The sequence below is a fragment of the Ranitomeya imitator genome, chromosome 2 (assembly GCF_032444005.1).
Source record: "Ranitomeya imitator isolate aRanImi1 chromosome 2, aRanImi1.pri, whole genome shotgun sequence".
Taxonomy (NCBI): Eukaryota; Metazoa; Chordata; class Amphibia; order Anura; family Dendrobatidae; genus Ranitomeya; species Ranitomeya imitator.
This window is the reverse complement of record NC_091283.1, coordinates 566,451,990-567,311,104: the sequence shown is the minus strand read 5'-3', so window position 1 is coordinate 567,311,104 and position 859,115 is coordinate 566,451,990. Positions and strand designations below refer to the sequence as shown.

The window sequence follows — 859,115 nt, the reverse complement described above, 5'->3', positions numbered from 1 at the left end:
GCGCCGTCCTGTGCACTCAGACCCGGAAGCTACGTCCCCACTCACTTTATCAGGCCGCCTCTTCCTATCGGCGGTGCCTGATTGTCATTTGTTGTCCGTCAAGTGAATCTGGCTCCCCGCTCTTCTAGCATTCTGTTCTGTCTGGTTGCTTGTGATTTATCTTGGTCTTCTCCTTGCTCTCTCCTAGTGCCAGTCCTCCTGTGTCTTCCTTCCAGTCCGCGTTCCAGTACCTCTGCCTGCCTACCTGGTCTCCAGTTCCTTCCCTCCAGTCCGTGTTTCCTGTACCTCTGTCTGTCCGCCTGCCAGTCCTCTGTTATCCTCCTCCTACACCTTGTTCCAGTCTCCAGCCTGTCTTCCGTGTCCTTCCTCCGGTTCCTGCTCCCGCGGTTAGTCTCCCTGTTCGTCTCCCCCGTCCAGTCGTCCTCCTGTACCAGCTGCCATGGCGATAGTCTCCTTCGGCCCTGCCCCTAACGCTCCCTGTATAGGGGGTGGTGCACTTGGTCAGCTCGCCCGTGGGAGGTTCACCCCCCCCCCCCCCCCGTGGCTATGATCGCTCTGATTGGCCGTTGAAAGTGAAACTGCCAATCAGAGCGATTTGTAATATTTCACCTAAAAAACTGGTGAAATATTACAATCCAGCCATGGCCGATGCTGCAATATCATCGGCCATGGCTGGAAACACTGATGTGTCCCCTCCCCACCGATCGCCCCCCCCAGCACTCCGATCTGTGGTCCGCTCCCCTCCATCCTGTGCTCCGCTCCCCCGTCCTCCTGTCCGCTCCCCTGTGCTCCAATCCCACCCGCCGTGCTCCAATCCAACCCCCCTGCACTCCGATCCACCCCCCGCACTCCGATCCACCCCCCGCACTCTGATCCACCCCCCGTGCTCCAATCCACCCCCCCATGCTCCGATCCACCCCCCCGTGTTCCGATCCACCCCCCGTGCTCCCCCCCCCCACGCCATCATACTTACCGAGCCTCCCGGGGTCCGTCCGTCTTCTTTCCTGGGCGCCGCCATCTTCCAAAATGGCGGGCGCATGCGCAGTGCGCCCGCCGAATCTGCCGGCCGGCAGATTCGTTCCAGAGTGAATTTTGATCACTGTGATAAAACCTATCACAGTGGTCAAAATAAAAAAACATTAAATGACCCCCCCACCCTTTGTCACCCCTATAGGTAGGGACAATAATAAAATAAAGAATTTTTTTTTTCCACTAAGGTTGGAGTTAGAACTAGGGTTAGGGTTAGGGTTAGGGTACGGTATGTGCACACGTATTCTGGTCCTCTGCGGATTTTTCCACAGCGGATTTGATAAATCCGCAGTGCTAAACCGCTGTGGATTTATCACGGTTTTTCGGCGCATTTCACTGCGGTTTTACAACTGTGATTTTCTATTGGAGCAGTTGTGAAACCGCTGTGGAATCCGCAGAAAGAAGTGACAAGCTGCGGAATGTAAACTGCTGCGTTTCCGTGCAGTTTTTCTGCAGCATGTGTACAGCGATTTTTGTTTCCCATAGGTTTACATTGAACTGTAAACTCATGGGAAACTGCTGCGGATCCGCAGCGTTTTCCGCAGCGTGTGCACATACCTTTAGAATTAGGCTATGTGCACACGGTGCGGATTTGGCTGCGGATCCGCAGCAGTGTTCCATCAGGTTTACAGTACCATGTAAACATATGGAAAACCAAATCCGCTGTGCCCATGGTGCGGAAAATACCGCGCGGAAACGCTGCGTTGTATTTTCCGCAGCATGTCAATTCTTTGTGCGGATTCCGCAGCGTTTTACACCTGTTCCTCAATAGGAATCCGCAGGTGAAATCCGCACAAAAAACACTGGAAATCCGCGGTAAATCCGCAGGTAAAACGCAGTGCCTTTTACCCGCGGATTTTTCAAAAATGGTGCTGAAAAATCTCACACGAATCCGCAACGTGGGCACATAGCCTTAGGGTTAGGGTTGGAATTAGGGTTGTGGTTAGGGGTGTGTTGGGGTTAGGGTTGTGGTTAGGGGTGTGTTGGGGTTAGGGGTGTGTTGGGGTTAGGGTTGTGGTTAGGGGTGTGTTGGGGTTAGGGTTGTGATTAGGGTTATGGCTACAGTTGGGATAAGGGTTAGGGGTGTGTTGGGGTTAGTGTTGGAGGTAGAATTGAGGGGTTTCCACTGTTTAGGCACATCAGGGGGTCTCCAAACGCAACATGGCGCAACCATTGATTCCAGCCAATCTTGTATTCAAAAAGTCAAATGGTGCTCCCTCACTTCCGAGCCCCGATGTGTGCCTAAACAGTGGTTTACCCCCACATATGGGGTACCAGCATACTCAGGACAAACTGCGCAATAATTACTGGGGTCCAATTTCTCCTGTTACCCTTGAGAAAATAAAAAATTGCTTGCTAAAACATCATTTTTGAGGAAAGAAAAATGATTTTTTATTTTCACGGCTCTGCGTTGTAAACGTCTGTGAAGCATTTGGGGGTTCAAAGTGCTTACCACATATCTAGATAAGTTCCTTGGGGGGTCTAGTTTACAAAATGGGGTCACTTGTGGGGGGTTTCTACTGTTTAGGCACACCAGGGGCTCTGCAAATGCAACGTGACGTCCGCAGACCATTCCATCAAAGTCTGCATTTCAAAACGTCACTACTTCACTTCCGAGCCCCGTCATGTGCCCAAACAGTGGTTTACCCCCACATATGGGGTATCAGCGTACTCAGGAGAAACTGGACAACAACTTTTGGGGTCAAATTTCTTCTGTTACCCTTGGGAAAATAAAAAATTGCGGGCTAAAAAATCATTTTTGAGAAAAGAAATTTTTTTTTTTTATTTTCATGGCTCTGCGTTATAAACTTCTGTGAAGCACTTGAGGGTTCAAAGTGCTCACCACACATCTAGATTAGTTCCTTTGGGGGTCTAGTTTCCAAAATGGGGTCATTTGTGGGGGATCTCCAATGTTTAGGCACACAGGGGCTCTCCAAACGCGACATGGTGTCTGCTAATGATTGGAGCTAATTTTCCATTTAAATAGCCAAATGGCGTGCCTTCCAAGCCCTGCCGTGCACCCAAACAGTGGTTTACCCCCACATATGGGGTATCTGCGTACTCAGGACAAACTGGACAACAACATTTGTGGTCCAATTTCTCCTACCCTTGGCAAAATAGGAAATTCCAGGCTAAAAAATCATTTTTGAGGAAAGAAAAATTATTTTTTATTTTCATGGCTCTGCGTTATAGACTTCTGTGAAGCACCTGGGGGTTTAAAGTGCTCAATATGCATCTAGATAAGTTCCTTGGGGGGTCTAGTTTCCAAAATGGGGTCACTTGTGGGGGAGCTCCAATGTTTAGGCACACAGGGTCTCTCCAAATGCGACATGGTGTCCGCTAACAATTGGAGCTAATTTTCCATTCAAAAAGTCAAAAGGCGCGCCTTCCCTTCCGAGCCCTGCCGTGTGCCCAAACAGTGGTTTACCCCCACATATGAGGTATCGGTGTACTCGGGAGAAATTGCCCAACAAATTTTAGGATCTATTTTATCCTATTGCCCATGTGAAAATGAAAAAATTGAGGCGAAATGAAATTTTTTGTGAAAGAAATGTACTTTTTCATTTTTACAGATCAATTTGTGAAGCACCTGAGGGTTTAAAGTGCTCACTAGGCATCTAGATAAGTTCCTTGGGGGGTCCAGTTTCCAAAATGGGGTCACTTGTGGGGGAGCTCCAATGTTTAGGCACACAGGGTCTCTCCAAACGCGACATGGTGTCCGCTAACGATGGAGATAATTTTTCATTCAAAAAGTCAAATGGCACTCCTTCCCTTCCGAGCCTTACCATGTGCCCAAACAGTGGTTTACCCCCACATGTGAGGTATCGGTGTACTCAGGAGAAATTTCCCAACAAACTTTAAGATCCATTTTATCCTGTTGCCCATGTGAAAATGAAAAAATTGAGGCTAAAAGAATTTTTTTGTGAAAAAAAAGTACTTTTTCATTTTTATGGATCAATTTGTGAAGCACCTGGGGGTTGAAAGTGCTCACTATGCATCTAGATAAGTTTCTTGGGGCGTCTAGTTTCCAAAATGGGGTCACTTGTGGGGGAGCTCCAATTTTTAGGCACACGGGGGCTCTCCAAACGTGACATGGTGTCTGCTAAAGAGTGCAGCCAATTTTTCATTCAAAAAGTCAAACGGCGCTCCTTCCCTTCCAAGCCCTGCTGTGCGACCAAACAGTGGTTTACCCCCACATATGAGGTATCATCGTACTCAGGACAAATTTGACAACAACTTCCATGGTTCAGTTTCTCCATTAACCATTGGGAAAATAAAAAAAATAGTTGCTAAAAGATCATTTTTGTGACTAAAAAGTTAAATGTTCATTTTTTCCTTCCATGTTGCTTCTGCTGCTGTGAAGCACCTGAAGGGTTAATAAACTTCTTGAATGTGATTTTGTGCATCTTGAGGGGTGCAGTTTTTAGAATGGTGTCACTTTGGGTATTTTCAGCCATGTAGACCCCTCAAACTGACTTGAAATGTGAGGTGGTCCCTAAAAAAAATGGTTTTGTAAATTTCGTTGTAAAAATGAGAAATCGCTGGTCAAATTTTAACCCTTATAACTTCCTAGCAAAAAAAAATTTTGTTTCCAAAATTGTGCTGATGTAAAGTAGACGTGTGGGAAATGTTATTTATTAACTATTTTGTGTCACATAACTCTCTGGTTTAACAGAATAAAAATTCAAAATGTGAAAATTGCGAAATTTTCAAAATTTTCGCCAAATTTCCATTTTTATCACAAATAAACACAGAATTTATTGACCTAAATTTACCACTAACATGAAGCCCAATATGTCACGAAAAAAACAATCTCAGAACCGCTAGGATCCATTGAAGCGTTCCTGAGTTATTACCTCAGAAAGGGATACTGGTCAGAATTGCAAAAAACGGCCAGGTCATTAAGGTCAAAATAGGCTGGGTCATGAAGGGGTTAATCCTCACAGCGATGGTGAGAAAATGCAATTACTGTCGCAAGAGGTGGATGAGGATAAGACACAGTTGCCAACACGTGATGTTGTTAAGTCATCAAGTCAGAAGGAGGACCAGGGTGTGGAAGTCGAAGACGAAGTGGTGGACGATGAAGCACTGACCCATCCTGGGAAGGTGACATGCAGAGCGATTACATCAGCGCAGAGGGAGAGGCATCTGCAGCACCACAACAGGCAGGAAGAGGTAGTGGGGTGGTCAGATACACAAGGCGGGCAACTGTTCTCCAGAGTACAAACACGGGTGAAGTTGTCAGGCCAAGGGTTAGGTGTTCCGAAGTCTGGCACTTTTTAAAAGACAGTCCGGTTAACACAAAAAAAGCCATTTGCAACATCTGCCATGCCAGGATCAGCAGGGGCAGCACAACTACCAGCCTATCCACTACCAGCATGCTCAGGGACATGACAGCAAAGGGCTGAATGACAGGATCCAGAAACAGTATCTGCAGGTGACACTACTGCCTCTTGTCCTGTTCTACGTGCACACCAATCCCTTGTCCATGGCGCAGGTGAAAATGTCTCCCACCCTGCACCTGTCTTTGCACACTTACAACTAACTTCAGCAACCACGTACACGTCCTTGGCCCAGCGCCAGAGTCAGTTGTCCATACTCCAGTCCTTAGAACGCAAGCGTAAATACGCAGCCGCCCACCCACAGGCTACAAAACTAAACGGCCATTACCAGACTGCTTTCCCTGGAAATGTTGCCGTTTAGGCTTGTGGAGATGGATGCTTTTCACAACCTCATGGCAGAGGCTGTCCCTTGGTACTCAGTCCCCAGTCGCAACTATTTCTCCCAGTGTACTGTCTCCGTCTTACACAAGCACGTGTCCCATAACATCAGCCATGCCCTGACCAATGCTGTTACTGGGAAGGTCCACTTAACCACGGACATGCGGACAAGTGCTTGTGGCAAGGGATGCTACTGGAACGCCCGCCAGGGCCGTGGGGTACTCAGTATCGGGTCCAGTACTTAAAGGGGATGTGTCACGGTGGCAGCGACCCGGTCCATGGCCCTGGGTGCCCAAGTAAATGGGACTGTCTTTAAAGGGGTTTGAGTAAAGTCTGTAAAATAGGAAATGTTCATGACGCCACCTGTGGTACTTGGCCAGGAGTGACTGACGCTGCTTAAAGGGGTCCTCTGGGGGTGATGGTATCACTTCCCACAAGTGAAGCTGGATCCCCGATGTGTTTGGCAAGGATGGTGTGGTACCAGAAATAAATGGAGGACACAGGGTTGCAGTCTCTTCACCTGGTTTACTGAAGTAGACAGTCACGGTCCATTGTACCGGCAACAGGTGTCGATGGGGTCCAGGCAGCCTAAAAATGAGTAGGATTCCCTTTGCCAGGTCAGATTATGAGCCTTCCACTATGTGCTGAGTAATAGTCCCTTGCTGCCTGTGGCTTCCTGACAAGGTCTTCTTTTACTCTCTGTCCTGGGACAGTTCCCGCATGCTAATCAACTCGAGACGTTTCGAGTTGAAAGCAAGTAACTTTCAGCTTCCTGCCCTCCGGTTCTTCCATGGGACATGTAGTTCCACACAGCCTCGGGCTCCCGCTGCCCGGTTTCTGCACTTCAGCCTGGAAGGAGCCCAGTAAATAAATCTGAGGACAAAACAAGGTGCAGTCTTCACACTTTTACTCACGGTCTTTCAGGTACAATCCCCAGCCGGGGTGCTGTGTCCTCCGGGTTAGTGGTCCAGCCAGCTCTCAGGTAATTTGGAGTACAGTTTGCCAGAACCCCCTTCTTATGTTCCTTCTCTGGCAGTCTCTCTGCGCTGGCTCCCGCTTCTCCTGCCCTGCGCCTCACAAACAGTGTCCCAAGCCAGCATCCTCGGATCCTGTTGGGCGATGTCCTCCTGGTCTCTTTGATCTTATGTGGCTGCCTTTTCAGCGAATGTGTGCAGATTTGGCTATCGCACATACAGTCACCACAGCCTCCGGTTTGCTAGCTGAGTCCTGCAGTCTCTCCACTAGTCTGGGGATTCTCAGGCTGATAAGGGGCCATGGATATTGAACCCCCAGCCTAAAAATAGCAGCCCACAGCCACCCAGAAAAGGAACATCTATTAGATGCGCCAATTCTGTTGCTTTTCCCACTTGCCCTGTAACGGTCGCAAGTGGGGTTCATATTTGTGGGGTTGATGTCACCTTTGTATTGTCCGGTGACATCAAGCCCATAGGATAGTAATAGAGAGGCATCTATAAGACACCTATTCATTACCAATCCTAAAGTTATATTGTAAATAAACACACAGCCCAAACAAAGTCTTTTATTTGAAATAAAAACACACTTTTGCTTTTTTATTTAAAAATAACCAACACAGTTATACAAAACAACAATATCCCTCAACTATCTGTCCTTCTGTCACATGCCATAATCCATGTCTGGGGATATATAGTTTTCAACCTGGATGGGGCCAAGATGCGATCATCCAAGCTGAGAACCACTGAACAATGAGCTGCTGCGAGTGCAGCATCAGTGAGCAGCAGTGAGGTTACCGCAGGTCACTGAGGATGCGTTCCCAGCTGGACCAATGAACTGCGGTGACCTCCCTCTGGTGAGATCACCGTTAGAGCAGTGAAAAAAGTCTCATGGTGCAGAGGTGGGTTCACCGCAGTTCACCAGGAGAATTTCACTGCGGTGAATTTGAACTGGGTAACTTTGGGCTGCTATTTAGGCCCCTTACCAGTCTGAGAATACCAGCCCCCCTACTTGTTTGGATGTTAGTCGATGTTCTTTATCCAACATCCGCACAATCTTGCGTTGAAATCTCTTGTCAATTTTTCTTTTCCATCCACATCTAGGGAGGTTAGCCACATTGCCATGGGCTTTAAACTGACACTGCGCACGGTAGACACAGGAACATTCAGGTCTTTGGAGATGGACTTGTAGCCTTGAGATTGCTCATGCTTCCTCACAATTTGGTTTCTCAAGTCCTCAGACAGTTCTTTGGTCTTCTTTCTTTTCTCCATGCTCAATGTGGTACACACAAGGACACAGGACAGAGGTTGAGTCAACTTTAATCCATGTCAACTGGCTGCAAGTGTGATTTAGTTATTGCCAACACCTGTTAGGTGCCACAGGTGAGTTACAGGTGCTGTTAATTACACAAATTAGAGAAGCATCACATGATTTTTCGAACAGTGCCAATACATTTGTCCACCCCTTTTTATGTTTGGTGTGGAATTATATCCAATTTGGCTTTAGGACAATTCTTTTTGTGTTTTTTCATTTACGACAAATTAAATGAAGATAATAATACCAAATAATTTGTGTTTGCAATCATTTTCAGGAAGAAAATGAGTATTATCTGACAGAATTGCAAGGGTGTCAATACTTTTGGCCATGACTGTACATGAGCATTAAGATTTGCTCCACTCGAGTAATGAACACCCAAGCATTTTGTTGCTCGCTCCTCACTAGTAGACAGGTAACGTTCTGAGGTCAGAATACCAGGAGGATAGCGGATCAGAGCAGAAGGGGGCTAAACAGACAGAAGGTCAGAATGAGGTCCAAAGTCAGGCAATTAAAAATTGAACGCTTGGCACAGAGAGACAAACCACACAGTAGCTGAATGTACATGTGGCAGACGTCTGGGAGTAAAAGCCCAGTTAAGCAGCCTGGCAATCACCTGGGACAATGAACACCTGTAGACAGACAGTGTCTCCCAGTCTCAGATTGGACGGCCAAGCTGTCAATAAACACAATGACAGCTCAGCACGCCGCTGCACCAGACTGGACAATTGAGCTGTCAATCAAAGTACTGACAACTTCAGCACACTACTGTACCAGATTGGATGGCTAAGCTGTCATTAACTGCATCCCATACACACTGATGGGTGGAACCGTGAAACCATGAAGTCGAGGCCACATAAACTTACAGAGCTGGGTCACCAAGTGCTGAGGCACATAGTGCATAACCAATGCTCAACTTACCCAGTAACTCTAGTGTCACGGGTATACCGCAACAGAGTGGGGTCAGATGATTGCGGCGTTTGGTTACACAAACTCCTGCACTTATTAGAACTGTTTTTTCTATCCAATTAAATAGAGCAGATTTTCTTGTTGTCATAGCAAGGTTTAATCAGTTCATTTGATCTCATGGAGCTTGCCATCCTAAATTGTCTCAGGTGTTCTGTGTTGGCCACTCCTCTATGATATATATGCTCGCCACTATCACTTGGGAGTTCCAGTGATAGTTCTGCTTCCTGGTTTGGTGGAGGAGGAGAAAGTTCAGTATCTGGAGTTGGCAAGTGCTGCATGGAGTTTAGAAAGTTTTACCTTATCTTACATTTGGTTTCCTCTTCCTATAGCGCCTCTGTTTCCCACTCTATTGTTTTGTGAGTGTATTTGTATGATTATAATTTACTTTTATCCCTGTCTGTCTGGTTAGTGTTTTTTTATAAGCTTCATCCTGTCACCCCCTGGGTGGGGAGGGATCAGATAAGGGCTAAGTTAGAAGAATAGACAGGTAGGAGAACCCAGCGTCTCCACCTTCAGGAGTAATCTGGGAGACAGGGGTACACTAGGGCTCTTCTAGTTCGAGGGATCGGATAGATGCCCACAGTACCTTGACACTTATTTATTATGCTTTGCTTATATGGCACTATCATATTCCACAGTGCTTTACATACAATAACATCATTGTCCCCAATGGGGCCCAAAATCTAAATTCCCTATCAGTATATCTTTGGAATGTGGAAGGAAATGGGAAAACCCGGTGGAAATCCACGCAATCATGGGGAGACCATGTAAACTCCTTGCAGATGTTGTCCTTGGTTGAATTTGAACTCAGGACCCCAGCATTGCAGCCTTGCAGCGCTAACCACCGTGCTGCCCATAAACTCTGTCACTACATGACATCCAGAGTCCAAATCTAGTTTGGTATTAAGATTAGGCTTCTGGTAGTACCATGACATGTCCAAGCAGCTGATAACAAGTCTTACATCACCATGCACAATGCCAAGTATGGGATAATGCTCTCTAGATTCTGTAGATTGAATAGTGCTTCTCTATATTTCAGTCTGATGGAAACCTTGGAGCTTGGCAAATGTTACCTGACTGACCCTACTTTGCCCCCTGTAAAGTTTGGTGGATATTGGATAATGTTATGGTGTTATAGAGTTTCTTTTCAGAAAATATATGAATATACACTGCTCAAAAAAATAAAGGGAACACTAAAATCCCACATCCTAGATATCACTGAATGAAATATTCCAGTTGTAAATCTTTATTCATTACATAGTTGAATGTGTTGAGAACAATAAAACCTAAAAATGATCAACGTATATCACAACTAATATCCCACGGAGGTCTGGAGTTGGAATGATGCTCTAAATCAAAGTGGAAAATGAAGTTACAGGCTGATCCAACTTCAGTGGAAATGTCTCAAGACAAGGAATTGATGCTCCATAGTGTGTTTGGCCTCCACGTGCCTGTATGACCTCCGTACAACGCCTGGGCATGCTCCTGATGAGGTGGTGGATGATGTCCTAAGGGATCTCCTCCCAGACCTGGGCTAAAGCATCTGCCAACTCTTGGACAATCTGTAGTGCAATGTGACGTTGGTGGATGGTGCGAGACATGATGTCCCAGATGTGTTCAATCGGATTCAGGTCTGGGGAAGGGGCGGGCCCGTCCATAGCTTCAATGCCTTCATCTTGCAGGAACTGCTGACTCACTCCAGCCACATGAGGTCTGGCATTGTCCTGCATTAGGAGGAACCTAGGGCTAACCGCACCAGCATATGTTCTCACAAGGGGTCTGAGGATCTCATCTCGGTACCTAATGGCAGTCAGGCTACCTCTAGTGAGCACATGGAGGGCTGTGCTGCCTTCCAAAGAAATGCCGCTCCACACCATTACTGACCCACTGCCAAACAGGTCATGCTGGATTTTGCAGGCAGCAGATCGCTCTCCATGGCATCTCCAGACTCTGTCACATCTGTCACATGTGCTCAGTGTGAACCTGCTTTCATCTGTGAAGAGCACAGGGCGCCAGTGGCGAATTTGCCAATCCTAGTGATCTGTGGCAAATGCCAAGCATCCTGCATGGTGTTGGGCTGTGAGCACAACCCCCATCTGTGGACGTCGGGCACTCAGACCATCCTCATGGAGTAGGTTTCTAACCGTTTGTGCAGACACAAACACATTTGTGGCCTGCTGGAGGTCATTTTGCAGAGCTATGGCAGTGCTCCTCCTGTTCGTCCTTGCACAAAGGCTGAGGTAGCGGTCCTGCTGCCTGTTTATTGCCTTCCTACAGCCCTTTCCACGTCTCCTGGTGTACTGGCCTGTCTCCTGGTAACGCCTCCAGCCTCTGGACTCTACGCTGTCAGACAGAGCAAACCTTCTTGCCACAGATCGCATTGATGTTCCATCGTGGATGAGCTGCACTACCTGAGCCACTTGTGTGGGTTGTAGAGTCCATCTCATACTACCACGAGTGTGAAAGCACAACCAACATTCAAAAGTGACCAAAACATCAGCCAGAAAGCATTGGTACTGAGATGTGGTCTGTGGTCCCCATCTGCAGAACCACTCCTTTATTGAGTGTGTCTTGATAATTGCCAATAATTTCCATTTGCACATCAGCATGTGAAATTGATTGTCAAACAGTATTGCTTCCTAAGTGGACAGTTTGATTTCACAGAAGTTTGATTTACTTGGACTTATATTCTGTTGCTTAAGTGTTCCCTTTATTTTTTTGAGCAGTGTAGGTGGGCACCAAAAAGCAATACTTTAACCCCTTAAGCCCCGATGGTGGTTTGCACGTTAATGACCGGGCCAATTTTTACAATTCTGACCACTGTCCCTTTATGAGGTTATAACTCTGGAACGCTTCAACGGATCTTGGCTATTCTGACATTGTTTTCTCGTGACATATTGTACTTCATTTTAGTGGTAACATTTATTCGATATAACTTGCGTTTATTTGTGAAAAAAACGGAAATTTGGCGAAAATTTAGAAAATTTCGCAATTTTCCAACTTTAAATTTTTATGCCCTTAAATCACAGAGATATGTCACGCAAAATACTAAATAAGTAACATTTCCCACATGTCTACTTTACATCAGCACAATTTTGGAACCAAAATTTTTTTTTGTTAGGGAGTTATAAGGGTTAAAAGTTGACCAGCAATTTCTCATTTTTACAACACCATTTTTTTTTAGGGACCACATCTCATTTGAAGTCATTTTGAGGGGTCTTTATGATAGAAAATACCCAAGTGTGACACCATTCTAAAAACTGCACCCCTAAAGGTGCTCAAAACCACATTCAAGAAGTTTATTAACCCTTCAGGGGTTTCACAGGAATTTTTGGAATGTTTAAATAAAAATGAATATTTAACTTTTTCTCACACAAAATTTATTTCAGCTCCAATTTGTTTTATTTTACCAAGGGTAACTGGATAAAATGGATGCCAAACGTTGTTGTACAATCTGTACTGAGTACGCTGATACCCCATATGTGGGGGTAAACCACTGTTTGGGCGCATGGCAGAGCTCGGAAGGAAAGGAGCGCCATTTGACTTTTCAATGCAAAATTGACAGGAATTGAGATGGGACACTGTTGTGGATTCTGTTTTTGGGCTCCCTCTGGTGGTTACAGATGGTACTGGGTGACTTGTGTTCTCTGCGGTCTCTTGTGTCCACCTGTTCTATCAGGATATGGGAGTTTCCTATTTAACCTGGCTTTCTTGTCATTTCCTCGCCGGCTATCAATGTAATCAGTGTGTCTTGTTACCTCTGCTTTCCGCTTCTGTAATCTTCAGGACAAGCTAAGTTTTTGATTTTCCTGTTCCACGTTTTGCTTTATTTTTGTTTTAGTCCAGCTTGCAGATATGTGATTCCTTGTTGCTGGTTGCTCTAGTGGGCTGATATTACTCCTCATGTTCCATGAGTTGGCACATGAGTTCAAGTAGTTTCAGGATGGTTTTTTGTAGGGTTTTTCGCTGACCGCGCAGTTCACTTTTGTATCCTCTGCTATCTAGCTTTAGCGGGCCTCATTTTTCTGAATCTGTTTTCATAACTACGTATGTGCTTTCCTCTCATTTCACCGTCATTACATGTGGGGGGCTGCTATTTCTGTGGGGTGTTTCTCTGGAGGCAAGAGAGGTCTGTGTTTCTTCTAATAGGGGAAGTTAGTCCTTCGGCTGGCGCGAGACGTCTAGGAATCATCGTAGGCACGTTCCCCGGCTACTGCTAGTTGTGTGAATTAGGTTCAGGATCGCGGTCAGCTCAGTTTCCATCACCCTAGAGCTCGTTTTGTTTTTTGTGCTTGTCCTTTTGTGATCCCCTGCCATTGGGATCATGACAGTATAGCCGGCCAAAAAAGTGGTAATCGTATTGGCTGTAGTAGTCTGAGGAAGTTTTTTTTTTTTTTTTCTCCCTTCAGAGTTTGCTGCCTAGCCTTAATTGCAGCCTGGCTGCGTCTTACCTCCTCTTAATCCTTGAATGGCTCTGACCTCAGCTGTTTATCATGGACGTCCAGAGTTTGGCTTCCAGCCTGAATAATCTTGCTGCTAAGGTTCAAAATATACAAGATTTTGTTGTACATGCTCCTATGTCTGAACCTAGAATTCCTATCCCAGAGTTTTTTTCTGGAGATAGATCTAGTTTTCTGAATTTTAGGAACAATTGCAAGTTGTTTCTTTCTTTGAAATCTCGCTCCTCTGGAGACCCTGCTCAGCAAGTCAAGATTGTTATATCTTTCCTGCGGGGTGACCCTCAGAATTGGGCATTTGCATTGGCACCAGGGGATCCTGTGTTGCTCAATGTGGATGCGTTTTTTCTGGCATTGGGTTTGCTCTATGAGGAACCTAACCTAGAGATTCAGGCTGAAAAAGCTTTATTGGCTCTCTCTCAGGGGCAAGATGAAGCAGAAATATATTGTCAGAAATTTCGGAAATGGTCAGTGCTTACTCAGTGGAATGAGTGCGCTCTGGCTGCAAAATTCAGAGATGGCCTTTCTGAGGCCATTAAAGATGTTATGGTGGGGTTCCCTGCGCCTACAGGTCTGAATGAGTCTATGACTATGGCTATTCAGATTGATCGGCGTTTACGGGAGCGCAAACCTGTGCAACATTTGGCGGTGTCTTCTGAACAGGCACCTGAGACAATGCAATGTGATAGAATTCAGTCCAGAAGTGAACGGCAAAACTATAGGCGGAAAAATGGGTTGTGTTTTTATTGTGGTGATTCAGCTCATGTTATATCAGCATGCTCTAAACGCACAAAAAAGGTTGATAAGTCTGTTGCCATTAGTACTTTACAGTCTAAGTTCATTCTCTCTGTGACTCTGATTTGTTCATTATCAGCCATTTCCGTCGATGCCTATGTGGATTCAGGCGCTGCCCTGAGTCTTATGGATTTGTCATTTGCCAACCGCTGTGGGTTTAGTCTGGAGCCTCTGGAAGTCCCTATTCCTTTGAAAGGAATTGACTCTACACGTTTGGCTATGAATAGGCCTCAGTACTGGACACAAGTGACCATGCGTATGACTCCCGTTCATCAGGAGGTGATTCGCTTCCTGGTACTGTATAATTTACATGATGTCTTAGTGCTTGGTCTGCCATGGTTACAAACTCATAACCCAGTCTTGGACTGGAAAACGATGTCTGTGTTAAGCTGGGGATGTCAGGGGGTTCATGATGATGCACCTCCGATTTCTATCGCTTCATCTACTCCTTCTGAGGTTCCTGTATTTTTGTCTGATTACACAGGTCAACAAAAAAAAAATTTTTTTCTGGTGTCCAAAATATTTTAATGAATTTGGGGTATTTTTGGGGTGCTGATTCTGAATATGTCATCAGTTTTGCCAGATTGGCTCAAGTTTTTGAGATTTTTGGTATCTTATTTATAGCACTTGTTGGTAAATGCGACGCATCATCTCATTAATTTCTTTGGATTAGTACTTGAACTGAGCAGTTCTCAATATAGTTTTGTGTTAATTAGTGTTCTAAAAGTTTGTTCATAGCTTGATTTTTGCACTAACTTTATGTTGTTGTCTGTTTTCCAGTGAAAAGCATGAACTCCTCAAGAAGAAGTTGTCTTAACGATCCAGACTCATTCTGTTACATTTGTGGTGAATACACACTGCCAATACACACTTCATCATCATCAGGTGGGGGAAGGTCAGGTAACATGGTAACCACAGGTACAGGCACATCTTCACAAATAGGGACAGGCCTTCTTGCAGATTCCATGTTAGGTTACTCCCATTTTCGTTTCTTATGCTTATTGAATCCTTGCACTTGCACTGCACAGAAATAACAGTCATCATGATGATTTTTTTGCTCTCTCCACACCATTGGAACACCAAATTTGAAGCTTTTTCTTTGTCCTTTGCTCCATTTTCGTAATAATTCGATACATGCTTTGCACACTATGTGTGGTGCCCAAAACTTGTCTTGGTCCCCAAGCATAACCCCAAAATAGGCAAAATACACTTTTTTTACGAAGTCTGTTATGTTTCTTCTATGTTTTGGCAGTGTGTATTCACCACAAATGTAACAGAATGAGTCTGGACCGTTAAGACAACTTCTTCTTGATGAGTTCATGCTTTTCACTGGAAGACAGACAACAACATAAAGTTAGTGCAAAAATCAAGCTATGAACAAACTTTTAGAACACTAATTAACACAAAACTATATTGAGAACTGCTCAGTTCAAGTACTAATCCAAAGAAATTAATGAGATGATGCGTCGCATTTACCAACAAGTGCTATAAATAAGATACCAAAAATCTCAAAAACTTGAGCCAATCTGGCAAAACTGATGACATATTCAGAATCAGCACCCCAAAGTTACCCTAAATTCGATGAAATATCTTTGGCACCAAAAATGCTGTTGACCAGTCGGGATGTTTTTGAGGAGCCTAAGCTCAATTCGCTTCCTCCTCACAGGGATTGCGATTGTGCTATAGATTTGATTGCTGGCAGTAAATTTCCTAAAGGTCATTTGTTCAATCTGTCAGTGCCAGAGCATACTGCTATACGGGATTATGTTAAGGAGTCCTTGGAAAAGGGACATATCCGTCCATCTTCGTCTCCTTTGGGAGCAGGTTTTTTTTTCGTGGCCAAAAAAGATGGTTCCTTGAGGCCTTGTATAGATTACCGTCTTTTGAATAAGATTACGGTCAAATATCAGTATCCTTTGCCATTGTTGACTGATTTGTTCGCTCGCATTAAGGGGGCTAAATGGTTCACTAAGATTGATCTTCGGGGTGCGTATAATCTTGTGCGGATAAAGCAGGGTGATGAGTGGAAAACCGCATTTAATACGCCTGAGGGCCATTTTGAGTATTTGGTGATGCCTTTTGGACTTTCTAATGCTCCTTCTGTCTTCCAGTCCTTTATGCACGATATTTTCCGTGAATATCTGGATAAATTTATGATTGTGTATTTGGATGATGTTTTGGTTTTTTCTGATGACTGGGAGTCCCATGTTCAGCAGGTCAGGAAGGTGTTTCAGGTCCTGCGGGCCAATTCTTTGTTTGTAAAAGGTTCAAAGTGTCTCTTTGGAGTCCAGAAGATTTCTTTTTTGGGGTATATTTTTTCCCCTTCTACTATTGAGATGGATCCCGTCAAGGTTCAGGCTATTTGTGACTGGACGCAGCCCACATCTCTTAAGAGTCTACAGAAGTTCTTGGGCTTTGCTAATTTTTATCGTCGTTTCATAATTAATTTTTCTAGTGTTTTTAAGCCTTTGACGGATCTGACTAAGAAGGGTGCTGATGTTGCTGATTGGTCTCCTGCGGCTGTGGAAGCCTTTCAGGAACTTAAGCGCCGGTTTTCTTCTGCTCCTGTGTTGCGTCAGCCAGATGTTTCGCTTCCTTTTCAGGTTGAGGTTGATGCTTCTGAGATTGGAGCGGGGGCGGTTTTGTCACAGAGAAGCTCCGATTGCTCAGTGATGAAGCCATGTGCGTTCTTTTCTAGAAAGTTTTCGCCCACTGAGCGGAATTATGATGTTGGTAATCGGGAGCTTTAGGCCATGAAGTGGGCATTTGAGGAGTGGCGTCATTGGCTTGAGGGTGCTAGACATCGTGTGGTGGTCTTGACTGATCACAAAAATCTGATTTACCTTGAGTCTGCCAAGCGTCTGAATCCTAGACAGGCTCGTTGGTCACTGTTTTTCTCCCGTTTCGATTTTGTGGTTTCATACCTGCCAGGTTCAAAGAATGTGAAGGCGGATGCTCTTTCTAGGAGTTTTGTGCCTGACTCCCCTGGAAATTCTGAGCCCACTGGTATCCTTAGGGATGGGGTGATTTTGTCGGCTGTCTTCCCAGACTTGCGACGTGCTTTGCAGGAGTTTCAGGCGGATAAACCTGATCGTTGTCCGCCTGAAAGACTGTTTGTTCCGGATAATTGGACCAGTAGAGTCATCTCCGAGGTCCATTCTTCTGCGTTGGCAGGTCATCCTGGAATATTTGGTACTAGAGACTTGGTGGCCAGGTCTTTTTGGTGGCCTTCCTTGTCGAGGGATGTGCTTTCTTTTGTGCAGTCTTGTGAAGTTTGCGCTCGGGCTAAGCCTTGCTGTTCTCGGGCCAGTGGATTGTTGTCACCTTTGCCTATCCCGAAGAGGCCTTGGACGCACATTTCCATGGACTTTATTTCGGATCTCCCTGTCTCTCAAAAAATGTCCGTCATCTGGGTTGTGTGTGACCGCTTTTCTAAGATGGTTCATCTGGTACCCTTGCCTAAGTTACCTTCCTCCTCTGAGTTGGTCCCTCTGTTTTTTCAGAACGTGGTTCGTTTGCATGGGATTCCGGAGAACATCATTTCTGACAGGGGATCCCAGTTTGTGTCTAGATTTTGGCGGACGTTCTGTGCTAAGATGGGCATTGATTTGTCCTTTTCGTCTGCATTCCATCCTCAGACGAATGGCCAGACGGAGCGAACTAATCAGACCTTGGAAACTTATTTGAGGTGTTTTGTTTCTGCTGATCAAGATGACTGGGTTACCTTTTTGCCGCTTGCCGAATTTGCCCTTAATAATCGGGCTAGTTCTGCTACCTTGGTTTCTCCTTTCTTTTGTAATTCGGGGTTTCATCCTCGTTTTTCCTCTGGTCAGGTGGAGCCTTCTGATTGTCCTGGAGTGGACATGGTGGTGGATAGGTTGCATCAGATTTGGAGTCATGTGGTGGACAATTTGAAGTTGTCCCAGGAGAGGGCTCAGCAGTTTGCTAATCGCCGTCGCCGCGTGGGTCCTCGACTTCGTGTTGGGGACTTGGTGTGGTTGTCTTCTCGTTTTGTTCCTATGAAGGTCTCTTCTCCTAAGTTCAAGCCTCGGTTCATCGGTCCCTATAGGATCTTGGAAATTCTTAACCCTGTGTCGTTTCGTTTGGATCTCCCGGCATCGTTTGCTATTCATAATGTGTTCCATCGGTCGTTGTTGCTATTCATAATGTGTTCCATCGGTCGTTGTTGCGGAAGTATGAGGTACCTGTTGTTCCTTCGCTTGAGCCTCCTGCTCCGGTGCTGGTGGAGGGAGAATTGGAGTATGTTGTGGAGAAGATCTTGGATTCTCGTGTTTCCAGACGGAAACTTCAATATTTGGTCAAGTGGAAGGGTTATGGTCAGGAGGATAATTCTTGGGTGGTTGCCTCTGATGTTCATGCTGCTGATTTGGTCCGTGCATTTCATAGGGCTCATCCTGGTTGCCCTGGTGGTTCTCGTGAGGGTTCGGTGACCCCTCCTCAAGGGGGGGGTACTGTTGTGGATTCTGTTTTTGGGCTCCCTCTGGTGGTTACAGATGGTACTGGGTGACTTGTGTTCTCTGCGGTCTCTGGTGTCCACCTGTTCTATCAGGATATGGGAGTTTCCTATTTAACCTGGCTTTCTTGTCATTTCCTCACCGGCTATCAATGTAATCAGTGTGTCTTGTTACCTCTGCTTTCCGCTTCTGTAATGTTCAGGACAAGCTAAGTTTTTGATTTTCCTGTTCCACGTTTTGCTTTATTTTTGTTTTAGTCCAGCTTGCAGATATGTGATTCCTTGTTGCTGGTTGCTCTAGTGGGCTGATATTACTCCTCATGTTCCATGAGTTGGCACATGAGTTCAAGTAATTTCAGGATGGTTTTTTGTAGGGTTTTTCGCTGACCGCGCAGTTCACTTTTGTATCCTCTGCTATCTAGCTTTAGCGGGCCTCATTTTGCTGAATCTGTTTTCATAACTACGTATGTGCTTTCCTCTCATTTCACCGTCATTACATGTGGGGGGCTGCTATTTCTGTGGGGTGTTTCTCTGGAGGCAAGAGAGGTCTGTGTTTCTTCTAATAGGGGAAGTTAGTCCTTCGGCTGGCGCGAGACGTCTAGAAATCATCGTAGGCACGTTCCCCGGCTACTGCTAGTTGTGTGAATTAGGTTCAGGATCGCGGTCAGCTCAGTTTCCATCACCCTAGAGCTCGTTTTGTTTTTTGTGCTTGTCCTTTTGTGATCCCCTGCCATTGGGATCATGACAGGACACCATGTTGCGTTTGGAGAGCCCCTCATGTGCCTAAACATTGAAACCCCCCACAAGTGACACCATTTTGGAAAGTAGACACCCTAAGGAACTTATCTAGATGTGTGGTGACCACTTTGACCCACCAATTGCTTCACAGAAGTTTATAATGCAGAGCCGTAAAAATAAAAAATCATATTTTTTCACAAAAATGATCTTTTCGCCCCCAATTTTTTATTTTCCCAAGAGTAAGAGAAGAAATTGGACCTCAAAAATTGTTGTCCAATTTGTCCTGAGTTTGCTGATACCCCATAAATGGGTGTAAACCATTGTTTGGGCGTATGGCAGAGCTCGGAAGGGAAGGAGCGCCATTTGACTTTTCAATGCAAAATTGACTGAAATTGAGATGGGATGCCATGTTGCGTTTGGAGAGCCCCTGATGTGCCTAAACATTGAAATCCCCACAAGTGACACTATTTTGGAAAGTAGACCCCTTAAGGAACTTATCTAGAGGTGTGGTGAGCACTTTGACCCAACAAGTGCTTCACAGAAGTTTATAATGCAGAGCCGTAAAAATAAAAAATCTTATTTTTCACAAAAATGATCTTTTCGCCCCCAATTTTTTATTTTCCCAAGGGTAAGAGAAGAAATTAGACCACAAAAGTTGTTGTGCAATTTGTCCTGAGCGCGACGATACCCCATATGTGGGGGTAAACCACTTTTTGGGCGCATAGCAGAGCTCGGAAGGGAAGGAGCGCCATTTGACTTTTCAATGCAAAATTGACTGGAATTAAGATGGGACGCCATGTTGGTTTGGAGAGCCCCTGATGTGCCTAAACATTAAAACCCCCCACAAGTGACACCATTTTGGAAACTAGACCCCCTAAGGAACTTATCTAGATGTGTTTTGAGAGCTTTGAACCCCCAAGTGTTTCACTACAGTTTATAACGCAGAGCCGTTAAAATAATTTTTTTTTTTCACAAAATTATTTTTTAGCCCCCAGTTTTGTATTTTCACAAGGGTAACAGAATAAATTGGACCCCAAAAGTTGTTGTCCAATTTGTCCTGAGTACGCTGATACCCCATATGTGGGGGGGAACCACTGTTTGGGCGCATGGCAGAGCTCGGAAGGGAAGGAGCGCCATTTGGAATGCAGACTTAGATGGATTGGTCTGCAGGCGTCACGTTGCATTTGCAGAGCCCCTGATGTACCCAAACAATACAAACCCCCCACAAGTGACCTCATATTGGAAACTAGACCTCCCAAGGAACTTATCTAGATGTGTTGTGAAAACTTTGAACCCCCAAGTGTTTCACTACAGTTTACAACGCAGAGCCGTGAAAATAAAAAATCCTTTTTTTTTCCCACAAAAATGATATTTAGCCCCCCAAATTTTTATTTTCCCAAGGATAACAAGAGAACTTGGACCCAAAAAGTTGTTGTCCAATTTGTCTCGAGTACGATGATACCCCATATGTTGGGGTAAACCCCTGTTTGGGCGCACGGGAGAGCTCGGAAGTGAAGGAGCACTGTTTTACTTTTTCAATGCAGAATTGGCTGGAATTGAGATCGGACGCCATGTCGCGTTTGGAGAGCCCCTGATGTGCCTAAACAGTGGAAACCCCCCAATTATAACTGAAACCCTAATCCAAACGCACCCCTAACCCTAATCCCAACTGTAACCCTAACCACACACCTAACCCTGACACACCCCTAATTCTAATCCCAACCGTAAATGTAATCCAAACCCTAACCCTAACCCTAGCCCTAGCCCTAACCCTAATGGGAAAATGGAAATAAATACATTTTTTTAAATTTTATTATTTTTCCCTAAGGCTAGGTTCACATTGCGTTAGGGAAATCCGTTTAGCGCTAGCGGATTGCGCTAACGCAATGTCTTTTTAGGTGTCGTGTTTAGTGGTCGCGTTAACGTCCCCGCTCTGGAAGATCGGGAATCGGACCTCAGGCGCGCCGCGGACGCTGCAAGCAGCGTCCGAGGCGCGCCACAAAAGAACGGCACCTTGCTAGCGCAAGCCAAAAATGGCACGCTCTAGCGATGCGCTACACCCGAAAATCACATTGCTGTCAATGGGTGTGCTAACGGACCCGTTGCACGGCGTTAATTATGACATTTTCGCCGTGCAACGCTGTCCGTTAGCGTTAACCCATTAAAGCAATGTGAACCTAGCCTAACTAAGGGGGTGATGAAGGGGGGTTTGATTTACTTTTATAGCGTTTTTTATATCGGATTTTTATGATTGGCAGCCGTCACACACTAAAAGACGCTTTTTATAGCAAAAAAGTTTTTGCATCTCCACATTTTGAGACCTATAATTTTTCCATATTTTGGTCCACAGAGTCATGTGAGGTCTTGTTTTTTGCGGGACGAGATGACGTTTTTATCGGTTACATTTTCGGACACGTGACAGTTTTTTATCGCTTTTTATTCCGATTTTTTGTGAGGCAGAATGACCAAAAACCAGCCATTCATGAATTTCTTTTGGGGGAGGCGTTTATACCGTTCCGCGTTTGGTAAAATTGATGAAGAAGTTTTATTCTTTGGGTCAGTACGATTACAGCGATACCTCATTTATATCATTTTTTTTATGTTTTGGCGCTTTTATACGATAAAAGATATTTTATAGAAAAAATAATTATTTTGGCATCGCTTTATTCTGAGGACTATAACTTTTTTATTTTTTTGGTTATGATGCTATATTGTGGCTCGTTTTTTGCGGGACAAGATGACATTTTCAGAGGTACCATGGTTATTTATATCCGTCTTTTTGATCGCGTGTTATTCCACTTTTTGTTCAACGGTATGATAATAAAGCGTTGTTTTTTGGCTCGTTTTTTTTTTTTTTTTCTTACGGTGTTCACTGAAGGGGTTAACTAGTGGGCCAGTTTTATAGGTCGGGTCGTTACGGACGCGGCGATACTAAATATGTGTACTTTTATTGTTTTTTTGTTTTTTTTTTAGATAAAGAAATGTATTTATGGGAATAATATTTTTTTTTCTTCTTTATTTAGGAATTTTTTATTTTTTTTTAAACGTGTGGAATTTTTTTTTTACTTTTTCACTTTGTCCCAGGGGGGGACATCACAGATCACCAATCTGACAGTGTGCACAGCACTCTGTCAGTTCGGTGATCTGACAAACAGCCGGGCAGGATTAGAGCTGCAGCTGCAGCCTGATCCTGACCCGGAGGTGCTCCCTGCAGGACCCGGATGCAGTCCCGCGGCCATTTTGGATCCGGGGACTGCAGGGAGAAGACGCTCGGTACACGGTGAGTACATCACCGTGTACCGATCGTCTCAGGGAAGCCCGCAGGGAGCCCCCTCCCTGCGCGATGCTTCCCTGCACCGCCGGCACACCGCGATCATCTTTGATCGCGGTGTGCCGGGGGTTAATGTGGCGGGAGCGGTCCGTGACCGCTCCTGCAACATAGTGCCGGATTTCAGCTGCGATAGGCAGCTGACACCCGGCCGCGCTCCCCCCGTGAGCGCGGCCGATCGCATATGACGTACTATCCCGTCACTGGGAATTAAGTCCCAGGTCACCTGGACGGGATAGTACGTCATATGGGATTAAGGGGTTAAACAGGATCACCTAGATGCTTATCGATTACGTTGCATAACACATAAAGAAAAAAGAATATATGCACACAGACAAGGGATCACCAAATATTGATTAATTTTAGTTAGAGAGCTAACAAAAAAGTTAAAAACAAGTAAAAAGCATCCAAACAATGGACAGCCCAAATTGATACAAATGTATATGCTTAATAATAAATGCCCCTAACAGCCAAATATCAACAGTAAAACAATCAATATGAGGCCGCCGTCACACATGCGAGTTTTACGGACGTAAGAGCGCAGAATCTACGTCCGTAAAACTCGCAAAAAATACGGCACAATTATTCTCTATGCACCTGCTCCTATTTGCCGTATTTTACTGATCAGTATTATACGGCTTTCTACGGCCGTACAAAATCGCAGCATGCTGCGTTTGTCACCGTACTGCGCAAGAAATACGCCAATGAAAGTCTATGGAAGCGTGAAAAATACGGATTACACACGGACAAGCAGTGTGACTTGCGAGAAATACGCAGCGCTGTTAGAGAGAAAAGCCGGTAATTCAGTGCGGTGTACAGTAAAATCACACTGACAGCTTACAGTAGAATAGGTAGAATAAATGTGTACACATAGAATAGGTATATATATATATATATATATATATATATATATATATATATATATGTCAGTGAGACACATATGTATATATATTAATATTTATTCCAGCGCTAGACAGCTTGAAAGCCGGTAATTCAATTACCGGCTTTTTCCTTCTCCTTCCTAAAACCCGACATGATTTGAGACATGGTTTACATACAGTAAACCATGTCTTCTCTCCATTTTTTTTGCAGATTCCACACTACTAATGTCAGTAGTGTGTATCTGCAAAATTTGGCCGTTCTAGCTCTTAAAATAAAGGGTTAAATGGCGGAAAAAATTGGCGTGGGCTCCCGCGCAATTTTCTCCGCCAGAGTAGTAAAGCCAGTGACTGAGGGCAGATATTAATAGCCTGGAGAGGGTCCACGGTTATTGGCCCCCCCCTGGCTAAAAATATCTGCCCCCAGCCACCCCAGAAAAGGCACATCTGGAAGATGCGCCTATTCTGGCACTTGGCCACTCTCTTCCCATTCCCGTGTAGCGGTGGGATATGGGGTAATGAAGGGTTAATGCCACCTTGCTATTGTAAGGTGACATTAAGCCTAATTAATAATGGAGAGGCGTCAATTATGACACCTATCCATTATTAATCCAATACTAGTAAAGGGTTAAATAAAACACAAACACATTTTTTAAAATTATTTTAATGAAATAAAAACAATGGTTGTTGCAGTATTTTATTCAACGCCCAATCCAGTCACTGAAGACCCTCGTTCTGTGAGTAAAAAAACATAATAAACCAACAATATACTTACCCTCCGCAGATCTGTAACGTCCAACGATGTAAATCCTTCTGAAGGGGTTAAAACATTTTGCAGCAAGGAGCTGTGCTAATGCAGGCTGCTCCTCGCTGCAAAACCCCAGGGAATGAGGCTAAAAATAGATCAATGATCTATATTTAGCTTCATTTGCGGTGAGGCGCCCTCTGCTGGCTGTTCATAGATCGTGGGAAATTACCTAGAAAGCTCCCTGACACATATATATATATATATATATATATATATATATATATATATATATATATATATATATAGACAGTATATATATATATTTTCTTTTCTTTTTGGGACACATGGATCACTTCTATAGCGGTATGTTGGTTTTGCTAGCCTGCGAGAAAACCACGCAGTACGGATGCCATACGGATTACATACGGAGGATGCCATGCGCAAAAAACGCTGACACACCCTGCCTACGGAGGAGCTACGGACCACTTTTTTCGGGACTTTTCAGCGTATTACGGCCGTAATATACGGACCGTATTGTTTTACGCTGTGTGTGACGCCGGCCTAATAATCAAAAAGTCATACATAAATAAATTAGGATAGCCATACATGATCCCAATCATAGATATGGCTCCAAAGCCTTAGTAGTGCTAATTGCGCATTTATTGTGTCATGGTCACACAGAAAATATATATATATATATATACTGTATATGACCAACAGGTAAAACCAAATGATCAAAATATATGCTGTCAGCACATTAAAATACAAATGATCTCAAAAAGATTCAAAGAATAAAAAGTAACCAAAAAGGCAAAATAACGAAGAACCTGGGAAAAATTTCAGGGGTTGAGCAATCTAAGGCTGCCGTCACACTAGCAGTATTTGGTCAGTATTTTACATCAGTATTTGTAAGCCAAAACCAGGAGTGGAACAATTAGGCCGGAGTCACACTACAGCGAGATACGGCCGAGTCTCACAGGTTAAAACGCAAGCTCTGGCACCAGCACTGTGGAGCGGAGCGTGCAGCTCCATGTATTGCTATACGGCCGCACTCTCCGCTCTGGAGTGCCGGTGCCAGAGCTTGTTTTTAACCTGCGAAACTCGGCCGTATCTCGCTGTGTGTGATCACGGCCTTAGAGGAAAAGTATAATAGAAACATCTGCACCACCTCAGCATTTATCACCCACTCCTGGTTTTGGCTACAAATACTGATGTAAAATACTGACCAAATACTGATAGTGTGATGACAGCCTAAATAGTAAGGTTCAAACCCATCTGTATGGAACCGGCTGGGAAGGAGACATGGACCCACCCGTATTGACCACCACCATGTCTTTCTCAAGGTAAGTGTTGCTTTTCAGAGGCTGGCTTAGGCCTCATGCACACATCTGTGTTTAAACACGTACGGGAAATAGTGGTACCAGTGTCATCAGTGTTTTGGACCAGTGTGTGGTCCGTGTGCCATCAGTGTTTCATCAGTCTTTGTCAAGGATGGACAAATAAATGACAAAGCTTCTCCTATACTTTTATATATTAAATATGTACAGCACACGAATGTCATTCTTGTGATGCTCATGTTTTTCATGAACCCATGGACTTTCATTGACACTTTTCATTCATGATACTGAAAAAAAAACGGAGATGTTGCTGTGAGTTTTCCACAGGCGCACATGTCCCCATAAGGCCTATAACTATAATTATAATAATCACAAGACACCTTTAATGGTTGGAATAAATGGCCGTGAGGTTTTATTTTGAGTTACAAAATCCAATTAATTAAATAAATAACCAATAAATAATATCCATAAGTTCATAAGTCCAAATGTCCATAAACTTCCAGAAACCAAATCCACCCAAAGTTGAGTGATTTTTACCCACAAATAAAACCAAACGACAGGTGAATGATAACATAAAGGGAGGGAGGGCGGGCTCTTCTTTTCTTCAAGCGCCGGCGAACTGAGTATCCAACGCCGGTGCTCAGGTATATATCATAACAAAATCTGCCCAGCAACTGATTGGTTGTCAATCATCCATCAAAAATTTAGGCGGGCAAAAAGCCAGTCAGAACCAGATCTGGCTGCTTTTACATACAGTAACAGTAAATACCCTGACCTCAACTTGACCCCTAATATTCATGGCATAAATGAATGTGCCAGGCCTATGTGGACATGGGACCCCCGCTATATTTCTGCTGTCTGAGCGGGGGGGCTTACATGTCCCCATAAGGCCTATAACTATAATTATAATAATCACAAGACACCTTTAATGGTTGGAATAAATGGCCGTGAGGTTTTATTTTGAGTTACAAAATCCAATTAATTAAATAAATAACCAATAAATAATATCCATAAGTTCATAAGTCCAAATGTCCATAAACTTCCAGAAACCAAATCCACCCAAAGTTGAGTGATTTTTACCCAAAAGGCCAAGGTTCAAAGAGCCAAGGCCCCCCCCAAACCACACAGCCATTTTTCGATTATATTGCCCATGTTAAGATTAAATATATCAAGTCCGATATCGGACAAATGAACCAAATCATTTCTGAACATCCCTGGTAAAAAGCCTTCTAAGTCTGTATGTCTAAAAGAAAACCCAGAAATAAGAGGTAAAAACTTCTTCATGGAGAAATTAACCCTCTTCCGGATCTTATCCAAAAATGAAAGTTGATTACAGTGCCAAGCACGCCTGGGAATGATTTCTGAAAAAACGACACCAGACAATGGAAAAGTCTGTCTTAAATAAGTAAGATCTGACCGCATAATGGCCAGTAAATTCAAAGTGTTGATTCTTCCTAAGTCATTCCCAGCGAGATGCACTACAATTAAATCCGGATAAGGGAACTTCTCCAAACAACTCTTTACCTCGGACACCAAAGAAGGCCATTTCAGGCCGCGAATGCCGTGCCAAAAGACTTGAACTTTAGAAGAATGGAACGACAAATTTTCAGAATATGATCGAAGGCCGGCCCTCTTCTGAGCCCAGAAGACAAATGAATGCCCAACGATCCAAATAACTGCAGGGTATAAGAGAAATAAAAATTAATCGGGATATAAATCAGGACGAACATAAATTTTGAATCTTTTCGACTCCCATCTTCCCATTCTTTTAATTCTATCGTCAGATAGGCCAGCTCTTGAGGCTTCTGTAGCCGCACCTATTCTGAAAGAATGGGAAGTAATTTTGAGATGACTTTTACCCAAAAATGCCAAACACTTCTTCAAAATAAAATTGAATTGAAAAACCGTCACCGGGGAAGAATCTCTATGAATAAATAGGGAGCCTTCAGCCGGAGGCCTAAACGTAATCCATTTAGACAGATTAGCCACAGGACAAATTTTAGATTCAGGGAACGAATTCAATCTTAGTTCAGATCCTCTCCCCAGCTGATCCGTTTTAGACTTCCTGATAAACAAGAGAAGAAACGATTCAAAAATTCTGACGTCCGAAAGCATGAGCCCGGATGAAACAGCTTTCTTGGCTGATACTACCTCACTGACCCTCAGTGCCCCAAAAAAGGAGATAGAAAATATGGAATTAAACAAAAGCGCTTCCTCAAAATTCTTACAAACGTGCGCAAGGGCAGAACAAATGTCAATTAACAAAGAAATAGAAATAGGGCACCTTGAATCCGGAAAAAACCTTTCCCTTTTCAGGCCCTTCAAAAATTGCTTAACTAAGAAAAATTCCGTTAACGCAGTACCGCCATGTAATTTTAAAAAGAAAGAGACTCCCGCAAAGCTTTTGGCTATTGCGGAGTAAGATAAGCCCTGTTTGACCAGAGACTCAGCGAATTTCAAAGCCGAAGTCGGGTCAGGAACAGAGGCGTCAAAACCGAAAAGCACAGAAAAATCGACCCATTTCTTCCATGCAGCTGAGTAATCAGCCCATGATCTGTTTGATAAAGAATTCTGAATAAAATAAGGAATTATATCGGAATCAGGTCCTGAATTGAAAGGGGGCAATCGTACGCCTCTTTGTCTGCCATTGGGACCTGTAGATAAAAATCAAGCCACTGACGGTGCAATATAAGATCAGTTAAATGACTAACTTTACCACCTCCCGAGACTGCTTTTAACCAAATATTGCAGTTCAAACATTCCAAAACCAATTTTCTCAAAATTTTTGCTGCATTCGCATTTTTGGATGATAGGGTATTGATTGAAAAAATTACTGCCCGATTCATGGAATGTAGTAGAACCCTGGAATTTTGCAATTCACGGCCCCATAAGCAAATACATAGAAGGATTGACAAAAGTTCAGTAATAAAAGGGTTCTTGTTTAATTTTCTAGCAACCCAATTGACAGGCCAGTTCAGGGATACCCAGTGAGATTGAAACAAACAAGCTACTCCTAGAGTGGCGTCTGCAGAAAAAACGAGGGGAATAGAATCCGAAGAGACAAAAGGGGATTGGATTATTGATCTGCCATTAAAACCCGCTAAAAATGCTAGCCAGATTCTGGCGTCCTCTTTCACCTCGGAACACAATCTGATATGAGAATTGGGGGAAGAATGCCCTTTAGTAGCTTCGTAAAGCGACCTGGAAAAAACCCTGCCAATCGGAATGACCCTTAAGGAAAAGTTCAGTAGCCCCAGCAGGGACTGAAGCTCCTTAAGAGTGATTTTGTCTTTTGCTAGTAAGTTTTCCAGAGAACTACGAAGCTTGTCAATTTTTTCCTGGGGCAGGACGGTTTCCATTTTGACCGAATCGATCATGATGCCCAAAAATTCAATGCAACAAGAAGGGCCTACTGTTTTCTCGTGGGCAATTGGGACTCCAAAAAATGCGCACAATTCAAGAAACCTAGAAAGAGTATTTTCACAAGACATAGATTGGGATGGGCCAACAAAAAGGAAGTCATCTAAATAGTGTAGAATACCCGCCTCACAACCGCTAGATTCCAAAACCCAATGCAAAAAGCGGGAAAAATTCTCAAAATAAAAACAGGACAGGGAAAAACCCATAGGAAGGCATTTGTCAAAAAAGAAGCAGTTATCAAAATGAAAACCCAATGAATTAAACCCCTCCGGATGAACTGGGAGAAGTCTGAAGGCAGATTTAATGTCTGATTTGGATATAAGGGCATTAGGGCCGAATTTTCTAAGCATATCCAGAGCGCCATCAAAGGAGGAGTAGGTGACAGAACACATTGTCTTGTCTACCTCATCATTCAGTGATTGGCCGACTGGATAAGATAAGTGGTGAATCATCCGGAAAGAACCCGGCTCCTTTTTGGGAACAATACCCAGGGGGGATAAGCGAAAATTTAAATATGGGGGGGACAAAAAAGGGCCGGCGACTCTGCCTAGCTCAATTTCAGAAAAATTTTTCTCCCTAGCGACATCAGGAAAGTCGGTAATGGACGGGAGATTTTTAACTAAAACACAACCAGAACCTTTGAATTGAGGAACACGAAAACCTAGAGAAAAACCGTCATATAGTAAACTACTGATCTCCCTGTCTGGGTATTTGCTTAGCCAGTGGACCATTTTTTCCAGCCTCACTGGCGATTGAGCCCTTTGAAATTGATTCCTTAGAGGATTGCTGGGCAGCCTGCTTTTTAAAGCATTTGGACATTGAGTGGGAATTCCCACAGAAAGAACATTCATGCCGAAAACGGCAACTATTGTTCCACTTACAGAAAGAATCATTGTAAGCAAAACAAACACCTTTTTTGCTGACAGAAACAGAAGGATGCCTAGTAACAGCATTCCTCATAGGAAGCATGAGATTGATCCATAAACCAATGTCTTTGGAGCCCCATTTTACTTCGGGATGAACTGACAGCTTATGTCTAAATGCCTCATCATAACTGAGCCATGCGGAGCCACCAAAATTTTTATAAGCCTCCAAAATAATGTCGACGTGTTGGAAGAGACTACTACAAAGGTTAGGTGATTTCTCTCCCAACACGGCAGCATAGATGGCAAACGCCTGGACCCAGTTATTAAAGGACCTAATACTACGCTTAGGATCATCATGGTCAGATTTGTCATCTTTCTTCTCTGACTTAGGGGGGTGATCCCTACTTGGTAACAATGAAAACAGATCGACAAATTGATTATTCCAAATGAGCTCCTTAACTGAGGGGCTCAAATGGAATCCCAGTGGGGAAAGCTCACAAGTTAAAGCCTCCTTGAAAGGATTCAAAGGAGGCATACTAAGGGCAGGAGCTTCTGAGCGAAAAGGAGCAGGAGAAGCTGCTGCCCGAGATGAGTTATTAGCCTCGCTTAATGCTTCAGCTACTACGGATTTAATTAAGTCTCTTAACTGGCTCTGAGGGACAGACAAGGGGATATTACAAGTCTCACCCCTCGCAGGTCGGTCGTCCGGTCTTCTTCCTCCTTCACAGCCTGCGCTCCAGCCAGCAGAATGGGGCGAGCGCAGCTGCCTGGCAAGTCTTGGGTCACGATCCTCCTCTTCATCAGATGACAGGGGGGGCAGAGCAGACCTCGAGCCCCGTGCAGCAGCTGCAGGAGCCGACCGGGCGCCAGCGGAGAGGGGCACCGCAACGCTTTTACGGCCGGTGCCCTTTCTGGCTCTTCCGGCCGCTCCCGATGACGTGGACGGCTCACCCAGCTGATGGTCGCCAAAATCTCGCGGAGGGCTGCGAGACTTCGACACGCAGCGGCGGCGTGACTTCCCGCTTGCTTCTGACAGACCGGGCCTGGACGCCGCAGGAGACGGAGCAGGGGAGGAAGCCGCCTTCTGTCTTCTGGTCCTCGCCGGAGGGCTCACAGCAGCCGGAGCTCCCATTTCTTGCCCCGCAGCTGGCACCACAGGTTCCGGAACAGGAGGAGGAGCGACGGCTTCGGAGGCTGCTAATGGAGGTTTCATAGCCAAGCAGCTCCTCAGCCAATCCTCCCCGTCCTCCCCGCCAGCTCTTGATAGGAGTTCCTGCAGGAGCTTCTCCATTGCTCGGTGAGGTCTCTTCTTTTCTTCAAGCGCCGGCGAACTGAGTATCCAACGCCGGTGCTCAGGTATATATCATAACAAAATCTGCCCAGCAACTGATTGACAACCAATCATCCATCAAAAATTTAGGCGGGCAAAAAGCCAGTCAGAACCAGATCTGGCTGCTTTTACATAAAGTAACAGTAAATACCCTGACCTCAACTTGACCCCTAATATTCATGGCATAAATGAATGTGCCAGGCCTATGTGGACATGGGACCCCCGCTATATTTCTGCTGTCTGAGCGGGGGGGCTTACATTCTGTGAAAAACACAGACATAGGAATAGCACTATAGATTATAAGGGGGACATTTTCTAGCTATGAAAAAAAAAGATGCAACATGTATGTGCAAAACGTATGTGTGCATAAGGCCTAAGTTCGGCAAAGGAACTGTTAATTCTTCAGCCTACAGGAGAGGACAAATGATTTGTGAAGCCTATGCAGCTGCACAGGGGCCAAAGCACGCGGAATTTGATGATCTATTGGACTCCACAGTGGACCTCTTCTGTCTTTGTCCACTCCTAACAGCATACTAAGACATTGTGGACAATTGTATGACTTTGTAAGAACTGACTGGAGACAATCATTTTTCTGTTCTAATATGACTATGCCCCAGTGCACAAAGTTGTGGTTAGGTGAGTTTGGTGTGGAAAATTGACTGGTTGCACAGAACCCTGAGCTCAACTCCATCAAACACTTTAAGGCTGCCGTCACACTAGCAGTATTTGGTATCAGTATTTCTAAGCCAAAACCAGGAGTGGAACAATTGGAAAAGTACAATAGAAACATCTGCACCACTTCTGTATTTATCACCCACTGCTGGTTTTGGCTGACAAGTACTGATGTAAAATACTGACCAAATACTGCTAGTGTGATGGCAGCCTTAGGATGAATGATAACGGCGATTGAGAGCAGGTCCCTCTCGTCCAAAATCAGTGTCTGACCTCCAGTGGCGTAGGAAGCGGGGTGCGGGGGGGGGCGGTCCGCCCCAGGCGGCACAATGCGGGGGGCGGCCGGCGCTGCAGAAAAAAAAAAAAAAAAAGACGCCCCTTTAAATCTTCGGGCGGCGCCGTCCGCCGCCACGACCAGGGCCAGCTCCCCCCACCACCGGACCCCGCCCCCCGCTCTATACTCACCTCTCCTGGTTCCTGCGGCGCCGGCAGCTGCAGCGTCCTCTGACTCTGCGACGTCTCAGAGCAGAGGGCGCGATGACGTCACTACTGTGCGCGCCACTCAGCCTCTCTGTCCTGAGCGTCGCAGAGCCGGAGAGACGCTGACTGCATCGGACCTGCGCTAGGAACTGGAGAGGTGAGGATTTTACTTTTTTTTTTTTTTCTTTATGTCTGACTGTCTGGGGCTGGGGCAATGCTGGACACACTGGGGCAATACTGGAGACCATGGGGCAGATTGCTGGACACACTGGGGCAATACAGGAGACTATGGGGCAGAATGCTGGACACACTGGGGCAGTACAGGAGACTATGGGGCAGATTGCTGGACACACTGGGGCAATACAGGAGACCATGGGGCAGATTGCTGGACACACTGGGGCAATACATGAGACCATGGGGCAGATTGCTGGACACACTGGGGCAATACATGAGACCATGGGGCAGATTGCTGGACACACTGGGGCAATACAGGAGACTATGGGGCAGATTGCTGGACACACTGGGGCAATACTGGAGACCATGGGGCAGATTGCTGGACACACTGGGGCAATACAGGAGACCATGTGGCAGAATGCTGGACACACTGGGGCAATACAGGAGACCATGGGGCAGATTGCTGGACACACTGGGGCAATACAGGAGACAATGTGGCAGAATGCTGGACACACTGGGGCAATACATGACTTTTGGATATTGGATGGACCCCACTCCTTCTTAAAACCACCATAACTACTGTAAACCTAGGTACTAAAATAAATACACAAAACACATTATTTTGGTTGTCAAAATGGCCACAGCTTTTATTCAAATCACAGGATTAAATAATCACAGTAGGAGTCAGGTGGAGTGCTAGTACATTGGGATTCACAAGTACTGCGATATCCCCAGCTGTCTGACATACAGCACCAGGACAGACAGCCATAAAGGGGCGGCACGCACTGGCTTGCCATTCAAGCAGAGCCAGTAAACTTTCAGGGCACCAATGACCCTATTATCCTCACCCTGTGCTTAACCACTGTGCCCGCCCCTGATTGATGTTACCATTACAACGTCCTTGAGGCTGGCCACCAAAGCCGAGCCTGCTCACCACCATGAGGTTTTACATCCTCTATTAGTTAAAATGAGTCCACCTTAACTTGTCTGCAACTTCCACCTGACTCCTAAACCGCCACCAGCGAGGCCATTTGACACCTTGAATGGACTCGACCCCCATCACCCATGCCCAATAAAGTCATCAACCAGATCTGCATGCTATGGAAAGACTGTGCATATAAGGAACAAAATTCCAGGACTGCAACAGATTAATTTTATCAATGCAACACTACCAAATTATGATCGATAATATGGTAACTACAGCAAAATAACAGCCGCTAAACACCCTGCAATGTGGATCCTATAATAGGGAATGCAGAAACTAAACCATAACAAAGGGGTAGCCACAGTCTGACTACCTGTATAATGACATCTGTGATGCCTCAAAAACTATTATACTGCATGTATTGTAGCCAGCTCTAATATCTCACTAATTCACAGATTTCAGTTCAAGAAACCACCATTACATACAGTAGCTGGGCTGTGCAGTAACCAATTCTTAAACCCACTTACTATTACTACCCAAAAAGTGATGAGTGTATATAAAGAGAAAGATACTATAAACAAGGAGTAATTAAAAGCCATACACAATATAAAATCGACATTATAACCGATCATTAAATAATTTAAATAATTTCTGCAATATTTGGACATGGTAAATGAAATAAGCCTATTGCAGAAAAGTCTACAAAGACATTATTAATAACCTTGCCACGCCATTGTTAATTGCTTTACAGGCACTTGATAACATATACCATTAACCTTCTCCAACTGGTACAAAGGCATTGGGAATAGGCACATTGCCCTTCGTGTCAATGCACTTGATGTCTTCACCCCTAGCCGCTCCCACTGGCTAAAGGGCATCGGGATGCATTTTATTACTTTTCTCTTAGTCACTCCCACTGACTCCAGGGCATCCATATTAGGTACATTGCTCTTCAGTTTGATGCTCCAGATTACTGCATTCTCCAGACAACAACCTTGAAAGAAATAGGAGTTGGTCAATATAAACAGTTAAAATCAGTGCCTCAGCATTCTCAAGTCACAGGTACTATTCAGGACCTCGTCCAACACACCAGGCATATGACCTGTCCAGGTGCTATTCAGGACGTCAGTCCAACACCCCAGGCATATAACCTGTCCAGGTGCTATTCAGGACATCAGTCCAACATCCCAGGCATATGACCTGTCCAGGTGCTATTCAGGACGTCAGTCCAATACCCCAGGCATATAACCTGTCCAGGTGCTATTCAGAACATAGTCCAACACCCCAGGCATATGACCTGTCCAGGTACTATTCAGGACCTCGTCCAACACCCCAGGCATATAACCCAATTTGTATGCATGTAGAATATGATTGCCATGACCACAGGGACTTTACCCTAACAGGGTCTTGTAAGATATAAATGCTTCTGGAGACCAGGGGGCCATACCATGATGGTCACTCCTCCACACCAGGGGGCCATACCAAAGATGGTTACATCTCCATTCCACGGGGTCATACTATGATGTACACCCCTCCATCCAGGGGCCACACCCGAGATGTTTACTCCTCCACACAAGGGGTGATACTATGATGAACACCCCCCCCTAAACAGAGGGTCCATACCTGAGATGGTTACCCCTACTGACCAAATTATAATTAGCTTCAAGGACCCACTAAAAAAGAAACAAATAAGTGCTTTTTTTTTTTTTTTTTTAATACACACCTTTATTAATACAAACATACAATAACCCAACAAAGCATAAATAACCTTAGCTAGCTGGGAGGAGTCCTTGAAGCTCATAAGATCTGGAGATTACCAAGCATAAAGTGAACATAAAATGTACCAAAAATTACTCCCAGCCGTTACCCCACTGGCTCGGGAGCACCATAACCACAGGGTTCCAATGTTCACTTGAACTTCCTGAGGATCCGACAAACCTTTGCCGAAACTCCCCTCCACATTTCACCAGATCAGAACCATATTTAATACCAAAAGGAAGAATCCATATCCCAATGGATCCCCCAGACCAATTTGTAACGAACTTCAAGGAACCCCCCAACTGCCCGGCTCCAGGTAATCCACTTAGTCTGTGCTATCCACCATCTTAGGTAATATAAAATTTAGCACTCAGTGGATATACACCATTCCTGCAAATATATGAAGGGGACAATATAAGAATTAAAAACAGCATACAATAAAACATCAAAGCATAAAGAACATTAACATGCTGGGAGGAGTCCTTGAAGCTCATAAGATCTGGTGATTACCAAACAAAAAGTGAACATAAAATGTACCAACAATTACTCCCAGCCGTTACCCCACTAGCTCAGGAGCACCATAACCACAGGGTTCCAATGTTCACTTGAACTTCCTGAGGATTCAACAAACCCTTGCTGAAAATCCCCTCTACCATTCACCAGATCAAGAACCAAATTAAATTCCAAAAAGAGGAATCCATATCCCAATGGATCCCCCAGACCAATTTATAACCAACTTCAAGGACCCCTCCCCCCCCCCTAACTGCACAAGATGTGGGATAAGTGAAGATGAAAACACCATGTAAGTTTACAACCAAGGTATATTACAGGTTGATCCTGGAAAATGTCCCATCATAAGGTCAGATACATTCGATGATGGGCAATGCTGTTATATGCTGTAACAATAAAGAAGCCGCCTGCTCCTCTACAGCAGTTACAGACAGGCTCTCTAACCACCAGCTGCACATACATCATAAGAAAATATAATATGTAGGTCTAGTATAAGCTGCCTGCAGCCATAAGTGTATGTGCAGAAAATGGCAAGGTCTGTGTCCCCAGTCAGTCACACTACCTACATACAATAGACGAGAGACAGGGCTGAAAACTGGGCCCATGATGTGTTCTCCAGAGCAAGGTGCAGCATCACACTAGGATTGCCCACTCACTGCCCGCCATGTGCTGAGTTATTAGTGCCCACTCACTGCCCCCGCCATGTGCTGAGTTATTAGTGCCCACTCACCACCCCACCATGTGCTGAATTACTCCCCGAATAATTATTGACACCTGATAAAATATATATAGTAAGGCTCCAGGTAATCCACTCAGGCTTCAGGCTTGTGATAAGCTGCCTGCAGCCATAAGTATATACAGAAAAAGGGGTGGATATATCAGGCAGGACAGCATGCAACATAATAGGACTAAAGGCTGCCTTATCTCCAGAAATAAAGCACGGATTTGGAAGTCATGTACAGATTATATGTGCAGCAAGGAAAATAACCTGGAGACCCAGGATCTAACATGTACTCAAAGTCTGTATACATGATAAGCATGCTGCGCAGAGATGGAGCCTTTTCTCATATATCACATATAGATAGTGAGAGTAACCTGGTTATCACCGAGCATCATCAGACTGTACTGCAGCAGCGATGAGGTCACATGCAGGTCACCAGACTCCATAAATGGGAAGGGGTGAATCAGCAGACAGCAGCATGCAATGCACAGACAAGAAGTGCAGCCTCTTACCCTCATATATATACAGTATAAGGTATATATATATATATATATATACCATCCCTTTACTGCTCCCTCTCACCAGTGACTAGTCCCTGTAACTGCCCAGCTCCACGCTACCAATAGCAGACACTGTATGTGCCAATGCTCTGACCCACTACACAGATACACAAAACTCATGAAGACTCTGCACAATACAGCAGAAATAAGACACAACAGCCATGTCTGTAAGGAGGTCACACAGGAGCTGTCTCTGCAGTGTGTGAGGCAACTTGTAACAGACCCATGAGGGAACATGGAAGCTACATGAATCTCTGAGGTAATATTACTCCCAAATAAGATGTAAGAGCTGAGACTACACTAATACATGATGAATGTGGATAGTATATCAGCCATGTCTGCAGGGAGGTACACATGAGGGAACATGGCGGCTACATGAATTTCTGAGGAAAAATTGATCCCATATATGATGTAGGAGCTGATACTACACTAATATATGATGTGTGAAGTGAATGTGCTCCTATCAGCTATAATGTGAGGTGATAACCCCAGTATTATACTCCCTGAGACTGCAGACATGTTTCCTCCTGTCCATCGTGTGAGAGAAAGAGGGAGAGCCAGAGTTGCCTCCCCTATATAAGCCCCACCCTCCTCACAGTAATACACCAGGCACAAACATCTAAACTCCTTCCTCTTAAAGCAACATCACTCTTGTTTAAAATCTACACTGCAATACTAACAAAGGCTGCAGGAGTTCTCAGTCCACCCATCCCCAAGTCATGTCCACCTCCGTCTAGTCTCCGGTGGTTTCTGGAGACCATGGGGCAGATTGCTGGACACACTGGGGCAATACTGGAGACCATGGGGCAGAATGCTGGACACACTGGGGAAATACTGGAGACCATGAGGCAGAATGCTGGACACACTGGGGAAATACTGGAGACCATGGGGCAGATTGCTGGACACACTGGGGCAGTACTGGAGACCATGGGGCAGATTGCTGGACACACTGGGGCAATACAGGAGACTATGGGGCAGAATGCTGGACACACTGGGGCAGTACAGGAGACTATGGGGCAGATTGCTGGACACACTGGGGCAATACAGGAGACCATGGGGCAGATTGCTGGACACACTGGGGCAATACATGAGACCATGGGGCAGATTGCTGGACACACTGGGGCAATACATGAGACCATGGGGCAGATTGCTGGACACACTGGGGCAATACAGGAGACTATGGGGCAGATTGCTGGACACACTGGGGCAATACTGGAGACCATGGGGCAGATTGCTGGACACACTGGGGCAATACAGGAGACCATGTGGCAGAATGCTGGACACACTGGGGCAATACAGGAGACCATGGGGCAGATTGCTGGACACTGGGGCAATACTGGAGACCATGGGGCAGAATGCTGGACACACTGGGGCAATACAGGAGACCATGTGGCAGAATGCTGGACACACTGGGGCAATACAGGAGACCATGGGGCAGATTGCTGGACACACTGGGGCAATACAGGAGACAATGTGGCAGAATGCTGGACACACTGGGGCAATACAGGAGACCATGGGGCAGATTGCTGGACACACTGGGGCAATACTGGAGACCATGGGGCAGAATGCTGGACACACTGGGGAAATACTGGAGACCATGGGGCAGAATGCTGGACACACTGGGGAAATACTGGAGACCATGGGGCAGATTGCTGGACACACTGGGGCAATACTGGAGACCATGGGGCAGAATGCTGGACACACTGGGGCAATACAGGAGACCATGGGGCAGATTGCTGGATACACCGGGGCAATACTGGAGACCATGGGGCAGATTTCTGGAAAAAACTGGGGCAATACAGGAGACAATGTGGCAGAATGCTGGACACACTGGGGCAATACAGGAGACCATGGGGCAGATTGCTGGACACACTGGGGCAATACTGGAGACCATGGGGCAGAATGCTGGACACACTGGGGAAATACTGGAGACCATGGGGCAGAATGCTGGACACACTGGGGAAATACTGGAGACCATGGGGCAGATTGCTGGACACACTGGGGCAATACTGGAGACCATGGGGCAGAATGCTGGACACACTGGGGCAATACAGGAGACCATGGGGCAGATTGCTGGACACACTGGGGCAATACTGGAGACCCTGGGGCAGATTTCTGGACACATTGAGGCAATGCTGGAGACCCTGGGGCAGACTTCTGGACACACTGGGGCAATGCTGGACACTGGGGCAGATTGCTGGACACACTGGGGGTAATATGCTGGACACACTGGGGCAATGCTGGACACTGGGGGTAATATGCTGGACACACTGGGGCAGACTGCTGGACACACTGGGGAAAGGCTGGACACTGGGGCAGATTGCTGGACACACTGGGGGCAGTGCTGGACATACTGGGGCAGATTGCTGGACACACTGGGGGTAATATGCTGGACACACTGGGGCAGATTGCTGGACAACATGGGGGTAATATGCTGGACACACTGGGGCAGATTGCTGGACAACATGGGGGTAATATGCTGGACACACTGGGGCAGATTGCTGGACAACATGGGGGTAATATGCTGGACACACTGGGGGCAGGACTTGAGGCATGGGCAGAATGTAGATACGGGGCATGATTGGAGACACGGGGCAGGATTGGATCATGGGGCAGGACGGATACGATGGAGGCTGGTGGGGCAGGATGTGGAGATCATATGGGGTAGAATGGATACTCATGAGGGCAGGATGCGAGAACATATGGCTGGAGCCAGGAATGAGAAACGGGGCCAGGGTGGGGAATATTATTACCATAGGGGCTAATTAAGGGATATTATTACTGCAGTGATGTATTTATTTTATTTTTTGAGTATACTGTTTTAAATGGGGGGGCGGTCCTGTTACTGTGCAGAGTGACACTATATCACCTTTTTTTCTTCATGTGATGTAATGTAGAAGTTGTGAAAAATTAAGTAATGTGTTCTGCAAGCGGAGCTCGAGATAACTGTGTTATTTCCTGCAGAAACGAGTCCTGGCTGGAAGGAATGATGGCGGTCTGTGCTGGCTGAAAGATGAAGGACTTCACCTAGAGACGTCACTGGTGAGTCAGTGTTACCTATACACTGACACTATACACTGTATACTATATAGAGGTCCTGTGTATAATGTCACCAGTGATCTCTGTATTACCTCTACACAGACACTGCATACTAAGTACAGATCTCCTGTGAATACTGGCACTTATGGTGATAGTATTGTGGGTTTTTTTTTATTACTGATCAGTATTGTAGTATTCAGTCACTATGTGGTGGTAATATGTGGTCTGGAAATGGTGTTGTGGTATTTGTCCCTTGTATGTAGTATTATTCGGTCACTATGTGGCCTGGTCATGGTGTGGTGGTATTAAGTCACAGGTGTGGCATGTGGGGGTGACACCATTAGGCCCAGTTTAAGTTCTACAAAACAGGAAAACCGTTTTTGGTAACCTTTGTGTGTATTGAGCCAGGGGGGGGGGGGGCGCCAAACTCGGGAACAGCCCCGGGCGGCAAAAGCTCTAGCTACGCCTCTGCTGACCTCACAAATGTTCTTCTGGATAAACGGGCAACAATTCTCACAGATACGTCCCAAAATCTTGAAGAAAGCCTTCCTATAAGGCCTCTTGCAGACATAAGTTTTTCGTGTATGTATTCTGTCCATAGTTTTCATGGATAGCGCTCATACCCATTATAGTCTATGGGGCTGTTCAAATGACCATGTTTTTTGAGAACTGTGCGTCCACAATAAAATTGGAGGCCTATCCATACAAATCTATGAGTTAGTGAAAATCATTGGCAGCACATGGATAGCATCCGTGTGCCATTCATGTGCTGTCTGTAATTAACATTGTAATAAATAGATTTGTAATTTACTTATTTTCATACATGAAAATCACTGATGAAACACTGATAGAAAAAACTGATACACAGATCAAACTCTGATGAAACTGGGATCTAAAAAACTAATGAACACCATCTTTTTACATAGGAGAAAAATCCCAAAAGTCTGACTGAGGCCAAAATGTGGATGCTGTTTTTGTTGCAAAGTGAGTCCCCACTCCATATTAATGCCTATGGATTTAGAGTTGGCTGTTTTAAAATCTGTAGATCTCATGAGGAGGTGTTCCAATACTTTTAATCTGCAGGTTAATAGCATTATTAACGTGCCCGGCGCCTGCACTTAGCTGAGCGCTGCGGGGAGAAAATGAGCTTTATTGCCCAGTGAGTATACATAGCGGGTGCCGTAACCGCGCCACCAGCTGCTCTGTATTCTGAGCTGTATACTGAACAAGTGCTGATGCCGCCCCAAGGCCTAAACCAGAACACTGCCGGGGGGGGGAGAATAAAGTTTATTTTCTCCCTGCAGGAGAATTAATGTATAGGTGCACAATAAATATTGGTGTGGTCCCATCCAGGGATCGGTACCCTTCATTCCCATACGAGGTTTAAATTGCGGGATACGCCTGGTTCACTCTTCAATCCCCATTCACATAAGGCTGGTTTGACACACAGACAGGTAGGACAGTAGTATTTAGGGACCATACATATTAAAAGGTACACTTTGACGTGGTTGAGTTACTTTTGCACTCTTTGGTCAAAAAACGCTAACTATGTTATATTTTTAACGTGTATAGCAATATTGGAGTTCATGTATTCATTACTTACAGTGTGCTGAGGCATCGTGTATGTATATGTCTCCAGGGGCTGACTGGCAAATTTTAGCCTGGGGGGCAAGCACAAGCAGTGGCCCATGAGTAGCGGCCCATCCTTAAAGGGGTTGTCGGATCTTAAGCTACATGTCTACAGTCACTATGTGTGAATCCTCATATCGTGTGCACTGTGCGCTGTGAGGATTCTCTGGTGCCATCGCCGCGAACAGGTGGTCTGGTGACCGCAAGCATGTGATAGATAGAGATATTATATATATATATATATATATATATATATACATACATATATATATATATATATATATATATATATTTAGACACACACATTCCCACTATATAATGACAGGCACAGCCCCACTGTATAATGACACGCACAACGCTACTGTATCATGACACACACACACACACACAGCCCCACTGTATAATTAATGACACACACAGCCCCACTGTATAGTGACAGACACACAGCCCCACTCTATAATGAGGAGTGGTACTGTGCAGTGTATAGATACAGAATAAGGCCACATTCAGTATTTGACCTCAGTATTTGTAGCCAAAACTAGGAGTGGGTGATAAATACAGAAGTGGTGCATATGTTTCTACTATACATTTCCTCTGGATTGTCCCACTCCTGGTTTTGGCTTACAAATACTGATGAAAACACTGAACAAATACTGACCGTGTGAACGTGGGCTTAATACAGGTGCTCATTAGGGTGGAATAACACTAGCATATGGCATCAGATGTGATATGTCAATGATACTCGGCTCTTGCTCTGCTGTGAGCGTGATCAGAGTGTCCGTGCTCCAATGCTCTCGCAGCACAGGTGTGGAGGAGACGGAGAAATTAATTTCTCCATCTCCTCAATGGTCTGACTCGCCGTGTATCAGACTGCAACATCTGCTGAGAAAAAAAAAAAAAAACACGACTGCACACGGACAGCAAGAGAGAAGAAGATTGTACCACTTTTGTGGAAGAAAATGGAACCGATTTTTTTTTTTAATACTCTTTATTAGTCAATGTGGCAACATTTCACTTCCATATCAGAGAAATGTTCAGTTATGGATCCAAAACGTTGCCACATGGGCCAATAAAGAGTACGCTACTTTTCTCATAATTAATCGTTGTGCTAGATAGACAGATACACACATACAATAGAAAAGATACTGAGAATTACACCATTTATGCAGGACATTAGAAGTATACACAGCTCCACAATATACTGTATATACTTGAGTATAAGTCAACCCAAGTATATGCCGAGGCACCTAATTTTGCCACAAAAAACTGTGAAAACGTATTGAGTCGAGTATAAGCCAGGTATGCATTGTCCCCACATCCCCGTCCTTGTATGCATGGCTCCCCTGTCCCTGTATGCATGGTTCCTCATCCCCGTCCTTGTCTGCATGGCTCCTTATCCCCGTGTCTGTGTGCATGGCTTCTTATCCCTGTTCATGTATGCATGGTTCCAAACAAAAAACAAAAAAAAAAAAACATCCTGCTTACCTTCACTGCATGCCCTCGCAGCATCTCGTTCCGGTGCCAGCAGCTCCTGTGGTCGGGCGATCACGTGTCCCCCGCTCATTAGGGTAATGAATATTTACCCACACCTATGGGAGTGGAGAGGGGTGAATACTCATTACCTTAATGAGCAGAAGACACGTGATCGGTCGCCCTGAAGAGCTGCTAGCGCCAAAACGAGATGCAGCGAGGGAGCGCAGGGAAGGTAAGTATGATGTGTGCTGGAAGCCGGCGGCTGTGGCTGTCAACGCTCTAAGAGAAATGAATATTCACTGCCATTGCAGTGAATATTCATTTCTCTTTAGCAGTGGCACAGGCTTTAGCCACAGCCGCCGGTTCCTGCTTCTGTCACCCGCTGCTCCTTCTCCATCTTTCTGGGACAATGATTTGTGAATAAAGGTACCGTTACACTAAACGATTTACCAATGATCATGACCAGCGATACGACCTGGCCGTGATCGTTGGTAAGTTGTTGTGTGGTCGCTGGGGAGCTGTCACATAGACCAACGATCAGAGGAAAGACTTCGGCATCGTTGAAACTGTCTTCAACGATGCCGAAGTCCCCGGGTAACCAGGGTAAACATCGGGTTAGTAAGTGCAAGGCCGCTCTTAGTAACCCGATATTTACCCTGGTTACCATTGTAAAAGTTAAAAAAAAAAAAAACAGTACATACTCACCTTCCTGTCACGTCCTCCAGCATCAGCTTCCCTGCACTGTGTAAGCGCCGGCCGTAAAGCAGAGCGGTGACATCACCGCTGTGCTCTGCTTTACGGCCGGCCGGCGCTGACACAGTCAGTGAGGAAAGCTGACGCTGAGGGACGTGACATGTGAGTATGTAATGTTTTTTTTTTTTTTAACTTTTACAATGGTAACCAGGGTAAATATCGGGTTACTAAGCGCGGCCCTGCGCTTAGTAACCCGATATTTACCCTGGTTACCAGTGAACACATCGCTGGATCAGCGTCACACACGCCGATTCAGCGATGACAGTGGGTGATCAGGGACCAAAAAAAAAAAGGTCCATTCCCAGCGACCAACGATCTCCCAGCAGGGGCCTGATCGTTGGTCGCTGTCACGCATAACGATTTCATTAACGATATCGTTGCTACGTCACAAAAAGCAACGATATCGTTAACGAAATTGTTATGTGTGAAGGTACCTTAAGCCGAGGGGAGTGTTTTCAGCACAAAAAAATATGCTGAAAAACTCGGCTTATACACGAGTATATATGGTATACTACAATCTATTATATACAGAGAGGCATATTATATACCGTGTTAAGGAATATAGAGCGGTGCATATATTATATAGTGTAGAGATGTGGCAGCAGTGTATATAGTGTGAATTCCACACTATATGCATAGCGCCATACTATATAAACATCTCTACAATATATGGTAATTAAGACAGCATTATACTATATTATGATGCATACATCACATAGGAGACACTGCGACTGCTGAACATATATCACATTGAAACTACTGTATATACAATACATATTAGATGGTGGCCCGATTCTAACGCATCGGGTATTCTAGAATATGTATGTCCACATAGTATATTGCCCAGTCACGTAGTATATTGCCCAGTCACGTAGTATATTGCCCAGCCACGTAGTATTTTGCCCAGCCACGTAGTATATTGCCCAGCCACGTAGTATATTGCCCAGTCACGTAGTATATTGCCCAGCCACGTAGTATATTGCCCAGCCACGTAGTATATTACCCAGTCACGTAGTATATTGCACAGCCACGTAGTATATTGCACAGTCACGTAGTATATTACCCAGTCACGTAGTATATTGCACAGCCACGTAGTATATTGCACAGTCACGTAGTATATTGCCCAGTCACGTAGTATATTGCCCAGCCACGTAGTATATTACCCAGTCACGTAGTATATTGCACAGCCACGTAGTATATTGCACAGTCACGTAGTATATTACCCAGTCACGTAGTATATTGCACAGCCACGTAGTATATTGCACAGTCACGTAGTATATTGCACAGTCACGTAGTATATTGCCCAGTCACGTAGTATATTGCCCAGCCACGTAGTATATTACCCAGTCACGTAGTATATTGCACAGCCACGTAGTATATTGCACAGTCACGTAGTATATTGCCCAGCGACGTAGTATATTACCCAGTCACGTAGTATATTGCACAGCCACGTAGTATATTGCCCAGACAGGTAGGTATATAACACTGCCCACGCAGTATTTAGCAGTGTGTGCACCATATCCCTGTTGATTGGTCGCGGCAGCCATGACAGGCAGCTGGCGAGACCAATCAGCGACGCGGGATTTCGTTACGGAAATTGCCGACAGAAAGACGGAAGTACCCCTTAGGCAATTATATATATATATATATAGATTAGACACAGTAGTTGAAAAAACGGAACAGCACAACGCTTTACCTATCTTCTGGGTGCAAAGCCTCCAGGCAGCCCGTCCACCGGCTCTCCTTAGTCCATAGATTCAAGCAAAAAACAGGCAGCACTCCATTATATCTCAAGGCTTGAGAAAGGCTCATTTGGAGCCGAAACGTCGTGGTAAAGACATGTGGGTCTAATTAAACTCTGCACAGTTGACAAAGATATAATGGAGTGCTGCCTGTTTTTTGCTTGAATCTATAGATTAGACACAGATAGATAGTGCGACTATACACAGCAGTGTCGCCTATATAACGCATATACATTAGTCGGTACATTATACAGGTGATACTGCAAATGTTGGATACACGTTATATAGGCGATAGTGCTGTATATAATGATAGTATCACCTATATATCATATATACGGCAGTCTACATTCATTATATAGGCAATACTGCTTCTGATGTGTATATATGTTATATATAGGTGTTACTGCTGTGTATATATGTACGTGTGTGTGTGTGTATATATACATACACACACACACACACACACACACCAGTATCACCTACATAACGACATATATACACAGAAGTATCACCTATATGCACATCAGTAGCAGTATTGCCTATATAATGTGTATAGACTGCTATATATATACATTATATAGGCGATACTGCTGTATATAATCACTATACCACAATATAATGTATGTATAGCAGTCTATATCCTATATAGGTGACACTGCTACTGATGTGTATATACCTTATATAGGTGATACTGCTGTGTATACATGTACATATATGTGTGTATATATATATATATATACATACATACACACACCGCAGTGTCACCTATATAAGGTATATACGCATCAGTAGCAGTGTCACCTATTAAGATATAGACTGCTATACATGCATCATAGTGGTATAGTGATCATATACAGCAGTATCACCTATATAATGTATATATAGCAGTCTATACACATTATATAGGCAATACTGCTGTATATACATTAAAAAATCATCTTGGGACTCACCCAGGTCCCTGAGATGGGGGGAGGTCGGGAGGATGAAGAGCTGAGGTGGGTCGGGTGACGGGTCCTGGCCAGCGTTGGCAGTGAAGTGGAGAGGAAGGATCATCCCAGGCATTGGTGAGCAGTCTGTCTGACGCTGGTGCAGGCCGGCCAGCGTCAGACACAGTCAGGCTATGCGCGCCGGCTTTTTCAAATATGTGCGCGCAGCCGCGCATGGTCTCCTCTCTCCTGCTTGCCCGCTCTGACATGGCCAGCGAGCACGCGCAGGAACTAGGACCGCGGCCGTGCTCGCACACTAGTGCGGGCCGCCGCGGCACTTCAGTGCAGGCAACGCGCGCGCACAGGACCTGACTAAAGGGCCGGCTGGAGGGACGCGGCGCGCTATGTATTAAAATCGCTGCCGATCCTCCAGCGGCCCTGTGCACCTGCTCAGGCACCGGCCCGGGGGGCAGATGCATTCCTGCCACCCGGCCCAGTCCGCCCCTGTATGTCTCTGTATTGGCCACAGAACATATTTGAGCAGCTGTACAATTAATTCAATACTAAAGGTTTTCAGGCCCTATATTTTTTATTTTTTCCAGAGAAATCCATGTTTTTATTATATTTAAATGAGCTCTCCAGGGCTATGGGCCAGACACTGATCTGCATGAGAATCTGACTATAGAGCTTATTTTAAATAAAAGGGAGCGTTACCAGTGTGAGGCATGTAACTAACACAAAACAGGACAACTGGAATAGCAAACATGTTAGCAGCTGCAGCTCTCACAGCTCTACTGTATTGCAACACTGTCTTCTTGTGAGATGGAAGCTGAAACACTGACAAGACACCTGCAGATATGTCAGTTATAACCACACACATCTCTGCTGTGGTATCAGGAGAGCAGATAGCGGCCATTACACATAACACTGGTAACTAACCTTTAATAAGCTTAATCTTTTCATTTTTATATAGAGCTAACATATTCTGCAGCGCTTTACAGTTTTGCACACATCATCATCCCTGTTCCCGATGGGGCTCACAATCTTAATTCCCTATCAGTATGTCTTTGGAATGTGGGAGGAAACCAGAGTACCCGGAGGAAACCCATGCAAACATGGGGAGAACACACAAACTCCTTTGATTTATAATAAGCTATGTGGGCAGATTCTCATGCAGATCAGTGTCCTGAACAGCTCATTTACATATAAGAAAAATATGGATTTCTCTGAAATAAGACATCGGATTACAGATATTAATGTGTAATGTATCAAAAACTGATACTTCTGGGTGATCCTTTTTACCAATCTGAGTGTTTTTCTTGTCCGCATTGACTTCTATTGGTAATTTTACTCCAAAAATTGGAATCAGATTGTATTGGCTGCACTGTCACAAGTTCTTCGTTTTCACCATATAAGAAAAATGCTACATGCTACCTATAGTTTCTGTTAAAATGATGGACCACCTAACAGAAACCAAGCAGACCCCAATCAATAAGGCCCTTGTCAGATCCGATTAATACATGTGTTTTTATTTATCTGCTACAACAGAGAAACAGAACTTATAACGCTAGTATGACCATTAATATGCCTGCACTTCGGATCCATATTTCGGAGATTTACCTATGGTGTGAAACAGGTTAAAGAGGTATGATGTGGTGTCAATTTATTATGAAATTTATTAACGATTTTGCACGTTTTTTTTAAAAGTTAACTTTCGCTCACATTTTCATTTATTTTAAGGTGCAATGGCGTCATTATAACGCCATACATATGCCAGCTCATATGTGATGTGAAAAAAGCAATATATAACAACAATTTGAACGCATCAAATGATCCTACCAAATATCTGGGAACATAGCATAAGCAGGAATTAAAACATAACTTTTAATGTGTATATATAAAGGCTTTCCCCTGTACCCGAAGTCCGCTGCCTCGGAGTAACCTTCGACTCTGCCCTGTCCTTCAAACGACACATCCAAGCTCTTTCCACCTCCTGTCGCCTCCAGCTCAAAAATATCTCCAGGATCCGTCCTTTCCTCAACCCCCAATCTACTAAAATGCTTGTGCACGCCCTCATCATTTCCCGCCTTGACTACTGCAACATCCTTTTCTGTGGCCTCCCTGCTAACACCCTTGCACCTCTCCAGTCCATCCTTAACTCTGCTGCCCGACTAATCCATCTCTCTCCTCGCTACTCCTCCGCTTCCCCCCTCTGCAAATCTCTTCACTGGCTCCCATTCCCTCAGCGTATCCAGTTCAAATTGCTAATACTGACCTACAAAGCCATCCACAACCTGTCTCCTCCATATATCTCTGAACTAATCTCTCGATATCTTCCCTCACGTGACCTCCGGTCCTCCCAAGACCTCCTTCTCTCCTCCACACTTATTCGCTCCTCATCCAATCGCCTCCAAGACTTCTCCCGAATATCCCCCATCCTCTGGAACTCTCTGCCCCAACACGTCCGACTATCAACCACAGTCGGATCCTTCAGACGGAACCTGAAAACTCATCTCTTCAGGAAAGCCTACAGCCTGCACTGACACCGCTGCTGCCTCATCACCAACGAAGCTACCGCCTCACCAACACCGAAGCTACCGCCTCACCAACACCAGAGCTACCGCCTCACCAACACCGGAGCTCCTGCAACCCTCAACCTACTGTCTCCTCCCCCATAATCCTGTAGAATGTAAGCCCGCAAGGGCAGGGTCCTCGCCCCTCTGTATCAGTCCGTCATTGTTAGTTTGTTTACTGTATGTGATATTTGTAACTTGTATGTAACCCCTTCTCATGTACAGCACCATGGAATCAATGGTGCTATATAAATAAATAAATAATAATAATAATAATAATAATAATAATAATAATAATAAAAAGAAAACAAAGTACAAAAAATAGTGTCACCTAAAGAGGAATATAAAAAGGGTACTACATAATGTGACCTATCAGGTACTACATCATAACTGGATTAGTACTCCTAAGGGTTTAATAAAACAACACTTGCAATGGCCCAGTGTGTTTATTAATCAACCCAAGGTACCTTATTTGATAAAGGTAAGGCTAGGTTCACATTACGTTATGTGAACCCGTTTAACGGACTACGTTACACCGTGGCATAACGCGGTGTAACGTAGTCCGTTAATGCCGCCATTGCCTGTAATGGCAAACGCATCGCTAGCGCACGCCCACAGTGGGCGTGCACTAGCGATGTGCCATCATTTGAGTGATGGACCGCTCCTCGCTAGCGCAGATTGGGCATCTGCGCTAGCAGGATCGGCAAACGCGATCCCTTTTGGGACATTGCGTTAGCGCAGTCCGTAGCGCTATGCGCTAAGCGGACTGCCCTAACGCAATGTGACCCTAGCCTAACACACACATGCAAAAGCACTAATTGAGTGCCAAAACAAATAAATGGATAACCTTGGTTGCGTACATATCAGCAGGTATCACAAAAAAGGAGCAGGGGTCAAATGATGTGAAACATGAACAAATATATAAAAAATGGAACAGTCTCACCAATTGCCAAGGACCAGTAAAGTGGAGCCAAAACTTGCTGGAATGAAAGAACCCATCATGCCACAGCGTCGGGAGACAATACCCTGTCAATCCCTATAGGGGCTATCTATAAAGCTGAATCCCCAAGCTCCCGCCTTTACAAGGGCAGTCCACATCTACCCCTAAAATATACCGTGCCCTGCACTCTCCCTATATCGGTGTCCCAATGCATTTTGTTTTCCTTTTATATATACACATTAAAAGTTATGTTTTAATTCCTGCTTATGCTATGTTCCCTCATATGTGATGTATAAAGAATGGTTGGAAATGTGTTTTTTGTGAGTTTTTTTTGCTTTTTGCTGCTTATACAGTTTTTTTGCTGTAACATTACAACATTGGTGTGAAAATGCTACATTTGTACCTTAATTAAGCTTTAGTTCCCTTCTCTTTTATCAAGAGGAAACCTCCACAATTGAAGACACTTTCTGTCACTTACTGTAATGAAAATGGTAAACTGAATTTAAAGACGTGAGATACCTGGCTCAGACAGAGCGCAGACGCTGCGTGTCATAGACATGAATCCATTATCTGCATTATCTGCCTCCTGCTCCTTGCAGTGGTTTCATAGTCATTACATGTTATGCACATAGTAATAGATGCTATTAGATGCAATGGTATAATTTAGCAATTATAGAAATCCACACTGGCAATCCATGGATCTCTGAGCCTGTGCTTTGCCAACTCCAAAAGAAATTTCCCTTTCAGTCTTTCGGCTAAATATTCTGCATCTCTCTGGGGAGCATTTGTACCGCAGTTGCCACCTAAAATGCCGCTATCTGCATAATATAAAATTGGAGTGGGGGTACTTAAAATGCATTGAAATAGACAGTATTTGGCACGTTACACTGATGTACAAAAGCCATTTTCCGAGCACCGTCAGATTGATGCATAAACCCATCTTAATGATAACAATGAATGGCTCAGGGTTTCATATTCTGCAGACTGAGCCTTTTTTGCCTTTGATGGTCCCATTTATTAATGTCAGTAAGAGGTTTCAAAACTGCTATGAAAGCGATTGGCCTACGAAGACTAACACCCCATCAGGTATCATCCATCACAGCCAAGTGGATAGTTCTTCAGCAATTTATCACAGAATATTGCAGTGTGAGTGCACTGGGCCACCTGGCAATATCCTACAAACGGAATATATGTGAACCTTCACCTCTGTTCATGTATCAGTCTCATATTGAAACTTCAATGCCTGCCCGACAGGCAGACAAGGTGTCACTTTAGATAATATATGTGTCAAAGGAAATTAAAAATCTCTTGTTCAACATTACGCTCTTAGGCCCCATCGGAAATGGAGTCTAAATAGTGTTACATAGCCTCCACAGGTCTGAAGATTATGGCACAGAAATACTTTCATCCCCTTGAAAAGCTTATCTTACCATAGACATGGCTGGCAAGGCAGGATATACCACAAATGTCTAATCAGAGAGGATTGAGCTACTCTCGCTAAGCGGTAGAACAAAGTGGCAGTGGCGCTAGGAATCCCTGTGCCACTTTATCTGTGCTTTGCATATTTATTTGGGGAGGTGCTGCATTGCCCATTTTTACAGTTATATGAAAAAGTTTGGGCACCCCTATTAATCTTAAAGGGACTCTGTCACCTGAATTTGGAGGGAACAATCTTCAGCCATGGAGGCGGGGTTTTTGGGAACTTCAATCCAATATTGCAGCCAGCATGCAGCCAGTGGGTAAGGAAAGGGTGAATCAAACACCCAAAAACCCCGCCCATATGGCTGAAGATTGTTCCCTCCAAATTCAGGTGACAGAGTCCCTTTAAGCTTAATGTTTTATTAACCCCTTCATGACCCAGCCTATTTTGACCTTAAAGACCTTGCCGTTTTTTGCAATTCTGACCAGTGTCCCTTTATGAGGTAATAACTCAGGAACACTTCAACGGATCCTAGCGGTTATGAGAATGTTTTTTCGTGACATATTGGGCTTCATGTTAGTGGTAAATTTAGGTCAATAAATTCTGCGTTTATTTGTGATAAAAATGGAAATTTGGCGAAAATTTTGAAAATTTCGCAATTTTCACATTTTTAATTTTTATTCTGTTAAACCAGAGAGTTTTGTGACACAAAATAGTTAATAAATAACATTTCCCACATGTATACTTTACATCAGCACAATTTTGGAAACAAAATTTTTTTTTGCTAGGAAGTTATAAGGGTTAAAGTTTGACCAGCGATTTCTCATTTTTACAACGAAATTTACAAAACCATTTTTTTAGGGACCACCTCACATTTGAAGTCATTTTGAGGGGTCTATAGGGCTGAAAATACCCAAAAGTGACACCATTCTAAAAAATGCACCCCTCAAGGTACTCAAAACCACATTCAAGAAGTTTAGTAACCCTTCAGGTGCTTCACAGCAGCAGAAGCAACATGGAAGGAAAAAATGAACATTTAACTTTTTAGTCACAAAAATTATCTTTTAGCAACAATTTTTTTATTTTCCCAATGGTGAAAGGAGAAACTGAACCACGAAAGTTGTTGTCCAATTTGTCCTGAGTACGCTGATACCTCATATGTGGGAGTAAACCACTGTTTGGGCGCACGGCAGGGCTTGGAAGGGAAGGAGCGCCATTTGACTTTTTGAATGAAAAATTGGCTCCACTCTTTAGCGGACACCATGTCACGTTTGGAGAGCCCCCGTGTGCCTAAAAATTAGAGCTCCCCCACAAGTGACCCCATTTTGGAAACTAGACGCCCTAAGGAACTTATTTAGATGCATAGTGAGCACTTTGAACCCCCAGGTGCTTCACAAATTGATCCGTAAAAATGAAAAAGTACTTTTTTTTCACAAAAAATTATTTTAGCCTCAATTTTTTCATTTTCACATGGGCACAGGATAAAATGGATCCTAAAATTTGTTGGGCAATTTCTCCTGAGTATACCGATACCTCACATGTGGGGGTAAACCACTGTTTGGGCACATGGTAAGGCTCGGAAGGGAAGGAGCGCCATTTGACTTTTTGAATGAAAAATTATCTCCATCGTTAGCGGACACCATGTCGCGTTTGGAGAGCCCCTGTGTGACTAAACATTGGAGCTCCCCCACAAGTGACCCCATTTTGGAAACTAGACCCCCCAAGGAACTTATCTAGATGCCTAGTGAGCACTTTAAACCCTCAGGTGCTTCACAAATTGATCTGTAAAAATGAAAAAGTACATTTCTTTCACAAAAACCCTCAGGTGCTTCACAGAAGTTTATAACGCAGAGCCATGAAAATAAAAAATAATTTTTCTTTCCTCAAAAATGATTTTTAGCCTGGAATTTCCTATTTTTCCAAGGGTAATAGGAGAAATTGGACCCCAAATGTTGTTGTCCAGTTTGTCCTGAGTACGCTGATACCCCATATGTGGGGGTAAACCACTGTTTGGGCGCACGGCAGGGCTCGGAAGGGAAGGCACGCCATCTGGCTTTTTAAATGGAAAATTAGCTCCAATCATTAGCGGACACCATGTCACGTTTGGAGAGCCACTGTGTGCCTAAACATTGGAGATCCCCCCACAAATGACCCAATTTTGGAAACTAGACCCCCAAAGGAACTAATCTAGATGTGTGGTGAGCACTTTGAACCCCCAAGTGCTTCACAGAAGTTTATAACGCAGAGCCATGAAAATAAAAAAAAAAATTATTTTCTCAAAAATGATCTTTTAGCCTGCAATTTTTTATTTTCCAAAGGGTAACAGGAAAAATTTGACCCCAAAAGTTGTTGTCCAGTTTCTCCTGAGTACGCTGATACCCCATATGTGGGGGTAAACCACTGTTTGGGCACATGCCGGGGCTCGGAAGTGAAGTAGTGACGTTTTGAAATGCAGACTTTGATGGAGTGCTCTGCGGGCGTTACGTTGCGTTTGCAGAGCCCCTGATGTGGCTAAACAGTAGAAACCCCCCACAAGTGACCCCATTTTGGAAACTAGACCCCGAAAGGAACTTATCTAGATGTGTGGTGAGCACTTTGAACCCCCAAGTGCTTCACAGAAGTTTATAATGCAGAGCCGTGAAAATAATAAATACGTTTTCTTTCCTCAAAAATAATGATTTAGCCCAGAATTTTTTATTTTCCCAAGGGTTACAGGAGAAATTGGACCCCAAAAGTTGTTGTCCAGTTTCTCCTGAATACGCTGATACCCCATGTGTGGGGGTAAACTACTGTTTGGGCACACGTTGGGGCTCAGAAGGGAAGTAGTGACTTTTGAAATGCAGACTTTGATGGAATGGTCTGCGGGCGTCACGTTGCGTTTGCAGAGCCCCTGGTGTGCCTAAACAGTAGAAACCCCCCACAAGTGACCCCATTTTAGAAACTAGACCCCCCAAGGAACTTATCTAGATATGTGGTGAGCACTTTGAACCCCCAAGTGCTTCACAGACGTTTACAACGCAGAGCCGTGAAAACAAAAAAATCATTTTTCTTTCCTCAAAAATGATGTTTTAGCAAGCATTTTTTTATTTTCACAAGGGTAACAGGAGAAATTGGACCCCAGTAATTGTTGCGAAGTTTGTCCTGAGTACACTGATACCCCATATGTGGGGGTAAACCACTGTTTGGGCACACGTCGGGGCTCGGAAGTGAGGGAGCACCATTTGACTTTTTGAATACAAGATTGGCTGGAATCAATGGTGGCGCCATGTTGCGTTTGGATACCCCTGATGTGCCTACACAGTGGAAACCCCTCAATTCTACCTCCAACACTAACCCCAACACACCCCTAACCCTAATCCCAACTGTAGCCATAACCCTTATCACAACCCTAACCGCAACACACCCCTAACCACAACCCTAACCCCAACACACCCCTATCCACAACCCTAACCCCAACACACCCCTAACCACAACCCTAACCCCAACACACCCCTAACCCTAACCACAACCCTAATTCCAACCCTATCCCTAAGGCTATGTACCCACGTTGCGGATTCGTGTGAGATTTTTCAGCATCATTTTTGAAAAATCCGTGGGTAAAAGGCACTGCGTTTTACCTGCGGATTTACCGCGGATTTCCAGTGTTTTTTGTGCGGATTTCACCTGCGGATTCCTATTGAGGAACAGGTGTAAAACGCTGCGGAATCCGCACAAAGCATTGACATACTGCAGAAAATACAACGCAGCGTTTCCGCGCGGTATTTTCCGCACCATGGGCACAGCGGATTTAGTTTTCCATAGGTTTACATGTTACTGTAAACCTGATGGAACTCTGCTGCGAATCCGCAGCGACCAATCCGCTGCGGATCCGCAGCCAAATCCGCACCGTGTACACATAGCCTAATTCTAAAGGTATGTGCACACGCTGCGGAAAACGCTGCGGATCCGCAGTAGTTTCCCATGAGTTTACAGTTCAATGTAAACCTATGGGAAACAAAAATCGCTGTACACATGCTGCAGAAAAACTGCACGGAAACGCAGCGGTTTACATTTTGCAGCATGTCACTTGTTTCTGCGGATTCCGCAGCGGTTTTACAACTGCTCCAATAGAAAATCGCAGTTGTAAAACCGCAGTGAAATGCGCAGAAAAACCGCGGTAAATCCGCCATAAATCCGCTGCGGTTTAGCACTGCGGATTTTTCAAATCCGCAGTGGAAAAATCCGCAGAGGAACAGAATACGTGTGCACATACCGAAACCCTAACCCTAGCCCTAGCCCTAACCCTAGCCCTAGCCCTAACCCTAGCCCTAGCCCTTACCCTAACCCTAACCCTATTCTAGCCTTAGTGGAAAAAAAAAAACTTTATTTTTTTTATTGTCCCTACCTATGGGGGTGACAAAGGGGGGGGGGTCATTTATTATTTTTTTTATTTTGATCACTGTGATAGATTATATCTCAGTGATCAAAATGCACTTTGGAATGAATCTGCCGGCTGGCAGATTCGGCGGGCGCACTGCGCATGTGCCCGCCATTTTGGAAGATGGCGGCGCCCAGGGAGAAGACGGACGGACCCCGGCAGGATCGGTAAGTATGATGGGGTGGGGGGGAGCACAGGGGGGGGGATCGGAGCATGGGGGGGGGGAATCGGAGTGCGGGGGGGTGGAACGGAGCACGGGTGGGGGTGGATCGGAGCACGGGGGGGTGGATGATGCACGGGGGGTGGATCAGAGTGCAGGGGGGTTGGATCGGAGCACGGGGGGGTGATTGAAGCACGGGGGGAGCGGACAAGAGCACGGGGGGAGCGGAGCACAGGACGGAGGGGAGCCGGAGCAGTGTACCGGATAGATCGGTGGCTTGGGGGGGCGATCGGTGGGGTGGGGGCACATTAGTGTTTCCAGCCATGGCCGATGATATTGCAGCATCTGCCATGGCTGGATTGTAATATTCACTTTCAACAGCCAATCAGAGCGATCGTAGCTAAGGGGGGGTGAAGCCACCCCCCCTGGGCTAAACTACCACTCCCCCTGTCCCTGCAGATCGGGTGAAATGGGAGTTAACCCTTTCACCCGATCTGCAGGGACACGATCTTTCCATGACGCCACATAGGCGTCATGGGTCGGATTGGCACCGACTTTCATGACGCCAACGTGGCGTCATGGGTCGGGAAGGGGTTTTTTTTGCAACAGCTATTTCAGTTTCATATATCTAATAACTGTTGGACAAAGTAATGTTTCTGCCTTGAAATGAGGTGTATTGTACTATCAGAAAATGTGCAATCTGCATTCAAACAAAATTTGACAGGTGCATAAGTATGGGCACCCTTATCATTTTCTTGTTTTAAATACTCCTACCTACTTTTTACTGACTTACTAAAGCACTTTTTTTGGCTTTCTAACCTCATTGAGCTTTGAACTTCATAGCCAGGTGTATGCAATCATGAGAAAAGCTACTTAAAGTGGCCACTTGCAAGTTGTTCTCCTGTTTGAATCTCCTCTGAAGAGTGGCATCATGGGCTCATCAAAACAACTGTCTAATGATCTGAAAACAAAGATTATTCAACAAAGTTGTTCAGGGGAAGGATACAAAAAGCTGTCTCGGAGATTTAACCTGTCAATTTCCACTGTGAGGAAAATAGTAAGGAAATGGAAGAACACAGGTACAGTTCTTGTTAAGGCCAGAAGTGGCAGGCCAAGAAAAACATCAGAAAGGCAGAGAAGAATGGTGAGATCAGTCAAGGACAATCCTCAGACCACCTCCAGAGAGCTGCAGCATCAACTTGCTGCAGATGGTGTCACTGTGCATCGGTCAACTATACAACGCACTTTGCACAAGGAGAAGCTGTATGGGAGTGTGATGCGAAAGAAGCTGAGGTATGCAAAAGCACATTTAGAGAAGCCAATTTCTTTTTGGAAGAATGTCCTATGGACTGATGAAACCATGATTGAGTTGTTTGGTCATACAAAAAGGCGTTATGCATGGCAGCCAAAAAACAAAGCATTCCAAGAAAAACACTTCCTAAACACAGTAAAATTTGGTGGAGGTTCCATCATGCTTTGGGGCTGTGTGGCCACTGCAGGCACCGGGAATCTTGTTAAAGTTGAGGGACGCATGGATTCCTCTCAGTATCAGCAGATTCTTGACAAAAATGTTCATGAATCAGTGACAAAGTTGAAGTTACGCAGGGGATGGATCTTTCAGCAAGACAATGATCCAAAACACCGCTCCAAATCTACTCAGGCATTCATGCAGAGGAACAATTACACTGCTCTGGAATGGCCATCCCAGTCCCCAGACCTGAATATCATTGAACATCTGTGGGATCATTTGAAGAGGGCTGTCCATGCGAGGCGACCATCAAACTTAACTGAACTGGAATTGTTTTGTAAAGAGGAATGTTCAAAAATACCTTCATACAGGATCCAGGAACTCATTAAAAGCTACAGGAAGCGACTAGAGGCTGTTACTTTTGCAAAAGGAGGATCTACTAAATATTAATGTCACTTTTCTGGTGGGGTGCCCATACTTATGCACCTGTCAAATTTTGTTTGAATGCAGATTGCACATTTTCTGTTAGTACAATAAACCTCATTTCAAGGCAGAAACATTACTGTGTCCAACAGCTATTAGATATATGAAACTGAAATAGATGTTGCAAAAAAAAACAATTTTTTTAAAACATTAAGCTTAAGATTAATAGGGGTGCCCAAACTTTTTCATATAACTGTATTTGATCAGACCAAAGGATGTTTGTCAAAAAACTTAAAAATTAAGATAATTGCGCCAAGGTAGAGTTGCAAATTGTACCAGGCTTTTTGTGGCAGTTTTGAAGCTGCAGCTTCTACTTGCTGAGCAGCCTTTCAGATCATGTCACTATAAAACAAGATTTCTGTCAATGTAGATTCTCTTCCAGTTTCTTGTGTGCTTTAAACTTGCAACTTACCATTTGAACAGATGAACGTGGTACCTTTAGGCCTTTGACCATTGCTTCCAAGGACGAACCAGACATGTGGATGTCCACAATTTGTTTTCCAATGGTGGCTAATATCTTTTAATTTTCCTGTGATGTCAAGCAAAGAGGCAAGTAAGCCTTGAAAGTGGGCTTTATGCTACTGCTACATGTACATCTGCAATTATCTTTCTAAGCTATTTCAATTAATTAGACTACCAGAAACTTCTAAAGCCAGGACATTGCTTACTGGCATTTTCAAAGATATGTAAAGGTGCAGTCAAAACTCTGACTCAATGGATTTTTGGATTATAAATAAAATTTAAATTCAAAAGAGAAAAGAGTCCAGTCATCCTTTCAAAGGGACATTATTGTCTATGGACTCAACATAATCAAATGTCCTTAATATCTGTTTTGTAGCAGCTAGACTTTCATTGACTGGTGGGAAAGGTTCAGCTTGTTATCCTAACCTTATACCTAAATACCCTGGTCAAAGCAGAATGACTTGTCGGCACCTCTTTGGCACCTAGCACCTAATGATCATGGATAGTCATCCACCAAACTATGCTCCTGGACTTCTGCAACCTTTGACCCTGAAGATGCCCACACACCATAGATAGTGGTCAGCATTCTCTCCCATCTCCCCCATACACATATATGCTCAGGAGATCCAAGAGAACATGTATTTTCAAAGGGGAGAGAGAAGTAAGCTGCTGCCAAACACTATTTCCAGTGTTTTATCTCCCTGCCCCAGGCAAACAAAAGATTGGGCATTGTAATTGAATATATCCAAAGTTCTTTCCTTTGATAACATATGTTGGGGAAGATACATGAGGTTCCCAAACACATTAAAGGGACTGAGTCACCAGGTTTTTGCTATTCCATCTTAGGGCAGCATGATGGAGGGGTAGAGCTCCCTATTCTAATGATGAATCACTTATTTTACTGGATGCTGCAATTTTGATTAAAAATTTTCTCTACTGCACATCTACGAGTGCAGGAGGTGACATACGTTTAGGTTCAGTGATTTGAAACCCAGAAGTTTGCTCCAGCACACTAAGTTTTGAGAGGGATTAATTAGCCATTTTTAGGGCTAGGTTTTTGTGGACAACCATTGAGTGGGTGGGAGATTGTCCACTTTATCTTCACCCCAGGGTGTAGTTTGGGGTTTAAATTGGGCATTCAGTGCTTAGTGTGTCTGGAGAGGCTAACTCCAGAGAAGTGTTTATGTTTGTGCTAATCTAAACCATGTGTTTTGCTGAGCAGGTGGATCCCTGCTACCACAAGGATTCTGTGTTACCACTTTGTTTTCTTTTCCTGTTTTACCATCCAAAGGGCCATGTTTATGTTCACTTCACTATGGTTTATGCCACATATATGATAAACCAGTGAAGATCTTAAAGAGACAGTATTCCCATGTCTACCTTCTTGTACATCTGAGTGAGCCAATCTAGGCTTTTGTCCTGATGAAGAAGTCCTGCAGGATCTCGAAACGCGTTGACTTTTAAGCCTCCTTAAAAATCGTTTTCAAGGATATCATTCGTTTGTCAGATTCATCAGCAGCACATCAAGTGACTCTTCACACCGATATGTTAATTTTCTGGTGTACAGAGGAAGAAGGACGTGGAACCACATGTAGGGAAGGTAACAGATCCCGGTTGTACTGCGGAACTGGACAAGAAATCCCTTTGATTGACAGAATCAGAAATAGTCCAGGAGGAATGGATAGCAATGCTGAAAATGTGCTGTGTCAAGGAAACTAGAAATGCAAAGTGTTGTGCCCGATACCGTGTGTTATAATCTGTTGAACTTGAACTATCCAGTAGACTGTGTATTGAAATGAACTGGGTGTCCCTTGATCTTTGTTGCGGCAGCTCCTGAAGATGGAGGCCTGGAGACAGCGGAGGTCGATGGCCTACAAGTGAGTGTGATGCACCCCACACACAACAGCACATTGGGACTGGGACACAATTTTCCTGTAAAGTGCCAGGGCACCATAGAGCAGCAGCTCGTCCACGACTACCGCCCTCGGTCACTTTACATACGTACACAGAAAGCTGCCAATCAGTGGTGGGGGTAGGAATATGCAGTGCTCTTGAATATGGAAAACTACATGTCAGCAGGTTTACTAGTCCTCTCGTGATAATCTAATGTTGATAAAACAGTTATTTAAAAAAAAAAACTACAGCAAGCAACCCAGTGAGTGATACTTTGCTGGAATCAGAATCTCTACCTCTAAGTTATGCTGCTCTTAGAGTAGGTGGCAAAAACCTGGTGACAGATTCCCTTTAAAGGTGTTCTCTTTGGAAAAACCTCTAATTTCTAAATAGTGCCTATCAGATATCAGTATTCTGTGTATTTTAGAACATTACAATATTTTACACACATAATATTATCTGATCTGGCTCCTCATTTTCCTTTTAATAACATTTTCCTTACTGCTCATCCAATTCTCAGACCTGGAATCCAGATGGCACGATGCCCTTAGGGCACTGTTCATAGCCTGACAAGGACAAAGACATAGCATGATGCACATTTTGTCAGATGACATGTTTTACAGATTCTGTAGAGATTTGATTGAGTTTATATGCCAATATTATTAGATACAGAAATCATATGCTGGGATTGTTGTGTCTCCTAACGCTGGCTCTCTTCCCAATTCTGGATAGACATATTATGACAGGTAATTCCCTTGCTCCTTTACAGCTTTCATAGCCTGTAAAAGGTTTTCTTCATTTATCTCACACTGTATAGAATATAATACTGGAGGGCTTGTAAAATGGGATTGTCACATTTAGTATGCTTAATAATGAACTATGATATAGCGCAAAATACTGCAGACTTGGAAAGCGCTGCCACGAAGATGATGATCCAAAAGTAGGTTTAACCCCTTAAGCCCCAAGGGTGGTTTGCACGTTAATGACCGGGCCTTTTTTTTACAATTCTGACCACTGTCAATTTATGAGGTTATAACTCTGGAACGCTTTAACGGATCCTGATTATTCTGACACTGTTTTCTCGTGACATATTGTACTTCATGTTAGCAGTAAAATTTATTTGATATTACCTGTGTTTATTTGTGAAAAAAACGGAAATTTGGCAAAAATTTGGAAAATTTTGCAATATTCCAACTTTCAAATTTTATGCCCTTAAATCACAGAGATATGTCACACAAAATACTTAATAAGTAACATTTCCCACATGTCTACTTTACATCAGTACAATTTTGTAACCAAATTTTTTTTGTTAGGGAGTTATAAGGGTTAAAAGTTGACCAGCAATTTCTCATTTTTACAACACCATTTTTTTTTATGGACCAAATTACATTTGAAGTCATTTTGAGGGGTCTATATGATAGAAAATAACCAAGTGTGACATCATCTAAAAAATGCACCCCTCAAGGTGCTCACAACCAAATTCAAGAAGTTTATTAACCCTTCATGTGTTTCACAGGAATTTTTGGAATGTTTTTAACCCCTTAATCCCATATGACGTACTATCCCGTCAAGGTGACCTGGGACTTAATTCCCAGTGACGGGATAGTATGTGATCGGCCGCACTCACGGGGGGAGCGCGGCCGATCGCGGCCGGGTGTCAGCTGCCTATCGCAGCTGACATCCAGTACTATGTGCCAGGAGCGGTAACGGACCGCTCCCGGCACATTAACCCCCGGCACACCGCGATCAAAGATGATCGCGGTGTGCCGGCGGTGCAGGGAAGAATCGCGCAGGGAGGGGGCTCCCTGCGGGCTTCCCTGAGACAATCGGTACACGGTGATGTACTCACCGTGTACCGAGCGTCTTCTCCCTGCAGGCCCCGAATCCAAAATGGCCGCGGGGCTGCATCCGGGTCCTGCAGGGAGCACTTCCGGGTCAGGATCAGGCTGCAGCTGCAGCTCTAATCGGTGATCTGTGATGTCCCCCCCTGGGACAAAGTGAAAAAGTAAAAAAAAAAATTTCCACACGTGTAAAAAAAAAAAAAATTCCTAAATAAAGAAGAAAAAAAAAATATTATTCCCATAAATACATTTCTTTGTCTAAAAAAAAAAAAAAAAATACAATAAAAGTACACATATTTAGTATCGCCGCGTCCGTAACGACCCAACCTATAAAACTGGCCCACTAGTTAACCCCTTCAGTGAACACCGTAAGAAAAAAAAAAAAAAAACGAGCCAAAAAACAACGCTTTATTATCATAACGCTGAACATAAAGTGGAATAACACGCGATCAAAAAGACGGATATAAATAACCATGGTACCTCTGAAAACGTCATCTTGTCCCGCAAAAAACGAGCTGCCATATAGCATCATAACCAAAAAAATAAAAAAGTTATAGTCCTCAGAATAAAGCGATGCCAAAATAATTTTTTTTTCTATAAAATAGCTTTTATCGTATAAAAGCGCCAAAACATAAAACAATGATATAAATGAGGTATCGCTGTAATCGTACTGACCCGAAGAATAAAACTGCTTCATCAATTTTACCAAACGCGGAACGGTATAAACGCCTCCCCCAAAAGAAATTCATGAATAGCTGGTTTTTGGTCATTCTGCCTCACAAAAAATCGGAATAAAAAGCGATCAAAAACTGTCACGTGTCCGAAAATGTTACCAATAAAAACAAGACTCACATGACTCTGTGGACCAAAATATGGAAAAATTATAGGTCTCAAAATGTGGAGACGCAAAAACTTTTTTGCTATAAAAAGCGTCTTTTAGTGTGTGACGGCTGCCAATCATAAAAATCCGATATAAAAAACGCTATAAAAGTAAATCAAACCCCCCTTCATCACCCCCTTAGTTAGGCTAGGCTCACATTGCGTTAATGGGTTAACGCTAACGGACAGCGTTGCACGGCGAAAATGTCACAATTAACGCCGTGCAACGGGTCCGTTAGCACACCCATTGACAGCAAAATGATTTTCGGGTGTAGCGCATCGCTAGAACCTGCCATTTTCGGCTCGCGCTAGCAAGGTGCCGTTCTTTTGTGGCGCGCCTCGGACGCTGCTTGTCCGATCCCTGATCTTCCAGAGCGGGGACGTTAACGCGACCACTAAACGCGACACCTAAAAAGACATTGCGCTAGCGCTAAACGGATTTCACTAACGCAATGTGAACCTATCCTTATTTATTTCCATTTTCCCATTAGAGTTAGGGCTAGTGTTAGGGCTAGGGTTAGGGTTAGGGCTAGGGTTAGGGTTTGGATTACATTTACGGTCGGGATTAGGGTTGGGATTAGAATTAGGGGTGTGTCAGGGTTAGGTGTGTGGTTAGGGTTACAGTTGGGATTAGGGTTAGGGGTGCGTTTGGATTAGGGTTTCAGTTATAATTGGGGGGTTTCCACTGTTTAGGCACATCAGGGGCTCTCCAAACGCGACATGGCGTCCGATCTCAATTCCAGCCAATTCTGCATTGAAAAAGTAAAACAGTGCTCCTTCCCTTCCGAGCTCTCCCGTGCGCCCAAACAGGGGTACTCGAGACAAATTGGACAACAACTTTTTGGGTCCAAGTTCTTATGTTATCCTTGGGAAAATAAAAATTTGGGGGGCTAAAAATCATTTTAGGACAAATTGGACAACAACTTTTGGGGTCCAATTTATTCTGTCACCCTTGTAAAAATACAAAGCTGGGGGCTAAAAAATCATTTTTGTGAAAAAAAAAGAATTTTTATTTTCACGGCTCTGCGTTATAAACTGTAGTGAAACACTTAGGGGTTCAAAGTTCTCACAACACATCTAGATAAGTTCCTTGGGAGGTCTAGTTTCTAATATGGGGTCACTTGTGGAGGGTTTGTACTGTTTGGGTACATCAGGGGCTCTGCAAATGCAACGTGACTCCTGCAGACCAATCCATCTAAGTCTGCATTCCAAATGGCGCTCCTTCCCTTCTGAGCTCTGCCATGCGCCCAAACAGTGGTTCCCCCCCCACATATTGGGTATCAACGTACTCAGGACAAATTGGACAACAACTTTTGGGGTCCAATTTATTCTGTTACCCTTGTGAAAATACAAAACTGGGGGCTAAAAAATAATTTTTGCGAAAAAAAAAAAAATTATTTTCACGGCTCTGCGTTATAAACTGTAGTGAAACACTTGGGGGTTCAAAGCTCTCACAACACATCTAGATAAGTTCCTTAGGGGGTCTAGTTTCCAAAATGGTGTCACTTGTGGGGGGTTTTAATGTTCGGCACATCAGGGGCTCTCCAAACCAAAATGGCGTCCCATCTTAATTCCAGTCAATTTTGCATTGAAAAGTCAAATGGCGCTCCATCCCTTCCGAGCTCTGCTATGCGCCCAAAAAGTGGTTTACCCCCACATATGGGGTATCGTCGCACTCAGGACAAATTGCACAACAACTTTTGTGGTCTAATTTCTTCTCTTACCCTTGGGAAAATAAAAAATTGGGGGCGAAAAGATCATTTTTGTGAAAAAATATGATTTTTTATTTTTACGGCTCTGCATTATAAACTTCTGTGAAGCAATTGGTGGGTCAAAGTGGTCACCACACATCTAGATAAGTTCCTTAGGGTGTCTACTTTTCAAAATGGTGTCACTTGTGGGGGGTTTGAATGTTTAGGCCCATGAGGGGCTCTCCAAACGCAACATGGCGTCCCATCTCAATTCCTGTCAATTTTGCATTGAAAAGTCAAATGGTGCTCCTTTCCTTCCGAGCTCTGCCATGCGCCCAAACAGTGGTTTACCCCCACATATGGGGTATCAGCGTACTCAAGACAGATTGTAGAACAATGTTTGGCATCCATTTTATCCTGTTACCCTTGGTAAAATAAAACAAATTGGAGCTGAAATAAATTTTGTGTGAAAAAAAGTTAAATATTCATTTTTATTTAAACATTCCAAAAATTCCTGTGAAACCCCTGAAGGGTTAACAAACTTCTTGAATGTGGTTCTGAGCACCTTGAGGGGTGCAGTTTTTAGAATGGTGTCACACTTGGGTATTTTCTATCATATAGACCCCTCAAAATGACTTCAAATGAGATGTGGTCCCTAAAAAAAAAATGGTGTTGTAAAAATGAGAAATTGCTGGTCAACTTTTAACCCTTATAACTCCCTAACAAAAAAAAATTTTGGTTCCAAAATTGTGCTGATGTAAAGTAGACATGTGGGAAATGTTACTTATTAAGTATTTTGCGTGACATATCTCTGTGATTTAAGGGCATAAAAATTTAAAGTTGGAAAATTGCGAAATTTTCTAAATTTTCGCCAAATTTCCGTTTTTTTCACAAATAAACGCAAGTTATATTGAATAAATTTTACCACTACCATGAAGTACAATATGTCATGAGAAAACAATGTCAGAATCACCGGGATCCGTTAAAGCGTTCCAGAGTTATAACCTCATAAAGGGACAGTGGTCAGAATTGTAAAAATTGGCCCAGTCATTAACGTGCAAACCACCCTCGGGGCTAAAGAGGTTAAAAAATGAACATTTAACTTTTTTTCACAAAAAATTTAATTCAGCTCCAATTTGTTTTATTTTACAAAGGGTAACAGGAGAAAATGGACCCCAAAAGTTGTTGTACAATTTGTCCTGAGTACGCCGATACCCCATATGTGGGGGTAAACCACTGTTTGGGCGCATGGCAGAGCTCAGAAGGGAAGGAGCGCCATTTGACTTTTCAAAGCAAAATTGACTGGAATTTAGATGGGACGCCATGTTGCGTTTGGAGAGCCACTAATGTGCCTAAATATTGAAACCCCCCACAAGTCAAGTGACACCATTTTGGAAAGTAGACCCCCTAAGGAACTTATCTTAGCTGTGTGGTGAGCACTTTGACCCACCAAGTGCTTCACAGAAGTTTATAACGCAGAGCCGTGAAAATACAAATTCTTTTTTTCCACAAAAATTATTTTTTTAGCCCCCAGTTTTGTATTTTCCCAAGGGTAACAAGAGAAATTGGATGCCAAAAGTTGTTGTCCAATTTGTCCTGAGTACGTTGACACCCCCTATGTGGGGGGAACCACTGTTTAGGCGCATGGCAGAGCTCGGAAAGGAAGGAGCGCTGTTTGAAATGCAGACTTCGATGGAATGGTCTGCAAGCGTCACATTGCGTTTGCAGAGCTGCCACAGGTGACCCCATATTGGAAACTAGACCCCCCAAGGAACTCATCTAGATGTGTTGTGAGAACTTTGAACCCCCAAGTGTTTCACTACAGTTTATAACGCAGAGCCATGAAAATAATCATTTTTTTTTGTCCAATTTGTCCTGAGTACGCTGATACCCAATATTTGGGGGAACCACCGTTTAGGTGCATGGCAGAGCTCAGAAGGGAAGGAGCGCAGTTTGGAATGCAGACTGCAGACTTAGATGGAATGGTCTGCAGGCATCACATTGCGTTTTTGCAGAGCCCCTATTGTGCCTTAACAGTAAAAATCCCCCACAAGTGACCCCATATTGGATACTAGACCCCAAGGAACTTATCTAGATGTGTTGTGAGAACTTTGAACCCCCAAGTGTTTCACTACAGTTTATAACGCAGAGCCGTGAAAATAAAAAATCATTTTTTTCCCGCAAAAATGTTTTTTAGCCCCCAAATTTTTATTTTCCCAAGGGTAACAAGAGAAATTGGACCCCAAAAGTTGTTGTCCAATTTGTCCTGAGCACGTTGATACCCGATACATTGGGGTAAACCACAGTCACATGGGAGAGCTTGGAAGGGAAGGACCACTGTTTTACTTTTTCAACTCAGAATTGCCTGGAATTGATATCAGACGCCATGTTTGGAGAGCCCTGATGTGCCTAAACAGTGGAGATCCCCAATTCTAACTGAAACCCTAACCCAAACACACCCCTTATCCCAACCACACCCCTAACCCCAACCACACTCCTAACCCCAACACACCCCTAACCCTAATCCCAATCCTAACCACATCCCTAACTCCAACACACCCCTAACCCTAATCCCAACCATAACCCTAACCACACCCCTAACCCCGACACACCCCTAACCCTAATCCCAACTGTAAATGTAATCCAAACTCTAACTTTAGCCCCAACCCTAAGTGTAGCCCTAACCCTAACTTTAGCCCCAACTCTACCCCTAACTTTAGCCCCAACCCTAACTGTAGCCCTAACACTAACTTTAGCCCCAACCCTAACCCTAACTTTAGCGCCAACCCTAACTGTAGCCCTAACCCTAGCCCTAACCCTAGCCCCAACCCTAACCCTAGCCCTAGCCCTAACCCTAACCGGAAAATGGAAATAAATACATTTTTTTTAATTTTATTATTTTTACCTAACTAAGGGGGTGATAAAGGGGGATTTGATTTACTATTTATTTTAGCAGATTTTTATTGCGAAAAATAGTTTTTGCATCTCCACATTTTGAGAGCTATAATTTTTCCATATTTTGATCCACAGAGTCATGTGAGGTCTTGTTTTTTGCAGGACGAGTTGACGTTTTTATTGGTACCATTTTTGGGCATGTGACTTTTTTATCGCTTTTTATTCCGATTTTTGTGAGGCAGAATGACCAAAAACCAGCTATTCATGAATTCCTTTTGGGGGGGGGGGGGAAACGGGTCGTTTATACCGTTCCACGCTTGGTAAAATTGTTAAAGCAGTTTTACTCTTTGGGTTAGTACGATAACAGCGATACCTCATTTATATAACTTTTTTTTTTATGTTTTGGTGCTTTTATACGATAAAAACTATTTCATAGAAAAAATAATTATTTTTGCATCACTTTATTCTGAGGACTGTAACTTTTTTTTTTGCTGATGATGCTGTATGGCGGCTCATTTTTTGCGGGACAAGATGATGTTTTCACCGTTACCATGGTTATTTATATCCGTCTTTTTAATCGCGTGTTATTCCCCTTTTTGTTCGGCGGTATGATAATAAAGTGTTGTTTTTTGCCTCTTTTTTTTACGGCGTTCACTGAAGGGGTTAACTAGTGCGACAGTTTTATAGGTGGGGTCGTTACAGACGCAGCAATACTAAATATGTGTACTTTTATTTTTTTTTCTTATTTAGATAAAGAAATGTATTTATGGGAGCAATATATTTTTTTATTTAGGAATTTTTTTTTTTTTTTTTAACACATCTAAATATTTTTTTTTTAACTTTATAACGTTGTCCCAGGGGGGGGACATCACACTATAGGGTCAGATCATTGATCTGACACTGCACAGCACTGTGTCAGGTCAGCGATCTTGCAAGCAGGGCTGCAGGCTTACCAGCGCCTGCTCTGAGCAGGCGCTTGTAAGCCACCTCTCTGCAGGACCCGGAAGTAGCCCCGTGGCCATTTTGGATCCGGGGCCTGCAGGGAGGAGATGCTCGGTACAAGGTGAGCATATCGCCTTGTACCGAGGGTCTCAGGGAAGCACACAGGGAACCCCCTCCCTGCGCGATGCTTTTCCATGCCCCCGGAATGCTGCGATCATGTTTCGGGGGTTAATGTGCCAGGAGCGATCCGTGACCGCTCCTGGCACATAGTGCCGAATGTCTGCTGCGATAGTCAGCTAACACCCGGCCGCGCTATCCCCGTGAGCGTGGCCGATTGCATATGACGTACTATCTCGTCACTAGGAATTAGGTCCCAGGTCACCTCGACGGGATAGTACGTATGGGATTAAGGGGTTAATAGTTTATTACCACACTGCTGGTTTCAGAGCCAATCAGGCTCCTTCATCAGGTGTATGGTTTACAGCATATTGCTTCTGACCTTTTATAGAGGTCACTGATGACGTAGTAAATCGTACAAAGACATTTTTTTAAAAAATCGATGTTTGTTCAGCCTGTTGTGCATTGTCCTTCCCACATATTGGAGGTCATAGCTACCCTGCAATACATACAAGCACATACAAGTGCTTCTCAATAGATTAGAATAGCATCAAAAAGTTAATTTATTTCAGTTCTTCAGTACAAAATATGAAACTCATATATTAAATAGAGTCATTACAAACAGAGTGATCTATTTCAAGTATTTATTTCTGTTTATGTTGATGATTATGGCTTACAGTAAATGAAAACCCAAAGTCATCTCAGTAAATAAGAATTATTAGCAAAAAACACCTGCAAAGGCTTCCTAAATGTTTAAAAAGGTCCCTCACTCTGTTTCAGTAGGCTCCACAATCATGGGGAAGACTGCTGACTTCACAGGTGTCCAGAAGGCAGTCATTGACACACTCCACAAGGAGGGTAAGCCACCACGCACAGATGTATTCAGGACATAGGCTACAAGTGTCGCATTCCTTGTTTCAAGCCACTCTTGACCAATAGACAATGCCAGAAGCGTCTTTCATGGGCAAAGGAGTTGTGTTCAGATGAATGTAAATTTTGCATTTCATTTGGAAATCAAGGTCCCAGAGTCTGGGGGAAGAGTGGAGAAGCAGATAATCCAAGCTGCTTGAGGTCTAGTGTGAAGTTTACACAATCAGTGATAGTTTGGGGAGCCATGTCATCTGCTGGTGTAGGTCCCCTGTGTTTTATCAAGACCAAAGTGAGTGCAGCCATCTACCAGGAAATTTTAGAGTACTTCATGCTTCCCTCTGATGACAAACTTTTTGGAAATGGATATTTTATTCTCCAACAGGACTTGGCACCTATCCACACTGACAAAAGTACCAATACCTGGTTTACAAACAACTGTATCACTGTGCTTGATTGGCCAGCAAACTCGCCTGACCTTAATCCCATAGAGAACTTATGGGGTATTGTCAAAAGGAAGAAGAGAGACAACAGCTGCTAACAAAGCAAACTGGGCTTCCATAACACCTCAGCAGTGCCACAGTCTGATCGTCTCCATGCCACGCTGCATTGATGCAGTAATTGATGCAAAAGGAGCCCCGATCAAGTATTGAGTGCATTTACTGAACATGCATTTCAGTAGGCCAACGTTAGGGATTTTAAAATCATTTTCAAGCTTGGAGTCTCTCTGTGGCCCTGGCGTGTGAAGCGGTAAAGCAGGGGTCAGTACTCACAGCAGCAGGTGATTGCATCCCATTCTCGTCGCCAGTTGTAATGTCCACACAGTGCAAGGAATTTTTGAGAGTAAGCTTTACCGGTAGTTTATTCGTCTCCTCTTTTCCTCCAGCACACAGCATAACATTTTCTCCTCAGGCTAGAACTTAAACTGAAACTGAAAATCAACTCCCGCCCTCACTTTCTTAAAGAGACAGATCTAATCATTATACATTACCCTGTGTGTGAACCCTGTCCTGAGTCCCGGGTTTTCTCTGTGGCTGCTCCACCTGTCCGGTCCTCGGTGAGTACCCTGATTCTCCTCGTTGTCCTCGATCGCCCCTCTGAGCTATCGTGGTGTGTCTCCCTCCTAGGCTTGCCCCTTACGGTCCCTGTATAGTTCTCGGTTCCATCTGGTCCGCTCTCCAGGGAACAGTCGTCACCGCGATCCAGTGGGTCCACTCCAGGAATTATAACAAGTACCACTGATTCCCAGAAGCCTGTACATGTCACTCAGATGACTCATGGATGTCTTGGATGTTTTGCGGCCTGTGCTGCTTCTGGAAACACTGACATCTAAAAGAGCCCTTAGTGATCTCGGTCATTTACAAACATTGGCTGACTCTTGAGATTTTTAGGAAAAAAGCTCAGGAATCAAAACACAAATCCGAATGTGCAACGTTCATGCTGAATTTGAGATTGGCAAACGTTTTCCGAAAGTTCACACATCTCTATTAACGACCCAGCTTGTCTCCTGTCTGATCTCTCTGCTCGTGACCTCGGCTATGTGTATTGAAAATGTGCTGCCTGCCCTGACCTGCCTGCCCTGACCTCAGATTGTCTAACACCTGTTTGTCTTTTCCCTACTGTACCATATACCAACGCCTCTGATCCTCAGGTCAGGGGACCGCCCTGGAATGGTATCTGGTGTCAAACCAGCCTATCCTCCCCAGTAGACACATAGTCACACCCTCAAGGATAAGCCAGGCCCTTGGCACAGTGGATCCACCCTCACTAGCATTACAATTGTCCTTTTAATACTATGTTGTCCACCATTATATGAAAATTAATTTTATAATATTTCTTTAAGCAACACTCCCTTTACCCCCAAGGGTGGTTTGCACGTTAATGACCGGGCCAATTTTTACAATTCTGACCACTGTCCCTTTATGAGGTTATAACTCTGGAACGCTTCAACGGATCCCAGTGATTCTGACATTGTTTTCTCGTGACATATTGTACTTCATGATAGTGGTAAAATTTCTTTGATATTACCTGCGTTTATTTGTGAAAAAAATGGAAATTTGGCAAAAATTTTGAAAATTTAGCAATTTTCCAAATTTAAATTTTTATGCAATTAAATCACAGAGATATGTCACACAGAATACTTAATAAGTAACATTTCCCACATGTCTACTTTACATCAGCACAATTTTGGAACCAAATTTTTTTTTGTTAGGGAGTTATAAGGGTTAAAAGTTGACCAGCAATTTCTAATTTTTACCGCACCATTTTTTTTTAGGGACCACATCTCATTTGAAGTCATTTTGAGGGGTCTATATGATAGAAAATACCCAAGTGTGACACCATTTTAAAAACTGCACCCCTCAAGGTGTTCAAAACCATATTCAAGAAGTTTATTAACCCTTTTGGTGCTTCACAGGAATTTCTGGAATGTTTAAATAAAAATGAACATTTAACTTTTTTTCACAAAAAATTTACTTCAGCTCCAATTTGTTTTATTTTACTAAGGGTAACACAAGAAAATGGACCCCAAAAGTTGTTGTACAATTTGTCCTGAGTACACCGATACCCCATATGTGGGGGTAAACCACTGTTTGGGCGCATGACAGAGCTCGGAAGCGAAGGAGCGCCATTTGACTTTTCAATGCAAAATTGATTGGAATCGAGATGGGACACCATGTTGCGTTTGGCGAGCCCCTGATGTGCCTAAACATTGAAACCCCCCACAAGTGACAACATTTTGGAAAGTAGACCGCCTAAGGAACTTATCTAGATGTGTGGTGAGCACTTTGACCCACCAAGGGCTTCACAGAAGTTTATAATGCAGAGCCGTAAAAATAAAAAATCTTTTTTTTCCCCACAAAAATTATTTTTTCGCCCCCAGTTTTGTATTTTCCCAAGGGTAAGAGAAGAAATTGGACCCCAAAAGTTGTTGTACAATTTGTCCTGAGTGCGCTGATACCTCATATGTTGGGGTAAACCCCTGTTTGGGCACACGAGAGAGCTCGGAAGGGAAGGAGCACTGTTTTACTTTTTCAATGCAGAATTGGCTGGAATTGAGATCGGACGCCATGTCGCGTTTGGAGAGCCCCTGATGTACCTAAACAGTGGAAACCCCCCAAATTATAACTGAAACCCTAATCCAAATGCACCCCTAACCCTAATCCCAACAGTAACCCTAACCACACCTCTAACCCTGACACACCCCTAACCCTAATCCCAACCCTATTCCCAACCGTAAATGTAATCTAAACCCTAACCGTAACTTTAGCCCCAACCCTAACTTTAGCCCCAACCCTAACTGTAGCCTAGCCCTAACCCTAGCCCTAGCCCTAACCCTAGCCCTAACCCTAGCCCTAACCCTAGCCCTAGCCCTAACCCTAACCCTAACCCTAGCCCTAACCCTAGCCCTAATGGGAAAATGGAAATAAATACATTTTTTTAATTTTTCCCTAACTAAGGGGGTGATGAAAGGGGGTTTGATTTACTTTTATAGCGGGGTTTTTAGCGGATTTTTATAATTGGCAGCCATCACACACTGAAAGATGCTTTTTATTGCAAAAAATATTTTTTGCGTTACCACATTTTGAGAGCTATAATTTTTCCATATTTTGGTCCACAGAGTCATGTGAGGTCTTGTTTTTTGCGGGACGAGTTGATATTTTTATTGGTAACATTTTCGGCACGTGACATTTTTTGATCATGTTTTATTCTGATTTTTGTGAGGCAGAATGACCAAAAACCAGCTATTCATGAATTTCTTTTGGGGGAGGCGTTTATACCGTTCCGCGTTTGGTAAAATTGATAAAGCGGTTTTATTCTTCAGGTCAGTACGATTACAGCGATACCTCATTTATATAATTTTTTTTATGTTTTGGCGCTTTTATACGATAAAAACTATTTTATAGAAAAAATAATTATTTTTGCATCGCTTTATTCTCAGGACTATAACTTTTTTATTTTTTTGCTGATGATGCTGTATGGCAGCTCGTTTTTTGCGGGACAAGATGATGTTCTCAGCGGTACCATAGTTATTTATATCCGTCTTTTTGATCGTGTGTTATTCTACTTTTTGTTCAGCGGTATGATAATAAAGCGTTGTTTTTTGCCTCATTTTTTTTTTTCTTACGGTGTTTACTGAAGGGGTTACCTAGTGGGCCAGTTTTATAGGTCGGGTCATTACGGACGCAGCGATACTAAATATGTGTACTTTTATTGTTTTTTTTTTATTTAGGTAAAGAAATGTATTTATGGGAATAATATTTTTTTTTCATTATTTAGGATTTTTTTTTTTTTTTTTTTTACACATTTGGAAAAATTTTTTTTAAACTTTTTTACTTTGTCCCAGGGGGGACATCACAAATCGATGATCTGACAGTTTGCACAGCACTCTGTCAGATCACCGATCTGACTTACAGCAGTGCAGGCTTACCAAGCGCCTGCTCTGAGCAGGCACTTGGTAAGCCACCTCCCTCCCTGCAGGACCCGGATGCCGCGGCCATTTTGGATCCGGGCCTGCTACAGGGAGGGAGGTAGGGAGACCCTCGCAGCAACGCGATCACATTGCGTTGCTGCGGGGGTCTCAGGGAAGCCCGCAGGGAGCCCCCTCCCTGTGCGATGCTTCCCTATACCGCCGGCACACCGCGATCATGTTTGATCGCGGTGTGCCGGGGGTTAATGTGCCGGGGTGATAGGCAGCTGACACTCGGCCGCGCTCCCCCCGTGAGCTCTGCCGATCGCATATGACGTACTATCCCGTCGGTGGCCATACGGGCCCACCCCACCTCGACGGGATGGTACGTCTAATGTCAGAAAGGGGTTAAAGAAACTTTATAATATGTCTTATAAGAGAAATATGCTATTTTCTTTGCTTACCACACTTTATTCTTCCCCCTCTCCTAAGCTCATAAAGTCAATACAGCTCAAATTTGGCCTAACAGAATACAAGCTGATCATAATAAAGCTGCCTATTGAAAACTATGGAGAGGAGTTTTCAAAGTTTGGACACACCTTCTCATTTAAAGATTTTTCTGTATTTTCATGACTATGAAAATTGTACATTCACACTGAAGGCATCAAAACTATGAATTAACACATGTGGAATTATATACTTAACAAAAAAGTGTGAAACAACTGAAATTATGTCTTATGTTCTATGTTCTTCAAAAGAACCACCTTTTGCTTTGATGATTGCTTTGCACACTCTTGGCATTCTCTTGATGAGCTTCAAGAGGTAGTCACCGAGAATGGTTTTCACTTCACAGGTGTGCCCTGTCAGGTTTAGTAAGTGGGATTTCTTGCCTTATAAATGGTGTTGGGACCATCAGTTGTGTTGTGCAGAAGTCTGGTGGATACACAGTTGATAGTCCTACTGAATAGACTGTTAGAATTTGTATTATGGCAAGAAAAAAGCAGCTAAGTAAAGAAAAACGAGTGGCCATCATTACTTTAAGGTCAGTCAGTCCGAAAAATTGGGAAAACTTTGAAAGTGTCCCGAAGTGCATTGGCAAAAACCATCAAGCGCTACAAAGAAACTTGCTCACATGAGGGCCGCCCCAGGAAAGGAAGACCAAGAGTCACCTCTGCTTCTCAGGATAAGTTTATCTGAGTCACCAGCCTCAGAAATCGCAGGTTAACAGCAGCTCAGATTAGAGACCAGGTCAATGCCACACAGAGTTCTAGCAGCAGACACATCTCTACAACAACTGTGAAGAGGAGACTTTGCGCAGCAGGCCTTCATGGTAAAATAGCTGCTAGGAAACCACTTCTAAGGACAGGCAACAAGCCGAAGAGACTTGTTTGGGCTAGAGAACACAAGGAATGGACATTAGACCAATGGAAATCTGTGCTTTTGTCTGAGGAGTCCAAATTTGAGATCTTTGGTTCCAACCACCGAGTCTTTGTGCGACGCAGAAAAGGTGAACGGATGGACTCTACATGCCTGTTTTCCACCGTGAAGCATGGAGGAGGAAGTGTGATGGTGTGGGGGTGCTTTGCTGGTGACACTGTTGGGGATTTATTCAAAATTGAAGGCATACTGAACCAGCATGGCTACCACAGCATCTTGTAGCAGCATGCTATTCCATCCGGTTTGCGTTTAGTTGGACCATTATTTATTTTTCAACAGGACAATGACCCCAAACACACTTCCAGGCTGTGTAAGGGCTATGATGGGGTGCTACGCCAGATGACCTGGCCTCCACAGTCACCAGACCTGAACCCAACCGAGATGGTTTGGGGTAAGCTGGACCGCAGAGTGAAGGCAAAAGGGCCAACAAGTGCTAAGCATCTCTGAGAACTCCTTCAAGATTGTTGGAACACCATGTCCGGAGACTACCTCTTGAAGCTCATCAAGAGAATGCCAAGAGTGTGCAAAGCAATCATCAAAGCAAAAGGTGGCTACTTTGAAGAACCTAGAATATAAGACATAATTTCAGTTGTTTCACAATGACTGACCTTCATTTCTTAAAGTAATGATGGCCACTTGTTTTTCTTTACTTAGCTGCTTTTTTCTTGCCATAATACAAATTCTAACAGTCTATTCAGTAGGACTATTAGCTCTGCATCCACCAGACTTCTGCACAACACAACTGATGGTCCCTACACCACTTATAAGACAAGAAATCCCACTTATTAAACCTGACAGGGCACACCTGTGAAGTGAAAACCATTCTCGGTGACTACCTCTTGAAGATCATCAATAGAATGCCAAGAGTGTGCAAAGCAATCATCAAAGCAAAAGGTGGCTCCTTTGAAGAACCTAGAATATAAGACATAATTTCAGTTGCTTCACACTTTTTTGTTAAGTATATAATTCCACATGTGTTAATTCATAGTTTTGATGCCTTCAGTGTGAATGTACAATTTTCACAGTCATGAAAATACAGAAAAATCTTTAAATGAGAAGGTGTGTCAAAACTTTTGGTCTGTACTGTACTTGCCAGAAATTGTTGTTTTGCTACGTATACACACTTAAAGGGAACCTGTCACCCCCAAATCGATGGTGAGGTAAGCTCATCGTCATCAGGGGTTTATCTACAGCATTCTGTAATGCTGTAGATAAGCCGCCGATGTTACCTGAAAGAGGAGAAAAAGATGTTAGATTATACTCACCCAGGGGCGGTCCCGCTGTGGTCTGGTCAAATGGGTGTCTCAGGTCCACCTCCCATCTTCATTCCATGACGTCCTCTTCTGGTCTTCACGCTGCGGCTCCGGCGCAGGCGTACTTTGTCTGCCCTGTTGAGGGCAGAGGAAAGTACTGCAGTGCGCAGGCGCCGGAAAGGTCAGAGAGGCCCGGCGCCTGTACACTGCAGTACTTTGCTCTGCCCTCAACAGGGCAGACAAAGTACGCCTGCGCCAGAGCCGCGGCATAAAGGCCAGAAGAGGACGTCATGGAATTAAGATGGGAGGCGCCGGAGCGGACCTGAGACACCCTTTTGACCAGACCACAGCGGGACCGACCCTGGGTGAGTATATTCTAACCTCTTTTTCTCCTCATTCAGGTTTCATCGGGGGCTTATTTACAGCATTACAGGATGCTGTAGATAAGCCCCTGATGATGGTGAGCTTACCTCACCATCGATTTTGGGGGTGACAGGTTCGCTTTAAGACCTTATTCTGAAAAATTATCAGAAAAGACAAAAGCTATAGAGTTCAAGTCCTCTTTTTCTCTGAAGAGGCAATTTGATATTAAATTTCCCAGAGGAGCATTGCATGGCGAATAAGCCTCCTTACATTGACAAGCCAGAGTTGGTATGTCACTCTCCAGAAGGAGAAACCTTACCTCTTAGACCTCAGTCCAGAGCCTCTCACCTTGCCTAATCAGTTCTCATGCTTCGCAATGACGAGGGCCAACAGCCCGAAACCCCGTGTCTGCGAATTGAGGTACTGATTTGGCCATTTATCCTAAGTGATATTGCAAGACTCGTTAAAGGGTTGATTGTGACTTGTAGGATCGCTACTTCCAAAAGGTAGCGTTATAAAGTTCAAGTTCTCTTTTTCTCTGAAGAGGCAATTTGCATCGGAAAAGACAGGCACTCTTTACTTGAGGTATATTGGAATTAAAAAAATGGTGCTCAAGTGTTGTTATTTACTTAGTTTTCTTATATACAGTGATGAGCAAAAAGGTAGCAATTTGTGAACTTTTGACTTTCAGGCTCCATATCTCACCATCCACTACTGCTTCCAATGTGAAACTACCATTATTTTATAGACAATCATCTTGGCTAGCTCATACATAAATTTGACTTGCAACTATCTAGCATATGATTAGTTATGCAGATTCTTGTCATGTTACTGCATTGTTACTGTTTTCCTCCTAAAAATCTAAATTTAATTTTTACTATTTTGCAAATCCACATTTGGCTTTCAACACTTCCTGAATTCTTCTGGGGCATGCTGTCAATCAGATTCAAGCATGTCTCGACCAAAATCTGATCCCATGTCTCTTCTACACAGTCCCAAAGTTGGTACATACTGGTCGACTCACTTGGGTATGTGTACAGTTTTTTCTTTAACTCTACCCATAGGTGTTTGATTGGGTTGAGGTCTGGGAACTGTAGAGGTCAATCTAGAACCTCTGCTTTATTGTCATTGAACCATTTCTTTGCCAATCTCCACGTATGCTTCTGGTTGTTGTCCTGCTGGAACACTCTGTCGTCCTTTTCATACCCATAGTACCTGAGTGTGCAAAGTAATTTGTCTTGTAGGATACTCACATATAGCTCAGCATTGAGATCACCATCAATCCTGGTCAAGTATCCAACACCTTTGGCTATGAAGCATATCATCACGCTTCCTCCACCGAACTTGACAGTTCCTTAAATTTCTCTATCCATTAGCCCCCTTTTCCCTTATTTTTTTCCACACCCATTTACACCCATCAAAGTCTAGTCTATTGACTTTCGTCTCATCGCTTTAAATCACCGCTTTCCAATCTTCTATTGTCCCCTTTTCGTACTTTTTTGCAAACTCGACCCGACGCTTCTTATGATAATAGTGAAGTTGAGGCTTCTTCCCCTTTTTTTTCAGGCCACCATTCCAAACTTATGTAATGTGCATCACACAGTGCTTTCATGGACATCCGTGATCTCACTATTACCAAACATACGAACCACCTCCACTGCTGTGTTTTTTTCACCAGCCCTGATAGACCTTATGATGAGCTGAATTGGTGAATCTGATATTTTGCCTGGACGTCCACCTCTTTTCAATGGATGGACGGACTTTATTTTGTATTGTTCCAACTGTCAAGGCACTCACATGATGCAGTTTGGCAATTTTCTTAGTCGACTAACTGGATGATGCTATTTCTCGTTTCTTGGAAAATCTTCATGATGGCTGCTCCTTGATTCGAACCAGTGATCTTTCACTTGGGAATCAACCTAATAACACATTGAGATATTAAGGAATGTGAGAACTGGTTGTAATTTGTAGTATACAGGAAGAAAAATATTTTTTCACCACCAGGAGCAAAACAGTAACAATGCACTGACATGACAAGAATCTGCATAACTAATCATATGCAAAATAGTTACAGGTCAAATTTATGTATGAGATAGCCAAGAAGATTGTCTATAAAATGATGGTAGCCTCACATTGGAAGAACTAGTGGATGGTGACATATGGAACCTGATAGTCAAATATTCAAAACATTATTTGCTACCCTTTTACTCGTCAGTGTTTGTGCCATTTTAATGTAGAGGGAGTGGATTTATATAAGAAAGATTCCATTTTCTCCTTTTATTGAATCTATAGCATGACTTGGCCTTAAACCCTTTAAAGAAGCACTCTTCCATCTAAGTTTTATCCTCTTAATATATGGCAATCATCATATTATACAGTACTGTGTACATACAATTGCTCATTTTGCCTTTCTACCCAGCAAATTCTTCTCTTTTCCATTAGGTCTATGACATCACATTATTGAAAACTGACTAGTTGAATCCATCTAAGCTCTATGTAGAAAAAAGAAGTCAATTTTTCCTGTCACTTCCTGTATGAGTCACTGCAAAAGTCCCTGGCAGGGGGAGGAGCAGAACAGCTTGGTCAAGAGTTGAAGATAATACTAAATGAAGGGACAAGAGACTTCCTCTACATAGAGCAGAAAAAAGAGAAGCATTTACAGGGTAGAAAAGCAAAATAAGCAATTGTAAGTACACAGTGCTATATAATATGATAACTGCAATATATTAAGAGGATAAAAAATTTGACGGGAGAGCTCCTTTAATATAATTTTAAAAAATCAATTATTGAACAAAAATAAAAACAAAATAAATTACAGATATTAGTGATTTTTTTTTTACACTTTATATATTTTTTTTAACTCAGCCCATTGCACCTGTGTGACCCTAGCCTAATACATATCCCAATGTATTTGTGAGTGCTTTTAATTGGGTAGAAGAAAACCCATATGTTTATTGTGATGGCTGATGAGCAAACTAAATGCTATTTCTATTGAAAGTGACCTGAAATATTCTGTATTGTCAGAGCAATATGAGGTTACCTTCAGTGTAGTGTGTTCTTGCTTGTTTCCCTCTTAATATTCCGTCTCCCTCCTCCCTTTCCTAACATGACCCGATTTCCCACGCATCCACATCACTCTTCCAACTCCTGATGCGCTTACCATTTCTCTTCGCACCGGAAGCAGAACACTGCAGCTGCCAATCCTCCTAATTGTCTCTGGACCCCGGAATTTTTACCCAGCGATTAAAGGAAGGGGGGAAAACGAAACAAAAAAAATCCAAAATGATAATAAAGCTTGCGATACAAGGAATAGACTGACACAACTATCAGTCGAGACACTTTTAATAAGCGACGAGCGAAACGGCGAGATTTCCTTCTGCCGCTGTCATATCGGAGGGAGGCAATTTCATGCTAATTAATTAGCACCGGTAAGCAGGGATTTATTTTTTTTAATTAAGCATGTGGTCTTTTTGTTTCGTATCTCTCTCTCTCTCTTGTCTTTAATTTATTCTGACAAGTAAAAGCATTTTGAAGGGGGGAGACGCTCCTGATTAGTCCAGAGCTGCTGAGACACATAGCATGTGACAGAAGATAAGAATAGTTTGTCCCACCCAGCCCGAATATTCCTACAGTACCTGCTGCAGGACCCTAGATCTTATCCCAGCCAAGGTTTAATTTGGAAAACTGCATAAAAAAAGACACCTGGACTAACACACATGTATATACTTATAGTTCTGCACATACGGATGTAGCAGAGCTGAACTTGCTATTTCGTGTTTTCAATGCAGTAAATTTTGCTCCTGCAAACCAATGGAATTGAAACCATTGTGATATCACCAGGAGTTGTACCAAATCATTAGTCTTTTTGCACTTAATAATTTCAAGTTGCAATTCCACAATCCCACGTCAATTTTTGGAGATGAAATAGAAGTATTCCACACGACAAACAACCTCATTTTCATAGGGAACCATATGAGATGGAAATATAGGTGTTGTGGCTGGGCAGTACAATGTAAAATGCTGGAACGTGGTTTTCTATCTTTAGCGCCCCCAATTGTGACATTTCAGTATTGCATAAAAAAGCTGCCACATACAATGAGTGAAAAAATAATGTAACACTTTCCTGTAATGTGAGTGTTTGTGGTTTTATTATTATGACCTTTTCTACCTAGAGTTTTTTTTCCCTCTGATACAATGGTCAATTTGCCTGTGTATTTCCTATGTTCTTCACCTCCGTCCCTGTCAGCTGTAATTCTGATGGAGAACCCCCCTAATTACACACACTGTCACTGTGCATGTGCACAGTCTATGTGCAGACAGACCCCAATGAGCTCTTTGTTTTGTGAGGAGGCTCGCTGCAGTTTATTTGGCGTCTGTGCTCAGGCTTGGAGAACAATAGTAGAATATCAAGATATGTCAGTCTGCAGCATGCCAGGGGACCTATGATGTGTGGACTGGGCACCATGCCAGGCTCAGCAGACAATAGGGCAGCTGTCTCATGCGGACCCTGTCGGTTTTATAGGCAGCTGCAGAACAGAAGGTTGTAGCTAGGAAAGGGTGTGCTGAGGGAGGACAAAATATACAGTGCCAAGGCATGCTAGTATTTCATTTCCAAAATTAACTGCAATCAAATCAATCACATATCTATCTGGCTGTCTGTCTATCACATATCTATCTATCTGTCTATCACATATCTATCTATCTATCTATCTATCTATCTGTCTATCACATATCTATCTATCTATCTATCTATCTATCTATCTATCCTATATCTATCTATCTATCTATCTATCTATCTATCTATCTATCCCATATCTATCTATCTATCTATCTATCTATCTATCTATCTATCTATCTATCTATCTATCCCATATCTATCTATCTATCTATCTGTCTATCACATATCTATCTATCTATCTATCTATCTATCTATCTATCTAACAAAATCAGAAAAAGAAGGCAGTACTCCACTATTAAAGTGAAAAACGTGGTTTAATTCAGACCCACATGGCAGGCAACATTTTGGCTCGTACTGAGCCTTTCTCAAGCCTTCACAAGGCTTTAATAGTGGAGTACTGCCTTCTTTTTCTGATTTTGTTGAATTATTGGCATACTGGATTGATTGCTGTGAAGGCTTGTGCACCCGTCAATAGACATTGTGCTGTTCCATTTTTTTATCTATCTATCTATCTATCTATCTATCTATCTATCTATCTATCTATCTATCTATCTATCTATCCAGTAAACAAAAAGGGAAACAGCACAAAAGATGTAAAAAAGAGGACTTTAATGCCCTGTGGCGTGGCAACATTTTGGATAAAACAAATCCTTTCTCAAGCTTTCTCTTTTTTACATCTTTTTGTTCTTGTTAGAATATGTTTTGTTTTGACCATCCGCCATCTTGTTGTGGTTTTCTGGCTGCTGGTCTTTTTCCCCTGATGCTGGGTTGTCTTCGGTCAGGTGATTGTATCACCCTTTATTACCCAGCACCTGCCTCCCATTCCTTGCTGGACAACAGTGTTAATCCGCTAGAGTTCTGGCTAGGTGCTTTGACAGCTTTCTGTGTTAGATATTTTGCAGTTCTTGGATCTCTGGTTCTGCTATCTTTTGATTCTGTTTTCAGTTTGTTTCTGCAGCCTTCTCTGTGTTTCCTATTAGGAGGTGACCTTTTTTTGTACCCAGTCCTTAGATCTTTTAGGGACCTCCTTCCCCTTATTTATAGGTCTTCGCTGAGTTTAGACTAGGATCGTCGCGTCTATTCGCAAAGGAATGGGTCGCCCACTCCATCGTAGGGTATCAGCCTAGTCTTAGTGCAGGGTCAGCTGTTCCCCATCTCTCCTAGTTCTGTGCTGCATTTTCGTAACAGTTCTGTTTCCCTTTTTGTTTACTGTCTGAAAGGCTGTTGGAATGCTGGTCAGGGAAGCGTGCACACTTTAAGGTATTTTTTCTGGTGCTGTTCCTCTTTTTCTATCTATTTATCTATCCAGCTATCTATCGTGGGGACTTAGACTTATTTTGAGTTTGGGTGGGCAGTCCCCACTGTTTGTTATTCAGGATGGGGGCTGCCTATTCAACACTTTTCTGAGATTGTTTTTCTGATTTATTATGAATGGCACGTCAGTCTTAATGAAGTGGTTGTTGGAGAACGATGAGCCAAATTCATCAAAAGGCGCACACCACTTAATAAGTTTAGCGTATTTTGTCATTGGCATGTGCCAGAAATGCTACTCAAGTTAGGGATTGGAGTAACATTTCTGGGTTAAAAAAATATGCCATCACTTTCTCTTTTCGAGGTGGATTCAATTTACTAATTACGTGACTTCTGGAGGCAATTGGTCACTCAGGATTTTATTTAGGGGAATCAGAGTAGAGGGGGCTGAATACAAATTCATGTCACAATTTTCAGATTTATATTTCTTAAATAATTTGAAAACCATTTATCATTTCCTTTATACTTCAGAAATACTTGCTACTTTGTGTTGGTATATCATATAAAATTCCAATAAAAAACATTTAAGTTTGTGAATGTAATGTGAAAAAATGTGAAAAACTTCACGGGATATGAATACTTTTTGAAGGCACTGTATATATACTGTACTGAAGTTTTAAGCAAGTGTTGGATACTTGCAAAAATAGAAGTGTTAATAGCTTTTTTTTAAATGAACAAAATGGGAACTGAATGAATAAAAGAGAAATCTAAATCTCAACAATATTTGGCGTGACCCCCCTTTTGCTTAAAAAAAACAGCATCAATTTTTCAAGGTACATTAGGTACACTTGGACAGTCAGTTTTTGTAGGTGGGTCCAAACATCTTGGAGAACTAACCACAGATCTTTTGTGGTTGTAGATTTGCACAAATTGTTCTGTCTTTTCATGAATTCAAGTATTCAGTCCAGAATAAAGATTATGAAAATAAACTGCTTTACTGGTGATCTCAATGGAACATATGTACATTTGGAAGCTGGTACATAAGGCAAATGCTTAGCAGTTACTACAGTACAAAACTTGCAAGGTACATGTCAAACACAAGGCTTAAAGGGAATAATAATAATAATAATAATAATAATTTTTATTTATATAGCGCCAACATATTCCGCAGCGCTTTATGAATCTGTCAGCATGTGTTTTTCTACCTCATCTGAGAACATGCAGATGTATGCAAACAAAATCTGAATGCAACAATGTATCACTTAGATTACAGGGTGCATCCGTTCTGAAACCATGAGAGCTTTTAGATTTAGCAATGAAGCAGAGCTGAAAAGCTGCCCTACCGCCCACACCAGGCTCTCCATGTACAAAGTCCAGAAAGAAGAAAAAATGAATGGCACTGAGATTAAATGTAATGAGTTACTTACTGGTATGGAGGGGTACACTCTGAATCATTGGCACATTGTGGGAGTGGAGTCAATTGGTGGAGGGTGCTTGCCAGGAATAAAACATGTAGATAAATCCAAAAGAAGAAGAAGGCAGCAACACTTCCGTTATGTGACGAAGAAACCTATCTGGACCTGTGGAAGCGTGTATAACGCGAAACGGCCGTCGTCCTTTTACTTGCACTGTCCCTGCTCTTATTACCTTGTCCATAAATTTATATTGGAAATAAAGGACTAAGGTTTCTTTGTCACATAACGGAAGTGTTGCTGCTTTCTTCTTCCTTTCAATTTATCTCCATGTACAAAGTCCATAGACAGTGAGCTTCCTATCACAGAAGGGGGCGTGTCAGACCAAGACTCACGCAGCCTGCTAGTCACAGCAATGATATGCTACCGGTGCTAAAATAATCATTATAAGCTAACAAAACAAACCTTGAGTTTGACAATTGAGGCATCACTGAAGTCTGTATTTTAACCCCTACCTCATGCTGTCTTCAGATTACATAGCAAAAACCTGCTGATGGATTCCCTTTAACTTCCTTATTACTCACTAACTTCTCAATGTCCACAGCCCCAGCTCTCGACATTATCAGTGCTGGACTTGGCAATTCCATTCTTTCTTCACTACACTTCCAAGAACAGCCTACATGATGCCTCAGCCCCACATTATTTTTTGCTGTCTCAGTGTCCCCACAAACTCAGTTATACCTTTCTGGTCTCACGATTCTGAACCCACTGCAGCTATGCACTCTTTCTCTCTCTATTCCACTTCCTAACCATCATAGATATTCTGGCCATGTTAAGGATCCAAAATATCATGTCTCTTTCCATTTGCACTTATTTTTACAGAGTCTGGCCTCCAGGTAATGAGCACCTTTTGCTTGGACAACCTCTTTAATAAAATTATAGATTCTCATCTTCTAACTCTGGCAGCTTTTGTATCACATTCCTTGATTCTTCTGTTTACAATGGCTGCAGACGTCTCAGCCCATATGCCCCATATGATATCTCCAGCCAATCACTGTCTTCAGGGTCCAAGCCGTATACCACTGACAAGCTGCAAAAGACACTTAGAGTATCCAGGTTGTGTCATCTGCAGCCCATGTAAATAGAAGCATCAGAGACATGGCACTGCAAACTATAAGGGTGAGTATATATTGCTGCCTGTGTGCATCATTTTCATTATTTTGGACAACCCCTTTATCGTTTTTTTCTATACAATGCACTTTTAGGGCTATAGGAAAAATGTTTTAGCAAGAAACAAAATCTTGTTTAAATCTTTGCTCCTTGTAGTTCCTGTTCATGGAGGCACAGCATTGTCAGCCCCTTGTTTACTTCCATAATGATTGGGAAGAGAGCTGAAGAGTGAAGAAACATTCTGCCTGATCATTTAGAGTACCATTGAGATGTTCATGTTTGCAAAAATCTCTTCTTCATGGTTCTGATCTGCACGTTCAGTATAAGGCAGCAGGGGAAGCCATATGTATAGCGCATCTAGCTTCCCATCATGGAGGGAGCTCATAACCGCAAATGTCTCTTCCACTTCCTGACCCACAACAATCTGTATGATCAGAAGTGGAAGCTGTGACAAAGTCACTGGCAAAGTACTAGAGGGGAGATATGTTTCCTTGAGACTGTTAGCTTTAGTGATCTGAAACCTAGAAGTTTACTCCACAACACTAAGTGCTGAGAGGGGTTAATCGGCCATTTTAGAGGCTGGACATTTTAGTGAACAGCTGAAGAGCAGGTGGGAGGGTGTTCACCATATCTCCTCCCCAGGTGGGGTTTAGAAGGTAAATAATAGCCTTCTGAGTCATTGTGTGCTCAATGTGTCCGGAGCCGGCAGCTCCAGAGAAGTGTTTGTGTTAAACCGTACTGAACCCAGTTGTTATATCCTGAGCGGGTAGATCCCCGCAGCTACAAAGACTATAGACCATTTTGTTTTGTCTTCCAGTTTTGCCAAAAGGGCTATATTTATTTTTCACTGTGCACTGGTTTATGCCGCATGTATATAATAAACCAGTGGAAGATTAAAAGAGACATTGTACCTGTGTCTACCTTTGTGTGCAGCCGAGTGAGCCGATGTACCACAGAGCTTACAGAGATATGCACTTTGCTTTACACTTCCAGGGCATTGTTATCATGTAGCTCTAAGGTGGACTCTGAGAATCAATGTCACTGGTGGGCCCTATTTACCCCAGTGCGATAATGAATACAATGGTGGAACAAGGATCTGTCTGATCCTTTCTCCACTATTCAGCTTGAACGTCTGCTGCACAGAGCCTCAGTCCACATGCTACACAGAGTGAAGCGGCACAGCATTGGAACGTGGCTAGGTGAATGGCATTTTTGCTTTCTTTTATCGGTCAGTAATTATAAGGCCATCATACTCTGTGGTGATAAGGACCATTATGGGAGTGTTCATACTGTGTTTGGGGAATTTTAATCGTGGGGCCATTATACTGTATGAGGTGATATGGAGGTTTCATTGTATGAGGGGATTATGCTATTTGGGGGTATACACTGTGGGGACAGCATACTATTTTGGAGACATTGGGTTCATCATACTGTGCATGCGGGAGAAATCACTGTTGGTGGGGGTATCATGCAGTGTGTTAGATGCATTTTTTAGAGGCATAATACTGTAAGGGGTCACAAAAGGTGTATTGTAGTGGGTAAAAACAGTAAGGGGCTTAAGATGGAGAAAAATTACTGTATACGTGCTGCAATACATGTTTCTCTCCCTAGCTTTAAAAGTTATGAGGTATGCCATTTTGTGACCCTGCCTTATAGGCCTACTCCACCGAGAGACAAAAGGGGCCCAGTTAGGACTTTTGCTGTTGGGTCCCATAGTTTCCAAATACACTCCTGACTAAATGTATTTTTACTTAAGAATTACTTGGTGTGAACTATACACAGCAAATAGTACCTTCAAGGCAGGGGCGGACACTAATAGCTTGGGGCCCCTGTGCAAGAAATGTGTCTGGGCCCCTCTCCTTCTATGGCGACAAAGCTACATTATATATACATAGAGAATGAGAAGAACTATACTATATTTCTAATTGGAGGTATTTGCTAATATTTCTGATATTATACCTACTACATATTAGGATAGGATGTTGGAGATGGGAATATCCCTTTAAGTTACCATCAGTCAAACATTTGTTAGGACCCCAGCTATTCCAATTCTCTACTATATATGAACACTGAGCTGGCCTAGGAACATACACGCTTCCAATAGGAATGGGGAGTAAATCATTACCAGACACTGATGGTGGATTATCTCACAGGAGAGGAAGATTATCAGTAGTGGACGTTCAAAGAGCCTGATCCTTTGCTCCACCTCTGGGAAGATTCGGGAGGTCCGGTTATACATTAATTGTTGTCTTGGACCGGCAGAAATGATCAAATTGTGTTGACTTCTCTCTAATGTGCACAGAGGCCTTTAGTGTGAGTCTCATAGCTGGTCCAGTGAGTCTTATTGCCCAAGATTCCAAATACACCAGGAGCTGTCATTGTTGGGGGTAGATAGATAATAGATAGATAGATAGATAGATAGATAGATAGATAGATAGATAGATAGATAGATAGATGATAAATAGATAGATAGATAGATAGATAGATAGATAGATAAAGAACACAAAAAGCAGCACCAAAAGAAAACAAGGGGTGCAAAAAATCCTTCCAGGCATGTACCAAACCTCATGCTATTATCCAGAAAAATGAAGGCAACACTCCAATAGAAAAAATAAAAGTGGTTTATTGGCCCATGTGTGACCAATAAGCCACTTTTATTTTTTTTACTGGAGTGCTGCCTTCATTTTTCTGGACAATAGATAGATAAATCTATAGGTAGATAGACATGAGAGAGATAGATAGATGTGAGATAGATGATAGATAGATAGATAGATAGATAATAGATAATAGATGATAGATATTAGATAGATAGATAATAGATAGACAGATAGATAGATAGATAGATATGGTATAGATAAATCTATAGACAGACATGAGAGTGATAGATGTGAGATAGATAGATAGATAGATAGATAGATAGATGATAGATAGATATGGTATAGATAAATCTATAGACAGACATGAGAGTGATAGATGTGAGATAGATAGATAGATAGATAGATAGATAGATAGATAGATAGATAGATAGATAGATATGGGCTAGACGGACAGATATATGGACAGATAGTAAAATCCCATTTATTTTGCATCTTATTCTCTGGTTCCTTTCCTGCCAGAGTGCAGCAGGTCGCAGAGGGGATGCTCTGCAGTGGACGACCCCCTGCACCTATAGGACTGGAGACCCTGCACACAGCTCCCCTTGAGGACCTGCTGCCAGCCTCCTCCACAGCTGCTGCATCTCCTAGAAGGAGCCTGACCATGCTGGATAGGACTGCTACAAAGCTTTGTTTGTAAAGTTTTCCTCTGGCAACAATTTGTCTGTTCTTTGCTATGGCAAGCTCAGTAAAGTGAATAATCCAGAGGGAGGAGTCCCCTTTTCTCCTCACCTCCCCCCAGTACATTCTCCTAATGCCTTCACTGTCCTGTGATTGGCTTCAGCACATCCAGAGCAGGAGTTTGTCTTGAGTTAAAGTGAAGTACAGATTTCAGTCCGGAGTCCACAATCACTGGTGTTTATTGTGCTGCAGAGCAGTGCAAAGGGAAGACGAGCGCACATAGGGGAAGAAGACTGCAGAATCAGCAAACACCTACCTCTCTGTGGATCACCGTCGCTGGCAGCTTCCTCTCTCTGGCACAGAAGTGCCCAGCCGTGCTGCTGCTGTGTGAGAGACAGGAAGTGCAGGACAGATCACTGCAGCCCTGTTGCCACTTTCTCTTTGAGACAGCGGAGCTGCAGGTATCTCTCCCTGCCCGCCGCACATGAGGGCAATCCGGACAGGGGCCCCCCGGAGCCTCGGGGCCAGTTTGCCCTCACTATTAGCTGTCCTGTAGGGGCCCCCTCACCCTCTGGGCCCCTGTGCAGCCGCACCGGCTGAACATGCGGTATGTCCGCCCCTGCGGAAGTTCAAGGACATTTTTTTAACAACCAGCGACATCATCACAATCTTTTCCTCCTTTCCTGGAAACACTCTTTCTTCCTCAGTCACTACTAGCACAGCCCAGCACACTTCTTCGGAAGCTCCCCTGATTCTTGATAATGACACAACAGTCCAGTAGCAAGAGTCCTAAACTCCAACCCGCTTCTATGGAGAAAAAGAAGAATTTTCTGTGCCAACGCTGTGCCAACACGGTGGCTACTCAGCTTCCTTTTCTACTAATGCCTTTGGACTAGCATGCAGGGCATTTTCTCTGCATCTTGCTTCACCTTTCCTTTCCATTCCTTTACCTTACTGGCAGACTACTCCGTACCATCCCGCTAGGCTTCCTGCCCCAGGCCTGGATACTTCTTCCTTCACTCTATCGCTATTTATATCCCGAATATATATCCCGGAATGCCATTCACTTTTCTTACAGCTTTTCTCTGCTGGGTTTACTACCTATGAGGTCATCTCCCTCTATCCACAGGAACACCCAAGCTAGGCCCTATCTGACCCACTACCAAGAAGTTCTCAGTTGTGCCCTCACTTATTCACTCCCCTCTGGGCTAGTCCCAGCTATTAACTCTGTCTCTCCCTTGTAGCTACCTAGTGCTGGGCAGAACTCAACTCTATCACTAACAATGTAAAAAATTCCAATCACCACAATACATTATGTCGTTTGACATATCTTCAAGGTGGGATGTGGGAGGTGGAGTTATATAGCGCTCACGAAAATGGAGACCCACGTGGTAAAGGGTTTAGTAGTCCACTAGTGATAATTTCCTGCTGCTCAAACAGTAATTTTTTTTAAATTACAGCAAACATTCAAGTAAGTGTTAAATAATGTCCTCTTTTGTTAAATACTGAATGTTTTATTTCTTTTTGTATCTTGGTAAAATTGTGAGTGGGTGTAGAGCTTGATAATTGGGATTGTGTTTGGGGGGTTTTGTCCTGAAGATGATCAAATGAAAATGAGCAGTGTGTTTTGCCCTGCAAACTAGAATTGCCCTCTAATGTTGTTCCCTGCTTTCCATCTCCCTTACTAGGCCACTGTCTGCTAGTGACCAACCGAAATCTCCCAGCTGTTGGCAGCTAATCCTGCAAGATGCCATTTCCTATTGGCACAGCAGAGCTGCAATTGATCTCATGAGTGGCTGATGCTCTTGGATACGTCCCTTGTCTCTGATTTGCATATGTAATGCGGCCATACTTAATGACAGTAAGTAATTATGCTAATCTTTCTTTGCTGCAGGGTTCCACAGAGGGATAATGCAAGGTGATGAGAAGTGAGGGTGGTAGTGCACATATTTAAGGGATGTTCCAGAACCAATATTTCTTCTGTCTGATTACAATCAAATTGTGCCATTTATTTCCTTGTCAATATGTCTAGTTTAAAAGATAAACATGTTTAATGTTTCTTGTACTATATCGTCTTTATTGTGTTCTTTATGGAAATTTGTTGGGAAGTACAGTGGCATGTAAAGGTTTTTGCACCCCTGGTCAAAATTACTGTTAGGGTGCTCCGCCCAAAGCGCCGCCCCCTTCTGTATGCGCGGTGATTTCGTATGTGTTCATCCGGAATCGCCGCACCTTATGCATAGAACTGTGCTATTTACCTTGTGGCGATGGAGCATCGCTGCAAGGTAAACAGACATGCTGCATTCTAAAAAGATGCGCCGCATGTCCGTAAACGCAGGACCGCCGGATGCGTGTTCACACGCTGTGGATTGAACGTTCAATCCGCAGCTAATCCAGATGTAGTCGGGCCGTGGACATGCACCCTAAGGCTATGTACACTCGTCAAGATTTCTTGCAGAAATTTCATGAACAAAAACGGACATTTTCTGCAAGAATTCCGCATGCAAATTTTTTTCACGTTTTTCTCGCGTTTTTTTCCGGAGCTTCGCAATGCATTAAATAGCGGCAAAAACATGAAAAATCCGCAAAATTAATGAACATGCTGCGTTTTTTATCGCGATGCGTTTTTTTCATGGAAAAAAACGCTTCATGCGCACAAAAATTGCAGAATGCATTAAAAATGATGGGATGCTTATGCGTGCGTTTTTTGAGCATTATTTTTTTCCGCGGAAAATGACTGAAAAAACGCGAAAAAAGCGCGAAAAATCCTGAACGTGTGCACATAGCCTTAGGGTATGTGCATACGATCAGGAATGGCTCAGTATTTGCTCAGGATTTGACGCAGGTGAAATCTGCACCAAATCTGCATCTGAAGTCACTGGCAGGTCACCTGCGTTTTTGATGCGTTTTTCCGCATGCATTTTGGTTGCGTTTGCATGTGTTTTTTTTCTCACTTCAAATAAACCTAATTGAAAGTTAGTTTCTGGGAAGGAAAAAAAAGTGATTTCCTGTTTGCAGATATATTGGGGAATGTTCCCACGGTCAGTAAACGCTGCTGGTTGGACGCTGCGTATATCCACAGGGTCCAACCTGCAGCATCCAGATGTTACAGCATAGTGGATGGGATTTCATGTGTACTGATGCCTGCGGCTTCCCTGCAGAGAAGGATATGTAGCGTGTCTTTCCAGGCCGCAGCATGTTAATTTATGTAGCTGCGTAAATTACCCATTCACTATCATTAGATGCAGTAAAACCACATTATATTCCTAGTCACATGCGTATTAAGTGCGGGAACACAGCTTACTACGCATGTGTACTAATTTAAATAATGGTGAATCTTGTGACACAGCCAGAAGTACATAATAATAATAATAATAATCTTTATTTATATAGCGCCAACATATTCCGCAGCGCTTTACAGTTTAACAGTTTCAAACACAAAAGTCATAAGTAACAACGTTAACAATACAATAATTAAAGCAAAATAAGACGACCCTGCTCGTGAGAGCTTACAATCTACAATGAGGTGGGGGAGATACAAAGTACAGGTGTGTATTTACAATGATGTATTTACAATCATGGTCCAGCCATCTTCAGGGGTTGGGGAATAGATGGGGATAGTGAATGGGCTACACACAAACATAACATAACTTTGATTAGTGAACGCGATAGGCCGCTCTGAACAAATGTGTTTTGAGCGAGCGCCTAAAACTATGCAAATTATGGATGGTCCTAATATCTTGGGGTAGAGCATTCCAGAGGATTGGCGCAGCACGGGAGAAGTCTTGGAGTCGGGAGTGGGAGGTATGGATTAGTGCAGAGGTTAGCCGAAAGTCATTTGCAGAGCGCAGTGGTCTGTTAGGCTGATAGACAGAAATGAGGGAGGAGATGTAAGGGGGTGCCGCACTGTGGAGAGCTTTGTGGGTGAGAACAAGTACTTTGAATTGTATCCTGTAATGAATGGGCAGCCAGTGTAACGACTGGCGAAGAGCGGACGCGTCCGAGTAACGATTAGCCAGATGGACGACCCTGGCTGCTGCATTAAGGATGGACTGGAGAGGGGAAAGTCGAGTGAGGGGGAGGCCAATTAATAGAGCGTTACAGTAGTCCAGGCGGGAGTGGATCAGGGCGACCGTGAGGGTTTTAGCTGTCTCCATGGTGAGAAAAGGGCGGATTCTAGAGATGTTCTTTAGGTGTAAGCGGCACGAGCGGGCAAGAGATTGTATATGGGAGGTGAAGGAGAGATCGGAGTCAAACATAACACCCAGACAGCGCGCCTGCTGCCGGGGTGTTATTATGGTGCCACCCACGGAGAGGGAAATGTCAGATTTAGGGAGGTTAGTAGATGGTGGGAGCAGAAGAAGTTCAGTTTTGGAGAGGTTGAGTTTCAGATAGAGAGCGGACATGATGTTGGAGACTGCGGACAGACAGTCAGTGGCATTCTGTAGTACAGCGGGGGTAAGGTCAGGGGATGACGTATATAGTTGTGTGTCGTCGGCATAAAGATGGTACTGAAAGCCAAATCTGCTGATGGTCTGTCCAATTGGGGCCATGTAGAGAGAGAACAGAAGGGGGCCAAGGACTGAGCCCTGAGGTACCCCAACAGTGAGAGGAAGAGGAGATGAAGTGGAGCCAGAGAACAGAACACTGAAGGAGCGGTCGGAAAGATAGGAGGAGAACCAGGAGAGAGCAGTGTCCTTAATGCCTAGTGACTGGAGCCTAGAGAGCAGGAGAGGGTGGTCAACAGTGTCAAAAGCTGCAGAAAGGTCGAGAAGAATGAGCAGAGAGTGGTCACCATTACGTTTTGCTGTCAGAAGGTCATTGGTCACTTTGATGAGTGCAGTTTCTGTCGAATGTAGGGGGCGGAAACCGGACTGTGAAGGGTCTAGGAGGGAGTGAGTGGAGAGGTAACGGGTAAGGTGGGAGTATATCAGGCGCTCCAAGAGTTTAGAGATGAAGGGGAGATTGGAGACCGGTCTGTAGTTGTTTGTGCAGGATGGGTCGAGGGTGGGTTTCTTTAGTAATGGAGTAATGATAGAGTGTTTGAAGGAGGAGGGGAAAATGCCAGAGGAGAGGGAGAGATTAAAGATTGTAGTTAGGTGACTTGTGACAACTGGAGAGAGAGACTGGAGGAGATGTGAGGGAATGGGGTCGGTAGTGCATGTAGTCGGACGAGAAGAGGAGAGGAGCTTGGAGACTTCTTCTTCTGTGATGGGATCGAATGTGGAGAGTGAGCCAGGGGCAATGAGGGGAGGGATGGGAGTCACTGAACTTAGTTGTTGGGAGCGGATTTCCTGACGGATATTGTCTATTTTCTCTATAAAGTGGGAGGCCAGGTCACCAGCACAAATATCTGTGATAGGGGCTTGTGCTTTTGGCCTGAGGAGGGAGTGAAAGGTGTCAAAAAGTTTCTTGGGGTTGTTGGATAGTGAGGAGATCAGAGTGGTAAAGTAGGTCTGTTTAGCGAAGTGAAGGGCAAAGTTATAGGTCCTTAACATAAATTTGAAGTGTATGAAGTCTTCTGGTGTGCGTGTTTTCCTCCATAAGCGTTCAGCACACCTAGAGGATCGCTGGAGAAATCGGGTTTGCGATGTGAGCCAGGGCTGTTTTATTCTGTGTTTGGAGGTCCTGAGGGTGAGGGGAGCTACTTGGTCAAGGGTGCTTCTAAGAGTGTCATTGAAGTGATGTACCGCCAGATCAGGACAGGAAAAGGAAGAGATTGGGGACAATGATAAGCGTAGGGAGTCTGAAAGTGTAAGAGGGTTAATGGCTTGTAGATTTCTGACTGAATGGTGTGTAGGAGGGTGCTGGGGTGAGCGAGGATATGTGAGTGTGAAGGAGAGAATGTTGTGGTCAGAGAGGGGAAGCGGTGAGTTATCTATGTAGGAGATTGAGCAGAGCCGGGCAAAAACCAGGTCCAGGGTGTTACCGTCCTTGTGTGTCTCAGAGGTTGAGAGCTGTGAGAGGCCGAGAGAAGTGGTTAGTGACAGAAGCTGGGATGCAGATGTGGAAGTGGGGCTGTTAATGGGGATGTTGAAGTCTCCCAGGATAAGGGTTGGTAGTTCTGAGGACATGAAGTGCGGCAGCCAGGCAGAGAAATGGTCCAGGAAGCGGGTGGGTGAGCCTGGGGGCCGGTATATGACCGCTACTCTGAGGGAGAGGGGGCGAAAGAGCCTGATGGTGTGGACCTCAAAAGAAGGGAATGAGAGTGATGGAACTGAGGGGATGACCTGGAAAGTGCATTGTGGGGACAGGAGTATGCCAACTCCACCACCAGGTCTGTTTGTTGGTCTCGGGGAATGGGAGAATTGTAAGCCACCATGGGTAATGGCAGCAGGAGAGACAGTGTCAGAATCCTGAATCCAGGTTTCCGTGAGGGCCAGCAGATTCAGAGAGTTTTTCAGAAAGTAATTGTGTAGGAAAGGAAGCTTGTTACATACAGACCGTGGATTCCAAAGGGCACAATTAAAAGAAGGAGGGGATGAAGGAGTGCAATTAATATTAGTAAGATTAGTAAGGTTTCGATGTGAGGTAGGGTAGGGGTTGAGGTTGGTGGATGGTGGACCGGGGTTTGGGGAGATGTCTCCTGATATCAGCAGGAGTAGGAAGATAAAAAGCAAGTAGCTTTTGGGATTGTATGAAGTTTTTTTATGCAGTCTGTTTGGGTAAGATGGACTGAGGAACACAGTCCATGACACAGGAAGTGGAGGAAAGCACAGAGAGAGGTCCCCTCCTTTTTAATAAATAAATAATAATTTTAAAAAAATGGCGTGGGGTCCCCCTATATTTGTTAACCAGCCAGAGTAAAGCAGACTAATGGGGCTGGTATTTCAGGCTGGTAAGGATCCAATATCCATGAACGTTAAGAGCCTGATAATACCAGGCCGCAGCAGTTTGCTTACCTTGGATGGTTAGCAAAAATAGTGGTATCCCCTCCAAAAACAATAGTGTGGGGTCCCCTTATTTTTGTTAACCAGCCAAAGAAAAAGCAGACAGTTGCGGCCTGGAATTCTCAGGCTGGCGAGGTCCATGGATTTTGTCCCTCATCAAGCTAAAAATAGCAGCCCGCAGCCGCCCCACAATTGGCACATCCAAAGATGAGCCAATTGTGGCACTTTACCTGGCTCTTCCCACTTACCCTGTAGCGGTGGCAAGTGGGGTAATATTTGTGGGGTTGATGTCACCTTTGTATTGTCCGGTGACATCAAGCTCACAGCTTAGTAATGGAGAAGCATTTATAAGACACCTATTTTACAGTAACATGGTAAATAAAGACACAGCCAGAATAAAGTCCTTTAATTGAAATAATGACACAGACTCCTTTAATAATCTTAATTAAACCATACTTACTGCATTGCGTAATCCACTGATGCCCTCGTTATCCTGTAAGAGAAATAAAATAAAAAAAGCAACAATATACCATACCTGTCCGCTGAGAAGATATATATACTGTCCCACGAGGAGTCCAGCTCTGCTACATCTGGATGTCAGGTTGAATAGTAGCATCATGCCACCATCCAGCCTGACATCCAGACACAGCGGAGCTTGAAGATGATGATCGCTGATGACCGGAGATAGCTCGGTGACCTGCGGTTACGTGCACTCCAGTTCTCGCGGTCAGCTGAACTTCCAGCTGTGGCTGTCATGTCTGACGCTATTCACACTAGGGTGTCCGACAGACAGCGGTAATTCCGCATTCGTCTACTATGCGCTCAGTGGCGCCGGCTAGATTTTGTCTAGGTTGTCCGGGGTTAATCTAGCTGGTACTCGGATTGGAGGCTGGCTCACGCCCTCTGCCTTTAAATAGTTCTGCTGAACTTTGGGCGTCGCCGATTATAGCTTGTATCTTGTGCCTGGTGATCTCGGTCTGGAGTGGTGGTCTAGGAGAAGAAATTTCGTATCTGGTGGTGTATTATCCTTTGTCATATTTCTCTTTCCTATATTTGTATTTGTTTTGCCCTGTGCACATTTTCGTGTATTCCTGTGTGACTGCGGCGTGGTGCGTTTTTCAGTTTTCCCTGTCTGTGCTTTCTGTGGGGATTGGTGTGTGGTCTCTTCACTGGGTGGTGGGAGGTGGTTTCAGCTTATGGCTGAAACAGGAGACAGGGTCAGGCCTGGTGGCCCATACATGCACACCTTTAGTGTAACTTCTGGGAGAGGGTCAGACAGGGTTTTCCTAGCCTGAGGGATATCACAGGGGCCCGGGTAACCAGCCTTAGTCTACCCAGTACTCCCGTGACATTATAATCGTCCCAAAAAGAAAAAGAAAAAAAGTATTTTTTTTTTATGTCATGGATCCCATGATGGAATGATGGAATATAGGCTGAACTGGATGGACAAATGTCTTTTTTCGGCCTTACTAACTATGTTACTATGTTACTATGTTACTATGACTTCCATAACCCGCCAGTTGAAGGCGCTGTTCTTACAGGTCTCTGAATTGAAGGGGGCAGTTCAGCAACAGGGTCTTGTGGTATCAAATGCGCAAGTGGAAACTGCAGGGAGAGTTGCAGAGCCAAAAATCCCTTTAGCTGAGAGGTTTGCTGGAGAACGCAGTAAATTTGTTGTTTTCCGTGAAGCTTGCAAATTGTATTTTTGTGTGCGCCCGCTTTCCTCAGGTAATGAGGCTCCGCGTGTGGGCTTGGTTTTGTCATTACTGAACGGAGACCCCCAAGCATGGGCGTTTTCATTACCTTCTGATTCAGCTGCATTTAACTCAGTAGAGAGTTTTTTTTTCTGCTCTTGGACTCATTTATGATGATCCTGACAGATTGGCTCTAGCAGAATCTAAGATATGCGCTCTCCACCAGGGGGAGCAAATGGCGGAGGATTACTGTTCTGAATTTCGTCGCTGGGCGGTGGACACACAATGGAATGACCCGGCGCTGCGGAGTCAGTTTGTATGTGGGGTTTCGAGAAGGGTTAAACAAGCCCTTCTGATGTATGAGACTCCTGCTTCTCTAGAGTCTGCCATGAGTCTTGTTGTTCGCATTGATCGCCGTTTGCGTCAGGGGGCGCTAGAGACGCCGCCCTTGGGGGAGGTCGTAAGTACACGTGAGGTTGCTGCAGGTGAGCCCACGGAGCCTATGCAAATCGCAGGGGTGTCGCATCATCAAGCCCCCTCGCTCAGGAAGCAGGGACTCTGTTTTTGCTGTGGTAAAAAGGGGCATTATGTAAATGCTTGTCCTCTGTTTTCAAAGAAAAAGCACAACGGCAGAAAACTACTAAGCTCAGAGGGTGTGGAGGAGGCCAATCTGAGCTTATGCATATCCTCCATGGTGGTCTCTCAATGTATGCTTCCTACCAGAGTTATTGTCGCTGGCAGAGAGCTGCCAATCACTGTTTTTGTGGATAGTGGTTCGGCCACTAATCTCATTGATGAGGAGTTTGCACGCACGGCCGGGTTCACGGTCGAAAAATTGCCTCATCCTATACGGGTGGTCACCATCAATGCCACCCCTCTCCCACAGGGGGAGATTACTGAGTTTGTGGCTGAGGTTAAACTCCACATTGGGGTCCTACATTCTGAGCAGGTTACATGTAGGGTGCTCAGTAATCTTCCTGCACAAATGATTCTGGGTTTTCCATGGTTATCTGTGCACAACCCGGTGATTGACTGGAAAACTCAGGACATAATCCAGTGGAGCGAATTCTGCCAGGAGAATTGCCTGGTCACATGTGTGTCCGCTGTGACTACTAGCATTCCTGAGTCACTGCTGGATTTCGCGGATGTGTTTTCTGAGAAGGGTTGCTCAGAATTGCCACCACATTGCCCCTATGACTGTACTATCAGGTTTAAACAAGGGGCCAAATTGCCGAATGCTAGGATGTTTAACATCTCTGGTCCTGAGAGGCAAGCGTTAAAGGACTACATTGCTGAAAGTTTGAGCAAAGGGCACATTAGGCCTTCGTCCTCACCGATGGCAGCGGGGTTCTTCTTCGTTAAGAAGAAAGATGGCGGTCTACGCCCGTGTCTGGATTTCAGGGAGTTAAACCAGATTACGATTCGTGATCCATACCCTGTGCCATTGATACCTGATTTGTTCAACCAGGTGGCAGGTGCTAAGTGGTTTTCCAAGCTTGACCTCAGGGGGGTGTACAACCTCATAAGAGTCCGTCAAGGTGATGAGTGGAAGACGGCTTTAATACTCCTGAAGGTCATTTTGAAAATTTGGTGATGCCATTTGGGTTGACAAACGTGCCTGCAGTATTTCAACATTTCATTAATGATGTGTTCTCGCATGTTTTGGGGAAGTTTGTTATTGTGTACCTAGATGACATTCTCATTTATTCATACGACCGTGATACTCATTTAGAGCATGTCAGGCAAGGTGTTACAGCTTCTCAGAGAGAATAAGCTCTATGCAAAACTTGAGAAATGTGTATTTTCGGTTCAGGAGTTGGCTTTCTTGGGTTATATTGTGTCCGCTTCAGGGTTTAAAATGGACGCCGCTAAGGTGCAAGCGGTGCTGCATTGGGAACGGCCTGATAACCTAAAAGCGCTTCAGCGGTTCCTTGGGTTTTCTAACTACTATAGGAAGTTTATCAAAGATTTTTCTACCATTGCTAAACCGCTTACTGACATGACGAAAAAGGGTACCAATTTCTCCTCCTGGCCTGAGGCTGCTGTGCGCGCATTCGAATTTCTGATGATCAGTTTTGCTTCGGCCCCCATTCTGGTGCAGCTGGACGTATCGAAACCATTTACCGTGGAAGTCGATGCGTCTGAGGTTGGAGTGGGGGCGGTGCTGTCACAAGGCTCATCCTTGAGCGAGTTGCGTCCATGCACCTATTTCTCCAAGAAAATGTCGCCCGCCGAACGTAACTACGATATCGGCAACAGGGAGTTGTTGGCTATCAAGTTGGCTTTTGAGGAATGACGACACTTTGTGGAGGGGTCGGTTCACCAGGTTACTGTTATTACCGACCATAAGAATTTGCTTTATTTGGAGTCAGCCAAGCGTCTGTCCCCCAGGCAGGCTCGCTGGGCATTGTTTTTCACGCGGTTCAACTTTTTTGTTACTTACCGACCTGGATCTAAGAACACTAAGGCGGATGCTTTGTCCAGGTGTTTTCCGGGGGGAGAACCTCGGGAAGAACCCGTACCCATCCTCCAAAAGGGTGTAATGGTCTTGGCTCTCACAACTGAGGTTGAGGCTGAGATTGCCGAGGCTCAGGAGGAGGTACCACTTGAGCTTCCCCTTAACAAATCGTTTGTACCGCTCCATCTTCGCCTAAAGGTATTGGCGGAGCATCATGATGCTGTCCTGGCTGGCTACCCAGGGGTTAGGGGTACTTTGGAGTTGGTGTCGCGTCGGTTTTGGTGGCCCAAAATCCGACAGGACGTGGTCTCGTACGTGTCAGCATGCACCACGTGCGCTAGGGCTAAGACGCCCCGCTCCCGTCCGGCTGGCACACTACTTCCTCTCGAGGTACACAGTAGGCCATGGACGGAGATCTCCCTGGATTTTATCACAGACTTGCCCTCCTCAGCTGGGAACACGGTCATCTTGGTGATTGTTGATCGGTTCTCAAAGATGTTGCACTTTGTGTCTTTGCCTTCGTTGCCTAACGCTAAGACTCTGGCTCAGGTATTTGTGCAGGAGGTGGTCAGACTTCATGGGGTCCCGTCTGACATCGTGTCTGATAGGGGTTCTCAGTTTGTGGCAAAATTTTGGCAAGCATTCTTCTCACAGCTGGGGATCAAGTTGTCACATTCTTCGGCGTTTCATCCTCAGTCTAATGGTCAGACCGAGCGTATGAACCAAAATTTGGAGCAGTACTTATGCTGCTTTGTTTCTGACAATCAGGAGGAGTGGTCGACGTTCCTTCTTTTGGCTGAGTTTGCCATAAATAATCACCGCCAGGAATCTTCTGGGGAGTCTCAATTTTTTTGTGTTTATGGGTACCATCCTCAATTTTGTACTTTGAGTCAGGGGGGCTCTTCCGGCGTCCCGGAGAAGGACCACTTAGGAGCACAACTGTCATCAGTCTGGAGGAGAGTTAAACAGCGCCTGTTGAGCGTGGGGGCAAGGTACAAACGTGTGGCTGACAGTAGACGTGTGCCAGGTCCGGACCTGAGTGTGGGTGACTGGGTGTGGTTGTCCACAAAAAACATGAGACTCAAAATACCATCCCTTAAATTGGGTCCAAGGTTTATTGGTCCATTTAGGGTTGCTGCCATCATTAACCCGGTAGCCTACCGATTGGAGCTCCCTACGGTATATAAGATTCACAACGTGTTCCACAGGTCTTTACTAAAAAAGGTGATGGGTTCCGTGGATGCGGCGCCGATACCACCTACTGTCTTGGTGGATGGCAATTTAGAGTTTGAAGTCTCCAAGGTGGTTACAGGTACTGTAAAGTGCGCCGCACTTTACAGTACCTGGTAGATTGGCGTGGTTATGGGCCTGAGGAGAGGTCTTGGGTACCAGCCTCGGACATTCATGCGGACCGGCTGGTCTGTATGTTTCACCGCCGCCATCCGGACAAGCCGGGTCCTATAAGTTGTGAGGGCCCTGGGGTCCCTCGTAGAAGGCGGGGTACTGTCATGTCGGACGCTATTCACACTAGGGCGTCCAACAGACAGCGGGAATTCCGCATTCGTCCACTATGCGCTCAGATTTTATCTAGGTTGTCCGGGGTTAATCTAGCTGGTACTCGGATTGGATGCTGGGTCACGCCTTCTGCCTTTAAATAGTTCTGCTGAACTTTGGGCGTCGCCGATTATAGCTTGTGCCTGTGATCTCGGTCTGGAGTGGTGGTCTAGGAGAAGGAATATCGTATCTGGTGGTGTATTATCCTTTGTCATATTTCTCTTTCCTATATTTGTATTTGTTTTGCCCTGTGCACATTTTCGTGTATTCCTGTGTGACTGCGGCGTGGTGCGTTTTTCAGTTTTCTCTGTCTGTGCTTTCTGTGGGGATTGGTGTGTGGTCTCTTCACTGGGTGGCGGGAGGTGGTTTCAGCTTATGGCTGAAACAGGAGACAGGGTCAGGCCTGGCGGCCCAGACATGCACACCTTTAGTGTAACTTCTGGGAGAGGGTCAGACAGGGTTTTCCTAGCCTGAGGGATATCACAGGGGCCCGGGTAACCAGCCTTAGTCTACCCAGTACTCCCGTGACAGTGGCCCACAGTACACCTTTATTTAAATTAGTTCACATGCGTAGAAGGCTGTGTTCCCGCACTTACTACGCATGTGACTATAAAGATAATGCGGTTTTACCGCACCTAATTAAATCCTATGGGAAATTTACGCTGCGGAGACTGAGTTTCTCCTCAATATAAATAGACATGCTGCGGTCTGGAAAGACGCGCCGCATGTCCGTTTACGCAGGAAGGCCGGAGGCGTCTCTGAACGCATAGTGGACGTGGGATTTCTAGAAATCCCATCCACTATGCTGTAACATCAGGTCACTGCGAGCTTGATGCTGCGGATGTACGCAGCATCAAACCCGCAACGTTTACTGACCGTGGGAACATACCCTTATTGTGAACAGTTAAGCAAGTTGAAGACTAATGTATGTATTTTGCATTTAAAATATATATATAATATATATATATAAGTATATATATACCGCATTTTTCAGATTCTGATGCCCCATTCTCTTCACCTTGGAAAGGAGCATTTTTCAGATTATAAGAGACACTTTTTTCCCCCAAATTTGGGGGGAAAATGGTGGTGTCTCTTATAATTAGAGTATACCTTACCGGCCACGGTGGATCAGGGTCCCAGGGTCGCTGCTGGAGGAGACAAGAGTGGCGCATTGCTGCAGGCCGCAGGCTGGGATGAGGGGGTGTTTGGAGGTGTGACACTGCGGGTGTTCAATGGTTCGATGGTGCCGGGGCTCCGCCGACATTTTGCGAAAGCCCCGGACTCCTGCACATCCATGATTTATATTGCAATGGACTCCGAGAAAATGGCTGCTGGGGGTAGCGCATGTACAGGTGGAGATCTTGCCACCAAGATCTCGGAAAATGAGATCTCAACACCAAGATCTAGAAGTATGGGGGCTCCTAGCTTTCACAAAATGTCGGCGGAGCCCTCGCACCACCGAATACCCGCAGCATCGCACATCTGAACACCCCTTTCTCCCATTCTGAGGTCCGTAGCATCACCCCACTCCTGCCTCCCCCAGCAGCGACCCTGGGATGTGCTTCACCGCAGCCACCACCCTGGTCACCAATAAGACGCATGGATTGTAAGAAGAACCACTATTTTATTAAAAAAAATTTTTTTGCTATTTTTCTCCTCAAAATTTGGAGTGTGTCAAAATCGGGTGCGTCTCATAAACGGCAAAATACGGTATATATAAATATATGTATGTATATATATATATATGTCATTTTTTACGTAAAAAAATAACAAAAAGGAAAATGGGCTGATGTAATAATAATAATAATAATAATAATAATCTTTATTTTTATATAGCGCTAACATATTACGCAGCGCTTTACAGTTTGCACACATTATCATCGCTGTCCCCGATGGGGCTCACAATCTAAATTCCCTATCAGTATGTCTTTGGAATGTGGGAGGAAACCGGAGTGCCCGGAGGAAACCCACGCAAACACGGAGAGAACATACAAACTCTTTGCAGATGTTGTCCAAGGTGGGATTAGAACCCAGGACTCCAGCGCTGCAAGGCTGCTGTGCTAACCACTAAGCCAAGTTTGGGCACAATTGGATGACCTTTCAGAGGGTTGAGACCCTTGTGCATTTTCGTTATCGCAAAGAAAAGATGATAGCCTGGGCCATAAATTTTGGATACCTAAAGTCCCTCTCATTTTTTAAAATATTTCTTCCACAAAGATACAATGCACGGGTGTGCGGCAGAGTCATATTACCAAACACACCCGGGTCAAAAACCACTTCCTGGCACCTGACCAGGATATTCAATGATGGTAATAGGAAAAAGAGCGCATATATAGTACTAGATGGTTGCCAGATTCTAACGCATTGCAGATTCTAGAATATGTATGCAGTTTACTTATGAAGTTTTCAGAATAATGCAGTTTATACAAAGGATTCGGCCGGCTGCGACCAATTAGCGAAGCGTGGTTGAAATTCCGTGCCAATTCGCGGGCGGACTGCGACTGTCGCTGATTATTCGCGGCCTGGCGTTACCAATCAGTGAAGCCAGGGCCGGCTCCAGGTTTTTGATGGCCCCGGGTGAAAGAGTCTCAGTGGGCCCCCCTCTTTAACACATACCACGATTCATGTTGCACAGATACAGCAGAGAAATATAGCACAGCCCACGTAGCATATAACACAGCCCACGTAGTATATAACACAGCCCACGTACTATATAATACAGCCACGTAGTATATAGAACAGCCATGTAGTATATTGCCCAGCCACGTAGTAAATAGCACAGACACGTAGTATATTGCCCAGCCACGTAGTATAGTGCCCAGCCACGTAGTATATTGCCCAGCCACGTAGTATATTGCCCAGCCACATAGTGTATAGCACAGAGATGTAGTATATGGCACAGACACGTAGTATATAGCACAGACACGTAGTATATTGCCCAGCCACGTAGTATATTGCCCAGCCACGTAGTATATAGCACAGACACCTAGTATATTGCCCAGCCACGTAAAATATTGCACAGCCACGTAGTATATAGCACAGCCATGTAGTATATTGCACAGAGACGTAGTATATAACACTGCCCATGCAGTATATAACCCAGGATCCGGGGGCCGACAGGGGTGAGTATATAATGATTTTTTTTTATTTTTTTAAATTATTTTTAACATTAGATCTTTTTACTATTGATGCTGCATAGGCAGCATCAATAGTAAAAAGTTGGTCACACAGGGTTAATAGCAGCGTTAACGGAGTGCGTTACACCGCGGCATAACACGGTCCGTTAACCCTGCCATTAACCCTGGGTGAGCGCTGACTGGAGGGGAGTATGGAGCTCGCACTGACGGCAGGGAAGTAGGGAGCAGCCATTTCGCGGCCGCACTGTGCCCGTCGCTGATTGGTCGTGGCCGTTTGACCGCGACCAATCAGCGACTTGGGATTTCCATGACAGACAGAAAGACAGACAGAAAGACAGACAGAAAGACAGATAGAAAGACGGAAGTGACCCTTAGACAATTATATAGTAGATGGTGGTTGCCACAGTCAGATGCCACTTTCAGGGATATCGCACTGGTGGGCAGGCTTGAATGGATACTGTTCCCCCTGACCTGAATTGATACTCTGACTAATTGATTTACCTTTAAGCTAAGTTGTATCTTGATTATACATGCTATTCTTATTTCTAATTAAAATTAAGCATGTTCTCCTGATGAACCTATCTAGAGGAAACGCGTCGAAAATAATGGATGCTTGGGAATAATTTATATGAAGTTTTCATTTTTTCATCCATTTCTTAGATTGTATATAGCACACCATGTCTGGGGGAACAGGTGTACATAATATTTACCTATAACTGAACTTGCAAGTATATCAAGGAACTTTTTGGGTGCGTGCCATTGGCTTGATGCATTAATTGAGCATGAGAGTACATTATATCAATGAACCTTTGTGCACGTCATTTTTGTCTGCACAACACTTTTTGTCATGATGTTAATAGATACCGTAATACTGTCCTGTGACAGGGCCTGGTAGGGCTAATCTGGGAGAGCCATCACTGATTGGGGGCGCCATTTGTGTACTGTGTAGGGTGCCAACCTCCGCGACAAGGTGGGACACTACAGTTATTTATAAGGGTTACTATAGCCCCTATGAATATTATATTATTTTGTTTTTTATTGTGAGCTTCCAGACAAATACATTCGTATTGGCCAGACTTATTTGTTTTTATTTCATTTTTGGAGATTTTAGAGGTTTCAAATAAAAGTGATGTTTTATCATGACTATTTACACATAGTGTTTAGTCGGTGAATTTATTATAATTGTTTAAGGTGGAAAAAAAAACATTGTTCTCAGCAGCACATCGCCCAGTGTAAACTGCAGATATGCTGCTGAAAACATGATACTGTATGGAGACAGATTTGCGGTGAGCTACGGAGGAGGCGCCAAATGTTGCAAAGGGACCAGCTGGGACATATGGTTCTGTGGACAGTAAATTATAATGTCACTGTAGCTGAAGTAGGTGACCCCTTGTGGTGTCCACAACAATTGCCAATAGAGGGAGGTGGCACTTATGGAGATGGTGTAAGACTTCCTCTAGATGTTGGAGCGCCCGTGATGTCTGTACAATTTCAAGCAGCCAGACACACGTGTAACACATTTCTGAAGCAGAAAACAGGGTACAGTCTCAATTACTTAAAGGCAAAGTGGCAGTAATTCACAGTATAGGTTACACTGCATATTGTGCTTATGAAAGAAGGTGTCTTCTACTTATGAAACAAGCAAACGTAGGTCTTTTCACTTGTTTATGTAGGAAATATTATGCAAAGACCAGGTAATGCTACACTGATGGAGGGACCTTCACGGGTTGACTCCCCATGGTGCCACACTAGTAGTGTGGAAGTACTCATGGTTTTGGTTCCACCGTTCCCTATTGCAGGGGGTAGGTCAGACAGCGTTGAGATGTGGCAAACACGATGGATTTGGTTTCTGGCTGGAAGCACATAGGAAAAACCAGTATACAGGAAAGCACTTGTTCAGCCTTATCTATTCTGACTCTTATAGGGTTCACGCCTTTGTGAAGACCACTGTGGAGAATGATGTCCCCTCAGATTGGACTGGATTGGATTCAGGGAGCAATGAAGCTTCCTTCACCTGCCTTGACTAGACAGGACTAGACTGGGTAAAGACGCACTCCTCCGCCTATCAAAGTTTTTATCCTCTTAGTATATTGCAATTATCATATTATATAGTACTGTGTACTTACTATTTCTCATTTTGCCTTTTTACCCAGCTAATTCTTCTCTTTTCTCTGATCTATATAGAAACAGGAGGTGTCTTATCCCTGTAGAAATCATTCCTCTCTTCAATTCCTGAACCAACTGCTCTGTTCCTGCCCTGAAATAGACTTTTGAAGGGATGGATGAGTCAAACAGGGAGAATTAACCTCCTGTTTCTACTTAGGGCTTACAAGGATTCAGGTAGTCAGCTTGTAATCACATGATGCCAATGACCTTATGGAAAACCTAATGGTAGAAGGGCAAGATGAGTAATTGTAAGTACAACATGCTATATAATATGATAACTGCAATATATTAAGAAGATATAAACTTTGATGGCATGAGTGCTTCTTGAAACCAGCTCACAGGAAGTGTGTGAACTGAACTGGGACGCTCCTCCCAACAATTTCTATGGTAGCTTGTTGTGAGGAGATTATACCTTATACTGCATCAGTACAAAACATGAGATCTGGCACACTGGAACAAATCTACTGCCACAGCTGTTTCACTCAAATCTACTGCCACAACTGTTTCACACACGACAAGTGTTTCACTCAGTAGCAGTAGACCAGGTACTGGGATAACACAGATTGATCTATCAGTGATTGTTCTGTCCCCATCATTCTTCATCAGCCTGTCTAAAGAGGCTGGTAAACAAGTGCCGAGCACCTTCGATATTGTCGATCGCACTCATTTAACGGTCTGAACTCAGTGCATGTAGCTACGACCAAAATGTTTGAGTATGATGGTGCAATATGTGAGCATTTAGGGACCCACTTTAAGATTTTGCCCAAGACCTCACTTTGTCTAAAACTGGCCCTGCATAGATGTCCATAAATGAAGTTATGTATAATAATGAGAAATAACACAGGGTAAAAGTATTGAACACATGAAAAAGAGGTGCAAAAAGCAATGGAAATCCTGCCACTTAGTGAAAAATAATATCAGCTGGTTCCATTGATGGTGTATAAAAAGGTGCCACGCAAGAAACCTCTCATGAAGGGTAAAATCAGTGAGTTGTATTAAGACCTTTGCAACATTATTGTTGCAAAACATGATGGCATTGGTTACAGAAGATGAGTTGTACAAGAGTCAAGGACCACCTATGGAGAAATACAGAAAGGCCTGAAATCAGCTGGTACAATTGTTTCAAAGAAAACAATAAGTAATGCATTAAAACTCCATGGCCTGTATGCACACTCACCACACAAGACTCATGTTTATCCGCGCTTAAAATTTGCTCAACAACATTTAGACAAACCTGTGAGGAGGATATAGTCTGCTCAGATGAAACCAAAACTAAACTCTTTGGATGCCATAATAGACACCATGTTTGGAGGCCAAAAGACACTGCATATCACTCTAAAAACACCATGCCAGCAGTAAGGTTCGGAGATGACAATATCATGGTTTGGGCCTGTTTTTCAGCGTACAGCACTGGAAAACTTCATATACTTGAAGGAAGGATGAATGGACAAATGTACCGAGAAATTCTTGATAAAAATCTTTTGCCATCTTCCAGGATGATGAAGATGAAACAATAGTGGACATTTGAGCAAGAGAATGATCCCAAACACACAGCCAAGGAAACTCTCTCAATTGGTTTCAGAGAAAGAAAATAAAACTGCTGGAATGGCCCAACCAATCACCTGACCTGAATCCAATAGAAAATCTATGGAATGAACAAAAGTGATGAAGTTGTATACTTTGTAATGCTTTGACAAATAAACCACTTACCACTGGATTAGCATCTTCCATTCTTTCACGGCAGCGCAAAACTACCCATTGGCTTTTTCCTTTTATATTTCTCATTATTACACATAACTTAATTTATGGACAGCTACAGTTTGATTTCTTTGCCTGTGTAGATTGGATGGGTTGTTACCGATATTTAGTGAGAATTTCATGTCTATAGCACCTTTAGAATTATATCTACTTAGAAAATTGGTAAATACAATTTTCAATAATTATTTCTCCCCCTGTATATATAAATTGTATTCAGCATCTGACATAGACAACTTTAGCTTTGCAATGTTACAAGACAAGTGTCTCCAGTGCCACAAAATGGGCAGGTGGTTCCTCTCAACAGGGAAGTATTTTAATAAAGAAAAAAATTAAAATATTTTTGGGTTCCCATTCCAGTTATTGGCTACCAGTAAGGATTATATACTATGATAATGAATTGCTAAAAATTTGATAATTTTAGAAATAATTTTAGATATTTACAAGATGAACATGAATGCTCAGATCTGCCAGGCTTGCAAATTTATTTATTTAACTTGGGAATGAGCTTTGAATAAAGGACAATTAAAAAAAAAATCTCCTGGGAGTAAAAAAGAGAACCAAGCAATTAAAATGTAAACATTCCTAAATCTTCTTAACTCCAATAGAAGACATTGCAGAACGTTTGGGCTACCTCTTTAGATCAACAGCTAATTTTTAGGGGCTTCAAAGCAAAAGTGGTTGGTATCTAATATATAATTGCCTAGAATACTACTTCCTGCAATTTGTGCCAACTTCCGTGGCTTTGTCCGGAGCTAATGTCCGGAGCTAATGTCCGGAGCTAATGTCCGGAGATAAGTGACGTCAACAGTGTCCAGTGTCTGATTGGTTGCCGCCTGCTGCGAGCGACCAATCAGAAACGTGCCGTACTGTGACACACTCCGCCCGCCATTTTGGTGTGATTTTTGAATTTTTACCTCACAGCAAGTTTCTACTGCGTTTAGGCGGGCCCAGTGACGTTGCTCTTCAAGCTCCTGCCGAATTTCAAGTATATATGGATTCTAGACTCCCGATTCTTTAGAATCGGGCTGCCATCTAGTATCATATAAAATCCCAATATAATACATTTAACTTTGTGGGTGTAACGTGGAAAAGTTCACAGGGTACGAAGACTTTTTCAAGGCACTGTATTGTTCTTGCACAGGAACCTTCTGTCTGTGTCCGCACCTGCAGATGAAATAGATAAGAGTGTAACGATAAACCTAGAACACCTGGTAAAGTATAAGGCTAGAAAGAAAACCGCGGTATGTCTGCCTCTTCTTGGATGGCGTCTACCCATCATATGTCATGTCCTAACAATTGCATGCAGGCCCCAGGAGTATCAGTGCCAACATCGGGAGACCAGCGTCGGTGCCGCAGGGGATATCTGTTACTTTTATTTTGCTACAGCTATTAATATAAAAAGGGTTGTCCAAGTAGGGGACAGCCCTTTATTGTAGTGGATACCTTATCCCTTATTTTGATTTATTACATTATCACAGCCCACAATGTATTTTACACTTGGCTTCTTCTTATAGCCACTTGTGGTTTCTTTGAATCATTGCACCAGTCTACATCAGTAGTGTTCTTTTTTGTTATAACTTTGGTTGGGTTCTCCCATTGATGTCCTTTAGAATTGTTATTATGTAGATTCGGATTGTATACTGTTATATGCTGACAATTTTTCTGCTGTGTTTTTCCTCTACATTTTGTGATTTTTATAATATCCTGTGTGAATCATGTTTTACAATGCAGGCCCTTTTTAATAATAACAATTTTTTATTTTTTGAATCATAAAAAATTGGCCCTTTTCTTACCAATTTCTTGAATATATTCTTTGGTACAATGACGTTTGAGTATTCTCGGGCATTGTTATCGGAAAACTAGTGACGTACTTCCTTCTAAATATGAACAGTCAGTCTGACCTGCCAGCAGCATGGTATAGAGAAATCTTTTCCAGCTCTAAATTTTTTAAGAACTAAGTTAACAGCAAATTTCATGAAATCTAGTAACTAAAACTCATCAGGTTGTTGCAAAGGATGAAAGACATCCACACCCCTTTAGAACACATTTAAAGGAAATCTGACTTCAGCATGCAAGTGACGGGATATCATGACATCACTGCCATGCGCCTCCAGTCATACACGCCAACGTCAGCAGCTGGCCTCTGATTGGCCAGGAGCAAGTATTGCTGCACGCAGGCCCAATGGGGATAATACCTGGAGCACGTTTCAGATATTTACATTATGGATGTAATAAGATAATACAGATAATACCTGGAGCACGTTTCGGATATTTACATTATGGTTTCTTATGTATGATGCCCTATGTTGTGCATTCTGGTACTTTTATATTCCCCCTGGTTTTTTTTTTTTTGGTTTTTTTTCTCTCTCTTTTTTTCTGCTATTCCATCATATGTAAATGATAGATTTAATGCCTGTGATTAATATTGCCCCCTTATTTTGAGGTTACAGTAGCCCATTCTCATGTTGCACCGCTCCTGGTGTGTGTCCTGGTCAGTGCGCATGCGTGGCCTGCGTCTGGGATCCCCTGCCTCTTACATTGCGATCACCTTGGCAACGTCGGGTTACTATCCCGTACGTCCGGTCTCGTGGTGTGGGGGTATGGGGGTTACGGATTCACCCGGCCGCGCACGCACTGACAGTGTCCAGGCCGGCATCATCAGCGATGCACTGATGGGTGTGTTCCTCTGTGCATATGTGAACTTTGACCCGGAAATACTCCGGCACCCAGGGTGATTTGTTTGTGCGCACTATATAAACACAGTTTCTTGGTCCTAACACCACCCCCTGACGAAGGAATTTAGTTCCGAAACGCGCGTCGGGTGTGTGCTTGTACTCAGGACGGCGCGGTGCCCTAAGGTAATATCCACTAATATTCACTATTTTTCCCTGAAATCTGTTATAGTTCAGCACTTAGCACTTTGTCTCTATCAGCACTGTGCAGGGTCTGGAAATAACCCTGATGGTTAAAACAATTGTGTTCTTTGAATTTATTTGCACTTCAGCACTTTTTTGCATATATTGCACATCAATTTTGGAGTTTTTATTATTTTTTTATTATTGTTTCCACATTGTCACTCAATTTTTCAGGGAACTAATATACCCCGATTGTGGGTAATACTTACCTTGCACGGATATATAAATAATTATTATTATTGTGCGGTTGGGTATCCGTATATTCATTTTTATATGCTGTCCCGTGCTGCACACTTTTTTGTATGATTGTTTTGTATTTTTATCGTATATTTTTTAACGGTAGTTTTTTATATATTGTATCGCTGCTTGATAATTAAATAATAAAAGAATATATCTTGATCCAGTCTGGTCTTGGTTTTGGTTATACCAACTAAACCAGTAAAAGCTATACTACAAGTAAGAGTTATATAGGGCTAAGTCGTTTATATACCTGTATAAGTTGTTTAGTTAGCATTTTGGGGGTTAGAGACTCCCTTTTATGAATTTACTGAGAAATCTTCCTCTGGCAGAAGACTCCATAGTCTTACAGCTCTTTTAATAGAAGGTCTCCTATGTTGGTGTAGAAAAATCACCACAGTCTTTACAGAGATCTCTGTATTCAAGGGGTTGTTCACCAATCAGACAAGTTCTTCTCAATCAATATATTTCCCCACATAAAATAACAGCTATATTTACCTCCTGTGCGAGTGTCGTTCCAGTGATGTCAGTGCCTGGTCTCTTGGGGCATACGTGAAATTATGTCACGTGAGCCCTGCAGCTGATCAGTCAACGCTTCACTCACTTCCGTTGGACGAAACTTACACCTGGAAGAAACGAGAACTACTGCTCTCTGACTTCTTCCAGATGTCAGTTTTGTCCAAAGGAAGTGAGAGTGAAGCAGCTGCTGATTGGCTGCAGAGCTCAACTGATATAACAACATCACGTGAGCCACAGTAGACCAGGCGCCAACATCACAGGAATGCCATCCACTCATTCCATTTATTACTTCAGCTGCCCACTTTTGATCTTGCTTGAGCTGTACTATATGGTTCTTGTACACTGGTCCCTAAAACTGAACACAATAATTCATGTTTGGTCTGACTAGTGATTTGGAAAGTGGTAAAGCTATACTATATAGACAAAAGTATTGGACATGCCTTTTAATAATTGAATTTAGGTTTTTCAGTCAGTCCCATTCCCACAGGTAAAATCTAAAGAGATAAACTGGAATATAAGTTGGTGTGCATGCAGCATGTAGGTGCGTGTTCACATTAGCTACTAAACAGTCAAAACCCAAGATAAAAACATAATAAGCAAATACCCTGAAGTAAATAAATAGCAACAGTGCATGAAAATTGTTAGGGTTGGCGGAACGCACCGAGTATATATATATATATATATATATATATATATATATATATATATATATATATATATATATATATATAGAGTAGCAGGTGCGTTCGCAACCTGGGGTCCACCGTGCAGGAGAGAACCTGCTGCTAGTAAAAGACAGTACTATATGGCGGTATAAGCGAACTCTGTTACTTCACAGATTCGCTTGAGAAGGAGAAGGCTGTGCCATGTTGACCTCACAGAGGAACAGCTACCTAATAGAGCCGACAGTGGTCATGCAGTCAGCATAGCACACACAAAACTCCTCACCGGAGGTGTCGGTATTCTAGGGGCTTATTTCTGCCAAACGCTGAATCCACATACACAAACTCTTCACCGGAGGTGCCGGTATTCTAGGGGCTTATTTCAGCCGAACCCTGACCACATGCAAGCATGACCACACTGGCGCTGAGCTCATAATTTAGGTTAATACTAGCGCATGGCCGTGCAGCCATGCGAACCTTTTATAGCTGCAGCAACTTTAGGACCTTCCTAGAGGACCAATGGGAGCTGTTACAGTACCTGAGCAACTTCAGGACCTTCCTAGAGGACCAATGGGAGCTGCTGCAGTACCTGAGAATGTGACCCCGACCTCCAATGAGAGGTCTTACCCTGGGCATACTCAGAAGGGGAAAAGCAGGACTTAGTCCCAGAGTCGTCTGCTCGCCGCTGACCAGTACTGGCTACAATGGCTGAGCCTGGAAAGGCAGCAGTAATAATCCGCACCGTATCAGGCTGGGACCGACATTACCGCTGAGCAGGCTCCACTGCGGCTGGAGAAGAATGGGAGACTGCAGCGGAGATGGTTTAAAATTCTCCCTGTGCAGAGGCGGGAACTCGATTCCTAACAGAAAATAATATAGGGTGCTTAGTTAACATAATTTTGATTTAAAAAAATGTAAAAGCCATTCCACCACGTCATGGTGACTCTAATCGAGACAGTCCTAACCTAACTAGTGTTAAAACCTTACAATTGACATACGTGTGGATAAGGGCTGAGAATGACTGGGACCCGGATAATGGACATCCGGTTATGGGGAACTACATGAATGTAATATCCAGATGAAAATGTCCATAGGTGCATAAAACCCAGCCCCTCCCCATGCAGGCTGCCTTTGCTAGCAAATGTGAAAGAATGGGTCCTGTAATAATAGCTCTCCAATGTAACTAGTCCTTTTCTGACATTTCTTCCCTTCTTAATATTCCACCATCAACTGTGATTGGTTTTAATGAAAAGTGTAACAGTTTAGAAACCACAGCATTTCATGATGTGATAGACCACATAAAGTTACAGAGTGGAGTCACCAAGTGTTGAGGCACATAGTGTATAAAAGTCACCAACGCTCTGCTGACTGAATAACCACAGAGTTCAAGACCTCCTCTGTCATTCATTTCAGTACATTAAACTTTGTGTCGGGAGATTCATGTCATGGATTTCCATGTCTGGGTAGCTGCTTGCAAATCTCACATTATCAAGCTCAGTGCCAAGCTTCAAATAGAGTGGTATAAAGCACGCGCCACTGGTCTCTGGAACAGTGGAAACCTGTTCTGTGGAATCACGCTAATCTATCTGGCAGTATGATGAACTAGTCCGTTTGGCAAATGGCGGAAAAATGTTACATGCCTAGCGGCATTGTGCCAACTGTAAAAATTGGTGAAGGAGGGATAATAACATGATGTTGTTTTTCAGGGGTTGGCCTAGACCCCTTGCTTCCAGTCTTATATGTTTTTTCTTGGTCATTGTGGGGATGGTCTTGGTGGCTGAGGGATCCAATAAGAGTAGGTTCACAGAACCGATTTCTGTACATGCAAGAAAAAATAACAATCATTCTTATCAGAGTTTGGTCAGTTTGGTCAAAGTGGCATCAGTTTTTCTTGTACATGGAGAGAAAGAAAAAGAAAGTCTCCATCTTCCCATTTGTGTTAGTCTACGTTCACATTAGCGTCGCGTCGCCGTTGCGTCGGCGATGCAGCGGCGACGCACGGAAAAACGCGCGCAAACGCGCGCAAAAACGCGCGCGTTTTGCGACGCGTGCGTCGTTTTTGACGAAAATCGGACGCACAGAAAATGCTACATGTAGCATTTTCTTGCGTCCGACGCTAGCGTCGGAAACGACGCACGTGGCGAAAAACGCCACCAAAACAACGCACGCGTCCCCTATGTTAAACATAGGGGCGCGTCGCCGCTGCGTCGCCGACGCAACAGCGACGCACATTAGCGTAACGCTAATGTGAACGTAGCCTTAGTGAAAAGTGGACAGCAATCCAATTTTTTTTTAACAAACCCATAGACTTGCATTGCTGATTTTGATCTGACCCCTCGTATCAAAATTGGACATTTTGTACGCGGACCACTCAGTCCAAGGGAAAAATCATACAAGTGCACAGCCCCATAGAATATTCTAGATAACCATGAACACAACAGATAGCATTCGTCTGAGAAAATGGGTGGTGTGCACGGGCCCTAACTGTTATGTTTGTTACCCTCTTACAGTAATTACTCCATTGCGTAAAAATATCGCATGATTTAAGTCAAAATGTTATATGTAAACCCAGCATTTGAGTAGAGTAGACTTTCTACTGCAGAAATGTTATTGTACTACTGGATACTAATAAAAAAGAGGCGAATAATGAGCATGAAAATATCAGTCTGATAGTCTGAGCCCCCAACACTAAACAACTGTCAATTCATTGTGTCAATTTAGTCGGCAATTATTGTTAATGCCCTCAATGAACTGAAGTGTCGCATGTAAGTGTCTCTTGTGTATCTCTTCTAATGTGAAGTGCTTCAAGTGGATGTTGGAGTGCGACTAATTTATGTGCGCACATATGTGTTCCTATACAGATCAGCAAAGATGGTTCATTGTCATCTCCCATATGATCTAAGTATTCTCTGCTCATTAGACAGCTATTCACTGTAGTCATCCAGTCTTTAAAAATTAGATTGATATTTTAATTCTTGGTTCTATATGAATAGAAGAAGTAATACCAGATACTTAAATATGGACAAGTGTGGCGCTGTTTCTGGGAGAAAAAAGTTTGCACGCTTTTTAAAATCCTGAATGTCAATTTAATAAGATAGTGTTGGTTACAAAAATGCTCGCTTTCTGCTATGACATTGCTATGTATAGTATGTTTGTAAATGCTAATACTATTGCACAAAAGTCTGCTCTTACTTGTTTAATAGGAAATATAATGTCAAAAAAACATAATGGTTATGGCCACTTTTTATATCCATTTGTGTGTACTCTTCCATTGCAGAACATAAAAGATGAAGCCGCTTTCCGTATGATTTTCATTAAAACTCTTATTGCTCAGTGTATACAGTTCCTATGAAGACCAATGGGATTCTATAGTAAATCCAACAACAAGTGAGACATCTCACCACCCCTGTAGGAGTCCGACTTCCTTGGATATATACTTTATTGCTAGTCCATGTGCAAAGACAACATTAAAAGAAGTACAAAAATAGAGGCACTCCAATATTGGACAATGACAAAGGGCACATTGGCACAAAAGGACGCACCATAAAACAAGTTCCTAAGAGTCCAATTGGAAAAAATTCAATAGAAGAAAGAGACAGCATCCAATTTAGGTAAAAAAAAAAAAAAAGGTTCCATTCATTCTGCCATAGATGCGACATTTCGACCAACCACAGGTCTTTTTCAACGATACCCAATGCTTACAAAAGACCTATGGATGGTCGAAACATCACATCTATGGCAGAATAAATGGAACCTTGAAATTTTTTTTACCTAAATTGGACACGGTCTTTCTTTTATTGACCATTAAAATAAGTGTCAAGCTGTATACAGAAAACTGTAGAACTATTTTAATTAAGAATCTTAGTAAAGTTGCTTTTTTTATTGTAAAAGCATAAGAGCAATAGAAATTGGACAAAAAAAGTATACATAGCCTATAGATTATGCACAGCCAATAAACCAGCTACAAAGTGTCAATGGCACACAGTAGGTGTGAGGCTCCATTATAAAGGTGGGGCCCAGGATATCATGCTACACCTATTTTAGGACTGAATATGCATGGAATCTGATGGAACAGATTGCGGTGGATTATTATCCAAATGCTATCAGATAGCTAAGTCATTCTACAATTTACAACAGACATTATACTGTAAGGAGCAGTTTAGAAAACCATTTCAGGGCCATAAACAGTTATGTTACTCATGGATACACAACTGGAATATTGCTTTTTGGCTTTCCGTGCTATTAATTTTAGATAGGTACAGCAAATGATCCTTTAGAATACTGTAGCTAACATCATATTTAATGTTATTGCAGATGGTGGAAACCTCTGAGATCACGTAGTAGAATTCCTGACATCTTATTCTATTTTATAGCATATGAATTTGATGTTGTACAAAACAATCAAACATAAAACAAAAATGCTATATAAAGTGGATGTAAATTTAATGAAAGAACAGAATGTTATGGAATTGTGTGCAGGTCATGCAGTGATCAAATGAATTTTGCTTCAGGTTCCCACCTACCGGGCAGAAAGCTAGCTATGGGAAACACATCTATAAAATTGTTATCCAGCTTCGCCAAAAGGTCTTAAAAGGGATTGCCTAGTTTAGATAATGCATTTTCATATTTTCTCTTAGAAAAATGTTCTCATTCAGTTTGAGAGCTGGAGGGCCATACTACAGGGAGAATACATTTTATTTTAAGGGCAACTGCTTGATTGAGAGATGCTTTTAGAGCTTTTTAATTGGGTATGAAACTGGGGACCCTCTTCTACCTAACAAAGAATATGCCAGGAGATTGTCTAGATAAGACAATCCCTTTAACGATCTTCATTGTTACAGTATCTAGAACAGAGAGAGTGACTACAAACAGAGTCTCACTGTAACGATTCCTCTGCTCAGTGAATGACTGTTTTGTTGCCCTATGGAATCTGGATCATGAATAGTTGTTGGTGTTTTGATTGACAGCTCAGCCGTCCAATCTTGTGATGGGCATGCTGAGCTGTCAGTACTTTGATTGACAGCTGTACTATCTAATCTGTGACTGGAAGGTGCTGGGCATTACTACAGGTGTTCTCTGTTCTGGAGATCACCCAACTACTTGACTGAGCTGTCTGCCTCTGATCCCTGCCAGATGTAATTGTGCTTCCTGGTGAGTGTTTGCCTGATTCTATTATTCTGAGTTCTGGTCTTCTGCTTCCTGATCCTTTGGACCATGTTCTGACTATCTTTTCATCATGTCCTTTTGCTTTGATCCGCTATTTCCTGGTATTTTGACCCTGGACCATGACATGACTTACACCTTTGTCTTTCCCCTTGATTTTATGCTCCCTTGGTACTGACCCAGGAACTTTTGACTTCTCTGCCTAATGGTCTGTCCATGAGTAGTGACTAACGTCATATTACGTCTGGCCTAATACTTTTTTTATCACCTATGGATCCAGTTTGTGCACTCTGTGATCAAGTGAATGAATATGACCAGATAGTTCACGATCTGGCTAGGGATCACCATAGGCTAGAATTATCACAATCCCAGCTGCAGGGTCAGTTTAGTACTCTGGGTGCTTCCCAAAGATCTCCGCTATTGACAATAGTAATTAGTAATAGTAATAGTAATAGTTTCTCCATGTGTTCTCTGTTCCGGAGATCGCCCAGCTACTTGACTGAGCTGTCTGCCTCTGATTCCTGCCAGATGTAGTTTGTGCTTCCTGGTGAGTGTTTGCCTGATTCTATTGTGGTGAGTTCTGATCTTCTGCTGCCTCACCCTTTGGACCGTGTTCTGACTATCTTTTCATCATGTCCTTTTGCTTTGATTCATTATCTCCTGGTATTTTGACTCTGGACCATGACATGACTTACACCTTTGTCATTCCCCTTGATTTTATGCTCTCTTGGTACTGACCTAGGAACGTTTGACTTCTCTGCCTCATAGTCCGTGTCCTGTCCGTGAGTAGTGACTAGCATCATATTCCGTCTGGCCTTATACTTTTTTTTTATCACCTATGGATCCAGTTTGTGCACTCTGTGATCAAGTGATTAATATGACCAGATAGTTCACAATCTAGCTCGGGATCACTATAGGCTAGAATCATCACAATCCCAGCTGCAGGGTCAGTTTAGTACTCTGGGTGTTTCCCAAAGATCTCCACTATCGACAATAGTAATTACTTCTGGACCCGCTGACTTACAGTTGATAACCCCAAACGAGTTCTGGCACTTCCTGACAAATTTACAGAGGAGATGGATCCGTTTAGGATGTTCAGGGAGAGCTGTAAACTATTTTTTACTCTACGTCCCCAGTCTTCTTGGGATGAGTACCAGCAGGTGGGAATAATTATGTTATTATTGCGTGGGGGTCCTCAGACTTGGGCATTCTCTTTTTCCAACTAGCCCCTAGCTGAAGATTATAGTTCACAGTTAAGTCAATTGTCCTCTGAGATTCTGTGGAATAATACTGCTCTTAGGTGTCAGTTTTACTGTGCCTTTATGGATACTCTTAAGGATGCTCTGACTATGCATACTCCACCCTATTTTTGGGGAGGCCATGACTCAGGCCATTCGTATGGATCATATACTTCAGGAAAGGCATGATAAGCAAGGGTTTAATCATTCTTCCCGAGTTTCTTTCCGTACCTGAGATGGAACCAATAGAGGTTGGAGCAGCCAGATCTGGAACTGTGAAGAGGAAACATTGGCGCAATCTCGGACTCTGCTTCTACTGCGGATGTGCTGAGCATTATCTCAAGGACTGCTCAATATGCCGTAAAGCAAACAAGCTGTCTGGAAACACCTAAGTCTGGGTGATTATCAAGGAAGGGCAGCACGGTGGCGCAGTGGTTAGCACTGCAGCCTTGCAGCGCTGGGGTCCTGGGTTCTAATCCCACCCAGGACAACATCTGCAAAGAGTTTGTATGTTCTCCCCGTGTTTGCGTGGGTTTTCTCCGGGCACTCCGGTTTCCTCTGCCATTAACAAGGCACCTTTACTTTCCAGCTGGAAATGGTGGAATTCACACTAATAGTGGTAACACATCACTCTGAGTCCATCTCCTGTTATGTCTAGGATAATTTACCTGCTGGGTTGGTGTTTGGGTTTCCATGGTTGAATATTCATAAACCTGTTAATAATTGATATCTAAAGGATATTGTTAAGCGGAGACCCAGCTACCATAAAAAATGTCTTTGTTCTGTACAAATTTTCTCTGCTAGTCTGAAGGATCTGACGACATACCTGAAAGACTTTGGAGATGTGTTCTCGGAAAAAGAGGCAGAAGAGGTAAAATACTCTTTGTACCTTCCCATCGTCCTTATGATTGTGCTATTGATCTTATTCCTAGCGCTAAATTGCCTAAAGCGCACCTGTACAATTTGTCTGGACCTGAACAGATCGCTATGAAAGAATATGTAAATGAGAGTTTACGGAAGGGTCATATCCATCCCTACTCCTCGCCTGTAGCTGCTAGTTTCTGTCCTTGCCTCAATTTCCGTGAACTAAACAAAATTACAGTTGAAGGTTCCGTCACATTAAGTGACGCTGCAGCAATATAGACAGCGTCACTGTTTAGGTCGCTATAGAGATGTCAAACACGGCAACACCAGAACGATGCAGGAGTGATCCAGTGACGTAACGGCGACTCACTTATCGTTCTCGCTGGTTGTTAGCTCCATGTAAAACATTGCTGGCATCGTTGCTTTTGCTGTCAAACATGAGAGAATCTGGTCATGCCTTTTAGTTTAACCAATGCATCAGCTTTCATTCAGAACTTTAAAAATTATTTTTTTTCTGATATTATTGGAAAGTTTATTGTGGTATAACTAGATGATATTCTATTTTTTTAACCTGACCTGAGATCACTCTATGAGCATATTTGTTATGTAGTACAAAAACTCAGGGAAAATTCTTTTTCTGCTAAATTAGAAAAGTTTAAAGAAATATACCGTAGTTTCTGGGGTTTATTGTATCTGATGAAATGTTTAAGATGGATCCTGGGAAGGTGCAAGCTATAATTGATTGGGTTCGCCAATTACAATAGAACATTTATTAGAGTTTTTTTTTTTTTGCAGATCGTTGAACCTGTTACTTATCTCACACGTAAAGGGGCAGATTTTAAGGTTTGGTCTTAGGTTGCCATTGGAGCCTTTAAGAAATTAAAGGGTACTTCATGTCTGCTCCAGTTTTGATGCAACCCGATCTTCAGAAACCGTTTAATGTCTGTTTTGTCTCAAGGTCCCAAAACTCTGACTATCTTACGGCCATGTGCATTTTGTTCTAGGAAATGTTTCTCTGCTGATAGAAATTGTGATGTTGGAAATCGCGAGCTGCAAGCTGTCAAGTTAGCTTTTGAAGAATAGAGGCATTTTTTGAAGGGAGCTATTCATCAGGATTGTGACGGATCAAAAAAATTTACCCTATATAGAATCTGCTAAGCGTTTAACCTCGAGAAAGGCCAGGTGGTCCTTATTTTTTTCTAGATTAAATTTTTCCATCACATTCATGCCGGCGTCTAAGAATGTTAGGGCTGACGCTTTGTCACTCAGCCTTGATTCTGTTTTTCCTCCAGAACATCCATCCTCCATTCTTCCTCAGGGTATAGCAAATTCTATGGTATCCTTAGAATTGGAGGCTGAGATTCGCAAAGTCCAGTTGTTAGCTCCTTCTGCTACTCCTGGGTCTATTATTTTTTGCCCGTGTATCTAAGATTACATGTATTACAAGAGTTTCATCACTCCATCTTGAGTGGTCACCCTGGGATCACTGCTATCCAAAAAGCGATTTTTAGACTTTGCTGGTGGCCATCCATGCTTAACAATCTTAAGGGCTTTGTATCCGCTTTTGTAATTACGGTATTCATCCTCTTTTTGATGAATTCTCGACGATGAGTTCTGGTTGTCCTGAAGTAGAGTTTGACAGGCAGAAACTTGAGGATGTCTGGAGGGAGGTTCAGAACAATACTGAGGTGGCTCAGCATTGTCAGAAACGGAAGGTCGATAGGCAATGTTCGGACGGTCCCATATTCAAAGTTGGTGGTGATGTCTGGATATCTTCCAAAAATATTAAATTGCCATCAGCGAAGTTGGGCCCTAAATTTATTGGTCTGTTTGAGATTTTGGAGGTAGGTAACCCTGTACAAGGCAAAGAGAGGAAATGGTCCCAGCTTCATTAAATCCGTTTTTATTTTGACAAGGTGCAATCAATCAGGTTATAAAGTCACATCATGATCCATAGTAGCAACGCATTTCAAACGCCAACAAGCATTCTTTGTCAAACTACAAAAGCAATATCTCTCAAAATATTTAAACATTAACATGACCAATGAGCATGAGCTCACATATCACATGATCAATTATAAACATATGCAAATTTAATTAAGCAAAAACACACATATACATTTAAAAACACATAGAAATACAAAAAGTTTAAACTACAACACACATTATATGCCATAACATGTTATCATAGGTCCCAGGCTTGGAGATCAATAATGGAACATAACCTCTCTGCATGCATTAAGTCCATGAGGATGACAGATTCCAAGGAAGAACATCCAGAAAGCCTATCTGTTCAATAGGCACCTCTTGTGATCTCCTCCCCTTGGTCATTTTTTTAATCTGTTCAATGCGTAGAACTGAACGACAACGTGGGTCTTTCGTGATGAACTATAAAGTGCTTGGATGCATGGGATATTGCCCTTGTAGAGCTAAAGGAGGAAATAATATCGGTCAAATGTTCAGAAATTCTGACCTTCAATCTTCTAGTGGCACACCCAATATAGCATAAATTACACTCAACACACTTGATCATGTATACCACATATTGAGAGTTACAATTGAAGTATTGCCTTATGTTGTGATGTTCACAATTATTTTTTCCAGTGAATGTGCGAGCAACCAACAAATGACTGCAAGTTCTGCACCTTATACTCCCGCATTTAAAGAATCCTGGATAATTTAACCAAGTATTATATCCTGTTTGATTACGTAAAAAACTGGGAGAAATGAAATTACCCAGGGTAGTCTCTCTTTTTGCAACTATGCGACATCTCTAAAGTATGTCAGACAATATTGTTATTGTAAATTTGTTTATTGTTAACGATATCAATATCCCTGTATGTAACCCCCTTTTCTCATGTACAGCACCATGAAATTAATGGTGCTTTATAAATAAATAATAACAATAATAATAATAATATTATCTCATCCTCATAAAATAATCAACCTGTCTGTTTCACCAGTTGCTCAAATGCATGAGAACAATGAACAGTAGAGATGAGTGGTGTTCGAGTTGAACTGTTCGCCAATTTCAAATTCGAGCTGTTTTGGGCGGTGTTCGAGGCGTTCGTCGAACCCGAACAATTTGCTTAAAATTCGGCTGTTCGAGTTTCTGTTCAATAACTGTTCTTTCACCAAAAGCCTAGCTTGATTTGCACATTAAAACTGTTTATCATTGTTAATAGACTGTTTCAGTGTATAGTGGGCGGGGGATAGATCTGTGCCGAAATAACGCCGATCTCCATTGTTTTTCTTTCCCGCATTTACAGTGGGGCGGTGCAGTCTCTCAGCCTATCAGCAGTGCGCACACACACAGCAATGTGCATGTGATGCACACAAGCAAGGGCATGCGTCATTGGCTGTCTATGTCACATGTCCTCCTTTCCCTATAAGAATCAGCCATTTGTCCCGTCGCCACCATTTCCTCACTGCTGCAGCTTAGTGTGAGACGGCACCGCTGTTGCTCTGGGCGCTATACAGTCTAAGAGTGTTTTTTTGGAGCGAATTGTCAGATAGATAGGAAGGAGACGGCAGCACTCACCGATCTTCAGTGCAGGTAAAACTTTATTGCAGTAAAATCTTCACGGCTCGGGGGAGCATATACAGCAGAGTGTACAGGTTAAACGACGGCCGTTTCGCACTGCTCAAGCACTTCAACAGGTTTGTGAATCAGTTGAAGCGCTTGAGCAGCGCGAAACCGCCGTCGTTTGACCTGTACACTCTGCTGTATATGCTCCCCAGAGCCGTGAAGATTTTACTGCAATAAAGTTTTACCTGCACTGAAGATCGGTGAGTGCTGCCGTCTCCTTCCTTACTCGCAGCTGCATTGTGATGTTTTCTCGGTTCAGCACCCGAGATCTAGTGGCCGGCTCATGCTGACAGCCTGTGGGTTCATGAGTTCAGCGTATTGGTGGTGTGGTCAGCTGTTTCTTGATTGACTGACTTTGTCAGATAGGTTTAGGGAGTCGGGAGGAGTCGCGACTAGTTGTAATATCAGCCCTTTTCAGGGTAGGTTACAGCAGTTCATAGCACTGTTTGCCAGGCAGGTCTATGCCAGTGCTGTGCAAGTGTTTGTCACAGCATTTGGTGAAATCTAGCTCAGCCAATCCTTTTGGGCTAGTAGCATTGTCTGAGTAGCCCGCCTGTGAAGCTAGCTACACCACCTATGTATCTCAATTTTTACTGCATCTAACCAGTTAATAGTTTTGGGCCTAGGAGCAGTGTCTCAACATCAGCAGAGTAGCCCGCCTGTGAAACTACACCGCCTGTGTATCTCTATTTTCACTGCATCTAATCCAGTTAATAGTTTAAGGCCTAGGAGCAGTGTCTGCACGTCGTCAGCAGAGTAGCCCACCTGTGAAACTAACTACACCGCCTGTGTATCTCTATTTTTACTGCATCTAATCCAGTTAATAGTTTTGGGCCTAGGAGCAGTGTCTGCACGTCAGCAAAGTAGCCCGCCTGTGAAACTAACTACACCGCATGTGTATCTCTATTTTTACTGCATCTAATCCAGTTAATAGTTTAGGGCCTAGGAGCAGTGTCTGCACGTCAGCAGAGTAGCCCGCCTGTGAAACAAACTATACCGCCTGTGTATCTCAATTTTCACTGCATCTAATCCAGTTATTAGTTTTGGGCCTAGTACCACAGCTTGGCCACTCAGTTCTGCTTGGTTTTCATCCATCGGTTGTTATGCCAACAACTACAGATACTGAGTTGCCAATTAGTTAAGCACTAAAATGAGTGGCAAAAGGCCTGCTGCTGGAAGAAAGGGGAATAGGCATGTTGGAAAGGGAAAAAAAGGTTGTGTCCGTGGGGTAGGTGGTAAAGCAACAGTAACATCTGCAGAAGAAAGACCATCTTCCAGCCAAAGTAAGATGTTTACTTCTTTTCGTGGACAATCTGATATGATCCCTTTCTTACAACCATCGCTACAAGCATCGCCAAACATTTCAGATGAGGCACAAAAACAGCAGGTGCTTGAACGGATATCAATTGCTCGTTCAAGTGGGCTCTCCTCCATGTCAACTTCAGCATCACAACTGCTCCAGTCCTCAGAGTTGTCACCCCAATCGCACTTGCTTCCTCACAGCTCCCAAGTCTCCAGCTGCCCATCTGAGCATGGGGTAACACACATGGTTGAGTCTGTAGAGCTGTTTACTCATACTATAGCCTGGGAATCAGAGGTCTGCTCCAGAGCTTCTGTGAATCCAGACGAGGAAATGATCTGCACTGATGCCCAGAATCTTTGTGAGTCGGATCCAGGCCCAGATGAAGAAGGTTCTGAGCATAATGTAGACTCTCATTCCCAAACTGTAACTCTTGTTGGTGGAGACAATGAGGAAGATGATGATGAGACTGAGATACCTGATTGGAATGAAAACTTGACTTTTCGATCGGGGCAGGAAGAGATTGGCTCTGAGGACGACGGATGTGAGAACACACAGGATGATGATGACGAGGTTGTAGACCCCACTTACTGTCAACCCCCAGTCCACCAGTCCATGAGGTCAGCAGAGGAGGTGGAGGAGGATGCTAGAGATGAGTCTGACGACGAGGTAACGGTGCGCCTTCCTGGACAGAGACGGAGTACTGGAAGCACGTCAACAATTGCATCCTCAACCCCAACTCTGCCTCAGACCAGAAGTCGTGGTGGCTCTTCAGGTCGCACGGGCTCTAAGCCTTGCATAGCCTGGGCATTTTTTGACATCGCAAAGGATGACCCAACTCATGTTGTCTGTAAGATTTGTCAACAAAATCTCAGTAGAGGCCAAAAAATCACTAGCTTGAGTACTTCATGCATGAACCGTCACATGGATATGAGGCATAAGTTGCAGTGAAAAGCTCACTGTGCTACAATGCGGCCTAGTGGGCTGGGTCAACCACCATCTGCCCCATCAAGTGCATCCACATCCTCTTCAACCTCTGTGACTGTGGGGACAGCAGTCGCACATGGTTTTGGATGCAGACCTTCCACCTCTTTACCTGCAACAGCCAGTGTGATTGGCAGGTCGTCAGGACATTTGCAAGTGGAAACACCTGCTGGTGTTGAGTGCTCTCCGACATCGACACCACATTTTGATCAAGGTAACATAACATCTCCACCTGCACCTTCCTCACAGACCAGCAGTTTGCCGGGGACACCCTACTCAACTCCGTCTAAGCACGGCAGCCAGCCCTCAGTCCCTCAGATGTGGACCAGTAAAAGACCATTTCCTCCTAGCCATGACAAAGCTAAGAGGTGGAATTTCTCCATCTGCAAGCTGTTGGCTACAGAAATGCTGCCTTTCCGCCTGGTGGACACAGAGGATTTTCAAGACCTTATGTCCATCGCAGTGCCCCAGTACCAGATGCCCAGTCGCTACTACTTCTCAAAGAAAGCTGTGCTTGCGCTACACCAGCATGTCGCACACAACATCACCGCTTCCTTGAGAAACTCTGTGACAGGGTGCATTTCACCACAGACACTTAAGGTACCGTCTCACAGTGGCACTTTGGTCGCTACAACGGCACGATCCGTGACGCTCCAGCATCGCTCCAATATCGCTCCAGCGTCGTAGACTGCAGTCACACTTCGCAATGCACGACGCTGGAGCGATAACTTCACGACGTTTTTGCGATGTAGAAGCTGTTGGTTACTATGCGCACATCGTATACAATATCGTGCACACCTTTGTTACGCCATGCGATCATGCCGCCACAGCGGGACACTAGACGACGAAAGAAAGTTTCAAACGATCTGCTACGACGTACGATTCTCAGTGGGGTCCCTGAACGCAGGAGCGTGTCAGACACAGCGAGATCGTAAGTATATCGCTGGAACGTCACGAATCGTGCCGTCGTAGCGATCAAAATGCCACTGTGTGACGGTACCCTTAGACGAGTAGACATGGACAGGGGCGTTACATGTTGGTGACTGGGCACTGGGTAACTACGGCGACATCAGGAGAAGGGGCTGCTGTCCAAGTCTTGCCGTCGCCACGAGTTGCACGTCGATCCTCTGTATCTAGAAGTTCCTCCACTGCTTCTGCCTCCTCAACCTCCTCTCGGTCCTCCACCTGCACCCAAATCCTGTCTGGTAATGCCACCTGCGTTATAACTGTGCAGAAGGAATCCTGCACACCTCCTTACTATGCTGTGACCAGGGCTCAACGGCATCAGGCAGTGTTTACATTGAAATGTCTGGGAAATGTGAGTCACACAGCTGAGGAGTTGTTGTCAGCTCTGGAGACCGAGTTCCATCAATGATTGTCTCCACTCAACCTGCAGCCAGGGAAGGCTGTGTGCGACAATGCTGCAAACCTGGGTGCGGCCCTTCGCCGGGGCAATGTCACACACGTGCCTTGTATGGCTCACGTTTTGAACCTGGTTGTCCAGCAATTTTTATCCCACTATCCCGGACTAGATGGGCTTCTGCAGAGGGCACGGTCGCTGTGTACTCACTTCCGCCATTCATATCCCGCAGCTCGACAACTTGCATCTCTACAGAAGTCGTTGGGCCTGCCAGTTCACCGGCTGAAATGCGATGTGCCCACGCGGTGGAATTCAACTCTGCACATGTTGCAGCGACTGTGGCAGCACCGACGAGCCCTGGTGCAATACGTTATGACATATAGCCTGGGCCAACGAGATCAAGAGGTGGGGCAAATCACACTGCAGGAGTGGTCTCAGATCAGGGACCTATGCACCCTTCTGCACAGTTTTGAAATGGCGACGAAGATGTTTAGTGCTGACGATGCCATTATCAGCATGACCATTCTGGTGATTTACATGCTGGAGCACACCTTACACAGTGTTCGGACTCAGGTGGTGGAACAAGAGGAGGAGGAGGAGGAACGGGAGGAGTCGTATGCGGAAGGGATCATATCTCCAAGGTCAAGAAGGTTGGCAGCACCAAGGCGCCTGGCATTGGAGGCTGGGGGAGAGGGATTACCGAGGGCGCATGGTAGCAGCCAAACTGTTGAGGAAGAAGTGGAGCATGAACTGGCGCTGGGCATGGAAGACTCATCAGATGAAGGAGACCTTGATCAAATTTCTGTTGTGCGAGGGGAGAGGGCTGACGAAGGAAGCATGATTTTCCCCTCGCCAACAACAAGGACTTGGTCCTCCTGGATGCGCAAGACACATGAGTGCCTTCTGGCTGCACTACCTGCGACATGACCCTCGGATTGTCAGAATCCGAAGTAATGCCGACTACTGGGTTGCCACACTCTTAGATCCCCGGTACAAAAGCAAATTTGGCGAAATTATACCTGCTATAGAAAGGGATTCACGTATGCAGGAGTATCAGCAGAGACTGTTACAGAATCTAACATCTGCTTTTCCACAAAACACCAGTGGTGCACATAGTGAATCTCTGAGTTCTCACGTGCCAACTGTGGGACTTTCAAGTCATCACTCAAACCGTAACAGTAACATCGTATCTGGTGGTAACAGCAATTTTTTCCAATCGTTTCAAAATTTTTTTAGACCATCCTTTGCAAGGCCACAGGAGACAAGAAGTCTGACGCACAGCCAACGCCTAGAGAGGACTTAAGTGGTGTCTGTGGCCAAATTTTTGGAAAAAATGGAGACTTTAATTTAGTCCCCTTGCTGAGTTTTACATGACGTTGCCATCGTCAATTCCAGGTGGGTGGGGTCGTCTGCAGAGTTGTTTCCTTATACTATGGCCTAGGATTCAGGTCTGCTCCAAAGCTTCAGTGTCTGCTAGTCAGCAGAGTAGCCCAGCCACCCACCGCCTGTTTACCTAAGTACTATTTTTAACGGCATCTGGCCCAGAAAATCCTTTTGGGCCTAGTAGAATTTGGTGCTACTCAGCAGCGTACTTCACCCATGAAGCAAGCTACACCGCCTGTTTACCTAAGTACTATTTTTTAACGGCATCTAGCCCAGAAAATCCTTTTGGGCCTAGTAGAATTTGGTGCAACTCAGCAGCGTACCCCACCCATGAAGCAAGCTACACCGCCTGTTTTCCTAACTACTATTTTGTAATGGCATCTAGCCCAGGAAATCCTTTTGGACCTAATAGAATTTCGTGCTACTCAGCAGCGTACTTCACCCATGAAGCAAGCTACACCGCCTGTTTACCTAAGTACTATTTTTTAACGGCATCTAGCCCAGGAAATCATTTTGGGCCTAGTAGAATTTGGTGCAACTCAGCAGCGTACCCCACCCATGAAGCAAGCTACACCACCTGTTTACCTAAGTACTATTTTTTAACGGCATTTGGCCCAGGAAATCCTTTTGGGCCTAGTAGCAATTTCTGCTACTCAGCAGAGTACCCCACCCATGAAGCAAGCTACACCGCCTTCTTTCTTTCTCAATCTAACCCCTCGGCTCTGGGGTGTCCACTCTCCCTCCAGCTCTCTCCTTCTCACAGGTGGACTATCGCGTGTTTTCACACTGTGGCGAATCTTTTGGGCCCAGGCATAAGAAGTTGTTGAGGTAATGGATAATATGTGCCGCCTTAAAAACGTCCATGATGACACATTTGAGGAAGCAACTAAACACCTCAAATAGTGAACGAGATATGGAGCACTCCATGGGCAAACAGCGATCTATGTTGTATGCTCCTTCACAGAAGCAGCCCAATGGGAGGACACTATTCGGAGGCACAGGTAGTAACCGGAACGCCCCCTCAATGTCTGTTTTGGCCATTAGGGTGCCCCTTACCAACTTCTTGACCCGCCTGATTGCCTCGTCAAAGGAGGTACAGTATATAGTACTGTACTTGGTTCCGCGTCGATCATGTCGTTTACTGACCTGCCCCTTGGATACGATAAATGGTGGATTAGTCTGAATGTATTGGGTTCATTTTTTGGCACAACTCCCAACAGGGGTACCACTACATCTTCTAAGGAAAGTGTTCTGAATGGACCCGCCGCCATCCACCTCTCGTGTCTCCCCTTTTCCCCATAGTTTGTAAGCTTGCGAGCAGGGCCCTCACTCCTCCTGGTATCTGTTTTGAACTGTATTTCTGTTATGCTGTAATGTCTATTGTCTGTACAAGTCCCCTCTATAATTTGTAAAGCGCTGCGGAATATGTTGGCGCTATATAAATAAAAATTATTATTATTATTATTATTATTATTCTACCTAAAGATGTTTCTTTTTTTATTTTTTTTGTCAAGACGTCTGGGTGTTGGTAGAGTGATTTTAGATTTTTACTCCAGCTATTCTTGGTTTTAGAAGGGCATGACATGCCTATATCTGTGTCTCCTCCTCCTTTTACTCCTCCACCTCTTTTCTTTTCGCATGACTATATGTAGTTGTGACTTTTCCATGTGTTTGTTGTGTCTTCTGAGCAGTTTGTCAGCTTTTGGACACCTTTTAAGGTGTTTTCTATGTGTTTTCCGTGTGTTTCTATGTGCTTGTGTTTGCCTGCCATTGGTTTCAATGGGGTTCGATGGTGTTCGTCGAACGTTCGACGAACATTTCGTCGAACGTTCGACGAACATTTCGTCGAACACGTCCCTGTTCGACGAACCAAACCCGAACACTAGGGAGGTGGCTCAACACTCGGGTCGGCCATGAAGTCGGCGATCTTCTGAATCTGGAATTGGAATTCCGATACCGATTCCCGATATGTTTAAGATATCGGGAATTGGTATCAGAATTCAGATTTAAGTGTAAAATAAAGAATAAAAATAAAAAATATCGCTATACTTACCCTCTGACGCGCCCTGGTACTAACCGGGAACCTTCCTTCCTTCGAATCAGCGCTTTCAGGACCTTGCGGTGACGTCGCGGCTTCTGATTGGTCGCGCGACCGCCCATGTGACCGCCGCGCGACCACTCAGAAGCCGTGACGTCACCGCGACGTCACCGAAGGTCCTGGAAGCGCTGATTCTTAGGAAGGAAGGCTGCCGGTAAGAAGCAGGGCGCGTCCGAGGGTGAGTATATTCCTATTAGGAATCACAAGCCGCGACGTCACCGCGACGTCACCGCAAGGTCCTGAAAGCGCTGATTCGAAGGAAGGAAGGTTCCCGGTTAGTACCAGGGCGCGTCAGAGGGTAAGTATAGCGATATTTTTTATTTTTATTCTTTATTTTACACTTAAATATGGATCGCAGGGCCTGAAGGAGAGTTTTCTCTCCTTCAGACCCTGGGAACCATTGGAAACCCAATGCACTGCATTGGGTTTCGAGTTTTGGCCGACCCCGACTTTTTTATAGGATCGGCCGATTTCACTCGACCCGACCTTTGAAAAAGTCGGGTTTCGTGAAACCCGACCCGATCCTATAAAAGTAAAGGTCGCTCAACCCTACTAATGAACAGAAAAAGCACACAATAGAAATATTTAACACGACCCCTGAAGAAGTGTAGACTAAACACGTGTTGGGGTGGAGGGACGCAGCATTGACACCATACAACCTGTGGGTATGACCTGAAAAATCCTTTTCCTGCCTGTATGCCTCTTTGCATCGTTGCACTGTTCATAGAATGTTATTTGGCGTCATTGTCCATAAACTAGTGGGAATTCCACTAAAGCGTTACCTAGCAGGTGGACTTTCCACTAGTGATTTTTGGACCCTGACAGCCATTCTTTCTACCTCAGCACAGGCACTTTTTGGTTTCAAAACCCTTTGTAAGGAAGATGTTTTGTAAGCACATGCACTTTTACTTCATCAGATAATATTACATTCCTATCTATTGTATACAGTCATGCTGGCAATATGTGTTTAAAGGTGTCTCTAACCTTTAGCACCCCTCACATCTGAGGCATCTGTTTTTATCTTAATAATTTTTTCATTATTTTGTTGTACAATAATAAAAATTGCAATTTATTAATCTTGTTTAAATATTTCTATTGTGTGCTTTTTCTGTTCGCCGTTCTCATGCATTTGAGCAACTGGTGAAACAGACGGATTGATTAGATTAGTGTTCAGCACATGTCACTTTTGCGGATCATAATTTTGGTATAAATATCTCATCCTCGTATAATATGTGTTTCTGAATCATCGACTTTATCTTATAGAACTGAGGGCTGTATGGGGTAGGCAATACTGTGCAGTTATCTGTCAATGTTCTAGATTCATTCTTATGTGTAATCAATTTCTGTCGATTCTTGCCCTGAGCGATCTCTCTTGCCCCATTCAGTGACCACCCCGAATATCCCTTCTTTTTCAATTTATCCTGACATGGTGTTCATGCAACATTGAGTCTGACCCTGTCACTAAAATTTCTAGTGATCCTGGTCATTTTGCCTACCGGTACCGATCTGATAGTGCGCTTGGGTTGACTGCTTCTGGCATGAAAGTTGGTGTTGCCCGATAATGGCTTAGAAAATGTAGATGTGGCAATGCCTTCGCCTCTGAAACCCTCCAGAAATAAATCTAGAAAGGATATGGATAGGGGATAAGTCACATGAGTAAAAGGCAAATTGTAATGATTCAAATTCATGTATTGAACAAACTCTGGAATGGCAGATACATCACCCCTCCGAATGAAAAGCATGTTGTCAATGTATCTGCTATACCAGAACACATTTACTGTAAAAGGATTGTCATGGACATAGAAATAGCATTCTTCACAATAGGACATGATTAAATTTGCCAAACATGGTGAATATTTTCCTCCCGTGGCCACCCCTTTACACTGGGAATCAAAAGAAAAGTAGTTATGTGTTGTGAATTCTGTGGCAGAGCTCCCTCCTGTGGTCACAAGTGGTACTTCGGCTGGTTCTCTCTGTGAGCTTCTGTTGGTGGAGGAAAGTGGTACTGCGGCTTCTGAGTTTCCTTCCTCAGGTGATGTGGTGAAGTCGTTAGGTGCTGCTCTATTTAACTCCACCTAGTGCTTTGATCCTGGCCTCCAGTCAATGTTCTAGTATTGGACCTGTTTCCTCCTGGATCGTTCCTGTGGCCTGCTGCTCTGCAAAGCTAAGTTCCTCTTTGCTATTTGTTTGCTGTTTTTTTCTGTCCAGCTTGTCAATTTGTTTTTTACTGCTTGCTGGAAGCTCTAGGATGCAGAGGGTGTACCTCCGTGCCGTTAGTTCGGTACGGAGGGTCTTTTTGCCCCCTTTGCATGGTTTTTGTAGGGTTTTGTGTTGACCGCAAAGTTACCTTTCCTATCCTCGCTCTGTTCAGAAAGTTGGGCCTCACTTTGCTAAATCTATTTTATCTCTACGTTTGTCTTTTCATCTTAACTCAGTCATTATATGTGGGGGCTGCCTTTTCCTTTGGGGTATTTCTCTGAGGCAAGGTAGGCTTATTTTCTATCTTCAGGCTAGCTAGTTTCTCACACCGTGCCGAGTTGCATAGGGAGCGTTAGGCGCAATCCACGGCTGCCTTTAGTGTGGTCGGAAAGGATTAGGGATTGCGGTCAACAGAGTTCCCACGTCTCAGAGCTCGTTCTTGTTTTTTGGGTTATTGCCAGGTCACTGTATGTGCGCTGACCTCTATGTCCATTGTGGTACTGAATTACCTTTCATAACAGTACTGGAGGCCAAAGGTACTAATGATTCTCAATAGAGGGAAAAAGAAGTTCTGAGACCATTTTTTTTTCTCTGCACTGTGTTTTGCCTTTTTTTTCCCCTAGATATTTGGGTGGTTCAGGACACAGGTGTAGCAATGGACATTAAAGGTCTGTCTTCATGTGTGGATCAGCTCACGGCAAGAGTACAAAGTATTCAAGACTTTGTGGTTCAGAATTCTATGTTAGAACCGAGAATTCCTATTCCTGATTTGTTTTTTGGAGATAGAACTAAATTTCTGAGTTTCAAAAATAATTGTAAACTATTTCTGGCTTTGAAACCTCGCTCCTCTGGTGACCCAGTTCAACAAGTTAGGATCGTTATTTCTTTTTTGCGTGGCGACCCTCAGGACTGGGCATTTTCTCTAGCGTCAGGAGATCCTGCATTAAGTAATATTGATGCATTTTTCCTGGCGCTCGGATTGCTGTACGATGAGCCTAATTCTGTGGATCAGGCAGAGAAGAATTTGCTGGCTCTGTGTCAGGGTCAGGATGAAATAGAGGTATATTGTCAGAAATTTAGAAAGTGGTCCGTACTCACTCAGTGGAATGAAGGTGCGCTCACAGCTATTTTCAGAAAAGGTCTCTCTGAAGCCCTTAAGGATGTCATGGTGGGATTTCCTATGCCTGCTGGTCTGAATGAGTCTATGTCTTTGGCCATTCAGATCGGTCGACGCTTGCGCGAGCGTAAATCTGTGCACCATTTGGCGGTATTACCTGAGCTTAAACCTGAGCCTATGCAGTGCGATAGGACTTTGACCAGAGTTGAACGGCAAGAACACATGTCTGAATGGGCTGTGTTTCTACTGTGGTGATTCCACTCATGCTATCTCTGATTGTCCTAAGCGCACTAAGCGGTTCGCTAGGTCTGCCACCATTGGTATGGTACAGTCAAAATTTCTTCTGTCTGTTACCTTGATCTGCTCTTTGTCATCGGATTCTGTCATGGCATTTGTGGACTCAGGCGCTGCTCTGAATTTGATGGACTTGAAGTATGCTAGGCGTTGTGGGTTTTTCTTGGAGCCCTTGCAGTGTCCTATTCCATTGAGAGGAATTGATGCTACGCCTTTGGCCAAGAATAAGCCTCAGTACTGGACCCAGCTGACTATGTGCATGGCTCCTGCACATCAGGAGGTTATTCGCTTTCTGGTGTTGCATAATCTGCATGATGGGGTTGCCATGGCTACAAGTCCATAATCCAGTATTAGATTGGAAATCCATGTCTGTGTCCAGCTGGGGTTGTCAGGGGGTACATGGTGATGTCCCATTTCTGACTATTTCGTCATCCACCCCTTCTGAGGTTCCTGAGTTCTTGTCTGATTACCGGGATTTATTTGATGAGCCCAAGTCCGATACCCTACCTCCGCATAGGGATTGTGATTGTGCTATCGATTTGATTCCTGGTAGTAAATTCCCAAAAGGTCGACTGTTTAATTTATCTGTGCCTGAGCACGCCGCTATGCGGAGTTATGTGAAGGAGTCTTTGGAGAAGGGGCATATTCGCCCGTCATCGTCGCCATTAGGAGCAGGGTTCTTTTTTGTAGCCAAGAAGGATGGTTCACTGAGACCTTGTGTAGATTACCGCCTTCTAAATAAGATCACGGTTAAATTTCAGTACCCCTTGCCATTGTTATCTGATTTGTTTGCTCGGATTAAGGGGGCTAGTTGGTTCACCAAGATAGATCTTCGTGGTGCGTATAATCTTGTGCGTATTAAGCGAGGCGATGAGTGGAAAACTGCATTTAATACGTCCGAGGGCCATTTTGAGTATCTAGTAATGCCATTCGGACTTGCCAATGCTCCATCAGTGTTTCAGTCCTTTATGCATGACATCTTCCGAGAGTACCTGGGTAAATTCCTGATTGTGTACTTAGATGACATTTTGATCTTCTCGGATGATTGGGAGTCTCATGTGAAGCAGGTCAGAACGGTGTTTCAGGTCCTGCGTGCTAATTCTTTGTTTGTGAAGGGATCAAAGTGTCTCTTTGGTGTTCAGAAGGTTTCATTTTTGGGGTTCATCTTTTCCCCTTCTACTATCGAGATGGACTCTGTTAAGGTCCAAGCCATCCATAATTGGACTCAGCCGACATCTCTGAAAAGTCTGCAAAAGTTCCTGGGCTTTGCTAATTTTTATCGTCGCTTCATCTGCAATTTTTCTAGTATTGCTAAACCATTGACCGATTTGACCAAGAAAGGTGCTGATTTGGTCAATTGGTCTTCTGCTGCGGTGGAAGCTTTTCAAGAGTTGAAGCGTCGTTTTTCTTCTGCCCCTGTGTTGTGTCAACCAGATGTTTCGCTTCCGTTCCAGGTCGAGGTTGATGCTGCTGAGATTGGAGCAGGGGCTGTTTTGTCGCAGAGAAGTTCTGATTGCTCGGTGATGAAACCATGCGCCTTCTTTTCCAGGAAGTTTTCGCCTGCTGAGCGAAATTATGATGTGGGCAATCGAGAGTTGCTGGCCATGAGGTGGGCATTCGAGGAGTGGCGTCATTGGCTTGAAGGAGCTAAGCATCGAGTGGTGGTCTTGACTGATCATAAGAACTTGACTTATCTCGAGTCCGCCAAGCGGTTGAATCCTAGACAAGCTCGTTAGTCGTTGTTTTTTGCCCGTTTTGACTTTGTGATTTCATACCTTCCGGGCTCTAAAAATGTGAAGGCGGATGCTCTGTCTAGGAGTTTTGTGCCCGACTCTCCGGGTGTATCTGAGCCGGCGGGTATCCTCAAAGAGGGAGTAATTGTGTCTGCCATCTCCCCTGATTTGCGGCGGGTGCTGCAAAAATTTCAGGCTAATAAACCTGATCGTTGTCCAGCGGAGAAACTGTTTGTCCCTGATAGGTGGACGAATAAAGTTATCTCTGAGGTTCATTGTTCGGTGTTGGCTGGTCATCCTGGAATCTTTGGTACCAGAGAGTTAGTGGCTAGATCCTTTTGGTGGCCATCTCTGTCGCGGGATGTGCGTACTTTTGTGCAGTCCTGTGGGATTTGTGCTCGGGCTAAGCCCTGCTGTTCTCGTGCCAGTGGGTTGCTTTTGCCCTTGCCGGTCCCGAAGAGGCCTTGGACACATATCTCTATGGATTTTATTTCAGATCTTCCCGTCTCTCAAAAGATGTCAGTCATTTGGGTGGTCTGTGATCGCTTCTCTAAGATGGTCCATTTGGTACCCTTGTCTAAATTGCCTTCCTCCTCTGATTTGGTGCCATTGTTTTTCCAGCATGTGGTTCGTTTACATGGCATTCCAGAGAATATCGTTTCTGACAAGAGGTTCCCAGTTTGTTTCGAGGTTTTAGCGAGCCTTTTGTGGTAGGATGGGCATTGACTTGTCTTTTTCCTCGGCTTTCCATCCTCAGACTAATGGCCAGACCGAACGAACCAATCAGACCTTGGAAACATATCTGAGATGCTTTGTTTCTGCTGATCAGGATGACTGGGTGTCCTTTTTGCCTTTGGCTGAGTTCGCCCTTAATAATCGGGCCAGCTCGGCTACCTTGGTTTTACCGTTTTTCTGCAACTCTGGGTTCCATCCTCGTTTCTCTTCAGGGCAGGTTGAGTCTTCGGACTGTCCTGGTGTGGATACTGTGGTGGACAGGTTGCAGCAGATTTGGACTCATGTAGTGGACAATTTGACTTTGTCCCAGGAGAAGGCTCAACGTTTCGCTAATCGCAGACGCTGTGTGGGTCCCCGACTTCGGGTTGGGGACTTGGTTTGGTTATCTTCTCGTCATATTCCTATGAAGGTTTCCTCTCCTAAGTTTAAACCTCGTTTTATTGGTCCGTATAGGATTTCTGAGGTTCTTAATCCTGTGTTTTTTCGTCTGACCCTTCCAGATTTTTTTTCCATACATAACGTATTCCATAGGTCATTGTTGCGGAGATACGTGGCACCTATGGTTCCATCTGTTGATCCTCCTGCCCCGGTTTTGGTGGAGGGGGAGTTGGAGTATATTGTGGAGAAGATTTTGGATTCTCGTGTTTCAAGGCGGAAACTCCAGTATCTGGTTAAGTGGAAGGGTTATGCTCATGAAGATAATTCCTGGGTCTTTGCCTCTGATGTCCATGCTCCCGATCTTGTTCGTGCCTTTCATATGGCTCATCCTGGTCGTCCTGGGAGCTCTGGTGAGGGTTCGGTGACCCCTCCTCAAGGGGGGGGTACTGTTGTGAATTCTGTGGCAGAGCTCCCTCCTGTGGTCACAAGTGGTACTTCGGCTGGTTCTCTCTGTGAGCTTGTAGGGTTTTGTGTTGACCGCAAAGTTACCTTTCCTATCCTCGCTCTGTTCAGAAAGTTGGGCCTCACTTTGCTAAATCTATTTCATCTCTACGTTTGTCTTTTCATCTTAACTCAGTCATTATATGTGGGGGCTGCCTTTTCCTTTGGGGTATTTCTCTGAGACAAGGTAGGCTTATTTTCTATCTTCAGGCTAGCTAGTTTCTCAGGCCGTGCCGAGTTGCATAGGGAGCGTTAGGCGCAATCCACGGCTGCCTTTAGTGTGGTTGGAGAGGATTAGGGATTGCGGTCAACAGAGTTCCCACGTCTCAGAGCTCGTTCTTGTTTTTTGGGTTATTGCCAGGTCACTGTATGTGCGCTGACCTCTATGTCCATTGTGGTACTGAATTACCTTTCATAACAGTTATGGTCATCAAAAACTGAGTCACCTGAACTATGTAGGAACAGAGGTCCATAGTAAAGTTGCGGTATCTGTGCAAGTGAAATGCAAGCGCAGTGATGGTATTGTCCTGAGGTATCGATGTGTACAATGCCACTGTATTGAAACTTAGTCATGATGAACATTCATCAGTCCAAACAAATTTGGATAATTGATCCAAAACATCTCTGGAGTCTCATAAATCCAAGAGTTCTTTGGCACAAAGGCTGCAGAAGAGAGTTCAGCCATTTAGTCAAATGCTCTGAAATAGACCCAATGCCAGAGATTATTGGCCTCATTGGGGGATGTGTCTCTCCTTTGCTTACCTTCGACAATGCATGCATGATAGAGGGAGCCGGATGTTCCACCTTCAAAAATTCACTTTGTGTCTTGGTGAATACACCTAAAGCAAAACATTCCTCAATAATTTTAAAAGTCTCCTTCTGATTTACTATTTTCGGATCTCTACTCAGTTTAAAATACGTTGATTCATCCTTCAGTAGCTCATTCATTTGGGATCTACAAACCTCTGTGTCGATAATGACAACAAATCCCCCTTATGTGCCATCTCTATAGTTATATTGTTTTTTTTTCAGTTCTTGAACTTCCTTGTGGCTTTCAGAATAAAACTCCTGTCATCTTTTCAAATTCAAATGTTTTCCATTAGTCACTGTTAAAAAAGTTTGTCCCTATGGTTTTGTCTCCTTCATTTCCACCTTCACCGATTTCTGTCAATGACAGTTTTGAGTGCGGAAGATTGTTGATTCTCAGAAAGTCCATCATTCCCTCCAGTACCTCATTCATTGGAGAGGTTACAGGCCAGAGGAGAGATACTGGGTCACTGCTCAAGCTGTAAATACTGATCACCTGATCAGGGCCTTCCATGGCAGGCATTATGATTATTATTTATTTATATAGCACCATTAACCCCTTCGTGACGGAGCCACATTTTAAAAATCTGTCACTTTATGTGGAACGCTTCAACAAATTTCAGTAATTCTGAGAATGCTTTTTCGTGGCACATTATACTTTATGATAATGGTAAATTTAGTTTGATTTTTTTTGTGCTTATTTAGAAAAAAAATTTCAGAAATTTGACAAAAATGTAAAAAATTAACAATTTTCAAGCTTTGAATGATTATCCCTTTAATCCAGATAGTCATACCATAGCAAAACATTAATAAATAATATTTCCCACGTGTATGCTTTACATCCTCGCCATTTGTAAAATGTTATTTTATTTTGTTAGCATTTTAGGAGGTTTAAAAAAGCAGCAGTAATTTTTTATTTTTTCAAGGAAATTTACATAATTTATTTTTTTAGGTACCTTTCTAGGCTTGAAGTGACTTTAGGAGTCCTATATTTTGGAAAACCCCCAAAAGCTATACCATTTGAAAAACAGCACCCCCTGACATTTTGAAAACTGCTGTCAGGTAGTTTATTAACCCTTCAGGTGATTTTCAGGAATTAATACAATGTGGCATGATAGGAATGAAAAAGTTGATTTCTACCACATAAATGTCGCTGACTTCCGAACAGCGCTTATATATGGTATCAGAACCGATATATGTAAAATAGCTCAAGGAAAATACCTAGTAATATGTATAATAATAATGCGAGAGCGGCCAATAAGTCAGTCAGCCGATGCCGCTGCGCATGCGTACATTAAACTTAAGGCTGTGTGCACACAATATGAAATTTGTGCGGATTCGCAGCGGATTTTTCTGCACAGAAACGCTGCAGTTCCGCACAGTGATTTACAGTACAATGTAAATCAATAGGGAAAAAAAAGCTGTGCTAATGGTGCGGGAAAATCCGCACCGAATCCGCTGCGGATTGAAAAGAAGTGCATGTCACTTCTTTTGTGCGGAACTGCAGCGTTTCTGCACCCTTCCATTATAGAAATCCGCAGTGGTAAAAACCTCACAAAATCCGCACAAAATCCGCATTAATTCCGCATCAAAACCGCACAAAATCCACGGCAAATCCGCATCTGCGGTTTCTGCCAGGAGATGCGGATTTTGTGCAGAAAAAAAAGCGTCCCATACACTGGAACTGGCCCAAAGTATGACACAAATCAAGGGAACAATGATTATGTTCCAAGGTTGTCCGCTACTACTGGATGGGGGATATTTGGGAGAAGTCTTGGAGGCGATTGGGTGAGGAGCGAATAAGCGTGGAGGAGAGAAGGAGGTCTTGGAAGGACAGAAGTTTACGTAGGGGAAGATATTGAGAGATTAGTTTGAAAATATACAGAGAAGAAAGGTTATGGATGGCTTTGTAGGTCAGTGTTAGTAGTTTAAACTAAATATATGCTGGGAAATTGGGTGCCAGTGAATGGATTTGCAAAGAGGGGAAGCAGGAGTGTAACAAGGAGAGAGATTAGTTAGTCGGGCAGCAGAGTTAAGGATGGACTGGAGAGGTGCGAGAGTGCTAGAGGGTAGGCCACAGAGGAGGATGTTGCAGTAGTCGAGGTAGGAGATGATTAGGGAATGCACAAGCATTTTGTTAGAGTGAGGGTTCAGGAAAGGACAGATTCTGGAAATATTTTTCAGCTGGAGGTGACATGAGGTGGCGAGAGCTTGGTTGTGCCGTTTGAAGGACAGGGCAGAGTTGAGGGTTACTCCAAGGCAGCGGATTTCCAGGACATGGGAGAGTGTGATTTCATTTATTTTGATAGATCAGGTAGGGAGGGTATGCGAGATGAAGGAAAGATAATTAGTTCAGATTTGTCCACATTGAGTATGAAGAAGAGAGAGGAGAAGAAGGAGGATATGGTTGATATACACTCTGGGATTCTGAAAAGCAGAGAGGTGACATCTGGGCCAGAGAGGTATTTTGGGAAACATGGGAGTTTGTTGCCCCCTCCCCCAGAAGAGGGAGTACTGCTATGATTCCTCAGCACAGTGAGTGACTGTTTTGCTGCCCTATGGGTCATGTTGAATTGTGGGTGTTTTGATTGACAGCTCGGCGGTCTAATCTTGTGATGGGCGCGCTGAGCTGTCGGTACTTTGATTGACAGTTCGTCTGTCCAATCTGTGACTGGGAGGTGCTGGGCTTTTCTCCAGGTGCTCTGTTCTGGAGATTGCCCAGCTACTTAACTGTGCTGTTTACCTCTGATCCCTGCCAGATGTAGTTTGTGCTTCCTGGTGAGTGTTTGCCTGATTCCATTGTGCTGAGTTCTGATCTTCAACTGCTTGACCCTTTGAACCATGTTCTGATTATCCCTTTATCTTGTCCTTTTGCTTTGATCCGCTGTCCCTGGTATTTTGACCCCAGACTGTGACAGACTAACACCTTTGTCTTTCCCCTTAGTTTTCTACGTGCTCTCTTGGTGCTGACCCCGGCATGTCTGACTTCTCTATCTCATGGTCTGCAATGACTAGAGTCACACTCACAGCATAAGTACCAAACAAATCTGTCAATAGCATAGACTCTCTGTGACTAGCATAGACTCTAATGGCAACTGAGTAATGCTTTATTTCTTCTATAGTTGAAACAACTCACAGCTGATTATTGGGGAAACGCCTCTCTCTCATGTCATCCTTTAAACAAAATTGAAAGAGTTTTTCGTTGACTTACCAAAGTCTGGTTAAATTTAGCCCTTTTGCCCAATTTTTTGGTGCAATAATAAAGCTGTACATATCAAAGAAACAGATAATGCAATCTCCACAGGGTCCAGACCAGGTTGGACACATTTTTATGTTAAAAGAATCTGTTCCGAGCTCATCTCACCACTAGTTTGAAAAGCAAGGATTTGTGGAATGTAGTATGGGCAAATAAGCACTGAGGGTCAATTTACATAGCCTTATCAGTGGCACAATACAGAAATTGGGCAAAAGCAGTGTGGTGGACATGTGGAGAGGAGACAAAGAGAGACAGACCAGTCCTAGCTCTATATAAGAGCTGACAGCTTGTAGCAAAGCTCATGATCCGTATTAGATCAGGGTAAAAAAGTTTAAAAAAAAGTTTAAAAAAATTGTAAAAAATATTTTTTTAATTCTAAGAAATGAAAAACATAATCCAATAAATACATTTATTTATGTAAAAACAAAAATAATAAAAAAAACTGCACATATTTGATATTTCTGTGTCTGTGGAACAATCCGACCTATAAACCTGCCCCCATGGTTAACCCTTTCAGTGAACACCAAAAAAAAACGAGGCAAAAAAACAATGCTATCTTCATACCAGATCTCTGAAAACGTCATCTTGTCCCGCAAAAAACAAGCCTCCATACAGCTCCATCAGCAGAAAAATAAAAAGTTATAACTCTAGAATAATTATTTTTTCCAGAAAATAGTTTTTATTGTGTAAAAGTACTAAAGCATAAAAAAATGTGGTATCGTACTGACCCAAGGAGTAATGCTGCCTTGTCAATTTTACCACACACAGAACGGCATTAAAAATCCTCCAAAAAAACTATTCCTGAATTGCTGGTTTTTGTTAATTCTGTCTCCCAAAATTCAGAATATAACGCAATAAAAAGTTTTTAATTTCCCCCAAAATTATACCAATAAAAAACAATCCCTCACATGACTCTGCCAGACAAAATTTGGAAACATTATATTTATCAAAATATGGGGATGCAGCCAAACAAAAAAGCTATATAAATCTGATATCACCGCAATCACACCGACACAAAAAATAAAGTCGTCTAATAACTTATGCCGCACAAGGAATGGCGTAAAAAATAAATAGAACCAAATCTTGACCTACTGTTGACATTTCTCATTCTGACTCGCAAAGATCGCAGTAAGGATCGGCGCACATTTATCCTGCGCTCTAAGCTGAGCGCGTACTCTGGGGTTTCCGTGTAAATCTCTGAAATACGTGCTTCAGACAGATCCCCTGATGGAGGATTCCCTATAATGAGTTAGATGGAATCACTGTTTATTCCGTCTGGCCTATTATCCGGCAGGCACCGTTTTTTTAGGCGTGCATAACAGCGTGGTCAGCCACAGTTTTGTGCACTTCTGAAAAGAAGGACAATAATGAACAGAGGCGAAACGGAGTCCAGAGTAACTCTGCTACCTCATTATAGTGAGTGGATCCGTCAGAAGTTTCATCTGAATCACATCACTCAGAGATTTAAATGGAAAACCCAAAGTAAGTGCTCAGCGTAAATGTGATCCCAAATGTTTTCTAAAATGTTACTAATAAAATATTGAACTCAATCCTTTAAAAAAATCTGTTAACGGAAATATAGGGGGCTTCCCCGTTTGGTAGTTCAAAGGCTCTGGAAAAGTGAAATGGCTCCTTGCCCCCTCTCTTCTGAGCTCCAGTGTGCATAAACCACATTTAGCGTCCACATGTTTGGCATTTCAGTAGCGATGAGTGCCCGTAAATTAACGGGTGCATGCCTCTAGAAACATGAGCCGGGCATAATGTTCTGGGCAATACAACGTACTGATGACTACAACATACTGGGCAGCACGGTGACTCAGTGGTTAGCCTTGCAGTGCTGGGGTCCTGGGTTCAAATCCCACATAGGATAACATCTGCAAGGAAATTGCGTGTTCTTCCCGTATTTTTTAGGGTTTCCTCTGAGTTCTCCAGTTTCCTTCCACATTCAATAGACATACTAATAGGGAATTTAAATTGTGAGCCCCATTGGGACAGCAATGATAATGTATGTAAAGTGCTGCAGAATATGATGGCGCTATATGAGCAAAGCTTAATAACAAATATCTTACTGGGCACAACAATGGCAGTTTGCAATTTTCACTCTGCAACATCCACTGCTGCTTGTTTCTGGAAACCACCCATGGAGTCAAAATCATCACTTGTAGATAAATTCCCAAAGCGGTATAATTTCCAAAATAGGATCACTTGAAGGGGGATTCTGCTCTGCTAGTGGAGCGCCCCCAGACACAGGGCCACGAGTTCTCGGTACCGGGCCTCTCTGGTGCGGTTCTGAGGCTGTCACGGTGGCTAGACCCGGTCCGCGACCCTGCTAAGGGGCGTCCAATAAGGTGGTGCAGTCTGTCAGGGGTTCGTGATGCCACCTGTGGTGTTCGGTCAGGGTGACCGACGCTGCTGTGGGGTCCGCTGGGGTGATGGAATGGCAGCTGGATGGTATACCTTCCCACAGGTGAAGTATGTCCCCAGGGCTTCCCAGTAAGGTGGATGGTGATGGTTTGAGGTGCAGTCAATAACGAGGACACAGGGTTGCAGTCTCTTTACCTCTTTACTGAAGACTTCAGGATCCTCAATCCAGAGCACGTTTAACAGGGCTATCTGAGACTGGCCGGTCCGATGGGCACTTCCAGAGTTTCCTTCGCAGATGGAAATCGTTGCCTACCACTAGCGCCTGTTTGTGTTGTAGTCCTACCCTGCTGAGCATTCGGAATAGTCCTCACAACTGCTGTTCTTGTTCGTCGTTCTCTACAGCTCTCTCTCTCTTTAGTTCCAGATGTTGCTAGTTTCTCGTCCCCCAGATATGTTATGGCTAGGACGCACCCGTATGACGGGAAGGCCTGGAGGTCTTCCGGGACCCTAGAGACGCCCCTCTCCCACTGTTGCCCCCTATTTCTTCGTAGGAAATTTAAGGTAGACCGCCAACCTATAATTAACTGTCCTGCGGAGTTCGAAGTAAGGCCTAGAGTCAGTTACTTCCGCGGTGTTCCGGCCACCGGCTACGCGCCTCAGTAGGATGTTGCCTCGGTCTCACGGCACGACTCCTACTGGCTCTCCTTTGTGCTTGATCTCGTTTACACTGTTCCACAATATCCTTCCCTTTGTGTCTCTTTCTTAGGATACCGCCGCAAGGCAGTGCAGGCGCGGTTCCGTTACATTCTGTTCTGTTCGCTGTTGTGGATTCTGTTTTTGGGCTCCCTCTGGTGGTTACAGATGGTACTGGGTGACTTGTGTTCTCTGTGGTCTCTGGTGTCCACCTGTTCTATCAGTATATGGGAGTTTCCTATTTAACCTGGCTTTCTTGTCATTTCCTCGCCGGCGATCAATGTAATCAGTGTGTCTTGTTACCTCTGCATTCCGCTTCTGTAATCTTCAGGACAAGCTAAGTTTTTAATTTTCCTGTTCCACGTTTTGCTTTATTTTTGTTTTAGTCCAGCTTGCAGTTATGTGATTCCTTGTTGCTGGTTGCTCTAGTGGGCTGATATTACTCCTCATGTTCCATGAGTTGGCACATGAGTTCAGGTAATTTCAGGATGGTTTTTTGTAGGGTTTTTCGCTGACCACGCAGTTCACTTTTGTATCCTCTGCTATCTAGTTTTAGCGGGCCTCATTTTGCTGAATCTGTTTTCATTACTACGTATGTGCTTTCCTCTCATTTCACCGTCATTACATGTGGGGGGCTGCTATTTCTGTGGGGTGTTTCTCTGGAGGCAAGAGAGGTCTTTGTTTCTTCTAATAGGGGAAGCTAGTCCTTCGGCTGGCGCGAGACGTCTAGAATCATCGTAGGCACGTTCCCCGACTACTGCTAATGTTGTGAATTAGGTTCAGGATCGCGGTCAGCTCAGTTTCCATCACCCTAGAGCTTGTTCTGTTTTTTGTGTGCTTTTCCTTTTGTGATCCCCTGCCATTGGGATCATGACAGTTCGCTAGGCACCTGCCAGGTTCCCACGCCTGACAGGGACCCCCCTGTGTCTTCTCCCAGAAACACCCCCTGCCACGGGATGTTGCCTGAATCCAACCCAGTCAGCTTCTCACTAACTTCCTCCCCGACCCCTAGTTTTACCAGTGTGAGGAGTGGCCCAATAAATAAAGCCTTTTTCTCCCCCTAGTGGCCGGAGTGTGAAGTGTAAAGTGTTCTGGTGATACTTGGTCAGGAGAACTCCTTTAGTGCCATCAGACGTACCATCACTCCCCTTAGTGGCAGAGCGTCATACTGCAATGACCAGATCTCTGGGGTGCTGCACTCGCACTTAAGGGCTCTGTATATGGAGTCTGCATACTATTCTAGAAAAATCTGCATGCCGCCCCTTCCAAGTCTTGCCATATGGCTGTAGAGGATATAAATATGTTATTGGTCCCTTCTCCTCCTCAATCCCTTTTTAATGTAAGATAATGTATGTTATTCATGTGTTCGTACACGGTGGTACTGCTACACATAAAGTGTATTACCACCATGTACAAGAGTACTGCTACACCTCATGTGTATTGCTCTGTATATTTGATTGTCTACATGTTTTACACATTTGCTAATTATGCAAATTGTCTCTTCAGGGAGGAAGAGAGGTAGAACTCTAGTGCCACCTATTGGAAGGTAGCAATCCTACAAGTCAATGTTGACCCTTTAACGAGCCTTGTCACATGACTTAGGATAAAAGCCAAACCAGAATCTCAATTTGCAGACACTGTGTTTCGGGGTACTGCCCCTCGTCAGTACAAAGCGGAGATCTGGTTTGGCTGTGTGAGAGGCGTCAGACCGTTATCCAAGAAGTATCATTTCTCCTTGCAGAGATCGACATGCAGTCTCCTCATCTCGGCATGCTTAGCATGTCGATCTCCGCAAGGAGAAAAGATACTTCTTGTATCTTGTAGTATCGTAGACCTAGTAGTCTACTGGACAGAGACCTGGAGAGGCGTACAAGCCACAGTGTCTTGCACCCTCTGTGAATTTTGGTGGAGGATCGGTGATGATCAGGGGATGGAATTGGGCAGGTTGTTCTTTGCGAAGGAAGTATGAATCAAGCCGCATACAAGGTTATCCTGGAAAAACAGTTGATTCCTTCTGCTCAGGTAATGTTCCCCAACTCTGAGGACTGATTTTTCCAGCAGGACAATGCGCCATGCCACACAGCTAGGTCAATCAAGGTGTGGATGAAGGACTACCACATCAAATCCCTGTCATGGCTAGCCCAATCTCCAGACCTGAAATGCATTGAAAATCTCTGGAATGTAATCAAGAGGAAGATGGATAGTCACATCAAACAAAGAAGAACTGCTTACATTTTTGTACCAGGAGTTGCATAAGGTGACCCAAAAGCAGTGTGAAAGAGTGGTGGAAAGCATGCCAAGACGCATGAAACCTGTGATTAAAAATCATGGTTATTCCACAAAATATTGATTTCTGAACTCTTCCTGAGTTAACAAATTAGTATTGTTGTTTCTAAATGATTATGAACTTGTTTTTTTTGCATTATTTGAGGTCTGCAAGCAATGTATTTTTTTGTTACTTTGACCATTTCTCAGTTTCAGAAAACAAATGCATAATTTATTGCTTGGAACTTCGGAGACATGTTGTCATTAGTTTATAGAATAAAAGAACAATTTACATTTTACTCAAAAATATACCTATAAAGAGAAAAATCAGACAAACTGAACATTTTGCATTGGTCTCTTAATTTTTGCCAGAGCTGTATGGGGTATCGATGTATTCAGAAGTTGCACAACAAATCTTTTGGGTCCATTTTCTCCTGGTATCCTTTGTGACATGAAAACATTTGAAGATAAAACAACATTTTTGTGGTAAATATATATAAATTTCAATGTTTTAAAATTCTGTAAAGCACCTGAGGGTTCAAGGTGCTCATTACTAGTGTTGAGCATTCCGATACCGCAAGTATCGGGTATCGGCCGATATTTGCGGTATCGGAATTCCGATACCGAATTCCGATACTTCCCGCGTATCGGATACCGGAATCGGAAGTTCCCAGAATTCAAACAGAACGCAGCAGCCAATGAGGAATGATTGGAAGTGTGGGCACATCCTGTTTAGCATGGTGGGCATGTAAGTACTGGCAAGGCTGTGATTGGCTGCTGAAATGATGTCACTCTGCACTATAAAAAACGCTGCCGCCATTTTGCGCTCACTCTGCTGTGATTTCAGTTAGGGACAGGACGCTGTGTTCTAACTGAGGGCCAGTTGAGCTAGCTAATTGCTTTATTTTCCTTTCCAAAGGCTAATTTAGCAAAACGCTGTGTGTTCTTCACTGTTCACCTTGCTCTTGCCTTGCAGCGCTGTTTTAACAGCGTTCTGCAAGGTCTCTGTGTGTGTGTGTGCAGCTCACTCTGTAGTCTGTGTGCAGCCATATACCCGGTTGTATTCAGCTCAGGGGGGGTTCACACTGCCTCACACAGTTGTCCTTTTTTGCTCAAATTTCTGCTGCACATTTTTTCTCAAATTTCCTATTAGTGTTTTTCCACCCGTCTCCAGCTAAATAGTGGAAAAACACTACATAGGATAACCTAGAGGGGGGTTTTTGGGCCTTGCAGCGCCATTTACGGCTGTCTGCACGGTCTCCGTGTGAGCCCAGCTCGCCCTGTAGTCTGTGTGCAGCCATAGCCGGTTGGATTCAGCTCAGGGTTCGTTACTGGCTCATACCTTGAGAAAAATTTTCCTTTCTTTCAAATAGTGCAGCCTGTTTAAAAATTTAAAAAAAAATTCCCTATTAGTGTTTTTCCACCCGTCTCCAGCTAAATTGTGGAAAAACACTACATAGGATAACCTAGAGGGGGGTTTTTGGGCCTTGCAGCGCCGTTTACGGCTGTCTGCACGGTCTCTGTGTGAGCGCAGCTCGCCCTGTAGTCTGTGTGCAGCTATAGCTGGTTGGATTCAGCTCAGGGTGCGTTACTGCCTCATACCTTGAAAAACAATTTCCTTTTTTTCAAATAGTGCAGCCTGTTTAAAATTTAAAAAAAAAAATTCCTATTAGTGTCTTTCCACCCGTCTCCAGCTAAATAGTGGAAAAACACTACATAGGATAACCTAGAGGAGGGTTTTTTGGCCTTGCAGCGCCGTTTATGGCTGTCTGCACGGTCTCTGTGTGAGCGCAGCTCGCCCTGTAGTCTGTGTGCAGCCATAGCCGGTTGGATTCAGCTCAGGGTGCGTTACTGCCTCATACCTTGAAAAACAATTTCCTTTTTTTCAAATAGTGCAGCCTGTTTAAAATTTAAAAAAAATAATTCCTATTAGTGTCTTTCCACCCGTCTCCAGCTAAATAGTGGAAAAACACTACATAGGATAACCTAGAGGAGGGTTTTTTGGCCTTGCAGCGCCGTTTACGGCTGTCTGCACGGTCTCCGTGTGATTTAAACTAGCTCTGTAGCCCGATCTGCACAAAAAAAAAAGTAAAGTTCACCAAACACAACTTAACACTTGTGTAGGCCACATTTGAAAAATAATAAAGTTTAGTCCACACTTTACAACATTAGTGTTTCTTACACCTGTTAGAAGGAGCATTTCAGGAATAAGCACGCTAAGGCCTTAGTACTTTTCTGCTTATCTTTATCTGTCAACCAAGATGAAGAGGGCAGGGAGTAAGGCACGTGGGCGTGGGCGCGGAGCAGGGAGAGGACGTGGTGATTCTGTGCCTGCTGCGGGCGCCGGTGACTCGTCGTCACTCAGTTTCAGCAGGGAACAGTCCTTCATGCGCAGCTTTGTCGGAGAGCGCCGTGCACCGCTGCTGCGTGAAGACCAAATTGAAGCCGTTGTCGGGTGGATGGCAGCTAACACCTCGGCATCGACTTCAGTTAGTGCCACATCCTCTCAGGCACAGAGCACTGGAGAGCAGCCATCTGTCTCTTCACCACCTGCTAAATTGGCCAGGCAGTCAGAGAGCCCAGGACAGGAGCCGTCTCTACTTCTGTTCTCTGAATCTCTTGGCTTGGAAACAGCCAAGCAGCATTGGAGAAATGGAAGAAGAGGCAGTGTGCAGTGATGCCCAACAGCTTTTTCTCTCTGACTCTGAAGAGGCAGGTGGGCCAGTGCCTCCGGTGACCACAGCGCAGTACGCATCTGATGATGAAACTCAGGTGCCGCTTTCTGATGCGTACTGTGCTGCCGAGACTACCCAGGAGGAGCAGTTGGTGGCAGAGGGTAGTGGAGATGATGAGGTCCTTGACCCATCGTGGCGTGAGGAACAGGAAGGTGGTGGGAGCAGCTCTGAGGAAGAGCTTCCCCTTACGGGCCAAAGAGGGAGAGGGAGGGGGAAGACTGCGGAGCCTGTAGCCTCCACTTTGGCACCCGTTAGGAGCCTGTCTCTTTCCAAAGCCAAAAAGGGCGCTCCCAAGACTTGCAGTGCCTGGTCCTTTTTTGACACAGTTGCAGATGACATTTGTTTTGTCAAATGCAAGCTGTGTCATCAGAAAGTAAAAAGAGGGAAAAATGTCAGCAACCTCAATACCACAAATATGTGGAAACATGTGCGGACCAGGCACGCGGTGGAGTTACAGAAACACAGTGAAGACGTAGGCCAACCAACAGCGGCAGCTACCACCTCTTCATCTCGTGTTGCCTCTTCCTCCACTGTTGTCCAGAGACCTAGTGTAATTCCACCCACAGCACCACCTTCCCAGTCATCCTCACACTCCCAGTCTACTCTACAGCCATCGGTAGTACAGGCATGGGAGAAAAGGCGGGCATTCTCGGCCAACCACCCCCGAGCACAGGCTCTGAATGCAGGCATTGCCAAACTGTTGTCCCTGGAAATGCTCTCGTTCAGGCTGGTGGAGACTGACAGCTTCCGTGACTTGATGGCATTGGCAGTCCCACAGTACAAGGTGCCCAGCCGCTTTTACTTCAGCAGGCAGGCTGTCCCTGCCCTGCACAGGCATGTTGAGGCAAACATAAAACATGCGCTACTGAACGCCGTCAGTAGCAAGGTCCACCTCACCACCGATGCGTGGACCAGTCAGCATGGACAGGGGCGATATGTTTCCCTCACTGCCCATTGGGTTAATGTTGTTGAGCCAGGTACAGATCGTGCGAGTGGCGCAGGACGTGTCCTGCCCACTCCAAGGATTGCAGGAATCCAGTCTGTACGCATCGACTCCTCCTCTTACACCAGTTCCTCAGATTCCTCTCTGCAGGATCCGTCACAGTCCACCTCCACATGGACCCGTGAACGTTTACCTATGACCGACATGAGCACAGCCGTGGCCAAACGTCAGCAGGCCGTCTTGAAACTAGTTTCATTGGGGCATCGAAGCCACACAGCGCAGGAGCTCTGGAATGCCATCAAGCAGGAGAGCGATGTGTGGTTACTGCCAGCGAATCTCCAGCCAGGCATGGTAGTGTGTGACAATGGCCGAAATCTGGTGGCAGCTTTGGCCCTTGGCAACCTCACTCACATCCCATGTCTGGCACATGTGCTCAATTTGGTTGTGCAGAGTTTTCTGAGGGACTATCCGGATCTTGATGCCCTGCTGCACAAGGTCCGCCTAGAGTGTGCTCACTTGCGGCGTTCCAGCTTGGCCAGATCCCGCATTGCTGCTCTGCAGCGCCGATTCCGCCTTCCGGAACACCGCATAATATGTGACCTACCTACCCGGTGGAATTCCACGTTACATATGTTGGAGCGGTTGTGTGAGCAGCAGCAAGCAGTTATGGAGTACCAGCTGCATCAGGCGCAAAGAAGTCGCAGTCAGCGCCGATCAGACTTCACAACCACAGAGTGGGCCACTATGAAGGACGTCTGCCAGGTTTTGCGTCCTTTTGATTATTCCACGCGGATGGCAAGTGCAGATGATGCACTAGTCAGCATGACTGTCCCCCTTATCTGCCTGCTTCAGCAAACTTTGCAAGGGTTAAGGGATGATGTTGTGGAAGAGGTGGAGGATGAGGAGTCACCTTTTCCATCAGCTTCTGGAGAGTCAGCGCCACGTGGTTCCTCACAAAGGGGTACGCAGGGGCCAATTTGTGAGGAGGATGAGGAGGAGTCAATGGAGGAGGAAGAGCTCCGTCCAGAGGAGGGAGCGACACAATTGTCCAGTGGTCAGTGTGTACAGCGAGGGTGGGGTGATGACGAGTGGGCAGAGATCATGTCTCAAGCAGGGGACAGCGTTTCTGGGCCAGTTGGCACTCTGCAGCACATGGTGGATTTCATGCTGCAGTGCCTGAGAAACGACCGCCGCATCGACCACATTCTCAACATGCCTGATTATTGGGTGTTCACCCTCCTCGATCCTCGCTACCGGGACAACGTCCAAAACCTCATCCCTGCGTTGACCCGGGAGCGTAAATTGCGGGAGTACCACGACACACTGGTGAATTCCATCATCTTCTCCTGTCCAACTGAGAGGAGTGCTGCTAGTGCTTTACAAAGCAGCTCAGTGCGTCGAGGCAGTGGGGGAGGCTCTGCCCAAAGAGGGAGCAGAAGCAGTGCCTCTGCCCAAGGCAAGCCCAGTATGGCACAACTCTGGCACACTTTTGTGTGCCCGCCCCAAATGTCTACACCATCACCGGCGGCTCCAGTCAGCAGGAGGCAACGGTTCCGTCAGATGGTGACAGACTACATGGCTTGCCCTCTTACTGTACTCCCAGACGGCTCTTCCCCGTTCAAGTTTTGGGTCTCTAAGCTGGATATATGGCCAGAGCTAAGCCAGTATGCATTGGAGGTGCTGGCTTGCCCTGCGGCTAGTGTCTTATCGGAACGTGTCTTTAGTGCCGCAGGTGGTGTACTAACAGACCGTCGCATGCGACTATCCTCTGATAACGTTGACCGGCTTACTTTCCTGAAAATGAACCAGGCCTGGATCTCGCAGGAATTTGCCACTCCTCTGCCTGAATAAGTAATTGGGTGTCATCCAGGTCTCCTGCTGTGTTCATCTTTCTACCACCTGAACTGCTATTCCTGGGCTCCAACACCGCCAGTTGCGGCTCAGAAGTGCAGGCTGCACAGTAAAAACATACGACCCAGTGTTATTGGGTTTCAGTAACGTCAGCTGATCCCCAGCTGTGTAGCCGGCAATGTGTCCTGCGACCGCCACGCTGGCACAACAACCTAAATGTAAGGGAACCTGTCCCCCCCCCCCCCCGTCGTTTGTTACTGAAAGAGCCATCTTGTGCAGCAGTAATGCTGCACAAGGAAAAGGTAGCTCTTTTTTTTTAGCTCCTTGCACACGCAGAACTTAACACTTATAAAATGTGTTCACTGATACCGTTATACTGTCCCGGAGCTGGGACTTTCCTTCGCAATGTGACGCAGCACAGCCGTCATTCCTACCCCCTTGGTGCCATGCGCTGCCTCCTCAGCGTTGTTTTAAGCTGTCACAGAGCCTGCGCTGTTCTGTTATCCCTTGGGCATGCCCTATTTGCGCTGCCTGTCTTCTGACATAATTTGGTGTCAGGCTGGCTGCGCCTGTGCGGCCGTGCTGCCCGAGATCCCGCCTCGCTGTGTCTTCTGATTGAGTCACACTGCGGGCCTGGGATCCATGGCCATGCGCAGTGCATATCTTCCCCTCGGGCTCTCGCTCATTTCCCTCCGCCTTCTTTAGACTGTGCGTCGTCAGCTGATCCCTAATAGCATGCCACGGCCGTGACACCGCACAGTCTGAAGAAGAGGGAAGGAGGGGAGTGAGAGTCGAGGATATGCACTGTGCATGTCCATGGTTCCAAGGCCCGCAGTGGGATTACGTTGGACGAGACTGCGAGGTGGGATCTGGAGCAGCGTGGACGCACAGGCAGTAACAGCCTGACACCAAATTATGTCAGAAGACAGGCAGCGCTAATTGGGCATGGCCAAGGGCTAACAGAACAGCGCAGGCTCCATGACAGCTTAAAACAACGCTGAGGAGGCAGCGCACGGCACCAAGGGGATAGGAATGTCAGCTGTGCTGTGTCCCATTACGAAGGAAATTCGCACCTCCGGGACGGTTTAACGGTATAAGGGGACACATTTTTAGTGTTTACTTCGGTGTTTGCAAGGAGCATAATTAAAAGAACCACCTTTTCCTTTTGCATCGTTAGTGCTGCACAAGATGGCTCTTTCAGCTACAAACGTCTTGGGGGGGGGGGGGTTAAAGGTTCCCTTTCAACTTGCTCCAATCAGGCTTCGGCCTACACTCTGTTCCTCTGCTCCTCCTGCTGTCCCTGGGCTCTAACACCGCCAGTTGGTGCCTGGAAGTGCTGTGTGCACAGTCAACAGTCGCTCCTCTGTTATTGGGGTTCAGTAACGTCAGCTGATCCCCAGCTGTGTGTGCGGCAATACCTCCAATCTGCTCCTCCTGCTGTCCCTGGGCTCTAACACCGCCAGTTGGTGCCTGGAAGTGCTGTGTGCACAGTCAACAGTCGCTCCTCTGTTATTGGGGTTCAGTAACGTCAGCTGATCCCCAGCTGTGTGTGCGGCAATACCTCCAATCTGCTCCTCCTGCTGTCCCTGGGCTCTAACACCGCCAGTTGGTGCCTGGAAGTGCTGTGTGCACAGTCAACAGTCGCTCCTCTGTTATTGGGGTTCAGTAACGTCAGCTGATCCCCAGCTGTGTATCCGGCAACGTGTCATGCGACCGCCACGCTGGCACAACTAAAATGTAAGGGGACCTGTCCCCCCCCCCCCTAGGCGTTTGTTACTGAAAGAGCCACCATGTGCAGCACTAATACTGCACAAGGGAAAGGTCGCTCTTGAAATTATGCTCCTTGCAAACGCTGAACTACACACTCATGTAATGTGTCCCCTCACACCGTCCAACCGTCCCGGAGGTGGGACTTTCCTTTGTAATGTGACGCAGCACAGCCGTCATTGCTACCCCCTTGGCACCGTGCGCTGCCTCCTTAGCGTTGTTTGATTCCGTCATGGACCCTGCGCTGTTATGTTATCCCTTGGCCATGCACAGTTTGCGCTGCCCGTCCTCTGACATCATTTGTTGTCGTCCTGGCTGCGCCTGTGCGTCCACGCTGCCCGAAATCACACCTCGCAGTGTCGTCTAATGTGATCCCACAGTGGGCCTGGTATCCATGGCCATGCGCAGTGCATATACTAGCCTCTCACTCCCCTTCTTCACGCTTCTTCAGACTAGGCGGCGTCAGCTGATCCCTAATAGCATGCCACGGCCGTGACGCCGCACAGTCTGAAGAAGCAGGAAGGAGGTGAGTGAGAGGCGATGATATGCACTGCGCATGCCCATGGATCCCTGGCCCGCAGTGGGACTACATTAGATGACACTGCAAGGTTGGATCTAGGGCAGCTTGGACGCACAGGCACTGCCAGCCTGACACCTACATGATGTCAGAAGACGGGCACCGCTAACTGTGCATGGCCAAGGGATAACATTACAGCGCGGGCTCCGTGACAGAACCAAACAACGTTGAGGTGGCGCCCGGCACCAAGGGGGTTGGAATGACGGCTGTGCTGTGTCACATTACAAAGGAAAGTCCCACTTCCGGGATGGTTTGACGGTGTGAGGGGACACATTATATGAGTGTGTACTTCAGCGTTTGCAAGGAGCATAATTTTCGGAGCCACCATTTTCCATGTGCAGTATTACTGCTGTACAAGATGGCTCTTTCAGCAACAAATGCCTGGGGGGGGGGTTAAAGGTTCCCTTTCAACTTGCTCCACTGCAGGCTTCGGCCTACACTCTGCTCCTCTTTGATTCCCTGGGTTTCAACACTGTCAGTTGCCACCTGGAAGTGTTGTCTACACAGAAAAAACACTAGGTGATGTGTCAGTGGGGTTCAGCACCGCCAGCTGTTCCCCTGCTGTGTAGTCGGCAACGTGTCCAGCACAAGCCACGCTGGCACAACAGAACAAAAGCTGCCACCAGTGCAGGCTTCGGCCTACACTCTGCTCCTCTCCTCCTCCTGCTGACCCTGGGCTCAAACACCGCTAGTTTTTGCCCGGAAGTGCTAGCTGAACAGAGAAAAACACCAGCCAATGTGTTAGTGGGGTTCAGCACCGCCAGCTGTTCCCCTGCTGTGTAGCCGGCAACGTGACCTGCAAAAGCCACGCAGGCACATGAACTGAAATTAAAGGGAACCTGGCCCCACCCCCCCAGGTGTTTCTATGTATAACAGCCACCTAGTACAGCAGTACTGCTGCATTTGTACAAGGTGGCTGACTTTTTCTCCTTGCCCACGTGGAACTCAACATGTACAAAATGTGTCTCATTGAGACCATTCCACTGTCCCTGAGGTGTGACTTTCCTTTCTAATGATACGCAGCACCCCCCTTGGTAGCGTTTCCCGTCTTTTGTCATCATGGTTAGCTGGCTGCGCCTGTGCATCCGCCCTGCTAGAAACAACGCCCCTCGTTGTCATATTTATTTTGTCAGCGAGGGTGTGGTTTATGGGCACGAGCAGTGCATATGTTCGCCTGTCTTAACTCATCTCCTTCTGCCTTCTTCAGACTGTGCGGCCTCCTGGCCGTGGTAGGCGATAAGGGATCAGCTGAGGCCGCCCAGTCTGGAGCAGGTGTAAGGACATGTGTAAGCGGCAAACCTATTTACTGCACAAGGCCACGAATCCCAGCCACGCAGTGTGATTTTTTGAAAACACACTGTGGGTCTGGGATTCATGTCCATCGCTAACCGCAACGGCCGACATGAAATGAGGTCAGAAGACAGGAAGCGCTCACAGCGCATGACCAAGGGATCACAATAGCGCAGACTCCTGTACAGCAAATAACAACGCTCAGGAATCTGCGCCCAGCAGCTAGGTGTAAATTTTGACACCTGTGCTGCATCTCCTTAAAAAGACAAGTCACGCCTCCACTACTGTTTGACAGTATAGTGGGCTAAATAGTGTACGTGTTTTATTCAGCGTGTGCAAGGAGCAAATTAAATAGAGCAACCTTTTACTTGTGCAGCATTAATGCTGCACAAGGTGTGGCTCTTGTACCTTGCAACACCTGAGGGGGGGTTAAAGGTAACCTTTGAAATTGGTTCAACTAGGCTTCGGCCTACACTCTGCTCCTCTCCTCCTCCTGCTGACCCTGGGCTCAAACACCGCCAGTTTCTGCCCGGACATGCTAGCTGCACAGAGAAAAACACCCACCATTGTGTCAGTGGGGTTCAGCACCGCCAGCTGTTCCCCCGCTGTGTAGCCGGCATCGTGTCCAGCACAAGCCACGCTGGCACAACTGACCAAAAGCTGCCACCAGTGCAGGCTTCGGCCTACACTCTGCTCCTCTCCTCCTCCTGCTGACCCTGGACTCAAACACCTCCAGTTTCTGCCCGGAAGTGCTAGCTGCACAGAGAAAAACACCAGCCAATGTGTCAGTGGGGTTCAGCACCGCCAGCTGTTCCCCTGCTGTGTAGCCGGCAACGTGACCTGCAAACGCCACGCAGGCACATGAACTGAAATTAAAGGGAACCTGGCCCCACCCCCCCAGGTGTTTCTATGTATAACAGCCACCTTGTACAGCAGTACTGCTGCATTTGTACAAGGTGGCTGACTTTTTCTCCTTGCCCACGTGGAACTCAACACGTACAAAATGTGTCTCATTAGAGACCATTCCACTGTCCCTGAGGTGTGACTTTCCTTTCTAATGACACGCAGCACCCCCATTGTTAGCGCTGCCCGTCTTCTGACATCATTGGTTGGCTGGCTGTGCCTGTGCGTCCGCCCTGCCCGACACAACGCCCCTCGTTGTCTCATATATTTTGACTGCGAGGGTGTGATTGATGGGCACGAGCAGTGCATATGTTCCCCTGTCTTCACTCCCCTCCTTCCGCCTTCTTCTGACTGTGCGGCCTCATGGCCGCGGCATGCGATAAGGGATCAGCTGAGGCCGCCCAGTCTGAAGCAGGTGTAAGGACATGTGTGAGCGGCGGACATATTTACTGCACAAGGCCACGAATCCCAGCACCGCAGTGTGACTTTAGGAAAAGGCACTGTGGGTCTGGGATTTATGGCCATCGTTAACCGCACCGGCCAACATGAAATGAGGTCATGAGACGGCCTGCACTAACAGGGTATTGCCAAGGGATAACACAAGAGCGCAGTTTCCTGTACTGCAAATAACAACGGTAAGGAATCTGCGCCCAGCACCTAGGTGTAAATTTGTACACCTGTGCTGCGTCTCCTTAAAAAGACAAGTCACGCCTCCACTACTGTTTGACAGTATAATGGGCTAAATAGTGTACGTGTTTTATTCAGCGTGTGCAAGGAGCAAAATTAAGAGAGCAACCTTTGACTTGTGCATCATTAATGCAGTTCAAGGTGTGGCTCTTGTACCTTGCAACACCTGAGGGGGGGTTAAAGGTTACCTTTGAAATTGGTTCAACTAGGCTTCGGCCTACACTCTGCTCCTCTCCTCCTCCTGCTGACCCTGGGCTATAACACCGCCAGTTGCAGCCTGGAAGTGCTTGCTGCACAGAGAAAAACACCAGCCAATGTGTTAGTGGGGTTCAGCACCGCCAGCTGTTCCCCTGCTGTGTAGCCGACATCGTGTCCAGCACAAGCCACGCTGGCACAACCGACCAAAAGCTGCCACCAGTGCAGGCTTCGGCCTACACTCTGCTCCTCTCCTCCTCCTGCTGACCCTGGGCTCAAACACCGCCAGTTTCTGCCCGGACATGCTAGCTGCACAGAGAAAAACACCCACCATTGTGTCAGTGGGGTTCAGCACCGCCAGCTGTTCCCCCGCTGTGTAGCCGGCATCGTGTCCAGCACAAGCCACGCTGGCACAACTGACCAAAAGCTGCCACCAGTGCAGGCTTCGGCCTACACTCTGCTCCTCTCCTCCTCCTGCTGACCCTGGGCTCAAACACCTCCAGTTTCTGCCCGGAAGTGCTAGCTGCACAGAGAAAAACACCAGCCAATGTGTCAACACTTACAAAATGTGTCTCATTGAGACCATTCCACTGTCCCTGAGGTGTGACTTTCCTTTCTAATGATACGCAGCACCCCCCTTGGTAGCGCTGCCCGTCTTCTGACATCATTGGTTGGCTGCCTGTGCCTGTGCGTCCGCCCTGCCTGAAACAATGCTCCTCGTTGTCTTACTTATTTTGACTGCGAGGGTGTGATTGATGGGCACGAGCAGTGCATATCTTCGCCTGTCTTAACTCATCTCCTTCCGCCTTCTTCAGACTGTGCAGCCTCATGGCCACGGCATGCGAGAAGGGATCAGCAGAGGCCGCCCAGTCTGAAGCAGGTGTAAGGACGTGTGTGAGCGGCCAAAATATTTACTGCTCAAGGCCACGAATCCCAGCACCGCAGTGTGACTTTATGAAAAGGCACTGTGGGTCTGGGATTTATGGCCATCGTTAACCGCACCGGCCAACATGAAATGAGGTCATAAGACGGGCAGCTCTAACAGGGCATTGCCAAGGGATAACACAAGAGCGCAGACTCCTGTACAGCAAATAACAACGCTCAGGAAGCTGCGCCAAGCACCAAGGCGTTATTTGGGACACCTGTGCTGCGTCTCCTTAAAAAGCCAAGTCACGCATCCACTACAGTTTGACTGTAGAATGGGCTAAATTGTGTACGTCTTTCATTCAGCGTGTGCAAGTAGACAAATTAATAGAGCAACCTTTCACTTGTGCAGCATTAATACTGCACAAGGTGTGTCTCTTGTAGTTTGTAACACCTGAGGGGGGGTTAAAGGTTTCCTTTGAAATTGGTTCAACTAGGCTTCGGCCTACACTCTGCTCCTCTCCTCCTCCTCCTGCTTCACCACGGGCTCTAACATCGCAAGTTTTTGCCCGCAAGTGCTAGCTGCACAGAGAAAAACACCCGCCATTGTGTTAGTGGGGTTCAGCAACGCCAGCTGTTCCCACACTGTGTAGCCGGCAAAGTGTCCTGCAAACGCAACGCTGACACAAAGCTGCCTCCAGTGCAGGCTTTGGCCTACACTCTGCTCCCCCTGCTTACCCTTTGCTCCAGCACCGCTAGTTGGGGCTCTAGGAAGACAATCTTTAATAGGCAACGCATCTGGGTTCCAGCACCGCCAGCTGGTTCTCGGCAGTGTTTTTGTCACTGGTACTCCCTCGTGCCAAACCTGGTTCCAGCACCGTCAGCTGTTTCCGGGTAGTGTCAAGCTCACTGAGACGCCTATGCTTGCCCCGTCGTGTTGCGGTCGGGTTAGCCAACTCCAGGGTGCCTCCAGTTTAGGAGCTTCCTATGTGGGCTGCGTGAACTGGTAGTCAAGGCTGGTTCTGTAGTGCCAGTAGGCCCAGCTCCCCCTGTAGGACTGTTGGCGTTCGGTAACTGCGGCTGCCTCGCGGCCTAGCTGTTCTCTCCTCTCCTGTGGGCCTTGGGGTCCACCACCTGGTTCCAGCACCGTCAGCTGGTTCCAGGCCGAGCCTTTGGCTTAGGTGCCTCCTCCTGGGTATCCGAGTTCCGCCAACGTCAGGCGGTCCTTGGTAGTGCTTTTAAGCGCGGGCACCTACAGCTTAGTAACCGGGTTCCAGCACCGCCAGCTGGTCCTCGGTCGTGCCATTGGCTCTTGCACACTGGGGCAACGCATCTGGGTTCCAGCACCGCCAGCTGGTTCTCGGCAGTGTTCTTGACACAGGTACCCCCTCGTGCCAAGCCTGGTTTCAGCACCGTCAGCTGTTTCCGGGTTGTGTCAAACTCGCTGAGACGCCTATGCTTGCCCCGTCGTGGTGCGGTCGGGTTAGCCAACTCCAGGGTGCCTCCAGTTTAGGAGCTTCCTATGTGGGCTGCGTGAACTGGTAGTCAAGGCTGGTTCTGTAGTGCCAGTAGGCCCAGCTCCCCCTGTAGGACTGTTGGGGTTCGGTAACTGCGGCTGCCTCGCGGCCTAGCTGTTCTCTCCTCTCCTGTGGGCCTTGGGGTCCACCACCTGGTTCCAGCACCGTCAGCTGGTTCCGGGCCGAGCCTTTGGCTTAGGTGCCTCCTCCTGGGTATCCGAGTTCCGCCAACGTCAGGCGGTCTTTGGTAGTGCTTTTAAGCGCGGGCACCTACAGCTTAGTAACCGGGTTCCAGCACCGCCAGCTGGTCCTCGGTCGTGCCATTGGCTCTTGCACACTGGGGCAACGCATCTGGGTTCCAGCCCCGCCAGCTGGTTCTCGGCAGTGTTCTTGACACAGGTACTCCCTCGTGCCAAGCCTGGTTTCAGCACCGTCAGCTGTTTCCGGGTTGTGTCAAGCTCACTGAGATGCCTATGCTTGCCCCGTCGTGGTGCGGTCGGGTTAGCCAACTCCAGGGTGCCTCCAGTTTAGGAGCTTCCTATGTGGGCTGCGTGAACTGGTAGTCAAGGCTGGTTCTGTAGTGCCAGTAGGCCCAGCTCCCCCTGTAGGACTGTTGGGGTTCGGTACCTGCGGCTGCCTCGCGGCCTAGCTGTTCTCTCCTCTCCTGTGGGCCTTGGGGTCCACCACCTGGTTCCAGCACCGTCAGCTGGTTCCGGGCCGAGCCTTTGGCTTAGGTGCCTCCTCCTGGGTATCCGAGCTCCGCCAACGTCAGGCGGTCCTTGGTAGTGCTTTTAAGCGCGGGCACCTACAGCTTAGTAACCGGGTTCCAGCACCGCCAGCTGGTCCTCGGTCGTGCCATTGGCTCTTGCACACTGGGGCAACGCATCTGGGTTCCAGCACCGCCAGCTGGTTCTCGCAGTGTTTTTGTCACAGGTACTCCCTCGTGCCAAACCTGGTTTCAGCACCGTCAGCTGTTTCTGGGTTGTGTCAAACTCGCTGAGACGCCTATGCTTGCCACGTCGTGTTGCGGTCGGGTTAGCCAACTCCAGGGTGCCTCCAGTTTAGGAGCTTCCTATGTGGGCTGCGTGAACTGGTAGTCAAGGCTGGTTCTGTAGTGCCAGTAGGCCCAGCTCCCCCTGTAAGACTGTTGGGGTTCGGTAACTGCGGCTGCCTCGCGGCCTAGCTTTTCTCTCCTCTCCTGTGGACCTTCAGGTCCACCACCTGGTTCCAGCACCGTCAGCTGGTTCTCGGCAGTGTCTTTTGCTCTTGTACCTTCTGCTCCCCATCCTGGTTCCAGTACCATCAGCTGGTTCCGGGCAGAGCCTTTGGCTTAGGTGCCTCCTTCTGGGTATCCAAGTTCCACCAATGTCAGGTGGTCCTTGGTAGTGCTTTCGGGCACGGGTACCTCCTGCTTAGTAACCGGGTTCCAGTAACGTCAGCTGGTCCTCGGTAGTTCCATTGGCTCTTGGACCTTCGGCTACCCATCCGGGTTCCAGTACCGTCAGCTGGTTCTCGGCAGTGTCTTTTGCTCTTGTACCTTCTGCTCCCCATCCTGGTTCCAGTACCGTCAGCTGGTTCCGGGCAGAGCCTTTGGCTTAGGTGCCTCCTTCTGGGTATCCGAGTTCCGCCAACGTCAGGCGGTCCTTGGTAGTGCTTTTTAGCACGGGTACCTCCTGCTTAGTAACCGGGTTCCAGTAACGTCAGCTGGTCCTCGGTAGTTCCATAGGCTCTTGAACCTTCGGGTAGCCATCCGAGTTCCAGTTCCATCATCAGGTTCTTGGCATTTTCTCAGCCTTCTTGTACCTTCTGCTACATTTCCAAGTTGAAGACCCTAAAGTCGACGACCCGGAAGACCACCCCGATGACGACGACGACGACCCGGAAGACCACCCCGATGACGACGGCGGAGACGACGACGGCGGAGACGACGACGGCTGAGACGACGACGGCGGAGACGACGACCCTGGAGACGACGACCCTGGAGACGACGACCCTGGAGACGACGACATGGAAGACCGAGAAGCAGAAGAACAAGAGGCTGCAGAACAAAGAGCAGAAGAACATTAAGCATAAGACTTAATATCAGAGCAAAAGATATTATCTAAATTATATGCAGAAGAAGACTAAGCAGTGTATGGGGGTGAGTCCGTTCCTCCTCGTGGTGCCCCTGGATAAAGCCTGATGCTGCAGGCCAAACTGAACGCGGACAAATGTAACTTTTGTGACTGGCAGAACGGAAGGTGTAATCTTCCAACTTTTATAGATAACAACTACGGGAATGCCTGTCACAAATGAGAATATGATGAAGAAGTAGAATAGGAAGAATAATAACAGTGGAATAAAAAGAATATGTAGAATAGGAAGAATAATAATAGTTGAATAAAATGAATATGAAGAATGTAATAAAAAAAAAAGGTAAAGGATGAAGAAGAAGATGAATAAGGTGAAGAAGAAGTTGATGTCAAAGATGCTGATGATGATGAAGATGAAAGTGTGGGAAAAGAAAAAAAAAAAGAAAAAAAAGAAGGGGAAGGGCGTGGAATAGTGAAACATCAATATCTGACAAAATAAAAAAAAACATTTACATAGTCAATATCTTTGTCACTCCGAACGTCTTAAAAAAAAAACAAAAAACATGCTATTCTATTTGATTGGGATAAACCTCTATGACTTTAATGTCTCCGCCACCTCCCCAAATACATCCGGCATTATTCTTAGTTGTTTTCCTTCATGTAGAATGAACCTACAAGGCAAGAAAGGGTTTATTTTAATTCCGATATTTTGGTCCCATTGACTTGCATTGGGATCGGGTATTGGTATCGGCGATATCCGATATTTTTTGAATATCGGCCGATCCTATCCGATACCGATACTTTCCGATATCGGAAGGTATCGCTCAACACTACTCATTACACATCTAGATAAATTTCTTGACAGGTCTAGTTTCCAAAATGGAGTAGCTTGTGGGGGTTTCCACTGTGCACGAAGGGCTCTCCAAATGTGACATGACACCTGCAGACCATTCTATCAAAGTCTGCGTTCCAAAACATCACTCCTTCCTTTCTGAGCCCTGCTGTGCATCCAAACAGTAGCTTTCCCTCATATATGGGGTATCTACCTACTCATGAGAAGTTGCACAACAAATTCTGTGGCCCATTTTCTCCTGTTATCCTTGTGAAAATAAGAAACATGGGGCTGAAAAATATTTTTTGTGCGAAAAATGTGATTTTTATATTTTCACAGCTCTACATTATAAACTTCTGTGAAGCAGCTGGGGGTTCAAGATGCTCACCACACATCTAGGTACATTCCTTCAGGGGTCTAGTTTACAAAATGCGGTCACTTGTGGGGGGCTTCCACTATTTAGGCACATCAGGGGCTCTCCAAATGCAATATGGTGTCCGCTAATGATTCCAGCAAATTTGGTTCTTCAAAAGTCAAATGACGCTCCTTCCCTTTCGAGCCCTGCTGTGCATCCAAATGGTAGTGTTCCCCAACATATGGGGTATTGGTGAACTCATGAGAAATTTTCCCCCCAAATTTTGGGTCTATTTTCTCAAGTTACTTAAGTTAAAAAAGGGTGGCTAAAAGAACATTTTTGTGGAAAAAATTAGATTTTTTATTTTTACTTCTTAACGTTATAAACTACTGTGATGAACCTGGGGTTCCAAGATGCTCGCCACACACCTAGATAAGTTGCATATCAGGGGCTCTCCATTTTTTATGATGGTGTCACTTTTGGCTATTTTCTGTCATATAGACCAGAGGTCCCCAACTCCAGTCCTCAAGGCCCACCAACATGTCATGTTTTCAGGATTTCCTTAGTCTTGCCCAGGTAATAATTGCATCACATGTGCAATGCAAAGGAAATCCTGAAAACATGACCTGTTGGTGGGCCTTGAGGACTGGAGTTGGGGACCTCTGATATAGACCACTCAAAGTCACTTCAAATGTGATGTGGTCCCTAAATAAATGGTTTTGTAAATTTTGCTGTAAATGAGAAATCACTGGTCAATTTTTAACTCTTCTAACTTCGTAACAAAAAAATTATGCTGACGTAAAGTAGACTTGTGGGAAATGTTATTTATTAACTATTTTGTGTGACATAACGCTCCGATTTCAGTGGATAAAAATTAAAAGATACGATTTCAGTGGATAAAAATTAAAAGATAGAAAATTACAAGATTTTCTATGTTTACACCAAATTTCCAATTTTTTCACAAATAAATGTAAGTCAATTCGAAATAATGTTATCACTATCATGAAGTAAAATATTTTTACCAAAAGATGGTCTCCGATTCAGTGGGATCCGTTGAAGCGTTCCAGAGTTTTTACCACATAAAGTGACAGTGGTCAGAATTGTAAAATTTGACTTGGTCATGAAGGTGAAAACATGCTCAGGGGTGAAGGGGTAAGCAACACTTGATTATCTTGAAGTGTAAATGCAGCTTCAGTTCCCCTGTCTGATGTAGTTAAATTATTTTTTTTAAAACTCGTTTTATTGAACTCGGCTCGAAAGTAAACAACAAATCAAACACAGAAAGATAAATTAACCCTTTGCTATCTTCAAGATGCCGTGATCGCGGCATCTAGAAGATAGTAGAGAGAGAGACCACTGCTTCACTCACCACCCCGTCGCCCCCGTGATGAGATGTGATCACATCACGGGGGATCCGAGCGTTATCATGGCAGCCGGAGGTCACATCTGCCAGCTACGATGGCTTGTTAGACTCAGCCAGCATTATGATCACTGCACCCCAACATGAAATGAGAGGTGTAGTTTGTAAAATGGGGTCACTGATGGTGGTTTCTGCTGTTCTGGAACACCAGGGGCTTTGCTAATGTGACATGGCACCCTCAAACCAGTGCCACAAAATCTGCACTGTAATATGGTGCTCCTTCCCTTTTGAGCTTTGCACTGTGCCTAAAAAGTAGTTTTCCACCACTTTCGGGGTATTGATGTACTCAGGAAAAATTGCGTAACAAATTGTACAGTTCGTTTTCTCCTATTACCACTTTTGAAAATTGCAAACTTGGGGTCAAAGCAACATTTTAGTGGAAGAAATAGTAATATTTCATTTACTCAGCTCAAAGTTTGTGAATCGCCTGAGGATTAAAAGTACTCACCACTCCCCTAGATAAATTACTTGAGAGGTGTAGTTTACAAAATGGGATCACTTGTAGGGGTTTCTGCTATTTTGGCATGTCAGGGCCTCTTCAAATGTGGAAATAGCAAAATATATCGGGAGCACTACCAATAGACAAAAATATATATCAGCTAGGGTGCTACGCAATGCATGAAGAATACAAATACCAAACGAAGAAGAAGAGAGACATTGCATAAATGCGTTCACACCTATATATATGAATAATAAGATACAACTTTATTAGAGAACCAGCACATATAAAATGTAAAAACATTTAAAAACATATCCAATAAGGATCAAAAAGACAAACACACCAATCACTTATATGATGTAAAGCAGAAACCCACAGCAAAATACAATTATATAAATATATATGTAAACCCAAGTGAGCTGAGTATACGCTGTAGGCTCAATGATCAGACCACAAACCCTGATAGCATAAGGGTGTCCCCAGAGCTATCATAGAACAATGGTAAATAAGATCAGGTAACTGCAATAACGCATATAGATAACTAAGGGCAAATAGAAAAATAATTATTATTATTATTTATTATTATTATTATTTATTATTATAGCGCCATTTATTCCATGGCGCTTTACATGTGAGGAGGGGTATACATAATAAAACAAGTACAATAATCTTGAACAATACAAGTCACAACTGGTACAGGAGGAGAGAGGACCCTGCCCGCGAGGGCTCACAAACTACAAGGGATGAGTGAGGATACAGTAGGTGAGGGTAGAGCTGGTCGTGCAGCGGTTTGGTCAATCAGTGGTTACTGCAGGTTGTAGGCTTGCCGGAAGAGGTAGGTCTTCAGGTTCTTTTTGAAGGTTTCGATGGTAGGCGAGAGTCTGATATGTTGTGGTAGAGAGTTCCAGAGTAGGGGGGATGCACGAGAGAAATCTTGTATGCGATTGTGGGAAGAGGAGATAAGAGGGGAGTAGAGAAGGAGATCTTGTGAGGATCGGAGGTTGCGTGCAGGAGAGTACCGGGAGACGAGGTCACAGATGTATGGAGGAGACAGGTTGTGGATGGCTTTGTATGTCATGGTTAGGCTTTTGTACTGGAGTCTCTGGGTGATGGGGAGCCAGTGCAGGGATTGACAGAGGGGAGAGGCCGGGGAATAGCGGGGGGACAGGTGGATTAGTCAGGCAGCAGAGTTTAGAATAGATTGGAGGGGTGCAAGAGTGTTAGAGGGGAGGCCACAGAGCATGAGGTTACAGTAGTCGAGGCGGGAGATGATGAGGGCATGGACCAGGGTTTTTGCAGATTCTTGGTTTAGGAATGTACGGATCTGTGAAATATTTTTGAGTTGGAGGCGGCAGGAAGTGGAAAGGGTTTGGATATGTGGTTTGAAGGAGAGATCAGTGTCAAGGATTACCCCAAGACAGCGGGTTTGTGGGACTGGGGAGAGTGGGCAGCCGTTTACTGTAATGTATAGGTTCGTTGGGGAGGTTGTGTGAGATGGGGGAAAGATGATGAATTCTGTTTTGTCCATGTTAAGTTTTAGAAATCTAGTGGAGAAGAAGGATGAAATAGCGGACAGACATTGAGGGATTCTGGTTAGTAGGGAGGTGATATCTGGTCCAGAGATGTAGATCTGTGTGTCGTCAGCATAGAGATGATACTGAAAGCCATGAGATTCTATGAGCTGTCCCAGGCCAAAAATGAAAATGGAGAAGAGCAGGGGTGCTAGAACTGAACCTTGCGGGACTCCGACAGATAGGGGACGAGGTGAGGAGGTGGTGTGTGAGTGGGAGACGCTGAATGTCCGGTCAGTTAGGTATGACGAGATCCAGGATAGGGCCAAGTCTGTGATGCCAAGGGATGAGAGGGTCTGCAGCAGCAGGGAATGGTCCACTGTGTCAAACGCAGAGGACAGGTCCAGGAGGAGGAGGATAGAGTAGTGTCGCTTGCTCTTGGCGGTTAATAGCTCATTGGTGACCTTAGTTAGGGCAGTTTCAGTGGAGTGGTGTGACCGGAAGCCTGATTGAAAGCGGTCAAAGAAGGAGCAGGAAGATAGATGGGAGGACAGTTCAAGATGGACATGTTGTTCCAGTAGTTTTGAGGCAAAGGGGAGAAGTGATATAGGGCGATAGCTAGATACAGAGGGTGGGTCAAGAGAGGGCTTTTTGAGGATCGGTGTGATTGAGGCATGTTTAAAGCTTGAGGGGAAAACGCCAGTTGTTAGTGATAGGTTGAAGAGATGGGTTAGGGTTGGGATGAAGACTGTGGTGAGGTTTGGGATGAAGTGGGATGGGAGTGGGTCAAGTGCACAGGTGGTGAGATGCGATCTTGAGAGTAGAGTGGAGAGTCCATCTTCTGTAATGGTGGAGAAGTTGGTTTTGGAGGTGGAGGGCTGGGTAGTTGGGAGAAAGGGTTCTGGGGGTTGTTTACTAAAACTGTCTCTGATGTTCTCAATCTTCTGCTTGAAAAATGAGGCAAAGTCTTCAGCTGAGATGAGTGGGGAGGGAGGAGGTGCTGGGGGGCGGAGGAGAGAATTGAAGGTGTTGAATAACTGTTTGGTGTTGTGAGACAGGGAGGATAGGAGAGATAAGAAGTAGGTTTGTTTTGCTGTGGCAAGCATGGTTTTTAAAGTAGAGGGACTGTTTGAATGTGATGAAGTGCTCGTTGGAGTGGGATCTTTTCCATCTGCGCTCAGCAGCCCTGGAAGCTCGCCTTAGTTCTTTGGTCAGGCTGGTGTGCCAGGGCTGTCTGTTGATTTTGCGAGCTTTGGTATGTGTGAGAGGGGCAAGAGATTCCAAAGCTGCAGCAATTGTGGTGTTATATAGAGCGGCAGCATCATCCGCATTGTGTAGGGAGCTTATGTCTGTGAGAGGGAGGAGGGATTCAGAGAGTGAGTGAAGATCAAGGTGTTTAAGATTTCTGCGAGGGTGTGATAATAATGAACTAATAATTAAATAATGAACAAAAACCAGCAGGGGGGCGCCACCTAAAAGGCAATTGCCAATAAATGTGTAGCCAGCAGCTATGGTATAAGCATGCTATGGCAGTAACTGAAGAATGGCATGACCCAAAAAGATCAAAAATATTCACCGATGCAAGAGTGACTAGATAGTAAAGAAGCAAAGGGAACCAGGTCTGCTCACCAGTTACAAGAATGGAGGCCAAAGTAGTGACATGCCTGTGGCTACCATAAAGAAAATCCCCGTGCTGGCAGGTCTGAGGGCAATAAGCAAGGAGGTGTGGGAGAATCCCACGCGTATTGCTGCGCTAGGCAGCTTCGTCAGGGAGCATGATTTCCCTAGTACATGACCGCTATATATAGCGGCAGGGCCGGCTCCAGGTTTTTGAGGGCCCCGGGCGAAAGAGTCTCAGTGGGCCCCCCCCTTTAACACATACCCGATTTATGATGCACAGATATGGCAGAGAAATGTATAGTACAATGCCAGATTTCACTTCTTACATGAGTGACAGCTATTGTAAATTCTGCAGTGTATATATACAGGACAGGAGGAGTGGTACTGTGCAGTGTATATATACAGGAGGAAAGGTGCTGTGCAGTGTATATATACAGGAGAGGTGCTTTTCTGTTTTGAGTTTTTCTATGAAACAAAGACTTTTCTACATAAACAACGTTGTTTGGTTTTGCGGCCCTAACAGATCTGTGCTACAAAGTAACATCGCTCGGGCATTAATGAGGGACCTGATGCTGAATCCTTTCCACAAACCCTAATGACCCAATTAGTGCCCCGTCATTAGAAGCTCATTAAACGCCTCCCTGTCCCGAGCAATCATGTACAGTATGGGGGGATCCTGTAGCCCACCCGTGACTGCTCCATACCATACACTGCCCTCTGTCGCTCTCACTATTATCCTGTGCATTTCTCCTTCATCGTTACCCCATGTTACACTTGTCACCCCCCACTACAGAGTAGCAGGGCAGCCAATGTCACCCCTTCCCGGACCCTAATGGCAGCAGGAAATGTCTGCTCCTCTATTGGGTTGGAACCTGATTTAATCAAGGAATAATGTGGATTTGTTGCCGGTGGCTGCAGGGGAAGGATTAAGTGATGCCATGTCCTTGGTGGGAGCAGTGGCAGCTGCTGGGACCTGGACAGACACAACCAATGTTGCTGTGACTGCACAGTGTGATGTGTAGGAGAGAAGCTGAGACTCCGGAGCAGAAATCACCCACATGCCAGCACTGGGCAGAGTCCCTCCAGTCACCAGCATGGGGCCACGGGGCCCCAACCTACAGCCCACATGGCAGCAGCTCCCCTTCCTCCTGGCATCTGGTTAACCCCATTTATGCGGGTCAGATTGTTATATTTAAGGTTTAGCAATAACCTTCATACAGATGGGAAGGGGTTAAGCTTCTTCCTACCCCACTGGTGCAGGTTTGGTGCAGCATGCATGTATTCTGGGGTTCTGGGAGAGCTGGGTGGCTGCAGGCTGCACCCCACCAGCTGCTCCTCCAGACATCACCCACATTTTTAGGCAGCAGAGACAGACAGCAGCAGACTGAGCCACAGGACCAACTGCAATTATTGCTGGATACCTTTGCACTCTGGTAGGACGGAGCTCCTCCGGAATCTTCCTGATAAGTTCAGCTCAGCAGCACTGTCTGCAGCCAGCCAGGGGCCAGAGCAGAGAACTGCTCTCTCCGCCCACAAACAGTCACACTGGCTGCCTTCTCTTAACCCCTATGTGTGCCTGCCTGGCTGCACTGACTGAGTGAGAAGATGCTTGTGTCAGAGCTGGCACATAGGGGTTAAGAGAACGCAGCCAGCAGTGACTTTGTGGGCGGAGAGAGCATGTTATCTCCTGCTCTGCTCTCCCAGCTGCTAGTGGGCCCCCCTTTCTTCCCAAGGCCCCGGCATTTGCCCGCTGTGCCGGGTGCTGACGCCGGCCCTGTATAGCGGTATTAATGATCCTATACGTTACCGGTGTGTGATGATCAAAACGGCCAGACCGGAAGTATCAGGGAGCGGAGGAGGCGCAGGCGCAATCACCTGCAGAAGCCAAGCAGCAGTTCGCATGATCCAGATTACAAGGATCAGAGCGGCACGAAGAGACACGTCCCCCCAAAAAATACTGCAGAGAACAGAGGAGGCACAGGTGCAATCACCTGCACAGGCCGGGCGGCAGTGCGCATGATCCGAATTATAAGGATCAGAGCGGCACAAGGAGACACGTCCCCCCAAAGAGTACGGCATATTGGCACATCAGCCAAATGGAAGCAGGGGGAAATGCGCACGTGCAAAGAGATAGAAAAGCGCAGAAGCGCATTGTGCGGCCGCACAAAGAGAATAGAGGCAGAAAAAATATATGAGGGGCATTATAAACCACAAAATGGTACGCGGGAACCACAAATGATAGATATAGATGGATCACAATCCACCAGACAGAATAAAGATTAAAGAATGAACCTGCAAAAGAAGGGGGAGGGGGCAATGTTAGCTGATGACATGTTACCATAACCCCTGCAAAAAGATGACATATGGTGTGCCAAACAGAAAAGAAAAAAAGAAAGAAATATCATGAAGTTTAAAATATAACCCACTACTGAATAATATACAAAAAGAATATATATAAACAGAAGATACTACCAAAAATAACAATAACAAGTGGCAAAAAATAATAATAATAAAAATAAACCAAAAACAATGTCCATGTTATCAAAAGTTCATTCAAAGTAGTCCCATCATGTGGCGAACCATATGCCACTCTGTTCCATTTTATGAGTCTATAATAGGGGGCACACAGGTACAGAGCCAACATGACGTTCCATAGATGTGAAAAATTTTTTCCCGGAAGTAATTCACGAGATCTCCAATTGGGATAAAGGTACCCCTGATGTCCAATGATGCCAAAAGGAAAATCCAGACGCTGACTCGGGTATAACAAGATCCACAGGCTAGTAGGGTAGTTGTTTAACCCAGGAAACCAGTGTAAAGAAGTTCCTCATTCAAACCAAAAGGTGAAATAGATTTCAAGCGAAAAATCCAGCGAGCCTCGTGTTGCAATAACCATTTATGCCGGTCTCCACCTCTTTCATTGCATAAAATCCTCTGCAGACCAAAAAATTGAGTATTAATAGATTTTCCTCCATGTGCTTTAAGGTAATGTGCTGCAATCGGGGTTAAGACCTTACCCTTTTTCATATCCAAATGAGCCAAGTGAATTGTTGATAGATGTTTTTGCGCTCGTCTCCTCAATTGCTGCGAGGTCTGACCAATATATACCTTATGACATGGACACATAATAGCATAGATAACAAAACTGGTTTTGTAGTTGATATATTGGTGGAGTCTATGGTCTGAATTGTCTGAGGGATTGCGAAAGACATCTTTGGTGGGGGGCATATGAGGACAGATGGTACAGTCTCCACATGGAAACGATCCCCTAAGTCGACACCCCCGGTTTAAACTAACAACAGGTCATGAGAAATTACTTCTGGTGAGTATGTCACGCAAACTGGCAATGCTTGACATGATCATGGAATGTCTTAGAACAAAAAACAACCGTTTCCTCCCACCATCCAAGAAAAATGTTGGCATAGGCCGGCGCACAATGTGCGCCCATGGCCATGCCCGAAACCTGCTTGTAGAAAGTCCTATCAAACAAAAAATAATTGTGGTGCAGGACAAAACTCAAAAGATCCACAATAAAAGAGTCATGTAGGCGGTTTGTATCACTCAAACGATCGAGAAAAAAGGAAAGCGCCTGAATACCATGGGCATGACTTATATTTGAGTATAGCGATTCAACATCGCATGTAATCAATAACTCTTGGCCTGTGAGAGTAATGTCTCGACAGACACGAATGAAGTCAGACGTATCTTTGATAAAAGATGGTAAAGAAGACGCTATAGGCTGTAAGAAAAAATCGATATATGTGCATGCCCGTTCGCAAATACTACCAATACTCGATACGATAGGTCTGCCAGGTGGTTTGCAGGCATTCTTATGTACCTTTGGTAAAAGGTAAAAGGTGGGAATTATGGGGTTTTCAACCAACATGAACTTCTTTTCACTTGTAGAAATAGTGCCCATAGCTGCAGCCTGATGGATAAGCTTATGAAGTCTAGATACAAATACTTCAGTGGGGTCTGAAGGCAACTTAACATAGAAGTTGGAATTGCTAAGCTGCCTATTAGCCTCTTCAAGATAAAGGTGGGTGGGCCAGAGCATCCCATTCCCACCTTTATCCGCCTCCCGGATGATAAAGGAGCTGTTGTTTTTCAAGGCAACCAGTGCCTTCCTTTCCTGTAGGGAGAGATTGTGGATGTTGCCGATAGGCACAGGTAGCCGCAAGATATCCCTTTTAGCAGACTCAAAGAAAAATTTGACTGCAGGGACCAAAGAAAAAGATGGTGCAGTAGAGGATTTATTCCTAAACGGGAAATGTTTCCTGCCTGATGACGTAGTATTTTCATCCAATAGATCGATAAGATCTTGAAGTACTTGTTGGTCTCCAGAAGACGAAGCTTTTTGATCCTTATTGGATATGTTTTTAAATGTTTTTACATTTTATATGTGCTGGTTCTCTAATAAAGTTGTATCTTATTATTCATATATATAGGTGTGCACGCATTTATGCAATGTCTCTCTTCTTCGTTTGGCCTCTTCAAATGTGACATGGTATCCGCCACCTATTCAAGGCAAAATAGCGCTCATTCTCTTTCGAGCACTGCCATGTGCCCAAACAGTTGTTTTGCAACAAATATGGGGTACCTGTGTACTCTGGAAAAGTTGCACAACAAATTTGGCATCCATTTTCTCCTGTTACTCTTGTGAAAATAAAAAAATGTGTTTTTTTTTTTTTTTTTCACGGCTCAACATAATAAATTTCTGTGAAGCACCTGAGGGTACAATATGCTCATTACACATCTAGATAAATTCCTCTATGAGTCTAGTTTCTAAAATGGAGTAACTTGTGGCGGGTTTCCACTGTTTAGGAACCTTAGGGGCTATCCAAACCCAACATGGCATCGGCTTTTGATTCTAGCTAATTTTGTATTCCAAAAGTGAAATGGTGCTCCTTCCCTCCCGAGCCCTACCGTCCACCTAAACAGTAGTTTTCCTTCAGAAATGTGGAATCAGCATACTCAGGAGAAACAATGCATTTTAGGGTCCATTTTTTCTTGCTACCCTTGTGAAAATAAAAAATTTGTGGTTGAAATACATTTTTTTGTGGAAAAATTTGTTTTTTTAATTTTCATGGTTCAACATTATAAAATTCTGTGAAGCTCCTGAGGGTTAAATGTTGTCTATTGGTCATGAGTGGCTTGACACAAGGAATGCAACATTTGTAGCCCACGTCCTGGATACGTCTGTGTATGGTGGCCCTTGAAACAATTACTCCAGCAGCAGTCCACTCCTTGTGAATCTCCCATTGTTACGGATCTGCAACACAGGACTAAGGTAGAAGGGGAAAACTGACCCTGCACTATGACTAGGCTGAAACCCTACGATGGAGTGGGCGACCCATTCCTTGCGAATAGACTATCCGATGATCCTAGGATAATCTCAAGCAAAGACCTATAGATAAGGGGAAGGGGTTCCCTAAAAGAACTAAGGACTGGGTAAAAAAACTGGTCACCTCATAGTAGAAAACACAGAGAATGCTGCAGAAACCAATAGAAAACAGAAACTAAGGCTAGCAGAACCAGAGGTACCAGTACTGCACAAATTACACACACAGAACACTAAGCAAAGCACCAAGCTAGAGCTCAAGCAGATTAACACTGTTGTCCAGCAAGGACTGGGAGGCAGGTGCTGGTTAATAAACAGTGAAACAAACACCTGACCCAAGACAAACCCAGCACCAGAGGAAAAAGACCAGCAGCCAGAACTCCACAAGAAAATGACGGATAGTAACAAACTAAACAGATTCTAACAGTACCTCCCCTTTAACGAGGATCCCCCAGATCCTCTAGGCTGGGCCTTATTCGGAAACTAGATTGTGGCCCGATTCTAACGCATCGGGTATTCTAGAATATGCATGTCCCCGTAGTATATGGACAATGATGATTCCAGAATTGATTGGTCGAGGCAACCTTTATGACATCCTCGTCACCATGGCAACCATTATGACATCTACGTCGATACTGTGCCCGTCGCTGAATCAGAAACGTGGGATTTCTACGTCCTTTATGACATCATCGTCGCTGTGCCCATCGCTGATTGGTCGAGGCCTGGCGGCCGCGGGATATCTACGTTCTTTATGACATCATTGTCGCTGTGCGCCTGGCGGCCTCGACCAATCAGAGACGTGGGATTTCTACGTCGATACTGTGCCCGTCGCTGATTGGTCGAGGCCTGGCGGCCTCGACCAATCAGAGCCACGGGATTTCCTGGACAGACAGACAGACAGACAGACGGAAAAACCCTTAGACAATTATATATATAGATCTCCTGTGAAAAGCCTTAATTAACCTTGAAGCTGAGATGTTCACAGCTTTCACCCAGGAATTGTCCTCGGGACCGAAACCCTTAAAAATCAAACCAAATTACCTTAATCCTTATTGATATCCAAGATAAAACACTGCATTAAACAATATCTTTAAAACCATGAAAGACAACCACAGTCAGGAAGACAAACAACCGAGCTCTCTATGTAAACTCCTATCACAGTACCTGTGTCTGCAAATTGAGATACTAATTTGGCTTTTATCCTAAGTCATATTGCACTACTCGTTTAAATGGTTGATTGTGACTTGTAGGATCGCTACTTCCAACAGGTGGCGCTATAGAGTTTAAGTCCTCTTTTTCTCAGAAGAGGCAATTTGCATATTATATCACAGTACCTATATCACACTGCCTGTCAGCAGAGGTTGGCACCCTATAACACAAGCGAGATTGGCGCCCCCGCTCAATGTCGGCTGTCCCTAAATCTCCCATAGTTGCCCTAGACTAGTGTCTTAATTGGGCCATCAAATACACAAAAAGAGAGATAAGAAGGAGATGAGGGTAATCAAATCTGATATTGGCTGATAATTGTCAAGATCTAGACTGTGACAAGGTGAGAGACACAGACAAAAAAGTGCTCATGTGTACATAAGCAGCCTCACTATGCTGTTCCCTGCTCCTCACAATTCCTGCCTAACTGCGGGGGTTGGCACTCTACTGTACAGCAGATATGGTGCCCCCACTCCTCGGCAGCTTACTCTTGGATACCCTGTGGGTAGCTATATCGACAGGAAACATATATACTGATAGGTTTAGAATTAATAGCCATATCTTAAATATAAGGTGGATAGACCATTTCAAATCACAACCAGACCTAATTGTCTGCTAATGTTGTAGATATAGATAAGTCATAACAGCAAGTGAGGAAGAATACTCATCATTTTTTGATGTTCAGAAACGCGTTTCACCTTCACGGATCATCAGGAGGCTATGATGTGTGGATGCTACATGGAGCCATCCATGTTCCCCCATATGTATAGAGATTAGTCCTGACAACAGGGGGAGGTCCCTACTGCCGATAGTAGAGGCAGATTCTTTAGGTATAAAATTAGTCTCCAACATGGGGCCTCCCCAGCCAGTTCATACCAAGCGCAGCTATCAATGCACATTGATCACTGCATACATACTCATACACCATTCACACATCGCATATACCATGTTTTTGAGGCTTATCCAGCAGTTAATGAAGACGGTGCCTATAGTGTACCGCTGAGATATACCTCTAGTGCGCCGCTATGCCTCGGGACCGAAACCCTTCCAGGACACAAGATACTATAACCCTCCTCTATGCCACGTGGAATCAAGAATGTGTGAAATCTCAAACTCGCAGTCCTCAGCAATTAGAGGAGCAGACGGCATAGCCACCTTATCTGGTGCGTCAACCTTTTTCAGCTAAGATACATGAAAAACTGAATTAATTTTCCAGGACGAAGGAATCTCTAATCTCATCGCTGCCAAATTGACAATGTGAACCACTTTGAAAGGTCTTACAAACTTCAGCCCCAACTTTTTAGAAGGGATCTTCAAACGCATATTCCTACAGGACAACCAAACCATGTCCACAACAACAAACCTTGCCTCCCTTCTACTCTTGTCAAAAAAATTGTCAGACCTCCTATTAGCCTGTTTAAGATTTTGGAGCACACTGGTCCAAACCCTTTCCAAATTTCCAGAAAAACTCTCCTCCTCAGTCACCGCCACCCCAATCCTAGAAAAAGGACCGAAAGATGCAAAAAATCTCAAAAACTGCTCAACGTCCTGGTTCTTCCTCTCGGTCTGTCTATTGGACTGTGGATGATAGCCCAATGAAAATGACAAATAAACCTTAAGTCTGTCACAAAAGGCACGCCAAAAGCGCGCCACAAACTGTGGTCCCCTATTGGAGACAATGTCCGTGGAAACACCTAAGTGTCTTAGCGCAGGGTAATTTATTGAACGGGATCAGATGACACATCTTACTAAACCGGTCCACAGCGACCCAGATAACAGGAAAACCCTCAGAGACCAGCAGGTTGGTGATAAAATCCATTGCAAGATGTGTCCATGGAGAACTAGGAGCCTCTAACGGGCAAAGCAACCCTGCCGCCGGAGCATGAGAATCCTTAGGCCTAGCGCACACGGTACACTGACGCACCCACTTGACAATTTCTCTTCGCCACCCCAGCCACCAGAAACTCCGACTGATCAACTTTCCTGTTTCGGCAATCCATGGATGACCCACCAAACAAGACTCATGACATTCTGTAAACAAAGCTCTCCTCAGGAATTTAGGCACAAATAATTTCCCATACGGAGTGTTAGTTGGTGCCGCATCCTGGGCTTTAAGAATGCTATTTTCCAACTCAGAACCTAATGCTGCCACAACAACCCCTCTCTGCAGAATAGATTCTTCCTTTTCAGTATTAACTGCTGGGGAGAAACTTCGAGACAAAGCATCAGCTTTAACATTTTTTGTCCCAGGGATATACAGTATGTCACAGAGAAATGGAACCGGGCAAAAAACAATGCCCACCTAGCTTGACGGGCATTGAAACGTTTAGCAGCATCCAGGTAGATCAGGTTCTTATGATCAGTAAAGACTTGTATAGGATGTCTAGAACCCATCAAAAAATGTTACCAATGCTCAAACGCAAGCTTAATAGCCAGCAATTCTCGGTTCCAAACATCGTAGTTGAGCTCCGCCTCTGAAAATTTTTTAGAAAAGAAAGCATAGGGATGCACCCCATAAAATCTCTGAATCGACTTCAAGCATTCAGGTCTAGGCCACTCCAATACCACCTGAACCTTCACCGGGTCCACCTCAAAACCATCACTGGAAACAAAGTACCCCAAAAAACTAATTTTCTGTACCGCAAGCCCGCATTTCTCCAGTTTACCAAAGAGTGTGTTTTCTCTCAGAATCTGCAGAACCTCACGGACTCTCTGCCAATGCGACTCCAGATCGGGTGAATAGATCAAAATATCATCCAAATAAGCAATCACACTCCTACCGATCAACGGCCTCAGGATGTCGTTAATGAAATTTTGAAAGAAGGCGGAGCATTAGTAAGGCCGAAAGGCATAACTAGGCACTAAAAATGACCTTCCGCGGTATTAAAGGCTGTCTTCCATTCATTGCCTTCTTTGAACCGCAGCAAATTATATGCCCCATGGAGATCGATCTTAGAGAACCACTTGGCTCCAACTAATTGGTTAAACAAATCTGGAATTAGCGGCAAAGGGTAAGGATTGCGCACAGTGATTTTATTAATCACCCTGAAATCCAGACATGGCCTAAGATCCCCATCTTTTTTTACAAAAAAGAACTCCACTGCCACAGGGGACTTAGAGGGTCTTATATGACCTGCAGCAAGACTAGTCTGCAGGTATTCCTTTAAGGACTCCCTTTCGGGAATAGTCAGATTAAATAAACGACTCTTAGGGAGAGTAGCACCTGGGACAAACTCAATAGCGCAATCATAATCTCTATGAGGTGGGAGAGCTTGTGTCTCCACTTCTGAAAAGACTTTCCAGAATTCCTGAATAGCTTCAGGTAGCTCCTTTTTCACAACAGCAGCAATGTGTACATCATAACATAACATTTCTGACCCCAGGATCTTATCGTACTTGACGACCAGTCCAGTACAGGATTGTGCATTTTTAACCAGGGTAACCCCAGGACAACTGGAAAAGGCAATTTATCAAGTCCAAACAAATCTAAAGATTCCGGGTGTTCCATATTCACAGTGAGTGGAAACCCGGTGACCTTTCGAGAAATGCACCCATGCTCTAGAGGAGTGTTATCAACCGCCACTACATGAAAAGGGCATGATAAAGATACAGAATCAATCTTATACTTGTCTAGAAATTGTTGATTAATCTAATTAAGTACAGAACCACAGTCCAACATCACTTGAAAATCAATTGAATGACCACGACAGGTAGAACTACCAGAAAAAGAAACTCCTGCCGGCCATAAAAATGCAATGCGAAAGGGAGGGTTATTCTGATTGACCTTTTTTTTCTCTTTTTCTTGTCTATGCATCCTTCACATTGCTTAATAAAATGGTCAGCCTTACCACAATAAAGACATAGCCCCTCAGGGAATCTTCTCTGCCTTTCCTGGGAACGAGAGGACATTGCCCCAAGTTGCATTGGCTCCCCACAGTCAACCGGGCTCTCCAGCAAAATTGAAACCTTCTCCTCATTCTGTCTACGTTTTAATCTTCTATCCATCCGGAAAGCTAATTGCATAGCAGCCTCAAGTGTAGCAGGTGCAGGATATGCAATGAGCAAATCTTTATCCCTGTCATTCAAACCTGCTAAAAACTGACTCTTGAGTGCTGGATCATTCCAGCTGACCTCTGCAGACCATCGTCTGAACAGGGTACAATATCTCTCAGTGTCGCCAGAACCCTGTTTCAGCCGCCTGAGTTCTGCCTCAGCTGTAGTGACCTGATCAGGATCATCATATGACACCCCCATAGCCAAAAAAAACCACTTCTACAGACATCAAACAAGGGTCATCCAGACGCAATGAAAATGCCCAAACTTGGGACTCACTTCTCAATAACAACATAATAATCCCAACACGCTGTAATTCAGCCCCTGAAGACCAGGGTCTAAGCCGAAAATAAAGTAAACATGCATTTTTAAACGAAAAAAAAAATTCCTGCCGTTTACCAGAAAAACATGAACATGTTCATATTTTGATATATATCCTTTGTTGGCAATGACAAAGGTCAAACGTTTCCTGTAAGTATTCACAAGGTTGGCACACACTGTTAGTGGTATGTTGGCCCATTCCTCCATGCTGATCTCCTCTAGAGCAGTGATGTTTTGGGCCTGTCGCTGGGCAACACAGACTTTCAACTCCCTCCAAAGGTTTTCTATGGGGTTGAGATCTGAAGCCTGGCTAGGCCACTCCAGAACCTTCATATGCTTCTTATGAAGCCACTCCTTCACTGCCCTGGTGATGTGCTTGGGATCATTATCATGCTGAAAGACCCATCCATGTTTCATCTTCAATGCCCTTGCTGATGGAAGGAGGTTTGCACTCAAAATCTCATGATACATGGCTTCATTAATTAATTTATGTACACGGATCAGTCTTCCTGGTCCCTTTGCAGAGAAACAGCCCCAAAGCATGATGTTGCCACCCCCATGTTTCACAGTAGGTATGGTGTTCTTTGGATGCAACTCAGCATTCTGTCTCCTCCAAACACGAGTTTTGTTTTTACCAAACAGATCTACTTTGGTTTCATCAGACCATATGACATTCTCCCAATACTCTTCTGGATAATCCAAATGCTCTCTAGCAAACTTCAGATGGGCCCGGACATGTACTGGCTTAAGAAGCAGACACGTCTGGCACTGTAGGATCTGAGTCCCTAGCGGCGTAGTGTGTTACTAATGGTAGCCTTTGTTACGGTGGTCCCAGCTCTATGCAGGTCATTCACTAGGTCCCCCGTGTGGTTCTGGGATTTTTGCTCACCGTTCTTGTGATTATTTTGACCCCATAGTTTGGGATCTTGCGTGGAGCCCCAGATCGAGGGAGATTATCAGTGGTCTTGTATATCTTCCATCTTCTTATTATTGCTCCCACAGTTGATTTCATCACATCAAACTGCTTGCTTATTGCAGATTCAACCTTCCCAGCCTGGCGCAGGGCTACAATTTTGTTTCTGGTGTCCTTTGACAGCTCTTTGGTCTTCACCATAGTAGAGTTTGGAGTGTGACTGTTTGAGGTTGTGGACAGGTGTCTTTTGTACTGATAACAAGTTCAAACAGGTTCCATTACTACAGGTAATGAGTTGAGAACAGAGGAGCCTCTTAAGGAAGAAGTTACAGGTCTGTGAGAGCCATGTTTTTAGGTGACCAAATACTTATTTTCCACCATAATTTGCAAAATAAATCTTGCCAGATCAGACAAGGTGATTTTCTGAATTTGTTTTCTCATTTGACTCTCATAGTCGTGGTCTACCTATGATGTCAATTACAGGTCTCTCTCATCTTTTAAAGTGGGAGATTGGCTGACTAAATACTTTTTTCCTCACTGTATATGAGTTTCACTTTTCGTATTAAAGAACTGAAATTTACTTTTTAAGTGAGAATCACTTCTATCTTCAAATGCCAGCAGTGGAGTTTCATACTGCACATGCTCGCTGGCTTTTTCCTAACATTCTTGGACAGGTTTCTGGCAATGTAACAAGAAGGAGGCCAGTAATGTGCCATATAGATCACCTCCCTAGGTAAGATATGTGTAATTTGCTAATAATAGGTATTTAGGAGTTTATAATTACATTTTCTTTTTTTTGCATTTAAAGGCTATGTGCACACATTGCGGATTTTGCTGCGGATTCGCAGCGGATCTGCAGCTGCGGGTCCGCAGCAGTTTCCCATGAGTTTACAGTACAATGTAAACCTATGGAAAACAGAAAATGCTGTGCCCATGCTGCGGGAAAAAAACGTGCGGAAACGCAGCGGTTTACATTCCGCAGCCTGTCAATTCTTTGTGCGAATTCCGCAGCGGTTTACACCCGCTCCACAATAGGAAACCGCAGGTGTAAAATCGCAGGGGAATTGGCAAAAAATCCGCATAAAAAACGCAGGAAATCCGAGGGAAATCCGCAGGTAAAACGCTGTGCCTTTTACCTGCGGATTTCTAAAATCCGCTGCGGAAAAATCCGCAGAGGTCCATTCTACGTGTGCACATACCCTAAGGCTCCTGCTGCGCACTGCAAATATTATTCTTTTTTGCTAGCTCAAGCTGAGCAGATGTCATGTCACTGCAATTATGTGATTTGCCTACTCACAGTCACATGCCAACTAGCTTCTCATCCACTAGTCTTAATAAAACATTGATAGAAGCAGATAAAGTTACTATTTAGCATGTGACTGCAAGTGTTGAAATCACTTACTTACATAACAAGGCGACCAATAGAGCAGACAAGGAGCAAAATGTACATTGTCAGGATTCCGTTATTTACAATGCAGCAGAGGCACTATAGAAATGTTTCTAGTATGTTTAGCCCGGAAAACCACTTTAATACACTGTACTATTAGACAGAAGTTGGCAAGTTTGAATAAAAATAGTATATACTTTTTTTTATTTTTCCATCAAGGACCACAACTACATGGAATTTGTATGTTCTCCCAGTGTAGGTTTCTTCTGGGTTCTCCGGTTTCCTCTCACACTTCAAAGACATGCTGATAGGGAATTTAGATTGAGAGCCCAATGGGGATAGCTGTAATAATTTATGTAAAGATCTACAGATTATGACGGCACTATATAAGCAAAGCATAATAATAAATTGTCCCTGACTAGTGATGGGCAAACCCCTGGATGTTCTTTAAAAAAGTTTGGTTCGGGCACCAGAACAGTACTCGAACCTGGACCTCATTCAGATGCATGGGGGGCCCGAACATCCGTTGTTTGACATACTGTCATCTGCATGACAGTGTGGCAAACACTGTCTCTGATCGGCGGTAAGATTATTACCAGCGATCAGAGTGCTGTTGTAGGTGACAGCGTGAACAACATCTGTGACCGGCAGTAAAAAGTTTACCTTCTCTCACAGAGGCATCAGCTAATGAGAGCATACTACTCCCATCAGCCTACGTCTGCTGCTAATAACAGCGAGCCCTGCGCTATAAATAAATATTTTTAAAAAAATGACGTGAGGTCTTTCTATTTTTGATAACCAGCATTGCAAAACTGACAGCTGCGGGCTGCAACCCTCAGCTGTCAGCTTTATCATGGCTGGTTATCAAGATTAGTGGGGCACCCACAATATTTTTTAAATTATTTAAATAATTAAAAAAAACAACTTGTGGTCCCCTTATTTTTGACAACCAGCCAAGCTAAATCAGACAACTGGGGGCTGGTATTCTCAGTATAAATGTGTTCATTATTTTTAGATAAATTTGTAAAACAGTGTGTATTTTTATTTCAAATACAGGAACTTGTGTTGGGTGTTTTTTATTGACAATATGACTATGAGATAAATAATTGAGAGGTGTCTAAGGCTATGTGCACACGTTGCAGATTGGGGTGCAGAATTTTCTGCACCAAATCCGCATCTCCTGGCAGAAAACGCAGGTGCAGATTTGACGCATTTTTATGCGGATTTTGTGCGTTTTTGTTGCGGATTTTATGCGGATTTTATGCGATTTTTTTTTTTACCCCTGCGGATTTCTATAATGGAAGGGTGCAGAAACGCTGCAGTTTTGCACAAAAGAAGTGACATGCTACTTCTTTTGATCCGCAGCGGTTTTCATGCAGATTTTTCCGCACCATTAGCACAGCATTTTTTTTCTATTGATTTACATTGTACTGTAAATCACTTTGCGGAACTGCAGCGTTTCTGCGCCAGACAAAAGCGCTCTGGATCCGCACTAAATGCGCATCGTGTGCACACAGCCTTACAGACACCTCTGCATTACTAACAGCTGGACTTGATGTCACCTGAAAATTCAAAGGTGACATCAACCCCATATACATGAACCCCACTTGCCACTGGCACAAGGCAATGGGAAGAGTCGGGCAAAGAGCCAGAAATATTGTTCTGTATGATCGAACTTATCAGAGCAAAAAGAAGAGGAGGCAACCTTGACAATATGATTCTGAGAAAGGATGCAGAATGGATTTTTAGGCTGCAAACATTGGTCTCTAAAGGACTCAATGAATAAATCTCATACACATACATTATTTAGGAGATTTTATTGGCATCCTACCGATAGGATATGCTACTATCTTATTTAAATTAACTGACGTGCATCACTCTTTTTGATATCTCTATTGGGAGTTATGTACCTGTATTTTATCTATTGATAATTATAATTGGTGACACTTTTCTAATACGTATATGATAAGCCCCTTTTTTATAACTAAGTTGTTTAGTTATAATATCAGAAAATGTGATCTTCAATTCCACTGAAGCAGTCACTTAGAAATATCGGGATATGTTCGCTCCTTAGAACATCTTATCTCTGAAATCTAAGGACATATTTATCACTGTATTAAGGTGAAAGAACTTCCTAGTTATTGCATATATGGGAATTGCTTTTGATATTATCATCTGGGATACATCATTATCTATCATTAAGTATACTTGTAGATGCAATAATGTACTGTGTCTTTGATTTTCTGTACAGTCTGGGTCCAGCTGATCTTGCCAGTCTTTGACCCACCTCCTGCATACAGCAGGAGTGTTAGTGGTCAAGTGTCCAGCTACGGATAACGGATATTATGTCCACTGCATGAGCCTGAGATTGTCACCTAAGATCGATGACGTTTTGACCATGTAAACATTGGTGCCTGCGCGGTGGCATTTTGTGCACTCCTGGCTGGTGCGTGCATCATCATGCGTTCCACACCTGGAGCTCAGGGGTCATGTGTCCGGACATAAACGCCATGTGACCGGCTATGTACGCAATTTCCACCACCCACGCTCAAGATAGAGACGCAAAAGATGGACATGCAGCAACTACACGATTCTGGGCAAAAGCGCAAAGATACACTATGCATTCCAAACTGGAGCGCCTAGTGCTCTATTTGACCCTTACAGGAAGGATTCTTTCTATTCAACTTGGTACATCAAAAGATGTGGGAAGGATTTCATTGTGGGCGCTTATTAGATCATTGGGTGCCATTTTTAAAGCACTATTTGTTTCAGCCCAGGCCTATCACAATGAGCAAATGTCTATCCTGCATCTGTTGAAGCTATCTCTCATAACTTGCATATTGGGCCTCCTGATGATCCTGCACATGGAGAAATGTGTTGAAGCATGAGACGAAGAGACTGCTGGCATCATGACAAAACAGCAAAACGATAAGTTTCATTATAATATGTATTTGGAAGTGTGCTTGAAATATCTTTAGAATAGGATTACTCTGTCTAGACTAGAATGCTTTGTATATCAGCATCTAGGGCTATCTAGGACAAGTAAAGACAAGCCACCGTGGAGCAGGGGCACCAAATCTTGTATCAGTAGGGTGCCAAACTCCACTGCAAGGCAGGTACAGCGCAGTGCACAGTCTAGGGCTGTATAGTCCCATTATCTGTAATATAATCTGGGTTGAAATTATATGAGATATATTATCCGATATGAAACATCAATAATCTTTATGCATGGTAATAATTTATATAACTATATCTTGGTCTATCTGGCAGTTTTTATATACAAGCATACTAAAGTTGAATATATCTAAAGGCTGTGGGGTTCGGATTTTTTCTGAAAAATCTTTAAATGAGAAGGTGTGTCCAAACTTTTGGTCTGTACTGTATACTTATATATTTATACTTTAAATCCAGTGTATTTCATTGGAGGATGCTGATGGACGTGTCTTGTCACATCCCCCCTTATTTTCAGCCATTAAGTGAGTAGCACCAGCATGTGGTCAGGGGAGAAGGCTGTTAACATCAAGGCATGGCTTTACAACATAAAAAGATGGTGCAGAACTGTTTAAAAATATATATATTGTAAGATTCTTATATTCATGTTTCCAAAACATTTGTAATATATTGTATGTATCCAAACTTTTGGTCTGTACTTTATGTACACAAACCGCCTCCCTATTACTAACTTGACTTGATATCACCTGAAAATACAAATATGACATCAACCCCATAAATATGAACGCCCCTTATCACTGCCACAAGGCAAGTGGGAAGGATGAGGCAAAGTGCCAGAAATTACGCATCTAACAGATGCTCCTTTTCTGGGGCGGCTGCAGGCTGCTATTTTTCGGTTGCGGGGGCAAAATCCATGGCCCCTTACCAGCCTGAGAATACCAGCCCACAGCTGTCAGCTTTAGCTTGACTGGTTGTCAAAAATAGAGGGGAACCACACTCCATTTTTTTAAATTATTCTTTATAACCAGCCATGGTAAAGCTGACAGCTGTCAGTTTTCCCATGCTGGTTATCAAAAATAAAAGAGACCTCAATTTTTTTCAAATTTAAAGCGAATGCATCGGTGGGTGAATAATCCCTTTCCACGCCTGCTCTCACTGTTATTAGCGGCAGCAGGCGTAGGCTGATGGGAGTAGGACTTTCTGATAAGCTGACGCCTCTGTTTACCAGAGGTAAACTTTTTACCACCAGTCACAACTGCTGGCTGTCAGAGGAACCACAGCTTTCTGACGGTAATGATCTTACTGTCGATCAGAGCCTCCTGTGTTTCTGCATGACAGTGTAGGAAACACCAAATGTTCTGGATGCTGAACCCGAACAGTAACACAGACTTTCTGGAGAAGTTTTTGTTCAGTGTCCATACCTGAACTGTAGGTGTTTTGTACAGACCCCGAACTTTACTTCTGGGTTCGCCCATCACTATCCCTGAACACTCATTCACCTGGCTCCACCTTGTACAAATGTAATCTATGGGCCTATGCTGTACCAATAATTACTAATAGAGGGTACTACAGTGTCTAAATGACATATTCAGAACATGGATTAAAGGGGCTTTCCATTTTCAGAAACACCTGTCCTCGGGCGCAATTTGTTTTAAAAAAACAAACTGGGCTTTATTCATGATCTCTAGGTCCAGTACTGAGTCTGAACCGCTGCTCCTGGTTACTGTTATTGTCTGTAGCGCTGATGTCATTTTGAGAGTGTTGCAACCAATCAATGAGCTAACAGGCTCTGCCCATTGAGCTAATTGGCTGCGGTGCTGGTGACGTTACTTGAGTGCTGCAGACAATAACAGACGTCAGGAGCAGCATCTAAGACTGTGCTGGGCCATGAGAGGGTGAGTAAAGCACTTTTTTTGCAACTGTAGGTGGGGGACAGGGCAATTTCTGTGATTAAATACCCTTTAATAATTTATTTAATTTATTTCCATTAATAAAAAAAAATGTCGAGGTTATGAAATCTGGTTCTGAAGCAGTTAAATTTGGCTGTATAGCACAGATCTTACAGAAATGGAACATGAAAGCTTTCTTAAGACTACTGCAGGTAGGAAGGCAGAGCAGGAAGAGAGGAGTCTATCTGCATTCTCCGCTTATCACAACATCCTTCTATTTGTCTTCGTTAGAGGAAATTGCTGTAGAATCCCCGACACAAAGCAACAAACAAATCGTTACATCATAATTAATAAGAACTGAAATGGCCGATGTTTTCGCGTAGAGGATATGATATTACTCTGCAGGGTGTGAGTTAAACACAGGGAGTGCAACGAAAATTTAATTACACCCTTTTGTAAATCAGCCGCGATGACGGAAGTGTGACAGGACAGTGAGAATTACATGGGCCCTTCACATATTAATTAATTCACTTTCTACTTGAAGATCACACATTCTGTCAAAATCCAATGGAATAGGAGGGAAAGGTCTTAATTAATGAACCCCTCTGCAGATGTCTCAATTAACACCTCAGCTGCCAGGGGTTCCTTGCACAACATTCTCTCAGTATGGGTGGCTGCATTTAATGGAATATCATGGCGTTCAGAGCGCAATATGACCAGGCTTCACACAAAGTTAGTCTCATTGCTAATGGATTCAGCTTTAAAAACATTTTCCCCATTCCCTCATTTGCTCTTGGAGCCTCCCTTAGTGGTAGGAAAGTTGCAAGGCATACTACATTGCAGAAATTCAAGCTATAAAAAAAAGTGCATTGTAATTATGGAGAAAAAAAGTAAACCATGGGCCTTCCCATGGAGGCTACCCTAGACGAGTTCTTGTCTTCAGTGGAACTTAAACACAATACAAAACCCATGTTAAAATGCCTGTTTTTGGCCACGTAAAAAAGAATAGTTTCAGGACTGTTTACACCTTTGATGTCACACATAATTGTACAATTCAATTGAAAAACAAAAGAAAGAGAAAAATAAAGACCTAAAATAATGTGGTTGCATAAATATGTACAACCTTAAACTAACACTTTTTTAGGTATTCTGTGAATTTATGACAGCATTCAGTCTTTTTGGGTAGAAGTCTATCTGTATGTTACATCTAGAATTGGCAATTTGTCCCCACTTTTCCTTGCAGCAGCGCTTCAAATCGATCAGATTACAAGAGTATCTCTTGTGTGCAGCACCCTCTTCAGGTCATCCTGTAGATTTTCAATTAGATTTTGGGCTCTGGCTGTGCCATTTGAAAACTCGGATCTTCTGGCAAAGCCATATTTTATTGCTTTGGAGGTGTGTTTAGGTGTGCTCCTTGTCTTGCTGAAAAATGTAATTCCTCTTCATTTTCAGCTTTTTGGCTGAAGCCTTAAGATTTTAATGAAAAATTGATTGATATTTGCAACTGTTCACAATTCTCTCCACCCTGACTAAAGGCCCAGTTCTGCCAAAAACAGCCCCACAGAATAATGCTGCCTCCACCATGCCTCATTGTGGGTATGGTGTTCATTTGGTGACTGTTGGCTTTGAGCCAAACATATTTTTTAGAATTATGGCTAAAAACTTCAACTTTGGTCTCATGTAACCAAAACATGTTTTGCTACATACTCTTGGCAGATTTGACTTAGACTTTTGCAAAACAATGCTGGGTTTGGATATTTTTCTTTCTAAGAAAGAAAACACTCAGGCCAGCTATATGAAGAATACTAAATATTGTTGTCACATACAGTACACCAACAGTACTAAACAGAAATTTTACAGCTCCTTTAACCCCTTCATGACCGGAGGTATTTTTGTTTTTGTGCTTTAATTTTTTGCTCCCCTTCTTCCCAGAGCCATAACTTTTTTTTTTTGGTTAATATGGCCATGTGAGGGCTTGTTTTTTGTGGGTTAAGTTGTACTGTTGAACGCCAGCATTGGTTTTAACATATCATGTACTGGAAAACAGGAAAAAAAATTCCAAGTGTGGTGAAATTGCAAAAAAAGTGCAATTCCACAATTGTTTTTTGTTTTGCTTTTTTACTATGTTTGCTAAATGCTAAAACTGACCTGCCGTTATGATTCTCTAGGTCATTTCGAGTTCATAGACACCAAACATGTCTAGTTTCTTTTTTAACTAAGTGGTGAAAAAGAATTCCAAATTTTGTTAAAAAAAATTGTGTCATTTTCCGATACCCGTAGCGTCTCCATTTTTCGTGATCTCGGGTTGGTTGAGGGTTTATTTTTTGCTGAGCTGACATTTTTAAAGATACCATTTTGGTGCAGATACGATCTTTGAATGTAATGTTGCGGGGACAAAAAAAACGCAGTTCTGGCATTTTTACTTTTTTCTCTTTATGCCGTTTAGCGATCTGTTTTTTTTTTATATTGATAGATCGGACAATTCTGAACTTGGCAATACCAAATATGTGTACGTTTGATTTTTTTAATTGTTTTATTTTGAATGGGACAAAAATGTGCGGCTGTTAGCGGCACATGTCAGCTGTTCAAAACAGCTGACGTGCTGGAAAAAATGTGGGTTCACCTCCAGAGCCCACATCAAAGGGAGGGTGTCCGACATTGGCGTATTATTATGTTCTACCACTTTAGAAATTACTACTCAGGCATTACATAGAATATTGTGCTCGGTTTTGAGCATCACTGTACCAGAAAGACCCAGTATAATATAAAATAAGGTTGTTTACTGCAAGACCAGTAATATTATGGACCTAAGTCTGACGAACTTCTTATAGAATTAATAGGGGCCTGGATGCTTTTGTTGAGTGCAATAATATTACAAGTTTTGGCAACTAGATTATGCAAAATAGATTGTTAATCCAGAGATTTACTTTGATTTCCATATTTGTAAGGAAGGAAGGTTTGCTTTTTGCCTCAGGTGAAGTTTGCCTTCCTCTGGATTAACATTGCTGGACCATGGGTGAAGCTGCATGAACGGTTGTCTTTTTTGAGTCTTGCAAGCTATCTAACTATGGTACAGGTATCCTAGATATACTAATAACAAATAATAAAACATACAGGAGCATCTCACAAAATTAGAATATCATAAAAAAGTAAATTTATTTCAGTTCTTAAATACAAAAAGTGAAACTCATATCTTATGTAGAGTCATTACAAACAGAGTGATCTATTTCAAGTGTTTATTTCTGGTAATGTTAATGATTATGGCTTACAGCCAATGAAAACCCAAAAGTCATTATCTCAGTAAATTAGAATACTTTATAACACCAGTTATAAATCATTGAAAAATGATTTTAAAATCTGAAATGTTGGCCTACTGAAATGTATGTTCAGTGAATGCACTCAATACTTGATCGGGGCTCCTTTTGCATCAATTACTGCGTGAATGCGGTGTGGCATGGAGGTGATCAGCCTGTGGCACTGCTGAGGTGTTATGGAAGCCCAGATTGCTTTGATAGCAGCCTTCAGCTTGTCTGCATTGTTGGGTCTTATCTTCCTCTTGACAAGGTCAGGTGAGTTTGCTGGCCAATCAAACACAGTGATACTGTTATTTTTAAAGGGAATCTGTCACCTCAAAAATCGTATATGAGATAAGGCCATTCTGTAATGCTGTAGATAAGCCCCCGATGTAACCTGGAAGGTAAGAAAAACAGGTTATATTATACTCACCCAGGGGTGGTCCCGCTGCGGTCTGGGTTCGATGGGCGTCGCGGTCCGGGGCCTCCCATCTTCTTATGATGATGTCCTCTTCTTGTCTTCCTGCCGCAGCTCCGGCACAGGTGTACTTTGTCTGCCCTGTTCAGGGCAGTGCAAAGTACTGCAGTGCGCAGGCGCCGGGCCTCTCTGACCTTTCGCGGCGCCTGCGCACTGCAGTACTTTGCTCTCCCCTCAACAGGGCAAAGTACGCCTGCGCCGGAGCCGCTGTAAGAAGGCAAGAAGAGGATGTCATCGTATGAAGATAGGAGGCACCGGATCCGGACTGCGACACCCATCGGTCCCAGACCACAGTGGGACCGCCCCTGGGTGAGTATAATATAACCTGTTTTTCTTACCTTTCAGGTTACATCGGATGTTTATCTACAGCATTACAGAATGATGTAGATAAGCCCCTGATGCCATGGCCTTATCTCATATACGATTTTTGGGGTGACAGATTCCCTTTGAACCAGGTATTGGTACTTTTGGCAATGGGCACAGGTGCGAAGTCCTGCTGGAAAATGAAATTTCCATCTCCAAAAAGCTTGTCAGCCGAGGGAAGCATGAAGTGCTCTAAAAATTTCCATGCAGATTGCTGCGCTGATTTTGGTCTTGATAAAACACAGTGGACCTACACCAGCAGATGATATGGCTCCTGAAACCATCATTGATTGTGGAGTCTGGAGGAAGAGTGGAGAGACAGACAATCCACGTTGCTTGAAGTCTAGTGTGAAGATTCCATTTACTGAATATACATTTCAGTAGGCCAACATTTCAGATTTTAAAATCATTTTTCAAGCTGGTGTTGTGAAGTATTCTAATTTACTGAAATAATGACTTTTGGGTTTTCATTGGCTGTAAGCTATAATCATCAACATTAACAGAAATAAACACTTGAAATAGATCACGCTGTAAAGACGCTATATAATATATGAGTTTCACTTATTGTATTGAAGAACTGAAATAAATTAACTTTTTGATGATATTCTAATTTTGTGAGATGCACCTGTATAATTAAGAAAGGCTAAATTGTGGAGTGTATAAAGAAACCAAAGTAAGCATAAATAGAACATCTATGCAGATGTCACCTTGGCTGATCTCAATTTGAATGCATTTAGTGTATTACCAATAAGGAAGCTGATCCTTTGGGGAAGGAGTTTTTCTTAATGTTTTGTTTTAATTTATTATGCAGCTTGGTCTAGATCTCCTGCATAAACAAAAGAGTCCATGGGTCACTGAAGGGTAAAGGTGCCAGCTGGGCACAGTGCCAAGTCAGGAGGCTGCATATAACACCAGGGTATATGGTCTAACTCATCTTCCAAAACAATCTGCCTTGCACAAAAATGTTCCTTTATTTTCCTATACTGAGCTGAAAATTCGGTCCATTTATCTATCCAGCTTCTTATCTATTTGGGTCTTTTGTCTTTCTTCCTTCTGTCTTTGTCCCTTCCCTCCCTAGGTCCCTGGAATAGATGCCAGGCTTGTCCTCTATTATCAGCTGCTCCTCCTCCTATATAAGCACTTGCATGCTTTTGAGTGTATCTGAGGACAAAGTTGCCTTTGGTAATTATTCTGAGGCTTAATGTCTCTTCCTGCTGCTTCCTGCACACTTCTGGCTGCTTCTTGTGGCATTTTCACAACAAATCACTTTGTATTTTTACAATGGGGATTTGACATCTTGCTGTGACCAGTAGGACAGGCGCGGTGCCAATGCAGTCATTCACAACTCTAGTGACAACATTACTACACATAGGGGACATCCCCACAATACAATCTAGAGAATAGAGGCAGAAGGAATGCTCTGGCAGTCATTGATCAAGCACCCTGCGGGACTCTGTGGGACATGGATTGTCTGCTATTGGCATTTTTAGGTTTTATTTACGCCTTCTGGACCATCTTTACAACTGTCACAGTTACTGCTGTTACTAAAATCATTCATGCCCATTGTGCTGGCTGATTAGATATCTCTTTCAGTAGCATCATCAATAAGGAATATGACAGGTAAGTAAATGTCAGCAATTAAGTCTTTGTAGAGTTGATTTTCATAATAATAGTTACTATTTGTGCTACTTTTATGCTCTTTTTATTGTGAGAAATGTATTAAAAAATCCTTTCAGCTTTTCATTAAAATGAAATAAAATAAAAGTTGAGTTAAACAGCATGGTATCAGCCAATATGCCAGAGCAAATGTACATGCTGTACATGCTGCCCATGCATTATAAAGTCTCCCATACACACTCTACTAATGTCGGCCAAACTCACTGATATCTAGTCTAATGTGTATGGAGGCGCCGGCCAACTGATGGGCAGGGGAGATGTCAATCGTGCATGTCCGATTTCAGACTTCTGATCACATCATTCTCCCAGAGACAAGAGATCAGCCGACGTTTCAGCCTCTGGCTTTCTCGTACAGAACACAGAACCGCTTGGCCAAATGAGAGCTCCTATGTATGGGAGAGTCGGCTGAGATGGCTGTCGGACAAGCGATCTGCTGGATCATTGTTTGTCCAACGGTCATCTAATGCTTATTGGACAAACATCCACCTCTCTTAATGCCAGCTTAAGAGAGAACAGACTCATGAGTCACTCAGTCTCTCTTTTTCTAGGCTTATAGAGCTTAAGGTGGCATACTCAAAAACATTAAAGAGAATCCCGTTCTGCGCATCGTCATGAGTTTTCTAACTGTGCTCTTTAGTCAACACCGAGCAAAACTAGTCTATCCATAGTCCCCATGTATTTTACTAAATGCAACTAATACATGTGTTTAATTATGTAAGATTAAAGACCCCTTACTCATTGAAGACAAGTAGGCTGTGCCCACCAGATCTCAATCTGATGGGCTGATCATCTCTCACCTGACTGAAGATGTTGGGCACAGAAGGATTGAGAATTTTGAATTTCAATGTTTGATCCTTTTTTCCTTCCAGGTGATAAACTGTGATCAGAGATGTCTGATGATGGCTTACTCCACTCTCCCTGCTGAGATCACTTGTATACTCAGTTGAGCCAAAAATGCATGCATTTGGGGATTTTGGAGACATATTTGTAGGCTGAACGTGCATTCATCTGACATTGCTCTAAGGTATATGGGCACCTTAATAATTATGCAACATAAATGCAGCCCTGCAACTAACTAGTGTTGAGCCAAAAGAGATGTGTGCTGCCAGCTCAGGTTGGCCTCATTCTCTTTCCTTTCTTCTAGAAATAAGTCAAACGATTTGATATACCCTGGTCCAGAGTCCAATTCAATGACAGATGGACCAGGGCAGTGTTCATATCGGTGCCAACACCCTGGCTCCTTACTATTTCATTATGACATTGTTTGAGGCCAGGTCACTTAACATGACGTGCATCACGTTGTGACCTCATGACGTTGATTGACTCAGTAGGCAGCAGTAGTGCCCGGAATGCCGGGCAGAAGATTACTGTTGCAGAGTGAAGTTTTCCTATGGCTTTAGCACTCGTCTGCCTTAACTGGACACTGCAAATTAGAAATTGTGTTCTTCAAAAACTAGCTATAAGAAGGAGGTCAATTTTCATTTTTGCAAATGGGAACCATTCCTCCCACTCTCTTTTAAAACCAATAAAACCATTTTAGTATTTAGTATAATTATAATCCATACACTGTGCTCCAATGTAAAGGTGAAGACCTTAAAGTTCTTCAAGTCCACAAAATGGATCTATGCTCAGTATAGCTGTTTATCACATCATGCTAGACAGGAAGGGTGAGGCGTTCAGTTAACTAGAAATACGCATGAGAAATAAACCAGCCGAGCTTACAGGGATAAAAGCACTGAGCTAATCTAGATGCAGATGTGCTGTAGGGGGAGGCAGTCACAGATGCTGTAATTGGCATGTGTCCTTGAAGATCTTTGGGGAGGGTGGATGTCCCTTCTGCACCTCTCTGTTGGCGCATCACTTGGTTTCCATGGGAACGGGCAGGAGCCTCCATGCCTCCCCCTCCATTGCTTCATGGGAATTTTCCCTGAGTACTTGTTCTGTCAATGTGTGCATAGAACAGTGTGGGAGATAAATAGCACTGAACATATTACAGCACAGCACTATGATAAAAATAAATCCAAGCTGATCTCGTATCGCAAAGAATTAGTCCACTGCTTTACTCAGCTTAATAGAGAAAAAAAACATGAGCGAGAACACAAAAATCCAACATTCACTGCAACGTTACAAATATAAGCTTAGAAAAAGCAGCCTAAATAAATAAGAATATTGATGATCTGAGAAGAGGGACATGTGGTCTTACTGGATAGTACCAAGTTTTATCTATGTCTACCATCTAAAATGATGCTAGTATACCACAAAGGCTGCAAATATCACAATTAGGACCACATGTACAATCTTATCTGCCAAAAAAGCAAGAATGAGGTTTTAAAAGGCTACACCATTGGCATTCCATCAGCACTAGATGTTGAATTTCCCACCATTTTCAGCAGGATTACCATCAATCTTTTGGACTACTGTACACCCTTGGGCATCGGTTTTTGTAGGGATAATTAATCAGGGATGTTGAATATCTCTTATCTTATTCTTCTGTTCCCTCTAGAGATAAGCAGCGTCAGAAGTATCTTATTGCCTTATTATCTCCATATATATTAATGCACACATGTATGTTAATGGCTGAATGGCATAGTTGTTCAACTGCCCGCAAAGTTATCCTATTCTAGGGGACAATCTAATACTCTACAATGGAGAGGTATGATTGTGAATAAATAACACATTCTCTCCTGTAGATCTGAACGTTAAAGGGGAATTTCCATCTCCAAGATCCTATCCCAATATGTAATAGGTGTAATAATAATAATATTACTAAATAACTCCACCTAGAAATATACTATAGTACTTTTGATTTGGTATGTCGCTTAAGCCATGTGCAGGGAATTGCAGTAGCTTAGGTATACATGGTTGGTTATGACCACTAACAACTAACTAACTATCATTATATGAGTGATCGTAACCATGGATACCTAATCTACTGCAATGTTCTGCACATGAGGTCAGAGATATAGCAAATCAGAACAAATATACTACATTTATAATTTGAGGTGTTTGCTAATATTATTATTACACCTACTGCATATTAGAAGAGGATCTTGGAGATGAGAATGTCCCCTTTAAGGTCCACATTAGACTAATGTAGGCCGAACCCGCTGATAGCAACGAGATTGGTTGACAGTCTAATATGTATGGGTGCATTGATCGACTAATGTCGATCACTTATGTACGATTTCAGACTATGGATCACATTGCTCTCAGAGATAAGCTGCTGGGCGACATGTTACTCAGCCGCTTTTTCATAGACAAGTCAGGAGCACTTGGCTGAATGAGCGCTACTGTGTATGGGACAGACAGCCAAGATGGCTGCCGGCCAAACAATCAATCAAAGCATCATTCAGCAGAAATCATCTAATGTACAGTATATAGCCAGCCTTAGCATTGCTGTCTCCATTTTATCTTGTTGACGAAGATAAGATCATCATTTTAGACAGCTCCTACCCAGCTTCCTTCCCCTTTGGGGGCCAGCTGCCATGTGTCCAAGGTCTTTCCTAGAGTAGTACTTGGTGTCGATCTGATGCCAAGTCTAACCACATCTTTAAGGGCTCTAGCGAAGGGTCAGGTGTTCACCTAGTTATGCCTCTCCAAGATCTCCTCGGTCCACGACACAGTGGTTCCACCACTATACCCATAAGAGATTGCTCAGGCCATGGAACCTACTGGCTCTCCACCCTCTCCAGTCTCTAACATTTACCAGGAGGTCTCTTGTCAGAAGGACCAGCAGGACAAAATCATGTCCTACCTGGGGACTGTGACCACCCGATTAAAAACCTTGGCCTTTACGGCCGCATCCGTCCCTGCTCAAGCTATGGCAACCTCAGCCATAACTCTCTCGTTTACCAGCTGTGTTCCTGATTCCAGACCCTGCCTGTCTGCCCCACCACGTTTTGATGGTGATACTACTCTATGCCGAGGATTCATCAATCAATGCAAGCTGCACTTTGAGCTCTTGGCACATGAGTTCTCTTCAGACTGGGCAAAGGGTCATTCATAATATCTCATCTTACTGGTGAAGTCCTGGCGCTGGTCAATCCTCTATGGGAGACAAGGAATAATCTAGTCTCCAACCTCCAGACTTTCTTAGAAACCTTCCGCAAGGTCTTTGATGTGCCAGGTCATGTTTCCTCTGCAGCATCTTCCCTCCTCAGATTGTGCCAAGGAAATCTCACTGTGGGCCACCATGCCATCTGTTTTCGTACTTTGTCCTCCAAGCTTGCCTGGAATAATGAGGTGCTGGTAGCCACCTTCTGGGAGGGTTTGTCTGGGAGACTTAAGGACAAGCTGGCTGGATGAGATGTTTCCATCTTTCAAGATGACCTGGTATTCCTGGCTACCCGGATTGACCTTAAGTTTCAGGATCGTTCTAAGGAAGTGATCCGAGAGAGAAGACCTATACACTTGACTACTACCTTCCAAAGGCTGATTAAATAGTCCCGAACAGCTGATTCACTCCTATCTACAGAAGCTGGGAAACTTCAGAGCCTAGGGTTAGTAGGAGAGGCTACACTGGGAGAGAACTACTCCTTTTCTCCATTGACTCTGTCAGTGTCCATTTCCTGTGGCAACACCCATTTCATTGAATCGGCCTATCTGGACTCTGGTTATGCCGGAAATTTCATACAACAGGCCATGGAGGATCAGTATAAGATTCCATTCAAAACCTCCAAAGTCCTTGGTTGGTATCATCTGTGGATGCGAGACCTCTATCCAAAGCCGTTCTCTTTGTCTCGGAGCCTGTGGAACTTTGGGTTGGAATGTTGCATTCGGAGAAGATTTCTTTTTATGTGCTACCAGGTCTGTCCCATCCCTGGGCCTGCCTTGGCTACATGCAGACAAGTCTGCCTTGGATTGGAGATCCGGAGAAATACTGGGTCAGTATTGTCATGAGAAATGCCAGCTCCCCATTTGTCCTCGAATTCCAGCTACTTCATCAAATTTACCTCCCATTCTTCCTGCTTATTGGGCCTTTGCTAAAGTCTTCAGTAAGAAGGAGTCAGAAATTCTACAACCACACAGGCAGTACAACTATCCTATAGATCTTCTCCCTGGTTCTTTTGCTCCTCAAGGCTGTATCTATCCTCTGTCTCGGGCAGAGACCCAGGCCATGTCCGAATATATCAAAAAGAACATTGAGAGGAGATTTATCCAGAATAGGGTTGAGCGAAATGGATCGTTAATTTTCAAAAGTCGCCGACTTTTGGCACAGTCGGGTTTCATGAAACCCGACCCGATCCCTGTGTGGGCTCGGCCATGCGGTACGCGACTTTCGCGCCAAAGTCGCGTTTCAATGACGCAAAAAGTGCCATTTCTCAGCCAATGAAGGTGGACGCAGAGTGTGGGCAGTGTGATGACATAGGTCCTGGTCCCCACCATCTTACAGAAGGGCATTGCAGTGATTGGCTTGCTGTCTGCGGCGTTACAGGGGCTATAAAGGGGCGTTCCCGCCGACCGCCATGTTACTGCTGCTGAACTGAGCATAGGGAGAGGTTGCTGTCGCTTCGTCAGAAGCAGGGATAGCGTTAGGCAGGGTCCATTAACCCCCAAACCGCTTGTGCTGTAGCGATTTCCACTGTCCGACACCACCTTTTGTTTGCAGGGACAGTGGAAGCTACATTTTTTTTCCTCAGCGCTGTAGCTCATTGGGCTGCCCTAGAAGGCTCCCTGATAGCTGCATTGCTGTGTGTACGCCGCTGTGCAAACCAACTGCTTTTTTCAAAGCACAAATCCTGTTGTTCCTTCCTTTCTGCACAGCTATCTTGTTTGTTTGTCCACACTTTTGATTTAATTTGTGCAGCAGTCCACTCCTTGTTATTGCTGCCTGCCATACCTTGCTGAGATTACTGCAGGGAGATAGTAATTGTAGGACAGTCCCTGTTTTTTTTTTTTTAATTCTCCCTGAAAAAAAATAAATAGTGGGAGATTAAGATTGGCATTTCTGCTAGAGTGCCAGTCCTGTGTGTGCCATCTCTCTCCAATTTTGGGGCACAGAAAGCCTAGTGTGTAATACTGGCCCTGATTTCTTGGCAATTCTCCCTAACAAAAAAAAGTAGTGGGAGATTAAGATTGGCATTTCTGCTAGAGTGCCAGTCCTGTGTGTGCCATCTCTCTCCAATTTTGGTGCACAGAAAGCCTAGTGTGTAATACTGGCCCTGATTTCTTGACAATTCTCCCAGAAACAAAAAAAAGTGGGAGATTAAGATTGGCATTTGTGCTTGAGTGACAGTCCTGCGTGTGTGGCATCTCTCTCAAATTGTGGGCCACAGAAAGCCTAGTGTCTGCAATACTGTTTTTAATTCTCCCTTTAAAAAAAAAAATGGGAGATTAATATTGGCATTTGTGCTTGAGTGCCAGTCGTGTGTGCCATTTCTCTCAAATTGTGGGCCACAGAAAGCCTAGTGTCTGTTTTTTTTTTGTTTTTTTTTTTTTTAATTCTCCCTGAAAAAATAAAAAAAAAATTGTGGGAGATTAATATTGGCATTTGTGCTTCAGTGCCAGTCGTCTGTGCCATCTCTCTCAAATTGTTGGCCACAGAAAGCCTAGTGTCTGTTTTTTTTTATTTTGGTTTTTAAATTCTCCCTGAAAACAAATAAATAGTGGGAGATTAATATTGGCATTTGTGCTTCAGTGCAAGTCGTGTGTGCCATCTCTCTCAAATTGTGGGCCACAGAAAGCCTAGTGTCTGTTGTTTTTTTTGGGGTTTTTAAATTCTCCCTGAAAAAAAATAAATAGTGGGAGATTAATATTGGCATTTGTGCTTGAGTGCCAGTCGTGTGTGCCATCTCTCTCAAATTGTGGGCCACAGAAAGCCTAGTGTCTTTTTTTTTTTTTGGTTTTTAAATTCTCCCTGAAAAAATAAAAAAAAAATTGTGGGAGATTAATATTGGCATTTGTGCTTCTGTGCCAGTCGTGTGTGCCATCTCTCAAATTGTGGGCCACAGAAAGCCTAGTGTCTGTTTGTTTTTTTTTGTTTTTTGGGGGGGGGGTTTAAATTCTCCCTGAAAACAAATAAATAGTGGGAGATTAATATTGGCATTTGTGCTTCAGTGCAAGTCGTGTGTGCCATCTCTCTCAAATTGTGGGCCACAGAAAGCCTAGTGTCTGTTTTTTTTTGGGGGGGGGTTAAATTCTCCCTGAAAAAAGATAAATAGTGGGAGATTAATATTGGCATTTGTGCTTCTGTGCCAGTCGTGTGTGCCATCTCTCTCAAATTGTGGGCCACAGAAAGCCTAGTGTCTGTTTTTTTTGGGGGGTGTTTTTAAATTCTCCCTGAAAACAAATAAATAGTGGGAGATTAATATTGGCATTTGTGCTTCTGTGCCAGTCGTGTGTGCTATCTCTCTCAAATTGTGGGCCACAGAAAGCCTAGTGTCTGTTTTTTTTGTTTTTTGTTTTTTTAAATTCTCCCTGAAAAAAAATAAATAGTGGGAGATTAATATTGGCATTTGTGTTTCTGTGCCAGTCGTGTGTGCCATCTTTCTCAAATTTGTGGGCCACAGAAAGCCTAGTGTCTGTTTTTTTTTTTTTGGGGGGGGGGGGTTTAAATTCTCCCTGAAATCAAATAAATAGTGGGAGATTAATATTGGCATTTGTGCTCCAGTGCCAGTCCTGCGTGTGTGGCATCTGTCTCATTTTGTGCCACAGAAAACCGAGTGTGTAACATTGTGCCTGATTTTCCTTGCAGTCTCACCCACCTATAAAGGGATATCTAAATCCTACAGAAGTTTGAGTTCACCTTGTAAGTTGTTTTACAGTAACAAATACTGTTACTTTGGTTACGTTTTTAAAACAATGAAGAAGTCTGGTGGAAGAGGTCGTGGCCGTGGGCGTTCATTGCCAGCTGGTAATGATGGTAGTGGTGGTGGAGCATCAGGTGGTCGTGGGAAAAACAATATAGCACCTAAGTCTCGAGCTGTGGAGCCAGGTTCGTCGTCTGGCTACACAAGGCCTCGAACGCTCCCTTTTCTGGGAGTAGGAAAACCGCTTTTAAAGCCGGAGCAGCAAGAGCAAGTTTTGGCTTTCCTTGCTGACTCAGCCTCTAGCTCTTTTGCCTCCTCTTCTGAAACTGGTAAATGTAAAAGCAGCGCGTCGTTAGTGGATGTTCACGCTCAGGGACAAGTCGCTCCATTGTCCTGTTCAGCAAAAACAACAACAGAGAAGGATGCGTCAGGCGACACAACGGGTTACTCCATGGAGCTCTTTACACATACCGTTCCTGGGTTAGAAAGTGAAACAGTTAACAGGCCATGCCCATTACAAGTTGAATCGGACATGGAGTGCACAGATGCACAGCCACAGCCAGATTACTATGCTGTTCCTTTGACTCAGACCACCACATTGCCCTCGCAGTGTACTGATCCAGAATCAGACCCTGATGAGACTATGGTGCCCCGTCACAAACGCTATACCACCGGCTTACACGGTAACAAAGATGAAGTTGCACAAGAGATAGAAGAGGAGGTAATAGATGACCCAGTTGTTGACCCTAATTGGCAGCCATTGGGGGAACAGGATGCAGGCGGCAGTAGTTCTGAAGCGGAGGAGGAGGGGCCGCAGCAGGCATCAACATTGCAACAGGTTCCATCTGCCGGGCCCGTATCTGGCCCAAAACGCGTGGCAAAGCCAAAACCAGTTGGAGGACAGCGTGGCCATCCAGTTAAAGAAGCTCAGTCTGCAATGCCTGAAAAGGTATCCGATGCTAGAAAGAGTGCAGTCTGGCATTTTTTTTAAACAACATCCAATTGATCAGCGCAAAGTCATCTGTCAAAAATGTTCAACTACCTTAAGCAGAGGTCAGAATCTGAAAAGTCTAAATACAAGTTGCATGCATAGACATTTAACCACCATGCATTTGCAAGCCTGGACTAACTACCAAACGTCCCTTAAGGTTGTAGCACCCTCGGCCAATGAAGCTAGTCAGCAACGCTACATCCCTTCCGTCACTGTAAGGCCACCATTTTCCGCACCGCCTGCAGTATCTGTGCAGGTTTCGTTGCCAGGCCAAAGCAGTCAGGGTCAGGGAATCACCAGTTTCGTAGTTGGAAACACTGCATCTAGGGCACCGGCAAGAATACCGTCTCCAACCTTCTCTCAGTCTGCCATGTCCACCGGCACCCCCGCTAGTTCCACGATCTCCAGCTCTCCAGTCAAGCTCACTCTACATGAGACTCTCGTTAGAAAAAGGAAGTACTCATCCTCGCATCCGCGTACACAGGGTTTTAATGCCCACATAGCTAGACTAATCTCGTTAGAGATGATGCCCTACCGGTTAGTTGAAAGCGACGCTTTCAAAGCCCTGATGGACTACGCTGAACCACGCTACGAGCTACCCAATCGACACTTCTTTTCGAGAAAAGCCATCCCAGCCCTCCACCAGCATATTAAAGAGCGCATCGTCCATGCACTCAGGCAATCTGTGAGTATAAAGGTGCACCTGACAACAGATGCATGGACCAGTAGGCATGGCCAGGGACGTTACGTGTCCATCACGGCACACTGGGTGAATGTGGTGGATGCAGGGTCCACAGGGGACAGCAATATTGGGACAGTTCTGCCTAGCCCACGGTCTAGGAAACAGTTGGCTGTAGGTGTTCGCCCCCCCTCCTCCTCCTCCTCGTCCTCCTGCAGAAGCGAGAGCTCGTCCATAGACCGCAGTGGCACAACCACTCCATCCGCAGCTGCCACTGTTGCACACCAGGTGTCCCATTATGGGGCAGCTACTGGCAAGCGTCAGCAGGCTGTATTGGCTATGAAGTGTTTGGGCGACAACAGACACACCGCTGAAGTTCTGTCCGAGTTCTTGCAGAAAGAAACGCAGTCGTGGCTGGGCACTGTAGATCTTGAGGCAGGCAACGTAGTGAGTGATAACGGAAGGAATTTCATGGCTGCCATCGCCCTTTCCCAACTGAAACACATTCCTTGCCTGGCTCACACCTTAAACCTGGTGGTGCAGTGCTTCCTGAAAAGTTATCCGGGGTTATCCGACCTGCTCCTCAAAGTGCGCGGACTTTGCTCGCATATCCGCCGTTCGCCCGTACACTCCAGCCGTATGCAGACCTATCAGCGGTCTTTGATAGTGTTGAGCATTCCGATACCGCAAGTATCGGGTATCGGCCGATATTTGCGGTATTGGAATTCCGATACCGAGTTCCGATATTTTTGTGATATCGGGAATCGGTATCGGGATTAAGATTAATGTGTAAAAAAAAGAATAAAAATAAAAAATATTGATATACTTACCCTCTGACGCGCCCTGGTGGTGACCGCTGCAACCGCCTTGCTTTCGTTCTGAAGAATGAGCGCGTTAAGGGCCTTCGATGACGTCGCGGCTTGTGATTGGTCGCTGAGCGGTCATGTGACCGCTCAGCGACCAATCACAAGCCGCGACGTCATCGAAGGCCCTTAACGCACTCATTCTTCGGAACACAAGCAAGGCGGTTGCAGCGGTGACGACCAGGGCGCGTCAGAGGGTGAGTATATCAATATTTTTTATTTTTATTCTTTATTTTACACATGAATATGGATCCCAGGGCCTGAAGGAGAGTTTCCTCTCCTTCAGACCCTGGGATCCATTACAGGATACCTTCCGATATTTGTGTCCCATTGACTTGTATTGGTATCGGATATCGGTATCGGCGATATCCGATATTTTTTGGATATCGGCCGATACCATCCGATACCGATACTTTCAAATATCGGACGGTATCGCTCAACACTAGTCCTTGAACCTTCCCCAGCATCGCCTAATCATCGACGTTGCAACAAGGTGGAACTCAACACTGCACATGCTTCAGAGACTGTGCGAACAGAGGCGGGCTGTTATGTTTTTGTGGGAGGATACACATACACGGGCAGGCAGTAGGATGGCAGACATGGAGTTGTCAGGTGTGCAGTGGTCGAAGGTACAAGACATGTGTCAAGTCCTTCAGTGTTTTGAGGAATGCACACGGCTGGTAAGTGCAGACAACGCCATAATAAGCATGAGCATCCCCCTAATGCGTCTGCTGATGCAAAGTTTGACGCACATAAAGGAGCAGGCGTCTGCAGCAGAGGAAGAGGAAAGCCTTGATGACAGTCAGCCATTGTCTGGTCAGGGCAGTGTACAGGACGAGGTAGCGGGCGAACAGGAGGAGGAGGACGAGGAGGATGATGGGGATGAGTAATTTTTAATGAGGAAGCTTCTCCGGGGCCACTGGAAATTGGTGGCGTGGCAAGGCCGGGTTCTGTTTTTTTGAGGGACACAAGTGACGTAGATTTGCCTGAAACTGCCCCTCAACCCAGCACAACCGCAGATTTGACAACTGGAACTTTGGCCCACATGGCGGATTATGCCTTACGTATCCTCAAAAGGGACACACACATTACTAAAATGATGACCGATGACGATTACTGGTTGGCCTGCCTCCTTGATCCTCGCTATAAAGACAAATTGCAAAATATTATGCCACATGAGAACTTGGAACTAATATTAGCAACCAATCAACTCTTGTTGACCGTTTGATTCAGGCATTCCCAGCACACAGCGCCGGTGATTGTTCTCACACGAGCTGCAGGGGGCAGCAGATTAGAGGTGTTAGAGGTGCACAAATCAGAAGTGGCGTTGGACAGAGGGGTTTTCTGACCAGGTTGTGGAGTGATTTTGCTATGACCGCAGACAGGACAGGTACTGCAGCATCAATTCAAAGTGACAAGAGACAACATTTGTCCAGTATGGTTACTAACTATTTTTCATCCCTTATCGATGTTCTCCCTCAACCGTCATTCCCATTTGATTACTGGGCATCCAAATTAGACACCTGGCCAGAATTGGCAGAATATGCATTGCAGGAGCTTGCTTGCCCAGCAGCTAGTGTGCTATCAGAAAGAGTATTCAGTGCTGCTGGTTCAATATTAACCGAAAAAAGGACTCGTCTGGCTACCCAAAATGTTGATGATCTAACCTTCATTAAAATGAACCACTACTGGATTTCGAATTATTTTGCCCCACCTTTCCCGGCTGACACCTAGCTTTCCAATGAAAAGGTCTTGCTTGTGGACTGCTCTGACTGAGTTTTCCAATCTCGTAATTTGCAGCAGCTGTTTGTCCAGCATATGACATGTTTACACCTCCCTAAATGGCCAAACTCCCCCCACGGGGCCGTGGTCTCGCCACTTGGCGCAAGTACCCGTGAGAGTGCCGTTTGTCTGAAGAGGTGGGTGTGCACGCTTTTGGTCGACGGCACTGCCACTGGGTCCCTCATTGTACAATAAAGCGTCTCTGGCGGTGGTGGTGCGCAACCAACGTTAGACACACCGTTGTAACATGAGGGGCCCTAGGCCTGTACCGCCGGCCACAAGACAGTTTCCCCCCCAGCTCAAACAGTGCTCTACGATTTGCAAAATTATCTCTCACAGCTCCACCAATGTTTAGTCTATGCGCTGACATCCTTCAATGCCTGGCACTGACAATACCAATGTGTTGACATGTATGATGCTACTTAAAATAGTCTGGGGCAGTGTCCTGTATTTACACCAGTAAATACTTTGCGCCAAATTACTAGGTCAGAAACACAGCAGAGGAGCCCACCCCTGTACCTAAGTATGCCACCCTTTTGTTTTTTGGTTTTGTTGTATTGCGAGACATTAACATCTATTTATTTTTTGGGAGTACTAACTGTCAGACACTCCTTACAATCGGCCTCCGCTGACAACACCAATGCTGCCTGTGTACCCCTGCAAGATAATTCCAAGTGCATAGAGTCTACTTTTGTTATGTTAGGCCTACTAAGCCTGTCTGCGGTCCCTCCTTCCAATAGTCCTCCACTGACCACACCACTGCTGCCCGTGTACCCCTGGAACCTTTTTTAAAGTGCCTACAGCCTACTTTTGTTATGTTAGGCCTACTAAGCCTGTCTGCGGTCCCTCCTTCCAATAGTCCTCCACTGACCAAACCACTGCTGCCCGTGTACCCCTGGAACCTATTTTAAAGTGCCTACAGCCAACTTTTGTTATGTTAGGCCTACTAAGCCTGTCTGCGGTCCCTCCTTCCAATAGTCCTCCACTGACCAGACCAATGCTGCCCGTGTACCCCTGGAAGCTATTTTAAGGTGCCTACAGCCTACTTTTGTTATGTTAGGCCTACTAAGCCTGTCTGCGGTCCCTCCTTCCAATAGTCCTCCACTGACCAGACCAATGCTGCCCGTGTACCCCTGCAAGCTATTTTAAAGTGCCTACAGCCTACTTTTGTTATGTTAGGCCCACTAAGCCTGTCTGCGGTCCCTCCTTCCAATAGTCCTCCACTGACCACACCACTGCTGCCCGTGTACCCGTGGAACCTATTTTAAAGTGCCTACAGCCTACTTTTGTTATGTTAGGCCTACTAAGCCTGTCTGCGGTCCATCCTTCCAATAGTCCTCCACTGACCACACCACTGCTGCCCGTGTACCCCTGGAACCTATTTTAAAGTGCCTACAGCCTACTTTTGTTATGTTAGGCCTACTAAGCCTGTCTGCGATCCCTCCTTCCAATAGTCCTCCACTGACCAGACCAATGCTGCCCGTGTACCCCTGGAAGCTATTTTAAGGTGCCTACAGCCTACTTTTGTTATGTTAGGCCTACTAAGCCTGTCTGCGGTCCCTCCTTCCAATAGTCCTCCACTGACCAGACCAATGCTGCCCGTGTACCCCTGCAAGCTATTTTAAAGTGCCTACAGCCTACTTTTGTTATGTTAGGCCCACTAAGCCTGTCTGCGGTCCCTCCTTCCAATAGTCCTCCACTGACCACACCACTGCTGCCCGTGTACCCGTGGAACCTATTTTAAAGTGCCTACAGCCTACTTTTGTTATGTTAGGCCTACTAAGCCTGTCTGCGGTCCATCCTTCCAATAGTCCTCCACTGACCACACCACTGCTGCCCGTGTACCCCTGGAACCTATTTTAAAGTGCCTACAGCCTACTTTTGTTATGTTAGGCCTACTAAGCCTGTCTGCGATCCCTCCTTCCAATAGTCCTCCACTGACCAGACCAATGCTGCCCGTGTACCCCTGGAAGCTATTTTAAAGTGCCTACAGCCTACTTTTGTTATGTTAGGCCTACTAAGCCTGTCTGCGGTCCCTCCTTCCAATAGTCCTCCACTGACCACACCACTGCTGCCCGTATACCCCTGGAACCTATTTTAAAGTGCCTACAGCCAACTTTTGTTATGTTAGGCCTACTAAGCCTGTCTGCGGTCTCTCCTTCCAATAGTCCTCCACTGACCACACCACTGCTGCCCGTGTACCCCTGGAACCTATTTTAAAGTGCCTACAGCCTACTTATGTTATGTTAGGCCTACTAAGCCTGTCTGCGGTCCCTCCTTCCAATAGTCCTCCACTGACCAGACCAATGCTGTCCGTGTTCCCCTGGAACCTATTTTAACTTGCATAGAGCATCCTTTTTTTTAATTGTAGGCGTACTAAGTCTGTCTGCAGTCCATAATTGAAATTGTCCTCCACTGACCAGAGCAATGCTGCCTGTGTACCCCTTTAACCTTTTTTTAACTGCATTGAGCCAAATTTTTTGTTTAAGGCCTACTACCTGTGTCTGTCTGCGCCACTCAATACAGCTGTCCTCCTCTGAAAAAAGCTGAGCATCAATAGTCTGGTTTTCAGCCTATAGGAATTTGAAAACTGCATTGGGGCTACTACTTCGGTAGGGCCTACTAACGGTGTCTGCCGCTCCAAGGTGTTCTCCAAGTTGCCTCTCCATAGCTTCGATCTTCTAGCTCTCGTTCAGTAGTTGTTGAAACAACACTGCATTAGGCCTACAAGTTGGGTCTGGGTTGTAGAGACGGTGTCTTCCGCTCCAAGGTGTTCTCCAGGTTGCCTCTCCATAGCTTCAATCTTCTAGCTCTCGTTAAGTAGTTGTTGAAACAACACTGCATTAGGCCTACAAGTTGGGTCTGGGTTGTAGAGATGGTGTCTTCCGCTCCAAGGTGTTCTCCAGGTTGCCTTTCCTGAGCTTCTATCTTCAGGCTCTTGTTAAATAATTGTTAAATGGAACAACTGCATTTGGCCTACTAGTTGGGTTGGGGCCTACTATCGGTGTCTGCCGCTCCTTGCTGTTCTCCTCCACTGAACAAAGCTGTGCCGCCTGTTTACTACTGTTGCCAATTTTGAACTGCATTTAGACTACTTACTGATTTGGGCCTACTCTCTGTGTCAGCCTCTCATTACAGTTGTCCTCCACTGCAATGCCCCCTGGTTAGTCCTGTTACCAATTTTGAACTGCATTTAGCCCACTTTATTCTTTGGGCTTATATCTGTGTTTCCTCCTCATCCTGCCCATTGCCCAGCCAGTGATAGATGAGTCTGCTGGTACATTGACCCATAGCGCAACATTCCCCGTACACGCTACACAGCAAGATTGTGACCCTGCTGAAAGTCAGGTTCCTCTTCCCGCATACCATACCACCTTACACGGGGACAAAGAGGAAGGTGCAGATGAAAGTGCAGGTTCCTTCATCAGGTGGGGGGAGGAATACTCGTTGGCGACGTCACTGGCACAGGGCCCCTCGTAGTACGCAAAAGTGTCGCTGCCGGTGGGAGGCGCCCCCGCCGTGCAAACACACCGCCGTACTTTGAGGGGCCCTGTGCCAGTGCCAATGCCAACGAGTGGGCCCCCCCTACTTGCTCAGGATCACAGCACTTGCAAAGTTGAAATACTTACCTCTCCCTGCTCCACTGCCGTGATGTGGTCCAGATTTCCTGGGCCCACTAAATACTTGAACCAGCCCTACCCCCAACAACTTTAGCCAAATGACCCCCAATTTCCAATGCCTTACTATTATTATAAGGTAAATTAAGATTGACAAGCTTCAGTAACAAGAATGGATGTTTTTGCCATTAAAATGGGCACTGTACATGTTTTCCTGGCCTCCACTCACTGCCGACTATGCTCCCCCATTGACTTGCATTGGGTTTCGTGTTTCGGTCGATCCCCGACTTTTCACGATAATCGGCCGATTCCACTCGACTCGACTGTTGAGATAGTCGGGTTTCGCGAAACCCGACTCGACCCTAAAAAGCTAAAAGTCGCTCAACTCTAATCCAGAAGTCATCCTCCCCAGCTGGAGCAGGATTCTTTTTTGTTAATAAGGATGGCTCACTCCGTCCCTGTATTGACTATAGGGGCCTCAACCAGCTAACGATCAAGAATAAGTATCCTCTGCCTCGCATCTCAGAGTTGTTTGATCAACTCAGTGGTTCCAGAGTCTTTACTTAACCCTCCGTCAGGGGCAATATGTTTCATAACGAGTTTAGGGGCATTGCGCCTGTCCGGCACAGGCTAGAAAATTGGCTATATTTTCCTTTTTTAAAAATTTCAATGCTCTAAAAGTGATCAGTTACCTTAATAGGAATGTAATAAATGAGAATACACATAATCAGGTGTAAAAAAAAAAGTTTAATAACCAGAAAAGTAATATGTTTCTATGTCTTGAGCATCCTCCTCACTCTCTCCATCTTGATCTGTATCAGACACATCTGGACATTCTTCCACATCATCTTCTGAATCAATGTCACTTTCTTCCCCTAAATCTTCTAGCTGTAAGGGGTCTGTCTCATCATCAAGCAGTATATTTTGCACTTGCTCAACATGAAGTGCACTGGACAAGTCAAATATTCTCCTCGCCATTTCATAAGAAAAGCAGAAGCAAGAGAGAGAATATGTGTTAGGGCGCAATGTGCCTGAGAAGCATACTCTTATTTCTAACAAAACCTTCTATGACAAATCCACAAATTTAGCACTAGCTATTCATAAAACAAGCTAAAAAAAACAATTGGGATGAATAAAAACAGCAAATTCTAATCGTCAAAGGTGTGACGCATTCAGGGGCAATGAGCCTGAGAAGCCAAAACACTGATATCTGATCTCCTGCAGCTCTGCAGCACAAGAGGCTTCTCAGGTTTCACACAGCCTTTAAAGTTATGAAGGTACTGGGAGGATGGTGTTTCCCAGACAAACCACTGAAAATAGAGAAATGAAACTAAGTGAGCTGCGCCTGTCAGATCAGTTGCCCCTGACGGAGGGTTAACTTGATCTGTGGGGAGCACATAACCTAATCTGAATACATCAGGGGACGAATGGAAGACTGCCTTTAACACCTGCTATGGGCATTATGAGTATCGCGTAATGCTGCTTTGGCTTTGCAGGGCCCCAGCAGTCTTCCAAGAACTGGGAAATTATATAATCCTGGACCTTCTCTACTCTTGTGTGGTGGTTTACGTGAACTGGTGTTCCCCCCAAATCTACCCACACACGGGAGGGATGTCCACTAGGTCTTGCTGAGGTTGATGAATAACCGTTTGTACGCCAAGTTTGAAAAGTGCGTCTTTGAGAAAAAAAAATTCCTTCTAGGACATGGGACTGAGGATGGATCCCGAGAAAGTGTCTGCCTTCCTGATGTGGCCAGCGTTTTTTGTGATTCGCAAATTACTATCGCCGGTTTATTTTAAATGTAACCCTGGATTTCTCTCCAGCCTACCATCCCCAATCTAGTGGCCATGTAGAATGGGTTACCCTGATCCTGACCAACTTCCTGCAGCACTTCATCAATGCTCACATCCCTGCTGCCGAAGCTCTCAACTAGGGCTTCTCCAGAATTTGGAAGGACACCAAGGTCACATTGGTGAAGTCTGCTGATGGATGAAAAGACATTAATACAAGAGGCATCTGGATCCACCTCAATTTCATCCTGGGGACAAGGTTTGGTTTATTTGACAATTGTCCTGCTCAAGCTACCTTTGCACAAGTTGGTTCTCAAACAGATAAATGCTGTATCCCACAAGCTCAAGCTCCCAGCCTCTTTTTGTATCCCCAATTCATTCCACATGTCTCTTCTCAAGCCTGTCATCTCAAACTAATTTTTCAAGGAGCTGGGTACCACTCCAACTCCAGTTGGCTCTGAAGATGTCTTTGACGTAGGGAATATTCTTGCTACTAATAGGGTAAACCTATTCTTTCTAGTAGAGTAGAAGGGGTTAATTCCTGAGGAGAGATCGTGGGAGCCCAAAGAACATCCATTCCCCTCTCCTTCTGGAGAGAATTTGGGGGGGCTTGAAGAAAAAGGGGAGCGTAAAGGGGGGTACTGCAGTGTTGACAGCCTTGCGCATTTAACATCCTCCACCCCGTGGCAGGGACGCTGACTCACTCACTGCACCGGCCCTCACCGATGTGTCCTCCTCTTCCTGCTGTTTCCCAGGGTCTGCGCACTCCTGGCAGATCCCTGGTAACTGTGCTTAGGGCACACGCGCTCACAGTCTCTTAAAGAGACTGCATACATCATTCAAAAGTGTCCCCGGCCAATGTGTTTTGTCAGGTGTCTGCATGCTTGCTAGTTCTCAGGTCGCCAATGCTCGTATCTCTGTGTACCTATCCTGTCTACCCATGCTTGCCGTGCCTGCTAGTATTTCAGTTGTATATAACAGTATACCCATCCTGTCTATCTGTACCTGCCGTACCAGTCTTTTACCAGCAGTAACTGCCTGCACCTGCCGTGCCAGTCTGCATACCAGCCATACCTGTCATGGGTGTGTCAGAGGCTGCAGACCATTGCTCTGCATCTGACTGCAGAAGGTCTCAGCAGTTTGCTTTGCAGACTTTTTCCCGGGCCTTCTAACTCTAGAAGCCAGTGGAAACCTTCCTCTAGCTCTAGTTGACACACCTCGTCCGGGGTGTTTATAACTTCCAGCTTGCTGCTGGAAAGTTGAGGGTGATATTTCTATTTCCAGTTCCCTGTTGCAGCTTGGAGCTATAGCAGTCGGCTATCTTCCTCTCTGGTGTTTGGAGGACGTCCATGTTTCTCTCTGAGTCTACTCAAGCTAAGTGATCCCCTTTGTTTGTGTATCCCATCTGTCTTTAGTGGTAGTGGGGATAGACTAGCGCTCATCCTTTCCTTCCCAGTGCAGGGCTTATCACTAGGGTCAGACAGGTATTAGGTGCCGAACCTATATAGGGACGATAGGGCAGACAGGGTGACATTAGATCAGTCTAGGGGTCTCCACTCCCCCCTCCATAGTGTTTGATTCCATTACCCTTATCCCTTTGTGTTGCACTTAACCTTTCCTACCCGTTGTGTGACATGACATAGGATGAGAAAGGTGAGATTCCGAGATGTGGAAAAATGGGATGATGATATGGGGAAAGATGAGATGTGGTTTGGCCTCAATTGTATATACATTAGCTGCTTTTCCCTTCTGTACTACCAGCTCTGTACAATTTCACTCCTGCAAGATAGACTTATTGCGATACACTGCCTAAACGGGTTGTCCATAACTTTAAAAAAAAAATCCTAAAAATTGTGGTATACAAAAAGATTATACATATTCAAATGCACAGTTATCCTGCCAGTCTCCTAGCTTCTTCTTCCCACTTATATGTACAACATATAATAGCTGGTGCAAATCAGTGCCCACATCAGAGACCATAAGTTGAATGTTGTTGATTGCTAGTACCTTAAATTGGCCATGTACTTAACATTTTATATACAAATCTACTGTGTTAAAAAGGATACAATCATAGAATTAAAAAAAAATGTACTCAACATGCCTCTTGTTTCTGATGACATGTAAGCAATTAATTACATAATAGTCTATAGTTGTTCAAAACAATATGATTCACAGGGTGAAATTTAAAGAGGTTGTCCACTACATTATCATTATTGACCTATCTTTAGGAAAGGTCATCAATGTCTGATTTGTCAGGATCTGACACCTAGCGCCCTTGACGATCAGCTGTTTTCTGTGTTGGCCAGAACTGCTCATTTGCGAAACTGCTCTATCTTCTGATAGTGGGCACATCTGCGTATTGTACATTCACCTCCTATTCAAATCATTAGGAGGCAGATGTGCAGTACCCTGCTGTGGCCACTATCAAAAGACGGAGCAGCTCCAAAATTGTGTATATCCAGCCAGCGGCCGCCACCACCAATTGATGCCGGGTGTCGGACCCCAATAGATCAGACATTGATAACCTCATCAATGACAAAGTAGTGGACAACCTCTTTAACAGTGAACGATCCAATGACAAAATTAATGACAGGCAGTCAATATCTAGAAATAAGCTGGATGAGTTTAAAATTTTCGTCACCAGTGCACTAAAGATCTTTCTATGAAGGGACAACCTCAGAATATCCCAAAACATTCCTAGAAAAACAGCCAGTTTGGATTAATTTAACAGCCAATATGGACTAAAATATGTATTTCTGCATCGGTGAAACTATTGTTCACCAAAAAATCGTTTGTTAAAAGGTTGTTCAGACATCAAATAACTTTTATCTAAAGCAGGGGTGGGGAATCTTTTTTCTGCCAAGGGCCATTTGGATATTTAGATTCTATATTTTACTAGCCAACTTCCAGTAAAAGGTCATGAGTTGACTAATTAAAATATATCAAACTATTTCTCATCACAAATTCTTACATCCTAATGTGCTTTTATACTGCATGAAACAAGCGTTTCTTGGAATGCTCATTTCACGATTATCATGCATTGTAAACTGGCTGCCGATCGAAACGCTTGTTCATCAAGTGAAAATGACAGCCACTGTGCACTGAACAATCTAGTAATGGTTGTACCGTGGGCATCGTAATGCTGCATTCTCATTAAAAGATTATAGCAAACAAAAGTTCTTGATTTTTTTTTCACAACAATTGCTTATTCACGATAGTCTTTCAGTGTATACAAGTAGCCGATCAACTGCTGAATGAGCACAATGTTCATTCATAGGGTGAAATGATCTGTTGCACAGCTCAAAAAATCATTGTTCATGGCAGTGCATCATCTTGTTTAAACAGGACTCGCACAGCCGAGAGCTATGGAAGCCTATGAGCACTGAGCGATCTACTACATATCTATTAAAGAACACTCAGTGCGCATCCTTAACTGTGGCCTGACTGTGTAATCCCGCTATTAAAAGATCGCTAATCAGTAAAGGTTTACCAATCATTTAGTACCACTTGTCGGTCCTTGTAAATGGACATTAAGTATGGTCGGCCTATGAAAAAAGGCTATTAAATGACTGCTGATCCGCAAATGCACAGTATCTAGTTTTACTCAGATCTTTCACATATTAATGTTTTTCTAAACCTATTATATGTACTTATGGCTTAACGAAGAGTCTACTGTTAAACATTGAGCGCAGAAGAGAAGAATGATAAAAAATGCCCTTGGGGTTTAGCAATAATTTTATCATTGGCCCCTCAAGCATTGCAGACAAATTAAACCTAGTCACTTTCATTCATTTAGATGAGAACAATCAACTGTCTTTGATAGGGTTCTATGCTAATTATCTTGTTTCCCAGATGGCTGCCCACATGTGAGTTGGCGAGACATGATAACTGTAACAGGTAGAATATGGTAAATGTGGCATATAAAACAGAGAAAATAGTGATCACACATAATGGCGCAGCTACAAATGATCTGCTTTATCTCTTATGGCAAGTATATAAACTAACCACTAAAAATAAGTGAAACGGTAAGAGGGGAGATCTGTCTAGCCCTATACTTTCCACTTACAAACGTTTATTATGTTATGTGATAATACCTTGTTGAAAAACTGTAATCTGTCAGTGCTTGCTCAGATAAGCGTATTAAACATTCTGACCAATGCAAGGCAATGTGGTAGTTCATACGAACGTCATCTAAAAAATCATGGCATACATGGCTTTGATCTATATTCTGGGTCAAATTTGCCCATTTTAAGTCACAGGGTAAAAAATGGATCACGTAGAGGTTACCATCTGTATGTCATGCGTTTTTCACAGATCTATAAGGGTATGTGCAGACGATTCGGAACGGGCAGCGCTTTGCCCAACCCCCAGCGTTTACTGTTCGGCTGCACATACCCTTACAATTATTAAGATAGAAAACTGTGCAGATGCTCATCTGAGCCTGGATTAATTGTGATGATACCGTAAGGCTTGAGATGATATTGTCTCATTAATGCCATTGTACCCACAAGTCCAGGCACCCCTAGGTGTGTAGAGTAGGAGTTGGAGAACCTTTCTGTTGGTGGTGTCACCGTTTCTGTGGCACCATTCTGCACCAAGTGGAGGAGATACTGGTCAGAGCACAAGCAAGGTGTCTGAGTGAAATGTAGAAGTTGCAAGTCTAGAAGGTCTGGGCCATTGTAGGTGAGGTTTTGAGGTGCACTCATAGAAACTTGAGTGTTTGACACCTCTCTTTGAGTGTGTGCAGATTGAGGGCATAACAGACAGTGAGAACTGCTGTGAGATTGGCCAGAAGCAGAGTAGAAGACAAATGGAAAGAAAAAGAGGGAGAGACGAGTCTTGGAGATAGAAATCCTCAAACATGCATAAATATAAAGACTGTTGAGTCTGAGATAATGTTTGTTGGGAAGCCAGTGGCAATTTATTGTTAGGAGTATCATAAAAGCCGCTACAAGTTTAAATTTTATTAGTCTGGGTTCACACTGCGTTAAACAGCAGCCTGTTCAACATACACTAACGGGCTGCTGTCAACGCAAGTGCCGGTATATGCAGAGCGCTAGTGCAAATAGAGCATCTGCTAGCTCTATCTGCGCTAGCAGTGACGGACCCGGAAATGCTGCAGCCCGCATCTCCGGGTCTGTCACTCAATGACAGCACATGGCTAGCGCACGCCCATTGTGGGCGTGCGCTAGCGATGCGTCCAACATTGCATTCAATGGCGGCGTTACCGGTCTATGTTACACCGCATTATGCCGCGGTGTAACGTAGTCCGTCTAACGGACACCATGAACGCAATGTGAACCCAGCCTTTGGAGTTGTTATCCATGGCTTGGTCAAAGGCTGGGGGCTTATTTACACAGATTGACCGATTGTTGGTCATTTAATAGCTTGTTTACAAAGGCAGATCGCTTAGTGGACGCAGGCTGACTTTGTTCTCGGCAGTGTGAGTCCCGTGTACACAGGAAGATACATTGCCGAGAACGATGATAGCTTGGCAGTAGAATGGTGACCGCAACCTGTTTACACTGAAAGGTTAGCGTGAAGAGAGTGTTGTGAAAAATTCTTGGTCATGGTAATCATTCAGTGTAAATTCAATTAGAAACTTAGCAAGTGCATTTTCTGCAAGTGGAGGAAGATGTAATTACATCTACAGGTGTTTGAACCAGGGAATCAATGCTTGTTCGTCTCCTGCACGTAAGGAATTATATGAGTCAATGAGTGTAAATACAACGAACATTATAAAAATGAACTGTGTACGGTTAAGGGGAAGCTATCATAAGAGAATGACCTATTGTTTAAATTAGCATATAATTTTAAATGCATTTTAAAAATGGCATTTTTCATATTACAATCTTTAAAAGTAAATAAAAAAAATAGTAATCTTGCAAATTTCACACTGGCCACTGGGGCATATTTGCTCTCTTACTTTCTGTTTGTTCAGGACTAATTTACAGCAATTTTTTTAATCATCAGATGCAGACTTACAATCACAAGTAACACCTCTATATAAGGCTGATAACACAGGATCTGGCTATTACAATAGGAGTGTCACAGCTCCACTTCCACTTCCTTCACAATGACCTTTGCACAGGACACTTCAGTACAAAAAAATTAAGCTTGGGGTCCCACTATTGTGACTATGTAGATACATTACCTGAAACAATAAAAAATTACAGTCTAAAAAGACCCCAGTGGTTTACAGATTGTGATATGTAAAAAAAAAATGACAAAAATGTTTAAAATACATTTAATACAAAACCTGATGTCATAAAAAGACATGTCCCCCTTACATTGAATATGTGGGGAAGAGGAAAAATTACCTATAATTGTAGCATCCATCCTCCTCTTTGAAGTGGGATTACTTATAGCTAGGGAGAGAGAAAGAAAATTAAAACAACCTTTGAAGCAGACGATCTCCTGCCGTGGACAGGTAATTAAACAGGGGATTCTCTGGGAAACAGACAAGTCTAAGATGTGTGTATCCAAGACACAGGGGCTTCTTTGTTCCAAGGAGGAGAATTGCGTTACCCAGGGTGAGCTTCCTTGTTCATGAAAGAATCTGTCGCAGACCTGCCGGTGCTGTCTTCTGATTGGAATATTGGGGTTTGCATCAATCGGATAATTATGAGGTATAGATTTTCAGTGTCATAGCAAAGTGACAGATGTGACTTACCGTACATCTCCATGGGTCCAGTAGAATGCCTCAATTTAATAACAGGCTAGTAGATGATGTGAATCAGCTCATGTTTGATCTCTATGTAAAGGTAAAATTACAATAAAAATATGACGTCAATATCTAATGTCTTAGACCTTTAAAGGAAGATTTTCTGTAAGTTGGGGATTCATTAAGCTCTGAAGGACTAAAAACATCCCACAAACAGCCCCCATGTGAGGTCATCAAGGGGAGGTGTGTGGGCTTAACTTTGAGTTAATAAAAAGCCAATGCCAATTATCCTTATTATCCTTATTCAATACCAAGAAGATACATTGCTGTGTAGGATTGATCCATGTTTCACTGCAATTCTTCCCTTTGCTAAGCTCAGCCATTTCTGTGACCAGATTTAGTTAATCTCTTTCGTTATCCCTTTTAATTTTATTTAATTGTATATATTATATTGCTTGTTCCTATTTGGTATCATCTTCTATATTTTTATTATCATTGCCTATCTTTCTGGATTAACTAGAAAATATAATAGCTCTGTTCCTCTTGTTCTGTAAACCGCACCCTTAAAGCCGTACTATCTTGCTTCTTGATTTGAAACTTTGATTCTGTGTTCTGTGTCTCTTTTTGCTGAGCCACAACAGATACACATTTTTTTGAGTTCTGTTATCTTTGTTTCTGTCGGTTTGGGGTAAACAGGTGTTTTATATTTACTCTGTTTGTCTGTCACTTTTTGGGTGCAGATTAAATACCTTCCCCTTCTGGTGATTCCTGCTGGTGATATACTTTGTTGGATTCATTCACTTTGCATATGATTCCTTTATTCCTTAGGGATCTGCTACTCTAGAAGCTGCTAAGCACATTCAGGGTAAGCTGCCATCGAGTGGGGACGCCACTATGTTATCTTATGGTGCCAACCTCCACAGTCAGGCTGGAACAAAGCAAGTCCTAGTCTGAACAGCAACCTGTAAAGTTTCAGGTATTTGTCTTCCTGGTTTGTACATTAGCCGTGTGAATGTGCTTTGGCAGTCATAACACATACACTACCTGTAATGAGCGTCCAATCAGCCTGTACAAATGATTGGTGGTGATAGCTAGTAGTGGTTCCTTTTTTTGTTATTGCATAGCTGGCAGTGACTGTATGGGGGTATATACAGTGCATTGTAAAAGTTTGGACACCGCTGGTCAAAATTACTGTTATTGTGAACAGTTAAGAAAATTGAAGGTTAAATTATGTCTAAATTGGTTAATGTTAAAGATGACACATTTCCTTTGTATTTTAGGAAAAAAAAAATATTGACTTTTTTACATTTTAAAAATTACAAAAAGGAAACGGGCGATGCAAAAGTTTGGGCACCCTTGGAGATTTGTGTGCTCAGATAACTTTGACCAAAATAGCAAAGCATTTTCAAGTTTCCCTTTCCTCAGTTCGAAATATAATTAAGAAATGACAGTTAACAGGAACAGAGGAGGTCAAGATAAGATCTGGAAAACCAAGCAAAATTTCAGTGAGAGATGTTCGTAGGATTGCAGGAGGTAAATCAGAACCCCCGCTTGATTGCAAAAGACCTTTAGGAAGATTTAGTAGACTCTGAAGATGTGGTACATTATTCTACTGTTTAGAGACACCTGCAAAAATATAGCCTTCAAAGAACAGTCATCAGAAGAAAACTTCTCATGCGTCCTCACCATAAAATTCAGTATCAGAAGTATGCAACAGAACATCTAAACAAGCCTGATGCATTTTGGAGACAAGTCCTGTGTTACATTACAACTCTTTGGCCACAATGATCAAAGGTATTAATGAAGTAAAAAGAGCACTGAATGTAGATTGTGAGCCCTCATGGGCAGGGTCCTCTCTACTCCTGTACAAGCCGTGACTTGTATTGTTTCAGATTACTTTACTCTTTTTTTTAATGTATACCCCTTTTCACATATAAAGCGGCATGGAACAAATGGCGCTATAATAATAAATAATAATAATTTCAGGAAAAGAACATCTCACAATCATTAAGCATGTGGGTGGATCGATTATACTTTTGGTGTGTGTTGCAACTAGTGTTGAGCGATACCTTCCGATATTCAAAGGTATCGGTATCGGATGGTATCGGCCGATATCCCAAAAATATCGGATATGGCCGATACCGATACCCGATACCAATGCAAGTCAATGGGACACAAATATCGGAAGGTATCCTGGATGGTTCCCAGGGTCTGAAGGAGAGGAAACTCTCCTTCAGACCCTGGGATCCATATTCATGTAAAAAATAAAGAATAAAAATAAAAAATATGGATATACTCACCCCTCCGGCGAACCCTGGCTGTCACCGCTGCGAGCGTCTGCCTCCGTCCCTAAGAATGCAGTGAGTGAAGGACCTTCGATGACGTCGACGACCTGACCGCTCACCTGACCGTGACATCATCGAAGGTCCTTCACTCTCTGCATTCTAAGGAACGGAGGCAGACGCTCCCAGCGGTGACAGCCAGGGTTCGCCGGAGGGGCGAGTATATCCATATTTTTTATTTTTATTCTTTATTTTTTACATGAATATGGATCCCAGGGCCTGAAGGAGAGTTTCCTCTCCTCCAGACCCTTGGAACCATACGCACCGCACACGCCGATTCTGATTTCCGATATCACAAAAATATCGGAACTCGGTATCAGAATTCCGATACAGCAAATATCGGCCGATACCCGATACTTGCCACCAATGGCACAGTGAGCATTTCATGGGTAGAGGGAAGAATGGATTCAATGAAATTTCACCAAAATAGCTGAAGTTGAAAAGACTACAAATCCATCCATTTCTACAAATTGATAATGATCCTAAACACACGTCAAAATCCACAATAGACTACCTCAAAATCTGAAGGTTTTGCAATAGCCCTCACAGTTCCTTGATGTGAAAATCTGTGGCTAAACCTCAAAATATTATTAATTAACTAAATACAAAGGATATGTGTCATTTTTAAAGCAACAAAGAGATGGTATTTATTAAAAGATTTTTCACAATATTGAGGGCTGTCACAAACTCAAATATAAGTGTTAACTGGTTGATCTGTAGGGGTCCAATCTCACTGATGCTAAGAATAGGCATTGAAATCCCTTTTTGGAATGGAAAGGTAGCCGCAAATTGCACTAATGCTCAATTCATTCTGTTTGGGATGGCTTCCAATAAAGGAAACACCAGCATTCCACGCTGCACAAAAAAACTTAGTGACGTTTCAAAGCATTTACACCTGCTCTCTGGCATAAAAGCTTTGATGAATCGGTCCCTATATGTTTTCTACATATTTTAGTAAAAATTGTCCTCAATCTCTTGGCTAGATACATATCTAGTCTTTCATTGAAATAATGTGTAGGTTTATTTCATGGGGATACATTTTACATTGAAGGGATTGTGCGTTAATGGGTAATGTTACCAGCCACGGAGGCACACTTTAATTATCCCTATCCCTTCACAGCAGTTACACTTGTCCCAACATAATTCTGTGTCTATATTCCTTGCATTTCCAGCTGCGTGAACAAAATATGGTGTCTTATTCTCAATGGCTCAGACTAAACTGCGGAGCTTGTCGTTAATCTGCCGTAATTATCATTATCTCTATGCGACAATGATTGAACAGCTAATTAGCCTCAATTTATTTGCTCATAAATCCACCTCATTCTATAAGTGATATCACTTTAAAGATATTTTTAAATTATGGCTTGAATAAAAAAATATATCAATTGCCAATGTCATACCCACGCTCAGTAATACATACCATAATGACATCTATATCTATGTAAGAATTCTCATCACATGTATTATGTTATAAAAGTACTAATTGCATGCATCACATTAGGCTGGATACCATGAACATGGGTCTTTGAAACATCTGAGTATTTCCTTCTGTACCTGTGCCAAAAGTGGAAGGACAATGTATTAGGGCTAGTGCATTTATGCATAGTATGCTGTTACTACTTATATGAAATGAAAAATGAAATACTTCACATTACTGTTTTATCACTAAGTAACGGGAGAAAGTGATTGATAGTCATTCCGGACATCTTACCTCCATCAGAACTACAAATTTTTGGTTGCCCTATTGGCATGCCAGTCACAAATTCCCTCTATGTCAGAGACTGATACAAATCACTGTTGTTGCTTGATGGTTGAAGAACGACATTGTCAACCCTGAAGAAATATTCCTGGACGCTCAGCATGGACCACATTGTCCAAGCCACTGGTCTACTCAATCCTTCATCAAAGTAATTTCTAGTTTTGGCATGTCACTAATGTATTAATACATCAGTAATGCGAGTCTACCAATGATCATCGATGGTACCAAGTATAGAATACCCCGTATAGAGTGAGGCAATGACAGGTGTTATATGCGAGGGTCACTATTTGTCCCTCCCAGGATGCGTATTGAGGCCACGAGAGTAAAATTAAAGTAAGTGTTGTTCTTGGGCAAGCAATTTGCCCAAGGCAGATTTAAGAAAACCTGGTATGTGCTTTTATTTTTGGAGCGAACTACAGGATGGTAGTGAGGCAGTCATCTCCCTCCAATACGGGTCTTACATGTGGCCCATGGCCACAGATTTCATTTAAAAACCCTGCAGCAAAGGGTTGGGTATGTCAGTCTTGGTTTGCAAACCTGCAGAGCAGGTGGCTCTGAAAAACTCAGTCTGTGTGAGGTAACACGAAGCCAAGCAGAGCCAAAAGGCCTGAGACCCCTCAGCGTAGCACGGTGGTGCAGTCACCCACGGCAACCAGTCTCGGATACAGACTGTCTTGATTCACGGCTGCAATCCAGGGGATTCCGTCTGCTGTTTCCTTTGTGAGTTTTTTTGGACATTAAAAACATTTGTTTTCAACTTTCCTGTGGTCCCTGCCTATCGGTCACACTGCACCAACCCCGCTGCACTACAATATATATAACCAAAGATATGCTAGGACAAAGTAGAACATAGGGTATCAAATACTATATGTAGTCATGTTTTATTTCCATCTGATGATTTTTCCATTGAGACTGTGAAATATATGGTGTCGTCCACAGGCGACACAAGGGTCAGACAGAGGAAACATCTTGATGCGTTAGAGACAATCATGAGCTGATTGCAGGGTACTATTTTGATCTATCAACCGCATGCCACAGGAATTGGATGCTCTTTGTAAAGCTGTAATCTGCACTTTGCCTGTGATAATTGTCTGTGGTAACAGAGATTGTGATATTGTATGATTCTGATACTCTGTACTCTGTGTACTAGATGATATTCTGGTTTCCCAGGAACTTTAGGTGGATCACTGCTGTAAACAAGCTCATACATTGGGATTATTATTGCAGTTATCTCCAACATTTTCATTGATTAATGCTCCTTTGCACAAAATATATGAAAAAACTATATTTAAAACAACATTTGCAGCAACATTCAGTATAAAATAATCAATATTAATATACACTACTCAAAAAATAAAGGGAACACTAAAATCCCACATCCTAGATATCACTGAATGAAATATTCCAGTTGTAAATCTTTATTCATTACATAGTGGAATGTGTCGAGAACAAGAAAACCTAAAAATTATCAACATAAATCACAACTTATATCCCACGGAGGTCTGGAGTTGGAATGATGCTCAAAATCAAAGTGGAAAATGAAGTTACAGGCTGATCCAACTTCAGTGGAAATGCCTCAAGACAAGGAAATTATGCTCAGTAGTGTGTGTGTGGCCTCCAGGTGCCTGTATGACCTCCCTACAATGCCTGGGCATGCTCCTGATGAGGCGGCGGAAGATCTCCTGTGGGATCTCCTCCCAGACCTGGACTAAAGCATCTTCCAACTCCTGGACAGTCTGTGGTGCAAAGTGACGTTGGTGGATGGTGTGAGACATGATGTCCCAGATGTGTTCAATCGGATTCAGGTCTGGGGAACAGGCGGGCCAGTCCATAGCTTCAATGCCTTCATCTTGCAGGAACTGCTGACACACTCCAGCCACATGAGGTCTGGCATTATCCTGCATTAGGAGGAACCCAGGGCCAACCACACCAGCACCTGGTCTCACAAGGGGTCTGATGATCTCATCTCGGGATCTAATGGCAGTCAGGCAGGCTACCTCTGGCGAGCACATGGAGGGCTGTGCAGCCCTCCAAAGAAATGCCACCTCACACCATTACTGACCCACTGCCAAACCGGTCATGCTAAAGGATGTTGCAAGCAGCAGATCACTCTCCACGGCATCTCCAGACTCTGTCACGTCTGTCACATGTGCTCAGTGTGATCCTGCTTTCATCTGTGAAGAGCACAGGGGGTGCCAGTGGCGAATTTGCCAATCCTGGTGTTCTGTGGCAAATGCCAAGCATCTTGCACGGTGTTGGGCTGTGAGCACAACCCCCATCCGAGGATGTCAAACACTCAGTCCATCCTCATGGAGTCGGTTTCTAACCATTTGTGCAGACACGTGCACATTTGTGGCCTGCTGGAGGTCATTTTGCAGGGCTCTGGCAGTGCTCCTCCTGTTCCTCCTTGTACAAAAGCTGAGGTAGCAGTCCTGCTACTCGGTTGTTTACCTCCTACGCCCCCATTCATGTCTCTTGGTGTACTGGCCTGTCTCCTGGTAGCGCCTCCAGCCTCTGGACACTACGCTGACAGACGCAGCAAACCTTCTTGCCACAGCTTGCATTGATGTGCCATCCTGGATGAGCTGCACTACCTGAGCCCCTTGTGTGGGTTGTAGAGTCTGTCTCATGCTACCACGAGTGTGAAAGCACAACCAACATTCAAAAGTGACCAAAACATCAGCCACAAAGCATTGGTACTGAGATGTGGTCTGTGGTCACCACCTGCAGAACCACTCCTTGATTGACTGTGTCTTGATAAATTTCCAATAATTTCCATCTGTTATCTATTCAATTTGCACAACTGCATGTGAAATTGATTGTCAAACAGTGTTGCTTCCAAAGTGGACAGTTTGATTTCACAGAAGTTTGATTTACGTGGAGTTATATTCTGTTGTTTAAGTGTTCCCTTTATTTTTTTTAAGCAGTGTAGTTGTAAAGGAAGCTATCGTCAGATAACAAATTAACTTGCAAATATGAGAAAAGCAAGATGTAGAGGCAGAGACCTTGATTTCAGCAATGTATCACATATTGGGCTGCTTGCTGTACTTTTTATAAAACTACTGTTTTATAAACTGCTTGCTGTCATCTGCTACCTATCATCCTGCAACAATTTCTTTAATGGTAGAATCTCTGCTTGCTGTCTTCTGCTGCTTATCATCCTGCAACAATTTCTTTAATGTGTCTGCTGAATGTTTGCTAAATTCATTTGTTGCATTGTATTAAATACTTACTGCTGTATATGCTGGGGTCACAGGAGATATTAGCTTGTGCAAGGTGTTAGAGCATATGGTTGTAGTCAGGCCAGTGTCTTTGATCATGTAACCTCCCCTGGGGTGTTGGTCAATTGTTAATTTATCCCAAATAACATCCCACAATCCCTCTCACGGACCTGATTCTTTACTCAGTCCTATAAATTTAGTAGCATCTTAAGGGGTGCACGCGTGTGAGGTCAGGCACGCGCATCCCTGCAGCAAAGCATCATTGTCATACCGGCCTCCTCTGATGCTGCGGCCGCTTCTCCTATCAGTCCCGCTCTCTCCATTTCTCCTCGCCGCTCTCAGTGTCGCGCCGGTTCCCCGCGTCCTCTTCCTGCTGCTCGGGGATTTCGGCGTGGGGTGCGCGCTCCTCTTCCCTCCCATCCTGTACCTGCTCCACACATGCGCCTTAGGACGCGGGCGTGCACTTCTTCCTCCAGTTAACCATTTCGGACCCTCCCTGCTCCTGTCTCCTCCAATCAGGTACTTCTTTGGGCTATATCAGGCCTCGCCTCCATAATGGAGGTGCCTGTTGTGTGCAGTTTGTACCTTTGTTTGGCCCTGCCTGGTTCAGATCCTTTTCTGCTCCGGTCTGGTCCATTTTCTCAGGCTCATTCTCCTCCTGTCTTCCCTCCGTTTTTCCCAGCCTGTCTCCCTTGGTTCGTCCCTTCTGTCCTTTCCAGAGCCGTCCCTCTTGGTGCCAGCTGTTGCGGTATTGTTCCCCTCGGGCCTGCTCCCCAACTATCCCTGTATAGGGGTTGTCATCGCGGGTTCGCTCGTCCCTGGGTGTATCAGTACCGTGACCCAGAGGGTCCACTCTCTGTCCGGTTCTCACGGTCACTATTGGACTGCGCTCAGATTTCATCAGAGTGCAGTCAGATTGTCACAGTCTTCCGTTCTCTTGGTCACTATTGGACTGTGCTCAGATTTCATCAGAGTGCAGTCAGATTGTCACAGTCTTCCGTTCTCACGGTCACTATAGGACTGCGCTCAGATTACATCAGAGTGCAGTCAGATCGTCACAATCATGCAGCTAAGCATAAAGACGCTGCAGTTATTTCAACAGCAGTTAGTCATGGCAGGAGTCAGGACCCCACACTATGTCGCTGTCTCTTTTGGGTATGTCTGCAGAGTAAGCACTTCTTATTACTTGGACTTAGCTTTTCTATTAACCCATCTTACTCCCTCATCATGTTTACATATGCCCTTACAGTGTTTGCTCCACTAATCCTTTCTCTCCTTCGCTATCCACAAACCTCAGGACTTTCTTACAAAATAATAATCTCCCCTTGCCTCTTTCCTCCCCACCTGACCTCCTCTGCTGAGCTGCTCCTCAACCTCAAATCTGTCCTAATAAAACATTAAAAAAGCCGGCCACTCTCCTTCTCTCACCTGCTCTCCCTTTCTCTGCTTCTCCTCACTGATGGCAACATATCTCCCAACCCTGGACCCCCACAGCTCATACCTCCCATTACTACCCCCTCCTACTGCTTCCTATCCAATATGAACTACCGCAATTTTTCCAACATAAAACCAGTGCCCCTGATGCCCACCCCCCTGCTCCCTCTCTCTGGAGCACTCTGGAATGCCCGCTCAATCTGTAATAAGTTTCATGTGATTCATGACCTTTTTCTCTCTCACAAGCTTGCTTTCCTCAGCCTCACAGAAACATGGCTAACACCCTCTGATACCGCCTCCTCTGCTGCACTGAGTTACGGCGGCCTCCACTTCACCCACACCCCTTGCCCCGGCAACAGACATGGTGGAGGAGTGGGTCTTCTCCTTTCTTCAATCTGCACCTTTAACCCAATCCCACCTCTACCCTCCCTTATCCTCCCCGCTTTTGAAGTCCACTCTGTCCGCATCTACTCTGCCTCCAACCTCCAAGTGGCCATCATATTCCGACCTCCGGGCCTGGCCACTGCCTTTAGTGACCAATTCTCCACCTGGCTTCTTCACTTTCTCTCTGTTGACATTCCCACCATCATCATGGGTGACTTCAACATCCCCATTGATACCCTTCAGTCAACAGCCTCCAAACTTCTGTCCCTTACTTTATCTTTTGGACTTACTCAGTGATCCTCCACAGCCACCCACACAAACGGACATACACTAGACCTGATCTTCACCCGTCTCTGCTCTCTATCTAACTTCACCATTAGATATGAGCGGTGTTCGAGTTGAACTGTTCGCCAATTTCAAATTCGAGCTGTTTTGGGCGGTGTTCGAGTCGTTCGACGAACTCGAACAATTTGCTTAAAATTCGGCTGTTCAAAGTTTCAGTTCGATAACTGTTCGTTCACCAAACGCCTAACTTGATTTGCACATTAAAACTGTCTATCATTGTTAATAGACTGTTTCAGTGTATAGTGGGCGGGGGATAGATCTGTGCTGAAATAATGCCGATCTCCATTTTTTTTTCTTTCCCTCATTTACAGTAGGGCGGTGCAGTCTCTCAGCCTATCAGCAGTGCACACACACACAGCAATGTTCATGTGATGCACACAAGCAAGGGCATGTGTCATTGGCTGTGTATGTCACATGTCCTTGCCCTATAAGAACCAGCCATTTTCCCCATCACCACCATTTCCTCACTGCTGCAGCTTAGTGTTAGATGGCACCACTGCTGCTGTGGGCGCTATACAGACTAAGTCTTTTTTGGGAGCGAATTTTCTGAGAGATAGGTTTAGGGAGTCGGGAGTCGGGACTAGTTGTAATATCAGCCCTTTTCAGGGTAGGTTACAGCAGTTCATAGCACTTTTTTGCCAGGCAGGTCTGTGCCAGTGCTGTGCAAGTGTTTGTCACAGCATTTGGTGTAATCTGACTCAGCCAATCCTTTTGGGCTAGTAGCATTTTCTGGTAGTCATCTGAGTAGCCCGCCTGTGAAGCTAACTACACCGCCTGTTTATCTAAATTTTTACTGCATCTAACCCAGTAAATCATTTTGGGCTTAGTAGCAGTGTCTGCATATCAGCGGAGTAGCCCGCCTGTGAAGCTAACTACACCGCCTGTGTATCTAAATTTTTACTGCATCTAACCCAGTAAATCGTTTTCGGCCTAGGAGCAGTGTCTGCACGTCAGCGGAGTAGCCCACCTGTGAAGCTACACCGCCTGTGTATCTAAATTTTTACTGCATCTAACACAGTAAATCGTATTGGGCCTAGGAGCAGTGTCTGCACGTCAGCGGAGTAGCCCACCTGTGAAGCTACACCGCCTGTGTATCTAAATTTTTACTGCATCTAACACAGTAAATCGTATTGGGCCTAGTAGCAGTGTCTGCACGTCAGCGGAGTAGCCTGCCTGTGAAGCTACACCGCCTGTGTATCTAAATTTTTACTGCATCTAACCCAGTAAATCAATTTGGGCTTAGTAGCAGTGTCTGCATGTCAGCGGAGTAGCCCACCTGTTAAGCTAACTACACCACCTGTGTATCTAAATTTGTACTGCATCTAACCCAGTAAATCGTTTTGGGCTTAGTAGCAGTATCTGCACGTCAGCGGAGTAGCCCGGCTGTGAAGCTAACTACACCGCCTGTGTATCTAAATTTGTAATGCATCTAATCCAGAAAATTGTTTTGGGCTTAGTAGCAGTGTCTGCACGTCAGCGGAGTAGCCCGCCTGTGAAGCTACACCGCCTGTGTATCTAAATTTTTACTGCATCTAACCCAGTAAATCGTTTTCGGCCTAGGAGCAGTGTCTGCACATCAGCGGCGTAGCCCATCCATGAAGCAAGCTACACCACCTGTTTATATAGTTAATAATATTTAACTGCATCTAGCCCAGGAAATCCTTTTGGGCCCAGTAGCATTGTGTGCTACACAGCAGAGTACCCCACCCATGAAGCAAGCTACACCGCCTGTTTATATAAGTAGTAATTTTTATCTGCATCTAGCCCAGACAATACTTTGGGCCTAGTAGCAGTTTCTGCTACTCAGCAGAGTACACCACCCATGAAGCAAGCTACACCGCCTGTTTATCTAAGTACTAATTTTTAACTGCATCTAGCCCAGGAAATCCTTTTAGGCCTAGTAGCATTTTGTGCTACTCAGCAGAGTACCCCACCCATGAAGCAAGCTACACCGCCTGTTTATCTAAGTACTAATTTTTAACTGCATCTAGCCCAGGAAATCCTTTTAGGCCTAGTAGCATTTTGTGCTACTCAGCAGAGTACCCCACCCATGAAGCAAGCTACACCGCCTGTTTATCTTAGTACTAATTTTTAACCCCATCTAGCCCAGGAAATCCTTGTGGGCCTAGTAGCAGTTTCTGCTACTCAGCAGAGTACTCCACCTTCCCTTCTCAATCTTACCCCTCGGCTCTAGGGTGTCCGCTCTCCCTCCAGCTCTCTCCTTCTCACAGGTGGACTACAGTGTGTATTCACACTGTGGCAAATCTTTTGGGCCCAGGCATAAGAAGTCGTCGAGGTAATGGATAATATGTGCCCCCTTAGAAACGTCTATGATGACCTATTCGAGGAAGCAACTAAACGCCTCAAACAGTGAGCAGGATATGGAGCACCCCATGGGCAAACAGCGATCTATGTAGTATGATCCTTCACAGAAGCAGCCCAATAGGCGGACACTATTCGGAGGCACTGGTAGTAATCGGAACGCCCCCTCAATGTCTGTTTTGGCCATTAGGGTGCCCCTTCCCAACTTCTTGACCCGCCTGATTGCCTCGTCAAAGGAAGTACAGTATATAGTACTGTACTTGGTTCTGCGTTGATGTTGTCGGTTACTGACCTGCCCCTTGGATATGACAAATGGTGGATTAGTCTGAATGTATTGGATTCCTATTTTGGCACGACTCCCAACGGGGATACCACTACGTCTTCTAAGGAAAGTGTTCTGAATGGACCTGCCACCATTCTACCTAAAGATATTTCTTTTTTTAAAAAATTTGTCACGACGTCTGAGTGTTGGTAGGCTGATTTTAGATTTTTACTCCAGCCTTTCTTGATTTTAGAAGGACATGACATGCCTATATCTGTGTCACCTCCTCCTTTTACTCCTCCACTTCTTTTATTTTCACATTACTATATGTACTTGTGACTTTTCTATGTGTTTGTTGTGTCTTCTGAGCAGTTTGTCAGCTTTTGGACACCTTTTAAGGTGTTTTCTATGTGTTTTCTATGTGTTTGTATGTGTTTGCCTGCCATTGGTTTCAATGGGGTTCGACGGTGTTCGTCGAACGTTCGTCGAACACGCCCCAATTCGACGAACCGAACCGAACTCGAACACTAGGGAGGTGGCTCAACACTATTCACCACCTCCCCTCTCCCTCTATCCGACCACCATCTGCTCACTTTCTCATCCCTGTTCTCCTTGCCGGTCACCCATGTTTAGCAACATGCGCTCCCCTGCAGAAACCTTGCACACCTAGACACCCACACACTCTCTGACTCTATCCTACAACTGGCATCCATATCCTTACTCCACCACACAGACAGTGCCACAGCTTTCTACAATGCCATCTCGCATCAGTTATTAACACGGTTGCCCCTCTCGTTCATGGCAGAGTCCGACGTATCAATAGACAACCCTGGCACAATAACACCACTAAAAAGCTCCGGCAAGTGCCCAGGGTTGCAGAGCAGCATTGGAAGAAAACACATTCGCAAGACGACTTCACTGCATTCAAACAGGCAACACTTGCTTTTAAATCTGCTCTCACCTCTGCTAAACAAGCCTACTTCACAACCCTTGTATCTTCCCTATCCTACAACCCCAAACAGTTATTCAAAACCTTTAACTCCCTCCTCTGCCCCCTCCAACCTCCCTTATCTCTGCTGAGGACTTTGCCACACACTTTAAAAATAAGATCGACCAAACAAGGCAGGTCTTCATTGTTCAACCACCTCAACTCCTTTGTATACCAGACCAATGCCCAAACCCCATAACCTCCCTATCCAACATCACTGAAAAGGGGCATAATTGTCTCCTCTCCAAATCGCACCTCACCACCTGTGCGCTCGACCCCATCCCATCCCACCTCCTCCCCAACCTCACCACCACTCTTATCCCATCCCTAACCCACCTCTTCAACCTATCCCTACTTCTGGCACCTTCCCTTCTGCTTTCAAACATGACACAATCACCCTGATCCTTAGAAAGCCAACCCTCGATCCAACAGCTATATCCAGCTATCGCCCAATATCGCTGCTCCCATTTGCTTCCAAACTCCTGGAGCAGCATGCCCACGCTGAACTTTCCTCACACCTCTCATCTAACTTGCTCTTTGACAATCTACAATCTGGTTTCCGCCCCCATAACTCAGCTGAGACAGCCCTGACCAAAATCACTAACGACCTACTTACACCGAAAGCTAACGGACAATAGTCTATCAGCCATATCCTCCCTCTCCTCTTGCTTCCTCAAACTCAATGTGGACAAATCTGAACTCATCATCTTCCCTCCATCTCATAGAACTTCCTTACCTGACCTATCTGTTGCAATTAATGACATCATGCTTTCCCCGTACCGGAAGTCCACTGCCTTGAAGTAACCCTTGACTCTGCCCTGTTCTTCAAACCACACATCTAAGCTCTTTCCACCTCCAGTTGCCTCCAGCTCAAAAATATCTCCAGAATCCGTCCTTTCCTCAACCGTCAATCAACTAAAATGCATGTGCATGCCCTCATCATCTCCCGCCTTGACTACTGCAACATCCTTTTCTGTGGCCTCCCTGCTAACACCCTTGCACCTCTCCAGTCCATCCTTAACTCTGCTGCCCGACTAATTCATCTCTCTCCTCGCTACTCCTCAGCTTCCCCCCTCTGCAAATCTCTTCACTGGCTCCTATTCCCTCACGTAATCTCCGGTCCTCCCAAGACCTCCTTCTCTCTTCCACACTTATTCGCTCCTCACCCAACTGCCTCCAAGACTTCTCTCGAATATCCCCCATCCTCTGTAATGCTTTGCCCCAACACGTCCGATTATCAACCACATTCGGATCCTTCAGACGGAACCTGAAAACCCACCTCTTCAGGAAAGCCTACAGCCTGCACTGACCCCACTGCCTCCTCACCACTACTGAAGCTACCGCCTCACCAACACTGGAGCTCCTGCAACCCTCAACCTATTGTCTCCTTCCCCACCATCCTGTAGAATGCAAGCCCGCAACGGCAGGGTCCTCACCCCTCTGTATCAGTCTGTAATTGTTAGTTTGCTTACTATAAGTGATATCCGTAATTTGCATGTAACCCCTCCTCATGTACAACACCATGGAATCAATGGTGCTATATAAATAAATAATAATAATAACTGGTACAGATGTACCAGTTGTTTGATGCTGATCTGTGTATAACCCGTCCACACCACTGATTGGCAGCGTTCTGAGTACACAATGCATAGGGAGAAAGCTGGCAATCAGTGGTGGTGGTGGGGTTACACGAAGCTCATGAATACCTGGCATCAGGATTACTAGTCCTCTAGTAATAATCTACTGCTGATAAAAGTGATTTTATCAAAACTGCAGAAAGAAGCCCACTAAGTGACACTGCACTGGAATCAGCATCCCTCCCCCTAGATAATGTTGCTCGAGAATTAGGTGGTGAAAACCAGGTGATAGATTCCTTTTAATCTGCAGGTTAATACTGATAGGAAGGTGCCCGGCTGCTGTACTGAAAGTGTGACTCCTAGGAGAAAATTATTTGTCTCGGCTTTCAGTCATACAGGTTTTCTGGCACGAATACAGTCATTGTTGTCAGCACTGTGAGCGGCGGCTGCCAGTACACCCCGAGACTGCCTGACAGCTGCTTCAGTACTGATGCACTTCACTACAAACTGTCAATTCTTACAGGCGCCGCTCATAGTGCCTGTAGCCGCATCGGCACGCCTGTATGACTAAAAGCTGGAGGAGTAAAGTTTATTTTCTCCTTAGTGCCACTCTTTCTATACGGCAGACGGCCAGTTTGCTAATGCGATTAACTTATATTTGCAGGTTCTTAACATTATCAGTCGTTAATCCAATAGTAAACATAATACTATGCTCCCTCTATATATTTTTTATTCTGTGTATACAAGTTTTGTTTCTTACATGTAGTTTAGAGATTAGTATAGAACTTATTACTGGAAAATTCCAAAGATCAACTAATAATTCACAAATGAGTTTAAAGAAGAAAAGCTAAAGTTAATAAAGGCACATGGAACGTATCACTAAAGAGGTGTACCACTTAATTGTGGGATGGTTGAGAAAAGAGGCCTGTTGTCAAGGGAACAGACTGCTCTATTTTAGGCAAATACTGAAGACTATCCACCCCCTCACTATTCAAGACTAGTAAAATGCTTATTCCTCCTCTTAACACCCTGTCTGTATAAAGGCTCATGCAGATGAGCGTATAAATCGGACCGCACACTGACCCCTGCTCAGATGAACAATTTTTTTCCTTGGTCTGAAAAAAATCGCATGCGCTACTTTCTTCCGAGTCTTGGATGAGACTCGTCCATTAAAGTCTATGGGTGCGTAAAATTGGATCCCACACAGAACATCAGAGTGGCATCCAATGTTTATAAATAGATTTCTTTTATAAACTTAGGAAACTGTATTTGATCGTGCACATTTTTTAGTTTTGTTGCATGAAAAGGAATCACACGCAGATTTCACACAGACGTAAAAAAAACAGGCAGAAAAATGAAAATCGGATGAAAATTTGAAAAAAATCATTGAGTTTTCAGGATGAAGTTTTCTGCTTTATATATATTAACGGAATTACTCAAACTGTGGCCAGATCATAACTGGAGACAAATGGTGAGAAAATAGTTCCACTAGTATTACTATCACAAAACTATTCATGTCTGGCATTATAACAATGTAACTACTTATCTCATCATATCTTCCAGAACTAAGTTTTAAAAACACTCTTTGGCAAGAATTATGCTTGGTATTACATTGAGGAACCACAGGAACTTCTATTCATCTAGGCATTGCATGAACCAGCACCTACGATATCATGTAAACAACCGTTTTCTGTATTAATGTCTAAATTTCTTACTCTTCATAAATAACGATTGTCCGTTAGTCCTTTGGAGAGAATAAATCATATGCTATTTCTTTGTAACGACCATACTTGTATTTATATTAGAAATAAGATAACCTTAAAAGGCCCCCTCCAGGCCCTCCGAATTCTCCTCTGACAGATAATGTCGGGGGAGAGAAGGATCAAGCATTTGCACTTTCAAAGCCCGATTATTTTGCTCCCAGTGGAGATACGCCATGTAGAGGTGTTTGTCAGTGGCGTTCTGCTCACTTCCCGTTGAAAATACTTGAACGCTTGACCAAGCTGAGTGTATCATTGATTTGGGAGAGATAGCTGTCTGCCAAAAGAGCATACCCAGCTATCTCATGGGTATTGTCAGCTAAAGACTTCTTTTTTCTAAACTAAATTAGCCCACATTGTCTGGGTTCTCAATATGTAAGAGAACTTCCATCCAATTAAACAGTGTATGAATCTTGAATGATCTACTGACAACATTACCTTTTACTTAGTTTCTTTATGTTCTGAATTGACCTTCCTTCTTGACTTTGTAGACCATGATTCACATCCTGCCTCCATCTCCTCATTCTGTATGTGTTAGCCAATGTGATTGATTACTGATTTCCCCAGCTGAAGCCATGCGGTAATATGTCACATTTAAACTCTTCATTAGTGGGAGGCTTTCAGAGTCGAAGCATTTTATTAAATCCTTAAAATCCTTAAATAAACAGTTTCCTTTGCAGATTGAGGAGTTCAGAGCGCTAATATCTGATGATACTGGGAATATCAACTGAGATCTATAGCATCATAAAAGCTAATCTTGTTTGCAGTTGGGTAATATAGAGTGGGGAGGGCTTGTCCCAGTGAAAGTTAATTAAATCTACCTTTGGGATCCCAAGCCGTTCCCTAAAAACAACAAGAATGGTTTTCTGGCTTAGCGTGTTGTGTTTTTTTTTCTCTTCTGGGATCTAATTATTTTAACCTCTTACATGCAAGAAGAATAACATATTCTGTATAGTAAAGGCATCTATAAGAAATAAAGCAAGTCATGTGGCGTTGTAGTCCTCTGGGGACAAAAGGAAACTGCATATTGACACTGTAAAGTCAAGGATGAAACCGCTATCTTCTAATGTGCTTACAGAAGAAACACTGCTGACCATAAGAGCTTACACTCTACTGATGAGAGAGACTTACGCAGTGACTCTGGGGGTGGAAGATGACTCTGCCATACAAACTATGCTCGGCTGGAAACTACTGAACTGTCATTGCCCAGGTATTGATCACCCCTGTATAAGGTATGATATGATAATCCGCTAGATGCCATAGCTGCAGGGCACACAACATAACATTAACGTGCTCTTTGATGCAGTATTTTTTTTCTGAAACTGCAAATCAAATCTCAGTGTTTGATGTTCGTGAATCCACAAATTTCAGGAAGTTTAACTCCAACTCAATCCTCTGCAGATTAATCTGCTTATCTCTAATTAAAAACAGAAATAACACCTCTGAATAAGGACTGATAATTTTGAGTAAAGGGTTAAACAAAAAGGCTACCTCAGGCAGACATGGCTCAAGTAAATCTGTCTGAGGCTATGTGCACACGTAGGTTCGGGTCCCTGCGGGTTCTCCTGCAGCGGATTTGATAAATCTGCAGGGCAAACCCGCTGCGGTTATCCCTGCAGATTTATCACGTTTTGTCTTGCGGTTTCTGCTGCGGGTTTTACTCCTGCACATGTGCAGCATCAATAGTAATGTTAAAAATAAAAAAAAATGGTTATACTCACCCTCTGACGTCCCGATCTCCTCGGTGCTGCAGGCGGCGGTCCGGTTCCAAAGATGCTGTGCGAGAAGGACCTTCGTGACGTCACGGTCATGTTACCACGACGTCACCGCAGGTCCTGCTCGCATAGCAAACCTGAGACCGGACGGCCGCGTGCAGCGCTGAGAGGTGAGTATATCATTATTTTTTATTTTAATTCTTTTTTTTTTACCACAAATATGGTTCCCGGGGCCTGGAGGAGAGTCTCCTCTCCTCCACCCCGGGTACCACCCGCACATTATCTGCTTACTTCCCGCATGGTGGGCACAGCCATGCGGGAAGTAAGCGGATCAATGCATTTCTATGTGTGCAGAATCGCCGCGATTCTGCACAAAGAAGTGACATGCTGCGGGTTGTAAACCGCTGCGTTTCTGCGCGGTTTTTCCCGCAGCATGTGCACAGCGGTTTGGGGTTTCCCATTGGTTTACATGTTTACTGTAAACGTAATGGAAACTGCTGCGGACCCGCAGCATCAAAATCGCTGCGGTTCCACGGTAAAAACCGCAACGTGTGCACATAGCCTAAGAGGTCCTAGATGAATACTGGCCTTCACCCCTCAACTACTATATAGGGATCCAGACACACAACATAGAACTTTGTGCTGCATATCTGGAGTGGCTGCTGGCTGGAGGAGCAAGGCTGAGACAAGGATGGTCAAACAAACCTGGATCAGTATCAAGAGGGATAGAACCAGGTACAGAAAAAGCAGACAAAATCAAAGTCAGAAGGGAAGCTGGGGTCAGATACCATAAGTTCTGTCAAGACCGGAGCCAGACAAGACAGGGTCAGAATCAGGCCGGAGTCACACATGCGAGAAACACGTCCGTGTCTCGCATGTGAAATCCAAGCTCTGGCGCCGGCATTGTGGAGCGGAGCGTGCGGCCGCATAGCAACACATGGAGCTGCACGCTCTCCTCTGGAGTGCCGGCGCCAGAGCTTGGATTTCACATGCGAGACATGGACGTGTTTCTCGCATGTGTGATCCCGGCCGTAGGAGAGATAATAGATAAGATAAAATCAAAAGTTGGGTCAGAAACAGGAAATCCAATGAAATAGCACCAGAATTGTCTGAGGTTAAGTGAGCTCATTATCTGGAACTTCTAGCCATATGCTGGGATTTTAACTAGGGTATATTTTTGCCCTATTGGGCACAGCATGGAGTAAATTACACCTGCTGGGCTGCTGGAAAGCATACACATTGTCAGCTAGGCTTGACAGCACTACAGGTCCTAGCCACACTAATATGTAGTTGGAACAGCGTTGACACCTCTCAATGATACTTAGACATGACATTTGATCCATCACTGGTGTTGCGCACAGACTGAATATGGCGGTGCCCGGCGACAGAGGCAGACTTTGCTGAAGCAGTTCCAGGCAGAGATATTACAAATTCCTTCTGTAGGATGGGTTATATATCAAATCTGCATCTGTGGATTATATATACAAATTTGCTCAAACTACAAACCCTTGACTGTGATGCCTTCACTGACATAAACAATTTTCAGATGAAAGATTACATTTAAAAAATAAACAAATAAATAACAGAGATGCGATGACTAAGGCTACTTTCACACTTCCGTCGGTACGGCCCGACGTACCGACGAACGTTGTGCTAAATTTAGCACAACGTGGGCAGCGGATGCAGTTTTACAACGCATCCGCTGCCCATTGTGATGAGCGAGGAGGAGGGGGTGGAGTTTCGGCCGTGCATGCGCGGTCAGAAATGGAAGACACGTCGCACAAAAAAAGTTACGTTGAACTTTTTTTGTGCGTCGCGTCCGCCAAAACACGACGGATCCGTCGCACGACGGATGCGACGTGTGCCCATCCGTCGCGATCCGTCGCTAATACAAGTCTATAGGCAAAAAACGCATCCTGCAAGCACATTTGCAGGATGCGTTTTTTGCCCATAAGGACGGATTGCGATGGAGCCCAGAAGACGGAAGTGTGAAAGTAGCCTAAACAACACATTAACAGTCTGTTGGTCTTTGTTCTGAGTTTACACAGTTAACCCTTTATTTATATAGTGATAGCTATGCATTTGAACAGTCTCAAGAAAAATCTGGCACACTGAGAGGTTCCAAGCCAAAATTAAATTTATTGCATTTTCCAAGCAAAAATTAGGTTTATGGCATTTTCATATTAAAGCCAATTCCGCACATAATGGACAGGTGAAATACATGATTCAGGTATCACAGTTCAAAGTTTCAGCTAATTTATAAGCCTTTATCAAGAAATACCTAAATGCGAAATAACAAACATTGACTAACTCGTTAAATGTAACATAAAAATAATATGAAAAGAAAAAAATAACCTGATAACAAAAACCGAATACTTGACACGGGACAAAAGTGGTCATATTTGCCAAGAAGTAAATATAAATACTAGAAATATGTCCATGAATCTATCATCCTCGATGAATTCACAGATTATCGTGGTCAAAAACAAGTGTATATAGCAGGGTATCAAAGAAAATTGTGCAAAACCTCCATTTATATAAGCATGTCTATTAATATGTATGCCTGTATAAATATCATATAAAAGTCCTGGTATATGTCTATGAAAAAAGAAAACAGGATCCACGTGCTAATGAGCCAAGATTAACAGCAGTGAGGCAATAGAGATAGTATCACATCCACCAGTTATATATTATATACCTTACATAAATAAGGACACCACCGCTCTTATTAGGTTAATAATAATAATCTTTATTTTTTATATAGCGCTTTATATAGCACACATTATCATCACTGTCCCCGTTGGGGCTCACAATCTAGATTCCCTATCAGTATGTCATTGGAATGTGGGAGGAAACGGGAGTACCCGGAGGAAACCCACGCAAACACAGAGAGAACATACAAACTCTTTGCAGATGTTGCCCTTCGTGGGGTTTGAACCCAGGACTCCAGCGCTGCAAGGCTGCTGTGTTAACCACTGTGCCACCATGCTGCCCTAGGTTAGGAGGATATCAATAAGAAATGAAAGCTCCAAGTGCTCAGCTGCATTGTCTTACCTATAAGAGTGAGTTCGGGTGACCAAAAGTCCTTGGTGCGGTACTGGGACACCACAATATGCGTCCTCTTATACAAACTGGGTGAACACTGTGCGCAGGTGCTTCCAGGTGACCGGGAGAAGCTGAAACGTCTAGTGCACATGCGCAGACGGCCAGTGAGCCGAGTGAAGCCGAATGAAGCCGAAGCAAGCCGATAAGAACGGCTAATCATGTGACTACCCGGCACATTACTAGTGAGGGTCAGCGCCCGTCTGCTGAAAACAGAAAGAAGGAGAAAGAGAAATAATTAGAGAAATCATTATGAACCAACAGGACCATACTTTAGACTGCATAATTAGCCAACTGGATAAATAAATCTCACAAAAAAAATGTAAATACATTCAAGAATGGAAGTATAACGGATAACAAGTAAAAATAGAAATATGGAGATATGCAAAATCGCCCTGTATACTGGACCCTAATTAAGAGCCAGGTAGGGGTAGGTAGTAAAAGGTTTGTAAAGGGTTTGTGCTAAGCAATGGTCACCTAATGTATACCCAATGGAAAGAGAGTTTGTAATTTATGTATCCAATAAGACTCTTGTATCTTGAGTTTTTTAATCCTGTTACCACCTCTCCTCATAGGAGGTACCCAATCAATAACTTGATATTTAAGTTGTGTAACAGTATAGTTATTCTGAGAGAAATGTGCAGGAACAGGTAATAGAGTACGTCCACATCTGATTGTAGATTTATGCTGGGATATGCTGTCGCGGATAAGCTGGGTGGTCTCATCAACATATCTGAGACTGCAAGGGCACTTAATAAGATATACCACGAATGATGACTCACAGGTAAAATGACCCTTTATTGGAAATCTCTGACCTGAGTGTGGGTAAGTAAATGAATCTCCCTTAGTAACATTGGAGGACTGTAGACATCCCAAACAAGGGAAAGTCCCCTTACGTGAGGTACTCAATAATCTCTGTTTAATCAAAGGTTTAGGAGAGCCTATCTGCCCTTACCAAAAAATTCCTTATGTTATAACTTCTCTAGTCTAGTAGTAAACTCATGGATGGTCGGGTAAGAATTCTGTAGGATATTCCAATGTTTCAATATACATTGCTGGATACGTTGTTTAAAAAAGATGAAAGACACTTACAAAAGCAATCCTGGGGGTTTTAGGTACTGGTACAGGCCTGTTAATATTTTGTTCCCTAATATTATCATCAAAAGTAGATGGATAACCCCTATCATGAAATTTCTTATCCATTTTGGTATGTCTGAGATTGCGTTGGACCGAATTAGAAACAATTCTCCTGATTGTATCATGCTGAGACTTGGATAGTGCCCTTTTAATATGTCGTGGATGATTGCTCGTATATAGAAGCAAACTGTTTTTATCCATAGGTTTGACGTATAAGTTAGTTTCCACTAAACCCCCTGCCCGTATAATCACAAGTGTATCCAAAAAATTAATTGCCTGGTCACTATATTGTAGGGAAAAGGTGATATCTGGTGTACTGGAATTCAAGTCTGCATGAAAACCCAAAAGGGTTTCTATATTACTGGTCCAAATCAAAAACACATCATCGATAAAGCGTCTCCAAAATATAACATATGATGAAAATAATGGGTGACAATATATACGAAAGATGTCTCAAAAAAGTCCATAAATATATTTTCGTATGGGGGCGCAACATTAGACCCCATCGCTGTGCCTTTTTTTGTACGTAATATTGGTCTTCAAACAGGAAATAATTTTTCATAAGAATAATACTCAATACATCTTTACAAAACTGTAATTGATTCTCTGTAAGATTAGCATGTGTGGTGACTTATCTAATCACTGATTCAAGACCTTCCTGATGTCCAATGTTGGTGTATAAACTAGTAACGTCCTTAGTGACTAATATACTGCCAAGGGGCCCAAGTCCTTCAGTAGTTGTACCGCTTATGAGATCTTATTTAAAAGATACCACACATTTTTTACAAGTGGGGATAAAATCTTTTTTAGTGTAATCGCAAGTGGTGACAAGACAGAATTAGTGGATGCCACTATGGGTCTCCCGGGAGGTCTAAGTAGGTTTTTGTGTATTTTTGGAAGTGTATAAAACATTGGAATGACCGGATGGTCATTAATCAAAAAATCCCCTAATTTCTGGTCAATAACTCCCAATTGTAGGTAATGTGACACCAAACCTCTAATCTGTCTCACAATATCAAAAGTTGGATTGTTGGATATAGGTGTGTAGGTGCTAGTGTCACTCAATTGTGAAAGAATTTTGTCAATGTAATAAGTTCGATCTAATACCACAATAGCTCCCCCTTTGTCAGCAGGTTTTATAATTAAGTCTCTGTTATTTTTCAAGTCCACGAGTGACCTATATTCTTCCTTAGACAGATTGTTTTTTATTCTAACAAGACCCTTATCGATCGACCCCAAAATAACTTTAACATCTCTTTGTATCACTTCAATAAAAGTCTCCACAGGGTGATATGACCTAGGTGGTTGGAAAGTAGGGTTGAGCGACCTTGACCTTTTTAGAGTCGAGTCGTGTTTCGCGAAACCCGACTATCTTAGAAGTCGAGTCGAGTGGAATCGGCCGATTATCGCGAAAAGTCGGGTATCGCCCGAAAGACGAAACCCAATGCAAGTCAATGGGGGAGCATAGTCGGCAGTGAGTGGAGGCCAGGAAAACACCTACACTGCCCATTTTAATGGCAAAAACATCCATTCTTGTTACAGAAGCTTGTCAATCGTAATTTAGCTTATAATAATTGGAAGGCATTTGAAATTGGGGGTCATTTGGCTAAAGTTGTTGGGGGTAGGGCTGGTTCAAGTAATTAGTGGGCCCAGTAAATCTGGACCACGTCACGGCAGTGGAGCAGGGAGAGGTAAGTATTTCAACTTTGCAAGTGCTGTGATCCTGAGCAAGCAGGGGGGGCCCACTCGTTGGCATTGGCACTGGCACAGGGCCCCTCAAAGTACAGCGATGTGTTTGCACGGCGGGGGCGCCTCCCACCGGCAGCAACACTTTTGCGTACTATGAGAGGCCCTGTGCCAGTGACGTCGCCAACTAGTATTCCTCCCCCGACCTGATGAAGGAACCTGCACTTTCATCTGCAGCTTCCTCTTTGTCCCCGTGTAAGGTGGTATGGTATGCGGGAAGAGGAACCTGACTTTCAGCAGGGTCACAATCTTGCTGTGTAGCGTGCACGGGGAATTTTGCGTTATGGGTCAGTGTACCAGCAGACTCATCTATCACTGGCTGGGCAATGGGCAGGATGAGGAGGAAACACAGATATAGGCCCAAAGAATAAAGTTGGCTAAATGCAGTTCAAAATTGGTAACACAGGACTAACCAGGGGGCATTGCAGTGGAGGACAACTGGAATGAGAGGCTGACACAGAGAGTAGGCCCAAATCAGTAAGTAGTCGAAATGCAGTTCAAAATTGGCAACCGTAGTAAACAGGCGGCACAGCTTTGTTCAGTGAAGGAGAACAGCAAGGAGTGGCAGACACCAATAGTAGGCCCCAACCCCAACTAGTAGGCCAAATGCAGTCTAACATTAACAACTACTTAACGAGAGCCTGAAAATGGAATTTCAGGACAGGAAACCAGGAGAACAGCAAGGAGTGGCAGACACCGATAGTAGGCCCCAAACCAACTAGTACGCCAAATGCAGTTGTTCCATTTAACCACAATTTAATGAGAGCCTGAAGATAGAAGCTCAGGAAAGGCAACCTAGAGAACACCTTGGAGTGTAACACACCATCTCTCTACACCCCATACCCAATTTGTAGGCCTAATGCAGTGTAGTTTCCAACAACTACTAAACTAGAGCATTAAGATCGAAGCAATGGCGAGGAAACCTGGGGAACAAATTGGAGTGTAACACACCGTCTCTCTACACCCCATACCCAATTTGTAGGCCTAATGCAGTGTAGTTTCCAACAACTACTAAACGAGAGCCAGAAGATCGAAGCAATGGAGAGGAAACCTGGGGAACACCTTGGAGTGTAACACACCGTCTCTCTACACCCCATACCCAATTTGTAGGCCTAATGCAGTGTAGTTTCCAACAACTACTAAACGAGAGCATTAAGATCGCAGTAATGGCGAGGAAACCTGGGGAACACCTTGGAGTGGAACACACCATCTCTCTACACCCCATACCCAATTCGTAGGCCTAATGCAGTGTAGTTTTCAACAACTACTAAACTAGAGCATTAAGATCGCAGCAATGGCCAGGAAAACTGGGGAACACCTTGGAGTGGAACACACCATCTCTACACCCCAGACCCAACTTGTAGGCCGAATGCAGTGTTGTTTTCAACAACTACTTGAGAAGAGTCTGAAGATCAAAGCTCAGAAAAGGCAACCCGGGGAACACCTTGGAGCGGCAGACACTGGTAGTAGGCTGTAAACCCCAAATTTTGGTCAATGGAGTTTATGAAATGTTCCAGGGGTACACAGGCAGCATTGGTGTGGTAAGCGGAGGACAATTTATATTTGGGACTGCAGACAGACTTTGTAGGCTGTCCCCTGTGGACCATGCATCCACAACATTAACCCAGTGCGCCGTAATGGACATCTAACCTTTCGTGGACATGCCTACTGGTCCATGCATCTGTTGTCAGGTGCACCTTTCTACTATTAGATAGCCAGAGAGCATGGACAATGCGGATTTTTACATGATGCTGGAGTGCTGGGATGGCTTTTCTCGCAAAAGAAGTGACGACTGGGTAGCTCTTACCGTGGTACAGCGTAGTCCATCTGGGCTTTATAATTGTAAAATAGAGAAAAAAAATTGGCTGTATGCACTTTAAAATAGGTTACAGGGGTACACGGGCGGCAGTGGTCTGGTCAGTGTAGTAGTAGTAGAAAGAAGGGACCGCAGACAGGCTTCGAAGGCCTAACATAAAAAATTGGACAGGCTGTAGGCACTTTTACATTGGTTCCAGGGGTACACGGGCAGCAGTAGACAGGTCAGTGGAGGCCTAGTGGAAGGAGGGACCGCAGACAGGCTTCGAAGGCCTAACATAAAAAATAGGGCTGTTGGCAATTTAAAATTGGTTCCAGGGGTACAAGGGCAGCAGTACAATGGTCAGTGGAGGCCTAGTGGAAGGAGGGACCGCAGACAGGCTTCGAAGGCCTAACATAACAAAAATAGGGCTGTTGGCAATTTAAAATTGGTTCCAGGGGTACAAGGGCAGCAGTACAATGGTCAGTGGAGGCCTAGTGGAAGGAGGGACCGCAAACAGGCTTCGAAGGCCTAACATAACAAAATAGGGCTGTTGGCAATTTAAAATTGGTTCCAGGGGTACACGGGCAGCAGTACAATGGTCAGTGGAGGCCTAGTGGAAGGAGGGACCGCAGACAGGCTTCGAAGGCCTAACATAACAAAAATAGGGCTGTTGGCAATTTAAAATTGGTTCCAGGGGTACAAGGGCAGCAGTACAATGGTCAGTGGAGGCCTAGTGGAAGGAGGGACCGCAGACAGGCTTCGAAGGCCTAACATAACAAAATAGGGCTGTTGGCAATTTAAAATTGGTTCCAGGGGTACACGGGCAGCAGTACAATGGTCAGTGGAGGCCTAGTTGAAGGAGGGACCGCAGACAGGCTTCGAAGGCCTAACATAACAAAACAGGGCTGTTGGCAATTTAAAATTGGTTCCAGGGGTACACGGGCAGCAGTACAATGGTCAGTGGAGGCCTAGTGGAAGGAGGGACCGCAGACAGGCTTCGAAGGCCTAACATGAAAAAATAGGGCTGTTGACAATTTAAAATTGGTTCCAGGGGTACACGGTCAGCAGTACAATGGTCAGTGGAGGCCTAGTGGAAGGAGGGACCGCAGACAGGCTTCGAAGGCCTAACATAACAAAAATGTCAATACAATGGTATTGTCAGTGCCAGGCATTGAAGGATGTCAGCGCATAGACTAAACATTGGTGGAGCTGTGAGAGATAATTTTGCAAGTGGTAGAGCACTGTTTGAGCTGGGGGGGGGGAACTGTCTTGTGGCCGGCGGTACAGGCCCAGGGCCCCTCATATTACAACGGTGTGTTGACGTTGGGTGCGCACCACCACCGCCAGAGACACTTTATTGTACTATGAGGGACCCAGTGGCAGTGCCGTCGACCAAAAGCGGGCACACCCACCTCTTCAGACAAACAGCACTCTCACGGGGGCTGGCGCCAAGTGGCGATACCACGGCCCCGTGTGGGGAGTTTGGCCATTTAGGGAGGTGTAAACATGTCGTATGCTGGACAATCAGGTGCAGAAAATTACGAGATTGGAAAAGTCATTCAGAATAGTCCACAGGCAAGACCTTTTCATAGGAAAGCTAGGTGTCAGCCGGGCAAGGTGGGGCAAAAGATTTCGAAATCCAGTTGTGGTTCATTTTAATGAAGGTTAGATCATCTACATTTTGGGTAGCCAGACGAGTCCTTTTTTCTGTTAGTATTGAACCTGCAGCACTGAATACTCTTTCTGATAGGACACTAGCTGCCGGGCAAGCAAGCTCCTGCAATGCATATTCTGCCAATTCTGGCCAGGTGTCTAATTTGGATGCCCAGTAATCAAATGGGAATGACGGTTGAGGGAGAACGTCGATAAGGGATGAAAAATAGTTTGTAACCATACTGGACAAATGTTGTCTCCTGTCACTTTGAATTGATGCTGCAGTACCTGTCCTGTCTGCGATCATAGCAAAATCACTCCACAACCTGGTCAGAAAACCCCTCTGGCCAACGCCACTTCTGATTTCTGCCCCTCTAACACCTCTGGTCTGCTGGCCCCTGCAGCTCGTGTGAGAACGATCACGGGCGCTGTGTGCAGGGAATGCCAGAAGCAAACGGTCAACAAGAGTTGATTGTTTGGTTGCTAATATTAGTTCCAAGTTCTCATGTGGCATTATATTTTGCAATTTGCCTTTATAGCGAGGATCAAGGAGGCAGGCCAACCAGTAATCGTCATCGTTCATCATTTTAGTAATGCGTGTGTCCCTTTTGAGGATACGTAAGGCATAATCCGCCATGTGGGCCAAAGTTCCAGTTCTCAAATCTGCGGTTGTGCTTGGTTGAGGGGCAGTTTCAGGCAAATCCACGTCACTTGTGTCCCTCCAAAAACCAGAACCCGGCCTTGCCGCACCACCAATTTCCAGTGGCCCCGGAAAAGCTTCCTCATTAAAAATATAATCATCCCCATCATCCTCCTCGTCCTCCTCCTCCTCTTCGCCCGCTACCTCGTCCTGTACACTGCCCTGGCCAGACAATGGCTGACTGTCATCAAGACTTTCCTCTTCCTCAGCTGCAGACGCCTGATCCTTTATGTGCGTCAAACTTTGCATCAGCAGACGCATTAGGAGGATGCTCATGCTTATTATGGCGTTGTCTGCACTAACCAGCCGTGTGCATTCCTCAAAACACTGAAGGACTTGACACATGTCTTGAATCTTCGACCACTGCACACCTGACAACTCCATGTCTGCCATCCTACTGCCTGCCCGTGTATGTGTATCCTCCCACAAAAACATAACAGCCCGCCTCTGTTCGCACAGTCTCTGAAGCATGTGCAGTGTTGAGTTCCACCTTGTTGCAACGTCTATGATTAGGCGATGCTGCGGAAGGTTGAAAGAACGCTGATAGGTCTGCATACGGCTGGAGTGTACGGGCGAACGGCGGATATGTGAGCATAGTCCACGCACTTTGAGGAGCAGGTCGGATAACCCCGGATAACTTTTCAGGAAGCACTGCACCATCATGTTTAAGGTGTGAGCCAGGCAAGGAATGTGTTTCAGTTGGGAAAGGGAGATGGCAGCCATGAAATTCCTTCCGTTATCACTCACTACCTTGCCTGCCTCAAGATCTACAGTGCCCAGCCACGACTGCGTTTCTTTCTGCAAGAACTCGGACAGAACTTCCGCGGTGTGTCTGTTGTCGCCCAAACACTTCATAGCCAATACAGCCTGCTGACGTTTGCCAGTAGCTGCCCCATAATGGGAGACCTGGTGTGCAACAGTGGCAGCTGCGGATGGAGTGGTTGTGCGACTGCGGTCTGTGGATGAGCTCTCGCTTCTGCAGGAGGACGAGGAGGGTGCGAACGGCTACAGCCAACAGTTTCCTAGACCGTGGGCTAGGCAGAACTGTCCCAAAATTGCTGTCCCCTGTGGACCCTGCATCCACAACATTCACCCAGTGTGCCGTGATGGACACGTAACGTCCCTGGCCATGCCTACTGGTCCATGCATCTGTTGTCAGGTGCACCTTTGTGCTCACAGATTGCCTGAGTGCATGGACGATGCGCTCTTTCACATGCTGGTGGAGGGCTGGGATGGCTTTTCTGGAAAAGAAGTGTCGACTGGGTAGCTCGTAGCGTGGTACAGCGTAGTCCATCAGGGCTTTGAAAGCTTCGCTTTCAACTAACCGGTAGGGCATCATCTCTAACGAGATTAGTCTAGCTATGTGGGCGTTCAAACCCTGTGTATGCGGATGCGAGGCTAAGTACTTCCTTTTTCTAACCATAGTCTCATGTAGGGTGAGCTGGACTGGAGAGCTGGAGATCGTGGAACTAGCGGGGGTGCCGGTGGACATGGCAAACTGAGAGACGGTGGGAGATGGTATTGTTGCCGCCGGTGCCCTAGATGCAGAGTTTCCTACTACGAAACTGGTGATTCCCTGACCCTGACTGCTTTGGCCTGGCAAAGAAACCTGCACAGATACTGCAGGTGGTGCGGAAAATGGTGGCCCTACACTGCCGGAAAGGATGTTGCGTTGATGACTAGCTTCATTGGCCGAGGGTGCTACAACCTTAAGGGACGTTTGGTAGTTAGTCCAAGCTTGCAAATGCATGGTGGTTAAATGTCTATGCATGCAACTTGTATTGAGACTTTTCAGATTCTGCCCTCTGCTTAAGGTAGTTGAACATTTTTGACAGATGACTTTGCGCTGATCAATTGGATGTTGTTTAAAAAAATGCCAGACTGCACTCTTTCTAGCATCGGATCCCTTTTCAGGCATTGCAGACTGAGCTTAAACCGGATGACCACGCTGTCCTCCAACAGGTTTTGGCTTTGCCACGCGTTTTGGGCCAGATACGGGCCCGGCAGATGGAACCTGTTGCGATGTTGATGCCTGTTGCGGCCCCTCCTCCTCCGCTTCAGAACTGCTGCCGCCTGCACCCTGTTCCCCCAATGGCTGCCAATCGGGGTCAACAACTGGGTCATCTATGACCTCCTCTTCTAGCTCGTGCGCAACTCCGTCTGTGTCACCGTGTAAGTCGGTGGGAGAGCGTTCGTGACGGGGCAACATAGTCTCATCAGGGTCTGATTCTTGATCATTACCCTGCGAGGGCAATGTTGTGGTCTGAGTCAAAGGACCAGCATAGTAGTCTGTGTTACGACCGCCGCACATACTTACCCGGCTTCTCTCATCCCTCGGCGCACTAGCGATCCTGTCCCGTGCCGCTCTGCTTCCTCCTTCGCCGGCTCACGGCGTCCGGTCTCACTGCGCATGCGCGGTCACGTCTCCTCCATCGCAGAGCCTTCTGGGAGGTCGCGACCCGGTGGCTCCGCCCCAACATGGCGGCGTCATCGGGTATTTCTTCCTGGCGTCTTCCTAGGTAAGACGCCTTTGCTTTGTAGGTGCACTGTCTGCCGTCAGTGTCCCTATGTCCTAGGCTCCCCTATTCCGATATCTTTTCCCTGCTCAGTGTTCGCTTTGTTTCAGTGCTGTGTCCTGCCTAGTTCCGTGTTCCTGCTGTGTCCTGCCAAGTTCCGTGTTCCTGCTGTGTCCTGCCTAGTTCCGTGTTCCTGCTGTGTCCTGCCAAGTTCCGTGTTCCTGCTGTGTCCTGCCAAGTTCCGTGTTCCTGCTGTGTCCTGCCTAGTTCCGTGTTCCTGCTGTGTCCTGCCAAGTTCCGTGTACCTGCTGTGCCCTGCCGAGTTTCGTGTTCCTGCTGTCTCCCGCCAAGTTCCGTCTTCCTGCTGTGTGTCCTACCCAGTTCCGTGTTCCTGCCGTGTTCTACATCGTCTGTGTTCCTGTCATCTTCAGTTAAGTCCTGTTTTCCTTTTATGCCCCGCCACTCTAATAGCTCTGTAGTCTCCATCTATCTTGGGTCGTCCCTTTGGCTCTAGCTGTTGTGTCTCCATTCCCCCGAGGTCCTGCTCCTAACGCTCCCTGTATAGGGGGTGATTCCATCTGGTCCGCTCGACCCCGGGGGCTCTAGAGTCACGACCCAGAGGGTCCACTCTCGGATTTCTGTCTGAATCCCTACAGTCTGGCTGTGGCTGTGCATCAGTGCACTCCATGTCAGATTCAACTTGTAATGGGCATGGACTGTTAACTGCTTCACTTTCTAAGCCAGGGACGGTATGTGTAAAGAGCTCCATGGAGTAACCCGTTGTGTCGCCTGCTGCATTCTTCTCTGTTGTTTTTGCTGAAGAGGACAAGGAAGCGACTTGTCCCTGACCGTGAGCATCCACTAACGACGCGCTGCTTTTACATTTACCAGTTTCACGAGAGGAGGCAAAAGAGCTAGAGGCTGAGTCAGCAAGATAAGCCAAAACTTGCTCTTGCTGCTCCAGCTTTAAAAGCGGTTTTCCTACTCCCAGAAAAGGGAGCGTTCGAGGCCTTGTGTAGCCAGACGACGAACCTGGCTCCACAGCTCCAGGCTTAGGTGCAATATTTTTTTTCCCACGACCACCTGATGCTCCACCACTACCACTACCCTCATTACCAGCTGACAATGAACGCCCCCGGCCACGACCTCTTCCACCAGACTTCCTCATTGTTTTAAAAACGTAACCAAACTAACGGTATTTGTTGCTGTCACACAACTTACACGGTGAGCTATAACTTCAGTATGATTTAGCTACCCCTTTACAGGTGGGTGAGACCACAACGAAAATCAGGCACAATGCTACACACTTTGTTTTTGGTGGCACCAAATGAGAGAGATGCCACACACGCAGGACTGTCACTGAAGCACAAATGTAAATATTAATCTCCCACTGTTTTTTTTTTGTTTGTTTTTTTTCAGGGAGACTTTAGAAACAAAATAAAATAAAATGATTTTTTCAGGAAGAATTTAGAAACCAAAAAAAAAAAAAAAAAAAAGGCTTTCTATGCTCCACTGAGTGAGAGATGCCACACACAGGAGTCAGGAGTGGCACACAAGCCCAGAGGCCAATATTTTTCTCCCAATGATTGATGTAGTGATTTTGTCAGGTAGATTTTGGAACCCAAATCAAGCAAAAAAAATAATAGGCTTTCTATGGCCCACAATTGGAGAGAGAGAGAGAGATGGCACACCCAGAAGTCAAGACTGGCACACAAGCAGAAAGGGCAATATTAATCTCCCACTGATTTTTTTTTTTTTTTTCAGGGAGACTTTAGAAACAAAACAAAATAAAATAAAATGATTTTTTCAGGAAGAATTTAGAAACCAAATAAAATAAAATGATTTTTTCAGGGAGAATTTAGAAAACAAATAAAACAAAAAATAGGCTTTCTATGGCCCACTGAGTGAGAGATGACACACACAGGAGTCAGGAGTGGCACACAAGCCCAGAGGCCAATATTTATCTCCCACTGATTGATTTATTGATTTTTTCAGGTAGAATTTAGAACCCAAATCAACCAAAAAAATAAATAGGCTTTCTATGGCTCACTATCTCAGAGAGAGAGATGGCACGCTTAGGACTGGCACACAAGCCCAAAGGCCAATATTAATCTCCCTTTTTTTTTCCAGGGAGAATTTATAAAACAAAAAAAAAATAAATAAATAGGCTTTCTATGGCCCACTATTTGTGAGAGAGATGGCACGCTCAGGACTGGCACACAAGCCCAGAGGCCAATATTAATCTCCCACTTTTTTTTTTTTTTTCAGGGAAAATTTATAAACCCAATAAAAAAATAAATAAATAGGCTTTCTATGGCCCACTATCTGAGAGAGAGAGATGGTACGCTTAGGACTGGCACACAAGCCCAAAGGCCAATATTAATCTCCCTTTTTTTTTCAGGGAGAATTTATAAAACCAAAAAAAAAAAATAAATAGGCTTTCTATGGCCCACTATTTGTGAGAGAGATGGCACGCTCAGGACTGGCACACAAGCCCAGAGGCCAATATTAATCTCCCACTTTTTTTTTTTTTTTTTTCAGGGAAAATTCATAAACCCAATAAAAAAAATAAATAAATAGGCTTTCTATGGCCCACTATTTGAGAGACAGATGGCACGCTTAGGACTGGCACACAAGCCCAAAGGCCAATATTAATCTCCCACTGATTGATTTAGTGATTTTTTCAGGTACAATTTAGAACCCAAATCAACCAAAAAAATAAGTAGGCTTTCTATGGCCCACTGAGTGAGTGATGATGCACACAGGAGTCAGGAGTGGCACACAAGCCCTGAGGCCAATATTTTTCTCCCACTGATTGATGTAGTGATTTTTTCAGGTAGATTTTAGAACCCAAATCAAGCAAAAAAATAAATAGGCTTTCTATGGCCCACTGAGTGAGAGATGGCACAGACAGGGATGGCACTCTAGCAGAAATGCCAATCTTAATCTCCCACAAAAAAAAAAAAAAAAAAAGGAACTGTCCTACAATTACTATCTCCCTGCAGTAATCTCAGCCAGGTATGGCAGGCAGCAATGAGGAGTGGACTTGTAATGACCAGAGGTCCGAATAAGATCCAGTGAGTCACAAACCAAGACCAAGGCAGAAATCTCCAACGGTATTTACTCAAAGGCAAATTAATCAAGGTAATATGGAGAATATTAAGGCAGATGCACCCCAAAGATACACTAATTCAGCAGCAGCTGAAATCACTGTGCCACTTAAAGGTCTCCTGAGAACTGTGTACTACAACAGACTAGTAAGAAATTTACCTAACAGGCAACTAAAAACAGGAACAAGTGTAAATTGAATGTAGTGTTATTAAGGGAGCCCCTGGAATGGCACATTGAGTATAACTTACACAACTCTAATATAAGATACACCTCTAAAGTAACAATTTAACACTCTGAGCAGAGATACCCGGGTATCTATAACTATGGTACCGTATCCTGAGATGGATTTCCTCTCAGGCAGGAATCCGCAGAGGCTGTAGCCAGTTCATATCTTCAGCGCCAATAAGTTACAGCAAGCTCCTCTTGTCTTGTCGGCCGATGCCGAGCCCAAACGCCGGGGACTTAGTTAGTGGTCTCACGATGTAGTCTCTGCTTCTGTAGCTCCTAGGAATGGTTCCACGACAATCCGTCCGTCTCTGTATCAGCAGTCTGTCCAGACTTGTTCCTCCACTCAATGCACAGGGAATCTACAGACTTCCAAATTCGTACTGGGTTCTTAGCAAAGTCTCCGTCTTTTCTTAGATAAAGGGTTAGCTCCTCTTCAGGAAACGTTAGCAACAAAAGTCTCTCACAGAGTTAAACAAAAGGTTAGCTCTTCTCCAGGGGAACGTTAGCAACAAAAAGTCTCTCAAAAGCTTCTTTTCCTCCAAAAACACTTGCAGTAAATCCACACAGTCTCTTTTTAAGATCTCACAGCAGCTTCTCCTTTTCTTCCCGCCTTTTCTCTCTCAGCTCTCACTTCCTACTTTCACTTTACACTCGAGACACTAGACCCCACCCCGCAGCACACATTGTCTCTGGGAGGTCTGTCCTCTGCTGCAACAGGCAAAAACCACAGGGTCCTAGTGCCCTCTCAGTGGGACTACAGTTCACCCTCTTACAGACTGATGCACAAATTAAATAAAAAGTGTGGACAAACAAACAAGATAGCTGTGCAGAAAGGAAGGAACAAGAGGATTTGTGCTTTGAAAAAAGCAGTTGGTTTGCACAGCGGCGTACACACAGCAATGCAGCTATCAGGGAGCCTTCTAGGGCAGCCCAATGAGCTACAGCGCTGAGAAAAAAAAAAAATGTAGCTTCCACTATCCCTGCACACCGAAGGTGGTGTTGGACAGTGGAAATCGCTACAGCACAAGCGGTTTGGTGGTTAATGGACCCTGCCTAACACTATCCCTGCTTCTGACGAAGCGTCAGCAACCTCTCCCTATGCTCAGATCAGCAGCAGTAAGATGGCGGTCGGCGGGAACGCCTCTTTATAGCCCCTGTGATGCCGCAGACAGCAAGCCAATCACTGCAATGCCCTTCTCTAAGATGGTGGGGACCAGGACCTATGTCATCACGCTGCCCACACTCTGCGTCCACCTTCATTGGCTGAGAAATGGCGCTTTTAGCGTCATTGAAACGCGACTTTGGCGCGAAAGTCGCGTACCGCATGGCCGACCCCACACAGGGATCGGGTTTCATGAAACCCGACTGTGCCAAAAGTCGGCGACTTTTGAAAATGAACGATCCGTTTCGCTCAACCCTAGTTGGCACCCGATAACACAAGCGAGATTGGCGTCCCCGCTCAACGTCGGCTGTCCCTAAATCTCCCATAGTTGCCCTAGACTAGTGTCTTAATTGGGCCATCAAATACACAAAAAGAGAGATAAGAAGGAGATGAGGGTTGGCTGATAATTGTCAAGATCTAGACTGTGACAAGGTGAGAGACACAGACAAAAAAGTGCAAAAGTGCTCATGTGTACTTAAGCAGCCTCACTATGCTGTTCCCTGCTCCTCACAATTCCTGCCTAACTGCGGGGGTTGGCACTCTACTGTACAGCAGATATAGCACCCCCACTCCTCGGCAGCTTACCCTTGGATACCCTATGGGTAGCTATATAGACAGGAAACATATATACTGATAGGTTTAGAATTAATAGCCATATCTTAAATATAAGGTGGTAAGATGGCGGTCGGCAGGAACGCCCCTTTATAGCCCCTGTGACGCCGCAGACAGCAAGCCAATCACTGCAATGCCCTTCTCTAAGATGGTGGGGACCAGGACCTATGTCATCACGCTGCCCACACTCTGCGTTTACCTTCATTGGCTGAGAAATGGCGCTTTTCGCGTCATTGAAACGCGACTTTGGCGCGAAAGTCGCGTACCGCATGGCCGACCCCGCACAGGGGTCGGATCGGGTTTCATGAAACCCGACTTTGCCAAAAGTCGGCGACTTTTGAAAATGAACGACCCGTTTCGCTCAACCCTATTGGAAAGTACTAGGAATCGATAGACCTAAGGATTTCAATGAAAAACTTGTCGAAACCTGAGTCAAATTAGGAGTAACATCTGTTGATGTATTAGAGAAATGTACTTTGAGTCTCAGGGTTCTGAAAAATCGATTTAGTTCTTGGTCAACCTGAAATGTATCAAAATGGGGTACTGGACAAAATGTTAAACCTTTTTGAAGAAGTGTCATGTCTGTGGGGGAAAGGTTCTGGGAAGAAATGTTGTACACGATGTTGTTGGTGGTAGAGATATCCCTACCTGAGATCTCGTGGCCATTCTCTGTCGGTCCACGTTTCCTCCTTCCCCTCCGCGTCTTCCTCGATGTGGGCGAGTGTGACGTACTTCTAAAAAGATCCGCGTGGAGTTCCAAAGTCGCTGTCCGAGCTGGTGGATATAGAGCTGTAACTTCTCCGAAATGTTTTGGGTCCCCTGAATGAGCCAGTAGAGCACCATCGATATACTTGGTTGTTCCTATAATCGTCTGTGTCTCTGAGGAATTTAATTCTTTTTTTATCTTGTAAGCTGTTACGAAACTCAGAGATGGTATTATCAAATTTTGTTTTTAATACCTTGAAGTCCTCAGGTGAAGTAGTATCAGTCAGTTATTGTTCACTCGTGGAGATTTTCTTTTTCAACTCCGAAATTTCCTTCTGTAAAAAATCAATTGTCAAGAATATAAGGTCCATAGAACATTTGTTGAGAATAGACTCGAATGTAACACAATAAGCAGTGTTCTCCTGGAATAATGTTGGTCTAAGAGGTACCCTGAGGCCTCTAGGGATGCATTGCACTTTATGATATTCTGCCAATGTTATTGAGTGCAAATGGGTCCTAGAACAGAGCCTTGGGGGACTCCAACAGAGAGAGGGTGAGATGAGGAGGTAGTGTGGGAGTGGGAGACATTTAATGTGCGGTTGGAAAGGTATGAGGAGATCCAGGATAGGGCAAGGTCTTTGATGCAAAAGGAGGAGAGGATCTGTAGTAGGAGGCAGTGGTCAACTGTGTCAAAAGCAGAGGCCAGGTCTAGAAGGAGGAGTACAGAGTATTGTCCGTTAGCTTTGGCTGTAAGTAGGTCAGTAGTGATTTTGGTCAGGGCTGTCTCAGTTGAGTGATGGGGGTGGAAACCAGATTGTAGATTGTCAAAGAGCAAGTTAGATGAGAGGTGGAAGGAAAGTTCAGCGTGGACGTGCTGCTCCAGGAGTTTGGAAGCGAATGGGAGCAGTGATATTGGGTGATAGCTGGACATAGCTGTTGGGCTTAGGGTCGGATCGGTGTGATTGTGGCATGTTTGAATGCAGAAGGGAAGGTGCCAGAAGTTAGTGATAGGCTGAAGAGGTGGGTCAGTAATGGGATAAGTGTGGTGGTGAGGTTGGGGAGGAGGTGGGAAGGGGTCAAGCACACAGGTGCAATTTGGAGAGGAGATAATTAAGCCCCCTTCAGTGATCTTGGAGAGAGAGGTTATGAGGTTTGGGCATTGGTCTGGTATACAAAGGGGTTGTGGTGGTTGAACAATGAAGACTTGACTTGTTTGGTCGATCTTTTTTTTTAAAGTGTGTGGCAAAGTCCTCAGCAGAGATGAGGGAGGTTGGAGGGGGCAGTGGGGGCGGAGGAGGGAGTTAAAGGTTTTGAATAACTGTTTGGGGTTGTAGGATAGGGAAGATACGAGGGTTGTGAAGTAGGCCTGTTTAGCAGAGGTAAGAGCAGATTTAAAAGCAAGTGTTGCCTGTTTGAATGCAGTGAAGTCATCTTGCGAATGTGTTTTTTTCCAATGCTGCTCTGCAACCCTGGACAGTTGCTGGAGCTTTTTAGTGGTGTTATTGTGCCAGAATTGTTTATTGATACGACGCACTCTGCCATGAATGAGAGGGGCAACCGAGTCACTAGCTAATGCAAGAGTGGCATTGTAGAAAGCAGTGGCAGTGTCTGTGTCGTGGAGTGAGGATATGGATGCCAGTGGTAGGACAGAGTTAGAGAGTGTGTGGGTGTCTAGGTATGCAAGGTTTCTGCGGGGTGCGCATGTTGCTGGACATGGGAGACCGGTGAGGAGGACAGGGATGAGAAAGTGAGCAGATGGTGGTCGGATAGAGGGAGAGAGAAGGTGGTGAAATTAGAGAGCAGAGATGGGTGAAGACCAGGTCTAGTGTATGTCCATCTTTGTGGGTGGCTGCGGAGGACCACTGAGTAAGTCCAAAAGATGAAATAAGGGACAGAAGTTTGGAAGCTGTTGACTGAAGGGTATCAGTGGGGATGTTGAAGTCTCCCATGATGATGGTGGGAATGTCAGCAGAGAGAAAGTGAAGAAGCCAGGTGGAGAATTGGTCAATAAAGGCAGTGGCTGGGCCTGGAGGTCGGTATATGACGGCCACTTGGAGGTTGGAGGGAGAGTAGATGCAGACAGAGTGGACTTCAAAAGAGGGGAGGATAAGGATTGGGTTAAAGGTGCAGTTAGAAGAAAGGAGAAGACCCACTCCACCACCATGTCTGTTGCCGAGGCGAGGGGTGTGGGTGAAGTGGAGGCCGCCGTAACAGCGCAGCAGGGGAGGCGGTGTCAGAGGGTGTTAGCCATGTTTCTGTGAGGCCAAGGTAGGCACGTTTGTGAGAGAGAAAAAGGTCATGAATCACATGAAGCTTCTTGCAGATTGAGCGGGCATTCCAGAGTGCTCCAGAGAGAGGGAGAAGAGGGGTGGGAGTCAGGGGTACGGGTTTTATGTTGGAAAGATTGCGGTAGTTCGTATTAGATAGGGAGGGATAGGAGGGGGTAGTAATGGGAGGTATGAGCTGTGGGGGGTCAGGGTTGGGAGATATGTTGCCAGCAGTGAGAAGCAGAGAAAGGGAGAGCAGGTGGGAGAAGGAGAGTGGTCGGCTTGTTTTGTGTTTTATTAGGACAGATTTGAGGTTGAGGAGCAGGTCAGCAGAGGACAGGTGGGGAGTAGGGTTGAGCAAAACGGGTCGGCCAGATTCAGAAGTCGCCGACTTTTGGCAAAGTCGGGTTTCATGAAACCCGACCCGACCTCTGTGTGGGGTCGGCCATGAGGTCGGCGATCTTCTGATCTGGAATCGGAATTCCGATACCGAGTTCCGATATGTTTAAGATATCGGGAATCGGTATCGGAATTCATATTTAAGTGTAAAATAAAGAATAAAAATAAAAAAATATTGATATACGTACCCTCGGACGCGCCCTTGTTCTCACCGGCAGCCTTCCTTCCTAAGAATGAGCGCCTGAAGGGCCTTCGATGACGTCGCGGCTTGTGATTGGTCGCGTGAGTGGTCACATGGGCGTCACTCGACCAATCACAAGCCGCAACGTCATCTAAGGTCCTTCAGGCGCTAATTCTTAGGAAGGAAGCGTCCGAGGGCGCGTCCGAGGGTGAGTATATTCCTAATAGGTATATACTCACCCTCGGACGTGCCCTGGTTCTAACCCGCAGCCTTCCTTCCTAAGAATCAGCGCCTGAAGGACCTTAGATGACGTCGCGGCTTGTGATTGGTCGCGTGACGCCCATGTGACCGCTCACGCGACCAATCACAAGCCGCAACATCATTCTTAGGAAGGAAGGCTGCCGGTGAGAACCAGGGCGCGTCCGAGGGTAAGTATATCAATATTTTTTATTTTGATTCTTTATTTTACACTTAAATATGGATCCCAGGGCCTGAAGGAGAGTTTCCTCTCCTTCAGACCCTGGGAACCATTAGAAACCCAATGCACTGCATTGGGTTTCGTGTTTCGGCCGACCCTGACCCCGACTTTTCTATAGGATCGGCCGATTTCACTCGACCCGACTTTTGAAAAAGTCGGGTTTCGTGAAACCCGACCCGATCCTATAAAAAGAAAAGTCGCTCAACCCTAGTGGGGAGGTAAGAGTGCAGTGGAGATGATTATTTGTTTAGAGGGTGCTGGGGTTTGTGGATAGAGAGGAAGGAGAGAGAGGATTAGTGGAGCAAACACTGTAAGGGCATATGTAAACATGATGAAGGAGTAAGATGGGTTAATCGAAAAGCTAGGTCCAAGTAATTAGAAGTGCTTATTCAGCAGACATACCCAAAAGAGACAGCGACATAGTGTGGGGTCCTGACTCCTGCCGTGCTGCAGGGATGCGCGTGTCTAACCCCACACGTGTGCACCCCTTAGGATGCTACTAAATTTATAGGACTGAGTAGGATCAGGTGAGAGGGATTGTGGGACCTGATTGAGGATAAATTAGCAATTGGCCAACACCTTGGGGGAGGTTACATGGTCAAAGGCACTGAGCCTGGCTACACACATATGCTCTAACACCTCCTTGCACAAGATAATATCTCCTGTGACCCCAGCATGGATGTGCAGCAGTAAGTATTTAATACAATATAGCAAATGAATTTAGCAAACATTCAGCAGGCACATTAAAGGAATTGTTGCATTGCTGGATGATAGGCAGCAGTTGACAGGAAGCAGAGATTGTACCATTAAAGGGGAATGTTGCAGGATGATAGGCAGCAGTTGACAGGAAGCAGAGATTGTACCATTAAAGGGGAATGTTGCAGGATGATAGGCAGCAGTTGACAGGAAGCAGTATCAATCTGACACAAAGTAGAAATAGATCTCTGATATGTTATAAGGATATACTACGTGTAATGGAAATTACAAAATAAGAAAATACTTTGTAAAGATACTATACTAATACTATTGTAGGGGGTGTCTTACCAGAGATGGCATGTTTTTGAATTCTTCTTATAGAAAGCATAGAACAAGAACCCTCGATAAGGATGCCTTTCTGTGATGCCATACAGTAAAGGTATATTTTCCCTCCAGTGGTCAGATATTGGCTTCCCCAGCTATAACGGCTCCTGAAGAGTTTTGATCTTCAGAGGCCAGACTAACAAGGTAATCTTCACTTGAAAAGGGGTTTTCTTTGTTTCTTTAGGAATTACTGCCTACTTTGTACTTTACCAACTGATCTATCAGGACAACCCTAGTTAATAGGCCCCACTAAGGGATATTGCCTTTTTCTTTGGGGTCTTCTTTATTAGGAAAAAGATCTGGAGCCTTTTCATTGTCACTGATTCTTTGAATCTTCCCAGGGTTTTCAGCATTGCGTATTCAGAATGAGGGTCTATTATATGGGATAACATTTTTAAAATATATCTTTCATACTTTCAGCTACTGTGAAATCAACTGTATATTTTCAATAGGACATCCTTACTGTTGTTTGTTATGTATCAGTCACAAGACAATATTTATTATTACGGTATATATTTTTGCATTGTGACCACTTTAGATGATTTTTTTTGCATATAATCGCCGATGGGTTCTAAGCCATGCTTACTGTCTTTATCCGCCTCTAGTTAGTTGAGAATATTCAGTTTTTTCAACACAACAGATTCCCAATTTCCATAAACAAGTAAAGTTTGTTTGAATTTAATTACGGTAACTCCAGCTTTGTATCAATGTCTCAGCAGAAACAGAAAGGTAATTAGGTCCCCATGGTAATTTTAATTAATCATGAAGTAATGTGTTCAAATTTGATTGTTTGGTGTTATTCCTTCTATAAACAGTTTACATTAGACAAAACGGTAAAGGTACCTTCACACTGAGCAACTTAACAACGATAACAATAGCGATCCGTGACGTTGCAGCGTCCGGGATAGCGATATCGTTGTGTTTGATCCTGCTGTGACATCGTTGGTAGGAGCTAAAAGGCCAGCACTTTATTTCATCGCTGGATCTCCCGCTGACTTCGCTGAATCGGCATGTGTGACGCCGATTCAGCGATGTCTTCACTGGTAACCAGGGTAAACATCGGGTTACTAAGCGCAGGGCCGCGCTTAGTAACCCAATATTTACCCTGGTTACCAGTGTAAATGTGAAAAAAACAAACACTACATACTTACATTCCGGTGTCTGTCCGCCGGCGTTCTGCTTCCCTGCACTGTGTCAGCGCCGGCTGGCCGTAAAGCAGAGCACAGCGGTGACGTCACCGCTCTGCTTTACGGCCGACGCTTACACAGTGCAGGGAAGCAGAATGCCGGGGGGACGCGACAGACACCGGAATGTGAGTATGTAGTGTTTTTTTTTTTTTTTTTACCTTCACACTGGTAACCAGGGTAAACATCGGGTTACTAAGCACGGCCCTGCTCTTAGTAACCCGATGTTTACCCTTGTTACCCGGGGACTTCGGCATCGTTGGTCGCTGGAGAGCTGTCTGTGTGACAGCTCTCCAGCGACCACACTGTGACGCTGCAGCGATCGGCATCGTTGTCTAGATCGCTGCAGCGTCGCTAAATGTGACGGTACCTTAACTTCTTCCTACTGAACTCTTCTAAGAAAGTTAAAGACTAATGTAGTGGCAAATTTAGCTGCATATTTGCTTCAATTTTTTAAACCTACAAGAAATTTAAAGGGGAGTTCCACCACTCCTCTTGGGCTAGCTGCACAAAAGCTGTTCTGCCCTGTATGCACACATGGATTTTTCCTCTCTGAACCCTGTTCACACAGGTAATATACAGATGATCAGGTTTTTAAATACATCAGATAGGGATTGCATACATTAGTTAGGACTGCTCTGATATGGGTATACCGTGAAGATTGGTAGAGCAGCTTAGTATACATTTTTTGCAAAAAACGTATCAACCAAATACCCTGTTTTTTACATCTTTTACTAGCACTTGCGGATTACTGCAAACATTTTTTCAAACTGAGTGTTTTTGGTTTTACCATTCTCTTTTGTGTCTTCAGGTTTCTTGGTGGTGTGTGAACATGTTCTTACAGACTTGTTCACTGTGCAAGTAGCCCATGTGTTCCTGTTTCCAAGAAATTTAAAGGGGTTGTACAGGATAATAAAAACATGGCTGCTCTGCCTGGCCTATAACTATACTAATGTAAGCTTAACAGTCTCCACACAAAAACAAGTATCAATTAAACTATCATCAAAAGCCAGCCAACTACTCTGCACTAATGAGAGGCAAAAAAAGACCAACAGTTGTCTGCAAATGGAGGTAATTTCTTTTTGGATACAACTGTTTTTTGTTAGATAACCAAATTCATGTCATAAAATCCATTTATGTAAAGAATGGTGACCTCAAATAGATGGCACTAGGGAAAGTTGTTTTTTCTTTCTCTTCTGCTAAATTTGCACACTTTTTTCCCCATTGAGCATTGCTTGATCTAAATGGCAGCTTAGTGGTTTAGTCAGAGAGAAATAGTAACTGCTAAAATACATACTATTGCAACCCAGCCTTATTTGCTTCAGTGGTGATGAACTACAATGCCATACTCAACAAATGGACACCTGTGGTGCTATTGATTTTTGTTATGCTGACATTTTTAACTTATTGTGTTTAACCTATTTAAAACAATCCATAATGATCCAATACAATTGTGAAGGAAATATATAATCAATAAGGGAAAAGATTAACAGCAGTGCAGTCTGAGTTTCAATGGGGTTAGCAAATGATCTATTGTCTGTATAGGGAGACACATGAGATTTGAAATGCCACAGTTTAGCCCGTCATCCACTCACAAACAGCAATCTTTAAAAGGGCCAATCCGGGTCATCCTGGAAATATGAGGCTATGATTGGGAATATAAAAAGCTGGGTAACACAAAGCAAAGTGTTCACATGTGAGGGCAGCCTGAGAGGCCATTATCCACTTCTCTTTTCCCTCAAGGAAACAGACAATACCTGTAGACGGAAAAGTTTAGCTATTTCTATTATTTCTCCCGTTTTATTTTATAACTGTTTTGCATATTTGTGTGTCATTTTATTTTTACCTTTTTAAATATTTATTGTAGGCACTGTATATTTTAATATTAAAGCTTAAAATCTTTAGTAAGTTTGATCCTCGTATGCCCTGCCTAAAGGAACCTATCGCCTATCAGAGAGAGTGTGACCTTTCGCTTGTCTGACAGCAACATATTTAGGGGACTAATCACTCCGTGTCTTTGATGATTGGTGGCAGTGTGTTAAGAAATTGGGGTATGCTGAATGTGTCAGGGTGTGATTTATGCTCACTTTATAGCCTAAAACCAAGGTTGAGAGCTGGATTTATTCAGCAGATATAAATTTGGCCTTTGCCGGAGCACTCCATGCCACATGTTGAGAAGTGTGTACATGAAAATAATGCTTATGGCATCTTTCCTCTTCCATATAGCATTTTCTGAAATTTTAGCCAAGTTGCCCTGTTTTCTAATTGCTTAGGCTAGTTTCACATTTGCGTAAAAAAACGCAGCATTTTTAACGCAAATGCAGGTGGTGCAAAAAACGCATGTAAACGCATGCAAACGCTGCGTTTTTTAGACGCATGCGTTTTTGCATGTGGTAAAAAAATGCGGTGTTTTGACGCATTTACATGCGTTTTTTCCTGCATTTGCGTTTTTGAAACGCATGATGAGAAGTGTGTGACAGCTGCCAATCATCAAAATCAACTAGAAAACCTACTATAAACAGAAATAGCTAGGGTTAGGGTTAGGATCCCTAGGGTTAGGGTTAGGGTTAGGATCCCTAGGGTTAGGGTTAGGGTTAGGATCCCTAGGGTTAGGGTTAGGGTTAGGATCCCTAGTAACCCTAGGGATCCTAACCCTAACTCTAATCCTAACCCTAACCCTAGGGATCCTAACCCTAACCCTAGAGTTAGGGTTAGGATCCCTAGTAACCCTAGGGATCTTAACCCTAACACTAGGGATCCTAACCCTAACCCTAGGGTTATGGCTAGGATCCCTAGTGACCCTAGGGATCCTAACCCTAACCCTAGGGATCCTAACCCTAACCCTAGGGATCCTAACCCTAACCCTAGGGATCCCAACCCTAACCCTAGGGATCCTAACCCTAACCCTAAGGGTTAGGATCCTAACCCTAACCCAAACCCTTAGGGTTAGGGTTAGGATCCTAACCCTTAGGGTTAGGGTTAGGATCCCTAGGGTTAGGGTTAGGATCCCTAGGGTTAGGGTTGGGGGGTGGCTTATCAGTGTGTATTCTTGTGTTTTTCTATTGAAACGCATGTGCTTAAAAACGCATGCGTTTACATATACAGAAATACGTTTTTTTGCGGCAAAAAAACGCATGCGTTTTTTGCGGCAAAAAAATGCCGCTAGAAATTACTACAGGTTGCATTTCCGCAACAAAACCCAAGCATAGAAACGACGCATGCATCGTCAAAACGCGGCAAAGCACATGCAAAAAATGCATGCGGTTTTAATGTTAAGTATGGAAAAAAAACGCATGCTTTTTTTGCGCTAAAACGCAGTGGCAAAAAACGCAAATGTGAAACCAGCCTTAATTAATGTTAATGTCGTATGCACTTATAACAGTAATTGACAACACAACATTGCGGAAAGGTGGAGCTTAGACATTCAACCCTCTGGATTGCAAAATAATTTTAGATTCACTTAGTATTACAGTTAGCATCTTAGAGAGAAAAATAATGGAACATAAGTGGTAAAACTCCTACAGAGGAAACAAGCTTATTTGCATTTAGTAACAGGTGTGGGGGCTGTTGTATCAGCCTCGCTTAGAAATGCAAATCCAACACATTGAAATGGGGTCCCCATTGGCAAAATGAAAATGGAAAATAATACTTTACTGTGTTCCAAGTGAGAAGTTTGGAATAAAACATCTCCCACACGTCATGTACAGGCATAAGAGTTGCAGATATGAATAAAAAATACTTGTACTTTGGAAACTAGTGCTAACTAAAAGAAGAGCCATTGTCCATAATAACCAATCACGTCCCTTCTTTAATTTATATACTGGAGAAATTAAAGTTAACAGCCATTTACACAAGCAGATATTTAGAGTTCAAATAGGCAGGTTGTTGAACTCTAATACGGGTATACCTAGGTAGAGCGGCTTAATATGCATTTTTTTCAAAAAAACGTATTAACCTAATACTCTGTGTTTTTCCATCCTTTTATTAGCACTTGCTGTTTACAGATATTTTTTGCAACAGAGTATTTTTTGGTTTTAATGTGCCTTTTTTGTGTTCCAGTTTCTTGGTGGTGTGAACAGTGTCCCTACAGGCTTGTTCACCGTATGCAGGGCCATGTGTTTCTGTTTTAAAGGTTGTTGAACTATTTGCTTGCTTTATGGTCACTGTATCAAAAAGCCTTTGGGAGTTTACTTAGTTTTGCATTTTACAACAGATGATGAAGGATATGAATGGCCAGTCATTTATAATTACATATCTGGCAGAGGAAATGTGTAGACTTTTTTTTTTATAAGGTTTTCAATGTAATCCCTTCCCATTAGCACTCTGCCTTTTTACATCCTTACAGAATTTGCTTTTTGTTAGGATGTGGGTTTTGCTGAATAACAAGTAGGAGAATGCCGTCCAAACCGGCAGACCACACTTCAGACCCACTGCCTGACACCAGATTTTAATGGTTATCTGCATCCTCAAAATGAAAATAACAAGAGGGGAAGGTGTTGCATTGTATGTTAAGAAAGTGTATATCCACAGAGATCAAAGCTTCAGAGAATGGTAGCTCTGTTAAAACTGTTTGGGTAACAATACACAGAGAGAAGAACAGAAAGGACACCAATGTAGGTATTTACTATAGGCCATCTGGACAGACTAAAGATATGGATGAAAGACTACAATATCCACATTGGTGCTGCTGACTATCCTCCTATACCAGCAGCAAGTATTCCGACAAATAGGTGTGTACACTTTGATTGGCTAATTAGGGAGGCAAGCTATCAAAAAAGGATGGGCCATTGACTAGAGACATAGCCTTGATGAAGAGGGGACAATCCCCTTGAAATGCGTCGGTAGTGTTCCCTCTGTGCACCCGTCCCTGCAGCTCTGTGACGTCACAACCAGCTCCGCCCCTATCAAACCCAGCCGCATCCTCAGCGTCACTACCAGCCGGCGTGCGCGAGGTAAGTGTCGGCTGTCCTGCACCCAGGTGCAGACAACTGAGCAGCACTGCCCTATTAGGCATTACCCTTGCAGCACTTTCTGTGCACATCGCAGGCACCTAATACTGTGAGCTAATCAGCTCAAATTCCCTCCATGCTGCGTGCAAGTGCGCTGCACCACCAATGCATATACAAGTAATTAATTATCAGAGCACGGTGGCGCAGTGGTTAGCATTGCAGCCTTGCAGTGCTGGGGTCCTGGGTTCTAATCCCACCCAGGACAACATCTGCAAAGAGACTGTATGTTCCGTGTTTGCGTGGGTTTCCCCTGGGTACTCCGGTTTCCTCCCACATTCCAAAGACATACTGATAGGGAATCTAGATTGTGAGCCCCATCGGGGACAGTGATGATAATGTGTGCAAAACTGTAAAGCGCTGCGGAATATGTTAGCGCTATATAAAGATTATTATTATTATTATATTATTACCTACAAATTAACTTTATCATCACTACCTTGTACGCCGGGGTGTGATATTGAATTCTCAGCACCACCCGCATTCTTTTAAATTATACCTATTGTTTGTCTCACAATATGGGTCAAGTCCACTTACCCTAAATAGCCAGGTGACTGACATATTCGTCTATGCATACAGTGTAGTGAGCATTACTTATTATCTCTACATTTGACTCCACACACCAATTCTGGACAACAATTGATTCCCCAAGGGCAAACCGCTCCAACAGGGATCGATCTTTACTAGCAACTAACCTAGTAAGTATTATTTCTTTGATATTTTTGTAAAAATACAACATACAGATCAATGGATATTGATCCCATTACTTCCAGTAGTACTAAGTGGCAGATGTTCTAAACCATTGAAATCTCCCTACAGAGACTGAGCATCTCTTTTTATCATTAAAAGTAAGTACACCTTTAACCCAGCCAGGTGTCAGTTCAAGGTCCTACAGCACAATAACTGCTATTTCTCACATACCTTTTTAGCCACTCTACTTGCTCACTGAGCCATTTGATCTGTTTCCCTGGTTATACACAGACAGGGCACCATCATCAGTACGAGTGAGTACCTTACAGCCTTGTTTGCTACAATCCTGTGTACAATATCTCTATTTTTTACACATACCGCAGCCTTATTTCAACTCCGTTTAGCGTGGTGTTTTTAGAATATTTATTTCCACTTCTTACCATTTACAGGTAACAACACAGAACTTGTTTTAAAACATCAGCCGCTTCTGATCTTCTTCTCCCTCTCCTTCTCGGGTGAGAAGCGCCAGTGTAAATCTTCTCTATCAGTTCTGATGAAAGTCTATACAGACCAAAACGTTAAATTGTGGATTGCCAAATCTTTTATAGGTCCAAACTATCCTAAGTGCCATGTTTAGTTCTACTATTGGAGGTTAAAACTCTACTTAGACACCAGAGTCACTCACCATGAGTGCCGTATATCACTTTTCTATATATATACTGTAAAAGGGTCACTGGCACAGTGTATGAAGGGGGATATGTGTCACTGCGCATATAAGCTGCAGTAATGTGAAACCAGAATAATTTTCCTCCAGCACACTATGTGTTGAAAGGGTTAAATTTATTATGGGCTGGTTTTAGGGGACCTCCATAAAACGGGTGGGAGGTGGTCCACCGTATCTCCACCTGCAGAGTTATGACAGGACCTTTGTGATGTCACGGCCATGTGATCATCGCATGGGGTGCTAAATACCTGGACATGAGAGTCAGTCTGGGTAGTGTATTGGGGAGAGGTGGAACTCCCACGTGGCTCCGACGCTGTGTGCATTACCTGCAGTGAAACCTGCAGGGCAAGGACTCTGATGGACTTTATCTTTGTTTTGTGTTACCTTTATGCTGGAAAGGCTCTTTTTGTCTAACTGAACACTGCTAGGGTTGATGCTGTCTATAATAAACCAGCGGGTGAACTACTACCAGAACTGTTCCTATGTCTACCTCGTGAAGCAGCTGAGTGAGTCAACCCCTCACAATAAATATAGGCACGGTGGCGCAGTGGTTAGCACAGCAGCCTTGCAGCGCTGGAGTCCTGGGTTCAAACCCCACCAAGGACAACATCTGCAAAGAGTTTGTATGTTCTCTCCATGTTTGCGTGGGTTTCCTCTGGGTTCTCCGGTTTCCTCCCACATTCCAAAGACATACTGATAGGGAATTTAGATTGTGAGCCCCATCGGGGACGGTGATAATAATGTGTGCAAAATGTAAAGCGCTGCGGAATATGTTAGCGCTATATAAAGATTACATACAGTACATATAGTAGTGTTTCAATTGTAACAATTTTTAGAAGAAGGGTAGCATAATATTTAAATGCATTACATTTAGTGTGAAAAAAGTCAAATATAAATGGTGAAATCGCTGTTTTTGCTATCCACACTGTAAAAAAATATTGTATAAATCAAACATTTACTCATATGACAATACTTGTCTGACAATAAACAAACCTTCAGTCTTCTGATAAAAAAAATTTTTTTCGGAATTTATTTCCCAAAGATGTTCTCAAAAATGTTTTTCACACAAAGCATGATTTTCTTTAGCAAAAATACTATAACACAAATCAGCTCTAAATACATTTGGTATCACCGTAATCATACTGATTTAAAGAATAGTTTTAAAGAGAACCTGTCACCCCGAAAATCGCGGGTGAGGTAAGCCCACCGGCATCAGGGGCTTATCTGCAGCATTCTGTAATGCTGTAGATAAGCCCCCGATGTTACCTGGAAGAGGAGAAAAAGACGTTATATTATACTCACCCAGGGGCGGTCCCGCTGCTGGTCAGGTCAGATGGGCGTCTCTGGTCCACTGCGGCGCCTCCCATCTTCATTACAAGACGTCCTCTTCTGATCTTCAGCCACGGCTCCGGCGCAGGCGTACTTTGCTCTGCCCTCTTGAGGGCAGACAAAGTACTGCAGTGCGCAGGCGCCGGGCCTCTGACCTTTCCGGCGCCTGCGCACTGCAGTAGTATCCTCTGCCCTCAAGAGGGCAGAGCAAAGTACGCCTGCACCGGAGCCGTGGCTGAAGGTCAGAAGAGGACGTCTTGTAATGAAGATAGGAGGCGCCGCAGCGGACCAGAGACGCCCATCCGACCTGACCAGCAGTGGGACCGCCCCTGGGTGAGTATAATATAACGTCTTTTTCTCCTCTTTCAAGTAACATCGGGGGCTTATCTACAGCATTACAGAATGCTGCAGATAAGCCCCTGATGCCGGTGGGCTTACCTCACCCGCGATTTTAGGGGTGACAGGTTCCCTTTAAAGAGAAGTTGTTAATAGGTTTTTGGCTACTAAGAGATTAACCTATCATTAGGCAGCTGAGACTTGGTGCTTCAAGACCTTATGACAGGTTCCCTTTAACAATCTATGTATTCTGCACGTTCCATTCATGAAAAAAATTGAAATAACATTGGTACTGTGTAAGGACCAGCAATAAATATGGGTGTATAAACAGCCCCATAGACAATAATGGGTACATGTGCTATCCATGACAAATATGAACAGAACACATACATTAATAATGGACATCTGATTGAGCCCTTGGGCCAATGACTTACGTTCTGCAGCACAAGTGATTTTCCACAGACCCAAGATTTATGTGAAAAAAAAAATCAAAGCATGAGCAATTTTCATACATTTACGGGCGAGCATAGGAAGAAAGTCTCTGAGCTCATCTGTGCTTCTTACAGACCCAGGTGGTGAGCATACTGCAGATGTGACTGGCCTAATTATTTCAAAGGCCACCTAAACCCAACCTAAATATGGTCCTTACCACTTGATGAATATGAAACAGTTTTCTAAAATTAAAATATATATGGCAATATATCTGAAGGAGCATAATAACAATAGTGACGACCTAGAGGACTCAATGGCCACATGTGATGACATGAATTTTGTCCGGGAGCTTTGGTTTATGCTCAATTTAATTTTATGACGTTGGGTGGATGTCTTGGGCATTTTGGGGCATTGTTTCTACATAGCTAAAGGATGACACTTGAAAAACAGAACAAAGTTAGTTGATTCCATTCTAAAGGTTCCATCCATATTAACCAGGCACATAGCAAGTCTCATTCAAGCTTCCTATGGAAAATCCCATTAGACTAATTCCATAGACTGCAAATCTCATATAGCGACAATATCTGCAGATATGCAATGCAGCATATCTCCGTGCCTGTCATTGTACTGTGGATTAGCAGGCTGCAGATTGCAAAGAAATTAATAGTTTGGATGTAATCATTCTGTTCTCATAGAATGTGATGTCAATGTAAGAGCTAATTACTACTGGGCTTTAAAAGCAAAGATGGGAGTTTAAGCTGATAGTTATCATTTTCTAAAACCTATTTCCAGTAAATTAATGTATTATGTTTGATGAGTACTTCATAAAAATGCCATAAATTAGAATGACAGTAAACTATATTGTGCATAGCTCCAAGGTGAAAAAATTACACATGAATCTTGCCCAGAATGACACAATGGAGTGAGAAGTAGTAATGTGATTCCTTTTGAAACACTTTGTAATTTGTTTTTTTCTTTACAATCCCTTTACAAGCTATCAGAAAAATATTTGTTGCATTTTTTCTTGATGCATTTAGCTAACAGAGGATTGCCTTGAAAGAATATAGACATATCAACCTCTAAGGGCCACCATACACAATTGCCAAAGTTGACCGAACCTATGGATATCTTCTGGATTGGTCAACAGTCTAATGTGTATGGGGTCCTCCCCACTCTCACCAAAAAAGTTATGTCAGTGAAGAAAAGGAGAGTCTATTGGATTCCCAGTGGATGATCAATTTGTTTTCCGAGAGGTATGCTGCTGCCCAAAAAGTCTACCATTGGCTCTATTAAAGACGAAGCAGGAATGCCTGATGGAGCTAAGCATTAACGCGCATTGGTGTAGATAGCTATTGGCCAAATATTCGTTCAGCTAAAAGTCATCTAATGTGTATGGAACAAAGAAACTATAGGAGAGAAGAAGCGCACATAGGGTCTTATCCAACAATTTCAGAATCTGTTATTCAGAAAACTGCTCACCTGGGGTCAAGGACTGACCATGTCAGGAACCATATAAAGGATTTTTGTGGATATAGACTAGTAATAGTGAATTGCCAGCCGGCGTAAAAAAATTCCCTCCAGACACAGAGCATACCCGGATCTTACCATGCAAAAGGGGTCCCTGGATTGGGCGCAACCCCCAGGGGTATACTCTGTGTCTGGAGGGAATTTTTTTACGCCGGCTGGCAATTCACTATTACTAGTCTCTCCTGTGACATTGCTCACATCTCAGCCTCAATATGGTTCATGATAGTCTGGTCTGGAGCTATGGAGTTTTTCTAGTGTCAGTGACACTGACTATGAATATGGATGGATCAGACATCATTGTCCTACTGTGAGGTGGTGTGGGTGCCACGGATCTTCTATTGTTTACATCAATTTATTTATTTGTGTCTGGGTGTTCCCGGTGTTTTCTATTGGTGTCTTTTAGTGTGTGGTTTTTAATGTTTTTTCCTATAATAAAATTTATATTTTCCTATATACTCCTGTGGTTCTCCTATGTTTATACTGGTTTATTTGGAGTAGGTATTTAAAGGGGCCTAGACATTGTTCCTGGCCACCTTACATTATGAGTCTGGGTTTTTGTGTAATACTTAGGCAGTTAACTGGCTCATGCAGCTTTACATGAACACCCGAGCCTTACACTATGGCCGGTCCAAATAACTAAAGCAATTGTTACCATCCACCTCTCATGTCTCCCCTTTTCCTCATAGTCTGTAAGCTTGCGAGCAGGGCCCTCATTCCTCTTGGTATCTGTTTTGAACTGTATTTCTGTTATGCTGTAATGTCTATTGTCTGTACAAGTCCCCTCTATAATTTGTAAAGCGCTGCGGAATATGTTGGCGCTATATAAATAAAAATTATTATTATTATTATTATAGAACAAAGAATACAGTAAGCACTTTATTTGGGAGTTGGTGGTGGCTTGTTTAGGGAGATCCGGTGAGGGTCAGTTAGGGACAGCCAATGCTGAGTGGGGGTGCTGTGTCAAATTCCTAGGGTGCCAACCTCCACTGTCAGGAAGGGTGACTAAGAGTAAGACACTATCTATTCTTTGTATTTTTAATTAATTATCTCATGATACTAACCTGACTTTATACTTCTGTATGACCCTTGGATGTCGAGATTATTATTATTATTGGGTCCTTAATTGGATTTTAATAATACAAATAAAAGTTATTTTTTAAAAGGGTTTCTCTTTTGGTTTTCTTGTTGATGCAATATCTACTATATAATTGTCTAAGGGTCACTTCCATCTGTCCTTCTGTCTGTCTGTCTGTCACGGATATTCGTTGGTCGCGGCCTCTGTCTGTCATGGAAATCCAAGTCGCTGATTGGTCGTGGCAAAACGCCCACGACAATTGCCACGACCAATCAGCAACGGGCACAGTCTGGCAGCAAAATGGCCGCTCCTTCTTCCCCGCAGTCAGTGCCCGCTCCATACTCCCCTCCAGTCAGCCCTCACACAGGGTTAATGGCAGCGTTAATGGAACTCGTTATGCCGCGGTGTAACGCACTCCATTAACGCAGCTATTAACGCTGTGTGACCAACTTTTTACAATTGATAATGCATATGCAGCATCAATAGTAAAAAGATCTAATGTTACAAATAATAATAATTTTAAAAAAAGGTTATTCTCACCCTCCAACGTGGCGCGCTGTCCTCGGCAGTGCAAGCGGCAGGATCCAGTGCCAAGGATGCTATGCGAGAAGGACCTTCCATGATGTCACGGTCATGTGACCATGACGTCATCACAGGTCCTGCGCTCACACCAACCCTGGGATCGAAAGCTGCCGCGTGCACCGCACACAGGCGCCAGGACTACAAGGGGCCTTCGGAAGGTGAGTATATGTTTATTTTTTATTTTAAGTCTTTTTTAACCTGTTACATACGTGGCTGGGCAATATACTACGTGGCTGGGCAATATACTACGTGACTGGCCAATACACTACGTGACTGGCCAATATACTACGTGTCTGTGCTGTATACTACGTGGCTCTGTGCTGTATACTACGTCGCTGTGCAATATACTACGTGGCTGGGCAGTATACTATGTCACTGGGCAATATACTATGTGACTGGGCAATATACTACGTGACTGGGCAATATACTACGTGACTGGGCAATATACTACGTGGCTGGACAATATACTATGTGGCTGGGCAATATACTACGTCACTGAGCAATATACTACGTATCTGGGCAATATAGTACGTGACTGGGCAATATACTACGTGACTGGGCAATATACTACGTAACTGGGCAATATACTATGTGACTGGGCAATATACTACGTGGCTGGGCAATATACTACGTGGTTGGGCAATATACTACGTGGCTGGGCAATATACTACATGGTTGGGCAATATACTACGTGGCTGGGCAATATACTACATGGTTGGGCAATATACTACGTGGCTGGGCAATATACTACATGGTTGGGCAATATACTACGTGGCTGGGCAATATACTACATGGTTGGGCAATATACTACGTGGTTGGGCAATATACTACGTGGCTGGGCAATATACTATGTCACTGGGCAGTATACTATGTGACTGGGCAATATACTACTTGACTGGGCAATATACTACATGGTTGGGCAATATACTACGTGGCTGGACAATATACTACGTGGTTGGGCAATATACTACGTGGCTGGGCAATATACTACGTAGCTGGGCAATATAGTACGTGGGTTGTGCAATATACAAAGTCACTGGGCAATATACTACGTGGTTGGGCAATATAAAATGTGGCTGGGCAATATACTACGTGGCTGGGCAATATACTGTGTGGCTGGGCAATATACTGTGTGGCTGGGCAATATACTACGTGGCTGGGCAATATACTGTGTGGCTGGGCAATATACTATGTGGCTGGGCAATATACTACGTGGGCTGTGCAATATACTACGTGGGCTGTACAATATACTATGTGGACATGCATATTCTAGAATACATGATGCGTTAGAATCGGGCCACCATCTAGTATACAATAAAAAGCATTATTCCAACACTAAGCGAATTAATAAACTTGCTTTTATATATTAAATATGGATCAGCTTCATTTACATAAAATAATCATTAGATTGGGAAATTCATAGAAGTCACGTAGGACATTAAGAACATGCAGGAATAAATATTAAAGATAATTACTGCACAATAAATATATTTCAACCATAAACCATATCCGCATAACTGATGTTTCCAGGCTAATAAAACCATCTTAATCTGTATCAAAAAGCAGGAAAATTCACCGTAGATATTTGGTAACACAGATGGGAGAAGGTAGAATTGGGAAGATCAGGTGGAAGGCACGTCTTATTTGTAATCTTACACCGAACAATACACATCCTGTAATTTACTGCATTCATTGGAATTGGAAACGATGGCTGCACATTCCTGCAGATGGAGCAGGCAACAACATGAGGAGATGAAGGAGAACATTTCACTCCCACTGCAAAAAAATCCCCAGCTCCTTCCAAAAACCATTAAATTTATCTAGGTTATTATTGCTGGCACCTGCTTCTCGCACCCACCCAGCACCTTGTATATTCTAATATCATAAATAAAAGCCATCCGAAAGATTTAATTCCTCATAAAAACTTCTCTGATTACCGCTGGCCTGGAAGATCTCCCAATAGCAAATTCGCTTATCAGCCAAAAGCAGATGCTGTTCTTGCATTACCCCACATTGCCCTGCGCTCCGCAGCTGCCTGCTGGTGTTATATGACAGTGGGTGTTTGCACGCCATTTCTTCAGGGGTAAACTCAGATTTAACCTGCTTATTCCAGGCTTGATGGCAGTCCACCAGCTATAGGAGACAAAGAGGACCCGCATCCATGTCTTGAATCTTCTTAAACTTGCGTTGGGTCAGGCATCCTTGTGCTATAGCCAATGTAAATCCATATTAAGTCACGTCTCATGTTGGTAGTCATTTCTACAGTGTACATATATGAACACTTTAGTAACATATATAGAAATATATGTATAATACAACATATAAGAATATTTAGGTCGACTTTGCGCACACTATTTGTTTGACAAATCCTCACAGTTTTCTTGATATTTTCATGACAATTTCACTTTTGGGCAAAAAGGTTTCAGCCAGATGTTACATTAAGGTGAAATAGAACCCGTGCTTCATACAAAGCAGGTTGGCGAGTGGTATTTTTTAAGTTAGTGGCATGTTTTTAGAATGCTAAAAGTCATTTTCTGGTTATTTTCCCCGAGGTTTATTGAGTTTGAAAACTGTCAACAAAAAAGCGCATGAAAAAAAGATATTAAAAAGTGTGAAATTCATGCCATTTGCAAATTTCATCAGCTGTGGATGTATAAAAGCAGATGTAAAAAAGGGACATACAGATGTAATTGGGATGGTAGACAGATATCAATACAGATAAAAAATTCATCCGTTTTTTTCTGGATGAAAATTGGACTTTTTTTTATAAGCTTTTGTGAACTTAGCATAATATAGCCGATTCCTTGCAAAATTAAGTAACTATTGTATATGAAGAGTAGACCTTAGTGACTCGGAATTGGGGTGGTTTTCTCCTGCTTTCCAACTTCCAAACTCTCTCGCGTATCACCCCTACTCTGGAACCCTCTACCACAACACATCAGACTCTCGCCTACCATCGAAACCTTCAAAAAGAACCCGAAGACCCACCTCTTCCGACAAGCCTACAACCTGCAGTAACCACCGATCGACCAAACCGCTGCATGACCATCTCTACCCTCACCTACTGTATTCTCACCCATCCCTTGTAGATTGTGAGCCTTCGCGGGCAGGGTCCTCTCTCCTCCTGTACCAGTTATGACTTGTATTGCTTAAGATTATTGTACTTGTTTTTATGTATACCCCTCCTCACATGTAAAGCGCCATGGAATAAATGGCGCTATAACAATAAATAATAATAATAATGATAATAACTGCAGTAAGGCTGTTGTGTGTGAACGCAGCCCAAGTGTTGCCAGTGATGCCTCTGTGATTCCCCACTCCCACTTTCTGAGGCAGAAATAGAAATGTTTTGACCTTTTAGGAGCTTATGTTCTTGGAAATGACTTTTAGGTCAGGGTCACACAAGTGTGTAAATCGGTCAAGTGCTATCCGATTTTTTATCAAATAGCACTCGAACCAATATTATTCAGTTGAATGGTGTTGATGACCAATTTTCTTGACTGACTTAATCTGTCTATTAAAAAAATGGCAGTGTGCAGCGATTTCACTCTGAAATCAGAAGACACTCACCCATGCAAGTCTATGGGTGCTTGGAAAACCTCGGACCGCATTCAAATGATATCTTAGTGCAGTCCGATTTCAGCAGACTCACATCATGGAGAACATGGACACATTTTGTTCTCCATCTGCTCCTCACAGTGTGCTCTGATTTTCTTATCCCAGTGAATTGGATCACATTATGCTGACTCTGATCAGAGTGTCATTTGCATAATCGATCTGATTCTCTTGAATGAGAAAATCTACAGCCCTGGCCTCAACGAAACGATCCTTTCCGATGTCTTGGGTAGAGAGCTATGTTTACCATAGGAACATGTCATCTATTACCCAAGGGTTTTTGTTTTTTTTCAAAACCACATGCTCTGGTTATGACATTTTTATTGTATTTTTTTGCCATAGAGTACAGTAATTGAAAAATGCATGTACAAAATGAAAAACAAAATCACAAAGAATACTTGTAAATAATGAAAAATGCTTGAAATGTATGACATCTTTTACAAGCATCTAAAGAAGCCGAAAATTATGTGTGAAGGAGAAGATGGAGAGATGTTTTTGTCCCAGATTAGAAGGAAATAGCTTCTTTTTGCCAGAAGTAGTGCCACTCATGTCCATGGACATTGTAATGGAGGAAATGTAGTGAATGCACGCTAATAGGGTCCCACTGGAGTGTTCTATGGAAGTAGCAAGAAGATTTTGTACCAACATATTGTTAAGCACTGTTACTGGAAATCTTCTAGAACTGCGCAACTTCATTCACACAAGTCACACAAGGCCGGTAATGGCATAGACTCGGAATTAAGCTTTCTTTTATGCACAGCAGGTATTTCAAGTTTTTCTCCCTTTCATCAGCAAAGTAAAACAAGAACTAGGAAAATGACTACATTCACCTAAATTGTCTGAAGAACTGGTGGTGGAATAAGAGGAACAAGTTAAATGAGGATGAATTATACTGCTTTCTCCTCAATGGCAGGAGCCGCAGGGCTGCTTTATGGCTAGTAGCTGTGGTGCCAGAACCAACTGACTGCCATATTTCTGTGAATTCCAACTATTGCTGAGATACAGTAAGTGCTCTCCAGCCATTGCAAAACTATAACTCCCCGCACGCCCTCAGTATACAAAAAAAATGATTGAATGGCAACCATGTAACAGTACAGAACTTCAGCGGATCCATGATGCATTCATGGTTTTAGCTCACTATGAGGCTTGCAAATATCCCCAAAGAATGTGAGCATGCAGTGTTCTTAGACCGGGGTCACACTACTGTAGAATACGGGTGAGTGCTATGTGGGAAAACATCGTATAGCACTCGGACCAGTGTTAATCTATGGGGCAGCTCACATCACCGTTTTTTTTCTCAGGCGTATTCGACATGCGTGTAAAATGGCAGCATGTTATGACTGTACACGTATATCATCCAAGACTCGCCAATGCAAGTCTATGGGTACGAAAAAAAACTCAGAAACCACACGGAGCATCCATCTAGCTTGCGAGGAATATGCACACATTTTAATCATTTCAGCTAATTAAGCCATTAAATTCATTGGGGAAAATCAGTGAGAAATGTAAAGCCATACACATGCCATACGGATACATGGGTGGGAGAAAATCGCATCATTGCATTGCAAATGCATTACACACTGATGACTATACGGAGAAGGCTTGTGTGACTCTCAGCAGGGAGACCTGCACCGATTTTTCATACATTAAGTGTGACCCCCAGCCTTAAGCCTCTTTCACACGTCAGTGTCTCCGGTACGTGTAGTGTCAGTTTTCTCACGTACCGGAGACACTGACACACGTAGACCCATTAGGATCTATGTGTTTCTGCACATGTGCGTGTTTTCACACGGACCGTGTGTCCATGTGCAAAACACGTAGACATGTCCGTTTTTTACCGGCAGCACGGACCACAATACGGACAGCACATGTGCACTCTCCTCCGTGTGCACGTACCTCCCGCAATATACTACGTGACTGAGCAATATACTACGTGACTGGGCAATATACTACATGGCTGGGCAATATAGTACGTGGCTGGGCAATATAGTATGTGGCTGGGCAATATAGTACATGGCTGGGCAATATACTACGTGACTGGGTAATATACTACGTGACTGGGCAATATAGTACGTGGCTGGGCAATATACAAAGTCGCTGGGCAATATACTACGTGGCTGGGCAATATAGTACGTGGTTGGGCAATATACTACATGGCTGGGCAATATACTACGTGGACATGCATATTCTAGAATACCCGATGCATTCGAATCGGGCCACCATCTAGTCATACTATATATAGGAAGCAGTGAGGTACATAATATCGCAATTAGAGAGCTGTAAGGGACCATAATTATTTGTAGGGGGTTTTAGAGACATACTATTTGTGGGGAGCTATAGTATATGGTATATAGAAAACTGAAAAGCCTCATACTATGTATATCCCTTATCTTTGTACCAGCCTCTTTTTAAAGCCTGTTATCTCTGCTGCTTCAATGCAATGGCCAGAGATAAGCCGGAAAAAGGAGGGCCACCGCAACTTGAGGGCCACTGCCTTGTGATTGCCCCCCAGGCTGAAAAGTGCGAGCCAGCCCCTGGTGTGATCCCTCCCCAATTCATTTGAAGGCTATATGCACATGTTGCAGTTTTGTTGCTTTGTTACACAAGGATTTGTTTTGGAAAATATGCAACGTGTTACAGTACAAGCAAAGTGAATGATATTTCTGAAATCTCATGCACGTTGCTTAATTTTTCCTTGCAGAGTTGCAGCTGATTAAAATCTGCATAATGTAAATTTTTTATTTAAAAAATGTTCTAGTTCAACTTAATGGTCAATAGATATTAGTGGACATCTATTTGTAGCGACTCAATTAAGTATGCAAAAATGCAGAACCAAGAGTCCATGCTACTTTATAAAATAATTAATTTTACTGTAATTTACTTTTAAAAAAAAGAGACAATAAAGAGCAAGTGGGCACACTTGCTATTTTATTGAAAAGTAATGGAAAAAAGACTGGAGACAGAGGTGTATCTAGGTTTTCCGGCACCTGGGGAAAGAGTTCCATATGGGGACACCTCCTCCCCCACAAGCTCATATCTGTGAGATGAAAGTCTGCAGTCACTCTATGTGACTGCTGGCTTCTGAGTTCTCACAGCTCATGCACTGCACACTTTTAGGAGTCTCCCTTCTCATTCACAACTCATGTGCAGACATGAGGGTCAATGGGTGCTCTCGTCCACTGGCCTGGCTGTCTCTAGAAGGACTGCATGGACTAGGGCTCATTCCACTGAATGCCCCCACTCCTTCCCTGTGGGCGTAATACGACTCAGACAACACAGGGTGAGGATAAAACAGTGTGGCAATAATTTATTGAACCACCAACAGACAATAACATATAGAACAATCCCAACAAATTAAAGAGTCTTCCAGGGATGACTACCTCTAGCAGTGGCATCCCGCTTTTGGCGGGCACGGACAGAGAGGAGGTAACAACAAGCTTAGGAAGCCGACAGTCAATTGATTTATGTGGCCAGATGACCTGATTGTCCCAACCTGGCTTCTCCGAAAATCTCCATGGGGGCAGGTGACTGGAGGTTCACAACCTGGCTTCTCCAAATGTTTCCATGGGGCCAGGTAACTAGAGGGTCCCAAGCTGACTTCCCCGAACATCCTCTATGGGTACAGTGGTCCCTTAAGATGGCATCCTGTAGATTTACAAATCTGTATTCCTGTTACTGGAGCCATGGTGTCTTGGTTGTTGTTCTGTATAGTGTCTGGGAACACAGGCAGATCCCTGTTATGACCTGGTGGTCAGGACAATAATGGACCTGGTGGTTAAGAGCACACGGAATGACCTGATAGTTACTGATAATAAGGACGAGCTCTGGGACGTGGGAACTCTGCTGACCGCAATCCCTAATCCTATCACGCACACTAGAAATAGCCGTGGATTGCTCCTAACGCTCCCTATGCAACTCGGCACAGCCTATGGAACTAGCTAGCCCTGAAGATAGAAAAATAAAGCCTACCTTGCCTCAGAGAAATTCCCCAAAGGAAAAGGCAGCCCCCCACATATAATGACTGTGAGTAAAGATGAAAATACAAACACAGAGATGAAATAGATTTAGCAAAGTGAGGCCCGACTAACTGAACAGACTGAGGATAGGAAAGGTTGCTTTGCGGTCAGCACAAAAACCTACAAAAAGACCACGCAGAGGGCGCAAAAAGACCCTCCGCACCGACTCACGGTGTGGAGGCGCTCCCTCTGCGTCCCAGAGCTTCCAGCAAGCAAGACAACAAAAAAATAGCAAGCTGGACAGGAAAATAGCAAACCAAAGAAAAACAAGCAGGAACTTAACTTCTGCTGGGAAGACAGGTCACAAGAACGATCCAGGAGAGAACTAGACCAATACTGGAACATTGACAGGTGGCATGGAGCAACGATCCAAGTGGAGCTAAATAGAGCAGCCAGCTAACGAATAAACCTCGTCACCTGTGGAAGGAAACTCAGAAACACCCACCAGAGGAAGTCCATGGACAGAACCAGCCGAAGTACCATTCATGACCACAGGAGGGAGCCCGACAACAGAATTCACAACAGATCCCCCTTTTATAGTTCACAACTCTTATTCAGGCATTTTCCACAGTATTGGGTGAAGGTGACAGGAGGTCAACTCTCATTGTTTTCTCATTGTGTTGAGTATTTAATCAATCTGCATAGATTGTTCTTCACAGTTTTCCAGTTAAACAAACTGCATGGCATGGTACAATGGATAATCAACATATTAGCAAGCATTGATTTTTCAATGACTCTGCATCCCTGTCCACGAAGGATAGTAGGACAATAAGCTGCAAGTACTGATTCAATAGGTAAACAGCAGCCATTCAACAATTTCCAAATATCAATTCCAGAGTCAACGTTCAGACCCATACGAACAACAGACCATGTCTCCTGAGCCACTGAAAATATTAGTCTGGCATAATTAAGATGAAATGCTGTGTTATTCCAGCTAGTCTCTGCAGACTTCCATCTTCTCTGGTCTTGTACAGCATCCTCAATGCCCTGAAAATTGCAGAGTAATTATAATGCTCCTGAATAAACAATATCTGCCCAACGCTGAGCCCCTGAATAGTATCCCCTCATTATATTCCCTGCATAAAATATGACTCCACATTGTCCCTCTTAAGAGACATGCCATCCACACTGCCCTCTCGTTTCCATATTAGTCCACATCTTCACAATTTTTTCTGACACTGTGCCCCCTCTATATCGTCCAGTCTCTATTCTGTGCCCCTCATAACACTCCCTCTCTCTTTGGAATATTGTCTCCTCCTGGCTGTATCCTTACACTGTCCCACCATGCTACCTTTCCACACTGCTCAGTCTTTATTCTGTGCCCACTCACACTTTTCTCCCCGCATACTGTCTCTTTACATGATTTCCCTCAATAGGCACCTCACAGGTTTCCCCTTCGTTCCTCATGCTATCTCTTCTCACATCCCACTGTTATCCAAACTCTCTCATCATATATTTATCCCCACACTCTCTATACTGCCTCCTCACACATACCTCCAATTTCCCATACTATTCCCCTTACTCCCCATACTGTGCCCCATACATTTTTCCCCTACTCATACTATGTCCGTAACCTTCCAGTCACTCACCATACTGTGTCTGCACCCATCCTCTCACTCACTCCTCATACTGTGACCACATACATTCTCCCCCTTCGCTGCCCATACTACTTTTGCACCCATCCTCCCGATTTTGTGTCTGCACCAATCCCCCACTAACCATACTGTGTCTGCACTCATCCCTCTCATATATTCCCCCCTCGCCCAGGGCCATGGGGTACTCGGTACCAGGTCTGTTACTTAAGGGGATGTGTCACGGTGGCGGAAACCCGGTCCATGGCCCTGAGCTCCCATGTAAAAGGGAAAGTCTTCAAAGGAGTTATGAATAAAGTTTGTGTTCATGACGCCACCTGTTATATTTGGTCAGTGGGGACCAACGCTGCTTAAAGGGGTCCTCTGGGGTTATGTTATGGCATCTAAGATGATATAACCCCACAGGTGAACTTGGGTCCCCAGGGCTCCTGGTGTGTTGATGAAGATGGTGGGTGGTGCAATAAGAAATGGAGGACACAGGTTTGCAGTCTCTTTACCTGGTTTACTGAAGGCTTCAGGCAACCGCATTATATCACAGGTACAGGCAGGGTCCGGCAAGCTTGGAAGCGAGTTCAGAGTCCCCTTTACCAGGTGGAGTTGAAAGCCTTCCTACCAGCGCTTTGGTGTAGTCCCTTGCTGCCTGTTGCTTCTATCAAGGTCCTCACAGTTCTCTCTATCCTCCATAAAGGTGGGATACTAACCCGAATGACAGGTGGCTCGAGTATTTTTACAGGGTCTCTATCACGACCCGGGCTCTATGCGCCACTGTCTCCTGGGTATTAGGGCGGAAAGGTTATGTGTAGTTCAGCTGTCCTGTCGGTTTCTGCTGTGAGCCATGAAGTCCCTCACAACCTCGGTCTTCTGGCTACCGGAATCTGCGCTCTACAGGGAGGTAGCCCAAACGCTGCTGTCCTCCCTTGGTGTCACTCTCCTGCGCTTTGCTCTCCTACACGCTCACTACACGCTGTTCTTCCTTCTCAGTTTCTCTGTCCAGGAGCTGCAGCACCCTTTTGGCTGCACGGCCTCTTCAGTCTTTCTCACTGCTCTTTTCCTTCCTCTTTCTGCCAGGAGATGCAGACTCCCACGTCTGCTCAGCTATTCTCCTCTCCTACCAGCTTTGCCTCAGCTGAAGTTCTGTGACAAGCTCCTCTCTGGCCTTCCCCAACTCTCATCTCAGCCTCAGACTGCTGCAGTCTGCTGTCTGGCCTTCTCTCTCTCTTCCTACTCACTGACTGACTTTCCCTCCAAACCAGAATGTATATATAGGGAAGTTCCCCATAAACCGGGTTTAGAGCTCCCCCTTCTGGCCTGGAGTGTGAACATGTTGTGTGCTTTGTGGTTACCAGATAGAAGAGATCTTCCCTTGCTTCCAAACGTGACATCACTATCCCCGTGAGGAAAGCAATGCCACAGTAACAACCAGGACCCTGGGGTGTTACAACTCTCACTGTTTCCTCATACAGACCCTCCATCTCCCACCTTGCTCCTCATACTGTGTCTTCAAATTTCTCCCACTCCCCATGCTGTCCGCACCTGTCACTTCTTTGCTCCCCAAACTTGTATCCTCAAATCTTCCCACGTTACAATAAATCTTCTCCACCCTTCCTCCCAAAATAAATCTCCCCACCCTTCCCCCACACTAATCTCCCTCACCCCTCTGATCCTCAACATATCTGCCCCACACAAAATCTCCCTCACCCATTCCCCTATACAAAATATCCCCCAAACTAAATTTCCCACACACACAATACCCCCGCCAACTCCACACTAAATATTAAATCATCGGTGTCATTAGCATCTCTGGAACATTTGCCACCAATATTCTTTGTGCCACCGTGTCCCGGTGAGTGATGTCAACAGCGCGATCACATGACCTGATCACGCTGCTGACCTCGCTCTGACCCGGTGGTACTGAAGGACTCAAGTACAATTTTTCACTGGAAGGCAGCACACTGCACCTTCTTGACAGCTGTTTCAGAGAACGGCCGACTCCCAGTCCATGGGGGTCAAAATGCAACCACCGGGGAGACACCTCTGACTGTCTCATTAGGCGGCCCAACAACCCCCTGACAGCTGCGTACGAGGCATATGCCCCTCATGCCCCTTGTAGATAACCCTCTGGCTAGAGATACACAAAGGATCATCATGACTACAGCATATAATTACAAAACATCACAAACATGCATGGCACGCCAAAATAATGTTTTATGTATAACCGATAGTGATGCATTAACCTCTTAGTGACAGAGCCAATTTGCAGTTTAATGAACAGGCCAATTTTTACAATTCTGACCACTGTCACTTTATGAGGTTATAACTCTGGAACGCTTTAACGCATCCTGCTGATTCTGAGATTTTTTTCATGACATATTGTACTTCATGATAGTGGTAAAATGTCTTCAATATTACTTGCGTTTATTTATGGAAAAAACGGAAATATGGCAAAAATTTAGAAAATTTAGAAAATTTTAATTTTTATGCCCTTAAATCAGAGAGATATGTCACACAAAATATTTAATAAATGACATTTTCCAAATCGCTGAAAAAATTGGCGTGGGCTCCCGCGCAATTTTCTCTGCCAGAGTAGTAAAGCCAGTGACTGAGGGCAGATATTAATAGCCTAGAGAGGGTCCACGGTTTTTGGCCCCCCCTGGCTAAAAACATCTGCCCCCAGCCACCCCAGAAAAGGCACATCTGGAAGATGCGCCTATTCTGGCACTTGGCCACTCTTCCCATTCCTGTGTAGCGGTGGGATATGGGGTAATGAAGGGTTAAAGTCACCTTGCTATTGTAAGGTGACATTAAGCCAGATTAATAATGGAAAGGCGTCAATTCTGACACCTATCCATTATTAATCCATTTGCATTAAATGGTTAAAAAAAACACACACACATTATTAAAAAGTATTTTAATGAAATAAAAACACAGGTTGTTTTAATATTTTATGGTACACTCAATCCACTCACTGAAGACCCTCGCTCTGTAACAAATAAAAAATAATAAACCAACAATATCCATACCTTCCGTAGATCTGTAATGTCCCACGTTGTAAATCCATCTGAAGGGGTTAAAATATTTTACAGCCACAAGCTCTGCTAATGCAGCTGTGCTTGTGGCTGTAAACCCCAGTGAATGAAGGTAATGTAGGTCAATTACCTATAGTTACCTTCATTCGCGGTGATGCGCCCCCTGCTGGATGTCCTCATATGACCTCGAGCCTGGGAACTTTTCCCACGCTCCAGGGACATCCAGCAAGGGGCGCATCACCGCCAATGAAGGTAACTACAGGTCATTGACCTACATTACCTTCATTCGCTGGGGTTTACAGCCACGAGCAGCACTGCATTAGCAGAGCTCCTGGCTGTAAAATATTTTAACCCCTTCAGATGGATTTACAACGTGGGACGTTACAGATCTACGGAAGGTATGTATATTGTTGGTTTATTATTTTTTATTTGTTACAGAGCGAGGGTCTTCAGCGAGTGGATTGAGCGTACAATAAATTATTACAACAAACGGTGTGTTTACTTCATTAAAATACTTTTTAATATTGTGTGTGTGTTTATTTTTAACTCTTTCATACAATTGAATTAATAATGGATAGGTGTCATAATTGACGCCTCTCCATTATTAATCTGGCTTAATGTCACCTTACAATAGCAAGGTGGCATTAACCCTTCATTACCCCATATCCCACCGCTACACGGGAATGGGAAGAGAGTGGCCAAGTGCCAGAATAGGCGCATCTTCCAGAAGTGCCTTTTCTGGGGTGGCTGGGGGCAGGTGTTTTTAGCCAGGGGGGGGCCAATAACCGTGGACCCTCTCCAGGCTATTAATATCTGCCCTCAGTCACTGGCTTTACTACTCTGGCAGAGAAAATTGTGCGGGACCCCGCGCCAATTTTTTCCGCGATTTAACCCTTAAATTTAAGAGCTAGAGCGCTGAAATTTTGCACATACACACTACTAACATTAGTAGTGTGGAATATGCAAAAAAAAGGGGGATATGACATGGTTTACTGTATGTAAACCATGTCTCAAATCATGTCGGGTTTTGGCAGGAGAAATGAAAAGCCGGTAATTGAATTACCGGCTTTTCTGCTATATCGCGCTGAAGTTAATATAAATATATATATATGTGTCTGAATGACATATATATATATATATATATATATATATATATAACGAAACCCGACTTTTAATTAGAGATTGTCGACCGCCGACCCGATCCCAGAGTGGGATCGGGTCGGGTTTCACGAAACCCGACTTTGCTAAAAGTCGGCGACTTTTGAAAAGTGCCGATCTGTTTCGCTCAACCCTAGTGGTGAGCACTTTGAACGTCCAAGTGCTTCACAGAAGTTTATGACGCAGAACCGTGAAAATAAAAAATCTTTTTTTCCACAAAAAATTATTTTTAAGCCCCCAATTTTTTTATTTTCCCAAGGGTAACAGGAGAAATTGGACCCCAAAAGTTGTTGTCCAATTTGTCCTGAGTACGCTGATGCCTCATATGTGGGCAGTGTCGGACTGGGGTGACAAGGGCCCACCAATAAAATTGACTTTGGGGGCCCCACTTTTCACCTGCAAATATTATACTACCTTCGCTCACAAATTTACCTATATCTCTATATAATAATAAACTGGGTAGCATGGTTAATGAATGATGAGATGCTGCTTTTTTTCTGTACAAAGTGAATCAAGTGAATTATGCCAAATAATGTCCATACAGTGGGGTTGGGGCCCAGATCTAAACAGGGGCCCACCTGGGGATTCCTCTGTTACCCATCTGGGCCAGTCCAAGTCTGTATGTGGGGGTAAACCACTGTTTGGGCGCATGGCAAAGCTCAGAAGGGAGGGAGCACCATTTGACTTTTTGAACGCAAAATTGGCTGGAATCAATGGTGGAGCCATGTCGCGTTTGGAGATCCCCTGATGTACCTAAACAGTGGAAACCCCCCCAATTCTAACTCCAACCCTAACACCAACACACCCCTAAACCTAATCCCAACCCTAACCATAATCCTAATCACAACCCTAACCCCAACACACCCCTAACCATAATTCCAACCCTAACCATAACCCTAACCACAGACCTTACCCTAATCCCAACCCTAATCCCAACACACCCCCTAACCCTAATCCCAACCCTGGAGCTGAGACTCCAGAGAAAATCCGAGTCTGGGGGGTGCTATACACTTTTTTCCCAGCGCTGTTAATTAATTGGTGCTGTGGTTTAAGTGCTCTTAATTGCCGCTGTGAAAATGCGTATCGTTGGTCGTTATGGGGTTAGGGTGGTTTCACATTTGCGTTTTTTTTTTGCATTTTTGCGGTAAAAAACATTAAAAGCGCATGCATTTTTTGTATGCGTTTTGACGCGTTTTTGCAATGCATGCTTTTTTTCTGCATGCGTTGTGTTGCAGAAATGCAACATGTAGTATTTTTAGCGGCATTTTTTTTGCAGCAAAAAAATGCATTGCTGTCTATGTAAACGCATGCGTTTTTAACCACATGCGTTTGCATGCGTTAAAAACGCGTGCGTTTTTAAAAAAAGAAAAAAAAAACACACTGATAAACCACCCCACACCATAAAATTGATAAAGGGATCCTACCCCTAACCCTACCCCTAACCCTACCCCTAACCCTACCCCTAACCCTAACCCTACCCCTAACCCTACCCCTAATCCCTTTAATGGTAGGGTTAGGGGTAGGGTTAGGGGTAGGGTTAGGGTTAGGGGTAGGGTTAGGGTTAGGATCCCTTTAGGGTTAGTGGTAGGGTTAGGGTTAGGGGTAGGGTTAGGATCCCTACCCCTAACCCTACCCCTAACCCTAACCCTAGCTCTTTCTGTTTATAGTGGGTTTTTTACTTTATTTTGATGATTGGCAGCTGTCACACATTTATCTGCATGCGTTTAAAAACACAAACGCATGAAAAAACGCATGTAAACGCGTCAAAATGCCGCGTTTTTTTCACCATATGCAAAAACGCATGCGTCAAAAAACGCAGCGTTTGCACGCGTTTACATGCGTTTTTTCACCATGCGTTTTTTTTAAAACGCATGCGTTTTGAAACGCAAGTGTGAAACCAGCCTTAAAGAGTAATATTCACTTATTATGCAGCTATATAATTTAGCAAAACATCAGTGATTAAATGTCAATTGCAGAGAGTAAAAATCTGCATATAAATCTCCTTAGGTATTGATTATACCGTTGTACACAGAAACTCCATTTGTAATCTATAAATTATAAAAGGTAAGTGCCCATTGCTTCTGTCCAGGCAGCACTCCGACCTAACTCTCCTACATACATTTTGCGTGTGTTGCTCCCCCAGGTGTGAAGATATTCTGAAAGTTGGGGATCTCATGATCTTCTAAAGACCTAGAACATTCCATGATCAGCCTACCATATGAGCTCACCAAGGGGAAGTATGTGGGCGTAACCTCAATCTAACAAATCAGATTTTGTTTTCTCTTGTCATTTGTCAGTTCTGGAAGAAACAGTACTCTGTGGTTCTGTCCGTTGCTCTAAGAAGTGCTTCCCTCTGCTAAGCTCTGAGCCATTTCCGTGACACAGGTTTAGTACTTTTCGTTTATTATCCCTTTTATTCTATTCTAGATGGTGGCCCGATTCTAACGCATCGGATATTCTAGAATATGCATGTCCACGTAGTATATTGCACAGCCCACGTAGTATATTGCCTAGTCACATAGTATATTTCCCAGCTACGTAGTATATTGCCCAGCCACGTAGTATATTGCCCAGTGACATAGTATACAGCACAGACACGTAGTATATTGCCCAGCCACGTAGTATATTGCCAAGTCACGTAGTATATTGCCCAGCCACATAGTATATTGCCCAGTTACGTAGTATATTCCCAAGCTACGTAGTATATTGCGCAGCCACGTAGTATATTGCCCAGTGACGTAGTATACAGCAAAAAGCCACATAGTATATTGCACAGCGAAGTAGTATACAGCACAGAGCCACGTAGTATATTGGCCAGTCACGTAGTATATTGCCCAGCTACGTAGTATATTGGCCAGTCACGTAGTATATTGCCCAGCCAGGTTTGTCACAGGTGAAAAAATAAAAAATAAACATACACTCACCTTTCCGAGGGAGCCCTTGTAGTCCACGGCAGCTTTCGGTCCCAGGGTTGGTATTAGCGCAGGACCTGTGATGACGTCGCGGTCACATGACCGTGATGTCATGGCAGGTCTTTGTAGCGCAGGCGCGCAGGGCCTGTGATGATGTCGCGGTCACATGGCCGTGACGTCATGGCAGGTCCTTGATGCGCAGGCGCGCAGGGCCTGTGATGACGTCGTGGTCACATGACTGTGACGTCATGGCAGGTCCTTCTACCACCAGAACCTGCAACGGAAGATGGCGGCCGGCGCGAGCTGCTCCGGAGGGTGAGTATAGGAGGTTTTTTTTTTAAATTATTTTTAACATTAAATTTTTTACTATTGATGCCGCATAGGCAGCGTCAATAGTAAAAAGTTTGGGACACACAGGGTTAATAGCGGCGGTAACGGAGTGCGTTACCCGCAGCTTAACGCGCTCCGTTACCGCCGGCATTAACCATGTGTTAGTGGTGACCGGAGGGGAGTATGTGGGCGACAGGCACTGATTGCGGGGAGTTAGGAGCGGCCATTTTCTTCCGGACTGTGCCCGTCGCTGATTGGTAGCTGCAGCCATGACAGACAGCTGCCAAGACCAATCAGCGAATGAATAACCGTTACAGAAAGACAGAAGGACAGAAAGACGGAAGTAATCCTTAGACAATTATATAGTAGATATACAGTTGAAGCAAGAAGTTTACATACACTATACAAAAAGACACATATGCATGCTTTTCTCAATATCTGACATGAAATCAGAATACACCTTTCTCATTTAAGGTCACTTAGAATTACCATAATTATTAATACTTGCCAAATGCTGTAATAATGAGAGAGAGGATGTTTTATGGCATTGTATTACTTACTGCAAAGAGAAAAGTTTACATACATTTGATTAGTATTTGGCACCATATTATAGTTATCCTAATTTACTTAAAACGGGAAAGGTTTATTCTGATATGTCAGATATTGAGAAAAACATGCATATGTGTTTTATATATAGCGTGTGTAAACTTCTAGTTGCAACGGTATATACCATATTTTTTTTTTTTACCATCTTTAACATATTTGTATATTGGGAGCCATTTTGCAGGTGTACTACTTATGCTAAGTGACTCTCAGTAACAATCTGAGAGCATTTAGCATAATGCATTTGTCATGGGGTTACTGCGACAGAGAGGAGAAAGAAGACCACAGCGTCTGATTTTTCCTACTCCTGCGCTGAATACAAGAACTTCACCTTCATATTAAATGGTATAAATTTCTTTGGGCACTGCAGAGGTTAATCTGCTCTGTTGAGAGCTCTTTAGAGCTCAGGCTCTCAGCTTAGCACTGTTAGTCACTCCCATCTCATATATAATCTGGGTCCCGACTAACACACATCTCAGAGTTAGCTTTTGCTGCATGGCTAGGAGGTTGTTGGTGATGGTTATTTGAGTCAGCGGTTGGTGGTTTTATCTGTGACTGTTGCGTGTTTTTGAGTGTGATAATTCCCTTTCATCCCTTTGGTTTAACCCCATACTACACTCCCTGATGCATACCTCTGTTATATACAGTAAGTCTTTCCTGGGTGGGGGAAGGGTACAGACGGAGAGTGGATTAATGAGTTAAGCAAGGCCCCGTTGTCTTCACCACCTGAAGTAATCCGTGGAGTAGGGCGAGCTAGGACACCCCCTAGCGTTAGGGGCAGGGAAGGAGCCCCTAGTCTTGGGACATCTGACAACATATTTAAGACAGCATAATTTTAGAATGGGAACACACAAAAGGCAGGAAGCAGCAGGAGGGACACGCCAGGAGACAAGATGGGGCTGGGGTGATGAGTAAGCTGGCATCCGTGCATGGAGGGGGAAGGGGACACCATGCACCCCCTCTTCTTCAAGCCCACGAGGAATCTGTAGAGAAGTTGGAGGCCGACACTTCTTCACGTACTCACACAATGTCTCATCAGGACCACAAAATCTACATGATTGAGTTTGTGTGGGATCACAGGAAGAGACAGAAGGATTTTTACAAACCAACATCCACAGGAGTTGTGTGGTTAGCTCTCCAAGATGTTTGGAACAACCTTCCTGCCAAATTCCCTTAAAAACTGAGTGCAAGTGTACCTAGAAGAATTGATATTCTGATGTTGTTTTGAAGGAAGACAACATTATTTCCTTTCAAATTGGAAGGTATCGACCAGTGCCATCAGATCAGAACTGGCAGCAACCAGTGCTGGTTCACCTACCTTTTGAAGGTAAAGATGGTCACACCAAATATTGATGTGATTTAGATTCCTGTTATGTTAATTTACTTTTTATTCTGTGAATTGATAAAATTATACTATTTAAACTTGTGTTTTTGAAAGCATTCTTACTTTTGCAGTATTTATTCCACACTTGCCTGAAACGTTTACCCACTAACTTATTTGTATGTATTGCTTAGTATTTTTATGACTAGCATGCACTTTAATTTAGGCATGTATGCAGTGCCTGGCATTATTCTCTGTGCATATTAGTATATCTGTATTATATGGGTACTGTGTAGCTGTATTTTTGGTATATGTCATAATGTAATGATGTAACTAATCTATATAGGGACGTGTAACCCTCATATTGAGGAGTGAAACACAGCTTCATCACAACTTGGAATAGGAAAAAGAGCTGGCACTCAGATGACCCCCTGCCTTGAAATTGATGTAGGTTATCCAATGCAGAGGTCCCCAACTCCAGTCCTCAAGGCCCACCAACAGGTCATGTTTTCAGGATTTCCTTTGCATTGCACAGGTGATGCAATTATTACCTGGGCAAAACTAAGGAAATCCTGAAAACATGACATGTTGGTGGGCCTTGAGGACTGGAGTTGGGGACCTCTGATCCAATGGATAGCAGAGGGGAAGTCTGGATACAGAGGCGGGGAGGTGACACTTTCCTCACCTGGGTAAATAAGTTTCCTTTCTTCAATGCAACATTGGACCAAGGATGTCAGACGCTCTGGCACCAGTGACTTGCTATGAATATTTTTTTTGTGACAGCCAAAGATCCTATAGTTATAGGATATATATTTTCAGCATTGTGACAATGTGACAAACGTAACACATTTACTTACAGCACTGTGGGGTCTGCACATCAGCCCCAAACATTACTTATGCCATGTTTACAATGCATTGAAATCTACAGTAAAGTCATAGTAACATAGTAACATAGTTAGTAAGGCCGAAAAAAGACATTTGTCCATCCAGTTCAGCCTATATTCCATCATAATAAATCCCCAAATCTACGACCTTCTACAGAACCTAATAATTGTATGATACAATATTGTTCTGCTCCAGGAAGACATCCAGGCCTCTCTTGAACCCCTCGACGAAGTTCGCCATCACCACCTCCTCAGGCAAGAAATTCCAGATTCTCACCACCCTAACAGTAAAGAATCCTCTTCTATGTTGGTGGAAAAACCTTCTATCCTCCAGACACAAAGAATGCCCCCTTGTGCCCGTCACCTTCCTTGGTATAAACAGATCCTCAGCGAGATATTTGTATTGTCCCCTTATATACTTATACATGGTTATTAGATCGCCCCTCAGTCGTCTTTTTTCTAGACTAAATAATCCTAATTTCGCTAATCTATCTGGGTATTGTAGTTCTCCCATCCCCTTTATTAATTTTTTTGCCCTCCTTTGTGCTCTCTCTAGTTCCATTATATCCTTCCTGAGCACCGGTGCCCAAAACTGGACACAGTACTCCATGTGCGGTCTAACTAGGGATTTGTACAGAGGCAGTATAATGCTCTCATCATGTGTATCCAGACCTCTTTTAATGCACCCCATGATCCTGTTTGCCTTGGCAGCTGCTGCCTGGCACTGGCTGCTCCAGGTAAGTTTATCATTAACTAGGATCTCCAAGTCCTTCTCCCTGTCAGATTTACCCAGTGGTTTCCCGTTCAGTGTGTAATGGTGATATTGATTCCTTCTTTCCATGTGTATAACCTTACATTTATCTTTGTTAAACCTCATCTGCCACCTTTCAGCCCAAGTTTCCAACTTATCCAGATCCATCTGTAGCAGAATACTATCTTCTCTTGTATTAACTGCTTTACATAGTTTTGTATCATCTGCAAATATCGATATTTTACTGTGTAAACCTTCTACCAGATCATTAATGAATATGTTGAAGAGAACAGGTCCCAATACCAACCCCTGCGGTACCCCACTGGTCACAGCGACCCAGTTAGAGACTATACCATTTATATCCACCCTCTGCTTTCTATCACAAAGCCAGTTACTAACCCATTTACACACATTTTCCCCCAGACCAAGCATTCTCATTTTGCGTACCAACCTCTTGTGCGGCACGGTATCAAACGCTTTGGAAAAATCGAGATATACCACGTCCAATAACTCACCGTGGTCCAGCCTATAGCTTACCTCTTCATAAAAACTGATTAGATTGGTTTGACAGCAGCGATTTCTCATAAACCCATGCTGATATGGAGTTAAACAGTTATTCTCATTGAGATAATCCAGAATAACATCCTTCAGAAACCCTTCATGATAAGACATACAGTTTTGGAAATAAATATTTAATCCCTTGCTGATTTTGTAAGTTTGCCTACTGACAAAGACATGAACAGTCTATCATGTTAAGGGTAGGCTCATTTTAACGCTGTGACGAGATAGAATATCAAAAATAAAATCCAGAAAATAAGATTGTATAAATTATATAAATGTATTTGCATTTTGCAGTGAGAAATAAGTATTTGACCCCTCTGGCAAACAAGACTTAATACTTGTTGTTGATGATGAGGTTTGCACACATGTCAGGAGGAATTTTGGTCTACTCCTCTTTGCAGATCATCTCTAAATCATTAAGAGTTTGAGGCTGTCGCTTGGCAACTCGAAGCTTCAACTTCCTCCATAAGTTTTCTATGGGATTAAGGTCTGGAGACTGGCTAGGCCACTCCATCCATGACCTTAATGTGTTTCTTTTTGAGCCACTCTTTTTGTTGCCTTGGCTGTAGGTTTTGGGTCATTGTCTTGCTGGGAGACCCAGTCACAACCCATTTTTAATGTCCTGGCGGAGGGAAGGAGGTTGTCACTCAGGATTTTATGGCACATGGTTCCATCCATTCTCCCATTAATGCGGTGAAGTAGTCCTGTGCCCTTAGCAGAGAAACACCCCAACACATAATGTTTCCACCTCCATGCTTGACAGTGGGGACGGTATTCTTTGGGACATAGGCAGCATTTCTCTTCCTCCAAACACAGCGAGTTGAGTTACTGCCAAAGACCTCAATTTTTGTCTCATCTGACAACAGCACCTTCTCCCAATCTCTCACAGAATCATCCAGGTGTTCATTGGCAAACTTCAGACGGGCCTGCACATGTACCTTCTTGAGCAGGGGGACCTTGTGGGCACTGCAGGATTTTAAACCTTTACAGCGTAATGTGTTACCAATGGTTTTCTTGGTGACTGTGGTCTCAACTGCCTTGAGATCATTAACAAGTTGCCCCTGTGTAGTTGTAGGCTGATCTCTCACCCTCCTGTGATTGAGGTGAGATTTTGCATGGTGCTCCAGATCAAAGTCGATTGACAGTCATTTTGTATTTCTTCCATTTTCTTCCTATTGCAACAACAGTTGTCTCCTTCTCACCCAGCATCTTACTTATGGTTTTGTAGCCCATTCCTGCTTTCTGCAGATCTGTAATCTTGTGCCTGACATCCTTATAAAACTCTTCGGTCTTGCCCATGTTGTAGAGGTTTAAGTCTGACTGATTAATTGACTCTGTGGACAGGAGTCTTTTATAAAGGTGACTATGTAAGACAGCTGTCTTTAATGCAGGTAACGAGTTGATTAGGAGCATCTTTCTGGTCTGTAGGAGCCAGAACTCTTAATGGTTGGTAGGGGATCAAATACTTATTTCTCAATGAAAAATGCAAATACATTTAAATAATTTATACAATGTTATTTTCTGGATTTTATTTTTGATATTCTATCTCCCAATGTTAAAAATAACCTACCCTTAGGTTATGTGCACACATTGTGGATTTGGCTGCAGATCCGCAGCGGATTGGCAGCTGCGGATTCGCAGCAGTTTTCCATGCGGTTTATAGTAACATGTAAACCTACAGTGCCTACAAGTAGTATTCAACCCGCTGCAGATTTAGCAGGTTTACACATTTGGAATTAACTTGGCATTGTGACATTTGGACTGTAGATCGGCCTGGAAGTGTGAAATGCACTGCAGCAAAAAAGAATGTTATTTCTTTGTTTATTTATTTTTTTAAATTGTGAAAAGTCTTTTCAGAGGGTCATTTATTATTCAACCCCTCAACCCACCAGAATTCTGTTTGGTTCCCCTAAAGTATTAAGAAGAAGTTCAGGCACAAAGAACAATGAGCTTCACATGTTTGGATTAATTATCTCTTTTTCCAGCCTTTTCTGACTATTTAAGACCCTCCCCAAACTTGTGAACAGCACTCATACATGGTCAACATGGGAAAGATAAAGGAGCATTCCAAGGCCATCAGAGACAAGATCGTGGAGGGTAACAAGGCTGTCAAGGGGTACAAAACCCTTTCCAAGGAGTTGGGCCTACCTGTCTCCACTGTTGGGAGCATCATCCGGAAGTGGAAGGCTTAAGGAACTACTGTTAGCCTTCCACGGCCTGGACAGCCTTTGAAAGTTTCCTCCCGTGCCGAGGCCAGGCTTGTCCGAAGAGTCAAGGCTAACCCAAGGACAACAAGGAAGGAGCTCCGGGAAGATCTCATGGCAGTGGGGACATTGGTTTCAGTCAATACCATAAGTAACGTACTCCACCGCAATGGTCTCCGTTCCAGACGAGCCCGTAAGGTGCCTTTACTTTCAAAGCGTCATGTCAAGGCTCATCTACAGTTTGCTCATGATCACTTGGAGGACTCTGAGACTGACTGGTTCAAGGTTCTCTGGTCTGATGAGACCAAGATCGAGATCTTTGGTGCCAACCACACACGTGACGTTTGGAGACTGGATGGCACTGCATACGACCCCAAGAATACCATCCCTACAGTCAAGCATGGTGGTGGCAGCATCATGCTGTGGGGCTGTTTCTCAGCCAAGGGGCCTGGCCATCTGGTCCGCATCCATGGGAAGATGGATAGCACGGCCTACCTGGAGATTTTGGCCAAGAACCTCTGCTCCTCCATCAAGGATCTTAAGATGGGTCGTCATTTCATCTTCCAACAAGACAACGACCCAAAGCACACAGCCAAGAAAACCAAGGCCTGGTTCAAGAGGCAAAAAATCAAGGTGTTGCAGTGGCCTAGTCAGTCTCCTGACCTTAACCCAATTGAAAACTTGTGGAAGGAGCTCAAGATTAAAGTCCACATGAGACACCCAAAGAACCTAGATAACTTGGAGAAGATCTGCATGGAGGAGTGGGCCAAGATAACTCCAGAGACCTGTGCCGGCCTGATCAGGTCTTATAAAAGACTATTATTAGCTGTAATTGCAAACAAAGGTTATTCCACAAAATATTAAACCTAGGGGTTGAATAATAATTGACCCACACTTTTATGTTTAAAATTTATAAAAGTTTAACTGAGCAACAAAACTTTTTGGTTTGTAAGATTTATGCATCTGTTAATAAATCCTGCTCTTGTTTGAAGTCTGAAGGCTCTAACTTATTTGCATCTTATTAAACCTGCTAAATCTGCAGGGGGTTGAATACTACTTGTAGGCACTGTATATAAAACCAAATCCAGTGCTTTTTACCTGCAGATTTTTCAAAAAACTGAGCGGAAAAATCCGCAATGTGGGCATATACCCTCAAAATTATAGACTGTTCATGTTTTTGTCAGTGGGCAAATTAACAAAATCAGCAAGGGATCAAATACTTACTTACCACTGTATGGTGTTAATATCTCCTTCATGGACCTCCAGGGGGTGCAGATTTCCCGAAGGTTGGAGAGATCTCCTAATTTTTTGGGACTCTGATCCGCATCCCATTTATCAGTCCCATCTGTGTTCACCAAGGGGAGGTATGTGGGAGTGACTCCTATCTGATAAAAGTAGATTCTTATTTATTGTCATTGTTCAGTGCTGGGAGATACAGCTTGCAGTAGGACTGTACCACATTCCAAGTGGAGTGCTCCCATCCAGAAAAACCAGTACCATTTCTGTGACATCATGCCTATTAATTTTTTTTGTTATCCCCTTTTATTTTATATTTCAAAAACCTGACCAGCACATCCAAACATAGACTAAGTGTGAACAGGTGCTGAACCTAGAGTCGCCAACTCGTATATAGTTAAGTAAATAAGGCAGCACACTGCAGCGCTAAAACATGTAAACTTGAAAACACGAAATTTGAACTGCATTACTGCACTAGAAATATGAAAAATGAGAGCTTTTAGCGCATAAAAATGGCCAATTTTATGTGTACCTGGTAGCCCCTTTACGGCATCTCTCTTATACCAGGTCCTAAACTTGCCTTACCTCGCTGAGAATAAACGTCTCCATCTGAATGGGTACATGTGAAACCTCTTCTTAGACTAAAATTCTCTCTCTCTGTGGAGGGGTATTGGACCTGCTGTAATTAAAACACCTGAAGCTAGGAGGCGGAGTGTTCTGAACAGGTGATTCAGAACCACAATGGACCTAGTGGTTAAGAGCACACAAAGTGACCTGATAGTTACTAACATAGGACGAGCTCTGAGACGTGGAAACTCTGCTGACCACAATCCCTAATCCTATCATACCACACTAGAGGTAGCCGTGGATTGCTACCTAATGCTCCCTATGCAACTCGGCACAGCCTGAGAAACTAACTAGCCCTGAAGATAGAAAAATAAGCCTACCTTGCCTCAGAGAAATTCCCCAAAGGAAAAGGCAGCCCCCCACATATAATGACTGTGAGTTAAGATGAAAATACAAACACAGAGATGAAATAGATTTAGCAAAGTGAGGCCCGACTTACTGAATAGACCGAGGATAGGAAAGATAGCTTTGCGGTCAACACAAAAACCTACAAACAACCACGCAGAGGGGCAAAAAGACCCTCCGCACCGACTAACGGTACGGAGGTGTTCCCTCTGCGTCCCAGAGCTTCCAGCAAGCAAGAAAAACCAATATAGCAAGCTGGACAGAAAACATAGCAAACAAAAGTAACACAAGCAGAACTTAGCTTATGCAGGGCAGACAGGCCACAAGAACGATCCAGCAGAGAGCAAGACCAATACTGGAACATTGACTGGAGGCCAGGAACAAAGAACTAGGTGGAGTTAAATAGAGCAGCACCTAACGACTTAACCTCGTCACCTGAGGAAGGAAACTCAGAAGCCGCAGCCCCACTCACATATACCAGCGGAAGCTCATAGACAGAACCAGCCGAAGTACCACTCATGACCACAGGAGGGAGCTTGACCACAGAATTCACAACAGCGGAGTGCACGATCAGAAGGCTAAAGAATACATTTCAAAAACCTGACCGGCACATCCAAACATAGACTAAGTGTGAACAGGTGCTGAACCTAGAGTCGCCAACTCGTATATAGTTAAGTAAATAAGGCAGCACACTGCAGCGCTAAAACATGTAAACTTGAAAACACAAAATTTGAACTGCATTACTGCACTAGAAATATGAAAAATGAGAGCTTTTAGCGCATAAAAATGGCCAATTTTATGTGTACCTGGTAGCCCCTTTACGGCATCTCTCTTATACCAGGTCCTAAACTTGCCTTACCTCGCTGAGAATAAACGTCTCCATCTGAATGGGTACATGTGAAACCTCTTCTTAGACTAAAATTCTCTCTCTCTGTGGAGGGGTATTGGACCTGCTGTAATTAAAACACCTGAAGCTAGGAGGCGGAGTGTTATTTTATGTTATTGTATATACTGAACTGTTTCGTCCCCTTTTGTAGAATCTTTTGTATGATTTTAGGAACACTACCTCCTTTTCAGATTAAATATTTCAAATTTAATAGCTTTGTTCCTCTTGCTCTATAAACCACATCCCTAAAGCCTTGTGAGACTATGTTACCAGAAATGGTTGTCCAATTGGCCTGTATAAATAATTGCTTTTGGCAGAAAGCTTTTCTTTTGTTACTTCGGAGCTTGGCGGTGACCATAGCAGAGTATATAGAAATATGCCATGCATTGGAATCAAATGTGTATATACCGTACGTTCACTGTGAAGTGCCAATAACAAGGTTAGTAGCAAAAGCAGCCATGGCCTCGTCCATCAATTTTCAGTCACTTGCGTAATTGTTCTGAAGATTAGAAGCAGCAGAGTGCTTGTTCTTGACAATAAGCTATAGTTTTGTTGGACATTTCTTTAACTGTCCTCACCCAAATATATTTACCATGTTCATTGACTCCGTCTTCACTGATCCTATTTGCTTTTATACCTAATGTCCATTCATGCCTTTAGTGAATTCAATTTCACGTGCACTATTCACTTTCTTCAATAATTTCCACCATCTTATTCTATCTTGGCTCTGATAAATGTGAGCCAACTGTTGTTTTGCTTTATTTCTCTGCTATATGCTCTATAGCTCCCCTCTCTTAATCCTGGTCCACCTTGTTTGCTACTAACTTCAAGTTCCTCCCTGCCATCCAAAAAGCCCATGTAAATATAATTAGTGATGAGCGAATACATTCGGCACTATTCGTTACTTGCACGAATAAAACGCTATTCGGGCAATTCGTTACTCAGCGAGTAATTTGGTATTAACCTCGGTATATTTGAGTGACCCGCCCAGCATGTTTGGTGCTTTATTTACAGCTAATAAACATGCTGGGCTAGCTTGCCAATCACAGTAATGCTGGTGCCATCTTTGGTGTGGCATTACTATGATTGGCTGGCCTTACAGCATCATAGGGGATATTTAACCCCTTAGTGACAGAGCCAATTTGGTACTTAATGACCGAGCCAATTTTTGCAATTCTGACCACTGTCACTTTATGAGGTTATAACTCTGGAACGCTTCAACGGATCCCGCTGATTCTGAGAATGTTTTTTCGTGATATATTGTACTTCATGTTAATGGTAACATTTCTTCGATATTACTTGCGATTATTTATGAAAAAAACGGAAATATGGCGAAAATTTTTAAAATTTTGCAATTTTCAAACTTTGTATTTTTATGCCCTTAAATCAGAGAGATATGTCACGAAAAATAGTTAATAAATAACATTTCCCACATGTCTACTTTACATCAGCACAATTTTGGAAACAACATTTTTTTTTGTTAGGGAGTTATAAGGGTTAAAAGTTGACCAGCAATTTCTCATTTTTACAACACCATTTTTTTAGGGACCACATCACATTTGAAGTCATTTTGAGGGGTCTATATGATAGAAAATAATGAAATGTGACACCATTCTAAAAACTACACCCCTCAAGGTTCTCAAAACCACATTCAAGAAGTTTATTAACGCTTTACGTGCTTCACAGGAACTGAAACAATGTGGAAGGAAAAAATGAACATTTAACTTTTTTTTTGCAAACATCTTAATTCAGAACCATTTTTTTTATTTTCACAAGTGTAAAAACAGAAATGTAACCATAAATTTTGTTATGGAATTTCTCCTGAATATGCCAATACCCCATATGTGGGGGTAAACCACTTTTTGGGCGCACCGCAGAACTTAGAATTGAAGGAGCGCCGTTTGACTTTTTCAATGCAGAATTGGCTGGAATTGAGATCGGACGCCATGTCACGTTTAGAGAGCCCCTGATGTGCCTTAACAGTGGAAACTCCCCACAAGTGACACCATTTTGGAAACTAGACCCCTTAAGGAACTTATCTAGATGTGTGGTGAGCACTTTGAACCCCCAAGTGCTTCACAGAAGTTTATAACGTAGAGCCGTGAAAATAAAAAATCGCTTTTGTTTACACAAAAATGATCTTCTCGCCCACAAATTCTTTTTTTCACAAGGGTAACAGGAGAAATTAGACCACAAAAGTTGTTGTGCAATTTCTCCTGAGTACGCTGATACCCAATATGTGGGGGTAAACCACTGTTAGGGCGCACCGCAGAGCTTGGAAGAGAAGGAGTGCCGTTTTACTTTTTCAATGTAGAATTGGCTGGAATTGAGATTGGACACCATGTCGCGTTTGGAGAGCCCCTGATGTGCCTAAACAGTGGAAACCCCCCACAAGTGACACCATTTTGGAAACTAGACCCCTTAAGGAACTTATCTAGATGTGTGGTGAGCACTTTGAACCCCCATGTGCTTCACAGAAGTTTATAACGTAGAGCCGTGAAAAAAAAAAATCGCATTTTTTCTACAAAAATGATCTTTTTGCCCACAAATTTTTATTTTCACAAGGGTAACAGGAGAAATTAGACCACTAAAGTTGTTGTGCAATTTCTCCTGAGTACGTCGATACCCAATATGTGGGGGTAAACCACTGTTTGGGCGCACCGCAGAGCTTGGAAGAGAAAGAGTGGCGTTTTACTTTTTCAATGTAGAATTGGCTGGAATTGAGATCGGACGCCATGTCGCGTTTGGAGAGCCCCTGATGTGCCTAAACAGTAGAAATCCACCCCATTTTGGAAACTAGACCCCCCATGGAACTTATCTCGATGTGTGATGAGAACTTTGAATGCCCAAGTGCTTCACAGAAGTTTATAATGCAGAGTCGTGAAAATAAAAAATATTTTTTTTTCCACAAAAATGATTTTTTAGCCCCCAAGTTTTTATTTTCACAAGGGTAACAAGAGAAATTGGACCCCAAAAGTTGTTGTCCAATTTGTCCTGAGTATGCTGGTACCCCATATGTGGGGGTAAACCACTGTTTGGGCGCACGGCAGAGCTCGGAAGGAACGAGCGCCATTTTGGAATGCAGACTTTGATAGAATGGTCTGCGGGCATTATGTTGCATTTGCAGAGCCCCTGATGTACCTAACCAGTAGAAACCCTCCACAAGTGACCCAATTTTGGAAACTAGACCCCCCAAGGAACTTATCTAGATGTGTGGTGAGAACTTTGAATGCCCAAGTGCTTCACAGAAGTTTAGAATGCAGAGTCGTGAAAATATTTTTTTTTTCACAAAAAAGATATTGTAGCCCCCAAGTTTTTATTTTCACAAGGGTAACAGGAGAAATTGGACCACTAAAGTTGTTGTCCAATTTATCCTGAGTATGCTGATGCCCCATATGTGGGGGTAAACCACTGTTTGGGCGCACAGCAGAGCTCGGAAGGGAAGCGCCGTTTTGGAATGCAGACTTAGAATGGTCTGTGGGTGTCATGTTGCGTTTGCAGAGCCTCTGATGTACCTAAACAGTAGTAAACCCCCACAAGTGACCCCGTTTTGGAAACTAGACCCCCCAAGGAACTTATATAGATGTGTGGTGAGAACTTTGAATGCCCAAGTGCTTCACAGAAGTTTATAATGCAGTCATAAAAAAAAATATATATATATATATATTTTTCCACAAAAAAGATTTTGTAGCCCCCAAGTTTTTATTTTCACAAGGGTAACAAGAGAATTTGGACCGCAGAAGTTGTTGTCCAATTTATCCCGAGTACACTGATGGCCCATATGTGGGGGTAACCCACTGTTTGGGCGCACGGCAGAGCTCAGAAGGGAGGGAGCACCATTTGACTTTTTGAGCGCAAAATTGGCTGTCGTGTTTGGAGACCCCCTGATGTATCTAAACAGTGGAAACCCCCCAATTCTAGCTCCAACTCTAACCCCAACACACCCCTAACCCTAATCCCAACCTGATCCATAATCCTAATCACTAACCCTAACCATAATCACAACCCTTACCCCAAAACAACCCTAATGTCAACCCTAACCATAACCCTAATCAAAACCCTAAATCCAACACACCCCTAATCCTAATCTCAACCCTAACCTCAAACCTAACCCTAATCCCAATACACCCCTAATCACAACCCTAACCTTAACCCTAATCCCAAACCTAACCCTAATCCCAAGCGTAACCCTAATGCCAACCCTAACCCTAATACCAACCCTAATCCAAACCCTAACCCTAATCCCAACTCTAACCCTAACTTTAGCCCCAACCCTAGCCCTAACTTTAGCCCCAACCCTAACCCTAAGGCTACTTTCACACTTGCATCGTTTGGCATCCGTCGCAATCCGTCGCTTTGGACAAGAAACGGATCCTGCAAATGTGCCCGCAGGATGCGTTTTTTGCCCATAGACTTGTATTGCCGACGGATCGTGACGGATGGCCACACGTCGCGTCCGTCGTGCACTGGATCAGTTGTGTTTTGGCGGACCGTCGGCACAAAAAAAGTTCAATGAAATGTTTTTTTGTACGTCGCATCCGCCATTTCTGACCGCGCATGCGTGGCCGTAACTCCTCCCCCCTCCTCCCCAAGACATAGATTGGGCAGCGGATGCGTTGAAAAACTACATCCGCTGCCCACGTTGTGCACAATTTTCACAACGTGCGTCGGTATGTCGGGCATTGCGACGGCCCCATACCGACGTAAGTGTGAAAGAAGCCTAACCCTAAATTTAGCCCCAACCCTAACCCTAAATTTAGCCCCAACCCTAACCCTAAATTTAGCCCCAACCCTAGCCCTAGCCCTAACCCTAGCCCTAACCCTAACCCTAACCCTAGCCCTAGCCCTAACCCTAGCCCTAACCCTAACCCTAGCCCTAACCCTAAGCCTAGCCCTAACCCTAGCCCTAACCCTAGCCCTAACCCTAGCCCTAACCCTAATTTTAGCCCCAACTGCTGTTCTCCTGCCGACCAGGATTTTTTTTTTTGTGATCACCGGTAAACAGTTAATTACCGGCGATCGCAAAACAGGAGTCGGTAAAACCGACCCCGACCATGCTCTTTGGGGTCTCGGCTACCCCCGTCAGCCGAGACCCCAAAGATTCTCGCGGGGCCGGCTGGCGGGCGCACTGCGCATGCGCCCGCCATTTTGAAGATGGCGGCGCCCACCGGGAGCCATGAGGAGCATCGGGGGAGATAGGTAAGTATTGGGGGCCACCTGGGACCCCTTTTCTCTGTCCTCCGATGTGCGATCACATCGGAGGATAGAGAAATTAAAAAGAGATCGCTTTTTTTTTTTTGCGATCGCCGGTAAACGGTTAATTACCGGCGATCGCAAATGCGGGGTCGGTAAAAAAAAACCCCGAATCATGTTCTCTGGGGTCTCGGCTACCCCCGGCAGCTGAGACCCCGGAGAAAATCCGACTCTGGGGTGCTCTATTTACTTTTTCCACGGCGCTGTGCTTTAAGTACCCTTAGCGGCCGCCGTTAAAAGGCGTATCGGCGGTCGCTAAGGGGTTAAAGGCTGCTTGGCTTTGGTGTGGCATTATTGTGATTGGCTGGGCTTACAGCATCATAGGGGATAGTAATGGCTGCTGGCGCCATCTTGCGCACATTGCAGCTGGAAACAGCGTAGGGAGAGCGTAGTGTGAGCTTAGGGAGAGTGATAGGCGTTAATAGGGAGAGTTATTAATTGCAAAAAGCTCTCTTAAGAGCAGAAGATTGTGAAGATGAGTTCTTCATTAGGTGGAGATAAAGTAGGGAGAGATTTAATAGGAGAGAGACTGAAAAGCAAGCACCTGGGTATTATCATCATTGCAAGTACACGCTGCAGATCTCTGCTGTTTTCCATTGTGTGGTATAGTTTAGGAACAGACTGTGGGATTAGGGGAAAATAGGGAGGGTTTCATCCATTGCCATAATATACAAATCAGCTCTTTTTATAAGCAAATAATATTAGGTAGTACCAGCATATACTGTACAAAACAATTATTTTGGAGCTACATAATATTCCTGTGTAGCAATCAATAAAAAGAATATTATTTTTAAAGCTAAATAATATTCCTCAGTGCCAGCATATAGTAAAATCCAATTTAAAAGCTAATTACTAACTAATATTCCTCATCTATTGCTTAAATACCGTAGCTAATATTGATCTAGCAGTTGTGCGACTGTCGCAAAACCTGCTGAGCTATGGAAACGTCACTAGTTATCAGTAATTTTTCTGAGTCTGCTGTTGGCGTATGTCATAAAGGCGATCTAAAAAAATTAAAAAAGATTCTATGGGTTAAATAAATACCGTATTTGTATCTAGCAGTTGTGAGACTGGTGTAATCCGTGCAGAGATAACCAAACGTTACAATTTACCAGTGGCAATAATTTTCATTATTTGCAGTGTGTCAGCAAAGTGATTTAAAAAAAAAAAAAAATTTCATTGGTTTAATAAATAGCGTATCTTTATCTAGCAGTTGTGCGACTGGCTCAATCTGGGCAGAGATAACTAAGCGTCACAATTTAGCAGTGGCAATAATGTTCATTAGTCAGCTATTACAGTATGTCAGCAAGGCAATCTAAAAATAAAAATATTCTATTGGTTTAATAAATAGCGTATCTCTATCTAGCAGTTGTGCGACTGGCACAAAGCCTGCTGAAATACGCAAACGTGACTATTTAATTCTAATTTTCGTGAGTCTGCTGTTGCCATGTGTAATACAGCTGATATCTTTAAAAAAATTGCCACACATTGCTAGATACAGTGAATTTGTACATAACACCTCTGTGAGGGTACTCGTGAAAAATAAAGCCAGGAATTTTTTCTCTACACCACTGACAAACCTAGACAAGTGCAAGGATAAGACAGCATGAGCTCTAAATGTAGTCTTTTTATCCGTGTTCGAATTGATTGAACTAGACAAAAATACTTGGTTTAGCAGCCCAATGTCCGTCCAATCTACAGCAGCCTATTGTTGATCTTGCAGGAAGAATAGCCTTAGGTCTTAGTAGAAGGTGTTATTAGACTATTGATTTGTAATGAATAGTTGCCCCCAGGTAATCATCGAAGGCTGAATTTCAAGAGTGAAAAATCTAGGTATTTCTAACATAAAGCCCTAGGAGTAAAAAAACAGTGCAGACAAAGAAATTCTGATTATGAATAGCAGAAAGACCATCATCAAATACAGTGGATGACAAAGCTGAATACCCATGAGAGTGCAGAATATACACAGACAAGAACACGGTCTATATGAATCTATTCTGGCTCCTTTTTACACACAGATATCAGGCAGCCTGAATATATCATTCGTAGAGGTGTTGATTTACTATGCAAAATAGATTGGTGGAAATGAAAGTTTCATGAAAAATACATATCCGTAGGCATCCTTCAGCCTGTATTATTAATGTGACCTTTCCAGCTGCTCCCCCTCCTCCTTCTAATAGTTTGCCAGTGCACATAATGAGGTGTAGAGTATAACTGAGCTGCACGTACATGTATGCTGCACAGATAAAAGTACTCAGTAATAGTGCGAGCCAAACGGCTGCATGGACAAATCCACAGAGTACTATATAAAGAGCTATGAAATGCTCTCCTGTTGACTCAACAGTGAAAAAGAATGAAGCATCCATTTTTCAAGCAAATCCATCAAAATATTTCTACCTTTAGACACTCTGCATGTGTAATGGAGTCTCATATAATGGGTAAACTGCATTTTTGAGTCAATGATACATGACAATGACGTAATTTCACAGATTAAAGACTAAATAAAGCCTGAATGTACTCAAGAGATATCACAGAGGTGTAGACATCCCATGTGCCGCCATATGGTTTGTCATTAAGGCATCAAATTGTTCCTTATAAGTTATGTTTCTAAGGGCACAATATCTCTTTAACTTGACATTCAATGCAACTTGCTTCAATCAGTTTTCTCTCCATATGACATATCCGTGTGTGCCCTCTTATAAATCCGCACATAAAGAGCTACAGTGTGTAGATATATATTGTAGTGTGGCTAATGGGTATCGTAGTCGGTAAGAGGTATGTGTTGCAGAAATGGCTTGTCTCTGTGATGTAACCTGGAGTATTTTCTCTAGTGCATGAAAGCACTAAGAGGTTTGTTTGTTGCTCTTGGGACTGGGTTATGGGTAGCTGTGAGAGATGGGCCGGTCTAGCTACCCACATACCGCACCCCTGGGTGTGGTTAACAGCCTATATAATGGAGGCTGTTGTTTGGCACATGGTCTGTATGTTGGGAGGGAGAAAGCCTATCATGTGTTTGCTACAGACCGAGCCTGAATACTGGACACTACCCCAGTCTGTGTGCCCACAGGTCTGGAGGAGAAGAGACCTGCTATGGACATTTTACTTTGTCTGATCTAAAGGCTGTTTGTTTTCTGTTTTGCTTCTGGCTTTATGAAGTAATAAAGCACATGAACTTTTAAAGGAAAAAGCCTCCTGTCTTCCTCCTGATGCACCCAAGTGAGTACAACCCCTACAATTGGTGTTAGACAGGTGGAAGCATTCCCAGCAGAGACGTGCAACTGCTAAATGAAGGACTGCATGTCCTGAGTTTTCTGTCGCAAGCCAGCAAGCATTGTCTGAGAAAATGGAGGACCTGCTGAAAAACCTGGTCCAATCACAGTAGCACCAGCAAGAGACCAACAGGCTGCTGTTACAGCAGATCCAGTAGAGCCAGCAGGAACAACAGCAGCAGATGCAGCTTCTGCCAACCACCATCCGGGGCGAGACGAGCTCCCCAACCCCAAGCGCGGCTGATGACAACCACATCCGGAACGCGGTAAGATGGGCTTTGCAGAAAATGATCCCTGAGGATGACATTGAGGCTTTACTGATGGTGTTTGAAAGGATCAGAGCAGTGGGCAGAGGTACTGGCGCCATACTTAACGGGAGAACCCCAGGAGGCGTACTATGATTTAGCTTTGCAGGACGCCAAAGAATATGACAAGCTAAAAACTGAGATTCTCGCGCTCTTTGGGGTGACAATGGCTATCAAGGAACAGCAGGTTCACCGCTGGGTGTATCACCGGGACAAACCACCTCACTCTCAATTGTTTGACCTATTGCACCTGCTCCAGAAGTGGCTGCAGCCAGAGTCCTCTACGTCTGCACTGATGGTAGAACGGGTGGTGATGGATTGGTTTGTGCACTTCCTGCCGAGGCCCATACAGACTTGGGTTGGCCAAGATGATTGCCGGAATGCCGATAAACTGGTCGGATTGGTCGAGAGATACCAGGGGGTTGAAGGTTCCTTGGGAAGGCTGCCCACTCCATACTGGTGGTCCCACCAGGGGGCGGAGTCCTAAAAGGGGGCGGGGTGTTCATTGTTCCAAGGGGTTGCAGAGGTGGTGCCCAAGGTCGCTACGGGTGATATTGCTTGCTGAAAGTGCCATGGCCCAGGTCATTTAGCCACCCATTGTCCCCTGACCCGGAGCAGATGGACTGCAGAATAGGGTGCTGTTGTTCACACTATGCATATCTGGCCTACAGTGTGAACTGTCCCCCCAACGAGGGGACTCAAGAATGTCCCGTGAAGGTAAACGGGTGGGAATTAACAGCACTGCTAGACTCCGGGATTTTAGTGACGCTTGTGAGGGCCACCCTTCCTCTCCAACTGATCCTGGGGAAACAGTCAGAGTTCTGTGCATACATGGTGATGCTAAGTGCTCCCCTATGGCCAAAGTGGACATTAGAATGGCCCACAGTATTGAGTCCCATGAGGTCTGCGTCGTTCAAGACTTGTTGCATCCTATTATTATAGGCCGGGACGTTTGTTTATTTTGGGATCTGTGTGGAAAGGTTCTGCGTTCCCTTGCACAAATAGGCAACCAGTAAACCCTAGTAAAATGTCACGACACCGAGAGTCAGGTGGATTTCCCTTTTGTGTCCTTGTGGGGGATGAGGAGGAAGTGTTCCCTGAGTCTGACACTCAGGAGTTAGGGGTGACCAGTGAGAATGGGGTTGCACAGGAGTCGGGGGCTGACACAAGCTTTCCCTATTTTATGATGAGTGGGGAGATGTATCAGGTCACGAAAGTGAGGGAGGAGCTGGTGGAACATTTAATAGTGCCGGACCTCTAAAGGCGGAAGGTGTTGGGCATGACCCATTCACACTTCTTGGGGGGACATCTGGTATTGTAAAAAATGCAGGAAAGGATCGTGCAGAGGTTCTATTGGCCCAGGTGTCACAAGGGAAATAAACTATTTGCAGGTCCTGCCCTACGTGTCATTAAACCGCCCCCAACTCTCACTTTTGGAGTCCCCTCATACCATTGCCTATTATTGATTTGCTATTGCCTTGGTTGGTCCCATGGTTAAATCTGTTCTTGGTCATCAATACATATTGATCATCCTGGGCTATGCCACACACTCTCCTGAAGCAATTCCCCTGAGAAACTCCTCCGCAAAGAGTATAGTCTACCAAAGGAGATCCTGACCAACCAGGGAATACCTGTTATTTGTAAGGTGATGAGGGAGTTACGCAAGGTCCTGCAAATCTCCCAGGTAAGGACTTCAGTGTACCATCCTCAGACAGATGGCCTTGTTGAAAGGTTTAATAAAACGCTGAAGAGCATGCTGAGGAAAGCCATAGAAAAGGATAGTAGAGACTGGGACTGTCTCTTACCATATCTGTTGTTCTCCATCCGTGAGGTTCCACAGGCCTCTATGGGGTTTTCACCATTCGAACTTCTATATGGCCAACATCTGCGAGGTCTCCAGGATATAGCCAAGGAAACTTGGTAAGTCAAAATCAAGCCCCACAGAAGCATCATCTAAAACATGATACTGATGCAGCAGAGGATTGCGAAGGTGCTGCCTACCGAAAAAGGAAATCTACAGGCACAAGAAGCTCAGGCCTGTGTCTACAACCGGTCAGCCAGATTAAGGCAGTTCAATTCAGGAGACCGAGTCCTTGTGCTAATTCCTACTGTGGAGAGCAAGTTCTTGGCCAAATGGCAAGGACCGTATGAGGTAGTAAAGCTTGGTGAGGTAAACTATTATTATTTTTTATTATTATTATTATTATTATTTATTTATATAGCACCATTAATTCCATGGTGCTGTACATGAGAAGGGGTTACATCAAAATACAAATATCACTTACAGTAAACAAAACTAACAATGATAAACTGGTACAGAGGGAAGAGGACCCTGCCCTTGTGGGCTTACATTCTACAGGATTATGGGGAAGGAGACAGTAGGTCGAGGGTTGCAGTAGCTCCAATGGTGTTGAGGTGGCTGTGTGGTCTTTACAGGCTGTAAACTTCTTTGAAGAGGTGGATTTTCAAGTTTCTTTTGAAGGATTCAAAAGTAGTGGATAACCGGATGTGTTGGGGAACTGAATTCCAGAGGATTGGTGATATTCGGGAGAAGTCTTGGAGGCGATTGGGTGAGGAGCGAATAAGCGTGGAGGAGAGGAGGAGGTCTTGGGAGGACCGGAGATTACATGAGGGAAGATATTGAGAGATTAGTGTGGAAATATACAGAGGAGAAAGATTATGGATGGCTTTGTAGGTCAGTGTTAGTAATTTAAACTGGATACGCTGGGAAATTGGGAGCCAGTGAAGGGATTTGCAAAAAGGGGAAGCAGGAGTGTAGCGAGGAAAGAGATTAATTAGTCGGGCAGCAGAGTTAAGAATGGACTGGAGGGGTGCGAGAGTGTTAGAAGGTAGGCCACAGAGGAGTATGTTGCAGTAGTCGAGGCGGGAGATGATTAGGGCATGCACGAGCATTTTGGTAGAGTGTGGGTTGAGGAAAGAACGGATTCTGGAAATATTTTTGAGCTGGAGGTGACAGGAGGTGGCGAGAGCTTGGATGTGCGGTTTGAAGGACAGGGCAGAGTCAAGGGTTACTCCGAGGCAGCGGATTTTGGGGACAAGGGAAAGTGTGATTTTATTTATTTTGATAGATAGATCAGGTAGGGAAGATATGCGTGATGGAGGAAAGATAATGAGTTCAGATTTGTCCACATTGAGCTTGAGGAAGCGAGAGGAGAAGAAGGAGGATATGGCTGATAGACACTCTGGGATTCTGGAGAGCAGAGAGGTGACATCTGCACCAGAGAGGTAGATCTAAGTGTCATCGGCATATAGATGGTACTGGAAGCCATAGGACCTTATGAGTTGTCCCAGGCTGATGTATAGATTGAGAAGAGTAAGGGTCCTAGGACAGAGCCTTGGGGGACTCCAACAGAAAGGGGGCGAGATGAAGAGGTAGTATGGGAGTAGGAAACGCTAAATGTGCGGTTGGCAAGGTATGAGGAGATCCAAGATAGGGCAAGATCTTTGACCCCAAAGGAAGAGAGGATCTGTAGTAGGAGGCAGTGGTCAACTGTGTCGAAGGCAGAGGACAGGTTTAGGAGGAGGACTATAGAGTATAATAAACTATAAGATTCATCAACCAGGAAGACGGAATCCATATCAGGTCTACCATATCAACCTCATCAAGGCATGGCAAGACAGAGAGCCGTCTGAGACTCTGTGCTTGCAGGGTCAGCCAGAAGGCGAGATTGGAGGTGTCGCCATAGCAGAGATTCTGTCGAAGACCCAAAAACAGCAGTGCCAGGAGTTGCTCCAGAAGAACAGGGACCTGTTCTCAGAACTGCCAGGGTGCAGAAAAGTCATAGAACACAAAGTTCTGATGGAGCCACATGTGCGCATAAACGTGAAGCCTTATCGGATTCTGGAGGCCCATCGAGAAGTGATCTCCAAGGAGGTGGAAACTCGTATGTTGAAACTCGGTCATTGAGGAATCTAAGCGTGGTTGGTCAAGCCCGATTGTCCTGGTTCCAAAGCCAGATGGTGAATGGAGGTTCTGCAACGACTATTGGAAGTTGAATGAGGTTTCCAAGTTAGAAGCATATCCCATGCTATACGTTGATGAGCTGATCGAGAGACTTTGGCCCGCAAGGTACATAAACACCTTTGATTTACAAAGGGATATTGGCAGCTCCCCATGGCACAGGGAGCCAAGGAGAAGACTGCGTTTCTACGCTGGATGGATGCTTCCAGTATGTCAGGATGCGATTTGGACAGCAGGGGGCCAAGGCAACCTTCCAGAAAGCTATGGATAGAATCCTTTCACCCCATAAGCAATATGCTGTGGCATACCTGGACAATATCGTTATCTTCAGCCTGGACTGGGAGAGTCATCTGGAAAATGTCCAGGTGATGTTTGATGCTCTAAGGAAGACGGGGTTTTCAATCAACCCAAAGAAATGTGCCTTGGAGGAAGAAGAAGCCAAATACCTGGGATATGAGAGGTATGTGTCGCAGAGAAGGCTTGTCTCTGTGATGTAACAGGAGTATTTTCTCTAGTGCATGAAAGCACTAAGACTCCAAGAGGTTTGTTTGTTGCACCTGGGACCGGGTTACGGGTAGCTGTGAGAGATGGGTAGGTCTAGCTACCCACATACCTCACCTCTAGGTGTGGTTAACAGTCTATATTTACTATATAATGGAGGATGTAGTTTGGCATATCTGTATATTGGGAGGGAGAAGGCCTCCTGTGTGTGTTTGGCTCCAGACCAAGCCTGAATACTGGACACTACCCCAGCCTGTGTGCCCACAGGCCTGGCAGAGCAGAGCCCTGCTTTAGACATGTTTATTTTGTTTGCCCAATCTAAAGGCCATTTGTTTTCTGTTTTGCTTTCTGGGTTTATGAAGTAATAATCCCATGTAAACTTTTAATGGAACAAGCCTCCTGCCTTCCTCCTGACGCAGCCAAGTGAGTACAACCCCTACATTATATATTGTAACATTGTGAGGGATCACTCACTCTGGCAACTCTTGAGGTAGGTGCAGGCACAAAGTAGCTTGGTGCAAACTGGTAGATTTATTAAAGTCCATAAATCTTCATAGAAAAGAAAACAGCCTTTCCTTGAAATAAAAGGTGAAAATATACAAAACAGTTCAAACAGGGGTTCACCCATTCAGGAAACTTTCCACAGAGTTTGATAGAACTGGAACATGACTGGTCAGCATAAACAGGTCTTTCCACCTCTCCACACAGACAACATCTGAGGCAGCTGATCTGCCTTAAATAGACCGTTCCAAGAGCTGGGACTGGAGTTAAGGTAGAAGCCAATCCCACCCAGCTCTTGCAGCTGCTCATAAAACCCGGGCCCTTTCAAAATGCCCTCAGCACTATCTGTGCTGGAGCCTGCTTTATCAGGTTACACATCACTGAGGCTAGGCACCTCGGAGACACACTCCATCCAGGACTTGTCCAGCTGCAACCTTATAATATAAGAATGAAGACAAAATTAAATTTAAACATTTTATAGAAAAACATATTACTTATCTACTAATGTAAAACATTTTGATGTTGTTTGATGGTACTGGTAAACACTAGCAAAATTATGGGCCCATCCATACTAACAGACATGTTGGGATGTATAGAGTCAGAGTGACATTCCATTTACTAAAAAATATTTACATGTACTGACGAAATATTTGGGTTGTACATTACAGTATATCTACTCTAAAATATGGGGAATTCCGGGAAATGGGCACAGCCTTTGCAGTAAAAGAGCACATGGGTATGTTACATATAATGAAATAAATCTAAATAAAATTAAAAATCAAAAAAGCGCGCAGCAACAACTTCCAAGAGGTTACAAAAGACACCACAACAACATCCAAAGAACTGTAGGCCTCACTTCCCTCAGTTAAGATCAATGTTCATGACTCCACCATAAGAAAGAGACTTGGCAAAAATGGTTTGCATGGCAGAGTTCCAAGATGAAACCCACTCCTGAGCAATAAGAACATAAAGATTTGTCTCAGTTTTGCCATAAAACATCTTGATGATCCCCAGCACTTTTGGGACAATACTCTGAGGACAGAGAAGACAAATGTTAGTTGGACTTTTTGCAAGGTGTATGTCCCATTACATCTGATGTACAAAATAACACAGCATTTCAGAAACGGAACATCATATCAACAGTAAAATATGGTTGGCGAGTGTGATGGTCTGGGGCTATTTTGCTGATCAGGGCCTGGGAAGACTTGCTGTGGTAAATGGAACTATGAATTCTGCTGTCTGAAAAAATATCCTGCAGTAGAATGTCTGGCCATCTGTTCATGACCACAAGTTGAAGCGCACTTGGGTTATTCAGCAGGACAATGATCCAAAACACACCAGCAAGTCTATCTCTGATGGCTAAAGAAAAACAAAATTAAGACTTTTGAGTGTCCTGACCTTAGTCTGATTGAGATGCTGTGGCATGACCTTAAAAGGGCAGTTCATGCTCGGAAACCCTCCAATGTGGCTGAGTTATAACAATTCTGCAAAGATGAGTGGGCTCAAATTGCTCAAGAGCACTGTAAAAGACTCATTGCCAGTTATCACAAACACTTGTTTGCAGTTGTTGCCTCTAAGGTTAGTCCAACCAGTATTTAGGTTTAGGGGTAATTACTTTCTCACACAGGGCCCTGTAGGTTAGGATTTTTTTCCATCAATAATTAAGACCTTCATTTAAAAAACTGCATTTTGTGTTTAATTGTGTTATCGTTGTCTAATATTTACATTTATTTGGTGATCTGAAACATTTACAGCAAGTCTGACAATCATGCAAAAGAATAGGAAATCAGGAAGGGGGCAAACACTTTTTCACACAACTGTATGTGCCAAAATTACTGGAGTCACTCAATTCATCTAATGTGGAAGCCATGGTTGCCAACTTTACTTTTTATTTTCTTTGGATAGTTTATTATAAAATAACAGACAATATTGTTTTATGACACATTGGAAAACCATAATAAATCATTATGATTATCAGTGATCCATGTCTACAGCCCATAATTCTGATACAAAAACATTATCTGCAGTCATTGTAAAATTATGATAATTACAGTCAAAATAATCTGTATAAGTTTCTTCAGCTTAAAAAAAAAATCACTGAAGCCTTAACTTTTTTTTACGAGCAGTGCAAAAAAGTGACCAATTTTTCCACACTGCCCTGGAATTTGTGGACTGTTGGCAACTCTGGTGGAAGTTCCTACCTTTTAGATAAAATTATAGGCTATAGGACCTAAAAGGAAAATTGCCAAAAGCCTCAAATAGAGAAAGTGAAAGAAAAGAAGCAACAAGAGTAATGCCCAACAGACATCAATGAAAGAACAAGAGTTGAAGTCTCACCTTGATGGGTAGTACTGGAACATACAAATTTCACCAATATAAATGTGTATGTAGTGTAAGTTGCATTAATAGACTTACCAATCGCAGTCTTCTCCTGTTTCCAGTGCCGCTCTGTCCTTTTTCAATCACATCACTGCAATTCCCAACTCATCAAATCATACTAAGGTCCATATGTTAGCTACAAGTCTCTAATATAATGTAAGCCTGTGGCATCTCGTTTTGATGTGCCAGAGGCTTACATTATAAAAGCAACTTCTAGCTCACGCAGAAACCCTACTGTGATCTGGCGAGAAGACTGCAATCAGTAAGTACATTAGCGCAGTTACACTACACTACATATATGTTTATGACCTAAAAATGTCATAGGAGGGCTTTTTTTTAAGTAGAATCCAAAGTTACTGGGTGCCATATATTTCAAAGTATTATAAAAACATTAAAAATTACGAAAAGTATTCCCACACCTCTTTTTCAGGAATTGTGGAAGCGTGGTAATTTGTTATTTTTATCACACCATAAGCAAAAGAAGAAAAAAAATGGTTAAATTTCTATTTTTATCTCCCCCCACAAAAAAAGAATAAATAAGTAAGAAATAGTACCAACAACAAAAACTTCAACCAGTCCCACATAAGTTAAACCATCATATTGCAACATTTCCAAAAAGGAAAAAAAAAGTGTCGGCTCTCTAAATTCCTTTTTTTTCCAAAAACTTGCTGTTTGGTGCAAATGTACTAAAAATTAAAATGGCCTTTAACCCATTTGGTTTTATCATATTCTGTTGTGAATTCTGTTGTCGAACTCCCTCCTGTGGTCGTGAATGGTACTTCGGCGAGTTCTGTCTATGGGCTCCCTCTGGTGGCTGTGAGTGAAGCTGCTGCTTCTGAGGTTCCTTACACAGGTGACGTGGTTTATCCGTTGGTTGGCTGCTCTATTTAACACCTCTCAGATCGTTACTCCATGCCAGCTGTCAATGTTTTTGCATTGGTTCAGTTCGCTCCTGGATCTCTCTGGTGACCTGCCTTCTCCTGCAGAAGCTATGTTCCTGATAGTCATTATTTGTTCACTGTTTTCTTGTCCAGCTGGTTATCATGATTTTGTCTTGCTAGCTGGAAGCTCTGGGATGCAGAGTGGCCCCTTTTTTTGCACACTCTGCGTGGTCTTTTGTAGGTTTTTGTGCTGATCGCAAAGTTACCTTTCCTATCCTCTGTCTATTTAGTAAGTCTGGCCTCCCTTTGCTGAAACCTGTTTCATTTCTGCGTTTGTGACTTTCATCTTTACTCACAGTCAATATATGTGGGGGGCTTCCTTTACCTTTGGGGAATTTCTCTGAGGCAAGGTAGGCTTTATTTTCTATCTCTAGGGCTAGATAGTTCTTAGGCTGTGACGAGGCGCCTAGGTCTGGTCAGGAGCGCTCCACGGCTATTTCTAGTGTGTGTGATAGGATTAGGGCTTGCGGTCAGCAGAGCTCCCACATCCCAGAGCTCGTCCTGTATGAGGTTTAACTATCAGGTCATTCCGGGTGCTCCTAACCACCAGGTCATAACAGTACAGCTGGCCCAAAGTATTAATACATCTCAATAGAGGGATAAGAGAACTTCTGGGACCATTTTTTTTCTTTGCACTGTGTTTTGTCTTTCTTTTCCCCTAGACCTTTGGGTGGTTCAGGACACAGGTGTAGATATGGACATTCAAGGTCTGTCCTCTTGTGTGGATCATCTCACTGCAAGGGTACAAAACATTCAAGATTTTGTGGTTCAGAATCCTATGTTAGAGCCTAGAATTCCTATTCCTGACTTATTTTCTGGGGATAGATCTAGGTTCTTGAATTTCAAAAATAATTGTAAACTGTTTCTAGCTTTGAAACCCCGCTCCTCTGGTGACCCCGTTCAACAGGTAAAAATCATTATTTCTTTGTTGCGTGGTGACCCTCAAGACTGGGCATTTTCCCTTGCGCCAGGAGATCCTGCATTGCGTGATGTTGATGCGTTTTTTCTGGCGCTTGGATTGCTTTATGATGAATCAAATTCAGTGGATCAGGCAGAGAAAATCTTGCTGGCTTTGTGTCAGGGTCAGGATGAAGCGGAGGTGTACTGTCAGAAGTTTAGAAAGTGGTCTGTGCTTACTCAGTGGAATGAATGTGCCCTGGCAGCAATTTTCAGAAAGGGTCTTTCTGAAGCCCTTAAGGATGTCATGGTGGGATTTCCCACGCCTGCTGGTCTGAATGAGTCTATGTCTTTGGCCATTCAGATCAATCGGCGCATGCGTGAGCGCAAAGCTGTGCACCATCTGGCGGTATTCTCTGAGCATAGGCCTGAGCCTATGCAGTGTGATATGACTTTGACCAGAGCTGAACGGCAAGAACACAGACGTTGGAATGGGCTGTGTTTTTACTGTGGTGAATCCACTCATGCTATCTCCGATTGTCCTAAGCGCACTAAGCGGTTCGCTAGGTCTGCCACCATTGGTACGGTACAGTCTAAATTTCTTTTGTCCGTTACTCTGATTTGCTCTCTGTCGTCCTATTCTGTAATGGCATTTGTGGATTCAGGCGCTGCCCTGAATTTGATGGACTTGGAGTTTGCCAGGCGCTGTGGTTTTTTCTTGGAGCCCTTGCAGTATCCTATTCCTTTGAGAGGAATTGATGCTACGCCTTTGGCCAAGAATAAGCCTCAGTACTGAACTCAATTGACCATGTGCATGGCTCCTGCACATCAGGAGGATATTCGCTTTTTGGTGTTGCATAATCTGCATGATGTGGTCGTTTTGGGGTTGCCATGGCTACAGGTCCATAATCCAGTGTTGGATTGGAAATCTATGTCTGTGTCCAGCTGGGGTTGTCAGGGGGTACATGGTGATGTTCCGTTGCTGTCAATTTCGCCTTCCACTCCTTATGAAGTCCCTGAGTTTTTATCAGATTACCGGGATGTATTTGAAGAGCCCAAATCTGGTGTCCTACCTCCTCATAGGGATTGCGACTGTGCTATTAATTTGATTCCTGGTAGTAAGTTTCCTAAGGGCCGTCTGTTTAATTTATCTGTGCCAGAGCACGCCGCTATGCGGAGTTATATAAAGGAATCCTTGGAGAAGGGTCATATTCGTCCGTCGTCGTCACCATTGGGAGCAGGGTTCTTTTTTGTGGCCAAGAAGGATGGTTCTTTGAGACCTTGTATTGATTACCGCCTTCTTAATAAGATCACAGTCAAATTTCAGTATCCTTTGCCGCTGCTGTCTGATTTATTTGCTCGGATTAAGGGGGCTAGTTGGTTCACCAAGATAGATCTTCGTGGTGCGTATAATCTTGTGCGAATTAAACAGGGTGATGAATGGAAAACGGCATTTAATACGCCCGAGGGCCATTTTGAGTACCTGGTTATGCCATTCGGGCTTTCTAATGCTCCATCTGTGTTTCAGTACTTTATGCATGACATCTTCCGAGAGTACCTGGATAGATTCATGATTGTATATTTGGATGACATTTTGGTCTTTTCGTATGATTGGGAGTCTCATGTGAAGCAGGTCAGAATGGTGTTCCAGGTCCTTCGTGCGAATTCCTTGTTTGTGAAGGGGTCAAAGTGTCTCTTTGGAGTTCAGAAGGTTTCATTTTTGGGTTTCATTTTTTCCCCTTCTACTATCGAGATGGACCCTGTTAAAGTTCAGGCCATTTACGATTGGACTCAGCCGACATCTGTGAAGAGCTTGCAGAAGTTCCTGGGCTTTGCTAATTTTTATCATCACTTCATCGCTAATTTTTCCAGTATTGCTAAACCGTTGACTGATTTGACCAAGAAAGGTGCTGATGTGGTCAATTGGTCCTCTGCGGCTGTAGAGGCTTTTCAGGAGTTGAAGCGTCGTTTTGCTTCTGCCCCTGTGTTGTGTCAGCCAGATGTTTCGCTCCCTTTTCAGGTTGAGGTTGATGCTTCTGAAATTGGAGCAAGGGCTGTTTTGTCACAAAGAAGTTCTGATGGCTCGGTGATGAAACCCTGTGCCTTCTTTTCTAGAAAATTCTCGCCTGCTGAGCGCAATTATGATGTGGGCAATCGGGAGTTGTTGGCCATGAAGTGGGCATTCGAGGAGTGGTGACATTGGCTTGAAGGAGCTAAACATCGCGTGGTGGTCTTGACGGATCACAAGAATTTGACTTATCTCGAGTCTGCCAAATGGTTGAATCCTAGACAGGCTCGATGGTCGCTCTTTTTCTCCCGTTTTGATTTTGTGGTTTCATACCTTCCGGGATCTAAGAATGTGAATGCTGACGCCCTGTCAAGGAGTTTTGTGCCTGACTCTCCGGGTGTTCCAGAGCCGGCGGGTATTCTTAAAGAAGGGGTAATTTTGTCTGCCATTTCCCCTCATTTGCGGCGTGTGCTGCAAAAGTTTCAGGCTGATAGACCTGACCGTTGTCCTACGGAGAAACTGTTTGTCCCTGATAGATGGATTAGTAGAGTTATCTCTGAGATTCATTGTTCAGTGTTGGCTGGTCATCCTGGAATCTTTGGTACCTGAGATTTGGTGGCTAGATCCTTTTGGTGGCCTTCTTTGTCACGGGATGTGCGTTCATTTGTGCAGTCCTGTGGGACTTGTGCTCGGGCTAAGCCCTGCTGTTCTCATGCCAGTGGGTTGCTTTTGCCCTTGCCGATTCCGAAGAGGCCCTGGACGCATATTTCCATGGATTTTATTTCTGATCTCCCTGTTTCTCAAAAGATGTCGGTCATTTGGGTGGTTTGTGATCGCTTCTCTAAGATGGACCATTTGGTACCCTTATCTAAATTGCCTTCCTCCTCTTATTTGGTGCCATTGTTTTTCCAGCATGTGGTTCGTTTGCATGGCATTCCGGAGAACATCGTCTCGGACAGAGGTTCCCAGTTTGTTTCGAGGTTTTGGCGGTCCTTTTGCGCTAAGATGGGCATTGATTTGTCTTTTTCTTCGGCTTTCCATCCTCAGACTAATGGCCAAACCGAACGAACTAATCAGACTTTAGAGACATACCTGAGATGCTTTGTTTCTGCTGATCAGGATGATTGGGTGTCCTTCTTGCCTTTGGCTGAGTTCGCCCTTAATAATCGGGCCAGCTCGGCTACTTTAGTTTCTCCTTTTTTCTGTAATTCTGGTTTCCATCCTTGTTTCTCTTCAGGGCAGGTTGAGCCTTCGGACTGTCCTGGTGTGGATGCGGTGGTGGACAGGTTGCAGCAGATTTGGACTCATGTGGTGGACAATTTGACATTGTCCCAGGAGAAGGCTCAACGTTTCGCTAACCGCCGGCATTGTGTTGGTCCCCGACTTCGTGTTGGGGATTTGGTTTGGTTGTCATCTCGTCACGTTCCTATGAAGGTTTCCTCTCCTAAGTTTAAGCCTCGTTTCATTGGGCCATATAAGATTTCTGAAGTTCTTAATCCTGTGTCATTTCGTTTGGACCTTCCAGCTTCTTTTGCCATCCATAATGTGTTCCATAGGTCATTGTTGCGGAGCTACGTGGCGCCTATGGTTCCCTCCGTTGATCCTCCTGCCCCGGTGTTGGTCGAGGGGGAGTTGGAGTATGTGGTGGAGAAGATTTTGGATTCTCGTGTTTCGAGACGGAAACTCCAGTACCTGGTCAAGTGGAAGGGTTATGGTCAGGAAGATAATTCCTGGGTTTTTGCCTCTGATGTTCATGCTGCCGATCTTGTTCGTGCCTTTCATTTGGCTCATCCTGATCGGCCTGGGGGCTCTGGTGAGGGTTCGGTGACCCCTCCTAAAGGGGGGGGGTACTGTTGTGAATTCTGTTGTCGAACTCCCTCCTGTGGTCGTGAATGGTACTTCGGCGAGTTCTGTCTATGGGCTCCCTCTGGTGGCTATGAGTGAAGCTGCTGCTTCTGAGGTTCCTTACACAGGTGACGTGGTTTATCCGTTGGTTGGCTGCTCTATTTAACTCCTCTCAGATCGTTACTCCATGCCAGCTGTCAATGTTTTTGCATTGGTTCAGTTCGCTCCTGGATCTCTCTGGTGACCTGCCTTCTCCTGCAGAAGCTATGTTCCTCATAGTCATTATTTGTTCACTGTTTTCTTGTCCAGCTGGTTATCATGATTTTGTCTTGCTAGCTGGAAGCTCTGGGATGCAGAGTGGCCCCTCCGCACCGTGAGTCGGTGAGGAGGTCTTTTTTTGCACACTCTGCGTGGTCTTTTGTAGGTTTTAGTGCTGATCGCAAAGTTACCTTTCCTATCCTCTGTCTATTTAGTAAGTCTGGCCTCCCTTTGCTGAAACCTGTTTCATTTCTGCGTTTGTGACTTTCATCTTTACTCACAGTCAATATATGGGGGGGGCTTCCTTTACCTTTGGGGAATTTCTCTGAGGCAAGGTAGGCTTTATTTTCTATCTCTAGGGCTAGATAGTTCTTAGGCTGTGACGAGGCGCCTAGGTCTGGTCAGGAGCGCTCCACGGCTATTTCTAGTGTGTGTGATAGGATTAGGGCTTGCGGTCAGCAGAGCTCCCACATCCCAGAGCTCGTCCTGTATCAGGTTTAACTATCAGGTCATTCCGGGTGCTCCTAACCACCAGGTCATAACAGTACAGCTGGCCCAAAGTATTAATGCATCTCAATAGAGGGATAAGAGAACTTCTGAGACCATTTTTTTTTTCTTTGCACTGTGTTTTGTCTTTCTTTTCCCCTAGACCTTTGGGTGGTTCAGGACACAGGTGTAGATATGGACATTCAAGGTCTGTCCTCTTGTGTGGATCATCTCACTGCAAGGGTACAAAACATTCAAGATTTTGTGGTTCAGAATCCTATGTTAGAGCCTAGAATTCCTATTCCTGACTTATTTTCTGGGGATAGATCTAGGTTCTTAAATTTCAAAAATAATTGTAAACTGTTTCTAGCTTTGAAACACCGCTCCCCGCTATGAGGTTTAACTATCAGGTCATTCCGGGTGCTCCTAACCACCAGGTCATAACAATATTCATACTGAGCTGAAGATAACTACAGATAATTTGTTACTTTTTACTACTTTTTACTCACTGTTAAAAAGCAAGGAGGAGAAAAAGGAAAAACTTTAGTGGAATAGCTGCTCTTTTTTTGACTAATCACAAAGGGTTAAGGCTGATGCGTAGACCACCAACCACATCATACTACTGCTCACCGATGAATAGAATTACCTTCCATAGGTCGGAGAGAATTGCTTTGTCTACGCTGATGTACAAATAATGGCTTACTGTGCTGATTGGTCCACCCAACCTAATTATTGAGTGATGTATTGCCACCCTCAGTGAACTCTTAGTATAATCACTTGTTACCTCTCGGATTAGGCTGTTTTCTGATTTTCCCATACTATTTCCTAAAACATGCTGGAGTGCAGCTGATTAACCTGATTAATAGTGAAGTCTGTGCCCGCCTTCAGCGTTAATAATGAGGCTGTGCTGAAAAAGTAGCAGATGAAAGAATATGTCACCAGGTTTTTGGTACCTTATCTGAGAACAGCATAATGTAGGAAAAGAGACCAGCAATGTATTACTTAGCTTACTGGGTACAACAGTTGTGATGCAATTAGAGTTTCTAGATGTATGTAGCAGAGCTCAGAAAGCTAACCCCACCCACAATGCATCATTCTATGTACATTGTCTATTGACAGTGAGCTGCTAATCAATGCTGGAGGCGGAGTTGGACCAGGATGCAGGTGAGCTCTAGTCCTGTAGTGTTAATCTCCTGCTGATAAAACACTCATTGTATTTAAACAACCTAATAAGTGACACATCCCTGGGATCAGTGTCTCAGCTGCTACCTCATTTTTCCCTCAGATTAAATAGCAGCAACCTACTGATAGATTACTTGTAATATAGCTGTGGTTTTGTATTTGTTGCACTCTGTTATTCTAATTGCATATTGGGCACCCCAGGATTTGTGGCCATGGTGGAACGTCCAGTATCTCTGGCTCGGGTCCAAGTCCAGGAGTCAAGTGCACTAATGCACAGTACCCTAAAGTACCTGTTCGTAGTCACTCCATAAATATGGCGTTAAAAGCCTGGAATTGTAATGCACTAATATTACTAACAGCCTGTGCCTACAATTAATTAAACATATAATTTATTTACATAATTTTTTTTTCTTTTGCTCTTTCTATTGTATAAGTTGCTTATTCCTCTAACAATAAAGTTTATACTTATTTTTACTGAATAAAAATAAGGCTTTTTATGTATGAAGTGAAGAAAATGTCTACCAATTCTTAGTGAGGTCAGGACACTGCCATCTTTTTTTTTTTTATAAAGCAAGGAAGGAATTAACACCAGACCTGTGAGTGGCAGCTATTACACTGCATTGATGTACAGTGGCCTGCACCTGAACTGCCATGGAGCAGATTACTCACCTTGGTTACTGCACCTCTGCATAAGGGGGAATTAGGTACAGTCTAGTAATCTTGTTAGCTATGGCCACCTGTACACAGATCTGTGTTGCCACTGTGTGAGTGGTGTTGGGGGGGGCATTGATTAAAATGGGAAAAATATAATATGCCGTTGACTAGATTTGGAAATTTTTCAAATATTTCGCAACATTCCTCATAATCTAGGATCCTTTATACTTACAAATAAAGCGGTTTGATGCAAAAAAAAAAAAAAGAAAAAAAAAAGTAAAAACTGTATTAGTTCCCCAATAGCAACCAATCACAGTGCAGATTTAATTCTTTAACCCTTTCAGGACCTGGACATTTTACGTTTTTGCACTCACCCTTCCCCCCATATTGCCAAGATCCAGAACTTTTATATTTTTAGTGTCAATAGAGCTTCTTTTTTGCAAGATGAGCTGTAGTTTTGACCAGCACCATTCATTTTACCAAATGGTGTCCTTAAAAATGAGAAAAAAGTATTCTAAGCAGGATGAAATGGTTAAACAATGCAATTGAATCTTGTTTTTTGGGTTTTGTTTTGACAGCGTTCATTGTGCAGTAAAAATTACCTGGAAATATAAGGCTCCAGGTCAGTATGATTATGGGGATACCAATCATTTACAGTTTTATATTTTAGCGGTTGAAAAAATTCAGGACTTAGAAAATGGCCAACCAACAACTTGCTTTTTTCAGATATCCGGAAATATTTTATTTTTCAATCCATTGAACTGGGTGAAGACTTTTTTTTGAGTGCTGAGCTGTAATGTTATTGATACTGTTTTGGGGTACATACAAGATTTTGATTGCTTTTTATTCTTTTTACAGCTTACAAAAACAGGAATTCTTGTGTTTTGATTTTGTTTTCTTTTTGGTGTCTAACGTACAATTTAATGTGAAAAAAGGCTAAGCACACATCACATATACTGGGTGCACGAATTACAATCCACTTCACAAATACAGAAAAAGAATCCAGAACTCCAGAGTTCAATGCAGTAGAATTTATTTCACAACAAAAAAATCCGTAATATTGCAATATTAAATGTTGCAGTATTCAATGTTAAATTTTCGGCCCAAGAGGCCTACCTCAGAACTACAAAAAGAAAATTATATTGATCATAATATGTACAATATAAAGTGGTTATAGTCAATATAGAACAACTTGAACATAGGTATACAGGTAAAATCACAATGAAAATAAATAGATAATTAATAAAATAATAAAGAAAATTGTCATGATCCAGGCCAGGGTTTGTTTCTTGTTAGGCTTCTTTCACACTAGCTTCGGAATATCCCCGTCGCAATGCGTCGGGGAGAGATTCCGATGCTAGCATTTAACAGGAAAAAACAAAATCCAGCTCACCATACCGACATTCCCAAGAGCTCGGAGCACGGAACCGCTGTGTCAGGGCGTAGACGAACAGGAAAGAGAAGGAGATCCAGCTCAACGAAATAGTGAAAAATCCATAGTTTATTTCACTTAAAATATAGTGAAAGGACAAAACATCAGCATACAAAAAAATATTTTAAAACCAAGGTCAACGCGTTTCCGGTGACTAAGCACCCTTAATCATGATTAAGGGTGCTTAGTCACCGGAAACGCGTTGACCTTGGTTTTAAAATATTTTTTTGTATGCTGATGTTTTGTCCTTTCACTATATTTTAAGTGAAATAAACTATGGATTTTTCACTATTTCGTTGAGCTGGATCTCCTTCTCTTTCCTGCTAGCATTTAACGCATTGCACAATGGAGGCAGCGGATGCATTTCTCCGGCGCATCCGCTGCCCCATTGTAAGGTGCGGGGAGGGGGGGGCGGAAAAAGCGGTCCGTCAGGAGCAAAAAATGTTACATGTAGTGTTTTTTGTTCCCGACGGTCCGCCAAAGCACGACGCATCCGTCGCTCGACGGATGCGATGTGTGGCAATCCGTCGCAAATGCGTCGTCAATACAAGTCTATGGGGAAAAAACGCATCCTGCAAGCACTTTTGCAGGATGCCTTTTTTCTGCAAAACGACGCATTGTGACGGATTGCAGAAAACGCTAGTGTGAAAGTAGCCTAATTCTCTCCCCGGTCTGGTCATGCAGGGGTTAACCTTCTCTGCCTCGTTTTGGGTTCTGTGTGGCTATTTCAGTCTGCTGTGGACCGTAGACCAATGTCAGTGATAGTTCATTCTCCAAGGCTAGAGCAGCTGACCCCTTGATACCATGTTTTGTCCTCTGTCCGTTTACTCTGTTCCCGTGACTTCCCTTTCCTGCCACCCGCTTATATTAGTGTTCGCTCCCTGTGCTTTGACCTCTAGGTATGTGACCCGGCTTGTCTTCTGACCTGTTTGAATGTCTCACGTCTCGGTTATCTCTGCTCCCATTTGGCTCTGACTTCTGGCTTGTATTTGACCACATGTATTGCTGTGACCTCTGGTACCTCTGCTCCCGACTGTTTCTGACTCGGACCGTCTGACTACTCTTTCGCCACTTGGTGGCACCTAGTGCTGCTGCCCAGTGGTGTTATGCTGTCTGTGCAACCCTTCTTGCCTCATCACCATCCCCTGGTGGAGGTTGCACTATAGTGCACTGCAGCAGCATTACAAAAAATAAGAAAAAAACTAAATATAGTATATCAAAGAAATGGCATAACAAGAAAGAAAAAACACACAACCAGAGCAATATCATAGTGGCAGAATATCTAATATGTGATAGTCTATATCCGCATAAATTGATATACTGTATAAGCAGGTAGAACACAAATACGAAAAACCAAGACACATGAATACCATTATTGACCAGGGTACTGTTATCAATACAAAAGGCTGGTAATAAAGCTGTGAGAAAAGAAATATATTATGCAACTACTACAATGAAACCTCCCAGATGGTTCTAATAATCTAATCTTAATAACAATCTTTATTTTTATATAGCGCTACCATATTCTGCAGTGCTTTCCAGTTTGCACACATCATCCTCACTGTCCCCGATGGGGCTCACAATCTAAATTCCCTATCAGTATGTCTTTGGAATGTGGGAGAAAACCGGAGTACCCGGAGAAAACCTACGCAAACACGGGGAGAACATACAAACTCCTTGCAGATGTTGTCCTTGGCGAGATTTGAACCCAGGACTCCAGCGCTGCAAGGCTGCAGTGCTAATCATTGAGCCACCGTGCCGCCTGTTATGGTAATAGTATATCAAACCAAAAGCACCAGACTGAGAAGTGCTTACCAGACAAAAGCTAGTGTGCGTTCCTATAATGGCTCCAGGGGAGAAGCACAAATGTGCAGTAGAGAAAGCGCTGTCAGAATGACTGCCACCGGGTTTTTTAAAGGACAGGGTGATAATCACAGCCCATGTGTGCCTTGTGTAATCGCTTTCTGTATCCGCAGGTCATATGACCGCGGATCGGAAGTGAAATCCATTTGGATCCGGACACAAGTGCAGCTAATACCAAGTGTAAGGCCAACATTGCCAGATACCACAATGTCCCAATGGGCACCGCAGGTTTGATAACTAGTGTGACAGAGTCACTTATGAAGTGATGGAGGGGAGATATGAGCCACTGCGCATGATGGTGTGAGTGATGTAAAACCAGAATAGTTTCCTCCAGCACATTACAAATTGAGAGAGTTAAATGAGTTATGTTATGGGCTGGTTTTAGTGGACCTCTATAGAGCAGGTGGAAGGTGGTCCACCATACCTCCATCTGGACGACTGTGTGCTGACAGGACCTGTGTGATGTCAGGATCACATGATCAGTCACATGACGAAGGAGTCACAAGGTCTGTGCTTAAATGGCTGAAGGCCAGAGCTTTCAGTGTTCAGGGTGGTCCTCCAGTGAAATGTGTGCTAGACCTGAACAGTGTGCTTGACCAGATTGCCGTGGACCTGGTCGGGCCCTTAGTTAAGTCTGCCAGGGGTCATCAGTACATCCTGGTGGTAATAGACTATGCTACACAGTACCCAGAAGTGGTACCACTGAGAAACTCCTCCACCTGAAGTATAGCACGAAAGTTAGTCCATATTTTCTTCAGGACGGGCCTGACAAAGGAGATCCTGACAGATTAGGGGACACCATTTATGTCCAAAGTAATGAGGGAGTTGTGCAAGGCCCTGCAGATTACCCAACTTTGGACGTTGGCGTACCATTCACAGACAGACTGGTGGAGAGGTTCAATAAGACCTTGAAGTCCATGCTGAAGAAGGTCGTGGAGACAGATGGCTGAGATTGGGATTACCTCCTACCATACCTACTGTTCTCTATTAGGGAAGTCCCACAGGCCTCTACGGGGTTCTCACCGTTCAAGCTGTTATACAGACGGCACCCCCGGCGACTTTTAGGTGTTGTTAAGGGGACTTGGGAAGCAGAAATTACACCCCAATGGAGCATCATCGAGAATGTGGCCCAAATGCAGGACCAAATTGCAAGGGTGATGCCGATTGTGAAGGAGAGTCTCCTTCAAGCACAAGAAGCCCAGGTGATGGTCTACAACTAGGCCGCTAGGCTGAGACAGTTTATCCCTGGGGATCGGTTGCTCGTGTTGATGCCCACCGTGGAAAGCAAATTACTGGCCAAGTGGCAAGGGCCATATGAGGTGGTCAAGAAGTTTAGTGATGTCAACTATAAGGTCCACCAATCAGTGAGAAGGAAGCCGTACCAAGTGTATCACATTAACCTGTTGAAACCATGGCAAGACAGGGATCCAGTAGAAGTAAAGTGCCCAGGGGCCCATCCTGAAGACAAGGTCGAGGATGTGACAGTGTCAGAAACACTCAAAAACAATAGTGGCGTGAGCTGCTTCAGCGGAACCGAGACCTGTTTTTGAACTTATCAGGATGTACACAGGTGGTGGAGCATGAGATCCTGACTGAACCACATGTGAGGGTGAACCAAAGGCCACATCGGATTCCTGAAGCTCGCTGCGAGGTGATCTCCCAGGAGATGAAGAGAATGTTAAGCTTGGGTGTCATGGAGGAGTCAAAGAGCAGCTGGTCCAGCCCTCTTTTCCTGGTGCTGAAGCCAAATAGAGAGTGGCGCTTCTCTAATGATTACAGAAAGCTCAATGAGGTGTCCAAGTTTGACGTGTAGCTGATGCCCTGGGTCAATGAGCTTATTGAGATGCTAGGGTCAGCCAGGTACATCACCATCCTGGATCTAACAAAGGGGTACTGGCAAATTCTCCTGTTTCCAAGTGCCAAGGAGAAGATGGCCTTCTCTACACCTGACAGTTGCTTTCAATATACCAGGATGCCGTTCGGACTACAAGGAGCCCCAGCTACGTTTCAGAGAGCTATGGACCAGATAATAATCCCACACAAGAAGTACGCCATCACTTACTTGGATGACATCATGATCTTCAGCTCGGATTGGAGAAGTCACCTGCAGAAGGTCCAGGCAGTACTCGATGCACTATGGAAAGTGGGGTTTATCATAAACCCAAAGACGTGTGCCCTCAGGAAAGAGGAAACAAAGTACTTGGGCTTCATTATTGGATGGGGTGAGAAAGCCGCAAATAGACATAGTGGAGGCAGTCCAAAAGTGATCACAGCCAGTCTCCAAAAGCAGGTTAGGGCCTTTCTGGGAATTGTGGGATATTATCGGCTATTTATCCCAAACTTTACCATGATAGCTGCCCCCCTGACTGATCTTATCAAGGGCACAAAGTCAACGATGATCAAATGGTCCTCTGAAGCGGAGATGGCATTCCAGGAGTTGACGCTCGTCCTCTGCCGACAGTTGGTCTTGGTCGCACCAGACTTCGCAAAGGAGTTTGTGCTCCAGACGGATGCCTCCAAAGTAGGTTTAGGAGCTGTGCTGTCCCAGGTAATAGATGGCGACAAACACCCAGTCCTATACCCGAGTAGGAAACTCTCCTCCTGTGAGAACTATGCCATCATGGAGAAAGAGTGCTTGGCCATCAAGTGGGCAATCGACACGCTGAAATATTACGTGTTAAGGTACCGTCACTGTTATGAAAGGCAATTCAGTACCACAATGGACATAGCAGTCAGAGCACATACAGTGATCTGACAATAACCCAAAATCATAGAACGAGCTCTGAGACGTGGGAACTCTGCAGACCGCAATCCCTAATCCTCTCCAAACAACACTAGAGGCAGCCGTGGATTGCGCCTAACTCTGCCTATGCAACTCGGCACAGCCTGAGAAACTAACTAGCCTGAAGATAGAAAATAAGCCTACCTTGCCTCAGAGAAATACCCCAAAGGAAAAGGCAGCCCCCCACATATAATGACTGTGAGTTAAGATGAAAAGACAAACGTAGAGATGAAATAGATTCAGCAAAGTGAGGCCCGACTTTCTTAACAGAGCGAGGATAGAAAAGGTAACTTTGCGGTCTACACAAAACCCTAAAGAAAACCACGCAAAGGGGGCAAAAAGACCCTCCGTACCGAACTAACGGCACGGAGGTACACCCTTTGCGTCCCAGAGCTTCCAGCAACAAAATAGACAAGCTGGACAGAAAAAATAGCAAACAAATAGCAAAGAAGAACTTAGCTATGCAGAGCAGCAGGCCACAGGAATGATCCAGGGAAAAGCAAGTCCAACACTGGAACATAGACAGGAAGCCAGGATCAAAGCATTAGGTGGAGTTAAGTAGAGAAGCACCTAACGACCTCACCAGATCACCTGAGGGAGGAAACTCAGAAGCCGCAGTACCACTTCCCTCCACCAACAGAAGCTCACAGAGAGAATCAGCCGAAGTACCACTTGTGACCACAGGAGGGAGCTCTGCCACAGAATTCACAACAGTACCCCCCCTTGAGGAGGGGTCACCGAACCCTCACCAGAGCCCCCAGGCCGACCAGGATGAGCCACATGAAAGGCACGAACAAGATCGGGAGCATGGACATAAGAGGCAAAAACCCAGGAATTATCTTCCTGAGCATAACCCTTCCATTTAACCAGATACTGGAGTTTCCGTCTAGAAACACGAGAATCCAAAATCTTCTCCACAATATACTCCAATTCCCCCTCCACCAAAACCGGGGCAGGAGGATCAACAGATGGAACCATAGGTGCCACGTATCTCCGCAACAATGACCTATGGAATACGTTATGTATGGAAAAAGAATCTGGAAGGGTCAGACGAAAAGACACAGGATTAAGAACCTCAGAAATCCTATACGGACCAATGAAACGAGGTTTAAACTTAGGAGAGGAAACCTTCATAGGAATATGACGAGAAGATAACCAAACCAGATCCCCAAAACGAAGTCGGGGACCCACACAGCGTCTGCGATTAGCGAAACGTTGAGCCTTCTCCTGGGACAAGGTCAAATTGTCCACTACATGAGTCCAAATCTGCTGCAACCTGTCCACCACAGTATCCACACCAGGACAGTCCGAAGACTCAACCTGTCCTGAAGAGAAACGAGGATGGAACCCAGAATTGCAGAAAAATGGCGAAACCAAGGTAGCCGAGCTGGCCCGATTATTAAGGGCGAACTCAGCCAAAGGCAAAAAGGACACCCAGTCATCCTGATCGGCAGAAACAAAGCATCTCAGATATGTTTCCAAGGTCTGATTGGTTCGTTCGGTCTGGCCATTAGTCTGAGGATGGAAAGCCGAGGAAAAAGACAAGTCAATGCCCATCCTACCACAAAAGGCTTGCCAAAACCTTGAAACAAACTGGGAACCTCTGTCAGAAACGATATTCTCTGGAATGCCATGTAAACGAACCACATGCTGGAAGAACAATGGCACTAAATCAGAGGAGGAAGGCAATTTAGACAAGGGTATCAGATGGACCATCTTAGAAAAGCGATCACAGACCACCCAAATGACTGACATCTTTTGAGAAACGGGAAGATCAGAAATAAAATCCATAGAGATATGTGTCCAAGGCCTCTTCGGGACCGGCAAGGGCAAAAGCAACCCACTGGCACGAGAACAGCAGGGCTTAGCCCGAGCACAAATGCCACAGGACTGCACAAAAGCACGCACATCCCGCGACAGAGACGGCCACCAAAAGGATCTAGCCACTAACTCTCTGGTACCAAAGATTCCAGGATGACCAGCCAACACCGAACAATGAACCTCAGAGATAACTTTATTGGTCCACCTATCAGGGACAAACAGTCTCTCCGCTGGACAACGATCAGGTTTATTAGCCTGAAATTTTTGCAGCACCCGCCGCAAATCAGGGGAGATGGCAGACACAATTACTCCTTCCTTGAGGATACCCGCCGGCTCAGACAAACCCGGAGAGTCGGGCACAAAACTCCTAGACAGAGCATCCACCTTCACATTTTTAGAGCCCGGAAGGTACGAAATCACAAAGTCAAAACGGGCAAAAAACAGCGACCAACGAGCCTGTCTAGGATTCAACCGCTTAGCAGACTCAAGATAAGTCAAGTTCTTATGATCAGTCAATACCACCACGCGATGCTTATCTCCTTCAAGCCAATGACGCCACTCCTCGAATGCCCACTTCATGGCCAGCAACTCTCGGTTGCCCACATCATAATTTCGCTCAGCAGGCGAAAACTTCCTGGAAAAAAAAGCGCATGGTTTCATCACTGAGCAATCAGAACCTCTCTGCGACAAAACAGCCCCTGCTCCAATCTCAGAAGCATCAACCTCGACCTGGAACGGAAGAGAAACATCTGGTTGACACAACACAGGGGCAGAAGAAAAACAACGCTTCAACTCCTGAAAAGCTTCCACAGCGGCAGAAGACCAATTGACCAAATCAGCACCCTTCTTGGTCAAATCGGTCAATGGTTTGGCAATACTAGAAAAATTGCAGATGAAGCGACGATAAAAATTAGCAAAGCCCAGGAACTTTTGCAGACTTTTCAGAGATGTCGGCTGAGTCCAATCATGGATGGCTTGGACCTTAACAGGATCCATCTCGATAGTAGAAGGGGAAAAGATGAACCCCAAAAATGAAACCTTCTGCACACCAAAGAGACACTTTGATCCCTTCACAAACAAAGAATTAGCACGCAGGACCTGAAAAACTGTTCTGACCTGCTTCACATGAGACTCCCAATCATCCGAGAAGATCAAAATGTCATCCAAGTACACAATCAGGAATTTATCCAGGTACTCTCGGAAGATGTCATGCATAAAGGACTGAAACACTGATGGAGCATTGGCAAGTCCGAATGGCATCACTAGATACTCAAAATGACCCTCGGGCGTATTAAATGCAGTTTTCCATTCATCTCCTCGCCTGATTCGCACCAGATTATACGCACCACGAAGATCTATCTTGGTGAACCAACTAGCCCCCTTAATTCGAGCAAACAAATCAGATAACAATGGCAAGGGGTACTGAAATTTAACCGTGATCTTATTTAGAAGGCGGTAATCTATACAAGGTCTCAGCGAACCATCCTTCTTGGCTACAAAAAAGAACCCTGCTCCTAATGGTGACGATGACGGGCGAATATGCCCCTTCTCCAGGGATTCCTTCACATAACTGCGCATAGCGGCGTGCTCAGGCACGGATAAATTAAACAGTCGACCTTTTGGGAATTTACTGCCAGGAATCAAATTGATAGCACAATCACAATCCCTATGCGGAGGTAGGGCATCGGACTTGGGCTCATCAAATACATCCCGGTAATCAGACAAGAACTCTGGAACCTCAGAAGGGGTGGATGACGAAATTGACAGAAATGGAACATCACCATTTACCCCCTGACAACCCCAGCTGGACACCGACATGGATTTCCAATCTAATACTGGATTATGGGTTTGTAGCCATGGCAACCCCAACACGACCACATCATGCAGATTATGCAACACCAGAAAGCGAATAACCTCCTGATGTGCAGGAGCCATGCACATGGTCAGCTGGGTCCAGTATTGAGGCTTATTCTTGGCCAAAGGCGTGGCATCAATTCCTCTCAATGGAATAGGACACTGCAAGGGCTCTAAGAGAAACCCACAACGCTTAGCAAACTCCAAGTCCATCAAATTCAGGGCAGCGCCTGAATCCACAAATGCCATGACAGAATACGATGACAAAGAACAGATCAAGGTAACGGACACAAGAAATTTTGACTGTACCGTACCAATGGTGGCAGATCTAGCTAACCGCTTAGTGCGCTTAGGACAATCAGAGATAGCATGAGTGGAATCACCACAGTAGAAACACAGCCCATTCAGACGTCTGTATTCTTGCCGTTCAACTCTGGTCAAAGTCCTATCGCACTGCATAGGCTCAGGTTTAAGCTCAGGTAATACCGCCAAATGGTGCACAGATTTACGCTCACACAAGCGTCGACCGATCTGAATGGCCAAAGACATAGACTCATTCAAACCAGCAGGCATAGGAAATCCCACCATGACATCCTTAAGGGCTTCAGAGAGACCCTTTCTGAACATAGCTGCCAGCGCAGATTCATTCCATTGAGTGAGCACGGGCCACTTTCTAAATTTCTGACAATATACCTCTATCTCATCCTGACCCTGACAAAGAGCCAGCAAATTTTTCTCTGCCTGATCCACTGAATTAGGTTCATCGTACAGCAATCCGAGCGCCAGGAAAAACGCATCGATATTACTCAATGCAGGATCTCCTGGCGCAAGAGAAAATGCCCAGTCCTGAGGGTCGCCGCGCAAAAAAGAAATAACAATCAAAACCTGTTGAACTGGATCACCAGAGGAGCGAGGTTTCAAGGCCAGAAATAATTTACAATTATTTTTGAAACTCAGAAACTTAGTTCTATCTCCAAAAAACAAATCAGGAATAGGAATTCTTGGTTCTAACATAGATTTCTGATCAATAGTGTCTTGAATCTTTTGTACTCTTGCCGAGAGCTGATCCACAAATGAAGACAGACTTCTAATGTCCATCACTACACCTGTGTACTGAACCACCCAAATGTCTAGGGGAAAAAAAAAGGCAAAACACAGTGCAAAGAAAAAAAAATGGTCTCAGAACTTCTTTTTTCCCTCTATTGAGAATCATTAGTACTTTGGGCTTCCTGTACTGTTATGAAAGGCAATTCAGTACCACAATGGACATAGCAGTCAGAGCACATACAGTGATCTGACAATAACCCAAAATCATAGAACGAGCTCTGAGACGTGGGAACTCTGCAGACCGCAATCCCTAATCCTCTCCAAACAACACTAGAGGCAGCCGTGGATTGCGCCTAACTCTGCCTATGCAACTCGGCACAGCCTGAGAAACTAGCCTGAAGATAGAAAATAAGCCTACCTTGCCTCAGAGAAATACCCCAAAGGAAAAGGCAGCCCCCCACATATAATGACTGTGAGTTAAGATGAAAAGACAAACGTAGAGATGAAATAGATTCAGCAAAGTGAGGCCCGACTTTCTTAACAGAGCGAGGATAGAAAAGGTAACTTTGCGGTCTACACAAAACCCTAAAGAAAACCACGCAAAGGGGGCAAAAAGACCCTCCGTACCGAACTAACGGCACGGAGGTACACCCTTTGCGTCCCAGAGCTTCCAGCAACAAAATAGACAAGCTGGACAGAAAAAATAGCAAACAAATAGCAAAGAAGAACTTAGCTATGCAGAGCAGCAGGCCACAGGAATGATCCAGGGAAAAGCAAGTCCAACACTGGAACATAGACAGGAAGCCAGGATCAAAGCATTAGGTGGAGTTAAGTAGAGAAGCACCTAACGACCTCACCAGATCACCTGAGGGAGGAAACTCAGAAGCCGCAGTACCACTTCCCTCCACCAACAGAAGCTCACAGAGAGAATCAGCCGAAGTACCACTTGTGACCACAGGAGGGAGCTCTGCCACAGAATTCACAACACATCACATTAAGCGACCCTGCAGCGATATAGACAACGATGCCGATCGCTGCAGTGTTGCTGTGTGGTCGCTGGAGAGCTGTCACACAGACACCTCTCCAGCGACCAACGATGCCGAGGTCCCAGGGTAAACATTGGGTTACTAAGCGCAGAGCACAGCGGTGATGTCACCGCTGTGCTTTACGGCCGGCGCTCACAGTCAGTGCCGGAAGCTGACGGCGAGGGACACGACAGACACTGGAATATAAGTATGTAGTGTTTGGTTTTTTTACATTTACAATGGTAACCAGGGTAAATATCGGGTTACTAAGCGCGGCCCTGCGCTTAGTAACCCGATGTTTACCCTGGTTACCAGTGAAGACATCGCTGGATCGGCATCACACACGCCGATTCAGCGATGTCAGCGGGTGATCCAGTGACGAAATAAGGTGCTGGCCTTCTAGCTCCGACCAGCGATGTCACAGCAGGATCCTGATCGCTGCTGCGTGTCAAATTCAACGATATCGCTATCCAGGTTGCTGCAACGTCACGGATCGCTATCGTTATCGTTGTTAAGTTGTTCAGTGTGAAGGTACCTTTAGGCAGAAGGTTCAGGCCAATATCTGCATGAAGGGGAAAGAAGGGGAATAATGCCAGGGTAACTAGGTGGTTTCTGGCTCACCAGGACTTGACTTTCCATGTGGTGCACAGGCCAGGGAGGTTGCATGGGAACACAGATCCCCTGTCCAGAGTCACCCGGCTTAGACAGTGAAGGTGCCAAAATCCACGGTTTTGGGCAGAGGGAGGGAATATGTGATTAAGGGGAGATACCTGTAACTGTACATGATGGCGTCAGTGATGTGAAACCAGAGTAGTTTCCTCCAGCACACTACATGTTGAGAGGATTAGATTATTATTATTTATTATTATAGCGCCATTTATTCCATGGTGCTTTACATGTGAAAAGGGGGCAAATATAGGCAAATACAATAAACATGAGCAAAAAACAAGGCACTAACAGGTACAGAAGGAGGGAGGACCCTGCCCATAAGGGCTCACAGTCTGCAGGGGATGGGTGAGGATACACTAGGAGAGGGTAGAGCTAGTCATGCAGTGGTTCAGTAGGTTGAGGATCACTGCAGGCTGTAGGCTTGTAGGAAGAGGTGAGACTTCAGGTTCTTTTTGATAGTTTCTATGGTAGGCGTGAGTCTGGTGTGTTGGGGTAGAGAGTTCCAGAGAATGGGGGAAGCACGGGAGAAGTCTTGGATGCGGTTGTCTGAAGAAGAGATAAGAGGGGAGTAGAAAAGGAGATCTTGTGAGGATCGAAGGTTGCGTGTAGGTAAGTACCGGGACACCATGTCGCAGATGTATGGAGGAGACTGGTTGTGGATGGCTTTGTATGTCATAGTAAGGGTTTTGAACTGTAGCCTCTGAATGATAGGAAGCCAGTGAAGGGCTTGGCATAGGGAAGAAGCTGGGGAATAGCAGGGAGACAGGTAGATTAGTCAGGCAGCAGAGTGTAGGATGGATTGGAGTGGTGCCAGAGTGCTAGAGGGGAGGCCAGAGAGTAGGAGGTTGCAGTAGTCAAGGCGGGAGATGATAAGCACGTGCACTAGTGTTTTTGTGGTTTCGTTGTCGAGGAATGCACAAATCTGGGAAATATTTTTGAGTTTGAGACAGGAGGAGGTAAGGGCTTACATATGTGGCTTGAAAGAGAGGGCAGAGTTGAGGATGACCCCGAGGCACCGAGCATGTGGGACTGGAGAATGTGAGCAGCCATTGACATTGATGGATAGGTCTGGTGGAGGGGTAGAGTGAGATGGGGAAAGACGATGAATTCTGTTTTGTCCATGCTCAGTTTTAGAAAGCGAGCAGAAAAGAAGGCCGAGATAGCAGACAGACAGTGTGGGATTTTGGTGAGTAAGGAGGTGAGGTCAGGTCCGGATAGGTAGATCTGCGTGTCATCGGCGTAGAGATGATACTGCAAACCGTTGGGATTCTATGAGCTGTCCCAGGCCAAAGATGTAGATGGAGAAGAGTAGGGGTCCCAGAATTGAGCCTTGAGGGACACCAACAGACATAGGGCGATGTGAGGAGGTGGTGTGGGAGAGGGAGACACTGAACACTGAAAGTTCTGTCTGTTAGATATGACGAGATCCAGGATAGGGCCAAGCCTGTGATGCCAAGAGATGATAGAATGTGTAGCAGGAGGGAATGGTCCACAGTGTCAAAGGCAGAAGACATGAAAGTTATGTTATGGGCTGGTTTTAGTGGACCCCCATAGAGCAGGTGGGACAGGGTCCACCATATCTCCACCTGCACCGCTGTGTGCTAACAGGACCTGTGTGATGTCAGGATCATGTGATCAGTCACATGATGGAGGAGTCACAAGGTCTGGGCTTAAATGGCTGAAGGCTAGAGCTTTCAGAGTTCAGTGTGGGACTACAGAGATAGGACTCAAGGGAAGTGTGTGCTAGACCTGAACAGTAGACATTGCTACCTATGAGCGGGCTGACCCCCGCTAGGAAAAGGACTGTTTTTTTTGTTTCTTTGTTTTGCGGTTTTGCCCAGAAGGCCGTGTTTACTTTTCCAAGCTTGGTTTATGATGTCTACCATAAACCAAGCCTTTTCTCAAAGAGACAGTGTTCCGGTTGTACCTCTGTGTCCAGCCGAGTGAGTCGTTCTACCACACTAGATATAGATAACGCTGGAGATATATAAGGTAATAGTTATGGTTAGAATAAATGAAACAGCAAATATAGATGTACCAAGTGGACAAAGGAGTATGATTACGGGTGAAGATAGTCCAAATAGGACAGAGTAAGGTAAAACTACAAAGAATAAAATAAAGGAGATGTGGGATCAAAATAGATAAATAATGAAGGAAAAAAGAAAAAGGTCAATAATTATAAAGCTAATAAAGAATAAAGATGTCATAAAAATAAAATAGGAACTAAGGAAAGAAGAAGGCCCACAGAGTGACAGAAAAATTAGGGAGAACAGTGAAAATAAAATCATATCCGTCCTAAGAGGAAATCAGGTTGTGCGAGTCTGCAGAAAAGAAATAGAAAACAGATTTATTAGATAAAACCAGATAACTCTTAAGCTATGTGCACACGTATTCTGGTCCAATGCAGATTTTTCTGCAGCGGATTTGATAAATCTGCAGTGCAAAACCGCTGCGGATTTACCGCAGTTTTTCTGCGTTTTTTCTGCGGATTTCACTGCGGTTTTACAACTGCGGTTTTCTATTGGAGCAGCTGTAAAACCGCTGCGGAATCCACAGAAAGAAGTGACATGCTGCGGAATGTAAACCGCTGCGTTTCCACGCGGATTTTTCCGCAGCATGTGCACAGTGTTTTTTGTTTCCCATAGGTTTACATTGAACTGTAAACCCATGGGAAACATGGGAAACTGCTGCGGACCCGCAGCTGCGGAAACGCTGCAGATCCGCAGCGTTTTCCGCAGCGTGTGCACATACCCTTACTCTTTATTTAGCCCCTTGGTCCTAAAGTATACAACCTATGAGTCCAAAAGCATTCACGTCGCTGTAGAATCTTAATCCTAAAAGTGACCTGTGATAAAAATGTACGTCACAGGTAATTAGAGATTAATCATTGCTTTCATTCCCCCCTCTGTAAATCAATAGTACACATGAAAATAAGAAACTTTGAAATTTAACTTATCAGAGAGATCTGCTTCTTTCTCCTCCTGATCTGATATTTAATTCTCAAAATTCTCATTTCGCAAGTAAAGCTTGTCTTTCGTGAACACAGATTTTCCTATTACTGAGACAGTGGATGATAGTTGGTGCTAAAATTTCTATGGAAAACTGTAGCTGCTGTTTCAGAACTTGCAGCAGGTTATCTGCTTCTACCTCATCTTTCCTCCTACCCCTTGCCCTCTCCATAGAATTTTAAAAGCACCAACTGCCATCTCCTGGTAATATGGAATCTGTGCTATCATTAGTTACTACGGCAACAACAACAATTTTTCTATTAGACAGTTTTCATAAATGAGGATCTTTGCCTTAAATTAGAACTTGTGTATTCTAAGGAATCATGTACAAATAACTATTGAATTCATATCAAGCTTCACGAAATGATACATAGATTACAAATAGAACAAAGCTCAAAACAAAAAATATATTTAAGACAATGGTTCTAAGGATGACTGCGGACTTGCAAATGTAAAACAATACATTTTTTCCAAAATCCATTTTGTTCCCAGATATTTTTTATGGCAAATATGCAGGAGGCACCTGGAGTATCCCCTACTATTCAGGCAGGAGCAAACTGACTATTTTGGGACCAGCTTCTTCCCATACATTTCTGATTTTTTTACACGCTATTTACAATGTCTACTTTAGTACTAAATGTAGTATTTATTTAGTGAATAGTAACTCCATATCCTATTTCTTTTAGCAAAAAACAAATGGATTCGGCAGATCTGATCAGAGTCTTTGTCAAGAAGTCGTGAATGCACAAATCAGGTAGGAGACTTAGGCCTCAATTTGTCATTTGCAGGATTTTTTAAAAGTGACTTTCCTTTTTTTTGACTTGTGGTAATAATTGTTGTTTTGATGCCAAATTTATCAAAATGGTGCACAAGATTCACGAACTTGGCACATATTAAAAAATGGGCTTTCATCTGATCGTGAATTGATTTTTTGCGACATTTGGCGGCAAAAGTCACAAGAATTGTGTCAGTAGAATTCCCGTCTCCAAAATATAGTAGGGAGGGACTGGGATGAAGTTGCTCCAAATTTTGCAACTTTTTAAAAAGTCGCAATTGATGAATCAGGTGAACACATCTGGAATTGCTAAACTCTACCCCCAAAGTGGGAAACAAAAAAAACAGGAGAGCACATTTAACTTCTTCAGGAGACTTAACCATACGACCAGGTTGGAAAGTACTTCCCAACCATGGATGTATAGATACGTCATGGCGATTTTGCATGCACAGGAGCTGTACTGTGCTTTATAAGTGCGATCAGAGCTATGAAAGTGAAAGTCCCATAGTGGGACTAAGAAAAAAGTTTTTCAAAATTATGAAAAAATATATATATAAAAAAAAAAAATCACAAAATAATACAAAAATAAATAATAATATATTATACCCATAAATAGTATTTTTATGGAAAAAAAAAGTACACAAATTTGGTATTGCCGCATCTGAAACAGCCCGACTAATAAAAATGTCTCGCTAGTTAACCCCTTCAGTGAACACTGTAAAAAATAAACAAAAAAACAAGGCAAAAAACTATGCTTTTTCATCATACCGGCGAACAAAAAGTGGAGTAAACTGTGATCAAAAAGATGAATGTAAATAAAAATGGTATCACTGAAAACATAATCCAAGACCCGCAATAAAACAAGCCACCATACAGCTCCATCAGTTAAAAAATAATAAAATTAAAGCTCTCAGAATAAAGCAATGCAAAAATAATTATTTTTTCTATAAAATGGTTTTTATTGTGCAGAAGCACCAAAACATGAAAAAATATAAATGTTGTACCACAGTAATTGTACTGACCCAAAGATTAAAGCTGCCTGATCAATTTTACCACACACGGAACGGCATGCAAAAACAATTCCTGAATTGCCAGTTTTTGTTCATTCTTCCGGGTACCAATAAAAATGTCAACTCGCCCCACAAAAAACAAACCCTCACATGACTCTCTCGGCAGAAATATGGAAAATTTATAGCTTTCAAATAATGGAGATGCACAAACTAGGTTTTGCAAAAAAGTGTTTTTTAGTGTGTGACAGCAGCCAAACATAAAAACCTAATATAAATCTGGTTTCACTGTAATAGCACCAACTTAGGAGAATAAAGTTGCCTAACACTTATACTGCACAAGGAACTGCATGAAAGTTACATAAAACCAGTTCTTGACCTGTTGCTGATTTGTTCATTCTGCCTCCCAAAGATTGCAGTAAGGCTCAGCGCACATTTATCCTGTGCTCTACACTGAGCACTTACATCGGGGTTTCCATGTAAATCTCTGAAATATGTGTTTCAGACAGAATTCCCAGCAGAATATTCCCTATACTGAGGAAGATAGCGGCACTGTGTATGCCGTCTGACCTATTATCTGACATATCTGACTCACGTCATTCAGAGATTTAGATGGAAACCCTGCTCAGCTTGGAGCATATTATAAATGTGATCTTAAACGTTATGTAAAATGTTCCCAATAAAAGCTTCAACTCAAAACATACAAAAAACTCTCCACTCAGGTCCGACATCTGTTAACGGAAATATAGATGGGGTCAACTTTACAGGTAGTACAAAGCTTCTGGAAAAGCACTATGGCTGCATGCCCCAAAAGAAATTCAGCTAATTCTGCACTCCCAAATCCAAATGTCCCCTCCCTTCTAAGCCCCACAGTGTGTCTAAACCACAATTAGTTTCAACATGTATGGCATTTTTTTAGCGATGAGAGCCTGCTTAATTTATGGGTGCATGTCTCCAGAGGCACGAGCAAGTCATAACATACTGGGCACTACAACGTGTTGGGCACTACAATGTATGGGCACTACAATATCAGATTTGCAATTTTCACACAGCCACTTGCTTGTTTCTGGAAACCATCCATGAAGTCAAAATCATCACTTATAGATAAATTCTCAAAGGGATATAATTTACAAAATGAGGTCACCTGAGGGGATATTCTGCTCTTCCAGTACTTAGGGGCTCAGTATATGAAGTCTACAAACTATTCTATGAAAATCTATGCTCCAGGATGCCAATAGCGCTTCGTCCCTCCCAAGTTGCGCCATGTTTTTTTGCGTTTTTTTCGTTTTTTCGCGGTAAAAACGCTATAAAAACTCATTAAAAACGCATACATTATGCATCCTATCAGTTAGAATGCATTCTGCATGTTTTGTGCACATGATGCGTTTTTTTCCGTGAAAAAAACGCATCGCGGTTAAAAAAAAAAAGCAGCATGTTCATTTAGGCTATGTGCACTCGTTGCAGTTTTTACCGCGGAACCGGAGCGATATTGATGCTGCGGGTCCGCAGCAGTTTCCATTGCGTTTACAGTAAACCAATGGGAAACCGCAAACCGCTGTGCACATGCTGCGGGAAAAACCGCGCAGAAACGCAGCGGTTTACAATCCGCAGCATGTCACTTCTTTGTGCAGAATCGCAGCGATTCTGCACACATAGAAATGCATTGATCCGCTTACTTCCCGCATGGGGCTGTGCCCACCATGCGGGAAGTAAGCGGATAATGTGCGGTTGCTACCCGGGGTGGAAGAGAGGAGACTCTCCGCCAGGCCCTGGGAACCATATTTGTATTAGGCCGGCTTCACACTTGCGAGTTTTACGGACGTAAGAGCGCAGAAACTACGTCCGTAAAACTCGCATAAAATACGGCACAATTATTCTCTATGCCCCTGCTCCTATCTGCCGTATTTTCCTGATCAGTATTAGGGTATGTTCACACGTTCAGGATTTCCATCCTTTTTTTTTCAGGACAGTTTTTTTAAAAAACTGCAGCTCTTGGCAGAAAACGCAGGTCCTTTTTTTGTCCTTTTTTGATGCGTTTTTTGATGCGTTTTTTGATGCGTTTTTTTATCCTTTTTTTACTGTGTGTTTCCTAGGAAGCTTTTTAGGGCTAAAATGGCTGAAAATACCCTAACCCTACCCCTAACCCTACCCCTAACCCTACCCCTAACCCTACCCCTAACCCTACCCCTAACCCTAACCCTATTCTAACCTTAGTGAAAAAAAAAAAAAAAAATTCTTAATTTTTTTATTGTCCCTACCAATGGGGGTGACAAAGTGGGGGGGGTGTCATTTACTATTTTTTTATTTTGATCACTGAGATAGGTTATATCTCAGTGATCAAAATGCACTTTGGAGCGAATCTGCCGGCCGGCAGATTCGGCGGGCGCACTGCGCATGCACCCGCCATTTTGCAAGATGGCGGCGCCCAGGGAGAAGACGGCCGGACGGACACCGGGACGCCGGGTAAGTATAAGGGGGGGAGATTAGGGCACGGGTGGGGCATCGGAGCACTGGGGGGGGGCATCGGAGCACGGGGGGGGGCATCGGAGCACGGGGGGGCGGGATCGGAGCACGGGGGGGCAGCCACACTCCGCCCACGCACTTCCGCCCGCTCCCCCGCACTTCCTGCTGCAGCGGTTCTGCACATCAAATCGCAGTAAAACCCGCAGATATATTTTTGATCTGCGGGTTTTACTGCGATTTTGACCTCACAATGGAGGTCTATGGGTGCAGAACCGCTGCGGTTCAGGAAGAAGAATTGACATGCTCCTTCTTTTTTCCGGGAGCTATTCAGCGCGGCTTTTTTTTTACAATTTCCGGACCATGTGCACAGTGTGTCCTGTTTTCCATAGGGTACAGTGTACTGTACCCTGCATGGAAAACAGCTGCGGAACCGCAGCGGCAAAACCGCCGCGGCTCCGCGGTAAAAAACGCACTGTGTGAACATGGCCTTATACGGCTTTCTACGGCCGTAGAAAATCGCAGCATGCTGCGTTTGTCACCGTATTGCGCAAATTAAACATCAATGAAAGTCTATGGAAGCCCCAAAAATACGGATCACACACGGACCAGCAGTGTGACTTGCGAGAAATACGCAGCGGTGTTAGCGAGAAAAGCCGGTAATTCATTGCGGTGTACAGTAAAATCACACTGACAGCTTATAGTAGAATAGGTAGAATAAATGTGTACACACAGAATAGATATATATATATATATATATATATATACAGTGGGGCAAAAAAGTATTTAGTCAGTCAGCAATAGTGAAAGTTCCACCACTTAAAAAGATGAGAGGCGTCTGTAATTTACATAATAGGTAGACCTCAACTATGGGAGGCAAACTGAGAAAAAAAAATCCAGAAAATCACATTGTCTGTTTTTTTTATCATTTTATTTGCATATTATGGTGGAAAATAAGTATTTGGTCAGAAACAAAATTTCATCTCAATACTTTGTAATATATCCTTTGTTGGCAATGACAGAGGTCAAACGTTTTCTGTAAGTCTTCACAAGGTTGCCACACACTGTTGTTGGTATGTTGGCCCATTCCTCCATGCAGATCTCCTCTAGAGCAGTGATGTTTTTGGCTTTTCGCTTGGCAACACGGACTTTCAACTCCCTCCAAAGGTTTTCTATAGGGTTGAGATCTGGAGACTGGCTAGGCCACTCCAGGACCTTGAAATGCTTCTTACGAAGCCATTCCTTCGTTGCCCTGGCGGTGTGCTTTGGATCATTGTCATGTTGAAAGACCCAGCCACATTTCATCTTCAATGCCCTTGCTGATGGAAGGAGGTTTGCACTCAAAATCTCACGATACATGGCCCCATTCATTCTTTCATGTACCCGGATCAGTCGTCCTGGCCCCTTTGCAGAGAAACAGCCCCAAAGCATGATGTTTCCACCACCATGCTTTACAGTAGGTATGGTGTTTGATGGATGCAACTCAGTATTCTTTTTCCTCCAAACACGACAAGTTGTGTTTCTACCAAACAGTTCCAGTTTGGTTTCATCAGACCATAGGACATTCTCCCAAAACTCCTCTGGATCATCCAAATGCTCTCTAGCAAACTTCAGACGGGCCCGGACATGTACTGGCTTAAGCAGTGGGACACGTCTGGCACTGCAGGATCTGAGTCCATGGTGGCGTAGTGTGTTACTTATGGTAGGCCTTGTTACATTGGTCCCAGCTCTCTGCAGTTCATTCACTAGGTCCCCCCGCGTGGTTCTGGGATTTTTGCTCACCATTCTTGTGATCATTCTGACCCCACGGGGTGGGATTTTGCGTGGAGCACCAGATCGAGGGAGATTATCAGTGGTCTTGTATGTCTTCCATTTTCTAATTATTGCTCCCACTGTTGATTTCTTCACTCCAAGCTGGTTGGCTATTGCAGATTCAGTCTTCCCAGCCTGGTGCAGGGCTACAATTTTGTTTCTGGTGTCCTTTGACAGCTCTTTGGTCTTCACCATAGTGGAGTTTGGAGTCAGACTGTTTGAGGGTGTGCACAGGTGTCTTTTTATACTGATAACAAGTTTAAACAGGTGCCATTACTACAGGTAATGAGTGGAGGAAAGAGGAGACTCTTAAAGAAGAAGTTACAGGTCTGTGAGAGCCAGAAATCTTGATTGTTTGTTTCTGACCAAATACTTATTTTCCACCATAATATGCAAATAAAATGATAAAAAAACAGACAATGTGATTTTCTGGATTTTTTTTTCTCAGTTTGTCTCCCATAGTTGAGGTCTACCTATGATGTAAATTACAGACGCCTCTCATCTTTTTAAGTGGTGGAACTTTCACTATTGCTGACTGACTAAATACTTTTTTGCCCCACTGTATATCAGTGAGACACATATATATATTATATTAATATTTCTTCCAGCGCGAGATAGCTTTAAAGCCGGTAATTCAATTACCGGCTTTTGCTTTCTCCTTCCTAAACCCGACATGATTTGAGACATGGTTACATACAGTAAACCATGTCTTCTCCCCCTTTTTTTTGCATATTCCACACTACTAATGTCAGTAGTGTGTATATGCAAAATTTGGCCGTTCTATCTACTAAATGAAAGGGTTAAATGGCGGAAAAAATTGGCGTGGGCTCCCGCACAATTTTCTCCGCCAGAGTAGTAAAGCCAGTGACTGAGGGCAGATATTAATAGCCTGGAGAGGGTCCACGGTTATTGGCCCCCCTCTGGCTAAAAACACCTGCCCCCAGCCACCCCAGAAAAGGCACATCTGGAAGATGCGCCTATTCTGGCACTTGGCCACTCTCTTCCCATTCCCGTGTAGCGGTGGGATATGGGGTAATGAAGGGTTAATGCCACCTTGCTATTGTAAGGTGACATTAAGCCAAATTAATAACGGAGAGGCGTCAATTATGACACCTATCCATTATTAATCCAATACTAGTAAAGGGTTAAAAAAACACAAACACATTATTAAAAATTATTTTATTGAAATAAAAACAAAGGTTGTTGTAATATTTTATTGAACGCCCAATCCAATCACTGAAGACCCTCGTTCTGTAACAAAAAAACATAATAAACCAAGAATATCCTTACCTTCCGTAGATCTGTAAAGTCCAACGATGTAAATCCATCTGAAGGGGTTAAAATATTTTGCAGCCACGAGCTGTGCTAATGCATTGATGCTCGTGGCTGCAAAACCCCGGAGAATGTACAGTAGGTAAAGTAGGTCAATGACCTATATTTACCTGCATTTGCGGTGAAGCGCCCTCTGCTGGCTGTTCCTAGATCGTGGGATCTTTCCTAGAAAGCTCCCTGGCTCGAGTTCATATGAGGACAACCAGCAGAGGGCGCCCTCTTTTGATCTCGAGCCAGGGAGCTTTCTAGGAAAGTTCCCACGAACTAGGAACAACCAGCAGAGGGCGCCTCACCGCAAATGAAGCTAAATATAGGTCATTGACCTACTTTACCTTCATTCGCTGGGGTTTTGCAGGCAGGAGTAGCGCTGCATTAACAGAACTCCTGCGTGCAAAATATTTTAACCCCTTCAGATGGATTTACATCGTTGGACCTTACAGATCCTCGGAAGGTATGTATATTCTTGTTTTTTTTTTTTTTTTTGATTTACAGATCGAGGGTCTTCAGTGAGTGGATTGAGAGTAGAATAAATTAATACAACAACCTTTGTGTTTTTTTCATTAAATTAATTTTTAATAATGTGTGTGTGTTTTTTTAACCCTTTGCTAGTATTGGATTAATAATGGATAGGTGTCATAATTGACGCCTCTCCATTATTAATTTGGCTTAATGTCACCTTACAATAGCAAGGTGGCATTAACCCTTCATTACCCCATATCCCACCGCTACACGGGAATGGGAAGAGAGTGGCCAAGTGCCAGAATAGGCGCATCTTCCAGATGTGCCTTTTCTGGGGTGGCTGGGGGCAGATGTTTTTAGCCGGGGGGGGGGGGCAATAACCGTGGACCCTCTCCAGGCTATTAATATCTGCCCTCAGTCACTGGCTTTACCACTCTGGCGGAGAAAATTGTGCGGGAGCCCACGCCAATTTTTTCCGCCATTTAACCCTTTAATTTACTAGCTAGAACGGCCAAATTTTGCACATACACACTACTAACATTAGTAGTGTGGAATATGCAAAAAAAAGGGGGATATGAGATGGTTTACTGTATGTAAACCATGTCTCAAATCATGTCGGGTTTAGGAAGGAGAAAGCAAAAGCCGGTAATTGAATTACCGGCTTTCTGCTATATCTCGCTGGATGAAATATTAATATATATACATATATGTGTCTACTGACATATATATATATATATATATATATATATAGACAGTATATATGTTTGGTTTTTTTTAACACATGGATCCCTTGTATAGCCGTATGTCGGTTTTGCAAGCCTGCGATAAAAACACGCAGTACGGATGACATACGGATTACATACGGAGGATGCCATGCGCAAAAAACGCTGAAACACCCTGCCTATGGAGGAGCTACGGAACACTATTTTTGGGAAATAATGATATACTCACCTCTCAGCGCTGCACGCGGCCGTCCGGTCTCAGGTTTGCTATGCGAGCAGGACCTGCGCTGACGTCGCGGTCACATGACCGTGACGTCACGAAGGTCCTTCTCGCACAGCATCTTTGGAACCGGACCGCCGCCTGCAGCACCGAGGAGATCGGGACGTCAGAGGGTGAGTATAACCATTTTTTTTTTTTTTAACATTACTATTGATGCTGCATATGCAAAAAATACAAAAAAAGGTTGCACTCTATCGTGCCAAAGCATGTCTAATATGGAATACATGAAATATGAATAGCAAAATGGCTTTGGAACATTAGGAAAATATTTGAGAGACGCTTTGCACAGAATTTGATCAAATAGTGTGAGCCCATCAACCATCGTCAAGGTGGTCTCATTAAAACTGATGGGTCCCTGACATCCCTGTCTATCTGTCATTCGATGCTGCATATGCAGCATCAATAGTAAAACCAGTGCAGGAGTAAAACTCGCAGCGGAAACCGCAAGACAAACCGTGATAAATCTGCAGGGATAACCGCAGCGGTTTTGCCCTGCAGATTTATCAAATCCGCAGGGACCCGAACCTACGTGTGCACTGTTATGAACAGGTAATTCAGAACCACAATGGACATTGAAGTTCAGAGCACACAAAGTGACCTGACAAATACCAAAAACAAAGGACGAGCTCTGAGACGTGGGAACTCTGCTGACCGCAGTCCCTAATCCTAACACACCACACTAGAGGCAGCCGTGGATTGCGCCTAACGCTCCCTATGCAACTCGGCACAGCCTGAGAAACTAACTAGCCCTGAAGATAGAAAAATAAGCCTACCTTGCCTCAGAGAAATTCCCCAAAGGAAAAGGCAGCCCCCCACATGTAATGACTGTGAGTAAGATGAAAACACAAACACAGAGATGAAATAGATTTAGCAAAGTGAGGCCCGACTTACTGAATAGACCGAGGATAGGAAAGATAGCTTTGCGGTCAACACAAAAACCTACAAACAACCACGCAGAGGGGCAAAAAGACCCTCCGCACCGACTAACGGTACGGAGGTGCTCCCTCTGCGTCTCAGAGCTTCCAGCAAGCAAGAAAAACCAATATAGCAAGCTGGACAGAAAAATAGCAAACAAAAAATAACACAAGCAAAAACTTAGCTTATGCAGGATAGACAGGCCACAGGAACGATCCAGGAGGAAGCAAGACCAATACTAGAACATTGACTGGAGGCCAGGATCAAAGCACTAGGTGGAGTTAAATAGAGCAGCACCTAACGACTTAACCTCATCACCTGAGGAAGGAAACTCAGAAGTCGCAGTACCACTCTCATCCACAGGAGGGAGCTTGGCCACAGAATTCACAACAGTACCCCCCCCTTGAGGAGGGGTCACCGAACCCTCACCAGAGCCCCCAGGCCAACCAGGATGAGCCACATGAAAGGCACGAACCAGATCGTCAGCATGGACATCAGAGGCAAAGACCCAGGAATTATCTTCCTGACCATAACCTTTCCACTTAACCAGATACTGGAGTTTCCGTCTCGAAACACGAGAATCCAAAATCTTCTCCACTATATACTCCAATTCCCCTTCAACCAAAACCGGAGCAGGAGGATCAATAGATGGAACCACAGGTGCCACGTATCTCCGCAACAACGTTATGGATGGAAAAAGAAGCTGGAAGAGTCAAACGAAAAGACACAGAATTAAGAACCTCAGAAATCCTATATGGACCAATGAAACGAGGCTTAAATTTAGGAGAGGAAACCTTCATAGGAATATAACGAGATGACAACCAAACCAAATCCCCAACACAAAGTCGGAGACCCACACAGCGCCTGCGGTTAGCAAAACGTTGAGCCTTCTCCTGGGACAAAGTCAGATTGTCCACTACATGAGTCCAAATCTGCTGCAACCTATCCACCACAGTATCCACACCAGGACAGTCCGAAGACTCAACCTGCCCTGAAGAGAAACGACGGTGGAACCCAGAATTGCAGAAAAACGGCGAAACCAAAGTAGCCGAGCTGTTCCGATTATTAAGGGCGAACTCAGCCAAAGGCAAAAAGGACACCCAATCATCCTGATCAGCAGAAACAAAACATCTCAGATATGTTTCCAAGGTCTGATTGGTTCGTTCAGTCTGGCCATTTGTCTGAGGATGGAAAGCCGAGGAAAAAGACAAATCAATGCCCATCCTAGCACAAAAGGCTCGCCAAAACCTCAAAACAAACTGGGAACCTCTGTCAGAAACGATGTTCTCTGGAATGCCATGTAAACGAACCACATGCTGGAAAAACAATGGCACCAAATCAGAGGAGGAAGGCAATTTAGACCAGGGCACCAAATGGACCATCTTAGAGAAGCGATCACAAACCACCCAAATGACCGACATTCTTTGAGAGATGGGGAGATCCGAAATAAAATCCATAGAGATATGTGTCCAAGGCTTCTTCGGGACCGGCAAGGGCAAAAGCAACCCACTGGCACGAGAACAGCAGGGCTTAGCCTGAGCACAAATCCCACAGGACTGCACAAAAGAACGCACATCCCGCGACAGAGACGGCCACCAAAAGGATCTAGCCACCAAATCTCTGGTACCAAAGATTCCAGGATGACCAGCCAACACCGAACAATGAACCTCAGAGATAACTTTATTCGTCCACCTATCAGGGACAAACAGTTTCTCCGCTGGGCAACGGTCAGGTTTATTAGCCTGAAATTTTTGCAGCACCCGCCGCAAATCAGGGGATATGGTTGACAAAATTACCCCCTCTTTGAGAATACCCGCCGGCTCAGGCAAACCCGGAGAATCGGGCACAAAACTCCTAGACAGGGCATCCGCCTTCACATTTTTAGAGCCCGGAAGGTACAAAACCACAAAGTCAAAAAGGGAGAAAAACAGCGACCAACGAGCCTGTCTAGGATTCAACCGTTTGGCAGACTCGAGATAAGTCAAGTTTTTGTGATCAGTCAAGACCACCACGCGATGCTTAGCTCCTTCAAGCCAATGACGCCACTCCTCGAATGCCCATTTCATGGCTAGCAACTCTCGATTGCCAACATCATAATTTCGCTCAGCAGGCGAAAATTTCCTGGAAAAGAAGGCGCATGGTTTCATCACCGAGCAATCAGAACTTCTCTGCGACAAAACAGCCCCTGCTCCAATCTCGGAAGCATCAACCTCGACCTGGAACGGAAGCGAAACATCTGGTTGGCACAACACAGGGGCAGAAGAAAAACGATGCTTCAACTCCTGAAAAGCTTCCACAGCAGCAAAAGACCAATTGACCACATCAGCACCCTTCTTGGTTAAATCAGTCAACGGTTTAGCAATGCTAGAAAAATTAGCGATGAAGCGACGATAAAAATTAGCAAAGCCCAGGAACTTCTGCAGACTCTTCAGAGATGTTGGCTGAGTCCAATCATAAATAGCCTGAACTTTAACAGGGTCCATCTCGATAGTAGAAGGAGAAAAAATGAACCCCAAAAATGAAATCTTCTGAACACCAAAGAGACACTTTGACCCCTTCACAAACAAAGAATTAGCACGCAGGACCTGGAACACCATTCTGACCTGCTTCACATGAGACTCCCAATCATCCGAGAAGACCAAAATATCATCCAAGTATACAATCAGGAATTTATCCAGGTACTCTCGGAAGATGTCATGCATAAAGGACTGAAACACTGATGGAGCATTAGAAAGTCCGATTGGCATAACCAGGTACTCAAAATGGCCTTCGGGCGTATTAAATGCTGTTTTCCATTCATCGCCCCGTTTAATACGCACAAGATTATACGCACCACGAAGATCTATCTTGGTGAACCAACTAGCCCCCTTAATCCGAGCAAACAAATCAGATAGCAGCGGCAAGGGGTACTGAAATTTGACCGTAATTTTATTTAGAAGGCGGTAATCAATACAAGGTCTCAGTGAACCATCCTTCTTGGCCACACAAAAGAACCCCGCTCCCAATGGCGACGATGACGGGCGAATATGACCCTTCTCCAAAGACTCCTTCACGTAACTCCGCATAGCGGCGTGCTCAGGTACAGATAAATTAAACAGTCGACCCTTAGGAAACTTACTACCAGGAATCAAATCGATAGCACAATCACAATCCCTATGCAGAGGTAGGGCATTGGACTTGGGCTCATCGAATACATCCCGGTAATCAGACAAGAACTCTGGGACCTCAGAAGGGGTGGATGATGAGATAGACAGAAATGGAACATCACCATGTACCCCCTGACAACCCCAGCTGGACACAGACATTGATTTCCAATCTAATACTGGGTTATGGACTTGTAGCCATGGCAACCCCAACACGACCACATCATGCAGATTATGCAACACCAGAAAGCGAATATCCTCCTGGTGCGCAGGAGCCATGCACATGGTCAGCTGGGTCCAATACTGAGGCTTATTCTTAGCCAAAGGCGTAGCATCAATTCCTCTCAATGGAATAGGACACTGCAAGGGCTCCAAGACAAACCCACAGCGCCTAGCAAACTCCGAGTCCATCAAATTCAGGGCAGCGCCTGAATCCACAAATGTCATGACAGAATAGGAAGACAAAGAGCAGATCAAAGTAACGGACAAAAGAAATTTCGACTGTACCGTACCAATGGTGGCAGACCTAGCGAACCGCTTAGTGCGCTTAGGACAATCGGAGATAGCATAAGTGGAATCACCACGGTAGAAACACAGCCCATTCTGACGTCTGTGTTCCTGCCTTTCAGCTCTGGTCAAAGTCCTATCGCACTGCATAGGCTCAGGTTCATGCTCAGATAATACCGCCAAATGGTGCACAGATTTACGCTCGCGCAAGCGTCGACCGATCTGAATGACCAAAGACATAGACTCATTAAGACCAGCAGGCATAGGAAATCCCACCATGACATCCTTAAGGGCTTCAGAGAGACCCTTTCTGAAAATAGCTGCCAGCGCACATTCATTCCATTGAGTGAGCATGGACCACTTTCTAAACTTCTGACAATAAATCTCTATCTCATCCTGACCCTGACACAGAGCCAGCAAATTTTTCTCTGCCTGATCCACTGAATTAGGTTCGTCGTACAGCAATCCGAGCGCCAGAAAAAACGCATCAATATTACATAATGCAGGATCTCCTGGCGCAAGGGAAAATGCCCAGTCTTGAGGGTCGCCACGTAATAAAGAAATAATGATCTTAACTTGTTCTCTGGGTCACCAAAGGAGCGGGGTTTCAAAGCCAGAAATAGTTTACAATTATTTTTAACCCCTTCAAGACCCAGCCTATTTTGACCTTAAAGACCTTGCCGTTTTTTGCAATTCTGACCAGTGTCCCTTTATGAGGTAATAACTCAGGAACGCTTCAACGGATCCTAGCGGTTCTGAGATTGTTTTTTCGTGACATATTGGGCTTCATGTTAGTGGTAAATTTAGGTCAATAAATTCTGCATTTATTTGTGATAAACACGGAAATTTGGCGAAAATTTTGAAAATTTCGCAATTTTCACATTTTGAATTTTTATTCTGTTAAACCAGAGAGATATGTGACACAAAATAGTTAATAAATAACATTTCCCACATGTTTACTTTACATCAGCACAATTTTGGAAACAAATTTTTTTTTTGTTAGGAAGTTATAAGGGTTAAAATTTGACCAGCGATTTGTCATTTTTACAACGAAATTTACAAAACCATTTTTTTTAGGTACCACCTCACATTTGAAGTCAGTTTGAGGGGTCTATATGGCTGAAAATACCCAAAAGTGACACCATTCTAAAAACTGCACCCCTCAAGGTACTCAAAACCACATTCAAGAAGTTTATTAACCCTTCAGGTGCTTCACAGCAGCAGAAGCAACATGGAAGGAAAAAATGAACATTTAACTTTTTAGTCACAAAAATTATCTTTTAGCAACAATTTTTTTATTTTCCCAATGGTAAAAGGAGAAACTGAACCACGAAAGTTGTTGTCCAATTTGTCCTGAGTACGCTGATACCTCATATGTGGGGGTAAACCACTGTTTGGGCGCACGGCAGGGCTTGGAAGGGAAGGAGCGCCATTTGACTTTTTGAATCAAAAATTGGCTCCACTCTTTAGCGGACACCATGTCACGTTTGGAGAGCCCCCGTGTGCCTAAAAATTGGAGCTCCCCCACAAATGACCCCATTTTGGAAACTAGACGCCCCAAGGAACTTATCTAGATGCATAGTGAGCACTTTGAACCCCCAGGTGCTTCACAAATTGATCCGTAAAAATGAAAAAGTACTTTTTTTTCACAAAAAAATTCTTTTAGCCTCAATTTTTTCATTTTCACATGGGCAACAGGATAAAATGGATCCTAAAATGTGTTGGGCAATTTCTCCTGAGTACACCAATACCTCACATGTGGGGGTAAACCACTGTTTGGGCACATGGTAAGGCTCGGAAGGGAAGGAGCGCCATTTGACTTTTTGAATGAAAAATTATTTCCATCGTTAGCGGACACCATGTCGCGTTTGGATAGCTCCTGTGTGCCTAAACATTGGCGCTCCCCCACAAGTGACCCCATTTTGGAAACTAGACCCCCCAAGGAACTTATTTAGATGCCTAGTGAGCACTTTAAACCCTCAGGTGCTTCACAAATTGATCTGTAAAAATGAAAAAGTACTTTTTTTTCACAAAAAAATTATTTTCGCCTCAATTTTTTCATTTTCACATGGGCAGTAGGATAAAATGGATCATAAAATTTGTTGGGCAATTTCTCCCGAGTACGCCGATACCTCATATGTGGGGGTAAACCACTGTTTGGGCACACGGCAGGGCTCGGAAGGGAAGGCGCGCCATTTGACTTTTTGAATGGAAAATTAGCTCCAATTGTTAGCGGACACCATGTCGCGTTTGGAGAGCCCCCTGTGTGCCTAAACATTGGAGCTCCCCCACAAGTGACCCCATTTTGGAAACTAGACCCCCCAAGGAACTTATCTAGATGCATATTGAGCACTTTAAACCCCCAGGTGCTTCACAGAAGTTTATAACGCAGAGCCATGAAAATAAAAAATAATTTTTCTTTCCTCAAAAATGATTTTTTAGCCTGGAATTTCCTATTTTGCCAAGGATAATGGGAGAAATTGGACCCCAAATATTGTTGTCCAGTTTGTCCTGAGTACGCTGATACCCCATATGTGGGGGTAAACCACTGTTTGGGCGCACGGCAGGGCTCGGAAGGGATGGCACGCCATTTGGCTTTTTAAATGGAAAATTAGCTCCAATCATTAGCGGACACCATGTCACGTTTGGAGAGCCCCTGTGTGCTTAAACATTGGAGATCCCCCAGAAATGACACCATTTTGGAAACTAGACCCCCAAAGGAACTAATCTAGATGTGTGGTGAGGACTTTGAACCCCCAAGTGCTTCACAGAAGTTTATAACGCAGAGCCATGAAAATTAAAAAAAAAATTATTTTCTCAAAAATGATCTTTTAGCCTGCAATTTTTTATTTTCCCATGGGTAACAGGAGAAATTTGACCTCAAAAGTTGTTGTCCAGTTTCTCCTGAGTACGCTGATACCCCATATGTGGGGGTAAATCACTGTTTGGGCACATGCCGGGGCTCGGAAGTGAAGTAGTGACGTTTTGAAATGCAGACTTTGATGGAATGCTCTGTGGGCGTCACGTTGCGTTTGCAGAGCCCCTGATGTGGCTTAACAGTAGAAACCCCCCACAAGTGACCCCATTTTGGAAACTAGACCCCCAAAGGAACTTATCTAGATGTGTGGTGAGCACTTTGAACCCCCAAGTGCTTCATAGAAGTTTATAATGCAGAGCCGTGAAAATAATAAATATGTTTTCTTTCCTCAAAAATAATTATTTAGCCCAGAATTTTTTAATTTTCCCAAGGGTAACAGGAGAAATTTGACCCCAAAAGTTGTTGTCCAGTTTCTCCTGAGTACGGTGATACCCCATATGTGGGGGTAAACTACTGTTTGGGCACATGCCGGGGCTTGGAATTGAAGTAGTGACGTTTTGAAATGCAGACTTTGATGGAATGCTCTGCGGGCGTCACGTTGCGTTTGCAGAGCCCCTGATGTGCCTAAACAGTAGAAACCCCCCACAAGTGACCCCATTTTGGAAACTAGACCCTGAAAGGAACTTATCTAGATGTGTGGTGAGCACTTTGAACCCCCAAGTGCTTCATAGAAGTTTATAATGCAGAGCCGTGAAAATAATAAATACGTTTTCTTTCCTCAAAAATAATTATTTAGCCCAGAATTTTTTATTTTCCCAAGGGTTACAGGAGAAATTGGACCCCAAAAGTTGTTGTCCAGTTTCTCCTGAGTACGCTGATACCCCATATGTGGGGGTAAACCACTGTTTGGGCACACGTCGGGGCTCAGAAGGGAAGTAGTGACTTTTGAAATGCAGACTTTGATGGAATGGTCTGCGGGTGTCACGTTGCGTTTGCAGAGCCCCTGGTGTGCCTAAACAGTAGAGACCCCCCACAAGTGACCCCATTTTAGAAACTAGACCCCCCAAGGAACTTATCTAGATATGTGGTGAGCACTTTGAACCCCCAAGTGCTTCACAGACGTTTACAACGCAGAGCCGTGAAAATAAAAAATCATTTTTCTTTCCTCAAAAATTATGTTTTAGCAAGCATTTTTTTAGATTCACAAGGGTAACAGGAGAAATTGGACCCCAGTAATTGTTGCGCAGTTTGTCCTGAGTATGCTGGTACCCCATATGTGGGGGTAAACCACTGTTTGGGCACACGTCAGGGCTCGGAAGTGAGGGAGCACCATTTGACTTTTTGAATACGAGATTGGCTGGAATCAATGGTGGCGCCATGTTGCGTTTGGAGACCCCTGATGTGCCTAAACAGTGGTAACCCCTCAATTCTAACTCCAACACTAACCCCAACACACCCCTAACCCTAATCCCAACTGTAGCCATAACCCTAATCACAACACTAACCCCAACACACCCCTAACCCTAATCCCAACTGTAGCCATAATCCTAATCACAACCCTAACCCCAACACACCCCTAACCACAACACTAACCCCAACACACCCCTAACCCTAACCACAACCCTAATTCCAACCCTAACCCTAAGGCTATGTGCCCACGTTGCGGATTCGTGTGAGATATTTCCGCACCATTTTTGAAAAATCGGCGGGTAAAAGGCACTGTGTTTTACCTGCGGATTTTCCGCGGATTTCCAGTGTTTTTTGTGCGGATTTCACCTGCGGATTCCTATTGAGGAACAAGTGTAAAACGCTGCGGAATCCGCACAAAGAATTGACATGCTGCGGAAAATACAACGCAGCGTTCCCGCGCGGTATTTTCCGCACCATGGGCACAGCGGATTTGGTTTTTCATATGTTTACATGGTACTGTAAACCTGATGGAACACTGCTGCGGATCCGCAGCCAAATCCGCACCGTGTGCACATAGCCTAATTCTAAAGGTATGTGCACACGCTGCGGATCCGCAGCAGTTTCCCATGAGTGTACAGTTCAATGTAAACCTATGGGAAACAAAAATCGCTGTACACATGCTGCGGAAAAACTGCACGGAAACGCAGCGGTTTACATTCCGCAGCATGTCACTTCTTTGTGCGGATTCCGCAGCGGTTTTACAACTGCTCCAATAGAAAATCGCAATTGTAAAACCGCAGTGAAATGCGCAGAAAAAAACGCGGTAAATCCGCCATAAATCCGCAGCGGTTTAGCACTGCGGATTTATCAAATCCGCAGCGGAAAAATCCGCAGAGGACCAGAATACGTGTGCACATTCCTAACCCTAACCCTAGCCCTAACCCTACCCCTAACCCTAGCCCTAACCCTACCCCTAACCCTACCCCTAACCCTAACCCTACCCCTACCCCTAACCCTAACCCTACCCCTACCCCTAGCCCTAACCCTAACCCTAACCCTAACCCTACCCCTAACCCTACCCCTAACCCTAACCCTATTCTAACATTAGTGGAAAAAAAAAAATTTCTTTATTTTTTTATTGTCCCTACCTATGGGGGTGACAAAGGGGGGGGGTCATTTATTATTTTTTTTATTTTGATCACTGAGATAGATTATATCTCAGTGATCAAAATGCACTTTGGAACGAATCTGCCGGCCGGCAGATTCGGCGGGCGCACTGCGCATGCGCCCGCCATTTTGGAAGATGGCGGCGCCCGGGAGAAGACGGACGGGACCACGGCTGGATCGGTAAGTATGATAGGGTGGGGGGGGGACCACGGGGGGGGGGATCGGAGCACGGGGGGGGAATCGGAGCGCGGGAGGGGTGGAACGGAGCGCGGGGGGCGTGGGGGCGTGGAACGGAGCACGGGGGGGCTGGAATGGAGCACGGGGGGGGTGGATCGGAGTGCAGGGGGGGTGATTGGAGCACGGGGGGGTGATTGGAGCACGGGGGGAGCGGACACGAGCACGGGGGGGAGCGGAGCACTGGACGGAGGGGAGCCGGAGCAGTGTACCGGCCAGATCGGGGGGGTGGGGGGGCGATCGGAGGGGTGGGGTGGGGGCACACTAGTATTTCCAGCCATGGCCGATGATATTTCAGCATCGGCCATGGCTGGATTGTAATATTTCACCCGTTATAATGGGTGAAATATTACAAATCGCTCTGATTGGCAGTTTCACTTTCAACAGCCAATCAGAGCGATCGTAGCCACGAGGGGGTGAAGCCACCCCCCCTGGGCTAAACTACCACTCCCCCTGTCCCTGCAGATCGGGTGAAATGGGAGTTAACCCTTTCACCCGATCTGCAGGGACGCGATCTTTCCATGACGCCGCATAGGCGTCATGGGTCGGAATGGCACCGACTTTCATGACGCCTACGTGGCGTCAAAGGTCGGGAAGGGGTTAAAATTCAAAAACTTAGCTCTATCTCCAGAAAATAACTCAGGAATAGGAATTTTAGGTTCTAACATAGGATTCTGAACCACTAAATCTTGAATATTCTGTACATTTATAGCGAGATTATCCATCAAAGAGAACAGACCTTGAATGTCCATGTCCACACCTGTGTTCTGAACCACCCTGATGTAAAGGGGAAAAGAAAGACAGAACACAGTGCAAAGAAAAAAAAATGGTCTCAGAACTTCTCTTTTCCCTCTATTGAGAAGCATTAGTACTTTGGGCCTCCAGTACTGTTATGAACAGGTAATTCAGAACCACAATGGACATTGAAGTTCAGAGCACACAAAGTGACCTGACAAATACCAAAAACAAAGGACGAGCTCTGAGACGTGGGAACTCTGCTGACCGCAATCCCTAATCCTAACACACCACACTAGAGGCAGCCGTGGATTGCACCTAACGCTCCCTATGCAACTCGGCACAGCCTGAGAAACTAACTAGCCCTGAAGATAGAAAAATAAGCCTACCTTGCCTCAGAGAAATTCCCCAAAGGAAAAGGCAGCCCCCCACATGTAATGACTGTGAGTAAGATGAAAACACAAACACAGAGATGAAATAGATTTAGCAAAGTGAGGCCCGACTTACTGAATAGACCGAGGATAGGAAAGATAGCTTTGCGGTCAACACAAAAACCTACAAACAACCACGCAGAGGGGCAAAAAGACCCTCCGCACGACTAACGGTACGGAGGTGCTCCCTCTGCGTCTCAGAGCTTCCAGCAAGCAAGAAAAACCAATATAGCAAGCTGGACAGAAAAATAGCAAACAAAAAATAACACAAGCAAAAACTTAGCTTATGCAGGATAGACAGGCCACAGGAACGATCCAGGAGGAAGCAAGACCAATACTAGAACATTGACTGGAGGCCAGGATCAAAGCACCAGGTGGAGTTAAATAGAGCAGCACCTAATGACTTAACCTCATCACCTGAGGAAGGAAACTCAGAAGCCGCAGTACCACTCTCATCCACAGGAGGGAGCTTGGCCACAGAATTCACAACAGTGCACATAGCCTAATTTTGCGGATTTTCAGCGTTTTTCCCGCTATTCTATGCATTTGGGGAAAAACGCGGTAAAAACGCATGCGGATTTCTGGCAGAAATGTCCGGTTTTTGTCAGGAAAATTTCTGCAAGAAATCCTGACGTGTACACATACCCTTACCCTTGAGAAAATAAAAACATTGGGGCTAAAATAAAATTGATGTGGTAAAAATGTGATTGTATTATTTTAACGGTTCTACATTTTAAACTTCCGTGAAGCAACTGAGGTTCAAGGTGCTCGCCAATCATCTATATACGTTCCTTGAGGGGTCTAGTTTGCAAAATGTGGGGATTTTCCACTGTTTAGGCACATCAGGGGCTCTCTGAACGCGACATGACGTACACTATCGATTCCAGACAATTTTGCATTCAAAAAGTCAAACAGTGCTCCTTCCCTTTCGACTGGTTTTCCCCCACATATGTGGTATCTGTGGAGATATTGCAGAACAATTTTTGGGGTCCATTTTCTCCTGTTACCTTTGTAAAAATAAAAAACATTGGGGATTTACCCTTTCACGACATGCACCGTACTATTACAGCGCATGCCGTGTCACCCCCTTTGATGTGGGCTCCGGCGCTGAGCCCACATCAAAGTCGCGACATGTCAGCTGTTTTGTACAGCTGACATGTGCACGCAATAGTGGCGGGTGAAATCGCTATTCACCAGCCGCTATTAACCTGTTAAATGCCGCTGTCAGACGCAGACTGCGGCATTTAACCGGCGCTTCCGGAAATGATGTCATCGCCGACCCCGTCACATGATCGGGGGTCGGCGATGCATCAGGATGGTAACCATAGAGGTCCTTGAGACCTCTATGGTTACTGATGCCGGCCTGCTGTGAGCGCCGTCCTGTGGTCGGCGCTCACAGCACACCTGCATTTCAGCTACATAGCAGCGATAGAGCCGATCAGGCTATGCCAGCTTCTAGCCTCCCATGGAGGCTATTGAAGCATGGCACAAGTAAAAAAAAATGTTTTTAAAAATATGAAAAAAATATAAAAAATATAAAAGTTTAAATCACCCCCCTTTCGCCCCATCCTAAATAAAACAATTAAAAAAAAAACAAACCTACACGTATTTGGTATCGCCGCGTTCAGAATTGCCCGATCTATCAATAAAAAAATAGCATTAACCTCATCGCTAAACAGCGTAGCGAGAAAAAAATCCGAAACGCCAGAATTACGTTTTTTTGGTCGCCGCGACATTGCATTAAAACGCAATAAGGGGCGATCAAAAGAACGTATCTGCAAATGGGATCATTGAAAACATCAGCTCGGCATGCAAAAAATAAGCCCTCACCCGACCCGAGATCACAAAAAATGGAGATGCTTCGGGTATCGGAAAATGGTACTTTTTTTTTTAAGCAAAGTTTTGAATTTTTTTTCACCACTTAGATAAAAAATAACCTAGACATATTAGATGTCTATGAACTCGAAATGACATAGAGAATCATAATGGCAGGTTAGTTTTAGCAGTTAATGAACCTAGCAAAAAAGCCAAACAAAAAACAAGTTTGGGATTGCACTTTTTTTGCAATTTCACCGCACTTGGAATTTTTTTCCCGTTTTCTAGTAAAAGACATGGTAAAACCTATGGTGTCGTTCAAAAGTACAACTCGTCCCGCAAAAAATAAGCCCTCACATGGCCAAATTGACGGAAAAATAAAAAAGTTATGGCTCTGGGAAGGAGGGAAGTGAAAAATGAAAACGCAAAAACGAAAAAGGGCCGCGACTTGAAGGGGTTAAAGTATAATTTTTGTTAAAAAAAGTTATGTGTTCATTTTTTTCCACCACATTCCATTAATTCCTGTGAAGCACCTGAAAGGTTAATAAACTTTGTGAATGTGGTTTTGAGCACCTTGAGGGGTGCAGTTTTTAGAATAGTGTCAATTTGGGTATTTTCTGTTATATAGACCCCTCAAAGTCACTTCGAATGTGAGGTGGTCTCTAAAATAATTGTGTAAATTTTGTTTTAAAAATGAGAAATCGCTGGTCAAGGTTTAACCCTTAGGGTATGTGCACACGTCAGGATTTTTTCCTGACAAAATCCTGAGAATTCTGCCAGAAATCCGCGTTTTTTTTTTCCGCGGATTTCTCACGGTTCTCTCGCGGATTTTGCGCGTTTTTTGTGCTGATTTTGCGCGGATTTTTTGCGGAAATTTTGCGGAATTTTCCAGAATGACCTTTTTGATGGGAAATCCGAAAAAAATCCGCAAAAAGATAGAGCATGTCCGGATTTTTTGCGGTATGCGTTTTTTTTGCGGAAAAAAACGCTAACATCTGCACAAAAAATGCGGAATAAATTCTAAATGATAGGATGCATATTGTTAGCGTTTTTTTAGCGGATTTATAGCGTTTTTATAGCGAAATTCCGCAAAAAAAATGCTAAAAATCCGGACGTCTGCACATACCCTTATAACTTCCTAACAAAAATATGTTTCAAAAATTGTGCTGATGTATAGTAGACATGTGGGAAATGTTATTTATTAACTATTTTTTGTGACATTACTCTCTGGTTTAAGGCCATAAAAATTAAAAGTTTGAAAATTGAAAAAATTCTCAGAATCAGCGGGATCCATTGAAGCGTTCCAAAGTTATTACCACATAAAGTGACAGTGGTCAGAATTGTAAAATTTGGCCTGGTCATAAAGGCGAAAACAAGTTGGAGGTTCAAGGGGTTAAAATAAAAAAAAGGTGCAAATAAAATAATGAATTGGGTGCAATAAAAAGAAGTGCAAAACACACACACAAAAAAAGAGAAAACACATCCGAAATGACAATTATGAATTGGAGTCTTATTTTACTGCATCACCTAGATAGGAATGTTATATTGCTATTATTGTCTATTAGGCTGTGTGCACACGCTGCAGATTTTGCTGCGGATCCGCAGCAGTTTCCCAAAGTTTACAGTACAATGTAAACCCATGGGAAAAAGAAAACGCTGTGCACATGCTGCGGAAAAAGCCGCGCGGAAACGCTGCGGATTATTTTCCGTTGCATTTCAATTGTTTGTGTGGATTCCGCAGCAGGTTTCAACCAGCACCAATAGGAAAGTGCTGGTGAAAACCCGCAGGAAAATCCGCAGCGTGGGCACATACCCTTAAAGTCACTGCACTAAAGGGAATCTGTCACCAGGTATTTGCTACCTCATCTGAGGGCAGCATGCTGTAGGAAAAGAAACCCTGATTCCAGCGATGTATCACTTAGTTTAGTAGGTGCTGCAATTGTGATACAATCAGAGCTTTTAGATGTAGTATATAGCAGAGCTCAGAAAGTTAACCCCAACCACACCTCTGATTAGCAGGTTTCTGTATGCATTGCCTATTGACAGTAGCTGCTAATCAGTTCTGGAGGCGGAGTTGGACCAGAAGAGAGGGCAGCAGGCCTGGCAGTGATAATTTCCTGCTGATAAAACACTCATTGCATTGAAATAACAGAACACAGCCTAGTAAGTAACACATTGCTGAAATCAGTGTCTCAGCCCCTACCTCGTGCTACCTTCAGATTACATAATAAAAACCTGCTGACAGATTGCCTTTTTATAGCAGTTGTGTATTTATTGTCAGCAGGGGTATGACATGTAACCATATGACTCCAAGGCAAAACTTAGAATGGGGCCCATATTACCACCACAACTACATAGTAACATAGTAACATAGTAACATAGTTAGTAAGGCCGAAAAAAGACATTTGTCCATCCAGTTCAGCCTATATTCCATCATAATAAATCCCCAGATCTATGTCCTTCTACAGAACCTAATAATTGTATGATACAATATTGTTCTGCTCCAGGAAGACATCCAGGCCTCTCTTGAACCCCTCGACTGAGTTCGCCATCACCACCTCCTCAGGCAAGCAATTCCAGATTCTCACTGCCCTAACAGTAAAGAATCCTCTTCTATGTTGGTGGAAAAACCTTCTCTCCTCCAGACGCAAAGAATGCCCCCTTGTGCCCGTCACCTTCCTTGGTATAAACAGATCCTCAGCGAGATATTTGTATTGTCCCCTTTTATACTTATACATGGTTATTAGATCGCCCCTCAGTCGTCTTTTTTCTAGACTAAATAATCCTAATTTCGCTAATCTATCTGGGTATTGTAGTTCTCCCATCCCCTTTATTAATTTTGTTGCCCTCCTTTGTACTCTCTCTAGTTCCATTATATCCTTCCTGAGCACCGGTGCCCAAAACTGGACACAGTACTCCATGTGCGGTCTAACTAGGGATTTGTACAGAGGCAGTATAATGCTCTCATCATGTGTATCCAGACCTCTTTTAATGCACCCCATGATCCTGTTTGCCTTGGCAGCTGCTGCCTGGCACTGGCTGCTCCAGGTAAGTTTATCATTAACTAGGATCCCCAAGTCCTTCTCCCTGTCAGATTTACCCAGTGGTTTCCCGTTCAGTGTGTAATGGTGATATTGATTCCTTCTTCCCATGTGTATAACCTTACATTTATCATTGTTAAACCTCATCTGCCACCTTTCAGCCCAAGTTTCCAACTTATCCAGATCCATCTGTAGCAGAATACTATCTTCTCTTGTATTAACTGCTTTACATAGTTTTGTATCATCTGCAAATATCGATATTTTACTGTGTAAACCTTCTACCAGATCATTAATGAATATGATGAAGAGAACAGGTCCCAATACCGACCCCTGCGGTACCCCACTGGTCACAGCGACCCAGTTAGAGACTATTCCATTTATAACCACCCTCTGCTTTCTATCACTAAGCCAGTTACTAACCCATTTACATACATTTTCCCCCAGACCAAGCATTCTCATTTTGTGTGCCAACCTCTTGTGCGGCACGGTATCAAACGCTTTGGAAAAATCGAGATATACCACGTCCAATGACTCACCGTGGTCCAGCCTATAGCTTACCTCTTCATAAAAACTGATTAGATTGGTTTGACAGGAGCGATTTCTCATAAACCCATGCTGATATGGAGTTAAACAGTTATTCTCATTGAGATAATCCAGAATAACATCCTTCAGAAACCCTTCAAATATTTTACCAACAATAGAGGTTAGACTTACTGGCCTATAATTTCCAGGTTCACTTTTAGAGCCCTTTTTGAATATTGGCACCACATTTGCTATGCGCCAGTCCTGCGGAACAGACCCCGTCGCTATAGAGTCCCTAAAAATAAGAAATAACGGTTTATCTATTACATTACTTAGTTCTCTTAGTACTCGTGGGTGTATGCCATCCGGACCCGGAGATTTATCTATTTTAATCTTATTTAGCCGGTTTCGCACCTCTTCTTGGGTTAGATTGGTGACCCTTAATATAGGGTTTTCATTGTTTCTTGGGATTACACCTAGCATTTCATTTTCCACCGTGAATACCGTGGAGAAGAAGGTGTTTAATATGTTAGCTTTTTCCTCGTCATCTACAACCATTCTTTCATCACTATTTTTTAAGGGGCCTACATTTTCAGTTTTTATTCTTTTACTATTGATATAGTTGAAGAACAGTTTGGGATTAGTTTTACTCTCCTTAGCAATGTGCTTCTGTTTCCTTTTTGGCAGCTTTAATTAGTTTTTTAGATAAAGTATTTTTCTCCCTATAGTTTTTTAGAGCTTCAATGGTGCCATCCTGCTTTAGTAGTGCAAATGCTTTCTTTTTACTGTTAATTGCCTGTCTTACTTCTTTGTTTAGCCACATTGGGTTTTTCCTATTTCTAGTCCTTTTATTCCCACAAGGTATAAACCGCTTACAGTGCCTATTTAGGATGTTCTTAAACATTTTCCATTTATTATCTGTATTCTTATTTCTGAGGATATTGTCCCAGTCTACCAGATTAAGGGCATCTCTAAGCTGGTCAAACTTTGCCTTCCTAAAGTTCAGTGTTTTTGTGACTCCCTGACAAGTCCCCCTAGTGAAAGACAGGTGAAACTGTACAATATTGTGGTCGCTATTTCCTAGATGCCCGACCACCTGCAGATTTGTTATTCTGTCAGGTCTATTAGATAGTATTAGGTCTAAAAGTGCTGCTCCTCTGGTTGGATTCTGCACCAATTGTGAAAGATAATTTTTCTTGGTTATTAGCAGAAACCTGTTGCCTTTATGGGTTTCACAGGTTTGTTTCCCAGTTAATATCCAGGTAGTTAAAGTCCCCCATAACCAGGACCTCATGATGGGTTGCAGCTTCATCTATCTGCTTTAGACTTTCCATGGTTTCTGTTATATTTGGGGGTTTGTAACAGACCCCAATGAGAATTTTGTTACCATTTTTCCCCTCCATGAATTTCGACCCATATGGACTCGACATCCTCATTCCCTTTGCTAATATCCTCCCTTAAATTGGACTTTAGACAAGACTTTACATAGAGACAAACCCCTCCTCCTCTCCGATTTTTACGATCCTTTCTAAACAGACTGTAACCCTGTAAGTTAACTGCCCAGTCATAGCTTTCATCTAACCATGTCTCGGTTATTCCCACTATGTCAAAGTTACCTGTAGATATTTCTGCTTCTAGTTCTTCCATCTTGTTTGTCAGACTTCTGGTGTTTGCGAGCATGCAGTTTAGAGAATTTTTTTTGTTCCAATCTCCTTGCTGTGGATTGTTTTAGAAATGTTCTTACCTCCCTTCTGAGTATGTTTTCCTGGGTCTTCTTTGTTCGAGTCTAATGTTTTTCTTCCCGTCCCCTCTTCTTCTAGTTTAACGCCCTCCTGATGAGTGTAGCGAGTCTTCTGGCGAATGTGTGTTTCCCAGGTTTGTTGAGGTGTAGTCCGTCTCTGGCGAGGAGTCCATCGTACAAGTAATTCACACCGTTGTCCAGGAATCCGAATCCTTGTTGTCTGCACCATCGTCTTAGCCAGTTGTTCGCATCAAGGATCCTGTTCCATCTCCTGGTACCTGCATGTTCAAAATACTAAACAAAAAACATTCTTACCTTGGACATCTGGAGCGCCCCCGTAGGGCAGTGGGGTACTCGGAGCCGGGCCCTTCGGTTCTCAAAGGGGAATGTCACGGTGGCTGACCCGGTCCGTGGCCCTCGGGAGGTCCGTTGTAAAAGCGGGAAAGGTCTTTAAAGGGATAATGTTCGTGAAGCCACCTGTGGTATTCAGTCAGGGTGACCGACGCTGCTTAGGGGTCCACTGGTGTGATGTTATGGCAGCTGGATGATATACCTTCCCACAGGTGAAGTATGCCCCCAGGGCTTCCCAGTGTGTGGATGGTGGATGGTGAAAGGCGCAGTGAAGAACGAGGACACAAGGTTGCAGTCTCTTTACATTTACTGAAGGCTTCAGCGTCCACAGTCCAGAGCACCGGATCACAGGGCTGGCAGAGTCTGGCCGGTCTGAAGGCAAATCCAGAGTCCCCTTATCCAGGTGGAAATCAGTAGCCTTCCTCTAGTGCCTGGATGTTGTAGTACCTTATTGCTGAGCCTCTCATAAGGTCCTCACAACTGTTGTTGGTGTTCTAGATGTTATCTATCTCTCTTTGTCCCCCAGATGGATAGGAACAACCTGTATGACTGATGGCCTGAGGCTTTTTATAGGGACTCTAGCATGCCCCAGCCCCCACAAGTTGCCACCGTGCCTCCTGGGTATAGGTCGGGCGGGTAACGTGGAATTATCTGTCCTGCCAGTCTCTGAAGTAAAGCTTAGTGATCCTTACTCCCTCGGTGTTCTGGCTACGGATTTCTGCGCCTCAGAAGGAGGCAGTCTTTGGCAGGGCAGAACTCCTTCTGGTTTCCTCTCCTTTTGCTATGACTTTGTTTCTCGCCCTCTACAATACAATTCTCTTTCGTGTCCTTCCTTAGGAGGCTGCCGCACGCCGGGCCGACGCAGCTCCGTGAACTTTTGTCTAGGCCTCTGACAGGCTCTCACCCCTGTCAGGGACCCTCTGTTGGCAACTGTTAGATGTTCCTCCTTTCCCCTGTCTGCCTGACAGGTGCTGCCTGGGTGAAGCCCATTCAGCTTCTGACTAACTTTCTATCCAGACCACCAGTTTTACCTAATTGTGAAGAGTGCCCTAATAAATAGGAGCATAGCTCCCCCTGGTGGACTGGAGTGTGAAGTGTGTTGTGTGGTTTGTGATACCTGGTAACAGTGATCTCCTTTATTGCCTTTAGACGTAACATCACTCCCCCTGGTGGAAGAATGACATTACTGCAACGACCAGGACCCTGGGGCGCTGCACATCAGTCTGTACCTTGTCTCTTTTCCTGATGAAAAGCAATAATGCACACCGTGATAACGTATAATAATGTTGTAGTGCAGAGATAATTAGCTCAATGAGGTCACATCGCAGGAATCATTCACGCAGTGATGTCATACAACAGGAATAATACACAAAGTGATGCTCATACAGCAATTCTGCACACAAAACTGTAATGTCACAATGCACATAAAGAAAATATATCACACGATATGGTCATGGAACAGGGAAAATGCGGAAATTGATGATGTGGAAGAGGGAAGTAACTATGGAGCTGGGAATGGGGTGTCAGTTTTCCAAGCATCCCTTCCATCATGTGTTGTCCTTACCGTCAGCATGAGTAGGAATCGCTCGCTAAGGCTGGTTTCACATTTGCGTTTTTTGCCGCAGCATTTCTACCGCATATAAACGCATGCGTTGTGTTTTCCTATATTTAACATGAAAAACGCATGCTTTTTTTTTGTTCGCGTTTTGCCGCGTTTGACGACGCATGCATCGTTTCGTTGCTTGCGGCTTGGCGCGGAAATGCAACATGTAGTAATTTCTAGAGGCGTCTATTTGCCGCCAGAAAACGCATGCGTTCGATTGCGCAAGGTTTGTGTAAAAAAAAAACGCATTGCAGTCTATGTAAACGCATGCATTTTTAAGCACATGCGTTTGGTTGCGTTTTTGAACGCATGCGTTTCAATTGAGAAAACCATGTCTAGACACTGATAAGCCACCCCCCACCATCAAGGTGATAAAAGGGAAGGTGTGGACAGTTGCAGGTCACTTCTCACCAGACTCTGAAGCAGACGAGACACAGACAGGCTACATCTTGGAGGATAACAAGACCCTGAACAATGTGAGTATATCCTAGCCAATGCCTTTATTTTCTATTTTCGGTCTCTACATGTCCTAATTTCTGCCATTTCTTTCTTTCTACATGCATCAGAATGTCTTCTTCGGATTCTTCATCTGGTGAGGAGTTTCGGCCAGGACAGTCGGAAGTGGAGCATGTCAGTGAGGTGAGTATTTGCCTCGTCAGATTGATAAGTATTCACTGTCACATCGACACATGTGACAATTTAATTTTTCCTTTTTTTTAGAGCTCTTCTACTGCGGCAGAGACAGGGCAGAAGCAGCGGAGCCAAGGTCCGGTGGAAAGACGGCAGCGGGTACGTATACAAGGCTGACTGTCCTCAGTGTAATATTCTTGAATCTTCCTTTCTTTCCACTCGTATTTCTTAACTTTTTTCTTCTGGAATCCTTTTGTATGTTGACTTTCCTATTCATGCCATTTCTCAGCATCTTTTTTCTTTCTTTTCCTTATGTAATTGAGCAAACTTTAATGACTTTCTTTAATTTTTAGGTCTCACAACGGGACGATAACCTGATAGAGAATGACCTCCTTATCACCCTGGTCCAGGAGCGAGTCCCATTGTGGGACAGCCGGGATCCACTGCACTTGAACAACACCACGATCTGGCGGTTATGGAATGAGGTGGCCCAAGCGATGTGGGATGGCTGGGACAACGCCCCGACACGGGTCCGAACTGCATTTGGTAAGTATTGCACTGCAGTGTGAAGCAGCAGAGACCCTGGCCGTGCTCACACGACTGTGTGTGATGAGAGAAACTCTCAGGAGTTTCTCTCATCACACACAGTTGTGTGAGCACGGCAAAAAGTCAATTTTCTGACCATAATGTGTTTTTTTTTAACAGTGGGCAAAGTCAAAACGCGTTGGCGTTCGATGAAGAACCGCTTCAACAAGGACCTGCGTCAAGAGAGCCGTGTTCCAGTGGTTCACGAGCAAGGATCAGACGCTACAAATACCATCGCGTTCTGTCATTTTTAAGACCGGTCCTTGCCCAGAGAACGTAAGTATTTATCACATGCTTTAGGTTGTATTGAATTGCCATAATCTGTATTTTTAAATTCATCAGGATTTTGCGTCTGGTAAATTTTTGATAATAATTTTATTTTTCCTTTTTTCACAGCACATACAGCACGACTGTTGGCACAGGTTCTGGAGCGGTCCTTCATCAGACAGCCACGGACCCGTCCCAGCCATCCAGCAGCGCAGCAGCAAGTGGGCCTTCCACACTAACTGGAGACCAGGGAGCTGGTCCATCAGGTCTTCCCCTTTCACAGTCCTCTTCCACTGCCCCCTTTTTTGGGGCTCATCCCGGCAGCGGCAGAGGGCTTCGGACAGGTCACTCATGCCCGAGTTTTTGCACTTGAGCTCGGTTTTACACGAAGCAATCAAGGCTTTAGGTGACCGAATGGATGTTTCACATAACCTCTTGAATGCACGTATCCAGGAGGTCACCAAAAGCCTTGATCAAGTGAAAGCCGACCTCTAGAGGCCAGCTCATCATTTTTTTAACCAAATTGAGCAGGGCATGTCGAAACACCTTACTCCTGATCTCCAGCTGAGTGTCATGCAGGCCTGCAATGCTGCTTACGTGCAGGCTATGCAGCAGAGTCGGTATTTCCAGCAGACAGTGGGGGCATATCCACCTGTGCCTTCACTGTCACGATTGTCCTCAATGCCGACCTCTGCTGCATCCCACTGCACGGCCACCTCAATTCCTTCCACAGCCGGACACCACTACAGCACCACCATGCCGAGTGCAGTTGGACATCCCACCGCCACCACCATGACATCCGCTGCTCCTGCTTGGACCTCCTCCACTGACACCACGATGCAGCAGGACCCTGGCATGACCTTCCGTACCGCCACCACCACGATGCAGCAGGACCCTGGCATGGCCTTCCGTATCACCACCTCCACGATGCAGCAGGACCCTGGCATGGCCTTCCGTACCACCACCTCCACGATGCAGCAGGACCCTGGCATGGCCTTCCGCTCTACAAGCACTATGGACTCTGGCATGGCTGCACGCTCTACGAGCACTATGGACTCTTGCATGGCTGCACGCTCTACGAGCACTATGGACTCTGGCATGGCTGCACGCTCTACGAGCACTATGGACTCTGGCATGGCAGCACGATCTACGAGCACTATGGACTCTGACACAGTGCAGCCGGACCCTGACAGGTCACCCGCCACCACGCCACGCCATATGATCCCACCAAGACCTCCCCCAACCAGGCAAACAAAAAAAAAACCAGAAAAAAAAAAACCATAGGACTCTTAGCATTCCTCCCCCTTCACCTACCAATGTGTCTGTAATGTCAGGTTTGTCTCACCCTTCCAGTGCGTCTCAAGCCTCTCATGTGTCAAGCCCCCCCCCCCCCCCCGTTTACATCACTCTACCCCAAGCCGGCGCAGTAAAAAATAATTTTTTGAGTTGTTAACAAAATAAAAAAAGTTTGATTTGCCACAATTATGTTTGGTTTATTGTGTCTTCTGCCGCCGGCAACACACACCGTGCGCCAAGAAACGTCGCCACACACTTACTTTTTGGGCCACATCATATCTCCAGTAGTTAAAAATAAAAAAACTGCAGCTTTGTGTGTCTTTAGTATACAGATATGAGGTTGGCCAAAAAATATTACATGTATCTCCATAATCTCTTTTTTTGTCTGTGCCTAGTGTGGCAGTCTGAAGAGAAAATGGTGGAAATACAGTGCAGACCTCTACTGAACAGGTCAGGTGTCAAAAAACTCATTAGTTATGACACCCGACCTGTTGAGTAGAGAACTGCCTTGTATAACCACCATTTTCTCTTTTTTATACATAATCTATTACACATAAATTGAGGGGACAATGGTGGTCACACGCTACATATCTATGCTCACCTGCACAGGTGTCAGAAATAGTGAATTCATGAGCCTGTTTATGTTTATCATGAATTCATTATTTCTGACACCTGACTTGATGAATATAGATAGTGTGACAGTGATTGTCTCTTCAGTTTGTGTCCAATGGATACAGGAGAAGAGAATCATGATGCAATGACGTCAACAAGCTTACCAATAAAGCAACATGGCTGCCATTAATATCAGTATGTGGCCAGTGTTTTATATCAGTATTTGTAAACCAAAACAAGGAGTGGAACAATTAGAGGTAAATTATGATATTAACATAATAACTAGCACCCACTCCTGGTTTTGGATTACAAAAACTGATATTAAATACAGATCAAATACTGCCAGTTTTAGGACAACCTTGGTTTGGAGAGGAAAAAGATAGGAGAGACGATCAACACAACCAAAACTAAAGATTATTAATTAGAAATATTATTGTCATTGTAGAAAATTACTGGTACAGATGTAATTACAACATGACTTTTAAACAACATTGTCCTGCCATGACACACGTCCAATATCTGAATCAAAAAAGGCAGCAAATTGGTCCCACATGTGACCAACGGCTGCAGTTTACTGCAGCGGGTGATGCTGGAAATCGGGCAGTGGGTGTGCAACTGGTTCATCCAGTTCAATGTTTGGTTGCTCCTTAACCATTATATAATTGTGCAGAACCACACAGGCTTTGACCACCTCGTCGACTGTTTCCACTTTTAGATTTATGGCTGATGCAAGAATGCGCCATTTAGAGACCAGAATGCCAAAGGTACACTCTACTGTTCTTCGGGCCCTGGTCAGTCTGTAGTTAAAGATCCTTCTAGTGTGGTTCAAGTCCCGACTGGAATATGGCTTCAGTAGGTTTTCACACATCTGGAAGGCCTCATCCCCAACCATAACAAATGGCATTGGTGGACCTTGAGTGTTGGGGAGAGGTTGTGGCGGTGGAAAATTGAAATTGTTGCCATACACACGGTGGCCCATATCTGAGTTCTTGAAAGTCTGGGAATCGTTGCCACGGCCAAAAGCTCCAATGTCCACGGCGATGAAGCGACAGTTCGCATCGGCTATTGCCATGAGCACCACAGAAAAATATTTTTTGTAATTGAAGTACTCCGATCCTGTCCTGGCTGGTTTGATAATGCGAATGTGCTTTCCATCCACCGCTCCTAAACAGTTGGGGAAATCACACACATTCCAGAATTTTTCCACAATTTCAAGCCTCATGTCCAAGGTGGGTAGGGGTATAAACTCATCCCGGAGTACATTCCACAAAGCCCAGCAGGTGTCCGCAACTATCCCGGACAGGGTGGATATTCCAAGCCGGTATTGGAAGTGGAGGAATGATAAACTCTCTCTGGTGGCCAGAAATCTGGAAGAAAAACAAACACAAAAAAAATTACAATCTATTCTTTTTATGGTGTGGTTACAATAAAAAAAAAGGAAAATACCCAAAAAATACATGTCAGAAAACACTAAATTTGGACTGTCATTGGTTTAGATTTTGAACGTACCTTAATGTAACCAGCAGACGTTCCTCGGGTGGAATCGCTCTACGGAGCTGGGTGTCCTGTCGCCGTATGGCTCCTTGGACACGAGAAAGCAAATCCCGGAACGAGTCTTGCTACATTTGTGTGTATTCCTGGAATTTCTCCGGGTTGGCATTAAGCTCGGCATAGAGCGTGTGATAGGCTCCACGGCTCTCACGTAATTCGATAATGGAGTGCCTCCAAAAATGCCTACGTTGTCTCCTTCTCCATCTTTCGCGATTTCTGTCTTGCTCCCAAGCAAAAGCACAGGCAAGAAACAGCTTGAAGCTGAAATCCAGGTTGAAAAAAAAGCTCTCCATGCGAAGATCCATCATGACACAGGATACAGTAGCAAACTGTTAAAATTTCAGTAGCCCTAGGGTCTATATATAGAGATCCCATCATACACGCCCTCTGTAGTCCCATTGGTGGTGTCTGGTTATCTTGATTTTTCTCTTGTGAAATTTCTCATCATGCGCACCAAAAACGCAAACGCAGGAAAAAATGCATGTAAACGCGTACAAACGCGGCGTTTTTTTTTAACCGCATGCGACAACGCATGCGTCTAAAAAACGCTGCGTTTGTACGCGTTTATATGCGCTTTTTACACCACATGCGGATGCGTTTAAAACGCTGCGGATTTAAACGCAAATGTGAAACTAGCCTTATTGTACTGAGGAGATCCTGAATCAATTGACAAGTCTCTCTTTATTTAGAAAACTAGTCTAAGTTCAATCTCTACCTACCAAATTGGCCTAAATCACCATCGTGTAACCGACTGTGCATGGATGAAAATGATCAATGATTACATTGGTGTTGCCTTACCAAGCGATCACTTATTTGTATAAATAGGTGTACACATTTCTCAATATGTCAGTTCCATCTCATCAGAACTTTTACTGTATGCTTTACAATTGGACCACGTTGTTCTCCATCTATACTTCCAGCCTTGGCAATGTCTTCCTCACACCTCACAAACCTCATTTCTGCCTCTTCTATTACTGAATATGCTAATCTGTCACAATTCGCATCTCATGAATAATGCCACCACCCCCCAATGTCTCTCTCATACACCGCCGCCGCGCTCCCCCTCCCTTCACTCCTTCTTCCCTGTGAATATGCAGATTGCTAGGCTCGGCACACATAAATATGCTTATTTGCTGCTTTCACTCCGGCGTCTGCACAAAGAATTCTTATTGAGTATGTGGTTTTGCCTTTCCTGCCACTATCCTCCACCTTGGATGAAAAAGAAAATGATGTCTGAGCTCCTTCTGTAGGAAAATGTCAATGGGATGAGAAATAAAAGGACATTTTTAGAAAAAAGTGTGGATGAATAATGTGTGGAAAGTATTGAAAAAAACCTTAGAAATGATATGGTTTAATTAAACAACATAGGTTATAGCTAGGACCTTATATAAAAGTGTTACATAATTAGTGTCAGTGACTCTATTATGTTACTCCTATTTTACAAAACTAATTAAGCACGAACGAGCCAAAAGTCAGTATATTTACCACCATGACTATACAAATGTATTACAAACAGCCTTGTGTTAGCAAATATGTCATTTCAGTGCTGACTAAAAACTGACTACACTTTGCCAGCTACATTTTATAGCAGTCTGTCAGAAAATGAGCCACAGTCTACAGCCTGCAATAAAATTAACTAATTTGATTCATGTCCACAGGAGTTGTGCAATAAAACCAGTTTCCTAACGTTCACAGAAAAGTGTTCAAAAGTGGAGCTAGTCGTAAAGGGGATATCCAGGACTTTGTGAAAAACAAAAAGTGTGCCTAAAAGTACTGTATCTAAAAGTATCGCTTGCCCACCGAGCCCCACTCCATACAGCCAACCAATTCCAGCCCTGTGCTGATGAGGGCCTAAAGCCTGAAACACGTGTCCACAGGTAGGAATTGGTTGGCTGTGTAAATTTAGAAACTAATCCGCAGCATTGCACGCTTGGCGGTTCCAAGCGCTGTGGATTAGACAGGGGTGGAAAGAGATGATTTGCATAGCTCCGCCTACTGCAAAGGATTCTGGGTAAACCTGCTATTCTTTGTATTATGCTGCTTGCAAGTACTTTCCGTTTCAGGAAAGCATCCACTATGTAAAAGTACTGTCACACTCAGCAACTTTACAATGAGAACGACAACGATCCGTGACGTTGCAGCGTCCTGGATAGCGATCTCGTTGTGTTTGACACGCAGCAGCGATCAGGATCCTGCTGTGCCATCGCTGGTCGGAGCTAGAAGTCCGGAACTTTATTTCGTCGCCAGGTCGGCGTGTATCGTCGTGTTTGACATCAAAAGCAACGACGCCAGCAACGTTTTACATGGAGCTAACAACCAGCGAGAATGATAAGTGAGTCGCGGTTACGTCACTGGATCGCTCCTGCATCGTTCTGGAGTTGCTGTGTTTGACGTCTCCTAGCGACCTAAACAGCGACGCTCCAGCGATCGGCTCGTTGTCTATATCGCTGCAGCGTCGCTGAGTGTGACAGTACCTTTAGGCACTACCAGGCAGGTAGTTGCTACTTACCTGCCTCGTGTGCATGGCGCCGTTCTTCGCCGGCACAGAGCAATCACAGACGGCTCCTTCCAGAGACTCAGCTGCCTCTGTTGATCTCATTTTGACAGAGCAGCAGCTTTTTTTCCACTCCGTTCTGTTGACAGGGCAGGACTGCCAATGTCATTCTGATTGACAGTTAGGCAGCAGGGATCCAGCTGTCAATCAAAATGACATCCGAAGTCCCAACCTGTCAACAGAACAGAGAGAAAAAGAAGCCGCTGCTATGTCAACGTGACTTCAGCAGAGACAGCTCAATCGCTGGCAGGAGTGGTTTGTGATCACTCTGTGCCAATGAAAAATGGCATCGGGCTCAACAGGCAGGTAGGCAGCAACTATCTGCCTCTTAGTGCCTAGGCATATTTTTGTTTTTCACAAACTCCTGGATAAACAATATGCTTAAAGTTTCCTACATCTGCAAATGCTATGAGGTCCACCTGTCTAACCCCATGCATCCATTCAAATAAATGCTAATACATAGACACCTGCATTTTGTGATTTTCCTTTTCTTCTGGCTCACAGGGAAGTCTTGAATGGAATGGTATTGTAGATAGAAGACTAGGGTGACACAAGCGTATAAATCGGACAAGTGCTTTCTGATTTTTTATAAGATAGCACCCGGACCAAGGTTATTAAATGGTGCAGTGTTGATGACCGATTTACTTCACTGATGGAATCTGTCCTTGAAAAAAAATCTCACTCATTCAAGTCTATGTGTTCATATAAAACATCGGATTGCAGTCGGATGACATCTGAGTGCAGTCCGATTTCCGTGGAGTCACACAATGGATAAGATGAAGAAATTTTGTTTTCCACCTGCTCCTCACAGTGTGCTATTGGGCTCTCATTCGAGAAAGTCGGATCACACTATTTTCCAACCAATTGGGGGCAAACCAGAGAACGTCCCTGGGGACATAGCCGTGTTTTGACTGGACAGCATCTGAAGAAATATAGTAAATGCCCAGAGAAAAATTCTTGGTATACATCCAGTTGAATGAAGAGTAAATTTGCACCCTTATGACCGGGGGGGGGGGGGGAAGGGTGGCATAACAATTGAACGGAGGGGCACAGAAGTAAGATAAAAGCTGTTCTGGAATCAGTGGAGAAGAACTAATTTGAAAGTTGTTCTGTTTAACCCCTTTACCCCCAAGGGTGGTTTGCACGTTAATGACCGGGCCAATTTTTATAATTCTGACCACTGTCCCTTTATGAGGTTATAACTCTGGAACGCTTCAACGGATCCCAGTGAATCTGACATTGTTTTCTCGTGACATATTGTACTTCATGACAATGGTAAAAATTCTTTGATAGTACCTGCGTTTATTTGTGAAAAAAACGGAAATTTGGCGAAAATTATGAAAATTTCGCAATTTTCCAACTTTGAATTTTTATGCAATTAAATCACAGAGATATGTCACACAAAATACTTAATAAGTAACATTTCCCACATGTCTACTTTACATCAGCACAATTTTGGAACCAACATTTTTTTTGTTAGGGAGTTATAAGGGTGAAAAGTTGACCAGCAATTTCTCATTTCTACAACACCATTTTTTTTTAGGGACCACATCTCATTTGAAGTCATTTTGAGGGGTCTATGTGATAAAAAATACCCAAGTGTGACACCATTCTAAAAACTACACCCCTCAAGGTGCTCAAAACAATATTCAAGAAGTTTATTAACCCTTCTGGTGCTTCACAGGAATTTTTTGAATGTTTACATAAAAATGAACATTTAACTTTTTTTCATAAAAAATTTAATTCAGCTTCAATTTGTTTTATTTTACCAAGGGTAACAGGAGAAAATGGACCCCAAACATTGTTGTACATTTTTTTCCTGAGTACGCCAATACCCCACATGTGGGGGTAAACCACTGTTTGGGCGCATGGCACAGCTCGGAAGCGAATGAGCGCCATTTGACTTTTCAATGCAAAATTGACTGGAATTGAGATGGCACGCCATGTTTCGTTTGGAGAGCCCCTGATGTGCCTAAACATTGAAACCCCCCACAAGTGACACCATTTTGGAAAGTAGACCCCCTAAGCAACTTATCTAGAGGTGTGGTGAGCACTTTGAGCCACCAAGTGCTTCACAGAAGTTTATAATGTAGAACCGTAAAAATAAAAAATCATATTTTTTCACAAAAATTATTTTTTCGCCCCCAATTTTTTATTTTTCCAATGGTAAGAGAAGAAATTGAACCCCAAAAGTTGTTGTTCAATTTGTCCTGAGTACGCTGATATCCCATATGTGGGGGTAAACCACTGTTTGGGCGGATGGGAGAGCTCGGAAAGGAAGGAGCGCCGTTTGACTTTTCAATGCAAAATTGACAGGAATTGAGATGAGACGCCATGTTGCGTTTGCAGAGCCCCTAATGTGCCTAAATAGTAGAAACCCCTCACAAGTAACACCATTTTGGAAAGTAGACCCCCTAAGGAACTTATCTAGATGTGTGGTGAGCGCTTTGACCCACCAAGGGCTTCACAGAAGTTTATAATAAAGAGCCGTAAAAATAAAACAAAAATTTTTTCCCACAAAAATTATTTTTTAGCCCCCAGTTTTGTATTTTCCCGAGGGTAACAGGTGAAATTGGACCACAAAATTTGTTGTCCAATTTGTCCTGAGTGCGCAGATACCCCATATGTGGGGGGAAGCCACTGTTTGGGCACATGGGAGGGCTCGGAAGGGAAGGAGTGCCATTTGAATGCAGACTTAGATGGAATGGTCTGCAGGTGTCACATTGCGTTTGCAGAGCCCCTAATGTACCTAAACAGTAGAAACCCCCCACAAGTGACACCATTTTGGAAAGTAGACCCCCTAAGGAACTTATTTAGATGTGTGGTGAGCGCTTTGACCTACCAAGGGCTTCACAGAAGTTTATAATGGAGAGCCGTAAAAATAAAACAAAAATTTTTTCCCACAAAAATTATTTTTTAGCCCCCAGTTTTGTATTTTCCCGAGGGTAACAGGAGAAATTGGACCCCAAAATTTGTTGTCCAATTTGTCCTGAGTGCGCTGATACCCCATATGTGGGGGGGAACCACTGTTTGGGCGCATGGGAGGGCTCGGAAGGGAAGGAGCTCCATTTGGAATGCAGACTTAGATGGAATGGTCTGCAGGTGTCACATTGCATTTGCAGAGCCCCTGATGTACCTAAACAGTAGAAACCCCCCACAAGTGACACCATTTTGGAAACTAGACCCCCTAAGGAACTCATCTAGATGTGTTGTGAGAGCTTTGAACCCCCAAGTGTTTCACTACAGTTTGTAACGCAGAGCCGTGAAAATTAAAAAAAAAATCTTTCCCCCCAAAATTATTTTTTAGCCCCCAGTTTTGTATTTTCCCGAGGGTAAGAGGAGAAATTCGACCCCAAAAGTTGTTGTCCAATTTGTCCTGAGTACGCTGATACCCCATTTGTTGGGGGGAACCACCGTTTGGGCGCATGGGAGGGCTCGGAAGGGAAGGAGTGCATTTGGAATGCAGACTTAGATGGAATGGTCTGCAGGCGTCACATTGCGTTTGCAGAACCCCTAATGTACCTAAACAGTAGAAACCCCCCACAAGTGACCCCATATTGGAAACTAGACCCCCCAGGGAACTAATCTAGATGTGTTGTGAGAACTTTGAACCCCCAAGTGTTTCACTACAGTTTATAACGCAGAGCCGTAAAAATAAAAAATATTTTTTTTTTCCCACAAAAATTATTTTTTAGCCCCCAGTTTTGTATTTTCCCAAGGGTAACAGGAGAAATTGGACCCCAACAGTTGTTGTCCTATTTGTCCTGAGTACGCTGATACCCCATATGTTGGGGTAAACCCCTGTTTGGGCACACGGGAGAGCTCGGAAGGGAAGAAGCACTGTTTTACTTTTTCAACGAAGAATTGGCTGGAATTGAGATCGGACGCCATGTCGCGTTTGGAGAGCCCCTGATGTGCCTAAACAGTGGAAACCCCCCAATTATAAATGAAACCCTAATCCAAACACACCCCTAACCCTAATTCCAACGGTAACCCTAACCACACCTCTAACCCTGACACACCCCTAACCCTAATCCCAACCCTATTCCCAACTGTAAATGTAATCTAAACCCTAACTTTAACTTTAGCCCCAACCCAAACTGTAGCCCTAGCCCTAACCCTAACCCTAGCCCTAACCCTAGCCCTAACCCTAGCCCTAACCCTAGCCCTAACCCTAGCCCTAGCCCTAACCCTAGCCCTAACCCTAGCCCTAACCCTAGCCCTAGCCCTAACCCTAGCCCTAACCCTAGCCCTAGCCCTAATGGGAAAATGGAAATAAATACATTTTTTTAATTTTTCCCTAACTAAGGGGGTGATGAAAGGGGGTTTGATTTACTTTTATAGCGGGTTTTTTAGCGGATTTTTATGATTGGCAGCCGTCACACACTGAAAGACGCTTTTTATTGCAAAAAATATTTTTTGCATTACCACATTTTGAGAGCTATAATTTTTCCACATTTTGGTCCACAGAGTCATGTGAGGTCTTGTTTTTTGCGGGACGAGATGACGTTTTTATTGGTAACATTTTCGGGCACGTGACATTTTTTGATCGCTTTTTATTCTGATTTTTATGAGGCAGAATGACCAAAAACCAGCTATTCATGAATTTCTTTTTGGGAGGCGTTTATACCGTTCCGCGTTTGGTAAAATTGATAAAGCAGTTTTATTCTTCGGGTCAGTATGATTACAGCGACACCTCATTTATATCATTTTTTTATGTTTTGGCGCTTTTATACGATAAAAACTATTTTATAGAAAAAATAATTATTTTTGCATCGCTTTATTCTCAGGACTATAACTTTTTTATTTTTTTGCTGATGATGCTGTATGGCAGCTTGTTTTTTGCGGGACAAGATGACGTTTTCAGCGGTACCATGGTTATTTATATCCGTCTTTTTGATCGCGTGTTATTCCACTTTTTGTTCGGCGGTATGATAATAAAGCGTTGTTTTTTGCCTCGTTTTTTTTTTTTCTTACGGTGTTTACTGAAGGGGTTAACTAGTGGGCCAGTTTTATAGGTCGGGCCGTTACGGACGCGGCGATACTAAATATATGTACTTTTATTGTTTTTTTTATTTATTTAGATAAAGAAATGTATTTATGGGAATAATATTTTTTTTCATTATTTAGGAATATTTTTTTTTTTTTTTTACACATTTGGAAAAATTTTTTTTAACTTTTTTACTTTGTCCCAGGGGGGGACATCACAGATCGGTGATCTGACAGTGTGCACAGCAATACAGCCTTCACAGTGCCTGCTCTGAGCAGGCGCTGTGAAGCCACCTCCCTCCCTGCAGGACCCGGATCCGCGGCCATCTTGGATCCGGGTCTGGAGCAGGCAGGGAGGGAGGTAAGACCCTCGCAGCAACGCGATCACATCGCGTTGCTGCGGGGGGCTCAGGGAAGCCCGCAGGGAGCCCCCTCCCTGCGCAATGCTTCCCTGCACCGCCGGCACATCGCGATCATTTTTGATCGCCGTGTGCCAGGAGTTAATGTGCCGGGGGCGGTCCGTGACCGCTCCTGGCACATAGTGCCGGATGTCAGCTGCGATAGGCAGCTGACACCCGGCCGCGATCGGCCGCGCTCCCCCCGTGAGCGCCGCCGATCGCGCTGGACGTACTATCCCGTCCGTGGTCATAGGGGCCCACCCCACCTCGACGGGATAGTACGTCCGATGTCAGAAAGGGGTTAAATGAAAATTTAAATGAAATATCTTATTTAAGTAGGTAGCCAAATGATCAGAAATATCAGATTGTTAATGACCATGGCTAGACCCAAGCGTGATGCCGTATCTGCTTTAGCTTCTGCATTGAAGAAGACGTGTTGTCTATGGACAACAAGTAGACCATAAGTTTATTTAGATGGCAGAAGTGGTCTAATCAGAAATACATATGATATACATAGATGCAGTAGGGAACTAGAATCTAGTGACTGAGAAATAAGTTCATCATTATACAACAGCAGTGTCAACATGACTACTAAGAATATACAGTGGCATGTAACGTTTGGACGGCCCTGGTAAAAATTAATGTTATTGTGAACAGTTAAGCAAGTTGAAGATTAAATTATATTTAAAAGGGCTAAAGTTAAAGAAGACACATTTCTTTTGTCTTTTAAGCAAAAAATAATACATCTATTTTCATCTTTTACATTTTAAAAATTATATAAAGGAAAATGGGCAAAAGCAAAAGTTTGGGCACCCTGCATGGTTAGTACCTAGTAGCACCCACTTTGGCAAGTTTCACAGCTTGTAAACACTTTTTGCAGCCAGCCAAGAGTCTTTCAATTACTATTTGAGGGATTTTCACCCATTCTTCTCCTATTAAAGTTTTGCGAGAATCCTGAGTCTTCTTGCTTGTAATGCTATTTTGAGGTATAGCCAAATATTTTCAATGATGTTCAGATCAGGGGACTGTGAGGGCCATTGTAAAACCTTCAGGTTATGCCTTTTTAGGTCAACTATTGTGGAGTTTGATGTGTGTTTATGATCATTATCCATTTGTAGAAGCCATCCTCTTTTCAACTTCAGCTTTTTTGTACAGATGGTGTTATGTTTGCATCAATAATTTGTTAACATTTAATTTAATCCATTCTTCCCTCCTCCCATGAAATGTTCCACAAAGCAGGATTGATCCACCCCCATGCTTAACCCCTTCACCCCAAAGCCTGTTTTCACCTAAGTGACAGGGCCAATTTTTACAATTCTGACCACTGTCACTTTATGAGGTCATAACTCTGAAACGCTTCAACGGATCCTGGTGATTCTGACACTATTTTCTCGTGACATATTGTACTTCATGATCGTGGTAAAACTTCTTCGATATGACTTGCATTTATTTGTGAAAAAAACAAAAATTTGTCGGAAATTATGAAAATTTAGCAATTTTCAAACTCTTAGTTTTTATGCCCTTAAATTAGAGAGTTATATCACATAATATAGTTAATAAACAACATTTCCCACATGTCTGCTTTACATCAGCACAATTTTGGAAACATTATTTTTTTTTGTTAGGACGTTATAAGGGTTAAAAGTTGACCAGCGATTTCTCATTTTTGCAACAAAATTTGCAAAACCATTATTTTACGGACCACCTCACACTTGAAGTGACTTTGAGGGGTCTATATGACAGAAAATGCCCAAAAATGACAACATTCTAAAAACTGCACCCCTCAAGGTACTCAAAACCACATTCAAAAAGTTTATTAACCCTTCAGGTGCTTCACAGGAATTTTTTGAATGTTTAAAAAAATTGAACATTTAACTTTTTTTTCACAAAATTTTTACTTCAGGTCCAATTTGTTTCATTTTACCAAGGGTAACAGGAGAAATTGGACCACAAAAGTCGTTGTACAATTTGTCCTGAGTACGCCGATACCCCATATGTGGGGGTAAACCACTGTTTGGGCACATGGCAGAGCTCGGAAGGGAAGGAGCGCCATTTGACTTTTCAATGCAAGATTTGCTGGAATTGAGATCTGAGCCCATGTCACGATTGGAGAGCCCCTGATGTGCCTAAACAGTGGAAACCCCCACAAGTGACACCATTTTGGAAAGTAGACCCCCTAAGGAACTAATCTAGATGTGTGGTGAGCACTTTGAACCTCCAAGTGCTTCACAGAAGTTTATAATGTAGAGCCGTAAAAAAAAAATTATATTAATTTTCACAAACAATGATCTTTTTGCCCCAAATTTTTTATTTTCCCAAGGGTAACAGGATAAATTGGACCACAAAAGTTGTTGTGCAATTTGTCCTGAGTACGTCGATACTTCATATATGGGGATAAACCACTGTTTGAGCGCATGGCAGAGCTCGGAAGGGAAGGAGTGCCATTTGACTTTTCAATGCAAAATTGGCTGGAATTGAGATCGGACGCCATGTCGCATTTGGAGAGCCCCTGACGTGCCTTAACAGTGGAAACCCCCCACAAGTGACCCCATTTTGGAAAGAAGACCCCCTAAGGATCTTATTTAGATGTGTGGTGAGCACTTTTAACTCCCAATTGTTTCACTAAAGTTTAGAATGTAGCATTGTGAAAATTAAAAAATCATTTTTTCTTTCCACAAAATGATGTTTTAGCCCGCAATTTTTTTTCCCAAGGGTAACAGGAGAAATTGGACCACAAATGTTATTGTCCAATTTGTCCTGAGTACGCTGATACCCCACATGTGGGGGGGAACCACCGTTTGAGTGCATGGCAGAGCTCGGAAGGGAAGGAGCACCGTTTGAAATGCAGACTTAGATGGATTGGTCTGCAGGCGTCACGTTGCATTTGCAGAGCCCCTGATGTACCTAAACAGTAGAAACCCCCACAAGTGACCCCATATTGGAAACTAGACCCCCCAAGGAACTTATCTAGATGTGTTGTGAGAGCTTTGAACCAACAAGTGTTTCACTACAGTTTATAACGCAGAGCCGTGAAAATAAAAAATATTTTTTTTTCCACGAAAATGATATTTTATCCCCTATATTTTTATTTTCCCAAGGGTAACAGGACAAATTGGACCCCAAAAGTTGTTGTCCAACTTGTCCTGAGAACGCTGATACCCCATATGTTGGGGGGAACCACTGTTTGGGTGCACGGCAGAGCTCGGAAGGGAAGGAGCGCCATTTGAAATGCAGACTTAGATGGATTGGTCTGCAGGCGTCATGTTGCATTTGCAGAGCCCCTGATGTACCTAAACAGTAGAAACCCCCCACAAGTGACCCCATATTGGAAACTAGACCCCCCAAGGAACTTATCTAGATGTGTTGTGAGAGCTTTGAACCAACAAGTGTTTCACTACAGTTTATAACGCAGAGCCGTGAAAATAAAAAATATTTTTATTTTCCACGAAAATGATATTTTATCCCCTATGTTTTTATTTTCCCAAGGGTAACAGGACAAATTGGACCCCAAAAGTTGTTGTCCAACTTGTCCTGAGAACGCTGATACCCCATATGTTGGGGGGAACCACCGTTTGAGTGCATGGCAGAGCTCGGAAGGGAAGGAGCACCGTTTGAAATGCAGACTTAGATGGATTGGTCTGCAGGCGTCACGTTGCATTTGCAGAGCCCCTGATGTACCTAAACAGTAGAAACCCCCACAAGTGACCCCATATTGGAAACTAGACCCCCCAAGGAACTTATCTAGATGTGTTGTGAGAGCTTTGAACCAACAAGTGTTTCACTACAGTTTATAACGCAGAGCCGAGAAAATAAAAAATATTTTTTTTTCCACGAAAATGATATTTTATCCCCTATATTTTTATTTTCCCAAGGGTAACAGGAGAAATTGGACCACAAATGTTATTGTCCAATTTGTCCTGAGTACGCTGATACCCCACATGTGGGGGGGAACCACCGTTTGAGTGCATGGCAGAGCTCGGAAGGGAAGGAGCACCGTTTGAAATGCAGACTTAGATGGATTGGTCTGCAGGCGTCACATTGCATTTGCAGAGCCCCTGATGTACCTAAACAGTAGAAACCCCCACAAGTGACCCCATATTGGAAACTAGACCCCCCAAGGAACTTATCTAGATGTGTTGTGAGAGCTTTGAACCAACAAGTGTTTCACTACAGTTTATAACGCAGAGCCTTGAAAATAAAAAATATTTTTTTTTCCACGAAAATGATATTTTATCCCCTATATTTTTATTTTCCCAAGGGTAACAGGACAAATTGGACCCCAAAAGTTGTTGTCCAACTTGTCCTGAGAACGCTGATACCCCATATGTTGGGGGGAACCACTGTTTGGGTGCACGGCAGAGCTCGGAAGGGAAGGAGCGCCATTTGAAATGCAGACTTAGATGGATTGGTCTGCAGGCGTCATGTTGCATTTGCAGAGCCCCTGATGTACCTAAACAGTAGAAACCCCCCACAAGTGACCCCATATTGGAAACTAGACCCCCCAAGGAACTTATCTAGATGTGTTGTGAGAGCTTTGAACCAACAAGTGTTTCACTACAGTTTATAACGCAGAGCCATGAAAATAAAAAATATTTTTTTTTCCACGAAAATGATATTTTATCCCCTATATTTTTATTTTCCCAAGGGTAACAGGACAAATTGGACCCCAAAAGTTGTTGTCCAACTTGTCCTGAGAACGCTGATACCCCATATGTTGGGGGGAACCACTGTTTGGGTGCACGGCAGAGCTCGGAAGGGAAGGAGCGCCATTTGAAATGCAGACTTAGATGGATTGGTCTGCAGGCGTCATGTTGCATTTGCAGAGCCCCTGATGTACCTAAACAGTAGAAACCCCCCACAAGTGACCCCATATTGGAAACTAGACCCACCAAGGAACTTATCTAGATGTGTTGTGAGAGCTTTGAACCAACAAGTGTTTCACTACAGTTTATAACGCAGAGCCGTGAAAATAAAAAATATTTTTTTTTCCACGAAAATGATATTTTATCCCCTATGTTTTTATTTTTCCAAGGGTAACAGGACAAATCGGACCCCAAAAGTTGTTGCCCAACTTGTCCTGAGAACGCTGATACCCCATATGTTGGGGGGAACCACTGTTTGGGCACACAGGAGAACTCGGAAGGGAAGGAGCCCTGTTTTACTTTTTCAAAGCAGAATTGGCTGGAATTGAGATCGGACGCCATGTCGCGTTTGGAGAGCCCCTGATGTGTCTAAACAGTGGAAACCCCAAATTATAACTGAAACCCTAACCCCAACCCTAGCCCTAACCCTAGCCCTAGCCCTAACGCTAGCCCTAACCCTAGCCCTAACCCTAGCCCTAACCCTAACCCTAGCCCTAACCCTAGCCCTAATGGGAAAATGGAAATAAATACATTTTTTTACATTTTATTATTTTTCCCTAACTAAGGGGGTGATGAAGGGGGGTTTGATTTACTTTTATAACGTTTTTTTGGCGGATTTTTAGGGTTGGCAGCTGTCACACACTAAAAGACGCTTTTTATTGCAAAAAATAGTTTTTGCATCACCACATTTTGAGAGCTATAATTTATCCATATTTTGGCCCACAGAGTCATATGAGGTCTTGTTTTTTGCGGGACGAGTTGACGTTTTTATTGGTAACATATTCGGGCAGATGACATTTTTTGATCGCTTTTTATTCCGATTTTTGGGAGGCGGAATGAACAAAAACCAGCAATTCCTGAATTTCTTTTAGGGGGGGGCGTTTATACCCTTCCACGTGTGGTAAAATGGATAAAGCAGTTTTATTCTTCAGGTCAGTACGATTACAGCGATACCTCATTTATGTAATTTTTTTTATGTTTTGGCGCTTTTACACAATAAAAACTATTTTACATAAAAAAATAATTGTTTTTGCATCGCATTATTCTGAGAGCTATAACTTTTTTATTTTTCTGCTGATGATACTGTATGGCGGCTTTTTTTTTGCGGGACAAGATGACGTTTTCAGCGGTACCATGGTTATTTATATCCGTCGTTTTGATCGCGTGTTATTCCACTTTTTGTTCGCCTGTATGATAATAAAGCAATGTTTTTTGCCTTGTTTTTTTTTTTTTTTTTTTGCGGTGTTCACTGAAGGGGTTAACTAGTGGGATAGTTTTATAGAGCGGGTCGTTACGGACGCGGCGATACCAAATATGTGTACATTCATTGTTTTTTTTTTTTTTACATAAATAAATGGATTTATTGGGAAATGTTTTTTTTTTTTTATTTGGGGATTTTTTTTTTATTTTTTTTACACATTCTATTTTTTTTTTTTAACTTTCTAACATTGTCCCAGGGTGGGACATCTCTGTATTAGATCAGAGCGTTGATCTGACACTGTGCATAGCACACTGTCAGATCAACGATCTGACAGGCAGTTTAGGTGGCTTTCTGGCGCCTGCTCTCAGCAGGCGCCAGCTAGCCAGGTCACTTCATGACCCGGAAGGAGTCCGGCGGCCATCTTGGATCCGGGGACTCCTTCCGGGTCACCGGAGCAACGCGATCTCATTGCGTTGCTCCGGTGGGAGAGCGCAGAGAGCCCCCGTCCCTGCGCGATCCCCCTCTATGCCGCTGTCACTACTGACAGCGGCATCAGAGGGGTTAAATGCCCGTGATCGGCGATAGCGCCGATCGTGGGCATTGCTGCGGGGTGTCAGCTGTCATATACAGCTGACACCCGCACCCGATCACCGCGGCGCTCAGCGCGAGACCGCGGTGATCGGTGCGCCATACTAGTACTGCTGCTGGCACAAATGCAGTGCCGGCAGCGCAGTACTAGTACGGCGCATGGCGCGAAGGGGTTTATAAGATGTTAATTTCTTGGAGTTCTGTGCCCTTTTTTCTCCACACATACCTTTGATCATTGTGGCCATGTAATTCTATTTTTAACATCATCGGTCCACAGGATTTGTTTCCAAAATACATCATGCTTGTTTAGATTTTCTTTTGCATATTTCTGAAGCTGAGTTTTATGATGAGTATGCAGGAGAGGTTTTCTTCTGATGTCTCTTCCATGAAGGCCATATTTGTGCAGGTGTCTCTGAACAGTAAGACAATGTACAACAACTCCAGAGTCTGCTAAATCTTTCTGACGGTCTTTTACAGTCAAGCAGGGGTTCTGTAAGGCTAGGTTCACATCGCGTTAGGGCATTCCATTTAAAAGAACCGTTAAACGGATGCGCTAATGATGTGTCCCAAATTGTCTTAGTTTTTGCGATTGCATGCATTAACGCGTGGTTACATTGCGTCGACATGCGTTAGCAACAGAGGTCAATGCACAGTGAACGCTTCCATTTGCTGTGCGTTCGCCATAACGTACACGAAAAAGTGATAATCCACATTCAAAGGTGCCGATTTTGACATGCATTAGGATGCATTATGCTAATTGAAGTCTATGGGCGCGTTAATGGATCCGTTGCATAGCGTTAGTGCCACTTAGAAACGGATCCGTTAAACGGAATGCCCTAATGCGATGTGAACCTAGCCTTATGCCTCTCTAGTAATCCTTCGAGCAGCTCTCAGTGAAATTTTGCTTGATCCTCCAGACCTTATCTTGACCTTCACTGTTCCTGTTAACTGCCATTTTTAAATTACATTTTGAATTGAGGAAAGGGCAACTTGAAAACGCTTTGCTATCTTCTTATAGCCTTCTCCTGTTTTGTGGGCCTCCACCATTTTCATATTGCTAAGCAGCTGCTTAGACAAACCCATGGCTGCGGTTTCTTGGCACAAGGTTAGAGGAAGCTAGGATTTTATAAAGCTGGGAAATTTGCATCACCTGGCCCTTCCTAACGAAGATAGTGAAGAAGCCATAATCCTAACAGGCTAATTAAGGTCTGAAACCTTAGTCAAAGTTATCTGAGCACGCAAATGACCACTGGTGCCCAGACTTTTGCATCAGCTCATTTTCCTTTTTGTAATTGTTAAAATGTAAAAAATTACTATATACTGTATATGTATATAATTATATATATATAGTAAGGCACCGGTAACATCGTGCACAGTGAAGAGGCAATGGCATACAAAGTTCCAGCACAAAAGTCCCTTTAATGTGTTATCTTCACAAAAAAAGGTTCCAGTCCACACAAATGCATATAACTTCAGTGCATATAACTAGTGTTCAACTCACACCAATTCATTTCGTCTCAGTGCCCGTTACATAGCACTACACATCATACGGCTTTAGATTGCAGTCTCTAAACAGGCCAGACTTCCCTTGTCCAGTTTCCCTGGGTGACCGCACACATATTAAAGTCCCCAAACACAGCTTTACATGTTGCAGACACTACACATGCCAGCCCTCCTCTGACTAGTTCCTGTGGGTGTTCTGCATCACTGTATCAGTCTCTCTTTACTCACACAGCCCAGGATATTGTTACGAAACTGCAGCACAGGACTAGGAGAGATGGGGGAAAGCTAACCCTGCACCAAGACTAGGCTGATATCCTACGATGGAGTGGGCGACCCATTCCTTGCGAATAGACCCACAGACGATCCTAATCTAAACTCAGCGAAGACCTATAGATGAGGGGAAGGAGGTCCCTAAAAGATCTAAGGAATGGGTGAAAAAACAGGTCACCTCCTAATAGGAAACACAGAGAAGGCTGCAGAAACAAACTGAAAACAGAATCAAAAGATAGCAGAACCAGAGATCCCAGAACTGCAAAATATCAAACATAGAAAGCTGTCAAAGCACCTCAGCTTTCACCCAGGAATTTCCTCGGGACCAAAACCCTCCAAGGATATGAGATACTGCAAACTTCCTCTGTGCCACCTGGAAATTTCAAACTTGCCGTCCTGGAACAGTCGGCATAGGCTCCTTATCTGGTGTGTAAACTTTCTTCAGTAAAGATACATGAAAAACTGAGTTAATTCTCCAGGACGAGGGGATGTCTAATCTCACTGCTGCTGAGTTGACCACCTGAACCACTTTGAAGGGTTCTACAAACTTAGGCTGCCGTCACACTAGCAGTATTTGGTCAGTATTTTACATCAGTATTTATAAGCCAAAACCAGGAGTGGAACAATTAGAGGAAAAGTATAATAGAAACATATGCACCACTTCTGCATTTATCACCCACTCCTGGTTTTGGCTTACAAATACTGATGTAAAATACTGACCAAATACTGCTAGTGTGACGGCAGCCTTAGGCCCCAGTTTTTTAGAAAGGATCTTCAAACGCAGATTCCTGGAGGATAACCAGACCATGTCCCCAACTGCAAACAACGCCTCCCTTCTTTTCTTGTCAAAATATTTCTTTGACCTCCTATTAGCCTCTTTCAGATTATGGCGTACATTGGTCCAAACCCTGCCCAAATTTCCAGAAAAACACTCCTCCTCTGGCACCGCTGCCCCAATCTTAGAAAATGGACCGAAAGATGGATGCCTCCCTGTACAGCAAAAAAAAAAGGAGAACACCCAGCCGAGGAAGACGTATGATTATTAAGAGCAAAGTCAGCTAGTGGTAGATATTCTGACCACATCTCCTGATTGTCTGTTACAAAACATCTCAAAAACTGATCGACGTCCTAGTTCTTCCTTTCTGTCTGTCCATTGGACTCTGGATGATAACCTGACAAAAAGGATAAATGAACCATGAACCTTTAATCTGTCAAAAAAAGCATGCCAAAAGCGAGCCACAAACTGTGGTCTTCTATCGGAAACAATGTCAGTGGGAACCCCATGGAGCCTGACAATCTCTTTCCCAAATGCTTTAGCTAGAGTCTTGGCGCAGGGTAATTTATTGAACGGGACCAGATGACACATCTTACTAAACCGGTCCACAACAACCCAGATGACAGAAAAACCCTCAGAGACCGGTAGATCGGCGATAACATCCATAGCAAGATGTGACCATGATGAACTAGGTAAATAAATAAGGCAGCACACTGCGGCACTAAAACATGCAACCATGAAACATGAAAATTGAACTGCATTACTGCACTAGAAATATGAAAAAATGAGAGTGTTTAGCGCATAAATTGGCCAATTCATGTGTACCTGGTAGCCACATTAGGGCATCTATCGTATACCAGGTCCTAAACCTTCCTTTCCTCGCTGAGAATAAACGTCTTTTGTTTGGATGTGACGTTCAGTTTTTTGAAATTTTTATTCATTAGCCTTCTGACTGAGCACTCCGCCTTTTAGCCGCAGGTGTTTTAATCGCAGCAGGTCCATTACCCCTCCACAGAGAGAGAGAAATTTAGTCTAAGAAGAGGTTTCACAGGTACCCATTCAGATGAACACGTTTATTCTCAGGGAGGAAAGGAAAGTTTAGGACCTGGTATATGAGGGATGCCCTAATGTGGCTACCAGGTATACATGAATTGGCAAATATATGCTCTAAACGCTCTCATTTTTCATATTTCTAGTGCAGTAATGCAGTTCAATTTTCATGTTTCATGGTTGCATGTTTTAGCGCCGCAGTGTGCTGCCTTATTTATTTGACTGTATACGAATTGGTGACTCTAGGTTCAGCACCTGTTCACACTTAGTCTATGTTTGGATGTGACGGTCAGTTTTTTTAAATTTAAATTCATGGTGAACTAGGAACCTCCAAAGGGCACAGCAACCATGCAGCCGGAGCATGTGAGGCCTTCGACATAGCGCACACAGTACACTGACGCATCTACTTGATGATTTCTCTTTGCCACCCTGGCCACCAGAAACTTCGACCGATCGACTTTCTAGTTTCCGAAATCCCTGGATGACCCGCTAACCGAGACTCATGACATTCAACAAACAAAGCTCTCCGCAAGGCTCTAGTCACAAATAATTTACCATATGGAGTCAGAGGCGTAGCTAGAGATTTTGCCGCCCGGGGCTGATCCCGAGTTTGCCTCCCCCCCATCCCCCCCCCCCCCAGCTCAATACACACAAAGGTTACCAAAAATGGTTTTCCTGTTTTGTAGAACTTAAACTGGGCCTAATGGTGTCACCCCCACATGCCACACCTGTGACTTAATACCACCACACCATGACCAGGCCACATAGTGACCGAATAATACTACATACAAGGGACAAATACCACCGCACCATTTCCAGACCACATATTACCACCACATAGTGACTGAATACTACAATACTGATCAGTAATAAAAAAAAAACCACAATACTATCACCATAAGTGCCAGTATTCACAGGAGATCTGTACTTAGTATGCAGTGTCTGTGTAGAGGTAATACAGAGATCACTGGTGACATTATACACAGGACCTCTATATAGTATACAGTGTATAGTGTCAGTGTATAGGTAACACTGACTCACCAGTGACGTCTCTAGGTGAAGTCCTTCATCTTTCATCCAGCACAGACCGCCATCATTCCTTCCAGCCAGGACTCGTTTCTGCAGGAAATAACACAGTTATCTCGAGCTCCGCTTGCAGAACACATTACTTAATTTTTCACAACTTCTACATTACACCACATGAAGAAAAAAAGGTGATATAGTGTCACTCTGCACAGTAACAGGACCGCCCCCCCATTTAAAACAGTATACTCAAAAAATAAAATAAATACATCACTGCAGTAACAATATCCCTTAATTATCCCCTATGGTAATAATATTCCCCACCCTGGCCCCGTTTATCTCATTCCTGGCTCCAGCCATATGTTGTCGTATCCTGCACTCATGAGTATCCATTCTACCCCATATGATCTCCCCATCCTGCCCCACCAGCCTCCATCGTATCCGTCCTGCCCCATGATCCAATCCTGCCCCTTGTCTCCAATCATGCCCCGTATCTACATTCTGCCCATGCCTCAAGTCCTGCCCCCAGTGTGTCCAGCATATTACCCCCATGTTGTCCAGCAATCTGCCCCAGTGTGTCCAGCATATTACCCCCATGTTGTCCAGCAATCTGCCCCAGTGTGTCCAGCATATTACCCCCAGTGTGTCCAGCAATCTGCCCCAGTATGTCCAGCATATTACCCCCAGTGTGTCCAGCAATCTGCCCTCAGTGTGTCCAGCAATCTGCCCCAGTGTCCAGCCTTTCCCCAGTGTGTCCAGCAGTCTGCCCCAGTGTGTCCAGCATATTACCCCCAGTGTCCAGCATTGCCCCAGTGTGTCCAGTATATTACCCCCAGTGTGTCCAGCAATCTGCCCCAGTGTCCAGCATTGCCCCAGTGTGTCCAGAAGTCTGCCCCAGGGTCTCCAGCATTGCCTCAATGTGTCCAGAAATCTGCCCCAGGGTCTCCAGTATTGCCCCAGTGTGTCCAGCAATCTGCCCCAGGGTCTCCAGTATTGCCCCAGTGTGTCCAGCAATCTGCCCCATGGTCTCCTGTATTGCCCCAGTGTGTCCAGCATTCTGCCCCATGGTCTCCAGCAATCTGCCCCATGGTCTCCAGTATTGCCCCAGTATGTCCAGCATTCTGCCCCATGGTCTCCAGTATTGCCCCAGTGTGTCCAGCATTCTGCCCCATGGTCTCCAGTATTGCCCCAGTGTGTCCAGCATTCTGCCCCATGGTCTCCAGTATTGCCCCAGTGTGTGCAGCATTCTGCCCCATGGTCTCCAGTATTGCCCCAGTGTGTCCAGCAATCTGCCCCATAGTCTCCTGTATTGCCCCAGTGTGTCCAGCAATCTGCCCCATGGTCTCCTGTATTGCCCCAGTGTGTCCAGCAATCTGCCCCATGGTCTCCTGTATTGCCCCAGTGTGTCCAGCAATCTGCCCCATAGTCTCCTGTATTGCCCCAGTGTGTCCAGCAATCTGCCCCATGGTCTCCTGTATTGCCCCAGTGTGTCCAGCATTCTGCCCCATGGTCTCCAGTACTGCCCCAGTGTGTCCAGCAATCTGCCCCATGGTCTCCAGCATTGCCCCAGCCCCAGACAGTCAGACATAAAGAAAAAAAAAAAAAAAGTAAAATCCTCACCTCTCCCGTTCCCAGCGCAGGTCCGGTGCAGTCAGCGTCTCTCCGGCTCTGCGACGCTCAGGACAGAGAGGCAGAGCGGCGCGCACAGTAGTGATGTCATCGCGCCCTCTGCTCTGACACGTCGCAGAGTCAGAGGACGCTGAAGCCGCAGGAACCAGGAGAGGTGAGTATTAGAGCGGTGGGCGGGGGCGGGGGCGGGACCCGGGGGTGGGGGGAGCTGGCCCTGGTCGTGGCGGCGGACGGCGCCGCCCGAAGATTTAAAGGGGCATCTTTTTTTTTTTTTATCTTCTTCTCCTGCAGCGCCGGCCGCCCCCAGCATTGTGCCGCCCGGGGCGGACCGCCCCCCCCGCACCCCCCTTCCTACGCCACTGTATGGAGTGTTAGTTGGTGCAGCATTCTGGGCCTCTAGGATGCTACTCTCCAACTTAGAACCCAATGCTGCCACCACCACCCCTCTCTGCAAAATACATTCCTCCTTCTCAGTATTAACTGCTGGAGAGAAACTACGAGACAAAGCATCCGCTTTAACATTCTTTGTCCCAGGGATATATGTGATGGAAAAATGAAACCGGGCAAAAAACAGTGCCCACATAGCTTGACGGGCATTGAAACATTTAGCAGCATCCAGATACAGTGGGGCAAAAAAGTATTTAGTCAGTCAGCAATTGTGCAAGTTCCGCCACTTAAAAAGATGAGAGGCGTCTGTAATTTACATCATAGGTAGACCTCAACTATGGAAGACAAACTGAGAAAAAAAAAATCCAGAAAATCACATTGTCTGTTTTTTTATCATTTTTTTTGCATATTATGGTGGAAAATAAGTATTTGGTCAGAAACAAACAATCAAGATTTCTGGCTCTCACAGACCTGTAACTTCTTCTTTAAGAGTCTCCTCTTTCCTCCACTCATTACCTGTAGTAATGGCACCTGTTTAAACTTGTTATCAGTATAAAAAGACATCTGTGCACACCCTCAAACAGTCTGACTCCAAACTCCACTATGGTGAAGACCAAAGAGCTGTCAAAGGACACCAGAAACAAAATTGTAGCCCTGCACTAGGCTGGGAAGACTGAATCTGCAATAGCCAACCAGCTTGGAGTGAAGAAATCAACAGTGGGAGCAATAATTAGAAAATGGAAGACATACAAGACCACTGATAATCTCCCTCGATCTGGGGCTCCACGCAAAATCCCACCCCGTGGGGTCAGAATGATCACAAGAACGGTGAGCAAAAATCCCAGAACCACGCGGGGGGACCTAGTGAATGAACTGCAGAGAGCTGAGACCAATGTAACAAGGCCTACCATAAGTAACACACTACGCCACCATGGACTCAGATCCTGCAGTGCCAGACGTGTCCCATTGCTTAAGCCAGTACATGTCCGGGCCCGTCTGAAGTTTGCTAGAGAGCATTTGGATGATCCAGAGGAGTTTTGGGAGAATGTCCTATGGTCTGATGAAACCAAACTGGAACTGTTTGGTAGAAACACAACTTGTCGTGTTTGGAGGAAAAAGAATACTGAGTTGCATCCATCAAACACCATACCTACTGTAAAGCATGGTGGTGGAAACATCATGCTTTGGGGCTGTTTCTCTGCAAAGGGGCCAGGACGACTGATCCGGGTACATGAAAGAATGAATGGGGCCATGTATCGTGAGATTTTGAGTGCAAACCTCCTTCCATCAGCAAGGGCATTGAAGATGAAACGTGGCTGGGTCTTTCAACATGACAATGATCCAAAGCACACCGCCAGGGCAACGAAGGAGTGGCTTCGTAAGAAGCATTTCAAGGTCCTGGAGTGGCCTAGCCAGTCTCCAGATCTCAACCCTATAGAAAACCTTTGGAGGGAGTTGAAAGTCCGTGTTGCCAAGCGAAAAGCCAAAAACATCACTGCTCTAGAGGAGATCTGCATGGAGGAATGGGCCAACATACCAACAGAGTTTGACCTCTGTCATTGCCAACAAAGGATATATTACAAAGTATTGAGATGAAATTTTGTTTCTGACCAAATACTTATTTTCCACCATAATATGCAAATAAATTGTTAAAAAAACAGACAATGTGATTTTCTGGATTTTTTTTTCTCAGTTTGTCTCCCATAGTTGAGGTCTACCTATGATGTAAATTACAGACGCCTCTCATCTTTTTAAGTGGTGGAACTTGCACTATTGCTGACTGACTAAATACGTTTTTGCCCCACTGTATATCAGATTCTTATGATCAGTAAAAACCTGTATCGGATGTCTGGCCCCCTCTAAAAAATGTCGCCAATGCTCAACCGCGAGTTTAATAGCCAGCAACTCTCTGTTCCCAACATCATAGTTGAGCTAAGTCTCCGAAAAATTTTTAGAAAAGAAAGCACAGGGATGCACTCCATCCTCTCCCTCCTGGGAGAGAACTGCCCCCACCCCTACTGAAGAGGCATCAACCTCTACCAGAAATGGCTTGGTCTCATCCATCTGGATCAAAACAGGAGCAGAGTTAAACCTCTCCTTGAGATGCTCAAAAGCCTTAACAGCCTCAGAGGACCATTGGACAGGATTAGAACCCTTCTTGGTGAGATCAGTAATAGGTTTAGCGATCACAGAAAAATCCTTTATGAATTTTCTGTAATAATTGGCAAACCCCAAAAATCTCTGAACCGACTTCAAACATTCAAGCCTATGTCACTCCAGCACTGCCTGAACCTTCACCGGGTCCATCTCAAACCCATCACTGGAGACAAGGTGTTAGGGCTAGCGGAACGCACCAAATAATAAGACTGATAGTGTACGGTGCGTTCGCAGCCCGGGGTCCACCGTGCAGAGATGGAACCTGCTGCTGAGTAATGACGGACTATATGGCGGTACTCATAAGTATACTCGCGTGGGTTAAACTTCACCCAACGTGAAGGAAGCGATCCTGTTGCGTCACAGGGTCGCGGTACCGCACATAGAAGGCGAGCAAGCAGTCAGCGAACTTAACCCCAACTAGGATTGAAGTCCGATTAGACCCTTGCTGGCACAACACCGCAACAGGGTGTGTTAGGCAACTCTTATAATTAGAGCACCGAAGTGCGAACTGTGCCGTGCTGGCAGGCACCACTAAGCACCCAGACGTGGGTCAGGAAGCGCACTACTGGCGCGTGGCGCCGCACTGGCGGTCACAGCAATAGACGCTGATACGTGTGTGACACGTTGAGTGATTTGTCGGGCGCTAGATAGCAGCCATACTCCATACGCGAACAGTCATACAATAGGGTAGGGGTATTTAATGAACGACTTGCACTCACAACAAACACACATATTCAATTGTACACTAGCGCATGGCCGTGCGGTCATGCGCAGTTTATATAATTGCAGGACAGGAAGTGGCCACAGAAACTTTGCCCTTCCAAGACCTGCCAAGAGGACCAATGAAATGCGCTGCAGAGCCAGAGCACATGACCCTCGATCTCCAACGGAAGATCTTGCTCTGGGCATGCTCAGTGTGCGCAAACAAGGACTTAGTCCCAGGGAAGTCCGCTCGCCGCTGACCAGCACTGACTTTAATGGCAGGAGCTGAAGAAGCAGCAGTAACTCTCTGTACAGAGTGAGAGCGAGCAAGACACTGGGAGCGACGTCCCTGCTGAGCAGACTCCACTGCGGCTGGAGGAGAATGGGAGACCGCAGCGGAGACGGATCGAGATTCCCCCTGTGCAGCAGAGGAAACTCGACTCCTAACATTACCCCCCCTCCTAGGGCCCCCCCCTCCTTGGGCCTCGCTACGTTCGAAGGCAGCAATGAGCTGTGGGGCCCGAATGTTTTCAGCAGGCTCCCAAGACCTGTCCTCTGGACCATAACCCTTCCAATCCACCAAATAAAACTTTTTGCCGCGCACCACCTTGCACCCCAAAATAGCGTTCACCTCATAATCGTCCGTAGACGAACCCAATGTCCCGGCAGATGACTCGGAAAACCGGGACATGTATACGGGTTTCAAGAGGGACACATGAAAGGTGTCGGTGATACCCAAGCGTGGAGGAAGAGCCAGCCGGTAGACTACAGGATTAACCTGTTCGAGAACCTTGAAGGGACCCAAGTAGCGAGGAGCAAACTTAGTGGACTCAACTCGCAGCCTGATGTTACGGGCGGAGAGCCACACCAAGTCGCCAGGGGCAAAAGTCGGAGCGGGGCGCCGATGAACATCGGCGGAGGACCTCATTCTCTCCTTGGAGGCCCGAATGGCATCCTGCGTGCGATCCCAAATGTCCCGTGCCTCCACAGCCCAGTCTGCCACCCTGGGATCAGCGGAAGACACAGGCATGGGCACAGGAACACGCGGATGCTGGCCGTAATTTAAGAGGAATGGAGTCTGACCGGTAAAGTCGGCTATGGCATTGTTAAGTGCAAACTCTGCCCACGGTAGCAAGGATGCCCAGTCATCCTGTCTGGCAGAAACAAAATGTCGCAGATATGTGACCAAGGTCTGGTTGGCCCTTTCTACCAACCCATTTGTCTCGGGATGATATGCCGAAGAGAGATTTAACTCAATACTGAGTAGATGACATAGCTCCCTCCAGAATCGAGACGCAAACTGGGGACCCCGGTCACTAACAATTTTGTCTGGCATACCGTGTAAGCGAAAGATATGCTTGATAAACAAGATAGCCAACGCCCGTGCAGATGGTAGCCGTGGAAGAGGCACCAAATGCACCATTTTGGAAAAATGATTGGTGATCACCCAGATAATGGTGCAATTACGAGACTTGGGTAAGCCAACCACAAAGTCCATCCCGACCATCTCCCAGGGCCTGTCAGCCATGGGCAGAGGATAAAGCAAACCAGCTGGCCGTTGTCGAGGAGTCTTGTTCCTGGCGCAAGAGACACACGCCCGAACGTACTCCGCGACATCACGAGCCATATGCGGCCACCAGTATGTCCTCGCCAGTAACTCTGATGTCCTTTTAGTACCAAAATGTCCACTCACCCTGGACGAGTGCGCCCAAGAGAGAACCTCCGGTCGCAAACTAGATGGAACAAAAGTCTTGCCCGGGGGCACAGACTCCAGCGAAACCGGGGCCACGGTTCTCAAACTCTCGGTGGGGACAATAAGCCGAGGCTCCGCCTCCTCCTCCGCAGATGACACAACGGAGCGAGAGAGAGCGTCAGCCCGAATGTTCTTCTCCCCAGAAAGGAAATGGAGGGTGAAATGAAACCGGGAGAAGAACAAGGACCATCTGGCCTGGCGAGAATTCAACCGCTGAGCTGTCTGCAGATACACCAAATTTTTGTGATCTGTGAAGACTTGGAAGGGAAAACGTGCTCCCTCCAAGAGATGTCTCCACTCCGAGAAAGCCAACTTCATGGCTAGCAACTCCCTGTCCCCGATGGAATAATTCCTCTCTGCTGGTGCAAAGGTCTTGGAGAAAAAGAAGCAAGGATGCTTCCGACCTTGAGCATCCTTTTGGAAGAGGACTGCTCCAGCACCAACAGAAGAGGCATCCACCTCCATGATAAATGGCTTATCAACATCGGGGCGATGAAGAATGGGAGCGCTAGCGAAGTGTGACTTTATAGAGATAAAAGCCTTGGAGACCTCCTCAGACCACAATTTGGGATTCGCCCCCTTCTTGGTGAGGGCAACCAAGGGAGCTACCAAAGTTGAGAAATGCGGGATGAACTGGCGATAATAATTGATGAACCCCATAAAGCGCTGCACCGCTTTAAGAGAATGGGGTTCCTGCCAGTCCATCACAGCCTGTAGTTTGGCAGGATCCATAGCCAATCCCTGGGCTGAGATGATGTAGCCTAGGAAAGGTAAGGACTCCTGCTCAAACATACACTTCTCCAACTTGGCATAGAGGCAGTTTGCCTGTAGGAGGTCGAAGACTTTGCAAACATCTCTCCGGTGGGAGTCAATATCTGGAGAGTAGATGAGAATATCATCCAGATAGACTACGACCGAGGTGGAAAGCATATCCCGGAAGATATCGTTCACAAAGTCTTGGAAAACGGCTGGGGCATTACAGAGCCCAAAGGGCATCACCAGATATTCATAGTGCCCATCCCTGGTGTTAAAAGCCGTCTTCCATTCGTCCCCCTCACGGATGCGAATCAGGTTGTAAGCACCCCGCAGATCTAATTTAGTAAATACCCTTGCTCCCCGAAGCCTATCGAACAGTTCAGATATCAAAGGCAAAGGGTATTTATTCTTAACGGTGATGGCGTTAAGACCCCTGTAGTCTATGCATGGACGCAATTCCCCACTCTTCTTCTGCACGAAGAAGAACCCTGCCCCAGCAGGTGACACTGACTTCCTGATGAACCCTCTTGCCAGATTTTCCTGGATGTACTGTGACATTGCCTCCGTCTCCGGGAGAGATAGCGGATAGACTCGACCCCGGGGAGGCTCAGCACCAGGCAAGAGGTCAATAGGACAGTCATAGGGGCGATGGGGCGGAAGGGTCTCCGCCGCCTTTTTGGAGAATACGTCTGCATACGACCAATACTGCTTGGGGAGAGAGGAAAGATCTGCGGGTACCTCAGTTGTAGCTACCTGAATGCACTCCCTCTGACACCTACCCCCACAAGATTCACCCCATCCCAGAATTCTGCCTGAGGACCACTCGATATGAGGAGAGTGGTACCGTAGCCAAGGTATTCCCAACAGGACTTCATCAATTCCCTCTGGAATGACGAGCAGGGATATAATCTCCTGATGAGATGGCGACATGGACAGAGTAAAAGGGATGGTCTGGTGAGTTATCTGTGAGGGCAGAGTCGACCCATTCACCACTCGTACCGTTACAGGTTGAGCTAGCATAACCAGAGGTATTGCGTGGCGTTGGGCGAAGGCAGAAGACATAAAATTGCCCTCCGCCCCAGAATCCACGCAGAGCTCTACCGAGTGGGAGAATGAGCCTATAGTAATTGTCCCCTTAAAGGACAATTTAGAGGCAAACGTCGCCGTGTCTAGTGTACCTCCACCTACGACCACTAGACGCTGACGTTTCCTCGACCGCTGAGGACATCTGGTGGCTAAATGTCCAGACTGCTGGCAAACATGACAGACCCTGAGTGCACAAGCGGTCCGGGACTTAGGTCCCGCTTGTGACACTTCCCTAGCCTCATGTGACTCAGGAACCAGGACCGGAGATTCCAGAGGTTTGGCGAAAGTAGGAGCCAGCCGAAACCTCTGCCTACACTGGGCTCGCTCTAACCTCCGCTCGTTAAAACGGAGGTCAATTCGAGTGGAGACTGTTATTAACTCCTCCAGTGTGGCAGGAATCTCCCTAGTGGCCAGAGCGTCCTTTACATGGTCAGCCAAGCCCCTCCAAAATATGGGGATAAGAGCTTTATCCGACCATTCCAGCTCAGATGCTAAAGTGCGGAATTGGACGGCAAAATGACTGACCAAGGACTCACCCTGAGTTAATGCCAGCAGTTGGAGCGCAATGTCATGGGTCCTAAAAAGACCTGTTTTAAAGTGCTCAAAAACAGAGGAGCACTCTGCACCACATGATCGCCACGCTCCCACAGCGGCGTAGCCCATTCCAACGCCCTGTCCGACAATAGAGACACAATAAATCCCACCTTAGCCCGCTCTGTGGGGAAACGTGCAGCCAGAAGCTCGAGATGAATAGAGCACTGACTCACGAATCCCCTACAAAATTTGCTATTACCAGAAAATTTTTCTGGCAGCGGGAGGCGAGAAAATGTCGGAACAGGGGTGGCAATGGACAAAGTTGCTGCAGCCACACTGGCAGCCTGTACAGCAACTGCGGTAACATCCACAGCTGAGGTTGCGCTCTCGAGAGCCACCAACCTACCCTCCAGCTGCTGTATATACCGCAGGGATTGCTGTTTGTCCGTCATCACTAGCCAGACCCTGGCGCTAGTGTAATGTTAGGGCTAGCGGAACGCACCAAATAATAAGACTGATAGTGTACGGTGCGTTCGTAGCCCGGGGTCCACCGTGCAGAGATGGAACCTGCTGCTGAGTAATGACGGACTATATGGCGGTACTCATAAGTATACTCGCGTGGGTTAAACTTCACCCAACGTGAAGGAAGCGATCCTGTTGCGTCACAGGGTCGCGGTACCGCACATAGAAGGCGAGCAAGCAGTCAGCGAACTTAACCCCAACTAGGATTGAAGTCCGATTAGACCCTTGCTGGCACAACACCGCAACAGGGTGTGTTAGGCAACTCTTATAATTAGAGCACCGAAGTGCGAACTGTGCCGTGCTGGCAGGCACCACTAAGCACCCAGACGTGGGTCAGGAAGCGCACTACTGGCGCGTGGCGCCGCACTGGCGGTCACAGCAATAGACGCTGATACGTGTGTGACACGTTGAGTGATTTGTCGGGCGCTAGATAGCAGCCATACTCCATACGCGAACAGTCATACAATAGGGTAGGGGTATTTAATGAACGACTTGCACTCACAACAAACACACATATTCAATTGTACACTAGCGCATGGCCGTGCGGTCATGCGCAGTTTATATAATTGCAGGACAGGAAGTGGCCACAGAAACTTTGCCCTTCCAAGACCTGCCAAGAGGACCAATGAAATGCGCTGCAGAGCCAGAGCACATGACCCTCGATCTCCAACGGGAGATCTTGCTCTGGACATGCTCAGTGTGCGCAAACAAGGACTTAGTCCCAGGGAAGTCCGCTCGCCGCTGACCAGCACTGACTTTAATGGCAGGAGCTGAAGAAGCAGCAGTAACTCTCTGTACAGAGTGAGAGCGAGCAAGACACTGGGAACGACGTCCCTGCTGAGCAGACTCCACTGCGGCTGGAGGAGAATGGGAGACCGCAGCGGAGACGGATCGAGATTCCCCTATGCAGCAGAGGAAACTCGACTCCTAACACAAGGTACCCCAAAAAACTCATTTTCTATACTGCAAACTCACACTTCTCCAATTTAGCAAAGAGTGAGTTTTCACTCAATATCTGTCGAACTTCGCGGACTCTCTGCCAATGCGACTCCAGATCAGGTGAATAGATCAAAATATCGTCCAAGTAAACACTAACACTCCTACTGATCAACGACCTCAGAATGTCATTAATGAAATTTTGAAAAAACGCAGGTGCATTAGTAAGACCAAAAGGCATCACCAGACACTCAAAATGACCTTCCGGGGTATTAAAGGCTGTCTTCCATTCATTGTCCTCCTTTAACCGCAGAAAATTATATGCCCCACGAAGGTCAATCTTAGAGAACCACTTCGCTGCGGTTAGTTGGTTAAACAAATCCGGAGTCAGTGGCAACGGTAGGGATTGTGCACAGTGATCTTATTAATCTCCCAAAAATCCAGACTCGGCCTAAGGCTCCCATCCTTCTTTTTGACAAAAAAGAATCCTACAGCCACAGGGGATTTAGAGGGTCTTATATGACCTGCAGCTAAACTAGTCTGTAGGTATTCCTTTAAGGCCTCCCTCTCGGGAATCATCAGATTAACTAAACGACCCTTAGGAAGTGTGGCACCTGGAATGGACTCAATAGCGCAGTCGTAATCTCTATGGGGTGGTAGAGCTAGCAACTCGACCTCCGAAAATACCCTCCAGAAATTCTGAATGGCTTCAGGTAGCTCCTTCTTAACAAAGGCAGCTGTCACGGTCAGCTGCAGCCGCAGATGCGGCCCAGCCCATAGATGCCCCCAAGCCGACCAACCTCAGAAGGCATGGGGCGTGCGTCCCCCGGGGACGAAATACGGACCCTTTAAACCGCAGAGGGGGACCCGGCCTACCCGAACTAGGGGAGGGCAGCGACCGGGGTTCTGTGGCAGCTGAGCACGTGGACAAGGAAAGAGACACGTAGGACATGATTACACCTTCAGGTATAGAGAAAGTAAAGTTTACTAAAGTAAAGTCACACAGTACATAAACAAAACATGATGTCAGGCTCCCGATTCCACACCTCAGAAGGGTACCACCCAGTGGACCCCAAGGCAACAATGGATCACCGAGGCACACATAGGCGGGACATCAGGACACAGGCAGGTCATCAGGGTACACGAGGACATAAGGGCACAGGCAAGACATCAGGATACAGACAGGACATCAGGACATCTAGACTCAGGAAAGACCTCAGGACATCAGGACACAGGCAGGGCATGAGGACACAGGAATACCGGACAGACATCTGGGACACTGGCGTGGCAGCCCAGGTCATCTGCTGGGACACTGGCATGGCAGCCTAGGAAATCAGGTACATCAGGGAACAGACAGGATATCAGGACATCAAGGTCCATGAGGTCATCAAGACACAGGCAGGACATCAAGGCACAGACAGGACATCAGGGTACAGACAGGACATCAGGACCCAGGGTCACCGGCAGACATCAGACAGGAGTCGTTCGGTTCCGGACATCCGACATGACCTACAGGCACCACCAGAGACATCAGGCTCCAAGTTCCAGACAGCGGTCATCAGATTCCAGACTGTGGTCATCAGGCTCCGGGCATCGGACCTAGGAAGGAACTCAAGCGTTATGGTGCAAACACCACTGTACTGGACATGAGCCAGACGGGGTTAACACCGCATGGTAGTCAGAGCACAGAGTAGTAGATGGTCAGCAGAAACACGGGTTACAAGAGACTCAAAATCACAAGGTGCGAGGCTCCAGATGCAAAGGGATTCCAGGAATATAATCACAGCAGACACAGTTCAGACAGGTTCAGGTACAGGACAGGTACAGGATCAAGGATTCGGGCCTGGATATACCGCCTCCAGGACAAGCGCCAGAACTGGACAAAACAGGAATCAAGGCAAGGACTTTGGTACCAAAACATAGACAGGAGAGATGCAGGAACAGAAACACACATAGCAAAGTTCAGGAGCTTTGTGAGTGTAGCTCAGGCCCAACCGATAGGGCAGGGGAGCTTTATATATGAGCTGCCCCTCAGCAATTGGCTGGGGACAGCATTTGAAGTACACACCCTAACCCTGATAAAAGCAGGGGAGGTGTGGCCACGCACGCCCTAAGCACACACAGAAACCATTACAGCACACACAGTGCAGGATCTAAGGCTCAGGGCACCTGGCTCACACTGCATGCACTGAGACACGTGGAAAGTCATGCACCAGCCGCAAATGACCTCACAACCCGCGGACAGCTTCACAGCAGCAACCAGGGACCGCACATGAGGAAGGTATGCAGCAGGGCAAATACCTAAATGCCCATGTACGACTGTGCAGCAGAGCAGGGAACTGAGAAGGCTCCATTAAGGTAACAGTCAGCAGTATCCCAGCACAAATTAGGGGGAAAAGAGTAAAGGGTTAAAGCAAACATATGCATTGTCATGCCAAAAACCAGAAACAGACAGAATGGCATGACAGCAGCAATGTGAACATTACAACAATTACCATAACATCCCTGACCCCAGGACCATATAGTACTAGACGACCAGTCTAGCAAAGGATTGTGCATTTTTAACCAGGGTAAACCCAGGACGACTGGGCAAAGTAATTTAGCAAGAACAAACAAGTCTATTCACTCCTGATGTTCCATATTCACAATAAGTGCGAACCCGGTAACCTTTCGAGAAATACACCCATGTTCCAGAGAAGTGTTATCAATAGCCACAACAGGAATAGGAGATGACAATGCTTCAGAATAAAGCTTATATTTATCTATCAAATCAAATTAAGTGCAGAACCACAATCCACTATTACCTGAAAATCAATGGAATGACCATTATATGTGGTATTACCAGAAAAAAAAACTCCTGCAATACGAACTGGAGTGTTACTCCTACTGACCTTTTTTTTCTTTCCTTATGCAAACCTCACATTGCCTAATAAAATGGTCAGCCTTACCACAATACAACCTCTTCTCCCTCTCCTGAACGAGAGGACATTGCCCCAAGTTGCATCGGTTCCTTGCTGTCGACGGAGCTATCCAGAGAGACTGGGTCCAGCATTATAAGAGTCTTCTCTTCATTCTGTCTGTCTCTTAATCTTCTATCCACATGGATAGCTAACTGCATAGCAGTTGCCAAAGTATGAGGTGCAGGATATGCAATGAGCAAATCTTTAACTCTTTCACTCAAACCTGCTAAAAACTGACTCTTGAGCGCTGGGTCATTTCACCTGACCTCTGCAGACCATCGTCTGAACAGGGTGCAATACCTCTCAGCAGCCACAGAGCCCTGTTTAAGCCGTCTGAGCTCTGCCTCAGCTGATGTGACCCGATCAGGATCAATATATAACAACCCCATGGCAGACAAAAATGCTTCTACTGATGTCAAACAAGAATCTTCAGGATGTAATGAAAACGCCCAGATTTGGGGTTCACCTCACAATAAAGACATAATAATCCCCACACACTGTAATTCACTCCCTGAAGATCTGGGTCTAAGCCGAAAATATAGTAAACATGCATTTTTAAACGTAAAAAATGCCTGCCGTTTACCAGAAAAAACTCAGGTAATCCTACCTTAGGTTCTTCAGGGCGTGCTCCAGAGCAATTACTCACATGCTGTTGAAGGTTGGTTACTTCCAAAGTTAACCCTTGCAAGCGTTGAGCAACTTTCTGGATGCTGCACATATTGAAAGAATCCAGGAAATTTTTTTAAATTTTTTTATATGTGTGGCTGGACAAACTGTTACGAAACTGCAGCACAGAACTAGGAGAGATGGGGGAAAGCTGTCCCTGAACTCAGACTAGGCTGACACCCTACGATGGAGTGGGCGACCCATTCTTTGCAAATAGACTAAACTCCTTGTCTAAACTCAGCAAAGACCTATAGATAAGGGGAAGGATGTCCCTAAAAGATCTAAGGACAGGGTAAAAAAAAACAAGTCACCTCCTAATAGGAAACACAGAGAAGGCTGCAGAAACAAACTGAAAACAAAAACAAAAGATAGCAGAACCAGAGATCCAGAACTGCAAAATATCAAACAAAGAAAGCTGTCTAAGCACCTAGCCAGAACTATAGCGGATTAACACAGTTGTCCAACAATGGGAGGCAGGTGCTGGGTAATAAAGGGTGAAACAACCACCTGACCAAGACAACCCAGCACCAGGGGAAAAAGACCAGCAGCCAGAAAACCACAACAAGATGGCGGATGGTCAGAACAAAACAGATTCTAACAGATATCCTCTGAATAGCAGCCGGGCACCATATCCACCTGTTTGCAATCATTACCCATGCCAGTCCTCTTTTGGGCACATGACATCCACCTCCGGGCACAGGACTGTCCACATCTGACTCCTTTGGGCACAGGACATCCACCTCCGGGCACAGGACTGTCCATATCTGAGACCAGTACCATGGATGACTTGCATCGCTGTATATTCTGTGGGTGCCAGGCTATTCAGCTGCACTGGGTGCTGGCTCCGCTGGCCTGTGCCTCCATGCAGTCAGCCAGCGCTCTGCAGGCCTCTGCTCTTCACACCAGACTGACACTGACGTTGCACCTGACACACCCATACCGCTTACTACAGGGCTTTTAACACACAAACCTGTGGCCTTCAGCCACATGGAAAACCCGGACTGGAAATCCATGATTCCCATGGACTTCATCCGTCTCCATGCACAACCTGGGGAGAACACACAGTGAACCCTACCTGTGACAGGAGTCACTACCTCACATTGCAATCACATATACACCTGCGACTGCCATGCACACCTATGGCCTTCATACTGTGCGCATTCTGGGGAGCACAAACAATGCCCCCTAGCTGTAACAGGGGTCACTGCCTCACTATATATATATATTATACAATAATAATATTTATTTTTTATATAGCGCTAACATATTCCGCAGCACTTTACAGTTTGCACACATTATCATTGCTGTCCCCAATGGGGCTCACAATCTAAATTCCCTATCAGTATGTCTTTGGAATGTGGGAGGAAACCGGAGAACCCAGAGGAAACCCACACAAAAACAGGGAGAACATACAAACTCTTTACAGATGTTGTCCTTGGTGGGGTTTGAACCCAGGACTCCAGTGCTGCAAGGCTGCTGTGCTATCCACTGAGCCACCGTGCTGCCCATACCATCTTTGTCCTGTGACAGGATCTTCAATTGCATCTGATCTCCATAGAAGTGAATAATACTACATGAAACTCATGAAATGCTGTTTTTTTTCTTACCCATTCTGGATGTCACCTTTAAAGAAATATGCTGTACATTATATTGAGATGGGGATCTTTCATATTCCTTTAAAGAAAACCTGTCATCAGGATCATCTGTGTTAAACTAAAGGTATGGGCAGAATGGCTGCGCCACACCAATTCAACACATACATTTAGTGTAAAAATCTGCAGCATGGTTTTCATCAAATCATCATGATACATTTTGGTTTCGTCAGTGTTTCATTGAAAGGTATGTAATAAATCAGTACGACACAGCCATTCTGCCCATACCTTCAAACTTAATGAACACGATGACAGCTTCTCTTTAAGGACCACCCCTACAGAAAATCTTTCACCCCCGAAACTCAAAATAAACCACTTATACATTTATATTGGGACCTGGTACACTAATTTTGTTTTGCATAAAATGTTTTATTATGTTTGTAACCAAGGGGTCCTTTATGCACTCTTGGTATGGCCAAGGGCTCAGTGCACCGTTCCGCCCCCCAATTACAATTCTCAGTTCTTCTAATGTTTGATAGAAAGCGCTGCCGAGTCGAATCCCCAGCCCTGCATGCCCTGACATCACATGAGCGTCGGTCGTCCACTATTGCATGATTTTGTGTGCTGCTAGCTGCAGACAGGAGAAGGGGCTCAGAGAATGCCTGCACTGACACTGTATGTGATCTTGGTTCCTGAACTGTCGGTGTGTACGGAGTTGGGGATTCAGTTCAGGCAGTACTCCAAAACATGCACTTTCAGTCCACACAAGGGGAGGTGTGGACGATTGCGATTGCAGGGGCAGACGGTCCACTGAGCCCTTGACCACACCAAGGGTGCACAGAGCTATAATAAAACTAATTTACATAAATCAAAATTGGTGAAAGCTGTAACACAGTCATACATTTATATAGGGGATTTATCTTTATATAAATTATAAGTGGTTTCATTTGAGTTTGGTGGGTGATATATTTACAGTCATGGCAAAAAGTATTGACACCCCTGCAATTCTGTCAGATAATACTCATTTTCGTCCTGAAAATGATTGCAAACACAAATTATTTGGTATTATTATCTTCATTTAATTTGTCTTAAATGAAAAAACACAAAAAGAATTGCCCTAAAGCCAAATTGGATATAATTCAATGAAACTTGAACTTGTTTAGATGTTAGTTGAGATTTCTTATCCAACATCCGCACAATCTTGCGTTGAAATCTCTTGTCAATTTTTCTTTTCCGTCCACATCTAGGGAGGTTAGTCACAGTGCCATGGGCTTTAAACCTCTTGATGACACTGCCCACGGTAGACACAGGAACATTCAGGTCATTGGAGATGGACTTGTAGCCTTGAGATTGCTCATGCTTCCTCACAATTTGGTTTCTCAAGTCCTCAGACAGTTCTTTGGTCTTCTTTCTTCTCTCCATGCTCAATGTGGTACACATAAGGACACAGGACAGAGGTTGAGTCAACTTTAATCCATGTCAACTGGCTGCAAGTGTGATTTAGTTATTGCCAACACCTGTTAGGTGCCACAGGTAAGTTACAGGTGCTGTTAATTACACAAATTAGAGAAGCATCACATGATTTTTCGAACGGTGCCAATACTTTTGTCCACCCCCTTTTTTATGTTTGGTGTGGAATTATATCCAATTTGGCTTTAGGACAATTCTTTTTGTGTTTTTTCATTTAAGACAAATTAAATGAAGATAGTAATACCAAAGAATTTGTGTTTGCAATCATTTTCAGGAAGAAACTGAGTATTATCTGACAGAATTGCAGGGGTGTCAATACTTTTGGCCACAACTGTAGGTGCAAAAAGGCCATACAGAACTTGTAGTCAATTCAAGCAATAATCACAGACGTAGGCCGGGATCACACGCGCGAAATATGTCCAAGTCTCGCATGGTAATACCCGGCATTGCCGCCGTCACTCAGGAGCGGAGCATCGGCCGCATAGCAATACATGCCGCTGCATGCTCCGTTCCTGAGTGACGGTGGCAATGCCGGGTATTACCATGCGAGACTCGGATGTATTTCTCACATGTGTGATCCCAGCCTTACCGCTATGCTGAAAATTTCAGTTTAACTCCTTCACACCATGGCAATTTTTCATTTTTTTCATTTCTGATTTTTCCTCCCCTTCTTCCTAAGAGCCATAACTCTTTTATTTTTCCATCTTTATAGCCATATTATTATTATTATTTATTATTATAGCGCCATTTATTCCATGGCGCTTTACATGTGAGGAAGGGTATACATAATAAAAACATGTACAATAATCTTGAACAATACAAGTCACAACTGGTACAGGATGAGAGAGGACCCTGCCCGCGAGGGCTATAAGAGCTTGCTTTTTTTTTGCTGGACAATTTAAAATTTTGAATGACACCATTTATTCTACCACATAGTGGAAAACGGGAAAAAATTCCAAGTGTGTTGAAATTGCAAAATAAGTGCAATTTCACAACAGTTTTTTGGGTTTTTTTTATTTTCCATGTTCAATATATAGCAAAACTGACCAGGCAAGTACGCGAATCCAAACATGTATATATTTTTTTTTATTTAAGTGCTGAACAAAATTTTGGACATATGTAAGAAAAAAATGTTTTGCTTTTGTTGACATTTTCCAAGATCTATAACGTTTTCATTTTTTGGTATATGGGGTTGATTGAGGGACTATTTCCTCCCCCCCCCCTGAGCTGGGTTTTTTACTGATACCTTTTGGGGTAGATGCAATGCTTTGATCCCCTCTTATTGCATTTTATTCCAATGTTGCTTCAACAAAAAAACATGATGTCCTACGAATGCTACTCACGGGCCAGCATTCACAGGAGGATTGTAATGATAGGCACATGAGTCTTCAGTAGAACCTCTTTTGTTTTGAAAACCAATTGGCACCCCGCGACTAACTCATGGTTGCGCTAATGGGAGCGTGGAACGACGCGCGCCCGTGATGGTGCGTGTTAAATGCCGCTGTCAGAGATTGACAGCAGAATTTAACAGGTTAGAGGCACATGATGGCTGTTCAAATTAGCCATCATGTGCAGGGAAAGATGCGGGCCCTGCATGTGAGCCCGCATCAGTGTTAGGGAGCCAGCTTATGACGTACCGGTACATCATATGTCAGTAAGGGGTTAAAGCTGATGCTTAGTATACCCAAAATTTCAAGAGGAAGCCCGAGATTTGAACAGTGATAATGGAACCTTTTTACACCATTACAAGCAGCAGTGGCTTTCATGTTAATAAATTATATTCTGTAGATATGTAAAAAAATTCTCCAGTCAAAATACCCCTATTAGTCCCTCCTAAGCCGGCATTTCTCTAAACTAAACAGTCTTACTTTGACTAATCTTCCTGGGCACTATAATCCATCCATTCTTTGTAATCCCTTTTGTCGCTAACCTTTGAACCTGCTCCAGTCTTCAGCCAAGTTCTTCCACAATATGTTTCTTTTTATCCTGTAACTGATCTTAATTGATCCAATCATCCCTAATCCACTATATCCACTATACATAAATCCATTTTCCCCATTTGACGTTGCTTTCCAGAAAAGGCAATCATAACCCATCCTTGTGATGGGTGATAAATGTATGATTGATGGGTGCCCCACCACACACCAACGGACACTAGATGGATGGTCACAAGTTCCTCATTCCTCCTCTATACCACATAACCTTGATAAATGTTTGAATGGAAGAGCTGTCCAGTATGCCAAAAGATCATCCAATCTGTATTAGTGACAGTGGATTTGACTTTTGTAAACTGACCTCGATGTGGATTTGAAATAATTTCATGCAAGTTTTCACAGCAGAAAAATCAGTGGGTTCTCTATGTAATACAGGACAGATCCTTCAGAATGAAAGATGCTCTTCACATCTTCACCAAGAGATTTTTTTTTGGGGGGAGGGGTAATTTAATTTTTAAACTACCGTAGATTATTTATTTTTAGCAGTTCTGTAAGAGTTTTTCTTCCCCATATAGAGATGTGTCAGTTCTTCATAACTTTGACGATCTTTGCTTACTCTCAATGAATGAATACATTAGTATTTACATCTATGCTTAGGACGCCTATGCAGTTGTACAACTAACAAGCTTAAATGTATACATCGGGCATAAGGCTCAAGCAACGTGTGACTGCAGTAAACCAGACTACAATACAAAAAAACTCTACAAAATAATAATGTCTCAGGGACTGACTATTAAAATAAAGAGAATTAGGTCAAATCAATTAATAAATATTAATACCACCATCCCCTAAATCTCCTCTTTCACTGATTGCTCTATATTGGAATTTGGTAACTAGTTATAAATAAGGTGATAATTCTATTTGACCCTTTACAAAAGCTTCTGACCTAACAGAAATTCCAAGCAGTGCAGTTCCATTTTTATTTTTTATTTTTGTTCATCATCACATTTTGCTTCACCCAAAAATTAACTTTTTTTTTTTTTAAATAGCATTGAAAACAATGTATAAATAAAATATATATAAATATATATAAAAATAAAGATTATTAAGATTATTATTAGCCCACGAAAATCGTGCTATAGGTAGATAATGTCTGTGTTGGTCCAAAGATGTTCTCCATCTGATAGATGCAGATGCAGGAGCCTGGTTGGTCCAAAAGTCCCTACACATTTCGAATACCCATTATGCCCTTCATCAGGGATTTTCCAAAATATATAAGAACTTTTGAATCAGCCAAGCTCCAGTACATGGATTTTTATCGGACATCACACTCTAAGTTGTGGACTTAATATTACCATAATATTACTGGCCATGGTGCCTTAAACTGTTCCACCGGAGCTGACTGGTGCAAAAGTTCTTACACATTTTGAAAAATTTCTGATGAAGGACATACCGGTAATTGATTTTCAAAAGGCGTAGTGACTTTTGGACCAACAAGGCTCCTGTATCTGCATTCATCAGACGGGGAACATCTTTGGACCAACGTGGACGCTATCCTACTCAGTTGCGGAGAATTCAAAGGACTCATTTTATCTGCCAGGATACTATAGAGACCATTGGACTATTGGGCTACTTGAACTTACCAGTTGCCAGTGGTGAGTCAGGTGTTCCCTATATGCTCCTTTTATCTATATGTACTATTATTCTCATATTTCGCTGCCCTGCAGTGCGGTGATTGAGAAGTACCAGGTATTACATTTAGTAGTGTATGCTTCAAGCATGTTTTCAGTTGCCACTTCAGATTTTCTTTAGGACGATGCACATCGAACCATACAATCCATAAGAGTGGTGATTTGTTATTTTATTTGTTATATTATAAATTCTTTTACCCCCAAAAGACTATCAAATATGAATAATATTTTTGTTAAGAAAAGGCTTGCAAAAAATATGCTTACTTCTAAAAAAGTGAGTCATGTCATTTAGAATGTGTCTTAATTTTTGCTCTCTAGATATGATAAGATGTCAGAGATGTCAATAACTGGCCTTTGCCACCAAGAGAGTTTCAAACCCAAAGAACCTGCTTATTAAGGAATGTCTCCAGACCTTTGTGATCCTCACAGATTTGAATATTAGGGATGGTACACTTTTATATACTGATTAGAGCGAGGAGAATTTCAGTCAATCTTCCCAGGCTGACCCGAGAACTCAATTCTGCTTTCTAATTGTAATGAGAAATGGTGCTCACTTTCCAGACACCAGTTACTGAGCACAGGAAGGTCAGCAAGGTTACTACACCATCAAAAAGGGTTCCCAGAACTAATTAACCCCATCACATTCCAAGACATTAGGTTACTACGTGGTCAGACAACGATGCAATAAAGATAACACAAAATCATACCTCGGGTTTTCATGGGTTGAAATACATTGTTAAAAGGTATCAACCACTGAGGACTCTCAATTCTAAATATTGTTTTAAGTGCTGTTTTTAAAAAACGGTTAATTATTTCGGTGGAAAAAAACTGCTCTGATGAACCAAAATGTAAAAAAGCTCTGTTCACATTTTGCTTGATCATTTTGTCTGCTGTATGTATTGAACCCTATACCGTATAAACATATATTATAATGCGATTGTTGTTTCTTGTAAATGCAAATGATATAAAACAGGTGGTGCTTGAAAGTTTGTGAACCCTTTAGAATTTCCCAAATTTCTGTGTAAATTTGATCTAAAATTACATACGGCACGATTTTCACACAAGTCTTATAACTAGATAAAGAGCTCTGAATCAAACAAATAAGTAAAAAATATTAGAGTTTGTAATGTTTTTTTTAGGAAAATTGTCCAATTTGACACATGTGAGTGACAAAGTATGTGAAGCTTCAGGATTTGATAACTTGAGGGTGAAATTGGAATCTGGTTTTTAAAATCAACGACATGATAATCAGGTGTGAGGTTTTTCTTTTTTTTTTTTTTAAAAACCTGAGATTTATCAAAGTCTGATCTTCACAACATATGTTTGCGGAAGTGTACCATGACATGAACAAAGGAGATTTCTGAAGACCACAGAAGAAGAGCTACTGATGGTCATCAGGCTGGAAAAAGTTACAAAGCTATCTCTAAAGAATTTGGAGTCAGATTGTGTAGAAATGGAGGAAATGAAAGACGATTATTACCATTTCCAGGAGTGGTCAACCAACAAAAATTACTCCAAGAGGAAGGCATTAGTGATGAGCGAGTATACACGTTGCTCGGGTGATCTCAGAGTATTTGTTAGTGCTCAGAGATTTAGTTTTTATGATTTATAGCTGCTAGACAGCCTGAGTACATGTGGGGGTTGCCTGGTTGCTAGGGAATCCCCACATGTATTCAAGCTGTCTAGCAGCTGTAAATCATTCTGCTGCGGCGATGAAAACTAAATCTTCGAGCACTAACAAATACTCGGAAAACCCGAGCAACGAGTATACTCACTCATCACTAGAAGGCATATAATAGTCCACGAGGTCACAAAATAACCCAAGGTAACCTGTAAGGAACTAAATGAGTCATGAGTCTACCGTCAGGAGGACACTGAGCAAGAATGGTGTGCATGGCAAGATTGCAAGAAGAAAGCCACTATTTGTGTTAATTTTACTGAGTTAATCATTCAAAGAAGGGTTATATTATTGGGCAATCTGTTGAAAACTTCAAAAAATGTCACCTAGGGCAGCATTGCTTCCAGATTACTTAATCTCTATGGCAAAGATGGATAGTTCCACTTTATAGGATTTTGAGTAATTCAAATATTACATCCACTCCTAAAGGGGTTAGTGGAAGCCTTCAGTTTTTCAAGACAACTTGCTCACATGTCTGCTCCGGTCCAAGGTCTTATGCATAGCCTGTGTCGATGTCAGTGATGGATAACAATAATTACTGAAGTGCCATTGCAATCTGCTATACCAACACTAGCATGCTATGAGAACCATTTGTTACTGTCAGCGATTCAGTATGATCTATGTCGTATTTAGACTATATGGATGGCAATGCTCTATATGTACCGGGCAACACTTGGAGAGCCTGCCTCTGTCATAGTGAAAAATGTCACTGGTTATACATTAGGCCTTGCTTCATTGTTTGGTTTCTTTGTATTTAAAAAAACTGTTTGGATGGGTTGACAAAAGCAAAAAATATAAAAATGATTAAAAAAATAACTATTTAATTGAATGGAACCAGTCACATCTTGATAAAAACTGAGCAAGATTTTTTTTTTGCCAGTAAAATAAAAATGTGCAGTGTCTGCAGACACCATTTGAACATAGATATCTTAAAACTGTTAAGTAGTTGTCTAATGAAGACAGGTGAAAAAGTATAGATCGGTGATGGTCCGACCCCTGGAGCAGATTGGGGTACTTTTATCCCCATTATAATGAAGCAGCAGTGCTCATGCCCAAGCTCCGTTCTATTCATGGGGCTGCCGAAAAAAGCCAAGCGAAGTGCTGGGCAGTTCCATAAGGAACGAATGGACATGCCTTGTCGGGGATAAAAGTACCCCTTCTGCTGATCGATGTAGGGTCCTGTGTTCCGACGCCCATCCATCAATAAGTTATTACACAGCCTATCATTAGTTGATGGGTTGCAATGGCAGCTGAGTGAACACACCCATCACTGCCGTCTTTGTCAGTGGCTGGGCTTTTGTACAAGAAAGATAATTTCACAATATTCTACTATTCCTTAGTATTGCAGTATATGATACAAATGATCAAACGGTCGCAAATTTCAGTTGCCTAGGGGGACTAAAATATAATTTAAAAATTAATAAAAATGTAAAAAAAAAGTTTAAATCACCTTTTTCCCAATTAAAATAAATAAACATTTGGTTTCATCGTTTCCATAAAAGTTCAATCGATCAAAATATAAAATTATTTAAATGCCAAAAAAAAAGAGAAGAAAATCAAAATTTCTCCCCCTTACCCCGGACTTGTCAGGTGTGTTTTCATATGCCGAGGATGCCACTAGAAGTATATTTTCCCAATAATAACAGCTATTGACTCGGGCATCAGACACATTATTGGGACACTGGATTCACATTGTAAATTGCACTTTGGGGGTCTTTTTTAGGCTTCAGTAGACCGACAGATTCCCTTTAATGGAAAAATAGTTCAACAACCATAAGGTCTACCTTTATAACAATATGTTTCATTATTTGTTCTTACTTTCATTAAATATTTATTACAGGTCAATGAAAAACAATGTCAAAAACCGAACAGTATTTTTTTTCACACTATGCTTCCGTTTCTTAATTTTACATTGTAAGATTTTCAGTGTTTATTGTTCTTTCACCATTGCCCATAAATACAGCACAAAGTCTAGAAAGTGCTGGCTATGGCTATCTCTAGATTTGCATGCGGCCCATCCATATTCATTACCTACAACAATTTACAGATTAATATGTTGATCTGCAGGAGGCATCCAGCTATCAGTTGGGTAAGCGGGGCCTCATGACCCTCATTTGAAAAAAAGGACGCAGAATTACTTGTCAAAAGATTATATCTTCGGTTTTTCGATTCTCCATTAATCCTAAAGCTGCCGGTTGGAGCTAATGATATGACTGTGTTAAAAAATTTTTGCTGTAGCAATTTGGGTTAGTTTTTCCTGACTTTACAACGGCAGTATAATGCACTAACTCACCTACTGTCAACACAATATGATTATTAGACAATCTAAAATCGCACAGGAGAAATAAACTTTAAAAAGAATCTGTCCACAGGTTTTTGTCACCTGATCTGAGAGCAGCTTAATGTAGAGAAAGAGACCCCGATTCCAGGGATATGTCACTTACTTGGCTGCTGTAGTTTTGATAAAAATCATTGTTTTATCAACAGGATATTATCACTAGCGGACTAGTAAACCTGCTGACAGGTAGTCCTCTATATTCATGAGCTCTGTATAACTCCGCCCCACCACTGATCGGTAGCTTTCTGCCTATGCACAGTGTACATAGAAGACTGCCAATCAGAGGTGTGGGCCGGGTTATAGAGAGCTCAGCATTCAGAGGACTGGTGGTTCTGCAGCAGAGAAAAAAGATATTTTACCAAAACTACAACAAGCAGCCCAGTAAATGATACATTGTTGGAATCAGGGTCTATGCTCCTACACATGCTGCTCGCAGATGGGGTAGCAATAACCTGGTGACAGATTCCTAATAGATACCCTTTTCTTCTAGAATTTATTAGATATTAAGATAATATTAATATAATACCATTTTAGATGTATATTTAATACATTCATTGTTAAGGGAAGTTCATCTATTCATTTATCAATGTTTTTAAACCAGTTTTCAAGCAAGTGGTGTATCATGCAAAAAATTCTAAGGACCACTCGTTCAAACACGGACCCTTCATTGGGCATAACACAGAGTACCAGCAATGAACTAAGCCTTATTTTCTTAGGCCGGCGTCACACTCAGCGTAGGGAAATACGGTCCGTATTTTACAGGCGTAATACGCAGAAATGATCCCAAAACAGTGATCCGTATGTCATCCGTAGGCAGAGTGTGGCTGCGTATTTTGCGTATGTAAACCTCCGTATGTAATCCGTATGGCATCTGTACGGCGAGATTTTCTCGCAGGCTTGAAAAATGGACATAGAATGGATCTATGGGCTCAAATATTCGTGAAAACATATACCGTATATACTCGAGTATAAGCCGACCCCCCTAATTTTGCCACAAAAAAACTGGGAAAACTTATTGACTCAAGTATAAGCCTAGGGTGAAAAATGCAGCAGCTACAGGTGAATTTCAAAAATAAAAATAGATGCTCCATACCGTTCATTATGGCCCCATAGCTGTGCCATATAGCGCTCTGCACCATTCATTATTGCCCCATAGATGTACCATAGAAAGCTGTGCCATATAGTGCTCTGCACATTTCATTATTGCCCCATAGCTGTGCCATATAGTGCTCTGCACCGTTCATTATTGCCCCATAGCTGTGCCATATAGTGCTCTGCACCGTTCATTATTGCCCCATAGCTGTGCCATATAGTGCTCTGCACCGTTCATTATTGCCCCATAGCTGTGCCATATAGTGCTCTGCACCGTTCATTATTGCCACATAGCTGTGCCATATAGTGCTCTGCACCGTTCATTATTGCCCCATAGCTGTGCCATATAGTGCTCTGCACCGTTCATTATTGCCCCATAGCTGTGCCATATAGTGCTCTGCACCGTTCATTATTGCCTCATAGCTGTGCCATATTGTGCTCTGCACCGTTTATTACTGCCCCATAGCTGTGCCATATAGTGCTCTGCACCGTTCATTATTGCTGCTGCTGCAATAAAAAAAAAAATGCAATACTCACCTCTCTTGCTTGCAGCTCCTCAGCATCCCGTCCCGGCGTCGCCGTCTCTCCGCACTGACTGTTCAGGCAGAGGGCGGCGTGCACACTATATGCATCATCGCGCCCTCTGACCTGAACAGTCAGTGCAAGAGGACGCGAAGACAGAGCGGCGCCCGGTGTGTGGAACGCAGACAGGTGATTATGTAATACTTACCTGCTCCCGGCGTCCCGCTCCTTCCCCCGGACAGCTGGTCTCCATTACCGCTCATTAGAGAAATGAATATGCGGCTCCACCCCTATGGGAGTGGAGTCCATATTCATTTCTCTAATGAGCGGTCCCACGTGACCGCTGAACAGGGGAAGAGCTGCGGCACCCGGAGACCGTGGGATTGCAGGGACAGCGCCAGGAGCCCCGGAAGCAGGTAAGTATGCCTCAGCGCCCTCTCCCCCTCATCCGCCGACCCCGCCGCCGACTGTGACTCGAGTATAAGCTGAGAGGGGCACTTTCAGCCCAAAAATTTGGGCTGAAATTCTCAGCTTATACTCGAGTATATACGCTATACAGTCTATATATATATGTATATATGTCAGTGAGACACATATATACAGTGCCTACAAGTAGTATTCAACCCCCTGCAGATTTAGCAGGTTTACACATTTGGAATTAGCTTGGCATTGTGAGATTTGGACTGTAGATCAGCCTGGAAGTGTGAAATGCACTGCAGCAAAAAAGAATGTTATTTCTTTGTTTATTTTTTTTTTTAAATTGTGAAAAGTCTTTTCAGAGGGTCATTTATTATTCAACCCCTCAACCCACCAGAATTCTGTTTGGTTCCCCTAAAGTATTAAGAAGTAGTTCAGGCACAAAGAACAATGAGCTTCACATGTTTGGATTAATTATCTCTTTTTCCAGCCTTTTCTGACTATTTAAGACCCTCCCCAAACTTGTGAACAGCACTCATACATGGTCAACATGGGAAAGACAAAGGAGCATTCCAAGGCCATCAAAGACAAGATCGTGGAGGGTCACAAGGCTGGCAAGGGGTACAAAACCCTTTCCAAGGAGTTGGGCCTACCTGTCTCCACTGTTGGGAGCATCATCCGGAAGTGGAAGGCTTATGGAACTACTGTTAGCCTTCCACGGCCTGGACAGCCTTTGAAAGTTTCCTCCCATGCCGAGGCCAGGCTTGTCCGAAGAGTCAAGGCTAACCCAAGGACAACAAGGAAGGAGCTCTGGGAAGATCTCATGGCAGTGGGGACATTGGTTTCAGTCAATACCATAAGTAACGTACTTCACCACAATGGTCTCCGTTCCAGATGAGCCCGTAAGGTACCTTTACTTTCAAAGCGTCATGTCAAGGCTCGTCTACAGTTTTGCTCATCATCACTTGGAGGACTCTGAGACTGACTGGTTCAAGGTTCTCTGGTCTGATGAGACCAAGATCGAGATCTTTGGTGCCAACCACACACGTGATGTTTGGAGACTGGATGGCACTGCATACGACCCCAAGAATACCATCCCTACAGTCAAGCATGGTGGTGGCAGCATCATGCTGTGGGGCTGTTTCTCAGCCAAGGGGCCTGGCCATCTGGTCCGCATCCATGGGAAGATGGATAGCACGGCCTACCTGGAGATTTTGGCCAAGAACCTCCGCTCCTCCATCAAGGATCTTAAGATGGGTCGTCATTTCATCTTCCAACAAGACAACGACCCAAAGCACACAGCCAAGAAAACCAAGGCCTGGTTCAAGAGGCAAAAAATCAAGGTGTTGCAGTGGCCTAGTCAGTCTCCTGACCTTAACCCAATTGAAAACTTGTGGAAGGAGCTCAAGATTAAAGGGACACTGTCACCTGAATTTGGAGGGAACAATCTTCAGCCATGGAGGCGGGGTTTTTGGGTGTTTGATTCACCCTTTCCTTACCCGCTGGCTGCATGCTGGCTGCAATATTGGATTGAAGTTCATTCTCTGTCCTCCGTAGTACATGCCTGCACAAGGCAATCTTGCCTTGCACAGGCGTGTACTATGGAGGACAGAGAATGAACTTCAATCCAATATTGCAGCCAGCATGCAGCCAGCGGGAAAGGAAAGGGTGAATCAAACACCCAAAAACCCCGCCTCCATGGCTGAAGATTGTTCCCTCCAAATTCAGGTGACAGTGTCCCTTTAAAGTCCACATGAGACACCCAAAGAACCTAGATAACTTGGAGAAGATCTGCATGGAGGAGTGGGCCAAGATAACTCCAGAGACCTGTGCCGGCCTGATCAGGTCTTATAAAAGACGATTATTAGCTGTAATTGCAAACAAAGGTTATTCCACAAAATATTAAACCTAGGGGTTGAATAATAATTGACCCACACTTTTATATTTAAAATTTATAAAAATTTAACTGAGCAACAAAACTTTTTGGTTTGTAAGATTCATGCATCTGTTAATAAATCCTGCTCTTGTTTGAAGTTTGAAGGCTCTAACTTATTTGCATCTTATTAAACCTGCTAAATCTGCAGGGGGTTGAATACTACTTGTAGGCACTGTTTATATTTATTCATATTTCATACAGCGCAAGATAGCAGAAAAGCCGGTAATTCAATTGCGGGCTTTTGCTATCTCCTTCCCAAACCCGACAGGATATGAGACATGGTTTACATACAGTAAACCATTTCATATTCCTTTTTTTTGCATATTCCTCACTAATAATGTTAGTAGACTCTGTGTACAAAATTTGGGGGCTCTAGCTGTTAAAATAAAGGGTTAAATCGCGGAAAAACTGGTGTGGGCTCCCGCACAATTTTCTCCACCAGAGTGGGAAAGCCAGTGACTAAGGGCAGATAATAATAGCCTAGAGAGGGACCATGGTTATAGGACCCCCCCTGGCTAAAAACATCTGCCCCCAGCCACCCCAGAAAAGGCACATCTGTAAGATGTGCCTATTCTGGCACTTAGCCTCTCTCTTCCCACTCCCTTTAGCGGCGGGATATGGGGGTAATAAAGGGTTAATGCCACCTTGCTATTGTAAGGTGACATTAAGCCTGGTTAATAATGGAGAGGTGTCAATAAGACACCTCTCCATTATTAATCCAATAGTAGTAAATGGTTTATAAAACACACACACATTAAGAAAAATGTATTTTATTGAAATAAAGACACAGGGTGTTGTAATAGTTTATTATTAATCCAAATGACGACCCTCGTTCTGTAAAAGAAAAAAAAAGAAAAAAGCATCAATATCCCATACTTTTCCGGCGCTCAGTCACGTCCCAGGCTGTAAATCCATCTGAAGGGGTTAAAAATTTTTACAGCCTGGAGCCTGCTAATGCAGCTGCCACTGCCTGTGAAAACTGGGGAATGAATGGAAAGCAGGGGAACGTAGCTACCTAGACTTGCTGCGCCCCCTGCTGGCATAAACTCATATGAATGCTAGCGTGAGAAAATATTCAGAAAAATTCCCACGCTCGAGTTCATATGAGAATCACTGGTCCGTGTGCAATGCGTAGTTTTTGTGCCTCTCATACGTCCGTAAAACTCTCTAGTGTGACGCCGGCCTTACTCTCTCTTGGATACTGATGAATTAGTTGAACAAAATTAGGTTTATAGGTTGTGTGCAGCATTGCAGCTCATCATTAACTCCCTATGGGAGGTGGAGCCGCATATTCATGACTGTAATGGGGGGCACCACGTGACTGCTCATACAGGAGAAGCTGCGGCGAGGACAGGACGCTGCGAGGGAGCCGGGTGAGTATTTTATTAACAGCAGGCGGGCGCACAGGGGATGGGAGGGGGTGGTGACAGGGATCTTTATATTAAACACGAAAAAACAAAAACAAAAAGGAAATTTTTCATATCTTCTCGCCAGCGAACGTTGCTGGAGAGAAGATATGAATGGCGGCTTCAGCACCAGATGCAGGGGACAGTGCTTATCTCTAGCGCTGTCTCCTGCACGCTCCGTGTGGTACACAGTCGGCACACGGGCGGCACACGTGTGCCACACGGATGGCCTACGTGAGCTCACGGACACACAGACACACGGACACGGATAATTCCGGTACCGATTTTTCTGGTAACGGAATTATCTGGACGTGTGAGACTGGCCTAACACGCAGGAGGCTCCTGCACATCTACTGGGCCCCACCATAACTGGGATGTACTATTACAGTAATTTGCATTAATCCCTTCACGACCAGAGGCATTTCCATTTTTGTGTTTTAATTTTTTGCTCCCCTCCTTCCCAGAGCCATAACGTCTTTATTTTTCCATCAATATGGCCATGTGAGGGCTTGTTATTTTTTGCGGGACGAGTTGTACTTTTGAACGACATCATTGGTTTTAACATATCACGTACTGGAAAACGGGGGGAAAAATCCAAGTGTGCTAAAAAAATTTAAAAAGTGCAATTCCACAGTTGTTTTTTTTTTTTTTTACCATACTCACTAAATGCAAAAACCCACCTGCCATTATGATTCTCCAGGTCATTATGAGTTCACAGACAGCAAACATGTCTAGGTTATTTCTTATTTAAGTGGTAGGAAAAAAAATCTTAACTTTGGTAAACAAAAAATGGCTCCATTTTCCGAGACCCGTAGCATCTCTATTTTTCGTGATCTTAGGCGAGGTAAGGGCTTATTGTTTGCGCACCGAGCTGACGTTTTTTTTTATACAATTTTGATGTAGATACAATCTTTTGATCACCCGTTATTGCATTTTATTTCAATGTAGCGGCGACCAAAAAATGTAATTCTGATGTTTTGATTTTTTTTCTACTTACATGGTTTTGTGAACAGGTTAGTTCTTTTTTTATATTGATAGATGGCATGATTCTGAACACGGTGATACCAAATATGTGTATACTTGATTTTTTTTTAAATTGCTTAATTTTTAATGAGGTGAATGAGTGGTGATTTGAACTTTTATATTTTTGCTTCATTTTTCAAATATTTTTAAAACTCTTTTTTTTTACTTTTTGCATGCTTCAATAGCTTCTATAGGAGTAGGAGACTAGAATCTACAGTGCTCTGATCTACTCTGCTACACACACGCAATGATCAGATAAACTAATAATGTGGGTTCCTCATTTTGGCCTCCTTACAGTACAGTAATTAAGTTCCTCAACATGACTTCTTTAATAATGTCCCCCATCTTGGGCCCCTATGTCACTGGTGCTGGCCACCATGTCACTGATGCTGGCCCCCAGGTCACTGGTGTTGGTCCCTGGTGCAGGGCCCCAGGTCTTTTGTGCGGACCCCCAAGTCATTTGTGATGGCAGCCATGTCCCTTTTGCTGGTCCCATGTCCCTTTTGCTGGCCCCATGTCCTGGACTCAAGCCCCTACTTCTGTGTCCATGGTCCCATGTGACTGGTTCTGACCCCAAGTCCTGGCTCATTGCCCCTGGCCCCATGTCCCTGGTCATAGCCCTATGCACCTGGCCCCATGTGCCTGGCCCCATGTCATGCTGCATACACAGAAGAAAAATAAAACAAAACAAATAGTTTTACCTGCCTGCGCTACTGGTGCCACGTCCTCTCCCTTCAGATCAGGTGTGGTCGTGTTAAAATGGCTGCCGACCTATCAAAGACCAGTGGCTGATATCATTGTGCCTGTTGAGGTCACTGTTATTCACTGCCTGTGACCGACGCACTGACGTCAGTCACCGGCCTCTGATAAGTCGGCGGCCAAGTTAACTATTGCGGTACGGACTTTCTGCACTGCATACATTTCAACTAAATATGCGCACATTCAGTTGAAACCAGCTGGTAACACATAATTAAACTACGTACCAGGAGGAGTGAGGATCCTGCTCACAAGCTTACAATCTATGAGGAAATGGGGGGTTACAAAAGGTAAATGGTAAAAAATGCTGGTCATGTATGGTCCAGCCATCAATATAATAAATATGGTATTCACAATACGCTGCACGAATCGGTCACCAGCCAGTATGTTTACAAGTATATGGAGGGTGTGTGAACGGATGCTATGAGGGATATGGTGCTAAGGAAAATTTTGGAAGGGCAAAAAGGGAATAGATAGGTAAGTAAGGTGAGGTGAGAGGCTAGTCTAATGAAGAACTCACATCAACGTTTTTATCCTTTTAATATATTGCATTCATTATATAGCACTGTGTACTTACAAATGTTCACTTTGCCTTTCTACCCAGTTAATTATTCTCTTTTATCTGCTCTATGTAGAAACAAGAAGTCTATGTTCCCTGCATTTATCATTCCCCTCTTCAATTCCTGACCGGGCTGCTCTGTTCCTCCTCCTGCCAAAGACCTTTGCAGTGACTCATGACTTGTGCAGGTAAAATTGACCTCCTGTTTCTACATAGAGCTTAGAAGGGTTCAGCTAATCAGTTATTAATTACATGATGTCTTAGAACTAATGGAAACAGAAGAACTAGCTGGGTAGAAAGGCAAATGAGCAATTGTAAGTACACAGTGCTATATAATATGACTGCAATATACTAAATATAAAAACTTTCATGGGAGTGCTTCTTTAAAGAGATGCGTGTTAACGGCAGACTTAAAATGAAGGATACTGGGAATTAATTGAATTGTCTGGGGTAGTGCATTCCAGAGAATTGGTGTAGCACGAGAGACATTTTGGAGACAGAGCTGGGAGGTTGAGATTGTTGAAGATGTTAGTCTTAGGTCATTAGACAGATATGAGAGAGGAGATGTAGGGTGGTGCATAGCTGTGGGGAGCTTTGTGGGTGAGAGTGATAAGTTCGTATTGTACTCGGTAGCGGCATGAGGTGGAGGCATCAGTGTAGCGGTTGGACAGGAATATGATCTTGGCTGCAGCATTCAGGATGGATTGGAGAGTTTAGAAAGTTAGACCAATTAGTAGTAGAGTATTAGTAGAGCGGCAATAGTCCAGATTAAAATGATTCAGAGCGACAGTAAGAGATTTTGCAGAGTCAAAGATTAGAAAAGGTCAAATACTAGAGATGTTTATGAGGTGAGGAGCCACCTTTCCAACATCATGTCTCCTAAGATTATATTTTGAGAGGCGTATTAGTAATCTCCTCCCTAATGAACTATTACATAATTTGGTATGACATGCAATAACTATAGCCTTGGATGTGAAATACTGTACAAGTGATCATAATGCAATTTTTTGAGCTTATGTGTGGCGCCCCTGAAGGTCCAATTCGCCACAGAGGAACTACATCTCATCCAGAGGTGTAGTACCCCAACTCTCTGGTAAGGATGGGACACTGTACAGAACCCTAACATTTGCACCCAACACCAGACCTCCCAGGCCAGGGTGGGATTAGGTAGAAGGTGTTGGTGGAGAGTGAGGAGTTGTCAGGGGAGACAGGAGGGAGGAGTTAAAGAGTCTGTGAGGAGAAGTGGAGCTGAGCAGATGGATAGATCTGCAGCTCTTGTGAGTGGTAGGAAAGCAAAGGAAGGAAGCTCCCAGGAAGGATAAAAGGGGGTCTCGGGGCACGGGAAGTGCAGAAGCCACCCATGGGGCCCACATCCAGGCTAACCAGCGTCAGGTTGGAGGGAGCAGGTTGCAGAAAGGGGAACCGGCCCCTGACCTAGTGGAAGAACTTCAAGTCTTAACTGGAAATCTGGAGGCTGTGGCATCTGTAAGAGTCACAGCCACATCCACCCAGAACAGGCTAAAAAGGCAGCCAGATAGAACCCAGGGGCCTCAGAGGACATCGCCCGACCAGGTTCGTGGTTGCTGGCTTAGGACATTGTGGGTGAGACGCTGGGCAGGAAGAGTGGAAACCAGCGTAGAGAGACGGCCAGAAAAGGCATACAAAAAGGGGGGTTCTGAACAGTTGCCCCAATTTGCTGGAGAATTTCCTGGACCGCTCACCTGGAGGACGCAGCACCGCGGCTGGGGAATAACATCTGACTGTAAGTAACACGTGAATACTTCACCTGGCTGTGTCCTCACAATTCTTCCTACGACCCCTGCAATGCACCATCACTACCACCATCAGAATGCTACAAAACATATTTAACTGCCCTGGGGACTAAGCTCTATCTGTGGGGAGCAGAACCATCATGGCTGCACTGCCATCGTCCCCAGTGTTCCCTTTTAGAAGCGTTGGCCATTCCTAGTCGGTACCACAGGTGGCATCACAAACATTCTTTTTTATCCCCTCTCCCTATACAGACTTTATTTCCATTTGCCATCTTTCATTATTTTAATTTCACCCCTTTATTTGGGCGCCCAGGGCCACGGACCGGGTCACCGCTGCCGTGACACATCCCCTTTAAGAAACTGACTGGCCCGATACCGAGTATCCCCACGGTCCTATGGGGCGCTCCATATGTATGTTTTAAACCTGAGCTCATAGGATCCCTTTTGCCACATAATTCATCATCAGTAATATTAATGATACATGGCGGTGACCTTGAAGCAAACGTATCTAAAGTACCTCATTCCGGATTTAAAAACATTAACCAATGATAAAACACTAAGGAATATTTGCTCCCAATGTTAGCCAATTAGAGCCTGATAATTGCAGAAAATTTTAGTAAATATATAAAAATAATGGATTGTTGCTTCCACGCCTTTATGACATAGTTACCCATTGATGAGTTTTCAGAAATGTCTTGCCCATGTGTCTACCAGAAAGTTAGCCCTGGTGGGTAATGGAATGTAATGAGTCTGTGGTTTGTATTAATGGAGTGCTGAGCTTTCTCTAAATAGCTCTTTAATGGCTTTTCTTAGAGCGGACTGCTGAGTGGGTGACAAGCAGCCGGAACACTGCTGATAAAAATTACAGCTAGCAGACAGAGGGGGATTGGCAATGAGAATTTTCTATTGCTGGGGAAGGCAGGAGAAGTCGTCACTGGATGGAATTGTTTCATATCTTTCATGTCACATGAAAGTGGCAAAGAGGGTACTGTAACCCTTGTAGAACACAAGACTTGGCAGGAAAGATGAAACCATTGAAAAGAGCATAACATACAGTGCACCAAAGGCACATGATATACTACAAGACCATTTGAGTCTTTGTAAGCTTCAAAGAACCTGTTTAATGCAAAGTCTGCTGTGAATCACTTGTTGACATGGAAAAAAATGGAGACACAAAGCGCAAAATAGGGTCTTATCCTCTAGATAACCACGAGAGCTTTCTTAGAATTGCTCACCTGATTTTGTTGAATGAAAAGCATGTAGCGATTTTGGCTGCTGCAGATCCACAAGCCGATCAACGGCCGTATGACAATATAAACTGTGCAGGAGTTGTGGGTTAAATCCGCGCTGCCTTAATGATGAAGTTCCAAGGATAATAAATTTAAAAGGTGGTTTATTCAACGCGTTTCAAGGTCAGTGCGACCTCTTCTTCAGGAAATTCCACATACAACATACAGATACAACGTGCTTACATTGTTTAAATACCAAGTAAAAGTTGACAGCACAACACCCTCTTTTTTTTTTTTTTAAAAAGGTTAATACAACTTTGTCGACAAAGAATTCATTGAAGGGTAGTCTTGCATTAATTTATATTTAACCACAATCCACTAGTGGACTAGCCACCTCCAAAACCAATACTTATTCACAAACACCATACATATTTGTAGGTGAAAAAGAGGCATAAGCAGATATAAAATCATATACACTTTATTTAAGATAAAAAATAAAAAAAACAAGACAAGGACACTCATAAAATACTGATAGCCAACAGGACAGAGTATTTAAGCTTTTGAATTATATAAAGCCACAAAACGCACCCTATTTAACTATACAGGATATTAATGGTAAGGACATACTTAATTTCGAAGAAAAGTCTAGTAAATCTTCTTGGAAAAACACACAGATATTATTAGTATATAGGCTATCACAGCCCCATCAATCTCTAGCCTGCATGCTTTAATCTAGAAAAGTGTCCTGTGCAAAAGATATGGCAGAGCCGCCTAACACAGCCTGCATAGCCGGCAGATAAAACAATTGCCAATAGCCACTATAATACACAGTTCTAATTAGCAGTACCATGAGACAAATATCTCTTTTCGGCTATATCCTACCCGGCTCTAATCACTATTACAACCTGCATAAATGGCACACAAAACCATTAGTATTGGCTATATCATACTGGGCTGACGTCCTATGCAACTTACATATATTATGCTTCCTGTCCTGTCCGCACATCAGTAGCCCCGACAGCGCCGTTTCATAGTTACATAGTTACATAGTTATTAAGGTTGAAGGAAGACTATATGTCCATCTAGTTCAACCCATAGCCTAACCTAACATGCCCTAACATGTTGATCCAGAGGAAGGCAAAAAAAACCCATGTGGCAAAGACTAAGTTCCACATTGGGGAAAAAAATTCCTTCCCGACTCCACATACGGCAATCAGACTAGTTCCCTGGATCAACGCCCTATCAAGGAATCTAGTGTATATACCCTGTAACATTATACTTTTCCAGAAAGGTATCCAGTCCCCTCTTAAATTTAAGTAATGAATCACTCAATACAACATCATACGGCAGAGAGTTCCATAGTCTCACTGCTCTTACAGTAAAGAATCCGCGTCTGTTATTATGCTTAAACCTTCTTTCCTCCAGACGTAGAGGATGCCCCCTTGTCCCTGTTTCAGGTCTATGATTAAAAAGATCATCAGAAAGGTCTTTGTACTGTCCCCTCATATATTTATACATTAAAATAAGATCACCCCTTAGTCTTCGTTTTTCCAAACTAAATAGCCCCAAGTGTAATAACCTATCTTGGTATTGCAGACCCCCCAGTCCTCTAATAACCTTGGTCGCTCTTCTCTGCACCCGCTCCAGTTCAGCTATGTCTTTCTTAAACACCGGAGACCAGAACTGTGCACAGTATTCTAAGTGTGGTCGAACTAGTGACTTGTATAGAGGTAAAATTATATTCTCCTCATGAGCATCTATGCCTCTTTTAATGCATCCCATTATTTTATTTGCCTTTGTAGCCGCTGCCTGACACTGGCCACTGAATTTAAGTTTGTCATCCACCCATACACCCAGGTCTTTTTCATTGACGGTTTTGCCCAGAGTTTTAGAATTAAGCACATAATTATACATCTTATTACTTCTACCCAAGTGCATGACCTTACATTTATCCCCATTAAAGCTCATTTGCCATTCATCAGCCCAAGCTTCTAGTTTACATAAATCATCCTGTAATATAAAATTGTCCTCCTCTGTATTGATTACCCTGCAGAGTTTAGTGTCATCTGCAAATATTGAAATTCTACTCTGAATGCCCCCTACAAGGTCATTAATAAATATGTTAAAAAGTAGAGGGCCCAATACTGACCCCTGTGGTACCCCACTGCTCACCGCGACCCAGTCCGAGTGTGCTCCATTAATAACCACCCTTTGTTTCCTATCCCTGAGCCAGCTCTCAACCCACTTGCACATATTTTCCCCTATCCCCATTATTCTCATTTTATGTATCAACCTTTTGTGTGGCACCGTATCAAAAGCTTTTGAAAAGTCCATATACACTACATCCACTGGGTTCCCTTGGTCCAATCCGGAACTTACCTCTTCATAGAAACTGATCAAATTAGTCTGACATGAACGGTCCCTAGTAAACCCGTGCTGATACTGGGTCATGAGGTTATTCCTCTTCAGATACTCCAGTATAGCGTCCCTTAGAATGCCCTCCAGGATTTTACCCACAGTAGAGGTTAAGCTTACTGGCCTATAATTTCCGAGTTCAGTTTTTGTTCCGTTTTTGAATATTGGCACCACATTTGCTATACGCCAGTCCTGCGGCACAGACCCTGTTATTATGGAGTCTTTAAAGATTAAAAATAATGGTCTATCAATGACTGTACTTAATTCCTGCAGTACTCGAGGGTGTATCCCATCCGGGCCCGGAGATTTGTCAATTTTAGTGATTTTTAGACGCCGCCGCACTTCCTGCTGGGTTAAGCAGGTGACATTTAATTGGGAATTTTTATCACTAGACATTTTGTCTGCCATGGGATTTTCTTGTGTAAATACTGATGAAAAAAAGTCATTTAGCATATTGGCTTTTTCCTCATCCTCATCCACCATCTCACCCAGACTATTTTTAAGGGGGCCAACACTATCATTTTTTAGTTTCTTACTATTTATGTAGTTAAAGAATATTTTAGGATTATTTTTACTTTCTCTGGCAATGAGTCTCTTTGTCTCAATCTTTGCTGCCTTGATTTGCTTTTTACAGAATTTATTTAATTTTCTGTATTTATTTAATGCCTCCTCACTACCTACTTCCTTTAATTCTCTAAATGCTTTCTTTTTGTCACTTATTGCGCCCCTTACAGCTCTATTTAGCCATATTGGTTTCCTCCTACTTCTAGTATGTTTATTCCCATACGGTATATACTGTGCACAGGTCCTATCCAGGATGCTAATAAACGTCTCCCATTTTCTTTGTGTATTTTTGTGTCTCAGGATATCGTCCCAGTTAATTGCACCAAGATCCTCTCTCATCCGTTGGAAATTTGCCCTCCTGAAGTTTAGTGTCCTTGTAACTCCTCTACTACACATCTTTTTAAAGGATACATGAAAACTTATTATTTTGTGATCGCTATTTCCCAAGTGACCCCCAACCCTTATATTTGATATGCGGTCTGGCCTGTTGGTTAATATTAGGTCTAGCAGTGCCCCCCTTCTTGTTGGGTCCTGAACCAGTTGTGAAAGGTAATTGTCTCTCATAATTGTCAAAAACCGATTACCTTTGCTGGAACTGCAGGTTTCTGTTCCCCAATCTATTTCAGGGTAGTTGAAGTCCCCCATAATAATGACTTCTCCTTGAGTCGCAGCTTCATCTATTTGCTTTACGAGGATATTCTCCATTGCTTCCATTATTTTTGGAGATTTATAACAAACCCCTATCAGTAATTTATTATTTTTTCCCCCTCCCCTTATCTCCACCCACAGGGATTCTACATTTTCATTAAATTCACCTATATTATCGCGCAGGATGGGTTTTAAGGATGATTTTACATATAGACACACCCCTCCCCCTCGCTTATCTGTACGGTCATTTCTGAACAGGCTATAGCCCTGCAAGTTAACAGTCCAGTCATGGCTCTCATCCAGCCACGTTTCAGATATCCCCACCATGTCATAATTATGCTCCAACAACATTAGTTCTAATTCGTCCATTTTGTTGGCGAGGCTTCTGGCATTAGTATACATGCACTTTATGTTCCTCTCTGTACTTCTATTTCTTAAATTATTAACTGTTCTGACCCCACCCCCCATGCCACCGCCACCCCCAACTTCCTTATTTGTGCCCAGGTCTCTGTCTGCACTATCTTCCCCTCCTATAAAATGAATACCCTCCCCCCCAATTCCTAGTTTAAACACTCCTCCAACCTTCTAGCCATTCTCTCCCCCAGCACAGCTGCACCCTCCCCATTGAGGTGCAGCCCGTCCCTAGCGTAGAGCCTGTAGCCAACTGAGAAGTCGGCCCAGTTCTGCAGGAACTCAAACCCCTCTTTCCTACACCAATTCTTGAGCCACTTATTAACCTCCCTAATCTCCCGTTGCCTCTCTGGCGTGGCACGTGGTACCGGCAGTATTTCGGAAAATACCACGTTGGAGGTCCTTGCTTTCAGCTTGCAGCCTAATTCCCTGAAATCATCTTTAAGGACCTTCCACCTACCTCTAACTTTGTCATTAGTGCCAATGTGCACCATGACCGCTGGGTCCTCACCAGTTAAAAGAGATGGTAATCAGTTGGTTAAGTTAATCGATTAAATGTCTCTTCAATGAAAAAAGAAAAAAACAGAAAAAAAAAAAATAGCTGATAAGAACCTGTGAGGTGAGATTCCCCAGTTACCAAGTTCTGCTGCATAATGCACAGGCTACTGAGCCACACCATTCATTTCTTTGCGTATAAAAGCTATTATTAAATTTGAATTCCTCCTTAAACAAAAATGTATTATTAAAAAAGAAATCTTTTATTATTAAAACAACTACTAAAAAAATGGATAAATATATATATGTATATGTATAAATATCTCAATCCCGATATTATAGAATGGAACACCCCCAAAAAGGAAATAGAGACAACCTGTCCAGGAATTTATACATATATATATTTATCCATTTTTGTAGTAGTTGTTTTAATAATAAAAGATTTCTTTTTTTAATAATACATTTTTTTCATTGAAGAGACATTTAATCGATTAACTTAACCAACTGATTACCATCTCTTTTAACTTAATATTATCCTGTAAATATAAATTAATGCAAGACTACCCTTCAATGAATTCTTTGTCGACAAAGTTGTATTAACCTTTTTAAAAAAAAAAAAAAAAAAGAGGGTGTTGTGCTGTCAACTTTTACTTGGTATTTAAACAATGTAAGCACGTTGTATCTGTATGTTGTATGTGGAATTTCCTGAAGAAGAGGTCGCACTGACCTTGAAACGCGTTGAATAAACCACCTTTTAAATTTATTATCCTTGGAACTTCATCATTAAGGCAGCGCGGATTTAACCCACAACTCCTGCACAGTTTATATTGTTGACATGGAAGCATAAGAATGATACCCAATATAGACATGAAACACAGTACTCGTTATATCTGAAAACAAAGGATTTTCACCTGAGAAGTCCTGCACAGGTCACCTCCAGAACACTGAAGTTCCAAAATTTGTTGTGATCACCTCATACATGCCCAAAATCCTGACATTGGTTGAATTTTGTACTACCAGATCTAAGAGTTGTTAATGCTGTCACTGGCCAGACAGAAAATGAGACTATGTTTGTTGGATTCAAGAAAGCGTGCCATCTTCCATGTTTGCGAAAAAAAAAACATTCCAAGTAGTCTCACAGGGGATAATTTGCAAATAACTGGGGTCCTGACCACTATGGCCACCAATAATCTTAAGATCATGGCTTTGAAACATTAAGAAACGGGCTCTGCAGCCTTGTTTTCAATGGAGCAGAGGCCTCAACATCATTCAATGTATATGGAACTACTGGAAATAGTCAAGTGCTGTACTCAGCAGTCCCACAGGCCCACAATGAATGGAAATGAAGTTGAGCATGCATACTTTTACTCCATTCAGGAAGGGGTTTCATAGCCCCATTCTTTGGATTTCACAGCCCAATCTTGGGACTGCTAGGGGTCGCAGCAATTGGACCACCAGGGATCAACATGTTATCACCTGTCCATTTGACAGTGAGCCAAGATATCCCTCACTTTGCCTAAATGCTCTTATTTTGCACTATTGGTTAATAGCAGGCTTATTTAAAGGAGTTGCCCACTACTTGGACAACCCCTTCTCATTCTTCATATTTGGCCCCTTAACATAAAACACCTACAGTATACTCAGCTCCCATGTCGGTGCTGTTCCAGCTGAATCAACACTCATGTTTCTGAGGCTCACGTGAGCCAGAATGAGGCCTGAATGAGATTCTCATAGACTTACGTTGACAGCTTGTGACCCTTACCTCTGACTTACAGTCAATCAGAAGTGGCGGTCACAAGATGGTGCTGTGGGACCGAAGTAAAACCCAGAATACGGGGGCGTAACTACACTGTGTTCCAAATTATTATGCAAATGATATTTTTCTCGGATTTTCCTAAATGGTCGGTGCAAATGACAGTCAGTCTAATAAAAGTCAGACATCACCCGTTAGATTATACATCAAATTTTATTGAAGAAACCTCCCAATGATAACAGTATAATCTCCAAAATAAATAAAAACTCAAAATGCACTGTTCCAAATTATTAGGCACAGTAGAATTTCTAAACATTTGATATGTTTTAAAGAACTGAAAATGGTCATTTGTGGAATTTGCAGCATTAGGAGGTCACATTCACTGAACAAAAAAGCTATTTTACTCCTAAACATCCTAACAGGCCAAGTTACATGTTAACATAGGACCCCTTCTCTGATATCACCTTCACAATTCTTGCATCCATCGAACTTTTGGTGTTTTGGAGAGTTTCTGCTTGTATTTCTTTGCATGAAGTCAGAATCGCCTCCCAGAGCTGCTGTTTTGATGTGAATGACCTCCCACCCTCATACATCTTTTACTTGATGATACTCCAAAGGTTCTCTGTACGGTTGAGGTCAGGTGAAGATGGTGGCCACACCATGAGTTTATCTCCTTTTATGCCCATAGCAGTCAATGACTCAGAGGTATTCTTTGCAGCATGAGATGGTGCATTGTCATGCATGAAGATGATTTTGCTCCTGAAGGCACATTTCTGCTTTTTAGACTATGGAAGAAAGTTGTCAGTCAGAAACTCTAAATACTTTGCAGAGGTCATTTTCACACCTTCACGAACCTTAAAGTGTCCTACCAGCTGTTTCCCTGTGATTCTGGCCCAAAATGTGACTTCTCCACCTCCTTGCTGACGTCACAGCCTTGTTAGGACATGGTGGCAATCCACCAACCGTCCACAACTCTATCCATCTGGACCATCCAGGGTTGCTTGACACTCATCAGTAAACAAGACTATTTGGAAATTAGTGTTCATGTATGTCTGGGCCCACTTTAACCATTTCTGCTTGTGAACACTGTTTAAGGGTGGCTGAATATTAGGTTTATGCACCACAGCAAGCCTTTGAAGGATCCTACACCTTGAGGTTCCAGGGACTCCAGAGACACCAGCAGCTTCAAATAACTGTTTACTGTTTTGTAATGGTATTTTGGCAGCTGCTCTCTTAATCCCATGAATTTATCTGGCAGAAACCTTCCTCATTATGCCTTTATCTGCATGAACTCTGTCTGTGCTATGTTTCAGTCACAAATCTCTTCACAGTATGATGATCACTCTTAAGTTTTCGTGGAATATCTAATGTTTTCATACCTTGTCCAAGGCATTGCACTATTTAATGCTTTTCAGCAGCAGAGAGATCCTTTTTAGTTCCCATATTACTTGAAACCTGTGGCCTGCTTAATAATATGGAACATAATTTTTAAGTAGTTTTCCTTTAATTAGAATCACCAGGAAAACTAATTATCACATGTGTTTAAGATTGATTTCAGTGATCCATTGAGCCCTGAGACACAATACCATCCATGAGTTTATTTGAAAAACAAAAGAATTAAATCTTTATGACACTTAAATCCAATTTGCCTAATAATTTGGAACACAGTGTACAATAGGTGCAGGGATTGAAATCACACACTGGCTCTGGAGCCTAGGGGGCCCTAAAAGGCCCCTTTGGCCCATATAAAAAGACTATTAATATTAAACAATTTCATTAATTTGGAGTCCCACTGGAGCTCTTGCACTTGGACCCACAAGCTTCAAGTTATGCCATTAGCAGAAAACATGAGATAAGTATAATACTAGGATCATGGAACTTAGATTAGTAGCACTACTCCAGCACTGAAATAAAAAAAAATAGCTGGAGTGGTGTTTTCATTGTTGACCCAAGAACAGGATTGAGAAATGTAATCCCCATTTTATTCTCTTGCCAAATGGTACATGAAGAAGATTTAGGGTATGTCTCCATGGTCAGTATTGGCAGCACTCTGGAGGCAGCACATGTCCGCTCCACCCAAAGCGCTGCCGACTTTTTTATGCGCAGTGATTCCACATGTGTTCATTGAACCATGAGGAATCACCGCATCCTGTACATTAGACTGTGATATTTATCTTGCGGAGACTGAGTGAAATAAATTCACATGCTGCGGTCTAGAAAGATGCACCGCATGTAACACCGCATGTATGTTGTAGCATCTGGCCGCTGCAGATTGAACGCTGCGGCTGTACGCAGCGTCCAATCCGCAGCGTTTTTTGACTGTGGAAACATACCCTTATACAGCACAGAATGGTTAGGTTCAGTGTATCATATAAGGCTGGTTTCAGACTTGCGTTGCTTTGCGCTGCGGGTAGCAGCGTGCTTCCTCCTTGCTTCCTCTGTTAAGCTCCGCCCAGGCTCTACCTAGTGCCGGCTGCGTCCTGCGTTTCCCAAAATTTTGCACTTCCATGCGGTCGCCGCACACCTCAAATCGCCGCACGTCACTGCATACCCAATGTTAAATATAGGTACGCAGGGAAACGCAGGACGCAACCGGCAGTAGGCGGAGCTTCACGGAGGAAGCAAGGAGGAAGTACGCTGCTATCCGCAGCACACAGCAACGCAAGTCTGAAACCAGCCTAACACTGAGAATTACAGAAGACATAAGATTTAACTATTTCAATCATAACCCACATAGATTAAATGTAGACAGTTTGTTCTCATGCCCTAAGCCATTTTTCTGTTGTCTGCATCTCAACATTGTTTATTTTAAACCAAGTAGATACCAATAAACCTCCACAAATAAGACATACGGTATACTAGAAGAGGCTCTCATGTGATGCAAATATGTAGGCAAGGATATGTCACCTTCTCTTCAACAGTTCAATTTAAAAAGTGCTTTTCGCTATTTTTTCTTATTCATAACTGCCTACCTCATTGTAAAGTAACTAAAACACTGATTACAATGTTTGGGGCGAAGATGGTTATCTTTTTTCACTCCATTGTGGTGTTATTAGCTTCTGAATTTTACTGTGCTTAATATACACATTATCCCTTGAACCAAGGAGGCTTTGACAGAGATTGTTCTGTGGGGGTGTTTACTTTTCCCCCTCTATGACGCTTACCAATCATAAGAAAACAGCAACATACAAGGGGAAAAAAAGTAAAGCACATAGAGAATATCAAAGCAGGCACTTTCAGGGTGATGTGATGACACTTGACCACGCTGATAACTCCTCTCTCCTAATGCTTCTTGTTACTAAAGCACCAGGACAGGAAGAGATGTCAATTTTTTCAAGTGGAATATGCTGCTTTATATATATAGTGAAGAGCTAAAGGGTAACAATGGTTTGAACTTTTGACTTTCAGGCTCCATATCTCACCATCCACTACTGCTTCCAATGTAAGACTAGCATCATTTTTATAGACCATCATCTTGGCTATCTCATACATTAATTTGACTTGCAACTATTTAGTATATGATTACTTATGCAGATTCTTGTCATGTCACTGCATTGTTAGGGTAAGTTCACATTAGGCATTTATTCAGCGTTTTTAATGCATTTTTATGCAAATTTTTGGCTGTGTTTTACAGTACCAGCTATGTCTATGAGATTTCAGAACTCTCATGCACACACCTTGGTTTTTTTGTCATCAGTATTTTGTGCTTTGCATGTTTTCTTGCACAATAGAGCATGTCACTTCTTTCATGTTTTTTCAGTGTTATTTTTCACCCATTGACATAAATAGGTGGTGAAAAAACGCTGGAAATCCGCAGCAAAAATGCAAGTATCAGGTTTTGCGGCATTTTTTGTGCGAAAACCTGATTCTGTAGAATAGGACTCTTTTTCGGCACTAAACTTTATCAGTATGCACAAGAGACAATTCTAGCATGCCAAAAACACAGCAAAAAATGCACAAAAAATACAGAAAGAATAAAGCAAAACCTGCTTTTTTTTACAGCTTCTTTCCTGCCAAGAGATCAGGTTTTGCTGCAGAAAAAAAGCGCCGAACAAACGCCTAGTGTGAACTTATCCTTACTGTTTTTCTCCTGATGGTGGCAAAATATTTTAATTCCTGAATACTACATAGGAAAAACCCAATGTGGCTAAACAAAGAAGTAAGACAGGCAATTAACAGTAAAAAGAAAGCATTTGCACTACTAAAGCAGGATGGCACCATTGAAGCTCTAAAAAACTATAGGGAGAAAAATACTTTATCTAAAAAACTAATTAAAGCTGCCAAAAAGGAAACAGAGAAGCACATTGCTAAGGAGAGTAAAACTAATCCCAAACTGTTCTTCAACTATATCAATAGTAAAAGAATAAAAACTGAAAATGTAGGCCCCTTAAAAAATAGTGAGGAAAGAATGGTTGTAGATGACGAGGAAAAAGCTAACATATTAAACACCTTCTTCTCCACGGTATTCACGGTGGAAAATGAAATGCTAGGTGAAATCCCAAGAAACAATGAAAACCCTATATTAAGGGTCACCAATCTAACCCAAGAAGAGGTGCGAAACCGGCTAAATAAGATTAAAATAGATAAATCTCCGGGTCTGGATGGCATACACCCACGAGTACTAAGAGAACTAAGTAATGTAATAGATAAACCATTATTTCTTATTTTTAGTGACTCTATAGCGACAGGGTCTGTTCCGCAGGACTGGCGCATAGCAAATGTGGTGCCAATATTCAAAAAGGGCTCTAAAAGTGAACCTGGAAATTATAGGCCAGTAAGTCTAACCTCTATTGTTGGTAAAATATTTGAAGGGTTTCTGAGGGATGTTATTCTGGATTATCTCAATGAGAATAACTGTTTAACTCCATATCAGCATGGGTTTATGAGAAATCGCTCCTGTCAAACCAATCTAATCAGTTTTTATGAAGAGGTAAGCTATAGACTGGACCACGGTGAGTCATTGGACGTGGTATATCTCGATTTTTCCAAAGCGTTTGATACCGTGCCGCACAAGAGGTTGGTACACAAAATGAGAATGCTTGGTCTGGGGGAAAATGTGTGTAAATGGGTTAGTAACTGGCTTAGTGATAGAAAGCAGAGGGTGGTTATAAATGGTATAGTCTCTAACTGGGTCGCTGTGACCAGTGGGGTACCGCAGGGGTCAGTATTGGGACCTGTTCTCTTCAACATATTCATTAATGATCTGGTAGAAGGTTTAAACAGTAAAATATCGATATTTGCAGATGATACAAAACTATGTAAAGCAGTTAATACAAGAGAAGATAGTATTCTGCTACAGATGGATCTGGATAAGTTGGAAACTTGGGCTGAAAGGTGGCAGATGAGGTTTAACAATGATAAATGTAAGGTTATACACATGGGAAGAGGGAATCAATATCACCATTACACACTGAACGGGAAACCACTGGGTAAATCTGACAGGGAGAAGGACTTGGGGATCCTAGTTAATGATAAACTTACCTGGAGCAGCCAGTGCCAGGCAGCAGCTGCCAAGGCAAACAGGATCATGGGGTGCATTAAAAGAGGTCTGGATACACATGATGAGAGCATTATACTGCCTCTGTACAAATCCCTAGTTAGACCGCACATGGAGTACTGTGTCCAGTTTTGGGCACCGGTGCTCAGGAAGGATATAATGGAACTAGAGAGAGTACAAAGGAGGGCAACAAAATTAATAAAGGGGATGGGAGAACTACAATACCCAGATAGATTAGCGAAATTAGGATTATTTAGTCTAGAAAAAAGACGACTGAGGGGCGATCTAATAACCATGTATAAGTATATAAGGGGACAATACAAATATCTCGCTGAGGATCTGTTTATACCAAGGAAGGTGACGGGCACAAGGGGGCATTCTTTGCGTCTGGAGGAGAGAAGGTTTTTCCACCAACATAGAAGAGGATTCTTTACTGTTAGGGCAGTGAGAATCTGGAATTGCTTGCCTGAGGAGGTGGTGATGGCGAACTCAGTCGAGGGGTTCAAGAGAGGCCTGGATGTCTTCCTGGAGCAGAACAATATTGTATCATACAATTATTAGGTTCTGTAGAAGGACGTAGATCTGGGTATTTATTATGATGGAATATAGGCTGAACTGGATGGACAAATGTCTTTTTTCGGCCTTACTAACTATGTTACTATGTTACTATGTTACAAAATACAACCTGTTCTCCCATTCTTTAATAGCTCAGTGTATTATTAGGTTGATTCCCAAGTGAAATGTCACTGGTTGGATTAGAGGAGAAGCCATGAAGAAGATTTCCCCAGAAAAGAGAAAACAGCATCATCCAGCTCATCGATAGCGGTTTCTCGACCAAGAAAATTGCCAAACTGCATCATGTGAGTGCCATGACAGTTGGAAGAATACAAAATGAAGTCCGTCCATCCATTCAGAAGCTAAAAGGTAGAAATCCAGAAAAAATATAGGCATCAGCAAGACGGCTTATCCCAAGCTCATATGCTTCATAATAGTGGGACATCCATGCAAGCACCGTGTGACGCACATTACATAAGTCTGGAATAGTGCCCAGAAAAAAGGTGAAGAAGCCTCAATTTCACTCAACCCAAGAGCGCAGGCCCCAACCACGGATCTCCGTGCTGACAATCTGGCCAATTACTTCAAAGAAAAAATTGACCATATTCGACAGGAAATCATCTCCCAATCTCTTCATACCATGCACTGTCCTCCCTCCCCCACTGCATCTAGTTCACTCTCTGACTTTGAACCAGTTACAGAAGAAGAAGTAAGCAGGCTCCTTGCATCTTCTCGCCCGACCACTTGCACCAGTGACCCCATTCCGTCACATTTCCTCCAGTCCCTTTCCCCGGCTGTCACCTCTCACCTAACAAAAATATTCAACCTTTCCCTCACTTCCGGTATTTTTCCCTCCTCATTTAAGCATGCCATCATACATCCATTACTTAAAAAACCATCCCTCGACCAAAACTGTGCCGCTAATTATAGACCTGTCTCTAATCTTCCATTCATCTCTAAACTCCTCGAACGCCTGGTCCACTCCCGTCTTACCCGCTATCTCTCAGATAACTCTCTTCTCGACCCTCTTCAATCTGGTTTCCGCTCTTTACACTCTACTGAAACTGCCCTCACTAAAGTCTCTAATGACCTACTAACAGCTAAATCTAATGGTCACTACTCCATGCTAATTCTCTTGGATCTCTCTGCAGCATTTGACACTGTGGATCATCAGCTCCTCCTCACTATGCTCCGCTCCATCGGCCTCAAGGACACCGTTCTCTCCTGGTTCTCCTCCTATCTCTCTGACCGATCCTTCACTGTATGTTTCGCTGGTTCCTCCTCCTCTCACCTTCCCCTTACTGTTGGGGTTCCTCAAGGATCAGTCCTAGGCCCCCTCCTCTTCTCTTTGTATACTGCCCCTATTGGACAAACAATCAGTAGATTTGGTTTCCAGTACCATCTCTATGCTGACGACACCCAACTATACACTTCTTCTCCTGATCTCACGCCTGCCTTATTAGAAAACACCAGTGATTGTCTTACCGCTGTCTCTAGCATCATGTCCTCCCTCTATCTGAAACTAAACCTGTCAAAAACTGAACTCCTCGTGTTTTCTCCCTCTACTAACCTACCTTTGCCTGACATTGCCATCTCCGTGTGCGGTTCCACCATTACTCCAAAGCAACATGCCCGCTGCCTTGGGGTCATCCTTGATTCTGACCTTTCATTCACCCCCCACATCCGATCACTGGCTCGCTCTTCTTACCTGCATCTCAAAAACATTTCTAGAATTCGCCCTTTTCTTACTTTCGACTCTGCAAAAACTCTTACTGTTTCACTTATTCATTCTCGTCTGGACTATTGTAACTCTCTACTAATCGGCCTCCCTCTTACCAAACTCTCCCCGCTCCAATCTGTCCTGAATGCTGCTGCCAGGATCATATTCCTCACCAACCGTTACACCGATGCCTCTACCTTGTGCCAGTCATTACACTGGTTACCCATCCACTCAAGAATCCAGTACAAAACTACTACCCTCATCCACAAAGCACTCCATGGCTCAGCACCACCCTACATCTCCTCTCTGGTCTCAGTCTACCACCCTACCCGTGCCCTCCGCTCCGCTGATGACCTCAGGTTAGCATCCTCAATAATCAGAACCTCCCACTCCCGTCTCCAAGACTTTACACGTGCTGCGCCGATTCTTTGGAATGCACTACCTAGGATAATACGATTAATCCCCAATCCCCACAGTTTTAAGCGTGCCCTAAAAACTCATTTGTTCAGACTGGCCTACCGCCTCAATGCATTAACCTAACGATCCCTGTGTGGCCTATATTAAAAAAAAAAAAAAAATTAATTAACTGGTTCATGCAGCTTTACATGAACACCCAAGCCTTACACTATGGCTGGTCCGAATAACTATAGCAATTGTTACCATCCACCTCTCGTGTCTCCCCTTTTCCTCATAGTTTGTAAGCTTACGAGCAGGGCCCTCACTCCTCTTGGTATCTGTTTTGAACTGTATTTCTGTTATGCTGTAATGTCTATTGTATGTACAAGTCCCCTCTATAATTTGTAAAGCGCTGCGGAATATGTTGGCGCTATATAAATAAAAATTATTATTATTATTATTATTATTGTCATAAGAAGCGTAGGTTCGAGTTTGCAAACAAGTATGAAAAGTGGACATTTAAAGATTTGAAACAGGTAATTTGTAGCGATGACATGGAAGTATATAGACTAGGCTCTGCTAGGCGCAAATGGGTCTGAAAGAAATAAGGTTAAAAGGGGCTAATGGATTGAGAAATTGAAGGAAATGTCAAGTTCATTGGAGCAAGCCTGGGAATGTTTCTCAGCCAAAGGCATTGGAACTTGACCAGGATCGATGGTGGTCTCAATGGTGAGCTTACATGTGAGTATCCAACAAGATGAGTTACTTCAAACGCTCAAGTACAATGGGTAAGAAAAGTTTGCCATAGTGTTCCAGCTGGATAGTGACCCAACGCATACCTTGAGATTGGCGAGGAAATGGTTCCATGACAATGAAGTAGAGGTGCTTGAATGGCCCTCACAGTCCCTAGACCTTCAAATCAAACACTTGTGGGTAGAATTGAAGAAGAAACTGTATTCATACCGAAGTGACTAGACCAGTATGCACCAACTTTGGGAACGTGTAGAAGAGACCTAAGATCAAATTTCGGTCGAGACATGTTTGAATCTCATTGAGGGCATTGCCAAAAGGATTCAGGCAGTGTTAAAAGCCAAAGGTGAATTTACAAAATACTAACAAAGTAATAAAAATTAAAAGTGAGATCTTTAGGAGCAAAACAGTAACAATGCGGTGACATGACAAGAATCTGCATAACTAATGATATGATTAATAGTTGCAAGTCAAATTTAAGTATGAGATATCCAAGATGATTGTCTATACAATGATGGTAGTTAGGGATGAGCGAGTATATTCGCAAGTATTCGGTACTCGGTGAATAATGTGGTACTCGCAGTACTCTGAATATATAGCGAGTATTTCACTACTCGCCTCGCAATATTCTGATCTCCTGCCCAGCATGTTAGCCAATCACAGTAATGCCCCAGTCTTCTTGGTTGTGGATTACTATAATTGGCGGGCCGCGTAGCATCATAGATCAGTCTTAGAATACCCATGGATCTTCCCAGGCTATGAATCTCAGCCCGTAGCTGTATATTTAGCCTTTACTGGCTATTAAAATAGGGGGACCCCAAAAAAATAATGTGGGGTCACCCTATAATTAATAGCCAGAAAAGGTTATGCAGACAGCTGCGGGCTGATATTGATAGCCTAGGAAGGGACCATGATTATTGCCCCCCTGGCTACAAACACCAGCTCACAGCCGCCCCAGAAATGCAGCATCTGTAAGATGCACCTATTCCGGCACTTAGCCTCTCTCTGCCCACTGCCCTGTAGCAGTGGCATATGGGGTAATAGGGGGTTAGTGTCACCTTTGTATTGTAAGGTGACATCTAGCCGGCTTAGTAATGGAGAGGTGTCAATAAGACACCTATCCATTACTAATTCTATAGTTGTTAATGGGTTAAAAAAAACACAGCCAGAAAAAAGTATTTTAATGAAATAAAACAATAAACACCATTTTCCATCTTTATTGCTCTCCTAATCTATGCGACGCCCTCGATCTCCTGTAAAAATAAAAAAATAAAAAAACTAACAATATACCATACCTGTCCAGCGTTCAGTCGCATGCCGTAATCCATACTGGGGGATATATGGCTTACAACCAGAAGCGGTGCTAATGCGACTGCCCTGGCTGTAAACCACTGATGAATGAATGAGAAGCTGCTGGCGGCAGCATCAGTGACTAGCGCTGATGTCACTGATGCTGCACACCCTCAGAGTCTGACCCACGGTAAACTCGGGACCGTGGGAAAATTTGCTGGCCTTTCCCCACGGTCCAGAGTTTAGCGCAGGTCAGGCTATAAGGCAGCATAGCATCAGTGATGCCAGTGGAGCGCCCGCTAGGACCGTGGGTTACTTGGTACCGGGTCAGCACAGTTCTTAACGGGGATGTGTCACTGCAGCGGTGACCCGGTCCATGGCCCTGGGCATCCAATAAAAGGGGAAAAGGTGTAGTGGATAATAAGATCTAATGTTCATGACGCCACCTGTGGTACTTGGCCAGGGAAGGCCAACGCTGCTTAAAGGGGTCCACTGGGGCTGATGGTATTTGAATTGGAGCATCTTACAGATGCGTTATTTCTGGGGCGGCTGTGAGCTGGTGTTTGTAGCCGGGGGGCAATAACCATGGTCCCTTCCTAGGCTATGAATATCAGCCCGCAGCTGTCTGTGTTGCCTTTTCTGACTATTAATTATAGGGGGACCCCACGCCATTTTTTTGGGGTGTCCCCCTATTTTAATAGTCAGTAAAGGCTAAATATACAGCTGCGGGCTGAGATTCATAGCCTGGGAAGATCCATGTGTATTAACCCCTTCCTACACTATAAGCATTGGCCTCCAGTTGCTGGCTTTCCCTCTCTGGCGTAGAAAACTGTGCTGGAGCCCAAGCCATTTTTTCCCCAAAAAAGATTATTTTATTAAATACATACAAGTCCCATAATTTGCAAACATTATACTAATTGTATTTATCACACATATCTATATTTCAAACTATTCTGTATGGATTTCTGTATGTAAAGCATGTCTCCTATCCTGTCGGCTCCTGCATTGATTTTACAGAAACCGACAAATGAATTACTGGCTAATCTTCTATTTATATCTTTATGCAATATAAAGATATATGTATGTGTGTCACTGACATATATATATATATACATACAGTATACAGTTAGGGCCAGAAATATTTGGACAGTGACACAATTTTCGCAAGTTGGGCTCTGCATGCCACCACATTGGATTTGAAATGAAACCTCTACAACAGAATTCAAGTGCAGATTGTAACGTTTAATTTGAAGGGTTGAACAAAAATATCTGATAGAAAATGTAGGAATTGTACACATTTATTTACAAACACTCCACATTTTAGGAGGTCAAAAGTAATTGGACAAATAAACATAACCCAAACAAAATATTTTTATTTTCAATATTTTGTTGCAAATCCTTTGGAGGCAATCACTGCCTTAAGTCTGGAACCCATGGACATCACCAAACGCTGGGTTTCCTCCTTCTTAATGCTTTGCCAGGCCTTTACAGCCGCAGCCTTCAGGTCTTGCTTGTTTGTGGGTCTTTCCGTCTTAAGTCTGGATTTGAGCAAGTGAAATGCATGCTCAATTGGGTTTAGATCTGGAGATTGACTTGGCCATTGCAGAATGTTCCACTTTTTGGCACTCATGAACTCCTGGGTAGCTTTGGCTGTATGCTTGGGGTCATTGTCCATCTGTACTATGAAGCGCCGTCCAATCAACTTTGCAGCATTTGGCTGAATCTGGGCTGAAAGTATATCCCGGTACACTTCAGAATTCATCCGGCTACTCTTGTCTGCTCTTATGTCATCAATAAACACAAGTGACCCAGTGCCATTGAAAGCCATGCATGACCATACCATCACGTTGCCTCCACCATGTTTTACAGAGGATGTGGTGTGCCTTGGATCATGTGCCGTTCCCTTTCTTCTCCAAACTTTTTTCTTCCCATCATTCTGGTACAGGTTGATCTTTGTCTCATCTGTCCATAGAATACTTTTCCAGAACTGAGCTGGCTTCTTGAGGTGTTTTTCTGCAAATTTAACTCTGGCCTGTCTATTTTTGGTATTGATGAATGGTTTGCATCTAGATGTGAACCCTTTGTATTTACTGTCATGGAGTCTTCTCTTTACTGTTGACTTAGAGACAGATACACCTACTTCACTGAGAGTGTTCTGGACTTCAGTTGATGTTGTGAACGGGTTCTTCTTCCCCCAATTAAGTATGCGGCGATCATCCACCACTGTTGTCATCCGTGGACGCCCAGGCCTTTTTGAGTTCCCAAGCTCACCAGTCAATTCCTTTTTTCTCAGAATGTACCCAACTGTTGATTTTGCTACTCCAAGCATGTCTGCTATCTCTCTGATGGATTTTTTCTTTTTTTTCAGCCTCAGGATGTTCTGCTTCACCTCAATTGAGAGTTCCTTTGACCGCATGTTGTCTGCTCACAGCAACAGCTTCCAAAACCACACACCTGGAATCCACCCCTGACCTTTTAACTACTTCATTGATTACAGGTTAACGAGGGAGACGCCTTCAGAGTTAATTGCAGCCCTTAGAGTCCATTGTCCAATTACTTTTGGTCCCTTGAAAAAGAGGACGCTATGCATTACAGAGCTATGATTCCTAAACCCTTTCTCCGATTTGGATGTGGAAACTATCATATTGCAGCTGGGAGTGTGCACTTTCAGCCCATATTATATATATAATTGTATTTCTGAACATGTTTTTGTAAACAGCTAAAATAACAATACTTGTGTCACTGTCCAAATATTTCTGGCCCTAACTGTATATACACCTATTCTATGTGTATATATGTATTCTATTGCTACATGTGAATTGCAGGCTTTTCAAAGGACATCGGTGCGTAAAAATCAGACAGTACTTGTGCGAGTGCTGTGCAATTTTTTTCTCGCACTCATTGACTTGCATTGGACTCGCTACTCATTACGAATACTCGAGTATTAGGACCTATTCGTTACGAGTATAGCGAGTCCGAATATTTCACTACTCGTTCATCCCTAATGGTGAGATATGGAGCCTGAAAGTCAAAAGTTCAAAACATTGTTAGTGTTTCCCTATTTCATTTCGCTACATACTATTTGCCAGTACATTATTATATGGGATTTGTTTTGTTTTTTTGTAATTTTATGTGCTTGAACAAAAACATGTCTCATGCTGAAAATATGGTTAATATCTGGTTAAAATATAAATGTGCATAGTTTTTCCAAGTGAAAGGCAAGTCTGCTAAAAATGTATTAGCATGCAGAAATCTAAAAAATGAATATGCTAAATATGCATTTTGGAGAACCTGCATTTTATACCAATTTGGTTTATTTCACGCCAATATTTTTTAGACAGATTATAATTTTCTGCTTAATAAATGTGTTGAAAATGTAGAAAAATCAATCATGTTGAGCTTGTCAAATTTAACTTCTCATTTAGGATCATTTCTGTTTTAAAAGTGGCACATAGGTTGTGCGGCAAAATTCAGGTGTCATTTACTATTAGAATCTGGTGTAAACGCAATACTAAATGCCCCCTGTTGTGTGAGGCTGACTGTAGTCTAAGGAGATGCTCATATTGGGTTGGATTAAGTACTTGTAAGTCACTGGTGAGATGAGACCTCGGCAGTGGGATTTAGAAAACCTTATTAGGTCTTGGTCAGTGCATGAACATTTGCTCAGCAGTATTCAGACCTTGACACCACAGACTTGAGCAGCTTTAGGTGAATAGGTAATTAGGACGGAAATGTTCATCATCCCCCAACCCGGCTGTTAAGCATACTGAGGAGGCATCTCATCTGCCTGTCCTACTTTACAGAAACTACTGCTCTAAAGCTAAACTGTGCACTAATACCAATGCAAAATGTAAAAAATTACATTGTGTACAACGATGGCAGTAGAAGACATTGCACATTGATCCTTCTACGCTGAAAATCTACAGTATAGCTGATAAATGTATGGTCAATCTGGGTCTCATCTACAGTCAGTTCTGTAGAGATTGATTGGAGCTATAATTCTTACCACCACTCACAGAGCATGGAGAAATTAATAGCCTGGCAGTCTTCAAAATACAGCTGCTGGCCCAAGTGCTGCGGTCCCCAGAAATCTGCTCCAGGGGCTGGATGAAAGGTTATGAAGGGCTGAGTGGCCCGTGGGCCTGGAGTTCCCCACCTCTTCTCTAGATAGATGATAAATAGTTTTCCTGAGCCTCATATAAAGAGATTATTCTACTGCTGCAGCTAGTGTTCATCAAAGTACTAAAGATAATCTCCGAGCATGTACTATGAAATGTTAGCCTTAGTTTAGTAAATTAATCAAAAAGTATGGAATCCGAGTAGCAACACCATCACCATAGAAAGGCAACCAATGAAAAATTGGAGCGCCGACGTCCTTGCATGGTTCTTCCTCCTCCCCCCAACATACTCACCGCCACAGCGGCTCTGTTGTTTCCTCTGTTCCAGCTCCCGCCGCAGCTCCCGGGTCCCTGATAAGGCGTATGCCGTGCCGGTCTCTGGGCAACATGCCTAGGGCATGCTCGCGTGCGCAACCCGCTTCTTAAAGGGACAGCAAGAGCACTCTGGAAGTGTCCCCAGCTTATAGCTGGGAGGCATCATGTATTTAAGGCACCTTGAAATAGGTGTATGAGTAACTTCAGTATGTAGTTAGTCTTACACTTGCTACTTAGTTGTTCTGTCCCTGTTCCTGAATCCATCCTATCTGTACCTGGACCTGAAACCATCCTGTCTGTACCTGAACCTGAAACCATCCTGTCTAAACCAGTACCTGTGATCCTGAACCTATCCTGTCTAAACCAGCTGTTGTGTCTGAACCAGTTCCTGTGATACAAAACCCATCCTGCCTAAACCAGCTGTCCTGTCTGAACTAATACCTGTGATACTGAACCCGTCCTGTCAAAACCAACCGTCCTGTCTGGACCATTACCTCTAATCCTGAACTCATCCTGTCTAAGCTGTTCAGTCTGAACCTGCCACAGTATCCTCTCTGCCAGTGTCCCTGTCCCATTGAACACTCTCCATTCCTCACCCTTGGGGTCAGCTGCTGCAGAACTGGGGATTGCACTGGAGTGGTACCTGGCAGCTAATTGCAGCTCAAGCCTAACCTCTCCATTAGAAGCTCGAGAAGCTTAGTTATGCCCTTCCAGGCTAAGCCCGAACCGTGGCACAGTTACCAACCAGCGTGAGGAAAAGTAATCTTTAGATTTGGAAAATTATTGTATCTCATGGACCTAGAGACATGAATACTGTAAAAGTAGCTGTATTAAATCCTAAAGTGTTTTCAACATTTTCACTGAAGATTATATTTTGGGTTTACTCAAGTGTAGTACTTGAAAAAAGAGTATTCAATGCAACCTCCTCTATTTAATGGGTTATGCCCATCATTTCATGGCTAAGGTAGAGCTACAAAAACAGCAAGATACGCTGTTACCTTGACTTCCGAATTACAGAAACAGTGCGGGTCACCATATTGTTCTGTTTCTGTAACTTCCATTTATATCTGTGGCAGCAATGGAAACGACATTGCTCACCCATTCTTTGAAGTTTCCGTGGTTCTACTGGTCGGAGCCTGGATGTAGTTATTACCTTTAATATTTTGTATTAACTCATTCTGAGCTTCTAAGCCTGTATTCACATCTGCTTTGGAAATTCTGCTAGGGGCTTCCATAATAGAGCTGTTCAAAAATACCGGACAAAAGGCTTGACCATAAACAATCATACATTTTTCACCTAACCTGCAACATTCCAACTGAACAAAAAAGGTTGGATAAGTAAGATATGTTTTAAGGGTGAACCATTTGCTGGAGCAATCCAAATTAACTTAAAGGGGTTGGCCCACAAAAGATATCTACAAAATAGATGCTAAATGAATGACTAATAGCATCTATCTGCTGAGACTCCCACTGATTCCGAGAATAAGGGGCCAAAAGACTCTTATGAAATAAAGCAGTAATGTGTCCACCACTATATATTCTATTCTATTTTCTATAGACAGCAAATAAAGCAATGCTGTATTCCCACAAGGGATTTTCATCCATTCTTATAATTGGTGGAGTCAGAGTCCCCATTGATTAAATTCACCAGCCATGTTGTGGTTAGGTGATATATGTTGTTTATGGAACAGCCCTTCAAAATTCCTAATATTAGTGGTGGATCATGATTTGTAAGTTCTACATTTTCGATAGGAGGGAAAATAGTAAAGTCTACAACACATAGCATAGAACTGAATTTGATGTCACTAAATAAAATTGCTGGTTGTGTGAGTTGGACAAACAATTTCTCCTGCAAGGACTAGAGTTCTAAAACTCATCTTGGAAGAAAAACTAGGCCACCCATGAATATAAAGGAAGAGAAAAATCATACTGTACAAAAGAGTAACAGTGCAACCACTGTGGACAAAGACATATGTTTTGGAAACTATGACGCTCCTAGGGGACTAATTGTCCCAGTAAATAAATTGAAGTATAATCCAGAATTACTTGAATAGGTAGGAATATTTCACAAGCTGCAGGAAGGTCGAGTGAATGGGCTCAATGTCCTAAAAGTTTAATTGCGCAGATTACGCAAGGGAAAAAAAGCATGTCAGATCGACTTTGGTTCATGGCTTATATAATGTCACAAAATTGGGATAAATCTAATCCCCTTAATGAGAACCTGTCAGCAGGATTGCACACAGTAACCTACAAACAGTGTCAGATCGGCGCCGTTATACTGATTAAAATGGTTGATGAAATCCGTCTTGTGGTTGTTCTTTAATCTTTATTTTCAGTTTTTAGTTACTGATATATCCGAGGCGGCCTGTGGGGTCTTCATGCGGTGCTCTGCTTTGGTATTCATCTGTATGGCTTCTGACAGGTCACTGATCCCTAAGTGACGTGCCCTCTAGTTTACTTAATCAGTTTAATGGTGCCGACCTGACACTGTCTGTACGTTACTGTGCAAAATCCCGCTGACAGGTTCCCTTTAATTGTTTTGCAAGATTTAATAACTGTCTACCTCCAGGACAATTGTTCATTTCCAAGGACTTCTTGTTACAAGTACAAATAGAACTTAAGAGAACTTCTTCATATATTTACTGTATGTTGCACTAGATTGAGGGCGAGTCTCCTGGCACCTGTTCAAATTTTAGATTTTCAGAGGAATACCTCAAAAATGTAAATGGTAAAGTCTTTTATGGGGTGAACTTCTCAAACAAGAGGGCCTGTATGAATTAATACATATGAGAAAGATCTGAAAATCCATTACAAAAAATCTGGTCTAAATTTTAGACCGGTCGTCATCTGAATTATTTTTTTTTCACACACTTTCAACAAGCCAACCAACACTTTAAACTCATGACTGACTTATTGTAATTTTGCACAAAAAAAACCCAGTATTTAATATTGGAGATTTTTTCATGATATACCCCACATTTCAAGACTAAAAAGTTGAAGCCAGCTGTACTGGTGTGTAAAGTTCTAGGAGGAGGTTTGCAGATATCTGGGCCAGCTGCCACAGCCTCCAATATGGCCGTGGACCAGAGTCCTGCCAAGCTGTTTTCTTGCTTAACTCACGTCAATAGTGCACTATTAAATGCTCAACATACAAAGTGTATATTGGTTGAGTTTTGTATTCCATTTGTACATTTTTAGATTTTTTTTTAACATTGCAGTATGCCCTGTGTCTGGCATTGTTCTGCTGTTTCTATCAAATTTTCTCTTTAGGATTCAAAAAAACACAAGGGAAAATCATACTATAAGCATCCCAAAACAGAAAATACCATAAAAAATATTTGAAAAAAATGTTTAAAAAATATATTACAAATTTTTTGGAAACATGAATATAAGAAACTTACAATATATATATTTTTAAACAGTACTGCACCATTTTTTATGTTGTAAAATAATATCCCAAAAGATGGAAATAGGAATACTACCTTGCCTCAAAGCAGAACCCCAAAGGATAGGCAGCAACCCACAAATTTTGGCTGTGAGTAGGAGAGGAAAGACACACACAGTCAGCAAACAGGATTTAGCACAAGAGGCCACTCTAGCTAAAATAGGAAAGGATAGGACAGAGTTCTGTGCGGTCAGTATTAAAACCCTTCCAAAAATATCCACAGCAGATTATACAAAAAATTCCTCCATCTAACTAAAGACGTGGAACGTATATCTGCAACTCCAGAGACTACTAAACTCAGAGCAGGAATACAATAAAAAAACAAGCACACAGCTTGTTTGCCATAGAAAAAGAAACAGACACTTATCTTTGCTGAATTGGCAGCTAAGCAGGAGAAGCCAGACAGAGATCCAACACTTCCCAAGAAACATTGACAACTGGCAAGGACTAATGAGTCCTGCAAACCTAAATACCCCAGTCAGAATTGCAATCAGAAAATACACCTGTCCAGGACAGCAGCCCAGAGACAACTGCATTACCACCTACAACCACCGGAGGGAGCCCAAAAGCAGAATTCACAACAGTACCCCCCCCTTGAGGAGGGGTCACCGAACCCTCACCAGAGCCCCCAGGCCGATCAGGATGAGCCAGATGAAAGGCACGAACCAAATCAGCGGCATGGACATCAGAGGCAAAAACCCAAGAATTATCCTCCTGGCCTTCCATTTGACAAGGTACTGAAGCTTCCGCCTCGAAAAACGGGAATCCAAAATCTTCTCAACAACATATTCCAACTCCCCATCAACCAACACAGGGGCCGGAGGATCAACAGAGGGAACAACGGGCTCCACATATTTCCGCAATAAAGATCTATGGAAGACATTATGGATAGCAAAAGAGGCCGGAAGCGCCAGTCTAAAAGACACCGGATTAATAATCTCAGAAATCCTATAAGGACCAATAAACCGAGGCTTAAATTTAGGAGAAGAAACCTTCATAGGAACATTACGGGAAGACAACCAGACCAGATCCCCAACCCGAAGCCGGGAACCAACACACCGACGACGGTTAGCAAAACGTTGAGCCTCCTCCTGAGACAACACCAAATTGTCCACCACATGAGCCCAAATCTGCTGCAACCTGTCAACCACAGAATCCACACCAGAACAGTCAGAAGGCTCAACCTGCCCAGAAGAAAAACGAGGATGAAAACCAAAATTACAAAAGAAAGGCGAAACCAAAGTAGCTGAACTAGCCCGATTATTAAGGGCAAACTCGGCCAATGGCAAGAAAGCCACCCAATCATCCTGATCAGCAGACACAAAGCATCTCAAATAAGTCTCCAAAGTCTGATTAGTTCGCTCAGTCTGACCATTTGTCTGAGGATGAAACGCAGAAGAAAAAGACGAATCAATGCCCAGCCTAGCACAAAAGGCCCGCCAAAATCTAGAAACAAACTGGGGACCTCTGTCGGACACAATATTCTCCGGAATACCATGCAAACGGACCACATGCTGAAAAAACAACGGAACCAAATCCGAAGAGGAAGGCAATTTAGGCAAAGGCACCAAATGAACCATCTTAGAGAACCGGTCACAAACAACCCAGATAACCGACATCGTCTGGGAAACCGGAAGATCGGAAATAAAATCCATAGAAATATGCGTCCAGGGCCTCTCAGGGACCGGCAATGGCAAAAGCAACCCACTAGCATGGGAACAACAAGGCTTGGCCCGCGCACAAGTCCCACAGGACTGCACAAAAGAACGCACATCATTCGACAAAGAAGGCCACCAAAAGGACCTACCAACCAAGTCTCTGGTACCAAAAATGCCAGGATGACCAGCCAACATGGAACAGTGAACCTCAGAAATCACTCTACTAGTCCATCTGTCAGGAACAAACAGTTTCCCCACAGGACAGCGGTCAGGTTTGTCAGCCTGAAATTCCTGAAGAACCCGTCGTAAATCAGGGGAAATGGCAGAAAGGACCACCCCTTCTTTCAGAATACCGACCGGTTCTAAGACCTCAGGAGAATCAGGCGAAAAACTCCTAGAGAGGGCATCAGCCTTAATGTTCTTAGAACCCGGAAGGTACGAGACCACAAAATCAAAACGGGAAAAAAACAAGGACCATCGAGCCTGTCTAGGATTCAGCCGTTTGGCAGACTCAAGGTAAATCAAATTCTTATGATCGGTCAAGACCACAATACGGTGCTTAGCTCCCTCAAGCCAATGTCGCCACTTCTCAAACGCCGACTTCATAGCCAACAACTCCCGATTGCCGACATCATAATTGCGTTCAGCAGGTGAAAACTTATGGGAAAAGAAGGCACACGGTTTCATTAAGGAACCAACAGGATCCCTCTGAGACAAAACGGCCCCTGCCCCAATCTCAGAAGCGTCAACCTCAACCTGAAAAGGAAGAGAAACATCCGGTTGGCGCAACACCGGAGCAGAAGTAAATCGACATTTAAGCTCCTGAAAGGCAGAGACAGCTGCAGAGGACCAATTCGCCACATCAGCGCCTTTCTTCGTCAAATCGGTAAAGGGTTTAACCACGCTGGAAAAATTAGCAATGAAACGGCGATAAAAATTTGCAAAACCCCAAAATTTCTGAAGGCTCTTCACGGATGTGGGCTGAATCCAATCATGAATGGCCTGATCCTTAACCGGATCCATCTCTATAGACGAGGGAGACAAAATAAAGCCCAAAAAAGAAACCTTCTGCACCCCAAAGAGACACTTAGACCCTTTCACAAACAGGGCATTGTCACGAAGGATCTGAAATACCATCCTGACCTGTTCCATAAGAGACTCCCAATCATCGGAAAAAATCAAAATATCGTCCAAATATACAATCAAGAACTTATCAATATAAGTCCGGAAAATATCATGCATGAAGGACTGAAAAACAGATGGAGCATTAGTGAGCCCGAATGGCATCACAAGGTATTCAAAATGGCCTTCGGGCGTGTTAAACGCAGTTTTCCATTCATCACCTTGCTTAATACGAACAAGATTATATGCCCCCCGAAGGTCAATCTTCGTAAACCAACTAGCTCCCTTAATCCTAGCAAACAAATTGGTAAGCAAAGGTAAAGGGTACTGAAACTTGACCGTGATTTTATTCAAGAGGCGATAATCAATACAGCGTCTCAAGGAACCATCTTTTTTAGCAACAAAAAAGAACCCCGCTCCCAACGGTGAAGAAGATGGCCGAATATGCCCTTTCTCCAAAGACTCCTTAATATAGCTCCGCATGGCGGTATGTTCAGGCAAAAAACAAAATCCAGCTCACCATACCGACATTCCCAAGAGCTCGGAGCACGGAACCGCTGTGTCAGGGCGTGGACGAACAGGAAAGAGAAGGAGATCCAGCTCAACGAAATAGTGAAAAATCCATGATTTATTTCACTTAAAATATAGTTAAAGGACAAAACATCAGCATACAAAAAAATTAAAACCAAGGTCAACGCGTTTCCGGTGACTAAGCACCCTTAATCATGAAAGTCGACCCTTAGGAAACTTACAGCCTGGAATCAAGTCAATAGCACAATCGCAGTCCCTGTGCAGTGGAAGGAAACTGGACTTGGGCTCATCGAATACATCCTGAAAATCAGACAAAAACTCTGGAATTTCAGAAGAGGAAGAAGAGGAGATTGACATCAAAGGAACATCATTATGAACCCCCTGACAACCCCAACTAGTCACAGACATGGACTTCCAATCCAACACAGGATTATGTACCTGCAACCACGGAAAACCCAGCACGATAGCATCATGCAAATTATGCAACACCAGAAATCGACAATCTTCCTGATGGGCTGGCACCATGCGCATGGTCACCTGTGTCCAAAACTGGGGCTTATTTTTAGCCAAGGGTGTAACATCAATGCCCCTTAAAGGAATAAGGTTCTGAAAAGGCTGCAAGGGAAAACCACAGTGCCTGGCAAACTCAAAGTCCATTAAGTTCAAGGCGGCGCCTGAATCCACAAACGCCATGACAGAAAATGATGACAATGAGCAGATCAAGGACACAGATAACAGAAATTTAGGTTGTACAGTACTGATGGTAAATGAACTAGCGATCCTCTTTGTCCACTTAGGGCAGACTGAAATGACATGAGAAGCGTTGCCACAATAATAACACAACCTATTCTGACGTTTGAATCCTTGTCGTTCCGTTTTAGACAGAATCCTATCACACTGCATTGGCTCAGGAGTCTGCTCTGAGAACAACGCCACAGCGCGCACAGTTCTGCGCTCCCGTAAGCGCCGGTCAATCTGAATGGCCAGAGACATAGAATCACTCAGACCGGAAGGCGTGGGAAACCCCACCATAACATCTTTAACGGATTCAGAAAGACCCTTTCTGAAAATTGCCGCCAAAGCATCATTATTCCATTTAGTCAACACAGACCATTTTCTGAATTTCTGACAATACAATTCTGCCGCCTCTTGACCCTGAGACAGGGCCAACAAGGTCTTCTCAGCTTGATCCACAGAATTAGGGTCATCATATAATAATCCTAAAGCCTGAAAAAAGGAGTCTACATTAAGCAAAGCCGGATTCCCAGATTCCAGGAAAAACGCCCAATCCTGCGGGTCGCCACGCAGCAGGGAGATGACGATTTTAACCTGCTGAATGGAATCACCAGAGGATCGAGGTCTCAGAGCAAAAAATAGTTTACAGTTGTTTTTAAAACTCAAAAATTTGGACCTGTCACCAAAAAATAAATCAGGAGTAGGAATCTTCGGCTCTAAAACAGGAGTTTGAACAATATAATCAGAAATACCCTGTACCCTAGCAGCAAGCTGGTCTACACGAGAAACTAATTCCTGAACATCCATGCTTGCACAAGGCTCCTCAGCCACCCAGAGATAAAGAGGGAAGAGAAGATAAAGCAGACTGAAGAAAAAAAAAATGTCTCAACACCTTTCTTCCCTTCTTCTGAGATGCATTTAACTCATTATTGGCCAGTTGTACTGTTATGATCCGGTGACCTTGGAGCAGCATGAAAACTTTCACTGGAGTAGGTGGTAACTATACTGACTGCAAATCCTGATCTTAACACTGCAACTAGAAGTAGCCGTGGGGTGTACCTAACAAGCCCTAGACACCTCGTCACAGCCAGAGGACTAAATACCCCTAAAGATGGAAATAGGAATACTACCTTGCCTCAGAGCAGAACCCCAAAGGATAGGCAGCCCCCCACAAATATTGGCTGTGAGTAGGAGAGGAAAGACACACACAGTCAGAAAACAGGATTTAGCACAAGAGACCACTCTAGCTAAAATAGGAAAGGATAGGACAGAGTTCTGTGTGGTCAGTATTAAAACCCTTCCAAAAATATCCACAGCAGATTATACAAAAAATTCCTCCATCTAACTAAAGACGTGGAACGTATATCTGCAACTCCAGAGACTACTAAACTCAGAGCAGGAATACAATCAAAAAACAAGCACACAGCTTGTGTGCCATAGAAAAAGAAACAGACACTTATCTTTGCTGAATTGGCAGCTAAGCAGGAGAAGCCAGACAGAGATCCAACACTTCCCAAGAAACATTGACAACTGGCAAGGACTAATGAGTCCTGCAAACCTAAATACACCAGTCAGAATTGCAATCAGCAGATACACCTGTCCAGGACAGCAGCCCAGAGACAACTGCATTACCACCTACAACCACCGGAGGGAGCCCAAAAGCAGAATTCACAACACATTGTCTTGCTGAAAGATCCATCCCCTGTGTAACTTCAACTTTGTCACAGATTTATGAACATTATTGTCAAGAATCTGCTGATACTGAGAGGAATCCAAACTTTAACAAGATTCCCACTGTTAGGGTTGGCGGAACGCACCGAACATATATTTATTAGAGGAAGTTGGTGCGTTCGCAACCCGGGATCCACCGTGCAGGAAAGCACCTGCAGCTAGATATGGCGGTACTATATAGTGGTATAAACAGACTCTGTTACTTCACAGAGTCTGTTAGCAAAGATAACGCTGTGCCCTGTTTGGCTCACAGAGGCACACAGCTACTTAGTAGAGCAGATGGTGGTCATGCAGTCAAATGCAAACATGAAACTTCTCGCCGGAGGTGCCAGCATTCTAGGGGCTTATTTCAGCCGGGTCCCTGAATACACACACACAAAACTCCTCGCCAAAGGTGCCAGCATTCTAGGGGCTTATTTCAGCCGGGTCCCTGACTGCATACAAAACATGACCACACTGGCGCTGAGCTCATATATAAATTGACACTAGCGCATGGCCGTGCGGTCATGAGAACCCTTTATAGTTGTAGCACCTACAGGACCTTCCAAGAAGGACCAATGAAAGGCTGCCACAGAACTTGATCAGGTACAGGGCCTTCCTAGAGACCAATGAAAGTTGCTGCAGTACCTGAGCATGTGACCCTTGATCTCCACTGAGAGATCTTGCCCTGGGCATGCTCAGTGTGTGCAAATCAGGACTTAGTCCCAGAAAAGCCTGCTCGCCGCATACCAGTGCAGGGTACAATAGTAAAGCCTGGAGAGGCAGCAGTAACCCTTTGCACAGTATCAGATTCAGTGTGACGCTGGGACCGACGTCTCTGCTAAGCAGGCTCCACTGCGGCCGATACAGAATGGGAGACCGCAGCAGACATGGCACGAGATTACCCCTGTGCAGCGGCGGGAACTTGACTCCTAACACCTGTTGCCGGCATTGGCCACACAGCCCCAAAGCATGATGGAACCTCCACCAAATTTTACTGTGGGTAGAAAGTGTTTTTCTTGGAATGCTGTGTTTTTTGGCCACCATGCATAACGCCTTTTTGTATGACCAAACAACTCAATCTTGGTTTCATCAGTCCACAGGACATTCTTCCAAAAAGAAATTGGCTTCTCCAAATGTGCTTTTGCATACCTCAGCCGACTCTGTTTGTGGCGTGCTTGCAGAAACGGCTTCTTTCTCATCACTCTCCCATACAGCTTCTCATTGTGCAAAGTGCGCTGTATAGTTGACCAATGCACAGTGACACCATCTGCAGCAAGTTGATGCTGCAGCTCTCTGGAGGTGGTCTGAGGATTGTCCTTGACAGATCTCAACATTCTTCTTCTCTGGCTTTCTGTTGTTTTTCTTGGCCTGCCACTTCTGGCCTTAACAAGAACTGCACCTGTGTTCTTCCATTTCCTTACTATGTTCCTAACAGTGGAAATTGACAGGTTAAATCTCTGAGACAGCTTTTTGTATCCTTCCCCTGAACAATTATGTTGAATAATCTTTGTTTTCAGATCATTAGACAGTTGTTTTCAGGAGCAAATGATGCCACTCTTCCGAGGAGATTCAAACAGGAGAACAACTTGCAATTGGCCACTTTAAAGGGAACCTGTCACCCCGTTTTTTCAGATTGAGATATAAATACTGTTAAATAGGGCCTGCGCTGTGCGTTACTATAGTGTATGTAGTGCACCCTGATTCCCCACCTATGCTGAGAAATACATTACCAAAGTCGCCGTTTTCGCCTGTCAATCAGGCTGGTCAGGTCGGGTGGGCGTGGTGACATCGCTCTTTTCTTCCCCAGCTTTCCGTTGGTGGCGTAGTGGTGTGCGCATGTCACAGTGACGAATCCACTGCGCGCACGTGAAGAAGCAGCGCACGATCTGTGCTATTGCCCCCTGTCATCGGTGGGGGCGGCCATCTTCCTGGGGCCGAGCGTGCGCAGATGAAGTGCTCTGCTGCACGGGGCTTCAGGAAAATGGCCGCGGGATGCCGCGCGTGCGCAGAAGAGATCGCAGCGGCCATTTTCCCAAAGCCGAGATGCAAACTCGGCTTTGGGAAAATGGCCGCCGCGATCTCTTCTGCGCACGCGCGGCATCCCGCGGCCATTTTCCTGAAGCCCCGTGCAGCAGAGCACTCCATCTGCGCACGCACGGCCCCAGGAAGATGGCCGCCCCCACCTATGACGGGGTAATAGCGCAGATCGCGCGCTGCTTCTTCACGTGCGCGCAGTGGATTCGTCACTGCGACATGCGCACACCACTATGCCACCAACGGAAAGCTGGGGAAGAAAAGAGCGATGTCACCACGCCCACCCGACCTGACCAGCCTGATTGACAGGCGAAAATGGCGACTTTGGTAAGTTATTTCTCAGCATAGGTGGGGAATCAGGGTACACTACATACACTATAGTAACGCACAGCGCAGGCCCTATTTAACAGTATTTATATCTCAATCTGAAAAAACGGGGTGACAGGTTCCCTTTAAGTAGCTTTTCTAATGATTGCATACACCTGGCTATGAAGTTCAAAGCTCAATGAGGTTAGAAAACCAAAAAAAGTGCTTTAGTAAGTCAGTAAAAAGTAGGTAGGAGTATTTAAAACAAGAAAATGATACGGGCGCCCATACTTATGCACCTGTCAAATTTTGTTTGAATGCAGATTGCACATTTTCTGTTAGTACAATAAACCTCATTTCAAGGCAGAAACTTTACTGTGTCCAACAGTTATTAGATATATGAAACTAAAATAGCTGTTGCAAAAAAAAACAATTTTTATAAAGCATTAAGCTTAAGATTAATAGTGGTGCCCAAACTTTTTCATATAACTGTATTATATTAGTAAATTGCATGAGATTAACAAGTAGCTTCCTCCTTGGTCTAACATGTAATTTGCCACCATTGCGTAAAAATTCGATATGTGTTGCATTAACAACAATTTATTATTATGCTATTATGTTAATGTGTATATACTGTTTGTCTACTGTACTAAAGTTAGTGGGGAAATGCTGAACACCACGTCACAGAACTAGCAGATGGTGGAAAAGGGTCGTTCATAAAAGGACAGCGTTAAGGTACCTTCACACATAACGATTTTGTTAACGATATCGTTGCAACGTCACGCTTTTTGTGACGTAGCAACGATCTCGCTAACGATCTCGTTATGTGTGACAGCGACCAACGATCAGGCCCCTGCTGGGAGATCGTTGGTCGCTGGGGAATGATCAGGACCTTTTTTTGGTTGCTGATCAGCCGCTGAAATCGCTGGATCGGCGTGTGTGATGCCGATCCAGCGATGTGTTCACTTGTAACCAGGGTAAATATCGGGTTACTAAGCACAGGGCCGCGCTTAGTAACCCGATATTTACCCTGGTTACCATTGTAAAAGTAAAAAAAAAAACAGTACATACTCACATTCCGATGTCTGTCACGTCCCCCGCCGTCAGCTTCCCTGCACTAACTGTCAGCGCCGGCCGTAAAGCAGAGCACAGCGGTGACGTCACCGCTGTGCTCTGCTTTACGGCCGGCGCTGACACAGTCAGTGCGGGAAGCTGATGGCGGGGGACGTGACAGACATCGGAATGTGAGTATGTACTGTTTTTTTTTTTTTTTACTTTTACAATGGTAACCAGGGTAAATATCGGGTTACTAAGCGCGGCCCTGCACTTAGTAACCCGATATTTACCCTGGTTACCCGGGTGCTGCAGGTGGACTTCGGCATCGTTGAAGACAGTTTCAACGATGCCGAAGTCTTTCCCCTGATCGTTGGTCGCTGGAGAGAGCTGTCTGTGTGACAGCTCCCCAGCGACCACACAACGACTTACCAACGATCACAGCCAGGTCGTATCGCTGGTCGTGATCGTTGGTAAGTCGTTTAGTGTAACGGTACCTTTAGAGAAACAGTAAGACCAGCCACAGAAGGTTAGGTAATCAGAGCTAGGTAGTGGGATAACAATCTTAAAGACCCAAAGATGCACAGGGTGAACTTATACCAAGAAGCTAGCGAACCCATACGTAAAATGTCTAGATGTGGCAGGCTATGGCAGGGAGTAGCCTTCCAGACAACCACAGAGGCAGGGAAGGTGGATGAAAAGCGACAGTCACTTTTGACGCAACCTTATTATGGTGGACTTATTGGAACATCTGGCAGTGCCTGGCCTTGATCAAGGGCTGCTTGATCTCTTTGTGTTGGGTTAAAGTATTCAACAATTTTTAAGCATGATAGTTTTAATGACTTTTAGGTAACACTTGAAAATTGTTTCAAGTATTACCTAAAAGTCATTAAAATTACGATGCCTTAACATCACTGTTCTTGTACATTTATGTCATATCCATAGGAAACAACATAAATATATGTCAGAGGCAAGTATGCTATAAAAATAAAGAATGGTGTAAAACCCTTAGGTGGAACATTAAACCATTAAGCATAGTATGCCACCAAAGTTGAAATAAAACCATCAAGTGTGTAGTGTCATTGATGTGAAGAAAATCAAGAACATTTGCCACACTGCAGTAGTGCCATATACAATCATCTCATTGTCCTCAACATACAATATCTGCACAGAAGATTATTTTATTAGAATTGGAAAAAAGCTCTAAAAGATGAGAATGGTGATGAACATTGGCATAAACCATATGTGAAGAAACTCCATCTGCTGCAAAAAAATCTACAGAGAATACTGCTTTATATATACACAGCTTCGGGCTAAAGAGCCACAAATAATGTGCTCAATAAGATCCCCACTTCAGTAGATTATTTCAGTAGATTTCAAAGTGTCATTCAACTTCTCAAAACTAAAATATATATGGCATATTAATGTACTCGCATGTCCTTCTTGTGTCATTTTAGGTGTATCTTTTGCAAAAACGTTTCCTTCCTTTAGTTTCAGTCGTTCTGTCTCAATGCCAGGGCTGTGGAGTCAGAGTCAGTGTCCATTTTGGTGGAGTCGAGGTAGATGTTTAGACCGACTCTGACTCCTAAAATATATAATAAATTGGGTACAGTTTTTCAATGCAGGATGTGATGTACATTTTCTCATAAGAATTTGGGAAAGTTATGAAATATCCTATAAATATCTGTTCCTGATCTAAGGATCTCGGCTTTCACTAGAGATAAATATCTATGCTGCACTTTATGCACATACACATGCTCAGTGGTCAGAGTCGGGAGTCAGGTAAATTGAGGAGACGAGTTGGAGCTTTGGCGTACTGACTCCACAGCCCTGTTCAATGCTCTAAACTATATTTCACAAAATCCGCCATCCCTCTCCCAATCCATCTCTGCCTCCTGCCTTGGTTTGTAACTACCTTACAATGCTAATCCTCCTTAAGCTATGTTCTCACAGAGTTGGTGTTCATAGAAGATTTTTTTAGCAGAACTTGTCCAAAATCCTCCTCAAATACCACTTTAAAAACTCTAGAAATACCCTTCCGATTCATTTAAATTATAAATCTTCTTTTCTGTTCATTTGAGTAGTTTTTTTAGGTTCTTGTTTATATAACAATTGGATTTAAAATTGCCTGGTGGAAAGAAAAAAGTGCATGTCACTACTTTGAATCAGGTCCCGAAAGAAACCTCTCCAAACTAGACATGGCACAATCAAAAAACGGCAAACAAAAAATATTAAAAAAAAACTCTTTCAAAACAGCTTCATAAAACTCTTCATGACATCTTGTGCTTATTCAAAGCCTTAAAAAACTTAATTGGCACATAACCTAAAAACTGGTAGAAATGTGTTGATAGAGAAGGGTGCAGTTGAATGCACCTCCCTAGTTACACCTCTTTCACATGTTGTCCCCTCATGTGTTTGCCTTGTCCCCTATGTTTTCACGAAGCTGCCAATGCCTGATGTCCCATCCTCCATAATCCCTTTCTTTTGTGTTTTACATACCATTGATGGCAGTGGAGTCTCTTCTTCCCTGGGCCAAGACATTCTTGCTGCTGTTTTTGTGTGCGTCCTTTGTTTTCATACACCTTTCACTGCTTAGATTTATTTGTTAGTTCCTATAATTTCAGTCCTACAGTCACTTGTTGTTTACAGTTGGAAGGATAATGAAACCCAAAATTTACCAAAAGCTGGAATCCATGATCTTGCAGAATGTGCAAATGCACGTACAATAATTTTGTTGTTGTTCCACAGACCTTCATATTTGTAAGGTTTATGGATAATAACATATGCTTTTTAAGTCCAATAGGGAACCCAAAAGGAAAAAAAGCCCTAAAAATGCAGTACCCAGAGCTGCAATTTTATGAAACCTCAAAAGGGCACCAAACCTAAAAGATATTCACAATGACCTGTGAGGCAGTGACCTCTGTTACAGCTAGGGGGCACTGTTTGTGCTCTCCAGAATGCGCATGGAGTCGTAGTGAGGCCATGAGGGCACATTGGAGTCACAGGTGTAGCTATGATTGGAATGGTGAAGCAGTGACTGATTAAAAGCCCTGTTGTAGACGGGGAGGGGTGTCAGTGTTGGTCTTGGAAGCAGACAAAGCAGTTGTCTGCAGAGCACTCCCTGTGTGAGGCAACACAGGGGCAAGAGGAACCAAAGAGATTGACACCCTGCGTCTCGGGCTTCTTTCGTTTACCTGGCTGCAATCCGGAGGATACAGCGTACTGTGCACTGCGTGAGTAAAGCGACTGCAAACTAAAGCCATGTACTACGTATTCTAATGGCCTGTGTGAAGTAAGGCCGGTTTCACACGTCCAGATATTTCCGGTACTGGAGAAATCAGTACCGGAGTTATCCATGTCCGTTTGTCCGTGTGCTCACATAGCACATCAGTGTGGCACACGTGCGGCAGCCGTGTGCCACCCGTGTGCCGACTGAGGACCACATGGACAGTGCAGGAGATAGCGCTACAGTTAAGCGCTGTCCCCTGCTTTTGGTGCAGAAGCCGGCATTCATTCCATCTCCCCAGCAGTGTTCGCTGGAGAGAAGGAATGAAAAATCAAGGTGTTTTTTTTTGTTTGTGTTAAAAATAAAGTTTGGGGTCAACTCCCGCCTCCCATCCCCTGTGCGCCCGCCCGCTTGCCGAGAAATACTCACCCAGCTCCTGCGATGTATGCTCTCAGCGCCGGCAGCAGGTCCTGTGTGAGCGGTCACATGGTACCGCTCATTATAGTTCTGAATATGTGCATATTCATCACTGTAATGAGCGGTACCACGTGACCGCTCACACAGGACAGGCTGCCGGCGCTGAGAGCATACATCGCAGGAGCTGGGTGAGTATTTCTCGGCAAGCGGGCGGGTGCACAGGGGATGGGAGGCGGGAGGTGACCCCAAACTTTATTTTTAACACAAACAAAAAAAAACCAAACCTTGATTTTTCATTCCTTCTCTCCAGCGAACGCTGCAGGGGAGAAGGAATGAATGCCGGCTTCAGCACCACACGCAGTGGGGACAGCGCTTACTGTAGCGCTGTCTCTCCTGCGGGCAGTACATGCACACTGAGGAGAGTGCACACTGTTCTAAGTGTGCACGTGTGCGGGACGCATTGCGGTATGTGCTACCGGAGAAAAGCGAGCATGTCTCCATGTTTTGCACACGGACACACGGTCCATGAAAACACGGAGACATTTGCATAGACCCATTCATTTGAATGGGTCTACGTGTGTCAGTGTCTCCGGTACGTGAGAAAACTGTCAGTACATGTTCCGGAGACACTGACGTGTGAAAGAGGCCTAACACATTAAAGGAACGTTTTGTTTTGAACTTGCTTGGGTCACTGCCGTTTCACTACATATGCTGCAGCCCCTACATTACAGACTTCCGCAACTATCGCTCTGCCATTTGAATCCATTCCTGACACGGCCAATTTTCATTTTTTTCGTTTTCGTCCCTCTCGCTCTTTCTTTTAAGAGCCATAACTTTTTTATTTTACTATCCATAGAAATATGAGTTGTTTTTTTGCGAAAAAATTGAATAAAAAAGTCAATTCTGACATTTGTCATAGAAAAAATTATAAAAAATCTACAAAGCATCTCCAGTGAGGGGGCATTCACCTCCCCTTTTCTCACACAGACTCTCCAGTAGGAGAAAGAGCTCACAATCTACAACCCTCCTTGAAGCAGAATCAGACAGTTGACATATAGGATAAAGGAAAATTAGTGGTAGCTAAGAAGTGAAAAAACTAATTAAAACCCTTTTAGAAGCCCAGCCCTCTTGTAGAAAGAAAATTAATGCTAGTATATTTGCTGGGAATAGACATGAAATCTGGGGTTTGTTTGATAAAAGGCGGAGAAGTAAGCTCTTCTCCGGGATGAAATGCTATGATAAAAAAACCTCCCCAGATTTTGTGTTTCTAATGTACAGTTATGAATATTGGGGTTTGTGTCAATCCAACATTGATGGGATATACATTTTCAACTTCAGGGGAAGAATAGGAATATTTTTTCATAACTGTGAGACATGCCAATCAGCCCCAAATTAATAGTGGCGAGATAGCTGACAACAGCCATGCCATGTTTCATATATATGAAAAGTTAGAATCACTATAAAAAATATGACATCGATATCAAGCACCTGTGATCTTCTGGAGTGAAGATATCATGAACATTGGTAAGCGCATGATTTTCTGAAACTGAAGCCACATCCCATGACCAGCCCTGTATGAGTCATTAAGGGGAGGTATGTCACTGTAACTCAGGTGCTGATAAAAAGACAAGGCAAATTATGATCTGTGTAAAATGTCGGAAGATATATCGCTATGTAGGCATGATCCCCGTTTATGGACGTTAACAATCAGATTGCAGTGGCATCTGGTTTTGTTATTTTCTTTTATTTATCCTTTTATTTTATGTAATTGCATACGCTTTATTGCTTTGTCCTCTTTTTAAAATCTTTTTTTTTTATAAACAATGCCTATCTTTCTGTTCCTCTTGTTCTGTAAACTGCACTCCTGAAAGCCATATGCTACCAATCAGCCTTTAAACAATTGGTGGTGGCAGTGAATAGTTAGTTTTGTTATTGTGGAGCTGGCAGTGCCTGTACCAGGGAATACATACATATATTCTATGCCTTGAAATCAAAGTTGTATATACCATACTCTCACTGTTAGTTCTCCCATAACCGACCTATTAGTAGCAACAGCTTGCGACCTCCTCTGTTACTCATCAATCAGTTGTGTAATAGTCCTGACAATAAGGGGCAGCAGAGAATTATTTGTGACAAAAAGGTAATAGCGTGCTAGTTTCAGCGTGACCTCCCTGGCTGTGATCTTTGGCAACACATTTTTTAGGAATTGATTTTATGGCATACATTGTGTGGTAAAAATGACTTGGCAATATAATTCTCCTCATCGGTATGATTACGGCTATACCAAACTTGTCCAGTCTCTTTATTATTTTAGTGGTGAAAAAAAATCAGAAATTTGTAAAAAAAAAAACAAAACAAAAACAACAACCCTTTTTTAAGTGTCGCCCAAGACCCATAACTTTTTCAGACTTATTTTTGCTGTGTAAGATGATGTTTCAATTGATACTATTTTGTGATAGATATAACATTTTAATCGCTTCTGACAGCGACTAAAGAAATGCTATATTGGCATATTTTTTCTGCTAACAGAGTTTACCTATCAGGTTAATTATGTTTATATTTTGATAGGTCAGACTTTTATGGATGCAGCGATACCACATATGTATATTTTAAAAAAATGTTTATCTTTGTTTTTAATGCAGGAAAAGGGGTTATTTTTTTTTCAGATTTTTTTCAATTTTGTTTTACTTTTTCCTGTATTTATTACCTTGAACCTACAATTGTCTGATTGATTGTACTATACAGGTCCTTCTCAAAAAATTAGCATATAGTGTTAAATTTCATTATTTACCATAATGTAATGATTACAATTAAACTTTCATATATTATAGATTCATTATCCACCAACTGAAATTTGTCAGGTCTTTTATTGTTTTAATACTGATGATTTTGGCATACAACTCCTGATAACCCAAAAAACCTGTCTCAATAAATTAGCATATTTCACCCATCCAATCAAATAAAAGTGTTTTTTAATAACAAACAAAAAAACCATCAAATAATAATGTTCAGTTATGCACTCAATACTTGGTCGGGAATCCTTTGGCAGAAATGACTGCTTCAATGCGGCGTGGCATGGAGGCAATCAGCCTGTGACACTGCTGAGATGTTATGGAGGCCCAGGATGCTTCAATAGCGGCCTTAAGCTCATCCAGAGTGTTGGGTCTTGCGTCTCTCAACTTTCTCTTCACAATATCCCACAGATTCTCTATGGGGTTCAGGTCAGGAGAGTTGGCAGGCCAATTGAGCACAGTAATACCATGGTCAGTAAACCATTTACCAGTGGTTTTGGCACTGTGAGCAGGTGCCAGGTCGTGCTGAAAAATGAAATCTTCATCTCCATAAAGCATTTCAGCCGATGGAAGCATGAAGTGCTCCAAAATCTCCTGATAGCTAGCTGCATTGACCCTGCCCTTGATGAAACACAGTGGACCAACACCAGCAGCTGACATGGCACCCCACACCATCACTGACTGTGGGTACTTGACACTGGACTTCAGGCATTTTGGCATTTCCTTCTCCCCAGTCTTCCTCCAGACTCTGGCACCTTGATTTCCGAATGACATGCAAAATTTGCTTTCATCAGAAAAAAGTACTTGGGACCACTTAGCAACAGTCCAGTGCTGCTTCTCTGTAGCCCAGGTCAGGCGCCTCTGCCGCTGTTTATGGTTCAAAAGTGGCTTTACCTGGGGAATGCGGCACCTGTAGCCCATTTCCTGCACACGCCTGTGCACGGTGGCTCTGGATGTTTCCACACCAGACTCAGTCCACTGCTTCCTCAGGTTCCCCAAGGTCTGGAATCGGTCCTTCTCCACAATCTTCCTCAGGGTCCGGTCTCCTCTTCTCGTTGTACAGCGTTTTTTGCCACATTGTTTCCTTCCAACAGACTTACCATTGAGGTGCCTTGATACAGCACTCTGGGAACAGCCTATTTGTTGAGAAATTTCTTTCTGGGTCTTACTCTCTTGCTTGAGGGTGTCAATGATGGCCTTCTTGACATCTGTCAGGTCGCTAGTCTTACCCATGATGGGGGTTTTGAGTAATGAACCAGGCAGGGAGTTTATAAAAGCCTCAGGTATCTTTTGCATGTGTTTAGAGTTAATTAGTTGATTCAGAAGATTAGGGTAATAGGTCGTTTAGAGAACCTTTTCTTGATATGCTAATTTATTGAGACAGGTTTTTTGGGTTATCAGGAGTTGTATGCCAAAATCATCAGTATTAAAACAATAAAAGACCTGACAAATTTCAGTTGGTGGATAATGAATCTATAATATATGAAAGTTTAATTGTAATCATTACATTATGGTAAATAATGAAATTTAACACTATATGCTAATTTTTTGAGAAGGACCTGTATACAGGTATACCAAAAAAATTTCTGTATTTGGAAAAAAATCAGTTTATTTGGAAACCCAAAGGCTTGGATTCAAAGGAGCTCCGTGAAGACAGGCATGGAGGCCCTTAGCAGACCCTCGGCTGTTATAGCAACCAATCGGCACCTCGTGACTGCGTTACAAGGACGCTGATGGATGTAGAGAATAACATGCCCCTATGCTGGGCGCGCTGCTAATGCCACTGTCAGAGATTGACAGCGGCAATTAATAGGTTAACCGTCATGAGAGTCGCTCTTGCTCCACCTGTGGATGTTTGAGGCAGGTCATGGCTATGTCCCAGCCACTATCTGCGGGGTATTGGGTGTGAGCCTACTCTATAGATCCACTATTGACTCGCGCCAAACTGTAAGGAGTCATCAGAAAATTACACAAGTGAGTAAATCAGGTTTTAGTGTTAAATGTTTATTTTTTTTATTTTTTTTTTATATATACATATTACAATCTCTAGTAAAGACAAAAATGAAATCTTGCAATTTTCATACTGGCCATTGACACTTTCTTAGACTCCTTCTTCCTGTTGATTCATGATACAACACATGTGTATAGCCACAATGGTCAACTCCTGATCCTATCTTTTGTATCAGTGTGTAATAGCCTTTGAAAATGTCATTGTCAAGGGAAGTGAGCAGGGTCATCGCCTATTGTGATTGGTGGATACTGTATTATCAGCTGTGTATAGAGGTGTTACCTGTCATTGTAATCCTGCTTCTACTGATGAGAAAACTCCTGGAAACTCTTCCTAAAAGCACAGGAAGTATGAGTAAAAAATGCACCATTGGCCAGTGTGAAAATTTCAAGACTACTAATTTTGTTTTAACTTTATTTTTTGTCGTTTAATAAAGATCGTGATAGTAAAAAAAAATTACTTTTTTTGTTAAAAACAAAGCACAAAAACCTGTTTTAAACAGTAAATAATTTTATAATGATAGATTCCATTTAGGTTTCTCATCAAAAGAATTGATGTAATTTTACTTCTTGGTAATGGGTTACAACTTCAGGTTTGCCCCTCTCACCTACTACCAAAAAGAAAAAATCCACAGGAGTAATGAGTAGATACTGACATCAAGATGGCAAAGCGAGGTTTGTTTTAACTATTACAGAGATATGTAAGTTTATAAACAAACCTGGCGGAAACCATATTGGAAGAAGTTAAATCAACCAAAGTAGTGAACTGAGAAGGGAACGAGAAGGGAAGCAGAAACCTAGAAAGCAGAGGCCAATGACAAATATAACTGAGCTGACGGAGAATGCTTTCTAAAGGTACCATCACACATAATGATTTCGTTAACGATATCGTTGCTTTTTGTGACGTAGCAACGATATCGTTAACGAAATCGTTATGCGTGACAGCGACCAACGATCAGGCCCCTGCTGGGAGATCGTTGGTCGCTGGGAATGATCAGGACCTTTTTTTTGGTCGCTGATCACCCGCTGTCATCGTTGGATCGGCGTGTGTGACGCCGATCCAGCGATGTGTTCACTGGTAACCAGGGTAAATATCGGGTTACTAAGCACAGGGCCGCGCTTAGTAACCCGATGTTTACCCTGGTTACCATTGTAGAAGTTAAAAAAAACAAACAGTACATACGTACATTCCGGTGTCTGTCACGTCCCCCGGCGTCAGCTTCCCGCACTGACTGTGTCAGCGCCGGCCGGCCGTAAAGCAGAGCACAGCAGTGACGTCACCGCTGTGCTCTGCTTTACGGCCGGCCGGCGCTGACACAGTGCAGGGAAGCTGACACCGGGGGACGTGACAGACACCGGAATGTACGTATGTACTGTTTGTTTTTTTTAACTTCTACAATGGTAACCAGGGTAAACATCGGGTTACTAAGCGCAGCCCTGCGCTTAGTAACCCAATGTTTACCCTGGTTACCTGGGGACTTCGGCATCGTTGGTCGCTGGAGAGCTGTCTGTGTGACAGCTCTCCAGGGACCACACAACGACCTAAACAGCGACGCTGCAGCGATCGGCATCGTTGTCTATATCGCTGCAGCATCACTAAATGTGACGGTACCTTTAGGGTTTTTTTTACACATGCTGTGATTTTACGGCCCGTTTTTGCAGCTCCAATAGATTTCTATGGGGCTGCAAAAATGGGCAGCAATAATTTCAGGGCGCACCGTGCACCGTATGGCTGTGAGGGCCGTATTTACGGCAGTGAAAAAAATTGAACTTGCTTGATCTTTTTCACGGCTTACGGACACGGTCCCAATTGTAAATCAATGGAGCCGCAAAAACAGCAGAAGGTTGTTTTTGCGGTGCCCCGTCACTCTCGGTTTTGAGGACCGCTGGTTTTTTTCCCAATACTTTTGCTATAGTATTGGGAACCTGCAAAAGGGCGATCCCCAAGTTTTTTGCGGTCCTTTATTGCGGCAGACCTTGAAAATTGCAGCAATACAGCCGCAAAAGACCCGCAATAACGGGCCGCAAAAAACACGGTATGTGTAAAAGAAGCCTTATGCGGAATGTGATAATATTTTAATATGCCGATGACATCATCAGTAGGTATTTGGGGGTCTTGAGAGGTGTATCTGCTGATGCATTGAAAAGATCGACACTGGTTTTATACAAATAAATACAATATGCAATATTATCCTGACATTTCGGCAAATGCTCATAGATGGTCCATATTAAATAATGTAGCACCCTAGAGCAAGCAGCTCTTACAGATGTAATACTATTTACAATATATAATACTAAAGCCATCTCTGTCACCCATGATTTAGGCTGTTTATATGGAGAAGAGATTTCACTGTGTAATGCGCAGTCTGCGCGCTCGTTGTCTACATGCAGGTCATTGATCACACAGCAAGTGCTGCTGACTGCATGAACGAAGATGTCTGAGTTGCCGCATTTACATGTAACGCATATAGTAATAAGAGATATGAGACTACATTGTATCAGAGGCTCATACTTTGTGCTGCAGTCAGATGGTTGTGTTTCTTATGTATGGTTTAGCAGTATTTCCCTTGTAGATTGTGAGCCTTCGCGGGCAGGGTCCTCTCTCCTCCTGTACCAGTTATGAGTTGACTTGTATTGTTTAAGATTACTGTACTTGTTTTTATTATGTATACCCCTCCTTACATGTAAAGCGCCATGGAATAAATGGCGCTATAACAATAAATAATAATAATATTTTACAAGCTCGGCTTGTTGAGATGGGAAGCAGCACCCCATTCACTGGCATCCTGCTGAATCAACAGTGGGTTTGTCCTCATGCACAAACATTAGGAAAAAAGTTTGAATTCAATGATTTTATGTATCAGAGCATAATAAAAGAAAATATATGGTCCTTACAAGGTCTTAAAATTAGGCAACTACAACCTCACATAACGCCACATAACCAATTACACCGAGTCATTATTTATTTCCTAAAAGTAAGCCAATATGAAGATGCACTATGTTAAACTTTTAGTAGAGCTCATTATTCAAAAGCTTGTAGAGCTACCTATAGAAGTAATAACTTGAGCAAATCATTTCCTGGATGATTTCATCAGTCTCTCATACAGTTATGGCTGTGAGAGTTCACTTCTCCTCTTTCTATTCTCCATACTTGCGGTGGCATACAAAGATATAAGACATATAATGCAAAGACAGAGCAACCTTTTCCGTTTTTTATCTGGTTTCAAGTGTCATTTTCATATTGCCCATACATATTACTTGCCACAGGTGAGTTTGAATGAGCATCACATGTTTGAAACAAAGTTGTTGAAAGAAAAGCTGCTCAAAAGGATTGTCTAGTGAAGATAAGCTATCTCCTAACTTATCATCTATAGATCAGTGGCAATCTGACCACTTGGAACTGAACTGATTGGCAGAAAGGAGCATTCTTCATCCCCATTGCAATGCATAGGCAGTGCGCATGCCAAATAGCTGTTCCATTTATTCTCTATGCTGCTGCATTCACAAAGCAGAGCACAGCATCTGTCCAAGGGACATTGTTCACAAGTCTTTTATTTGTTCAGGTACAACTTTGCAAACTTTACCTAAGCTGTCATGTTCTATTTTTCTGACAACTCTTCCAAACTAGCCATACTTATTTAGTCTTTTTCAAGTTGCTCAACTTTTTTCAACTTGTCTCAGTATTGCATAGTCTGTCCTTATGGTGAATTTGCTGAGACCTCCACTCCTGGGAAAATGGTCAACTGTCTTGAACGATTTCTATTTGTCAAATACACTGTTCTACATATTTTAAAATGCCTCTTCCCACGCATCCACTGGGCAAGATGTGACGCACATCTATTGCAGCAGATATGTGGAGTCCAACTCTTGTTCTGATCGCCTATTCTGCAGTCAAAATATAGGTTGTAGACTTTCCTTATCATGGTAGTCAAGTTTCGCGTTAGTGACGCAAAGGTGTCTTCTCCACATATGTAGCAAAAACGTATCCGCTCTGTTAATGCAAGAACGAGGCATATCTGAAAAAACATATAGAAACATGTCCATATGCTAAGAAACTAAGCTAAGAAATACTAAAACAGTATACCTTGCACAAAGCTAATTTATAAAAGAAGGTGATGCAACTGTTATTACGATTACATCATCGGAGCTGAGATGGCGTTTTTTGATCGGTCACCCTAAAATTACAGAATACCCAAAGCTCAATAGACTAAATAGAAATAGACCAGCTACTACCAATGCAATAATGATGATGAAATAACAAAGACACAATTTTTCTATAAGCCTACATGAAAGTTGTCGTAGATAATTACAACCTCTTCTGGGTCTTGAAAATTAGAGCTAATCATCAAATTTAAGCATTATATTTGCTTTCTAGCACCACCAAATTAGTTGAGTACAACTGTTTTCGACTCTGAACCAATTTGGCTTTAGAACAATGTAATCTGTAGATTGGTGGACTCCAAATTGTTGGGAAATTGTCTTACAACCCTTAGAAAAGCAATGTAACTGTTCATCAATTTTTTAAGATTATTGCTGATGTTTTTCCTTCTTGGCATTGTATTAACACATGCCTGAATGATCCAGAATAGCAAACTTCCAAAGCTTTGGCTTTTATAGAGATGGTCACACTTGTTGATGAACAATTGAAGGCATTTCCTATGGAAGCAGTAAAGTACTTAGTGTTTTTCATGATTGTAGATACATAAAAAAGCAATGATTATGGGACAGACATTCACATTTACTACTCCCTAATTAGAAAACATCATAGTCAGGTATTTTTTGCCCCAAACTAAGCTTGCTGGCAGCACCATCTTGCTAGAGAAAAAAAAAATTTCCTCCTCCAAGATGGCGCCACCGGTGCATGCGCAGAAGCAGCTATTGGATAAACAGATATATCGAATATCAGATTAAACAAAAACCACAAGACGGATTTCATCAACTAAGGCATCATTTTAATCAGTTTAATGGTGCTGACCTGCCACTGTCTGTAGGTTACTGTGCACAATCCTGCAGACAGGTTCCCTTTAATATTAGAGAATAGCCGACAGCACAACCGATAGAGGGATGCCCGTCCTAGTTCCAGTGGACCCAAATGGAAGAGTACATACCAGAAGAAAAAATGAAGGACAGCAGCCAATCCAGGTGAAATGTAGAAAACTCTTTATTGTGCCAGATTTTTTTCTTCAGGTTCCCTTTAACAACTTTTCTTCAATTTTTTTCTCTGCTTTGGAAAATCTTTACTTTTAACAAAAACCTGATCACAAAGTGTACTCACCAGTGATCATCTGGTATCTGTAAAGGAATCTGTAAGTAAGCTTTGAATTTTCCTGCAGTATTACACGAGAATATAGTCAGTGGCGGTCATTACTGACCTGACACCATCCTGTGTAATTGGACCACAACTCTTACCTGGTCTTTGACATATCCATAGAGATCTTCTGCTACTACTTTGAAGTTGCCTTTGAAGGTCCAGAGCCGCAGTTGTCATGATCTGTATTGGTACCTGTATAGGAAATAGCTTTGCAAAAACCTTTGCCTAGGTATCTATTGATAACTGGTGCTTGTTGAAATAGTCACCTATGAGAAGACACCCTGTGAATCTCCAGAAAATTAGACTAAAGACATAAAACATTTGGGGTTGGGGTATACACTTTCCTAATTTTAAATAAAAGCAGTAATAAACTCAAGTTTGATGCATATGTCTTTGTCTAATACTTTAAAACAAAATCTGAAAAACAGTTCAGTGTTAAAAATAATAGAACCCATCATGGGGGTTAATAGTTTTTCATAACACTGTCCGTAAGACTTAATTCTTTTTCCTAATCAGTTGAAGGACACCAATCCATGTGGATCGCTACATCTGACCCTACACATAGAGTAGATTACACTATTGTTTCCAAACTTTGCTCTCCCCCACAGTGAACCATCTGTACACCTGCAGGTTTGAGTCCTCCCCCGGCTTGGATCACAGGGGAGCATGCTATACCTCAAAGCATTTTTGGTTTTGGAATTCCAGCTGTGTGATTGTATCATGTTACTGTACATTCAGGCTCTTCTTTATAAGAACATTTCCCATATCAAACCATTGCAATTTGCAAAAATAATCCAATTTTAGCAATAAAACACCAAGGATTTTTTATTTAATCTGGGTCTATACTATATATACTGTACATCTGCCTGTGACATACGTGAAAATGTTCGTGATCAAAGGATTTGATCATGAGGGAATAGCGCTGTAATAGATCTGTATGGTGTCGCCAAATTGATGCTGTTAGAAGGTAGGATTATGCCTTGGCTGAAAGAGCCTATACATTTTCTCAGCAGGATATGGACGATGGGCAGCTGCTTCACAGCAAGTTCACTCAAGCTGTTTGATAAATGCTATTACTTGGAAAAATAGTTCTTTAGAAGGGTCAGGTTTGTGGGAGAAGGACTTTGTAATGGACTAAGCACAGGAAACATCCCTTGGAGATGAGCTACTTATTCCCATGTAGTGGCCACATTGAAGAACCCCCTTGGTGCTCCATGTGCCCTAATAGGACATATAGAAAATGTATATTGGTATGAGAAATCCCATTCCTAACTGGCCCTGTTCTCTTGATAGGTGGGTAGAAAACAAATGAAAAAAAAACACAAGGCACTCCGATAGTGAAACATATACAATATGCTCACATGAAAGCATATCTGTTGCTTCCGGTAACTATTCAGAGTAGGCTGCCATGTGTGTACATGAGGAATAACACCATTTTTAGCCCATATGTAACTTGCCAAAGAAACACACTGAAAGAATGGCCATACTTATCAATTTAGTCGGTGTGTTAAATGTTGTTCATCAGTATTTTGCACCTGTGCTACCTCTGCCTTTTATCATGGGGGCCCGCTCCATCCTGCTATGCAAGGCTCATTAAACAGTTGATATTGACTTTTAGGATTGCTACATCCAATAGGTAGTGCTAGAGTTCAAATGCTTGTTCTTTCAGAATAGGCTATTTGCATATTACATTTCCCATGGGAGCATTGCATGGCCTATAAGTCTCCTTACATCGGCTTAGCGCTTTCCACGAGGAGAGACATTCAAACTTGTACCCCCAAGGTATTGCAAACTTTGGTCTTTTTTCTGTGGTTTATTGGATTTGATGACCTTTTCAGTGAATTCAATTATATGACTTTTATTCTGCATTTTTCACCAGTTATCTTCTCTACAGACTCCATTTTTTGATTTTCAGCTTTTGTCTGAGCTAGAGGGAAGACACTAAGGCTATGTGCACATGTCCGGTTTTGTTCAGGAAATTTCTGCAAGAAATCCTGACATTTTCTGGAAGAAATCCGCTTGCGTTTTTCTAGCTTTTTATGGGCTTTCTTTGCGTGTTTTTTGTATTTTTTACCGGAGGTTCTGGGATGCAATAATATAGTGGTAAATCCGCAAAAAATCCACAAAATTAATGAACATGCTGCGTTTTTTACCACAGTGCACATATGCACAAAAATTGCGGAATGCATTATAAATGATGGGGTGCATATGTATGCGTTTTTTAAGCATTTCTATCACGTTTTTATAGCGAAAAAAAGCAAAAAATCCTGAACGTGTGCACACAGCCTAACTACGATGATCTTATATTATACCCAGAGTACATACAGTGAGATGGATTTGGATCGCCCCCAGACGCAGGGCCACGGGTTACTCGGTACCGGTCCTCTGCTGGCTCAGTTCTGGGGATGTCACGGTGGCTGGACCCGGTTCGTGACCCTGCTAAGGGGCGTCCAAAAAAGGGTGATGGTGCGTAGTGCGAGGAATAACGAGGACACAGGGTTGCAGTTTCTTTACCTTTTACTGAAGGTTTCAGGATCCTCAATCCGGGGCACTGTCAACAGGGCTGTCTGAGACCGGCCAGTCCGAAGGCACATCCAGAGTTCCCTTTGCAGGTGGAAATCAGTGTCTACCCACTAGCGCCTGTGTGTTGTAGTGCTTCCCTGCTGAGCATTCAGGATAGTCCTCACAACTTCTGTTCTCATTCTTTCTAGATCTTTCTCTTCTCTGTCCCCAGGTATGTTATGGCTAGGACGCACCTTTATGACAGGTAGGCCTGGAGTTATTCTGGACCCCTAGTGTCGCCCCTCTCCCACGATTGCCTCCTATGTCCTTCTTAGGTGTTGTATGGTAGACAGCCAACCTGTAATTAACTGTCCTGCCGCTGTTTGAAGTAATGCGTGGAGACTATTACTTCCTCGGTGCTCCGGCCACCGGCTATGCGCCTCAGTAGGATGTTGCCGTTCTCGGGGCACGACTCCTACTGGATCTCCTTTGTGCTGATCTTGTTTCTCACTGTTCAACAATATCCTTCGCTTCGTGTCTCTTTCTTAGGATACCACTGCAATGTAGTTCCGTCGGTTCCGTAACAATCTGTCCTTTCGCTAGGAACCTGCCAGATTTCCCAGTTCTGACAGGTCCTCCCTGGAGCTCTCCCAGGCTTCGTTCTGCCTAACTTCCTGTCCAACCCCTAGTTTTTACCAATGTGAGGAGTGGCCCACAAAATAAAGCCTTTTACTCCCCCTAGTGGCCGGAGTGTGAAGTGTAATGTGTGCTTGGTGATACCTGGTCAGTAGAACTCCTTTAGTGCAGTCAGACGTACCATCACTCCCCTTAGTGGCAGAGCGACGTTACTGCAACGACCAGATCTCTGGGGCGCTGCAGATTCATACTCTAATTTTTCTATAGCACACAGTCAGAAGCACCTACAGCAGCATGGATGACATTATCTAGCAGTATTGAGCTTTGTTGCTGTGAAGCTAGCACCAATGTGAGCTAAAACAGTTGTATGGAACTGTAGTTGGATCTGTCTGTGTCTCCTTATTTCACTGTGTGGAGTGCATCCCACTTCATCTCGTCCTCCCTTCTCCATAGATTATAACTGACCCCTCAATACGCTGATGGCCTGCCTTACTTTGACCATGACAAATCTGAGCTGATATTTTTCAGAGTGGATTGTGAAGAAGTGGTCCATAGGTGGAGAAAGAAGCAGATTTTTCTGATAATATACAAAACTTTGTCATTTATTTTATCTCATACTATTGATTTCTGCAAAGTTTGATGCAACAACAGTGATCATTGGAGTGGGGTAACTCTGCATATAACTTTAACATAGAGGACCTCCGATATGCTTGACCTAGATGACAATCACTATGGAACAGGCATCAGTGGAGAGGCATCAATGGAATGAAGAAACAGACATTTTTTTATGCATTAGTGACGATAATTTAGGATATCAATCAATATGATTTTATATTAAAGCAGTAGATTAATGCTTTCAGTAAAGAAGACCTTTCACCAAATATTACATGTTGAACTGGACACACAGTGCAATAGTGGCTGCAGGAGTTTCGGTGATATTAGCAATTAAAGTACCATATTTGGCACGTAATAAGATAACTTTTGTTAACCCCTTAGTGACAGAGCCAATTTGGTACTTAATGACCGAGCCAATTTTTACAATTCTGACCACTGTCACTTTATGAGGTTATAACTCTGGAACGCTTCAACGGCTCCTGCTGATTCTGAGAATGTTTTTTCATGACATATTGTACTTCATGTTAGTGGTAACATTTCTTCGATATTACTTGCGATTACTTATGAAAAAAACGGAAATATGGCGAAAATTTTAAAAATTTTGCAATTTTCAAACTTTGTATTTTTAGGCCCTTAAATCAGAGAGATATGTCACAAAAAATAGTTAATAAATAACATTTCCCACATGTCTACTTTACATCAGCACAATTTTGGAAACAAAATTTTTTTTTGTTAGGGAGTTATAAGGGTTAAAAGTTGACCAGCAATTTCTCATTTTTACAACACCATTTTTTTTTAGGGACCACATCACATTTGAAGTCATTTTGAAAGGTCTATATGATAGAAAATAACGAAGTGTGACACCATTCTAAACACTACACCCCTCAAGGTTCTCAAAACCACATTCAAGAAGTTTATTAACCCTTTACGTGCTTCACAGGAACTGAAACAATGTGAAAGGAAAAAATGAACATTTAACTTTTTTTTGCAAACATTTTAATTCAGAACCATTTTTTTTATTTTCACAAGTGTAAAAACAGAAATGTAACCATAAATTTTGTTATGCAATTTCTCCTGAATACGCCAATACCTCAAATGTGGGGGTAAACCACTTTTTGGGCGCACCGCAGAACTTGGAAGTGAAGGAGCGCCGTTTGACTTTTTCAATGCAGAATTGGCTGGAATTGAGATCGGACGCCATGTCACGTTTAGAGAGCCCCTGATGTGCCTAAACAGTGGAAACTCCCCACAAGTGACACCATTTTGGAAACTAGACCCCTTAAGGAACTTATCTAGATGTGTGGTGAGCACTTTGAACTCCCAAGAGCTTCACAGGAGTTTAAAACGTAGAGCCGTGAAAATAAAAAATCGCATTTGTTTACACAAAAATTATCTTTTTGCCCCCAAATTTTTATTTTCACAAGGGTAACAGGAGAAATTAGACCACAAAAGTTGTAGTGCAATTTCTCCTGAGTACGTCAATACCCCATATGTGGGGGTAAACCACTGTTTGGGCGCACCGCAGAGCTTGGAAGAGTAGGAGTGCCGTTTTTCTTTTTCAATGTAGAATTGGCTGGAATTGAGATCGGACGCCATGTCGCTTTTGGAGAGCCTCTGATGTGCCTAAACAGTAGAAACCCCCACAAGTGACCCCATTTTGCAAACTAGACCCCCCATGGAACTTATCTAGATGTGTGGTGAGAACTTTGAATGCCCAAGTGCTTCACAGAAGTTTAGAATGCAGAGTCGTGAAAATAAAAAATATTTTTTTTTCCACAAAAAAGATTTTTTAGCCCCCAAGTTTTTATTTTCACAAGGGTAACAAGAGAAATCGGACCCCAAAAGTTGTTGTACAATTTGTCCTGAGTATGCTGGTACCCCATATGTGTAAACCACTGTTTGGGCGCACGGCAGAGCTCGGAAGGAAGGAGCGCCGTTTTGGAATGCAGACTTTGATAGAATGGTCTGCTGGCGTTATGTTGCGTTTGCAGAGCCCCTGATGTACCTAAACAGTAGAAAACCTCCACAAATGACCCCATTTTGGAAACTAGACCCCCCAAGGAACTTATCTAGATGTGTGGTGATAACTTTGAATGCCCACGTGCTTCACAGAAGTTTAGAATGCAGAGTCGTGAAAATAAAAAATATTTTTTTTTCCACAAAAAAGATATTGTAGTCCCCAAGTTTTTATTTTCACAAGGGTAACAGGAGAAATTGGACTGCAATAGTTGTTGTCCAATTTATCCCGAGTACGCTGATGTGCCATATGTGGGGGTAAACCACTGTTTGGGCGCACGGCAGAGCTTGGAAGGGAAGGAACGCCGTTTTGGAATGCAGACTTTGATAGAATGGTCTGTGGGCATTATGTTGCGATTGCAGAGCCCCTGATGTACCTAAACAGTAGTAACTCCCCATAAGTGACCCCATTTTGGAAACTAGACTCCCCAAGTAACTTATCTAGATGTGTGGTGAGAACTTTGAATGCCCAAGTGCTTCACAGAAGTTTAGAAGGGTAACAGGAGAAATTGGACCCCAAAAGTTGTTGTCCAATTTATCCCGAGTACGCTGATGCCCCATATGTGGGGGTAACCCACTGTTTGGGCGCACGGCAGAGCTCAGAAGGGAGGGAGCACCATTTGACTTTTTGAGCGCAAAATTGGCTGTCGTGTTTGGAGATCCCCTGATGTACCTAAACAGTGGAAACCCCCCAATTCTAGCTCCAACCCTAACCCCAACACACCCCTAACCCTAATCCCAACCCGATCCATAATCCTAATCACTAACCCTAACGATAATCACAACCCTTACCCCAAAACAACCCTAATGTCAACCCTAACCATAACCCTAATCAAAACCCTAAATCCAACACACCCCTAATCCTAATCTCAACCCTAACCTCAAACCTAACCCTAATCCCAATACACCCCTAATCACAACCCTAACCTTAACCCTAATCCTAAACCTAACCCTAATCCCAAGCGTAACCCTAATGCCAACCTTAACCCTAATACCAACCCTAATCCAAACCCTAACCTTAATCCCAACTCTAACCCTAACTTTAGCCCCAACTCTAGCCCTAACTTTAGCCCCAACCCTAACCCTAGCCCTAAGGCTACTTTCACACTTGCGTCGTTTGGCATCCGTCGCAATCCGTCGTTTTGGACAAAAAACGGATCCTGCAAATGTGCCCGCAGGATGCGTTTTTTGCCCATAGACTTGTATTGCCGACGGATCGTGACGGATGGCCACACGTCGCGTCCATCGTGCACTGGATCAGTTGTGTTTTGGCGAACTGTCGGCACAAAAAAGTTCAATGTAACGTTTTTTTGTACGTCACATCTGCCATTTCTGACCGCGCATTCGTGGCCGTAACTCCGCCCCCTCCTCCCCGTAACTCCGCCCCCTCCTCCCCAGGACATAGATTGGGCAGCGGATGCGTTGAAAAACTACATCCGCTGCCCACGTTGTGCACAATTTTCACAACGTGCGTCGGTATGTCGGGCCGACGCATTGCGACGGCCCCGTACCGACGTAAGTGTGAAAGAAGCCTAACCCTAAATTTAGCCCCAACCCTAACCCTAAATTTAGCCCCAACCCTAACCCTAAATTTAGCCCCAACCATAACCCTAAATTTAGCCCCAACCCTAACCCTAAATTTAGCCCCAACACTAACCCTAAATTTAGCCCCAACCCTAACCCTAGCCCTAACCCTAGCCCTAGCCATAGCCCTAACCATAGCCCTAACCCTAGCCCTAACCCTAACCCTAATTCTAGCCCCAACTGCTCTTCTCCTGCCGGCCAGCATATGGCGACAGATGGCGGGCGCACTGCGCATGCGCCTGCCATTTTCTTTTGCCATGAAGACGCCGGCGGCCAGGAGGAGCAGCAGGAGGACCCAGGGACACCGGTAAGTATGGCAGGGTCCCCGAATCCCCCTATTTCTCTGTCCTCTGATGTGCAATCACATCAGAGAACAGAGAATTACACATTACTTTTTTTTTTTTTGCGGTCGCTGGTAAACAGTTAATTACCGGCAATCGCAAAACAGGGGTCGGTAAAACCGACCCCGATCATGTTCTTTGGGGTCTCGGCTACCCCCGGCAGCCGAGACCCCAAAGATTCTTCCGGTGCCGGCCGGCGGGCGCAGTGCGCATGCGCCTGCCATTTTTTTGCCGGAAAAAGATGGCGGCGCCCATCGAGAGCCACGAGGAGCACCGGGGGAGACAGGTAATTATTGGGGGGCTACTTGACAACCCATTTCTCTGTCCTCTGATGTGCGATCACATCGGAGGACAGAGAAATTAAAAAGAAATCGCGTTTTTTTTTGCGATCGCCGGTAAACGGTTAATTACCGGCGATCGCAAAAGCGGGGTCGGTAAAAACCGACCCGAATCATGTTCTCTGGGGTCTCGGCTACCCCCGGCAGCCGAGACCCCAGAGAAAATCGGACTCTGGGGGGCGCTATTTACTTTTTCCACAGTGCCGTTAATTAATTTTTTTGAGGCCGCCGTTAAAAGGCGTATCGGCAGTCGTTAAGGGGTTAAGTCAAAGAGGGTGTTATCAAATAGAAACTCATACATGGAATAGTAGTACAGGCTCCCAGTGAAAACACCCACTTGGGCTTAATTAAGATGAACTAATTAGGTGCCAAATATTTTGCAACAGTGAGGCAAACCCCCCATGCTCCAGCAGAAAAAAATACAACAAAGAAAATGTATAAGGGCAGTCCCACACGTCCAGATAATTCCGGTACCGGAAAAATCGGTACCGGAATTATCCGTGTCTGTGTGCCCGTGCGTTTCTGTGGCACATCAGTGTGGCACACGTGCGGCACACGTGTGCCGCCCGTGTGCCCACTGGGTACCACACGCACCGTGCAGGAGACAGCGTTAGAGTTTAGCGCTGTCCCCTGCATCTGGTGCTGAAGCCGCGATTAATATCTTCTCTGCAGCAGCGTTTGCTGTAAAGATATGAATAATCCTTTTGTTTTGTTTCTCGTGTTTAAAATAAAGGTCCATGTCCCCACCCCCTCCCACCCCCTATGCGCCCGCCCGCTGTTCTTAAAATACTCACCCGCTCCCTCGCTGGCTGGCGCTGCTTCCTGTCCTGGCCGCACCTTCTACTGTATGAGCGGTCACGTGGGGCCGCCGATTACAGTCATGAATATGCGGCTCCACCTCCCATAGGGGTGGAGCCGCATATTCATAACTGTAAATGAGTTTTACACGGACCCATTGACTTTAATGGGTCCGTGTAATCCATGCGTTCCCACGAACACTGACATATCTCCGTGTTTGACAGACGGAGACACGGTCCGCAAAAAATCAATGACATCTGCACAGATGCATTGATTTGAATGTGTCTACGTGTGTCAGTGGCTCCGGTACGTGAGGAAACTGTCACCTCACGTACAGGAGCCACTGACGTGTGAAACCGGCCTTAGAACGCTCTGCAACCACTATCATGGTGTATCCACCTCAACATGAAATATGTGCTGAAATGTCCACTTTAAGTATACAGACATGGGACAACATTCAAACATTAGTCGGTATAGGTGAAAACCATTCTACACTCATGTCACAAATGTAATGTAAACAAAAAAACCGATTTTATAAGGTACCAATTTACAAAAAATGTGTTAAAACCACACACGTATGCATAATAAGTCTATTACATAAAGTACCAAAATAAATATTTAAATTTGTACAAAAAGAATAACGTAAAAATAAAAAAGCTTTAAAAATACTTTTTTTTATAGAGCAATGTAAAGTCAATGTCATAAAAGGTTGTTAAAATAATGTACCATCGTTTCGAAACAATGCAGTTTGGATGAGCGTCATGGTAAAGCTTATTCATAGCCAGCAAACAATAATAAGTAGCATCCTTCTTACCAGCAATTCTTTGAGAATGATGCTACAAAATGTTATGCAATAAAGTATTATTTGTTTTAACTCCTTTCTGACCTCGAACGGGATACTACGTCAGAGGTCAGATCCCCTGCTTTGATGCGAGCCTGCATCAAAGCCGGGACATGTCACGATTCACCCGCCACTATTAACTAGCTAAATGCCGCTGTCATACGCTGAAGGGCCATGAAGGGGTTAAACTTTGTTATTTTTACTTTATTTCCCACCTCGTACAAATTGAAACATTGCTAGTGATGCTGATGTCTGTATAGTGCTGTGGAATTAATGGCGCTATATAAGTGAGTAAAATAAATAAACACAATATTTCACTATTTGTTTACCAGGGGATTTTCTTAAAGAGGACCTCTCATCAACATAATCATGTTGAAATTATCACATAATGCAATAGTGGCTAGAGAGTGGAATAACACATTTTATTTTTTATCTTGCCTCACTGTTGTGGAGATATTAGCAATCAAAGTAATTGACCTCAGATAATTTTCATTAAGTCTAAGTGGGTGTTAGCAGATAGTTTTCACTGGGGACGTTTACTTCTTCTCCCTGTAAAACATTGACCAGTCATATGCAGGAAGCAACAGTTTAAGTAAAGAAGAACACACCTTCACCATAGCTTAGAGGAGATATCATAGGCTACGTTCACACTAGCGTTGCGCCGCCCTGCGTCGGCGACGCAACGCGTGCGTCGTTTTTTGACCAAAATCGGACGCACAGAAAATGCAACTTGTTGCATTTTCTTGCGTCCGACGCTAGCGTCGGAAACGACGCAAGTGTCGAAAAACGCCACACAAAAAACGCACGCGTCCCCTATGTTAAACAACAGCGACGCACATTGGCAGAACGCCAATGTGAACGTAGACTAAGTGTGTGACATGTAATGATACAGCTCTGATCTCCTGGTCTGACCTCCTGTATGACTCTGTGCGGCAGGTGGGGGCAGTGCAGCTGAATTTAGCTATGTCACATTACAAACCCTTCTATCAGCTCTCCTCCTTTCATAGCACTGTCACCTCTGCTGTACTTCCCCTCCTCCTACACTGACTGACCAGACATATGTCTGCTGCAGGCAAAGCGTAATAACTCTCCAGTGAGATCAGAGCAGTTACATTTCTTACAGTTGCTGTCTGCTTATGACTGAGCAACATACTACAGGGGTTAAAACTATCTGATAATACCCACTTGGACTTAATGGTGCTGTCCAGGACATTAGCATTGATGGCCTATCCATAGGATAGAACATCAATGATGACCTATCCAAAGGATAGGCCATCAAGGTTAAAGTACCAGACAAACCCTAAAACTAGATTTAACTCCAATAGGGGCCTAATACTTTGATTGCCAACATCTCGACAACGGAGAAGCGAAATAAAAAAAAAACAGCAAACAAAAGACAAACCTTTTATTTCGCTATGCAACCATTATTTGAGTCCAGCTTTTTTTGTAAGTTGATACCTTATGAAATCGGCTATATTGTAGTAGTATCTATGACTTCTTACTTTTATGATGTCATTGTAGTTTGTTTCCTCCAACCTCCAATTTTGGAATGCTATATAGTGGTGGTGAGGAGGGAGAGGGAGGTTTGGAAGCGTACCATATTGTAAAGCCCTGGATCAATAGTTTAGCTGGAGTTTGTCCTGAGGGTGAAGCACCCGCTGGTGATCACAGACAAATAGTGGAGGAAAAGGAAGTGTGTCGGTACATCCATCCAGGATATAAGTAAAATCTTTCTTTACTGAAACATAGATAAACATGGTAACATGAAACCTCAGGAAACCTGACGCGTTTCTGGTGTACACAACACCCTTAAGGTACCGTCACATTAAGCGACGCTGCAGCGATATAGGCAGCGATGCCGATCGCTGCAACGTCGCTGTTTCATCACTGTGTGGTCGCTGGAGAGCTGTCACACAGACAGCTCTCCAGCGACCAACGATGCCGAAGTCCCCTGGTAACTAGGGTAAACATCGGGTTACTAAGCGCAGGGCCGCGCTTGGTAACCCGATGTTTACCCTGGTTACCATTGTAAATGTAAGAAAAAACAAACACTACATACTTACATTCCGGTGTCGGTCCCCCGGCCTCAGCTTTCCTGCACTGTCTCAGCGCCGGCCGGCCGTAAAGCAGAGCGGTGACGTCACCGCTGTGCTTTACGGCCGGCCGGCGCTCAGTCAGTGCGGGAAGCTGACGGCGAGGGGACAGACACCGGAATGTAAGTATGTACTGTTTTGTTTTTTTTTACATTTACAATGGTAACCAGGGTAAACATCGGGTTACTAAGCGCGGCCCTGCGCTTAGTAACCCGATGTTTACCCTGGTTACCAGTGAAGACATCGCTGAATCGGCGTCACACACGCCGATTCAGCGATGTCTGCGGGAGATCCAGCGACGAAATAAAGTTCTGGCCTTTCTGCTCTGACCAACGATGTCACAGCAGGATCCAGATCGCTGCTGCATGTCAAACACAACGATATCGCTAGCCAGGACGCTGCAACGTCACGGATCGCTAGCGATATCGTTGTTAAGTCGCTCAGTGTGAAGGTACCTTTACTCACAGGAGAACTGTTAAAAATAGCTACCCTAGGTGTTATAGTGGTATCTGTCTCAGTTTAGAATATGAATTTGTGTTGGGGGTTTGAGACTGGGGTCTAAATTATTTTGTGGACTTTATATCTGATTGTATCTTGGTTGACCAAAACTGAAGTCTAAATTGAGAGGTTTAATCCCATAACGATCGCCGATATGCCTTTTAACGTCGGTAGTTAAACCACAAAAAAAGTGGAAAAAGTGTATAGCGCCCCCCAGAGTCGGATTGTCTCTGGGATCTCGTCTGCCGGGGGTAGCCGAAACCACAGATAACATGATTCGGGACGGTTTTTACTGACCTCCGAGTTGCGATCACCGGTAATTAACTGTTTACCGACGACCGCAAACAAAAAAGCGCAATTTGCCATTTAATTTCTTTGTCCTCCAATATGATCGCACATCAGAGGACAGAGAAATAGGGTCCCCGATCCCCCCGGTATTCCTCGGCCCAAGTGCATCCCCCCATGGGCGCCGCCATCTTCTTCCGGGAAGAAAATGGCGGGTGCATGTGCATTGTGCCGGATCTGCCAGCTGGCACCCGGCAGATCTCGGGTCTCGGCTGCCGGGGGTAGCCGAGACCCCAAAGAACATGATTGGGGTTGGTCTTTCCGACCCGTTTTGCGATCACCTTTACTAAACGTGTAATGGCGGCCGCAAAAAAAAAAGTCTGATGTGCCATTTAATTTCTCTCTCCTCTGATGTGATCACACATCAGAGGAGAGAGAAATAGAGTCCCCGATCCCCCCCAGTACCTCAGTTGTCCCTCCATTGCCCCCTGAAGTCCCCCGTGCCTTCGGCTTCTTCTTCTGGGAGAAAATGGTGGGCGCATGCGCAGGGGTGTATTGGGGTTAGGGTTGTGATTAGGATTATGGATAGGGTTGGGATTAGGGGTGTGTTGGAGTTAGGATTGGAGTTAGAATTGGAGGGTTTCCACTGTTTAGGTACATCAGGGGGTCTCCAAACACGACATGGCTCCACCATTGATTCCAGCCAATTTTGGGTTCAAAAAGTCAAATGGTGCTCCTTCCATTCTGAGCTCTGCTGTGCGTGCAAACAGTGATTTACCCCTACATATGGGGCATCAGTGTACTCAGGACAAAATGGACAACAACTTTTGGGGTCCAGTTTCTCCTGTTACCCTTGGGAAAATTGGGGGCTAAAAATTCATTCTCGTGGAAAAAAAAGATTTTTTATTTTCACGGCTCTGCGTCATAAACATCTGTGAAGCACTTGGGTGTTCAAAGTTCAAAGGAGCACACATCTAGATAAGCTTCTTGGGGGATCTAGTTTCTAAAATGGGGTCACTTGTGGGGGGTTTCTACTGTTCTACTGGCATATCATGTTCTCTGCAAACGCAACATGATGCCCGCAGACCATTCCATCAAAGTCTGCATTCTAAAACATCACTACTTCCCTTCCGAGCCCCGACGTGTGACCAAACCATAGTTTTCTCCCACATATGGGGCATCATTATACTCAGGAAAATTTGACAACAACTTTTGGGGTCCAATTTCTCCTGTTATGCTTGGGAAAATAAAAATTTGGGGCTAAAAAATAATTGTTGTGAAAAAAAATGATTTTTTATTTTCACAGCTCTGCATTACAGTATAAACTTCTGTGAAGCACTTGGGGGTGCTCACCACACATCTAGAAAAGTTCCTTAAGGGGTCTAGTTTCCAAAATGGTGTCACTTGTTGGGGGGTTTCCACTATTTAGGCACATCAGGGGCTCTCCAAACGCGATATGGCGTCCGATCTCAATTCCAGCCAATTCTGCATTGAAAAAGTCAAACGGCGCTCCTTCCCTTCCGAGCTCTCCCGTGTGCCCAAACAGTGGTTTACCCCCACATATGGAATATCGGCGTATTAAGGACAAATTGCACAACAAATTTTGTGTTTCATTTTCTCTTTTTACACTTGTGAAAATAAAAAAATGGTTCTGAAGTAAAATGTTTGTAAAAAAAAGGTTAAATGTTAATTTCTTCCTTCCACATTACTTCAGTTCCTGTGAAGCACATAAAGGGTTAAACTTCTTGAATGTGGTTTTGAGCAACTTGAGGGGTGTAGTTTTTAGAATCGTGTCACTTTTGGGTATTTCCTGTCATGTACACCCCTCAATGTGACTTTAAATGTGAGATGGTCCCTAAAAAAATGGTTTTGTAAATTTTGTTGTAATGAGAAATCGCTGGATAACTTTTAACCCTTATAACTTCCTAACAAAAAAAAAAATTGTTTCCAAACTTGTGCTGATGTAAAATAGACATGTGGGAAATGTTATTTATTAACTATTTTCTGTGAAATATCTCTCTGATTTAAGGGCATAAAAATTCAAAGTTTGAAAATTGCTCAATTTTTAATTTTTTTTTGCCATATTTCCATTTTTTTCATAAATAAACGCAAGTAATATCAAAGAAATGTTACCACTAACATGAAGTACAATATGTCATGAAAAAGCAATCTCAGGATCAGTGGGATCCGTTGAAGTGTTCCAGAACTATAACCTCATAAAATGACAGTGGTCAGAATTGTAAAAATTGGCTCGGTCATTAAGTACCAAATTGGCTCTGTCACTAAATGGTTAAGTTTGTTATATGAATATAATAATAATAATCTTTATTTATATAGCGCCAACATATTCTGCAGCGCTTTACAGTTAAACAGTTTCAAACACAACAGCGTTAACAATAATATAATGATTAAAGCAAAATAAAACAATACTCCTCGTGAAAGCTTACAATCTACAATGAGGTGGGGGAGATACAAAGTATAGGTGTGTATTTACAATGATGTATTTACAATGATGGTTCAGCCATCTTCAGGGGGTGGGGTATAGATGGATATAGTGAATTGGGCTACACACACAATTACACATAAAATAACTTTGATTAGAGAATGTGATAGGCCGCTCTGAACAAATGTGATTTGAGGGACCACTTAAAACTGTGCAAGTCCTGGCTGATCCTAATATCTTGGGGTAGAGCATTCCAGAGGATTGTCGCAACGCGAGATAAGTCTTGGAGTCGGGAGTGGGAGGTACGGATTAGTGCAGAGGTTAGTCGAAAGTCATTTGCAGAGCGCAGAAGTCGGTTAGGCCGATAGACAGAAATGAGGGAGGAGATGTAAGGGGGTGCCGCACTGTGGAGAGCTTTGTGGGTGAGAACAAGTACTTTGAATTGTATCCTGTAATGAATGGGCAGCCAGTGTAATTACTGGTGAAGAGCGGACGCGTCCAAGTAACGATTAGCTAGGTGGATGACCCTGGCTGCTGCATATAATGTGGATTTACTGAGTCTAAAGGTACCTTCACACTGAGCAACTTTTGAACGATAACGATAGCGATCCGTGACGTTGCAGCGTCCTGAATAGCGATATCGCTGTGTTTAACACGCAGCAGCGATCAGGATCCTGCTGTGACATCGCTGGTCGGAGCTAGAAGGCCAGAACTTTATTTCCTCGCTGGATCTCCCGCTGACATCGCTGAATCGGCACGTGTGACGCCGATCCAGCGATGTGTTCACTTGTAACCAGAGTAAACATCGGGTTACTAAGCGCAGGGCCGCGCTTAGTAACCCGATATTTACCCTGGTTACCATTTTAAAAGTAAAAAAAACAAAACACAACATACTCACATTCCGGTGTCTGTCACGTCCCTCGCCATCAGCTTCCCGCACTGACTGTGAGTGCCGGCCGTAAAGCACAGCGGTGACGTCCTGTGCTCTGCTTTACGGCCGGCGCTGACACAGTCAGTGCGGGAAGGGGACGGCGGGGGACGTGACAGACACCGGAATGTGAGTATGTACTGTTTTTTTTTTTACATTTACAATGGTAACCAGGGTAAACATCGGGTTACTAAGCGCGGCCCTGCTGCTGGTTACCAGGGGACTTCGGCAGCGTTTGTCGCTGGAGAGCGGTCTGTGTGACAGCTCTCCAGCGACCACACAACCACTTACCAACGATCATGGCCAGGTCGTATCGCTGGTCGTGATCGTTGGTAAATCGTTTAGTGTAACGGTACCTTAAGGTCTAAAGTACAGTCAGGTAAGATTTTTGGGTAAGTGCTATATTGACTGGTTGCCCAACCGCCAGCTTTAGAGAAAAAAAAATAATGTAATACTATCTATTTATGCCAGTTAAGAGTAAACATCATTATTAAAAGTTTTCTATAAATAAAGCTAAGGAAAACCAACTTATGGGGCACTCTCAATTTATAATATACAATACGTTCTATATCGGGATCCTTGGAAGTTCGGGTCCCGGTACCCGACTCAAACTTTATTCCAAAGTTCAGTTCAGGTACCAGTACTGTACCCGAACTTCAACCAGAACCCAAAGCTCATTGAAAAGAATAGGAACCCAAACTTTAAAGCTGGAAATTCTCTCTCTCTCTCTTCCCCTGGAACTCCGAATATTGAAACGGACTTCTGGGAGAAGTCCATATTTGGCGTTTAGCACTGGACACTAACTGTCCAGTACGAAACCCAAACTTTTAAGTTTGGGTTCGCTCATCTCTAGTTCTGTAGTAATTACATAAGGCACATGTTTGGTGTTTTAAATAATTATTCTATTTTTGTATTTGATTTTTTTAGCATAAGGCTAGGGTCACATTGCGTTAGGGCAGTCCGTTTAGCGCATAGCGCTACGGACTGCGCTAACGCAATATCCCAAAAGGGATCGCGTTAGCCGATCCCACTAGCGCAGATCCCCGATCTGCGCTAGCGAGGAACGGACCGCGAACGCTGCAAACAGCGTTCGCGGTCCGTCACTCAAATGACGGCACATCGCTAGCGCACGCCCAATGTGGGCGTGCGCTAGCGATGCGTTCGCCATTACAATCAATGGCGGCGTTAACGGACTACATTACACCGCGTTATGCCACGGTGTAACGTAGTCCGTTAAACGTACCGCCATAACGCAGTGTGACCCTAGCCTTAGACACACAGCAATACTTTTGGTACTTTAGGATATCAGTTGATGCATTATTTGGGGTTATCTTTTTAATTATTTCATTCTGATATTTCTCTCATTCTTTGCAACTTTTTAATATTGGTAATTTTATTTCAATGTTGTTAAAGTTGTAGAGTTTTTTTTTTCTTTTTTTGCACATTGGCATTGTAAATTTACTTAGATTAATGTTTAGCAAAACACTGGTGCTTCTACTATGTAAGTTAGACGGATGAAACCACTACAACACACATTGTTCCTAAAATTTCCAGAAAATAAAAAGGCTGTGTTCTTCCTCTGAAATAAATGTTGAAGGAATTTGCTCCTCTTGGAGCCAGTGGGAACAATGCCATTAGCTACGTGTAGCCTCTAGTAGGAAGTGGAGAGACAGCTGGCAGAACACAAAGCATATAAATACAGAGTACACTGTGATTGAGAGGTCAGACACAATAGGAAATAATGTACTGAAAGAGCAAATATATGCAAGGCAAAGAGAAGACTAAGAAGTATACAGTACATAATTCAGATCAAAACCGGGGAGTACAAGAGAGAAAAAGATTTGGGGCTTTTGAACTAGACTCTAGTTGTAAATTATCCAAAAAAGAGAAGAAGGCACAAAAAGTCTAGAGACATTAAGTCCCTGTGTGTCTGTATCCTGGGCCTGTCAACATTTACTAAGAGTAGCAATGCTGCGGAAAGGAGATAGCTGGAGTGATGTGTGGTAGATGACTTCAAAAGTTAATGCCTAAAAGCCCCGTTAGAGATTTTTAAAATATTTTTATCTTTGTTAGGTATCATGTGTGTAAGTGTCATAAAGATAGTAACAATATTACTGATTGCTGTTTGTTTTCAGCGGAGTTTGTGTCCATTGTGGAACCACGTGACCACATCGTGGTTGCTTTGTGGAAATCACCTTTTGAATTTTTGGAAAACCAAAAAGAAAAAGAAACCCCTTTTAAAAATATCTTTTACTGTGTTTCTAGGGTCAGGTACACATATACCACGCAATTTGTGTTTATCGCATGACTTGACTGCCTCTAAACCCTTTTCTATCTGATATATAAGGTTTGTTGTCTCCTTATATAATCATTTTTGAGACATAATTTTAAGCCATTCTTTTTGCAAGGATAAATCTTTTTGGAGCATTGAGCCATATCCCTGCACGGCCCACTGTTGACTAGGCATACAGGATTATACATTTATACTATGCACTTTAAGCACTTTAAGTAGGTGTTGGCTTTTTTAGGGAGTCCTTTGAGGGTCAGGGAAGGCCTGTCGACATGGAGCCAGGGCGCCATTTCATGTATCAAGGGTGCCAACCTCTGTTGTTAGGAAGGACACATAGGGTAACACACATTGTATCTTCCCTAAACCTTTCCAATTTGTTATTTTTTTCCAGTGCTAAATCCAAGGCGCAAATTTCCTTTTTTTATCCCAGTTTGTATTTTCTCATGGGTTAACCTGTACCAGACCCTCTTATGCTCATTTGATTGCTAATTACCATATTTTTTGGAATATAAGACGCTCTGGACCATAAGATGCACCTAGGTTTTAGGGGAGGAAATTAGGAAAAAAAATGCAGCAAAAAATGGTCAATTCTGTACTTAATATCCCCTATCCTGGTATATATGGTTCCCTCATCCCCATTCTGATACTCATGGCCCCTCATCCTTTTCCTGGTATGCATGGCTCCCTCATCCCTATCCTGGTATACATGGCTTACCCTTATCCTGGTATGATTGGCACCATCCCAGTCCTGGTATGCACGGCCCCATCCCAGTCCTGGTATGATTGGCCCCATCATTATCCTGGTATGATTGGCACCATCCCAGTCCTGGTATGCACGGCCCCATCCCAGTCCTGGTATGATTGGCCCCATCATTATCCTGGTATGATTGGCTCCATCCCGGTCCTGGTTTGATTGGTCCCATCCTTATTCTGGTATGATTGTCCCCATCAAAGTCCTGGTATGATTGGTCCCATCCTTATTCTGGTATGATTGACCCCATCAAGGTCCTGGTATGATTGGTTCCATCCTTTTTCTGGTATAAATGGCCCCATCCTGTTCCTGGTATGATTGGTGCCATCCTGTTTCTGGTATAAATGGCCACATCCTGTTCCTAGTTTGATTGGTCCATCTTTTTTCTTTTATAATTGGCCCCATCCTGTTCCTGGTATGCATGGCCCCATCAGGAAAGATTAAAAAAGCCCCAAACCATTACACTTAATTTCCTCCGCTCCCTCGCAGTCGCAGCGTCCTGCTCTGGTGCTAGCAGTTGCTTAATGCTTGTAAGCAGCGCATGACAGTAACGTCATGCGCTGCTCACAAGCAGAGCTGTTGTGAATTCTGTGGCAGAGCTCCCTCCTGTGGTCACAAGTGGTACTTCGGCTGATTCTCTCTATGAGCTTCCGTTGGTGGAGGAGAGTGGTACTGCGGCTTCTGAGTTTCCTTCCTCAGGTGATGTGGTGAAGTCGTTAGGTGCTGCTCTATTTAACTCCACCTAGTGCTTTGATCCTGGCTTCCAGTCAATGTTCTAGTATTGGACTTGCTTCCTCCTGGATCGTTCCTGTGGCCTGCTGCTCTGCATAGCTAAGTTCCGCTTTTGTTATTTTTGTTTGCTGTTTTTTCTGTCCAGCTTGCTTATTTGTTTTTTTCTTGCTTGCTGGAAGCTCTGGGACGCAGAGGGTGTACCTCCGTGCCGTTAGTCGGTACGGAGGGTCTTTTTGCCCCCTTTGCGTGGTTGTTTATAGGGTCTTGTGTTGACCGCAAAGTTACCTTTCCTATCCTCGCTCTGTTCAGAAAGTCGGGCCTCACTTTGCTAAATCTATTTCATCTCTACGTTTGTCTTTTCATCTTTACTCACAGTCATTATATGTGGGGGCTGCCTTTTCCTTTGGGATATTTCTCTGAGGCAAGGTAGGCTTATTTTCTATCTTCAGGCTAGCTAGTTTCTCAGGCTGTGCCGAGTTGCATAGGGAGCGTTAGGCGCAATCCACGGCTGCCTTTAGTGTGGTTTGAGAGGATTAGGGATTGCGGTCAGCAGAGTTCCCACGTCTCAGAGCTCGTTCTATGTTTTTGGGTTGTTGTCAGGTCACTGTATGTGCTCTGACTTCTATGTCCATTGTGGTACTGAATTACCTAATCATAACACAGAGCACAGCTGCCAGAATACTCACTGGGACCGATCATCGCAGAGAGCAGTGAGTATCCATTCTTCTTCAGCCACCGACTTCCTGCTCTTAAGTATTGGCACACGTGACTGCGGGCAGCAGCAGGAAGGCTCTGGCTGACACTTCGCGCTACTGAAGAGGAATGGATACTCACTGCTCTCTGCGATGAACGGTCCCAGTGAGTATTGCAGCAGATGCTGGCACCAGAGCAGGACACTCCGAGGGAGCAGAGGAAGGTAAGTGTAATGTTTTTTTTTAAATCTTTTCTGATGGGATCAATCATACCAGCAACAGGATGGGACCAGTCATACCAGGATGCCAGGAAGAAATGAATATTCATTGCCCTCCACGCCTATGGGTTTAAATTATTCCAGAACATGAAGTATTTCTCACAGAAAATTATTGCAATTGCACATGTTTTGTTATACACGTTTATTTCCTTTGTGTGTATTGGAACAACACAAAAAAACACAGAAAAAAAGGCAAATTGAACATAATTTTACACAAAACCCCAAAAATGGGCTGAACAAAATTGTTAGCACCGTCATCTTAATATTTGGTTGCACACCCTTTGGAATAAGTAACTGCAATTTTACAATTCAACTGGAATTTTGGACCACTCTTCTTTTGCAAACTGCTCCAGGTTTCTCATATTTGAAGGTGCGTTCTCCCAACAGCAATTTTAAAGCAAACCTGTTAGCAGGATTTTGCTAGGTAAACTACAGGCATTGTCAGATTGACAGAGAGAGATACAGACTGTTTGTGCTTTGGGGCGGCCTGTGGGCAGTTCTCTTCTTGGTTTCTCTGGCCTAGAGCACCAAGATAAGACTCGGCGTACAGTCCTGCCCCGAAGAACTGACATTTCATTAACTGAAAAATTCTAACACAGATTACACAAGAACCACAAGATGGATTTATTCACCTCAGGTATCAATTTAATCAGTTTAACAGGGGCAACATGACAATGCCTGTGGTTTACTCAGCAAAATCCTGCTGACAGGTTTGCTTTAAGATCTCTCCACAGGTTTTCAGTGGGATTTAGATTTGGACTCATTGCTGGCCACATAAGAACTCTCCAGCGCTTTGTTTCCATCCATTTCTGGGTGCTTTTAGAAGTTTGTTTAGGGTCATTGCCCTGCTGGAAGGTCCATGACCTAGGAAATAAACTCATTTTTTGACACTGGGCACTACAACCCCTGGCAAAAATGATGTAATCACCAGCCTTGCAGGATGTTCATTCAGTTGTTTAATTTTGTAGAAAAAAAGCAGATCACAGACATGGCACAAAACTAAAGTCATTTCAAATGGCAACTTTCTGGCTTTAAGAAACACTAAAAGAAATCAAGAACAAAAAATGTGGTCAATAATGGTTACTTTTTTTTAACCAAGCATAGGGGAAAAATTATGGAATCACTCAATTCTGAGGAAATAATTATAGAATCACCCTGTAAATTTTCATACCCAAAAATAACACCTGCATCAAATTAGATCTGCTTGTTAGTCTGCATCTAAAAAGGAGTGATCACACCTTGGAGAGCTGTTGCACCAAGTGGACTAACATGACCCACTCCCATCCCACTTCATCCCAAACCTCACCACAGTCTTCATCCCTACCCTAACCCATCTCTTCAACCTATCACTAACAACTGGTGTTTTCCCCTCAAGCTTTAAACATGCTTCCATCACACCTATCCTCAAAACGCCTTCTCTTGACCCATCCTCTGTATCTAGCTATCGCCCTATATCACTTCTCCCCTATGCCTCCAAACTACTGGAACAACACGTCTACCTTGAACTGTCCTCCCATCTCTCTTCTTGCTCCCTCTTTGACCGCTTACAATCTGGCTTCCGGTCACACCATTCCACTGAAACTGCCCTAACTAAGGTCACCAATGACCTCTTAACCGCCTAGAGCAAGCAACACTACTCTGTCCTCCTCCTCCTCGACCTGTCGGCTGCCTTTGACACAGTGGATCATTCCCTATTATTACAGACCCTCTCATCCCTTGGCATCACAGACTTGGCCCTATCCTGGATCTCATCATACCTAACAGACCGGACATTCAGCGTCTCCCACTCACACACCACCTCCTCACCTCCCCTACTATCTGTCGGAGTCCCACAAGGTTCAGTCCTAGGGCCCCTGCTCTTCTCCATTTACACCTTTGGCCTGGGACAGCTCATAGAATCTCATGGCTTTCAGTATCACCTCTATGATGATGACACACAGCTTTACATCTCTGGACCAGATATCACCTCCCTACTAACCAGAATCCCTCAATGTCTGTCCACTATTTCATCCTTCTTCTCCACTAGATTTCTGAAACTTAACATGGACAAAACAGAATTCATCATCTTTCCCCCATCTCACGCGACCCCCCCAATGAACCTATCCATTACAGTAAATGGCTGCCCACTCTCTCCAGTTCCACAAGCTCGCTGCCTCGGGGTTATAGTTGACGCTGATCTCTCCTTCAAACTACATATCCAAGCCCTTTCAACTTCCTGCCGACTTCAACTCAAAAATATTTCACAAATCCGTACATTCCTCAACCAAGAATCTGCAAAAACCCTAGTGCATGCCCTCATCATCTCTCGCCTTGACTACTGCAACCTCCTGCTCTGTGGCCTCCCCTCTAACACTCTCACACCCCTCCAATCTATTCTAAACTCTGCTGCCCAACTAATCCACCTGTCCCCCCGCTATTCCCTGGCCTCTCCCCTCTGTCAATCCCTTCACTGGCTCCCCATTGCCCAGAGACTCCAGTACAAAACCCTAACCATGACGTACAAAGCCATCCACAACCTGTCTCCTCCATACATCTGTGACCTCGTCTCCCGGTACTTACCTATACGCAACCTCCGATCCTCACAAGATCTCCTTCTCTACTCTCCTCTTATCTCCTCTTCCCACAATCGTATATAAGATTTCTCTTGCGTATCACCCCTACTCTGGAACCCTCTACCATAACTCATAAGACTCTCGCCTACCATCGAAACCTTCAACAAGAGCCTGAAGACCCACCTCTTCCGACAAGCCGACAACCTGCAGTAACCACCGATCGACCAAACCGCTGCATGACCAGCTCTATCCTCGCCTACTGTATTCTCCCCATCCCTTGTAGATTGTGAGCCCTCGCGGGCAGGGTCCTCTCTCCTCCTGTACCAGTTATGCCTTGTATTGTTTAAGATTATTGTACTTGTTTTTATTATGTATAGCCCTCCTCACATGTAAAGCGCCATGGAATAAATGGCGCTATAATAATAAATAATAATAATAATGTCTCCAACATGAGAGATGCCAATTGAAACAAAGGAGAGGATTATCAAACTATTAAAAGAGGGTAAATCATCACGCAATGTTGCAAAAGATGTTGGTTGTTCACAGTCAGCTGTGTCTAAAATCTGGACCAAATACAAACAACATGGGAAGTTTGTTAAAGGCAAACATACTGGTAGATCAAGGAAGACATCAAAGCGTCAAGTCCGGAAACTTAAAGCAATATGTCTCCAAAACAGGAAATGCACAACAAAACAAATGAGGAACGAATGGGTGGAAACTGGAGTCAGCGTCTGTGACCGAACTGTAAGAAACCACCTAAAGGAAATGGGATTTACTGTTGCGAATTCTGCTTTTGGGTTCCCTCCAGTCATTGTAGATGGGAATGCAGTTGTCCCTGAGTTTCAGTCTTGGCCAGGTGTATCTGCTGATTGCAGCTCTGACTGGGATATTTAGGTGTGCAGGATTCATTAATCCTTGCCAGTTGTCCATGGTTCTGGGAGGTTTTGGATCTTTGTCTGGTTCCTCCTGCCTTGCTGCCAATTCAGCAAAGATAAGTGTCTGTTTTTTGTTTCTGTGGCACACATGCTGTGTGCTTAATAATTCTGTGCTATTCATTTGTTTTCTCTTGTCCAGCTTAGATTGTGTCAGTGTTTTCTCAGTCTTGTTGGATTCTCTGGAGTTGCAGATATACGCTCCACATCTTAAGTTAGATGGTGGAATTTTTTGTATCTTCTGCTGTGGATATTTTTGGAAGGGTTTTAATACTGACCGCTTAGTATTCTGTCCTATCCTTTCCTATTTTAGCTAGAGTGGCCTCTTTTGCTAAATCCTGTTTCCTGCCTGCGTGTGTCTTTTCCTCTACTACTCACAGTCAATATTTGTGGGGGGCTGCCTATCCTTTGGGGTTCTGCTCTGAGGCAAGGTAGAATTCCTATTTCCATCTATAGGGGTATTTAGTCCTCCGGCTGTGTCGTGGTGTCTAGGATTTGTTAGGCACACCCCACGGCTACTTCTAGTTGCGGTGTTAAGTTCAGGATTTGCGGTCAGTACAGTTTCCACCAACTCAGAGAAAGTTCCAAGTGGCTCCAAGGTCACCGGATCATAACAGTACAACTGGCCGATAATGAGTTAAATGCATCTCAGAAGAAGGGAAGAAAGGTGTTGAGCTATTTTTTTTTCTGCACTCTGCTTTCTCTTCTCTTCCCTCTTTTTCTCTGGGTGGCTGAGGAGTCTTGTGCTAGCATGGATATTCAGGAATTAGCTTCTCGTGTGGACCAGCTTGCTGCTAGGGTACAGGGTATTTCTGATTATATTGTTCAGACTCCTGTTATAGAGCCGAAGATTCCTACTCCTGATTTGTTTTTTGGTGACAGGTCCAAATTTTTGAGTTTTAAAAACAACTGTAAACTGTTTTTTGCTCTGAGACCTCGATACTCTGGTGATTCCATTCAGCAGGTTAACATCATTATCTCCCTGCTGCGTGGCGATCCACAGGATTGGGCATTTTCCCTGGAATCTGGGAATCCGGCTTTGCTTAATGTAGACTCCTTTTTTCAGGCTTTTGGATTATTATATGATGAACCTAATTCTCTGGATCAAGCGGAGAAGACCTTGTTGGCCCTGTCTCAGGGTCAAGAGGCGACAGAATTGTATTGTCAGAAATTTAGAAAATGGTCTGTGTTGACTAAATGGAATGATGATGCTTTGGCGGCAATTTTCAGAAAGGGTCTTTCTGAATCCGTTAAAGATGTTATGGTGGAGTTTCCCACGCCTTTCGGTCTGAGTGATTCTATGTCTCTGGCCATTCAGATTGACCGGCGCTTGCGGGAGCGCAGAACTGTGCACGCTGTGGCGTTGTCCTCAGAGCAAATTCCTGAGCCAATGCAGTGTGATAGGATTCTGTCTAGAACGGAACGACAAGGTTTCAGACGTCAGAATAGGTTGTGTTATTTTTGTGGCGACGCTTCTCATGTCATTTCTGTCTGCCCTAAGCGGACAAAGAGGATCGCCAGTTCATTTACCATCAGTACTGTACAACCTAAATTTCTGTTATCTGTGTTCTTGATGTGCTCATTGTCATCATTTTCTGTCATGGCGTTTGTGGATTCAGGCGCCGCCTTGAACTTAATGGACTTTGAATTTGCCAGGCGTTGTGGTTTTTCCTTGCAGCCTTTGCAGAACCCTATTTCCTTTAAGGGGCATTGATGCTAAACCTTTGGCTAAAAATAAGCCCCAGTTTTGGACACAGGTGACCATGCGCATGGCGCCAGCCCATCAGGAAGATTGTCGATTTCTGGTGTTGCATAATTTGCATGATTCTATCGTGCTGGGTTTTCCGTGGTTGCAGGTTCATAATCCTGTGTTGGACTGGAAGTCTATGTCTGTGACTAGTTGGGGTTGTCAGGGGATTCATAATGATGTTCCTTTGATGTCAATCTCCTCTTCTTTCTCTTCTGAAATTCCTAAGTTTTTGTCTGATTTTCAGGATGTATTCGAGGAGCCCAAGTCCAGTTCCCTTCCACCGCACAGGGACTGTGATTGTGCTATTGACTTGATTCCAGGCTGTAAGTTTCCTAAAGGCCGACTTTTCAACCTGTCTGTGCCTGAACATACCGCCATGCGGAATTATATTAAGGAGTCTTTGGCGAAAGGGCATATTCGGCCATCTTCTTCACCGTTGGGAGCGGGATTTTTTTTGTTGCTAAGAAGGATGGCTCCTTGAGACCCTGTATTGATTATCGCCTCTTGAATAAGATCACGGTCAAGTTTCAATACCCTTTACCTTTGCTTTCTGATTTGTTTGCTAGAATTAAGGGGGCTAGTTGGTTTACTAAGATTGACCTTCGGGGGGCATATAATCTTGTTCGTATTAAGCAGGGTGATGAATGGAAAACTGCGTTTAATACGCCCGAAGGTCATTTTGAATATCTTGTGATGCCATTCGGGCTCACTAATGCTCCATCTGTTTTTCAGTCCTTCATGCATGATATCTTCCGGACTTATCTTGATAAATTCTTGATTGTATATTTGGACGATATTTTGATTTTTTCCAATGATTGGGAGTCTCATGTGCAACAGGTCAGGATGGTATTTCAGATCCTTTGTGACAATGCTTTGTTTGTGAAGGGGTCTAAGTGTCTCTTTGGGGTGCAGAAGGTTTCTTTTTTGGGCTTCATTTTTTCTCCCTCATCTATGGAGATGGATCCGGCTAAGGTTCAGGCCATTCATGATTGGATTCAACCCAAATCCGTGAAGAGCCTTCAGAAATTTTTGGGTTTTGCTAATTTTTATCGCGGTTTCATTGCTAACTTCTCTAGCGTGGTTAAACCCTTGACCGATTTGACGAAGAAAGGCACTGATGTGGCGAATTGGTCCTCTGCGGCGGTCTCTGCCTTTCAGGAGCTTAAACGACGGTTTACTTCTGCTCCGGTGTTGCGCCAACCAGATGTTTCTCTTTCGTTTCAGGTTGAGATTGACGCTTCTGAGATTGGGGCAGGGGCCGTTTTGTCTCAGAGGGATTCTGTTGGTTCCTTGATGAAACCGTGTGCCTTCTTTTCCCGTAAGTTTTCGCCTGCAGAACGCAATTATGATGTCGGCCATCGGGAGTTGTTGGCTATGAAGTGGGCGTTTGAGGAGTGGCGACATTGGCTTGAGGGAGCTAAGCACCGTGTTGTGGTCTTGACCGATCATAAGAATCTGATTTACCTCGAGTCTGCCAAACGGCTGAATCCTAGACAGGCTCGATGGTCCCTGTTTTTTTCCCGTTTTGATTTCGTAGTTTCGTATCTTCCGGGTTCTAAGAATATTAAGGCTGATGCCCTCTCTAGGAGTTTTTTGCCTGATTCTCCTGAGGTCCTTGAACCGGTCGGCATTCTGAAAGAAGGGGTGGTCCTTTCTGCCATTTCCCCTTATTTACGACGGGTTCTTCAGGAATTTCAGGCTGACAGACCTGACCGCTGTCCAGTGGGGAAACTGTTTGTTCCTGACAGATGGACTAGTAGAGTGATTTCTGAGGTTCACTGTTCTGTGTTGGCTGGTCATCCTGGTATTTTTGGTACCAGAGATTTGGTTGGTAGGTCCTTTTGGTGGCCTTCTTTGTCACGTGATGTGCGTTCTTTTGTGCAGTCCTGTGGGACTTGTGCGCGGGCCAAGCCTTGTTGTTCCCGTGCTAGTGGGTTGCTTTTGCCATTGCCAGTCCCTGAGAGGCCCTGGACGCATATTTCTATGGATTTTATCTCTGATCTTCCGGTTTCCCAGAAGATGTCTGTTATCTGGGTTGTTTGTGACCGGTTCTCTAAGATGGTTCATTTGGTGCCTTTGCCTAAATTGCCTTCCTCTTCAGATTTGGTTCCGTTGTTTTTTCAGCATGTGGTTCGTCTGCATGGTATTCCGGAGAATATTGTGTCCGACAGAGGTTCCCAGTTTGTTTCTAGGTTTTAGCGGGCCTTTAGTGCTAGGCTGGGCATTGATTTGTCTTTTTCTTCTGCATTTCATCCTCAGACAAATGGCCAGACCGAGTGAACTAATCAGACTTTGGAGACTTATTTGAGATGCTTTGTGTCTGCTGATCAGGATGATTGGGTGGCCTTCTTGCCATTGGCCGAGTTTGCCCTTAATAATCGGGCTAGTTCGGCTACTTTGGTTTCGCCTTTCTTTTGTAATTTTGGTTTTCATCCTCGTTTTTCTTCTGGGCAGGTTGAGCCTTCTGACTGTCCTGGTGTGGATTCTGTGGTTGATAGGTTGCAGCAGATTTGGGCTCATGTGGTGGACAATTTGGTGTTGTCTCAGGAGGAGGCTCAACGTTTTGCTAACCGTCGTCGGTGTGTTGGTTCCCGGCTTCGGGTTGGGGATCTGGTATGGTTGTCTTCCCGTCATGTTGCTATGAAGGTTTCTTCCCCTAAGTTTAAGCCTCGGTTTATTGGTCCTTATAGGATTTCTGAGATTATTAATCCGGTGTCTTTTCGATTGGCGCTTCCAGCCTCTTTTGCTATCCATAATGTCTTCCATAGATCTTTATTGCGGAAATATGTGGTGCCCGTTGTTCCCTCTGTTGATCCTCCAGCCCATGTCTTGGTTGATGGAGAGTTGGAGTATGTGGTTGAAAAGATTTTGGATTCTCGTTTTTCGAGGCGGAGGCTTCAGTACCTTGTCAAATGGAAGGGTTATGGCCAGGAGGATAATTCTTGGGTTTTTACCTCTGATGTCCATGCTGCTGATTTGGTCCGTGCCTTTCATCTGGCTCGTCCTGATCGTCCTGGGGGCCCTGGTGAGGGTTCGGTGACCCCTCCTCAAGGGGGGGTACTGTTGTGAATTCTGCTTTTGGGTTCCCTCCAGTGGTTGTAGGTGGGAATGCAGTTGTCCCTGAGTTGCAGTCTTGGCCAGGTGTATCTGCTGATTGCAGTTCTGACTGGGATATTTAGGTGTGCAGGATTCATTAGTCCTTGCCAGTTGTCCATGGTTCTGGGAGGTTTTGGATCTTTGTCTGGTTCCTCCTGCCTTGCTGCCAATTCAGCAAAGATAAGTGTCTGTTTTTTGTTTCTGTGGCACACATGCTGTGTGCTTAATAATTCTGTGCTATTCATTTGTTTTCTCTTGTCCAGCTTAGATTGTGTCAGTGTTTTCTCAGTCTTGTTGGATTCTCTGGAGTTGCAGATATACGCTCCATATCTTTAGTTAGATGGTGGAATTTTTTGTATCTTCTGCTGTGGATATTTTTGGAAGGGTTTTAATACTGACCGCTTAGTATTCTGTCCTATCCTTTCCTATTTTAGCTAGAGTGGCCTCTTTTGCTAAATCCTGTTTCCTGCCTGCGTGTGTCTTTTCCTCTACTACTCACAGTCAATATTTGTGGGGGCTGCCTATCCTTTGGGGTTCTGCTCTGAGGCAAGGTAGAATTCCTATTTCCATCTACAGGGGTATTTAGTCCTCCGGCTGTGTCGAGGTGTCTAGGATTTGTTAGGCACACCCCACGGCTACTTCTAGTTGCGATGTTAAGTTCAGGATTTGCGGTCAGTACAGTTTCCACCAACTCAGATAAAGTTCCATGCGGCTCCAAGGTCACCGGATCATAACAATTTACATACAGAAAAGTTAAACGAAAGCCATCATTAACACCTAAACATAAAAAAACAAGGTTACAATGGGCTAAGAAAAATCAATCGTGGATTGTGGATGACTGGATGAAAGTCATATTCAGTGATGAATCGCGAATCTGCATTGGGCAAGGTGATGATGCTGGAACTTTTGTTTGGTGCCATTCCAATTCGATTTATAAAGATGACTGCCTGAAGAGAACATGCAAATTTCCACAGTCATTGATGATATGGAGCTGCATGTCAGGTAAAGGCACTGGGGAGATGGCCGTCATTACATCTTCAATAAATGCAGAAGTTTATGTTGATATTTTGGACACTTTTCATATCCCATCAATTGAAAGGATGTTTAGGAATGATGAAATAATTTTTCAAGATGATAATGCATCCTGCGATAGAGCAAAAACTGTGAAAACATTCCTTGAAAAAAGACACATAAAGTCAATGTCATGGCCTGCAAATAATCCAGATCTCAATCCAATTGAAAATCTTTGGTGGAAGTTGAAGAAAATGGTCCATGACAAGGCTCCAACCTGCAAAGCTGATCTGGCAACAGCAATCAGAGAACGTTGGAGCCAGATTGATGAAGAGTACTGTGTGACACTCATTACGTCTATGGCTCAGAGACTGCAGGCTGTTACAAAGGCCAGAGGTGGTGCAACAAAATACTAGTGAAGTTTTGGAGTGTTTTTTTGTTTGTTTGTTTTTCATGATTCCATAAATTTTTCCTCAGAATTGAGTGACTCCATAATTTTCCCCTACGCTTGGTTAATTACTGACTACCACATTTTTTGTTCTTGATTTCTTTTAGTGTTTCTTAAAGCCAGAAAGTTGCCATTTGAAATGACTTTAGTAAAGTTGCCATTTGAAATGACTTTAGTTTTGTGCTATGTCTGTGATCTGCTTTTTTTCTACAAAATTAAACAACTGAATGAACATCCTCCAAGGTCGGTGATTCCATAATTTTTGCCAGGGGTTGTAAACTACCTGACAGCAGATTTAAATATGTTGAGGGGGTGCTGTTTTAAAATGGTATCACTTTAGTGGAATTCCAATATATAGGACCAACAAAGTCACTTCAAACATGGACAGGTCCGTAAAAAAATAATTTTGTACATTTCCTTGGAAAAAGGAAATATTGCTGCTACATTTTGAAACCTCCTAAAATGCAAACAAAATAAAATAACATTTTACAAATGGTGCTGATGTAAAGCAGACATGAGGGAAATGTTATTTATTAATGTTTTTCTGTGGTATGACTATCTGGATTAACCCTTTTCCGACATCGGGCGTACATTTATGCCGATGTCGGTCTCCATACCTTTGATGTGGGCTCCGGCAGCGAGCCCACATATTTATGGGGACATGTCAGCTGTTTTGAACAGCTGACATGGGCCCGCAATACAGCGGGTGGAATTGCTATTAATCAGTTAAATGCCACCGTCAAACTCTGACAGCGGGATTTAACAAGCGCTTCCGGCAATCGCGACAGAAATACGCACATCGGTGACCCCGTCACGTGATCTTGGGTCACCGGTTTGTTGGCATGACAACCTGAGGTCTCCTGCAGACCTCTATGGTTGTCAGTGCTGGCTTGCTGTGAGCACCACCCAGTGGCCGATGCTTATAGTCATAGCATGTTCTCATTCACTTTATGCAGTTAATAGCCCTCTGTGTCTGTACTGCTACATACTTAGGCAGTTAACTGGTTCATGCAGCTTTACATGAACACCTGAGCCTTACACTATGGCCGGTCCGAATAACTAAAGAAATTGTTACCATCCACCTCTCGTGTCTCCCCTTTTCCTCATAGTCTGTAAGCTTGCGAGCAGGGCCCTCATTCCTCCTGGTATCTGTGTTGAACTGTATTTCTGTTATGCTGTAATGTCTATTGTCTGTACAAGTCCCCTCTATAATTTGTAAAGCGCTGCGGAATATGTTGGCGCTATATAAATAAAAATTATTATTATTATTATTATTATTATAGCAAGTGAGTAAGGGCTCCTTTTCACTTGCGTGAAATACGGCCGAGTCTTGCAGGCTAAAACCCGACACTGCCGTCAGCACTCCAGAGTGGAGCGTGCAGCTCCATATATTGCTGTGCGGCCGCACGCTCCGCTCTGGAGTGCTGGCGGCAGAGCCAGGTTTTAACCTGCAAGACTCGGCTGTATTTCACGCAAGTGAAAAGGAGCCCTAAATCTGCTATATAGAGGCGATCTGATCATCGTCTTTATGTAGCACAGCTGATCGGGTTGTGGCAGCTTCTAGTCTCCCATGGAGACTATTGAAGCAAGGCACAAGTAAAAAAAAAAAAAGGTTTTAAAAATAGAGAAAAAAATCAAATCACCCCCCTTTTGCCCCATTCAAAATAAAACAATAAAAATAAAATCAAACCTACACATGTTTGTTATCACCGGGTTCAGAATCGCCCGATCTATCAATAAAAAAAGGATTAACCTGATCGCTAAACGGCGTAGCGACAAAAAAAGTCAAAACTCCAGAATTATGCTTTTTTGGTTGCCGCAACATTGCACTAAAAGATCCTATCTGCACCAAAATGGTACCATTAAAAACATCATCTTGACACGCAAATAATCAGCCCTCATCCAACTCGAGATCACGAAAAATGGAGACGCTACAGGTATCAGAAAGTGGAGCATTTATTTTTAACAAAGTTTGGAATTTTTTTTCCTCACTTAGATAAAAAATAACCTAGACATGTTAGGTGTCTATGAACTCGTAATGATCTGGAGAATCATAATGGCAGGTCAGTTTTAGCATTTAGTGAACCTAGCTAAAAAGCCAAACAAAAAACAACTGTGGGATTGCACTTTTTTTTGCAATTTCACCGCACTTGGAATTCTTTTCCTGTTTTCTAGTACACGACATGGTAAAACCAATGGTGTCTTTCAAAAGTACAACTCGTCCCGCAAAAAACAAACCCTCACATGACCATATTGAAGGAAGAATAAAAAAAGTTATGGCTCTGGGAAGAAGGGGAACGAAAAAGAAAAACTCATAACCGAAAATACCTCCAGGGGTTAAGTGGTTAAAGGGATAATCATTCAAAGTTTGAAAATTGCTAATCTTTTAACATTTTTTGTCAAATGTGATATGTTTTATAAACACAAAACATATTGACCTAAATGTACCATTATCATAAAGTGTAATGTGTCAGCAAAAAAAAACAATCTCAAAATCACCGGAATTTGTTGAGGCATTCCAGAGTTATTACCACATAAAGTGACACTGGTCAGATTTGAACAATTTGGCCCAGTCACTGAGGGGTTAAAAGGACTGTTCAGCTGATTAATTCTGCCTAAACCGCAGGCAGTATGATCAGAGCCGAGCTGCAGGATTACACCAGGGCATGTTCTTCTCAGAAACGACCCGCTGGGGACCATGAGGAGAGACTGGACGGCTCGAGGTGATTGACAGGCGTCTCTGTGTGTCCACAGCCAGAACAGCATTGTGCCCTAGGACCAGCACACCCTTAGCAGGGGACAAGCAGCCTTGTTGCCCATAGCAACTGCTGCTCCAAGTGACACTAAGGTAATGGAAGACTAAGGCTGCACTCACACTAGCAGGATTTGGTCAGTATTTTACCTCAGTATTTGTAGCCAAAACCAGGAGTGGGTGATAATCCAGAAGTGGTGCAGATGTTTCTATTATACTTTTCCTCTAATTGTTCCACTCCTGGTTTTGGCTTACAAATACTGAGGTAAAATACTGACCAAATACTGAGTGTGTGACTGCAGCCTTATTATGACTGGCTGAGACCTGTTCTGCATTGGAGCTCGGCCTGAGCCGCCTGCCGGCAGTGTGAGACGTGCTTATGCTTAACCACACTTCTGTCAATGTAAACCACACATGCGCTTTCCCCACCAGATGGCTTTGCGCGTGCGCACTGCGCCATCTGTTAAAGCTGTCAACTGGAAAAAAACATAAACAACCCGCAAACCCCGCCCCTTATAAGGCGGTAGGGGGCGGTAACGAACGCCTACACGTTACACCAGCCGAATCAGCCCACATTCTGCGTGAACTGTCAATCACACTGACACGCCCACATTCTGAGCAAACTGTCAATCACACTGACACGCCCCTGAAGTCATTTAATGGCGTCTTCTCTACAAGTCTCCACCCAGTTCTATGGGATACGCCCCTCTTGAGAACTTATCAGCCAATGAATGACTTGAGCGGATGGCAGCCCAGTAACTCATTTGCTTGGCCGCGCCCCTCCCTTGGCTTCTTGTCAGTTAGCAACAAAATGGCCGCAGCTGCCCATTTTCTGCCTCCCATCAGCGGAACAGCGCTGGAGCTCTGAGGGGAAAAGCGAGGACGACAGCGAGCAGCTGGAGAGGAAGCCCTCCCCCCTGAGCGCCGCCAGGCCCCGCACACACCGGCAGGAGGTGACAGCGCCCCGCACAGGAGCCTGGCCGTGTCCCGGGGGAGAGGAGCCCTGAGCTGTCAGCCGCCGAGCGCGTCCTCTCCGCAGCCACAAGCCCGACTCGTCCCGGCGCTGCCTCCCTGGACCCCTGCGCCTCAGCCGCCTGTGCCCCCTGGACTGACCGAGCGGAGGGAGGCGGGAACCGAGAGCCCAGTGCGGACACTGCCATCAGGACCCGGGGGACGAGGAGAGCAGGTACCGGGGGATGGTGGGGGCGCTGTACATTCCGCCCGCACTCATTCATGGCTCCTCATAGGGCGCCGAGAGCGCTGCAGCCGATCATCGCTCAGCCAGGGCGCCGAGAGCACTGCAGCCGATCATCGCTCAGCCAGGGCGCCGAGAGCGCTGCAGCCGATCATCGCTCAGCCAGGGCGCCGAGAGCGCTGCAGCCGATCATCGCTCAGCCAGGGCGCCGAGAGCACTGCAGCCGATCATCGCTCAGTCAGGGCGCCGAGAGCGCTGCAGCCGATCATCGCTCAGCCAGGGCGCCGAGAGCGCTGCAGCCGATCATCGCTCAGTCAGGGCGCCGAGATCTCTGCAGCCGATCATCGCTCAGTCAGGGCGCCGAGAGCTCTGCAGCCGATCAAAGCTCAGTCTGGGCGCCGAGATCTCTGCAGCCGATCATCGCTCAGTCAGGGCGCCGAGAGCTCTGCAGCCGATCATCGCTCAGTCAGGGCGCCGAGAGCGCTGCAGCCGATCATCGCTCAGCCAGGGCGCCGAGATCTCTGCAGCCGATCATCGCTCAGTCAGGGCGCCGAGAGCTCTGCAGCCGATCATCGCTCAGTCAGGGCGCCGAGAGCGCTGCAGCCGATCATCGCTCAGCCAGGGCGCCGAGATCTCTGCAGCCGATCATCGCTCAGTCAGGGCGCCGAGATCCCTGCAGCCGATCATCGCTCAGTCAGGGCGCCGAGATCCCTGCAGCCGATCATCGCTCAGTCAGGGCGCCGAGATCCCTGCAGCCGATCATCGCTCAGTCAGGGCGCCGAGATCCCTGCAGCCGATCATCGCTCAGTCAGGGCGCCGAGATCCCTGCAGCCGATCATCGCTCAGTCGGGGCGCCGAGATCCCTGCAGCCGATCATCGCTCAGTCGGGGCGCCGAGATCTCTGCAGCCGATCATTATCTGCTCCTGTAGGATTGCCAGTGACAGCCCAGTGCTGGAGATGCCAGCACAGACTGGCAGGGGCATCGGATGTAGGCGAGCAGTGTGGGGGGGCTTATATCCTGCATTTACGCCGGTGTTTTGTTTGTTTTTCTTACATAAATGTAATTGGGGCAAAAATTTTAATTTTTGCAATTTGGTTTCCTTAATTTGTAAGCACTTGCCTCCTATAGCCCTGTACACTGTCACTGGCTGCAGAATGAGGTAACTGAGATTCTGTCAGTGAGCTCCATCTGTTGCTCAGAAGGAGAACTATGCAGCTCCTGGTCTGAGCTCCTCTCTGCTGATTCCTGCCCACAAAGCGCCCATGCAACACTTCTGGTGAAATGATTCTGACCCCCAAGTACCGTAAGAATGGTCTGGATCTGTAAAGGGAACTTATCACTAATGGGAGTCCTCAGGAAGTGCACAACTGGGTGTTACCATTCTCCTGCTGGGAGGGGCAGGCTCCTCCTACTCAGGCACTGTCTGCAGTGATTGGCTGATGTTAGGACACGCCCCCCAGCAGACAGCCCTATATATATAATCTGTAGGAGGCATAAGAGGAGCCGCACAAAGTTGGAAGGAAAGATGGCACACAATAGTGTTATAATGGGGGCCTAGGCATCAGTGGGCAGGAGATTACTATAAATCCCATACACAGCGTCAAAACCGCACCAAAAGCTTATTGTGGGAATGTAGCCTCGTTGGTTGTTTTGTTTTGTCGCTGCATGTTTAAAATGTTAAAACGAAAAATGTTATTTTAATTTTGTCATTTTTACAACCAAAATAATTTTGTAAAAATTTAGGCCAAAAAAGTTTAATAAAAAAAAAAAGTAGTAAAAGTTTGTAAAGGAGGCCGTCCTTGCTATAAGGACTTTCCTACAGATTTGCGTCACTGCTGGAATTTTTCCTATGCTGAGTGTCTTGGAGATGCCCCATATCTCTGGCACCGATGGGGGGGGGGGAATTTAAAAATGTAAATAATGTCCACTCCGCTGATATTGATGACCTATACTTAGGATACGTAGATTCATTACCGGTCCTAAATTTGGGAACAGTGTGATATGACCACACGGTACTGCAGACAGGTATTTCCGATATATCCTGGTGAGACTGTCCCTTTAAGAATCCGGTGTTCATCTGTGACTGGGGATGTGACTGTTTGTGTTTTAATCCCAGCATTATAGGGTTAAAGGTTAATAGGCTTTGTGCTCTCTTCCTCCGGCATTACGTGGCTGGTTCCGGTGATTTTGGCAGCACACAGTGACACTTCATGCGAGAATAGTATAAAATGTATTTTCTCATTGACCCTGCTGGGCAGATTGGGGGTTAAGGCACAGTCTGTGGCAATGTCTCCGATGTTTCCGGGGAAGAAGGGTGAGGGTAAATCGATCCTGCCGGTGAGATATAGCGGGGTATATTCTGAGCCATGGCGGTTTTTATGTACCGCGTGGGCGGAGACGTCTTACAGGCCCCACCCACTTTCCGCCGGAGTCCTTCCTAAATGCCATAAGGGCTGCGTTTCTGCCAGGTATGTAATTGCCCGCGCTCCGTCTAGGGAATGTGAGGTTGGTAGGACTGGCAGCGGGTATAAGCATATTATACTGATGCTTGTAACCAAAATAAAACCTGGCACTAAGGGGACGTTATTGTGCGTAAGACCTAGAAAAGGTGCAGGTGTTGGCCATAGTGATGGGGATTCACATAGGAAAAATCCTCTCGCCGTCATCCTTAAGAAATGCTCTTTACTGTGTTGACCAGCACAACCAATTGGATGTCAGCTTGTACTTTTGAGTGATTTGCTTGATAATTAAAGAAGGTTTCTGATTGGTGGCTCCTGGCTACTGCGCACTCATTGTGCTTTCGCTCTGAGAGACCTCATTCAGACTAACGCATTTTACATCCGTCTGCAAATATGTGTTGTTTTTTTTTCACACAGCATGTTCTGATCTGACCCCGCTTTGGAAAACGTCGCCTGTTCTAATCAATGGGTGACTTTAAAGTAATGGATGTCACGGGGGCGCCATCCATATGGCATCAGCTTTTTACACATCCGTCACTGATATGGATTTTATCCGTTTTGACATCTGTGTGACGTTAGAAAGCTGAACCCAGAATGGTATAATAACTATGTTAAATGGGTGGTCCACTGTTCAGACAGCCCCTTACGTTTTGCGTCCCCCCTTGTACAATATAGAGATGTTGGCATCTGGTCTCCCGAGGGTCACGTACCATTGTTACACACGTGAGCCCTGCAGACCGTGAGCGGCCATTACTGAGCTCCTTCCTTCAGATGAACATTTTATGTCTGAGGTGGAGTGAGCACTGCAGTCCAGGATTAGCTGCAGCCTGCAGGGCTCACATGCAGAACAATGTCACGCAGGTCTGAGGAGACTTGAACTTGACATCGCTATATTTTACAAGGGATAATATAGTACTTAAAGGGTTTGTTCTGACTGCAGACTTGTGAAACCTCACATCGTGCACACCCCACAGTGACACTGTCAGGACTGTATCCGGTCTTGCTCAATGCAAGCGTACTGGCCTAGGCCGGATACAGTGTAGTCGGAATGAGTATGCAGATCGCATACTTGGGGTCACATGGCCGCTCGCTGCCAGGACCTTGAAATCCTCAGTGTGGCAGCGTGCGCGCTGTGAGGTTTCAGAAGTCTGCAGTCACGTACAAGGACTGCAGACTTGTAGTTTTAAGACTGGACAACCCCTGTAATTACGATATTATTATATGGCCATTTGTAGCTGTCTTTCAGACCAAGGTACAGTGCACATATCTGGTATAGTCTGCGAAAGCTGCAGCCTCTGCTCTAGACGCCAATACCCCCCTATGTACCAGTCCATCCAGTCTCTCTTCCAGGACCCGCTGGCGGGCAGAGGGAAGGGGCATGACTTAGGCTACTTTCACACTAGCGTCAGAATCTCTCCGTCGCAATGCGTCGGGCAGAGATTCCGACGCTAGCGTTTGACGCACTGCACAACGGGTGCAGCGGATGCATTTCTCCGGCGCATCCGTTGCCCCATTGTGAGGTACGGGGAGGTGGGGGCGGAGTTTCGGCCGTGCATGCGCGGTCGGAAAAAGCGGTCCATCAGGAGCAAAAAACGTTACATGTAACGTTTTTTGCTCCCGGCGGTCCGCCACAACATGGCGCAACCGTCGCACGACGGTTGCGACGTGTGGCAAAGCGTCGCAATGCGTCTCTAATGTTAATCTATGGGGCAAAAACGCATCCTGCAAACAACTTTGCAGGATGCGTTTTTTGCCATAAACGAGGCATTGCGACGTCTGGCAAAAAACGCCAGTGTGAAAGTGGCCTTAGACTGTCTTAGCATGCTGACGCTGTTGTCACCCTCTTGTGGTCAGGAGAATACCGCGGCAGAATGGAGAAACGTTAGCTTTCAGAAGGAGGGAACCATGTATGTGATCATATTTTCCTTTAGACTGGGGGGGGGAGTCCCTTAAACGTAATGTAGAGTTTTTCTACATTGTTTAGTTTTTAAGTACTCTCACATTAAATTTATAAAGGCTCTTTTAATATATATCTCTCACATATTTAAAGAAAAACAAAACCTGAAATGAAGCCTTTTCTCTTGCAACCACTGGTGTGGGCGGAATGTCATGTGATCATTGTAGCGACTTTCCTCCGTACATACAGTCATGGCCAAAAGTATTGACACCCCTGCAATTCTGTCAGATAATACTCAGTTTCTTCCTGAAAATGATTGCAAACACAAATTCTTTATTATCTTCATTTAATATGTCTTAAATGAAAAAAACACAAAAGAATTGTCCTAAAGCCAAATTGGATATAATTCCACATCAAACATAAAAAGGGGTGGACAAAAGTATTGGCACTGTTGGAAAAATCATGTGATGCTTCTCTAATTTGTGTAATTAACAGCACCTGTAACTAAAGGTACCTTCACACATAACGATATCGTTAACGATATCGTTGCTTTTTGTGACGTAGCAACGATATCGTTAAGGAAATCGTTATGTGTGGCAGCGACCAACGATCAGGCCCCTGCTGGGAGATCGTTGGTCGCTGAACAAAGTCCAGAACTTTATTTCGTCGCTGGATCTCCCGTGGACATCGCTGGATCGGCGTGTGTGACACCGATCCAGCGATGTCTTCACTGGTAACCAGGGTAAACATCGGGTAACTAAGCGCAGGGCCGTGCTTAGTAACCCGATGTGTACCCTGGTTACCAGCGTAAAAGTAAAAAAAAAAACAAACACTACATACTTACCTACTTCTGTCTGTCCCCGGCGCTGTGCTCTGCACTCCTCCTGCACTGGCTGTGAGCGTCGGTCAGCCGGAAAGCAGAGCGGTGATGTCACCGCTCTGCTTTCCGGCCGCTGTGCTCACAGCCAGACCAGAGAAGTAGAGCGCCGGGGACAGACAGCGGTAGGTAAGTATGTAGTGTTTTTTTTTTTTTTTTTACTTTTACACTGGTAACCAGGGTAAACATCGGGTTACTAAGCGCGGCCCTGCGCTTAGTAACTCGATGTTTACCCTGGTTACCGGCATTGTTGGTCGCTGGAGAGCGGTCTGTGTGACAGCTCTCCAGCGACCAAACAGCGACGCTGCAGCGATCCGGATCGTTGTCGGTATCGCTGCAGCGTCGCTTAATGTGAAGGGGCCTTTACCTGTGGCACCTAACAGGTGTTGGCAATAACTAAATCACACTTGTAGCCAGTTGACATGGATTAAAGGGACACTGTCACCTGAATTTGGAGGGAACAATCTTCAGCCATGGAGGCGGTGTTTTTGGGTGTTTGATTCACCCTTTCCTTACCCGCTGGCTGCAATATTGGATTGAAGTTCATTCTCTGTCCTCCGTAGTACATGCCTGCACAAGGCAAGATTGCCTTGCGCAGGCGTGTACTATGAAGGACAGAGAATGAACTTCAATCCAATATTGCAGCCAGCGGGTAAGGAAAGGGTGAATCAAACACCCAAAAACCCCGCCTCCATGGCTGAAGATTGTTCCCTCCAAATTCAGGTGACAGTGTCCCTTTAAAGTTGACTCAACCTGTTGACTTGTCCTGTGTCCTTGTGTGTACCCCATTGAGCAATGGAGAAAAGAAAGAAGACCAATACTCCCCTCCAGGAACACATCTCCTACATCTGTTACATATGAATGCATGAGTGGTCTTGTAGACAGTCGGTCCACTCTCCCCTTCCTCCTATCTATCGGAGTTGTAGTAGTCTGTGGTTTATCATGATGTCACCTCCATAGTGGACTTCCAATCATTCACATTGTGAGCCTTCTGTGGATGTGCAGGAATACAGCGCGCATGTCTACAGCGTTATGATGGATCTTCAGAGAGTGGTATTTAATATTGGGAACTTGGTTTGCCAGTACTGCGATGCTTTGGGATGCCGCTCTTGGCTTTGTGATAGCTGCAGGCCTTGTCATTAGCAGTAGTGTGGTTGAGGAAAGTTAAAGCACCAGATTTCACAATCCAAAACTGCATAAATTAATAAATGAATTGTAGACCTGATGAAGCTGGTTCGTTTACTTTGAAAATCCAAGTCCTAATGGCTGCATAATATTTTGTGAAAGTTTCCATACTTACTAACTAAAATAATTATTACTATTCTAACTTAAATCTTCAATAATAGGATTAGCTTTCCATTTCTGATGTGTCACTGCTAGGGGATATTTTCTGGCAAATTATTTTAGTACTGTGTGACTCCCACTCTGACGTCACATCCTGATGATTATTTCAGGATTTCATAGCAGCTAGTCTATGATGAACAGGAAGAGCTGCCATACTTTTTTAAGGGGTTTCTCCCCAAATCCCAACATGTTGATGCATAAGACAAAAGATAATCCTCTACCATATACATCAACAAAGCAGCATTTGCATTTTCACATGCCGGATCTGTCGGCAGCAGGCACTGCTTAGTAATTTCAAGTTCTGTTGTGGAGGAGGGAAGGAGAGCTCAGTTCTTCTATAAAGCAGCAAACAATGATGTATATACTGATATACTTGGTGGAAGATATCGGTCAGGCGGAGGACTATATAGGAGCAGAGCGCACAGAAGCGGAAGGTGGATGCTACACTTAGACTAGCTCCATGATAACTCAGAGTGATGAGGCTAATCAGAAGTACAGAAGAGGGTGGTGTCTGTAGCAGTGAGGAGAAGCAAGGTGCTTCTGGGAAATGTAGTTTAAAAAAATAAATAGGACCACCCATTCTGCTAATAACCATAGAATTTACTTGGTTGGAAAACTCTGTTAAAATTGCAATCCATGAGTAGGACCTAAGGTGGGAATTCATTAAGACTATTGTTTCACCATCTCGAAGCTGAAGTTCATCTGAATACTATGTGCCAGTATGAGGCGTATGTTAGATTTTCAGGCGCTCTGATAATCACATGTCACCTATAAGATTGCATAGGTTCTGGATTAAAAAAAAAAAAAGCCTTTTTTTAGTCTACATTATAGTCATTTTGTTGTGTGCTTAACTGGTGACCCCTCCTTTTTAACTATTTATGGGCCATAGCTCTTTTTAATCAGTATATTTTGGAATAATTTCCACAATTGAATGTTATAAATAAAATGTTCCTGTGCTGAGATAATCTTATAGATGTGCCCCTGCTGTGTACTCTGTAATGGCCGTATCTGACCTTACAGGGACATGGTCTGATCATACCACAGCTCCTGGGCAGGGGAGGAAGCAAAAGAGTATAGAGACAGGACAGCATGGGATCACCGCTGATTATTTCTGTGAGGTAAAACATTTCCCTGCCTGTTCTTAAAAATGTTTTACCTCAAAGAAAGAATAATTTGCGTTGCTGAAATGTCTGTATACTTTTTTTTCCCACCCAGGAGATGTGGCACAGTCAGACACAGCCATTACACAGTACACAGCAGGAGCACATGCATATGATTTTCTCAGCACAGGAACATTTTATTTAAATACATCCAATTGTGGAAATTATTATTATTCCAAGATCTATTGATTTTAAAATTAACTTTTGCTAATTTAAGTTTACATTATACCCGGACAACCTACTTTATGTGTAGTGCTATATTATTGCCCCTACATTTGTAGGCCATCAGTTGGTGATCGAAGAAACTTTATTCATAAGCTAACTCAGCGGTAACTTAACAAAAAAGTGTGAAACAGACAATATGTCTTATATTCTAGGTTCTTCAAAGTAGCCACCTTTTGCTTTGATGACTGCTTTGCACACTCTTGGCATTCTCTTGATGAGCTTCAAGAGGTAGTCACCGGAAATGGTCTTCCAACAATCTTGAAGGAGTTCCCAGAGATGCTTAGCACTTATTGGCCCTTTTGCCTTTACTCTGCGGTCCAGTTCACCGCAAACCATCTCGATTGGGTTCAGGTCTGGTGACTGTGTAGGCCAGGTCATCTGGGGTAGCACCCCATCACTCTCCTTCTTGGTCAAATAGCCCTTACACAGCCAGGAGGTGTGGTTGGGGTCATTGTCCTGTTGAAAAATAAATGATGGTCCAACTAAACGCAAACTGGATGGAATAGCATGCTGCTGCAAGATGCTGTGGTAGCCATGCTGGTTCAGGATGCCTCCAATTTTGAATAAATCCCCAACAGTGTCACCAGCAAAGCACCCCCACACCATCACACCTCCTCCTCACGGTGGGAACCAGGCATGTAGAGTCCATCCGTTCACCTTTTCTGCGTCGCACAAAGACACGATGGTTGGAACCAAAGATCTCAAATTTGGACTCATCAGACCAAAGCACAGATTTCCACTGGTCTGTCCATTCCTTGTGTTCTTTAGCCCAAACAAGTCTGTTCTGCTTGTTGCCTGTCCTTAGCAGTGGTTTCCTAGCAGCTATTTTACCATGAAGGTCTGCTGCACAAAGTCTCCTCTTAACAGTTGTTGTAGAGATGTGTCTGCTGTTAGAACTCTGTGTGGCATTGGCCTGGTCTCTTATCTGAGCTGCTGTTAACCTGCGATTTCTGAGGCTGGTGACTCGGATAAACTTATCCTCAGAAGCAGAGGTGACTCTTGGTTTTCCTTTCCTGGGGCGGTCCTCATGTGAGCCAGTTTCTTTGTAGCGCTTGATGGTTTTTGCAACTGCACTTGGGGACACTTTCAAAGTTTTCCCAATTTTTCAGACTGACTGACCTTCATTTCTTAAAGTAATGATGGCCACTCGTTTTTGTTTACTTAGCTGCTTTTTTTTTCTTGCCATAATACAAATTCTAACAGTCTATTCGGTAGGACTATCAGCTGTGTATCCAACAGACTTCTGCTCAATACAACTGATGGTCCCAACCCCATTTATAAGAAATCCCACTTATTAAACCTGACACGGCACACCTGTGAAGTGAAAACCGTTCCCGGTGACTACCTCTTGAAGCTCATCAAGAGAATGCCAAGAGTGTACAAAGCAGTCATCAAAGCAAAAGGTGGCTACTTTGAAGAACCTAGAATATAAGATATAATTTCAGTTGTTTCACACTTTTTTGTTAAATATATAATTCCACGTGTTAATTCATAGTTTTGATGCCTTCGGTGTGAATGTACAATTTTCAGAGTCATGAAAATACAGACACATCTTTAAATGAGAAGGCGTGTCCAAACTTTTGTGTGTGTGTATATATATAATTTATTATTTATTTTAGGATGTTATAAAGATTAAAAGTTGACCAGTAGTGATGAGCGAGTATTCTCGTTACTCGAAATTTCCCGAGCACGCTCGGGTGACCTCTGAGTATTTTAGTGCTCGAAGATTTAGTTTTCATCGCGGCAGCTGAATGATTTACAGCTCTTAGCCAGGCTGAGTACATGTGGGGGCTGCCTGGTTGCTAGGGAATCCTCACACCCCGTATGTGGAGGAAAGCCACTGTTTGGCAGGGCACGTAAGGGAAGGAGCACCGTTTTGACCTTTTTTTTTTTTTTTTTTTTTTAATTCCAAAATTAGCTGTAATCAATGGTGGGCGTCATGTCGCGTTTGGAAACCTCCAGATGTACGTAAACAGTGGACACCCCCCTCCCCCCAATTCTAACTCCAACCCTAACACAACCTTACCGCTGACCCTAATCCCAACCGTAACCCCAGCTCTAATCCCAACCCTAACTGCAAAGAATGGAAATAAATATATTTTTTTAATGTTATTTTCACCTAACTAAGGGTGATTTACAATTTTTTTGATCACTGTGATAGACCCAGGGACACCGGAGGTAATGGGGTTCTCTCTCTTCTGGTATGCTAGATCATATCAGAGGAGAGAGATATGAATGGAAAATCAACATTTTTTTCTGTTTTGTGATTACTGTTATTTAGTGAATAACGGCAATCACAAGACCTGGGGCGGTAAAAAATGAGGCAAATCATATTCTCCGCGGTCACCGCTATCCCTGGTAGCCGAGACACCGGAAATGTTCCGATGTTGGGGGGCGCTATAACCTTATTTTTCAGTTGTTAAACAGCGTCGCTGAGGAATAAGGACCCTTAACTGTCGCCTTTAAAAGGCGTATCGGCCGTCATTAATTTAACCCCTTATCTCTAAACCCCTGAGACCAGTATATGTGCTTCCAGATTTACTCTTCTCTGCCGGGCTACACACATAATTCACTATTTTGAGATGTGCTCTTCATACCTGTTTGTTACACCTGGAACTAATGCACTAAGCTGGCAGACAGCCATGAGCCACAGGTTGGGGACCCATGTTCTAACCACTTGGATGCGGTGATTGCTATTAACCTCTAGTGGGTTACAAAGCCAGTGATCTGATCTTGATTGTTATAGCGACATGAACGCTTTGGAAGATTTTAATGGTGCATCTCTAAGATATGCTAGGCAGTAGCTCAATTACAGGAATGGTCAAATTCTTGTCGGCTCTGCTTTCTTCAGAGATTATATATGGTTAGCCTTTAACTATAGGGTCATTCCATGTCAAGTGGACCAATGGTCCCCACTCGACCTTCTCCGATTTTGCTGAAAATTTATAAGGATGTACATGTATGTTTGAAAAGAGGTTCTGTAAATTTTTAGGGCCAGATCTCAAATACATTGGGCACTGTTGACCTTTCACTGGAGGTTCCACCAAGCCTGCGGCTTCAGCTAAGAGGATTTTGCAAACTTTGGCACATAGCCATTAGAGTTCTATACTGGCTATGATGCTGAAATTTGGCATACTAGCTCAACTTTTGCTGCTAAACACGATAAAATTATTACCGGCTATGACAAAACAATATTTCGGCCGCAATTTTGTGTCAAAGTAGCTTGAAAAACGCGTCGCATAAAATTTATGCCAAACTTTGCCCATATATAACTCAAGACCAAAAACCAATAGTAACTGGTGCTTTGCCCTGTACACCAAACACCTACATGACTTTGCATTGCTGCAATATCGCGGTATGTATTTGTGGAAAGCATATGTATTTGTGGAAATATTCACACCTACATATGATGAAAAACTTTAAAAAAAAAAAAATGAATTTTGCCTATTTTTAGGTTAAATTTCTCAAAAAGGCTACCCCTAAAATATATTCTGTTATCATTAGAAAGAGCACATTTTTCTCTACAAGGATCATTGTGTTTTTTTTTTTTTTTTTTTTTTGGAGTCTCTCAGTTTAAGAAATGAAAAATGCCACTGAACATGGTGTTATTTATTAATACGCAATGAATGGTAACTGCACTATTAAAACCCTTGCGTTGGTCCATGGTGGTTATACCACAACCAATTCCTTAAGAATTGGTATTATAATCCTATTAAGAATTGTAATAATGCTGTTTTTCGAGAATAGGCAGCCCCATCGCCTAGGAGCCATAGCCGTGCAAGGCGAGCCTCGGGCGGTCTCTATCGCAGGTTCCGAAGTCTGAGGGTGGGTGTCTTTGCCTAGGATCCCAAGCCTAATATTGGGTATCTTGTTGGTTCCCAAGCCATAATGTTCAGTCTAAGTGGTCTGGAATTGTTGCTGAATTTGGCAACATAATCGGTTCAGAGAAGCTGTATTGTCGGCCCATTGCTGTTGCAGCTGGTGCTGGAATTATTGCAATGATTGACTGCTCGGGAATCCAGCATGTATCATTTCTCACTGGCCAGTGAAAGAAGCTAGCTGGTCCATGAGGATGCATAAAATTTATTAATGCATCATGCTCGTCGACTGAAATTTCAGAAATATTTCCAATCCACCAGTTCCTATCGTAAATGCAGGCAATGTATTGCCCTGGCTAGAGGTTTGCAATTGGCACAAAATGCATTTCTGATCTGACAGATCTATCTACATGGGCAATTGGAGTCATGGTACCAGTCATGGAAAGTCGCTCTGTGATGGGATTGGAGGGACGGCAAAGAGGTTGGCAGCTCGTGCCAGTCTTCAACGCCCAACTGAAAACCAAATACTGACCCCGATGGATTTATTTAACTTTTGCAACGAGCAACTGCATGGAATCAAGTTTTTTTTTTTTTTTTTTTTTTTGTGTTCCAAAAGAAATTGACGAAATACGGGTAGTTCAAGAGGAAAGGTTCAAAGATGGACATACAATTGCTGGAACAAGAGAAAATCACCAGTTTGTGCCAATTGATGACAAAAACATTCGCATTTCAAGGGTGTCAAATGACCCATCATCTTTCATTGCCCATGTAGATAGATCTGTCAGATCAGAAATGCCTTTTGTGCCAATTGCAAACCTCTAGCCAGGGCAATACATTGCCTGCATTTACGATAGGAACTGGTGGATTGGAAATATTTCTGAAATTTCAGTCGACGAGCGTGATGCATTAATAAATTTTATGCATCCTCATGGATCAGCTAGCTTCTTTCACTGGCCAGTGAGAAATGATACATGCTGGATTCCCGAGCAGTCAATCATTGCAATAATTCCAGCACCAGCTGCAACAGCAATGGGCCGACAATACAGCTTCTCTGAACCGATTATGTTGCAAATTCAGCAACAATTCCAGACCACTTAGACTGAACATTATGGCTTGGGAACCAACAAGATACCCAATATTAGGCTTGGGATCCTAGGCAAAGACACCCACCCTCAGACTTCGGAACCTGCGATAAAGAGACCGCCCGAGGCTCGCCTTGCACGGCTATGGCTCCTAGGCGATGGGGCTGCCAATTCTCGAAAGACAGCATTATTACAATTCTTAATAGGATTATAATACCAATTCTTAAGGAATTGGTTGTGGTATAACCACCATGGACCAACGCAAGGGTTTGAATAGTGCAGTTACCATTCATTGCGTATTAATAAATAACACCGTGTTCAGTGACATTTTTCATTTCTTAAACTGAGAGACTCCAAAAAAAAAAAAAACACAATGATCCTTGTAGAGAAAAATGTGCTCTTTCTAATGATATCAGAATTAATATATTTTAGGGGTACCCTTTTTGAGAAATTTGACCTAAAAAAATAGGTAAAATTCGTTTTTTTAAAAGTTTTTCATCATATGTGGGTGTGAATATTTCCACAAATACATATGCTTTAACCGTGATATTGCAGCAATGCAAAGTCATGTATATGTTTGGTGTACAGGGCAAAGCACCAGTTACTATTGGTTTTTGGTCTTGAGTTGTATATGGGCAAAGTTTGGCATAAATTTTATGCGACGTGTTTTTCAAGCTACTTTGACACAAAATTGCGGCCGAAATATTGTTTTGTCATAGCCGGTAATAATTTTATCGTATTTAGCAGCAAAAGTTGATCTAGTATGCCAAATTTCAGCATCATAGCCAGTATAGAACTCTAATGGCTATGTGCCAAAGTTTGCAAAATCCTCTTAGCTGAAGCCGCAGGCTCGGTGGAACCTCCAGTGAAAGGTCAATAGTGCCCAATGTATTTGAGATCTGGCCCTAAAAATTTACAGAACCTCTTTTCAAACATACATGTACATCCTTATAAATTTTCAGCAAAATTGGAGAAGGTCGAGTGGGGACGATTTTTAAAACTAGTCCACTTGATGTGGAATGACCCTATAATGGACCAACTATGTGGTCCATGGTTAGTGCCAATAAGAGCCCTCGGGATGTAGAGTTGGTTCCACTTAATCCTGAGCTTTCTCCAATGTTGTTCTAGAGATTGTTGGAGGGAACAGTGGCTCAACTTCTACAAATCACACATTGATGGCAAATCTTATCTGTGTGCATCAGTCTCTGTCATTCAACTTCCCTTTTAACCATATTCCTGGTAATTATCTATGATATGTGTCCTTGCTGGCTGACCATGTATTGTGCACAAGTATCCCAAATGCAACTATGTCTTCATTATGGCTCATGGCTATTTAATGGAGCACATTTCTAGATTTGTAGAGTATTTTTTATATCTTTCCATGTTTTTCATTAGCTTCATCCCATTTTTCAATGTTTTAAAGCTTTTGGGGTTTGGATAATTCTTGCACACAATTTTGGATATATACAAGTAGATAACCACTTTAGGAGGCATTAAAGTCTAAAGAATTCTCAATGCTACCTTTCCAGCAGACATAGTGCACCATGGAGCCCTAAGCCCCTATAGTGTGGCCTCAAGGACGCAGTCAGACTGCCGTATAACACAGACAGCGATCGCATCATTATGTTCGGACTGGCCAGCGACTCTTCTGACCTAGGCGTGACGGCATGTATTTCTATGCAGCTGTCACGCTTGGGTCAGGAGAGCCGATGGCCAGTCCGTGAACTGCGATGAGATCGTCGTCCATGTTATAAGGTCGTGCAACCGAGCCCTAAGTTACCTGCATCGCTAGCTTACATTTTTTTGCAGCTAGTCACTGACTATGTTGCTGGTCCTGGATGGTTTCCAGATCGTTGGCCGTCTGAAAAATGCCCGTTGGATTAGTCGTCCTAGAAGTTATGGTCCTTGCTGTTTTTCTAAATGAGGTATATCCATAGATCCCCTGCAGTATTGTATTTTCTCTGTATAAAGAACATTAAGTGTAGATAGAAGCTCTGCAGGGAACAATATGGCAGCTGTTTTTCAAGTATCAGGGGCAAGTCTGATTGTCACTCAACCTGTTCGCAGCAGCATGGAGAATTGTTGAACAGCTTGATGAGATTACTTAGAGGGGTTTTGTTTAAAACAACAAACACAGCTTGTACTCCCTGGGTGTAGTGCCGCCTCTCCGCCTCTTCTCTGTTCCCTGTGTTTTGGCTCCAGCGGTGACAGCGCACGTTACAGCTTCAGCCAATCACTGAGCTCAGCGGCCCTGTTGATGTAGACGGCATGGACCGCTAACTTGTGATTGGCTGCAGAGAGCCTGCAATGGACCCAGAGAGGGTGTGTACGTTTGGTATTTGCGGAGATGTAAAAGTGGAAAACCCCATCAACGAAGCTCTTAAACTCATCTGAAAATTGCCTGTTGGGTTAGTCTTCTAGAACCTATGGTCATTGCTGCTCTTCTACATGGGGTATATCTGTAGATCCCATTGTTTGCTATTTGCTGTGATTAACTTAAGGAGTGTGATGAGTTTCTATATAAAAGCTCATCTATTTGACACATGCCTGAACATACTGTAATAAGGCCCAAAATTAGAAGTCCGACAATCAATTGCTTATTCTGAACACTTGATCCTTTGCAGTGCACCCCTTATTGGCCAAAGGGAATCTGTGAAAATTGGTTGTTTTTGTGGCTTTGTGAATACGTGGCATAATCCTCTCCATATAAAACAAGTAAAATGGGGGGTCTTCTGACAGATGGGATTCTACTCTGTAATGCGAAGTCCTGGAAAGTTATCCCATTCCAGAGCTCACTTGAAACTCCTGGTCGCTGGGTTATGTCACTGTCACTGCTATTGGAATGAAACTCTACAGAGTCCAAAAAGCGATGGACTCAAGACTGGTAAGGTTCTCTGCCCAAAATACTGGCTAGGACATTAAGGCCTATTCTGGCTCTTTCTGGCCATTGAAATGACACTAGCGCCTGCTAGGGTACAGAAACAGAAGAGTGTATATATCGTTGTGACTTTTGGGAGAGCTCTAATAGACGAGAAATTATACTTTTGTCTCATATGGTAAATGAGTCGGTAAGTGCCCAGTGGGTGGTCCCAAATCCGACAAGTGCTCTGGCTCTCCACAGTAAAATCTTGCCCCGCTTCGCCCCCTTGGTGTTGGTTGACTTCTCCCAGCGTTCATTCCTATTTTTAGTGCTGAATTGTCACACATGCGCTATGGAATCCTGGGCCAGGGCAGGCGCCGTCCTCTTCCCTACCGAGTAACGCCACCTTCCTAATTTTCTGCATCCGGGTACTCTGTACCTAGGATATGCAGTTGCTCAGAGCAGGGAAAATACTGCACATATGCCACAATTAATGCATGACGTCTCTGTGCAAAATTATTTGTAGTACCCTGGTCCAACGACCACACCGGTAGCCAGTACCTGCTGGACCATAGCCCTGTGAACTTCCTCTTCCCTGCTGGCATCATTGGCACCTTCTCTGATTAGAGGGTCCGCCTGTGTCATGCCGCAATAATGACAGCACCCTAGGCATGCTAATGAGAAGAGGTCCGCAGGGCTCCAGTCCGTTCCGGTCGCCAACGACTTCTGATGCAGCTGCTGACTAGGATCCTGCAAATCTATATGCTAAAATCTATTGTGGAGTAACCCATCACTACTATTGGTATAATGGACAGAATTCCCATTAGGGAGTCAGAAATGCACTTTTGTAGTTGATTATACATCTTTTTTTTTGCTTGTTATATAAATTGATGATCCTCATCTTTTGTGAACCATAATTGTTCTGTTTTTGCGGAAATGGAAATTAGCATTTGTGCTTTCATGAGCTTGTCTGGGCAAGCAGAAAAACAAGCAGTTTGGGGTGGACGTAGGACTACATATTGCTTCCAATAATGCACCAAAAATGACACCTAAGAGGGGATAGAAGAATAAATACCGTCCGTATTAAACTTAGTGGCACAAACTCTTCTCCTAGGAAGGACAAACCCCACTCTGTGATTTCACCTGATTCGGATGGGACCAGAGATGGAGATGGGTGGGCTCTTTGGTGTCTTCAAGCTCTATTTCTCCCTGCAGAGGTCATCACAGACCACTCCTGATGGACAGAGTAGGTGCATAGGTGCGCTCGTTTCTTCTTTTTTAATGTTGACCATTTGCTTCTCGGTCTGGTTGTCTGGGCTTTACAGTGCGCCTTTGCTGGCTGTTCGACCACACAAAGCTATGTCCAGGCCTGCTAATCTGACTGTGTGGTTAGGACCCATTGTAGGACTGGGCCTCAAGTATTTACAATTGGGGATTGTAGTGAGGGCCGGGATTAGGAGCTGGCTGCTTCTGTGGTGGTTTACAAGCATGAAGGACTCTTGAGAGCTGGAGGAAGCTATTTGAGCTGCCTTATGGCATTTTTATGGCTCGCTGCCCAGATTGGATTCCCCTTACTGCACTGTAGTCTGCTGATTGCTCTTGAGGGTTGCAGAAGGTATAACCTATTTCTTAACCTTTTATTAGAAGCAAAGACAGCGACAGCATTATCTAGCGTTGACCGCCTGATTCTGCTTGTGACTATTTCAATGTATTCGATACATCCTGTAACTCTGTTGTATGCGTTCAGTGCTAAAACCTTGCTAAATATATACATTCATTCTCTCTGGCTACCCAATGCCATAAGAGGATTTGCTACCTAGCTGTGGTAACATTGCATGCTGTTGTACAGCAGATGGCCTCACTGTAAGGCGGCAGAATAAATGGCAGATTGCATGCATTTCTTTATATACATCACTATATAGTGCTTGCTACAAGTCCCTCTCGCCATCATCTGAATTCTCTATCGATATAATTTTTGAGTGGGAGGAAAGCCACGTACTTGGAGAGAACATAAGATGTTCATATTGCTGCCTTCCGCTTATTCCGTTCTTCCACAGCAGCCAAAGGTGAAATTGTGTTGAATCTGACTTAAGGACTAGTTATTGGATAACTTATTAAAAAGTAGGTGGTACATTTTGGATATTTTTTTTTTATATAGGCCCTTTATTCTGCGCAGACCAGTGGGAATCTGCTTCCCGGAATCCCCACTGACCACTCAAAAGACCTCTTAGAAGTGTGCAGCTCCGGAATGCACGGCTGTCTGAGTGTGATCACAGAGCAGAGAATGCATTCAGTAGGAAGTCATAGACCCCGACTCATAAAGACCAGCTTTGTTCCGGCCGGTCTTGATAAGGGGGGGCGAGTTGGATTCAGAAGATCCTGATAAATTAGGAGACACCTGCGTCTTAACGAATCTGGAGCATCTGGCAAGAGGGGTGAGCGTCGCCACAAATCTTACTCCAGCCAAGGACTGGAGTAAGATTACCGGTGTAAGATACGCCACTACTTCTCATGAATTAGACAAGCTGTGCAGTCACGTTCCTATTCTGCCCAATTTGGCAAGTCTAAGCAAAACTACCATGAAAATTGAAAAACTAGCTAAATTTTAAATTCCGGTCTATGGCATCCTACTGAATCCGTACTCCACTCTGTTGGCTTGCTCAAGCGGCAGCTGTATACTCCTGCCTCCTAAGATGCGCACTTCAAAGCAGTCTTTTGAGTCTTAGAGCCTGTACACCCACTGATCTACACAGAATTAAAGGGCATAATATATAACAATTATGCAAAAATTTGGTTACTCTTTTAAAGGGCTTTTGTGTTTCTTCAGGAGCACACTTCTAGTTTCCTGGTTGCTGGGTGCAACACATTTCTAAAGATTGACCGCTGGACCAGTGGCGCTCTCAAGCCTCTGGTCCTGACTAGAGTTTAATGAATATGTTCGGAATCGGTTGTCAAATCTGAATTTTCCATGTGGCTACCCTATTCATGCTGAATTTATGGTTGACGATCGTTTTCGAACATATTTGCTCATTTCTTCTCCTATTGACTCCATGACGTTCGGCTGTGTTTGGTGAATATTGCAAAAACAATATTCGCCGCCGATCATAATTGTAACCGAATTTTGAAAAATTCGCTCAACTCTAGTCCTGACACAGCCTTTTCCTAGGCTTGTTCCAAAGGCATCTTTACTATAGTCTACTCTGCATAACTATAGTAAAACTATTCTTTGGCATAGATTGTATTTTCTGCTTTTTTATGGCTCCATTCCCTTTAACCCCTTCCCGACCTTTGACGCAGCGTATGCGTCATGAAAACCTGTGCCATTCCGACCTGTGACGCAACATATGCGTCATTGCCGGATTGGGCTCCTGCAGGCCGGGTGAAAGGGTTAACTGTAATTTCACCCGGCCTGCAGGGACAGGAGGAGTTGTACTTTAGCCCAGTGGGGCCCCCCGTGGCTACGATCGCTCTGATTGGCTGTTGAAAGTGACGTTTCACTTTCAATCAGAGCGATAGTAATATTTCACTAGTGAAAATTGGTGAAATATTACAATCCAGCCATGGCCGATGCTGCAATAGCATCAGCCATGGCTGGAGATCGCGATGTGCCCCACCGCCACCGATCACCTCCCCTCTGTCCTGTCATTTCCTGTCCTCCGCTCCCCTCCATCCTCCTGTCCGGTCAAACCCCCCCCGTCCACCCCATCCCCCCCCGTGTCAGATTTTTTTTTTTTTCTCTCTTTCCCCCCCCCCATTATACTTAACCAACCTCCCGTGTGCCTCCCGGTGTCCATCCGGCTGCTGCATGGGCACCTCCATTTTGGAAAATGGCGGGCGCCCGAGGTATCTGCCGGCCGGCAGATTCGTTACAAGTACATTTTGATCGCTGTAATAGGTTCTATCACAGCGATCAAAATAAAAAAATAATAAATAAACCCCCCCCCCCTTTATTACCCACATAGGTAGGGACAAAAATAAAAGAAATTTTTTTTTTTCTTTGCCCGGTTAGGGTTAGTTCACACTGCGTCTAAGCAGTCCGTTAGATGGACTACGTTACACCGTGAGCAGTCCGTTAGACTGACTACGTTACACCACGACATAAACGCGGTGTAACGTAGTCCGTTATGGCCGCCGTTGACAGCAATGTCGAACGCATCACTAGCGCACGCCCACAATGGGTGTATGCTAGGGATGTGCCGTCATTGAGTGACGGACCCGGAGACGCGGGCTGCAGCGTTTCCGGGTCCGTCACTGCTAGCGCAGATAGAGCTAGCAGATGCTTTATCTGCGCTAGCACGATGCAAACGTCGGCACTTGAGCTAGCAGCAGCATGTTAGCGTATGTGCTGAACGGGCTGCTGCTAGCGCAATGTGAACCTGGCCTTAGGGTTAGAGTTATGGCTAGAATTAGGGTTAGAACTAGGGTTAGGGTTAGAATTAGGTTTTGTGCACACGGTGCGGATTTGGCTGCGGATCTGCAGCAGATTTGGCTGTGGATCCGCAGCGGATTGGCCGCTGCGGATTCGTAGCAGTTTTCCATCAGGTTTACAGTACCATGTAAACCTATGGAAAACCAAATCCGCTGTGCCCATGGTGCGGAAAATACCGCGCGGAAACGCTGTGTTGTATTTTCCGCAGCATGTCAATTCTTTGTGCGGATTCCGCAGCGTTTTACACCTGTTCCTCAATAGGAATCCGCAGGTGAAATCCGCACAAAAAGCACTGGAAATCCCCAGTAAATCCGCAGGTAAAATGCAGTGCCTTTTACCTGCGGATTTTTCAAAAATGGTGCAGAAAAATCTCACACGAATCCGCAACGTGGGCACATGGCCTTAGGGCTAGGGTTGGAAATAGGGTTAAGATTAGGCTGTGGTTAGCGTTAGGGTTAGGGGTGTGTTGGGATTAGGGTTGTGGTTAGGGTTATGGCTAGAGTTGGGATTAGGGTTAGGAGTGTGTTGGGGTTAGTGTTGGAGTTAGAATTGAGGGGTTTCCACTGTTAAGGCACATCAGGGGTCTCCAAACGCAACATGGCGCCACCATTGATTCCAGCCAATCTCGTATTCAAAAAGTCAAATGGTGCTCCCTCCCTTCCGAGCCCCGACGTGCACCCAAACAGTGGTTTACCCCCACATATGGGGTACCAGCATACTCAGGACAAACTGGGCAACAATTATTGGGATCCAATTTCTCCTGTTACCCTTGTGAAAATAAAAAATTGCTTGCTGAAACATAATTTTTGAGGAAAGAAAAATGATTTTTTATTTTCACGGCTCTGCGTTGTAAACTTCTGTGAAGCACTTGGGGGTTCAAAGTGCTCACCACACATCTAGATAAGTTCCTTGGGGGGTCTAGTTTCCAAAGAGGGGTCACTTGTGGGGGGTTTCTACTGTTTAGGCACATCAGGGGCTCTGCAAACGCAACGTGACACCCGCAAACCATTCCATCAAAGTCTGCATTTCAAAAGTCACTACTTCCCTTCCAAGCCCCGACGTGTACCCAAACAGTGGTTCCCCCCCACATGTGGGGTATCAACGTACTCAGGACAAACTGGACAACAACTTTTCGGGTCCAATTTCTCCTGTTACTCCTGTGAAAATAAAAAATTGTGAGCTAAAAAATAATTTTTGAGGAAAGAAAAATTATTTTTTATTTTCACGGCTCTGCGTTATAAACTTCTGTGAAGCACTTGAGGGTTTAAAGTGGTCACCACACATCTAGATTAGTTCCTTGGGAGGTCTAGTTTCCAAAATTGGGTCACATGTGGGGGAGCTCCAATGTTTAGGCACACAGGGGCTCTCCAAACGCGACATGGTGTCCGCTAAAGATTGGAGCCAATTTTTAATTGAAAAAGTCAAATGGCGCTCCTTCCCTTCTGAGCCCTACCGTGTGCACAAACAGTGGTTTGTGACCACATATGAGGTATCGGTGTAGTTAGGAGAAATTGCCCAACACATTTTAGGATCCATTTTATCCTTACCCATGTGAAAAAAAAGTACGGTACTTTTTCATTTTTACGGATCAATTTGTGAAGCACCTGGGGGTTCAACGTGCTCACTATGCATCTAGATAAGCTCCTTGGGGGGGTCTAGTTTCCAAAATAGGGTCACTTGTGGGGGATCTCCAGTGTTTAGGCACACAGGGGCTCTCCAAACGCGACATGGTGTCCGCTAAAGATTGGAGCCAATTTTTAATTGAAAAAGTCAAATGGCGCTCCTTCCCTTCCAAGCCCTGCCGTGCGCCCAAACAGTGGTTTACCCCCACATATGAGGTATCAGCTTACTCAGGACAAATTTTACAATAACTTTCGTGGTTCAGTTTCTCCTTTTACCATTGGGAAAATAAAAAAATTGTTGCTAAAAGATAATTTTTGTGACTAAAAAGTTAAATGTTAATTTTTTCCTTCCATGTTGCTTCTGCTGCTTCTTGAATGTGGTTTTGAGCACCTTGAGGGGTGCATTGTTTAGAATGGTGTCACTTTTGGGTATTTTCAGCCATATAGACCCCTCAAACTGACAAATGTTAGGTGGTCCCTTAAAAAAATGGTTTAGTAAATTTTGCTGTAAAAATGAGAAATCGCTGGTCAAATTTTATCCCTTATAACTTCCTAGCAAAAAAGAATTTTTGTTCCAAAATTGTGCTGATGTAAAGTAGACATGTGGGTAATGTTATTTATTAACTATTTTGTGTCACATAACTCTCTCGTTTAACAGAATAAAAATAAAAAATTTGAAAATTGCAAAATTTTCAAAATTTTAGCCAAATTTCCATTTTTTTCACAAATAAACGCAAAAATTATCGACCTAAATTTACCACTAGCATGAAGCCCAATATGTCACGAAAAAACATTTTCAGAACCGCTAGGATTCGTTGAAGCGTTCCTGAGTTATTACCTCATAAAGGGACACTGGTCAGAATTACAAAAAACGGCCAGGTCTTTAAGGTCAAAATAGGCTGGGTCATGAAGGGGTTAAAGAAAATGTGTCATTTTACAAAATATATATATATATTGTATACCAGGGGTCCCCCAACTCCAGGCCTCGAGGGCCGCCAACAGTGCAGGTTTTCAGGATTTCTTTAGTATTGCATTGGTGGTAATGTGATCATCTGCACAGGTGATGATTCCAACCCCTGTGCAATACTAAGGAAATCCTGAAAACCTGCACTGTTGGCGGCCCTCGAGGCCTGGAGTTGGGGACCACTGGTGTATATATACATACATACATACATACATACATACATACATATCTACCGTATCTCTCTCACACAACACTAAGGAGAAATAAAACATTTATAGGTCTTAATATATGGCAACCCACCCGTGGGTTTTTTTTTTGTGATACTAGTAAAATCTAAAAATATATATATATATATATATATATATATATGTCATTATTGTGTAGGCCTCCTAAATAAAGTGAATGTGTAAATTACGCTACCGTAAATAGCGATTGGTGTCAGGAATTCTTTCACTTGTACATTCCACCTCCAATAAAATAGCCTATAGTAATTAAAAACTTGTATGTACCAAAAATGATAGCATTGAAAACATCTTGTCACTCAAAAAAAATAAAAAATAAATAAACGCTATTCCTATACAAAAATAAAAAGTAAGACACATGACTCTCAGAATACAGCGACAGAAAACAAGTCATAACATTAATAAAACTATAGACATTTGACTTCAATATAATCTTGCTGAGCCGCAGAATGAAGGTAACGTCTTATTTGTGCAGCAAGTAAATAATAAAAACAAAACAAAAAACTGCGGTTTAGTTTTTTTTTTTTTCCCAATAGAGTTAACCCAACTTTTATTAGTTTTATGTACCCCAAAATGCTGCCACTGACTTTTACAACACATCTGGAAAAAAAAACAGCAAAAAAAAAAACACCAATACAGCTACATCAAAAGAAAAATGCTGTGGCTTCTGGACAGTGTCAGTGGGGGGAAAAAGCCTTTGTCCCAAAGGCTCAAAATGGGTACGTCCTTAAGTGTTTAAAATACAAAATTAGGAAACTGCTAGGGACTTTTTTTAGACCTATAACTCTTCCTTAAAGGATGGGACATTTCAGCAGGCTCATTATCATCAGAGACAGGATTGCAATGAATGGTTGGCACCTCTATACATGGCTTGTAACATAGGATCCACCAATCACAGTAGGTGATGTCCCAGGGCCAGTGTGAAAAGGACAATTTCTTATTTCTATTTTTAATAAAGGTTTTGATGTGGGAAAAAAAACATTGGTAAAATAAAAAAAACAAACATATAGATATAACACAAGAACGTGACTTAAACAATAGCTAGTTTTCTGATGATGCATTTCATTTTAAGCCTAAGTTTTTGGGGTATGAATATTTTTGATTTGGGTATCCCATGATAGGTCATCCATATCCGATCATGACACCAGGCGTAGCCACCAGATCTGCCATATTGTACAAAGGCCACAGGTGGTAACAGCTGATTGTGGGGGTTCTGGGTGTCAGCCCCCACTGATGGGATATTATAGACCTATCGAGGATAAGTTCGGAGTATAGTGAGTCTAAAGTTACCAGCATTTCTGAGCGTAAGCTTTATAGATGCTATATAGGTTCACCTCTTGTACATGTGCAATTATTTTTGTCCTTTTTCTCTCAGGGACATAGAGCCAGAGACTCAAATAGAGGAACATTTGATGGAAGAAAAGAAAAAGAAAAAGCAGGAAGAAAAGAAGAAGAAGGAAGGTGCCCAGAAAAAGGTCAGGGTTTTTATTTTTTTGGGGGGAAGGGGGGACATTGTATTTGTCTGGATTTCCTACTAATTAAAATGCCACTTTCCTGATGGTAGAGGACCTGAATTGACTGTAGATGTATGGGAAACGCTCTCGAGATACTATGAATGTTTAAAGGGAACCTGTCACCCCGAAAATCGCGGGTGAGGTAATCCCACCGGCATCAGGGGCTTATCTGCAGCATTCTATAATGCTGTAGATAAGCCCCCGATGTTACCTGAAAAAGGAGAAAAAGACGTTAGATTATACTCACCCAGGGGCGGTCCCGCTGCTGGTCTGGTCAGATGGGCGTCTCCGGTCCGCTGCGGCGCCTCCTATCTTCTTTCCATGACGTCCTCTTCTGATCTTCGGCCACGGCTCCGGCGCAGGCGTACTTTGCTCTGCCCTGTTGAGGGCAGACAAAGTACTGCAGTGCGCAGGCGCCGAGCCTCTGACCTTTCCGGCGCCTGCGCACTGCTGTACTATCCTCTGCCCTCAACAGGGCAGAGCAAAGTACGCCTGCGCCGGAGCCGTGGCTGAAGATCAGAAGAGGACGTCATGGAAAGAAGATGGGAGGCGACGCAGCGGACCGGAGACGCCCATCTGACCAGACCAGCAGCGGGACCGCCCCTGGGTGAGTATAATCTAACGTCTTTTTCTCCTTTTTCAGGTAACATCGGGGGCTTATCTACAGCATTACAGAATGCTGCAGATAAGCCCCTGATGCCGGTGGGATTACCTCACCCCCGATTTTCGGGGTGACAGGTTCCCTTTAAGGTTCTTGAACTTATAAAGTGGCGAGGAGGCAATTAGCAGTGCAGCGGCCATTGTGTGCAGTCATTCCCATGTCCCCTTCCCTCATTCTCTTCTTTCTGTCTGTTTTCGCTGTGTCTTTCTCTTTCCGTGTCCCCTCTTTATTCCGCTATTGCTGGTTCATTCTGTCACGCTTTTTACGTCTTTCTGTCTTCTTTTTCCCCAATTTTTCATACAGTGTTTTTTGCCCTTTTAATTAAACACTTTTTTTTTTTTCCTCTGTTTCAGGCTGCTGAACAAAAAACCAAAGGTTAGTATGAATCCTCCTCCGGTACATTCATCTCCATGTCTGCTGAGCTCCCTAGCTGCCGGCTTTCAATCTTGCTGCCTGCATATCTGACAGTGCTGAGAATGGGGTCCCTGCACTCATTGTAATTCAGTGCCAGTACGCGGATGGTGAGGTGCCTGCAGCCCTCATGCTTGTGCGGCTGCCATCTTCTCCTGTATCAGGCCATCCATCTTCCCATACACTCAGCCCTGTGTTTACATGCAGAGCATCTGTCTACATCTACAGTAACGATCGCCCGAAGAATAAATGTGAATGGAAATCTCCCCCTCTCTGCTACACTCGTCATTATCAGACATGTATATGTTATCCTAATAGAAACACCTATTATTTTATACAGGCATTTTATTAAAAAAATGTACTCCGTTTCTTTGAGAGATCGTGAATGCATGTTTAATGTAAGTTCATATCTAAAATATTATACACTATGACTGTAAATATAAACTATATAGTCTATATATGTATATTTAGCCATCGACTTTTGCTAAGGATAGGTTTTCTGAGTTCTACAGGTAATGGGATTACAGATATTAATATTAGAGAAGACCTGTTTTAGTAAATATGTTCAATCAATTTTTAAAGATCATAAATCTGAAGTATCTTGTGCTTGGATCTCTGCATTTTACTGTTCCTCTGTTAATCGTCCTGGATGTGCACAGTAAGGCACATAAATGCTGTCTGTCTCCATCCATGGACTCCAAAGCATACACTGACTACTTCAGACTCAAAAATGCAAGTCTGCTTCAATATACAAAAATCATATTAATTAATCACAAACATTTTGGGATTCTGATCTGTTGAGTGATGAAACAAAACTGGAACTTTTTGTGCCTATAAATCAGCAATATGTATAGATGGGGATGAATGAAGCGTATGCCTACAGTGATGAATGGTGGTGACTTAGTGATGCCTGCAGTGAAGTTAAGCGGTGGCTCAGTGATGCTCTGGAGCTGCTTTCTTTGCTTCATCTGGCATTGGAAACTTGAAGTGTGTGGAGGGCAAGATGGAGTCAAACAATAATCAGGAAATCCTAGGTGAAAACAAAACGCCTTTTGCGAGGAAGCAGAAAATTGGGTATATTTTGACCTTCCAGCAGGACAATGATCCCAAGCAGCTTAAAGAAAGCTTGGTATCAGAAGAAGTCCTCAAATATTCTGGTGGAGCCATCACATTCGCCTGACCCAGTAAAAAAAAAAGCCTTTAATTAGATTTAAAGAAGGTGGTTGCACAACCTATAAGAATATTAGTGAACTTGAAGCTATTGCCCATGATGAATGGCCTAAGATTCCCCCCAGAACTGTGCCAGAAGCTGGTGTCTGGTAATGTTGCGTAGGTAGCGTGTCATAACAGCCAAAAATGCTCTACAAAGTACTAAAGAATCTTGTCATGAAGGCGCTGAATACAATCCTCAATATCGAAATTACAACTCCAAGAAGGAGATGTGATATGTAATATGTACATGATGAAAATATGGAAACTAACTTTTCAAAATGTCTCGTTTTATTCAGTATGGATTATGAGTGCCATTCACAGAAATGCATGCTCTTTCAAGCCTTGACTGTTATCAATTAAGTTATTAATGGAAGTCAGGAATATTGTACCACACTGAATGCACTTGGGCACAAATGATAAAAGTCCTCTGCTGGCAGCTTCATTTGTAATAGCCTACCAATGATGTCCCAGATGTGTTTGATGGAAGACAAATCCAGAAACTCTACAGGCCTTGATTAGGCAACGCAGGCAGCTCATAGTAGAACACGCAACATGCTGCCTTGTATTGGTTTGAAAAACTGCTCCTGGGACATCATGGAGAAATGGCCGTACCACTGATACTACAACCAACCAACCAATGGATCTCTAAGCTCCTGATGTTCCTTTCCAGCGACCATACATTATGTCTCACCACACCATAACCACAGGAGTAGGACTGATGTGACATATAATAAATAATAATTTTTATTTATATAGCGCCAACATATTCCGCAGCGCTTTACAAATTATAGAGGGGACTTGTACAGACAATACAGCATAACAGAAATCACAGTTCAAAATAGATACCAAGAGGAGTGAGGGCCCTGCTCGCAAGCTTACAAACTATGGGGAAAAGGGGAGACACGAGAGGTGGATGGTAACAATTGCATATGACATATTCATTCTCTCTTTCTCGTGAAGACCTCATCATGGCATTGTTCACATGGTTTTAAGACCAATCTCCAGGTATCATTATGGCCAAAACAAACACGAGACTCAACGCTGAGAATAGACCTTAATCAGCATGATAGCCTTTTGAGATCTGTAGATTGAGGTAAAAAAAAAATCACCTGTATCTGGATGTCTAGCTCATAGCCCAATGACATTTAGATGCCTTCTGATGGTTTGTGTAGATATTGGGACCAATTTCACTTTCAGTAGTAAAAAGATCACTATGTGCCATACTTCTGATCTGAAAAACCATGCCAAGGTACATATTAATCCAGTTTGTCATAGTTCTGCCAACCAGTGGATCACTCCTAGTTGAATAGTGCTAACATGTCGACTTACTCACATGGAGATCTGAAGTTATTTGAGGTCTCAACTCAAAAAAATTCTGCCCCTCTTAGCGACAAGAGGCAATAATTTGCACATCTACAAACAGGAGGACTTGTGCAATCATATCACAAGACTTGATTTAAGGATACATGTGGCTGAAAAAGAAATTTGCTTTTAATTTGGCTTTTATGCCCTTTTTATATGCTGCAGATTGAAGGTGGGTGTTTGAAACTTTGATCATTTGCAGATCTTAACAACACCTGCTGCTTCCTCGATTTATAGATTTACACATCCTTCTTTATGTTGCAATTTTAATGTTGCATAGTGTAATTCTGAGTCTGTAGAAATCATCAAAAGTGGAATTTTGTGTTGAATGTGGTGAAACCACTTGCTGTATGTTGGTCATGTTGAGCGATATAAATTGTTCTTGCAATGGGGGGGGGGTTTAAAAATTTTGTTTGCAGTTGTATAGCCCATGATCCTGGTAGTTGGCAGGTCCATGAATTTTCAGACTCCTTTTTTTTTTTTTTTTTTATAATCTCTGATCTGTTTCCATTATTCATACGTACTCTTCTTATTGCAATGATGGTTCACTTTTCTTCTCGTCTTGTGTGTTGCTTACCGTTCATTGATCTCGGCAGTTGTACAGCTCAGAACTCACTGTTCCCACATTTGCTTGAAAAATCCAGCCAAAAATCTCACAATTTGCTAGATGTCATTTCAGGTGACTTTTCAGAATAACATATTGTGCACATGAGGAATAATAACACTGCTTCAAGCCATTATGCATTTGTATCTTCCGATTATCCCCTTGCATACTCTATTCTCTAATTTTCTGATGTATCTAAGCTAGAGCGTGGAGACAAGTTGTTTATTATGTCTCTGATGCATGGCGCACAGAAACATGAAGGATTTCAGCTCTCCAGGCTCTTCATAGCGTTTTTTCAGGAACAGCAGCATTAAGGACATTATACAGCAGTACTGAGCAGTGTAGCTGTGAATCCAGCACTGAGGTGAAGTAAAACACACGGTTTCTGCCTGTTTAATTTGGCTCCCTTTCAACTGACTTCAATAGGTAGCTGTAATCCTGATTCCTCAGTGAGGCGGCAGTCTGATTTTGTTTTAGCTGTTTTTCAGAGTGACTGATGATGCGAGGGTTAAGTAGGTGGAAATGGAAGCAAATCTATATCTCATAAGATATGTATATATGTATATATATATATGTGTGTGTGTGTATGTGTATATATATATATATTTCATTCACTCATTCATTCCCAAAAGTATTGACACCCCTGCAATTCTGTCAGATAATACTCAGTTTCTTCCTGAAAATGATTGCAATCACAAATTCTTTGGTATTATTATCTTCATTTAATTTGTCTTAAATGAAAAAACACAAAAGAGAATGAAACAAAAAGCAAAACATTGATCATTTCACACAAAACTCCAAAAATAGGCCAGACAAAAGTATTGGCACCCTCAGCCTAATACTTGGTTGCATAACCTTTAGCCAAAATAACTGCGACCAACCGCTTCCGGTAACCATCAATGAGTTTCTTACAATGCTCTGCTGGAATTTTAGACCATTCTTCTTTGGCAAACTGCTCCAGGTCCCTGATATTTGAAGGGCGCCTTCTCCAAACTGCCATTTTTAGATCTCTCCATAGGTGTTCTATGGGATTCAGGTCTGGACTCATTGCTGGCTACCTTAGAAGTCTCCAGTGCTTTCTCTCAAACCATTTTCTAGTGCTTTTTGAAGTGTGTTTTGGGTCATTGTCCTACTGGAAGACCCATGACCTCTGAGGGAGACGCAGCTTTCTCACACTGGGCCCTACATTATGCTGCAAAATTTGTTGGTAGTCTTCAGACTTCATAATGCCATGCATACGGTCAAGCAGTCCAGTGCCAGAGGCAGCAAAGCAACCCCAAAACATCAGGGAACCTCCGCCATGTTTGACTGTAGGGACCGTGTTCTTTTCTTTGAATGCCTCTTTTTTTCTCCTGTAAACTCTATGTTGATGCCTTTGCCCAAAAAGCTCTACTTTTGTCTCATCTGACCAGAGAACATTCTTCCAAAACGTTTTAGGCTTTTTCAGGTAAGTTTTGGCAAACTCCAGCCTGGCTTTTTTAGGTCTTGGGGTAAGAAGTGGGGTCTTCCTGGATCTCCTACCATACAGTCCCTTTTCATTCAGACGCCGACGGATAGTATCGGTTGACACTGTTGTACCCTCGGACTGCAGGGCAGCTTGAACTTGTTTGGATGTTAGTCTAGGTTCTTTATCCAACATCCGCACAATCTTGCGTTGAAATCTCTTGTCAATTTTTCTTTTCAGTCCACATCTAGGGAGGTTAGCCACAGTGCCATGGACTTTAAACTTCTTGAGGACACTGCGCACGGTAGACACAGGAACATTCAGGTCTTTGGAGATGGACTTGTAGCCTTGAGATTGCTCATGCTTCCTCACAATTTGGTTTCTCAAGTCCTCAGACAGTTCTTTGGTCTTCTTTCTTTTCTCCATGCTCAATGTGGTACACACAAGGACACAGGACAGAGGTTGAGTCAACTTTAATCCATGCCAACTGGCTGCAAGTGTGATTTAGTTATTGCCAACACCTGTTAGGTGCCACAGGTAAGTTACAGGTGCTGTTAATTACACAAATTAGGGAAGTATCACATGATTTTTCGAACGGTACCAATACTTTTGTCCACCCCCTTTTTTTATGTTTGGTGTGGAATTATATCCAACTTGGCTTTAGGACAATTCTTTGTGTTTTTTTTTTTCATTTAAGACAAATTAAATGAAGATAATACCAAAGAATTTGTAATTGCAATCATTTTCAGGAAGAAGCTGAGTATTATCTGACAGAATTGCAGGGGTCTTAATACTTTTGGCCATGACGGTGTGTGTGTGTATATATATATATATATATACCGGTGTGTGTATATATATATATATATATATATATATATATATATTTTTTTTTATTTGCTTGTAAAAGTTTGTGTAAATGACAGTGATCAATTAAGGTGAGCGTCCATCATCTCCCCATTTACTAGATGGTCCAGTAGCCGTGCACAAATGTAAAAGAGGAAAATGGTAGATCAAAAACCTGAAAAAAACAAACTTGTGTATATGAATATACACTTATGCTGGATTCCTGCATTTTTCCTGTTCCACTGCACACTTAGCCAGTTGGTGATTGAGATGATGGTTTCTATTTTCCTCTGTGCCGTCCAATAGCTGTAAATGTGATGGAAACATGGTGCCCTTTTCTGATTATTTCCATGGTTACAGATCTTTGCTTCAGAAGGTCAGTTCTCAATCTGTGAATTATAATAACATTATAGACAGGTTTGCCAACCTTGGGGATTATGATATTTCAGAACCACATCAGACAGGCCATTTTTTTTTTTAAATTTCTCGTTTAATTTTTTTTTTTTTTTAAAGGCTTATTGTGATGGTCACCACTGCGCTATACTGAGAGTGACTGTATTCACATTGACAGCCCTGCTCTGCACACATACTGTCAATCATAGTGCTTGGGAGTGAGAACAGCGTGCGCACTGTGTAGTAAGAGGGCGCTGAGTCCCTATTTCTGGAAGTGAGCAGCCGCCAGGAGGATATAAATTCCTTTTCTTCCTGTAGTTGCTGCTCCAGTAAAGCAGTCTTACATGGCTGAGCTGTGCGGGCAGGGAACTGAGCTGTGCGGGCAGGAGGCTGAGCTGTGCGGGCAGGAGGCTGAGCTGTGCGGGCAGGAGGCTGAGCTGTGCGGGCAGGAGGCTAGCTGAGACTACACTGTTCATGATGGACTAGGAGCCCTGGAACTATAGAAGGACCACTCTAACTGGAGGGTAAATAGAGCCTGGTGGGACATTTTGGGGAGTGATATGCAGATTTAACCCCTTCGCGACACGCGCCGTACTAGTACTGCGCTGCCGGCACTGCATTAGTGCCAGCAGCAGTACTAGTACGGCGCACCGATCACCGCGGTCTCGCGCTGAGCGCCGCGGTGATCGGGTGCGGGTGTCAGCTGTATATGACAGCTGACACCCCGCAGCAATGCCCACGATCGGCGCTATCACCGATCGCGGGCATTTAACCCCTCTGATGCCGCTGTCAGTAGTGACAGCGGCATAGAGGGGGATCGCGCAGGGACGGGGGCTCCCTGCGCTCTCCCACCGGAGCAACGCAATGAGATCGCGTTGCTCCGGTGACCCGGAAGGAGTCCCCGGATCCAAGATGGCCGCCGGACTCCTTCCGGGTCATGAAGTGACCTGGCTAGCCGGCGCCTGCTGAGAGCAGGCGCTGGAAAGCCAGGTAAGCTGCCTGTCAGATCAACGATCTGATCTAATACAGAGATGTCCCACCCTGGGACAATGTTAGAAAGTAAAAAAAAAAAAAAATAGAATGTGTAAAAAAAAAAAAAAACAATAAATGTACACATATTTGGTATCGCCGCGTCCGTAACGACCCGCTCTATAAAACTATCCCACTAGTTAACCCCTTCAGTGAACACCGCAAAAAAAAAAAAAAAAAACAAGGCAAAAAACAACGCTTTATTATCATACAGGCGAACAAAAAGTGGAATAACACGCGATCAAAACGACGGATATAAATAACCATGGTACCGCTGAAAACGTCATCTTGTCCCGCAAAAAAAAGCCGCCATACAGCATCATCAGCAGAAAAATAAAAAAGTTATAGCTCTCAGAATAATGCGATGCAAAAACAATTATTTTTTTTATATAAAATAGTTTTTATTGTGTAAAAGCGCCAAAACATAAAAAAAATTACATAAATGAGGTATCGCTGTAATCGTACTGACCCGAAGAATAAAACTGCTTTATCCATTTTACCACACGTGGAACGGTATAAACGCCTCCCCCAAAAGAATAGCTGGTTTTTGTTCATTCCGCCTCCCAAAAATCGGAATAAAAAGCGATCAAAAAATGTAATCTGCCTGAAAATGTTACCAATAAAAACGTCAACTCGTCCCGCAAAAAACAAGACCTCATATGAGTCTGTGGGCCAAAATATGGATAAATTATAGCTCTCAAAATGTGGTGATGCAAAGACTATTTTTTGCAATAAAAAGCGTCTTTTAGTGTGTGACAGCTGCCAATCATAAAAATCTGCCAAAAAAACGCTATAAAAGTAAATCAAACCCCCCTTCATCACCCCCTTAGTTAGGGAAAAATAATAAAATGTAAAAAAATGTATTTATTTCCATTTTCCCATTAGTGCTAGGGTTAGGGTTAGGGTTGGGGTTAAGGTTTCAGTTATAATTGGGGGTTTCCACTGTTTAGGCACATCAGGGGCTCTCCAAACGCGACATGGCGTCCGATCTCAATTCCAGCCAATTCTGCTTTGAAAAAGTAAAACAGTGCTCCTTCCCTTCCGAGTTCTCCTGTGTGCCCAAACAGTGGTTCCCCCCAACATATGGGGTATCAGCGTTCTCAGGACAAGTTGGACAACAACTTTTGGGGTCCAATTTGTCCTGTTACCCTTGGGAAAATAAAAACATAGGGGATAAAATATCATTTTCGTGGAAAAAAAAATATTTTTTATTTTCACGGCTCTGCGTTATAAACTGTAGTGAAACACTTGTTGGTTCAAAGCTCTCACAACACATCTAGATAAGTTCCTTGGGGGGTCTAGTTTCCAATATGGGGTCACTTGTGGGGGGTTTCTACTGTTTAGGTACATCAGGGGCTCTGCAAATGCAACATGACACCTGCAGTCCATTCCATCTAAGTCTGCATTTCAAACGGTGCTCCTTCCCTTCCGAGCTCTGCCATGCACTCAACCGGTGGTTCCCCCCCACATGTGGGGTATCAGCGTACTCAGGACAAATTGGACAATAACATTTGTGGTCCAATTTCTCCTGTTACCCTTGGGGAAAATAAATTGCGGGCTAAAACATCATTTTGTGGAAAGAAAAAATGATTTTTTAATTTTCACGATGCTACATTCTAAACTTTAGTGAAACAATTGGGGGTTAAAAGTGCTCACCACACATCTAGATAAGTTCCTTAGGGGGTCTTCTTTCCAAAATGGGGTCACTTGTGGGGGGTTTCCACTGTTAAGGCACGTCAGGGGCTCTCCAAATGCGACATGGCGTCCGATCTCAATTCCAGCCAATTTTGCATTGAAAAGTCAAATGGCACTCCTTCCCTTCCGAGCTCTGCCATGCGCTCAAACAGTGGTTTATCCCCATATATGAAGTATCGACGTACTCAGGACAAATTGCACAACAACTTTTGGGGTCCAATTTATCCTTTTACCCTTGGGAAAATAAAAAATTTGGGGCAAAAAGATCATTTTTTGTGAAAATTAATAAAAAATTTTTTTTTACGGCTCTACATTATAAACTTCTGTGAAGCACTTGGAGGTTCAAAGTGCTCACCACACATCTAGATTAGTTCCTTAGGGGGTCTACTTTCCAAAATGGTGTCACCTGTGGGGGTTTCCACTGTTTAGGCACATCAGGGGCTCTCCAATCGTGACATGGGCTCCGATCTCAATTCCAGCAAATCTTGCATTGAAAAGTCAAATAGCGCTCCTTCCCTTCCGAGCTCTGCCATGTGCCCAAACAGTGGTTTACCCCCACATATGGGGTATCGGCGTACTCAGGACAAATTGTACAACGACTTTTGTGGTCCAATTTCTCCTGTTACCCTTGGTAAAATGAAACAAATTGGACCTGAAGTAAAAATTTTGTGAAAAAAAAGTTAAATGTTCAATTTTTTTTAAACATTCAAAAAATTCCTGTGAAGCACCTGAAGGGTTAATAAACTTTTTGAATGTGGTTTTGAGTACCTTGAGGGGTGCAGTTTTTAGAATGGTGTCACTTTTGGGCATTTTCTGTCATATAGACCCCTCAAAGTCACTTCAAGTGTGAGGTGGTCCGTAAAATAATGGTTTTGCAAATTTTGTTGCAAAAATGAGAAATCGCTGGTCAACTTTTAACCCTTATAACGTCCTAACAAAAAAAAATTATGTTTCCAAAATTGTGCTGATGTAAAGCAGACATGTGGGAAATGTTGTTTATTAACTATATTATGTGATATAACTCTCTAATTTAAGGGCATAAAAACTAAGAGTTTGAAAATTGCTAAATTTTCATAATTTCCGACAAATTTTTGTTTTTTTCACAAATAAATGCAAGTCATATCGAAGTAGTTTTACCACTATCATGAAGTACAATATGTCACGAGAAAACAGTGTCAGAATCACCAGGATCCGTTGAAGCGTTTCAGAGTTATAACCTCATAAAGTGACAATGGTCAGAATTGTAAAAATTGGCCCTGTCACTTAGGTGAAAACAGGCTTTGGGGCGAAGGGGTTAAAAATTGGTTATATTGGCAAAAAATTTAGGTGTACTTTTTTTTAATTAAAAGACCACATTGTGGTTTGTGGAATAACCAGGCACTCCCATTTAATTAAAATTGAGGACCTAATTTATCATAATTGTTTTATATTGTGACTGGTTGTTGGCAAACCGTCCAAGAAGGGTAGATTTATCAAATTCGTCTAACAATAAAACCATTATTTGTTGCCCATAGCAACCAATTATTTGTTGTTAATAAGTTGTGTTCTCGCTAGTTGCTATAGGCAACTGACAGTTATTTTTTTAGACCGGTATGATAAGCTAGGACCATTGTGTGGGTTAATTTTTCAGGCATAGTTTTAAGATTTGAAAGCTGTGCTCTGATTGGCTGTTCTAGCTAGCAAAACCAGTTCTTTTCCTCCATAGTGTTGACACACGAGGCGGTGGTATTTTACATTTCTGCCAATTGTCTGGGTTCTTGCTGTGGCTGGATTGATGAAGTCAAAATCTAGTTGTAAAGGGGCAGCAAAGACTTAGGTGATGGAGTGTAACTTAACATCATTAGGAACCTCCTTTTTTTATTAATTTCCTATAACCGTGGTGATAATGAAGTGTGATTGACTGGGAGTGGCATTTAATTAGTAGAATTCCATTTATAGCCATAATGACATTAGAAATTCATACAGATATTGCGCTCTCCCAGTCATTCCTCATTGGTGACACGCAGCAAGTTAATTTAGCTTTGCTTCTTTGGAGACATTTGTGAGTGGTGGCTTACAGGTCTCCATAGCGACGGACTGACGAGCGAGAGCCGTCATGCACGGTAACAAATACTGGAGCATAGCTTAGCACAGGGAGAGGACGCCCGTCACTCTACAAACACTGACAGATGGGTCTTGTTTGTCAGACGTCTGTACTCGGGCTGTGCTGCCTCTTGTGATCTCAAGAACCTTTCATTTACATTCATAGGGCACCTGGAGGCTGGAGTTCTGTGCTTGATCACTCTTCTTGTCCCAAAACTTCTTATTTTTTTTATTCTTTTTGTATATACGGTGTGTGTGTATATGTATATGTATGTGTATATGCATATGTGTATATATATATATATATATATATATATATATATATATATATATATATATATATATATATATATATATATATATATTTTATTTATTTATTTTTCAGTCAGTTCACATGATTCAGGGTTTATGGTTTACTTCTTGTAGATTGTGAGCCCTCGCGGGCAGGGTCCTCTCTCCTCCTGTACCAGTTACGACTTGTATTGTTTAAAGTTATTTTACCTGTTTTTATTATGTATACCCCTCCTTACATGTAAAGCGCCATGAAGTAAATGGCGCTATAATAAATAATAATATCTTTTATGCAAAAGGCATATAATAATCTTTATTTTTATATAGCGCTAACATATTCCGCAGCGCTTTACAGTTTGCACACATTATCATCACTGTCCCCTGTTGGGGCTCACAATCTAGAATCCCTATCAGTATGTCTTTGGAATGTGGGAGGAAACCGGAGTGCCCGGAGGAAACCCACGCAAACACAGAGAGAACATACAAACTCTTTGCAGATGTTGTCCTGGGTGGGATTAGAACCCAGGACTCCAGCGCTGCAAGGCATATGTATTATACTACAAATATAAGTATTCAGGTAGCTGTCCATTGTATTATGACGCAGTCAGAAGGCCGTATAAATCAGACTTCCATGCATGGATTGGCTGGCGGCTCTCCTGACCTGCGCATGACGGCAGCTGTCACACCCAGGTCAGGAGAGCCGCAAGCCAGTCCATGCATTGCATTCTGATCTCACTCCCAATGTATACACACCTGACTGGACCCTTACTTGGATATTTTACAACAGATCTAATTATTCTATTCCCAACATACACCCCTTAATGACCACCGTTGCGCATCTAAACGGCTGCAGTAATGGGTACTCATTCCTCAGCGCCGCTTTTTAACAGCGCTGAGAAATAAGGTTATAGCGCCCCCCCGAGCGTCAGAAAATCTCCAGGGTCTTGGCTACGGGGGTAGCTTAGACCCTGGAGAACATGATTAGGGTCGGTTTTTACTGTGCCTAGTGTTACCGCAAAAAAAAAAAAAAGGTCCAATTTCCCATTTATTTCTCTCTCCTCTGATATGATCCAGAACATCAGAGGAGAGAGAAATAAAACCCCCAGTCCCTCTGGCTCGATATCCCAGCCCTCAGCGTCTTCTTCTGGGAAGAAAATGGCGGGCGCATGTGCAGTGCTATCGCAGAGATCGGCCGGCCGGCTCCCGGCAACAATAGATTTCTCATATTGGTTCATTATGATATCTGTGATAGACCCTATAACGGTAAATCAAACCCTCCTTTATCACCCCCTTAGTTAGATAAAAATACTAAAATAAAAAAGTATGTTCCATTTTTCTATTAGGGTTGGGGCTGGGGTTGTCCCTTTTTAAAGGGGTTGTCCACTACTTTCAATTAACCCCATCAATGTATCCCCCCGGGGCCCCTAATGAATTTTGTAAATACCTTCTGTTGCCATTTTCGCCTGTGAGCGGCGCTATGCCGGCGGCTGAGTCCGGGTCACGTGACCCCCAGGCTGCAGCCGCCGCTAATTTCCACCGACGTCACGTCAATTTCCAGACTCTGGAAATTGACGTGATGTCATCAGTAGGAGTGACCAGCCTCCACAGACAGCGGTCACTCGAGTTACTGGGCTGTGGGCGGCGCTGGGGGCTGCAGGACTGTGCTAGGATGTGCGGGCGGGGCTAGGCAGGGATGTGCACGCTGTGCTGGGATGTGCGGGCGCGGGGGTCTGCATGGCTGCGCCGGGATGTGCGGGCGCCGAGATATGCGGGCGCCAGGCGGTGCGGGTGTGCTGGGATGTGCTGGGGTCTGTGGGTGTGTGCGGTGGGTCCGCTGGCCGTGCTGGGGTCTGCTTCGGGCGGGGGGGGTCATTGGTGTGTGTCTCTGTGTGTAGGCTTCGTCCGATGGGACTACAAGTCCCATCGGGCTATGCCTGCTACAGTGACAGTGAGTGACACATTAGCCAATGATAGGACAGTAGTAGTCCCATCATCCGGGCTAATGTGTTGAATGTAAAAAAACAAAACAAAAACAAAAAAAAACAGACAGACAGGCATACAACACATACTCGCCATCACCTAGTCACCTTGATCCCCGAAGCCAGTGTCACCTGTAAAAAAAAAAAAAAAAAAAAAAAAAAATTAAAATAACAAACACACACTATACTCCCTGATCCGCAGATATCCAATTAAAACGAGTGTCCCACGACGATCTCCCGTGGAGAGCAGCAGCATCAGCTGATGTGACTGCTCTCCAGGGGCTCCAGGAATACAATGATCCTTCCACAATGTATTCCCCACAATGTATTCCTACGCCACTGTGATCTCACTTCTGGCACTGCTGTGTGAGAAAGTTCCCACGCAGCAATGCCATAAAGTGAGACCCTGAACTGAGGTAACCTCAGTGATGCACTGCAGGAGCCATTGTCTCCTATCAGTGTGTCACTGTAGGTCCTATAGAGCAGTGACCTCACTCGATGTCACTGTTCTATAGGGGAGATCATCGTGGGACACTCGTTATTAATTGGGAAGTGAGTATACGGTTTATTATTGTTAATTTTTTGCAGGCGATCGAGTATGGTAAGAATAGTTAAATTAAGAATATTAAAACTTTTTTCTGGCTATTTTTTTTTAACCCTTTCACTACTGTAGGATTAATAATGGATGGGCGTCTCGACTGCTCTCCAATATTAACCGGGCTTAATGTTACCTTACAATAGCTAGGTGACATTAACCCCTTATTACCCCCATATCCCACCGCTACTCGGGAGTGGGAAGAGCGGGGCTAAGTGCGCCATTTCTGTGGCGGCTGTGGGCTGGTATTTGTAGCCTGGGGGGCAATATCCATGGCCCCTCTCTGGGCTATGAATATCAGCCCGCAGCTACCTGCATAGCCTTTCTGGCTATAAAATATAGGGGACCCCACGTCATTTTTTTGGGGGGGTCCCCCTATTTTAATAGCCAGTAAAGGCTACGTAGACAGCTGGGGGCTGATATTCATAGCCTCGGAGGGGCCATGGGTATTAACCCCTTCCCAGGCTACAAATATTGGCCCCCAGCCGTCGGCTTTCCCCCTTTGGCGCAGAAAATTGCGCGGGAGCCCACAACATTTTTTTTTTTTCATTAACTGAAACATATTGTTCATTAACCCCTTTCTGGCAGTATCCCTCGCTTTGAGGTGGGCTCCGGCGGTGAGCCCACTTCAAAGCCGCAACATGTCAGCTGTTTTCAATAAAAAAAAGGATTAACCTGATCGCTGAATGGCATAGCGAGGAAAAAAAATTAAAAGCAAAAATTGTTTTGTTTTTTTTTGTTGCCGCGACATTGCATTAAAATGCAATAACGGGCGATCAAAAGAATGTATCTGCACAAAAGTGGTATCATTAAAAAGTCAGCTCGGCATGCAAAAAATTAGCCCTCACCCGACCCGATATCTCAGAAAATATAGACGCTACGGGTATTGGAAAATGGCGCAATTATTTTATTTATTTTTTTAGCAAAGTTTGGAATTTTTTTTCACCACTTAGATAAAAAATAACCTAGACATGTTTGGTGTCTATAAACTCGTAATCACCTGGAGAATCATAATGGCAGGTCAGTTTTAGGCTGTGTGCACACGTGGCAGAATTTTCTGCACAAAATTTGCATCTCTTGGCAGAAAACGCAACTGCATTTTTGATGCGTTTTTTGCACGGTTTTGACGCGGTTTTTATGCAGTTTTTGTGAGGTTTTGATTCAGTTTTTGGTGCAGTTTTGATGCGTTTTTCCACGTTTTTTGCAAGGTTTTGATGCATTTTTTTGTGCAGTTTTTGCGTGTTTTTTAATGCTTTTTTGTATGCATTTTTGAAAGCTAAATAAAGATGTATTATTGAACAAAAAAAAAAATTTGATGCCATTATTGCCCAACATCCACTTTTACATTTGTACAACCCACACTCCATTAGACGGACGGACAGACAGATCTACATATAGATAGATCTATAGATGCATACATATATCCATATATCTATAGATATATCTGGATAGATATATCAATGGATAGATATATCTATTGACAGATGTATGGATAGTGTAGGGGTGCGCGTCCACTATCCGGATTAGCTGCAGATTGGATGCTGCGTACTTGTAGTCCCATCGGATGATGCGCGCACACGCGCGCGCGCACACACACACACACACACACACACACACACACACACACACACACACACACACACACACACACTGACACGCCCACTGACAGTCCCACACACACGCCCACTGACAGTCCCACACACACACACACACGCCCACTGACAGTCCCACACACACACACACGCCCACTGACAGTCACACACACACACACACGCCCACTGACAGTCACACACACACACACACACACACGCCCACTGACAGTCACACACACACACACACACGCCCACTGACAGTCACACACACACACACGCCCACTGACAGTCACACACACACACACACGCCCACTGACAGTCACACACACACACACGCCCACTGACAGTCCCACACACACACACACACACACGCCCACTGACACGCCCACTGACAGTCCCACACACACGCCCACTGACAGTCCCACACACACACACGCCCACTGACAGTCCCACACACACACACGCCCACTGACAGTCACACACACACACACACGCCCACTGACAGTCACACACACACACGCCCACTGACAGTCACACACACACACACACGCCCACTGACAGTCACACACACACACACACACACGCCCACTGACAGTCACACACACACACACGCCCACTGACAGTCCCGCACACACACACACGCCCACTGACAGTCCCACACACACACACACACACGCCCACTGACAGTCCCACACACACACACACACACGCCCACTGACAGTCCCGCACACACACACACGCCCACTGACAGTCCCGCACACACACACACGCCCACTGACAGTCCCGCACACACACACACGCCCACTGACAGTCCCGCACACACACACACGCCCACTGACAGTCCCGCACACACACACACGCCCACTGACAGTCCCGCACACACACACACGCCCACTGACAGTCCCGCACACACACACACGCCCACTGACAGTCCCGCACACACACACACGCCCACTGACAGTCCCGCACACACACACACGCCCACTGACAGTCCCGCACACACGCCCACTGACAGTCCCGCACACACGCCCACTGACAGTCCCGCACACACGCCCACTGACAGTCCCGCACACACGCCCACTGACAGTCCCGCACACACGCCCACTGACAGTCCCGCACACACGCCCACTGACAGTCCCGCACACACGCCCACTGACAGTCCCGCACACACGCCCACTGACAGTCCCGCACACACGCCCACTGACAGTCCCGCACACACGCCCACTGACAGTCCCGCACACACGCCCACTGACAGTCCCGCACACACGCCCACTGACAGTCCCGCACACACGCCCACTGACAGTCCCGCACACACGCCCACTGACAGTCCCGCACACACGCCCACTGACAGTCCCGCACACACGCCCACTGACAGTCCCGCACACACGCCCACTGACAGTCCCGCACACACGCCCACTGACAGTCCCGCACACACGCCCACTGACAGTCCCGCACACACACGCCCACTGACAGTCCCGCACACACACGCCCACTGACAGTCCCGCACACACACGCCCACTGACAGTCCCGCACACACACGCCCACTGACAGTCCCGCACACACACGCCCACTGACAGTCCCGCACACACACGCCCACTGACAGTCCCGCACACACACGCCCACTGACAGTCCCGCACACACACGCCCACTGACAGTCCCGCACACACACGCCCACTGACAGTCCCGCACACACACGCCCACTGACAGTCCCGCACACACACGCCCACTGACAGTCCCGCACAGTCACACGCCCACTGACAGTCCCGCACAGTCACACGCCCACTGACAGTCCCGCACAGTCACACGCCCACTGACAGTCCCGCACAGTCACACGCCCACTGACAGTCCCGCACAGTCACACGCCCACTGACAGTCCCGCACAGTCACACGCCCACTGACAGTCCCGCACAGTCACACGCCCACTGACAGTCCCGCACAGTCACACGCCCACTGACAGTCCCGCACAGTCACACGCCCACTGACAGTCCCGCACAGTCACACGCCCACTGACAGTCCCGCACAGTCACACGCCCACTGACAGTCCCGCACAGTCACACGCCCACTGACAGTCCCGCACAGTCACACGCCCACTGACAGTCCCGCACAGTCACACGCCCACTGACAGTCCCGCACAGTCACACGCCCACTGACAGTCCCGCACAGTCACACGCCCACTGACAGTCCCGCACAGTCACACGCCCACTGACAGTCCCGCACAGTCACACGCCCACTGACAGTCCCGCACAGTCACACGCCCACTGACAGTCCCGCACAGTCACACGCCCACTGACAGTCCCGCACAGTCACACGCCCACTGACAGTCCCGCACAGTCACACGCCCACTGACAGTCCCGCACAGTCACACGCCCACTGACAGTCCCGCACAGTCACACGCCCACTGACAGTCCCGCACAGTCACACGCCCACTGACAGTCCCGCACAGTCACACGCCCACTGACAGTCCCGCACAGTCACACGCCCACTGACAGTCCCGCACAGTCACACGCCCACTGACAGTCCCGCACAGTCACACGCCCACTGACAGTCCCGCACAGTCACACACTTCCCTCCTCCCGAACTGCAGCGTTTCTCGGACCCACATCCACAGTAAAACTGCAGATCTTATTTACATCTGCGGTTTTGCGGTTGATGTGCCCGACTCAATGCAAGTCTATGGGTGCAGTTCCGCACAAAAGAAGTGACATGATGCGGAAAAAAAAGCTGCGTTTCGGTGCGGCTTTTTCCGCAGCATGTGCACAACAAGTCTGCGGCTCCCATAAACTTACATTGGTTGCGCACTACACTGCGGATTTGATGCAATTCCGTGCGGCAAAAAACTCTGCGGATCTGCAATCAAATCCGCAACGTGTGCAAACAGCCTTAGCATATAGTGAACCTAGCAAAAAACAAGTGTGGGATTGCACTTTTTTTGCAATTTCACCGCATTTTGAATTTTTTTCACACTTTCTGTTCTTCCTGTACTGAGCGGTCACATGGTACCGCTCATTACAGTAATGAATATGCAGCTCCACCTCCCTTAGAGGTGGAGCCGCATATTCATTACTGTAATGAGCGGTAATGGTGACCGCTCAGTACAGGAAGAAGCTGCCGGCGCCAGGAAGCAGGGACTGCACAGTGCCAGGAGCAGGTGAGTATAATGAGGAGGGGGAGCACTGCGCGGTATTCACCTGCTCCCCATTCCGGCGCCGCTCCATCTTCAGCGTCTTCTGCAGTGACACTCAGGTCAGAGGGCGCGGTGACGTGGTTAGAGCGCGCCCTCTGCCTGAACGTCAGTGCAGAAGACGGAGCGGCACTGGAACGAGGAGCAGGTGAATATTGAAAGTGCCGGGGGCCTGAGCGATGGAGAGGTGAGTATGTGACTTTTTTTTTTGTTGCAGCAACAGCAAATGGGGCAAGTGTCTGTATGGAGCATCTATGGGGCCATAACATTTGGCAGCACTATAGGGGGCAAGTGTCTGTATGGGGCCATAATCAACGTTTGTGCAGCACTATATGGGGCAAGTGTCTGTATGGAGCATCTTATCGGACCATAATCAGCATTTGTGCAGCATTATATGGGGCAAATGTGTTTATGGAACATCTTATGGGGCCATTATTAACCTTTATGCAGGATTATTATGAGGCATATTTTAATATGGAGCATCTTATGGGGCCATCACAAACTTTATGGAGCATTATATGGGGCTCCTGATTCAATATGGATATTCAAAAACACAACCTACTGATCTCTCAATTAATTTTACTTTTATTGGTATCTATTTTTACTTTTGACATTCACCGGTAGCTGCTGCATTTTCCACCCTAGGCTTATACTCGAGTCATTAAGTTTTCCCAGTTTTTTGTGGCAAAATTAGGGGGTCGGCTTATTCTCGGGTTGGCTTATACTCGAGTATATACGGTATATATAATGTGTGTGTGTGTGTGTGTGTGTATGTATGTTTATTTCTACGGACAGAACTCTGAAGTCAAGCCAAGTTCACACAACGGTATTATTGTATGTTCAAGTTTTGAGTAAGTAAGTTTTTCCTGTTTTTTTTTTTTTTTTTGTTTTTTTTTTAGTCCCAAAAACTTATTTAGATCCTAAAAAGAAGCTAGGTATGTAGGAAATATTTTACTTTTAAGCTTGAGTCAACCGCACTTCTTTTTTAATGAAAAAAAAAAAGCTACATAAACTTATATATACAGGTTGCCATGGGCCATGTTCAGTGTTTTTTGATGAGTTTATTCATGCAGTGTTTTTTTTGTGTGTGTGAGAGAGAAGGGAGAGGATTGGGAGTGCTGTCCTTGTAAAAACAAAACAAAAAACCTGATATCACACTCACAGCATTAACACCAGTATTTTTGAATAGGGCAATTTAAATGACACTTTTTTTTTTTTTTTGTCTGCTTGAAAAAATTTTTATCAAGCATTATTCTCTTCATATTTCAGATGTCTTGCCTGTAAAATCCATGGGTGCGCAAAAAAAAATCTGATCCAGTATGGATAAACCTAATGGCATCCGATTTTTACAGCTAATGCGATTTTTAGCATAGGAAACTTTTTGGTCTTTTAATTTTTATTTCTTAATTGCTGATGTATAAGAACTGTGGCAATGCACATGAAAAATCTTTTTTTTTTCTTGATGAATTTTTATATAGTCATGGTTGAAAGTGTTGGCACCCTTGAAATTGTTCCAGGAAATGAAGTATTACTCACAGAAAATTATTGCAATTACACGTTTTGTTGTATACACATGTTTATTTCCTTTGTGTATTGGAACAACACAAAGAAACTGATGAAAAAAAACAAAACAAACAAAAGGTAAACTGGATATAATTTCACACACAACCCCAAAAATGGGCTGGACAGAATTGTTGGCTGAGGATGTTGAGGTTTGTTCACACGTGGCGTTTTTGCTGCGTTTTACAGTACCAGCAAAGCCTATGAGATTTCAGAAATCTCATGCACATATTTTTTTTTTTTTGCACAATGCAGCAGCAGCATGTCACTACTTTCAGTGCTTAGAATTTTTCACCCATTGAAAGTAATGGGTGGTAAAAAAACACAGATAATCAGGTTTTTCTGCAATTTTTTTTTTTTTTTTTACCAAAACCTTATGAAGTAAAATGATTTTTTTTCTCACTAAACTTTATCCGCATGCACAAGAGAAAAATGTAGCATGACAAAAACGCAGCAAGAAAAAAACAAGCAAACTCTTTTTTTTTTTTTTTTTTTTTTTCTGCAGCTTTTTTACTGCCAAGAGAGCAGGTTTTGCTGCAGAAAAAAATGCTGCAAAACTGCCCAGTGTGGACATAGCCTAACATTTGCATTTGAACTATTTGGTTGCACACAGTTTGGAATAAATAACTGGAATCAGTTGTTTCCTATGATCATCTAGAATAATTTCAAGGGTGCCAACACTTTCGTGTGTGTGTATATTATGACATCAGGATAGAAGTGCTGCATACACTCCCTCCTCAGAGATGAGTAGTGTTCTGGGTTTTGGTAATTTTATAGGTGATGGGTGACAGCGTAATACCTTCTTGGACCAAAAAAACAAAACCCTCTTATGTTAGGACAGAAGTTTCTTTCAAGGTTTATTACATCAGCTGATCTAAACTCACATGTAGAATACTGCGTGATATAACCTTCAATATTATTAGAATGGAGCTATCTGAGCCAGTAGTAAAGCAAGGTTAGTGAGCATAATTCCATGGCTCTGGTGACTGCATAGGCCCAGATACAGTGCAGTGCTCACATTCATGTAGCACCACTGCCTCTTAGTGGCCATCTGCATTTTTTACAGGCTCGAAATTTACAATATCAAGGATACACACAGCACTAATATATATGTATATGTATATATATGTATATGTGTGTATATATATATATATATATATGTATATATATATATATATGTATATGTATATATATATATATATATATATATATATATATATATATATATATATATATATATATATATATATATATATATATATATATATATATATATATATTCATATTCCCACACAATACTCTGCAAATACAGTGCGTGTAACAGTTTGGCCACTCCTGATCAAAATTAGTTTATAAGGCCTAAAGTTAACCCCTTAGTGACAGAGCCAATTTTGTACTTGACCCTGGAGCTTTTTTCAGTTTTGCGTTTTCGTATTTCACTCCCCTCCTTCCCAGAGCCATAACTGTTTTATTTTTCCGTCAATATGGCCATGTGGGGCTTATTTTTTGCAGGACAAGTTGTACTCTTGAATGGCACCATTGGTTTTACCATGTCGTGTCCTAGAAAACGGGAAAAAAATTCCAAGTGTCGTGAAATTGCAAAGAAAGTGCAATCCCACACGTTTTTTGTTTGGCTTTTATGCAAGGTTCACTAAATGCTAAAACTGACCTGCCATTATGATTCTCCAGGTCATTAAAGGTACCTTCACACTGAGCAACTTTACAACGAGAACGACAACGATCAGTGACGTTGCAGCGTCCTGGATAGCGATCTCATTGTGTTTGACACGCAGCAGCGATCAGGATCCCGCTGTGCCATCGCTGGTCGGAGCTAGAAGTCCAGAACTTTATTTGGTCGTCAGGTCTGCGTGATTCGTCATGTTTGACAGCAAAAGCAACGATGCCCTCAATGTTTTACATGGAGCTAACAACCAGTGAGAACGATAAGTGAGTCGCCGTTACGTCACTGGATCGCTCCTGCATCGTTCTGGAGTTGCTGTGTTTGACATCTCTACACCGACCTAAACAGCGACGCTCCAGCGATCTAGTTTAGGTCGGATCGTTGTCTATATCGCTGGAGGGTCGTTAAATATGACGGTACCTTAAGAGTTCATAGATACCAAACATGTCTAGGTTATTTTTTTATCTGTGTTAAAAAAAAATTCCAAACTTTGCTAAAAAAAAATTGGCCATTTTCCAGTTACCCGTAGCGTCTCCATTTTTCAGGATCTCAGGTTGGGTGAGGGCTTATTTTCTGCATGTCGAGCTGACGTTTTTAATTATACCATTTTGGTGCAGATACGATGTTTTGATCCCCCGTTATTGCATTGTAATGCAATGTTGCGGCGCCAAAAACGTAATTCTGGGGGGGGGGGGGGGGGCGTGGCTATGTAGTGAAGGAGAGAGGATACGTCTTGAGAGAGCTCCCGGGATCCTGTAATTATCCTGCACTCCAGACCCTTTTTCAGGATGCTGTACTTACCGACGCTAGGTTCCCTGGGAACCGGAAGGCTTTCTGCTTCTGTGGGAGGATGCTGCTGAGTTCTGGAGGAGCCGGGGACAGAGGAGGCCTGGATGGGCGGTGACCTCCACGTGAGGAGGCAGCCATCTTCCAGGGGAGCGCTCGGCCTGGAAGTAGCGTGGCTCCTGCTGTGACTGGTGCCCCCCACCTTGGACTCCGGAGGACACTATTCATCTGCGGGAGAGCCGTGGGATTCTGACGCGTCGGGTGCAAGGGGAGCTCGCACTAACGGCAGCGCCTGTTTGAGACGGCGGCCATTTTCAGAGCGCACGCTCTGGCAGTAGGAGACGCGACGCTGCCCATTACTATTGCAGTGTGGTTCGGGGGGTGAGCACGTATCCTAAACACATTGAGGGGACGCACGGTGTGTGCTCTGAAAAATTTAGACCCGTGTTCCCCTATTAATCAGACTCTAGACCCGGCTGCACCATTACTTTGGAGGGCTCTTGGAGCCCCCTCCCTGCTGCCGCCGCAAGCTCTTCCTGGTGCATGAAACTCTGGTGAGATTCCAGGGTTGTCGCACCTATATCTCCTGGCAACAGAACTGCCTTTTTATGATAAAAACACTCTATAACAGCCCTGCTGTGATTGTGTGAAACTCTTACAAATATAACTCTGGTTGTCTTGCTGTACCACATAGCAGCTAGCCATGCATAGATCCAAGGGATCAGGAGCGGCTGACAAACTAAAAGAATTTGCCAGAGTTGACCACTCTGATGGTGCACGGTCCCTCAGAAACAATCCCTCACAAGCTCAACGTAAAAATCGCCTTTCTGATAGTAATGAGGAGAGTGAGCAGGAAGATCTGACTCATAAACAGGCATCTGAACAATTAATGCAGCCATATCCTTAACCAGAACATCCCTCTCCGAAAAAAGAGGATGTACATACGGAGGTGGGACGTCTTTGGCAAGATATGCAGGCCATGAAGGGATGCTTTACAGAGGTGGAAACAAGAGTGTCCCAAATAGAAGATACCATTAAGCCCATGGAGGGGAAAAATTGGCAAAAGTCGCTGGCTCTATAAATGCTTGGAAACAAAAAGCAGACGACTTTGAGAATAGACTACGTTGGAATAATATTCGAATCATTGGTCTGCCGGAACGCTCAGAAGGTCAGCAACTTGAAAAATTTTCTAGAAGGCTGGCTTAGGTCTTCTCTGGGAGATGAATTTTCTCCAACATTCTCTGTGGAAAGAGCTCATAGAGTTCCTACAAAATCTCTCCCTCCCGGGGCCCCACCTAGACCTTTCCTGGCACGTATTCTTAATTGCAAAGATAGAGATGTTATACTACGTCTGGCACGGCAATAGAGCCCCATCAAGTACAACAATGCTACCATTTCAATGTTTCCAGACTTCTCTTGGAACTTCAGAAACGGCGGGCAAGGTTCATGGAAGTTAAGAAGCAACTCGGAGACAAGAGTGTTATATATTCAATGATTTATCCAGCTCGCCCCCGAGTCGTCTACGAAGGTTCCTCTATATTCTTCACAGATCCTGCGGAAGCGGCTGCATGGCTCCGGGCCCATGGGATGTCCAACGCAAAGGAATCCTGAGATATTCCTGATTAAACAGTATTTCTTCTACTGATTTTAAGTGAAGAGCTCTCTCTGTGGGCGTCCAGTTTACCAACAATACCGGACGCTGAATCCAGCGGGGATATCCCCATACTTATTTGATGATAGGAGCACAGGACTCTGCTCCTATACTGTTTGGTTCCTGTTCCGTTTTTTCGTTTATATTGGTTTTATTTGGTTTTTAGGTAGAAACCGCCGCCAACGATATTTTTGTTTTCTGTGTGCTGTCTCTGACCTTTTATTTGAGTAACAATGTATACCATACTTTAAAGAGTAAGCATGGGATCTGAAATAATATATGTATGACCTGGAATGTACGAGGTATTAAATCCCCCCGCCCCCCTCCCCCCCGGAGGAAAATTATCCCTTTCATGACCTTGGGATTTTCCATTTTTCCGTGTTAATTTTTCACTCCCCTCCTTCCCAGAGCCATAGTTTTTTTATTTTTCCATCAATATGGCCATCTGAGGACTTATTTTTTGCGGGACGAGTTGTACTTTTGATTCATTGGTTTTAGCATGTCGTGTACTAGAAAACGGGAAAAAATTCCAAGTGCGGTGAAATTGCAAAAAAAGCGCTTTTTTGCTAGGTTCACTAAATGCTAAAACTCGCCTGATATTATTATTCTCCAGGTCATTATGAATTCATAGACACCAAACATGTCTAGGTTCTCTTTTATCGAAGTGGTGAACAAAAATTCCAAACTTTGCTAAAAAAAAAAAAATTGCGCCATTTTCCGATACTTGTAGCATCTCCATTTTTCGTGATCTGGGGTCGGTTGATGGCTTATTTCTTGCGTTCCAAGCTGACGTTTTTATTGATACCACTTTTGTGCAGATACCTTCTTTTGATCTCCCGTTATTGCATTTTAATGCAATGTTGCGGCGACCAAAAAAAGTAATTCTGGCGCTTCAATTTTTTTTTCTCGCTACTCTGTTTAGCGATCAGGTTAATGCTTTTTTTTTTTTTTTATTGCTAATCGGGCGATTCTGAAGATGGCGATACTAAATATGTGTAGGTTTGATTTTTTTTTTTTTAATTTATTTATTTTTTTTATTTTGAAAGGGGGGTGATTTAAACTTTTATATATTTTTTTTTTTATTATTTTTTTCCACTTTTTTTTTTTTTACTTTTTGTTTTTTAAACTTTTGCCATGCTTCAATAGCCTCCATGGGAGGCTAGAAGCTGGCACAACTCGATCGGCTCTGCTACATATCAGTGATCATCAGATCTCTGCTATGTAGCTGAATTGCAGGCTTGCTATGAGCGCCGACCACAGGGTGGCGCTCACAGTAAACCGACATCAGTAACCATAGAGGTCTCAAGGACCTCTATGGTTACTATGCAGAAACATCGCTGACCCCCGATCATGTGACGGGGGTCGGCGATGCGCTCATTTCCGGCCCGATGGCCGGAAGCGCCGGTTAAATGCCGCTGTCTGCTTTTGACAGCAGCATTTAACAGGTTAATAGCGGCTGGTGAATCGCGATTTCACCTGCCGCTATTGCGGGCACATGTCAGCTGTTCAAAACAGCTGACATGTCCCGGCTTTGATGCGGGCTCACCGCCGGAGCCCGCATCAAAGCGGGGGGTCAGACCTCGGACGTACTATCCCGTCCGAGGTCAGAAAGGGGTTAAGGTATTCTCACAGATTAGACGCCATCATCCCCATATTGTGGCCTTGGTGGAGACACACCTGACCAGAGATACGGCCCGATGTGTACAGAAACCATGGGTACAATGGTATATCCACGCGTTCCACACTAGCTACTCAAGAGAGGTTTCGTTATTGATACACGTAATGTCACAGATATTGATGTCACGGATATTCATTGGTCGCGGCCTCTGTCTGTCATGGAATCGAAGTCGCTGATTGGTCGTGGCAAAACAGCCACGACCAATTAGCGACTGGCACAGTCCGGCGGCAACATGGCCGCTCCTTCCTTCCCGCAGTCAGTGCCCGCTCCGTACTCCCCTCCAGTCAGCGCTCACACAGGGTTAATGGCAGCGTTGACCGCGGTGTAACGCACTCTGTTAACGCTGCTATTAACCCTGTGTGACCAAGTTTTTACTATTGATGCGGCCTGTGCAGCATCAATAGTAAAAAGATCTAATGTTAAAAATAATTAATAATAAAAAAAAAATAGTTATATACTCACCTTCCGCCTTTCCCACTCCTCGCGACGCCCCGGTGACTGCTCCATGCATTGCGGTCTCGCAAGATGATGACTTAGCGGTCTCGCGAGACTGCTACGTCATCTCGCGAGACCGCAATGCACTCTTCAGACCGGAGCGCGTGAGGAGCGTCGGTAACCACTTCGATCCGGGGGCCAATGGAAGGTGAGTATATAACTATTTTTTATTTTAATTCTTTTTTTTTTTAAATTTTTTTACAGGGATATGGTGCCCACATTGCTATATACTGCGTGGGCTGTGCAATATACTACGTGGGCTATGCTATATACTGCGTGGACATGCATATTCTAGAACAGAGGTCCCCAACTCCAGTCCTCAAGGCCCACCAACAGGTCATGTTTTCAGGATTTCCTTTGCATTGCACAGGTGATGCAATTATTACCTGGGCAAAACTAAGGAAATCCTGAAAACATGACATGTTGGTGGGCCTTGAGGACTGGAGTTGGGGACCTCTGTTCTAGAATACCCGATGCGTTAGAATAGGGCCACCATCTAGTAGATTATTCAGATCCGGTCGGATTGGCAATGTGGGTAGATGGCATAGAACATGGCAATAGGGGAATTTCGGATGATAGCCCGATCATACTTAAACTTAAATATGGGCAACCAAATAACCGTATTGTCTGGAAGTTGAACCCCCTATTGGTTAAAATTAATAGACTCTAATGACAGAATGGTAGACCAATTGAATTGTTTCATTTTGTCCCACCCAGAACATTAATTTATTTTGGGATGCCCTTAAGGCATATCTAAGGAGATGTTTGTCTTCTACAATTTCTTACGTAAAAAGGGTAACTTCAAAGGAAAATGACGAGATGGAGCAGCGACTGACAGACACAAAAGCCGCATATATATCTAACCAAACCAATGGTAATAGAATTGAGTGGCTAACTCTGCAAAGATTATATACCCAGCATATAGACACTAAGTCTAAGCGTAAATTGTTCTTCACACGTCAATCATATTTTGAATTGGGAAACCAAGCAAGTAAATGCTTTTAGCTTTTCTAGTACGTCAACATAACACATCTAATACGATATTACAGATCTGTACACCTGATGGCTCATTGGTATCCACGACTGAAGAAATGCTGCATTGTTTTCATGATTATTATAAATTGCTATATGAGTCTAAGAGCGGCCTCGATACTTTAGAATGTCTAGACGATCTATCAGACCTAACATTCCCCACATTGAGTCCCACCCAGCGGGCCTTTATGGATGCTGAATTCACTTTGGAAGAGAGACTATGCTACAGCAGACATGGCCTCTGGGAAGGCTCCTGGACCGGATGGGTTTCCCATTGAATTCTATAAGAAATATCGGGAAATATTAGCACCACTTTTATTGAAGGTATTTTGGGGTGTATTGGGGGTGGATCTATGCCCGACACCTTTTGAGGCAAGCATTATCGTACTCAGAAAGGAGGGGAAAGACCCTCTGGAATGCGGATCCTATCGCCCCATATCGTTAGTAAATGTAGACTACAAAATCTTTACCAAAGTCTTGGCCATCAGACTGAATTCACTTATATTAGATCTTATGCATCCAGCTCAAACTGGCTTTATGCCCGGTAAGAGCACTTCTATTAACATCAGGCGAGTCCAGTCGATAATCCAATGCAGTTCTTTGATATCAGGCAATAACTGGGATTAGCATCGCTGGATGCGGCCAAAGCTTTTGAGTCTCTTGAGTGGCCCTTTCTGTCTACATGTGTAAAGATATGATTTTGGGGATAAATTCTTAAAATGGGTTAGTGCATTATACATGAAACCTAAAGCCCGTATAATTGTAAATGGCTCCATTTCTGAGCCCGTCTCACTATATAGGGGGACCCGGCAAGGTTGCCCCCTCTCCCCAGCTCTATTTGCCCTTGCGATAGAGGCATTGGCAATACGTATAAGATCTTCCCCTGATATTAACGTTATAGATATAGCGGGTCGTGTGGATACCATTGGTCTATATGCTGACAACATGGTAATATTCATGGATAAAGCGGAGAAAACACTACCACAGGTAATTGCCACTATAGATAAATTTAGTAAATTCTCGGGCCTATCTATAAATTGGGATAAGTCTGCTTTATTGCCTCTTCCTCATGCCCCAATGTCTAATCTTGATGCCCTTTCCTCGTTACCCATTGTATCTAACTTCAAGTATTTGGGTATCTATATGTCGCAGTACAGTGAATCGGACTTATAACGTAATGCTTATCCATTGCTAGAACTAGTCAAATCCAAAGTTACATCATGGAGCAAACTCCCACTATCCGTAGCAGGCCGCATCAACCTAATTAAAATGATACTGCTCCCTTAACTCTGCTATTGTCTTCAACATAGCGCAGTAATAATACCTAAATCTTTTTTCACAAATTTAAATTCTCAAACTACCTTGTTTATATGGGGGAAAGCTAGGCCTAAACTTAAGCTGGCTGCTCTGCAGAGACCTAAACGGGGGTGGAGCGGCACTACCGGATTTATTTCTGTATTATCTGGCCGGACAAGCTAAGGCAATAAGCAAATGGATGCCTAATAATTATCTCCCTAACTCTGAGAGTCATTTGCTTCACTCTGCTCGTGCCGACTGTCCACTGGGTCTTCCGGAATCGGAAAAGGTTGGTGTCCCCCTTTTGCTACCTTTGCTTCGATTAGCACGGTCAACCTGGAGACAAATGAAAAAGGTTGTAGGATTTAAAGTTATTATAGCTGAAATGCCCTTATGGAAAAATAATTATTTTCTGGTACTATTAAATCACCCGTCTACTGATTTTTGGATTTTCTATGGTGTCTCCTCGGTGGGTGATCTGTATGACCGGAGGAATTGCAAGCTAGATATAACATCCCAAGGTCTCAAATGTTTTCGTTATTTACAATTGAGATCGGCCTTTCAATCATAGATGAGAAGTATGGGAACAGGCCACGCCATCTCGTCTCTACCCCTGATAGGTAGTCCTCAGGGCCTTATCTCCTCTTTGTATACTTACCTGCTATCAGTGGGAACTGGGTCTGCTGTAAGATCTATCAGGGGGAGTGGGAGGGACTTATCCCTGACGTTTCGGAGGAAATTCTAGAATCCCCACTCAGTGTCCCCATCAATTAATAATAGGATGACCCAGTTATATATAATCTATCAATCATATTTGACTCCGACACAACTTTTTAAGATGGGCCGATTTCAATCACCAGAATGTTTACGTTGTCACTCACCAGATGCAGATTTTACTCATATGATATGGAAGTGTCCCATCATTTTTCAATATTGGAAAGAGGTGATATCATTATTAACATCCCTGTTAACTCCTGTTCCTTTTGAGCCGATGGTTTGTTTGTTTGGGATGAGGAGGCTTGGGATCATCATGTCGGGATTTTTCTGCGTGAGACACTTTTTATGGCATGGAAGGTATTGGTATTAGGATGGATGGGTTTTTTTAATTTTTTTTTTTATTTTGAACACTGTGATGGACCCTATCACAGTAACCAAAATGAACCAATAGGAAAAATCTATTGTTGCCGGCCAGCAGATCTTGTTGGGTGCACTGCGCATACGCCCGCCACTTTTTCCCCCCGGAAGAAGACGCTGGGGGACAGAGCCGGATGGTCCAGGCACACTGGAGCTACTAGGGGGCTCGGGGGGACCCATTTCTCTCTCCTCTGATGTGCTAGATCAAATCATAGGAGAGAGAAATAAATGGGAAATCTGGACTGTTTTTTAAAAAATTTTTGGCAGTTATTCAGTGAATAACGGTGACCGCAACACTGGGGACGGTAAAAACTGACCCAAATCATGTTCTCCGTGGGTAGCAGAGACCCCGGAGATTTTCCGATGCTGGGGGGGGCACTATACCCTTATTTCTCAGCGCCGTTAAAAAGTGTCGCTGTGGAATAAGTACCCTTAACTGCCGCCGTTAAAAGGTTTCCTTTCCTCTGTAGTTTAGGCAAACATAAAATATTGATGACCAGGGGTGCCCAAACTTTTACATATCACTGTATATTGCACACACGTATTTATATTATATATACATACACACAATAGGTGTGTAATATATATTCTCTCAATACTAAGGAATATATAGAATTCTGTGTAAACACACGTTTTAGTAAATATAGGTAAGCTGACTGAACAGCAATCTAGTCTGAACTGGTGCATAACCAAAAAAGACTTACATAGCAAATAGATCAATGGCTGCACTCAACTGTACTAAAGCAAGGGATTGTGCGATACATGAAATGTGAATAGCTTAATGGCCTGTGAAATCTATGAAAAAACACATGAGATGCTTAGCACAAAATTTGGCTCACATTTTTTGGCCAAATCTTGTGCTAAGCATCTCATGTGTTTTTTCATAGATTTCACAAGCCATTATGCTATTCCCATTTCATGTATCGCACATTTCCTTGCTTTAGTACAGTTGAGTGCAGCCATTCATCTATTTGCTAAGCACAAGTTTTAGGCAGCTGTAGGAAAAATGTCAACTCAGTGTGAGTACTTTCGAAAATAGAAATATTAGTTTATTTGATTAATGGAATTTTTTGATACATTCCAAACATCACGGGTAACTACTGTAGTGGAAAAGGCTGCTTCCGGCCGGCTGTCTATGACTGACAGACTGTTCTCTACATGTGCACACATGGAGAGACCCTTCAATCAAGAGGAGCAGATGAAGAGAATCCGCACGGAACCTGCCTTTTTGAGTAGTCATATGGCAAAAATTATACATCCAGTGTCTGAAACATGCTGCCTGTGGATCGGGCAGCATGTATTACAAGTGGTGTGTCTCAAAAAATTAGAATATCTTCAAAAGTTAATTTATTTCAGTTCTTCAATACAAAAAGTGAAACTCGTATATTATATAGAGTCATTACAAATAGTGATCTATTTCATATGAAGAACCAAAATAAATTAACTTTTTGATTATATTATAATTTAGTGAGAAGCACTTGAGGCTGTGAGGTTTCCATTAACAAAATACATCATGAACAAATGAGAAATCTGAAGAAAATAAACATTTGGTATGACCACATTTTGCCTTCAAAACATCTGTTCTTTTAGGTACACTAGCAGGTTTTGAAAGAAGTTGACAGGGAGGTTGTTCCAAACATCTTTGGAAACTAACCACAGATCTTCTGTGTATGTAGATTTGTGCAAATCCTTCCATCTCTTCATTTAATTCCATGCAGACTCTGTTGTTGAGATCAGTGCTCTCTAGATGCCATGTCATCCCTTCCAGCGCTTGTTGGTCTTATTTACTCTGAATATGCTGTAGTTCTCAATGACACTGGATGTATGTTTGATGTTGTCCTGCTTCAGAATAAATTTGGAGCTAATCTGACCAATCCTTGATGGTGTTGCATAATAGATTAGTATCAAATATTTCACATTTTGAATTTTCAGTACATAGCACCTGCTGCCATTCTGCACTCAATTTCTATGTCTTTGTGCATAATTGAGCTTAACATACTTCCTTATTGAAGTATGGCCTTTTGGCTGTAATTTTTCCATGTAGACCACTTCTGTCCAGGCTTCTTTGAACAATAGATGGCTGCAGCTTGCCAATTCTGAGCTGATGGCACTGCTGAACATCTTCTAATTTCAAAGGGAAGTAAGCATGATGTCTTTCACCTGCTGCACAAAGTTTCATCACTGCAGTTATGGACATCGATGATGTTGATTTCTTGGTGATTCTTCAAAAGAGCTTGAACTGTACATCTTGAAATTCCAGTTACCTTTGAAATTTTTGCTTGAGATCGATCTTGCTGATGCATTATGACTACCTTGTGTCTTGTTGCAGTATTAAGACTTGCGATGGTGTATAACTTGCAACATGAAACTGTCTTACACAACCTCCCGTCTATAGTATAATTTAGCATTTTCTCGCCCAGTTTTAAAGGTGTTTTCTGACCCCCAAATGTTATTTAAAAATAATACAATACTAATTTGTTCTGGATGTTAATAAAAAAGTCTGTTTTTTGTGATATTTTTTTTTTATCTGCTCTCCCTTCCTGTCTCGATGTTGCATGTGTGCATCCTCCTTGTGTTGGTTATGCAACTTCCTGTGCCTTTTCTCTAACCAAAGTCATCAACCTCTGCCAACTTTACACCTCTCTGCTCGCCCACTATACCCTCATTGGCTGGGACTCTGCTCCAACACTGCTGTATGTAGCCACTATTTCAGTGCAGTAAAATGGTGTCAGAGAAGCTATCCTGGATCTTCTCGTCCACCTTAACCTTAGGCATACAACACAAATCATCTTCACTGAGCCCAATAAAACCACAGTGCTAATAAAGCTGTTGCAGGGTCTTCTATATTTCCTGTATTGCAATAACTGATGTGCTCCCTCTCAGCCTGCCCATTTTCTGTGTCTGTTAAATCACCAACCTATCTCCTTCCTTCACAATCTATTTTCCTCTCTGCTGGCCATTGTCCTTCTGTAGGATGGATAAGAAGCACATCTGTAACATCTTTACCTATCTATCTTTACAAATCTTTCATGTATACGGTATGTCTGTGTCACGAGACAAAAATAGGAAGACAGGAGATTAGGAATCTGGGCCCCTGAACTGCCCCTCAGGCTAGGGGGAAGCCCTGTCTTTCCTTAACTTGGGGGTACCCTTGAAGGTAAGGAGGCCTAAGTCACCGACCTGTCTCTGTCTCCTGTTAAACCCTGAACTAAACCCCCAACCCCCACCTAAGGAGGTGAACAGTGTAAACAGCACCACAAAGCAAATAAACAGGAATAAACAATATGAGAGTGAAGGGAACACGATGCCAAAAGGTGAATCCACAAACTACAAAGTAACAAAACTCAGAACTTAGCTTGTGCACGCCGCTGCAGACTCCACAATACAGATAGTTCAGCAACGGAGCTCCAAACACCAGACTAGGCTGACACCAGGGAGCCGCTACTGCGAGGTTGGTCTCATGAAAGGACCTGTATAACCAACAGTCAGCTGATGCACCAGGTGACCTTATAAAGGATGGTGGAAGTGGTCACAAACATCAGCTGACCCAGCAGCACTGCAATGCAATAACACCACCGCCACCGGGGGGAAACTGCATTAACCCCCAATGACCAGAAAGGGAAAAAAGGTTTAAATCAGAGGGAAACCAGATCTGCCACAGATCCAAACATGGATCGTGACAGTCTGCGTGTATGTCTCATACTTCAGTCATCCATCTAAATCTCTCCTATGAATGTGTATGTATATAATAAATCATAATACGTGTACCGTATTTTTCAGACTATAAGACACACCCCAAATTTTCAGAAGGAAAATGTGGGAAAAAAAATCAATGCGTCAAATGGGGGTCCATATTACAGTCCTGAATTCAGCTTACCTGGGGATGATTGGCAGCGGAGTCACAGGGGTGTTTGATGGTCAAGCGATGATATGACCCAGACTGGTGCGCAGGTTTGGTGGTGCCGGGTGCTTCGGCGACATTTTGTGAAAGTCCGGAGCCCCCCACATCCATTGCTGCAATGTGGTGGTTTCTGGGAAATCCCTTCCTAGTCTGGTGCTGCAGGGGAAAGATCTCGCTCCTATCCCAGCCTGGTGCAGCAGGTTTGGTGGTGCGGGTGCTACGGTGACATTTTGTGAAAGTCCGAAGCCCCTGTACTTCTATTGCCTTAATGCTGTGGCCTCCGGAGTCGGCGCACGTGCAGATTGAGATCTCTGCAATGAGATCTTGGAGCCAAGATCTCAATCTGCGCATGCGCCGCCTCAAGATTACCTTGTGCAGGCATGTACTACGGAGGACAGAGAATGAACTTCAATCCAATATTGCGGCCAGCATGCAGCCACCGGGTAAGGAAATGGTGAATCAAACACCCGAAAACCCCGCCCCTATGGCTGAAGATTGTTCCCACCAAATTCAGGTGACAGAGTCCCTTTAAGGCAATAGAAGTTTGGGGGCTCTGGGCTTTTACAAAATGTCACCAGAGCCCCCGCACCGCTGAACCTGCTGCACCATGCTGGGATGGGAATGAGATCATCGCCCTACAGCATCGGACCTCCGGAAGAATCACCCGTCTCCTGCTGCCACCACGCTAACTGTAAGTACATTCCGACACGTATTCCAGTTTTTCCCCAAAACTTGTTGGGGGAAAAAACTGTCTTATAGTCCGAAAATACGGTATTTATTATAGATGGGACCAGTTCCATCAGATAAAACATAATTATATAATCTTTTTTAGAAGACTTTTTTTTCATCTTAATTGTTGCTGCATTTAAAGCACCACTCCGGTTTCACTCCCCACCCCCCTCTGCTTGAGTGGTGTCATTAAAGGAGTATTCCCATCTCTAAGATCCTATCGCAGTATGTAACAAATACCTCCAATTAGAAATGTAGTAATTGTACTAGTTCCCTCCCCCTAGTAATATACTTACCAGCCGCCGTCTTCATCTGTTCTCGGCGCCGCTCCGGTCCTTCTCAATCACTTGATGATCTGCTGGGATCTCTCCAGTATTTGCTAAACGATCAGACTCCATGTAAGTGTGAGAGCCAGAGTTAGGCTCTCATAGACTTGTATTGAGAACCTGTGCCTGTTACTTCTCACAAGATGGCGGATCAGGACCGGAAAGGTGCTGGCTGGAAAGTATATTAATAGGGGCGAGGATCTTGCGTTAGCACTCCAGCGCTTGGCTCAGTGTCTCATGGGTACAAGTGCTGTGCTGTCAAAGAAGTCTGATTTAGATTCTCACTCCAGAATCCAGTACAAAACTACTACCCTTATCCACAAAGCACTCCATGGCTCAGCACCACCCTACATCTCCTCCCTGGTATCAGTCTACCACCCTACCCGTGCCCTCCGCTCCGCTAATGACCTCAGGTTAGCATCCTCAATAATCAGAACCTCCCACTCCCGTCTCCAAGACTTTACACGTGCTGCGCCGATTCTTTGGAATTCACTACCTAGGTTAATACGATTAATCCCCAATCCCCACAGCTTTAAGCGTACCCTAAAAACTCATTTGTTCAGACTGGCCTACCGCCTCAATGCATTAACCTAACGATCCCTGTGTGGCCTATTTAAAAAAAAAAAAAAAGGGTCCTCGCATCATGTTCTCATACACTTTATGCAGTTAATAGCCCTCTGTGTCTGTACTGCTACATACTTAGGCAGATAACTGGTTCATGCAGCTTTACATGAACACCTGAGCCTTACACTATGGCTGATCTGACTAACTAAAGCAATTGTTACCATCCACCTCTCGTGTCTCCCCTTTTCCTCATAGTCTGTAAGCTTGCGAGCAGGGCCCTCATTCCTCCTGGTATCTGTATTGAACTGTATTTCTGTTATGCTGTAATGTCTATTGTCTGTACAATTCCCGCCTATAATTTGTAAAGCGCTGCGGAATATGTTGGCGCTATATAAATAAAAATTATTATTATTATTATTCTGCGTCGGGGATCAGCGTCGGTGCATTCTTCTGTGCTTGTAGTACGTGTGTGTCCCTTGATTTGATGAGTATCCCAAAGCTCAGTGCTTAGGCAGAAGCTGGAGGTCAATCATGTTCACTTCGGCAGTGACGCTTCACTTACAGAGAATAGTGGAAGAGAATAAAAGTATTTGTCGATTGGACATCACAGGAAAAAGCATTGCGATCTGGAGTGACAATACCCTGTGATCAGGAGATCAGGGCCGCCCCCGCAGGCTACTGGTCTCTGCCTGGTATTGTAACATCGATGTATTGCTGGCTCACTACAACAGAGCTGATGACACACAGGCAGTATCACAAATACAGGTTTACATTCTGGTACCTTGCAGGTGACAACTTCCCTGATTTGATGTTGTTCCCATGTCTTTTTTCTCCATGTAGAACAAATGCCCTGATAAGATTTCATGCTCACTTTGTCTCTGCAAACTTCCATCTTCTACAGCTCATTCCGACATGGTCCCATTAAAAATAAAAGTATAATTTCAATCCCCAATGAATACAAATATTTCCCTTGCTGTGCCTCTGAATGTATCCTTTTTATGAGCTATAACCACTACAGTGAGTGGCAGTTATAGTTCTTAAGACGTATAGCTTCCACACTGTCCTCCCACATGCTTTCCCCATCTTTTCTGTCCCCTCACTCTCCCACCTCTCAATTCTGTTCACCCTCTCCATACTGACCCCTCTATACTGCACATTATATTCTTCTTTATAGGCACATTGTACTAGTCCAAATACCAGTGCATTTTAATGTACCTGTATACTAACAGTAAAAAGTCAGTCAGATTTTTTTCCTTCTTCCTATAAAATTACTAAAAATAATAAGGAAAGCTGTTACAATATTATAATTTTTAATGTGCTTTTTTAAAAGTCACAAATCAACAAATCTACTATATAATTGTCTTAGGGTCACTTCCGTCTGTCCTTCTGTCTGTCGCGGATATTCATTGGTCGCGGCCTCTGTCTGTCATGGAAATCCAAGTCGCTGATTGGTTGCGGCAAAACAGCCACGACCAATCGGCGACGGGCACAGTCCGGCGGCAAAATGGCCGCTCCTTCCTCCCCGCAGTCAGTGCCCGCTCCATAATCCCCTCCAGTCAGCGCTCACACAGGGTTAATGGCAGCGCTAATGGACCGCGTTATGCCGCGGTGTTACGCACTCCGTTAATGCTGCTATTAACCCTGTGTTACCAACTTTTTACTATTGATGCTGCCTATGCAGCATCAATAGTAAAAAGATCTAATGTTAAAAATAATTAAAAAAAAAAAAAAATCGTTATATACTTACCGTCCATCGGCCCCTCAGATCCACAACAGACCTTTCCCGCTCCTCGCGACGCTCCGGTGACCGCTCCATGCATTGCGATCTCGCGAGATGATGACGTAGCAGTCTCGCGGACCGCTACGTCGTCATCTCGCGAGACCGCAATGCACTCTTGAGACCGAAGCGCGCGAGGAGCGTTGGTAACCGCTTTGCCATGATCCGGGGGCCAACGGAAGGTGAGTATATAACTATTTTTTATTTTAATTATTTTTTTAACAGGGATATGATGCCCACATTGCTATATACTACGTGGGCTGTGCAATATACCAAGTGGGCTGTGCAATATACCAAGTGGGCTGTGCAATATACCAAGTGGCCAGCCGCGAACAATCAGCGACAGGCGCAGTCCGGACGTGAATTGGCGTGGGATTTGAACCACGCTTCGCTAATTGGTTGCAGCCGGCTGAATCCTGTGTATTCAACGTATTATTCTAAAATCTTCCTAAATAAACTACATACATATTCTAGAACAGTGTTCCCCAACTCCAGTCCTCAAGGCCCACCAACAGATCATGTTTTCAGGTTTTCCTTTGTTTTGCACAGGTAATGCAATTATCACCTGGGCAATACTAAGGAAATCCTGAAAACATGACCTGTTGGTGGGCCTTGAGGACTGGAGTTGGGGACCCCTGTTCTAGAATACCCGATGCGTTAGAATCGGGCCACCATCTACAGTAGTATGACATATGGTATCCATTCAATCGTAACAACCTATACAATATAGTGGACAGATTATTTTTGGTCATTTGTAAAAGGCGTAAAAGAAATGTTGTGATATTTTTTTTTTTTTTGGGTCAATTAAACACAAATTTAATAATGTAGAGCCGAGGTAGTGTGACTGCAACTTTTTTTTCCTGCTTTTTATCTTCATGTTTTTTTAATCTGTCCGCACCACACTACGCAATAACATTCTGCTCTGATTAGTTTTGCTATTTTTTATTTATTTTTTTGCCTTATTTGATGCAGATATGAAGCCGTGATTAATGCATAATTTATAAAGCATAAAAGCGTTGATTCTGCCCTTAAAAATACAACTTTATTTTATCCCATTTGACTCCCATTTAAGCCTAGAGAGAAAAAAGTTAGAACCAAAACCTCACAGTTCAGCAGCATCTTTTAGACACACAGTGGGCAGAGTTTTCATAAAATCACCTCCATTCAGGCTGTTTACTCATAGCTTAAATGCTGCAACTTTTTTGTTGCGTTTTAAAGGCTGTAGTGTCCATTATTCTTATTTATGAAGCACCATTGATTCCATGGTGTTGTGCATGAGACGGGGTTACATCAAAATACAAATATCACTTACAGTAGACAAACTAACAATGACAGACAGATACAGAGGGAAGAGGACCCTGCCCTTGCGGGCTTACATTCTACAGGATTATGGGGAAGGAGACAATAGGTCGGGGGTTGCAGTAGTTCCAATGGTGTTTGAGGTGGCCGTGTGGTCATTACTGGTTGTAAGCTTTCTTGAAGAGGAGGGTTTTCAGGTTCTGTCTGAAGTGTCCAAATTTGGTGGATAGCCAGACGTGTTGGGGCACAGAATTCCAGAGGGTGGGGGATATTCAGGAGAAGTCTTGGAGGCGGTTGGGTGAGGAACGAATACCGTAAGTGTGGAGGAGAGAACATACATACATACATACATACATACATACATACATACATACATACATCTGGAGTCTGATCTGTAGTACGGGTTTTTAGAATTTGATCAATGCTGCAGTTTTTCACCCTTTGCCATGGATTTGTTGTAGATGTTTTACAGTAAATGTGCTGCCAGACGTCATCTTGTCCACTGCTTAGCACTCTTTGTCCCTCATTACAGATAAAGCGGATTAATAGGAAGAGCAAAATGGGCACCATTTTGTCATAATTATTTCTAAAGGCGTTGTCAGACGCTTGAATATATTTTTTTTCTAGACCTGAATAGTTTCAAAAAAATAAATGGAGAACCCTAGCGGATCCAGTGCAGGTGGCTGATGCTGAACTGCGACGTCTGCTCCGATCAGCAATTTCCAGGACCGCTGCAGCCTGTGATTGGCTGCAGTGGTCAGGTGAGTATAAGACCACGTCATCACTGAAACATCTGATGACTTCCGAACAGTTCAGACATTGCTTTGAACATAATAAAAACTAAACCAAGAATATTCTTATGATATGTTCACGTGTATTGCATTTTTCAGCTCCCATGTCTTCTATCGTACAAGGACTTGTGACGATATTTTAGAAGGACTTTTAGAAAGTGAATGATTGAGCGTGTACTCCTAGAAACTGCTCACTTTATGGCTGGAGTTATTCACAAGTAGGCTTGCAATGAATTTCTCCATGAACGTCTCGATTAATGGCCCATATGCTTGTGAATTAGGCCACGTTCACACGTTCAGTATTTGGTCAGTATTTTTCATCAGTATTTGTAAGCCAAAACCAGTAACGGAAGTAGAAACAAGTGTACCACCCACTCCTGGTTTTGGCTTACCAATCCTGATCTAAAATACTGACCAAATACTGAACGTGAATGTGGCCTTTGAGTTGATGCCTGAGCCAGGTTTCAGGCGGTACGATTGTAGTCTGCCAGTTGTACAGATGGAGGGAGAGTTGGCAGATGGCCCTCCAGCTTAGTGTGGCCAAATAGTCTGCAGAGGTATTGAGATACGATGACCAAGAAAGAGCACAAACGTACTTCTCAACATATCGATCTCCACTTATGAGCCACTTCTCTTCCCCCTGCTGCTAAAATCCATCTTGCTCAAAACCAGACGGACTGCTAGATCATAAATTACAGCTGATTGTTGAAGGGTTTTATCTCACCATTGTGCTGGCTTCACAGCTGTACTGCTGCACATTGTCCTCAGAGCTGCTGCCCTGGAACATGTGCTACAGAGACATGGAGGCGCAGGAATCCTTCATGTCTGTGTGCACTGTGTATGGGAGACCTGATGGAAAGGGAGCCCGCAGAAGGAACACGGGTGAAAAATGCATACATACATACATACATACATACATACATACATACAGTGGGGCAAAAAAGTATTTAGTCAGTCAGCAATAGTGCAAGTTCCACCACTTAAAAAGATGAGAGGTGTCTGTAATTTACATCATAGGTAGACCTCAACTATGGGAGACAAACTGAGAAAAAAAAATCCAGAAAATCACATTGTCTGTTTTTTTAACACTTTATTTGCATATTATGGTGGAAAATAAGTATTTGGTCAGAAACAAACAATCAAGATTTCTGGCTCTCACAGACCTGTAACTTCTTCTTTAAGAGTCTCCTCTTTCCTCCACTCATTACCTGTAGTAATGGCACCTGTTTAAACTTGTTATCAGTATAAAAAGACACCTGTGCACACCCTCAAACAGTCTGACTCCAAACTCCACTATGGTGAAGACCAAAGAGCTGTCAAAGGACACCAGAAACAAAATTGTAGCCCTGCACCAGGCTGGGAAGACTGAATCTGCAATAGCCAACCAGCTTGGAGTGAAGAAATCAACAGTGGGAGCAATAATTAGAAAATGGAAGACATACAAGACCACTGATAATCTCCATCGATCTGGGGCTCCACGCAAAATCCCACCCCGTGGGGTCAGAATGATCACAAGAACGGTGAGCAAAAATCCCAGAATCACGCGGGGGGACCTAGTGAATAAACTGCAGAGAGCTGGGACCAATGTAACAAGGCCTACCATAAGTAACACACTACGCCACCATGGACTCAGATCCTGCAGTGCCAGACGTGTCCCACTGCTTAAGCCAGTACATGTCCGGGCCCGTCTGAAGTTTGCTAGAGAGCATTTGGATGATCCAGAGGAGTTTTGGGAGAATGTCCTATGGTCTGATGAAACCAAACTGGAACTGTTTGGTAGAAACACAACTTGTCGTGTTTGGAGGAAAAAGAATACTGAGTTGCATCCATCAAACACCATACCTACTGTAAAGCATGGTGGTGGAAACATCATGCTTTGGAGCTGTTTCTCTGCAAAGGGGCCAGGACGACTGATCCGGGTACATGAAAGAATGAATGGGGCCATGTATCGTGAGATTTTGAGTGCAAACCTCCTTCCATCAGCAAGGGCATTGAAGATGAAACGTGGCTGGGTCTTTCAACATGACAATGATCCAAAGCACACCTCCAGGGCAACGAAGGAGTGGCTTCGTAAGAAGCATTTCAAGGTCCTGGAGTGGCCTAGCCAGTCTCCAGATCTCAACCCTATAGAAAACCTTTGGAGGGAGTTGAAAGTCCGTGTTGCCAAGCGAAAAGCCAAAAACATCACTGCTCTAGAGGAGATCTGCATGGAGGAATGGGCCAACATACCAACAACAGTGTGTGGCAACCTTGTGAAGACTTACAGAAAACGTTTGACCTCTGTCATTGCCAACAAAGGATATATTACAAAGTATTGAGATGAAATTTTGTTTCTGACCAAATACTTATTTTCCACCATAATATGCAAATAAAATGTTAAAAAAACAGACAATGTGACTTTCTGTTTTTTTTTCTCAGTTTGTCTCCCATAGTTGAGGTCTACCTATGATGTAAATTACAGATGCCTCTCATCTTTTTAAGTGGTGGAACTTGCACTATTGCTGACAGACTAAATACTTTTTTGCCCATATATATATATATATATATATCTATCTCTAAACAAGTGTTTTGTTTATTTTTTTTCTTTAGTGCCAGAACCAATCAAGATCAGTTCCAACCAGCCCCAGCCTGCTGCTCCCAGTACTTCCACTAGCACTGTCCAAAACAGCAATGGCAAGCGAGCACCTGCCAATGGCCAGCAAACTGTGGCCTCCCGTTACTTGCCACGAGAGGTGCCTCCTCGCTTCCGCCAGCAAGAACAGAAGCAATTGTTAAAAAGAGGACAGCCACTGCCAACTGGGACACTGACCAGTGCTAATACAGGACAGGATACTGGACAAACTGGGGCAAGCCCTCCTCCACAGCAGGGTGCTGGTGGCGCTCACCACCCTGCAAAGACACACTCTGGTAAGAATTACTTATTTTTTTTTGCTAAGAGACTAATGGTTTGGGTACTGTAGGTACATGTGCAACTAAATCAGTGCTAAACGTGATTGACTGCAGCGGTCACATAGAACAAAACCTAATCACAAGAGGCCAGGTTGTACAGAGATAGAGACCAGGTAGGAAAGCCACAAGGGTGCCGGGATAAGTAGCACTGATAGATTATTTTAAACTTGTGTAGAATTTTTTTTCCTCCGGGACTAGCCAATTTTATTTTTCATCTGTTTTAAAGTTCTCAACAATTCGGATTTATTGTGGATTTTTAGTTCCAATCCTCAAAGGGAAATGACAGTTTAGAAATCTGCACCTCAAGTCACATTGCGCACAAAAAATATGTGCAGCGCATGAATAGGATATTTTTTAATCTCATCCATTTTGCTTATACTGTGGATTTTACTCTCTAAAATCCATATGGAAAATCTGCAGCATCTTCTATCCCATGTGAACAAGCCCTAAAGATTTTTATCAGGGGTCCTACGTCCAATACCCTACATAATGTTATAGCTATTCTCCGTTTAGCTCCTGCATATATGGCAGCATGTATTCTGCTGATGGTGACGGACGGTTAGAATCCGACGGCTCCTGCAGTAAAGAGGGGTACTTCTCCTAATAATGGAACAGAATATTGTCCTGCTCCAGCGTGCGGACGTGGGTGGCGGGGCGGCTCGAATCCTCTGGCAGAGCACGCGCGGCTCAGATTTACTGTGTTATTTGCTTGCTAGTCGGTATGAGAGATCTGACTTTAGAGAGCAGATGTTCCAGAAATTCTGTACACGCAGCACAGTACAGGCTGCTGCTCCTCTCTGGACTGTAGGTGCACCAGCAGATTGCTGCACAGTTATTGGGGGGGGGGGGGGAAGGGCAAGTAGAATTCAGATAAATATGGAATATGTCCAATAATGATGTGTCGCCTGACTGCTATGGGCTCTAAAAGAAAATATATATATATATATATATATATATATATATATATATATATATATATATATATTAGGGTGCCAACCTCCGGTGACGGGTAGGGGTAAGAATTGGGTTCTATTGAGGGACTTTAGAGCATTACCCCTTCAACTTCAGTCTGTATTTATGTATGTTTATTCACATTGTCTAATTATTCTGAATTTTAACAATTATTGACATATATTTTTTTTTCTCCAGCTTTGGTTTACTAGTCTTTACAAGTCTGTAATATATACATTGTTACAATGTGTATATACCTTCAAATATTCCCTACAATTTGACCTATGAGAAGCTACTGTACAGCTCGTCCTATTTTGGATGTAGAGGCTCTGGCTGTAATGGCGGCATGTCCTGGGTTTGGATATAGAGGTTCTGGCTGTAATGTCTTCATGTCCTGGGTTTGGATGTAGAGGCTCTGGCTGTAATGTCGGCATGTCCTGGGTTTGGATATAGAGGCTCTGGCTGTAATGTCTTCATGTCCTGGGTTGGGATGTAGAGGCTCTGGCTGTAATGTCTTCATGTCCTGGGTTTGGATGTAGAGGCTCTGGCTGTAATGTCGGCATGTCCTGGGTTTGGATATAGAGCCTCTGGCTGTAATGTCGGCATGTCCTGGGTTTGGATATAGAGCCTCTGGCTGTAATGTCTTCATGTCCTGGGTTTGGATGTAGAGGCTCTGGCTGTAATGTCGGCATGTCCTGGGTTGGGATATAGAGGTTCTGGCTGTAATGTCGGCATTTCCTGGGTTTGGATGTAGAGGCTCTGGCTGTAATGTCTTCATGTCCTGGGTTTGGATATAGAGCCTCTGGCTGTAATGTCGGCATTTCCTGGGTTTGGATATAGAGCCTCTGGCTGTAATGTCTTCATGTCCTGGGTTGGGATACAGAGGCTCTGGCTGTAATGTCGGCATGTCCTGGGTTGGGATACAGAGGCTCTGGCTGTAATGTCGGCATGTCCTGGGTTTGGATACAGAGGTTCTGGCTGTAATGTCGGCATGTCCTGGGTTGGGATACGGAGGCTCTGGCTGTAATGTCGGCATGTCCTGGGTTGGGATACGGAGGCTCTGGCTGTAATGTCGGCATGTCCTGGGTTGGGATATAGAGGCCTGGCTGTAATGTCGGCATGTCCTGGGTTGGGATACAGAGGCTCTGGCTGTAATGTCGGCATGTCCTGGGTTGGGATACAGAGGCTCTGGCTGTAATGTCGGCATGTCCTGGGTTTGGATATAGAGGTTCTGGCTGTAATGTCGGCATGTCCTGGGTTGGGATACAGAGGCTCTGGCTGTAATGTCTTCATGTCCTGGGTTGGGATATAGAGGCCTGGCTGTAATGTCTTCATGTCCTGGGTTGGGATATAGAGGCTCTGGCTGTAATGTCGGCATGTCCTGGGTTGGGATACAGAGGCTCTGGCTGTAATGTCTTCATGTCCTGGGTTGGGATATAGAGGCCTGGCTGTAATGTCTTCATGTCCTGGGTTGGGATACAGAGGCTCTGGCTGTAATGTCGGCATGTCCTGGGTTGGGATACAGAGGCTCTGGCTGTAATGTCGGCATGTCCTGGGTTTGGATGTAGAGGCTCTGGCTGTAATGTCGGCATGTCCTGGGTTGGGATATAGAGGTTCTGGCTGTAATGTCGGCATTTCCTGGGTTTGGATGTAGAGCCTCTGGCTGTAATGTCTTCATGTCCTGGGTTGGGATACAGAGGCTCTGGCTGTAATGTCGGCATGTCCTGGGTTGGGATACAGAGGCTCTGGCTGTAATGTCTGCATGTCCTGGGTTGGGATACAGAGGCTCTGGCTGTAATGTCGGCATGTCCTGGGTTGGGATACAGAGGCTCTGGCTGTAATGTCTGCATGTCCTGGGTTGGGATACAGAGGCTCTGGCTGTAATGTCGGCATGTCCTGGGTTGGGATATAGAGGCCTGGCTGTAATGTCGGCATGTCCTGGGTTGGGATACAGAGGCTCTGGCTGTAATGTCGGCATGTCCTGGGTTTGGATATAGAGGTTCTGGCTGTAATGTCGGCATGTCCTGGGTTGGGATACAGAGGCTCTGGCTGTAATGTCTTCATGTCCTGGGTTGGGATACAGAGGTTCTGGCTGTAATGTCGGCATGTCCTGGGTTTGGATACAGAGGCCTGGCTGTAATGTCTTCATGTCCTGGGTTGGGATATAGAGGTTCTGGCTGTAATGTCTTCATGTCCTGGGTTGGGATACAGAGGCTCTGGCTGTAATGTCTTCATGTCCTGGGTTTGGATATAGAGGCTCTGGCTGTAATGTCTTCATGTCCTGGGTTGGGATATAGAGGTTCTGGCTGTAATGTCTTCATGTCCTGGGTTTGGATGTAGAGGCTCTGGCTGTAATGTCGGCATGTCCTGGGTTTGGATATAGAGGCTCTGGCTGTAATGTCGGCATGTCCTGGGTTTAGATGTAGAGGCTCTGGCTGTAATGTCTGCATGTCCTTGGTTGGGATGTAGAGGTTCTGGCTGTAATGTCGGCATGTCCTGGGTTTGGATATAGAGACTCTGGCTGTAATGTCGACTTGTCCTGGGTTTGGATGTAGAGACTCTGGCTGTAATGTCGGCATGTCCTGGGTTGGGATGTAGAGGCCTGGCTGTAATGTCGGCATGTCCTGGGTTTGGATACAGAGGTTCTGGCTGTAATGTCGGCATGTCCTGGGTTTGTATGTAGAGGTTCTGGCTGTAATGTCGGCATGTCCTGGGTTTGTATGTAGAGGCTCTGGCTGTAATGTCGGCATGTCCTGGGTTTGGATATAGAGCCTCTGGCTGTAATGTCGGCATGTCCTGGGTTTGGATATAGAGCCTCTGGCTGTAATGTCTTCATGTCCTGGGTTTGGATATAGAGGCTCTGGCTGTAATGTCTTCATGTCCTGGGTTGGGATACAGAGGCTCTGGCTGTAATGTCGGCATGTCCTGGGTTTGGATGTAGAGGCTCTGGCTGTAATGTCTAATGTCGGCATGTCCTGGGTTGGGATATAGAGGTTCTGGCTGTAATGTCGGCATGTCCTGGGTTTGGATGTAGAGGCTCTGGCTGTAATGTCTTCATGCCCTGGGTTTGGATATAGAGCCTCTGGCTGTAATGTCGGCATGTCCTGGGTTGGGATACAGAGGCTCTGGCTGTAATGTCGGCATGTCCTGGGTTTGGATATAGAGCCTCTGGCTGTAATGTCGGCATGTCCTGGGTTGGGATATAGAGGCTCTGGCTGTAATGTCGGCATGTCCTGGGTTTGGATATAGAGGCTCTGGCTGTAATGTCGGCATGTCCTGGGTTGGGATATAGAGGCCTGGCTGTAATGTCTTCATGTCCTGGGTTGGGATGTAGAGGCTCTGGCTGTAATGTCTTCATGTCCTGGGTTGGGATACAGAGGCTCTGGCTGTAATGTCTTCATGTCCTGGGTTGGGATATAGAGGTTCTGGCTGTAATGTCGGCATGTCCTGGGTTGGGATACAGAGGCTCTGGCTGTAATGTCTTCATGTCCTGGGTTGGGATATAGAGGTTCTGGCTGTAATGTCGGCATGTCCTGGGTTGGGATACAGAGGCTCTGGCTGTAATGTCGGCATGTCCTGGGTTGGGATACAGAGGTTCTGGCTGTAATGTCGGCATGTTCTGGGTTGGGATACAGAGGTTCTGGCTGTAATGTCGGCATGTCCTGGGTTGGGATACAGAGGCTCTGGCTGTAATGTCGGCATGTCCTGGGTTGGGATACAGAGGCTCTGGCTGTAATGTCGGCATGTCCTGGGTTGGGATACAGAGGTTCTGGCTGTAATGTCGGCATGTTCTGGGTTGGGATACAGAGGTTCTGGCTGTAATGTCGGCATGTCCTGGGTTGGGATACAGAGGCTCTGGCTGTAATGTCGGCATGTCCTGGGTTGGGATATAGAGGTTCTGGCTGTAATGTCTGCATGTCCTGGGTTGGGATACAGAGGTTCTGGCTGTAATGTCGGCATGTCCTGGGTTGGGATACAGAGGCTCTGGCTGTAATGTCGGCATGTCCTGGGTTTGGATGTAGAGGCTCTGGCTGTAATGTCTAATGTCGGCATGTCCTGGGTTGGGATATAGAGGTTCTGGCTGTAATGTCGGCATGTCCTGGGTTTGGATGTAGAGGCTCTGGCTGTAATGTCTTCATGTCCTGGGTTTGGATATAGAGCCTCTGGCTGTAATGTCGGCATGTCCTGGGTTGGGATACAGAGGCTCTGGCTGTAATGTCGGCATGTCCTGGGTTTGGATATAGAGCCTCTGGCTGTAATGTCGGCATGTCCTGGGTTGGGATATAGAGGCTCTGGCTGTAATGTCGGCATGTCCTGGGTTTGGATATAGAGGCTCTGGCTGTAATGTCGGCATGTCCTGGGTTGGGATATAGAGGCCTGGCTGTAATGTCTTCATGTCCTGGGTTGGGATGTAGAGGCTCTGGCTGTAATGTCTTCATGTCCTGGGTTGGGATACAGAGGCTCTGGCTGTAATGTCTTCATGTCCTGGGTTGGGATATAGAGGTTCTGGCTGTAATGTCGGCATGTCCTGGGTTGGGATATAGAGGCCTGGCTGTAATGTCTTCATGTCCTGGGTTGGGATGTAGAGGCTCTGGCTGTAATGTCTTCATGTCCTGGGTTGGGATACAGAGGCTCTGGCTGTAATGTCTTCATGTCCTGGGTTGGGATATAGAGGTTCTGGCTGTAATGTCGGCATGTCCTGGGTTGGGATACAGAGGCTCTGGCTGTAATGTCTTCATGTCCTGGGTTGGGATATAGAGGTTCTGGCTGTAATGTCGGCATGTCCTGGGTTGGGATACAGAGGCTCTGGCTGTAATGTCGGCATGTCCTGGGTTGGGATACAGAGGTTCTGGCTGTAATGTCGGCATGTTCTGGGTTGGGATACAGAGGTTCTGGCTGTAATGTCGGCATGTCCTGGGTTGGGATACAGAGGCTCTGGCTGTAATGTCGGCATGTCCTGGGTTGGGATATAGAGGTTCTGGCTGTAATGTCTGCATGTCCTGGGTTGGGATACAGAGGTTCTGGCTGTAATGTCGGCATGTCCTGGGTTGGGATACAGAGGCTCTGGCTGTAATGTCGGCATGTCCTGGGTTGGGATATAGAGGCTCTGGCTGTAATGTAGTAAGAGCGCAGCATGTGAGCAGCAGCTGTCTGCCCGGATCAATACCAGCAGAGTGCAGGAGCCAACAAGTGGGCAGTGAACCCCATTACTGGTTATTACATTAGTTTATCAGCCATATCATTTGTGCCGGGATCAGGCTTTTCTAACATATGTTAACGGTCCATTAAATAAATTGTCCCGCCGAAGTCATCCCACATAAGTATATTCTCCGGGCTGCCCCCTTCTGCTCCGGCTGTTCTTGTCATTTGTATATAGTGCTGATATGTACCCTTTTATATCTATGGATTTATAGAATCCCATTATCATGTAATAAATGCGACTGTCATTATTTTATGTTTACCAAGGCAGTGATTAATATTAAGGCTGTGTTTCCACATTGCGTTTTTTTCTGAGCAGATTTGTTAGCAAAACCTGGTACCAGCAAAGTGCAAGAGAAACCTGAAATGTCATGCTCACATTGAGTATTTTTGACCTGCAAATTTGGTGCAAAACATAAAAATACTGGGCAAAGACTCACCAAAAACTCGTTTGTTTTTTTTTTTTGTTTTTTTTTTGCAGCTGCGTTTTTTCCTGCCAAGAAATGTAACAAAAATGTTACTCAACGTGTAAACCTAAATTAAGGCTAGATGGCCACGATCGGGAATAGCAGTGCTTTGGACACAGCGTCCAAAACGCTACTATTCTTGATCTTGGGCGCACAGTCTGAGGAGGAGGATGGGCGGAGGGGGCTGCGCAGCTTCTTAAGGCCCTCTAACTGCTGAGGAGAGTGAAACCTAAATCTGTATCTTGAGGCCACAGCCATTGCCTAGATCCAGCCAGACGTTTGTCAGAAAGGAAAGCTAGCCTGCTTTGTATTATTATTCTGATTCATTCTACTGATCACATATATTAATATTAAAGGGCGCCTGTCGCCAGGTCAGAAGTGTTCAGTTTTTGGCCGTTATTTTATTCTCGCTGCTCCTCTGTGTATTTCATTTTTTGTTTTTAAAAAATACTCAATACGGATTCAGAGATGTGGTCTGTTTTGTTTAGTGCAAACTAGTGATGAGCGAGCGTGCTGTTATCAGGACATGCTTGGGCGCTAACCCAGTGACTTCGGCGTTCTCGAAAGATATGTTCGAGTCCCCGCACCTGCATGGCTCGCGGCTGTTCGACAGTCACAACACGTACAGGGATTTCCGAACAAACCGGTAATCCCTGCATGTGTTGCGACTGTCGAACAGCCGCGAGCCATTCAGCCGCGGAGACTCAAAACATATTTTCCGAGCACGCCGAAGACACTTGGTTAGCACCCAAGCATGTTCGGATAACACCTTACCTGTCCAAGATTGTGTGATTTACAGATTTTTTGAGGGCGTATTTTTTCATTTGAGCTACACCCCTTTGGAAAAAAATCATAAAAATTAGCACTAAATAAAAGGGCCCATATCTCTCACAGTATGGTGGATTTAAAGAAGATAAAGCTCTACATTCAGGTGAGCACCTGAAATAAAATAAGGGCAAAAACTGGCCACTTTTCTCCTGGTGACAGTTTTTCTTTTTTTGTTTTGCATTCTGGAAAACCTGGTGGTCAACAGATCTTAAAGTGACATTTGTGTAAAAAAACACACAAAAAAGCAAAATGGAACATACATGTTTCATAACAAAAGGGACAAGGCTTAGATGGATTTGTGTTCTGTTGGAACTAGTTAAAACTAAATGATATCCCACTTTCTATCATGTAAACTTTAGGTTTCACCCCTTCCTGTTCAGCGTCATCATAGGGAGGGTTATACTGGTGACACCTGCCTCTAACAACGGCAGTAGGAGTTGGTGCCGATCACTGCTGTTTAACCACTTAAAATACAGTTGTCAACTGATATGTTTGCCATGCATACTGCGTCCCTTAGTATATATAATAAGCGAACCATCCCACGTCCAAGCATAGTGGGGGTAATAGGACAATTTCCCTGCAAACAAATGTGGGTAGGGGAGTGACTTAAAATAACGTAGAATAATAATAAAAAAAAAATGTATAATCATCTCGAACCATGATGAGGAGGTCCAAGTGGAGAAGTACTGTAGGTGGATGTGGTGGTGTAGGTGAAAGAGGCAATTGAGGAGTAATCCAATACTTTTGTGGGTTTTTTTCGTGTTTTTTATTTTTGTTTTTGTTTTAGGTAACTGACTTAAAAGAAAATAGAATTAACAAAAAAATAGCAAATTAGAACCGGAGGTGGAGGTCCAAGTGGAGGAGGAGGTGAAGTAGGTGGAGGCTGATGTGGTGGAGTAGGTGGAAGAAGCAAAGGAGGAGGTAGCCAACACAGTTTTATTTTTTATTTGGCTTCAGGATCTACCCTCGCACCGTGCAATCTACTCGTGTCTTGTTGTCCGCACTCTGGCTGAAGAAATTCCACGCCAGGGAGCTCCTTTTCATCTGGATTTGTTGTTCTAATTTCCTCGGTGCGGTGGCCAGTATCGGCCAATATTCTGACTAGTGGCCGTCTGCTGTAATTTTTCACCTTGCTCCCTCTTTTGTTGTGTGGTCAGCGTGACCACCCCCTCGTCCTCTGACCTGCATAAGACATTAGGTTGGCCTTCTCTCCTTGTGGGGTATAGGACTTAGTCATCCACTGCATGATCTTTCACGCACGCCTCACCCCTACTCTCCTTGCCACTTTTCATATAGCTAAAAGACGCTGAAGTTGGCAACTGTTTTGTCATCTTCTGAGATGTTCTGCGGTGGTCCACTGACCGTGTGCTCTAGCCCTCCCATGTCCTCATCCTCCATCTTAGCAAGTGGTTGGGCATCAGTGCACTCAGTTTGTTCCACTTCTGGGGCAGAGCCAGGTGGATGGGCCATGGAACCCCAGCCAGCGGTCTCCTCAAAATGCAGACGAGACTGCTGCGTGACTTGGGGCCCAGACTGCTTGGCTAATTTGTAAAGAGTAGTTATGAGCGAGTGTACTCATTGCTCGGGTTTTCCCGAGCACGCTCAGGTGACCTCCGCGTATTTATGACTGCTCGGAGATTTAGTTTTCATCTCGGCAGCTGAATGATTTACAGCTACTTGCCAGGCTGAGTACATGTGGGGGTTGCCTGGTTGCTAGGGAATCCCCACATGTAATCAAACAGGCTAATAGCTGTAAATCATTCAGCTGCCGCGATGAAAATTAAATCTCTGAGCAGTTATAAATACTCGGAGGTTACCCGAGCGTGCTCGGGAAAACCCGAGCAATGAGTATATTCGCTCATCACTAATAAAGAGGTGAGGTGGAAGCCAGATGCCCTTGGTCATCAGATGCCAACTCTGTGCTTTCTGCAGGAACTGGAGGCACTTTCACCCATCTAATCTAACACCGCCTCAACAAGTCCTGGCCTCACCATTTTTGTAGTGGTACTCGGCCCTACGAAATGATGCAAAATGTCCTGTCACCTGCATGCAGCAGAGGAAGGTGTTTAATTTGAGCACGTAGCAGGCACAGTCCTCTCCCTGCTACAGCAAATGCTACATCAGTATCACCACAGCCATGTCCTCATCCCCTTTGATACTCTACTGATTTTTTTTTTTAAGTGTATTTTATGCACAGTACTCGCATAGACACAATTACAGAGTATTGGTAAGGCACACTGTCATGATACTGTTGTAGAATTTCTCAAGGAAAGGGGCGGTACACCTGTCAAACCGTAACGCAGGTGTCCTAAGGTGAGCTCAGGGAGGCCAGAAACCTCCCGTGGAGCAGAAGGGCAAACCCCCCGGATTACCGTGCAAGGTGGAGACGCCAGGATCACGTGCCTTGACGTGCTTCTTACCCTTATCTGTTCCCTCCCCCACCCAGGATGGTGTGAGGTCAAAATGATCTGGTCACCGTCCAGGTTGAAAACTGTTTATCCCCCAGACTTGGATTACGGCGTGGGACAGAATGACACAGGTGAGGGATATTGTTGTTTTTTATTTTTGTTTCATTGCAGGAGAAGAGAGATTCAATGGAATAGGCATTAGGTGAATATAACGGTGTTTGTTAATTTTAAATTAAAAAAAGTGTTTTTGTTTTTTTTTGTTTTTTTTTTACAATAAAAGAATTTATTCTTGCTCTGTGTTTATTTACAATACAACTATAGGATTAGTAATGGATAGGTGTCTTATAGACACTTCTCCATTACTAATCTGTGGGTTTTTTGTCACCTGACAATACAAAGGTGACATCAACCCCACAAATATTACCCCACTTGCCACCGCTACAGGCCAAGTGGGAAGAGCCGGTCAAAGCGCCAAAATGTCTGCTATTTCTAGGCGGGGGGAGCAATATCCATGGCTCCTTACCAGCCTGAGAATACTAGCTCCCAGCTGACTACTTTAGCTTGGCTGGTTGTCAATGTTTAATTGTTTAATTATTTAAATAGTTAATCTGAGTGGAGACCTCTCTATTCTTGTTGAGTGCTATGGTTGCAGCCCCAGCTGTGAGTTTTGCCTGGATGATTATCAAAAATACAGGGGAACCCATGCTGGTTTTTTTTTTTTAATTCTTAACAGCGCAGGTGCCGGCTGATGAATACTCCCATTATTAGTGGCAGCATACTCCCTGTTATTAGTAGCAGCAGGCGTAGGCTGATGGGAGCAGTTGTCCCATCAGCCAACACCAGTGACCGGAGGTAAACTTTATACCTCTGATCACAGCTGCTGGCTCACTCTGTCATTTGACAGCTTAGGAACCGTGGCTGTCTGGCCAGCGGTAATTTTACTGCCGATCAGAAGCGGTGTTTGCTTGCTTAACAGCGTGGCATAGACCTGGTGTTTGGGGGGGCCGAATCCGAAGAGTAACACAGACTTCCTGGTGAAGTCCAGGTTCGGTGTCCATGCCCGAACAGTAGGTGTTCGGAACGGATGCCGAACTTTACCGTTCTGGTTCGCCCATCTCTAGTTTTGTGTTGTCATACTTTTTTGTCTATTAAAAAAATTAAAAAAAATGTTTTTGATCATGGAAGAAAAGGAGGAAAAAACTAAAGCACAAAAGTTCTGTTTTTCTGCACCAAAGTTCCAAATTTCCTGAATGAATATATCTGTCAGCAGGTTTTTGAAATTTAATCGGAGAACTGCGTAATATAGGGGCAGAAACCCTGATCCATCAATGTGCTGCAGTTTCAATACAATCCGTGTTTTATCAGCAGGAGCGAAGCACTGAAGGACCAAGTCTCATGTGTAGGCCAGTTGGGCTGATCAGTGTAAGCCCTGCCCCCACCACTGATTTGCAGCCTACTGATAATGTGCACAGAAAGATGTCAATCAGGAGTGTAGGAAAACCTCCAGACAAACACTAAATCAGGGATAGGGAACGGGTCTCAAACAAATATGGGAAGTCAGAGGCAGAAGGATCACCAGGGTATACGGGTCAGCTGTTCTAGCCTGGAAGCATGAACTATCACTGACGCTGGCCAGCAGACCTGCAGAGGTCTGAAAAAGCCCAGCCAGCTCCAAAGCGAGGCAGAGGGGACTCACTTTCACTCTTTAGCTTGACTCATCTTAATATCAGGATTATTCAGCCATTTTGATGTTGTATTTCAAAATAAGGACACCTCTCTTATTGGTTCTAAGAGTGTCCGATCCACTTTAGCATTCCTTTGAAGTCCACAACAGAGCATTCTGTTCACTGTGGAAAAAAATACAGGAATTAACACTCTTGTCCTTTGGGCTACTCAGGGTAACTGTACAGTTAGGAGCTGATTCATCAACACTGGCGTAAAGCACAATTGTGTTACGACAGTCTTCCTGAAATAGAAAATGCCAAATTCTTTAAGAAAGAGGCCTACTACTTAATGAATTCAGCCCCACTTTTAAGTGGCGTGTGCCTCCTTGCTCTACGCCAGAAATGCTACTCCAGTCAGGGACTGGAGTATCATTTCTGGCTTACAAAGCAACTGCAGTTTTTTTTAAGAATTTGACAGGTCGACATGGTCACTCCCTGTCCCACTCTAGCTCCACCTATTTGGGCAGAGGGGAGTCAAACTGGCGAAAAAGCCTAAAGTACAAATCAGACCACAATAAACGGGACTGGTCGCAGCTCTCCTGACCCAAGCGATACAGCTTTGTAGAAATGCATGAAGCTATCACATTCGGGTCGGAAGACCCTCTGTCAATCTGTGAATTAGCACAATGTGCATAGATGTCTGAATTAGCTTTTCATTAAAATCTTATCAACGACACTGGGATGGAAAAGTGGATTTTTCAATTTTGCTAATTTGTCCTGTGACGTTTATCCTAAAAGGGGTCTGTAAGATTTTTATGAGACTTATTTCTAAGCCTGTCAGTAACTTGCCTCCACTTAATTTTTGCAAAATAGAGTACAAACGCAGAAAAATAGTGTAGTCATGAAGGGTTCATAAAACGTGCTGGCACCAAAGCTGCCACTTTTATCTTGGTCACAAGGCTATTATTATTAGAGGAAATAGCTGACTTTTCCACTTTTTTTTTTTTTTGGCGCGGAGGCGAAAGCAAGATGGAAATTCTGACAGGGCTGCAAATAAAAAGGCCAAGGCAAACAAAGAAAGCTGCGGCAATGGTTTTTATTAGAAGGTCTCGCTCCAGCAGTCGAGCAGAAAGGAAGGCAGAGGCTGGCCCGCAGCTAATCTAACGGAGCCGTCTACTCTCCGATTCTCCTAAAACAGTCTCACTCCCAATATTAAGTGTAGAGGTGTCATTGAGGAGGGGGCCGGCTGTGTGGAGGCCCCTCATGCTCTGCGATTCTCATTTGTACTTCATTCTCTATTATTTTCCCTACATTGTGACACAACTAAGTTGTAAATTAATATTTTATGTGCTCAGTATGTATTGTGAATTTAAAAGAACCAGGGAAGAATGCCCCCTTATTATGTTCTATGTCCTATCATAACTCATGTGTTACAGCACCCCCACAGATGGGGAGGAACTATTGCACTGTCCTGAGCTTCTTATTAATAAAATACTTTGACACTTACAGAGCACCAGAATATGTGGCAAGTAACAAGCACGGTCTGATTATTGAAGTGACCCAAGACCTATACTGCTGAATACAATCTTTTGTTCCCTGTTTTCAGCCAGTTCAACTGGAAAACTAGAGCCACCCGCTCACCAGTCAAATAAAAAAAATCCAGAAAAAATTACGTTCACTGCATATTTTCAGTTCTAATAGTTTCACATCCATGTGTATAAATTACATTACTTTTTGTTAAATAATCTTTTTTACGTTCTTCGTTCCCTTCTGCATCTGGAGGTCTTATCCTTGCTTAAAGAGGTTGCCGTGGCATACTGCCAATGGGGCAGGCCACCCAGTTGCTATGAGGCCCTTCTGCTGGGAGCTGGCCCTTCTGTCCGTGACGTCATCAACCGTTCAACTGTATCGGCATTCTGTATGCCGACACTGTTGAAAGCAATCATGGAGGAGGGAGCATCAGCTGATGATCTCTCCTCCCTCATTCATCTTCGTCATCTGACTTCTGAGCGCAGTGAGAGCGATGTCACTACATGGCACCCGCTGCGCTGAGATGTGCGGCACTTCAGAACACTCTTCGCAGAGATCGGAGCAGTGGGGGAACGAGGAGGAGAGCTGAGTATTGTATTTTTTTTTTTAAAACCGGTAAATACATTGTTGTGGCCATAATACTGTAAAGCGGACTATGGGGGGGTTAATTTTACTAAATCGAGGACTGCATTATTCTTTATGGTGGACTATGGCGAGTGCATTATATTATATGGGGAACTATGGGTGTGCATTATACAATATGGAGGACTATGGGGTTAATTATGCTATATGGAGGACTATGGGGGGGTGCATTTATATTATATGGAAGACTATAGGGGTGCATTACACTATATGGAGGACTATGGGGGTTCATTATACTATATGGAGAATATGGGGGAGTATTATACTATATGGAGGACTGTGGGGGTGTATTATACTATGTGGAGGACTATGGGGGTGCATTATACTATATGGAGGAATAAGTGAGGCCCATCATACTATACGGAAGATTACGGTATGTGGGCGCCATTATACTACAGTTGAAACCAGAAGTTAACATACGCTTTATAAAAATACACATATGCATGTTTTTCTCAATATCTGACATGAAATCAGAATAAACATTTCCCGTTTTAGGTCAATTGGGATTACTATAATTATTAGTTGCCAAATGCCGGAGTGAGAGAGCGAGGAATGTTTTAAGGCATTTTTACTACTTTCTACAAAGTCAAAAGTTTACATACTCTGTTTACTATGCCTTTAAACAATTCTGGACTGCCCATATGATGATGTCATGTGTTTGGAAGCTTTTAACATCTGAGTTAATTAGACACACACCTTTGGATGTATTTTAATGCACACTTGAAACACACGGCTTCATTGTGTAGCATGATGGGAAAGTATTAAGAAATCAGCCAATATATCGGGACGAGAATTGTGGACTTGTAAAAGTCTAGCTCATCCTTGGGTACAATTTCAAGATACCTGAGGGTGCCTTGTTCTTCTGTACAAACAAATATATGCAAGTACAAACAAGATGGGAATGTCCAGCCATCATACCATTCAGGAAGGAGATGGGTTCTGTGTCCCAGAGATGAACCTGCTTTGGTCCGACATTTGTTTTTCTTCTCTTTCAGGTCGGACTGGGGGCTTATCTTCAGCATTATAGAATGCTGTAGATAAGACCCGAAAGATAGTGGCCGCAACTTATAGCGGCAAACCGAGGTGACGGGTTCCCTTTTTAAGGGCAATGGTACCAAATACTAATGAAATGTATGTAAACTTTTGATTTTTGAAGGAAGTACGGTAATAAAAATGCCTTAAAACATTCTCTTTCATTATTCCGGCATTCGGAAAATATTAATAATTATGGTAATCCTAATTGACTTAAATTGAGAAAGGTTTATTCTGATTTTGTCAGATATTGAGGAAAACATGCATGTGTCTTTTTATATAGTCTATGTAAACTGGTTTCAACTGTATATGGAAGGCTATGTGGTAGCCATTATAATATTTTGAGGGCTATGTGGGGGCCATTATACTGTATGCAAGCATTTATATCATGTGAAGGTTTGTCTGGGTTCTGTCGTACTGTGTGGGGGGGCCATTATAGTGTTTTGATGGCTGGTGCTGTTCATTATACAGGGTGTAGTGTATGGGGGGCCATTATACTGCATGGAGGGCTGTGTGGGAGTCACGCTTGGGGGATCATACTGTATTGGGGTTACCGTACTTTGCTGCGGGAGTTAAGGTTGGGTACAGTAGGTCATCACACTGTGCGTGTGGAGGAATTCACTGTGGGGGTATTATACAGCATTTGTGGGGCCTCATGATTTCTATGTACGCCCATGAGCGTTTTTCCATTGCTTTAACTCTAGCTGCTCCGTCTAGTGTCAGTGGCTGCGGTGACTGCCATCTCTGTAACTGAGCCCTTGCAGCCGACACTGAGAACAGCTGATCAGCGGGGGTGCTGGGTGCACCTCCACCGATCAGGCTAAGGATAGGTCATCAATGTTAAAGTAATGGTGAACCTCTCTAAAGAGGATCTGTCACTGGGTTAAACATTTGTCTGATTTTGTTCTTAATTTATTCTCTCTGCTCCCACGAGTATTCCGTTTTTTATAAATCCAATATATGGTTTCAGAGATATGAGCCTTTTCTCCTTCACCTCATTGGGGGACACAGGACTGTGGACTGTGGGTGTATGCTTCTGCCGCCAGGAGGCTGACACGAAGTAAACGTGAAAAAAGTTAGCTCCTCCTCCGACGTATACATCCTGACACTGGCTACCGGAGAATCCAGTTCATGCTTAGTGTCTCAAGGAGGCACACCTATGGGTCCCGGATCCTTTGGACCCTTTTTTCATCGCTACATCTATGGATTGAGGGGGCGACGGATCCTTTTGAGGGTCCGATTTCCCCAAACCAACAACGGGCAAGTACGTGTGAGTTCCTCCACGTATCCTTTCCCGCGACGGATCCCTCACCGGACTTGGCCCTGACCACCCTGAGGTATTTAGACCCTAGGCTGTACAGGTGCCCTTTGATGTCCGTGTGACCCCCCCCCCCCCTATTCCTACACCTCTGCTCCGCTGCGGTGATGGATGGTGTGGTGGACGGTCCCTCTCCTTATCCTGGGCAGATAATGGAGCCAGGGTTCCTGCACCGTCATTTGCCTCCCCCCGCTGGATATATGCTGGGGGTACTCAGCCTGCAAAATGGGGGGAGTGGCAAAAAGGGGGCTCCTGAAAGGGCGCACAATGCATCTGTAGATGCTGATTTACCTGACGCTGCAGGTTCCTCCAGGCGTCTTTGTGCATTAATAGCGGCGCTGCAGTCCCCGGGCTCCGGTGCTCTGCGGCAGTACGGTGGCGAGTCTCGGCGGCGCTGTGCGGCAGCTGCTGCGGTACTTTCCCTGCGCCGCGGCGGTGTTCTCCTACTGCTTTTGCACCAAACTGGATTTTCCGGTAGCCAGTGTCAGGGTGTATACGACGGAGGAGGAGCTAACTTTTTTTTCACGTTTACTTAGTGTCAGCCTCCTGGCGGCAGCAGCATACACCCATAGTCCACAGTCCTGTGTCCCCCAATGAGCGTCTCGGAGAAAAGGATTTTACGGTGAGTAACACAAAAATCCCTATTTTATTCAGTACTAATTTTTATAGGTTTAAGTAATGGAGTGTGTCTCACAGGTTAATTAATGCAGAGGAGCCTAATTACTTGCCCCTTGGAATCCCGTGAGTCATACCCTTGTAAAGACCATGAAAATTTGCACTAAATAAAACATGCCCATATCTCTGGAACCTTTATAGCAGATTTACAAAAACCCCCAGAAGAAATAGTGGTAATAAAATAGTGAAAACTGGACTCTATGGACTTGTTGACAGGTCCTCTTTAGGCATCACCAATAAGCACTCTACCAGAGACTGGTGTTTGTGCCTAATGGTTACATATCTATATATATACATATAATCGTCTAAGGTCCACCTCCGTCTGTTTCTGTCACGGAAATCCCGCGTCGCTTATGGGTCGCGGCCGGCTGGGCGTGACCAATCAGCGACAGGCACAGTCCAGCTGCGAATTGGCCCCTCCATACTCCCCTCCAGTCAGCGCCCATATACCGTTGCAGCAGTCCGTTAAACGCGTTACACCGCGGCATAATGCAGTATAACTCAGTCCGTTAACGCTGCCATTACCCCTGTAAGTGTGACCAACTTTTTACTATTGATGCTGCCTACGCGAGATCGCTACATCATCACGGGTTATTGCCGCAAGGCATTACTGGGAAAGGAGCGTCGCGAGGAGCATCGCTAAAGGCCTGGGCTGGATCCGGGGGCCGCCGGAAGGTGAGTATATGACTATATTTTTTATTTTAATTCTTTTTTTTTAACAGGGATATGGTGCCCACATTGCTATATACTACGTGGGCTGTGCTATATACTACGTGGGCTGTACTATATACTACGTGGCTGTGCAGTATACTACGTGGCTGTGCTATATACTGCGTGGGCTGTGTTATATACTGCGTGGGCTGTGTTATACACTGCGTGGGCTGTGTTATACGCTGCGTGGGCTGTGTTATACGCTGCGTGGGCTGTGTTATACACTGCGTGGGCTGTGTTATACACTGCGTGGGCTGTGTTATATGCTACGTGGGCTGTGAGACTTTCGCCCGGGGCCCTCAAAAACCTGGAGCTGGCCCTGGCTTCACTGATTGGTCCTGGCCGTCCGGGACCAATCAGCGACAGACGCAGTCCGGCCGCGAATTGGCGCGGGATTGAACCTCGCTTCGCTGGTTGGTCGCGCCCGGCCGGCCGAATCCTGTGTATTCATTGCATTATTCTGAAATCTTCATAAATAAACTACATACATATTCTAGAATACCCGATGCGTTAGAATCGGGCCACCATCTAGTTTACTATATAATCGTCTAATTCTTTAATCCGACAAGGAAAATGCCCCAAAGTAACAATAAATAAACTTCAAGCAGATAAATAGACTTAAGTTTCATCCCCCCCCCCAAAAAAAAAAACTACTTGAAACAAGTAATAAAAAAGTTATATAAAATTAAAATAATTTTATTTGACACCAAAAAAAACGATTCACAAAGGTTAAAAACAAGAGGGGCAGTTTAGCACTCATAGCATTACAAGCACTCACATTTACTGAACAAGTTCTGTCAGTCACAGTGAGACGTAGTTCACTAATGCTTACTTCATAAATAAACTACATACATATTCTAGAATACCCGACGCGTTCGAATCGGGCCACCATCTAGTTTACTATATAATCGTCTAATTCTGTCTGTAACAGAAATCCCGCTTTGCTGATTGGTTGCGGGCGGCTGGTGCGACCAATCAGCGACAGGCGCGGTCCGGCCTCGAATTGGCGCGGGACTTAACCCCCACTCACAGCGTGACGTAGTTCACTCACATTTACTGAACAAGTTCTGTCCGTCACAGTGCCACGTAGTTCACTCATGTTTACTGAATAAGTTCTGTCAGTCACAGTGAGACGTAGTTCACTCACGCTTACTTCATAAATAAACTACATGCATATTCTAGAATACCCGATGCGTTCGAATCGGGCCACCATCTAGTTTCTAATAAGGTATTTTATGTCATAGTTTGCATACATTATATCGTTTACAGCTTGTACTGCGCTCTGATTTTGCATGATGCTCAGAGCTGTAGTTTCCATATATTATTCCAATTGAATCATATTATTTATTTATTTTTTTTATGCTGGTTATTCCTTGGGTTGTCTTCTGCGGATTCTGGGTGTACTACATGCTCTGCTGTAGTAAATTGTACAAGTCGTAGTGTTTGCATTAGAAGGTATGAGTTAAATCTTGCAACCGTCCAATCAAAATTTTGAGATTTTTTGTGTGATATTTTTAAAAGAATATAGGGAACTAGATGCTGGCCCGATTCTAACGCATCGGGTATTCTAGAATATGCATGTCCACGTAATATATTGCACAGCCCACGTAGTATATTGCCCAGCCACGTAGTATATTACCCAGTCACGTATTGGCCAGGTACATAGTATATAGCACAGCCCACATAGTAGGGTATATTGCCCAGCCACGTGGTATATTGCCCAGCCACGTAGTATATTGCCCAGTCACATAGTATATTGCCCAGCCACGTAGTATATTGCCCAGTCACATAGTATATTGCCCAGCCACGTGGTATATTGCCCAGTCACATAGTATATTGCCCAGTCACAGAGTATATAGCAGAGCCACGTAGTATATTGCCCAGCCACGTAGTATATTGCCCAGTCACATAGTATATTGCCCAGTCAGAGTATATAGCAGAGCCACGTAGTATATTGCCCAGCCACGTAGTATATTGGCCAGTCACATAGTATATTGCCCAGTCACAGAGTATATAGCAGAGCCACGTAGTATATTGCCCAGCGACGTAGTATATTGGCCAGTCACATAGTATATTGCCCAGTCACAGAGTATATAGCAGAGCCACGTAGTATATTGCCCAGCCACGTAGTATATTGCCCAGTCACATAGTATATTGCCCAGTCACAGAGTATATAGCAGAGCCACGTAGTATATTGCCCAGCCACGGCGTATACAGCACAGAGCCACGTAGTATATTGCCCAGCCACGTAGTATATTGGCCAGTCACATAGTATATTGCCCAGTCACAGAGTATATAGCAGAGCCACGTAGTATATTGCCCAGCCACGGCGTATACAGCACAGAGCCACGTAGTATAGAGACCTAAAAAAAACACACTCACCTTCCGAAGGCCCTTGAAGTCCTGCTATACTTGCCATCCGCCGGCTTTCTCGCTCGTCTCCACGCTCCCGGGATCGCTCCATTGCAAGCAGCAGCTTGCAGTCCCGTCCCAGGGCTGGTGTGAGCAGGACCTATGATGACGTCGTGGTCACATGACCGTGACGTCACGGTAGGTCCTTGTCATACACCAACCCTGGGACGGCACCGGACCGCAAGCTGCCGCTTGCAATGGAGCGATCCCGGGAGCGTGGAGACGAGCGAGAAAGGCGGCGGAGGGTGAGTATAGCAGGTTTTTTGTTTTGTTTTTTATTTTTTTTCACATGACATATTTTTACTATTGATGCTGCATAGGCAGCATCAATAGTAAATAGTTGGGGACACACAGGGTTAATAGCAGCGGTAACAGACTGCATTACACCGTGGCATAACGCGGTCCGTTACCGCTGCCATTAACCCTGTGTGAGGGCAGACTGGAGGGTTGTATGCAGGCGCCGGGCAGTGAGTGCGGGGAGTAAGGATCGGCTATTTTCTTCCAGACTGTGCGCGTCGCTTATTGGTCACGGCAGCCATGACAGGCAGCTGCCGAGACCAATCTGCGAACGAATAACCGTTAGAGACAAACAGACAGACGGAAGTACCCCTTAGACAATTATATAGTAGATTTGGAAATGCAGAAAGAGAAAGACTATTGAGTATAAAATGATTATTATTATTTATGTAGAACCATTTAATCCTTTTCCATGAAGTATAAAATCTTTAGCAATCTTGATTAGGGTAAGGGCTGGCGCGTTGACTTTTGAAAGGTCCATTTACACTGGGCAGGTTCTGCTCATGTACATGGTTCATTGACGATTGTCTGAGTGGATAGGTGCTTTTTTATTGGCCTGTTGATGTGGCGTGATATTTCGTATCAGGTCTGTTTAATGTGTGTCGTTTTTTTTAAACCTAGAGAATTTAATCGAGATGTCGGTATTATTGGGGCTTTATGAAGATAGTTCATGATTTCGGCTCCGGTAATGGTTCCGTGCAGTGTGTGTATTCCGTTGGTTATTGGGAATACGTCGCTATCGTTGACACGGAGGAGCGCTGATGAGTCGTAGCCTTTAATAATGGGTCTCGATGACGGCTGGGGACACGTTGCAGCGAGATGCCATTGTAGTTTTCCAGCCCGCCATGTCTTGTTGAGGCCCTCTACGCTGCACATGTATAAACAACCCTGGCTTTGATTAATGCGCTTGTGTCGTGCTGCTCCAGACTTGGGAGATGGAGGCTGGGAAGTAATTATGGTGGCTGGCACGGCGCCAGTGTGCACATACATGTGGGTCTTGTTCCGAATGTTAATGCTAGAATTGCTGCTTTTTGACTCTGAGGCTGCTTGAAAGGAAGGAGGGGGCACTGTAGAGGGGGAGATGAAGCTGAGCGAGCAGCATGTTAGTAAGACTCCAATCTCCAACATACCTCTGTTCTTTTGGCTGACTTTCAAACTCTGGGGTATGGGAAGGAGGGGGGGGGGGATGTAACGTCGTGTTAATTGTAACTGGGTCCTGATGTGAGAATGTTTTTGTGACACATGAAAGAATTTCGAAGGAAGGAAGATGGGTTTAGTGTCAGATGCAATTACATAACCAAAGCCTAAAGAGTCTGAGGCTGTTGATACCTTCACCCAATCTGGGGAGGGGGGGAGTGACCGTGTATGTGTGTTGTGTGCGTGAAGGGGGAGAGCGAGGGAACCTCCCTGTAAGGGCATTTCCAAACCCAGTGCAGCAAAGGCCCAAATGAGCTTGCAGGTTGTCCGCTCCCCGGCTTGCACAGAGGTTTTCTTGGCACGGCTACAGGATGAGGCTTATACTGTGCACAGGCGACATATCGAAGCCGAGAGCCTGGTTGCAGAGAGAGGCGGCTCTGCACACAATGTAGCGTTTCCTAGGATGGTTGGGCGTCACCTTTCCGCAGGTATTTCACTCCCTGTCAGTCCCCCCGATCCGCTCCTCCCTTCCTCTGCCCCACGGCCACAAAATATTGTTAGCAAATTGCTTGAAATCTGTAAATTGCATAACGTCTCTCGGAGGCAGCGGCGTTCTGAGCTTCTTTTTTTTTTGGCTCTAGTTCAGGTTTCAGAAAATGGCGTCTTCACAGGCTGAGCTGCTTTCCTCTCGTATGCTGCTTAGGAGGAAAAAAAGGCAGAAAATAAAAGGAAGAGATTATGTGCAGCGTTCGGGGCTTCTTAATAAGCTGGTGCTGATTTAATTGGTTATGGCTTTCACAGCTCACTCTCCCCCCCCCATCCCGTAACCACCGTCATGAACGTTGCATTTGTTTACTCCTGATTCGGGCTTTACGACCGGGGAAAAGTCAGATGTTTGTTTTCTGCAGCTCGGAAACGCGTGCGCTTCTGGGCCAGCGAGGGTTAATGGCAATGTCTGCTGTTTCTCTGGATTGCAGTCTGCATTTTAGTTTTGGCCGCCAGCTCCCGACATTAGCGAGCAGTGCTTGTGTGACTGTGTGCATAGTGGTCACAGTGGGCGTCCCTGTGTTACTGAGTGGGAGCGTACATTACGAGGGGGGATGTAATTAGGGGGGAGAACGTAATTGGCATCAGACGTGTTTACCGTCTGCTTAGGTACACCATTTAGGATCCCACTAATTGTCTTGTTTTTTTGCGTTTCTTCCTTGATCCCCCCTCCCCCCATGTAATATATGATATTGTGCATAATTGTGTACCACTCAGTGGCCCCTAATCCTAGCCACGATCCAGCTTCCTCGGATCCACCTACTAGGGCAGGTACATTTTACAGTAACCACTAAACATTGGGTAAAAATACAATTTCCATGCATATCTTCCCCTGCTCATACCTGTGACCCTTGCAAGACAATCTGGTTCCATTTTGGGGACCTTTCATTTAGTTGTTCCATAGATTTTACATTTATTGGGTGTCTTACTGCTTCCCGAGAGTGTGGTCACTCTTTGTAGGGGTACCAGCTGAAAACATCCCCCCTATTCTATCTATATGCTTTACTAGGCCTTATTAGTAAGAGTTGAACTGGACCGCCCCTCTTACTCCTCAGGGGATGAACCTCCCATGGCTGTTCTAGTACAGGTGGGCAGGTTCAGGCGCACATGTGCACTTGTATCAAATATTAGGCTTTAGGAACAGAAAATAAACATTCTATACGGGGTATGTACTATAAATATTATACTGTAATGTTGTATAAATATTTTTATATTAATTATAAAAGAAGAAGAATCTGCGTCGCTCATTTGGAAAGTCCAAAGTGGTGGGCTTGTGAGTTCTCAACCTCCGTTCACAATCCTAGGCCTTTAAAGGGAATCCGTTACCAGTTATTTGTCCCCTTATCTGAGAGCAGCATCCTGTAGGGACAAAGACCCTGATCTCAGTGATATGTCACTTACTAGGCCGTTGATTTACTAGAGGACTAGTAAACCAGATGCCGTCTAGTCCATCCCCCATCACTAATTGGCAGATTTCTCTTTTATCAGCAGATTATCACTATAGGACTAGTAATCCTGCTGCCATGTAGTCTTCCATATTCATGAGTTCTGTAACCACACCTACACCACTGCTTGGCAGCTTTCTGCCTATGCACAGTGTACATGGAAAGCTGCTACTCAGAGGTGTGGGCAGGGTTATACAGAGATTGGCATTCTGAGAACTGCTAGATCTGCTGCAGAGAAAATAGTGATTTTATCAAAACTGCAGCCAGGAGCCCAGCGATTGACACATTTCTGGAATCCGGATCTCTGCCCCTACATCATCCTGCTCTAAGATGGGGTAGCAAAAACCTGATGAGATTCCCTTTTTGAGGGTTGGTGTCGTAAGGTTATCTGCAGGAGCGCACCGCTTCCCTTTCCTCCTTGTTGATGGCATCGATGTGCTCCTGATAAACGACACTTTGGCATGGCTGCACCGCTGGTCCGAACTGTGTGCTGGTTTCCCTCTGTTGCATCGGCGGACTATAGGAGCATAGAATTTCACTGCATCCTTTTATCCTTCAGAGCACTATAGGAAGGCAACTGCATGTGTGCCATTCCTTGCCTAGGAAACTGGTCACCTCTGATAGCATGCAGAGGTGGCAGGTAACCTATGCAACAAGCAGTAATCAGAATAAAAGTCTACATTGTTGAGAACGGAGAGGATTTTTTCTATAAAGTAAATTGCAGCATTTATGATGTTGTAAAAACTTCTTTAAAACTGAAATAACAGAGAGAGAAGATGGACGCATGTTATATCGTTAAACTAATTTTTAGGGAGCATCTGCAAAGAGAGTGACAGGCTCTCTTCGTGCCCACTTCAGCATGTGCCCGTGCTCCCCCACATTTTTCACTCACTTTGTTTAATTAATCTTTTCTCTGCAGGAAAGTCTCAGTTGTCCATGGTGGGTGCTTAGCTACTCTTATACCATGCACCACGCCCTCGACAATTAGTGCTCCCCTATAGTGCACAGAACTCGCTCTTCAGACCCTAAAATGATATACTGTCTACTTGGGAGTATAAAATATGGTAGAGAGGTTGTTTTATAAAAAGTAATCTATACCATCGCACCTTCCCCACCCCTCATCCTAGCCCTGCCGCTGTTTTATTTTTATTTTTTTTAGTATGGCTCGGTACAATGCTACTAGGTCCTATATTATCACTTGATATTCAGCATTATTCGCCGGCCCATGTTGAAACTGTGAAAAGACAGGATTTGTTTGTACTTCTTAAATCTTAATGTGACCACTCTCCAAAATATCATTGAAACTACGTTCTGTGTTTTGCAGTATGATACGACGTGTACCTGCTTGGAGGGGTTGGGGACGGAAGCTGCAACAATAGCATGGCTTACTGCCACGTTGTATTGTAGGGTCATGAGAAGTAAGGGGCTCGTACAGATCACAGCGTGACCTCCTTGATCTTCTCAGATGTGAACAGAATAGAAGGGAAAGAACTTTAATTTGGTGAAATAAACCTTATGATAAAGTTGTCCTGCTTAATTTCCCTCTAGTCCACGGCTATAGACCATTACATAGACAAAAAAAATTGTACGTGCTTGCCAGTCTGCCCCGGTTAGCCCATCTCTGCCATTTTCTAGTCCATTAGGTCAGCCCAGTACACTCCACACAATTATCAGTGCCCAATCTTACATTCTGTAGACCAGGGGTGTCAAACTGCATTCCTCGAGGGCTGCAAACAGGTCATGTTTTCACGATTTCATTATTTGTGTAGGTGATTAAATTATCGCCTGTGCAGTACAAGGAAATCCTGAAAACATGACCTGTTTACAGCCCTCGAGGAATGCAGTTTGACACCCCTGCTGTAGACCATGAAAGGAAATACCGTTTGGATATATGTAATTATGTTGTTTGGTTTGTTTTTGTTTTTTCTCTTGTGTAGGTTCTGACATTCTTCCTTTTTTTTATACTTTCCAGATCTTGGTCACAGTGGTCTTGGAGACCATTATGAAAATTCCCATTGGGGACCGCAGCCTACACTCAGAGGTGAAACCAGTTATAGCTGGGATAAAGTGATAATAGACAGGACTGACAAGGAAGCGTGGCCTTCCATTACAGGAACTGAGACTGAATCTGCCTCAGAATGTACTACAGACACTGACTCTGCCTCCAACTGTGGCTCAGAGAAAAGTAGCATGGCTACAACGAGTGCCCAAGGCAACTTCACTGGACATACAAAGAAATCAAATGGCAATAATGGCGCCAATGGAGCACTCATCCAAAGCACTTCTAACCAGAGTGCCATTGGAGCTGGTGGAGCAAATGGGAATGGAAACTTGGCAAGGGTTTGGGGTCAAGCGTCTGGCTCCAACTCTAGCATTACACACTGCTCCTCTAGTAGTGGGGAAGGAAAGTTGGAAAGCATGATTGGAGAGGGTAGGAGTCAGAACTGCTGGGGTTCTTCCAACTCAAATACCGGCGTTAATCTTAACCTTAACCCTAATGCCAATCCAGCTGCCTGGCCTGTTCTTGGACATGAAGGAACTTTAAGTGGAGGTAACCCTTCAAATATTTGCAGTCCAGTCAGTGCCATAGGTCAGAATATCAGCAACCAGAATGGAAACACTGCAGGTACCTTAGGTGCTTGGAGAAATTTGCAGTCACAAGAGAGCACAGAACCACAAACGTCCACTTCTCAGAATGTGTCTTTCAGCATACAACCTCAGAACCTTAACACTGATGGACCAAATAACACTAACCCCATGAATTCTTCACCAAACCCCATTAATGCAATGCAGACAAATGGACTGCCCAACTGGGGAATGGCTGTTGGAATGGGGAGCATCATCCCACCACACCTGCAAAGCCTTCCTGGTGCTAATGGTTCAGTTTCCCAAGTAAGTGGAGTTGGTGGTGATGGCGCAGGCAGTTCGGTCTGGGGTTTATCACCAGGTGGCCCTGCAACTGGAAACTGCAGTTCTGGGTTTAATCAGGAAACTGGAGATACTGCTAGTACAGCAGTAAATGCTAAACAAAATGGATCAGGATGTGTAGCTCAGAAAGATGGAACAGGTGTTAGCGCATGGGATTCAGGACCACCTACCAGCCCAGGAGTACTGGCATGGGGCAGAGGAAGAAGTAATGGAAATATGCATTCTGGACCTTGGAGTCAACCAAACCGTGGCACAAACAACAACATGAATGGTGAATGGGTTAAGGCTCCAAACCAGCATTCCAGTAATGACATCAATGGAAAAGGATCAACAGGGTGGGATAGTATTACCATTCAGAATCCTCCTCAGCAGGGAAGTGATCAAACTAACTCAAGGGCCAAATCTGTATCGTCTGGGGCATCATCAAACGACAGTGCTGGAAATCAAAATGAAGGAAGGATCGGAGAATCTCAGCAAGGGGACAAGAGTTCGCCAGATCAGGGGCAGATGCAGTTGCCAAGACAAGACCTTGATCCAAGGGTCCTCTCCAACACAGGTTGGGGACAGGTCCCAGTTAAGCAAAATATTGCATGGGAATTTGATGAATTTCAGCGGCCTGACAAGAAAACTATTGGGACTGAAGCTTGGAGCTGTACAAACACACAGCCCCCAAACTCAGGGCGGAAGAGTGAAGGGTCCATCATGAACAGTACAAATACCTCTTCAGTATCAGGATGGGTTGGCCCCCAACCTATATCTGCTCCTGTAAATGCAGGTTGGGTAGAAAATAAAGCGCCAAATGGTCCAGGGGTGTGGGGAGATCCTGCAAGCTCTACTGTTGTCAATGCTGCTGCCAAAAGTGGTCACGCTTGGAGCGGGCCCACTAATCCAGAGGACAAGTCTCCAACTTGGAGTGAGCCTCACAAGTCCAAACCCCAAGGCTGGGGAGAGGGACAGAAATCAAATCCCAGCTGGCCAGCTGGTGGGGGAGACTGGAATGATGTCCCACCTGTTCCAACACATATGACTGATGGAAAGAAAAATGCAGCTGGGTGGGACACTGATGGAAAGTCTGGAACAGGGTGGAGTGAAAATTCCCGGGCTGGGACCAGTGGGTGGGGAAATGGCACAATCACTAAGGCAAATCCGGGTACAGGCTGGGGGGAACCCTTGAAAACTCCTCAGCAAAACTGGGGTAACAAACCCCAAGACAACAATGTGAGTGGCTGGGGAGGTGCTGCATCTGTTAAACAGGCTGGATCCGGGTGGGTTGGAGGCCCAGTGCCATCACCTCCATCAGTCAAGCAAAAGGATGCAAATTCTGAGCCTAGTGGATGGGAAGAGCCTTCACCACCGTCCATACGCCGTAAAATAGAAATTGATGATGGTACCTCAGCTTGGGGAGACCCGAGCAATTACAGTAGTAAAACTGTAAATATGTGGGATAGAAATAGCACCGTGGTTCAGACTGTCCCATCACCTAACGCCAACACCACCCCAATCACTCCTCCAAGTACTAGTTTGGTTGAACCACAGCCACCTCATCAGTCAAGTGCCCAGCAAAACCGATCCCCATTACTTGGTCCAGGTTAGTATTTTGTTTCATCATCTGTGTTTCTGTAAATTTCTTTGCTACTCTTATTTCCTTCAAGAACTTGAGCCTATGGGAATGTTATGAGTATAACATAATTATATTAGCATGAAATCACAAATGTAACACTATGTATTTCATCTGTTTTTCTTAACGGGGCTTTTCAACAAACTGAATCAATTCAACAAATCTCAATCAATTTCACTTTCTAAACTTTTTTGCAATATTTTTGTTTCCCTCTGCTAGTTTGCCTGCACTAGAATGTTTCTTAAAGGTTTCATCCAAACATTAAAAATTATGCCATATTAACAGCACTGCTTAAATGGACAATGCTCCTTAGCATAATGGGGCCACATGATTACTTATGAGCTGTGACTTGTTTATAGATTTTCCCTGCAGAGTGGCGCTCACCACCACCCTATGTGCATGCAATTGCAACACCGTTTTACACACTTGTTTGTTTCCACTCGGTGGGTGTACAACAGCGCCACTAGGCAAGAAAAAGGACGAGGAGACCTTTGTATTCTTATTCTTTAGATTTAAAGTGAAAGTCCTAGAGGTTAGAGTCTGACCAATCAAATCACTATTACATTTCCTTGTGATATATCATAATATGACAAGATAGGAATTCCCCTTTAACAGTATTTTTAATTCTAACAACTCCTCGACCTGTCATGTGAACACTAATTTACTGGAAAGCAGTATTATTATTATTATTATTATTATAATAGCACCATTTATTCCATGGCGCTTTACATGTGAAAAAGGAGTGTATATATAATAAAAAACAAGTACAGTAATTTTAAACAACACAAATCACGACTGGTACAGGAGGAGAGAGGACCCTGTCCATGAGGGCTCACCGTCTACAAGAGTGAATATAATTGGTCAAATCTGTCGCTGTCTAAAAGTTCCAACGTACAGACTCATTCAGGTATTTGGAGACCTATAGTCTAGTTGCAGCCTAATAGAATATACATAACTAGATGGCAGCCCGATTCTAAAGAATCGGGAGTCTAGAATCCATATATACTTTATTTATTCAAATGTAAGAATAATACAATTAATAAATAATAGTAAGAAAGAACAAAAATAATAGGCAGTATATGGAGAAAACACCAAACAAAAGTTCAAAATTGGTGTGAAAATGTCACTGAACCACTTCACAACTAAATATATATAGTTTTGGTAAATGGTATTATCATTTTTTTGACGAAATTCGGCAGGAGCTTGAAGAGCAACGTCACTGGGCCCGCCTCCACGCAGTAGAAACTTGCTGTGAGGTAAAAATTCAAAAATCACACCAAAATGGCGGGCGGAGTGTGTCACAGTACGGCACGTTTCTGATTGGTCGCTCGCAGCAGGCGGCAACCAATCAGACACTGGACACTGTTGACGTCACTTATCTCCGGACATTAGCTCCGGACATTAGCTCCGGACATTAGCTCCGGACAAAGCCACGGAAGTTGGCACAAATTGCAGGAAGTAGTATTCTAGGCAATTATATATTAGATAACACTGGGATAAGAAGTTAAAGATAATATAATATATCAAAATCATGATAAGAGCTCTTTAAAAACAGAGTTTTACATCTTAGACATTGATTGCATTTGGTGTTGAACTGGTTGTCTAGGGGTCCACCAGGAAATTCACCTGTTCTCCTGTGGCCAGTCCGTGCCTTGTTGCATAACCACATGTCCAGTAGATGCACCTGTTCTCCTGTGGCCAGTCCGAGCCCAGGTGCATAACCACATGTCCAGTAGATGCACCTGTTCTTCTGTGGCCAGTCCGAGCCTAGTTGCATAACCACATCTCCAGTAGATGCACCTGTTCTCCTGTGGCCAGTCCGAGCCTTGTTGCATAACCACATCTCCGGTAGATGCATCTGTTCTCCTATGGCCATTCCAAGCCTAGGTGCATAACCACATGTCCAGTAGATGCACCTGTTATCCTGTGGCCAGTCCAAGCCTAGGTGCATAATCACATGTCCAGTAGATGCACCTGTTCTCCTGTGGCCAGTCCGAGCCTAGTTGCATAACCACATCTCCGGTAGATGCATCTGTTCTCCTATGGCCATTCCAAGCCTAGGTGCATAACCACATGTCCAGTAGATGCATCTGTTCTCCTATGGCCATTCCAAGCCTAGGTGCATAACCACATGTCCAGTAGATGCACCTGTTCTCCTGTGGCCAGTCCAAGCCTAGGTGCATAACCACATGCCCAGTAGATGCACTTGTTCTCCTGTGGCCAGTCCGAGCCTAGGTGCATAACCATATGTCCAGTAGATGCTGGTCCATCTCTGAGATCCTGAGGTCTCCCTTATTCCTCTCCTACTTGATGTGGTTCCTGAGTCATCCAAGTAGAGAAGGGAAGCAGACATGTCCATTTATGTAACGAGTCACTCTATATTCTGGTATATGGGAGACTTGCCAAGGTTCTGATGACCCTTGTTTGTGACATTCAAGTGGATTCCCCTTTTTTTCAGTTTTCTTGTTTTATATATGTATGGCATAAGCCATACCAACCCATATATCAGAAGACTATCTAAATATGCATTGATAATTTATAGTTCCCAGATGTAGAAGATATTTAGCAGCCTTTTCTATGAAATGAAAGGAAAGCTACTTGGCTTCCACTTCCAGCTGAAGAGATGCGGCCTGCAGTTTGCATTTTTTTGGGTGGGTGGGCTGCCTACTATGTAAAAATTAAAGGGAATCCATCAGCAGGTTTTTGCTACTCCTTCTGAGAGCAGCGTAAAGTAGGAAAATTGACCCTGAATCCACTGATGTATCACTTAGTTTACTGGGTGCAGCAGTGGTGATACAATCAGAGCTTTTAGATTTAGAATGAAGCAGTGCTGAGAAAGCTAACCCCGCCCAGACTAAGCTTTCTGTGTATGAAGTCCATGGACAAGTGAGGTGCGTAGTTGTTAACCTCTTAGTGATAAATTGTTCTCAGTAAGTAGCACATACTTTGACATGTGACACATCCGTGAATTCTGTGTTTCAGCCTCTATCCCCTGCTGTCTTCAGATTACATAGCCAAAACCTGATGATATATTCTCTTTAAGTAGACCTTTTTATTCTTGTCGCTTGTTCTCCAACACTACCTTTAAAAGGAATCTGTTACCAGGCTTTTGTCACCTCATCTGAGAGCAGCATAATGTAGAGACAGATACTCTGATTGTAGCAATGTGTCAGCTTGCTGTAGTTTCAATAAAATCCAGTGTTTTATCAGCAGGAGATTATCACTAGAGGACTATTAAACCTGCTGTCATGAAGTCCTTGAGCTGACTATAACCCCAGTAAACCTGGTGACAGATTCTTTTTAAGGGTATGTCCAAATGGTGCATATTTTAGATGCCATTGTACCACACAGTTTTTGAAGTAAAATGTGCTTTAGGAAAACGCCAGCAGAGTTTTACCTGAAGTGTTTTTTTTATGTCTTTATGTATGTCTTTTGCAGTGGCTTTTTTTTTAACACTATATATATAAAGCTGAGTGTGTGTGTGTGTATGTATGTCCGGGATTGGCATCTGCACCGTCGCAGCTACAGCCACAAAATTTTGCACAGTCACACGTCTGGACCCCGAGAGCGTCATAGGCTATGTTGTGAGGTGAAATTTTAACCCCACGCTTTCCAATTCACCAAACAATTTTGCCCCTATCTACATAATGGGGAAAAGTGAAAGGAAAAGTGTTGGAGGCAAATTGACAGCTGCCAGATGTGAACAAGGGGGACTTAAAGAATGAGAGCGATGGCGCCAAAGAGTATATACCATACAGTTGCTAAGGTGGGGCCCCGACATGGGATACTCGCCACACACGGGGATATGAACACACACACAATGTGCTTGATCACATACCACCCTCAGCACACATTTCACCACACATACACCAACCTCGCCACATAAAAGTCGAAACACAAAAGTCGCCGCTCAAAACTCGCCACGCGCAAAACTCGCCACATGCAAAAACTAGGCTCACGCAAAACTCGCCACAAGTGCAAAACTCACCTCATGGAAAACTCGCCACACGCAAAACTTGCACACGCGGAAAAATTGCCACATGCACAAAAGTTGCAACACATGCAAAAGTTGCCTCACACAAAACTTGCACATACTCAAAAGGTACTACACATAAAACTCACCACGCGCAAAACTCGCCATGCGCAAAACTTGCTGCACACAACTTGCTACACTAACCTGTCACATGCAACTCGACACACAAAAAGTTGCTACACGCATGTTGCCACGCAAAACTCATCTCACAAAAGTCGCTACATGCATGTCGCCACACGCAACTCAACACACACAACTTGACAAACGAAACTCTCCCTAAAACACACACAAGTCTGGTATTATCCTTCAAAAATAAAAATCTGATTAATAAGCAGACAAACTACAAGAGCAACTAATGTACCATATAGGAAATACGGCAGCTGTCAGTCACATGACCTGTCTATTATGTGTATGTGTGAGCTAATATATACTGCCAGGGGGAGGGCTTCCTGTTGGCTGGGGATTTATCAGGCTGCCAATTTAGCTTACAAATACTGAGGTAAAAATACTGACCAAATAACGTGTGAATGCGGTCTAATACAGGAGCAGATGACCTACAGGTATATACTATATACATAAGTGGATGACACACAGGTATATACTATATACAGGAGCAGATGACCTACAGGTATATACTATATACAGGAGGAGATGACATACAGGTATATGCTATATAGAAGATGACATACAGGTGTATATACTATATACAGGAGGAGATGACACACAGATATATACTATATAGGAGGAGATGACATACAGGTATATACTATATATAGAAGGAGAAGACATACAGGTATATACTATATATAGGAGGAGATGACATACAGATATATACTATATACAGGGGAGATGACACACAACAGGTATATACTATATACAGGAGATGACATACAGGTGTATACTATATATAAGGGAGATGACAAACATGTATATACTGAGGTGAAAATGAGAGGTGTGAGGTGAAAATGAAAAGGTGTAAATGCAAAATGAGAGGAGTGAGGGAAAATAGTGGAGTGATCGGAAAATGACAGATGTGAGGTCGAAATGACAAGTGTTAGGGGGGAATGAGAGGAGTGAGGGAGAAAATGAGAGGTGTGAGGGGGGAAATGAAAGATGTGATTGGGAAAATGAGAGGCATGATGGGAAAATAAGAGAAGTGAGGTGCTATAACTAACCACAGATATTTACTATGCCCAGGCAACGCCGGGCTCTTCAGCTAGTATATGTGTGTGTGTGTGTATGTGTATATGTGTGTATATATATATATATATATATATATATATATATATATATATATATATATATATATATATATATATATATATATATATATATATATATAGTAATAAGTGGCGGCTTCTTGTCAGAGGCTGCCAAAATAATAGACCAGTCACGTCCTTTAAAGGTGTTGTGCCATGTACAAAAGTACATTTTAATCAACAAATTTTGGTATAGAAATAAACTCCACCATTGGATGTATAAATAAAATGTTCCTGTGCTGAGATAATCTTATTAATGTGCCCCTGCTGTGTGCTGTGTAATGGCTGTGTCTGACTGTACAAGATTATGGTCTGATGGTACCACAGCTCCAGGGCAGGGGAGGAAGCAAAAGAGTATACAGACAGGACAGCACGGGATCACAGCTGATTCTTTCTGTGAGGTAAAACATTGCTTAAAAGCAGGCAGGGAAATGTTTTACCTCACAGAAAGAATCAGCTGTGATCCCATGCTGTAATGTCTGTATACTCGCTTTTGCTTCCTCCCCTGAGCATTGTTCTTGCAGTGTGCGTGTGTGTGGCCAGCCTTAGACTAACGTTAGAGAAGACAGGCTCATGGACTAATCCGGTACAGTGACATATGCCGAGGATGGTAATAGCAGTTTATTTTTCCGATAATCTCTATTGCTTCAGTTATCAGAGACTTTATTGGGAAGCTAAATTACATTCTAAATCGTGCTGTGGGGCGGCTTGAAAAGCTTTAAGGACCCAATATATTCTCTTTAAAAGTGCATGTTTTCCGGGGAAATTGCCAATAGACATGGAAAAATTCACGTAGAAAAAGACCCTACAAAGTCTGAAGCTAAGACCCATCGAAGTTTTCCTGGCGAAACCACCTGTTTCCTGGCGGTTTTGCGATAATTTTTGCTGCGCTAGGCTGTCGGCAGCCTTATTCCGTGATCTAAACTACAACTACCAGGCGACTTCCTAGCAGAAGCCACCCCAAGAATGAACATGCTATGTATTTTAACCGTTTTACTGTTTCCGAAGCCATTAAAAGAATTAATAACTGACTGAACATATGCACAGCAATGTAGCTTTTTCAATTTTTTAGCCAGTTTTGCTGTGCTTTTTTTAGGCAGGTTCCAGAAGACATCATATGCAAGCTCACTCGTGTCTTTTTTTTTTTTTTTTTTCTTCTCATATGTGAAAAATGGTCTGTGGTCTCGGTCTTCTCGTGTGGGGGAAACCATATCCTAATATCCTAAGCCTCTGTTACCGATTACGGTAAACAAAATACAGACAAACATGGATCAAAGTAGGACATGTCTACTTTTTTTTTTTTTAGATAATTTTCTGCTACAAAAGGACATGTTAAAAGGCATATGGATCGTAATAGGTCCGTGATCTGTCTGCAAAAATAAGTGTTCACATTATAATTATAGATTCACATTAGTGACTCACACTAGTGTTCACTAGGGTTGAGCGACCTTGACCTTTTTAGTCGAGCCGTGTTTCGCGAAACCCGACTATCTTAGAAGTCGAGTGGAATCGGCCGATTATCGCGAAAAGTCGGGTATCGCCCGAAACACGAAACCCAATGCAAGTCAATGGGGGAGCATAGTCGGCAGTGAGTGGAGGCCAGGAAAACACCTACACTGCCCATTTTAATGGCAAAAACATCCATTCTTGTTAAAGAAGCTTGTCAATCGTAATTTACCTTATAATAATTGGAAGGCATTTGAAATTGGGGGTCATTTGGCTAAAGTTGTGGGGGGTAGGGCTGGTTCAAGTAATTAGTGGGCCCAGTAAATCTGGACCACGTCACGGCAGTGGAGCAGGGAGAGGTAAGTATTTCAACTTTGCAAGTGCTGTGATCCTGAGCAAGCAGGGGGGGCCCACGCATTGGCACTGGCACAGGGCCCCTCAAAGTACAGCGGTGTGTTTGCACGGCGGGGGCGCCTCCCACCGGCAGCAACACTTTTGCGTACTATGAGAGGCCCTGTGCCAGTGACGTCGCCAACTAGTATTCCTCCCCCCACCTGATGAAGGAACCTGGACTAACCAGGGGGCATTGCAGTGGAGGACAACTGGAATGAGAGGCTGACACAGAGAGTAGGCCCAAATCAGTAAGTAGTCGACATGCAGTTCAAAATTGGCAACCGTAGTAAACAGGCGGCCCAGCTTTGTTCAGTTGAGGAGAACAGCAAGGAGTGGCAGACACCGATAGTAGGCCCCAACCCAACTAGTAGGCCAAATGCAGTCTAACATTAACAACTACTTAACAAGAGCCTGAAAATGGAATTTCAGGACAGGAAACCAGGAGAACAGCAAGGAGTGGCAGACACCGATAGTAGGCCCCAAACCAACTAGTACGCCAAATGCAGTTGTTCCATTTAACTACAATTTAATGAGAGCCTGAAGATAGAAGTTCAGGAAAGGCAACCTGGAGAACACCTTGGAGTGTAACACACCATCTCTCTACACCCCATACCCAATTTGTAGGCCTAATGCAGTGTAGTTTTCAACAACTACTAAACGAGAGTCGGAAGACCGAAGCAATGTGGACGAAACCTGGGGAACACCTTGGAGTGGAACACACCATCTCTCTACACCCCATACCCAATTTGTAGGCCTAATGCAGTGTAGTTTTCTACAACTACTAAACGAGAGCATGAAGATCGAAGCAATGGAGAGGAAACCTGGGGAACACCTTGGAGTGGAACACACCATCTCTCTACACACCATACCCAATTTGTAGGCCTAATGCAGCGTAGTTTCCAACAACTACTAAACGAGAGCATGAAGATTGAAGCAATGAAGAGGAAACCTGGGGAACACCTTGGGGAGGCAGACACCGTTAGTAGGCCCTACCAAAGTTGTACACCCAATGCAGTTTTAAAATTCCTAGAGGCTGAAAACAAGACTATTGACGCTCAGCTTTTTTCAAAGGAACACAGCTGAATTGAGTGGCGCAGACAGACACAGGTAGTAGGACTCAAACCAAAAATGTGGCTCACTGCAGCAGAAAAAAGTTACAGGGGTACACAAGCTGCAGTGCTCTGGGCAGTGGAGGACAATTTCAATAGTGAACCGCAGACAGACTTTGTACGCCTACTATTAAAAAAAGGATGCTCTATGCAATTATAAATTGCTTCCAGGGGTACACGGGCAGCAGTGGTGTGGTCAGTGGAGGCATATTGTAAGGAGTGACCGCAGACAGGCATCGAAGGCCTAAAATAATAACACATGGCTGTAGGCAATTTTAAATTGGTTCCAGGGGTACACGGGCAGCAGTGGCCTGGTCAGTGTAGTAGTAGTAGAAAGAACGGACCTCAGACAGGCATCGAAGGCCTGAAATAAAAAAAATTGGGCTGGCTGTAGGCAATTTTAAATTGGTTCCAGGGGTACACGGGCAGCAGTGGTGTGGTCAGTGGAGGCATAGTGGAAGGAGTGACCGCAGACAGGCTTCGAAGGCCTAACATAACAAAAATGTCAATACAATGGTATTGTCAGTGGCAGGCATTGAAGGATGTCAGCGCATAGACTAAATATTGGTGGAGCTGTGAGATAATTTTGCAAGTGGTAGAGCACTGTTTGAGCTGGGGGGGGGGGGGAACTGTCTTGTGGCCGGCGGTACAGGCCCAGGGCCCCTCATATTACAACGGTGTGTCTGACGTTGGGTGCGCACCACCACCGCCAGAGACACTTTATTGTACTAGGAGGGACCCAGTGGCAGTGCCGTCGACCAAAAGCGGGCACACCCACCTCTTCAGACAAACAGCACTATTACGGGTGCTGTCGCCAAGTGTCGATACCACGGCCCCGTGTGGGGAGTTTGGCCATTTAGTGAGGTGTAAACATGTCGTATGCTGGACAATCAGGTGCAGAAAATTACGAGATTGGAAAAGGCATTCAGAATAGTCCACAGGCAAGACCTTTTCATAGGAAAGCTAGGTGTCAGCCGGGCAAGGTGGGGCAAAAGATTTCGAAATCCAGTTGTGGTTCATTTTAATGAAGGTTAGATCATCTACATTTTGGGTAGCCAGACGAGTCCTTTTTTCTGTTAGTATTGAACCTGCAGCACTGAATACTCTTTCTGATAGAACACTAGCTGCCGGGCAAGCAAGCTCCTGCAATGCATATTCTGCCAATTCTGGCCAGGTGTCTAATTTTGATGCCCAGTAATCAAATGGGAATGACGGTTGAGGGAGAACATCGATAAGGGATGAAAAATAGTTTGTAACCATACTGGACAAATGTTGTCCCCTGTCACTTTGAATTGATGCTGCAGTACCTGTCCTGTCTGCGGTCATAGCAAAATCACTCCACAACCTGGTCAGAAAACCCCTCTGGCCAACGCCACTTCTGATTTCTGCCCCTCTAACTCCTCTGGTCTGCTGGCCCCTGCAGCTCGTGTGAGAACGATCACGGGCGCTGTGTGCAGGGAATGCCAGAAGCAAACGGTCAACAAGAGTTGATTGTTTGGTTGCTAATATTAGTTCCAAGTTCTCATGTGGCATTATATTTTGCAATTTGCCTTTATAGCGAGGATCAAGGAGGCAGGCCAACCAGTAATCGTCATCGTTCATCATTTTAGTTATGCGTATGTCCCTTTTGAGGATACGTAAGGCATAATCCGCCATGTGGGCCAAAGTTCCAGTTCTCAAATCTGCGGTTGTGCTTGGTTGAGGGGCAGTTTCAGGCAAATCCACGTCACTTGTGTCCCTCCAAAAACCAGAACCCGGCCTTGCCGCGCCACCAATTTCCAGTGGCCCCGGAAAAGCTTCCTCATTAAAAATATAATCATCCCCATCATCCTCCTCGTCCTCCTCCTCCTCTTCGCCCGCTAACTCGTCCTGTACACTGCCCTGGCCAGACAATGGCTGACTGTCATCAAGGCTTTCCTCTTCCTCAGCTGCAGACACCTGATCCTTTATGTGCGTCAAACTTTGCATCAGCAGACGCATTAGGGGGATGCTCATGCTTATTATGGCGTTGTCTGCACTAACCAGCCGTGTGCATTCCTCAAAACACTGAAGGACTTGACACATGTCTTGAATCTTCGACCACTGCACACCTGACAACTCCATGTCTGCCATCCTACTGCCTGCCCGTGTATGTGTATCCTCCCACAAAAACATAACAGCCCGCCTCTGTTCACACAGTCTCTGAAGCATGTGCAGTGTTGAGTTCCACCTTGTTGCAACGTCTATGATTAGGCGATGCTGGGGAAGGTTCAAAGAACGCTGATAGGTCTGCATACGGCTGGAGTGTACGGGCGAACGGCGGATATGTGAGCAAAGTCCACGCACTTTGAGGAGCAGGTCGGATAACCCCGGATAACTTTTCAGGAAGCACTGCACCACCAGGTTTAAGGTGTGAGCCAGGCAAGGAATGTGTTTCAGTTGGGAAAGGGAGATGGCAGCCATGAAATTCCTTCCGTTATCACTCACTACCTTGCCTGCCTCAAGATCTACAGTGCCCAGCCACGACTGCGTTTCTTTCTGCAAGAACTCGGACAGAACTTCCGCGGTGTGTCTGTTGTCGCCCAAACACTTCATAGCCAATACAGCCTGCTGACGTTTGCCAGTAGCTGCCCCATAATGGGAGACCTGGTGTGCAACAGTCGCAGCTGCGGATGGAGTGGTTGTGCGACTGCGGTCTGTGGACGAGCTCTCGCTTCTGCAGGAGGAAGAAGAGGAGGAGGAGGGGGTGCGAACGGCTACAGCCAACTGTTTCCTAGACCGTGGGCTAGGCAGAACTGTCCCAAACTTGCTGTCCCCTGTGGACCCTGCATCCACAACATTCACCCAGTGTGCCGTGATGGACACGTAACGTCCCTGGCCATGCCTACTGGTCCATGCATCTGTTGTCAGGTGCACCTTTGTGCTCACAGATTGCCTGAGTGCATGGACGATGCGCTCTTTAACATGCTGGTGGAGGGTTGGGATGGCTTTTCTGGAAAAAAAGTGTCGACTGGGTAGCTCGTAGCGTGGTACAGCGTAGTCCATCAGAGCTTTGAAAGCTTCGCTTTCAACTGACCGGTAGGGCATCATCTCTAACGAGATTAGTCTAGCTATGTGGGCGTTCAAACCCTGTGTACGCGGATGCGAGGCTAAGTACTTCCTTTTTCTAACCATAGTCTCATGTAGGGTGAGCTGGACTGGAGAGCTGGAGATCGTGGAACTAGCGGGGGTGCCGGTGGACATGGCAGACTGAGAGACGGTGGGAGATGGTATTGTTGCCGCCGGTGCCCTAGATGCAGTGTTTCCTACTACGAAACTGGTGATTCCCTGACCCTGACTGCTTTGGCCTGGCAAAGAAACCTGCACAGATACTGCAGGTGGTGCGGAAAATGGTGGCCCTACACTGCCGGAAGGGATGTTGCGTTGCTGACTAGCTTCATTGGCCGAGGGTGCTACAACCTTAAGGGACGTTTGGTAGTTAGTCCAGGCTTGCAAATGCATGGTGGTTAAATGTCTATGCATGCAACTTGTATTGAGACTTTTCAGATTCTGTCCTCTGCTTAAGGTAGTTGAACATTTTTGACAGATGACTTTGCGCTGATCAATTGGGTGTTGTTTAAAAAAATGCCAGACTACACTCTTTCTAGCATCGGATATCTTTTCAGGCATTGCAGACTGAGCTTTAACCGGATGGCCACGCTGTCCTCCAGCAGGTTTTGGCTTTGCCACGCGTTTTGGGCAAGATACGGGCCCGGCAGATGGAACCTGTTGCGATGTTGATGCCTGCTGCGGCCCCTCCTCCTCCGCTTCAGAACTGCTGCCGCCTGCACCCTGTTCCCCCAATGGCTGCCAATCGGGGTCAAGAACTGGGTCATCTATTACCTCTTCTTGTAGCTCGTGTGCAACTTCGTCTGTGTCACCGTGTCGGTCGGTGGTATAGCGTTCGTGATGGGGCAACATAGTCTCATCAGGGTCTGATTCTTGACCATTACCCTGCGAGGGCAATGTTGTGGTCTGAGTCAAAGGACCAGCATAGTAGTCTGGCTGTGGCTGTGCATCAGTGCACTCCATGTCAGATTCAACTTGTAATGGGCATGGACTGTTAACTGCTTCACTTTCTAAGCCAGGGACGGTATGTGTAAAGAGCTCCATGGAGTAACCCGTTGTGTCGCCTGCTGCATTCTTCTCTGTTGTTGTTTTTGCTGAAGAGGACAAGGAAGCGACTTGTCCCTGACCGTGAGCATCCACTAACAACGCGCTGCTTTGACATTTACCAGTTTCACGAGAGGAGGCAAAAGAGCTAGAGGCTGAGTCAGCAAGATAAGCCAAAACTTGCTCTTGCTGCTCCGGCTTTAAAAGCGGTTTTCCTACTCCCAGAAAAGGGAGCGTTCGAGGCCTTGTGTAGCCAGACGACGAACCTGGCTCCACAGCTCCAGACTTAGGTGCAATATTTTTTTTCCCACGACCAGCTGATGCTCCACCACTACCACTACCCTCATTACCAGCTGACAATGAACGCCCCCGGCCACGACCTCTTCCACCAGACTTCCTCATTGTTTTAAAAACGTAACCAAACTAACGGTATTTGTTGCTGTCACACAACTTACACGGTGAGCTATAACTTCAGTATGATTTAGCTACCCCTTTACAGGTGAGTGAGACCACAACGAAAATCGGGCACAATGTTACACACTCTGTTGTTGGTGGCAACAAATGAGAGAGATGCCACACACGCAGGACTGTCACTGAAGCACAAATGTAAATATTAATCTCCCACTGATTTGATTTTTTTTTTTTTTTTCAGGGAGACTTTAGGAAAAAAAAATAATAGAATAAAATGATTTTTTCAGGGAGAATTTAGAAAACAAAACAAAAAAAGGCTTTCTATGGCCCACTGAGTGAGAGATGACGCACACAGGAGTCAGGAGTGGCACACAAGCCCAGAGGCCAATATTTATCTCCCACTGATTGATGTAGTGATTTTTTTCAGGTAGATTTTGGAACCCAAATCAAGCTAAAAAAATAATAGGCTTTCTATGGCCCACAATTGGAGAGAGAGAGAGAGATGGCACACCCAGGAGTCAAGACTGGCACACAAGCAGAAAGGGCAATATTAATCTCCCACTGATTTGATTTTTTTTTTGTTTTTTCCAGGGAGACTTTAGAAAAAAAAAAAAATTAAAAAAAATGATTTTTTTCAGGAAGAATTTAGAAACCAAATAAAATAAAATGATTTTTTCGGGGAGAATTTAGAAAACAAATAAAAGAAAAAATAGGCTTTCTATGGCCCACTGAGTGAGAGATGACGCACACAGGAGTCAGGAGTGGCACACAAGCCCAGAGGCCAATATTGTTCTCCCAATGATTGATGTAGTGATTTTTTCAGGTAGATTTTGGAACCCAAATCTAGCTAAAAAATAAATAGGCTTTCTATGGCCCACTATCTGAGAGAGAGAGATGGCACGCTTAGGACTGGCACACAAGCCCAAAGGCCAATATTAATCTCCCTTTTTTTTTCAGGGAGAATTCATAAAACAAATAAAACAATAAATAGGCTTTCTATGGCCCACTGAGTGAGAGATGACGCACACAGGAGTCAGGAGTGGCACACAAGCCCAGAGGCCAATATTTATCTCCCACTGATTGATTTATTGATTTTTTTTCAGGTAGAATTTAGAACCCAAATCAACCAAAAAAATAAATAGGCTTTCTATGGCCCACTATTTGTGAGAGAGATGGCACGCTCAGAACTGGCACACAAGCCCAGAGGCCAATATTAATCTCCCACTTTTTTTTTTTTTCCAGGGAAAATTTATAAACCCAATAAAAAAAATAATAAATAGGCTTTCTATGGCCCACTATCTGAGAGAGAGAGATGGCACGCTTAGGGCTGGCACACAAGCCCAAAGGCCAATATTAATCTCCCTTTTTTTTTTCAGGGAGAATTTATAAAACCAAAAAAAAATAAATAAATAGGCTTTCTATGGCCCACTATTTGTGAGAGAGATGGCACGCTCAGGACTGGCACACAAGCCCAGAGGCCAATATTAATCTCCCACTTTTTTTTTTTTCCAGGGAAAATTTATAAACCCAATAAAAAAAATAATAAATAGGCTTTCTATGGCCCACTATCTGAGAGAGAGAGATGGCACGCTTAGGACTGGCACACAAGCCCAAAGGCCAATATTAATCTCCCACTGATTGATTTATTGATTTTTTTCAGGTAGAATTTAGAACCCAAATAAATAAAAAAAAAAAAAATAGGCTTTCTATGGCCCACTGAGTGAGTGATGATGCACACAGGAGTCAAGAATGGCACACAAGCCCTGAGGCCAATATTTTTCTCCCACTGATTGATGTAGTGATTTTTTCAGGTAGATTTTATAACCCAAATCAAGCAAAAAAATAAATAGGCTTTCTATGGCCCACTGAGTGAGAGATGGCACACAGGGATGGCACTCTAGCAGAAATGTCAATCTTAATCTCCCACAAAAAAAAAAAAAAACAGGGAGTGTCCAACAATTACTATCTCCCTGCAGTAATCTCAGCCAGGTATGGCAGGCAGCAATAAGGAGTGGACTGATGCACAAATTACATAAAATGTGTGGACAAACAAAAAAGATAGCTGTGCAGAAAGGAAGGAACAAGAGGATTTGTGCTTTGAAAAAAGCAGTTGGTTTGCACAGCGGCGTACACACAGCAATGCAGCTATCAGGGAGCCTTCTAGGGCAGCGCAATGAGCTACAGCGTTGAGAGAAAAAAAAAAAAATGTAGCTTCCACTGTCCCTGCACACCGAAGGTGGTGTTGGGCAGTGGAAATCGCTACGGCACAAGCGGTTTGGTGGTTAATGGACCCTGCCTAACGCTATCCCTGCTTCTGACGAAGCGGCAGCAACCTCTCCCTAAGCTCAGATCAGCAGCAGTAACATGGCGGTCGGCGGGAACGCCCCTTTATAGCCCCTGTGACGCCGCAGACAGCAAGCCAATCACTGCAATGCCCTTCTCTAAGATGGTGGGGACCAGGACCTATGTCATCACGCTGCCCACACTCTGCGTTTACCTTCAGTGGCTGAGAAATGGCGCTTTTCGATTCATTGAAACGCGACTTTGGCGCGAAAGTCGCGTACCGCATGGCCGACCCCGCACAGGGGTCGGATCGGGTTTCATGAAACCCGACTTTGCCAAAAGTCGGCGACTTTTGAAAATGAACGACCCGTTTCGCTCAACCCTAGTGTTCACATTAGAGAGCCTGATTTATAACATTAGATTTCATTGAGTCACATTGACTTCTGTATCCCTGTTGTGGATCCTTGTTCTCATAAAAGTCAATGAGGCCTAAAAATACCCACCTGTAATACGACTCCATTGACATCTCGCATGAAAACACACATCTGTATTCTTAGGCCCCATTGATTTCTTTTGAGTCAATGTGACTCCGTAGTGGGCGTCTTACAAATTTTTTCTGAGCAAAGCAAATTTCTACTCTATACAGTATATTTCTGTGTCTTAAAGGTGATATGCACTACTCTGACAATCCCTTAAAGAGAATCTCTCATTTGCTCAAAAATTGAATTAAATGCCTTGTAAAATCACTAAGCTCCACCGATTGTGCTGCTCTGTTCCAGCTTGTGCTGTGTCGCTCCATTGTAGAGATATTCACATTTGTTGCTTTTGAAGCGCAGTATGTGATATTTCTGGTTGCAGTCATAGTGTGGGTATCTTCAAAGTCTTCTCTAGTGGTGTGCGCTTTTTACCTTGCTAGATCAGCTGCCGAGCTGTGAAAGTGCGCACACTCAGAGACAACTGAAGGAACCCCCAGTTGGGCTACAACCAGAAATTTCACATACTACGCTCCAAAAGCAATAAATGTGAATATTTCTGCAATGAAGCGACACAAAACAAACAAGAAAAGAGCATCAGAATCTGGGTTCCTGCAATTGGACGGGTTCCCTTTAAATGCTATATTCTCCAGAGTTAAATATACAGTGGAGCAAAAAAGTATTTAGTCAGTCCGCAATAGTGCAAGTTCCACCACTTAAAAAGATGAGGCGTCTGTAATTTACATCATAGGTAGACCTCAACTATGGGAGACAAACTGAGAAAAAAAATCCAGAAAATCACATTGTCTGTTTTTTTAACATTTTATTTGCATATTATGGTGGAAAATAAGTATTTGGTCAGAAACAAACAATCAAGATTTCTGGCTCTCACAGACCTGTAACTTCTTCTTTAAGAGTCTCCTCTTTCCTCCACTCATTACCTGTATTAATAGCACCTGTTTAAACTTGTTATCTGTATAAAAAGACACCTGTGCACACCCTCAAACAGTCTGACTCCAAACTCCACTATGGTGAAGACCAAAGAGCTGTCAAAAGACACCAGAAACAAAATTGTAGCCCTGCACCAGGCTGGGAAGACTGAATCTGCAATAGCCAACCAGCTTGGAGTGAAGAAATCAACAGTGGGAGCAATAATTAGAAAATGGAAGACATACAAGACCACTGATAATCTCCCTCGATCTGGGGCTCCACGCAAAATCCCACCCCGTGGGGTCAGAATGATCACAAGAACGGTGAGCAAAAATCCCAGAACCACGCGGGGGGACCTAGTGAATGAACTGCAGAGAGCTGGGACCAATGTAACAAGGCCTACAATAAGTAACACACTACGCCACCATGGACTCAGATCCTGCAGTGCCAGACGTGTCCCACTGCTTAAGCCAGTACATGTCCGGGCCCGTCTGAAGTTTGCTAGAGAGCATTTGGATGATCCAGAGGAGTTTTGGGAGAATGTTCTATGGTCTGATGAAACCAAACTGGAACTGTTTGGTAGAAACACAACTTGTTGTGTTTGGAGGAAAAAAAATACTGAGCTGCATCCATCAAACACCATACCTACTGTAAAGCATGGTGGTGGAAACATCATGCTTTGGGGCTGTTTCTCTGCAAAGGGGCCAGGACGACTGATCCGGGTACATGAAAGAATGAATGGGGCCATGTATCGTGAGATTTTGAGTGCAAACCTCCTTCCATCAGCAAGGGTATTGAAGATGAAACGTGGCTGGGTCTTTCAACATGACAATGATCCAAAACACACCGCCAGGGCAACGAAGGAGTGGCTTCGTAAGAAGCATTTCAAGGTCCTGGAGTGGCCTAGCCAGTCTCCAGATCTCAACCCTATAGAAAACCTTTGGAGGGAGTTGAAAGTCCGTGTTGCCAAGCGAAAAGCCAAAAACATCACTGCTCTAGAGGAGATCTGCATGGAGGAATGGGCCAACATACCAACAACAGTGTGTGGCAACCTTGTGAAGACTTACAGAAAACGTTTGACCTCTGTCATTGCCAACAAAGGATATATTACAAAGTATTGAGATGAAATTTTGTTTCTGACCAAATACTTATTTTCCACCATAATATGCAAATAAAATGTTAAAAAAACAGACAGTGATTTTCGGGATTTTTTTTTCTCAGTTTGTCTCCCATAGTTGAGGTCTACCTATGATGTAAATTACAGACGCCTCTCATCTTTTTAAAGGGAACCTGTCACCCCGTTTTTTGAGATTGAGATATAAATACTGTTAAATAGGGCCTGCGCTGTGTGTTACTATAGTGTATGTAGTGTACCCCGATTCCCCATGTATGCTGAGAAATGACTTGCCAAAGTCGCCGTTTTTGCCTGTCAATCAGGCTGGTCAGGTCGGGAGGGCGTGTTCACAGCGCTGGTTCTTCCTCAGCTTTACGTTGGTGGCATAGTGGTGTCCGCATGTTGAGGTGACTAATCCACTGTGGGCACGTGAACAAGCAGCGCGCGATCTGCGCTGTCATCCCTTTCGTCGGTGGGGGCGGCCATCTTCCTGGGGCCGCGCGTGCGCAGATCGAGTGCTCTGCTGCACGGGGCTTCAGGAAAATGGCCGCGGGATGCCGCGCGTGCGCATTAGAGATCGCGGCGGCCATTTTCCCAAAGCCAAGTTTGCATCTCGGCTTTGGGAAAATGGCCGCCGCGATCTCTAATGCGCACGCGCGGCATCCCGCGGCCATTTTCCTGAAGCCCCGTGCAGCAGAGCACTCGATCTGCGCACGCGCGGCCCCAGGAAGATGGCCGCCCCCACCGACGAAAGGGATGACAGCGCAGATCGCGCGCTGCTTGTTCACGTGCCCACAGTGGATTAGTCACCTCAACATGCGGACACCACTACGCCACCAACGTAAAGCTGAGGAAGAACCAGCGCTGTGAACACGCCCTCCCGACCTGACCAGCCTGATTGACAGGCGAAAACGGCGACTTTGGTAAGTTATTTCTCAGCATACATGGGGAATCGGGGTACACTACATACACTATAGTAACACACAGCGCAGGCCCTATTTAACAGTATTTATATCTCAATCTCAAAAAACGGGGTGACAGGTTCCCTTTAAGTGGTGGAACTTGCACTATTGCTGACTGACTAAATACTTTTTTGCCCCACTGTAAATAAGAGAGATTCACCTCCTTCATCAGTGCCATTTCAATGATGTCGGAGCCTGGAATTGCAATAAATTGTTATGCCACGTGAACACTGCAGGCACTCGGCAACCGCAAAATGAGCTACAACGTTCGCACTTCCTTCAGATGAACCTTTCACATCTGAAGGAAGTGTGAGAACTGCAGCCAATTAACAATTACTTATTGGCTTCATTGATCACATGGAATAACATCACATGGAATAACAATCTCAAGTAAGTCCTTGGAGTAGATGATATGTTATTTTTATTTTACACTTGGGAATATACAAGGAGTTGTCCGAATTCTGGACAACCCCTTTAAGGTTTTTTTTTTTTTTATGTAGCATAGCTTGTGCCGATAAGACACTTTTATACTTTGTGTATTCTTGTCCTCCTCAGTATGCAGCACACATCAGTATGTGGGAGCCAAAATCAGGAATGGGTTCAAAACACTGATGGAAGTGCTCACCAAAAAATGCACATGTGAAGGTTGCTACACTGGAAAAAAAAAAAAGCTATGCATCACATAGTTTGAGGTTTAGGTCCTTCTAGGAATAACTCTAGACACACTGGATAATATTTGCAAATTTGTGGCTAATCTTCTGTACAATGAGTAAAATTTGCAGCAAAAATCTTCCACTTTTCAGTGTTCTACAACATAATGTATATATTGAATTTCAATCAAAATTCCGTGGCTAGATTGCATTCCTGTGTGTGTGCATGTATGTGTCTGTGTGTATATGTGTGTGTGTATATATATATTTTTTTTTTACACACATTGTTCATGTAATTTTTACATGCCACTATATATACAGTGGGGCAAAAAAAGTATTTAGTCAGTCAGCAATAGTGCAAGTTCCACCACTTAAAAAGATGAGAGGCGTCTGTAATTTACATCATAGGTAGACCTCAACTATGGGAGACAAACTGAGAAAAAAAAATCCAGAAAATCATTGTCTGTTTTTTTAACAATTTATTTGCATATTATGGTGGAAAATAAGTATTTGGTCAGAAACAAAATTTCATCTCAATACTTTGTAATATATCCTTTGTTGGCAATGACAGAGGTCAAACGTTTTCTGTAAGTCTTCACAAGGTTGCCACACACTGTTGTTGGTATGTTGGCCCATTCCTCCGTGCAGATCTCCTCTAGAGCAGTGATGTTTTTGGCTTTTCGCTTGGCAACACGGACTTTCAACTCCCTCCAAAGGTTTTCTATAGGGTTGAGATCTGGAGACTGGCTAGGCCACTCCAGGACCTTGAAATGCTTCTTACGAAGCCAGTCCTTCGTTGCCCTGGCGGTGTGCATTGGATCATTGTCATGTTGAAAGACCCAGCCACGTTTTATCTTCAATGCCCTTGCTGATGGAAGGAGGTTTGCACTCAAAATCTCACGATACATGGCCCCATTCATTCTTTCACGTACCCGGATCAGTCGTCCTGGCCCATTTGCAGAGAAACAGCCCCAAAGCATGATGTTTCCACCACCATGCTTTACAGTAGGTATGGTGTTTGATGGATGCAACTCAGTATTCTTTTTCCTCCAAACACGACAAGTTGTGTTTCTACCAAACCGTTCCAGTTTGGTTTCATCAGACCATAGGACATTCTCCCAAAACTGCTCTGGATCATCCAAATGCTCTCTAGCAAACTTCAGACGGGCCCAGATATGTACTGGCTTAAGCAGTGGGACACGTCTGGCACTGCAGGATCTGAGTCCATGGTGGCGTAGTGTTACTTATGGTAGGCCTTGTTACATTGGTCCCAGCTCTCTGCAGTTCATTCACTAGGTCCCCCCGCGTGGTTCTGGGATTTTTGCTCACCGTTCTTGTGATCATTCTGACCCCATGGGGTGGGATTTTGCGTGGAGCCCCAGATCGAGGGAGATTATCAGTGGTCTTGTATGTCTTCCATTTTCTAATTATTGCTCCCACTGTTGATTTCTTCACTCCAAGCTGGTTGGCTATTGCAGATTCAGTCTTCCCAGCCTGGTGCAGGGCTACAATTTTGTTTCTGGTGTCCTTTGACAGCTCTTTGGTCTTCACCATAGTGGAGTTTGGAGTCAGACTGTTTGAGGGTGTGCACAGGTGTCTTTTTATACTGATAACAAGTTTAAACAGGTGCCATTACTACAGGTAATGAGTGGAGGAAAGAAGAGACTCTTAAAGTAGAAGTTACAGGTCTGTGAGAGCCAGAAATCTTGATTGTTTGTTTCTGACCAAATACTTATTTTCCACCATAATATGCAAATAAAATGTTAAAAAAACAGACAATGTGATTTTCTGGATTTTTTTTTCTCAGTTTGTCTCCCATAGTTGAGGTCTACCTATGATGTAAATTACAGGCGCCTCTCATCTTTTTAAGTGGTGGAACTTGCACTATTGCTGACTGTCTAAATACTTTTTTGCCCCACTGTATATGTAATGTGTGTGTGAATGTATGTGTCCATATCTGTGTATTGTGTGTCAATATGCAGTACAGACCTAAAGTTTGGATACCCCTTCTCATTTAAATATTTTTCTGTATTTTCATGACTATGAAAATTGTACATTCACACTGAAGGCATCAAAACTATGAATGAACACGTGGAATTATATACTTAACAAAAAACTGTGAAACAAATGAAAATATGTCTGATTTTCTAGATTCTTCAAAGTAGCCACCTTTTGCTTTGATGATTGCTTTGCACACTCTTGGCATTCTCTTGATGAGCTTCAAGAGGTAGTCACCGGGAATGGTCTTCCAACAATTTTGAAGGAATTCCCAGAGATGCATAGCACTTGTTGGCTCTTTTGCCTTCACTCTGTGGTCCATCTCACCCTAAACCATCTCGATTAGGTTTCGGTCTGGTGGCTGTGGAGGCCAAGCCATCTGACGTGGCACCCCATCACGCTCCTTCTTGGTCAGATAGCCCTTACACAGCCTGGAGATGTGTTTGGGGTCATTGTCCTGTTGAAAAATAAATGATGGTCCAACTAAACGCAAACCGGATGGAATAGCATGCCGCTGCAAGATGCTGTGGTAGCCATGCTGGTTCAGTATGTCTTCAATTTTGAATAAATCCCCAACAGTGTCACCATCAAAGCACCCCCACACCATCACACCTCATCTTCCATGCTTCATGGTGAGAACCAGGCATGTAGAGCCCCATCCATTCACCTTTTCTGCGTTGCGCATAGACACGGTGGTTGGAACCAAAGATCTCAAATTTGGACTCATCAGACCAAAGCACAGATTTCCACTGGTCTAATGTCCATTCTTTGTGTTCTTTAGCCCAAACAAGTCTCTTCTGCTTGTTGCCTGTCCTTAGCACTGGTTTCCTAGCAGCTATTTTCCCATGAAGGCCTGCTGCACAAAGTCTCCTCTTAACAGTTGTTGTAGAGATGTGTCTGCTGCTAGAACTCTGTGTGGCATTGACCTGGTCTCTAATCTGAGCTGCTGTTAACCTAACCTGCGATTTCTGAGGCTGGTGACTCGGATAAACTTATCCTCAGAAGCAGAGGTGACTCTTGGTCTTCCTTTCCTGGGGCGGTCCTCATGTGAGCCAGTTTTTTTGTAGCGCTTGGTGGTTTTTGCCACTGCACTTGGGGACACTTTCAAAGTTTGCCCAGTTTTTTGGACTGACTGACCTTAATTTCTTAAAGTAATGATGGCAACTTGTTTTTCTTTACTTGGCTGCTTTTTTCTTGCCATAATACAAATTCTAACAGTCTATTCAGTAGGACTATCAGCTGTGTATCCACCAGACTTCTGCTCAACACAACTGATGGTCCCAACACCATTTATAAGGCAAGAAATCCCACTTATTAAACCTGACAGGGCACACCTGTGAAGTGAAAACCATTCCCGGTGACTACCTCTTGAAGCTCATCAAGAAAATGCCATGAGTGTGCAAAGGAGTCATCAAAGCATATATATATATAATTTTTTTTTTCTACTATGTGCCGATGGGTTTTGAAATTCGCATTCATATGTATACTTTATAATGACATTGCTTTGGTGCAAAATTCTCAACACTCTCCATATCTGGATCCGGCCTAAGGAAGCCTGCAACTAACTGGTGCAATCATCCTAAAGAACAGCATGTCGCCTATAACAGGAACATATCTGTTTCTACTGCAATCGCCTGAGACTTAAGGGTACCGTCACACTATACCATTTCGATCGCTACGACGGTACGATTCGTGACGTTCCAGCGATATCGTTACGATATCGCTGTGTCTGACACGCAGCAGCGATCAGGGATCCTGCTGAGAATCGTACGTCGTAGCAGATCGTTTGGAACTTTCTTTCATCGCTGGATCTCCCGCTGTCATCGCTAGATCGGTGTGTGTGACACCGATCTAGCGATCTAGCGATGCGATCCAGCGATGCGTTCGCTTGTAACCAGGGTAAACATCGAGTAACTAAGCGCAGGACCGCGCTTAGTAACCCGATGTTTACCCTGGTTACAAGCGTAAAACTAAAAAAAAACAAACAGCACATACTTACATTCTGGTGTCCGTCAGGTCCCTTGCCGTCTGCTTCCCGCACTGTGACTGCCGGCCGTAAAGTGAAAGCAGAGCACAGCGGCTGTGCTTTCACTTTACGGCCGGCAGTCAGTGAGTGCGGGAAGCAGACGGCAAGGGACCTGACGGACACCAGAATGTAAGTATGTGCTGTTTGTTTTTTTTTAGTTTTACGCTTGTAACCAGGGTAAACATCGGGTTACTAAGCGCGGTCCTGCGCTTAGTTACCCGATGTTTACCCTGGCTACCCAGGGACCTCGGCATCGTTGGTCGCTGGAGAGCTGTCTGTGTGACAGCTCCCCAGCGACCACACTACGATTTACCTACGATCACGGCCAGGTCATATCGCTGGTCGTGATCGTAGGTAAATCGTATAGTGTGACGGTACCCTAAGTCTATAATGGCAGGATGACCATCAATGTCGCCTCCATAGGGACACACCTGCTGTTTGTTCCCTTCTGAAAGCACTGGCAGGATTAGAGAAAGGTAGATCTGCTTATTAAGATGCTACCTCTTTGTTCTTAGCCGGCTTAAGTGTCCTTTCCAAGCTGTCTATAATGGGAATAGTATTGTATCTGTCTCTGCACCATGTGTCTCCCATAGTAATGAGCGAGTCATGGTGGAAATAAAGGGGGGTTTGATCAGACTGAGATTTACTAAATCTCAATCGCTCTAAACCTTGGACCATGCATTGCTCTTTTTTTCAGTGTATGCAACCAGAGCCAAAGCCTGCTATTGATCATTGTCCTCTTTATCTGGACCTGTACAAGGACTTTGGGGTAATCCGTAGATACACAAAATAGTGTAGGGCTCCATATAGGGTGCCAACATTTCTTAGTGTTGGGTAATTCTTATAAAATGGTGACTTGCTGTGTATGTTGGCCCACTGTAGTGAAGGGGATCCCATGATTGGGACCATAGGCAGCCGGTTTGGAAATCTGGGACAGAATCCCCTGGGCACCTACCCGCATACTGGTTTAGCATATGCAATTACTTTCCTCCCTCGATGTACCATGGTTTTGTTCACATTACCTTTTCCTTCCGTTATAATGATTTTAAGTGTAGGGATAAAATAGCCTGTAGCAAAATATATATATATACACACAGTACAGACCACAAGTTTGGACACACCTCCTCATTTAAAGATTTTTCTGTATTTTCATGACTATGAAAATTGTAAATTCACACTGAAGGCATCAAAACTATGAATGAACACATGGGGATTATATACTTAGCAAAAAAAGTGTGAAACAACTGAAGATATGTCTTATATTCTAGGTTCTCCAAAGTAGCCACCTTTTGCTTTGATGACTGCTTTGCACATTCTTGGCATTCTCTTGATGAGCTTCAAGAGGTAGTCACCGGAAATGGTCTTCCAACAATCTTGAAGGAGTTCCCAGAGATGCTTAGCACGTGATGGCCCTTTTGCCTTCACTCTGCGGTCCAGCTCACCCCAAACCATCAGGTCATCTGGCGTAGCACCCCATCACTCTCCTTCTTGGTCAAATAGCCCTTACACAGCCTGGAGGTGTATTTGTGGTCATTGCCATGTTGAAAAATAAATGATGGTCCAACTAAGCGCAAACCGAATGGAATAGCAAGCCTTTGCAAGATGCTGTGGTAGCCATGCTGGTTCAGTATGCCCTCAATTTTGAATAAATCCCCAACAGTGTCACCAGCAAAGCACCCCCACACTATCACACCTCCTCCATGCTTCCCGGTGGGAACCAGGCATGTAGAGTCCATCCATTCACCTTTTCTGCGTCACACAAATACACGGTGGTTGGAACCAAAGATCTCAAATTTGGACTCATCAGACCAAAGCACAGATTTCCACAGGTCTATTGTCCATTCCTTGTGTTCTTTAGCCCAAACAAGTCTCTTCTGTTTGTTGCCTGTCCTTAGCAGTGGTTTCCTAGCAGCTATTTTACCATGAAGGCCTGCTGCACAAAGTCTCCTCTTAACAGTTGTTGTAGAGATGTGTCTGCTGCTAAACTGGCAAATGTTGCCCATAAGCTTCCTTGGTTGAAACACATCTGCATTTTTTTCTCACTGTTTTATACTCGCTTTGTGTGACTGCAGACTGCCAAATTGTGATAGTGTGCAATATGCATACTGCCTTGATTCCTCTGTACGCCACGTGCGAGTAGGCAGTAACGTGGCCATATGTACAGTACAGACCAAAAGTTTGGACACACCTTCTCATTTAAAGATTTTTCTGTATTTTCATGACTATGAAAATTTTAAATTCACACTGAAGGCATCAAAACTATGAAATAACACATGTGGAATTATATACTTAAAAAAAAAAGTGTGAAACAACTGAAAATATGTCTTATATTCTAGGTTCTTCAAAGTAGCTACCTTTTGCTTTGATGACTGATTTGCACACTCTTGGCATTCTCTTGATGAGCTTCAAGAGGTAGTCACCGGAAATGGTTTTAACTTCACAGGTGTGCCCTGTCAGGTTTAATATGAGGGATTTCTTGCCTTATAAATGGGGTTCGGACCATCAGTTGTGTTGTGCAGAAGTCTGGTGGATACACAGCTGATAGTCCTACTGAATAGACTGTTAGAATTTGTATTATGGCAGGAAAAAAGCAGCTAAGTAAAGAAAAACGAGTGGCCATCATTACTTTGTCAAACTTTGAAATAGTCCCCAAGTGCAGTTGCAAAAACCATCAAGCACTACAAAGAAACTGGCTCACATGAGGACCGCCCCAGGAAAGGAAGACCAAGAGTCACCTCTGCTTCTGAGGATAAGTTTATCCGAGTCACCAGCCTCAGAAATCGCAGGTTAGGTTAACAGCAGCTCAGATTAGAGACCAGGTCAATGCCACACAGAGTTCTAGCAGCAGACGCATCTCTACAACAACTGTTAAGAAGAGACTTTGTGCAGCAGGTCTTCATGGTAAAATAGCTGCTAGGAAACCACTGCTAAGGACAGGCAACAAGCAGAAGAGACTTGTTTGGGCTAAAGAACACAAAGAATGGACATTAGACCAGTGGAAATCTGTGCTTTGGTCTGATGAGTCCAAATTTGAGATCTTTGGTTCCAACCACCGAGTCTTTGTGCGACGCAGAAAAGGTGAACGGATGGACTCTACATGCCTGGTGCACACCGTGAAGCATGGAGGAGGAGGTGTGATGGTGTGGGGGTGCTTTGTTGGTGACACTGTTGGGGATTTATTCAAAATTGAAGGCATACTGAACCAGCATGGCTACCACAGCATCTTGCAGCGGCATGCTATTCCATCCGGTTTGCGTTTAGTTGGACCATCATTTATTTTTCAACAGGACAAATGTGTAAGGGCTATTTGACCAAGAAGGGGAGTGATGGGGTGCTATCCCAGATGACCTGCCCTCAACAGTCACCAGACCTGAACCCAATCGAGATGGTTTGGGGTGAGATGGACCGCAGAGTGAAGGCAAAAGGGCCAACAAGTGCTAAGCATCTCTGTTGTCTTCAAGATTGTTGAAAGACCATTCCCGGTGACTACCTCTTGAAGCTCATCAAGAGAATGCCAAGAGTGTGCAAAGCAGTCATCAAAGCAAAAGGTGGCTACTTTGAAGAACCTAGAATATAAGACATATTTTCAGTTGTTTCACACTTTAAGTATATAATTCCACATGTGTTAATTCATAGTTTTGATGCCTTCAGTATGAATTTACAATTTTCATAGTCATGAAAATACAGAAAAATCTTTAAATGAGAAGGTGTGTCCAAACTTTTGGTCTGTACTGTATGCAATCTACACACTTGTGGTCACATTTTGACTGCACGCCTGCGCTTTTCGAAGTTTACTTCTATTGAATGAAGTCACGTGAGAAAAGTCAGCATGTGACTTCAAGTATGTTAATCGCTTTCATGCATTCAGGAGGCTGCCCACCAGCACTGGGAAGACAGGGGAATCATGACTGTATGCGCATTGCACACCTTCACGATTCATCAGTATGCAGTCACATGAGGTGACTGCAGACTTTTCCGGACCGGACCACCCCTTTACAAATTAGAATAGATGTAATCTCTCCTTTAAATTAAATATAATAATAATAGATGACCACAGGAATGAATGGTATTAGTGCTTTTTAGGACTTTTTAAGCTATTTAGTGCTTTTATAATGTAGCAGATACTACTGGAAAATACCATGGAGATTCTTGTTTTGGCCTGCCTGTTTTAGTTGATGTGCTATTTTTGTGTGGCTTACTATATTCTTGCTTTCCTGTTATCCCTCATGCAGGCTGTATTTCACATAATGCCTCTGCCTCGTCAATATCTTATCACTTTGTGTTTATATGAGTTTCCTCCTACACTCCAAAGACTTACTGATGGGGTATTTAGATTGTGAGCCCCCTTGGGAACAGTGATGGTAATGTCTGTAAAATGCTGTGAAATATGATGGCATTATGTAAGTAAACAAAAAATTTTTTTTTACTTGCATCTAATAACAGCCAGAGATAAATCATTGACATGGACATGCTGTCCTCATCTACAGAGTGGAGACTCAGTGTATCTTATGTGATTCTTCAGCTTGTCTCCCCTGCCTCCTCCTGGTGATCAGTTTCTCACTGTCAGCTCTTAGCAGTGTGAAATTGCATCTCATAGGCTACACTGCAAAGTCTGCACACAGGATTTGTAGATATACACTGGCAGCCAATGTAACATTTCACTTAGACCCAGAGGTATGAACTGTGATATAAACTGGTGTGCATGTAGCATGTAAGCGCACGTTCACGCTGGCCACTGAACATAAAAACACGAAGACAGAAACATAATGATTAAATACCCTGCAGTAAATAAATAAACAGCATAGTGCATGAAAATAATATAGGGTACTTACGGTAGTTAACATGTTTTTGATCAAAAAAATGCAAAAGCCATCCCACTAGTGATGAGCGAGTATGCTCGTTACACGAGTTTCTCCGAGCATGCTTGGGTGATCTCCGAGTATTTGTGAGTGCTCAGAGATTTAGTTTGTGTCCCCGTAGCTGCATGATTTGCAGCTGCTAGAATGCTTGAATACATGTGGGAGTTGCCTGGTTGTTAGGGAATCACCACATGTATTCAAGCTGTCTAGCAGCCGCAAATCATGCAGCTACGGGGACACAAACTAAATCTCCGAGCACGCCAAAATACTCGGAGATCACCTGAGCGTGCTCGGAGAAACCCTAGTAACGAGTATACTCGCTCATCACTAAATCCCACCACTTCACGGTGACCCTAATCGGGGCAGTCCGAAGTGCTGCAGTTTTGATATTCTGAGTGCGTGTGTGTATGTATGTATGTAATATAAATATATAATATATATATTTGAAATTGTGATTGAGACGTTATCAACGTACGTTAAAGATTGAAGCTTAAGCAAAAAACTTTCCAGAGGCGCCTTAATCATCTGCTGTATCCTCCTGATTTGGCCCTATGTGGTGGTTCTTTTTCTGAAACTCAAAAAATCATTGAAAGCATGAAAATATACAACAAACAAGATGGTAATCATTTGGAGTCGTAGTTTGCAGAACAGGATAACATTTATTTTTTTTTTTCTCCAATCAATTAAAATTACTTTTTGATTGATGCTTTAAATGTATAGAGTGGATAGGCGATTATGTTGAATAAAATAGTATCACTTCCAAAACGTAAGGGTTTTATTTTCTAGGCTAGGCCAGCTATATTTCAGTAGCCCGTGATATTTGTGTGTATATGCACATTTATGTGTATTTTTTTCTGTTATGTGCATCCAATCATGCCAGAGTTTTAATTTTTCTGTGGGCGACGACCCATTGGTAAAGACCCTAAAGTTAGTATATTGGATGCATTGCACAAAAAAGGCCCATTTCTCTATGGCGGATGTAAAAAAAATAAATAATAAAATAGTGGAATAGTATGGTTTAAAAAAATACACGTTCATCTAGTTCAACCGAGGAAGGGAAAGGACAAGGGTAATGGGGTATGTAGGTACATCCAGAATGCATGGATGACTGTAGATCTATCTTGCAATCGTTTCCGAATTGAAACAAAAATATATTTATATTTGGGAATTGTTTGTGAAAATCTATCCTAAATTGCTATTTTTTATTTTGAGCTATTATTATTATTAGTATTATTTATTGTTATAGCGCCATTTATTCCATGGCGCTTTACATGTGAGGAGGGGTATACATAATAAAAACAAGTACAATAATCTTAAACAATACAAGTCATAACTGGTACAGGAGGAGAGAGGACCGTGCCCGCGAAGGCTCATAATCTACATTATGGTGAAGCGGTGGATTATTGCAGGGTCTGGAAATGTCACAATAAAATTCTCTTTTCCTAGACTCTGCTGTTTCATTGATGTTCCTGCCTGGCTGGTAAAAGCCCTCTTCTGCAGGCCCTGAGTTGGGCGATAGATTGCACACAATGGCACACTGCCATGGCCAGCAGCAGGCCATCATAGTCACTTGGCACAACTAATGTGACAAGGAGCTGTAACAATTATGTTCTAGGCACTAAAGTGGCACAAATTGCACCCGTGGTTCTGAATATAGAAAGAAACAATGAAATTCCTAAAAATCAAAATGACCCTTTCATGTTAAGTACTTTTATTACGTATTATGCAGAGAACTGATTCACGATAGTATGTAATAGGCTTATGTAATAATGGTTCCATCATACGGAATGCAGATTCACATCCACATTTTCAGAAATATTTGCATCTAGGCATTCTTTCTTAATGGGATTGTCCAAAATTTTAAGTCTCCCTTTTTTTTTTTTTTACCCCCAAAGCAGTGCTGTTCCTGTTCAGTGGTTGTGTATGTTATTGCAGCTCAGTTCTATTCATATTAGAGGACATTGTCGTGTCAAGTATAATATTAATGAAAGAAAAGTCTCTACTCTAGAATTGATCATGTTGTTTAATTTGCAGGCTGGGGAGATATTCCCCCTGTCCATTCAAAGACTGAAGCCTCTTGGGGGGAACCTCCGTCTCCGTCTGCTGCAGTTGACAATGGGACTTCAGCGTGGGGCAAGCCTTCTAATAGTGGTTCAGGTTGGGCCGATGGCTCTTCGGAGTCTCCTGGATCTTATGGAAGGACAAGTGCTCAAACTGCCGCCCCTGTGCTGTGCAAACCAGGTGTGCAGTCAGAGTTTTTATTTAGTTACTTTTTATTCTATTTATTAATTTTTTTTACTTTTCCTATAATTTATCCATTGGATAGATATTCTACCAGTATCATATCAGTTAAGGTCTGACACCCCCACCAGTCACCCATTACCTGCTCCGGTAGCGGACGAATGTAAACAATGGACAGAGTAGAACCCCACAGCTCCATGCACTGTTTAGTGGACACTTATGGGTACTGCAGATCATCTCCTATTCATTTGAAGCGGCTACTAAACAGCGTGGTGAAGCTATGGGTGCTTCACTACATTTGCGGTTTGTTTTTTTTCCTCTGCTGGTGCTGATTGGTGGGGTGCTTTGTTTTCTATATACTATATGATAGCAGTGAGCACCCCATTTAAATTTACAACTGGGTGTCACCATACCCCTTGTCAAAGAACTGTGTTCCTACACAGTCTGATAAAGTCAGCACTGATTGGCCAGTATGACGGTGTAGAGACACACCCCAACTGACCACCTCCCATTTGTCAATAATAAAGGACTGTTACAGTACAGAGATCTAAGGAAATATGTTTCAGAATTTCATGAAGAATTTAAATATTTAGTAAAAATTACATATCAGGAGAGCAGAGTTCTTTTAAGACAAAATTTTGTTTCTTTTTTTCCTCATTTATAAGCCAATGTGAACTAGGTGTAGTATAGCCCATTACTAGTAAGTAAAGTGAGCTCAGGACTCGCATAGGATTTTTCGAATGCATTAACTAGATACATCCAGTTATGCATTTTTTAACAATATTCTCAATATATGCTGTAAAAGTCATGGATATTGATGCGATATTGGAACATAACATTTTTAGTGTTTGATTATGTTTTCCCAATTCTAGCTCCGAAATCTATGCAAGAAAGCTGGGGAAGTGGAGGAGAGGACGTTGGCCTCAATCAGTGGGAGGATGACGAAAACGATATGTGGAATAATGCTGCTTCTCAAGACAGTAACTCCTCCTGCAATTCTTGGGGCAATGGCCTCAAGAAAGGACTTTCCAAGGTATGTACAAGTAGGAATATATTTATTAGATACAGATCCTCTTTTGTTGAATAATTTTTTTTTTAATTCTTAATGCATTTTTTCCCACTTTTATTAAAACAGGGCATGAAGACCCCAAATAAATCTGATGAGGCCTGGATTATGACCCGGTTGACTAAACAGCTCACTGACATGGGCTTTCCTGTAAGTTATATCTGAAATGGAATATTTAAAGGTATTGGATACTTAGAGCGTTTCCACTTCATTCTTACCCTTAACAATGGGGAGCCACCTGAGGGGAAAAAAAGACACCAGATTGCACCCCTCTCGCTCTAGCAACAGTCTCTGCCAGAGCGGAAATTATGATTTTCTGACAACCAGTCACCTGGCGCTGCAGCCTGACGGTGAATTCAGCAGTAAGATCATTGGTTGGTGGTCAAGATGTGGTTTCTGGTCTTGAAGAGACGGTCAAAGTGTTAGCACTTGATGTGGATTCTGGAGGTAAGTATGCCTTAGTTTTTTCTTTTATCAGGGTGGTTCTCTACTGTTAAGTTAAAATGGGAACTGAACTTTCATTTCATTAAACTTTACATAAATCAATAGACGAATATAAGAAACTTTTAATACATCTTGTCAGAGAAATCGGCTTTTACCTTCACTTATGAGCCATGTTTTCCCCTTCCTAGCCTCTTAGCTCCTCATCCACTCTGGGAAAAAAAAGTTCCATTCACTCTTGCTCAAGGCAAGACTGTCACCAATCACAGTAAGGTGTTAGGTTACCTCACCTTACCATACTCTATCGAGAGGGGTGCAGGAAGGAGTGAGAATACAAACATTTACACAGAAAGATTTTCCTGAGCTTTCATACAAGTCATTTACCTCACTCGAGCTGGATTCACATTTACACAGCTCAGTACTGCTGTATAATGTTTTCTGTGCTGTAGCTTCCCCCTGTTTTAACTATGGAATGAAGAGCAGAAATACATTTCAGTATTCTGAAAGAGGTACATTTGCTAGTCTCTTCCCACCAGCTCAGAATGGATTACAAATGAGAGAAAGTCATAGAATAACCAGAGGCCGTGCTATCATGCATAAACAGGTTAGCTTCTTGTGAAGTTACTTCAAAGTACAGTTACCCTTTAAAGAACATAGCCATTGCCAGAGACAATTGAATTAATCAGTAAAATTGAAAATTGTTGAACACTTTGCTGTTTATTGGCTGCTGAACTTTAGTTTCTCCTCCACAGAAAGAGCCTGCGGAAGAGGCCTTGAAGAGTAACAACATGAACCTGGACCAGGCCATGAGTGAGTATTCATGAATGGACAGCCAAGAAGCTTGATTCACTGACAAGTATGATCACTTTGACTAGGAATGTAATGTAATGCAAGGATAATTGGCATTAGTCCCCATATATAATTTACATGGTGGCAGTAAACATTTGGGGGGTCTTCATTGCGTTGTGACTGTTACACTTTGTATCCCTTACTTTGCAGGTGCTCTCCTGGAAAAGAAGGTGGAAATGGACAAACGTGGATTGGGAATGGCTGACTATAATGCTATGGTCGCCAAGCCCCTGAGCTGCCGCCCACCACCGATCTCCAAAGAGTCTTCCATGGACCGCCCCACTTTCCTAGACAAGGTAGTTCAAGAATGGAGATTTTTTTTTTCTGTAATGGAACCCAAACCTAAGTTTTTATTTCCTTTGTCAAGTTATAGGAATGTTCCAAGAAGTGACTTTGTCCAGGTTTCCACAAAACCATGCCGTTCTTATGCTGTAGAATGGGTTGGCCCACCATAAGAACTTAACACCTATGCACAGAATAGGTAATAAATTACTAATCATTGGGGTCCCCAATTTGGATGATGTGATGGCCCCACATGTTCACAAGTGTTCTAGTCATTGTCTAAGGTGCTGATAGTGACATAGTGCAGCTCAAGTAGCTCTCCATTTTGACCCGGGTACTCTGTACCCGAGATTGTGGGGTTGCCCAGAGGTTGGACTTCCAGCAGCAAGCAGTTTATTGCTTAGACAATGTATAGGAGGCAAGTCATGGTGGGCCAACCTTTATAACAAACCTACAGTCATGTTGGCTAATCAGATCTTTTATTTTCTAACCTGCTGTAATAACAATTTGGTTTCTTATTGTTTATTATTATTGGATAGAAAATCCAGTTGTATATAGTCATTTTATTTGTGTCCTGGCACCACATTGTCTCTTCTTCTTCTCCTTAAAGGGAACCTGTCACCCCGTTTTTGAAAGATGAGATATAAATAGTGTGAAATAGGGGCAGAGCTGGGCTTTACATTAGTGTCCTTTTGGTGCCTTTATTCCCCCGGGATGCTGCTGAAATACCTTTGTGAAGTGTCCGTTTTGTCCTGTCAGTCAAGTTGGTCAGGTCGAATGGGCGTTGTAAAATAGCGGTTCCTCCCCCACCTCATGCGATTCCCTGCGAAGTTTAGTTCCGCCGTTGGCGTTATGTTTAGCGCTTGCGCAGTGAATTTGCCTCCGGCAATCTGTGGGCAAAGCATAATTGACATCATTGCGCATGCGCGGGCCTTCACTTTAGCCGGGGTGCCCCGGAAGTTGTCATATCGGCAAAGTGTTATTCTGGATGCCGTATCTCATCCCACACTGCGAGCGTAAGTTTTGTGCCAAGATCGCTCGCCTGCCTTACGCTCGCAGTGTGGGATGAGATACGGCATCCAGAATAACACTTTGCCGATATGACAACTTCCGGGGCACCCCGGCTAAAGTGAAGGCCCGCGCATGCGCAATGATGTCAATTATGCTTTGCCCACAGATTGCCGGAGGCAAATTCACTGCGCAAGCGCTAAACATAACGCCAACGGCGGAACTAAACTTCGCAGGGAATCGCATGAGGTGGGGGAGGAACCGCTATTTTACAACGCCCATTCGACCTGACCAACTTGACTGACAGGACAAAACGGACACTTCACAAAGGTATTTCAGCAGCATCCCGGGGGAATAAAGGCACCAAAAGGACACTAATGTAAAGCCCAGCTCTGCCCCTATTTCACACTATTTATATCTCATCTTTCAAAAACGGGGTGACAGGTTCCCTTTAACCTGAGACATGAAGTATCAGGTAACGAGTGGCGCTGCTTCTGCAGCACATACATCTCATTCCATGCCAGCTTGTAACTAGAACCCCGCAGAAACTAAATTATCCAATGTCACTTTGTTTTTGCATAATGATTTTTTTTATCTCTAAAGTTTTTTTATTTTTACTGTTAATTTTTTTAGCTTAAAATTGTAGCTGTTTTTCTGTGTGTTCTACAAGTATTATTTATGGGAAAAGGTGGTTCTTTAATGTGCTAAAACATGTAGTGTTAATTATGAGAATGTTGCTAAAGTTTGTCTGCTGTAAGTGCTGCACTACATAACCTTCTCTGCTCCGTGGTGCGGGTTGCTGTTTTTTTTTTTTTAGTAATGGCTGCTAGGGATAGCATTGCCTGGTGCCATTTGTGTGGTTGGCTGTGTCACAGATACAAGTTGGCGTCCCATTCTGAGAAGACTTGATGTCTGCTGTCCTGCAGAATCTAGGTTGTGGGGGTGAAGCCCAGTGAACAGCTGAGCTGGAGGAAAACAGACATCTGGCCATGTGCTCTCCTTCTAAATGTCAGCAAAGCCATTAGGTCATGAGAAATCCCTGGTGACAGAGCTTCGCCTTCCCAAGCTGCGTTACCGCCTCCCGTCCTAGGTTCAGAGAGCATGGACAAATCGGAAGACTGCAGCGAAATATTACGGCTGTTGTCAATCATCAATCATGCGTAGTCTTAAAAGGAACAATCCACATTACCATGCTCTAAACTTAAATGAAAGATATGCAGAATAGGCTGCCATTTTTGTTATTTAACCCCCTAAGGACACAGCCAATTCTCATTTTTGGGTTTTCATTTTTCCTCCAGGATTTTTGAATATCCATAACTTTGATATATGAGGGCTTCTTTTTGTCTGATGACTTCTGACAATATTTATTTTTACCACATAGAGCAAGGGAAAATGGCAAAAAAAAATTCCAAGTGCGGTGAAACAGTGAAAAACAAAATGCAATGCAATTCCTGTGTGTATATATATATATATATATATATATATATATATATATATATATATATATATATATATATATATATATATATATATATATATATATATATATATATATATATATATATATATATATCCTGATTCAAACAAAGAGAAGGTAAAAGTGGCACTCACCCCAATGTTGCAGTCGTGTGAAGTCCTTTATTCAAGCATTTACATGGACAAACAAGATTAGAGAGGGCGGCTAGTAGTAGGTGGGGTGCGGGAAAGAGGACGACGGCCGTTTCGCGCGTTTGCGCTTCTACGGGTCCATGGGTGAAGCTTAGTAACGTCATATCCTATATAGGAGGTTGGACGACTAAGTATGATCAGGTGAGAAATTAAAATAATTACTTTAAAAACACCACAATACATCAATATGCACTTTTTACATATAAACATTAATTGCTATAAAGCAATACGGAGCATATCCTTATGGAACAGTAAATCTTAATGATATGATCTACCCTTTTACAAAAAATGATCTATTTTCCTATAAAAAAATGGTCATGTCCAATTTATCATTTAGTCCAATTGGCCCCTGTGCATTGGTTTCGATGATCCATCTTGCCTCTCGCTGTAGAAGAAGTTTGTTGCGATCGCCACCGCTAGGTGGATTGTCGACTAATTCTAAGCCTGCAAATTGTAGGACATTTGGGTCCGCATTATGCATTTCTTTCATATGCTTAATAAAGCGAGGGCAGCCTTTCTCTGAGGACATAGAATTGTAATGTTCTCTGAATCGATGGAACATAGGGCGTATGGTTTTGCCGATGTAATAAAATTGGCAGGGACAAATTATTATATATACTACAAATCGTGATTTACATGTGATAAATTGTCGGACAGTATAATTAATGGGACCTATATGAATGGGATTTTTGAGGAATCTTAAGTGGCAAAATTTACAATTGCCGCATTTATAATTTCCAATGGGTTGTGATTTTCTTATCCAATTACTGTTACTTTTTACAGTGAGTCGATTTTTTACAAGGAGATCTCCTAGATTTTTTGTGCGTTTGTAAGCGAAGGTAGGATGATGTGTTAGTAAATTAGATAGATCTCTGTCTCTTTGTAATACGTGCCAGTTTTTATTAATGGCTGCGTGGATTTCTTTATCCATGGGACTATGTGTAAATGTGAACACGATTTTATTATTTTTTGCTGATTTTTCCTTTGGGGGGTATTCTGACCTTCTGCGTTTTTTTAATAGATTCTGTTGTGTAAGTTTTGTTACTCTATTTTCTGCATTTATAAGAATTTTCGAGGGATAATTTCTATTTTGGAAATTAGTTTTTAATTTTGATATTTGATCTTTAAATGATGCCTCATTATTAATGATTTTTCTATAGCGAACCATTTGGCTATAGGGTATAGCATTTTTTGTATGATATGGGTGGGCGCTATTATAATGCAGCAGATTGTTTGTTGCATTTGGTTTTTTATGTACACATGTATTTATTTTACCTTCCCTTATATCTATTTTAACGTCTAGAAAGTCGAGTGTGTTGCCCCCGAAACAGGCGGTAAATTTCATGTTCTCTTTATTTCTGGTATTCAGATACTGCACGAAGTTCTCAAAGTCAGTTTTCGATCCGTCCCATATCATGAAGATATCATCTGCAAATCTTAGATATGTTCGTATGTACTTTAAATATTGATTAGAGACAGAGGTAATATATTTTTCCTCAAACACTGCAAGGAACAAATTAGCGAATACGCATGCGACGGGCGTACCCATCGCAGTTCCTGTGTGTTGAATGAACCATTTGTCTAAAAATTTAAAGGCATTATGCGATAATACGAACTCTAAGCTTTCAGAAATGAAATTGATGAAGTCTTGATCCTTGTTTGTATTTAATAAGATCGTCTGGATGGCTTCAATACCCTTGTTTTGGGGGACTCTTGTATACAGGCTGACAATGTCAATTGAGACGAGGGAGAAGGTTGGTTGCCAATCGATTGATTGTAGAGCTAATAGGAAGTCGCCAGAGTCTTTTATGAAGGAGGGAATTTTTAATAGTAATGGTTTAAGTAGCCAATCTAAAAATTTAGATAGGGGTTCTGTTAAGGAGCCAATGCCGGATATTATGGGACGTCCCGGTGGTCTGGTAGCATGTTTGTGAATTTTTGGTAAACTGTACCAATTAGGAGTAAGAGGATGTTCTGGTAGTAATTTTTCAGCTTTGTTTTTTAATATTACTCCTTTTGTTACGTATTTATTTAGTAATATTCTTAATTTCTCCTTGTATTTAGTAGTAGGATTGCATTCAAGGGGAGCATATGTAGTTTTATCGTTTAATTGAGATAATGCTTCTTCGATATAATAGTTTTTGTCCAGAATAACGATATTGCCGCCCTTGTCAGCTCTTCTAATTATTGCATCGTCCCATTGTTGTATTTCTCTTATTGCCTTCTCTTCATTTATTGTGAGATTTTTCCGTGGACTAGGGTATATTACCGCTTCTATGTCCTTCAATACAAGATCTTGAAAAAGATCAATTGTGTTTCCAGGGGAGATGGGAGGCATGAAGGTGGAGTGTATTCCGCCTTTAAAAGGTTCGATGTTGTGAGTTTTAGCTTTATCAATGGTGCTTCCATAGGGTGTCGAAGTTGGTTCATCTAGGTTTGCCAATTTTTTTTTATAGGAAAATAGATCATTTTTTGTAAAAGGGTAGATCATATCATTAAGATTTACTGTTCCATAAGGATATGCTCCGTATTGCTTTATAGCAATTAATGTTTATATGTAAAAAGTGCATATTGATGTATTGTGGTGTTTTTAAAGTAATTATTTTAATTTCTCACCTGATCATACTTAGTCGTCCAACCTCCTATATAGGATATGACGTTACTAAGCTTCACCCATGGACCCGTAGAAGCGCAAACGCGCGAAACGGCCGTCGTCCTCTTTCCTCCTTCCCGCACCCCACCTACTACTAGCCGCCCTCTCTAATCTTGTTTGTCCATGTAAATGCTTGAATAAAGGACTTCACACGACTGCAACATTGGGGTGAGTGCCACTTTTACCTTCTCTTTGTTTGAATCAAGACGATATCTCCTATGGTTGAGCACCACCCACAGCTGCAAACTTGGATTACATGCCGAATTGATCTCACATTGCATCTTACACACCAAGATATTAAGTAATATCGCTTGTCGCCTAGTCGCCTTCCTATTTCTATATATATATATATATATATATATATATATATATATATATATATATATATATATATATATATATATATATAATTTTTTTTTTTTAATAATACGGTTTGTGTTGCCGTTTTCTGAGACCCAGACCTTTTGTATTTTTCGCATTAATGGAGCGTTGTGAGGGCCTGTAATTCTCACTGTGACCTGGAACTTTCTCAGTCCCAACCAAGTGCATCTAGACCTTGAGGAGGGAGATGCATCTGACGTTTATGTCCTCTCTGAACTTTTACATTCACATTTTATTTTTCATGTCTGGATAAATCTCCTAGTGCACAGACCCCCATGCACCCAGCATAGAGCTGGTGTAACGTTCAGCCACTTGAGAAGAGAATTTGGAGCTCCAGCAGTCTTGTAAAAGCTACATTGGCCTTTTTTTATTCTGGAAGATCTCTTTGATGACTAGTAGTAGATATTGCAAAGCTTAGTCTGAGAACATTGCTTTCCTTCCTTTGTCATTGACTGTCTTGTTGCTTATTCAACTCATTTAATTGTGCCTCCTTTCTCTGGTGCTGATGGACCACCTCCAGCTCACCATCTCTCTTTCCAATCAGGATGGCGGCCTAATGGAAGAGCCCACTACTTCACCATTTTTGCCTTCACCAAGCCTGAAGCTCCCCCATCCAAATAGTGCACTCCCTAACCAGGCCATTGGTGGCATGACACCAGGTCTAAACATGCAGAACTTGAATTCCTCTAGACAGGTAACATGGATCTGTGGGCCTTTCTGTATTGAATTACTTTGTTTTATCGCTGTGCCCATTGCAAGTAGATTTCAGCAAAAGTATTTGTAAAACCATGGAACAGCAGCCACGTTGGTAATCTGTGGCCAGCAGACCAGAGCCCTGCCAACATCCTATTACCTGTCACATCCCCGGTTTGTCTCCTGATAAGTAGGCCACCGCAACCTTTTACCATTTAAATGAATAGTTGTGTATATTTAGATTATTTGCATATGCAATGTTGATTTCTAACGACTCTTTTAACTTCATATAGATACAGAGTGGCAATCTGGGCATGTTTGGCAATAGTGGAGCAGCACAAGCCAGGTCCATGCAACAGCCACAACAGCCACCAGTGCAACCTCTCAACTCATCCCAGCCTAGTCTTCGTGCTCAAGTGCCTCAGTTTTTATCCCCTCAGGTTCGTTTCTCTTGATTTTTCATATTTATTGGCATCTGTTCATCTGTAGCAGACAATCTATGTATATAGTTAGAGGCAGGGGTTGCTAGATTGAGTACGGAAGTTTCTAGGAGCATCCATTTCACAATAATCGTGCACTGTAAACAGGCTGCAGATCACCCACCAAACAAAAGATCCCCTTTCTCGGCAGCCCTTTGCCCTGTGTATATAGGACTTGTGCTGCCGAGAACATTGGCAGCTCATACACACTGAATCTTATACTGATTGTTCAATGCGCATCTGAGGCTCGATCTGCCGATATAAATGGGCTCATAAACGACGGCTGATCGGTGAATATTTACCCATCAATGGTCGTTTAACTCCGCAGAATCGTCAACTGTAAAGAGACCTTAAGACTCTGCACACCGATCATTTTTCTTCTGTCTATCTGGGCTGTTTCCTGACATATACCTTTAAGGGAAGATTGCGCATTACTGGCGATGTATGCACTTATATGCAGTCATTCTTCTGTGTGAGAAAATGTAGCACATAGGAAAGGAGGATGAAACTGGTGAATGGAGTTTATGCGTGTAATTCTCACGTCATTTAGTGGGTCTTCTCATGATACTGTGGGTTGTTAGTCAGTGACCGTGTCCACAATATCTGTCTGTGAGTCCTCCATGTTGGTGACGAGAAAGGAGGAGGATGTGCTGGCTAAATGTGAGCAGAAGGTTAGTGCCATAAGGTATTTTAACCCCTTATGGGTGGGGACAGGGCATATGCGAAAAGGACACTCTTTTGGGTGTAAATGCAGGAAGAACCTTATCTAACAGTAAAATGCTCCAGGAAAGTCTAGATGTTGTTCTGGCCTTACAGTCATTCAGATCTCAATGATTTTGCATACATGGAAAAACGTAGTATTTTCGCTCGATGTGCTGGGTCAAATTTGGTCAGTCTTGTGGGGAAAAAAAAACACATGGAGGTTTCCCAGACGTCTGTGAAAAACAAACCGCACCAGGGCACAGTAAGGATGCGGTCAGTCTACGGTCTTGAGTTTTTCATGGACCCTGAGTCTTGAATAGGTAAACTAGAGTTTGTCTCAGTTTGTGTGTGGACCCCTTGGCCTGAAGTAAACCACAGATATGCTAACACTCACATATACAATGTGGGGGAAAATAAATCAGTCATGGAAAATGGACGACTACTTTGAGCCTTTCAGGTGTCTGAGGAGTCCTACAGGATCATGTAATGGGATGCTCCGAATAATCCTGTCTATACTCCATTGCTCGAAATTACGGGTAGAAGAAAGGCGATTCTGGCAGCTAAACAGGAAAGGGTTCTTTACAGTTAGAGCAGTCAGAATGTGGAATTCCCTACCACAGGAGTTAGTAATGGCCGACACTATAACAGCTTTTAGAAAAGGATTGGACGATTTCCTGGATACACATAACATTGATGGTTATAGCTAATTTAATGACAATATGAACAATTAGTGGAGAAAAGTTGAAAATATTGGACCTATGTTTTTTTTTCAGCCTTTGTAATTATGTAACCGTTTTCTGGTGTCAGTGTAGTTATGTTCATTGAATATCTTTTGGGAATTACTGGAAGTGACTTAATACTTACTAATTCTGCTTAACAGTTGGTGCCGAGGCTTTCCGTCCTTTTGAGCCCATGTAACACACAGCAGTCATTTACATTAATAAAGAACCAGTAAATAAAATGTTAGCTCTTCTTATTCCGCAGGTTCAAGCACAGCTTTTGCAGTTTGCAGCAAAAAACATTGGTCTCAACCCTGCACTATTAACCTCGCCAATTAATCCTCAGCATATGACCATGTTGAACCAGCTCTACCAGCTGCAGCTGGTGAGTACTTAGCATCTAATCGTTTCTATCCTTCAGTACGATTTGCCTGCTTAGGATCCAGATTCCCTGTGCCTTCATCTTTATGCACAGAAACGTCTCTGGAAACATTTCGGACCTTAAGAGGTTGCCATAGGCAGCATTGGCACTCTTATGCCTGCACAGGGGTACTGAGGATATTGGAGTCTAATCCGCTGCATGTTGTAAAATTGTGATTTATTTCTGTTAGTTCTTGAATGATTTCTGAAGACTTGTGCCAATAATGTGTTTTCGCCACTCTCTGACCTATTTCTCATGCACCTGCAGGCGTATCAGCGTTTACAACTCCAGCAGCAGATGTTACAGGCTCAGCGTAATGTTTCCGGACCCATGAGACAACAGGAGCAGCAAGTAGGTCAAACCTGCTTATCTCTGTCCAGCTCTGGCTGCAAACTTGAGTGTTGCTTTGGATTGCCGGCAGCCACAAATGTCTAGCGTGGCTCAGTCATTGCCTTGGGTACCCGAATAAAATGTTCTTATACGCTCAGTTTCATAAACTTGCCAAGTGGAAGGCAGAATTCCGAATAAGAGAGACATTTCTCCGCTTCACTTTGGAAGCCTATTTTGTTAGCGTGAAGCTGGCCACTTTGCTGCCGGCCGATCGGGCATTTTGCTGACCGCTATATCCTCCAACTCCTTTGATATAAATCCGCAATGCTCCGATTGGGAACAGGTTACTGCCGGACCCCCTCTATTTCTGTGGAATTGGGAAAACTGAACATGACTTCTCCTTCATAGACGATCGTAATAACTGATGACATTTGGCCATCTGTAACCAGCGACATAGCTTATGGCACCGATTCTTTCCCTTTATTAACATTTTCTTTCGACTTTTTTCCCCATCATGTGAATAGGGCTGAGCTGCAGTTCTCTGCACATCGATGGCCAGAAGCACTGGTGTCCAGAGCAGGGCTGCCACTAGAAATTTCGGGGCCCCATACTGGCAAAATTTTCGGGGCCCCCTTGAAACTCCGCCCAGGCTCCACCCCAGCCCCGCCTCCAGGCTCCACCCCACGAACTGTCCACAGTCCCACCACTCTCTCTTGGAAAATCTCCACTTCTCACCTATCACACATTAACAGTTCCCATCACCAGATCACACATATAGCCGGCAGCTTTTGTTTTGGCCAAAAGATTTTTTAAGCCGCCACCACAACAAGGTAGACACTTTTGGCCGGGCCCTACTCTACTGTAACCTACTAAATATTTGTTAAAATATGCAATACAATTTAGGTATATTTTTATTTATTTTTCAATTTTTAAAATGACCTATAATACTACATACAAGGAACAAATACCACAGCACTATGACCAGATGACATATTACCACCACAGTGATCGAATAATATAAAATACAAGGAACAAATACCGCTACACCATGACCAGAACACATATTACCTCCACATCATGACCAGACCACATATTACCAACAATGACTGAATACTACAATACTGATCAGTAATACAAAAAAAACCCACAATACTATCACCATCAGTGCCATTATGCACAGGAGATCTGTAATTAGTAAGCAGTGTCTGTGTACAGGTAATACAGTGATCACTGGTGACATTACACACAGGAGCTCTGTATATAATGTATAGATAATACAGTGATCACTGGTGACATTGTACACAGGACCTCTGTATATAGTATACAGTGTATAGTGTAAGTGTATAGGTAACACTGACTCACCAGTGACGTCTCTAGGTGAAGTCCTTCATCTTTCATCCAGCACAGACCGCCATCACTTTATCCAGCCAGGACTCGTCTCTGCAGGAAATAAAACAGTTATCTCGAGTTCCGCTTGTAGAACACATTACTTAATTTTCCCAACTTCTACATTACACCACATGAAGAAGGCAACATAGTATCACTCTACACAGTAACAGGACCGCCCCCCCATTTAAAACAGTATACTCAAAAAATAAAATAAATACATCACTGCAATAATAATATCCCTTAATTAGCCCCTATGGTAATATTCGCCATCCTGGCCACCGTGTGTCTCATTTCAGGCTCCAGCCATATGTTCTCTCATCCTGCCCTCATGAGTATCCATTCTACCCCATATGATCTCCCCATCCTGCCCCATCTGTCTCCATCGTATCCATCCTGCCCCATCTGTTTCCAATCCTGCACCATCTCTGTCCAGCACTCTGCCCCATCTCTGTCCAGCACTCTGCCCCATCTCTGTCCAGCACTCTGCCCCATCTCTGTCCAGCACTCTGCCCCATCTCTGTCCAGCACTCTGCCCCATCTCTGTCCAGCACTCTGCCCCATCTCTGTCCAGCACTCTGCCCAGCACTCTGCCCCATCTCTGTCCAGCACTCTGCCCCATCTCTGTCCAGCACTCTGCCCCATCTCTGTCCAGCACTCTGCCCCATCTCTGCCCAGCACTCTGCCCCATCTCTGTCCAGCTTTCTGCCCCCCATGTGTCCAGCTCTCTGCCCCCCCCCCCCCCCGTGTCCAGCTTTCTGCCCCGCCCCCCCCTGTCCAGCTTTCTGCCCCCCCCCCCCCCCCGTGTCCAGCTTTCTGCCCCCCCCGTGTCCAGCTTTACGCCCCCCCGTGTCCAGCTTTACTGCCCCCTCTGTGTCCAGATTTACTGCCCCCTCTGTGTCCAGATTTACTGCCCCCTCTGTGTCCAGATTTACTGCCCCCTCTGTGTCCAGATTTACTGCCCCCTCTGTGTCCAGCTTTACTGCCCCGTGTCCAGCTTTACTGCCCCCTCTGTGTCCAGCCTTCTGCCCCCCGTGTCCAGCTTTACTGCCCCCCTGTGTCCAGCCTTCTGCCCCCCGTGTCCAGCTGCCTTCTGCCCCCCTGTGTCCAGCTGCCTACTGCCCCCCTGTGTCCAGCTGCCTTCTGCCCCCTCTGTGTCCAGCTGCCTTCTGCCCCCCTGTGTCCAGCTGCCTTCTGCCCCCTCTGTGTCCAGCTGCCTTCTGCCCCCTCTGTGTCCAGCTGCCTTCTGCCCCCTCTGTGTCCAGCTGCCTTCTGCCCCCCTGTGTCCAGCTTTACTGCCCCCCTGTGTCCAGCCTTCTGCCCCCCGTGTCCAGCTGCCTTCTGCCCCCTCTGTGTCCAGCTGCCTTCTGCCCCCGTGTCCAGCTGCCTTCTGCCCCCTGTGTCCAGCTGCCTTCTGCCCCCGTGTCCAGCTGCCTTCTGCCCCCTCTGTGTCCAGCTGCCTTCTGCCCCCCTGTGTCCAGCTGCCTTCTGCCCCCTCTGTGTCCAGCTGCCTTCTGCCCCCTCTGTGTCCAGCTGCCTTCTGCCCCCTCTGTGTCCAGCTGCCTTCTGCCCCCCTGTGTCCAGCTGCCTTCTGCCCCCTCTGTGTCCAGCTTTACTGCCCCCCTGTGTCCAGCTGCCTTCTGCCCCCTGTGTCCAGCTTTACTGCCCCCCTGTGTCCAGCTGCCTTCTGCCCCCTCTGTGTCCAGCTGCCTTCTGCCCCCCTGTGTCCAGCTGCCTTCTGCCCCCCTGTGTCCAGCTGCCTTCTGCCCCCCTGTGTCCAGCTGCCTTCTGCCCCCTCTGTGTCCAGCTTTACTGCCCCCCTGTGTCCAGCTGCCTTCTGCCCCCTCTGTGTCCAGCTTTACTGCCCCCCTGTGTCCAGCTGCCTTCTGCCCCCTCTGTGTCCAGCTGCCTTCTGCCCCCCTGTGTCCAGCTGCCTTCTGCCCCCCTGTGTCCAGCTGCCTTCTGCCCCCTCTGTGTCCAGCTGCCTTCTGCCCCCTCTGTGTCCAGCTGCCTTCTGCCCCCTCTGTGTCCAGCTGCCTTCTGCCCCCTCTGTGTCCAGCTGCCTTCTGCCAAAACCTCCCCCCCCCCCGATCGCCGCTCTCCGCTCTTAATAGAAAAAAAAAAAGTTCTACTTACCTGCCGCGCTCCTGATCTCTCCACGCAGCTGCACTGTGCACTCGCCGGCGACTGACAATGACGTCAGACGCCGGCGACCTGCACGCTGCGGCTGGCGGCTGTTAACTATTGACGTGCGGGCGCGGGCCCGCATGTCAATAGCGTACAGCTGCAGCGCCGGCCGCCGCTAAGGGCCCGGTTCAGCCTGCGGCTGCCGGTAGGGGCCCGGTGAGCAGGTAAGAGGGGGCCCGATGCGGGCCCCCTCTGCTCACCGGGCCCCTTACGCCAGTCACGGCTGTAATGCCCTGATGGCGGCCCTGGTCCAGAGACGACTTTTTCAGGGGTCACAGTGCTGCTGCCCATTTATTTTCAGTATCTGTATGGGTCTTGGCTCAGATAAAAATGATGACATATCTGCGTAGTATGCAATGAGAAAATAATAATATTAATATCATACAATTATTAGGTTCTGTAGAAGGACATAGATCTGGGGATTTATTATGATGGAATATAGGCTGAACTGGATGGACAAATGTCTTTTTTTCGGCCTTACTAACTATGTTACTATGTAAAATGCGCCTAAAATACATGGATGCATTGCGTCCACAAGAGCACCAGCAACTGCTCGTCAGAAGCTCCACTCTTGAATCAGGGGGTAATGCAAGTGGAGGATCTCCCTCTCTGATTTGGCATATCCTAATAATGCATAGGGACTGTGGTTATTCTGGTGGGAAAACTTGTTTTATACATGGAGGTCTACAGAAGTGCTGTTCTTTGGTCAAATTGACCAAAATAACATTCCCATGTATAAGCTACTTTAGCAGTAAATTTTTTATTTTTTATCTGTACAGTCTTGTATATGTATCTTCTGTCTGTCCGTGTGCCAGTATCTTACAGATCTCTTTTGCACTTGGGCTACAGGTTGCACGTACAATCAATAACATGCAGCAGCAGATACAGCAACATCAGCGCCAGCTAGCCCAGGCCTTGCTAATGAAGCAGCAGCAGCCTCCCCATCCTCATCCCCCATTACATCCTCCTGCAGGCAAGTCCGGACTGGACAGCTTCTCGTCCCACCCGGCAGGTTCAAGCCTGGCGGACCTGCACACCAAAGAACAGCAGCCTTCTTCTAATTCCTTCTCTCCGTACCCTATTGGTATGTGTAAGTGCGGGAATAATGTACCACTAAAGATCTGTACTCTACTATCTACTAACATGTGTATATGTTATAGCCTTGAATTGCCTTTGTAGTGTTCCTAGAAGGTCTTCCAGAATGCTAGTCTAGGGGCTAGAAAAGTGTCTCTTATGCTACATGGCTGTAATGTGTCTTCAGGGAAAGCCATGCCTGCAAAGCTTATTCCATGGCCTGCTACGTGTTGGGACATCTTTATGATGATCAAGTTTATGTATATTCGCCCTCACTGGTGCCTTCCTGATTGCCTCCTCTGCTCAGATCAGTGTTTCTCCTGCTTTTAAGATGGCTGCTGCAGTAGATAGGGGAGCAGAGTGTTGATTTTAAACCTTGCCTTCCCATATTTTCCTGTGATGTAGGATAGGAAAGGTATGGTTTAAATTTACCACTGCACTCCCCATGCTGAAGCGGCGGTCATCTTTGAAGAAGGAGGAAAGAATCATCGATCTGTGCTGAGGAATAATAATAATAATAATAATTTTTTATTTATATAGCGCCAACATATTCCGCAGCGCTTTACAAATTATAGAGGGGACTTTTACAGACAATAGACATTACAGCATAACAGAAATACAGTTCAAAACAGATACCAGGAGGAATGAGGGCCCTGCTCGCAAGCTTACAGACTATGAGGAAAAGGGGAGACACGAGAGGTGGATGGTAACAATTGCTTTAGTTATTCGGACCGGCCATAGTGTAAGGCTCAGGTGTTCATGTAAAGCTGCATGAACCAGTTAACTGCCTAAGTATGTAGCAGTACAGACACAGAGGGCTAATACTGCATAAAGTGTATGAGAACATGATGCGAGGAACCTGGTTTTTTTTTTTTTTTTTTTTTTTTTAATAAATAGGCCACACAGGGATCGTTAGGTTAATGCATTGAGGCGGTAGGCCAGTCTGAACAAGTGAGTTTTTAGGGTACGCTTAAAACTGTGGGGATTGGGGATTAATCGTATTACAGGGCACCAAGAAAGGAGGGAATATACATAAGAAATGCACAGTCACACTTAAGTCACGGGATGGAGGGGTATTTCTAATTGACTTTTTATGGCTTCTGTCGTACTTTTTTTTTTTTTTTTTTTCAATTCGTTGAAAAAAAAATTCCATGAAACCTATGAGAAATGACCAGAATAAAACACCATACCTAGAGCATGTTGTGCTGGAGAAAAAAAACTATATATATTAATTTTGTCATCCTGATTTTACACCCCTAATTAATGGCACATACGGTAATGCTGAGTAAATCCTTACCCTTGTAGGAATCAATTTTTCTGTTATAGAGCGATCTATAGGTGAAATTGTAAGCTAATGCGTCATAATTGCAGTAATTGGCAGTGCACTTACAGCTCTCCGGCCTCTCTCATACAGCCGGCGGGGAATAGCAAGCAGGAGAGCTGTAAGTGCAGTGGGAGAGAGGCAGGAGAGCTGTAAGTGCAGTGGGAGAGAGGCAGGAGAGCTGTAAGTGCAGTGGGAGAGAGGCAGGAGAGCTGTAAGTGCAGTGGGAGAGAGGCAGGAGAGCTGTAAGTGCAGTGGGAGAGAGGCAGGAGAGCTGTAAGTGCAGTGGGAGAGAGGCAGGAGAGCTGTAAGTGCAGTGGGAGAGAGGCAGGAGAGCTGTAAGTGCAGTGGGAGAGAGGCAGGAGAGCTGTAAGTGCAGTGGGAGAGAGGCAGGAGATCTCTAAGTGCAGTGGGAGAGAGGCAGGAGAGCTGTAAGTGCAGTTGGAGAGAGGCAGGAGAGCTGTAAGTGCAGTGGGAGAGAGGCAGGAGAGCTGTAAGTGCAGTGGGAGAGAGGCAGGAGAGCTGTAAGTGCAGTGGGAGAGAGGCAGGAGAGCTGTAAGTGCAGTGGGAGAGAGGCAGGAGAGCTGTAAGTGCAGTGGGAGAGAGGCAGGAGAGCTGTAAGTGCAGTGGGAGAGAGGCAGGAGAGCTGTAAGTGCAGTGGGAGAGAGGCAGGAGAGCTGTAAGTGCAGTGGGAGAGAGGCAGGAGAGCTGTAAGTGCAGTGGGAGAGAGGCAGGAGAGCTGTAAGTGCAGTGGGAGAGAGGCAGGAGAGCTGTAAGTGCAGTGGGAGAGGGGCAGGAGAGCTGTAAGTGCAGTGGGAGAGAGGCAGGAGAGCTGTATGTGCAGTGGGAGAGAGGCAGGAGAGCTGTAAGTGCAGTGGGAGAGAGGCAGGAGAGCTGTAAGTGCAGTGTGAGAGAGGCAGGAGAGCTGTAAGTGCAGTGGGAGAGAAGCAGGAGAGCTGTAAGTGCAGTGGGAGAGAGGCAGGAGAGCTGTAAGTGCAGTGGGAGAGAGGCAGGAGAGCTGTAAGTGCAGTGGGAGAGAGGCAGGAGAGCTGTAAGTGCAGTGGGAGAGAGGCAGGAGAGCTGTAAGTGCAGTGGGAGAGAGGCAGGAGAGCTGTAAGTGCAGTGGGAGAGAGGCAGGAGAGCTGTAAGTGCAGTGGGAGAGAGGCAGGAGAGCTGTAAGTGCAGTGGGAGAGAGGCAGGAGAGCTGTAAGTGCAGTGGGAGAGAGGCAGGAGAGCTGTAAGTGCAGTGGGAGAGAGGCAGGAGAGCTGTAAGTGCAGTGGGAGAGAGGCAGGAGAGCTGTAAGTGCAGTGGGAGATCGCAGTCACAGAGGTCCGGGCTATGCAGTAGGGGGACACTAATGTCACCTGAATATGCATCCTCGCACACACATTCAGGTGAAATGTATTGTGGCGCAGAGACTCTCCAGCTCTCTGCACTGCAATTCACGCCGCTGGCCAATCATAGGCCGGAATGTGACGTCAGCCTGCCAGTGATGCGCTGTGCATGGCAGTGATGTCGTGTGCTGCCCGTGCCGGCAATGTAAAGTCAACTGCCGGCTCCTGTGCCGAATACAGAAGAAAGAGGACTTCATGTGGTGTGAGAATGAAGGAAAGGAGAGTGATATTTTTTTCTTAATGAAATGTGCTGAAGAAGAAGGGAAGGGGCACAGGATGGGAAGCACTATACCACACTGGGGGACATTATGCCAGTATGGGGGAAATTTATATCAGGATGGGGGTCATTATACCAGGAAGGGGTCCAGGATGTGGGAAAATGTCATAGCATGGAGCCCAAGATGGGAGACACTATTACTGGAAGTGGATCTGGAACGTTACAAGGGCCTATACATTTGACCAACATGCAGATGCGGCCCAGGTCCCAATTTTCCACAGTGGCCCATAAGAATCTAGTTACACCGCTGGCTGTAAGTGCAGTAGGAGAGAGGAAGGAGAGTTGTCTGTGCCCCATCCACTACACTTGTAACTTATTGGCATACAATTTCTATTAGTAAAAAATCTTGATGACAGGTGCCTTGTAAAACCACCAACCTGTTTACCTGCAGTCACCGTCAGTGGGAATTTAGGAGCTCATCACATACTATTTATACATGAGTAAAGCCGTGTACATTAGGCTTCCATACGTGACCACAGGCAGCCAGTATGTGATCCTTTGAATATGTCTGGGAATGTAGACTTCTGTATCATAAAAAATCCACACCGCAGCAACCAATATAATGTCCTCTCACAAAATAATCAGATTTTGTTGTGTTCACTTAATGTACAAATGTTCTTTCCTTGTAGTTCCTGGATTAAATCCCAACATGAATGTAAGCAGTATGGACATGACTAGTGGTCTTTCAGTGAAGGATACATCCCAATCTCAGTCTCGTCTGCCACAATGGACTCACCCCAACTCTATGGATAGCCTGGCAAACTCTTCTTCACCTCTTGACCCTAGCCCTGGCAAGCCAAGTAAGACTAAATACCAGACTTTTTACTTTGCTAATTGTTGTTGTAACAGTCCTCAGAAATCCCAAACCATTCTTCATCATGAGGTCATTACTGAAGTAGAGTAACGTGACTCTTGCTGACTTGATACTCATGATATCTATTTTCTTGTAAAACAGATTGCACCAATTTCCTGGAGTAGTCACTTAGTATGTGTGTCTTGTCAGTAGTCATGGGGCAGGCACATAAGCAGACTTCATTAAAGCTGGCCATACACGTGAGCTAGCTGTTGACTGAACATTTATTCAGCAGACAAATATGTCTACGAAGTTCCCCATTATGCATGAAATTTTACTCAGCCTAGCGTTCAAGTGTTTTACTAATGTGTTGGGACCCTAGGAATAGAAGTGACTTGTCTGGTTCAACCTCCAGCTAGCTTCTCCTGGCCAGGAGTGGCACCGGACTAGTCACATCTCTTCCTAAGGTCCCTGGCTGGATCTTTAAACTATGTTTTTTTCTGAAACGCTCTGGCAGCATGTGTTCGACTGGGCTCTAATTCAAGCTGCTTGTGGTTTGGGCAGCTTGAATCAACTGGTTCCCTTTAAAACTATGCCTTGCAGACTAAGCAGATCCCAGGATAAGTTAACATGTCTAACAATGTTTTAATACATTTATGTATTATATGTAAATGTTTTTTAGTTAATCCCTTTACCTTCTTTGTTTTACTAATCAGGTAGTCTGTCCGGGAACCTAAGCATTGGTCCTCCTGTAAAACCATCTATGGAGGACTCCTACAGCCGGTACGATCTTCTCCCAAGCAGTGAATCGCCAACAAGTCCCTCTGTTGCTGTCCCGGATAATTGGTCACGTGCCAAATCTGAAAATGAAAAAATCTCAAATGGATCCAGTATTAACTGGCCTCCTGGTAGGTATCTAATGCCACAAAATACCAGTTTAGAGCTGGAGCTGAATATCGTGTCAACAAAACCTTGTATAAGGTGAATTAATGTAAGGTAAAATGTTTTTCTGCAGAATTTCATCCAGGAGTGCCTTGGAAAGGATTGCAAAATATTGACCCAGAGAACGATCCCGATGTGACTCCTGGAAGTGTCCCTACTGGACCAACCATAAACACCACGATCCAGGACGTAAACCGCTACCTGCTGAAGAGTGGAGGTATCACAATTGTTGTTTGCTAATATTAAACACCTACAGCAAGCTGCTCATGTCTGACTGTGGATTTAAGGTCTAAAATGAAAAATATCTTTCCATAGCAAAACTGTCTGATATAAAGTCCACCTGGTCGTCAAGCCCCATTTCCCACACTCAGCCGTCCTTATCTCATGAGTTGTGGAAGGTACCTAGAAACACTACAGCTCCAACAAGACCACCACCGGGGCTAACCAATGCCAAGCCTTCCTCTGCCTGGGGTTCAAACCAGCTGGGGTGGACCAGCTCATACTCAACAGGTATGGATATCCAATATAGTAGGTTTGAGTTGTCACTCACCACACACCTTATACAGATACTTTGATGATAAAAAATGTGATGTCTACACAAAGGAGAAGGACATCTCCAGCTGGTATCATTTTAATTATGAAGATTCTGGTAATCTATAAATGATATCTGCTGTATCAGGCAGCCATCTGAGGCCGTTAATACAGCTTTGCCCCTATTATCCTTCATGAAGTTGCTGCATTACTAGCAAAGATTTGGGAATCTGGTAAGGCAAATTGATGAGACTTTACCATATTACCTGTTACAGGTTCAACTTGGAGCACAGACAGTTCGGGAAGAACTAGTAGCTGGCTGGTCCTGCGCAATCTTACTCCACAGGTACTGAGGTGCTACATATTACATGGTGATTAGGGGAGCAAAATGGAGATAAACACAGCGAATCTCCATTAGTGTGTACAGTACCACAGGCGGTATGGTTCAGTCAATCACATATTTAGTGTCATGACCATGGAAATGCCCTTTCTACTGAAATCCTCATGAATTGCACAGGTATTCCCATTCCTCCATGTGCTGTCTTATGTCTGGGTCATATGTGACCTTGAAGTAATGTGATGGGGTTCTTTTCCCCATTCTTTATTTAGGATTTTGGGGAAAGCCTCCATATAAGATCTGTGGCACAAGGATATTGCTTGGGCCCATAGAGGGCTAACGAACGTTATTGTAGTGTGGATCTGAACTAAATGGATGCACTATATAGTTGTGGAATGGAGACTGTTTGCTTGCAGCCATATTTGGATCTCGTCATGTGGAAGCAGGAACATTTTTCTGGAAAATTATCAAAACATAAAATCTGATAATTGGCGCTAAATATGTGTATAGTAGGGTTGAAAAGGGGGGTTACAGTTTCAGAAAACCCCTGCCCACTTCTGCAGTTTGTTTTGCCAAGCCAAACTGATCTTTAGTTGCCCTCCCTTTAGTCTAGCTGTGATTTTCAACCCCTGCTCCCTGCCGGTGACTGTTACTGTCTGCAGTTTTTGGGTTTTGTTTTTTTTTTTTTTTTTTCATTTTAAATAGACTGCAACTGGACTTTTCTGAAAAGCCCTCTAGGATATTTACACACTGCATATTTTTCAAGCGGATTCTGTTGCTGAAATTGCCTGAAAAAAAAAAAAAAAAAATCAGAAAATGCCCAAAATAAAGAACATATGCATTTCTATGTAAAAATCACTTTTTTAAACATTTTTGGCTTTTTGCCATCTTTTAGCTGATTCAGGTTTCTAACAACGACAAGTAGTTAAAAAGAAGTGACGTCCTTTCTTCCGGCATTTAAAGGCGTACTTTACAAGTTCATGGGAATGCTGAAAAGACACCCAGAAGATGACTGGATGTTTTTTAATTGTTATACCATCATTTTTGGTAAAAAAAAATGCTAGCAGTTTCTTCATTAATCAATGGAGTGAAAAAAAGACAGTAAAAAAGATGTCACAGAAACCATGGGAAACCCCTCAAAAAAAAAAACGCCGGCAGATAAAACTGTCCGAAAACGACACTGGAAACAACTGGAAAAAATGACACAAAACACTGTTCAGGGAAGAAACATGTAACCTGAAAAAAACAAGTGCCTAAGGGTATGTTCACACCGAATTTTTTTTCCAGGCATTTCCAGAGCAGAAACTTTCCAAGGCTCCTATCAAAACTTGGGAGTGAACACACGCTTAACCCCTTAATGACCGCCAATACGTCTTTTAACTGACCTGAGGTATAAGAGAATAGCCTCCCCACACAGATGCAATCCAGTAGCTGTCGGCTGTCCACTATAGCTGACAACTTGCTGCATCAGCCACAATCAGTGTTTGCACCGTCCAACTCTGTTTAACCCCTTAGATACTGCAGTCAATGGTGGCTACATCATTATAAATGGTTAAAAGAGTGTGGGGGCTTCCTCTTTATCCCAATTGGTGCCCTCAGATCATGATTGTGTGGTCCTGATTTTTGCCATGGCAATTCATGACCAAATAGCGACCTTAGAGTCTGACTGCTGTTGTAACCTGTTCAGAAGTTAGCGACATTTAGGTGGTAAAAATGCACATTTTCATTTCTGTCATGCCACTTTGCATTAATTCCTGAAAATTCTGCAGTATGTTGTTTATTCCGCAGCATGTTGTTTATTCCGCAGCATGTTGTTTATTCCGCAGCATGTTTATTCCGCAGAATGTTTATTCTTTGTGCGGATTCCGCAGCGGTTTACACCTGCTCCATAATAGGAATCCGTAGGTGTAAAAACGCATGTGAAAACCGCACAAAAAACGCGGTAAATCCGCAGGTAATCGGTTTATGGTATGACTATCAGGATTAGGCCGTGGTCACACTTGCAAAATACATGCAACCGAACACTCCGGTCTGCGTGCCGGTGGCAGTGCCGGGTATTGAGGTGAGTTTCTCGCATTGCACTCGCAAGTGTGACCCCGGCCTTAAAGGGATAATCATTCAAAGTTTGAAAATTGCTTTTTTACATTTTTGTCAAATTTCTAATATTTTTTGTAGAAATAAACACAAAACATATCAATCTAAATTTACCATTATCATAAAGTATAATGTCCAATCTCCAAACCAATGCGATATGTTGAAGCGTTTCAGATTTATTACCACATAAAATTACACAGGTCAGATTTGAAAAATTGGGCCCGGGGTTAAAAGGACTGTTCAGCTGATTAAGGCTATGTGCGCACGTTGTAGATTCGTGTGCAGTTTTCAATATATCATGGGGTGCGGTTTTTCAAATGGTATAACTTTTGGGGGTTTCTCAATTTATGGGACCCCTAAAGGCACTTCAAACATGGATAGGTACCAAAAAAAATACGTTTTGAAATTTCCTTGAAAAAATGAAAAATTACTGCTACATTTTTAAACCTCATAAAATACAAACAAAATAAAAGAATATTTTATAAATGGTACTGACGCAAAGCAGGCATGTGGTAAATGTTATTCATTAATGTTTTGTTGCGGTGCAACTATCTGGATTAAAGGGAGAATCATTCAAAGTTTGAAAATTGCTAATTTTTTAACATTTTTCTCAAATTTCTGATATTTTTTATAAATAAACACAAAACATAACTACCTAAATTTACCATTGTCATAAAGTATAATGTGCCACGTAAAAACAGTCTCAAAATCACTGGGATTTGTTAAAGAGTCATTGACACGTAAAGTGACACTGGACAGATTTCAAAAATTTGGCTCCGTCACTAAGGGGTAAATATATCTTGCAGTCATAAAATACTTGGATTTTGGGCCGAGGGGGTAATGACGTCTAGTTGTATGGCAGACTGCATAATGACGTCACTAATTAAACTCGTTAAGTGGGACGTTGCATTGGCTCTCTAATTATTGTGTAATAAATAAAAGCTGTTAGTTTTTCCTAGTCTTGTGTTATACAAATCTGATGGCGTTGTCTTACAACACAGATTGATGGTTCGACGCTGAGGACGCTGTGCCTGCAGCATGGCCCGCTAATAACATTCCATCTGAACCTTACTCAAGGCAATGCCGTGGTCAGGTACAGCTCCAAGGAGGAAGCTGCAAAAGCCCAGAAATCCCTACATATGTAAGTGTATGATGATGATGATTATTACTTCTAGTTAGTATTAATGGTTGTTCGTTATTTCTTTGTTACAAGACGTAGGCTGCAGTCAGACATTGGAATCGCTGCAAAAGAAACCGCATCACTTCGCGACCATTTCCGAAAATCAAATATTCTGTCATGAAATCCGTCACCTCCTATCTAAGTCGTGACATAGTCTATCATCACTGAATACAGATAGTACCCATGAATTGGGAGTGATAAATCGGTCCAGGAGGAGAAAGAAGCAGATTTCTCGAAAATATATTACAGAGCTTCTTCTTTGATATATGAACTAAAAATGAAAGCAATGGTTACTCTTTCGATGGCTGATTCTGTGTTTCTTCTGTACAGGTGCGTCCTGAGTAACACTACTATTCTGGCAGAGTTTGCTGGGGAAGAAGAGGTAAATCGTTTCTTGGCACAAGGGCAGTGTTTGCCCCCCACTTCCAGCTGGCAGTCTAACACTGGGAATAGTCAGCCGCGACTGGGTGGAGGTGGCGGCTCTCACAACATGGTGCGCAATGACACCGCCCACTGGAATCCTCCTTGTTTAAGCGGCAAGGGAAGCAATGACCTTCTATGGAGCAGCGTCCCGCAGTACTCCAGCAGTCTGTGGGGCCCGCCTGGATCAGACGATGCGAGGATCATTCGCAGTCCAACACCTCTCAACACTCTGCTACCAGGAGACTTGCTGAGCGGGGAATCCATCTGAAGACATGTTGCACTTAAATGCTATGAATTTCGAAATCATCAGCACGAACTGAAAACTTCAAAACCAATAATATCCAGTCCTTTCCAGTCCGAGCTTTGCGAAGACTTCATCTTCTTCAGACCCAAGTCTTCTCTCCATGCAGTATCTTCTCCTTCTCATCCTCTCCACTGCACCCTTGTGAACTGTTCAGAGAAACAGTATGGGGGCATGGGAGGGAAGGGGAAAGGAAGGGTTCGGGAGAAAAGGGCAAGGGTCTGTCTCTCTTAGTACAAGTGGTCAAGCAATTTTCTTAAGTTTTTAAAGTGTTCAAAGAAGATTAAGAAAAAAAAAATCGATCAACGCTGCTTTTGCTGGGACTTGAAAGTAAGGGCACTTTTCATACGACAGGGCTGGAGAGGGTTGTTTTGAGGGCAGGGGGAATAGTAGGGTGGGATATAGAAGCCTATTTTGAAACAAGCCTTGGTCTTTTATGCACATCAGATGAGGCCCGTAAGTCAGAGGGGCAGAAGCAAGATCTGCATACTCTTGTCGTTCTGTATGAAGTTAATATTGGTACGGAAACAATGGAAGGATGGCTCTAGCTTGACACCCCCCTTGGATCTGCCTATGCACATAACCTTTGTCCAGAGCCTTTACTCCTGCTATTTTCTTTTTTTCATTAGATCCCTCGAAAGCTTCATATCAGTCATTAGATATACTTGAATCCAGCAGATCTCCTCCATATATTGGCTTCTGTCGGGGGTTTGGGGCCTCAGCTATACTGTTTGTGCAAGTGTCTATGCACATTTAAAGGGGCACGTTCCGTGATTTCCAAGAGGCGACGTACAATATAGACGCGTGCACAGGTTCCTTTCCGAAATCCATCCCTCTTTTCTAAATAACTGTTTGCCATCACCTCCCTACTACCCAAAATTCTGTGCACAAACAAAAATATATGAGCAGTTCAGGGGAGGGGCGGGGGGGCAAAGGATTTTTATTGTTTTTGGTTCCTTTTTTTTTTGTTTTTTTGTTTTATTATTGCTTTTCTGCTTTTAGGTCAGTTTTTAAATAGATTTACCTTAGTACTTATATACTTTTATCTTCACCTTTTGACTTTGCACTGAAATTTACAAAGCCGCATTCAGACCTTGCGGATAACCAATTGGTTAAAAATATCTGTATGATCATATATATATATGTATGTGTATGTAGATATATACATACACAGACATATATATATATATTCTCTAAGAGTGTGGAAAGTAGGACAGAGTTAACACGTATCTATGTTTACTCAAGTACTTATTATTTTTAAGAAAAAACGAAAAAAAAAAAAATATTGCCGCGTGCTTATCTCTGAAGAATAACTCACAAACATTTGTCTACCTTTCCAGTGATTCATCTTTGGGGAATAATGCATATTTATGGACTCTTGTATCGATTTGGGGTATTTGCTTTGGCACTTGGACTTACAAACTGGAGCAGCCGCCATGAGCAGATCCCTGAAAGGAACACTGCAGAATGCAGGTTTTGAACTGCGTCTAAATGCAGAAGCCTCTCCTGGCTCTAACCTGTTTACAAAACTCTTCGTTTTACGTTATTCTGTGTTTTCTGCTTTTCTCCAAAAAAACAAGTACAACTTTAAAAGAAAAAAAAAAAAAAGTAAAAAAAAAAAACAAAAAAAAAAAATCCTTCCATTGAATTTCAAAACTCTATTTTCAAATAGCTATTCCTTTACATCTCGGGGAAAGTACCAGTGTTTTTATTAAAGAAAAAAATGAATAACTTTAGCCATTGCTGTGCAACATTTTATTTTTTTTCCCCCCTTTTTTACATTTTTGTCAATTTTTTTTTTTCTGTTGGTGAACGAAAGTAAAAAAAAAAATTATTATTTTTTTTTTAATCACTATCTTGCACATCGTGGATATCTTTCTCAGGCAAATGTGACATTTCCAGAGGAGTAGAACACCACAAAACCATTTCATTGTATTTTTAAGAAAAAAAAAAAGGAAAAAAAAATTTACAAAAAAACAAAAAACAAAAAAGAAAATGTTTTGAAAAAAAAAAATAGATTACCCAGCTTCAAGCACTGAAAATATAAGGGGGAAAGAACTGATGAATATGTATGAGGATGGCAAACAATCCCTGTTTGTAGCAGTTACACACTTACCAAATAATGGACTTCGAAATGTTTCGAGAGTGCTTTATATGTTAACATACTGCTTTATGTTGAATCAAAAAAAAAAGAAATGATGATTTTCTTGGCTTTTTAAATTAGAAAAAAAAGCAAGAGCTGTCGGAAAGGCCTTTATTACGAACACAGCCTGTAATGTAAAGGGAGATTGAATCTTTCCTGTTTCGAGGTTTTTTTTTTTTTCTTTTTTTTTGGGGGGGGGGGGGGGGGAGTGTCCATTTTGGTGTAAATTGAAAGAGCAGGATGGACCTATGAGCAATAGGCTTTAATTGGTTTTGTGGTTTGGATCTCTGCAATGGCTGGTGCCATCTCTTATTTGCTAACATGGCCCATGAATTGTTCTGCCTTGTGGGTCGTTTCAACAGGGTTGGCGTTAAATGCCTTCAGTACCAGCTGGGCCTCCATTCCTCGGGGTACTGGAGCGGCTTATAGGATCCTGATCTATGCACAAGCCAAGTTTGAGACAGAACTACCATTATTTTATTTTAGAAGTTGTGCTAGGTTTTTAATCCAAACTAATTTGTCCTGTGCAAATATTAAATGTCCTTTTCTCGCCCTTCTGGCAAAGCAGATGGGGGGGTGGGGATGACTTCTGACAGTACAACCTGTGTATTGTAACCCCATTGTTCTGTGCATCGAGGGTGGGGTGTATTCATCAGTACTATTGTATGTGTTACTTCATAATGCTACCTCTGTCTGCCATACGCCGCCCCTAGACGGGCGGAGGAACAGACTGTGACATGGGAGGGTGCTCCCCCTCTCATCTTACTTCACAATTAGAATTTGTCTGTTACAGGCACTGGGACAATCCTTAAAATTGTGGCACTCCAAATGGGTCATTAATTTAGAGTTTAGTTTATGCTTCATTTTTTTTTTTTTTTTTTTTTTACTCTTATGTGCATTATGTTGCTGATCTCTCCAGCGCTTACTTGTGCTTTTTTTTTTTTTTTTTTTTTTTTTTTTTAATGTATAAGACAAAAGAAGGTTACATGGTTTACAAAGAAAGCGAGCAGAGTGTCTGACAAGGCTTCTTTCGGTGAAGAATGTGTTTGTTTCACTCTTTTCTGTTGGATGCAATATCGTCCCAAAGATTTTAAAGAGAAAGAAAAGGAAAAAAAAAAAAAAAAAAACGGGAAAAAGTTTTTACTGCCCTTTTATCTCCTAGCTGCAAAAGGGTTAAATGTTAATACACACGTTCTACTGTACGAACAGGTTGTACGACGTAGGCACACAGCAGGAAAGTGCATGACGCTATTGATTGTGTACAAGCAAACGTTAACTGTTCCTGTGTGTGACGTGCAGCAATCTGCAGTTTCCTCTGTACTTGTCTGCAGGAATTCTGTACAAAAAAAATTTTTTTTTTTTTTTAATAACAGCTAACCACTTTTCTGCCAGTGTGAAAACAACGTAGCGCACTACTAATGTATTATATTGTGCCCCTTCCCCTGACAGAAAAGAGGTTAAAGAGCACTTTTTGTCATTTATTGTATTGTGGGGAGTTTAATTAAGAAAAAAAAAAAATTGAATGCAAAAATGCCACTACACAGTGGTTCTCCCACCAGAAGGGTGCCACCAACGCCTGTCACTCTCCACGATAGCTGCCCACTGAGCATTCATTTTACTGACTGGGGGAGAGGTCTTTGTGCAGAAACACAAGGCATTTGAACATTTCTTCCATGTGAAAAGAGTTCTATAAATATATATAAAAGAATATACAATATATAGTATTGAAGGACATGCAAATCTCTCCAAATATGTTACTGAATTTAAAATGAAAAAAAAAAGCAAACAAAAAAACTGTAATTTTTTTTTCTTTTATGTTTGGGTCTTAAAATGTCTGTAACTGAACTTTAAGGACAAGAGGACGTTTGTGGCTTATTAATGTTTTATTTTTTTTTTCTCTCCTAGAATGTGTTTGTTAATGAATTGCACCAAAAGATGCTTTCAAAAAATGTTGAAGCTTCTTAAAAAAAAAAAAAACTTAATAAACTGCAGTTTTGTTTGTTTCGGGGGTTTTGCTTGGTTGCGATTGCCTTTTGTGTGTTACATGGAGCCTTGGCTTCTTACGATTTTCAATGCATCATTAAAGGGCTGCAGGTTTTTTCTACCCCATTTGAGAGCAGCGTAATGTAGGGGCAGAGACCCTTATCCCAGTGATGTATCACTTACCAGGCTGGTTGCTGCAGTGTTGATAAAATCATTCTGCTATCTTCTGCAGATCTACCAGTTCTCTGAATGCTGAGCTCTGTATAACCCCGGACCCACAAATGATTTACAGAATTCTTTGGCAGCTTTCTACCCATCTACAGTGTGCAATCAGTGGCGGGGTTATACAGAGCTTATGAATATGGAGGACTACACGGCAGAAGGTTTAGTAGTGATAATCTCCTGCTGATAAAAGTGATTTTGTCAAAACTACTTTAAGCAACCTAGTAAGTGACACATCATTGAAATTGGGGTCTCTGTCTCTACATCATGCTACTCTCAGATTGTGGTAAAACCTGGTGTCAGATTTCCTTTAATAAAGAAGAACACCAAGTATTTAAATTTTAAAACTGAATTGACCCAATTTTCAGGTAAGGAAATTCCGCTCTGTCACTTCATAATTATCCTTAACAGCTAAAAGAAACACCACTTTCAATTACAGGTTTCAGGTATTTCAGAAGAAAAAGTTTATAATTGCAAGTTTTATTTCTGCAACAAAGCTCATGGGAATATGCCTCTACTGATAAACTTTTTCACTTGCTTGAACTTTAGAATTAGAAATCCACGTCCTAATGGCTGCATAATCCCAAGGGTATGTGCACACTTTGCGGAAAGGTGTGCGGATTTTTCTGCACTGATTTTGGTAAATCTGCAGGAAATTCGCACTGCGGAATTACCGCTGATTTACCTCGGTTTTTCCAGATTGTGTGCGGTTTTATACCTGCGGATTCCTATTTGAGGAGCAGGTGTATACCGCTGCGGAATCCGGATGAAGAATTGACATGCTGCGGAATAAACAATGCGGATTTGGTTTTCCATAGGTTTACATGGTACTGTAAACTCATGGAAAACTGCTGCGAATCCGCAGCGTGTGCACATACCCTAAGTAAACCAGCCTCGTCAGGTTTTGGTGATATATTTAATCAAAAAATGCAAATGATGAAGTATTAAGTTTTTGTTTTTTTTTCTTGTGTTATTTTTTGCTACAAATTCTTCAGAATGGCACATCTAGTTCATGAATTTCACAGAAAATCAAAAATGCTCACTTTTTTTTTGTCCATAACCTTTTTGTGACCTTTTAGAACAAAAAAAAAAAAAAACCTAACTAAGGGATGTATTAAAACTTGACTAGCGCTAGGGGGGATTCATAAGTCTGACTGCAGACTTATGAATCCCCCCTAGCGCTTGCACTGTGTGGCGCTGCGGGGATTCACCGGTTTCTGAGCCGGGACTACAGGGTATGCATTAGTTATACACTCCTGGCCGGATGGCCAGAGCCTGTCTAGTTGGTGTTTCCTCACTCCATACACTTGTATTGAGCAGTGCCGTACTCCAGCTAGTGACACGGTCATCCAGTAGCTGTGGCAGACATAAGAGCACAGCATCGCTCCATACAAATGTATGGAAGCCAGACCGCGCCACTAGCCAGGAGTATGCATAACACATGCATACCCTCTGGTCCCGGATGAGTGAATCCCCGCAGAGCACAATGACACACAGAGTTACTGCAGAATTCTCAATTTGGACTGGACAACATCTTTAACTATAATTGCGGTTGTTTAGTTTCTATTAGGATATCCGTCAAATGCTGGACACTTCAATTAAAACCAGACTCCATTATAGATAAAATGAGACACATTTGATGGTTTTTACATCCGTCATGCAACAACTACAGTTTGCAACAAAACTAATGGTGGTTCTGGTGACATTTTCCTGTACAGATAGTGGTTCTGGTGACGTTTTCGTGTAAGGATGGTGGTTCTTTTGATGTGTTCATGTAACAACGTTTGTTCTGTTGATGTTTTAATCAGCAGAACCATCATCAGTACATGAATACAAAACCAAAATGATCATCAGTACATGAATAGAAATCCAGAACCTACAATAGTACATAATATGGTACCGGAATTATCATCAGAAAATAAATACAACACCAGAACCATCATCAGTACATGTATACATCTACAGAACCACCATAAGTACATGACTAGATCAACAAGCTCATAAAAACAGTTGTAATGTCAAGTCAGGCCCATATACATTTGTATCTCATGAACCTACAACTCCCAGTATGTCTTTAGCAATGGTAAGGAGATGCTGGGAGTTGTTGCCATCAGCATTATTAGACTGCAACCACAGTACTGATGAGACGTAGTCAGTATTAGCATATCAAAAAGTAAATATTTACATCCAGGCACCTTATAGGTGACATATTCTCTGAATCTTTTTTTTTTCCCTTTCATCTCCATTTTGTCCTGGCATGATGGTGATTTTTCACATCTACAGCTTTTCTCTGCAGATTCCCTGTTATCTGCTTTTCTGCAGCAAATCCCAACACAGTGCTCATAAAAATAAGTGCTATTAAAATACATAAATGTGTCCATGCTATGCCCTAAATAAATGTCCTATAGTATATCACATCCACTATGTCTGCTCTTACGAGCTATAACTGCCACACTGTCCGCCCTTATGAACCATGGCCTATACCACAACTTTATGGTTATGTAGTGTAATGTGAAATGTAATTTGTAATGTTATGTGATATAATGTGAATTATGATATGCGTTAGCATTGCCGCATTCTGGGGGTGACTCTTAAGAGGAGACCGAAGAAAAAGGAATAGCGTGATCCAGAGCTTAAGTGACTAAGAGAGTGACCTTCCGGAAACGAGTCCTAGGAGAGTACACCTAGCCATGAGACCCTGAGCTTGTAACACTGACAGGTAACTTGCCCAAACCAGGAGTGTGTGGGACGAGCAAAGCATCTCAGGTGGGAGTCCCAGAGCATCAGGAAAAAAGAGTGCAGAACCACAGAACAAGTAAATGACCCTTGTTAGGACTAGTACTAAAGCTAGGTTGTGGTGAAGTAGTATGAAACCGTGGGTATAGATTGCACTGTTGATTATGATGGAAGGAAAGTGCTTAAAGTTGAAAGGAAATGTCCATAAGACTATACCCGTTATCCCTTATCAAGTTGCCATTTAGTAAAGCGTTTATTTTGAATGGTGGTGTCCCTCATGTTGGTGTAAAACGTCTGGTCCTGGCAAACCTGCAAAAACGGTTACATGCGGCTTCCATGGGCGTAATGTCCTCACAGCACAAGTCCACACACCCAGCCAGGACCTCCACTTTCGTGTAACGTGCAGGAGATGAGCAACCTTGCCCCCACGGCTACTGCCACCCACCACAATAAACACTACCCACATTGCATGCTGCCCCGCTTCATACTGCCCACCATTTTTTCCTCCAAAATGCCACCACTCCTTACACTGTCCTCTTACACAGTATGATGTACCGTATATCCACAATAGTCCCCAATATACACTATACTGCATAGGGGGCTGTGGTGGACATCGTAAAGTCCACCACAGCCCATTATATTGTATGGTCACCACTACAGCCCCCTATATATATAGTATAATGTCCCCTATAGTCTTCTATATAATATCCACCACAGACGCTCTTGTAATGTCAACACGTCCATCCCCTCGTAATATTCCCCACAGTCAGCCCCTATTGTTATAGCCCCTATTGTCAAAAGTAAAATAAGAAAACAAAATGGTTAAACTCTCCTAATGAAGGTTCCCACTATACCTCTCCCCACTTATCTCCTCTTCTGAAGTACAGGACTTGGCACTCAATGGCAGAATGAGGTCACCACATCATGCCATCCGACGTTCCCTGTGTGCGCCGTCTCCTGTACTGTGTGGGAATTTAGAAGAATTGAAGAAAAGACTGGTAAAAGTATTCCATAGTGTGTGTGTAAGAATATATATATATATACAGTTGTGCTCAAAAGTTTACATACCATGGCAGAGTTTTTGCTTTCTTGGATTTTTTCAGAGAGTATGAAAACCCCCAAAAATTTTTCCACTCACAGTTAGTGTTTGGGTGAAGCCATTTATTGTCAAACTACTGTGTTTTCTCTTTTTAAATCATAATGACCCTGATCAAAAGTTTACATACCCCATTTCTTAATACCGTGTATTGCCCCCTTGTATTGCCAAATTTTTAACACTAAGGTTCGAATACAGCTTTAAAGAAGGCTACTGCTTGCGATATAACGCAATTTTATTTCAAAGTACAAAATTAAAGGAATAGTATGATTGAATAGTATGATTGTGTACACTTTTGTATATTTTGAGATACAAAGGTTAAGTACATATAAAATTAAATACATATAATGATTAAGTACATATACTCACATCATCCGTCACAAGGGGCTTTTAAACATCATCCGTCTGGAAAATCAGAGAAGCAACACCAAGACAGAGAACCCCTGGGAAGTTCACAACACTGAACGGGCATCCCCAATTATGCAGATATCACAACACTGTACACGTGTAAGTACAGGTTCACCAGTTTATGCTTCTCAGTCATGTTTCTCTGGCCTTATATAATGATTTGCACTATGTGTAACTTTGGTATCACCCTGCCCTTCAAGTGGCCAGCTTTCAAGATAGGATGAGACCAAGATACCAGTCATACATCAGACAATGAGCCATAAACCCATATATACACAAAAGCCCACAAGGGTTCGATAAAACCACAGTCCGAGGTTAAACCTTAATGTTTTACAATAAGAAACAGAACTGTTTGTGAACTGAAAGGGTTTCAAGTAATAAGTAAACTGTTCTCAAGATTGTGTGTCACTATGAGCATTGTCTCTCTGTCTGAACTGTATGACCAAAAATGCTGATTTAAAATGGTCTGTATGCATTCTGTGTATTTCAATATGAAATCAAAATAGCCATTTTTATATTGACACTACACCTCTCTAACATTAATGACAGCTTGAAGTGTTTTGTGGTAGTTATGGATGAGGTTCTTTATTTTCTCAGATGGTAAAGCTGCCCACTCTTTTTGGCAAAAAGCCTCCAGTTCTGGTAAATTCCTGGGGTGTCTAGCATGAACTGTGCGCTGGAGATCTCCCCAGAGTGGCTCAGTGATATTGAGGTCAGGAGATTGAGATGGCCACTCCAGAACCTTCACCTTGTTCTGCTGTAGCCAATGTCAGGTCAACTTGGCCTTTTGTTTTGCATCGTTGTCATGTTGGAACGTCCAAGTACATCCCATGCGCAGCTTCTGGGCTGATGATTTGCCTCCAGTATTTGCTGATAACATGCTGCATTCAACTTTCCTTCAACTTTGAACAAATTCCCTGTGCCTTTGTAGCTCACACATCCCCAAAACAGCATTAATCCACCTCCGTGCTTTACAGTAGGAATGGTGTTCCTTTCATCATTTGCCTTGTTGACCTCTCTCCAAATGTGACGTTTATGGTTGTGGCCAAAAATGTCAATTTTGGTCTCATCACTCCATATTACCTTGTTCCAGAAGTTTTGAGGCTTGTCTCTGTGCTGTTTTGCGTATTGTAGGTGAGATACGTAGTGGCATTTGCGCAGTAATGTCTGTCTTCTGGCGACTCGACAATGCAGCCCATTTTTCTTTAACCCCTTCCTGACCTGGGACACAGCATATGCGTCATGAAAGTCGGTGCCAGTCCGACTCTGACGCATATGCTGTGTAACAGAATGATCGCGTCCCTGCAGGCCGGGTGAAAGGGTTAACTCCACTTTCGCCCGACCTACAGGGACAGGGGGGGGGCTTCGCAATAGCATCAGCCATGGCTGGAGATCGTGATCTGACCCCCCACCGCCACCGATCTCCCCTCCGGTCCTCTGTCCTGTCCTCCGCTCCCCTCCGTCCTCCTGTCCGCTCCCCCCAGTGTCCGATCACCCCCCCTCATACTTACCGACCTGTGTCCCTCCCAGTGTCCATCCGTCTGTTCGATGGGCGCCGCCATCTTCCAAAATGGCGGGCGCATGCGCAGTGCACCCACCTAATCTGCCGGCCGGCAGATTCGTTCCCTGTACATTTTGATCGCTGTGATACGTTCTATCACACGATCAAAATTTAAAAAAATAGTAAATAACCCCTCCCCCTTTAATTCCCCCCATAGGTAGGAAAAATAATAAAATATAGAAAATATATTTATTTTTCTGTTAGGATTAGGGGTAGGGCTAGGGTTGCACTTGGGGCTAGGGTTGCACTTGGGGCTAGGGTTGCACTTGGGGCTAGGGTTGCACTTGGGGCTAGGGTTGCACTTGGGGCTAGGGTTGCACTTGGGGCTAGGGTTGCACTTGGGGCTAGGGTTGCACTTGGGGCTAGGGTTGCACTTGGGGCTAGGGTTGCACTTGGGGCTAGGGTTGCACTTGGGGCTAGGGTTGCACTTGGGGCTAGGGTTGCACTTGGGGCTAGGGTTGCACTTGGGGCTAGGGTTGCACTTGGGGCTAGGGTTGCACTTGGGGCTAGGGTTGCACTTGGGGCTAGGGTTGCACTTGGGGCTAGGGTTGCACTTGGGGCTAGGGTTGCACTTGGGGTTAGGGTTGCACTTAGGGTTAGGGTTGCACTTAGGGTTAGAATTAGGGCTAGGGTTGGAATTAGGGTTAGAATTAGGCTATGTGCAGATTTGGCTGCGGATCCGCAGCGGATTGGTCACTGCGGATTCGTAGCAGTTTTCCATCAGGTTTTCAGTACCACGTAAACCTATGGAAAACCAAATCCGCTGTGCCCATGGTGCGGAAAGTACAGCGCGGAAACACTGTGTTGTATTTTCCGCAGCATGTCAATTCTTTGTGCGGATTCCGCAGCGTTTTACACCTGCTCCATAATAGGAATCCACAGATGAAATCCACACAAAAAACACTGGAAATCCGTGGTAAATCCGCAGGTAAAGCGCAGTGCGTTTTACTTGCAGATTTCTCAAAAACGGTGCGGAAAAATCCCCACACAAATCCGCAACGTGGGCACATAGCCTTAGGGTTAGGGTTGGAATTAGGGTTAAGATTAGGGTTAGGGGTGTGTTGGGGTTAAGGTTGTGGTTAGGGTTGGGATTAGGGTTAGGGGTGTGTTGGGGTTAGTGTTGGAGTTAAAATTGAGGGGTTTCCACTTTTTAGGCACATCAGGGGGTCTCCAAACGTGACATGGCGCCACCATTGATTCCAGCCAGTCTTGCGTTGAAAAAGTCAAATGGTGCTCTCTCCCTTCCGAGCCCTTCTGACGTGTGCCCAAACGGTGGTTTACCCCCACATATGGGGTATCAGCGTACTCAGGAGAAACAGGACAACAACTTTTGGGGTCAAATTTCTCCTGTTACCCTTGGGAAAATAGGAAATTCCGGGCTAAAAAATCATTTTTGAGGAAATAAAAATTATTTTTTATTTTCATGGCTCTGCGTTATAAACTTTTGTGAAGCACCTGGGGGTTCAAAGTGCTCACTATGCATCTAGATAAGTTCCTTGGGGATCTAGTTTCCAAAATGGGGTCACTTGTGGGGGAGCTCCAATGTTTAGGCACACAGGGGCTCTCCAAACGCGACATGGTGTCCGCTAACGATGGAGATAATTTTCCATTCAAAAAGTAAAATGGTGCTCTTTCCCTTCCGAGCCCTGTCGTGCGCCCAAACAAATTTTAGGATCCATTTTATCCTGTTGCCCATGTGAAAATGAAAAAATTGAGGCTGAAAGAATTTTTTTGTGAATAAAAAATACTTTCATTTTTACAGATCAATTTGTGAAGCACCTGGGGGTTTAAAGTGCTCACTATGCATCTAGATAAGTTCCTTGGGGCGTCTAGTTTCCAAAATGGGATCACTTGTGGGGGAGCTCCAATGTTTAGGCACACAGGGGCTCTCCAAACGCGACATGGTGTCCGCTAAAGAGTGGAGCCAATTTTTCATTCAAAAAGTCAAATGGCGCTACTTCCCTTCCGAGCCCTGTCGTGCGCCCAGTGGTTTACCACCACATATGAGGTATCAGTGTACTCAGGACAAATTGGACAACAACTTTCGTGGTTCAGTTTCTCCTTTTACCATTGGGAAAATAAAAAAATTGTTGCTAAAAGATCATTTTTGTGACTAAAAAGTTAAATGTTCATATTTTCCTTCCATGTTGCTTCTGCTGCTGTGAAGCACCTGAGGGGTTAATAAACTTCTTGAATGTGGTTTTGAGCACCTTGAGGGGTGCAGTTTTTAGAATGGTGTCACTTTTGGGTATTTTCAACCATATAAACCCCTCAAACTGACTTAAAATGTGAGGTGGTCCCTAAAAAAAAAATGGTTTTGTAAATTTCGTTGTAAAAATGAGAAATTGTTGGTCAAATTTTAACCCTTATAACTTCCTAGCAAAAACAAAATTTTGTTTCCAACATTGTGCTGATGTAAAGTAGACATTTGGGAAATGTTATTTATTAACTATTTTGTGTCACATAACTCTCGTTTAACACAATAAAAATTCAAAATGTGAAAATTGCAACATTTTTAAAATTTCCGTTTTTATCACAAATAAACGCAGAATTTATTGACCTAAATTTACCACTAACATGAAGCCCAATATGTCACGAAAAAACAATCTCAGAACCGCTAGGATCCGTTGAAGCATTCTTGAGTTATTACCTCATAAAGGGACACTGGTCAGAATTGCAAAAAACGGCCAGGTCATTAAGGTCAAAATAGGCTGGGTCATGAAGGGGTTAAGTGACCATGGTTTTGTTTTTACAGAGCTCCTGAACGCTGCTGACTGGCATTATCAATTCCTTGGATATCTTTTTGTATCCCTTTCCTGTTTTATACAGTTCAACTACCTTTTCCCGTAGATCCGTTGACAATTCTTTTACTTTCACCATGACTCACAATCCAGAAACGTCAGTGGCTGGATCCCAGAATCTCACTTAGCTTTTATTCTCACACACTGATTACAAGCAACCAGGTCACAGGTGAGGATGTTACCTTTAGTAGCTATTCAAACCAATTTGTGTCAACTTCTGTGCATGTTATCAGGCCAAAATCACCAGGGTATGTAAACTTTTGATCAGGGTCATTTAGATGTTTTGGGTTGTCATTATGATTTAAAAAGAAAAAAACAGTAGTTTGACAATTAATGGCTTCACCCAACCACTAACCATGAGTGGAGAAAAAGCGTTGGTGTTATCATTCATATTCTCTGAAAAAAGGCCAAGAAAGCAAAAATTCTGCAGGGGTATGTAAACTTTTGTGCACAACCGTATGAATGTATAGACCATTATGGAAGAACGAAAGAATTGCAGCACTCACTCGATCCTTATATCCCTATATGAATGTACAGTGGGGAAAATAAGTATTTGATACACTGCCTATTTGGCAAGTTTTTGCACCTACAAAGAATGGAGAGGTCTGTAATTTTTATCGTAGAAGCACTTCAGCTGTGAAAGACAGATTCTTTAAAAAAAAATATCCAGAAAATCATTGTATGATTTTTACATAGTTAATTTGCATATTGTTACATGATATTTGCAAGTATTTGATACAATAGAAAAACAGAACTTTAATATTTGATACAGAAACCATTGTTTGCAAGTACATAGGTCAGACATTTCCTGTAGTTCTTAACCAAGTTTGCACACACTGCAGCAGGGATTTTGGCCCAGTACTCCATACAGATCTTCTCCAGATCTTTCAGGTTTCAGGGCTTTCGCTGGGCAACATTGAGTTTCAGCTCCCTCCAAAGATTTTCTTTTGGGTTCAGGTCTGGAGACTGGTTAGGGCACTCCAGGACCTTAAAGTACTTCTTATAGAGCCATTCCTTAGTTGCCCTGGCTGTGTATTTTGGGTCATTGTCATGCTGGAAGACCCAGCCATGACACATCTTCAATGCTCTTGCTGAGGGAAGGAGCTTGTTGGCCAAAATCTAAGAAAATATGACCCCATCCATCCTCCCTTCAATACGATGCAGTTGTCCTGTCCCTTTTGCTGAAAATCACCCCCAAAGTATGATGCTTCATGGTGGGGACGGTGCTCTTGGGGTTGTACTCATCAGTCTTCCTCCAAACATTGCGAGTGGAGTTGAAACCAAAAAGTTCTATTTTGGTCTCATCTGAACACGACCTTGTCTCAATCCTCCTCTGGATCATCCAAATGGTCATTTACAAACTTCAAACAAGCCTGGACATGTCCTGGCATGAGCAGGGGGACCTTGCATGCCCTGCAGGATTTTAATCCATGACGGCATAGCGTGTTACCAACAGTAATGTTTGAGACTGTGGTCCCAGCTCTCTTATGGTCCTCCCGTGTAGTTCTGGGTTTATTCCTGACCTTTCTCCGAATCATCCTTGCATGGAGCCGCAGATCGAGGTAGATTGACAGTCATCTTGTGTTTCTTCTATTTTCTAATAACTGTGCCAACTGTTGCCTTCTCACCGAGCTGCTTGCCTATTGTCCTGTAGCACATCCCAGTCTTGTGCAGTTATACAATTTTGTCTCTGGTGCTCTTTGGTCTTGATCATGCTGGAGAGATTGGAGTGTGATTGAGTGCGTGGACAGGTGTCTTTTATACAGGTAACGAGTTCAAACAGGTGCAATTAACCCCTTTCTGACATCTGATGTAATAATCCACCCATGTGCCCTGGGCCTATTTGACCAGGGACGGATTATTACATCATCGCGATCGCCCGTGCACCCGGGTGCTGCCCAGACGATAGCCGCCAGGTGTCAGCTGATTCTGATGCACCGCTTCTGGAACTTTAGCCCCCTGAATTTTGCCTTTGATCACGATTGCAGCATTACAAGAACCTGCAGAGGAATGACAGCCCCTCTGCCTTTGGATCAGAGATCCCGCGGAGTGATGCAGGATCCCGATCGTTGCCATGGTGACCTGATGTCGTCATGGTGACATCCGGGTCACCAGAGCTTGGAAAGTTGCTTGAGTATGTGTAGTGCATGACCAGCAACTCTCTCGGTCGGTGCAGAGCTGACAGTTTGAGTAGCATGGGGATGCTGCTGCATCCCCATTTTGTACAAGTGATCAGCCTGCAAAAAATTATAGTCTCATAGTGGGGCAATGTAAAAAAGTTTTAAAAAAATAAATAAATAAATAATGTAAAAATATTTAAACAAAAAAAAGAAAAATAATTTAAAAAATCTAAAAATGCTGTACCTATAAATAAATATTTGCATAAAAAAACAATAAAAGTACACATTTGGTTTTGCTATGCCGGCAGCGACCTGACCTATAAATCTGTCCCACTAGTTAAACCCTTTAGTGAACACCATAAAAAAAGACAAAAAACAATTCTTTATTATCATACCACTGACCAAACATTGAATAAAACGCGATCAAAAAGACAGATATATATAAACATGGTACCACTGAAAACATGATCTTGTCCTGCAAAAAACAAGCCACCATACAGCTCCATCAGCGGAAAAATAAAGTTATAGGTCTCAGAATAAACTAATGCAAAAATATTTATTCTATACAATTGTTTTTGTGTAAAAGCGCCAAAACATAAGCTATATAAATTCGCTATCGCTGTACTCGTACGGACCCAAAGAATAAAACTGCCCTATCAATTTTACCAGCCACAGAATAGCATAAACCTTCCCGCCCTACCAAAAAAAATCCTGAATTGCTGGTTTTTGTTAATTCTGCCTCTCAAAAATCGGAATAGAAAGTAGAAAGCGGTCAAAAAGTCATGTGCCTTAAAATGGCACCAAGTAAAACATCATCTCGTCCCACAAAAGAAAAAAGGCCTCACATAACTCTCTGGGCCAAAATATAGAAAAATGAAAAAAAAAAAGGCCTCACATAACTCTCTGGGCCAAAATATAGAAAAATGATAGCTCTCAAAATATGGTCATGCAAAAACAAATTTTTTGCAATGAAAAGCTTTTTTTAGTGTGTGACAGGAGCCAAACATAAAAACCCCATATAAATGTGGTATCGCTGTAATTGCGCGAACCCAAAGAATAAAGTCACCTAATCACATACCGCATGAGGAATGCCATAACAAATAAAACCAATTCTTCACCTTCTGTTGATTTTTTTTTTTTTCTGCCTCCCAAAGTTCGCAGTAAGGCTCGGTGTACATTTATCCTGCACTCTGCGTTGATGCCAACACCGGCGTTTCCTTGTAAATCTCTGGAATACGTGATTCAGATGGAATATCTGGTGGAAGATTCCCTATGATGAGGCAGATGGAAGCATTGTGGTTGCTGTCTGACCTGTGATCAAGCAGTGTCTGCCCTTTTAGTAGTGCATAAAAGTGCCGTTGGCCACAGTTTTGTGCTCTTCTAAAAAGGACACTGCTGAACAGAGGCCAGACCGGAGTCCAGAGTAACTCTGCTGTCGCATTATAGTGAATGGATCCCAGGGGGGGGGGGCGGGGGGTTCATCTGAATCAGGTCACTCAGATTTAGATGGAAACCCCAAAGTAAGTGCTCGGTGTAGAATGCTGGATAATTGTGATCCCTAATGTTAAAAATATTCCAAATAAAAGCTTCAACTCAATCCACAAAAAAAGCAAGTCCCCACTCAGGTTCGTCATCTGTGAACAGAAATATAGGGGGCTTCAACGCTACTGGTAGTACAAAAGCTCTGGAAAAGCAAATGGCTCCATAACCCTCCAAAAGAAATTCAGCAAATTCTTTGCTCCCAAATTCAAATGTCTCCTCCCTTCTGAGCCCCACAGTGTGCCTCAACCACATATAGCGTCCACATGTTTGGCATTTCTGAAGCGATGAGAGCCCGCCTAACTTACTGGTGCATGTCTTCAGAAGCACGGCTGGGCAAAACGTACTGGTGACTGCAACGCAGTGGTCACTACAGTGTACTGGTCACTAATATGGCAGTTTGCAATTTTCACTTTGCAACATTGATTGCTGCTTGTTTCTGGAAAATACCCATGGAGTCAAAATTGTCTCTACACCTGTAGATTAAATTCCCAAAGGGCTCTAAAAGAGGCAATTGGGCTCACATACATTGGCCAATTTATGCACGAAGTACCTTCCTTTTTTCATAGCAATTTTTGAAGATAAATATTTCATGTGTACATTATATAGAGCTCTTTTCCTATTTTCTATGGCAGTAATGCATTTTCAATGTTCTAGAATAATCATTCATGGTAAATAATGGTGCAACCTTTATCATTTTTCAACAGTTGAATTGTATCTACGATAAAAATTACAAACCTCTCCATTCTTTGTAGGTGGGAAAACTTACAAAATCGGCAGTGTTTCAAATACTTATTTTCCTTATTGTGTGTGATCTGTGTATGCAGCATGTCTCCGTATGTATGTTATCTGTGCAATCATGTCTCTATGTATGTGCTCCATGTACACTGACAAGCAATAGGGTAACAATTAGAGAGTAGCTCAGAAACTCATTTCGAATAACAAGTTCTGGTAGATCCTACAAAGAGGTCTGGGGACCAGTGAAAATGTCGAAATAGATGGGAAAAGTGCTGAATGAAAGGAGAAAGGGATGGGGAAGACGCCTGGAAGCATCTCTAACTTGCAGATCACTGCTGAGAACAATGGTTTCACACTTTTACTCCACTTTAAGGACTGGCAATAAAAGATTCAAAATCAACGAGAACTTGGAGTTTACAGGGAAAAAATATTAAGAAACATTTTTTCCTGCATTCTGACTTGTAAATAAGGCAACATTAAAAAAAACAATAATAATTTAAGTAAACCAAAATTGAAAATGTATTAAAACATTGGAAATTTCAGTGTAATTTATGAAGTAAGCAAGAACTGCCAAAAATATGATGGAAAAGGCACTCAGATACATATCTGTATTAGAGATAAAGGAGGGCCTCATACTCATTCTGTTCAAATTGTCATGTAGTGGTACTCTTAAGGTACCTTCACACTCAGCGACGCTGCAGCGATACCGACAACGATGCTGATCGCTGCAGCGTCGCTGTTTGGTCGCTGGAGAGCTGTCACACAGACAGCTCTCCAGCGACCAACGATCCCGAGGTCCCCGGTAACCAGGGTAAACATCGGGTTACTAAGCACTGGGCGCGCTTAGTAACCCGATGTTTACCATGGTTACCAGCGTAAACGTTAAAAAAACAAACACTACATACTTGTCTTCCGCTGTCTGTCCTCCACACAATGCAAAGCCAAGAAAAAATCGAAGTGACTTACCGATAATGGTATTTCTCTGATCCCATGACGGCACCATGGAGAGAGAGGAATCCACCCTCAGGGACCGGAAACCTACAGGTGAAAAAGGCGGTACCTCTCTCCCACATCAGTTGTTTTACAGAGCATTATACAGAACTTTCAGCTGCAATTCAAATGATTATGCAAACAAAAAATTATTCATCTTAAACTTAGAAGAGGCACCGCGTGACTAATTTAGTAACTAATTCTAGTGTGTACACCTATGTGTGAAGGGAGGGAATGTACGGGTGCCGTCATGGGATCAGAGAAATACCATTATCGGTAAGTAACTATGATTTTCTCTTTCCCCCATGATGGCACCACGGAGAGATTGAAGTAGATTTTACATTAGGGGGGACCACTGCTTCCAGCTCCCTTTTCCCAAAGGTAAGGTCTGAAGAAAAGGATAGGTCCAGACGGTAATGCTTAAAGAATAAAGAGGGAGAAGACCAAGTGGCGGTTCTACATATCTGTTCTATTGAAGCGCATGCTCTCTCCACCCAGGACGACACCACTGCTCTCGTTGAATGGGCTCTTATCCCCTCTGGGACGGCTGTTCCACAGGAGGCGTAGGACAGGGTGATGGCATCTCTTATCCATCTTGCCAGTGTGGCCTTTGATGCTTTTTGTCCCTTCAGTGGACCCTGGAAGCAGACAAACGGCCCTATCCTTCCTACACTCCCTAGTAGCTATCAGGTTTTGGAAGAGGCATCTCCTTATGTTTAAGGTATGTAACACTTTTTCCCCTTCAGTTTTGAGATCAGGGCAGAAGGAAATTAGAGAGATTTCCTGGGTTCTATGGAACTGTGATGCAACTATCGGGAGGTAAGCTGGGTCGGTTCTAAGAATGACCCTATCAAGTATTTGCGTGAAGGGCGGGTACGCTGATAAGGCTTGCATATCACTAACTCGATGGGCTGAAATTAAAGCTACTAACAGGAAGGTCTTGAGGGATAAGATTTTTAAAGGAACTTCAGGTAGGGGCTCAAAAGGGTTTTTAGTTAGAGCATTCAGGACTAAGTTTAGGTCCCAGGGAGGGGTAGTATGGAGAGAGATAGGCCTGGATCTACTTGAGGCTCTAATGAATCTTGCTATCCAATGATTTTTGGCTAAGTCATAGTTGTACAATGCTCCCAAGGCTGCCACCTGGACTTTTAAGGTGCTAGTGGACAGACCCTGCTCCAACCCTTTCTGCAAAAATTCCAGGATTTTGTTTACTGGGATTTCCCCAGTCAAGTCAGAACCGGACACTGAAATGAATGGTTTCCATACCTTCCCGTATGCTTTAGTGGTCACTGGTTTTCTACTCTGCAGTAGAGTTGATACTAAGTTTGAAGAAAACCCCCTACTGGTTAGGAGTTCCCTCTGAAAAGCCAAGCTGTCGTGTAAATTTTCAATGTGTGGGTGATACACTGGTCCTTGGGACAAAAGGTCTGGAATGTCCGGGAGGACCCATGGGTCTGAGATAGACATCATTCTTAGCCATGAAAACCATATTCTCCGAGGCCAGAGAATTGATTTGTCTTCCCGAATCTTCCTTAATACTAAGGGGATTAGGGCTATTAGTGGAAAAGCATAAGCAAGATGATAATTCCAGGGTATTGTGAAGGCATCTAGAGCTACCGGGCCCGCCCAAGGGTCGATTGAACAGAAAGTTTATATTTTCCGATTCCGACTGTTCGCAATTAAGTCTATTTCTGGTTTCCCCCAGAGCTTTACAATCTGATTGAATACTGACTGGTTTAATTCCCATTCCCCTTGTTTTAGACGTGTCCGACTTAGGTAATCCGCCGTTCGATTTTCTGAGCCTTTTATGTGTAGGGCTGTCAGAGATTTTAGATTGTGCCACTACTACTTGGTTGTCCGAGAACACCCTTACGTGGTGGGAGCAAAAGGATCCCAGAAAGTGGATGAGAGCTAGTTTTACTGCTGATAATTCTTTCATGTTCGAGGAGGCTGATTTTTAATCCTGAGACCAGGGACCCTGAGCTACCTGATTTTGTAGATGTGCCCCCCACCCCCAGAGACTTGCATCCGTGGTCAGGATCTTTGGTGTTGGCCATACCCAGGGGACCCCTCTGGTTAAATTGGCTGACTCCGCCCACCATGCTAAGGAGTGTACCGTTTTTGACCAGATATTTAACCGCCCCTCTAAATTCCCGTTTAGGAAAGCGCCTGCGTCTAAAAGATTTCCCTCTGTAGATTCCGAGTAAGTGTTTGTGCCCATTGCACAGCCGGGATGCAGGCTATCATTGATCCCAACAGGGACATTGCCTTTTCTCAGGGTAGTGACCGGGGAGTCTCTTAGATGTGATACCATCTGTATCATATTCTGGATCTGCCCTGGAGTGAGATAGCATTTTTGCTCTTTTGAGTCTAGAATTATCCCCAAGTATTCCTGTACCTGACTCGGTACAATTTTTGCCTTGGGTAAATTCAACACTCACCCTAGACTCGTCAGGGACCTCATGACTGCCTCCAATTGTTGTTTGCAGTGGTTGAAGGAGACGCCCAGTACCAAGAGATCGTCCAGATGTGGGACTATTAAGATGTTCTGTTCTCTTATGTGGGCCATCACTTCTGCCATGATCTTTGTGAACACTCTTGGAGCTATGACCAGGCCAAAGGGGAGTGCTTTGAATTGATAGTGTTTCACCTCCCCCCGCATTGTTACTACCACTCTCAAGAATTTTCGGTGACTTTTTACACAAGATTTTGTTTCCATTTTGAAATGTTGGACCTCCAGAAACTTGTTTAGTTTTTTTTAAGCATATGATTGTCCTGTATGACCCATCTGGTTTCCTGTGAAGGAAGAGAGGGGAGTAGAAACCTTTTGTTTTTTTCCAGGTAAGGGACTTGCAAGATGCTTTTCCCTGTCGGACTCAAGAGTTCTCCTTGAAGTGCCAACTGCTCGTCTGATGTTTTTTGGGGTGTTATTATGAAGGAATTGTTTGGAAATGTATGGAATTTTAATTTTAAGCCTTCCCTTATTATGTCTAATATCCAAGAGCTCCTGGATATTTTTTCCCAGGCCGGGAGAAAGTCAGTCAATCTTCCTCCGACCCGGGGAACACCTTCATTGTAGCTTTTTGTTGTCAGGGGTTTTATTAAATATAAATCCTTTGTTTTTATTTCTTTTATCTTCCCATCCGTCTTTGTTTTCCTTTTGGGGGCTTTCGTCGCTTAAATCTTATGTTCCGAAAAGGCGCCTGTATGATTGATTGGGGAAACCAGGAAAGGATTTTTTTCTTGTCCCCTGCTTTGTCTAAGATGTCGTCCAAGGTCAACCCAAATAAGAACTCGCCTTCGCACGGAATAGAGCATAATTTAGTTTTAGTCTGTAAGTCTCCCGGCCAACATTTGAGCCATAGCGCCTGCCTTGCAGCATTTGAGAAGGAGGCAGACTTGGCGGCAAACCTGGCCGAGTCCACTGATGCGTCCACTAAAAAGCTGCTGCTCCTTTCATTACTGAAACTGATTTTTGAATTGTTTTTCTGGAGATCTTCTCTTTTAGTTGGGAATCTAAATGATCCACCCAAACCATTAAGGCCCGGGCAGTACACGTGGCTGCTATGGCTGGCTTCAGTCCTCCCACTGCCGCTTCCCAGGAGCTCTTTAAAAAAGTTTCTGCTTTCTTATCCATAGGGTCCTTTAATGTCCCCATGTCTTCAAATGGCAGGGCAAATTTTTTAGAGGCCTCTGCTATGGCTACGTCTAACTTTGGCGCCTTATTCCATAGGGGACAGACTGGGTCGTCGAAGGGATACTTTCTTTTAGGGGTTAGAAGAACTTTATCTGGTTTTTTTTCCATTCCCTTTTAATTAGGGAGTGGATTTTTTCATTGATTGGGAAAGCTCTCCGTTTTTTCTGTTCTAGGCCACTAAACATCAGATCTTGGGCTGTTTTCATAGGCCGTTCGTCTACTAGTCCCATGGTTGCTCTGACAGCTTTTACAAGGGCATCTGTCTCTTCAATTGGGAAGCAGCTACGACCCCCCCTCTGAGGACGATGAAGGGGATTCAGAACCTGACGATTTACTTGAGTCAGATAGTTCACTCTCTGATACACTTGTGCTAGATTCAGGAGACCTATGTCTGGATTTACGTTTTTTCTTTGCGGTTTTAATGTGTTTAAGGGCGTCTTCTACCTGACTTCTTATCAGTGTTTTGAGGTCAAAGGCAAAATTCGGGGATTCTTCCTGGATTTCTTTCTATGCATGCGACGCAGAGCCTTTTCTCCCAAGTAGTGGGCAGCTCTTCATTACATATAGTGCATGCTCTGTGTTTGGTTTTTGTTATACATTTCCTTCCCTGGAAAAAAGATAACAACCCCTCAGTAAAAGCGTACTTTCACGGAGATCACTCACCCTCCTGCAGAAAGAGAGGTACCGTCTCAGGCCTAGGGATTATGTCCACAACTGGATCCGCTTCCAGCCATGACATTTTGGTGGAGTTTTGGCTGCGCTGAGACCCGGAGCGACCGCTGCTGCTACGTTGCTGAGAAGAGGTGTCTCCTTTGCGCTGACTCTTCTGCCGCTGCACCTTAGGTGACTGCTGGACCGCAACCCGCAAATCTTGCTGCTCAATGTCACTCGTTGTGACTGTAGGCAGTTCTATTCCCCTTCCGGGGGTTTAAATAACTATGTTCCCGGCTTAATGGCATTTCTAAGGAGCGCCGTGCTGCCCTTTCCCTTGGTGCATAGCACCGCCCCCCGGAAGTGACGTTTCGCGCATGAGCACTGCTTCAATACCCAATAGTGCTTTGTGCAGCTCGTTTTCTTAGGGGAAGGCGTGCGCGCACGAATACCAGCGTTCTGCTCCTGTCCTGGCTCCCGGTTTGCCGCGTGATGCAGAGACCGCCGCCTCACACTGTGCAGCGCTGACAGGCGCACAAACACCGGCTCCTCCACCTCCAGGTGTCTGAGGACTTGTGACAATGAATGTAGTGGCTTCCGCCACCCTCATGCAATGCGGCTGTTCCTGCAAACCCCTTCAAGTAGCCACCGCTACTATGGGGGAAAAAGGTTTTTTGTTTGTTTTTTTTCTCCTTCACTGCCTCTCCCCACTCACCTTCAAGGTCCGCCTACCCTGACTGTGGTGCTTCAGGGGAGGAAAATACCACCGACCCAGCTGAGGCAGGGAGCCCCACTGCCTGACACCATACTGGATTGGCCCCCGGCATCCCATAAAGATTCCAAAAGGTACGTGCTGTAGGTTCCCCATCAGGGACAGGAACCCAACTGATGTGGGAAAGAGGTACCACCTTTTTCACCTGTAGGTTTCGTGTCCCTGAGGGCAGATCCCTCTCTCTCCGTGGTGCCGTCATGGGGGAAAGAGAAAATTATAAAAAGGGTCATCCAGTCATTCATAGATCCTTGAAGGCAATAACTGGCAGGCCACATTCAAATATTGAAGATTAACCACCTCCACTGCCGTGTTCGTCACTCTAGAACCGATAGACCTTGTGATGAACAGACTTCTTGACTCGGATATTTTGCCTGGACATCCACCTCTTGGCTTATGAATGGATAAACAGACTTCATTTCATATTCTTCCAACTGTTCTGGCACCTTCATGATGAAGTTTTGAAATTTTCTTGTCTGAGGAACCGCTATTGATGAGCTGGATCATGCTGTTTCTTTTTTCTTGGAAAATCTTATTCATGGCTGCTCCACAATTTGATCCTGTGACCTTTTGTTTGGGACCTAATCAACCTAATAACACACTGAGCTTTTAGGGGATGTGAGAACAGGTTGTAATTTGTAGCATACTGTACAGGAAGAAAAAGATTTTTTCCATTACCAGGAGCAAAACAGTAACAATGCAGTGACATGACAAGAATCTGTATAACTAATCATATGCTAAATAATTTCAAGTCAAATTTAAGTATGAGATAGCCAAGATGATTGTCTACAAAATTATGGCAGTCTCACTTTCAAAACAGTAGTGGATGGTGAGATATGAAGCCTGAAAGTCAAAAGTTCAAAACATTGTTACCCTTGTGCTCGTCAGCATATGTATGTGATCTGTGCATCCAGCATGCTGTTGTATGTAGGTGCTTCGTGGATGCAGCAAGTGTCTATTTGTAGGTGCTCCATGTAAGTATATGGAACCTCCACCAAATTTTACTGTGGGTAGCAAGTGTTTTTCTTGGAATGCTGTGTTTTTTGGCCGCCATACATAACGCCTTTTTGTATCACCAAACAACTCAATCTTGGTTTCATCAGTCCACAGGACCTTCCAAAAAGAAATTGGCTTCTCCAAATGTGCTTTTGCATACCTCAGCCAACTCTGTTTGTGGCGTGCTTGCAGAAACAGCTTCTTTCGCATCACTCTCCCATACAGCTTCTCCTTGTGCAAAGTGTGTTGTATAGTTGACCGATGCACAGTGACACCATCTGCAGCAAGTTGATGCTGCAGCTCTCTGGAGGTGGTCTGAGGATTGTCCTTGACTGATCTCACCATTCTTCTTCTGCCTTTCTGATGTTTTTCTTGGCCTGCCACTTCTGGCCTTAACAAGAACTGTACTTGTGTTCTTCCATTTCCTTACTATGTTCCTCACAGTGGAAATTGACAGGTTAAATCTCTGAGACAGCTTTTTGTATCCTTCCCCTGAACAACTATGTTGAATAATCTTTGTTTTCAGATCATTGGACAGTTGTTTTGAGGAGCCCATGATGCTACTCTTCAGAGGAGATTCAAACAGGAGAACAACTTACAAGTGGCCACTTTAAGTAGCTTTTCTCTTGATTGCATACACCTGGCTACAAAGTTCAAAGCTCAATGAGGTTAGAAAACCAAAAAAGTGCTTTAGTAAATCAGTAAAAAGTAGGTAGGAGTATTTAAAACAAGAAAATAAGGGTGCCCATACTTATGCACCTGTCAAATTTTGTTTGAATGCAGATTGCACATTTTCCGTTAGTACAATAAACCTCATTTCAAGGCAGAAACATTACTGTGTCCAACAGTTATTAGATATATGAAACTGAAATATCTGTTGCAAAAAAAAAGAAGCAATTTTTATAAAACATTAAGCTTAAGATTAATAGGGGTGCCCAAACTTTTTCAAATAACTGTATGTGTTATGCTTATACGTGTATTAACCCCTTCACCCCGAAGCCTGTTTTCACCTAAGTGACAGGGCCAATTTTTACAATTCTGACCACTGTCACTTTATGAGGTCATAACTCTGAAACGCTTCAACGGATCCTGGTGATTCTGAGATTGTTTTCTTGTGACATATTGTATTTTATGATGGTGGTAAAACTTCTTCGATATGACTTGCATTTATTTGTGGAAAAAAACTGAAATTTGGCGAAAATTGTGAAAATTTTGCAATTTTCAAACTTTTAGTTTTTATTCCCTTAAATTAGAGAGTTATATCACATAATATAGATAATAAACAACATTTCCCACATGTCTGCTTTACATCAGCACAATTTTGGAAACTTTTTTTTTTCTTCTTAGGGAGTTATAAGGGTTAAAAGTTGACCAGCGATTTCTCATTTTTACAACAAAATTTGCAAAACCATTTTTTTTTTAGGGACCACCTCATATTTGAAGTGAATTTTAGGGGCCTATATGACATAAAATGCCCAAAAGTGAGACCATTCTAAAAACTGCACCCCTCAAGGTGCTCAAAACCTCATTCAAGAAGATTATTAACCCTTAAGGTGCTTTACAGGAATTTTTGGAATGTTAAAAAAAAAAAAAGAACATTAACATTTCACAAAAAATTTACTTCAGATCTAATTTGTTTTATTTTACCAAGGATATCATGTGAAATTGGACCCAACAAGTTGTTGTGCAATGTGTCCTGATACCCCATATGTGGGAGTAAACCACTGTTTGGGTGCATGGCAGAGCTCAGAAGGGAAGGAGCGCCGTTTGACTTTTCAATACAAAATTGGCTGAAATTTAGATAGGACACCATGTTTCGTTTGGAGAGCCCCTGATGTGCCTAAACAGTGGAAACCCCCCACAAGTGACACCATTTTGGAAACTAGACCTCCTAAGGAAGATCTAGTTGTGTGGTGAGCACTTTGAACTCCCAAGTTCTCCACAGAAGTTTATAATGTAGAGCCGAAAAAATAAAAAATCATATTTTTTTCACAAAAATGAACTTTTCCCCCAAATTTTTTATTTTCCCAAGGGTAACGGGAGAAATTGGACCCCAAACGTTGTTGTGCAATTTGTCCTGAGTACGCTGATACCCCATATGTTGGGGGGAAACACTGGGTGCATGGCAGAGCTCGGAAGCGAAGGAGCGCCGTTTTACTTTTCAATTCAAAATTGGCTGGAATTGAGATTGGACACCATGTCGCGTTTGCAGAGCCCCTGATGTACCCAAAGAGTAGAAACCCCCCAGTGACCCCATATTGGAAATTAGACCCCCCCAAGGAACTTATCTAGATGTGTTGTGAGAAGTTTGAACCCCCAAGTGTTTCATTAAAGTTTATAATGCAGAGCCGTGAAAATAAAAAATCCTTTTTTTTTTTCCACAAAAATGATTTTTTAGTCCCCTAATTTTTATTTTCACAAGAGTAACAGGAGAAATTGGACCAAAAAAGTTTATGTGCAATTTGTACTGAGTACGCTGATAGCCCATATGTGGGGGTAAACCACTGTTTGGGCACATGGCAGAGCTAAGAAGGGAAGGAGCGCCATTTTTGAATGCAGACTTTGATGGAATGCTCTGGGTGCATCACGTTGCATTTGCATAGCCCCTGATGTACCTAAACAGTAGAAACCCCCCCACAAGTGATCCCATATTGGAAATTAGACCCCCAAGGAACTTATCTAGATATGTTGTGAGAAGTTTGAACCCAAAAGTGTTTCACTAAAGTTTATAACGCAGAGGCGTGAAAATAAAAAATCATTTTTTTTTCCACAAAAATGATTTTTTAGCCCCCCAGTTTTTATTTTCACAAAGGTGACAGGAGAAATTTGACTAAAAAGTTGTGCAATTTGTCCTGAGTGATCTGATACCCCATATGTGGGAGTAAACCACTGTTTGGGCGCACGGCAGAGCTCAGAAGGGAAGGAGAACAGTATTAGGCCGGCCTCACACTCAGCGTTGAAAAATACAGTCCGTATTTTACGGCCGTAATACGCCTCAAAATTAGAAATACGGTGATCCATAAGAGCTCCGTAGGCAAGGTGTGGTCGCGTATTTTGCGCATGTAATGTTGCGTATGTAATCCGTATGCCCACCGTAATGCGTATTTTTCACGCAACCTGACAAAATGGACATTTAACGGTTTTGGAGGGTGAAATTGATTTAAATTACCCTCATCAACCCTATTTAAGGCATCTACAACAGGTGGCTCACTCCCATATGGTCATTTTGTGGTTTGTCAACTGTTGTAGTGTTGTGGTAACATTTGTACCATGTCTGACCACCTGCAGTTCACCCCAACGCAGCGTGTTTTGTTTAACTGGCTATTGTCTCGTCGGTTTGGGCACCCATACCCTGTGATTGTGGATCCGCGAAGGAGGAGCAGAAGAATGTGGGTGCATCCTCTTCTGACTAAACGCCTCACTAAAGGCCATTTTCATCGGCTATATACAGCTCTGCGGGAACATCCTGAAAAGTTTTATCTCTACTGTCGCATGACAATCCAAACATTTGACAGATTGTTGGAGATATTACGCCCAGGAATAACATTTCAGGACACAAGGATGCGCAAAGCCATCTCCGCTGAGAAGCGTCTTCTCCTCACGTTACGGTATGTATTCTACATCCTCACATACTGTATGTTGATCTTTTTTCTTTTCGTTTTTTTTTGTTTTAATCTGTTTTTTGCCGGAATATGTGTACATTATGTCCCAAGCAGATGTGACAAAGTGACGTAACTGTTATAGTTAAGCCCCTTAAAGGGCCACTGTCACCCCTCTGCAGCCGTTATAAACTAAAAGAGCCACCTTGTGCAGCAGTAATGCCGCATTCTAACAAGGTGGCTCTTTTAGTTTTGTGTTCAGCCCTCTGCTGGTTGTCCTCATATGAACTCAAGCCAGGGAGCTTTCTAGGAAAGTTCCCACGATCTAGGAACAGCCAGCAGAGGGCGCCTCACCGCAAATGAAGCTAAATATAGGTCATTGACCTACTTTACCTTCATTCGCTGGGGTTTTGCAGGCAGGAGTAGCGCTGCATTAACAGAACTCCTGCCTGCAAAATATTTTAACCCCTTCAGATGGATTTACATCGTTGGACCTTACAGATCCTCGGAAGGTATGTATATTCTTGGTTTATTTTTATTTTTTTTATTTACAGATCGAGGGTCTTCAGTGAGTGGATTGAGAGTAGAATAAATTAATACAACAACCTTTGTGTTTTTTTCATTAAATTATTTTTTAATAATGTGTGTGTTGTTTTTTTAAACCCTTTACTAGTATTGGATTAATTTGGCTTAATGTCACCTTACAATAGCAAGGTGACATTAACCCTTCATTACCCCATATCCCACCGCTACACGGGAATGGGAAGAGAGTGGCCAAGTGCCAGAATAGGCGCATCTTCCAGATGTGCCTTTTCTGGGGTGGCTGGGGGCAGATGTTTTTAGCCAGGGGGGGGCCAATAACCATGGACCCTCTCCAGGCTATTAATATCTGCCCTCAGTCACTGGCTTTACTACTCTGGCGGAGAAAATTGTGCGGGAGCCCACGCCAATTTTTTCCGCCATTTAACCCTTCAATTTAATAGCTAGAACGGCCAAATTTTGCACATACACACTACTAACAGTAGTGTGGAATATGCAAAAAAAAATGGTGATATGAGATGGTTTACTGTATGTAAACCAGGTCTCATATCATGTCGGGTTTAGGAAGGAGAAAGCAAAAGCCGGCAATTGAATTACCGGCTTTCTGCTATCTAGCACTGGATGAAATAATAATATATATACATATGTGTCTCAATGACATATATATATATATATATATATATATATATATATATATATACCTATTTTATGTGTACACATTTATTCTACCTATTCTACTGTAAGCTGTCAGTGTGATTTTACTGTACACCGCACTGAATTGCCGGCTTTTCTCTCTAACAGCGCTGCGTATTCCTCGCAAGTCACACTGCTGGTCCGTGTGTAATCCATATTTTTGGGGCTTCCATAGACTTTCATTGACGTTTTATTTGCGCAATACGGTGACAAACGCAGCATGCTGCGATTTTCTACGGCCGTAGAAAGCCGTATAATACTGATCAGTTTAATACGGCAGATAGGAGCAGGGGCATAGAGAATAATTGTGCCGTATTTTTTGCTAGTTTTACGGACGTAGTTTCTGCGCTCTTACGTCCATAAAACTCGCAAGTGTGACGCCGGCCTTAATCCTCCTGCAGCGGTCTGGGGGTTCTCTTTTGGCGCCAAACACCGCCATCTTGCCGAACAGCAGAATCTGAGGCAATAACCTACCCTCTGCTTGGAGATAGCGACACAGGATCTGCTCGGCTCCTGGGAGACATCAGGCCACGTCTCTACACCGGGTGGAGGTCGCATTGGGGGAGGGAGATTTGCCGATGGGGGATAAAGTAGCTTGATGTAGCTGCTCCTGCTCCACATGCCCCCCCTACCGCCCGTGACCACATATAATTTTATAAATTCCACTCATATTTATGGGCAAGCCCAAAAAGCGTGCTGGACAGTCTCTGGATAATAAAGCTCTCACAGAAGACATGGATCGCTTTCTTACTACAAAAAATCTACGCAATACCAGATCCATGTCCTCCAAGATCCCGGGGGAATCCTCATCTTCCCAGGATTCCCTAGCCTCACATGGCTTGCCTGATAGAGTAATGGATGAGGGGGACGATACTCCTGAGTTCTCAGATGACTTAACTATCCACGATCTTGGTAAATTTATCAGAACTCTTCCCACTAAAAATGACCTGGAGACATTCGCTCGCAGAATTGAAAACTCTTATAAGAAGGAACTGCAGATTCTAAAATCATAATTCACCTCTAGAGTGGAAGATGTGGAGAAATCCCAGGAACTCCTCTTGCAGGAACTACAAACCAACAGCAAGGTGATTACAAACCAAGCTATGAGACTGGAGGACCGTAACAGACGTAACAACATCAGAATACGTGGCCTCCCTGAATCTGTGAGCCCGTCTGTGCTGGATGCTACAGTACAAAAACTGTTCCTTGAAATTTTAAATGACAAGAAGGAAGGCTCCATAGAATTCGACCGGATCCACAGATCCCTCGGACCTAAACTGTCATCAGAATTAAAGCCTAGAGACGTCATCTGCAGAATACATTATTATAAAGTTAAAGAATCTATTATGATAGCAGCCAGACAAAAAGGTACCATCACCTTTTGTGGAGCCCAGATTCTAATACTCTCGGACCTATCTAGACGGACCTTGCAGCTAAGAAGAGCCCTGAAACCACTTTTATCTCTTCTTAAGGAAAAAGACATTCTTTACAAGTGGGGATTTCCATTCTAGCTAATAGCCTTCAAGGGAGGGAAAACAGCAATTTTTCGCAATTTGGGTGACTTGGCCACTTTCCTGGGAACCTTCGAATTACCACTAACTGATCTTCCTGATTGGCTGAGATCTCCCCAGTTCCCAGACATCCCACTGAGATGGTTGAAAGCTCAACATGCCAAACAACACAAGAAAAATGGTTCCGCTTCTTGCCAGACCTTAAGGGATTCTCTTCCTCTCCCTCCTGTTCTCAGAGTATAATATCCTGCATATATACCTCCTGATGGGTTTCCCTAACCCTTGACCCGGTATACGTCGGGTTTGCCCGCGTTCAATAATATGGGCATTTTTCTATCAAGTGGACTTCATGACTTGTGTTTTGTTAAGGAATAGAAGGTCTAATTGTCCCCGCTACAGTTTGCATTTTTAGCTAGAGCTTAAAGTTAATTGTAGTGGGATCAGATGTTGGATAACTTTGATAGACCTTAATTAATGTTTTTTTTGATGGTCATTACTTTGCTTAGGCTGCGGGGGTGGCGGGGGGGGGGGGGCTGGACCTCACCTTCGGCTGTTTCTCACCCCAAATGATGTGTCTGATGGACTCTCGATACACCATCACATCACGATTTCCTCTTATAGATGTATATTCACTATGCACTAAATTTTCCTTTTTTTTCTTCTCAATCTGTTTGTTTCCTGTTCTTTTCCCGTTTCTTTACTGTCCCTTCCCCAATTCCTCTACCTACCGTATATACTCAAGTATAAGCCGAGATTTTCAGCCCAAATTTTTGGGCTGAAAGTGCCCCTCTCGGCTTATACTCGAGTCAAGGTGGGTGGCAGGGTCGGTGGGTGAGGACTGAGGCATACTTACCTGCTTCCAGCGATCCTGACGCTCCCCACCTGTCCCACGGTCTTCGGTGCTGCAGTTCTTCCCCTCTTCAGCGGTCACGTGGGACCGCTCATTAGAGAAATGACTATGCGGCTCCACCTCCCATAGGGGTGGAGCCGCCTATTCATTTCTGTAATCAGCGGTAACGGTGACCGCTGATAGAGGAAGAAGCTGCGGCACCTAAGACAGCTGTCCGGGGGAAGGAGCCGGACGCCGGGACCAGGTAAGTATGTAATATTCACCTGTCCCCGTTCCAGCCGCCGGGCGCTGCTCCATCTTCCCGGCGTCTCTGCGCTCTGACTATTCAGGTCAGAGGGCGCGATGACGCATATAGTGTGCGCGCCACCCTCTGCCTGAACAGTCAGAGCGGAGAGACGCCGGGACCGGACGCCGGGAGCTGCAAGCAAGAGAGGTGAGTATGTGTTGTTTTTTTTTATTGCAGCAGCAGCAATGGCACAGCTTTCAATGGAGTATCTATGGGGAGATATGAACGGCGCAGAGCACTATATGGCAGCTATGGGGAGATATGAACGGTGCAGAGCACTATATGGCACAGCTATGGGGAAATATGAATGCTGCAGAGCACTATATGGCACAGCTATGGGGCAATAATGAACAGTGCAGAGCACTATATGGGGCACAGCTATGGGGAAATATGAACGGTGCAGACAGGGCCGGCTCCAGGTTTTCGAGGGCCCCGGGCGAAAGAGTCTCAGTGGGCCCCCCCCTTTAACACATACCCTAATTTATGATGCACAGATACGGCAGAGAAATGTATAGTACAATGCCAGATTTCACTTCTTACATGAGTGACAGCTATTGTAGATTCTGCAGTGTATATATACAGGAGGAAAGGTGTTGTGCAGTGTATATATACAGGAGGAAAGGTGCTGTGCAGTGTATATATACAGGAGAGGTGCTGTGCAGTGTATATATACAGGAGGAAAGGTGCTGTGCAGTGTATATATACAGGAGAGGTGCTTTTCTGTTTTGAGTTTTTCTATGAAACAAAGACTTTTCTACATAAACAACGTTGTTTGGTTTTGCGGCCCCAACAGATCTGTGCTACAAAGTAACAGGCGGCTCGGGCATTAATGAGGGACCTGATGCTGAATCCTTTCCACAAACCTTAATGACCCAATTAGTGCCCTGTCATTAGAAGCTCATTAAACGCCTCCCTGTCCCAAGCAGTCATGTACAGTATGGGGGGATCCTGCAGCCCACCCCCTGACTGCTCCATACCATGCACTGCCCCCTGTCGCGCTCACTATTATCCTATGCATTTCTCCGTCATCGTTACCCCATGTTACACTTGTCACCCCCCACTACAGAGTAGCAGGGCAGCCAATGTCACCCCCTCCCGGACCCTAATGGCAGCAGGAAATGTCTGCTCCTCTATTGGGTTGGAACCTGATTTAATCAAAGAATAATGTGGATTTGTTGCCGGTGGCTGCAGGGGAAGGGTTAAGTGATGCCATGTCCTTGGTGGGAGCAGTGGCAGCTGCTGGGACCTGGACAGAGACAACCAATGTTGCTGTGACTGCACAGTGTGATGTGGAGGAGAGAAGCTGAGACGCAGAAATCACCCACATGCCAGCACTGGGCAGAGTCCCTCCAGTCACCAGCCTGGGGCCACGGGGCCCCAACGTACAGCCCACAGCTTAGTGTTATCCATGGCAGCAGCTCCCCTTCCTCCTGGCATCTGGTTAACCCCATTTATGCGGGTAGGATTGTTATCTTTAAGGTTCAGCAATAGCCTTCATACAGATGGGAAGGGGTTAAGCTTCTTCCTACCCCACTGGTGCAGGTTTGGTGCAGCATGCATGTATTCTGGGTGAGCTGGGCGGCTACAGGCTGCACCCCACCAGCTGCTCCTCCAGACATCACCCACATTTTTAGGCAGCGGAGACAGACAGCAGCAGACTGAGCCACAACTGCAAGATACCTTTGCACTCAGGCACTAGTAGGACGGAGCTCCGGAATCTGCCTGATAAACTTCAGCACTGTCTGCAGCCACCCAGGGGGAGAGCAGAAAACGTGCTCTCTCCGCCCACAATGTCACACTATCTGCCTTCTGTTAACCCCTATGTGTGCCTGCCTGGCTGCACTGACTGAGTGAGAAGATGCTTGTGTCAGAGCTGGCACATAGGGGTTAAGAGAACGCAGCCAGCAGTGACTTTGTTGGGGGGAGAGAGCATGTTATCTCCTGCTCTGCTCTCCCAGCTGTATCTATGACAGCTAAGTGGGCCCCCCTCTCTCCCCAGGGCCCCGGCATTTGCCCGCTGTGCCGGGTGCTGACGCCGGCCCTGGGTGCAGAGCACTATATGGCACAGCTATGGGGAAATATGAACGGTGCAGAGCACTATATGGCACAGCTATGGGGAGATATGAACGGTGCAGGGCACTATATGGCACAGCTATGGGGCAATAATGAACAGTGCAGAGCACTATATGGGGCACAGCTATGGGGAAATATGAACGGTGCAGAGCACTATATGGCACAGCTATGGGGAAATATGAACGGTGCAGAGCACTATATGGCACAGCTATGGGGAAATATGAACGGTGCAGAGCACTATATGGCACAGCTATGGGGAAATATGAACGGTGCAGAGCACTATATGGCAGAGCTATGGGGAAATATGAATGGTGCAGAGCACTATATGGCACAGCTATGGGGAAATATGAACGGTGCAGAGCACTATATGGCACAGCTATGGGGAAATATGAACGGTGCAGAGCACTATATGGCACAGCTATGGGGAAATATGAACGGTGCAGAGCACTATATGGCACAGCTATGGGGAAATATGAACGGTGCAGAGCACTATATGGCACAGCTATGGGGAAATATGAACGGTGCAGAGCACTATATGGGGCACAGCTATGGGGAAATATGAACGGTGCAGAGCACTATATGGGGCACAGCTTTGGGGAAATATGAACGGGGCAGAGCACTATATGGCACAGCTATGGGGCAAAAATGAACGGTGCAGAGCACTATATGGCACAGCTATGGGCAATAATGAACGGTGCAGAGCACTATATGGCACAGCTATGGGGAAATAATGATCTATTTTTATTTTTGAAATTCACCGGTAAATGCTGCATTTCCACCCTAGGCTTATACTCGAGTCAATAAGTTTTCCTAGTTTTTTGTGGCAAAATTAGGGGGGTCGGCTTATACTCGGGTCGGCTTATACTCGAGTATATACGGTATTCGCAACCATGGAACTGCATATGATAATCTGAGGAATCCGGTGTCCGTTCTCATATAACCCACCACTCAAACAACCTCTTGATTATGGCTGGAGTTAAATTTTGTTCCTTTAATGCTAAAGGGTTAAACATCCCAGAAAAAAGAAAACAGATCCTGTACTCCAACCATAAGCAACGTGTCTCAATTTTTTTTTTATTTCAGGAGACTCACTTTAAGACTGGAGTGACACCTGATTGTACATCTTTTTACTACCCGAAGTGGTACCATAGCACAAACCCTCACTCCAAATCCAAGGGAGTATCAGTGGGTTTTCATAAGTCCTTTCTCCCAGAGATCCTTGACTCGGTGATTGATATGGAGGGGAGATTTATTTTCTTGAAGTTGGCTTGGAGATCTCGTGAACTAATTTTGGCGAATGTTTATTTTCCTAACCAGGATCAGCAGAAATTTGGTTATTCATGCAAAAAGCTTCTGGAGAAGTTTGCAGGTGGCTCGCCGATTATTCTTGGTGACTTTAACCTTCCAATGAATCCTCTAGTTGACGTGTCAACGGGTAAGTTCTCTTATTCTCTGTCCTCTATTAAAAAAGTAAGAAAGCAGATGAGTGATCTCCGTCTGGTTGATGTGTGGAGGGCCCTCCATCCAGATGTGAGGGATTATAGCTTTTACTCACGGGTACATTCCACTTATAGTAGGATCGACTATTTTTTTGTGTCCCATCCCTTACTGGACCTTGAGGTGGGGGCGGAGGTGGGGTCGGTGTTGTGGTCCGACCACGCTCCCATTTATTTTTCAATGCAACTAGACCCTTCTGTGAAATCTAAGTTTTCTTGGCGACTAAACGAGAGTTTATTACAAGACCCGATATGTATTTCAGAGATTAAACGATCTATCGAAGGTTTTGTGGTGGACCATGCTGTGGACCCCACATCTCCTTCAATAAAATGGGAGGCCCTGAAGAGTGTACTGAGGGGCGTCCTTGTCTCACAGGGTGCCCGCCTTAAGAAGATGCGCATTGCAGAAATAGCTGACCTCTCCTCCCAGATTTCTAAACTCGAGACACAGCATAAACAAGACCTCTCCCCGCTCACCCTGTCCAATCTATCCACAGCTAGACAAAAGTTACTCACAATACTAGATCAGAAATCCCGTTGCCTTAGGCGATAGAAACGGCTCTTCATTCTCTCCCTAAGTAACAAAAGTGGCAAATTTCTGGCAACGGCTCTGCATCCACGGGGCCCACAAACATTTATACCCTCCATAAGAAATGCCAAGGGCAAACTTGCCCAGAGTACACTGGATATATTATCCAGCTTTTACGACTACTATAATTCCCTATATAACATAAAGAATCACTTCAAGGATCTCCCAGCCCACTCATTCCATGATAAAATCAAAACTTATATACAATTAAACAAGTTGCCCGCTGTTTCGGAGGAGCGCCTGGCGAGTCTGGAGGAGGACTTTTCTTTGGAGGAGGTTACCTCTGTAATTGGGGACCTGAAGCCGGGCAAGAGTCCTGGTCCCGATGGTTATACAGCGGGATTTTACAAACAGTTTTTGGATCTGCTGGGCGCTCCATTCCTGGCCGCATGTAATTTTGTGGCATCGGGGGGATACTTCCCTCCACAAGCTCCAGCAGCCCATATAACGGTTATCCCGAAGCCAGAGAAGGATCCCTCGCTCTGTATCCGTTATCGCCCTATCTCACTCATTAATATATCGATGTTAAAATTTATGCCAAAATGATCGCTAAAAGATTGGGGGGTCTCTTGCCCCACCTGATTAATCAGGACCAGGTGGGTTTTGTTCCAGGGAGGGAGGCAAGGGATAGATAGATAGGGCAAACAGGATGGGGGATCCCATGTGTATATTCTCAGTCGACGCCGAAAAGGCTTTCGATAGGGTGGGTTGGGAGTTTATGTACCAAACTCTGGAGGGTATCGGATTAAGAAAGAAAACTCTGAGGAGTATTATGGCCCTTTATGAATCTCCTTCTGCACAGATTAAAGTCAATGGCTCCTTGTCAGATCCCTTGCTTATACGAAACTACACGAGACAGGGGTGCCCTCGTTCTCCCTTGCTATATGTATTGACTATGGAACATTTGGCCAACGCGATCCGTAACAACCCATCTATAAAAGGGGTGAAGATTCTCTCAGAAGAGCACAAGTTGGCACTTTTTGCTGACTACGTGCTCATGTTCATTACCTCCCCCATAACCACTTTGCCCAATATTTTATCAGAACTGCATCGCTTTGGTCAACTTTGCAATTTTAAAATTAACTCCCATAAATCCGAAATATTAAATATCTCTTTGCCATCCTCCCTTGCTTCTCAGCTACACTCTTTCCCGTTTAAATGGCGTGTGGATTCCCTTAGATACCTGGGCATAAACCTAACCTCTAAGACGTCACAGTTATACGAGGCCAATCATAAAATAGCCCTTCGTAGAGCAGAACTTGATCTGGAAAAATGGAATAAATTGCATATATCCTGGCTTGGGAGGATCAATACTATAAAAGTGGACCTAATACCACGTCTCCTTTATTTTTTCCAGACTATTCCTATGGTCCTACCCGCCTCCTTTTTCTCCAGACTCAAGACAATGATTACAAGATATGTATGGTCGGGCAGACGCCCTCGTTTGTCATATCAGCTATTAAGCAGACCCAAACAAAAGGGAGGATTGAGTCTTCCCAATTTTTTACTTTACAATTATGCCTCTCTTGGAACCTGCCTCTTAGATCTTTATCACCATATTCATAAAAAAAAATGGGTGGATTTAGAATCAGAAATATTAACAAATAATCCCAAGGCAAACATTAAGGCTATATTCACACGTTGCGGTTTTTACCGCGGAACCGCAGCGATTTTGCCGCTGCGGGTCCGCTGCAGTTTCCACAGCGTTTACATTTACATGTAAACCTATGGAAACCGCAAACCGCTGTGCACATGCTGCGGGAAAAACCGTGCAGAAACGCAGCGGTTTTCATTCCGCAGCATGTCACTTCTTTTTGCGGAACTGCAGCGGTTCTGCACCCATTGACCTCCATTGTGAGGGTCAAACCCGCAGTAAAACCCGCAGATGAAAAAATATCTGCGGGTTTTCTGCGGTTTTGTGGTGCAGAAACCGCTACAGCCGGAAGTGCGGGGAAGCAGGAGGAAGTGCGTGGGCGGAAGTGCGTGGGCGGAGTGTGGCTGTCATGATGGAGGCATATCGTCGCATGGGGATCGATGTCGGTCGCTTGATCGATTTGGTATGTATGTGTATATGTGTGTAAAGTCTGTGTGTGTCTGTGTGTGTGTGTGTGTGTCCCCATGCGACGATAGTGCCACCCAATTGTGTTAAATCACCGTATGGGACTACTACTCCCATCCGATATTAGGATGGGAGAGTTGTCCCTGTGTCCGGCGACTTTAGCACAATTGTACGGTAAAACAAAACACAAAACACATCACACATCACACACAATACACACACAATAAACGTGACATACATGACACACAGTACATAAAACATAGAGTATATACTCACCAACACCACACTTGTAGGCGAAGCCCTCGTCCATAGAAAAAAATCCCAAAAAAATAAACCAAATTCATACTCCCTGTCCGCAGAATCCAAAACCGAGTGTCCCACGACGATCTCCTGCTCTCCGGTGATACACTGCCAGGAGCGAAGCTCCTAGCAGTGTATCGCGTACTGTTCCGGAGCTCAATGGCGCCGGCGTCTCGGTTAACGGCAGTACAGCTGCGTTGAACTTTCCCACGCAGCACTGCCGTTAAGCGAGAGTGCCGGGGTCAATGACCGCCGGTAAACTCGCTCGCGCATGCGCAGTGACACACCGACAGGAACTATGGCTCCTGTCAGTGTGTTGCTGCAGCCGTGGAGAGCAGACACATCTCTGGATGTGTCTGTTCTCCATGGAAGATCTTCGTGGGACCCTCGATGGATTTCTGCGGACAGGGCCAAGGAGTATGAATTTGTTTTTTTATTTTGCCTTTTTTTCAGGTCGAGGGTCTTCAGGATGGATTAAGCGTACAATAAAAAATGGTCAAAAAGTGGGTGTCTTTATTTCATTAAAATATTTTTCTCTAGTCTTTGTGGGTTTTTTTTAACCCTTTCATTGGCTTAATAATGGATAGGCGTCTCATTGACGCCTCTCCATTATTAACCGGGCTTAATGCCACCTTACAATAGCAAGGTGGCATTAACCCCTCATTACCCCATATCCCACCGCTACACGGGAGTGGGAAGAGAGGGGCTAAGTGCCGGAATTGGCGCATCTTTTTGATGCGCCTTTTCCGGGGCGGGTGCGGGCTTATATTTGTAGCCAGGGGGGGGCAAATATCCATGGCCCCTTTCCTAGGCTATGAATATAAGCCCACGGCTGTCTGCGTAGCCTTTCTGGCCTAAAAATATAGGGGGACCCCAACACTTTTTTTTTCGGGGCCCTCTATATTTTAGTGCCAGAAAGGCTACGCAGACAGCTGTGGGTTAATATTCATAGCCTGGGAACAGCCATGGGTATTTTAACCCCTTCCCGGGCCTCAAATATTGGCCCACGGCTGTCTGCCTAGCCTTTCTGGCCTAAAAATATAGGGGGACCCCAACACTTTTTTTTTCGGGGCCCCCTATATTTTAGGGCCAGAAAGGCTACGCAGACAGCTGTGGGTTAATATTCATAGCCTGGGAACAGCCATGGGTATTTTAACCCCTTCCCGGGCCTCAAATATTGGCCCACGGCTGTCTGCCTAGCCTTTCTGGCCTAAAAATATAGGGGGACCCTACGTATTTTTATTTGGGAGGGATCCGTGTGATGTCCGTGTGTCTGCTTTTGTGTCTGTGTCCTTGCATTGCAACAATTTTTTCAATGTTAACACTATGACAGAAAAAATGCACACGGATGGCACACAGACAACATCCGTGTGCGGTACGTGTTTACACGGACCCATTGACTTTAATGGGTCCGTGTAATCCGTGCGCTCCCACAAATACTGACATGTCTCCGTGTTTTGAAAACGGACACACGGTCCTTGAAAACACGCTGACATCTGTAGAGATACATTGATTTTAAAGTGTCTACGTGAGTCAGTGTCTCAGGTACGTGATAAAACTGTCACCTCACGTACCGGAGCCACTGACGTGTGAAATGCAATGTCAAATTTTTAAACATTTGTGCTGTAAGGAAACCTCTTAACTCCAACATGGAAGTTGAGCTAAGCCCACCGGCATCAGGGGCTTATCTACCCATTCTGGTATACTGTAGATAAGCCCCCGATGTATCCTCAAAGATGATTAAAAGAGGTTAGATTATACTCACCCAGGGTCAGTACCGGTCCAATGAGCGTGGCGGTCTGGTACAGCCCCTCCCATCTTCTTATGATGACGTCCTCTTGTATTCACGCTGTGGCTCATCTCCCTGGTGAGGGCACAGCAACGTACTGCAGTAATGCAACGTAATGCCCTCAACAGGGCAGACAAAGTACGCCTGCGCAGGAGCCGCAGTGTGAATACAAGAGGACGTCATAACAACAAGATGGGAGAGGATGGACCGGACAGCAACGCCCATCGGTCCGTTACCGCCCCTGTGTCACTATAATCTAACCTCTTTTGATCATCTTAGAGGAAACATCGAGGGCTTATCTACAGTTCCCATTTTGGGGGTGACAGGTTCCCTTTTAGATTACTTATCATTTGGATATAGTATGTAATGACACTATTCTATTCATTGTAGGTTCGCGATATACCTTGTATATGGGATGCCGCTGATGTGTCCTACAAGGACAAATATTTCCGAGACCATTGCTGGACCAAGATTGTGAGGGACCTCTATCCGGAGTGGGATTCCCTGTCCATTGCAAACCAATTGGAAATTGGTAATTATATTGTTACCGATTATTATTAATATTATTATTATTAGAGTTTATGATACATTTACTTTGAAAATATATATATGTTTTTTTTTCTTAGAAAAAAATGTCAAGCAGAGATGGAGGTCAGTTCGTGACCGGTACAATAAATTCATCAATACATGTGACCGGAGTGGATCTTCTCCAAGTCGAATAACCTTTCCTTTTTACGATGAACTGCAGTTCCTGCTCACAAGCCGGACTTTGCGGAGGTAGGTTATAAACCACTAATATATATGTAGCCTCATCAATGTTGCCATGTGGTGTAGCACAGTTGACTGCGTATTGAACCCTGTGTCCTGCCGCAGCATCCAGAATTTATACCATAGTGAAGAGAGCATTTTCCAAAATCCTGTCTGCGCTATCATTCCAAAGATGGAGTTGTGAGAGGTATGGCACTACACCGTGTCTATTTATCTTGTGTTGGCACTTTGACTGCGCAAGATAACTAGCACATTGTTTGGCTAGCATGTTGTGATAACGCATGTGTTAAATCAAAACATGCATTATCAGCACACATGCAAAAAAATAAACTGCGTTTAGGAGTAATCGGCCTTTATGCTGTTCCTAAAATGTTGCTCCTCCGCAGCGGTCATGATTAATAATTTTTTTCCTTTTCTCACACAGGACTGAGGGAAACCTTTCCAACCCGCCTCCTGTGGATGACCACTCCGAAGATGGAGCAGGCACTGATGGAGCAGGCACTTCCTCGGGAGCGGGAGGGACAATTTCTCCATCTCTTACCACAGCTTCTGCTGAAGCCGCATGTCCAGCAGCTGCTGCAGGCACATCAACTGCAGCAGCTGTTGGATCATCTGGTTCGTCAGAAGCTGTGGTAACAGAGAAGAGAGCTCCCTATCCGGTGGCAGGAGAGTCCATTAAAAAAAAAAAAAAAAATGATAAAACTGAGAAGATGGCCAGTGACACACTTGATTTACTGAAACAATCCTCAAGTGAGGACCAGTGTGACTTTTTTGCATTGACCATTGCCCGAAAGGCACGCTCACTGCCACCGGATAGGCAGTCTCTCTTCATGTCTCTGTGCCAAACATCCCTCACCGCTCTGGAGGACCCTGCTCCAATTGAGTCATATGAGAATGTTTTGACGGGGGTTTTCGGACTCTTTCGCCCACGACCGAAACCCAGTGAACCGCACTATAGAGCGTCTTCCTACACCCAACCGGCACAGAATTTTTCTGGAGGAGGAAACACAAGCCTGGGACCATCAGCAAGTCAATCTTTCATGACTGACACAAGTAGCTCATATGGGTGTTCCCAGGAATACACCTACTTGCATTAAGATGCAATTGTTTTTGAAAAAGTTAGTTCAGTTTTTCATATTGAAAAAATTTTTCTCAACTGTTTGGAAAAATTTAGTTGCTTGTTAAATAAATTAATGTTGATCAAATGTCATCTCTGATTTTTAGATACTTTACATATTTAGCTGACAGGTGTACGGTGTCATGGCTATATGGGGGCTGGACTATGGGATGGACATAGTGTGATGGCTGTATGCGCACTGGACAATGGGATGGAGAATAATCATTAATTAAGAATTTTATATATACAATACTTATTCAATCCAAAAACAACCAAATTAAAATAAGAATTTTTTTATTAACCATAAATAAAAATTACAAATTATTTTGTTCCCCAAAAAAATACAACAAACAAAATTGAATATCGATGTTGATTTTGATTAATAGGGATCTTGACATCTTCTATCTTTTGGTATAGATCTTCCCATCTTGGTCAGTCAATGTTCTTCCATCCTTCTCTGCTGCTCAGGCTGCCCAACACCAGCACAGGAGTATTGCCAGTGCACGGCACCTTCTGGACTCATGAAGTAGTCAGTGAAGGATTCTCTCACACGCACACCCGAGTTGGACGGCCTTCCCAGACCCACGTTGACCACTGGATTAAATATTGGCTGCTGGTACTCCACATCTACGTCAGTGTTGTACTCACGAGCATAGTTGTGGAGTACACAGCAAGCCTTAATCACAGTGTCAACGGTGTCTGTGTCCAACTGGATGGGTGTGTGAAAGATCCTCCACTGACTAGTCATGATCCCAAAGGTGCATTCCACATATCTGTGTGCACGACTCAGCCGATAATTAAAAATCCTTTGCCGGGCATTCAGTCCCCTTCGTGGGTATGGGCGCAGCAGGGTTGTCGTTAAGGGAAACGCCTCATCCGATACCATCACAAAGGGTACTGGATGTGTGGAACCCGGCAAAGGTCTTGGGGCTGGGAGCGTTCCGCCATCTTGAAGAATTTGCATCCCAATCTGTGACGTTCGCAACACCCGAGAATCCCCAGTACTACCATAGGCACCAACGTCAATGGCAACAAATTTGTAATGTGCATCAGCCACCGCCATCAGGACCACTGAAAAATACTTCTTATAATTAAAGAAGCGTGATCCTGATCGTGGTGGCTGCTGAACCCTTACATGTTTACCATCGACTGCACCTATGCAGTTTGGGAAATTGGCCACAGACTGAAAGCCTGCTGCAACCTGCAGCCAAGTCTCCTCGGTTGGGGAAGGCATCACTATAGGCTGCAACTTCTGCCAGATGACGGTACATGTGCACCTCACAATGTTAGAGATGGCGGATTTACCAACCCTAAATTGGAGGTGCAGGGATGTATAGCTCTCTCCTGTGGCCAAAAATCTGTAAAGAAACAAAAATGAATATTAGAAATGTCACACAAAAATACAATAAAACATGTCAGCAGTTATGGGCGCTATAATATGTGTTCAGCCCCTTTCATGTTTTATCTAAAGTATTCTATAATGCTGCCCTTAGTAACACGGCACAACACAAGGGTATCAATAAATAAACCACCAGACACATCAGAAGGGACTTGCAGGTCCGTGTCCAGCCACTCCAATGTTTAGCCAACGACACCACCCTCCTACTTCCTTCAACGCACTAATCCGGCCTGTTGAGGGCAGAAGTAAGTCCTGCAGTGAGCGAAGGCAAGAAAAGGAGACAGGCCCAGCGCATGCACATCTGCGCACTTTGCTCTATCCTCATCAGGACCAGAAAGTACATCTGCACAGAAGAGAGGTATCGCAAGAAGGGAGGCGCACAAACTGGACACAGCAAGATGGGATAACATTACAAAACACACACACGGGTATGATGTATCTCCACTGACCCAGGGCCCAAATTATAGAATTCTGTAGATAAGGCATAAAATACAGTGGGCACATCTGGTAGCACACAAAAATGTTTACAGTTTCCTGGCGTGTTATAAACATGATATTTCCGGTAAAGCATTTGCCCGTAAAGTATTTGCCCGTAAAGCAGAGCACAGTGGTGATGTCACCGCTCTGCTTTCCGTCCAGCGCACTTACTGCAGGGAAGCTGACGCTGCGGGACGCGACAGAAATGGAAGTATGTTTTTTTTTTTTTTTTTACAATTATACAATGGTAACTAGGGTAAACATCGGGTTACTAAGCATGGCCCTGCGCTTAGTAACCCGATGTTTACCCTGGTTACTCGGGGACTTCGGCATCATTGGTCACTGGAGAGCTGTCTGTGTGACAGCTCTCCAACGACCACACAGCGACGCTGCAGCGATGGACATCGTTGTCTAGATCGCTGCAGCGTCGCTAAATGTGACGGTACCTTTATTAGTTTGTCAGTGTCTCCGAGACATGTGAAAACTTTCATCACACATACCGGACACACGGACATGTGAAAGAGCCCTAATAACATTCAACCCAAAAATTATTTACTTACCGCAAAGTGATGAGCAGCCTTTCCTCAGCAGAGATGGCCTTCCTCATAAAAGTGTCTTGCAGTGTGAAATGGGGGGAAACTATTGCCAGAAGTCGGTCGAACGCCAGGATTGGCAGACGGCAAAATGAAACGAACTTTTCCGGGTATCTGAAAATGGAAAAAAAAAAATAATAAAATTGTTACATAACATATCATAACATTTGTGGAAAAACATTACTTTGTATTTTCATGAATTTCTACTTACTTCCGCAAATCATTATAAAGCACATAAAAGTGGCCTTTTTGTGTACGTTCTGCAACAAGCCGGTGCACCCACAGTCTTTTCCGTCTTCTCTCCTGCTGCTGCCTCTAAAATAAAAAAAAATACATTTTTTTTACAACACAACACTGTGAAAATTAAGAAAAATCAAGATGTCGGTAAAGCGCTGTAGAATATGTTTAGCGTAAAAAAAAAAAAATGCACTTCAGCTTACCTGCTGTCTATGCATATTCAAGATTTGCAGCAGCAACCCCAGCATAAGTATCCGGTGCAGCCTGCGGACGTGTACCTGCGGCATATTTTGGTAACTTCCACTCATGTTTGCACAAAATGGAGGATGAAAGAAGAAGGGGATGGACAAGGAAATGACATCATTATTTTTATTTTTTTTGTAACTGAAGTTACAAGGTAAAAAACGCAGACAATCTGCATAAAAAAACGCACTAAAAAACGCACTGAAAAACGCACCAAAAACGCACCTGCGTTTTCTGCCATGAGCTGCGGATTTTAGTGCAGAAAAAAAAGCTGGAAAATCTGCAATGTGTGAACATAGCCTTGGCGGGAAGGAAATACGAAGGATCAGAGGGAGGGTCTGCCCTATCTCACAAGAAACTTGACCCTTTTTGTTAAACATAACAATCTAAAGCTAAATATCTCATCCGTACCGGGCCCCTTGACCCCGATTTTTGACAACCCAGACTTTCCAGCGGGCCTGGGTAAAGTTATATTCCTACATAAACACAGGGATAGCCATCCGATAGTCTATGACTAGTGTTGAGCGATACCGTCCGATACTGGGCAATGTTATTTATTAACTATTTTGTGTCACATAACTCTCTCGTTTAACAGAATAAAAATTCAAAATTTGAAGATTGCGAAATTTTCAAAATTTTAGCCAAATTTCAATTTTTTTCACAAATAAACGCAAAAATTATCGACCTAAATTTACCACTAACATGAAGCCCAATATGTCACAAAAAAACAATCTTAGAACCGCTAAGATTCGTTGAAGCATTCCTGAGTTATTACCTCATAAAGGGACACTGGTCAGAATTGCAAAAAACGGCCAGGTCATTAAGGTCAAAATATGCTGGGTCATGAAGGGGTTAACACCATAAAAAAAATGAGACAAAAAACAATGCTTTATCATTAGTGTTGAGTAGTGTTGAGCGATACCGTCCGATACTTGAAAGTATCGGTATCGGATAGTATCGGCCGATACCCGAAAAATATCGGATATCGCCGATACCGATATCCGATACCAATACAAGTCAATGGGACATCAAGTATCGGAAGGTATTCTCATGGTTCCCAGGGTCTGAAGGAGAGGAAACTCTCCTTCAGGCCCTGGGATCCATAGGGAGGTGTAAAATAAAGAATAAAAATAAAAAATATTGATATATTTACCTCTCCGGCGGCCCCTGAACTCAGCGCGGGTAACCGGCAGGCTTCTTTGTTCAAAATCAGCGCTTTTAGGACCTGAGAAACACGTCCCGGCTTCTGATTGGTCGCGGGCCGCCCATGTGACCGCCATGCGACCAATCACAAGCCGCGACGTCACCGCAAGCTATTAGCGCGCTCATTTTTAAAAATGAGCGCGTTAATGGCTTTCAAAGACGTAGCGGGTTGTGATTGGTCGCGGCCGCGACCAATCACAAGCCGCGACGTCACCGCAAGCTATTGACGCGCTCATTTTTAAAAATGAGCGCGTTAATGGCTTTGAAAGACATAGCGGCTTATGATTGGTCACGGGTATCGGCCGATACTTGCGGTATCGGAATTCCGATACCGAGATCCGATACTTTTGTGGTATCGGGTATCGGTATCGGATACATAGAGATGTGTAAAATAAAGAATTAAAATAAAAAATATTGATATATTTACCTCTCCGGCGGCCCCTGAACTCAGCGCGGGTAACCGGCAGGCTTCGTTGTTCAAAATCAGCGCTTTTAGGACCTGAGAAACACGTCCCGGCTTCTGATTGGTCGCGGGCCGCCCATGTGACCGCCACGCGACGTCACCGCAAGCTATTAGCGCGCTCATTTTTGAAAATGAGCGCGTTAATGGCTTTGAAAGACATAGCGGCTTGTGATTGGTCGCGTGGCCGCGACCAATCACAAGCCGCGACGTCACCGCAAGCTATTGACGCGCTCATTTTTAAAAATGAGCGCGTTAATGGCTTTGAAAGACATAGCGGCTTGTGATTGGTCGCGTGGCCGCGACCAATCACAAGCCGCTACGTCTTTGAAAGTCATTAACGCGCTCATTTTTCAAAAATGAGCGCGCTAATAGCTTGCGGTGACGTCGCGGCTTGTGATTGGTCGCGGCCACGCGACCAATCACAAGCCGCTATGTCTTTCAAAGCCATTAACGCGCTCATTTTTAAAAATGAGCGCGTCAATAGCTTGCGGTGACGTCGCGGCTTGTGATTGGTCGCGGCCACGCGACCAATCACAAGCCGCTATGTCTTTCAAAGCCATTAACGCGCTCATTTTTAAAAATGAGCGCGTCAATAGCTTGCGGTGACGTCGCGGCTTGTGATTGGTCGCGGCCGCGACCAATCACAACCCGCTACGTCTTTGAAAGCCATTAACGCGCTCATTTTTAAAAATGAGCGCGCTAATAGCTTGCGGTGACGTCGCGGCTTGTGATTGGTCGCATGGCGGTCACATGGGCGGCCCGCGACCAATCAGAAGCCGGGACGTGTTTCTCAGGTCCTAAAAGCGCTGATTTTGAACAAAGAAGCCTGCCGGTTACCCGCGCTGAGTTCAGGGGCCGCCGGAGAGGTAAATATATCAATATTTTTTATTTTTATTCTTTATTTTACACCTCCCTATGGATCCCAGGGCCTGAAGGAGAGTTTCCTCTCCTTCAGACCCTGGGAACCATGAGAATACCTTCCGATACTTGATGTCCCATTGACTTGTATTGGTATCGGATATCGGTATCGGCGATATCCGATATTTTTCGGGTATCGGCCGATACTATCCGATACCGATACTTTCAAGTATCGGACGGTATCGCTCAACACTACTCAACACTAATGATAAAGCATTGTTTTTTGTCTCATTTTTTTTATGGTGTTAACCCCTTCATGACCCAGCATATTTTGACCTTAATGACCTGGCCGTTTTTTGCAATTCTGACCAGTGTCCCTTTATGAGGTAATAACTCAGGAATGCTTCAACGAATCTTAGCGGTTCTAAGATTGTTTTTTTGTGACATATTGGGCTTCATGTTAGTGGTAAATTTAGGTCGATAATTTTTGCGTTTATTTGTGAAAAAAATTGAAATTTGGCTAAAATTTTGAAAATTTCGCAATCTTCAAATTTTGAATTTTTATTCTGTTAAACGAGAGAGTTATGTGACACAAAATAGTTAATAAATAACATTGCCCACATGTCTCATTTTTACAACGAAATTTACAAAACCATTTTTTAGGGACCACCTCGCATTTGAAGTCAGTTTGAGAGGTCTATATGGCTGAAAATACCCAAAAGTGACACCACTCTAAAAACTGCACCCCTCAAGGTACTCAAAACCACATTCAAGAAGTTTATTAACCTTTCAGGTGCTTCACAGCAGCAGAAGCAACATGGAAGGAAAAAATGAACATTTAACTTTTTAGTCACAAAAATGATCTTTTAGCAACAATTTTTTTTATTTTCCCAAGGGTAAAAAGAGAAACTGGACACCAAAAGTTATTGTACAATTTGTCCTGAGTACGCCGATACCCCATATGTGGGGGGAACCACTGTTGGGGCACACGACAGGGCTCGGAAGGGAAGGAGCGCCATTTGACTTTTTCAATGAAAAATTGGCTCCAATCTTTAGCGGACACATGTCACGTTTGGAGAGCCCCTGTGTGCCTAAACATTGGAGCTCCCCCACAGGTGACCCCATTTTGGAAACTAGACCCCCCAAGGAGCTTATCTAGGTGTATAGTGAGCACTTTTAACCCCCAGGTGCTTCACAAATTGATCCGTAAAAATGAAAAAGTACTTTTTTTTTCACAAAAAAATTCTTTTAGCCTCATTTTTTTCATTTTCACATGAGTAACAGGATAAAATGGATACTAAAATGTGTTGGGCAATTTCTCCTGAGTACATCGATACCTCATATGTGGTCACAAACCACTGTTTGTGCACATTGCAAGGCTCGGAAGGGAAGGAGCGCCATTTGACTTTTGAATGAAAAATTAGCTCCAATCATTAGCGGACACCATGTCGCGTTTGGAGAGCCCCTATGTGCCTAAACATTGGAGCTTCCCCACATATGACCCCATTTTGGAAACTAGACCTCCCAAGGAACTAATCTAGATGTGCGGTGACCACTTTAATCCCTCAAGTGCTTCACAGATGTTTATAACGCAGAGCCGTGAAAATAAAAAATCATTTTTCTTTCCTCAAAAATTATTTTTTAGCCCACAATTTTTTATTTTCACAAAAGTAACAGGAGAAATTGGACCCGAAAAGTTGTTGTCCAGTTTGTCCTGAGTACGCTGATACCCCATATGTGGGGGGAACCACTGTTTGGGCACACGTCAGGGCTCGGAAGGGAAGTAGCGACTTTTGAAATGCAGACTTTGATGGAATGGTCTGCGGGTGTCACGTTGCATGTGCAGAGCCCCTGATGTGCCTAAACAGTAGAAACCCCCCACAAGTGACCCCATTTTGGAAATGAGACCCCCCAAGGAACTTATCTAGATATGTGGTGAGCACTTTGAACCCCCAAGTGCTTAACAGAAGTTTACAACGCAGAGCCATGAAAATAAAAAATCATTTTTCTTTCCTCAAAAATTATGCTTTAGCAAGCAATTTTTTATTTTCACAAGGGTAACAGAAGAAATTGGACCCCAATAATTGTTGCCCAGTTTGTCCTGAGTATGCTGTTACCCCATATGTGGGGGTAAACCACTGTTTGGGCGCACGTCGGGGCTCGAAAGGGAGGGAGCACCATTTGACTTTTTGAATGCAAGATTGACTGGAATCAATGGTGGCGCCATGTTGCATTTGGAGACCCCTGATGTGCCGTAACAGTGGAAACCCCTCAATTCTAATTCCAACAATAACCCCAACACACCCCTAACCCTAATCCCAACTCTAGCCATAACCCTAATCACAACACACCCCTAACCACAACCCTAACCCCAACACACCCCTAACCCTAATCCCAACCCTAACCCCTAATCACAGCCTAATCTTAACCCCATTTCCAACCCTAGCCCTAATTCCAACCCTAACCTTAAGGCTATGTGCCCACGTTGCGGATTTGTGTCAGATTTTTCCGCACCATTTTTGAAAAATCCGCAGGTAAAAGGCACTGCGTTTTACCTGCAGATTTACCGTGGCTTTCCAGTGTTTTTTGTGCGGATTTCACCTGTGGATTCCTATTGAGGAACAGGTGTAAAACGCTGCGGAATCCGCACAAAGAATTGACATGCTGCGGAAAATACAACACAGCGTTTCCACGCGGTATTTTCCGCACCATGGGCACAGCGGATTTGGTTTTCCGTAGGTTTACATGGTACTGTAAACCTGATGGAAAACTGCTATGAATCAGCAGTGGCCAATCCGCTGCGGATCCGCAGCCAAATCCGCACCGTGTGCACATAGCCTAATTCTAACCCTAACCCTACTTCTAACCCTAATTCTAGCCGTAACCCTAACCCTAAGGCCAGGTTCGTTCACACTGCACTAGCAGCAGCCCATTCAGCACATACGCTAACGGGCTGCTGCTAGAGAAGGTGCTGACGTTTGCATCGCGCTAGCGCAGATATAGCATCTGCTAGCTCTATCTGCGCTAGCAGTGACGGACCTGGAAACGCTGCCGCCCGCGTCTCCGGGTCTGTCACTCAATGACGGCACATCCCTAGCGCACGCCCATTGTGGGCGTGCGCTAGTGATGCGTCCGACATTGCTGTCAATGGCGGCAGTAACGGACTACATTACACCGCGTTTATGCCGCGGTGTAATGTAGTCCGTCTAACGGACTGCCTAGATGCAGTGTGAACCAACCCTAACCCTAGTGGGGCAAAAAGAAATTAAAAATATATATTTTCTTTATTTTATTATTGTCCCTACCTATGGGGGTGATAAAAGGGGGAGGGGGGGTTTATTTATTTATTTTATTTTTTTTGATCGCTGTGATAGGTTCTATCACAGTGATCAAAATGTACCTGTAACAAATCTGCTGGCCGGCAGATTTGGCGGGCGCACTGCGCATGCACCCGCCATTTTGGAAGATGTTGGCACCCATGGAATAGACGGACGGACACCGGGAGGGACAAAGGAGGTCGGTAAGTATGAGGTGGGGATCAGACAGCGGGGTGGAGATCTGACTGCGGGGGGAGCGGTCAGGAGGACGGAGGGGAGTGGAGGACACTAGATGACAGGATGGAGGGGAGGAGATCGGTGGCGGTGGGGGGGGGGGGGTCAGATCGCGATCTCCAGCCATGGCTGATGCTATTGCAGCATCGGCCATGGCTGGATTGTAATATTTCACTAATTTTCATTGGTGAAATATTACTATCGCTCTGATTGAAAGTGAAACGTCACTTTCAACAGCCAATCAGAGCGATCGTAGCCATGGGGGGGCGAAGCAACCCCCCCTGGGCTCAAGTACAACCCCCCCTGTCCCTGCAGGCCGGGTGAAATTACAGTTAACCCTTTCACCCGGCCTGCAGGAGTGCGATCCGACCATGACGCATATGCTGCGTCACAGGTCGGATTGGCACAGGTTTTCATGACTCATATGGTGGGTGCGTCAAAGGTCGGGAAGGGGTTAACTGAAGGAGTTAACTAGTGGGACAGTTTTATAGAGCGAGTCGTTACGGATGTGGCGATACCAAATATGTGTACTTTTATTGTTTTTTTTTATTTACATAAATGGATTTATTGGAAAAGTATATTTATATTTTTTTTTATTATTTGGGGATTTTTTTAAATTATTTTTGCACATTTTATTATTATTATTTTTTACTTACAGTGATGTCCCACCCTGGGACAATATTCTTATCATGTCAGATCACAGATATTCAGAAAAACTCCCACGCTAGAGTTCATATGAAGTTATGCCAGCAGGGGGCGCAGCACCGCAATTCTAGGTAGCTACATTCCCCTGCTTCCCATTCATTCCCCAGTTTTTACAGTCAGGAGCACAGCTGCATTAGCAGGCTCCTGCTTGTAAAATTATTTAACCCCTTCAGATGGATTAACATCGTGGGACATGACTGATGACGGAAAGGTATGGGATATTGTTGTTTTTTTATTTTTCCTTTTTTACAGAACGAGGGTCGTCATTTGGATTGAGAATATAATGAACTATTACAACACCATGTGTCTTTATTTCATTAAAACACATTTTTCCTAATGTGTGTGTTTTATTAACCATTTACTACTATTGGATTAATAATGGATAGGTGTCTTATTGACACCTATCCATTATTAACCAGGGTTAATGTCACCTTACAATAGCAAGGTGGCATTAACCCTTTATTACCCCATATCCCAACGCTACTTGGGCGTGGGAAGAGAGAGGCTAAGTGCCAGAATAGGCGTATCTTACAGATGTGCCTTTTCTGGGGTGGCTGGGGGCAGATGTTTTTAGCCGGGGGTGGGGGGAGGCTAGCAATAACCATGGACCCTCTCCAGGCTATTAATATCTGCCCTCAGTCACTGGCTTTCCCACTCTGGTGGAGAAAATTGTGCGGGAACCCACACCAGTTTTTTCCGCGATTTAACCTTTTATTTTAACATCTAGAGCCCCCAAATTTTGCGCACACACTCTCCTAACATTAGTAGTGAGGAATTTGCAAAAAAAAAGGGATATGAAATGGTTTACTGTATGTAAACCATGTCTCATATCCTGTCGGCTTTGGGAAGGAGATGGCAAAAGCTGGTAATTGAATTACCGGCTTTTCTGCTATCTTGTGCTGTATGAAATATAACTATATGTGTCTCACTGACACACACACATATATATATATAACTATATATATGTTGTCACTAATATTTGAGCCCATGGATCCATTCTATGTCCATTTTGCAAGCCGGCGAGAAAATCTCGCCGTAGGGATGCCGTAGGGGTTACATACAGAGGTTTACATGCACAAAATACGCAGCCACACCCTGCCTACGGATGACATACGGAACACTGTTTTGGGATCATTTCTGCATATTATGCCTGTAAAATACGGACCGTATTTCCCTAAGCTGAGTGTGACGCCGGCCTTTTAGTTATGGAAAAATAATGAAATAAAAAAATATATTTATTTCCATTTTTCCGTTAGGGTTAGCATTGGGCTAAAGTTACGGTGAGGGTTGTGGTTGGAACTAGGGTTAGGGGTGTGTTAGGGTTAGGTTTGTGGTTAGGGCTATTTATGGTTGGGATTAGGGTTATGGGTGTGTTGGGTTAGGGTAGGGATTATGGTTAGGGGTGTGTTAGGGTTAGGTTTGTGGTTAGGAGTGTGTTGGGGTTGTGGTTTGGATTAAGGTTAGGGGTGTGTTGGGGTTAGGGTTGGAGTTAGAATTGGGGGTTTCAACTGTTTAGGTACAACATTGCGCCACCATTGATTCCAGCCAATTTTGTGTTCAAAAAGTCAAACCGTGTTCCCTCCCTTCTGAGCCCTGCCATGAGCCCAAACAGTGGCTTTTCCCCACATATGGGGTATCTGCGTACTCAGGAGAAATTGCACAACAAATTTTGTGGTCCATTTTCTCCTGATTCCCTTGTGAAAATAAAAAAAAATTGGTTCTAAAGTAAATATTTTGTGAAAAAGGTAAAAAGCGCCTGAAGGGTTAATAAACTTCTTGAATGTGGTTTTGTGCACCTTGAGGGGTGCAGTTTTTAGAATGATGTCACTTTTGTGTATTTTCTGTTATATTGAACCCAAAAACTCACTTCAAATGTGAGGTGGTCCCTAAAAAAAATGGTTTTATAAATTTTGTTGGAAAATGAGAAAAAGCTGGTTAACTTTTAACCCTTATAACTTCCTAGCAAAAAAAAAAATGAGGTTCCAATATTGTGCTGATATAAAGTAGACATGTGGGAAATGTTATTTATTAAGTATTTTGTGTGACATATCTCTCTGATTTAAGGGCATAAAAATTCAAAATTGGAAAATTTTCAAAATTTGCCATATTTCAGTTTTTTTCATAAATAAACGCAAGTCATATCGAAGAAATGTTACCATTAACATGAAGTACAATATGTCATTAAAAAACATTCTCAGAATCCGCAGGATCCGTTAAAGCGTTCCAGAGTTATAACCTCATAAAGTGACAGTGGTCAGAATTGTAAAAATTGGCCCGGTCATTAAGTAGCAAATTGGCTCTGTCACTAAGGGGTTACCATACAATGTTTGTCACATATTGATTGTGTATGTAGCATCCACATTTATAAAAGCCAGCCGGACAGATGACAGTTTATAAGTGTAAACATCTTCAATTGACAAACAAAATGCTGCTTATTCAGGTGATTGGACTTTTTATGGCGGAACAAAAATCATTGTTTTTCAGCAGCACATCGGCTGGTGTAAACTGCAGATGTGCTGTTGGTAACATGATGCTGTATGGGGACAGATTTATATTCGTGATTGTTCTGTGCCCATCATTCTTTGTCATCCTGTGCAAAAAGGGCAGTAAACAAGCACCGACTTCAATATTGTCGATCACGATTGTTTAACGGCCTGAGCCGTGTGATGTGGAATATATTAGCATTTGAGGCCCCAATATAAACTTTTGCCTTGGGCCCCACTTTTTCTAAAACCGGCCCTGGATTTGAGGAGAGGGGTCTGACTGCTGGGGACCACACTGATTGTGACCAGGACTTCCAAAACACCCTCTATTAAAGGGAACCTGTCACTCCCAAAATCGAAGATGAGCTAAGCCCACCAGCATCAGGGGCTTAATTCTGTAATGCTGTAGATAAGCCCCCGATGTATCCTGAAAGATGAGAAATAAAGGTTATATTATACTCACCCAGGGGCGGTCCCGCTGCGGTCCGGTCCAGCGCCTCCCATCTTCTTACGATGACGTCCTCTTCTTGTCTTCACGTTGCGGCTCTGGAGCAGGCGTACTTTGCCCTGTGGAGGCAGTGCGCAGGCGCCGGGAAAGGTCAGAGAGGCACGGCGCCTGCGCACTGCAGTACTTTGTCTGCCCTGTTGAGGGCAGAGTAAAGTGCGCCGGAGCCACAGCGTGAAGACAAGAAGAGGACGTCAAAGAAAGAAGAGGGAGTATAATCTAACCTCTTTTTCTCATCTTTCAAGTTACATCGGGGGCTTATCTACAGCATTGCAAAATGCTGTAGATAAGCCCCTGATGCTGATGGGCTTAAGGTACCTTCACACTGAGCGACTTTGTAACGATAACGATAGCGATCCGTGACGTTGCAGCATCCTGGATAGCGATATCCTTGTGTTTGACACGCAGCAGCGATCAGGATCCTGCTGTGAGATCGCTGGTCGGAGCTAGAAGGCCAGAACTTTATTTCGTCGCTGGATCACCCGCTGACATCGCTGAATCGGCGTGTGTGACGCCGATCCAGTGATGTGTTCACTTGTAACCAGGGTAAACATTGGGTTACTAAACGCAGGGCCTCGCTTAGTAACCCGATATTTACCCTGGTTACCTAAAAAAAACAACAACAAAAAAACACTACATACTTACATTCCGGTGTCTGTCGCGTCCCTCGCCGTCAGCTTCCCGCACTGACTGTGAGGGCCGGCCGTAAAGCAGAGCACAGCGGTGACGTAACCGCCGTGCTTTACGGCCGGCGCTCACAGTCAGTGCGGGAACCTGACTGTGAGGGAAGCGACAGACACCGGAATGTAAGTATGTAGTGTTTGTTTGTTTTTTAGGTAACCAGGGTAAATATCGGGTTACTAAGCGCGGCCCTGCGCTTAGTAACCCGATGTTTACCCTGGTTACCAGGGGACTTCGGCATCGTTGGTCGCTGGAGAGCTGTCTGTGTGACAGTTCTCCAGCGACCAAACAGCGACGCTGCAGCGATCGGCATCGTTGTCTATATCGCTGCAGCGTTGCTTAATGTGACGGTACCCTTAGCTCACCTGCAATTTTGGGGGTGACAGGTTCCCTTTAATGAAGCATTACTAGGAATGTGTGACCATTACACATGTTGTGTAACACTTCAGTCATACATGGGACTTTGGGTCACTTATTTATTGGATCAGTGGGAATCTCAGCACACAGACCCTGAGCAATCATAGAGGACATATAATGATCCCATGATAAGTGATAATTTTGTTTACGGGACAAGAAATAGAACTTGGCTCTAAAAACACAAATAATAATGAGGGACGTACATAGGCTCTTTCCATAATCCACAAATCTATTTGCATTTGCTGATAGTCTCCTGTAATCGTTTTTAGAAGCCGCTGTCAATAGCATGGCTTCTGAGTGCTCAAACAGGAGACTGGTTTCCCACTCCACCCCGGGCCACATTTGCAGCTGGATTATGCAGCCGGGGTCTATAGAAGGCCCAATGTCTGCCATCTTTGTGTACTTCTATGAAGTAATCATACAGGTGGAGCTTCAATGGTATAAGAAAAATGCCAATGCACTGCTATACAGACACTTTGCAGTCATTCTCCTCGTGATAAGAAAAATACGCTGAAGTAAAAAGAAAAAGCTAGGGTGGTGCTTTAATGCATGTGAATAGAGTATGAAAGTCTGCCTCCATGATGGCCTGTTAGCTGAGCTGCAATCCGCATATCACCGAATAGGAATTTTTATTTCCAACCACAATTCCTTTGCAATTTCCACATGTGCCATACTGCAAAATGTCAGCAAAGAGGAGATGAGAGCTCCTCTATTGTGAAACCTGCAGAATTGGGCATGTATTTCTGGCTGTGACTACAATATATGGTAAGACCAGTGACAGATAAGTAAGACCATGTGCACATGTTGAGAATTTGGTGAGTTTTTTACCTCAGTATTTGAAAGTCAAAGGCAGGAGTGGGTGATAAATACAGAAGTGATGCATATGTTTCTATCCTACTTTTCGCCTGCTCCACTCCTGGTTTTGGCTTACAAATACTGAGGTAAAAACTCATCAAATAAACAAAGTGTGCACGTGGCCTATTACAAAGTAACTGCTGTTTTAGTTTACATAATGATGATCTTGCTTTATAGAATAGTTTAGATACATAAATCCTTATTTAACGGGTCTTTTTTTTTTCTTTTTTATAATATCATGTAGTATGCAATCACGACCTACAGAGGGCAGTATGCTCACTCTCTGAGTGCTTTATGGTCATTTCAGCAGTTAGTGTCATAGAGGTAACAGAATTTTCTGTTACTAAATATCAGTTCCATGCATCTGGATAAGATTCCCTCTGCAGCAAGCCCATGCATATTTGCAAAACACATTTTGAGTAACGGGACAGTCTCTAATGAATATATGGAACAAGTCTGCTGTATTTCAGTGTACAAGTGTTGTTGTGCCATTGGTTCAAAAACACTTAAAGCCATGCTAGCACAGCTCACTGCAATTGTATGAAGATAGTATTGCAGGACAAAAATGTGCCTGTGAGGAGGGATCCGATCAGAATAATTTCCTGGTCTGTGGGGTCTGAATTTGGGTTGCTATAGAAGGTGGAGGTGGGCTGCAGGGACAAGGGAGCAAAGATGACTAAACAGCAAACGGCAATGACTCCTGAGAAAACACCTATTGTGAGTCAAAGGGAATCTGTCAGTAAGATCAAACCCCTCCCTTTAAAAAGTGTACATGGGTATGCAGATCTTAGAAGATATAAAGATATTCATGGATTAAGCTTTCAATCTGTTGCTGCATTCCCAAGAAATCAGCATTTTAATTAGGCATTAAAGGGAACCTGTCATCCCGTTTTTTCAGCAGGAGATAAAAATACTGTTAAATAGGGCCTGAGCTGTGCTTTACAATAGGGTATTTTTTGTCCCCTGATTCCCTACCTATGCTGCCGAAATACCTTACAAAAGTGGCCTTTTTCGCCTGTCAATCAGGCTGGTCAGGTCGGATGGGCGTGGTCACAGCGCTGTTTCTCCCCCACATCTTGCTTATGTTCCCGTTGGTTGCGTAGTGCTTCTCGCATGCGCAAGTGCCGAATGCACTGCGCAGCTGTAGAAAAAGAGCGCGCTCGCCGCTATTCAGCGGTTTCTCGGTGGGCGCGGCCATCTTCCTGAGGCCGTGCGTGCGCAGATGGAGTCTCCTGCTTCCCGGGGCTTCAGGAAAATGGCCGCCGCGATGTGCATCTGCGCACGCGCGGCATCCCGCGGCCATTTTCCTGAAGCTCCGGGAAGCAGGAGACTCCATCTGCGCACGCGCGGCCTCAGGAAGATGGCCGCGCCCAACGAGAAACCGCTGAATAGCGGCGAGCGCGCTCTTTTTCTACAGCTGCGCAGTGCATTCGGCACTTGCGCATGCGAGAAGCACTACGCCACCAACAGGAACATAAGCAAGATGTGGGCGAGAAACAGCGCTGTGACCACGCCCATCCGACCTGACCAGCCTGATTAACAGGCGAAAAAGGCCACTTTTGTAAGGTATTTCGGCAGCATAGGTGGGGAATTAGGGGACAAAAATATCCTATTGTAAAGCACAGCTCAGGCCCATATGACGTACTATCCCGTCCAGGTGACCTGGGACTTAATTCCCAGTGACGGGATAGTACGTCATATGCGTTCGGCCGCGCTCACGGCCTATCGCAGCTGACATCCGGCACTATGTGCCAGGAGCGGTCACGGACCGCTCCTGGCACATTAACCCCCGGCACACCGTGATCAAAGATGATCGCGGTGTGCCGGCGGTGCAGGGAAGCATCGCGCAGGGAGGGGGCTCCCTGCGGGCTTCCCTGAGACGATCGGTACACGGTGATGTACTCACCGTGTACCGAGCGTCTTCTCGCTGCAGTCCCCGGATCCAAAATGGCTGCCGGGCTGCATCCGGGTCCTGCAGGGAGCACTTCCGGGTCAGGATCAGGCTGCAGCTGCAGCTCTAATCCTGCCCGGCTGTATGTCAGATCACCGATCTAACAGAGTGCTGTGCACACTGTCAGATCGGTGATCTGTGATGTCCCCCCCTGGGACAAAGTGAAAAAGTAAAAAAAAAATTTCCACACAAAAAAAAAAAAAAAAAAAATTCCTAAATAAAGCAGAAAAAAAAAATATTATTCCCATAAATACATTTCTTTACCTAAAAAAAATAAAAAATAAAAGTACACATATTTAGTATCGCCGCGTCCGTAACGACCCGACCTATAAAACTGGCCCACTAGTTAACCCCTTCAGTGAACACCGTAAGAAAAAAAAAAAAACGAGCCAAAAAACAACGCTTTATTATCATAACGCTGAACAAAAAGTGGAATAACACGCGATCAAAAAGATGGATATAAATAACCATGGTACCTCTGAAAACGTCATCTTGTCCCGCAAAAAATGAGCCGCCATATAGCATCATAACCAAAAAGTAAAAAAGTTATAGTCCTCAGAATAAAGCGATGCCAAAATAATTATTTTTTCTATAAAATAGCTTTTATCGTATAAAAGCGCCAAAACATAAAAAAAATGATATAAATGAGGTATCGCTGTAATCGTACTGACCCGAAGAATAAAACTGCTTCATCAATTTTACCAAGCGCGGAACGGTATAAACGCCTCCCCCAAAAGAAATTGATGAATAGCTGGTTTTTGGTCATTCTGCCTCACAAAAAATCGGAATAAAAAGCGATCAAAAACTGTCACGTGTCCGAAAATGTAACCGATAAAAACGTCAACTCGTCCCGCAAAAAACAAGACCTCACATGACTCTGTGGACCAAAATATGGAAAAATTATAGGTCTCAAAATGTGGAGACGCAAAAACTTTTTTGCTATAAAAAGCCTCTTTTAGTGTGTGACGGCTGCCAATCATAAAAATCCGATATAAAAAACGCTATAAAAGTAAATCAAACCCCCCTTCATCACCCCCTTAGTTAGGCTAGGTTCACATTGCGTTAATGGGTTAACGCTAACGGACAGCGTTGCACGGCGAAAATGTCACAATTAACGCCGTGCAACGGGTCCGTTAGCACAACCATTGACAGCAATGTGATTTTCGGGTGTAGCGCATCGCTAGAGCGTGCCATTTTCGGCTCGCGCTAGCAAGGTGCCATTCTTTTGTGGCGCGCCTCAGACGCTGCTTGCAGCGTCCGCGGCGCGCCCGAGGTCCGATCCCCGATCTTCCAGAGCGGGGACGTTAACGCGACCACTAAACACGACACCTAAAAAGACATTGCGTTAGCGCAATCCGCTAGTGCTAAACGGATTTCCCTAACGCAATGTGAACCTAGCCTTAGGGAAAAATAATAAAATAAAAAAAAATGTATTTATTTCCATTTTCCCATTAGGGTTAGGGCTAGGGTTAGGGTTTGGATTACATTTACGGTTGGGATTAGAATTAGGGGTGTGTCAGGGTTAGGTGTGTGGTTAGGATTACAGTTGGGATTAGGGTTAGGGGTGCGTTTGGATTAGGGTTTCATTTATAATTGGGGGGTTTCCACTGTTTAGGCACATCAGGGGCTCTCCAAACGCGACATGGCGTCCGATCTCAATTCCAGCCAATTCTGCATTGAAAAAGTAAAACAGTGCTCCTTCACTTCCGAGCTCTCCCGTGCGCCCAAACAGGGGTTTACCCCAACATATGGGGTATCATCGTACTCGAGACAAATTGGACAACAACTTTTTTGGTCCAAGTTCTCTTGTTATCCTTGGGAAAATAAAAATTTGGGGGGCTAAAAATCATTTTTGTGGGAAAAAAAAGGATTTTTTATTTTCATGGCTCTGCGTTGTAAACTGTAGTGAAACACTTGGGGGTTCAAAGTTTTCACAACACATCTAGATCAGTTCCGTGGGAGGTCTAGTTTCCAATATGAGATCACTTGTGGGTGGTTTCTACTGTTTGGGTACATCAGGGGCTCTGCAAATGCAACGTGACGCCTGCAGACCAATCCATCTAAGTCTGCATTCCAAATGGCGCTCCTTCCCTTCCGAGCTCTGCCATGCGCCCAAACAGTGGTTCCCCCCCACATATGGGGTATCAGCGTACTCAGGACAAATTGAACAACAACTTTTGGGGTCCAATTTATTCTGTTACCCTTGTAAAAATACAAAGCTGGGGGCTAAAAAATCATTTTTGTGAAAAAAAAAAAAAAGAATTTTTATTTTCACGGCTCTGCGTTATAAACTGTAGTGAAACACTTAGGGGTTCAAAGTTCTCACAACACATCTAGATAAGTTCCTTGGGAGGTCTAGTTTCTAATATGGGGTCACTTGTGGGGGGTTTGTACTGTTTGGGTACATCAGGGGCTCTGCAAATGCAACGTGACTCCTGCAGACCAATCCATCTAAGTCTGCATTCCAAATGGCGCTCTGTTATGGCTGGCAATCAGGCAACACAGCGTGCAGTAATCAGCGCACATACAGAGATCTGGCAATAACCAAAAACAATAGGACGAGCTCTGAGACGTGGAATCTCTGTAGACTGCAGTACCTGATCTATCCTCACACAACTATAAGCAGCAGTGGATTGCGCCTATCACTACCTATGCAACTCGGCACTGCCTGAGGAGCTGACTAGCCTGAAGATAGAAATACAAGCCTGACTTACCTCAGAGAAATACCCCAAAGGAATAGGCAGCCCCCCACATATAATGACTGTTAGCAAGATGAAAAGACAAACGTAGGAATGAAATAGATTCAGCAAAGTGAGGCCCGATATTCTAGACAGAGCGAGGATAGCAAAGAGAACTATGCAGTCTACAAAAAACCCTAAAACGAAAACCACGCAAAGGGGCAAAAAGACCCACCGTGCCGAACTAACAGCACGGCGGTGCACCCCTTTGCTTCTCAGAGCTTCCAGCAAAAGATAATAGCAAGCTGGACAGAAAAAACAGAAAACAAGCTAGAAGCACTTATCTAGCAGAGCAGCAGGCCCAAGGAAAGATGCAGTAGCTCAGATCCAACACTGGAACATTGACAAGGAGCAAGGAAGACAGACTCAGGTGGAGCTAAATAGCAAGGCAGCCAACGAGCTCACCAAAACACCTGAGGAAGCAAGCCCAGAGACTGCAATACCACTTGTGACCACAGAAGTGAACTCAGCCACAGAATTCACAACAGTACCCCCCCCTTGAGGAGGGGTCACCGAACCCTCACCAGAACCCCCAGGCCGACCAGGATGAGCCACATGAAAGGCACGAACAAGATCTGGGGCATGGACATCAGAGGCAAAAACCCAGGAATTATCTTCCTGAGCATAACCCTTCCATTTGACCAGATACTGGAGTTTCCGTCTAGAGACACGAGAATCCAAAATCTTCTCCACAATATACTCCAATTCCCCCTCCACCAAAACAGGGGCAGGAGGCTCCACAGATGGAACCATAGGTGCCACGTATCTCCTCAACAACGAACTATGGAATACATTATGTATGGAAAAGGAGTCTGGGAGGGTCAGACGAAAAGACACCGGATTGAGAATCTCAGAAATCCCATACGGACCAATAAAACGAGGTTTAAATTTAGGAGAGGAAACCTTCATAGGAATATGACGAGAAGATAACCAAACCAGATCCCCAACACGAAGTCGGGGTCCCACACGGCGTCTGCGATTAGCGAAAAGCTGAGCCTTCTCCTGGGACAAGGTCAAATTGTCCACTACCTGAGTCCAGATCTGCTGCAACCTGTCCACCACAGAATCCACACCAGGACAGTCCGAAGACTCAACCTGTCCTGAAGAGAAACGAGGATGGAACCCAGAATTGCAGAAAAATGGAGAGACCAAGGTAGCCGAGCTGGCCCGATTATTAAGGGCGAACTCAGCCAACGGCAAAAATGACACCCAATCATCCTGGTCAGCGGAAACAAAACATCTCAGATATGTTTCCAAGGTCTGATTGGTTCGTTCGGTCTGGCCATTAGTCTGAGGATGGAAGGCCGAGGAGAAAGATAGGTCAATGCCCATCCTACCACAAAAGGCTCGCCAGAACCTCGAGACAAACTGGGAACCTCTGTCAGAAACAATATTCTCAGGAATGCCATGTAAACGAACCACATGCTGGAAGAACAAAGGCACCAAATCAGAGGAGGAAGGCAATTTAACCAAGGGCACCAGATGGACCATTTTAGAAAAGCGATCACAGACCACCCAAATGACCGACATTTTTTGAGAAACGGGAAGGTCAGAAATGAAATCCATCGAAATATGTGTCCAAGGCCTCTTCGGGACCGGCAAGGGCAAAAGCAACCCACTGGCACGTGAACAGCAGGGCTTAGCCCTAGCACAAATTCCACAGGACTGCACAAAAGCACGCACATCCCGTGACAGAGATGGCCACCAGAAGGATCTAGCAACCAACTCCCTGGTACCAAAGATTCCTGGATGACCGGCCAGCACCGAACAATGAAGTTCAGAGATAACTTTACTAGTCCACCTATCAGGGACGAACAGTTTCTCGGCCGGACAACGATCAGGTTTATTAGCCTGAAATTTCTGCAACACTCTCCGCAAATCAGGGGAGATGGCAGACACAATGACTCCTTCCTTGAGGATACTCGCCGGCTCAGATAACCCCGGAGAGTCGGGCACAAAACTCCTAGACAGAGCATCCGCCTTCACATTTTTAGAGCCCGGAAGGTATGAAATCACAAAATCAAAACGAGCAAAAAATAACGACCAACGGGCCTGTCTAGGATTCAAGCGCTTGGAAGACTCAAGATAAGTAAGGTTCTTATGATCAGTCAATACCACCACGCGATGCTTAGCACCCTCAAGCCAATGACGCCACTCCTCGAATGCCCACTTCATGGCCAGCAACTCTCGGTTGCCCACATCATAATTACGCTCAGCAGCAGAAAATTTCCTGGAAAAGAAAGCACATGGTTTGAACACTGAGCAACCAGAACCTCTCTGTGACAAAACCGCCCCTGCACCAATCTCAGAAGCATCAACCTCGACCTGGAACGGAAGAGAAACATCAGGTTGACACAACACAGGGGCACAGCAAAATCGACGCTTCAACTCCTGAAAAGCTTCCACGGCAGCAGAAGACCAATTAACCAAATCAGCACCCTTCTTGGTCAAATCGGTCAATGGTCTGGCAATGCTAGAAAAATTACAGATGAAGCGACGATAAAAATTAGCAAAGCCCAGGAATTTCTGCAGACTTTTTAGAGATGTCGGTTGAGTCCAATCCTGGATGGCCTGAACCTTAACCGGATCCATCTCGATAGTAGAAGGGGAAAAGATGAACCCCAAAAATGAAACTTTCTGCACACCGAAGAGACACTTTGATCCCTTCACGAACAAGGAATTAGCACGCAGTACCTGGAAAACCATTCTGACTTGCTTCACATGAGACTCCCAATCATCTGAGAAGATCAAAATGTCATCCAAGTAAACAATCAAGAATTTATCCAGATACTCACGGAAAATGTCATGCATAAAAGACTGAAAAACAGATGGAGCATTGGCAAGTCCGAACGGCATCACCAGATACTCAAAATGACCCTCGGGCGTATTAAATGCCGTTTTCCATTCATCTCCCTGCCTGATTCTCACCAGATTATACGCACCACGAAGATCAATCTTAGTAAACCAACTAGCCCCCTTAATCCGAGCAAACAAGTCAGAAATCAATGGCAAGGGATACTGAAACTTAACAGTGATCTTATTAAGAAGGCGGTAATCAATACACGGTCTTAGCGAACCATCCTTCTTGGCTACAAAAAAGAACCCTGCTCCCAATGGTGACGACGATGGGCGAATATGTCCCTTCTCCAGGGACTCCTTCACATAACTGCGCATAGCGGTGTGTTCAGGTACGGACAAATTAAATAAACGACCCTTAGGGAATTTACTACCAGGAATCAAATCGATAGCACAATCACAATTCCTATGCGGAGGTAGGGCATCAGACTTGGACTCTTCAAATACATCCTGAAAGTCCGACAAGAACTCTGGGATGTCAGAAGGAATGGATGACGAAATAGACAAAAATGGAACATCACCATGTACTCCCTGACAACCCCAGCTGGTTACCGACATAGAGTTCCAATCCAATACTGGATTATGGGTTTGTAGCCATGGCAACCCCAACACGACCACATCATGCAAATTATGCAGTACCAGAAAGCGAATAACTTCCTGATGTGCAGGAGCCATGCACATGGTCAGCTGGGCCCAGTACTGAGGCTTATTCTTGGCCAAAGGTGTAGCATCAATTCCTCTCAACGGAATAGGACACCGCAAAGGCTCCAAGAAAAATCCACAACGTTTAGCATAATCCAAATCCATCAGATTCAGGGCAGCGCCTGAATCCACAAACGCCATGACAGAATACGATGACAAAGAGCACATTAAGGTAATGGACAAAAGGAATTTGGACTGTACAGTACCAATAACAGCAGAGCTATCGAACCGCCTAGTGCGTTTAGGACAATTAGAAATAGCATGAGTAGAATCACCACAATAGAAACACAGTCTGTTCAGACGTCTGTGTTCTTGCCGTTCTACTTTAGTCATAGTCCTGTCGCACTGCATAGGCTCAGGTTTACTCTCAGACAATACCGCCAGATGGTGCACAGATTTACGCTCGCGCAAGCGACGACCGATCTGAATGGCCAAGGACATAGACTCATTCAAACCAGCAGGCATAGGAAATCCCACCATTACATCCTTAAGAGCTTCAGAGAGACCCTTTCTGAACAAAGCCGCTAGTGCAGATTCATTCCACAGAGTGAGTACTGACCACTTTCTAAATTTCTGACAATATACTTCTACATCATCCTGACCCTGGCATAAAGCCAGCAGATTTTTCTCAGCCTGATCCACTGAATTAGGCTCATCGTAAAGCAATCCCAGCGCCTGGAAAAATGCATCAACATTACTCAATGCAGAATCTCCTGGTGCAAGAGAAAACGCCCAGTCCTGTGGGTCGCCGCGCAAAAAAGAAATAATAATCAAAACCTGTTGAATAGGATTACCAGAAGAATGAGGTTTCAAGGCCAAAAATAGCTTACAATTATTTCTGAAGCTCAGGAACTTAGTTCTGTCACCAAAAAACAAATCAGGAATCGGAATTCTTGGTTCTAGCATCGATTTCTGATCAATAGTATCTTGAATCTTTTGTACATTTACAACGAGATTATCCATTGAGGAGCACAGAGCCTGAATATCCATGTCCACAGCTGTGTCCTGAAGCACTCTAATGTCTAGGGGAAAAAAAAGACTGAAGACAGAGCTAAGAAAAAAAAATGATGTCAGGATTTCTTTTTTCCCTCTATTGGGAATCATTGGTGGGGCTCCTTGTACTGTTATGGCTGGCAATCAGGCAACACAGCGTGCAGTAATCAGCGCACATACAGAGATCTGGCAATAACCAAAAACAATAGGACGAGCTCTGAGACGTGGAATCTCTGTAGACTGCAGTACCTGATCTATCCTCACACAACTATAAGCAGCAGTGGATTGCGCCTATCACTACCTATGCAACTCGGCACTGCCTGAGGAGCTGACTAGCCTGAAGATAGAAATACAAGCCTGACTTACCTCAGAGAAATACCCCAAAGGAATAGGCAGCCCCCCACATATAATGACTGTTAGCAAGATGAAAAGACAAACGTAGGAATGAAATAGATTCAGCAAAGTGAGGCCCGATATTCTAGACAGAGCGAGGATAGCAAAGAGAACTATGCAGTCTACAAAAAACCCTAAAACGAAAACCACGCAAAGGGGCAAAAAGACCCACCGTGCCGAACTAACAGCACGGCGGTGCACCCCTTTGCTTCTCAGAGCTTCCAGCAAAAGATAATAGCAAGCTGGACAGAAAAAACAGAAAACAAGCTAGAAGCACTTATCTAGCAGAGCAGCAGGCCCAAGGAAAGATGCAGTAGCTCAGATCCAACACTGGAACATTGACAAGGAGCAAGGAAGACAGACTCAGGTGGAGCTAAATAGCAAGGCAGCCAACGAGCTCACCAAAACACCTGAGGAAGGAAGCCCAGAGACTGCAATACCACTTGTGACCACAGAAGTGAACTCAGCCACAGAATTCACAACAGCGCTCCTTCCCTTCCGAGCTCTGCCATGCGCCCAAACAGTGGTTCCCCCCCACATATGGGGTATCAGCGTACTCAGGACAAATTGGACAACAACTTTTGGGGTCCAATTTATTCTGTTACCCTTGTGAAAATACAAAACTGGGGGCTAAAAAATAATTTTTGCGAAAAAAAAAAAAAATTATTTTCACGGCTCTGCGTTATAAACTGTAGTGAAACACTTGGGGGTTCAAAGCTCTCAAAACACATCTAGATAAGTTCCTTAGGGGGTCTAGTTTCCAAAATGGTGTCACTTGTGGGGGGTTTTAATGTTTAGGCACATCAGGGGCTCTCCAAACCAACATGGCGTCCCATCTTAATTCCAGTCAATTTTGCATTGAAAAGTCAAATGGCGCTCCTTCCCTTCCGAGCTCTGCTATGCACCCAAAAAGTGGTTTACCCCCACATATGGGGTATCGTCGCACTCAGGACAAATTGCACAACAACTTTTGTGGTCTAATTTCTTCTCTTACCCTTGGGAAAATAAAAAATTGGTGGCGAAAAGATTATTTTTGTGAAAAAATATGATTTTTTATTTTTACGGCTCTGCATTATAAACTTCTGTGAAGCACTTGTTGGGTCAAAGTGCTCACCACACCTCTAGATAAGTTCCTTAACCCCTTAGTGACGGAGCCAAATTTATGAAATCTGACCAGTGTCACTTTATGTGGTAATAACTGGAATGCTTCAACAAAGCCCAGTGATTTTGAGATTGTTTTTTCGTGACACATTATACTTTATGATAATGGTAAATTTAGGTTGATATGCTTTATGTTTATTTATAAAAAATATCAGAAATTTGAAAAAAATGTTACAAAATTAACAATTTTCAAACTTTGATTATCCCTTTAATCCCGATAGTCATACCACAGCAAAACATTAATAAATAACATTTCCCATATGTCTGCTTTACAACAGCACCATTTGCAAAATGTTATTTTATTTTGTTAGCATTTTAGGAGGATTAAAAATGTAGCAACAATTTAAATTTTTTTCAAGGAAATTTACAAAATGTATATTTTTAGGGACCTATCCATGTTTGAAGTGAATTTGGTGGTCCTATATATAGAGAAATCACCACAAGTGATACTATTTTAAAAACAGCACCCCCTGACATATTGAAAACTGCAGTCAGGTCGTTTGTTAACCCTTCGGGTGATTTTCAGGAATTAATGCAAAGTGGCATGAGAAAAATGAAAATGTGTATTTTTATCACCTAAATGTCACTAACTTCTGAACAGGTTACTACAGCTGACAGACTCTAAGGCCACTATTTGGTCATGAATTTCCATGACAAACATCAGGACCATGCAATCATGATCTGAGACCACCAATTGGGATAAAGAGGAAGCCCCCACAGTCTGTTAACCGTTTATAATGATGTAGTCACTATTGACAGCAGCATCTAAGGGGTTAAATAGATTTGGATGGTGCAAATACTGATCATGGCTGATGCAGCAAGTTGTCAGCTATAGTGGACAGCCGACAGCTACTGGATTGTCACCTGTATGGGGATATAAGTCTCTTATATCTCAGGTCAGTTAAAAGGCGTATTGGCGGTCACTAACGGGTTAAGGGGTCTACTTTCCAAAATGGTGTCACTTGTGGGGATTTCAATGTTTAGGCACATCAGGGGCTCTCCAAACGCAACATGGCATCCCATCTCAATTCCAGTCAATTTTGCATTGAAAAGTAAAATGGCGCTCCTTCCCTTCCGAGCTCTGCCATACGCCCAAACAATGGTTTACACCCATATATGGGGTATCAGCGTACTCAGGACAAATTGGCCAACAATTTTTGAGGTCCAATTTCTTCTCTTACTCTTGGGAAAATAAAAAATTGGGGGCGAAAAGATCATTTTTGTGAAAAAATATGATTTTTTTATTTTTACGGCTCTGCATTATAAACTTCTGTGAAGCAATTGGTGGGTCAAAGTGGTCACCACACATCTAGATAAGTTCCTTAGGGTGTCTACTTTCCAAAATGGTGTCACTTGTGGGGGGTTTCAATGTTTAGGCACATGAGGGGCTCTCCAAACGCAACATGGCGTCCCATCTCAATTCCTGTCAATTTTGCATTGAAAAGTCAAATGGCGCTCCTTCCCTTCCGAGCTCTGCCATGCGCCCAAACAGTGGTTTACCCCCACATATGGGGTATCAGCGTACTCAGTACAGATTGTACAACAATGTTTGGCATCCATTTTATCCTGTTACCCTTGGTAAAATAAAACAAATTGGAGCTGAAATAAATTTTGTGTGAAAAAAAGTTAAATATTCATTTTTATTTAAACATTCCAAAAATTCCTGTGAAACCCCTGAAGGGTTAATAAACTTCTTGAATGTGGTTTTGAGCACCTTGAGGGGTGCAGTTTTTAGAATTGTGTCACACTTGGGTATTTTCTATCATATAGACCCCTCAAAATGACATCAAATGAGATGTGGTCCCTAAAAAAAAATGGTGTTGTAAAAATGAGAAATTGCTGGTCAACTTTTAACCCTTATAACTCCCTAACAAAAAAAAATTTTGGTTCCAAAATTGTGCTGATGTAAAGTAGACATGTGGGAAATGTAACTTATTAAGTATTTTGCGTGACATATCTCTGTGATTTAAGGGAATAAAAATTTAAAGTTGGAAAATTGCGAAATTTTCTAAATTTTCGCCAAATTTCCGTTTTTTTCACAAATAAACGCAAGTTATATCGAATAAATGTTACCACTAAAATGAAGTACAATATGTCACGAGAAAACATTGTCAGAATCGCCAAGATCCGTTGAAGCGTTCCAGAGTTATAACCTCATAAAGGGACAGTGGTCAGAATTGTAAAAATTAGCCCGGTCATTAACGTGCAAACCACCCTCGGGGCTTAAGGGGTTAACGTTATTTTTATCTCCTACGGAAAAACGGGGTGACAGGTTCCCTTTAAGTGCTCTGGGCGTGACAGAGCACTTCTCAAGCCTTTGCCTCCACAAGTGGCTTCCCCAATAGCCCCAGCCCTCTTCAGCTGAATTGATACCTGCTGTCTGGTTTCTTTGCCTGGTACTTGACTTCACACAAGTGAGCTATCAGTCAAGATCAAAAAGCTGGTTTGGGGCAGGAAAATAATAAGGGTATGTTCACATGTCAGGATTTCTTGCAGAAATTTTCCTGACAAAAACCGGACATTTCTGCCAGAAACCCGCATGCGTTTTTGGGGCGTTGTTTATGCGTTATTTCCCAAATGCATGGAATAGTGGGAAAAACGCAGAAAATCCACAAAATTAATGAACATGCTGCTTTTTTTTACCGCGATGCGTTTTCTTTGCGGAAAAAAACGCATCATGTGCACAAAACATGCAGAATGCATTCTAATTGATAGGATGCATAATGTATGCGTTATTAATGAGTTTTTATAGCGTTTTTACTGTGAAAAAACATAGCCTAAGAGCTAGAAGCTCGGGAAGTGCTCGGTAAAACACCCAGAGCACTTAGCCAAGGCCGGCTCCAGGTTTTTGTGGGCCCCGGGTGAAAGAGTCTCAGTGGGCCCCCCCTTTAACACATACCACGATTCATGATCGCATATAAACACAGCCACGTAGCATATAACAGCCCATATAGTATATAGCAGAGCCACATATTATATAACACAGCCCACATAGTATATAGAATAGCCATGTCGTATATAGGACAGCCCCTGTAGCATATAACAGCCCATATAGTATATAGCACAGCCACATAGTATATAGCACAGCCATGTAGTATATAGCACAGCCCACGTAGCATATAACAGCCCACATAGTATATACCATGGCCCACGTAGTATATAGAACAGCCATGTAGTAAATAACACAGCCCACGAAGCATATAACAGCCCACATAGTATATACCATGGCCCACGTAGTATAACACAGCCATGTAGTATATAGAACAGCCATGTAGTATATAGCACAGACAAGTAGTATACAGCACAGCCCACATAGCATATAACAGCCCATATAATATATAGCACAGCCCAGGTAGTATATAACACACCCATGTAGTATATAGCACAGACATGTAGTATACAGCACAGCCCCCCTCCCCCAAGAATGGCCCCATAGTCCAGTACTCACTGTTAGTTACAAAAAAAAACACTCCTCACCTCTCAACGTTCCTGCGCCGCTCTGCTCCCTCCCTGCTCCGGTCTCGGTGGCTGCCACTGCACTGCCTGACACACAGCGAGTGCGCGTCATCGCGCACCCGCAGCGGCAGTGTCAGAGGCAGAGAGGGGAATGATGGGAGAGGGAGCGTCAGGTGACGCTCTCTCCTCCATCATTTGCTTTGAACTTTACCGGCAGACGCCGGTAAAGTTCAAAGCGGCGGCGGGGGAGTTGGTGCTTGCGACAGGCGGCCCCCCTGCCTCACAGGGGCCCCATAGCAGCTGCGTGATGTGCCGCTAGCTCAGGGGTTCTTGGGGGAGCGGGCACCGTAGGCACTGGCAGCTGCCTGCCCCTAATGCCGGCCCTGAATGGGCCCCCCTGTCTCACCAGGGCCCCGGCACTTGCCCGGGTACGCCGGTTACTGACGCCGGCCCTGCAGCTTTGAAAGACATGCATTCCAATGTGTTTTTTTTTTTGAGGGGGGGAGGGGCGGTTGACCTTACTGACAGATTCCTTTTAATGTAACTGCTGTGTCTTTAGTCTGTTCCTAATAATCATGAAGTCTTGTATGGTTTGTAGTGCATTGCTATATGGGAAGGTCCTTCTATATGAGACACAATAAAACAGACTTCACCCCCCTCCCCTGTCGCATTTGGCATCTGCAGCCAGAATCTTCTCAGGTTGGTTTCACACATCTTTCATATTTCTCAAAATTGGTCTGTGTCTTTTTCGGTTTGCTGGTTTCATTTTTTGGTCTTTGTTCAAGTATTTACGTTCCTTGTTTTTTCTTCAGAATCAAAAAAATAATTAGTCATGAGCGAACGTGCTCTGATAGCGTTATCTGAGCATGCCCAGTTGCTATCCAAGTATCTTGGGAGCGCTCGAATAATATGTTCTTGCTCGTTTCACATAGACTTTTCTATAGGACAGGTAAAAAAAATGTGAACGAAAAATGCTTCTAAAAACTAATAAAATAAATGTGTTTTTTTTGCAAACCCCCCCCTTCCTCTCCCCCAAAAAAGAGGGAACCTCTTGAGAAGACCACCTCTTAAACCAGACCAGACTTCAGTTCTGCAGTTCTTGAGAAGATGTCCAATCCCCTTTTTGGACCACTTTTAGATATAGTTTTGAGTGGTCGCAGGGGTGAACCTAGCCACACTGCTGCCTAAGGCGAACTTCAAAACGGCGCCCCCCCCCCCCCAAACACACATACAGTACAGCCCCCTTATAGGGCTTCCATCTCACATACAGTCCCCCCATACATTACATGAGTGATAAGTTATAACTATTGTACATTCTACAATAGGTCATAAATCAGACAGTATAGTCCTCCATACAGTATTCTGGGCACCACAGCGCTCCTTACAGAATAATGAGCCCCATATATTGCTCCATACAGTATTGTGGGCACCGCACAGCGCCCCATACAGAATAACATGCCCCGTATATTGCTCCATACAGTATAATGAGCCCCACATGATGCTCCATACTATATAATGGCCACACAGTGCTCCATACTGTATAATGGCCACACATGATGCTCCATACTGTATAATGGCCACACAGTGCTCCATACTGTATAATGGCCACACATGATGCTCCATACTGTATAATGGCCACACATGATGCTCCATACTGTATAATGGCCACACAGTGCTCCATACTGTATAATGGCCACACAGTGCTCCATATTGTATAATGGCCACACATGATGCTCCATACTGTATAATGGCCACACAGTGCTCCATACTGTATAATGGCCACACATGATGCTCCATACTGTATAATGGCCACACAGTGCTCCATACTGTATAATGGTCACACATGATGCTCCATACTGTATAATGGCCACACATGATGCTCCATACTGTATAATGGCCACACATGATGCTCCATACTGTATAATGGCCACACATGATGCTCCATACTGTATAATGGCCACACATGATGCTCCATACTGTATAATGGCCACACAGTGCTCCATACTGTATAATGGCCACACATGATGCTCCATACTGTATAATGGTCACACATGATGCTCCATACTGTATAATGGCCACACAGTGCTCCATACTGTATAATGGCCACACATTGCGCAATACTGTATAATGGCCATACATGATGCTCCATACTGTATAATGGCCACACATGATGCTCCATACTGTATAATGGCCATGCATCATGCTCCATACTGTATAATGGCCACGCATGATGCTCCATACTGTATAATGGCCACACATGATGCTCCATACTGTATAATGGCCACACAGTGCTCCATACTGTATAATGGTCACACATGATGCTCCATACTGTATAATGGTCACACATGATGCTCCATACTGTATAATGGCCACACAGTGCTCCATACTGTATAATGGTCACACATGATGCTCCATACTGTATAATGGTCACACATGATGCTCCATACTGTATAATGGTCACACATGATGCTCCATACTGTATAATGGTCACACATGATGCTCCATACTGTATAATGGCCACACATAGTTACTCCTACACACGCGGCTGTGCTCCGTACACCTTGCGCACATGGCTACACTCCGTACTCCTGCGGCTCCGCTCCATACACCTCACACACTTTCAGCTCCGCTCCATACACCTCATACACACACGGCTCCGCCATATACACCTCATACACATTCAGCTCCACTTTATACACCTCGTACATATTCAGCTCCGCTCCATGCACCTCATACACACACTGCTCCGCTCCATACACCTCGTACACATTCAGCTCCGCTCCATACACCTCATACACACACGGCTCCGCTCCATACACCTCATACACACACTTACCATGGCAACCAGCACAGCAGAGTCTGCAATCCATGGAGGTCCCGATCTTGTGACCCCTGACTCCTCCCCTCCTGTGACCTCATCACAGATCCTGTTTGCACAGAGCAGCCAATATGTGGTGTGCTGCTCTGCGGGTGCAGGGATGACCAGCTGATCTTGCACACCGTGGGTTGTGAGCAGGGGCGCGAGCACCGCACTAGTGACAGCAAATGTCAGGGATTATGGAGAGTCAGTACCAGGTGTTCTGACCACCGCTCTGCCACCCCCTGTCTTTCAGTGAGGACTGCCGCCTGAAGCAAATGGCTCAACTTGCCCCATGATAGCGGCGCCCCTGAGTGGTCAAATCAAAGAGATTCCAAGTGTATGGTGCCACTTCCAGGACCACAAAAACTCCCTAACTAGTTGGCTAAAAGTTTGTAGGCACTCACTATTGAAATTCTTCACTGATCCATGGAATCTTGATTACAGCAATGGTGCCATCATGTCACATAGCTGCATCCTCTAGAGGCTGTAGGACCGTAATCCTTTACTAGGGCTACTTTGAACTAGTTCAAAGAAAACCTATAGTGATAGGTAAATATATATCACATTATGTTTTCAGGTTCAAGCTATAACTAAAAAAATAAATTAATACCCCCCCAGTCAAGCTTTCCCCCAACCCTATGGATAAGCTGTTCATGATTATCTCCATTCTCATGTAATTTATCAAAATAATATATAAACAATTTAAACTATTGTTGTGGTACATATATAACCTTGATGATGTAATAAATAAACTGCACCCATTGTTCAGAACCCATTAATTTCTATACAGTGTTTTTAAAGCCAAAATATCTGGTCATCAATGAGTTAAACCTACACTAATGCATGGACTACAGTTCAGAAAAGGAACCTGTTCGGTTAAACTCAGTCTTCCTATAGACAATGTCAGTATTATCTGAGTTAATGAGCATTTCATCTCTTTTTTATAAGGTATATACTGCTCGGCACAATCTGCTTTTATATATCAGAAAATCACATACAGTGGTTCCCCAAATTGTAGGCTATCATTCGGCAGTACAGGCTGATAATATACATGGCTGGGTTTATTGTGTTCTACCCTTTCATTTCTATTCCACAACCACGTTTTCTGAAGTAGAGAATGATTACCGTAATTAAAGCCTTAGGGTACATTCACATATGTCTTTTTCACTGCAGATTTTTCAAGAAATCTCATTCACAGTGCATTCATCCCATAGGAACATCCTAAAAATCTAATATGCACACTAAGCCATGGAGGAAGGGGAGAAGAGTCTCTTCTCTATGGACTTGGATAGAATAAGGATTTTCATTGTTGATCTTGGAGCTACCATTCTGTTGACAAGAGCAACCCTTGAAGAGCATCCCCTGGTATTAGCTCCCAGCGACATGGGGGAAATGCTGGATATAGTATCCAGGGCTGTTAGAGCACTTAATTAGATTTATGCTTTATGTTGACAAGAACATCTGTGTTTTATTGACAACGACTACTTGGATCAATGTCATTTTTGGTACCAGATGCATTACAACTACAGCTAATATGTACATCTAAATCAGAAAAGATCCACCATAAATTTAGCAATGTAAAACCACATTACAACATATGTATGACATGATAAATGATCTACCTAGCTCCTTCCACCCTGCAATATTAAAGTAAGGAAACAATATGGAAGTAATTTCCAATACCTTTATTAGAAATTACACATTGTGGTTACAGTGAAAAGTAGCATTGCTCATATGCAATAGAAACACCAACAACAATAACATAATGCAGTCCCATAGGCTACAAGATACGAGGTGTCTACTTTGATCTCTCAATGGACAAGTCATGAAATAACTTCAGACTGGCTAATCTTTGAATAAACCATGTCTTTTTCAGGAGAGTGCTAGCTTTCTGGGCAGAGCCTCCCTCCCAGTTGTCCAAACACTTCTATGACAATGAGTTCTTTCTATACTGGATAGCTTTTTCCATATTGTATTACTACCCACACATTCCACTTTGTTTTATTTTTCCTCAAAGTCTTAGAAGAGTCAAGTATCAACAGATGCTACAGCTGTTGGTCTTATTCATTGGAGGTTTCTGGTTCTGCCCATTGGGGATAGTCTCTCTCCTTTTCCTCAGTGCAGGACTTAGTCGACTGGGAAGGTTGACCTCTCTCAACAGTTCTCTGAAGACCTCAGTCACATTTAAGTTCTCTTTTGCAGAGGTTTCCAGTAGACGACAGTTCCACTCCAGCTCCACCGTGGTCATCACATCATCCCGAAAAACCTTCTGGCCATCAACATTGTCCTTTTTATTGCCAACCACTACCATTGGTGGACATTTATCCTCCTTTACATCAAGGATCTCTTCTCGCAACCTTTTTACAATCTCAAGAGAGTCTGGGTTGTCCACAGAGTAAACCAGAGCAAAAGCATCTCCGCTCCTCATACTTAGTTTCCTCATAGCTGGAAATTCATAGCTGCCGGTGGTATCCAGAATTTCAATTTTCACTTCTTCTCCATCAGTAGTTTCATACTCTGTGCTGTGTAACTCTTCCACTGTCCTCTTGTGCTTGGGATCAAAGGTGTCCTGCAAAAACCGATGGATGAGTGAGGTTTTGCCCACCCCTGCTGCTCCTAGGAACACCAACCTGATATGATTCTTCTCCTTGACAGATAGTGACATATCTGCACTGCACAGTGGTCATACAGTAAGAGCAAGCTGATGTCCTGTGCTTTGGAACAGTGTGCACAGATTCGCAGCACTCTCACTATTTATTCATATTTTTATGAGCTTGCTTTGCCTTTATCCAATCAGACACCGCTGCCTGAAGCGGGATTGTAGGGGAGGAGGACCTGTCACCATGTTGTGCTTCTGATGTTTGTGTTTGAGATGCTTGTGTTAACCTTTTCACTACCACTAGGGATTCATCATGCTGTGTGGTTTCATACCAGGAATTTTAGTACATAAAGCCTCCTGGCTTTGATCTAGAAAAATGTCCACCAGCCACATGGCTGTCAGATTAATAAAGCGATATTTTCTTATAGGAAAATTCATGTGTCCATTTTGTTCATGTCCTTTTCTGCTGTGGATATAATGTCATGTTTGCATTTATATATATATTGAATCCATCAGACCAATTCTTCTGTTTGTAGGGAAACCTGGATAGTATGCACCAGAAAGATAGTATGCACCAGAAATATTAAAGACTTAAAAGTCTCCTTCTTCCCAGTTGTATGTGGATGGGTGTACACTGTGATGCAGCACGCAGTGATACTTATTAATACTGACATACCCCTGAACAGTGCCAGTGTGGCATATGAATGCAGCATACACTGTGCTGAACATGGTGCAGCAGTTCCAATGTTCCAGATTTCTGTGTCCTATAAGGCTATGTGCACACGTTGCGGATTTGCCTCAGGAATTTTTTGTGCGGATTCTGCATTTCTTGGCAGAAATCGCAGGTGCAGATTTGACGCGTTTTTTGTGTGGATTTACTGCATTTTTTGCCCCTGCGGATTTCTATAATGGAATGGGTACAAAAACGCAGATCCACACAAAAGAAAAGACATGCTCCTTCATTTAATCCACAGCGTTTTCGCGCGGAATTTTACGCACAATTAGCACAGCATTTTTTTTTTCCTATTGATTTACATTGTACTGTAAATCACTTGCGGATCTGCAGCGTTTCTGCACTGCAAAAAACGCTGCGGATCTGCAGGAAATCCGCAACGTGTGCACATAGCCTTACAGAGACTTATGTAGCTCGTCCTCGCGTGTGAAGGTTATTGCTTTGTGTGATAAACTGCATTTGACTATAAAGAAAATCCCTTATTCCAAAAATGTCATACAGTATGTGGTACAGGGTTCTTTGGATCCCTTGGGCCCATGTGAGTCTGCGACCTCTCCACACACAAGAGCTATAATAGCCAACGCTAATTCAGAATTCAGAGTTAAAAGGACCCCCCAATACTCTGTGTTCTGCCATTCCTCTATATATTTTTTGCTTTATAATCTGAGAGCAGCATGATGTATGGACAGAGACCCTGATTCCAGCGATGTATCACTTACTGGGCTGTGTTACTGTGGAGCGCCCCCAGACACAGGGCCACGGGGTACTCGATCCGGGGTTTTCACGGTGGCTAGACCCGGTCCGTGACCCTGTTAAGGGGCGTTCAATGAAAGTTGATGGTGCGTGGTGCAAGGTGCGAGGAATAACGGGGACACAGGGTTGTAGTCTCTTTACCTTTACTGAAGGCTTCAGGGTCCGCAGTCCAGAGCACTGCTAACGGGGCTGGCTGAGACCGGCTGGTCCGAAGGCACATCCAGAGTTCCTTTTGCAGGTGGGAATCAGTGTCTACCTTCTAGCGCCTGTGTGTTGTAGTCCTTCCCTGCTGAGCACCACGGGATAGTCCTCACAACTGTCGTATCTGTTCCTTCCCTCTCTCCGCCCCCCAGATTATATGGCTAGGACGCACCTTTATGACAGGTAGGCCTGGAGTTATTCTGGGACCCTAGAGACGCCCCTCTCCAACGATTGCCTCCTATGTCCTTTTAGGTGATTAAAAGTCAGACAGCCAACCTGTAATTAACTGTCCTGCCGCTGTTTGAAGTAATGCGTGGAGTCTGTTACTTCCTCGGTGCTCCGGTCACCGGCTACACGCCTCAGAAGGATGTTGCCAATCTCGGGGCACGACTCCTACTGGTTCTATCTCCTTCGTACTATGATCCCACTTCTCACTTCTCCACAATATCCTTCGCTTCGTGTCCTTCCTTGAGATACCGCCGCAAGGTAGTGCAGGTGCGGTCCCGTAACAATCTGTCCTTTCTGCTAGGTACCTGCCAGGTTCCCAGTTCTGACAAGTCCTCCCTGGAGCTCTCCCAGGCTGCGTTCTCCTAACTTCCTATCCAACCCCCAGTTTTACCAGTGTGAGGAGTGGCCTAGTACATAGTGCCTTTTGCTCCCCCTGGTGGCCGGAGTGTGAAGTGTAGTGTGTGACTGTGATACCTGGTCAGGTGAACTCCTTTAGTGCAATCGGACATAACATCGCTCCCCTTAGAGGCAGAGCGACATTACTGCAACGACCAGGACTCTGGGGTGCTGCAACTGTTTCAATATAATCAGTGTTTTATCACCAGGAGATTATCACTACATGACTAGTTGTCTTTTGCCTCCTAATCAACTGCTCTGTATAACCCTGCCCCCACCACTGATTGAAAGCCTTCTGTCTATGTACAGTATACACAGTAAACTGCCAATCAGAGACGTGGGTAGGGTTATACAGAGCTCCGCATTCCGAGGACTGCTAGATGTGCAGCTGAGAAAATGGGTTGTATCAAAATGACCTTAACCCCTTCCCCACATGAGCCGTACTAGTACTGCTCTGTAGGAACTGCGCTCCCGCAAACAGCAGTATTAGTACGGCGCACCGATTGCATGGCCTCACGCTGAGCACTGCGATCATCACGCGATCCATGCTAGCACCGATCGCAGGCATATAACCCTTCTGATTCCGCTGTCAGTAGTGACAGCGACATAGAGGGGCATTGCGCAGGGAGTGGGCTCCCTGCATGCTTCCATCAGGACAACATGATGCGATCGTGTTGTACTGATGGTCTTCAGGGAGACCCCCAGCTCCAATATGGCCGCGGGGTCCTTCCAGGTCCTGCAGGGATGGTGGCTTCCCAGTGCCTGCAGAAAGCAGGACCTGAGACGCCTCCTTCCCTGCATTGCAGAACATCAGATCAGCAATCTGATGTTATACAGTAATGCCCCATCCTAGGACAATGTAAAAAGTAAAAAAAAAAAAAAAAAAAACTGTAAAAATATATTTTTTTAAATCTTCAAATAAAGAAGAGAAAAAGATAGGTTTCCAATAAATACATGTATTTATGTAAAAAAACAAAAACAATAACAGTAACCAATATTTGGTATCACTGCGTCCATAACGACCTGCTCTATAAAACTGTCCCACTAATAAACCTCTTCAGCGTACACCGTAAAAAAAGAGGCAAAAAGCAATGCTTTATCATCATACCGCCATAAATTAAAATGCCATGAAGTGCGATCAAATAGACGATTGTAACTAAAAATTGTACTGCTGAAAACATCGTCTTGTCGCGCAAAAAAACAAGCCGTCGTACAGCTCTATCAGCAGAAAAATAAAAAGTTATAGCTCTCAGAATAAAGCCATGCAAAAATAATGATTTTTTCTAAAAGTAGTTTGTATTGGGTAAAAACATCAAAACATGAAAAAATATATAAATTGGGTATCACTGTAATCGTACTGACCAGAAGAATAAAGCTGCCTTACCAATTTTACCACACGCAGAACGGAATTTTAATAAAGCAATTCCTGAATTGCTGGTTTTTGTTCATTCTGGCTGACAAAAATCGGAATAGAAAGCAATCAAAAAATATCATGTGCCAGAAAATGATACCAATAAAAACATCAGCTCGTCCCACAAAAAATAAGCCATAACATGACTCTGTCGGCAGAAATATGTAAAAATTATAGCTCTCAAACTATCGTGATGTAAAAGCTAGTTTTCGCAATAAAAAGCGTTTTTGTGTGTGACAGCAGCCAAACATAAAAACCCCATATAAATCTGGTACCGCTGTAATCGCACCGACCCGAAGAATAAAGTCGCCAAATCACTTATACCGCACAAGGAACGGCGTAAAAAATAAATAAAACCAATTCTTCACATGCTGTTGATTTTTTTCATTCTGCCTCCCAAAGATCGCAGTAAGGCTTGGAACACATGTATCCTATGCTCTGCGTTGAGCGCTTACATCGGAGTTTCTGTGTAAATTTCTGAAATACGTGAGTCAGACAGAACCCCCAGCAGAAGAATCCCTATAGTGAGGCAGATGAAGGCACTTTGTGCGCTATAGGACCTGTGAACCGGTGGTGTCAGTCTTTTTAGAATTTCATAAAAGTGCCATCGGCCACAGTTTTGTGCACTTCTGAAAAGGACACCGCTGAACAGAGGCCAGACAGCCCAGAGCAACTTTGCTGACTCATTATAGGAAATGGATTCATCGGGGGTTTCATCTGTCATGTCACTCGAAGATTTAGATGAAAACCCCGTAGTTTGTAAAATGGGTTCACATATGGGAGTTCTGATGTGTTGGCACCTCAGGAGCTCTACCAATGTAACATGGCACCCTCAAACAAGTGCAGCAAAATCTGCACTGTAATATGGTGCTTCTTCCCTTCTGAGCTTTGCATTGTGCATCAAAAGTAGTTTTCGACTAGATCTAGATCATATCTAGCAAGCTTTGCTCAGGGTATTTTAATCCATCACTCCTGTGTTGCTTTTTTGTCTTTTTTTCCCTCTGTTTTTGGTTTCTGATTTAAAGTGTTCAAAGCTTTTTTTTTTTTCTTTCTTCCTCTTTCCCACTGTTTTATGGCCTTGTTCAGCATTGGTTGGTTACCCTGCATAGTAACGCCTGCTAGAGCCTTATGCTAATTGGTTAATTGCTGATTGTGGCCATTTGGTTCCTGAAACTAGCAGTCATTTCATTTCATATATATTTTGTCTGGATGGGATAGCACGCGTGTGGGGTCACGCGTGCAACAGATATTGCGTGCAACAGTATAAAGTGCTTGGCAGTTAGGGCAGGAGACAGGTAAGGTGCAGAAGTTTTTCAAACAATCATGCTTCTTGGTCGGTCATACTGCATTATGCATTGATCATATCAATCTGCTTCTTATTTGTTTTTACTTCTGCTTTCTCACAACTCGCCCGCCCTTTAATACATTCTGGGCAATCTCTCTATATCCACCCCTCCCTTCTCCCCTCTCACATGTATAACTCTGAGGCTCTACTGACATTTCTTCTCACTACCACCATGCAGCACTCAAAACGTTCATACAAATCATCCCACACCTGCTCTTTGTTTTTTCTCCTACTAGTTGCAGGTGACATCTCTCCAAACCCTGGACCTCCCTCCACCAGCATACATTACTCTCCTCCAGCTACATATAGAAACCCTGCTAATCTTAGTAACATTCAGTGCATGCCTTCTCCTATTGCTTTCCACTGTGCTCTCTGGAATGCACGGTCTGTGTGTAACAAACTAACTTACATTCACGATCTTTTCCTCTCTAATTCCCTTAACCTTCTGGCTATTACAGAAACCTGGATCCAGCACTCAGACACCACCGCCGCTGCCGCACTCTCGTTTGGTGGGCTGAAATTTTCACATACCACCAGACCTGAGAACAGACAAGGTAGAGGTGTTGGTTTACTCCTTTCATCACAATGTGCTTTCCAGGTCATCCCCCCAGTTCCCTCACTTACATTTCCTTCCTTTGAAGTCCACGCCATCAGACTCTTTAAGCCCTTCTACAAATGACCTAAGACTAACATCCCCGTAATCCGAACCTCGCACCTCCGTCTTCAAGACTTCTCTCGCGCTGCGCCAGCTCTCTGGAATGCAGTTCCCCAGACAATCAGACTGATACCTAGCCCCGACCGATTCAAGCGCGCTTTAATAATAATAATAATAATAATAATCTTTATTTTTATATAGCGCTAACATATTCCGCAGCGCTTTACAGGTTGCACACATTATCATCGCTGTCCCCGATGGGGCTCACAATCTAGATTCCCTATCAGTATGTCTTTGGAATGCTTTAGCTTTAAAAACCCATCTCTTCAAACAAGCCTACCACATCAACTACTCAGTAAACTAACTTTGCCCTGTTCCCTCCTTCCAAATATTATCTGCATGTGAATCTGCAGCATACTATTCATCTGTTTCCACACCCTCCATGCACATGATAACTGCACTTGATACTTGACTATTGCACTTAAACACACGGGCTGATGACCGGATCATTCAGCTTTATATGAAAATCCCTATTTATTATAATTGCCAGACCTGAAATAACAATCACTTTTCACCTATTGTGTCCCCCCATTTCCTTGTAGATTGTAAGCTTGCGAGCAGGGACCTCACCCCTAATGTCACTGTGTAAATTGTTTTAACTTGTACTGAATTTATGTCTGTACATGTCCCCGCTTAATTGCAAAGTGCTGCGGAAGATTATGGCGCTATATAAATAAAAATTATTATTATTATTATTATTATTATAGACAAGTTCCCAAAGGGATCTAATTTCCAAAATGGTGTCACTTGTGGGGGGTTTCCAATGTTTAAGCATATCAGGTGCTCTCCAAACGCAACATGGTATCCGCTAATTATTCCAAATTTTACATTCAAAAAGTCAAATAGTGCTCCTTCCCTTCTGAGCCCTGCTGTGTATCATAACAGTTGTTTTCTTCCAAATATTGGTTATCTACACACTCAGGAGAAATTGCACAACAAATTGTATGGATTGTTAGGCTGGTGTCACACTTGCGAGTGCAATGCGAGAAACTCGCGCGGGTCTCTCACATCAATTCCCGGCACTGCTGCCCGCACTCGGAACCGGAGTGTGCAGCTGCATGCATTTCTATGCAGCTGGACGCTCTGGTCCGAACTGCCTGTGGCAGTGCTAGGAATTGATGCTACAGACTCGCATTGCACTCGCAAGTGTGACACCGGCCTTACCCTTATGAAAATGCAAAATTTAGAGCTAAAAAAGATTTATCTGGGAAAGTGTGTTTTTTTTTATATTCACGGCTTAACGTTATAAACTTCTTTGAAGCACCTGTGGGTTCAAGGTGCTCAATACATATCTAGATAAGATCCCTTTAAAGGGTCTAGTTTCCAAACTGGTATCACTTGTGGGGAGTTTCCACTGTTTAGGCACATCGGGGGCTCTCCAAATGCAACATGGCATCTGCTAATCCAGCAAATTTTACATTCAAAAAGTCAAATGGCGCTTCTTTCCTTCAAAGCCCAGGCGTGTGCCCAAACACTATATTTCCCCAACATATGGGGTATCGGCATGCTCAGGAGAAATTGCACAACAAATTGTATGGTCCATTTTCTACTGTTACCTTTCCTAACAAGAAAAAATTAAGTTTCAAAAATTGTGCTGATGTAAAGTAGACATGTGGGAAATGTTATTTACGGTATTAACTATTTTGTGAGATATGACTCTTTGATTTAAGAGTATAAAATTAAAAGTTTAAAAATTGCGAAATTCTCAAAATTTTTGCCAAATTTCCATTTTTTTCACAAAAACGCAAGCCATTGAAGCTTTCTAGAGTTATGACTTCATAAATTGACAGTGGTCACAATTGTAAAAATTGGCCTGGTCAGGAAGGTGAAAACAGGCTTTGGTGCTAAGAGGTCAAAGCGGATCTTCAGTAATTTGACAACTAGGTGTTACAATTCCTCATCAATGGGGTGTGTCACGACACTCTGATATTGGCACCACTGAATGGACAGTGTTAGGGTGCAGTCAGACGGCCATATAAATCAGACACAGATCGGACCACAATGCACACACTGGCCGATGGCTCTCCAGACCCGAGCACGGCAGTTTCTTGAGACATATTGTACTTCATGATAGTGGTAAAATTTCTTTGATATTACCCGACATTATTTGTGAAAAAAATTTACATTTGGTGAAAATTTTAAAAATTTCGCAATTTTCCAACTTTGAATTGTTATGCCCTTAAACACAGAGATATTTCACAAAATACTTAATAAGGAACATTTTCCACATGTCTACTTTACATCAGCACAATTTTGGAAGCAAAATTTTTTTTTGTTAGTGAGTTATAAGGGTTAAAAGTTGACCAGCAATTTCTCATTTTTACACCGCCATTTTTGTTTAGGGACAACATCACATTTGAAGTCACTTTGAGGGGTCTATATGATAGAAAATACCAAGTGTGACACCATTCTAAAAACTGCACCCCTCAAGGTGCTCAAAACCACATTCAAGAAGTTAATTAGCCCTTCAGGTGTTTCACAGGAATTTTTGGAATGTTTTTAAAAAAAAGAACATTTAACTTTTTTTCACAAAAAATTTAAGTCAGCTCCAATTTGTTTTATTTTACCAAGGGTAACAGGAGAAATTGGACCCCAAAAGTTGTTGTACAATTTGTCCTGAGTACGCTGATACCCCATATGTGGGGATAAGCCACTGTTTGGGCACATGGCAGAGCGGAAGCGAAGGAGCGCCGTTTGACTTTTCAATGCAAAATTGACTGGAATTGAGATAGGATGCCATGTCGCGTTTGGAGAGCCCCTGATGTGCCTAAACATTGAAACCCCCCACAAGTGACACCATTTTGGAAAGTAGACCCCCTAAAAAACTCATCTAGATGTGTGGTGAGCACTTTGACCCATTCAGTGCTTCACAGAAGTTTCTAATGTAGAGCCATAAAAATAAAAAATCATTTTTTTCACAAAAATGATATTTCCACCCCCAAGTTTTTATTTCCCAAGGGTAACCGAAGAAATTTAGTCCCAAAAAGTTGTTGTGCAATTTGTCCTGAGTACGCTGATACCCCATATATGGGGGTAAATCACTGCTTGGGTGCATGGCAGAGCTCAGAAGGCAAAGAGCGCCGTTTGACTTATCAATGCAAAATTGACTGGAATTGAGATAGGACGCCATGTCACGTTTGGACAGCCCTTGATGTGCCTAAACAGTGAAAAACCCTCCAATTCTATCTGAAACACTAACCCAAACACATCCCTAACCCGAACATGCCCCTAACCCTAATCCCAACCACACCCCTAACCGCCACACCCCTAACCCCAACACAGGCCTAATCCCAACCCTAAATACACCCTTAACTCCAACACACCCCTAACCCTAATTCCAACCATAACCCTAACCACACCCCTAACCCTGACACACCCCTAATCCCAACCCGCAAATGTAATCCAAACCCTAACTTTAGCTTCAACCCTAGCTGTAGCCCCAACCCTAACTGTAGCCCCAACCCTAACCCTAATGGGAAAAAGGAAAAAAATACATTTTTTTATTTTATTATTTTTCCCTAACTAAGGTGGTGATGAAGGGGAAGGTTGATTTACTATTTATAGCAGGGTTTTTAGCGGCTTTATATGATTTTTATTATTTAATTATTGTATTGTTAATGTTGTTACTTATGACTGTTGTGTTTGAAACTGTTTAACTGTAAAGCGCTGTGGAATATGTTGGCGCTATATAAATAAAGATTATTATTATTATTGTTATGATTTGGCAGCGGTCACACCACACTAAAAGACGCATTTTATTGCAAAAAAGTTTTGCGTCTCCACATTTTGAGAGCTATAATTTTTCCATATTTTAGTCCACAGGGTCATGTGAGGTCTTGTTTTTTGCGGAACGATTTTGGAATGTTTCAGGCTCATAATATTTTTTGATTGCTTTTTATTCTGATTTTTGTGAGGCAGAATGAACAAAAACACCTATTCATGAATTTCATTTTTTTTTGGGGGGGGGGGGCGTTTATATCGCTCCACGTTTGGTAAAATTGATAAAGCAGTTTTATTCTTCGGGTCAGTATGATTACAGCGATACCTCATTTATATAATTTTTTATGTTTTGGTGCTTTTATACGATAAAAACTATTTTATATAAAAAATAATGTTTGCATTGCATCGCTTTATTTTGAGGACTATAACTTTTTTATTCTTTCACTGATGAAGCTGTATGGTGGCTCTTTTTTTGCGGGACAAGATGACGTTTTCAGCGGTACTATGTTTATGTATATCTGTGTTTTTGATCGCGTGTTATTCCACTTTTTGGTCATCGGTATGATAATAAAGCGTTGTTTTTTTACCTCGGTTTTTTTCTTTTTAGGGTCTTCACTGAAGGGGTTAACTAGTGGGACAGTTTTATAGGTCGGGTCGTTACGGATGTGGCGATACTAAATATGTGTACTTTTATTGTTTTTTTTATTTAGATAAATGTATTTATTGGAGCAATATATATATATATATATATATATATATATATATATATATATATATATTTCTTCATTTAGGATTTTTTTTTTTTTACACATGTTAATATTTTTATTTTTACTTTTTTACTTTGTCCCAGGGAGGGGAGACATGACTATATAGTGTCATGACAGCGATCTGACAGGCAGTGCTGCAGGCTTGCCGGCGCCTGCTCTCATCAGGCGCTTGCAAACCACCTCCCTGCAGGACCCGGAAGGAGCCCCGCAGCCATTTTGGATCCGGGGCCTTCAGGGAGGAGACATTGTTCTGAGGGTCTCAGGGAAGCACGCAGGGAGCCCCCCTCCCTGCGCGATGCTTCCCTATGCCGCTGGAATGCTGCGATCATGTTTGATCGCAGTGTTCCGGGGGTTAATGTGCCGAGAGCAGTCCGTGACTGCTTCTGGCACATAGTGCAGGATGTCAGCTGTAATCATCAGCTGACACCTGGCGGCGATCGACCGTGCTATCCCCTATGAGCACGGCTGATTGGGTATGACGTATTATCCCGTCCCTGGGAATTAAGTCCCAGGTCACCTCAACGGGATAGTACGTCATATGGCGGAAAGGGGTTAAGTAATGGATGTATGATCGCATGCTTAAATGAGGAGGGAAAGATACCAGAAGAGAGAGAGGTTAAATATTTTTGTTAGGTGAGTTGTGACAGCAGGGGAAAGGAACTGGATGAGATGTGACGGAATATGTTTACAAAGAGAGTAAATCCGGCCATGCACGTAAGGCATAGTGACAGCTTTTAGCCAACAGTCATCTCCACCAACCTCCACATAAACGTGCACACTCAGCATAAGACAGAGACAGATATCAAGCCATTCACATGCTGCCTTCATGCGAGCACGGTCAAACATAACCTGACACTGCCATTTGACTTGTGTATCCCAGCAGCTTGATACAAGTCCTGCTGGCTATGCAGGCTGATGGCCAGATCAGACATGAGATAGTCAGTTTAGCAAATGCTTAATTCCAGTTTCTGTAGTTGAAAAATGATTGTTGACATCTACAAAAGTTAAGAAATTCAGTCAACTAGCCCAGCAGTGGTCTACTGTCATATGCGTGGGATTATTAATAGGCAAGGAGGTCATTTTAGGACAAAGACATGTAGTATCGAAATGAAAATATTTTACGTTTACCAGCATTTTTATGGAAAACCCTGATAACACATTGTGCCAAAAGAAATGTCCATATGCAGTAGGGTCTGCTGTTATTGTCCAGAAATAGTGCCACTCTTGCCTGTGAGATGTGACTGGTATTGAAGCTCTGTCCCATTTAGGTTAATTAGGCACATCTGCCGTGCCACATACAGACCATGGACAAGAGTAGTGCTTTTTCTGGGAAAAAAAAACAAACTTTTTTTAGCATTTAAAAAAAAAAAAGTCTTCTAGCATCTTCATGTTTTATTCAATGGAGTAATTCATGGCAAATCGCATCTGTCCTTCACAGCTAAATTCCCACAGCTAGGCATACTGTACTGGGGAAAATGTATTAACATTTGCATTATATATGCCAGCCTCAAAATAGATCTATTAACAGATTTTAAAACATAGATCTCTTAGAACTAATAAGGCTGGTGTACTTGCCTCAAGAATCCATGTCAGAATGACTGTATAATTCTTTTAGAATTTTTTCTGCCTGATATTAACCCCTTCACAACATCTGCCATATATGTTCGGCGTCGCAGGAAGTGCATTCCCGCAAACCACTGTACATGGATGGCGTGATGATCACACTGGCTCACGTCATGCGCCGGCGCGATCAAACATGGGTGTCTACGCTATATAAGAGCTGAGATTCTGTGGCAAAGCACATGATCGGTACTAGCACCAATCGCAGGTGATCAAACCCCTCAATAGCGACAGTGGCATCAATTGGATTGCAGAGGGAGCTCCCACTCTGCACAATGCAATTTCGACTGCATTGTGCCAATGGTCTTCATGGTAACCCCAAGCCAAAACATGGCTGCGGAATCACTCAGGTACGGAAGCCTGTAGGTTTCTGCTCAGACCAGGAGCTGACACGCCTCCTCCCTGCCTTTGAGACACTGATCTAAAAGCCCCGTCACACATAGCGACGCTTAAGCGATCCCGACAACGATACGACCTGTCAGGGATCGTTGCTGCGTCGCTATGTGGTCGCTGGTGAGATGTCAAACAGTGAGATCTCCCCAACGACGCAGCAGCAATGCGGCGACCTGTAGCGACCTGTAGAACGATGCTATTTCATGACGATTCAATGGGACGTCCTGTCAACGAGGTCGTTGGTAAGGTGTCAAACACAGCGATGTGTGCTACCCAGCGGGACCTCAACGATCAAAAAACGGTCCAGGCCATTCCGACACGACCAGCGATCTCACAGCAGGGGCCTGGTCGCTGCTACATGTCACACATAGCGAGATCGCTACTGAGATCGCTGTTACGTCACAAAACTTGTGACTCAGCAGCGATCTCGCTAGCGATCTCGCTATGTGTGACGGGGGCTTTATGCCCAGTATTAGATAAGCGATCAGAGCAGGGAAAGCTGATGTTCCATACTGGGACAAGGCAAAAGATTTTTTTTAAACAGTTTACATTTTTTAAAAAAATATTAATTATAAAACAAAAAATAAAAAATGAAAAAATATTAATTCAATAAATACAAATATTTATGTAAAAATAAAAATAAACAAAAAACTGTCAATTGTTAACCCCTTCAGTGAACACCATACAAAAATGTAAAAAAAAACATGTAAAAAAAATTATGCTTTTCATCATACCGCCGAACAAAAAGTGGAATACAACACAATCAAAAAGACGAATGTAAATAAAAATGGTATTGATGAAATCATCATTTCGTCCTGCAAAAAAAAACATGCTGCCACAGATCCATCAGTGGAGAAACAAAAAAAGTTATACTTCTCAGGATAAAGTGATGCAAAAAACAATTTTTTTTTATAAAATAGTTTTTATTGTGTAAAAACAGCAAAACTTAAAAAACTGTATAAATGTGGTATCGCTGTAATCATACTAACCTGAAAAATAAAGTTGTCTTATAATTTTTACCACATGGTAAGTGGCATTACAAAAAAAATTCCTGAATTGCTAGTTTTTGTTCATTCTGCCTCCCAAAAATTGGAATAGAAAGCGATCAAAAAATGTTATGTGCCCGAAAATGATGCCAATAAAAACATCAACTCATTTTGCAAAAAAGAAGCTCTCACATGACTCAGTTGGCAGAAATATAGAAAAATTATTGCTCTTAAAATACTGCTGTGTGAATACGTGTTTGCCCCCTTCGTGATTTTCCATTCTTTTGCATGTTTGTCACACTTCTGAATGGCTTAAGAAAAACAAAATTAAGACTTTGGAGTGGCCTAATCAAAGTCTTGACCTTAATCCAATTGGGATGCTGTGGCATGACCTTAAAAAGGCAGTTCATGCTCAGAAACCCTTCAATGTGGCTGAATTACAATTCTGCAATGATGAGTGGGCCAAAATTCCTCCAGAACATTGTAAAAGACTCATTGCCAGTTACCGCAAATGCTTGATTGCAGTTGTTGCTGCTAAGGGTGGCCCAACCAGTTATTAGGTATAGAGGACAATCACTTTTTCACACAGGGCCCTGTAGGTTTGGATTTCTTTTTCCCTTAATAATAAAGACATTCATTTAAAAACTGCATTTTGTGTTTACTTATGTTATGTTTGTCTAATTTTGCTTGATGATCTGACACATTTAAATGTAACAACCACGCAAAAGAATTGGCCTTCCTTCCCATATGTGCCCTGCCATGTACCAGAACAATAGTTTTCCACAACATATATGGTCCATTTTCTCCTGTTAGCCTGGTGAAAATGAAATTTTGGGGCTAAAGTAAGAGGTTTGTGAGGAAAATGTATTAATTTTCATGGTTTAACGTTGCAAAATTCTGCAAAGCACCTGTGGGATAAAGGTGCTGACTACACCTCTAGATAAGGTCCTTGAGGGATGCAGTTTTCAAAATGGGATCACTAGTAGGGGTTTTCCACTGGTTAGGCAAATCAGGGGCTCTGCAAACATGACATGGCGTCTGCTATCTATTCCAGCTAATTTTGCACTGCAAAAGTTAAATGGCGCTCCTTTCATTCCAAGCCCTGCCATGTACCCAAAACAGTAGTTTTCCGCCACATATAGATGATAATATCAGCTCACAGCTGTCTGCTTTACCTTTGCTGGTTTCATAAAATATCTATTCTATTTTTCTGTCTATTCTATATCTAATATCTTTCGATCATCTAGCTATAACTTTATACTAGATTGCTGTATTATTTTTAAAAACGCTTTCGGACTGCATACGCATGTCATACGGAAGCTAGGCGAGAAAACAAAATCGCACCCTCGCATAGCACTTGCATGACATACGGAATGACATACATATGACACTGGTCCAAATTTTGGGGCTGAACACCCGAGCGATTTTTTTATACGCAGAAGTGAGCGAACACTAAAACTGAGGTGTTCATGTTAGAACCGCTCAATAAAAAATGCCAACGTGGGGCAATACAGATACCCTAAGTGATATCCAATAGGTGTAAAAGTGCGATGCAATACACAGACGTTCTCTTTGGTGTTCTCTGAGGGTAAGGCCTCTCTTCTCTGATACTGCATGAAATATAACAGTGGTGAAGTCTGAATCTGAGCTTTTCTTTGAAATGTTCTTACCTAACCAAATTACTGGATTGAATTTGCCATATTGTCTGTAAGCATCGAGGAAGAACTTGGCATTTCATTACATTACTGGTATCTAGAAATGTTCTATAATTTCTAAAATTACATTTCTAGGGTTCACTTTTTTCTATAAAATTTTGAAGCTAAGGCAATGATGAATCACAGAAGGTTCTGTATTTCATTACAACATGAGGATTATATTACCAGGTCTACTTTGATCCACCTGATAAAAGGGAAGAGAAAACGTATTGAATTCTCATATAATTCTGCTCGGGTCGAGCCGCCGCGCTCCCTGTTATCGGACTTCACATGGTAGAGCGATAATGGTTTATCTGACACAAGCCTGCAGCTGCCTCATTATCGTCTACTGCTCCAGAGAACAGTGGGAAGCCCCTGATGTAAGCCACATGGGGGAAGGGAGCCGGGAAACATGGAGATTTTATATTCTTTGCTTTTCAATTCAATTACAAGCAGCATCTGTAATGTAATAATCAGGTACCATCGCCTGTATTAGTACATAAAAAAATATAAAAATGTATATCTATACACCAATATATTCTGTATTCCTAAAATTTGCATACAAAAACTTTTAAAATATTAATTAAAATTATTTTTAGCTTCTTCAGCTACATGATATGAATGTCATCGGTTTATACACAGGAGTCCTGCTAGAAATCCTGTCCCTTTTGTGATTCAGGCCTTGCAAAAAAAATTTTTTTTACCTTTCACAGGTATGTATAATATGGTAGACTGCAATTTGTTGTCTGTCAAGGGACATCAAAATACAGGTAGCGATTCAGAGAAACCTATAATCTACTAAAAAAAACCATCACACCACTCAAGCACTATTGAAACTCAGAATGAAACGCACAGCATGTAATCAAGGATGAAAACTAGAATACTTGGACCCTTCTTGCAAAGTTAGACCCAATACCACATAAATAATTGAGCACCAACCTGAAGATCGATTATGGAGTTATGTCAAGTATCCCCCACAAAGAAGAATCCACATAGTAATCCTGAATAGCCCCCCTTTGGTGTCCTAAAAAAGGGACATCATTTCTGCACCTTAGTTTTCCCCCACAGATTTATCTTTTATCTTGGTTGAGGCTTGACTTCCAGGACCCCACCTTTTCCAATAATGTGTGTCCCCATGTGAATGGAGCACTCTGCCCATGCATGAACACCACTGTTTTCACTGGCTGTAGGAACAATGGTAGTACATGAGCACTACCACTCTATTCACGGGTCTGTAGGAGCCATATTTTCTCGATCAGTGGAGGTCATAGCAGTCTGACCCCTACAGATTATATATTTAACACCCATGTAGTGGATATAATAAATGTTCTTTTAAAGATCCTTAAAAGCTTATACAGAGGAGGTTGTCAGTTTTTGAAAATCCCTTTTTTTACTGATTGCCATACTGTCTGGAGACCCCGAGTGTCTCACTATTGATAGCCCCAGTAACTATTTATGATGTATTGGGGAACCCAGATCTCTTCATCCACTTTTGCTGCGGCCCCATAGCTGCATAAAAGCATCAACTTTTTTTTTTTTCACACAGCCACTGAACCCATCGTCAACTGAGTGTAATTTGGAATCTAAATTGTTAGACACACTGTATAATTTGGGAGTCTACTTTTGCAGTATTCACATACAGTTTTTCATTTGAATATTCAATATTTTTTCACTCCATGTTTTCCTAGAATACAGCAAAATCCATTTTTAATAGATATGCCCATGAGAGATTTGGGTAAGTAAATGTCTGCCTTAAAGTGTTGTACTTCAGCAACATAAAATAAATTACCAAAATAATTGGACAACGGGAAATTGTATATTGTCTGTGTGCAGCTAGACAGAGACAGGAATACGCCAGGCCATCAAGATCAGACAGTCAGATAATGAGAATATCATATATATAGCTATTAGTCATTATGTACTGATGCCCCCACGACATTAGAGATTTGGATTATTATATTTACGAAGCATACAAGATGTAACTCAAGCAAAAACTAAGCTCACAGTATATTGAGATTTCACAGACCTATAGAAATAGCATGTAATAATATTCCCTTACAGGGTCTTCTGGGGTAAAAAAAAAGCATGACTACTTTCTTCCAAAAACAACCCCACTTCCTAAACTCCCAGAAGAGTTGCCTAGAACCAGAAGCGTAGCTTGGGTTTAGGTCCAGGGGGGGTGAAGCTTCTGAGTGGGCCCCTAACCAGGTAACCTTGATTACAACTCGATGGTAATAGTGGAGGAGAACCTCAGCAGATGACCGCGCTGTTACTGAAGATAATCTCTATATAACGACCAACATGGATATTACCGCCATAAGGTCAGTGGTAGGTACTAGCCCTACAGAGCATATAAGAGATCACAGCACAGTTACAGATAATGACTTACCATTGATGTTCTTTATGATGGAATCGTCACTTTTCCCATCTTTTCCATCTCGCCCAGACCGACATGACAACGTCTTCCAGCTGCAGAGAAAACAACAAAGACACGTTTCACTTCTCACATTCCAGCCATCACCATCTATTCACAACCTGCACAAACTCCTCATCCTGCTGATACCCCAATACTGAGCCGCTGCTGCTGTATGTGTTCCTATTACTGCACCTGATACCCCAATACTGAGCCGCTGCTGCTGTATGTGTCCCTATTACTGCCCCTGATACCCCAATACTGAGCCACTGCTGGCGTATGTGTCCCTATTACTACACCTGATACCCCAATACTGAGCCACTGCTGGCGTATGTGTCCCTATTACTACACCTGATACCCCAATACTGAGCCACTGCTGGCGTATGTGTCCCTATTACTGCACCTGATACCCCAATACTGAGCCGCTGCTGCCATATGTGTCCCTATTACTGCACCTGATACCCCAATACTGAGCCACTGCTGGCGTATGTGTCCTTATTACTACACCTGATACCCCAATACTGAGCCACTGCTGGCGTATGTGTCCTTATTACTGCACCTGATACCCCAATACTGAGCCACTGCTGGCGTATGTGTCCTTATTACTGCACCTGATACCCCAATACTGAGCCGCTGCTGCCGTATGTGTCCCTATTACTGCACCTTATACCCCAATACTGAGCCGCTGTTGCCATATGTGTCCCTATTACTGCACTTGATACCCCAATACTGAGCCACTGCTGCCGTATGTGTCCCTATTACTGCACCTGATACCCCAATACTGAGCCACTGTTGCCATATGTGTCCCTATTACTGCACTTGATACCCCAATACTGAGCCGCTGCTGCCATATGTGACCCTATTACTGCCCCTGATACTCCAATACTGAGCCGCTGCTGCCGTATGTGTCCCTATTACTGCACCTACTCTGTGGTTCTCTGTACCCTCTAAATTCTAAAGCGCCCCTCTATAATATAGTAATGCCGGGTGCAAGTGCCCTAGAAAACAGAGCCCACATTTTGCCCCCTAGAAAGTAATAATGCCCTCTGTGTGCCCCTTTGACAGTCAAAGTAACCTGAGTTGCCCTATTACAATAAGTGCCCACATTACATATAATAATGTCCCGAGTCTCCCCCCCGTACAGCTCCCCTATACACAGTATAATGCCCCCTAACCGTATAGTACCACCCACACAGTAAACTGACCCCTTAGTAGCCTTCAAACTGTTTGATGGCTCCAGCACTGTAATCCCCACACTGTATGATGGCCCCATAGATAACCACCATATAGTATAATGTGCCAGATAGTCCTCAATATAGCACAAGGCAGCAACCCTATAGGCAGACCCTGTAGTTTAAAGCACCCCCCATAGGCAGGCCCTGTAGTATAAGGCAGCCCCCCCCATAGGCAGATCCTGTAGAATAAGGCAGCACCCCCCCATAGACAGATCCTGTAGAATAAGGCAGCACTCCCCCCCTATAGGCAGATCCTGTATATAAGGTAGCACTCACCCCTATAGGCACATCCTGTATATAAGGCAGCACTCCCCCTATAGGCAGATCCTGTAAATAAGGCAGCACTCCTTCTCCTATAGTCCTATAGGCAGATCCTGTATATGAGGCAGCACTCCCTCCCCTATAGGCAGATCCTGTATATAAGGCAGAACTCCCTCCCCTTTAGGCAGATACTGTAGAATAAGGCAGCACTCCCTCCCCTATAGGCAGATACTGTATGTAAGGCAGCACTCCCCCCTACAGGCAGATCCTGTTTATAAGGCAGCACTCCCTCTCCTATAGGAAGATACTGTATATAAGGCAGCACTCCCTCCCATATATTCAGATACTGTATATAAGGCAGCACTCCCTCTCCTATAGGCAGATCCTGTATATAAGGCAGCACCCCCCCTATAGGCAGATACTGTATATAAGGCAGCACTCCCTCCCCTATAGGCAGATCCTGTATATGAGGCAGCACTCCCCCTACAGGCAGATGCTGTTTATAAGGCAGCACTCCCTCTCCTATAGGAAGATACTGTATATAAGGCAGCACTCCCTCCCATATAGGCAGATACTGTATATAAGGCAGCACTCCCTCTGCTATAGGCAGATCCTGTATATAAGGCAGCACCCCCCCTATAGGCAGATACTGTATATAAGGCAGCACTCCCTCCCCTATATGCAGATCCTCTATATAAGGCAGCACTCCCTCCCCTACAGGCAGATCCTGTATATGAGGCAGTACTCCCTCCCCTATAGGCATATCCTGTATATAAGGCATCACTCCCCCTATAAGCAGATCCTGTATATAAGGCAGCACTCCCCCCTATAGGCAGATCCTGTATATGAGGCAGCACTCCCTCCCCTATAGGCAGATACTGTATATAAGGCAGCACTCCCTCCCCTATAGGCTGATCCTGTATATAAGGCAGTACTCCCTCCCTTATAAGCAGATACTGTAGAATAAGGCAGCCCCCATAAAAACACCGCAAATAAATACTCACCTCTCTTTCTCCTTGTTCCAGCGGTGCTTCCTGCTCCTGCTCCCGCTCATCTGACAGCGGGCGCTGGGAGGTGACATCATCGCACCCGTTGTCAGACGGTGTGGGGGATGATGGGAGGAGCGCAGTGCTCCATCCCTCATCATTGCGGTGAGCTGTATCGGCTAGATGCCGATACAGCTCACCATGCGATGACAGGCGGGGGGCCCACTGCTGGCAACGGGCCCCCCCCACCTGCTCAGGGGCCCCATAGCGGCGCGCTGCAGTTACATTAGCGTAGCTCCCGGTGGGCCCTCTCAGAGTGCGGGGCCCGGGGCGATGGCCCCCTCTGCCCCCCCGGTAGCTACGCTACTGCCTAGAACTCCAGAACTACAGAAGAACGGGTATTTACTTTTATACCAGTTTTTTATGAAGTGGTTCTTGACCAGAAAGGTCACCTGTAACTGATCTACCAGCTATGGTCCAACATTTGTAGACATCATGGTATACATCCATGTAGACATCATGGTATATTTGTATACATACTTTTTTAAATATCCATCATCCCTGCTACCAAGTCATTGTGAGAATTACTTTAGTTCCAGGCTGGAATTGATAAGATGTGACAAGTGACCTTTCCAATGATAATCCTCAAATAGACAGCTACTGACATAATTTATTGAGTGCCCTAAACCATGGCAGATACCCTGACAGATAGCGCACCCCTCTCTATATGACATTGCCAGAAGACAAAAATGACACCCCATATGTGAGCTGCAGCCTATACTGCACCCTCCCTATGTTGGTACACGTCATTGCTGAAGGGCAGAGGGAGTTCACAAGTCATAAGCAATGCTTGACTGCAAGAGAGCAGTGCCCTTCTATATATAAACCAGAAAATGATGTTATCAATGCACTGATCCACAAAATGTTTCAACATTTTAACTATTATGCGTGAAGAATTTATTCATATTCACACGTTACAACGCTCTGTGCTCAAGAATGGATGGTCGACATCATGTTGCAATGACTGATATTATTGTAGCACTGATCATTTTATGAAACATAATATGGATAGAAGGTCTCCATTGTAATACAGCATGTAGTGGGACTCGGGAGTGAAGAAATTCAATGACTGGAAGATGCTTAATTAAAATTAAGAATTACATTATTAAAGAGCAATTCCACTTAGTATTGATTTTTACTCCAAACAGTCTTTACAGATTATGATAATTGCTCTGCTATGTTTTGTTAAAGAGATATTATGGTTTTAGCAAATAAATGCTATTCTTTATATAATAAAAAAATATACAATTTTCCAGTATTCTTTCTGTTTCAATTCTTCCTTGTTTTCAAGATACCTGAATGCTATTATACAACATACTCACCTTCATTGTTTACTTCCTGTTGATAAAAACCTGTGATGGTCATGTGATAGTCATGTGATAGTCATGTGATAGTCATGTGATAGTCATGTGATAGACACACAGGTGTTGAGCTGATTTTTAAGGCACAGCTCTGATTACTGTACTGTAATAAGCAATATCCTGTGTGTCAGTCACATGATTGGAAGAAAACAATGAAGGCTTCCATTACAGGCTGTAAATGCTACAGAGATCAAAAACTTTAAAAAAAATTGTAAAAGATTTTGGAAAACTAACTTTTCATTGTAGATCAAATAACTCATTTACTGAAACCATAATACCCATTCATGTGTACAATAGGCAGAGCTGCAGATGAGCTCTTCTACTAGGACTGCAGGACGCAGCTATTTAGCCTCTACCCTGCACACTTTTTGTCTTTGGGGATTAATGTATAATGAGGATGTAAAAGTTTTCTCTGCAAATTGCATCTAGACCATGACTTAAGCGCAATGTTCCCTAGAAAGACATGTAAAAGTAAACCATGGTCACATAACTACCACGTACATCTGTTCTGATCCTCACTCCATGGGGATGTAGTGGTAAAGCTCCACCGGGCAGTCTTTGTGGGCAGTGTTTGAAGTCTTTACCTATTTTGGGGGTAGAGTCTGTTCTAGGATCTGAATTTATTCTGGTGTCTGGTCTATTGTCCTTATTTATTTTGGGGGTTTTATGTACTAATTGGTCTAGTTAGAAGTCTGTGTTTGTTTTTTTTTGGACTGTAGCTATGAGGGGTGTTCATTAAGGATTTCCCCTGACCCACTTCCTGTGGACTGAGAGCAATGAAACTTGGAACAGTTATTAGTCCTTCACTACATAGGGGCCACCAAGGGACACACACTTCTCCCATCTCTGTAGGAGTCAACAGGATGCTCCAAAAGTCACTTTGTGACTTTGGAAATCAGAGTCTCATCATCTGGAAAATGCTTGCCCTTCAAAAATAGCTTCATTGTTGGAAAGAGCTGGAAGTCCGATGGTGCGAGGTCAGGTGAATAAGGGGGATGGGGTAGAATTTCAAAGCCACAGGAGAATGATTCCATTTGGGCAACATGTGAGTTGTGAACTGGTGCATTGTCGTGCAGAAGGCGGACACCTTTGGTATGCATGCCACATATCTTGGTTTTGGTGGCCTCCCACAATTTCTGCATCAGTGAAGCATAGTATGTCCTAGTGATCATGGTACCCTTTGCTAGGAAAACCTTCAATACTACTCTGTGCTGGTCCCAAAATACTGTGAGCATGACTTTCCTGCCAAGGGTTGGGCAGGTGCCTTCTTTGGAGGCAGTGAGTCATGATGTTTCCATTGCATCGACTGGACTTTAACCTCAGGATCATAGTGATGGACACAGCTTTTATCCTGTGCAATCAGTCTATTGAAAAAGTCCTCCTGGTTTCCATGGCACATCATCAATAGAGCCTAAGAGCATGCGACTTGCTCCTGCTTCTGGAAAGGAGTGAGCAGCTGGGGAACCGAGCGAGCAGATACCTTATGCATGTGAAGATGGTCTTAGATGATTTTTTCCATGGACCCCACACTAATCTTGACATTTTGGGCTAGGTGGTGAATGGTTACTCGGCGATTTTCCAAAATGGTGACCTTCACTTGCTGGATGGTGTGTTCATCAATAGCAAAATGGTGGGTCGCCCTGGAATTGGAGCTGTTTGTACCGACGTCTGACCACATTTGAATTGATGATGCCAGTTTTTGACTACAGCATATGATGGGGAATCATCACCATAAACCTCTATCATCTCATCGACCATCTCCTTTGGTGTGCGGTTTGGTGTAACTGCTCTGTATTCCATTGGGTCCATTATGAAACCTCACATCACTTCAGCACCTGTAAAATCAAGACCGTTATCAGTTCTAAGTTGTAAATTGGCATGTAACCTATAGAGACTTAACATCCTGTGATAAATAGAAGTGAGTCAGGCGAAATCTTTAATGAACGCTCTCATATATTTGGGTCTGGTATGTACTCTGCTTTTATTCTGGAATTGTATTTATAGGATCTGTATTAGTTTATGGGCTTGGATATGCTGTTTATTTAGGAGGTTGTCCATTATTCTTGTGTCTGTTTTTATCTTGCACCCCCTGATGGAGCATCATTTGAGTATCTCAGCTTGCCCTGTGATTCTGAAACGAAGTGTCATCAAAAAGGAAGTAGGGAAAAACCAGAAAAGCAGTTAGATAGTGTAGTTAAAGAAGGATAGGGAATTTTTAATTCTATTATATTAGAAAATAGTTTAAATCGTGGCATTAAATAGATAGGGATTTAACATGAAAATAATTTGTATTTCAGACCACCCCTTTAATCTATGCTTCGTTTTACATGTGGCTATGTTTTCATCCCTACTTATTTTTGGGTCTAAGACATATTTATTCAGGATTTTGGGACCTTTTGGAGGTTCAGACATGTAGTTTTGTACTAATTTTGTGATTTGTTTGGGGTCTATGTGACTAGGTGGGCATATGTTAAAAATTTGTGTCACTGAGCACACCACACTTTTGACTCTCCTGTATGTAACTGCAGAAAATTAAGGAAGGTATGTGTGTTATATGCAGTATACAAGTTGTGGCACTGGTGTGCCTGCACGTTGCTCCTCTCCCCCGGCAGGCATGCCGACTCACACACCACTGCAGTCCCTGTCCTGCACTCCCACCTCCTTCTCATCGGCTGCTGCCTGGGGTACGGACACGGCCCGCAGATCATCGAGCTCTGTGCTTAGGGGGCACGCTCCCTCCTTCTTAAAAGAGCAGCACGCACCATCCTAAAGTGTCCCCAATGGCTGGGAGACACATTATATAAGGCACCTCCACCTGCATGGTGGTGCATGTTCAACGTTGTTGGTGTGTTCCCAACACGCTTGGTAGTTCTCAGGTCTCTGTCCGCTAGTTACTGCTAGTGTCTGTCTGTCCCTAACCTCCTTGCTAGTATTTGCCTAGTCAGTCTGTATTACAGCTGGACTCGCCTGCACCTTCCATGCCAGTCTGTATAACAGCCAGAGGAGCCTGCACCTTGCATGCCAGTCTGTATAATAGCCGGAACCGCCTGCACCTCTCATGCCAGTCTGTATAACAGATGAACCCGCCTGCACCTACAGTGCCAGTCTGTATAACAGTCAGACCTGTCTGCACCTGCCATGCCAGTCTGTATATCAGCTGGACCCATCTGCACCTCCCAGTGCCAACCTGTATATCAGCCACAGCAGTCCGCACCAGCCAGTGCCTGCATCAGCGGTCCTCTCCTTCCGGGTCTTTCCAGCAATTAGTCCCTCAAGGGTCAGCTGATGTGCCTCCATAGTATGTCCTGCTGGAGTAACACCTGGTGTTCATAGGGAGCCAAGCCTAACCCCACCATCAGGGGCTCTAGTGAAGAGTCAGGTGCTCACCTAGTCACACCCCTCCATGCTGTCCTTGGACCAAGGCACAGTAGTTCCACCACTCCCATTACAGAAGTGTGCTGGCTACGAGAGTGACCCTGACCCGTTGAGTGTCAGTCACTGTATTCCTGTCCCTAACTGACTGCATAAGTTTTAGTGACTACAGCTCTGGCAAAAATTAGGAGACCACTGCAAAATGTTCAGTTTGTCTGATTTTTCTCTTTATAGATATATTTTTGAGTAAAATGTTCTTTTATTCTACATATGCTAGCCACCTTAGGGAGAGACCCAAGTTGGGCTAAATGTAGCGGGACGAAAGAGACCGAAAAGCCCTCTACTTAAAGGAAATACATAGTGGATGCTTTCCTGAAACGGAAAGTACTTGCAAGCAGCATAATACAAAGAATAGCAGGTTTACCCAGAATCCTTTGCAGTAGGCGGAGCTATGCAAATCATCTCTTTCCACCCCAGTCTAATCCACAGCGCTTGGAACCGCCAAGCGTGCAATGCTGCGGATTAGTTTCTAAATTTACACAGCCAACCAATTCCTACCTGTAGACACGTGTTTCGGGCTTTAGGCCCTCATCAGCACAGGGCTGGAATTGGTTGGCTGTATGGAGTGGGGCTCGGTGAGCAAGCGATACACACATGCTAGCCACCTTAGGGAGAGACCCAAGTTGGGCTAAATGTAGCGGGACGAAAGAGACCGAAAAGCCCTCTACTTAAAGGAAATACATAGTGGATGCTTTCCTGAAACGCCACTCCATACAGCCAACCAATTCCAGCCCTGTGCTGATGAGGGCCTAAAGCCCGAAACACGTGTCTACAGGTAGGAATTGGTTGGCTGTGTAAATTTAGAAACTAATCCGCAGCATTGCACGCTTGGCGGTTCCAAGCGCTGTGGATTAGACTGGGGTGGAAAGAGATGATTTGCATAGCTCCGCCTACTGCAAAGGATTCTGGGTAAACCTGCTATTCTTTGTATTATGCTGCTTGCAAGTACTTTCCGTTTCAGGAAAGCATCCACTATGTATTTCCTTTAAGTAGAGGGCTTTTCGGTCTCTTTCGTCCCGCTACATTTAGCCCAACTTGGGTCTCTCCCTAAGGTGGCTAGCATGTGTGTATCGCTTGCTCACCGAGCCCCACTCCATACAGCCAACCAATTCCAGCCCTGTGCTGATGAGGGCCTAAAGCCCGAAACACGTGTCTACAGGTAGGAATTGGTTGGCTGTGTAAATTTAGAAACTAATCCGCAGCATTGCACGCTTGGCGGTTCCAAGCGCTGTGGATTAGACTGGGGTGGAAAGAGATGATTTGCATAGCTCCGCCTACTGCAAAGGATTCTGGGTAAACCTGCTATTCTTTGTATTATGCTGCTTGCAAGTACTTTCCGTTTCAGGAAAGCATCCACCTTTTATTCTATAAACTTCTGACATGTTTCCGAATTTCCAAGCAATAAATTTTGTATTTTTTTCTGAAAATGAAAAATGGTCAAATTTAAAAAAAAAAAACAGTTTCAGACCTCAAATAATGCAAAGAAAACAAGTTCATAATCATTTAGAAGCAACAATACTAATGTTTTAACTCAGAAAGCGTTCAGAAATCAATATTTAGTAGAATAACCATGATTTTTAATCACAGCTTTCATGCGCCTTGGCATTCTTTCCACCAGTCTTTCATACTGCTTTTGGCACGAAAATGTAAGCAGTTCTTTGTTTGATGGCTTGTGACTATCCATCATCCTCTTGATTACATTCAAGAGGTTTTCAATGGGGTTCAGGTCTGGAGATTGGGCTGCCCATGACAGGGTTTTCATATGGTGGTCTCTTAATTTTTGCCAGAGCTGTATATGCCACTCACCTGTCAGTAGGAGTTAGTGACTATATGCATGTCTCTGGCTGTCCATATGCCTTTCTGTATGCATTTAGCTCCTGCAAGCCGAATTGTTTGATTGGGCCAAGACAGCATGCCAAAGTCAGAAAACGAGTGTAATCAAGTGTAATTCCAAATAAACAGTATAGAAAGCAAATTTTATAGTAAGCAGTGACAAATGCCAATACATCACAATAATACCAGGTGCCTGCATGTGAACTCACAAAATGTTAATTTTAACCCTAGTACCCAGGTCAATGACACTTTAACCCATGCTTCCATACATGCTCATGCAAATGATGCCATGTTAACCCTTGTGCCACTTTGATAAGTACACAAACCTTCTACAGCAGATTATTTGGGAGCAACATAAACAGCCAACATGGTAGGCAGTCATCGAAGAACCATAGCAACGTGCTGTAAAACAATGTGTAGTTTGGCTGCATTGGGCCTTTGGTCACCATAGTCAGTTAGTGACCATTTAGTCACCATGGTGTAACAAATATGATGTAAATCACAGTATCATCATTATTAAATGGGTTTTCCCCTCAAACAAAGCACATCTCAGCAACGAGTACACTTGCTCATCACTAATAGTAAAAACTTCCCCAATTGGATGTGTTTAAATAAAATGTTGCTGTGCTGAGATAATCTTATAAATGTGCCCCTGCTGTGTACTGTGTAATGGCTGTGTCTGACCATACCGGAACATGCTCTGATCATACCGGAACATGCTCTGATCATACCACAGCTCCTGGGCAGGGGAGGAGAAACCAAGAGAGTATACAGACAGGACAGCATGAGATCTCAGCTGATTCTTTCTGTGAGGTAAAACATGTCTAACAATAAGCAGGAAAAACTTCCTCACTAGAAGGGTCAGATGTGATCCCTGTCTGTTGAGCCTGAATACCTACTTTTGCTCCTTCTCTTGCCCAGAAGATGTGGTATGTGCTTTGTTCGTTGAACAAACTCTTTATGCTAAGAAGAACATGATTGATAAACTATTAAGGAAGATGAAATAAAAATTGTGACATACATACATTAATTATAGTCACTGTCAAGTCTCTATTATTATTTATTATTAGAGCGCCATTTATTCCATTGCACTTTACATATGAGGAGGGGTAAACATCATAAAAAACAAGTACAATAATCTTAGACAACAGAATTCACGACTGGAACAGAAGGAGAGAGGACCCTGCCCGCGAGGGCTCACAGTCTCTAGTGGGTGTTATATGTGTATTTCATGATTGCTCAATGTTTCATCTCATATAACTACTTAGTCAAACTTACAAGCTGAAATTTCTTCAAAATATCATGTCACTTCTGGGAAAATGCTTCCTTTTTTATCTATTTTTGATTATGCTGTCAGCATCTGTATTTGTCCTTCTATTGATTCTTATTTTTCCTGGCAGCTGTCTGGAAACTATGATTTAGTACGACATTTTGATGTTTCATAGTTTTTGTTTCTCGCCTCTTGCATATTCTCCAATAGAAATAATATTTTCATATCCAAGCTTACAGTTTGATTCCTTTGTCTTTAATTTGTTTCTTCCAATATTTCCATTCCATCCCATTTTCCATCAATTTGGTCTGTAACATTTATGAATGACTTTTGTGCTTTTGGTCACAGGTAGGGGGGATGTTCTCCAACTTGGAATATGATGGTTGGGTTGGTTTTAAGCTATCTTTGATGCATGTAAATGCAATCACGTTCCTCTCATACATATGTAGGATATGATATCCCTGCATTATTTCTCAGTTGGGCATCACTGTGCTATATATACCGAAGCAAAGAAAATGAAATCAAATGTTCTATGCTATGAAATGGTAGAATTTTGTAGCTGGTGTAACATTTTGCTTTCATTGGATTTTTAAGGTAATTTCTATGTTTTCTTTACTGCATTCACTTGTGTCTTATGCTGTAAATGATGTCCTACCTGCATCTAGCAAAAAAAAAAAAAAAAAATCGCTGGCTTCATGTAGCCAAGACCACAGCAATCATAACTGTGATGGTCGTAGACAATAATTCAAATAGAATATAGTGCCCATTCCCAATTGAGAGGACACAGGTTTAGTAACATAAAGCTGTTAGAATAAAAACACAAAGGTCCACCTAGTTCAGTTATTTATTCCGCAATGTTGATCTAAAGCAGAGGATAGAAGCTGCACATGGTGTCCACATGTGACCAACAATGCCATTCTATATAGGGCTCTCAACCATTTAGATACAGATATGATTTTCTGTCTGGTGGCTTTTTTGTGCGGATTCTGCATCTCTTGGCAGAAAATGCAGGTGCGGATTTGATATGCATTTTTTATGCGGATTATGTGTGGTTTTCCTGCGGATTTACTGCGGATTTTGTGCGGTTTTCCTGCGGATTTACTGCGGATTTTGTGCAGATTTCATGCGTTTTTACACCTGTGGATTTCTATAATGGAATGGGTACAAAAACGCTGCAGATACGCACAAAAGAAGTGATATGCTCCTTCTTTTAATCCGCAAATTTTCCATGCGGAATTTTCCGCACCATTAGCACAGCATTTTTTTTTTTACATTGATTTACATTGCACAGTAAATCACTTGTGGATCTAGTGTTTCTGCATGGAAAAAACCGCTGCGGATCCACAGGAAATCTGCAGCGTGTGCACATAGCCCTAGTAAGACGCTGGGTGAGAAGGAGACAACTGTTGGTGCAATACTAAGAAAATGGAAGAAAATCAAAATGACTGTCAATCGACATCGATCTGGGGCACCATGCAAAATCTCACCTCGTGGGGTATCCTTGATCATGAGGAAGGTGAGAGATCAGCCTAAAACTACACGGGGGGAACTTGTTAATGATCTCAAGGCAGCTGAGACCAAAGTAAGTAAGAAAACCATTGGTAACACATGTACGCTGTAAGGCTGCAATCACACTAGCAGTATTTGGTCAGTATTTTACATCAGTATTTGTAAGCCAAAACCAGGAGTGGAACAATTAGAGGAAAAGTATAATAGAAACATCTGCACCACTTCTGCATTTATCACCCACTCCTGGTTTTGGCTTACAAATACTGAGGTAAAATACTGACCAAATACTGATAGTGTGACGGCAGCCTCAGGGTATGTGCACACGTCAGGATTTCTTGCAGAAATTTTCGCGTTTTTTGACGTGTTTTTGATGCGTTTTTTGTGCATTTTTTCCCAAATGCATAGAATTGCGGGAAAAACGCAGAAAATCCGCAAAAATAATGAACATGCTCTTTTTTTTAACCGCGATGCGTTTTTTTCGCGGAAAAAACGCATCCATGTGCACAAAACATGCAGAATGCATTCTAAATGATAGAACGCATAATGTATGCGTTTTTAATGAGTTTTTATAGCGTTTTAGCGCAAAAAAAATGTGAAAAAACCTGAACGTGTGCACATGGCCTAAAGGTTTAAAATCCTGGACTGCCTGCAAGATCCCCTGCTCAAGAAGGCACATGTGCAGGCCCGTCTGAAGTTTGCCAATGAACACCTGGATGATTCTGTGAGTGATTGGGAGAAGGTGCTGTTATCAGATGAGACAAAAATTGAGGTCTTTGGCATTAACTCAACTCGCTGTGTTTGGAGGAAGAGAAATGCTTCCTATGGCCCAAAGAATAATGTCCCCACTGTTAAGCATGGAGGTGGAAACATTATGTTTTGGGGTGTTTCTCTGCTAAGGGCACAGGACTACTTCACAGCATTAATGGGAGAATGGATGGAGCCATGTACCGCGATTCACCCACCACTATTAACTAGTTAAATGCCACTGTCTAACGCTGACAGCGGCATTTAACTAGCGCTTCCGGCCGTCCGGCCAGAAATGCGCTCATCGCTGACCCCCGTCCCGTGATTGGGGGTCAGCGATGCGTCGGCATGACAACCAGAGGTCTATTGAAGACCTCTATGGTTGTTGATGCCGGATTGCTGTGAGCACCACTCTGTGGTCGGCACTCATAGCAATGCTGCAATTTTACTATATTGGAGCGATCTGAGCTTGGCTCCTATGTAGCAGAGGCGATTGAGTTGTGCCAGCTTCTAGCCTCCCATGGAGGCTATTGAAGCATGGCAAAAGTAAAAAAAAATGTTTTAAAAAATATGAAAAAAAAAAAAAATGTAAAAGTTAAAATCACCCCCCTTTCGCCCCATTCAAAATAAAACAATAAAAAAATCAAATACACACATTTTTGGTTCCGTCGCGTTCAGAATCGCACAATCAATCTATCAATAAAAAAAGGATTAACCTGATCACTAAACGGCGTAGCACGAAAAAAAATTAGAAACGCCAGAATTACGTTTTTTGGTCGCCTGTGAAATTGCATTAAAATGCAATAACGAGCGATCAAAAGAACATATCTGCACCAAAATGGTATAATTAAAAACGACAGCTCGGCACGCAAAAAATAAGCCCTCACCCGACCCCAGATCATGAAAAATAGAGACGCTATGGGTATCGGAAAATGGCACAATTTTTTTTTTTTTTTAGCAAAGTTTGTAATTTTTTTTCACCACTTAGATGAAAAATAACCTAGACATGTTTGGTGTCTATGAACTCGCAATGACCTGGAGAATCAAGATAGCAGGTCAGTTTTAGCATTTAGTGCACCGAGCAAAAAAGCCAAAGAAAAAACTGTGTGTGATTGCACTTTTTTGCAATTTCACCGCATTTGGAATTTTTTTCCTGTTTTCTAGTACACGACATGCAAAAACCAATGATGTCATTCAAAAGTACAGCTCATCCCGCAAAAAATAAGCCCTCACATGGCCATATTGACAGAAAAATAAAAAAGTTATGCCTCTGGGAAGGAGGGGAGCGAAAAACGAAAACGAAAATACCCGGGTCATGAAGGGGTTAAAATTAACATACCCTTAAAATTATAGACTGTTCATGTCTTCAGAGGTGTATCTAGGTTTTCTGGCACCCGGGGCAACAATTCAGTTTGGCGCCCCCCGAGCACATATGTGGTTTGCACACTTAAGGTACCGTCACACTAAGCGACGCTGCAGCGATACCGACAACGATGTCGATCGCTGCAGCGTCGCTGTGTGGTCGCTGGAGAGCTGTCACACAGACAGCTCTCCAGCGACCAAGAATTCTGAAGTCCCCGGGTAACCAGGGTAAACATCGGGTTACTAAGCACAGGGCCGCACTTAGTAACCCGATGTTTACCCTGGTTACAGTTGTAAATGTAAAAAAACAAACACTACATACTTACATTCCGGTGTCTGTCACGTCCCTCGCCTTCAGCTTCCAGCACTGACCACGCAGAGGGCGCAAAAAGACCCTCCGCACCGACTCACGGTGCGGAGGCGCTCCCTCTGCGTCCCAGAGCTTCCAGCAAGCAAGACAACAATCAAAATAGCAAGCTGGACAGAAAAATAGCAAACCAGAGAAAAACAAGCAGTCACTTAGCTTCTGCTGGGAAGACAGGTCACAAGAACGATCCAGGAGTGAACTAGACCAATACTGGAACATTGACAGGTGGCATGGAGCAAAGATCTAAGTGGAGTTAAATAGAGCAGCCAGCCAACGAACCAACCTCGTCACCTGTGGAAGGAAACTCAGAAACACCCACAGCCACCAGAGAAAGTCCATGGACAGAACCAGCCGAAGTACCATTCATGACCACAGGAGGGAGCCCGACAACAGAATTCACAACAGTACCCCCCCCTTGAGGAGGGGTCACCGAACCCTCACCAGAGCCCCCAGGCCGACCAGGATGAGCCAAATGAAAGGCACGAACCAGATCGGCAGCATGAACATCAGAGGCAAAAACCCAGGAATTATCTTCCTGACCATAACCCTTCCACTTGACCAGGTACTGGAGTTTCCGTCTCGAAATACGAGAATCCAAAATCTTCTCCACCACATACTCCAACTCCCCCTCAACCAACACCGGGGCAGGAGGATCAACGGATGGAACCACAGGCGCCACGTATCTCCGCAATAACGACCTATGGAACACATTATGGATGGCAAAAGAAGCAGGAAGGGCCAAACGAAATGACACAGGATTGATAACCTCAGAAATCTTATACGGACCAATGAAACGAGGCTTAAACTTAGGAGAGGAAACCTTCATAGGAACATAACGAGACGACAACCAAAGCAAATCCCCAACACGAAGTCGGGGACCCACACAACGCCGGCGGTTAGCAAAACGTTGAGCCTTCTCCTGGGACAATGTCAAATTGTCCACCACATGAGTCCAAATCTGCTGCAACCTATCCACCACAGTATCTACACCAGGACAGTCCGAAGACTCAACCTGCCCTGAAGAGAAACGCGGATGGAAACCAGAATTGCAGAAAAACGGCGAAACCAAAGTAGCCGAGCTGGCCCGATTATTAAGGGCGAACTCAGCCAACGGCAAAAAGGACACCCAATCATCCTGATCAGCAGAAACAAAGCATCTCAGATATGTTTCCAAAGTCTGATTAGTTTGTTCGGTTTGGCCATTTGTCTGAGGATGGAAAGCCGAGGAAAAAGACAAATCAATGCCCATCCTAGCACAAAAAGATCGCCAAAACCTCGAAACAAACTGGGAACCTCTGTCAGAAACGATGTTCTCCGGGATACCATGTAAACGAACCACATGCTGGAAAAATAATGGCACCAAATCAGAGGAGGAAGGCAATTTAGACAAAGGTACCAAATGGACCATCTTAGAAAAGCGATCACAAACCACCCAAATGACCGACATCTTTTGAGAGACGGGGAGATCTGAAATAAAATCCATAGAAATATGCGTCCAGGGCCTCTTCGGGACCGGCAAGGGCAAAAGCAACCTACTGGCACGAGAACAGCAGGGCTTAGCCCGAGCACAAGTCCCACAGGACTGCACAAAAGAACGCACATCCCGTGACAAAGACGGCCACCAAAAGGATCTAGCCACCAAATCTCTGGTACCAAAGATTCCAGGATGCCCCGCCAACACTGAACAATGAATCTCAGAGATAACTCTACTAGTCCATCTATCAGGGACAAACAGTTTCTCCGCTGGGCAACGGTCAGGTCTATCAGCCTGAAATTTTTGCAGCACCCGCCGCAAATCAGGGGAGATGGCAGACAAAATTACCCCTTTTTTGAGAATACCCGCTGGCTCAGGAACACCCGGAGAGTCAGGCACAAAACTCCTTGACAGGGCATCAGCCTTCACATTCTTAGAGCCCGGAAGGTACGAAACCACAAAATCAAAACGGTAGAAAAATAACGACCATCGAGCCTGTCTCGGATTCAACCGTTTGGCAGACTCAAGATAAGTCAAATTCTTGTGATCTGTCAAGACCACCACGCGATGCTTGGCTCCTTCAAGCCAATGATGCCACTCCTCGAATGCCCACTTCATGGCCAACAACTCTCGATTACCAACATCATATTTGCGCTCAGCAGGCGAAAACTTTCTAGAAAAGAAAGCACATGGCTTCATCACCGAGCCATCAGAACTTCTTTGTGACAAAACAGCCCCAGCTCCAATCTCAGAAGCATCAACCTCAACCTGAAACGGGAGCAAAACATCTGGCTGGCACAACACAGGGGCAGAAGAAAAACGACGCTTCAACTCCTGAAAAGCCTCTACAGCTGCAGAAGACCAATTGACCACATCAGCACCCTTCTTGGTCAAATCAGTCAACGGTTTAGCAACACTAGAAAAATTAGCGATGAAGCGCCGATAAAAATTAGCAAAGCCCAGGAACTTTTGCAGGCTCTTCACAGATGTCGGCTGAGTCCAATTGTAAATGGCTTGGACTTTAACAGGGTCCATCTCGATAGTAGAAGGGGAAAAAATGAACCCCAAAAATGAAACCTTCTGAACTCCAAAGAGACACTTTGACCCCTTCACAAACAAGCAATTCGCACAGAGGACCTGGAACACCATTCTGACCTGCTTCACATGAGACTCCCAATCATCCGAAAAGACCAAAATATCATCCAAATACACAATCAGGAATTTATCCAGGTACTCTCGGAAGATGTCATGCATAAAGGACTGAAATACTGATGGAGCATTGGAAAGCCCGAATGGCATAACCAGGTACTCAAAATGGCCCTCGGGCGTATTAAATGCTGTTTTCCATTCATCGCCTTGTTTAATACGCACAAGATTATACGCCCCTCGGAGATCTATCTTGTTGAACCAACTAGCCCCTTTAATACGAGCAAACAAATCAGACAGCAACGGCAAAGGATACTGAAATTTGACTGTAATTTTATTGAGAAGGCGGTAATCAATACAAGGTCTCAAAGAACCATCCTTCTTGGCCACAAAAAAGAACCCTGCTCCTAACGGTGATGACGACGGGCGAATATGGCCTTTCTCCAAGGATTCCTTTATATAACTCCGCATAGCGGCGTGTTCTGGCACAGATAAATTGAACAATCGGCCCTTAGGAAACTTACTACCAGGAATCAAATTAATTGCACAATCGCAATCCCTATGAGGAGGTAGGGCACTGGCTTTGGGATCATCAAATACATCCCGATAATCCGACAAAAACTCTGGAACTTCAGAAGGAGTGGAAGACGAAATAGACAAAAATGGAACATCACCATGTACCCCCTGGCAACCCCAGCTGGACACAGACATAGATTTCCAGTCCAATACTGGATTATGAACCTGTAGCCATGGCAACCCCAAAACGACCACATCATGCAGATTATGCAACACCAGAAAGCGGATATCCTCCTGATGTGCAGGAGCCATGCACATGGTCAATTGGGTCCAGTACTGAGGCTTATTCTTGGCCAAAGGCGTAGCATCAATTCATCTCAATGGAATAGGATACTGCAAGGGCTCCAAGAAAAAACCACAGCGCCTAGCATATTCCAAGTCCATCAAATTCAGGGCAACGCCTGAATCCACAAATGCCATAACAGAATAGGATGACAAAGAGCAAATCAGAGTAACGGACAATAGAAATTTAGACTGTACCGTACCAATGGTGTCAGACCTAGCGAACCGCTTAGTGCGCTTAGGACAATCGGAGATAGCATGAGTGGAATCACCACAGTAAAAACATAGCCCATTCCGACGTCTGTGTTCTTGCCGTTCAGCTCTGGTCAAAGTCCTATCACATTGCATAGGCTCAGGCCCATGCTCAGATAGTACCGCCAAATGGTGCACAGCTTTACGCTCACGCAAGCGTCGATCGATCTGAATGGCCAAAGACATAGACTCATTGAGACCAGCAGGCATGGGAAATCCCACCATGACATCCTTAAGGGCTTCAGAGAGACCCTTTCTGAAGATTGCTGCCAGGGCACATTCATTCCACTGAGTGAGCACAGACCACTTTCTAAACTTCTGACAATATATCTCCGCTTCATCCTGACCCTGACACAGAGCCAGCAAGATTTTCTCTGCTTGATCCACTGAATTAGGTTCGTCATAAAGCAATCCAAGCGCCAGGAAAAATGCATCCACATCACGCAATGCCGGATCTCCTGGCGCAAGGGAAAATGCCCAGTCTTGAGGGTCACCACGTAATAAAGAAATAATGATCTTTACTTGTTGAACAGGGTCACCTGAGGAGCGAGGTTTCAAGGCAAGAAACAATTTACAATTATTTTTGAAATTCAAGAACTTAGATCTATCACCAAAAAACAAATCAGGAATTGGAATCCTAGGCTCTGACATCGGATTCTGAACCACAAAATCTTGAATGTTTTGTACACTTATATAGTGAGATTATCCATCAAAGAGGACAGACCTTGAATGTCGATGTCTACACCTGTGTTCTGAACCACCCAGATGTAAAGGGGAAAAGAGAGACAAAACACACTGCAAAGAAAAAAAAATGGTCTCAGAACTTCTCTTATCCCTCTATTGAGATGCATTAGTACTTTGGGCCACCTGTACTGTTATGACCTGGTGGTCAGGACAATAATGGACCTGGTGGTTAAGAGCACACGGAATGACCTGATAGTTACTGATAATATAGGACAAGCTCTGGGACGTGGGAACTCTGCTGACCGCAATCCCTAATCCTATCAACCACCCTAGAAATAGCCGTGGATTGCTCCTAACGCTCCCTATGCAACTCGGCACAGCCTAAGGAACTAGCTAGCCCTGAAGATAGAAAAATTAAGCCTACCTTGCCTCAGAGAAATTCCCCAAAGGAAAAGGCAGCCCCCCACATATAATGACTGTGAGTAAAGATGAAAATACAAACACAGAGATGAAATAGATTAAGCAAAGTGAGGCCCGACTTACTGAACAGACTGAGGATAGGAAAGGTAGCTTTGCGGTCAGCACAAAAACCTACAAAAAGACCACGCAGAGGGTGCAAAAAGACCCTCCGCACCGACTCACGGTGCGGAGGCGCTCCCTCTGCGTCCCAGAGCTTCCAGCAAGCAAGACAACAATCAAAATAGCAAGCTGGACAGAAAAATAGCAAACCAGAGAAAAACAAGCAGTCATTTAGCTTCTGCTGGGAAGACAGGTCACAAGAACGATCCAGGAGTGAACTAGACCAATACTGGAACATTGACAGGTGGCATGGAGCAAAGATCTAAGTGGAGTTAAATAGAGCAGCCAGCCAACGAACCAACCTCGTCACCTGTGGAAGGAAACTCAGAAACACCCACAGCCACCAGAGAAAGTCCATGGACAGAACCAGCCGAAGTACCATTCATGACCACAGGAGGGAGCCCGACAACAGAATTCACAACAGAGGACCGAGAGGAGGTTGAGGAGGCAGAAGCAGTGGAGTAACTTCTAGATACAGAGGATCGACGAGCAACTCATGGGGACAGCAAGACTTGGACAGCAGCCCCTTCTCCTGATGTCGCCGTAGTTACCCAGTGCCCAGTCACCGACATGTAACACCCCTGTCCATGTCTACTCGTCCAAGTGTCTGTGGTGAAATGCACCCTGTCACACACAGTGTTTCTCAAGGAAGTGGTTATGTTGTGTGCAACATGCTGGTGTAGCGCAGGCACAGCTTTCTTTGAGAAGTAGTGGCGACTGGGCATCTGGTACTGGGGCACTGCGATGGACATAAGGTCTCGAAAATCCTCTGTGTCCACCAGGCGGAAAGGAAGCATTTCTGTTGCCGACAGCTTGCAGATGGAGAAATTCAACCTCTTAGCTTTGTCATGGCTAGGAGGAAATGGTCTTTTACTTGTCCACATCTGAGGGACTGAGGGCTGGTTGCCGTGCTTAGACGGAGTTGAGTAGGGTGTCCCCGGCAAACTGCTGGTCTGTGAGGAAGGTGCAGGTGGAGATGTTATGTTGCCTTGATCAAAATGTGGTGTCGATGTCGGAGAGCTCTCAACATCAGCAGGTGTTTCCACTTGCAAATGTCCTGACGACCTGCCAATCACACTGGCTGTTGCGGGTAAAGAGGTGGAAGGTCTGCATCCAAAACCATGTGTGACTGCTGTCCCACAGTCATAGAGGATGAAGAGGATGCGGATGCACTTGATAGGGCAGACGGTGGTTGACCCGGCCCACTAGGCTGCATTGTAGCACAGTGAGCTTCCCACTGCAACTTATGCCTCATATCCATGTGACGGTTCATGCATGAAGTACTCAAGCTAGTGATTTTTTGGCCTCTACTGAGATTTTGTTGACAAATCTTAAAGACAACATGAGTTGGGTCATCCTTTGCGATGTCAAAAAAATGCCCAGGCTATGCAAGGCTTAAAGCCTGTGCGACCTGAAGAGCCACTACGACTTCTGGTCTGAGGCACAGTTGGGGTTGAGGATGCAGTTGTTGACGTGCTTCCAGTACTCAGTCTTTGTCCAGGAAGGCGCACCGTTACCTCGTCGTCAGACTCGTCACTAGCATCCTCCTGAACCTCCTCTGCTAACCTCATGGACTGGTGGACTGGGGGTTGACAGTAAGTGGGGTCTACAACCTCGTCATCATCATCCTGTGTGTTCTCACACCCGTCGTCCTCAGAGCCAACCTCTTCCTGCCCCAACCGAAAAGTCAAGTTTTCGTTCCAATCAGGTATCTCAGTCTCATCATCATCTTCCTCATTGTCTCCACCAACAGGAGTTACAGTTTGGGAACGAGGGTCTACATTATGCTCAGAACCTTCTTCATCTGGGCCTGGATCCGACTCACAAAGATTCTGGGCATCAGTGCAGATCATTTCCTTAACTCACATATTCCTTTGTGGAAAAAATTATATCCCAAAGGAAAGACGAGGTGAAGAGAAGGAGATGTTATTAAAAATTATAATGTTTATTAACAATGATTAAAAACTAAACAATCAAAAGCACAAAGTGTGGACAAAAGACGGGGGGATATTTTACCACCAGACAAAATCTGGGGAGACAAACCTACTCTGTGCCACCACGGTTAAATAAAATGAAAATTAAAACCTAGGGTATCACATATGATGGTATTAATGGTGACGCAAATGTATATATGTAGCCAGGTGACACAACACTGCACAACAGTAGTAAATGGTTCTTAGCGGTCAGAAATTAACTAATATATGGCCACTGTGAAGAGTATTCCCCTAATAAACTAGTACAGGGAAACTACAAATGTATCCAGTAGTGCAAGAGATTATGCTAACAAACTGGAGAATAAATTCCCTAAAGAAACCTAGAGGAAAAAGGTCCCTACTAATGAGTAAGAAGAGGACTCATACAGGTGGTCACTTGGTTAATTACCTGGGTGTAAGTGGAAGTGCAGAGAGGTGCCTGGTACAAGTGGCAGGAGGCAGGTGCGGATCCCCAGCGCCCGACAAGCGCTGTTTCGCCGTAGCTTCTTCCAGTGGGGGCGAGGACGATCATTTTCAGATCATTTCCTTGTCTGGATTCACAGAGGCTCTGGAGCAGACCTCTGATTCCCAGGCTATAGTATGCGTAAACAGCTCTACAGACTCAACCATGTGTGTTACCCCATGCTCAGATGGACAGCTGGAAACTTGGGAGCTGCGAGCAAGCAAGGGCGATTGGGGTGACAACTCTGAGGACTGGAGTAGTTGTGATGTTGAAGTTGACATGAAGGAGAGCCCACTTGAACGAGCAATTGATATCCGTTCAAGCACCTGCTGTTTTTGTGCCTCATCTGGAATTTTTGGTGATGCTTGTAGCGATGGTCATAAGAAAGAGATCATATCAGATTGTCCACGAAAAGAAGTAGACATCTTACTTTGGCTGGAAGATGGTCTTTCTTCTGCAGATGTTACTGTTGCTTTACCACCTACCCCACGGACACAACCTTTTTTTCCCTTTCCAACACGCCTATTCCCCTTTCCACCACCAGCAGGCCTTTTGCCACTCATTTTAGTGCTTAACTAATTGGCAACTCTGTATATGTTGTTGTTGGCACAACAGCCGATGGATAAAAACGAGCAGAACTGAGTGGCCAAACTGTGGTACTAGGTCCAAAACTATTAACTGGATTAGATGCAGTGAAAATAGAGATACACAGGCGGTGTAGTTAGTTTCACAGGCGGGCTACTCTGCTGACATGCAGACACTTCTCCTAGGCTCTAAACTATTAACTGGATTAGATGCAGTGAAAATAGAGATACACAGGCGGTGTAGTTAGTTTCACAGGCGGGCTACTCTGATGACGTGCAGACTCTGCTCCTAGGCCCCAAACTATCAACTGGATTAGATGCAGTGAAAATAGAGATACACAGGCGGTGTAGTTAGTTTCACAGGCGGGCTACTTTGCTGACGTGCAGACACTGTTCCTAGGCCAAAAACTATCAACTGGATTAGATGCAGTGAAAATAGAGATACACAGGCGGTGTAGTTAGTTTCACAGGCGGGCTACTCAGCTGATGTGCAGACACTGCTCCTAGGCCCTAAACTATCAACTGGATTAGATGCAGTGAAAAATGAGATACACAGGCGGTGTAGTTTGTTTCACAGGCGGGCTACTCTGCTGACGTGCAGACACTGCTCCTAGGCCCTAAACTATTAACTGGATTAGATGCAGTGAAAATAGAGATACATAGGCGGTGTAGTTAGTTTCACAGGAGGGCTACTCTGCTGACGTGCAGACACTGCTCCTAGGCCCAAAACTAACAACTGGATTAGATGCAGTGAAAATTGAGATACACAGGCGGTGTAGTTAGTTTCACAGGCGAGCTACTCTGCTGACGTGCAGACACTGCTCCTAGGCCCAAAACGATCAACTGGATTAGATGCAGTGAAAATTGATATACACAGGCGGTGTAGTTAGTTTCACAGGTGGGCTACTCAGATGACTATCAGACAATGCTACTAGCCCAAAAGGATTGGCTGAGCTAGATTACACCAAATGCTGTGACAAACACTTGCACAGCACTGGCACAGACCTGCCTGGCAAACAGTGCTATGAACTGCTGTAACCTACCCTGAAAAGGGCTGATATTACAACTAGTCCCGACTCTTCCCGACTCCCTAAACCTATCTCTCTGATAATTTGCTCCAAAACAACACTCTTGGTCTGTATAGCGCCCACAGCAGCAGCAGTGGTGCTGTCTAACACAAAGCTGCAGCAGTGAGGAAATGGTGGAGACGGGGCAAATGGCTGGTTCTTATAGGGCAAGGACATGTGACATACACAGCCAATGACACATGCCCTTGCTTGTGTGCATCACATGCACATTGCTGTGTGTGTGTGCACTGCTGATAGGCTGAGAGACTGCACCGCCCCACTGTAAATGCGGGAAAAAAAAAAAAATGGAGATCGGCGTTATTTCAGCACAGATCTATCCCCCGCCCTGCCCACTATACACTGAAACAGTCTATTAACAATGATAAACAGTTTTAATGTGCAAATCAAGCTAGGCTTTTGGTGAATGAACAGTTATCCAACAGAAACTCGAACAGCCGAATTTTAAGCAAATTGTTCGGGTTCGTTGAACGACTCGAACACCGCCCAAAACAGCTCGAATTTAGCTAACCGTTCGACTCGAACACCGCTCATCTCTAGTTAGCACACCGCCCCTGTGATTTGCAGAGGAAGCACTTCCTGTATGGAACCGCCATCTTGTATGTGGGTAGAGGAGCTGGCAGCATAGCCCATAGATGGTCAAGCACCAACAATCAGAACCACTAGCCCCAAAAGTCCCCAAAATACAAGATCACATTTATTTTATTTTTGTCAGCTATTAAAAGGAATCATAACTATAAGACTATCTTGTTTTCCCACAGAGAGCAATATTTTTTCAACTGATTAACAAGTACCAAACCCCTTTTTTTGTTTTATCTGTATTATGAGGCACTTTACAATTGAGCAGAGCCACGTACGGACAATACCAAGTAATACACAGTTCAACAGTTACAGGAGGAGAAAGGGCCCTGGTTACAATCTTACAATCTACAAGGAAATAGGGGGTGACAGAATAGGAAAAAAGTGCTTATTATGTATTGTCCAGCCAGCATTCTAATTAATAAGGGGTTATTCTAAAAAGCTGCATGACCAGTCATCAGGCAGTATCTTTCTAAGTACAATTACAAAGTGCTATTGGGTACGTGGATGATGTGAAGACAGATGAACCTGCTATAGATGCTCCTATTTCAAGTGTTTATTTCTGTTAATATTGAAGATTATGGCTTACAGCCAATGAAAACTCAAAAGTCATTATCTCAGTAAATTATGATAAATAACAAAAACACCTGCAAAGGATTCCTAAGCATTTAAAAATGTCCCTTAGTCTGTTTCAGGAGGTTCCACAATCATGGGGAAGACTGCTGACTTAACAGATGTCCAGAAGGCAGTTATTGACACACTCCACAAGGAGAGTAAGCCACAAAAGGTCATTGCTAAAGAATCTGGCTGTTCACAGAGTGCTGTATTCAAGTATATTAATGGAAAGTTGAGTGGAAGGAAAAAGTGTGGGAGAAAAAGGTTTGTTAAGAAAAGGCCATTCCAAAATTTGGGGGAGATTCGCAAGGAATGGATTGGAGTTATTGCTTCAAGAGCCAACACACAGACATATCCAGGACATGTAACTCAAAAAAATGTATTCAAAGAAATACTGTATGTATGCAAAATAATCTTTTATTAATGTACACAAAACATGATTACACGACAATTCATAAATTAAAAATGATATTACAAAAGGGGAGAGATAAAAAAAACAACAAAATATAAAAGTACAATGTTTGCTAGGGGCAGGATATGTCAACTGAGTTGACAAATTGTAGATCAAGCAATAAATAAAATGTCTATAGTAATAAACAAAATTAATAAAGACTGCTGAATATAATTATCCACTAATGGTAAAATACATATAAAAAGAAGTGTACTGTGCAAAAAATATATTTGATGTAAATACCAATGTGGCAGAATTAATATAAAGAATATGTGATAATTATACAAAAAATAATAGCTATAAGGCAGATATATAACGTAAATATTTGATGGTGAGAAAAGTAAATCTATATTACAAATTAATATTGATCACCAAAAAAGAGCATAGTGCAATAATAGCCGTATAGCCTATGTAACCAGCAGTGCAACATAATAGTTTGTAGAAAAAAATTTCTATCAAGAAAGTACATTATAATAGCTCAATACCAACCAAGATGACACATCATTGCCCCCTCACCCCATTCCAATGCACGTTACGCTTTTGCTTCGTCAGGGAGTGAGGTGGACAGTGTATGCAGGTGTATATATGGGGCCAATGCAGCTGTTAGTCGTTATCAATCAAGAACGCCATGTTTACATGGTGAAACTACTATACTATCCCACCCTCTCCTACTGTATCCTCACCCATCCCATCGACTGTAAGCTCTCGCGGGCAGGGTCCTCTCTCCTCCTGTACTTGTTTGTGCCTTGTTATACTCATGTTTATTGTACTTGTCTATATTTGCCATGGAATAAATGGTGCTATAAAAATGTATAATAATAATATCCCACAAGACCGCCCGATTTTATAGGTCGGGTCGTTACGGACGCGGAGATACTAAAAATGTGTACTTTTATCATTTTTTTTTATTTACATAAAGAAATGTATTTATTGGAACAATTTTTTTTTCTTTATTTAGGAATTTAAAAATATATATTTTTATACAGTATATATATTTTTTTTTAACTTTTTTACATTCTCCCAGGGCGGGACATCACTGTATAAAGTCAGATTTCTGAACTGACACTTTGCACAGCATTGTGTCAGATCAGCGATCTGACAGGCAGTGAAGAAGGCTTCTCAGGTCCTGATCTCTACAGGCAACTGAGAAGCCACCTCCCTGCAGGACCCCGCGGTTAGATTGGATTTGGGGGCCTGCAGGGAGAAGACCCTCGGAACAATGCTATCACATCGTGTTTTTCTTAGGGTCTCAGGGAAGCACGCAGGGAGTCCCCTCCCTGTGCAATGCTTCTCTATGCCACTGGAACACTGCGATCTTGTTTGATCGCTGTGTTCTGGGTGTTAATGTGTTGGGAGTGGTCTGTCACCGCTCCTGGCACTTGGTACCGGGTGTCAGCTGTGATAATCAGCTGACACCCGGCCGCACTCCCCCTGTGAATGCGGCTGATCGCATGTGACATACTATTCCGTCCATCGGAATTAGGGCCCAGGTCACATGGATGGAATAGTACATCGGATGGCAAAAAGGGGTTAAATCTCCCCTCCTATTAAGATCTAAAATGTGATCAATCCCTCTAACTTTTAATTGTGAAGACTGATTATGGTGGAAATTGTGAAAATGCCTCGCCAAAGGTTTTAGTTTGGATATAGTTCCACCATCACCAGTGTCAATTTTTTCTGCTGCTTTGATGTCTCATGTGCTCAAGGGTTGCGAACATGTAGTTCACATGTAGTCATTCCAACATATGTTATATTGCATGGAGAAGGTGCTTGGTATATAAACATGGATATACGGCAATTTATAAAGTGCAGAATCTTATATTCACGTTCATGTGCAGAGTCATGAAAGACATTAGTTTTAACCATATATTTACAGACTTTGCAGGTCCCGCAACTAAAAGAACCCCACTTAGGACCATTAGAATCGTAGATATATTGGGAGGTGGAAGAAACATAATGGCTGTGAACCAAGAAATCACGCAATAATCAAGGGTCGCTCAGGTAAAAGTCTAGATAAAGTAGGATCATGCAAAAGAAACGGCCAAAATTTAGAAATGATATTGGTCATTTCTCGCCACCTTGAATGGTATTTTGTAATATAGTGCACATGTCCATCTGTTTGTTTGTTCTTTATCTTGGGAGTTAGTAGGGTTTATCACTGTTTTCTTGGCCTGAGAGTAGACCCTTTGGCTATTGTCCATTTGGTAACCACTCTGCAGAAACGTGGAGGTAAGATCACTAGCTTGTTGTACAAACACCTCATCACGATCAAATCATATATATATACAGTACAGATCAAAAGATTGGACACACCTTCTGATTTAATGATTTTTCTGTATTGTCATGACTATTAAAATTGAACATTCACACTGAAGGCATCAAAGCTATGAATTAACACATGTGGAATTATATACTTAACAAAAAAGTGTGAAACAACTGAAATTATGTCTTATATTCTAGGTTCTTCAATGTAGCCACCTTTTGCTTTGATGACTGCTTTACACACTCTTGGCATTCTCTTGATGAGCTTCAAGAGGTAGTCACCGGGAATGGTCTTCCAACAATCTTGAAGGAGTTCCCAGAGATGCTTAGCACTTGTTGGCCCTTTTGCCTTCACTCTGTGGTCCAGATCACCCCAAACCATCTCAATTGGGTTCAGGTCTGGTGACTGTGGAGGCCAGGTCAAATGGCGTAGCACCCTATCACTCTCCTTCTTGGTCAAATAGCCCTTACACAGCCTGGAGGTGTGTTTGGGGTCATTGTCCTGTTGAAAAATAAATGATGGTCCAACTAAACGCAAACCGGATGGAATAGCATGCCATGTTGGTTCAGTATGCCTTCAATTTTGAAAAAATCCCCAACAGTGTCACCAGCAAAGCACCCCCACACCATTACATCTCCTCCTCCATGCTTCACGGTGGGAACCAGGCATGGAGAGTCCATCCGTTCATCTTTTCTGCGTCGCACAAAGACACGGTGGTTGGAACCAAAGATCTCAAATTTGGACTCATCAGACCAAAGCACAGATTTCCACTGGTCTAATGTCCATTCCTTGTGTTCTTTAGCCCAAACAAGTCTCTTCTGATTGTTGCCTGTCCTTAGCAGTGGTTTCCTAGCAGCTATTTTACCATGAAGGTATTCTGCACAAAGTCTCCTCTTAACAGTTGTTGTAGAGTTGTGTCTGCTGCTAGAACTCTGTGTGGCATTGACCTGGTCTCTAATCTGAGCTGCTGTTAACCTAAGGTTTCTGAGGCTGGTGACTCGGATAAACATCCTCAGAAGCAGAGGTGACCCTTGATCTTCCTTTCCTGGGGAGGTCCTCATGTGAGCCAGTTTCTTTGTAGCGCTTGATGGTTTTTGCCACTGCACTTGGGGACACTTTCAAAGTTTTCCCAATTTTTCGGACTGACTGACCTTTATTTCTCAAAGTAACGATGGCCACTCGTTTTTCTTTACTTAACAGCTTTTTTCTTGCCATAATACAAATTCTAACAGTCTATTCAATGGGACTATCAGCTGTGTATCCACCAGACTTCTGCTCAACACAACTGATGGTCTCAACACCATTTATAAGGCAAGAAATCCCACTTATTAAACCTGACAGGGCACACCTGTGAAGTGAAAATCATTCCTGGTGACTACCTCTTGAAGCTCATCAAGGTAATGCCAAGAGTGTGCAAAACAGTCATCAAAGCAAAAGGTGGCTACTTTGAAGAACCTAGAATAAAGACATCATTTCAGTTGTTTCACACTTTTTTGTTAAGTATATAATTCCACATGTGTTATTTCGTTGATTTAATGCTTCAGTGTGATTGCACAATTTTCATAGTCATGAAAATACAGAAAAATCTTTAAATGAGAAGGTGTGTCCAAACGTTTGGTCTGTACTGTACGTCTTAATCTCTAAAATTGTCCCGTCAGTATTGCTTGAATAACATGAGCTAGATGGGCCGATCTTGTATGGAGCAATGGGTTTACACTAGTTTTTTTCCCAAAAATAGTCGTATGAAGTTGTCCAGAATCGTCCAATGATATTCCCAGATCCAGAAAGTCAATGGAATCTTGTTTGATGGTACAGGTAAGTTTGATGTCTATAGTGTTGGTATTCAAATATTGAAGAAACTTATCAAGCTCCATTCTTTATCCCTGCCAAACAAACAAGATATCATAAATAAATCTCATCCATAATATCACTGAGCCTATTGATGTGTAATCCATGTTTTGAACATATTCATGTTCCCATGAACCCATAAACAGATTGGCATACGACCTTGCGAACACTGCACTCATAGCCACCCCCCTTTTTTGGAGGTAAAATGTTCCTTGAACACAAAATAACTGTGTAACAGAGCATATTCCAATAATTTCATAAGAAATTCTATCAATAATGCATCAAGTCTGCAACTGGATAAATAGCATTTCACTGCATCCAGGACATGAGCTACAAGTGTCGCATTTCTTGTGTAAAGCCACTCATGACCAATAGACGCCAGAAGCGTCTTACCTGGGCCAAGGAGAAAAAGAACTGGACTGTTGCACAGTGGTCCAAGGTGTTGTTTTCAGACTAAAGTAAATTTTGCATTTCATTTGGATATCAAGGTCCCAGAGTCTGAAGCAAGAGTGGAGAGGCACACAATCCAAGCTGCTTGAGGTCTAGTGTGAAGTTTCCACAGTGAGTGATGGTTTGGGGAGCTATGGCTACGTTCAGACTAGCGTTGTGCTAGTGTGCGTCGTGTTAGCGTCGGGCGACGCAGCGGCGACGCACGCGTCATGCGCCCCTATGTTTAACATGGGGGACGCATGCGTTTTTGTTTGTTGCGTTGTGCGACGCGTGCGTCTTTTTTGCCGCAAGCGTCGGACCAAGAAAACGCAACAAGTTGCATTTTTCTTGCATCCGATTTTCGACAAAAAACGACGCACGCGTCGCAAAACGCAGCGTTTTTGCGTGCGTTTTGCCGCGTTTTTGCGTGCGTCGTGCGTTGCGTCGCCGACGCAGCGGCGCACAACGCTAGTCTGAACGTAGCCTTAGTCATCTCCTGGTGTAGGTCAAAAGTATCAATACCTGGTTTAAAAACAACAGTATCATTGTGCTTAATTGGCCAGCAAACTTGCCTGACCTTAACCCCATAGAGAATCTATGGAGTATTGTCAAGAGGAAGATAAGAGACACCAGACCCAACAATGCAGATGAGCTGAAGGCTGCTATCAAAGCAACCTGGACTTCTATAACACCTCAGCAGTGCCACAGGCTCTTCACCTCCATGCCATGCCGCATTGATGCAATAATTGATGCAAAAGGAGCATTGAGTGCATTTACGGAATATATATTTCAATAGGACAACATTTCGGATTTTAAAACCATTTTTCAAGCTGGTGTTATAAAGTATTCTAATTTACTGAGATAATGACTTTTGAGATTTAATTGGCTATAAGCCATAATCATCAACAGCTGGGCAAGTTCTTTATCTGCTTGCTGGAGTTGCACCCAGTCATAAACCCATTGTTGTTCCAAGGCCCCCCATTTTGCATTTTCCAGGTGGGCTGGGGGATTATTATCGGTGTGTACCAGGACTTCGGACCCCGACAAATACTCTGCGATCTTTTCGGTCGTTGCCCACACCAACAGTTCCTACTTGAAGGAGCTGTAATTGTCTGGGTTCCGTTCCGAGTCGTGAAGAGACCGGCTCGCATAGGCTATCACTTAGTAACATAGTAACATAGTTAGTAAGGCCGAAAAAAGACATTTGTCCATCCAGTTCAGCCTATATTCCATCATAATAAATCCCCAGATCTACGTCCTTCTACAGAACCTAATAATTGTATGATACAATATTGTTCTGCTCCAGGAAGACATCCAGGCCTCTCTTGAACCCCTCGACTGAGTTCGCCATCACCACCTCCTCAGGCAAGCAATTCCAGATTCTCACTGCCCTAACAGTAAAGAATCCTCTTCTATGTTGGTGGAAAAACCTTCTCTCCTCCAGACGCAAAGAATGCCCCCTTGTGCCCGTCACCTTCCTTGGTATAAACAGATCCTCAGCGAGATATTTGTATTGTCCCCTTATATACTTATACATGGTTATTAGATCGCCCCTGAGTCGTCTTTTTTCTAGACTAAATAATCCTAATTTAGCTAATCTATCTGGGTATTGTAGTTCTCCCATCCCCTTTATTAATTTTGTTGCCCTCCTTTGTACTCTCTCTAGTTCCATTATATCCTTCCTGAGCACCGGTGCCCAAAACTGGACACAGTACTCCATGTGCGGTCTAACTAGGGATTTGTACAGAGGCAGTATAATGCTCTCATCATGTGTATCCAGACCTCTTTTAATGCACCCCATGATCCTGTTTGCCTTGGCAGCTGCTGCCTGGCACTGGCTGCTCCAGGTAAGTTTATCATTAACTAGGATCCCCAAGTCCTTCTCCCTGTCAGATTTACCCAGTGGTTTCCCGTTCAGTGTGTAATGGTGATATTGATTCCCTCTTCCCATGTGTATAACCTTACATTTATCATTGTTAAACCTCATCTGCCACCTTTCAGCCCAAGTTTCCAACTTATCCAGATCCATCTGTAGCAGAATACTATCTTCTCTTGTATTAACTGCTTTACATAGTTTTGTATCATCTGCAAATATCGATATTTTACTGTGTAAACCTTCTACCAGATCATTAATGAATATGTTGAAGAGAACAGGTCCCAATACTGACCCCTGCGGTACCCCACTGGTCACAGCGACCCAGTTAGAGACTATACCATTTATAACCACCCTCTGCTTTCTATCACTAAGCCAGTTACTAACCCATTTACACACATTTTCCCCCAGACCAAGCATTCTCATTTTGTGTACCAACCTCTTGTGCGGCACGGTATCAAACGCTTTGGAAAAATCGAGATATACCACGTCCAATGACTCACCGTGGTCCAGTCTATAGCTTACCTCTTCATAAAAACTGATTAGATTGGTTTGACAGGAGCGATTTCTCATAAACCCATGCTGATATGGAGTTAAACAGTTATTCTCATTGAGATAATCCAGAATAACATCCCTCAGAAACCCTTCAAATATTTTACCAACAATAGAGGTTAGACTTACTGGCCTATAATTTCCAGGTTCACTTTTAGAGCCCTTTTTGAATATTGGCACCACATTTGCTATGCGCCAGTCCTGCGGAACAGACCCTGTCGCTATAGAGTCACTAAAAATAAGAAATAATGGTTTATCTATTACATTACTTAGTTCTCTTAGTACTCGTGGGTGTATGCCATCCGGACCCGGAGATTTATCTATTTTAATCTTATTTAGCCGGTTTCGCACCTCTTCTTGGGTTAGATTGGTGACCCTTAATATAGGGTTTTCATTGTTTCTTGGGATTTCACCTAGCATTTCATTTTCCACCGTGAATACCGTGGAGAAGAAGGTGTTTAATATGTTAGCTTTTTCCTCGTCATCTACAATCATTCTTTCCTCACTATTTTTTAAGGGGCCTACATTTTCAGTTTTTATTCTTTTACTATTGATATAGTTGAAGAACAGTTTGGGATTAGTTTTACTCTCCTTAGCAATGTGCTTCTCTGTTTCCTTTTTGGCAGCTTTAATTAGTTTTTTAGATAAAGTATTTTTCTCCCTATAGTTTTTTAGAGCTTCAATGGTGCCATCCTGCTTTAGTAGTGCAAATGCTTTCTTTTTACTGTTAATTGCCTGTCTTACTTCTTTGTTTAGCCACATTGGGTTTTTCCTATTTCTAGTCCTTTTATTCCCACAAGGTATAAACCGCTTACACTGCCTATTTAGGATGTTCTTAAACATTTCCCATTTATTATCTGTATTCTCATTTCTGAGGATATTGTCCCAGTCTACCAGATTAAGGGCATCTCTAAGCTGTTCAAACTTTGCCTTCCTAAAGTTCAATGTTTTTGTGACTCCCTGACAAGTCCCCCTAGTGAAAGACAGGTGAAACTGCACAATATTGTGGTCGCTATTTCCTAAATGCCCAACCACCTGCAGATTTGTTATTCTGTCAGGTCTATTAGATAGTATTAGGTCTAAAAGTGCTGCTCCTCTGGTTGGATTCTGCACCAATTGTGAAAGATAATTTTTCTTGGTTATTAGCAGAAACCTGTTGCCTTTATGGGTTTCACAGGTTTCTGTTTCCCAGTTAATATCCGGGTAGTTAAAGTCCCCCATAACCAGGACCTCATTATGGGTTGCAGCTTCATCTATCTGCTTTAGAAGTAGACTTTCCATGCTTTCTGTTATATTTGGGGGTTTGTAACAGACCACAATGAGAATTTTGTTACCATTTTTCCCTCCATGAATTTCAACCCATATGGACTCGACATCCTCATTCCCTTCGCTAATATCCTCCCTTAAAGTGGACTTTAGACAAGACTTTACATAGAGACAAACCCCTCCTCCTCTCCGATTTTTACGATCCTTTCTAAACAGACTGTAACCCTGTAAGTTAACTGCCCAGTCATAGCTTTCATCTAACCATGTCTCGGTTATTCCCACTATGTCAAAGTTACCTGTAGATATTTCTGCTTCTAGTTCTTCCATCTTGTTTGTCAGGCTTCTGGCGTTTGCGAGCATGCAGTTTAGAGGATTTTGTTTTGTTCCAATCTCCTCACTGTGGATTGTTTTAGAAATGTTCTTACCTCCCTTCTGAGTATGTTTTCCTGGGTCGTCTTTGTTCGAGTCTAATGTTTTTCTTCCCGTCCCCTCTTCTTCTAGTTTAACGCCCTCCTGATGATCACTTGTTCCTTTCCTTCCAGCATTTGTTATAGATTGGCCCCCAGACCATTTAGACTTCCATCAGTGTGAAGGTTGAAGAGCTGTGAGAAATCTATATAGGCGAGTATTGGGGTCTCTGTCAAGGCCATTTTAAAGGCTCTGAAGAAGCCTTCACTTTAAAGGCCAGGAAGAAGCCTGGCTGCTTCCTCATTGAATAGCTTGATTCTTTGAACCAGATGGCACTCCCTTTTAGTAGTTCCAATAGCAGATTAGCAAGATGAGTGAAATTCTTCACAAATCGTTGGTAATACCCGGTAAGCCCCAAAAAGGCCTGAACGTCTTTCACTGTTGTCGGTGTGGGCCACTCTTGCACGGCCGCTATCTTTTCACGAGTAGGTTGCACTCCTTCACTGGATACAATATGTCCCAAATACTCAATTTGTTTGCAGAAAAGGTGACATTTTTGATACTTCAGGCAATGACTCTACATTTGACTCAACACTTGCTGAAGCCGCCGAAGATGTTCTTCAAAGGTGGCCGCGTAGACGATGATGTCATCGAGATAAATGAGTGTTGCTTCAAAATTCAAGTCTCCCAAGCACCTCTCCATCAAGCACTGGAATGTCCCAAGGGGCATTGGTCAGGCCAAAGGGCATCCTGTTAAACTCATACAGTCCCATAGGCAGTATGAAGACTGTTTTTGGCGTGTTCACACATGGGCACCTGCCAATACCCGCTGGCCAGATCCAGGGATGAAAAATACTTCGCCTTTCCCAAGGCAGACAAGGATTCCTCGATTCTGGGCAATGGTTAGGAGTCCTGCACTGTACATGCATTCAGTCATCTGTAATCAACACAGAAGCGCAGGGTTCCATCCTTCCGGACTAAAATGGTGGAAGCTGCCCACGGTCTCTGACTTTCCCGTATGATACCGCTCTGCAGCATGTGAGCCAGCATCTCCTTTACTTCTTTATACATCTGAGGATATATCTGCCGATATCTTTCCCGAACTGGTGCAGCACTTCTGGTAGGAATTTCTTGGGTTATAGCTGTGGTGCACCCGAAATCATCTTCATGACGGGCGAAGACCTCTTGATATCGCTCTAACATAGCTTCCATCTGTTGTACCTGCTGATGTGAGAGTCCTGTCAATTTGGCCGGCATTTGCTCCAAGATTTGGCGGCCCTCCCTCACGCCTCCAGAGAAGTTATCCGGTGTCAATGTAATGGCTAGGGTCCAGGGATCTCCTTGCATTACTGCCAACTGCACGGCCTCCGGTTGCACCAGTTCTTCTGGTATTCCCAGGACCTGAACCACTTAACTCTTAGGCGAAAGGGTGAGCCTATCTTCACCCAGGTTGACACACAGCACTACAATAATACTGTCATGGACTGTGGCCAATGTTTGAGCTATGAGAAGTCCAGGGGGTACCTGTTCCACCGATGTCGGCTCTATCTGTACCTCCACCCTCTCGAGGGGCGCACAGGCTCATACTGGAAAACGTGAGCACTGTCTGACCAGGCGGTAGAGTAAGTTCAGCAGCTGCGGGAACCATCACCTTTCCTAGAACCTTCCCTTCTCTTGATGTTTCCTGAGCCTGGGCAGCTCGAGTCTGTTGCTGAAATACCTTTCTTTGGGGAGTTCACGGGCGCCAACCATCCAAAAAAGCCTCTTGCGGCTCACTGATCAGGAGAGATCCAATTTCTTTCAGTACGTTCATCCCGAGAGTCACCACAGACCCGCAGCCGACATCCACGGTGACCATTATGACTCCTTTTTGGCCTACATTCTTTCCACGCACGCTAATCTCCATCCAGACCACCCTTGCGACCGAGATGGACAACTGGTTGGCTGCTGTCAGTCTGATCACTGGGCCCCACTCCGACCATGCCACTTCTGGAAAATGACACATCTAAATTAAGCTTCTGGCATGGTAGTAACTTGCGATCTGCTTTCAATTAAATAATGAATTGCTCGCCCATTCACTTCAGCCCAGATGGTAGGGCTCGTAGAGATTAAACCTCCGGGACTCCCGTCTCTCTTCCTTGGTCTTTCAGGCTCTGGGCTGTGTATCCCAGCCACAGAGCTCACTAGTTTAACGGCTGCTGGGGTAGGGACCGTCCCCATCTTGCACAACCTCAAGCATAGTGTCCAGTGTTCCCACACTTGAAACAAGTCACATCCCATTCTGTATCGGGCAGTCTCATTCCTTGACGAGGCTCAATGAATAAGCGGGACTCTGATTCGCTCCTATCTCTTGACGTATTTTGGACTCTTCTAAAACTGGACCACTCTTCTCGCATTTCCCATATCTCCTTCCAGATTTCTCGGGCCCACTCTGGTTCAGCTGTAGGCGGGGTGGGTACCTCATTGCTCTGGACCACCCCAGCCAAGACCGCTGTCACCTGTTCCTGCTCTCTCATGCGTGCTTCCACCCCTATTTCTAGGAAGGTCATACTCTGTTTAGTACGCAGGCGCTCTCACAAAGCTTATTTAAGCCACACCTCCCTGAGGCCTGCCACAAACTGATCCCTCAGTATCACATCAGGGGGTCCCGCTCCTATAGCCCCCACATCATCCCATTTAACGATATGAGCATTCACCTCCTTCAGTGCATTAATGTACTGGGTCACAGACTCCCCCTCCCTCTGGATGAGGTGAAACAGTAGCATCGGTAAGTTATAAGGGTTAAAAGTTGACCAGCGATTTCTCATTTTTACAACAAAAGTTGCAAAACCATCTTTTTTAGGGACCACCTCACACTTGAAGTGACTTTGAGGGGCCTATATGACAGAAAATGCCCAAAATTGACACCATTCTAGAGGCTAAACCCCCCCTCAAGGTACTCAAAACCACATTCAAGAAGTTTATTAACCCTTCACAGGAATTTTTGGAACGTTTAAAAAAAATTGAATATTTACCTTTTTTCACAAAATTTTTACTTCAGATCCAACGTGTTTTATTTTACCTAGGGTAACAGGAGAAATTGGACCACAAGTTGTCCTGAGTGCGCAGATAACCCATATGCGGGGGTAAACCACTGTTTGGGCGCATGGCAGAGCTCGGAAGGGATGGAGCGCCGTTTGACATTTCAATGCAAAATTTTATGGAATGGTCTGTGGGCGTCACGCTGTTTGCAGAGCTCCTGATGTACCTAAATAGTAGAAACCCCCCAAAAGTGACCCTATATTGGAAACTAGACCCCCCAAGGAACTTATCTAGATGTGTTGTGAGAACTTTGAACCCCCAAGTATTTTGCTAAAGTTTATAACGCAGAGCCATGAAACCGGTTTTTACGTACCGGTAATAGGATTTTACAGAGTCCACGACAGCTCCCACAACGAGAGAGGGGATCCGCCCACCTTCCGGACAGGAACCTACAGGTTAAAAAGGGGCGGTCCCCCTCGCCCTCCAGTTTGTGTTCCAGAGTACAAGGGATACCGCCAATGAATCAGTACATGATAATATTATCTTAAACACTACTAAATACCACCACCTCTATAGAGTGATCTCTAAGGCACACCTTCCAACAGAATGCAAGAATAAGTAACTAAATACGGGGGGAATGTATGGGTGCTGTCATGGACTCTGTAAAATCCTATTACCGGTACGTAAAAACCGGTTTTCCTATCGCCACGACAGCACCCACAACAAGAGACTTTCAAAGATTATCTATTTGGGAGGGACCACAGCACTAAGTACTGAACGGCCAAACTGTAAGCTGGAATTAGCAGATAGATCAAGGCGATAGTGCTTATAAAAGGTGGAAGGTGATGACCAAGTTGCCGCCTTACATATCATTTCAATGGGGACATCTGCCTTCTCCGCCCAAGATGATGCCATAGCCCGAGTAGAGTGCGCTTTGATGCCTTCTGGTGGTGCTACTCCCCTGGCAGAGTAAGCAAGACATATTGCTTCTCTAATCCATCTAGCGATAGAGTTCTTCGTGACACCAGAACCCTTTTTCCGATTCTGGAAAGAAACAAACAGAGCCCTACTCTGTCTCCAGCTTTGTGTCCTATTCAAGTATTCTAATATCGCCCTCTTTACATCTAGGGTATGATATCTTTTCTCCTCTTCTGAACCTGGATTTTGATAAAAGGATGGTAAATAAATCTCCTGACTTCTATGAAATTTAGTTGCTACTTTTGGCAAGTATGCAGGATCAGGTTTTAAGACAATCTTATCCTGGAGAATTATTAGATAGGGAGGATCTACTGACAACGCATGTATATCACTTACCCTCCTGGCAGATGTTAATGCTAAAAGTAGAGCTGTTTTTAAGGTTAAATTTTTTATCGAAATAGAATCTAATGGCTCGAAAGGAGGTTCAGTCAACGCCTCAAGCACCAAATTTAGATCCCAAGGGGGTATTCTTACAATATGGATTGGGTTAGAACGCTGACATGCCTTAATAAACCTAGCAACCCATCTATTACCAGCTATATCACTGTTATACAGAGCCCCCAAGGCTGAAACATGAACTCTTAGAGTGTTGACTGCTAAACCAAATTCCCAGCCTTTCTGAAGGAATTCTAAAATAGCTGAAATCGGAGCCTTATCTCCTAATGGTTGCTGATAAAACATAAGGAATTTTTTCCAAATTGTTGTATAGATTTTTGTAGTGACCTCCTTTCTGTTTTTCAATAAGGTAGCTATTAAAGCATTAGAGAACCCCCTCTCCCTCAGAAGCTCCCTCTCAAGTTCCAAGCCGTTAAGTGAAGAGTCTCCAAATTTGGATGACGAAATGGACCTTGAGAAAGGAGTTCCGGAACCACTGGCAACACCCAGGGATCGGTCACAGACATTGTCCTGAGGAGAGAGAACCAAGGCCTCCTGGGCCAGAAGGGAGCAATTAAGATCACTCTGGCTCTTTCCTCCCTGATTTTTCTGAGAACTATCGGAATCAGACACATTGGGGGAAAGGCATATGCCAGCTGGAAGTCCCAACGGACACGAAGGGAATCTACTATGAATGGTCGGTCTGCTATGTGTAAAGATGCAAACCTCCTGACCTTCCTGTTCTTCCTCGTAGCAAATAGATCTATTATTGGCAACCCCCAAAGATTGACTATCCGATCGAATATCTGTTGGTTTAGGGACCATTCTCCCTGACGAAGGGAATGGCGACTGAGATAGTCCGCCTCTATATTGAGTTCCCCTTTTATATGAACTGCCGACAGGGACAGTAAGTGATTTTCGGCCAGGGACAATATCTGTGCTGTAGTGGTCATTAGGAATCGTGACCTTGTCCCCCCCTGATGATTGATGTAGGCCACCACAGTCATATTGTCGGTTTGTATCTGTACATGTGAATTCCTCAGGGATGGTAGTAAGGAAAGAAGAGCCTGATTGACCGCAGCAAGCTCTCTTAGATTTGAGGAATTCTGGGATTCTTGAATCGACCATCACCCTTGGGTTAGAATATCTCCCATATGGGCTCCCCAACCGAACGGACTGGCATCTGTTTTAACTACATTGTCCGGAGTGATGGTCCAGAGAACTCCCTTTGCTAAATGTGCTAGATTGAGCCACCATCTTAGATCGTGAAGAGTGGCGGGTGATAAACTGAATTTTCTGCTTAGAGAACCCTGAAGATCTTTCTCTGCTTGAAGAACTTCGTACTGAAGCATTCGAGTATGGGCCTGAGCCCATCTCACCGCCGGTATACACGCAGTCAATGATCCCAGTAGAGACATTGCGTCTCTTAAACTTAAGTTTGGAACTTTCCTTACGGCCGTGATCCTTTGAATGATCTTCTGCTTCTTCTCTTCTGGTAGGAAGGATGACTGATTTTCTGAGTCTAGAAGAACTCCTAGGAACATTTGACGTCTTGTAGGTTCCAGTTTTGACTTTTCCCGGTTGATTATCCATCCGAGTTCCTGTAAGGATGATATTATGGCATTTACCCTAGCCGTACACTGAGCAATTGAATTCCCAACTATTAAGAAATCATCTAGATAGGGCACTACAAGGGTTTCCCTCTCCCTGATATGGGCCATTACTTCCGAAACAACCTTTGTAAAAACTCTAGGTGCCATAGACAGGCCAAAGGGCATTGCCAGAAATTGGAAATGTTTAATCTAATGGTTTACCCATACTGCCATCCTGAGGAATTGCTGGTGATTTCTGTAAACTGGAAGATGGTAGTACGCATCTTTTAGATCCAAGACCGACATGTAGCACCTAGGAAACAAAAGCTCAGTTGTTGATTTAATGGATTCCATCTTAAAAGCGTGGTACTGAAGATATTTATTCAATTTACGTAAATTTATGATAGTCCTAAAGGACCCATCAGGTTTAGAGATTAAGAATAGCGGAGAATAAAAGCCCGTCTTCTCCTGATGTTTTGGAACTTCTTCAATAACTCGCTTTGTAAGCAATTGTTGAATCTCTAATTCTAAGGCCTGTTGTTGGGCCGGAGTGTACAGCGATGTTATTACAAAATGATTTGGGGGAGTTCTCAAAAATTCTAATTTTAACCCTGACTCAACTACCCCCATTATCCAGGCACTAGAAGTTATCTTTTTCCATTCCTCTGAGAAGAACCTCAGTCTTCCCCCTACTGGTAGATCTGTTCTATCTGTAGTTACGTCTACGTCTTGAGAAAGATGAAGGGTTCTTATAGTATCCACCTTTTTCTTTTGATCCGATGTTTCCCAGTCACGGTTATATCCCTGCTGGTCTGACTGGAATTTTCTGAAGGGCATGCGTCTCCGGAAGGCGTTCCTAAAAGTGGGATTAAACGTTTTAGGAAATCCCTTCTTTCTATCTTCTGCTTTTGCAAGGATGTCATCCAGCACCGGGCCGAATAGGTACTCACCCCTACACGGAATGGAGCACAATTTGGCTTTAGCCTGAGCATCCCCCTTCCAGGTCTTTAGCCATAGTGCCCGTCGGACTGCATTTGAAAGACCCGCCGATCTTGCGACCAATTTCAGGGAATCAATCAAGGCATCAGCTAGATAAGCCGCTCCTTCTCTGACCTGAGACAGGGAATTTAACAATTTATCCCTGGGTACTTTAGCTTTAGCTTTAGCTGTTCCTCCAGCTGAGTCACCCAGACCATAATTGATCTAACAGTACAGGTGTCTGCGATTGCGGGCTTAAAGGCTCCAGATGATGACTCCCACAACTTCTTAAGGAGCATGTCAGCCTTCCTGTCTGAAGGATCCTTAAGGAGTCCTACATCCTCTAATGGTAGCGAGGCTGTTTTCGAAGTAGAGGCTACTGCCGCATCTACTTTTGGGATCTTCATCCACTGGGATAAGGTGTCATCCTCAAAGGGGTACCTTCTTTTTGCGGCTGAAGGTAAGAACCCTTTATCCAGCTTGTCCCATTCCCGTTTGACCAGATCTTTAATGGAATCTACTACCGGGAAAGCTTTGCGACTTCTCTGGCTCAGCCCTGCGAACATGATCTCCTGGGTTGTTTTCGGTTCTTTACTCTCCGCAACCCCCATAGTTGCACGGACTGCCTTAATTAAAGTCTCCATATTGTCAGCGGAAAAGCAAGGCCTTCCTTCCTCATCTGAGGAGGATGGTGAAGAACTTTCCGAGCACTCGCCCTCTTGTAACGAAGGGCTAGAATCGGATACCATCTCCATACTGCTCTTTTCATGCCGTCTAGATTTCAGGGACGATTTTATTTCTTCCCTAATTACTTCCCTCAAATCCGATACCTGGAGATGGGCCTCTTCCTCTAACGTACGGCATATACACGTCTGACATAACTTCTTTAAATATGTGTCAGGTAGTGGCTCCGTGCATAAAGCATACTGCTTATGCTTAGATTTAGAGACCTTCTTCCCCTACAACAAAGCATAGTACAGAAAACAGTTGTATCAGCCAATGGCTCAGATATAACACTCACCACTGCTGACAAGATTAGAGTACCGGTTTCTGAGGGGGTGAGGTGCGACGTGACGTCGGGTTGCCAGGGTCCTGCTGCCCGCGTACTACATCACCACTACGAGATCTGCTGCTGCTCCTCTGCTCTCCTAGCTGTCGATGTTCAGCGTCTCCTGTGGAAGACATGTTGCCGCACACACTCACCAAGCGCTGCCTTCTTTTCAAAAGTCCCGCGCTCCTCCTCCCGGCCTCCTCCGGATGTCGTTAATTTTACTTCCGGGTCATAAGCGCCGACCTGCTCCTGCAGCGTCGCGCGCGCGTGGACGACCCAGGGCGGCATGCCTTCCCCCGGGAACGCCACCGATCCTTGCCAGACGAGGGGGGAAGCTGGACACAGGACTTCCCCCGACGCTGCTTCCGGCCCCCCCACTCTGCCGTTCCCCCCCGGACACCGCACAGAGGCTTGGCAGACCCGGGTAAGACGAAATCCTGCAGGCTCCCGCCGTCCGGACAGGAACCCAAACTGGAGGGCGAGGGGGACCGCCCCTTTTTAACCTGTAGGTTCCTGTCCGGAAGGTGGGCGGATCCCCTCTCTCTGATAAAGCTATAAATACAATAGTGTATACACTAGCGGCGCTTGTGAGATGAAAGAAGGTAGCTGCGGGTACTGCTCCTCACCACACCGAGGAGAAAGGGAGAGGCTATAGAACACAAAACTGTATATGACAGTATATGTACCTGCGCTTAACCTTATAAGGGAACCATAGTACACAACCACGATAGGTAATTACCTTATGGGCGGATAAACAGTAGTAAGTCCGTCTAGGGCACATATACCAGAACTGAGAATAGCCGGTGTGCAGGGACTTGCTAGTAGAAAAACAATTATGAATACGTCTAGGATACGTGTAGCAGGACTGGAATGGTCGGTGTGCAGGGACTAGAGTGGGGGAACAGTAGCAATGTCACAATAAATATGTGAATAAAAGAGACGTACATAAAATTACTTAACACCCCGGACAGTGCACAACCTCACATAGATAATGCGTGTGTATATGGACTTAAGAGCAGTACCTAAGATATATAATAGGGATCAAGTACCTGTCATGTAGTAAGCCTCGGGGAGGAAGTAAAATAAAATGATACTAAAAGAAATCCGCAACTTGTTGGTACTTGTAGCACATGAAAGCGTTGCACTTTAGCTAAATGGAGCGTTGTAGCGTTATATTTAAAAGCGTAGTACTTAGCTCAATCAGGCGTTTGTAGATGAAATGTCCTCAGGCGGCTAGAGCGGGCGCCGTCCCGGCCGGTGACGAGTGCTCGCGCGGCCTGTATGAAGTCCTGTAGGATGCTGTGCAGGACCTGCGGTGACGTTCGGGTCACGTGCTGAAGAGTCACGTGGTGCCCTGGATGTTGCTACGGTGCGCTGTGGGAGCCAAACCAACGCGTTTCGGAAAAAACTTCGGTTTCCTTCATCAGGGCACCACGTGACTGGTGGGAGAGCGCAGGGAGCCCCCATCCCTGCGCGATGCCCCTCTATGTCGCTGTCACTACTGACAGTGGCATCAGAGGGGTTAAATGCCCATGATCGGCGCTTGCTAACAGTTGGTATGAGGGATGAGGGTAACAGGGATAACAACAGTTCTCAAGGGTTAACTTATTAGTCTGATGGCTTCCTGACTGAAGAGTCCACAGTGGTGCAAACACACACGGGATGGATCCGGTGTCATCCTGTAGGTGTCCTTGAGTCAAATCCTGATGGCAGCAGCTTGTCTTTGGCAGTTCCTTGGTCCGGGGTTTGCTGCGCAGGATACAGTACAGTCCGCAACACTGATGGAGCCTAACGTGGCTCGACAGATGTATACCGGGGGATTAAGAGCACTGTTGGCAGTGAGTCATCCTGTCCTTACTAAGCAGTGCGCATGCACCACTCTCGGACCCGGAGCGTCTGGCACCTCGCGTCGCAGGAGCCAGTGGGCATATGGCAAGATACTCGTCACAGTCTTTGTGAGTTACCACAGGGAAACATGAGCGCGGGCCTATTAAGGTGCTCAGGAGATGGAGCACTCTTGTCCCTGCCGCGCACTGTTACTTCCCGCCAAGTATGTCTGCTTACGGGTGCGCTCAGACTTTTTTATAGTAGCCACGCCCCCTGCTGTGTAGTGCAAAGGTCGGTCCAGGTCTCCAAGTTTTCCCCCAGACATTAGAGGAGACAGCCATGACAGTTCTGGACACGACACAGGACAGGAACTCCCGGTCCGGTCCCTCTTCTTACACTCCCCCTCTCCTTTCGCTCGCCATTCCATGGGCAAGATTTCTTGTAGCAAGCGTTGACACTTCCCTATTCCTTGGACAATCCGTTGCCAAATAAATTGGTTCTGGTCTTATCTGTTGGGAGGTATTCCAACCGTTGTTCATTCAGTGCGCCGTAAGTCAGATGAAGTAGTCGGATCAGTCTGAGTAGTCGAGTCAGGTTGAATAGGCGAGGGCGGGGAAGTGCACGAACCCAAAGGAGCAACGTCTTCAGGAACTTCAGGTGCCTGCCCCTCTTCTGGGACTACATGCAGTAGATCTGGGAATTCCTCTTATTCACAATCAACAGATGCAGGAGGTGGTACTTCGGGAGCACTTTTCACCTCCTCCACTTGACCAGGATCTCTTAATAAGCAAGAACACAGCATGTTCCAATGGACCACTCGAGCAGGGGTGTCCTTCTCCACTTTGGATTGGACTTCGTAGACGGGACCTTCGGTGCTAATACTTCATTTCACTCTATACGGAGTCTTTTCCCATCAGTACTCAAGCTTGTCCTGAGGGTGTCTCAGACCATCACATGGTCTTCTGGCTTGAAGAGCTTTCCCTTGCAGGGGAGCTGTTTCTGTATGCTCACATTCCCAAAACTTAGTCTGCACCAGACGATGTAATGCTTGCAGCCAGTGACGATGTTCTCGTACCCAGGTGGATACCCCATCCATGGGTAGTCCTCCTCTGGATCCAATTCCAGCTCAGTAACCTCTTCCCAGTCAGCTGAACAGCAGGGTATATGACGTGTACCAGGTGGTGCAATGTACTCTGTTATTATACACCCCAACTAATTCAGCTACGATTTCAGGCCAATGGGTCTTTCTGTCTTCCTCTAGTGTCCTCAAAATTTGAATCAGAGTAAGTTTGAACTGCTTACAGGCTCCATTCCCTTGAGAATGGTAGGGTGTCATCCTGGATTTGCCAAGCTGGTAACTGCATTATAATTCTTCCATTCCTCGCACCTGGAAATAGGCGCCTTGATCAGAGTGGATCCTCTTCGGGCAACTGTACACTTGAATGAAATTCCTGCAAATGGCTTGTGCCGTTGATTCAGCAGTTTGATCCTGAGTCGGAGTCACGACAGCGAATTTGGTGAAGTGGTCAGTCATCACCAGGCAGTATTCATATCCAAGGGAGGCCGGACTTATTGTCACATAATCTATCATAAACACTTCCAAGGGGGCAGAAGTCACAATGGTCTGCGTGGGAGCTCGATCTTCAGGAGGTTTAGCTTATTCACAGCTTCTGCATTGCCGACATGCTTCTTCTACCACAGCTTTTAGTTGGGGATGATAGGCTAGTCTCTGCAGCCACTGAAAGGTTTTCTCTTGACCAAAATGAGTTCCTCTTTCATGTGCATCCATGGCCACTTTATAAAGTAGCGTCTCCGTAATCACCACTTGCCAGGTAACACACAGCTTTCCTTTGCAGCTGAATCTTCCAATATAACAGTCCATCTTTGAGGTGGAGCCTTTCCCATTATCGAAGGAACTGCAGAGTCCCCAGGGAGAGGGCATCTCTTTCTCTCTGACTGGGTAGTTGTTTTAGGGTTACCCGCTATCTCATTTGTGTGAGCTCCCCATCTTCATGTTGTATTCAAACCCACTAATGACGAGGTCGTCCCAGAATGCCTTCTCTGAACGCTGTCTGAATCTGTTCCCGCGTAGCTGCCAATGTCCTGGCGGATTTACAGAACTCGAGGATTTCTTCAGCCTCCAGTTCTTCATCCCAGTTGGGTCCAGGTCTCGTGTGTGTTACTCAGGATAAGGCATCTGCGTGAGTGTTCTCAGACCCTCTCTTGTAGGTGATTCTATATCGGTACTTCGCCATCCGAGCCACCAGCGCTGCTCCAGGGCCCCTAGCCTCACATTTTCCAGGTGAGCCAAAGGGTTCTTGTCAGTGTGTACCAGGACTTCGGACCCAGACAAGTACTCTGCAAACTTCTCAGTCATGACCCACACTAACACCAAGCAGCTCCAGCTTGAATGAACAGTAATTGTCAGAATTTCGCTCAGTGTCACAGAGGGACCAGCTCGCGTAGGCAATCACTCACTCCTTTCCACCCTGAATTTGTGATAAGACAGCTCCAAGCCCCTGCAGACTTCCATCGGTGTGAAGGATAAATGGTAGGGAGAAATCTGCATAGTCCAGCACCGATGCTTCAGTCAGAGCCATCTTCAAAGCTCGAAATGCTTCCTCCTGGCGATCACCCCACTGAATAGTCCTGTTCTTTGCACCAGATGGCACCCCTTTCAGCAGCTCCAGCAGTGGGTTCACAATGCGGGTGAAGTTCTTTACAAATCACCGATAGTACCCGGTAAGCCCCAAGAACGCCCGAACATCTTTTACAGTCTTGGGATTGGGCCATTCCTGTACCACTGTGACCTTTTCACGGGACGGTCTCACCCCTTCAGCCGAGATACAGTATGATCCAGATACTCAATCCGAGGGCAAAATAGATGACACTTCTGAGGCTTCACTTTCAGGCCATGTTCCTGAACACGACTCAACACCTGTTCCAGCCTTTGCAGATGTTCCTCAAACGTGGCGGCGTACACAATGATATCGTCCAGATACATGAGGGTGGCCTCAAAATTTAAATTGCCTAGACACATCTCCGTGAGTCGCTGAAAGGTCCCGGGGGCATTATCAAGGCCAAACGGCATCCAATGAATTAAAAGAACCCCATAGGTAGTATAAAGGCTGTCTTTGCTCGGTCGTGTTCGGACATGGGTACTTGCCAATAGCCACTGGCTAAATCTAATGATGAAAAGTATTACTCTTCAATCCTAGGTAGAGGATACGAATCTCGCACAGTGCAGGCATTTAATTTCTGATAGTCCACACAGAAACGTAAGTTCCCATCTTTCTTCCGCACCAACACAATAGGAGCCGCCCATGGGCTCTGGCTTTCTCGAATAACAACACTTTGTAGCATTTGTGTCAGCATCCCCTTTACCTCTTGATACATTTGCGGTGGGATCTGTCAGTATCATTCTCTAATAGGCACAGCATTTCCAGTGTGAATTTCGTTGGCGATTGCTGTAGTGCAGCCAAAATCATCATGATGGGCAAATACATCCTGATATCGCCCCAGCCGAACTTCCACCCGTTGCACTTGTGGAGGTGTAAGTTCTGTGAGTTCAGCGCGCATTTGTTCCAAGATTCGGTGCCCCTCTTGTAGGTGCTGGGGTTCTGATCCAGTAGACATGTCCACTGCCACTGTCCAAGGATCTCCCTGTTTCACTGTCAGTTGAACAGCCTGTGGTGATATCAGCTCTTCTGGCATGCCCAGAATTCACTTCACTCCTGGGCAGAAGCGTGAGGTTACCTTCCCCCAAGTTTACACATCACACTGGCACAGTTTTGTTGTGCAGAGTAGCTAACATTCACTCTATGAGGAGCCCTGGAGGTAGCTGCTCTATCAAAGCTGGCTCTATTTGTATCTCAACTCCCTCAAGGGGAGTGCAGGCTCGGACGGGCAGGTTTAGCACAGTTTGGCTGGGTGATAGAGCAAGGTTGGCGATCACTTTTCCCAGCGTCTTCTCATCACTAGAGGATTCTTGGGCTTGGGCCACATGGATCAACTGCTGGAACACTCTCCTTTGAGGAGTACGAGGCTCCACTGTTTCAGGAACACATCTGTCGTCTCGTTAAGAAGACTCCCCACTTCCTTCAAGACGTTCATCCCCAGAGTAACAGCATGACTGTTGCCTGCATCTCCAGTGGTCAACACCTCTCCCTTCTGGCCCAGATCTTTGCCACAAACAGTAACTTGCATCCAGACCACCCTGCGACCAGGATGGGGAAATGATTAGCAGCCATCAATTTTATCACCGGGCCTCATTCGGGCCGCATCGCTTGGGTGAAATGTCATCTGAAGTATGTCTCAGTCATGGTGGTCACTTGAGAACCGGTGTCAACTAATCAACATACGACCCTGCCATCCATCTTGGGCCAGACGAGAGGACACATGGAAATTAGACTTGTGGGACTTCTAATTCTCCTTCTTGACTGTTCAGGCTCTGGGCGGCATCCCCCAGCCATGGAGTCTCCTAGTTTAATGGACGGCATTGAAGGGGTCGTCCCCATCGTGCACAACCCCGAGCCAAATTTCCAGTCTCACCGCAGTTATAGCATGTAGGCAGTTCTTCTCTGCGGGATGTTCTCATTTCCCGATGGGACTCAGGGCCAGTTCTGTCCATGGACAAGTTTGATGATGCTGTGGGTTTTTTCTCTGACTCAGACAATTCTTCTTGTATACCCCGGATCTCATTCTGCAGCTCTTCCACCCATCCTGGTTCAGTGGCCTTGGTCACAGATACCTCCCTGCTTCGAACCTTCCCCATCGGGACCGTCAACCCTTGCTACTGTTCGCACGCTATGCTCCCCTCTTCTAAAAAAGGTCACGCACGGATTCACCCACAAGTGCTCCCGCAAAGCCCGCTTCAGTAGCGCATCTCCCAAGCCTGTCACCAACTGATCCCGCAAAACTACATCAGTAAACCCTACGCCTACACCATCTTTCTTGATAATTGCAGTATGAATCTCCTGTAGCACGTTCATGTACTGGGTCTATGTCTCCCCATCCCTTTGAAGACGGCTAAATAAACGCATGCGTAATTTCCCTACATCCGTGGGGTCTTCGTGCGTCTCTTCCAGTATTTGAAGCACCTTGTCAAAAGTGTCCCGCTCTCGAGGGGGTCAGAGCATGACTGAATTCCTTGCCTCTCTGTCCAGAGCCAACATGGCAACATCTGCCTCTAACGCGGGGGTCATGGGGTGCATCCTCATCATTCCCCTGGCCCGCTCAGTCCAGCCCCAAAGCAGAGTGTTGCTTCCAGAGAATTTTGTGAGGTCTCTATAGTCTCTAACTGGGTCGCTGTGACCAGTGGGGTACCGCAGGGGTCGGTATTGGGACCTGTTCTCTTCAACATATTCATTAATGATCTGGTAGAAGGTTTACACAGTAAAATATCGATATTTGCAGATGATACAAAACTATGTAAAGCCGTTAATACAAGAGAAGATAGTATTCTGCTACAGATGGATCTGGATAGGTTGGAAACTTGGGCTGAAAGGTGGCAGATGAGGTTTAACAATGATAAATGTAAGGTTATACACATGGGAAGAAGGAATCAATATCACCATTACACACTGAACGGGAAACCACTGGGTAAATCTGACATTGAGAAGGACTTGGGGATCCTAGTTAATGATAAACTTACCTGGAGCAGCCAGTGCCAGGCAGCAGCTGCCAAGGCAAACAGGATCATGGGGTGCATTAAAAGAGGTCTGGATACACATGATGAGAGCATTATACTACCTCTGTACAAATCCCTAGTTAGACCGCACATGGAGTACTGTGTCCAGTTTTGGGCACCGGTGCTCAGGAAGGATATAATGGAACTAGAGAGAGTACAAAGGAGGGCAACAAAATTAATAAAGGGGATGGGAGAACTACAATACCCAGATAGATTAGCGAAATTAGGATTATTTAGTCTAGAAAAAAGACGATTGAGGGGCGATCTAATAACCATGTATAAGTATATAAGGGGACAATACAAATATCTCGCTGAGGATTTGTTTATACCAAGGAAGGTGACGGGCACAAGGGGGCATTCTTTGCGTCTGGAGGAGAGAAGGTTTTTCCACCAACATAGAAGAGGATTCTTTACTGTTAGGGCAGTGAGAATCTGGAATTGCTTGCCTGAGGAGGTGGTGATGGCGAACTCAGTCGAGGGGTTCAAGAGAGGCCTGGATGTCTTCCTGGAGCAGAACAATATTGTATCATACAATTATTAGGTTCTTTAGAAGGACATAAATCTGGGGATTTATTATGATGGAATATAGGCTGAACTGGATGGACAAATGTCTTTTTTCGGCCTTGCTAACTATGTTACTATGTTACTATGTAACATGGCCCCCAGGGATATGCTGGACCTTGGGGTTCTCCCAGCTGCTCCCCCAACTGCTTGCTCTGCCGCCTCTGTGCTGTTGGACTGCATCCTGCCTACTATGCCAAGTGTGAGCAGATTGCAGGATGCAGTATCGGATTGGAGACAGAGAAAGAGTTAACGTGTCTTACTAGAACAGGGGTATACTCCATGCAGGGAGGAGATAGGATAAAACTGGGGTTTAACAGTTTGTATGTGGGATGAGGGTAAAGTATGTAGTAGGGATAACAACAGTTCTCAAGGGTTAACTTATCAGTCCGACGACTTCCTGACTGAAGAGCCCACAGTGGATACGGTGGCAACAACACGGTCAGCATGTGATGGATCCAGTGTCATTCTGTAAGTGTCCTTGAGTCGAATCCTGATGGCAGCGGCTTGTCTTTGGTGCCCTTAACGAGTTCCTTGGTCCAGGGTTTGCTGCTCAGGGTGTAGCACAGTCCACAACACTGACGGAGCCTAACGTGGCTCGACAGATGTATACCGGGGAGTAAGAACACAGTTGGCGGTGAGTCACCCAGTCCTTACTAAGCGGTGCGTGCGTGTCACTCACAGACCTGGAGCATCTGGCACCTCACGTCACAGGAGCCAGCGGGCACATGGCAAGATACTCATCATAGTCTTTGTGAGTTACCACAGGGAAACACGAGCACAGGCCTACGCTATTCGAGTGCTCAGGAGTCGGAGCACTCTCTTGTCCCTACCAAGTCTGTCTGCTTACGTGCATGCTCAAGCTTTTTTATAGTAGCCACGCCCCCTGCTCTGTAGTGCAAAGGTCGATCCAGGTCTTTAAGTTTTCCCCCGGACAACAGAGGAGACAGCCCCGACAGTTCCAGACCCGGCACAGGACAGGTACCCCCAGTCCGGTCCCTCTGCTTACATATATGCAAAAGAGAAAACTTTAAAATACATCCAAGAAGCAAGGAAGATGTCTACTTGGAAAACTAAAAGGAAACAGATCAATTGAATGCAAAACAAATAACTGGAGATCATATTGCTATCTCTAAACTGGATGTGCGAGGGGGACTATGAATTGTCTTAAAGTACAATAATCTTTTTATTTGAGCCATGTGTGCTTTACACTATTAGAAGTATACTCTTTACTACAATGTGATATCAAACTGTTGAATAAATCCACAATAAGACCTGTGTATTGTGGACAACTCTACAGTATAAGGTAGCTTTATCTTGGAGTCTTGTGAAAATTTATCTTTAGATTTGGGTAGATCTGTTGCAATTATTAATTATTCCAATTATTAATGCATTGCACATATTGAAGTCTGTAGAATGAGGCTATGCAATCAAGATTTAATGATTATAATTAAACAGTGACGTGCCCAGTACACTTAAAAAGGACTTTTCACAAATTTTAGCATGTTAAACTGGCCACATCATAGAACAGTGGCTGCAGCGCTCAGTAGTTTTTATTTCTTAATTTCTCCTCTCTGTCGCAGAGATATGAGCTTGTAATGTTTAAACTCATATTTATGATAAGCCCACCAGGGCTGTAACAGAGGTTTTTCTCTGGGAATGTGCACTTTTCCCCCCTGCATGAGACTGACTAATGATCAATGTGCAGGCAGCAGCACATAGTGCGAAAAAAAATGAACAGACCCCCCCCCCCCCAATAGATTAGACCAGGCTTTCTCCTGTGTGAGACATGTAATGACAGACTGCCCTCTTTGGTCTAACTGCAGAGCTATGTGTGGTTACAAGCTGCCAGGAGTAGAATAGAGCTGGGTGTGATTATTGACACATTTCATCTCATGGCAGCCACAATGAGGGGGAGGGGCAGAACAACTCAGCTGAGTTTTGTCTCACCACAAACACTTTGTATCATCGTTCCTCTCACAGTTGTGTCAGCTCTGATGTATCCCCCTTCACATACAAAGGCCACAATTGCATGAAAGCTGAAAGGTGTTTTTAACCACACTCATCTCTGCTCTACTCCCCGCACACACAGCTCTATAGTAATATAAGTGTGAGAGCTGTCTGTTATTACTTGTCTTACACAGGAGAAAGTTTGTTGTAATCGATTTTGGGGGTATGTTCTTTTTTTTCCGCAGCATAATGCCTCCTCCTTATAATTGGTCAGCATCTTTCAGGGGAAGAGGTACACACCCCTGGTAATGCCTAGTTAAGCTTATCATGAATTATAACCTAAACTTTATAAGCTAATATCTCCACAACAGAGAGGAGAAAGCAAAAAACAAAACAAAAAAACAAGTTATATTTAGCTCTGCAGCCCCTATCCCATGATGTGGCCAGTTTAAGATGCAACAACTGATGAAAAGGTCGTTGTAAATACAATCTTGCAAACACTGGCATTTTAACTGCTTGAACAATCCAGTTTTTGTTGGAAGAGTTCACAACGATTAACTAATTACAGGATTTCCTGATGTGATTTGCAGTAATCTATGGGAAAATGTTGTCAAAGGTATTTATTTTTCAAATATCTCCACCACAGGTAACATAGTAACATAGTAACATAGTTAGTAAGGCCGAAAAAAGACATTTGTCCATCCAGTTCAGCCTATATTCCATCATAATAAATACCCAGATCTACGTCCTTCTACAGAACCTAATAATTGTATGATACAATATTGTTCTGCTCCAGGAAGACATCCAGGCCTCTCTTGAACCCCTCGACTGAGTTCGCCATCACCACCTCCTCAGGCAAGCAATTCCAGATTCTCACTGCCCTAACAGTAAAGAATCCTCTTCTATGTTGGTGGAAAAACCTTCTCTCCTCCAGACGCAAAGAATGCCCCCTTGTGCCCGTCGCCTTCCTTGGTATAAACAGATCCTCAGCGAGATATTTGTATTGTCCCCTTATATACTTATACATGGTTATTAGATCGCCCCTCAGTCGTCTTTTTTCTAGACTAAATAATCCTAATTTCGCTAATCTATCTGGGTATTGTAGTTCTCCCATCCCCTTTATTAATTTTGTTGCCCTCCTTTGTACTCTCTCTAGTTCCATTATATCCTTCCTGAGCACCGGTGCCCAAAACTGGACACAGTACTCCATGTGCGGTCTAACTAGGGATTTGTACAGAGGCAGTATAATGCTCTCATCATGTGTATCCATACCTCTTTTAATGCACCCCATGATCCTGTTTGCCTTGGCAGCTGCTGCCTGGCACTGGCTGCTCCAGGTAAGTTTATCATTAACTAGGATCCCCAAGTCCTTCTCCCTGTCAGATTTACCCATTGGTTTCCCGTTCAGTGTGTAATGGTGATATTGATTCCCTCTTCCCATGTGTATAACCTTACATTTATCATTGTTAAACCTCATCTGCCACCTTTCAGCCCAAGTTTCCAACTTATCCAGATCCATCTGTAGCAGAATACTATCTTCTCTTGTATTAACTGCTTTACATAGTTTTGTATCATCTGCAAATATCGATATTTTACTGTGTAAACCTTCTACCAGATCATTAATGAATATGTTGAAGAGAACAGGTCCCAATACTGACCCCTGCGGTACCCCACTGGTCACAGCGACCCAGTTAGAGACTATACCATTTATAACCACCCTCTGCTTTCTATCACTAAGCCAGTTACTAACCCATTTACACACATTTTCCCCCAGACCAAGCATTCTCATTTTGTGTACCAACCTCTTGTGCGACACGGTATCAAACGCTTTGGAAAAATCGAGATATACCACGTCCAATGACTCACCTTGGTCCAGTCTATAGCTTACCTCTTCATAAAAACTGATTAGATTGGTTTGACAGGAGCGATTTCTCATAAACCCAGGTAGCGCTATCAGAATTAGGCTACTTTCACACTAGCGCCGGTACGGGCCCGTCGCATGCTGTGAAGTAAGGCTACTTTCACACTAGCGTCGGTACGGGCCCGTCGCAGTGCGTCGGGCCGACGTACCGACGCATGCTTTGAAGTAAAAGCACAACAGGAGCAGTGGATGCAGTTTTTCAACCCATCCGCTGCCCCATTGTAAGGTCCGGGGAGGAGGGGGCGGAGTTCCGGCCGTGCATGCGCGGTCAGAAATAGCGGACATGACGCACAAAAAAACATTACATGTAGCTTTTTTTGTGCCGACGGTCTGCCAAAACATGACGCATCCATTGCACGACGGATGCGACGTGTGGCAATCCGTCGCAATGCGTCGCTAAAGACAGTCTATGGAGAAAAAACGCATCCTGCATGCAACTTTGCAGGATGCGTTTTTTCTCCAAAACGACGCATTGCAATGGAGGCCAAACGACGCTAGTGTGAAAGTAGCCTTAACGGAAAGTCTGTGTAAGGAAATTTGAGACCATGTCTTCCAAAGCAAGTGATGCTCTTTGTGATCACGTTCTGCTCCTGCTAACAGATACGGATAAATCTCTTCTACTATCCATTTGTAGAGTTTTCAATCTATATAGATGGTTTATAACTGTGTAACATTCAAAAATAAACGTTTGCCTTTGAATAGAGGTGAGACTACATAGTTATATAGGTTGTAAAAGACCTTGGTTCATCAAGTTCAACCTTTCTCCACCAGTGTAAGTCAACACAGGTTCAATAAACCAAAGTACATGGAGTGGGTATCAACATAACCTATGTTCGAAAGATGGTGTACTCTTCACATTTTTAATAGACTACACAAATTCCCTAAACAATAGAACAAGGAATGGGAATGATTGTTTTTCCTTGAATACAGTATATACCAGAGTTGATATAACTTGAACAAGACTAAGAAATCATTTATAACTGGTGGTGAGTTGACTTCTCAGGGTTTTCTATGATTCTTCTTTGGGTCTTCACAGTTCTGGACCTTAAATTGCAATTTGCAGATGAAGAAACATTTTTGGGAACATTAATCAGTATATCTGTTGAGCACTTTTTGTGCTTCATAACTGACTTTTTAGGTCGTTGGCTGCGACTAAAAGGATTGTTCAAACTTATTAAGCATTTCTTGTCAATATACTTTAGAGCACTTACAGTGAACGTTTGCTAGGAATCCATCCAAAAAGTCTATATTGACAGTGAAATGTTTCTCTACATTGGTACATTGGGAGGGTTAATCAGCCTCATGGCTCTTAGAAGCCATCACGAGATTACTGATCCGCGCATTTCATTGTGCAAGCTGTTGTACCGAGATGCACCTGGGAAAGCACAGTTATTAATTGCAGGCATAGCAACGGGTCCCCAACTACTGGAGATTAGAGGGCTGCAATGGATTTTCCAGCATAACACAACGTGAGCAAAACATACACTCCAGCTAATTCTCAGAATTATTCCAGATGGCTAACCCCAACACACGCACCATGAGCAGAAAAAAAGAAATGAAACACAGGTTTGTATAGTAAAATTCTGATCATTACTGTTCTGTCATAACGAGCTTTCATTCATACTGGCACTATGTAGATATGGTATACTGGGATTATAGTAACATACAATTATTTAACCCATGTTAATAATTACTATTTGTTTCTGATTTATAAATTGCCTTTTCTAAGGTTACAATATACTGTAGCATATTGCTCCAGTAATAACTAAATGGTTCTCTGGTTTACAAAAAAAATTATATATTTATTAGAGCAACAAGCAGTTACAGAAATTACCTCTTAATTAAGGCCTCCATGGATGTCAGATTAAAGTTGGCCAAACAAGCTGATATCAGCAGGGTTGGCCAACAGTCTAAAGGTACCGTCACACTCAGCAACTTTGCAAAGAGAACGACAACAATCCGTGACGTTGCAGCGTCCTGGATAGCGATCTCGTTGTGTTTAACACGCAGCAGCGATCTGGATCCCGCTGTGCCATCGTTGGTCGGAGCTAGAAGTCCAGAACTTTATTTCGTCGCCAGGTCGGCGTGTATCGTCATGTTTGACATCAAAAGCAACAACGCCAGCAACGAGCATAGGGCCCCTAGATGTGTGTCGGATCGGTACACTCCGGCTGTTTGACATGGAGCTAACAACCAGCGAGAACGAGAAGTGAGTCGCCGTTACGTCACTGGATCGATCCTGCATCGTTCTGGAGTTGCTGTATTTGACGTCTCTACAGCGACTTAAACAGCGACGCTCCAACGATCGGCTCGTTGTCTACATCGCTGCAGCGTCGCTGAGTGTGACGGTACCTTAATGTGTATGGGGACTTCCCAACTCTCCCCTGAATGATATCAGGGAAGATAAGGGTTGGTCTGTTTAAATATTAGTTCTCAACCCCTTTGTTATTCAAGATATTAGTTGTCATCAGAGCTGCATTCCTTTTTTCTCTCTTTTTATTCCACTGAAAACACATGAACGTTTGGCTGAGCCAGTTCATGTGTGTAGGGGAGCTGGAAGAGATAGCTAAGGCTACTTTCACACATCAGGCTTTTTGTTTCAGGCACAATCCGGCAACTTTTGAAAAAAACGGATTCGTTTTTTTTTTACGCCGGATACGTTTTTTTCACATAGAGTTGTATTAGCGCCGGATTGTGCCTGAAAAAAACAGCACAGTGACGGAATCGGCCAAAAACACATGAAACGGAGGTGTGAAAGAGTAATCCGGTGTCCGGATCAGGTTTTCACAGCATGGAGATTTTCCGTTCTGGGGTGTGTCTCTCTCTGTCTCTCGTCCCCGGAATCAGGAAGTCGCAAAAATATCCATGCACATTAAAGACGACCGGATCCAGCTAAAAATCGGATCCGGCGCATCAGTTTTTCGCAATTTACGTTGGATCCGGTTTTTTAAACATTGGCCAGATTTAGCCTGAAACAAAAAGCCTGATGTGTGAAAGTAGCCTAAAGGTACCGTCACACTTAGAGACGCTGCAGCGATCCAGACAACGATCCCAATCGCTGCAGCGTCACTGTTTGGTCGCTGGAGAGCTGTCACACAGACAGCTCTCCAGCGACCAATGATGCCGGTCCCCTGGTAACCAGGGTAAACATCGGGTTACTAAGCGCAGGGCCACGCTTAGTAACCCGATGTTTACCCTGGTTACCAGCGTAAAAGTAAAAAAAAACCAAACACTACATACTTACATTCCGGTGTCTGTCTCCCGGCGCTCTGCTTTCCTGCACTGACTGTGAGCGCCAGCCGGAAAGCACAGCGGCGACGTCATCGCTGTGCTCTGCTTTCCGGCTGGCGCTTACACACTGCAGAGAAGCACAGCGTCGGGGGACAGACAGCGGAAGGTAAGTATGTAGTGTTTTTTTTTTTTTTTACTTTTACGGTGGTAACCAGGGTAAACATCGGGTTACTAAGCGCAGCCCTGCGCTTAGCAACCCGATGTTTACCCTGGTTACCAGTGAAGACATCGCTGAATCGGTGTCACACACGCCGATTCAGCGATGTCTGCAGGGAGTCCAGCGACGAAATAAAGTTCTGGACTTTCTGCACCGACCAACGATGGCACAGCAGGATCCAGATCGCTGCTGCCTGTCAAACTGAACGATATCGCTAGCCAGGACGCTGCAACGTCACGGATCGCTAGCGATATCGTTCAGTGTGACGGTACCTTTACTAGTGATGAGCAAACGTGCTCAGATAATGTGTTATCAGACCATTCTCGGGTGTTATCCGAGTATCTTGGGTGTGCTCAGATAATATATCCAAGTCCATGTGGCTGCTTGTTTTGCGGCTGTTAGACATCCTCATCACATGTGGGGATTCCCTAATAGCCACAAAACATGCAGCTGCAGGGACTCAAATATATTGAGTCCAAGTACGCCCAAGATAAGACCGGAGCATGCTCAGATAACATCTTATATGAGCACATTCGCTCATCACTAGTCACTACTAACTATTGAACAATTGTGTGACTGACTACTATCTTATGTGTATAAAGATCTTGAAAAACCCAAAGGATTACTTGGACAACACATTGATTTTAATGGGGACTATGTAATACTTCACATTTTTTCTGGAGCAAATTGAATGTTTTCTGCTGAGTTCTCCAACAGATTTTAACTAAGCATTGATGATCCAGCAAAGGGACACGCTAGAATCAGCATTTCGATGCGGTGATCCTCCTAACCAATGGCAGACACAGACAGGAGAAGGCCCCTGTGCAAGAACAATATTTGGGGCCTTTGCAGTCCAATAGTACATTATAATGCACAAGTCAGTCTGCTTTGAGTGTAAATGCCGGTCTTCTAAACTTCTGGGCCCTTGTGCGGCTGCACAGGTTGCACTAATGGTATATCTGCCCCAGTGTCTATCCAAAATGTATTGCCCCAAAGAGTTAGCACCTTCAATGTCCCATAAAGAAATTTCACAGGTGGGGTTTAAACCAGAAATCAGTTTCTCATGAGGATAGCTTAAGCTCCCATTAAAATCAATGTGTTCTCCAAGTAATACATTGGGTTTTTCAAGATCTCATACAAATTACATTAAAGTAATGGTCTCTCCTATGGTGGACTACATTTCCCTCATACCCCAGGCCTTAGAACAGACATGGAGTTATTGGTCTGGTCCTTTCATCACAATGTTCTTTTTCGGTCCTCCCCCAGTACCCTCACCCCTTTTTAATTGAACACCATTAGACTTTTCTCCCTGCAAGTGATGGTTAAATACCGCTGTCTAGGCTAATCCCCCAAGGTCTTGGAACACTTTGTAACTTGACTTCCTCACTTTCTATCCTGTCATATTCCCACTTTCCTCATGGGGGACTTTGACATCCCCATTGATAATCCACTATTCCTATCTGCCACTAATCTTCTACCTTTAACTTCCTCTCTATGCTTTGGAAAGCTTACAAATGAAGACAGGAATACATTGGACCTTGTCTTTTTCTGACTTTTCTTGGCGGATGATTTTTAACTTCTCTCTCTTGTTCTTTGACCAAAACGTTCTCTTTTTCTCTGTCAAAATTTGTCACCCCACTTCCTTTGGACATACCTACTTACATCCCAGAGGAATGAACATGCAATCAAATACCCAACAGCTTATGAAGAATATACAGTCAACATTAGTCCCAATCTCCTCCCTCTCATGACCTGACTTTTATAGCTTTTATACAATATAACCAGACAATGGTAAGTACCATGATGAAGTTGTACCCCCTTACACAAAACACCTAGGCACAGATTACGGCAACCCTGGCACACTATCAACATGTTTTCTCCAGGGGTGCTGAATGTCTATGGAGAAAATCATTTTTGGCAGAAGATTTCATAGATCATAAATTTATGCTTAGAACATAACTCTGCCTTTCCTCTTGCCAAGAAAGCATACTTCAGCACCCACCATCACCTCACTATCCGAGAATCCAAAATGACTCTGACAGTTCACTCCCTCCTCAGTCCTAAACTTCAGGTCCCTAACATCAACCTCAGTGCTGACAATCTGGCTACTTATTTGAATGACAAAATTGACTATATCAGGTACGAAACTTTCTCACAACTCCCTAATAGCATGGATCCCCTAACCTCACATTTCTTCAAGTTGACTTTCTGTCTTTTAAACATTTACTGAAGAAGTTACCTGGCTTTCTCGTCTTACCTGCACTAGTGACCAATGACCATATCAACTCTCACCTCCTTCAGTCCCTCTCCCCAGCTGTCACTACCCAACTATCTAAAATATTTAACCTCTCTTTCACCCTGTAGCTTTCCCTTCACCTTCAAACAGGTCATCATAATCCCTATATGGTTGTGCTCAAAAGTTTACATACCCCGGCAGAATTTTTGCTTTCTTGGCCTTTTTTTAGAGAATATGAATTATAACACCAAAACTTTTTCTCCACTCATGGTTAGTGGTTGGATGATGCCATTTATTGTCAAACTACTGTGTTTTCTCTTTTTAAATTATAATGACAACCCAAATCATCCAAATGACCCTGATCAGAAGTTCACATACCCCATTTCTTAATGCTGTGTATTGCTCCCTCTAAGATCAATGACAGCTTGGAGTCTTTTGTGGTAGTTGTGGATAAGGTTTTTTATTTTCTCAGATGGTAAAGCTGCTTCTTAGCAAAAAGCCTCCAGTTCCTGTAAATTCCTGGGCTGTCTAGCATGAACTGCGTGCTGGAGATCTCCCCAGAGTGGCTCAATGATATTGAGGTCAGGAGACTGAGATGGCCACTCCAGTACCGTCACTTTGTTCTGCTGTAGCCAATGACAGGTAAAATTATTCTTGATTGAATTACTCTTCAATACAGTACTATGTGCTCTGTGGTACATTTCAATGGTATATAAAACTACAAAAAAGTATTGAAAAATTTGTCTGGATTCAATTACTGATCTGTAATGTGTTCCAAGCTCCATGGTGCAATTCGCTGCTATATAACACTACAAAAAAGCAGTGAAAAATTTGTATGTATTCAATTACTCATCCATATAGTTTTACGTGCTTTCTGTTGCATTTCCGTGTCATATAAAAATGTAAAAAACCTTGAAAAAATGTGTATGGATTCAATGATTTGTCCATACACTGTAACACGGTTCTTGTTATATTTTGCGGTTATAATAATGTCACAAGGGTGTCACATCCCCCTGGAAGACCTGGAGTTAGAAGGTCACGTCAAGTATCGAATTGCGGGTCTTCTTTAGAGATGGTGTGATTTCTGTCCCATATTAAATGGATTTAGTTTATTCTGGTGCTCATGCAAATAGCTTCGGATAACTTCCTATCCAAATAGCTATAGCACTTATTGAATAGCTGCATCGGGAACCTGGATACCTGGAGCGCTCCCGATGATCACCTGTTTGTTGGGATCTCCATGCATGTGTTTTGACTGTAACACAGCCGTGACACATGCCACTGTAGTGCCGAATAGCTGATCATAGGGAGTGCTCCAGGTATTCAGGTTCCCGATGCAGCTATTCGGTAAGCGCTATAGCTATTCGACTAAGGAGTTATGCGAAGCTATTCGCTCATTCCTATTAATGATCCTTTATATGCTGGTCAGGAACATGCAGCTCCATTTCAGCTGCTTCTGATCTGCTGATCTGGTCAGACCTTTTTGTCCCTGATGGTGAAAGATTCATCTTCCTGTGCTGTGTGCTATAGCTAAGCGTTTGGATATATCCAAGGAGAACTAAGAGTCAAAAAAACTGCCAGAAATTGCATAATCAATCATAACCAATCTTTATTAAGAACAATACAAAATTATTAAAACTGGTACCACATATACAATGACATGTGAGAAATCCGTGAGTACATAAAAAAACAATAGACCCTGGATCAGGACCCCATCAAATAGACTTATATGTACCATGCAGCAAGTGTGCTATAATGACAGGTATAGATCCACTGACAGACCGTGGTGTTGAGACTGTCCGTTAAAATAAGCATACACAGTGCCAATAGTATACCACAGCAGTCAGATCGCCAGGCCGATCAGATGTTTGTAATTGCAAAATATATAAAATGAAATAACGTTCAAGGCTCTATTTACCCATGATCGGTGTGGCAGGTCCTGTCCTGGTCTCTGTTGTTTACCCCAACGCGCGTTTCGCGTCTGGTGAATACCGCTTCCTCAGGGGGCGTGGCCTAATTCGGATCTCCGTCCGGTTTATATATAAGTCGCCGCCAATCAGGCGACGATTGTGCCGGTATTAGTGCGCATGAGTGAACCGCATCCCTGCGTTCCAGCCCTTCTACTACGTCAGCATCCTACCATCACGTGAGCGGGCTAGCGCTACGCCCACATCACATGACAAGTAATCGCCGGCAAGCAGGGGACCGAAACCCAGGAGCATATAAAGTGTCAAGTGCTAAAAAATAAAGTGACAAGTGCCCGGTGTAAGTCGCTATTTATAGCCAGCCATAACACATAGCTGGTTAACACATTATAATGAATCTAATCCTCCATTGTGGGACACCTAATCCCTGGGCTGTAGTCTCACCCAAATAGAGGAAGAAACAAAAGACACAGTTCATATACCAACGGTACAATGAACATAAAAGTGCAAATACCGCATAAAAAGAAGGAAAAAGTGAAACAAAAGCTGTTAATGGTGAGTCATTGCATAATGTGGTAATTATATACTATATAAAATCATCAATCCACATGCTAATTCCGCAACACCAGAACAACACATGAACAGAAACAGGATCGATATTTATAAATATGAAAAAATAATCTATATCCCTTTCTTGTCTACCCGTCAGGTTATCAAGTAACTACCGTATATCAAAAAAGTACCACTTAGTCCCTATGTATGGTCTATAACCTATAGATGACAGATGACACATATCTTTACATGACATTATATAGTCCATTATTTGTTCTTGTATCACGGTTTCTTCTGGTTCCTTTAGAAATGTATATATTCATGTGCCATATTCATGTGGAGATCCCCGATAGCGGAAGGCATGCGGAAAGAATCAGACTCACAACACTAAAAAATGAGTAAAGACAGAGAAACAAATTAAAATCGATGTTTAACGGCAGATGACAAAAAGAGATTCCCGGCATAGTCTATAGGAAGGATGAGAAGCCCTGAGTTTCATTAAGACCCATGGGAGCCATTGTACCTAATAATATCCACCCCCTTTTTATGTTTGGTGTGAAATTATATCCAATTTGGCTTTAGGACAATTCTTTTTGTGTTTTTTTCATTTAAGACAAATTAAAAGAAGATAATAATACCAAAGAATTTGTGATTGCAATCATTTTCAGGAAGAAACTGAGTATTATCTGACAGAATTGCAGGGGTGTTAATACTTTTGGCCATGACTGTATATACTATGTGGCTGGCCAATACGTGGCTGGGCAATATACTACGTGGCTGGGCAATATACTACGTGGCTGGGCAATATACTACATGGCTGGACAATATACTACGTGGCTGGGCAATATACTACGTGCTTGGCCAATATACTACGTGGCTCTGTGCTGGGCAATATACTATGTGGCTGGGCAATATACTATGTGGCTGGGCAATATACTACGTGGCTGGGCAATATACTACGTGGCTGGGCAATATACTACATGGCTCTGTGCTGGGCAATATACTACGTGGCTGGGCAACATACTACGTGGCTGGGCAATATACTACGTGGACATGCATATTCTAGAATACCTGATGCGTTAGAATCGGGCCACCATCTAGTTACAACAATAAAAGCCCACATAAAAATTAGGTTAAAATAGCTGAAAATTAAATATTTCAACTAAAATGATCACTTGTTGAGTAAAACATTAGGAAAAACTATTGTTTCAGCTAACTGATCACATACGGTTATTATTTGAAATTAAGGTGGCCGTTTTATTTATTTTTGGTTGAAAGATTTTTGTTCAAAGAAAGATCATTCGACCACGAACAACCTTTCACTGAAAAAATATTCCAAGAATCGTTCAGTTCAGTGTCACAGAACGTTTATTGCCAAGTTGAATGAAAAATGACTGGCAGTGTAAACTAAAATATGTATGTACAATAGCTTATGAAAGTATTCACCCCCTTTGGCTTTTTACCTTTTTTAATATAATTCAACCAGTGTTTAAATATTTCTGTACTACGATTTGTGTGTGATGCATCAGCACTAGTGATAATAATAATTTAATAATAATTTTATTTATAAAGCGCCAACATATTCGGCAGCGCTTTACAAATTATAGAGGGGACTTGTACAGAGAATAGACATTACAGCATAACAGAGATCACAGTTCAAAATAGATACCAAGAGGAGTGAGGGCCCTGCTCGCAAGCTTACAAACTATGAGGAAAAGGGGAGACACGAGAGGTGGATGGTAACAAATAACAATTGCTTTAGTTATTCGGACCGGCCATAGTGTAAGGCTCAGGTGTTCATGTAAAGCTGCATGAACTAGTTAACAGCCTAAGTATGTAACAGTACAGACACAGAGGGCTATTAACTGCATAAAGTGTGTGAGAACATGATGCGAGGAACCTGATTATGATTTAAGTTTTTTTTTTGTTTGTTTGTTTGTTTGTTTGTTTTTTTGAATGGGCCACACAGGGATAGTTAGGTTAATGCGATGAGGTAAAATGCTCGGATAAAGTCTTATCTGAGATCTGGCATTTGGCAGACTTCTTAAGGCAAAATTTAAAAAGAATTATTTAAAAAATAAGTTATGTGAACCAAACTTTACATTTTTAGTAAAAAAAATTGGAAATTTCAGTGAAATTTATGAAGGAAGCAAGAACTGCTAAAAATGTGAAGTAAGAGGGACACAAATACACCCTGTATTAGACACAAAGGAGGGTCTCATACACATTCTGTTCAAATTGTCATGTAGTCGTACTCCTACACGCCTAAAAGTTATGCAGAGTACAAACCATTCCAAAATTTACAACCAGGGTCATCTATACACCCTAGAAGGCAACAACTGGACAGCCTCATTAAAATATTAAGAAAGTGTACACCTTTCAAACCAACGAAATTTCACACAAAGCAGGTTCTACAGTATATCTGACAATAGTCAATTTTTTTACCAAAAATATTTTGTGAACTGTACCACGCCAAGCAGTGTTAAAATTTTTTAACCCACCATAATTCTACACAAAATTGTATGCATGAATCATTCATAAATCCATAAACATTTTTGTGAGTTTTTTTTATAGAGTTTAATTCTTTTATGACCTATGACGTGTAGGTACGTCATAGGTCACCTCCCCCTTTTTAATGTGGGCTCTGGCGCTGAGCACGCACTTTTTGTGGCACATGACAGCTGATTTCATTAGATCCACCCACTGCTGTTAACATGTTAAATACCGCTGTCATTCTCTGACAGCGGCATTTAACATACCCGCAACGGAAAGAGTGACTAGCTCCCCCCATCAGGGCCCCTGTCACATGATCAAGGGGCGCCAATGGGTTGGCATGACAATCTGGGGTCTGATAGCTGATGAGCATTTCTGCCACTGAAGCCCTGCTCTGTGTAGTTCAAGCGATTGGAAGATCGCAGCTTCAAATCTCCTAAGGAGATTATTGAAGCATGTCAAAAGTAAAAAAAAAAAAGCTTTCAAAAATATTAAAATAAAACTAAAAAAATATAAAAGTTCAAATCACCCCTCTTTTGCACCATTCAAAATAAAACAATAAAAAAATAAAAAATACACATATTTGGTATCGTCACGTTCAGCAACGCCCGATCTATCAAAATATAAAAAGAATTAATCTGATGAGTAAACGGCATAGTGAAAAATATCAAAACGCTAGAATTGTTTTTTTTTGTCGTCATAGCATTGCAATAAAATTTAATAACAGGCAATCAAAACATTATATCTGCCCAAAAATTGTGTCAATAAAAAACATCAACTTGGTGCACAAAAAATAAGCTCTTACCCAGTCCCAGATCCTGAAAAAATGGAAATGCTGCAGGTCTGGGAATATGACGGCATTTTTTATTTTTATTTTTTTTACAAACTTTGGATTTTTTTAATCACTTTAATAAAAAAGAACCCAAAACAATTGTGGAATTGCATTTTTTTTTGTAATTTCATCACACTTGGAATTTTTTTTCTCATTTTGAAGTACAATATACTGTAAAATAAAAAGTACAACTCGTCCCGCAAAAAAAAAACAAGCCCTCACAAGCCCCAAGATGGTAAAGGGGTTAATATGCAAACAAAGTGTATCAAGAACCACATTACAGTGTATGGATGAATAATTGAATCCATAAAAAAGTTTTGGATGCTTTTCTTAGAGTTTAATTGTCAAGCTGTGACGATCTTCGGTAAGGAAGGGTTACCTAAAATTGTCCCTGGATCTGGGGCCCTAACTTTCCCTGCCCCGGGGACTGAGTTTCTGACCTTATTATAGTCCTATTAAACCCTGGTCTGCCCCTCCCACATCCTATGAGGCATGGGACAGAAATATAATGTAAACAAGACACAAAAGGCAAAACAGGAATAACAAAAAACCTCTTTCATACAAAAGCACTAACCAACAATAGAGAGGAGGATAGGGACAGGGAGGAATAAACTAAATGGGAACAGGGACCAGGAGATAAGCACACACATACTACAGCAAACCACAGAATACTTCTACAACCACGCTACTCCAAACACTTAGCTTATATATAAACAGAACATCAGCAAAGGATAATCAACCAAAAATAACTATGGCGACTCAAATCATAATCATATATCCAAGAACTAAGAGTCAAAAAACTGCCAGAAATTGCATAATCAATCATAACCAATCTTTATTAAGAACAATACAAAATTATTAAAACTGGTACCACATATACAATGACATGTGAGAAATCCGTGAGTACATCAAAAAACAATAGACCCTGGATCAGGACCCCATCAAATAGACTTATATGTACCATGCAGCAAGTGTGCTATAATGACAGGTATAGATCCACTGACAGACCGTGGTGTTGAGACTGTCCGTTAAAATAAGCATACACAGTGCCAATAGTATACCACAGCAGTCAGATCGCCAGGCCGATCAGATGTTTGTAATTGCAAAATATATAAAATGAAATAACGTTCAAGGCTCTATTTACCCATGATCGGTGTGGCAGGTCCTGTCCTGGTCTCTGTTGTTTACCCCAACGCGCGTTTCGCGTCTGGTGAATACCGCTTCCTCAGGGGGCGTGGCCTAATTCGGATCTCCGTCCGGTTTATATATAAGTCGCCGCCAATCAGGCGACGATTGTGCCGGTATTAGTGCGCATGAGTGAACCGCATCCCTGCGTTCCAGCCCTTCTACTACGTCAGCATCCTACCATCACGTGAGCGGGCTAGCGCTACGCCCACATCACATGACAAGTAATCGCCGGCGAGCAGGGGACCGAAACCCAGGAGCATATAAAGTGTCAAGTGCTAAAAAATAAAGTGACAAGTGCCCGGTGTAAGTCGCTATTTATAGCCAGCCATAACACATAGCTGGTTAACACATTATAATGAATCTAATCCTCCATTGTGGGACACAGTCCACCTAATCCCTGGGCTGTAGTCTCACCCAAATAGAGGAAGAAACAAAAGACACAGTTCATATACCAACGGTACAATGAACATAAAAGTGCAAATACCGCATAAAAAGAAGGAAAAAGTGAAACAAAAGCTGTTAATAGTGAGTCATTGCATAATGTGGTAATTATATACTATATAAAATCATCAATCCACATGCTAATTCCGCAACACCAGAACAACACATGAACAGAAACAGGATCGATATTTATAAATATGAAAAAATAATCTATATCCCTTTCTTGTCTACCCGTCAGGTTATCAAGTAACTACCGTATATCAAAAAAGTACCACTTAGTCCCTATGTATGGTCTATAACCTATAGATGACAGATGACACATATCTTTACATGACATTATATAGTCCATTATTTGTTCTTGTATCACGGTTTCTTCTGGTTCCTTTAGAAATGTATATATTCATGTGCCATATTCATGTGGAGATCCCCGATAGCGGAAGGCATGCGGAAAGAATCAGACTCACAACACTAAAAAATGAGTAAAGACAGAGAAACAAATTAAAATCGATGTTTAACGGCAGATGACAAAAAGAGATTCCCGGCATAGTCTATAGGAAGGATGAGAAGCCCTGAGTTTCATTAAGACCCATGGGAGCCATTGTACCTAATAAGGTAATCCAACGGCACTCCCGCTGTGCCAGAATGCGCTTCACATCACCCCCTCTTATGCCACAGAGGACATGATCAATACCTCGTGCTTGAAATGTTTTGGGACTACATCCATGAAATTGTCTAAAATGACGTGGTATCGTTTTCAACAGCGACATGTCAGTCACTGTCTTTGCGGCCATTATGTCGCGTACGTGCTCACGTATGCGAGTTCCCAAACGTCGGGACGTTAGGCCCACAAAAATTTTCGGGCAGCCACATACCGCATAATAAACTACCTGGGTCGTATTGCAGTTTATATGATGGTTGATAGTATAAGTTCTACTACCGTCCACTGAGTCAAAAGTAGTGGTCCGGCAGATATTTGGGCATGTAATACAGCTTCCGCACGGGAAACACCCTTTAGGCGGTCCACCCGAGCCAAAGTCATATTTTGTTTTCTTAGGGGCATAATGGCTGGAGACTAACAGATCTCTCAAATTTTTGCTCTTTCTGGCAGTCATTGCGGGGTAGTTAGTCAGGCATTTTGAGAGCGTAGGATCACTTCTGAGAATATCCCAGTATTTCTGGAGACATCCCCTCACTGTGGACCACTCGCTGTTATAGGTTGTAATATAACGTATGACATCCTGTTGTTCCTTTCTTTTTTGATTTCTGCCACTTGAACACAATAGTTCATCTCGTGGCGCATGTCTAGCTCTCAGATATCCCTGTTTGATGCTTCTATTACTATACCCCCTTGCTTGAAATCTGACTCTAAGGTCAGCTGCCTGTGCTTCAAACTTAGCCGTAGAAGAGCATATCCGCTTCATTCGAAGGTGCTGACCAACAGGGATGGCCCTAATGGTACTATACGGGTGGCCCGAGTTCGCATGTAGCAGTGAATTGACCGAGGTGGACTTTCTAAAGACATCCGTCTGTAAATACAGGTTTTCATCCACCTCAATTTTGATGTCTAGAAAGTCCACCTCAGTCTTGCTTGTCTGATACGTCAACTTGATATTATATACGTTGTTATTTAAATCTTGCATAAAGTTATGCAGTGCGTCATCTGGCCCCTGCCATATGATGAGCAGGTCATCGATGTAGCGCAGCCAGCACTGCACATGGTCCACGGCCTGCGGCCCCCCTCCGCCAAAAATCTCCCTCTCCCAATACCCCAGGAAGAGATTGGCGAAGGAAGGCGCACAGGCCGCGCCCATGGCAGTGCCGCGCTGTTGCAAATAAAAAACATCCTTAAAGACAAAGAAATTTTTGGTTAAAATAAAAGTCAACAAATCCATGACCAGCTCACACATGGCACCATCCCAATTACTTGCACCTAAGAAGAAGCGGACAGCCTCCAGCCCAAGTTCATGGCCAATGCACGTGTACAATGACTGCACGTCCGCAGTAACAAGACACATATTGTCTTCGAGTTGTATCCCATCGATCTGGCGGAGCACGTCCGACGTGTCCCTGACATAGGAGGGGAGCGACTCCACAAGTGGTTTAAGATAGTAGTCAATGAATTTACATACCGGGTCGCTCAAACCACCCATGCCAGAGACAATCGGACGGCCCAGCGGATCGATGGGATTTTTATGAATTTTAGGAATAAAATACAGAGTGGGAACTCTAGGGAATTTAGTAAGTAGGCCATCCAATACCTTCTTCGGGATAATGCCTCTGTCATGGGCATCTGTTAATATCCCTTCAAGCTCATGGAAGAAAGCATTGGTTGGATTAGAGTCCAATTTTTTATACGTTTCTTTGTCCCTCAAATGTTTAAACGCCTCTTTTTCATAGAGTGAGTTGGGCCACAGGACCACATTTCCCCCCTTGTCTGCTGGTTTTATCACTAGATCATCATATTTTTGTAGTTGTTCTAATGCTATCCTTTGTCTGGATGTCAGATTGTCATTATTACGTCTTGTGGATATATCTTGAAATTCTTTAATTACCATTTTGGTAAATATATCCACTGCAGGACACAGAGACAAGGGGGGAAAACTAGTGGACCTGGGCCCACAATCTCGTGGAAACGTACTCACCGTGGACGTCTGTTCATTTAGTAGATCCTCCAGTGCCATTAACGCCTCCCTCTCAATGTCATCACTTGTTTGAATACAGCCATCTTTTTCAAAAATTTTTTTGAAAATTAGTTTCCTTGAGAAGAGGAACAGATCATTGACGGCTGTAAAAAGATCGAATTTATTAGTCGGAGAGAACGTCAAACCCTTCTGTAACACATCCAGTTGATCGTTAGTAAGAATGTGCGTAGAAAGATTTATTACCTCCAGTCCCTTTTTATTTTTCTTAGCTTGTTGACTGGTCTGGAGATTCTTACGTCTGACCACACTCTTATCACGATTTAGGCCAGAGTTGCGCAAATCATAATATCTGGGCTGTGTTGGGTTTGATTCCTCACTTGATGTGACTGACACGGTGGAGGCAGATCTGGCACGGGAGGATCCTCTAATCCGAGTACCTCTTCTATTCCATCTATACACCGTGTTAGATTGCTGATCGTTCATATCGCGTTGGAATTTCTTAGATTTATTATCACATATTTCTTTCTCCCATCTACAAAATTCACTGTCTAACTCAGCATTAAATTGGGTTAGGGCTTCACATGATAAATCAGTTCCGCAGGACTGGCGCATAGCAAATGTGGTGCCAATATTCAAAAAGGGCTCTAAAAGTGAACCTGGAAATTATAGGCCAGTAAGTCTAACCTCTATTGTTGGTAAAATATTTGAAGGGTTTCTGAGGGATGTTATTCTGGATTATCTCAATGAGAATAACTGTTTAACTCCATATCAGCATGGGTTTATGAGAAATCGCTCCTGTCAAACCAATCTAATCAGTTTTTATGAAGAGGTAAGCTATAGACTGGACCACGGTGAGTCATTGGACGTGGTATATCTCGATTTTTCCAAAGCGTTTGATACCGTGCCGCACAAGAGGTTGGTACACAAAATGAGAATGCTTGGTCTGGGGGAAAATGTGTGTAAATGGGTTAGTAACTGGCTTAGTGATAGAAAGCAGAGGGTGGTTATAAATGGTATAGTCTCTAACTGGGTCGCTGTGACCAGTGGGGTACCGCAGGGGTCAGTATTGGGACCTGTTCTCTTCAACATATTCATTAATGATCTGGTAGAAGGTTTACACAGTAAAATATCGATATTTGCAGATGATACAAAACTATGTAAAGCAGTTAATACAAGAGAAGATAGTATTCTGCTACAGATGGATCTGGATAAGTTGGAAACTTGGGCTGAAAGGTGGCAGATGAGGTTTAACAATGATAAATGTAAGGTTATACACATGGGAAGAGGGAATCAATATCACCATTACACACTGAATGGGAAACCACTGGGTAAATCTGACAGGGAGAAGGACTTGGGGATCCTAGTTAATGATAAACTTACCTGGAGCAGCCAGTGCCAGGCAGCAGCTGCCAAGGCAAACAGGATCATGGGGTGCATTAAAAGAGGTCTGGATACACATGATGAGAGCATTATACTGCCTCTGTACAAATCCCTAGTTAGACCGCACATGGAGTACTGTGTCCAGTTTTGGGCACCGGTGCTCAGGAAGGATATAATGGAACTAGAGAGAGTACAAAGGAGGGCAACAAAATTAATAAAGGGGATGGGAGAACTACAATACCCAGATAGATTAGCGAAATTAGGATTATTTAGTCTAGAAAAAAGACGACTGAGGGGCGATCTAATAACCATGTATAAGTATATAAGGGGACAATACAAATATCTCGCTGAGGATCTGTTTATACCAAGGAAGGTGACGGGCACAAGGGGGCATTCTTTGCGTCTGGAGGAGAGAAGGTTTTTCCACCAACATAGAAGAGGATTCTTTACTGTTAGGGCAGTGAGAATCTGGAATTGCTTGCCTGAGGAGGTGGTGATGGCGAACTCAGTCGAGGGGTTCAAGAGAGGCCTGGATGTCTTCCTGGAGCAGAACAATATTGTATCATACAATTATTAGGTTCTGTAGAAGGACGTAGATCTGGGTATTTATTATGATGGAATATAGGCTGAACTGGATGGACAAATGTCTTTTTTCGGCCTTACTAACTATGTTACTATGTTACTATGTTACTATGTTGTTTAAGTTTTGTTTGCAATTCTTCAATTTTTTGATCAAGAGCCTCCAGATTGTTTTGATTATTTAGCGCTAAAAGCTCCATAAACCCTCTCGAACACGTTGTTGCTAATTCCTCCCATTTCAGCCGAAATGTGGTATCCTCAACCTCAAATGATGGGAATACCTGAACACGGAGTCCCCGTGGTATGAGCCCCCTTTCTAAATACTTATTCAGAAAAGCACGATTCCACCATGTCCTGAGGCGCTTATTAAGGTGGTCTTTTAATTGTCTAAAAATCTCTTGCTTGCCCCTGCCGTCACTCATCGAAGATGTACCAGAATCATCACAGAATACATCGTTAAGTTGTGTCAGCCACGTCTGTTCACGGGCTTTATAATCCATAGTGGAACTGACTTTAGATACTGTAAAACATACAGAAAATAAGCATATATATAAACAGAACATCAGCAAAGGATAATCAACCAAAAATAACTATGGCGACTCAAATCATAATCATATATCCAAGGAGAACTAAGAGTCAAAAAAACTGCCAGAAATTGCATAATCAATCATAACCAATCTTTATTAAGAACAATACAAAATTATTAAAACTGGTACCACATATACAATGACATGTGAGAAATCCGTGAGTACATCAAAAAACAATAGACCCTGGATCAGGACCCCATCAAATAGACTTATATGTACCATGCAGCAAGTGTGCTATAATGACAGGTATAGATCCACTGACAGACCGTGGTGTTGAGACTGTCCGTTAAAATAAGCATACACAGTGCCAATAGTATACCACAGCAGTCAGATCGCCAGGCCGATCAGATGTTTGTAATTGCAAAATATATAAAATGAAATAACGTTCGTGGCCTAATTCGGATCTCCGTCCGGTTTATATATAAGTCGCCGCCAATCAGGCGATGATTGTGCCGGTATTAGTGTGCATGAGTGAACCGCATCCCTGCGTTCCAGCCCTTCTACTACGTCAGCATCCTACCATCACGTGACCGGACGGAGATCCGAATTAGGCCACGCCCCCTGAGGAAGCGGTATTCACCAGACGCGAAACGCGCGTTGGGGTAAACAACAGAGACCAGGACAGGACCTGCCACACCGATCATGGGTAAATAGAGCCTTGAACGTTATTTCATTTTATATATTTTGCAATTACAAACATCTGATCGGCCTGGCGATCTGACTGCTGTGGTATACTATTGGCACTGTGTATGCTTATTTTAACGGACAGTCTCAACACCACGGTCTGTCAGTGGATCTATACCTGTCATTATAGCACACTTGCTGCATGGTACATATAAGTCTATTTGATGGGGTCCTGATCCAGGGTCTATTGTTTTTTGATGTACTCACGGATTTCTCACATGTCATTGTATATGTGGTACCAGTTTTAATAATTTTGTATTGTTCTTAATAAAGATTGGTTATGATTGATTATGCAATTTCTGGCAGTTTTTTGACTCTTAGTTCTTGGATATATGATTATGATTTGAGTCGCCATAGTTATTTTTGGTTGATTATCCTTTGCTGATGTTCTGTTTATATATAAGCTAAGTGTTTGGAGTAGCGTGTTAGGGGTCGAGTTCCCGCTTCTGCACAGGGGGAATCTCGAGCCACTTCTGCTGCGGTCTCCCATTCTTGTCTAGCCGCAGTGGAGCCTGCTCAGCAAGGACGTCGGTCCCAGCGTCTTGCTCATTCTCACTCTGTTCTGAGAGTTAGTGCTGCTTCTCCAGTCTCTACCATTAAAGTCAGTGCTGGTCAGCAGCGAGCGGACTTCTCTGGGACTAAGTCCTTGTCTGCATGTACTGAGCATGCCCAGCGTAAGGTCTCCCGTTGGAGATCGAGGGTCATGTGCTCAGGCTCTGCAGCACATTCCATTGGTCCTCTTGGCAGGTCCTAGAAGGGCAAAAGTGCTGTGGCCACTTCCTGTGCTGCTGCTATATAAACTGCGCATGACCGCACGGCCATGCGCTAGTATTGTCAAACAATTGCTAATGTGTGTATGTTGTGAGTGCAAGTCGTCCTTGGAAACCCCTACCCTATTGAATGTCTGTTCGCGGAAGGTGTATGGCTGCTATCTAGCGCCCGACTTAGCCTACAGCACTAAACACACATCTCAGCGTCCTGTAGCTGTGCCTGCCAGTACGGCGCCCTGCGCCTGCCTTGCGCTTTCCATACCCGAGTCTGGGTGGTTAGTGGCGTCCGTTAGTGCGGCATCGCTCGCACTCTTGTGCACTTATATTTCCTAAGGTTTTCTACACACCCAGTTGCGGTGTTACGCCAGCAAGGGTCTAATCGGGCTCCAATCCCTTCTGGGGTTAATTCCGCTGACCACTTGCTCGCGCACTAGTGCGGTACTGCGGTCCTGTGAATTAACAGGATCGCTTTCTTCACGCTGGGTGAGGTTTAACCCACGCGTGTATCCTTTAGTGTACCGCCATATTGTCCGTCTTGCTAGCTGCAGGGTCTTTTACCTGCACGGTGGACCTCGGACTGCGAACGCACCTAGTTTCTTACCATCTATACTTGGTGCGTTCCGCCAGTCCTTAACATAATACTAGCGCCAAGGTCTGGCTAGTATGGCGGACATTCAGCAATCTTTGCGGTATATCCAGCAGTTGGAGGGTAGGTTGAAGGTTCTCGAGAACTCAACCTCAGCTGTGGATGTTACCGCAGTTGCTGTAAAGGCTGCTGGCGTGGCGGCAGCAACCTTGTCCACTGCCACCCCTATTCCGACATTATCCCGCCTCCCGTTGCCAGAAAAATTTTCTGGAGATTGCAAAACTTGTAGGGCATTCGTGAGTCAGTGCTCTATCCACCTCGAGCTCCTGGCTGCACGTTTTCCTACAGAGCGGGCTAAGGTGGGATTTATTGTCTCGCTGTTGTCGGACAGGGCGTTGGAGTGGGCTACGCCGCTGTGGGAGCGTGATGATCATGTGGTGCAGAGTGCTCCGTTGTTTCTGGGCACGCTGAAAAAGGTCTTTCTAGGACCTCAACTCACCCATGATACAGCGCTCCAACTACTGGCATTAACTCAGGGTGAGTCCTTGGTCAGCCATTTTTCCGTCCGATTCCGTACTTTAGCTTCCGAGCTGGAGTGGTCGGATAAAGCCCTTATCCCCATATTCTGGAGGGGCCTGGCTGACCATGTTAAGGACGCTCTGGCCACTAGGGAGATTCCTGCCACACTGGAGGAGTTAATATCTATTTCTACTCGTATAGACCTCCGTTTTAACGAGCGGAGGTTGGAACGAGTCCAGTGTAGGCAGAGGTTTCGGCTGGCTCCTACCTTCGCCAAACCTTTGGAATCTCCAGTCCAGGCATCTGAGTCACATGAGACCTTGGAGGTGACACGAGCGGGATCCAAGTCTCAGTCCGCTCGTGCACATAAGGTCCGTCATGTTTGCCAGCAGTCAGGACGTCTTGCCTCCAAGAGTCCTCAGCGGTCGGGGAAACGTCAGCGTCTAGTGGCAGTTGGAGGAGGTACACTAGACACGGCGACGTTTGCCTCAAAGTTGTCCTTCAAGGGGACAATTACCATAGGCCCATCCACTCTTACGGTCGAGCTATGCTTGGATTCTGGGGCAGAGGGTAACTTTATGTCCTCCGCCTTTGCCCAGCGTCACGCAATACCCTTGGTGATGCTCGCCCAGCCAGTGACCGTTCGAGTGGTAAATGGGTCAACACTACCTTCACAGATTACCCACCAAACCATTCCTTTCACGCTATCTGTGTCTCCATCACATCAGGAGATAATCTCCCTATTAGTCATTCCTGAGGGAATTGATGAGGTCCTGTTGGGGATGCCATGGCTTCGCTACCATTCTCCTCATATTGAGTGGTCCTCTGGGAGAATTTTGGGATTGAGTAAATCCTCTGAGGGTAGATGTCAGAGGAAGTGCGTTCAGGTTGCTACTACACAGGTACCCGCAGATCTTTCCTCTCTCCCCAAGCACTATTGGTCCCATGCAGACGTGTTCTCCAAAAGAGCTGCGGAGACTCTTCCGCCTCACCGCCCTTATGACTGTCCTATTGACCTCTTGCCTGGTGCTGAGCCTCCCCGGGGTCGAGTCTACCCGTTATCTCTCCCGGAGACGGAGGCAATGTCCCAGTATATTCAGGAGAATCTGGCAAGAGGATTCATTAGGAAGTCAGTGTCACCGGCAGGGGCTGGGTTCTTCTTCGTACAGAAGAAGACTGGAGACTTACGTCCATGCATAGACTACAGGGGTCTTAACGCCATTACCGTTAAGAACAAGTACCCATTACCCCTGATATCTGAGCTCTTTGATAGGCTACGGGGAGCAAAGGTATTTACAAAGTTAGATCTTCGGGGTGCTTACAACCTGATCCGCATCCGTGAGGGGGATGAATGGAAGACGGCTTTTAACACCAGGGATGGGCACTATGAATATCTAGTGATGCCCTTTGGGCTCTGTAATGCCCCAGCCGTTTTCCAAGACTTTGTGAACGACATCTTTCGGGATATGCTCACCACCTCGGTCGTAGTCTATCTGGATGACATTCTCATCTACTCTCCAGATATAGACTCCCATCGGAGAGATGTTCGCAAAGTCTTCGACCTCTTACGGGCAAACTCCCTCTACGCTAAGTTGGAGAAGTGTGTGTTTGAGCAGGAGTCCTTGCCTTTCCTTGGTTATATAATTTCTGCCCAGGGTTTGGCTATGGATCCTGCCAAGCTACAGGCGGTAATGGACTGGCAGGAACCCCATTCTCTTAAAGCGGTGCAGCGCTTTATGGGGTTCATTAATTACTATCGCCAGTTCATTCCACACTTCTCAACTTTGGTAGCTCCCTTGGTCGCCCTCACCAAGAAGGGAGCAAATCCCAAGTTGTGGTCAGAGGAGGTCTCCAAGGCCTTTCTCTCGATTAAGTCACACTTCGCTAGCGCTCCCATCCTACATCGCCCCGATGTAGATAAACCATTCATCTTGGAGGTGGATGCCTCATCCGTTGGTGCTGGAGCAGTCCTTTTCCAAAAGGATGCTCAAGGTCGGAAGCATCCTTGCTTCTTCTTCTCCAAAACTTTCACACCAGCGGAGAGGAATTATTCCATCGGGGACAGGGAGTTGCTAGCCATGAAGTTGGCTTTTTCAGAGTGGAGACACCTCTTGGAGGGAGCTCGCTTTCCCTTCCAAGTCTTCACTGACCACAAGAACTTGGTGTATATACAGACGGCCCAGCGGCTAAATTCTCGCCAGGCTAGATGGTCCCTGTTTTTCTCCCGGTTCCATTTTACCCTCCATTTTCTCTCCGGGGAGAAGAACGTTCGTGCCGACGCTCTCTCCCGCTCCGTAGTGTCATCTGAGGAGGAGGAGGAGGAGCCTCGGCTTATTGTCCCGCCTGAGAGCCTGAGAACTGTAGCTCCGGTTTCACTGGAGTCTGTGCCCCCGGGCAAGACTTTCGTGCCAGCTAACTTGCGACCGGAGGTTCTCTCTTGGGCTCACTCCTCCAGAGTGGGTGGGCATTTTGGGACAAAGAGGACATCTGAGCTTTTGGCGAGAACATATTGGTGGCCGCATATGGTCCGAGATGTCAAGGACTATATTCAGGCGTGCGTTTCTTGCGCCCAGAATCGGTCTCCTCGGCAACGGCCTGCTGGGTTGCTTTACCCTCTACCGGTGGCAGACAGGCCCTGGGAGATGGTCGGAATGGACTTTGTGGTGGGCTTACCCAAGTCGCGTGGCTGCTCCATTATTTGGGTTGTCACCGACCATTTCTCTAAGATGGTACATTTGGTACCGCTTCCTCGGTTACCCTCAGCACGGGCCTTGGCGGTGTTGTTCATGAAGCATGTTTTCCGATTGCATGGTATGCCTGATAAGATTGTCAGCGATCGGGGTCCCCAGTTCGCGTCTCGGTTTTGGAGAGAGCTCTGCCGTTTGCTCAGCATAGAGTTAAACCTCTCCTCTGCATATCATCCCGAGACGAATGGGTTGGTGGAGAGAACCAACCAGACTCTGGTGACATATTTGCGACATTTCGTCTCCGCTAGGCAGGATGACTGGGCATCTTTGCTACCTTGGGCGGAATTTGCCTTGAACAACGCCATAGCCGATTCCACTGGCCAAACTCCTTTTCTCCTTAATTACGGCCAGCATCCGCGTGTTCCTGTGCCCATGCCCGTGTCATCCACCGATTCTAGGGTGGCAGACTGGGCGGTGGAGGCACGGGACATCTGGGACCGCACACAGGATGCCATTCGGGCCTCCAAGGAGAGAATGAGGGTTTCGGCTGATACACACCGGCGTCCCGCTCCGGTCTTTGCTCCCGGCGACTTAGTGTGGCTCTCCGCCCGTAACATCAGGCTGCGAGTTGAGTCCACTAAGTTTGCTCCTCGCTACATTGGCCCGTTTAAGGTTCTGGAACAGGTCAACCCTGTGGTTTACCGTTTGGCCATTCCTCCACGCCTTGGTATCACCGATACCTTTCACGTTTCCCTCTTAAAGCCCGTTCATTTGTCCCGGTTTTCTGAGTTATCTGCTGGGACATCGGGTTCATCCACGGATGAGTTTGAGGTGAATGCTATTGTGGGAAGCAAGGTGGTACGTGGCAAAAAATTTTATTTGGTGGATTGGAAGGGTCATGGTCCAGAGGATAGAACCTGGGAGCCTGTGGAGCACATTCGGGCTCCGCAGCTCATTGCTGCCTTCGAACGTAGCGAGGCCCAAGGAGGGGGGGGCCCTAGGAGGGGGGGGTAATGTTAGGGGTCGAGTTCCCGCTTCTGCACAGGGGGAATCTCGAGCCACTTCCGCTGCGGTCTCCCATTCTTGTCCAGCCGCAGTGGAGCCTGCTCAGCAAGGACGTCGGTCCCAGCGTCTTGCTCATTCTCACTCTGTTCTGAGAGTTAGTGCTGCTTCTCCAGTCTCTACCATTAAAGTCAGTGCTGGTCAGCAGCGAGCGGACTTCTCTGGGACTAAGTCCTTGTCTGCATGTACTGAGCATGCCCAGCGTAAGGTCTCCCGTTGGAGATCGAGGGTCATGTGCTCAGGCTCTGCAGCACATTCCATTGGTCCTCTTGGCAGGTCCTAGAAGGGCAAAAGTGCTGTGGCCACTTCCTGTGCTGCTGCTATATAAACTGCGCATGACTGCACGGCCATGCGCTAGTATTGTCAAACAATTGCTAATGTGTGTATGTTGTGAGTGCAAGTCGTCCTTGGAAACCCCTACCCTATTGAATGTCTGTTCGCGGAAGGTGTATGGCTGCTATCTAGCGCCCGACTTAGCCTACAGCACTAAACACACATCTCAGCGTCCTGTAGCTGTGCCTGCCAGTACGGCGCCGTGCGCCTGCCTTGCGCTTTCCATACCCGAGTCTGGGTGGTTAGTGGCGTCCGTTAGTGCGGCATCGCTCGCACTCTTGTGCACTTATATTTCCTAAGGTTTTCTACACACCCAGTTGCGGTGTTACGCCAGCAAGGGTCTAATCGGGCTCCAATCCCTTCTGGGGTTAAGTCCGCTGACCACTTGCTCGCGCACTAGTGCGGTACTGCGGTCCTGTGAATTAACAGGATCGCTTTCTTCACGCTGGGTGAGGTTTAACCCACGCGTGTATCCTTTAGTGTACCGCCATATTGTCCGTCTTGCTAGCTGCAGGGTCTTTTACCTGCACGGTGGACCTCGGACTGCGAACGCACCTAGTTTCTTACCATCTATACTTGGTGCGTTCCGCCAGTCCTTAACATAGCGTGGTTGTAGAAGTATTCTGTGGTTTGCTGTAGTATGTGTGTGCTTATCTCCTGGTCCCTGTTCCCATTTAGTTTATTCCTCTCTGTCCCTATCCTCCTCTCTATTGTTGGTTAGTGCTTTTGTATGAAAGAGGTTTTTTGTTATTCCTGTTTTGCCTTTTGTGTCTTGTTTACATTATATTTCTGTCCCATGCCTCATAGGATGTGGGAGGGGACAGACCAGGGTTTAACAGGACTATAATAAGGTCAGAAACTCAGTCCCCGGGGCAGGGAAAGTTAGGGCCCCAGATCCAGGGACAATTTTAGGTAACCCTTCCTTACCGAAGATCGTCACAGCTTGACAATTAAACTCTAAGAAAAGCATCCAAAACTTTTTTATGGATTCAATTATTCATCCATACACTGTAATGTGGTTCTTGATACACTTTGTTTGCATATTAACCCCTTTACCATCTCGGGGCTTGTGAGGGCTTGTTTTTTTTTTGCGGGACGAGTTGTACTTTTTATTTTACAGTATATTGTACTTCAAAATGAGAAAAAAAATTCCAAGTGTGATGAAATTACAAAAAAAAATGCAATTCCACAATTGTTTTGGGTTCTTTTTTATTAAAGTGATTAAAAAAATCCAAAGTTTGTAAAAAAAATAAAAATAAAAAATGCCGTCATATTCCCAGACCTGCAGCATTTCCATTTTTTCAGGATCTGGGACTGGGTAAGAGCTTATTTTTTGTGCACCAAGTTGATGTTTTTTATTGACACAATTTTTGGGCAGATATAATGTTTTGATTGCCTGTTATTAAATTTTATTGCAATGCTATGACGACAAAAAAAACAATTCTAGCGTTTTGATTTTTTTCACTATGCCGTTTACTCATCAGATTAATTCTTTTTATATTTTGATAGATCGGGCGTTGCTGAACGTGACGATACCAAATATGTGTATTTTTTATTTTTTTATTGTTTTATTTTGAATGGTGCAAAAGAGGGGTGATTTGAACTTTTATATTTTTTTAGTTTTATTTTAATATTTTTGAAAGCTTTTTTTTTTTTACTTTTGACATGCTTCAATAATCTCCTTAGGAGATTTGAAGCTGCGATCTTCCAATCGCTTGAACTACACAGAGCAGGGCTTCAGTGGCAGAAATGCTCATCAGCTATCAGACCCCAGATTGTCATGCCAACCCATTGGCGCCCCTTGATCATGTGACAGGGGCCCTGATGGGGGGAGCTAGTCACTCTTTCCGTTGCGGGTATGTTAAATGCCGCTGTCAGAGAATGACAGCGGTATTTAACATGTTAACAGCAGTGGGTGGATCTAATGAAATCAGCTGTCATGTGCCACAAAAAGTGCGTGCTCAGCGCCAGAGCCCACATTAAAAAGGGGGAGGTGACCTATGACGTACCTACACGTCATAGGTCATAAAAGAATTAAACTCTATAAAAAAAAACTCACAAAAATGTTTATGGATTTATGAATGATTCATGCATACAATTTTGTGTAGAATTATGGTGGGTTAAAAAATTTTAACACTGCTTGGCGTGGTACAGTTCACAAAATATTTTTGGTAAAAAAATTGACTATTGTCAGATATACTGTAGAACCTGCTTTGTGTGAAATTTCGTTGGTTTGAAAGGTGTACACTTTCTTAATATTTTAATGAGGCTGTCCAGTTGTTGCCTTCTAGGGTGTATAGATGACCCTGGTTGTAAATTTTGGAATGGTTTGTACTCTGCATAACTTTTAGGCGTGTAGGAGTACGACTACATGACAATTTGAACAGAATGTGTATGAGACCCTCCTTTGTGTCTAATACAGGGTGTATTTGTGTCCCTCTTACTTCACATTTTTAGTAGTTCTTGCTTCCTTCATAAATTTCACTGAAATTTCCAATTTTTTTTACTAAAAATGTAAAGTTTGGTTCACATAACTTATTTTTTAAATAATTCTTTTTAAATTTTGCCTTAAGAAGTCTGCCAAATGCCAGATCTCAGATAAGACTTTATCCGAGCATTTTACCTCATCGCATTAACCTAACTATCCCTGTGTGGCCCATTCAAAAAAACAAACAAACAAACAAACAAACAAACAAAAAAAAAACTTAAATCATAATCAGGTTCCTCGCATCATGTTCTCACACACTTTATGCAGTTAATAGCCCTCTGTGTCTGTACTGTTACATACTTAGGCTGTTAACTAGTTCATGCAGCTTTACATGAACACCTGAGCCTTACACTATGGCCGGTCCGAATAACTAAAGCAATTGTTATTTGTTACCATCCACCTCTCGTGTCTCCCCTTTTCCTCATAGTTTGTAAGCTTGCGAGCAGGGCCCTCACTCCTCTTGGTATCTATTTTGAACTGTGATCTCTGTTATGCTGTAATGTCTATTCTCTGTACAAGTCCCCTCTATAATTTGTAAAGCGCTGCGGAATATGTTGGCGCTTTATAAATAAAATTATTATTAAATTATTATTATCACTAGTGCTGATGCATCACACACAAATCGTAGTACAGAAATATTTAAACACTGGTTGAATTATATTAAAAAAGGTAAAAAGCCAAAGGGGGTGAATACTTTCATAAGCTATTGTACATACATATTTTAGTTTACACTGCCAGTCATTTTTCATTCAACTTGGCAATAAACGTTCTGTGACACTGAACTGAACGATTCTTGGAATATTTTTTCAGTGAAAGGTTGTTCGTGGTCGAATGATCTTTCTTTGAACAAAAATCTTTCAACCAAAAATAAATAAAACGGCCACCTTAATTTCAAATAATAACCGTATGTGATCAGTTAGCTGAAACAATAGTTCTTCCTAATGTTTTACTCAACAAGTGATCATTTTAGTTGAAATATTTAATTTTCAGCTATTTTAACCTAATTTTTATGTGGGCTTTTATTGTTATAACTAGATGGTGGCCCGATTCTAACGCATCAGGTATTCTAGAATATGCATGTCCACGTAGTATATTGCCCAGCCACGTAGTATGTTGCCCAGCCACGTAGTATATTGCCCAGCACAGAGCCATGTAGTATATTGCCCAGCCACGTAGTATATTGCCCAGCCACGTAGTATATTGCCCAGCCACATAGTATATTGCCCAGCCACATAGTATATTGCCCAGCACAGAGCCACGTAGTATATTGGCCAAGCACGTAGTATATTGCCCAGCCACGTAGTATATTGCCCAGCCATGTAGTATATTGCCCAGCCACGTAGTATATTGCCCAGCCACATAGTATATTGCCCAGCCACGTATTGGCCAGCCACATAGTATATACAGTCATGGCCAAAAGTATTAACACCCCTGCAATTCTGTCAGATAATACTCAGTTTCTTCCTGAAAATGATTGCAATCACAAATTCTTTGGTATTATTATCTTCTTTTAATTTGTCTTAAATGAAAAAAACTCAAAAAGAATTGTCCTAAAGCCAAATTGGATATAATTTCACACCAAACATAAAAAAGGGGGTGGATAAAAGTATTGACACCGTTCGAAAAATCATGTGATGCTTCCCTAATTTGTGTAATTAACAGCACCTGTAACTTACCTGTGGCACCTAACAGGTGTTGGCAATAACTAAATGACACTTGCAGCCAGTTGACATGGATTAAAGTTGACTCAACCTCTGTCCCGTGTCCTTGTGTGCACCATATTGAGCATGGAGAAAAGAAAGAAGACCAAAGAACTGTCTGAGGACTTGAGAAACCAAATTGTGAGGAAGCATGAGCAATCTCAAGGCTACAAGTCCATCTCCAAAGACCTGAATGTTCCTGTGTCTACCGTGCGCAGTGTCATCAAGAAGTTTAAAGCCCATGGCACTGTGGCTAACCTCCCTAGATGTGGATGGAAAAGAAAAAATTGACAAGAGATTTCAACGCAAGATTGTGCGGATGTTGGATAATGAACCTAGACTAACATCCAAACCAGTTCAAGCTGCCCTGCAGTCTGAGGGTACAACAGTGTCAACCCATACTATCCATCGGCGTCTGAATGAAAAGGGACTGTATGGTAGGAGACCCAGGAAGACCCCACTTCTTACCCCGAGACATAAAAAAGCCTGGCTAGAGTTTGCCAAAACTTACCTGAAAAAGCCTAAAACGTTTTGGAAGAATGTTCTCTGGTCAGATGAAACAAAAGTAGAGCTTTTTGGGCAAAGGCATCAACATAGAGTTTACAGGAGAAAAAAAGAAAAGAACACGGTCCCTACAGTCAAACATGGGGTTGCTTTGCTGCCTCTGGCACTGGACTGCTTGACCGTGTGCTTGCCATTATGAAGTCTGAAGATTACCAACAAATTTTGCAGCATAATGTAGGGCCCAGTGTGAGAATGCTGGGTCTCCCTCCGAGGTCATGGGTCTTCCAGCAGGACAATGACCCAAAACACACTTCAAAAAGCACTAGAAAATGGTTTGAGAGAAAGCACTGGAGACTACTACGGTGGCCAGCAATGAGTTCCGACCTGAATCCCATAGAACACCTGTGGAGAGATCTAAAAATGGCAGTTTGGAGAAGGCACCCTTCAAATATCAGGGACCTGGAGCACTTTGCCAAAGAAGAATGGTCTAAAATTCCAGCAGAGCATTGTAAGAAACTCATTGATGGTTACCGGAAGCGGTTGGTCGCAGTTATTTTGGCTAAAGGTTGTGCAACCAAGTATTAGGCTGAGGGTGCCAATACTTTTGTCTGGCCCATTTTTTGAGTTTTGTGTGAAATGATCAATGTTTTGCTTTTTGCTTAATTCTTTTTTGTGTTTTTTCATTTAAGACAAATTAAATGAAGATAATAATACAAAAGAATTTGTGATTCCAATCATTTTCAGGGAGAAACTGAGTATTATCTGACAGAATTGCAGGGGTGGTAATACTTTTGGCCATGACTGTAGCAGAGCTACAGTACGTACTATATTGCCCAGCACAGAGCCACGTAGTATAGAGAGTTAAAAAAAAAACAAAAAACAACATACTCACCTATAGCCCATTGAAGTCCTGCTATACTTACCATCCGCCGCCTTTCTCGCTCCTTTCCACGCGGCAGCTTGCGGTCCCGTCCCAGGGCTGGTGTGAGCAGGACCTATGATGACGTCGCGGTCACATGACCGACCGTGACGTCACAGCAGGTCCTTGTCCCACACCAGCCCTGGGACGGGAGCGGAACCTGCCGCTTGCAATGGAGCGATCCCGGGAGCGTGGAGAGGAGCGAGAAAGGCAGCGGAGGGTGAGTATAGCAGGTTTTTTGTTTTTTTTTAAATTATTTTTAACATGACATATTTTTACTATTGATGCTGCATAGGCAGCATCAATAGTAAATAGTTGGGGACACACAGGGTTAATAGCAGCGGTAACAGAGCGCGTTACACCGCGGGCCGTTACCGCTGCCATTAACCCTGTGTGAGCGGTGAGTGGAGGGGATTACGGAGCGGGCGCCGGGCAGTGAGTGCAGGGGAGTAGGGAGGGACTAATTGGACTGTGGCCGTCACTGATTGGTCGCGGCAGGCATGACAGGCAGCTGCCGAGACCAATCAGCGAACGAATAACCGTGACAGGAGGACAGACAGACAGACAGAAGTACCCCTTAGACAATTATGTATATAGATAAAGGAGGCCTGTTGAATTAGGTATCTGTTGTCTTAGGCTACTTTCACACTTCCATCTTTTTGAAGACGTTGCAATGCGTCGTTCTGTGCAAAAAAAACACATCCTGCAAAATTGCCTGCAGGTTTCGTTTTTTGCACATAGACTTGTATTAGGACGCATCGCGATGTATGGACACACGTTCCATACGTCGTGCACTGGATGCGTCGGTGATTGGCGGACCGTCGTTACAAAAAAACATTCAATGTAACTTTTTTTGTGCGACTGGTCCACCATTTTCGACTGCGCATGTGCGGCCGAAACTCCGCCCCCTCCTCCCTGGACTGCAGAATGGGCAGCGGATGCATCCATCCGCTGCCCACGTCGTGCTGAGAGTTCACAACGTCCGTCGGTACGTCAGCCCGACGCATTGCGACAGGCTCGTACCGACGGAAATGTGAAAGAGGCCTTAAAAGTACAATAAACCTCTTTTTAGCAATGTGATATCAAATTGCTTTCCAAAAGAAATAACTAAGATATGGCCCGCTGATCAGCCAAAATTTTAGCTTCTTAAACCCAGTGTTCAATTGTCACAAAAGAAATGACAGCTAGCTACACATTATAAATACATTTTTATCTTTAATAGATGCATCGTCAGTGGATAGAAAAACAGTAGAACCCGGCATCAGGACCGAAATGCCGGCCTCAATGTACCTAGCTAGACAGCTCCTCTGGAGTTCGGTAAAACAGCGGTAATCTGGGTGCTTGCCGGATATAAAGTGCATACAAGAATGTCCAATAGAAAAAAAGGCAGCGCTCACCGTACTGGTCGTGATTCTTTACTCAAAGCAGATTAACACTTAGCAGCGGGTAGAAGAGATGGAAATGACGACAGGAGTGCGGCCGTTTCGCGCTGCCCGTGAAGGTCCTGTGGAAGCGCTTGCTGTGTGAATCGGCAATAGTAATATACATCTGTGTTTAGAACAACTTCATGCTGTGAAATGTTCTTTATAAAACTTATAATACCAAAGAGTCATCTGTGTTCCAGACTGACGCAAACCTGGAAAAGCAGGTGCGAGCAGCAAAATCATCGATACCACTAAAGGTCAAGTGCCCACGATCCGGAACAAGCAACGGTTTGGATGCAGCTTATGTTCACTGCGTCCAAAGCGCTGCCTTCTATTGAACACAGGTAAATCCTCATGTGTTCACTGAACCATGCTGATTTACCGCATCCAATACATTCTATTGGTGAAATTTAAAATTGACATGCTGCGGTCTTGAGAGACGCGCCTCATGTCAGTATCTCTAGGCGTCTGTAGATGTATAGTGGACATGGTATTTCTAGAAATTCCATCCACTAAGCTGTAAATTCTGGCGGCGGCAGGTTTGACACTGTATAAATATGCAGCATCCAACCTGCAGCATTTACTGATCATGAGCACGTACCCTATCAGCACATTTCACCAAAGAAAAGTAGATACTGCCTTCACATAGGGGGGAGTTAACTAAATGTTTGATAAAATATATGGTAACATGATAATTTTTAAGTTTTTAAGTTCATAATTTTGTACAGCCTGTTACTGATGTTATAAATATCCAAATGGCCCTTGGCAGAAAAAAACGGTTACCCACTCTATGACACCCATAAATCCAAAAAGTGAGATAACCAATATATTTAGAAAAGTAGCATCTATTGAAGCCATTCAGGTTAGAGCAGTATGGTGGCTCAGTGGTTAGCACTGCAGCCTTGCAATGCTGTGGTCCTGGATTCAAATCCAACCGAGGACAACATCTGCAAGAAGTTTGCATGTTCTTCCCACGTTTGTGTGGGTTTCCTCCAGGTTCTTCAGTTTCCTCCCACACTACAAAGACATACTAATGAGGAACTGTGCTGTGGAATTAATGGCGCTATATAAGTTAGCAAAATAAATACAAAAATGTCTTGCCCATAAGTTGATGTATTATTCGTGAAACTCTCTTCAAAATGCTCAGTCCTTTGGGAATTAATTACATTATGTGATTAAATAGGAATGGTCACCTGATTTTACAATACAAACTGTATACTGTGGTAGATCGACTCACTCAGCTGCTTAAAGAGGTAGTCACAGGAACACTTTCTGGTTAAGTTTTCAAATGGTTTATTAAACTGTACTGCATAAACAAGTCCAAAATTAGGTAAAAAAATGGCACTTCTGGCATAATAGGAAAAACATAATAGCATACAGCACAGTCTGTTGTGAATTCTGTTGTCAAGCTCCCTCCTGTGGTCATGAATTGTACTTCGGCTGGTTCTGTCCATGGGCTTCCTCTGGTGGTTGTGAGTGGAGCTGTGGCTTCAGAGTTTCCTTCTACAGGTGACGAGGTTAATTCGTTAGCTGGCTGCTCTATTTAACTCCACTTAGATCATTGCTCCACACCACCTGTCAATGTTCCAGTATTGGTCTTGCTCTCTTCTGGATCGTTCTTGTGACCTGTCTTCCCAGCTGAAGCTAAGTTACTGCTTGTTTTTCTCTGGTTTGCTATTTTTCTGTCCAGCTTGCTATTTTGATTTTTGTCTTGCTTGCTGGAAGCTCTGGGACGCAGAGGGAGCGCCTCCGCACCGTGAGTCGGTGCGGAGGGTCTTTTTGCGCCCCCTGCGTGGTCTTTTTGTAGGTTTTTGTGCTGACCGCAAAGTTACCTTTCCTATCCTCTGTCTGTTCAGTAAGTCGGGTCTCACTGTGCTAAATCTATTTCATCTCTGTGTTTGGGCTAGCTAGTTTCTTAGGCTGTGTCGAGTTGCATAGGGAGCGTTAGGAGCAATCCACGGCTATTTCTAGTGTGTGCGATAGGATTAGGAATTGCGGTCAGCAGAGTTCCCACGTCTCAGAGCTCGTCCTATATTATTAGTAACTATTAGGTCATTCCGTGTGCTCTTACCCACTAGGTCCATTAGTGTCCTTACCACCAGGTCATAACAGTACAGGTGGCCCAAAGTATTAAATGCATCTCAATAGAGGGATAAGAGAACTTCTGAGACCATTTTTTTTTCTTTGCACTGTGTTTTGTTTCTCATTTCCCTTAGACCTTTGGGTGATTCAGGACACAGGTGTAGGTATGGACATTCAAGGTCTGTCCTCTTGTGTAGATCATCTCACTGCAAGGGTACAAAACATTCAAGATTTTGTGGTTCAGAATCCGATGTTAGAGCCTAGAATTCCTATTCCTGACTTATTTTCTGGGGATAGATCTAGGTTCTTGAATTTCAAAAATAATTGTAAACTGTTTCTAGCTTTGAAACCCCGCTCCTCTGGTGACCCCGCTCAACAAGTAAAAATCATTATTTCTTTGTTGCGTGGTGACCCTCAAGACTGGGCATTTTCCCTTGAGCCAGGAGATCCTGCATTGCGTGATGTTGATGCGTTTTTTCTGTCGCTTGGATTGCTTTATGATGAACCAAATTCAGTGGATCAGGCAGAGAAAATCTTGCTGGCTTTGTGTCAGGGTCAGGATGAAGCAGAGGTGTACTGTCAGAAGTTTAGAAAGTGGTCTGTGCTTACTCAGTGGAATGAATGTGCCCTGGCAGCAATTTTCAGAAAGGGTCTTTCTGAAGCCCTTAAGGATGTCATGGTGGGATTTCCCACGCCTGCTGGTCTGAATGAGTCTATGTCTCTGGCCATTAAGATCGATCGGCGCATGCGTGAGCGCAAAGCCGTGCACCATCTGGCGGTGTTCTCTGACCATAGGCCTTAGCCTATGCAGTGTGATAGAACTTTGACCAGAGCTGAAAGGCAAGAACACAGACGTCAGAATGGGCTGTGTTTTTACTGTGGTGAATCCACTCATGCTATCTCCGATTGTCCTAAGCGCACTAAGCGGTTCGCTAGGTCTGCTACCATTGGTACGGTACAGTCGAAATTTCTTTTGTCCGTTACTCTGATTTGCTCTTTGTCATCCTATTCTGTTATGGCATTTGTGGATTCAGGCGCTGCCCTGAATTTGATGGACTTGGAGTTTGCTAGGCGCTGTGGTTTTTTCTTAGAGCCCTTGCAGTATCCTATTCCATTGAGAGGAATTGATGCTACACCTTTGGCCTAGAATAAGCCTCAGTACTGGACCCAATTGACCATGTGCATGGCTCCTGCACATCAGGAGGATATTCGCTTTTTGGTGTTGCATAATCTGCATGATGTGGTCGTTTTGGGGTTGCCATGGCTACAAGTCCATAATCCAGTATTGGATTGGAAATCTATGTCTGTGTCCAGCTGGGGTTGTCAGGGGGTACATGGTGATGTTCCATTTTTGTCTATTTCGTCATCCACCCCTTCTGAAGTCCCGGAGTTTTTGTCGGATTACCGGGATGTATTTGATGAGCCCAAATCCAGTGCCCTACCTCCTCATAGGGATTGCGATTGTGCTATCAATTTGATTCCTGGTAGTAAGTTTCCTAAGGGCCGACTGTTCAATTTATCTGTGCCAGAGCACGCCGCTATGCGGAGTTATGTAAAGGAATCCTTGGAGAAGGGTCATATTCGCCCGTCATCGTCACCATTGGGAGCAGGGTTCTTTTTTGTGGCCAAGAAGGATGGTTCTTTGAGACCTTGTATTGATTACCGCCTTCTTAATAAGATCACAGTCAAATTTCAGTACCCTTTGCCGCTGGTGTCGGATTTATTTGCTCGGATTAAGGGGGCTAGTTGGTTCACCAAGATAGATCTTCGTGGTGCGTATAATCTTGTGCGTATTAAACAGGGCGATGAATGGAAAACAGCATTTAATACGCCCGAGGGCCATTTTGAGTACCTGGTTATGCCATTCGGGCTTTCCAATGCTCCATCAGTATTTCAGTCCTTTATGCATGACATCTTCCGAGAATACCTGGATAAATTCCTGATTGTATATTTGGATGATATTTTGGTCTTCTCGGATGATTGGGAGTCTCACGTGAAGCAGGTCAGAATGGTGTTCCAGGTCCTTCGTGCGAATTCTTTGTTTGTGAAGGGGTCAAAGTGTCTCTTTGGTGTTCAGAAGGTTTCATTTTTGGGTTTCATTTTTTCCCCTTCTACTATCGAGATGGACCCTGTTAAAGTCCAGGCCATTTATGATTGGACTCAGCCGACATCTGTGAAGAGTCTGCAAAAGTTCCTGGGCTTTGCTAATTTTTATCGTTGCTTCATCAGTAATTTTTCTAGTGTTGCTAAACCGTTGACTGATTTGACCAAGAAGGGTGCTGATGTGGTCAATTGGTCTTCTGCGGCTGTGGAAGCTTTTCAGGAGTTGAAGCGTCATTTTTCTTCTGCCCCTGTGTTGTGCCAGCCAGATGTTTCGCTTCCGTTTCAGGTCGAGGTTGATGCTTCTGAGATTGGAGCAGGGGCTGTTTTGTCGCAAAAAAGTTCTGATGGCTCGGTGATGAAACCATGTGCCTTCTTTTATAGAAAGTTTTCGCCTGCTGAGCGCAATTATGATGTTGGCAATCGAGAGTTGTTGGCCATGAAGTGGGCATTTGAGGAGTGGCGTCATTGGCTTGAAGTAGCCAGGCATCGCGTGGTGGTCTTGATGGATCACAAGAATTTGACTTATCTCGAGTCTGCCAAACGGTTGAATCCTAGACAGGCTCGTTGGTCGCTATTTTTCTCCCGTTTTGATTTTGTGGTTTCGTACCTTCCAGGCTCTAAGAATGTGAAGGCTGATGCCCTGTCAAGGAGTTTTGTGCCCGACTCTCCGGGTGTTTCTGAGCCGGCGGGTATTCTCAAAGAGGGGGTAATTTTGTCTGCCATCTCCCCTGATTTGCGGCGGGTGCTGCAAAAATTTCAGGCTGATAGACCTGACCGTTGCCCAGCGGAGAAACTGTTTGTCCCTGATAAATGGACTAGTAGAGTTATCTCTGAGGTTCATTGTTCGGTGTTGGCTGGTCATCCTGGAATCTTTGGTACCAGAGATTTGGTGGCTAGATGCTTTTGGTGGCCGTCTTTGTCGCGGGATGTGCGTTCTTTTGTGCCGTCCTGTGGGACTTGTGCTCGGGCTAAGCCCTGCTGTTCTCGTGCCAGTGGGTTGCTTTTGCCCTTGCCGGTCCCTAAGAGGCCCTGGACGCATATCTCTATGGATTTTATTTCGGATCTCCCTGTCTCTCAAAAGATGTTGGTCATTTGGGTGGTTTGTGATCGCTTCTCTAAGATGGTCCATTTGGTACCCTTGTCTAAATTGCCTTCCTCCTCTGATTTGGTGCCATTGTTTTTCCAGCATGTGGTTCGTTTACATGGCATTCCGGAGAACATCGTTTCGGACAGAGGTTCCCAGTTTGTTTCGAGGTTTTGGCGAGCCTTTTGTACTAGGATGGGCATTGATTTGTCTTTTTCCTCGGCTTTCCATCCTCAGACAAATGGCCAAACCGAACGAACTAATCAGACTTTGGAAACATATCTGAGATGCTTTGTTTCTGCTGATCAGGATGATTGGGTGTCCTTTTTGCCTTTGGCTGAGTTTGCCCTTAATAATCGGGCCAGCTCGGCTACTTTGGTTTCGCCGTTTTTCTGCAATTCTGGTTTCCATCCTCGTTTCTCTTCAGGGCAGGTTGAGTCTTCGGACTGTCCTGGTGTAGATACTGTGGTGGATAGGTTGCAGCAGATTTGGACTCATGTGGTGGACAATTTGACATTGTCCCAGGAGAGGGCTCAATGTTTCGCTAACCGCCGGCGCTGTGTGGGTTCCCTGACTTCGTGTTGGGGATTTGGTTTGGTTGTCGTCTCGTTATGTTCCTATGAAGGTTTCCTCTCCTAAGTTTAATCCTCGTTTCATTGGTCCGTATAAGATTTCTGAGGTTCTCAATCCTGTGTCGTTTCGTTTGACCCTTCCAGCTTCTTTTGCCATCCATAATGTATTCCATAGGTCATTGTTGCGGAGATATGTAGCGCCTGTGGTTCCATCTGTTGATCCTCCTGCCCCGGTGTTGGTTGAGGGGGAGTTAGAGTATGTGGTGGAGAAGATTTTGGATTCTCGTATTTCGAGACGGAAACTCCAGTACCTGGTCAAGTGGAAGGGTTATGGTCAGGAAGATAATTCCTGGGTCCTTGCCTCCGATGTTCATGCTGCCGATCTGGTTCGTGCATTTCATTTGGCTCGTCCTGGTCGGCCTGGGGGCTCTGGTGAGGGTTCGGTGACCCCTCCTCAAGGGGGGGGTACTGTTGTGAATTCTGTTGTCAAGCTCCCTCCTGTGGTCATGAATGGTACTTCGGCTGGTTCTGTCCATGGGCTTCCTCTGGTGGTTGTGAGTGGAGCTGCGGCTTCGGAGTTTCCTTCTACAGGTGACGAGGTTAATTCGTTAGCTGGCTGCTCTATTTAACTCCACTTAGATCATTGCTCCACGCCACCTGTCAATGTTCCAGTATTGGTCTTGCTCTCTTCTGGATCGTTCTTGTGACCTGTCTTCCCAGCTGAAGCTAAGTTACTGCTTGTTTTTCTCTGGTTTGCTATTTTTCTGTCCAGCTTGCTATTTTGATTTTTGTCTTGCTTGCTGGAAGCTCTGGGACGCAGAGGGAGCGCCTCCGCACCGTGAGTCGGTGCGGAGGGTCTTTTTGCGCCCTCTGCGTGGTCTTTTTGTAGGTTTTTGTGCTGACCGCAAAGTTACCTTTCCTATCCTCTGTCTGTTCAGTAAGTCGGGCCTCACTGTGCTAAATCTATTTCATCTCTGTGTTTGTAATTTTCATCTTTACTCACAGTCATTATATGTGGGGGGCTGCCTTTTCCTTTGGGGAATTTCTCTGAGGCAAGGTAGGCTTTATTTTTCTTCTCTAGGGCTAGCTAGTTTCTTAGGCTGTGTCGAGTTGCATAGGGAGCGTTAGGAGCAATCCACGGCTATTTCTAGTGTGTGCGATAGGATTAGGGATTGCGGTCAGCAGAGTTCCCACGTCTCAGAGCTCATCCTATATTATTTGTAACTATTAGGTCATTCCGTGTGCTCTTACCCACTAGGTCCATTAGTGTCCTTACCACCAGGTCATAACAACAGTCTATGTGGCCGTGGGGATCCGCCCGCTCAGTTGAACAAAAACAAGGTTCAGTTCTATTTAACACGAAACAGCTCTGGAGACCTCATCTCCAGACACACCAAACACTGAATGAATCCAAGGGCTCCACATTTTCCTTCTGGACCATATCTTGAGGTGGAGATATGGTGAACAGCCTCCCACCCATTCTTCAGGTGTTCACAAAAACTCAGCTCTTAAAATGGCTGAATAATCCCTCTCAGCACTTAGTATACTGGAGCATTTTCCAGGTTCACATCACTGAGGCTAACATCCTCAGTGACACATATCTCCCCTCAAGTATTTTACAAATGACCTACTCACAATACATTATTAAAGGAAATCTGTCAGCAGGATTTCACACCTCAAACTATATATATGTACATGTAGTTCTGTCAAAGACAAGTTAAGCAATACCATTATATGCCTAGCCCATTCCTCTATTATTGAGAAATCATCGTTTGCATTTATATGCAAATGAAGTTGTAGATCTGAAGCATCTGTCACTCTAGCTCTATTCCCCACCTACTGCAGCTTCATCCTGCTTTATTGACAACCTTTATACTGTGTGACATCAGGCAAAGGAACAGAAAGTCAAGCAGGAGGAGGCGGTGTGGGGCAGAGAGTAGAGCTGGAGTGACTGAAGTTTCAGATCTACAAATAGTTCTTTACCCTCATTTGCATGTCAATGCAAATGCTGATTTCTCAATAACTGAGAATTAGACTAGTCATGTTAAGGCATTGATGGACTTGTCTCTGAAAGAGCTACATCTATATACATAATTGTCTAAGGGGTACTTCCGTCTGTCTGTCCTTCTGTCACGGTTAGTCGTTCGCTGATTGGTCTCGGCAGCTGCCTGTCATGGCTGCCGCGACCAATCAGCGACGCGCACAGTCCGGAAGAAAATGGCCGCTCCTTACTCCCCGCACTCACTGCCCGGCGCCCGCATACACCCCTCCACTCACCGCTCACACAGGGTTAATGCCCGCGGTAACGGACCGCGTTATGCCGCGGGTAAACTCCGTTACCGCTGCTATTAACTTGTGACCAAGTTTTTTACTATTGACGCGGCCTATGCAGCGCCAATAGTAAAAACATCTAATGTTAAAAATAATAAAAAAAAATAAAAAAATGATTAGATACTCACCTACGCCGCCTTTCCCGCTCCTCGTGATACAACCGCCACGTTTCCGTCGCACGGATGGTGTGGCAGAAGGACCTGCCGTGACATCACGGTCATGTGACCGCGACGTCATCACAGGGCCTGTGCGCCTGCGTGAGCTGGACCTGCCGTGACGTCACGGTCATGTGACCGCTACACGGTCATGTGACCGCGACGTCACGGCAGGTCCTGCACGACAAGGACCTTGCCGCTTGCAATGCAGCGGTCCTGGGAGCGTGGCGAGGAACAGCAAAGGCGGCGTATGGTAAGTATAGCAGGACTTCCAACGGGCCTTCGGAAGGTGAGTATATGTTTATTTTTTTTTTACGTCTCTATACTACGTGGCTCTGTGCTGGGCAATATACTATGTGGCTGGACAATATACTCCGTAACTGGGCAATATACTACGTAACTGGACATTATACTACATGGCTCTGCTATATACTATGTGGCTGGGCAATATACTACGTGACTGAGCAATATACCGTACTGTGTGCCTCTGCTATATACTACATCGCTGGGCAATATACTACGTGACTGGCCAATATACTACATGGCTGGGCAATATACTACGTGGCTGGGCAATATACTACGTGGCTGGGCAATATACTACGTAGCTGGGCAATATACTACGTAACTGTGCAATATACTGCGTCACTGGGCTATATACTACGTGACTGGCCCATATACTACGTGACTGGGCAATATACTACGTGACTGGGCAATATACTACGTGACTGGGCAATATACTACGTGACTGGGCAATATACTACGTGACTGGGCAATATACTTCATGGCTGGGCAATATACTACGTGGCTGGGCAATATACTACGTGACTGGGCAATATACTACGTGACTGGGCAATATACTACGTGGCTGGGCAATATATTACGTGGCTGGGCAATATACTACGTGACTGGGCAATATACTACATTGCTGGGCAATATACTACGTGGACATGCATATTCTAGAATACCCGATGCGTTAGAATCGGGCCACCATCTAGTGCATATATAAATAGTTTGGGAGATGAAATCATGCTGACAGATTCCCTTTAAATATTCATGTTAGACCTGATGAGACTGGTATACTTATTTGAAATTCCATGTCAGAATATCTGTTTGATCTGTATTGAAACTACGCCCACCAAGTAGTGTTCAGGTGTGCCCTGGCAGTGCAGTGGTTAACAGTAACTGTGGTACATGAGGTTGGAGTCTGCAGATGTTTCTTCTATCAGATGCAAATATGGACCTCTGATCCTTATTCTGTGAAAGATGACAGTGACAAAAGGTACAAAGTCCGCCAGTCTTTTCCTGACTGCTCCATCATTGCAGGGTGACCATCTGGGACTCTGCTCTCTACCTCTTCAGGGTCACACAGAGAGGATCATGTGCAAACATACTAAGACTAAAATATCATGTAACCTTATTTGTATTATACAACAGCGCTCTTTGGAGCGTTTGCTTGTGTGATCTCAGATAAGACCGTAATCCTGATGACATGTTACTAGATGTAATACTACATTAATCTGCATGACATAATTTTAAATAAAGGAGATCTCCCCTGTTATTAAATTGGTGAAATTAAAAAGTGCTTGTAAAATCATTAACTTTGCAATTTACCTCTAATAAACATCCTATCTGTTCTCAAGAATGGAGGGATATGTAATTCTATAGGCTCCTTATACACAGTGCATATTGACGTTTTAGCGTTTTTAGACTAAAGCTGCAATAATTAGTGGGGGTTGCATTTTATAATCCAAAGGTAGCTTACCAGGGGGCAGCTGCAGTGGAGCAGGGTCACAGGAGGCACGGTCGCTTATGCAGGAGGCCGACGATGCCTTGGGCTGGGAGCAGGGGGTGTCCTGGCGGTGCGAGGCTGTGGGCCCTGGGCTTTCATTAGATGTCGGTGGTGAGCGGAGTCTCCTTCCCATTGATTTTCCTGTGGTGGGCTTCGGTAAAATGCCCGCCAGATACGGCGCATGCGCAGATTGAGAACACAGGAGACGAGACCCTGCCCCCACTCCACGGTAAGCTACCGTAAAATTGGACTATAAGACGCACCACCATTTTGATTAAAACATTTTTTCCTATTTTCCTCCCCAAAATTTGGGGTGCGTGTCATGGTGCGTCTTACAGTCTGCAGATTATTTTTATGAATATATGTATTAAAGGTTGTATGAGAGGCCTTATGAGTAATTTAGAAAGAGAGATTTCCACAAATGATGTTTAGGGTAAAGAGATGTATCTAGGTTTTCTGGCCCTCAAGGCAAGAATTCAGTTTGGCGCTCCCTCCCAAGCACATATGCGATTTGCACCCTTAGTCACGTGCTGACGAGCTACCCTTCCTAATTCAATGTTCAGTGAAAAACAGGGAAGCAGGAAGAGCTCATTGTGATATGACTAAGTATGAAAATCTCACATTATTATTATTATTTACTAGATGGTGGCCCGATTCTAACGCATCGGGTATTCTAGAATATGTATGTATGCATGTACGTCGCACTGTGAGTGGAGGTTAAATTCCACGCCAATATCATTGATTGGTCGCTCCCGGCTGGCCAATCAGCGAAGCGTGGTTCAAATATGGCGCCACTTCGTGGCCGGAATGCGCCTGTCGCTGATTGGTCGCGCATGGCCGGCCGCGACCAATCACTGAAGCGGTGTTTAAATCCCGTGCCAATATCACTGATTGGTCCATGCCGGCCGAGCGTGACCAATCAGCGAAGCGTGGTTTAAATCCCGCGTCAATTCGCGGCTGGACTGCATCTGTCGCTGATTGGTCGCAGGATGTCGGAGGTTCGGGGCGCTGGATGTCCGGGGTTCGGGGTGCAGGATATAGTACAGCCACATAGTATATAACACAGCCACGAAGTATATAGCACAGCCACGTAGTATATAGCACAGCTCATGTACTGTATAACACAGACAGCCACATAGTATATAGCAGAGCCACGTAGTATATAGCACAGCCACGTAGTATATAGCACAGCCACATAGTATGTAGTAGCCACATGGTATATAGCAGCCACATAGCACATAGTATACAGCAGCCATGTAGTGTATAGCACAGCCTGTAGTATATAGCACAGCCACGTAGTATATAGCACAGCCACGTAGTATATAGCTCAGCCACGTAGTATATAGCTCAGCCACGCAGTATACAGCACAGCTCACGTACTATATAACACAGACAGCCACATAGTATATAGCAGAGCCACGTAGTATATAGCACAGCCACATAGTATATAGCACAGCCATGTAGTATATAGCACAGCCTGTAGTATATAGCAGCCACATAGTATATAGCACAGCCTGTAGTATATAGCACAGCCACGTAGTATATAGCACAGCCACGTAGTATATAGCACAGCCATGTAGTATATAGCACAGCTCACATATTATGTAACACAGACAGCCACATAGTATATAGCAGAGCCACGTAGTATATAGCACAGCCACGTAGTATATAGCACAGCCACGTAGTATATAGCACAGCCACATAGTATATAGCACAGCCACATAGTATATAGCACAGCCACATAGTGTATAGCACAGCCACATAGTATGTAGCAGCCACATAATATATAGCAGCCACGCAGTATATAGCACAGCCACGTAGTATATAGCACAGCTCACATATTATGTAACACAGACAGTCACATAGTATATAGCAGAGCCACGTAGTATATAGCAGAGCCACGTAGTATATAGCACAGCCATGTAGTATATAGCACAGCCACGTAGTATATAGCACAGCCACATAGTATATAGCACAGCCACATAGTATATAGCACAGCCACGTAGTATATAGCACAGCCACGTAGTATATAGCACAGCCACGTAGTATATAGCACAGCCACGTAGTATATAGCACAGCCACGTAGTATATAGCACAGCCACGTAGTATATAGCACAGCCACGTAGTATATAGCACAGCCACGTAGTATATAGCACAGCCACATAGTATATAGCACAGCCACATAGTATATAGCACAGCCACATAGTATGTAGCAGCCACATGGTATATAGCAGCCACGTAGTATATAGCACAGCCACGTAGTATATAGCAGAGCCACGTAGTATATAGCACAGCCACGTAGTATATAGCACAGCCACGTAGTATATAGCACAGCCACGTAGTATATAGCACAGCCACGTAGTATATAGCACAGCCACGTAGTATATAGCACAGCCACATAGTATATAGCACAGCCACATAGTATATAGCACAGCCACATAATATGTAGCAGCCACGTAGTATATAGCAGCCACGTAGTATATAGCAGCCACGTAGTATATAGCAGCCACGTAGTATATAACACAGCCCACGCAGTAAATAACACAGCCCACGCAGTAAATAACACAGCCCACGCAGTAAATAACACAGCCCACACAGTATATTACACTGCCCACATAGTATATATCAGTCACGCAGTATATAACACAGCCCACGTAGTATATAGCAGTATGGGCACCATATCTCTGTTAAAAAAAGAATGAAAATAAAAAATAGTTATATACTAACCCTCCAGCGTCCACTGAAGTTGTCTTGATGCGTGCGAGGCTGCTGCCAGCTTCTGTTCCCAGTGATGAATTGCGAAATTACCCAGATGACTTGGCGGTCTCGTGACGAGAAGTCATCTGGGTAATTTCGCAATGCATCTCTGGGAACGGAAGTTGGTGGCAGCCTCGCCGCTCGCGCGCATCGGTGGACGGCAGAAGGTGAGAATAGCACCATTTTTTTATTATTATTATTATTTTTAACATTATATCTTTTTACTATTGATGCTGTATAGGCGGGGCAGCAACGGACGGCAAGCCTGCGCATGCGCACCACAACCGCAGCGGTCAGATAGAAAAAACACATAACCCGATAAAGATATTGTAATGTGCATGCGCCAAATAAATATTACAAAAATGTTACAATTTTTTTTTTTTTACATTCTTTTAAGATCATAACAACAATAGATGATAATACAAGAAATGGGATTTTTTCCATATCTCTGTGGTCCCATTCCGCAAAAGAATGATTCCTTCATAGGGCATTCCAGGAAAATAACGAGGTCAGCAATATGACAATCAGGTAAAATCCATCATACCGCAGAAGAGAGACTAAAATTTAAAACTAGTGAGGCCACACATGTCTAGTCGGTAGAGATGGGTGAACCTGGACAGTAAAGTTTGACGTCTGTACAGAACACCTACTGTTTGGGCACGGACACTGAACACGGACTTCACCAGGAAGTCCATGTTACTGTTCGGGTTTGGCTGAACGACATCGGGTATTTGTCGCTCTGTCATGTGCATGACAGCATGGCAAACACTGCTTCTAATTGGCTGTAAAATCCTCACCACAGGTCAGATAGCCACGGTTCCCACACTGTCAAAAACACAGCAGGAGCCCGCAGCTGTGATAAGAGGTACAAAGTTTACTTCCGGTAACTGGTGTCAGCTGATGGGACTACTGCGCCCATCGGCTGCCGCCTGCTGTCGCTAATAACAGCGAAAGCAGGTGGCAGCTGATGGAACTATTCATCAGCCGGCTCATGCACTGTAAATAAATAATTAGAAAAAACAACCCAGCATGGGTTCTCCTGTATTTTTGATAACCACCCAGGCAAAACTCACAGCTGAGGGCTGCAACACTTAGCTGTCAGCTTCAGCAAGGCTGGTTATCAAGAATAGAGGGTTCCCCACGCCATAATTTTTAAATATTTAATCAAATAATTTTAAAAAACGGCGTGGGGTCCCCCCTCATTTTTGACGACCAGCCTTGCTAAAGCAGACAGCTGGGGGCTGGTATTCTTAGGCTGGTAAGGAGTCATGGATATTGACTTCGACAGCCTAAAAATAGTGGCCCACAGCCCATGGCTTAGTAATGGAAAGGCATCTATAAGGGTATGTGCACACGTTGCGGATTTCCTGCAGATCCGCAAGTGATTTACAGTACAATGAACATCAATGTGAAAAAAAACCCGCTGTGCTGATGGTGCGGAAAATTCCGTGCGGAAATGCTGCGGATTAAAAGAAGTAGCATGTCACTTCTTTTTTGCGAATCTGCAGCGTTTTTGTACCCATTCCATTATAGAAATCCGCAGGGGTAAAAAACGCAAGAAATCCGCAAAAAATCCGCAGCAAATCCACAACAAAAATGCACAAAATCTGCACGAAAAACACGACATATCCGCACCTGCGTTTTCTACCAAGAGATGCAGAATCCGCACCAGAATTTCCTAAGGCTAATCCGCAACGTGTGCATATAGTCTAAAAGCGCAGCGTCAGTGACTAGCAGTGACGTCATCAATGTTACTGCAGGTCACTGAGGTTAGGTTCTCAGCTGGGCTGAACTGCAGTGACCTTGGTAAGATCCATGCTAGCACCGTGAGAAAGTCTCACTGTGCAGAGGCCAGATTACCGCAGTGAAATTCTGCCTCTGAACTGCGGTGAACTCACCTCTGCAGCACAAGTCTTTTTCTCAACGTGCAAAGGTCACTGCAGTTAATTTGCTGACTGGGAATGCAGCCTTAGTGACCAGCAGTAACCTCGATGACATCACCGCTAGTCACTGATGCTGCGCTTACAGCAGCTTATTCCCCAGTGGTTCTCAGCCTGGACGGTCACATCTTGGCACCATCTAGGTTGAAAATTGTTTATCCCCCAGACATGTATTACGGTGTGGGACAGAACGACGGACAGTTGAGGGATATTGTTGTTTTTTTATTTTTGCTTTATTACAGGAGAAGAAGGATTCAATGGAATGGGCGTTAGGCGAGTATAACTGTGTTTGTTATTTTTAAATAAAACAGTAAAACTGTATTTTGCTTTTTTTTCAAAATAAAAGACCTTATTCTGGCTGTGTATTTATTTAAAATGTAACTATAGAGTTAGTAATGGATAGGCATCTTATAGACACCTCTCTATTACTAAGCCATAGGTTTGATGTCATCGGACAATACAAAGGTGACAACCCCATAAAACCATTGGCATCCATATCCTCACTCCACGACACAGACACTGCCACTGCTTTCTACAATGTCACTCTCGCATCAGCTATTGACACGGTCGCCCCTCTCGTTCATGGCAGAGTGCGACGTATCAATAGGCAACCCTGGCACAATAACACCACTAAAAAGCTCCGGCAGCTGTCCAGGGTTGCAGAGCGGCATTGGAAGAAAACACATTCGCAAGAGGACTTCACTGCATTCAAACAGGCAACACTCGCTTTTAAATCTGCTCTCACCTCTGCTAAACAGGCCTACTTCACAACCCTCGTATCCTCCCTATCCTACAACCCTAAACAGTTATTCAAAACCTTTAACCCCTTCCAGACATGTGTCGTACTAGTACTGCTCTGTGGGAACTGAGCTACCACAATCTGCAGTACTAGTGCGGAGGCACGATCGCGCGGCCTCACAGTGAGTGCTGCGGCGATCACGTGTGGGTGTCAGCTGTATATGACAGCTGACACCGCAGCAATGGCCACAATCGGCGCTAGCGCCGATCGTGGGCATTTAACCCCTCTGATGCTGCTGTCAGTAGTGACAGCGACATAGAGGGACATCGCGAAGGGACGGGGGCTCCCTGCGCTCTCCCACCGGAACAACGCGATGGATCCAAGATGGCCACGGGACTCCTTCCGGGTCATGAAGTGAGGTGTCTAGCAGTGCTATGCACAGTGTCAGATCAGCGATCTGATCTAATATAGTGATGTCCCATCCTGGGACAATATTAGAAAGTCACAAAAAAAATAGAATATACAAAAAAAAAAATCCCCAAATAAAGTAAAAAAAAATAATTCCCAATAAATCCTTTTATTTCTGTAAATAAAAAAAAACAATAAAAGTACACATATTTGGTATCGCCAAAGTTAACCCCTTCAGTGAACACCACAAAAAAATAAATAAAAAAGAGGCATAAAACAATGCTTTATTATCATACCAGTGAACAAAAAGTGGAATAACACGCAATCAAAAAAGCGGATATAAATAAACATGGTACCGCTGAAAATGTCATCTTGTCCCGCAAAAAAAAAAAGCCATACAGCATCATCAGCAGAAAAATAAAAAAAGGTATAGCTCTCAGAATAAAGCGATGCAAAAACAATTATTTTTTATATAAAATAGTTTTCATTGTGTAAAAAGCGCCAAAACATAAAAAAATATATATAAATGAGGTATCAGGAATTGCTGGTTTTTCATTCTGCCTCCCAAAAATCGTAATAAAAAGCGATCAAAAAATGTAATGTGCCCGAAAATGGTACCAATAAAAACGTCAACTCGTTCCACAGAAAACAAGGCCTCACATGACTCTGTGGACCAAAATATGGATAAATTATAGCTCTCAAAATGTGGTGATGCAAAAACTATTTTTTGCAATGAAAAGCGTCTTTTAGTGTGTGACGGCTGCCAATCATAAAAATCCACCAAAAAAACGCTTCAAACAGTACATCAAACCCCCCTTCATCACCCCCTTAGTTAGGGAAAAATAATAACATTTTAAAAAATGTATTTATTTCCATTTTCCCATTAGGGTTAGGGCTAGGGCTAGGGTTAGGGCTAGGGCTAGGGTTAGGGCTAGGGTTAGTGCTAGGGTTAGGGCTAGGGTTAGGGTTGGGGCTAAAGTTATGGTTGGTGTTAGGGTTGGGGCTAAAGTTAGGGTTGGGGCTAAAGTTAGGGTTTGGATTACATTTAAGGCTGGGATTAGGGTTAGGGGTGCGGTTAGGGTTATGGTTGGGAATAGGGGTGTGTTTTGGTTAGGGTTTCAGTTAGAATTGGGGCGTTTCCACTGTTTGGGCACATCAGGGGCTCTCGAAACGCGACATGGCATCCAATCTCAATTCCAGCCAATTCTGCGTTGAAAAAGTAAAACAGTGCTCCTTCCCTTCCAAGCTCTCCCGTGCGCCCAAACATATGGAGTATCAGCGTACTCAGGACAAATTGGGCAACATATTTTGTGGTCCAATTTCTCCTGTTACCATTGGGAAAATACAAAACCGGGGGCTACAAATTAATTTTTGTGGGAAAAAAAGATTTTTTATTTTCACTGCTCTGCGTTATAAACTGTAGTGAAACACTTGGGGGTTTAAAGTTCTCACAACACATCTAGATAAGTTCCTTGGGGGGGGTCTAGTTTCCAATATGGGGTCACTTGTGGTTTTTTTTTACTGTTTAGGTACATCAGGGGCTCTGCAAATGCAACGTGACGCCTGCAGACCAATCCATCTAAGTCTGCATTCCAAACGGTGCTCCTTCCCTTCCAAGCTCTGCCGTGTGCCCAAACAGTGGTTCCCCCCCACATATGGGGTATCAGCATACTCAGGACAAATTACACAACAACGTTTGGGGTCCAATTTGTTCTATTACCCTTGGGAAAATAAAAAAATTGGGGTGAAAAGATCATCTTTTGTGAAAAGAAATCGATTTTTTTTACGGCTCTACATTACAGGTCCTTCTCAAAAAATTAGCATATAGTGTTAAATTATATTATTTACCATAATGTAATGATTACAATTAAACTTTCATATATTATAGATTCATTATCCACCAACTGAAATTTGTCAGGTCTTTTATTGTTTTAATACTGATGATTTTGGCATACAACTCCTGATAACCCAAAAAACCTGTCTCAATAAATTAGCATATCAAGAAAAGGTTCTCTAAACGACCTATTACCCTAATCTTCTGAATCAACTAATTAACTCTAAACACATGCAAAAGATACCTGAGGCTTTTATAAACTCCCTGCCTGGTTCATTACTCAAAACCCCCATCATGGGTAAGACTAGCGACCTGACAGATGTCAAGAAGGCCATCATTGACACCCTCAAGCAAGAGGGTAAGACCCAGAAAGAAATTTCTCAACAAATAGGCTGTTCCCAGAGTGCTGTATCAAGGCACCTCAATGGTAAGTCTGTTGGAAGGAAACAATGTGGCAGAAAACGCTGTACAACGAGAAGAGGAGACCGGACCCTGAGGAAGATTGTGGAGAAGGACCGATTCCAGACCTTGGGGAACCTGAGGAAGCAGTGGACTGAGTCTGGTGTGGAAACATCCAGAGCCACCGTGCACAGGCGTGTGCATGAAATGGGCTAAAGGTGCCGCATTCCCCAGGTAAAGCCACTTTTGAACCATAAACAGCGGCAGAGGCGCCTGACCTGGGCTACAGAGAAGCAGCACTGGACTGTTGCTAAGTGGTCCCAAGTACTTTTTTCTGATGAAAGCAAATTTTGCATGTCATTCGGAAATCAAGGTGCCAGAGTCTGGAGGAAGACTGGGGAGAAGGAAATGCCAAAATGCCTGAAGTCCAGTGTCAAGTACCCACAGTCAGTGATGGTGTGGGGTGCCATGTCAGCTGCTGGTGTTGGTCCACTGTGTTTCATCAAGGGCAGGGTCAATGCAGCTAGCTATCAGGAGATTTTGGAGCACTTCATGCTTCCATCGGCTGAAATGCTTTATGGAGATGAAGATTTCATTTTTCAGCACGACCTGACACCTGCTCACAGTGCCAAAACCACTGGTAAATGGTTTACTGACCATGGTATTACTGTGCTCAATTGGCCTGCCAACTCTCCTGACCTGAACCCCATAGAGAATCTGTGGGATATTGTGAAGAGAAAGTTGAGAGACGCAAGACCCAACACTCTGGATGAGCTTAAGGCCGCTATTGAAGCATCCTGGGCCTCCATAACATCTCAGCAGTGTCACAGGCTGATTGCCTCCATGCCACGCCGCATTGAAGCAGTCATTTCTGCCAAAGGATTCCCGACCAAGTATTGAGTGCATAACTGAACATTATTATTTGATGGTTTTTTTGTTTGTTATTAAAAAACACTTTTATTTGATTGGATGGGTGAAATATGCTAATTTATTGAGACAGGTTTTTTGGGTTATCAGGAGTTGTATGCCAAAATCATCAGTATTAAAACAATAAAAGACCTGACAAATTTCAGTTGGTGGATAATGAATCTATAATATATGAAAGTTTAATTGTAATCATTACATTATGGTAAATAATGAAATTTAACACTATATGCTAATTTTTTGAGAAGGACCTGTATAAACTTCTGTGAAGCACTTGGAGGTTCAAAGTGCTAACCACACATCTAGATTAGTTCCTTAGGGGGTCTACTTTCCAAAATGGTGTCACTTGTGGGGGGTTTCCACTGTTTAGGCGCATCAAGGGCTCTCCAAACGCGACATGGTGTCTGATCTCAATTCCAGCAAATTTTGCATTGAAAAGTCAAATGGCACTCCTTCCCTTCCGAGCTCTGCCATGTGCCCAAACAATGGTTTATCTCAACATATGGGGTATCGGCGTGCTCAGGACAAATTGTACAACAACTCTTCTGGTCAAATTTCTCATGTTACCCTTGGTAAAATAAAACAAATTGGATCTGAACTAAACATTTTGTGAAAAAACGTTAAATGTTCAATTTTTTTTAAACATTCTAAAAATTCCTGTGAAGCACCTGAAGGGTTAATAAACTTTTTGAATGTGGTTTTGAGTACCTTGAGGGGTGCAGTTTTTAGCATGGTGTCACTTTGGGGCAGATTCTGTCATATAGACCCCTCAAAGTCACTTCAAGTGTAAGGTTGTCCCTAAAAAAAAATGTTTTTGCAAATTTTGTTGTAAAAATGAAAAATCGCTGGTTAATTTTTAATCCTTATAACTTCCTAACAAAAAATTATGTTTCCATAATTTTGCTAATGTAAAGCAGACATGTGGGTAATGTTATTTATTAACTATTTTGTATGATATGACTCTAATTTAAGGGCATAAAAACTAAAAGTTTAAAAATTGCAAAACTTTCACCAAATTTCCATTTTTTTTTTTTTACAAATAAACACAAGTCAAATCGAAGAAATTTTACCAATAGCATAAAGAACAATATGTCACGAGAAAACAGTCTCAGAATCACCAGGATCCATTGAAGCGTTTCAGAGTTATGACCTCATAAAGTGACAGTGGTCAGAATTGAAAAAAATGGCCTGGTCAGGAAGTTGAAAACAGGCTTCGGGGTGAAAGGGTTAACTCCCTCCTCCACCCCCACTGCCCCCTCCAACCTCCCTCATCTCTGCTGAGGACTTTGCCACACACTTTAAAAATAAGATCGACCAAACAAGGCAAGTCTTCATTGTTCAACCACCACAAGCCCTTTGTATACCAGACCAATGCCCAAACCCCA

General features: G+C 44.1%; 2 protein-coding genes, 1 long non-coding RNA gene and 1 pseudogene across 6 annotated transcripts; 2 read left to right on the top strand and 2 right to left on the bottom strand.

Moving 5' to 3' along the window:
* Positions 1-34,607: 34,607 nt before the first annotated feature.
* On the bottom strand, positions 34,608-70,700 carry LOC138665001 (uncharacterized). The gene is made up of 3 exons (XR_011318412.1): positions 70,560-70,700; positions 58,612-58,728; positions 34,608-34,621 (listed from the first exon to the last, which is right to left on the bottom strand). It is a non-coding gene; the product is annotated as an uncharacterized lncRNA (long non-coding RNA).
* A 20,087-nt stretch (positions 70,701-90,787) lies between these two features.
* Positions 90,788-660,604, top strand: TNRC6C (trinucleotide repeat containing adaptor 6C). Of its 4 annotated transcripts, none has more exons than XM_069752117.1 (23): positions 90,788-90,894; positions 337,514-337,581; positions 531,795-531,894; positions 532,948-532,969; positions 574,597-574,914; positions 600,191-602,734; positions 632,876-633,082; positions 633,955-634,115; positions 634,218-634,298; positions 635,342-635,399; positions 635,589-635,734; positions 641,975-642,124; positions 642,417-642,563; positions 644,289-644,408; positions 644,712-644,795; positions 649,197-649,431; positions 653,044-653,214; positions 653,924-654,115; positions 654,223-654,366; positions 654,465-654,659; positions 654,956-655,026; positions 658,113-658,252; positions 658,622-660,604. In XM_069752117.1, the coding sequence occupies exons 1-23, from the start codon at positions 90,874-90,876 to the stop codon at positions 658,980-658,982; spliced, it is 5,736 nt and encodes a 1,911-aa protein (XP_069608218.1). In that variant the 5' UTR covers positions 90,788-90,873; the 3' UTR covers positions 658,983-660,604. The 4 variants fall into 4 exon arrangements, with proteins under 4 accessions (XP_069608218.1, XP_069608217.1, XP_069608219.1 ...); XM_069752116.1 differs by having other exon boundaries at positions 641,951-642,124; XM_069752118.1 differs by lacking the exons at positions 90,788-90,894; positions 337,514-337,581; positions 531,795-531,894; positions 532,948-532,969; positions 574,597-574,914 and adding an exon at positions 596,506-596,715.
* A 28,796-nt stretch (positions 660,605-689,400) lies between these two features.
* Positions 689,401-701,115, top strand: LOC138666734 (uncharacterized). The gene is made up of 6 exons (XM_069754917.1): positions 689,401-689,665; positions 694,231-694,452; positions 696,460-696,527; positions 699,641-699,782; positions 699,877-700,027; positions 700,443-701,115. Exons 1-6 carry the CDS (start codon positions 689,401-689,403, stop codon positions 701,113-701,115), a joined length of 1,521 nt encoding a protein of 506 aa, XP_069611018.1.
* A 33,470-nt stretch (positions 701,116-734,585) lies between these two features.
* LOC138664999 (ras-related protein Rap-1b pseudogene) lies at positions 734,586-735,666 on the bottom strand (annotated as a pseudogene).
* Positions 735,667-859,115: the final 123,449 nt, after the last annotated feature.

Excerpts from the sequence above, each read along its gene's own strand:
- LOC138666734 (XM_069754917.1), top strand. The coding sequence starts at position 689,401 with ATGAGACTGGAGGACCGTAACAGACGTAACAACATCAGAATACGTGGC. Across the intron at positions 696,528-699,640 it reads ATGATTACAAGATATGTATG|GTTCGCGATATACCTTGTAT; the intron begins GTCGGGCAGACG and ends TATTCATTGTAG. Across the intron at positions 699,783-699,876 it reads TGCAAACCAATTGGAAATTG|AAAAAAATGTCAAGCAGAGA; the intron begins GTAATTATATTG and ends TTTTTTTCTTAG.
- TNRC6C (XM_069752116.1), top strand. The coding sequence starts at position 90,874 with ATGCGGCCATACTTAATGACA. Across the intron at positions 642,564-644,288 it reads CTCAGTTTTTATCCCCTCAG|GTTCAAGCACAGCTTTTGCA; the intron begins GTTCGTTTCTCT and ends CTTATTCCGCAG. Across the intron at positions 654,367-654,464 it reads CTACCTGCTGAAGAGTGGAG|CAAAACTGTCTGATATAAAG; the intron begins GTATCACAATTG and ends ATCTTTCCATAG.